Source organism: Sylvia atricapilla, chromosome Z (genome assembly GCF_009819655.1).
Source record: "Sylvia atricapilla isolate bSylAtr1 chromosome Z, bSylAtr1.pri, whole genome shotgun sequence".
Taxonomy (NCBI): domain Eukaryota; kingdom Metazoa; phylum Chordata; class Aves; order Passeriformes; family Sylviidae; genus Sylvia; species Sylvia atricapilla.
The window spans coordinates 65,063,977-66,217,409 of NC_089174.1; the positions used below are offsets into that span (position 1 = coordinate 65,063,977).

At 40.3% G+C, this 1,153,433-nt stretch overlaps 6 protein-coding genes across 6 annotated transcripts; 2 read left to right on the plus strand and 4 right to left on the minus strand.

Moving 5' to 3' along the window:
- The first annotated feature begins 181,977 nt into the window (after nucleotides 1-181,977).
- On the plus strand, nucleotides 181,978-884,217 carry CELF4 (CUGBP Elav-like family member 4). The gene is made up of 13 exons (XM_066338606.1): nucleotides 181,978-182,656; nucleotides 274,983-275,065; nucleotides 577,585-577,633; nucleotides 775,867-775,995; nucleotides 780,690-780,769; nucleotides 802,836-802,979; nucleotides 813,028-813,175; nucleotides 817,929-818,078; nucleotides 830,272-830,334; nucleotides 831,989-832,069; nucleotides 838,280-838,363; nucleotides 859,664-859,830; nucleotides 881,867-884,217. Exons 1-12 carry the CDS (start codon nucleotides 182,377-182,379, stop codon nucleotides 859,789-859,791), a joined length of 1,419 nt encoding a protein of 472 aa, XP_066194703.1. The 5' UTR covers nucleotides 181,978-182,376; the 3' UTR covers nucleotides 859,792-859,830; nucleotides 881,867-884,217.
- A 42,157-nt stretch (nucleotides 884,218-926,374) lies between these two features.
- Nucleotides 926,375-964,043, minus strand: LOC136373667 (protein hinderin-like). Its single transcript, XM_066338605.1, has 3 exons — nucleotides 963,865-964,043; nucleotides 957,220-957,328; nucleotides 926,375-931,061 (listed from the first exon to the last, which is right to left on the minus strand). The coding sequence occupies exons 1-3, from the start codon at nucleotides 963,944-963,946 to the stop codon at nucleotides 930,845-930,847; spliced, it is 408 nt and encodes a 135-aa protein (XP_066194702.1). The 5' UTR covers nucleotides 963,947-964,043; the 3' UTR covers nucleotides 926,375-930,844.
- A 17,503-nt stretch (nucleotides 964,044-981,546) lies between these two features.
- LOC136373665 (protein hinderin-like) lies at nucleotides 981,547-1,031,101 on the minus strand. Its single transcript, XM_066338603.1, has 3 exons — nucleotides 1,030,907-1,031,101; nucleotides 984,567-985,240; nucleotides 981,547-981,718 (listed from the first exon to the last, which is right to left on the minus strand). The coding sequence occupies exons 2-3, from the start codon at nucleotides 985,076-985,078 to the stop codon at nucleotides 981,631-981,633; spliced, it is 600 nt and encodes a 199-aa protein (XP_066194700.1). The 5' UTR covers nucleotides 985,079-985,240; nucleotides 1,030,907-1,031,101; the 3' UTR covers nucleotides 981,547-981,630.
- A 47,620-nt stretch (nucleotides 1,031,102-1,078,721) lies between these two features.
- Nucleotides 1,078,722-1,099,796, minus strand: LOC136373666 (protein hinderin-like). Its single transcript, XM_066338604.1, has 5 exons — nucleotides 1,099,736-1,099,796; nucleotides 1,095,242-1,095,277; nucleotides 1,093,423-1,093,562; nucleotides 1,089,594-1,089,688; nucleotides 1,078,722-1,081,498 (listed from the first exon to the last, which is right to left on the minus strand). Exons 1-5 carry the CDS (start codon nucleotides 1,099,785-1,099,787, stop codon nucleotides 1,081,372-1,081,374), a joined length of 450 nt encoding a protein of 149 aa, XP_066194701.1. The 5' UTR covers nucleotides 1,099,788-1,099,796; the 3' UTR covers nucleotides 1,078,722-1,081,371.
- A 123-nt stretch (nucleotides 1,099,797-1,099,919) lies between these two features.
- Nucleotides 1,099,920-1,122,904, plus strand: TPGS2 (tubulin polyglutamylase complex subunit 2). The gene is made up of 7 exons (XM_066340032.1): nucleotides 1,099,920-1,100,129; nucleotides 1,105,609-1,105,688; nucleotides 1,113,593-1,113,680; nucleotides 1,115,328-1,115,459; nucleotides 1,117,597-1,117,710; nucleotides 1,119,362-1,119,522; nucleotides 1,121,159-1,122,904. Exons 1-7 carry the CDS (start codon nucleotides 1,100,057-1,100,059, stop codon nucleotides 1,121,384-1,121,386), a joined length of 876 nt encoding a protein of 291 aa, XP_066196129.1. The 5' UTR covers nucleotides 1,099,920-1,100,056; the 3' UTR covers nucleotides 1,121,387-1,122,904.
- A 1,498-nt stretch (nucleotides 1,122,905-1,124,402) lies between these two features.
- On the minus strand, nucleotides 1,124,403-1,133,733 carry LOC136374630 (aquaporin-7-like). The gene is made up of 6 exons (XM_066340033.1): nucleotides 1,133,624-1,133,733; nucleotides 1,129,971-1,130,097; nucleotides 1,127,993-1,128,130; nucleotides 1,127,142-1,127,260; nucleotides 1,125,589-1,125,806; nucleotides 1,124,403-1,124,779 (listed from the first exon to the last, which is right to left on the minus strand). Exons 1-6 carry the CDS (start codon nucleotides 1,133,714-1,133,716, stop codon nucleotides 1,124,620-1,124,622), a joined length of 855 nt encoding a protein of 284 aa, XP_066196130.1. The 5' UTR covers nucleotides 1,133,717-1,133,733; the 3' UTR covers nucleotides 1,124,403-1,124,619.
- Nucleotides 1,133,734-1,153,433: the final 19,700 nt, after the last annotated feature.

Below are 1,153,433 nucleotides of genomic sequence, written 5' to 3' on the forward strand. Positions count from 1 at the left end.
ATTGCCTCTGTGTGTGGTTGTGTGTGTAAGCACATTTTTATGTATGTCCATGTTTCAGTGTTCTCTAGTACCTTCCTTCTTGGGATTTTTAAATTGGTGCCTGATTTTCAAGTGTACTGAATTCTTTGAAATTAATTGCCAAAGAAGAAATATAATAAAATATTTAATAAATAATAAAATAAAAATAAAGGAAAAATAATGCCTAGAACACTAACAGCAGAAGTTACCTCATCTTGCTTAAGGATATAATGGCCACAGGGAGAAATCCTCAATAATTATTTCAGACTTATATTAGTGTTTAAAATTTAGTATTTTAATGAAAAGGTTTGATCCTGATGAAGCACAGAAAATGGCTGTGTCTTTTAAGTTTCTTTGCTCACACACCTCACATACAGACAGTAGACAGGCAGCATAATCCTCTCTGGGCCTTCAGGTACAAAACAAATCATTATAGTTTTCCCATGTATGCCAAGGTTAAACAAACATCTGTAATGGTCAGTAACTCCAGCTCCTCCGTACACTGCATTAGTGGCAGCTTTCCTTAAGGATTTGACTAAGCATATGCCTACCCAGCAAAATGGAGACACAATTTCTGAACAGATTGCCTTTAGCCTGTTTGATACAGGTAAAGATAATAGCAATGGCATGTTGACACAGGCTAGGAAAACTCTCATGTACCCACTCTCATGAGCCCTGGGTAAACATCCAGGCTCCCAGTCCTCACAAATGAGCAGGATGCTGATCAGCAAAGACTGGCAGTTCACAATTGACACAGGTTAGGGAAGGCAGTCTAGGAAGTCCTGGCTACAGAACTACAGGAGCTTGTGATCAAGTCAGGACAATCTGATTCAGCAGCTTTGTTGCTGACTTCCCCTTGTTCCTCACTTTAGCCATTTAATCACTTTGTATCTCCTTTTTCTTTCTTCTGATCTTTTTGGTGGACTGCAGACTGTCCAGAGCAGTGGCTGCCTCTTTTGCTGCAGTCATATTCTCTTTAATAGGTCAGATTTAACTTAGAAATTAATGTTAAAGGCTGATGCATTTGTTGACAATACAGTCTGTAGGTCTTTTTTTGCCACGCATGGTCTGACACCATGTTATCTTTTTGTACGATTTTCTACTCTTTGCAATATCCAATGACCCTTAAGTCATCCAGGTATAGTATCCTACAACAGGTCTGATTAGAGGCTAAAAATTGTCAGCAAGTCCTGCCTGGAATGTCCCTTCTCACATTCAAACCAATATCAAACTTTGTTCATTTCTAGAAATCACCACTTCACTTGACTTTTTATTTGTATTTAGATGTTTCTCCTTCTACCTTTTAGCTCCTGTAGCCAATTTTAACACCTACCCCAAGCTGCCTGGAGTGTTACCTGTTGCAAGGCTGGCAGAAAATATTTGAGCATGAAAGACAATCACTGTCACTTCTGGAAGGTTTTTACATTGAATTTTGTAGATCTAAAGATTTTTCCACTTTTTTTTTTTCTTTTTCTCTCCTCACAGAAAATTATTTGAGCAAACGCACAAAAAGAAGATTACTACAGAAATAAAAACTAAACTGCAGTTCCAGTTTACCTGTTGGATTAGGGTCTTTGTGGGGTACCATTCATCAGAATACAAAGGAATTAGTATTCTATAAAGAAATAGTCACAAGACAATTGTTGTACTAGGTATTTACTTTAAAGGAATAGATTCAGCTCCAGTGACTTCATTAAAACAATTATCATTTGCATCTCCTAAAGACTTTCTCCCTGGGGAGATTTCCCTATTGTTTATCAAATGATGTCTTTTAGTCTCCCTCTCAGTCTACTGCCAGCAAAGATCATCCTGAACAGTTTATCTCCTTTTTATTTACCTTGGTTCTGGTAGCGTTGCCTAATTTAATGATGGAGTTGTTAAATTTTCCTGATTGGGCTGTATCTTCCCCTGATTTAGTGACACCCTTCTTGAGTGCAGTTGTTGCACACTTTCATGATTGAGATGCATAATTTAATTTAATAAATGGAGAGAGTTTACTATCATTTTTGCATATTTTATTATTAGGAAAGATTCATAATTTTGAGCTTTGGTTTATTCATTCCCCTTATTTATTTATTTTTGGCAAAACCAGCTGCACAGACAACACTTGTTCAGCTGCAAAACTCCGCTGACCAAGCTCTACAATTCAGGAATTGAACTTTTTAATGTTTTCCATGTTAAGGTGCATATTCTAGCAGTAGAAATTCCAGATGCTTTTTGCTTCAGCAGCGAGCTTATGTGCTAAGCTCTTGACAAATCTGTTGGGGATATCATTTGTTTTAAGATCACTAAAGTGCAGTTTCTATAGTTTCAGCTATGGTTTTAGATTCTTTGATAAAGCAAATAAAGATGCAATCAGTTTCTTTGTAAATCTTCCTGTTTTGCATATAGTAAGTGGCACAAGCTTTCCATAACCAGCAGCTTCAATCTTTAGGGAAGCATTTATCCTAGTATTTGAAAGAAAACCTAAGCATTTTGCTATCTTAGATTCTGAAGACACAGCAGGTTGGAAATACTGTAATTCCTGTTCAGTTTATTTTGCATAATATATTGAGGGAAAAACAAGCTTGAAACTGGACTGGCAAATGCTGAATGTAATAGCTATATAAACAGTGATAATAGATGGCTCAATCAGCAAAGAATGCAGCGTGATTATGTATAAAATTTCATCCACTAAAGTTCACAGCATGATCAGGAAAGGAGGCAGCCAATCAACAGAGCATAGAGCTCTACTGGGAATGAATATGTTTTGAAAACTCAGCTACCCAGAATATTCAACGGGATCAGCAAAGTTCTAAAAGGAGGCATTTGAACATAATAATGGATATGGCATTGTAAGTCAGTAGAACAGCAAGTCCTTAGCATGCCTGTTTCCAGTAGTGTGTTCAAAGAGAATTTAAGTATTATGTACTTGGGAATACAAGTTAACATTGAGCACGTCAGTCATGGTGAGAGTCCTTGGCAGGACTGGTATAAAAATCTGCTTCTATTGCACTCTAAAGACTTAACTTCATTACATCCCCACTATGTTTTAAGGGTGTTCATATTTACAAAGGCTGACATCTTGACCAGCACCCCAATAATCAAGCGAGGAACTAGAAAAGAAGTATATGAAGCCTCTTTTTTTTTTTTTTTTTTTTTTTTTTTTTTTTTTTTTTTTTTTTTTTTTTTCTCTGTGAAGGAGTGACAAGTTTATTGTCCTTGAGGAAAGGGCATTCAGAAAAATTGCTAGCAGTTATCTGTATGTTACACAAGGTGCGTTTGTCCCACTGAATGCTCACAAAGCACATCTCTCACAGCATGAAAATTTCCATCCGGCCCCTAGTGTACGTATTTTATTCAGGATATATGCCCATATGATCTGGGAATAATTGTTGGGACTGCCTACATGAATGTCAGCCCCAAAAACCAAAGAAACAGAGAGTCTGGAAATTCATTCCACATGGGCCAGTCACTGGCCACTGCAATCATGGTTTTAGCATACCATGAGATTGAAAATCTCATTCTTTTCTAGTTTTCTAAGACCCCTAATATTTCATCTTTCTCTTTTTAATGTAAAAAGTATATATTGTAAATAAGTTTCTGAGTACCCCAGGAAACTTCTAGTCAGTGCCATCAGATCTTAATCTGGCAGAACAGCTTCACACAGTCAAGCAGGGTGATGCATCTTCAGTAGATATACACAATCAACTGCTGTTGAGGACCCAGTATTCACACTATAGATATTTTTGGGCTTTTTTGGTTTATACTAGACTTACAGGGGTCTCATAAACCCAAGATGCAGGAAAATGTTAGATATTTGATTAAAGTTCATCACTGACATCTGCTTTGTCCGTACAAGGTCCTGTTAAGACATTCCAAATTCACTTTGTGCAAGATTGAGAAAGGTCCAGAAGGTCACTTCAGAAATACACCCCTGAGCCAAACTGACTCATCAAGGTAGACATGCTCTGAACCATGTCAGGTCCTCAGGCTTTTCAGTCAGCTAGAGCACAGAGCGCGCTTTCTCTCATCACAGTATTTCCAAAATACAGATGTCCTGGGCTGACGTATTCAAGGAGACCAGTATAAGCAATGTTCTCTGTGGCTGGGAAGCAATCTTGTTGAAAGACCTCTGAGAGTTCTGGTGGACAACAAGCTAAATATGCATCAGCAGAGGACTGGAGAAGCTGCCCTCTGAGAAAAGAGTACAAGAGCTAGATCTTTTCACCCTGGAAAAGAGAAGGTTCAGAGGCAACTTTACAACTTAAAGAATAGCTTGAAAGAGGACAGGGACTCACTCTTCACAAGGAGTCACATGGAGAAGACAAGAAGCAATGGGAGCAAGTTCCTGTGGTTATAGTTTCACCATCAGGTAAGTTTTTACAGTAAAAGCAGCAATTCAGAGCTACCTCCACAATGACATGGTAGAGTCCTCTTGACTGTAGGTTTCAAGCTGCAATTGCACAAGATGCTAGGTAATCTTATCTAAGGCTCCATTTCCCACAGAAGATGGAATCTGATTATCTCTGGAGGCTCCTTCCAACTTCAGCTGGCAGGTTCTGTGGTTCCATGATTATATGATTCCATGTGCATATCTGTATACATAAATGAATATTGTTTTGACATATATTACCTTCCCTTAAAAAAGAAACATTTATGTACATGTTATTTTACAGCCTTTTCCGTAGCCACCCTCACGTTACTACCAAACTAATACTGAAAAGGTTTGACTCTTGTGAAGGCAGCACCAAAGAAGCCCAACACTCACTGTAGTACTAGTCTGTTATGCATCACAATATACTGAGCCTGAGGCGAGAATTACAGGCTAAAATTCCATGACAGGCGCTATGCAAGAGGTCAGAGCACATAATCATAATGTTCCCTTCCAGCCATAAAATCTATTAATCTAAGGATTTCATTCTACTGGGTATTGTGCACAGTTTGCTACAACAAATACTGAATTCAATTCACCTAGGTCACACTGCAAAACTGTTGTTTTTAAGATTACACTTAGAAAGATTTTGCACGTGATGTCAGCTAAGTTCATGTATTGAAGAAAAGACCACAGCAATATTTTCTCACCTTTTGCTTGGATCAGCACACTTTTTAAATATCTGAGAAACTCCATAGACTTTAAAGGCTCGATGTTTTAAAAAGAAGAGCTACTTGTTAAGTAAATAAACTTAGATTGAACCTCTCAGGTTGTTTTGTTTCCTTTTGTTCATCTTTTGTTTTTTTGTTTTTTATTTCTGCATGGCTGAAAGGTCTGATAAAAGATAAGACTCCTTTCATCCCATTCTTTTTTTACAATACATTTGGTTGCATTGAATTTAGCACTGGAAAAATGTTTAATTTTAAAACTATCACCATACAATATGAATAAAACATATGCTAAGTGGATTAAGAGCTGACTAACTGTAAGGTCTCAAAATATAGTACTTATTGTTGTATGATCCCAGGATTTAGGAGTGAGCTGTTTCTAATGTGGCTTAGTAACTGGTACAACATTATTCAATGTTTTCATCAATAAGTAAATAAGAAGTCACTACAGCTAAAATCTGTAGATGACACTGAGATTGACAGGCTGGTAAGTAAGGATAGGAACAGGAAATACCACCCAGCTATCTCAGAATATGGAAGCCAAATAAATAGAAGATTCACTGTAAAATGGTTATACTTGGAAAAAGAAGGTCCAAAATGTCTTTGCCTTCTTTAGAAAGAAGACCCTGAACACTTTGCAAAACAGAAACTAAGTATTAGTGAAACTGGACTTGTTGCACAGTCAACAACTCTACATTTTCTACGCTGTTTCCTACACAAATTCAAAATGCGGTCCCATCAGCTGCTTTGAAGAAAATTAACTCTATACCAGCAAAAGCAGCACAGAAATAAATTGCTGACATGGGCAAAAGCAATGGGCAAAGAAGTCTTAAAAATAATCATAATGTTTCAAATACATTGTTAATGAAGGATTAAAATAAACAAATTCACTTAATTTTCTGAAATGATAGCTAGGAGTTGACTATATTACACAGGTAGGACAAGGTAGGATATGTAGTTTAATCTTATGCAACATGACAGAACAAGCAACCATGATTCAACACATTCAAACTGGCAGACAATCAAAATTTTTAGGAAGGCACAACTTTTTAATAGCAGAGGTCATAAACTATTGAAACAAATCACCCAATAAGTAATAGATTCTGTTTGTTTTGATGTCTCCAGAAGTAGCACAGATGCCTTTTGGGAAGGAATGTAATCAAATACTTCAAATTCAATGCTGAATAACTCTGTGACATTTAATAGATTGCGATATGGAACTATCCACAGTAAGAGTGAATGTGAGTGTCCCTTCTGGTTTTATCATCTCCGCATGTATTATTTTGTATTATAATGGATGTCCCACAGGACTGTTGGCTGGAATCCTTCTCTCCTTTTTATGATAGAAGGACATGATACAGACTAACTTAAAAATAATAATAACAATAAAAGGAATTTAAGTTCTACTATTTCTTTTATTTCCACTTCCTTCATCCCCATCCTTCACAGCCATAATGGGACACATCTAGGTGTGTGTTACCACAAGATAACTCTCATCTTGGGTCATTGAAGGCACTCCTCTTTGCCTTGTGTTTCATACTTCCCCAAAGGTATGTGTTATCTCAGTATAACACATGCCTTGTCGTGTCTTATTTTTCATCTTCAGAAGAGACCTTGAAATTAAATAAATAAGTCGCCAAACAGTATGGGAGGAATTTAAGGGTATTTTTCCCCCAGTGTTTCTTTATGTTTGTGTTTGCACAGAGAGGTGTGTGTGTATGCATTTTGGATTTCTTAAGGGGAGAGGAAAGAAAAGAGAAATATCCGGAAGAAAGAGAGAATTAAGAATTGAAAGAAGCACAGAGATTAACAAAATAAGTGTTGAGACAGTAGCACAGCTTTGTTACATAGCAACAACATAGGTTTTTGATAATAGCTTCGAATGAAAGAGTCCTAAGAAAATTATAAACTTGCTTGCACATGAACACAAACTAGCAAAAACATTCTAAGATAGTAAGACACACATAAAGAAGTAGGGGAAAAAAAGAACAAGCAAGCAAAGTGACAACAGCTGACACCTGTGTAGAAAACCAGTGCACATAAAACCTTGAAACAGGAGAAAATAAGATATTTCACAAACAGCAGAATTTGGAAATACAAGAAAAAAACACTGGTATCACATATTCACAGGATGTGTCCTTTTCTCTGCTTTAGTAGGGAGATACTTTATTAGGGAGTAGCAGCGACACATGAAACATTTTTACATGACTGAAAAATTGAAGGCCAGAAGTACACCTGCATGTCATTTCTTCACAGTCCTTATTTCTTAGTCTAATTAGGGATGACTTCAGTGATCCTGATAACCAAAGAAAATGGCAGAAATTATTGCTGTTTAGGAAGAAAATGTCTATTGAAATAAATAATTGCTTCTGAAAATACCAGCACTGTTTTCTCAGTTGTTTTTTGTGCTTTAGTTATTTTTTCATCTATGACTTAGCCAGGAACAGACTCAAGTCAGTAAATCAAGCTGTCCATACCACAAGTCTCATCAGCACTTGTCAAAAATGTATGGTGAGGCGAGCCTTGGGCTGTTGATGGTGATGTCAGCTCCAGAGCTGGGACTAAACTGGCTGTGCAAACATATGTCCATAATCAAACTGCAAAACTGAACAGTAGGACACATGAACTGGGATGCAAAACCACATTAAGAACATAGCTTGTTTCTGGATTCAGTTGTGCATCTGCACATGTTCCATGCAAAAAGGATGCAAAATGTAAAGAAATCCACCTGGGGGGAGCATACTGGTTTTGCTCTGAATGAACAGTTGCACCAACTACTAGACTCTCAGGAAAGACTGAGTTTTCACAGAGGGGTGGAAGCTGCCATTTGTGTCCTGTCAGGAAGTGCAATCAAGTTTGAAAGATGACAGTGCTGGATGTCTAAGTGCACAGTATCACTCTGCTCTTCAAACTGGCAAACACAAAACCAGTCACATGTTTATGAAGCATCTTAGTTTCTATTAAAAGAGTCCTTAAAGTTCATCTAGTACCTCAGCTGGCCTGAGTACCAGAGTACCAGCGTGGAGCAAAGCCAAACTGGCTTTGGTTTTGCTTAATATTTGTGAAATGCCTACAGCAAGGCAGCTCTGCCCCATTCCTTGACCACTGGTGATAACTTACATATATCTCTCTAAAAGCATCCTACTCAGAAACTGTCTTCTCTTTAGCAGAGCAAACAGGTGAACATGATAAAGAAAGAAGGGCTAGGCTTTTGCTTGAAAGACCAATTCCCATCAGCAGGAAAGAAGCTCCTTCTCCTCTGCTTCATCTGAGAGCAAATTACACAGAGCTGTCAGGGTCCTGATTTGTCCCTACTGTCCTTGACCAGCCTCCCTCAATCCCCTAAAGAGAGTGATCTAGGTGACTTCTAAAAGGTCAGTTCATGACAAAAGCTATGAGCAACTATTTGCCTCATGAGTTTCCAACACTGCTGCTTACATCACTCGGTGTGACCTGCTACAGCATTGATTTCATGCATGATTTAAGTCAGCAGAGGTACTGTCTTCCCTGAGAAGTTTCATCGTATCCTCATCCTACTGTTCTTTCAACCTCCCGTGGCATATTCTCCCCAGACACTGTTAAAACAATCCTTGATGTGGCTACACTAGGAATTGAGTCAAGGAAATTTTTTGCATTAAGGTAACGCCAAATCCCATATTTCATCTAATAGATAGATCATAGAGATATAAGAATTTTCTTCTTCAGAGCTAAAGAGACAATTGATGAAGAACGAAAGGCATTGAAGTGAATGCTTTTTTTCCACATCAATATTGTCCTGACAGAATGATACATGAATCTGCAGCTTGAGCCAGCCCTGATGTCCTCATACAGCTAACAGCAGCATCATGTGTGACCAAACAAAGAGCCATGTTCCTACAGGCTAGCTGCATGTCTGTCAAAGCTGTGGTCAACAAAAACTTCATGATGCCATGGGGGAAAACATAATTGTATTTATCAGCTATGTCTACCAGAAAAACAGGACAGAAAATGGCTGCTTTGGATGTAATATTTGGAAGCAAAAAGTAATAATGGATAATGAGAGACAACACAGGGCATACTAGAGGCAAGAAGGTGCCTTTCCACACATCTCTGTTGGCTTTTGACTATGAACAAGCACATCTTCATATCAAATGCTTTTTCCCAGCTAGCACATAGACGGACACATCAGCTTACAGATGTGTTAACTTTCTGGATCTTGGCTGCAAGTACAGCACTTCTGGGTACCAATCACTGTTTCTTGCAGATGAGGAGCTCACATGCCAGGGCTGTAGAGGAAAATGTTACTCTTGTCAGGCTCCTCCTAGGTTGCCATAAGAATAAGAACTAGAGGTGCAGAATCAAAAGGAAAAAAAAAAAAAAAAACAAACAAAAACATTTGCAGTCGGGGAGATTTCCTAACATTGGTGGAAATTCACTTGCTTCGGGCCATTGTAGACCAATAAACAGTTCATTTTTTCATTGTTCTAATTAATTTAATTAAGTTAACTTCCAAGGTGTGTTAAGAAGCAATGCCTTGGGTGATTAACTGTTCCCATATCAAGGTGTTTTCACAAACACATTTACCTTGATTAGTGTACACATTATTATGTAATTAAATACCTCACACAGAGGAATTTATTAGTACCTCCTTGTCTCCTAACAAATAAAGCAGCCCTTGAAATTCTCTCTGAAAACAGCTCTCCTAAGCTAGGTGAGAAGGACAAGCAGAAATGTGTGGAGAGAAAGATAATCATGGATTCATCATGCAAGCAGCTCCCTCATTGTCTCAGCAAAGCTCTGCATCTCTGTTTTTGCAAGGACTGTGAATGTGTGCCTGGGTCTCCTGGAGACTTTCTGGCTAATTAACCCACTTTTTACAGATCTGATGTGCTTTTCTTTGGCCAGCAGGATCATTGCTATCCCACTTCTCTGGAACAAATTTTCTATTCAAACCTTAATTCAGCTAAATGGAAAACCTCAGTTTAAAGCATTTACTTAAGAACATTTCGAATATTAAAAAAAAAATATTACAAAGGAAACTTAGTGTTTAAGAGCTCTTCCTATGGAGCTTAGTCGAAGGAGTGAAGTGTGAACGTTTCACTGAAAGTTTGCTGCTTCTTTCTATTGTTTGTAGCCTACAGTCACTCAAGCCATGGTTCTAGACTTAAACATGCACTTAAACATTTTGTTGAACCGAGGCCAAGGTTACTCCCATTGGCTTCAGCAGAGATTAGTGCATGAAGCTGAGATTAGTCTTTGCCCTATCTGCAGGCTGTACCTGCTATTTTATTAGGCGTGACCACAATATTTCAGCATTCTCTTCTGGGTTTGTCAGTAGATCATAAATTGCACTCACCATCTGATGAAGCAATAAGATTTGCTTTATGCCTCATTGGTCACTTTCCCAAGCATTAAAGCTTAGAATGAACAAAACTCAGATGGTTCAAAGGTTTGGTCAAGAGATTTGCCCAAACTTTACAAAAATGTATTTTGCAACTCGTGTTTGTAAAATAAATGAGATTTTCCCCTTAAATTCTGGTATTAATAATTATTTATTTCAGATAAGTAAAATAGTTGGATGAAAAATTATTTTAGGCAGGTTAAATATGACTACCAAGTTCCCTGCAGACCCGGAATTTTGTGCTGGAGCAACAAGGTGCAAATTCACTATCATTACCCCAGTTTAGCTGTGAGGAGGGAATTTCAGAAGATATATCCACAGTCCATATAATTTTCCCATGCTATGAAAGTCCCTTTTAAGCTGAAGTTTGAATGCTAAGTTGCTGCCATAATACTCTTTAGAAGAATTTAATCTAGACTATATACAATTTCTTCAGTGGGGTGTTTTTTTTTTTCCTTTTCCCCCTAAAAAAGAGAAAAAAAAGGATTCTAGCTCTTCTTCTGTATATCTTACTCTGAGAAATGACAACAGCAGTCTGGGTTCTTTCAGGACTTAAATGCTCAAATTCATCATTATTGATCTGAGTTATTACCCATAATTTTTCCAAACAATAAAATAATAAAAAAATTCAAATATTTTCTATTTTGTGGAAAATTGTGGAAGTGTAGAAAAGAATGAGCAGTATTAGATAGCTGGCCAACTATCCATTTAGGAGAGGAAAGACCATTTTGGCTGACTGCCTTTTTATAAAAAGTTTACATTGCTTAGCACTTGCAGCAACATTTGAAATTTCAAGACTTCTGGTCCCCCAAGCATCCTCTTACTCAACCCACTTATAAAGCCGTGAGTTTGCCACTCTTGATTGCACAATAACTCTAATATGGGTATGTCATTTCATGACTTAATGACGGCTGTGCCTGAGAGAAGTCATCCATCCATCCATCCATCCATCCATCCATCCATCCATCCATCCATCTTCTACATCACTTTCCTCGCCTTGTTCCATGTTTAGCACACTGGTGACCACAGAGTGAATCTTATCAGTTTACTTCTCTGACCAAAAATCAGAAAATTTGGGGTTTTTTCTTTTTTCCCCAATCATTTCCAGCCAGTACATTTCAATGTGTCATCTCACTCCACAGTTGCATGATTTCTGGGACTCACGGAAGGTAGCAGCAGGAGATCACAGATGTGAGCTGGGGATGGTTGAGATTACCTTTTTAGCCTGTAGCACAATGTTAGATCAAGTCAGGACAAATGGAAAGAGAAAAGTAACCTCCTGAATCTCTGGGCACAGGTGACTGGGACTGGTGTTTGTGTTTACTCTCTTACTGCCCTCAGTATGGCAGGAACATTGAAATAAAGTTCTGCATTTTCTGGAAAAGTTCTCTTCCCAGCAGTATCAGCTCTGCTTCCAATCAGTAAAATTTGATGCAGATTTATAAGCTCCAAATACCAGCTTTCAAGATTTCATTTCCCAAATTACAAGAACCAATGTAGAAGAGAACACTATAAATGTACTGCACTCTTTAACATATAATTAGCTAATTACATATCTGGTGTTTGGAAGCTGGCTTGTTCTATCGCTGTCTAGGATAACAATAATATAAAGGAAAAAAGAAGAAATAAAACATAAATGCATTTTTCCCCTTGTCCTATGAGTTCAGCAACTATGCTCCTGAGCAATGCTCCAAATTCTTGGAATTCAATGTGCTTACTTACCCTGATGTTTTCAAGGGCACTTGTGCCCCAGGGAAAGGAAAAAAAAATTATCCAAATCTTAATGCCTTAATGCTAGTGCATAAGCTTTAAGCATATAGGGCTTAGTTTTCATTCTATGGTAAGTAGAGGTCCTAGTTCACAACGGTGTTTTAGTGCAGACCAACGCCTCTGAGTTGCCATTGGAGTACAAACAATAAGGCTTACTGATTAACCTACCTGCTGACAGACCTGAAAAGCCTGACTGAGTTAAAAGCACTAAAAAGCTTTTAACAGCCCTCATTGTGTGTCTACCATTCCCCTTCCTCAAATCACATGCACAAAAGGCAATAGAGGAGCCAAAAGGATCTTGTTTTCCATTCAGGTCTTAGAGTATAAAGTATCACCAGGAAAAAAACAAGTATTAGGGTCCTCTAATATACAAGCATCACCACCCTTTTTAGAGAAGATGAATTAGGTGACATTTTCTGGGAATCTGGAAAATACTCCTGAATGCCAAGTGAATCAATGTTGAAATAAGAACAAATACAATCCCTACAAATGGGACAAGAGCTATCAGGTCTGTGGCAGTGAGAGAGAATTATGTTTGCCTGGGGCCAGCTCCTCAGGGAGCTAAGATTGATTCTTTATGATTGATGACTCGGCACTTGAATGCCAAGTCATCAATTCCCTGTATTCATGGCATTGACTGCATCAAAATAACTTTTCCCTCGTGCCTAAGCATGGATATGGACCTTGCCTGGAGTGCAGACTCAGAGGGCTCAGGTACAGAACCCGGGTCACTTACTTTAAATAAGAGACAGACAAAAACTGAGGTGCTTGGCTGCAAGAAACAGGCAGCACTGAAAAATTAAGTGGGAATGGTGCATGGAAGGCTTGGCCATCGCTTTACTATAGGAGGTCCAGATTATATATCCTAAAATGAATGGGTTTGCATTATGCAGTTGTGTACTCTGAAATGCAAAGAAAATATTTTTGATTTTGTTAGCTGTACATTCAAACTTTTGTCTGGGAGAACTCAACACTCATTCCATTGCAATATGTAAAATATGTAAACTGTGCACCTCACAGCATAGAGGAAAGTGGCAATTAGAAATGCATACTTTTATCTGCGTGTCTGAGGGGATGTTGGAAAATACATCTGTCCTATGGGTCTTGGCAGCTAACAAAAAAACACGAAACAACTACCTGCTGATAGAGAAGGGACTGTGATTTCATTGTTAAAAAAAAAAAAAAAAAAAAAAAAAACCAAAAAAAAACACCACCTGAAAAAGAAACACCATGGAAGAGCACACTTCGTGTTTGGAAGAAAGTCCATTTCTTGTCTCATTTATTCTGTCCCTAAAGTCCAAGTGAACAAGTTAAGTTTCCTAAGTAAAATTTAAGATAGGCATGACTAACCCTCCTTTTCCAATTGCCAGTGTTTTAAAGGACAGCTCCAGCTGCTTTAAACTAACCATTAAGAGTTTCCCCGCCAGGGAAGGATCCTCAGCTGACACAAAGGCCTCCCAGGCTGGGGGCCATGTAGTGGTGTAGAAAGGAAGTCGAGCAGAACTGTGATGTCTCTCAGCTGAATGCAGGCTGACTGAAATGTTCAGTCAGTGTATGTCTGAGAAACTGTGTCGCTGTTCTTTCACAGCCTTCAGAATGTTTAAGCCTGGACAAGCCACTATCAGAGCAGGGAAGGAGCTCTGCCATAAAGTCATCTATCAGTATCACTTCAAGAGGAACCAGCCCACTTTTTTCTTTCCTTTTTCCTTTATTTTTCTTTTGCCTGGCTACCTTAAATCCTGAAAAAATATAATGTCATTTTCACTAGATGTATGAATAAGGTTGGGTTGGGTTTTTTTTTTTTTCATTTGCTTGATTGTTTTGTCTAATTTTATTAATTCGGTTGATTATTTTATTAACTCAGTTTGCAGAACTCAGACTTTGAAAAGATTCTTTGCAAATTCAGATTGAGTTTCAGAAATAATACACGAAAAAATAAGGAAACATCCTTATTCAGAGCTTCCTTCAGTACCTTTTCATTTTTTACTTCTAGGAAGACTGATGTATGATGCCTTTCAATAAAGCGTTAAAAATTTTTGCAAGCAATGGTTAGAAACTTCAGAGCTTTTAAAAATATTACTAGTCAGGTTTTTATTTTTCTCCAAAACAAAGCAATATTTAAGTGGAAAAAACAAATTTGCACTTCTACTTTCTACAATCAAAATCCCCAGTGTCTCAAGCAGGTCAAACAGGCAGAGAAAAGATAATAATAAAAAAATAAAGTGTAGATTCCGCCTTTAGCCATGTGTAAGACTACATTGTTTGTTCACATGTTTACTAACAATCCATGATCATCATTGCCTAATGTTTATCTAGTGATTCCTCTTCCTTGATTAAGACTTAATAATGCTGATGTCAAAACCAGTTACAAGGGAGTATTTGTAATATTGGCTTATTAATGCTTTGGGACATTCAATATTACAATCATCCTTTTAATCATATCACATTGCATTTGCCCTATTCAGAAGCAAGGAGTTGTTTCACACCTCCTGCTAGAATTTTTTTGACTCGGAGGTTATGTACCATATGCTGAAGGATCTATGTATAGAAATAGATGTGAGCTATTTCCAGCCTTCCCTCAAGCCCAGGCTGTTGGATTTCTACTCCTGGCTTATAACTGTGTGATGTGTTGTACATTTAAGATGCTTTCAAACTTATTTTTAAGTGGCAAATACTTGAAGATGAAAGGCTGAGAGTTATAATGTGTTTTCCTGTACAGCTGAATAAAAGTGGTAATATCTTTTAAGGTTGTGAAAGAGCTATTAATAATTTTCCATGAAATTTTGATATAATGATAGAAGGGGAAAAAATAATATTATGCTAAAAAGATAAGCTTGCTCACACAAATTGCAGCCAGACAACCAAATCTATAGTCATCTGTAGCCTCAATACTTATACTAAACAAATCCAGTCCTATTCTTTGTGAAATATTCTAATTCCATTTTCCCTGGGTTGTGACTTTGCTGCCAATAAATCACAGTATTTTTTACTTGAACTGCACTTTTTTACAGAGGATCTAAAAGATTTTGATTTTAATGTGATTTTTATCTTATATGCACATAACATTGATGTTACACATCAGGATTTGCCTCTGTTAAAGTGAGACATGTATGTAACAATCTTTTTCCCAGTAGACTGAAATAGAGATGTATATATATACACAAACAGGAACACAGCTATTTCAACCCACAGAAAGTTCAGTTACTTTGTTGGTCTGTAAGAATCCAGAAGTTTTAGAAGTTTGAGCACATGCACAGAGTTTTGATCATCAAGTCCTAAAACTCTGCATTGCCAGGAAAGGAAAGGAAGCAAAACATCACTCGGTGCTTGGCTGATTTTTTATATACTTTCACAAAACAGATGTGGTTGGCCTGAGGTAGACTCGATGCTTTAGGCTAACAGGACTTTCTGTTTGACGCTGTATATGGAAGATTTCCTAAGGAAAAAGTCATCCTGAAAAGAAGCAATGCTTCAACTAGTGACCTCAATGTATGCACAGATGCTCCCAGCTCCACTTTCTTAGCAGTTTTAGTACAAGTCACTAAGAGTCTTGTCAATTTGTTGACAATTTTAATTATAACAAGACTTGATTATAACTACTTTGCAGACTCTATTCAGTGTTTTTCTTCATTAACATCTTATCAGCAGTATAATTGATAGCTGGAATGAACTCAGAGTGCCTTTTACCTTCTTCAAAGCTTCATTCAAGACAACTTCCAATTTAGTCCTGTGAAGCTACATGCCTTCAAACATTTCATCAATCTGATTTTGAAGCAACCAAACCTGAGCAAGTACCTTTTGATACTAGAATCAAACTCATGAAAGAACTTCACTGGCTTAAAGAATATTAATTTTCCCAGAACTTTTACATTCACAGTCAAAAAAGAGAGTGAGTTATCTGTTTCCTAGATGATGACAGAATTCAAAATTTTTCTGTTTCAGAAAATGTGTCTGTTCAACAGGGTAAGAGGACATAGCCTCCAGCTCTCAGGGGAGGTTCAGGTTGGACATCAGGAAGGATTTCTGCACTGAAATTTTAGCCAGTCTTTAGAGAAGGAAGCCAAGGGAGGTGGTGCAGCCGCCATCCCTTGGAGTGTTTAAGAAAAGACTGGATGTGGCTTTGAAATTAAAAAAAATACTTTTCTTCTCTGAAAACCTATAATAGCCATAATATATTTGTGGGCCAATCAACTGCTTTTTTCCCCTCCATTTAAGGTAATTGCTTCACTCTTAATGCCAGTATGTATTATCATTTTGTCCTTGCAGCATGTCCATCTTTTTCTTCAAAACATTAGAAGCTACCAAGCCTGGCTTGTTCTGAGTGCACAGGAGAGAAGGTGAGTGACAACACCATCTTGTAGCCCTGGTGTGTAATCACCATGGTGGATACATCTTTCCCGATATAAAGAGGTGCCTGAAGGATGCATTTCTTTAGATTCTATCAGGCACAGGGAGGGAGAGAACAAAACCAGTGGATCTCCCCTGCCACAGATTCCCTGAGAAGAGATGCAGACCCATCCAGATGTGTATCCAGATGCTGTAGTAAGAGTTTCGTTCTGCTTGACCAGCAGAGAGATACTGTGAAGACAACAATTTAACAACAAATAGAGAAGTGATGCCCTGTGATTATTCTGTTCAAATGTGAACAGCAGATAGACTCAAGCAACATTCTCCCCTTTCCCTTATTGTTTCAACCACTTTGTCTACTGAGATCTGCTAATCCTCTACCAAGAAGTCAGATTTTGAATCAGGATATTTATTTATCATGTATTAATTAAGTATGTGCCTACATAAACACACTTAAGGTCAGTTCTTAGCAATTTAATTACAAAACAAAGTTAATTACATTTAGGCAGGCTCTCTCAAGCTTTCTTTTTTTTTTTTTTTTTCTTCAATCATTTTTCCTCTGTGCTCAAAATTAATTAGTGCTTGCTAAAAAATGTTACTAGATTGACACCACAGAGTCTGTTATTCTGCCTCTATCCACTGAACAGGCAGAGTGAGAGCAAGACAGATTTTTCACCCAGGTGTTCTTTGTTATTGACGTTATTTTTAGAAGGTTATGTGTAAATACATATTTAATATGTACAAACTTTGAAGTCACCAGATATTATGATGCTTATGCCTGAAACTGCTCCCAGATTCAGGAATATGAATACCTAAATTCAGCCCTTCCCCCAAACAAATCATGAAACACATCGAAAATTGTGAGAGTGTACTGACAAACACTTTCCTGGTTTTCTCTAGTTGATTTAGTCTTATTTTTCTTAAGGAATCTTCTCATGACATGTTCATAAACTTAATTCTGTAGCCACAGACACTTCAAATTACTTAGAAAAATACAGGCATATAACCAGGCATTTTCCAAAACACAAACCTCCAGAAAGTAGGCATTTAAAGAGAAAACAATATAATGAGAAATGAAATTAAATCATGGGAATTCACAATCAATTTGCAGAGTATAGCTATGAGAACTTCACCCAGTAATTCATATACAACACCCAATAAACTTGTCTCCTAGAACAAATGTCTTATCCCGACTGAACAGCAGGTTTGCCCCCAGACAAATCCACAGGAACCTGTAGCCCTGATTCACTTCCATATGGGCCAGGGTGTCAGACCTTCTAGATTACTGCTGTTTTTCACAGCTGCTGGGGTGCTTACAGAGGGTGTGAGTCTAGAAAAGTTAGTTTTTGTTTCGTTTTGGAATGTCATCTCCTTTAGAAGGACGGACACTTGCAGTCCCTTTTCAAGTTTGTGTGCCTTTTAAAGAGGAAATTTCCCAGCAAGGTAGCTATGTTTTATGTATCTTGCATGTTAATTTGCAGATGTTTGAACCAGACTTTTTTTGCCCCCTGGATAAGAAGAAAGTAAAATATTAGTGAAAATACATTTATAAACTCTTCTTCTCCTCCTCCCTGGAGAGCTGCTCTAAGTCTTTTCCTCCACTACAGAGCAGTGTGTGTGAAGGTGACAAAACACCACTTTTAAGTCTGCCCTCCAGGGTCCTTTTGTCCTCCATGTTCAAACAATAAAAATACAGAAGGAGGAAAAAAAAAAAAAAAAAAAAAAAAAAAAAAAAGATGAATAAGGAAAAAACCAACAAAACAAACAAACCAGTGCACTTAGGAAACAGTTTCTAAAAAGCTTTTTAATAGTATAAGAAGCTTCTGTTTCAGATAAGCTGTTTTGGCACAAATGTACTGTAAAGTTGCTGATACCTTTTAAACAGAAAACTTCCCACCTTTCTTAAGTAGACAAACTGTTCTGGTAAATATTGTGTCACCTGACAATCATTTGAGTAACAAAATAACTGACCAATACCCAGATTTATATTTTCCATTAGTGCAGTTACCTGACCAGTTAGTTTCCTCTTAGATAATAACAATATTATGAATAGCCTTAATAAATAACCCACACAATGATGACAGTTCTGAATAAAATAGCAAAGGAAAAAAAAAAAAAAACACACAGCAAAAAATGAAACAATGAAAGGAAGGAAAAAATACCCCAGTTGCTACAAAATCTTGAGCTATGACTGTACGCTCTGCATTTGAAACTTCATCAAAAAGCAACAGGCACAGATCTGGGGTGGGGTGGGAAGGGCAGCAAGGAGAAAATATATATAAGCTATAAGAAATATCAAAGGACACCTTCATTGGTGGAATATTTTTCATTATATCTTGACATTGCAGAAGGCAGGATGGTGATCAGTAAAAATGAGTACAAGTATGAAACAAATAGAAAAGTCAATGAACACATAGAATGCATCAAGTATATTCAATAGATCATCAGCAAAGGAAATCAACCCAGAGTATTTTCAACTCTCTGTCAGTCCATTTATGTATATATCTATTTATCTAAACATTATTCAACCAGAACAGGAAGGTCAAGAAGTCCAAGAGATTTAAAAGGAAATCTGATGAATGTACAGGAATGTGATAGTCATGTATGTGTTTGTCAGCAGTGGTGGACAGATGGACTCACAGAATTGGTTGGTCATTTTATTTCCTTTTGTCTCTCTTTCCCATGGTTCATGCAAGATCCTGAGAAATGCCTGGAAACACAAAACTCATTTTGCTTAAGAGATCAAAGTGCCTATGTCCATATCAGGATGTAGCGACTAGCAATAATGAGTTTCTTAGACTGTAGGCCCTCAAATGATCAAATACACCATTGAAAATAGAATTTACCAAAGGGAAATCCTGACAGTGATTTCCTGAATGTTACAAAAATTGTTTTAAAGGAGGAGGAAAAAATTAAATTTGCAACTTGTGGTAAAGCAGATGGGAAAATGAGTCTGTGTGCTAAATGAAAGTATTCAGATCCCCATAATAAACGTTGATTTTTTTTCTTTTTCTTTTCCTTTTTTTAGATAAAGTATTTCAAATTGTGAAATGTTTCATTAGAAATCTTCCTGTTTACTCTGTTTTTGTATTTGCGCCACAGACAGCATAACAAATGGAGTAGGGTCTTAGCCAGCAAAAAAAAAGGTGAATAAAGTCTCTTGAGATAACCATTCATTTCTGAAAGCCATTCATAATGATGAATGTCTGTGAAATGCACTGTAAGGGGAAAATTGCTCATCTAATCTCCACCTTCTTATTGGTGGTGACAATGAAAAGTTAGTATAAAAAATTGAAATCCATAGAGAACTTGAAAGTCTTTTCAAGATTCCTCAAATGTTTGCTATGTTTCTTTGCATTAGCCTTTGCCTTCTGCTACACAACTGAAAGGAAGAAAAGAAAGGTGATTATCTTGTTTTCTAAAGACCAAGAAAGTATCCTGCCCTTATGAATTATGGGAACATTTATAAGCGTAATCTGCAGTTATTGTTATATAAATTCAGGTCAGTGATAAGGTAGGGCCTATGATTTACTGAAGTATCTTTGCTTATTTCTCTCTTGCCCTTATTAACCACTCATTACAGTGGACTTGAACTTCCTATTACAGATTTCCTGGGTCAGTTAAATCTGTATTTCCTGCACAAGAGTTGAGAAGAGTTTGAAGCATTCTCCATGTCCTCTTCTTTCCCCTATACTTGACATCTCTTGCCTGGAAAACCTTCATTTCCTTGATTCCCAGTTGGTATCTGAGATGGAGCAGAACAGCATGACCTCAGGGACCATCAGTCGGTCCTGGTTAAAGCTGCAGCTCTCACATGACAGGCCTGGAGGTTTTTCTTTTTTTCCTCTTAGTTTGCCATGCTGAGTCTGACTCAATATTTTCTGCTTATGGTTCATCCTTGTCCTCCTGGCACACAAGGGAGCTTTCACTGTCCATCTATCTCTAAAAAGGTACTTGCTAACAGAAAACATCAGGATGCAGGTGACCTAAGAAATGCCAAACTGTGGTGTGACTGTGCTCTTCAAGCGCTCCAACAAATGGGGTTGAATGTGATAATTGTTATGGATTCCAACACCAAAGACCGAGGCAGGCACCATCCAACCTGAGATGGAGGTGTCTTCAACAGCTGTAGCAAAACAAGCTGTCACTTGATATAATGAGGGCTACACAGTGCCTGCTGCACTGTGGGAAATCCTAGCAAACATTACAGTGCAAAGCCAGTCCACGAAGAAACAAACAGGTCCAACAAAACAATTTGTCTGATTTGATAAAAAATGAAAATTTGTTTTCTTTCCAAATCTTCCCAGGTATATTTAGCTAAGATAATATTAATAATTTAATCATCTCTGCCATCTCCTTCCTGAATGAGATCAGTTGGAGAGTCTGACACTTCAGGCAAAAAAAATCATCACTTTATCCTTAAACAAACAACCCTTTAACATTGATAACAATCTTTGTTCTTTTACTTTCCTATGAGTGAGTAGAAATAAATTTATATGTATTTTTTTTTTTATTTTTAGATTCCTTCAGCTTCAGTGTAGTGGCTTGTACCATTTTAATACAATATCCCAAGACCTTCTTAGCTGATTCAATGTCTGTAAAAAGGAGCTTCATTGATCATATCTGAACTGTGTGAGAATGAAACATGAAACAAACTACTTTATACCTTTTCCAACACATGAACACATGGCATAGCAGACATGTCTCTGGAGAGAGAAAAGAATTTAACAAGTAAATGCAGGCATCAGTGGTGTCTTCAGAGATAAGGGTCCACCCTGCATATGCAAAGGTCTTGCAGAGGCAGCTTGTGTGTTCCCAGGGGTTATCAGTGTGCCCTCCTGGCTATCACACAAAGTCATAACTTGGTTATTGCTCATTCAAAGTTGTGTACAGAATATGAATTACTGATCCTAGGATTTCTACATGCACTTTGATGTCCAGGTAATATTGGTGAAGAATTGGTGTGGATCATCTGCTTATATTTGGTTGTCTTATAGCTCTTTTCTAATTTATATTGATCGTTCCTTATACCTTCAGACTTCAGAAAATTGTCTTTCCAGGTAGGGCTGCATTCTGCCCTAAGTTAATCCAGGAATGAGTTTTATGGACTTTACAGTGCTAAGTTAAAGGTTTGACTCAATGAACTTTATGGTCTTTTCCAACTTAAGTGATTCTATGATTTTATGATTCTAAGAAGAGAGGACAGGTCTTGTTTCACGTAGGAGGAACACTCAGAAAAGTGTGTTGATCAGCAAATTATTTATATGTGACTGACCATCTTTTAACCTTTAACTCCTCTGTCCTCCTAAACCTTTTTTCCTTCCTGAATCACCTAATTCCTCAGTATCTCATAACAGATCTACTGCAATCCCAAATCACTTTTTCTCTACACACTTTACTGTGTCCCACACTTTTGGTCTCTTTGTCTAGAATGTGATCCCAAGAACTGCTCCTGATGCCTTGTGGTGATGGGTGTCACACCTGCATAGTGAGGCAAAGGCTTTATTTGGGTTAGAGAAGACAGAGAATTTATTCATAGGAAGTCCTTGATTTGGTTCCCTGTCTGGCATTTTACCCTTGTGGTCCTCTGGGCTAGTGGGTATGGGTATGTAATGGGTTATGGACTGTAGGATAGGCATGAAGTAACCTGGCAGTGCACTGTTTGAGCTCCTCCATCTGCTGTGTTCTCCAGCTGCTACTGTGTGATGGTCTGAAAATGAGCTTTGGTCATAAAATCTAACAATAAGAGCTAAACTCAAGCCTCTGTAACTGAATTTGTTCCTAGCCTTGAATCTAGCTCCAGGTGTGGGTAAGACCTGATTTTTTTCCTTCTGATTTTTGAACCCAGATAACAAGGCTCACTATTCCATGGATAAAACAGAAAAAAAACCCATCATGTTGGGGTTGGTTTCTTTTTTGGTTTCTTTGGGGGATTTTTTTGGTTTTGGCTGGTTTTTTTTATTGTTTTTTTGGGATTCTGGTGGGGTTTCTTGGTTTGTTTTCTGTTTTGGTTTGGTTTGGTTTGGTTTTGGTTTTGTAGTGTTGGGTTTTGTTTTGTTTTGTTCTTCCCCTGAATGAAAAGTTGTTCTGTTTTGGAAAAGATTAAATGTCTCCATGCTCTGGTAAAATCATGGCCACAATTTGAAAATCACAAAACATTCCCCTCACTGCGATGCATCTTCTAGACAGTAAAAACTCCCACAAAATGGCAAAATCAAATATGCTTGAAAATACCTGTTTGTACAGGTTTTGTGGCACTATATTTCTGCTGCTAAATATCCTATTCTGATAAGCATGATTCAGTCTGGACCTGGGATACATTCTAGCTTTTGTTATTGGAACTAAAATGAAGTTAGTTCTGGATATATTTTCCAAGGAGAAAGTGGTCTGTTGATTTTAAAGCACTATGGTAAAGTACAAAGCCTCTGGTTTAATTCAGGGTGAACTAGACCCAGAGACAGGTGATCCTTTTTGTCCAATAGAATGGGTGAAATAAAACTGAGCATCCTTTTGAATACCAAGTGCATAGTGTTGGAATCGAAAGGGTTCCATGCACAGCACCCCATGGCATGGATAGGGACCGGGAATGAGGTAGATGAAGACCACTAGTGTTTTAAGATGAATAAAGAAAATAAATGATAAGGCATCTGAGCAGTAAAACATTTACAGAGGGAGAAGAAACAGAAACAGTCTACCTCCACACCCCAAAATATATAGAGATATGTATATAAAAGCTTCAAGGACATGGAGGATATTAATATATTGCCATTTCTACTTGTGCTTGAATTTGTGCTGGATTCATTGTGGGTCCATTCCTCACATATATTTTCTCACCCTCAGCTGTCTATTTATGCTCATGCCATAGCTGACAAAGAGGACAGTTAGTAATATTCCTGTTGGTTTGGGGTTTTTGCAGCCTAAAATATCTACATGTATATCATGAGAAGGCAAAGATCAAAAATCATCATATTATTATTAAGTTCAAGGCCTTAAGAATTTCTGCTTCATTTTGTTCAAAATGGTGGCTATATCCTGGTGTTCACACAGAACTGTGAAACTCAAATAAAATCGCATTCTTAGCTGTTTTAAAAGTTACATATGGAACTAAAAGGCTGACCTGTTTTGGAGATCAGGATTGTACCTTGAGTGTGCTGCCAATGAAGAGTTGAACTCCTCAGGTGTGTAATGGTCAGTAATGGCTTCTTCCTTATTTTCTGGTGCCTGGACTCAGGCCCTAGGGTCTGACTTGTGATGTTGTGTGCTGGGTCAGAGAAGTTAATGAGAGGAGAGAGAGACTCAGCATGTAACTCAGCATGGAAAATGTTACGTGAGGAAAGAAAGTCCTGGGTGACAAAGTTATTCAGTTCAACTTTAAGCACCAAATGCATCCCTGTACCCTCTCATGAGCTGGTACAGAAGTGTTCTCCGAAGAAGACTGTTCCATTGACTATTGATAGGATGAGAGTATACTGGCTTGATAGCTCTTGCAGCAAGCTCTAGTGCAGGGAGCTGGGTGACTGGCACCTTCTTGCTTACAGTGTGGATGTGCCACTGAAATGATTCAGCTCGTGTTACAGGGACCACCAGACTACTGATAGGGCTGATAATTCTTTCTGTTTGAAGTAGTGTTTAAAGACTATGTGCTGGATAAGAGTGGGGTCACAGGCATTGGGCTGTACCCATGGCGTGGAGGGCTCTACCTGAACTAGTCAAAGTCTCTTTATAGTCAAGGGAGAGAAGTACTTCTCCTTAGGGGGTGATTAATTTTACTCTAAAAAACACATTTAAAATGGGTCACCTCTTAAAATGCCTCTTTTTTCTCCCTCTTTGGAGGGGAAGCCAGGAGCAGCTAGCTGAGGTATAAGCATATATGTTTGTGATCTCTGCAAGGAGCTGAGGTGAATCCCATGGTTCCTAATCAACAGTAGCAAAGCACATATAGGATCATTATGTACAAAATGAGGCCCATTCAACCTGAGTGTTGAATGAGGCAGGACACCCACAGAGTGAACAACATGTCTTCATGTAATTAAAAGTGCCTTCATAATTGACAGACACTACAGGAGAAAAGGCAAATATCAACAGCAAGCTTATTTTTCATGTTTACCAGTGCCTGAGTGTTTGACCTTATAAATTCCGTGAACAGCATCTAGGTATACTTATATATGTATGTAAATAATGCAAATATTTTAAATTGTTTAGATGTTTTTTCTGCATTTATAATAAACAAGATCCTTCACTAATGTAAACAAGGGTAATTCCATTTTCTTCTTCACATTTATGACAGTTTCCCTTAACTGAAGATCTGGCTTGGTTTGTGCTATATGTCTTCTTTTTTTGAGTTCCACAGACATATAAAGTGAATCAATATTTCCACAGTTATGCAGATGCATTTCCACTTATAATTGCTGAAAAGATCCAAAACTAAGTGGCAGCCTCACAGTAAGACAATTTTTCTTTCTATTTTGCCAAAGCTCGTCTTACCTTTCGCTTAAGTTTCGCTTAAGTTCATACTGAGTACAGTAAAACCAACTCTCACTTTTATTGGAAAGCTTACTAGCTATAAAGAGTGCAGCTTCTGGATGGAAAATATTGTAGTTAATACTAGCTTGAGATGAAGGAAAGAAGGAAATTTTTTGCCAAAGGACTAAGAGAGTTGGATACAGTTATGAAACAACTGTTTGGTACATCTGTCTTGATAAGTTTTAGAAATTAAAAGCTGGAAGTTCTTCAAAGCCTCCAAAACTGAAGAAATGTTATTTAATGCTTCCAAGCAGCCCTGGGCAGAAAATAGAGCTTGGCACTTAAATGTTTCCCTGGAGGACATTTTGTTATATATTTTACATGTTATTTCTCAAAGTCATGAATCTCATGGACCTAGGGACAGACTATTCAGTCCCCAGCTATCATTTGACTTCTGCACACAGAGGACTACACAGTACCAATTTACACCACATTCTGGTTGGCTTGATTTAATATATACTTGTACTCTGGAATGTGACAGGGAATAAGCCTTAGTCCAAAAGAGGGGCACTAACCTGCCCTGTAGCTACACACTGTGGTTTTACAATCTCACTCTTAATCTTGTCTCTAGTGTTTTTTATAGTAAGAGGGTTACTCAATTCAGCCTAAAGTCCAAACATTATCATTGCTAAAGGGTGTTCCACAAACAAATTAATGCTAGAGATTTCTTTGAAAGCTTCAGGCCATAGAAAAATAAAAGCTCTAGCAGAATTGGGTCATGCCACTGGTATTAGACACGTCCTGATTTTGTATGGTTGAATATCTGACAGTGGGTGAGACAGGGACAACTGTCTCTCATGACCTAGAGGTTGTTCCCCATTAAAGGGATAATAATGGGTAATATTGCTATCAACTTGATTAAGTTCTGAATTAAAGACTAATTCCCACTGAAGAGCCAGTCTTACATTTCTAACCACAATACAGTACTAATCATGGTCAGAGGAACGTTTACTCAGCTTGGAGGAATAGGGAATGGAGGCTCTAATGGTGGCAAGAGGAATATTTTAGTTTCTTCAATTTGAACAAAGAAGGGGAAGTAAAATATTTAACAATACTTGAAATACATTGTCATCCTTCATGCCATGTGTCTTGGTTTGGGAAGACAGGTATCTGCCAGGGAAAGCTGGAGCTTCCCTTGGAATGGAGAATGCAAAATACTACTACTACCCTTTTTCCAATTATAATTTTTTCAGTTAAAACCTTTTAGGCAAAAGATTTTGGAAATAGAAATAGCAGTTTTTCACTAGTACATATAACAAAAGCAAACAAACAAATAAACAAAAACCCCAACTGCAGCATTGATAACAAAAAACAATACCAAGAACTTCAAGGGCTTTACTTCACAAAAACCCAGGGCAGTTTGGTCTCGGTGCCTTTGTAGGATCCTCAGAGCACCAAGCTGGAGCAGTGGAGAAGTCCCGGGCTGGTAGCTGGAGTGGCAGGATGTCCCGGCAGGCAGGGGCAGGGTGTCCCAGCAGGGCAGGAGGATGCAGGGTCACTCTGTAGCAGATGAGCAGTGCTGATGGGACCATGACAATGGGGCAGGGCTGGCCCAGCTCTCACAGGGCAGCAGAGAAACTCAGAATTCCAGGGCAAGCAAATGACAGTAGATTTCCCAATACTGGACTGCAGTGAAATCCTCCAGCAGGAGCACCAACCTAGCTGTGCCTTCTCCTTGAACCCTGAAAACTGGCCACTCAGGCTACCTGAAGCTCTGCCTTTTACCTGCCTCAAAACCCCCACCCCCCTCTGAGCTTCGACCACCCCTTTGTTTTGTTAAATAGTCTTAAGTACGACATTTAGTCTCTTTGGTAACTTATCAGGGAAAAATTCTTCGGAGTAAAAAGGAACAAAACTTAACCTCCAACACCATGCTCATAGAAAACAGAAGCAAGATCTTGGTGAAAATGACAAGTAACCTCACCTTGTCTCCTCCTTCGTGTGAAACTGAACTTTAGAAGACAAATCATTTACCACCGTGCCTGACCATGTTTAACCACTGAGATATTTCAGAGAGTTCAGATTAGAGAGCGTCTTATTGAAGAATCATGATTTTGTCCACTGCCGTCACTTCCACTACTACAGGAAGCTACATTTCTCCAAATATGACATTTAAAGGCAATACAAAGTACGTCTGATTAGACTCTGTGCTAGTGCAAAATGTGAGGAAAAACTCTCCTAAATCCCTGGTCTAGAGTCAATTTACTTCAGCCTTCCAAGAAACTTTATTTCCTACAATCAAACTGTTCTTTCAGCATATCTTTGGGTCATACTCTAAATAATTCTACAAGTCCTCTATGATAATTCATTTTCCCTTTAAAAACCCTAAAAAGTTAAAAAAAACCAAACACAAAAACAACCAAACAAACAAATAAAACCAAAACCAAAACAAAAGAAACAAAAAAACCCCACTAACCAACCAACCAAACAAATCTTACAAAAGCCCACAAACAAACAAACAAACACAACACAAATTCCCCAACTGATTTTCTTTTCCAGGGACATTTTTTTCTCACTTCTGTATCACCCCTAACAAAAACAGGCTTTATTGACTTTGATGTGAAGCTTTGGCTCCCTTTAGATTCTTCTGCAAAACTTTCTGCTGTGCTGGGAAAGTGGTGAAAATTAATGAAGAATTCTAAATCCAGTTATGTTAAATATGATCACAGCTAAGTCTGTATTATTCTGTGAAGAAAGAACTGGAAAACAGGAAGTGTAGAAATTTTGTAAGAGATGCTCTAATATAGCTGTGTTTTTCCATTTGAACTTTTCCTTCTCTGATGAATGGTAGACTATTTAGAGAAAGTGTCAAAAAGTAGTAAGGCAAGGAATGAAAAGTTCCCTAACAGCTTTCAGCATTTAAGTTTAAAAAGGATAGTCTGACCACTTGCTCTCCTTTCCACTTTCATTCTTGCCAGAACTGCTGCCACTGTATATCTGTGATATCTCATTAATAGAAACTAAAAGTGGCTAGTTTTGATCCCAGTAAGGTCCAGTAAGGTGCAGGGGGAAACCATTCATCTGGTTCAATTAACTCAGGAATTCAAGTTACACCTCTTGACTATAAAATCTAAAACTATCCTTTGCTCTGAATATAGAGTTCTTAACAAAGCAGAGTCTGGGTGAAGACAGGAGAAAATAAGCTTCACACTGCCTGTTTTGAAAGCGACAGGTTAAATTCTCAAAGATGCTGCACACCTACAAGTCCCACAGCAAAAATGTTATCCTACTAAATGCTTAGCTCTTCTACTTTCCAGGATTTGGACCTTTCCTTCTATATTAGAAAGACCTGTGTTGCTCATGCCAGCTTGAATTCTGATGAAAGGAAGAAAGGTACTGTTTAAGCCTTGAGGCCTGAATGAGAGGTGCCTTTTTTCTGACTCTTTGCCCGCAAAGCAAGGGTGATAATACCTGTGAAGTGTGAGGATAGGTGTAAAGATATACAAATGTTATGAAAAGGGGATCAGTATACTCAGATTCCTTTAGCTTGTTTAATTTGTTTATCATATGAATCTTTGTAGGTTTTTAGCTACATCCAGTCTAATATGGACATACCAATTGTTTTCATTTTGTCTTTGTTGGGTTTTTTTCCCCCCATTGGGATACTTAGCATCAACTGTAGTGTTAGATTCATCCTAGTGTTATGGATTTCAATGAAATTCTCTTACTGTGAATTCTTATTCCCTTATCTGGGACAGGATTTGCCAAGAAGGACTTCTCTGAAGTACTTTTCAGTGATTCGCTCTCACATTCTCTATCAGCAGTTTATCCAGTTTCCAGAAATGTTGAGCAGAGAAGTGGAACCATGAAAATTACCTCATGGACAATTTGTTGCTGTTGCTGTTGTTATTTTTGCCCAAGATTCTATTAGAGTCAAATATTCTGTGACAGTTGGAGGTCTAATCTTTGGGATAGAGACTGCCAGATTTGAATATAACTATTGTAAAGAGGGAGATAAAAATACAAATCTGAGGGTTAAATCTCTGATCGTGAATCTTATCTCAGTGGCTGAATGTACCCATAGTAGATGTGTGAAAATTGTTTCTCTTTCCTTGTTAATCAAAAAACAAACAGACAAAAAGGAGTGATGATGGGGAATTGAATGCTGAAATGATTGCATTATAAAGCAATAATAAAAGAAAGAAAGGGGAAAATCTCCCAAGCTCCTATTAAAATTACAATTTTAAAACAATGCTAGGATTTTGCCAGGGCAAATAGATATGAAATTGTAGTTTTTGATTGATATGCTAATATAAGAAGCGCACAATTAAAGGAAACTTGCTTTTCTTAAATTTTACATGTTCAATTAATAAGGTCCATCATGGAACCTAAAGCCTCTTCTTAATCTATAAAACATTTTCACTGATGAAAGTCCAGTAGTTATTCAGTTCTTTCCAAGGAAAACTTAAAGCAGAGAATAGAGACTGTCAGCATCCCATACTTTTCAAGGAATTTTCATGTCCATTTTTGAAATAGCTGCCCCAGCTTAGCACTGGGAATATGATTGGAGGGAAAAAAAGGAAGAAGAAAAAAAAAAAAAAAAAAAAAAGGATCTGGATGGGTCACAGGAGTAACTTGCCCCCTCTATCTCTTCATGATAGGGCAAGGGTTCTTTAAACCTTCCTGTTTCTGGAAGAAAAGAAAATGACACAATGAGATAAATCAAGACAACCTAAGCAAAAAATATCCAAAGAGTGTCAAGATATTTGTTTTTATATTACACTTACAAAAGAGAAGATTAGAATGTATCTGAAGGATTGAAATTTCTAGTATTTTATACAATAATATATGAAAGTATTTAGGATGTTGAGATCCTTAAGTATAATTAGTTTTAGTGAAGTCAGTAGAATAAGATAATCCTTCTAGTTCAGATAGTTGAAAATATGTGCAACGGTAGTTTACTAGAATAAGTGGTGTATGTCCATTTATTCTGTCTGTCATGTAGAAATAAGAATAATAACTTTCCCATAATCTTAAAATATTATTAGGATAAAATCTCTTTATGTCTAGATGCTAGGTTGATAAGATATCGTATCTGTATTATATTTATGATTTTCTTTTCACCTGATAATGTTCTCTTTCATTTTGTTATTCCATTTAAAGTGAAATATTTCTAAAACAATAAACGTTGTATCATTTATGTTTCTTTTTGAAAATTTTAAATTAAAGTGTTCCACTTTATTTTCATTGTAAAATCCTTGTTCTTGCATCACGTTCCAAATATAATAACTGTTGAATTCTGAGATTCAAAAGTTCTGCTTTTAAATGTAATACTTTAGGTTAGTAATCAGAGACTATTTTGAAAATGTGGTGCCTACAGTACATATGCTAATCAGCTAAACTTAATAGTTCTCATTTGTATTAATGTAAATTAGGCGGCTGTATTTTCCACCAATTTTCCTCAGTATTTATTAGAGAAATCAAAATCTCTTTACCCGCATAATAAGTCCTAATATTTCATCTTTACATTTAAAAGGGCGTGTTTTATTTTAGCTTAATCTAATTTCATTGAACTAAATTGCATCTAAAGGCAATATAAAATGATCATTTTTTCCATGTCAAATAATAAAAATGGATTTTTAATTTTGCATGAATTTGGCCTTTTGGTTTGTACATTTCAATTAAATCTGTCTTGTAATCCAAATGGTAGAACATACTTGGCGTTCATTTGGTCTTCTAGACTGGTATCCAGCTGTACTCCTGGTTCCTCCCTGTAGCCTTTGTCCTTTCTCAGTTCTCAATCTCAATTTACTCCCATGAAGAAAGATTGAGATTTTTCTGCTTACTCGAACAAGTACTGCACTAGCTGGAAATAAAACCATGTGGGATCAGATGTGCCCAGCTTTCTAAAAGGGGTAAGGATTGGTAAATGTTCACAACAATCTGGGCTTGTTCTTGCCTGTGGATTCTGAATCTGGAGCTGTTACTCCTTCGAGTTTCCTTATTGAATACCAGGAGAGCCCTACAGCTGTGGTGAAGCCCAAAGTGAAAATTTTTAAGAGCTGTGTAAAGAAATCACCTCTGTTTTTCTCAGCTCAGCAGCTTGTGAGACCATGCTGAAGTCTCTTATGATCTTTGTCCATATTAATTTGTTATTAATAGCAGAAGTATTTTTGGTGTTAGCAATTTTCTCTTTGCCATGTTGAAACTATAGGACTACTCTTTACTATATCACCTTCTAGAATTATATTAACTTCATTTCAGGATCACATACCAGCCATTCTCTTCTGAAGTGGAAAAACAAAAGAAACTCCACCATTAGTATTCAGAATGTTTCCAGAGGGACAGTGACCTGCATGATGAAGAGAAAGATCCGAGTTGAAAGTAGCTGTTCCCACCCTCAACAGAGATGAGATAGAGCTTTGATGGGGCACCATGACTACACTTTTCAAACTCTTCCCATCCTCATGTGTGACTTGTCCAAGAGGGACAGGACCAGCTATTCTTTGGTTTTTACTCAATCTCTAATTGCACTGCGGAACCCCTTACCTGACTTGCTCATGTACACTGTTGTAATTAAGATGATTAATAATATATGTTCTGCAGAGAAATAGATGAGAGAGAGTAGCTTCCGAGACTTGAAGCCTTGAACTTTTGCAACTTTAAATGATGCTTTAGACTTGATGGCTTAACAATGACTGGTTTTGTGTCCAGTAGAACTAATGAAGCCTGATTTTCACTGGCATAGTGTCTTGTGGTGAGACCATACTTTGTCTGGGAAGGTACAAGCCCTGATCCTAGGGCTGAGGTGTTCAGAACCACATTCCTTCTCTATGGGCTCTTTTGTGTCTAATGGGAGTGAACTCGTGCTGCGGCCTGTCTTCAGTGGCCATGCTCATAATTTCCCTGTTTACTCAGATGCTTCTTTTCTGAAGCTCATAGTAATTTAATACCCTTGACACCTCCAACCCCCAGCTAAATTTGATTGAAATGAGCTAATCAGTCTGTAAAGTGAGACAGACAGACAAATAGGCAGAGATGTGTGTGCTCTTTGACCATGACAAGCCTCATTTCCTTCAGAAACCTGGGTGAAAGAGTAAAATCCATGATGCTTTCAGTTTAAATGTTTTTTTCTATTTTTTTTTTCCCCCCAGGGCAAACTAACCCCAGAACTATCCCCAGCACTAAAAGCGGAGCAACCCTGACTTTAGAGTTCAGGGAAAAAGAAAAAGGCAAGCTATTCTAGTGGGGGGAAAAAATAAAGGAAAGGTGTTCATTTTGTTGTTTTGTTTATTTTTTCCTTTTTAACTGCAGTAGAAATCAAACATCAGAGCTTTAATGGAAAAAATCCTACTTTTTGTTCTGCTTTGCGTTTTGTGGTGTTTTTTTGTTTTGCAGTTCTGTTTAGTTCTGGGGTTTTTTTTGTTTGTTTTTGTTTTTTGTTTTATTCTGGGAAGGAGAAGATGGGAGAGAGGAAGAGGGAAAAAAAAAGCTAAGCTACTGTCAGATCAGCTCAGGATCTCCATTAGAATGCAGAGTGCTCCAGAGTAATTACAAAACAGCTGTAATGGAAAATTGGTAGTCAAACCCATTTTCCACCAACTAGAACGGTGAATGGGCTCCATTATGCTCCTAATTCTCATTAACTTAATTTGCATAGGAAACAATGAAGGAATACTTAATGAGTTAGACTCAGCTAGCAGCAGATCGATACCCCTGTGAACAGGGGTTCGACCCATAATTACAGGACATGTGGCAAAGCCAGAATGTTTCTCCTCTTACATAGGGGAGATGGAAAGGTTGGCCTCGCTGTTGTTATTTATTTAAAGGCTGGAAATGTGGTGCCTATAGGGGCAGGAATTTGTTGCTGTTTGGAGGTGGGAGGGAAGGAGGGTTAGGTTTTTTTCTTTCTTGCTTTGTTCTGTGCCTTTTAGGAAGAAATTTATTATTTGACTTCCACTGCTGCCTTAAAAAAGGAAATTCTTAAAAAATTATCTTTTTAGTCCAAATTTAATAGCTGTAATGTGCTGATGTTGTACACTTCAGGGTGCAGCCAGCATACTCTCTGCATGTGTTCTGGGCCAACTAAAACCTGGACAAATAAACGTCATGTGTCATCATGTCCCAGACTTTGAGCCCAGACAAAAGGCAGAGCCTGCTCACCTGGGTTCAGCTCTGTGCAAACCCAATCACACGGTATTAGCAGACCAACAGATGTAAATACCGCTGGCTCAGGGTGTATGTGTGTCTCTTTGCAATGTAATCCCGGGAAGGTCTCTGTTCAATTCCCATTCTTGGCAGCGTGGCCGTATTTGCAGTCTTGGACATGTACATTCAGCTCTCTGGTCTTTAACTCCATCATGTGGGACAAGGATAGTAAATCCCTGTTCTGGTTTAGACCCCATGCTATGTGGGGAAGGTTCTGGACGATCCAAAAATTAAGGTAATCTGAATGAGGAATATTTACTCTGACAAGTAAAGACTGTGAGCAGTGTGGGATGCCATCACTTTTGTATGTTAGGAAAATTTTTTTGTTTTTCTTGATTTGTCAATTCTAGAGCAAAGTACCTAGATCATGCTAATGGATATCAATACAATTACTAGAAGTGGTTGAATCTGTCCCAAAGGTTTCATAGCCTAATTTATTACCTATTGTTCTTTCTAAGTGAAATTTCCTTTCAGAGGATTTTTGGAAAAAAATAAAAAAGAAAAAAAGAAAAGAGAAATTCCAAAAACAGCATTATGCAAGTCCTCAAAAGAGTTTTAAATTAGTTACTATATTTTTGTATGTACTGTAGCTGTGCAGTCTTCACAATGCCAGGGGGAACGTGCTGTGGCAGATTCTGTAAGAAAAGCATTAAAAGAAAAAGTGCCCACCTTAACAACCTCACAACCCACCCAGATCAGGAAAACAGAGAAAATTGTCCCAGTCCCTTTTTCACAGACAGACACCTGAGTCACTGAATGATTCAGTGACAAGTCCAATGTCAGACTCAACTTCAAGTTGATGATTTATTACTGTAACATCTTTCATGTATTATATAAGCAAAAATTATAGGATTCATAGATTTTTATGCCCCACTGTGCTAATCTTTTCCATATGACACAAGAAAAAGGAGGTGGCACTATGAAGACATTATGCTATGGAGGCATATCCTAGCTGTAGGAATCTCTAGCAAACATTTTGTTCATAGGACCTAAGGAAAACTTTGTGCTCAGTTAAGATGGTAGGTAAAGGTTGGGTGTTGGAAAAGGCCTTTAACATAAAAATCATTCCATCTTAGAGTGGATGAACGATTGCACAGTTGTGAGATCTTCAGGAAATGGAAGTAAGTGGGAAAAATCAGGAAAGTATCTCTCTTATATAGAATATTACATGACGAGGAAGGGTAACAGGTTTGCTTTCAATGGGGTGGGGAGCAGACCCAAAGGAGCAGAGAGGTGACCAGCAGATTCAGCTTAGTTTCCCCATGGCACGGGTCAGCAGGTGGCACTCACACACAGACTCAGGAGGTGCCAATGACACCAGAGTAGTGGCAAGTTTCTCTTTTTAGAAATGCTGCATCATTCTTAGATCTTTGCTGCAGTTCCTTTGTGGGAAGCTGTGGCAAACAGCTCAGGAAGGGTTTTTTCTGTCATAGCATTTCTGACTTAACAGAGAATTGCACATTGGGAAGTGGTTTGGAGTCTCTGAAAGCCAGATGGTTCAAACTCTGATTTTATAAGTTCTGTTAAATAAGTAACATATATAATATCAGTACATTATCAAGCTGAACCCTTATACAGAGTCATGAATTCCTCCTTCAGCTGCAAGACCAAGATATGCGCAAGACCAAGATATCTCCCTGCAATGAGAATTATCACTGTTCAGTGTTACCCAATCTCTTAAAAAAACTCTTATATGTTTTCTTTGCAAATGTTTATTATTGTCCAATTTCTCATTTGTCTTAAAATAGAGAATGTTTTTGGAAGTCAACAGGATTTTTTCCCCATTGATGTGCTGGTTTTATGTGATGATTGTAAATTAGTAGCTGGGTAAAATGGTACAACAGTATTCTGGGCCTCTTGAGACCAGAGGTTCATCTGCTGTGTAATTGACTCAGTGAGAGAACTTGGCCACGTGATTTTGTCATTCTTTCATCCTTTTCTCCTTTTCAATTGTTTTTCATCTTCTCTGTTCAGACATCTCTGCTTTGTGTTCTCACTCATTCTTTCTATATCTGATTTCACCACAACAAATAAAAAAAAATCATGATAATTTAAAATATATTATTCTGGATTTTGACTCAGGACAAAAGCCTTTTTAGACAGCTTTGGACTGTCAGCTTTGATTTGAAGGAACTCTAAGGAATCACAGCATTAAAAAAGATTATGGAAAACAAAAGACCAATCTTTCTGCAAGATAAAACCCTGAATTCACCCTCCATTGGTTAAACTAAACTCAGGATCAATGGCTAGTACTTGAGAATTTCATTCTGAAATATCGTTGCTTTGTATGACTAGTTACATTTGTTTAATTAAAGTAACAGGTCTGTACAGTAAATAGACTCTGGTAAGACAGTAACATAATATTGTACAAGCACAGCAGTAATGGGATAGCATAATGAAATGCATGGTAGGTTTGGTTGGGGTTTTTTTGGTTTTTTTTGGTTGGGGTTTTTTTTTAGAAAATATAATGAGATTTCATCATTTTATACAAACAGGTAATTAGTTCTTAGAAATAGGGGTAAGGTAAATTATCTGTATATTTGAACTGTCAGCAAGTATTTTATATAGCTCGGCTGAAGGGCTAAATCTCTTGAAATTCAAACCAAATGAAGCCAGTATGAAATTAGGGTGCTAGTAATAGCTGAAAAGATTCCTCTTATTTCAGGCCATGTGCCATAATGCATACCATGCTTGTGGGTGAATTTGTGTAGGTGACAGCATGTTTCCCCCTGCCTGGGCAGCACTGTGCTCAACTCCAAGCCATAGTCCAACTGGATCAATGTGCGTGAGATTCCTTTTCTTTAGAATTTTCAGATTAATTTCTTTTAAAGCCCATTCACCAAATGTGCTACAATACAGAGACAGCTCCCATAAGCAGATGCTCCAAAACCAGGTGTTTATGGTGTTAGGAATATGTGTAGAAGAAAGGTGCTAGGTTCTGGTCTGGAGCTGCAGTCAATGCAGATCTGCTTCTGGGCTAATACTGAATCTCTGTTCCTCACTTTTGGAAAATTATTACTGTTCCCTTGATGTGTCACGATCACGTCCTGATAGGGAAGGATGAGGAGGGAGATAAAACACGTTAGCATAGGTTAACATTCAGAAGGTTTAGCAGGCAGGATCAGAAGTCAGGGGATGCAACTGCCTGCATTGTGTCCTGAAAACCATCCATCTTCCTGCTCAGACAGTCCTGATGTTTAATTGATACATTTCTGCCTTCCCCCTTGTTGTTAATATTTAAGCAGGTGAGCACAGCGGGCAATGGGCTGCTTGCAGTAGCCAGGTGGCCCTGTCAGCAGCCTGCTGCACTGATTATCTCCCCGGAAATTTGCATTGCTTTTGTTCGCCTCTGAATGTGCACCAACAGCCCCAATCTGAAAATGCAAACAAACAAACATATATCTAACTTTTCTCTGAAGGAAACCTAACCCCCTTGAAGAAGGCTCCTCAGGGCCACCACTATATTCTTTTTATTCTCTCTCTATTTTCTTTTTTTTCTCTTTGCCTTTTTGTTTGACTTTCACTCTTGTTCTCAGCATTGCTTTCTTTCCTTTGTACTTTGATGTTTCTTTGGGGATGTAAGAAAGAAAAACAGTAAAAAAACAAAGTAAAACAACAAAAAATGGAAAAAAACCCTACACCCAAAAAACTCTAAGGCATTTACAGTTTGTATTCACGTTAACTACACCTGCCAACAAACATAGGGAGAAATACCAAGAAATACAGAGGAAGGAAGACTGGGAATGGCAGGGAACCATTATCCTTCCCTAGAGTCTCTGCCCTGAGAGCACAGCCTTCCAGTCAGCCAGAGCGAAAGGCGCTCTGCCTGACTTAATGGCTGGATCATTTTCTCTTCCCCCACCCCACTCTGGCTCTTTTCCAGAGCAGCAACCAGGTTGCAGGCAACTGATATATTTGCTCTTGTCTAAGGGACAGTTGGCTCAGGTTAAGAGCCTCCAGCATTCAGTGGTCAGCTGCTTGGTGCAGAGTTAGATTAATGGAAGTAGTCTGTAGTTAGTGTTTGCCCAGTTATCACTAAAGTGTCTGAGTCCACATTCTCCATTGTACAATATTTAGGTCCTTAAGAATTTGCCCTATCCCAATCTCCTAGTACTGTAGCTCAACAGCATGGGCACTCTAGATAGGCTTGATCTCAAGTCCTCTATTAAAAATGGTTTCATTTTGTACAGACTTTATTTAAATATTGAAAGGGTTAAGAAAGTACTGAAAAGCTTATTTTATCTTTATGTCAGTAAAATCTCTTCTTTGGTGGCCTGGCTAGGATGAAAAGCCTAGCCTGAAGCTTTCTCAGATCTTTGCACTTTTTCAGTTCATGAGCACCTCTGAGAAATTCTGGGCACAAATATAACACTTCCATGCATGGAACAATGTACTGACTTGAAGCTAGTACAGTCTCTACCACTGAGTAGGTCTGAACTTAAATAACTATAAACATACAGGAAAGGCAGACTGTGACCCAGCTACTGAGATTACAGTAAACTTAACAACTACCAACTCGGCTAACTTGAAATAGCATTTGTGGCTGTAGATGGAAGAAGGTGGCAATCATTCAAGCAATCCAGAATTAAGGGTCTGTTTTCCTGAGAAAGTCAAGTGACTAGTTTGAATGTGTTTTGCTCTGAGAACATGAACTCAAGTATTCATCTTTTTTTACGTATTCATTTAAATCTGTTAATCCCTGTACCCTCAATGCATGCTGCAGTTTGATGTAAAAGCTGGTCCTGTTGTGTTCCTCCCTCTAACCGCTATATCCTTTGAAGTTTTAGAGCCCAGTAGAGAATTAAAATAATTTCAAGGAGTCCCACTGCCTGAGATCTCCTACTACTGAGAACAAGTATCATCCAAAGACCTCTGAGTATCTTGATTACAGAAAACTAGCTCTATTTCTTTTTCTGCTGTGATTTACCAAGAATTCTGGTGAGTCCTTGCCCTGGCTTCTCTAATGATGTGGAAGTCATTGTCCTTATGAATTTACTGGTTGGTTTTTATTTAGTTTGGCCTGGGGCTTTTTTTTGTGATTGCATATAGCTTAATCATTAGAAAAACAAGTTCTAAATATTTCTGTCCTTGTTTCACACAAGACAAAGCTTGTTGTCCTGGCTAAATCTGTGGACCTGCAAGGATGTAAAGACAATTATAGCCATCCATCTCTTTGTGTGGAATGCCAGATCATGACAAAGATGTTCCCATTTCTGTATGAAAGTACACAAAACTGGATCAACCAAAATAGAGGAGGCCCTGGATAGAAACAATGTCACTTGGAGAAATCCCAAGTTTTAATCTTTGATGACATTTCTTTGCTTCATGAAACAGAGCTTATACTGTTAAGGAGTTAATACTAGCAGAAGTTCTCCAGCCTCTGTGATTCTCTTGATGGGGACACAAGTGGTTGAGAAGTAGTGGAAAGGGGCAGGAATTAGCAATCTATGAGTGAGAGAAAGGACTGTAGAGGGACCAAGTGTCCTCCTATAATGGTGACTTTGAGGAAACAACTCAGAAAAGATCAATCCACACATGCTCCTCTATACTTCTGAATCTTCACAAGAATTATTTTTTATGAGAAATTAGAAACTTCTCATTTTTATCCAAAGCAAACACAATTTTACTAATATCCACCAAAATGAACACTCATGACGTCCTTATATATTAGTCAGGGGTGACAAAGGTCTTTCAAACCATTAAGTAAAACAATCCCTATTATTTTATTGTGTGTGTTTATTTTTGTATGAGGGAGCTCAACATCTGAAGCACAAAACATCACTTTTACCACAGATTCATTTTATAAATCAGGCACTGGGAGATCAAAAGTTCCTTTGTATTTATTTTATTACATCTTCTTGCATCCTCTAGTTCTCTGTATGGTGGCAATTTTGCCTTCACTATGTGCTTTGTCTATAATGAAGTGTCTTCCCCCATTCTTATGCTGGGATGCAGAGGGCATTTAAATAGCCCCATTTCATCCACAAAGAAAGAAAAAATAGTAAAGAGCAAATGATTTATTTATATGGATAAAATGGTTTGACAGACTGATCTGGCCAGAATTATATTCTATTGCTAAAACTGTGAAGGAATGTCATCCATTGACCACATGAAGTTAAGAGATTGAGGAAAATTAATTTGTCCATGGAACTTTTCCTTCCTAAGCTGTCAGATGTTTCTGGAGATTTGGAAAGCCTTGTGTTCACATTTATGTTCACATCTAATTTATCTTTATTTGTTCAACCATTTTGCTCTCACTTGCACACATTCTTGTCAATAAAGGAAAATTTGAACAGTTGGTTTCAGCAGTTAGCTACCAACATCAAACACCTGACTTTTAACTTAGTGGATCTCCAGAATATTTTGAACTTTCCTTATCACTAAATAAATAAATCTCTAGAGAACACAGTAGTAGGTTTTCTTGAGATTGTGCAAGACTTCCCTTCTCATTCACCAGAACACACAATTTAAAGACTTGGGACTTATTACTTCCACAACAGATTCTCTCCATGCATGTCAAAATTGCCCATGCACTATGTGATTCTTATGGTTAGTTTGTTGTCCTCAGACTGAAAGGTAAAAGACCTCTTCGCACAGAATAAGATTAACAGATGCATTTTAATAGGGTGGGAAACTCAAACAAGTCTTAGTATCTGAAATCATCCATTACATCTCTTTGTTTCTTTTATCTTCTTTTCCCTTGGGGTCTGCCCATGATCCTTCAGTAAAACATCTAGTCTCACAAACACACACACCTGAGGACCTGTCATCTTTAAATAAGGAGTACACATGGAAAGGAAAGTGCTTTTAATTTAGATTTGTCTTAACCAGAATTAAACTGAGCTTTAGATGCCATGTGGTGGTGTAAGTTTGACATTTGCTTCTTGCTTTTATCTAAGTTAGTGAGCTATAAAGTGCTTCCTCTATAAAGTAACAGAAAAGCTAAGACTGAATGTAATTAAAATAAAATAAAACAATATTAAAATAATATTAAAAGAAGGAAATGTAGTGCATAAATACTCATTAACCCCAGCATCCTCGATGGATTTAAATTTGAGTAACTGTTGGTTGATTTGCCTACTTATAATTCCCACTCTCGTTTTAGCTGAACATCATTCTCTTTTTCATTCATTAAAGCTTTGCATTGCTTCCCACTCCAGTGAGGGGTGCACGTTCATGCCGAAGGGCATGATTCCTAGATAGAAAGAAGTTTTCAGGCCTTTGGGAATTTCTACAATGATTCCAATGAGGCCTAGGATTTTACCCATAGGCTCATATCTATGCCATAGATTAATCTGGTATATTGCCTCTAAATTCTCCTGAATCCTAATCAAGTCAGTTAAACTAAAATTTAGTGTAAATAAGTGCACAGACTACCAGAATACCCCGAAGCTGGATTTTTTTAATCTATGACCCAAATTTGGATCTTGACACTGCATTCTGCCTTTTCCTTTCTCACTGTGTGTGCATATATACATAAACGTATATATATGTACGTATATGAGTACGTACATATAGCCTAGAGAGACATACCAGGATGTCTTTAGGATGAAAGATCCTGGATAACATGTAGTCATGTTATTTATGCAGTTTCATTGGAGGAAGATTAATTGGGTTGAGGTATGTACACCAAAGCTTGAGTCAGCTGTGGTATTGTCACTGCAGACACATGGCAATTCAGATGATTTAAAACACACAGCCATACTACAAAGCAGCTCAGGACAGGAATTTAAGAATTATTTCAAAGCCAGCAGATACTGCAGGAGAAATCTGAGCTGGTAGAATATAATTACACTAGTCAGCGTGTTGTCTAGGCAAGTGAATGAATATTTGCCTTTCTGCATGAGAGCCAGAGGGTTCTTTCAAACATCCATAACTGCAAGTTTAGACATGATTATGAGGATACTTTGGATTTAATATTGCTTTAGAGAGTACAAGATACTGGATAGAGTCCTGCAAAGTAAGTCTCAGGACTGACAACTCCAGTAAAGGCTCTAGTCACCCAAATGAGTTCTGAAGTCTAGTCCTGAAGCTGCCCTCTTTGTCTAGAGGTTGGGAAACTTTAGTTATGGCACTTGACACAGTTCCAACACTTCCAGAAGTGTATCCATAAGCCACCAGAAGGTCAAGGATAAGGCCTTGTAAAAGCGGTTTGAGGTCACTCAGTCACTTATGATGAGAACTGTACACTTCAAAGGACAAGACAGACAAAGAAATTGAAACCATACTTTTGAGAATGAAGATGGTGCAAAGGGACCATGCAGAGTTCATAGCAATTTGGAAGATAAATTCTGGATTCACCAGCCACCAGTAGAGCAGAGAGAAAATCTGTGGCTCTGGTTTCCTCATAAAAGAATCCTTCTCTGGCTTAATTTAGAAATGTGTTTAATGAATTCAAGATGAAAAACTTTCCACGAATCTGTAGTTTGAACTGATAGGAGAATCCAGCATGGGAGAGTGTGGAGACACGGGTACAGAGAAGAGTCCCAAATTCACAACAGAGATCCGAGTCCAGCCTGAGGTCCCTGCCCTCTCAGCTACTTCAGTATAGAGTTGCTGCATTCCCATTATTTATTATTTTAGTTAATGAGAAGGCACCCATAGTCCTCACTCCTCCCACTACACACCTTGCTGCCAGCCCCTTGCTCCATTTCATGCCAAATCAATATTATTTGACAACATACAGGTCAGTAATGATGGCAGTTATATTAGCAGCATGGAAATCACAAAAGAAACTATTGTTTGTCTTGAAATTAAGGGCTACTGAAATCAATAGAACATTTGAAAATTGATATCGACCACTCTGTGCCGGTATCTTTGTATATGTGTGTGTATTTGCATGTTTATTTTCAAGAAGAATTTTGGGGGTTAATTCCTCTTTCAGCTACATAATTTCTGTTTCTTTTTGCCAAAGCCAGTGAAATCACCCTAAAAAATTATACACATCTGAATCTTTTTGAAGCAATTGAAAACAGAACAATATTGACAAGTCATAATTGGATTTCCCCACTTATAATGGTAACAGTCACTGATTTGTGATTATTTTCTTGTGTGTTGGTTTATTGGTTTCAAGGTTTGCTCTGGGTTCTGTTTTATATATTTAAAGGTTTCTATTGAAGTCATATCAAGGAGAGGGGAGGAATAATGTCTGCAAATGCCATTTGGATCAAACAAGCCAAGAATAGTAATAGTTATTGTTTGGCATGTTTGAGAGCTATTGTGTGACAAATAGATTTGGAGTCATCATTTGTTTAAAAAGGCAGTAAATGAAACCTTATGAGATGGGGACAGAGTAACAACACAAAATTACCCATCCAGAACTCCTGATGGTGATCAGTAAAATGAAATAGATTAACTGTTTGTTTTTCCCCCCTCCAAGACACCAAGAAAATAAGATGCAATCAAAAATATTTGTTATCCTTGACCTACAGTGAACCAAAAAATTGCATAGTAGTGGCTCATGACAGCGGAGTTTGATGGGTAATGACTACATAACCAGAAGCAGATGAGAACGTAACAAAAGGCCAACCAAGTAATGTCGCAGTCAGAACAACAAGGTTTTATGATGACAAAAATGATACCAGTATGAAATATGAGAGTTGTCTCCTGGTATACACTAAGCCCATGCTTCATGACTTCTTCTCACTACTTGAATGGACAAGGAAAGATTTTTCTCTTCACCTTTTTCCCCACCTGTATTTAATGGATAATTTAGTTTGTTCACCTTCTCTGAACTTCATCTACAAATCACATGTGAGAGCATTTATGTAAGACCTGAGAATGGTGCAGAGTAACTCTTGAATGATTTACTATTATAAACAGGTGTCAGACTCAGTGTTAGACCTGGAGACAGGAACCTTTCTGTAGGAAGGTTACCCAGCACAAAAGAGTCTGGGTAAAAGAGTCTGGATTTTGGCTAATTAGAGGAAGGAAACAGAATGAAAAGTGAGTTCTAGAAGTCCTTGAAGTAGTGGCTCATACACAATGACCTGTGGATCAGATTAATTGAGATTATAAAATTTCACACGGACAATGGGTAGAACCTCTTTACTTTTAGTGCCATGTCAAATATTGCACTGTGTTGTGTAAAGGATGTTGAGACAAACTCTTTACAGGGGAGATTGTGGAAAATCAAGGTGTTTTCCCTCATCTTTCCTTAGTCTCTGGGGTTGCTTTTAAATTTCCCTGCTTTGCTTGTATCAATTTTCACTGGATGACATTTCTAGAACTGTTACTTTTCCTGGAAATCCCACAAATGCCATTTTCTAGCTTCAGTTTCAAGTTGCCCCACCTCCTCCAACACTCTGCAGAAAGCCAAACAAAAAAACAAAAAACAAAACAAAACAACCAAACAAACCAAACCAAACAACAAAAAACCCAAGACACACAACAAAACAAAAAGTAAAAAGTGCAACCAACCAACCAACTAAACAAACAAAATCTACATTCCATCGCTATTGCTCAAGAATTTGATCTGTTAAATTGACTTATAAGAAAAGTGTCTACTTATGTTTTAATTATTAAGATAATTCTTCACATAGATGTTGTAAATATTGTTATTTATTGATTACATAGCATGTGTTACTGGACTAGAAGAACTTTCCCCTGAATTATAAACTATTTGGCCAAATTTTGATTTCTCTTGCACATTGATGTTACAGATCCCCAGATGGAAGACACTATAAAGAGAGTGCTAAATTTGAAGAATATTCATTTGAACATTGACAGACAGCAAGAAGACTCTTTCCAGGCCGTGGGCCAAACTGTGCTATGAAACTCACTTCTCCAAGTCTAGTATGACTCTACTTAGTCATCACCACTCTCAGTATTTCTAATCTCAGGTTTTTTCCTGCAGTCTATCTGCTTCTTAGCCTAATGAATGCTTTTCTAGCTTTCCTTTACCTCTCCTGATAGTCCCAAATCCTCATTCTTTCCCTTCAGGTTAAATCAAAGCACACAAAGTATTCCTTAATCTGAATTCCTTAATCCATTCCTTAATCTGAATTCCTTAATCCATTCCCTCAAACATAGATCCTCACCTAATTTTATAATTATAATAATTTCAGTTCACCAAAGTTGCTTTAATGGTCCTAATTTATACCAATAAGAAATCTTACACATAAAAAAAAATTAAAATGTTGAAAATTTATTGTGCTCAAAACCTGTGAAATGGTCTTTCAGTAATCTGCTTCAAATGCAGTGTGTTTTGACATTCTTCATTCTGCAGTTCAAAGTTTAGATCTCTTACTATTCTATGTGTTTTTTCTACAAAACAACCTCTTTCCTCTTGGAGCTACATATCTAAAATTTCCCCTGAATGCCATGTGGACAATCATATAGTCTGCTTTTTAGTTAAATCATGACTACATAGGAAGTTGCATCAATCTTGAATATCTGGAATATGAAGTAGGAGATAGATTCTAATAAAATCTGAAGTAGCCATAGGAATTAAAAGCCTTTTTTTTCCTTTTCAGAATCTCAGGAAATCAAGGAAACTTAATCTGTATCCTGGATTATGATGCCATAAACTCACCCTTTCAAAGCCCTAATCTAGCATATTTAGGAGCCCAGCCAGCTCTCCTGGTGTGATTTAGGAATAGATTGGTCTAGTACTTACAGAAAAGGTCAGCCTGTACCCTGAAATAATTGTCTTAGTCTTCCTGGTTGTCAATGTGAAACAATAAGCCCTTCTCTTTTGGTGGCCTCTGTTTGGAGCGTACAGTGGTGGCAGGGATCTGTCCAGACGGGAGATCAGTTGAGAATTGATATCCACATTATCACCCATCTGGGCCAGATGAGTTAAATAAACCCTACATCTAGGGCTTTCAGTGACTTACAGCAAGGAAATTCAGTCTTTTGAATTTGCATTTGTAACTTCTGACAGAGATATTTCCCTGCTATATCCTGAAGAAATATACTTTCCCTAATAGAAAATATAACCTACTTACATAAATTTCTTATATATTACTTACAGATTTTAATGTCAGTAAAAATTAGTGTTATATTAATATTCATTATGACACATTTCATTTAATATTGTACCCCAAACATGGAGTTGAAAAAGCTTAATCCCCATAAAAATTACACTAAAATGACATCTGGAAAAATCAAAAAGGAAGATTGAGCCAGGTAATGGAGGCAGAATATGATTTTTTTTGGTTGTTTTTTCTTTTTTCTTACTATAATTTTTATTTTATTTTAGCTCACTGAATTCAAGCTATAGAAGAATAATGAAACATAACCCAACTTCAAAATAATAACAATAATGATAAAAATAAAAACTATGTGGGAGAAGTGGAGAACAAAATTGTTCTGTAGAAATGAGTGAGCAGCAGATTGGAAGTATGAACAAGCCTGTCCGATGTCATAGCATGCCAAATTCTTGAAGATGACAGATGGTAGAATTTTCTTTTACTGCACTCTACAGAAATACACAATAAAATAAAGTGCACCTCCTTCTCCTCCCTCCTCTAACAGGTCATTTCTAGATTTCTTGAGACATTATACCTGTCCTCCCTTGGTTTTCCATTACTTATTTTTTTGCACCGTTTACCTCATTTTTTGTATTTCTTTTTTTCTCATCTTTTATTTCCAGGATATTGATGTTTTGTTTCTGTTCCATGTGATTACAGCCTTTTAGTCTATATTCAAAAGAAAAAAAAAAAAAAAACAACTTTTCTAATGAAAATTTCCTCAAAATGGTGAACGTTAACATCTCAGAGGAAGTGTTTTAGCTTTTATTGTGGTCCATACCTGTATTTTCACATTCCAGAGGCTACAGATCCTCTTTGGCAATAACTCCCTTTGTGACATCCCCACATTACCAGTCTTTTATTATCTTTCCTCTCAGAGGGCGCTACTTGTGTGCATTTAATAAAACTCACATGTTGTGGTGATGCTTTTCCTCTGGCCAACACAGAGGGGCCCGGAGGGGACAGATAGGGAATGGCTACCTTAATGAGCAATAACTTCCTGAGAACATTCACAAACACTAGAAGATGATAACTGATACTACTAAACAGAACAGCTCCAGATGTGGGTTTCCAAACCCTCTCCAAAAATATTCCTTGGCATGCAAGCAGTATGAGCTAGGGAGTGTTCTGAGTAGGCGGTGAAAGCCATGTTTTAAAAGCTAAGAAATTGTTGCAATGTGGATGAGAGCCATTTCATGACATTCAAGGAGTGAGCCCACAAATGTTTACTTTCCACCTAATGATATTGTCTAAGAACAGTTGTGGAGTATCTCCACACAGAAAACCATGGGATATACCCACAAACATACTAAGGTGAGACCAGAGAATAAGGGAAAAGTTGCACGCGTGTTTAGAACCAGTTTGTATTCTCAAATGACATGTACTGAATGGAAAACACACTTTGATTTTGCTCTCCATGCTCCTTCTCAATTTTGTCTATTTTCTGCCTTCAACAATAGGATTTTTCAGGTCAGGGACTATTTGTCACTATTTTTATGGCTAACTCTTAGCACAAAACATCATATCTCTCTCATAGCTAAAGGAGTTGTGACAATTATTGTTAACCTACAGATTTTGATCTTGAATACTCATTGCCAAAACAATGTAATTATTAATGCAAGTAAAATGATCATTCTGGAGATTTTTATGGTAAAGTCTGCATTAACACTTATCTTCTCCTTCTTTGTCTTGTTTAGTAAGAAAACATCATCCTTCCCAAAAGCATTTGCTATATTTTATTAAACGACTAATTTTAAGAGCTTTATAACTCCTTCTAATAACAAAATAGCTCCTCAAGATGGATTGCTTCCTCTCTCTTTCTGTGAAATAGCAAGAGCCTGACAAAATTTCAGAGAAGAAGGACTTTCTCTGAAGGATTTCCAAGAAAATAATCCAGCTAAACTAATTTTAGGAGAATGAATGAAGCATAGTGGTACAGCAAACACATTAAAAGTTACCACACAAAGAGAGATATTTTTTATTTGTTTGTTTCTCTCCTTCTTATGTCATCCATGGCCTGTCCGGAGGCAAAGAGACTGACACTTGTAATATCCTCCCTCTCAAGCCGTCTGTCAGCTGGGAAATAATGAAGGGAATTGAGCTTGTTTCAGCAGAGATCAAGATTTCTAATGGGAAACTGGTCATGGAGATTGTCTGAGTGCTTTGCCCTAAGCATGGATGAGTTAGTCAATGTCAGAACATAAACCATCACTCAGGGAATGTGGATAAGCTTGTTTGGCTCCATAGCTGCTTTTTATGTTGGGAAAGCTCCATTATGTGCTATGATTTTCTAATTATTATTTATTTTTAAGACAGCAATTTCTTTTGTACATGTGCAGTCCGAAAAAAAATCCTGATAGGTATAGAAGTCTTTGTTGCCATTTTGAACATGTGAGATAGATGGGTTATACAGGAGTCACATATGGAGTATTTTTCTTTTCTGCATATTGTTTGTACAATATGTAGTGGAGTTTTTTAACACAAGTTGTGGTCAGCTAGGGGTTTGCTATTTCCTATAAAAAAACAAGATGGATTAGCGTAATGCTAAAAAGTGAGAAATTACATAAAAAATAGCCATGATGACACATTATTTCTCTTTCCCGTAGCTGCTTTTTCTGCTGAGACCAAAGGCTATTTGGAATTGGAGTTTGCTTCTTCCTACAGGTTTGCACAGTGTCAGTAAGACTTTAATCTGGCCTGTAGTCTTCAAATTCTGGTGTAATATATGTAAGTACATGGTTTGCAATACATCACTGGTCATTACTGAGAACAAAAGATAGACAATCTTCTCTTGCAAATGACTTAGAGTAGTTGATCGTGCCTTTTGGAAAGAACTACATGGATTACACACACTCTTAAGACCCTTTGCCATGCTGTTTTTCTGTGATTGGATTTACTTCACTGCCATTAAGGCATTTGGAATCTCACACAGTACTCCTCTTTTAACATAAAGGGAAGTGGGAGCACATCTGAAAAGCTAAAACAAAACAAATCTTTGTTTCTGATTTGGCTTAATTTTTTGTTTTGTTATAAGTTCTTGAATCAGATGCTGTTCAGAAGCAGCCTTTTGGATGGCTGGATAGGATCTTTTTCCAACTGTACATCTATTGTTCTTTATTCTATTGAGTGTGTTTCAGATACAAAAATCACTAGCTGTGAGCTTGGGTAGAAAGGCATCTGTGGTCAGAAAGGGGAAGCATGCCCATCTTTTAAAGAGAGAAGCAATACCTAAAATCTTCTGTAACCATAGTTGCAAAGATGATTCTGTCTGTATTTTGTTACTGGTTTCTTCATGTGCTTTGCTCAGGGATAGTGCAAGCAGCATTTCTCCAGCTTTAGACCAGGCTGAGGATACAATATTTGATCTACAACTACCTTTTGCTTTCCAGTTCTGTGGGAAGAGCAATGCATTTTTTGTTAAATTATCTAATCAGAATTAGAGATTAACTGAATCTACCTAACAAATAGAAGGGAGAATTGGAAGACCAAATATAAAAATTTAAAGTTTGCCACGATCTGCTTAAGCTCTTGTTTCACCACTGAGAAGAGCTTTGTCCATCCTCAGACATCTCCCTGCAGATACTGATAGATGTTGGTAAGGTCCCCTCTCACTTCTCTCTTCTCCAGGAAGAACAGGCACAACTCCCTCATCCTTTTTTCATAAGATAGGTGCTCTAGGCCCTTAATAATCCTTGTATCCCTCCACTGGATCTGCATGTCTCCCCAGGACAGCTCCCCAAGAGCTCCAGACAAGATCTCTTATCTTGAGGAGCCCAGAACTGAACGCAGCACACTCCATGTAAGGCCTCACTACAGCCTCTGCATAACAAGTGTCTTTGTTGAAAGTTCAAGATGTGAAATTTTCTTTTTGACTATGACAGTGCTATGCTGGTCAGACTCTGTGATGACCTTGTGCCTTGCTGGGTCCTTACTCTGAGCTGTTTGGTATCTGAACTTGTCTCTTCGTCTGACTTGGGAGCTCTGATTCTGCATCTGCAGATAAAGCATCTCTGTTACCTTCGCTTTAGCTCAGAAAACTTTTATAACACTGCACACTGTGAGCTATGGTTGCACATTCAGAACACTTTCCTCTTCGTGACCAGGCATTTCTCTGTCCTCCAGAACAGATAAAGGTTATACACAGAAATTTAAAGTGTACCTCATGAAATTATCATACGTCAATCAGCTTCTTCAGTGGTCTGTATTCTGGATTATTACAAAATCTTTGATACCTTTTTTTTTATCAGCACCCTCCAGTAAGGTAAGTAAGAAGTAAGATTTATATTTATATTTTTTGAGTAAGAAGTCCAGATATTTATATTTATTTATTTTCCATGTCCATTTAGCAGACGCTTTTGCTAAGTACAATTCCTCATTCTCAGGGGCTTCTCACGGCACAGAGGTCTAAAGTTCAACCACAGCCTCCACAGGATAAGGCTTACATCCTCTTCTGTGCTTTTTGAATTGCTGAAAACTCTCTCATCCTTCATCTAATAAGAAATAATTGCAATAATTAGTATTATTAATAATGCAAGATCTCAGAGGGCATAAGCTCTGGTAAAACAGAGCATCCAAAAGATTTCTGTGAGCATAAAAATGCCCCCCCAAGGAAATAAAGTAATCAGAGGGAAATATCTGGAAAAAAATGTAACTTTGGGAGAAATGTGTTGTTTCTAATACACTTTTTTCTCTATGGAACAACAAAAAACCCCCATTAATTATTATAATTGTTGATTATTTGTTAGGCACTAAAAATACAGTCAGGGTAATGAATGATTTTTAATTTTCAAGTCTTTAGGATACTTAAGTGAAAAGACTTTGGTGGATTTCCGTCAGTCTCATGCTGACACAGAGGTCACAGATCACAAACACAGAATAGAGAACACTTATTTTCACAGTGCTATTTATAAACTGTAGGCCAAATAAAACTGAGCAATTAATTTTCTCTTTTTTGTTGCCTGCTAGGAATACTTCAGCATGGAACTCATTCCATCCAGAATATGAGTGTCCAGACTATTTTGAGTGTCTGAGTATCATTAATAAGCTTTGGGAATCTATTCCATGAATAGACTTATTTTATCCAATAAAAACAGGTACAAAATTTTACTTTCAAGTCAAATCAAGAACTTTTGGTAAACACCCCACAAGAAAATTACCTTTATAGGCTATAAGTTACCAGGAATTTCATGTTCATATGACTTCACAGGTCTTTCCAGTGGTCAGAGCCCTCCACTACTGTTTGCAAGACCGAATAAATACTACTCCGAAGGGAAAAGCTCATTTGAGGCCTGAGTCTATTTAACATAAAGACTACAAGCTCTCAAAGGATTACCACTCTAGTCTTATAAAGACATGAAGAGACAGGGAAAGGCAGTGGCCCTAAGAATGTGTTGGAACATCAGGTAGCATTGGCAGGAAGAGGAAGAGAGGAAGCAACCTACTGGATTTTGGTGAGGGGTACAGGTATGTTTCTCCTCCTGCTGAACAAGCCACCACCAAAACTTACAAATCAAGGGTTAAATTGGGAAAACTCTGCAGCAAATGAATCTCCTATCTTTTTGGGTATATAATTCAATTTCCTTATACAATTCTTGAATGCCTCCCAAACTCTTCTGAGCCACACAAGAAAAGGATTTTTGTACTCCAATGTGAATTTTCTGTCCAGTGATGAGTAGTATCCTTTATTGCCCCAGCCTCTCCATTCTTGATCTCATGCTACATCCATGAATCCCAGCTCCATGCTGTTTCTTCCTTCCTCTGATCTCATGGGAAGAGTTTACAGTAGAAAGAGTTACAGTAGAAACTCCTGTTTTCAGCTGGAAAAGCGGCAACACTGGAACAGATTATCAGCCTTTCTGGGCTGGTGAGGTTTTTATGAAATTAGACATATTTGTCTTGATGTTTAGTAGAGAGCATGAAATTCAAATCTCAGTGTTTGGCATTCTGCAGGCCAGCGCTTTAATATTCAATGACATAACTTCATTGCCGTTTTGACAACACTATATAGGAGTTGTGCTTACCATTGAAAATTAAAGCCACTGAAAGAGTTGACAACAGCAGAATTGTGAATGCTTCCAGGCTCCTGAAGTGATTGTTATTCCAGTTTGTCTAGAAGTGCTTATTGTGTTTGTAATACCGTCAGTTCCACTTAAGGGCTACTTGAAGTCAATGCAATACGGGTAAGTATTACAGAAATCTTTCTTTCCTCCTGAACATTTATGCCTCTGTGGCTCATTTGCATTTGCATTTGCCCATATGTTTATTGATTAGATTTTTGTTTTAAATCTTATCCAGGATTAGTGTTTATATCTGTCTATCCTATCTACCAAGATTCTTATCTGTTCCTCGTCTCCGTCATATTTTAGCAGCTCAGAATCACTCACAGGCTTTTATCCTCAGCTCTGAGGGGGGGAAGTGCTGTCTGTGTTTCAGAAATTGGAGATTTGTATGCAAGCCCATGAATTATGAAAACTCTATCCTAATTTCCTGTACATGTTAGTTACACAGATTGATCTTGCTATAGTTTCTGCAGTGAAAAGGGATTGTGAACTGAGTATCCAAACTCAGTTCAAAAAAAAATAGCAGTTTAAAACATTATAAAAATCAACCTCCAAATCATAATAAATTCAAAGCAATGAAGCTATAGAGCTGCAAAATTGATATGCATAAATGTCAGGGAATTAAGAATTTTGTTTTTCTCAGTGACTTTTACATGCACATCATAAAGCAAAATTGTTTGCTCAGGTCTACTGTGCCGATCTCATTTCTCTATATTGTATCTTGTAAGATCTCTACACTGATATGTAGAACCAAGCCTAAATTTATTCTTAACCAATTTGAGACATGTGAAGCTCCTCACCTTATCTTCATCGTAACTTGCAGTTCAATGCAAAAATTTGACACAACTTATTTTTCAAGAATGTCACTAAGACATAACCCATAATCCTTTGAGTCTTACAAACCCAAATTGTTCTTAGAAATTAATCTGAAATACAATTTTCTTATTTTCATTAGCTCTTCTTCCTGCATGCCTTGAGACTTTGAGGGGCAATTATCAAATGCCACAGAAAAGACAGTTATCCAGATCCTTTCACTGGGAAAGTTGGAGCTTCTGATTGGCTTGACAGCCTTGATGGCTTGTGCATAATCCAGCTCCTGATTTTGAATTTTAAAATTCTCACAAACTTAATTTAAACACTGTAAAAATTAAGTCAAAATTTTTACTTCTGTTAACATAATATAGAACTCTGCCCTAGTTTATTGCAATTATATTAACATTTAAGCAGTAGAATAAAATAAATATCCAATGAATATTCACATTATTGAAATAAAATTATTAATACCCATAAAATTTGTGAAATATGTTGAAATAAATTTATATTAAGTTAATTCTTCTCATACAATCAGTATCACAGGAATGTAGTAACTTTCTGTTCACAGAATGTGGGTATTAGAACTGAAAATTGCTTTTATTATTTATTGAATTAAAAGAGAATTAGGTTTCTTTTTCACAATTCTTATATTACAAGACTAGGAGATCTATGTTAGGCACATAAATTAAAGTTAAATTTTAAAATTAACTTTTTTTTTTGCCAGGAATATTCTTTTTATCCCACATTCATTCATTGCCAATTTATCTCCATACACTCTTGTGCCAACAATGCCTTTTAACCTAATAGTCTCTTCTTCCCCCTGATGTTTAGTTCCCTTTCCCCTCACTCACAAGCATTCCAAAATCATCCACATTTCTTATCATCCTCTAATATGATGTGCGTGGTGGTTATACACTTATGCAAGTTTTGGAATGGAATTCGTATCACTAGTGACTTAATCTGTGCAAATTGCTCAAGCAGTGATGTATTCATGGATTCTTCAATGGAAGAAACATCAAGAGCAATGGATGATTCAACAGAGATTGACATCATTGTCCAAGATTGGATCTGCGGATCACATCTCTCTCCTGAATCCTGGGAGAACCTATGTGAGCCATCCTAAATATGGTATTTAAGAGTGAAAAGCCTAGGTGAAAATCTGCCGTTTTCTCTGCAGACCACAGGTGATTGTGAATCCTTTTCCATGATTTGGCATTTTTTGGATGATCTATATGGACAAAAGTAGGTAATGCATAATAGAGGAACACAGGGCCCATTCTGTTGTTTCAGAACAAGAGCTAATGGATTCAGTGTTCTGTCTCCCACAAAAAGATACTAGCCTGACTCAAAGAAAAATCACAGGCATCAACAACAGACAGAAAATAAACGTGAATAAAAAAGGCAATAAATAAATAAATAAACATCCAAATTTAAAGAGGCTGCTATAGGTTACTGAATAACTTGCCCGTAGGAAAATTCTTTCTTAAAACTTGAAAGATGTTAGTTGTTAAATGCTATTATAATTCTTGTATTTATCTTATTTGAGTATCTGTCTCAGCATTTAAGTTATGACATTTTCTAGGACAAACATGCTATCCAGCACCATTGCCTTAATATTTCAAATTTTCTTTTTTTATCTCTGATACTCTTATTCTTTTGTTTAAGAAGCTACAGTCTTGCTGCAGATGATCTCTATGCCAAGATTTTGTTTTCCCAAACATTGAATTATTTGTGCTCAAGCAAAGCATCTGAAATGGTCTTCAGGCATGAAAAGTGCTTTCAAATCTCCAGGCAGAGATAACCCAAACCATGAGATTCGAAAACATTTTATGAACAAAAAGTAAATCCCAAAATATTCAGCTTAGAAAGTGAGACATGTTTCAGCCTAGAGAAATTTGTCCCATGACAAAAGTGGTTTTTTGTTGTTGTTGTTGTATTTTTTGGGGTTTTTTTAACTGTTAAAAGTGCTAAGGCTACGCTGTAAGGGTCTTAGTTGGAGTTTAACCAGACAATACTCACATGAGGGGCACTGGAACTCTTCCGCAAATGATCAAGTTCAGAGCAGCTGAACGTTCCTAGCCTTACTACTCATGGATATTTCTCTGCAGACTTCTAAAGCCTGGAAGTCTCAGAAACGTTATGTTTTCAATCAATTTATTTCCAAAAACATTTTAACTGAAATTGGACCCCCTTTTCCCTTGTTGGTGTAAGAGCTGCTCACATGGCTTTCATTTTCTCCTTTGCTGTCAAACTCTTCCCAGAGGTTCTATTGAATTATTTTAAATCCTGATAAAAGGCTATGAAAACTCACTCCACAGGGTGTTGTTTACTTATTTTACCCTTTTTCAGAGACATTAAGTGGTTCTAGTGTAGAAAAAGGATTCAGGCTCATGTTTGGACTGCTGGGTCAAATTTTGGGTTTCCCCAAAACGGAGACATGGATATACCAGAGCATGTCCAGCAGAGGGCCATAATGATGATGAGGTACACGGAGAATTTGGCATACAAAGAGAAGCTGAGAGGGCTGGAACTGAAGGAACTTCCTTCCTTCATCCTAAAGGAAGGAAGGCTCAGGGGGATCTTATATCAATCTGTAAAAATACTTCAGAAGAGACAATCAAGAAGTCACAGTAAACAGGACAAGAGGCAGTGGGCATAAGTGAAAACACAAGAAAATCTATCCAAACAAACAGAAGAAGAAGCTTTCTGACTGTAAGGTTGGTCAAACACTGCAACAAGTCATCAAGAGAGGTTAGAGAATCTCCATTCTTGAAAATGCTGGAATCAAAAATGGACATGGTCCTGAGTAATCTGTTTGAGGGAACTCTAATCATCTGGGATTAAGATCAGAGGAACTCCAGAGGCACCTCTCATTCTCCCCTATTCTGTGGCTTTATGTTTGCTCACTGCTACACCTAACACATGCAAAGAGAAAATAGGTTTCAGTCTGCTTTTCTTTCCTAGAACCATGCTATTATTCACTCTGAAAAGTTGCTTCAGTCCTTATATATTCACCTCCATGCCCATACTCTTCAGAAATATGGTGGTGCCCCTAACTAACTTTTAACAAACAAATCTTAACTAACTTTTTCTATGTGACTTTAGTAACAGTTTTTCATTCTCAAAATCATAGTTTCAACACGTCTTTCCTAATTTTTTTGTTGATTCTTTAAGTCAGCTTTCGATCCCACTAATGGTGTCAGCATTTCAGCCTTAGTACTTTTGTAGAACTCGATCCTACCTGTTACCTTTAATCCTGTGAGTCATTTTGTCAGCATTAATGATTTCTTCTCATTAGTTCACATAAAGCATGCAAGAGTTGGCACAATTCAAAAATCAGAAATAAATGCTGAATAGTTCAGAAAAGTCCTATGGATTAGCAGGAGGTATTTGATGAGTAAGGTCTGAGTAAATGCTTAGTGAATATGAGAAGTCATCCAGGAATATCTGGGCAGTCTTAGAGTTTCAGACTGTTCTCACAGGAGCTACTTGTCATGAATTCTAGTCAGCAAGATTGCACTTGTATTTCATGTTGGTACATGCATGGTGCTTATTGAAGAAAAAGATCGCTCTTCTGACACCAATCTCCAAGGCTTTGGTTTCCTGTCCAAACACTGACATGTTGACAGATATAAAGCTCCCCATTTTTCAGGCTATATTGTTCTGATCATGATGGTTTTGACGAAATTCCATCTTTATCCCCAATCCATTTTATTTTTTATCATGGCGATCGCTTCCTAGTTTCCCTCAGATTACTTAGTAGCTCAGCATCAATAGACAGTTGTACTAAAGGGAATACACTTTAGTGCTTGTACAAAGACCATCCATCATGGAGAGATGGATTTGGGTATTTTTATAGGATTCTCCTCCATGGTTGGCTGAGTGCTGTTCTGCTGCTGTCTAACATAGGAGGATTATAGGTGTCTGTCTGTTGTACCTGCTGCTTTCATATTGCAAAGCAGGGGGGTTATTAGTAGTGATTGTTTTCAGCTAGAGCTTTTAAAGCTTGTAATACCAAGACATAGGATTGAAAGTTATTAAATGAACTGCCAGTGCTGCAGCAGAGATGATAGTGTCTAGCTCTAGGCACTTTATTCCTCAGTTTCTTCTTTTTTCCTAGGTAAGCAGAGTTTACAATGAATGCTTTTTCACAATAGTGCTCTCCTTTAGAAGACTACATTCTATACATAGTTTCCAAACAATGCTAATCTTTCTTTAATTCCTTTTTTTAAACCTTTCCCCATCTTTAATTCTCTGACAAAATATCCTTTGGCATCAGGCTCTTCATCATCTTTCAGCTCACTCAGCCTTTCTTGTACATAACAGCTTTCTGTGAGCATTTTCACTCGGAACATCTTGCCTAGAATCATTATATAAAGGTATTACTATACCTAGAACTTCTTGTCCCTTACTTTCCTTTTCCTCACACAAAGAACTCAGTCCCAGGTTCTGCTGATGAGCCTGGGAACAGAAATCTTCACGTTATTTGTGCCATGATGGGCTCAGAGCTATTTGGAAATGAGGTCTTGAGATGATAAAAGATAGATTTAGGAATACAAGAGAGAGAAAAGCACTGCAAGTCTGCAGTGTCCCTTAAGATGATGCTGGGTGCAGTTCCACTTTTTCTCATCTCTTAGACAAAGTAAGAGAACTAGAGAAGATAGAGAAAAAAAAGGCAACAAGAGAGTCACAGTTATAAAATAGCATCCATCCGTGAAACTCTGAGGTCTAAATAAAGAGATGACTGCAAAGTTATATGATTACGGTCTGTGAAAATTTAAAATACAAGCTAAGTTAGATGGGAATTTAGAAACTAACAAAAGGAAACACTTCTTGGAACTCCTTACTGCAGGTTGTTGGTTATGCTAAAATTCTTATGGCTTTGAAAAACAGATAGAATGAGTAGAAAATTTGTTGATAGTTATTATTCTCAAAGATACTGCCCTTGGAACAGGAACAAGAAATGTTTCTGTAACAAGAAATCCCTGGAAGATATTTAGGAAAAAAAATCAGTCCCCTCTTCCCATGCGACATTTCTCACCCTATAGCTCTTCAGTAGAACTGGTCAGAAAAAGATCTTTAAAACCGAATTTCATCAGAAATTATTTTTCAATAGGATTATTCTCTGAGTGTATGTATGTGTATGCTTGTATATCTGCGAAATGAAGTACCGATTAATATTTTTGCTCCAAGTACCTTAAGAGAAACTTTGAGTAATACATTTTCTATTCAAAAATCTTAATGGAATATTTAAACTTAATATCTCAAAATATAGTTGAACAAAGAAAATTACCTTATTTCATATGGAATACATAAATTCACAGATAATCAGAATTATATATATTTTTAAATAGTTTTGACAAACTCAAAGCAAGTAGGTAAATTTTTATGGAGGAGTCTTAAAAAATTTTTTTTAGATTTGTATTGATATAATAGGGCACTGTTTCTCTGCAATGACATTCTGTAAAGTAAAGAATTTACACTTGTTTCTGCTTCAAAAAATATTGTTACCATATAATCTTAGCAGGCAGAGATCATAAGGACCTCACATTTATAAAATATTCCATTTCTCTCCCAGGGTACGATTATTATCTGCACTTACATTGTCCAGTGATTTCCTTCTATCTCTAGTTTTAAAAATCCAAGCAAATGAGTTTACTGGAAAATAAAATAACCCATAAAAACGGCTCAAACTTTTTTTTATATAACTTTTTTTCCTTTCGAAAATGCCATTTAAGCAAAACAAAAATGTTTCTGGAATGTGTTAATTTTGATAAAATTCTCCATGGAAACTTTTTTAAACAGTTCCAGGTGGTAGTGATAGCTGTGTTTCCTGGGCTTCTGACATTTCCCTCCCTAAATATTTTCTTTCATACGAAATTCCAGACTACATTTTGTTCTAGATTAAATAATTAAAAAAATACAAAAAAAAGTTTTTAAGTGTTGAAATCTTTCAGAAAAATCCATTTTCATTTTCAAAATGCTTTCATTTTGTTTTATTATGGACCATGATGAAAAAATGAGCTTCTCAACTGTTACAAGTATGGGTGGCAACTCCACTCATGAAAAATCCTTTGAGAAAGGTTTCATTCTCCTTATCACTACCAACCCTGTAAGGATGTAAAATCCTTTCTTATTTGTATTTATTAATTTTTTTCTTATTCTTTCTAAGCTAGTTGGCTCCAGCTTTGCCTCTCATAGAGTTTGCCATGGTGTGAGCAAGGTTTGCTGGAACTGATGAGCCAGACCAGAGCCCTGGGTTAGAGGATGTTGCTCAAAAAGGTTCGCAGATAGTAATGAAGCATTTCTTTTACCTCTGAGCCTTGAAAAGAAATGTTCATGTACTTAAAAGACAGATCAGGAAAAAACCCCAACCAGGTTGTCACTGAAAACTGGGAAATAAACTCTCCAAACAATTTGCTAGGTTAGAGAGCAAAAATTACTTCATTAGCAGTTTTGGATGCATGGAGAATTCTCATCAAAGCATGCATGCCCAGTAACCTAAGAGATCAGGTTATATTCCTGGAATTGACACATATTCAGCACATTTTCTGAATACATTTGTATATGCCAATAATTTCAGTGGACTTATTTGGGTATGGTTCCGGATCTTCTGATCTCTTTCTCCTTGAGAGTATTTCAAATATGAGGTCAGGTCATAACGTACTTCCCTTATTGTTCTTTGTTCTGACACACAATCCTTTTTCTCAAAACTAAGACATCTACTAGTACATATTAGTCACTGATATAGGTAAACAAGGAAGCATTAACTGGCACAAGGCTTATTAGTCATGGTGTACGGAGTTGAAAAAAGGCCACAGTAATCTCTGGCACTTGCACTAAGCACTCCATGTACAAACCTAGACCATGTACAAACCACAAATATAGGGATAATTCAGTATGTGCTAAAGTTGAAAGAATTTTCCAACATCTTCCCCCACCACTGCATAGACTCCTTCTTAAAGAAATGCAAGTTGTTCAGGGACAAGAGTATCACAGATTATATGGGCACAGACAGTAAGATGTGCTGGGAGAAGAGATGCAGTTAGAGATTGAGACCCCAGAGAGCTGGGCCTAGCACTGAGAGGGATGCCTCCACATGAGCAGAGACAGGAAAGGTAAAGCTTAAACAAAGATGTAGCTGCAGCTACAGAATCACAGGACACAGGCCTATCTGTACCAAAGGGAGGATGAGCAATGCTGTCTGGCACTGACACTGCCTAATCTCTTCTTAAAAACCTCCCAAGCGACAAAGTTTCACAACATTGGGTCTCCATCACAAGAAGTAATGACCTGACATTCACTGAACAATTGTATCCCCATTCCCTCCCCTTTCCAATCCTTCATGTGAGATGGGAAAATGCTGTTAGCCTTTCTTTGGAGAAGACTGAAAAAAAATAAATATTTTGGCCCACATCACACAGGAAGGCAGAGCAAGAAGCTGAAGCCACTGCCTGAGTGCTGCACTCTGTTCTTCCTGTTCTTCCACAGCTCTCTCTACCTCTGAAACATGACTATTTTTCTCACATTTATTTCTTCACTTCTTTTTTCAGTGCCTGCCATGGTTGGAAGCATTTCACTGTTTCCCACTTGGCCATCCTCCTCAGACTCTTGAGCAGCAGCCCAGTGCCTTAGCCTAGGGGGAACAGCAGAGCAGGAGTTCAGCCCTGGGATCAGCTGGACTACACCAGCCACAACAGCTTCAAGATCAATTCTAATTTCTCTCCAGCCTTCAGCTGAGGAATTCAGAGAATGATGAAGTATCAGGAGGGGGGTGAGAAAAGGGTGAGGCATTTTGTCATTAACAATATAGCCTCACTTATCACTTACAACTGGAAGTGCAGATAGCAGTTATTAAAAGATGTACCATTAGTACAAAAGCTCATTACTGTGCTGTAATCCTTGTAAGCATTTGTGACTGATTCCAATGGAGTTGCCACTGTGTAAAGGGGTTTTTTCCCCCTTTTTTTTTTTTTTTTTTTTTGGTTACATATATCTGGGATTGAGAAAGGAACCAGAGATTCAAAGAGTGAAATATGTTAAGAGAAAATCCTGGTTCCAGCATAATTATATGGAGTGTTTTCATGTTTATAAAGGGGATGAAGAGTCATCTGTGAATATTTTTCCATCCTTCATAAAAAGGAATGTAAATACCCTGTTTGGTAAGAGGCAGCATCACCTGGAATCAGTCTGTTCATATTTTTTTACTTATATCTGACTTACTTTATTCAACCACATTTGTCTCAGTCTTAAGTCCAGAGCCTTTTCTCTCTCTACCTGTTATTATGACACTTCCCCTTCACCCATTGTCCCATATTCTTTTTTCTCATTTGAGACACAGTTTTCTGTCTTAAAATACAAATCCCAGTATAAACCAGGCCACTTTGCCAGACAGACTTACACTGGAAACTGCTATTCTACCTTGTTGACCCTTGAACTTTGTCTGAGCTATGGTTTATTTCCAGCCACTCCACTAACCTCCATTTTAACTCTTGGCAAATTATTTCATTATTTCAGTGCCTCAGGAAAATGAGGATAAGATCATTTCCTTGTTTTATGAAGTTCTCTAAGATATATATATAATAAAAAGCTATAGAGAGCTAAGTAGTACTACTGGTAGTAATAATAAAAATCATAATGGAGTTAAAATGAGCCTGTGTTCCAAACTTTGATTTTTCTTTTCCTCGAAAATATCAGTACTGAAATGGAAGGGGAAATAATGACAGAAAGGAAGATATAGTTCATTCTACTAATAGAAAAAAAAAAAATAGATCTCCACGAGATTGGCTACCCAAAGTAATATTTTGCTCTGCATCAGAGAACATGGGTGACAGTTAATATTCAGACATATGGATTTAGGTACTACAAAATGAACCAAAACATATATACAAATTTTAACTACCTATAAATTGCTTAGAAAATAGAGATCTCTTGGTTTCAAGGATTCTTCTTCACTACAATTTAAAATCAACGGGTCAATTTAGCAAAATCACCTTTGATTCAAGGTGAAAAATAAAAGTACTGGTCTTTTTCTATTCTGAAGTCACAAATAGGACTGCGAAAGGAGAATCTATATAACTAATACCCAGCTGCTTGCTGTGTATCATTTCTCCTGTCTTGAGAAAAAAACCACATTTTTCTTGGTTATGCATAAGTAAACTCCAAGGGAATATTTAATTCATGTCACCTTAATGGGTAGAAATATTCTTGCAAGCTTGAATTTCAAACAAATAGTCAAGACCGCAAGGCTGCCAACAACTGACTGAAAGGCTGAAAGGCCACTATGGGTGAATTTTGGATGCAGACACAAATCTCATTAAATGTATTGATGTATTAAAGCTAATGTTTTGGCCAAAAAATATCCTTCAGGCTCAGCAAAAACAGGAAGCAAGCTGTTCTTTGCAGTATTACAGCTGGATTGTGTCAAAGATCTGAAACTAAAGTACTTGACAGGCTGGGGACAAGTAAAATGGAGGCTTCCCATAGGTAAAGAAAGTACCAGAATTTGCTTTCTATAATCCTCTTAAAACAGAAATATATAAGTTAAGGAGTTTTGAGAATGAGCCAAGGGGCTGGGAGAGTGAGCCAAAGAAAAGACAGAGGGACAGGGCCATTTGCACAGAGAATATCCCAGTGAGATGGACATATAAACTTTATTAAGGCAACTGACTTTATTTTCAGTCAAAAATGCTTTAGGATAGCCTGTTGGTAATTGTATTGCAAATAGTCTTCTCCAAGATTTTACCTATCTGTGATCCCTGAGGTCTCAGTTCAGCTCTGGACACCCCAAAGGAAGGGTATGAGATGTTTGGTGCATGCTCAACTTTTCTGTGGCCCTGCCTGGCAATACTGGGGGATTCAGGCTGATTCACCATGAGAGACAGACCCACCGTGGGGAAAGAACTCCAGTGCTTCAGTGACACCACCAGTGGTCACTGCTGAATGAAAAGAAATGGCTTCAAAAAAGACATCACAAGGGATTCAAATAGCCCTTGACAGAGACCAAAGCCTAGGGGAAAGCCACTATGTGCTCCTCATTTGCCAGCCTGGTAGATGCACTCACAAATCCCCAAAAGCTGTCACGTAGCATTCTACCCTCTCTACTCAGATAACTCAGCAGCCTTGGCTTTATCATCAGATCCTGCACCTCACACTTCTAATAATTCCTACAAGAGCTCTTCTCTTTCCCTCCCCTTAGTTTCTCCCTCCTCTCCTCATTCCTCTGAGTGATTCATGTTGAAGTTAGAAGGATTAAACAATATGTTATCTCAAATGCTGGTAATAGCTTCAGGTTAAAACCATGCAGTCTGCGAGAGGCACCTTGTTGCTTAAGTTACGCTGCAGAGCACCAGAGGCTGCAGAGCAATAGAATCTTTTTTCAGACCATTATCATGCCCACTCCTATAATGTATTATAAATCATTACCTTCCCACTCAGAATCCTGGAGTCACCAATATTCAACAGCATGACTTTTTTTTTTTTTTTTTTCTTAGAAATAAATTATTTTATATTTAAAAAGAAAATGATGACTGAATTTACTATGCAGAAAAGTGAGTGTCTAAGAAATGGTGTGAATGGCTGTGGTGTGAATTCACACACACAGTTCTGAAGTCTCCTCACCACCCCACTGCCTGCTACAGCCTCCTTCATACTTCTTTCTATCTTTTACCCTGCTACTGTTTCATTCTTTATTATTCTGCTCTTTTTCATCCTTTTCCTTCAGCTCTGTCAAAGCAGTTGAACTCAGAGCCTAATTCAAAGCCAGCTAGTAAAGCTATGAGCAGTTTTTCCATTGACTCAAGGGGACTTTTGATGAGGTCTTCACTGGTTAAGTGGAACAGGGACCAGCTCAAGAAGGGGGCCCATGGGAATATCACCAGGTTTGACAGGACCAAACGCAAGGAGATGAACCTGAGTTGAGGCATGCTCGGTGTCAGTCCAAGCTGGGAATGACCAGAGCCAGAGCAGCCCTGCCCACAAGGACTTGGGGGTGCTGGTGGGTGAGAGGCTGGACATGCCCCGGCCATGGCACTCACAGCCCAGAGAGCCAAACGTGTCCTGGGCTGCATCCAGAGCCCCATGGGAAGCAGGGGAGGGAGGGGATTCTGCCCCTCTGCTCTGCTCTGGTGAGACCCACCTGCAGCTCTGCATCCAGCTTTGGTGTCCCAGAATGGGAAGGACAGGGACTTGCTGGAGAAGGTCCAGAGGAAGCCACTAGATGATCAAAGGGATAGAGAACATCTCCCACAGGGAAAGTCTGACATAACTGCGATTGTTCAGCCTGGAAAAAAAGAAGGTTTTACAGTACCTGAAGGAAGCCTACAGGAAAGATGGAGATGGACTACATACAAGGGCATGTAGTGACAGGACAAGGGGGAAATGGCTTCACATCATTAAAAAAACAACCCAAAACCCAAAACAAACCAAAACCACCACACCAAACAAACAAACCCACAAAAAGAAACAGGTTTAGATCAGCTATTAGCAAGAAATTCTTTACCGTGTGGATGGTGAAGCAATCAGGGAAGCTGTGGACACTCCAACCCTGAAAGTGTTCAAGGTCAGAGGGGGAGGAGATCTGAGAAATTTGGTGTCTAGTGCAAGGTGACCCTGTCAACCGTAGGGGAGTTGGGACTAGTTAATCTTTAATGTTCCTTCCAACCCAGGCCATTCTATGGCCATTCTATGTTTCTGTGATACCACCTACTATTTTCCCAGCAAACCCTTTAACTGTTTGATAATACTTGGAGTTCCTTAACTCCTAAGAGCTACAATAACTTTTAGAATGATAATGAAGCCTGTCCCTCATTGCTGTTCCCAGTTGTCACTTTTTTCAGTACTTGAGGAACCTACAATTCATGGAATCTGGGCAAAATCTCTTATATTTTTATTATTAACTTGTGCAAAAAGTAAAAGCTCTATGGATTTCTCTTGTTAAACAAGAACAAAAAGTGTGGGTTTTTTTTAAATGTAGCTTCATAATTTGAAGATTACTGCCTGGCAAAGTTTGTGGGTTTTGGTTTGGTTTTTTTGGTTGGTTTTTTTTTTTTTTTTTTTTTTTTTTTTGTTTGTTTGTTTGTTTGTTTGTTTGTTTTTTAACCTTTCTTTTTTGTCTTTTATGAATCCAGTTAATTTGGAAATTTTTGAGTGGTTTAAAAATGTTGGGTCAAATTTTCTTCTTTTTCCCCAAAAAATTACTCTGGAAAGATGAATTATGGTAACACAGAGAGGAAATCATTTTTAATATTTACATTCCCAGAGAAATTTTAAAACCCTTGGAAATCTCATGCGGTGGTACTGTCATTAAACTATAAGTATTGAGTCTGGTAGAGAAAGTTGAGCAAGTTTGAATATAGACTGCTTAATAAACACAAACTGGGAGATATTTTAAGCACACAAACAAAAACCTTCCATATTTTGGAATATTGATCAGCACTTGGCAGCACACTGTCTTAGTCTGTGACCAGCTTTCCTGCCTGCTGTGGTCAGAGATGTATGAATTAACAGTACACACATTGAATGTGCTACACTAAGCATTAGTGAAAGAGCAAGGATCTGGAGGTTTTCTGTCTCAGAGAGACTCAGCTGTTGTGTGGGCCATCACAAAGACTTTTGGCTTCAGCAGCTGGTTAGAAGACCTTCTGAACTACTCCTGTTTATTCCAGAGAAATTCAGCATACAAGGGCTGTTTAACAAGCCCCACACAGTGGAAGAAATAGCATTTCTTAACCACTCATAAATGAAAATCTGTTGCTTCTCATATCTGAGACAGGTCTCTGTAAAAGCCATAAACCTAGTTCTGTCTTAAGCTGCTCCAGGATTCTTTCAAACAATAAAATTTCCAGTCACCTTGTTATGTTCCAAGATCCTGTTACATTACAGGTTTTATTTCTGTGTTACAGCAGAGAGGACAAGAAAGGCAGGAGGAGGCAAATGGCTCTAACTGAAAAATGAATTGCAGTCTACTCTGGAGCCTGGTAAACTGTGGCATAATTTGAGAGCTATCATAATTTTTCTTTTTAATTTTGGGTAATGGTCTTGGGCCCACATAATGCTGTTAAATTTTTTACATTTATCTTCTTTAGATTACTCACCACCCTATTTCTCCTCCCAAGAAAACCTAAAAAAGAGACAGAGGGAAGTCTATGGAACATTGTCCAGATCTGGACTGGACTCTCAAGTCCCAGATTTACCACTGAAGAAAACCAGAGAAAATCCCACTCCTTATGTGAGCAACCCCTCAACCAACCTGGATGCTCCACAGTACCTCCATCCCCCTCTCTGAAGGTAACAGCCCAGCTCCTGCCTGTGCTGCCTGGTTCTCAGGGACCGTGACAACACTGGGGGTAGCATGATTTGGTGTTTCTGCAACACCGTTCTTCAATTCCCCTGCTGTTCTTCCTTCCCCCAATGTTTTCTACAGTGTTTTGTTGGGGTTTGTTGAAAGTGTTACTGCATGCAATGCTGAGAATGGATTATTCCTTGTTATGAATTTATACAGCGCCCTAAGGGTCCCTTGATTTGTACTGTAGAGTTTCTCATTAATAGATCTCAACTGGGACCTGAGAGCTATGAAGTGAGGCTGAGGAGTTTGCTCTCTTCTAGATGAACTGTGAGCAGGGGACTCAGTGATACACAAAGAGAAAAGCTTACTGCTGAGGGGAAGACTTGAAGGAGTCTCTTCTTAAGAGACCAACCAAGAAAGTGCTCAAAAATAAAACGTCCATTTCTAGTCTTTTCTTTTGAGTAAATAACATCCCCCAAAACAACCCCCCACCATAATTCTCTCAAAATAGCTTGCAAAGTTAAGAGACCTCCTGCAGCAAACTCAAATGGCAGCCAAACATTCCTATTTCATATATACACACTCAGCATACAACCAAGGATTATGGTTGAGAGGGTGCTGTTGGAGATCAGAGGGAGTCTGTGGATGGGAAGCTGATAAACCAGTTGACAGCAGAGGCTTAGACCTGCTTCTTCCATGTGTGACAATCCAAAAAGAAATAAAGCCACTGACTGCAAGCTAGCAAGCCCTGGAAAGTAAAGCTCATCTATTTGAACACTTCCACACAAAGTTTAGGTAATGCAGTTTCTGAATGTTACTACTGGAAGTTGTTTTCCAAAGACACGTCCCAAGTGCACAAAACCAGTGTTGCACTGGGAGTCAGGGAAGTGAATTCTCCCCGGGACTACTCTGTGTGTAACATTATGTCCTTATCTATTCTTTGTCTCCACTGTTTAACAGGTCTCTAAACTCTTGAGGGTATGGGCTGTCTCTGCCTCACAGCTGAGCTCTGTTGTCTTCTCTGGATATTGATTTTTCTGTAGACATATCTTGCTAACATCTCACAGAGAAATGGAGATTCAGAAGGTTACAACTGGTATATAATTCCCAGAAAAAATGACTGCTTTGTGAGACTGAAGTCATGCTTTCTCCAGCTGCTGCTAAGTGGCATAGAAAAGGCAGTGGCACCCCCCAGCAAAGTCACCCTAGTGATAGATTTTGATAGTTTAGAAAAGCTGGGACTTACAGTAGCATTCTGTAATAGCCACCCCTGAGCGCAAAATGCTATGCTAATAAAAGTCCCATACTAAAAACAATGAAAAACCCCAGGATGGAATTTAGGTTTTGAGGGAGTTGGTTTGATTTCAAATTTCTGTTTATGTAAATTTTGATTTTGTAGATGTTTCTGGCAGCATTTGGAGTAAGATCATATGTCATCATACTGGTGGTCAGCATAGCTGGCAAAGACCAACCTCCCTGCTATTCCAGGCAGAAAGTTCAAGTCTGACAATTCAGATTCTACCAGCCTCTCCCTATACCAAGCTCACTACATGGACTCAGTAAGTTCTCTATAATTCCTCTCATTCTCCCCTCAAAATGAGAGCAGAAGGGTAACACAAGGTTTGGGGGGGGGGGGGGTCTGAAATGGCTTTTGATGGATGCTGGGGAACTACGTCAAGAAAAAAACCCCAAATCTTGGTGATACATGAGAGTGAGAGAGTCAGGCCCATGTGTTGAATATATTCTGATGCAAATGTTATCCTCACTTATGATGTTTCCATGAAAATATAAAGATCAAGGAAAGGAGAAAGAATAACAACATCTTTCATTGTGTTTCTGTGTGTCTGGTAAAGACATTAGGGAAAACAAGAAAATGGCTTTTTGATGCTGATGTTGCATAAACATGTATTCTGAAGGAAAATGTTTTCACATTATCCAAGAGGTGAAAAAGAAGAGAGATTAAACTGCCAGGCCTCTTATACTGAAGGGTGATTACCCTTAACACCATTGACAGGGGGCAGAATGGCCTGGAAAAATTACTATAGACATGGGTAAAAGGGTACCATCACCCTCTCTGTCTGGAAGATGTACAGAACAGGGGTGGAATGGTGCTTGAAGGCCAGAGGAGAGCTGAGTTTGTGAAGGGAGCTGCAGAGAAACTAGACAGCTGAGTTGGAGTGATTACCTGGATAAGAAAGACTGAAAAAGAACATCATCATGAGTCTGGCACATCAGAGAAATTGTTACACTTCCTAAGACTCACACAAGGGTACCTATAGTCCTCTGCTGGGAAAGGATGGGTTCTAACCCAGACTTTGTTTTATCCATGGACTCCAGGCAGGCACAGGTGGGGGCCCAGATCTGCAATTCCCCTCCTGGGGAACATTCATGAACGTTTTGTTCTCTCAAGCCAAGCTCTTAGAAGACACTGGCTGAACAGAAAACATACAGTAAGGACTCAATGCCCTGCAGTCCATCCTTTCTGTGCATGTTCTGAGTTTAGGCCTTTTCAGTGGGTTTACAGGCTTTGAGCTACTGAGACGAACTGGTAGTGGGAATGCTCAGTAACCCTCTTGTTAGAGGGTAAAAATAAGCCAAGACACAGACTTATTGTTCATCACAGCATGAAAAGGGTCCTGGTTTATTCCTCTTTACACTGTAGCCATCCTGACTCCAACTATTCCCTGACTCTGGCAGTAGCAAGCTCCTACTGTAGGTTTCCCTTGCAGTCTCTGACTGCTGGTTTTTTCCTGCTAAACTATGACTGCATGTATTAGTCTGCAGACTCCAAATGCAGCTTTCACCTGGCTAGACTATGACTGCAGGCCCAGCAGCAGACTCTAAGTGCAGACCCAGACTGACCTCACAGCAGTAGTACTCTCCACCCAGGAACCATCTTCTTCACAATTACTCCATCCCTGATAATTTCCCCACCTCACTAACTAACCCACTCCTTTTATCACACTTATCTTTATTGGATGTAGCTGTGACTCATCAGGGCGAGGCTGTATTGGGTAATTAACACAGCTGATACTTATCTGAAGTGAGGTTACCTGTACTCCCTTCTCCTACATGGGAAGACCAGCTGTCCCAGTGATCAGTGTGCCAAAGGACACTACTGAGACAGCAGTTCTACATGAGACCACTGTTTAAGATTATATAGACATCACCTTGCTTCATGTATCTAGTCTTTTGTTGTTCTGTAATAGGGATTAATATAGTGGCTTCTGGAATGTGGAATAATCTTGGTGAATTGTTTTGTTCTGTTTCTCTGTGCTGTGAATATTGTTTGATGAATGTACAACATGACATCTTGGAACAACTCCATGTGACAGAGTCATCCCCAAGTTGTGACTCCAAAGCTTGTACATTTAATACGTTTTTGACATAATAGCTGAGTTCTGTAATATTATATCTCCTACTGAAATAAATTAGATTGTACCACATCAGGAAACATATATGACATTTCTTCTTATGTCTACCTTGCTTAAACGTGCCCTGGAGAATCCTTGGACCTCACTAGGAATGATGAAATTATAAGTCCTCACATTGAAAAGGCTAACAGATTTTAAATATTTGCTGTTTATTAAAATTCACTGCCAAATCTAGATTTTTAACAGCAGTGAAAATTCACACAAACAAATAAAAAATGGATGAAAACTGGTCTTCATATATCAGCAAATTGGCCTATTTCCACTACACTGAGTAACACAGAGGACAAAACCCTGGATATATCAAAGTATTGGCTGGCCAATTAAACTTAACCAGACACTTTTTTTTGCCTGCAAGAATGACATGTGGATGGGGTGAGCTTGAAGGAACTCTTTTAGGGTATCCTAAAAGAGTTGATCTCATTAACTTTTCCATGGGGGACACAAGTTTTCTGTGGTATGTTATCTGATGCCCACAGTCCAGGCCAGAAGTAATCTCTTTTTTGCACCTGTGGCTAGCAGGATCTTTAGATCTTTAAAAGCACAAATTAGCTCTGTCACATTATGGGAGCTCTAGGAACAACTTTTCTTTAAAGGCATTTTATGGCATTTTACTCTTCTACTCATCACTTTTTATTTCTTTTTTTTTTTTCCTTCATCTTTAACCCCTTTTCTTTGTCTCTTTATTTTTTTTTTCTTCAACCTCATTTCGGAGGTCTGACAGCTCAGATCTGCAATGGGTCTTCCTGCTGGACAGCTTTATAATTGGGACTGCAGAGTTCTGAAACCGTGCCAGATGTGTCGTCATCAAACAGCAAAGTCCTCATTAGAGCCCGAGTTGTAAGTGCATGTGTATATTTTCAGAAGAACTTTTCCATTAATGGCTAGTAGGTGTCCATGAGCAAAGATCATTGTCACCTTTGTAGCTAGCCTTTATATAAAGGATTTTACCTAGTGAAGTGAAATATTTTCTTTTGTCCCACTGCGTTTTCCATTGTAATGGGGACTTGTCTGTATTATTTGGTTGCTGAAGTGGTGCTTGATATGACAAGAAACCACTCTCCAGATGCTAATTGCCCTTGGGTTGCATTATTTATGCAGGAGAAGAAAAAATGGGATGTTATGTTATTTTTTCCCCTCAATTTTTCAGCATGATAGCTTTTGCTTTATACTGTACATCCCTGAGCTGTAACATTTATCCAAAAAAGATGAATTTTCTTTTATTTTGAAAAAGAGAGGGGAGGGTGTACAATGGTGCCTTACTTGATGCTTCAGTCCAGATTCTGCATCAAAATAATTTCATTTTTTCAGATAATTTAGAATTTCCATATCTTAGCATATTATTGAGAAGTTAAGTGCAAATATCCTTTATCCAGGCTGCCCTTTGGAGCTGTTTTGAGAATAAAATATATATGAGGTAAATTTACTTGAATTGAAAAATAATTTTAGGTATAAAGTAATTAATTCTTTTCTGTAGAAGAACTATAGTAGATAAGTGTATAAGGAGAATTCAAACTGATTAGCTATTTTTTGGTGGGGTTCCTTTTTTTTCCTTTTAATATAATAGAGAGATTTTTAAATAAGACTGGCAGAATGTCCTCTATCAACCTTTCTTTCTTCCCTGCAGAAAATGCTTGACAAAATGGCATGCTTGTGTGAAAATCTATCAATTCTAATAAAATTCCATTATGAAGAAATCTGAGAAGACTGTTCTGATGAGCTTGTAATGGAACAGAACGTTCAGATGTTTCCATTTCAGTACAGCCTTTTCTGTATATCATTTTAAAGTTTTTCATACTGTATAAAATCAAACATAAGCATTACAATGAATCATTTTACTTTCTTTGAAAAAGCAGGTTTCAAATAAAAATCATTATTATTTTATTTCAGGCTCACATTCCCAAGTAAATTTCACATTTCTCCTATTACTATTATCCAGCTAAAAAGAGTGAAAATTATGGGAATAATGAAATTTTCTGTGAAACAGAAAATACATTTGCAGCCAGGTTCTATTTTTAAAAGTAAATTGGTCAAACCATGAGTGAGCAATTTTGTAGATACACGACGTGGGGTTTATGTAATCTACCGTTAGATGTGAATAGTTCTAAGTATCTAGACTGTCTCTGGGATCCATGGAGAAAAATAGGTGTCATCACAGGATTTATCTCATGTGTCTTAGAATGCCATGAAGTATTCTATATATAGTTATACAGGCAGATATATAGTTATGGTTATATATTCTCTTTCTTCAGAAAAGAAATGCAAAGAAAATATTATAGTGAGAATTACTTTGTTTTAATAAGAACACAGGACAGGAATGGTTCTGTAGTTCTTATTAAATGGTTTATTATTAATGGTTCTTATTTTGGTCTTTTTCTTGTTATAATATGTCTCAAAACTCAAGAATGATTATGTTATTTGTATTCCTTAGCACCTCGTTTTGCTGTTCTGGACCAGACTCCACACCCTGCTGAGTGCAGTATAACAGAAGTCTGAGTGCAGTAACTGTGTCACCAAAAGCATGCAATGCCAGGTGACAACTGTGTGAATTCTCAGGTCATTTTCAGAAACCTCAGCTAGATTTAGCTTTAGCTTTTAGTACATATTAAATAAAACTGAAAATGTGTGTGCTATCCTCAACCAACAGAGCAGAGAGAACAGGAGAGTGTCTCAGTGTACAACAGGACATGTATCATTCACTCCTCCCAAGTGATCCCGATCCCAGTTGCAATAAAACAGAATAGCTCTGTAAGGATTTTGGATTCACACAATAGTAAGTAGGCCCACAAATTATTTTGTTAATAAAAAAATATATGTGATTCACAACAGTGAAATGTATGGTCCATTGCTCTTTTTTACTTTATCCTGACTCTCTTTTTTCTACTCTATTTTGTCCTTTCTGTCTCCCCTTTCTTTTCTTCAATCCAGTTATGGTTTACTATATTATAATTGTATGTTGTCTTCTGACTACTAATAATTCTAATATCCTATCCATCCATAAAACAGTAATCATTAGTTATAAAATGTTTCCCAAAACAAGGGCAAACACACTATCTCTCTTTTTTTTCTTTCTTTTTCTTTTTTTTTAAGGTGGGTTTTGAAGGCATTCTTGGCAATGATGCCTTTGCCTCATCCCCCAAGGAAACTAAAAAAAACCACACACACACACACACACACAAAAAAAAAAAAAAAAAAAAACAAAACAAAAAAAAAAAAAAAAAAAAAAAAACAACAACAAAAAAAAAAAAACCACAAATGCCTACACAAAAGAAGAATGAGAATACAAAGAGAAAATTCAATACTGTGTATTAACTCACAAAGAGAAACAGTGAGTAAAATGCTGGGCTTATCATTGACTGAAATGAAAAAAGATTACCCAACAAATCTATTCCTTCTGTTGATGCAGAGCTTTTTGTAGACTTGCACCAGAAATTAATCTCGACCAACAAAATTACTTGTATAAAAGAAGCACTAAAAAGAAAACCAGCAAACCACTTCAGAGTGGGATTATTTCTTCATTTTATACATACATAAATGCAAAGATTAAAGAACTTGCATTATATTTGCTCTTGACATATGTTGTAAGGAATACCACTATTTATCTTTCCACTCTGTTTTGAAATTCAGATTTTAATTATGAGACAGGTGTACAAAAAGCGCCACAAATTTCATTCTTTTAGAAAGGCATGTCTTTTTAACAAATATAAAACATGCTGCAAATATGCATAGTGCCATAATGGATTGTGATCCACAGGTCTTTTGCTAATAGGATCAAAATATGAATTATTGAGAAAAAATGAGTTATTGAGAGCTGAATCTCAAGTCAGTTGAAAACAGTGTCAAATGTCCCTGTCATTTCAAATGCCCAAGCACCTTAGAAGCTTACACCACCAGGACTCTGTGACAATGGTTTGAAATATTCTAATCCATCAAACTAAGTAGCCTCTCTAATACTGACAATTGGTGGTAAGATAAACATACAGTGGCATTTTATCAGAATACTCTTTCAGCCTCCAGTGCTAACTGCAATTTGCAGTGCAGAGATTTCTAGGATAAGGAATGGCCTTCTTATTTTAGCCTTGATGGTTTTTTTCTTTCATGAAGGGGTTTTTATGAACCCATATAGATATTTAATCTTCAAATGTTCTCGCAGCAGGGAGTTCAACAACTCATCAGGCTTTTAGTCTTTACAATCAGAACACTCTTGATTTGTTTGATTTGTGTTTGCTTTTTAATGATTGAATTTGATGTCCTCTATTTTCTGTGTTGAAAAAAAAGGTCATCAAATGTAATCTATATAACATAAAGTCTGAAAATCTTCTTATTGACCTCCATGTCCTTTGTATTGGGCTTATAATAATTTCTGCTAGAGTACCTCAGAAGAGGTCCAGCACTAGTATACAACAGAAAGTTCAATACTTCTCATTCATTGCTTCTTAGTCTGACTTGAATTAGAGGCTGACTATGAGATAGTGGAATCCAGGACCATGAGAGGAAGTTAAAAACAAACAAACAAACAAAAAAAACCTAACAGCAGGATCACAAGCCTAGATTTCAAGTCAGCAAACTTTGATCTGTTTGGGGATCTGCTTAAAGGAATTCCATGAAATACAGACCTGAAGTGAAAATAGGTCCCATACGATGATTGATTTTCTAAAGGCCAAGCACTAAAATAGTTCATCTCAACTAACAGGAAACCAAGAAAAGGCATCAAAAAGCCTGCATAGGTGGACAGTAACTTGACAAAACTCAAGACATAAAAGCAAGTGTAGAAAAAGTTGATGTACAATCTGGTGACCTGGGAGGAATACAAAGACTAAGTTCATACTTAGGATGCTAGGAAAGGCCACTCAGTGGACTTGACTCTGGCAAGAGATACGAAGCATAAAAAGAACAAAAGGAGAATTTATAGAAACTTTAAGTTTGCTTCTGATTGGAGCAGGGGATTTGCAATGTAGTGAAGGCTGAGGTACTCAACATTTTATTTGGTTTGTTTCTTAGTGGTGAGACTTAACATCAGGAATTCCAAGGCTCTTGAGGAAACCCCAGGAGCAGTGGAAAAGTCTGAAAAAGGAAGATTTACTCTTGGTAGAGTAGGATCATCTTAAAGCACATTTTAACAGATTGAACATAGATATGAACTTGAGACCTGATGGAATGCACCTGAAAATGTTGAGGTCATGGTCAATGCCATTGTGAGGCCACTTTAAAATAATTTTTGAAATGTCATGGAATTTAGGGGAGGTTCATGAGGAAGCAAACACCACCCTTACAGGCAAGAAAAACAACCAGGGTGATTTGAGGAACTGTGGGCTGTTTAATGTTATGTCAATCCTTGGGGACATGATAGAAAAGAATACTCAGAGAACCAAACACACAAGAAACAAGAAGGTGATTTGGAATAGTCAGTACAGACCTACAATAGGGGAAATCATGTCTGACAAACCTGATAATCATCTAAGATTAAAGGAATAACTTGGTGAAAAAGAGAAGAGATGTGAATCTTGGTTTTTCTTGATTATGCCAAAACTTATGAAAAAACTCTTCCACTAACAAACTGATTAAATATGGGCCAGTTTATAGCGAGGTAGTCTGAAATCTGCTTAACTTCTGTTCTTAAAGAGGTGGTGATCAGCAAAATCCATGGAGGCTATTTACTAATGGTGTATCCCAAGGGTGTTTAATGAGGGACAATACCGTTTAAAATCTGTATTAATAAACTGGATGATGGGAAAATGAACTTTTGTCATGTTTGCATTACAAGCAATGGGCACAAAAGGATATATAGGAAATTCCATTAGCATAAAGAAAACTTCTTAACTGTGAATGTGATCAAACATTGCAGTAAATCGTTAAAAGAAGTTGTATAGTCTCTATCCATGGAAATACTCAAAATCCCTCTGGGCTGAATCTAACCCTGATTTGATCACAGAGCAGGACTGGGTAATCCCTAGAGATTCCTGTCAACCTCAGCTATTTTGTGATTGAGTTAAATTTCTAAGTGAGTAGGGCTTTGTATTACCATTTTTTTCCCTCCCTATCTTTGACATAGGTTAAGGGTCTGGCCAGAGCATAAACAGACCAAATAATATGCTCTGGAGTGTTATTAATCCCTAGTTCATAAATGTTAATGACTTTCCTGCTCATGGCTAATCCAGACAGAGAAAAGTGGTTTTGAGATTAGAAGATAAATCTTTACTATCATGGCAGGCCCAAAGGACTCTGAAGCATTTGGGAAAATTACAGGTTAGCATCAACACCAATTCTGCATCAGAATGCACCAGCACAGATTTATGTTCCTGAGAGGCATCCCATTTATCACATGTGTGCTGCAAGATGCCACTTTGCATAGGTTTTTCCATGAAAGTTCAAGCCATGTTAAGGCTGAGAATATAAAGAGAAAAATATCAAGAGAGACTCAGTAAGGTGAAATGACAGATACCTCCTGTACCTGTTCTCTCACTATTCATTTCATTCCCTTTCACTTGTTACTTTGTCAGTGTGGACTGTGTTCTTGCAGTCAGCTGAGATTTGGCTTTCGACATGGACAGCTTGAAAGGAGCCCAGGTTTTATAGTCTTCCCCGAGCAATCTGAGAAGCACAACTTCAGGAAAACAGATGTGTTTCTACTCTTATCTGAAGAGTTGAGAGAAAGGAAGAGATATCAGGCTGATGCATATTGGATCTGAAATTATTAGTATGCATGTACATTTTTTTTTTGCATGTATATCTAAAAATACATGGAGATACATGTAGATATGCATATGTATACACATAAGGAAAGAAAATGTATACCAGGTAGATATTTTAAAGTGGTACAGTAAATGCCTGTTAAGACTGCTATTACATTTGTGTGTTTTTGACCATTAGGGGTGAGGTTTTTCAACACTTTCATATTCCATCATCTCCTGTCTATATCAAAGAGATGAAAGTTATGTGAGGCCAAAGGAAAAAATATAAGCAATTATCACAGCAACTTACAGCCACCCTAAACTTTTAAGTGCCCAGGCCGAAGAACTGGTATCACAGGATATTGCCACACTGCAATTTAAGGGAAAGATATTGTGACAATAATAAGAAGGGCCAAATTCTTGTGAAAATGGCTATTTCTTCAACATGTTTATCAATACAAGCCTCAGGAGATATGGAGGAACTTTCTGACTTTTGCCTCCTAGCTAACGTAAATATTTCTTATTTTAAATATTTATACATTACCCTCATGGCAGTCAGGGTCAGTGATGAGTAAGAATCATGAAGAGATCACAGAATAATAGAATTAAGTTGGACTTAGACATCATCTACTTCTAATAGACAGGGACACCTTCCACTAGACCAGGCTGCTCAACGCTTTATCCAACGTGGGCTTGAACACCTCAAGTTTTGGGGTATCCCCAGCTTCTCTGGAATGTGGAAGTGTTCCATATTTAGCCAAACTGATTTGGCACATATCTGAAAGAGAAACTGAGGCTGCTTTCTGCAAAATGCCATGAGTAATTCAGTTTTAAGTTTCCAAATAAACTTCTAGGTCTGTCCAAAACTCCAAACACATGCAGACCATGAGTAGATGTAAATTCCTGAAGTCTTTTGTCTTTGTTGTTCTAAGTAGAAAAAAAAAAATAAAAGGTTGGTTAAAAAATAAATAAAAAACCCAAAACCCCCCAAGAAACCATTGTAGGGGGTGGTTTCCCCAGGGAAGAAGAGAGCTCTGGAATAATGTCTTGGGAAACCCCATTCGAAATGCCATAGGCTAGAAACTTATTCCCATGCTTTCTATGCAAATTGTTGCTAGAAAGTTCTTGGTTTTTTATGTTACCATAGGTTGATTTCTAGTGTGGGAATTTTAATATTCCTAATCATTCTCCTGCCTCGGACCCTTCCCTCAGACCCCACCTTAACTCCCCATCCACACTGGTGCATAAGCCACTGTCTTTGGCATTTTGCCTTTTGCCCCTTGTTACTGCTTTGATCTGGTCCAGTCCAATACAGTGGACACCTTATTGTGTTGCAGCAGTGCCTGTATTGCCAATCTGGGCCACCCCTGGCACCACAGCAACACAGTGGGTCTTGGCTTGGCAGGAGCAGAGCGTAGTTATGGCTGGAAGAATAAAGGAAGGGCTCTGGAGGGGTGAATCCAACAGGAGTTTATTTGGGCTCCAAGTGTAAAGTCCTCACCTCGGGGCACCAGCCTCAGAGAGACCCCAAGGGCTTCAGCACATCAACTTTTAAAGGGGGGTGGTACACAGGGGAGGGTTCAACCAGGGGCCAGTGGGGTACAGTAAGGGTGTGGCTCATCATACAAAAGACAGGTGAAATAACCATGCAGGGAACAATGGAAGGGGGAAGCCTGGATCCTGTCCAATCACTTGATGCTCTCCCTGGAACCTTCTGGATGCAGGGAAAGGCCCCAGAGTGACAGACAGGATCAGGAGGTTATATAACAGATGATGGATAGATAACCAAAACTGGGATGAAACCATATAGGGAGGAACATGGGGGGTGAAGTCCATCTGAACGGGGGGTGAAGTCCATCTGAACCTGGTACTGCCAACACTAACAGCATGTTAACAAAATATCCCAGTTATGAGCATTCTGGTTTGTCTGCAACAGAAACTAAAATACAAAGAAGATTTATAAAATCTCAAGTAAAATTATGTTTCTTGCAGGGCTCAGAACAATAAAACCAAACCAAAACAAAACAAAAGAAAACAAAGAATAATTTATCAAGTATACTAGGAGTAAAAAAGGTTTGAAGAGTGAAATATTTCCATTACTAACTAGCAATAAAAAGATAATAAGGACAACAAAAAGATATTTTTTATATGAGAATTTTGCTCTCAAATTTGAAAGAAGTGATATGAAGTACTTGTAGCAGATGAGGTCAATTAAGTACTTTTCAATTCAGCAGCAACCAATAAAGATAGAGAAATATTATTTATAGATATAGACATTTACAGACCATGGGACTGCAATTCTCATATCAAGAATGTGAGCATTTGCTCTAAGTGCTCATCTTCCTGTTAATGTAAATTTGTATTATTGTTTTAGAAAAAGAAAAAAAAACAAAATAACACAAAATCACCACAGGATTCTAAAAAAACAGCACTATAGTTCCATTATATATATATATAAAAAAACCCTCGATCTCAGTTCTGGGTAAGACAATGGAAAATTTTACCAAAGACTCAGAAAATACAAAATTGAATAGTATACAACTGATAGAAAATTGATAGAATATGGTCAATAATTAATAATAACAATAATAATAATGCTTTATCGAAAATAGGTTCCATAGAGCAAACCTGGTTTAATGTTTGGAGCTGCTTACAGGAGGCTTGATAAGAATAATTTTGCTACCATGCTATATATTAAGGTATTTCTTATTTCAGCACACCATTTTGATTAAAAGAATATGTACTTCTGATATCATCAACATGCATACACTTCTCTGTGCTAACCTGCCAAATGATTAAATAAGAGCTGTGAAAAAATAATTTTATCAATAAGGAATCACCAGTGCATATGAGAAGGTTAGAAAATGGTTTTGTGCCCATCAACATTGACAACAGGAAACTGGAAGGAAATCTAAAGTCATTACTAGTGAAATGCGCAGATGACACAATATTTGTCCTTCCTTTAGCTGACTGAGGGATAAATATTACCAATATCCAAGCAGCCATACAAAGGCATGTGGGCTGGTTGGTAAAATGGTCTCTGCCATCCATGATATTTAGTTTTGCTGTGTTTGGTTCTTTAAATGCAATCACATATTTGGGAAGAACAGGTTCACCCCAGACGCAGGACACTGGTAACTGAAGACTTGGAAAAGTGTAAACAATGATTTTAATAGAGACACTGATAGAAGAGAAGCTTGTGTGATGCTAGGCTGCATAAAAATGGAAGGAGTAGGAAAGAGTGGAGAAAATATTCCATTTCAGTGTTCAGCATTCATAGGATTGAGACTAGAATACAATTGTGGCATCTGCATGAATAAAAATAAAGAGTTTATTAAAAAAAATGAGCTGGGTGCAGGAAAGAGCCATGGAAGTGATTTCTGGTCCAGAGAAACTGCTTCACAGAGACTTAAAGAGCTCAATCTGTTCAGCCTATTAAAATGAAGACTGAGAGGTGACTGTAGTACAGCGTATCAGTACCTTCGCAGGGGAAGAACACTGGGTATTAATGGGCTCTTTAATCTAGTGGGGAAAGGCACATTGAGAACTAATGGCTGGGAGCTGAAGCCAGACAAATTCAAATTAGAAATTAGGCACAACGGAGGAGATGATTAACCAGAGTCAGAAACTACTGAGGGAAACTGTTTCCTCCATTGCTTGATATCTTCAAAATCAGAAAAGAGAATTTTGTTTTTCTATTTTTCAAACCAGTTTTGGCTGAAGTTTTATTTCTTAAATAAAAGACATAGCTCAGCCCAGGTTCATGCAGCTTGACATGATAGAGGTTGGTGGGAGAGGTTTCTTTTATGGGCACTGAGATGACAAAAAGCTAAGTGAAATATAGTTAGCACAGAGATGAGGCTAAGCTAACTAATCTGGTCCATTTATTAAAGCTTCAGTCTCAAGAGTCTTTTATGCTTTCCAGTTGGCACAAGAAAACACAGCTTGTCTTTTTTATATGAAATATCCTATAGAACTATCCATTCTTGTAAATAGGGATATATTTTATATCCCTAAAGAGATGCAATATTAACATAACTTTATCCAGGTGCAACATCAGAACTTTAGTTTAAGGGTTTACAGTTCACAAAGCTGTCTTCCAATTTTAAGGATCAATCTTCTACTTTAAATACAATATAATGTTATTCTTGTGAATAACATTAAGTGATTCAGCTCTAGATCTCTTTTCTGAGTCTGTTTTGGATGTTTTATAGGATTTGGTTTTTTTGTTTGTTTCTTTGGTTTTTAATGAAATGCAGAGGAAAAAATGGGAGACACAACACAAAAGAACTAGAAAATTAAACTCAAATAAATTAATAAAATGTGAGCTGCGCTGCTAGAGTTGTGAATTTGTTATCCAGAATGTCTCAAATAAAGGGACTGCTGCCATTTTCTCAAATAGTTATTCCAGGAAACTTATGTACCATGCACAAGTGTGGCATGAGCTTTAATATTCTCTTAGATGCTACTTTTCTCATTACAAGCAGACAAACAGGTACCAGGGATGATGATTATACAGACTGTGTATCATTCTATTATCTCCAGATGTCTCTGATTTTTTTGTGATTTTAATGGCTTTGTAAAATGTATTTATTAAGAGTCTGTGCTCTTTTTTTCCCTCTTTTTTTCTTTTTTCCTTTTTTTTTTTTTTTTTTTTTTTCCTTTTTTGGAAAATACCCCAGAGTGCTGTGCCCTGAGGGTATTCTTCTACTGAGGAAGAACAATGCCATGCACTCTGTGCCCCAGTACACTCTGGGAAGAAGCTCTGTTGCTCTGTCTAGAAGGAGCTGGGGGTCCTGGTGAACAATAACCTGCCCCTTGCTCTTGCACCAGCAGCGTTCCCTGCTGGAAGGTCAGTGATGCCCTGGGTTGCCTTAGGATAAGCATCGCCAGCAAGTCAGGGGGGTGATCCTGACCACTGCTGGGCCCTGTGCCACGAGGAGAACTGTAACCAGTTCTCAGCTCCTCAGGACAGGAGAAACATGGAGCTCTTGGACAAATTCCAGTGGAGAGCTTAAAAGGCTGATTAGAGAGTGGAGTGTCTCTTTACAAGGAAAGGCTGAGGGAGGTGGGGCTGTTCAGCCCCAAGAAGAGATGACTGAGAGGGGACCTCATCCCTGTCAGTCAGGGTCTGCAGGGTGGAGTCAGAGGATGGACCAGGATCTGCTTAGTGGTGCCCATCAATGGGACAAGAGACTACGGGCAGGAACAGATGCCCACAAAGTTCCACCTGAACATGAGGAAGAACTTCTTCACTGTGCAGTGACTGAGCACTGGGACAGACTGCTCAGAGAGGGTGAGGTGTCTCCCTCACTGGAGACACCCCAGAACAGTCTGGATGCAATCCTGTGCCATGTGCTCTGGGATGACTCACTGTGGTCCCTCCAAACTAAACCATTCTGTGATTCTGTGATTAAGCACAAGTCACTTCTTAGTATCTGGATTTGGTATTTTCAGAGTGGTCACTATACTGCATTTTCCAGTAGATCTGATTTTTTTTCCAAAACACAACATAAAGAGTAGAAATAAAAAATATGTGCTTCAATTTTACATAATTTCTTTGTTCACATTTAAAGAAGGACTACATTCCTGTTCGAAAACTGCTTAAAAATTCATTCAGTGTCTATGAGATTTAGTCTAGCTGTTTAATTATATTTTTATAAGTGTTTACTGTTTAGGGTTGCCATTTCAATGAAATTGTTGCCTCTCCTTTGCCTTCTCACTACATTAGAGAGGATTCTGATTTCAGAATGGCCTTTTAAAATAAATAACACATTTTCCACATTTTATTTCCAGAATTTATGTTAAGTTGTTTGAAACAGTTGATGTCAAGGTTATAAAGAAAAAGTAAACATCAGATCATGACAGGAATATGGTTACGGCTGGAGTGCCCAGTTAGGTCTCAGTCTCTCTGAGTTATACCCAGACCAAACACACACAAAGTGATGGTGACACCAAAGACTTTATAGCTGAGGTTGAATTGGCCAGCAACCTCTACAGGAATAAGTCTTTGTAAATTCTTTTTGAAATCCTAATCCATACATTCTTAAATCAATTACCAGCTTTACTTTTGTGAAAAAAGCCTTTGTGGCACATGGAGAATATATTTTCAAAAGAATGAAGCTTAGACTGGACAGATGAAAAATGGGATAAAAGCGATAGATAGATATTACTAACTTTTTTTCCTATTTGATTTTGTGCAAATATCTCATGTTTTTCAGTAACACTAGAAAACACTTGCATTGGTTCTCCTTGTTTCTAGCCTGCTTCACTTTATAAGTCCTCAAGGAGTCAACTTTTCATGGATATAAGAAAACTCAATATATTCCGGAAAAATGAACTGGCTTAAGCCTGAGAACTTCTCCCTGAGATTACAAGTCCTGAACTAACCTGATGTAAAACCCTCTAAAATGACACAAAGAGAAACTGATGAAACCTTACACAGTTCAGTAAAAATTTGTTGTGAAGTTTCTATTTTACATGCTTTGCAATCAAATAAGAGAAACTTTTAATACTAGTATATTATTTTTAAATTTTATTTTATTTCATTTTGACACATGATTCACTGCATAGATCACTAGAGCATCAAAGTACAAAAGGAGGATGTGGAATTTCTTTTATTAACCTTACATTTAATTTTTAAAATATTAGAAAATATTAAAGATATTATAAATAACAGATGTCTTTGAAGTGCAACTTGATCAGTCCAGGCTGGACAGTGGGAAAATATCTGACATTAGGGATTTTGTATTCCTGGAGATAATCACACAGGAAATTGAAGAAGTTTCTATCCCTGGATGCCTTTAAGACCAGGCAGGTAAAAACCTGCCTGCTCTAACACAATATTGTCTTATTTCAAATAGGCAGCTGGACTAGAGCCTTCAAAAGATGTCTCCTAACCAGTATATTATATAAGTAACTAAAAAATGCAACAGGTATTGTATCACTTCTTCTTTTAAACTAAATTTGTTACTCAAGGCCTAATAGGTGACATGTGATAAGTCATAAGGACACCATAATTTGTGTATTAAATATTCTAAGACCTCTTAATTCATTATTTTGCATTTCATGTTGCTGTATAGAAAGCAAAAATAGTATTTTTTTATGAACAGAATTACTAAATAATTTGGATTTAGAAGGAATTTCTAAGACATATAAATAAACTTTTTTACAGGATCATAGAATCATTTAACTTGGAAACAGCCTTTAAGATCATCAAATCCAACAGCACACCCAGTACTGCCAAGCTCACATGCCCCTAAGCCCCACAACTGGATGGTAACTCAACCCTGGACATACTGTTCCCATGCTTGTCAAATTCTTCTTTTGATGAAAAATTATTTCACTAATATCCAATTTAACCTCCCCTGACTCAGCTTGTGGCTATTTCCTCTTGTTCTGTTACTTGTTACTTTCAAATGTGTTTGTTTTATTTTATTTCGACTTTATGAAAAAAAAGTAATCTGAATAAAAATAAAGTTTTAGTGCCAATTTTGTTATGATACCAGATTTTGACATATTTTAGAATGAAACATTATAGCTTTCAATTTCCACAATATCATTTCTGCTATTCCCTTGAAAGATTAATCCTCTCCTTCCTGCTGCATCTTCAAATAAAAGAAAAAGTTTAACTTTTTTATTTGAATATTTTATTTGGTGATCCATTTGTGGTACTTTTCATTTTGTGTATTTATATTTGAGAGAAAATAAAATAATGAAAACAGTTTCATATTGATGCACTTTCCTTCTCTCCAACTCTTTAGTTTTCTATTTCAACCTTCAAGTAAAAAAAAAAAAATTAAAACAAAAATCAGTATTCTAGCACTTTTACCAATCAGTCACTTATTGCATTAATCAAAAATGCAAATTATTATCCAAAAAAATAAATCTTTACCTGGTCGATTTGGAATGTGACCCTAAAACTTTGGTGTCCACAGTTAAAAAAAAAAAAAAAAAAAAAAAAGATATTATCTACCACAGTCTTTCAAAATTTATACATTTAGAATACTTAATACTATACAGAGTTATTTCTAATTTACAGCAGTATGACTCTCCTAAATACAGTGCTTTTTATTGTGATTTACACTACTGTTGCTATGTTCTGAATCACAACCTTGTCCATATTTATGGCTTTCACAATCTCTTTGGTTGTATGTAATTTTTACAGTAGAATAAAGATAGCAGACCCCTACTTAAAGGACCTTATCATCGTAGATCCTTAATTACAGCTATGTTAAAGTAACCTCTACAGTGGCCCACAAGCCAAAGCAATAATAAATAAAAGGGACTGTAAAGTAAGTAGCTTCTTCCAAAGGGTAATGTCAGCCTGTGCAAGGAAATGTCACCAGTGCAATAATATTTCCCGCTGTAGCACAAGGTGGGAGCAGAGCAGAGGAAGGAGCTGGTGCTTTGTGGAGAGTGTGTGTGGTGAGAGGCTGGGGACTCTAAGGACAAAGCAAGAGGAGTTGCCAGGCGGGTGGCCTCCTCCCTTGGAGGGAGTGGACTTTCAGACTGAGCCAAACTGCAGGTTCTGTCCTGGAACCCTGGAATGAGGCTGCTGCATCAGTTTCATATCAATGCCCCATCTGAGTACTATTTATTTTAATTCAGACCCTACACAGCCTTCCCTGGAAGCAGAAGATCTTTTCTTCCATCAAATGTGTTCCTGTTTCTGCAACAGCTGACATGACAGTGCTCATCAAGAGAGAGTAGACATATCCAAAGTTCACCAGCCTCTGTCTTCTGGGTGAGATGGTCACATATGATAGGATGAGAACACTGTGGCAGAATACAGCTGTCCTACAAGAAGCCTTGTACATAAAATATGGAGGAAGTTACTTCATTTTCCTACAGGCAGCAAGTCTATCTGCAATATTTACTTTCTTTCTAAATCTCTGCTTCCATCTCCAGTAAATTACAGCTTCGATTTTGCTCTGGATCCAGTTTGATTTTGCCCAGCCTCCCACCACATGGACTGTAGACACAACCCTTTAGTCCTGGGTTTGAAGAACCACACTCTGGGACAGACAGACTCCCCTTTTTACCTCTCATGCATTCGTCTCTTGGGACGCTAGATTGCTAATCCCTTCTTATTTTTGTTGCAGGAAGAGGTCTTGCTTCATTTGCTGAATCTGAAAGACCATGCCTAACACAGTGTGGCTTTAATGAACTCAGTGATTGTCTCTGTTCTGAGAGCAGATGTAAGAGCTCTTGGTGTAGTAATGCCAGTGAACAAAACACTCAGACCAAAAAGAAAAAGGGCATCTGCTGACTCCAAGCAATCATTAAGCTTAGTATCTGTAAAAAGCAGTACCAAGGCAGGTGAAATTTAGTTAACTAACTATGACATGGACTGAAACATGCTCAGCCTCAACCCTAGGAAAGAGTTTAGCTAGTAGTAAGACTTAACACAGAGGTTTTTAGGCTAAAGATGGGAATTTGCATAGTGAAACATAAACTGTAGTGCATTATACACTACATATAAATGAAAAATAACCTCTGGTGAATGGTACAAGGCATATGATTCCCTATGCATATGGCTTTAGCAGTAAGCATGAAAGGTTTGCAAGGGCTTTCTTTCCCTCCAATAGCTGAACTTGTTCTAAGGTCCAATGACAATCAGATCCTTTTCCCAGGGGGAAATCAAAGGGGAAATCAAACCCAGCAGATGCCTCTGGCCCTACCCCTCCAGTCTGTGCCACATCATATAACTAAAAGATCCAACCTTACATCTCAGAAGAACTAACCTCAAAGATGATATCTGCTGTCAATGTCGTTTAACTAATTTTAACTGCCAGACTTCTCACCTGGAAAAAATGGCTTCATTTTCTCAGAGAGGTGAAACATTTTTTCTTCCTCCTCCTTCGTCCCCAGCTCCTTTGCATCTTTTCAATTTATGAAATGCTTTGGGATCATTCTGGGAGAAAAGCTCCATGCAGTATAACCACATTAGCTTGTAAAGCAAACAGAAAAAAATGGCTTGCTGGTCATAAACAAGCTGTCTGCAAATTTTTCTTATGCTATCTCTGCACTGGATCTTATTCAGGACTGCAAGATGTGGTGGTTTGTTTTTTACTGATGGGCACTGTTGCCAGGGAATCCATCCCAATATAGATGTTTGTAATACACATTGTGTGTCAGTCTCTTCTGTCAGTTGTTGGTAATAGAGTTTGAAAGGCATATAGTGACAGTATAAATGCATATGGTATATCTGAATATTTTGTTTGAAGGATGATGGATCCTGGCTGCTTGGGATGCTACATGGACTCCTGTGCAACCTGCATTTTTACCAGCTCTGTCTCCCAAACTGGAAACAAAGCCAAGCCATGCTAGTTTCTCTTTACTGCCAGTGGAGTTGTTCCGGGTTGAGCTGCCTCCTATCCCATATATCCATCCCATATCTTGGATATGTTGTTATGTCTCGCAGCTGAATCCCGCCCTCTTGGGCAGGAGCCTGCAGTTCCTGCCTCCTTTTTTGCTTCTTGGCTGCTTTCGGCTCTTGCTTCAGCTGGCTCGGCTGATTTTGCCTGCTTCCCTTCGCTTTGCTTCGCTCTGCTCTCTGGCTGCCCCTGCCACTGTTTTTTCTTTCCCCCGCTGCTTCTGTTTCGTTTTTTTCCCCTCCTTCCTTTCTCTCCCCCCGCCCCCCCCGCCCCAAGGTTTGAACCGGCTCCGGACCTGACCTGACCTGAGAAGTTGGAGAAGACCCGGGCCAGACAGAGACGCATCAGCACCCTCCCCATCGTCACAGTAACCTGTCTTTTCCCACTATTCGGTGTTGGGGAGTGTATTTTTGTCAATAAACCGGTTTTTCCACTTTCCTCCGAGGTATTTTCCTTCCCGAACCCAGGGCTGGGGGGCGGAAGGGGTGGTGGAGGTTTGGTTTAGGGGACTCCTTTTGGAGGTTCTTCCCTAATTTACTCCAAACCAGGACAGGAGTGAAATGTGGAGGTCAATTCATCTGACCTGCTTTGAACTTTAGCTTAGAATGAGATGAGCTTCTTTCTGTATTCCTTTCTACTATCTATGTAAACAAGACCCACATGACGAGCTGAACAACTGGAGCTCTATGCAATTCCTTTAACTTAGGCCCTGCCTAAGTTTCTGATCAACCTCTGTTTTCTGGGAGCAGAATCCTTTTGATAATATGTGATATCTGCCAGCCCTTTTATCTGTCTCAGTCTAGAACACTTTGAGTGTTACTACTTTTTACACGAGCAGCTGAAAGTCCCAGGTAAAGCTCAGTGCTGGGGGATCCTTTCAATAGACCACAAGCAGATGGTAGGCCACCACCTCTGGCTTCCACTGGAAAGTGGTTCCAGACATGTCCATAAAGTCCTGCTCCACATATGCAAGCTCTGTGTGGGTGTCTCCAAAATGCAAGGACACTTCAAGTGTTGTCAGATTTCTATTTTCAGGCAACATGACTCAAGCCACTATATATCTAAATTTAGGTATTTGCATATGAGCTAGGTGTCTAAGCTTGGAGAGCTATTGGTTGACCAGATATAGACATTTGCTTCATCTCTTTCTAAACCACTAATTGCATTGACTAGACCTCTACTCTCTTTAATGGGTACCTGGCCATTTATCTTGCGTGCAGACATCTAAAATTAGATATCTTAATCCCTGAGCCTAATCACACCACTAACTTTTAGATTCTTAATTAAGATAAATTAGTTGAAAATTACAAGATATTTGCACCATTTTTGAGCTTTCTTTGAGTTTCTACCCAGCCTTTGTTGGAAAGAGTGGATGACTACACTGCTTTCTCCTTGGACAAATTGCAAGAATTGGGGGAAACAAACAAACAAACAAGCAAGCAAACAAACAAAAACTACCAACAAACAAACAAAGCCCCACAAAACTATTTAAAAAATCAGAAACTGAGCTTCTGAAGAAAAGAAACCAGCAGCTTCATGTACAATGAGATTTGCTTCTTCATTCTGAATAGTCATGAAATACCAACCAACCATTCAAAAGATGAATTGCTCTGTCAATAAGATAACTGTGTCGCAGAAGGCTTTACCTGGATATCAGGAGAGGGTTTTTCTCACAGAGGGTGGTTGGGCTCTGATTGGGCTCCCCTGGGGCAGTGGTCAGGGTGGCATTCTGTGCACTGTCAGGAGTTAGACTCAGTGATCCTTGTGGGTCCCTTCCAACTCAGGATATTCTATTAAGAGATAGCTACAGAAGTGGCTTATTCTCCACCTGGCTAGCAGTACTGGCCAGACCTGACAGAGAATTTAGCTAACCTAACCACCAGAGCTTCATGCCAACACTTAAAAAGTTTTGTTAAGCTTGAGCACTAGGATCTGAATCAGATCTGCTCTGGCTGCTATGGCATGAGGGCTAAGTAAAGTAATGTGTAGCTCTAAGAAGCTGTATATATAGACTATATCTTGTTGAAACCACTTACTCAAGCTTTGGCATTTTTGGTTTGTTTTTTTTTTTTTTTTTTTTTTTTTTTTTTTTGTTTGGTTTTTTTTTTTTTTTTTTTTTTGGTGTTGTTTAGTTGATTGTGGGGTTTTTTGTTTGTTTGTTTTTTGGTGTTTGTTTTTTTTTTTGTTTTGGGGGGGTTGTGCTTAATTTTTGTTGTTGGAGAGTTTGTTTTGTTTGCAGCTGAGTGGTTTTGTTTGGTTTTGTTTTTATGAAATATCAGAAGACAATTTGTTTTCTTCTTAAATAAAGGAGATACAAAGTTTTGACTACCAGCTTTAGAAAAGTCTGGTGAAGTTGAAAGACTGAAACCATGACATCAATACTAAAAATTTTCAGAAAGCAGAACATGCACAGGGATAGGATACAACTGGAATGTCAAAAACTATTTAAAACTTTTACAGGAATTGAAAATGTTCATTCTTACCTAATTAGAGGTTATTTATGCCTCCCTACAAAAAAAGTCATCTGAAAACTGGTTGTTTCAAGACCAAACAGTGTTTATTTAAATTAGTTTTCTTTTTCTTTTTCTTTTTTCCTTTTTTTTTTTTTTTATCCTTCAGAAATTACATCATAGCATTCATATGATTTCACTTCTTCAAAGTGACACATATTTTCCATTTCAACAGCTATGAAAAGGAGTGAGTACAAATGTCTCAAGTTTACTTGAAAGGACAACACCGAACCAGAAAGGTTTTAACCTCCTACATCCTTTTGAAATTATCATATAGCAATGTCTTTGGAGATGTAGTTATAAACTTTAAAAGCAATATTCAGAGTACTCACTTTCACATCATAATTGCCAAAAATCAATTTCATTGATTCTGTGCTGGCTGTTGAGCAGGGAGGGGTCCTGATTCTCATGTCAGAGGCTCTGTGAGATCTGTTCAAGAGTCACCTACAACCTGTAGATATTTTAAGGATAAGCCTTCATTGTGAAAACGGCTCCCTCCCTGAATTGGTACCTGGCTCCTTATACATTAATTCACTTGTGTTGTAAAGATCACCTTGTTCCAACCCCTGCCAAGGGCAGGGACACCCTTCACTAGACCGGTAAAGGCCCTATCCAACCCGGCCTTGAACACTTGAACACTTCCATGGTCTTCTACAGCTTCTCTGGGCAACCTGTGCCAGTGCCTCATCACCTTCATAGTAAAGAATTTTTTGCTAATATCTAAACTAAACCTGCCCTCATCACACTGTCTATACAATAGTTTGGTACTACATTGGAAAGAGATGAAAGGTCTCTTTCCAATATACCCAAAAATGTTATTGAGAGGATGAGCCATTCACAGCTCCAATTCTAAAAAGCAGGATGATGATGAACCCTCTGAATTCCATTCCAAGTTACTCACTTAATGGCCACTGCCATACCTCTACAGAAAATGCAGGCTCAAATCAGTCTGCACTAATCAGCTGAGGGCCTGATATTTCTGGACTTTTTGGGGGTTGTGTTTGTTTTTCCTTGTTTTGGGCCAATAAATTCTTTTCAAGTTGTGCCTTGAATAACAGAGTCGTGGGAGGCATTTCATGTTTAGAATTTTTTTAAGGAAGTCCACATATGTCATGGGCCTGACTGCACCCTAATGCCACAAGCCAGGCAACTCTTGATTGTCCTGTTCTTTCTGAGGTCAGGCATCATGGAAATCTCCAGTGAGATTTGTGAGGCTCTAAGCTTAGACAATCCCTTGAAAACAGTTTCCTGCAATTTAAGGTTTAAGGTCATTCAAAGCCCCATTTGGACACTGAAATAAACAGTCTGGACCACATCTCAAGTGCTTTGTTCAAGGTCATCTGAGAGGAGTTCAATGGATCTTGGAAATGAGCCCAGATCTCTGCTTAACTCTCGCCACAGATCCATCCATTTTCATTCCATAGCAGCATAATAGGGATTTGGAAAACTACTCTAAAACCTTGAGAACTGAATAGATATCAAAATCCTTCTGTATGTATTTGGAATCATCCCACAGATTTCAGTGGAGGAATATATTCTTTCTTATAACAAACTGAATTGCTAAATACATATTGAAATCTCTCATTACTTGTTAAAGTAACTACAGCTTTCTCATAAATATTGTAGAGATACATGCAGAGGGTTAAAAAGTGACAGCTCAGTGGTCTGGAATTAAATCTGTTGCAGGTGTATAATTTAGTGTGACATTAATTGGGTAGTGGGGAAGCATAAATGAGGAACACAATGTGTATACACTGGAATTTTTTGTTAAAGAAAGAACACTGCAAATGCTAACCTCAGCAGCCCAAAATCAAAGACAGAGAGAGGAAGGGGTGGAAAGAAAAAAAAGAAACCCAAACGAATTTCCCCCCCATTAAAAAAAAAACAAAACAAAGAAACACCGAAAAAAATATACAGACAAACAATTGTGTCTTGTTTCTTTGAGAAGAAGTTTAAATTACCTATGAAGGATTAAGATTTCTAACTAAAAGACATCATCTTAGCTCTGAAAATGTAGGTTTACATTTCTAAGTCATCGCAGTTCAGCTCATCTTTGAACTGTATATGTCTTGGGACAAGCAGAGGGCAGCTGAGCTTCGTGTGCATCAGCTCTGACCACACACAGCTACTCACTCACTCACTCACTCTCACCCCAGCAGGACTGGGGAAAGCGCTGGAAGAGTAAAAGCTGGAAGAGTCATGGGTAGAGATAAAGACAGTTTATAAGGGAAAGCAAAAAGCCATGCACACAAGCAAAGCAAGCCAATAATTCATTCACTGCTACCCATGATAAAACAGGTGTTCAGCCATCTCCAGGACAGCAGGGCCCCACTATGCTCAACTTGAGAAGACAAACTCCAAATTATCCTCTCTTTCTCATTCTTCCCCCCACTTTACATACTAAGCAGGATGTCACATGGTCTGAACATCCCTTTGGTCAGTCAGCACAAACCCAAAGCACAGACTCCCACCAGACACTGTGAAGAAAATTCCCCTCACACCAGCTAAAACCAGCACACCCATTCTCTGTTTTGCCCTCACTATCTAACCAGTGTTGACCTGTAGAAAATACGTGATGCATAGACTAAAGCTGGCAGAATGGGAAAGATCTTAGGGAAATTGAAGCATCAAAGAGAACATTGTAACTGGGTAGCACAAGACACATGAGCATGAGGAGGAACATATACTTCAGCCTCCCCTCAGGAAAACTTGTTTTAGCTACTTACATGAAAAGAATTCAAATAAATAAATAAATAAATAAATAAATCTTCTGCACAAAGAAAAAATAGAAAAAAACTTGCCAACATTGCACATCCTTACATAGCTGAATGGATTGGCCACTACAAAAGAGCAGAAGATATGAAGAATATTACCAGTGTTTTAAGTCTCTTCTGCCCTAATTACATGTGTGTTATTCCTGGCCTAGAACAGGGCTTTCTGTACTCTTTTTACTTCTCTCTCTTTATCTCTCACTCTGGTTTTTTTGAGTCACTAGACATAGAATGTTCTGGTTCGGGTATTCAACTGGGTGTTCAGGCACAGACCTGGATAATTAAGTCATTTCACCTACCTGCTATTCCTCAGGGTTCTTCCTTGGCTTTTATGTTCAGGGTAGGGTATGTCTTGTGTATAATAGATACTGCTATGGGACCTTGGTCTCTGCTAGGGATATTAAATGTTGCTCCCACATAGGCATTAAGTGTGTCTGCAGTTAGGCACAGGTAATCTTATAGCAGAAACTGGGGAAAAAAATAAATTCAATGCCCTACCATATTAATTTGCACAGTCGCAGTTTTGGAGATTAGTCTTAAATTATTTTGAATTGCAAATCCAATTGGACTTTAATTATGATTATGACCTCTACTTTGTGGCGCACAGCTCAGTCTGTACAGCCACAGTCTATGGTAAATTACTATAATGGTGCTGTAGATGATGCACCATAGCACAGAGCCTTGCCCTATATCTGTAGACAAAGACATGCATGCACATGCACATTTTGACTTGGAACAACCTCTTAATAATACAGATTTATTCTCCTTTGGTTTTGCTTTTTTGGCTTCCCTTCACTCCACATACAGGGTAGCAAGGACTCGGTGACTCACTGGAAGAAATCTGTAGAGTATGTTAATTTCTGTGGAACTTAGGCAGCCTCATAAGTCTTAGAGATTAATAAGAATCTGGGAAGTATCTATCTTCTGGTGATGCTTTCATTTGCGCAGTAATAAAGCTCGCCTTTCTTGTTTAATAAAAACAATGGGGAAACAAATGGGTGTGCAGGCATTGGAACTTTTGAGGAATTAATTCAAAAGCACGGAGGAAAGTTTTTTATCATGCTATAAGTACCAGAAAGGTGAAAATTACTCTTCCCTCAAGCTCTTACCCTCTGTGTGCCTTATCTCCAAGTTACACCAAATTTAAGGCAAAACCTTCAGAAGGTGCAAAGCGTCTCTTGAAAATACTGATCATTTTTCTGAAAGGTGATGGGCACATTTCAGTGAGACCATCAGTAGCCTGGGAGTAATTGGCATAATTCACCTTCTTCCCTTGACCACTGGAATGATTTCCTGATAGAACATTCCCTCTCCAAACAAATGATGCTCCTGTGGAAAATTTCAAATCAGTGAAAATTTTGAGGCTTTTTTTCTTTCTTAAAATTCTCTTTTGCTTTTGGAGAGATGGTTGTGATTTTTCCTGGCCGTTCCCTTTACACTCCCCCCTAGAAAGTTTTTGTCACTTCAGCTTTCTCTGCACATACAGACAATTGATGGAAGCAGGAACTTTGCAGCAGGCAGGGGGCCAAGGGCTGATCACCCAGCTCCTGTCCGGCTCCCAGTATCCCTACAGCTCTAGCTGCCAGAGGCACAAACCCAAGTCACTTAACATCCCCACATCTCCTACAACTCTGGCTGTCAGAGAGCTGGAGCAGAGTGAGAACTTGCAAAAGTAATTATCTTACCCCTCAAAAAACCAACCAAACAAACAAAAAAACAAAAAAACTTCACTTTGCAAATTAGCCTAATTTTGTTTCATTTAGGCAAAAGGATTTAACAAAAAAGAGATGCTTCAAACCTTTGTTTTCCTTTGATGCATATCATTGAACTTATTATATTAAAAGTGGTTTTGATGTCTTAAGAATTGCACCTTTGTCAGCTGGGGTTACACACTGAGACTCGCCTCTTGCTGTGGCCAAGAGCTGATCAAGCCTCTCTGCAGCCACCAGTTCCCAAGCTCTGTTTCGGGATGAACACAGCTGCCTACAGGGGTCACATTCAGTACTAGGAATGAAAGGATAGTGCAGCAATTACTTATTCAGGGTTCTGAGTCTCCTTGTCTTGCTACTATGGCATTTGATGGTCTCAGGAAATGGTCTTACTCTTGTCTCTTTTCTCTGAAATTCTTTCAGGGGGAATTTCTCTTAAAGAACACTGGCCAATCTGGTATTTGTCCTACTTCTCAAGCAGGCTATTACTTCACCACTTATAGCCCACATGTATGGAAATGTAACATACAGAATTGTGGTTTGATAGATACTGCATGCAGACATTGCTGTCTTTCTTGCTCAAGGATGGACTGGATGTTTGGGTTCTTCTCCCCTCAGAGAACTCTGAGACCTTCTCCACCCCCAAAGTGAATTTTGTCTAAGTGTCAGTAATGCTTCCTATTTATTTCACTTTGACAACTTGAGAAATAAAATAAATTGGAATATTATTCTTCCCTGCAACAGTTTCATCCAGTCTTACAGTATAAATCTACAAAAATTACCTGATGGGCAGGCCTGTCCTGTGAGTTGCCAAGAATTGTTCTTGTCTTGCAGCTGGACCCCGTGTTAACCGCAGTCTTTACCTTCCACAAAATTCATGTGGTGGCACCTTTAAGTGTGATCCAGCTCTTCCAGGGTGGAAAATATGCAAAATTCTTTACCCTGGTAGGAACACAGTTACAGTCAGGAAGCTTTTGCCTTTGCTTCTGATCTGGAGCTGATACTGTGGCACAGTCCTGGGTCAGGATATTATGTTTGTAATCATATTACAGTGGATCTGTTTGGGCCCTGACTTTAACCTTCACTTAATAAAAATGTGTTCTAGCCACAGGCTATGAGTTCTCATGACTAGCAAAGGTAGTTACATTTGCAATGTAATAAAAACAGGGAGGAAATACTGTGAGATATAGCCCAGGTTCTGCTCTGCCCCTCCCATCTTCTTGCACGCTGATGTGAAATCTTTGAAGCTTAAATCAGTTTTTGTTTAACCAAGTCCACTTTTTAAATATTCTTAAATAAAATACTACTATAAATGGGTAATTTTACATGAAGTGGGAAAGAGAGAGTGCAAGAACCTACAGTATATCAGACTGAATTAGTTTTTCATGCTACAAGATGTAAACAAATCTATTTAATTAGAACACCTTGTTCTTATTGCATTCAGAGTCATTTTTTATACAGGCAGAAGGAAAAAAAGGGTTCTGGCAGCAAATTTCTACAATACTACAAAAGACCTATCTGAACTGAGCATGTCTCTCAGTAAAATGGGTATTTTCTACTTGTTGTTTGAATCAGGCTCTCAAAGTCTAACCCCAGCTACAAAGACGATCCCTGAGCCAAGTACATACATTCCCAGGACCAGCTTTGATTTGAAACCCTTCCTTTCTACTTCAGTGGAGACATTGGATGTGTAGTCATGCAGGGGGAAACTGGTCCTTCAAGTAACTTGTTTAGGTTATGCATACCAAGACCAGACTTCATTCACAGAACTTCCTGCCTCTGCCAAGGCCATGAGATTTCCATGCTTGCTCACCTCTGGGGAAATCTGTCCAATTTTCACCATTAGTCCATATGTGTAACCCAGAAACAATAGTGGTTTTCCTCTCTTTGCAGTTCTTTCTTTGCTTTATAAGGCAAAATAGAATCTAGAACAGCAACAGGAGGAAGGAGAGAGGCTGTGTGCTCAAGGGCTTTAAAATAAACTTCATAAAAACTCAAACACCCTTCTCTTTCCTCTCTGGTAGCCGTACAAGGAGGCTACATGGCTACAGAGACTCATTAGTCACAACAGAGAGGCAGCACAAGGTCCCACAGTGACAAGCTGCCACCTAAATCTAGGTAATGTGCCATGCTGAAATGCTGTACACTTGCTTGCAGCAAGATCTCAGTTCCTTGCTAAGGTGTGTTATGGTTTAGGTTTGCTCATCCAAGTCACAGGACTATTTGTGTGGAGATTTTATATTTGCCGAATTTGTTTGCTAACTGGGAGATAGAATTTTGGGAGAAAAAGACAAAAGCAGGCTCAACTTAGAAGTAAAAACAGACAGATTTTATTAACATATACTAAGAGAAGAAAATAAGAAAAGAAATTAAACAACACAAATTAATTTCTAAAACCAACCCTTTCTCCCACTAAAACCTGTTCATTTTCTGCCAACAATGTAAAGAGGCAAAACTCAGAACTCCACATCAGTAGCACTAACAAAACAATTTTTCATTCAGTCTTTGAGAGAGGGAAGTCTCTGCTGTTGTTTGGTAACTTTCCACAAGAGAAACAGTCTGCTTGTGGCTTCCAACTCACACAAAAGCAGCCTGCCCAGGAGATTCTGCAGCTGTGGAACTTCTCATATCACGTAGCCTTTCCCATGACTACATATAGGCTGTAGAATCACAGATTGGGGTGGTACCTTTTAAAAATGAGCTGTTTCAAGATGCAAAGGATCTTTTTCAACTTAGGGAACAGAGATGTCTTCTCACTTTTTCACTGATAGAGGGCTTCTTCTCACCTCTCTCCGTTCAACCTCTCATGGTGGTCACAAAAATCACAGCTGCTAATTCAGTATTCACTCAGTTCATCATAGGTATCTTTGCTCAAATCCACAAATCATCTCCCCAATTTATATTGTCTACGATTTAAAATATTATCCTGTTACCAAAATCCATAGGAGATATTCAGCCTAGAACCAAGGTAACTCATCATCTCCACCACTTAAAAGTCACTCTTCCTTTACTGACTTTGAGATCTCCATATTGTTTTTTTACAGGTGTCTGACTTGGCCTTTTCTCTCATCTCCGAGAGGGGTTAGAGTTTGAAGTCTCAATCCATGTCAGGCCTGCCCAGGCCTGCGGCGGTCAGTGATCTCTGCCGAGGCAGCTGCAAATGTTCCAAAGCCATGCAGGTGGAGGCTGGTGGGCACCTTCTCTTCCACCCCTCGATCTGATGGTGTGAGCTGCTCGCAGCTGTTCTGTAACATCCAGCATGGGGTAGAGGGGGATCCCATCCTCCCCCCCGAGCCAGCGTGCCGGCAGCCAGGAGATCAGAGAAAGGTCCTCCCATGACCGGCCCCGTGTCTGGCCTGCCCTGGGACAGCGGCTCTGGAGTCCCGGACACCGTGCCGGACTGCAGCCCGGCCTGCCCTGGGACAGCGGCTCTGGAGTCCCGGACACCGTGCCGGACTGCAGCCCGGCCTGCCCTGGGACAGCGGCTCTGGAGCCCTGGACACCGTGCCGGACTGCAGCCCGGCCTGCCCTGGGACAGCGGCTCTGGAGTCCCGGACACCGTGCCGGACTGCAGCCCGGCCTGCCCTGGGACAGCGGCTCTGGAGCCCCGGACACCGTGCCGGACTGCAGCCCGGCCTGCCCTGGGACAGCGGCTCTGGAGCCCCGGACACCGTGCCGGACTGCAGCCCGGCCTGCCCTGGGACAGCGGCTCTGGAGTCCCGGACACCGTGCCGGACTGCAGCCCGGCCTGCCCTGGGACAGCGGCTCTGGAGCCCCGGACACCGTGCCGGACTGCAGCCCGGCCTGCCCTGGGACAGCGGCTCTGGAGTCCCGGCCGGCCCCACCACCCTGGGGGCATCCAGGGCCTAAGCCGGACTCCCCTCAGCTGCCCGCGTGTTACCTGCTCAACAGATGGGGGAGCAAGAGAAACTTTCAGACCCAGCTTCAGCTTTTATATGGGTATTACCAAAAGCGGCCTTCCATTTTCTGAGTGGTCAGAACTGCACGTGAATCCAAACTCTCCCCCCCACACACACAGGTCCCTGTCCTTTCCAGAGAATTCTGAGGTCCCAGCAGAGTGATACTGTTTCAACCCATGACAGGTGATGTTTCCTAATCTTTCTGAATTCTGGACCTGGATTTACCATCCTTGTGGCCTGTGTTTTCTTTGATACACATTTTAAAACACGTAGCTTCCTGCCCATACACTTCCAAAGCCTCAAATAGGCTGTTGAGGCACATAAAAGTTATTTGGGAGTATTAGGCCAGATCTCTAAATCCAGTCCCACATGGAGACTCTCAGGCCCTCACAAAGGTAAGTTGAGCTATTAAACAGCAACACGTCCTCTCCTCTGTATATAAAAGCCAGGTCTGTTCGATCAGACTACTGCTACAAAAAAGATTCACTGACAGTGTAGTGGTAGAAAAACCTCATGGTGGGATCTGGGGGAAAAAACAGGGAGCACTTTCCTGAATGATCTTTCCTGAATAATGTGACCAGCTGCATGAACAGAGATACACAATGCTGTCGAGGATGTCTTCATCACATAATGCCATCTGTTTTGGTTCCTAGTACACTAGGAACTACGACAGTCATGTTGCATACTGGTCCAGAGGTATATAGACGTAGATTAAAGGGGACTTTAGTAATGAGGGGATTTTTATATTTTTTCCCTCTTCCTGTGGCTTCTTGCTGTGGAACAAATATCTTCTTTGCATTTGTGGAAAGTGTCCCAGCCCATGGCAGGGAGATAGGAACTACATAATAGTTAAGGTCCCTTTCAACCCAAACTATTCTATTATTTATTGCTTTCCTTTGACCTGCCCATTTATATAACCAGTTTTTCAGGACAGTCTGTTTTGTTCTGCATTGATGTCCACTGGACCCCCCATCTCATCTGAGCTGTCTAGAAATGGTAGTAGCCTGTAATCACAATAATCACACTGAAACCAGAAGGCCAATATTTTTGTACTGATGTGAGGGCTGTTTTGTATTCCTCTGGCTTTGTCGCCTACATTAATGATGCTTAGAGGCAAAACAAAAAGCTGATCATCTCACCACTGTTAGAAACTACCAATGACTTTTAAACGGTTGTCAGTGAACTTCAGTGCTTGTGTAAAAGAGTAATTAACAGTCCTGGCCTAATAAATATCTCAGATACTGGCACACTACTTTTGGGCAAACTGTCAGTTATGGCTGTCTTCAAAAGTCTCCATCTGGAGAGGCAGCCAAGCAGCACACAATGGCACTGGTGTCTGAGCCATCCTCCTCACTTCTGCCCAAAAGCCACAGCTCACTGTATCGCTCCTTGAGTCTAGTCTCTGTAATCCAGCCTTCTCTCCTCCATTCCTATTCCACTTGTGGTTTTCCCTTGGTTTCCTCATACTCCTCCAAAAATATTCCATGCACTTCCTTCCTAACACCTGTCCTATTTTTTCATCTGTCTTCCATCAGATGAAGAACTGCTCTATGCATCAAGAACAAAAGAGATTACAGAAATCAGTATGATACGATATTGTCAAGGAACACGCCATGCCCATCTGCAGTCCTGGAAGAAATGCTGTTTTCAGTTCTGGGTTCCTCAGAACTTCTGGAGAGGGTACAGCAGAGGCCATAATGATCTAGAGCATAAGGAATCTGGAGCCTCTCACTTATGAGAAGGGATGTGAGAGCTGGGCTGGTTTAGTCCAGAGAAGGGAATACTGGGAGGGGACTTCATTAATCCATATAAGGATCTCAGAGGAAGGTGTCAGAGGATGGTGCCAGATTCTTTTCAGTGGTGCCCAGTGATAGGATGAGGAGCAGTGGTCATAAACTAAAACACAAAAAGTTTCTCCTCAGTATAAGGAAAACTTTCTTTGCATTGAGGGTGCAAAGCACTGGATCAGTTTCCCAGGGAGGTTGTCGTCTCCCTCTCTGGAGACATTCCAACCCCACCTGCATGCGTTCCTGTATCTCCTGCTCCAGATGCCTTGGCAAGGATTTGGACTGTGTGTTTTCCAGAGGTCCCTTCCAATCTCAACATTACTAGGATTCCATGAAACAGAAACCAGAGTGGGCTTATGGCAAAATCTGTGGCCTGAAGGGTACAGTCTATGACTAAAGTGATCCAGCATAAAAAGACAATGATGTCACTAGAAAACAATGTCCTTATTATGTGATTATTCACATTTGTGTGCCCTTTCCAAGCTCTGGAAAGGTAGATAAGTATTGTTACATCTATTTCACCTGTGAAACTTTGGTGTAGAAAGGTTATTTTGTCCAGATTTATAAAAGGTGTTTTATGGCAGAAGAGAGACATTAATTCAGTTCTTTTTGCATCTTGATCACTGCTCTTTATTTTCTCTCTCACTGTGATTTCTAGTCTCTAAATTTTCATTAATTCCTAGGAGGTAAAATTTTTTTGCAAGAAAAAAAGAGATCTGTGCCTTTACTGGCTGCATGAGGAACATGGTTTAATCAGATGATTTTCAAAACAAATCCTAAATGCCTTCCAGAGACTTATTACCTTAACTATGGTCTTACTTCCAAGAATTTACCTCAGGGAAGATAAAAAAAAATTACTCATTTGGTTCTCTCACTGGACTCTTCAGTTCTTGCCCCATGATGTCCCTTCTGCTTGGACCACTTCCCTGAAACTGTTCTATTGTCCCTTAACTAACTACCCATACAAATACCTGCAGTATCCGCAAGAAACAAAATTTCCTTCCTTATAAGTGCAGCAAGAAATAAAGCCCAAATCTGAACAAAAACAAAGGCCCTTTCCTACTGTGATGTGTGAAATGATGCCAGCCTTCTGAGGCTGGCATCAACTCTCTCCATTTAAGTGGATCTCATTTGCAGTCACTTGCCTATTCATAGTGGCTGGGCAGAGAGCAGAGCCAGGGCTACCTGTCACCAAGATGAATAGGCAGATGGCATGAACAAAAGTGGTCACATTTGGTCTGAGCCAGGGGTGCCATTTTTAAGGTCAGGTCTTCATCTTGTAGTGGTCAGGAGGAGGCGTGTGATGATGATGATGACAGTACATTTGGAATGGTACTGCTATGTGTTTATCATGGTTTTTGCACAGGAGGTACCAATTTTAGCAAACACAGGAGGAAAGAAATTGAGTTAGCCCCGCAGCAGCATCTGAGGATCTTATCTGCATGGATGCTTCTCTTTTTACCCACTGCATATCACAGTTTAGGTACAGAAACAAAAGCTGTTTTCTGTCCTGGGGCAACAGTGAATACTTCCTAGTTTTTACTTCAGTATTTGCTGAATTTCTTCCCAGCTCTTGTTGGACAGAACTACCTGCAACTTCATCAGAGATTTACTTGCCAGTTTGAACCACACATTAATCAGAACAGCTGGATCCTTCACTGGTGCTTATCCCAGTGTCCTGGTTCTATGGACATGGATTTATGTGGAAGCTTTCCACTAATCTCAAATGGCTGGTCAGAGTTTTCTCTGGTTTCATTGAACACATCGCAGAAAAGGCATTGTCCCTCTTCTTCCCCACCTGCATCCCTGTGCTAACAGATTCTAGACCACAAAAGTATTTTTCAGTCAGTGAAAGTAGATGTAGGTTCTCAAAATGCAAACATGATGTGTCAGTTTACCTTCAGTCAAGGCTCTGAGTATAAACAAATTCTAAGTATCTCCTGCAAGTGCAAAGACCAGAATATAATTAGATTTTACTTTATCAACAGCCCTAGAAGAGGGTATTGATGTCTAATAAATTTTCCTCATTAATTGGAGACTAAAACTTGACTTGAACTAGAAAAAATATATTTATTTACAAGTTGGAGATATGCTTTAAATAGGAAATTAAAAGCAGATAGCCATATAATCTTATAAGAATAAATGAGGTGGAAGACTGATAAAAAAACAAACTAAAAAAAATTTCTTGCAGCTGTGTTTCACATATGACCTCTTCAGAATGTGATTAAGAAATAAAAACAAAAACTTTTTTCTGGTATATGTAATGTACTTATGAATAAAAAGTAGTTTTGATTAGTGTTATGTAACCAACTGCAAAACATGGATCTCTGTATAGTTAGTTTTTAATGGTAGAAATCAAGTCCAGCAATGTGATGGCAAGAAAAGTCTCTTTCCGGGATGGGAAGTAAATCAAGTTATGGTAGTTCTGACCTGATCCTGTTGTTATGACAGCACAGAGTTGGAGTGTGGAAATAGCCAAAATGTTGTGTGACTCCCTGTACTTTACAACACAGGGTAAGGAATGGAAAACAAAACCTCCTGCCTCTACCTCTTTGTGCAGTGCACATCCATCCCAAGGACTTGTTTTGGTGGACAGGCACCTACAGTCTCTCTGATTATCAGGACCAAAAGAGGAAAGAGGAACCCCTGCCTGCCCAGGTAACCTCTTACTCTCCAGGGCTCACTTCTGGAGCTTATTGGAAGTGGGATAAAAGCAATATATTTAGTGTGCTTATGATGATCTGGAATTAATTTTCTTGCTGTTCTGCAGACACAAAATGTAAACAGTACAGTGCACTGAGTCTATCTCAGCCTCCTTTGAGTAGAGCAGCAAAATACTTTTCCTTTTTTCTAGCACAAGTCCATTCCCTCAGGTTGTGACCTCCTTTCCATGTGCCATGTGCCTTTCTCTGTAGCCCAAGTAGGCACATGCCACTGCAAACCTAGAGTGACAGACTAGTTAATTCCCAAATCATTAGAGGTTGCATTTCCTTCTGTTCATCCTTCATTTCTAGTGAATGGCTTCTCTTAGTGATCTCCAGAACAGTTCTCTGTTCTTGGGCTGCTCTGGGCATCACAACAGCTTCTCCAAGGCAGATGGGGACCCTTTGGCTGCATGTCTCACAATGTGAGGAACAACTGGAGGAGCCCATTGTCCCCATCCCAGCTGCTGAGGGAAGGACAGTGTCACCGGCGAGGTCAGCCTCACTCGATGCCTGTGGTGCTCCGTCCCCATGTGCATCTTGGCTACCACCTCCTGGAGGGAAAATGTTTTTATATTGCCTCCTTGGAGAGAGTCCAGTACTGGAGGAGGCTGCTATTTATCAGTTCTGTTCTCACCACTCCACTCAAAGTGTCTGTGCAGTCAGGGGGATTGATGGAGTTGGGAAAGCCCCCAAAGCCATATAACTTGACATTAAAAAGAGGCTGTGAAGCTCTCACAACCAAGAGTACTTTTCAGGGAGACATGCAGAGAAAACTGCTCTGTTTCTTTGGTGGATGACTTTTATCGTGAAGCTGCACAAAGCCATTACTAAGAAAGGAACAAATTTGCTGGAGCTTGGAGGGGGGAGGAAAAAGGAAAGAACCAACAACAATAAAAATAAGACACATGCTGCTCTCTTTTCTCTTCAGAGGCTTTGGGGAAATCTCATGAAGACTAGAGGCACCTGCAGAGGTGTTGTAAGGAGGGAAGAGTGCACATAACCCATCTGTAATTTTACCCAGTGTGAGCACTGCAGTGGACAGGACTCCTGGTGTAGCACTGCACATCACACCCCAATAAATTTGCCTGGATAATACCTCCAAGAGCCCCCATATTGCAAATCACTTTATTCTTTGAGCCTTGGGGCAGACAGCAAGTGACTTTCAGCATGGACTCTGAAATTGTAAGAAAAAGCTAGTACTTGGTGAGCTTCGTGATGCTGTGTCTGACTTGCTAACCACGTAAGAGCTTCCAGGCTGCTCAGATGTACCCACACAGGAGCGCTGGCCCTTCAGCAAGTGGATCCCGTGGCTTTGTGCAGCATCCTGCACCATGGACAGCCTCACATGAGCATTCACTGTCAAAAACATCATGTTAGAGTAGGTGAAAAGGGGGACTAGAGGATTTTTTTAAACTTACTGCATAAATAGAATCAAGGAAAATATAATGTAACATAAATAAAAACAAATGGCTCAGTCAACTCATCTTTAATGCTTTGCTGTGTGACATCTATTTTGTCTAATGGAATATGACTTTCATACACCAACTGGATATTTAACCTTGGCCAAAAGTTATGATGTACATTACAATACACTTTTATTATGTTACAATCTATTGTTGTTGTTTTTTTAATCTATTGCTAGGCCCCTAACAGTATGTCTGTGTCGATGAAACCCATCTGTCAAAAGCACAGAAGGGACATTATTATGTAAATGTGGTTAGGTCTTCCTTTTGTGGAATTGGGGGCAGGAATTTAATATACTATCCTAATATTCCAGCCAGAGGGGAAAAATATTTATGAAAAAATCTTCTCTTTTTTAAGTAAGAAAAAAATCGAGCTGAATTTGGCTTTTAAAAAGTCAGATATTTCTCTTTGCCCTTCCCAGTAAGATCTTTAGAGCTAATGATACAGTTTCTAATAAAAAATAAAATAAAATACATGAGAGACTTTTTAAGTGTACCTGGAGACAGGTCATTAATATCAGCAGTGCTATCTTTTCTATATTACACTCATATTTCAACACCCTACATTTTGGGGTTATTCTTTTTTTTCTTTAACAGGTGCCATTTTGGATTATTTCTTTATTAGGGTTTGTTATAATATATGCACAAAGGTATGTAGATTTCTAGGAGAGGCGTGGAGGAGATTATTTATTACAGTTCTTAAATATCAGCCAAAATCCATCCATCTAAATTGTCTTGTTTCAGATGCATGCTGCCATTATTTGCAAAATTAAGACATTTGTCCCTACTCAGAAAAGGGGCTAAAATTGAAATAGCCACTGTAGGAAATTAAATATCTACACAGCCCTCCCCTGGGCAAGCTCCCAGCCTGAAGAACAGACTCCAGGAGGTTTGTCCCAATGTGATGCATGAAATGAAGTGCATGAAGCTCTCTAAATCCAGATTAACAGCTGATTTCCTCCCCTAAATTCAAAGGCACCATCTGTTGAAATCACGACAGCCTCCAATATGAGGATCTCTGAGGTGGGAAAGTGCTGTCATCTCCTTCTCTGCAGATGGGGTACTGAGGAGCAGAACAGCTGAGTGTGTGTTTGCACAGAATTAAGGTATATTCACAGCATGAGGAAAGGCACACTCATGATGGCTGTGTTTCCTTAGCACAGGTAATGGAAACAAGGAGGATATGACATGGGAAGGGTTATCATGGACAACAAGTATTTATGGCCCACTCACAGTCTGGATCACCCTTTGGATCTTTAGACTTGCCTCCTGTTCAGTGAGTTTTGGTTAAAGCTCCCCCTGTTTGGGAATCTTTTCTAACGTCTTTGCAAGGCAAACTGAGAACAGCCTGGTTTGGGTGAGAGACCTTACCAAAGCATACAGGCAACACTGTGGGACAGGAGGCTTCTAGGGAAGTAGCCAGCACCAATAATGAGGCTGTGCATGCCCCATAGGAGTTATCCAGGGATTTAAGCATCTAATTCAAAGACTGAAGCAAAAAAACCACATGACTTCACCATATCTTTCTTCTGCCATTTCCTACTTTGATAAGAAAGATTTTAAAATATGTTATAAAACCCCTTTTGTTTGGTGCATTAACACGGGCATGGGAAAGACCAATTTTTCATCATCCCTAGTAGACTCAAGCCCTCAGCTACCACACAAGACAAAAGCACCCTTATTCCCAGGCAAGTTCCAGGAGGAGACATTTATCCCTGGTCCCAGAACAGCCACTGCACAAAAAGGAGTGTAACAAACAGAGATGATGCTAGTACCTGCTGCTATTTTTAGCAGAAAAGGGAAAATATTTCACTTTGGAGATACACTTCTCTCTGCATAGAAGTCTTGGAAAGATCCTGTTTGCTAATATAAAGTGCCACAGGATGTCTACTTGTGGTCCTAGACTTGACCAAAAATGATGACAAGGTCCCGAACATAATAAACTGTTGAGTGTCTGTTTCACATCTAAGTCAAGTTCAATAAATATCTTGAAGACATTTGACAAATTCTTCTGCTGAAAAACCCTCTCTTTTATCCATAAGTACAGAAAAGGAAGTGTTCATACAGGAATATGGTAACTAACTTTTAAACCTCAAGTCTTTTTGAAGTGGTTTGAAGCAATATCTTTTGCTTTCCTGAAGTTTGGACTAAGGTAATTTGATATAGGTGTGATGCCTGGCACCCATGGTGGAAATATTTTGTACCTTAAAGACTGAGAAAATCACTGATAAAAATGGAAACCTTACACTACTCTGCAGACCATGTCCCTGATTATTAAGTTGTTGTGCAGACAAAGATTCCTTCTCTGTATTTAAGTAATATGGTACACAGAAACACCCAAATGATTATGCTTGGCTGGCTGGCCCCAGGTCTCAGTCTTTCTCTCATTTAAAATGCATTAGGGTGAAGCAGAGTCTCTGAGTGAATGACTGTATCAAAGCGAGCATTGAGGTTCTGGTTTAGACTGATGAGTGCACGGAATCACCAAGAGATTTGTGCTGGAATGACCCTTACAAATGCCACATAGTCCAACCCTACAGCAGCAATGTGTTGCCCATGAATCATACTTCGAAAGTATTTTCAGCCAGCCTTCTCTTCTTCCTGCTGCTGCTGCATGTCATCCTCTCTGCCAAGGGAAAAAGGTGAAGCTCAGAGCTGAATGAGCATAAACATAATGACTGGGCTTAATTGGGCAGCATACAGTGGAGACAAACACAGTGACTTTTCCTCATCCATAACTAAATCTCACTGCACTCAGCCACTAACATGCTGAACCTGATCAGCAGAGCTAATTTTCATTAGCTAATTGAGCAGACTCACAGCATTCTCCATCTCCTACTGCTCCCAGCTGCCTGCTGAAGGAGGTGCACTGAGTGCAGATCCCATCTCAGAAGGGTCAGCTCAGGAGGGAACTGTCTCAAGAGAGGAGAGATAACCAGAGCTGTTTCTTTTGCATGCCTTTCTCTCCTGCTTTCCACAGACACACACTTCTTCAGATATTTCTTAATTTAAACTTTAATCAAATTTTCTTTTAACATCTAAGCCCTTATGTGACATTAATATCTCTAAAGACTAAAATCCAGATCTATAGATATCTCCAGGTCTAAAAATACTTATCCACTGTTATTCCAAAATGTGAAATAACTATTAATTCCCCTTCAGGGCCAGGTTTTAAACCAGGCTGTAGAGATGCCTTGTGAGAAGGAGGATGTGAAACACTGTCACGTGCTGCTCATGGCACAGCACAAGGCAGAGAAGATAAAGTGTACTATTTAGTAGTGGGAAGAATCTGAACACTGGCTTGTAAATCTTTTAAATCTCCAAGCTAATTGGATAGGACCCATTTGGCAGGCTACAGTGGAAGAAAAGGCAGGGATGACAAGATCTGCTTAGTACTACTGAAGCTGGTAAAATAAATGCAATATATGCTGGGCTTTACGGTTTTGGTTTTTTGGGTTTTTCTTTGAAAATTTTCATACAAAATTTTAAAAATAAAGATCTAAAACATTTTTATTCAGAATGTCACCTGGCTGTTTCATAGGAGCCACAGTTTCCACAGATTTTATGGGAATTTTGTGTGTTCATTCCCCTTAATTGGCTGAATTGTCTGGTTAAACTACATTTCCAATTGCACTTCACAGCATCTACATGCTAAGAGAGTAGATACTCAGGCAAAAGATCACCTGAACACAACTAACCAAGCAGACACAGTCCAAGAGGCAGATCTGTGAATTAAAATATTTGTGTTTGCTCATATAATTGGAGGGGAAGAACATTGTTCCACAGAATTATTGTTGGTGAAAGAAAAACATCAATGCTCTTTTTGCAAAAAAGATTTTTTCTGTAAAATATCACATTGTGGCACTGCATTAGTAAAAGTCATTTATTATTATATATACATATACATATATATATACATACATATATAATGTATATGTATATGTATTCCATATCTGTATTTGTATAATACTTTGTTTAATCCATTGATAGTAGTTTGCTGCTGCTCCTGCATCTCAGGTGGGCAATGTTATGGAAGATATTAGCAATGTAATGGTGAAATAACTAACTTGGATGCCTATCTAAACTTCTGTGTGGGTGTTTTCTCCACTTGAGTGCCTTTTGCACACCAGAGTAAGTGCCCTCATCCACAGGCTGGATGTGGTGCTGTCCTGAGGAGCCCAGGGGTGCCTCAGCAGCAGCAGTTAGCAAGGAGGGATGGCAGGGAGCCTTCACCCTATGGCCAGAAAATTTCCAGGCTCCAGAGGGTGCCTCGAGGACTTTTGTATTTACATGTAGGAGAGAAAGGATGATGCTGCCTCAGTTGGGGAGAGGGGACAGGTGGTCTGGGCTGGCAGCAAGTAAGTTGCAGATTGGGAGGCAGTTGGGGGAAGGAGCCCATCTCCAGTGGTCCTTTGTGCCTTTGTAGGTTTTTCCATACCTGAGTGAGCTGCAGCAGGCAGCTGCTGCTGGGTGTCCCAGAAGCATCCTGTCAAAGCACATTTTGATGACAGCATTCTCACATCTTTTTAAGCACTTCCGAGGCACAGAGGCCATAAGGAGGTGGTACAGGGACAATGCTGGAAGCAGAGACCATCTTTCATAAGGTCAGTGCTGCTCCTTGATTGGCATGGCAGCAGCTTCTGATCAATAACTGCAAGGGGTTATTGATTCAGCTACCAATCTGAACTCTTAATTACTGATATTAAATATCATAAACTTCCAGAGTTTAAGTCTTATGACTGTAATCTCTTATTTCAGGAGCTCTGCAGTGGCAAGCTCTCATCAAACCTTGTGCGGCAAGGGTGTGCTCTCATCTCAGCTGCTGCACACAGGGAATGTTGTGGTTGGCTTTGGTGTGGCTTCTCTGGGCTTGCTTAATGGGAGGGAGGTTGCTGTCTGTCCCATTGCATATTTCTGCTGCATATCAGTCAAATTTATAGCAGATTAACAAAGAAGAGTCCTTCTCTCCCACTAGCAGAAACTGGAGTCCTCTATCCATTGGAATCCTTGCTTTAAGCACCTCAGAAGGTCAGGATATGAAGTTTTCCCTGTTAGGTCTGTATAAATATATGCATATCAAGAGACACACAGAAGGTGAGCATTTAAGAGATACATATTTTTCTTATGTATGTACTATGAGCCTTTGTAGAGAAAAAGAAAATAAGTTACTCTCATGTTTTATATCTACAGACACATGTCGGTTTGCATGAGTTAAATGCACACAAGTGTTCTGGGGACGCCTGTGACAATCTCTAGCAACTGCCTAATTGAGTTGTCTGTCTGATACTTAGTAAAAGTTTGAATCTCTTTCCTGATCATATAGTATCTTGCTCTCCATGTCAATTGCTGTCATTTTTTATTTTTTTTTGTCTTTGTAGAGTCCTAGAATCATTTGGGCTGGAAAAATAACTGATGAGATCAAGCCCAACTGTAAATTCAGCAATGCTAAGCACATCCTAGTACAATGTCTGTATAGTTAGGGATTTTCTCCCCCTTTTTAATTACTTTGCATAAATCAGCACCGAATTTCACCTGCCATTTTTCCCCCTATCATTCAGCATCATGAGATCTATGCTTTTAGCTCTAAGATTTATTTTAGTTACCCAGACTGTCTCAATCCCATCAACAGAGTTTTGTCTTTACTGCAACAGAAAGGGTCCCTGTGGGACTCCTTTTGTCCCTCCAATAAAATTTGAGCATCCATTACTACACTTGGCACCTACTTCTTTAGGCAGTTATGAACCCAAGAAAAGCATTTCCTACTTCTTTCTGCAATTCCCTGGTTTCTCTACAAGCCATTGGTAAGGGACTTTACAAAAATTCAAGTGTGCTTTTATCCATATGCTTGCTGACTCTTTAAAAGCACTATAATAAATTTTGTAAGGGATAACTACCTCCTATAAAAGTTGTGTTGCCTCTTTCACATTACATTAGATCCATCTACTTGCCTGCCAGTTCTGTTTTTGATTACAGTTCCTTCCAATTAGCTTGATACTGTGTCACACTTGCTGGTTTGCAGTTCCCCATTTCTCAAACTAAAAAAAAATCACTGATAAAAAGGTTTCCTCTTTAGCAAGAAGTAATAATCAAATTAAAGGCCATGGAGTACTCTTGATTGCTAATAACACTTGTGAGTTTAAAAGGAGGTGTTATTTCAAGTTACTGAGTATAACTTTTTTTTTTTTTTCTTTTCTTTTTTCCCAGACCATTTATAATCTGAAGAAATCATTAAAGGTAGAAGCTAAATCTTTATATCTGTTTCTTTGGATGGTGAATCAGGGTTGATTCCCTTCATTTAGTCTCTTGAACTGGGTTGTTTGTCATGTCATAATTAAAGAAAAAACCAGGACAAATAGATGGTTCTTTGCTGTGAACATTTCATTCTCAGAAAAAGGGAATTGCATTACAAGCAAAGCAGTACACAAACAGTGATTACCTCAGTCTCCTGCATATTTCTTTACAAAGTGTTTTTGGAAGATATTACACCTTGGAAAGTCAGCTTATTCTTGAGGGAACCGTACTCTATTATAAAAATTTGTAGCAGACAAGTAATACTGTATCACAGGTAATTAAAATACTTTGTAGATGGGAAAAATTCATTAAAGGGTTGGTGAATCCTATTTGGTGTATCATGGACAACCTAAGCAATTTATAAATGGGCCAATGCTACTAATCTTAAATAAATCTTATGAAACCAAAGAAAGCATTTAAGCCAGTTAATCAAAAGAAGCCAGTCAAGCAGTTGTCTTGAGGCAAGTAAATCAATGAATATCAAGAACCTTAAATCTGTTATAAATCCCATTACTTATCTTTGTTTACCAAATTGTAACTTCAGCGCCCTGTCCAGGAATATATATTGTAAAAAAGCTGACATTCTGGTACAACTGTTCAAAAAGAATTTAAATTAAGTGCCGTTGCAAAACTTTCCTGCTGCACATCACATTTTCAAATGTCACATCAGTGATGTCATCACATGGTAGGAATAATGCTGAGTTATTGAATACTGCTGCTTTATTTTGAGTTGTACTGTCTTTTGTTCTCAGTCCTTCTTCTTAGGCCTCTGGTTGCTGAAAACTCCCAGGAGTGAACTGGAAAAGCTGTTGGCCATACTATAAAGCTGAACTGTAGAAGAGTTGCCTCTTTATTTCATAGGATTTTATAACCTTCTCTCTTACTTTAGGCAGGGAAAAATGTGTATCTCTTTCAGGCTTCACTGAATTCAAAATCAGCTCTTTTCATCTACTCCTTAACACCTCCATGGCTTTAGAAACATAGCTCAGGTCCAAGTCAATTTAATACGTATGTATGACACTTCTAACTGGCTTTTGTATGTATGTGTATCTGGAAAGAAGGACTCAGACTTCCTATAGAGGTAAGGTTTTAAATTTTGCATTTATTTCAGCCACTTAGTTACATGAGGCTCAGTACAATCTGAAATTCTGTTTCAATATAACTTGCAGTTAACTTACATTGTTATAAAAAATAAGGGAACAGTCTAACATTTTTCATAAAAAATCTTCTAAGACTTGGTTTTCAAGAGAGCTTTACAAATTGTATGACCAATTGCATGAAAAAAGCACTTCTGTTTAACTTATTAACCTGTGTATACAAGCTTGATCTCTTTTATTTTTTCTTTGATTTCCTATTTGGTAAGGAAGGCTATAGCTATAACATCAGTTGCTAGCAAGAACAGTGGTTCAACTTTTCTGCTAACTTGATCAGAACATCTAAGAATTTTGTTAAAACACACTAAGCCTAAAAGAATAAGCAGAACTAGGAAGGAACACTACGTTTTATTCAGAAGCGTACATTTCTGCTCTGCCTGAACAATGGCCATGACAAACTCTCTTTTTTCAGCCTAATCGTCAGCATACCTTAATGAGTACATTCAGTGCTAAAAAAACAAATACATAGTCTTGCTGAAATATTCATCTGGTATTGTAGACACTACAGAAAAGCACACAGTCTTATATTTGAAAGGTTTCCTGTTAATAACCAGTCATTTAACAAGTGCAGTTCCTCTCTGTCCATGAGGCTGGATATGACTTCTGAAAGCTTTGCAAGTCAAGGTAAGGCAAGATTTTATGGTCCTAAATTGTTTGCCTCCCAAAATCACACAGTGAACAGTCACTTATTTCTCTGAGGGAAATAAATAAGCCTTTGAAAGCCACTAAGTAAAGACAAACTCTATACAAGTTTAGGTATTCAAGGTATCTGGACACAATCTTCCCTTGGAAGGTACCCCCCTGAAGAAACCAACCTTTCCTTATTGACCGGCAGGAAAGTTCATCTCTCTTGTCTTCAGCTGTGTGGATTTAGCATCTCATTGGATTTGTCAGCCAAGGTGGCCCCTGTGTCAGATAGGCAGCTGAAGGGCATTGTGCTTTGGTTAGCTTCGTGTCATGTGTCAAACAAATGACAAATGTCACAAGGGATAAAAACATCCTGCATTCACTACTGGGGGAACCTGTGAGGCTAGTTTAGAGTACGCTCCTTTCTCTTAGGTAATAAAGCATGGTAAAATTAATGCAAATTTTATTTTACAATACCCAACTCAGTTACTGTTAAAGGTTAGGCTCATACCATGTGCAAACTAAAATATTAGATTTATACATAGATGTCTCAGAAGAATTTTAGTATTACATGGTTATCAGGAGATCAAAACAAAGAAGCATCTATAAGAATAAGAGAAAACACATTTAATATGGAAGTAATTGCCTTCTCCTCTAAAGCTTTTCAAAATATGCTTCTGAAGGTTCATAAGTTTAGAGCATTTTTAGAAGAAAACATGTTCAATAAGAAATTGTCAGGAAGACTTGATTTTTATTTCAACAAGAAGTTTTTTTTTAGAGTGTGGAATGAGAGTTGTTTATGATATATTCTGTTAACATATCCCTACATTACTCTTTGCTCTTTACATTTTTGAAAGTCAGGATTCTTTCTAAAGCATATTTTATAAAAATCTGTTTTTGCAAGATTATGATAATGTCTCTACCAGCTGGATGTCTAGTACAAGGAGTCTTGTTCTTTGAGGAGACATTCATGCTAGTATCTTGATTCTTGACCAAATGGCTCCTAGTTCTATAACTGCATTGCATTTGCAACTTTATAATTATGGGCTTTTACTTAATATTCTATACAAAGCAAAAAAAATATAATGCTTATAGCAATTCTAGCCTAAACTCCAGTTTAAATCTACTAAAAAGACGTTAATGATTTTCTTTTTGAGAGTGTTTTTTTTTAATAGGTGCTATAAAATATTCAATGTTTATAAATATGTTGCCAAGAATAGCTGAAGACAGTGAAAGCTAAAACATGTTATAATTATACAAGCTGATTTTCAGACTTCATATAATACTAGCCGTTCTATAGCCTGTGGTATTATTCTCCTCTAACATGTACAGCTGATTCTTGGATGAAAGAAATAGCACTAGAATGGACTATTTTTAATTAGCTTGAATATTTGAATAGCCTGAATATTTTAGTAAAATACACACTCAGATAATTTTAAACCTATTTTAAATATGTGACATTTAAATCAATTAAACAGTTATCTTAAAATTTTCTGGCAAGCTACTAACTAGCCAGAGTAAATTCTGCTAATAATATATTCCAATGCTACCTACAGGTATTCAAGGATCAGCAGTCATTGCATGCCCCTTTTAGAATTCTGTTCTACTTCAGGATAGTGCCACAGCCATAAAGCAGTGTCTTCCAGAGTATAAGTTCTAACCATTTTAGTTATTTAAGTATCTATTCAAAAACAAGGAAAAATTACATTTTATGTTTTTTGACATTTGAAAATTTTCATGCATTCTCCCCTTGGATGGAATGAAATACATACTAAAAGGAATAGAATATCTTGGAGATATAAAGGTGATGATTTTCTTTCTGGGCATAAAGATGGAATAGAGGTAGCTAGAGGGGAGGAAGAATACTAAAACTTTTTGTTTCTTTTTTGTGTATATAAAGAAGACGCTATTTCAAAAAGTCGTTTTGGTTTTTTAATGCTTTTAGTGTCTGACTCAGAAAAAGAGCCACCAGTACATATGGGAACTTAAACAGATATGCCACCAATAATGATATACCTAGAAATACCTTTTCCTCTTGTATATATGTACCTGATATTATCTGAAGCATTCAAAAATGTGTTTGTGTACAGCAGCACTATAATAGGATTTTGTGAATTGTTCTTATCTAAGCGTTATATATGCATCCAGAGGGAAAACTTTACTTTAAGCAGGTACATTATCAGAAAATAACAATCTAGGGCATAAGCATCCCAAGTGTGCACCTTTTTTGTGGTGTCAAACAAAGCACACAATACACATATTTTTCCATTATTTTGTGTTTGATTTTTTTTTTTCATTGTTATTATTATGTTAAGCCAACTGTGTTGGATTTGTAAATGGGCTATGACTGTTACGCTATAGCATCTGCTTATCCAAACAAGTCTCTCCTGATAATGGTGCCCAGCAACTCAGGCCATGAAGTGGCAATGAGAGATGAAACAAAAGGTATATATCTGCCAGTGGCCACAGGTTTCACCTCAGGCTGATTTACATGAATGCAATAAGCAATTCAGCATAAAAGAGTTGTTTTCAAAAAGCTTTTTCCAACAGGAGAACATGAATATAATCCCCCAAGCTGTCCAAAAATTAAGATCAGGGACGCAATGGTTGTTTCTGTTAAAAGGCACATTCCTGTGAGAGCAATGCACTGGAAACCAGAAGAAGCAGGAATCAGCAATGAAAGTAGGCAAAGGTAGCAAACATTATTCCTATCTTTGCTATGTACAAGAAACTTTTTTTTTAACTTCAGCACTTCTGCACAGCAGAGTTATGTGTATATTCCCAGCAGCAGAAGACAGGCTGAGGAAATTTTCGTCAAAAGAAAGTTTGCAGGACTGAAGCACAAAGAAAATAAAAATTGATCTAATCACTAAGATGAGAGAAAACCACATTTTTTACAGAGCTTATGGGTAGGCAATTACCATTTTCTTGGTGACAATGTCTATGTTAATCAGCTTTCCACCTGAACTTGTAATAGAGGCAAAGAAAGTTTATTAGAATCAACCCTTTAAGTGAGTAATTTCTGTGAATTCCAATTACCAGATGCCAAAATCTTCTTAATCCAGATGGTGAAAGAAAAGAGATATAGAGGGATTTTGGTGACCAAAAGTGGAAAAGATTCCATCAATGCTACAACGCTCTTGCTACAAAAAATCTTCTGCTTGATTTGAACCACTATCAAAACCTCACTGTGACATTACTTTTCATTAGTTGTACGGGCAAGATTTCCTCTTTTCAGAGGGCAGATTGAACCCTTCTGCAAACCAATGGGTACATTTAGTGTTAGCAGTAAAATAGAAGGTTCCCAATGTTTGAGAAAGAATCCTTTTTTTCCCAGACATCTAAAGCAAAGAAAGCAGAGACTCCGTGTCACACTTTCAAGAGCTACCTATTTCACTGCATGATAAGAGTGTTTATACTCACTCATTCCTCAAACTCATGAAAATTAACAAGATTCACTGAAGCTGCAATGGAGAAAGCTATATATTTTCTGGACAGGATACCTTTCTACTTCAGTCTCTTATTCCACCTGGCTGTAACTAATATTTTACTTTTTTTGGATGGTCTTTCAGATTTCACTTGGCATAGTAAATTCCTGGTAAACCTGCAACATTACTACAGCAGTTCCCATGCTAGAAGTCCCCACTTAGGAGAAAATGTTTTATACTCCGCCTCTCCCTTTGCAGTGAAACGTTTGGGAAGCACCATGAAGCAGCTACACATGGGCTGGTAAGAAGTAATTTGACACCTTTACACCAAGCAGATAGAGGAGTAATTGGAGCCCTGGTTTTTCAAGCTCCCTTGATGGCTCAGTCCTGAGATTGAGAATAAAACATGCAGGTAATTTATTACTTTTAATGTATTGGGTTTTTTCTGAAGGGGAACTTATATTCCCACATGCTGGTTTTAGGTACTTAACATATCTGCCCATCCAAAAGAGGAGTTAAATTTTTGTGGTGAATTCCAGAAATTAAATTCTTTGTATGTGATGAGATGGGCTGCAGTCAAACAGCCCTCAAAACATGATGACAATAGCTGGCATGAATCACTGGCTCTGGAGAGCAGAAGCACCTTGAGTACTTCCAATGCATGTTGATAAGTCTTCTGTAGTCTATAAGGTAGTCTGGCTACTACAGGTTTTGACTCCATGACCCACATTCATTGCACAGTAGCACCAATGCCTCTGTCCATTGACTTCAGTAACTTTCCAAGTAATTGTTTTCCAAGTTGAGTAAAATCTGCAGAGTGTGATCACTTGTTTGTAAAGCTACTAAGTGCTTTTCAGTGAAGTTGTAACATAGCTAATATAAATGATGCAACAGAGATATCTATTTATATTTCAAACTGATACTGTAAATAGTTAAGATCCCATTTAATGCATTGCAAAGTTAGGTAACATGAAAAACAATCTGATAACAGACAGGCTTTCAAATCCATTATGTGCATTTGAATATTGCATCCTAAATGTCCATCATTATTACAGGATTTTATATGAGAGTACAAATATATAGGACTTAAAAAAACCCTACACTGAATAAAAAGACAGTAATAAAATAGAAGCTTGCTGAGTTTCTTCTTTGACTACTCTTTCTTCTTCCTTTTAATCTTTATTTGACACTTTATTAAAAGTCCAGAGCTCAAGATTTCAACCCCTGGTTAATCACCACTTAATCATTTGGCATAAGTTAAAGACATATCTCTGCTGCATTGGTTTTCCCCCTGTACTACTCTCCTGATTAACCATCAGACACTGTTTCCTTTTCCCAATTATATCTCTAATTTAGATGTGGTCAATCCACCTTCTAAAATACTGCCATACTATAGATACTAAAAAATTATATGGAAACATGTCTCATCCTTTGAACAGGTGCCACCCTAAATTATGTTATGAACTCCAGAGCAAGGATACAGACACGGACTGGGAAAACCTTGGTGTTTAATCCTGCTCACACACCTAAAACCCTAAACTTTAGGGAGGCTCTTTGTACCAGAATCTATGTAGTGACTAAGCTGGAGAATCTGGGAAGTCGTGTGAGACTGTGTATTGTTTTCAAAATTGGACAATTACACTTTTGAGTAATTGTTCACAAATACCTACTTAGTGCTGACCGCAACTAATTGATGGATGTCAGGAACCATGTTTCCCCACAGTACTGCAGGAGTAGGGCTGGAACCAGTTTTCTTTCCACCTAACTTTTGCTGCCATCTCTGCATGCCACTTCTCTCTCATGTGAGACGCAGAATTAATTTCAGCAAGCAATGTGTGATCAGGAATGTAGGAAATCTTTGAGCCAAGATGGATGCTTGACATAATGAGCTGTACAATGACACCATGGAATTTGTCAACTGTGATCACCACTAGGGCGCTGAGAGTTTGGGATATTTTCTGTAAACACACACATCTTAATTTTTCCCATGTGTTTTGCAACCCCGTATGGTGGAAGGCTTTTCACACTTTTAGCCTGCAGACTTTTATTGAGTGTGGAAGCAGAGTTTATAAATAGGACTTATCTTTTTTTCTTTTAATGCAATTTAGATCTCATTTTAACAGAGTTTATAAACAAGCTGCATTTGTTCTTTTTATTGGCCCAAAAGAGCTGCTGTCTATCAAGCATTCCTGTTTACATGATCTCCTTTGGTAAGCCATGCTTAGAGACCTTCTGTGGGTTATCAGTAGCTGTTATATAAATAACAGCATATTGGATAAAATCTGTGATATTATTTCATGTGTGTTTTCTTCCCTTACACTGAAGTTCTCTTGTAAGCAGTGGCCCAGAACCAGATCCATTCACCTCTAAAATGTCTCCAAAGTCCTTTTTACAGACACTGTTTTAAATCCTGGCAGACAATGCCCCAGGGTTGCACAGATCATATGCTGGCTATCTGTAGACGATTGCATTTCAGCCATAATGAATTAAGTGATTTCTTTCTTCAAAAAGCAGGAGATGTTTGACAGAAAAGCTAAAAAACATAGTGCCAAAGTGGGAGGTCTGTGCTGTCAAGAGGTGTCAAACTGACAGAACTGGAGACCTAAACCTTCTGTTCCCCTACAGCAAAAAACAGATTTCAAGCCACGTCACATACTAGAGGCACTGGCAATGGAAGAATTCATGTATGTTAGCCACAATATAAAGGCACCAGATGTAGAGACGTGAGGAGATTTTAGTTACCATCTCAATTCCAGTCTCAACTTTAGAGATCTAGAATTTAGTTCCTCAGAACTTTATCTAATACTGCACCTTTTATTTCCATAACACTCTCCAGTGCTTATCCTCAGTGCTCATTCAAACACAGGATTTTGATTCCAAAGCCACTGAAGATTCTACTTTTCATTCCCCAAACATTTCCCAATTATATAAATGAAATAAAACGTTCAGCACATGTTTAACTCCATCTTTTAGAAGTAGTAAATGTTCAGATTCCTTAAAGGGCACAGCCCAAGTTAAACATATGTTTAGACAGGATCCTGACTCATTTGTTGCCCTGCATGTTGCGGCTCAATGAAAAATAACAACAACAACAAAAAGAAATCCTAATTGTAATTCTGATTTTGGGCTACTAATTTATTGAAATATTTATAAACAAAGACATGGTGGTATTCAATTATTTAAGAAACAAACTGGTTGTAGAAATTTCACAGAGATGTGAGGTCCTCGTGTTATAAATAACCAGGTCAGGAAATTATATTAACTCCTTGAATGCCTTTATTGAAAAAGGGGAAGCTCGAGGGACAGTCTATACCACTGCTCCTCCACCAAGGAGAAGATCTGTCTTGCTCCTGCCACTGCCCTTGATCCTGCCAAGCCACCCCAGAGCCGAGAGCTCTCCCCCACGAGGGTTCTCAGGGACTCCATTAGGCCTCTCTATCCAGAGGTGTCCCTTCTTCCAGGTACTCCCCAAATTACAGTAGGATGTAGGAAACTGTTCATAGATACCCCAGGATATTGCTAATTCAGTGTTTTCTCCTGTGGGTCCGAATTCCACGGCAGCTTGTCCTGGCCAAGGACTTCTGTTGTCCGTTTGGTCCTAACTCACAGGACCAAAGCCTTATGGGAGTCTCGGTGATTTCCATGAGGGCGGTGACAGCAGTTTGACGGGCAGGGCAGGCACTGCCAGGAAGCAGGAACTGGAGCAGACAGGGGACAAGCGGAAAGAGCAGCAGAGGCTCAGTTTGAGGTAAGGGGCATACAACACAAGGGTAAGAAATTGGGGTGTGGAGTACAAATATTTGAGGGAAGGTAAGGGGCATACAACATAAGGGGTAAGAAACTGGGGTCTGGGGTACAAATAGCATACAAGTTACCATGGATACTTGGTGCACCTGACATACAGCAACCAAGCTTTTAACACTGTGAACAGCAACATGCAACCAGGAGTCCCCTAATTTTATTCACTTCACTTGGACTTGTGCAAGAGACAAACTTGGCCCACTTTCCTCTGACTAATATATACAGTACAGAAAGAGAAAGGGGAAGGAAAAGGCACTTTCTTTCCCAACAGGAACATATGATATTAAGAAAACTGAAAACTACATTTCTAAAATTGTTTCCATTTCAGCATTCTTCTGCCTATGGAGAATCAATATGCCAGAAGAGCATAGCCTATAACATTAATATTACAGAATAAAATTTGGTTTTGATGGATTGATGGCACATTTTCTTAAGGCCATGCAATAACGAATACAATCTTTTTTCCAGATAGCCTATCTTTCCCCTCTCCCTGCACAGAGGATGTAGAGAATAATATGATACCACTTGTCTGTATATAGAAACATCAGTTATTAGGCACCAAGAACTTTGACTAGGATGCATGTCCTCCCCCATATATCCAATTGAAACAGGGAAATCAGAATACAGGAAAATGCTGTTGTTTGCTCTGTTTCAGTTTCAGAAAGCCAGTCAATCAAGAAAGATTGGCTGATGTCATGGTGGCTGATAATTCCGAGGAAACTTAACTTTGTCCTAACTACACAGTCCCTAGACAGGCTGAGCTTAAAAGCAAATCCATGTACACCCTGACTTCAACACGTGGTTTTACATCATGTCACACTTGCTTTTCTTTCTGAATCAGCAACAACTAGTAAGTGCTTCTCTAGTAATTCTGATCTAACACATGGACAGAACAAAAATAATGATTTAGCTATTGTACCAACATATGGTGATTCTTTGCAGGGAGGAAGCATGAGCTGTATTTCTGAGGCATTTCTAAATTCCAATGGCACTGAAAGATGCTTCCAGGATCAGTGGGTATGCACTGAAGTTGTATTTCAAACGTGTGTTTCACTGTCAGACACATTTTTATTCATTTTATTCTTTACTTATGGAAGAAACTTGATTCCACAAGGTCCCTCTTTTATATCCTGTGTCTTTCCCACTTAACAATGATAAAGTCACATGTGATCATCCATCAGTGGGAGAAGAAATGACTGGACCCAGGTAAAAAGATCTTTGTGCAAGGTTCCTATAAATTCTATTCAAATATATGTACAGTGAGGGTTGGTAACAAGGAGAAAACAATTCTGCTCTCTTGGATAAGCCAAATAGGAGAAAAACATGATGTTAGGACATTTATATAATAAGTAGTTTTACTCTGTCATGACACAGTTTATGCAGAATTCAGGAAAAAAGTCTAATCTTTCACTGAATGCCACCTTGTAACAACTCACAGTTTAGAATAATCGTTTTCTTAAATTAAGCATTGGGAGGAGTATTAGTCTTCCTCAATTAAAAACTGTGGGGGCTCTGTCTTAACTCCCTCCAGCATCCTTACTTTCATACAGCTGCTCTGACAGAATCAAAATCAGTGGAAGAAAAAAAAAATAGAAGGGAAAAATCTTCTTGAAGCAAAGTTAAAATCAGTGTGAGTTCAGTTAGAAATCAGAATTTTGAAAGACCAGAGAAATTTTGCCATCCCCTGAGATTCTTGGCTGCTTTATCTAGCATCTCCCAGGATATCTGCTATAAACAGAGCATAATATTGTAGTCATTGATTGCAATTTATTATTATATTCTGAGTGCTGACTGAGGGACTGCATTAGTGCAGAAGACAATGAAACCTGACTCACCCAAAACTTATAATTGTCTTAGAAGAGGCTAACAATATCACCATAAACCTGTTTGTGCTATGTTATTGGTGAAAAACCCAGCTTTTGGCAAACTCTGGAGCACTGGTTTGTGCATGGAGCAGAAAAAGAACTTACCCTTAAGTCCCAAGAGCTTAGAAACTAAAGCTTCCTTAAGAGGACTAGAAGTAAAGCTTAATGCCACAGTATTATGTGTTGATTTGCAATAATATCAGCATTTGCACATTGTAATACGACTTAGGGATATGTTATTGATTTTCTTCCCTAAGCACCCAGTAATCAGCATCTCAGCTGAGGTTTCTCAACCCTTGCATACATTGTGCAGCAAGTCATTGTACCTCCATAGAACTGATACTTGCTTATTTCTTTTTAGGTTATTGCAGCCCCCAGCCTGTGCCAGGTGCTAGCCAAAGAACAAAGCTTAGGAAGTAGCTTTGTAAAAACTCATTATAATGTTTTTGGGGTTTTTTTCCTTCTTTGAATTGAACTGCACCTTTCAACTAGTGAATTCAGCAGAGTTAGCAACTTATACCAAAAATTGGTCCTTTGTTAAACTTCTTCAAGATTTCTTTTCTCCCTTGTCTTGAGTAGTGGGAGATACAGTTTCATCAGTTGGATGTTTAATGAAATTCTCGTAATTCTTTTTTCTTTTCCTTTTCTTTTTCCTCAAGAATAAACAGATGGCTTTGTAGCTAAAAATATGATATAACACACCTCCAGTCAAAGTCTTCTGAAGCATATCTGTTCTTACTTATTTTTCTCTGCAACCATAAATATCCCAAATACTTTACATAAATCATATCTCACTCTCACCGGGAAATGAGGAATAGGATTTTTAGTGGATTAGTTTGTAGGCCTTTCTACTCCTATCCATTTTGACAGAAGTTTGGAAACTCAGAATTAAAAGTCTTCCTATTCTATATAAACTCCTCATTTTGAGCACTTTGTGGACATATTTTTTGCTAAATGGCTATGTATGTTCAGCGAGTAAAATTTTTGCTTTCACTCTGTATTAGATCAATAATTTTATTGTTCTTTTTTTCATTTTCTTTGCAGCTCATAATGCATTTTCAATATCATGCTTTTGTCTAGGACAGCCTGGTTTCTGATGGGACAACCTCATAGGCCCATAACACACTGAAATTGAGATAATCATCAAAGTGAAGTTGTTTATGACCTTGAAAGTTAACTGAAAATTAGATTATTATTTATTTCTTTCTTAGCAAAAAACACACAGGTGCAGCGTACATTTTAATCAAAAATTCTTAAGAGCCAAGCACATTCCTACTTTTAGCCAGTTAATGTGGATGGAGTTAAAGCAACAGAGAAGTTTCTGCTTAGGAAACCCCAAGATCTCACATACCTATACATGTGGTTATTTATTTATTTATTTATTTACTTACTTATTATTGTATTTTTAAGAATCTTTGCATGCACATGAATTTCATGCAATGGGAAATGTTAATCTTATGTTAAAGATAAGGGCTGGAAATATTTTCATCCGGCTTCTATAATTGAGATTTTTTCTATGACCTTTAATAAATCAATTCTTGATGTGTCAGTTTCCCCACTGATCTTTTTTAGCCCATCATGCCTTATGAAAACACAGATAATTTAGCCCCTTTTTTTAATGATGAGAGAGCTGAGATGGTTTGATGCCACTTGGCTACAGTTTAGGTAGTTTTTTATTTGGAGCTGGGGTGAGGAAGAACTTGTTGTCTACGTGTAATTTTTGCCAGAATGGTTTTACACCTTCAGACAAAGCCTCAAGTTAACTGATGATACTTTCATCTAAGGTAGACAGCAAAACTCTTTCCAAAATCTAGCTGCTATACAGTTAAACACATGCCAAATGATTCATTCTTTATTGCAATGGCATCCAAGATTGTTACAAGAACTATGACAGTGTCCAAAACAAAGGATGCACTCCAAATCAATTTAGTGGTGAGGGAAAAAATGGCAGAAATTAAAAGCCTAAGAAATACTCTTACCATCTCCTGGCTATGTTCAGGGATTTCAGAAGGTCTCTGTTTTCATACCAAGAAGCCAACACTTTATCCTTTAACATCTGAACAATGATATAACTCATCAATTATGATACACTTGTCTGTTTCAAGAAAATACATGTTTCAACAGCTTTACTAAAATGCATAGCAGAGGAATTTTGATGTAGGCTCTTCCCACAGCTTCAGGATACCTTCTGTGGTTGGCTTTATAGGCATTTCAAGGAAAACTGTTCTGTTACTAGTGGGACAAATCTGCTTTTCTCTGTCTTTGGAGATACTGGAATCTATATTAAATGTGATGCAGTGATGAGTCAAGGTATGAGTCTCAAGCATTTTAATTTAATAAACCCACAGTGCTAATTGTGCTCACAAAATTATCCAAAATTCTATCATTTTTATTTTGCAGTACTTAATCCATTATGTCAGTGCAGTTTTAAGCTGGGTCTAGAAGGTGATAACTACGATGATAATTCTCTTTTTTTCTCTTTCTTTTTTTTTTTTTTTTTTTTTTTTTTCAAAAATCAATATTATAGTAATTTTCCACCCTTTCTGTTACCTCACCAGATTTTAAATTACTTTTCTGAAGTATTTTTCTTGGATAAAATTAAACCAATTAATGCTGATCTTGACAAGTAATGACACATGCCCTATGAACTAGTAGCTCTTTTTGTGCTCTGAAAGCAGTCCTTCATGAAGCAAAAGTGTTTATTCATTCTTTTAATACTTCTTTCTCCAGGAAATAGAAAACTTAACTACCATGCCTCTTGATACATCAGAAACTTCTTTGTCGAACTTTCAGAATTACTTTCTATCAGATTGTGCCCATTGCTAGTAGATTATGCCACTAGATCTTTTAATTTTTATAGAATTTTTAAATTAGGTTCCCTAAAATTTATCATCAAGCAAAGATCTTGAGTCCCTTCTCAACTCAAATCATATAAATGCATTACCACGTAGGACCCTGGGGACAGGATGGGACATCGAACCAAGCTCTGAGATGTTGCAGTACAAGAACTATTTACACACTGAGTCATAATGAAAGAGATGGAAATGCCTCCAGAAAGGGACCAAGTCACATTGCTTCCTTTCTGTATTTTCAAACCGAAATACAACCTATTTATTTTTTAAAGCTATTTTGGTCATTTCAAAGAAGTGAAGGGTTAGGAAAACAAACCAAGTTGGTCTTCTCTCCAAGGTTTCTGGGGGTTTTCTTCAGTGACAAAAAGAAAAAAAATCTTTTTTTTTTTTTTGGGGTCTACCAGCCAACTTAAAAATCAATTAGTTACACAGGTCTGGTTATTTCTTAGGATTAGCTATCAGACAATGACAATTAGCTATTAGACATGCTTTTTGTTCATTTTTTTCCCCCGTAATAGGACATATCATGGACCACAAAATCACTGAATTTTTGTTTACATTTGTACAGACAAAGCAGCATTATTGGCATCATTCTTTTAGGAGCAGACAAAAAATGTAATAAAAGAGAAGCGAGTCCATCTATATTTTAAAAATATATGTATAACTTCTTGGGAAAAAAAGGGAAGTGATTAAAGATATCCTTAGAATATTCAGCACTTAGTTCTTTTGACTAATCTCAAAGTGAAACTCTTTCAAAGTGAAACACTTTGAAATCTCAAAGTGAAACTTCATTTGACTCCCTCATTCAGTGAGATTCTGTTCAGCCACCATCAAATTCAACTTCTCACACCTTAGTTGGACTATTTTTTTTTTCCCCTGGTAAGAAACTATTTAGAGGCTAAGTTATATCCTACTATCTTCAGGCTGGTCCTGCACAAATAATCTGTATGATCTTTTTCTCTTTCCCTTTTTCCAGTAGCTACAAATTCCTTCTGAAAACCTATTTATTTTTCCTAGAATGTTTCTATGTTGCTGCCTATTAAGTAACCAAGTTTCAATATACTCAAATTACCACTAAACCACAATTAGGATCAGCTGCCAGGTGAAGAAGCAATAACATGGGGGAAAACCATCAGCTCCTACAGACTAGTCCAGCTCCACTGGGTTCAGCGTAAGGATTTTTGGTTACAACAGAGAGGACATCAGTACAAAATCTTCACTGTCGGAAGGCACTCAATAAGAGATACCAGATAATAAAATGCATATTTAAGGAGGGCAAGGAACAAGAGGCAAAGGAACAGATTTAAAAAAAAAAAAATCATCTCTCTGCTGCCACCTGAGCTGTTTGCCACGGAAAAATAACAACTGGTGTACAGAGAAGTTGACAAGGAATACAAGGAAGCACAACTTCTTGTGTGCTGCCTTGGAGTAGTTAATACTCATCAGCAAAGGTCAAGGCCTTAAACAGAAAGGTTATTTCAGGGAATTGTTTGGAATAAAAAGAATCAGTACGGCCCAGAAGCATTAAACTTGGAATTCAAGGGTCAAGGTTTCCAACACCTGAAATTTTACATGTGGTTCAGATGTTGCACTGCTTTCTAATTGCTATAAATCTTGTGGGTTTTTAAGCTGTGCACATGATCTCCTTTCTGCAAGACACAGTTATTCATTACCAGAAACCCAATGTATTGTTAATTTATCTAATGTCTATGGACTGAATTTTGTAATGGGAGTAGACAGTCAAAGATCAGTGATTGGCAGGAATAAACCAGTTTCATTGAATGGGGACAGGGAGAATTTTATTCAAGGAAATGGCAGTGAAACCCATTCTAATAAATAACCAAGCTGTGTTGGCTCAAGCACTTATAATGCCAGTGTCTGTGATAAGCAATGGAAACATTAATACAAAATGTTTCACCATAAATGAATATGGTAGAGTTCAGAATGATATATTGCAGCACAGCCATCCCTACCATGGTATGCTTTTAAAGTGATGCTTATAATCATTTTTATTTTGGTAACAATAGGGGGGGAAAAGAACAGAACAGCAAAAATTGTTATCTGCTAAAAAGCAACTGCAATAGCAAAATTTCCTGATAAGAACTTACATAAGGATTTAGCCACAGTGAGAGAACTGTGCTCAGATACAAATGCAGTTACTAGGAATATGGTTGTGGCTTGTTCATTTCTAATCCTAGCTGTACGTTACAGTCATATGGTGAAAGCAGTCATTTCATGAAATAACTGAAATTTTCAGATATTTCATGAAATGACCAGCATTATGGCTGTTCTACTACACTCTTAGACTGTTTCACTCCATCATTAAATTAGATAACTGGTGTTATTGTGAAAGTCACATTGGTGTGATTTTTATCACTTATATTTAGGCACCTGAATCTAGATGTACAGGTTAATTTAGGCTCTCACATTTATTGAAGAAAAGATGGTATGTCCAGCTGATAAATTAGCTGATGCAAACTTAGCTGGTTTTAGATTAAATAAATCATCCTTTGCAAATACTGTTATCTTTCCCTTAATTATAAAAGAAGTCAAATGTGATAGGTTTGAAGAAAGATGCTTACCCTTTGGTTGATCCTTGTGACTCCCATTCACTGTGTTGCTTAATATTATAAATATTCACAACATCTGTGAAAATTACTTCCATTATGACACACTTGGAGACACTGACTTTTTACACCCTGTGCTCTTTGCCATGGGATATCTGATTGCACTGGATCCATTTGGTCCCTCCTTTTAGCTTACATTTCCCTTTCCCTGTATACCATGTGGGCTACAGGATAGAATTAGTATTATATTCAGAGATTTTTTTTTTTCATTTTGTTTTGATCAGAACAAATAGCATGACACATCTTTCTTTACCCAGTCTGGGACATATATTAAAGCTTTCCACAGTTATGGCTTTACTACAGTCCCTAGACTTAAAAATTTGCCCCTGTTGTGACAGTCAAATTCTAGTGACAGATGAGCGTGTTAAATGCCTTTACTGCCTTGAAGAAATTCTGTCTCATATTCCTAGTAAATGCAGCATTTGTTGGTCCTTCCCCTTGCAGGCCAGAAAAGACTAAGAGCCTGTCTTTCTAACTGCTTCCCTGGGAAGTGAAAAGTTCTGTCTTCAGACAGCCATGATGAAGTGGTACCATTCACAGCGAAGACAATATTAGTTGAAGTATGGATGTGGTGAATGTCCATGAAGTTATATGACAGGTTCACTCTTTACTAACGAGAATCTGAGAGGAGCCAAGGGATTCTGCACATCAGATTAGGACTGTCCAGTATGGTTCTGATAGAACAGAGAGACTGGAAACTACAACTCAAAGCAAGTTTCATGGCTGTGACTGAATAGCAAGGGAGATTCAATTCTGGGGTTTTCTGGGCCCTAGGAGAAAGGCAAAGCAGGCACCTGCACCATAAAAGAGAGCGTGATTCTCCAAGAGACTGGATACTGATACTGTTAAAAAAGCAGTCCTTACTCCAGGGAAATGCCTCATTTAAATGGTTAGGGTTAAAGTTTTGGATGAGGCTAAAGATCACCTGCAAGTTTGAGTCTTCCAGTCTTGGCTGAGAATATGGATGGGGTAAATACTAGTTCCAAGTTTATCTGCATATGAAACTCAGAGCACAGCACAAGGCACTGACCCTCACATCTATTCACACAACTGGGTGATCTGAATTCCTTAGAAGGAGACTTTTTTAGTATGTACTGTATGTTCTTTTGGCTGTGGAACAGCCAAGAATACAAGCAGGATTCTGTTGTTGAGACCTATTGCCCTTTCTGCCTAAAACTATACTGTAGAGAGTGGCTTCCTGGAGGAAGAGGAAAATCCTGGACTAATGCCCTTGGAAAAACTCTTTTCTAAGCAAGAGGCTTACTCACATGCTTCTTCAGTTCAAGCATGCAAATTGTTGCTAGAAAGTTCCTAGTTCTTTGTGTTACCATAGGTTGATTTTTGGTTTATCATTCTCTGCTATTTGATCCTTGCCTCAGACCCCGCCTTAACTCCGCCCCACACCAGAGTGTATAAATACCCTTGTCTGATCCTGGCCCTTGTGCTGCATTTTTTCAGTTTATTCCAATATACTGTACGCCTTCTTGTTTGTTATTTTGGCATTGTTAAAATTCCATTTCTGGACAATTGGATCAAAGCTGCCTCTATCAAGTCGCCATCAGGGCAGAGTTCTGAGGAAACTCAAAGGGGTCTGATCGTCCAGGCTCAGAAGTTTCACTTTACCACAAATTCGTACTCCAGAAAAAAGCAGGGAACAGTTATAATTGCATAACGACAGACAAAGTGAGACATGTCACAAGTCTTAAATGGAAACTGGACAGTGAGATCCAGAAATACTGGTCACAGAGGGAAGATATTGCTCACTTACCATACTTCACACTGTTTTCTCAGATACAGGTTATTACCATGAATATATGCAGCTATAGCAGAACAGTTTTGAACTGGTGAAATACATATTTATGTCAGCAAATATTATGCAAGAAGTGGAGCTTGACCCACTGAACCCACTACCCACTAGAAGGTACAAAACCAGCTCAAAGTCATCTGACAGAAGTAAAGTAATTCTGAGACAAAATACTTTATGCTTTTTCCTGGTCCTGGTCCCATAAATCCTAGTGGTTTCTCCCTTCCACATCAAAAATGTAAAAAGAAATTGCTTTCTGATTTGTGTCCCTTTTTTTTTTTACAGTCTGCCTTGAGAGATAAATGATCACTTGAAACATTCTTTACAGACTTCATGGCATCAAACTGTAGAGAGACTTGTCCTTTTGTAAAGCTAGACATTTCAGAAAAGCTGAAATGTTGGACAAGAAATGGGAATGTAATCCCAGACAAGAGACACAAATTGTCTCCTTAGGGTTGCTGCTAAGGAAGTGAGAAACATTTGTGATTGGGCTTGTTTTTGCTGTTTTCATATGTCTTCTAGATATTTCAAAAGAATATTTCTATTTCAAGTTTGTTTCTTAGAATTGAATTTTCTTGATTTTTTTAAAGGCTCAAGTAGGCTATTTACAAATTAGCTCATTTAAAGATTAAACTGTTACTCACAGAATTTGTTTTTCCATTTATTTAATGCAATATTTTAAAGCTTCCTGAGAAGCAGATTTGATGTATTTGTTTGGGGTTTTTTTAATTAAAAGTTTGGGGTTTTTTTAACATTATTTATTAGGACTTTAATTTTGTTTTTATATGTACAGATTTTGAACATATAAGTTTATGTTTATTTCTACAGTTATTATGGCTTTCAGTAAAGCATATACAATTAGAGTTTGAATCAGTATCCATGAGGTCAGAAAACCTGACTTCTGAAGTCCAGCTTCACATATTTAAGATTAGAGACTCATAGAGTAATTTCAGTAGTGAAGAACTCCTGAAGAGTCAGGATGGCTCAAAGCTGGGCCAATTTAAAAGCTACACCATTTGCCAAAGACTGACATTCAGCCAAGTGTTGCATGTCTGCAGGAATGGGTATTTCATGTTGTCCTGGTTTGGAATAAATTAGCGAAGAACCTCCAAAAGGAGTCCCCTAAACCAAAACCTCCACCACCCCTTCCCGCCGCCAGCCCTGGGTTCGGGAAGGAAAAATACCTTGGAGGAAAAGTGGAAAAACCTGTTTATTGACAAAAAACCACTCCCCAACACCGAATAGTGGGAAAAGAAGGATTACTGTGATTAGGCGTCTGTTGCAAGCCCGGGACTTATCCAACTTCTCAGGTCAGGTCATGTCCGGAGCCGGTTCAGACCTTGGGGGCGGGAGAAAGAAAGAGGGGAAAAAAAACAAACAGAAGCAGCGGGGGAAAAAAACCAAAACAAAACAAAACAAAAAACAAACAGCAGCAGGGGCAGCCGGAAGCCGGAGAGCAAAGCAAAGCGAATCAAAAGCAAAGGCAAAGGCAGCCAAGCTAGCAAAAAAAAAAAAAAAAAAAAAAAAAAAAAAAAAAAAAAAAAAAAAAAAAAAATGAAACAGGAAAGAAAGAAAGAAAAAACTGCAGGCACCCGCCCAAGAGGGAGGGGGCAGCTGCCAGACATAACAATGTATCCAAGATATGGGATGGATATCTGGGATAGTAGGCAGGTCAACCCAGAACACATGTCTTATCTGGGCCTCTGCATTAATGTTTGACCAACCTGATTGTGTGATATTTTTTTCTAATTTCTAATCAGAATTTCACCCTCTGTAACCTACGTCCATTGCCTGCTGACCTTCAAAATGAGCCTGGCTCCACTATCTCTCTAACTGCCTAATTCATAATTAATCCTATTTGTTTATTCTGCTTTTCTGAATACTGAATAAACCCAGCTGCCTCGGTTTCTTTCAGTATATGTTGTAGTCTGGACACCTACTTACCTTACCACCATGCAGCATAGGGCTACCTGTTGGCCTAGCTTGAGTATCTTGCAGATGCAGTGGAGGTGTAGTACTCCAGGTCCGGTTTCACTAATGCTAAATGGAAGGTAATAATAATTTCCTTCAGGCTTCTGCCAATGGTCTTGTTAAGGTATTCCAATCTGTGGTCAGCCATCACCTCTGTAGGGATGCATTGTGACTCATGTTCAACTCAGAGTCCACCAGGGCCCCCTCTCCCCAAGTTCTTTTGTGCCATTTCCAAGGCTTGCTGGTGGGACAGTGCAGAAGCTCTTGATCTGCACAAAACCACTCTAGTCTTGACCACATTCAGTGGCTCCAGACAGCAGAGATGAAAAAACACCCTGCAAAGGAAGTGGCTGAACCTCTGTCAGCTTGATGAGCAGTGCACATCCATCAGATTGTTAGGATAGGGTTAATAATTTTGGTTACCAGAGAAGCTGGGAATAGAGTCTCCGCTTCACTGCAACCAGGTGTTGCTTTCATTGTTTTAACCAAATCAAGTATAACTCTGAATGGGTAATCAGGATGGGGGGAGAAGGAGAAGATTGGGATGGCTTGTATTTGGAAACTAGGTCGGGTGAAACTATACCTAATCATCATAAGATAGATGACTGAATTGTAATGATTTTTGGTAGCTGAACATGATTATTATTTCAAACTAGAATTGTAAAAGAAGATATTTACAAAATTCATGCTTGGATGTATACAATAGAACAATGTAGGTTTCATGATTAACATGGAGTTATGTAACGGAGGGGTATAATATTGAGGCCTTCTTGGACCCTCGTTGGAGTTGGATTTGGGTTTGTACCCCGGCTCCCAGAGCTCTTCAATAAAGCACCTCATAATCATTCTGATGGTTATGCGTTTTTCTCGCTAACAAGATCAGGGCCAAGACAAAGCAGTGGGCAGTGTATTCCTTTAAGGTACAGTTGCTTTATGGTGAAAGGAATTTGGGTTGATAATTTTCTTCATAAGAATTTAAAGCTTTAACACCAAGCTTTACTCACAATGGTAGAGACAGAGATACACTGAACTGAGAACGTGAGAATGAATTGTCTCAAAATAAACTGAAAATGTGGCAAAACAGTTGTGCATTTCCAGATGGTAATGAGATGCAATTATATATTTGAACTAAACAGATGTATCATTTAAAAATTGTTTTGGAACTATTAGAAACTGCTTAAGAGAGTAAGTGTGCCTGCTTGTTTGTCTCAAGCTCACAAAAAACTCAGTTATACCCAGATCTCCTCAACCGGTGTGAGAATACACCTTCACTAGCAGGTAGTTAAATAATGTTGACTGATAATTCCAAAGGCAGTTTTTTTCTATTAAATGAATGTGGGTATAGTCTTGCTAATTTTCCAGTAATCCAGAAGTTACATGATAGCACTTTCTGCAGCTAAATGGGTGATGTCCAATACAGATACAAAACCAAGATGAATCACTGGAAACCTTTAAAACATGAAATAAGGGTCTTACAGGCATCTTGACAAAGCTTATAGTCTAAATAAGATTTTAAACTAGGAGACAAGATTGTCTAGTCTCCACCTAGAGTCAAAACAGGAGAATGTGACCCTATCCAGAGGGGCATTGTGACATTGTGACTTGCTGAATGATGGTCACAGCATGTCTGGTAGGACGTCAAGGGTCTGTGACAGACCCTCTAATTTGAGACATGTCTTTCACATGCGGTAATAGCAGATGGAGAAAAATCTTTTCTCTTCTGTTGCAGGCAGAAACAGGACACTTTTACTATGTGTTATGACTGCATCTGGTCATGAATAAAGAACCACAGAATATTTTGGTTTGAGAGGGACATATAAAGGTCATATAATCCAAAGCCCTGCAGTGAGCAGGGACATCTTCATCTGGATCAGGTTGCTCAGAGCCCTCTCCAGCTTGACCTTGAATGTTTCCAGGAATGAGGCATCAATCATGTCTTCAGATAACAAGGAGCAGTGTTTTGCCATTTGTGGTAAAAATCTTTTTTCTTACATTTTCTTATATTTTCTTTCTTTTCTTAAGCCAAATCCAGAGTCTCAATTTGAAACCATGACCCCCATGTCCTCTTCCTGTAGGTTTTGCTAATAAGGCTGTCTCCATCTTTCTTACAAACTTCTTTTGAGTACTGTAAGGCTGTTATAGACTCTGCCCAGAGCCTTCTCTTCTCTAGACTGACAAACGCCAACTTATTCAGAGCTTACACTCTTAGGAGGAACCCTCCAATCATCTTTGTGGTCTCTTCTGGATCCACTCCAATGTGTCCATGTTCTTCGTATGTTGGGGTTATAAATGGACAAATTGTACAAAAGTAAGCTTTAAGGAGAAAGACTGATTTTAATTTACAGTTTAATTTAAAGTAATACAGGAAGAATTCTTACGGCACTGTAATGTCCCTTCTCAGTATTGGTAGAACAAAAACCTGGTACTTGTGTTACAATATGATTTTTATATTGTGATAATCTTTCATCTTAGATGCAATCTAAAAAGATTTTAATGAATTAATTAGAGGTAGAACCTCATTATTTCGTTAAAGGAAAAGCTTTGAAATATTATTTTTCCTAATGAACATTTCTGGTATATTTTATACAGGAAAAATAACTTCATCAACTCAGAAGTTGTTGATAAAATGAAATTTGCTTCTTTTTCACACCTCTAGGTTATTTATTACACTATTCTTCATTCAACATCTGGCACTTATTTTCAGTTGAAAATTTAATTGTTGCAATGGTTGATTACTCATACCAATTATTGCTGTTCTTGTGGTTGTACTCTATTTGAAAGAATATGCACAGCAAGCAAATGCATTATTATCTATTATGACATTTATTATGATTATTAGTATGTGTAGTGAATATATGCAGTGTATTATTCATATGCAGTTAGACAGTCCCACAGTCTTGATATTTGCTATCTTTGATATCAGTCTATAACAGTTTCCCTGCTTTATATATTAGAGATAGAAGGAAATAATAATTAAAAATCTTGCCCTAGGTTAAGGAGAGAAAATGAGTTGGAGCAGGCATTCACAGTGTTCTGGCTCTAATTGCTTCTGGAACAATATGTTTCACTGTATTATTGAGACCAAAAAGAACTAAGAGTGATAGATGAAAAAACTGTCAGTGGTAGATATCTGACTTACTCCTGCAGCCATATCACCAAAACGGATTGATTTTCACATCAACAGAGTCAGTTTAGAAAATATTTGTCTGAAATCCAGGAAGGATAAATACATCCATAAATACAGAATATCCAGTTTTCAGAGAAGTCAGTAAGACCTTTCTAAAAAATTATTTCGAGTTGGAAGTTTGGTGGGTTTGCTTTCTTTTTAAATTGAAGTTGTTGCCCCTGGATGTAGTGAGAGAGACTTGTCAGTACTGAAGATGAGGGAAAGATTGTGTAACCTGCAATGGTTTTCAGAAGAACTTCCCATATATTCATAATAATCTGGGTTCCACATTAACACAAAGAAAGCACAGTGGATTGATAAACTGATCTTGCTATTATATGCTAAATATTGCTCTGAAATACGGAGTACATGTAACTGGTGCCAAAAGGAGGGCATATAACTCTCAGACTGCAAGAAAGACAAGTGCTTCCAGTATGTAATTAATTCCATATATTTTAGGCCTTTTGAAAGTGCTTTATCATTCTCCTCTATCAAAGACTGGGACTAACTTAATAGCTTAAGTTAGGAGAAAAGGGTCCTGCTATGCATGCAGGATCTACTAGTTCTGGAGCAGCTATGAACAAGTCACCAGTAGTGAAAGAAATGAAGATTTAGAGCTCAGTGAAACTGGGTTTAATGGCAGTGAAGACATAAAAAACCCGATATCTAACATATGTGGAACACACACTATGTAGAAAACTGGGATGTAATACAAGGATGCAAACAAGGAAGAAAAGGCAAGGTTTTATAAAGATGTTAGAAAATATAAAAATAGCCTATTTCCCCAAATGGAGGAGTAATGAAGAAACCCCATTAACACGTCTTGTTTTGTTTTGTTTTGGTGTTTTGGTTTTTTTGTTTGTTTGTTTGTTTGGATTTTTTGTGTGGTTGTTTTGTTTGTTTGTTTGTTTGTTTGTTTCTCTCCTATTTGTGAACTTGGAACCCTGATTGCCTGATCCAAGTATTCCTTTGCTTGATGTGTGGTATGGGAACCAGAAGGATAATGGCAGAGTGATCACAATATTCGTGAAAGGGATAGGTGCTATTGTGTGTATAACAATTATAACTGCTTTTTTATAGTGCTGAGACTTTTTTCTTGGTACAAATATTCTTTATTTCTTGTCCGTAATAAATAAATCTGAACCAATAATATTTGTCTAGCTTAACTATTAAGATTTCATTTTTACACTTTAATAATAAATTCTTGACTTCATATATTCACTGCATTTCCCTTTAGCACAAAACAAGATTTTAAATATAATAAAAAGCTTAAAGTTTTAACAGACAAACAAGTTCCCATTCGACTAGTTTTCAAACAGCAGTTTCAAGAAGCAGCTGGGACAAAGGATAGTGTTTGTTTTTGTCTCATCACATTTTTATTTCTTAGTGGAATTTGCTGCTAGTGAGCAAAAAGAGTTTCTGATCAGTCAGTTACTCTGAAAAATATATTTTATTACTTTCAAAAAAACCCACTTAAATGAAGGGAATTATAAAATCATTTTTACAGGAGTCTTTGGATAATAAATTGTCAAGTCTTAAATATCATCAGATTCTTTTATCTGAGTTTATCTTGTCAAGATGGATCAGAATGCTGTAATCAATCACTCAGATTTAGCCATAAAATGGCTTCATCATGCATGTGTATTCTCTTAAAAATCTAGTTGTAACATTTGCACATAATAACTTATTGGGTTGCAAGGTTAGTCCAAGCCTGTGTTCAATATTATCTGACATTTTATTGGCTACTACACAAACTTTTGCCTAATACAGTCATTTTACTTAGAAATTTAATTGAAAGGTTGCCTGTAACAAAGTACATTTTTAATGTAGGAAGAGTAATGTAAAACTGCTTGATGCATGGGAGGAAGATAGGAGACAGTAAAATGTGGGAGAAAATGAAGAAGAAAAAGAAAACATTCATTCTAATGAGAAATGGAGTTTGAAGAGGAAGTTTCATAAGGATGAATTCATTCCCTAAGGGAGCTTACTCTGCATTTGATGCCTGGATCAGCACACCTTCCTAGATGAAAAGTATAAATCACACGGTTTTGTGATGGATGATGTTTATTTAGAACGAGGCTTGTTAAAGAGATGCTTAGCAGGGAACAGGCATCTCCTTTTCAAGGGTCTTTATGGCAGCATTTAGAGAGAACAAAAAGGAAAGCAGGAAGGCATGGGCTTGTAGGGGAAAACTGCAGCAGAGGATGAAAAAGGGCTATCGTCAGTTCATGACTGTCTGGATTCTATCAGAGGAATATGTCAGATGCAAAGGGGCCTCTACTGGAGGTTTCAGGTAGGTGATAGATCTAGTTTACATGAGAAACTTATACTGACCTATTTCATTTCACAGGAATGAGGCTTTACAAAAGGTGAAATAAAAGTGTGCTTAAAAGAATAATTGATGTCTAGGATGATGAGCATACAAGACGCAACAATCAAAACAGAAATATAATATTAACCAAACACTGTGTTTTCTCATGTAGGTGTTATTTTTTTTCTCACCTCCCATGTCTTAGAGGTCTATAAATCTCTTGAACAAAACTTTATAAAGCCTTGATTTTAGAAAGCTTTTTCATTGATTCCCAGCTACACCTCTAGGACAGAAGGGAGTCACACTCACTTCCTGGTTCTGGGAAATGAAAATACCACAAACAAACAAACAAAAACCACCCCACCACCCCCCCCATCCCAAAACCCCAACAAACACAAAAACAATAACAAATCCAAAATAACCAAGTATTTTCTGAATCTCCCTTATATTTGATATTGAATGAATTCTGCTAATAGAAGTAGGTGATAGCAAATTATTTTGAAAAGCAAACTAAAAATGCATCAGCATGAAGAATATTATTAAAGCTGGGATTGTGGCCCCTAAATTTATGTATAAACAGTTAACATAGAATAACAGTAAAACTTAAAACCAAACAAAAAACAACAAAATTTCTAGAAGTGGTTTATCCTCATTACTGTTTAGTAGAGACTTCCTGAATAATAAAATTTCTTCAGGAGTTGATAATTTGTAAAATAAAAATTCATAAAATATAGATGTTTTATGACAGCTATTGAATGTTGATAGAGCTGTATTGGAATCTAAGACTGGGTTCCATTTAAAAAATGGTCTTTTCTTTGTCCATGTATTTCTCCATATTTTCCATTAGTTGGCTACAGGGATTGCCAGGATCCCACTGTGCCTCTTTATATGGGAGAGAAGATGAAAACTTAGAAGCTATTGGATCTTAAATTCCTGAAAAACTTGGCCCCTCCTCACCTAGCTACTTACTGAAGTGGCTTCCCATTTTAAATATGTAGGATAAGAGAAAGAGAAAACTTGTGAAGCCTCTGTACAGCCACCCTCCCAGGAGCTTCCAGTGTTCATACCTTCAGGATGGCTCTTCTGGTGGGTTTCCTGAAGACCGTGACATTTTTCATTTTACACAAAGAATTTGAAATGTGAGGTTCTCCTTCAGTTCATAACAAAGTCAGCTATTCTGAAATATCAAAGCCCTTTGTGAATTGGAATGACCTTTCCCTGGTTAGCTCCTGCCCTTTAGCAATGGGTGTTGCTGGTTGCTCGAAATTCACATACATGGCTACTTTTTGCAAAAAAGGCTGAGAGGGGGCAAACTTTCTCCAAAAGGCCTTTAACTTAAAAAAGTTAACCCAAGGCATGGAAAAAAGAGAACCAGTTCTGCAGGCTATTCACCTCTTGGCCTCTTTACTGAAATTGCCAACAAGCAGAGGAGCTGCAATGAAGACTATTCATTTATCTCTGAAAATAATGTTGAATATCTGTCACTGCTTTGGGAAATGATTGACCTGATAATGATAGGTTTTATATCAGCAGGTCCTCGAGTGCCATTCTCAAAGTCACCATATGGGGTTTGAAAATTGACTTCTTAATGGTGACAATTCTGTGAAACAGAAAGGAATTGCATTGCAGATTAATTTTCTCATCCAATTGAATTGACTTTTCTCTACTCAGATTGATACCCATACACAAAGTATGTTGCCCAGAGCAAAACTTAAGGGAATTATAGTGCAATGGCATTATATAGAGCCATATACCTTTAATGTCATGCATTAATTTACTCTTAAGCTTTTACTAATGATGGTGAAATGATTCTTACTTAAAAAACCCAACCCAAACATACTTACAGGAGAGTTATATTTAAATTTGTGTGTATATAGTTTAGCCTCAAGAAAAAAAAGAAATCTTAATTTGCCCCTTGTTTTTTAAGGTTCATTACAGTTAAAGTGTCCTCCCAGAGAAGCATCTCACAAACGTCAATAGAAACTTGTGAATTAAGGCTGGAATTTTCAAAAGTGATTACTGCTAACCTAAGTCTGATCTCACTGGTTTCAGTGAACTACTTTAACTTCAGATTGAATAGAGGTAATCGAATGTCTGGAGCATTTTGGAAATCCAGTAGGAGTGATGTGTCATTCAGTTGACAGTGAGAGTACAAGATCCTCAAAGTGGGTTATCGCCTTCTTTCTTTTCTGTGAAATGTGGATATGAATTTCTTACAAACATATAAATGCTATCATACCAAACAAATATGCAAGTATCAAAAGAAGAAACAGAGTGAATGAAATTGAATGGCTGGGTAAAAAGGGGTTAACAAAGACAAATATAGATAAAAGTAAACAAATACAAATCCAATGAGATACTGCCTTGGAAAATTGCTACCTAATTTATTTCCTCATTAGCATTTTTGAAACTTAACTAGGCCCAATTTCCCAGTAAACAAGAAAAATGAATTGCAGATCCCAACTCTGTTTATGTTCAATTTCTATGCTTTGTTTTGTTCTCCCTGAATTAAAGGAAAAAATCTGTCTTGTTTGCTCTTGAATTAATATTATAATAAATGCAACTTTCCATGGTGTTCGCAGTTTGTCACTACTATTTATTAAATACAGTATGTTAACACCTAAAGAATAACCAACAGAGGTATCCCGTTGTGATAGGCAAGACTGAGACACTACCCATTTTCATCTTTGTCTATTTCAATGGTTCATTTTTAATGAGTAAAGCAGGGAATGCTTTTAGAGGTAGGAGAGAAGAATACACATAACACACAAGTTAAGAAAATAATATTCTGATTCACTGACTTCAAATTATTCCTACAATTTTGGGCAGCTTTGAGGAATAGCTGTTTTTGAGCAATTTTCTAAGGAAATGGAGATCTTACGGTAAAAAGAATCGGAGAAGTTAGATTTTCAATCCATGCACTCTGTTGGCAGTTGTGCAGCTGTCTTTGCACAGTGAGCCAGGAAAAATAGTGGCTGCATCTTTATTCAACAGGAAGAAAGAACCCACGCAGCAATCCTAACTGGAAAAGTAAGGCTGTGTTCTGTACATAGAATCCCAAAATAATAGAATAGCCAGGGTTAGAATGAACCTTAAAGATCATCTTCTTCCGACCTTACCAGCATTCATTCCAGCTAGGTTGCTCAGAGCCCCATTCAGCCTGGACTTGAACACTTCCAGGATTGGAGTAACCACAGCTTGTCTGGGCAACCCATGCCAGTGCCTCACCTCCCCTTACAGGGAAGGATTTCCTCCTAATATGTAAACTTGACTTTCTCTCTTTCAGTCTGAAGTAATTCCCCCTCAGTCTGTCAGTACATACCCCTGTAAAAAATTCCTCATTTCTTTCTTCTAGCCTCTCTTGGAAGATGGAAGGCTGCAATTAGGTCACTCCAAAGACTTTTCAGTTCTAGGCTGAACAATCTCTGCTCTCTCAGCTTTCCCTCATAATGTATCCTGGTTTTTTTTGTTGTTGTTTTGGGGGCTTCTGGGTTTTTTTGTTAGTTTTTTGTGGTTTTGTTTTGGTTTGGATTTTTTCTGTTTGTTTGTTTTAAATTCAGTCATATACATTTTTTCCTTTATCTGGATACTTCACTCACAGTCTATCAGCTACAAACTGAAGTTTGTACAGTGAAGATGATCCTTCAACAGTTAGGGCAGGATGTGGGTAGGAACCTGTACTTAGACAGAAGCTGGAATCTATCATGTTTGCTTGTGTTATAGCTTTATGTCACAATAGGTGAATGCATATGTGTACATCCAAATTACTAAATAACAGTATATTTTATAATTATATTAGCTACATCAGTTTCTGATGCACAAAGTCTGGTTGTTTTTAGTAACAAATCTTTGGGCTGAGATACAGCTATGCTGCAAAAAAATCTCAATATGTGACTGCTGTTCTCTGGTAGCTGTGGATGTTGTCTAGGATAACGGCACATGGGTGCCTCAGCACCTAGTGCATGACAGCGTGACACTATTCTAGAGAGAGGGTTGTGTGTTAAATTTGTCTGGACTTCTGTGTACGTTTGGCTTGTTTGCTTTAGTCATATATATATATATATATTCTCTCTCCTGTACCGCTAATCTGTTTCTCCTCTCATGGTATATTTTTTCTCCAAAGCAGTCCACTAGATTATTCTTACTGTAGGCACTGCAAAGATATGCTTCTTGTAGAAAAAATTAAAATTAAAGTTTCATAGTCTTTTGCTTATCTGTTGCACATTAAATGTAAAGCAATTAATTTCCATAACAATAAATTTTACTAAATGTAAATGTAAATGTAATCCTATTCAAAATGTTTCAAAGCTGTTTTTGGTTGTTGTTATTATTTTGGGCTTGAGGGTTTTTTGTTGTTGTTGTTGTTTGGGGTTTTTTTCCCCTGTTGTTTTTTGGCATTACACAAATATTTATTCTCCCAAATATAGCAGGTCTGCTTACAAGTACTCATCCCCTATATGATTCATTTACACTGGCATTAGCCTTTCTAGAGACTTTCATCCAAACATGTAAAAGCACTGAAAAATATCAGGTAATGACTTATAATTGCTACTTCTGATGGACTGTGGATTGTGTATGATTAGTTTTATTCCTCCATACCAGCCTCATATCTTTATTAGGACACTTTTGTTGACCTTTTTTTTTTTCAGGCTGAAAATTCTGTGGAATAGAAGTTGTATCATTTGATTTATTTTTTATAGCATGTAACATAATGTGATACTAAATATGTCTGTATATAATCAGTGCTGTATCAGTGCTAATAATAAAGAATAAAAACCCTGTAAGTTTATTATTCATTACTCAGGTAAAGAAAAATTGAAATAAGTAAGTAGGCAACTGCCCTAGCTCCTATACAGATCAAGGGCAGAAACAACCTTCCAAACCAAAGTAGATTAAGATTCATTTTCAAGGCATGACAAAATGATGTGTTTGTCTAAAAGCACAACTAAAAGATAGACATCAACTGTTATGAGTATCTAAGGGGGAGCTTCACTGTGCACCACTCCAGATGACTTAAAATTTAGGCACATAATTTTCTTAGTTCAGCAAAGACTGAGGAATACCCACCCAAAATAAATTCTTCCCAGCTCTCTGTCCTTGCTGACTCCAGAGGGAACCAAGACAGCTCAGAAATTCCCAGACGTTGATGGCTCAGCTCACTTGTGTACACTGATATCTGCTGATCCAAGACATCCAGGCTGGGCTGGCAGACAGCAGGCAGGACCTTCCAGGTGCCTCTTGTCCTGCAGAATGAACCTCGTGCTTAAGATCCTGTTCCAGGGAGAGCCAATGTATTCTGGTGAATAATCAAGCTCTGCCTGAAGTAGGCACGGCATTTAATCAGAGGAATCCCTCTGAGGAGTCACACAATTTTAGCAACTGGAGCTCAGAAAACCAGCTCTTATGTAGACACTTACCCTGCAGTTAACTAAAATTAGGTGAAATGAATCCCAAATTCATAATTTTAAAATAGCTATAGTTATATTAAATGCAAATGAACCACTGAGCAGGGATCTGCAGTAATTTCTGATCAAAGATTCCAGAGTTGGGCTGGAAGAGGATGGCTGCTAAAGTTCAGGAACAAGCTAGAAGAGGAAACTGGGGACCTCACACAGGACTTAAAATGGTGCTAGAGAGACACTTCCAATAGACTTGCCTCAGATCTATCTCAAGGAAGGTATTTGGGGAGTATAAAACCGTAATGCTAGCACCAGGGTTATGCAAAGAGGGTTGGTTGATATTTTGCATATTTTGTCTTTTTAGAGAACTGTGTATCAGATTTCCATCCTTGAAAATGGTTTACTAATTGTAGAAAGTAACTCTTGTACTTAAAAATCAGATATATTACTTGCACCAAAGAGCATAAGGCAGATATCTAGATCAAGAAATACTTAAAGAGATTATTTTTAAAGAAGACTGAGAAAGACTGTCAGGCTGACAGGCTCTTGCATGTGTTCCACCTGTATGGAATAGAGTGTTGAGCAGCAAAAAATATAATATGTATACACAAGGGAAAAAAACATAACTAAATGACGTAATGAGGAGCATTAAGAAGAGCCATGATACCATTCTGAATGCTAGACTGATGCAGTCAAATGAAGTGGGAGGAAGACAGCATTTACATGTGCATCAGGGAAGAAAGATTCTGCTTTAGGCCAGTTGCCTGTCAGCAAAAAATATTTTTTCAGTTAATACTGGATTAAAAAAATAAAAATAGGCACTGTTCACAAGCAATTGAAAAGGTTGGGAGTGGGTTTATTTTCTATTTTTTGCCTGGAAGCAAAATTAAGATACAAATGTTCAGTGTACATTTGAAGGTACGTGTTTCAGCAAATTGAAAGAAAAAAACAACAACAACCAAGCAAACAAATAATAAACAACAAACAATAAAATCTTAAGTATTTCTGGAAAAACAAAAATAAAATTGCAGATAATTTTCATTCCAAAATACTTGTGGGTTTTTCTTTTATGTTTTCAAATAAAACTTTTTTTGGAGTTCCTAAGCATAAGAAATGGTGACTACCTGTAAAAGACCCAGATTTGTGATTTTAGCAGAAAAAGTGAGAACCCTTAACTTCTTCCTGTGTTACTCATTCTGACTGTGAATACCTTGAAAAGCAGCAATCCCTTTCAAGGAAGCCATAAAAAACTACAGGTGTAGTCATCTTTCTCATGAAAACCACTATGACATTTTCTGACCTTAGTGCAATTAGGACAATCAACATCAGTGGAAGATTTGTCTAAGCTGAATCTGAACTATTTCTGTATGGTAGTCAAAAGTTGTGACTGTCTTTTTTTGCATGTAAGATTAAACAGCTTTGTGCTAAAAAGGATCACTAGGCTCTGACACCTAGTCCAAATCTGGAGAAGTAAATCTTTGAATGCCTAGGCTACTGGAGACATTAGTTGCTGCTGTTCAGCATCAGTAAAGTAGTTCCGGTAGCTGCAAAACCAACTAAAGGATTCCTTTCTGGTTACAGAGGAAATATACATCTATAGATGAACTTCTACAAATATTTCTAAGACGCAAAAAGCAGGAAATATGCAGTAACTACTACACTTGGCCCCATGTATTGCTGTGACTGCTGCTAAACAAATTTTAAAAATGCAAATGAGAAATGAAGTAATAAGAATAGATGCAGGAAAAAATAAAAAAAGACATTTCACAAGCCTTAATTGCAGTTAAAAATATTTCTATCATTCCTGAGTGAAAAATTTCTGCATCACTAAGATATAATTTTAGTCATCTTATACCTACACTAACAGAATAGCAGTTCCTGACTATCTAAAGGTAGCAGAAGCCAGGTTTTCCTAATCCTGGGGTTGTTTATTTCCCCCAACATATGCAGTTGAAATAATAACAAAGCAGCCTCATTCCACCTCTACAACCCAGCAGTAAATATAAATCCATCTGGGTGACAATAGGATTAAACTGTGGGCACTGCTTGCTTGTTAGTCTTCTCCCTTAAATAACTTCCATGTGAGATGGGAAATTAATGTTGCAATAAGTTGGTTCCTGTTGTGGCCTCAACAATAGAGCCAGCAATCCTCTTACCGTGGAGCATTACTTTTGCCTGTATGTCGGCTGGCTAAACTGTTCAGTCACCTTTTGTCTCCATAGGAGTACAATGTGCTTGTTGATTTGCCAAGTCCCAAATCCTATATTTAATACAATGCCTTGGTGTAATTTGAAAAATAAAAGTATGACTCTCCCTGAATATCATTAAGAAAATTGAAGCAGAGGGGAGAGAAACAGGCACAAGCTCACACATGGGTATTTTCACATTCACACCCCAGAAAAAGACTCAGGCTGTGTCTTCAGGTGGAAGGAGGCATGGACAAAAGAAAACATATTAATTGGACTACCTCAGGACTAGGTCTTAAGTTATCATGACCCATCTTCTACCATCGCTTTTTCTTGCTACAGTGCAAGGCCATTTATTTGCTGAAGAGATACCTCAGGTGTGAAGGCCAGTGGAGAAAGAGGACAGAGCCAAGTCTGTTCCTTTTCCTAACTAAACAGATATTCCTATACCTAAAGCCAGCTGTATTGGGTTTTATTTGTTCATAGCTGTTGAATCCAAGCCTGAGTAAATCCAACATATTTAAGTCTATGACTAAGGACTGTCTAGTCAAATTCTTCATCAGAATAAAAGCCATACTTACTGAGTAGTCTGGAGTTTCTTCCTGCACTCCTCCTTTGGATGCCTTAAGCTGGTCAGAAGATTTCAGAGCCAAAGTCACTGCCATTTAAAGCTGTTCAAAGCAATGTTGTCAGAATTCCAGCCTGGTGAGGAAAACTATATCTTTCAAAATGCCTAAAAAAATTATTGCTTTCCAGCAAATTTCATGCAGGAGGAAAACAAATTAAACACAGTGATAGTGACAAACTGTACTGTGGCAAAAGCTTCCACATGGGATATTTCTTTTAAAATTTCAAAATAGTTTTAAAAAATTCATTGGTTTAGTGGATTAAAAAAAATCATATATAGTTTTACTGTGAATTAAATGCTTTGAATTTAGTACAGCAAAATATTTAGACTGAGTTTCACCTCCCTCAATGTTTTTCATCCTGGGAATTTAATTTTGAAACAAAATGTTTGTTCTCTACGCATTTTTTGTATTTTATGAATTATATTATGAATGAACAAATAAAAATCATTAATTTATATTTTCCCATCATATAGGGAAATCTGTGTGTCCTCTCTCCCTAAGTCTACTACCATCTCACCACTGTTCTGTAGGTAATTCATTTGTGCCCTCAGCTTGCTTCCCATAGGGCAACAGTAAAGCTCAGAACTTTCCCAGTACACAAAAAGAAGGAAGAAGGGCATTTTCAGCTGTAAAACTGGGGACATTATTTGGGTTCCAATGCACTCCTTGAAAAGCCAGTGCCCAGGACCGTGGATCTGCTATTGTTCACACAGGTGACAAAAATTCTCCTGAATGTACAATCAGATGCAGAAAGAGACAAATGACAGAAGAGCAATTCATGTGGCAAGGCAGGAGCAAGGGTAAAAGAGAAAAGAGTCACACTTCAGCTGGAAAATTGTGAGCCACACTTTTGATTGCATGGCTAGTAGAGTTACACATACTACAGCCTCTTCTGAGGCCACCCCTTCAAGTCAGACGTCATGGGACAGGAGGGAATCTTGGACTGTTTCTGCTCCATTCTAAGGTAAATAGATGAGTACCATAATAAATTTGCTTTAATGAGAGAAAGAGATGCATGCAATTTATTGTGCTGAGGGGAGAAGGAATGCAAGCAGCACTGTCAAGGTTTAAACACAGTTCAGCCCCACACAGCCACTCATCCACTCCTGGTCATGGTGGGACTGGGAGAGAATCAGAAGTGAAGAAACACATGGGTTTTTCATGAAGACAGTTAACAGGTAAAGGAAAAACCACAAGAAAAAGCAAAACAAGGAATGCATCCAGCACTTCCCATCAGCAAGCAATTTTGAGAAATTCCCAAGAAAGCAGGGGGTCCATCACACACAGCTATGACTTAGGAAGACAAAAGCTATCACTCCAGACTCCCTGCATGCTTTCATGTTGTATACTGAAGAGTGATGCCTACAATGATATCCCTGAGATCACCTGGGGTCAGCTGTCTTGCCTCTGTCCCATCCCAAGTCCCTGTGCACCCACTCACTGCTGAGATGAGGTGAGAAGAAAAGTGCTTGACCCTGTACAAGCACTGCTCAGCAATAATGATAACTTCTCTGTATTATCAACACTGTTTCAGCAAAAATTCAAAACACATCCCCGTGATAGATATTGTAAAGGAAATTAACTCTACCCCAGACAAAACCAGCACATGCATGAATCTCCATCCAAAGTGCAGGATACAATTCCCAATGAGAATAAACAGAGGGCTTCTGGAGCAGAGGTGCATTCTCAAAGTGACTTTATAAAAGCTTTCTCCTCACTCCAGTCCTCTCCCCCACTCAGCAACCTCCTTGAGATCTCATGTATCATTGTTTTGTTCACATTGCTTTCCATGAGATGAGTTTAATAGCATTATAAAAGTCACATTGTGCACAAATTGGGAACTTCAGTGCCTCGGTAACTGCTCTGATGCATACACACTTGCAAAGTTTTCAAAGCAGAAATGTTGAAGGCACTTCAAGGCACAAAAACATCCTTGGGTAAATTACTTCCTATTAGTATGTCACATATATCTTATATATGACTCTGGTTTCATGAAGTGACAGCCGCGCTTGACAATAAAACTTTGCACTCTTTTTTATTTATATTTTTCATGATTTTTTTATTTCTTCCAAGAATATGATGTCTGATGCTAAACCACTTATCTTCCTGCTACCAGTGAGACCAGCACTGCCTACTTTGCTTACCAATAAGCTAGAGCATTTCCACACCCACACCTCTGCCTGAAGTATCAAGCAATTCTAATCACTGCTGGTTAAGTCAGACAAGAGAAGGAAGCATAGATAGTTTTAAAAGGTGGGTAGGTTGTAAGTCCTGTGACCCATTTAATTTTAAAGGGGAAAAACATGAAAGAAAAGCTGAGTATCTAAAAAAGAGATGTTTCCTTGTCTGGATAAATTCCACCTTAGGTCACAGAATATCACTGTTTTTTCAGTATCTTGAAGGTATATAGCAAGAACGAAAAGTACCAAGCCTTCCCTCTCACCTACAAAAAAGGAAGAAAGAAGCATAGCTTCTACCCATATGAATTCCCCAAATTTTCTGCAACCCTCCCCCTTTCCTGATAATGATTCCAGAGTGAGTAATTTGGTTCACAATTTTTTAATGAAGAATCTGATCTCCTTTTTTGTTGTTGTTGTTGTGTTTTATGCTTCTGCATAATGGGACACTGAAATTGAAAAATCAGTTTAAGTTCAGGTTTACAATCTATTTCACTTCCTCATTTCCAATTACAATTTTGGAATATTTTGTTGTTTGCATTTAAGGCATCATATGGAGATATTTAACACTTCATATATAGTAGGTTAAATGACAATTTTAATTGACTGTTAGGAAAGTTTAGAAATACATAAAACTAGGAAAAGATAACTCCATTTTCCCCTACTTTTCTGCCCCATACACCATTTATGCTTCACTTTGAAACACAGAAGTCACATTTCCTTAACAAGTTCTGATCATCTAAATAGCCCTTGTTTAACATCCTCTAGAGTATATTTCTGAAATTTTATGGATGGGAAAAAGATGTAGTAGATATAGCTAAATCACAGAAAATAGAAGTGTGTCAAACCTAGATATTAACCCTCAACTAAATTTATATTGTCCATTTAACTGAGTTAAGAACTCTCCGTTTACAACTATGGGAAATGTTTCCTATATAAATTTGTTTCCCAATAAATTCTTAAATGTGGTCACATCTGGCCAGAGGGAAGTATGGGAGGGAAAGTTCAGCAATTAATAATAAGTTTTTGAAAATTTAGTTGAAAAATCTTCCTTTTCAGACCTTGTGAAAAAACAATCATATTTGAATCTAGGATTGAACATTACAGTTATGTTCACTTTCAAATTTACTTTTTCTGTAAAACCCTGTAATTTAGTCTACACTAGAACACGTATAATAATTCATACTAATCCTAAACAAATATAAAAACCAAACAAAAAGCAGTCACCAGATCAATACCATTACAAAGGGTAACTGTAGCAATATTTATTTTAGACACATATTCTCCATGTTTATGTTGGCTGAAAAATATATTATTTAAATAATTGCATTTTTAATATATTAAAATATAAAAAAATGAAGATCATTAATACTCCATCAAATTAAGATTTCAATTAAGAATTAATGGGTTATAGTGGTTTTAACTATAAATTTACTTTATTCTTAATTATTTATTTCCTTTTTTTTTAGTTTTAGGAAGCAGACAGCTATTCAATCCTAGACTTTGACCTGTTGGAGTTTTATTTTTTCAACATTATATGACATCATAAATCATACATAAAGCAAATGTCTGAAGCATAAATCTCCCATTAGACACACTAGACAATGTAATTTCCTTCATTTAAGCTTCAAAGATTTAATCATGACTCTTTACCTGAATTTTAGTTCTGATTTGGGTAGTGGCTGCCTAAATAAATCTCCCATAAATTGTAAGGAAAATCTTAGTGTGAAGGAGGTAGAAAAATAGGGAAAGAAGAAGAGGAAGAGTGAAAGAAAAAAATGAGAGAGGGAAGGAAGGAAGAAGGCAGGGAGGCAAGCAGGGAGGCAGGCAGGCAGGCAGGCAGGCAGGCAGGCAGGCAGGCAGGCAGGCAGGAAGGAAGGAAGGAAGGAAGGAAGGAAGGAAGGAAGGAAGGAAGAGAATCTCAGGCAAGGCTCAATCCAGGGAGATTGCAGTGGACTATAAGGCTAAACCTCATCAGAAAAAGCTTTATTCCCAAGGGGAGTTGCATTGAAAAGGAATAACTGACTACAGAACAGAAAGAACCGATTCATATTCTTTGAAGTCAAATCAAATTCCTCATCCTGAAAGCTTCCTTTCACAGATTAAGGGCCAAGTTTTCTTCTGCATTCTGTGAAGCACAATAAATTACCCTGGTATGAGTGAGACGAAAACCTGTCTACAGGCATTTGATTCTCAGATCAAGGAAGCAGAATATTTTTATATGCATTGATTATTCTGTTCACCATTTCACTGTATAAAATCTCTATATGACAATTTCTAATCTCTATTTTTCAGCATATTTATTCTTATATTCTTAAAAAAGCTTTTTTGCTCATTCCAATGTCACCTTAACAAATGTGGCCACCAGGGCTAGTTAGGTCCAGGTCTTTCTTATTCCTTCTTCTGATAAGAATTTTTTTTAATTACTCTTTCATATCAAGGCAGTGTGAGTTGTCTCTAAGACTAGCAAAAGGAATGTAGAAGTGTACTTGACACCCAGAGTGGAAAGCATTATAATTTATACAATGGCTCTTTCTTGTTTCAGAAAAACTGAGGACAGTTCCTTCTTTCACAAGCCTTTGCACTAATAGGCTCGGGGTGTTTATCAGTCCCAGATTAACCTCTCCACTATTTATAAAGTGAGGCTCAAGACTCTGAGCTTGATGTATGAAAGCAAAGGAAGAGAGGGCATAAATATTTTCCTTCTGGGAGCAAAGAAATAAATAGGATGGTGGTGGTAACCTTTCATTGGGAGCATAAATAGGTGTATATATAGATGGGAACTATAAAAAAGCAGCTGGTTATATATTCTTGAAACAAGGCAAAGTCTTGCCCACTTTAAACCTTGCACAATTTCCTGCACTAACATCAAGTGAGCCTCCAATGCTACAGGACCTCCGAGTGGAGAGCTCTCTGTACAAGCACGTCAGATTCTGGGCCAACACGTCTTAACGAAATAAAGGGGAAACAGCTGTCTTGAGTAAAGCCAGAATAACATTACCAAGCTCTGGTCTTTGGGAAATTCAGTCCTTTACCTACTGTTTGTGTGGCCTTTGATGATATGGGTTCACCTTTGCAAAAGACATTTTGCAGCAGACAGTTCAGATCGCTGTCCTTTAAATCCAGACATTACAACCAGCTGGAAGTCTGCAGTGACCTCTTCCACGGCAGAGCAGAATAAATCAGTGACAAAGTGCTAGAATCATTGCAAGAACAAAAGAGGTCCCCCCACTCCTGGACCCTATATTTTAACCTCTTTAGATGAGATTCTTGTTACCTCACATGGTCCTCTGAAAGTTAGACATCTAAGTCTAAGCTAGCCGTTTGTGATTCCTTAAGAGTCAACAGAAAGAAACACAAACCTCCAAAAGGGCAGTTCACCTCATCCTAAAATAGTCTTTGGGAATGAGTCAGCAGTACTGCCCTCTGCACTGCCCATATCTGTGCTTTGACTATGATGGATGGTGAGGGCAGTCCATACCTGTAAACTTCAGACACTGAATTTATGTATGAGGACTACCACTTTATGGTATTCCAGATTTCATTCCTGCAGAGTCAAACACATGCATCTATGAAGTCCACATATTCAAGACTTGCATCTTATAAGTACTTGGATAGGTAACATAATCACAATATGAGTTGAGGACTGATGTGAATGGAGAAAAGACTTATGTTGGTCACCTTAGCTATTGTGGAAAAAATGTACCATAAACATAAAGCCATAATATCAATCTCACTTTTATGTCCACACACACACACACACATACAAAAAGAAAAGGAAACAAGGTAAATTTGGTCTCAATTTACGTAGATGGATAATAAGACTTTCAATTATTGTTGCATTATTTGTTAGTATGTAGATGAAAGATTAGGTGACAATATGCAAAATATATTTTCTGCATATTATAATATTTAGTAATGTCATTCGATTTTTTATATGTTTCATTAAATTGTTTTGTGGCTTTATTATCTACCCAGATGCACAGCTCAGAAATACAATTATTCAGATTTAGAAGCAATAAAATTTGGCATGCATTTACTTGTATTCAGAATTCTTGCACGCTAAAGAGAAATTACTGCATTCTCCCCACATAGCTCTGTTCTCATGCCTTCACTGAACCATTCATTAGAAGGAGCACATTATAGAAAATACACCATTTATGTTAAGAAACCCTCTGATAACAGATGTATTTGTACAAAGCGAATATTTCAATATATCGTAGCCTTTTGATCATGACTATAATAGAAGGAGACCTATACATATTTTCTGTAATGCATATCTCTGTTCTATGATTATTTGGGGAGGGTGTGAATGGGTGTTATAGATGATATGTTGTAAGAAAAGGCACCTGCAGACAGAGGTTGACAGTAGTTTGGAAACATTATTGAATACAATAAAAATTGTTCCATTTTATAATAAATGTTTTGAGGTTACATTAAAAGGCATGTCTCCTAGCTGAAGCAGAGGGAGCTTTCCTATAGACAAGTCATTCCAGCTTTGTTTTGCTTTTGCTATGTTTCATAAATCAAGCACTCAAATATACGACATAATGTCCTGAAGTCGTCCCCTGTCCCCTGTAGTTGCAACTGAGTCTGTTCCTGATGGATAGCAGGGTAGGGAGTAAGTCAGTGGTCATGTCCTAGCAGGGGAGCTCTCAGCAGTGGTGTCTGCTGTGCTCTGTGAGGCTGCACATAGCACCTTGGGGCCCTGCTGGAACCTCAAGTGATTATCCTGGGCAGAAGCATCCCAGATGCTTTAGTGTGTGTTTTTTGTAAAAATATCCCAGAGGCACACTGCCTGTAGTACAGACCTGCTGGGCTAAAATGGGCTGTAACTGCTTATCAATATACAAATAAATACAGTAAGAGGAAGGTGATAATACTTGGTGTTTCTTCCACTTTACCTTCCAACAGAAATTGTAATTCCACCACTGATTGTTTTCTTTCACCAGTGTGTTTCTTCTCATAACATCTTCACAAGAAGAGCCTTTGCTGGCAGAAGAGCATTAATGAACTTCCATTTCCTGTCCAGGAGTAAATGGGAGGATGTCCAACAACAGGACTCCTGTACATTCTGACAGTCCCTGACCAGTAGTTCCATATTGGATCAGGTCACATTGCCTGGTCTTTGCCCACTCTCAGTGTCAGTGACAATCTGAGTCAATAGTTTCTTTTTTAGAGAGTCCCCCAAGGCACTGCCATGTGCTACACTGGGGAGCCCCTGGTCTTTAGACCTTTCCTCATATTATCAAGACTGTACCATAACTGGTGTTAGGGCTGATGGATAACTTGGAGTTTCATGTCTCTCACAGACTCAAGCTGTCTTCCACTTCTGCCCACCCATCTCACAGGCAAACTTTTATCTTCTAAGGCTGTGTAAGAGAGGAGTCAACAGTAATCAGCTGAGCTGCTGTGATTTAAGATTTGGATAACTGAGGCACAACAATGCCATCTCCAAGGGGCAATCCCTAACTGATGTCGGAGATCTACAGAGTACCAGAAACTGACTGTCCCTTTCTTTCTATTAGTTCCTTCAAAAACCAGACAGGCCTCCAAGCAGCAATATTGGTCTGAATATCTCTGCTTTGCAAAAGCCACGGATCTCATCTTCTTCTTTTTCTGCTGGAATTATTAAAATGTAGAATAGCATTTTATTTTTTTAAATTAATAACTTCTGCTTCAACATTTCTGATTAGGGCATAAGAGCTTTATTACATGAATGAAATCAGTATAATCTCTTTTTTTGCCTAAATTTACACACATAATACAGATAGTTTTAGTTTCCATTTCTGCAGAGGTATAGAATTTTTATTCTTTTATCCTAATGGATAGAATTTCAGGAAATTATGTTATTTATATTTTAGAGATCAAACTATATTTTTATGTTAATTTCAAATAACTCTATTGGCTTCAACAGAGTTACAGTGGATTTACATTACTATAAATGGTAGTGCATGTTGCTCCTTAAATGACTATGGGGAGTTTGGATTACCCAATGGATTTGGCAAACCACACTCAATAATTTTGCTAAAAATGTCCTTATTCCTGGGGCCATTTAATATTTATGCACTTATTTCAAGCTTGTTTCTAAAGAGTACAATGATTTATTATGAACCAACACTTGCACAATAAGCTATAATAAAACAGCTATTTAGGTTTGCTTATGCTTACCACAAAATCAGTTCAAAGCATCTGAGAATTTTCCTTGGTTAAAATAAAGTATGTCCAATATAATGAAGAAATCTTACTTGATATAACTCATAAGCTTGTAGGACAGACAGTGAAGTGCCCTGGTTTGTCAGGGCACAGATGTCAGTGGATATCCATTGCCCACCACATTTTCCCCTCTTAGGGCTTTCCTGTTCCTCTTCTCCCTCCAAATACATTATCTTTTGAAACTGGGTATAAGTCTTACCATTAGTGAAGAAGAGCAATCTCTTTCTGTTTTTCTTGGCAAATAGCTGAGTTATTTTACTTGAGGGGTAATGTTCTGTGAGTTTCAAAATTGTTAGACAAACAGATGGCTGTCATTTATGTATGGTTTTCAATTTGTACATTATAATCTTTCCATTACTATTTTGAAAAAGTATCTGAATATCGTTCAGCTTCTTCAAAACATGAATGACCTCTTTGAACATCTCTGCAGCTTCCTTGGACAGGTACATTGTCTCAAGGGAGAAGAAGCCTTGCTCTTCATGTATGATTTGACCCTACACTGAGGTCATTGAACATTCTCCCACTTACACTGGATAACTGAGTGGGGGCTAAATGAGACACTTGACAGAGTCAGGGTCAGTGAACAGAAAGGTTTATAAATTTTATTTTATTTTACCTTATTTTAAAGACTCAGAATGTAAATTCTACAGACTCAGAAAAAGATCATATTGATGACTGCATTTAAACCAAAGGCAGAAGTCTGAAATCCCAGATTTTGAATCTCTTTCTCTTCTGTCAAACAGTGCTTTTGAGTAACCAGAGATGACTTTGATTTAATTTTTCATTATGTTCTATCCACCATAGTTTGTTGTCCATCAAGCAAGAAACATTAGTCATCACTCTGACAACAACAGACAAAAAAAAATAAAGGCTAAAATAGAGGTCTGATATATATCAACTGTTGTTATTCTTATTGCAAGTCAAGAGAATAAAATTTCCGCAAATTTGCTTAGACTCATAAAGTCTCATGCTCAGAGATGCAGCTGGGATTTTCAAAGCCACATCAAAGCACAAGCCCTGTCACTGCCACAAGAGGAGAAACATTGCCCAAATCGTCAGCACCTGCATTATGCATACCCACTTCCTTCCCTTTGATGACATCAACAAGATCAAAATGGGTTCAGCTCTCAGAAAGCAGTGTTGTGGCTCAGTCATTGGTATTTGGGCCAGAGAGAAATTGTGGGGAGAAACTCTCCACCTTCAGGCTATGCAGTAAGGTCACCAACAAGCAGTTAAAAGCAATATATTGCATCATCCTCTCTTCCAAGCTTTCTGCTTTCCACAATGTCACACAAGCAAAGATTTTTGATTTAGCAGAAATGCTTGCTATGTGACAATTGTCACATCCTTGGAAATAAAAAAATAATAATTAAAAAGAGAAAAAAGAAAAAGGAAAAAAAATTACCAACCTAGAAGACTGGAACAATTTTGGAAATCTGTGAAGAGAGAGAGAGAGAAATTCTCTGGACACAGGTGAATTTTGTGGCCATTTCAACTGTTAGGAAATAGAGCTTCTTGTTAAAAAGGAGACTAAAAGAAAATCTAATATAATCTTATTGCCATGAGACTGCTCAAGTGAGTGAAGGGCAATTGGGGACATTGGGGAGAAGGAAATATCTCCCACTTACCAGTGTTTCCAAGCTTAAGAAAACTAAAATGTGTCCTAATCATCCTTAAAGAGAAAAATAGGACAGAAAATGAGGAAAAGAAAGGTTAGGGTTACTGCAAAATACTTCCTGTTTCATAAGATAGAACTTTGGCATGTGCTTTGACAAATGTCATAGATCTCTGCAAATTCAGGGGACACCATTTCCATACTCTGATGTTTAGGTTGGTTTCAACTCCTGGCCCAGGTCCCTACAAACAAGCAACATTGTGGACCCCAGAGAGCAAAACTAATTGTGATGGCTCTGTCATGGGATGCTAGAACTCCAAAATGGATGGATTTGGGCAGCCTCAAACAATTGTGAGCATGAAAACAAATACATAATTTAATTTGATGTGTTAGACTTAATTGTTTAAGTCATCACTAGCCACTGTGGCAAAAGAAAAGGAAATTTCACAGCTGCACAGTACAGAAAACTGACCAGCAGTCTGACTATCCAAACCAGTGACTGGCAGAGAAGCCAACTGGATGTTAATGTGATCAAGTCTCTGCAGACAGAACACATTAATTTACAAAGGCCCAGCCATAAGTTGCTCTAAATGCCAAAGGCAGCATTTAATAAGAGGTAACTACTTTCCATTTTGGCCATAAACCACGTGTAACCATCTCATGACTTTCTATTGTCACGCTGGAAATACATTTTTTTGGTTTTGATATGATTTGTGAGATAAAACTAAACTTTGTAGACAGCTAAAACTTCAGTCCCTCTCTCTGGAACATCTGCAGGAAGTGTGAAGGAACACCATGCAGAGGTTTCCTCTGAGCTTATTCTTTGATTTAACACAACCAAATGCCTTAAAAAATTATACTGTACTTGCTAAACAGTACTCTGAAAGAGAAGCTGCACATCTTGAGAGGTAAAACATAATATCCCAGTTCTAGTGAGACACCACCAAATATATGCCACAAATGTAAGTCCAATCCAAGCCAAAAAAATCCAATGTCACTGACTCAGGGAGAAAAAAAGAAAAGGCTCTCTGAAGCAAAGCTGACATAGGTCTGATTATGCTGACAGAGGAAAATAAAGTACTTGTTCTAGAATAGTATTCTAATTTCCCTGAGAGCTTACTAGGAGACATTATGGCTAAACAGGTAATCTGACATGCCAAATATATTTTTGCTAAATATAGTACACCTGCAATCAAAAAGTCTGACAGTGAGGTACAGTTTAGTAATTTAGTGATGGGAATTAGATATATTAAGCAGTAAAGAGGCCCCAAGCATCCATCCTGTGGTTTAATGAAGTTGTCTTCTTAGAACCATAAAATCATATAATTGTTTATATTAAAAGAAACACTTTTAAGAACATGGAGTCCAATCATTAACCCAGCGCTGTCACATCCACCACAAAACCATGTCCCTAAGAGCCACATCTACATGTCTTTTAAATAACTACAGGTATGATGACTCAATCACATCCCTGGCCAGCCTATTCCAAATTTTGACAACCTTTTCCATAAAGAACTTTTTCCTAATATCCAGTTTGAACCTTCCCTGACACAACTTGAGGCCATTTTTTCTTGTGTTGTTGCTGTGGCTTCGTAGAAGACACTAAACCCCTCTTCTTTTTAGATATTTTCAGAGAGCAATAAGGTCTCCTTTTTCCAAACTAAACAACCCCAGTTCTTTCAGCTGCTCCACATCAGACTTATACTCTAGATCCTTCCCCAACACCACTGCCCTTTCTTGGACACTCCAGCATCTCAGTATCTTTCTTTTTGTGAGGAGCCCAGGCTACTAAGCAGGGCAGTCTACCCTCCAAAAGTCCAAGATATCAGTGTTGCTGACTGTTTATTTCTCCAAGAATCCAAACCTCTATTTTTTCCATTAGTACTATGCCTCTGACCATCACATCACTGACCAGCTGTGGCTGCCTGACCAGTGCAGTGGCCTTCTATGGCAGGTGACTATATCAGTGCACAAGGCAAGAGATACAGATGTCATTCATTTGGACTTCTGTAAGGCCTTTGACATGGTGGCCCTCAACATCCTTCTCTCCAAACTGAGATGGATTCAGCAAGGGTTTCTCCAGCTGAAATCAGCTGAAAGATTTCTCCAAGGTGGAGAAATAATTGGTTTAATGGTTATCCCATTGCCCTGAGATGAGCTCAAAGCTTTGGCCCAGTTCCAGAGATCTGACAACACAAGTGTAAATGAAACCTGGTGAGATTGGGGTGGGGTTCTTCAGGGGGGAGAAGCAGGGCAGGAGAGCTGGAGGGGTGGCACTGTCTGTAATGGAAGGGTTGGAATGTGTGTAGCTCACAGCTGGCAGTACACAGCTGACAGCTCCGGGTAAAGAGTGGGGGTTTGCTGCAGACCTCCCAGCCACAATGATATCTGTAGGATCCTTGGGACATTGAACAGGACCAGGTGCAAGGTGTCTTTCTACTCTGGCTCTGAGCAAGCTGGGTTAGTGGGAGGTGTCCCTGCCTATGGCAGGGATTTGGAACTGAGGGGTTTTTAAGGCCCCTTCCAACCCATTCTGTGATCACAGTATTACCAACCAGTCCTAGTTTTTATCTCCCCTGGCCTTCCCCTTGATCCTCACCCATAAGTTATCAGCTATAATTAACCTCTAGACAATCAAAACACTCCCTAAAACACATGGCTACCCCACTACCTCTCCTTCTTTGCCTTCTGATGAGATTAAGATCATCTGTTGCAGCACACACACCAGTGATTCAAGAAGCCAAACCATGTCCCTTCCTGTTTACTCCCTCATTATTCCCTGCAGCTGGAAGGATGGAGGAGAGGACTTCTTGTGCTCCTGAGCCCTTAGCCTTCATCCGAAGGCCCTGAAGTCTCTCCTGGTGCTGTAGGACTTCTTGTAATTTCATGAATGCCCACCTGGGAAATCAATAGTGAATAATGATCTCAGGGCCCTACTAGAGAAGGTCTTCCCCTTCATTTGATAATTGAGCCCAAAGAAGCAGCAGTGTTCCCTAAGGAATAGGGCTGGCCTGCAGTCATAGACATACCTGCTGTTCTGGGCAGTAATTTGTCCCCATGTCCCTCTGCCCCTTCAGTCAGTGTATTCAGTCAGGTGGGGAAAGGATAGGGATGTCTGTCCTGTCTGTCTGTCAGGACTGTTTCAGGAAAGCCTGGGTGTAGTGCTAGTCTGTCTCACATTCTCTAACATTCCCCAAACTATCCTCTCCTCCTGGAGTGTTGTCACTAGACAGAGGAGCTTCTCTGCCTGAGTGACCTCCCACTGGCATAAGAGCAGTGCCCACCATGCAGCTGGGTGTCGTCCCAGAGCTGTGCCTGGGTGGCTGCCTCAGTCACCGTGGGTGTGGAGCTCACAGAGGTCATGCTTTTCTGCCCTGTGGACACCACTGCTCCATAACAGAGCTGACAAGGCTTCAGTGACCTTCCTACATGCTTTTCTGCAGAAACTGCCACCCAAACTGCCAGGCTATGCCCTGAAGGGCTGTGTCGTGCCTTGTTTTCCCACCTTGCTGGTAACAGTCCTGATTGCTAGAACTTCCTATAGGTTCTTATTTCACAGGTGCAGGGGCTTGACCACCGTTGCCATTGGCCCCACTTGGCTCCTGCCATCCAAAGCCACGTGATCTGTGGGCTTCCAGCAGCTCTCCCATCTCCTCCCGAGCTTCCCTCAGGTCAGGAAACTCTGTTATGCACTGCACCAGGGTGTTCTGCTGCCAGTCCTGCCAGGACCAGAGCTGCTCACCTCAGCAGCCTCGGGAAGACAAAGTGGAAGATGTGCTGACAAAGGGGACAGAGGCAAAATAAAAGGGACATTTTTGCCAAATAAACCATCACACAAGCACCAAACTGGAAAGAGAGAAAACCCAAAAAGCTAGCTGTCCCAGTTACAGTTGCATCTGGTACTTCAGAGCAGCAATGGCACATTTTAAAGGAGTCAGTCCTGGCAAAAATATCCTGAGAGAACAAGCACATTTTCTAAGTACTGATGCAATTCCCAATACTACTGATATGTCAGGAGAAACTCAGTAATTTCAGAAACTAGAGAGGCCTAATTTAATTTAAAATTATTAATGAAGTAAATATGATGGTTGCAGATATTTGTGACAGGGTGTCATTTGCCTACATTTTATAAAGTTTGTTTGTTTGTTTGTTTTTCTTCTTGTCTAGGACAGTAAAGCAGTACGAATGTTGGGAATTATGCCTTTCAGTGGAAAACACAGGCATTGACTTATATCACATTAGACACTTAAAATCAGGATCAAAATTTAAGTGAGTAAAACAAGATCTGTTTCCGTCTAGTGGAGAAAACCAGACACCTTCATAGGATGCTTTTCCACATCTCAAGCCAGGAATTTAAATGGGGAAAAGTTTTTTGCCTCTTTTTCTCTCTCTGTCTCTATCTCCCCATGGGCTATATAGGGAACACAGATGGGAAGTCAGGCTTAAGTGTCTTACTGTGTGACATTTAGAATCAGGGGCACTGAATCCTGTGCTCAGCCTCAAGGATGATGCTTGACTAACAGTATCCCCAGGAGACAGCTGTTTTCCATGACCTTTTCAGTGACCTTAGGCCAGGCCGCCTCCAATCAGAAAGCTTTTTATCACTTCACCAAGGACTCCTACATGCTACAGGAGTCTGTTCTATCACCCTTTTGCGACATTGGATTGATTTCCCTGAGAGTCTCTACTACAGCTAGTTTCAAGGTCCCAAGTTAATTTTCTTGGTATTTTCATTTCCACACCCCTTGGAGTCCTCCTTTGCAGCAAACCAAAACCCAGGTAACAAACCCAGGGACAGGACATCTGCATTTCCCTTGGGTTTCATCTGTTCCCTCATGCATGGGGCTATTGGCTACAACTCTGTGCATATAAGATCAGGTTGCTTTGCATAGTGTCTAGCTCAGCATTACCACTCGGGTCTGCAGCTTTCCGTGTCCTCCGAAATGTTAACACCAGGGCACTCTCGAAAGACGACTAGGTGGCTGCTGGGGCTGGAGGTAATGCCTGGGCTTCTACATCCCATTTTGAATCAGGCCCATGGTAGATAGCAAACAAGCATTGCTACCATCTGATGGTTGCTTGGGGAAGTGAGTTTAGATGCAGCAAATGTTCATCTCCGAAAAAAACACAGCACTCCCTGTTACATCAAGGAGCACCGTGCTGGCAGCTTCCTGGCTTGCAACAAGAAAGATTCACAGACTTATGTTTTATTTCTAGCTCCTCTCACATGACTCTGAGGAAAACAGGCAGTGTAGATGAGTAGAACTGAAAACTAAAGTATTTTATATTATTAAATACTCGCATGAAGGACGGAAGTATATTTTTAACTCAGTCAGATATTTTACTCCCAGGGAGTTTAAAGAAATTATATTAAAAAGTTATTTTATTAACAAAGGGAAATGTTCATTATTTTGATAATGCATCTTCATTGGGAGGGGGGAGGAAAAGCACTAAAAGAGTAATTTTTTTCTTTTAAAAAACTTTTTTTGAAAAAATTGCCTTCCTCTTCAGTATACAGGTAGATCAAGGGATTCCTTCACAGTTCCTCATTGTTTCAATAGCATGTCCTATATACTGGGAAACTGAGGCACTGAGATATTAAAGTTTAAAATCACAGATTCTCTATGAAAATGGCCAGTACCTGACCTTACAGAATAGTTCACTTCACACTCTCTTTTGCATGTTCGAAATCCAGATGTAGTGAATTCATCTACCACTTAAAACTCAGCATTTTCATCAATTAGGATAATTGCCCTTCTTGCATCTATTGTGTGGCCACAATGGTTTCTGCCCACAGCACAGTATCCATCCTTGGATGCTTCTTGCCTTCTTGTCCCACATCCCATGCATTTTTAATTAAATGCATCAACTGTCCAGTCCATTTTTAATTTCCCTCCTTTCCTCCTCAACAGTACCTAATTCCAATTTATTTTTTACTCCTTCTCTGTTTTTCCTGAGATGCAAATTTCTTGTCCTGAGCTGTTTTCCAACATTCTCAAGCCAGATTTCTCTTTCTCATATGTGCAGAAAGCAATTTCTCATTTTCTCCAAGCAAGACTCACTCAAGGAGAGGAGAAAGGATATGTACCAGGGAAAGCACAGGAGAGTCATTGCATTCAGGTACCGAAATGCTGAGTTTCACAGCCCACCACCCAAACTGCAGTTGTAGCTGAAATTGAATTTAGCAGCTGAAATTTAAGATATCTTAAAGAGCTCAAGGAGCTTGTCAATTTTAGAGGCCTGTGCATCAGTCATGACCTAGTCACAGCAAGTGACCCACTGAGATTTTGAATCTTTACTACAGCTTACTAGAGCTTTAGAAGTTAATTAACAAAATATTACCGGAAATCTGTAGATAAGCAGGATAAGGATAAGCAGGATAAGCAATATATTTTTCTCTAGTCTTGTAACCTGTGGAAAAAAAAAGAAATCACTAGTGATTTCGAACTTTTTGTGGGTTGTATTGGCAAAATTTGTTTTGTTTCGTTTATGTTTGGGGTTTTTTTTGGGAGATTACGAGGTTGCTGGTTGGTCTTCTGTTGTTTGTTTTTCTTTTGCTTGGTTGCCTTTGTTTTGTTTTGGCTTGGTTTTTGGTTTTTGTTTATTTTGGTTTTGTGTTTTGGTTTTTTGTGTGTGTTCTTTGCTCTCTCTAAGAAGACATGCAAGCACCCAAGATGTTAGAGCTGTAAGGAACTGGATTTAGGGCCAAATAATGGGTAGTGTTGTGAACCTTAGGAAGAAACATGAAAACCAGAGCTGCTTATTTGAGAGAAAACGGCCTATTTTTTCGAGGTGACAAGACCCAACAGCATCTAATGAATCCATTATCTGAACTATTATCTGCTTTACAAAATTCCAAACTCTGTACTTAAGGAATAATTACAGTTGCAAATTGCCATCGTTTGCATAGTTTACAAACCAGACCATTTAAAAATCCTACCTCTGAAAGCACTGAGGCTTGCACATTGCCTACAAAATCGACAAATGCACGAGTCATGTAAGTTATCAAGAAACGGACATTTAAAGTGGTGCTACATTAAAAAACCAATTTTTATATTTATTTCTCATCTTGATTTTGGTACTTAAATAAATCCTGCAAAATAAGAAATGCCGACAGTATAAATTCTTTGTAAAATTAATATTTATGGGAAATCTCATTTGAGGTAAACTGGCATATATTTTTTATATACATTATGATTTGTTCCTGGAGCAAATGCATCTGTTTATGAGTTAAACAGTAAAAAGGCTTTTGTGTACCTAGATCTTTGAAAAAATGACACTCTTCAGATCATGCACAGAGTTTGTTACAGAGCAGTAGTTCTTTCCATAATGGCGCTTATGCATCTTAGCATTTTTCTTTTTAATAGCATTATGCAGCTTTAAATTCTTTTCTCCTATGAAGTCTGGAAGTCTCCTTCTCCATCTTAAAGTGAGAGAAACTTAGACAAGAGAAAGCTTAATGATTTACCCACAGTCATACAGATTGCAATAAGGCAGCTGAACGGGGTTTTCTGTGTAATATGCAATGAGGAAAATATTTGCTCTCACTCCTTAAGTCCTAGAAATAAATTACTTGCCCACTGGCAGGGATCAGCATTTTTCAGGGGTGTTCTCACTTACTGCATGGTATAGCTTGGAGTCTTAGATGGAAAAACTGCAGTCACTGTGCTGAAACCTACAGTTCTTACATAGACTAAAGCACAGCCCCTGAAATCCTTGCAACTGCTAGTGACAGAGGTATAGTATCATAGCACCTTCTTTAAACTACTTTCAGAGGGCAAGGGGTGAGATGCAGGATTACAGATAATCAAGACCAAGTAGAAAATAATTTCTATTTACACTGGTGTGTGAGACAATTAACACCACCAAAAAAGAAAAAAAAAAAAAAATCCTGATGCAATGGAATATTATGGACATAAATACGGTGAAACATGGTGAAGTTACACCTGTCCTCCAAAAGAAAAGTTAAAGGAACTGGAGTAGTTTGTCCAAAAACATGGGAGAGAAAGTAATGGTTCTTTGGTTCAAAAGTTGCCAAGGCAAGTGTGATGATTAATTTTTCAGAGGCACCATGAATGGGAAAAGGAGACATGGACTTAAATTACAGCAAAGACTTAAAGTAGACACCAGTAATCTGTTCCCCTGATGTGGAATAGTTAAATAGCTGAGTAAACTGTTTGGGAATCTTGCAAATCTCCATTTCTGGAGGTCCTTTAAAATGTAGTGGAGACCTGTCAGGCCTCAAACAGGCAGAAAATCAGCGTTAGAAACCTGAGTTATCTTCCATGTGTTACTAACCAAAGTCGACTTTTGTTTCTTCTTAAACAGAAACTCTCTGTAATATACAGAACCAGGAGACAAGCATATGATCTAGTAAACTGAAAACCTAATTTGGAAAATATTCATGAGATTTCAAGGCTAGGATATTTGAGGCAAAAATAGAACCATTCTCTTCAATGATTTATTAGATTGCTTTAGAGAGACGGGGTAGAACACGCACAGTGATGTAGTGAGTGAAAACAAAAGTAATTGTTAACATGTTGCATTTTGAAGAGTAGCAGCACCATTTGCCCTCCTGAATTTTGTATCAGTATTTCCATGAGCTCTCCTGATCAGTGCAGATGTGACTTTGGTAGGCCTGGGAAAGGCATGACCTCAGTTATTCCCTTGACCTAGAAATGTCAGGGTTAATCTGTTCTTACAATTTATATCTAGGTTGCCTGCCCTCCTTCCCTCGGAGTGTTTCAAGACAAACACTAAGCAACTGTTCAAAACTCTCAGCTGCTTTCTTATCCTCTATTTGACAAACTCATGAGTTTTTATAAATGTAAGTCTTACTTTGATTTTTGCCTGCTGCATCAAGCCCCTCAAATTATGGGTTACTGTTTCATGAGACTAAAATAGCTTCATGAAGCTATGTCTCCAGCAGCAGAGCACAAACAAAATTGTAACACTCTTCCACTTGCTTAATATTAGAAATAAAATTGCCTGGGCAATTTTCACTGTAAGATTATTATGAACTACAAGGTAATACAATTAGATGATTCCTCACTCTACCTAAACCAGTCAAAAAGGTTTGTTTTCTTTTTTGGCTTTTTTTACCTTAAACTACTGGTAAGAACTTTCACCTAAGTGGCTTCACTGTCATCTGGACTGTAATTTGGTATTATCCCAAGTGAGAACAGATGTCTCACAGAAGTCATAGCACAGTGTTTTGAAAACAATTAGAACCATCTGATTATTCACATAACTAGTAGTTGAGTTTCCTCAGTGTAGGTGAACAGAGGGGATCTCTGAGAAGTCTGAAACTTTGCTTTATGTGTGAACACCTCTACCGTAGCTCCCAGCAACCTTACAAATGACCATAAAATCCCTGTTTCAAGTATGGAATAGAAACGTGTCTTCTGTCAAATATTGTTTCCACTGGTTTGAAAATCAAGTCTGGAAGAACATGAATTCTGCTGGTTCTGTCTCCCAGAATTTCACATATTTTTTGTTGAGCCTATTCTCTCTACAAAAAATCTATAACTTTCTGAGAGTCAGAAAAGGCCAAAAATGCACCTATTTGATTGTTTCAAATAATCCTTTGTAAGGGCTAGAAAGGAATGGAATGCTGAGGGATGTTTAGTTGCTTTTTTGCACAGGTTAAATCTTGGTGCCATTTGTGATGCTGCAGTACTCAGCCTCACATCTTTGCCATATTTTTCTTCAGAGGTGATTTAGCTGAATCAGCCCTTTACCCTTCCTTATCTTCACCTGAATTTTCTCCCTTGCCCTACATGAGTCCTGAACCTCGGATGGATCAGTAACTTTGGAAACCCTGTCTCATCCTGCCCCACTGCTCTCTGATATCTGTCTTTGGCTGAAAGTTCTCGACCCTTGCGTTCCATCTCATCTCATTCTACAGTCTTGTAACTCATCAAACATTATTTATTCATTTCACTGTTGTGGTAGGGTTCAGCCTAGAGAAGAACTTCACTGAGCTGTATGAACAATGTAGGAGAGTTTTGTTGCTGAAAAATTTATAGTCAAAAGAAACAAATAGTGAAGGAAACACAGTATTTTTGTCATATTTTTTCTGAGGTTGAGTGGGAACATCAAACTATTGCCTTCTGTTCACACAAGAAATCTCTGATGTTTTAAAATATTCTGCTTCCCTTCCTAGACTACAAAATCATCTTCCATTTCATCAAAGTTTTGTATTATGCAAATGTGAGAAGACACTCATATTTTAGAAGTTCCGATTCATTCCCAACTTTCGTCTTTAAACAGATTTATTTGTTGGATGGCTTGGTGGGTTTGTATGATTTTTTGGGGTTTTTTTTGGTGCGTTTTCTTTTTTCCTTTCCACTTTCTAAAATTGTTTGCTTTGATTTCGTGTTGTTAAAAATAAAATCTGTGATCACCTTCACGTAAAATTTTGTCTGTGCTCCGAATTTGTGTGTTTTCTCTGTGCTTTGGCCACTAGAGGGTAGCACAAACAGCCTCCTGGAGCGAAGGCCCAGGGACCCCCAGGAGGACCACGGGGGGCAGGAAGGTGGAGCAGGGTGGTGAAGCAGGAGCGAGGGGCTGTGGACAGAGCTCCTTGCCTCTGCTCAACCCAACAGTGAAGCCACCCCTGAACCAGGTGGGTCTACACATGGACCATTCCTACTAACCAAACCTGGGCGTGGTTTTGGGGAGATAAAGGAGGATATTCGTGCATATATATTAATGATTTTCAGCAGAGGTTGGTTTTGTTTAAATGAGATTATGTGTTTAACCCTTTGGGCAGCATTCATTTGGATTTGATTGAGAGTGCATGGGACATTACTTGTAATGTTTACAGGAACAAACTGGATAAACTCAACAATGGCAGAATTAATGAGAATAATTAATATTTTTTCAATATTGAAAAAGAGAAGTTACCAAAACATAATTATGAAGTGGGAGTAGTGTCAGTATGCCTCTGTAAATTAACATGTACGGTTGCCTGGATTCTCTGAATTGTTTAAAAATCTTGCTCCCACTAATAAACCTTTGGATATAAGTCACATTGCTGCCTCCTGACTTTGCCTTGAGAAATTTGTTATATGTCAATCCAAAGGATGAAAGGTATACTATCGTACATACCCCAAGCCTGAAGTGTAGGCCAAGAGTGAGAAGAAAGACAGGAGATATAAGCTCTGGAGACAGAGTAAATTTCCTGTGTAGATACTAAGAAACAGGTCAGACCTGGTGTAAATATTTTTCCCTTCTAATGAAAATGAAAAGCAATAAGATACAATATCCATGCTAGGATTTTGTCCACCTTGGCCGTCCAAATCAGAAAAGAAGGGGAAGAAGTCAAAGAGATTGAAAACACAGCTGTTGTGTATGCTGACCCCCAGATATTCTGTAAACTTTAACTGCTGCACAGAAGTGAAAAAAAAGAAGCAAAAGATTTAGAAATGATCCAGTACAGAACAGGATGCAACAGCCGAGCAAGGCCTATTATAAAATAATTTTCATAAAGTCTCTACAGTGGGACAAGGAACTGAAAAAAAATCCAAACTAAGAACTATAGACTAAAAAATTATATAACAGGTTGTAAGGTCATCAGTGTTGTTTTTTTTTTCTTCTTCTTTCTCAGCAGCAATGAATCTGGTAGTAAAATCAGCAGAAAAGCAGTGTACAGGTCCACTGATGGCAGGAATAAAACAGACCCAGGGGAAAGCCTAAATGGACAATAATTGCAGGTTATTATATACTGTGCTACAGTACAGTGGAAAGCTGGTCAGCTATTAGCAAGTTTGGAAGGAATAATCAAGAGGACAGAGAACAGTTTATAATCTTTCACACTCAGCAAATCATAGGCAAGTCTCCAGAGCTGAGAGGTGGGAAAAGACTAGTAAAATGATGCACCAGGGTTGTGTCTCCACTCCTGAGGAAGGTATTTATCTGAGAAGGAATTTGTCTAAATATGATTTTTAAACCACTTTGGCCTTCAAAGCTTCATTGAGCTGAGGTTCCTAAGCTGGGTGCAGAGGTATTCTAGGATGATGGAGGCAGCACCTAAGGAAAGGAATTTAGTTATTTATTAAGGTTTTAGGCTTTTATTTACCTATGTAATATACTTTGAGCAAAATTCAGTTTTTTTCAACATAGACATCCATGGTCACAGACAGGCCAGTGAGATATTCCCATCCTGTCCTGGGAGTCCTGTGTCCTATCTCTCTGCCCCAAGCATGTGCCTTAGTAGGGCATTTGAGATGTCACTGAATAGCTGTATTCAGACAGATGCACCCCATCCCCAGGCGCATGGTGTTGTGAATCCAATGGAAAATGATAAACAGCTCCTAATTTGTCTGAGGATGTCCATCCTTCTGCCTCTAATTTATGTATCCTTGAATAACCAAACTTCTTGGTTTCCTCGGATGAGTGTCACAGCTAAGTGGGATGAGTCTGGACCTGAATTCCTCCCAGTCCTCAATGTATTTATCCTACCAGCATTCCTGTGAAGGAAAGAGATGCTATAATTCCTCTCTGACATATGGGCAGCAGAAACAGTCATGCAGAGAGTTTGTGCTCAAGAAGGAAATTGAGTCTCCATCTCCTAGATTGTAGCTGTTGAATTGTTCCCTCTTATGTTGTTAGAACTGATTGCCTGCACAACAAAGGTTTAAAAAACAATATTACTACTAATTAGTTTCTGCTGCATTCATTTAATTTAACACTGTAAATTATTTGTAGCTTTTTTTAATGCATCTGTGTCAAGTCTGGTTTTATTTGACATATCTGGATTCAGTTATGGCATTAGGAAAAAAGAAAAGGGAGACAAGAACCCAACTTTTCTGATGATTATTTCAACTCCCACTACATGGCAGATGACTGAGAAACCCTAAAGATGAGTCAGAGGGTGAAATAGGAAGTGTGGAGAGATTGTTTTAAATTAATGGGTGTGCTGAAAAAATATCTGACAACAACAAAACAAACAAAAAGCAAAAGCAGAAAAAAAAATAGAAAGGTATTCACATTTCTAGATAAGTTGTCTTTAAAGACTTTCTAAGTCAGTGAAAGTATCCGTGTATCTCCATGTCAAAGAGAAAAAAGTGTTGGAAAATCTATTTTCCTAGATTAATTTTAGTAAAAGATTGAAGAAATAATTAAACCACTGAAGTGCAATGCAGGAGAAATTTGCATTTTAAAGTATCACAACTCAGTTTTTACTGTGCTATTGCCACTAATGCAAGCTTGGAATAATATTTAGCTAGGGATCTTCAAGAGAAACCCAAGTGGCTCAGGAAATGGAATGAGTCAGTATAAGACTTCTTTCCTTTTCCAGTTTATGCCAGTTACCAAGTAGGGCTCTGCTGTGAAGGATATTATGATCTTGCAGATGCCTTCCTCAAATGAGATATAAAATCAAGTCCCAACTACTGATAGTTATTGAAGGCCTCAGAGCCTGTCCTACCCAAAGTCCAAAAGGAATAATCACAGTTACTCTCTATATACTGATCCTTCATTATCAGTCAAGAAGAAGTTTTTTTTTTCTTGAATTACAGATCTAAAACTTTTTCTGGTTGCTATCTGCTGTTAAACAGACACTGTTCTCAACAACCTCTGTCCTATTGGGAACACAATTTTACACCTCATCTGTGAAGGCCATTGCACTGCTCTTATGGGCTGTTGGTTCAACACAGAGAACTATGGAGGAGATTTTCCAAGGGCTATGACAAGTGAAAGGTTGTGCTTTACATAAAAACCCTCAAATATTTCAAGACTTACCTTTTAGACAATCAGAAGTTATAGTTGTAAGATTTTTAGCCCAGACTCAGATACACATAACAGAGTATGAGAATTACTGTTATTAACAGGAAATAGGGATACACTGTATAGATTGCCAAAATGTTCTATACCAGGAGGGTGCTTTCTATCAGTGAGTACCTGGAAGAGTTTGTGAGAGGTGAGAAAGTGGGCAGCTATAGAAATGTACTGCTGCCAGCAGTGGGAGAAGTGGAGGATTTTGTTGGCTATGTAGTGTGAAGCAGAATCTTGGAGATCTTGCTCCCAGATTATTGCTTGCAGCAAGGCTTGGGTGGAATCATTAAGCCTACCTGGCCTCTGAGGAGAATCACTATCCTCAGCTATTTTGCATGGATGTTGGTCTTCTTTCAGAATTGCCTTGTCACATGCTGTGAGTTTTTGAATTATCCACTCCAAACAGGACAGGACACCTTTGCCTTTGCCTTCTACTGCATTCAAAGGAGCTTTACTTGTATGTGGGCTGATAAAATAAGCTGATAAAAAGACTGGATAACTAGATTAGGGCAAATAGGATATAACTGATAATGACAGTGAGTGAGAAGGCTGGCAACTGGGCACAGATAACAGGATTTATTGGGAAAATCAAACCTGAATTGAAATGTTTTTTGGCAACCAAATGAGTAAAAACAATAAAACAAGGGACACCAAACTAGACCTTCAGAAAATCAAACTCCTGGGCCCAGTGTCACAGAAGAGAGGAGAAAGAGAACGAATTACTGTTAACAGAGAAAAAATAAAGCAATCGAACAAAAACTAACTCACACCTTAGCAGGGGAGCAGGAGGATGAGATGAAATGATGGATGCTGATCAGGAAAGGGACTGGAGCAAATTCTTTTGCTTGGGCTTGAAAGCAGGCTGTGGGAAGCAGGTAAATAACATATTGCTTAAACTTGAACTAGCCATGCTTCATTATCTGCTTTTTTTCTTGACCACAATCATGCTGAAAGTAAGAGACATGTATGAGAATATGGCTCATGTGTTTGTTTAATGGGAAACACAAAAATAAAATCTAGCTTCTTTCTTCAGCTCTTCATCTTGCAGGTGACCTGAGTCCATTTGTTATGGAGCAAGAACAGCTGGTTCCAGGTTCCTCAGCACACAGGGAAGATGACAGGCTGCAAGATGTGCTTTGTATGTTTGCCTTTTGTAGGTGGAGAACTGTCTGTTTCCTTGTAGACTGTTTTACAGAAGTGAGTATGGCTAGGTTTTTGGGTGTTTGATTTTGAGGGTTTTTTTGGTTGGTTGGTTTATTTTGTTTTGTTTCAGAGGTGCAATACATGATGTTGGCATTGCTTTTGTAGTAAGAATTAATTAAGCATAGGATTAAAGTTAATTTGATTAGAAGGAAATTAAATCTCATTATTAATCCAGCCATACTGTTAAGGAAAACAAAACAAAACAAAGAAAAAAGGAAAAAACAAAACAAACAAACAAATGCAAAACCCAAAACAAAAACAAAAAAACCAAACCACCAACAACCTCCTCCCCCACCCTTTAGTAATAAATACTTCCTCACCCATGAGATTTCTCCAAGGTCTTCTTCAAGCTCCTGTGACTGAGATATTTTGAGTTTAGGGTTTGTTGGTTGATTTGTGTGGGTTTTTCCTGCTTCTCCTGTTGGTCTAATATAACTTCCTCTACCTCCACTGCTACAGGGAAGGCCACAAAACTGTAATACAAACACCACATACATTCAGAGGGATGTTTTTCCTAGGCTGGGGGTGGTGGCCATAGGATCACTGTCAGGAGATGAACAGTGATATTCCGAGTGTGAGCATTTGACCTGAAAAAAGATAATAATTTTATATTGTTTCCTTGAAAAAGTGCATGAGGGGATTGAGATAAGAGCTCCATTTTAGAGCTCATGAAACATAAAACAAAGTGGCTCATGGCCACCTCAGAGATCAGAACCAAGGAGTCAGTCCAAGTCATCAGACTCCAGGTGTGACAAGGCAGACAATATTGCCTTGTCCTTTTATTGAGACTGTTTCCCTGGTGTCTCTAACCAGAGCTAAACACATGAGGAGAAGAATAACGAAGACTCTAAGTGCAGGGAAATAATGAAGACTTGTGAGGTTTTGTTCAGTTGCAGCAATCTCACATGTTTATTAATAGAAGGTCACCATGTGAAAATATATAATTTTGGCTGGGTATGGGCAGCATCTCTTTAATTATCTGAAGAAAGAGGGTATTCATTATGTAGATAGTAAAGGAACATCATTCAGCAGAAATGCAACAGAAAATTTCAAGCAAAGAGAGACATGAACTGCTATTTTTCCCTGTCTCTTACTTGTCATTATGAGTCATTTCTACAGAGTTTCTCTGTGTATGTGTAAGTGTGTATATATTTTTACACACAAAACTATAATATCTGTATGATTTATATAAAATCATATGTATGTCTCCTTGGTAACTCTAAAGGCAGCCAGGAGCTGGAAATCTTGGGAAAGAAAAAAAAAAAAAAAAAAAAAAAAAAAAAAAAAAAAAAAAAAAAAAGTTAAATGAATGCAGAGCTGACCTGGCTCAGTGTGCAGTGACTGAGGGTGAAATAGAATTTAGTTGCACAAATTGAACTTCCTTTCATAGCCAATGTGTCCTAAAGTGCTTTACATACAGTACAATGAGGGTGATGCCGGCAGTAGAGGCAAACACAGAAGTCATTGTAGGCACAAAAATAGCTCACATGTAGCCTTCTATATTAGAATCTGTTTCAGCAGGAAAACGGTCTTGGGAACATTATTAACTCTATAATCATCTGTTTCCTTATTTCTAGGGGATGTTGAACTTCTCCTTAGACAACCTCTGATAGGATGGCTTGAAGAGCATCACAGTTTCCATTCTCTTTAAAACCCCCTGCTATTATCACGTCCAAGTACTCACATTTCACAGCACAGTTATGACGGTATTGGTCTTTTCTTTCTTTTCTTCCGTCTTGGACCTTGTCTGATTGAGTGTGTGTGATTGAGGATATCAGACTGTTATTCAATCAGAAGATTGGATAAGGGCCAACAGCAGCATTACACTCAGCCCTTTCCATTCATTGTATGCATTGAGTCATACTGCAAAGGAGTGTTTCATCATTGCTAAGATTCCCAGGCATCTCAGTCCACCATCATGCAAATTATCTCCCAGGAAATTACTGAGTCCAGGGGAACTGCTATTTATCATATGGTAGTTATGTACCATAGTCACCTTTCTTGTATGCATTCATGGATCACTTATGAACTTGGAACTGAAATTAATGGAGTTAGTGACTAGTGTGAGTCTTTCCGTGTCAGGCTCTGTGTTTATTGAATGGATAAAAGCATCTCAAAGCCAATTTTGATTAGTCAAGGAATAAATGTCATCCAGAGGTTCAAAGGGAGGTATACCTCCTGTTTTCTGGGGTCTTGTGTGGACAAAAATCTAAATATCATCACTTTTGACAAAAAACAGAATGACTTTGTTACTGAGTATGTTACTCAGTTCTAGTGGGAAGCTGGAGGTCAGCATAGATAGATGATGGTGCTACTATGAGCAGCATTAGAGTCAGGAATGAAATTCTGTCCTTATCATTCCCATCCTTCACTTCAGCACAGTGCAAACTTGTGTCAAAACTTTGGAAAGTCTACTGAGTCCTTTATGGTTCAGTGTAAGCCAACATATTTAAAGACTATGTCCAAAATGAACAGCAAATACTTATTTTGCTCATTTTATTAAATCACCATTGTTCTAAGTCGCTGATTGCTCAAATCAGGGGGAACTGAAAAGCCATACAATAGTTCCCATCCAGACTGCATGTCTCACATTTCTTTTCATGCAAACCATGGCACAGGAGCCTTGATTCAGTATTGAAACTCATCCTGATATGAGCCCAGGGACTCAAAAACACTGTTGGACCTACAAGCTGTTCTGTACTCAGTTAAGTTTGGAGACTAATACTGCTCAGCCTGACTCAGCTCACATATAAATCAGTTTGTAACACTGTCTTCCAGTTTACATGATCTTAAGTGCAAGAAGAACTACTAATGTCCCAACAGTAATTATAACCACTGAAAACTCTATTATGGATAAATATCCTGGAATACTAAGGTAAATATTAGGGTCCACATTGAGATTGTTCAGCTGATGTATTGATTTATCAGAAGGCACATTTCTCTCCCAAGCCCACCTGACATTATTGAATTCTATTTTAGAATCTCTGACTTTCAAACCTTCAATATGCTCTATGGCAAGTATTGCAAAATCAATGAGGTATGATGACTGGGGATGATTTGGTATTTAATCTGCTGCTGACCAAGTTGACTGCTTTGAAAGAAAGGAAATATGGCAGCCAAAAGAGTTCTTTAAAATGTATGCTTATGCATTTGATGCATATACTTGAGAGGTAAAAATAGTTTTGTTTTGATTTTTTGTTTGTTTTTTGTTTTTGGTTTTGGTTTTTTTTTGCAACTTTCAGTGCTTAGAAACAGTTGAGATAATTTTTAGTGCTTTGAAATTAACAGGAATGGTGAGGGATAGAGTGTCATTGAGTGCTTAGGCAGGAGTTTTTACCCCTCGGTTCTTATTTTCATTTTCAAAAGTAGAATAGAAGACTTGAACAGTGTCAAGGTTTCTTATTTAATTGTTTGGCAAGAAAGAACAGATCCTGACCTGATGAGGACTAAGATATTTTATACCAATCATTAAAACAGAACTCAAATTTGAATGAAAGAGCTCTTACTTTTAGATGAAAAAGCTGTGTTTGGTCTGGAATGGGCTGTGGAATCTGATGTAAATTTACTGTAAAGTTTGGGATAGGCAAAGATAGTGGGAACTGATGTCCTTTCAGCAGCTACAGTAGCTCTCTTGGGAAGCAAACTTCTTGAAGAATACAATCACCAAAACTGTATCCTACATCTTCAGTTAAGCACAAAATACTATGGGTTCTGAAACCTAGACCTTTCATTACACTGTATATGTAATGACGCAGTTGTTCACAGGAAACTCACAAACCACCAGGAAGGCTCTTGTCATAATTTGACCCCTTGAGGTGACTGTGGAAAGTAACCAAGCTTTCAGGATCTAGCCAAATGTCCTACCAAATGTCAGTAGGACAGCTTCTACTGGCCTGAGGATCATGGGCTGTATGAATTACAGAAATTCAACCGATTCAGCTGTGTGATGCAAAAACTCTAGAGATAGACACTCCGTTGCTAAAATGTTCCATTTTATAGCTTAACCCCAAAGACAATGAATCTTGTTATGTAATCTTATTAGATAAGGTTTATCCGCCATATAAAAATCTTCAAAGTTTCCTCACGGCCTGATCCCAGCATGTCAAGGGAGCAGAATTCTCTCACATGCATACTAAGAAAGCTTCTCTCCCCACTGATTTTATGGACAAGAGCAATAAAGTACATGGCTGGCATTTGCTGGATATTTCTGATAAAAGTTTAGTATAACCTTACCTTTATGTCCCATTCTGTGGAATCTTGGTTCTGCTCAAGTTTCACTGCAAGCAAGCAGACACCAGGCTCTCCTTTAGCCAGTTAGCTGGACACTTCCTGCAGTTAAAAGCGAGAAGAAATTTCAAAATTCCTTTCCTCTGCACAGACTGGGAAGAAGACCAGGCCTTTTCTATTCAAAATCAATTGCCCCTGGAAAGCAAGGTCTGATTCTGTCAGCCTGGGACCTCGCAGGGCTCTCTGCTGTCTCTTAGTGCTTCTCTGGCTACTTGCCAGCAGAAGCATGAACCAACACATAGAAAAAGAACTACAGGACAGAAATTCTCCAATTTTGCCTCTGACTCTCCAACTGATCCTACTTTGGATATCTGGGATTCATTTGACTTCTCCATGTGCTTAAGATGACTTGCTGTTTACTCTGATGACAGACCTTCCAACCAGTGCAGTGAGTGGAAGTTTAAACTTATATTTAAACTTTCCCCATTATTTCACACAAAAAAGCTGGCTTCCAACTGTTTGTGAAGCTAGTGCTGGGCCTATCCTAAATTTCAATGTCAAAATATGCATGTAAATACGTGTACAAATTTCTCTGCTCATCTTATGTCCTTTTTTGGTGTAGATAAATTCACAAAGGTCATGATATCTTTCTACTCATTCCATTATTTCCTGTCACAATGTAATAGATGGTTGTGATAGAAGGTTTCCATGAGGAGTCACTGCAGATGGAGCTGGAACATTTTGTTCAGACTCTTAAATTAATTCAGAGCTGTAGAATTATGGCAAGTTTCAGGGGCCTGTACTCCATTATGGACTCTGGAAATGTCTATGTGTTTTTTGCCATTTCTCCCCATGCATGATCTCTTTGGCTTTATGTTTTTACCCCTTCAAGGTCTTGCATCTAATTTTCTTAAGTATTTGTTCAGACCTCCCTCAGAAAGGCCTCAGTAGCGTTACATACCCAGTTCTTTTTTGATAAACTCTTAGTTTTTTTATCTCAACAAATATCCTCACCAAGACTTTGCTAGTTCTCCCAGGAAATTTAGTTGTTTTAGCTTCTCCTACCTGCATTGTGACTTAGAATTTTCCCTTCACCCCTGAATTTCTTTTCAATTGTCCCTCTCCTACCTCCTTTCCCAGTCCCTCTTTTGACCTTCTCTGGGTATTTTTCTCATCTGCTGCCTCCTAGAGATCTGGCATTTCTGCTTTCTGAATTCTAATCTACCATTCCCTCTTCAGCTAAAGGTCTGGAGTGATGAACAGCCCTCAATAACACCTATCTTTTACCATCAACTGCAGACATATCTGGGACTCCTAAATTAAATGGATACATGCAGAAAACACAAAGGATAAAAAATTGTCTGTTCTAATTTAAGGCCCAGCACAACCCACCAACTGGAAATACAGGAAAAGACCTCTTCACCCTCCTGTTTCAGTCAACAGAACAAACTGAGTCTGAATCTTCGTATTTTGCTGTCACTTGTGCTTTTAACTGTTGCTTTTAGATCGTGGGGAGGTGCATGCAACACACAGTTTTCCTGAGGTGCCAGAAGGCTGGCTGAGAGAAAACCAGCTTCCAGGTTGAAAAGTCATTCTGAAGTGACCAAGACCCTACACTTTCCTAGAGAATGCACACTTGAGTGTGCACACGGCAGCCAGAAAATCTCTTCTATTTGTTCCATAAGCCTATTTATGTGGGCTTGACACCATAGGTAACTAGAACCATGAGTATAGTCTCTCACTGCTGTTGAAGCCGTGGACAATTCAAATATCCCTGCTAATTTCCTTTACTGTCTCTACCTGTGTGTCTGGCCTTCAGGAGACAGTTCACTGTACAGGTGATTTATTATTCTGAACAGAAACAGACAAAAAAGAAATAATCAATAGGAGTTTAAAGAGATATAAGAACAGATCTACATCTTATTACATTCATAAATTCTAGGACAGATTTATAAATTTGACCATTAAGGAAACTGAACATATTTGCAACACCAGTAACAAATAATGCAGGTAGAGATATCATCTATCAGACAGCAAAGAACTGATATATTTGTAGATATGTAGACAAACAGACAGGAAGGGAGTAAAATAGGCAGAGAGACTGGCAGGGAGAGGAGAAATAAAATCATTCAGGTCTCTATGAAATTCTAGCAGAAAACTGATGAGGAGTATTTTTGCATGTTCGGCTATAGAGTACCCGCCTTCTCTGTCTGTAGTATTTCCACATGTGGGCACGTGTGGATGCACTCCTACATGGGCTCACAGCCCCCCAGAAAACACACACACACAGAGGTATGCTGTCAGCACTTGGTCATCAGCCATGCATCTAAGTTAGAATGAGGTACATGAAATCAGCATTATTGCTGGATCCTGACTGTCATTCCCTCTGGACACTTAGAGAATAGAATAGAAGCAAGAATGGGTTTTATAAAAGAAATATTCGCTCATGCAAATAAATACAGCATTGAGACTGTGCCTAGAATAAAGCAAGGCTGGACATAGCTTCAGAAGTAAAACATGCCACCAAATGTCAGGGTGTTCTGAATCTGAGCTCTGACTTTGCCATTTTTTCCCTTGAGGCTGTAAAGGTCCATGTGAAAAGGGACCAGTGATTTGGGATACTAATGTCACACACCTAATCTCCATGTTTCATTCTCTCTAAAGTTCAGCAAGCAGCTGGGTGCCTAAATATGAGTTAGCAGCTTAAAGTCTTTTTTCAGAAATAGGCCTGATTTTCAAGAATACACACGGACTGTGACTCCAGGAGGACAACACTCTCCAAAAGCTAGCTTATAATCCATCTTTAACCTTGTTAAATTCAGTTAAAGTCCCCAGATCCCAAACTGGATATTAAAAAAAACCAAAAAACAAACAAACAAACAAAACCCAAAACAACAACAACAAAACCAACCAAACAAAAAAACCCACAAAAACAAACAAACAAACAAACAAAAAACCCAACAACAACAACAAAAAAAAAAAAAACAAAAAAAAAAAAAAAACCCAAAAACCAAAAAGTGGTTTTACTCTTTTTTCTTCTTTTTTTTTTTCCTTTTTTCTTTTTCTTCTTGCGCACAAGCCCTAATTAAAAGGAAATTATTCTGCTTGCAAAGACAAGCACTTAAATATTAAGAGCTCCCAGAATTGAGGTTACTTGCACAACCTGGATTTTCCCTTGTTGTACAGATGCATTCTAATTCAGACTTTAATTGCATGATCATTCACAGAGTAGATGGCATGTGTACTGCTATTTGTTGACTGCAGAGGACTGAGGGACTCTGCCTCACATTTCAAGTACACAGAGGAGTGGACTTTTAGGGGCAAGTATTCTTTCAGGCAAGACTTCCTGTTCTTTCGACTCATCCCCATATCAGACCTACCCCTTTCACTCTGCATTTCCTTTTCCTGTTCTAGTCCTATATTCAGTTTCACTTCACTCTTTCTCAGTTTGTCTGTTCTGTCTTGCCTCAGTCTTTAAGTGCCTTGCCCCTGAGTTTACCAGCCTCAGAGATCTCAGATCCTCTGTGATTTACCAGAATTTATTTTCTGATGCTTTTTTACATTGTGTTTTGTGTATTAACCCCTCACTTTCCCCTGGTTTTGTACTACAGATGTCTACCCCTTAGATTTATCTCTCCTCCCATTTCTCCCTAATTTCCCAGGTTCTTCCTACTGAAAAGCAGACTGCTATGTCTCAACACAGTCTTTTCTCCGAAGCTCTCTGTGGCTAACTGGGTCAATACAAATAAATAACCAGAACATTCTTCAACTCTGGGTCCAAATGGCATGGCACCAACTATCCATATGGCTAAATGCTCTTTTCCATAAAAAAATGCCACATTATCCTGTCTGTACTGCCTATTGAAAACACCCTGCTGGTCTGTGATGACTTCCAACCTGCACCCAGTAAGTACCTGGGAGGCTGGTAAGGACCAAACCTGTCAAAGACTGGCTGAGATTAAGGAAATTAATACTTTTCTTAAACTTATACTCTGAACTTGGTCATTGTCTTAGGTATCCAGACTCCAATTTTTCCTGCCCTGTCCTGGCCCTGAGCTGCAATGACAGGAATAACTCTCTACACTAGCAAATCTGGTGAGAGCCAAGTCACTGGGGAATCTGGCTTTGGAAATCTGCCTCTCTAGTGAGCATCTGAGAACTGCCATTTTCCCCAGGCTTTTAATTGGCCGCTTTGGGGCAGATTTTCCCAGAGATAGCAAAAAAACTTGAGAAAGAGCTTCACCTCCTGACAGTTCTTAGTATCATGCTGTAAACCATGGGGACAGGAGAGCTTTACAAAGCATCTCATTTGACTCAGTTCAATCCAGCCCAGTTCTCTTATGGGTTGTTCTCAGGGCAGACAAATAGTTACAGACAAAATTTTTGAGAAATAATTAAAGAATATGAGCTGCATGCTGGTGCCAGACTTGGAGTTTCAGCCAAAACACGTGCAGTTTATCAAAGCTGAACAGGATTTTATTAGACTGAGGCAACCTTTTTAATTTGTGGTGCTACCAGATCCTATTAAAGTGAAATCTCCCTTCCTCACAGGGGCGCTGTAAGCATTAATTTGTTAATGACTGTACAGTGATTTGATTATGAAAAGGACCATATTAACATGAAGCATTATTGTCCCTACAATACAGGGATTGCCTGCTTTCATTACTCGTTATGTACAGGGACATACCTGTTATGAAAAAGGGATGTGGAGATAATAAACTTGATATTCTTTTCAAAGGACTAATTCAGCATGTTTACAGTGTGTGCAGCTCAGGCAACAGGAATATTCTGGAGAGCTATGTTTAGAGGGCAGAATCCATTGTGTGAAATGTAATGATGTGCATGTATGTGTCTGCACAAATCCTATGTTTAAACATACCTTCAAACACATGCACGCATGCTCTCTTCTATTTTTCTATCCTCTATTAACCATGGGTTTTTTGCAGCCCTCCCTTTGTCACCTCAAACTCACCAGTGCTACTTTAATAACAAAATGTAAACAAACTCTATTTTTATTTTATAACAGCAATGCCTTTTGTTGCCTATATTGACTACAATCCTGTGCTAAGCTCCTTTGGATACAAATAATTTTTCATTTCTCTCTTCTCATTCAACCTTTTTGATTCTAACTAAGGCAGAGAAGAAAAAAACAACAACAACAAAAAGCCAACCAAAAACCCCACAAAACAAACAAAGAAAAAACCGCAAACCACCAATCCACACTGACTTATAGATACACTGACTTATGCATTAATTCAGGGACCAATCTTGCAAATGTTCACATGGGTAATCCTTCCTCAGATGAATAATCCCTCTGACCACAGCAGAGTGATTAACAACAATGCAGATTAAAGGTTTTCAGAATCGGGCCCATCCCCTGATGCTTGGATTCTCACACAAAGTTTAGTAGATGATGGTCTCTTTTCTTTTGTTACATATTATTAGAGACCCACATGCAGCTCTCAATTATTTCATTTGATTACGTAGCTAATATGCCCTGATCCTGTCAGCACTCCCTGCAAAGCCTAACAAGCTGAAGTAAACAATTCCAGCTGAGTTAGAAGACTTGGCAGGATTGGGCCCTCTAATAGCAGCTGTGAGCTGTATCTGATTTGTGATCAGAATGTCTTTTATATTAACAACCTCGTGTTTCATTTAGAAAAAATCTTAATAAAAAAATCTAGCAGAAAATATGTGAGTATATGAGCTAGTATACCTAACTAGATCTAAAAAAAGAGAAATTGCTATTTAAAAGCAAAAGTCTCATGAATTTTTATTTCTTTGGAGCAAAACTTGCCTGCTATTTAGCTTATCTATTTAAAAATAAAATTCACATATATTGCTTATTTATTTGGAACAGAACCTGCCTGCAGTTCTTTTTACATCATACAACAACTGATGGTTTTGTGTGCTATAGGTCCAGGGGTTTGAAGTTCAGCAGAAGAATCCCCCTCCAGCAACCTTTCAGCTTATTCCTGCCTTTCTTTACTTGCTCATTTCCTGGAGAATGAAGACAGTCAGGACTGTTGTATCTCTGTGTCCCCCTTGCCTGCACCACACGGTGTTCATTAAAAACTTGCTGCTAGCAAGGGCCTGATCCAGCCCTCTTGGATGTCATTGGAAAGCTGTCTATTGACGTCATGGGGACGAGGAGCATACTAATGCATGCAAGTACCTTTACTAATGCGGCCAGTCCTGTTAACAACACCGAAGTTGTTCACAGGATTAACAGCAATCAATCAACCCCTTTGAAAGGCACATTAAAAGCCAAAGCCTGGTCTGCAAGCCCTTTCTCACAGGATGTTCGTATATACCCGTGGCTGGTCCTGTTTCATCCTTCTGTTCCTGGCTTGGTAGGATGCCTTTTTCCAGCCTTGTTGATTTGGGGTAACATTTCTTCTGAGGAGGTAAAAACTGATGTCCATCTGCCCCCCAAATAAATATGGTGTTCGTGTTCAAAAAATCAAAACAAAACAAACAGAAAAACAAAAAAAAACACCAAACAGAACCAAACAGAACAACCCAAGAAAACCCAAAACCAAAAACATTTAAAAAAACCCCAAAAAAAAAAAAAAAAAAAAAAAAAAAAAAAAAAAGCCACCTACCATAGTAACCAAAGAGAAGCAGGAGAAAATGGGGCTGCAAATGGCTGTGGTAGAGGGTTACTTTTTTTTCCCTGTGGAAAAAAAAAAAAAAAAAAAAAAAAAAAAAAAAAAAAAAAGTGCCTTATTTTGGTCTCAAGTAGATGAATAATTTTTACTCTCCTGGAGAAACTGAAGCCTGATACAAAAGACCTTATCCTTACAAAATTCCTGTGGACTTCTTAGCTTCTGGATTGCTGAACTGGACCCACTGTGATTACACTGGGAACATTTCTCACTGGGGAACTGTTTAGCAAAAGCTGGTTTATAGATAACAATTTCGCTCCTCCTTTGCCTGTATCTGTTTAAAATCCATTACAGCCCCTTGTACATGTGTAAAGGTGCTTATGGGGCATTCATAGCTTATTTCCACCCACAGCAGCAGCTGTGTTCATCTTGAAGCCCTTGTAGCAATATTTGTGTCCGTATTATTTCATCCTGCCACCCCTCACAGCTGTGCCTGTGCACCAGGGGGTTGTACTTGAACAGCATCCATTTCTCAATGACTATACTTACGGCTCTGTGAAAACGGGGCGTGGACCTTCTCAAAGTTCTAAAAAATAGAGATTGTTATAAAAGGGACACCCGCACTGAGCAGCAAAATTACTCTTTTTACTGCCCTATTCTGTTTAATTTGCTTTCAATTGTGATAAGCCGTGATTGCAGCAGAGTGGCCTACTCGTGGACAAGGTGTTAACAGAGCTATCCCTGGGATGGATCAGTGCCGGATGCTGTTTCACTTTTCACTGTAGTGGATGTTTCTTCTTTAAAAAAAAAAGGTCCAGGTCTTCTTTCTAGTGAGTCCTCCTAGTTCTATCACGGGTGTGGTTTTACGGATCAGAAAGAGCGGATATTGGATTTTTAAGGGGCAGGGGGGAGGGCTGAAAGATCTTGTTTCATGTGGGTTTTGTTGTTGTCATTCTTTTATCACTGTCCAAGGCACAAGGCAGGATTTGAAAACAGGTGAGTCACGGGGCTGGGAATTTGGGAGCGGGGCTGTCTGAGGGTTTTAGCCTCCCCGCAGCTACTGGGCTGCCACATCTCCGTGTCTGTAGCCTTTAAAGGTTGCAGAAGTGTGCCCAGGAAGGAAAGACAGGCAGGCCGGCCCCCTCACCCCCCCGGCTTGGACCCCAGTACACGGCACGCCAGGTCAGACGGCAGACAATGTGCGGTGCCTGCCACCAGCCCGGCACCAGGCGGCTGACAGCCGCTGCTGCCCATCAGCGCCCAAAGATATCTAAGGAGCCGTAAAAGGCAGCGCGGGCTGCCGAGAGCTCCTCACGGATGTCGCCCCAGGTGCGGGCCCCGGGAGGGTGGGATGGAGAAGCTCCTCGGGGCCGGTCCCGTCCCGCCTTCCGCCCGCAGCGCTCCCCAGGCAGGGATCCGGGGAGGGGCGCCGTCCTGCCGCCCCCCGATCCACCCCCGCTCCTCTGCTGGCAGGACAGGGGAGCACTCTCAGGCACAGCATTAGTTGAAATAGCCGGGCCATCTGCAATGGGGTGATTTAAAATTTCTAAGGTTTTTGTTAGGTTTTTTTTTTTTTTTGGTTTTTTTTTTTGTTTGTTTGTTTTGTTTTTGTTTTTTTGTGGTTTTTTTTGTTTTTGTTTTTTTTTTTAACAGGAGGTGGAGGGGATGGGGGACGGGGGAGCTGGCAGGACACTGCCTTCCTTCTCTGATATTAAAACAAAAGGCAAATAAAGTGGAAAAGCGGTAAAGCTTGCTCCTTTCTTTTGTTTGTTAGCTTCTTTGGTTGCTTTTTACAACAGGAATAAAACAAAATTAAAAATAAATAAATTAAAAAACCCTCCAACAAATCCCAACAAACCAGTAAAACAGGCAGGAAGGTTGAAATTTTAAACTAATAACCACATTCCGCCTCGGCTGCCCCTTCCGTCGGCTGTCACACGTGTTACCTGCGCTCCCGGGGGACGGGCGGTCGGGGGGGTCCCGCTCCCAGCCCGCCCCCCTTCCCCAACTCCCCGGGGCCGCCGCCGCCTCCGCCGCGGGGCTCAGCCGGCGGCGCCGGGAACAATGGCCGGGGCCCCGCGGGACCGGCGCGGCGGGGGCGCGGCGGGGGCTGCGGACACCCCCGGGGCGAGCGGCTGCAGCCCGCCCGGGAGGGGAGATGGGGTTCAGGCCAGGTAACTCGCAGGCTGCTCCGAGCTCGCCTGCTGGTGTTCCTCCGAGCTTCATCTGCGCACGGCTCGCACGGGAAGCCGAGAGCCTGAGAAAATGGAAAGGGGAGAAAAACAACAAGGGGGAAATTACTCTGAACGCACGCAGAGCCTTGTTTTGTTACTAGCCGGATTACTATTATTTGGGGGACAAGGGGGAGTTGTGTCCTTAATCCGAGGCTCCCTGCCCTCCCCACCCCCAGATGCTATGAAAGAAGAGCTGATTTCGTCTCCACTATACAGTACACTTTGTCTAGAGAGCATTGTTCGGACAAGCAACTCCCGATCACTGATGACTACAAAATACGATTTATGTTTCCATCAGAGACAGACAAAATATCCTGATGGCTTGAAAGTCGGGCAAGAAAACCTTACCTAATCAATCTCTTTCCAATATACACACGCACCTACACACACACACAGCCCGTATAGGAGATAACGCCCGCACTGGCAGTACATAAAATAAATATCGGCAGCACGAAAATTAACAACAGTCATTTCGCTATTTCTCGTCTTTCTTCAAAATGCTACAATAACATAGTTTGTGCTTTCCTAGTTTGATGTTATCATCAGTAACATATTTTATATTAAAAAAAAAAGAGCTTAAAGAGCATGCATTTTTTTTTTTTTTTTAGATTCAGCATGAACAGATATAGTAAAGAGAGCTTGTAACATCATAATCACAACAACAACAGCAAAAGCAACCTCTGAGCCGGGGGATTCATCCGTATCTGAACTGCTTTTTATTATCATTTGCGAAATTATAATAAGAGTAAATAATAAGTAAGAGGCATCATCATAACATAAAGAAGTCAGAACACCTTGGGTTTGGGTTTTTTCCCCCTCTCAAATAAAAATGTAGATTTCCCGATGATCACTGAAATTATAAAGACAGCGATTGATCGGAGGGCTTGAAAAGGAAAAGGAAAAAAAATCATCATCATTGGTCCTAAAAACGCAACCGTTCCCCTTTGCTCACTTGGCACAATAGAAATTGACTGTCTCTCAAAGAGCCATGCGCCTAGTGCTATTTATAGCCAGAGGCTGTGTTGGAAGATACCATTAAGCCTCTGCCCGGCAGACAGACAGGGGGGTAGTTGAATGGGAGGAGGGGGTTTAGCCAGAGTAGAGGCAAAAGCAATCCCCCACCTCTAGCCTCCCTTCCCCGTACACACACACATCCACACACTCACACCCCACCCCCTAGTCTGGCTGGGAATTTGAACCGATCCAGCCTGTTTAAACGGAAAGGACACAGATCTTCAATGTAAAAAAAAAAAAAAAATCAGATCAGACCCAGAGAGAGAGAGAGAGAGAGAGAGAGAGAGACAGAGAGGGAGGAGTGTGTGTGTGTGTGAGTGTGTGTGTGTGTGTGTGTGTGTGAAAGAGGGAGAGGGAGCGAGAGAGCGAGAGAGAGGGAGAGAGAGAGGGAGAGAGAGGGAGGGAGAGAGAAAAGAAGAGGGGGAAAAAAAGGAAAGAAGATTTTCTCTATGTATATAAAGATGGCCACGTTAGCAAACGGACAACCAGACAATACCAGCCTGAGTAGCAATCACAGCAACCCCAGCACCAACGGGCATATGAACGGATTAAACCATAGTCCCGGAAACCCATCCACCATCCCAATGAAGGACCACGATGCCATTAAGCTCTTTATTGGGCAGATCCCCCGTAACCTGGACGAGAAAGACCTCAAACCGCTCTTCGAGGAGTTCGGGAAGATCTATGAACTGACGGTGCTGAAGGACAGGTTCACTGGCATGCACAAAGGTGAGTTACCTCCTGAACTTTCCCGGGAGAGATCGGGAGAGAAAGGCAGGCTTCCTCTCTTTCCCTGGCTCTCTCTTTCTCTCTCTCTCTCTCTCTTTCCTTTCGATTTCATTTCATTTTATTTCATTTTTGGTTGGCCCGGGGGCGGAGGAGGCAGGCTGGGGGGGCAGGAAAAGAAATAATAGACCCATCCTGAAAAGAGAAAAGCAAGAGTCAGGGCAGGGAGTCAGCTCCGTTTTGCTTATTTATTAGTATTTTTCATTTCTTTCCCCGCTTTTTTGGGGGGTGAGCGGCAGCTCCCGGGGAGCGCCTGGCGAGCGGCGGCGCGGGCGCGGGGCCGGCGGCAGCTGTCCGCGGTGCTGAAGCCGGAGCGGGTGTTCTGTATTTACCTTCGGGAGCTGCTCCTCGTCAGCCCAGGGGTGTGTGTGTCCGCCTGTCTGTCCCTGGGTCTGCTGGCAACCCCCGATACTACAACTGTTCTGTATCTAGCACCAGCGGCTTCTTGTTTTATTTCTTTATTTTTTCTTTATTTTTTCTTTTTATTTCCTTTTTTTTTTTTTTTTGGGGGGGGGGGAGGGGGCAATTTTTTATTTTTGCCGCTGTCACATTTATAATTTGTAGTCCTCTACAAAGCAAGAAGTGGAGGAGAGTGAGTTGCTCCGAGAGAAATATTTCATTTGATTCTATTCAACACGGGAGCAGGGATATAAACAACAATAAAGAAGCCCATCTTAAGCGGGGCAGGGGTGTGTGCACAAAATCACAGTATGTGTGAGTGTATGGGAGAAGACAAGACAGTAAGGACAGGTGGCAGCTTGGTTCCAGAGGGAAGAAGTCTCTGACCAGGCTTATTCCAAGCACTACTTTAATGTGCCCGAAGTCCACGCCAGGAACTTTTTAGGTTTTCTTTAAAGGTAGTGGAGATGTACTCCTCACACGATGCCTCACTTGCTCCATCTCTGCCGGCTCATTTCCGTGCTCAGCTTAGGCTCTCCGGATTAGATGGTGCTCTGTTTTGGGGGCGGGGGAGGGTGTGTGTAGTGGGGGAGAGATGCTCAGATCCTCGGGTAGGAAAGTAGGACTCACAGGGAGGAAGTTGAAGGAAATTTGCATGGTAGCCCTGCTTAGGAGCTGGAGAGAACCAGAAGTGATATGAGACACCTTATTAACTCAGATTCTGTATACAAGTGTGTATGTCTGTGTTTGTATTTCTTTTTTAAAAATAAAAGGGAAAAGAAAAAGACTGGGTCAGAACTGATTGGGGTGTGACTCCAGATTTAGTGCAGAAGGAGAAAGTCTTTAGCACAGGGCCACGGGGAGAGTGGAAGTTGTATCTTTTACAGGACAGCTTCAGTACCAGTGTCTAGCACAGTTTGGTGGACTCCTGGCAGTGATAGTCACCGGTAATGGCATTACTGGCTTCCCAGCTTTCTAGATGCCTTGGTGAGCTGTAAATCTTGAACTTAACGACATGTTTAGCAGTCATCTCTTCCCCCTTCTCACTCACTCCCCTCTTTGCTTCCACTCTCAGGAAACGCAAATGAAAATATACCCTGAGAGTACAAAGTACCAGTTTTACAGAGACTAGAGAAAATGTTCAGGGCTCAGGGACTAGGGACTCAGTCTAAGTTGTAGGATATTTATTCCATCCTTTCTTGCTGGTCGCTTCAAACACTCTTCTCATTTTTAAAATGATCAGTGTAGCTCTTTCAAACCTTGCTTTCCTTTCAGACTGTCTTCCTAGAAGCCACCTCAAGGTCTGACTGGCATAATTTAAATGTGACATCTGTGCTATAATAATTATAATTAATAGCAATAAAAATAATAGTAAGATGTGCAGGGAAAGAAAGGTCCTGAGAGATTTTGTCTAATAGTGAGGGTAGACACCGAGCTCATCTCTGTGTGTGCATGTGTTTGCAAAAAATCATCTAAGGTTTCTGTAAAATAAAATAATAGAAGTAAATACTATACTGAAGAGAATCTCTCAACACAGTGTAAAGAAAATCTTTGTGCTAACACTTCAATAAAGTTTGTTTGGATTTTTTGGGTTTTATTTTTTGTTTGTTTTGGTTTGGGTTTTTTTTGGCAGCGAGAGGTTACGGTGATTTGTTGATGAGATTTTTATTCTTTTGTTATGTTTTATGTTAAACCTGAGATTAATCATTCTGTGTGGTAACTTCAATTTCTATCTCAAAGATTTGAGTTCTCTCTCATTCAGTTCAGTTTTCCTTTTACTGTATGCCTGTATTCACAGAGACAAACTCAGGAAGGGAGAGAGAGAGAGAGAGGGAGAGAGAGAGAGAGAGAGAGAGAGAGAGAGAGAGAGAGAAGAGAGAGAGGGATCATTTATCTTGCTTGGATGTGTTTAACACATATCCTTGAATTAAGCAAGATACTAACTTCATTTCCCTTCATTTCATTTCTGTTGTAAAGCTGCAACCTAGGAAAAAAGCCAGGTGGGGAATCTTGTCACCTCATCAAATCAAATTGCATGAGTTCATCTCAAAATAAACATTCATTTTTAACCTGCTAGAAGTTTTGGACTTTGGAAAGAAAATTTATGATGATGGTTGTTATTTTGTGGACTAGGTTTTGAGCAAAGCTTCTACAGACACTGAGTTGCCAGCATTTCAGAGATCAGTTTTATTTAATGCATCCGAGAAGAGTTTGAACTCCTTTCTAGCGATGCCGTTGATTTATTAGCTAATCCTGATAAAAATGTGCCTCTGGCTACCTGGAAAAAAATTACTTTCTTGCCAGTAGTGATTAATTACTATTAAGTCAAAAAGCATGATGGGCTTTGAAGTAGGAGGGTTGTGTTTGGCTTTTTTTAGTATTATTTTATTCACTTTATTTCATTTTTAATCTATTTTTTTCTCTTTTCCTTTCTCTAAATGCAGTCATGTGAAGCATTGTATTCACTCAGATGTCCTTATTTTGGCTTTGCTTTACAGGCGTAGGTGAAGAATTGCATAAAGATAGTCCAACTTGGCTCACAGGGGTAGGTTGGCAATACAAAACCCCAAGATGCTTTCCATAAGAGATGCATAATGCTTATACATTAATTGATCCATCACTCTCAGTTGATTTCATTCCTAATTGAGGGGATGAAGGCTGTGGCAGTGGTACACCCTGAAGGGTTAATAGTAGGCTGTAGTTTATTTAAGTGTGCGGAGAGCAAACCTTGGGTGTAGAGGGGGAGAAGGTGGGATTGTTCTAGGAGGAGGGAAGAGAGAGGAATTAGCTTAAAGTGAAAAAACAGCAACTGGAGTAGTTTCAGGTGTAAATCCATTTAACGAGATCAAAGAGTGTGTATTCTTGAAAATATTACGAAGACATCCTATTGCGGTGCCCCTGTATAGCAGGAGGAAATCAAAAATTAAGAATACAAGTACATTATTATGCCCTCCTCCAAGAAAAACTATCGCAAAAGGAGAGTGAAGTCCCAGGTTCTCTCACCAGCAGTTCTGGCTGATACCAGTACAGACACCAGGAAAGAGGCAGGGGATTATGATTCTCTTGCAGATATGTGAAGAGAGAAAGGATACGGGGGAAGCTGCATGTGGGAGAAGGCGGGAAAGGCTTGCCAAATCCCGGAGAAAATAAGCTTTCATGGCACGAGCGTAGCTGCTCTATATTTCCCCCATCCTTGCTACTCTCCACACAGGGCAGGAACAGGCTCCTGCTCTGATACTTTGCTGTAGGTTTGGGAAGAGGCTATGTGCTGAGGCTGTGTGCTGAAATCTACTGGGGTTGAGCTGACCCACCCACACACTCACACATCTTCGCACACACATGCAGTAAGTTAACTAATCACAGTTTAACAATTTAGCAAGACATTCATTCATAACTTCCCCTTATCCTTATCTAGCTGTGGAGTATGCTTAAAGGCTGAGTTACTGGGAGATATAAAGGTTAGTGCTCTCAGGATAGCCATATTATAATGCATTATCTTTGAAGTCATTTAAGGCCAATTTAAGTGGTATTTAGTATAATATTTATGAATTAATGTAATCTAAATATAGGACTGTCCTCATAGGTTTAAACAATCTTTTCTATTGAAGCTTGCTTGTACCTGAAGCCTGGGAAATGTTTTAATTTAAAACACACAGGTCTCCATATTATTCTATTTAGGAAGTCAGAAGAAATCAGCATTCCACACTTAACAGAGATTTACTGAAACAGATGCGGGCGAATGCCCTTAAATTGGGGAGATAGTGTGCACTGGGAAAGCAGGAGTCTTGCATAGACTTGAGACCAACAACACTCTTTCAACCTTTATTTAGATGTGGAAAAAGCTCAAACACCCTGAAACCTCCTTGAAATCCACTGCTGCAGGTTGGGATGTTTTTCCTACCTGACCCAAACCTCACTCTGTAAGCATTCAATGCAGGTAGAAAAATGCAGTATGAAAAGAACATTTTAATTCTTTAACAGCTTTACCTTCTTAAAAATACAAATAATTTTGAAATTTAAGACACCTCTGGGGTAAGGAAACAAGGCTTCTATTCATTATATTCTGTTCTGTTTGATTACAAAGACAGATAATAGAAAAATTAAAACCTTGTTAAATTTAAGGATGTTTATGAAGGTTTAGGATATGTCAGAAATTCAAAGGCGCAATAAAAATGAGCATTCAGTGAAGATGATGTGTATGTTTATATGCAGAAATGTATCGTTTTGTGTGTGTATACATACAGAAAAAGAGATATGTACACATTCATGTGTACAGCCTTTGGGAAATGGAAATTTTAGTTGAAAAGAAGCACAACGCAATACAGGTGCTGAATAAACTCCTCCATAATTGAAACATAAGACTTGCCTGGCTGAAAATAACACATACAGCATTTAGTATGCTAGTAAACCAAACAAGTTTTAGAGAGGTAAACACACAAATAAACTGGAATAAAAGAGAGGAGACTTAAGCCTTACATCTAAAGAATAACCCCTTAAAACAGTCACAATTCAATTGGATAACTTGATGGAAGATAGGAAAAAAGCAACGCCCTGTTCATTAAAATCTCTTGTACATATGAGCGTCTATGTGTTTTGATAATGTCAAACAAATAGCCCAGATTGGTCCATAAATTAGAAGGGCATATGTTAACTCTTTTTTTCAGGGGTCTGGACATGGATTCTGGTTTCTAAAAGCAGCTGCAGCCAGTTATTATACTGTTGTTACGGTTGTGTCAGCATTTCCAATACAAAGTCTAATTTTCTGGGATCTCTTGCTTGCCTGTCAAGTTTTGCACTGAAAGCTGTTCCTCAGCTAGTCCCACTACCATATGAACTAATCATCCTTATAAGATGGATTTGTTTAAAAGTTACATTATTGAGGAAAAAGAAAGAAATTAAACTTTGTGTGTCCACAGCTTTTGTTTCTTCTCTTACATTTCGCCAGGTTAGACTTACATTTCTTACACTTTTAAAGACTACTATTGCTTCTGTCCCCCAACATCTATATATACTGATGCCTTTGGGCATTTTGTGGAATAAAAAGAGTACTTTTTTTTCCTTTAAAAAAACTTAATTAGGAACAACCAAATTTCATAGTATTTTTTCGTCCCTATTAAGGTTTTTAATTAGGGAGTAAATAAAAAACTTACTAATTTCTGCAAGAACAGAATAGGAACAAGGGGCAGTTCGGTTTAGTTTTATGTCAATTTTCTTTCAGGATTGAGTCAGAAAAGATTGGAAATTTCAGCACTGAAGTGGAGGGAAAAATTGTGGATCCTTGTCACCTTGCATGAGAAATGTGGTTCATCTGGTCCTGCATCCCACATCTGCTTGTGGCCAGAGCCACAGGCAGGGCTTTCTTTAGCAGAGGATTCTAATTGCACAGCATAATAAAAGCCAGGCAGCTGACAGAATAGTCTTTTGGAGGAGATTGTCAGAAAGCACTTGGAAATTTTGTCTGGGTAATGAGTGAGTGAGATTGCGGAAAATGTCTTGTGTTCGACCGAAAAGCGGATTGTACCTGTCAGGGAGGGAAGGCAGTGAACTCTCTGTTCATGCTGGTCAAGACCAAGGGATGGAAGGGTTTGAGTGATCAAGGAGTGTCTCCTACAGCCTTAAGAGCTGGAAGTATGCAGCCACATTTTTCATCAAGACATCAGGGTGTTTTTTTATCATGCGTACCCTGTGCGCATGCATACCAGCCGCATTGACCGACAGACCATAACAACACTAAAGGAGCTGTTACTGTCCCTCCTGTCAATCAAGTGTGAACCGAGGCGGGTTTATGCGACAAGCGGTAATGGTTCCAAGGGAGAAAAAGTGGGGGAGATGATCTAGGCTGTTGGACCACTTACCTGCATTTAAAATAGAGAGAAATCATCAGATGCCCAAAGACCCATGCAGGTGTTGGCTATAATCTCAAAGTAATATTCAAAAAAAAGCAGAGGCTGCAGAGCTCAACATGACCTGTACGTCAAACCACTGTGTGGTTTCTGCCCCATAGGAGCTTGCACTAAGCAAGTGAGGGAAACTAAGTTGAATCCTGACTTTAACAAGTTGCTGGAGCTTCATTAATCCCCGCACCACCTTTACTTCGGGAGCAAAGTCCTGTAACCTGTGTGCTGGGCAGAGCGCAGTGAGATTTCTGCTATCGCTTAGGTGGCTTCACATTTGGAAATCCTGCTGCAGGTTTGCACCTAGTATTTCACATTCCCTTTAAATTCTGGATTATGGGTTTACATAGCAAACCTCAACACTTGCAACTAATTCTACTAATTTTTACTCTTGCTGGCTTGCCCCTTAACTTAGCTTTATTTTTGCAAATGAAACTAAAACTAAAACAAAGCTAAAGAACTGACAAAAGTTTGATCTCTGCCACATTTCTCACTCAAATGCTGCACCGATGCTTGTATGACTTTTGCTCAGATTTGTCATGATGGACTGACCCTTACACATTAAAATATGCAGCAGGAAAAGGGAAAAATATTAACCATGATGAATAAAAGTTATGGTTTTCTTCCACCATTGCTCCATTTACTGAGCTGGGGTACATGTTACAAGGGTCTGTCTTTACCTCCCGGGAAGTCATTGTCACATTTTTGGGATCTCAGGATCTACTGAGTCACTTTGTCTGTGCTGCATCTCTTGGTGTGGTTTGGAGTCAGCATGTCATCACAGAGATTGCATTTGTTTGCTTTTGTCACTGTGAGTCACAGCCTGAATGCACATGCAGGTGAATGCAGCTTTTAATGTGCATTCATTATATCCAACTGACATCCCCTTGAAGGAAGAGAGGGCTTATTATTGTCGCTCCTTAAAATAAAGATGGATGAGAGCTCTAAACCTCTCAAATAAAGTGCCTGACCATACGTAACAGCTAAAAATAAATCATATATGGCCATCTATTCCATGTAAATGAATGGCAAGACATATAGATATAGACATTGTGTTAAGTTTGTCAAGCAGAAGCAGCCAAAAATATTGATCAAGGCAAGGGGGAAAAATTGATAATGAACTGGACTCAAAGAGGACTTTAATTGACAGTGACTTCTGTGAACTAGCTTTGGACAGTATATATAAACTGACCACGATATAACTTTATTGCAATGCACTCTCCTGTAATTAATTGTCACCTTTGTTAAGACTGGCTACAGATCAAAGGTTTAAAGATACTTAACAGGTTCTTAGTAACAAACCCTTCAGATGCATTAGAAATATCCGACAGCTCAGCCAATGAGGCATGCAGATTTCGATCTACCTCACCCTTATCTGTTTATTTCTCCCTCCTTTGTTGAACACAGCAAAGTCATTGTTTAACATTAACTATTTAATAGATGGCTTCACTGACAATTTTGATGCCTCCAGGGATATATGGTTGTGGTGATGGGGACCTTCACTGTAAGGTCTTACAAAGTATTTTGTCAATGGAAAGTTGTTTATGGTTTGGTAGATGAGGGCATAGTGCAGACTATTCTTACCCCTTTACATGGCTAAGGTGTTTAATTTCCTTATTTAAATCCAGAAAACATAAAAAGAACATAAACCCCCCCCCAAAAATACAGAAAAAGTGTAGCTGAGAATGAACTTCTATGGGAAATCTGCATATGCAGTGACATAGAAGTGTACCTGATGTTTGTATATCACACACATACAACTATTTATTTTGTGTGCATGTTAATGAAAACATGCATTTAGTACAAACAGGATAATATAGATTTCTAAATAACTTCTTTTTAAAAGACAGTACAGAAAGCATACTCTTATGTGAAAGTTGTAGGTGACTTAGGAGGGTATTCCTAGAATTATATGCAGAGTTTTAACATGATATGTAACCATTTTCTTATTATACTATTTAATGATACAGTCACACTTAATTAATTAATCTCTGGTTTATTTGTACATTTTTTCTGAGCCTCCAAAATATTTTAGAGGCTACCAGGCTGCCTTCCTAGTGCACCGGGGCAGATAACTCTGGACATGAAGCTTCTTCAATCAGAATAAAACAGCGCTTTGCAGACTGAGTTGGTCTGATGAGATCTGACTGCATATTTGGCCAGTTTCTAATTCAAATGCCTGTGTATATACTACAGAGGGACTGTATACGCATGCATGTATCGAAAGGACAAACTTATATTTGCACATAGTTCCTCTCCTTTCCAGTCCCTAAGGATAGATTCGCATCACATAATATGCATCACTCACTGCAAACGCACACAAATATCTTTGTCGGAGTCAGTAGCTTCTTGCAGGTAGATGTACAAAGCAGCAAAAGCCTAATAATATCCCTATAAAACAGCACTTCCTTCCTAGGATCGAGATGGATGAAGGTTGTCAGAAGATCAAAAGATATATCACAGTGTGCTTGTAGAAATCCCCTGATTATGTTTCCTTTCTATAATGCTCTAATTCACTATTTGATCAATTGTAAAAGGGCCAATGCTTTAGGAGGAAAAAAAAAGTATTAGGTTACGAGATGCTTCTGGTGAGTGAAAATCACACCTAAAATTATATGTAGCAATACAGTTATGAACTTGTCAATAGTTCTTTAAGGAGTCCGACGGTCTTATATGAGAGATTCAGTTCTGTGAGCAAAGGTCACAATATAGGTATTGCTTATTAAGACCATCAATAGCCTAGTTGACCAATCTAACCAGAGACTGTATAATGTACCTCCTGTTAACAGGTGGGGAGGAGAACTATGAAGAATTTACAGAATTGCCCACATGTAATATTAATAATATTGATTGATTCTAATAATATAATAAGGTAAAAATGCACTTCTTTGAAATGGTGCATGGAGGAAGCAGGGGGAGAGTGAGATACCTTTGCTGAGCAGATTGAATTGGTTTCCACTTCTCCGAAAGCTAACCTAGAGAAAATTCAGTTTTCTTGCCTAGGCTCCATTTCCTGCTCATTATTTCACCCAGTGCAGATGGAAACCAGATTTGCTTTTCTCTAGGATCGGGTCTTGGCCCGGCAGGTCCACAAAAGCCAGAGACCTGAGAAACTTGTTGCCGCGAGGAGCATTTTGATCAACAACTTCAGCCCCACTTAAGATAGGATTAATCCTAGAGAGTTCTTTTTCAACATAGAATTGCAATGAAAGTGTTTCATTTTTTTTTCCCACACCTTTATCAGCATTTAAGAGATGGGGGGAAAAGCATGGTTGAAATAACCTGTGTTATTCACTGTGTAAAATCTATAATTGATAAGAAAAGGCTTTTCAGATCAGCCACAAACCTACCCCAAAGCCTGCTGAAGTCCAGAAAAGAACTCTACCTTACCTGCAGTTGTGTTTGTATTTGGCCTGAAGTTACGGGCAGTTCTGCAAGATGCCGCTGGTTGAACCAGGAGCGGCCGCGGCCGCTCACACGCGATGTGACTGACTTAAGGTTGTTACTCACCTAAACCCAGACACACAGCCCTGGCTCCATCCGAATTTCCTAACTACTGCCTCTGCAACAGTAGGCTGCCTTATCTAGGTAAGCTAGTTAACTCTTTCTGCTATACCATTCAGCTTCAAATGTTCTCTTTCCAGTGTCCATATGGTAGTTTCAAGAAAGTTTGCATGTCATTACACCTTTTTTTTTTTTTCAGTTTACAGGGCAAGTGTTTTTCTTTTGTGAGCATTTAATTGCTTTTAAATGTGATTTATTTGATCATATTCCATCTTCAATAATACATGGATGAGGATGCAATTTTTCACCCTCTTTCATAAAGATACATTGTTATTCAATTATGCATTTCTGTGGGATTTTTCAGTTTTGTTCATTCACAGGCAGCTTGGTTGTTTTTTACTTTGCTTTTCTTCGTCCTATCTTCTTTTTATTATTATTATTTATATGGATTTTTTTTCTTTTTAGAAAAAAGAATCTTATTCAAGATACTGGCAATAAAAGAGAAAAGTGACAGTGGAAATGAGGAATGGGCAAGACAACGAACAAAAAATCCATTGGCAAAATTATTTAAAAGCATACCATTGCCTCATGTTTATTTGCAAGAGGGGATACAACTAATTTTGATACCAAAAAAAACGAGTATATTTGAAATTCTTTAACCCTAAATTTAGGAATTGACAGAGAAGGGAAAAAAAGAAGCGAGTCAACCTGCAGAAACACTGGCAGAAAAGGCACCTAAAGACCTTGCAGGACGCATGGGTGCCAGAGTGGTGCAAGTTTCCACATTCTGCCAGGGATTTGGAAAAGTTAACAACAAATTAAACAAACAAATTAAAAAAAAGAAACACACGCATTGCCATCCCTTCTGAATTATTTGTAATGGCTAATACACCTCAGAGCTGCTCCATTTAAATTACTGCCTCTGCCTGCAGCTTCATTCAAAGGAAAGGCATTATCTGGTGGGTGAGGGTGGGTGATGAGGATGCCTACGTTCTAATCACAGCGTGGATAATTACTCACCAACACTCTCTGATGGAGTCACTTAAGCTCGGTGCCTTCAGGCCTGAACTGAAACCTGTTGAATCAATGGAAAGATTTCTATTGGCTTTAGTGAGCTACTGATCTTTAATTTCCCCAACTTCAATATTAGGCCAACTGGATTTTTTTTTTTTTAATTCTTTTCTTTATGAGGGAGAAGGTAATGGCATAAATTTGACATTTACTTTTTTCTGTGTAAAGGTTTTGGTATATCTGTGACGGTAAATGTATTACATCAGAGCCCCTTTTAGCATAGATCTGGAAAACATGCTTTCAAAAAATGCTCAGTGGGGGCATGGAAAATTAGCTTTGCTCATATCACTTCTAAATGCATATTTGTCCCTGCTTTGCTAAGAAAGGGTCAATGGCAATTTTGCCAGTTTTCTCTGTGTGAGTAGGATTCAGCCTTTGTACTTTCTCTGTCTGCAGGAATGTCCTCATTCACTGATTCAGGATCTTGATTTTTTTCCCCTTTTTTTAGTGAATCACACACATACTCTTCATTGTTATGGCAACTGAGGGAGCTGCAAAGCAAGGATTTGATGAAGGGCTACATCCCACCTTCTTTAAGGGCCTGATCCAAACCTTTGCAACACAGTTTAGATCAAGCTGAGGTATTTGCCTTCACCGGGTCAGTAAAAAGAGCAAGTTCCCTCTAGACAAGTGTACTCCTGCCCTCAGTACAGGCAGAAGGAATTGGCAGTCGTCGCCCATTTGCCGAGCACCGACCCAACACTCCGTGAAGTCAATAGTTAGACTCTGACCCAGCCTCACAAACAACAGAAAGACACTGTGTGAATCCTTAAGCAGTGATGTGAATATCCCTGACTTTGGCAGAGCAAGGTAGTCCAGAAAGGGGTTTTCACGGCTACTACCCAAGGTATAGGTTGTGGGGAATAAACAATATCCCAGTCTCCTTAGGTATCCAGCCAGAAAAGATTTAATTTAGTAATATTTTCATCAAAGAGGAGGATTTCAGGTGATTGCCTACAGCAAAGATATGGCAAACAAAATGAATGAAGCTTTTTGTGTTTTTTCTTTAATTATATTAGCTGTAGATTTAGTTTGTTTATCAGTAGCAATGTATATGGGATTCTTTTTGTTTGTTTGGGATCTTTTTTCGTGTTTCTATCCCATATGTGCTCATATATTTTATGAAATAAATAAAGGAGATGGAGTGTGCATGTATTTATGTGTGTGTATAGAGTCGATTATCTAACCCCTAGTCTATTTGAAACCATCACAGTGCACTCAAGTCAATGATATTCTGTCAAAGGTGGAGAGGAAGCCTGCGTGCGGTGTGAGTGTGTGAACAGGATGCTGTTTGATTGCCTGAAATCCAACTAAGTCTCCGTTTCAAAGGCCTGGGGGCAGCCGAGAAAGTATTTGTTTGTTTAAATATTTATATATTTACTCAGCTTTACTGACAGTGTTTGCAGATGGGGGAAAAAAAAAGAAAAATAAAAGAAGAAAGAATGTTGGGTTCTTGTTTGGAGGGGAATGTGTGTTGTATTAGCCTCAATCTGTTCTCCCATACAACATATAGCTGCTTTGTCCTGTTCAATGGTCATTTGTTACTGACCGGCTCATTGAAAAAGGCCAGAGAGGTGCTGGTAAAATTAGATTTCACAAGTTTATTCATAAAAGGATTTGCACAATAGGTGTGTCATTCCCCTGTCTTTTCCTCTGCACTGATCCAGGGATAGGACTTCTGGCAGCAGCTTCTTAATTGAAAAAGAAATAGCTGAGCCACCAGCAAACCAGGTGACCCTGCTGTGACAAAAAATACAGGTCTGATTGCCAGGTGAGCAGATCACTTCCCTGGATCAGGCTTCTATCCTTGGCCTCTGCCTTTACTGTTCAAGTACAGCACCCAAGCTTTCACTCATTGTGCTTGGATCCAAGACCAGCTCTTCATCTTGGCTTCCCAGCCTTCCTTGCAGGTACAGGTGTGGGTGTGTAGACCACAGGCTTAGATCCACTCCCATATCATGCCCCTTTTCACTGGAGGTGCTGCTCCAGGCTCACTGCCTATTCCCATTTGTCATCTTACCGTGCTCATGAGTCATTTATTTTCCACAGCCAAGCTACAGATCATTTTCCCCAGCTCTTGCCATCACTGTTCACACTTCTCTTCCTTTGGTTCAGCTCTGCACTGATGTTCTGCCCTCGCACTGTCCCTTGCAGGAAACACTTCACCAGTTCATTGGCAAGTCACCACCTGGGTTCTCTCAGACCATGCTAGCTCTCTCTCCTATCTCTTCTCATCTCCTTCCCCAGCAGGTTTGGGGAAATGGAAGCCATGCTGTCCATATTTTCAGAAAGCAAAACAGCCATGGGTAGAAGCAGAAAGACCTACACTCACAAAATACTCAGAGACACAGACACACAGACACACTTCTGAACGTAAACTATTAAGAGAGTCACAGAAAAGCATTATTTATCTTTTTCCCTTTTGAGGTTTGAAGCTCAATGTTCTCTTTCAAAGATTAAAACAAAACAAAACAAACAAACAAAAAAACAAAAAAACCAGTGCAGTAAGCCTTTAATTTCACCAAGACAGTTGCACCTTTTTATTTTTTTAACTTTGCTTGTTTCATTAAATTAGCAACTGGTTTTTCACACCTGAACAAAAATCCTGCATATGTTTTCCTTCAAATTCTAAAAATTGTGATCTTATTCTTAACTATCCCTGGCAGTCCATTCTGGAACTACACTTCAGCTTCTCTCAAAATGTTTTCTTTCCTGCTGTTTTGAAACATAACTACCTGAACTTCATTTCTAGAAGCCCTCTCCAGCAATACCAAATTAATGCAAGAAGGCAAAATAAGCATTTGATGTGGTGTCGCATCAGTCTTCTTCATTCAGAGGTAGGTAGGAAAGGATTAAGAACCTATTTCTAGCCCAGTCCTCTTACTAACCTTCTGTATTCTACCTGATCCCATTCCTAGACCTTGTTCTTCCTTGGTTTTGTATGTGTAAAGAGGAATTTATGATATCCATCTTTGCAAAGAGCTTTGTGTATATTTAAGGCAGATGTCACGCTGTAGCTTTAGCAGTGATGGTCTAAGGTTATAAATGAGACCACATTTGTAAGGAGAGGTAATATCTTTTATTAGTCCAGCTGATATAGCTAAAAAAAAAAAAAAAAAAAAATAGACTTCCTTGTGTGCCTGAAAGCTTGTCTATTTTTTTCCAACTGTATCACTTGGTCTAATAAAAGATATTTCCTCTCCCAGCAAAGCTTGTCTCATTTGAGATGTAAAGCATATAGGCTAGTAATTTAGGCCTGTTTTTGTCTCTCTTGAGGGATTAGACTTTTCCTCACCTGGGTGGACTTGTGAAAAAGCACCCTTGGTTGGTGTCCCTGTCTCTCACTTTCAGTGATCAGCAGTGGTGGCCATCTCACAGACATTGAGAGGTGCAGAGAAACTCTGACAGCCCATGTTTTCTGATCCTGGAGATGTCCTTCCTTTTTTGCTGCTCTGCTCCCTTCCGAAGCACCACATGCCCTCTCCTCACGCCTGCGACTGTGATTTATTTATAAAATTGCTGCGTGTATGTGTGTGTGCGTATATGTGTGGGCAACCACACAAACATCCCCAAGCTGCCGAGCAAGCTGATGAGCATTTTCTAATGTATTTAGCAAGTAATAATGCAAAGCACAGGCAAAAAGTACAAGGAGAACAGGTAAAATGCTTAAGCCAGGGAAGCCTTTGGAAGAAAGGGATTTTTTTCTACAGCTATGAATAAATTGTAGCCCTCTCCATGGCTGGGAGTAGCATTTTGGTGGGGATTTTTTTCTGTTTGTTTGTTTGATTTTATAAAGTGTTGCTGAAAATACTGAGCAGAGAAAGAAATCCAGAAGCATATAGCAGGTTCTCAGACACAGCAAAATCTGACTCATACGCATAAGGCAGCAGTAGTCAGAGGACAGCTATTACTTATGCTTGGCTTTACTACCAGGGAAAGCATCGGATCATCTATTCAGATCAGGATAGTCAGCTATGCCAAAGGTTTAATCAAATATTAAACATGGTCGTTAGACATGCAGGAGTTCTGTTCCTTTTCAAGCAAGCACTCTAAGAGAGGCAAGTTTTCTCCTGTCTCTGATGGAGACCTTTTGCGGCTGGAGGGATTCTTTTTTTCAGACAGGGATCCACATGGGTGTATTTTTGCATAAATAGGTATGCATGTGGGTCTCCAAATCTGTGTCCCTTACCCTGTCAAATAGAGACAGAGTTGATTTTTCCCAACAAATTCATATCTTTCTCACTTAGATAATTTCCTGTATGCTGTTAAATGTTCACCCTGTCCATTTCTCTGTCAATCTGTCCCTCTCCAAACATGTTTTCTCTCTTGCACTCCCTCTCATAATCTCTTCAAAAGACTTAGAAAGGTGCATGCTTGTAGATATATGTATATGTGTATTTGCAAACCCATTCAAGTAAATTTGGGTTTCTGGCTGCTTATTGATAAATAATACACTTACAAAGCCCCATCTGCCTTCTTCTTCTGTACACTTGGGCTGTATTTACACCCTCCAGCTCTTTTTTATTCTGACTGAGGACAGTCAAAGGTAGAACATTTTGCAGGGAGTTATGGTTTACAGTGTTACCTCTCCCTTCTATTATTCATTCTCCCTGATTTTTATCTAATCTCTCTTTGATTGTCCTGGTGCAGCTTAAGAGACAAAGTGAATTTTTATTACATCATCAATATAATCTCCAGCTAATCAGCATCTGTGTGCATTACCTTGCCCCCTTTGGCTTTTCATGTGTGTCCATAAATAATAAGAATAAGGGCTGGGTTTTGTGTGTATGCATGTGTCTCTGTGTTGGTATCACGAAGAGAGTCACAGCTGCACTTTTTCATTTCAGCCAGCTTGTTTAAGCAACATTGGACCCAGCTTTCTGCAGATTGTCTTGACTATTGCCCAGATTAATTTCCTGGTGCCTAATGCTTAAATCATGGAAAAAAATTAAAGTAGATGAATCCATACACATCTTCATGCAGCAACTGAACTTTGCTGTTAATTGTACACACATTTCCAAGGCATTACAGGCAACATGCCCAGCGCCAGTGGAGTGCAAGGTAGCCAATGTATCCTCCTATACAGGCATTTAACCTCTAAATTTTTAGTGAACACTTGCCACTCTTTATTGGGTAGGAGGACAGTACATCGCATGTCTTTGAACAGAAAGCTTGGAGACAAGATTTTTGGCTTCTGATTGCTGATATTTTTCCACAGCTTGCTGTGTAGCTCTTAGCCTGCCACTCAGATCCACAAATTTTGCAGAGTTGAGCTCCCATATGTTTTTTTCTCCTCCTTTTCCAGCTCTGGAAGAACAATGAGAATAATACCTCCCCATAAAGTAAGACTTGTGCTGTACTTTGAAATTCTCATCCTCTGTACAGATGCACTGCGAATTTTAAACAGAATCACTCTCCTATCTCTTTAAAATACCCTGATTTGGCAGAGCAAGACAGTAGAAGTGCCTTTCTGTTAAGCAGGCAGATTTCAGATTGGCTTCCCAGTGGCTTAGAGGGATACTCACATCCGATACACAAACTGTAACGCTTCGGTCCTGTTCTGAAGTGCCAGGATCCAGTTCTTTCCACATTGTCCAAGACTCCTTGCAAACAGTGTGAGAGAGTTCAATCAGATATGACAAAATCTTCAATTAAAAAAGGCACATACACTTATGGAAAAATTTCAGGCTGATATACTGGAGAGCTGCGAATCCTTTGGGAAAGGGTATGGCTCTCTTCCAGATGTAATGTAGTTATGGTATAGAACTGCCCATCCAGCAAAGTGTGCGCTTAATTCACATTGTGGAAAGCCTCCCAGAATGGAATAGGTTCTTAAAGTTGAGCAGGTGCTTAAATGCTTTGCTGGATCTGTGAAAATCTGTAGTTCAAATGAAATAATTAAGCGTAGGGGTGTTACAGAAGCCAAGTGAAAAGCATAATTCTGTGACTCAGAAATAGCACTCCTTCGTAGCTGTGACAGAACAGTGAAATAGTGAAAGGAGAACTGTATACCTTGAGCACCTTGTAGGTGCTGAGATCATGCTGAGACCACCTCTGTACTTCAAAATATTTCTTTTCTGAATTCCTTCTTCATGGAGAAATTCTGATCAGATTTGGCTTGGGAATGGGATTTGCTTCGAGCAAACAGAAACACAGAACATTTTCAGCTCTCATCTTCTGTTTTCTTTTTTATAGCAAATCTTTTTACCTGGCCCCTCCAGTTCCACTCCCTGTTTTGACAAACCAGCTCATTTATCAGATAGGAAAAGAAGATGGGGGAATAGAAATATTTTTGGTTACTTCTATTTTGTATGATATAATCCCCCTCTCCACTTAGCCCCTCCATAAATAGGAGCTCCAATCTGAAACTGGTCACAGTTTATCAAACCCAGGATGAGACCAGATTGGGTCTTGAGTCTCTTTCAGCCATGCAACAAAAGAAAACAGAGTTTTATATTCAGACAGATAAATCTGACACTTCATGTAAGGTTTTCTCATTTTTCTGGATGTTTATCTTTTTTTTTTTTTTTAATTAAATTTTCAATGTTTAATTGCATGTGTACTACCAGGTCTCTCCTTATTGTTTCACTATATATTTATGCTGCCTTGCACATTTTTACACCCTTTCTTGCCCAGCATCACCAAACCCAGTGGCTAAATCCCTTGGGCAGGTATGGAACCATGATAATTGCTGGATAAAAATCTACCTTGAAAGATGAAGAACATTCCCCCCATTTGGAACTGGAAGCCATGAAAAAGAACACATCACTTATCTGAATTTGCCGTTCATTCAAGCACTGTTTATGGAGATTTACAGTTCCTTGCCTGTGCAAAGAGCTCTATTGCGTGGTGTCTGCTGGAGGATTTTAGGTGGCAGTATTAGCTGTGGTATTAAAAATGCATCAGAAGGCATGGAGTGGGAGATTAGTTGGATAGAAGGACCCATGAATGAAGGGTTAATTGCGTTCAAAGAGGCCATCGTATGGAGCAGAAGAGGCAATAGGTTTCCTTTCTTCAAAATTTACTAAATAGCTGGAAACACGTTTTAATGAATTTTAATGGGATCTTTCTGAATCCTATGCATATTGCATCTGCTGACTGTAGGAAGTCAAAGTATTGTTGAAAGGGAGGGTACTGCCCTACTTTAGGTTTCACAGTTCTGGATTAAAAAAAAAAAATATTCTGCAACAAGCAGTTTATTCAATATATATTTTTCTTCTTATTTAATTCCTTCCCCCCTGCTTCCACTGCAAGTGGAATACACTTGCAGAATCTGTGAGCCCTCAATACCATAGATTATTCTACTGTTATGTAACACGTGCTTTACATTTATTGAGCCATCTTGTGCTGTCAAGATAAACCAGGCCTTAGTATTTTCCTTGCTTATGAACCATCGATGAAGACACGGTGATGAATTCTCCTCTTGGTTATATCAATGTAAATCTAGAGGAACTGACTCTCGTGAATTTCTTCCAGGGTTACTGTGAAATAAATGAGACAACGATTTGGCCCAGTTTGGTGGGAGGAATAAAGAAAGGAAAGAGGTGGAGTTCTCTTTCTCCCTTCCAAGTTTGTATAGGCTGGGCTGGGATCTCACACTGTAAAACACATTTCCACGGAAGCTCCAGCAGAGGTAATGGAAAAGCCTATCTATCTGACTTTGATGCAACACAAACCAGATACCCACTCACACTTCAGAGAAAGCAAGTATAAAGGAAGCTTTTTCTAATGGGAAACCAAGGCAGGGCATGCAGTGAATTCTTCTCACAGCAGCTGTGCGAATCCAGCACATATTTTTTACATCTGTCTTCACTATGTTGAGGTTCCCCATTGCCTTGGTAACTTGAATTTTCTCTGTCACTCATCCTCAAAATGCCAGGCACCTTCTCAGGCAGCTGATAGGATAAGGCTGCCCTACTTTTTTATTAACCTGGGGCCCAGTTCTCCTTTGGGGTGCAGACAGAATCGCTGAGACCCTCAGAAAAGAAGCTTTGAGGCTCTTTCAAACCCAGCAGGAACTGACCGGGCTTGACATCTTACAGGATTGTGTCTCGGTCTGTGGAAGGAGAAAACTGCGCTGTTTTAACTGCAGCAGCATGATCAGGATGACAAAACTTCTCTATTAGAGATGTTATAGTACCTATATAGAAATGGTCACACTGCCATAAAAGTACACAGATTTACACACAAATATAGGAACTGTGAAAGGAAAGCAAAAGCATGCTGGCATTAGGCATTTTTAAACCAGTATAACTGTGGTCATTCCACCAGGATATTTTCTCTGACCGGTTCTTGTTACACTGGCACTGCAGATCCAGAGGGTGTCCCAACACAGGAATCAGGGCTTCCTAAGAGCAGAGACAATCTTAGATCCGGATTTGGAGTGAGAATATCCGGACTGAGAACAACAGGGAGACTTTGCACCCACGATTCTTTAAAAAAGAAAGACAGGTATTTAAACACTCTTCTGCAGGACTTCAGACAGCACTTCTTCCCAGTACGATGTTGGTATTGCTTTTCCCCGTTGTCTCCCATCCCTTCCTAATGTGTTTCAGATCTTTCTCTGCTTAGAAGCAGGCAATGTGATGCCTGCTTTAATGGCACAGATAAGTTAGCCATGCAACTCGGAGCGCCAGCCCTAAACCACCTATCCTCCTTCCTTTGATCTGGAATCAAAACAAAAGACACCGGCATCAAAACGATCCTTTGCCAGGTAACGGTTACTTTATGTGGATTGCCTTAATTCAGCTGTGAGGAGCTCTCATCTTTGTATCGTGCCCAGATCTGTGCTCGTCTTAATACATTATCAACATGCCAGCAAGCTGCTTCTATCGTGGATACAGCTGTGTCGAAGCTGTCAGCGTTTTTAAGTAAAGCACTAAACAGTACTTCAGGAGACAGCAAATTGTTATTTCCTTACCCCTCCTCCAATTCTTCCCTCTTCCCCTCCCTCGCCAAGCCCAAATGATGAAGCCCTTATTTTTATGTCAGCTTCATGCTCAAATTATACAACCCAAATTCATTTTCCTTCCCCCCTCCACCCCGATGGGACACATTTTCTCTCTAGGGGGTGGAGAAAAAAGTCCTTCTGAGGAGCTGCACACTAAATGAACCTCATGAGCAAGCTGGCTCTTTGGTGGCTCATTACCTGTCCATTCCAGATGAGCTGCTGGAGTGAACCCAGAAAAGCCACCCACATCACCCAGGTTGTTCTACAGGTACAGCCTGTGTTTCACAGCCCTTTCTAGACTTTTAACACATGGTGTTGTTGAGAGCTTGGAGTAAGGAGACATTGTTTGTTTTTTGTTTTGTTTTTTTTTTTTCCTAGCTCAGCTGTTGGTTTATTCTGTAGACGCTGAGCAAGTAATTTCTAGAGAAAAATTAAAACTGTCTGTCACTTATTTTAGTGCTTACTTGTTTTGTCTGCTTGTTATGTACATGCTTTGGGGAAGGGGGGTCCCTAGCACAACTGGTGTTTCAAGCTGGACACTGTAAATTCAAGATTGATTTAAAAATTTCAAGATACTTAACTTGTTAGCATTTCCTTTCTGATCCTTGCTTTACAAAACTGGATAAATAAAATTTCCCTATAAAAAGAACTCTGAGATTTTCCAAAGGTTAGCGATTGACAATCACTTGAAATAACAGGGATCAGACCTTGTTGGACTTGCACATACTGTGTAAACAGATATTTCCTAACAGGAATACTTTGCCAGATTCTTGCTTAAGGGAATCCAGCTTGTTTTGGTGCATAATAATCAAGCCACTCCATATTTTTTTCCAGTTTTTTCACCTCTTCTCCAGAGAGGGGCACTTCTGAGGCACCAGTACCTGAGAACAAAGTTTACTTCTCGTTTGTCCCCTTCAGCACTGACCCTCTCCTAATAAGTCAGGTCGAATTTGATACAGGCAGGACCAAGGTCAGGCTAGCTTGACTCCAGCTGTCTCTTCCACACACCAGATACAATGCTGCCACTTTGTGGTTCCTTCCTCTCTTTTCTGCTGCACACACTCACCCAGCGCTCTCATCTTGCCAGAGAGCATCCCAGCTTTCTCTCCAGTGAGGACTAGTGACACACCAATCACACTGCCTGGTCGCGGGTGCTGTTCAGCCCCACCTGCCTTCAAAACAGGCTGAGATAAAAAAAAAAAAAAAAAAAAAAAAAAAGCCCCTCTGCCAGTGGTGGTCTATTGTAAGCCCCTTCTGCACTCCCATATCTTGTCTCATGTGGCAGATAGTGCTTCCAACTAAGACCCTCTGAGCTGAAAAGGAGGGTGTAAGGATGCCAAACTTCATTTCTCTGACAGACACCACCTGTTTTTACCCTTTTCTCCAGATCTTTACAGAGGTGACGGATGAATTTTGCGCAAGAAAAATTTACTCAGGCCACTCTTTTCCTAAGCATGTTTTCTCTTTATTGTCTGTCAGGTTCTTGATCCTCTTTATTTTTTATTACCATTGCCTTTTTCTTATTTCCTTCCTTCCTTCCTTTCAGGAAAAGAAAAACACACACACACAAAAACACAGCAGGACAGGAAATTAAACCTTTGCACAAAGATGATTTGGTGAGATGCTAGCTTTTCACTGATTGTTTTGCACTGATTATTTTTTTAGAGGAGAGAAAGGAAAGAGTGAGAGCAAAAGGATGTGACAGAGAGAGTAACTAAGTACAGGAAAAAAGGAAAAGAGTCCTTTAATTTATTTGGAGAGCTCAGACATTGGTTGTTGCTTTTTCCCTATACACGTGAGAAAACCAAAAGAGCTTTAAACCTGCCTGCAAAACTCACATGAATGAAACACCAGGTGGAACTTCTCCCATTTTCCTGGATATGATAAGGATAATGACTTCCTCCTGGCAAGATTCTCCCCACATCATCCTGGTTAAGCAGGACTTAGAGGTACTGCAACACCACTAGGCATTCCAAGGTTCCTTTTAATTTAAATGAATCCATTGCTTTGTACTGAAAGGCTGTTTTAAAGTAAGACCATAGCAGTTCCTTCAAATCCCTCTTGGTCTTTTACGAGGATATGAACATAACGGCCAGGAAGCATTGGATGCCTCTGGCTCCCTGCTCATCCTCAGTGCTCCCCAGACAGCATGGTTTGCCTCCATGCAGTGAATCCTCAGAGAGGATCTGCCCCTTGGAATTACTGAAATCGAAAGAGCAGGAGGGAATTGCCACAAGCTTAGAAATTTGCACTTCAAAAATGTGGAAGTATCAAGCATAGTCACTATTTCTGAGGAAGATGTGCCCCAGACAGGAAGATTCTGGTGTTTGTCCATGGAAGTCTCTTACACTTCCTGGAACCATGTTCACATGCAATAAGAAACAGCTGTGGTGGAGTACCAGCAAACCCCAGCCTTCAACTGCAGGCTGGAAATTTCCCCACACATCCTGCACAGGGTGGAGTAGCCTAAGGGAGTGAGAACAGAGAAAACTCTCCTGCCCCATCTGTCCCTGGTGGCTATCATCAAAGGATATACCTGTAGTGCTTGTGCTGCACAAACACTGCCACATGCAGATACACCACAGTTTACCACAAGGTTTAAACAGCTTCTTATTCACACTCTACAAACCCAGAAAACGTTGTGTTCTTTGTGGTTGCTTTGTTCTGTGTTCTTTCTGGCATGAAAGACCACGCACTGCCTGCTCTTACTGAGGCAGAGGGACAGCTTCAGGGTGCTGAGTGCTGTTACTAGAAAAAATCCAAAACCTGGTGACATGCAGACAGAGGTGTCATAAAGGAGTGGTTTAGTAGCCAGAGGAGTGGAAACTGTGACTCTCACCCCAGGAGACATGGTTAAAATTGGCATACTTGTAAATCTGACCAAAGCAAGAGGAATGTGCATGTGTTCCAGGGCAGTATTTATGGGGATATTTTGCTGTTTCAGGACCTAAGTGCTTATTCATGTATCCTTTTTCTGGGGCAAAGTTCTGTCATTGAGTTTCCTGGACTGCAAAGTAAGCAAGGTAATAATCCCGTGTCTGGGAGGGCAGGATGCAAGTTCACGCTTGTAAAATAATTGAGATGTTTTGAGGAAGGGTCACTAGAAGAGCTGAATAATTGAAAAGGCCACAGGAGATCAATGCACAGCAAAATATATGGTGTTTGCTGATAATTTTTAAAGCACAAGAGAACATTAACAAATTGACTATAATAAAAAGGTCTTTAGATTTTTCTTTCATTTGGTTTCTCTCAGTATGTGTTGGGCATTTGGGCTGGGTTTTATTTTTGGCAGTTGTGATCATATTTGTATTATATTTCTTCAGCAACAGCTGAGATCAAGAATGCGCTGTGCTAGCTGCTGTACAGGCAGTTACACAGCTGCCATATTCCAAATGGACACAAATAAGCACACATCCAATAGGAGAAAAGAACTACCAGATCATGATCAAACATGCTGGGCTCCTAACCTAGAGCTGCATTGAGATTAAGACTCAGATCCTTAAAGGCACTTAGAGCCCAACTCCCACTGAAATCAATGGGTGTTAGACACCTAAATAGCTTTATGGATCCAAGCATAAATAACTTATCCAAGGGCAGAGCAGCAATCTACAGCTGGGTTGGGAATTAAACACAGATTATACAAGTCCCAGTCTGATTTCTTAATCACAAAATCATCTTTCCTCTCTGTATTTTGTGTAATAAATCCCCAGCATTCACAGCACAACATGGATTCACAATGTCTACCCCATCAAATCACTGGAAACCTGCAGTGACAAAAATGGTTTTCCTCAACACAAACCCAGCTACAGACACACACCAGTACATTTCTCCTGTGCTTGGGGGCTGGCTTCTGCTCTTCTTTACACCATAGAAGCTCCCATGATCTTCAGAGTTTCCTCCCTAGGTTTTATACCCAGGTGACAGAGAGCAGAATCCAACCCCAGCACTACAAGTTCAAACATTTTTCACTGGGCTCTAGGGAGGGGATGGATTAGACAAACTGAACTTTCTGGAAAGATCAATATGGAACATCTCTTTCAATTACTCTCCAAGGCACTAAGCCTGTGAAGTTGGTTATGATGCATTTATAAATCTTTCCAGGAGGGGCTGTCTGACATTCTCCTCTTTCACCTTTACTCCCCGCAAATAATTCCCTCTTGTCTGGGGTAGGCAGGCAGGGCAGTATTACTCAGGAAAGAATTAGGCTTGAGTTTCACAGAACCAAGATGGGGACCATTTTCATCTCCCTTTCCCAGACACTAAAATTCACATAATTTGAGAGGCAGCTACGGAACAACAGGAGGGGCCAGAACCAAACCTTCCAAAAGCCACTGCAAAGTCACTGGGACCAGAAGAGGTTGCTCGAGCTGAATGTATGTGTCACTCTCTCCAAAAAGATCACAGCCCTAATGCACTAGTAGTTAGGATGCAATTATATAGGGAAATGGGGTGGGGGAGCCCTTATGCCAATACTGCTCCTTTGATTCATGGAACAAGTTTAAAGCCTACCCAAAAAATTATGCTGAAGGTGTTGATTTAAGTTCATCTCCTACAAGTCTTCTGGCTCTGATACTGCAGGATTGAAGTGAGGATTTGGAGTATACAGGAAGAGGTTTCTAGAGGACCATGAGTCACTACACTGTGGTTATGCTTTTCTGTGCATTTACCTGCCACGACAACAGGAAACTTGCCAGTTAAAAGAGCATCAGGGTCACTTGAGATGCAATCTGTGTCCCTAATTCTCCATTTCCAAAAACCCTTGCTTAAGATCAGGCTGTCTGAAGTTTTATTTTGTGTTCTGTCTTGGTGTCTGGTTAGGACCTTCTCTAGAGGCATTAGCTGAAAGGCAGTAATAGGCTTGGGCAGCCAGGGCTGCGAGTGTTTAATTCGTATAAGCTATTTAGATGCTGCATCAACAAAGCTGCAGGATTAATGCATATTAATTCCCATCTTTCAAATCCAACTGCAGAACAAGCCTAAAGACACCACTGCTGGCTGAGCTGCCTCCACTCCTTTGTGGGTGTTTTTTCTTAGAGGGCATGGTGAGACAGCTTTTGGGGAGCACATGGGATGAGTCTGTGTCTCCTCTTATGGTGCAATAAAATCCACAGGATGGTGTATAGACAGGAAAAAAGATGCAGGGAAGTTCAGACTTCTCTCTGCATTAAATGCACCCTCCTGCTGCAGGTGGCATGGTTGCACCTTGGGGTTGCCTTGACTCTGGGCAAGAGTCTGTCACCTCTGCTGGGGCTGAGAGCTCGGTTGCTGGGTGCTGGACAGGTGGGGGACAAAGAGAACGTCCAGCCTCAAGGTGCTGGGAAACCAGGCAGGGGACAGGAGACAGATGATGGATACTGGCAGACAGGAGATGTGTGAGTTGGTGCTGAGAGGTTTTTGGCAATGTAACTGGCAGCCATCGGATCCATCCAGCCACTTTGGGTTCCCAGGCAATAGCTGGGGTGAGAAGGAACTCAGCAGCAGCTGAGGGGGTTTTGGTCTTGGATTATTAACCTAGCAAATGTCACAGCTGTCCAGGGATGTCTCCCACCAGGTCCCTTCTTGCCCTTCCAGCTCTTCTTTACCCCAGCTTGAGAAATGTTGGGGGCGGGGGGTATGTCCATGGGTCTTATTTACTTTGACAGCAGTACAGGGGTGATTCCTGGTCTGAAATGGTCTGTACTGCTGATGCATCTTCACATAGTAGACCCCTCTGCAGTCTTTCACCCCTGCCTTTAAGGAGTCAGAAGTTGCAGATGTGGGCAGGGAAAATGGGGGAGCTGGTGATGTGTGAGAAAGGCTGCAAGAACAGGTGGGGAAGCTGCTCTCCTCCATTTCTTTCCTTTGAGATGACCAAACCCCCAGCAGCTACAAGAGTCAAGCTCTTGATTTCTCACCCACTGCTGAGGGTGAAACTTGTGAGGGTAGCCAGAAGGGACATTTCAGCAACAGTGTGACATTTTTTGCCCATCCAGCTTGTGGAAGCTGTGGCAGTCCAGAAGATACCCTCACTGCTGCCGGCTTGGAATAACACTGTTTTAAATTTTAAGGGCAGCATCAGGGAAAACGCTACAGGAGCAACTGCAGATTATGGGGAATAAAACTGTCCATACCCTGATCCCAACTGCAGGATTAGGCTGCAGTGAGGTTGAAAAGGACCTGCCATCCTCAGTGATAGAATTTAGTGTAAGTGCTATCCTTATTTTAACCCAGTTGATGCTGTTAATGAGAGGATGTAAAGGCACAGAGAAAAATTTGCATGCAGGGACTGCAGAAGGATTGAATCTTTCAGAGTGAAATTTCTAGTGTGAGACAGTCTTGGTAGATGTTATGAAGAATTAATATTTATAGATCATCTTAGCTCTTAGCTGGGAATTTCTACACAGAGGTACATTTGCATTCTTGGAAAAGAACTTTTTATGAACTTTTTTTTTCTTTATCACTAAATAGAAATTACTTGTTGATATACAGCATATAATTTGAACGGGTGATTACTGTCACATTTACAGATAATTGAGCAAAGTGCATATAATAGATGTATTTTTACATTGTAGTGGTTACATTATCTAGAAAAAACAGAAATGCACATGACTACATTAAAGATTTAGGGCTCTATTCTGCACCATTTAAGTCAATGGGAGTTTGTGACTGATTTTAATGGAAGTTAGGGGGTTATAAGCCAAAGTAATGCAGTTGCTAAGGAATAAATATTGATATAAGTGGATCAATATATTGGTGTCTTTTAAGTGCTAAAACTGTACTTTGAGATACCTATTGCAATTTTTTTTTCATATTCATTGTAGCTGCACTGCAGCCATCCTGCTGCTAAAAAGCAGGACATGGTGGGTACCAGTATTCATTGTGTAGTAGTGACACCTTCAGGTTACTACCAAAACCAGTCCCCTCTGTGCAAGGCACTGCACACACATGTGTGGAGAAAAAAAACCTTTAGTGAGAGATTTGGTGACTTGACTAAGAACATAGGGTACGTTAGTGATGGAGGTTGCAGTGAAAGCCAGGCACTGCAGCTCCAGGGAGAAATCAGAACTGCACACATTTAATCAAGTCTTTCTTGGGAGGTTTGGGATGTTTTTCACCAGTGTGTGTGGATAAAAACAAAATTTAAAAAAAAAAAAAAAAAAAAAAAAAAAAAAATTTAAGTTAAGCTCAAAAGTTACTTTGTTACTTTTCTATTTAAAAAAAAAAAAAACAAAACAAACAAACAAACAAAAACCTCTTCAGGTATTTTATTTTTTAACACATCTACATTGGCTCATCTTCTATACTTTCCATAAAATACAATAACAAAACCACGTCACACCCATTTAAGAAAAAAAGTTGTTCCCACAGATAATTTTTTAAGATAATAATTTTTAAAATGTATTGAATTTATCAGTTTGTGTCTTGCTTAAAACAATATGCCAAATTTCCTCCAAATCTGCAAACATATTTATTTCTTGATAAGCTATTTTTCCCCTACAAATATCAGCTGACAAAAAAACTCTACAAGTCTAGTCATCAAGCTAACAGTCTGCTCTCAGTCAGCTCTCCAAACTAAGCAAACAGTATAGAAAATAGAAAAGAAATTAGGAAAGAGGCAAAAAGACTGGAGCAAAAGCAAAAAGGATTTATTTTCTTAAAGCATCAGCCTGGAGTACGGGGATATTACTCCAAGATGCACAAGAACCACTAGAAACAGCCACCTCCATATGAACAGAGAGAGTGCTGTACTCTGCCTCTATCAAATACGTGAGATTTATAAGTGCTTCAGCTCCCCAGAGGCACTCAGGCATATTGCTATATATAGGACTGTTCCCAGATTACACAATGCCTTCCCTTGACTGTAGCATTTTCAGTCCACAGGGATTTTTTTTGCTTCTTTTTATTTTCTTTTAAAACCAGCTCACTCTAAGCTGCTTCCCTTTGTTTGCTCCATCACCATTGTTAATCATTGCATGGAAATGGGTTCAATGTCCGGTTCAAAAGCAATCCTAGGAAAGTATAGATAAACAGCCTCTCCCAGGAAGCGACAATATTTGTGCTGCACATAATGTGGACAATAGATTTGTTTTCTGAACGAGCTAGCTGGAAAATCAGTTAGGGCTCTGCCTCACATTGACCTGCGCCTCCACTGAGGGCAGAACTGAGGGCTGTGGATGCTGGGCTCAGGGCTGTGGAGGTCCAGAGGGTAGCTGGAACCAGCCATGGGTTGGGGTATGATGCTTGCATTCAGTCCACACCAGATCAATGGAGGATGTGGTTCTGTCCCAGCTCATACTCATGCTTTTTAGCCTTTGCTTTAATCTGAAGCATTTACAGGGACAGCCCATCACCCTCACAGGAACAGAGAAGAAGGGAATTGGACAGTAACAGCCACTGTTATGAAATAGGATGTGATTTCACATGGTTTGGGGTTCGACATGGCCAGATCCTGCAAGGGTGCTGAGTTCCCTCTGTGCAGAGCTAGATTTCTTTCTCTTTAACCTATAGGGAAATTAGTCTTTTTGCTCTCCTTCACTCTGAAACTGGTGTGTGATTTCATACATCTCTGCTTCTGCAATCACTGGCCCCTCCTCCTTTTCTTAGATTTTTTTTTCTGCTTTCCTTCCTGTCATTATTTTTGTCCAACAGCTATTTGTTCAGTAATCTCCCCCAAGAGATTAGCACACTAATAGGCAGTCAACAAAACAAGAAAGAAAGAAAGACACAGTACTTAAAGGATGAATACTTGGGAGAGAGCATCAGTCTTTTGATGTCCTGATTCCAGTCGGGTTTATTTGCTATATATATGTCTATAATAACTATACATCTTCCTACAGCTGTCCTACTGCTGAAATGGAGATTTCTGACTGCCTTGCAAACCTTGTGAATCTCCTTCACTTGCAGAGCGGAGGGAAATGATGGCATTCCCACACCCAAAGGGCTACTCTGGCACAAAGCAACTCATATTTAGGGCAGCAGGACAGCTCAGCTGCAGAGTCAGTCCACCCATTGCACATGCTTTCCTGCCCTCTATAGCAGCAACCCATGTCCTGGAAACATCTACACACCTTTCACTTTAGCCCCGTGGTTGCTCCTGTTCCTATTTGAGGGGTCTGTGCCTCCTGATGGTGCAGAACCAGAGTTCCATCTCCAAACATGAATGCTGGATTTCACTCAGTCATGGCTGACTAGAAGAATATAATCTGATCTTTAGTGACCCTGCTGTGCTGTGTGGATAACAGCCAATCATTTAACATACATGCATAAAAAGGCAGGGCCACTCCAGAGAGAAAAGATGGCTGCAACTGCATCACACTTTGCAGCATGGTCTGACAAAAACTGTAAAGTACACTTTACAAAGAAAGTTCTGGGTTTTCAAGCATGCTCCATCTTTGGTTGTTCTTGCTTTGTCTTTTTTCTCAGACAAATTCTTCTTTTAAACTGGCAGTGAAGACTTACTTAGGACTGCATTAGGGGCTCTTGAAAGCACCCTGGAAATTGATACCACACACTTGGGCGATTTTATTTTTTTTAACAGATTGGTAGGCATTCATTTAATTTCCCCCTTGTGATTTTATACAGAGCACTTTTTCAGGCAGATCTTTTTGCACCCCTCCAAAGCAGTCAATGAAACCATTTGCATGCATACAATTAAGCACAAGGGAGGGGGCGAAAGCAGGAAAAAGCTACAGCTACAACAGCCAATAATTTAATCAGAAAAAAATCCTTCAATCAGATAATATTCTGAAGCAACAAGTCCTGTTAAACAGAATTTCAAAAATTCATGCATACCTCTAACAATAATTTTATACACCAACAAATTTAGGAACATATGAAAGCTAATAGTTTTAAATCTAGAATATCATACATTCTGCCCCAAATTTGCCTCTGATCCTGCACAGTTGAGGGCGGTAGGAGTTTTATTATTGATTTTGTTGAGCATATGATGAAGTAGTTGATGGGGTGCAGCCTCCCTCAAGTCAAATGGACTGCACAGGTGTAGCAGAAATTATATTTCTGATAACGTAAAACATAACCCTCTCCACACGTAACACACTCAAAAATCATAGAGGGACAATAGGAGGATGTGTATCTGGGGAATAAACGTGAAAGAAGTTGGATCAGCAGGAATAAATCTCAAATCTTCACAGTAATATAGCTATCTTAGGTATCCAACATACTAAGCCTCCGCCCAAAAGGTCAGAGCAACAGAGTTATAACCTGTGGTTTCCACTGTACACAGAAGAGGGAGTTACTCTTAGAATTAGGAATGCCATGAAGTTGTTACTTTTGATTTCAAAGAAAATAAATTGATGTTTGATGGATAATAGGGTTTCATATTCAGCTCTTATGCATTCAGAAAAACGGAAGAGATCATCCAAAATTATGATGCTAGACTGAAAATCTCTAGGAAAAATACATTAAATCATTTTAGCTCAAAACAGTGAATTCTGTTTTGCAGTATTTCAATCTATAAAATTCAGTTTTTCTCAGTTAACACACAGATTGAAAAATGTACATTAAAAAAAGAAAAAAAAAGTTGAGATATATTCTCACACATTCTGGAGCTGGTTGTGAGGAAGCAGGGAAAAGCACACCAGACTTGGAGGGACTAGATCAAATAGCAACATCAAAAAAAAGAATAAGTTTTTCTTTGAGTGTGCACATGATGTATTTAGTTATTTTCAGGATCAGATCTCAAAATTATTCTTTAAATTTTACTTTGTTGGCTATTCATTCCCATACATCTCCTGGAATCAGTGAACATAGTTATCAGCTTTGTAAACAAAGCTGACACTTTTGAGGTTTGTTTATAAAACCTTTCCAACGTTAAGGATATAACGGGAAAAAGAAATAGAAAGAAAAGAAAGAGGAAACAAAGAACAAGGCAAGTGTGTCCAACACCTCCCTCAGACATTCTCCCAGGCTATCACCATTTGTAGCCCAAGGAACTTCTAAAGTCTGATGCTACTCACATTTTTCTGTAGTGAGCCACAATGAGCTATTTCATCCCCGTGCTGCTCCAACCCGCAGGCCTTGAAGGCCTTGTACCAGAGGTGTAGGAGGTGTTCCATCTGTGTTGGTGCATCCAGTCAGAAGAGAGAAAAAAATAATTCAGATGGCACAATAAAACCTTAAGCAGAGTCTTATGAAAGCACCCAAGGGAAAATACCAGTCCAGAGACCTGACCAGAGTAGACAAGGTTTGCCTTTTAGGACTGGCATTTTAGGAATATATATCACTAATATAAGAAAAAGAGCTATCACATAATTCCTTGGAGAAGCAGTACATCTGGAACCAGATCAAATGTCTGCAATAAAAGCTGAATACAAGTAAAATTCACATGCATTTAATGTTTCATTCTAAGTTTCAGGGTCAGCTAGATCAGAATTTAAGTCTATCCAACATTTCAGTTGAGCCTGAAGTTTGAGAAGAACAGGAAGGACTTCTGTTTTGTTCAACATTATCATGTAGATGGAACAGTGGTGAGCTTTTCACTTTGAACCAGCTATCAGTGCTCAAAAAAAAAAAAAAAAACACCTTGAAAAAATGTGACTTGAGAGAGCAGAAAAGGATTTATTTTGTTCATGTTTTTATCATGCTTTTACAATATTTCCCAAATGAAAGGTTAGGGTATTAAAAGTGGTGACCAAATTTACCACCACTTCTATAACAAGATCTTTAGACCATCCAACATCCTACAATGAAAGATCAATTTCTATCATCACCTTACACAAAATGCTGGTGTAAAACTTTAATTCCCACTTTGTGCCTCTGAACAATGCAATAACATCCTTTTGCTTTTTGTGTTTTCTGGCCCAGGTCAGCTTTGGATTTCTATTCAAACCACTCTATATTCCAAACCCAGGCCTCTGCCTTCCCTCATCCCAGATAGACATTTGTATCCTTTAAATGATCTTGTTTATTCTATGTGCTGGAATACAGTTATCTGAATATTAATTATGGTTTTAGTGAAGTTCATCGGTTGAGTGCAGGAACTGAGAATTCTTCCTTCAGTTGCAGCCACCTGCTTAGATTTCTGTGTTTATCTGCTTCACTGAGTTTAAATCAGTTTCTGTAAGTGAAAGTCTGTTGCTTTGAGCAGATGTTAATGCTCAGAAATACTGTACAGTCTGCCATTAGCATATGTAGCATAACTCTAATAAATAGAGGCATGTACCACCCTTGAAGGTGATCCTGATTTCAATAGAGAAATCTTCCCCCCACCCCCCCCGCCCCCTCCACCCTGCCAGCCCCTTTCCTTAGGGAAGCCTCTGGCATATACAGCTGATAAAAGTGAGGGATCTTCCTCCCACCCCTGGGAAGACCTTAGCAAATGGTCCATTCTGTTTATGCTACATTTAGATGATTAATGATATTGTATAGTGTAACTAAATTGTACTGCTATTATCATCAGGTCACTGCTGACAATTAGATATATCATCTCTGGGGTTCATATACAGATAACAATTTTAACTATGTGGATAAGTAAAGGTTTGATGGTGTCCTAATGTTAATGTAAATATTACCACATATTGGAAATCAGTAATGCACCACATGCAGAGATCATGTTACACAGCAGTGACTGCTGGGGAGCTGGTGAGATGGTCACAACAGTGTTTTTTTTTCCTTTATCCTTCTTGTTAGTTTTTTTTTCCCCCTCCCTAAGGACTTGGAACAATTCATCTGTAAAACATGACAGCCATTTAGGCTCTAAGGGACCCAGCAGCTTTCAAGCAAAGCTGTAATCAGACTGATTTGGGATGTCTTGGGTTTTGGGAGTGGGGGAATTTCAGTTATCTCAGTGCTCTCTTGGCTCCCTGCTCAATGCAGGGCTTAGGGCTCCAGTACTAAAGCAGAGTTACTGGTAGAAAAGTTGTTGTTTGAGCATGGCCAGCTTAGCCATGAGAATGAGAAAATCTGAGAAAATCAGATCCTGAAAGTGTCTTCATGTTTTGTCTTGAGAACAGATCAGTGCTCTTAATCCTGACAGCTGCAAGTAACCATTTGAGAGAGAGGTCATATTAAGTCAAGATGAAAAATTTGAGAAAGGACTTATTGCAGAAATGCAACATTACAGCTCCTGGCTAAAGTTGAAAGTATATTGAAAAGGTTTGGAGAAGCAAGAATTCAAATTGAGCAAAGCCTCTGCCCCTTTTACTATTCATCCATCAATAACTGGCACATGTCATGTTAGGGCACAGACTAGAAATTAATTTTCTTGCTAATATTAAGAAACTTTATTGCACCAACCCTTATCTTCATAAATCCTGATATATACCAAGAGCAAAGAACACGGAAGTCACTGCAGTAATATCAGCAGAAAAGTGGAGCATGATAAAAATCAGCTTTACAGGCCTTGCATTTCCATGAGTCTAATTCCCATTTTATAGGGAGGAAAAACATAGCAATCTGCACTCAAAAAGAGAAAAGATTCACTGGATCAGAGCCCCCAACTGATTTATACTCACAATTTCCTTCTGAGATAGCAGCAGTGGATGTGAAAAGCAAAGACTACCAATAATTCTGTTCTCCTCCTGGCATGAGAAGGGAAAGATTTTCCTAAACTCAAGAAATTACTGGAGTCAGATTCATTGGACGGTGGTTATTTTTAAGTGGCTTGAGCTACCCACTTCCATCATTTCAGGTGGGTGATATATCCCATTGTCCACAGAGGAAGGCATTAAAAACGAGTATGTTTTTGCACAGAAATAAAGATACAAGCTGAGTTTGTACTATAGTGATTATTGCATAACTTTTTTGCTAATTAAATAATGGGGTTTAAATTAAAGTAAAAGTAAAATGCAAAACCAAAGAATAAAAAATTAAAAATACTAGACAATGGCTCCTCACCTTCTTAGAGATCTGAATCCATGCTGCAGGAGCAGATCTTTTGGTAAATTTTTACAGATGTCCAGAAACTGACAAAGAAAAAAACCCAGACAAAACCAAAGCAGATTCCCAGAGCACCCAGGGTTGTGCAAGAGGAAAAGAGAGAGGATGGCAAGTGCGTATTAGCTTCCAACTAATCAACACAGATCAGAGCCTCATTTCACTTGACATTCTGCACCTCTTGGGAAAGGAATTCATCTTCAAGACACTGTCTGGGTCACTGGGCAGAGGTACCCAAATTTTATGGGTCTCAGAATACAAAAGCAAATTTCTCCCTCTTCTCCAAGCACACCTCTGCTGTAAAATCAGTCCACACAACAATTTCAGAGAGAGAAAATAAAGAACGAGTAATATAAATTCATTTTTATTCCACTGATGTTCCCTTGTCCAATATTTGCACTTATTGATCTGCAACTAAGGGAGAAGGCCAGAAACAGAGAAGGATAAAGGTAAGCCCCAAAAGCACTGCTGCTCTAGGAACTGGAGGGCAGAGGAGAGACAAGGAAGAAGAACAGCAAGAGAAAGGGAGAACAGAGAAAGGAAGAGAGAATTAGAAACGGAGCAAATAAGATTGAGTTTCATCTGACTTATTGGATGTATACTTGGAAAGCAAAAGGCAGAGAGAGGAAGGGCAGGGGGAGAGAACATGAACTGCAGCAAGTTCTGTCCTGAGGCTCCATGCAATGGTTTTGTCAGAGACTCTCTGAGGGTGGTGCCACTTCACATGATGTGTAGCTTTAATGAAACAAGGAGGGAGGCTGGCAGGAGGGAAGAGAAAAAGAAAAAGTCACTGAGACTCACTGTCTCTTGCTCGGTCTCTGTTTCAGAGACCTATTGGCTATAACTCTTGCAGGGCAAATAACAAGCGTTCCCCATCCAAATGTAAGCACATTGGCACTTAATCCTATTTTATAAAGGTTATAGTTTTACATAAATCACTCGCTCTAAATGCACTTTAGTCATACTTCTCCTGTTAAGTTTCCCTTTAAGCCTAACTAGGCAAGGAGGATTTCTCCCACTGGCCCCCTGGACATGACGCCACCAAGATTGAACTATGCTCTCCATCTGTAATATCCCTGGAGGGATTCATCTGTAATGATGACAGGGACTAAGCATATTCCCTTGCCAGGGCGGGGGAATTAAATCCATCCTTCCCCTGTCTCTCCCAAGTCCAGCGCAGCTAAAAACAAGTTGTTTGGAAACCAGAGAAAATGGTGACGTTTATCTTTTGATGTCTTGCTCTCCATGCAGGCTCCCTAATGTCTGCTAAAGGGTGAGCTGAGTAGCCTTTTCTTCAGTAATTTCACTGTCAGTTATTCCACTAATGAAGTTTGTAACAGTCACTGAGACCTCTCCTCTCTATCATACCATGTTGAATTCTCCCAGTGATTTTCAGGGTTACACTGGAAGGACAGACTGACAGACAGAGCCAGCCTAGGTAGGCAGACAGTATATTGTATGAAAACCACATATTTCACTAAGAAATCAGGCTAAAAGTACCACTGACATAATTGCCGCAAGTCATCTTTTATGTGTTCTCACACAGATTCACCCCTGATGAAGCAGGCACACCCAAGCTCCTGCACATTACCCTAATGAGTTCTGTGTTTGTTTCATAGCAGGGTACACAGGCTGTTGAATCATCAAGCACTCAAGGAATTTCAAGAGCTTTGACTAAGTTAGGTACAATGATTTTGGCAACCTTAGAGCAGAAATACACTGCTTCAGCTGCTGCCTTTACTTTTTTTAGTTAAAAGCTAGTTAATCTAGAAGGATGAAGTATCCTGCCATGGACACGGATCTTCATGTGGCCAAAACAGAGCTTGAGTTCTTTCAGCTAGCACAGTGGAGGAATCTTTGGGGTCTTTCACACAAAGGTATCTTTGATCTAAACCTTTCTTCTCTACACAGATAGCCATTTTTATAGCCTTTCTTACAGTTTAGACACTCAAATTTTTGGCCAAGTAAAGTTTTCTGAGGTTGAATAGATTTTCAGAAATTATTGGAGTGGAGTAGGGGAGAGTCAGAGACAGTAGCATTATCATCAGTAGCCTTGTCTTCTGAAAACTAATCTAAAAATACATCCTCTTTACAAGGAGAGAAAGAAGGTAGGTAAGTAACATTAGCTGGCAGGAATGCCCCTCAGGCTGTCTTGACCTTCTCCACAGATCAGTTTCTGGTAATTTGCAAGGACACCCTGAATTCTTCTCAAGAATCCAGAAAACAGTTTTCCACTAGCACAGACTTTACCTAGCCTTTGTGTTTAAGAAATTATTCACGAGATCCAGTTTTAAATGAGTGTCTCTGCCTAGCATTAGAAAAGAAGCTGAACAGGAAGCAGCTCTTTTGTTCTTTCTGGCCTTACATCAGGCAAGATGTAAGTTTATGTGACTTCCAGTCAATTGATGCAAAACCACGAGTCATTGAACTAAATTCCCAGTGTCTGATTCAGATCACGACTGTAAATAGATGATGCTCCACTGAAATCATCGTTGTTTAACTCTCCCCACCAACTCTTTGACTCTTCACAGCAACTCTGATTCTAACTCCAAATTTACATTAACAGTACATAATCCATCTTAACAGAAAACTAAGGACAGATAGGAGATGAAAAGCTTGAACTCCTTTGCAGAGAGCAATCTCACATCTATGAAATCCTTGAGCCCTCTATATCAGCCTCAGCTTAAGTGACTGTAGAAGCCTAAACAGTAATGAATTTCACCCACAAACAACATGAAGAAAAATTCTACTTGCCAGTGACAATTCATGCATTAGCAAATTAACGGGAAGTTCAAAGCTGCTGAGTTCTGTCACCAGCTTTGCACAGCTGGGAGAAACTCCATTTCCTTGCAATAGTAATGACATTCTAGTACAAGAGTAAGAATAAATTTGTTTTCTATCAGATAACCAATAGAAATAATTCATAAGTTTGCCTTATGCAATATGGTTGCATTTGGAAAGCTCAGCTGCAATCAGTGCCCCACAGTGCAAGGCGCTGTTCATTTTATAACAAAAACACAAGCCAAGAGAAACAGAAGAGAGGAAGTCAGACACTCAAGGCCGTGCAGCAACTCAGCAGCCAAAGGAAAAAATGAACTTAAGTTTTTTGACCACCAGCCCAGTGTTCCTTATGCTGCACCATTCTCTGTGCCATCAGTGAGGTCACAGAGGGTTTTATATTTACGCACTTTACATTATTATCATGCAAAAGCACCTCACAGCCTAAATTCTTATAATGTCCCTAGAAAAAAAAGCTGCTTCTGTTCTCTGTAACATAAGAGAAATTGAGATATAAGAAAAAGCTGAAGCTAGAGCCATAAACAAACAAACAAACAAACAAAAATATGTCTAGACTATAATTTGTGGTGCTTATGTCCCAACCTCAAAGGCCATTCTCAGTTTCTACTCAACCCCAAAAGCACCTATTCCATCAGCATAAATACTCCTTCTCTAACGAATCCATATCTTGGAACAGGGCCCAGATCTGAAGTCTCCTCTGAGTCTCATAAATGCCCTTATCAGAGCATTGTTTTCTCAAATCTCTGGTCCAGAATTAAGACACAAGAAGCACGAAAACATTTTTATCTCGTGTTGTTGCAGCACCCAAAGCACCACCTTGATTTTTCCTGGTGCACACTGTTTGTTTTGGGAACAGTAGTAACTGTCACATCAAATGACTGCCAGGTGCTTGGTGGGGCACTCACTCACCTTGTACTGGTCCAGAGAGCCACCTCCAGCACCAGCATCCCCCAGCTGTGCTCACACAGCTAGAGCAGCTGCCTGCTCTGCTCTGTGGCTGAGATCTCCAACCAAAACCTCTGTCACTCTCCACACAAATATACAAGAAAAATGTTTATCTGAAATGTTTACAGCCCTGATTTTTCTGAGGATTTTCTGTTAAAAACTCCTTTGCGCTAAAAACCGGGCTGGGTCATGGAAACACAAAGCTTCTAGTTTCTCTAACAGTTGACAGAAAAAAACCCAAACAAATATTGTTTCTTTGCAGAGAAAAACAGGCTGGGGCCAAGGACAAAGAATCAAGTTGCTGCTTTCTAAAACATTGATTTGAACCTGCCTTACACTTAAAGTAAAACAGAAAGACAATAAATCCTAAGAAAGAATCAGCAAAAAACCCACAAGATATCGAAAACATATGGAGTATAGTAAATCTAAACTGCTCGCATTAAAGTCTTCCTGCTGAAACATCCTAGGAGGACTTTTCTCCTCAAGGGGATGCCAGAGTCACCAAGGTTAGCTTATCCCCCTCCTGCAAACGTCTTTGGAAAGTATCACAGCTGGAAGGCTGACGTAGATTTGAGACAGACACACACGCTGGACTGCTCATGCAAGAGACCCCACGCAGTCACAGTGACAGTCACACCTGCTCCATCTCTGCATATGCAAGCCCCAGACTGCATCTGATCCACGTGGAACTACTTCCATTTTCTGCCCCCCTGTTTAGATGCACAGAGCCACAAGGCAGGGCAGAATAGCATATATGCTGTTCAAAAAACAAAGCAACAGAAACACAATGTCATCAGTGAAAAGCAAGAGATTCTTCAGTACTGAAAGGTGAGTGATAAGAAAACATCAAAACAACACTCGTTCTCTCAGCTGCCACCACAGCACCCGTGAACAAGTCATATCAATTTTAGACAGCCACAGAATAAACACAAGGTTCAGAAGACACTGTCCATACACTGTCAACAGATATTTCATGTCTGTGCTCCTTAACACTAAACACCTTCATAGGTTTCTTCATTCTGTTACATAATCTCTCTACTGAAACTTTTGAGTCAAAAACTTTTTTATTTTTTTGTTTTTGTTTCTGTTTTTGTTTTTGTTTTTTAACCTTCTCTTCCTTTTGTTATTCCCCTAGCAACCCCACTTAATTTCCTTCATTTCAGGAAAAATATAAGGCAGGCAATTGATGTCTTGGCACTTTCTCCTGTTTCCCCTAAAGTCCACAAAATCAGTTCCTGAAAATATCTCTTATTCCTATTAGGACTATCTAGAGAAGGTGCAACAATAGAGGATTAGGACAAAAAGGAGTTCTTTCACATAGTTTGGACAGGAGATACACTTTTTTTTTTGCTCAGAAATGAAGGTGAACTTTGGCAGGTTTCTCTTCAAAGCTCTGCTCCTGTTCCTGACAGCTCTCCTGAAGTCATTTCACATGGAGGCAGGAGCTCCTTGTAAGATCAGACCTGGTTCCCACTCACTGCATTTGTCATGAAGGCTCCCAGCTGGTAAAAATTCACATTACTTTGGCAAAGTGAATAAAGCTACAGCTCAGGAGTTGGCTGTAAAGCCATTTTCTTTTTTTCTGAACTTTTTCTTTAATTTTTTCCTTTTGAGAGTTATTCTTTGTGAATTTATGGGCAATCTAAAATGAGGGTGATGTAGACTGCATCTAAAATGTTATTTACATAGCAGACCTGTTGTTAAAATCCCTTTGAAGGTAGACACCTGACTCTGGTTTTGAATTCTGCTATTAGTCACTAAAAAGGAAATACTTTTATTTCTTAATTTATGAGTATAAATTTATTTGCTACCCACCTAGAATGAAGTAATCTATTTTTTTTCTTTCAGGAAGAATAGGAATGGAACTTGGTGAGCTAGTGCTATAGGCTAGTAACTCCTTAACTGCTAAGGAATGTATAAGCTCTGAAATTCACTTTCAACAGAAGCAAACACACTATCAGAGAAGTCAGCAAGTAGGAAAATAATTTGCTATTCTACAGGCAGTTGTGTTTAAAAAGGCTTAGTCCTGGAGTATCCCCTTCTTGCTCACAACCTTTTGACTCTCTCTACCAAAGTAGTTATGAGAGGTTTTGGAAAACTGTACCAAAAAAATTCTTGCAGCAAGCCCTCTTTATAAACTTAGCTGATTTGCTTGCCCTTTGAATCTTTCTTAGTTTTGTCACTACTGAAGTATCTATATATTTTTCACAGGGCGAATAATCAAAGCCTAATTAGGAAAAAACTAAAACGACACAAAGCCAGAAAAAACCTCAAAACCTTTCCAATAATTTATTTTACTAGATATAATAGCAACCATAGCAAATGCTTCACATAACAATTAAAAATAGTATTTCCAATATTTATTAATTGTTTATGTTTATTTTCCCCTGAAGACACTTGGAAAACTAAGTTACTCAAAAAGCAGGAAGACACAAGTCCAGGACTGCACCAGAAGCATCATATACAAGCCAAAATGTGCTCTCCTTTTATCATTACCTTCCCACAAGCTGCATCATTTCAAGGTTACCCATCTATGAGGGCACTTTTTAGTCTACTTTTTGGAGGAATTACTTCTTAACACAAGCGGTAGAAGCACTCCAAAGGCCCTAAAGAGTATTTAGCAGCAAGGAGTAGATTGATAAATCTCTTTGTTTCAGGTTGCGAGTATCTTGTTTGTGAGCTTTGAGTTGGACTGTGTGTCTCAGGCAAAACTAGTTACGCTTCCCCACCCCTCACCCCTTAAAGCTTAGTAGTTACATTTTTCTTTCCTGATTTTTGTTCTCCTTAAAATTGTTCCAAGCTGCATCCCAAAAAATCATCTCTAACAGACTTCAGACACAGAGGGGTTTGAGGGGTTTTATTGTTATTGTTTTCTGAAAGCTATGGATAGACCCATTCTTGCACAGATCCTTGTAAGTAATTCTCATTAATACAATATGTTAAATCCCAGTGTCGAGAAGACTTTGATGTGTAGGCTTAGGAGATGTTCAGGATGGGATCTATCCATTAAGAAGGGCTTGCTTGGGACAATAAGTCTGTGTATTAGAGCCTAGAGTTGTTAGTTTAGACACAAATAATAAGATGAGGTTATTCCTGGATGTAAGGCTAAATATAGCACCACCTTTGCCAGCTTATGCTTCAGCCTGTGCAACTGTCTTACTCCTAAATCCCTATGCCACATTCCTGCACATTTCTGGGATGCTGTTTTATCCCTCTAGGATGTTAATAAGCCTCACTGGCAAGGAAGAGAGCATTAGTCTTTGATGGGTAGGTAGATTAAATATGCACACATAATAGTAAATATTTATTTAGGTACCTGAGCTATTCTGATTAATGGCTGCATTTTTTTAAGGGATTTGAGTACTTTTTAATGGCAATTAATTAGTATTTATGGCATGATTATTTAATTTATTTCACTCTTCTGCTGCTAGTACTATCAGAGAAGCTGGAAATTCCAGGGTTTTTTACAGTTTTTTCAGGTTGGTAAATATTAGAGTTTGCCTGTGTCTTTTGTGTGCCTGGGGATGCACAAACCAGCATGGCTCTGCTCTATTTCCTGGCACTTATTTACCAGCAGCAGAACTACCATCCAGGGAAATAGGACTCTGATCATGCAAGCACTTCATGAAGTTTTTTAACTTTAAGTACACAAATAAACTTGTTGTGGTCAGCAGTGACACAAGGATTACATGCATAAGTTTCCAGAATTGGGACCACTAGGTCTCTCTAGTGACCTGCTTAGCTTGCAGTAATAACAGGGCAGCTCTCAAAGGACTGTGCACAGAGATAGCCAGTGCCATAATCTGGATTTCTGGGTCTGATGTAAGTAGTGGCAATATGATTTATTTTTGGCCCTGATTATTGAAGTTTGAGAAAAATAAATGAGGGTTTCAAGAAAAAGGACACAAGAAACCCTTATGTGTCAGGGGTGTCTATTGCAGAAGCTATGGGCAAAGAGGGCATAGCAATATGTATCTCCTTTCTTTGGCCTGTCAGGTAAGCTACAAGGATTGCAAGTATTTATCACTTGCTCATGCCATCATTATACAGGGACCTTGCTGATTGGCCCTGGGAAGAATTACCCATATTGCCTCCCAAAAAACTACTGAACTCAAAAAACATAATTTCTTCTTTGGGTGAAGTCCTAGAAGTTGTATGGGCTTTGCTGTTGGTCACTTAAGCAGATTGAGTTGTCCTTTGGCTTGATGCATGCTTTTGGCAGTTGGATTTTTTTTATTTTTTTCTGAGGTATGTGGGTTTGGAGTTCCCAGTCCTATTCCAGATTTGTCTGGAATATTGAGACAATTTCAGAGATGTAGGTCTTCTGAGTTTATCTGGGTACAGAAACTGCTGACAGTCTTGGGAAAACCTTGTCTACCAACAAAGATTAAGGACAGGATCAGCACCTTGCCTGGATCAGGTAGAGTTGGAGGTTACCGACAGGGATTAAGTTGATGGGATAGGTCCTAATGAAGGAGAAGGTGAGACAATTAGTGCCAAGGGATAAATCTTACACAGACGGTTCTTACTCGTTCATCCCCTATGCTCTCCTCCCTAGACAGCCCTGAGTCTAGGCAAAGCAAACAGATGGGGGAAAATACAATTAGTTGCAGAGCCACCAGAAATCCAAACAATATTCCATCACAGGTTCTAGGCCAGCACACTAATTTATCGAGTGCACGGTGCTATTGGAAGTGGCCTGGTGTGCTAACTCGGCAATAGATCATGATAAAAAATGTAAGTGATCCGTTATCGCCAGGTTAATGCGCTTTACTATGCAATTCTGCTAGCTCGACAGAAACATCATTACATAATGATAATGATGCTCTGCAAACAGAAACTGGAGGAGGGGAAGGAGGGAAGGAGACCTCAGGCTCCAAGATTATGCAAAAAATCCTGGGCAAAAGTGCTGGATTGCAAATCTGTTTAAAAATAAGTATCGGAAACTGAAAGGAGTCAAGTCTCAAAAAGCAAAGATTTTAAGGAATGATTAGTTCAAAGTAATGAATGCTTTTTTTTTACAGTTCATCTGCCTGATTAGGAGTGTTGATAACCATGAAATTCACTAGATATTTGCTATTGTTTCATTTCTCAAGAACTGACAGGGCTGTTGAAATCTGGATGCACTTTCCTGATAATGTGGATGAATAAAAAACCTGTCTTCCCACCTGGCACATGGGCTTTTGTAAGCTTGAAAGAGAGTCTAGAGGGAGGAGACTGGAGGGAGGGAGAGAAAGTGCAAGTGACAGTGCCTTGGACACAGATGTAGAGAGAGTGGGACAAGTTGGAAAGGCTGAGCTGGGCAGGGTAATAGGAATGGGGAGAAAGGCAAAAAAAAATCCCATCAGCATTGTACAGGTGGAGCATGTGTGAAGTGAGATGAGGGAGTACACGGGCAATGCCCTGGGTGAAGAATCCCAGGGAGTGAGCCGAAATAAGTGTGTGATGGAAAGAGAGCACTCTGCCTGCTCTGAAGGCATGATGTGATGAGTGACATGAGTGATACTCATGACTTAGACATGATTCCAGTGGATGGGAGTGCTAGAAATCACTGCATGAGCAGGGGCCAAGAGTAAATTCTTCTTTTGACGCCTCATTGGGTGCTGGTTGCAGGACAGAGACTCAGTCTCCCACAAGCTGCACTGCTTTACCCCCATCTTGCACCGCATCTTCTGAGTGTGACATGTTTTTCTCTGGTGCTGCGGAAAGCTCTTGCAGTTGGTATGCTTGCCTGGGTATTTTTAGCAGGTGCTTTACATTATAAATCCTGGTGGCATTAACATTGCTGGGTAGACTTGGTATAATTTACCTTTGGTTTACCAAGAAATAGGAGCTGACTCAGGGAATAAGGTGTGTCATGTCAACACAAATAAAAAATTATGCAGGGGAGGATTACTCAAAGATGAATGCAACACAGGACCTAAGTGTTAATTGTGAGAACAGTACAGGGAAAGAAAAAATAAAACCTCCTTTATTTATCCCCTACTTCTCTGAAGACAGAGCCTGTCTTGGGGTAAGTATTGACAACACATCCTGTTGACATAACCCTCTGTAGTTTGCAGAGGTTGCATTCCTTCTTGTGGACTCATTGCTGTTATAGTCCAGGTTTGAAAGCAGTATCTCTTAGATTGGGAAGCTCCTGCTAGGCCTCCTACACAGCAGGCAGAGTGTCAGCCCTCAGCCACATCTCGTGGCTTGCAGCTGCTGTGTAATGTGGCTCTGAGCAGAGGCTGGCTGCTGACAGGATGAATTGGGAAATGCCTGATTTGACACAGATTTTGTTCTCTGGAAGAAGGATTTCCCTTACAGGCTCCAAACAACTTAGCCATACTGGGAAGTGGAAATTTCTGAAGCATTAAAACTCTTCATGCAAACTTGTTGTAGGAGGGAGGATGCTGTTGAGTAAAGCTGGTTGCTGTTAAATACAGGGTCCTTTGACTTGGATGAAAGATGGAGGGCAACATTGAAAAGACAGTGGAAAAGGGGGCTGGTGTTCCCTGGCCAATCCCTACTGGGTTTTTTTTGGTTTGTTTGGGGTTTTTTGGGGGTTTTTTTTTGATTGTTTTTTTTTCTTTTTTTTTTTTTTTTCTTTTTTTTTTTTTTTTTTGTTTTGTTTTGTTTTGTTTTGTTTTGTTTTGTTTTGTTTTGTTTTTTCAAAAATGAAAGACCCTGTAGGTTGTTCAGGTGCTGAAACAAATTATAGAATTTCTGTCTTCTCTGAGGGTCAGGGGGCCTACTCCGTTCACACTGCTGGGGTTCATGCTTTTGCCACATGGCAAAGGCTCAGAGTTGAATCCTTCAATGACTGTAGGGTAAACTACCTTCCATTTCACCTTCCACTATCATTCTCGTTCAGCACAACTGCCCATACACACATATGGATTCCGCAGTGAAGCCCCTGTCACAGACTTCTGGCTTATATGTTGCCCTGCTCATATTCCACATTTCATGGCTAGCATCAGGCTGTGACTGGAAGACAAAGGAAATTAAAATGGCTCAGTATTTTTTGATCTTTTTGTTTCTGTTCTACCTGTGCCCTGCCCTTGGCAGAAATAAATGATTATAACAGACCTTGAAACAATATATTTCATAGCCCTGGGTTGATTTCTCATTAACTATTGTCCTCAATGAGAATCTCTTTACATTTCCTTTCGATTCTTTTTCTGCAAGAATATGCAAGGACTAATTTGGAAGGAGAGGATGGGAGCTGTTGCATGTGTACATAGACATGTACACATTCTCTCTAAAGGTAGTGTAAAATTTGTGATTAGTTTAGATTAGTTATGCTTCAAATTCCCAATCATAATTAGATGGGTTTTTTTGCCAGTCACAGCAATTTCACAATACCCTCCTCTCTTCCCCAAATGTGTCTGACACAGTTGTCGGTCAGCAGCCTCTGATAAGGATTGACTAGAGGTAGGAGAAGGCTGAGGGCTCCAAAATGAATACAGGTCAGCACAGGACAGCTGGTTTGGACTTCTTCACCGGCAGTGTTGTGGCTCAGGAGTGACATGCCTTCACACTGCATGTGCAGAGTCCCACCAAGCAACAGGCTGAAAACTCATACCAAGCTGCTAGCCTCCTGAACTTCTGTGCACATACAGGCATGAGGTGAATGAGGTGATATGATGGACTGCGTATCCATGGGTTGGGATTGTATGAATATTGAGCCTAAACAAGCAGGGTCATGCTCCAAAATACTGCCTTTATCAGGCCTGAGCTTCTAAATTCTCTGTAGGACTGGGGTGGCACTGTAGAGGTCTGAGGTAGAGTCGGAGGGTAAAGGACACCTGACGCCCTGCCTATTAAGTAATTTAATTCTTCTCCTGAGCTAAATACAATTCTCCTTTGTCGAATCATCACCTCTCTGGTAGTATGTGTGAGCCTATGAGAAGAATTTGTTAAGATTCCTAAAGTAAGTATATTTTAAAATTTCATTTTCTGTAAGGAGTGCAGAGACAGAGTGGAAACACTTGATTTTTTTCCCCACCATGATGTCACAAAAAGGAGGGATAATGCTGGTGCCAATGGAATATGAAGCCTCTATCATTGTACTTGAAGACCCAACCAATGAAAATCTCAATCATACAAAATGCTTTATATCTGATCTTTCACTGTAAATGTCATATAAAGAACGGATCTCTCTGATATTTCAAGGAGCAGCAAAGTCTGTGATGACATGCTGGTATCAAGATTTGCATATTTATTATAGATAAGCTGTCAAAATGTATGTTGTCAATTTCACCTTATACTCAGAATTTAATGCACATAAAGGACAGAAAATCTTTAATATTAATATTAATATGATTTTAGATTATAAGACTTCATTGTGGATATCAATCACCTAACCCTTAAGGACATGCCACTCAACTTGATAGAGTTTATAGAAAATTAATGTGATCCATTCTGTATGATCTATTGCAGGATGGGGGGCTCAGGGGGTGGTACAGGGAGAAGGCAGGCGGCTGGCCATCCTGAGTTTGAATTCCTTTCTTGGGTATGTTCAGCCCTTTGAGTAGATTAACTCTCCCTGACCGGGGACTCAATTGCTGTTTTTCATGTAGGTGTTGAAGAGCTGTGCAACCTGTAACCTGAGGGAGAGTTTGCAGCTTTGCTGATGGCCCCATGTTGGGTCAGTGCCTGCATAAGGAGGTTGTATTTCATCAGCAAGAGGTGCTCTTGGAGAAATATTTCACTTCCACTTGCTACTTAATAGCTTCAGAGGGGATGGGTATTACAGCTTCCAAGAATCTAAAGGGGAAGGGAACACAGGAAAGTAGTGGAGAAGGCAAGCTACTCCTATGATTGATACCCCTATAAGAAGAGTTTGAGGTTGACAGTCTTCTTAAACTTGACTGTACTGATATTCTGGTAAAATCACCCTGATATTTAGAGAAAGGCTTTGAAAAGCAGTTACAAGCTTTGGTTGGGTTGTTTTTGTTATCTTCTTCCTCATGTCAGAACAGGCTCATTCACTTAAGGCATTACCAAATCAACATTCTTACACGTTCTTCGCATGGGCAGAAGCTTCCAGATAGAATTCAGAGAGGAATTTGGATGTTTTGATCTTTTGCTGCAGTATTTTTGATATTTTGCTGCAGTGCCTACAGCACTTGGCACCAGCAGTTCTAGTAGAGGTCACATGCAGGACCTTTAGGAGAACTCAAAACTTGGACCAGGCTGCAACAATTAGGTCTGTTTTCTTTTGAGTGGGGGGGGCACAACAAGATCATTGCACTCTCTCTGTAGCAACTCTCATACGACAAGAAGAAATATTTTTTGGGTAAACTGAACTAGAATCAGTTTCAAGCTCAGTCACAGGTGGGGAAAAATACTTAACCAAAGTGGTGATCCTTCTTGTATGCAGTTCTGCTGTCCTACCCTTCCTCTGCAAGCCTTATGTTCAGACTGCAGCTGTGCTGGTTCAGGGCTTTCATCACAAGTACACACAACACATGGGTATAGCCACACAATCTTATTTTAAATTGCTAGTGGTGGTGCATCATGTCTGGATACCTCCCTAACCCTCATCTCTCTTGACATTGGTTCCCATGGAGAAGAGTGTTGAGCTTGCTGATGAAACCATGCCTTCAGCTTGCTGTGGTGTTTCTGGGTCATTTTTTTCTATGGGCTGAGAAGAAGTCATCCAAGGTTAGAAATTACCTGTTTTGTTTCAGTCCCTGAAATTAAGTATCTGGCACTACTTGTATTTGGGATTTCAGGAACCAAAATACCTGATACTCACCTTTTTTGTTACCTTCTAAGCTGTGAGTTCTGAGACGCTTAAATTTGTGGGGAGCACCTGGGCTCTGACACCACAGTGGGATGGGGGAAAAGGAACTGGAAAGTACTATTCCCACCAGCAGAGAATCATAATCATCTTCAAGCATGAAATGAAGACAACATGAATCTGTTTCCTTTATCCACTTCATATTACCTGCAGAAAAGAGGTAGGAAAGCTCTTATATTTAGCATGTGAAAGTACCATGAAGGAATGAGAAGGAGGGCAGAGATGAGATGGCCGAAATATCTGTAGCAGCTTTAAAAACACCTTCCTTTCATCATGGTTTTTAATGGAGCTGAGTTCCTACAGATCTTGTGTTAGCAATTTAGTTTCGGTCCCACATTCGAGTGGGGAAGGAGAGATTTCATTGCATCTTGATTGTATAAATTAATGGATGAACACCCTGCACGTGTTTTCTTATCTTAAATAATAACAAAGATTCACTAGTACAACTTTCTCTGCATGCTGGCAAAATGCTGAATTGGGAGATCTTTCTCAACATGTTTATGCCTCTAGAGCAACTGTGAAAATGATAAATTTCAAAATCTGTCCTATTTTGACTGCTTTTTATCTCTTTTTTTTTCTTCTTCTTCTTCTTCTTCTACCCCCCTCCCCCTCTCCCCAACTCTCTTCTTCTGTTTGCATATTTAGGACACTTACTCATCTGTGTAACTGTCTCATCTTTTTCCTGTAGGCCTCCTGCCTAGTAGTATAAGCAATGAAATAACCTAACCAGTCAAACATGTGAACTCTTTCTTGCCCTGTGCGTTTTCTCCTGGTTGTATCTGTTTATCTCCGTGTTTTCAATATCTGCTTTTATCTATTAGTATGTCTTCTTTCACATGTTTTATCCATTAATACCTCTTGTTCAGCTGAGGATAAACTCAGTAATAATTGCACTATAAAATGAAGAGTACACTACATGTCTCGTATTGCTCAGGGGTCTGTTAATTGGAATTTATAAAGTTCAATAAACAGTAATCCAATAAGACCTAAACTCTTATTCATTTATCTTAGAGGTAATATCCAGGCTGCCAGCAGCAAGCTGGAAGTGGCTGAGCCACAAGCCTTGGTCACACATGCAGAATGGATTTGTATTTTTACCTCTCTGTAGTAGGTACCTGCAACTGTGAGTCTCCCAGCATCTGTGCCACTCCCAACACTGGGAGATGCAAAGCAAAAGGAATTCTTTTTTTTCCCTTATGTCATGGTCTGTCTAGCATATCAATGTGGGGAGTCTTGTTACTTTGGGCATTTTTTTTTCCTTTTTTCTTCAGTTGGACACTGCTAATTTAGAGCTAATTTAAAACACTGTTGCCCTCCCCACATCCGTTTGAATTCTGCCTTTTGAACTTTTGGCCTGTACTGGAGATGTCTGCTCTGCTCTCCTTCTTCACTCTGGCCTAAAGCAGTGCTTATGAATCACACTGGACACCACTAGCTCATTTTCAACTGAGCCTATGTTTTAACAGAGGGAGAGTATGAAGCAGCTCTGTGATATTTTTCAGTACCATGCAGAGAGCTCTGTGTGTACAAGTACTAAGTTTTCTGCAGTTCACTGCAGTAGAAGCCAGTAGAGGAGTCCTGAAGTCATAGATCAGGTCCTGTCTGTAAAACAGTCTGGAAAAGCAACACATATAGGTTGAGACGGGGTCATGTTTTGAGGTCTCTTGTTGACTAGCATGGTGGCCAATTGAATAGCACTGCATTTGGTTATGCAAACAATTAAGTGTTCTGTAATATAATCCCTGCAGATGTTGTACCAAATATATCTCGAGGATAATGCAACTTAAATAGCAACGTATTTACTGGACAGACTAAACAGATAACATGATACCTGATTACTGGATCAGTTTGGGAGCAAAAAACTGTAGGATCTTAAAGTGGTTTACATGGCCTTTTGAAGGCCATGAAAAACTGTGTTGCCTGCTACCTAAAAAAACAAACAAACAAACAATCACAAAAATGTGTAAAACCAAATTGTCAAAAAATAGACTCTCAGTCTATTTCTAGTATTTTTTTTTTAATTTTTTTTTAATCCTTTAATAAATTTGGGGCTTTAAACTGAGTTTGGTAAAGCTAAATATATTGCTTAGAAACCTTCTTTGAAAATAGTAGTTCAGTATCTCAGTGTTTGCCAGGAAGGCCCACAGAAATCTCCCCGTCATGCAGCAGTGGTTTTGCTCCTTATAAATAGTTGCTGTAGATCTGAAAAGAGATGCCTGAACAGAGCATTACACAGCTGAGCTGATGGTCTCACTCTTCCCTAACTCTTTTGTACCTTGAACCAAGACACTCAGTCAGCCCCTCACACAAAAAAAACCATGACAAATACTGTTGGCTCATCTTATCAGAAGTGCCCACAGTGCTTCTGCATTTTACCTGGATGCTCAAAGAGTAGTTTGATCCTAGCTCTGTGGCATTTTTAACTCTGCTTCCAGAGGCTGGAGTGTTGCTGGAGTTTTTTTACTGATACCTTCTCATATCCTGCCATCTGATATGAGCATCCTGCTAAGATTTTGAAGCCATGATATTATGGCAGTGGTTTCTACCTCATAGCCTATTGCACTGGTTTCTACACCATTGCCTATCTTTGCAGCATGATGTGGTTGGCAGAAGTTTCCCATCTCAAAGTGACTAGCCAAATGTTCAGATAACTCTATTCAAGTGTTTTGCCTTTTTTTTTTTTTTTTTTTTTTTTTTTAATCTAAGGTTGCTACTTTGGAGACAGCAAAACTTAAAGATGTAGATAGCAGAGGTTAAGAGAGTATACAAGGAAAACAGCATACATATTTCTCCTGTTCTTGTGCTTTTTCACTTAATAGCCATTACTGACCACTGCCAGAGATGGGACACTGGGATAAATAGACATTGGGCCTGACCCAGCAGGCTGTGGTTACAAACAGCCCTCCCAAGACACCTCTCTCTGCATTCACTGGCTGCATAAATAACTTTGAACCATCATAGTCTGTTCTGAGAGGCTCAGCCATGTATCTAAAGCAGAGTGGAAGGAATCTCTGTCTCCAGATCTACTCTTGTCGAGCAAAAAACTAAAACCATAATTGTGAATGATAAATGCTCTCCAAACCCTAGAAGCAATGCTGGGTAAGGCAGTATATTTGCTTTGCACCCTTTTGGTGACAAAAATGGTTTACTGAAGAAAACTGAACATGTATAAACCCTTAGTTCATCAGTGGGGAAGCTGCAACAGTATATTCGGTCCTTTCATGGTTCACTGCTGTAACATAGGGTTTAATATTAGGGTTTAGAACAACATATGTCCCTGCTTTGAGACTATTCACTTGTTTCAGGACTGTGGAAAAAAACACAAGCTCTGTAGTAAGGAGAGGAAAGGGACCAAAATTTTAGCAACTTAAGTACAGAAATCGACAAAAATCCTACCCTTGATTCAAAGCTTCAAAGGTGTAAAGTGAAGGCTCGTTATAACCTGTTCTGTCAAATGAAGTACAGTGGTTGTTCAGAGGTAATATCCTCATATATTATCATGCTTAAAAACAGGCAATGTCATAAACTTTTTGAAGCACCTAACATACTACAGAAGCTGTGCAGGCTGGTAAAGTCACTAGTTAACATCTCTAAATCACATAAAGCTGGAAGTGCCATATTCGTTCCTGATGTGTTCAAGGTGACCTGCCATTCTCAATATAAACTGGATTTTAAATTTATTTTTTATTTAAGAAGGGAAATGGATCCACTGGTGGTGGTGCATAACAGCTTCTTAACCATGCTGGGGCACTGTTCCTTAGGTAGTGGCTAAGCACATGTAGCTAACCACAGCTGAAGACTTTACTGGTGACCACCATCCCAACAGTGACAATTTTTTTCAGTAACAGAGGCAGGTGCCTTGGTTTCCTCATTCCTTCACAACCATGACACATTTGTTGAGCCTAAACACAGACAAGCCGCAGGTGTTGTCCTGCAGTATTTATGGGTGCAGCAACAGATTGAATGCTAGTCTTTTGGGGAAGGCAGTAGGATGTGTAAAGACAGTGAAAGTGCTGGCTCCCTTGTGGGTTCCAACTCACTACTCAGTGGCAGGAATAGATGTTCAAACCTCTGCAGCTTATTTTTAAGTATGTGCTTGAAGTTACACTTTCAGGAACCAAAGTGTGCCGCCTGGCTTTCAGAGATACCAAACACACAGAAGATCCCACCAGAATCAGTGGTGACACCTTTGTGCTCAGAAGATCTGAAATCATACCATGACAGTTTCAGAGGGAGTGATGACTTTTTCCTCCCATAATCTATATCTAACCTAAGCAAGGTATACCTGGACCAGGATTATATGGAGCTCAGTGTTTTGAACAGGAGCTTCTGTCGTGTTTGATTTACTCTCTCCACACTGTGGTTTGCACCAATCCATCCCTCAAATCCTCCTCCCTCTCTAAATCGCAGTACTGCTTCACTGACCATGTCAAAGGTTCATTTTGCTCCTGTAGAAGTCTTTTCCAGCCTGGTTAATGTCACTTAGAGTTTAGCTACAGTGTTTGTTTTGAATCAGATTAATTAGGTTTCCCATGACTAGTGTGTTAAGAGTTTCTTGATTCATGTGTTCTGAATATTGTCTCTGGACGTGCTTTGTGGACAGTCTTTGGAAATGTTTGTGCTGTGGTGATGTTTGTTGCTAATTGCTGTAAATTGTTGAGACACGGAACAGTTGACTGATATCACTGTTAGCAAGGGCAGGCAGAAAATTAGAAGTTTTCATTCTGAGGCCAGAAAAAAGTAGGAAAAAAATCCATTGCAAATTCTAATGAAATTTTCCCTGTGTTGCAAATAATTACTTTGAAAATCATCTAAACAAAAGGAATTTTTTTGAAAACCAAACAAAAATCTGTTATGTTTTAAAAATAATGAACAAACTTACCAATGAAACACAGCTGTTTCAATGAACTTACCAATGAAACACAGTTAATGGTGAAAGGTGCCTTTAAGCAGTTGCCTAAAACAGGGGTGGCCAGTACTTGACAATGTTATTGTTTTTCAAGCTCCCTTAATAAAAATGAATTGTCGACAAGTCTAAGTACAACATCCCTTCTAAAAGCTCCAGTGACTCCCAGTGACTTCTAAAACTGTAGCTAAGGGTGTAGGTTGTGGCAGCTATCTCTCGTAAACATAAATGAACCTGCAAGAGGTTTCCTTTCCTATTCTCCCTCCTTCTAGGAATGCCTCCGCTTAAGGATACTGAGTGTTTTTAGTAGCAACTTTTCTTTGTACTGATCAGATTGTCAAAACTGTGTCCAAAGCTGAGGTTTATCTCCTAACATATGCTCATCTCCATCACTGAGCGGGATCTGGTGCTCTGGCAACTTTTCTCTCCATGGATCTGTTATTTCTTTAATATCTAAAAGCCAATGGCTTCTGACTGAAAGTTTAGGATATAATGTAGATTATAGCAAGAGAATATGGTGGGAAAAAGTGCTTTTTATGGAGCATTGGGATAAAGAGTCAGGCTGTCTTCCAAATACCAAGGAAAGCAAACCTATTATATTCCAGCTGCTGACAGTCACAGACATTATGTTCATAATATAATAGATACAGACATGGAGCTGGATGTCTGAAGAGTCCAGAATTTCAGCTTGGCAGATTGCTATGTATAAGTAGCTTTTTAATTTTGGTCATATTGTTGTCTTCTTGATCTGCGTAAATTTGATAGAGTGCATCTTTCACACTCTCTGCTAGCTCACAGCTGCTGCCAGTGTGGTCAGGGTGACAGACTGCCATGATAGTCTGGCATAGATGATATTGAGGAATTGGTGCTTTTCTAGACTGCCAGCAATTCCTGGGGTTCCTAGTCTTGGCATCTTGCCTAAGTTCCCTCTTTTATACTGTAAATATATCGACTTTGCTCAGAGATGCGTGCATACATCAGCCAGTGTCTGGAGACTGTTTTACCCAAACTGTGTTTTGTAAGGGCTGCTCAATTTTGAGATAGCCTAAATTATTTTATAGGTGTCCCTTCTCACAATATGAGAAAGGTTTTCCTCCTCCCTTTGGTAGGAAACACAAAAAATATTCAATGTTTCTGGATTTTCACATACAAAATATTTTAAATTGAGGAAATTTTCATCTGTTCTAGTAGTTCTGCAATAAGCAGGGACATCTTCAGTTGGGTCAGTTTGCTCAGAGCCATGTCCAACCCCATTTTGTTTGTTTGCTGGGAGTGGGGACCCACCACCTCTTTGGACAAACCTATTCTAGTGTTTTTATAAACAATTTAAATTTTTTTTTCTTATGTTTCATCTAAATCTTTCTTCTTTTATTTTAAAACCATGATCGCTTCTCCTATCATATAGGCCCTACTAAGAAGTTTATCACCATATCTCTCATAGGCCTGCTTCAAATATTGAAAGGCCACAATAAAGTTTGGAAAGCCAGATCTCTGTCCTTTTCTTGAATATTTTTTTTTTGCATACTATAAAAGTTACAGTAGCTTTCAAATTTACCATAACTCTTCTTCTTCTTCTTTCTCCTCCTCTTCTTCACGCTCTCTACAATGTTATCAGGTACATATGGCTACTGCTTAACATAAGAGCATGTGGTGGTTTCATGTTCGCAGAATTTTGTTTGCCAGCTGGGAGACAGGATTTTGGGAGAAAGAGGAAAACAGGCTGAACTTAAAAGTAAAACAGATAGATTTTATTAACATACACGAAGAAAAGAAAGAAAGGAAAAAAATGAGGCATTCAAACATCTTCCCACTCTTACCACAAACTGTTCATTTTCCCACTCAACACAGAGAGAAAACTATGATTTTCAGTCAGTTGCAACCATCTGAACATGATCCTGCATCACCTTGGAAGAGGACCCTCTCTAGAGTTTATAGAGATACACGCCACAAGAAAAGGTCTGGTGGCTTTCAATGTCACAAATCTGCAACTGCCTGGAATTTTGCAGATTCTTTGCAGTCCCACCCATATAACAGTTTCCCCAAGCTGCTTATGGGCCTCCACACATTTGGGGTACCATTTTAAGAATGCTTCTTCTAGTATAAAGCAAGGATTCTCTTTTGCCATCTCTAAAATCGCCTCTATCTCAAAAGAAATAGAGACATCCTTTTATGCCCAGGAGCCGGAGCCTAATCACTTCCTCTCCAAAATCATCTTCATCTCAAAGGCTGAGACCTTATTTTTTCCCAGGAGCCAGGGACATACTCTATTCAAAATTCTCAGTTAAATCTCATTTATATCAGTACACACAACCTTTGGCTAGAGCTTGTATTCCCCCAAACAGCATTATGATATTACAAGAAATAGTCTGTTTCTCCATAATTCACATCCAGAGAAGTCCGGTCAGAAATATCCACTTCCTCCATCCCATCTTCCAATAGTCTTTGTCAATTCTTTCACTGACTTTATCTCAATGCTGTCTCTCTACATTTCAAATCACTCTGTCTTCCATGGGGAGGGAAAAAAGGGTTAATGTCTTTACCAAGAGTTTTTTCTCCTCTCCAGCTGACTCTCGGAATTTCAAGGCCACAGGTGATGGTGGGGGGAGGAAGAGGGAGAGAGAGCTGTTCAGGAACGCTGATGGATGACCCTCCTCCACCCCTGGTCAGATCCAAAACAACTCAAATTTGGATCAGCTCCCTGGAGCTCCGGAAAAAAGTTCTCAGAAGTTTTTCCTCCCTCGAACCAGAGGCTCTGGCAGCCAAGCCAAGAGTATGGCTGCCGTGGCCCCTGGCACAGGGCCGGCACTGCCGATCTGCAGTCCTCCTCCTCCTCTCCCCATCGGAGGAGCCGGGGGGACAGAGGGACACTGCTGGGGGACAGAGGAGATACTGCCGGGGGACAGAGGGGACATTGACAGGAGACAGAGGGGACACTGCCAGGAGACAGAGGGGACACTGTCGGAGGACAGAGGTGACATTGCTGGCCCCGGCCATTCTCCCACAGGCAGGGTCCCCCTCTGAGGCCTGGCCGGGCCTGGCCTCGGGGGGTTTAACCCAAACTCCTGACTTACGAGGTGATGTTAGCTCCTTGCCAGTGGGAAAAGGGAAAAAAAAGGGCTTACTCACTTGGGACGTCTGATTTAAGCCTGGGTCTCCAGAGGCGTGTACAACACTCCTATTCGTCAGCCAAGCTGTCAATCCATGCTATAACGTCCTTAGGGGGGAAAAAAAAAAAAAAAAAAAAAGTCACATTCAAGCTAAACCACCAAAGGGCTCCTACACTGGAACACACAGTAGATTTCATGAGTGCTTTTTGTGATTTTGTCTCTGGAAGAAATTCCAGAGGTAGAATTTGCAAATATGCTGGAAATGTAGGGCCAGCCCCCTTTCCCTTGCCTTTGCTGAACACCTGCACTAAACTTACCCTACCAGAACCCAGATAATCTGCAACTCAAATATCTTCCTTGTATCTGAAACAAATTGTGCTGGCTGTTTGCCATGCAGTGAAATCACACAGTTTTTCATTACGCTCTCAGAAGCCTTAATTAGTGAATAAGGCAGCTGTATGCTCTGAAAAATACATCTATCACTACAAACGGCTGCCTGATGGTCCAAAATAAAAACATGCCAACATTTCTTTCATGCTTTCTCTTCTCTTAGAGCTCAGGGCAGGTAATTGGGGGAAAGGGACCACTGAGGATTTTGTTATTTTGTGATTTATGTTCATCCTCAATTAAGAGGAAAAGACAAAATTCATCTTTAATTTGTCTGACTGTTCAAAACTGTTGTCTCTGTATGGAATTACATTCCTTTCTGTCTTGTCTAGGTTTACAACTGGTACCTTGTAAGTCCTGATTTTTTGGATTCTTCATGCTTAGAGAGAGGTTCTCTAATCGTCACCCATTAGTTCCACAGTGTTGTTCGTCAGCATAGAGAAAAAAGAATGCTTGTCTTGACATATCTAAAAGAGACCAAGCTCTTGCCTATCATCGAGAATTGACCAAAATGTACTGTTTTTCTAAAAAGGGACAAGAATTTTATTTAAAAATTGACATGTGTTACTTCAAAAGGCTCTTGGTAATTTTGTTGAATAAATTGACCCTGGGGACATTCACAGGTGAAGTTTCTTTGCCTAGAACTTTTCCTGAATTTTCCTCTTCCTTTTTGACAGCAAACTTAGAAATGAGCTTATGGAGGTTTTTTCCACTATCATGGCAGGTAAATAGTTCCCATTACCCAGTTCCAAAATACTTATAACAGGAGGTTTTCTCCAGCTTTGAATTGGAGCTGCTGAAGCACCACTGGGGTTTATCCTCTCTAATTCCCTCTGGGGTAGTGAAATTGAATGCTTGTTTTTACAGAAGGGATAAATATTCCACCTGCCACCTAGGAAGCTTTTGGTGAAGATGGGAATTGAACCCACACCTTTCACTTCAGCAGGCACATGCATTGATGTCACGAATGACTGGCACAACTTCAAGGAGGAAGAGGGTTAGTTTAGGGTAGCATCAAGGAGATGCAAATTCACACTGATTCCTCTCATCTCTCTGAGCCAGGGAACTGCCTAATGATGCAAACTTGCAAAGTAGTGACAGAAAGCCCAAGGGAAAGTTGCAGAAATGGTACTATTCAAAATTTTATAGAAAGAACAGGAAGGGTGGTGAGTGTCTTTTATACTGTTTTCCACAGTGGTGGTTGTAACATCCTCCTGAGAGACAGGGGGAGAAAGCTCCTTTTTCTGAGTCAGGGGTTCATGTCTGGTGGAACGATGGAGTCTGATCTCTTTGCCTGTCTGAATCTCACATGTACATGTACACTGTATTTCTTACTACCCATTGCACCCTCAGAAGATCCAAGTACCTCTGCTTCGTTTCTCATCCAGATAATTTCTGATCCTTCTTCAAGAAAATTCTAGTACAAGTCTTGGTCTACTGTGCCTGTCTCAGTATGAGATTCAAGTGTGAGTCAGCATGAGTTTTGCTAGGCTCAGCGGGTGGAAAGTCTCATAGCTAGTCTACATTTTAGATTTTCTGTTCCTTTTGGGGATTTGTAGTTGGGAAAGTGTTCACTGAAAACCTATGAATAACAAAAGAAAGTTCAGTCTTTTTTAATTTCTTTTAACCTGTATTAAGTGTGTACCCCAAGCAACTTCTGACTCACAGTTACAGATCCTGGGAAATCCAACATTCTTTTGCAACATAGCACAGATAGAAAGACATCAAGTAACTTCAGGTGAACCAAATATATCAAACAAGACTAGATTTAATGTCCCCTCCTTCACTCCCGTAATTTCTCATATTTCTGCTTTTTGAAGGTTTTAGCTGTGGTTATGATATGAACAAAGAGTTTTTATAGTCAAGAGACTCATAAATAGAGGGCAATGCTAATTGTGATTCTTTTATCATTGAATTAAATAGTGAAATAAATTCTGCACATCTGATCTTCCCAAAAAGACAGTATTTAGCCTTTCCATTAAAATACACATTTTCTCATAAAATCATGCTCCAAGTTGAATCTTATCCTTCAGCAAAGAGTTGGAAGGCAAACTAGAAAAATTTGCTCCCAAAAAATGCAAGTGAAATAAATACAAGCCTTCTGTCCCTCGGCAGACTAGTAACATCTCCCAGATATGTTCCTACTTAGAGGTCTTCAGTGGTGCTGGGAGGAGATATGCAAGTAGACTTTTCAGACTGTTTTTTCCCTGCACATTTGATCCTCCTCATGCCTGAAAAAGAGGTAATATATAAAATCAGGGTTATTCATGATGGCAGTAATACCATTAACTGCTGCCTTAATAGCCTGCAGGAAATGAGTGGGAGTATGTATCTTTCTATTTATAGTGAGCAGAGGGACACCATGAAGAAGGCTTTGACAGCTCCAGTGGTTTCTGTGGTTCATGTTGTCCATGGTGTGTTTATCTGACCTCAAAATGTACTTTGGCTGGGGCAAGGGATCAAGAAAACATGTTACCTTCTTCAAAAGAGAGGTGGGGGGGAGGGGGGGGGCAGCTGGACAGGGAGCTGACCCCAAGGAAGGTGGATTTCAACACAGCTTTGTTACTGCTCTCCTGGGCTGAGTTTGGCCAAGTCACTTTGTATTTCTCCAAGTATCTGTCCTCTCATTAGCAAATGGAATAAAGACACTAGACTTAAGTGCTTTGAGACCTACTCAGCTAAGATAATTTCTAAGACCATGGTAAGATTAACGTGGTAGGTTGAGAGCTTTACCCTTTTCTGGGTAAATAGGATGCAATTCTCTCAGGCTGTCAATCCAGTAGCTGTCACTTGTCAGAAGCACTAAATTCAGATGCAAAATGTATAATTGCAGACAAAGTTAAATGTACCAGGGTCAGAAGAAGGGGGTGGTGGGAAAATGAGATGAGTTGTTTATGTGGAGAGGGAAGGTACGTGTGTGGGGGGAAGTGTTTGGTGAACTTCATAGACCACATCTTCTGAAGGATGGAATTGCATTGCATGAGGATTCCAAATGCTAATTTCTAGCAAAAAGCATTAGCTCCTGGAGAAGCAAAACCATACATTATGGAGCAGCAGTTTCTGTAATTTTTTTTTGAGGCACACATTTGTAAACACATCTAAAATTAGAGTTCTGCATCAGAACAATGAGTACTAGCTCTTCACATTCTTTGCTCACAAATTCTGATTTTTTTCCCTCTTCAGATCATAATATAAGTAGTGCATCCATATATAATTTATTTATATTTTTAAAAGGAACTTTCTATATTTCTGTCTGTTCCAATTAGACTGAATGGAACAGCTTTTGTAAGTAAATGGAGACAGGGGGAGGAAGAGAAGAGTAAAAAGAACAAAATGGCTTAAAACACAAACCTTGAATGGAAGAAGAGAAAACATTTGTTGCTTAGCACCAAGATGAAAAATATCTTCTCTCTACAAAAATCAGGGAAACAAAATTCTTGTTCTTCCCCTCCATCGTCCTTTCTCCCTCAGAGAACTTCTAGCCACTAGCAAGGAGTATGAGTTGAGAGACTTGAGTGCACAGGGCCACACAGGACCTGGACATAGAATTGCTTCTATGGCAGATGACATTTTCCCAAAGAGAGAATGTCATTGCAGTCAGAAAAAACCCTATCTCACCTCTCCATGTTTTGAATGAGTTTATACAATCCAAGGACAGGGAAGATCTTGGTCATATTGGACAACATGATCTCCAGAATCTTCTCCAAGTATCCACAATTCTGTGACTCAAGATGATCAGCAACATGCATGCTTCCTTGGTTTTGAAAGGTTGTAGTTTTGATTTCTGTCCTGGTGACTTTGTATGCAGAAATTCTTGCCAGAAAATCTGATTTCATGGTGAAACATCTAAAAATCAGTTAGTCCACTTGGCTTGTTAAACAGTGATGAGAACAGGCCAAGAGTACCCTGAAAGTCTGACTGTTTTACTACCATTGTTTTCTGCTTGGCTTTGTGGTTTTGTTGCTTTATTGTTTGTTTGAGGGGTTTGGGTTTCTTTCTCACTTTCTTTTTTGTTTGTTTGTTTGGTTGGTTGGTTTTCTCTAAACGGAATGTTATTCAGCTTTTCTGGTTAAAAACGTGCACTTATTTTGTCCAGGATTTTTGGCTGCTTTGTTCCTCCATTTCTGAGTGAACTGAGGCTTCTAGAGCTGGTAGAAGCTTCTCTGAATTTATCCTTCTTCAACCTTTGTTTGAGGGTCTCAGAAGAAGCTCAGATATGACCAAGGGTGGAAGCTGTTTCTCTCCTGGGACCCTGCTTTGCAGTGTGGCACTTGGAAGGTGCATCCATGGTAGATCCTTTGTTCGACCAAGTAGGAAACCCAACCAGGCTGTCTAAACCCTTTCCACTCCAAAAGAGTGAACAGGCAGGAAGTTGCTTGGAAATGGGAACCCACATGTTTTTTAGGTTCATAACCCCCTCCTTCCTCTTCCCTCTCTTCCCATGTCAGTGTTCTGTTGCCATGGAGAGAGTAATTACTCCAGGAGGTTTCTAGACTCTACTGAAGCTCCCATCAGTCTCACCTCCCACCTGGGGTGCTTCTGACATTGAGTTAAAGGTCAAGTCCTCATATAAATGTTTTCCTTTCCAAAATGAAATATTTTACCTATTTTGGGTGACTGTGGCAACAGCACAGAAAACAGTTTGTCAAATCACTTACAAAGCCAGAGCTGGGATGCTTAAATTCTATTCTCATCAGGTACATGGGAGTACGGGTGGAAATCAACGGCCTCATAAGTCATATTTTACTCCAAGTTGAATGCTTGATTTTCCCGACCTGATATTACACATGTGCTTTGCCATTCCCTTCCATCTCCTTCCTTCCAGCTTTTCTGAGCTTCTTGTTCTCATTAATTTGTTGTTTGCTCTCCTGCCTACACATAAAAGCTGGGATGAAATCATTTTTATTGATGTTAGTCATAAGCTGACACCGTCCTAGAAAGGATCCCCTGGGTCACTGAATCTGCCCCCCTGCTATTGCAGCAGGCAACCACGTAATTTAATTCCTTTCATAAACTACCTGTTAAAAGACAGAATAATCCCTTTTTAAGTGACTGTGAGGGAGGTGGGGGAGGGAAAAAAACCCCTTCATCCCCTGATGTTTCTTGGATAGAGGGCAAAGAAATGGAGATGTGTTGTTAGCGCACTTAGAATAAGAAGCAGGAAGATGTGACTCTCCTGGTTTCTTTTCCCCAATTAACCCTGCTGGAAGGTGTTATCCATGTGTGTTAGACTAGACTAGATCAATGAGATGATGACGGTGATGATACACCAATCCTGTCTGAAGAGAAGGACAGTGTTGCAGTTTGAGATACAGCACTGAGATGAGACCAAGATTTGGTTTTGTCTTTGTCCTGGAGTCTTCCCATGTAACCCTAGACAAACAAGTTCTTTGACAAGGTCTCTTCTGACTGTCCATTGATGCTGCAGACAACTTGCAGCTTTCCAGAGAGGCCAAGGCAGAAAGAATTGTGGTTTTGGTGGCTCCTCCAGAAGGAATAGGTCTGCTGAGCAGTCCTCCATCCGAGCTGTGCCTGTGCTCTGTGCTGCTGGCACGAGTGACACAGAGGTCAACTGTTCTCCTGTCAGAGGCAGACTGGAAAGCAGCAAGTGTAATTTATGGAGGCTCGGCATGCAGTTAAGTGTAAAGTGATGGAAAGTGTGGTGGATCACTGCACTGGTGCACTTGACTTGTGCATCAGGCACATATCTATGCAAGTTCATGTTTAGTTCAAAGACAGTCCTGAAAGCATAAAAAATGGCAGCACTCCCAGCTACAGCACTGTCAGTGTCAGAGGATGCCATGGGGTTTTGCTCTTGATACCTTTCTGAGCTTCTCCGTAAGCACACAACTGTAATTAGTTAACAAGCTGGCTCTGAGGAAACTCTAGGCTTTTATAATATCCTCGTGTTTCACTGACACTTTTGATCCTGAAGTGCTTTACAAAATTCTGCATGTGCACAGAGTAGACCTTTAGCATTGCTGCTGATATTCAGCCACTGCTGGGGTGATCTGCAGCAGGTGGGGAAACAAACATGAGCTACAGCTGCATTGGGTGCTGGAGAAAGAAGCACTGAAGCAGCTGAAGAATTTTGAGCAGGCAACTTGGGTAAGGCCCATGTGAATAACATTAGGTCAGGGGAAAAAAAGAATAAAGAGAGCTTTCAAAATATGGTAGTGCATAGTTTCTAAACCACTGAGCTAGGTAGCTTGCAATCAGAGAAGCTAATTCTGGAGGATCAAGTGTACTTGGCAATTTTCTTTGAGAGAGGGACCCAACGAACAGAGGGTTTTTCTAACAGCTAAAACTCAGGATACAGGCTAAGCTCAGCCAGTGAAGTTGAGCTGATGGGGGAAAAAACAACCTGCAAGTAGATCAAAGCTGGACTCTATAGACAGAAACTTTAGCATTGGTTGAGTATAAAATGTACATGACTGGACCCCCAAAAGGATATCTACTTAAGCGGACTTTTTTTTTTTTTTGTGAGACAAGTGCACAGTTTGCACTCTCTTTTAAGCCTCCTCATTGTGAGACTGTTTATGCTGGAATGTAGAGGCTTTCAGAATGGTTGTGAGCAGTTCAGACACATGTCCACATCTTCAAATCCACACTTGGTAGCTATTTGTTCTGGCTAGGTAGATATGGTACTGTTATAAATGATTAGAAGCCAATTCAAAATAACAGAATTTATTTAGCAGATTTCCAAAACCAAATTAAAAAGCCACATAAAATTGGACAATATCGATCGAATGCTGGGTGGGCAGAGAGACAGTAACAACGGTACCATCCAACTTCAGCCACACACACTGGGTCTCAGTGTACGGTTTTTGTACAGTTTATTTGCCCTGAGGTTAAGTCCATTGAAAGTCCAAATATTCATGTGTCTTTATTTCCAAGAGAGGTCTTGAAAGGGGTTCCCGTAAGGATGAGAAGACGTTGATAGTCTTCCTGGATCTCGTCTTTGGGGTGCTGATTTGATCATCCTCCAGATCCTCTATCAAGATTGATATCAGATGTCGAGCAGCTGTCAAGCGGAGGCCCATCATTGATGAATGGGCCATCTCCAGTCCGGCCATGTCATTTCTGTTGCAAGTGTTGGGGTTTCACAGCTTGCACCACAGGTCTTGGAATCTCAGAGATGCCCTGGAGTAGCTTTTTAATAGACCAAATCTTTGATACATGAATTTATCCATTACATTTACCACAGGTACAAAACAACATGAAAGGGAGTGCAAATGTCTGTCTCAAAATGGTAATGTGGCCTGGCCTGCTAGTATACGGGTTTTGTTGCCTGAGTTCAGGGTTTGCTGGTCCAGTCAAGTAGATGTCATGCTTAGCAGTCAGGTTCAAACACTGACCTTGGGCTATCTTTTCTCCTTGGTTTTTGAAGACCTTTGATCTGTCAAGGTCAGACATGGGGGCAGTAACTATTGATTTGCTGTGATTTTCAATGAGTTTTCCAGTCACCACCATACCTTGGTTTCCTCTTTTAGCAAGTGAAAGTAATCTCTCTCACCAGCATGCTCAGAGGAAAGGAAGTGGACCTCAGGTATGTTTCCATTGACTTGTATTACTGATGGAAATCTTCCTTTAGCTCAGTTGAAAAAGTAGGAAGATGAATTTAATGCCTGGATGTTTAGCCACAGAATTAGTTAAAAATCCTGAACACTGCTGCTGTGGAGTAATGCTGCTTCTTGGTACGTGAATCTAACACTTTGGGGAGGTAGGCATTGAGGTAGATTGCAACTTGCCCAGATCCAGAGGATGTAATCAGCAGTATTTCTGGCTTGGATACTTCTGGGTTCCCAGAACTGCATGCTGAAACCTTGGTCTCTCCCAAAACACAGTGTAAAGTCATTGGACAGGACACAATATTAAACTTTCCTGCTTCACAAACCATGATCTCTGTGGTGTGTAGCCACAGCACAGCACAGCAGCAGGCTGCTGTGTAGTAAATTCTTTGTGTATTGTGCAAGGGACCATTAGTTATCTTATTATTAATACATGTGTGGGCTTTAATATACTGGTACTGTATCTGTCAGCATCTCTACCAGGTTTGTTTTTGTCCTTTGTGTTTTCCCAAAACAAGCTTATACAATTAGTTTCTTCTTGTTTCCTAAATTATTTTTGCTCTTCCTAATTATTTCACACTCCATATAAAAGAATTATTGGGGTGGGTAATGGGAGACAAGGGATCACCTCGCCATTGCACTGCAGGCAATGTGACGTTAAAGCAATTTGGATTTGTTTTTGTACTTGTTTATATTGGGATGCTTAAGAAATAAAAGATACTTGGGATCTGATTTTGGAGGTTAGGGTGTGACTTACCAGTAGAGAAAAACAAGTCTATCAGGTTGGTCTTTATCCCCAAGTAAGGTGTTCATTAAAATAAGTTTAAACTAAATCACTGTCAATTCATTCAGAGATTAATGTTCTAACCCAATATGTGGAGTTATTGGCTATTTCCCTGATTTCTTTTCCTTTATACACAATCCTCTTTCTTCTCATCTTCAGATATGTGTAAGTAGCATCTCCAAACATTCATAGCTATTTACCTCATGGGCAGAAGACAGGATTCTGTTGGAGATTGTCTTCTCAGTCACAAGCAGATAGTGGAGAAGAATTGTGCGAGAAAGATGTGAATAAAATGAATTTTACAGCTGGACAGTTAAAGCACATTTACATTTCTGATTTCTAATAAAGCAGCCGGCTCCTTAAATACTGGTTGACTGAGTGTGAATAGGCAAAATATCACTTATCCCTTAAATATAAATTAAACATCCATATCAGGATTAGAATGCAGACAAGCAATGGAGAGAGCGTGAAGAGATTGTCTACTGAGTGTTCTGCTGACTTGCAGACAGTGCCTCTTGCCCATCTAGCATAGTGATCCATGTCTCTCACCAAGCATACCTGTGCTTGAAAATTTTGACCAGAACTGGAGTAGCAGCTGTGCTGTCCAAAGCTCTAGGGTAAACAGGGCCTCGAGTATGCTCATTGCCAAGTCATGCTTGGATTGCGGTGGTTAAATGCTCAAACACCATCTGCTTATATACTTTTGCTGCCTTCCACAGAGCAACACCCTTGCTAACATTTACTTTCTGGTAGAGATGAAGCATGTTTGCCTGTTCTTCCCAAGTTGAACTAGAGTAAACGCATCCATTAATTTTCCAACACAAAATTTCTTGCTTAAAATTTGAGGGATTCTTTCCTCAATGGACTCTTCCCTTCCAGTGATGACATCCTGCCTTCATCTAGCCTAATGTCAGGCAGCAAGAGCTTCAAAAAAATGTAGTTTAATGGGAGGTGGGTTCTGAATGGGACTTACGAAGAGCTCAGGATGAAACTAAACAGCTGGAAAAACTGTGAGAAACATTACAGAGCTTAGGGAGAACATACTAATTAAATCTGATAAATGTTTCTTTTGGGAATAAAAAAAAAAATCATGGCAGTTTGTTGGTTGGGGTTTTGTTGTTGTTGGCTGGTTTTTCTTTGTTTGTTTGTTTGTTGTTGAGTAGGTTCTTTTGTTTGGTGGTTTGATTTTTTGATTTTTTTTTTGTGCGGTGCTTGGGGAGGTCTTGAAAAGAGGAAATGCAGTTTACCTGATTATTTATTCCACAACTGAAGGCCATGAACAACAGTTCCCCATTAGCAGGAGGTCATCTGGGCTGGGTAGCAGGGGCTTTCTACTGCAAATATCACTAAAATTCTCCTATCCTCAATGTGAATGAGTCCTTGCTACAGGGAAGGGAATGCTGCAGGAAAAACAAGGGCATAAGCAGACAAAACCTCTCTAAATGGAATATTTGTTAGTTTTCCATGAGGCACTAGTGGGTTTTTAAGCTCTTCCAAGCTTTGAACAAATTAAGACTGAGTGTAAAGTGTAGATATATTTATATTTGTTCCATCTCTTTTGGGTAAGTCAAGGATCTAGAGGAAGACTCATCAATTCAATGCATGTTCCATTAGAAACTTCTTGGGATTAGATCAGGTTAATGAAAGGAATAAATAGGGCTTTGACATGTTGTTTGGTTTTACAGGACTGTATTGTTTTATGATGCTTTATGAGAAGCACTTATACTACTCTTCAGGCAAGAGATTATTGCGCCTTTTATAAAAAGTAAAAGAAAACCCACTTCTCTTCCTTTTTCTCTCTGTTGCTAAGTAGATGCAATATTTGTTTGAAGTCATCATTTCCCATTAGAAATGCTATGTTCTGCACCACTGCCTAGAAAGAAATGGCTTCAGAGCACAGATTTCACAAGCAAAAGTGGTAGTGAGGTGGGAGGTACCCAAATCATGAACACCCAAAACAATCTTGGAGTAAATAACTTTTCTTGCAGAGAAGATGAATGAACACAGTCCTAGATGAATACACGCAAAGTCCAAAAAACTCCCTTGGGCTTCATTCTAAAATATTGCTGTTGTAACATTTTCTATTTCTTTAGAACTCTAATACAATTGAAAACATTCTGACACCAAACCTCTAGCTGTACAGAGAACATCTGAGGTGATGTCAGTGTTCAATCTGAATAGGTTAAGCTCAAGCTCTGAAAGTTTCTAATGCCTACTCTCAGAGCTGGTCTTTTTAGTCTTTCAGCATCCTGGTTAAAATGGGACAGCTGATCTTTTGATTTGCTTTAAGGGTTTGGAGATTGTCATGCCAAATCAACCAGGAGTACTTGTTAAGCTGCTTTGTCTCTGACTTCACAGTATTCTGTTAGGGTTTTAATCTCTTCTGTAGGATTTTAAACAATAACACAGTAAAAGTGCAAAACTGCATCCTAAGCTCTATCCTTTCTTGCTACTTTACTCTCCAGCTCAGTTTCTCCATGCCAGCTTTCATATAGGATGACATCATTATTCTAGATAGTGTCATTTCCACTTTTAGTATCCTCTCCCTTTCCCTATGAAGACAATCCCCAAGCAAATGGTTTAACTTTCTAAGGCTTCCAGCAGCATGGACAGGCACAGCAGTTATTATGCCCCTGCAGATGGGAAGCAGAGCTAAAGAAACAAAGCAGTGTGCTCAGATCCACATTCAGCTTGGGGGATGCACAGACTTGAACAGGGTCCTCTCATAACCTTGGCTTTACAGGAGGCTCTGGGTTGTACTTGCAGACTGTCACTGCTTTTGTGATATGGACAGATGTGTGTTAGACCAATGTGACCCACTTATGCGTGTAACCTAATGAAGCTTTGAGTACAGACCTTTCCTCAGAGGCAAAAGTCCAATGCACTCGCCTATGAAGTCTCTTCTCATTCACCTTTAATATTTTGATGTTAATGGATCATGCTAAAAAGGATTAGCCATTTCAATTTATATTCTGCTGCTTTCTGCATTTAACATTCTCACTGTACGTGATGAATTATTGACTATTTAAATGTGACTACAAACAGCCTGAAAGAGAAAGTCTGCTTCACCGTTTGCAATGCTGAACTCATACAGCACAGGTGAAGGTCTTCCTTTCTCTTTTTATCCATTAGTGGTCTGCCTTCCCAGCTTTCACCTACTGTCCCAGTACCCCAGGCTGGTGTACTGTCTGGTGTTTAACAGCCCAAGAAGAGGCCCCAGGGTTAAATATTGTTAAGCATGTGAAATTTAACCTATATTATTGATATTGGGTTCAGACCAAAGTGTCTGCAAAGTGGCTTAAAAGGAAGAGTTCATTATAGAATAAAGCACTTTGGCAGAAGACCAAATCCACGTGCCCTTAAAATTGCTCTTAATTCCCCCTTCATATTTAAATGTACGTAATTACAGAATTAGTCACTGTTCGGAAATCAAGATCTATCCTTTGAAAATAAGTCAGAAGACATCTAGGAGCAAGATGGGATGTTATTACTTAGGACTTGAAGCACAGTCTCCTGAACCTCTGTAGCAATGCAGTAAGGCTGAGAGATCGGTGTTTTTCTGGGCCTGAAATAGCTTTATAGTAGCACAAAGTATGCCTATATAAGCCATGATGAGTGCAGAGGCTTTGGGAAACAGCTTCTACAAATCGTAGTGAGGTTTCAGATTTCCCCTGGAGAAATGAAGGATTCATCCTTTCCTCGTTCCCTGAAAATCTCCAGCAAGTCCATGGTCATTGGCCACCTCAGAGCTTAGAAGTGAATCATGAAGCTCCAAGCTGGAATCAAGGTTTCTACCCTTGTGTGTTGGGATTTTTGGGATGGGAAGGAAATGAAGTGAAGTAGCATCGGTTTCCAGGTTACTCATTCTGGGGAAAAGTAGAATTTCCTGATAAACATCCAGCTTTTACTTTTAGATGGTAATAGGGGAGGAACTTGGAAGTTTTCTCTTATGCATATGTATTGTGCCTAACATGATAGACAGTTCTTGTAATTTAGACACGTGTAGTAGATCTGTGGCATCTTTCTTCTGGAGATGGGCAGAGAAGAGGGACAACTTTTCAAGCAATCAGACTGAGAAAGCTCTAAACTCTTTCTATCAAGACACTGCATTTTGGTTTTTTTCTTTTTTAAGTTCTACTTCCACAATTGCTCTGTCGGCTCTGCACCAAGAGAGACTAACCCTATCTGGAAAACAGCCAACAAGGGGAAACCAAAAAACCCCAAATCACATGAGAATACTGAAGTGCTTCTATAAAATAGGATGTAGAAACCCCGATGTAAAAGTTAGAGGCAGGCATGTGTTGGCGGTGCAGCAAGATTTTACTTTTAAAATTATCTAAATGTTTGAAAACAAAACCACTTTCCCAGAGCAGTTAGTCAGAAGACTATGAAATGGGTAGGTATTTGGTGAACTCTAAACAAATTCAGTTTTGTCCTATCTCTTCTTCACACGTGTGCGTGAGAAGCACAAACTCCTGGCTAGAGAAGGGGGCATCAACACAACCATACCCCATCAGATGGTTGAGTATGGCCTAGCAGTTGGCACTGAACGTGGAATTCCTGGGTCCTCTTTCTGTAATAATTGTGATCTGCATCTTCCATCAACCATGGGGAGTGTTTAATTATTATTATTATTATTATTATTATTATTATTATTATTATTGTTCAGCACTACTTTAGCACTAAGTATTTACTAGCTTGTTACAATATTGTGTATCCATGTTTCTTCATGAATTCATATGCCTGGAGTGTTTTGCATATAAATTCACAGGCATGCAATATGACATGCTACTGTTAATAATAATTATGCAGATTTGTTCAAGGCTTTTTGTAGAGGAGAGCAATACACTTAGAACTTCTCTCATGCATTTGAAAAGCTGACTCATGAAGTTAAAAAATTGTTGACAGAGTTCAAAATATCTCTATTCTATCTCTGGCAAGGTTCCTTCTAAGCTAAAGAAATCATTTCCAGTGAACGTGTTTAGTCTCAACTGTAATAAGCAATAGTTAAAAAGGAAGATGAAAATTAGCTTGCACAAATGAATTCTTTTTTCAAGAATAGGAATTGGATCTTCTGGAGGAGAGACATTATTAATTTCAAGAGACATGCTAACAGAAATGACTCAGTTGTGTAAATTTCCCTTTATTTCTTGTGGGGTTTTTTGGGGCTTCTTTGTTTGTTTGTTTGGGTTTGTATTTTGTTGTTTGGTTTGAGCTTTTCTGTTTGTTTTGAGGTGTTCTTTGTTTTGTTTTGTTTTGTTTTTTGGTTGGTTTGTTGTTTTGTTGGGTTTTTTTCAATGTATGTTCTTTTGGTAAGCGAGGTCTTATTTTAAGAATTTTTACAGCTGTGGGAAAGAAAAAATTACAGACTTTCAAATAATTTTGGGCCGTTCAGACTATGAAGTGTGATTTCTTAGCATATGGCTAGAGGAAGAGGGTCTGGATATGCTCTGAAAAATAATTTTCCACAAGCAATTGCCAACTCTGCAAAAGGATTTCCTGAACAGAGACTGAGAAGACGCTTCTGATTCCACTCAGGGTGTTCTCTTTAATGGAAATGTTTAACTTGCTGCAGTAAACCTTGAAGTCCCCATGAAAAATTCATGGAGGATAGAAAAAAAAGCTGAAGGACTTGCGTAGTGCTGCAGGAAGAGGCTGGCACTGAGGCTAGGTGACATGAGAAGTCCTGCAGCTCTGCCAGGTGGTGCCCTGGAAATAGCGAGAAGTCCAGCTCCCGTCACACTCTTGAGCACTGCTGAGCTGTGAGCAAAGTACTGCAGAGGAACCCAAACACACCTTATAATTTCACTGTCTTTCCTCCTTTTCAGCCTAACTTTCTCTCTTGCAGAAGTCCAGACAGAATTAGAACTCTGGCAGTTGATGTGAATAGCTTCTTTTCCTTTTGGAACAAAGATGTACAAAAGTAGTTCCTAGACTCCAACCACACACAGTCCTTGTGTCTGGGAAAGAAAACTGTCTTCCTTCTCTTCTGGACAAAATCTCTGTTCTGGATTCAGTTCTGTTCAATCAGTGTGAACTTAGTGTGAATTGAATTTCATTTATTTTCTGTGAATTGAATTCAGATGATTTCAGTCTTGGTGTAAGTGAATGGAAGAAAAACCTTTCTAGTGCAGAATATGACAGGCAGTCATTGAATTTAGCTGTTATTGTCCTTATGAAGGGTGACTATAACTTATTTTTCTTCTGAGAGATGCAGTCTTGAAATCAAACTAATGATACTTCAAGGCCCACTGGGTAATGGCAGCAAATGGCAATAAGGCAATAAAAATTGCTGGCATGGCAATTTGAGCAGCATGACCCCTATGACAAGGAATTTGCCTATAAATTACACCTAAATAAAGTAAACATAATTGTCAGAGGAGGTGTCGAATGAGATTTGAAAAGTGTAAAATAAGTAAAATATTTGCATTCCATCTTCATTTATGGGCAGTTGTGGGGGCTGTGTAGGGCTTGTTTGACAGCAGCATGGTTGGACAATTACATCCAGAAGCAGGAGAAAGATTTCTTATATGGTGTTATGGCACACTAGAAGTTAAGGATATCTCAGAGGTACAGTGATTGACATCATCAAATGCACTTTATGTTCCAAAGTTCTTGTCTGTCTCAGGCCTGTTTGGCAGCAGAGCCAAAGGTCAGAGAGAAATTAATCTGCTGTAAATGAAACTAAATGGATTTCAGGGTGTTTGTGACAAGACTAAGTGGTGGAAGACTTCAGCATGTAAAGGGCTGTAATTTAGACCTTGCTGGTGAACTGGGTCATTTATCTTTCCTATGTAAAATGAGGTGAACCTAATCTTTCCAACAAAATAAGGATAACAAGCAAGATGAGTGTCTTTAGCAATTTAACCCCAGGGCAGCTACTATCTAAATAACTAATTATTAATGTGCCTCTCCTGCCCCCTATCAAAAGGAATCAAAAGACTTATGCTCATATGAAGAAAAAAAAAATAGTTAATTGTTGTTGTCCTAGATATCTCAGTTCTAACTGAACCTCTGGTAGTATATTCTATGTTCTCTAAAATTACTGATGCTTGAGTAGCAATTATATTTGAGGAGTACTCTGGACCAGTTCTGGATGACAAAACATTCTGATCCTGCTCCCAGACAGGTGATTTTGGGTGAGAAAATGTTTCTGTCATAGAATTAGAGCATCTGGTGCAGGGATCCCTCAATTCCTTGGCCATTGACTGAGGTCATACCTTGCTTGATTCAATTCTCCTGGTGTTCTGAGTGGTTCTTATTCACTGTCTCCCTCTTCAGTATTTCATTTAGTCCTCTGAAAAGTAATTAAGACACACTGATTTAAGAATAAGCTTTGTGTACAGCCTACCTGAATGTGGTCCTGGATATACATGTTCTCTTTACATGAAGAAAACCGATTCTGGATGAGAATTCTGGGTATTAGAAGGTATAAATAATCTCCTCTTGAAATTAAGTGAAACAAATGAGTGTACTTGTAGGACAGCTAGCTTTCTATTGAGAAATGTATAATGATCCCAGCTTCTGAGGTGTCTGATCCAAAATGTGTGTACATAAATGAATGTATATCTCAGTGCTTAGATGCTTGAGTGATGGATGCTTTGGGAGAGGATAAAGTATCCAGGAACACATGAATAAATGTCTCACCAGTGCCTATCAATAGGCAGTGACTGCTGCTGAGATGCTATGTCTCAGTAGGCAAACTGTAAGGGCTTTAAGTGAAAACAATTATTGAATGTATGATGTCTAAGTCTATTCATTGTTTACTATCATTGATGGACATTAGATTAAAAAGCATGTCCTTATTACTCCCTTCTGTCATTAACTTGCCAGAAAAGGTCAGTCAAGAACTATATTATTACTAAATTGTAGACTCACACATTTGTAGATGAAACAGGAATAAAGCCATGGAGGACTAGAGCCAAACTTTGGTCAGGCCCAGAGCCTAGTTTTGTTCTCACTCCCCACACTCTATGATGAGGCCAACTGCTCCCCATCCAGATATGATTGGGCTTTGTCTATATTCTGTGCTGAAAACAAGTGGATTTATCTTACTGTAGCTTTCCCCCAAATGTCTCAGGGCACCTCTGCACTGTGTAAGGAACCTGGATCTAAGCCTGCATTTTAGTTCAAACCTGCTGTCCATCAATGCAGGGCATGTGCAAGCCCATGGTGTGCTTGATATAAGAGACAGAAGGAAAAGAGAGAGAATAAAGTCTTTGTGCTCAAAGTGTATATTCATCTGTGTCTTGGAGGGACCAGTCAGCTGTGTTCTGCCTGTCTCTTTCTGTTATTTAATGTTTCCTGCAGCTATGGTGGTTGATCCACACGAAATAGTGGAGAAGATGCTGCCAAATCCTTCCTGAAAGAGCTTGACATTTGCTGCTGGAAAGCAGATGGGATCTGTAAGCAACCTGTCCTAAATCAGCTCTCTGTCAGTAGACATCAGGAATCAATGCCTCCAGCCAGAACATGGAAGGGTGGAGAGTGGGCAGAAAAAAAACCTGTCCATCAACCTTTTTGCTGACCTAAGCATCACAAAGGCAAACCTGTAGTTTCAGTGATAGACCATCCTTGTATCTTCTCTGATTTCAGCAGGTGTTGGTCTGAAATGCCTGAACTTTAGTCCACAATCTCCTTTCTCAGAAATAGAAATGAACTAAATAGAATGCCACTTTACAGTGACTGAAGTATTTTGGAAGTCTTTAATTGGTGTTTAGTGTCATTGACATAAAATTGTTAGGTTGGGGTGGATAGGACTCCACTTATTCCTTTTCCCAGGAATTTCTTAAAATGGTCCTTCAGCTGCTCAAAACTTAACACTAAGATTTCAGAAAAAATCAAGCTCAGAGGTGAAAACGGAAATTATTCTTTGTCCACAATGTGGACTTACGGATACAGCAATAGGTTACTGGCACAGACCGAGAAACAACTTGCATAAAAATGAAGCTTTGTTTAGATATTTTTTGGTCCCTTTGCTTCCTTCTTTGGACAGAAAGATTTATCACAGTCTTTTCATTCAGAACAAAGCTCCTTACAAACATAAAATTTGTGACTTTTCTTTCAGGAATAATGTCATTGTTTTGGCCTTGCTCCTTCTTCCCTCTCTTTCCCTATTCCCAAGTAACCTCCTTGAAATCATCTGGGTTAGTGTGTTTTCATTCTTGGACTCTTGCTTCCCTAAGGGAATTGAGTCACAAATGGCTTGTGTTCACAAAATTGGTGGAATAAAGCCCAAGCTTTAAACATACAGCTTGGCAGCTTTTAAAAGGGCATAAGTAAAGGCATAAAACATTGGGTGAAGTTTCCAGAGGAATTTGAGAAAGTGATTCCTAAGTGAGTTTAGAGAATTTAAAGAAGATTCTGACACTCATTTTTTGTCTCATAAAGATACAGAATTATGAGCCATTGCATATACATTTAAGCATCTTTAAGTGTGCTTCAGAATGTATGTTATTCTGTTCCTGCAAGAATGGGGAGAGTGTGTGTGTGTGATTCCAGAGCAGGCTCCTCTTTAAAGTAAAACTCAGGAATGTCATGTGGCAGAAGTAAGAGGGAGTTAGGAAAACAGTTTGACATTGTAGTGGGAGGGAAGGAAGGAGCTGTATGCTCTTTGTGGAGGAGTTCAAAGGTTCAAGAACTGTTTAGACATTTGGAAATATCAGTCCTGTTCTACAGAGCAAAATCTGAGAGACATGGCTAATCTATTGACTGAGAGCTGGGAAGGCATCCTGAAAGTGAATTGGAGGACAGGTTTTACAGAGGAACCAATTTCTGTTTCTTAACATGTAAAACCAAAGCAAGAGGCACAAGGTGTGCAGACATTAATGTTTGCCACAGGATCATTCTGGCTCCTTTACATCCATCCTACTCTCTGTGCTTTACTCCAAGATATCCATATCTCTTCAGGTCTCAGATATTCTCTTCCTGGCAACTTCAGAAAAAAAGTTAAGTTTTTGAAACTAATCTTAAGGATTTTTATCTCTTTAAATATCGTATCTCTAGTCTGCTGTGTTTCAGAAGTGTCACACCAAATCCTGAAGCGAAGAGTGAGAACACCAAGCTCTGCATAATGCAGGTGCCCAGGAGAGCAGTAGGCAGGCCGGTTGCTATAACAGCTTGTAGCTGTAGAACATCTTCCATTTCAGAAAAGATCCCAAATCTCTTTATAGACTCAGTTGAGAGAAGGTAAAATGCTCTATGGACAAGCTGAAAGAGGTAAAGTACTGGGTTTAACTAGGTATCTAGGATAAACAGTCCTGACCTACTAAGTACACAGATGCACAGATGAGAAAGGTAGTCAGAGTTCTTCTGCTTATTTCTAGACAGTCTTTCAACATCGGTGAAATAGGGACATGAATTTCTCAGTTTTCAGTAGCACTGGTGCAGCAGAGGAATCATGCAACATGGCTAGAAAGTCCTATTGCTTAGGAAGTTTAGTACACAGTACTCATCAGCTATTGTGCCTCTGTATAGAAGACAGTTAAGTTAGGTGAAGGATGAGATGACAACAGACACCCTAGACTATGTCTGTGCACCCATTTCTCTTTCAGAAATTATAGAAATGGTTTGTCACTATGGCTTTATTAGCCATGACTGAAGTGATCTAATTTGAGAAACATGGATAGGAAACATTGTTGGAGTGGTCAGGCATAAAACCACTGTGAATTGTGTGGTGAGTTTATGACACCCTCAAGATTTCTCAAGACATCAGAGGTACTTGCTATTTTCTTATAAAAAAATAATTTCCCTTGCAGTCTGAAACTGCTTTGCATATCAAGACTCATCTTTCCTGGGAACCTTATCAGTTATCTTAAGGAATAAAAATAATGGCTGATATCAAGACTGCTGTTGGGGCAATCCTGGGACAGCATTAACTTTGCAGAAGTGTAACATAAGGCTTTTTTATTGAAAAAGGAGGAGTGGTTGTATTCTAAATCTTCTTCACCTGCCACCCTAATACTTAATAGGATTCAGACTGAGGCAGTTTATATTGCACTATGATTCCAGTATGTAGATTCTTTTTTTTATTTCTGGAGGTTTCTAGGAAAAAATTGGACAAAGATTGTTAAATGCTTTATGTATGCCATGCATTTTGGTATCTGGTGGGATGAGCTGACCTCGCAGGCTCCATTTCATAGTAATTGCTGTGAATTGACAGTTCTGTGATTCACCTGAAACTGCTAGGTAGCCAAGAGTGCTGTTCTCAGTTTTCAGAGTTGAACAGAAAATATGGTTTCCATGACTAATATTCTTATGTTACCTCCTGCAAAAAAACTTACAAATGCATGGACTGATTCTTATTAAATATGAAAATGGTTTTCTGTGTATATATTTTGTTATCAAAATAATGGAGTAGTTTTCCCAAGTTTCCAACAGAATTAATCTTTCCTTTTTTCCCACCTTTATTTCAATGTCAAATGTTTAAGTTCCTCATTTCCCACAATCTACAAAGATTTTTATGAGCTTTTTGTCTTTTCTTTTTTTCCTCACCTCTTTTTTCCTTTTATTTTCAGTAGTAGAAATTCCTTTTCAATGTAAGTTGAAGTGTATGATCTTTAGAAAAAAGGAAGCCAGTCCTGTTTTAGAATGGGGTGGTCTCTGAAATGCTTGGTAAATCGCTGCACTGCAGAGGAGTATTTAGGTTGACAGAATGCAGCCTGGAACACAGGACTGGGGGGGGAAATTCTGGCTCATCAGGATGTGTTCCCTACCATTGCAGACAACCACATCGCATAATCCCTTTCATAAGTTTATCTTTAAACTAATTAGGTCATTTACTCTTGCTATCCTTGTTGGAAAGCAGTTCCAGAGCATCGCTCCTCTGATGGTTAGAAACCTTTTTCTAATTCCCAAATCAAATTTATTCATGGTCAATTTATACTTATTTGTCCTTGTGCAACACTGTCCTTTATTTTAAATGCTTCTTTTCTCCTTGATATTTACTGTGGGGATGTAGCTAGCAATCCTATCTCTCTGTGTGAAACTTTTTTCCATTTTGCCAGCCAGACAAAGCAAGCTCTTATTTTTAGAATAATACAGGAATTTGGTAATATCTCTCTGGGTCCAGGTTTTGTATTCCACCTTTTGGAATACAGGTGTGGGAAATGGTACCCTCTCTTCATGCTGAGCCTTCCCACCAGCCTTGTTAATGGCAATGGTACCCATTTCCTTGATTTTTGAACATCCTTCTTGACACATGCTTTGTTTTGCTACTGGATACCACATTAGAGAAACACACTGAGATTAAACCACTGTCCATTCCTTTTTGCACATGAAGAAAGGGATGTAATCATACCTTAAGCAAACTGTTTGGAACAGGGACACCCCTGGGTGTGCATTTCAAAGTGTCACAACACATCCTGTCACACAAAGTCCGCTAGATGACCACGAGCTTTCCGAGCAATCTCCAAATTTGTGAAGACTTACGTGAATCTTGAGTGCTGACCAAAACCAGGACAAACATTTGCTGCAAGCTGCTCAGTCTTTGCCCTTCCATTCACAGTGTGATATACAGTAGAGAACCATGTGTAAGGGGAAAGACTAGTGTCTCTTCCTGGTGTGTGACGTGAGCTGCAAGTAAAGCTCTCACAAATGGAGTTCTTTTGGGGACACAAAGTTCCATGAGTTTGCAGGAATCATAGCCAAAGGGGCAGTGATATGGCTGCAGGGCATCCACTCAAAAACTGTGAAAGTCTTAGACATGGAAATGCAGAGTGGATGAAAGACTTTGTGGATACCTGGCCGTCCTCCATGGAGGGCAAAGACAAGAAGTAGAGTAACACAGCCATTAGCTAGTCCAGCATGTCAGCAGGTTGTCACTGAGGAGGGTTTTTCAGCAGCTGGACAGACCTGACCATGAGACATCAAATGCCGTGTTAACACACCTCGATGTTAAACTGCATGAGCTGTCAATGCTAAATTTTATCTGTTTAGCTGTTAAGCTTGGTAAGGCAACTTCAAACTTCAAAATGCATCTACAAGACATGTTATCATGATCTTTGGGCATGGAATTCTTACAGCATGCATCCTGGTGAGAAGCAATTCTGAAATCTTTTTTGTAGAGAGAGGAGAGGGGAGAAAAAGTACTGTACAATTAGAGTCTGAGTTGTGTGAGGAAGTGTCTTATGCATGTCAGAGACTGGGAGCATGATGTGGGCTTTTGAAGACATCCAGCACCTTTCCTACTTAATAATAGCTGGACAAGAAGTTTCTGGTTGTGTCTCTTTGTCCCTTTCCCAAGGTAAGAATTCCTACTTCCTTAGTTATAAAATAACATTCTGCATATACTGATAAACCTAATCTGTGGCAATTAAATCATACGGCGATCATATCACACCTTTCAATTCAGATGGAGAATTGCTTCAGTTGTACTGGAGAAAGTGACTGCCTTGGATTTATTTTGATGAGGATGCTGATCAGCTAGGATCTGTACAAGAGTGGAACAAAGACAGTCCAGTGAGAGAAGCTGAAGTATAAGGAATGGAAAAATAGGAATGGAAAAATAGTGTGCAATCATGTAACTGACATCTTCTAGAAAGCATACATATATTAACATAGTTTTGCTGTAGAGGCAATTTAAATTCTGCTGTTTCCTGGCTTCTAATTTCCATTTTTTAAAAATTGCCTCAAAATCTTGTATTTTCACTTTTGAAAGTGTAAGGATCTTGAAGAGATTTTATAATCCTTGTCCAAGGAGGGTGGGGAAGAGCTGAAAGGACTGTATGTAAGGTTTCTTGTTTTGTTTTTTTTTTTTTTTTTTTTTGGGGGGGGGGGGGTGGGGCTTAGAGAAATGTAATTTAGCATTCCTGTGGGTATTGTCTCATTATCATGCAGAATGTATTATGAGAAATTTGGTTTAGCAGCAGAGGTAGATTAGAGGAGAAATTCTGTGATAAATTAGTTCCCTATTGAGCAGTGTTGTTTTACAAGAATCAAAATATTTGAGAAATGCTTCAATTCAAAACTTCTGCCAGCTTTTGTACTTGGATCTTGAATATTTGGGTCTGTAAATGGGTTGGTGAGATACCAGGAGCCCTGTAGGAAACTTCTAAATATATAACCTGTTGATTCACCTTTTAGACTGCTCCATAAAATCAGATTATAGGCAGTTCTGAAAGTAGACTCTTATAATGAATGTTTTTAAAACTGAAGCTTACTAGCCAGTAGTCCACTACTTTTCCTGGAAAACATACTCACTATAAATGATAAGAAAACCTACAAAACAAACAGTCAAACACCCTTAAATATGTTTACAGGAAAAAACAAACAAACAAACAAACAAAACCAAAACCAAAAAAAAAACCCCAACAAAAACCAAAAAAAAAACCCCAACAAAAACAAAAGCAAATACACACACACAGACACAAAACAAACCAAACCAAACCAAACCAAAAAAAAAAAAAAAAAAAAAAAAAGAACACCCACCAGCAAATGGCTGTGGAAACTGAGAGATTTGGTTTCATCAAGTGATTACTGAGTATGCAGAGAACACATTTGGACCAGAAGTCCCTGAGCCAGAATACCCAGAGAAAGCATGATGCACATGCTCTGCTTATAATCATTTCAGAGCCTCTGCTTCTGGCCGCCATTTGAGTGAGGATATTGAAAAAGATGGACTTTGTCTGAACTAGTACCATCTTCCTTACGTAATGTTCTAGTCCACTACTTTTGAAGGCAACACTAGTTATTATTTGGGATTTTTAAACTCATTAAACTCTACTCTCCTACTTTCTGACATCAGCAGGGATTCTCCAGCGAGTTTTAGCCTCCCAGAGAAGCACCGCAGCTGGCTCACTATTTTTAGCTTTCTTGATAGAAAAAAAAAATAGTAAAATGTAACCACGTCTTTGATGTGTGTCTGCTTTCAGGCATCCACTATCCACTGATTCATTGACTGGTAACAGAGAAAATTTTGATAGGTCACTGTATTCATGAGGTAGCCTAGAAAGTTTCTTTCATCTGTCCTTTAATGTCTTGGTCAAAATGGCTTCCAACAGTCTCTTTTGAGGAGACTGCTCTACAGTCTGAATACTTCCCCACTGGGAACTATTTGCTGGGACTGTGTTGGTACAGATATGCCTTTCTGTTCATTTCTGGCCTACAACTTCTCAATCTACACTAAAATACCAAGATGTCTTATTAGACTTTTTTAAAAAAGATACATAGGAAAATTATAATAAGTTATAAATGTGTGTGTTGATTGATTCTCAGGTTTTTTCCTTTAAAATAATATTTACAAAATAAATTAAAAAAATTAAACCATTCAGGAAAATTTAATGGCTGACTGACTGCTCAGATCCATCCAACCCCTTGAAAATTAAAGGCATTTGCACAGCAGAGCATGGATGGAACGGTATTTTAACGGAAATTTTATCACAGTTAGTTGACATTCTGATGTCTTTTTACCAAGAAAGGTTATGGAAACTGTTTTCTTAAAAAATGAGCTTTTTCTTGGGTTAGACAATGTGTTAAACTTCTGGATAGAATCATTAAAGTTAGAAATAGTAACAAAGGGGAAAATGGAGCCCCTCTTGGATCAGTATTAGCTTTTGTTTATGACTTCAAGTCACTTAAGTAATAAAAGTTCCATGAAGGACTGATTTGCTCTAATGGCTGGGAGAGACGGTTAGTAATGTTTACTTTCACCTTCTGTAGAGTCATAAACTTCCATCTTATAGCTTGAATTGTCCTAAATGGCATAAGAATTTGTATTTGCAATCCTCTTCCAGGGTTACAAGAATTTCTCTCTCCTTATGCTTTTTAGCAGATTAAGGAGACAAACCTTACAGAACAGTCAGATGGAACAGTGACAAAGAAATGTGTTGGAAAATTACTGAGTTAAAAGCTTGCACTAAGAAGCACCCCTTGTCCTTCCATGTTGAATTAACTCTTCTGCCTTTTGTCTCTCTGCCTTCTCTCAATTCTGGTCTCTAGCACATGCAGACATAGACACCCCTCAATAATGCTTAAAAGATTATTCCACTATTACCCTGGAACTTGAATGACCTGGAAAGCCCCAGGTTATGTGGTTGTACACTACACTCATGCAAATAAATGCCAATAAAAATTAAATATATTCCAGGCTATCAAGTTGTTTAGACACAAAAGCCATTTTGAGGTTGTATGGGAGGAACTAAGACCAACACTTGAGCAGTTAGGACACATTCCTAAAGCTCAGTCTAGGTGTTCTAATGTTGAATTTCCTGTTGATACCTCCAGATATTGTTCCCTGGCATCACCCTGAACAACTTTTGTCCAATCTTAGTGCTTATACCTTCAAGACTTGCAGCCCATGATCACCTATCCCCCTGAGTCATCATTTACCCAAGACATACACATTTACTCAATCTTCCCTTGTAAGTCAGTCTTCCCAGTCCATTATGAATTTCTATTACTCATCTCTGAAATTCATATTTTCTTTTCCATTTTTTTTCCTTCCAAGTGTTTCTGAGCACTTTTAGGTGATTAGAGGTGACAGGATCATTTTAGATGTGAGTTTTATATTGACACCAAAGGAAGGAGGTATCTGATCTGGAGGAGACATGCACACTATTGTATGTGATATTGTCCACTGTAATCTGAAAATGTCTTTTGACATTACTGCCTTTCAGCTTCATTTGTCCTGTTGAGCACTTGCCTCTGTGGCCATTCTTTACTTGTATTTCCAGAGCTGAACCATGCAAGGTTCTAGGCACGGCTAATCCTCCTCAGCAGGGATTCAGGTGACTGACCATGCTATTAAGGGGCTTGGCACCTTCTAGGACCTGTTGCAACTTATTCTCCATTCCTCTTGATGTGTGAAATCTTTGCTGTGCTGTTTAAATTTAATATCAGAACTTTGCTTTGCTAGATAGTTCTTCTGCAACTGACATTTATCATGCACATTCCTCCTGCCAGCCCTCAGTATTTTGTGGTCTACACTGTTCATCATCTAACATGAGTTCAGTTCCCAAAGCAAAAAAATTCTACTTTAAGCTGTTTAAGCTCTTCCAAATGTTTGATTGAAATGATTTACTATATACTCAGTGTTCACTAATTTTTATGTTGATCAACAAAAAATGTGATCAAAATATGTCTCTGGTAGTTGATTACTATACACTTTCCCTTCTGTTTTCTTTGTGTCAGGAAATTGTACGTCTTTTACTTCAGCCTGACAAGACCCCTCTTTAAACCCAGTGCACTGAAGCTTGTAAATTGCACAGATCTTTTTTTTAATTAAATTCACTGTTTCTTTTTCACTTCAAAGATTACATCCTTAAACCTTTTGTAAAAATCTGAAGTCTTAGGCTTAAATTCACACAGTTTGTTTTAAACTTGTTACCCAGGAACTAGTGGATGGGAAAAAGCACCTGCATATAAGGGACAATAGTGTTTTCCCAGGTTGCCATTTTGAGATAATCTGCTGGGGATGTAATATATTTGTGAGCCTGCACAGCAATATGCCCATGTTTAAGAAAAACAGACTGATAGGTGTTCATCGCTCTACATAAGGTCTTGGGAGATTTTGGGTTCAAGTTGGACCTTTACTATAAACTCTTTATATGGCTTTGAACAGGTGGGTAAATCTTCATTCAGTGTCTGCTCGCCTTGTTTAGCTTCCTAAATTACCTCTGCATGAGCCAGGCTCTTAAAGGAAGCATGTACCATGCAAAGATGGCTCAGCTTAGAGCTTTTTGCAAGAAAGGCAGTGAAGGCCCTTGCTCTTGGGACAAACCTTTGTGTTGTAACTGATTGATAGGGTCTTTGAGAAGCCATTTCCATCCTTCTCCTGCCATACTCCTAGGGCACCTCATTTCACCTCCCTTTCTCATGCATACACAAAGACTATGCCTTGTGGTTCTCAGCCCTAAAGAGAGAGAGATTTGTTGATTAAGAAGATTACTTTATCCCTGGAATCTTACAGAACCTGATCCTACTTCATACCATTCTGCTACCTATACTTTAAAAACAAGCCAAATTGAGAAAGAAGGATAAAGAGAAAGAAATAGGTGATAAGAGACAATACTTATTTGCTCCCAACATATCTTAAGGGATAGAAGAAGCTATTCAAAGTCAAAGCATATGGAAAAGAGCATCTGGTTATGGGAGCCTGGATGTTAATTGTTCTGACAGCTGAAATTTGTCTCCAGAAATCTCATGAAGCCAGCTTGTATTGTAGAGTTTTCTGCGGCTCATATTGTGACTCTTACAAGTTTCTGGAGACTTCTAGTCTCAGGGTGATCATCTTGTAAGAGCAGCTGCTGCTTAAAGATTTTCATTTCTGTATCAGCTGGAATCAGGAAATACATTCTTTGTGGGTTTGGATTTGCTTTTGTAACATAAAAATCCTAAGGTGGCTTCAGATTCATTTTCCCAAATTCAAACTTAACAAAACCTTGTGGTGAGGTTCTGATGTTGTCCAGTTTGCAGTTCTCACATATGCAGTGTGGAGAAAAACTCAGTAACTGTGAGTAATAAGACTGATTTTGAGAGGTATTTTAAGGTTCCATTTTGAATCTGAATTTCCTTAATCAGAAAAATGTGGTCTGGCAAACTTAGTAAGAGCAGTAACTCCATAGAGATAATTACAATAGTTTGTTTATGAATGGGCTAGGAGTTGTCTAATAATAGGTCTTTTCTGCAGTTTTTTCCTGCCTTTTTCCTTCAACCTTGAGCTAGAAATGTCAGAAATCTATATTGACACTTATGCCCTGTCTGAGAGAATAAAGAATATGAGGTTGTTTAGAGAGCATACGAGTCTGTATTTAGAACAAGCTACTTACATGTTTTTGAGACAAAAGCATAAATAACTAATCATTTGATGATGCTATCAACAAGATGTTTGCTACATGGCCCTGACATTTTTTAAGGGTGAAAATACCAACTTTTCTTATGCAAATACAAACACATTTCCCACACACAGACTTGATGTTATTTTCCAAGAAATGTCTGTTCCTCACCCTTGTGAAAGATAATGAGCACTAAGAGAAAAAAAATAATAAAAGAGAAAAAAAAAAATCAAACCCACTCTATATAGATGCAGAAAAGAAAGGCTTGGACAAAGCTGTAAATAGCAGGGCAGTATAATTAGTTTAGAGATGCTATTGCTTTAGTTTTATTTTGCAAAGATTCAAGACATTCAAAGTGATTGTTGTTCAACAGTAGCATAACCCTGGAGACTTGTTGAATACTCTTGAAGAAGTCTCTCCAAAAGGATTGACTCCAAAAATCAAAACAAAATGAAGAAGAGGAAAAGTTTCTGAAAGAGCTAAATGTTTTAAAAAATCCACTGAGTTATTCATATGCTGCTAACAATAGAAAGAATTCAAAAGGCAGGACACAGAACAGCAGGTACATAGTCTAATTAATGCATGTACTCTAAGGAGGTTTAACCTATAACATTCTGAATTAAAGTGTTACTTTTTCAACAGAAAGTCTCCTGACTTTCACGAATGAATCACATTATTTTCACATTAATTCCACTAATGAATCAACACCCCCTCCCCCAAAGTCTATGTCTTTTTCTTTATCCCCTCACTGCAAACAAGAAATCTTGAAGATTTCAAGCTTTTTTTTGTTTCCTGAGACTAGAATGTAAAATGGGTAACATCATTATGTTGGATTTTTTTTTTTTTTTAAAGTAATAGGTAGGTTGAAGTTAGTCAAGGTTAGAGATGATCAGGATTTTAACTCAAACTTGATGCAACCTTATGGAGTAGAAGCTGGAATCTACTTACTGTCACACAAGTGATCTCTAGAGTTTGTTCATGACATTCTCATCAATGACAGAGCTCTGAAACACTGGGAACACTGTTGCTTGGTCCAGAAAACCACTTGACTATTATTTTCACTTTAATATCTGTCTTTCTTTATTTTAATTCAAAAGCATGCCCTAATCGTTTGATTGATAGAGCCTGAAGGCATACACCTCTCCTTACAACATGGAGTCCACAGGTATTAAGCAGCAAATGAGAAATTGAAGTGAGGCTGGTCTGTTTAAAAGTAAGTTTTCTACTGCAACTGAAAGCATTAAATATTTCCAGGCCTTATTAGGCACACCAGCACTCTCTGTGGTAGACAACTATCTTAACCAGCAATCTACATTCTGATTTCTTTAATGGGGAACCTATTCATTGGCCATTTGTTGTGTGGAAATTAGACACCTGTACTGGGAAGAAAATGTTCTGGATAGTCAGAACTGCAGAAACTTGAGCAGTGAGTCTTCTGTTGACTTGTCTAGGATGATCGAAATTATCTCAGAAGTTTCAGGGTAAAATTCAAAGCTGAAACATTGGCAGTTATGAGAGAACAGGGCTTGGTAGACGGTATGTCAAATCAATGGTTCATTCTGCACCGGGTTTTGAGTGTATCATTCAAAGTGACTTTGCAAGGAACTTTCAAGACCCCAGGAAAAAAAAATCTATGTATAAATCAGAGCCAGAAACTGTTACCCCATCTTGGGGAAGAAGGTTTGACAGATCTAAAGTCTTCAGGTTTTGCATTGGTGTGGAGGCAAGGTATTTGTGATGTTACTTAAAAAGTAAACATAGAAGCATTGGGGGTCTGCCAGTGACAATGTGCTCTCCTGTGTCAAAGCTCTGCACTTGAGACCCTGTTTGCCTGATCCAGATTAGAGCGCAGATAACTGGCTTTCCTGGAATAAATTATTCTTGCTGTAGGACCTTGTCAGAAATGGTATTATGGGGCTGAGAAACTTGGTGAATTATTTTGTTAAAAATTTCTATGAGAAATTCTGACTATTAGAAATTGATGCTTTCATTAAAAAACTACTTGTTATCAAAAATCCAGACAAAACCATTGTGTTGTTGAAACACACATACCAACAGATGCTTAAGTCTCTGCTGTCTGCCTGGACACTGCTAAATATAATTAAACACTGCTACTTACACTGAGGACTGACTCTGATTTGGACTGTGTATATCAATGTCACATTTTGAACTATTATAAATGCATTTTAAATGAGCTAGTATTCTGTAGATATGGTTAACTTCTCCATTTGTGGATTTGGCCCTTTAATTTGTTATTTTAGTATTGGTTCATGGGTGTGTCTTTTGCATACTTTTAACACAGAGAACCCTATCAAGTTATCTATAGTAGGAATATTACAGCATCATAATAGTTAATGGAAAACAGCATAAGAGGAAAAAGAAAATTAGCATTCCACACAGCAGGGCATTTCGGATGTTAATCTGCCTTGCAATATAATTGACAGGCAAGCTGATATCTGGGAAGATTTTTATTCCTATCTTTTTCTCTAAACAGTTAGTGCTCAGTTGTTGTGTAGCAGGGGAGATGGAGAAAATGAAAGTTCTAGCCAAGTGAATGTTCTTTACTAGGAAAGATGTTAACTTTTGTCAGAAGGTAGTTAATCACTGTGAGAGAAACAGATGAATAAATTGGATAAAACATTTCCAGTTCCAAAAGTCTTTATTGATTGTGTCTCCCTCAAGAAAATTCAGCTCAGTCTCTGAAACCCTCAAGTGATTAAACCTTGGGCAGTCCACTGTAGACAGAGCAAATGAGAATTGTTTCAAAACCAGACATGTAGAGCTAGGATGGTTAAAGTGAAAAAACATTTCTTTTTCACTTTGAAATCCTAGCTGGGAGACGTAACCTGAGATGTTGATTTTAAGACAAGAGGTTTCTTAAGTATCATGATCTTCCTCTGTATAACAGATATCTGAATTTTGAAGCAATGAACTTCTTTATTTTCAGAGAAGGAGCTCTCTTAAAACTCTCCTAAAGTCAAGAAAATAGGGCACAGATCTCTGGTCCACCACAGACAACTCATATATTTTGGTCTAATTTTTTTAAAGGTAATTAGGGCACAGAGAACTTGAGGTATCTCTAAATGAGATGCTCAGACCTATGACCAGGTGAGAATTCTTTTTTTTTTTTTTTCCCACCTGTGTGAACTTTTGCTCTCAAATCAGCTCCTCTTGGAGACTGTAGCTGTTCTTGAGTTAGAGCATGACTACTAGCCTGTAACCCAAGGTATGCAGAATTACTAGCCTCCTCCATTTTCAGTATGAAGCATGAGGGTTTTACAGAGTTGCGCTTGGAATGCAGCTTGCTTTCTAAAAGACTGTAGTGGTCTGCTATAGTGAAACGCTTGGTTTCTCTGCTTTGAGGTTTTAGGGTGTGAGGTACACTAAAGATGATAGGGAAAAAATGTAGACACTATGATGTCTACATAAAGAAAGACCAAGATCTGTGCTCTTTCCTCTGCTACAGAAGACACTCTTATTCACTAGTTCATGTGCTATGCAGAATTTTAATATAACACAACACAGAAAGGCTAGTTAAGGAAATCCTCCCTGTTAACTAATATAACTAAAAGCAAGAAGGTATCTGACTCAAAGAAGAAAAACCAACAAAAAACCTGACAGCCTTTTGGAAGTTTTATCCTTTTTTGGGCAATGATTCTGATTTTAGTTACAAGTATTGGAAGGGCTGTAGTTTCAGAAGTTATCACCTGTCATCAGAGCTGTGATAACTGCTTGAGTGCATACGCTATAGTCACAAAAGTTTGTGAATTAAAAATTGGCTTAGATCACTCAAGCCAGCCTTCAGAATGCCTGGGGTTATCCTAACTGTTCTGGATTATCATGGCTGAGGTGAGCATCTGAGCTAAGAACTCTTCCAAGAGAGGCAGTGGCTTAGGGTTCAAATCATCAATGTAATTTCACCACTGTTTTCCAACCCCCTACCACAGACAGGTCCACCTTCTGCTTGACCAAGGCACTAAGCCTCATCCAACTGGCCTTGAACATTTCCAGGGATGAGGCATCCACATCTTCTTTGGGCAACCTATTACAGTGTCTCATCACCTTCACAGTAAAAAATTTCTTCCTAATGTCTGATCCAAATCTACCCTCTTCAAGTTTTAAGCCATCTTTCCCCTTGTTCTATCACTTCATGGCCTTGTAAAAAGTCCCTCTCCAGCTCTCTTGCCGCTCCCTCAGTTAGATGACCCCAGAATTTTCTTTTCTCCAAGGTTAACCCTCAGCTTTCTGATCGTCTTTGTGGTCTACTCTAGACACTCTCCAACAGCTCCATGTACTTCATAAGTTTGTGACTCCATAAATGTGACTCCACTACTGCAAATGGGCTCTCACAAGAGTAGACTAGAAGGGAAAATCACCTCCCTCAATCTGATGGACACAATTATTTTGCTGTAGCCCAGGACGTGGTTGGCTTTCTGGGCTGTCAGTGTGCATCGCTGCACCATTCCCAAGTCCTTCTTGGTAGGGCCTCTCCCAATGTATTCTCTGCCCAGTCTGCATTTGTGTTTGGGTTTGTCCCAAAATGGACAAAGGACTTGGCACTTGGTCTTGTTGAACTTCACAAAGTTTGCATAGGACCACCTCTTAAGCCTGTCAAGATCCCTCTGGATGGCATCCCTTCCCTCCAGAATGTCAAATGCTCCAGAAACCAAATTTCTGTTTCAAGGTAAACCTGTTGAAGGTGCTCTGAAACCCAGTATCCATGTTGCCAGCAAAGATGTATAACAGCGCCAGTCCAAATACCAAGTCCTGAGGAACAGGAACTTGTTCTCCACTTGGACACGTAGCCATTGGCAGCAACACTTTGAGTGTGGCTATCCATCCAAATCCACTGGCCCATTCCTGAAATCAATTTTTCTCCATTTTAAAGATGAGAATGTTTTGTGAAACAGTCAAATGCTTTGCACAAATCCAGATAGATGGTGTCAGTTGCTTTCCCCTTTTCCATCAGTGCTACAATCCTTTTGTAGAAGGCCCATGAGTTTGCCAGGCACAATTTGCCATTTGTGAGGCCATGCTGACTTTCACTAAGCACATCCTTATTTTTCATGTAACATTTTGTCCAGGAGGCACTGCTCCATGATCTTATCCATCATGCCTTGTATTTCCCTGGGTCTTTGTAGTTTCTCTTTTAAAAATAGGGATTTTATCCTCTTTTCGAATCAATGGGTACTTCACTGGTCTCCCAAATATGATGGATAGTGGCTTAACCACTTCAACTGCAGGTTCCCTCTGGACACATGAATTCATCTCATCAGGTTTCATGGACCTGTGCGTTTTGAGGTTTCTTTAGATGGCCTCAAACCTGATCTCCTGCTAAAGTGTGTTGTCCATTCTCCCAGGTCCTGCCTTTGCCTTCTTCAACTCAGGCTGTGTGACTGGCTCTCAGTTTTCAGAACCATTCTGTTAAGTTCACAGTGTGTCTCCTGACAGTTTTGCCCACTAGGCTTGTTCAACATCTTCTGGAGACTTATTATGAAGTTGAAGTTGCCATAACTACAATCATTATCCATCTGTATCTTATACAATTATTATTTACTATTGAATTCTCTGGAGATAAAATTAAAATAGAGCTTTTGTAATTTCTTTTCCACCTCAACCTTTTGTTTTTGTTTCCCACTATCTCTTTAACAGTCCTGTTTCCCAGGAGAAAACTTGGTATGTCCTCATGCTTCCAAGACACTGTAGTTCAATAGATTCAGAGTTAATTGGCAGGTGGGATTTTCCAGATGTTTATGTGCTTGCCCAAAAAGCTGTCCACTGGTAGCAAATGAACAGCTGGAAATACACAATCCAAACAGAACATTTTTTAGCTGATTGACATATGGCTGGAAGGCATAGAGTATTTGAGAAAAATGCAATTGAAATTAAGAACAGTTTGGACTGAGCCCTTCATTATCAATAATTAGTCAATTAGAATTTTTGCTCAAATTCTTATATAATTCACAAGCAGTGTACTGACTGAGTCATTACCACCCATAGAAGTGGAGGATGGAAATAATGCATTGCTTTCACATTATCGTCACTTAAGAGATATGTTGAGAAATGTTCATTATACTGGTGAACATCAGCAATTCCAGGGGAATGGATAATGCAAATTTTTTGTAATGGAATATGAAGCCTTCCGCCAAGAAGCCACATTTACACTCAGACCAAACAACTGATGGCAAGTGAGCAGTTAAATTTATCTACTTAGGAATTTACTATGAAAAACTGGGGGTTTTTTGCCAGTGAAATATATAGTTCCATACACAATCATAAGGTTCAGCAGGGAAAATGATTATTCTGAAATTGTATTCTTTCTGGGAAATCAAAATGAAAAGAAGGGGAAAAAAAATCATACAAAAACATAGCACAAATTTTCCTCATTTTCTTTTTTCTGCGAAAAAAAACCCCCAACATAGCTGTTTCATATGACATTATTTCAAGACTCAGTTGTTTAGGGTGCTGTATTCCATAGTGTTAACATGAATGTCTAGTGTTTTGTTTTCCAAGCAAGATTCTCCAGGAAGGAAGAGCCCTTTGGAGGGTCCATTTGGGGACACATTGAAAGAGGTAGCCTAGGAAGAGTAACAACTTAAGGAATAACAACTGAAAGAAGTTTTACAGTTGTCATTCCATTAAACATCACACTACAAGGCAGAGATCAAATCTGATGTTTCAAGGAGGTGGGCAGGGAGGTGCAAGAAAGAATATTGCCTTTCATCCTAATACAGAAGGAGAGGAAATACAGAAATTCTTGCAGGATGGAAAAATAGACATGTATTGTTTTATAAGAGGCCTTGTGTTTTCGAAAAATACTGTTTAGCTGATGGCTAATGTTGCATATGTGCCTTAGAGAGCAATCTAGTGGTATGGAAAAGGAAGACAAATAATCCCCATGAACTGTCATTTTCAGATTCAGGTTTGAGACGTGCTATGGACATTAATCTCTACTTTATTTCATTTGGCCACTGCTGGGATGGAACTTCATACTGTCTCTAAGCAACCAGGTCTTACTTAATATAAACAAGGCATTATTTTTCATAAAGATATTACTTTTTACCCAACACGTGTGGGACAGGTTGTAAGTCATGTGCATGATGTATGAATGAAAAGGGAAAAAGAAACACTTCCACAGAGCATACATTTTACCTCTGGAAAGCAAAGGGAGCTTTTTTTTATCTGATCATATCAGAGAGTAGATTTCTTTTCAACTGCAAAGTCTTCTAGTCCATAACACTGTGTTTATTATATTAGTGATAATAGGATGCATTCTGAATACTGTTTTGGGGAGTTTGGTACTTCTACCACTTTTGACAAGTTTGTAGAGAACTTAATGAAGCTTTCTCCCTGGTGTGAACTTGCCTCCATACACAGACACAGTGTGTAACCTGTTCAGAAAATTTCCACCTTCAGAGAAGAGTTGTCCTCTGCTTATCCAGCCTGAATTACAGTCATGGTACTGTAGGAGCTGCAGGACATTGTTACCCTGAACTGTCATCATGGCAATCACAATGAAGAGAAAAATATAGCTATCATTATGAGAGCTTTACACTGCATAGTTTATCTCTATAACAGTGTGCTATGATGTGCCTAATTAGACTACATCAGCTGCTCCATGTCTGCTGCTAAAGGGAGACTTTCTTATTGTGTCTAGTAAACAGAGAGCTCTAAGCCTGTGATTTAGAGCTGAAATTAAATTCAAGCATAGTTTGCCATTTGATTATCAGGCTATGGGTGACTTTTAGGGACCCTTTTCAATCCATTACTTTTGCTAGCTGTAAACTCTGCCACAATTTCTTCCTGTTCTTTGATGGATACAGACTAACTGAAAATGCCTCTACCTAAAGATAGACGGGAACAAATCAAAAAAATTCCAAGTATGCAAACTTTTGATAATGTTCAGTCTCCTTTTTTGATTTTTACTTTCTGCATCTATGTCTCAATTATTGAGACATAATAAATGTGTTTGGCTTTAATAAACAGAAAGTAACAAGACCTCTAGAAACTAATACAAGATAATAAATAGTGAGAAAATTGTTCTTTTTCTTCTTTTTCACGCCATATCCTAGCTTCATTGTGAGAAAAGTAGGGTAACTTCCACAGGAAAATCTTTGAGAAAAAAAAATGTAAATTTATAGAAAAAATCTCATTTTCTTGTATGCACTGATCTACTAAAACCATGTAAAAGTGTATATTTCTTTAGTAATATTATCTGAGGAAACAATTTGGAAAAAACAGCGAACATTGCATGGACAAAATGCTCACAGCGGAAATCAAATCTGAAAAGGAGTTTTTCATCTACTATTTACTCACCTGTTACGTATTTTATATATTCTTAGGGAGCAAGTGAGTGGATCAAGATGAGTTTATGAAAATTGTTTATTTCTTTGGTAGCCTCTCTGTACTTGTGCTGCTTTTGAAAGACATTCACAGTTTTAGGGACATCCTGTATGAACCTTTAAAGATATGATACTTCCATTTCAGGGAGCTGGAGACATTCTGTAGTAATTTCAGAGAAAATGTCTTCTGCATAACAAGCATTTTTTTTCTTTTTTTTTTTTTTCTTTTTTCTTTTTTTTGTTTTTTTTTTGATTTTTTTTTTTTGTTTTTTTTTTTCTTGTTTTTTTTTTGTTTTTTTTTTTTGTTTTTTTTTTTTTGCTGCAGGGACTGGCAGGTTTTCAGTATACTGCAGTAAGAAGAAATAATTTGATCACATCAGACATACTACTGGAGTAAGATATTGCAACATCAACCAGTTTTACCAGAAGGGAAGCATAGAGGTGGGGAACAAAGGCACAGTAGGGTTCTGCTTTGACAGATCTTTAGGCTTTGTAGTTGATAAGTTAATCTTAGGAAGAATCAGAGATGTAACCCATGTATCTCTGAAGTTCAAGTGATCTGTGGGTCAGGGATGTTTTGGAGTGATTATTTGGGCTTTGGCATGATTGTGTTTATGACTGGAAGCCAGTAAGCCTTTGCAGCAGCCAGTGCAGGGAAGTGGTTTTCTGGTGTGATGCAAAAAGAGCAATGAGTTTTTGGTGCAGGTCAGGCTAAATAGAAATTTTCCTCTGCAGTAGGAAGTTCCAAGTCCTTGCATGCCCTTTTCTTAAACTACTTGCTACAAAATAAAGGCATGGGACCTTTAAGAATATGGCAGCAAGGAGATTGCTCCCAGTGCTGCTGCTGAAGCAGGAGTGGGATCTCATGCCCCATTTTGCCATCATGTGGAATTTTTGAGATCCCTAATCCTGTGCAGCCTTCTGTAACTGATGCTTAAGCATGTGTTAAAGGAAAAATAAGCACTCACAGGTACACTGTTTCTCTCTTTCCACCAGGGTTCAGAAGAAGCTATGATAGCTTTATTTCTTGACTCTTTCTACTGACGCACTAAGCAGAGAATTTTATGATTGATTTACTGGGAATGGGAAGATGACAGGAAAGTGGTTTGTTCTATGTCTCGATTTCAGAAGGATCTTCTCTGAAATAGTGCTGTCACTAAGGTTCTTTTTCTTTGCAGGCTGTGCCTTCCTAACATACTGCGAAAGGGAGTCTGCTCTAAAGGCCCAGAGTGCACTGCATGAACAGAAGACACTGCCAGGGGTGAGTCCAGACTGATAACTTTTTCTTTTTCTTTTTTTTTTTTTTAACCTAAAATGGGTTACATATGGTGTTCTCATCTCAAATTCGGAAGCATTAAGTCTCCGTTTGTTTGGATGATTCATTACTTGCATTGTGCTAATAAAATCAAGATACCACCAACCCACACAAATGGTTTCCATGCACAAAACTAAAAGCTTTTTGCTCTTATTGGGAGTCAGGATAACAGTAATCAGCTTGTTATGGACTGGATTCTACCAGTCTTACTCAGCTGAGAAACTGCTTTAGGATTTTGACCACTACAATGAAATGTTAGAAGTCATCACCAGGTGCTTCCTCTCACTACTTTTCTTCTCTGAAGCAAGGTTTGGCAGCAAGAAATCAAGAAACAGATCACATTATTGAGTTATCACAGAATGAAAACATATTCCTGATGACAAAGTGGTTTGACTCAGTTACTTTAGTATTCAAGCAGCTGTAGCAGATTGGAAAGGCGGTGAGACAAGGAGAAAAGAGAGAGAGAAAGACACACGCGAGATAATGAGGAAAATTATTCACATGAGCAAGATCTAAGGTTCAGACAACACAAGCAGAACTAAAAATAGAATCAGCATTATGTGGGGAAGACCTGCCCTGCTGGGATGGGTTTCTAGTTAAGTGGTCACCCATGGGAGGGAGAGAGACTATTTAGATTCAGCCAGAGTACATGGATTGGGAGCAGCCAAGTGCTCCTGTAGCCGGAATGGGGCTGGTTTCACAATAACCAGGAGCCAGTGATCACATAAGTAAGAGCAGGCTTCTGAGGATTCCAGGTTGCATCTAAACTGAGAGGAAATCTATCCAAAGTCTGTCTTTATTAGCTGGTGCTGAATGATTGATTCCTGTGGAGTTATAACTTACCTTTCCACTAGAACATCCCTTGCTCTGTGTTCTGAGAAAAGTGTTGGTTCTGCTCTGCTTGTTTCCATCATCTTGGGTCTATTTACCTATCTCTAAGCCACCTTGCCAGTATGGAGATGCCCACGTACTTGCTCATCTACATCTATCTTCGCCTAAAAGGTCATACCTTATGCAAATATATATATACTTCATTGCCTAAAAATATTTCTGTCAGCTGACAACTCCCTCTGAATTATTTTTTTTTCCTAGAAACTCCTTAGCAGCAGATTAAAAGTAACTTCAGTCTTGTAGGGAGGTTTAAGTTTTTCTTCCTCCTCTCCCAATGTTTTCTTTTTGCTTCTCTTTTTCCTGAATGATAAAACTGGATGCAGAGAAAAAAATAGAGAGAGAGAATATGTTGAATAAGGATGTTTCAGGTAACATTTTAACTGAAATTTTCTGAATTATTCTTGAAAATATTTTAATATGTATTTCTCAAAGCAGAGATGTGAGGAATAAGGTGTAGTGTATTTAAAAAAAGACTATTTAAATTACAGATTTTCCACTGAGACACTTTGCTCTTCTCATTGGGAGCTAGATCATCCACATGCACATGGAATTCTATCATTTCTATGAATTTAAAATCTCATCCTGAAATTGTATGATGATAATATCTTTGAGAACACCATGGGTCAGTGAGATTGAGGATTCAGGTGTTGGAGAGGGAAGGCAAGGGATGATTTAGGATTTTATCGTTTTTTATGTTCTTTATACGTTCACAGTTCTGAATCCCAACCTGTGAGTTAGAGACTTCAAGTCAAAAACTGTTTTCTTGCACAATGGTAAAATTCAACCAGCTTTTGCTTTAGGATAAAGATTTTCTTCAAAGGCTGCACCGACTGATTCTAGTTTACAGGGAAACAATTTCTTCCTTGGTTTGTGTAATTTCTGTTACCTATACTCCTTACTGGACACACTGCCTCCAGAAGGCTTTTTTATTTTTTATTTTTTTCCCCTTATATACTTTCAGGAAACCCATCAGGATCTCATTGAACTGTGAACAGTGAATCCTCTATCTAAAAGAGCAACCAGGTTTCTTAGAGTTCTGAGCCCTGATTTTCCCTGATTTTCTTTTTCATTTTCAGATCTATTTGTCTCAGAATAAAGGTTTACTTTCCACCAGCAAAACCTCTTCATGCAGCTTTCTGCCAAGTTTCTGAACTCATCCTCTGAATGATGTCACTGTAGTTTATTTAAGGAAACTAGTCTTGTCTCTTGATAAAGTATCATGCTTGGATACTGTTTCATGGTTCCTATCTGAGTAGCAGAGAATTATTTATGACTTACCTGACTGTTCTTGATAACATGCACCAAAAATATCAACAATAGCTCATCACTATAAAATAAGAGGCACTTTTAAGGTCAGGGGTCTAAGTCCTTATTCACATAAGTTCAAAAAGGAGACATATATAACACCTTCTCTTGACACTCCACTGTCTGTGACACAAACAGCACAACTGAGGAGGCATCAAAAACAATTAACAGGCATGGTATAGGAAAAAATAAGTAGTACTAGACTAAGCCATTCTTTCCCATTCCCCAGTAAACTGTATACTTTCTTGCTCTTGCAATATTGCTGTTTGCATTCTTTGTATTATAAAATGCAGAACCGAGTAATTTTTAATAATATGCACATGAATGGCAATGTATGGAAATGGTGAGGCATGAGGAGGTTTTGTCCAGATTCAGATCCCTTGCCTCTCAGCTATGTATCACTTTGTTTTTAATGGAGTGGCTACATGCACATATTTTACAGTAATTACTTTCTGGATGTGCTTTGTAAGATGACAGAAATATGTTTCACATATTTCTATGTTATATGTAGGACATAAACTCATCTTGTGGAATAATCAAAAGACTTCCAAGCAGGTATGTGTTGATTAATAAAGTCTTTATGGCACTTTGTTTTTGGGTGGGAAGGAATCATGATAGATATTTTGAAGCAACTAGAGTGGAATAAAAAACATAAAACTATCAGTTCCATCGTCCTCATCTGAATGAGTAAATTAGGTCCTTTTGGAGAGTTTGAAATGGTTTGCCTACAATGTTATGTTAATGTGGCACAGTGTGTATGTATGTGGAAAGAACACTTTGTGATTGTTGGAAAATTCAAATTCTAGTGTTTACTGTGATTGTTTATTTTACATATAATAGAGTGGCTGGATGATGAAGTATATTAGTTCTTTAATAATTTATAGAAATGCTTTGATGTTGCAGTAATTACATTAAAGGTCACATATCAAAGGTAATTTGGTTGAGCAGCTGTGATGGTTTCTCAGAAGCAATCAATATTGCTGTCCATGGCGCTGATTTCACCAAGGGGACTGCCAGATAAAAGGAGGCTTATTACCAGACAGACAGACACAGGGGAAATCAAGAACAGATTGGAGTGATGCACTATTTTTTTTCCTCACCTATAATTAACACTGTTCACCATAATCTGTGCTAATCCTTCATAGTGAGAAACCACCTTTTTAAAAAATACTCGCATTATAAAAAGTGAATTAAAGGCAAGGGTGAGTAATTTGAGGAGCAGGAGAGATAAATTAGAGAAAGTAAAAGTTGATTCACCCCTGGGATTTCTAATGCTGATGTAACCCACAATGATAAAATGCAATATCAAAATCACAGGCCATGGTCCCAAGGAAAGCAAAGCGAGGTGGGGGGAAGAGATCTAGACAATGACAATGCAATGTATGGGAATTATCTGCCTGCAGATTTTGTATAATATTATCTATTTGCCCCACAAAGCTCCACAGGAAATGAAATCAGGGAAATAAAATTATATTTTAAGTGTAGTCATTTTGATTACAAATTATAGTGAAGTGAACTTTTTCTCCCCTTTCTTTTTTCTTTCTCAAGTGAATGGCAGAGGAAAATGCTGAGAAATGTAATTACACTATCAAGATCTACTTTTATTTATAGCACAAATAAACTGAGCTCTTGTATGATAAGCACAGCAGCATTTTTCTTCCCCTAGTTCTTTGTAGGTCTCTTAGGCAATGGGAGAGAGCAGTCCATGTATACTTGGTTGGAGGCACTGTCTCTTTGCATAATGTTAAAATCTTCCTGTAAGACTTGCAAAGAATAACTATGAAATTAAGTATGTACGAAACTGTTAACCTCAGCAATCTGTGGGGCTTGTTCAGTCTGGGAAATAGGCTGGGCTTTCTTACTGTATCTATTCCTCTTGAAAGAGGCAGTGGTACTACTGGTATGCTAAATTTCTCAGTGTGTAACATAATTACTTTTCTCCCTAACTGTTCTTATATTCTTTGTCTCTTCTTGCCATCTAGAAAAAATGCATTCTGTTTTATTCATCATATGCAAAAATATGCAGCTTTAACATTAGAAGACAGGTGAGCTCACAAAACTCATATTAAACCAATTTTTTAAAGAAACAGAAAAAACACATTTAATTACAGTTGCCACAGTTTGGGTTTTTTTCCTCGTTTTATGTTTGGTTTTGTTTTGTTGGGTTTTGTTTGTTTGTTTTAATAAATAAAGGTTTTTCCATATATTACTGGTCCTACATGACTTGAATTTTTATGTATACATAAGGAAATACACCTGAGCATAGGGCAGAGGATGGACAGTACCTTGCAACGTCTGGCCTCTCTTAAACCGTGTAATAGGGCTTAAATGAGACCTAAGGGTAGTGTGGACTTCAGAAGTCCTGCACATATAGCATAGATTTCACTGTTTAAGTAGACCTCGAAATTTTACTGTCTTATTGTCTTCTTTTTTTTTTTTTTTAATATTTCAAAGCTTTTTCCAAAAGCTTGTTAGAAAACCATTAAACCACGTATCACCCTGCATTCTGTGTCGTGCCAAAAATGATATTATATTCCCACAACTTCCCATTTCAAAAGTTTTTCTCTACTGATGTAAATTGCAATTTGGTCAGCAGTGGTACGCTGGATGGGTTCCATTGATTAAAGTAGCCTGCTGAACACGCAGCCTGTTCACCATGCCCTTTAGATTTTGAAAGAAAACACATTTAATTGTTCCCTTGGGAGAAACGTGTCTATTTTCTGAAGTTAAAAATTATGATGAAAAGAGATAAAACCAGATTTGAGGTAAGAGACTTAAAAAAAAAAAAAAAAGGAAGAAAAACAGAAAAAAAATACCAAAATCAGTCCTTTGGAAATTCTCCAGAAACTCTCCCTTTACGATTTTTGGATGTCAATGTCATGCTTAAAGTGATATTTATTTTTTTTTACACCTTGTTTCCTCCTTCTGAGTAACCAGCCAGTAAAAGTACTTTTGGATCTTGCTTTGGATAAAGCAGGGCAGAGGAAAGGAAGCTATATGCACTTTCTATTTGCTAAAAACCTCTGTAGTTTGACAGTGCTGTTCTGTTCACCAGATGAGATGAAACACCTGGGTCCTATCTGCTTGGTAAACATTAAAGTTCCATTTCACTAGTTAAAGATTGGCTTCTGTATCCCTATACAGCAGCCTCTAGAATACAAAGTAAAATCTCTCTCAGCTATTCAGTCCAAAGAGCTTTGCAGAGAAAGAACACAGTGCCAGCAACCTGACAGAACCAGTGTGTTGGATGCACACTGTTATCTCAGCTGAGATTGGTGAACTCATCACCTTAGTGGTGGCTAACCACACTCAGCCTGAGATGCAAAATGGGAAAAAGGCTTCCCAGTCATGCGTGAGATTTGGTGGCAATTGAAAAATGATGTGCAAAAAAGTAAATTATAAAGGTAGCATCATCTTGTCTTTTTAATTTGATGCCTTTTGGATCTCAGAGGATGATTTCCAACAAAAGCTTTTGCTGGACCTTCATTTGCTTTATGTGTTATTCAATGACAACTTTTCTCTCTGATATGTCTGCCATAGGAGGATCAATCTAATTTTATGTACAACTGTAAAGATGAATGATAAGTAGAAAGGATTCAGGCAAGTACAAGCTGAATAAATTATAAAGGGCAAATGATGACAGGACTGAGGGTCCCAAGAGACAATGATATGATAACAGAAACTAAAGACGAATTTATGATGGATGTAGTTAGCATGTACTGAGGCTGTTAATTCTTCAGGGTAGTTTTACAACTTCTTGTGATTGGAGCAATCAAAGTATTTCATTTTAAAGAGATGCTGTATATTTTCACTTGTCTGTTCTGCATATTTGTATGTATGCCCTCATTTACATGCATAGCAGTAAACTCCCATAGGCTAGTCAAGCTTACCTCCCATCAAAGGACCCCTATTCTCCTAACCATAATGCCACTGTTTACGCATAAATAAATAGATAATGTGTAACAATTTGAGGGCAAAGCTGGATATCAGGGAAAAAAAAATTTTCCATTTTCATAGAACAGAGCAATCAAATTTTTTTAGACCCTTCAAGTAGCTGAGCACCTCCAGCTGCCTTCAAAGCCAAGCCTAGGGACTGAGTTAGCTCACAGATCCCTGATGAAAAATTATATATAACAAGTTTCAGGTAGGTCAAATTTTGGGCTTAAGCTGCTTTAAGAGCAGCTGATGCAGCATCATAAAGTTAGAAGCAAATCTGATCTCAGAGCAGTTCTTGATTGCATTTCATTCGTACTCTTATTTCCAACTCTTGTTCCTTATTATTAAGGATATTTGCATGAAAATTATCTTTTTTCCTTCCTCTGAAGGGTTGTCTCTTGTCTGTGAGTAATGCTTACTCTGGCCTACATTTGTGAATAACATGGGCCGGATTCTGACTTCATTTACACAAGTGTAAATCAGCAATGATCTGATTGAGGTCAAGGGATTTATATGGCGTAGGAAAGAGCAGACTCAGCTATATTTGTCACTGCTGAAATGATGTCATCATGAAAAGTACAGTAGCTCTAAATGGGGAAACATATTTTTACCAAGAATCTTTGCATACAAATACATGATCTCACAAAACACTGAGCATCCCTGACACCTGCTGGGCCCTTCAATAGCTCCCACAGCCCTTTTGGTAGAGAGAAGTCCCAGCCCCAAACTATAAGAATTAAAGATGATTGGTGTCTTGGTGTTTCAGCTGTGTTAACTATTAGACACTAATGAACCCTAAGCACTTGGATTTCCAGTTGCATCACCCTACTGATTCAGCAGTGATGGCATACACCCAAGAATAACTTGAAAGCAGTAAATGTTCATTCCTCATCCCGTATTCCCAGCCACAGAAAGCCAGAGGAAGAGAACAGGCAGCCTTTACCTTGTCATTTTTTCAGTCATATGGGTGATAGTGTGTGCCATTATCCAGGAGTCATTGTTCATAGGCTAACCTTTCCATAAACACCCACTTCCCATATTTAAACTCCAACATCTGTGCTGGTTGCAATCTCCAAGGCTACTGTAAGTTTCTAGTAAAGCACTTAGGAGAAAATCCTGTACAATTATGTGATTTAGATTTCTCCCTGGGGTGACATGCCCACCCATACTATAGCTTTACCAGCTGTACTACTCATAGCCTACCCTGGTGTGAGCTGTTTGCCTGATGTTTTTCATGCAGTGTACAGATCCCTTAAAATCCTTGAGATACTCAGTGACAATAAAATAATTTCTTTTTTTTTTTTTTTTTTTTTTTTAATACAAAGGTTGAAGACCATGCACAAGAGTGATGGATCAGATGTGTATGTCTGCCACCAAAATTATCATCTTTGAAACACACAGACCTGTGTCTTGATCTAATTTAATTTAAATAATCTATATAATAGCAATGAAAACATGGAATTCAATGCTTGGAGTAACTGTACTCCATGACTGTAATTCCTGGTGGACAGCTCTAGAGTAAGGACTTAAATCTTGCCTGAAATATTATTTCTGGTAGCACTACTTACGCTATGTAGGTTAAGAATATCTATGCTTCTTGAAAACATTTGAGTTGCAGAGTAGACAGCCTGCCAGCCTTACCACATGAAATCCATCTACTGGCTGCAGATCCTTAAAAAAAAAAAAATGCTGTGTTTCCTGCAATAATAATCTAAGAGCATGATTTGTGTGCTTTAAACTTTAAGCTGTTCTTAAAGTTAAGGATGCCTTTTAAAGGACAATCTGAGCTCTTGGGATTGGCAGAAACTGTCCCATCTCTCCACTTACGGATAACTTCTGATAGGACTTGATGTGATGTAACCTATTTAGCTCCCGTGTTTCCCTTCTGCTGCACCCTGTCTCTTGCAGGGAGAAAGTGGTCGGGAGTGACTGACCATGAGATTGCACTATCTGCTGTTGAGACGAGCAGCTATCTGAAGTGATTTTGCTCTGTTGAGTAGCTGTAGTGAGACTTACAGCGGTACCGCATGTATGAGCTGCTGCACTTGGCAGGTTCCCAGCAATGTCAAACCTCTCTGATTAGTTTCTGTAAGTACAAGGACAAAATTAAGCCTAACCTATTTTTCAAAGAAGAAATGCACATTTCTCATTTTTCTCTTTAATAGGAACTTTTTATGTCCCATGCTTTTTTCGCCTCCCCTTTCCACCACATCACTCCTTAAAAAAAGAAAAAAAAGAAAAAAAAAAAAAAAAAAAAACAAAAAAAAAACAAACAAAAAAAAAAAAAACCACAACCTATTTCTTGTAAAAATGTGTGCCTCCAAATTTCTTTGATTTCTGTAACATACTTTGACCTTGCTATGCATTCATTTTCAGCACTGATTGAATACTATGGTGCTAGGATGAAGTTATTATCTTACTTTCCCCTTAGGGAGGATAAACTACTACCCTAAAATCATCTGCAACTTTCTACTGCTTATTATCTTTGACATGTTGCAAAAAATGGAGTGTTTTGATCACTGGCTTTGTAGGCAGGTTTTGGCAGAGCAAGTTTTGTCCAGCTATAACTAATCTATTCCAAGCTCAGGTTGTTCCTTCAAACAGATGGATAAAATTTATTTTTCTCTTGTTCTTAGAATGGCTCAGTAATTTCTATGTCACTATATTGACTTTGCACAGTAAATATGTAACTGATAAGACATGTTGGTGTGAGCTTCTGATTTCATTTACAGCTTTGATCAGTGGAAGAGCACTTTTGTTTTCGAGGTGGTAAAACTGGAATCAGTTTTTCTTGGTATTTTTATTTATGGCTGGCTTTCTGTCAAGATCTTCCTTGGTAAACATCTGAGGTGTTTCTTCTGTCTTTTAGGTTATTTTGTGGTGTACTTTCTTAACGAAGTCACACTAATGTCTGCTGTCTGGCCAAGCATTATTTTCTCCTATTCTCCTACATCCCATCTCATCCCACATGTCTGTGATTACCATCTCTTATCTCCTTTGCAAATTTTCTGGAAACATTACCCCGTGTTTCCGTAATGCCTGCTTGGTGAAATGAGTTGAGATTACAGCTGCTAGGAGGAACACCGTGCTTCCCAGCCACTTCTGCCTGGGAGAGCATGCATTTTCTCCAGACAGAGTGGGAGACTCAGCTTACTGAACATTTCCACATTTTGTGATGATATATAGACTGCAGAGTTGGCTCATCCTAAACTTGATGTCTCTTGAAATTATGAGGCTTATCGTGTATGAGATTTTCAGTGTATATTCACGTTACCCAAGAGAAACAAGGCAGCCAGGAGAGGGTTGTACATGCTGTGTGCTCTTGTCTTTTCTTCCTCAGAGCAACTGGTGAGTGACTGGGGATTGATTTCTATGTCTGTGTTTGTCCTGCACAGGGGGAGGGAGTGTCATGTACCAGGGGTGAACCTTTCAAACATTTCAGGGTAGCTGTTTTGTTGGCAGCAGCCTGCTGCTCCCGCCTTGCTGTTTTTTCTACCACTGCGTCTTCACATTACTTGACATGACTCATGCCTTTCACCTGGAAGAGGAGAGGCTGAGATATCCTGGGGAAGTTGGGCATGTTTTGCTAGCATTCAACAAGCACAGAGCTTCTGAGAGGAGCCTGAGAATATGCTGATATTTGAGACCTTGGTATGGGGTTTTTTTTGGAAGCTACAGTACAGGTTCTACAAATGTGGATACACTACAAAGGGAACAGAAGTCACACCTTTCAAAGACAGTGTCTCGTGTCCCAGTGGAGATCCCAAATTTATGAATATTGCTATGTGTTCCTTTCTCATTTTTTAGTCAGTTAAGCCTTAAAACTTTTCCACCAGCACTCTGAACCCAACCTGTCACGGCACAATGGTAATGCTTCTAAAGTGAGCCTGTCCAAACTAATTTCATTGTCCTTGTTGAGTGGAGTGAAACAATTAAGCAGACAGCACAAATGGGTCCAGATAAATCGAGTATTTACAATTATTTCACTTTGGATAATCTAATATGATATTCATTGTACAGCTAAGATTCATGTTTCTCAGCGAGGAGGGGCTGTCATTCAGTACTCTTGTTGGCTGGATGTAAATTCTGAGTAACTCCATGTGTTCTTGCACTGTTTAAGCTTCTTTACATCAGTGCAGCTCAAATGAGAATCTTGTCCTTTTTCTTTAGATGCCCTATAAAGTTGAATCCCTTCAGCTGTGCTTGCACTTTAGAGATACAGCCAAGAGAGCTGGAAGGTCATTTTTTTTTCCTATTTTGGTTGTGGGTGTTTTTTAGGGTCTTGTTTTGTTTTGGTTTGTTTGTTTGTTTGCTTGTTTGTTTGTATTTTCCTTGGGCCAGGGTTGTGTGTTGAACTCGCTTACTTTAGGGAATCCAGCTTTGTCTCAGTGACTTTTCGCTCCCCAGCGCTGAAACACTGACTGACAACTTGAGTTACCCTCCAAATCTGGCATTGCTGCTGACTTTCTGAGCAGCACTGCAATGAGATCTCCTCATTACAGGTGCCTCTCTTTCCTGGTATTAACACCTCGTGGCTGTGCCCTGCCTTTCCACCAATTCCAGTTGAAAATTTATAGCAATCCTGTTTGAAAGGCAAGGGATTTAAACCAGCATATCAACGTTAAAGGCAGATTGTTGCTACTTTCTGCTTAATTTCTTTGCAGGATACATTGCTTCTCCTTCCCTCCTCCCGGTCCCCACCTCTGCTCAAGCAAAGCACACTGTGTTGCTGGGCAATTTTCACCAACTTAATCACATTTGGGCCCAGTGTTTTTTTCCTGCAGACCCTGGAGTGTGCAATGCTTAGGCCTTGGTTATTAGTTTACACAATATATGAAGCCCATTAGAAGAGGATAATCAGGGCTTGTAGAAGGCCACCTCATTCGTTATCTGAGGAGGTTATGTTAAGCTTCTGTAGTTATTAATCATACTTTCCCATGCAGATAGCTGAAGATTAAGAGTCATATTTATCCTCTTTGCTCCTCATTCTTACGCACTGATGTGCAAATGCTCTTTATAATAGTTGTTATTATGGTTATTCATAGCCTATCCAGTCAGCCAGGACTGCTCCTGAGACGTTGCTTGAAGTCTTGCACCTATCCATGGTGGCCTGATGATACAGATCAGAGCCACTGGAGGTCTCTCCAGTTGAAACTTGGAAAAAATCCTTGAGAGTCCTAGAAAGTCTCTGCTAGCTGTTATTGAATTGCAGTATCTTGTCCAGAGGCCAAGAGAATTCTGAACAGAAGCTGACACCATTATCAGAGCCAAGTTTAACAGCAAAGCTCTTGGTTTCACTTGCCTTGCTTTTTAATACCAGCTCTAACCTTGAACTTTGACTAAGATGATATGCTACCTTGTGGCTTTTTGAAACCTAGCCTAGTACCCTTTTAATTGAAGTGAATGATCCTTTTTCCTTACTTCATCTTTAAAGCACTTAAGTCAACTTGAATAAAATCAGAACTGTACCAAGTGGACTTGACATTGTTTAAAAAAAAAAGGGGGGGGGGGGGTGTTTAAAAATGAAAGCATTTACTCCATCACAGATATTTTTTTTTCCCCTAGAAATATGTTTAGGCTTTCATCACTGTCTTTCTGATATCTGTGTATCCATGTGTCTTGGTTTGGGAAGACAGGAATCTGCCAGGAAAAGCTGGAGCTTTCCTTGGAATGGAGAATGTAAACTACTACTATCACCACCCTTTTTTTCCAATTATAATTTTTCAGTTAAAAGCTTTTAGGCAAAAGATTTTGGAAATAGAAATACCAGTTCTTTACTAGTATGTATAACAAAGCAAACAAACAAACAACAAAAAACAACTACAGCATTGATAACAAAAACAGTACCAAAAACTTCGAGGACTTTGCTTCACAAAAACCCAGGGCAGTTTGGTCTCGGTGCCTTTGTAGGATCCTCAGAGCACCAAGCTGGAGCAGTGGAGAAGTCCCGGGCTGGTAGCTGGAGTGGCAGGATGTCCCGGCAGGCAGGGGGGCAGGGTGTCCCAGCAGGGCAGGGGGATGCAGGGTCACTCTGTAGCAGATGAGCAGTGCTGATGGGACCATGACAGTGGGGCAGGGTTGGCCCAGCTCTCGCAGGGCGGCAGAGAAGCTCAGAATTCCAGGGCAAGCAGATGATGGTAGATTTCCAGGACTGGACTCCTCCAGAGACAGTGAACTCTTCTAGCAGGAGCACCAACCCAGCCGTGCTTTCTCCCCAAAAAAGTGCCAAGCTGCCCCAAGCTCTGCCCTTTACCTGCCCCAAAACTCATGTTATTCCCCCCCCCCCCCTCCGAGCTTTGACCATCCCTTTGTTTTGTTAAATAGTCTTAACTATGACACTTAGTCTCCTTGGTAACTTATGGGGAAAAAAATTGTTAGAGTAAAAAGGAACAAAACTTAACCCCCAACAACATGCATTCACACTCATATAACACACACAAAACTCCCCAGAAAAACTTTTTTAAAACCCAAGTATTTGAAGCATTTTCTCCAATGTCTCTAGTGATGGAGTCTTTGGTTCAATAAATTAAACTTAAAACAACAGTTAACAACTAACACCATTCAGCATTTAGAGCCTGCACAACCATCCAGTCACAGATCACATCAGTGTACAACTACTCCCAACTGCTCGCATACCTATTCTTTTCCTTTGTGTCCACTACCAGCTTTACAGAAGCTGTCCTCCAATTTTTTTTTTATTGTTCTATTTGAAGAAAATCATTTTTCTGTGAGTGGGCTTAGTTTCTGAAACAGTAGCTATGTGAGTGACATACAAAAATCCAAAACCGTGGAGACCATAGTATCTATCATAAGAATTTAAAATCACCCATTCATACAGTTGTTAAAACCTGGATTTACTCTTTGAACCTGAAGTGTGAGTTACCATATATGTAAGTTTTTCCATCCTAAAGTGTTTCTCAACCTCTGAGGAAAGGCAAATTTCCACACTGAACACTTAATAACAGTCCTCCTTTTACTGAAACAAATAAAACATCAAACTCTGATTTCTCTTTAAGAAATGTATCTCGTCCCTAAATCCTGTGCTTATATACCAATGCTGCATATCTAGAGAAAATCAGAACTGCAGTTTTGACTGAGAGGTATGCCAGCTGGTGGATGGGGTCCGCCGCTTGGGACTCAGAGAGCCACAGCCACCCCAAAGGATGTCTCGCTAGAAACAGTTCCTTGGGGGGTCAGGGCGCTCCTCAGCTGGCCAGAGGGGCTTCTCAGCATCAGGCAGAGCAGTGATTTTTCAGCTCAGTGATTTCAGCTTTCAGTGATTTCAGCTCAGTGCTCTTAGCTCATGCCCTTGTGAGTTAGCCCCTCTTTTAGCCGGTCGTAGTGAGAGAGAGAGAGGTTTCGTATGGAATTTCCGCAAGTGGTACTTTATTGAGAGGGTACCAGCGAAAGGGATCCAGGGACGACGAACCTCTGCCGACCAGAAGAAACTTAGGGGTTTTTATGGGACACCAGGGTGGGAGGAAAAGGGTACAGAACCAATCAATTGTAACAGATCTACATAAAATCCCGAGGGGGCTTGTGGGTCTCCAGCCAGGTCGCCGTGGCTAGGAGGTTTGCCTTTGTCTTAGGTGCTCTGGCTGAAGTTGCGAAATTCTTCCTTTACTCCTCAGCTTGGCTCCCTTCAGGGCAGAGCAGCCGGGGCTCCGCCCCCCTCCACAGAGAGGTCCACTAGACTGTGTAATCTCATGATCTGGCTTCTCTTTTTTTCTTCCTTTTTTTTTTCTTCTTTTGTATTTTTGTCTTCACTTAGGCAGAGTGCTTGATAGTGAAAAAGACCTTTGCTATGTTGTTATGGAGGTTTGTTTGGTTGATTGGTTTAGGGTTGGTGGAGCGGCTTGTTTGTTTGTGGCGTTGGTTTTTAAAATTTTATTATTATTGTTATTATTATTATTATTATTATTATTGTTGTATTTTTAATGAAGGTATTTTCTCTAAAAAATGTCTATTCCCTTTTCATTTGAGAGATCATAGTGGATTTGATCTGCATTTTGGATCTGATAGAAAAATATTGCTCAAATGGATGCCAGTGTCCCAGGGAGACACTTTTTGATACTTTTCCCCTAAACCAGGACAGCCAGAAAAGCAGAAATCAGCCCAAATGGGCAGACATGACGTTTGCTTGACATATGTAGCTTCCCTGATACAAATCCCTGCATTACCTAATTTAAACTAAAAAGTGAACAGGCACTGGTTTGTCTCTGCCCTCCCCAACTAAATTTCCTATTAACCTGATCCTTGGCTATTCGAAGATATTTGCACACATGCTTCCTTTGTTTTCTCTTCCTCTCCCTCCATTTTTATAGAAATTGCTATGTTATTTTCTGTAAATGCTGAGGATTTTTTGAGTGGATGAATATTTTGGTGTGGTTTATTGAGACAGAATACCAGACGTGGATGATTTTAAGATTACTATATAGGTTTTTGACAAGCAATGATGAGAGAAGACCAGGCATTCAGATGGAATTTTCTGCACATGACCTCAGGTTTAATTAAGATATTGGCAACTTCTCAATCATCTCCGTACAAACTGGTCTCAATTGTCCTCCCTGTGGTGGAAAAGTAAGGCTGTGACAAAATGAAGAGAGAAAATACCTAAGATAAAGAACAATTTTAAGGGCTGAACTAGAACTAGGATTTCCAAACTCTTGGTTCAATACTTGACTATGTAACAGAAGTCAAGGAGCACACCTTTGCCATCATGTCCTAACTATGAAATGGAGTTAATTAACCTTCCCCACTGTTATCTCTTTGATTGGCAGACATTTAGAGTCCTCCAAAAAAGCATTTTTCCTTTCATATGCCTCTGTGTTTGTGTACAGTGCTTAGCAGTGACAACTCCTGCTTTTGACTACAGTGCATTATTGCCCTAGACATTACTGTGATGCTGACAAAGGATGATAACTGGTGGGAGGGAAAAGCTTTCTTCCAATATAAGTCGATGGCTCAGGATGATTCTTGCCTTTCAGAAATGGGTTGTCTCTCTTCTCTTTCTCATGATTTACCTGAAAATAAATAAGGAAAGAGTGACATTCTTACTAGTGCTTTATTATTTTTTTTTTAAAGAAAGGAGAATTTCTCTTAGACTCTTGCTGTACTTGTCCATACTGTATTTGACATCTGTAATAAAATTTGGGTCAGATACACTTGTCGATAAAAAGAGACATCCTACAAACAGCCCTGTGCTTGCATTAGGGTCATGTCAAGAATAATAGAGACTATTGTCACTGCAGTGAACCTCTGCATTGTATTAAGTATTCCTCATTTCTCTCCTCTCTGCTTCTCTCCAAGACATAATGCAAGATGCCTATCATGTTCCACCACATCTCACCAAAGGGCACAGAAAGGGGAGATGCCTAGCAGAGAGTAGAACTTCTCCAAGTTGCTCCAGCATCAATGAGCACAGGGAAAAATGGAACATCCGTTGTCTTCTTTAATCATATGTCTCCTCTCCATTTTTATGGGTGAGAATTACAGGAAAAAAGTACTAGCGGAATTTCAGATTCTTCTTGTTATTTTTAAGGACAAGGTGTATGTTTGGGTTGTTTTTGTGAATAAACAGTGTCCTGGGGATGAGGGAATCACACATTGGCATAGTAAAGAGATGGTCCTCGGTAACTTCTTTTCAGTATTTTTTGCTTTAAGTCTCCCATGATGCTCACAGGTGCACAAACATCAGACACCTATATGTAAAAAATGTTCTACCTGCTTTGTCTTAGCAATGATATTTCCTGCTACATCTCTACACTGTCCATCAACACCAGAAAAATTCATGTGCTGTCAGAGACCTGCACTCACCTCTGACCTGTTCACATCCAGAGAATTTGAAGCCCTTGGCCTTAATTGCTTCATACATGTTGCCCTTACAGTTCTGCATCATCACCCACAGCAATGGGGTGGCTCAGGACACTTTTGTATAATCATCTTTCTGCTTATCAGTACATTTGTAGTGGTTAAGAATACTTTCAACACTGAACCTCAGTCAAAACACTTCCAATTCTGGTGAGACAATGGGAAACAAGGAGGAGGGGAGACTGATTTCAGTTCACTCATACCTCACAAAAGGCTTAGAAAAGAGGTCTCTAGGTAAAGGAATTATTTGCTTGGAATTTAATGCCCAAAGTCACTCTCATGTTGTTCACTGGACCTTTTCTGCCCCTGAATAGTATTTTCTGGGGTAGATTGTAAAGTCTAGACCCCCTCAGAAGTGCAACACCTGTCTTTTGTACAAAACCACTTTCACTTGACCAATACTTCAATAATTCAGTGTCACCTGTTTGGGCACGGCACACCTGCACTTTCCCTCCGTTCCTGTCTCTCCTTCCCCTTCTTTTTTGAAAGCCTAGTGACATCCTTTGCTATATTTTAGGTGCTAGCACAGATCAAAGTCCTCTCAGGATCAAACAACGTGCTGCATACAATCCTTATGGTAACAAACAAGGTCTTTCACTGACAGAAACACGTTTCTGTGCTGAATTTTCAGCAGCCTATCAGTTTGATTTGAGGGTAGCTTTTACTTTCACAAGGAAATCTCTCCTGCCCTTCCCTGAGTTCTTCAGACTGAGGGGGAGGGGGAAGATAAACCATTCAGTTTGCCTGCAAGAAAAGGGAGAAGGGCTTTCTTGAAGCTTTGGGAAGAGACTTAATATTCCCATGATGTATGCTTTATTTGTTGTATCAAGTAGCAGACAGAGTCCTTTAACAAAGGATGAATGTATCTAATCCAAAAAGCAAGAGAGAGGACTGAGACACTTGCCTGAGTGTTTCTTACATCATTCTGATGGTATTTTTTTGATATCTTTGGTCCTCACTTCCCAATAAGATTTTTCCTGTTCAAATGTCCCTTCAATAGAACCTTTGATGTTTGAAGTGCCAGGTGAGTCCAGAGTATGTTCTGAAAGTTGGATAAATGGGTTTCAATACAGGATACCAGTTACTATGGGCAACTATTTCCTATGAGTCCTGTCTTCATACAACTTCAAGAAAACCTTCAAAGTATATGAAGTGAAAATATGAGTATTAATGTACAGTTTTCTGACTAGCTTGTATCTATTGTGTTCTATCTCTTGGGGCTTCTGAAAAGTTCTCTGAAAATTTAAGTGATGTAGATGCTGAAAATTGAATGCAAATACTAATTTTGCAAATCCCCTTTTCAGAAGTTCACTTTAGTTTCCAGTTCTCTGAGAACACTCTGCTAGACAACTTAGGGTTTGTTGTGTTTTATTTTTCAGACCATTTGATAAAAATTCCTTTTAAATTATTTTCAAAAGACAATTCTGCTTGAACCTTGGAAAAAAATCCCAACAACATATTTTCTTTGCCGTTTTCTATACAGTCAGAAAAATGGAAAAGGAAGGATTGTAAACAGTAAGTAATACCCCTCTCCACATTAATGGAAGAAAAATCTATATTTTTGCTAGGGAAAATAATCATTGATTAATATTTCTGAACAAACAATCCTCAAACTCCATAATTCGCATTCTATTATTAAAAAATCAATCAGTAGAAAGCTCTTCTTAATAATTAAGTTCAGGAATGTTACTGTTTACTCATAATGTTACTGGTTTGGAACAGTTCTGGTTCATCCTGAATCACAGAGATGGAAAAAAGCACTTACTTATAAGTGTCATACAGATGAAACATATTGCTTTCAAGAAGAAAATTAGAAATCCTCCCTTGATGCCTACTTCATCAGGGTCTGTTTATTTGCTGGGAGAGTCTTAGTTTCCTTCCTAGTTGATATTTCTCCTCTAATTTTGAACATCCACTCTTCTTTGGGTACAAGTAGCTGGCTCTCTGGGTCCTCAGAAGACGTGAAAATGTAGAAGATATGCTCTGAAAAACTGTTTGTCAGGAAGCAAAAACACGAGCCCACATCAGTCTGTGATTACCCATTATGGGATCACACACTTGCTGGCTTGCCTCAATGGCCTGTCTTCTGGAGTGCATTCAGGGTAAATAGCTGTTAATTTCCTTGCTGCATAGAGTACATTTTCTGTCTTGTCTTAGGAGAGGAGGTGCTCCGTTCCCCCTGAAGAGTTCCTTTATGTATTGGTTTGGATGAGAAAATCAGGAGAGAAAGTCCTCTAACCACCACATACTCAAGTGAGATGCAACGTGCCTTTTTCTCTCACAGTCAATTCCTTCAAATTTTTTCTTCACAAATTAAACTAATGTCTCAGTTCGCTTCCCAAAGAAATATCTCTGCTGGTCATTACAGATAGCTGATGTGGTAACTCAGATGCATGAGACGCATCAAAGAAAAAAAAAAGGCAAAATTATTATGAATTCACAAACTGGAGTGAAATTTCAAACCTCCACAAGGCAGGAAATGGTTACACAAAACAAATCATAGTGTGTGCATATACACTCTAATATGAGGAAATATGAGTAATACATGGGAAGCATGGAGAGATTTGATATGGATTCCAACAAATTCATTGAAAATCTAACCAATTTTCAAATCTATTCCAAGTGTGACTTTTCACTTCTTGATCATAATTTCATCTCCTTGCCTACCTTCAAAGAAATAAATTCAAAAGAAAACCTAGGAAAACTGTTTTATGAGAAGTATGGAATGGTTAAATGGAGTTAAAATTTTACTTTTTTTGAAAGGAATGCATTCACAGTTTTTCAGATTCTCTGTGAAAATGAGCATTATACAAGCCTCCTTCAAAAGTACCCTGAAGCAATTTCATATAATGAAAACAGCTTCATTTAAATGAAAATACTGGTGTAATTCTCATTAAGATTTAAATTTATGAAAAATAATCCAAAGAACAATCTTAAAGTGATTTAAAGGAAAGGAGGACCCTTGCTAAACTGGAAAAAAACAAGAGGGGCTGAAACAACTGTCAGTGAGGAAAGGGAAGATACTAAGAGGAAGAGACTGATAAAACCCTGTTACATTCAGCTCTTTATATTATGACCCAGAATGTGTGGACCAGCTCAGCACAAAGGGCAGGAGGCACTGACAACTTCTCTCTACACCTTATTCATTACCACAAGCTAATCTTTTCCCGGTTTAAACCTGCTGTGCACAACTGAGGCTGCCGAGGCACTTTTCTTACCAGTTGCCGATTTCCTTTGTGAAGCTCAGGGTGCTGGGCTGCGTGAACTGTGCAGTGATATTTGGCTCTTCGGGCATGTAGCCAGGCCTTCAGGGGACCCAGAGCTACAATCTCTATGCCCACCCTGGACATGAACACAGTGACCTGGGGGACCACTTCTCTCTTGGGTAGGCAGGGAGCAGCAGGAACAGGGTGGAGGCTGTGGGATCTACCACAGGGGATGAGACATCCAGTAGCATATGGCCTGTGTGTGGACATCACATTCCTGCTCACTGCTGACTCACCAGTGCCTCCGCAGCCAGCGCTTGAGGTTGCCTCTCCCTGTGGCGAAGCCCCACTGGTGTTTATTTGATGCCATCGTGGGAGTCCACAGTTTTAAGCAATTTTGTGGAAAAACTAGGGGCTTTCTGAAGTTGGAATTAAAACACAGTTTTACTGTTCCAAAGGCAAGACAATGAAGAGGCTCTTCAGGCTTTGTCTGTTGCTGGTTTTGATATCTCTCTCTGCAAATTAGTCAATTACAAATGACTCATTTTGGTGCAGAGAACCCAAGTTAGTACTGGGGGAAGGGATGAAGTTGATTGGATTTTCTGTCAGTATGTGGGTAGATTTTTCTTATATATGTGTTCAGTATCTGTTTTGTTTTGCTCTCAGTTGGAACCAGTAAAAAATCTTCATCTGGATTCCCAGAAAGTATGGCTAAGTCAAGGACACGATAAACCTCTCTTTTCATGTGAGCTATCCATTATGTCCATTCCCAGTATGTGTGGGAGGAGGTGGAACAGGGCTTAGTAACCTGATGGTAGAGCTCTTTTATTTCCAAGGATGTTGTTTTTCTTATACTGGGAAGCTGGTGGGAGTTGTGCAGTGAGTAGGTGAATACAATTCTCAGAGGCTGTCTTGGTAGTGGCAGACGTGCAAGTTAAACTGGAAAATGTAGTCATGTGATTTGACTTTTAGATGAAGCTAAAGTGGGAGCAATATTCTGGTATTGCAGTGTTTTTGTGAGCTCGCTGATCTCAGCCCCTTTATACAGATTATTAACCCTTCCCTATCTCAAAAACTCTCTCCCTGGGACTTGGTATTTTAGGTTAGCTTGTAGGCATCCTCATAGAAATCCAAGGCCATCCTATCATTTCCTGAGTGCATTCTCACTGTCTTTTTTCCTATGGTTAATTGATGTTTTATAGTGTAGAGAGACATGATGCATGATCTTATATGGTGTGGCCAGTTGTCCTCTAGAAAGCAGAGTGGACAGGGAGAAGGAGATTATTGCCCATTTTCACTCTCACCTGAATGTTCCCAAATTATCTTTGTGAACAATCAGCTGAGTGGGTTGACGTTATCTGAATTGATGATTTGTACAAACCTGATTAATCAAAGCCTGAAAGCAAGATTACTGCCTCCCTGTAGTGCAGAGAGATGCCCAGGTGACTGTGGCACTGCTGTCATGAGCAGGATAGGGCTTTATAGCTCAGATGCTCATCTGTACCTAGTCTGACTGGAAGTTGCTTACTTTTGGTACCACACATTCTTGGATTACTATTCTTTGCATCTACAGAACAGTTATTAATGCTTTGAATTCCAGTCCCCACACCTAATAGCTCACCTTGACAGAAGATATTATTTATTTTGTCAATGCTTGGCTCTATTTTCCAAGTGGCCTCCTGTGGGAAGGAAAAGGCAGGGAGAAATGTGGACAAACTATTTATTTCAAGCACCTATACATAGGACATCATGTGTCTAGAAAGGAAATATTTAAGCCAGACTTTCAGGAAAGCACTCCATGGGAGATGGGAATAAAGCACTGGGACTTTGACTTTTCTTCAAGTGGTTAGCAAAAAAAGTGCTTGACCATTCTTTGTTCTGAAGTAAATAGAAACATAAAACCTATCCACTAATTTGGTTCCCATTTGGGTCCCAGTGAACCTGAGAGGAAATATCAACCATAGCCTGGGACTTGAGGTTTCAAATTTATCACCAGGTTAGCTATTAGAAATATGAATTATATTGAGCAAATAATTTTGCCTCTGAGTCTTGGGCTTTCACCTATAATAGGAAGACAAAGCTACTGAACTCTTTTGCCAAGTGGCATAGAAAGATCATGTATTTATTGTCCAGTCACCTGCTTCCTCTGCACAGGAGAGATTTCCTTTTTTTCCTTAACGACTTCACTATTGTCAGATGCTGGCAAGAACTGCTAAAACACCAGCTGTTTTCCCACCTCTTGGCTTTTAAAAACTGTAAGCCCTTAAAATAAATTTGAAAAACACTAACCAAGCAAAAACCTGAATTTATCATCACCTGGTATGTCTGGATAGGGCTATTCATGAAAACAATCCAAAGGCCTTCACCTTGACTTCCCAACATAGTTTGATGTGATTTTAATCTGATTATTAGACTCTTGATACATCTTGCAAGCTTGTAAAAGATTCATTGCTGGCGGAAACATTTTCGTTACTGGGGAAACTTTTTGTTGTTCTTGATCTATGTGTTGCCTGCCATAAATACTCATCCAAGAGCCAAAGGTCATTTGGTAGCTGCTTAGCAGCTTCACTTTCTGAAATGAAACTTGAGTGTGTTGGATCTGCAGCAGAAAGCTGGGGGTGTAAAATAGATGAGGGAAGAGCTGTTGTGTAGCATTGAAGCAGCCAGATTATTTTCCCTCTTTATTGGTTTGCTTTGATTTGGTTTTTTGACTTGTTTGTTTGGTTGGTTGGTTTGTGGGTATTTTATTGGTGTTTTTCTTTTTTGTTTGTTTTGTTTTGTATATTTTGTTGCTGAGTTTTCTTATTTTTTGCTTTGTTCTCTGTTCTTCTCAATGCTCAAGTTAAGAAGTCCAAAGTGCAAAATGGATAGCCTTGCTACCCAAACCTTGTGTTTACTTACAGGGTTTATTTGCAGGACTGCATAGTACAGCCTGTGGCATTAAGGGATGCACTCCCAATGCCATGACCTTCTCCTGTGCTAACCCAGGGGATTTGTCTGCAGAGGAGCAGATGTAAATTTGGGCTTGTTTTCTGGGCTAACCAGAATGATTTGGTAACCAAGGGCAGTGGGTAATCAAGCCTTGAATTAGAAATTTCATTATGTGTACAGAAACAAGGCTGAAAATAAAACCTTGAGACTCTGGCTTATGCTCGGTGTACAACCTAAATGCACCCTGGGGAAAAAAAAAAAAAAAAAAAAAAAAAAAAAAAAAAAAAAAAAAAAAAAAAAAAGCAAAACAAAAAAACCCAAAAACAAACAAACAAACAAACAAACAAAAAGCAAAAAAAACCACCCCTATGTCCATTCTATTTTCTTATAGTTTACTTCTATAAAATCTATTTCTGTAGGTACCAATTTCTGCTAGGGCTTGCAATATCTTTAAAAACCTCTGTGACTCACATGACACAGCACATCAGATTAGGCAATATAGCAGCAAGTGCTTACTCAAAAATTCTTAATTTATTTTGTTTAGGGCACCACCTTACATCTCTCTAGATCTCTGAACTACCCTCGCATAGGGTCTTCTTTCTGAATTTTCAACAATAGTGATTTGGTGTCAAAACTGAGGCAGAAAAAAAAAATAAATTGTCGCTGTTGTTGCCAACAGACCTGTTTTTCCCTGGTGTTGAATGGCATTCACTGCAACTCTTGATATATATCTCTCTATATATATGTATGTATATATATATAAACCAAAACCAGAAAAGCCTTAAATCTCTTATTAAGTGCATTTTCACCAAGCATTTTTGAGAAGTTAGCAGTTTTGGTTATGGAAACAGGTGTCATCCACAGAAGTGACAGCACTGCCCGAATAGCAAAAGCTCCTGACTGCAAGAACAATGCTTATCATCTTCCAGCAGTGAGGAGCAACTGGCCTGTGCTGAGCATCTACCTGTGTGCAGGATGTGCAGGGCAGTCAAGTTCACTGTAAAAATTGTGACTGCATCCTTCAGTGTTTAAAACACAAGACACTGCCAAATATAATGAGCAGAGATGATAGAAAAATTAGCAGAAAAAAATTATTCTCCTGGAAAGCACTGAAATATTTTCTGGAGCAATGTTGCTTTTGGTATAATTCTTACTGGGATGATGTCTCAGATTCAGAACTGTAATTTGACCAACAAGTTCCCTTTATCCTCTTTTGATGACATCTGAGGTTACAAATCAGTAAATACACCTGCTCTGAAACTGGTAGAGAAATCTCCTCTAAAATTGCATCTAAGCATGGGATAATATGCAGTGATATTTCTCCTCTTAAAATATCAGTTGTCTCTTCACAGGAGAGAAAAAAGCTTCATAGCCTTGAAATGTACATTAAATGGAGTAGTTTTTCTGGCCAACCCTGTTGGTACTTTGTGAACATGTCTATATTTCATCTTCTTTAACTTCAGCTTAATGAAGGTAAAATATTTGGTTTTCTTCTTGGAGCCATTGCAGAATGGTAGTTGAGTGTAGCCAGCCTTTCTTTTCCATTAATGGAAAGTGACCCAAAGGCTAAGGCTGCCCGTGTGATGTTAGTGAAACTGCTCTGACAGCATGGTTGGTGAATTTATCCCCTGGTCCCAGGCAAATCAGTAGCCAGGTCTACCAAATTAAGCTAGTCAGAAAGTAGGTTTTCATCCTATTAACCCACATGCTTAGAAGATCTAGCATTATGCAGCTTGTTATAAGCTCCTCACTGTCTTTATTAAACTATTTATCTGAGGTAACTTCATATTTTCTTTTAGGATAAACTTGAGATAATGTAATGTGCTTGTTTTAATTTGCAAGGTTAACTGATCTAATTATCTGTGTGTGTTTATTTAAATCCTTATGAGCACTAGGCCCTTGCAGGTGGCTGCTTTGTTTTCCACCAACAGGAAATCTTTTAAAATGAGATGATAGAGCTCAGTGGGTCTTCTTGTATAAAGGATTTTCTAATAATGTATGAATTTATTAAAGACAAATAGGGGGCTTATTTACATTAAACAAATTCACAATGAACTAGTTTTTCCTTAACTGGGAAGAACAAATGACACTTAACTTCTTTTTCCAATAAAAGATTATACATTTTCTACAAAAATATTAGACATCAACATTTTGGGTGAGGCCTTTTGATAGACATTTCCATTCTCATATCAGGCAAGTTTTTCAGTGTTTGTGAGTTAATATTTTCACGAAGTCTTTGAATCCTGAAGATCTGGAGATTCAGTAGCACAGGAAGCAGCACCACAGTTCTAAACTTCTGCTTCAGGTTGACTGAGTGCAACTTTTCTGCTGTTCTGTGTCTATCTGCTAAGTAATTTAAAGAGAAGAAACACGATGTCTAGATATTATTTCAGCAAAACTGAAAGGAGGGGAATATTTTTTCCTCTTTCATTCTTTATGCTCACAGTCATATCCTCTTCTGCCTTTTACATGGCCGCATGAAAGCTAGATGTTCTACTTGCAAATGCTGATTTACTATTTGCTGTACCCAGCTGATGTGATTAAGCTACAAACAATTCCATCTGAGGAAGCTTGTCAGCAAAGGTGCTGCATGAATGTGACCAGACAGCCTCCAGACCAGAGAGGCTTCTGCCCTGGCATCCTCTAATCTTTCAGCCCAGGGATTACCTTGAATAGAGCCAACTTGTGCCAGGCTGCCCCTTATGTTGTACCGTCACCAAGGTCCCCAGGTTTTGCAGGACCAGTAGATTTCTTTGTTTGTGCTACAGAAGGCTTTCTCCTAGTAACTGTTCATCGACTCTGAATACTCCCCATATTAATGAATTACCATGTTCCTCCTATCAGCTCACAAAGCCACCTTTGATAAACAGACTCATTTGCTCTGTTTCCTGACCGGGCATTAGCTTAGCGGCCCAGCACATCCATTTTATCTTTTGGGAGCTTTGTTCACTATAACAGAGCCAATATCTTGCTTCAGCTAAGCACCTGCCAGTGATAAACAGAAGAGAGACAGGTGCTAATCTCCCTGGGCCTGCCACTCCCCTGGGAAAGAGCCCTTTTGGTCATAGATATGAACTGCTGATGGATCACTCTGTTGATGCCACATCTCACAATAAAGGGAATTGGCTGAAGCCTTTTCTCGATTTTGGATGTTTTTTTGGATGTTTTCTTGGCTGGCTGGGGCATTGCAGAATGTGCTGCAATGAACAGTCATGTTTTGGCTAGCATGTAAAACAGTACTGGTTACAGACAGCTGTATATGAGGGAGGTCTTACTTTTGCTGATCTTGCTTATGCTCCAGTCGGTCTTTTATAGGCTGTCAAAACACAGAACCAAACTGAAGTCTTTCCTTGGATTATATGTGGTCTTTACTTGAGCAGAGCCTGCACTAAGTGAGCAAAATCTAAATAAGGCTGTCAAGGCTTTGACCTAGAGTATTTACTCACATGAGTCCCAGTGAGAATTGCAGCCTTTATACATCAGTGCAAATGTAAGTGTTTCAGTGCATTCTCCTGTGCTCTGACAAAGTTAATTGTCTAATCTTGACACCAAGTGCCCTGTACTTTTTAAAGCGGTTTATGCATGAGACTAATTATGTACTGTTAATTTGGCTGCTAGCAGCTTTCTGCTTTTAACATCCATTTGATTTGGGAACCTTAGAGGGTGGCATTTGCCTGTAACTAGTGCAAGGGCTGTAAACTGGATGCTGAAAGACAAAGGCAGCATATACCAGTGGAGCACTCAAAAACAGGAAGAAAGTGCTGATTCCTTTGTCTTGGTGTCCAGAAATGCTAGGATGCATGATCCACAAGTACAGAGAAATTTTTCCTGTACAGAGGAATTTTTCCAGGGTATATGTACTCTTTTCATGTATATAGAGTATATAAGGAAGATTAGCACTTTTTGTAACTACATTCAAGTGCAAGGAGAAATAATTTAGGTTACAAGGGCAGGGAAGATAGCCCTAGGTTGGGGGAGGTTATTTCCTCAATATACTTGAACTTCCAGTTGTCTCGACAGCTTTAGAGGCACCTTTAAGCTTATTAATATCTTGGCATGCAAGCCTTGAAATGAGACAAACTTGTGAGTTATCTAAATTCTTGAGGACATGCTAGTCTGTCACAGACTTTTATGGTACTGTGTTCCCAAAGTAGTTTCTCAATGGTGTAATAAGCATTTGCAAAATTTCATAAATTTATTAAAAAAAAAAAAAAGATGGGGGAGGCAAGCCATTGTGGTAGTTGTGATAATCAGATTAACATGACAGCAATTTGTAGGTGTTTGGGGAGGGGGATGGTCTGAGCTCCTACTGTGTTACAATCATGTTTTTCATGCCATTTCTATCTGAAATGAAACATTATGCCAACAATCTTAAGACAACATTGAACTAATACAATGCTTCAGGAGTGGAGAAAGTTGGCTATTCAGATGCTTCTATTTCAAAAGTTTGAGTAGATCAGAACATTTGTAACTGGGTTTGATTATGAGCCACAGAAATATACATCAAGTTTCTGCCAGAGCAGTCTCTGATTTGTCGTTTGAGAACTGGCAGACTGCAGGCTGTCCCTTCACATCACACAGATGTTTAATTTTGAGTTTGAGAATTATGAACCTGGATCTTGGATTTCCAGCTGAAGTTCCCTGGGACTCTAAGCTCAGCTCCAAAGCCAGTGCTGATCTCAGCATGATGTAGTTCTGAGGCAGCTGGTCTTTGTTATCAACCTCAGACCTTCAGCCTGCAGGTCAAGACCTTTCTGAAACCGAAAGCAACCAAAAGAAAGCAGACTCCCCTGCAAAGAAAATGGTATAACAAATTTCTGAGGAGCTCCTCTGACACTGTAGGCATGATTGTTAAGAGTATCTGTAACTGTGGAGTCTCTGAAATAACTGCTCTTTACTTGGCAATTTCCAATCTGGTATAGATATCAGGCTGCCAAAAGACCTACTTTGATGAGAAGGAAAAAAAAAAAAAAAAAAAAGAAAAAGAAATCCCAGTGTTATTAGTAAGGTATTGGGATACCAATTTTTTATGTAAATCTAGGGGCTGAGAGATGAAGAATTTTTTTTTTTTTTTTCCTCTGAGACAATGTAGTGTCCTAAGGCTAAAGAGTTATTACCACATACCAGTAAACCCTTTTGAGTCTGTAGGTGCATCTTTACCTGGGCAGGGGTCTAAAATAAATGCCTAAGTTGATGGATGCTTAGCCAGTGAGGTATTTTAAAGGAGCAGGTGTTGCATGAAGTTGGAATGCAACAAAATAAGGGGACTTGTTTATAAGGGAACTTCATTTCTGAAGGCAGCTGGGCTGGGCAGGAGAAAAGCATAGGGCAGCTGGTAACCTGTGCTGAGAGGAAGAATAAAGAGGAGCCTCTGTTGAGGACAGGGGAGAGTGAGCCTGCTCAAGCTGAGTGGGAGGCAGCAGGAGGAGAAAAGTTCACTGCCTGCTTAATTGCAGGGGGTGCCACAGTCCCACTGTGTACACAAAACCCTGTCAATAGCACTGAGGTGCCAGCCTGTTAATTAATGATTTACTTACACTGACCCTTAACCCTGAGGCAAATAAGGGGGATTTGTTTTGCTTCTATTAACTCCTCAGCTTGCTGAGCAGAGGCCCTGTAGTCCCCAGAATCACATGGCCACACAGGAGTCAGTGTCCTTTATTATGTGACGATGCAGCTTGTGACAGAAGGGAGGGACTTCTCATGAGGCTCAGTAAAAGAATGGGGGACTATGGGCCTCCCTTTTCCCCCTGCCTAGCTTAAAATTGTGTGCTGATGCATCATTGTGGGTGGTGGGAAGGGAAATATGTACAACAGTTTCTTAGGAGCTGGATGTGGTTTCCTAGTGGTATAAATGAAGCTAGAAGTCCCAGACCCATCCTTAAGGACACCTGCTGTAATTATCACAGTCAGTTTGGCCAAATGGCTCCCAGCAGAGCCTGAGGTCTGACCTGTGACTTATGTCAAAGCCAGATTTCTGACACAGCACTGTCTTCCTGTGTGATCATGACCAGTACTGAACCCCACACCAAGATTCAGGTCTCCAACTCCCATGTCATAGGAAATGAAGATCTGAGAAAACATTGGTAAAGCAAAAATAGCAGCAATGATCTCTCCTTCCCCTGCGCAATGGGAGGATAAATACATTTCAGAATGTAAAGAGATTGATACTATGGAAATAGGAACTCTATAAGTTACTTAGTTCACACACTTGCAAATCCCCAAGGGTGTAACTAGGGTTGTTCTGGTTTTTTAGTATTATTGCTTCAGGCATTACACCTGAAAATGCCAGATATATTTAAATCAAGTGTGATGGTGTCACTGTATAGCAATAGTGTTTTATCAGGGGATGAACTGGTCTGCTTTGTCTCTCAAGAGCATTTGGGAGAGTATGATGCAGAGTGGTTTGGAAGGCAGATGGGTTCTTCTCTACTGGAGAATTACATTTTTATTAAAGTAGCTGGTTGTTGCTTCAGTGGAGGGCCAGTGGCAGCTGCTGTGATCAATAGAACTGTGCTTTTTATGTAAGATTTACTCTTGCTTGTCCCAGTTTTGCCGAGAATGTTCAGCTTACAATCGATAACAAGCCATGATGACAAAGTAGCTTGTTTCAATTGAATTTGATGTCATTAAAAATGTTTAAAAAACTATTGTCTCTTGCACTTTTTTTTAGAGAGAAGCTTTTCAATGAGAAACTTTGGTGCTGCCCTAGCAATCCAGCATAGTGAGAATAACCAACTGTCTGCCTCAGCCTTGCCAATGCTGGTCTAGGATTATCATACCTGAATCCAGCATCTTGTAGCCCTATGCTTAGACTGGGCTGTGCTGCAATTTCCCAGGAAAAGAGGTGCCCATTGGTGAGGGGAGAAGATTCCTGATGGTGGGCTGTGATGTGATACCAGGCAGTTTCCAAAGTAATTTTAGATGCTCTTACCTCTGGAATCAGCCTTCTTTTGGCCTTGTGTATTAAGAGTCTTATTCGTAATTAGAAGAATGACATTGGGATAACTTTAAGCTCTGGAAGGTAACTGTTGCCATGTATCTCATAATTTTCCATTTCCAAAGTCAGAACACATTAAGTAAATATCCCTCTCGTGCCCAGAATGAGTGATTATATTCTGTTCTGACTAGAAGAAACCCTGATGCAGGAACTAACTTGCTCCAACTTTTGGAGAGCAGCCACTTTTTCTGACTCTGACTGGAGCACAATTGCATTTACCAGGCTTGTCTTGCACATTTCAGCTCGTTTAATTTCCTAATAAGCTCCTCTTCTTGGACAAGGGATTAAAATGACGTCTCACTCTTCCAGGAAGTCAAATCATTCCTGGCTCAGGTGGTTCAGGTCACAGTGACATAGCATGGGGGGATTCCAGCACTAACTTTCTGCAGAAAATAAATGGTTGCAGAATTTAATTCATCTGGGAATTGTTCTGAGTTGAAGATTTGACTTCTCCTCTCCAGTCTGCAGAATTGTGTCCGCATTTAGAGAACCTGATATTTGCTAGCCCTTAGAAATCAGCTTCCAGCTGTTGTGGGGTTTGGGTTTTCTGGTTTTTGGTGCAGATTTTTTGCTTTGTCCCACATCCTGCTTTAAAAGCATTCTTGCACACAGAATGTTCCCGTCAGCAGGTATTTTAACATCACAGCCAGGCAGCGAGAGATATGTGTGGCTACAGAACTGCCTAATCCCTCCTCCTATGTGGGTCTGCTGAGTTAACTATCTCCTCAGAGCAGGTAGTCCCTCCTCTGAGAGCTTCCCTATGCGGGGCTACAACAGCAGAATAAGATGAAGGAGGAACAGGGTGAAATACATGGAAATGAAATACATACAAACCATCTTGCTACCTGCAGCTGGTACAGGAGAGCACTTTCTTTAGATAGCCTTAGAGGTGGATGGAGCCGAAGTCTGACAAATGAGCTTGGAGACCCTGCTGTGTGCTTGGAGCAGGGGGAAGGCAGGATGAAGTGACTGTAGACCAGGCTGACAGACGGACTTTGTGCTGGTTGCTAGGCAAAGGTAACTCATGCCTGAGCCAGCAATCCCCAAACACTCCTGAGGAGCACCAGAGCTGGAGATGAGGGTTGCTGCTATTCCAGTGCCAAGGAAAAACACTTCCTTTTTTTAAGAGCATGGTCCTTTTTATTTGTTTCCCCTCCAGCTGCTGGACATCAGTAGCAAGTTTCACTCTGCCATGCGTGGGGAGAATTTCTCACTGTGGCCTCCTTCACATCTTTTGTTTTGTTCTGTTCTGTTATAATTTCATAACCTCAGCAACAAACTTCTCCCCCTCCTCCCTCCTTATTCCCCCTCTCCCCTCCTCCCCTTACTCCAATGGTTTATGAGTTTTGTGCTCTGTGGCCTATTAAGGTTTAGTTCCCAGCCAGTAAAAATGACGAATTGGTTCCTGCCATTCCACGCAAGGAGTTTTAATGCACTCGGTCTCCTGGAAGCCTAAATGTTTTGTATCAGTGATAGTTGTGTAACATAAAGCCTTAATAAAGGTTTATAAGGGAAGGGATATGAAATGGAGCATATGGAGTTCAGCTCTGTCTGTGGCTCTGTTGGAGAGTTAAACCAGGGAGAATGTTTCTAGGAGAGCCAGGGGTATATGACGTGTACAAACACTCACTGCTGTGACACCCCCATCCCAGCCATGTTACCTCCTCCCTGAGATAACAAACTCCCCATCCTCTGAGCTCTGCATGGGCATGGTGAAGCACTGGCCTGGAGAGACATGGTTCAGTTAGAGGTGTGGATTTCCAGGGTAGACTCTTGTGTGTCTCATCCTGAGGTGTGCTCTGCTGCCCACCTCTTCAGAATCCTTGGAGAAGCACAAGTTCTCTCCAAACTTCTGTGTGCAGGGAAGGTGTCTGTATGTAGAGGTAGCAGCTAGAGGGACACCATCTCTCTATACACCTTATTCAACTTTGGGCTGAAAAGTTGGAGTTTGCTTCTGCTTCATCTTTTGCTGGATTGTTTTGCAGTGATCCTTGAAAAGCAGCTTGCTGTCACCTCCTTTTGCTGTCACCTCCATTTGCTGTCACCTTTTGGGGTTGTAATCTCTTCAAGATGCAGTCTGCTCCTGTGCAGTGCCTAGCACAATCTTTCTTCAGTGGTCAGTGAGGCATCTAACACACGTATTTAATATTTAATACTCTTGTGGGACTCAGATGAGAAATACAGAGACAGACTCATAGTTACCCCTTGTCTTTTCCCCTGTTTCAAGGGTGGTGCCACACAGAGTTACATCTAGCCAGCTTTATCAATTGTTAAAACACAAGCTTTTTATGAGCTTTCCAATCAAAATTCTTGAAAGTAAGTGCATGGGAATGCATTTAGTAGGGTTTGAGGGGTGCCCTTTAGCTGTCTTATGGTATGTAAACATAGGCATTTTTTGTGGCTTTGTTCTTTAGCAAAGCAGCAAATAATTTCCTCTTCATTTTATAGAAATGCTTCATAAACATGAGCTTTTAAAGGGAAAGGGATGGCAGGTTTTTGACATAAAGGGAGTTTGGGTTTTCCACAGATTTTTGAACAAATGGAAACAAAAACATGAGAATGTCTTTCCTTCTCAGTCAGTCTTGTGTTCTCAATATTTTACATTTGAACTTTCCAGATGACTTAATGGGGATGGGGAAAGCACTGACTTTTACTTTGTTGTTGTTGATTACTGTGTCCAGAACCCCTGTGTCTCTAGACCCAGTCCCATTCCCAAACATAAAAAAGTTTGTCTTCTGATTATAAGGTCTGTTTCTTATTTTTTCAGTATTGTTCTTGCAGTCTTTTCACAGTTTCAGAAATTTAAATTCAGATCTAATTACAACTGATTTAATTGTCAATTTTTATTATACACATTTTGAGGCTTAGATTTCAAAACCAATAATGTTCAAATATATGTATGGTGTTTTGGGTTTATTTGTCTGGTGGTTTTTTTAACAGGTTAAATGAAATAAATATGTGAAAATGGTACACCAGGGATCACTGGTGTAGTCCTTAATATTGCGAGAAAAATGCAGGAAGAATTTAACTCTAAGAAAGAGAGTGATCTGTCCTTAGTGATTAGAAATGGTGTTTCTGTAAGGCTTAAATTCCCCATAAATGTATTGAAGGATATTAACAATAAAGCCTTAAAATGATGGATTAATATTGCAATGAACTTTTTCACTGCTGATCAGGTTAATAGATGGGGTGAAGAAGAAGGCTAGTATGAGGCCTTCTAAAGGTCCTCAAGAGTTATTGCACAGGACAAAAAGCAGAGATGAAACAGAGAAAATAGATATGGATGATAACTGTGCTTCTGTACAGGTGCAGTTTTCTCCTGTGTAACGGAGGTGACAGAGTAATGGGAAGTGATGACTAAATTGGTGTTTCAGTAATTGCAAAGTCTTAGTCCATGCCTTAGCATCCTGCTGCTGTTCTTGGATTACTCTGATGAGAGGACAAAGTAGTCTTAAATGAATATACTTGCCTAATGATCCAACTCACAAAAAATCATGGGTTTTTTTGGATACTGATAGGCTGCCTCACATGTTCACCAGCAAGTAGCACAGGACAGTTGTAGCTCACCTAGTTTTGTCCCTGGAGCTGTCTCAAATGACACAATTTGCCATCCTGTGTTTCTCAGTATGAAGGCTGATGCCCAAAAACTTTTCAACCATTGACTCTCTCTAATGGATATGTTTCATATGTGGATATTCATGCTTGACATAAACAGTATTTCCAGAGACATTATACCATGGATTGGTGTAGGGTACCCATGACCTTAATATCATACCCAAGTTCACTTCCACAGATTCAGAAAATTTCCTGTTCAGCCTAGACTAAATTACTTTGCATTACACTCGGAAGAGTATTTGAGACAGGTGACTCATATTGAAATCAATATGGATCCATTGCAGATACAAGCTCTGGTTCCCTCTTTGTTTCATTTCCATGTGTGTAAAATAGTGAGTGGCAACCTCTGCCTCACAGAGCAGGAGGACAAAATACATTAAATACTGAGAGCAGCTCAAATTCTGTGGTGATTGGGAAGGCACACAAGTACCAAGTTGCAAATGCCAGCAGGAAGAACAACTTCAGCATTGGAATTAAGTCATCAGGGTATCTGCAAAGGGAAAAAAAAAATTGCTTGAAAGAATCCCCTGAACAAATTAAATCTTGAGGCCTAAAGACAAAGGGAGAGAGAATTAATTTTTCTACAGATATGAAATGTTCTGAATCAGATAAGTCTTGTCATTAGAAAAGGCACTAAGCAGCAAATGTCTGGATAATACCGCCAGCACCAAGCTTCTCTTGGAACCTCTAAATACATTAAATCCATAAAACTAAATGAAAGCAGCTGCAGTTTTATAGAAATAAAAGGCTCTCATATTAAAAAGCTAAGAGCTTATGAAATGAAAGAAAAAAATAATAATAAAATTAAAGTGGGGGAGGAGGAAAGAGAGAGAGAAGTGAAAGTTAGGAACATAGGTTCCTAGGAAAGGATGATGCAAAAACCTCTAAGTTAATATGGGAGAATCCTGCAGAGACAAAATAACACACATTCAGTGCTCAGTAAAAAAGAATAATAAGTTTTTTATTAATTTTTTTTTTTGCTTTAAAGGATTAAACATAAAAAAATGTAAGTTTTAATGTAAAAATGCCATTTTGCAATAAAACCTTTTAGATAATTGTGTCCTATTAAATTTTGGGGGAGACACAAAGGATTTGTCCCTTTTTTCATTTCTGCTTCAGTTTTCTGAACGGAAGCATTTTGACTTTCTGCTTTGAAACCTTATTCTTCCACCTTTTTAAGTTACAAAAAAAGATAAGTCTTTTTGTCCCTGTCTTCTTTTTCCTTAAACACATCAGTGCATAGAAATAGCCAAGCACATTTTGTGAGAAATTCTGCTGTTTCTTCTCTTTGTGGGAAATGGAAACAAGGTTTCTGTCCAGCAGTAATTCCTCATGTCTTATGCATCCTTGAGGTTCTGAGAAAAGAATGAAACTGGAGGTGGGGGAATAGTGCACGCAAAAATAACTTTCATTTGTATGCAAATTTGCTTTCATTAGGATTTTCAGTTCTTCTTTCGTAGATGTATTACAGCAGTGTTTGGAGGCCTGCTGTACAAACACATGAATTCTGCATTGCTAAAATCCTTTTGTGCAAGAGCTGTTGAGCCACATCTGCTTGATTTAAGCAGAGCTGCCACTTGTTGTGTCTCGGCTTTGGCAGAACTGGTAGAAGAGATTTGTCTTGCCCCATCTATGAGCTTGAAAGTCAACTGTCCATGCATGATTGGGCTGTCTTATACCCATTTTATAGCCAGGAAAGGGACAGGAACCTTCAGAGACACATTGACCTTTGCCCATTGGTCTGCATTGTCTATAAAAAGAGTCTAGGTTGAATAACTCGAACTTGGAGTTCAGATCACTGACTCCCACTCTGTGATTCCTTAACTTGCAGGAACCACTCTCACCAGATGGATGCTTTCTGTTGAAGTTGTGCATCACAGGACTGCTATTTTGCCAGCTATTCAAGAAAACGTGCATGTGGGCCAGATAGCTAAAAGTAGCCTTGATGTGTGGTGATGTGATTAGGCCTTCTCCTGTCTGCTTTGTTTTGGTGGGGTTTATTTTGTTTGTTTGGTTTGGTTTTTTGGGTTTTTTGTTTTGGGTTTTTTGTTTGTTTGGGTTTTTGTGGTTGGTTGTTTGTTTTGGTTTTTTTTGTTTGGGTTTGTTTTGGTTTTTTTGTTTTGTTGTCGTTGTTATTGTTTATTATGACATAGAAAGGAGGAAGAGGGAGAAGCTAGTTGAACATCCTAGTCATAGGAATAATTACTATTGAAAAGCATTTGGAGGGGAAACAAGGAATTATTTGATTCCCACAAAGAAAGGCAAGAACTGAGACAATGAGACATCAATGAATACTAAACCACCACCACTAAGTAGAGTATGGACTCGCAGTTAGAGCTGACCTAAGCTCTCTTCCTGGCTGTGTCACTGGTTTGATACAAGATGATGGGTGAAATGGGTAACATCCTTCTCCATCAGTCATCTTACTTGAATAAAGGAAATAAAAACTGAGAGGTTACCACCCATGATTTCATGCACCAGACTTACTGACATTAATGAGGCCTTACAAATGTTAAAAAATAATGATGATAATGCTTTGAAATCTTAAACTGGATGCTAGTTCTCAGCAAAACAAAGTATTTTGAGTGTCATTATCCTTTAAATTCCTGTACCGTTTTGCTTTTTGCCTTGTTCTGATATGTCAAGCCTGTGGAGCAATATTCTTTCCTACTCCTCTTGTCTTGGCAGGAAGACACAAAGGCCAGGGAAATTTGTGTGATTTATTCTAATTTTCCTTAGAACTTCTCTCTTGATACGCTGAAACTCCAAGTGGGCAAACACTCCCAATCCAGGAAGGGAAAGCTTGTCAAATGTTACCATGACAACCTGAGCGTAATTAAGGCCCGTTTCAGCTGCTAACAGCTGTGTGCATTTTATCTGTCATGAAGATTATATATACACACACACATAAATAAATATATAGCTACATGGAAGTGTACAGAGAGGATATCTGCATCTATCTAGCTGTATGTAAACCCACACCTAAATTGCTGCCCCCATGCACTTCTATATTAACTGAGCTAAACAAAAAACATTTGCAATAACTGTGCTGTTCTTAAGGATGCTGAAGCACCAGAGCTTCCCCATTGCTTTTCTTTTTACAACCAACCATTTTTAATGAAGTGTGGGAAAATAAATATTCAAAGCTAAAAATAAAGGACCCCTTGCTTCAGGGTTAGTGTTTCTAGCATCTTTTTGGGTTGGTCATAGAGACTATTATTTTTGTTCCTATTAAGGAGGAAACAGGAGCTGCTTCCTAGTATTAAATGTCTCTTGCAAATGCATCAAGTTCTGAAACAAGCCACTTAACCTTCAGGTAACTCTTCCTGTCTTCCTGCAAGAAGCCATTCTCATATGCATTGCTTCTGCACTACAGAATGGTGTGTGCTGTGGTGTGTCTTGGCACCGTGCTCCTTGGAGTGCTATGTCTCCTGGCTGGATTGGATCCCAGCGCACAGTAAGTGCTCTGCCTGGGTCCTGTGCATTGGGCAGCAGAGGTCAGGAGCTGCTGCAGGTAGTCCTCTCACAGGAGAGGGAATGGGACCTGCAGGAATGGATACTCTGACCATTCAAAAATAGGTTGCAGATGATGTCCCTCAGTAGCCAACCAGGACAAGAACCTTTCAAGAGCCACCTAAAGCAGGTATGCTTCCTGTCAGCTGTGAGACCACCCTCCTGAGCTCACTGGCTCCCTGCCTGTGCCAGAGGCTGCACTGGGCCTGCTTGGAGGATGTGATGACTTGTCATTGTGTCGCCGTGGATTACAGAATTGTCACCTAATAGATAGTTGTTCAGTTGGTTGTGCTGAAGGTAAACAAGTTTGCTGTGAGTGTGGCGGGATTTTGTGAGATATCATGCATTACTTGTCTGAGGCTGTGAATATATTAGACTCCCACTCAAGTTTAGATACACATCCTTCAACCAGAGGAGTTTAACTCTTCATGGAGCCCATAGGGATACAGTAAAGCATGGGGAACTTCATAATTAATAAATTTCTTTTCTAATATTTGTATAAATAGTCAGAAATTACACCAGTTTCTGCATGAACTGATGGTCAAGGGCTTAAGTCAACCATTTATAGGAAAATAAAGGAAGATGAGGAGGTAAAAAAATGAAGAACTGCTTTTAAGAAAGTTCATTCACAAAGTAAATGCAGTGTAATGAAGGCAATGATGATATTCAAAAGACAATAAACTCTGGACATATCTTCTAAGACCTAGATTTGTTGTTGTTGTTATTTTTTAAATGTCCTCTAGGTTTGCACCTGCTATAAACCATACAAATGTAGATGTCCAGAAAGTGTAGATGTCCAGAGTGTGTTTGGCTGGCCTTAGGGTTTTGTTTTGATTTGGCTTTTTTTTTTTTTTTTTTTTTTTTTAATTATTATAATCTGAGCTGGTAAATACAGCTGCATTCTCCTGCTCTTTTCCTTTGTGTGTGTGAAATTATAGGTGCCAAGGGATCCTGTGAACTTTCTGTTTTGGGAAGGAGTCTCATTGAGATCTGCATTTTGGGAATGCAGAATTTCCCCTGAGTAAATGAACAGGGTTATGTCCCGGAGTGCTTTTTTTTTGCCTGGGGGACAAAGTAAAGGGAGGCTGCAGGCAGAGAAGCCAACAGTCTGTGATTATGTCAATAAGGTCCCGTGTCTAAGGCACGGTTCTCAGAGGTCAGCTCTTTGCAGCTGTGCTTTTTAGTGCCTGGCTGCAGAAAGGTAAGTCATCTGGCATCACTTTGCTTGAAATTCTTTGTCTCAATCCCACACACTCTTCCTTCCCAGAAGCTCTCCTTGGTCATAGTGTTCCTCTTTCCACTGCAACTGATTGTGTCAGCACACTTCAATAACTTTTTTTTCTTTTTCCTTCCCTAGGAGATGATTGCAAAGAGTAAGTTAAATATTTTGATTAAAATATTCTTAAAAATCCATTGAGAAAGTGGTTCATTTGTGTGCATATGCCCACAGGCATGTGCAATTTGGAATATGCTCAGGCTTGGATACAATAATAGCCACATCCTAGGTACAGGTATCCTGCACTGGGCACTGGTAAGAGTTTAGCTACAGCTGCAAGGTAAAGTGGGAGTGGTGTGCTACAAGTCAGCCTGAACCCAGAGCAGTAAGAACAACTTGAATGCCATGCTGTAAATTTAGCATGGTATAAATAATTCCTCAGAGAAAAAAAATACATTCAACGTTTTGTGGTATTTATATGAGGGAAGTGCTGTTCAGGGAAAAGGGTGAGATTAAGGTTTCAAACAAAATAAATGGAATTTCATGAAGACATTTAAAAGGGGAAAAAAATTGGAATGGTGGGAAGATTGGGGTGACAGGGAGTAAGAGACCTTTCCAGAGTATGGAGCTTTTTGTTAGAGGAATTTGTATGGGTTTTGATTTGAAGAATTCTGTGAATGATCAAAATATATTATCCCTCCACCCACACCCAGTTGCTTTTCCCCAAAAAATCCCCTGCCAAACCAAAGAAAAACTGATTATGAAAACTGTTCCTTTTTGCTGAAATAATTCCAAACTTGAGATGTCAAAGAATGATTTTCAGGTCCAACTCTTACATGTGAAAAGCTCCAGTTCTTAATTTCAAGTTGGCATATGCTTTATCAGACTGGAATATCCATCTCTGAATGAAAGCAGAAGAAATAATAAACTGGTAATTAGGATAATATGATACCAAGATCAGCTTCCTACATAGCTGCAATGCCTCAAGCAATTTTCTTGGGACTGTGATATACCCAGTTATATCCAAGATTATTTTATCTTTATATATATATATATATATATATATATATATATGATATCCTTAAATCCCCCACTGATGTTTTATAGCTGGGTAGCCATTTTGTGAAGTGCAAAGTGAATACTCTCAGAAGAAAACATCAGCACCACTGCTTTTTGTGTGCCATTTTTAGGTTTCTGCTGCCCTTTTCCTACCATGAGAGGTGACATCATGAGGAAAGTGTTTCACTGGCAGTTTGTATGGAGAAGTTGAGGAAGGTGAGGATGGGATGTGCAAGGGGTAGAGAGGTCAAATTTTTACAGAACTAGGTCACATTTTCCAAGCTCAACTTCTGGATAGCAATCACAAAGAAAAAACTCATCCCTTCAGAAACCAGGATGTGCCCTGAATAAGGAGGAGTCTGTAAGAAAATGAAAAACATGCTTATCACACACTCAAAGGATCTACTTGGAACTGGGAGATTTAGCAGTTTAAATGTGCCTTTGGACTGTAAATAGACCCAAACCCCTATCTCCCAGTCAAACAGACTCCAGCCCTTTTTAACATAAGATTTGCTTTAATTACAAAAGCATATTACCATTTATCACCACACTCTAATCCCTAACCATACACCTCCTTAGCCTCTCTTATCCAGTAACTTTAGTCAGCCTACTCTAACTGATATAAATCTACATCTGCATATCAAACATATTCATAAACCTCTGTCAAAAAAAAAAAAAAAAAATACACACTTTTCCCCATCAAGGACAGGATTAAGCCAGCAGAGGTGTGCCTGTGCAAAGTCTTGCTTTGCTGCTGCTGAAGCTGTAGCTCACATGAGGTGTCTGCATCCCACAGTAAGGGATAGGGACAGTCTCCCTGCCAGCCTTGCATGCATAGCCCATAAATCCCTTTCCTTACAGAGTGTAGGTGTTTGGTGTCACCGTGCTTTACACATCTCCTTAGTTGCTGCCAAAGCTGCCTGAGGTCTGCAGCGATGGATCAGGGTTTTGATGTTGGTTTGCCTGTCTGTACACTTTGCTAATTAGAATAACAAAACTGGTAGCAAATCTTCAGGCATCAGCCATGCATTGCATCAATTAAAAACATCAAAAACAAAGTCTCTCCTGGTTCCTCTCCTTTCCACTTGATCTCTTACTCCATAGGATGATATAACTGTTTCCCTAACTCCTTTTCCTAATTACTGTGTTCCTTCCTTTCTCTCTGAGCTTTCTTGCAACCCCAATTCTTTCCTCACATTTTATTTGCTTGCCCTTTCTTTTGCTGCTAGGGGACATTACTACTCTAATAGGGGAAAACAAGCACTTGATAAGCTTATCTACTCCAACAGAAATGTAAGCATAAGATTTTTTTAACTAAATTTTTCTTCTCATTTAATTTGAAACTGACTTTTAAAATTTTGTTTGAAGTACCAATTTTTGCAGCATTTCTTCCAAAGGGTAGATAAGTATTGTTATCTCAGTTGTGTATGGGGTATTCAAGATACATAAGTTTGAGTTAGATGAGCTCATAGGTTCTACTGGATAAATTCTAAGCCACTGGCAAGTAGGTTGATATCTTAGAACATTGACAAAACACAATTGTATGGAATTTAGATAAAACACCCTGAACATTAATTTTGACAGAGTTTGGATTCAGTTTTGAACTGCTAGCATTTCAACTCACTTCTCATGTGTAACTGATGCAGAAGTATAAAATACTTGGAGGAAGACATAGACACTGCCCTAAATTTTTTGTTAGGCAGTTTAGTATGTGCAAAACAAAGCAGAGGGAGATGCCTCACTGTAAAGCTCATTCTTTGTAGAGACTCTGAAAAATGAGATCATGATATAAGGAGGATATTTCCCCACTGATGTAATTTCCTTATGGGCTTCTAATATAATTGTTTATTTTTCTTAGATTAATGTAAAAATAGAAAGAGTGCACTGAATATTTCAGGTGATCCATAAATCATACTGTGGCTATTTTGATCTTGTCATCTCACTTTGTCCAGCTTGAATTATATCGTGGCACATGGTGGAAAAGAAAACCACTGCTCAGTGGAATTCAACATCAAGTGCACAGACATGAATATACTCTCCCCCACCCCATGCCACCCCCCCCATACACAGATATCACATGTCCCAAAATTCAGACCATCAATATTTTGTCTTTTTTTTTCCTTCTATTTAATCTCTCTTACGTTTTTATTTTGTGTAGAAGTTTTTGCTGTTGCAAATGAAAACTAGGATGGAAAAATTTCATGACAGAGGCCAGTGCTTCCCCATCATCTTCTCCCTTTCACTAACTCAGCAGTACAGGGAAGCATCTCAAACACAAGAATGTTTCTGAGCCTGAATTCTCAGCCTTTGATGCCTCACTTTTCAGACTCCCTGCTCTGCTTTTACAATATTTGTTTGCTTTTGCTGGGACTTCTTTTGAAATCTCCTCTATCCAACCAGAGCAATGTCCCTATTTCCCTTTCCTCTTTTCTCTCACTCTCTTCATCTGTGAATAATCAGAGCTGCTGTTGGGGGAGTGACTTGTACCAGGGCAAACTGCATTTAATTCAAGTCATTCCTTGCACCTACAGAGCTGCCTTCCTGCTGTTCAGCATATGTTATGAATCCCCTCTCCGTGCCTGGTCCATCCGCCTTGGCAATTTAATTCAAGTTGCACAGCATCACGCTTAGAGTCTCCAGTTTGCTCTCAAGTGTCAGCCAAGATGGCTGCTGTCATATTCATTTAAACATCCCATGTAGATGAGCCCTTTGTATGACAGGAGAAAGGATTTGGTGGGTCAAAACCAGCACGAACGAGGACACACAGCAGTTCCTATTTCTAGCTGAGCTATCTTGACATTTCTGACCAGACTTCACGTGCCACAAAGGACTGACTGCAACAGACACTTTCCTGATTAATTTCTTCTTAATTAATTATTTCTCTTCAAAGAAGTTGTGAGGGGGTTGATATATTGACACACAGTACTTGCAGTCAGTCTAAAGTAGAGATCTGTCCTGAAAATTTTGGAGAATGCCTTATTAAAACAACAACAACAACAACAAAACCAAAAAAACCCCAAAAAAACCCAAAAAAACCCAAAACCAAACCAAACCAAACCAAACAAAAAAAAAAAAAAAAAAAAAAAAAAAAAAAAAAAAAAAAAAAAAAAAAACACCTGGAAGCAAAGCAAAAGCCCCAAATGACTGCAGGACTTACAAAGAAAGCACTAGGGACCAGAAAAAGCTAAAAGTGAGCAGTGTTAGTGCATCTGACAATATGTAACAGGATGCCTGCTCTTGCATCCTTTGGTTGAATCAACTCAAAGTTACTGTCTAGGAGGAAGAAAAAAGAAGTGGGGAGTGAAGGAGATAGAGGATAAAGGTGGATGGAGAACAGGGGGAAAGAAAGAGAAAGAAAAATCAATCGGAGCTAAGTGAGATTTTGTTTGCCAAGTTTCCAGCTGCTGCTCAGAGTGAATTTTTATGGCCAAGTTATAAACCTTTGAAAATAGGAGTTTCTAATGGAAATGCTGACAGACCCTTTATATGGTGACATTAACACTGGCCGCTCTGCAATTGTCCTTGCCTTCTTTTATTTATTTTCTTCTCTTTGTCCTTAAGGTCCTATCACACTTACTGTGATCCTGGTGAAGAAACAAAGAGAGAGAGGTCAAAATCCCTTAGAAATAAGGAACTCTTTGCAAGCTGATGAAGCAAGTTAGGGAAGGGCAATTTCACTCTGTGGGGACAGAAATGCTTTAAGTTATTGTACCCTCCCACCACAAAACCTCTTGTGATGTAAATTAGTGTTCAATCTCTCAATATATATCTTTCGTCTTTTTTTTCTTACTCCCAGTAGCTAAATATCTTGTGAATGGTGTTTCTTCTCACAGTCAATAAAGTAAATTTTTAAGCTAATAACAGAAGTGAGCTTGAGAGTAAAGGAAAAAAAAAAACAACAAAACAGAATTGTACCTTGTGTTTTCCTTTTGGCATTTTGTGTATGTTTCAAATATTAAGGTCTCTTTCTCAGCTGAAATTAAAGTAATCTTTTAGGGGAAAAACAGACTTTCCTAGCTGTTTATCAATAAACTTGATTATCTTCTTACAGGCTTTTGATTTACTTGAGAAAGTTTAACTTTCCTTGTGTCTGAATGGCCTTAAAATTAATCTCAAGTTGTATTTCTGAAGGAGGCAGTCACCTCTGGGTACCTCAAAAAAAAATTATCAGGAATATGACCTGGCCCATATTTGCTGCCACAAGCTTTTCCTTCACGTGTGCAGGTTGGGATGGGGAGCATCCAATGACCTGCAGAAAACAGGCTCTGTGTGGAGCAGCAAAGGGCTTAACAATTCTGAGAGAAACTGGGGACTCTGCAAAAGATGTACAGCTTTCCTGAAGGAAAGGGAGGAGAGGATGTACAAGGAAGGAAATGAGGGCATCAGTCTTGGCCCCCTCATTTCCTTCTGCAACCCCTTGACTTGCCAGACAAAAGAGAAAATCTTCTGCATCACCTGAGGTTTAGTTTGATCTTATCATTCTTTGAGACATTAAGCATAAAGAAGGTTTTTAATTAGAAAGAAGAAGAAAAGCATCTCTGATCTTTTAAATCCTGATACTTACCTTTTCTGGGCCTTGCTGACTTTCCATCAGCAAGCTGTTGTGTGCATCAGTGTCCCGGCAGCTGTGAGGGGTGGGATGTCACATTTGTGAGGAGAGGTTTCTTATGGACTGCCCTGCATGCAAAGACTCCTCCCTGCCATGGTGGGTGGGTCCCAGGCTGGCCTCAGAGTCAGAGAGGCAAGTGCTGGGTCACAAGACTAGCATTTGTAGCATCACTAAGCATCCTCAGTGAGAAAAGGTGATGACACCTTCTCCCAAGAGATGATGGATACTCGTCTCCAGCAAGGCAGCCTGTTTGCCTGGTAGCACCACTCTAAAATTTGTGTAACCCTGTTCTTCAGGGTTTGTGCCCTGACTGGAGCCAAATGCACCTGCAGAGAATTTGGGCATCATTGGATTTAATAAATCTCAGTCATGCCTCCCTGCACTCCTCAGAAGGTTCAAGTCAAATACATACTGCATGTTTCAGTGCTCTTCAAACACATGTTTAGCATCTTAACTTTATTTCATGGTTTCCATTTTCATGGTACACAAAGGGTTTAATGTTTTCATTGTTATACACAGTAGCTTAATTTTTTTTTTCCTTGTAGCCTCTGAGCTGTTGCACCACTGTTATGAGATCCCTCCGAGGAACAGCAGGGCAGAAAACTTCTTTATTATGTGCTTAAATTTAACTTTTTTTCCCTCTCCTCCCATTACTCCCCCCACAGTTTCATTTGCCTCTCTGGTTTTAATTAGCCTTGCTTTTCCAATTAACATCCTGGTTGGCTGCAGTGAGGCCAAAGGAGGGAACCAGAAAGGCATGGCAAGAGCCCCCTTGTCTGAGAAAGACTCGTGGCTAAGGCTTGGAGACTGAATTTTCCCAAGGTGGAGCTGCATTGACTGATTCTTAATAAAAGGAGAATTTGGGGCCCAGCGGCACTGTGGGTTTGTAACAGGCATTGTTCCTTGAAAATATTAAGCTCAGTAGGAAGCACGTTCCCCCTTGGCCTCTCCTAGTCTCAGGTAGTGATATGGAAACTATCATCACATTTGAACCCCTTGCAACCTGTCCCTAGGTGGTAATGCTTTATGAATACCACTGAGCAAGCAAAAAGAAGAAAGGAAACAGGAAAATAAAAGATTAAAGCAAAACCTTTTGGCTTGTCCCCCAGCACAATCAGCTTGGTATTTTCAATAAACTAAAAAAAGAAAAAAAAAATTGAGGCTGAGCAAATCCCTTAATTGGGACTCAAAGATTAAAGATTTTCCCAGACATTTACCAAAAGTGTCAAACTGTTATTAGCGCATCACCTAATGTGATACATTTATCCTCTCTAGTCTGGCACTTGCTTTCAATGAAGTAAGTCTGGATTCTCCTCCCTGATTTTCCTTCTCCTGTACATGTCCAGCAAATGGTGGGGCACAGGCATTGTTGAAGTGTGGTCCCCTTGTCCAGCAGGGACAAACTGGCTCTGCTGGTCCCAGACCTTCCATAATGGTACATCCTTCCATAAGGGGTCACAGTAGATCAAACCAAGGAAAAAGGGACCTGGATCAGCCTTGCTGCCTGGGGAGCAGTGTAGGGAAAGGTGGTGATGGTTACCTCCTGCCAGTCCAGCTCTCCTTTCTCAGTCCAAACTATGTTCTCTGGCTGGGGGCTGGTCTGACTCACAGAGTCCTTGATCCTCGTGTGGCCTAGCAGGAATCAAAGCCTTCAAGGAAAGAATTGTAGGCATAAATGATATACATGCATATTTGTATTCAGATTGGATGTGTTTACATGATATTTCTATATAAATAACAACTTGTAAGAATATCACTTTCTGGAGTATATTTTTGGTCTGATACAGTCAATATCTATTTATTGGCACAATCAAAGTTTGAAAAATGGCTTTGATCAAGACAGAGAATCTACCTAAATAAGGACAAAATAACATTTTAGAGAACACTTTTCCACCAGTGTTCTTAAACAGACTAAATTATCAGAACATGAATTTTTTTCTCTCTGTCCCTATTCCTATCTCTGCTCATTTTTCTAGCTGTGATCATGCATTCTTAATTCCATTCAGATTTCTTTCCTATGAGAAGATGGTATTAAATTAATAGCTTTGCTGGAAATACCAACAAAAAACAACAACAACAACAACAACAACAAAATCGCCAATATGTAAACAATATGTAAAGTACCTGGAGATTTAGCACTTTGCTGAAGAAATTAATAATTACAACAATATAAATCTCATTGCTTTGCTCAACCCACCAAAAAATTAACAAGTCTCTTCCCCTTTAGAGATAAAAATCTTATTTAGATCTGTCAGTTATATACTTTTGTTGCCTTTGCAATATCATTGTCAGGGCAGGGACAGGGGGAGGGGAAGAAGATTCTAAGTAATATAACAGATTTTGAATCTAAATATTTGATCACATCATTCTCTGCTGATTTTTTTTTTTCCCTTAACTTACCTCCAACAGTTTATTTTACGCTCTTCCCACTAGGATGATGTAGCTTTAGTCACACTTCCAGAAGAGCTCTCTGTTAGACCCTGGATTCAGCCCGGGAAGGGTTATTATTAATAGTGATGTTTCCCAGTAAACCTGCCTCCCAAGCTTGCTCTAGCCAAGATTGTTTAGAAAACTCCACTGGGATACTTGTAAGGGACATCTTGGGTCGAATGTACCAGCATTTAATGGACAAATCTATTTAGGTCCCTGTGTTAATATAAAACGGTTTTGTTAGTTGTGAAGCAAGCACAAAGCACTACTAATAACAGCTGTGAAACAGAGCTAATTTGAGCATCAGTGGCCACCTGAATACTGGAAATTCAAGGCACTCTTATAGCCTCTCTGTTCTTGTTAATAAATTGGATTGATGTAAATTTAATTATTAAAACAGAATTTCTTACTTCCCATGGAATTTTTTTCATTTATTTGAAAACAAAAATTACTTTTTTTTTTGAGAGAAGAGCACAATTTGATATCTAGGGGAAGTATATGCCCTGATTTTCCATGGCTTGTTTAGGAAGGCTGATCCCAGGCTGGTCTCGTAATTCAAAACGATTTGGAGCCTGTGCCAAGGTGATAATGGCAACATTGATGCTATTAATTTTATGTTTCACTCTGCCTTGTCATGTCATGTGGCAGTTTTAGAACTGAACAGACTTGTCTCCTGCTCTGTGGGGAGATGTCAGCCAGATGATCTCCCCAGCTCAGGGTGCTGCTTATTTTCCCTGGTAAAGTGTTGCAGTAACCAGAGCTGCCACAGAAGTAGGGAGTCAGTAGGGATTTCTGAGTAAAGAGAGATGGTTTGTAGCTTCAGTATTGCAGCTCCCAGTGTGGGATGAAATTGTGTCAGAATCCAGACAGGTGCCCAGTTTGTGTGACAGAGAGTAAAGAAGGTACAGAGAGTAGGGAGGAAGACACAAAGAGAGACACCAAACCATGATGCAGCCACTTTCTTCCTACCCTGAATTACCCCTTGTTTCTCTTCATCTGCCCCTCTTTAAAATCACATTTTTCACAGCTCACAAAAGTGAGGTTTGTGTCTATCCTCTTCTTTCCACATTGAATAATACAGCCCTTTATGCTTCCTCTTTGGAAGACTAAATCGTCACATGCTTGGGTCTTGTTCAAAATCTGGCCTAACTGTCAATTTATGTTCACTATGGAAGGGGGAGTAACGACCCTATTTGGAGAAAGCATGGGGGAAAAATAGAGGGCATTTTTTCTGGAATATTTCTGAAAGAAACCTTGTAGAAGGCTAGAAAGTTACAGATGATTAAGCATTTTTTCACTGGGACGTCTGGGTGGAGGAAAGTTTTTGGACAGCAGGGAACTAGAGACTAGTGGTATGTGAAGCTTGTCTAGGTGTTGGATAACAACACACCAAGAACCAACACAGGAAGCAAAAGGCTATTTGACCAGCCCAGCTCCTGTGTCTGCACTGCTGTGCTTTTAAATGATGCATTGCTTTGGCTTTGCTTCCTGGAGCCTGTGGTGGATAATACCAACAGTTTTTGTGCTGCCCTGGTATCCTGTGTGGATGAGTGTAGCTCAGTCCTGCCCTGACCCTGTGAACATCACTTTCAGCGGCATGGATCTGTCCTGCTGCTCTTGACTCTGCAGTGCCGTGCAGGCCCTCCTGCAACTGACAGGTGCATTTCTCAGGGGACTTATTTGTCAACCTGGAATTCCCCTTCCCCTGCTCTAGCAAAAACCTGTCAACATGATTAACATGGGGACTGCTGATTCACCACGTAGGAAACAAGAGGAGATTGTTTATTTGCTAATGTCAGACCTCAGTTCAAGGTAATCTCTGACCCTTGGTCAGGTCTCAGGAAATGAAGCTAAGTGATACCTTGGCCAATTCACTTTGACAGAAGAAGCAAAATATTATTATAAATTATATAGAGATTAAAAAGAAAATTAAATATGGAAAAGCCTTCCATGGAGAAAAAACTGGTAGCAAGGAATCCCTAGTGTGTTACCTCTTTGAAGGTATCTTCATCCACCTTTATGACTTTTTACTTTAAAAAAATCACTTAATTTTAACCTAATCCTGTTCAAGTTTCCAAGGAGAATTGGAAGAGGATTAAAAAAATAATTTAAAATAAATGCAAGAAAACCCCCATCAAAACAATGGAAAGCCTTAGTGCTAGCAGATGGGTAAAGAGTCTATATAAACTACATTACTGAAAGACCTTACTGATGGCAAGTTGGTATCTCCCTAATAAAATAATGGGAAAGGCATTTAATTTGTGGGATAAATTAATGGTTGGCAGCATGAAAAATCCGTAAGGTACACAATATCCACCAGTCCTCTCCTTTGTTGAATTCCATATCCAATAATGATAGTGAACAAAATATTCTGGGCTTTTAGCAGTGGCTAATACTAAGATTTTACAGAGCTGATTACATTTTTCATGATGCCTTCTCTTTACATAAACTGTATGAGACTGGATATATTTTTAAGTCTGAGCCAGAAGCTGACTGAATTCTCTCCCTAAAACCCTCCTGATTTTAAATTGTTGCCTAAAGTAGGGTCTTAATCAGTCACTGGTGGAAATGGCTGATGAGCAGCTGCCAGCCTAATCTGAACCTCACTGATGTTAGTAGGAATCCTTAACTCCATTGTGAATGGTCCATGAAAGCAAGGAGCCTGAGATTTTCCTTCCCACTTAAAATCCACACAAAGAGACTAGGAAAAAGCATCTCAGGGTCAATTTCCAATGGAGAAAAGTGTTAATATCTTAAAAATTGTTACTCATAACTAGTTTTTCATGTCTCTGGCCATTCACATACACTCCTGACTCCTTGCCTTCCTATGCTACCTATGAACGTGCAGCCCCTAAGCTGGAGTTTGGTCTTGGTAACCCTCAGAACAGAATCTCCTGCCATAGCAGGCAGGAATAGAAGAACTCTTGGGCAGATACTCAGTGGCAGAATTTGAGATAAATGAATCCTTGTCTGCTACAGTTCCCTCCTAAATACCCTCACTAGCGTCCTGGTGAGATGAGTCTCCATTTCTGGTCTGATGATAGAAACAGATGATCTTTTAATAGTTCCAGTGGTGGAAATGCTGTTCCCTCATCTTCCGATGAGGAGTTAGAAACCGACAGGTAATTAGCAGGAGCAGCTGTTCATATGAATAGGCCTATGTCCAGCTTTCCCCTCTTCAACTGTTATGCTCTGTGGAAACAGGGAAAAATGATGAATCAGAGCAAGAACAACTTCATTTCATGTTCTTTTTCCTCTTCTTCATAATTTACAGTAGTTTCAACAGTACTGATGTGGTGTCATGTACCACTTAAAGCTGAGACCTGCTAAAGAATGAGACCTTTGACATTTATGTCAATGGATTCAGAAGTTAACCTTTTTGTTATACTATATGACACCTAGGTTGTTGGGTTTTTTTAATCTATTTATTGAAATTCAGAATTCTAAAATTTCTCTTTTCAATTGTGGTTTTGTTCAGAAAATACAACTAAGTGGGTTAAAACAATCTGCTGCATAGACAGCTTCAAATAGAAGATAAAAGTAAATTTTTTAGAGTTCTTTGGGAAGCTTTTCTGCTTTGGTGTATTCTATGTCAACATTTTGTGAGACGGGTGGTAAAGGAAAGAAATACACTAGAGGCTTCAGTATAAATTAAGACGTGCTTTCCAAATCATTAAAGGGAATTGTTAATATTCACAGACACTTCCAGGGGTCAGTTCAGCCTACCTAGGATCTGAATTGCCATCTGGCTATGCCAATCTCTGCTCATTCAATACGTAGCAAACTTAGGGACTAGACTCCTAATACTACAATACTGTTTCCAATTTTGTATTAATATTCTTCTCAGATGTGCAAGATTGTACTTCCATTAGAATAATTTAATTCAGAGGGTGTGGACTTTTTTGGGGCTTTTTTAAATTTTGTTTTGGTTTGAGTTTTTTTGGTTTCGGGTTTTGTTTTTTTTTTTTTCTTTTTTTTGGGTGTGTGTGTGTTTTGTTTTTTGTGATTCTTTTTGCTAATGTGAGCTGTGGCCTTGTCAAAAGTAGTTCTGCTGGTGATGTAGTAATTCAGATTGTAAAGTTATGCATCAATAATTGCATGTTGGGCTCAGTGAGAAGCAGGACCCTGCAGGGTTAAGCACCTCATGAACATGCAGAGATGTCCCTTGCTTTTGGGAGTTTTCCAGTGTGGGGAAGAAGTAGAGAGGGATGGCAGAAAATTGGGGTAAAGAAAGGCATGTTCACCAGCTTGTACAGCTGTGAAGAGAACTAGTGATTCAGCCTTGTGTCTTTGACTGCCTGCCCCTGATTCACTCCAGCTGGGGTGTCAAGTTAGGAGCTAATCTCCTTCCGTTCACTCTGCAGTCAATGAAATCTTTTGAAGCGTTTCTGAAGGACAGGTTACTTAAGAGCTTGAAGTTAATGAGATAAATCAAACAGTTGGTGCCCCTTTAAGTTGCTGTCACTTCTGCTCATTGAAATCTCCAACGTACATTTGGTATGGCAGCATGACAAATTCTAACAACACTAATGACGACTTCAGTCTCTCTAACACCAGTTAGCCAATATATAATATAAAAGTCTTAGTAGTAGATGTTGTATTTTTGGTTAGATATGCTATTTCTCTAGCTGGGAAAGGTGCTCCATGCAGAACCCCATCAATAGCTCTGGAAACCATTCTCAGTGCTGGTAATGGAATCCTCTGCATTTTCTAAATTGAGGGAGAAATGCTGGAACTGAGAAAGAGGCTGGAGCACCTCTTTTCCCTATTCACTCTGCAGCACTCCTGCAGCTGCAACCATTGTTTTTCCAAGTAATTTCCAGGAACCTAGACAAAGGAGATTACATGATCACTACAGTGGCTTCTCTGAAGAGAGGAAGAGAGAGAGTGATTACATGTGTTGATTAGAAATTTGCTGCTCAACTCTGATAGCATGGATCAAACAGTCAGCCACAGGTAAAAAAAAACAAAACCAACTTGCCTTTTGAGAAGAACTGAGTACATTTCCATCAAATACTTACAATATATAGTGCAACTAACAAGTGAGCAATGAGTTGAAAAGTTTTCTAGCTAAGTAATTTACCATCTAAAAAACAGATGTATGAATTTAAATGTTCTGTGTCTACCCCATGCATGGAGATTTTAGTAACCTCTGCCTACTCTGCTGCTACAGGTACTCAAGTACACCAGTTGCTCTAGCCTTGAGCAAGTTTCCATCCTTCATCTCTTCTGCCCCACCTAGCAATATGGTCACTATGGCAAATTGTAAAGTACTTTAGTTTTCCCTTGTGGAGGAAAGTCTTTTTCACAGTTAAGTGTAAATCTAGGGTTTCCTGTTTTCTGCTGCAGGAACATGGCTTATGTGGGACAGAGAACTGAGATGAAGAACTCAGGGTCCTGTAGAATCTGCGGAACACAAGAATTAGATGTCCAGCACAGGAAGGCTTCTCCCTTTTTCAGCGTATAATGGGTGGTGGAGTAGAGAAGACTGGCTGGTGCAGTCCAAAGCACAAGGCTTTGTGTGTTTTCTCAAATTTGCAAAACCTAGAAACAGGGACACATTTTCAAGGACTTATTGTCAAGAGTTGAAACTTTTTGTGTTGCTTATGTGTTGTGATCTGTTGTGCTTGTGGTTCTGTAAACATTTAGTAATAGACAATGTCTATTCTGATGTTTTGGGTGGGGTTTTTTTAAAATATGGAGACAAAATCTACAGCAGCAAGGGAGAGGGAGAGTTTCATACATAATATACTCTTCTTCTCATTTTTCCTTCTTGTCTTCTCCTGATTTTGCTCTTTGGACTCAAATTGCAAGGGTGAGACCTTGCAAGTGTGTTTTCATGGTGGTGTTCCAGAATGCTCCAGAGAGATGTGCAAGCTAGCATATGATGCATGCTAAATTTCCTCATATAATTTACAGGTTTTACAGAAAACCAGTGATGAAACCAAGATTTCAAACCTGATTTTCCTGTGTCCCAGTGATTTAAGAGCAGAGTTAGACATTTTAATTAGTTTTTAACTTATCAAGAGCATGTGGGCTAAACTAATTTGGGTTAGATTTTATGGACATTCTGGATAATAATAAGATGTGAAAAGTCATACTGGGATGTTTATCTCTCCAGAATGTTGCACTTTTCCTAGCCCTAGGAGGCCTCTGTCTCAAAGAAACTTTGCCATTCAGCTACCTGTGAATAAAAGATTCTTCTCTAGGTCAGCAGAGCAGACCACGAGCTTTTGAACAAGACCAAACTAGGCTGGTCCCCTTGGCCACTGAATAATTGAGCAGAGAGAAGATGTCACAAAAAGCGACAAAACAAAACTTTTGAGACTGCTGTCATTTTTGTTACACTGCACATGGAAACAGTGTTTTACTTGGAGAGTTTCACAGAGAAAAGAGAGGTACAGAATTTTTTATTTCTCCAAAGGATCCTTAGCAACAGTAGTTTTGCTTCCAGTTCGGTGCCACACCTATCGGCTCAATCCCTCACCAATGTGACCCTGCTGAAACTGGTGATGAAGCTGCCCTTCACAAGATAAACTCCATTTGTCATGGCAGGTCTGAATGTGGCATTTTGAACTCACTGTGTATGGCCTTAGGCTCTTCTGTCTTGAAAGGAGCTGTATTTCCATCTCAGGCATAGAGAGACTTTTTCATCCTAGACAGAACTCAGCCCTCCTTGCTTTAGTGATGTCTTGACTTCTCCTGTTGCTCAGTGTCTGCACTCCTGACACTGCTTCGTAGTGCTTCGCAGACAAGGGCAGCAAAAGCCATGGTTATACTTAATGTTGCCACTGATTGTAAATGAGGCTCAAAAGCTTCAAAAGTGTTTACAAAGTGTGTCAGACCTAGAAGATCAGTGTGTGCAATAACAAGTCAATAAATACACAGGAGTGTGTATAGGAATCAGAAGACTACAGTGTCAAGACTTGGGAGCTGCCAATGTGTGCAGCTTAATCAGCTCAACCGCATAACCAGTTATTTTGTCTTAAATTTTCATCCATTTTTCCTACTCATATTCTTAATCTATTTGCTTTTTATATTTTTCATTTTTTGAAACACGTGACTAAAATGAGAGTAAATATTATTATAGTGTAGAGGTCAAGAAGCTACATCTTTGAAACCACCACAATACTTTTTGAATTCTCTCTTAAGCTTGGGTTTCTGAGAACATGAGTTTTAAATATTTTACTGTAACTCTATTTTTGATTCTTGCCTTTTTTTCAGTCCATTGAAGTGACTGGCCAAGTCCTTCTCTCTCTCTCCCTCCTCTTCTGGAATAAGCTCTCTCAAATGTATTAATTTCTTACAAATCTAATGAAAATAAGGCTGCAGATGGAGGGAAAGCCTGATACTCTCTGAGGGAAAAGCCTTAGTTGAGATTAAGCACATTACTTTGACAGCAGAGAATCCAAACCGGGAGGAAGACTGGATAAAACTGATGCTTAGTAGTTCCATCATTTGTGCACCAATATGCAGATTTCCTGGCTATCTGCTCCTTCAGGAAGATAATATTTTTTTAAGTAAACTCTTTAAAAAAAAATAAAAAGTGTATGTGTAAGAACTGTATGCTAATTTTGGACAAAAAAATCACACTTTTTACCTGGATGACCAGATTTGCCTAGATATTATCACAAACCAGTTTTAAACCAGGAGTTTTTGTAAGCATTTATACTAGGGAAAATCACTGCACTTTCTTCAAAATTCCCTGGGGCCCATGGAATGGAGAGAGGGACAAACAATTTACTGGCACAAAAAAACACTATTGGAGCTGCATATTAAATTCTTTACTTCTTTTCGAATAAATGGGGATTTGTGTCACTGACCTGAAACCACTTCAGCAGTGTCTCCCACAGGAGCTTATCCTGCAGTGGAGTGTGGCAGCTGTGAGACCAGCACCCGGAAGTTCTGTACAGATCTGTAGGACAGAAGCCCACCCAAAACTGTGAGTGAGGGATTTTGGAGACCCTTAAAATGGACAAACCTATGCATATAACTTGAGCTCAGCCCAGTGTGGTCCTATCTACCTAGTATGTCCTTCTCAACATATCTCCATCCAAACAAATTATCTTTTCTCTAATAGCTGCTGGGTCTTTTTGCATCCCAAACCTTCACAGAGAGCAGATCTGCTGATAGGACCTGAGTACAAGATACCCTTCACTGCTGCTGCATCAGGGCTGCCAGGATACTCCCGCCATCAACAGGGCTATCCATCCAATCCTTACTGGCAAATTGGAGCACAGATCACATGCTTTTTCAGGCTAATGATGATATAACGGAGTACAATCTATGGGTTGCCACTGCAGCAGCTGCAGGCAAGCACAGCCTCTATTTAAACAAAAGGGAGGAAGAAAGCTTCCAAAATTCACCTGGTCTTTGCCCATCACGAATGATCTTTCTCCTCTTGGCTTCAGGCTTCATTGTTATTATCAGAGCCAGGTACTGCTTCCACTGAGACTTGGTAGAGACTTGAAACTTTGTGTAGCACAGCTCAGTTTTCACTTTCTTACCTTTGACTCTCACAGGTATAGTCAAAGATGGGAAAAAATCTCATGTTATTCTGAAAGCCTCTGTCCCTCTGCTGTCTGCCCAAACAATGCAGTACCAGCCTGCCTGCAGGGAAGATGGTGCACGATTTTGCGACTGGTTGAGAGAGACAATACAGCATGAATTAGAGTCTGCCTTGTGCTTCTGTTGGAGCAAATGGGAGTTTTGTCTCTAATTGTGTGGAGAGCAGAATCAGAGATCTGGTAGACAGAAAAGCAATCTTTAAAACAAAAAGGGGTAAAATGTGAAGATGGATTTCTCTCCATTAAGGTAAAAAACTACTTACTACTTGGAGGAAAAGTATTTTCCTAGTCATTTGTCTGAATTATGATACTGAAAGTCACATTTTCAAAGAACTCTCTAAATAGATATGTGTTTTCCTTTCAAAAGTTCACTGCAGAAAGTTAAGAAACCCCCAATAAACATCAAAATTTATTTGCAAAGTTTTAGGTATGAATATGAAGAAAAAAATATTTAAATATAAAATAGCTCTTGCTTAATATATGTACAATTGATTCATTTTTTTGTATTATCCCTGTCATGATCATTGTTTATTTCACACTGTAATCTGTTTCTGATGTTTAGTTCTAAGCAGACACTTTTTCTGTGATTAACATCATCGGACATCTCATTATAGGCAATCAAATTTTTTGATCTTAAATACCTTTTGATAATTAATTTGATGTTTTATTGAGTGGTTTTGGGAATGTGATAGATGCAGGAGACAAATTCTGCATTGTATTACACCATGAAAAACTTCGGCTAAATAACTTATCACAAGGAATATTTACCATTTGGAGAAACCAGCTATATTTAGAATAAAGTCTCTCTAACTATTTCTTCTGTAATGTGCAATTTAAGATTGACATGCCATCTAATCTATAACAGTGGATTACACCACTTTCCTTACTGCTGCATTCAGATATTGAGCCTAGTTTGAAGTATTGATTCAGCTGTCTTCAGCCACTAGAAATATGACAATTTATGCCAGCTATCTGGTTAGTAATGTCTCTATAAAGTGATACATTTAAAAAATACACACTTTAAAATAATACTTTAATTTTTGCTTGCTTCTTAAAAAGACTATAATGGTTGTCATTAAATGAAAATAAAATGCTCTAGTTCTGAAGGACAAGCTCTATAATTTTTTTTCTTGCAGTCAATCAGCTCAGATGTACAGCCCTTGTGCAGCTGATACTCCTTTTACAACTAATGTTGTAGACATCCTCATCTTATTTTGATTTTTAAACAATTTTGCTCAAGAAAGTTTTGTGTAATTGGACCTTTATTCCATCACTGTTCTGGTTCAGATCTGAGCTCTCACATCCGAAGGGCTGGTCTGTTTGAAAGTTCCTGTGTGTCAAAGCAGGAGAGAAATAGAACCATTAGGAATTACTCATACAGCAACAATGAGACTTCAAGGAAAAAAAAAAAAATCCTGCTTTAATTTCTGCACAGTGAAGTGGAGGTCAAGCTGACCTTCTGACCCAAAGGCACTGCCTGCCCATGGATCATTTCTTCTGTGGTTCTTCTGGCATCATGTCTTGCTTCAAGCTTCCCTCAGAAGGTCTTGTCCTACCCCACAGAAGATAACATAGACACTGAGGGACAGAGACACCACTGAAGGTAAAATCTCCTGGGGGTGACACTATGCTAATATCAAATAAATAACAAAATTAAACCCAAACTTGTTAGTGGGTAGGTCACACAGCCAGCCCTTTTAAGATGACTTCTTGATGCTGAAGGGAAAAGAATATGAATCAACAGGCAGGATACTTCTGCTGAATGACTCATTCTGCGAGTGAATTGTCTTCATTAGCATAGTGTCACCCATTTATTTTCCTCCGTGGAAGGAAAGGGCTTCAGTTTCCTCTCTTCCTCACATGACCTTCATCAAAGTTATTGTAGAAAACGACTTAGAGATCCAGCACCATCTCTATTGCTTTCCCACTTTTCTCTTTTTAATTTTTCAGTGTGACAATAAATGGTATTTGAAACCAAAATCTTTGTAGGCTACTTATTCTCTCCTCTATTTATTTTTCTGTATCAAGACTACATTATGACATTCTAATCAGGTTCCCACATCAGACCCATCATTGCTGAAGTGACTTTTATTTTTTGTTTCTTCCCTTTTCTCTTGTGCCCTCCTTCATAAGAAGGACATTGGGTCTATCTGGAAAATGAAACGACTCACACAGTGAGAAATCCATTTGTATCATACAGGAAGGGCAAAACAGATTTGCTCAGTTGCTTGCAGAATGTGAGGGCAAACCTTCTTGGTGGCTTTCCAGTGTCTTTCCCTGTGTTTTGAGCCCGGGAAGCAAATAATTTTGAAATTGCTTTTTCTAACTTGGGTCGGGTGTTTTCTCTCACATTTGTCCTGAGGTTACTGACTAGAGAAGGAACACACAGAGAGAGAGAGAGGAAGGCAAATGGTTAGTGATAGAAGCCTTGGGCAGAATCTGGTGAGGTTATCTAGCACATCTTCCTAATTCCAAAGAGGGATCAACTGCTCTTTTCTGTGGAATTTGAACAGGAGTTTTTTTTAATTCTGTGGAGCTGAATTTCTGGCCTGACTATTATCTAATCCCAACATGCAGGATTAAAATTGATAGTTCTAAAGCTGAGAAATACATATGTGAGGAATGAAGCTTTTAGCTGTATTGATCAAACTACTGGTTTTATATGAGAATTAGTTGGTATTTAATCTATCTAGCAGCATATATGAAAAATAACAACCTAAGGTTTTTAATACTTACAAAAATTGGGAGGGGAGGCTTGGGGAAGTATAAATCAATGGGATAAATTGTAATTAGCTTTTTTCTGATAGATTATAGTTTCTTCCCCGAACAAGAACTCACTGCAGTCACTATATATATTTAAATTGCATTAACTATCCTAAGAGCTGTAAAATACCTGGAGCATGGGAGATGTCTAATATAATAAAGAAAATAGTAAGTAACCATATATAACAAGGAGCTAGTGTTGAATTTTTATGGGTCATGTTGTTTATAGGCTTATAACTGTGCTCTTGGTTGGAGCATGCACTAAGGAATACCTAACTAAGAATCAAGGAGAATACTCTGCCAGAAGATTTGCATGAGTCCTTTTCTTTTATAAACTCAATGTATTAACCATGTTCAAATATGGTACCCTGCTCATGGAATGTTAGATTAAAAAAAAAATAGAACAGAAAACTTTTGTTAAAATATACTTTGTCTAAATATCTTTCAGTACAAAGCATAAAAGATTACAGAGAATTGCTAAAATAAAATAAGATAAATGCATAAATTAATTAATTAATTAAATTTAAAAATTAATAAATTTTTAAAAGATAATCCCCAAACATTTCAGAAATACTGAATTTCAAAATTTCTAAAAAACTTGCAAGGTCTCAGAGCTGAGATTTTATTGCAATAAAACCTGCACTTTACCAGCAGTTGAAGTTGTGGCCAAAGAGAATACAAACATAGACCTGGAGAATCAAGTTTTGAAGAAATGTTTTGGCATTAATCACCCTGACATCTTTAGGATGTTTTTTTCATATGCTTTCTCCACCACTAACATTTTCAAGGCTGCGTTTAATCACCTGCAGCACACGTGCTCAGTAGTTTTATAACTGGATGTTGACTTATTGAGTTGTCCCTCCTCTTCACTGCCATTTTTAGTTGGCTTCAGATTCTGAAATCCTTGTTCTCCCATACAAAGTGACTTTGTCAAAGCTCCTGTATGTGACTTGGTCTTACACCTGGGCCTGTTTGAGGTGGATTTAGCAGCAACTCTTTAAACATTGGTACAGTTGTAAAACTTTCCAAGATTGCACTTGGCTCATCACCTTCTAATGGATGCCTTGTACAGGCCATGAAGCAAAGAAAACTCAGGTGCTATTCTGAAATACACTTTGGGTTTGCCGTGCTTTTGGTCATCAAACATTAACACCAAATGTTTGCAATTAGATCATCTATTGCAGAGACTCAGGAGTTTTTTGAATATAGAGCAGCAAATGCTTCTGAGATAATGATAAGCATTATCCCCCATAGGAGAAATTCTATTTTCAGTGACATGCTATCTTAATTCTGCTTTACAGCTGCTATGCAGAAAAAAAAAAAAAAAAAAAAAAAAAAAAAACAAAACTGTTTAAGCCAGTCCAAGTCTGAGCATTTGATTCTTGGTCTGCATCATGCTAAAGTTTTCTTTGGCCTCACTGCTGCTTTCTTTTCTTATGACAATGCATCTATGAGGATTTTTAGGCTAATTTAAGGATCTGCCTGCTTACATGTTTATTATGAGTCTCAATCAAGCCAACAAGTCTTCTTCAAAAGTACAGAAAGCCTGAAAGTGCTTAGGATGTAATGAAAATAAGCAGCTTTATGACCATAAAGGAGAAGGGAAAGTGTGGGTGGCAGATGAGAATAAGCAAGGGGAAGTTTACGTCTCTGTTTCTTCTGTATGGTCTAATAGACAGAATTTCAATTTCACAAAGATCTGAGTCAACTCTGTTGAATTCCCTGGCTGCAGTAGACATCTTACATGACTTTAGAAGTTACTTAGCTTGTCTATGGCTCAGTTCCCCTTCCTGCTTACTTGCTTTTAGGCAGAAGATTGCTGATAGCAAGATACTCATAATTAGTGTCAGGGTAATAGATAGGAGTTGCACAGATGATCTGAAAGTGGTGACTTACCTTAGGGCCATATGCCTAGTCCTGGCTAGTGCAGGAATAAAGCCACATCCTTTGCAAGGTGGTGGCTTCCTAGTGAGACTTTCTGTTTGCTGTGTTGATTGACAGGAGAAAGGGGCTGCACTGATTGGTGTGCTTCAGGATTGGATACATTATGGACACCTGCCACCACAAACAATCAGTTTAAAATATTTCTTGTGGTTGCTATCACTTGGATCTTGATGCAGCAGTGGGTGAAGGCACTGAGTACAAACATTGGATGAAGAATGATGGGCAAGAATATCTTATCTTAAAACTGACCTTGGTCTTGGAGGCTAATCCAGTTTGGTGCTCAGTATGTTCATCTCCCCACCAGCTTCACCAGAATGTGAGCAGGCTGTGCACCTCGAAGGATCAGCCTCCTTTCGTATGTATTTTAGCCTTTGGCAATGCATTAATTAAATGAGGATAATGCTTACTTTCCCCTTGAGGATATTGTAGGACTTGGTGTAGAGAGATATTTTGAGGCCTTCTCATGAAAGACGCTGTACAGAGTAAATGCCAAGTGTTATGCACCTCTTGAGAATCAAAAGGTCACCCGCTGAAGACCAGGCTAAATTCCCATTGATTTTTATGAGAACTCTGGGTGGAGCCCAAAAAAACAATTCCCAGAGCATGGACTGATCCTTTTGACCTACTCAGTGCTGGGATTCTGTAAACTTTGATACTTTGTAGAATTAAATAATTCACTTCTTTTTTAATTTTATCATCATTAATTGAGCCTATCTTGAAGAGAAGCAATAGGTCAGTTGGATGGGGGTAAGGAAGCCACATGGAACAAGTGAGGAGGAATTAATTAGTTATGCTGCTGGCAATGTGCTGCTACCTTCTGTGGAAGCCACAATGCTTAGAGCTATGGAACTATGAGGAAAGGAAAAATGAAATGAAAGGGTTTATATTTACTATTCCTGCTCTTATGTGTTCTTGCCATCGTTCATATGGATTAGGACTTAAGTTCAAAGATTCCCTGTAGAAACAAGGGTTTGCTGACTTAGAACAAACAGCATTAGGAATACAGGTTAGGCAAACCCAGAGATATTCAGGTTCTCCTTAAGTTTCAGTTGGAGTTGGTCTGAAGTGCTATGTTCAATTTTTTTTTTACTCAGGTGCAGCAACATTCATAGGATAAACAGAAACTGTGTGATCTATATTGGTCAGGGGTTTTCATTGCTTTTTTGGGGGAGAAATGTAAACTAGACCTAACACTCAAATATTTTTATAATTCTTCTTCCTTGTCTGTTTCTCCTTCTAGCTTCTTCCAATATTTATCCTTCCTACTGTTTCCAGGTTATTTCAGAGTCACCCTGGACGGTGTTAATGTTGAGAAGTCCAGGTGTACCAGAGCGACAAACTCCTTCTATCTGAATAAGAGGAGGAAACTGTTATCTTGGTATCCAGAGCTGTGGCAGAGCACTGAGTTCAAGAACCAAGACATCTCCATACAAAATTAGACTTGATATAAACATAGGTTGTGGCATAGAAGTTATAAAAGTTACATTAATCAGATGAAGTAAAATAAAATAATTAAATATAAGGTTAGAGGTAGGAGCAGGAAAAAAAAAAAAGAAAAATAACAGACAAACACAAATTTGTCCTCTGTTTCCTGGAAGCCACGTGAAGATGTGCTTCCATGGAGGTTGATAACTCCTCTGTTCAGAGAGTTTACAACTACCACAGGGAAGAGTAAGTTTCAATATATAGAAAAAGAGGACTGTTTTAGGACTGTTATGTTGTCTCAGTCTATAGAAGCTGTGAAGATGATATTAGACAAGCATCCACAAACTACTGGATATTAATATTTCCTTCTGGATCAGCTGATCTTTTGGGATTCCTCACAGCTCTGATCACTAGCTTAAGAAACAACACCGATTTGAGACGTGAAATTTGAAGAAGATGGAAAAGGAAATATGTACCTTCTAATAGTTTTTTTGGCTGGTCTGTAACACAAGTCCAGACTTAAAATCATGTAACAGCTGAAAATGTGACTCTTAGCCTACTTGCACAGTTCAATTTTCTTTCTCACCTGGGGCCAATGCTGTCCCCAGGGCTGTTTGATTTTGTTCTGCTTGATCCTGAGCACCAATTCCCTATTTTTCATAAATCCAAAAGACAGAGGAACAGATCATAATGAAGGCAAATCCCATGATCCAGGAAGCTAAAGGGCTAAAAGGAATCATGAATTGTAAAAAAAACCACTCTATAGCCTATCCCACTAGTTAAGTGACTTCTTTTCACTTTTCACCCTCCCTTGCACCCATTCTGACCACAAATTTGGGGTCTGCACCACTCTATGTTGATACCAAGTCAGAAGGCAAATTTCTTTGTCTCCAGATTAGGCAAAACATTCACTGGTGTCATTAAACAAGGAGCCTCTTTCTACAGCATCTGGAAAGAGCCTTCTGATTTCTGCTTTGGGGAATGCATTAATGATGCTGACAGGGAACTCTCTTGCAGGTTGTTTCTTGCAGTGTATGAGGATTTTACTCTATCAAAAGGTTTCTGGCTGTCTCTTAGGGCCCAGGAAGCATTGCTGCTCTAATTCCTGGGCCTGGTTTTCATTTAGTTTTTTACTACCTCTACCCTCGTGTGACTCCACTGACCTGCAGAGGCTTTTCTCTGATCCATGCTAAACTAGCAGACTGTAGTTCACTCAGAGATCTAGAGTTCACTTTTTCCAATCCCTCCTCTCCATTTCAGTCACAATGACCAGAGGTTGATCTTAGTTTCATCAACACGTTCCTGAGAAATAACTCCGTTTATGTGCACCTGTTGAATGTGTTTAGGGATAAGCTGCCTTGGAGCCTGTCTGTATGAAGGGGGCCAGATCAAGCAGCTCTGTTTGTGAAGGGTCATGCATAAACTTCCATGTGTGTTCTGTTTTCAATTTCACTCCCTCAGATGCAAAATTTTTCCTCGGGGATCTGTGTTTAAAAACTTGTTCAACAAAAGAAAGGTGAAAGTGTTATATTTGCATATCTGCGAAAGCACCAGGTTTTGGATGAAAATCTTGATAGAGCAAGGATGTCACTTTAAATAAATTTCTCTTTTGTACAAGACTGCTGAAACTCCTCTTATCTGACACAACAAACCCAAAATGTTCTAGCAATGTTGTTTGAGGTGAGGAGATCCATTCCAAGCACTTATTTGCTCAGAAGCTGATTTAGAAGTTGAAGACCTGACGCCTAATCTCAAATTGAAAGTGCTGTCACATGTCTCAGGTTTTTGGAACTCTGTGCCTCAGTTTCCCCAGATATGAAAGGGAGAACAGCCACCATCTTCCTATGCAAATACATTGACGGTTAGGCAATTGTTACATAAAATAAAGCATCAAAATCCAAATGCTGTTGATAAGAGCTAATTTTCCATGTTGCTTCAAACTCTCAGAAGTAATTCAAAATAGTAGTGATATGTGTTTGTGTGTTAAGAACGGAAGTAGTAAGAGCATTTATGAAAAGATGACCAGGCTTAAGGTAACTTTACCTGCAAAGTTGTCGTCAGCATAAGGGGTGACTTGAATTGAATGACAGAACTATGTGTGTGTTTATCTGTAGAAGTAAACGTAAGACATCTGTTGGGCCCGTGTATTTAAACCTCCTGGGAGCAGCTTTGAAGCTATATACCTCTGAATATACGCATTTTCTTTCTCCAGGTTGATGACTAAAGATAAAAAGAAATCAAAATATGCCTAAAACAATCTTGTGTGCTGATCTGGTTGTGGTGTTTCAGGCTTGTCCAGACTGTAAGACTTATTTATGGTTTATTTTGTCACCAGCCACCTCCAGCAACACCCTTGGCCTTTAATTGTGCCTTTGGTTCTTGTTATATCCTAGGTAATTAGACAGCAGATCCAGGTATTGGACACACATTCCTTCAGTAGCTATCTAAAATTAAAGGTAATCATAAAGACATTATGGAACACATCAAGATTTCCTTTATTACAACATTAATAAGACACTATGCATCGCACCCCATTTGATTAGCATATGGTGCCTCAGAGCAAATCAGTTAACACTGATGCATCTATTAAAGTGTCCAAGCAATATTCCGCATCTCCTAAGTGATGCAAGATAAATATATTGCTGTGTGGCCCCCCTCACCCAGTCTCCGCCAGCCTGACACAGCCCTAAATCTCCCATGGTGAGCTGGGTGTGCTGCAGATGCAGCTCCGGGTTGCCATTACAGGACTTGGACGACCCTCACCAGAGAGAGAGAGAAGGAATTTGAGGGAACATTTTAAGCCTTTGTAACTCAGCTAAGCTTGTTTTAAAAACAGGCTTATTTTAAAGTGTGAGTTTGGTGAGGCAGGAGTGAGTATGGCCTTTGTCCCTCTGAGACACTCCTGTTAAATTACCTGGTTCCACTGCATCTCAAAAGCCCTGTGAACACAGCTCCCCCATGAAGTCAGCATTGTAGCTCAGAGCCTTCCTCTGCAACTGTACAAGTGAACCAGTTTCAAAACATTCCTCCCATCCTTTGTTCTGGAATTGTGGCAGAATCAGTAGTGCATATATTGTCCCAATCCCTGCTGCAGCGAGTAAAGCCTGGAATAAATACATTAATTTTAGGGTTTGATAAATTTGAGTTTTGCCTTGTGACTTCAGTGGTCAGGTTTCCATCTCAGATTTGGACTAATTTCTCCTGCTCTCACAGTATAATTCTTATTGGCTAATCCTATCCTTTTACATTTTAAATTATACCTTTATCTAGAATTTATTTATCTCATCTGCAATTCAGAATTTCTATAATTAATCCTGTGCAATATTAGAGACATGCAGGAAGTACTATGAAAATTTCTATTTACTTTTAAAAATTTATATTATTGTAGTAAAAAAAGAAATAAGAATGCTACTCAGAATTCAACGTATTTAATTATATTTAACACATGTAATGATATTTAGGAAACAGACTAAGGACATGTTTGGGTGTGGGTATTTTTTGGGGGAGAATGGTTCAGAAATTCAACCTCAATTCACAGCAAATTCTGTTGGATTGTGGCACATAACTTAAAGCAAACAGTAAATATATTATCCCTTTTTTCCTGGATGAGAAAAATGCATCACGGGATAAGTTACATGACACAACAGAGTAACAGTAATAGCCTGGATATTAAATGCATAGTCTTGTTTGCCCTAGATAAAGTTTCTGTACATTTCTTTCTAGAGATTGTCTCTTACTGAGCAACCTCTATTGTTCAGATATCCTGCCTGAAAGCCTTTATCACTAACTCAGTATACTAAAGTAGGAGCTAAACACTTGAAACATTTCTCTCTTACTATAACTTTCAGGCACTTCAGGAACATAAAGGATCATTTTTAAGTGTGGCACATCCTATTTCTTTAAAAGAACAAGTCAAAATCTCTGATGTGCTTTTGATCTTTCACAAAATTCACACTGCACTTTCTTCACTTGGTGACTTTCACTATGACAAGTTGGGGGAAGGTTGCCTAAGGTCAGCTGAGTCAGACAGGAGTAAGCAAAACAATTCTTTGGCTAGTCTGTAGAGAGAGGATCACCTCGAAAAGAGAATTAGCCATGTGTGACCACTGGGCTCTTCTGCTATGAGCTGACAACTGCCTGTCTTCCTCAAAAGCAAACTCTATTTTTTTTTACTTTTTTAGAGCAATAATAGCCTTTCTAGCACTGCTAACATGAATGATTTTTTTTTCTTTCTATTTTTAGCTTTTAAAATAAAATCTCTGTTGGCAAACAAGAAATACTATCCAGAAAAGTTCAGTAAACAGTGAATGCTGCAAAGGCTGCAGATACCCAAGAGCTTAGAGGCCACAGTCAAAAGGGGAAGAAAGAGAAATAAGAGAATGGAGACCACAGGAAGGAAGAGTAGGTACTTCAGTTTGATGAGAATCATCTGAGTTTCTCTTGATGTCCCTGCAGTTCAGCCTTCCACTGGTGTCTTTCATCTGTGAAGTTCCAAGCCATGCCACACACGCAGTCCTGGAATTGTGGGCATGTAGCAAAATTTTTAGAGCAGGGGCAGCCTCTGTGTGTGGCACATGCTGTACATGCTTTTTTCTAGAACCCACTCCAAAAATGTCCCTATTCAGACACATACAGGAAGCCCATTCTGAGGTTTAACAAACATCTTGGTTTTTTATAACATACGAAAGAATATATGTCCCCTTCCTTTTACTTTTAAATATAATGTAACTGGATCTGTGACAGTTTGAACTCACTGCTTACATTTTTGCTGATTGAAAAGGCTGCAGGAAGATAGGATAAATTTAGAGGCATGGGTCATAGTTTTGATAAAACACATTTCAAGAATTGCTGCTACAGGAATGCTGCAGCTGAGATTTTCACAACTAGTAAAATGTAATCTCAAATGTTTTTGCTTACTTTGCCCAATAAGAAATTCCTCAAAATGGGATTAGATCCTACTTTAAAAAGCTAAAAAAGATGATTGTCAGAACTGAGTACAAGACAGTGTGAGTTACTTCCCCACACCACTCATATTCCCATAACATCTTTAACATAAGATCAAGTGAGGCATCTCAGTAACCCAGTCCTCTCCACTGCTGCCACAGCACTGCTCTTGGAAAACCCATGTATTAATTCACATAGGCTCTTCAAGAATGTTATTCCTCTGCATGTCACAAACCTTCAGGTCTAAAGATGTTTGCAATGTTTGCAATGTTTGCACCTATTATTAGGTTTTCCCTGATGGTGCTATGCACAACCAGCCCTGTGAGCAGCAGCTCCCATGTTCTATAGTGTGTCCATGTAGACATCCAGAGGCTCTTCTAATGAGGCTGTTTATATTTGTGTAACTTCTCCAGCTACAGAGGTTTCACTACTGCCAGGACTGCCTAAAAAAGCACGCTGATGGTGGGCAACAGTAGCTAAGGCTTTAAATGTAGGACAGTTTAATGTACAGGATGTGAGCTTGAACCTCTAATTCTTTGCTCTGGCACTGATTTCCCTGAAACTGTGAGCAATTTGTTTTACCTTTGAATCCTCCTTTCTCTGAATCATAGTGCTTACCTGCTTTGAGGTTTAATCAAGGAAACTGTGCAAGTGCCAGATATTGTATAAAAGCAAGAGGCAATTATTAAAAGTGGGCTTTGACTTTTTAAAGGTAGGATAACAGATGCTGGGTAATAAATCTCATTAATGATGATAGGGAAATTGTCTTGCTTGTGAACTCTCACGGTGTTTGTTTCCTAACTTTTGTTACTGCTTAATACTTATTCTGGTTTCACTGTTTGTTTTCCAAAAGTGCTGAAAACAATTAGATGACACAATGAGCTATTATTTCCCTAGGGTGTCCTAGCACTTTCAGATCTGCGTTTATGTTTAGGAATTATTGAAGTATATTGTTTTGATATGGCTTTAAGCAAAATAATTGGCTTTCAGATCTAACCAACACTGAGACTTGAAATCTGTTGAGCAAAGTTGCAGTGTTTTTAAACAGAGTTGCAATTAGAAATTTATATAAGATATTTCATTGACCTAATATTTGTGTGTGTATGTGTGTGTGTGTGAATGCTTGTCTACTGACAAAAATTATTGACTTAATAGGCTCTGATTTTTCTCTCTTGATTTAGAATGGGAAAACCATGTCTTGTTTGCTCATGATGCGAAATCTGCTTCCTGTCCACTTATATCAATAGCTTTGAACATGGGGCTGCAAATCCAGACTGGACTTGATTGCTCTCGGAAGTGTTTCTGCAGTTAAGAAGCTGCAGTGTAGCACTTGGTTCCACATGAGGAGAATCAGATGGGCTTTAGGATTTACTTTGCTCTGCTAGTGAATGTGCCTCAATTCTTCAAGTTCAAAATGGTGATGCATTTAAAGTTAGCTACTGCACTTGACTCAACCACTGTTCTTCTTGGATGATTTCTGTCTTGCAACAAGCAAAGGCACAGGAAATAAAGATCTAAGTTTAGGTGAATATTTGTCTTGGGATGATGGGTAAGGCATTCACATTAGATTTAAAAAAAACCCAGAGTATAAAACACTTACTTGAATAGGAGACAAAAGTGTCAGTGGTAAATTAAGCCTCGACCTCAGTTTCCCTTTCCCACACAATTAGGAATTTCATAGAAATGCCTCATGGCATGCTTGAAAGAGAGAAGATAGCTTTGTACTGGAGGGAAATATCCTTACTCAGGGTCATGAAAAATACTAATCATCAGAAATACTAAAACTCCAGTAAAACAAGAGGTTTGAGAGAACTAGTTGTGGGTTTTTTTGTTTTAAAAGCAGAGATGTTGCTCTTGCAGATGGAAAACTGTGATAAATAGACATGCAGGTGGTGTACTTGTGTAGTCCTGGGCTTGTTGGAGATGCTGACCCACCCAGACATGGGCACTTCTATCTATCAGGCGTTCCTCTCCGAGAAGTGTCCTGTGCTGATTCCCTGACTCATATTGCAAAGAGAGAGGGAGACCAGCCTCGTGCTTAGGATTTTATGATGGAGCGTAAATCAGGTCTGCCTGTACTTGACCAAGGTTGAAACCCACAGTGCTGCATGGTAATTAGATTTTTAAAAGATTTTTTTCCCTCTGGTTTATTTATATAGCAGTAATTACCTCCAGCACACAGTCAGAGTGACTGCTTGTCTTTCATGGCCATACTTTTACCCTTTCATTTGACTGTCCTGTGCTTTTGTGGCTAATATAGAGCTTCATTCATTATCCCCCAACCCCTTCCCCTGCCAGCCCTTGCACAGTGGCACAGCGGGGAGCACAAGGTTATTCTGTGGTAGCGTAAGTGGGAGTGGACGTGAAGAGATGTGTCCCTCAGCGCTGGGCAGGCCAGACTTCTCCCACTCCTTCCTCAGAGGCACAGCATGCCTGGGGGAAACAGGGCTTGCCTGGGGGCTGGGAGCCCATGCACCCTCTTTTTGCTGTTTCTGGTGGTTCTCCCAGTTGTGCAGAAGTGCTGCTCCTTAATAAACATCTCATTTTTCAGCTCTCCTTATCACAGAATCATTGAGATTGGAAAAGAGCTTTAGGATCATCTGGTCCAACCAGCACTGCCAAGCCCATCACTAATCCGTGTCCCCAAGTACCACACCTGCATGTCTTTTAAAACCCTGTGGGGGTTTAAAGGTGACCTCGCCACTGCACTGGGCAGAGTGCTCTAGTGCTTGACATTTTCAATGAAGAATCTTTCCTAACATCCAATCAAAACCTGCCCTGGTGCACATATGTCTCTCTTTGCCTCTTTTCCTTCCATCTCTCTCCACTTTCCTTTCCCATTAAGTATCTTTTGAACTTGTTCCTGGGTTTGAGATGGATTTGACAGCACTTGTTTTATTGCAATTAACAATTACTTGGTTCTTACACTTCTCATCTTAATATGAGAGAAGGACCATCAGTTAGCTTCCTGCAGAAAAAACAAACCCTCATTGTTTCAAGTCTGGCTCCTTTCAGGACTTGTGGCCCCTGGAGAGAGGACCCCAGGCTGGAGCAGGTTTGACTGCAGGTAGGACTCATGATCCCATGGGGGATCAAGCTGGAGCAGCCTACTCCTGCAGGCATAACCATGCTGGGAATGCTCGTGAAGAACTGCAGCCCATGGGAAGGACGCAGGGTGACGCAGTTGATGCAGGACTGCTTCCTGGAGGAGGTAGCCCACAATGGAGCATGGGAAGGGTGTGAGGAGTCCAATTCCTGTGGAGGAAGAAGCAGCAAAGATAGTATGTGATGAGATGACCACAGCCCCCATCTTCTCTCCCTCTTTACCACCGAGATTGAGTAAATCAGGACTGAATTTGAGCCTGGGAAGGAGAGAGGGGTGGGTGAAAAATTTGGTTTAATTTCTCCTTATTACACTGATTTGATTGGTAATAAATTAAACTAATTTCGCTAAGCCAAATCTATTTTGCCTGAGATACTAACTGGTGAATGATTTCTCCCTGTCCTTATCTGGAGTCATGATCCTTTTATTATATTTTCTCTCCATTTTCCAGCTGAGGAGGGGAGTAAAAGAGCTTTGGTGAGTGCCTGATGTCCAGCCAGGGTCAACCCACTATGGCCCAACTTTTATATGGCTGCAGTTAGGGAAGGTGACTCTCATGTGAGTCAATTTTCCTGAAGTCATACAAGGATCTTAAAACCATATTCATTCTGCTAGACCAGTGTTTGAGGTAGGAAGGACTGAGGTGGATTCTTGCTGCAGCTGTGTGTGGCCATACTCAGCAGCACAGGCTATAGAGGGACACTGTCTTTCCTCTGGAGGTTCCTAAGAGCTCTGGGTATTCCAGTTATTATTGCTTAATGTGCAACATCTTGCTCCTGGACCAGTAGAAATGTGGGGTTTCCAGGGGATATCTTTAAAGCAGTTGTCAGAAGGCTTGAAGCAGAACAGCTATGACATAAAGCATTTTCAGTATTCAAGTGGGAGAAGGAGCTTGCTTAGCCACATGAGGTGGTGATGCTGCCATCAGGCCAGTGCAGTCAGTCAAACTCCCTTTACAGTGTGAAGAAAAATAGAAGATTTAAAAGCATCACCAGCCTTCCCAAAAGCAAACAATGTTGGTGAGTCAATAAATGATGGAGTTCATAAACTGCCATTTACTTCCCCCTCCGTCTGCAGCAGTAAATTCAGATCAGACTTTCAGTAGCTGTCTGGCCTCACAGGGGTCTTGATTTCTTTTTGAAAACTGTGGATGACAGTTACTTCTCTTCCCCAAGCTGTCAACTAGGAGCTGATAGGAGTATCAGAGGTACAGTGGACATGGTATAAACAACATTTCTGTTTCCACCTCACATTTGTAAATGCGGCTGCTAACATCTGAATTCAACTCATTTCTAATTATTAATTCAGTAACACTGAACTTTCTTTCTCTTTCTGTGGAAATTTTCACTATTTACCAAGTTTCCTGACAAGATCTTGAGCAAACAGTATCTGTATATATTACACAGGTCCTAGCTTCTGGCAGATGAGAACAGTGAGAAGGAGGAAAGAGGCTGGTGGTTCACATCTATGGGGCAGGAGGCAGAAAGAGCTCTGCAACAAGGTGCTTGTGTCAGTATCCAGACCTTGGAGATCTTCAAACATACTGACTAGCTGCACCAAATCTTGGTTCCATGGGGTCAGTGCTTCAAACTCATCACACCACCTGCATATCCCTAGCCTTGCTAATCATGTGTCTCTGCAGCATTGAGAGCTTTGGAGGAATCAGGTCTAGAACCACAGGGTCAGAGAAGTGTTTTGGTTTGAAGAGACCTTAAAGATCATCTCACTAAAGCACCCTGCCATAGGCAGGGACACCTTCCACTGGATGAGGTTGTTAAGAGACCCATCCAACCTGGCCTTGAATTTTTCAGGGATGGGGCATCTATTCTCTGGCAACCTGTGCTAGTGCCTCACCACCCTCACAAGAAAGATTTTTGCTGTCTTTCAGATTAAAGCCATTCGCCCTTGTCCTGCCACTAAATGCCCATGCAAAAAGTCCATCTCCAGCTTTCTTGTAAACCCCCTTTAGGTTTTGAAAGGCCACAATAAAGTCGTCTGAGATAACCAGCGCTGACTGTCTCGAACTCTCTCCATAGGAGAGGAGCTCCACCTGTCTGATGATCTTCGTGGCTTTCTCTGAGCTCACTCTGACATGTCCATGCCCTTCCTAAGATGGGGACCCCAGAACTGGACACAGGGCTCCAGGTGGAGTCTTGACAGAGCAGAGCAGAGGGTTCCTTCTCTGTCTTACTTGGATTTCACTCTTTCACACCCTTTCACGCCTGCATGTGCATGCTGCAGTAGAGATCAACCCAACTTGAGCAGCAATCCACAAGTTCTCACCATGATACCACAGTAAGATTATCTGAAGAGCAGATGAATGGCTCTCAGCACACCACCAGACCTGCCCCAATACTACTTTCTGATAATGATTAAATGCAGTGCTGGAGGTTTTTGTTTTATTTTGGTTTTCAAGGTACCAAAAGCATGAACAATTTGAATTCCTGGCGTTATTTTTTACCCTCTGTAAGATAGCACCTCACATTACCATTCTTCTGCAAAAAGCCATTTTTAACAACTGCAGGTCAGGAGTCTGTTTTTCCTTCCCAGCTTCAGCCCACAGGGATTTTCATGATAACATTTAGTTTCAGAGCTGCATGCTCTATAGAGAAATGTGATTCAACAGCTGCCCTTCCTGAACTGTGTCCTTAAAGTAGAAGCAAACCTTTCATAAGCCAGGAATGTTGGGAAACAGGTTTGTATGTGTGTGGATGGGTTTATGTGTATATATAGGGATCACCCATATGAAAAAAATTTTGCTCTGTTTCCTCAGATAACTTCTGATTTCCAAGTACTGTAGAAATCTTCGTCTCTGGTGGTTTTCGTGCAGAGTCAATCTGTAAGCAACTAGGACATGCACTGATGATTTGGTAGCTAGAAACATTAGGTCAGGGTGTAGGTGAGGAGGGAGCAAAGCACATCCTATTCTGCATGAGAGTGGAGGTCATTCCCACACCCTGGGAATCTTCCCCCAGTTTCAGGGTCGGGGTGTTATTTGGTCCCTGCCCTGGCAGGGCTACATAAGTGTGAAGGGACTGGAGATGGAAACCAGTTGACTCCTACATATGCTGAGGCAGTGCCCAAGTCAAGCAACCAGGGCTGTTAGCTAATTTTCTTTGTCTCCATGCTCTCACAGTCCAAATGATATTCCAATTTTTTTTTAATTATTATTTAGTTTCGTTAGTTTCGCTGTTGGTGGGGGGTTTTTTTGTTTTGTTTTGGTTTGGTTTGGGTTTTTTCCCTGTTTCTGTCCTCCCCTCCCCCCCCCCCCGCCCCCCGCCCCCCGTCTCCTTCCCGTAGATTCTTCTTGTATGTGCTGTTTTCTTAAAGTTAATTTGTTTCCTGTGCATCTTCCATCTGCCCCCTTAGGGAGGAGCTGGCCCTCTTCTCTTTTCACCCACAGACTCTACTTCCTGCCGTCATTTGGTGTGTGTGTGTTTTAGGGTTCGTTTTAATTATCATCAGTGTCCTGAAATGACCTACATGCGTAAGCCGCTTTGCATCCCTGAAAGCTGGAGTGGAGTGCTGCCTGAGCGGCTGCTCTCAGGCTGGGTGGGAGCTCTGTGGCGGATCGCGGCTCAGCTCCTCGCCTCACTCTCTGCCCTTCACCCACCCGCTGCACCCTGGGGAGCCCACATACAGCCGCCTTCCCCTGTCACCCCACAGCTGATTGAAAACCTTGCTCCGTGGATTAAGACACAAACGTCCTAAGTGAATTAAATTGCTCAGTCTCAGCTCTTTCCTTCGATGAGAGATTTCAGAGAACAAAAGCCTCTGTGGGTTGTTTTTTTTCACATGGTTCAGCACAATTGGGGCATCTTGCTCTGAACAAAAGAGATGTGAAGCTGAAGGGAAATTGCAGGGCTGGTTGTTGGACTGTCCTCTACCCTCCCCTCTGTTCTCTGCACCAAGTGCGAAGAGCTGAGAAGATGCTCCAGTTGTACACATGGTGGGAGTTTTTCCCCCTGCACCTTGTCCTGAATGTACCGAGGGTCCAGAACTGCCCTGGCCCCAAGTGTGTATTCCCTGATACTGTCACTTGAATTAAAGACAGATGATTTTCACATCATTCCTGCCCTGACAACATTAATCTGATGTGGCTTCCACAGCTTTAGTTGCAAATCCAATCACTTGATGGATGGGAATGTTTACCCACCCCAAATCTCAACTTTCCTGCCTTCCCCGCCTCTCAGCTAGTGTCAGCCAAGTCAGCAAGATCTCTGTCCATAAAATATACCAAGCAAGCTGCAACTTTGCAGTCTTACTGGGATTTATGGACAGGCTTAAATGATAGAGGATATTTTTGTTTTGGTTTGGTTTTGTCCTTTTAGGCTTTTATAAACAAATGTTTTCCATGAGTAGCTTTGTTTTCCTTAGTTCCATGTCAACCCAACTCAGCTGATTCAGAGACCTTGTCTGTCTTTCACAGCCACCTTAACTGCAATGAGTGTTTTGGCAAACTGAGAGATGATTTTCAGTTTCTGGAGCATGGAATAAAATTATTGCAAATTACTTTTAAGACTTAAATCTCCTTTTCTTTGGCAAACCAATAGAAAATTGGAATATTGAAGAACATTGAGACAGGTATGGGGGAAAAATTAGAACAAAGCAACAAAAAACTGACAAAAAAAAAGCAACCAAATCTCTCTCTCTTTTTTTCTAATACAACTGTAGATGGTTGAGTATTATTTCTTTTACTATTGGCCTCCCCATGTGATTATCTCAAATACACCCCTTCTCTGACCATATCAAGCAATGAAGTGTGCATTTGTGTTAGTATTTGGATGTCAGTCCATGCCGTACCTTGTGTGACTTCACCATGTGTGCGGCAGAAATACTTATTGTCACTACTACACAGCGTAGGAATCAAGGCCAATTAATAATCAAGGCCTTTTAAACCTCTTTTAGTAGATTGAATGGGTAATTTTGTAAAGACTGGTCCCATTCTCTAACAACTAGAAGGACTGGGTGTCATCCTCCCTCTGCTAGCTCACTGTTATCCATAAAGCATTGGCTTTACAATGCATTAGTATCCTCTTTATAATCTCTCTCTGTTCCCCTCTCTGACTTTCCTTGAAAGGACAATGTCAAGATAAAAATCAAATATTTGCTCTTGTGGGTGTAGACAAATCCTTTCTGTGTTACTTATAACCCCTCAGATTATGAAATCTGACCTGATTTCAATCCTCTAATTGACCTGTCATCATTTAGGCTATTTACTTTAGTTCTTGTAGTACTCACAGCTTGGACAGTGAGTTCAAAGGAGAATGGGAGAAGAGAGATTTTATTTGTAAGTTGGATGCCTTTAGTCCTTTTATGGCAGTAGAAACCTTTACATCAGGTGATAACACTGAGAGGAACAGCCTGACGTTAGCCATGAGTGAGCACAGTGTACAATCACCTCCCTAAAAATGTTATTTTGCTTCTCTGGTCTCTCATTAAAGAACAAAAGCATAATTTAAGGAAAGCATAATTTGAGGAAATTTTTTCATGTAAGTGTTATCCTGGAAAACCTGGCTATTAAGGTTTTGTATGGACCCTCAATGTACACTGTAGTGAGAGAAATGCAGTTTGGCAGTAAGGCTGTGAGTCATATGCCCTGAAAGCTTCATTTGAAGGAGTAGTAAAGTCAGTTGGAAGATCTTTGTTGATTTCAGCCTTATCTTCCTGGGTTGTATGTACTGACCTATTCTAAAGGCACCAAAGGATGCCTTGGTGTCATTGTTAGAGGCTCAGTCCCTCTGTAATAGATATTGGAAGGCCCTTCATTTCCAGCCATCACTGCTTGAAGGATGGCCTGACGTCAATGTGCTTTAAAGGTGTGATACAGAAACTAACATTTTTCTACCTTCTGCAAAACAATTTCCCAGTAAACATACACAAGTCCCTTTGAGAGGTCTTGGCTTAGGTTTAGCACCAGATCATTATATGTTGTCTTGAAATTTAATCACTTCTGCTGAAACTTTTCTGGTAAGGGACTGAGAAGAGCAGGGTGAAGAAGGAAAAGAAAAGTCTTCAACATTTCCAAAGGGCTGGGGTGTGAGAGGTATTCTTCTATGTAAGAAAGCCATCAATTTTCAGCCGGCATGTTGGTGCTTGGTGCCTACTCATATCCTTTTATAGCATTCTCTGAAGACAGTGTCGTTGAATGATGAACATGAATAGGTTCAAGCTTTCTGAGAGGTCCAAAAACACTTGTGGGATGCTGCAAGCTTTTCCTTTTATTAAGGCAAGACATTGCTGCTTGTTAGAGTGGATAGGTGACTACATGTTCACCCTTCACTTGTACAACAGTGATTGTGTAGGTCAACGCAAAGGACAGATTGATTGTCACCCTGAGATGACACAGTATGCTTGGGAAGACTAGGAATGCAGCTAAGGGTGCATCTTGCCTGTGTCAGGCAGAGATGAGCTGCTGTATTATAGGATTATAGGAGAATTTTAGATAAAAAAATACTCCTGGCCTGGAGCTTGCCTTCTTCTGTCAACATGCATATGGAGTTTAAGCACAATTTAGTGTCTAATCACAATATATTTCATTGACAGTAACTGTTAAAATGGTTGTTTTTATCTTCTGTATAATGGCCATTGAGAGGTAGGCTGTGCTCTGCACATGACAAGGAGTAACTTAATGACTCATTTCAATTGTAAGAAATACTGGGAAGATTTTAGCACGTTCCCTTTTCTACCTAGCATCTTCTCTCAAAGGCAGGAAAGTGACAAAATTCAGATGTGACCGTCACTGCTCATGGCAGTAAATCCATGACAGAGCCTTGATTACAGTCAATCTCTTCAAATTTGTTGCCTGGTTCTCTAGCTAGCTGACAGAGTGGTATTGGCTGGATGTGTGAGATCAGATGGTGTGGATATTACTTGTATCTTTGCTGCTGCTCTGATTGGTAGCCTTGATTGAGTCCATGATCTTGTCTGTTCCTGTATCTCGCCATTGGAGGATAAAGACTGCCATCTGCATTTTTTTTCTAGCAAGCTTTATATCCTGGTGACCAAATCAAACCATTAAAAATCTTGTTCCTGAGACCACAGTGGTGGGAACCAAACAAGCTTTTGAGAGAAGTATCTTTCTATATTTGTCTGTCTTTTTAACCAGTCTCTTTCACAAATCAAGTTGTTACCCAAGCAGTTGACTCCTTGGCAATTGGAGTGCAGAGCTGGAGTATCAAAATGGGAGCTTTCCAGGGGACAGTCTCACAAGTAAAAGGAAAACAAGTGGCTTTTGTCAAACAAATTTCCCAAATGGAAGGCATCAATCTGTTTTAATACAGATGTTCAGGGAGGGTAAAGATAAGAGGAGAGAAAACAGAGTTAAAATTGCAATCAGTGTAGTGGGCATGGTCAGCTGAAGAGTTAAGTGACAGAGCCTTATTCACTCATATGAATTAATAATTGATTCAGTAACAAATCACTAAGGTTGCAGTAGTCATGGTGAATAAGATAATAAATGTGTCCTGTCCAGGGAATGCAATGTTGTTAGAATTCAGCTGAAATTATTCATAAATGTGCTACTTTTCCTCATCTCCAACTACTCCTAGTTTAGCTTTTCTTTTTAATCTTCCTAAGCTGTCACATTAGATGGTGGAGCTAGTCACATTCTATATACAGTGGGATATTAAGGAGAACTGTGGAGACATTATGTCAAATTTCAATAGATAATAGACACAAATTGAGAAACAAAGTGCCTCCATACCTTTTTGTGCTGCTCATCTAGCTTAATAAATAAATAAAATAGAAGCCCAAAGGCTATTTAATAGCTTTTGCATGTGGCCCCTGCAGATTTTCTGTCCCCTCCTTCTTTTTCTGCTTGTGGAAGGAACTCCAAGGACTTCTGTAGCCCTTTGGTGAGATGCACAGTCTCCTGACTGAAGAGGCTCCAGGGTACCTGGTATTTGATCTGCAGAGAGGATTCACAGCCCCTAACACACCAGTCTGGAATGCCACCACAGCTGCTTATGTAAGTGAACCACTCTTCACCAAGGCAGTGGGGTGTCCAGGGTGACAGGAAATGAGTGAGGGCCTGTAGTGGTATTTGGAACATGATGAAAAAAATATTAGGGATGGAGAACCACTCAGCCAACAATTAAAGAGGAGGTGAGGTAGATGGAGCAAGCTTGAAAAAGATGACAAGTGCTTAAGAATGCCATAGCTTAGATTATGTGAACAACAAAATATCTCTAGTTTACTAGAGAAAACTACACCAAGGACTAACACTCATGAAAGAAAGCCAGACAAACATGATAAGTAAGGCATACTTTTGTTTTTTTGTAATCAATGACTGTAATTGAACTTTGTCATAACTTCAAATGGGTGAATTTTTCATTGCTTGAAGTTTTCAAATCAACATTTGGATTCCTTCCTAGAAAAAATGCTTTTGCCAAGAGCAAGGTGTTCAGTAAGTGAGTGGAAATTGTGGTGCATCATGTTAACAAGGTGAGATTAGAGAAATCTGGCCTTAAACTCTTTGAACACAATCTTTAAGTACATCTGGAAAATGACAACATTATGAAACAAAAAGCATTAGTGAAAAAATGAAGAATGGTGGAGAAATTACCAGTGTATTCAAAGAGGGTAAAGATAGGAGACAGTTCAGAACTGAGGGCTAATGGCAAGCACTCTAGAAGTAAGGACAAGGTAATTTTCAGGACAACAGAGGGGTAAGTGGTAGAACATAGGAAATCTCATTTTAAAAGTGAGGAAAACATGAGGAATTCACATGCTTGCAATATTTAGGGCTAGTATGAATTGCAGTGGGCAGCTTTGTAGGAATGTAGGTCAGGAAGTCTTTAGTCCTGCTCTGCTCATATTCAGAGAAGCACATCCCTCTGAGCCAGACAGAAGACTAGGGCTGAGTCAAAGACCAGAGACATCACCAGAGGATTGCTTAGTACCTTGGAACACTGAGTTGGGAAAAGGAAGGGAGCACAGGATAAATCAGTGAACTCTTTGGAGAGTAATCTCAGCCCTCCCTAGTTTGATAGGCATTCTTTGCTCATCTATAGCAATTCCATACAACTTTCTAAAACTTGTTCTCAATTCACTTTTTTGAGCTCTCCTCAGATATTAGCAATTGTGACTTTACCCTCCTGTTAAGATGTAGCTTCCACCAGGAGACTCTTGCTATAGTGCAGCAACACAGCGACCCATTTCTGCCTGGAGATATAGCAGACAGAGAAGGTTTATCCATACAGCCTGTGATTCTCTTGATTCTCTAAGCTGGGTGACAGCCAAGATGACTTTGTCAGATAGCTTGTTTAAAAACAAAACAATACAAAACAAACAAAACAAAACAAAACAAAACAAAACAAAAAAAAAAAAAAACACAACAAAAAAAAAAAAAAAAAAAAAAAAAAAACAAACAAACAAACAAACAAAAAAAAAAACAAAAAAACAAAAAACCAAAAAACAACCAAAAAAAACAACACCACCCCAACCACACCCCACCCAAAACAACAACAAAAACAAAAACACCACTGCCACTGCCATGGAGGCCACAGTGATCACACAAGAAGACCTCTGACCTCCCACCTCTTCCTCCCTGCGCTGTGCTCCCTGGGTGCTACCAGGGAAAAATAAAGCCCAGCACAAATGAGCATCACTCCTGCTGTTATCACACAGGATAAGACACGCTGTCTCTGCCTCCTCCCCGCCCCCCCCCCCGATTACTTAACCCATCGTGGTGGCAGGAGATGTACGTGCCTCTCTGAGAATGATGTCAGAGCGAGGCGTAGGGGGGCTGGGGTTGTGCCACATGGCAAGTCACATGCAGTGTAGCTGTCTTCACGTCCTCCTCCGAAAGGCTGGGTGTTTACTCGCGCTCTGCAGCACTCTACTCCCCTGTACCAGTGCCGTGCATCTCGCTGCCATGCTCGGGGACCGGGGTTCACACGTGTGTGTGCACGTGTCTGTGGAGGGGAATGCATGTCTGCCTGTCTTCAGAGACAGGGCTCTCCTCCTCCCTCGCTGTTTTAGCATCGGATTAGGGACATGCTCTCCCCTTGAGGCTATGAGGTCCCTTTAACTGAAGCCTGAACTCTCCATGCAGCAGGAGAGAGAAAAAAAAAAAAGTGAGAATGAGGCTGGAGGGAAGTGGAGAGGACCAGAGTCCTTGGCTGGCTACTCACCCTGTCCCCTTGTCCTCCCTCCACTTCTACATTCCCTCTTCCTCCTGCCACTCAGCCCTCCCCCTCCCTCCATACACATACACTCCTTTTATTCTCAGTAAGTTATTAAAAATGTAGACATCACTGGCTCCCAGGGTCAATATGTTGTTTTTAAATTTAAACATGAATTTCCATTTCATTGAGCCTTCAGGCCTAATGAGATGTGCTTTGACAGGAGCAGCTAGCTGGAAAAGGCATGATTGAGGGGCGAGCCAATAATATTAACTCACAGCAGAGTGTGCACACACAACACTGGAGCCACGAGCCTTGATTCGCTCCTATCCAGGGCTCCGGATACAGCAGGCAAGGATTTCTGCTGCAGGCCCTGCAGTGAAATGTCAAATGCATTTAACCATCTGTGAGCTCTGCATGCTCGTGTTGGCCCAAGTTGGACAGCCTGAATGGAGCTTCTTTCAGCTGGGATGACAGACGGGGCCAGGAGGGCTCTGGAAGTTGGGCTTGTCAGTTTAGAGGGCATCAGCTAAAACAAAGGGAAGAGCAAAAAACTGTAGGGAAGGCAGTGGGATGGGACTCAGAAGATGTAGACTTCCACTGGCTGAGTGTGTGACCTGGGTGGATCACTCCCTTTTCAGGAGGGTGAGGAGGGGGTTTGCATCTCCTGGTGTTGGAGGTCTCTTCTTTCCCTGGATGGGCAATGGTAAGTGCCTCATTCTCTTTGGGGAAAGCTTTCAGCACACAAACTTGGCAATATTTCCTGTGGAGAACATGAATTTCCAACCCAGTCTGTATAAAGCACATGTGGGAGTCTCTGTCAGGATTGCACTCTGGGAAGAGACAGCAACCCTAACTCCATTTCCACAGGGAAAACCTACTCTCAGTTGTGAGGCAGCCCACCCTACCAGCGTGTTCAGAGTGCAAAGGGGCTGTAGAGTCCTCAGCCTAGCTCTGTCACCAAATAAATTTGTCACTGGAAATGACATTTTCCTACATTTCTGAAAGATAGCTTATTTGAGAATCTTTTCATCTGTTACAGACAGAACCTCTTGCCCAGCTCCTAGACCTGTGTTTTGTCATTCTTAAGGTGTGTAAGACTACAGATGTGTCAGAACAGCAGGACAGTAAGAATTCACATAACAAAAGATAGGTTAGTCTGATTTTCTCATCTTTCTATTTAGGAAAGATATCAGCTGGAAAGAGGGAGCAAAGGACCTCAAAAATTAAGAAGAGAATAATTTCTTAGTTGTCTCCAAATTAGGATTAACACAAATATTTTATCAGAGCTGTGTTTGGGAGAAATTAAATATTTGACCTTTAGATTTTATGAAGAGACTTTTTTTTTTTTTTTTTTTTTTTTCCCCTCTGAAAATAGTGATTTAGCATTGATTAAGGCAGAAGTAGAGAAGAAAATCAAGTTTTGGAAAAAATAAATAATTTTGATTATCAATGCAAATTTGATGCTTCCCATAGACTCAATCCAATTAGAATGCTACTTTTTAATCCATTTCCCAGCCAGACCTAATCCAGACCCCTGGTGACTCAAATCACTTAGAAGGTTTCTGTCAAGTGTGATTTGTAGGGCTTCCTTGGTTTTGTTGATCCAGACTTAAAATCAGGAAGAATCTTTTTCATGGTACTTTACTGGGTATGCTCCTGCTGAAATCCACAGCAGCAGATGCTGATCTCTCTGTGTGTTTCTAAAATATGAAGGAAAAAATGCGGCATGATATTAGATGATAAGTAAATCAAAGTAATAATTAATAATAAAGGCTGCTGAATATTCTGAATCTTTGAAAAGGGTTGGTTTCTTCCCCCCTGAATCCAGTGAGCACTCACTCGTATGAATAACATTACATGCATGAGTAATCCTTTTGAACTCAATGAAACCCAAGTTAAGTATGTGCAGGAGACCCACGCAGGATGGAGACCAGGAGCTTTAGTACTGAGCTGAGGGAAGCTGTAGCATTATGTTTGTACTGTTGCTTAATTGCAAAGCAGATGTAAATAGTAGGTCTCCTCAGCTCTATTGTTTGGGTTTGGCTGAAAGAGATTTCCTCTTGGTGCCTAATCCTTTCTGGACTCATGCATTTGTGGCCTTTAAAATGTGATATTTAGCTTTCAGAAAGCAAATAACAACCATTGTGCACTTTTTTGCACCTTTCTCCTGAGGGTCTTCCAAAGCACTTTTGACAACATTAACTGTTGAGACCTGACAACTCCTCTGTTGAGGGACAGCATTTCAGATTTGCCATTTCTCCTTCTCCCCCTCTCTGAGTCTGAATATATTTTTCACTTGCATAATGATAGTTGGACCTTCCATAAAGTTTTTTCTTCTAAAAACATATTTGTATAAGAAGCTTTTTCCATTTCACATCTTTTCTAGGAATAAATTTCTAATCTCTACACACCAAAAATTAAGGAAAAATATAACTTATGAAAATCTTACATTTTGAGGGAAGCAGTCTTAATGTTTGGTTTTGAGAGTCCTGGGTGCTCAATTCTGATTTTATAGAGAACTAGATAGATAAAGGTGAAGTCTAATTTAGGGTGTTGTGCCCAGTATCATATAAATCATCAGTATTAGGAGCAAGAATAAGAAACCCAGAGTACCAAATTCTTTGCTTTATGTCCTGGCTGACACTTGTAGTAGGAGAGACATGAACTGCAGCAGCTGAGATGGTGTGAGAATTTGCTGCCTTAACATAGAGAATGTTTTCCATTGGCTCAGTTTCATGAGTCAGCATTTCAGGGAGCAATAACTTACAGTAATAAACACAAAAAGAACACCAAGTTTGTGTGGGTAAATTTGGTTCTAAAATGAGTGATGTACTTCGTGGTAATCAGGTACAGTTGTGATTTGAACCCCTTAAAGCCTGTGAAATATGTTCTCTGTTGGATGATTCCAGGTTTTTTTTTCCTTTGTTTTTTTTTTCCTTTTTCTTTTTTCTTTTTTTCTTTTTTCTTTTTTCTTTTTTTTTCCCCATCTTTTGTTTTCAGTGTTTTGCTTTCTTTCTTTCTTTCTTTCTTTCTTTCTTTCTTTCTTTCTTTCTTTCTTTCTTTCTTTCTTTCTTTCTTTCTTTCTTTCTTTCTTTCTTTCTTTCTTTCTTTCTTTCTTTCTTTCTTTCTTTCTTTCTTTCTTTCTTTCTTTCTTTCTTTCTTTCTTTCTTTCTTTCCATCTCTTTAGTTTTAGCTGTCTTTAAGGACAGGTACCTCAGTGGAGTATTGTGCATTGCCACTACAGAAAAAGAGAACAGAGAGTGAAGCATGGAGAGGAAAAATACAAATTTCCCCAGTCACTATTGATTTTTGAGATCTGCAGAGGGAAGCTGCTGTGGCTTCTGTATGGAGGCTGTAGGTGGGGAAGATGGGGAATATGATAAAGCAGCTTCAGGAACAGTGGTTCCATGTAAATTTTTACCCATCCCCGTCTTTCTGCTTGGTGGAATGTTGGAGCGGATTCAGGCTTTTCATGTTCACAGAGAATTGGAAGCTTAGATCTCTGACCTTTTTAAAATCCATTTTGAGTCTCATCTTTCAGAGATTTAAACAAAAGATTTTGACCTAAAGGGCCATTGTTTTACACTTTCTGATAGAGGGGATAAGAAAGGCTAAGAGGAAGGAGGGTAGAAGCAGAGATTGTGTGAAGCAGAACCTGCTGATTCAGGTGGTAATTTTGCAAGTGGGAGAAGGAGAGAGAAACCTGTGAAGGGTGCAAGTTGCTGCTTTAAGCCTGTAGCAGGAAATGTGGCAAAAACCTTTGGGGCACAGATGGAGTCACTGTTGAAATAATACAGTTTTCCCTACTATAGTCAGGCTCAGTGTTAGAGGAAAAGGACACCCCTAATTCTTTACTGCTATCATAATCAACTGCTTTTATTACTTTTATACTTAGACCCTGAATAAATATCTCAAATAGCAGAATTTCAGAGACAGAAAAGGTGTGGGATCCAACCATTGGCCGTGGTGGGAGCTGAGACCTCTCATTGTCTTAGCTTGAAACCATTCTTCATACCTCTTCTTTTTCCCACTGACCCACCCAAATATTTACACACTCAAAGAATTAAAAATGGAAATGTGCTAATGAGGAAATTCTCCACAGTTAGGAATGTTGGAAGGGGGACTTTTGTGATACAGAAACATGTTACCACTGGAGCTTCATCTCTGTTCTTCATCTTCAGAAGGAAACATCAGTGGGTGTGGAGAGAGGAGGTGTCTGACACACCAGACACATAAGAGGGAGGAAGAATTTGCTCCCTGTTGAGAGAAGGGCTCACCCCAGACTTCAGAAAAGACTAGAGCAAGGCTCTGCCCCCTCTCACTCCTGCCTGCCCAGCTGCAGTAGGCTGTACAAATTCAAGGACATTCAGTACACAAACTGTCTCCAGCTATGGAGTATTCTGTTGGGAAGAATGGATTGAAGCAAACCTTCCTTTTGCCCGGATTTGAGCTATGTTTAAGTCATTTTTTTTCTGAAGAAAGCAGCCTATTCTTTCACATAACCCACCTGCTCATTCTACCCCTTTTTCCATCTACACTCCCCCAAGACACTTTTTAATCTATCAGTGGATTTCAACCACATCTAAAATATCCTGACACTCTTGATGATCGTTGGAGTTCCAGTGGTTGTGTAAAAATTGGCAGAGGAAAGGGATACCAATGCATTTCCCTTCCGGGGAGGAGGTGGCCAGATCTATCCAGGGCAGCAGCTCCTGTCTGCACTCAGGCAGCAGCCAGTGCAGCTGGAATGTGTGACACCCAGCACGAGCCACAGAGCTCACAGGCTTTTGGACAAAGTGGAACTTATGGAGGAGGCTGGCTTATTGAGATGGGAGAGCACGGGAGGCCTGAGATACAAATGTAGCAAGCCAAGCTTCATTAGCTTGGTTTCATACTTCGAGAAAGCAATTATTATTTCCAAGCTTTCACAGTGTATGGAGGATGTGCCGCTTAGCTTAGAAAAATGCCACATCCTTGAAAAATATCTGTATTCTTGAAAGATCCAGGGTATATACAATCAGTCCTGGAGTGCACTGAGACAAAGAGAGAAGTTAACTAGGCAGCTTTGGGATAGCTTGGAGTGGGGGCATTAAGATCTAAGCATGATGTAGACTACTGAAATGAAGAAATCTTCCCCATGCAATAGGCAAAATGTTGAATCAATTGTTTCAGGATATTGTGAAGATCGAGAGGTATTCCTGGAGTGGAAGGCTTACATAATTAAATAAATAAAAGCACTAGGCAAATTTAGTTTAGGAAAATTTCCAGAGAAGGCACCTGTGGTGACTCTCAAATATGGTTACCCATGTAACCCATTTCTGAGAAATTTCCATAATTGCTGATTTCCTGAGGATAAGAGGCTCTGGCTGGGGGGGGATTGACTTGTATTCATTCTATTTCTTCATCCATAAATGTCTCCTGTTTACTGTCTGAAATTTACTGACTGACTTGAATAGTCATTATCTGGGTCTAGCACCACTGTATTCATTATTTCATCCTCATTTTTGGGGTATTCTGAGTCCTACTAACTGAAGGATTGGACTTTGAAACACAATTCACTGGGAAGAAGCCATGGACAGATTGACAAAGCTGCTGTGGGATTAGAAACTGATAATTGTGGCAGATTTATGGTGACCTTTATAAACAGGCATTAGAACCTTCAGTTGAAGGAGGAAGCCATTAACCCTTTTGCAGATATTAAAAATAATGTCATGGGGTATTTTAAGTATGCAAAAATTTTCCTCCTGATGACACACTTTCCTTTGGGTCTGATCTGAAAGGCTGTGCATTCTCCCAGAGGCTAAGCTTCAAATAATAAAGAAGCGTGCAGGAAAGGAAGCTACTTTCACACTTCATAAAAGCAGGACAACTTTCCACTAGGGAGCCAGCAGGCAGTGTCCCTGTAGGACCTGTAAAGGTGTGTTTAAAACAAAAGTGAGACAGGTTAAGAGAAGATTACCAGGGGCCAAATGTTCCCTGTGTATAATAATCTGATTACTGCAACAGTGACATCAACAGTTTCACTAATTTAGTGAATCAGTGGGTTCCATCCAGTTATTTCTTTGTGAAAACAAGAAAAATCTGATAATACAATTTTCTCACATTACAAAATATTTCAGTACTCCAGAGTTATCTGAAATTTTAATGTTTTTGGGAAAAACGTGAAGCATTTTGCTTAAGAAAGGCAACTTGATGAGAACAGTAGCAGATTTCCTTAGGATTTGGCAATTGTAGTCTTCAATGTGCTGAGGCTGCTAAGATTTTGGAGAAAGAGTGAAAATTGTTAGTTCCCCAGTATGTGAGTGAGGACACTGAGGAAATTGAAAGGACCTCTTGAAAGAAATATATTGTGACCTTCTGAGGGAATAAAACCACTTTTGCTAGGTTTAGGTTTACTCCTATATCAGTGTTGTGGCTGAATAAAATTTTCTTTTCAAATTCAGTAGAAAATTATTTTTGTGAAAACTCAGTGGGAGGGGCTTATATCTTGCTGCACAGTGATAAGGAATTACCAAGTAATTGATCAGCTTTGATCATATGTTGAAGGGCTTTGCACCACTAACAGAGAAGGCGCCAACAATTTTGTCATCTCTGTGTGGAATGGTGGTCACAACTCCCTATAAGCTTTGAACTGATGACTCCCTTCAAGACCAGTAGTCCCAGCCCGAATCTTTTCCAAGCACCATTTGAAGTCAGGATGACTTTTGTTCCTGTGGAACTGCATAGTTTATCCTACCCTTCAGAACACAGTACTGGTATGAAAAGTGCAGATATTTCCCGGAAAAGATAAAGGAAGGATAATAAAACCTGTTCCAGACAACACTGATTGTATGACCTTATATATGAACAGATTTTTCCTTATTTCCAGGAAAAATATACCTGCTATGAGGTCTGTTAGTCAGACGTCTGATAGGAAGAATAGACTCTGTCTCACCTCCATTACTCCTCTGAGCAAAAACATCACTTTAATGAACTTTTCAGCATCCAGGGGACAAAAAGTGCACTCTGCTCTGGCAGGCATGAGCAATGATTTTCCTCTATTAGTGTTTTGTAATAGGGATAACTTCTTTGCCTCAGGATGGCTGATCAGTCAGTAGGATATCTTCTTTTTTCCCACAGCCTCCTGGAGAGATGGTGGGGGAAAAGAAGAGAACAGTAGAGAATAGGCCTCTTCCAGCTTCTTTTCCATTCCTTGCTCTCCCTTGTTCCATGCTAGGGCATGTGCACAGCGACAGTGAAAGGCCTGGGCACAGAGGGGACTACCCAGAGCTGCCCCAGAGAATGTCAGAGGAGCCATGCAAAAACAGCAGGAAGCTCCAGCAACACTGTGCTGCTGGGGCAGAGCAGGTCTTTCCAACAACTCTTCCTCTGGTGTGTAAATGAAAACAGAGCTGGTAGTGTGGGACACTGAAGCCTGAAACAGGAACATATCATGAGCACAAAATGAAAGCGAATGACAGTTACTTTTATCTATTTGTCTTTATTTCAGTGGATTCTCCCTTCACCCATTCCCACCCGCCTTCCATCCTTTTTTATTGGGTGAATAGAAGTTCTTGAACAATCTGGTAGTAGTTGCTAGCTCAGCTCCTTTGCTTTTGAGCTGTATTTATTACTCATTTCCTGATTTCTTATAAAAGAGTTCTCCTGCCTTTGAGATTTACAGAGTGGTCTCTTCTTTTCTGCAAGGAATGGAAGAAGAAACACAGGCAAGACTTTGCTCAAATCTGGCAGTGGAAAGAAGTTCGCCTCACCTTATTGCTCTCACTGACCTTTTTTCCAACACTCATGCAAATTAAAATCATTTTTTCTATCTATCCATTCCCTTTTCACTCTGTATATCAGCTTCACATTGTGGGTAATCCATTATCAAGAAAATCCTCCTACAGAGCACTTGTTGGTAGGGATCTGGAAACTGCATCTCTGTTCAGCTGAAGGAAGGGCCAGACGTATCTAATTGATGCATAATTATAACCTGTTTGGTCTTCCAAACTGCTGCTGCTGCTGAAGCTTATCTAACCCTTAAGGACTGGCTTTAGCTACTGCAGCTGCCACCTCAGGAATGCCTCACCCAGACCCACAGTTTCTCTGGCTCAGGCTAATAGGCATTAACCCTATTGCTCTGTGCTTTGTTTCCAATTTGTGACACGTCTGTTTTTGACAGCTAGCCTGCTCTAAGAGGAGCTGGATGTGCCCATTAGTGGAGTGAGCCCTAGGTGCACAGTGGGTTCTCCTCTGGCTGTTGTAGTGTGAAGGCTTTTCACCACCACCACCACCCAAATGCAGCTCCCAAATGGGAGTTTTGGGGACTGCAGCTGAGGAGGACAGCAGTGGAAATGCATGGGAACTTCAGCTCTAAAAAGTAGTGTGAACTATGGGTGCAAGGCCATGGTGATACCTGGGCAGAAACACACAGGCCCAACGAGGCACCTTCCAGGCCTTCCTGATCAGTGGTAAATTCAACCTAACTCCAGAAATAAACCTTCTTATTGTCCTGTGGCACTTGTTTATGAATGTATTTGAACCCCTACATGCTCCACATGTGAGCCAAGGAGAAAGAGAGAAAGGTCTCTGATTTATCTTTCCCCTTGCCCTGTCTAATGTGTTTGATTTACCTCTAAAATTTTTCTGCAGAGGGAAGATCTGCCTGTTTATGTGCAAAATTGCTGAATTCCAAGGATGGTAAATGGCTTAATGTTATCACACAGTGATTGAGATATGAAGGAACCCAGGTGACTTGACTTCTCCAACTCTTTACGATTTTCACCCTGTTCTCTCCCTTTCTGCAAGGTGGTTGTGCACTAAAGTGCATGGAAACTGCTGCACTTTATATTCACTGAATACAGCTTTTAAATTTGGGCTGGTAGACCTTTCTCTTGAGTACCTGCAATTTACAGTCCCTCCTCTCCATATTTAATTGTGTTTGTAAATAATCAGTATATCTTTGGGTGGAAAAATAAAAGTGCAAAGGATCTGTTACAGGCTAGATTTGTAAACTAAATCTTCCTTCTGCAAAAAAAAGATACAGGGGAGGAGCCCTTTGGTAGTTTATTTCCTGCACAATTAAAATGCTCTCATACTGCTGTAAATAAAACTCCAGTAACCATAGTCGGCCGGCACCTTGTGGAAATCACAGATTTTCAGGCTGAACAAAACTATCGCTTTGTATACCTTTGCCATTTGTTGGCACTGAGCCGAAACAGTTTGAGTGTGTGTGCTGCTGTGGAGAGGCAGCTGGCTGTTTGCTCTGTGCCTTGCCTGTGTAGTGCCCAACACAGATATTTTCTGAGTCAGAAAGAATATTTTGAGGACATTGCATTGGTGAAAATACATAATTATGTGTTGGGTGGTAGGTCATTACTGTGCTGACTGCATTTGTTCCTTAAGCAGCCTGAGAGAAGCCAGTATATCCAAATAGCTAAGAAAGGATTTGCACGCCTGGCTGAGGATCTCAGTGCTTTATCTGCTCTAGTGAACCAAGCCTGCAGCTCCCTCAAATGAAGAGAAATGCAGTCACTCAGGACCTTTTCCTTTGTCACTGATTTGCATGGTCCTGGACCAGAAGGGCATTTATGTGGAGAGGAAGGGACAGAGCCTAGGTATGGCTGTTCCCTAAGATGGCTTGCTCATTAATTCCTAACATTAGGTCACATTTTCTTTTTTGGGGTTTTTGTTTGTTTTTGAAGAGGATGGGTTTTGGGTTTGGTTTTTTTTGTTGTTCTTTTTTGGGTTTATGGGGGTTTTTTTTTGTGACTGGGAGGAAAAAATATGCATGAGAGGTATAAAATCAGCATAAGTTTATTTTCATGTGAAGTTTCAGAGTGCCGTTTCCTGTCAGCTGAATATCTTGATGTACCAGCCTCCAGGCCACCTGCCCCTGTCCCATGGGCTATGGAGAGATCCTACCACAGTGTCAGTAGCAAGTCTCTAATACATGTAGCATAAAGTGTCTTTATTCCATTTTATCCCTTCTGGCATCTTCTCACCAGTAAGATGTGCACAGCTTGAAGGAAGTTCAGACAAGAGCCACAAAAATGATGAAGGGCCTGTGAGATGTTGACTTATGAGGAGAGATTAAAAAGAACCAAATATCTGCATCTTGGCTAAGGGATGACTGGGGCAGGGGGGAGGAAAAGAATGTGATATTTATCTCCAAGTACATACAAGGATGTAAATTCCATGGCAGGTGATGAACTGCTTATGAAAATACAAAGGAAGATTTATTAAAAGTTGTAGTAGGAAATTAAGCAAAGGGAATTTTCAGCTGAATATCAGGAGAATTTTGTTAAGGGTACGATAACGATGATAAATATTTATATAACATTTTAATAGTGAGAAGGGGAGAATGGTGGCAGAATGATTCCTGCATCCAGTGTTTCAAGTCAATGGGGAAGGATCGCTTTCCACCCCATACTGCTATTTGATAAAAAGCTTAGTGCAGAAAAGGGGCAGCTTTCTCTCTGATATGTGAAGCTGATATGGCTAAAATCCTTGCCTAACCATAAATGGCTTTGGTTCTCCGGCAGTAGCAACTTGGAGAGACCTTGACCATTTTCCCGGTCAAGTGTAGTGTAACCCAGTTGTTGGTCAGCCAATGCTGATATTTCTAAAGAAAAATAGGATGGTTGAACATTTTCGTGGGCAGCTCAAGCAGAAAATGTGACTGTCTTCTCATGGCAGGGGCTTATATTCAGAAAAAACATTGGAAAACTTGCCCTTTACTTGGTAAATAGTCTTTACCTTCCAGCCTGTAATCAATTCACTTCACAGCTCTGTATTAGTGCTTTCTGAACTTAACAGGAATTTTTCAGCACCAGCCCAAGGAAAGATATCTTCTTAGTAGGGTGGAGGAAGGCATATAGTCAAGGACCTGGAAGCAGGAACACCAGAATGGGCTTTGCAAGGGACAATGCCATACGAGGCTGGAAAGAGTGTGCAGGATGGAAAGCAGTTATATCTTCTGTGTCTCTTATCAATTACAGTGACCTCCTTCTGATGCCCCTCAAACACATACTGGAGTCATTCACTTGATTTTGTCAAGCAAAAGGAAATCCCAAAGACCTTCCGAGCCTTACACACTCTTTCAGAAAAAGATTTCACACAATTCAAGACAAAAGCAGACTGAGTTTCTTTTTTCTTTCTTTTTTTTTTTTTTTTCTTCTTTCCTTGTGCAGTGTTCAGTGTCTAGGACACTAAAAAAAAGCTATTGTCAGATGTGTAAATGCAAATTTAATGAGTGCGTAAAAAAATCCCTTCAAATCAATGCAAAAATATTCCACAGTGGAGTCATTTTGATTAAAAAAAAGGGGGGGAGGAGGAGGTTGCCTGAAATAAGCAAAATTTCAAGCTAATGGGAATCTCATTCATTATTTAATCCACTTCTTATCTGAAATGTACAAAAAATGGAATCTAATATGGCGTATGTATGTTGTTGTCTTAGCGAAAAGACAGGGGCAAAGGCCTGCAATTTCACTTAATATATTAAATCCTACTGCAGGCTTTGAGCCAGATTAATAACTCTAGCGAGCTAGAAAATCCTAATATATATTTTTTCTAGCTCCATGCATGATGCGGCTTGATTCATAAGCAGCTCTACTGCTGGGCTTTATTAAATACAAATAAAATATCTCTTCTATTGCAAAAGCCCACAAGGTGACAGAAAGAGGAGAAGAAACTGTCCTTGCTAGTTAAAATGTATTTTCTTTGGCTTCCTTCTCCTTAACTCAGCCCCCAAGTCCCAAGTCCGTAGAATATTTATACAGTCATAACCCTGTGCATAGAATCCAGAGGGATAGACTGAAAGGAAAGAATTTGTTCCTGATCACTGGGGCATGCTTGTGCAAAAGACCCTGCAGCATTCCTACCCTCAAGTGGACACGACTCAATTTTATGTCTGCTAAGGAAAAGAGTTTCAGCAGCCCAGCACGCTTTCTTACAGTCTGGGACAGCTGGTTTGTGGCTGATTTAAGAGTGTTACCCAACAACTTGCTGGCAGCTCTGCCACAAAACCTGGGTTGGTGCTGTGTTTGCCAGGTGGCATATTTGAATCCCCAGCTTGGAAAGCAAGAACAGTGTCAGGGAGCTGGTTTAAAAACCATCAGATTGAAACTGTAAAATGTATAGGAGAGACTCTATATAATTTTAAGATTGCTTTGCAAGCCTTTCCATGTACATGCAGTGATAGTAAAACAAAGGATTTAAGAGAAAAAAAATCAAAGTTACATGAGCAGCATAGTCCTGTCTATAAATTTGTTTGCCTGTAAGTTTGGGCAATCAATCATGTTTTGGACAACACTGAAGCACATGCTGTATGTATAGTGAGGGATACACTTGAATGTCTTGAAAAGGCTTTAGTCATGCACAAGTTTGATCTAAACCTGGGCTTCTGTATGCATAGTATTCAAGACCAAGTTCTCAGGGTCTGTACTGAGGCAAGTGGACAGGACTTCCCAAAGAGTAGAATTGGATTCCATTGCAACCCTTTGCTTTGGTAATTTAGAAAATCATTAAAACCCCATATGAATATGCCTTGAGTCTAATCATAGTGATCCCTGCAGGGGACACCAGCAAAAATCTGGAAACAGCAAATTTTCCATGGAAGTAGACCTGCTGAAGTAGATACAGTAAAAATATGTAGGAGTCAGATCCTTCTCTGGAAAGGTTAATATAGAAGTAGGCAAGTGAATTAGTGGAGAAAGGTATTACCTGTTCTGAAGTGGGCAGAGCTGGCCTGATATAGACCAGGAGACAGGATACCTGCAAAAGCACTTTGGGGGAACACAATACCCTTTTCTTAACGGCTTATTTAAACCATGACTTATTCTTTCTAAAATAAACAGAAGAATAAGATCTTATTTAATTTATTTCTCTGGAGAGAATGGATCTTTCAGTGTGCTGCAACAGGATAAAATATCTTCTCCACTGTAATTTCACAATCGGTTTTTTGGGGGGGTTTTTTTTGGGTTTTTTGGTTGTTTTTTTTTTTTTTTAATCATAGATGACCAAAGAGGTATGGCTGGCAGTGAAATAAGAAAGTAGTGGGTTTTATTGCTGCAGTTGTTTTTAAGGTGGGAAATTAGTGTAAAGTTATTTTTAAATCCACATTAGTAACTTGATGGATTTTTCCCCTCACTACTGGCACAGATCCAAGGATTCCAGTCCTAACTGCACTGAAGTGATGGATGTGGTGTCCAAAGGGACCAAGGACAAGGGCATGGTGCAGGAGGAGGGACAGTTTTCTGTCTGTGTCTGTGAGAGGTGTGTGTCATACTTCTGGTTGGGAGCTGAAACTGCTCTGGTGTCACTGCAGCATCTCTGCTATGCTGTGAGCAATAGCAAGTGAATAACCTGAAGAAATTTGAGGCTGGTTTGAGATACTCTGGCCATACTTCACAGCTGAGCCAGTCCTCAGGACTGCTGCTGCTGTTAGTTTATTATAGTGTGCATTGCCATGGGTGCAGGAGGTCCTGTTTGAAGGTAAAAGTCCTGGACTACTAAGTGCTTACCACATGCAAAATGAAAAGATGGTCCTTGACCTGAACTGCTCAGAGATGTGAACGCCTGAGAGAGGCCACAGCAAACAGATGGAGGGAGAGCAAGGTAATATAGAGCGGATTTGGTGGGGAAGTTGCAGTGATAACACACTGGCTGCCTCATGGGTGTTGAGTGGTTTGGAAGTGTCACTGCAAAGGTGAGTTTCAAGGAGGGATGACAAGGCGGACTCTGTAGTAGATGCCTCTGATGTTGGCAGGACTTTCACATCCCTGGTACACAAAGGTCTCTGGACAGTAGAAACAGCTGACATAGCTTTGGGGTTAAGCCAACACTATCATGCTGTTAGGATGTTTATCTGAACCAACCATCGCAAAAGGCTCTCCCATGCCTACCTCAATATTAAGGACTCAGAGGATTTTGAGGACAAAGCACATCATTTATCCTGACCTTCTGGATGTAGTAGAGGCCACAGGATTACAGTGATTCCTGCACCAGGCCCCAGTCACTTGGGCTGAATCACAGCAGCTCTCTTAGAAAGCTGTACAAGCTTAATAGAGTGCCTAGAAGGGAGATGGTGTCTTACTTTTATAGGACCTGTGTACGTGTTTGTACAGCATGTGAAATATAGTAAACATATATTTGTGAGTTTTGCTTTGTTTTTAATGTTAGATGGGCTTAAGGGCCTTTCTGAAAAGCTCAGGGGTTTTGAGCACAATTGTGTACTGCAGAGGCAGCAACTGTAGGCTAATTTGAAAAATTCACACTGGACACTGGGCTGAGATGTGCCCTTTAAATGATGGTCAGTGACCCAGGAAGAATTTCCTGAGTGCAGGAGGACCTCAGCGGAATTGTTTCATGTCTGCAAGTGTGTGGCTAAGCAGTTTAAATGGAAATAGTACTAAGGGCATATTGTTTTCCTTTGGCTTGAATTTCAAGTGCTTGTCCTGTGCTTCAAACACTCATGATTTTACACAAACTTAAGTTCAGCATAAACATTTACAAACTTGAGGAAGTCAGTAATATTACAAATCTGTATTTTAGTTTATGGGGGGTGTTCTGTCTTTTTGTCCCAAATGCCATGTTTCCTCTTCTTTTTTTTTTTCATTTCCCTTATACAGTCAGCACCATTCAAAGAGTCCACAGATGGTAAAGTTGGCTGCAGCAATTAGAAATGAGATTTTAGCTAGGGGAATAGAATTCTGGGGGTGGGTTGTGTCTTTATCACAGAGTTGCTTTAGAAGCCTTGAGTGGGACATGAAAACATTATGAAAAGGAGGAGTTAAGGAAAAGTGTAGTATTTGGTTTCCCTAATTCATTAGGTATCTTATCTACATTTATGATAGTGAATGAAAGGGAATATGTTTTGTTCTGGGAACAGTGTGGAGCACTGATAATTGCTGATCATTTTTGACACTCTAAATTGAAGTGGAAAATAAAAAATTACTGTAAATTACAGGAAAGCTTAAAATGTCACCATAAATAGTTGCATTAACTGAGCCCGATGTTGCTGTCAACATTTTTCTAAACTTTCCTCATCCATTGCAACCCCTTTTTTCTCTGCTGAGATCATGTCTGTCTACTTTGTAAGCTCTGTGTATACAGTCCAAAACCACAGTTTCAGCCCTGTTAAGAAATTGTGTTAGCGCTAGGACAGAAAATTGATTAGTCCGTTTTCTCTGTTCCAGCTTAAGAGAAGAGTGAAGCAGTAAATAGTGTTAATGCTGAAAAGTGAATTAGATTTCTAACACTCTTTCTGCTTTAATAGTTTTTTCCATTTGCTAATAGCTCAGATAATAGCAACTGCCTTTCAATAACATGTGTTGTTTTGTTTGTATCTTTCTTCTGACAGCATCTTTTTAAAGCAACATGTTACAGCTCATTCATGAAATAGTTATCAATTCTGTCCTTGTTTGTTTCTCCAGGCAAGCTAAGTATGTCCTTGTTAACACTGGCTGTCGGGCATTGTGTACCTGCGGGCTGCGCTTAGCTCCCTCCCTTTAAGGGTCTCTCAGTCAATTAGAATTGCAGATGCAAATTCGAGGTGCTTTGGAATCGGACTTTCAAACCCAAAACCGGTTTCACACTCTTTTGGAAAGCAGAGCAGCACGGATAGGTGGTGAAGGCGGCTCCAGGCAGGAGCAGGGCGTCCCCTGAACGCCAAGGATGGATTATTTTGGTATCACCTTTTCCAAACCTCCTATCTTATTCATCTCAAAATCCTCCTTAAACATACTTTTCCCAGTCATGCTGTTCTTGTCAATTCTAGCTTTCTTATCTACTCATTGCTGTATGTAAACACTTTACAAGAGTGTTAAAATCAGCAGGGCTATTACGTCATCTGTAGTGAATATTCTTTATCACCGTCTCCTCAGCAGAGTGGATGGGGTAGTGTTCTGCTAGTGTTTCTCTTTTCTCTTGTCTCCAACCCATGTGCTGCTCCATGTGAACATTTGAAAGAGGAGGTTAAATTTGCTATAAGAAATTGCTGTGTCCAGTATGCTCCTTCATTCCTGTGTTTGTTCTGATATATTATATTTGTCTTGAAAATCATGGTTCCCAGTTAAGTAACACATATGGAGAAAAGGTCTGTCGAGCTTTCAGAGCCTGTCAAATAGAGGCCATCATGCACAGCACTAGGACACTTCCACATGCATAGTCTGTGCCTTTGAGGGGTTCCCCATGTTTCCTTTGATGATTAATTGACGATTTATGATTTGGTATTGCCTGGCAAATTCCTTTTCTTTCCCTGTACCAGACTTCTCAACCCACCCCATTCTGTTCTGTCCCAGCATTTCAATGCCTAAATTATTAGGAAACTAGGGCAGAGACCAATTATTTTGGGATGTCCATTCAGTATTTTTTCCAAGTATTTAATCTCAAATTGGTGACTGTAAAGCTACAGTAATTTGTAATTGCAATTACTGAGTGATGACAGTTAAATGGTATGTAATAAGAGCCTTTTAGCTACATACTGGGTTTTATCCTAGTTTATCACTGACATTTTATTCAGAGAAAAAAACTCACAACGTTTTAGTTTTGTGGATACAGTCAGCTAGAGCAGAAATGTTTGTAGAGGAGCGCTATTCAGTTGATTGTCATGCTATCCTTGGCAAAATGCATGTTAAATTATAAAATACTCTTTTAAATTATTTGATAGTTCAAAGATCTATAATTTTTTTAAAACTTGACTGGAATTACTATTCACTTGGATCTCAAAAAATATGTCCAGCTTTTTTTTTTTTTGCTAAATTAAATATCCTGGTTTGAATTTGTATCTTTAAAAAAAGAAACTGGTGAAATTGGCATGGGAAAAATATTTGATTAGTGCATTCTCAAATCTATTTGAATAGCCAAATTCCTTCATCTGCAACACTGTGCAAAGCCTGTACCTAATCCCTGGGTGACAGAACTCACAATTATCCAGGTGGAAAGGATCTCTTGCCACATATCCCTTTGAACCATTTCTCTCCCCTTCTCCAGAGGAACTGGCAGAGCTTGGCAAGAAGATGAGTTTGGGAAAAAGTTTCTGAAGTTCAAGTGGAATGTTTGATAAATTACTGGCCAGCATATTATTTGTTGTACTGTGATTGTGATTAGTCCAGACATAACCCTGTTTTTTCTGGGGTTATTTCTTTGAGATTAAGCAAAGCATAATAGTGTGATAGAGTTGAAGTTTGTAAGGAAAGAGGTTAGAATATTCATTAAACTTTTCTGTATTTATCTCAGTCTTCTTGCAAGACAATTTCTTTTAAAACTGAAGCCAGATACTTGAATGAAAAATGACCCATCTCCTTAGCTCTCCTATCCACCACTTTTCATGAAAATTGACCTCTCCATTAAATCAACTAATCAGTGAAGCATAACCGAGGTTTAATGGCCATCAAAGAGGAAACCAATTTAGTTTCAGCTACTTTGACAGGAGTGCATCTGCAGGACTTTGGGCAGACTGATCATTGGGGTTTTTTCCCTGATCAGTGTGTCAAGCCTTTGCTAAATTTCAAGTAATGATCTCTCACAACTGTATCTTTATTTTGTGTTTGTGCTAAAAAATAAGTTACAGGGTATTTCTCAGGAAGCACTGTCAAAGCCTGGATTTATATGTTTGTACGAGAGCTATCATGTCACTCTCCTGTGACATGGATAAGGGATCTAATCTCTCTTCCAACTGCAGAAAGTCCTTAATTTCTTTTTGAGTGCCAGAGAAGCATCACCAAACAGTAATTGCAGAATTTTCACCAAGTATTTTCTTCTGGGTAGATAATCTATTTTCATCAAAGAGTAAATTTTAGAAATTCTAGAGTTAAATAAGGTGTAAAGTGTTTCATGTGCAGATTTTATTTTTTTTTAAGCTAGTTCCATGATACAGTTTTTCCCTGTGAAGCTGATCTTTGCTGGAAACTGGATCCAGTCTTGACTGCATGTGAGAGGTTCAGTAATACATTAGGGGGTGCTGGTTGGTTGGTTTCTTTTTTGGTGGAGTTAAAACTTAGATGTGGACCCAAGAAGAAGGTTTAGGAACCTCAAGATTGCTGTGATAGTTGTAGATCCAGGTGATTAGGATTGCATTTTCCCATGGAGTTTTGTCCAGAATTCCTCATGAGTAACTGGAATATAACCTAACCTGCATCTCCATGCCTGTGTGAGGTTTCAGTGCCAATTACTTCTTAATTCACGTTAGCCTCAGTTCATAAGTGTTTGTCGTTGGTTTTTCTCTTCTAGTTGTTTTTTTTTCTTCTTTTTTTCCTTATACTGCAGCATCTCATTCAACTTCTTGAAGTGTTCTGCCACTTCCTCTGCTTTGGGAGAGGATACAGATTAAAAAATAAAATAAAAATCTTTTACAACTCGTTTTGCACCTAGAGTAAACATGTTTCTCATTCTTGTTCCAGGGATATTTCTGTATCTCCAGACTCTGATCTGGAGCTCATTGCTATACAAGGACAGTCAATGAGAATAATTTTTGTAGGCTTTAATCACAGAAAAGTAGAGAAAAATGCATATAGAAACTAGTAAATAAAAAAAAAAATTAAGACAAAATAATGCAAAGCTTTCAAAAGCATGAATTAAACCAACCTTTCACTGATTAGGCATTAGGATGAAAGTTTCCATGGGAACATATTATCTCATCAGTCTCTACTTCAGTGTTCCTTGTGTCCTCGAGTGAAACAGCTGGAACTAGCTAAATTATACCATTTTGTTCTCTCTCAATTGTATGAAACCTTTTTCCTTCTGTGTTTCAACTGCAACACCAAAAAGTCAGTGTCTCTTTTTTTCCTCCTTCTTCTTTCTTGGCCACTGAATCTTTAATTATTTATGCAAGTGGAATATCTCCAAGAAAAGTGAGAGAGAAAAAAAGAGAGAGAGTAAAATGAAGAGAAATTGTTTTAGCTTTGCTGGTGTGGAGTTGATCTCAGTCTTGAAATAAATATCAACCCTTTTGGACTTGATTAATTACCAATTAGAAAAAAAAATACAGAGAAAAATCATGAACCTCTGATCAATAATTCAGGCTTCTCCATCTGTGAAAATGTAGGATTTGGCCTAATTTTTCTTATAAACAAAGACCATCATCTGTTTCAGAAAATAAAATCTGCAAAATTCAGGTTTTGAAGGGGCACTTTTTCCCTGCCAAGATCTGATTCATATTTTTTTCCCACACACATGCAATTAAAAAGCCAAACCAGGAAATTATAACAGAAAATCAGGCAGCTATCTTTCATCCCTGTTCTGGTAAAATGTTAGTTGCTTAGGGCTATGTTGTTGAAACACAGGTCAACAAGAAAGGAGTTGTTAGCTTAGCCAGGTTCTGCTATTCAGTGCCTAAATCCCTTTGGCAGCATCTGTTAGATAGTTGATGCTGCTCTGAGAAGGAGACTCTGTATCAAGGGCTGAGATGGACCTTGAAGGACAAGAAGTGACTTTAGCCTGTATTTTCTGTTCCAGAGAATGGACATCTCTTTCAAATTTAAAACAGTTCTGGTAAAACACCTTCAGTAATTCTGCCCTGCCCAGGATTTTTTTCTTTAGAATTGCAGAGACATGTGTGGGTGCAAATATATGTTATTGTTTGCAGGTCACCTGCAACTAATGAATTCACAGAGACCAGCTGCAACACTTAGTAATTTCTATGACCTCAGCATTCAGGCGTTTCAGGTGGTAAGAGCTGAGGATTAGGACAACCTGAGGTTCAGGGATCTCATCATGTGTCAGTTTGTAACCAAGGAATTGGTGATTTTCTGTCTTCTACATCAAAAGTAAGAGTTGGAGTGCAATGGTATGCAGCTGATTTCTCCAGGTTTTGGGAGACCTAGGTGCACAAGTGTGGGTAAATGTCACAGGAAAGACCTGTGACAAGATGAGCTGGGGATGGAAGGAAGGTTTGCCACCTGCAGACTTTGATATATGGTCTAGAAAATTGTGTTCAGAGCTAAGCCTGTAGACTTCAGAAGGAGAAGAAATTTGCAAGGAAGGGAGCCTGGATCCACATATTAGAAAAATTCATCAAGAAAAATTGGTTGAGGGAACTCTGAGAGGCCTTGAGTAGAAAATGCAATATGATGCTGGTAAACATATCAGCCCCATGACAAACCCTTCTTTGTATTTGGCTTCTTCCTTTGATTTCTCATAGGTCCAGGGGAAAAAAAAAAAAAAAAAAAAAAACACAAAACTGCACCAATTTGATCTCAGCTTGTTTGGCAATTATTGTATTCATATATGCATAAAATTTCTGCTGGGAACTTCTCAGGGTGAGTTTGTGGCTAAATTATCATCATTTCTCTCCTAAAACTCTAAAAATGTTAATGAGGGTTGGTGCAAAAACTTGTAACTTTAAAATTAGATTCATCCAGTAGAAATCACCTGAAAGTGAGTTCCCTGTGGCAAGCAAACTAGAAGTCTCCTGAGAGCAGTATGGCAGTTTTCCCTCAAGAGTGAGGGTGGTGAATTTTGCAACATCAGAATCAAACCCAGCTATCAGACAGGTGGGTTATTTATCCACCTGCCACAGATACATGTTTCTACTCAAGACTAAACATAAGTGACATAGAAAACGAATCTATCATAAAGTGTTTAGGGAAAAGGAAAAACAAGAAATAAATACAAAGCAACAAGCTTTAGTGTTTCTCTTCAAGATTCAAGTAAAAACAAAAACAAACAAACAAACCCATAAAATATAAAAGCCACATTGTGAAATAAAATCTAAATAAATGTGGACACTTGGACTACATGCAGCTTGCTGGAAAGAGCTCACAAGGCTTTGCTGAGCTGTGACATTATTTTAGAAAGGAGAAAAGAATACATGTGTCCATTTCTGAAATACTTTTCATGCCTTTATGGAGTGGCATTTGCAGTACAGGGTGGACAGAAACAGTTGTATCCAAAGGCCAGGCAGTGTTTCCATGGTTGCTGATGTTACATGGAGTAAAGTCTCTCTGTTTGAGCACTAGGGTGCCCGAAGACCTGTGCCAGTCCTGAGACACCGCAAGGGGTAGTGGCTGGGCTGGGGTGAACAACGAGAAGCCAAGTGGATATAGGAAAGGATAAACAGGATTATTTCCTGCAGCTTTCCACAGCTCTCCCTAGACATCAGGTTAACCTCTGCACTCCCCTCCTGATCCATGAAGGTGCAGTGACCACCGTCTGGAGTTGCTGTACCATGAGAGGAAAAGTGTATCATGTGGGTTAGAGCAACAAACCTGATCAAATTCCTCAAAGGGAGATGTTCTTTCCAAGGCTTTCAACAATCTGTTGGGAAGATAATTTTTTTCTTTGTCTTTCCTTTCTATGTTCCTCACAGTCTGAACAGCATTTTAAAGAGCATTGTGCAGACTGCAGAGAAAAGATGAGAGGTTTTTCTCAGGGTGCTCCTTCTACCAGAGCAGGGCAGATACTGCCCTTGTTTCTTTAGTGGGGTGAGAGGAATGGATGGAGACCTGCCTTTCTCCTTCCCTTGCCGAGCCAGACTTGGTCATGAAGGGAAGAAAGAAAAAGAAACTCACTTTTGGGATTGGGGAGGAAGATGGGAATAACTCCTCTTCACTGTTATTTCCAGCCTGAGATTAGCTAATTTCTGAGTGATGACGCTCCATTAGACTTTGGGGAATCAGCTGTCCAGCCCTACACTGTCAGAAAATCAGTCCTTTCACAACGATCAACCTATTTTTAATTCATCAGCAGCCAAGTCCTGGGGAACAGCTCTGTGTACACGTCTATATGTGTGTGAGATAGTTATGAAAGACCTGTCTTTGACCTCCTCACTTTCAGCAGAAGGTTATTGTCTTAAATAGCACATCCAGCTTGCAATTCCCTTTGATCCTCTGAAACTTCAGCTCAGCCACCTGATATAATTTTCATCCCCCTCTCCAACTCCTAGCAATCCCTCCTCCCCATCCACCTCCCCCCAAACATTCAAAGACATTATAGCAGGAACTAATTTTGTCTGGACTATTATTAGATCATGAGATCAGGGCAACATAGAGGTCGTAAAATGTTTCATTCTCTCAGAATGGCCATCGTGCCCCTATCAGGTACCATAACGTTAGGTTTGCTTATTGTGCAGATTGCTTGAGTTGCAAATTGCACATTATCCAGCTTAAACACCTGGCATTTACATTCATTATAACCCTGACACCCCCCCTTTATGGCCTCCCATGAGGGTCTTCCAATTGGTCAGAAGCGCAAATGAATGTTTTATGATTATGATGAATAATATGAGGGGTTGTGTAGGGGAAGAAAAAAAGGAAAAATAAGAGAAAGGAAAAACAAGAATGAGATGTAGGCAGAGGAAGGGCCTTATAAAACATTTTGGCAATGCAGAGTTTCTTGTCAGACATGGGTAGTTATCTCTGTAGCTGGAAAAGGACTCGATGTAGCTGAATAAATCTAAGGCAGAAATAACGTAGTTTTCAAGAAGGGATAAAGATGTGTCTTTATTGAAAGAAGGTTGGAGGTTTTGGCATCTTGGCACTAAACAAAGAGTTAGAGGGAGGAGGTTATATTCCTGGTGGTGTTTTATGTTTCTGAGTTATTTCAGGCCAGTACCTGCATATATTTCCATGCCTCAGTTTCCCTTTAGGCACTCATCAGGAGTGGATTTAGCAGCCACTTCTCCTCATCTTCTGCTCCCCACCTGTCTCAAGACCTTTGCACTGGAGTAATCCTTTTCCCAGCCCTTCCAGACTTCATGTTTTCCCCATGAAGGGGCACTTGGAACCTTGCTGCTAACTGGAGTCACAACTAAATGCAGTTTTAGATGTGTGACTGTAACATCCAAATAAAGAGCTATTCTTTCTGTGTTTTCCTGACTCATTTGCTGGCATGAGGAAGAGGCATAGCTTTGAATTAGGAAGCTGCAAACTAAATGTATGAAGCCATTTACTGCACTAGTTCTTGGGTATTTCGATTTTTATTGGCTCCTTCGTTTCTGCTGTCAGTGGCTGCTGGGCCAGCTCTATCTCAAGAAGTCACACTGCATTCTGAACCTGAGTGTTATATTTTCTATTTTATTTCTCAGACAAGACTTAGTTCAACTACCCTAATGCTGTTATGCTTCAAGATTGTTTTTCAAGGGGCAGCAGAAAGTGGACAGAGTTCCTCTTACCTCTGATGCCATCTTCAAAGTTGAGGGGGTTTGACTATAGTTCAGTTTTGGGGATTTTTTTCCAGGAAATCTGTAGATATTTTGCGATTGACTTCAGTGGAGCCAGAACTTCAGGGCTTATTTCCTAGACTGTGGTCAGACAGAAGAGTTGAAAAAAACCAGTCTCTCTCTTGTGGGACTTTCATAGCCTAACAAGAACCTGGAAATTACCTTTGGGTTTGCTAGTGCCATGTCTTCCCTCAGGAGGCACACAGAGATCATTCCAGGATGCTCCAAGCAAGGAGGAAGGAAAAAACAAGCAAACAAACAAATAAACAAACAAAAAAGAAAAGTCTAAATGAGACTCCATGTCTCCAGAGAATTAATAATTAAATAAATGGGATTGAAAGTTGCCTGGGAGAGAGACTGAGGTTCTGAGATATTTTTAACCCCTCAGCCTTCCCCCCCAATGTTTGCTTCATCTTTGAGTGGGATCTGCTGGTTGCTGGGTGCTGTTGTGTGCATCTCAGTCTAGACTAATGAGACTTTTGCATGATGGAAAGCTCAGAGCAAGGGCAAAGATAGATTTGACTATTGTATTCAGGGCATGTGTGCATTGTAGGGTACCAGCTGGGCAAGGGAGGCTGATTTTAAGGACTGGTTTTGTTACAGCCTCACAATTTAGAAACAATCAAGCAGCATACTGATAATGAGAGTTTTAAAATGCAGTCTTGGGGTCTGCACAAAACTGAACTGGTCAAATAGCAAATTACTCTGTGTTGCTTTCTCTCACAATGTCTGTGATAGTTCACTTATTCATGATGGCCACTGAGCTCAGGGGAGCCACATGCTCAGCCTTAACCCATACAGAAAAAGCAAGTCAGTCATAAAAGGAATATTTGCCAAAAACTAGCATGACAATTTGGATGGATAGAAAATGCACTGCTGGAAAACCTTCTGCCTGATCTCTTTGTGGAATATTGAGACAGCAAGGCTTAGAACAGTGGGATAGATGTGGGCTGTTGTCCCTTACAAAGGACATGTACCTGTCAGTAGTTTTGTAGTCCAAGGGGTTCATAATATATGATCTCTCTGACTAAAACAAAAATCTTGCTTAGTAGCAGTGGAGGATTTATGTCCTGAATAGAAGTGAGCTCAAGCCCAAAAGGTAATTGAATCAGTGAAGGAGCCCAGTGCCCAGTCCTATATGGTTGACATCATATTGCGGCCTTCAAATCCACAAATTCTTTAATCTTTTAAAATATCCCTTTAATTGAATTATCAGCCATTGATGAAAACATACCCTTTGCCCACTACAGGCATAATGAGACCAATTCTACAATACTCTTGACATATCAGTTTTCTTTGGCAAAATCGTATAACACTCAATAGGAATGAAATCATCAGGATTTTACAGAAACAACTCAGAGGGCATATAATCCATTCGATAATGTTTTGATCTCATGGATACATAGCTCTGGTTATTTCAATACATCCTAGAGATTTTTCTAGGATCATATTCAGTTCAATCCTATAGACATGTGGACACCCAGATTTCCTCTCTCCTATATCTGTAGACAGCATGGATATCCGTTATACACAAAATAGCTATGTAAGTGAAAAAAATTAACCCAAGGGAGGAGTGTGCCTTATGTGTCATCAGTTACTTGAAAATTACACTTGTGTAATTGAATCTTGCTAGAACTTCTTGATTGAACACAACGTCCATTTCTACCTTCATTTTTGGTGTTACAGAACAAGTGCCAGAATCCACTTAAGGAGTAGGTACAGAATAAACTGAATTTCTTCCCAACTTTGTTCCCATGTGGTTGACTTATGCCTGGAAGCATGAGGGTTATTTCCTTAGCATTTCTTATCCGAGACAGTGCAACTGTGGATGTTCTCATTATGCATATAAATGTCTAATCCTATTTGGAATTACGGTGAGGTCTTGGCTTTTGTGGAACCTTGTGGCAATTTGTCGCACAGGGTAATTATGCAGTGTAGTTAAAAAATAAATAAAAATCTTTTGTCGGCTTCAGATTAATTTCCCCTTCCAGCTTACTGAGACTCTCCCTCAAACTGGTAATATATGCATATATATTTTATGCAGAGTTTTTCACAGAAATAACTGCTGATCATGATAACGGTTTCTTGGAAAAATGAGGGTTTTCTTTCTGATCGCACTAATTTCTTTCTAGACACCTATTTCTTCATAATTTGGGAATATGTGTTTGCCTCAATATCACTGCCACATTAAAAAAAATAGATTTAAGTACACATTCAGTTTAGGTAACATGATCCTGGTGTTGCAAGTGATTAAACTAAAAGAAAAATTTTGAAAGAATATGCAAAAAGGTCCATGCTGCTGGGCAGTGTATCTGGAAACATGATGGATCTTCCATCAGTAGGAGATGTTCACGTGAAAATTGGATTGTGTTTTAAGATGAGCCATATACCAGATAAGATAGAGGGACATTATGAAGACACTACAGTGTAAGATTCTGTGAGAGTGCTTTATATATGATGTTAGACTAAAAACTACAGCATCTCCTTGTATTCCTACTGTCTTAATCTAAAAGAAATATTTATGCTTATTATTTGCAATTAATTTAACTGTAATTCCAAGTTGTTGAGCCTTTTTTTTTTTCCCAGTTGTTACTGGCTTGCAAATTTTTTCGCAGGTTATAGTTTTTTGGTCATATAATAATTTTTTAAAGTCTTGCAGAAGATGTTGTTCAGAATATATTCACCTTGCACTGAGTAGGATGTTATCAGATTTTAAGTTTTCTGTAGGAAATGAGTCAATAAACCTGATGCTACAAAATAGAAAGTAATATCTTTTCAGGGGAAATTTTCACTATTCTTGTAGGACTTGAGAAACTGGGCATGAGTTTCTCTTGAATGTTATGATGTGGCTCAAAATATTTAGGGATGGCTGATAGTTTCCTGTTAAATTCTTACAGGTTGAAAAATGCGACAAAGATGGAGCCTGTGGAATGAAGTGGAATTCTCTTTGCCCTTAGTGATTTATGCTAGCTGACATCTTCAATTATAATTCAAATTTCCCATTTCCTCTTATTTGTTTTATAGAATCATTATCATCAGGCTACCTTTTTCATGGCTACATATAGGGCAGTTCTCTGACTCCAATCCTCTCTTTAAAGTTTGCCCTTTCTCAGCTGTACTCTTCCCTCACTTTATCTGATTCCTGCTTTGGTATCTGCAAGAGGCTATTGTTGTGTGAAGCTATAGGAACAGTACAAAGTTGCCACTCATAAAAAAATTTTCAAACATGAGAAACATAGTGTTCAATTTTCCTGTCCAGAGCTGCATCCTTAAGTTGGCATTGATAAATCAGCTCTTTATTTGGTGTCACAGAAGCCAAGTCCAGGAAGATTTCCTGATGCTTCTGGAATTCTCCCTCTCCATCTGTGTGGTGGACAGACCTCTTCATGCCGTGAACCATGAAAGGGCTGCACCACAGATGCTGGCGACAAGCACAGAGGTAGTGATGGAAACCAGCTCAAGCTGGTGGGGCTGGGACACTTTACACCAGTTGAGGGTCAGCAGGGACAGCAGGGAATGGAACACTTTGTTGGGGTTTTCATTTTGGACACATTCATATCTTTTCTTCTAGAATTTCTTGGCACCCCCATATTTTCTCCTCCCTTCCAGAAAAACAAACAAACAAACAAACAACAACAACAACAACAACAACAAAAGAACCCTCCAAACTACCAGAGTAGTCCACCTCAGCCTGTTCTCTTCCTTGCCCAACTAGATCATGCTGTGAGTCTGCAGAAGTTTAGCAATAATTAGTGCCAACTTCTAGCTGCTCAGTGCTTGCTGGGAATCTGGGTTGTCAGCTCCACCTGTCACAGGGCTGTGAGGAAATGAAGCACTGGGAGGCACAGAGATGTGGGAAGGAGGAGGAGAGATGTCCCTGCGCTACAAAGCACATTGCTATTAAAGTGTCAGTTTTTTGGTTTACTGTTGCAGTTTGTGTGAAGAGTTTATGGATCAGCAGATAACAGTAATTATCACGGAGACTTTTCTGCTAAAGTCTAATCTAACCTTTTATAGTTCTGTACCACAGGGCATCCTTCTCCTTACTCCTCTCCCCACACCCCTTATTTTTTAAGAGCTTATTGGGTGATTTTATTATTTTATTTTTATTTTTTATGGCTTTTAAATCATCAAAGTTGTCATCAGACACCTTCACACACAAAAAAAAAGATGCATAGATTAATTGAATGAGGGGGAGAATGGTAGGGTTTTATTAATAATACCAATCTAAAGACTTTATTGTAGCAAAACCCAGGAACAGCTTAACTGCATTAAAAGAAAAGGGAGGGGGGAGTAGAGAAGAGTGAAAAAACTCAGAAATGTTAGTCAAGGTGAGATGCTGTCCTCAAATTTAAAGAGCTTGAAAATGTATTGAATAACATTTAGGTCTTGCAAGTACTGGTCCCAATCTGGAATCTGTCAAAGGCAATCCCAATCCCTTCTGTCAAAGGCAGTGCCTTTAATCTCAGTTGGGGAACAGAATAAGAAGACTAATCCCAAAAGTGGCAGAGTGAAGAAAAATTGAAAAAAAAAAAAGTAAAAATCATCACCATTTGCTTAAAAGCGTAGAAAAATTACCACAAGGCGACTTTTAAAGAGTTCTTTTAAAAGAAAAAAAATAAATGAAGTATTTGGGATAGTGTTGTAAATCTTGTTGGGATGTTTTGCGCTTTTCTTTTGCTGAAACACAATTTTTTCAATTAAACTATCTAAAATACGTCTAAAACATGGTGTCTGATTTTAACAAAGGGGCAAAGATTTTCATTATTTTTATTTCGATCTCCACAAACTTTGCTGTGCAAGCATTACAAGGAGGTCCTGATGGAGTTAAACTCTCACTTTATATTACTTTTCCCCCTCTCTATCTCTCACCACTCCCACTTCCCCAGAAGAACACAAAAGGAAAGAAGTAGATCTAGAAATTAATAATTCAAGGAAGTAGGGGTGCATTTTCCTTTCTATGCCCTTTGTGTTTTCCTTTGAAACACTTCAGAACTATCAACACAGGTGTTTATTTCATTTGTACACTATTTCATAATACGGTAAAAATCATCCCAAGAAAGGAGTATTTATTTTTGTTTGCCTGAGTATATATTTTTGACAAGCTAATGATTCATTATAGTAATGTGGTGGCTTGGAGACAACATACCAATTATCAGAGCCCCAGTACAGTAAGGATGTTCAGACACTTAGGAGGAGCTGAGAAGGGACCTAAATAGCTTTCATGTTCAACAGGGACAGCTGGAAATACTTCATTTTGACATGAAAAGTTTATGCACAATGGGCAAGACACAGGTCAAGTTGACTCTTGCACCATGAATGAGACTGATCATCTTAAAAACAGTCATGCCAGAGATGGTCAGTGAACAGCGAGATCAACAATTACGTGAAACTCTTCAGATGTCAGAGAAAATCACAGCCTAGCTCAGTGATTTCTTAGGAACCCTTGAGTCTCTGATGTCTTGGCAAACCACCACACTTGGTTTAATTTTTCATCACATTTCTAAAGAAGCAAACAATGGTGGTAAGGGTGAATGGTGTTGGATTGGAGCAGCATCCTTCATATCTTCTGCATGCAAGATGTTAAGGTCTTCCTTTCCTGTCTGTTTTCTTTCTGTGATGCTGCCAGCACAGATTTGGGGCTTGGAGTAACTATCTACTCTTTTAGTGGGGGAAAATGAGAAGTTACTCAAAATGGCATATGCAGTCATTGGTGCCTTGTAAGAAGAAGCAATAATGAGTTACACAGAGGGAACTGAGTAGGAATTTGCTGAAACACCTCTGAGGACTAAATTGTTTCATGTTTAGGGTAACAGCATGAGATTTGGGAGATCTAGTCTTCTTTATCACAGTCCTTTTTTTACCTTTGTTCTTCATTTCTATTTATAAAATAAGGGGATGTTTCAGAAAAGACATATCTGGATTTTAATACTATAAAGACCAAGGTTTCCCTGGACAAAGGAGGTCCATACAGCAACTCAGGGACCTTCTCTATTTTGTATTTTCTCTTGTCTCCATGCTGGACAAGTAGGATTATAGGTTTCCAAAACTGTTCAGTTGAGGTACAAAGTACCAACTCAAGTGTAATTTCCTGCAGGAACATCAAGGAAGAGTTATGAAAAGGGAATACTGAGGCAAGGTATAGTCTCTGGAAGACCATGTGGGGTCATAATTTACTTATTCTTGAAGAAATATAATGACACTGGCCAGCAGTCAGTTTTCAGGGTATAAAACATGTCAAGGGGGATGTGGAGGATTTTTTTTTGTTCCTGTCTGAGGAGTAGTGTGGGTAGGCACAGCCTTGGTGCAGAAAGCCATCACTGGTGCAAACCACTTGCCATGTCCTGCCCTATATCTAAATGATGGGAAATGTCCTCAGTGTACAGATTTTCTCCTGGTGCTCAGCACAATCATGAACTCACTTGGGAGGAACATTAGGTGCCTAAGTGTAGTATATTCCTGGATCTCGGGCATTTCTCTTCTTAACCTATTTTTCTCCTATTGTTCACAAAACTCTGGTTAAGGAGAATCAAATTAAAAAAAAAAAAAAAAAATCCAAGATTTTCACCTTCCTCTTTGAAGTACATCGAGTACAGCCTTTGTCATCCTAAAAAGACAGACGAATGGGAGGAACACTAAATATGAAATGTAACAGTTCACTTAGCAGGAGACCAGGATCCTGGTGTTTGAGGTCTCTGAGAAGCCTCTGTCAAATGTCAGATGTGGCATTAGTGACCAGGCTTTGCTCTTGCTGGATTTAGCAGTCAGACAATTTGGACTGTTCTAGCCAACTGTGAAAACAAAGTTTCGTTTTTGTGTTTTGTTCTAAATCTGAGGAGAGAGGAAAATAAAATGCCAGTCTTCTAAATACACAGAAGGGCAGTTTTATTTATGTCGTAATGGGAAATATTTTCATCCTGCAGATCCTTCTCTGAATGCCTCAAATTTTGACACTGTTTTTATAATCTCTGTCCCCTTTCTCTGCCCTTTGGCAATATTGACTATTGTTTATCTAAGCCCTTCCTCAGTCACCTGAATATATGTTTCAAAGATTGAATTTCTTCCCCAGAAGTAGCTCTATTCTATTTTCTCTAAAAACTGGAAGGAAATTGCTTCCAAAAGGGTATATGGCAGCTTGGATTGCAAAGGCTACCGGCATCTTCTTTCTCCAGCTCCACAATATGTAGCCAGAGATGCCATTATTGCTATTGGACTTTTCATTTCTGAAATTAACCATGTAACCAGAGGCAGTAGCTTATTTCATGACTTTGCTGGGAAGCAAAGGAGCCAGGGACAGATATCCAGGCATTTTTATTTTGGCTGCAAATTGATTTTAGCTCTTGCTCTGGAGGTTGCAGCTGGCCTTTGGCATCTGGAAAAGCATTTCCTGAGGAGTATCCAGCACAAATTAGGGACTCTCAATCTTTTTCTTTGGGCATTCTCTTTGCAAAATTTTTAACTCTCAGAGAGTGCAAAGGAAGTGGGGGAGGGTGACTTCTCAGGCCTCTTGTTCCCTTCCTCCAAAGCCACTTGCAAACCTTTCAGCTCCCTGCAGTAGCCTTTCAGGGGTACAGACTTTTGACCTCCTTTTAGAACTGGAGACAACAGAGCTGCCTAGAAGTGATATCAGAGATGTGGTATAAATGCTCTTGTTTGTGGTTTGACACTCAGAGGGGGCCCGAAGGCCTCAGGTTTGATGATTGCAGATCTCAGAGGACCTTTGGAGATGTTTGAGTTTGAGCACTCCTATTCTGGAAGTTTTGTCCTATGAGACTGATGGAAGAAGACACAAAACCTAGGAGTCTGGCTCTCCAGATGCCTCTCCTCAAACATCAGTTATGTTCTCTCTCTTCTGCTATAGTACAATCATGATTGTGGCAGCCTACAGGGTTATGGAAAAGTGCAGGGATTTTCTGCTGATTTTGGATAAGAGAAATTACATCTTGGGAAATCCAGTAGATTAAGCATGTCTTTTTACCCCCATTTTAGGGACCTGTTATCAGGTATGATATCTGCCAACAACAAAGAAATCAAAATTACGTTTTGGGTTTTTTTTTCCCTCCAGAAAAAGTGTTTTCTTTGAAAGTTGATATTGGACAATAGAAAAATGAGTGGAAAAGAAAAAATGGGGAAAAAAGAAACCTGAGAATCTGAAGGCTTTGCCCAAGAAATATTTTTAAGTTAAAAAAATCCATTACCAGAAGTTACACAGCAGTTCTGGTTTTTTTTCATTGTCAACTCTCTTCTCTAGCCAGTGCAGGAAGCCATGCAGGCATCTTTGTGGGCAGGAGGGAGTATAATATTCATTATATAATCAAAGGGGTTCAGCAACATCCCTCTGCAATGGTATTTAGGAGCTGGAAGCCCCTTTCAATACCAGTGAGGTATTGAATGCCTCTGAGGACCATTCAGTCTGCAAACAGCAGACAAACTAGTTAACTCCTGGTTTTTTGTTCTCAGGCATCCATTTAACACCCCTCTTTACACCTGCAGCAACTAGAGCTTTGAGAAATGGTCGCTTCCATCCTGCTGCTTCTGCCACTGCTCACACCCCATCATCCCTCCAAAGTTTGGCATGCCCTTAACCACAGTGTCCAAAAGCTCATAGGCTTCTCCAAGACTGTTCACTTTAGTAACCCCAGAGCAAATTCATTCTGCAGTTGTTGCCTCATTCAGGGGCAGATTTTAAACTTCCCAACTGATACACCCCACAGGTTTTGTCTAACTCTGAGCTCAACCTTCTGCCACCACCTCCACGAGCCCCTCTGGAAATTTCCACTGAGCAACAGAGAATTCTTGCTGTTAATATTATTAGTGCCAAGAGTCTGGTTAATTCCTTTTGGCTGCAGGTCACTACTTCAGTTTGAAGAACACTGGAAAATATTATGGAATCTGTGTGTGTCCTGGAAAAGAATAGGCCTGTTAGTTTGGTTAGATAAACAAAGTTATTTGAATCATTTTCCACCAGCCTAAAACTTGCTGGAGACAGTCTTTATTAAAAAGCGGGGGGGGGGGGGGGGGGGGGGGGGGGGGGAGGAATCTTGTTTGTGTCATTCAAGTGCCTTTTTGTAACAATACTCTGCTGAGGGAAAAGGCTTTTCCATCACTCCACACCTTTCGATTAGTTTGGATTATCAATACATCCTGATTATCTACATGGAATTGCTTCAAGAATTATCAGAGGTGACATTAAATTGATTAATCTAGTAAAGCTTTTCTTGCAATTAGATTAATCCTATTTCCAATTACCTAAGCACTTCCACGGTATTTTATGTAGTAGAAGAGAAATCGCTGAGAATTTCTTGTGTTCTGGGTGCACTTTTCCCCTCTTTGTAGAGGAGTTTATGTCAGAAATAGAAAATCACAATTCAGTGCTGTGTTTCCAACAGTGAGAGGTCACTGCTTCCAGACCTTTCAATGAGAGGGGCAGAGTTGAAAAAAATACTAGTTCCAAGTCAAAGTTGTAGAACATAGCCAAAGTTATCTTTTGACAAATCTGATTTCCCCATGGTCTTTTTGGTAATTTCTACTTGGAAAATGCACCAGTCTCCAAGCTTTCTGGTACAATGTTTTGAAGATGGTCACTGCTGCTTCACACAAGAGAAGTTCTGTGTTTGACTTGCTGGTTTATGATGCAGGAGGTTTCTGGCTGCTCCCAGGACAGTGATTCCATGTCAAGCACCCTTTTCTGACTCTGCTGTGCGATCCATAAAACATGGGCAACAACATTCCCAATGCTTTCATGCTTTAATCTGGTCTCTCTTGACAGTAAAGTTTTTGACTTCAGAGGATCTGTACTGATTTACACCAGCAGAAATTCTGCCTTGGAAAGTTTTTGATGTGTTTTCCAGCTCTGTGGGTGAAGAACATGCTAAGTTTGCTTGAAATTAAAGGTGAGGGTGACTAGTTGGCTGTGTAAGAGCAGAGTTCTTGTGAGATGCCCTTCTCAAAGGGGGAAGAGCAAGCTGTTTTGCCACAACCCCATGCTGTGTGTCTCATGTACAAAACAGGACCTGATAGAGTGAGATGCTTCTCAGCTGCAGTGAGAGAAGAGGAAGAGCAGTCTAAGCAGTAGGAGGGAATCTTCACAACAGCTTTAAAGGAAACACATTTGAAATATAATGAAAGGTCTTATTGGGCTGTAAAAAAAAAAAATAGAGAAAGGGAGAGGAAAAAGCAACCAAGCCTGCTGTTGTATTGTCTTGTTAACAGTGTGTCACCAAATTTAGCAGAAGGAAGCTTCTCCCACACGTCTCCCCTCGCACAACTGCAACTGTCACAACCTCCCGAGATCTGAAGCACAGCTTTGATCCTGTGCAGCTCTGCCCCAGTTCTGCAGCACACAGAAAAGAGAAGAAAGGGGAATCACCTAGCAGATTTTCTGGGGGAATGAAGAACACTGTTGCCAAGACAGGGTTAATTGCCATGACAACAGCACTTCCCCAGCATCTTTCCAGTTTCTGTCAGAAGGGCCCCCCTCCTCCTGTCCTCCTCCCCTCTCTGCATGTGTTGTGTTAATCTAATTTGTTCAGCTCAGTGGCTAAACAAATAACTGCAAACCTGGTGCTCATTCAGATGCATGGCAAGAGGGGACAGCTCTCCGAAATGATATTTACTTGGTTATCTGATGATACACAAGTTGTATAAGAAAGGACAAGGCCTGTGAAGGGAGCAGACGGAGAGCAAGGTGAGATAAAAGTGAAGGGGCTCCTTAAGTGCGGACTGATTTGTGACTGTGTCCTGCTGCGGTTGGGCAGATTGTACAGAGCAAAGTTGGTCACTGGAGCATGATGTGGAAAGGCTGTGGAGGAAATATGCTTCCAAGGATTTCCACTGAAGTCCCAGCAGCAACTGACAAAACTGATAGAGAAAAAAAGAAGGGTTTTTGAAATCACTGGGCCTCCCAGAACAGTTCTTAGAACAAAATCTGTTCTCATCAAGATCTGAGTGTCTTTGTAAGATGCACAATTCAAAGAAGGGTTTGGTCTTTCCAATTTATTTCCTCATTTAATGATTATGCTTGTGACTATGAGACCTGATTCCCTCCTCTCCTTGGATTTTTGTGTTCTCAGGTGTTCTCCAGAATGCTTAGCTTTTCACAACCGTGTCATTTTATTTCTCTAAAATTTGAGAATTCTCTATGAAAGAAAAAGTTTCTTCCCCAAAAAGTGCTCCTTACCTTGATTTGCAGAGAACATACAATTATTAGATTTAGCTCAGAAAATCAGAAGTGAGCTAATGGGTCTCATAACCTAAACATGGCTCAACCAGTCAGTGACCATACATCTTACACTCTGTGCATCTTTTCTAAGGTATAATGTTGCCTTTTGGATAGGGCAGATCCCTCCTAGGAAGCAAGGCAGAGAAATACGTGGAAGTGCAGGGCATAGAACAGGGCACCTGCATACAAAAGCTGTCTTGCAAATTGCTGAGTGCCTTGAGCATCTGTTTCCAGTATGGAGGGTGTAGGCATCTCCTCACTTCTCCAAAGTCTCTTCTATGTATCTGTTTGAAGCAAGGCTTTTGCCAATGGACATGAATTTCTACATAGATTCCAGTGAGCCATAATATTTCCAACCAGACTGGGGAGCCATACTTGTAACACAACCATGGTCAGATCTCAAATGATTTTCCCATTATGTCTGTGCTCCTTGGGTTCAGGGCAAACCCAGGGACAGGGAATAAAACCCTGAGAGTGCCCTACTCTGCAACCTCTGCATCAGCTACCTGCACATTCTGTGCATCTCTTTCTCCTGCTAGCACTGCCTGCTAGGTCAGGATGTGCATTTGCTAGGATCTCAACAGGTGTTGCAGCACAGTCGTATGTATTATTAGCAGCAGAAATCAGAACACTGCTGCAAAATGCTAAATATGTTTTGTTTTCCTTAGCTTCTCTAAGCGGAAGGAACACCTATTAGCTCAGGTTTGTTCAGACCTGTAGGTAAGGACTTTCCTAATTTAATGTGAAATCTTCTCCAGTTAAAAATGATAGCCTGTTAGAAACACTCCACATGCATGTAAGATTCAATGCTTCTCTTAGGGCTAACATATCCACACTGTTACAGAAGTCTTACATTTTAACAAAAGGATCATCCATTCTGTCATTTTGAAGGAAATTAAAATGGTGAAAAATTTTTGGCCTTGGAATGGTTATTTTTTAGTGCTTGTGGTTTGACTTTTAGCTTTCAGAATTACAGCAGTGCTCTCTGAGACCTTTATTTTGTTTAGAGGTAGGTCTGTTTTCAGGGGAGTGAACACTGGTATGATACTTCAGCAGTCCTTCTTTCCTCCTCTCAGAATTTTCAGGTTGTTTTTTCAATGTCTCATCTTTCACTATTTCACAAATTATGAGAGATTTGAGGAAGATACAAAAACTTTTTTGCAGACCTCGTGCTCCCATTCCTTCTTTGCAGCATGGGATTTTCCATCTTTGGGTTCATATGAGAGTGGTGACCAAAACATCAACATGCTAATCTCAGAGCCCCGGGGCATTTTCCTGACTGTGGCTAAAAAACACAGCCCTACTGGCTGTGCCCTGAAGCTCTTATAGCAAGGAGCTGAATTTTGATACTCTCTTTCCTTCTCTTGCTCTTTCCCGCCACCCCCCCCACCCCCCTGCCTTATTTTATAATTATATTTATTTGAAATTGAATTTTAAAAGTTCAGTCCCCAAAGCAGTGAGATGTAATTTCTGGTGGATATTAAAACTGTATAAAACTGCTCATATATCCCCTCATGAAGAACAGCTGGTACCCAGAGTGGAGGAGAGAGAAAGAGACTGACTCTACTCTTTTTGCCATGCAAAAAAACCAATAATGATAAATAAAATCTTATTATTTTCCCTTTGGAAAATAAAAAATAATAATAATTTAAAAAAACACAAATTAAAAAAAAAAAAAAAAAACTAAAATAAGACTGAAGTTACATGAAGCATATGAGTTTTCTGTGTAGATTTGAGACAGATATTCAACCATATAATTTGAAGTATTGCCATTGAATTCAGTACTATGATGCTGTCTTGTGCTTCTGGAAGGTCTAACATGGAACAGCTTAAGCTGTTCATGTCTGATAGTGCAAGCTAAGAGACAGCCATGGGGCCTCACTGTACTTTTTACAGTGGAATTCAGGACTACATTTTGATCCAGGGTCCAGATTGTGATGCCTGTATTTTTAGTTCATTGCTTCCTCAAAGAAACATTGAAACAAAAAGATGCAAATAAAACTCTATTTTGTTAACTTGCATGGAGATGAAGATAAGGTCTAGGGTTTACACAGAGACAAAATAGACAAGAACATGAAATACTAGAACAGAGATATATCAGTAGTGGTGTTAATTTGATCTACCTTTGGGTGCATTCAGTGTAGGCTTCTATTTCTCAGTTCCCTTCATAGGTAATGGAGAAGTAGGAAAGACAGATGGTGAGTTTTAGGGCATGACTTCTGTTGGCCTTGAACAGATACCTGTGTTTAGCTGGATAAATTGCACTCCAAACTAGGGGGGCTCTTGGTTCCATCCCCAGTGGCTGAGAACCATGGATGAGACCTGCACAGGCTGCGTACTCTTGTTGCTGACAGGTAATTACATTGGCTGATACAGCCAGTGACCTGCTCCATGTTCCAGTGGCAGATACAAGAAAGGAGCTCAGGTCTCTTGAATTTGAATCTTGTGTTCATCCTTTGCCTTCTTCAGCAATTATTTTTCTAGTTTGGAGTAGTGGTTATCCTCTACGTTTGTCTATACAGATGCATATTTTTGGCATTTTTCCCCATTTCTATTGCTTTCCAGCTAAATTAATGAGATTCAATTTTCACTGAGAAAGCAACAGAAGAACAAAAGTGGCCTCAGTGGCTGAATATCCCATTAGTGTAAGGGCTGAAACATCTCCACTGGCCTTAGTGGGCCAGAGGGCCATGAACATGACTTGGAAAGGACAGGTACCTAGAGGGCTGTGCACAGGGCTGTTCACCTGATCAGTAATTCATTAGGTACAATTTGTAAATAACTGAGTGGAAAATATCCTTTCTTTTCTTCTAATCATCCCAATTAATCTGCTGATCCAGAGAACAGACAGGTTGACAGGGAATGTTATCTCACACTCCAAATGTAGGAGGAAGAGGTCAGGCTTCTTTTTCAAGTCCCACCTCATGGAATTTGGATGCATTTTGGTCCAGGTGGTGTTATTTGAGCCACTCATATGGCTCTAACCACAACCTGATCTCCTTGACAAAGTGTTCCCAAATCATTGAAAATATCTTTTTAATTTTTTAAAATTTTTTTTTGTATCTCAGCTCTTTACTCTTGTACAGAGGTCTGTGAAAATATAATATTCTACCCAATGCAATCATGGGTGAGGTATAAACAAGTGGAAAATGCAAAGGTAGTGACAGAAGAGTCTCTTTAGTGTAGAGGATATGAGTGTACCCTGTCACCAATCTACTCTGTACCCAAAGTCACATCTCTCAGTTCCTGTTTCACCTTTCCTTTGCTTCATCTCTTTTGACTATATGTTCTTGGATGGAATAGCTCAGTTACCACTGCCATCATGATACTGAAAACACAGTCTGCCCCATATTACCTAGGAGTAGTAGGAGTCTCTTCCTCCTCCACATATGCATGCATTTCCTGCTGAAAATGTCAATATTCTGCAGAAACTCATCTGTTTTCAGAGCAGTCTTGTAAAATTTCATTACTGTAGGACAAAAGACTGAGGAGAAAAGAAACTTTTTAGCTTTCCAGCCAGCAAGCTGTAGAGGGAACATGAGGGTGACAATTTGTAGCTCAATGTTGAAAACAAATGTCCAGCTTATTAACATCAAGCTAATGGTCCCAGCTTAGACAAGACGAGAATAGTAGAATTTGAATAAGATGCTCTTCCTTGTATTTATGTGGTTCCATAAAGGCATCATGACAGAGAACAGCCCTGATGTTTGGCATGTCAATTCTCATGGTCCAGCAGCGTTACTCTTTGCCCTGTCTTACAAGGAGCATGATGATTTGATTTGTGTGGTAGTGTCTCTCTAACCTTTAAGATCAAGTTCAACCATTAGCACAGCACTTCTAGGTCCACCACAAAACCATGTCCCTAAGCCTCATATTTACCCATCATGGCCATAAAGAGCAGCCTGTGACATGTTTTGCCCCTTCCTGGGCTGCTGGAAGAGCTGTTTTCTTCCTCCATCATTGAAGTCAGAATAGAAGATGCAAGGCAGTGTGAAATCTCATCTCTCACCCTCTGCTATCAAACAAGACTGAACAGAGTGCAGTGTACTTATATTTATATATCTATGTATTTCTGTACACATGAGAAGTGTACACTGACACAGATAAGGCATCATTTGCCCTTTGGATTCTGGTCACTTGACCTTCTTTTCCATCTGACTGATCGAAAAAAACATAATAATATTTAATTATAAACACACGAGAAATTTTTATCATCAACAATAATACTAAAAGTATCAACTTGCTTCTTTATTCCCTTTGTTTTCTTGGAGAAGTTAAACTGTAAATTAATCCCAGTTTAGATTTCCTGAGAAATCTTGCTGTGATGCAGATCTTGAAGTGACCTAAAGAAGCTCACACTGGTTTGAACTCTGCAGCCCCTGATAGAAAATGTTTAATTACCTTTATTTTGCCAAAAACAGAGCTGTTTATCCAGCAGTTCTTGGAGATCTCTTGGACCCCCTCTGGTGGCTCATCTAATATGATGTGAAAGTAAGGGAAAAGTTATTTACTCCGTACATTACATCTGGGCACTGTTTGTGCTGCCACTGTGGTTTGCATTAATCTCCTTTAGTATTTTCTAGGACTGTGTCATCCTCTCCCTGCCTAGTGCTTTTCAGTCAAAACTTAGCTCGAGGTATTTTATGTCTGGAAATAGCAAACCTAATCCTCAATTCCACATGGCAATAAATATAAAGAATTATATGCCACCATGCACATGAATGCCCAGGCGTTTACATCAGTGCCTGGGGAAATCTGCTGGATATCTGCCTGTAAGGTGGGACTCGGGTTTCTCCTGCACTGTACAATTTCTTAGTCATTGCCTTTTTTCACAGTGGGATATTCCTGTGTTTTGAACCCCAAATGAAGAGCACTGCTCATGTACTCACAGAATCTGGGAATTCATCCTGTCATCCTGATTAAAAATACAGACAAATACTATTTTATTTTGGTTTTTCTGAAGGAAACTTTCTGCATGGAAACAAAAAACACCAGTGTTATTTGCAGCACAGCTGTTTTGCTCTGCTTCAAGCTTTTCCTTCTTAGTTTTAAGTCAGCTCTTAGTTGTTGCTTTTGCTTTTGTTGGTTTTGCTGTTGTTGTTCTGGTTCATTGGTGGGGTTTTTTGTTTGTTTGTTTTCTGGTTTTTGGGGTTTTGGATTTTTTGGGGTTTTTTGTGTTGTTTTGTTTTGTTGGGGTTTTTTTTTCCTTCTGGCTGGTTTCATGTGAAACTAGATGCAGTTTTCTGTCAAACCCATCCTGTGTTGTTCATCTGAGCTCAGATGTTGGTGAGTCTGGCTTGAACCTGGACGCAAAGTCAGTGCATCCAGAGGGATATTAAAATATTCCGATGATAACTTCTCTTCAATTCTATGAATGCCAGTTCAATTTTACCCATGATAGAAGCCTTTACACATCTCAAAAACTAGGATAAGTTTTCCTGGTGCAGATACAGATGCAACAGTAAATCTGTTCACAGTACAGAGACAGCCAAAAATTCCCTATATGGGCTCAGTGAGATATCAAGCTGGCTGGAGTAGGTTCATCTGCATCATGGTGAGGATCAGGGACCTTCTGCTCATAGTGTTGCCCACAGAATTCTCCAGCAAAACCAAGCTTTCTTCATGTGCCCACTCAAGCTGAGTTTAAGGGATGGGATTTGTTTAAATATCTCAAAGAGAAATATTTACATCTGAGATTATTATCTCCAACCCTTCTGTGGTCAGTGAAGGGAATGAACCGCTTCTCTGTCCTTAAAATAATCAAACTAAGCACTTAGGTCCAATGACAATCCATTCAAAATGATTTATCTGTAATGGGATAAGTATCTCGAATTCAAATGCAAAAGGTTTAGATGTCAAGAACAAAGTACCTCTGAAGGGCACAATGTTTGTATTTAGGACAAAAAGTGACTTTTCCTTTTTGGTTCAGGATGAAGTATAGAGTGTAAAGTACATTTTCAATTAAATCTGCTCTATGTTGCCAGAATTCAGTGTTATATGATGTATCCTTGAAAAATAGTATGAGCTGGTAAAACAACAAATGTTCAGGGAACATGCTGAGAAGAAAGAGATCTGCTCAGAATGTGGCTTCCTTGAAGGTCCACTTAACAATGTCTATGACAACACCTTAAGTGCCAAGAAAGGATGGTAACTTGTTATAAAGGACTGTCATGCCCTATGGGACTTGGGTCTAGACCCAAGAGTAACTCACCCAATAACTGACACTTGCAGTACTTTGAATAAAAGGGCAGTTAATTACATATATATTTTTCCTTAAATTAAATTTTACAAGTGTGGATTGTGCACTGCCACATGTATACAAGTGCATCTGACCCAAGCAATCTGTAATATATTTTGTTGCAGTAATACAGAAATTGTTTTTATTTGTTTGTTTGTTTGTTTGCTTGCTTGTTCTTTTCCAAAAGCAGAGAAATAGGCACTCTGCAAGTGAGGTTCATGTATATGTTCAGTGATCCCTTTTGTTACCAAAACTGGGCAAAGAGCTTTATGGAAGGTATTGGGAGACACAACAATGCCTTAACTGGCTGCTGTCTAGGTGCTTCAGCTTTATTGTGTTTTCACCAACAGTACTGTGTTCTTTCAGTAATGGAGCTCCTGAAACTGTTATCCATTTTTGTACTTTGGCCTGACTTCACATGATCAGGAGCATTATTGGGAAGAGGGCTGAGATTCATGCCTTTGATTACTGTCACTGATCATCTGGTGCCCCTTCTGCCATTACAGCAAACTCTACATTTTGGTGTCTCCTCTCAGGGGGAGTAATCTCACTCTGGGTCAGGGAAAGAATGCTGGAGGGAGGATGGAGAGGCAACCCCATGTTTGTAATCTCTAGACAGAGAGATGCATATCCAAGTGTTGGAGTCAGCTGGAAATGCTGCTTGCAGCAGCTCCTGGTCCCTGCCCAGTTGATAGGTTACAAATAGCCTGTGCAGCACACTGTTTGCCACCCACAAGGCTCTCTCCCTAACAGCGGGTGGACCAGGGAACAAAACCAGCTCTCTGTACCAAACATCTTCATAACAGTCAAATAGATACCTGGAAACGCCAAAATCACACATGCAGATGCAATCCCTGGGAGCAGGCCTGGCGAGGAGAGGAGCAGCCACCCTCTCCTCCTCACTGTCTGTTACAAGGCAGACCTTGTCTGGTGAATTTTAAAGCATCTGCTGTCTTCAGAGAGGGAGACATGAGGGGATCATATTTTTCCCTGTTTTCATTTGCTTTTTGGTTTCTCATGAAGGTATAGAAAAAGGTTTGCCTTGATACTCACTGCCAAGAACATTCCCAGTGATTTCCCCCATGGCACATGCCAGTTGTCTTTACCTACCTGTCTGTTAGCACAATGAAGGGAATCTCTTTGATGTTTGGGGCTAAATCAAGAATAAAGAGACCAGTCTTTTCCTGTATGGTTATCAGAAAATAGATGGTGGGCAAAATACCTCTATTTCCACAAGGTTCTCTTTGTTCTGCTGAGTGGAAGATACAGAGGACACAGTTGCTCTGGGAATTTCTAATTTGAATCCCTGCTACTAGGGATTCAAAATGATAATCCAAATGGTCTATTCTGGCTTGAAACACAACACCCAGGACGCATAGATTTAGGACATTAGAGAAGTTAGGTCACAGCATACTCTCTTGAAGACTTAAGATCATTCGTTATCAGACTTCATACAGTTTTCCATTCTTTTTCCAAATGAGCTTAAAATTATTCCTCTCCCTCTTTTTTTTTCTTTTATTTTTCAGTCACAAAAAGGCTTACATCTTCCCTATTCTGGTCAGATCTCCCTGGAAATACTTGTCTGTCTTTTAACATATCTGACTCAATTACAAATCTTTAAGAAACACCCCCAAATTAAGATGGTCATGGCCTCAAGCTATCTTGCATGCATTTCATTACACCTCCTATCATGGAGAGAATTTCAAAAGTCTCTTGAGAGAACCACAAGTCAGAGATCTCTTGGGTAGCACAGGTAAATGGTAGCTATGGGTGCAATCCAATCCCTGGAAATGAAATTCAGTTCTCTCAGATTTGGAGAAAAGGAGAGAATTCAACTATAAATGAGCAAGGCTTTCATGCTCAGAAGAGCCAGTCCATGGCCTGGTTTAGTTTCTTAGCAGATATGTAAGAGATCAGAAAAGTAGTTTTGGAAGATTTCCACTGGTTCATTTCTTCCTAAGGTCAGAAATTCAGATTACAATGAGGTGTGGGTAGGGGCACAGCCTCATGGTCAGGAGCATGGAGTCATAGAATGTGAACCTTGACTTGCACATGGGCTGTGTCACTTCAAGGGATGAAGAGAAAGTTCAGCTCAAGACAGGTGGCTTTTCAGTGTTTTCAAAGCCCATTTCAGAGGATCTTGTGAGAATCAAATTGTCCTCTGACATACCTTGCAAGAGTACCAGGAGCCAGAAGCCTCCTGTGTGCCTCTGCAAAGGAAAAGTTTACAGGGTGTTTGAATTTCTGCTCCTGAAAGACATTGCCATAACTCAACTCCTCTCTCTTGTACAGCTCTGTCACTCTGTACATGCAGATGGAAGCCTCTTAATTCACTGTATGCCCTTCTCTCCCTTTTTCTGGTGCAAACATATGTGCATTTACATGCTCTGTTTTCCTGCATCCTCCTCACAACCACTGCCCTCTCTCCCACCCACACACTATAAAAATCTGCCAGGGATCCAGTTAGTAAAAGGTGAATTTTTCCTGCCATCTGGGTGTTCAGTGGCACAGATTCTCCTGGCCTGCCCACACATGCTCGCGGGCGCGATACGCCCTCCTCTTTCCCCTTCCTCTTTCTCTCCCCCTCCCACGAGCTGGCAGTAAAAACAAAAGGGAAATCTTCAAAACCACAATGTCAGCTGCCTGTGTCAGTGTGGGTTGAGAGGACGGATCACAGCGTACTCATCTCCCAGTAGGCAAAGGGGACTATATTTCAATAAATTTACATACTACAGAAGACTCTGTAAGAGATTGCTTTGGGGATCTTTCTGTCGAGTTGCTCTGGGGACACCAAGCCCTTGACTTGCTCAGGAAGGGTTTGATGCCACCTGCTCTAAAACTCTCATTTTCTCCATATCATTTTCATTTCAATACCAGTGTCCGTTGTTTGCTTCATAGCACTGCTTTGTTTTCTCCCAGTTTGACAAAAGACTGTTTATTTATAGATCTGGAAATGTTGACTTTGGGCTTGATCCCAGGGAAGAGCAATGATAGCTTTCCTCTGCTTAGCTCCTATGCACACCTTGCTCCTGACCTTCTTGGGTCTCACTTAGAATTGTGACCTGACTTGAGTAGTTCACTCAACCTCTCTGCCTTTTTTTAATCTTTGGCTTCTCTTCTGATTAAATCCAGTGAAATTATTCTAACTTAAGAGAGCAATCTGTGAAAAATATAAAGTGTGACTGAAAACAGCATTTATGTGTTCATCTCATTTTTCTTCAGCATTATGTATCATTTTTCCCTGTGAAAAGATAATATTGAAACACTGTTTGCAACTGGCTGTTCAGTACAGATTACATCTTTTTGTTCAGAAGAGAAGAAGAAATTTTCCTTAGAAATCCCTGCATTTAAACATTTTTGAATTGCATATTTCCACCAACCATATGTAGTTGTTGCCTTTTTTTTTTTTTTTTTTTTTTTTTTTTTTTTTTTTTTTAATGGCTCCAAGAGAAGTGGCAGCTGTAGAAATAGCAACATTTTCTGTGTTTTTTGTATCCTTGTACACTTCATGAAAGGTTGGCTTCTCTAGGACCTTCACTGGACTGATCATGGACCCAAAACCCATCGCAGAACAGCACAAAACATAGAGACTTGCCTTCCAGATGGTTGTTGCTGTTGCATATTAAAGGTATTTGGTGTCATTCCCAGACTTTTAGGTGGTCATCTCCAGGTGGCACTAGGAAGACCATGACTACAAAGTCTGATGTAGTATAAGTCACCTCTACACTTAAGATAATCCTTCTCATTCTTATGAGCTCAGACTGTAATGTAATGGAGAAGCTGTCCTACCATCCTCTTCAAGGAGATGAGGATGTCATCACCTGGAGGATGGAATTTAGAGCTGGTACTAGAATATTGGCTTGAGGAACACAAGGAGAGAGGAGCAAGTCAACATTTCATATATGCACTGCTGACATCAAAGAAATGGCTTAAAACTCCCTCTTAGGCACAAGCTTTCTGTGTAACAAGGGAATTAGCTCCCCTCTGGCTCCATTCCCAGTCTATGCAGTGAGCACACAGCACACAGCAGAGCAGCAAAGCACAAGTGCTGGTGAGATGTGCCATGGGAAAGGGGATGGAGGCATTGCTGAGAAGGGGTAAAACAGGAGTGAGTGGCAAAGAACCATGTGAAAAGTGCATCTCCACACAGAAGTAGCAACCTGCTGCTTAGATGTTTGCATGGCTCTGGAAGTGCACCAGGTACCCATGGAAGGGCAAGAGGCTCTGAACCAAGTCATTTTAACAGTCTGTCAGAAGAGCATTCATTTAATGCAGAGAGAGAACAGCTTAGCAGCTGCGTTTAGAAAGAAACACCGTAATCTATTACAGGGCTTGGGCCACCATTGATCAATATGGCAAAGTCAATAATAGTTTTTGATTCCAGCGTATTAGGCTCACTGTCAGATTCATGTTTATTAGAAGTTTTTACAAATAAGTCAGGCTTAAAGGAAAGAGTATATGTGCCAAAACTCCAGGTGGAAAGTTGTTTTTCTTTTTTTCCTCAGGGTTATCATTAAATGATAGAATAATTTGGGTTGGAAGGGGCCTTACAGATCATGTAGTTCCAACACCCTGCAATGTTTCATAGCTTTTTAAGGAGGGGAAAAAGCCCCACCTTTATATGTACAGAACAAGATTCAAACAAAATCCATTAAATTTGAGTTTTCAGTTAAGGAGTATGAGGATTATCTAAGGTTTTAATTGGTAATGACCAAAGCCTCATATCTGTTTTTTTCTCCTGAAAATTCCATGTCTGTAAATAAGTCAATCCATTAGTATCTAAACCTCTGCTAGAAAAGGAGAAAATAAAAACCCAAAGTACTGTAGGCATTCCACATGACATCAAAAAAATTTATTTTAAATGTCTAGAAAACAGGAGGACAGTTATATAAATAATAATACAATTAAAACCCTACAGCTAGTTTTAAAAGGATAAATTTAGTATAATTTCTATATCCATCATATATATTTCTACCTCAACAATGAATTTAGAACATTTTGACTGAAACAAAAAATTTTTAAATTACCAAATATATAAACCCTTGCGTTTTTACAGATGTTTTACTGACAGGGTAAAGTGGAAGTGCAAAAGTAAAAATACAGCTCTGCTTAAATTTAATCTCCTCTACCTTTTTAATCAACCATGTCCCAAAACACTTCCTGGCAGTTAAGCAGCACCAGTACAGAGACAGTATATTAAAATGAAGGGGGAATTAAAAGGTATAAGGAAAGAAAAGGGAAAATTATAATAGAAACTAATTAGAATTGACAAGAAAAAAGGGAGGGTTTTCCTGATGTCTGGAAATATACAATACAGAAACGAGGTCTGAACATAGCAGTGACAAGATTGTTTTAAAGACACTCACAAGAGGTCTCTGGATGAAACTAGAGTGATAGCAGCTTACAGATGCAAGTGAGATTTGTTTGACTAGTGGAGAAATAGACACAGCAGCATTTTGATTTTTAGTTCTTGTTTATTAATAATCAGTGGAGGCCAGCAAAATGAAATCTCTCCATTAGAAAAGAAAGGATGAATGAACAAATAGGAGAACAAGCCTGTTGGCAAATAAGTAAGACTGTGTATCAGAGCTCAGCCTTGAAGGAATATGTAAGAAGAGCTACTTGTGTCCTTATCTGAGTCTCCTCTGAGATGTTAGTGCATCCGATGCATTTTAAAATTTGATGGATTTCTGTGGTCCTTATCTTCTTTGTTCTGCTGGTGCTTTGCCCTTCTGCTTTCCTTTGATTGCTGTTTAGGATCAGTTTTTTGTAGTGCTACTGGGGCAGAGTGTGTTGGCCGCCTTGCCAGTCGATGACCCAGCAAGAGTGGTACAAGGACATTACATGGAGAGTTTTTCAAGAGATGCTGGATGAACAGGTTTATCATAATTAATGAACTTGCAGAGAAGAGAGCCTTGAAATCTTCCTGCTCCAGACCTTTATCCAGCCCTTCAGCATGTAATTTGCTAGGTTCATACATTTTGATAAGTTTATCTATTTTGGCAATGGCTGTTGGGGGTGGGGCTGAAATAGATTCCCAGAGAAAACCAGGCTCTCACTTACATGCTAGTGGTGTTTTTAGTCAAGGGATTAAAACTGTTTGGAGTAACATTATAAAGCTGACCATTCTTAAGAGAGAGAAAGGCTTTCACAAGTACACATCTGCAGTGCCTGACTTACTGGTGGATTTCTGCAACTTTTTAATGTAAACCTGAAAGTTTGAGAAACAAAAACCTGGGAAGTTTCTAAACTGCTGATTTCAGACTCAAGAGTATAGCCAGGGGAAAGATCACTCTGTAATTGCCATGGGTTTTATACACCTTCCCCAAACATCTGTTACAGGTCACTGTCAGGAACAGGTTATTTTGTTACAGACTCTTAGTCTGACCCAGGATGACAGTTTTTACGTTCTGATTAATAGCTTTAATCCAACATCACCCACAACTCCTATAAATCCTCTTACCTTTTCTTTGGCTCTTACCTATCAAAACCCCAGGAGTGGCAACACTACAAAGAAAATATTTCTTTCTCTTGCAGCAGAATCCAACTTTAAATCCAGCACAGTCTATTGAGTTTATCATTCATTTTTCTTTAAGCCTTGCCTTCCTTATCTGTTGTTATTGCCCCTCTTAGATCCAAAGCATTATGTGAAAGGAAAAATGGCTGAGACCTAGAGTTAAGGGCCAAGATGGTGGTCGTTCCGTCAGCAGAGGAGCATAGAGAGGTTTGCATAACACCACAGTAGTGATTTTGTTCCCATGTTATCATCATAGCACCAACAAAGGATAATTTCCTCTTTGTTTTTTAGGAAGCAAAGAAGCACCTCACTTTTCAGCCTGTCAAACACATGTACCAAAACCAGGAAAGAGAACATGGTCATAATCTTACAATGCTTACAAGAGTACAACATATATTTTCATACTGGAATAAACGTTACATTTGCAACCAAGGCTTATTGCAGTACCTCTCCCAGGATGTTTTGAAGTGTGCATCTTGTGGGCATAAAATTGTTTTCTGTAACACTGATGAGGCAAAATGTCTTAGTGCATTTTACTTTCTTGTGACAGAAAGAATTGTTCTCTGCATTTGCTGTACATACAGGAACTTGAAGCCAAATTCTTTATGAGTTAGTCTTTCTGAATGATTAACAGGACTAGCATTGGTTGCGCACCTTGATGTTAAACATGTTCTGTCACTTCTCTATTTCTCGTTTCAGTTGCAATTCTTTTCTATCCAATATTTTAGTGGAAAAGAAGAAATGTGAACTTTTTAATGTTTTCTCCATGATGTTGATGTGTCCGGTTGGTATATGTTCATATGACCTTTCTTCTTTTCTCCAAGTTCTGATGCCATCTACACACAGAATGGCCTTTTTCGTGTATTTAGTGTGACAGAGTCTCTGTTTAAGGTCCCCAGCTACTAGCCTACAGGCAAGAATGAGAGAGAGAGTTCTTCTTTGTGGTAACTAACTCTTTATATAATGACCCCTTTGCAAATTCTCCTTGCATACTTACTGACACCCCCGCAGTTACTTAAATGGGCATTATTGGTCACTAGGTCCCAAGGTCATTCAACAGAATGGGGTTGTTAAAAATAGGAATGAGGGTTCAAGGCACAGGGTCAAGAGAAATTAATTGAAAAATCTTCCGCAGGCCTGACATCATCTGTGGAATGGCAGTGCCCAGACACCTCCAGCTGCTGTTGCGTTTCTTGCGAATGTAAATGAATGGCTTCCTTTGTGGCACTGGGTGGTTTCCAGGCTGGCTTGTTCACTTTATTATGTTCTTTTGCCTTTAATTTTTTTTTCCCCCTACAGTTCATCTTCTTAAGCAATCTTTATCTCAATGCCTTTTAGTCTTCCTTCCTGCTTTAAAGCTGTCCCCAGCTTTAACCTTTGAACTCTTTGGACAGATCCAATTAAATGGAAGTTCTGACAAGCTTAGTGGAACCAGGCTCCTAAATGAAGGAAATACCCTTTCTTTTACTATCCAACTTCATGAAATGGGATGCTTTAGTACACTGTGGAGAATGCCCACCATTACTCAAACATGAAAAATGTTTCACAAGCTAAAGTGCATTACTTCCCTTACAGACAGAATTGTTTACATTTGGAGATGGGTGGGTGTTGCTTTTCCTTATACCAGGTAAGAAATCAAAAGTTGTTGCCTAAAAGGATCTGTAAATCTGCTTTTTCATCAGCACATATTCCTATTCTAAGCCACTGAGCTATTGCAGATCATGTCAAAAGGTGAGCCCTGAAGGGAGTTTCCTTAGGTCACTAGGATCCCACATTTGAGAACTAACCACAAACTCAGTTGTGGAAAGTGTAGATGCTTTGAGGAAGGTGTCTTCTGCAGGGTTTTACAGATTGGGATTCATTGATAAATGTGTATAATCAACACATATGTGACTTAACTAAAGTCTGTACACAGTCAGTGGAGAAAAACAGGCAATTCCAGAGAGTGATTCTCCTGACATCTACATTTGAATTAAATGGATCATCCTCTAGAATTGACTATTTCTCATGGCTTGTGAAGGTGACCTAGATGACTATCTCAGATGTAAATGCCAGAACTGTAGATGACTAAATCTGTACCAATAAATCTACTCCCACTATTCTGATAAAGATATGCTAGTCCTGAATTGCTTCTGGCTGTTTATGCTTTAGAGAACCTGAGATCAGACTTGCATACCAAGAGGAGAACACCCCTTCCCAGTGCTAGGTTGTTTTTTGGGGGGTTGTTTGTTTGTTTGTTTGTTTTAAAAGAAACAAAACAAGCAAAACAACATCCCATTTCAACAAATGTGACTGAAGTGATGTACCTTTTCTACTATGACTTTGAAATTTTGGTACAGAATTGGTAATAAGACTGAAGCATCTTCAGTCTTGTTCCAGTACCTTAATCTTAAAATTAACTATTTTCTGAACATATTATTTTCAAAGTTTGAAGTCAAAATCCTTTACATTGGGATTCCCAATAGACCTAAACAGATTGTAGACTGTGAAGACTCTAAGAGATGTTGGATTTATTCCCTTGTCTGGTCAGAGAAGAACTTTACCAGATGAGAAGTCACACTTCAAATACAAAGTTCCCATCCAGTTAGGGTATGGTGCTCAATCTGCCAGTCACAACTTCTATAAGTCACCTCCTCCTGTTCCTATCTGCTGTGGAGGTTCACTTCTTTCCCTTTCTCTTTCTTCTTTAAAGGAAAAAGATATTATTAGGCTTTGAGGGCTTAAAACTGTTGCTGCCTGCACATTTCTAAAAATAATATAAATCAGTGCTGAGGGACCACTTGCATTTTGGCTGCATGAGGAACTTTAACAGCAAAAGAAAAGGGGGAAAACTCATCAGTGCATAGATCTCAAAAACTAGAATGCTGTGTCTGCAGCCTTTCAGAAAGTTCAGAAACCCATTAAAAGCTTTATTTTTTATTTTCTTTCCTTTGGTTTTTCCTCACTGGTAAGTTATTCAGCCTTAACATGGCTTTCATTTACACTTTTAACCAGGTTTGTAATACAGCAAACAGGCTTATCTCAATCTGACTGTTCATCTAGAAACAGGTATGAGGCAATTGCAGGAAGAGAGATTCAGTGTTTTAATTCCTCTTTGGCCTCTGATTTTGCACTTGTAGGTTGCAATGTCAGCAATGATAACACCAGCCAACAATAAAGTTCAAGAGATAATCCGTGATATCAGCATGTAACGAGGAATACCAGAAAGGCAGGCAGAGTGGTAGAGAGGAAAAGGAAGTCAGCCAGCATCAGCAGGACATGAAGAGTTAAACAGAAGTCCATTTGTTTCATATTTGACCTCTTCATTTTCTTGCATTTTATCCGTAGCAAATGTGGCCTTTGAAATTCTCCTGGAAGAACTGAAAAGCTTTTCCAAGCATCTTCTTTATAGACTCATTTGTAAACACACATTTAAAAATTTCACGCTGTTAATGATCCCCTTATATGCTGCTTGCTGAGGCAGCAGAGGATATTTAATGAATTTGAACTACTACTCTGTCCAACTCCATCCTCTTCCTCAGAGGATATATCGGAATTCAGGATCAGATCTGACCCTGGGTCTATTAGAGACAACTGTTGAGCCAAGTTCCCCCCTGTTGCCATACCAACTGAAGCAGGGGCATGAATAGTCTTAACATGAACCCATCTATCTAGCTGTTAAAGCATGGAAGACATTCTTTCACACATAAACTTGAGATGGAGAAACACTGATAAAAGCTAAACAATCCTTGAAGGCCAGATAGCAAAAAACCAGAAGTATCAAGAACAATACTAAGGTTGTTCCAACTTCCTGCCCTGTCTCTTACCTACAAGACAGACTTACTGACTGTCTTGATTTAGAGATCAAAGCTACTCACAGAGCTTCTTAGGTCTGTCTTAACTACACTTCTCTAATATCTTTCCTCCTGGCTCCTTGAACATCTCCCCTTCATCCTTTTTTTTATTCAAATGCACTGACTGTAAATCTGTTTAAGTAAGAGCATAATGACCAAAGGAATGGTTATGATGTCACTAAAATGAGCTATATATAATCAACCTAGCGTATTATCGGGAGCAGACAAGACAAGGAGATGGGAGAAAAGAGAGGGAGGAAAAGTGCTTGGAGTTAAATATCAATGTTTATTATCTACCTGCTCAGAGGTGCTACTTTAAAGGTAACTGTTCGGTTCCCTTGCAGTTCTTTTGCCCCTTCACCTGCTGTTGCTGATGTATTAGAAGTTAAAATTTCCTAGCAGAAGTATTCCCCCACACTCCCTTTGGTTTCCACTAGACTGTTTGATCTGTTTCACTGACATAGCACAATGGAGATGCTGCTAAGAGATATTAAAGTCAGGAATTATCAGCTCAATAGCGTAATATTATTTCAATCTCATCCTCAATAGATTGTCTGCATAGTGACACGCTGCCAAGGTGAAACGAATGAATGAACCTGAGGAGGTTCATTGCATGATGAGCACAGGAAATGAAATAAACAAAGGGCAGAGAAATCCAGTGTTAAGGAGGAACAGGGACATGGAATTTCGAAGGGTTGCCTTTACCATCCTGCTAGAAATTGACTTACTGGTGGTATAGGGTTAGATTTGTGTTTGGAGGGCACATGGCAAGAGTTTAAATTCTTATCGAAGAGTGGAAACAGTCTGCTCCGGTTATGTGGATGCATTAATGAGAGAAAAGTAATAGCTTGGTTCCTGCTGTAAACTATTACTTGAAAGATCTGAATTTGGTTCAAGGGAAACAAAACCCAGTGAAACACTAGACACAACTCTCCAAGTACTTCAGGATTGTACCAAATAGTAAGTCACCAATGTTTAAAGGTGGGATATTACTGAATGTCCTAAGTAGGTATGTGGGAGAAAAAAGTCAGTTTGTGCCACAATCATTCTTCATTCCTTAAACAATTAATGTAACCTATTTATCCCTTTTTCCTTGTTTCACTATCTGTCCTTTGGGATTAGACCCCAGTTCCTTCCCGAGTGACACTGTGATATTTCTCAACATGTGCCAGACATTTCTGAACATTATAAGGGAGTAGGTCCTTATGCACATTGGCAAGATCTGACTGAACCATGAGATCAGATCCCCGGAGAAGGATAGTTGTTGGTGAGGACAGGCTAATCAGCTCAGCAGAAGAGTGGTCATGATAATTTTGTTATGTCAACCTGTTCACTGAAGAAATTATATAGTACTGCCATGGAGATCCCTAAGCAGCTCTGGCTTAATCTAAAATTATAAATCTTGCTTCAAGGGGAAGGAACACAGTCTGTGTCTCTCCTTCAACTTTTGAACTCAGCTGATTTTGGATAAATTAAGCAGTGGAAGTAAAAAGACTCAAATACATTCTGCTTTAATATGAATTTTGGAAACAAGTAAAGTGGTGAGGAAAGGGCACTACCACTGCTTCCACTGAAGAAAGAGCTGATTGATGTTGTCCTTTATTAGACATCAGAGAATGCAGTCACAAGCAAGCCATTAGCAAACAGTCCTCATGAATTTCACAATGTCTGAAATAACTTGTTCCTATTTAGGAACAAGGTTAAAATATTTAGGAAACACCTTCCGGCTCTGTCTATCAGTTAACTGAAGTACACTACTGAAAATTAACAGCTTTAAAAATCAACCTTTTGCTAATGACCAGAATAGAGAACTGATTTTATGATTTTATATTTATGCTGCTCTAGGCAGCACCTCAAGACCGGCTTTGCATATGTACTTGATTGTGCATTGTGATGGATTTAGGCTGATTCTCGCTTCAAAGTATTTTCAACTTTCCTTTTTCCTGTCCCACACTTTGTGTATCTCAGCCCAATTCTCACAGCCCATTAGAGAGAGTTGTCCATGGTTCAGATTGCTGCACTCAACCAAGATCCATGCAAGTCCCATCCCTCTTGTTTTCACAGTCCACTCTGTGCACCTGCTGTCCTCAGTTGAAAACACTCATATGTCTGCACACCCTAGACTTACTGCTTCAACTGAAATCTGGCAGGAGTAACACGCTAAAGATGCATCTAGTGGAACCTGCACCCAGAGAAATGCCAGTTGGTGCTTCATCCACTGCAGACAAGAAATCATCTAGGAAAGGACTCATCTAATTAGGTTTTGATGAGCTGCTCTCAAGCTTCAGACAAGAATGGCTCAGTCTTGTAACTCATCCAGAACAAAGTAAACCAACACAGAAAGTGTTCAACTCCACACGCATCTTTGGATCAACATGGGTCCTGTTCAGAAAATTTAGATTAATTTTCATTTTTTCATAGCTATACAACCAGTGAATATCTCAGACTGCTCCCCAAGCCTCATGAGAAAGTAGTAGCTATTCCATTTCCATTTGATGGTTGGAGGTGATGCAGAGATAAAAGCAAAGCTACCTGTGCTCTGTCGCATGAGGATGATAGTCCTGAGTCACAAATATCTCAGGCTGCGAAAGGAACAGGTTGATGTCAAACTTTCTGTTGTACTACAGCAACTTCCTTCAGCTGCTTTCAAATTTAATATGTTAAGACAAAAATACGAGCAGAAGATAGCTCGAGGAGCTATCAGAATTATCTATGGGACACCACAGTCCCATATGGGTGTTTATCCCCTTCCCGGTCATCTCTTCATCTCTTTCTACAGAAGTTCAGTTTTGCTTCTAAGAGCCAAGCAATGAAAGAGTTCTACTCAATGACAGATTTTTTAGGATTTAACAATCTTTAATTAAAGTAAGGTTAAGATCGCTCATATTAACTATCCACAAGAAGAAGGGTGGAGTAGGTAAATCCACCCACATAAGAGAGATTGAGTGCTGCCCAGTGCTCATTGCATTTATCTAGATGATCGGAAAGCCTTTTACCTGCTTCGTTTGCTGAAGAAGGATTTGAATCTTTGCCTTCAGTCTTCTGAAATTAGTCCCCCAATGACAGAATTCTCATGCCTGTACCCCCTTTCCCTACAAATGTTTTATTATTTATAAAAGATAAAACTGTTCCAGTTGTAAGGACTTACAGGTTAAGGTACGCAGGATGTTAAAGCCTCAGGCAAAAGTTTCTGTCTTGTCTGCTATCCAGGATTGAACCCAAGGATCTCATGTGAGTACCTTGAATAGACTGTCTGTCTATTCAAGGTCTCCCTGACTGACTTCTATGTATTTTGGAATTAATAAAAACAAATAGACATCAGGTACCAAATATGAAAATCCCAGGGGATTTCGGAAGTAAAACAATATCTGACTGATTTTAGACATTTCTTCTCTGTGCTGTTGGGGCACGTGAGGAGGGGGAGGAGGAGTAAAAGGAGGAGCTGGTTTTTTTAAACAATCCTATTGACAGAAAATTAAACCTGTTGCTGAATTCTGTAGTAAAGACTTCAAAATGCATGCATATATTTTGCCTTACAGAATACACACTGACTTTAATAATTTATCTCTCTAGAATTTTTTTATTCATGTTAAACTCTTCAAAATTTGAAAAGACTTCTTTTTAAATCAAACGGTGCAAACTCTTTTAAGTTTTATAGATATTTTCCATACAATTAAAAAACAGATTTCAGGGGTTTAAACCTCTCGGGTCTGTGGAGACATGCAAATGGGAGATATTTTTGTGTTACTGGAGCCACTCCAATATAAGAAGGACTAGAATAAGACTATGTTTCTGTGTTAATTTTTTGTTGCCTGCATTATTGATGCAGGAATGGAAAAGAGTAAGAAGCGGTGAGTTAAACAGGGACCTATCAGTTGGTCCTGGTCTTTTGCAGCCTTTGAAAGTCCTTCTCAAGGACTTTCAGCATCAGTCACATACTTTCAATGAGTTTTAGAGATCTATTCAAGGACACCCTACCACTGGATAATAAAAAAAAAAAAAAAAAAAAAAAAAAAAAAAAATTAAAAAAAGCCACAACTATTCAGCACTTTTAGTAGACTTCTGGAGTCATAGTACTTCTACAAAGTCATTGGATAAATCAGATTACGTTTCATCTTGCAGATGAAGCAAATACATATTTTCATGCTGACAAAACTAGTTACAATTGGTGATCTGCTGGTGTCTGAAGTACCACCTCTTTCTCCAGAGTGAGAAATCTTCTCGGGCTTGGGAACCTCAGAGGAGAAAAAGATTGCAAATACCTTGACCTTGAACTCAGTAAGGTGAGATAAGGTCCAAATAACTGGCCTGGGAAAACTGAGGAACATTGCTTAGGACTGTAAAGAAACATGGGAGATTTCACAGGCCTCAAAGAACTGAAATTCAGTTCATATTTGAAGGAAAATATTAGAGAAAAAACAAGCAAACACATAAAATCCAGAAACCCCGTAAAAGCTATGTCTTAAAAAAATCTTTGTTGGCAAGGTGAGTAGGACATGGGTAAGCTAGATGGGGGTGATTTGAGGAAGAGTCTGCTGCCAGTTGTTGATTGTCTGATGGAGCTGATGGGAACATTGGCTCAGCCTCTGCCCTCGTTACGTTTATTAGCATTCACACTATTCACTGGCCACCCCCTTGCACCAAAGACATTTTCTGAGGTTGCTAATTTTCATGAAAGCAAGTGGGGTCACTTTCCACCTTTTTTCTTCATCTCGACAAGGCTCATCCCCTAGAGAGCTGAGAAGAAAGGCGCTTTCTTGTTGTCATCTGTGCAATTATCAGCTTTGAACACGATGGCAATTTGTTGTTGTTGTTGATTTCCTTTGTTATGCAAATGTACCAGCTCATTCTCTGAGTGCTTTTTTTCCCCCACACAGCATAAAAAGGACTATTACACATTTAATTTCATGTTATCATTTGTTTCCCTCTGAGATTTCCTCCAGCCATTTTTTGGTCTTCTTCAGGCTAGTGGGAGCTAAGCAGAGACATTTTGAATTCTGACTTTGTCACTTCTATTTACTTTTTATCATAAAGGGCTATTGTCAATAGGTCTTATGTGGCATCTATAAAACCCATTTAGGAATTTAAATCTCCACTAAAACACAGAATTTATGCTTCCTTTTATGATTTATTAGTAGAAGCCTAAATTCTGCTTTTAATAGTCTACCCATTTATATTCAAAGCAATCAGCTTACATGCTGCATGAGCCTTAAAGTTGTTAGTGCACAACTAAAGAGAATAAAAGCAGAAGGATGTAGACAGAGGCCTAAGCCAGGAAGTTCAGAATAGAATTCAAATTAGGACTTCTCTAGGGCTTTAAGATGCTGTATCTCTCTGACACTTATTATGATTCAGCTCCTCTATGCATCCTGTATTTCACCCTTTGGGAAGAAAAACAATATTTGAAATCAAGAAGCAGGAATATTTTTTTCTCTTTTTCTTTTTTTCTTTTTTTTTTTTTTTTTTAATCACATAATCAAACCTCAACTGGTTCACTCACAAGTATAAATCACTCAAGAAGTTGATACTTCTCTGACTAAATTGTTCAAAACTTACCAGTCCTGTATAGCTAAGATGGTAAGTACTCAAAGCCAGATTTTTTAACTGCTAACTGTTCTTATTCATTTTCAGACAAATCTGATGGTTGTAATATGTATTTTTTTTAATCAAAGTGAATAATAACACTTGTCTGTAATAATGCTTGGAATAAATGAAAGAGACTGATGAGTACTTAGGTGTTTTCAAGTTTTTTGATTAATTGAATTTCTTTCCTCTGAATTTTGAGGAAGAGTAAGTGGAACAGGACAAAGCTCTTACCTCGTCTGGCCAATTACTGGTAATTTGTACCTATCAATAACTGCAGATTCATATCTCTTGATTTACATATTTGGAAGGCTATTTGTTGGATGTAAGTTTAATTTGTATTCCTTTTGATCTCACTGGAATAAATCTAAAGGTCTTCAGATAAATGAATGACTCTGGGGTATCACTATCATAACAAAAAAAATTAATGTGTCTAAGACATGCATGAAATAACCCATGCCTCTTAAGGTTTAAAGTATTAACCCAAATTTTTCCTACAACCTGACATCTTCTTGCTCTCGTGTTTTCATCATTGCATGCAGAGTCAATCTCAGAAATGGTACATCAAAAATGAGACTCAGAAGTTACCTATTTATGATAGAATATCTTGTACTGATGAACTCTGTTGCAAATGATTTTATGCCTGGTGGGTTTTAAGGGAGTTCTCACAGATCATTATTGAGGTTCTGAGGAATGACTATGAGAGAGGATGCTTCAAAAATGTGGCCTGTTTAAAAATATCTTCTACCATAAGTATTTGTGCTGTCTAGTGATGAGCATTGTAGTGTGCTTAGCAAGTTTTATCTTCGCTGGAGAGTTAGCAACATAATATGCTGGAGCTGAAATAGGTTTCTTGATGTATCTGTGGTTCATCCAGTAACATACATAACAGTCTGGTCTTCCTCCTAGTCTGAAGTATGAAAAGCAGAAGCACATAGCAAGATAGTCCCCTAAGTTCCTTTTAAACTGTCTGCATTTCAGGCTCTTCAAAAAAATATTCATAAACTGCATGTGAAATATCATGCATAATGCCTTTTGCTATTTACCTGCACAATATTGCTTGTGTTTTATTTTTAAGAGTGAGCATCAAGGTCTACGGTGAAATTAACATTTTGTTTTTTTAAGGTCTTTTATGCCTTTGTTTAAGGTGAATTTGGTTTTCTTTTGGGTTTTTTCTACCTTCTCAGGAAGAAATGTAGAATTTAGCATTTTATATATGCATTTTCAGGCAGAACATCCATGTTCTGGATGAATGTGGACCACAGGAGGCTTTCAGGTATTCTCCTTCCTTAGCTGTGGTGATGGTGCATGTACCAGGTGAATGAGGCTTACATTTCTGGAGAGACAGACGCAAGGCACACAGGGAGCATGGTGACCAGTCTAAATCCTTAAGGGTAGCCCAAAATTAAGTTTCCTCTTAAAGAAAATGGTAATGAATTTACCTGCAGTTTGGCTAGCACAAGCTCAAGAGCATTTCTTTCATGGATCCTAACCTGCTGTGTCAATTGCTCTGCAGATTCCAATCAGGCTCTTTTCCACACCTGCTACGGAATGAGTATGTGGGTCACTCCTTCCAGGACTCACAATGCCTTAGATGAGGTTGGAATTTTACCCATTTCTCACTCCCAGTTATGTGCTGGGTACCAAAAATAGGTCACAATTTCTACCCTCCTTTTAGAAAGAAGACATTTCTCACAGCATAAAAGGAGTTCCCTGGTCCTCTGCTTTGGAATCTCTCCTTTGGATCTATATGCTCACTCTTCCAATTATGAGTCCTATGATAAAATGTCTTCACAAAGGACAAACTATTTCCATGGCATCAATCAGTATCATTTAGACTTCAGTGTCCTTGCTGACTAGGTTTATAAAAATGACATCTAAATCCCAAACTCTTGGAGTAGAAGAAGCAGCTGCCTCTGCAAATAGCTTTTTTTTTCTTTTTTCTCTCTCTCTCTTTTTTTTTTTTTTTTTTTTTTTAATTTTTTTTATTTTATTATGCTCATAGTGATAAACAAAGCCTCTTTTGAAATATTCATGCTACTGGCCCACTTGGAGTATAAAATATCCAGAAGATAAATAATGAGCTAAGGTTTCACAATATATATCCCCAGACAGAATGGATCACATTCAAAGTCCCAGAAAAATAAGTCCCTTAAACTTACTCCTGTCTTGGGTAACAGTATATTTGTGGGAACAGGTGACTTCACTCAGTGTTGCAGGAGACTGCAGATCTTTGGAGTTATAATATTTTAGGGGCATATAACCATGAAAAAATTTTTATATAGACCACAGTCAGTCCTCACTAAGCATATGTTTTAGCACAGTAGTAAGCTTGGCCTTGTATTCCTTAATTTTCACTATTGCTACTGAACTTGGTAAAATCTTGATCAGCCATTCCTTACATGCCTTTTTTTCAGAACTGGCACAGGTAGGGCCTGCCATAGAACAGGCCATGGACATCATGTCAGCTATCAAACTAGTACATAGACATAAGAAAAATAAAAAATAACCAGTTTTTCATCAGTTCTATCAGCAAATTATTCCTTTTGTAGTCCCACAGCTGATCCTGTTGGTCTCCATTTTACAAACATACTGTCTGTGAACAACTAGATCCTTTGTAAATCATCTAATAATGTTCTTCCACACAATCTCCTGTGGTAGAAAATTCCAGAGGTTCACGACTTACCGCGTAAAGAAGCTTTTCCTTTTGTCAGTTTAAAACAAACCAAACACTATTATCCCTATTTGCTTACTTCTTTTATTGCATGATATGTTGAACCACATTTCCACATTCACCCAGTGCTTTTACCTTTTGTAATTCTTTATGGTATCACACCTCAGATTCCTGAACTGTCTCAGCCTTTCAATTTCCCTTCAAGAGGCAGCCAACCCATGACCCTGATCATAACACCTGCCCATCATTTCACCTTCTTCAATTTCAGTATGTCTGTCTTGGGGTGTGTAAGTCAGAAAGGTGCACATATATGCTCAAGATGTGGGTACACAAAAACTTTTAGATAAAAAGTGTGCAGCCTAACTTCCTATCCACACCTTCATGATGGTGCCCAGAATCCCACTGGCTTTTTCAGTGGCCACTGCACATTGAGTCAAAGATTTCAGACACCTGACAACATAAAATCAAATTTCATGTTCAGCTTTATAAACCTTCAGTGATTATTTAGATTTTTTTTTCTTACTTATGTTTGTTTAGGTTTATCTGCATTGGAGTTTACTTGTCACTCATTTGTACAATTTTAGGAGATCTGTCTGGAGCTCCTTGTCAACAGAGAAGTGGTTATCATATCTACAGAGCTGGATATTCCTCTGATTATTTTTTTTTCCAGGTCATGGGCAAAGATGTTGAATAAAACTGCTTCCAGGACCAATCCCTATTGCCTTGTCTCTTAAAAGTCTCTTTAATATTCCTTGCATTTAATCCATGCATTTACAGTCCCCCTGCTAGAACTTCAGCAGATTATTGAGGTGAGTTTTCCCTTTGCAGTAGCCATGCTGCCCAACGGAAAATATAGTTCATGTACTGTATGATTTTATTGTTTATTATAGACTCTGTCATCTTTCAAGCCATGGAAGTCAGACTCACCAGTCTGTAGTTCCCAAGATTTTCCCTAGAGTCCTATACACTCTGAGTGAGGTCAGTCTTTGATTAGAAGTTATAGCCTGTCAGTATTGGTTTTGATAGCTAGGTTAGGAATCTCCTCCCATGGACTTTCTTGCACAGTTAGCCCCTGAAACAAAGCAAGAAAAATGTGCTTCTATTTGAAAAAAAACCTGACATTTTATTCTTCTCCCTTTTTCTTTTTTTTTTAATGAGTGAAATTAAAAGCTAACATTGATTTTATCATTAAAATAAAGCAAAACCAGTGTAGCTTCATGCTATGCAAAAGGCAGGGGGAGGGACACTACAGAAAATATACCAAAAGTCCCTTTTCTCACTATAGTAGAACATCATATATGAATTTACTCACAGGCTTTTTTTTTTTATTTGTACTATAAGGATGTCATTCCTTATTCTGTTTCTGCCTTAGAAATATCATATCTAGGACTTTCAGATTCTTCACACAAATACGATCTCTTTAATAAGAAGATGTGAAATATGAAGGAGCCTTTTGAACTGATTACTACCACAGGGATGAAGAGCTAGGACAGTCCAGCAAGACAGATACACCAGTTCTTTGCTAAGGGTCTCATTTTGCTGACTCAAATGTCTCTGTAGTCAGGGTTGTTTAAGCAGAATCAAATTTACTTGTAATGAGCCATATAGTGATTCTCCTGTCTTTTTTTCTTCTTCTTCTTTTTTTTTTCTCTTGTCTTCACATTAATTTCTGCAACATAGCACATTTGATTATGTAATGTGCTAAGCAACTGTTTATCAGTTACACCAAATTTTACTGCTCCTCAGTTGACTTTTAAAGACATGGCAACTCCAATATTATCAAAGGTTCTCCTCACAATAAAGTCTACATTAATTCTTCACCAGTTTAATAAAAGTTTCAGTACCAGATTACTCCATGAATACTTGGATAAGTAATACCTTTTACCAAATTCTTGGAGTTGTTTCTAGAACATCACAGATCCATGGCAATGAAATCTAAATTTCCCAGAATGTAAACTGATAACTGCTGTACACATCTACATTCTTTTTTATAAGTTTTATCATCCTAACTCATCTTCTTTAATGTATGGTTTTGAAAGTGTACTACAACTAGCAAAAAATGGTGCATATATCTTTGGACTTGAATAGAACAGTAGGGGGATATAGGAGGTTTAAAGAGAGTAATGATGAAATATGAATTACTTTATTTATCAATTATTTTTTTAAAAAAAGAAATTATATTTGTTATTTCTTTTGGTTTTCCAGAAAACTTTGTCCTTCCTAAAGCAGCTGTTCAGGGTCTCTTTTTGTAGACCTTCTCTGTCCGTCTATCTCTTGGTGTGTGTCTTTTCCAAACAGCTCATCCAGTTTCTAAATCTCTCTCTGTCCTACTCTCAACCCACTGCAATAACATTTCCATACGTATGAGGAACACAACTTTATTCCTATAGTTTCTCTCCTTCTTGTGCATTTTGAGAATTTGGACTGGGAATTTTACTCCTTGCTGAGGAACTCTTTATATATGAGCCAAGACTCTTACACTCAAATACTTGAGAAATGTGTATGTGAAGAAAGATGGGTGAAAATCCAGTATGGTCACAGATCACAAAGAAAATGTCATCATATGTGAAAATATCTCCACATGTCCTTTATTCATGTTGAGGTCAGTAGAGATAATGGATATTATATATTTAAGTTTCTGTGAGATTCCTGTTCAAGTTCCTGCAGCAGGTGGACCATCCACATGGAACAGGTTGTACATATAAAAACTGTTTCATCACCAAACAGTGACCATCAATGGCAACAGTCACAAATTACTTTCTTCTCTCTCCATCAGGTATCTCTATCCTGGGTAAAACGAGTCCTCTCTTCAAAGGCAAAGTGTGATATATGTTACTTATAGACAGAACTGTCTTGCACCTTTGAATTTCCTGTTTAAGATGGAAGAAAACATTGCCAGCAACCCCAGCAACTTATGCTAGTAATTTTTCAGAGCCACCCACTTTCAAACATTACACTTTCTTTCTGCTTTTCGTAATATTAAAATTCTTCCGTATGACAAAGTAAAGGGGTAAAAGAACCAGGCATTCTGATTATCTCCAGCAGTATGATGACCTATTTGTAGACATTGAGGATCAAGGCAATATGCTCTGGACTGCAGAATCTTTTCAAACACCAACAGCCATTCATCATCTGTCCTGTAGCAGAAGCGCTGGCATGAATCTCCACAGCTGGCTGAATGTGGTGGTGTACTCAGTTCTGCTGGGTCTTAAATTGGTTTTCAACACATCTTTGTGAATCATGGGAAACTGGAGAATCAAATGTTTCTGTTGAAAGCATCAAGGTGAAGGAACCACATAATTTTTGTTCTTTTACTGGAGGACTAAATTCAGCAGGGACCCAAGTACTATAAATTACAGCCTGAGACATGTTGGAAAGAGTTTGCCTTACCTTGCTCATGGCCACTTCCTTTTCTGGGACTAAAAGGGAGTTGGTAACCAACATCAGTACCTGTGCTGTTGTAGGCGGAAATTAAAATCCTATGAAGCTGCCACAGTGAAAGATATTTGTCAGTGAAAATACAGTATAAGAATACAGGTTTTTGCTGTTCCTGGACATATAACCCACTCAGCTGTCACAGGAGTAACCAATGCAACAAAGAGAAATTCGTCTCCCTCAGCATAAGCTGAATAATGAGAGACCAGATTCCTGTGAATTCTTTATATTAAGAGTTAGATATGACCTGTCAGAGCTCAGATGGTGCTTTCAGTACAGCTGAGTTCACATGACTTTTCAGTGCTAAGACACTTCCTAGAATATGACAGGAACTTCCACCATCACAGCCCAGCTTCAGACATTCCCTGTGGATGTCTGTAAACTCCCTCTATGGCCATGCAGGCTCTACTTAAGACCTTTGCAGTGATGACAGTGCTGATGACCATTTTGACCTTTCTTAAGTTATTCATGTCTCCTTTCAGAATTCCTTTTCCTTCCTTTTCTGTAGTGGTTGCTCTTTTGGTTTAATTATATTAATACTGTGCAGTGCATTGATTTCCTAGAGATGGTTCTTTAGAGAACAGTACAAGAACAAGAGTTTGCAGCAAATCCTTTGTTGTAGAAATAGATAAAAAACTCCAAACTTTGCCCTGAGGAACTGTCAGTGTGACAATTTTCACTTCCCCTATACCTCAGGAAGAAGGTGTCTTTTGGATGCAGCTGGTGGCTAGAGGAACTGTGATCTTTGTGCACATTTTCTCTACCAAATGCATGATTGAGGCAATCCTTACAGCAGAAAAAACAGTGTGGTTTAAAAGCACTGTAGTGAAAGAGGTGATCAGGAAGTGACAATAATGGACCTTTCTCAAGCTCCTGTCTGACTTGTGAAAATACAAGAGAAGGAATGAGAGCAATTATGTCTGAGCCTTGATTAATATAAAATAAGAAGATAGTAAAACCTCCAAGCAATTGTAATCGCTTAGGTTTTTACCACTGGGATGGAGACCCATTTAGGGTGAAGTTTCTGCAGAGATTTTCAGCATTTTAAACTCCTCATCAAGCTGAAAGTAATGTGAAAGCAGTGAATTCTTTTAGTGCTTAGATTCAAAGTATTGACAAGAGGCAAAAAATCCTAAATTTCTACCTGTAGTTTAAGGCAAGAGGACAAGTTGTGAAGTCATCACGAGTAAAGGGGTCACTAGTAGAGAGCTGAATATGAAAGTGCTTGTTGTGAGTGTGAAGCAAAGACCTCAATGAATGGTCTTTAATCCAAGACTTTTTTCTTCTTTTTTTTATCCAACTCTAGATCTCCTCTACTCCCCTCCTTACTGCTTGAAATTTCTCATGGGAAACCACTTCCCTGATTGCATTAATGTCAGACCAGCATAGCAGAGAAAAAAAAGATGAGAGGATAGGAAGACTAAAAGCAGATAGCTTCTACCCCCTTTCTTCCCTCACCTCAATATTCCTAGAAGTATTTGTTCAGGTCCAGCAATAATTACTCTAAGGCTTATGTAAGACAGCCTCTGAGAAGTCAAAAGGATTTCACCCTTTTGCAGACTAAAACCACAGTGGTACTGCACAATAGATGTAGGGTTTTTTAGGAGTTCAAATCTTCTCTTCAGCTGTTAACTTTTCATGGGAAATGCAGAAGTACAGAAGGCATCTCTGGGTGAGGTTTGTCACAGAAAACAGGGAATCTCAGACTTCTCTGACTCATATCCTACTCCTGTGTAAAGATAGTATATGATAAAAGTATAATAATGAACAACTTGGATGGGGATGGGGATGGTGCGTGGAATGAAACCTTCTGGTAATCTGAGGAAATATTGCAAGTCCTTACATAGTAATGTTCTCATTTACTTCACTGACTACACCAGGTGTCTCTCAACATTAGAATTTTAGATATTCAGAGCAGACCAGACACTTTCAAGGCTTCAAAGAATCTTCTTCATGTAGCAAAAAACTGACAACTTAAAGCATTCTCATGCACCCTGAGAGTACCACAATGTTTCCTGACAGCTGACAAACTAAAAAGGACAATGCTGTCAAATGCAAAGAATGGGTTCCCTCCTTTTGGCTCTGTCCCTCTGGTCTATTCAATTAGGATTGATCAAGCTGTGTCAAAGGTTCCTCCTCTGTTTCAGTGGCCACCAAGAGCTTTCATGATGACTAATGATAGGCTATCCTTAAAAAGAAAAGGAGAAGAAATAGAAAGGATAATACAAGCATTTCTTTTTTCTCCTTTCTTTCGTCTATCCTTATGTTCCAATTAGGCACATTACCTTTACGGTGCACTAAATGAATTTATAATAATTGTCATTGTTCAGTGATGCACCAGGCCCTTCTGCCTTCCAACATTCGCTCGCAAGCAGAAACCACCACTTACTCAAGAAAACAAGACTTAATCGTACATGGTGAAAGACAAGGTGGAAGATCAATATTTTTCTTCTGCTGAAAGATATCTAAAATATTTAAATTCAGATATCATAGCAAAGGGAAGCTTATATATTTTTGGGATATCTTGCATAAGTTAAGAAATTGTGCTGAATTGTTCCATCTCTGGTACTAGAATTGAGGAAATGACCCAATCATCCTCTGACAGTTCCCATACCTGTCCATATTTCTCCTAAACATTTTTTCTGGACTCTTTGCTTGTTTAATACTAATATTCAAGTACCATTGACACTTGAAGGTATATGTCATGCTTTTCTTTGGGAGCATATGTTAAGTTGTTGGGCCATAGCAGCCATTTCAAGATTCTTTTTGTCTGTCGGTCCTAAAATTGGGTGTGATTAGTAACAGATATTTCCCAAGTCTTAAATTAGACCAGCACAAGAAAGACATAATGATCTATGCCAAACAGTTTAGATGAAGGTAATGTAGTGACACAAGGAACAGAATATAAATCAATGATGTTAATTCTTATTATTGCAATAGCAATATAAACCTGCATCTATCTCGTTATCCTAGAAACTAGACAAGGACTGCCAAAGGCCCCCATCAAACATCAGTTATATACAGAATATAGTCCTCTATGTAGTTAAAAATACTTTATTAATCTCTAAGGGTTAATTTTCTCTTAAAGCTAAAATATATAAAAGAAAGGAATGGAGAGATCCTAAGAGATTTGAAAAGCAAATAACGCCTGGGAACCTAAATGTGTTAGAGTAACATGGGTCTAGGGATTTTCCTTTCAAGTTCACACAGAACTTCCTGATCTTCACAATCCTATTCATGTCTAGTATAAAATCTTTGGAAATTTCTACTTTGTCTTAAGAACAAATTATTTGCCTTGGCATCTGAGTGAGCTCCAATCACAACATGCCAGAAGTTGATCATGGCTGAATATCACTGTTCTAAAGATGCCTGATCCAGATTTTCCCACACATAAAACTGCTTCTTAAGACTGAACATACCAGTGAATTTCCTAGTGTGGTCATGTTAAAACACTAGTGACAAAATTGTTGTGAAATTCAATTTTTTTCTTTACACAGAGGGTTATGACATTTACTGTTGCCTGAGATTTTCCTACTCTGACCTGAAAGAAGAATCACTCATTTATTGCCAGAAAGTTTAATCAGATTTACCAATCTTTTTGTAATACTTAAAAGCTTTCCAAAAGGACTGAAATTGAGAGACTTCTCATCTTCCAGTAAACCTCAGTGGCCACCCACTTTCTGTCTTTCCTTGAAGACACTGAGAATATGCACTTGATGAAAAAAAAATACAGTTTCAGAAACACAAATGAAATTTAAATATTGAGGTTGTGTGGTATTTTGATTTTGTAACAACACAACACTACACGTATCCTAAGCCTTTGTACTGACGGATCCTAAACCATGATGCAAATACTGTAACATTAGCACTTACAACCTTGAAGCATCAACTATTATAATTGTTCAGCCCATGAGGAAGTAAGGCAGACACAGACTGAATTAATCCAGGCTCACAGACAGTCAGGAGGGGTCCTCACAATTTTGATGATCAAAGGCTACTGGGATCACATGCAGAGATGCACTGGAAAGGTTAAGGGAAGTAACAACGACTTAATTACTTTGGCAGATCATCACTTTATTCACTTATTGTATGTTTTACTGAACTCCAGAAGTCATAAGAACTATCATTGATAAGGAGATGACATAACTGTACATACCAAAGACCAAAGTCTCACAGAGCTTGCTGTCTAAATCACTTGCTACTGGATCTGAAATTAAGCTCACTGGCACTAAAATGAAATCACAAATTCCAAGCTAATAAGATTTTCTGCCATTATTAACATTAACTCCTCATGGAAACATAACTGCCAGCCTCCCCAGCAGGAGCTGAGGAGGTGGTGTTGCAAGACAAGCAGGTTTTGGGAGCAGTGAAAAGTCATGGAGCAAGGGAAGAGAGGAGGAGGAGAAGATGGTGTCAGGGAGGTCCATCTTAAAAAGAAAAAAGTGGGGAACAACATGTCCAATGCACAGATGAAGAGTGGGAGCGGAAGCAATGATGGGGAGAAGGAGTTGAGCCCAACTACATGATCACAAACAATATTTTTGCCACTGAAGAACTCACCATTATCCTGGTGAGATACAGCCGACAGCCAGCCATACTATTATCACACAGCAGTAAAAGGTCTGAGCTGAATGCACACAAACAACCCTGTGATCGTGACTCGATACATTATGCACTGACTTCTTGGCTCATGACCTTGTGGCCAGCCCTCAGAAGAAAGAAAATATGCAGTAATAAAAGATCCTTCAATCTAAGGGAACAAGCATTTAAAGAAAAAAAAGATTCCAGAAGCTGAAATTAGGTAAATGGAATTTTTTTCTTTTATAAGTAGTGAGTATAATTATCTATTGAAAAACAAGTTATGTATTTTATAATGCTTTCTTCAAAAAAGAGTACAGAGATCTTTCAGGAGACAGATTTCAACTTAAAAAGTAATTGCCCTTAATAAAGAGCTAATAAGGAAAATCAGTGGCCAGTTATATGTAGAGGTCAGACAAAAAGAATGATGGAAGAATGTTGGCATTGGTGTTATGCCTGGCACTGATGGAGGCCTGGAATAACACCAGCTGGTCTGTGCTGCCATTTTTAAGCAAATCTGGCAAGAGACACCTGAAAAATTTTCAGTTGCAGTTGAGGGACTAGAGGTATTCAGAAGCAAATGCATTTCTGAATTAACAATTTACTCTCTGGAAACATAACTACACTGTTCTGGTCAGGGTCCTTTTGGACGGGTGTGAGAACAGCATCAGGCTTTATCAACATACCAACATTTATAAAACATATGTCCACACAAATTGGCAATTTTAGCAGAGACATCTTACCTGAAGGTTTAAGTTACACTTATGTCTCTGTTACATGGTTGTCTAGAAAGATTGATATCTAGCTACAGCCAGTATTGTGGACTAACTCTAGGGTTCACTTTGCCTAAATAAATAAGTAAGTAGATAAATAAATAAATAAATAAATATTGCTTGCTACCTCTTGTGGCAGTCAAAACTTGCTGGCTAGACTTAGCATTCCATTTCTGTATGTCATAGACGTACATTCTGAATAATGTCAAAGGCCCCTAAAATATACATCACAAAACTGTAGATCTGTTAAGATTTCTAATCTTTACTGGTGAGAATCAACTTTTCATTGCACACAGAGAAACCAATTCCCATCTCCTCTCCTTCCAGAAATTAGACTGTACAGTGGAAAAGCTCCAAGTCACTGCTGTTTAATGGCAAATTGGCTTGGGGCATCAGCAGTACTCGTTCTAAAATCATTAAGTGAGCTGCCACCAATACATCTTTCACAGTCAAGCTGCAGATAAATGGATGGTGAGATTGTCAAAAATGGAATTCAAAGTTACTGATGAGTTCTATCCTCATCTTTTGATTTTTTGAAAAATAATATTATTTAATGTCATTTTTTCAAGTGCAATGTATTTTTTCCAGATGGAAAACAAAGGATTGTGATAGGAGAAATAATTTTCCTCTCTATAACAATCAACTTCTCTCCCTACTCCTCTTTTTCTGAGACCAAACTCCATTAGTAGTTTGCTTTGATAGGAAGGGGTAAGATTTGTAAAAGCTTCTGAGATGAGGAGAAAGGAGATCTGAAAGCAAGAAAAATGATGCGTGTTCTTGTTGAGAGGAGAGCAGCATGGCAGAGATATTTGTGGCTCACACAGTATTGATCCTGAGACAAAGGTACCCCTCAGAATTCCCAGGTTACAAATGAACATGTCTTCCCCCATCCTCATATCCTATTAATCAAAATAAGTTCTCTCCTTGAATCACAGCTTTGCTTCTGTTGCAGGTCAGTAAAAAACATTGACTGAGGGCTGGGAAAAAATCCTTTCCAGGGGAAGTGTAGCATGCACTCACCTCTCCTCAGCTGCTGTGGATCACAGTTCAAGAGAGAACGATGAGCAGATTTTTGAATGGGTAGCACATGAACTGACGAGTCCCCATATCTCTGATGGCATGGTTTGATGACAATGGCTGTTAGTGGCTTTTCATGCAAATTGTGAAATCACATAAAAGGTGCATCCTGCCTGGAAGAGGTTGTTCCCTACAATACATACAGCAGAATGAAAGGGTGAGATTCAGGGAAAGCATTGGTGTAAGTGCCTTTCCTATCTTCCTATAGAACTAAGCTAGGTTTTCTGCTTACTAAAGAGGCCAGGAAAGATATATAAAAACAATTACCTCTATTTCTAGGATATAATCAACTTTAGGGTGGAATAAATGTTCTTCAATGGAAGTACAGATCATTATTTATTGATTAGAATGTTGCCTTATATAACTAGCTTAAAGGTTAGGCTTAAAGTCTGAATACTTTAAATGAGAATCCCTTCCCTGTCTTCTTTGAATCTTTTAAGTCAGGAAACCAACCTCTTCAGCTTGTTTAATCCCCAGGAAGTTCATAGGAAGAGAGTAATTGGCGATTTTATGGAAAAAATAGCAGTACATTCAGCATTTTGTTACTCAGTAAGAGTATTTCATGACCAAACATATGGGTGAAACTATGCTATGCATGAGTCATAGGCATGGAAGATAAATATCTGAGACTGTCAACAGAGTGGTCATTTCATGTCCTTACAGATATTAGCTCCCACCATTGTTAGAGTCATTGCCTGTATAGAAACACTGCTTATTGGCAGGAAGCACGTGGAAAATCTGAGTCATTTTACAGACTCCTGACATATGTAGGAGCCATCAGGGATAGCAGAATTATAATAGGTTATGCTCCTCCAGCACAACACATTTTTTTATATCATGCACTGCATATCACAGGTTCTCAGCATCACCCAGAAATCTTTGATGGTGATTTGTGACTTGTTTGAAAGCCTTTCGTATTTACTGCAGCAAAAAAATTTTTCAGTCTTCTCTAAACTCCCATATATTTCTGACCGAAGCTGTTCCAAAGAGGTATCCAGATTCTCAGGAATATTTTATTAAGCTGTTAGAAGGCTTTTTGCATAATCTTTTGTTATAAGCCTCTGGGTATTTAATATTTACTCCACATGGATTTATTCTGTTTTATTTTATTGCTAATGGTTAGAAACAATGATATTAAGGTCTTTTCCAGCCTAAATTATTGTATGAGCATATTTTAATACTGCCCTTATGATTAATTGCAAAAGGACATTATTAAAGTGCAGATTCACCTCTTTCTTCCTAAGTCAATTCTACCAATTCCAAGGAAACAAGTGATACTTCTTTTACAAGAAGATAAAATTATGATGAATGCAATATAAGGAATAATTGAATTAGTATCATAACAGCAGCATAGACTTCAATTAGAAAAAAAATATTTCCATTGTGATAAATTTCTGGCCATAAATTTTAGAAATCATACAATTTTATAGCTTTATATTTCTTTGTTCAGGAAATATCTGTCACTGAGAACCTGAGGATGACTGTTTCTCTTCACAGAAGAGCAAAAGAAAAAAAAAAAAAAAGTCTGTCCTGTAAATGAGATACCATTTTCAGGAATCAAGTCAAAAGGTAAAAGACACTTTGCTCCCAAGCATGTGACTTGGACACTAAGTCAAGGTGTTTTATTTAACGTGACAAAGAGCAAAATGTGATTCTATAGGTCTTACCTGTAAAATCTTTCCTCCCATTATTCAAAAGGAGGAAGAGGAAAGAGATTAACAAAATTTGAAAGGACCAGATAGTAACATCTGAACTTGTTTAGACCATTGCTTAAAATGGAATAAAGTGATGGGTATGAAGGTTGTCAGTATCAGGCAGTACACTTTTGAACAATTCCTCATTATTATATAGTTTTATCTGAGAAGTAAAAAGGGGAATGAACTCTTCTCAAGGCAACATGGTGTTCTACATATAAAACAAAATCCCAAAGAGTTTGGTAAAGAGTGAACTAAGCTGCAGGGAACGAGTATGATGTCCAATGAAGTCTTAAAAAAATTTTTGCAGGTCTGTCTGTACACATACATGTGCATTTGGGGACCAGATGGTCCTAGTGGTTAATTACTGTGTTAGCTGTTTGTGGAAAAATAATTTTAGTGAAAGATGGCGGACTTGAGTGAGAAAAAAAACAGGAAAAAAACCCAAGACATTTTCATACTGTTTATATTTCATTTTCTTGCCCATATTAAACTACATTTACAAACAGGGGAACAGTTAAAATGTCTTCAGGCAGCAGCCAAGTCCACAGTTATTAGGATGGTCTCAAGTATTTCTCAAAATTACTTAAATAAAATGTTCCTTTTGTCTTCCATATTCCTTTTTCAATTTTTCACCAAAAAAAAAAAATTGTGATGTTTCAATCCTGTTTCATGAGGATAATAATTATTTATATAAATTATTTATATAGCACTGTCACTGTCAGCTGCTGTATCAAACAGATAGTCTAGGTAGTTACTGATAGAAGACCAGGCAGAACCGTACCCCCTTTTTATCCTGGCATTGTCACCATACAAACACAACATACAGCCCTGGCATTCCTAGGAATAAGTGTTGCTAGTTCCTCTTATTAGTGTTTATTATCATAACTGCTCATTGTATTGCCCATTATGTTAATGAATTAGAACAACAGACCTAAATGTTTGTTGTTGTATAAAGCTCATTAGTCTCTGAGAGGAACTCAATGCAACATGAAGGTTGAGGAGCTGGGTTGCAGGAATATTACCAATTAAGTCCTATATGAACACACAATTAGGTAGGATGACATGCTTGATTTATGTTGCTTTATGGCTAAGCTGGATAAACAGCATATCGCTAAAGACGAGAAACCTGCTCCCCTTTTGCTCCTCCCCACCCTGCTGGAACTTATTCTAATGTTTCCAGTGGGAGCTCAGCACACAGGAACGGCTGGGCAAGGTTATTGGTGCCATCCTGAAGGGAATTTAACTCTCTCTGATGAGCTAAAAGGATGGGGGCAGAGTGTGTTTGTGTTGTGGCTCTTGTTAGTTTAGCTACTCACCCCTTTCTCACTGATGTTTGGTCTTCATGGGGTGTTTCTCCTCAGTACATCAAGCCTGCAGTGACTGTCAGTTTATAAATGGCTTTATCCCACATCATACTTCTTCAAATAGAGCACTGGACTTAGTTTAGATTTCTTCATCAGCCCTTGCCTTCCCTGAGAACACACACAAGTATTTATTATGCAGTGCATAATGCAGTATACACCATTGCCTATCACACACATATACATTGTACATCAACATGCACCATCAGGTGCAATTCATGTGAAGCATCACTCTTCCTTAACTTTTTCTTCCCTAAGTATGTGTTTGCATCATTATACACATTTATCACAACTGAGGAGAGATGCAGTTGAAAGGCACTTTCAGAAGTTGTCACCTCCAGCCTCTCAGCCATAAATTGTTACCTCCCAACTGAGACTTGGTAACTGATCATATGAGCACTCCTAATTGTCTCAAAGCAAGGTGAAATTTCAATAATGAATTAAACTAAGGAATCAGCAACCGTTAAATAGCAACATGTTGATTTTTTTTCAGTGTGACGCATTTTATTTCCAAAATTAAATGTTACATATACAGGTAGAAACCAAACAAGAGCCAGGAGACTGCTAGTGAAAGACACAGGCAGCTGATCAGCAGTATCTTGTTCTGTATGAGGCACCTGTCTCTCACAAATGTGTCTTTCAAAAAGCCACATCTCCCCTGTCTTCTGGCTTATTCTGTGCTGTCTTTGGCACCTGCACAATCAGTTGTTGACCTCTGTTTTCAATGACGCTGGCTTGGCACTGAAATCAAGCCATAGAGACAGTGAGGTACAACTGAGAGACATTTTATGATGCTGTCTCTTACTGCCTGAAATGCTGCACACAGACAGCCTAAATCGTGGAGCTCTACAGAGGGCTTTTGTTTGCCTCACTTCTTCTAACTGTTCTAAGTAAATATGGTGTGACTACATACTAGGACATTTGTTGTGTGGGTATCTAGTGACTCGGAAATCAAGCTTACTCTTGGTGTTATTTTAACCAGAACAATATAAAATGCACTGTATGTCAGCTTTGGTAAGAGAGTAGGGAACTACACATCTTTTGCCTTTTACTGTTCCTGTGCAATAATAGTGCACCATTTGCTGTTCCAGCTGTGTGGTAGGCTTTTGCATTCTATCTTTTTTGTTAATACTGGAAGAAAAGAGTCAAAGTCCTCTCCTGTTCTAAATTGTTGATAAATATTGCACCCTTCTTATAGTCTTTTCCGCTATTCATCATGAAAAAATGTGAAACTTGCACCATTGTATTGCTTTAGAATTTAAAGTTCTGAAATTTCTGATGAAAAAGTATTTAATAACAGAAAACTTGGACTCATCAATGGGGAAATGAGCCTGTTTTAGAAACTAATGTAGCGATCAGCTTGGAATGGAAGTGAATGCTTAGAAAGGAACCTGAGAGGCACGAAATGTCACTTTTGAATGGAAAAAAGTGACTGTTAAGGGGAAACTGGGGAAGATCAGAAACATGATTCATTGGCCACACACACCCAAATGAACAAACAAATCCCCACAAAACTCAAGAACAGCCTCTAAAGGGAGAAGAGAGGAGGGGGCTCTTCAACAGGAAGAGCTGAAAGGAAACAGTGACTGTTGTCTCAAGTTTGCCTGCTTTTCACTGTTTGCATTTTGTTCTCACGCAGCTTCAAGTAAACTATGTATATTATTGGAATTGTTTACATTTTTCCTCTCTAGGAGGAGAAAGATGATTGATGGTGATGTTCATCAATGAGGTCAAAGAGGTGGCTACCTGTGTAGCCAATCTTGGCCTATCTGTAAAATTGTATATAATATGGAGTCAGAAAAATAAAGTAAAAGCTTTCCTTCTTGACCTCCTGCTGGCCTGCTTCGTCCTTTCGTTCTCCTAACAGCAGCTGCACGTGTGACCCTCCGTCACAAGTGACAGATACCTCTGATGTGTTCAGAAAGTGTCTTTCAGAACCTTTCATCGTTCTAGCCTGGAGGCAAAGGGGAGGACCTGACAGGAGGCAGCTGTACATCTGTAGAGCCCTCATTTGACACCAGGAGTATTTCTAAAGAATATTTTGCTGCTGTCCAGCTTTTTCTTTCCTAAATATCCTGCCCGAGCATGTACTTTTTGATGAGTGGTTTGAGATCATTAGTTTTGGAGACTAGTGTTTGAAACAGGCTGCATTTCTCCAGACAGACATATCCAGGTTATCTCAGCCCCATCCTGAAGGACTTATCTTTAATACTGTGATTATCTAGTTGCCTTCTCTCTCACAGTCCTGGAGATTTGGCAAGAGGACAAAGTGATGTGCACTGTTAGGAGGAGTAGAGGCAACTCCGGAATTCCCCATTAGAACCTTCCTGCCCACTTGACTCCAGTCAGGCTGCCTCAATATTCTCATAGACTCTTCTAGTCACTTTAATCTGGATTCAAACAAATAATTCTTGATTGCAAGTTTCCTAACAAGAGTGAAATATGCCAAGGTCCCTTGCACTTTCCTCCATCTTACAAAGGAACTTTCTCATGCAAGACAGAAATAGAGACATCGTTCTCTAGTACTTCATGAAAAAGCAGTGATGAAAGGTGAGAGGGATGGTTATTAGTAGGAATAAAAAAGGATTTTTTTTTTAATTTTATTTTCCATCTCTACCGAGTGTTTCCTGGAAGGATTGTTCCAATCTGCTCCTATAGCTGCTAGATCAAGTGTCCTATTCCATCTGCCTGCATTGGTTTTTCTTGATTGAATGGACTGAAGGTGAGAAGCCTCTAATGTGGGCTGATGAAAGTGGACCTGGCACTCCACAGCAATGGGGTAAAGGTGGCAGGTTGGATTTTTCAAACTTGTCTGAGAACATCATTCCACTTTGCCTCATCATTGCCCCCTCAAAGATGGGGAAAAGGTAAAAAGGAAGGGGTAAGATTCTAAAGAGCTAATTCTGAACAGTGATCTTCACAAGCATAAACTCTATGGAGGTCATTTCACTGTCAGGCATTTTAAAAATCAGAATTTGTCTTCTACACTGTCACATACAAATAGAGGAAGACTTTAAAAAATAATTAAAAATTCACTATCCCCTATCCCCCTGGGCTTTTGGAAGATGCCACTTTGTGTCTCTGTAAGGGGCAAGAATTTACCATCATCTCGGTGTCTGGGCATCATTCATGGGAGCTTGCTGAAAAACTTTTTGAACCAGCCTTTTGTGGCAAGTAAATTTTTGTCATCTTTCCTTAGAGTTTGTTAGTTACTTGATGCTTCTGCAAAATTTAGGTCTTTTTTGTCATACTTTTTTTGTCAATAACTGTTCCATGTCCCTGTTGTGGGAGCTGTCCCCAGTTTTAGAGGACAACAGCTCTAAGGAAGACATGACTAAAACCCATCTGGAATGGAGTCAAGCTGTTTGCAAAGTCTGGTTAATTATCATAGTGGGAACAAGATATTCACTGCCACGTGCTTCCTAAAAATTTTATGTGAAAAAATAGTGAATGAAAAAGAGCACAAAAAGAGTACCAAATATTAAAACTGATGCTGCAGACTTTGAAATCTAGGCTTTCCTGTTTTCTGGAGATCAGAATCATTTGAGCTAGATGTGAATCCTAGAGGGATTTGTGGCTTAATCTCAATTTTTCTAACTTTAGACAATTACTTGAAAAACTTCTACTGGTCTCATAATTACCAGTCAGTCAAAGGTAGGGAGGGGTTATTTTCCAGAGAGAATACAACCACATAATATTTGAATTGTTAATTTTTTCTACATTGACTAGAGTGATAGCTCAGGACAGTCGGACTCTAAGCTTTAGTATCTCATTTAAATACATGGAAAGATCTGGGCCACTGTGTCCCATCAAAACACTCTTGAACCAAATGGATTTTACCCTGATTGTTATTCAGAATCATTTCCAAATCACAAACCTGTACAAACTTCATGACAAAGCACAAGGTGTAATTTCCTAGCTGAGCTGAGCAGTAGGATCTTCTGTGGTATCCACCAGTGAGGAGAGAATACCTTTTAGTCATGGCACAAATACAGTGGTGGTGAAGTAGAATAGCTTAGAAAGGAAAGGTCGTCTTCTTCAAAACCAAACTAACGGCGAACAAACTCACAGCCTTAATGCATACCGATTAAAAGGAAATCAGGATGGGTAATTAACTCCTCTCTCAAGTGTTTGTACAATTCACTTTCCCTCTGCTGCATTTCCGAGCACTCCTGGTGCTAAGCTCTGAAGATGTTGAATAATGACTTAGACCACTGAGTTAAAAGTTTATTTTCTTAAAAGATCTGTTCTCCCATTCAATCCATTTCACACATTGCCCTCCACCAAGCAGAACAATAAAATGAACTATAATCATAAATCCATGGGTGTTTTGAGGTAGCCCATTCATAGTTTCTCAGACTAACAATATGAGGCAGCCTACAGCACCAGGGGAGACATTAAATTTACATTGTTAAATTTTCACTCTTACCTCTATAGTTTCTCTGAATCCTCCATTCTCTATTTAATACAGACTGCTAATCTGTTTTCTGTTTATTTTTCAAACACAGGCCTTCTGCCTCCTACACCATTCAGCAACCCACCCACCTCCCCTCCCCCTCTGACTTTCCCAGAGCAAACAGCGCATTCAGATCGAACCAGATTGACAGGTGTGTGACAGATGGATGGACAGAAAACTGGATCAGTCCAAACTCCTTGGCACTTGAAAAATTGACAACACAACCAAAGCAGCGTAACGGGGAGAGATAGATTGGCAAATGGAATAAATGGTCCCCAGAAAGTTTGTGATTAATCTTTGCCCTGTCAAGTAATGGCCTGATAATGCAGGAATTTAATGGGAATGACTTCTACTAGTTCAGAGGCATCCATTAGCATGGAGGAAAGCAGGAGACAGTAGTAGGCAATGTTCTTTTTTGCATCCTTTGTAAATGAGAGATTATTAAAATTGTACCATCTTCACCCCAGCTCCACTCTCCTAAATGAAGAGTCCACACCTTTCCACTCTTCTGTCCTTAAGGGGTGACACTTGTGGGTTTGCAGCTCCCTTCCTGTAAATATCCCATCTTATTTGATCTGTTACATGCTTCTTCTCTCCAGAATGAACACCATCTACCTGATGAAGTTGGCACTGGAAGAGAAATATTGTGTTAACTAGAAGTTGTATACTCTTCAGAAAGTGATGCTTCTCAGTCCTGTCTCAAAAAAATTAGGTTTTCCTAACTTCACACATAATTTGGCTCTGCCTCAGTTTCTCTATACTCTCTATACATAATAAGGCTGTTCCCCACCAACAGGGCACTGTGGAGCTTAAGGGTAGGTCTGATTAAGGTGAGAACACATCTATTCTAGTATTCTCTTTATAAAAACAGTTGTAGTGACTGGGGACATCACACAGGAGTAAGCAATAACATTTCCACTGAAATTTATGTTGTAAAGACATAATTTTCTGAAGTCATTTGGTTCAGTAGATATTAACTGGTATCTGTTTGGTTTGTCTTTTTGAACTTTTCTGAACTTCGTTTGTTGCCTCAGCATCTCCAGCAACAAGTGCATTAATTCTGTACCATTTCAGGGGGAAAAAATAGCTTTTACTTTCAACATGGTTGTCTTCTCACTTCATTAGCTTCAAGTATTCAGAGCAGGTGGTAGCACTTTTGTCTTTAGCCCTTCAATTCCAGCCAGGGGCTTATTGCACAAGATGTCAAGAGGGTAGGGAAGGAGCTTCTGGGCAAAGGATTCCAAGAAAAGAGCAGGCAGATGTGACGCATCAGTGGTGTGATGTTTACTCTCCAAGAAGTGTGGTACAGACTGAGATACCAGAGGCCTAACTGATATGAATAACGGAGTCACCTTCACATTGGCAAGGAAGGGACTGGCTGGAGAGTGAGAGGGGAGCCCAAGTGTTCAGTCATATCAGTGCAGCTTTAGCACTGGGGGAGGCAGGATGCAGGGGGCTGGAAGAAGCTCATTATGACTGATAAATACAGGGCTCCTGTTGTCAGCAATGTCATTGTGTTCGCCTTTTTTTTTTTTTTAATACTGTCCCCTCTTTCCAGCTGTGTAATTAATTAATGGATTGGAAGTGCTTAGTTTCCAGTGTTCTACAGGTTGACCTTGCACCTTCCCCTGTCTGTCTGTGACTGTTGTCAGTATGTCCAGCTTTCACCAAAAACAACACCTCCATAAGTATCAGCCCCCATGCTAGCAATAGTACATTCCTCCCCATGTTATTTTCATAGTTCTAAGGAAAAGAAAGCAACAACCTTCTTTTTTGCTGGCATTTTTACACTGACTTCGCACTAGGATAAACATTGGCACAAGGTGCTGGTCCTCATGAGCCAAAGGATAGGATTAAGATCACAGACATTTTAGTTCCTGGAAAGAGGGATGATCATATAATTGGATGACTGCCCAAAATAATGCATGCAATCCAAACTAGATTTTCTGGTTATTCTGCAGCCAGTGATGAGAAAGATGCCTCTACTCTCACACCCATTACAGGTAACTGTCTCAGAATAGGATAAATCTCTTCCAAGAGAGATGTTTTCCTTATTTAGGCTAGGTGGACTATAGAGGTTAAAGTACATATTTGTGTTCCAGGTAGCTAAAATTAGGCAAAATATGTTTCATCCTCATTATATGTGCCTTGTACTTATAAACGAGATGAATGGATCCATTTCTTCACCTCTTGTTTATATCTTTAAGGATTTGTGTAATGGTATACAAGGTTACAACAGTTTACAAAAAAATTACGGTTAATAGGGACTGAAGAACTTGTACCAACAGGGACCTTATAGTTTCAGTCCATAACAAAACTCTTACTTTCTGCAGTGTGTGAATCATGAGCTTTACAATCAACACCATGGATGAAGGTCTGGGTAAATACATTTGGTGACCTCACTGGCAAATCTGCCCGACAATTTCGCAAAACAGACTCAGGCTATTGATCAAGTTGGCTAGAAGGGATCTTTTCACCTCAGGGTCTTTGGACTACATTTGACTTAGGGCAGTCAAGAGCAAAAGTGGCTGTTATCAAATGATAGGAGCAAGCTGAAGGTCTCAACCTAGCCTCTGGAGAAATAAGTCCAGGGTATGAAGATCTCAATCAATTTAAGTTATACTAGGGGTGACTGACTAGGTTCACATCACAAGACAAGTCTTCTCTTGGTTTTAGGCCTGAATGCATAAGAACACAGTTATTTAATCTTTTAGTTTGACATAAGATTGGAAGAAGGTTTGCAAGACCATTAGAGAATCTGCTAGTCTGTTGCTTCACTGTTTCAGTTCCTCTGTAAAAGCCAATTTTAAAAAACTAACATATCCCAACACTGGCAGTCTAAAACTTTCAGCTACCTTAATAAAGTATAATAACTAATTCAAGACTCTATTCCCCAGCCTCACCTTTTCTAAGAAGAAATACACCCTACATAGGAGCAGGATTACCTAAGCAAGTTGCAGGAATGTGCCCATAAGTGCTGGGTCGACCACTTTATTACTCTAGTGTACAGCTCTTATGATTACTCATAGGCTTTGTCATATATTTATTCACCTAAGCAAAACCCCACCTTTCCTGAGAGTTTTACTGACTCAGACCAAAACTCCATCTTGTTCAGCCGCTTCTCTTGCAACAGTAACTATAAGTAAATGTTTAAATAAAGGTGTAAGAGGATGGCAAAAATATTTTTGGTAATTAGTTTCAACACCCTTGCAGCAAGTTCAGGCTCATGCATTTTCTGAGGTGAGCCATTTGCAGTTAGCGGTGTAGGAGATTTTATTTTCTTGAATTCTCCATAGCTTTCAGATTTATGAAGGTGTTTGATACCTGTATCTAGGAGCAAGTTGATTCATAAGTCTAACTGCTATATAATCAACTCGCTTTCTATATTTTGAGTATACATGTTAATTCTGCTACAATGAAATTCCAGATACTATTTTTTTTTATGGAAGGTCTTCTCTCCCTCTCCTTTCTTCTCCTCCTTAGAGAGAAGGACTTCCCTTCCCTTCCCTTCCCTTCCCTTCCCTTCCCTTCCCTTCCCTTCCCTTCCCTTCCCTTCCCTTCCCTTCCCTTCCCTTCCCTTCCCTTCCCTTCCCTTCCCTTCCCTTCCCTTCCCTTCCCTTCCCTTCCCTTCCCTTCCCTTCCCTTCCCTTCCCTTCCCTTCCCTTCCCTTCCCTTCCCTTCCCTTCCCTTCCCTTCCCTTCCCTTCCCTTCCCTTCCCTTCCCTTCCCTTCCCTTCCCTTCCCTTCCCTTCCCTTCCCTTCCCTTCCCTTCCCTTCCCTTCCCATCAACTACCAGAAAAGCAGGCTCAGAAGAAAACCAGCCCACAGAAAACACAGATCTCTCCACAGGAGAGAACAATCAGAACTCCAAAGTCAGTTTCTGAGACAAATTTTATTATGGTGCTGCCTTCTTTGCAGCAGTGGGATTTAGGGGGAAAGCAGCTGGCAGTGGGCTCTCTTGTGCTCTCTCCATTCTTTCTGACTGTTCTCTGCATCTGAGTTAGATGGTGTTTGTGTTTCTCCTCTTCAAATGCACATCAGCATTTCAAATGAAACTTTGGACCACCGCCGTGGCAGCCTTTTAAAGGGATACAGTTCGAGATTCCTCTGTCTCCTCTCCTCCACTGGAAAGCAAAGGCAAACCAGAAGAGGGATATTAATGTGCAAATTAGCGCAACCTGACTGGCTCCAGATTGCTGCTTAGAATTTGCATATTAATAAATGTTTTTGTGACAGCATTTAGCAGATCAAGAAGGGCAGAAATTAAAAAAAGTCAACACGATTTTAAAGCTTTTCCTTTATATTCCCTTCTTCTCACACTCACAACCTCCTGCATATATCTATTTCTCCTTATGCCATATCCACATGTGCTTAGGTTGCATATCTATAGGTCAATTCATGTAAATCTGCCCAGCTCTTGACAGATGTGAGATTTGCAGAACGGCCCTGCGTGAAGTTGGAGAAATAGTTCAGTGCTGGAAGGAGAGCAGGCAGCTTTGCCTGCGTGCGTATTTGAATAAGTGTGTTTTATACACACACTCACAGAGTTAGAAAGATAGATGTAGGAACTGGACAGTCTCCCTCCCCCACCTCCCTTTCAAATCTTTTTCCAACAGGCACTTTTATCCCATTCAGCTGAATAAATTGGGACTCTTGAAACTGTGATCTTGACAGATGTGAGCTTTTTTTCTGAGCTGCATTGGAAAAAGATAGATAGTGAAAACCTCCAGGGCATTTGGGCTTAGTGGAGCCAGTGAAAAGGGTTATTTCCAAGCATGCTGAATTATGCATCCCTCTGAATTCCTTAGTTCTCTCTTTCTGTCCTCCTTTCTGTCTACTGCTCTCTCTTCCTTTAAGTGCCTTGTGGATGAAATGTTGAATGCCCTCCCAGAGTTCTTCCACCACCACAGGAAAGTTTTGATCAAAATCTTACCAAGCAACGGACCTTTAAAGTGTCTCATGTGAGCAGTCGTGGGGGTCAGAAAAAGAGGGGTAGAAAATGTACAGATAGATAAACAGAACAAGTTACATGTACATAACTGGTGCATTTAAGATATATTTCCCCATTTCAGCTAATTAGTTGTCACATCAGTCTTAAGAAGAGAAACTGGCTGATAGCCAGACTACATTTTTTTTTTCAGAAATCTCTGTGTCAAGAACATATGTTCAAAGAGACTTTCACCTCTATTAGATTTGTCCCCCTGGCTTATTTTTGTTTATCTATGATATGTTTATCAAAACAAGAAATAACTTGAAATTATCTCATTGTCAACTCTCTTTTCTTTTTTCTCCTCAACTTTCTTTATCCTTTTCTACTTGGAGCTTGAAATTTGTGCTAGTTGGTCAAGGACGGATTACGATTTGGAGTGAGGGGAAACCAAGTTTCAGATTTAACTGAATCAAAATGTACAATTTCTTTATGAAACAAAGGAAAAAATGTAATCTCTTTCAGGATAAATGTGAAATGCTTTGTTCTTGCCTTGCTTCATACAAGACAGATGTTGGAAAGTTATGTAATTATTGTTTGGGGTTTTTTTCTTAATTGCCTCAATTTTAGGGCCATTTTCTTCCCTTTTTTAAAACAAAGGCATTTTGAAAAGATAAGCCAAATTTCCAAATACAAAGGTTTTGTTTTTTCCTTTGGCATTTCCACCATAAAGCACTTTGTCTCTGACTGCATTGAAATGCAGTGTTTTGACATTTTGCTATGTGGATGTCGGGCTAAGTGTCTTGCCTGAAACCACAGAGGGAATTAAGACTGCATCTCTTGAGCCTTCAGTTAGCCCTTAACCACTGAATCATCCTTCCTCCTAGCAACTTTTAGGAATTTTTGAGCAAAAGTGAGCCCATGGACAACAACATGTAGAGGGACACGTCCCTTTATCAGAGGCTCATGAGCAGAGACAACCCCAAGTGGCTTGTGAAGAGGGGTAGGCACATACCCCCCATGCTGAAGTTGGCATGATCTGTCTTTTTGCTATGCCTCTACTACAAAAACAAAGATTTAAGAGAAGCACAACAGTGGCACACACACCCTTGGGCCACACATCAGTGAGTTTGCTGGCAAGAGAAAAGCTGCCGTGTGTCTGCAATGTTTTTGTCAGGATTATCTGACTCCTAGTCAAGGTGCAAACAAACCTGAGGTCTTCTGTCAATAGCAGTGTGTGAGCTGAGAATTTCAATGTCTTCTGAAAGAAAGTTTGGGAGTTCTTTGAGGGGAAAAAAAGAAAGAAAACATGTGGGGAAAGGTTTCTATACCAACATTCTGAAAGTCACTAGGAGAATCCTAGTGAAGTGAAAACAATGTGAGATTATATCTTGATGTGTCTTTTCAAGTATTTTATTTGGCTTGGTTTTTAACATCTCAAGTAGTCTTTACTGCTTCTCTTGGGCCCCTAGTGAATCATATAATTTCCATGAGTCTTCCTCCATTTTATCTTCATGGTGTCACAGAATCACTCCCTGCAATAAACCATAATTAGTGTAAATTACTTCAGAACATCCTGGTTCTGGTTCTGGTTCTGTTTCTGGCTCTGGATGACATTTGCACAGTTGGGCTCAATCATCCCGGTGCTGCCCTCCCCCAGCACAAAATTCCTCTACACCTATCTGAAAACCAGCTATATGTATCCAGCTCCGACAGGTGAGAAAACTGGACTCCACACATCCATAGGAAGCCTGTGACACAACTGTAGGTTCAGATGGCAGCCAACGACAGCCCTGATTTCATTGATCCTAAGTCCATTTAATTAACCTAAACAGAATTCACACATTACCATCACTACCTTATCCCTTCCTTATTCCCTATTTCTTGCTCCATCCCAGTTTCTATCTCCCTTTCTAGTTTTCCCTCTTTTCACATTATCCTGAAGCATTTTGTTCCAGCTGCCCTTCATCATCCCATCATCTACAGAAGCTCATAAGAAACACAACAAAATCTTCAGAGCAAAGTCTTTGCTCTTCATACAGGCTTCTCCCTTGGGTGGGGGAGGTAGAAAAGAGAGGGCACAAAACATTTCTGACAGACATCAGTTACATTGCTTTATTTATGGCTGGAAGGCATTTAGGAGCTGAAGATGTAAATAACATCTTTGTGCAGCAGAAGGAATGGGGCCCAGTTTCCCATGTTATCCAATCTCCCTCCTTTCTCTCATCACATCCTTTTTGTAGATTCCCCTATGTCTAATATAAAAAGGTGAACATACTTCAGTTTTCTCTCAAAAGAGGTTTACAAAGCTTTCCTTCACTCAGCTGTCTAGTCTCATAAACATCTACGGAAAGTAATGTCTTTTTTTTTTCTTGAAGAATTTTCTTTCTCTCACTCTGTCAAATTTGGTTAAAATTGCTCATCTTCTTTAAGAAATATTGGCAGAGACAGAATGGGACAAAGATATAGGTAATAAGCATTGCATGGTTCTGTAAATCTTGTTTCCTTAGGAAAACTGGGTAAAACAGGATGCTGAGGATTTAACCTGGTCCTGTAATGGACTTGATCACTGCCTCTTACTGATTCTTCGTGTGGAGGGCAGGTGTCAGAGCTTTTACTTGGGAGTCATCATTGTAACTGGGTGTGCTGGATGGGCTCATCCTGCCTGGATGTGCTGAGAGCAACAACACAAAAGTCCTTTCATAAAGCCATAACATTTCAGATGCCCTGAAATATATGACTCTCTGTCCTGAAACATAGAGTATTTCAGTATGCTCTGAAAAGCTGCATAAGCTTTCTCTTCCCACTTTTCCGACTTCACTTCCTCCTCTTTCTTCTTGTCTTCCTCCATCCTCAGTCAGCCTCTTTCTCGCCTCTCTCTGGTGTTCATCAATAAATATTCAATTAGTGCTTTCCTATGATATAGATCTGTGGGTGCCAGATAAGAACATCTTCACAGGATGAATGCTGCTGCAAAGTCTGGCGGCTAATTCTATGCAGATGCAGAAAGTCTGCTGGAAGTGACTTTACAAAATGGAGTGCTCCAGCATCCCTGTTTTATTTTTTAATGCAGATGAGAATTTAAAAGCCTGTGTTTTCTACAATTAATTTTATGTACTATTCTTCTCAATTATTTATGTTCCCTGAATGATAAACAGGCTGGTGGAGAGGAAAAGAAGACTCAAGGTAGTAGGAATCTGAAGCAAGAATCCTTTTTGCTCATTAGTTATTTATTTATTTTTAGACTGGAATAGCAGCCCAGATGATAATTAAAAGAATGTGGGCCCTAGATCAACATGTTATAGGAGATCAGTTTATCACCTAGCAAGGCTCAGAGAAAAAAGACCAGAATAGATAGGCTGGAGGTTTAGTCATAATTTTGCCACAGATTTATTTAATGTGTTTTGTCAAATCCCTTAACTTCCCCACTTGCAAATAGGAGGAGATAGCTGGTTTTTTGTAAAATAAAGATGGATAGAACAAGTAAGCACAGATTCTGTAGCTGATGAAAAAGCAAAACTTTCATGGATTCAGATAGACTTTTCTTGCATACGTCAGTGTTGATCCTGAGCCCAGGTGAAAGCTGAATTCATTAGAGTTATGTTCATCCAAAGTCAGAAAAGTAACCCAGGAGTAAATTTTGATGTTGCAAGCAGGAGCGAAGTGTTACAGGATGCCATCCATAGCTTCTTTGGGCAACATGTGCCAGTGCCTCACCACATTACAACAGAGAATTTCTTCCTAATATCTAATTTAAATCTACTCTCCTTCAGATTAAAGCCATTGTCTTTCATGCTATCTCTACAAATCCTTGCGAAGAGTCTCTCTCCAGCTTTCTGATAGTCCCTTTAGGTATTGGAAGGTGCTATAAGGTCTTTCTGGAGTCTTCTCTTCTCCAGGTTGAGCAACCTGAACTCTCTCAGTCTGTGTTCACAGGAGAAGTGCTCCAGCCCTCTGGTCAATTTAGTGACTCTCCTCTGGACTCGCTCCAACAGATCAATGTCTTTCTCATGTTGGGGGCCCGGGATTGGACCAAATACTCCATTTATATTTTTTTTATATTTTATGCCTTCTTGAAAGTTCTTTGCATAGCGCTTTCACATACAAGCATGCTGAGGAGAATAGCCTTCCTCAATAAAGCAAATGCCTGCTCAAATCAGTGGGCGTTTGAAACCTCTGGAGAGAGAGCCTGACCCTCTCTGATTTCCAGTCCATTTCCGAGGGTTTTGGAGAAGCAACAAGATGGCATCTGGGGCCTTTGAGAAATTGATTCTAAAGATGTACGGGGATTATTTTAGAGCAAAAGGGAGGAGACCCCATTAAAATAGCACTGAAATGGAAAGGAAGTTGAGCAAATGGAGATGTGTTAGGCTGAGAGTTGTTTGAAGTGAGACATTTTCCTTGAGATATTGATTGGGCTTTTATGCCGTTCTTAACCTAAATCAGGTCCTTAAAAACAAACAAAAGCAACTGTGAGTAAAAAGAGTACAAAAAACCAAAACCAACAAACAATAAAAAACAAATAAAAAATATATAAAGTATTATTTTAGGACTGAGAAGAACAGCCAGGATTTTCCTTCCTCAAATTCTGCTTTCCCTAAAATAGTAGTGCTTGCTTGTAAGAGAGACATCTTGGCAATAACAAGTATTATTTTCTTTCAAGTTCATTTATAAGGTTAAAATCAGAAGGTTTGTGAGTTCTGGATGGTTTTTTTTTTTTTCTCCTTTCTAAATTTATTTCAGCATAAAAGAGTTGAGTTGGAAGGAAAACAATGGAGGTAAAAATTGCCCACTGGAAAGAACTAGGGATGAAGCCACTTGAAAAATTGCCAACTTTCAGAGACAAATTCATACTAATTTTAGACATTTCAAACACTTTCACAAATGTATTTTTATTCACAGTCATCCCATTGTGTTTTCATGGTTCTTTAAGAAAGCAGGGCAAGGTGGCGGTAGGAGGGTGGTAGATCAGAGTAGAGACCTTTTCCCAGTTTAGGAAAACTAAAGTAAGCAATTTGGTCAATTTTATACAGATTAGAGTTCATTAAAGACAAAATTAGAAACATCAGCTATAAATTGTGAATTATACTGTAGGTATAAACTGCCTGGTCCTTTACAGGGTGTCCACAGGGACATCTGGAGTAATCTCTTCCACCACGACCTTCAGAGATGACTGGAATTAAAGCCTTTGGTACCAAAACCGTCTCTTCTGGAAAAAACCCAAAACAAAACAAAAAAAGCAAGAAGGAGAAGCTTAAAAAAAAAAAAAAAAAAAAAAAAAAAAAAGAGAGAGAGAGAAGAAATCCATCAGACTTATAGCATAAATGTTTGTCTTTGTCATAGAGGCTGTTAGATTAGTTCAGCTTCCATAATCTATTTAATTATTGTCTTTAATGGGACAGTCATTAAGGGAACTAGTTACTTTCTGTAAACACAATGAGAAGTATCTGCATTCTTTGCACCAGCCTGCCACCTTCTGAACCAAAATTGTGTACTCATCTCAGTGACATTTTACTCATTCCAGAAGAGATGCTGTTATGAGGTGGAGAATGGGAATGATTTCACCACTCTATGTATTCCACTTCTGAGCTCTATTAGTTGTGGAAGGTAACAGCTGATGAGAAACTTGAGTCTTTGTACCACTTTTCCCTTTTTTTGAATCTATTGCACAACTGTCAGTGAAATTTGTGAGTTCTGTGTTGAGAAACACTCAAAAGGTAGGGATCAAGCTGAAGCTTCAGGTTCATTTTTCTAGTGACAATCAAGATGCGCTAATGAAGCACTACTTCCCTGCTTGTCTCTGTGGCTGGAGAGGGACCTATTCCACTGATACACTCAAAGATACCATGTGGTTTGGAGACTGTTATGTTCTAGTGAAATAATAATTAGGCTGAGGGAACAATTACCAAGAGTAAGCTGGGAAAAGTAACCAGTTTCTGAATTAAGAGCCAAATCCATAAAGCACCTTTGAAACACTTTTGTTTGTTTGTTTGTTTTTCTCAGAATTACTTTTAAATAAATATTTTAAACTTTAAGGAAGGGGAGACTCTGGATCTCAGCAGAACCTGGACCCGACCTACACCACTGAATTTGCTTATGACTTGTGGCACTTATTTTTTTTACTCCTTTTGGAGAATTCTTTCTCATTGTCTCTCTTCTTTTCTCCTGCAGATTTTTTTCTGTTTATTGTGCTCCTAGAATAAGAAGGGATCTGAAAATGTTCAGCCCTTAGGAGGGTGTTTGACCCAGTGGTTGCTAGGTGATTAGATGTTTTGATGATGGGAAGTCATATAAACAGATAGAAAAAGTAGTATCCAAAATACAGCACCAAGCAAGTGTGAAAATATGTGGGTGATGAGCCTCTAATTTTACACTCTTCATCTTTCCACATGAGGCTGTGAGTTTACAGCTTGTGTGGATACTATCAAGACGCCCGTTGTATGAGGATGAGAGGTGCTGGAACAAGGTAAGGCTATCTTCAAAAACAAATCCATAAACTCCCCTTAGCTACCAGTTACAGCAAGTAACCAACTGTTAGAGTTCCCAGTGATGGTGGAGAAAACTGGAAAAAGCAAACTGCTCAGAATGGTGTCCCATGCCCCAAAGTGGCTTCAAACACACTGGTAGAAAACAATATTCCAGAAATAAACATTTTTTTCTTCCTCCTACCCCCCGCATGTAATTAGTTAATCCGAACTCTCCCTTTAGGAAGCAGGAAGCCATGAGGCAGAAGAAACACTACAATGCAAGCCTGCTATTTCTTGCTGAGTAGCAACAGGCTGCAGAGTGGACATACAGTTTTTCTGGATGTGGCAAAAGGTTTCTTTCAGCCCCTAATTTGCAGTGTCAGAGTAACCCATTATCAAGACGATTAAATTTAAAGAGACTGCAGTAAATGCTAGCATACAGAAGACATCAAGCATCATTAAAATGTAATTGGAAGCAAAGCTTAATGAGGTAAAAGGAAAAAAAATACCCAGAATCCTTTAGGGTTTTCCGCTCCCCCTCCTCCTTTACTTGCTTTGCCTGAGCCAGCAACTACTGTATTGAAAATTATAACATGCAAGCTGCATTATTATTTGCTGTTCTTGCAGCAGCTATAAAGGCACGATATTTAGTGTAGCTTTGCAATGAGTGTAAAAGTTATATTCCCTGTAATTTTAGACTAAAGGCAGGGATGCTTTTGCTTTCTCAAAGTCTAAAGTTTCTGGTAGGAGCAAAGTTAATCTGGTTTCTCTCATCTAGAGCAGACAATACTGTCCAAATGGAAACATGTGCCTACTGTTTTGCACTGATCTGCAGACAGCAGTGAGTCTTGAAGCAGCATGATTCCATCTTTCCTGAGGACAAGAGGAGTGGTGAGACAGAGGAGCAAAAAAATCGAAAAGGATCTAGAGGGGAGCAGCACTCATTGTACCTGGTAGGCCAGAATGAAATTGCAGTGCCTCTAGTAGGGAGGTGGATAATAAACTTAATGTTTGTATAGCAGGTAATAGCTCAATAAGGCAGTGGGCTGGTTTCCCAGGTCCTTAAAGGCTACCTGCTACAAAGCATCTGCAGGTCAGCTGGTACCATTGTGATATGTGCTGGTAGGGCTCTCTGGAGAGGGAGTCGTTCCATTCATCTCTATGTTGCAGCAAGATTGAGGCCAAGCCTGGACTTTGTAATGGCTGAGTTAGTGTGAGTCCAGACTTTTTTTTTTTTTTTTTTTTTTTTTAATTTCTTTTTTTCTTTTCTCCCCAAGACATCAAAAATTTTGTACTTTTTTTTCTGGAGGAGGAAACAGACTGGCTCAGTTGGCTGCATATCACTATCTGGGCTTGAGTTAGTGCTTGGTCTTCTTGTACCCAGCTGCATATTTCCTGGAACCACCACAATTTCAACTCAAGGCCCACACAGAAGTAAGTTAACAATACAAATATTTTTCACAAACCATCTGGGGTACCAAGACCTGGCCCTTAAACTAGCCAGATATATTAGTCTCAGTTGGATCTATGATGATTTTATCTTTTTTTCTTTGATGTTGTCCTTTTTAATGAAAATTCTTTGGTCTCCAGTGATGACCCTGGAAGAGAATTTGTATCTTCTTTAGAGAACAGAGAACCTGACCTCTGGAGAAAGCTGCCTGGCTACAAACAGAGCCTCAAGCCTGCAGTGTGTGTTGCAGCTCAGTTCTACCAAACACCATTTAGCATCCTTGGTTTCATTTACAGAAATTCATAGCCAGTTATGTGTACTAGTTTTTTAAAAAGGATTCCAAAAGCAACAAAGTGATCTCAGATCTTGGGGGTGATTTCCAAGCAATGTTTGCACCAGAGGGGGTCTCTGAAGTACAAATGCTCATTTAGAGCCAGGAGATATGTCCACATAGCAGCAAATCCAGCTGTCCTGTCCCTTTATCCAGAACTGATATTTGCATCCACTGTCCCCTTCCACACAACCTAAAACATCCACTGTCCTCTTCCAGACAATCAAAAGAACAGGCCTCTGAAACTTTCTAGTATCCAAGCATTCTCTGAAAATGATGCCCTTCAACTTTTGTCTTTGCTTTTATTGCTGTTCCTATTCTCTGTCATGTCTCTTTTAATTTAAGTCCTTCAGGGAAAAGACACTGTTCCTTATTAGGAGCTCATACAATGTATAAAACAGCAGGGCTCTATCTTCTGCTCTCTAGGATCAAGCAAACAACCTGAAGAAATAAATTTTGTCAAAACATGTCAACAGAAGCTTGACTGAGTAGCACATCTCACTACAGTAAAGGTGGTGTGCCTGATACAAAAGATTACAGAAGAATCACTGCTTATTTTTGTTGAATAAGATCTTCTTGCATCCTTGCACTGCCACTTTTATTTTTAATTGCAGATACAGTGTCAACTTAATTCAATATGGGGAATGATTAGTAGAGTATAACCTGCAACAACAGGACAGGCAGAGCACTCTTAAGGATCTTAGCTAGGCTGCAATTAAATAGAGGTTGAGTATTTGAATAAGCTTCAAATTAAATTTTCCCTTAATTTTCTGAGTTTCTCTTACTGACCAACTATTTTACACTGCCTAAAAACATAAATCTTCAAGTCCCCAGCTGCTCAAACAAGACCTTTCACTGACACAGTGTTGTCTTTAAATTGAAAAAAATGCATAGTTGCAGGAACCTGGTCATTGAATCTTTCATTTTCCTGCCTTTACTAAAAGAATATTTGCCTTATCAAATAAAAGCAGAATGGAAACAATATATATATATACATACATACATATATATATAAGTAAGATCTCCAAATATTCTTTTCTTTTCTGAACATATGTGAAGTGCCATTGCCCTTTCTAGACTATATGTCTATGAGAGGCTGAGTCAAAATCTTTGTTATGTTACCTTTCTTTGACAGTTTCTTCTAAATAATTGCAAGGGGGTAGGGGAAAGTTAGAACAATCATCCAATGGTGTGTTTTATAGTATTCCAAAGAACAAAAAAGGAAAGAGCTTGATTTTTTGTTGTATTTTGGCCACACCCTTCACCAAGGACGAGATTGTGATGCCAACACTTATAAAGTTTTGAGGACTGGATTATTTGTATTTGGACAATAATAAGGAGTAAAAAGACGATGAGTTGACCTCTTCCCTGCCTGCAAAGGGCTCTCTGTTTCCAAGAGAGTTTTAAGAAGATATTGTGTGTCTTCAAGTTGAATGTGCTTTTCCTGGAAATAATTGACGAGAACCTCTTCTTCTTTTAGAAGAGATTAGATCTCTTCTAAAGAGATCTAAAGACAAATTAGATCCAAAGGATTTCTACAAATAACACAGCAAAGTTATGTGTCTCAATGTGCTGTTTTTACACGTCATGCTCTAGTTTTCCTGGGCAATCTTCACCATACTATGCTTATTGCTAAAAATAGGTATATCATGCACTAGAAGACTATAGCTAATTTTTTTCCCCACCAAAAATATGTTTGACTTTTTACAGGGGGAAGTTGAGGGATAGAGCTGAAGGTTTGTTGCCTTTTCAGGAGCAGCTGAAGAGGAGATTTTAGGAGATCTCAGCTTCTTATTTCATGTCAATTTTCAAAGTTTTCATTAGAAAGAGGAATGGAGGGAAAAAGAGAATATATTTTTGGATCAACCTGTGTGGTAGAGAAATAAGCACTAAATTTAATCACATAGGCATAAATTATAATAGGTTTCCATGTGGTACTACAACACAGATACCTCAAATATGAATGCTGTCAGATTTGGACAGAGTCTGAAAAATTATTTGATTTCATATTATAACATTTTACAGTTTTATAGGGTGAAACTCCAGATTTTGATTTCTGTCCCTGTGTACTATGGGAACTCTTGGAGGCTGAAATAATTTTACTCCTAGAATTCAGAACTAGATGTTTTGTTGCAGTTCAAAAGCACTTGGGATATCTTGGGATTTTCATTTTGCCAGCCTAGTCCTTTATAGAGATTAACCATTGTACAGTTATGACTTTGCAATAGCAACACTGAGCCTTATACCACTCAGTTATAACGGCTCAGCCCTTAACAGCGGCCTACCAAAACTGAACCTGTATAGTAACACCTGCGGGTCTGGATAGGCCGTCTAGAAATATTTAGAAGAAAGAGCAGAGGTGAAGGATATAAAAGGATTTCAGTTAGGAATCACTCTTGTTTTCCTATCTCCATGACAAAAACAAAAACAAAACAAAAGCAAAAACAAAAACAAACAAACAAAACACCAAAACACCTCTGTATACGCATTATCATAGAAATAGATTGGCCTGCAGCTACTCTACTCCAGATATATTTACAGCTCTGGGATTCAAGACATCATTGTACAAGCATAAGCTTAAAGACATCAGAGTGACTGCAATGGACTTTTTTATTAACAACAGGATCATAGAGGAAGAATTTACTCAGGCAAAACAATTAAAAAGCATAGGGTTGCAATAAAAGGGAATGAGACTTCAACTCTTTGCCTCTGTCTTTAGGACTCTTTCTCCCTTCCTGTCTCTTTCTTTTTTCCTCCTTCTCCCTTTCACATTGTTGTTCTAATCCAGGGCTCCCAATGGTCTGGCATTGCATCTTCCCTTGAATTAGCAATCCCATTCCCCCGGGAGGGCTGCTCTGCTGATGACTAAGGGAAGGTGTGATAAATGTTAACAGAAACTCTTTTGCAGAGTGCTGATTTTTCTGTTTGTAAAGCATGCACCTGCACAAAAGATGCCGAGTGAGAGAAAATAACTCCATCTCTGATGGGAGACAAGTGCACCCCTAGACACACATTTCCTTAACATACATTACAGGGATGCCCTGCAGTAGTATCACACTGGGACTTGTATGGCAGAGCAGGAAGGGGGAGAGGGGAGGAAAGGTGCAGAGTAGAGAAGATGTTTGCTCTGGGCTAAGGCTATAGCTCACATATTGTTCCACTGGTACACAGCCCCATCACCCCTTCCTTTCATGGTCTTGTGCATCTCTCTTGCTTGGTGTCTTAGTTTGTCAGCATCAGTGTGGTTCATGAAGTAGGGGTGACACCTGGGGCTAAGGGAATTTGAGTCCCTGAATATCAGTCACACTCTAAGGATACACCTTTTCAGGGCAGTTCAGTTCATTTCACATTTTTACATGTGGAATTTGAGAGGAAAGAGGGAGCCCATAGGTGACAAATTAGAAACTGGGGTGGCTCTAGTGCCTGTGAGGTCTATATATGGAGATTAGGATGAGCAAATTAGAGCCTTGTCTCATCTGAAACTCCACTCCTGTCCCACACCACAAGCCATAACACAGAGATATATCAGTACCTTTCCCATCACATCATTACCTGAGTGATGAAACAAAGAGTGGCCTCATACTCCTGGGGTGTGCTCATCTTCAAGAAGCTAGAATTGCAGAAGCTGTAACTTCTTAAATAAATGTAGTAGATTCTGCTTTGGTATTGGAATAAAGATAATAAATATGAGCAACACATCCATGTTTGATGAATTACAGGGCTAAATGTTCTCATGCATATGTCTGAACCACTTCCTGAGTCACCCATTCTTGGCAACATCTTCTTTTGGGCTCTCTATTATTCATGGCCATACTGTATCTGCAGCATTTTTAGCTGAATGGACAAAGTAAGGCCATGGACATTTTCTAGGAGAAAAGATGCATTTCCCATATTGCATATTCAGAAAAAAGTAAAAAACTTGTTCAGACCAGTGGTGGATGCACAGAAACTTAGGAGAGGTGAAGTTTGTTTGTGATCATATGTGATCATATGACAAGGATTTGGTCTAAGAGCATTACAAGGACTTACTAAGCTACCATAAACTTTGGATAAATTTGGAAATCTGTGTCAAACTTTTTTATGATAGTAATGAATTTTGATCTTTTTTCTGGTATTATTATTGTAAACAATTATATTATAGAATAGGGAGAAATACTGATTACTTTTTTTCTTCTCTGTATGAGTCACCTACATTAATAAGCTATGGAGGTAGTTCTACAAATTAACATGTTGTAAAAGTAAATTAGGCTAAATCTTTCCTTCTTCAGTGGAAGTTATTCTTGCTTTACTTCTTTTCTTCTCTTAGACAAGGTTGGAGATGATGTGTACAACCTGATTCTGGTGGGTTTTTTTATGAGGCAGAGAGTCAGCTTCTCACTATTGTTGTACATGTCTATGAAGGAATATTTTTAATCTCTTTCCATCTCTCCATCATGCTGGTTCTTCACTGGTGATGGACATGAAGAAATAAGGAGACAGGAGACAGGACCACAAAGACTCAATCTCCTGTTACCTAACAAGGCAGACTCGTCACTTAGTTGCATTGAACAGTCCAAAGTGGTGGTGGGTGTTCTGACTCTTCTTTATGTGAAAAGTTGAGATGCAAGAACAAAACCAGAGGAAGCACTAGTTCATTAACAGTTCCAGCCAGCAAATTTACTTTAGGATCTTTGATGGCTATGCTTATCACTTTCCTTCAAATGTTCTTGGAGAAAGTTGCATGGGCAGGTCTGTGAAAGAACTAGGGTATATCTGAGAAGTTCTGGGGCTTTCTAGGACTCTTAAGAAGAGAAGCTAGGGTGCCAGTCTCCAGGCTTCAAACTCCGCAAGAAGCAGTTGTGAGATGTTGGTAAAGACGTCTAAACACCCTGCTCAGAAGGAGCTTCATTCTTTGACAAATAGCAAGTACTTTGAGCCAGAAAAAACACTGAGTTCATCCAGAGAAGGGAGGAAGAGAGGCAAAAGCAATGTTTAATTAGGAAGCTAATTTCATGACATCATGCCTCCTGGCCTTTATTCCATTAATGAAGCTGAAAGTAGGCCACAAACTACAGGGATTTAGTCTTCCCTATTGGGACCATGTTATATCTGTCTGTCTGCTTGCATGGAAAATGCAACATCATTCCCAGTTGTTAGCTTATTCCATAAACATTCACCATTCACTCTTCTCTTCCTGTACTCTCATTTGTACTGCATGCCTAATGCCCTGTATAAATTTGCTCTCTGTATACTAATGTGGGCATATTTTTATTTTTTCTTGTTATATTTTCTTCGAGCAATGGGCATAGGAAGAGTGGAAACAGCCACCTCTGAGGATTTACCTGTGGGCTAGGCTCAGAGTATAAGGGCTGTCTCCTAAGATACTGAGAGGTGCTGAAATAGAAATTGTGAGATGGGAGAGCAAAGAATTAACGTTGATTTTACCTGTAGTGTGGGATGAGTACTGAGGATCTGATAACTCAGCCCTTATGTGCAGAGGGAAGAGGGAGAGGAGGACAGTGAAAATTAGCTGGAAGTATGTTTGGGATAGTGCAGATTAAAACGTCTCAAGACCTGGCCCATGTCCTGACTCCAGGCTCCTGGTGTTTTATGATAACAAATCTGTAGCGGTGCCTGTCTCCCCCTCTCCCCAGCGTCTGCTGCTCCCCACAGACAAGGCAGTGGAGCAGAAGGCTCGTCTGCTCCCTGCTGCTACAGCTCACAGCCCGGGGTCCTAACGCAACATGCAACAGATGCCAGGTCTGGTTCCTGCTGGAGCCATCCTCTGTCAAGACATTGGGAAAGAAAGCATCCTCAGCCCTTCTGCCATCACTGTTGAGGCACTTACTGGGTTAGAGCAGAGCAGTGTCTGAAGTAAGCCCCATATCAATCACCACAGCTCCTAAGATAGGACAGAGAAGGACATGTTTGGATAATCTAAGTAAATAGCTCCAATGGCCAGCTGCCACGAGCAGGGGCAATGTCATCCACTGCCTTTATCTGCATGTTTGTGCTCTCCCTGCTGCACCAGTGTAGCACTCATCAGGCTTGAAGGTTTTATCACAATCATAGAAGCAGGAATATCCAGGCTTGGAAGGGACTCACAAGGATCATTGAATCCAGAGTTCCTGAGGTGAACCAGCTCATGCAGCTCACCAGGGCTGGTATGGGACTCATGTAGTGCCAGACAAGTACCAGTGACACCCTGAGAAAAGGGGAGGAAAAATATTTGGCTGCTGCTGCTGCCAAGAAGTGCTGTCCCATGGATCCGCAGTGACACTGAAGTCTTTGGACCCCTTTCCCAGACCGCACAGAAACCAAAGTGAAGGCTGGTAAAGCAAGTAAATGCTGTCATGAGAATACAGCATCTCAGCACTGAAAATTGTGAGTTATACCCAAAAAATTGTAGTCTCTTAGCTTATCCATCCTCTGTGTCTGAACAGTATCAGCACACATTACACAAAACCACTCCAAAGGCCTGCTCAGCAATCAGCTGGGTATATTCAAAGATGTTAAAGCCCTGAGGAATACTGAAATAATCTGCTTTGACCTACATAACATGGGCTGGAGAAATACACCCAGTATTTCCTGGAGTGAAAGGAATTGTTCTTCCCAGAGTGATTTCATTCAAAGTAGAACTGAGTTGATTGTCTGTGCGTTCATGTGTGCTTGTGTTTAACTATGCATTATGTTGTGTCTCCTTTTAATTCTTTCTCCATCTCCCATTAGTGGCCTTTTCCCTTCTTCTGAATGCTTAAGCCCTTGAGGATTTAACAGCATTTAGAGGATTCAAAATTCAGAGTTGCGAGCATGACAACCGGAAACATCACCACAAAAATGTGTTTAGTTCACTCTGGAAGATAGGGCCAATAACAGCATGTGTCATTCTCTGACCAACCATAGTGAAAAGCTCTGATTCAAATTTCAGATCTGGACCCGCGATAATGGTTGAATAAACATCACTTTTGTTTGGTGCTTGACTGCTTAGGGGCACCAGCAAACACTGATGAAGTCAGCACTGATGCTCTGTGTCACAGATTCCCCGTATGGAGTGAAGAGGGACTGTCTCAGACAGCATAGTCAGAGCAGTCACATCTTGTCACAAGTTTCCTTTATGGTTGGCATCTGTGTATCCAAAGCAGGGCACTTTTGTCTATCTGTCCTGCTCTGATTTTGGGATCAGCTGTCCCACACCTGTATGCAGGATGCAATCCAGTGGCCCTAGATTTGGGAAAGCTCTGTGTTTTCTAAGCTGGCAGGTGCCAAGGAATGTATTTAAGCTGACAAAAAAATATTTCAGTTTATTCAGGTTCTGGCCTCAGAGATTGTGGGAGTGATGTTTGCTGATTTTACTTGATGCTTATGTGGAAAAGACTCCTTTCTTTGCAAGGATAACATTGCCTTGAGAGATTACAAGCTCGGTGCAGCCATCACTTACTGAGAGGTAGAAGGATTGGTTTCTCCATGACAGAGTATGTCTTTGCACTGTCTGTTTTTCTAGGAAAGTCCTCTTTAAGCTGTAGCATAGAGCTTTCTTCTTCTCCCTTTCACAAAATCTAAGCTACTTTTTGGCTTATGCTTACAAACTATCCTTCATGCAGATACTGCCCTGTCGCTTCTTAGACCAAGTAAATTTACTGTACAGTGCTTTTGCTTGTCCCTTTTCCTTGGGCTTTTTTCTATCAGATGGAGGTGTCTGATCAACATGTAGTCCACTGATCAGCAATGAAAGTCCCAGAGCAGGAAAGATGACTCTCTGTCATGTAGGGCTTCTAGTGACGGTTCTTGAGTTAATTGATCCTTTTTTGGTCCCTACCTCATATTAACCCTGACATGTAGGTCCTTCCTCTCCACATGGCCCCAGAGCCCTCTGTACACAAGCAGGTGCAAAATTCACCTGGTACTTTACATGCATCTCTCTCCAGTCTCCCTACAGACCTTCATCCCACAGCACACCCCCAACACTGGCAGTTTTTGTCTTCCCACCCCCAGCTTCAAGCTCTGAGCAGCCATCTCCTGCTCCCTCTTGCTCCTGGGTGCAAGCAGTGAGCCCTGGGAATCAGCCTGGTCCCTCCTGCTCAGCAGTGCAGAGTCTTATGACGAGGTCAAGCAGCCTGACCATTGCATGTTTTTTATAAATACATCCTCCAGTCACCAGGTCAGCTGCATAAAGTCTTCTTTCTGAAATACAGGAACCTGACAAGTGCTTAGCAGACGGCCCAACATCCTGAATCCGGTCTTTGTGAGATTCTCCTCTCAGCAGCGCCGGCACACGCTGTTCTGATGGTGCGGTGCCAAGTGACTTCTGGGTCAGTGCTGATCTTTGGAAATAAGTCTCAGTGGGGGATTGATGACAGAGTTCTTCTGACCTGAGGGAAATCGGTAGGAGGAAGGCACAGACGTGGAGTTGGTCTGCAGGAGGGGGTGAGGAGGGGAAGGGGCGGGCAGAGGGGAAGGGGGGATGGAAAGCTGGTGACTTGAATATTAAATCCTCTTGAGCCAGGGAGCATGGTGAGGCAGTCGTGCCTTTAGCTCCCTTCCTCATGGGCTGTTTTCCAGGGAAGGAAAACAGCTTTAAACTGTTAGAAGAATCCCAATTTGTGTTTGAAAGCATATGTTTACACTGGGAATCCAGCAAACAGCACTGCAGTGCATAACTAGTAGGTCAATGCTGTGGACTGGGAATTCAGTTATGCCTTCAGTCTGGAGAGTTTGCCTACACAGATCTAAGCTGCTGTGGAGGAGCAGCATTTTTCTCAAGGAAGGCCCAGAGGATGATGGCTCTCCAAAAGGCTCAGCTGGACTTGCCTGTGTTTTAAAAGCTGACAGGGTTTATGGGGACTGTCCTGTTCCTCTGCTTTCAGTGAGGAATTACCCCTCTTCTGCCTGGCTTGAGGACACTGGCTGGACTCAGCCCTAGCATTGAAGGGTTGTTGTCAAACAGATGAAAGGGAGGCAACCTTTTGACAGCTGTGACCTCAGGCAGGAGCCCACACCCCCTCCTTCCAAAACTGAAAAGAGCATGTAGAAGTCTGAGGGGTCATTTTGTTACAACAGGTCTGGATCTTGCACATCTTTTGTTCTGAAAACCAGTAGTGTCCTCAGGAGAAAGTATCACACAGCAGCTCCTGTCCCCCCTGCGCAAATACTGCAGTCACAGCGTGCAGAGCAAATTCATCCTTCAACCCACTCCTGCTCCCCTGCCCCCAGCATGGTTTCTGAAGAATTTCCTACAAGCTGCAGCAAGACTTCACCCTGGTTTCTCATTTGAATCAGTAGGGCTCTACAAATGGTTTCTCCAAATGGAGGAACAAGAAACAGACAGGTTTAACCTAAGATGTGAATTATGTTAGGCCAACCTCCAGCACAACCTCCCTGTTGACCTTACTGTTTGTTTTCAACTAGCCTCATTTTAGTTTAGTCACTTAGGTACAGCCTCGTTTGTGACAATGAGCAAATGTTTACATTGGGTATTTTTATTAAGCAGGTAAAAACTAGTTTAAAAAACCAAAAACAATCAGCATAATAGGAATTATCTCATTGCATCTTTGCTCCTGAAAGATAATGCTGAAATTATGATTTCCCCCCACACATATGTGAGAACACAGTGCAGCACTGTACATGGAAGCACAATAGAATATTAACTCTTTATTATTCCTCTCTTCTTAAAATTATCCCTGACTTTGTCCTGTAATACCATTTTTTATCTTTAAAAGTGTGAGTACAGGAATAGATTCTCAGAATTTCCATAAAAATTATATAGACAGGTACAATCTGCTGTAGGCAAAACAAGGAGTACTTGATTCTCTCATTCTTTATTTGATTTGTCCAGCTATTGCTTGGCATGAGACAAGACAAGGCAGGAGTTTCCTTCACCTCTCATAGTAAGGAGCAAGCATGCATCGAATGAGAAAGAGTTTGTGGCCGTCACCCGTGTGAGCACTCCCTAAGAATGTGATGGGGGAAATATCACCCACTGGGAGAGAGAGACTTGCACTGTAGTTTGATTGCTTCTGCAGAGGCAGAAAGCAGAAAATCAGAGATGGAATAAGATACTATGGCTGAAATCTAAAGTGGTGCTGCTGCATCTTCATTGGCAAAGACCTCTCTGTAGAGATCAGGGAAATTTTGCTACTTTGGCACTCTTGAAAGCCAAAATTGTAGCTTAGGCTTCAGGTAATTGATGAGTTCACATCCAGGATACTAAATCTCCTTAATTGCATGGTGAGTTTTAAGGAGTTTGAGCCAAGTCCCATGATATCATGGGAATACTTTCGTTGACAGCTAGGGACAGAGGATTAATCCCAAGTCTTGAAGGCGTGGTGGTGTCTACTCTCAAACTTATTAGTCAGACCTGGAGTTACTTGTGCTTGGCATTTGGAAAGGTGCAGTGAAACATAATTGTCTTCTTCTAACTCCATTCCATAATGTGAGAACAGGGGGTGACTTGGTGAAATTAATGGCTAGCAAATTTAGAATAAATAAAAAGAACCACGATGCCATGTGCCAGTCCCCTGTGGGATTTACAGCCAAGGGAGGTCATCAAGACAAATACTTTGGCTGTATTATTAAAACAGGCTAGATAATTTTATTACTATTAATAACGTTTACAGTTATGTAAGCTGAGATAATGAGGCTAATCAAATCTCATGCTTCAGGGCATAAACTGATTGCCTGCAGGGGTCAGGAAGAAGTTTCTTTTTCCCCACATGCAGCACGGCACAATTGGCTAAGTGCTCTGTCTTGGGGGGACATCAGCACACTGGCTGTCACTGGAGTGGGTGACTAAAGCCAGCATCACGGCAGCGTCCCCATCCATGCTTTGCTGTCATCACTTCTTCCTCCATGTGCTCCTGCTGTTTTGGTTCATACCTATCTCCTGGTATGCCTCTCCTCCTCATTTCCTGAGCATTCTCTGCATTCTCACTCTACACCCCAGGTTCCTCTCACTGCCTCCAACTGCCTCTTTCCATGCTGTCTGCACTTTCCCACCTCCTGCACCACCCACACCTCGCCTTTGCACCCTGCCACGAGTTCCAGCATGTTGGCCAGGAGCCCGGGCTAATAAGCCTGGCTCAATTTGTTTGACCCTGTCCAAAACTGACCCTCTGTGAACAAGAAAATGTGTTTTTGTGGGGTCTAGGGTTGATGGTACAGGTTATGAACCTGTGATATTTCCTGCAGTTTCTTTGCAGATTTATTTTAATGACTTAGTGCATTCCCGGGTAAGACTCAACATCCTCTGCTGAAAAGTTTTTTGTAAGCAACCTGACAAAAGTGAGGGTAGATTTGCTGAATGTCCAGAAAAAAACCCAACATCTCTTTCTTGGTTTGCAGAAAGATTCTGAAGAGAAAGGAGAGGTGATAAGTAGACAGGGAAGTGCTTTTGGATATCTCTTCTGAGGAGCAGGTGAAAATAGCAGTCGTGTCATTGTTATTTTGGGTGAGACGGGGAAAGGAGAAGCGACGGAGAAAGTGTCATTTAAGTCTCATGCAGTGTTTTGGATCTGCAGTGATTACTCATGCAGATATCTGTGCTAGCTTCTGACAGGCAGATGAACAGACTTTGTTCTTGCAGAGCTGTGAGCAGGGGAGGTCACATTCCAGGTGAAGAGGTTTGAGATGTTCACTGCACTGTTATTAATTTGGCCAAAGCAGTCTTGTACCTGATAGCCCATGGGGCAATTCTCCCCTCCCCTGTTACAGCCAGAGAGGGGCAGGGTAGAATCAAAGGCTGGTTCTGACTAGGTCCAAGACTGCCTCCTCAGCACAATGGTCCAAATTCTTCAGCTGCCCAACATCACAAGTAGCTATCAGGTCCATCTTCTCGCAAATTCTGTGACAGTCACTTGATCCTCTGATTTCTAATTCAAGTGTATAAACAGGCCAGATGAGAACTTGAAAGCCTGCTAGCAAAGGACTTTAATAAAGTAAGTTCGCTCCTGTTGCAAGAGTTCAGATGGCACCAGGGCATACACAGAGCTGTGAGCAGAGCTGATGTACACTTGTTCTTCTCAGTCAAAATGGTGATACCATTTCTTCTTTAAACATCCTTCCCAATTAACTCAACTTAGTGGGAAAGATACCTCATGTTAAATACCCTGCTCAGATTTGGTCCCTGAAAATACGTGTGGGAAGCACGTTTTCCTCCTCACTCATGGCAGACTCCCTCACCTCCAGGATCTGCACTCACCTTTAGGAAGTTGGGAAGCTACAGGCTTTGTGAAACCCTGTCGTTGATGTAGCAGAGCAACTTGATGTGCACTTTGAAGGGGTCTCTAATATAGGCCAATATGGGAGCAACCTCATCACTAAGAAAATCTCTTACTGAACCAATATTTATTAACATAGATGGGTGCAGAATGCACCTTTCAATACCCCTTTCTAGCTGAATGCACTGAAAATTACTAGTGCTTTATGTAACTCCATTGGGGGCCAGTGACACTTCAGTTTTGCAATTAGATGCTATAACAGATATATAAAAAAAATATATTATGGAGTTGGATTTTTTTCCCCTTCCTTCTCTTTGATTAATCCTTCTTCCCTTAGATTTCTCTTGCTCTCCTGCCTCCACGTCCTCCATAGCACATCACCCTCCTATCTGGTTTCACTTGATCATCTCCCAGGAGTAGTTCTGCCAGTCACAAAAATGTGAATTACAAGAATCATTTGGACTGGGACTGTAGATAAGAGACACTTTCTTCTGCAAGTGAATGATTGTCTCATACATTGTTGCCACTCACCTGGTAGCATGTTTTTCGTCTTCTTGTCCACATATGTCCTTGCGATAGAGATTGTTCTGATAGCTTGTACACCTTGGAGTCTTTTGTAGAGCATTACCCTGTGAGGAAAAACTATTTGATTTTGGAGCTAAGGTTTACTGATTAACAGAAATATGAGGTTCAGTCTTGGTGCACTGAGGCCAATTCTTAAATATTTTAAAACCAAGTTTGCTTGTAAGAGGCCTTGATTTGAATTTGTGGTCAGCTTTCACACACAAAATGGTGGATATGGGATTTTAACACCAAAAATTGAGCTTAATAGCAGGAGGGCTTGATTTAGAATTAGAAATTTAGAGGAAAATGGAGAGGAAAGTTATCCTCTCTTAAAATAAATAAATAAATAAAATTTAAAAGTGTTGTTTCACAGAGCCAGGGCTAGAGAATTACTATGAGCAGCAGTAGCAGCAGTTGCCCCACTACAACCCCTAGGTAAACAGCCTAAATTGCTCTTCTCAACTATGGTGTTTACTCCAATTTTCAGCTCCACTGGCGCAAATACACCAGAGGTTGCACTGTTACAGCTATCCTGGTGGCTGCTGAACACACATCCACTTATCCTCCCCAGGATGGAAAATATTCTTTGCATCCAATCCCACCAAAAAGCCCTTTTTCTTGCTAAACTATCTTCTGAGAAGTACACTGGAAGATTAAATACCTCCTTCTGCTATCCCCCTCCCCTCTTTATATTTTTATCACTCTGAATGGCCCAACCTTTCCCTCTTAAAGCTGCACTCAGTGGTAATATAAAACCCAGATGAAAGCACAGAAGCACCAAAGACAGCAGCCAAGTAAGAATTTAGGTTGTGTCCTCTGAGCTCCTTTTAGGAATACTGCAGGCTTAATTTGTTGTTTGAGCACCTCTCATATTTATAATAATACCTTCTATTAAACAACACGCTGTTAGCCATAATTTCCCATGTGATTTACCTTTTTTTTATTATTATTTTTATATATACAGGGGGTAATTTTGACTCTCAGAATCTACTGCTCTCAGATGGCTCTGACTGTTGCATTATTTTTTTTCCATCCTTTTCCAAGTGATCAGAGACAGATTGCTGAGGTTTTCTGACTACTTTTTTAATATGGTGGCCTGGCTAAAGAAGGGTAGAGTGAAAATGGGTGCAATGTAGTAAACCTGAAATTGACACAAGGAACCGAGAAGGTCTGCTGGGTTCTTGCCTCATTAAGAACTCCATATCTGCTCACTGACTAACCTTGCAAATGAGTTCATGCTCAGTAAAGGAAATTGATTACTTTCCATTGCAATTAACATCTGGTCCTGGGTCAGATCATTAGGATAATTTGTTATAGAAAAAACCAAAGGAGCTAGCTACAGGGTAATAAAGTTTCTTCTGGACCCAATTAAAGATGCATTCTCTGGTTATTTTGCGGGACATCAACCATCTCTTGGGGGTATTACCAGGGAGAAGGAGGCATACAGAGTGGACAATAGGTGGTGGAATACCATATATGAGAAAGAGATATCAGGGGAATCATTTACTCCTGCCTCTAGGAAATGCTCCCATTTGCAGCCTGAGTTTCAGAAATGATGTATGACATCTATTTGGTGAGGAATGCACAGGGCTCAAGGGTTAGTAGGGACTGTGAATCTCTGGGGATTCCACTCCGAGAAGGCTATGTTCCAGTTTTGGACAGGTTCATAGATAAAAATTAAAAAAAAGCCTCTTTTTTAATTTCACATCCCTGTTTGCTCTGAAAGTCATAAAGATGTTGGCTTCCACCAGCAGAATTTTCCCAACCTGAAACAAAACTGTGAATCTTGCCCAAGAACTAATAAAGGGGTTTTTCGGATCTGAGACCTACTTTTTTTTTTTTTTTTTCCTTACGTGTGTATATACCAAAAATCCAAGAAATCTCTTAACATATAGCAGCCATATTTCAACCCCATGTGTTGATTGAGGTAAAAAAGAAGCAAACACCACTACATAAGAAATTCAGTTTCCATTAATTTTTCTTGCAACAACAGGTTTGCATGGCTCCGGGGAGAACAATTTGGGAGCCATGCTGCAGTTAGAAATGGAAACAGTGCTGTCCATATTCATAGCAACAAATGCTCTTGTAACAAACCTCTTGGTGTCTGTGACTTCCTGGTGTTTCTTACACTTCTTTCTGTGGCCACTTAGAAATTTATGGTGGCAGAGAGGCTCAAAAACTAGGTTTTTCTGCAGCACAAATACCATCCCCTACCACTGATTTAAAGGAGAATCTTCATTAGTAGCAGAATGCAAAATGTTGTGCTAATTCTGTATCTGAAACTGGGAAGTGGCATGTCAGAGTGGGGTAGGAATTGATTTCTCCACATCTCCCCTCCTCCCACTGGAAAAGAGTTTTTGAGATCAATTTTGATTTAATATTTTTGTTCTGGTTGTGATGAAAAGTGAAATTGGGAAAGTGTGGCGAATAAGCGTTTTCAAAAATCAGATTGGATCACATGAATATATTTTAAAATCAAGAGTTTGAACTGCTTAGTTTTCTTTTCATCATACTATCTTTATTCACACTTTAGTTACGAACAACAATTTCAAAGCAAAAAGTAATTTTCTAGTGGCATTAATCCAATATGTCCTCTTTTAAAATTATTGAATCATTATTAATTTCACATTATAGAAGGGAGGGGTGTAATTTTGCTGTTGAAATTTTTACTTTCCTTTCCATTTTCTCTGTGAAAGTTGAGGGATTTTCTTTTTTTAGCAGATCTTTCTTGGAAGTATTTTCAGTTCTTTCTGACCAACAAAACACCAAAATGTGATGGAAAGAAAAAAATCAGAACATAATTGCCCTATGAGAGAATATAATGCTGAGGTAAATGACTTTACTATGTACTGCTCTTTTTGTCTGTTTAGTTGTCCTAAGAGATAAGCAAACTCTCAACTTCAAGGAAAAAATCAGGGTTTTTTTTTTTTTTTCCCCCTGAAAATTTGAGCAAGATACTGCAGATGGCTACAACAGTTTGGGTTGATCTCACTGCAGTACAGGATATGAGGGAGCAGAGCCTGGCTGAGTGCTTAGGTAAGACTCAAGTGATGCATAGACTTCATGATGGCTCTGTGCAAGAGATGTAAATATTGGACTCCAGTGGCTTTGAAGCATCTTACTGATAATTCATATGGCTACAGATCTATAAACCTGCTGATTCTCAGGCACCTTTTCCACAGCTATCCATGTTAATGGGAATGGGAAATGAAGCATATATTTTTCTAGTAATGGATAAACATCAGGAGGTCCAGGGAGTTTGAATTCTTATTAGAGAAGACTACTCTACTTGTGAAAAGCCTTTCCAACTCTGGAACAGTTTAGACCTGGATCACTGAAATCTGTATGGATAGCACCTAGTGTTTTTTGATGGGCTGGGTCTCCAGTTTCAAAACCTCTGAAATCTAGAAGAGGCTGACATTTTTAAGATCTGGCTCTGGAGCTCAGTCCTATAGTCTGACATCAGCTACTCTCCTGATGACTTTGTATTTATGTTTTGTGCTAAGATCAGTCTAAGTTTGTGGTCAGTTATGATGAGACCTCAATTTCAACACTGTGAAATAAACCAATAGAAGTATTTTCCAATCACATTAAAAGCCCAAGGTATTTATTTTTAAAGAACCTTTGGCATTGGGTCACATGGTAGCCAGACTATTTAGGCTGAGATTCATCTTAGCAAGTGTAGACACAACATTGCCTATATCTCTAAACAACTTCTGTGTTCTATAGAGAAAATTAGTGCTTGCAAGAGGATTTCCATACTAAAGTAGACATCCTGGAAGGTACCTGATTTCCATTGTTGTCTCTAATGTCACCAGCATAATAGAGAAAGTTTATGCATGGGGAAAAGGTCAAGTTGAATGCTATCCAAAAAGAATGGTTTGACTCCAATCTTCATACATTTTCATGTGATCCAAGGTTGATTTAGATTCTGTGAGTAGGCAAACAGGCCAGTTACCGAATTTTACACCACAGTTCATCTCACCCCACAGTGGACAGTCACATTTCATCATGCAAACAGGCAGAAGAGATTTCTGCTGATTAAAGGAAAAGCCTAGACATCTGCCTTCCCGATACCTACACGTGAGTGACAGGAATCCTTCCCAAGATTATAGATTCATAGAATGATTTAGGTTGGAAGGAACTTTAAAGATCATCTCAATCCCACCCCCTTGCCATGGATGAGGACACCTTCTACTAGACCAAGCTGTTCATTCAGCCTGGCCTTGAAGACTTCCAGGGATGGAGCATCCACAACTTCTCTGGGAAACTTGTTCCAATGTCTCTTTAGTTTCATAGTAAAAGTTTCTTCCTAATATCTAATCTAAGCCTGCCCTCTATCAGTTTAAAGCCATTCCACCTAATCCTGTCATTCCAGGTCTTGTCAAAAGTATACCTCTTCAGCTTTTTTGTAAACTCTTTATGTACTGGAAATTTCTATATATTCTCCCTCTAAGCCTTCTAGTCTCCAGGACAACTAACCCCAGGTCTCAGTCTGTCCACACAGGAGAGATTCTCCATCCTTCTGGTCATCTTTGTGGACTCCTCTGGACTCACTCCATTAGTTCCACATCCTTCTGGTAATTAAAAATCTCAGCTAGTTTCAGTGGAAAGTGAGCTAGGTTGCATTTAAATCCCCTACCAGAAGGAGGGGTGGGTGAACTGTCTGTTTCAGGGGATTTGAACTTGGGTGGGCTATGAAGGCTTGTAAATGAGCTTAGAACAGTTTTATCACTATCTTGGTAATTCCTCAATAAATAAAATTAATGAGTTCTGTTGTTATCCACATCCCTACTGAAGAGGATTCAGATCTTCCTATCTCTGAAACCACTCAAGGAGTCTTACTCCTCATCTGCTTCCTGATGATATTTTCTTTTAAAGAAAGGTCCATTTAATATGTTCCTCCCCAAAAAGTATTTGCAATTAATTCTTATCAAGGGCAACAGCTGATTTGTAAGATTACTTATAAATTGGTAATTAATTAACCTATTACCAAAGGAGGGAGGGGTGCTCTGATTGTCAAGAGGTTAGAGCTGATAAGTGATGAATGGTTGGGTTATATCAGGACCTTGGCTCCCCTCTCTGATCACTTTGGATGTTACCTAACCATGCATTATATTTGAACATGAATCACAGCTCCTCAGTCTTTATATTTCCTAAGCCAAAGCCTGACACACAGAACTATGGGTAGATCTCATTTATTATTGCTTAATTAAAGGCTCAATGCACAAAGAGATGCCTCTTGCTTCACTGTAGTTAGCCAGCAAGATCATAATTGTGCTGATGTCGAGGCCAGCTTTCTAAGTAGCTATTGGAAGTCACAGTGAGGGAGTTCTGAGCTATTCTGTAGGGAATTCTAGACAACAAAAGTTACAGTCATAATTTTTAATTAAGAAATTATTTTTTTTTCCCTTACCAGGCTGCAACGTTGATTCCTTCTCATTCCTCTCACAGCTCCACACTGGAGCATTTCAAGTAGCAGGGAATTTTTCCTTAGTTTTAATTTTTGTGACTAGGGGAATATATTAAAATCTTGCATTGACCAAAATGGTATCTTATAGCCCTGCTAGTATAAGAGATTTATTTTGTTTCAGCACAATAAAATATTTTTTTCAGTTTGCCTTTGATATAGTCTTATAGTTTTCAGGTTTAATTATTTTTACTCCATAGAGAGCTGTTTATAATATTAAAAAATTAAAATCAAAGGTTTATGCAATTCAACTGTAAAACATCTGCCAAAAAAATCCAATGCATCTGTATTTTGAATGTCTTTTAGTAAAAATAATTTCCTCTGAGTGAAGTAGGTTCAAAGCAGTATTTTATGTATTTTCACATTGCTGTCTGAAAGAAATTCCATAGGTTTGCAAGGTGAAGGTGACAGACAATGTGTAAGAATAAAAATGATCAAACTGGTTTGGTGCTTTTTTTTTTTTTTTTTTTCTCCAGGATCTTTCTTTTCTAAGGTCTTGTCAGAGTTAGATTAAAAAAAAAAAAATGCCTTAACAAACTCAACCTGGCAATGAGCAATTTTACGAGAGAATAAAATATGGAAAGTCCAGATGGCATTACAGAGTCACTTTTCCTGTCTGTGAGTGTGTTTTTAGGAATTGTCCTGCACTCTGGGATGCCATAAATCAAACTTGATATAATGCTGCAATGCTCAGCTGCTGTCTGAAAACTCGAATCCTTGGCTTTTTCAGTGGTAGGGTTTGGGTTTGGTTTTTTTTCCGTCACAGAGAACTAGGAGCATATATCTGTGAGATGGACAGAAGGCAGGCAGGAAGTATCTTCGCTTCCCCACTCTGCTGTGCTCCCCATTTAGTAAGACAATCTCTGTTGCATACAAATAATGGTAGGCTTGCATTCCTGAGGAAGGCAAGGATGGGGTAGAGGTCTGACAAATAGTAAGAAAGCCAAACTTCATGGAAATCAGATGAAAGATGCTTTCAGATTTAGAAGTTCTTCTCTCCTGCTAATGAGCCATTCCCTTGTGAGGCCCTGTAAAGCAGTGCCATGCAGGCAGGCTCTGCTCAGACAGACAGACTACGCCAGCAGGAAAGGTATTTGTTCCCTGCAAGCCCAGGTGGAGAACAGTGTCACAATCCCAGAGACTTCTGGCATTCCCCTTCTATCTGCCCCTCATGGCTGTGTTTTGGTTTAGCAGTCACCAGAGCCAAACTTACTGCCTGAAATGTGGACCTGTCTACAGCTCAGGAAACTGCTGAGAGAAAAAAATGGAGATTTCCTGCATCCTTCAGTTTCTTATCCTGCTCCCAACCACAGGAAAGGCTCTCACCAGCTACAAACAACTCTCCAGCCCATCAAAGCTTTTTCTGTAGGCTCAAGCTTATAGAAATATGCTTTTTTCTGTGTGTGGGTGTGTAATACGTTAGTGGATGAATATGGGTGTACATACAGTCACAACTCCATACATCTTTACATGCAAATACTGTCAGGATCCGTCCAATCAGTGACAGATGCCCCTGCTCAAATTAATATGAAAATGAGACCATATGCCAAAGTAAATCATAAAGATTTTATTTAACAATAAATATGGGGCAGAGAGATAAAAGGAAATAGAAAAGAGGAGGAGGCGAGAGGGAGAGACAGAGAGACAAGGCAGAAAATAGTCACAACTCATAGACCCATCAGCATCCCCCTGGTCCTTCTTCACCATGGACTTCTTGGTGATGGGGATTGTGGAGCAGTTCGTCTGTGGGTACCTTCTTTATACAGTCCAAATTCCAAGTATCCACAGGGTGGTCACAGATGCTGTTCCCATTACTGGGGGTGATATTGGTATGAACCATTGTTTCATTTCCTATGGTTTGCCACAGAGAGAATCATTGTCAAGTATGGTAATCATGATGTAGTAATGGTTATGTGTGTTAACCAAGCAGATCTTGCTTCCACCTGGCCTAGAAAATTTACACCTTTCTCTCACAAATTACTTTCTCCTGTGCTTATCTCAAATTCCCCCTCTGGTGACCTGCCTTATGGCAATGTCATGCCATGGCCTTGTCAGTATTTGAGACAGGCAACTGTGCCTTTTAAGTCCTTAAAAATGCATGTGTGTATATATATATACACACACATACACATGCATACACATATATTCACATAGTCATATATATACACACATATATATATATACATACATACATACATACATATAGGGACATGACAATGTCATTTCTTGATTTCTCTTCTGCTACTCAAAATCAAGACATCAAGAGGAATATGTACTTAAAATGAACAGATTGAGGTGGTTCTTGAAACAAATCCTAGTGAACATCTTATAAAACTATTATATAATTATAATATTATAGAAGTGAAATTAACTGACTACATGTAGCTATATTTGCACCACTGCAGAGGTCTCCCCAAGACTTAGAAGTGTTTTTGCAGAGGTGAGTCCCTGCAGTCTCTCAGGGTGTGAATAGTCAGTCTTGTATATTGCTGCTAATTTCCAAATTGTAGAAATTTGCTACAAATTTTTGTAAACCTGTGTCCTATGCAAACAAGACCCATGGTTCTGTGTGCTTGCTGTTATATTCAGTGCTGTAAAACAACCCAACACCACCAGTGTTGGCAGATTTGAAAAGTGTGCTTTTTTGAATAGTGCACTGGAAGCATAAGCACATATTTTATTTTTTTATTTTTTTAACTTAAAATGTCTCTTATTTCCCCCCACAGATGGTAGAAAGATTTTTGTTATTATTATTATTTATCAAATCACTTTTCAGGAACACTAAGCCTTATGAAATGCTTCTTATGTGACCCAGCAAAGGCCCGTGGGCCACGGGTCAAAAAACACTGGCAAGCTCTTACGGATAACACCTGTCAGCAATAAGCTCTATATAGCCACTTACACACTCCCAAAACACAGCAGTATGGGGGAGAGGATCAAAAGAGTAAAAGTGAGAAAACTTGTGGTTTGAGATAAAAAAGTTTAATCAAACAAGAAAAGGAAAGCAAAGCAAAACAAATAAACTAATAATAATAATAATATCTAATATTTCTCACCACTCACCAACAGATGTCAGCCCATCCAGCTTTCCCCACAGTTTATATACTGGGCATGACAATTTGTGGTACAGATAAACTCTGTGGTCAGCTGGGGTCAATGCTCCTGGCCATGCTCCCTCCCACCTTCTTGTGCACCTACTCACTGGCAGACCTCAGGACTCTGAAAGATCTTTGATCAGAGTGAGCATCAATAAGCAACAACTGAAACACTGGTGTGTTGTCAACATTATTTTCATACTAAATCCAAGAGGAAGAGCTGTGGTTCTTCCAACCACTAGGAAGAAAATAAATTCTACCCCAGCTGGCAGCAGGACACCAGCTTTCTCTGGACTTACTTTCCTGTGTAGACAGGTCCTCATGAAAAGATAACGTTAACGAAAACATAGCAAAGCCAGCTAATCATCATCAAATGCCTCTAAAAAGCTGTACAATCACAAGAAATTACTTATCTACATGCAAATGAGGTTTCAATTAAGAGCTATTTTCTGTTTGAAGGATTTTTTTAAGTTGCCACACATTCAAAAATCAACTGAAAATTCTGCTAGCTCTTCCAAAAGCATTCCTAGTGTAGTGCAGGAGGACAATTGCTTTTGGTTTCCATGTTTGCCTGCCCAGGGTTCCCCAGCAGTACACAACATAACGACCTAGTCCAAATACTAAGCTTTTTTGCAAATCTAGTGTACTTTAACTGTGTCCGTGGTTACCAACATACTTTCTGTTTCATTTTCTGCAACTTCGGATAGCTAACTTTATGACAGTGATGTTGAGTAGCCATTAATTCTCATTTCTTTCAGCTATTCCTCAACTCCAGCTTATGAGTTCTTCAATAAAAATCTCCCAAAGTTACCTTGGCGACTCATACGTTTGCCAAGCTGACAGATTTATGACAGTTACATATATAAATATTTATATTCTGCGGCAATGCAATTTTTAAAGGCAGATATGTACACTCACACCAGGACTTTCAAACAAGGCAAAACTCACTCAAACAATTGACATAACTATATGCAAGTCAGTATGTAGCCATGTGTGCCTGAACACACAGACACACACCCTAATGATCATACAGACCTTCTCTTTGTACTCAAAGACATTTTCATGAGCTAGAGTGTGCTGATTGATGTGTGGCTGTAATGCACACCTCAGACACCAGAATTAAACCTCCTACCCTACTGCACTTTGCTGGACAAGGCAGCACAGGAACACACCTCCCACAGGAATTCCATGCAGTTTGTAGACTTAAACTTGGCTTCTACATAGTAGAACATTCACTACTTCCCAATAAAATTGGATATAGGACACCAAAAGCACTGCTCTGCAAAGCCAGCTTCAACTGTTTATACAAGGCCATGCACCTAGGCATATATCTAGTAGTAATTATAGAAGAATTATCCCTGGAAATAATTCTCTTTAATTTTGCCCTGTCACACACTCGGGTACCTTCTTTTTAGACCTGAATGGATCTCTTTGTGTTGCATTGCCCTAGGCTGGTGACCAGAGCAAATCCTTAGCCTATAAATTCTGGTGATGAGTTCAGCTGTTTTATTGTCTAGCAGAATAGACAGAGATTATACAAAGTCCAAAGTTAAAGAAAAAAAAAAAAAAAAGAAAAAATTAGTAGATGGCTAGAGAGGAGTCATTTATATGTAAACAACTCAGCAATTTATAGAATAAGCCAGGGATCTTTTATTTTTGTAAGACTAAAGGGAAGCACGATGTTAACCTGAGACGTACTCTGATTGCACCATTTTACTCTCTCCATCTTCCGTCTCTTTGTCTGAAAGTCTAAATATAAAATCATGTCCCCCCTCCTTCTCTTGCTTTAAAAATAGAACTGAGATGAAGTCTTCCTCCTCCCCTGCTTTTGATGGGGAAATCTCAGTGGCTGTTTAGATTTTGCTTGTACATTAATAAAACATTACAGGGAAGTAGTAGGAGAGAGAGCAAAAATCTTTCCTGTGACATCAAAATGCCTTTCTATTCTGCTGTTGCCACTCAAATTCACTGCTCATTCCTCTAATCTCCAAAACTTTTTCTTAATGTGAAATGTGCACACAGGGAGAGGTTATATATGTGCATATATTTTTGGATGTGTTGTGTCTCCCAATCCCTTGGATGCACACAGAGTAGTGTCACAAAGGATCCAAGAAAGCCTTCCCTCAAATAAGGTCTCCCCTTGCCACATCCATGGATATTAGAGCAAAAAAGGCTGGCAGGTCCTTAATTAAAGTCCCAGCCCTGGAGATTTTCCCTGTACATATGGCAGACTCAAAATTTGAGCAATATCTTTCAGGGTGGTGGTTTCTAATTCTGCATGCTTTAAAGAGGGACACTTGTGGTGAAAGGACCAAACATGAACAACTGTAGAGAAAACAGAATGTGAGATTCTGAGAAGCAATGGGAATATGAGTCAAGAGAGAAGTCAGGACAATCAGTGACTTTAAAACACTCAAACTGGGTGTCTGAAGTTGCAATCAAAACTTGAAAAATGAACTCTCTTGGCCTCATCTTCCCATCTCTAATCCCAGTTATCTACCATGCCTTTCATTCTGTGAGGATGAGCAGTGCTGGTAAAGTATGCTGCTCACCATCCTGACTACTGACAGCTAGCAAAGAGCCATGGCATTCTGACTGCAAATTCAGCTACCTGGATAATCCTCAACCTAAGCCAAATCACATGGGATTAGAATTAGACAGTGATGACATTAAATATTTGTGCCATTTTGTTCTCACAAGGCAGGGTATGTATCTTTGCAGAATTTACAGCACTTCCAAATACCATGGGCAAAACTGCATTTGCTATATAATAAAAAACTTTTGTGATGTTTGTAGCTTGCTTTTTTGTTGTTTTGTTGGGAGGTTCTTTAGCATTCAAGCCATTAGGTATGCAAAGTCATCTCCTCATTCTCAGACTTTTGAAAGTCTGAGGTTCATCCATCAGCCTTCCAGCTTGTTTCCCAGTTCTGCAGCCACAGCTTTCCTTAGGATCTGATCAAAATCCCTTTAATCCCAAGGAAAAGCCTCAGTAGGCATGGTTTGTAACTCTGTGCAGACCTCTAAGAAAGTTCTCAAATTTTTTTTCATTACCTGTATAACACTGGGAAATATAGCACTGCCTTCTTTCACTTTTTCATTTTATTTTTTTCTTTAAGGGAAGCCTTATTCATTGCTTCCCTTTGCGATTACTGCTGTATTATACAATGTGTGTATATATATATTTATATATGGATGCATATTTTATATATTTTAAATATTTTTATGTATTTATTAATATGTATGTATTGTCACAGATATAAAATTCAGCTATTAACATCGCCTGGCTTCATGGCAAAGAATAGCTTTTAAAGTTTAATTCTATTTCATATTAAGTATGGAGCCTCAACAAAGCTACAAGTTTTACCAGAGTGTTCAAATCCAGGAACAGGGCCATATTTGAATGGTTAGGTGGAAGTCATGATTAAATGATTAAATCACTTTCTAGGAATTAAAAACGGTCCTGCACTGTAAGTGCCCACTGTGCTTTTGAGGTTTGGAAATTAAGTAAGTATAATAAATTTACTGAATGGGATCTACTGTTTCTTGTCTTATTTTCTTCAGGGTAGTTAATCTTAAAATATACTGCCACGTTTGCTGAATCTGTTTGTGCGTGTGCATGTGTGTAGTCATTTTGAAGTAGGAAGAGAAGTACAGAGAATCCTTTAGGAATTTACTGTAAGTCAGTAATGGATTTTGCTTGTTTTCAGGCCTGGTTTTAAAACGTCTTGTAAAAAAATAATATCCCCAATGCATATTGTGCAGGAATTAATGTGGATCTAGAGCAAAATTACTCTGCCTCTTAGGCATTAAAAAAATCCCAGTGATGCTAAGTTCAAAACATTGCAAAAATGTGTTTCTTCCTCCTTCTTTCCCTCTAATATTTTAGTAACTCAGTATAATTCTTCATTGTTGTGCTCTTTGATATATAGGAAAGGGAACCTTGTACATAGAATAATTGCTTCTAGTACAGCTGTAAGATATGTGATCTGCAAAGCATAATATTACATAAGCCTGATAAAGCAGACTGTTTTTAAGCCATTAGCTAAAGCAGGTTTTGTAGGAACAAGGGATTAACTCAGTCGTGTACCACTGAGTTTATACTGGTTTAACACCATCACCCATATAAAGAAAATCCATAGATAAACCTCATCTTTGCAGATGGACAAATTTTTTATCTTGGAAGACTCTATTTTTTTTCCCCCTTTTATCATGGCATGGTTGCATTAACAAAATAAGCATCCCATACCTACAGAAAACATATTTATCAAAGGACTGAAGCTAAAAGAAATCACCTCTATATGTATATATATATGTTAAGAAAGGAACACTGATCCCATCTGATGCTGCTCAAGTGCAGCATGGATCAAATGATCCCTTTCCAAACAAAGCAATTCTGGGGTTTTGCAGCACTGAGGGCTGAATTGTACCAATTTAAGGATTCCCATGGTGAATTCAGGGATCAGTCCGCTGTTCATTCACACAGCCTAAGCTTGCAATGACCTCCCAGTATAAGTACAATTGAAGAACATGGGCTTTGGATATAATTTCTTGGAAAATCCTTTCAGTCACTGGATTTGGTTGTTGCCTTTGATCTCAGGAGACCTAGACTTTATTCTTTCTTGGCTACTGATTTACAATGAAACTCCATGGAAGCTACTTCCTCTTCTTTTTCCATCCACAGGAAATAACCTATTTGACCCTGGCTTTGAGATTAGCTGAGGAAAATTTTACGGTATAATTAGTTCAGTGGTGAAACTCAAGGTTAACTTTGCTTGAACTGTCAAAACTTGTCAAATAGGATTCTTGTAAACAACTAGATCCATGGAAGAAGACCCTCTTCTACACTTCCTGCTTTCTTCACACGGGAATAATTAATTTCCTAGAAATATTGTAATTGAATTAAGCAAACGCAGCAACCACTTTGTAGTTCTGTGGAATATGGTGTTTAGAGTGGGAGGATGACTAGAGGATATAAGATTAAGTTAAGTGAGGAAAAATTAACACTGAACATCAGGAGAAATATTTTTCCAGTATTAAAAGCTGAGAGGCTGTGACTGCAATTTCATAATCCAAGGGAAGGGGTGTAGGGAGGGGTGGGTATGTTCATGGTATCTTTGAATGACAAAGCAAAGCAGAAAATATGTTTCTGTTTCTATTTACTGGACTCAGAAGTACACTCTGATCTGGTCTGGCTTGAATTACACAGTCTAATTAAAACAGAACCTTATTTAATGGGCTGGAGACACAGAACGTTTAGGTACACAAATGCTGGTGTAAGCTTTGCATGCAGTTGCATTAATTTGCCTGCCCAGTTACAAGAGTTCTGTGTAGAAATTGGTTAATTGCACCAATTGAATCGCTGATTGGGCATAATACTCTTCACAATAACCTTATTTGCATAGGCATTGATGCAGGCTTGCATGTATAGTTATGTGTGCAACGGTGCTCATATTTTGTATATATAAGAATGCACGTAAATTGCTTGAAAATCTGTCCCTGTAGATCTCTTCCATTTCTACTTTAGATCATTTTTGTTTGCTAAGCAATAGATCATCCCAGTCTGATACAAAATGAGTCAGCTTAGAGAGTAAATATCAATTAAATGGGTAAATAAAATGCTGCCAAAGGTGTATTTTTGTCTTTTATCTGCAAAATCATTTTTTTGCTGCTCTTACAATTAAATTCTAGATTGTTTGGGGGCCCTTTTCTGGCTGTGAAAGCCAGATTTTTCATTTAGTAATTTATTTATCAGCCCCTTTTCACATAGATTTATTAACTATAAACCTGATTGAATTCCATATTGGGCACTCTAATGCTATTCCCACTAAATTCCATAGGATATGGGTTTAATTGGAATCAAAGCCTCATAATACTAGAGCTATCAAGCTGCTGATATGCTCCTTAAGGGTAGGATCTGGTTTGAGGCAGTTATATTGCCCAGTAAATACCTTTGCTTTGATTTTTTTTTTTTTTTTTTTCTCTTTGGTAGGGCAACCAAGTCACAGAATGCAAAGGTCACCTAAAATGCTATTAAGGAAACCACACATCCTGGTGAACTAGATCTTTGTTCACTGGTGAGTCTTTTAGCACTCCTTGCCCTCTCCTGTCTCAAAACATCAGCCAGCTGGCCTGCTCAGTCTCTTTTCTTCAGCTCATCGCTGGCTTTAGAAAGTAATGAGCCCTCCTGTGGCTCTCTTTTGTTGTGTCTCATTCTTCTTTGACAAATACATGTTGTCCAAAAGGAAAGAAATGGGAAGAGCTTTCTCAAACCTTTAACTCAACACAGGAAAGGCAACAGGATGAACTAGAAGAGCATATTGGAATGTTCACCCATTCTTTCTCCTTTCTGATTTGGAGCACACATAGGGATTTGGGAGAGTTCTGAAGAAAACAAGAGATTTCTGAGGAAAGCAGAGCTTCGGACAAGTGATTCCAAAAGGTTTGGTATTACGTAGAGGTGTAATCTCACCACAAAAGATTGAAGAACCTGGTCCTTGTTTTTTTCCATATTCCCATATTTAGGAAAGAGACCCTAAAGAAACAGGAGTATGGTGCTGGGATTAGGCTGGAGGGTGCCTGGGCAAGCCTAGAGAAACCTTTCATTGCTTGTTACTTGGGTTCTGCTTTCCATAACTCCATCAGGAGCTGAATGAGGAGCTGCATGACTGTACTACATTCTTCCTTCTATCAGAGGTGTAATGTATTTCTTAGTCAGGAATTCCCACCCTTTGTAAAATTATTTCAGACTTACAGAGCAGGTTGATAGGATTGTCAGCAGTTGACATGATGGACTAATTGCAGTAAAACAAGACTGCATTCCTTACAAGTAAAATTATATGATGTAAAGGGCCTGATGCCCCTTATAGGAATACATAAAGCTGAACTTTAAAATACAAAACAGTTTGCAGCGCAGTTTCCAAGCAATGAGTGTCCCAGAATAGCTAAAAATTGTCATACCTCAGGTGAATGAAATATCAGCTCCCTAAAGATGGGGGCAGTGAGAAAGTGGAGCATCCTTAACAGATTAAACATAAATTGAGTCTCAGAACCTCCAGGTGTAGTCCCGTTTTTGCAGGGAAGAATTAAAATTCAAGTGTGATTTGAAGGGAATCTGTGATGCAGAAAGCAAGAGAAACTCTTCTGTTTAGAGGATGAGTCAAATTTAGAAGGCACTCTTACCAGTAGAGAAAACCATTTTGTGTTTTATAAATAGATAAGAGAAAACGAAAACAGAGTAAAATGGTGCCCAGCCTTTAGCACATGCTCAAAGCAAGCAAAGCTCCTTACATTAAAACTGAGATCCAGGGACTGTGAGGAAAGAGCACCTGTGTAAGCACTGGTATCACCAAAAAAGAAAAGGAAGTCTGACCATTTTCTTTCCATTGGAGTTGATGTGTCTAAGGCAGGTAACGCCATTTTCCACTAGAGTTTGTTATGCTTCCTGTCATGAAAAACAAGTCTACTCCAGCCCTGTCCCTCTGTCCTATAAAAAGTCAACTCCTGTCATCCAAGAGCATGTGTTTGAACAACGAATCTGTCTAGTATTCCCAGATGCCAGACTTCCAGGTTCAGATTTAGTCAAGACTTTTGAGAAGCTCAGGCAAAGAAATAGGTAGTGGAAAGCTTCATTATTATTGCTTGTTGTGGCTAGAAGTACAGAGAGCTAGTCAGCTAGCAGAAGAAAATTGACAGCTTTTGAAATCCCCTCTAAAATATTTGAAGGCATTTTGCAGTATGTTTGTTGTTGCTGTTGGTTTTTATCCCAGTGTTATCTTCTCTTTTATTCCGTGTGTTTTGCTATTTCCACTTTGGCTGGTGCTATAGTAATAGAAACGATTATTCTTGAAGGCCAAACCTTCAGATAATGGCAAAGTAGGAGAAATATTTCCATCAAGAAAACAGGAAAAAAAGAAAATACTTTCATCTCCCAAGATAATGCCATATATGATGAATGCATCTCTTGATCAGATTAAAGTGTTTAATTCATGTAAAATTACAAAGGCATAAAAATGAGCAGGATTCCTTTTGAAGTCAGGACAGTTTACGTCATCTTGGTGGTCATTTCTCAGGGAGGCAAGTCTGAGTTTATTAATAATGAGGCTGAGAACCTAGAGGGAAGGCTTTTTTTGTGGTTTTAGGTTTTTTTTTTTCTTTTTTCTTTTTTTTTTTTTTTCCCATTTCTTAGAAGAAATAAATTAAATCACTTGGAGTATAGAGTATTCTGGGATCTAGAAACACTGGCATCCCTTAAAATGGCCATAAGTTTCCTATCTGCTCAAATAAATTCGTGTCCCAGTCATTTCCTTTAATCAACACAATAATTTCCTTTTAGCCTACATCACTCTTGTCTCTCAGGTCATCAGTCAGGAGGTTGAAACCCCGCCCCTACTGTGGTCCACAAGTTTTCTCGTAGCCTTTACCCATTGATAGTAGCAGTAGCCAAATACCATACACTTTCTGAAATCTTGGTTTGTGACTTGTGTGTCTGCAGAAGAAAGTTTTGAGTCCAGTGTAGGACAACCCAGCTTGGCACAAGTGGTGTCAAGGTAAGATTTGCATTAAAAGAGACAGCATTCACTATGGGAGATAACAGTATGTTGTCTAAAGACATAAAAAGTAAGTGGGAAGAAGTATTCATCACTGAAAGGAGGACTCAAACACAGTTTTGTGACATGAGCAGCAGTGGTCCAGTGTTAAATGAATGAATGAATGAATGAACGAATGAATGAAGCTTTTCCTCTGGAAGTCTTCAGTGGCACTCAGCAGATCCCATTTGTCAAGTAGAAAATTGATGGATATATTTAGAAAAAAATTCAGTGATTTCTAAGAGTGCCTAAGTTTGCAAAAGATCACTTCAGAGCTTCATTACAGAGCTAGGAAGAAATTTGAGTTCTTGGTCCCATACTCTCCTTTTTCCCCGTACTAAAGATCTATAAAATTTCCACACTAAGGAAGAAATACCTGAGATGAGACCAATCTGTCCTAAACTTGAAGGCCAAAAGAGAGACATTAAAGTCTGCACTAGTTATGCTAGACTCCCTTTATGTACAGTGGAAAGAAATAGTCCTCTCCCGAAAGTGATTTATGTGAGATACATATCTCAGTTAACCCAACTGTGTGTTTCCAGAGCTTGCTGTTTCTTTCCATTGAAAACAAACATAAAGTTCTGACTGTCTGAATGCAGATGTCTTAGTGAAAGTGAAATTCTTGTTATCTTGCACCCACTTGAGAAGTCCCCACAACCTGACCCCTTTAGATACTGTTTTTAGTGTTTCAGTCATCTTTACCAACCACTCATCCCAAATAGTACCAGTATTTATGCTTTGAAATGGCACTTAAGTGAGATAACAGATATGTATAAGACATATCATATTCAAAAAGTGTCTCACCTACCAACACAGTATTTCTGAGGAGTCTGAGCAGCAGATGTCCTTAGATGGACGTTTACACTGGACGTTTAGGTGAAGCTATTTCTAATTTCTGTGTGTGTGTGTACGTGAGTACATCTATAATGGCACATATGACAATGTGGTGTGTATGGGAAGAATGGGTGAACTTTACCATTTCAACCAAGCATTGTGTGCTACAGTAAATATCAGAGATAATGATATTGACTTTAAGGTATTGCAGCTTCAAATGTCAGTTCTACTCTATCTAACACTCCTTTGGACTTGATTTACATCTCTTCCTCCCACCTCAAAAGCTGCAAAAGGAGTATGTTGAAAAGAAGGACTCGACACCAATACACTTTGTCTGTTTTCTGGCTCTTCTTTTGAAAAATTTTAATTGCAGATTTTTGACCAGGGCTGAAGAACTAACTCCACAGCCCTTTTTTCCAATGTTTTAATTCTGATTGTAAATAACTCTGCTTCAGGCTCGGGGTAGATGAAATGGATGAAATATCATCAGCTTTGAAAGTGAGTTCTCTTGCCAGAGGTACTGCAGCTGAATCAAAAGGTCAAGGAAGTATTAGTGACAGTTTGAACAGAAATTAAACTAGTCCAAAACCCCAAAGAGCTCATAAGAATAACATTTAAACAGCAGTTTTTCGTCCTTTACAGGCATTAACTAAGAAATCCTCACAGCACCCTGGTGACATAACAAGAAATACGATGGTGGTATTGATACTGAAGATTCAGTTGCAAAGTGCAAACAAATCTGCACCCTATAATTGAGTTGAAATCCTATATTTTTGATCCTTAGAAATTGCAAAATATTGACTTAAAGCTCAAAGTGGGCAGGAAACAGATTTTTCATCTGGCAAGAACTTGCCTCTTTCTGAGCTTTGATAAGAGAAGCTTCGAAACAGCTAATTTGCAAGAAGGGGACAGCACAGAAAGAATCCAAATGCTTGATTGAGTGAGGGTATTTTGCTTTAATAGTCCTGAAGTGCTTAATTTTCTTTCCAGATTACCTTGGTTTTATTCTCTCTTTTAAAGGAGTGTTGCAGCATATCATCCACTGCGCAGGATCAAGCGAAGGTTACGAAGGAGGCAAATTCAAGTCCCTTCTCCAAAGATCCTGCAAGGAAGCAATACCAAAGTACTCCTCCAGTTATGGCTTTAAGCTTACTAAATGCATTAGGTCACTTTACTGTAAAGCCTTTTCTTTCAGCTTTTTCTTCTAAAACTCTCACCCTTACACTGTATGGTGAAGTTTTTCCATTTTAAGTATTTTGTATTTATAGGAAAAGGAAATTACCTTAATAAGCTCTGTGGTTTTAGGGAAGCATTACCCTAACTAGTAGAGACAGAGACATGTCTTCTATATCTCAAGGATGTAGGAACTGAAAGATTCTACCTTCCTTAAAGGATGATAAAAAAAAAAAAAAAAAAACCAAAAAAAAAAAGGCAGAAAATGAAAAGGAAAAGTTGCCTACGCATGAAGGAGTTATTTAAGATGGTCTATGGGTTCATAACTAAGAATGATAGGATAAAATTAGGCAAAGAAAAACTCACAACATATATCAAGAACAAAACACTGTCACAGAAGCATATCAAGACATGGTCTCCCAAAGGAAAGAGTGGAAAATCCAGAGTTGAGAAGACCTCAAAGCACATTGAGAAAAATGGTGAAACATATACAGGAAGGAACATTCAGACATTGACAATAGACATGGCTGGATGACCTAGAAAAATATAGGTCTTTTTATTATTCCTGATCCTGGCAATTACTGTCCTATAAATCTACTTCTCTCCCCATTAAAATAATGGAATACAAAGACTGAGAAAATATCATGAAACTTCTAGAGGACAATGGGATTGTAAGCCATAAGGAAGATGGGATTGAGAATTAATAACATCAGTGTAAAGACAAATCAGAGAGAAGGTTATGTGATAAGATTTTAGTAGTAAGTTTGATAGAAACTGAATATCTTGAACCAAAAAGGTCATTCAGATGCCTAAGATACCGCCACTTCTTTGTTAGGACTGTCTGTGAGAGAAGCTGATGGTAAACAGCAGAGTTTCTAATGATGGAGACTGGTCTGAAAGTGCATTTCAATGCCTTTTCCCTTGTGGTGTCTTCATCCCTGATGCAGAAAAGAGCCAGCATGATAATGATGTTTCGTACTAACAGGAAGTTAATCTTAGTTCTAAATGCCTGTCATGGCAGAGAAATATTTCCAAGCAATGTATACAGATTTGCAGTACTACTTGCTTGAGGGAATGGTATTTCAAAATTGTCCATTTTTAGGTTTTCACTCTTTGAATTATTCTAGACAATGCTAGTCAGACCTGTCGGTAATATCCTTCTGTAATTTAGAGAAGTATAGTTTTTCATATTTTGTTATGTGGTCTTCTTTTCATTTTCTGTTAGAAAAAATGAAGCACAAAGAGGTCATTTCCCTCAAATATACTGAGTTGTTATAGCTGGGAACAGACAGCCTGACTTTCAGGACCCTTAAGGGTTTTCAAGACCACTGCATATCATCACAATGGTGCTCACTGGTATGTGGGTAAATAAAAAAGCTGGGATAGGATTTCTCTGACAGTTCATTATAAATCTGAATGGTTTAAACCTCTGTCTAGCACAGCTGTCCAGACTGGTAAGATGTGTGGAATTTTCAGTTTCTTTTCTTTGATTATAAACTAGAGGATTTATTCAAATACAGACATATGGGAATGAAAATAGGTGAGTTGACTCTCAGTCTTGTAACCAAGTCCTGTGAATTATTTGCTTGCTCTTGTAGTTCTTCAGAACAATATCTACAACCAACACAAAATGCCTTTAGATGCCTAGTATTACCAATTTTCTGTTTTTATTTTTTTAAGCTGTATTTCTAAACATAGCATATTGAACCATATCCTTACATTTTTTCACAGCTTCCTACAGACAGAGTTCTGATTTTAGGTGTTGTTCTACGGGAGACAGAAGGTTCTTGTAGCTGGATTCTCATTCTGGCCATGCCCCATCTCCTCCCACCTCCATGACCAGGAGGTTTTATACTGATAAATAACTAGATCAGTACAGACCACCAACCACACATGTAACCTTGAGAGCTCCCTGCTGTAAAGAGCCTTCAGTACTTCCAAATGTGGTTTTTGAGATCACAAACTCCTTAGAGGAGAACCTGGATTTCCTTACTTACTCTTTGCCAGTTGGATTTTTATCATACCTGGGACCTGGATGTACCTTGTGCCTTGTGTAGCTGAACCACCACTGAGAAGAAAAGCTGCAATCCTACTCTTCAGCCATGACTCCTGTTCCAAATTCCACATGGATCAGCAGGGAGCATGTTTTCATCTGAGCAGACATTCCTTACTTTGCTGTGCCGCTCTCCAACACCAGCCACTTCCCGGCCTTGGTGGTCTGTGCTGGATTCAATCTGAAAGGTCAGTGGAGAGGGGAGGCCAGATGGCCATGGAGACCCAGCATGTCAGAACACTATGTTTAATTACACACAAATTTACTGCAGCATGTCAGGAGGGACACAGGGAGCTTGTCCCATGGAAAGGTCAGGCGTTGTGTGGTGGCTTTACCTAAATTACACTGGGAGGAATGGAAGTGAGACTCTGACCTTGTATAATGAATGTACAGCCAGACCCCAGTGGGCACAGTGCATTCATGTGTTCAGTTCTTGCTTCCCCAGACAGAGCAAAAAAATATTTTTTTTAACATACTGGCTAAAATGTCCCAGATTTCCGTTTTTTTTAAAGAAGTGATAGTATTTCAGACTACAGGAGTCTACATAAATTATGATGTTAAAAGCAAACTAACAAATAAATAAACCACACAGGGCACATTTTGGCCATGGAAAGTCATCTAAATATGATATGGACATCTGAAATAAGCTGGGAAATCGAAGTCCAGAGAAGAGTTTAAATAATCAGATGCAGAAATTTCTTCTCTTAAGGTAATTTGATGGGGTAATTTCTCTTCGAATTTTAAATTCTCAAACCTTAATATCTGAAATCTCCTATGATTTTTTAAAAATCCCTTTCATGGTATAAAAATCAGAAGAAACAGCTTATGTTTTCAAATTGTGCACTAATTGTGCCTCTTTTAGTATACGTTGATTTGCTTGTTGGTTTCTGACAGAGGAGAAGATGGAATGAGGAAGGCAGGAGAGTTTCTTTGGCTGTTACTATTGATCTGAATCTCAGTGGCATCCAGTAGTCACCATCACGATGGAGACTCCACTGTGCCCAGTGCTGCTTGCACATTTGTTCAAGTACCATCCCCACTGAAAAACAGTGCAATTCCAAGTAAATGTAACCAGGATTAAGACAGGAAATAAATGAAGAAGGTACAAGAAATTTGTTTCCCAAGATTACAGTGGATGAGTGACAAGCTGGAAGGGAAGTTTGTCTTCCTGATTTCCAGTCTAGTTCTAGTCTTAACATAGGCTTATTCAAAGACATGAATATGATGTAAGCACTTACCTGGAGAAGGTGCTGATTAGCAATTCTTGTAGGTAACTCACAGTGGTTAGGTTTCAAATTACATTAAGAGCTTGACATGATTTAACTGCTTCTGCAACTAACCAAATCTGATGGAGCCTATATATTTCCTTTTCCTTGGAATGAAAAATCATAGACTGATCTCATTTTATTCAAAGCAGTTGTTCTACTACTGCCTTAAACAAAGAGTTTTATATCATTATTTGTCAGTTTGGCCTCCTGGGATATTGCTTTAGATTCCTTAAATGAGAAATGAAGAACAGAGAGCAATGGTGACACTTACTAGTGCCATATTTCTGTATCCTACCATCTTACTGGTATTTACTCTGCAGAAGAAGTAAGTGACCTGTCATATATAAATGAAAGTGTTCAGGACCAGGAATTTACTTCTGTGTTTTGAACTTAGACATTCTGTGAACAAACATTAAGAACTTAGGTAACTCCATAAAGAAAGTACTAGTATAAGAAGGTAAAATTACACAGAGTAGGAGTGTGTTGCACAGTAAGGGAAAATAAAACAAATAGCAATAAATACATAAATAGATAAAAGCCAATAAATGGGGACTATAAATCCATAGAAAGTTTTCACTGAGCACCATCATGCAAATCAGGGACTATCAAATCTGGAACTTCAAGAATTTTGGTTGCTTTGAAATAAGAGCATTATATATTTTTGGGGTACAGTTTTGCATTAGGCTGAAGGTTAAACTATATGACTTCATAAAATAGATGTTTCTTTTCACTGGGATTGCTTCTGAGACTGTGTGCTTGATTTTGATTAGTTTTATGGGGGTTTATCACTTTCCTGACCTTCATATTTTAAAAAGCCTGTGAGATTTTCAGCAACTCAATTCAACAGAGTTGCATGCCAGCTCTGTGAGAGAAAGCAAGTTTTCTCATGTAACCATAGAAAGGACATGTGTCTATGATGCTGGCATATGAACAAGATGTGTGTTATGGGGTTGTGAAGTGTTATCTAAACAAGTAGAGGTCAAGATGACAGTTCAAAGGCCTCTTTATCGAGGATTATGTGTTTGCAGCTCCAGCACTGTACAATTTTAATATCCAGATTCATTCCGCTTGTCTGATATCCTTGGAAGTTGCTTCATATCCTGGACTGAATCACTCCATGGAGAGGCCTAAATCTCACCATCTCTCCCCATTTTTTATGAAGTCAAATGGTGCAAAAACAGTCAAATGTATTCATTCTTTGAATACCCTCTACCTAAAACAACAGTGTCGTTCCTGGGCATCTGAACAGCTCCACACCATCACACAATTAAGTGTTCTGGTTAGCCATGGAAATGCTATTCCTCTAATTTATAAGACGACTGGATGGGGGGAGGGAGGGGGGTAGGCCAATAAAATAGGGAGGGATTGGTCCAGTAAGGTTCAGACAAGCATCGAGTACTATGAGTTTTGTCTATATCTGTATATCAGCAACACACTTCCTAGTGGGGCAGACTTGGGTCTCCAGTTTAAACACAGGAAAGGACAAGAATACAGCTTCATTGGTGTAGGAAGACATCAAAGTAAATTCTTTCACAATATTACTATCAACAGTTGATTTGAAGTTAATTTTGGCTGACTTGACAGTTTGTGTGTTACATGTAAGGAACAAGTCATCAAGAGAAAGAAATGGTTATGTGACATTCATACAACCTCTTTCACTTATGAGATTCTCATGCCCTCCTGCATCTACCACAGCAGGCACTGTATCCTAGAAAGGCTACTTTTCTGCTGAACACAAAATTTAATTTCACACCCTTTCTATAAGCACACAATCATATGATAGTTTGGGTTGGAAAGGACCTTAAATATCATGTTGTTCCATGGGCAGGAATGTTACTACTACTGCACCAGGTTGCTAAATTTCTCAACTGTTGTTATGTCCGTGATGGCACTGATCACTGACAGCCTTTCTCAATCTGTTCCAATCTCTAATCAGAAGTGGCCCTTATACCTTCCTGCATGACTGAGGGCAAAAGCTTGAGTTAGTGGTGATCTGAATTCATCACCTCCTGCAAGGCTGCCTGGGAGGTGTGTCAGTCTGCTATGCACCTGTGCAGTGGTGGTGAGAACTGCCTTAGAGAGACATCGGCCCTAAATCCAGCTTGCAGCAGCCAGGGGTAAAATACGGCTGAGTTCTCTGGCTCTTTCCTCGTACTGGCACATTGGGGGGAAAAGAAAGAAAGGAAGAGATCACAGGTTCCTTATACTACTTGACCATTACATTCTGAAAGTCAAGAAAACAAAGCACAAACAAAAAATCCAAAGCTATTAAAGAAAAAAAGCACAGAAACAACAAAACCAAACATGTTCACAGACATGCGCATAAAATGCTTCTCCAGCACACAGTCAAAGCTGAATTTAATACTGAGAACTTTTTTTCTTTGTTTTAAACTGAAACCTCCAATAATTGCTTAGTGTTCTAAGGAATGTAAATTACTCTTTTTTGTCTCTATGTGGGAAGTAAGGAGATGAATGGGAGTCGAAATTGGTTTTTCTTCCTGTTCCCTGTAGTGGCTGCAGGATTAGTCCACTGTGCCTCTTTGCCCTTCCATTTCCTTGAAGACATGGGAGAACCTTCATTTTGCTAGGAGTTACTTACTCATTAAAATGAATCAAACAAGCCAGATTGTAGCAGACATTTGAAAACCTGCTATCTGTCAAGAATTTTAAATTTAAAATTAACATTGAGTCCTCCTTTAAGACAAAAACCTTGACCTTAAGTTGCGTAGTGATTGGCAAGCACTCCCCATCCCCTGACTCGATTAACATTTAAATGCCATTTTGTGTGAATATGAGTAGCGCCTTTGGAACAAACAAATTACTAATGTCTTCCTGCAGGAAAGGAGCATCAGAAGTGTCTTATTAATTTGATGTCTGATTGAAAATATCTTCCTTGTTCTGGAGAGGTCTATGTAGCCTAGGAGAAAAAGACATGGGGTACTTTTGACCCCTACAGATGATTAGCTACCCCCTTGATTAGCTAATTCTTCCTTTGTTTTTTCTTCTGGGTATGCAGTGGAACAAAAGAAATACAGGAGAAAACTTGCCTTGTATGAGGAAATGTATGCTTTTTGCTTGAGTCTTCTGGGAATGAGCAATAAGGAACAACTTATGACCTTAAGCTTTGCAACCTGTAGTACAGCACCCAACTGCTATACCAGTGAATGATGAAAGCTATTGAGAAATACAAGTTTTTCAACCAAATTAACAAAACAAAACAAACAAAAACAAAAACAAAACAAAACAAACAAACAAACGGGGGAAAAAAAAAGTCTGGAAGCCAAACTCAGAAATTCTGGGTTTGGACTATTGAGCAGTTGGAGTGTTGGTGTTTTAGGATATAAACACTTTGTAGCCCTAACCATTGCCCACACCACCAGGCATTCAGCTCATATGTGTTTGTTGGATCTCACATATCTCTTGTAGCCAGTGCGGGTTAGAGTCTAAATGGAATCACAGAACTATCAGGGTTTAAAAACACCCCTGAGGACTGTAAAGTCCAACCTTCGACCAAGTACCACTATTCTCTCTGAACCTTATTATGAAGTTCCATGTCTGCTCATTTTTTGAGCACTTCTAGGGATGATCACTCTATCACTTTCCTGGTGCAGGTATTCCAAGTTTTCCAATAATAAGTAAACCTTGCTGGTGAGTACACTTTAGAAGTGTCCCCATCCTCCATCAGCACAGAGAAGTTTCACAACAAATTTGCAGGTTAATCTATCAGTGATGTGCTCCTGTTTTGCATTTCAACAAAACATCTGAGGACTGTGCTGTTGGCAGGGGAAAGTATAGAAAGGAATGCTTCACCAGCCAGCATATTTATCTGCCAGCACTAATTGTGCAAATGGGGAAAATGTGTAAGATGCAAAGGTGCCACTCAGAGAACAGCCGAATTTGCTGCTATATCAGATAAATAAATATGCATATGCAAATTAGAAATAGGCTGCTTTTTTTTTTTTTTTTTTTTTTCCCCCTAGGATAATGCCCGCCATCTCCTTCAAATTATGTCAATTTGACATTGTAAATTTGCAAGGTACACACAGGAATCCTGATATACCAAGCCTAGCGCTCGTTCTGTTTCAAGTGTTTTTCCCCCCATCTCATTAACTCTGTCAGTTAATTCTTGTTCAGCCACTTTGCCATATTCTATATTTAAATTTTGAATAAGAAAAGATGAGATTTTATTTAATTACTCCCTTGTCCCACCATTTTTTACTAGAACTCCCATTACAGTCTGTCTGTACACACATGCTATGCATCATCTCTAGCTACAGAGATTTGGGGTTTTTTCCCTACGCTTGAGCTAATCAGCATGGTCTTCTGTTGTGGTCAGTAGAGAGAAATATACTATTTTATGATACCATCCCTCTCATCCTAATGTCGAAATATAAAATCAGTCAAACTGATTGTGTCCCAAAAGCACACATTTCTCTTTGTTGATTATAGAGAATATCAAATGTGACTCACTCAGATGAGGTAATCTGTGTTTAGTGACCACATCTGACTGGATAAACTTAAACTCACTCCATTCTCCTGGAGGAGAAATGTTCCTGAGGTACCAAACCCAAAATATTATCTCCTACTCCTGAGCAGCTTTCCTTATAGAGCTGTGATATCTGTGATGTCAAAGATTCCTGCATGCCTGGAAATTAGTGAAGGTGCAGTTGCATGTATGTGAAAAAAAACCCTAACATACAGACATTTCCTAGATATTACTCTGGCTTCTGCTTTACCAAAATGGGATGGAGATGTTTTGTTTGAGCTTGCCCTCATTTTGTAAGAATATCAATCAGATTGTGTGGTGACAGCATGATCATCAGTTTAGCATTCAAGTCCCCACCCCCTGCCAGTTCAAGGATGCTTTCTCCAAAGCATGTTTAATCTGCAGCTATCTTATTCATGGCTTTAAGTAGTAGCATGATGAAAAGCTCCTCCTGACCTAAGTGTTATGCAAAAGGCTTAGGAGAAATATGCTCTTACAAGACTTTTAGCTCAGTCAGATTGAAACACTTATTTTTGTACAAAGAATGCACCACAACTTTACAAGTGCTCAGTCTTTAAACTTTAGATTTTTTTCCCCATGTTAAAAAATAGTAATAAAAAAAGAAAATATGAAATGTATATTGATCTGTGTCCAGCTGGACCATGTGATGTTAAAGAACATAAGAGTTTGTCTGCCTGTTTTCAGTATATGAATGACTCTTAGTTGCAAGTGCTGAAGAAAATGTTGGTATTTGAGCACAAATCTGCTGACAGATTTGATCTGTCAGCATTTCTACCATTTTCTTGAAATGTTAGGCTTGTTTGTCTGACACAAGAGTGATAAAGCAGTGCACAGAGTGCAGGTGACCTGGTCAAAAGTGTTTGGTTAATACAGTTAATCACCTGTTCTGCTCTTTCTCATGAGGTTGTGTAATTTATAAGCTCACTGCTGTAAAATTATTGAAAACAAGTATGCCATTCCATTGGATCTACAGACCCACAAAATGTGGGTAGCAGAACTTGCAAAAGGTGTTCTTATAAAGTTAGCTTTTTATAAGTTGGATATACATATTATAGATTACTATAGTAAGGGATGTTGATGTAGTCTCTTAAGTAAAATATTTAAAAAAAGGGCTCTCTAAGATTATTTGGAATAAAGGCAAATTTGTATGGTTAGGCTAATAGTAAGCAAATATCCAATAACATGGCTGTGGACAGCTATATTCAGAAGATACCTACAATCTCAACATTCCTGTAAAAAAAAAAAGAGCTCGGTGGATGGACCAGGTGATGTCGGATGCAATTCTGCCAATTGTTTTCTGTTATGTATTTCCTCTGAGTGAGTATTTCCTGTCTGAGTGAGTATTCAAGATCCTAAATAAAAGTGCTTTCTTTATTTCCCAGGGTGGTTAGAACCTAATATACTTTTCATTTACGAAAATTCTCTTTGGCATCTGCATCTTTCATTTTTCTTCCTGTATTTGTGAGTAACTCTATCAGCAGATGATCTGTTCAAAACTGATGGCATTTTGGAACCCAGGATAGCATTTTACTCCTGTAGCTTGGTCAGCCAGTAGTAAAAAGCTCTGGAACATATCACTGGCTTCCTTTAAGATTTTACCTTTCATCAGTTTCCAAAGGAAAGTGAGAGTAGGCCAGAAGTCTGAGTGGGAAGTATCTTTATGGACTTGGACACTGTAACTTCATCTGTCTGTGGAACAGCCCATTTTGAAGAATTGCCAGTATATGTGGAATAGCAGAAGAAAATACAAAGCAATCAGAAAACAGAACATGCTGCTCTTCCACCCTTTTCAGGAAAAATGTATTTTTCCCCCACATAATTTTAGTAATTTTATTAAGGATTCCTTTTCAAAAAAGGGAGAAAGTATGATCTCAATATTATCTTCTCTGTAATTGCAAAGTTTCTAAATTTTTTTAAAGTTATGTTTACTTTATTGTTATGAAATTTCCTTTACAGAAAAAAAACCTGATGGGAAAACCAATCCCAAACTTTCAGGAAAACAAGGTGGCTCCTATGTTTCTTCAGGTTAAAAAAAAAAAAAAAAAAAAAAAAAAAAAAAAAAAAAAGCAACTTGCTACACTTCCTATAACATCTATGAGCATTGTGATGCCTGGTTGTTCTTAGAAATAACAGAAATTTCTAGGTTTTCATAGAAGATGAAAATAATGTAGTGGTGTATGCTATGAAATAAAGGGCAGAAATCTAGGTGTGCACATATCTGCAGTGGGAAGAGGATGAAAAATCAGGGAGGGGTTTTGAAACGAGTTTGCTTTCATTTAATCATTTGCCCAGGATCTTTCTTAGTGCTTCAGAAAACCTTCAATAAAAAACAAATAAAATGCATAATAAAATACGGACTCACAACAAAAATTCAAATGACCATCCTAGTACAAGGCCATAAATAAAAGATTCAGCTAGTGAGACACCCACAAAATACATTTTCAAAAGGCTTTTAAACTGATTAAGGAAGTTGACTTCATGTATATTGATACTGGAGGGTACAATTTCCTACAAAGTGCAGGCAGGCAAGGCCTGGTGTATGGAGGGTAACCCAGGATGCATTTTTGCGAGGCTATAAAACCAGCCCTCCCAACAGGTTGTTCTTAGAAGAAGACCGTCATTAAATCTTAAAGAAAGATTTAGGTATGTGTTCTTCTTCTTTCTTCCTCCTCCATCTATTTTAATTTCAAAAAAGTTTTACAATCCTCAGTGTAATAGCTCATCTATCTGCAAAATAGAATTTATTCTGTTCAGCTGAATCATGCAATAATGTAATCAGGAAAGAGTCATAGGTTAACACACACACAACTGGATCATATTAACTTAATTTTTTTTAGGAAACCTAGCTCTACTTACAAAAATAAAAAAGGACTCTAGCAATCATTTGAATCTATAGTTGTGTCCAAGAACCAAAGATTTTAGTCTGTCTTGGCTTTAAATCTATCGCATGTTTTAAAGAAGATTGATTAGACATTTTAAAATGCCTTAAAATAAAAATGTTGCATTTTTAATGAAGAATAAGGATGGCAATAGAGTATTTTTAGCTATTGTTATCCAAAAGTGTCACAATACTACCAAATTTAATATATTCTTAATACCAGTATAAAAATATTACTTTCGTAAACACAGGTGGGGAGGGTTTAGGTAAGATATTTGTCTCTATCTTCTTGGTTACATTTTGCTCTCATTCCATCTGATCTTGCTCTGGTGACAAGTTTGGGCTCCATATTATTAAAAGTCTCATTTTTGGCAGTTACACAGCTGTGTGATAAGGTGATGTTGCCTTGCTTTCCCTGTTTATCATGGGTCCAGCATGCAGGATGAATGTCGGAATGCAGTGAAAGCTGTTGACTGTACACGGGCTGCATCTCAAGAATCAGCTGAGCTGAACATTATTGGAGTTTAGGAGATTATTTAGGATAAATAAAATCTTTCTTACCTACTTTTGCCCTATGCTCCATCTCTGATGAGAGGAACTTTAGCTGGATGGACCTATTGCATGATCCTGTAGAACTGGTCTTATTCCTTGAAAATATTTACTATCCCCTGAAAATATTTACTATCATTACTGATAGAGCATGGCATCCATCACCATAGGAAATGAGCTGAAAGGAAACCTCAGGATACTTCATCCCAGATACACAGCCACAAAGCAGAGCAGAGCTGCACACTCCAGGTATGTCCAGGATTGCTGAATGCCCAGAATAAATTGCCCAAGTCCTCTAACTCAATATATCTGCAATGATGTAGAAACAGATGTATGCTGGACACGTGATAGCTCTTCAAAAACTCTCATCTACATCATCATTGACTAACTGGCTTTTGGCTATTCAGTCAGAATTTTTGCTATGTGACATAGCACACAAGGCACTTGCAACCTAAAGAACTCAAAGTATGAAATAAGACAGGCACAGAGTGGAGAATTTCAGCACGAGAAGATTAAATGACTTGCCCACAAGCATCTCAGGAGTCTGCAGCAGAGCCATGGAATAACCCCTGTTTTCCAGCTCTACCTTTTGCTTCAGTCTATCACTTGCTTTGTTTTCTTGTTTTTATCTGCCCCTCCTTTCCCTGAGGGCAGAGAAATTTCCCAACTCACTGGATCATTTTGTCAAGGGAGATAGATAACTTTCCAGTTCCTCCCTCTCCCCACCCTCTTCCCCCCATTAGCCAATCCAATTATAGAAAATCAAATATCTTGCTAGAGCTGGCCAAATTCAATTACACAGGTACTTCTGGGTAAACTTTGGCAGTGAATAGTTTGCTCGCTTTACTCAGACTTTTCTCTTTAATAAAATGCTCCCAGTTACCCAATATATCTTGTTATAAAATAAAACAAAACCTCACATATACATGCCACCATAGATAAGCAGAGACATTTTCTGCAGATGCTTTCTGGGTATAGATTTTCAGGTACCTCCCAGGACCTCTATACCTCTCTGGATCTGAACTGTGAAATCCTGTCTACCTTCTCATGATTAAATGGCAGGATGGGAAAACCTGCCTTTCAAAGCTGGAGCTCAAATACCAAAGCTGCAGTCAAATACCAAAACTGCTTCTGCCCAAAAATGTTCCCTTTCACTAGGGAAAAAAAAAAAAAAAACAACATGTATAAGTACATTTTTAAAATAAGGTATTTAATTTGAAAGATGCAATTTTTTATTAAAGAATGTCAGAGCAACACCAGGTGGAAGTTCAAATGACCCATATTCTTATTTATCTCTGTAGGCTTAACTCTAAGTTGCATTATCTCCGCTGCTTTAAAAGGGGCAATTCATTGCCAGGCATGAAATCCACCTGGAGATCACTACTCAAAGAGGAGAAAGTAGACATCTGGCAATTACCCTTTAGGTCATTGGAACAAACCTTTACCAAAATATTTGGGCTCTTCTGTAAAAACTTTGCAAGGCAAAAAATCCCAGGACTATTTTCCTTAGGAGGCAAATTATTGTTTATAAGGTTTTAAAGACGACCAAATTAACAGTTGCATAAGATAAAGAACATACCACTATAACAAAGGTAACCAACCAAAAAAGTATTGCCTCAAAGAACAGTACTCCACATTATTTCTTTAGGGATGCCCAGACCAATACTAAAACCTCCACAAACACTTCAAAGTTCTGTGAAATGCAAACAGGAAACATTGGCCAAAATAACCAGACTTCAACCGTCCGGGAAATATACAGTATTGTCTAAAAAATATTTTGCTCTGTTTTTAATCTTTTTTGAAGCTTCATGTGGAGAAATTCTACAAATATTCTCTCCCTCTGTGTCCTGTGGTTGTATTCTTGACCTTACACAACTCATCCAGTAAAATGAGACAGTGGACTGGCATTTGAAATGAGTCAGAGCTGATATATCTCCTTTTCTCTTGGATAACACATCTTCTTCCTCTCAATAAAACCTTGTATTATTAAAATGGGGTGTAAAGATAGTGGACCAGCCAAGAAACATGCACTTAAAATGTCTGAAATACAGAATACTAAACACATCCCCTGGATCGCTTCCAAGATGGTTTAGTTACTAGAATTGTTTCATAAAGGAAATGGGTGCTAAGTGTGGGAAGTGAAAATACATGGAAGGGCATTTTTCATGCCGCTTTAATGAACACAGAAAAATAATAAAAAAATTGGTCATCTCTGTTTTCAGTAATTCTTCTGAAGTAGTTCGTCCTTCTTTGTTCTATGATGGGAGGAGCTGCTGTGAGGTATTACACAAGTTTCTCTGTCCTGTCCAAGCAAAATCTTCAATTCAGTTTAAAAAAATTCACAAACAAATGACTGTTTGAGACCAAAATTTTGACAGTTTAGGAAGAGGAGGGGAAGGGGGAGAATGGGATTAGATGTATATTAGGTAGCAAGAACATCCAGATTTAGTATTGTGAGGATTAAAAAAAAAAAATCCCAGAGCTTCAGAGTGGATAAATGCTTTCTTGCTTCAATGCCTAAACCAACTTCTAATTAATGGGATTTAGGAAGACATTGTCCCTATAAGTATGTTATCCCCATTTCTGTCCACTGAAGGGTGCCCTGCCTGTTGCAGGAAAGCAGATGGTATTGACCACTGTCTGAGACAGGCTATTGAACTGACTGTTGATCTGGTCTTCTATGTCGGTGCTTTTTTAATCTAATCTCATCTAATCTAATCCTAACGCATTTTTCTTGTGTGTCTCAAAAACTCCCAGGTATATACATAAAATCTTTTTTCATAAACTCTTCAATTCCAATTGAAAGTGGTCATCTGGTCTGAGATACCCTCTGATTTTATCAATCCAGCTATGAAATCTTCACTCCAAACTGTGAAGTCATCCACTGCAGGTATGACATTTTCCCCCAGAACAAACAGCTGTCTGGTGTAAGGACCAATTACAAACACTTTGATTTTGGATGAAACACCCCCTACATGTTGGGGGCCGTAAGGGGTTCGTTTGCCCAGGAAACCTGCAGGGTGATGCACAAACAAGTCTTTGGAGTCAAGATTAGCCATCTGTGAGGAGCTTTGTGAGGACACTGCTGACTATAAATGAGCGATCATTCCATGGACACAAGATGTAGAGGATTGTCTGTGACTTGTATACGTGGATATAAATCATGCCATGATTTTTTTTTTTCCCCCCCCCACCAAACAGTCAGTGTCTTGAAGAAGACTTTGTCATATTTAACAGTGCTGTTAACCTTGCAGTTTTGCTGGCCTGTTAATAAGAAATTTTAATATGACACTATTAACTGTTATTTTCCCAGAGCTGATCAAAGCCAGCCACCACAAAATCTCACTTGATGTGGAGTGAAAGCCTTCATGGTGCAAAAATCATCAGTTCAATTCATCCCCAGGGTAACTCCAAAATTTTTGGGAAGCCAGTCTGCCACCTGACTTGACAGCAACAGCTACAGGGAAAGGAATTTGAACCCTTCTGGGTTGATATGGATGTTGAGGCAAACATAGGTTGAAGTTCTTCTCAAAGTAAACCATTTATATTCTATATAATGCTGGTGCTTTTTTTTTTCCCTTTTTTTCTCTGAGTGCCATCTCAATGTGAAGATAAACAGAGCTGGCAGGAAATATCCTCTCAAAACAGAAAGAGAAAAGCCTTAAGGAACTTGATAGATAAAATTGTACTTATATTTCCCCATTCTGCTGAGAGGGTTATCCTGAAATAAAAGTTATGCCAGAAGCTCAGAAAGACAGGTCCAAACTAATGCCAAACTCCTGCCAGAATCGCTAAATGATCTGCATGGTCAGAATCTACTTTCCAACATGTGAGAAATGACTGCCCTAACAGATAATTTAGTTCTAAAATTTGCTTTTAACAGGCTGTAGCAATGAGTTAGTGGGTGTTTGCCCTATGCACACAGTCAGTTTCTGTTGTGTTTTGTGTGTACTTTCACCAATTTTAAACAGGCAGTCCTCCAATAGAAAAAAAAAAAAAAAAAAAAAAAAAAAAAAAAAAAAAGAAAATTAAAAATGCCGATCTGTCCGGATGGTCCAAAAAAAGTAATGAACAGGTGGTTGGAGTAAAAAAAAGTTGGAGCTGTTGATTTTGTTAATCCATTCACTCACAGAGATTCTTCTGCCTCAAACTCGTCTATTTCAGTCTTTTGATGCAGGTAATTTGACCTTACATGGGGAACAAAAAGTGTCTGCTGAAAGATAAGGATCTTTTCAGAGTCATAGCACCTGAACAACTGATTTCAGCTTCTGTGGGGTCTTCCCTGATGCCAGCTTTAATTTTTATTCATCACGGTGTTGACTTGGTTAATTGTGCATTGAAAACAGCACCATTTGCACCATTAACATTGGGCTGATCTGTTCTGTCAACAGAGGAACACAGCCCAAATTGATGCAAAACCTCTTGCAGCTGAAACTTGTCATGTGAGATGTGGTTCCAAAGGACATCACCCACAGTTTCTAAGAAAAAGAGTGCAAAAAATATAAGAATGTTTTTCCCCTCTGCAAAAAAACAAAGCGACCCAATAAGCAGAAAAAAGTAAAGAGTGAAATTTTGCTACTGTTCAGATTATTCAACAAATATTTGATCCAGCATTCACTGAAGTCAGCAGTCTTTCCATTCTCTCCCTTGTCCAATTGCAGCATCATTAGCTACATTACTTCTAACTGTTGGGCATCTACATCTAATGTTGCCCTCTCAATTGCAGCAAATAAAAATAGAAAATTAGAGAACTCAGCTTTCCTTATCAGCACCTGAGGAAGGGGACTGAGCAAAATTTCCACCCAATTACCTTCATGGCCAGATGCAGAAGGTTCTGATCACCTTTCCTCCAGTTTTGGAAACATTATTTGCTGTGTAGCATTTTCCAGGTGATGTAAATGATAGACCCTCATAGGCAAGGTACACTATGTATGGATGTTGCTCCTGAAGCTTCAATCTTTTCACTTCCCATCTTTTTGCCCCTTCACATTTGCATTAACATAGGGATCAGGTGTTTAATATGGGTAAGCTGTTGTTTGAAAATCAGTTTGCAAAGCACTTTGAGACCTTCTGGATTAAAGGTACTATATAAGTGTCAGCCATTATTGCTATCATTATTATCATTAAAAGTTCACAAGGAGACAAACAACCACTTTGGAATAACACTGGAAGTAGATTTTTCAAAGCCACACTGGAGATTTGGGCTGCATGTGAGTGCCATGAATGCACAATTAATGGGAGTTCTAACAGATTACCCAGCAAGGGGAGTTTTGGCCTTGTGAAAGGAAGGGTGCTTTCAGAGCTACAACTCTAGTTCTTGAAGAAGTACATTTAGGAAATACCAGGGAATTTCAGCTTCTTTTCCTGCTGTGAAAGATGATTCATGTCAGGACATGTAGTGGGGAATGCTGGGGGAATTGATGGAAGCAACATTTGTGGGAGCCCTGTAAGGTAGCGGCTGTATTGGGATTTACAGCAGCTGCTGACCCTGTTGCATGATGTGCATATTCCAGGATAGTGCTAGAGAAGCTCACCTTCTCCATAATTCTGTGCAAATTCATCTTGGAGTAAAATCTTTTATCTGGATAGGTAAGAAAAAAGAAATCAAGAAGTAGTGTCTCTGGAATTTTGAGAGCTGGAATGTATGTCAGAAGAAACAACTGTTTTCTGTACTCTCAGAAAGATGTTATATTCATAAACACCAAATATAACTAATCTGTGTTAGCATCTCCTGTCCTCAGCACTGTTCTGCAAGGGGTTACTGTCCTTGTGATCTCTACAAACAAAAAATCTTGTTTGAGTGAACTTTAAATTAGCTCCATTTCAGGGGACATTCCTACTTAGGAGTGAGAAGTTTAGCGGTGTGGATTTTCAAGGGTTTAATTGGGTTTTTTTCTTGTTTTGGTACTTATTATTTTGCCAGTGGATAGTTTCTCAAGCATTTAAATTGAGACATTTCTGAGGATTGTAGAGTAGAGGGATATCTGTTGTGGAACCATGCCCCAAGTTATGTACAGAAATATAGCCCTGGATTGTGAATACATCTATAGATGGCACAGGTTCTGCTTTTAATATTGCAATTTCATATCACTGTCTTCATTTATTTCTTGGGGAGGCTAAAAGCCAAATGTTTGGCTCAAATCAGACATGACATTTTAAAATATAATTATAAAGTAATTGACTGAAACCAGAAGTAACAGTTAGCAGGTTGCATGGCTGAAGTGGAGAGGGCCATAAAACATATCTCACATAACCATTCCTAATGGTATAGCAGAACTGGATCTGGTATATCAGAACATGGCTTTGACAACACCAACAGATACAACCACTGTCCTAACCATATGTGTTAGTATTCAGGGATCTACTTCCAAACAAAATTAACCCTTGATCTGGATTTTAAAACACCTATTTTTTAGTATAGTGTCTTAAGAAACAGAATTTATGAAATCAGCCTCTTTGTGCTCCTGTCCATCTGTTCCTCCTCACGAACTGTGCAACCACTGAAATCTGACTGATCTGTGGTGTATTTGGGGTCCCCAGGTCTTGGATTTTGAAGTGGAGCTAAAGCAGCATGAAGTGTGCTGAAGTGGAGGTGGAGTGAAGCAGCACAAAATTTGGCTCTTCTGAGTGGCTTGTCTTGCTTCGGAGTTTAAAGGACAGACAGATCATGCCATATTCCATGTGATAATGAAAAGGCAGATGCTACAAATATCCTGCTGGTTTGCTGGGCAGGAGCATACCAGACTGTATTCCTCATAGCCCACACTACAGAATGACAATTTAGTGTAAATGAGACCTGTGGCATGAGCTGCATAGAAGTAAATCAAGGCTAAATCAAGGGCACACACCCATTTCCTCAGTTTACCAGAAAATTCTTGTCACTTAAGTGACAAGAAATGACACTTCCCCCAACATTCCCCACTACATGTCCTGACATGAATCATCCTTCACAGCAGGAAAAGAAGCTGAAATTCTCTGGTATTTCCTAAATGTACTGCTTCAAGAACTAGAGTTGTAGCTCTGAAAGCACCCTTCCTTTCACAAGGCCAAAACTCCCCTTGCTGGGTAATCTGTTAGAACTCCCATTAACTGTGCATTCACTAAGTCAGAAGACATTAAGACCCATATAGATACCATACAGTCAAAAGAAGGGGAAAGGACAAAGCAACCTTTATTCATGGTATTTTTTTTATATTCCACCTGTCCACATTATTATTGTCTTGTAATTAGGCTGAAAGACACAGCAATTCTCGTTTCTTTATTTTTTTATGGTCATGATTATAAGTCAATTTTGATTCATGTCTGCATCTTTATGTGTTCTTTTGATTAAAAATTTTAGATTTTTTTCTTGAAACTAGGCTCAATTAACCCTCTGTCTCCTAGTTTTCCAATTTGTAAAGATAGACCTAATAAATGTCCCATTTATAGAAATTAAATTCAAAATTAACATTTTTACAACTGATTTGCAGAGAAATCAGTTGTAAAAGTGATGCAGAGAAAAACCCTTTGCAAGTACAAATGACTGAGGATGAATTTACAGATGTATGATGACAGACAACTGCTCTTGAAAACCCAGCTTCAAATCTTAAAAACAACATTTAGCACTAGCATACTTCTCTAGTAAGCTTTATGGATTAAGGGACCAAAAGAGATTTAGATTTGGAATGGATCAAGTCCCTCCAAGGTTTCCATTGGCCATGTATTTCCAAAATAATCCCACTATCATCACAGTGTTTTCATGTTCAGCTTGGAAAACAGCATTTGATTTCTCATGTCTTCAAAGGTTCCTTGACTCCTAATTGTTGATTACAATTCAGATGTTAATTGAGGAACTAGAGGATGAGTGTGGGTTTTAGGGGTTTTGTTGTTGTTGTTGTTTTGGGTTTGGGTGGTTTTTTGTTTTTTGGGGTTTTTTTGCAGTAGAATATTTTAGCTGGAGAAATGAGATAGCAAAGGATGTTTTTGACAAATAGATGCCAATTTAATGCTGCTATATACACTATTCCTACTTTCCCCTGCAGGGGCTTCCTTTTACAGTCCCACAATGTGCTAGTTTCCAGAGGCTATGCCTCTGATTATCTCAAAGTTGACAGCATTTCAAACAGTCAACAACCCTGTTTCAAATGAAACCATAGTGACTGGTTGAAAAACACAGCCTGAAGGCCTCCTGATCCAGGAAGCCACTTACACATATGACATCTTCCCCATACCCTTACTTCTTCAGATTCACTCAGTACCAGTTTCTACCCTGATAGTGCCCTCGGGAAATCAAACAATTAATAATGGCTGAGAAAAATGCAAAGTTAATTAATGCTTGTTCTATTCCTCAATGAAAGTTGTGGTTGCCCATGATAGATCTGCAATAGTATTTCTCTTCCTCTGTCTTCCGTTTTAGCACTGCTAAATCTTTTGGTTGAGAAAATGTATTTCTTAAGTTCCTGGTCTAAATTAACACTTCTGTTGGGAAAAAAATTTTCTCCCTAACGTATAATTATTTTTTTTTCTTCATATCTTGAACACACTTTGTAGAAAATTAAAGTTGATTTAAAGATTTTAAGACTCAGAGAGTTGACTCAATCAAAATAAACCATGCTGTAATTTTTAGAATTGATTTGTCTAATGTGATATTATGTGATGTCTTCATATCCTAAACTAAAATACCCTCTTCCATCAGACAATTTCTCTTCTGATAGGTAATAATAAAGGGGTACAAATTTTCGTAACTTTCCTTTGTAGAAGCTGCATATAGAGCATCCTTAAATCCCTTTCTGGGAAAAAGTTTCAAGGCTTCTTTTTCTTTATTTAACTCTTCCATTGCCTTCACCTTTTATCAGTACTTAGTTTGTAAAATGGGCAGTTGAAAAATGCACTGTTTTGATTTAACACCCTCACTAAAGTACTATGGATAAGTCATATTTGTTGCCTTTTCCTCATTAAGCCTTTACTCCTGGGACTCACAATCCTCTTGGTTGAGGAAATCACAGAGGGAATTTGCCATGCTAGCAGTACAAGCTGAATTCTTCACATGTGTTGCTGCTGTTGTGTTCTGGACATATATGCACTCTTGCTTTCTTCCTGTTATAGTTATGAGGCTGCACTTGGGGAAAGGAGGGAAAGTTAATGCAGGACCTTCAGGAAGAAAGGGGCATTTAAAGGAGTGGAATGTGGAGACGAGATGTTCCAAGCATAACAGGGACATAAAAAGGAATGAAACATCATTTTGGACAAGCAGAAAAGGGGAGAGGAGACTTGAGTTGTTGGCAAGCACTAAATCAAAGAGGGGGGCCTTGAAGTCAAGGGCAATGCCTTCCATTATATCAATACAATTAATGGCATCCTTGTGTTCAGTTATTTGCATTAACAGCAAAGTTAATGCCGGCAAAGATCAATGCTGAGATTAGTGATGTCCAAATCAACATGCTTTTAAGCAAATTATTTCCACTGTCTGAGTCCCTCTCCTCGTTAGTAGCATGAATCTTTGGTGGTGTCTGCAGGTCCATCAGCAGATGCCTCTTAAGGGCTGCTGTCTCTTAAATATAGTCCTGCTAACATTAGTACCATTTGCATGGTAAGCAGGAATATCGGGTCAATAGATACACTCAGTGTGGATGTCCTGTACATCATCAACAACGGCCAGAAGCAAAATGTTCCTTTTGCATTAGTTATTAATATTACAATTATTATTGAGAATGTTTTAATTTCTTTTTCTCTTTGATCCTCCCTCACCCAATCTGACTATTGTATCTATTCCTTCTGAAAAAATGAGCCTGTTGTCTTGGAACATTAAACCCAAACAAATAAATCACACCAAATTCCATGAACCACCTCTTAAGGAAAATATCCTTGACAGCAATGACCTAAAATATTCTGCATTATTACTCACTCTTGCACACTTGGCTGGGTGTTGATCCCTATTCAACTATTCTTGTGTAGTCCTCTCTGCCTCTGGGCCTTCTTACAGAACTTAGGAGTTCTCTAGCTTTGGTTCTGCCCCTACATTCAGGCTTGACAGACGCTGCGTGCCTTTTGGCGCTCTGAACACACGCGATCGCCAGCAACGGCGCTCTCCACAGCCCCGCCGAGACACACCCACATCGCTCCGTGTAGCTGCTGGCAACACTGGGCTGGAAACATGTTGGAAAGGACTGATCAAAGTAATTTAGACAACGTTTCTCTACTGAAAAATCACATTAAAAAAAGAAAAGCTTTTTTTTTTTTTTTTTCCCGGGGAGAAATCATCAGGGAAGTCTCTTAGATTCAGGCTTGAATTTCTTTTGAAAATTAGTGACAGTAGGAGAGAGAGAACTCTGGATTAGCAGGCTTTCAGGAAGTTATCTGAAAAAATTCCTTTTTTGCTGATCAGTCAGTTATTCTCTAGCATTTCTTTCCATTACAATAAATCTGTGTACTTTGTAAGTCAAATTTTCAGTTTGATAACAAGTTAGAAAATTGAAGATGATTCTATAAGAAACATCTTTTTAAATACCATTCTATTGAAAGATATAAATTCAAATTAATCTTAAGTGCACACCATTGACAAGATAATTTTGCTGGTAATAATAGAACAAAGTTTTGATGATATAGCAAAGATATTAAAAATACACCCCGAGCCTTGAGACTGTATATGAATGGAGCAGTAGAGGTATCAACAGCAGTGGTATCAGGATACTTTCTGATGCCTGGATTGGCAGGTGGACCATGATGTGCAATATTTTTGGTTTTCACTTACTATTGGGTAAGCATTTCACAAAGAAATATCCATTATAATTAAAAACTGTGGTTCTGGCACCTTGAAGAACTGTATAATCTACTTGGATTCTAATTTGTTTTAATTTCTAGAGATCTTGTCACCTCCCTCACAGAACAGCAATGTTTTCCACCCTATACGTGGTATTTTGTGACACTATGACATAGGGTCAGATAAGCAAAGTGCTTTCTTGCAACCCTTTTCCTTCCTGATAGCCCCCAATCCTTGCTAGGCTATTAAGGAAAGCCAGAGGAAGGTGAAGGGAACATCTTTGGGGCTTGGTTTAATTCAGAGCACCTGCTGTCTTCCTGGGTGCCAGAATTGTATAGCCTTGTTGGAAGCCAGGATGTAATAGCTATGCCTGATAAATAGCAGCACTAAACGTGCTACAGCAAAGGTTTTCTGTACTATAATAATTGTAGGCGCTGACTTGGTGCAATATATCTTTGCCAGCATGTAGTGACAGAATAAATAGCTGTTTTTAACTATATGATCAAGAAAAGCTAATGCAGTGATTGAGGGAAAGTATCCAGCTAAATGTAGTCTGTCTTTGTTATGCCGTCCTTCCAGCCCAGTCCTACCTGTGCTGAGAGGGTGACGGATGGATTCCAGCCTCCCTGGCACCCTCTGCTCCTCCTGGTTCACAGGCAGGCTTCACTGTCAGGGCTGTATCTGCCCCCATGATGGCTCCTGGGCAAAGAGAAGGAGGCAGACAGCAGGCTGAGAAACCTAACGTTCCAGGAAGCTGTCGGAGGGGAAACAAACCAAGGTCACGAGTTCACAGTCTTTGCAATCTGGTCAGTCTTTGTTGGCCAGGAGAAAATTAATGTGAGTCCAGCCCAACTCCTGGCAGGATTTCCCTCACACAGAAAGCTGCCAGAATGGTTGGTCACCATGTCGACAGTTCTGCAGGGACCAGGATTGAGAGGGGTATAGTATCTAAGCTAATGTCAACTATTTTTTCCTGCCCATACCTGGGATATTTTATCTTGCTCAGGTGGTTGTAGGATATTTCACACAGTCACTTGCTGGCTGTGGGTTTATTGTTGCTGTTGTTGTTGTTGTTTTGGTGGTGTTTTTTTGGGGGAGTTGGGTTTTTTGGAAATAAAATAAGCACAATACCAGATAAGAGCTTTCATTGATGCCATGATTCAAGGCAACAGCCATCAGGAAAAAAATAATCAGGCTTTGCAAAGTGTTGTCAGGAAGAGATTCTCTTGTGGAGGGTCTGCTTGGGGTATAAGAGATAAATATTTTCTTTCTTCAGCTCTGGAGTTTCATGTAAATTGATCTCATATAAAAGATCAAGGTAAAACAGGAGTAACTAGTGAGGAATCTTTGGAGCATGGGCCAGCACAGAAGGGGAGAGCCCTTGCTCCAGCTTGACTATCACTGCAGCTGGCAGGAAGTTAAAGAAGGTGAAGCCTTTTGCTTCCCTCCAGAGGCTGACCCAGGATGAGGGTTCCCTCCCAGCTTTTCCAGGGCAGTGTTGAATTTGCTCTGCCCTGCTTTGCAGACCATTTTTCCTTCAATCTCTCTTTTCTGTGGCTTTGTTGGCTCTTGCTGCCTGCACTGAGAGTGCACTTTGCATAATTTATCTCTTTCCTAATGAGGAGATGGAGTCCTGGCTGCAGCTAATGGCGCTGAATTAGCTCACCTGCAGTCTGAGCACTGGATCTCATTTACCAAATCTGCTCTAGTGTCTGGGAGCTCCTGCCAGCCTTTGAGGTACGCATCTTGGAGCTGTGCCTGGATGGTCAAGAGAGTGCTCAGGGAGGAAGAGTCTTTAGTCAGTTGAGACTAAGGTGTTTGAATTTTAAGTTGATTCTGCTACAGTGAATGCCATACTCTGCTGAGTCTTCCTCAAGTGGAGTTACAAACAAACTGCCCTCACCCAGGACCAGTAAACTCAGAAAGAAAAACCCTTTAACAGTAGATCTGGTAATCACTGTACAGGTGTCCTTTTCATGCACACAAGCAGTGTGTTTCAGTCAGGTGAGGAAGGCACATTGCTAGAGCTTTAATCAGTATTACTGACTTGCAAACAGGGTTCTCTCCTACAAAGAAAAGGAAGTAACAAATAAATCATTGAGGAAAGGTTGAGATTGAGAACTTGAATAGAAAAAAAAAAAAAAAAAAACCCAAAATAAAACAAACCCAAACAAACCAATCTAAAAACCAACCAAATTCTTTCATCAACATCTCCTCTGTAGGGCATCAAAAGCTGTGGATGATTGTAGAAACCTTTTAAAAGGTAAGAAATGAATCCATGTCAAACTTGGTGACCATCATTTTATTTAAGTAGTCAAACATTTCATGAATTTTGTAAAAGAATGCAGGAATCCTTGTAGTTTTCAGGGTATTTAAAATGTAGTTCTTCATTCTTGGATATGAGTTCCATCCTTCTACCAGTCTGTGGGGCAAAGGATCACAAATAGAATACAGATCTATGTCCATGCTGCATACATCAGTCCAGAATAAATTCAGTGGTATTCTGGTAGGGCTTTTTATGTAAGAACAAGTGTACAGTCCTGTTGAGTCAAATTAGAGATTCACAGATTACCAGAATTTCTCACTGAGGCAAGTGGCACACACTCAGGGAAAAGGTAACAAAAAGAAAGTACCCTGACAGTTATGGCACTGATTTATTAATCACCTGTATTTCAGGCAGTGCTCCCAAGCCTGGAAAGTGTTCTCATCATCAAACACAAAAATTAAGGGTGTTGACTAAATTTGTTCCACAAACAGCAGAGTGAAAGTGATATCTCAGGAAGACAGGAGTTATCTTACCCTAAGACGTGTCATCTTTCCTGGCCAAAATCATCAGATGCCTTAACTGAAACTTCCTCATAACTAAGCTAAGGTTTTTCTCAGTGATGTGCTTTAATAGTATTTTCATATCTTTACTCATTCTTTAATTCTGCACTCTAAGCAGGAACAATTCTTTCAACTGTTTCTTGTGGGCAGTGTTTTCTCAGCCTCTAACTCACCCTTCTCTGAATTCACTCATCAATCCACACATTTCTTCAAGGAGAGTGCCAAACCTAGGTTCAGCTGGGGCTTTTTCAGTACAAAAGGACTATAAAAACTGTTCACTTCTTTTCTCCCATGGTCTAGTTATAGCCATTTGAGTTAGGAGGCATAGTGAACAGTGTTAATGCACTGTGCTTAAAGATTGCATCAGTGCCACTAGAGGATATTAAATATTTCATGGTTTGTTCTTGTTTCTTTTCTCATCATACTGCATGATTTCAGCATCTTGTGCAGCCTAGCAGAGGTTGCTTTAGATAATTATGACTGGCTAATGCAAGGCAGAAAAACGATCTTGGGGATAATTTTTTTGGTTTTTTCTGGTCTTACTTTTTCTAATCTTCTGTTGTATTTGCTTGCCTTTCTAGTACATTCATATGCATCCATATGTGTGATGTGTGTTAATGTAGATAATCACCTGTACAATTATCCTTGTAGCAACCATTCCACATGTTTTTGTGATTTACTTACATGTGAATCCATGTGCGTCTGGGTATGTGAAAAACGTCTTTAGAAACAACACTTGGAAGCACCCAGGTGTTTTCCAGTCCAAGCATTAGAGGCTCGGATTGGCAAGGCTGTTTCTGTTACAGGAGGGTAGGAATGGAACTAGGGGCAGATCTTTTGAAAAAACTGATTTTCCTCTTTATCTTTTCAGTCCTGAATAGTGATGGATGCAGAATTAGTGAAACATTTTTCCAGTCCACCCAAATTGTCCCTAGATGAGAGCAGGCAGGCTGAGGGGCAGAGCCATTTTGCTGCCCCTTAGCAATGTTCTTCTCTGGGCAAGCAAGCAGGTTTCTGGGCAGATCCATCCCTATATACACCTGCAAGTGTTTAGATAGGCATTTCATCACACCATATCAGTGAAAACCATCCTCCAGGACAAACGTGCTGGAGAACAGCAGTCCCAAAAGCAGCCTAAGTACCAGGAAAAATTGCCAGACCCTGCTCCACGCTAGACATATGCTGAAAGCATTTCTAGACCATGACGAGATCCATGAATCCCTGGGCTTCATTTTCTTCCAGCCCCCTGTTCATATTCATGAGTTCAGTGGCTTTCAGCATAGGTTTTGTTCCATCTTCTGTTCTCCTTTCCAAGGCAAGAGAACCACAGGCTCTCATAATTCACAAATTTCTATGTATTCTTGAATTAGAAAGAAAATGTTGGAAAATGGAAACCATTTGTGGTTCTGGACAGCCTCTCTGTCTGATTTGGTTTTCTGAGTTCTTATCACCACTTCTACCCTGCTACTCTCCCCCTCCTCTCTGCCTTTTGGGAGCAAAATTTCTAAGCATGGAATAAAAAATGTACTGGAAATCAGCAACTGGGCACTTCCTCTGTAAATTTCACATGCTGATGCATTTCTGTGTTAGCCAAAAATAGCAACAAAACCAACAACAAGGACAACAAAAGAAAAAAAAACATTGTTTAATGCAAATAACTTGCCACTGACTCTTTTCCAAAACAGTAACATTTAGTTTGTAGTGCAGTGCAGCTGGCTGCTGGCCCCCTGTGGAGATTTCTGACCAAGGTACCATTTAGAAGCAATTTGGCTGATCCATCTTATGTATTTTTGGCAGATCTTGTCCCTCATTTCTTCTTTACTAAGAAATTATGATAGATGAGCCTCAGATACAGATGTCATCTGCTAAATTCTCCTAGAGGATTTTTTTAAACCAAGACCACCTGTAGATGTCCTATTCATCCTTTGGATGCCTGTCCCAAGATCAGACAACCTGTGGCAATCCTATCTGTAAACTCCAAAGCACCACTTTCTGGGATTCTCCAATATTAGTAAAATCCAGATTCTGCTGAAATCAGTGGCAAAGCTCTGATTGTTCCCAAAGCCTGTTCATCCACAGGATGATTCTCAAATTATGGAGATTCCCATTGCATCATTAGTTTATGGATTTATCTAATCTTCACAGAGACTTTCGTCTGATCAAACTTGACTCTATTTCTAACTGGCATCAGTTTTAGGTTTTACTCAGGTTGCAATTCAGTCCATTGCCAATTTGACTTGTTCTCTAGAAGTGCCCTTATTTTTTGAGCTAACTGCAGAAGGAGCCTGATAGAACTAATTCAGGTGTCTTGTCTAATGAAAACTGGTTAAATTCAGATCCTTAGGGAAACATAAGGGTGTGTGCAACACTCTCTTTTTCCTCTTCAGCTGCCCATTTTTGCATTGTCTCTATCTGTACCTTCATAATACACAGGTGAAAAAAGTGTTCATCTATTGTGACCTTCATGAAGTCACTTAATCTCAGTACTAGAGTTCCTGTAACTTTCCATCCTTTTCTATCCATCATCTCTGCTTACACTGTGGAGTTTTTAGGCAGCTTAAGCTTCCTGGTGGCACTAAAATATAAATCATAAATTATATTAAGGTCATCTCTCTTCTCCAATATTGCATTATAAACAAAACATATATGGTTTTTCATCTGCTATTCAACCATTGTTTTCTTACCCTTTTCAAGCTAAAATGAGAGCTCTTACTGGATTACATTCAACACACACAAACTTTAGATGTCTGAAAGTAAGGTGCAAAGGTTAATCTGGTCATCTAAACCTTTCTATAGACAATGGAGAAAAAGAACCATCACAGAATAAAGTTTGCCTTATATATTTTGAAGCTATGCCTAAGAAAAAGAATTCTCTTCAGAGATATGTGCATCTTTTTATTTGATCATGGAAGGAGTTGGAATGATTAGGTTAAACTAAATACTACACAGTTAAAGTTCCAACTGACAGAGATTAAATTAATCATATGCTAAATACAGTCTCTTCTTACTGTGTCTGTGTTTTATCCAGTGTCCTGGATAAGCACGACATTTCTGCTTTTATATTTTCTGATTCAGATGCATTTTTCTTATTGATCATCTTCTCTTTCCCATACTAGCAAAGGACAGCATTGTTGGAAAAATCATTTTTTAAACAGGTGCTGTCATAACAGACCCTAAGATACAAAATGCAGCTCTAAAGATGTCATGTAAGGCTAGAAATGCCTGTGATTGTACTATCATGAAATATTTCTTCTCATCCCAAGCTTACCATACCTTTCAGTTTTGGTGACAGCCCAAAATTCCTCTCTGCTAACTTTCCTATTAAATGAAAACAGCCCACTTACACATCTTTGTTTCCCCCTCAAAGATATTTTTGTTGATGTGTTTGAAACTTTGAGATTACATTGATCTTTCTGAAGGTTGAAAAATTAGCACTGTTTTACCAAAGTCACTCTAAGGATATCTGCTATTTTTGCTTCATTTTCGCACCATCACGCATCATGTGGTGATTCTTGAAGGTGTAGTCTATGACATATAGTGACATGATTATGCAAAGATTGCCAAATATGTTTTAGACAAAGATTCATTACCAAGAAGCTTGAATAACCTTCCATGATAGGCAGCAAGATAAAATATTTCAAAGATTCTGATTTAAAATAATTAGATTTTAGAGGTGGCTGCATATGTTTTATACACGTAGCATTTTGCACACGATTTTTTCTTTCAATGAAGTCAAAAAGGAGAAATGCATTCTCCAAAACCTACTGACATTGAAGGTAGACTTGAAACCTACCTGCCTCAACAAGAATGAACTTAGACATGCTAATTTAACATTTTACTGTTCTGTTTTCTTTCTTTTCTTATCACATACACTGTTTCTCATAGTCTAGCTTTAAAAGTACAGTCTTATAAGATTTACAGTGATGGGTCTTTTGTTTTTCTTTTCCTGTTAACTTATTGTCTGGCTATAAATGCATGATAAATTTCAGACATAAAATGTGCCAAAGTCTACAAACCCAGTGGATCACCACATGGGATGAATAAAAAGCAGAGCTGCTATTTATCTGCCCTTGGAACTAATTAGTAACTGCAATTCCTGGATCCCTTATATTCTTGATACTCAAGCACTATCAGAACCCAGTTGCACTTCAGGGTGTCTACTTAGGTGTCACTTTTTATTAATTTATCTCTAAAATTCTTCTCTTTGCTCCAAACTGTAGATGAAAGTGATTTAGATGTTACCTGGATCCACCTAAGTTCCAGGTAGCAATATGGGAAGGGTTAACCGCATACCTATATACGATAGCAGCTGACCTCCTGCCCCTCAGCAGAAAAAAAAACATCTTTACCAGCTTAGCTTGAGTTGATCCTGCTTTGTACTGAGGGAAGCCTACTTTTGGAGCTCCCTTCCAGTCCTATTCTCTCTGATTTCCTTCAGGGAAAAGAAAGCTATCCAAAGCAATTTAGGGTGGGGTCTCTGGAGAATGCAGTATACTTTCTGCAAAGGGCAAAGCAAGGAAGAACTCATTCTTGCTAAAGTTATTCAATGCTATCCCCTGCCAACATTTACTTAATTATCTTTCTGTTCTATAATGGCAATTGAGTTACGGCTCTTTCCTGGAACTTCTATATCCTTCCCTAGTGAATGTGTTTGTGTGTGTATTTTAAAGAAGAATAAATTGAGTCCAGTCACTTCTGCTTTGCTCAAGGCAGAATTTATGATGGCCTTGTTGGAGAAAGAAGCCATGAGGCAGGAGAGGACAGTGCTGCTGCTACATTTTCGCTGCTAAATATGCATCACAAACTGAATGCTCTTCTCTCCATACTCTTCAAAAATCTGTCTCAGGGATACTGTTGCCACTTGTCAAGATCGTGCACTGCCTAAAAGTTTCCTCCCTCTGTACTTGCTCAGCTTCTCCAGATTACCTTAGTCCTTATGAATTGCATCCACCCAGACCTCAGACACAAAGACCAGGTGTTTCAACTCCATTCTCTCACTGCAAAGTCAATTTGATGCCCATATAAAAAAGAAGGGTGATCCTCTGACAGCACATCTGACTGGTGAACTGAAGGCATCATTTTCTCTACTATGCACTTTCTCCTGCGTTACTTTGGAGAAAACAGCTGGATGGGAATCTTCTCAGCTAATTGCACTGCTAGTAAAAGGGAAGGTTACTGTTAGGTAACCTTCTAGTAACTGTCTAGGTTACTGTTCATAGCTCTCTCTGTCATCAACAGGGAGACACAGGCACCTTTGTATGCCACTTAAGGTCTCCTCTTTCAGCACAGAATGATTCATGGCATGGGGCACCTGACTCCCCTTGATGATATAGCAAGTGGAGATGCCTGGAACAAACCTGATGTCTGAATTTTGCTGGTTCAGTTTAAGTAAGCTGAATTTATCCCTCAGTTATGTACCTGACAAATGAGAATGGGCTGACTTCTCCAGAGATATTTGAAGGATAGGTACACTCTGAGTTGTTGCTTAGTTGGTATTTCAGTGAGATCACAGTAGATGCTGAGGATTTGTACCTTTTTCTCCTCCAAGAGCTTTTCCCAAGATCTCCTAGTTAATATTGCTATCAAAGTCAGTTTACTCCTCACTTTCATAGCCTACACTTACATAATTACAAAAACACTGCTCCTGCAACAACTCTTAAGATTGCCATCAGCCATCAGCTGAGTGTATAATTAACATAAAAAACCAAAATCTATAATGTCTTTCCTCAGGAGATTTTTGAAAATTAGGACACATGGGAACACTAAATTTCAAGTTTTAGAGGGTTCTTCCTGTGTTAATTTTTCAAGATGACTTTCATAAATAATTGTTAAGGCTTGTCTGCAGCATGAGGAGAACCCAGGTTGGGATAAAGGTCTGTTCTACTGCCCTTTACTAGGAGAAAATGCAGTCATGGCAACATAATGCAAGTAAAAAAAGAAAAGATTAAATATTTTGCCAGTTACTGATTGTGTGATCAGGGAAGAAAAAAAAAAAAAAAAGCTATATAAAGAAACTCTTGACAACATTCCCTCCAACTCTCTAGTAATGAATAGTTTCCAGCTCAGAAACAAGAAGAGACAGAGTGTAACTGAAAATAGGCCCAAGGTGCCTTTGTACTAATCCTCATGTCCTAGGGTTATTTGGCTATAGTTTTATTTAGTGTCAAGTTTTACTTCTATGAAGAGAAAAGAGGGAAAAAAAGAAAATAAAAGAAGAAGTTGATGAATTTTCCTCTTCCTATGGAATGAAATGCCAGTACCTGTTGAGCTGCATCTTCATGGCTGCCTTGGGGGTATTTGATTTCATGAATCTGATTAAATTATTCTGCTTTCAGTATTTCTTTAATATTGCTTTACAAAATATACTCCTAGTGGCTTCAGTAGTGAGAGCACTTGCTGTACTTTCTTTAAAGCTTGCACTGTCCCTCTTGAGACTAGGGGAAAGAGCCCTTATTAAAGAGTTCAGTCATAAAAGCTTCCTTCTCTAGAAGTACTTTGAAACAACTGAAACAGACATATACTTTTTTGCAATGATTACAGAGGCAACCATACTAATGCCTTACAGTGTACTATATGGCCATCTCTGATTTCATTAGTAGAAAACATCTTTCTGCAAAAATTTCAGAATATTGTCATCTGATCAGAGTCTCTAACTGAAGGGAGACTATTTTCCCTCCCAGTTGTAAATACCTGCAATTTGCTCTGTGGTGAAATGTTGCATTTTTATATCATGGGGGTTTCTGAGGCTCTGACCTTTTGTAGGATAAGGCACTGCATGAACATTCAGTGAGAGACTGTCCTGGTGGCAAGGACTGCATAGTCCTCATGAGCAGCATGGATAAAATCAAAGTAAATGGAAAAAATGGAGAGAGAGGATTAAGGCCAAAGGTGAGTGGCAGAGCTGAGGGGAAAAACCCTCACTCTCCCCCACCTGCCCAGTATTGCTGTACTGTTCCTAGTTAAGGGTCCTGTTAAAGTAGAAAATTTAGCCCTGTTGCTGCACTGTGCACCTTGATCTGCTGTCAGTTCTGGCCATGGGGGCTAAGGACATTGGGCCTTCAAAATCACATAAGAGTTTTAGGAGCAAAAATTCCAAGGCAAGCCTTTGAAGCTGAAATGGAAGAACTCAGCCCTTTTCTTTTCTGTGCATTACCCAAACATGAAACATGAATATGTTTGTGAAACATGAACAAAATATTATATAATGCACTGTTAATAGAACATATACCAATGTATTGAAAAGCTTGTGCAAACAGTAGGAAAAAAGTTAAAAATGCAGGCTCTGTGACTCCTGATCAGTCTCTGTCTTCCTCAGTCTGACCACAGGCTCATAGAAATTTCTGTTCTTTCTATCACCTGGATGCATGCAGTGTGATGTGCAGAGAAACACAGCCCTGTGTCCTACCTGGTTCTTAACTGAGAAATCATCCATCGTATTGCTGCTAATGAAAGCCCTTTATTGCTAATAAATGTCTACAAATAACATCTAAATTGCATTGCTTCTCTGAGAGGCACTTATTATATACATGTATAAATGTATATAATAATTGTTAGGAGCAACTCACGCATCTACTGCTGGTTTGCAAGATAAATTACATTAATCAATAGGATGCCTACAGAACTTTTGGTGAGTCATTTGTTACGCTAATTGAACCACTTAAAGTAAACTGTCAATGAATAAAGATTTTTGACAGCTGAGATGAGACGTGGGGCTAATTAGTCAGTTGCTATTAAAAAAAAACCCTGCCCAATTTTCATAATGTAGTGTTTAAGAGAGAAGATAATGTTAATCATCTGACCAGACCCCTCTCCCAGAGGATGCAGTAGCAAAATGCATAGCCCATCACAAAAATCAAGTTTCTCTCAGAAGCAAACAAAACAAATGGCTGGCTGCACAGAGATGACAACATTTGCAAGAGGGTTGATGTGTCCCATAGGTTACAACAAACTTTTTAATTAATACACAAAAGCCCAACTTCTGCTCTAAATTACCTGTGTCCTTTTAGATCAATCCCCTTGTTTTCACTCAAAGTATTTTGCATTCATGCTGGCAGCAATGAGATCATTTGGTCTGACTGTGAGGCTTAGTCCTAACCTACAAATCAAATGGATTGATCAGATACACACACTGTCTAGAAGGCATGAGCAGCATTTTGGCAGCCCTTTGGAGCTGGGTTGTAGAGGATGTAGCCACATGAAGTTGCGATTGAGATCATAGGATAAACTTTAGAATATTGCACCTCTCTTTCTGTGAGTTTCCAGAGCTTGTAGTCCATTGTTTTTCAGTGCTGCCGCTTTCAATCTTGAAATTGCAGAAGCCATGGCAGCAGAAGGGTTCAGGAAAGAAGATTTTCGGTCTTAGAGCACAACAGAAACTCTTTAATTCTAACAGGCATAAAAATTCCTTGAAAGAAATAACTGTTCCTGACATACCCAGCTGCTGTATAGTATAAATTGCTAATCTTGATTCCACTGAGGGCATGCCAGAACCCTTGATGGCTTTAAACAACAGGACTGGGACTTGCTGCTGTTAGTACATTCCACTCTCAGGTGACCACAACTCTGTGGATGACCAGTGACTCTTACACTGCGACTCTAACACTGTTGCAAGTGTCAGTAGCAATCACCAGTTACCAACTTCCCACTAAAATTCTCTTTTTTATGCTTGCCAGAAAGGTCCTTAAGACAATTTAACTTTAATTGTAAATTTCCATTCTTAATGGCAACCAGCAAGGTTGTGTGGAATCAGAGCTATGTCCTGTGCTCAGGACAGCTATTTGAAGTAAAATAAAATAAGCTAACCAGCCAATCATCTAAAGTGTTGCCATTCAGAATTAAAATAATAGGATAAAATAAAGGCAAATTCTTGATTGCGTTTAGGGAAAAAAGTAAGTGTGAAACAAAAACTTCCATCTAGATTTCTTTCTCTTTTTAAAACTGTTCCTGGAAATGATTTGATTTCACAATGCACATTTGGAAGAAAACTGACTTTTATAGTTTTAACTTTTCAGGCTTTTAAAGTTAACAGCATGGTACAGGTGCCTGAAGTTAGGGTTTATCAGTAACCAAGGGGAAAGTATTCAAAGCAGCTTTTCAAAGGGCTAAGTAACAAGAAACTAGTTAATATATCACATAAAATATCAACAGTACTGCAGAATGGCCACATCTTTTTGCCTTTTTTTAGTCTCTTTGTGTATATGCACTTATGTCTCTACCGTGATAGTACCTATATTTCTATGTTTCACAGCAATACTAAAAAGTTAAAGATTTTTTTTTCTATGGGCTGGTTGTTGCCACTTTTCTGTCACTCTGGCACTGACCTTGAACATATTGGCACACAGAGTCATGTGTACATATATTATTCAATAGGTTTTGACTATTATACATTAAAGTGCATTTCCAGGAGCATTAGAAACAACACCCATCTTTAGCATCTACCCAGGTCAACCTGTAATTCTGCAAAATAAGTATCACAACTGTCACAGATTAGGAACTGGTATTTTCACAAGCCTAGTGTACTGAGATGTTTTCTGCTGCTGCTTGTACATGGAAGGTAGGGTGACACAGATTTCACCATGAGGGAATGTTCAGCTTTCTCCAAGACAATTCAGTTTAAGCAAGCAAGAAGCATAAGCCTTATCACCCAAACCTCCAGACCTACTTAATCTGACAGGTCTGATATAGATCAAAGCCTACGAGCTCTTACCTTTTTCTCTGCTTTCTGCTGTCCTGGTACTTGGTGTCTTGCCCTGACAGGAGCACCATCTCAGTTGGAGTGGGTGATGTCCTGTGAATTGAAGGGTTAGTGAGGGCTGGGAAGTGTGAAGTGGACGTGGCAAGTCTTTGGATTGAGTTGACAAGCGGAACCATCCAGGAGGCAATGGAAACAAAACCAAAACAAAACAAAAAAATGGTGGTTTCAGAAGCACTGAAGCCTTTGCCTCAAGTTGAGAGCAGCTTGCCCACTTCCCATGGTGTCAAAGACATAAGAAACCACTGTAGGATGAATCTCAGGCAGTCACACAGACAAAGGCTGAAATCTTCCTGGGTCTAGCTGATTTGTTGAGTGTATCCTATGCTTTGGCTCGCTCAGGACTCCAGGCATGGCCCTCAATTGCTTAGGACAGGTTTCTTGCCCAGAACCTAGCTGATTTCTTGATGACTTTTCAAATCAAATTTTACATTTAGATGTAAATGTAAATTTAGATATGCAGCAAGATTTATCTCAGTCAAGGGCTCTTCTATGTTCCCCTTTTAACCAACAGAAGATACAAATATTTCAGTCCCTCCTCTGGCCATTTGTCTCTTGTTTTACAAACATGCATTTTTCAGCTTTTGACATCTGCATTGTGCTTTCCCAAATGACAGCTTTTCGAAGAAGGAAGGAAAAGACTTGTTTGTTTAAAACTCTCCTTATGTCCTTGCTCTATACTACAGCAGCTTCATGCTTTATTGGCTATCGAGAAATTTGTTGGTTTAAAGAACACTGAAATTTCAGACTTTTCCATCTGAAGAAAAAAACACACACATTTTGATGTGTGGCTTTGATTCAGACAACTACTAATTTTTGTTTGCAAAGAGGCTGATTTGGCTAATCCTTGTTCACAATGGCAAACCCTGGCCCTCATCTACAGTTTGTTTCCTTGCTTTTCAACTAAGGCTGAGCAAGTTTGAAAGAGATTCATGAATACCGTCATCTGGGGAATAAGAAACCCAGGGCAGAAGGCAGAGGTGTTCATGTGTGGAGTAGGAAATGAGATTTCCTTCACCTTTACTGAGTACAAGGATTTTAAATCCAAACATTGGCATCTACATGTGTTGAGAGGATCCTGCCTAAAAATATTCTTCTAGAAAACTCCAAATACTTCTCCAAGTACTCCAGACTTATAATGTATGCATCAGAAGTGAGGCTATGGTTTGAAATCTGGGTGAGCTTGAAATCTGAAGTAGCCTTAATCTCTTTAATGAGCTCAACCCTCCCAAATTTTGCTGAGGGGAAAAAAAAAAAAAAAAAAAAAAAAAAAAAAAAAAAAAAAAAAAAAAGATGTGAAAAAAGATCCAACTTTACAGCCTTGACCTATTTCTAATCCTGTTCTGATTGCTATTTACTGGGCTCCTTTCCAAACATACTGTTTACTTTAGGGCTGATTTTTCTCCATCCAGATTAAAATTCCAGTGAGTTTCCCTCATTCCTTTAGACTGTAACCCCAAATGGGCCATGGTATTTTATTCAGAATATAGTAGCTGGATAATGATGCTCTCAGCAGCTTGCAGAAACCAGGCAGTTTGTATATGAGGAGCTTGTATGCACACAGGAGCGCATGCATACAGCCCTACAAATTGCCTCATGCACACACAAACACACACACACACAGAGAAAAATGTGCTTCATGAACATGCCCACGGTTCCTTCTATGCCACGCACATATGGACTAAACAATTACACTCTCCTATGAGCCTGTCATAAGGCAACAGAAATGCCAGCTGCCTTTGAAGTTTCCCGAAGAGCAGGAAAACGAGTCAACAGTGCTGGCCAACATCACATCATTAATCATCTATTAGCCGAGGTTGTGTGCTCCTGTCACCTGTCACTTTGTAATGCATGCAAATCACTCCAAGAGTAACATTTTCAGCCTGACATTTCCAGGGCCAGAGCTGGGATCAACCTGCTCTTTGTATTCAAGATTAAAAGGAAGTAGAGAAACAAGTGGTGAGATTGTTGGAAGGAGACAGGGAAAACGAGAGAAATAAGAAAGGTAATGAAAAATTGGTCAGGAGAGATGAGTTTAAAAATAGAAAGCTAAAATCATGAGATTTTGCATAAGACCAGGAAATACTCAGTTTAAAAACATACTTCTTCTCTATAGCTCTGAAAGAAAGTGAACCATAAAAATGACACAGTTTTCCTGATAAACTATGTAAAAAGGGAGAATAATTTCTATATTTTTTTCTTTATTTGTAGCTTACAAATTTGAAACCTGATCTAGCTTTAGAAATCTCTATCTGAACTGTTTGCTTCAAGTTCTCATTACGGTCAGTGAATGAAATAAGATTTCTTTTTTTTAATAGAATTCCTGTATCTCTGGTTTAGATACATATGGTAGGAAGAAACAGATTGCTGAAGTGCATGGAAATGTCTAATTCTCTTGTTTGTCCCTAGCAAGGGAGTTGAAGGTGGCTAGGTGAGATATACAGGTACAGGTTTAGTTTATGTTTAGTCTATGTTTAGTGAGTTAAATCTCATCTCTACTGATTTTTAACTCAGTTTGATTTCTGATGATTCAGAAGGGACAGAAAGTATGATACCAAACCAACTTTCTCTAATGTTCTTGTCATGCCTTGAAAAGGTAGGATAATATAAACTCCTCATATCCTAGATCTGACCTACCTAAAAATGCGACATTACGTCTTGAATATCTTTATTATGCACTGTGTTGATTAACCAGGAACCTTTTCAGTAAATTAGTGTTATGAGACCAGCTTTTCCAGAAAGAGCCACTCTTCTACTTACAAACTTCCTGTGCCAGAGTGAAGGCATCCTAAATTCTCTTAGGACAGGTTATACCTGAACACATGTCAGTGTTACAACAGTCTCTATTGTGCTGATCCACAACAAACTGTTAAGAGAAAAAGACAAGTTTGGGGTTAAATAAATCTAAACATTAAATAAATACCTGAGAAAAATCAGACAGAGATATCTTTAGTTCATGTAGAGGTGTTCAGGTTTGTATCTCCAGATAGGCACAAGTTCCCACCCTCATATTTGTCTTTCCTAAGACACTCATGTTAGCTTTCTCTCCAACCCCTTCCTTCCTTGTTATCATTCCTTTCCTTTTTATTATTTTCATTTCTTCTTCACTTGGCCCACTTTGGCAAAATATGTCTGCCGTTTCCCATGTCCATCCTTATTGGATGAACATGATAGAGAAAATTACCCTCACATTGATGAGCATCATTTCAGTGTCAGCAAAGGATATCTTCTGACTGAAAAATAATAAGGGGCCACAGTCATTTCAGCTGTGGCTCCCCTCCTGCAGTTATGGTGGTACTCTCTGCCATGCCATATCTCACTGTGCCAGGAAGTGACACATTAATTCTGCATGTACTGGTGGGGAAGTAACACTGGGAGGCTAGAATAAGGTATCAGCAATCCTCACCAAGATTCAGTTAGTTACTGAATGTCTCCTGTCATTGCCTTCTGAGGAAGCAGAGCGCAGAAATTTTCTTCCTCATTTAAAGCCTACATTTGCTTTCCTTTCTTTACTGAGGTAAATCAGATTTATTCTTTAATTCCTTTGCTGTGTGGGAAAGGATATACCTTTCTGCAGAGACCAGCAGGGACATTTCTTGTCTGTGGAGTCTAAATTAGGGTGCAACACTCCAAGGATGGAGGGGCAATATCTTCAGCTAGCCCACAGGATATGTATTTGCAGGAGACTTTGAGGCTTATTTTTTTGGATAGATAAACTGCAGATCATGAAGGCAATTAATCATGCACTCATGGACAAGTACATCAGGAAGGGACCTCAAGAGGTCATCTCATCCATTCCCCAGCACGGAGGCAGGATAAATGTGCACAGACCATCCCTGACAGATGTGTATCTGCTTCTCTCTGCTTCCACTCTGGATGCTTGCACACCATTATCCATCTAGAGAAGAAGCAGATTTGAAGTTATGAGTAGAGGCAGAAAATATCACTTTTTAAGCCTGAAGATTTTCCCCTTGGTGTCTCTTGAGGCCTGAGTCCAGTTTTTGGCAAGAGGAAGATCCAATGCTCACTGTAAAATCTTATGAAGGGAAGGAGGTATGAGCAATTTGCTCATTTTGTATCCCAGGTTCTGTTCCAAGATGTAAGACGTTTTTGATTGCTAGTTCAGTAGAAAAGCTCAAAATTAAATCTTATCTGGATGTATGCATGTGTAAAATAAAAAAGAGAGAGCAAAGGAGAAGGAGGAGGAAAAATTAAGTAAAAGAGACTGAAGAGAAAGAAAGATACAGAGGGACAGAAAAATGTAATATGGGTAAGACAATGGGAAAAACGCAGAGGGGAAGTGACTAACTTGAAAGGAGGAATGAAGAAACAGGAGGAACAGAGAACATACAGGCTGAAGTGAGAATGTAGAGAGATGCAGGATTTTAAGCTGGCCATTTCTAACAGAGAGATCAGAAAGACTTTTTGTTGTTGTTGTCCTTAAGTGACTTCTCCCACTGGCTAACATCTCATTTTATGGCAGGTAAATAAACCTGCCTAATTGGTCCCTTGTTCAAGAATGGGAATATTGAGCTGAGCCTGCTCCTTCTGAAGTGGGATCTTGTCCAATTTATGGTCTTAGCAGATGTGATCTCTTCAGGGTTCCACTGTAATGATAAATTGAAACATTTGAATGCTGCGTTCCCAGGTCTGGACATCCAGCTTTGTGAGTGGGCATATATATATCTGATCAACTTTCCTTCTGAAATGACAAATTGTGGTTTCCAGAAACATGAATTAGTCCCATTTGCAAGCCTAAAGTTGTGGAGGCCAAGAGTGGGCTGGCTGAAGAAGGATGCACCAAGGACATTTGAGTCTGAAGGACTCTGGTCTGGGAGAAAAGGTCCCCTTTGAAAAGGAATGTTGGGAAGTGCACCTTGACTCAAAAGCACTTTAAATTAAGGTGACACTTACAAACACTTTATTAATAATTAATAAGTGATTAATGAAAATTACTTTTTAGCTGATAAATTGCTTGAAGACACATTAGAGCATGTTTGAGAAAGACACGGATAAATATTTTTATGCATTCCCATTTATAAATGTTTAGTAATGGGCTCTCAGCTTTCAGGTGTCTCAGCATCATTTATCCCCATCATCCTGGTGGCATGCTATAGAGACATCTTATAATCATTTATTTTCAAAATCTGTTCCTATTAATCATGTATTAATTATTATTAAGAAAACATTTGTGAACACTTCTCTTAATCTGAATTCCTGCTTGACTGCTTTTCCTAGAAATGTGGAGGAACACCCAGCTTGCACAGTTCATCATGTACTCCAGAGCCAGGCAGGTGCAAAATGGTAGGCAGTGAGATTACCTCAACTCACTCCAGCTATGAATTGAGTCCAGCCTGCTTTGCCCTGGCTTTATTCTTACCTATGGATCAAGGGGAGGATCTACAAGGATGCATCTGCATGGCTATAGTGCTAAGCAGCACTGCTGTTTCTGTAGTGTCTGGCCATTTCAGGATGGGAACTCATTGCGGAAAGCCATCCTCCTATGAACGGACCAGTGTGTCTTCCTCCTGTCTGGTGGGTGGCACTCCAAAGCATTGATGCATGGAAGTCCGGATCTTCAAAATTTTTTAGGCACCTATGGAAATTAATGAGCTTGCAGCTGAAAATGGCTAATGACTTATCCACAGCTGAGTCCCATGCTGGTTCTTCACCTACTGGGTTGTTCTGCTGCAAGGTCAGGATTGGTCTGTCAGCAAAGTATATGCAGAGAGAGAGGGAGGAGACGGGCTGTGTATATTCCTTACACTGGGCTTTGACTGAAGCTGTTCCTGCACAAAAGTTAAAACAGTGTGAAGGCTACTGTCATTTACACCAGCCTCAAGGACTGAAACAGCATAGGGATACCTAAGTCTGTCATGAGGATGACTGTAAAATTGTCCTCAAATTACTCAATGAGTTTGCAGAGCCAGGCTGATTATTTCACTAACTAGCAATAGAGCAGTAGACAGAACTACTTAACTGATGGTTTTCTGATAGTTTAAGCCCGTCGTTCCTAAGCCTGAGCTCAGAATCTGTTGCCTTTGAGACCCCTCAATATCAGTCTGAGAGATGAGAGCCACAAAGGAGTAACTTGTTAAGACCAGGTACTGGAGACAGCACTTGTTCCATACCTTAATCTTTCAACTCCCAAAGGCTGGAGGATCTCTGCTCTGTCCTACATGGACCAGGTAAATAAAAAATAGGAGCTGTCTTAGCTTGGAACTTACTTCAAATAAGAATCTCAATTTATTCACTATGCATTTAATGGTGAGATGGGTAAATATTCAAAAACACCTCCACTTTTCCAGGAAAGTTTTTTCAAAAACACATATTCCTTGGAAAATAAAAAACCAGCAGAAACTATTTCCTTGCAGCTTCTTGTGATTACTTTCTCTCATCTGTCAAGCTGCAAATGAAACCTCCTGTGTCAATTGGTTCAAAGTTATTGAGGGAAGAGGAAAAAAGAGAGAGAGATAAATAGACATTAAGATACAGAATAATCACAAAATCCTTCATTTCTTTGGGAAACCAAACTAAAAATAATTTGAAAATTAAGTCAAAGATTTCTACATCTGTCCCTTATGCCTATGCAGAGCTCTGTGACAACAGACCATTGTGGAGGACACAATAGCCCTATGACTACTGAATTGAATTTGTTCTGCCTGTTCATGGCCAGTTTGCACTCAATTTTTATGCCTGTTGCATAGAAGAACCATTTTTCACAGACAATGATTTCTCCATGAGCCGCTCTGGAATATGCACAGTGCAGTGACTGGCTGAATTCATAATTACCAATGCTACTACTGGAAACACACAACTGCAAAAGTTATGCTCTTCCAGGCAGAGAACACAAACAATTTATCTGCCTGCCTAGGTGCTCGTATTCCCTGTGCAAGGCTGTGGAGTGGTGCTTGATCATTACTTGACCTACTGCCTCAAAAACTGTGGAAAATCAGAAAAAATACTAACTCAATGGTCAGCTTGTGCGATAGGGACAGGAAAAAGGACAGCAGACTTGGCAGAGATAGGAATTGAACTAAGGTCTAAAACCTAGTACTCATCTTAGCAGCTAAACTCCTTTTCTGATCAAAATCTTCCACTACAACACAGTATTGAATGTTTTGCCTTGATGACAAATGGCTGCCACTTGGCTGCAGTCCAAGAAATGTCCAAATGTCCCTCCCATACACCTTTGTAATTAGCTCTTCAAAAAATAACCAGTACCTACTCAAAAAATAATTCTGAGAGCATATGTATGAAAAAAAAATCCTCAGAAAGTCTCTCAGTCTTTTTCTCAACTTCTCTCCTGTGACTGATTTTTAAAATATCAGAAATATCAGTAATATCTATATTACCAGTATTACAGGACACTCTGCTGTCTAGAAAGTAGAAGAAAAATATAAGAAGAGGCAAATCTGCATTATGTTCCCATTTTTTTTTTCCACTGGGGATGCTGCATAGCTTATGTTATTCACTTTCCCTCTGCCTACCTGTAAAATTAAAGTAATTTGGGGAAATTTGCTGAAAACTGCTTCCCACAGAAGGTGTGTAAGGCCTGTGTGTTTTTGATCACACCCATCTGGAGCTGTTATGAAAGGATGAGGGAAGGGCAGGCATGCACAGATAAAGGAATGCATGTGGCAGGTACACGTGGAGAGCTTGGGAGGCACAGGCGTCTGGGGTTCGTCTCAGTGGAGGAGCTGCAAGGAGCAAGCGTGGATCTTCAGGCAAGCGGGAGAGATTTAAAGGTCTGTAACAGTCACACAGGTCAGTCAGACCATAGCTGCTGACACTGTGATCCCTCTCATAGAGTAGCCATCACACATTCCTGCTCCAGGCAAACACTGGAAGTGCCTGGTCTGAGCTCCCTCCCCTTTATCAGGGCTGACATGTGCTCCAGTCCAACACCATCTGAGTGTCAGAGGCTGGAAAAACCCTTGCATTCTTTATAAGATGCTCTGGGGGTAGCTAGCAGTGTGTCATGTCTCTGCAGGTATTATGAGAAAAGAAGCAGAGACATAGGTGATTACAAATAGATTCAGAGATATAACTTTCCATCCAATTCCATCAGCCCTATCTCTAATATTTAGCTATTTCTCAATAAACTAAATTGACATCAGATTTTCTCCTGCTGGGTATTTAAAATATATATGTATACATTATATACATATTGCTCCTTATTTCTTCCCCTCCTTATATCATTAAACTGGTGTTGTGTCTGCAGCTCAGTAAAAGTGTAAATGGCCGCTTCTCTTGCTGATAGTGGAAGAGTTTGAATAGTGTGGTTTTTCCATAGATGAAGGAAGGGAGAGGGAAGAGGAGGACTGCCTGCATGTCTACTGGGTGATGAGTGCGTGTTTGTGGGTGTTAAAGCAGAAACTTTTTCCTCTGAGTCTTGGTGGTATGTTCTTTGACAGCCTCCTACACCCATGAAAATGTTTATATGTTTAAATTCTTCTTTAGGACCCTAATCTTCTTTCCTTATAATGGGCATAAAATATCTAAATGGAAGGCAGGGACCTTTATGTCTTTTCAGATCACTTAGGTTTCTCCCTTCCCAGTGTGTTAATTTTTATGCATGGAGTCTTATCATGGATCAGGGGTACATAAGTGCCTAAGGAGCATACAAATGTACAGAGGGAAGTGTGATTTTTCTGCTGAGGCACACCACAAGAGCAACAGCCTGTGCACAGCATAATTTTCTTGCCAGAACAGGAGCTTCTTCAAGCAAGGAGTCAGGCTGGGAGATACATCACCTTGCAGGGGTTCTGTATCCTCTCACACAGACACAGACACAGGCCCCAGAGTCCACAGCAGTTCAGTCTGTGGCAGAGCACACAGATAAACTGAGCAGGAATGGGTTTGGGTCACCTCAGTGGACAGGCAAAATGTAGCATACAACAGGAGAGGACCCACTGCAAATGAGATGGATGAGTCACCTGGTCAGGGACTTAGAGTGGATTTTTCCAGCCTTTGGAAATCCAGCCTTGTCTCTACTTCATAAAAATTGCAGGACCCTCTTGAACCAAGAAGATGTTGCCTATACTTCCAAGATGTTTTAATTCCACATGTGTAGACATCCACATGTGTATCTAATAGAGAGGAAACAACATACAGCAAGATCTTCCCAAACAATTAAGTCCACAATAAGCCATCAATCAATACAGAAAATCATACCTGTTCAGCCTCCTTGGGAGAGACATACTCAAGATCCATCTGTTCAATGATCTAAAAGTGAATACTTGGAAGAGGCATTTAAAAAACAAATGTAGCATGGAGAGATGTCTCCCTACATTAACCCACTCCAAAATTCTGGCAAACACAAAACCAGAGGGTGTCCAAAACCTCTTCTGTTTAAGATATACGAGAAAGTGAAATGCTTTCTTGTGAGGTCATCAAGAAATACTTCTAAGCTTCAAAGCATTTTTTTAATTTAACCCTTGAGCATGGACTATAATTTGCTTTTAAAGTAGGCTTGATTTTCCTGTGCAAGTTAAATATGCTTAGACTTATGATAGAGCTTCCAAGCTTCTGCTTAAAGCTTGTGATTGCCAAAGAAAGTGGCATGAATTCAGGTGATAGGAAGAGGTTTTGTAGAGACAGCTTCTCTAAAGAGAAGCTGAAGAAGCTGCTCCTGGGGCCAGATTCTGAGACTGGAGTGACTTGCATTTCATCTGCACTCTCATGTTCCATTTCCAATTCCAGGAAGCTCTCCTAATATTCCACCTTTGCCTGTTCATTATAGTAGCTCTGGTTATAATTAAACCTCTATTTTAAACAAGATACCAAATCCAGCCTCCAAAAAATATTCGTCAACAATTTCCATCTGTGTTAGCAAAGATTTCCATTCACTTTGTTTCCTGCCTCACCCCACCCTTTCTGAACACCTCTTTGGGAAGCTTTCAGTATGCCCACAAGCAGACTTCATCTTCCTCTGAGTAGATACACTTTTAGCCTCATGGCAACTGAGAACTATGAATATTGATGGGGCTGTGGTTGTTTCTGGAACTGCTGTGGAGGCAGAAGCCTGATGTTGGTCAGACAAGGACTGTGTGCCAGGTGGCCTCATGGTTTAACCCTTTGACACACTCAGTCACAAGGTGCACAAAGCCTTTCTGACCAAGCAGCCTCTGGCACTGTTCTACTGAAGTCTGTTTATTTGCTAAAGGCAAAGCTGAGGGGCAGCCTCAGTGGCAGTAGTTTTCCAGGCATAGACTGCCTGGTTGCACTTAGGAAGGTATCCAGGGATGCTGGCTGCCCTTTTCCCTCAAAGCCAAATATGTTCGTCCTTGTGCTAGCATTGTCCATTATGCAGTCAGCAGTAGTGCTCCCAAAGGCTTGCAGTGAAACACCTGATCCTCAGGTGAGGATAAAAAGCCTCAACAGAATCATTCCACTGACTTCAACAGGGCTGTGTCATCCCATGCCAGATGAGCAACTACATCAGGAGACCTTAGGGTCACTTGAGAGGCTGGGAAATCACGAACTCTTAATTTTGTCTGAATAGTTCACCAACCTAAGAGGGAGACTAGATGTCATTGTCCCCAGAGCCAGTATACTCACCAGTTTCCAGGGATAAGCATTGCTGTCTGCATCAGGATGAGTGCATCACAGTCTAGTGTTGTGACACACTGTGAGAGATGTGGACTCCCTGCTTTCACCAAGGCACTCAGAGATGTGTTATCAGTGGGTGGGAGTCACATTCAATGCCCACCCAGCCTGTACGTGTACACCCTTGTTTCTGTGTTCTGCTCTGGAAAGGAAGGGTCCCACACACTCAGTGGAAAGAAAGAATAATATGAAGAGAGAGAAATATAAGTCAGTGTAAATAAATTGTGCTTCCAGCTCCATTGCCAAATAGAACAAGGCTAATTTGCCTTTCTTCTAATAGTCTTCTAACAATTTGCAGCCTTTAGAAGCAATTTTTGCACTGTTTTCACAAATTTCTTAAGATTTTCGTGAATCTAGTTATGATTTTAGTCCCCAGAAGATTCTATGGCAAAGAGTTCCTCCACTAAAATATATATGGTATAAATAAGCAATAATTCTTTGATTCCAAATATAGTTAAACATTTTAATATTAGAATAAGTGAATCCTGACTATCTGTTTAAAAATCCTTTTGACATTTCATTTTTTTTTTTTATATAAATCAATCTGATTTCCACTCTGTTTTTTCATTTCTGCAGGGGTATCTAGACCATTTAATCTTCCCCATCCTATAGATACTATGCTTTCCCTCTGATCCTTAAATCCATCTTTTCCTCTGCCTTTTCTAGTTTTACTTTACTCTTTTTCTATCTTTCTGGTGAATTCTGTGCACCATCATAGGAGACAGAGTCAAAGCCATTTAAAGATCATGACTTTGGAATATAATTTTGTTGCCTTTCTAATTCTATTAAAGACTCCGTGCTCATAGTTCACCTTCTAAAAGGATGGGGGGGAAGTAGCAAAAAAAAAAAAAAAAAATTAATTTTATTTTTGTTTTCAGTCAGTTATTTAAAAACAAACAATGAAAAAAACAAACACCGAAAGCGAAACCCACCCCAAAAATCTATCCCCCAACTTTTTTCTTGGGTGGATGAGTGTTTTTGCTGCCTGGCTAAAGCCAAATGCACAGCTCCAGGGCATTGTTGCAATCTTTTAGTTCTTCAGCTAGGTGATACTTCTCGAGTGTTTGAACAAGAGATGCATCACGGAGTGGGGGAAGGAGGGGTGGAGAGGGAAGAGACTGTCAGCAAGAGGCCCCATGCTAATCTTCTCCTTCAAGACGGGGGCCTTTTGGAAACCTGTTTTAATATTCATGGTCTTTAGGTAAATAGTCTCTGAGTCAGGCTGTCAGTTTCTGCAAATGTGGCTGTCTTGCTGAAGCTACTGCACATTTATCAGTGAGTAAACAGTGACAGGAGTAGGGGGATTAGAGAATTAAATTAGTGTGTAACCACTCTCCTTCTCAAGTTTTTGGCATTACCTCGTGTGTGTTTTGTTCCAAGAAGTTTTTTCTAGGTTGTTTTTTTTTCTTTAATCTCTGTCTCTCTTTCTCCCTTCCTTCCTTCACACATATCCATGTCACCTACCTAATTGAAATCTCTGAGATTTAGCTTGTTCTCCTTTTTTTTTAATTTTTTTTTTTTATTTGTGGAGGTTTTAATTTAATTTTCTACCAAAATGAGGTTTTTAAAATAGGAATGAGGTGGATTGTAGGAAAGGACTGGGAGGCACCTGCTGATGCTGACCAGCCCTGTTTTCTCCCATTCTGGTCCTTTTAAGTTTCTCTGGAAGAGTTTCCCAATCAAACAGCTCTGTTCCAGCAAGAAGAGCTGGCACTTCCCATCTGCACCAGTCTTATTTTTTCCTCCTTTCTTTCCCTTCCTTCTCCACCCCCTACAGGGCATGACATAGACTCTGCCACCTGCCTTGTACTCATCAGGTTATAAGCCAAATATGCAAGCCCCTTGGCAGCACCACGTTCCTGACAATCCTTTGTTGCCATCCCCTGACACCGACACACAGACACGCGGTGGTCACCCCTTCCCCCATCCCATCTGTGAAAGGAGGAGACGCTTTACTCTTTCCTGGCAGCCGGAGCCAGACCGATCGCAGAGGATGCCAATTAGGCCTCCGAGACACTAACCAGGTCATGTCCAGCAAATTTCTTGCCGGCCCTTGCAGGGGCATTGGCTCTCGTATAGGTCCTAGTGGCTCCCTGGAGAAACATGCTTCTGGTGTTTAAACAGTGGGAGCACAGCTTGCCGGCATCCTGAGGCACCGTGGGCAATTTGGGGTACTGGCATCACAGGTAGTGCTTACATCAGTCCCACAACGTCTGCCCCTGTGTCACAGCACAAACAGAGTGTATGTTGAGCATTCTCTTATGTTTGCTATATCAAAGCCAGTCTATTGGGAGCACCATGGATACGGCAATGGCTTCCAGACTCCCTTTCCAGCTCAGAGTAGGAAAAAAGGTGGGAAGGAAGGAAGAAAGCAACTGTTTCCCCATCTATGTCCTCACCTTGTGTTAGGCTGATATCCACTGGCATGTACACTGCTACAGATGGGACAACAGTACCTTGTTGTGTATCCAGCCTACAGAGTTTGTCTTGTATGTGCGTCTGCTTGGTTCAGCCGGGTTCGCCAAGGTGGGTGGCGGGGAGCCAGTGCTGTAGCTCTCCGGATTTATTATTAACACTCAGCTTCAATCCATGCAGACTCCTTTTACAAACCTCATAGTAAGCTTTCTCAGGCAAAGGTTTCTTTGCTAAGTGGAAGCTCTTCCCCACTCTGTGCAAGCTCTTAATTCAAATTTAGGGGCTGATGATGCTGAAGCTGCTCTTGCATGCCAGTCATTTGGACTAAACCCTGCAATAGCCAGTGCATATGATAGTTTGTGTATGATCTGTCCTTCAGCTGTAAGGGCTGGCCCACTTTCTCTTCTGTTGGAGGACTAGGGTGGCAGATGGGGCAGTTAAATTTGCTGCTGATGGGCAGAGGAGACTGCTGCAGGTCTCCATGGGGCTTCCGAATCCTTCACAAGGGGTAGCATAGGGTGAACTACTTCATCTGTCTCCACTCACCCTATAAATGTGAGCTTTTTACAAATTGTTAGCAGACGTTTCTGCAGGAAAAATGCATAAATGGAATAAGGAGAACACAGTGAAAATAAATAGGGTTTTGGCATTTCTATCCCTGTGAACACCTACCAAAGTGTTAAGAGCTGCGTAACAAGCCTATAAAATAGACAGAAATCCCATTTTGGCAAATTTGCTACTGACCATGTGGACACCCCTTTGATTTTTCCTATACTCCCTCTCCATCACCATCAGCCTCCTGCAGAGCAGGTCATCACTGAGGGGGAGGAAAAGATGGTCCCACAGATGGCCTGAGTTCAGAGGGTCTGTGGGAGTGAGATAGCTCTCATTTCCAGATGTCAGTGGGAAAAAAAAAAAAAAACGAATAAAGAAAAATAAAATACGATAAAGTGTATGCCACCCATGAAGCCTTCTCCCTCCACACCCTGGCTTGCACACACATTACCCTGTTAATGACAACCACCCTTGGGGGCTTTACCATTTGGAAATTCCAGAGTAGATGGAGAATGCAGCTGCCACCCCCAAGCAAGTGCCCGGGCCAAACAAATGGACCGGCTGCCATGGTATAAAGGCCTTCAAGATGTGCATGTGCTCCCTGCCCAGGATACACCCCTCTTCGTGACACATGGCATAACTCGCTAACAGCAAACACTCATAGATGCCATCCAGCTGGGATGGGAACAGGAGCAGATGCTCCTATTAAAAAGGCTGTAAGACTCAGTGCCCCTGTGCCCTGTTCAAAGGGAAAGTCCAAAGTGGCTTGTACAAACAGAGGCTCTTCTCCTTCTGTCACCTTCTCCTCCCTGGGGTTGACTGCGAAAACCAGCCTCCCCAAAGATATTTCTGCTTAGTTCCATGCTTTGTGGGACATCGTTTATTGTCACAGATGTTGTCTCTGTGTTTGTAGTGGTTGAAGCTGCTGCCAGGACTTCCCACGCTGGAGATGTTTTGGTTGGTTTTTGTTTATGTTTTTTAATTTTTTTGTTGGAGCTCTGAAACTGATCTAGCTAGGAAAGGACAGGATTTTTTTGGGAGGTGTGTACACATCTTTCTTTTAATGGAGACCAGTCACAGGTGCTTGAACCTCAACTACTGTGGTGTAAACAAAAAACAAGAACTTTCCTGTGTACCAAAAGCAGACCCTTTCTTCCTCATCATAGAGAAGTGTCTTTTCCACAGGTGTTTTGGAAGAGGGGACTGAGATCAGGTGCACTATGTGTCATCCCAGAACTCGTGTATTTCTCATGTGCTCCCCTGGGCTTCCTAGGGAGGGACTATGACAACAAGAGTCTCCTTCTTTCCCTGTACACTCCCATAATAGCCCTAGGGGAGAATTATGAATTCCCTAAGTTCCAGATCTCCCAAGTGAATATAGTCTTGGAGAGTTTGTTTTCCTCTCATTAATGACCAGCTTTTACACTGGGAAAGAAGGAGGTTGTGGGGATGTCCTGTAAGCTAGGATTGTACTGTGCCCTTGAAAAGAGCCTGAAGGTGCAGGCAACAATTCTCCCTGCTAAATTCTTTCTTCATGTGCACATGAAAAAGCAGACTAGAAGAGGAGAGAGACAGAGCACTACATCCCATCCCATGTGTGGTGTTACCTCTTCCACACCTGTGCTTTTGGAGCAAGCAGCAAAGGAAAACTAGGAGCAAGGCTCTTTTCCACAGATTTTTTGTATTTCTCTTGGAGATGGGGAGTGATAAAATAACCATTTTTGTCTTCTCTCCTAAATTTCCTCACTGCTTGTGGTTATCTCAAGGTCAACCACAATGCAGCAGGTCACCCCCTAAAACAAAGCCAGAGTGAAAAAGCCTGTATGTAGTACTACAACCTGAAAAATAGCCTGGAACGGTGCTGTAGCTCAGAGATGGCTAATGTGATGCATTTGAGAGAAAACAGACCTCTGGCATAACCAGCAATATGATTAAGGGGTTTCTTTGCTTCCAGTAATGCAATATTCCAGCCCAACACATGCAGGATTAATCAGCCTCTTCCTGTAGACTGGGAGCAGGACATGTGTAAGAAGTTACAGCCATCGTTTAAACCCAACTGCAGAGGATTTTGCGGGGCTTTTGCTAGTTCTTCTCATCTGCAAAATGCCACTTTGGTGGTTTATGTCAGTCGTAACAGCACCACATAATGTTTTCTGAGCCCAGCTGGCCCTTATTTAGAGATCAGGAGGTAATGAAGGCACAGTGGAATGATATCGATGCGGCTGCTGAAAATTTTCAGGGCTGGATTGCAATTTGCAGGAGTGGGGGCCCTGGGGAGGGGATAAGTGTGTTAACCCTTTCCATCTCATTGTCCTTCCACTCCCAGTCAGGCTCCCAATTCCTAACAGTCAGAGTGAGCTAGTGAGAAGCTTGTTTTTGGTATTTCACAGAGACTGTATGGGGCACCTTGACTTTTGGCTTGTTGCTATTTTGCCACATGGATTTAAGGCCAGTTTGCAGGAGATGCTCCCCGGTGACGAGACTGAGTTTGCTGGATGTATACTCAGCCAGCTCAGTGTGCCTTAAATAATCCCTTTAAAATCCTGGGAAATTTTGAGAGGGCAAGATGACCACTCTTGGAAAACAATAACTGTAGCTCCTCCAGTCGATTGGATTAGCAGGAGCGATTGGATTAGCTGCTAATGAGTAGTTGTCACTTGAGCTGATGCTACCTCACCACATTCCTAAACCAGCATCAGCTGCCCTCTGCACACCTTCCCTGGCTTAAGCCCCATTTACATCCTACAGCACAGTTTAAACAAAACGAGTAATTATTGGGGTGCAGAGGGGGTAAATGTGGGTGCAAAACTCGGCGCAGCTCCAGAGGGGTGCAGAAGACTGTACAGAACAGCAGACTGAGTGAAATCCTTAGGTAGAAAAGGTAAAGCACCACATGCCATTGCATATTTCTGAGTATTGGACATTAATACGTAGGGAAGGAAACCATGTAATACACAGGAACTAGCACATTTCCTGCAGTTCTGGGATTTGGGGATTCCTTTGGATTTTTTTTATTGGATTTCTCAAAAGCTGCCTAATCTTGTCTTTCCTGTAATTCAACTCATTCTGATGGTGATTCAATTGGAGAAAAAAAAAAAAAATCTTTCCTCTAGCTAAAGGGGGGAATCAGCAGGTTGTGTGTGTGAGTTGTCAGAAGCCCTGCACTGGAGTTCACAATTCACACACATCCTCCTCTTCGGTACAAGCACCTAAATCTGGTAATTAGCATGACAGATAAGATTAGGGGGAACTGTTGGGTAGCTTTTTTCTGTGCTGTAACTTTTTGCTCTTTCCACACTTCTGGGGCTTTTTTTTCACAGTTTCGATATATTTTTCACTCTCTGATTTTTCATTGTGCTAGTTTTTATTCTTTTACCTCCTTCCCCCACACACTCTCTGCTCTTTTGTTCACTGCTTCTCTTAATCAGAATATGAACTCAATAGCTTTAGAGACCGAGTTGAAATGTTAAAACCATGATATTTGGTGGCTTCAAAATTATGAAAAAATTGTCCCCACCTCCCCAGCACATTAGCAGGTCTAGTAGATATTTTTATCATAACAAGCCAAAAAGTTCTTTTCTCAGCATCATTTTGAGTGACTATTTATTAGGGGAAAACTGCTGATTTTCTTTTATTATTTCTGTATTCTCCCCACCCATAGAACTGAATTTCCCATATTTTCTTCCTCATGGTAAAAGCCATATCGAGAAACTTGGATTTGTAGGTCTCCATATGCCAAAGGAGAGATAACAAGGCAGGCAAATCGAGAGATATTCCATCAGCTTCCAGAAAAAAAAAACCTCTAAAAATTGTCCTCTCATTTCCCTTCTGAAATGAAAGCCTACAGCTATAGCAAAGCATCTTGTAAGGCAAACAGGTGGCCAATGTGTTGGCTGGACCAAAAAAGAGCGTAGGAAGTGTTGCAAGTCTGGTTATAATTATTTCCTTGCTCTTTCCTGCTTACAGTGTTTCACTTACGTATGGTCTAGTTTTCCAAGCCTTCCTCTACCTGCTCAGCCTTGCACATTTATTTGGACCTAGGATGCAGAGTGTGATAAAACAATCCCACTTACCAACACACGGCCTCTACAAACTGCAGGAACTGCCCCATATGGATCTGGGTGCCCCGTTTTTGCCATCTTGTTAAATTAAAGAAAAAAAAAAAAAGGTCACAATTCAGTCATTGCTTTTTCTTATCAGATTTGTGCACAAATTCCAGGTTTGCATGACTGCCCTGTCGAGGAGGCGGCCTTTGGTAAAAGTGATAAGGGTTTGGCCCATATTAAGGGAGAGCAAGGGAGGCAAGATAAGGTCAGGAAGGGGAACTAAACATAAACACCATGGTTACTGTTTCTGAAGCACTATTTGCCCAGTTTAATACAGTTTGTGAAATGACAATCCCTGTGGTGGCTTTGTCCCAGCAAACATTTGCTTTTCGGATTAAACCTCATTTGATTTTATTTTCTATTTCCTCCTCCAAGAGCTCTGTGCCCACCTCTGAATCCTGCTGACAGACACAGGGACTCTTTGTGCTGCTTCTTCCTCACTGAAGTGGAACAGGGAGAATTGCATTTCTTTGCTTTTCCTCCTGCTGCCCTGGAAGAGAAGAGCAGATGGAGGGGGCTGGGGCCAGCCTTTTCTCACACAGATATCAGTGGCATTTATGGTCCTTTCTAGTTTGTGGAAATTTGAAGAAGAGACCTTCACACCTCTTTTTTCATATACCTGTACATACATATATACACTATATATATATATGTATTTTAATGAAACACCTCTTTGGAAGATAAATATGTAAATATAAATTCATTTGAACCTCAGTACAACAAAGTGAGACAAGGGAATTTCTTCTTATAAAGCAGCAGCACAAATAAGTTCTTTGAAACTGTAAAACACTCCCTCTCTCACCAGTCACTTTTAAGATCCGTCTTTCTTTCTCCCTTCCCTATACAAACTTATAGCCTGGATGTACACATTCTTGTGAAATTAATTCATCCCTCCCATCCATCCTTAGACCTTTTCTTCTGCTTCACCTTTTGGGTGTCACGAGTGTGACACACCATTTAAGATCAGTCTTTATCCCCTTATTCCTATCTCTTTCCCCTGACTAGTTAAATTCATCTTAGCTCCATCAGGCTACCTTACTTTTAGGCTAGAAGCCACACAGCAGTTGTTAGTCAGAGAAACACAGAAGATGATGGGGGAAAGAAAAAAGGGAGGGAGCAGGCCTAGTGAGGCTGTGCTGCTTGGTACAAACCAGAGAGGAGGAGGCATTTTATAAGACTTCTAATCTTTTCCTAAGATCTTTTTCCTCCAGGAGGGACTTCAGGGACACTAGTCCCCCTCACAGTGGCTTTACCCATGCATGGAGGCTTGTGCCTCTTCCCTGCTGCCAGCCCCATTTTGCAGAGCTGTCTCAGGGAGGGCATTATGCTGCTGTGTCAGCGAGGCCCCGAACCTCTGCCCCAGCAAGGCTGCTGGAAGCTGGCATCCAGGGAACAGGGCTTGGAGGCAGGGAGAGAGGAGAGAGCTAGGAGGTGATTTCTGCCCCATTAACTCCCCTCTCCCTGCAGTCAGGGTTTATGTAAGAAGGGATGGCGTGTGCCTGCATAGGATGGGCAGGACATCTGGACTCCTCTGCCTGTAGAATGTTATTGTTTTGAACAATGTAACCAGGTAAATGCCTTGATAGACTAGACTGCATCTCCAAGATAGCATTAATAATTTGATTATGTCACTGTGACATTATTAACCCACTCAACCATCCTTTAGATGCATCGCTGCATCCTGAACTTGCACTGCTTTTCCTTCCCAGTGACAGGCTAAGGGTTCTTTCTCCCTAATCTATTGTTCTACACGACTAGCACTTTACAAAATAATTTCTCATAATACTTAGCTTTCATAAGAGCTACCATGCTCCCTGGCTCTTTTTTTTTATATTTCTGCCTGTCTGCCTCTCTCTGTCTTTCTCTGCCTGTCCAATCATACAAAACATTTCTTCCTTACTTTGTAACTATATACATAGGGTATGTTCTTGATGAATAGACCAACCTCTCTTTCACTCTTCTTTAAAAAAATAAATCTCTGAATTTGTTTTGCATGAAATCATCATTGGATAAAAGGCAGATGCATTAACTTTCCCACTCAAAGGTGTGCTCTCTAATCTCTGAGCTGTGGAGATACACTCCTGTCATTCCCCTTTCTTCTGCTCTATATATTCTTGCTGTCTTTTCTCACCAATTTCACAGTATTAGGAGGCAGAGGGTTCAACTCACTCTCCTCTTTCACAGTGTAGCTGATAGCCTGGTGGAAAGGAATTTTCCCTAGAGTAGAGCCAAGGAAGAGACCCAGCAGAAATCTGTACTAGGGTGATCATCTCATCCTTGTAGACGTCTAGGCTCTTTCAGCCTGAAGCAGATGATACCCTACCAGAGAGGTCTCTCCACGCTGTGCGTAGCAAAGGGATAGCCACTAAAGAGAAGGCTCTCAGGCAGTCTGCATCTGCAGTCTCAATAATTGTGCTCTGCCTACGTCTGCTCTCTCATCGGGTGTACGCTGTGCTCTGATGCAGCCTCTGAAAGCCATGGCGTACGCACACAAGTGAGCGTCACTCGAGATAGTGAGACTCAAATGCATTTTTAAGTTTGTGCTAAATCAGGACCTCAGAGTGTTCCTGGGAGGGGATTTCTTCTGCAGAGCTGTCTCTTCATATCACACGAATAACCGGGATATTGGGCTCTTAGAGCTAGAGATGCCCTCCTCTTTTAATTGTGCTGAGGAATCATTTCACTGGAACCTCAGCTCCCCAGACATCTCCCTTTTGCTCTGTTTCTTTACATCTGTGTTTTCCAGCAGCAGTAGCAATACTCTAGACATAGCAGTAGCAATACTATAGGCATGGCAGTAGCAACACAGGATTCCACATAGGAACCTGGATCCTCCCACATTTGGGTTGAAGGTGTCACAAAGTAAACAACTGACTCCATTTGCAGTCGTTCCCTATGGCTCTTTGCACTGTAGTTTTGTTCTTTTCCTGTCCTGCAGTATGTTTTCTCCACGTTTGAGTATCAGTTTTCCTTTGTCCATCCTGTGTTAAATCTCTGGTGCTCTTGTGTCCTTGTGCCTATGTCAGGAGATCTCTGTGTCTTTCCCTTAACGGGACATGGACACGTTCCAAGGGCTCAACCTCGGACACCAATTCTCATGAACCTTTCTAGAAACAAATCTCTTGGAAGCTAGTTCCACTCCAATTCTCTCATCTGGACAAAATCCACTCACTGAACTGACAGACATTACCAGGACCACTGGGGAAAAAATTAAAAACAGGTGTTAGCTTTTTATAGGACTAACAGGTTGAATCATCTTTGTGTCCCACAAGCACCAAAACTGGTATAGATGAGGGTAGCCGGATCTCAGGGGGGCAGCTGGTGAGCAACAGGGACTGGTAGCGATTTGAAACCCAGGAGCAGCGCCCCCCGTGCAGGTGCACTCCAAAAAGAGGGGTTCAGGCAAGAAAGGAGAGGAACAATGTTGTGGCACGGACTGCAATGAAAAATAACACCTCAGTACACCAAAAGCGTCACCCCTGAGCACTTTTCCGCCTTTAAGCTTTTGGGAGCATTATGTCTAAGGAAATGCAGAGCTGAAAGGAAACACTGGAGTAGTCTGTCAGTCCCAGCTTTTCTTCTGAATAGGTGATTTCTCAAGCATGTGCAGCCTGAGCTCTGCCTCATTTGCAGGATACTCTGAGGAATCAGCCCTAATGCATTCAGTGACCTGGCCCACAACAATGCACGATGTGAAATAAAGGGGACTTTATACTATTTACAAAAACAAACTAGTCTATGTCGGGTATTGGTGAGCAGCTGTTTCTGCAGGTGCTGCACTCTCAGCTGAGCTGCAAGGAAAGTCAGCAAAGGGGTTTGATTTCTTTTCATTCGTTTTTGCCCCGCAACGCTGACAAGGTGCTGCAGGATTAGGCTGTTGCTGGTTCTCCCTCCCCACGCCCCGTGCTGCAGTGGGCTGCGACTGCCCAAAACCAGCTGTATGTGCCCTCCACCATGTTCATGCACGCGTAAATCACACGGTCCAGATAAGCACGGAACGCGGGAGCGCTGCTGCACACACACTGCCTGCCGCACCGCAGAGAGCGCCCGGCCAGCACGGCTGAGTCCGGGCGGCCACACAGGCACTGCCTGAATGATTAACACCGCGCACACCACGGGCACACCCTGCTCCGTGCCACCTGGCCCGCCAAGGCCCCAGAGAGGATTGCAGGGCGCCCTGTTAGCTACGGACCTTGGCACAACAAAAATAGTACACCCTGCACCTACAACCATTCCCCAGCACCACGTCCCGCTGGAATTTTTCGCTGTTTCACAGCGAGGTGGACAGAGAACTGCCCCGGCACCGCACCCTGCACGCGTGGTAGCCTCTGGGCGTTGTTGGTGTGACTTGTCTGTGCGCACGCTGCTCCCACAGCACACATGCCCCACACACAGCCTTGCTTCCCTGTTCCTTCAGGTCCATCTGGCCCACAACCTCCATTCACATACTTATGCTTTATAACACACTGTGGCAGCTTGTGTCACCCCCACAGAGTCAAGGGACAGCAGGCTGGTCTGCCACACACACCCCAAAAAGAACAGCACAAGCATGAGCACATACACTTCTGAATAAGGTGGGGGGAAAGGGCTAAACAAAAGCAGCGTACTAATAGGAGAATGACACTAGCAAAGCCTAGCTGAAGAGGCCTGTGCTCTCCTCTGCTTCCTGAAGGGCTTTCATTTGATATCTTGGAAATGTTAATAAGAGTTAACCAGGTGAGACCGTCAACAGAAGGGATAGTTGGCTGTGTTGGAGGCTGCCCGAAACACCTGTCCCCTCTTACAAGGAGCAGTTCCCGGCTCCTTAGCCTTCCTGAGCCGGCGAGGGGGAAAGCAGATTCCAGTACAGATTTCTCGTTTAATTGCTCTATAATGCCATCTTGTGGCGTCTTCAGTCATGAAGCCCTTTTTTGTTACGTTTTCCCCAAATTAGGTGATTACCTTGTTAAGACAGGGATGAGCAGGGAAAAAAAAGAAAGGACCGACTAAAAGGAACAATTTGTGAGCATCTATCCATATGTCAGCGATATGAATGGCCACGGGTGATACTATAATTCAAATTTTGAACGGACCCGATTGATACTCTGAAGCTACCTGCATCCAGTGAACCTTGACAGTATTCTGCTAAATAGTTTTCACATCTCTTGGAGTACCAGGTGATACGTTATTATTATTATTATTATTTATTATTAATTATTATTATTATTATTATTATTATTATTATTGTTATTATTATTATTTAGTAGAAGGCCAAGCTCAGATAATTCAGGTACTTAGTTTGATGGATGTGTAGAGAAGTTCCCATTTCCTATGAAAACCTGGTGTTTGAATTATCTCATTTGTGGCAGGACTGATGCTAGCATGGGGCTTTCAGAGCAGGTGGAGTAAGAAAGAAACTGTGCTCAGAGCATGCTGGTCGCTATTGTGAAAGATGAAAGAGGTGTGGGGGAATCTGCAGGAAATCTGAAATGCTGGACAAGCCAGGCAGCACACATAAATTCCTTTGTCAACACTAGATACACGGCAGAGTGAAGAAAAAAAACATGTAAGGAAATGAACACGGCAAGAAATTACGTCATTCGGTTGTTGGGTTCAGGATCTGCTAGCCCTAGTGATGATGCCAAACTCTGAACAAAAACACTCCACTTTAGGTGAAAGCTTAGACTGCTTGGGATGTTTGTCCCAGGGGTCCTCCATGTGTGATTGCGGTGTTTTTTGGATTGAGGTAATGATATCCAAAAAATACAATTCTCAAGCTGCTTGAAAAATTCACCCTTCAGAACCAGAGTCAGGTTCAACACAGAGGCATCAAGAGCAGAATACACTGTCCAGATCTGAGATGCTGTGTCACCCTAAAAATAAAACAAAAACCAGACACTTCTTTCATAAGTGAGATTCAATTCTAACTCCTAGCAAAAGCAGGCAAGCAGGACTTCATCCTAGGTGGGAGAATGTTTCAATACCTTTGGGACCCTATGAATTTGCTCCCTTTATGGCTCAGTTAACTGGTACCTGCCCTGGGATCCACTGCTGTCTGCACTCTGGATCCAAACTGTACCTGAGGTCCTGGTGCTTTTTTGTAAAGTCACTGTGGTTTTGCTAAAAAGAGCCACTCATAACACAAAATCTTCATCTTTCCTCTGCATCACCTACCACTGTTTCAAATTTGTTTTGGCAAGTGAAGCCTCTGGTAATCAATAGTGGGTTTTTTATTTGAGATTTGAGGCAGCAATGTTAGCAGGAGTCACCGCGTGGAAACTTGGTTTTATTCAAGGGGAAAGGAGTTTTGGAAGGGGATACTTGAGACAAATTAGAGGAAAAGGGTATAAAGAGAACCATCAGTCTTGAACAAGTGTCTACTTCTTCCTTATTTAAACAAAAGCCTTGACTCACCTCTGTTCAATACAGGAATAATATTAAGACAGAAGACAAATGCTGTCATCTTTAGGCTTTAAATTCAAATTAACAGGAAAGCTGCAGTTCTTCCCTACCCCAATATAAGCTGAAAACTGTTGTTTTGGTTTCAAAGGAAGGTATCTGTATTTTTATAGCAGTAGTTGTAAGCAGTTTCTGTCAAGGAAGGGGTTTTTTTAAGAGATTGTTGCTTGTCCCATTTGACCTGCAGTAGACTCCTTGCATCATCTCATTCAATAATACCTTTTGTGTCAGATAATCTTAATGCAAGTGTTCTGTTACACTTGAAAACTCTTAGGGATTTGTTGTTGATTATTTTTTCTTTACTTTTTTTTTTTAATTCATCTTACCTAACTTTGACCACCTACAGTGTAAATGTCTCTGTACCAGTTACCTTGAGCTCTCACAGCTTGGGGAGAAAAATAGGTGTTTCTGGACTATGATTCATCTGGTCTATTTTGGATGCCTCATTAGGGTGAGATGATTCATAAGTGATGCTTCATTCTCTCCATTGAATAGAAAGGGCCTGGCTCTGTTCTAGGCATCTGCATTTGTTCAGATCACTCCCATTCTTTGTTTTGGTTTGGAAGGCTTTTTTCACATCTCTGTCTCCTCTTCATTTCTAGACTAAATTTATTCACAGCCAGTCTAAGCTCATCAGTTTAAACACAGGCTCTCTCCCTCACTTTGGACAGCCAAGGAGCTCCAGTTTGCTGTCAGGCTTTGTCAGCTTTGGGGCAGGTCAAGGGAGAAATGTCATCAAGAGCTTGGAATAGGCAATGGCCAGGACAGGTGTGATTCCCTGTATGCTACATGTCCATATAACCTCATATAACCTCATGGAATCTTAATTTCTCAGATTAGTTGTTTTACTTAAAAAAAAAACAAGCCCCAAATAAAAAAAAAAACCACCAACCACGAGGATGGGAACATCATCTGCTGTGTCTAAATAGGGATAAAATATGATGACCTGAAATGTTAACATCAGGGCACAAAGTTTTTTAGAGTTTTGTTTTCTCATGGTGTGAAAACCTGGCTTTCTCTAGCAAACTACCAGTGAATTACCCACAAACTAGCCAAAAAGCCTATTCACCACCTGTACCTGACCACATGAGCAGGGAGTTTGGCACATCTCCAGTCAGAACAAACATTGAGGACAGAATCATTTATAGAGTAGCACTAGTCAGAGCTGTCTTGGTCTCTTGTTTGCAACTGAGAGATTATACTTTGTTGAAACCAAACACAGGCTGGGAAGTAATAGTCCTTGTTATCAGCAGCAGCAGAAGAAAGGGTTTTGTTGTTGTTGGGTTGTTGTTTTTTGGGGGTTGTTTGTTTGTTTTTTTTACATGTTTTTCTCATGTAGATCTTACTATGGTATATATTGGGAACCTGGTCAATCCTTCAAATTAAACATGAGATAAAACAAAGCAATGTTCAGATGGAATAAAATAAAATACCACCCATTAAATAGTCTGACCATATTTTAGTATTTCTTTTCATTCCAAACTGGGCCCAGTATGACAGCCAGCAGACTGAAGCTGGCTGGTGCAGCCACAGTAGCTAAAAATGCTTCATTTCACTGTTTTTTTAAATGCTCTTTTACAAGGTGGAAGATGGGACATTTCTCTGTGTTTTAGCTAATCCTTCTCCCTGTGGTGTGTCTGCCAGCAGCAATACCCGTTTTTACTAAATGTGAGAGTGATTTTGTCCTCTTATGTACCTTGTCCAGGAGATCCTAGTAATGGTAATCGAACTCCTGCCTTTGCTACTGTAAACTTACTAGGCAAAAATGGTACCTTCATTTCTGGCCACTTTTTGTAGTCAGAGGAGGGACAACTGTGTAGAAGCCCTTCTTGGGACACAAAGTTTCTGGAAATTTTGCTTCACACTCTTCTTGTCTTAAGGTGTTTGGTCCTGGTACCTGCAGGCGCACAGTTTTAATCTTTTAGCCTGCTTGCTTTTATGTCTGCTTCAGTTTGCACAGCTACAGCATCAGCTGTCATTGTCCACCTTGCTTACCTTCCCTGTGGTCAATCCATTCACTGAAACAAGTCCTGCATTACTGCGCAGGAATTTCACATTTCTGTGTGATCACTCCTTTTCTGCAGTGAGCACAGTGAAAAGGGAGGCAGTCCATGGGTGAAGTGACACATGTAAAGCCTTTTGCTGAATTCTTCCACTGTGGGATAAAAACTGCAGAGTGGAAAATGCATTGCTGAGCCCTGCCCTATGTGTTGGCATCCCATTGCATTCTCAGATAGTTTTGGACTTGAGAGTAGGAGTAGGCTCAGCATAATGGTCCAATTTGGTTAGTCTGCAATCAGGCTTGAAGAATTACAGAGGGCAGAACATATTTTGGGTGGGTCTGGCTGCAGCAGCAGGGTAGAAGGTACATTTTCATGGTACACTTGTGGCAGGATCACCAGCTGGTCTGGCGAAGTAGAACTGATCACTGTTTGGTTGAGCCAAACAAGGTGAGCAAGTAGAATGTTTTAGCCCTATTTTAAGGACATATCTTTTGGCATTCTTAGTTCTGGACACACTGTCTTTGCAAACCCACACTTGCAGCAGGGATGTAGCAGGATTGCTGGATTTCCCAGATGACTCATGTCCTAAGAGAAAGCACCTCTTTAGGGACTGATATGAATGATAAAGACATGGACCCTGCAAAGGCAGCATCCTGAGGGTGTTTTTATTTTTGAGACTCCTCTGGAAGTGCAGGATGTTCCCTTCCTACCCTGAAGAGCACTGACTGCTTCACAGCCTCCTTCTTCCCTCTTAAATTTGTTCTCCTCCCCACTTACTGCATTTAGCATCACATGAAGTAGGCACTCCAGCACTGCCAGTGAAATAAACTGCCTGCCACCTGCCTACCTATCTGCAGGTCCATTTTTTCCCTTTTCTGGCTGTAAATATGTTGGTCAGAATGAGAGCTGGCCCCTACCATCTGCATCAGGTTGTATTTCAGCACTGCCCTGGCTTGTTGCATTGAGGGCTTCTGACTTAGGGCTGAGAACAATAAGAGCTGAGCTCTAGAGGAAAGAACATGAACCAAGTCATTAGTTATCCCTCTGCTTTTCTGCAACCTGGGGCATGAAGATATTTGCTTTCATTGAGATGAATCCCACCATCACAGCGTAAGCTAATGAGGGGCAATTTTACAATTCGAGGTGAACAAAGCATCTGAAACTGTTGTTTGCCTGCATGTACAATTGGTGGCAGGTGCTAGGCAGCTCCTTCAGAAGGTCTCTCACGTCAGGGCAAACCATGAGAAAAACAGAGTAGGGAATCAAGACATGCTTTCTTCCACTGGAGTGTCTCTGTGTGTAGGTGATTTCCCAAACCAGAATTCTTCAGAACTTCTGCACTACTTTGAGCCAGAATGATTTCCAGGGGCCTCCTGCTGCTGAAGCAGACATCTATCTCTGCCTGGGCTTCTCTGTGGGGCACTTCACTCACTCAGTAGACTAACAAACAAAAAATTCTCCAGCAGGTTAATGGGAGGACCAGAGCAGAGAGGCACTTACATGCTTACAAGCCACAGAGGAAGCGCAAGATTTATTGATCCATGCTCCAAATCAGGGACAGAGCACTCGTGAGGGACACAGGATACAGGGTCATACAGGGCTTGTAAAATACCATAGTGAAATGGCAAACTGCCTCCCTTTACAGTGGCTGAAGAACAAACAAGTAATGGGTTGGACCTCCCTCAGCTTCTGTCCTGAAGGTCAATGTGCCCAGAATCTATACTCTCCAGAGCATGGGACACTATCCTTCAGGCCTGATTGCACAGACTGAATTCCCCTCGGACAAAAGTGAGAAGGTGACCTGCTTTGTAGTAGCTTCAAAAAATGAGAATCATTTATACCAGTAAGACACCACCTGAGACCAAAGCCTTAGTAGAGATACTAATATTGGGTTGGGCTTAGTTCAGCTGGTCCATTGTGGGGACAACTGAAATTCTGCAGGAATATTATAATAGTTTTTCTGAGACCTTTCTGAGATGAGATGAGATGAGGTGAGATGAGATGAGATGAGATGAGATGAGATGAGATGAGATGAGATGAGATGAGATGACAGGAAATGGTCTTGTAAGAAGGCAGGGGCGAAATATGAAACATACAGCTCTGGGTCTGCATGCTTGCAGTATCTGGTGCTGGTACAAGGCACTTGTGTCTATGTCTGGGACCAGCTCTGCTCCTAAACACAGCACAATTGGCAGGCTGGCTAGAATTTTGCTATGTGCATTATTTAATTCCCCTTATTTCCTTCTCCCCTCATGGCTTAGTTCCTTCTTTTCTTTATTCTTGTCGTCTTCCTTTCTCCTCTTTTTCCCCTCATACCTTCTCCTCACTTTCTCCTCCTTCTGGCTGATTCTCCTCCACTCCTCCATTTGTTTTTTCTTCTCTTCTCTCATTTATTTGTTTAGAGCAAATTTTCAAATCTATAAACCCATTACAGCAAAGAGACTGTGTTGAGGCAGCTTCTGAGCCTGCAGATGTGGTGGGTCCTGGATTCCAATAACAGAACTTATTTGGAAAAAAACATTATCTGTAATGTGGAAATGGTTTGGCTTGAGGCTAAAATTTATCATCATTACCCTAATATCATCTCAAGCTTCAGCTCTGGCAGCAGCTAAAGAAAACACCAAGGCTTAATTCAGTCAGTGCAAGGAAAGAGAGACAGAGGATGGAAAATATGATTTATGATGGAAATCAATGCAATCATAATACTTTATGCTTGTAAAATTGGGCTGTTCCAACAGTGCTCATAGATTGTATAGGCAGCTCTCCACAAAAAATCATGGCAAGATAGAATGCAGTAGCATGATGGTGCAGCTGGCACATGGGGATAATATTCAAGGTTTGGGGTGTGAATGGGAGCAGGTTTTGTTTTGGTGGGGGCTTGTTTTCCTTCCTTCCTTTTCCAGGGATTAGGCAGCTTCACTCAGCTGAGGTCTATCTCTGCAGGACAATAGGAAAACGTTGTCCTGCAGCTCCCAGAGGGTGGAGGAAGGGGAAAAGGAAAGGGAAGGATGACAATCTGGAATGTGAAAGGAACGCTGACTAGTTTTGCAAGAAAATGGCAAGATCTGGCAGGAGCATTTTCCCCAGTGTAAAAGTGAAAGCAACAACGTGACTCATTCCTCTGCAGTGCGGAGTACCTCTCAGAGACCAGCTGAAGTATATTTACAAAAATTTGAATCAGGCTGTTCACCTCAGCTAAAGACAGACAAAAGTGATGAGGCCTGGGAGGTTGGTTTCTAATGCAGAAAACTAAAAAGCATCTGAACTTTTAAATTTGACCTAATCATACTCCTTTCATCCCATAAATTAAAAAAACAGTTGCAGAGATCATGGACAAAGTGCTAATGTACAGTTGGGTTAGCTCATATATAGTGTAAAGAACACGACAAAATTATGTGCAATTTCCCTGAACAATTCTAGAAGGATGTTCTGTACTTTGGTTGTATGGGTGGGAATGTACCCTCACAGCACCACCTGTCCCAAGAGAAGCAGGACAGCTTAGCATCCCCAGCAGCCAGAATGAGGGAATACAGTTATTCTTAGAGAATGTAAAGAAAAATACTCATTTATTTATATAATTTATTCAACGGTGAAATACATGATATCTAGGACTTGCAATTCAATGCAAACTCTGTCCAAAAGACAGTCAAAGGAGAGCATTTGCATTATTATTTTTCAAAAGAATATATCTTTCCAGACAAACCTGTCTTTAGTAAGATGCTTTTGAAATTATTTTGATTTTTTTTTTTTGATATCTTAAAAATATGTGTCTCTAAAAGTTGGGTGAAAAAAATTTGGAGATTCTTTTTTAAAAATAATCAAAATTTATGATTTTGATTATATCAATTTATGATTTCTCCCTCTCCCTCTGCCTCTCCTCAGGCAGAGTAAATGCATGTAGTGATTTAGATCTATAACCTCGACAGAGGAATACATTGCAACATGAAGCTGTGATCACCACACTTTCACAGAAGGAGGTTACCTGCTGGAGCACACCACTCCAGCACACCAGAAAATCCAAACAAGGTCACGATAACAGTGCAAGCTGTTAGGAAGGCAGCCTTCCTTGTCTTCAGGGCTCACAGGAAGTGTTTTTGTAAATGTTTTAGCCTGCAGAGTCTCTCTGTCCCTTACCGACTCGCAGTAACTCTGTGGGAGTGACACGGTGGCCAACATTGAACACATTTGTATAACAAGAGAAGATTGAGAGGAAATACTGCTTGGGGTGACTTCATACCTGAAGTTTCATTTGCCATGCTGAGGAGTACCTGGTGTCACAGGGGCCTCCAGAAACATGCAGAGCAGGCAAGTTTGCATTCCCAGAAGGACAATGAAAAGATCAACACTGCACAAAAGTAATGCAGTTCACCTTCCACTGTCAGGGCCAGAGCTAGGGTTACCAAGGACTTTGCCTTATGCTGACAGGGACATCTCCATCAGTAATTTTAAATGCTCAAAGCTTTCAAGCACTGTGCTCTTTGCAGGAGTGGATAAAGAAAGAAAAGTACAAAAGAACCTTTAGTCTATTCTTTTCTATCTCATCCACTTCCACAAGGACATTGACAGATGAGGCTCCATGGTGCCAGAGAACTTATGTCCCTCTCTGATCTGAGCTTTTCAAATGAAACCAAAAGGAGGCTGGTTTTCAGCAGACGTTGTGTCTTACTCTTATAGATACCCTGTTACATCCCATCAGTATCCAGCTATCATTTCTGTCACCTCCCAGCCCAGATCACTCTAGTTAGTCCACTTCCTTTTCCTTTCTCATGCTTCCACAGCTTTCCACCACTACCCCACACACCTACACACAGAGAGTGCACACACCTGTTTCACAGAGGTCTGTTTGTGAAGCAGGTTGTTGTTTGTTGGCCTAATTTCCCTGATGGATTAACAAATGACTCTACCACCTTCTGTAATTCTATCACATTGTCCCCACACTCTTTCTTGCTTCTGGAAAAGTTTGACAGTGGTAGCAAGGGATTGGAGAGCAAAAAGTCTGCTGAATGAAACCGAATTAAAAGTCTTGAACACCTGCGGTGTCAGTGTTGGACAGCCATCTGTCCCTCATTTGAGAGCACCGTTACTGTCTGCCATACCTAATGTTGCTTGTCCCAGACAAATGTTAAGATGCTGCATGGACTAAGTTGATGTACAGGGGCTTGCTTTGCAAATTTATCCTTTATTTTAAAGACAGAAAGGAGGGTATTCCACTGGTTTGTCTTCTAGCCCATTAATGAGGTCAGAAGATTTACACTATACATTAACTCCTTTTGCTGTTTAGGAATGTTACCTCAAAATAAACCTTCTTCTTTGACTCACATCACTTTCTACCTGCGCACTGCGTAAAGTACAGAACACTCCGCCCAGGTATAAGAGTACTTCCTCTTCACAAACACATATATATACATATATATACACACATATATAAAATGATTTAAAATATGCTAGACTTATGCATAAGCATACTTTCACACACGCATACACATGGTTCACATGCATAAGTGATGAAATTTTTCATCAGACATTCTGGGAGCAAAAAAGAGCAATAAAAGCTTGTTTGATGCTAAATTTTTGAGCATACTACCCATCCAAGAATAGATGAAATAAGGACCTGATAGGTCCGAACATTTTGTACTCTAAAAAAATCAGTTTAGCAGGGGAAAATCTTCAAGGGGCTTTAGAGAAAGCACAGAGGGAAATAATTTTTGTTTTCTAGTATATTTCTAATTTAAAGAAAATCTGATTATCTTCTCACAGATTTATTTTTTTGGTATGTCAGTTAAATTGGCAGAAGAATCACAGTTTTTGTGTAGGAGACCGAAAAACAGATTCTATTTGCTGCTGTGCTTGAGAACCATCTTCTGCTACTTAAGCTGATAATATTTCCTTGTCTGTGATGATATTGAAACCAAGAGATCTCAAAAGCTAGGAGAAACGGCTGTCACCAATTCAGCTACAACTACTGTAGGGCTTTTGCTGTAACTGGGAAAGGCATGTCGAAAAGCAAAATTTACTAGTAGTCATTTTTTTTTTTTTCTTCTGAGAATCTTGTCCAGCCACCATTCAGAATCAGAGTAGGAGTAAATGGGGAAGTTTTACCATCTTTGCCATGTAAAAAGTCAAACTATGTAGATCCAGTCAGTTTGACAAATCAGTCGCAGTGAATACATTCTTAGTAAATAAAAGCCCATATCACATAACCATCATCCTGTTCAGCATTTAGTAGTGAAATTTGTTTGCTTCTAAGCACAGTGGTTAAAATTGAAGGTTCAGAGAAGCTGTTACATCTCTACATTCTTGGAGACTGATGTTCAGTTGTGGCAGAAAGGAGAAGAACATGAAGGCCTCATTGGTTGATTGAGAGCCAGAGACTTTTTCAGTTTAACATTTTTCATTACTGAAGTCATGGAAATAGAGATGATTTGAGCGGTTAATATTTCACTTTCCATCACTTAAGTTACATATTAAAATCATTTCAGAGCAGCTCAGGAGTAGTGATCAGGAAAGCCAGAGATAAGGTGCCTCTTGCTGCCACCATAGCCCTCACAGGGATCTCTTGGGGTTGAAGCAATAGCATCAACATGGCTGAGCAAAGAGGGACATAAAAGTGTTCAGAGAGGATTTTCTCGGGAGGGGGTGTTTGGTTTTTTGTTGGTATAGGCAGGAAGCTTAAGATGTTATCTTCAGGCTACAATGTGTGCCATTTTAAACACACTGCTCTTAATAAATACCGACAGCAAATCAGGACAAGAACAGACGCAAGTTGTTTCAGGCGACTTCTGTCAAGTGAACAGTAATGCGCCAGGATTAGTGGCAATCCTCTCCATATTGAAGAGAGCAAGTCGCCTGCAGATGAAGTGCTCCAGGCATTGCAGTGGGTTTATCAAGGGGTCCTTGATATTCTGGAGCAGACGTGCAAGTTGCAACATTATCAGTAGTTTTTCAATTCAGCCATCTCCTGCTGAAAACTGGGTGGCAGTAGTGGTGGGAGTGGAAGGCCCATCCTAGTGGTTCCCAGACTGCTGCTTCCCCCCCCACCCCACCCCCTTGATATTCCTAATGCCACTAGACTTGGTCGTAATAACTAAAATGTTGAAAGCATGGTATTGGCAGGGCAACAGTTTGAGCCAGTGAACCATTAACTTCCACCCCATCATTTGCAATCAAAGTCAAAGTTCACCGGGGCTCAAAAAGGCAGTCAGTGGTAACTATCCCTGGTGTCACCATCTTCCCTTATACCAAGTGTCTCTTTAAAACTGAGCTCAGAGGACAACCTTTTCTGGTATAATTTTATTAAATATGTGCTAATATCTAAGGCACACTATTTTTCTCTCCACTCTGAGAAAGGGGGTAGGTGTGTGGGTTAGCTCTTTACGTATGAAGAAGACACCTCTTGCATATTCCTGAATAAGGATCTCTTTGGACTGACACTGTTGAAGTACTACGGGACCTATTCTTCCTTTACCTTTCAGCAGTGTTATGCCATCTTGCTAGCTTAAGACCACCTAAAAACTAGAATTTTATTGAGTTACCATTAGGAAACCCTCCTAATGGAGCCATCTGTGTTTTACTAATAACACCATCAAGGCTGGTTTCCAGAAGAATCTATCTGATCACTGGCATCTGGTTTGAATTACTTTGTGCATTAGCACTGAGAGCTGACTCAGTCTGTGGGTACCTTGAAGGTCTCTTTCAGGCACAGATCAGTTTCCTTGCTAGATCCTTGCCCACAGATGAACATCTGAACTTATATTTCCAATCCAGTTTAAAGGAAACATTCCAAGAAAAATCTGTCCCTGTAAGACCTGTAGGCTGGAAAAACACTGAAAAGCCAGGAAATTAAGATAAAAGCAGCATCTCACATTCCATGGAAACCATTTCTAAAAAACCTGTCACCACTTCTGGGATTTAGCTGTGCAGAACTTCTGGCTGAGAGTTTTAAGAGAGGTAATTAACAAAATACATATTATGGTCTCTTTGAAGCTGCATGGTGGGGGTCTTGCTATAATAACTTTCACTGCAGAGCTCCTGTCTTGACCCACCTCCATCTAGAGCTCAGGAAACAAAAGTAAAGGGAATTCAGTTTGGAAATCCTCTCTAAATTATATTCTAGCACAGAAAAATGGTTTATATTAACTTTGAAGTCTTTCCCCTGCTCATTCTGAGTTTACAGCTAACAGGAACTTTTCTTGCCCTTTTTTTTAACCCTCTATTTTTTTGCCTCATTAGCCTTCCAGCAAAAAGTGCTGTGTTACACCTGATTCTGAAAGGGTCTGTATTCTCCATGCAATTTTTATGCAGTATATAAAATAAATAGCTTAATCAGACACACACCAGAAGAAGAATACAGACACACATAGAGTGAGAGACAGCAGGCACACCTGAAGTGCATCCTGTTCATAAAGGGAGATATAGTGCTGATGGCATTTCACACTGAGGTATCCAGGGACCATCACATGGCTTGATGAGACCAAGGAAGCTCAATAGACTTTCCAAACCTAATTAGTACTTAATGATCTGGAGAGACACGGATGTCCATCACCTCTGCTTCAGCCCCTCTGTTCTTCCTCAAATTCTTAATTAACCTTTAAGGAGATGATGTGCTGATGAGTTTCCTAGGATATTGCATTGATTTTTTTTTTTCACACACGCACACATACACACTTGTGCACATGCTCAGCCACATGACACACACCAGCTCACATATTAAAGAAGCTCTGGTACAATTTCTGAGCTCCAGTGCACTCCAAACAAGGGCTCTCCTGATCAGTGTTTATTAATGAAGTGCTGCCTCGAAAATTGTTAATTGATGGCAATGTACAGAACATTGTCTGGAATTTAACCTTATTCATCATTTATGTACAGGGGAAACTAGACCATGGTGTTAATTAAGAGTGTAAGAACAAAGCTGGATCATTCTGCTGTGGATTTGAAAAACAAAATCATAAGTGCAAAGAGAGGGAGAAAAAAGCTGTGATTAAATATAAAACCAGAGCAAAAAACTGAGAGAAAATGGAGCCAAAGCCAGTGTCATATTCAAGATGACTCACTTTGTGGTAATAATGAAATAAAAATTTTCTTGTGAGCTTATGTAATAATTTACTCTTGTGTCATATTTAATCAACTCTAAGTTTTAACAAGCTAAGTAGTGGATGGGGAGAAGCTGCTACCAATGAAGAAAACAGATTAATAAGTTTTAAAAAGTTAATAGAAAAATTTTCAGATTAAAAAAAAATAAGAAAATAATCAATGTTGGTAGCTGAATTCACCAGGGGGAAAATGACAAAGGCAGAGTGTCTTTCTTCAAGTTCATTTAGTAACAATCTAAATATATGGTGATAACGCAGTGTGCAATACTAACAGCTGCACTCTTCCAAGCTTGTCTTGATGTTTTCCATGGCTGTTTGTTCTCCAAGTCATATGCTTGATTAGTGGAAACCTATCTACTCATATATTCATTTAAATGCCTTATTACTACAGGGTGAACACACTGTGGCTTGAGTGTGACACTATCATAGAACTGTCTCCCTTGCTGAACTAGGGCAGTTGAACCACTTGAATTTGGGCTCAAAATCTCAGTGTACAGGTTTCAGCCTGTTGTATTTGGGTAAGTGGACCACAGTTATGGACCAGTCTTCTGGTCCATGCAGGAATTTCTCTGCCACAAAGACCTTTGACCTGCCCCAGATCATATCCAACATAAAGGATAACAGGGGGATAGCAGGGATATTGCTGTCTGTGCTGAAAAGTCATGGCACTATGCTCTTATAGACTAAAGCCCAGTTTCTGCCTGTGATCAGACAAAAATGTCTGTGTAGAGCAGGGGCTGAAGCATAGCAGTTCCTTGGACCTTTCTTCTCCTGCAGTTTCTGTGTTTACATCAACTTGGGGTCTTAACCCTTTAAAGAGATATTTAGCGACTCCTAGGTTTGAAAATGTGGAGGATGGTGTGAGCATGTGGTGTGCTCCCCACTCCAGAAATCCTGTCATGTAATCATGTAAAGAGAGAGGATGGTCTGAGGAAAGAGAGGAAAGAAAAAAAAAAAAAATTATACCAAGGGAAAAGTAAAAGTACTGCCAGATTTTCCTGAATTTCAGACAAATGTTCTTCAGGGGTTAGTCCAGTCCTTCCCTTTCAGTTTAAAAGAAAAAACATATCAATTTGAAACAAGGAGAAATCTCATCCGTTTTCATTATTTCCAAAGCTCTTTTGTCCTTTTTTTTTCCCAGAAAATATTCTGGATGCTGACCAAATTTCTGACTTATCCAAGTCCCCCTAAAACTTAATTTTCAATTTACTTTTATTTTTCTTTGGAACTTGCTTCTTAATTTCTGTTTAGGAAGATAAGGCATGAAATGATGAATTGTGGAGCTACACAATAGTTGTTTAACCTACATTCACGTCCCAAATCAGGATTAGTTCTGCCTTTGTCATTCCTTGAGTCTGTAACCTTTGAGTCATTTGGCTATGGGTGATGGGAAATGGACGATGAGGAATGCAGAGCACAGGAGATGAGAGTGCAGAGCATCAAGGACCATGCAGGATGTCAGTGGCTAGCAGATGCTACAGATGATGAGAAGGCAGAGATATAGTTTTGCCCAGATCTCTCAAGATGAGAAGAAAGGTCCTGGCAGTGCGTGTGCTATTTGAACTAAGCTCACATTTCCTCTAATGTGATTAGTGACTGCTCATGTGCAGCACGCTCTGATGGTTGGTAGTGGGAAGGTATCCAAAGGACATGGAAAGCTTCAGAGGTATCTGGACTTGTCAGAAGCAGGATGGTGTTTTGCAGAAAATACAAGAGAACATTTCCTGTTCTGCACTTTATGGCCCTTAGATGAGGTCTGATTGTCCTGATATCACTCTACTTTGTGCTTTCCCTGAGAGCTGATTCAGTCTTTATTGCCTCTTCTCTCATCACATGCCTGGGGGCATAAAGGACACCCAGCCCTCCAACTGGTCATGTAAACTGGCACATAAGTCACGTAAATCAAGTCATATAAGAACAAATACCACATCTCTCAGCCAAGAAATGCCTGGTGTGGATGGTAAGAGTGCTTTCTTATTAGTGGCTGTTAAGTGAACTGTTATTAGTGGCTGTTAGGTGAACTGTATATTATTTAAGTCAGCTTAATTGTTCTTGTGAGAGCAAATAGCAAACAAATGTGCTGTAGGCCAAGCTCATATTACTTCCTGTCTTACGGAAAACCTTTATTACAGAACTTGGCAACAATGGACAAGAAGACAGCAGCTATTTTCTGCATCTTTCACTATTTCCTTTCATCTACTCCTTACTGAGAAGAAAGCTTCTTTCTAGCCTGTAAAATTTTGTTTAGATGAGCAATGAGAGGGAGAATATGCTGCCTAAATATGCTGCCAACAGTAGCTGACTAGTTAAAAAGAACAATGGTCTTATATTTAGGAAGACTGCTCAATGAGAGTAGGAGTATATTTTAGTTCCAGAAAATCAAAGAAATAAATGAATAAGTACGTAGAGTAAGAGGAAAAAAACCCACCTCCTCACTTTCTAGAATCTCAGTGGTTTTAGAGAGTCAGGTGAGGCCATCTAGATGACCAAAGGCAACCCAAAGCTGGCAGCTTACTGACTGTGTTCTTAGCAATGCTTACACTCAGCCCTGGACATTAGAATCTGTTTAACTGAGCAAAATAAACATGTTAATCATGATCCCGGGGATTAGCTTGTAGTCTGCTTGAAAATTGCTGCATCATTTTTTGGCCACCAGAGTTACTCTTTATCAGAGCCGGTTTCATGCAGAGATTAGGCATCAGTAGGGCTCTCCAAAGTGTACCCATCACACTCCCAGGAGCTTTTGGGGTCAGTGCTGAAGTACCTTGTAAATAAGTTCCTGGAATGTGTTTTTCAAAGAAGCCCCTCCTGATCTAGAAGGGAGACTGTTAAAAGTGGATTGCTGCACTTGATCCTGTTCCTTTCTCACCCCTATGAAGGATACAAATGTGCATGGCTCTCATGTGTTCCCCATGTTTCTCTCTCTTCTCTATACTATCACCTACATATGGTATATGATTTTTTTACATCAATATTCGTTTCTTGTATTTAACACTCTTCTCTTGACAAGGAGAAGGTGTGACCTTGGTGGGATTTGTTTCTGGGGCACAAGAGCAAGTCAGAACTAGTTCACTCTTACCTCCAGCATGAGCCAGCCCCTTCAAAAAACCCTACAGAAGAGAGTGCTCAGCATGTGTCCAGAGCTAGAGGAACTGGAGGGTGGTGAAACACTGGCATAGGTTGCCCAGACAGACTGTGGATGGCCCATCCCTGGAAGTGTTCAAGGCCTGGTAGGATGAAGCTCTGAGCAGCACAGTCTAATGGTAGGTGTCTTTGCCCACAGCAAAGATGTTGTAATGAAATGATCTTTAGTGCCCCCTGAACCACAAATCATTCTGTGATTCTAAGATGCACAGTGGGATATTCATTGCCTTCTTAAGCTCAGGAGAGATGTCATCCCTACTTGTCCCTGTTAAATCCTGCACTACCAATCTTCTCTTCACCCTGAGTAAGCAAGAAGTAACTTTTGATTCCATAACTAGGTGAACTCCCAATGATGGTATCAACATTCAGCTTTCACTGGCTTGACTTAACTTCCTAACATGGATTAAGGTCAGAATCCATTCTCAGGTAACTTGAAGAGAGCACTTAGTCTTGGAAAGACAGAACATTGAAGGTTTTGTTTGTCTCCTAAACCTAGGGAAGCTGTGCACAGTAGGTATCAGAGTGGAATCATGAGGCAGATGATGGCAGCTCCTGTCCTGTTTTGCTAACAAATATGCTTTAATCAAATAGCACCAGTGTTAGTGAGTGTGGCACTACCTGTTTTGTGCACAGTAGGATGCACTCAGCTTTCTGGGAGACATTAACATACTTGCTTGAGTATCTCACTTATCTCTAGCAGGTGATTGTTATGAAATAAGGCTTTTTTCACATATTAGAGTTAGTTTTGGTGGAACACTGTCATCTCAAAACACATCCTTTCCAACCTTTCTATTCCTTAGTGTCTTCTTCCAATGACTAAACCTCTGCACACCTATTAGCAAACAGCCTCAGCATCCAATTGCATTACTTGAATGAAACTATCATGAAAAAAAAAATTATCCAAATCTGACTGGGAAATCTTTAGAGAACTTTTCTCATTTCTTCTGCCTTTACATGTAATGTGTTGATTTCATTCCTTTCCTCCTCCTGTCATTTCTGTGCCTGCTTCCCCCTATCTCCCTCATTCCCTCTCCGCTCATCCCTACAGGTATAAATAACCCAAAAAAATGTAACTATGTCTGTGACACAGCCATGCTGTGTCAGTGTCTGCTGTGCCAGATTCCCCATCTGCTGCCTCCCTGCCCCACGCTGCACATCCAACACACACTCTCGTTGTGCTAAGTTGAATAAGGTGGGAGCCCATATTCGAAATGAGGCAAAAGCTGAAGCCCTCTGCTGATTCTGAGACCTAAGTCATAACACTGGTGGTGAACAAGCAATTGTGCCTTTACAAGGGGGATCAGAATCCATTTCACAATGCAAATGCTGGCTATTAATGAGTCTAATAGGCACAGGTCTGAAGGTGTCATTGAAACAGCGATGTCCAGTGCTGCCTGCCAGTGCAGAAAGATATCTGCTTGATCTTCCTGTGACCAGGCTAATGGCTACTGCCTTGCATAAGCCGAAAATGCACACTCATTCAATTTCCCATCTCTATCCTGGAGTTCCTTAGGAAATGGAACATTTGCTGAAAAGAAATAAAGGAATCATTAGAAATGCTAGTCATTAACAGTGTGAACCTTCATATTCACCTGCCAAGACATTGGTAGCGACTCAGCAATGTTGTTCCCTGAGCACTGACTGTTGGGTTTTAATTACATTGCTCTATTAGAGCTGTTCAAATCAACCATTTGAGAACTGTCTGGCTGCTGTAGTAAAAAAAAATAATAATAATTTGACCTTGACATCCTCTTCCTTCTCTTTGTCCTAGTACTTTTTGGAGGCAATCATTCATACAGAATATATCTTGTATATAGTCTGTCACTCTTCCTCCTGCAGTCCTCGTGGTATCAAAATAGCTTTTCTGGGTGTTTAAGCTCATTTATGCTGCACCTAAATACTGATATTCCTTTATGTGTTCTGTAAACGTTCTCATGCTGGCTTTTCCTACCATGACTCTACACCTGTGAGAGTTTGGCCATCACCTGTGTTACCTTCTTCATGCTTTACTGCTTTGACTATGTATGTCTTGGTTATCACCTAGAGTCTGTCTGCTCTCCCATCTACCTTCGTGCAATAAAGTCCTCTAGTAGCCAAATGCAATAATGTTCCAAAATGTCAAGACTAGACCTCCTGTGTAGCTCTCTCATTATCAGAATAAGTCTGCTTTTCCCTGTACCATCCCTAAGCCAGGGCTAATAAAAGGACAGGATTTTAGAAGTCAAAAGACAAATTCAACCCAGTCTCTTGTGGCAGACCTCCCTGAGAAGTTACAGTCTTCATCTCAGTTGACATCATCTTGACAGTTAATGAGACTGTCCAAGTTTTGAAAATGAAATGAAGATACGAGTGCACTGATTCCCAAGCCCCAAAAGATGGTTTTATAAGTAGTGGCCAATTCTGTTACCAGTCTTCCAGAATACTGCAACTGGTAATTGAATTTAAGCATAGAAATAGCTTATTCCAATATTATCTCTTAACAAGGGTTTAAATACCATGTCAGAAACAACACAAATAGAGAGAAGCTAGATCTGTAGCAAAAATATACACAATTTCATTTATGCTCCCTTTCTACATAAAAAAAAAAAAAAAAAAAAAAAAATTATAAAAACAATTATATGAGGTCCTTAAAATTTAACCATGGAATATTTTGATTCCATGGACAAATAACTGAATGCATAAATATTTATTTATACTTTAAAAGGCCACCATGCTGTGAATAGCAATTTGGGTAACTGATGCTTATATCTCTTTCCATGCCCCATAATCCTAAATTAGACTCCATGGGTATGGTATATATACTAGTCTCTAGCCTTAGTGGAAAAACTGAGTTCATCATGGGAACTTTTGCCTACAAAGTATCCTGAGAGGCTTAGCATGTCTGGGGAAGCCATCTCACAGCAGAGTACAATGGCAGCATAGGAAATAAAAATACACTTCCTCTGGCAGCATCTCCAGACTGAAATCTTTGGAGTGTTTGGGATTTGAAGGGAAAAAATATATATATATTCTCCGTAGACACCACATTTATTCCATGAAAAAAACATGGAGCTCAAAACTAAATTTCTCTGAAGAAACAGCTTCATTTCACACTAAATGGTGATTAAGACCCAAGAGGAGAGGCTTTCTCCAGAATGCAGCCACCCACCCGTCCCTCAGATTTCTTTAGCCAAAGAAGTGCTATGAGGAATAAGATTGTCACGACCTTGTGGAGGAGTCTCAATGAGATCCTTGTGATCATCCTGCTTGGCTCCAAGTCATATGCAGGAGCAATAGCTTCCAGTTTCCTCCACAGCCACATTCCCAAGGACAGTCAGGGAGACCACAAGGAAAATGAGCATTTTGTATAGCTACTGCCCATGTTCAATATTCCCATATATGGCACCCTCTGTTACCAGAATGGTGATATATTTTTGTTTTAATTGTTACTAACATGAATTCAATTTCCCTCTGAGGGGAGGAAAAAAACCAAAACCCACCACAAAAAATAACCTGTGCTTCTCCCATTACTATCCCCTTAGTTATCCTGTCACCTACTGCCACAAGAGACCTGCCATTAGCAAATTCCCAAACCACTCATTTATTTCTAGGGCTGTGCTGTGAAGCCTCATTCTTCAAACATAACAAATCCAACAGCTTCATGAGTTGAGCAATTGTGGGTTTTTCCCTGTGACTGCAAATGGGAATGGTCTGTACAAATAAAAGCCCAGATCTCTGTGCTATTACAAATAAAAGAGTCTGGGTGAAGTATCTGCCAAGGAATATATTTTATGTGTTTTCTTTAACTGTCCATCCAAAAAGTGCTGAGTGATGGTCGGGTGCTGTTAGGAGGAACTGATAATGGCCCTACATTTATAAAGTACCCTCCATCCAGATGGACTCCCAAAGTACTTTATAAACTTTACTAACTGGTTGTTCCAGCTCCACACGTCACCTTATATCTGTCCATCTGTTCACAGCTATAGCCTTACATAGAGCACTTCTTTCACCACTAAAGGGTGGCTATTCCAGATTTGGGATGTAGCTGATGTTTAAGAGCTCACATTCATGTGGAGTAAAAATTCCATGGCTTACCCCTTCTTCTCTTCCATAGCTCTGTTGACTTCAGCATGAATCAAAACTGGAGAGCAGAAAATTAAGCTGCTGAGGAATCAGGTCAAAAAGAAATGAGGCGATTTTTGCTTAGTAAAGCAGAGTAAGGCACCTCATTGCCAGCAGCTACTTTGATGTTCAAAGTTTACATAGATGTATGGGGAAGCTTACAAGTTCATTGAAAACCTTGATTCCATAACCACCTCTGATTCATACAGAAATATGTAATGTCTCTGGGGAGATTACTGTTGGCAGAACTATACCCCCTAAGGTCACAGCTGGATTGGGGGTTTCTGTGTAAGTTTCCATTAACAATGCCCAGAGGAAGACCCAGCAGCAGGGCTTCTTGTCTGGGCAGTGCCATGCCCAGCTGAACATCATTAGGGAATGTTGGTTCTGTAATCTCTCACTGGCTTATTGCAAGAAATTTGCCCACATTTTAATTGCTCTTTACTACCTGGATTGCTGTAAAGTCCTGAGTTGAAACTACAATTGCAGCACCAACACAGAACTTTAAGTCAGTATTTGGGGATACCAGCTTGCAGTTAAAATACCTAACCAGAGAATGGTGAAGGTAAAGCCTCTATGAAGTGAGAAGGAGGCAGTGAGGGGTCTGCTGCGAGTCCATGTGAGCCCCAGGGGACTGCTTCTCTCCCCAGGTGAAATGGGAAAGTTTATGCAGTGCTTCCTCATCCTGGAAATTGTTTAAACAAGGAGCACGTGTCGCTTTACGCAGCCCTCTGACAGTTCTGTTCACATTTGGTTGAGGTTTAGATCAAAATTAGATTCTGTTAAATTCTGGTTTGTATTTGGCTATAGGAGGCATTTAGATCAGACAGCCTCTGCTCTCCTGAAATATACTCAAAAAGCAACATGATCGTGACTGGTTAGGTTATGATTTTTTTTTTCTTTTTAGTCCAGAGAATATGTTCAGACAACAATCTACATTTGTGTGAAATTAAGATCCATCCAGACCCTGTAAAAAATCTAAACTAAAAGATTAATTGTTAGCCATGATTACCGTTTTATTTATTGTTATTGTGTGATGTTAAGACTATGTTTGGAACAGATGGGAATCCAATTAGCTTAGTTCTGCCTTTGTCTGTTGGATGAGACATTAATTTCAGGGCCACTCTCCACCTTGTCTGAATAGCTACGAGAAAAGAAATATGTTCATGGAACTTCGCAGCTTTGAGACTGTCATATATTTTGTTTTCTCATGAAAAGACACTACTGGCTGCTAAGCAACAGAATAGCTGTGTTTATATGTACGTTTATCTATATATATGCACATACATACGCAGACACAGGGAGTTGTTTACTCAAGGACAAGAGTTCTCAGCAGACTGGCTTTCAACTGAGAGTAATTCTATTAATTAGGGCTGCAGATACCATCCCCCTTCTGCTTCCCCCACCTTACCCCTCCTTTTCTTTCCTCTGTTGCAACTATTACTATTTTTAATTAACGTGCCAAAATGTTCACTTCTAACTATAACAAGAAAAGAGAAAGACAAAAGGGCAGAAGCAGGGAGAAGAGCTCTGGAGAGAAAGACAATTTGTTTGACTAACCCTTTCAGAAAAAGACAGGCTTGTCAATGATTTCTCTTCAGGATGGTATCCCATAGCCAGGGGAGGGAGCAGAAAAGCTTTTTAATGGGGCTTTTCTCCCAGCCAGGAATAATCATGCCTAAAGAGAAATCTTAAGGCAGCCTTCTGCTTGGAGACAGTTCTGCTACACATCTCAGTGGTATTTTTTTTCCTCCTTTTTAATATCTCCTTCTTTTTCTTTTTCCCCTATTTTTTAAGGTGTTATGAATCCTTAGTCTAGAAATTATCTCTCAATCCATCTGTATTTTTGTACTGTATTGATTATTAGGTTATTTCTCCACCACAAATCCCTATCCCTGGATTTTAAATGTTACAACATATGATGTAGTCCCCACACTTCAAAACTGATGTCCAAACACCACAGTAAATATTTAGGTTTCAAGGTTGCCTCTCTGTTCTTCATCTTTGAAAGAGTTTGTGATTAATTGAGTACTTGTGAAAGGAGAAGGTGATTAAGATGTTCGTTGTAGAGAAACAGATGTATAAAAGACAATACTGAGATTGAGATAGAAACACAGTATCAGCACTGGAAGAAGTGTTGATTAAAATTGGACATGTATGGGTATGAAATATGGCTTTTCATACACAATTAATTCTGTGAAATGCATGCCTTTATTGTTGCTATTTTATTTAAGTTGAAGTTGCCTGGGTGTTGATGAAATACCAGGGGAGCTGAGTTCAGAAAGAAAATCAGCTCTTAAGTAAAAGAATAATGGCTTTGGATTTGCTAATGTTATCATTCTTCATGGATAATATTAAGAATCTAAATATTTGCCAGAAACTGGAAAAAAAATTGCTCATTTTAGGGGTTTTTTTGTTGAATCTTTTTCTTCCTAAGCCTCTTCTCTGTCCCTTCCCAAAATATGGGAAAAATTAAAAGCATCAGAAACTAGTGTGGTATGAGCCCCATCCTTTCCAGTTCTGAGGAGATGTGAGTGTTTAAAGCTTCCAGCTGGCATCTACTAGCATTTCAAGACAAGCTGCAGATCTGGAGCCCACTGCTCCAGAGGTCCCTGATTCAGACTCAGTGGTTTTGTCAAGAGGGTGGTGACTACTTTTGCACACACACAAATTGGCAGTTTTCTGAACCACTGTGCGCAGAAATCCTTGACTCCTATTCATATGCATCAGGCAGTGTCTCTCATTTCAAATGACATTGGCTTATTTGACTTTCAAATGAGAAAACTAAGTATCATGAACAGATGAAGAGATAATCAAAACATCTTTGTTCAGGTTTTTGGAAACTGGTTTTGAAAACTGAAACTCCTGAACCATTCTGCCAGTTCTCACAATATTTTTATCATTAAAAAACAACAACAACATTTGCTGATCGGTTTCCTCAGTCTCCTGCCTTTGGAGGAATGTGAATTGGTGCTGATTCACCTTAATAATAATTAAATGTAACTTATGTTTCTATCAACCCATATTTGTACAAAAGCTTGAACAACATTCGCATTCAAATGGAGAAGAATTCAGAATCTGAGCTATTTCTAAGCCAATTCTCAGCACAGACAGCAAGACACTTACAACAAGGGTTGCAAGAACCATCTTTGCTTTGAAAGCATGGATGTAAAATCAAAAGTAATATAAAAATGGCAGAAACACATAATAGTGAAAAACCTTCCTGGATCAGCCACTTTGATCCCTTATCACTGCATGAACTTGTCAAGGTTCGTCTTGAGCATGATCTTGGATCCTGCTCCTCACTTTTCCATCTAGACTAGAACTGCTAATTGTTGATGAAAGGCAGTCCTAATTTCTAGCCTATATATATTCATAGATGGTCAGTCTGTTTCTCATCCCAAAGAATTTATATTAATGACTGGCTAATTGTTAATTCAATTATTCTTTCTATTTATTCTTAACTATAAGTTGCATTTTGTCTCCCTTTTCCCATATTTGAGTTGTTATCTATGCATATTCACTCTCCAGGCTGTTTTGGTGAGTTTTTATTGATCAGCAAAATCATATGGTGAATGTGTTTCATTTTCCCAATTCAATAAGCAGACACATCTCTGTGAGAAAATGGACTACTCATCTTCTTTTCACAGTTGAATATGCCTTGGAATTTTGGGGTTTTCTTGAATATTCTTTGCTATAGAGAACCATTTCACAGTTCACAGAAAGTGCATAAAATAGGTAAAGAAAGTGTTATAAACAACTCAGTCCTGGCCTCTGAAAAGGGAACTTACCTCCTCACATTACCCTTGTTGTGTTATCTTCTATAAGTGTCTGCATTCCAGCAATGCCATGCACAAATTTCTTATGAATTTAGTGTACTGTAAAGTACCACAGGACATTTTGGGATGTTATTGTGGGTATAGTTTGGTTGCATCTAGACCAGTATTTTTTAAACAGACACCAGAGAATGGAATATCTGCAGGATAATAGCATTTCATAAGGATGGGTAGATGCTGTCGGGAAGGTCTAGCAGCATTTCCTAAGGGATTTCAGGGTCTTTGCCAGACAATTCCAGAACTTCAGGCCTTGTTTGCTTATGTTTTAGTTTAATTATCTGGAGTGAAAGGACATCTTTGCTTTGTATTTGAACAGTGACACATCACCTGCCCTCTCTAACCCCAGCTAACAGCATTATCTCCTCAGGTCAAGTGAGAAAGGTCAGTGCTCTTGTTGCTGTGGGTGACAGATTCAAACCCTTATAATCATCCATGACAGCACTTGTTATACTTCTTTTTTTATTATGAGAGTTTTTCAACTTCTCTCTTTCAGGTCCTTTATATTGCAAGTCTTTGGTTCTTAGCTTTCATTTTACATCATTTCCCTTATCCTTCATCAGCAGTCTTGCATTTCAATATTTGTATGGCTTGAACAGTTTTCCTTCAGGATTTAACTCACATGCTCATGGTGAAATTTTTTAATCCATGGGGTTAATCTGGGTTTAATGTAAAACGAGGAGCATGTTACAGTCCAGTGCAAGCACACACACAGACCTCTGCTGCTTGGCCTCTTTTTCTCTGGCCAGCAAGCTGGAGAAAGATACACAAACACAAATCCACACACCCCCAGGGCACAGACATATCCTGTTTCTTCAGCTCTATTTTCAGCATTATCAAAATTAACAAGTAGTCACCTTAATCCTGCTCACTCATCAAAACCCTTCTTGTTCCTGTGGACCTGGATCCACAGCTACTGGCTTCTTATCTTGGAGGCAAAGTAAATAAAAGAAAAGCAAAGGAAAAAAAAAAAAAAAAAAAAAGGCACCTTTCTACTCTTGCATAAGCTTCACACCAACCTTCTTGTAATCGATAAGTGGCTTAAAGTGCTGTTTGGAAATGAAAAAGTCACCCCCATAAAATAAACTCTGGCCTTGGCAATTTGAGTCAAATTACTGTGTATCTCTGACTAGACACAGTTTCTCTTACTTTTGGCTTAGACTGGGCCAAGCAGACACCCTGGATCACAAAGTGAGCTACCCCAGGATAATCCCTTTCACAGTAGTAGTGTTTTATTAATTGGAATTGGGCCTTCTCCCCAAGTTTCTCTCCTGCCATCACTTCTGGGTTTTGTTTTGACTGGTGTTTCCTCTGCCAAGAGCAGAGGCATAAAATGTGAGATTTGACATTTTCTAACCCAAGAAGAAAGGACATTTCAGGAACTGCACTGGCAGAGCTCCACTTGCTGGTACCTGGTCTGAGCTGCTGCGTGGACAAACACCAGGGAGGATGTCAGTACAGAAGAGAGAGGAGATGTTGTAGGGTATGAGGGCAGTGGAGAAATGGAATCTTTGGTGAAGGCTCCTCCCAGGATAGAGTTAATGTATGGTTGTCTCGGGAATTATTGTGATGTAATTTTCCTGTGGAAAGTAACGTTTAACCACATAAATTAAGCCTGCTACTTTGCAGTGGGTGAAGAGACTTTGTTTCCTGTACCATTGCTCCACAGTTTTTCTCAGGAGGTAGTGTGTTGCATTATTGTTGTTCCTGCTGCTGTTGTTTTAATCTTTCACAGGAGATTATATAAAACAGCCTCTTCAAGAACCAGAACACATCTCTGGGGAATATGATGACAGCGTCCATATCTTAAAAAGCCATAAAGTAGAGATGCACTGTAGAAAGCAGTCATTCCCAGTAATAAGTGCCGTATGACATCCAGGAAAGATACCCTATTGTGACAAGTTTGAACACTAGTGCAAATCTGGAGAAAAGTACCTTTAAAACCACAGATGTTACCATGCTTGTTATTTTAAAGGGTTTTTCTTCCCTAAATTACTCTTGCAGCCAGAACAAAGCCCATTAACCCTTGGAAGGCCACAGCCATCTCCTGATGCTCCCCAGCCTTGAATCTTAAAACTGATTCCTCTTGAAGCCTGCATCACAGATGCCCTCCCTTAAAATAGCAGCTCCCCTGCTCCTACTCATACTTTGGTGTACTCCAGCCCATGTGGACCCTGACCTTGATGGGTGAACAAGCTGAAAAAGGGTTTTCTTCTTCCCTGATCCCATGCAGAGATTAATTCCTTGACTACATATAGTAGATGTGAGGCCTGATAACAGGCTTGTTTCAGGTCTTGCAGGTGCTGAGGCAGGAAGAGGGAATAACCAGAGTTCCCAGTCACAGAGGGACATAAGCAGCCTTCAACTTTCTATTTGCAAAGTGTGCTGCAACTCAAAACAAGACACTCATTAGGTATTGCTGTATTCATATCTGGAGGTACAATCCTGCTGTATAACCCAAGTTGCAGCCCATAAGATGGAGTGGAAAAGAGTTTCTCCTTGCTGTGCGACTCCACTAATCTGTTAGGAAAATTCAGGCCACTGAGCTTTCAGGCCATCGGGCCACACTTTCAGAGCTGAAATGCCACCTATATCCCTGCAGCTTAGTCAGTGAAAGAACAAGAGACTCTAAAGCGTGATTGAGACTGCCTGAGCAAGGTGACGTGCAGGATCCTGTTTAGAGCAAGTGAACGGAAAGCCCTCGGCACAATGCAAGTCAGCCTCTCCAAACATGATGCTGTCTGCCTCAGTTTCCCCTCTCTGATCAGTGTGCAAATTATGCCAGCAGCCACTGTCCTCAGTTAGGTTTTATTAATGAACTCCAGCACCAATAAGTCAATAGATCCTGGAGAAGTGTCACTATTACAACCATCTACGACAAGGGAAAGCACATTCCCAAGCAGGGACAGTGTGGAAGGCCTAATGAACATTAAGCAGAGCACTTGTTCAGTACTGGCTTTGTTGCTGCTGGGCAGCCTTGTCCTGACAGAACTCCTGTCCAACCAGGGGCATACATCCATTCATCATTAGTCCTAATGCAAGCTTGGGAGTTTTAAAGCCAGGGCTAAATCAGACCATCTTAATTTGCAGGCTTAATGCATTGCATATTATCCATATCCTTCCTATGGGATTTATCTTGATTAAGTGCTAATTTGTAACTGGTGGTATACCCAATGAAGTGACTGATGAGAAGGGTGCCTGAGTTGAGAGTCTGTGTTTGGCAGCAGTGCAGGCTGGAGATGGAAACTGCTGTTCCCACTGCAGACACTCAGGCAGGCAGCACATTTTATTCCGATCCCCATCAGCCTCATAGGCAAAGTGTCCAGAAGGGTTTAGCTTGCATTATTCTTCAGCTGTGATGGAAGTCAGAAGTCTGCAGTGGGAGAGAGCACCAGTCCTGTCAAGGTTTTTGGCCATACTTAAAAAAGTCAATCCCTGTGCTGCTGTATAGCCCTGTGCGGGCAGAACAGTGCAGGTCAGAGCAGACACAGATGCTTCATATGACCAAGTGCAGGCAGCTTTTTACACACCCTGACCAACACATTGCCTATTGGGCTCCTCCTGTCTGTGCCGACAGCTGACCTGCCTGCCCCATCCCCTGCAGTGACACCCTGCCCAGCCCCTGTCTCACTGCTTCCACTCAGTGTCCACCAAGAACCAGCTGGAGTAAAATGTTGAGCCGGTGAGACCATTTTAGACTTACCACAGTCCTAATTTGACCACAAAAACTGGCATAGCCTAACTACAACATAAAAAACACTCTTCAAGATGGGCAGAGCTTTTCCAAGGAGATAGGAACTCCTATTTCAGGATAGTTTTATTTGTTGACCTTAATTTTGGAATCAGAAACAAATTTTCCACCTTCACCAGACACACCAAAACTCAGATCAATCCGTATCAACATGTAAATTTTACAGGGTTTGAGGAGAAGTGACCTTTAAGCAGAAATGGGTTCTCAACTTCTGCTATCACAGCATTGGCATTTCACTGAAATAAAAGCCTTTATTTCCTCTGGCACTTTGGTATCTGAAACTGTTTCTGATTCTGTAACCATTCACTCACCCCCCCAAATCATAAATATACACTGAATATATGCCTTAAACAAATCTTATACACAGAAACATACATACAGAATTCAGGTCAAAGCTGTTTCATAGTCCTATTTTACAGAAGACTGAAATGAAACTTCACTCAAATTTCTCTGATGTGGTAATAGCAAACACAGGGAAAGCATCCAAAAGTTTTAATTTATGTTTTATGCTGTATGGAGGTGTTCCCAAATAGCATTTCTCCTTTTGATTGTTTTTCCTAATGCTGAAAATAGTGGACAGTTTCTCAGCTAATGGATACTGCTTTCTTTTACTTGAGTAACTAATGACAGCATTTGAGGAAGAAGGGGGGCTTTGTGTAAAAAAGAAGTTAATTAATTTCAGGAGTTTTAATCTCTTTTCTTTTGTACCAAACTATAAAACAAAAATTCTTCAGGAGCCAGAACATGTACCTCCAGTAATCGAAAGAGAGGCAAGGATCTGACTAATAGATATTACGTTCCATTATATGGTCTTGAAGTCAATAAACATTAGGTTACCTTCATGCTGTGAAAAAAGACCAGATTTATTAAAAAATCTTATCTAGAGGGTTTGCATTTCAATAGGATGTGAATTTGCATATTTTAACAATAACCTCCCATCATTCTGTCTGATCTGTGCTCAGTTGGCCATACAGATCACTTTATCTTGAATAGATTATCACCGGTTTAATAAACCCTTCATAATATGCAGGTATAACAATGGTACTTCATTGGATAAAGAAGGTATTAAAGTTCTTTTTCTGGAAATAGGGGTGGCCCAGCTAGTGATTAACTTTATACCTCTGTACATCCCTGTGCTGAATACCGATTGAAGGAGAGTATTCCCATTATTCACATTCAAAATGGACCAGCTCTTTAGAGCTCCTGTTAACTCCTCCTTGCCCATGGCAGCTGTGCAGAGATGGGAGTTAAAAAAGCCATGACTACCAGGGATGTTATCTCCAGCAGTGTCCACTACCTGGAACATCAGGAAAAGCTGACATTCTTCCCCCAGGCTGAGTTTCTCACATATGCAGCATGATCAGTGCCAAGATGTCACATGAAGGAGGCACCATCTCAGTGATAGCTGGAATCAGGGTCAATGCATTGCTCAGCAAAGGACCAAAAAGGCTTTTAGGCAAAAAATCTTAGATAACTTGTTTCCAGTTAAAAATCAGCATTATTCTTCCTTGTCTCCTCTGATAGGCTTTTACTAACTCACAATTTCAATTTTCCACACAGAAGTTAATTTTCCACTGTTTGCCCTTCAAAAGAGATGAGTCTATCCACAGCTCCCATGTCCCAGATTGTCATCTCAAAATGTTTGGTGGGGAGAAGAACATTCAGACCCTCTGCAAGAGCACCAAGGAGTCTCTGCCAAACCACAGGGCTGCCTTTTGCCTCCTGTAGTTTCCACGGAGACAGACTATTATTTACATATGCCTGCAGTTCCAGGCTCCTGACCATCCTTCATATGAGACACAGGGCAGAGCATTAGTACCAGTGCGGCAGTGACTGGAGCAACTATAATTTTCGTCCTGCAATTTTTGATTTCTTCATTTTTGTTTTTTTGTTGACATTTGCACTGAAAATCTGTGCAAATCTGACTTGAAAAAAACCTGATACACTTCCTCTCCTGGGTGCCCAGTACAAAGCAGGCAGCTGTGGGCGTTAACTGTGCACACACACAGCTTAGACAACCCACAAGTTACTGTGGCATTAAGACCGAGCTTGTAGACCTTAATGAGAGATAATGTTTGTTCAGGACCAGCTCTCTGGTCATGCAGCCGTGGGATCTGGGCTGCCTCACATCTGACCAGCTGGGAGCATAAGAATAATGAATTTAGGGGCTGAGTGTGCGTGCATGTATGAGAGAGTATGTCAGACATGCATTCCCCAAGACACTCTTGAGAGCAACTAGAACTTTTTCACACTCTCTCCCTCCCTTGTTTTCTTTTTCTCTGCTCAAGCTGTGTTCGTGCTTGCTTTTCCAAAGCTCCCAACAGGAGATTTTTGCTTCACAAGAGCCAACATGCCATTGTGCTGCCTGACAGTGGGAGCACAGCAAGGCTAGTGAATAATGGAAAGTTATTGACCTATAATAACCTGGCATTATTGACCATAAATGATTTAGTTAAAGCACGTACACACACACACACACACACACATCATCTCACGTGAAGGAGCTGAATTTTGAATTTCCTTTGTTCAGCACTGGCTCAATGGAGCTTGTCACAGGGGCATTTTGGACTGGCATGAAATTAATGTTAACCAAAACATCTCTGAGGATCCTCTAAATAAGATTATTGTGGGGAACAAGCACTATACTTGGAGTATAAAGCTCAAAAGCAGATTGTCCTGAGTCTTTACTTGAGGCTCCATGAGAGCACAAACCTTTCATGAACTTCAGCAGAGTTCACAGATATTAAGGTCAAAGAGGACAATTTTCATTAAGCAGTTTGACCCCTGCCATAAGACAGTCTAGAGACTAACTAGCAGGACCAACAACCTGCCACCAAACGAGAGCACAACATTTTAGGAGAAGGAAAAACATCCACTTTTGATGTCAGACTTCCCAATTTCCTATTATTTTTTCTTTCTGCTGAGCCAGCTGTTCCCCTCCAGAGTGCTGACATCAGGTCCTTTGGAGTCACAAAATGTCAGTAACCCTTCTGGAAAACATACCCAGGACTCATGGCTGGCCTCAGGTGCCCCTCTGGATCCACAAGGTCAGGCACCACCCCCCACCTGCCTTGATGAGACCCCAACAGCTCTGTATCTGAATGGAGACCTGTGCAAGTGCAGGTATCTGAGTGGTGAGCTGGTGAGCTTGGCTGGGTCAGGTCAAGATGTGAGTGAGTACCTGTTTAGCTGAGCCAGATTTCTGAACCAGGTATAACCCCAGGCACTTGCACAGTTGCCATATGCCCTCCTAAGATGTCTGTGTTTCTGTCACCATCTGAGTTTTGTGCCTGGCCCTTATTATGGTAAGTTCCTGCCCAGGTTTTGACAGGTGAAACTTTGCAGCTTGGACCTGTTCCTGATTATCTATCAGTGTGTCTTGAAACAGCCAAAAAAGCTTCTCATGAGCTTTGTGGGTGCTGTTCTTTATACACAAAATAGCCATGTCCGCTGTGCCTGGCTTGCTTTGTTTTCTCAGGGTCAGGTGGATGAAAGGAGGGATTGCTTTGGTTTCAGAACTGCCTTACTGGGAGCTCTTGAGAGAGGATGCAAGAATAAAATTTTAACTCTCAGTGGCACTGACCTGTGGTAAGGAAGCAGATATGAATTGGCATTTAGAGCACAGAAAAGTATCACGATGCAGGGGTTCTTTTTCTTGCTTTTCCAAGATCAGGGCAATATTCTCCTACTGACTCCAGCAGGCAGTGGAAACACCTGTAGCCGCTCCTGCAGTCAAAAATCACTGCAGACGAGCAGCCACTGAAGTCAGAGGTGCGATCCAGTCTGTGTACTGAAGTAACTAACTTTTGAGTACATTTTAAGTACCTAATGAAGCAGGCTTCCCGGAGAAAATCCTTAATTTCTCCATCTAGGAAATTGGGTTTGCTTAATTTAGTTGTTTAAATTTAGGCAGCCAAGAGCTCCCTCTGGAGGTCTCCAAGCAGCCCGTTCCTCTGCATGGGCGCGACCAGGCACTTGTTTCGGAAAGGCAATTTCAAGCTACACTTGTGATTTCAGCACAAGCTAAGTCTTTCCGTTCAGGAAATAGGCTCTCCCCCAAATTTTCCATTTTTTCCTCTAGTACTAGACATAAGTTAGGGGGCAAGGCCAGCTGGAAAGGAAAAACTGAATTTCTCCTTGAAGCCAGTCAAGGCACATAATGTCCTACGGTAGATCTGCTTGTTACAGTGATCAGTGGCAGCAGCACAGTGCTTTATCTATATGTGCGCACCATCACCCTCTGCATACCCCCGAGACCAGCCCAGAATACCTGACTGTAGCGGGATGTGAACCAGCCCACAAGATTTTCAAGAGGGGCAGAGATAGGGGTGCTGAACTCCTAATTCCCTCATGGAATAAAACTGTATCTGGGGATCTTCAGTGTAAACACCAGGAAAATGTTCTTCACTGTGTGGGTGTCTGGTCACTGGGATAGGCCCAAAAGGGCACCAAGACTGTCATAGTTAAAGAAGCATCTAGGCAATGCTCCAAGTCATATAGATGAGTGTTAGGTACACTACAGTGACCATTATAGGTCACTTACAACTCGAGATTTCCCATGATTCCATGGCTTTCAGCTCTGTCCTTCCTCTCTGTGTAAGGGACTGTTATACCAGCATTATCCATGCCTTAGTACCATGGATTCAGAGAGCTTCTAACAAATATAAATTCCCCTTTGCACACACCCCATTTAATCAAAACCTTGCTGGTTTAAGCAGTCTGTTTTATTAAATTACCAACCTATGAAGCCATTAACTCAATTAGAAGCAGCAGTTCTGTAGTCTTCAACAACCAAGGGGTAATATTGCAGTGGTAGATGTTATGCAGGTATGGCATGTTACAATAACAGTGAGAACCCGTATAGCATCTTAGAACTTTACAATTTTGTAGGAATAGTATCTAATTAATCCTCACAATGGGCCCTGAAGGTAAAGATTACTGTCTAACCCCCTTTTTCCATGGAGGAAACTTAGTAGGGAAGGAGATGATAGGTAATAGACTTCCAAAAAGTGTACAAGGCCATATATATTTCCACAGTCTGCATTCACAGTAAGAAGGTTCCCCAAATTGTCGTTTTCCTTCAGAGCAAATCAACACCAAGTGACCATTTTCTCCCTTTCTTGTCTCCATATTGTAATGAGTTGAGTTAATCGTAAAAAAAAATTTTTTTGGAAGGTGTAGGAGTAGGAGTGCAAAAGTAAATAACACCAAAGTATTACTAAAAGTTAATACTAAAGGAAATCATACAGAAATAGAGATAATAAATAGGAAAAGGAGATGGACTTGATTTGCATTTGAAAAAGAAGTGACAGATTTAGGATCAGTATATATTTTTAGTAAATACTGAGAGAGACAAAAAAGCTGAAAACAATGAAAATCAAATAAGGTTTCTCATATTTAACACTGCCAACCGTAAAGATTCATCAGCCATAAATTATCTCAATCTTGCATGATAAAATAATATAAATAAGAGAAAATTTATTTTCACATTTTTGTTTTCTTTGAGTGATATTTTAAGCATTAAGTATTTTCTTTTATTCTGGAATTAAAATTCTAGTTAAAAAGTTGCTCATGTCCAGAAGTTGAAGATTTAAGGAAAGTACCATATGTCAGGAGACTGATGGTAAAGCCCCAAAAGCTAGAAGCTCTGGCAGTGCTTGTAAGCAGGGATAGATCAGGGCTACCTCTAAAAGCAGAGAGGTTTGCATGTTACCCTTATTCAAAGAATTAATTAGTAGTTTATTTAAAGTAGATTATTTAAAAAAAAAAAAAAAAAAAAAAAAAAAAAAAAAAAAAAACACCTATGATTGTTTTCAGTGGTGGTGGCTCCATTTTATCTCCTTTCATAGTTTATACTATGTAGCACCCAATTCACACTGCAGAGAGAGAAAGTACAATCTGGCCCAAATTTTCAAATATGCTCAGCACCCAGTGGACCAAAATCTTTTAATTATCTGTCTGTGCATTTGAGAACATCCTGCATTTGAAACAGAAGGCTCCTTAAGTAGTGTGATTTCTTGCTCAGTTTCCCCTCTGTATTTTTTGGTTTTGCTCTCAGCATCACATCTCGAGACTATTTCTGCACTGTGATTTTGGACAGATCCTGCTAGGAAGCACAAGCCTTGTTCTCCTCCAAGCTGGTTCAGACATGTCAGTGTTGCTTAGGCTCGCTACCCATCTGCCCAGGAGCATCAGAGCCCAGGAGCTCAGACACACACACTGCAAAAGGTTAATGGCCACGGCCGCCAGAAAGTTTATAGCTGAACTTCTCCTGTCTGTGTAAAACGCTCTCTCCTCAGTCACAGCACAAGAAGGATAAGGAGGGAGGAGAGTGCTGCTGGATGCAGCACCTAGTGAGGCTCCTCTGCTTTGCTCCTTCCAACTTAATCCAAGCTGAACGTTCTGTGTGAGTGAGTGAGGGGGTCAAGCTTGCATGCAAGTGGGAATGGGGGTGATGAGGAAGGCAGAAAATAACTTTAAATAACTTGGAGCTATTGGCTGTGATGCCAGAGGTGGCACGCTGCTTCTGGCCACTAACACATGTGGACAGGTGAACCTTTACACCAAATCAATCATCATATTTATTCTAATTGTATCATAATAGTCCCCCAGGAGCTCAGTTCAAATGAGCTTGACATTATTAAAATTTTAATGCCCAGTTTTCATAGCTGAATGAATATTTAAAGGGTATGTCCCAGGCTTAAGTTATGATGATGAAGAAATTAATGGAATGTCTTGTTTAATGCTTTGGTACATGTTGATAAAAAAAAAAAAAAAAAAAAAAAGAAGTGGTTGTTCGAGACAGAAAGAAAGGCAATATTTAGGCATAATTAGAGAAGGAGAATATCAGTGATACATCAGTATCAGACATCATTTTGTTGGATAGCTCTCAGCAGAGGGGAAATATTTATCATTCAGGAGAGGGGGAAGTCAGGGTGCGGTCAGGGATCAGAAGAGAAGCAGCCCCACATGAATGACAGATCAAAAACCAATCTCTGGGGGTCTCTGACCACATCCCTACATAGTGGAATGAGCTTGCTAGCCTTTGTTGCCTGGAACAGAGAGAGAAAATCACCTTTGTTACCCAACCAGCATGTTTGTTTATTTTAAGTACCCAGATCAACTTTGAAGGATGGCATAATTAATCAGCAAGACTCATCAGTCTGGTAATTATGTTACAGATAATTGTCAAAACATAGGACCAGATGATACCAGTTATACATACATGGGAGTGAGTGGTAGCTCCTTTTGCACTGGGGGGCCTGATCTGAAACAGCCTGAAACTGGTACAGAGAATTGCACTGGGGGTCTGGAGTCTGGAATGATTGTTGAGTTTTGTTTCCATGCTTCTGTTTCGGGTTTTTTCAAGCTTTCCATCCTTTCCCAATTAAAGAAATACATTTGGAATCTATGGATTTTAGGTTTTCTCCTTTTTGAAGGCTCTACCAAAATTTGCAAGGTTTCAGCTTACGCTTATTCATTTACTGATAGAAACTGAGGACTAACCGGAGCATCTGGATGGGCTTAAAATCATACCCCATATGCATTTCCTAGCTGTGAAGGATGGCAGAAGAAAAAGGTAATACACTAAGTCCCTTCACAGAAGATTTTCTCTAAAGGAACACTATCAAGATTAAGAAAATCTTATTCTTTCTCTGAGTTTTTCCTTGCTTATTTTCTTTTTGTAAAATTATTTTTTATTTTCCTTTTGCCAGCTCAGGAGCCACAGCCCTGATCCAGTGCACAGCAAAAGGGGCTTATCATCAGAACAAAGTGTTCACACATCTAATTTGAGGTGTGATTTCAAATCAGCTTAGACAAGTCAGTGGCATGGCTGCTGGGGGTTCTGCTCAAATGGAACTTGTTTCATTCTGTCTAGAAAAAAATTGAACTTTATTTGTTTGTTAATAGAATTGAAAGGAGGGCACAACCATAACACCTACATAGGATAGGGATACACCTTGAGGAGGAAGCTCTTGTGCTTCAGAAATACCAGAGCATTCTACATGAAATAGACTTAGATCTGGGCCTCCTGTGGTTCAGAACTGAGGGAATGGACTGCTGTCTGTTATACTGCAGCAAGCGACTTCAGCCTTTGGAAAAAGGGAAATTGGGATAGGAGGAAGAGAGTGAACAGAGTAACCTTGAAAGCAGGACCAGTGGTGGGGAAAAAACACTTTCTAATTCAGGGTGGATCTTGGTAGCCCAGTACCAAGAAAAACCCTGCTTGCAGTCTTAACCTGTTGAGAGCCTCTTTTAGTTCTTGGGGAGGCTCTGAAGCTACCTGCATATTTAGATCAGTGAGAGAGCCTGTATTTCATGGTCCTGGCAGTGGGTGAAAGCAGCTAGTTAATTTACATAGCTTACTCAGTTGTTTGTTAAATGGCAGTGCTCTGTAAGGCATTTCTCCACAGGCAAAAGGGCTGTCTGTGGTTCTTATCTTTGTGGCCAGGCATGCAAAGCTACAAGCACAGGAGGTCTAATCTTCTTGGATGGATGGTGGCCAAGGTCTTTTTGCACTCAAAGCACTGAAGTCAGGGGAGCTTGGCCTTGCCTGAAGTCTGCAGAGTCAAGCCAACCAACCATTAGTGGCAAAGGTAACGTTTGGGTCTTGCTTCAGGAAAAGAAATAAAGCCTAGAGAGGGAAGAGCACAGCAGGAAAAGTTCCAATAGCCAGAGATCATGGGCTCAGGATAAGGGAGAGACAAGAGCAGATGTTCATCTCTTAGTGAGGGAACAAGGGTTATGTCTATAATGCCTTCAGGGATACAACTGTCTCTCTGTCCTGATTGCTGCCCTGCCCATATCCATGCTGAGGAGTCTCTGGCCTCTGTGTGACTGTGGTGTGCCCCACATGCAGGAAACACCCCACCTGCCCAACAGACAGCAGCAGAACAGCACCAAGAGCACCTATGGCACCACTGGGATATGAGGTCTGAGAAGAGGCTTTCAACTGGGAGGTGCAGGGAGAGAGAGAGATCCACAATCCAAAAATACCTTTGCTAGTACACACTGCAAAACCCATCCAAAACCCTCAGCATGTGTTCTCAGCACTCATTTAAATGCTGTGATGCTTCGTACATGCATTTAGCCATCAGCAGAGTAAGAATCCATGCTTGTTAGTGTAAGACTGTCTTTGCTGTATCCATATGGACTACCTTCATATTCTGGGGAGAATATGAGAGGCTCAGGGGAGACCTTGTCACTCTAAAACTAGGTGGAAGGGTATCATCGCCAGGTGGAAGTTGATCTCTTCTTCCAGATAACAATTGACAGGACAAGAGGAAATTGTCTAAGTTGTGCTAGGGGAGGTTGAAGTTGGATATTAGGAAACATTTATTCACCAAAAGGATGGTCAATTATTGGAACAGACTGCCAGGGAAGTGATGGAGCTATCATGACTGGAAGCATTCAAAAACTTGTAGATGGAACATTTTGGGGGCATGGTTTAATGGTGGACTTTTCAGTGTTGTATTAACAGTTTGATTTGGTGATCCTAGAGATCTTCTCCAACATCAGTGATTTCATCATTCTATGACTATGCTGTTGCTCTGCTTTGAAGGAGTTTGGGATCACAGTGTCTAGTCTGAAAGAGAACGAGGTCTCTTTATACTTAATACATGCTATGTTAGCTAACAGGAAAAGTTAGGGATAGAGAAGAATGATTTTTGATAGAAGGTGTATGGGCGTATTTTAAAATTGTGTGCAAATTATCTTGAATAAACTCAAGAGGGAAATTAGAAAAAAATATGGGGCTGTGGAAGAACGTTTCCCTACTAATACTAGGGAGAAAGAGAGGAAAGGACAGCAAAAGACTGACTTAGTTTTATATTAGAATTTGATGCATTTATGAACAGAATTTCACATTGTGATTGTTTATTGTATCAGCAGGGAATGAGACTTAATGAGCAGAATGTTCATTCAAGAATTATACCTCTGCTGTCAGGATACACATAAAAATAAACCCTTTATGTAGCTTAGCATGACCAGAGGGCCAGTCCTGGAACTCTCTACATTCTTGAGTATACTCACTAAATGTTCAGGGACTTCTCGCTCGTGTGAGGGCTCTGGGGCTACAGACACATTTTCAAAAGTTGTCATCCACAAGATACCCTTCTTTTCCAGGAAAGAAAGGTCAAGTGCAGGAGCCAAGCAACATCCATGAGTGCAATAAACACCCACATAGGTGGTCAGGGCATCATCTGCTCTTTTTAGTCACTAAGGTACTGTGTGGCAGCACAGTCTAGTGAGTGAAAATGACCCATCGAGCACCATTTTTACAGTGTGACTGCCCAAAATTTTAGGGAAATCTCCTGCTGTCTCTGTCACATGCAGATTTGCATACAAAACAATATTTATAACTAAAAAAAAAAAAAAAAAAAAAAAAAAAAAAAAAAAAGAGAGAGACAACAATGAGACTTATGAGACTTCACTCCAAGCATGCTGGTTTTGTCCTTTTGTCCTCAAACATGCTAAAGGTTGAATTCTCCCTTTACCATACCCCACTTCATTTAAAACTGTAAGACTGAGCACTACATGCTCAGCTACCCCAGAAACAAACCAAATGGTTTAGTTGCCTATTAACAAGATTAGCAGTTTCTTCAAACTCGAGTCCAAACTGCTCTGTGAGGAAGAAGTTTTGTATTGAAGCCACAGGCTTGTGCACATGAGCATGAGCTGAACTGGAGCCCTTCTACATTCATCTATACACAGGAGAAAAGGAGAAAGATAAATCAATAGTTAGACAGATGGGTTATAATGTGTTTCATATGATATATAGAAAATCCTCTCAGAGTGCAGGGATGGCCAGTAGCAATCATTCTCAGGGGTAGGCACCAGAGCATTGACTGATTTGGAAAGGTCAGACCTTTCAATGGGTTTTTTTCATATTTTGCACATTACCATTTCAGGTGTTCTCCTCTGTTTGTGTACATATCTATTGGACATATCTCAACAGGTAGGGAAGAGGATGGCAGGGAGGAATTAAGAGTCCTTGACCAATATGAGGTTTGGGATAGTAATTTCAGAGGCAACGCATTACTAACAAGGTAAACCTATGTGAATAATTCGGGGGTTTTAAACAAACTTTTTAAAATACTTCCTCTCCTTCTCTTTTGTTAATCCAACATTATAGCAATTCAGAGTGCCCACAGTAAATGTGGTTAATGTGTAATTACACACCAATCCATGCAAACACAGCACTTACCTCTATTCCCATGGGGACATGTTTTTGCTCTGTGCCTTACAGCTGCAATAGACAAATACAAGAGTCTACTTGTGTAGCTAACCTGTGGTGAAGAAACCTTTCTGATCCTGTAGCATTTGGAGAAATTTCCCTGAGCTGAGCACCTGAGCCCTTTGAGGTTTTTTTCTTCAGAGAAAGGAGATTGCTTTGGATTCATGCTTATGGCTATCTAGCTTAGATCACTGTAATTCAATTATGTCACTCAGAATTAGGTACAGAGTGATTTACTCGAACTTTGCAATTACACATACACAATTCAATTGTAGGTGATTTTCTTGGATTTTCCAACTTTGACACTGATATACTTTGCATTTCCTTAGGGCCCTCTATCAGGGCAGATTTTGTTCAATGCTTTAAAAATTATGACCCACTCCTACAAACACATTCCTGCCAATACCTTTGCTCACAAAAATAGCTGTATTGAATTCAGAGGAATTACTATTGTGCACATGACAGACTCAAAAAAGACTCATGGCAGGCTCAGTTAGCAGAAATGGTAAAATTAAATTTCTCTTAGTATTCTGGGGAGAGATTTGAAACAGAAAAACCTGTCCCACCGATGAAATTAATCATGAACATATTTTCTGAAAATTTCAGAGCAGGTATTAAACTATTCCTAGCTCCAATTAACATCTGAACTATGTCATGAGACTATCAAGAACTACATATTATGTTTAGGGAAGAAGTTGCTCAGGATGGGATTTTTATTTTCCCATGAAGATAACCAGCAATTAGAGAGATGCAGGAGTGCCCAGTAAACATTTGCTAAGACCTGCAAGCCGGCATCCTTTGTGATTAGGTCACAGCTGAGTATCATCTTTGATTTAGGGGACTGATGCCTGAACAATACCAAACACAACATCAGTGAGCATGAAGAGTTTGTTATTTGCCTTTATATCTCTCCACATAATTCAAGCATATGAATGATTAGATATTTGGTTGGATGGTTGGTTGATTGGTTGTTTGGTTGGCTGCTTAAAACCAGAATTTAGGTACTTTTTTCCCCATCAACCACCTGATACATGATGGTATCTTTATCTTCATTATGCAGAATAAAAAGTTGAGAAAGAGAAATATGTAATGATGTGTCCAAAATCACCCAGAAACCCAGCAAAGAGTTGGAAACAGGCCTTGCCAGAGGTTAACACCTCTACCTTTTTTTGCACTCTTTGGAAAATTCCAGAAACATGGGCAGCAGAAATCTTTTTGTCATGGTTTTGGATAGAAACCAATGCCATCAATATGTCCTCAAGGAGTATTCCATTTTTTAAGACCTCTAAGGATGGTAGAAAGATGATGATGATGATGATGATGATGATGATGATCACCAGGATAGTTTTCCACAGTCCTATAAAAAATACAATATATGTCAAGAATAACCTTTTATTTCCTGAAGTGACATAATCCTTAAGCACAATTAGCAGATTATCTCCAACATAGCTCCCTTCTGCTTGGTCATGATCTTCCTAACTGTTAATGGCATTTAATTCATCTTTGGTAGTCTCCTCATTTTCTATTTTTCTGCCTGTCTCAGAGCACATTTTAAGGTATTCAGGATATATTCATATTTTTGAGGGTTTTTTTTTCCATTTCTTCTTTTTTTAATCTCTGTATTTGTCCATTCCCAAGCAGAGTTTTAGATCTACTTAAAAACACAAGATACACTGATGAGCAATGAAAAAGTGGGTGAGACAAGAAGAAAAAGCGTAGTAGGAACAGTGAGAAGAAGAAAGATGGAGACAGTGAGAAATCCGCTGTCTCTGCTTCCTACCCTTCTTTCCCAAGTGATCCTTCTACCTGCTCTAAATTAATATCAAAGCCAGAGGGAGCAGAAAAAGGTTGGTGGGGAAAAAAAAAAAAACCTACAACCTTAGGAAAAGAAAAATCATGATGCAGAAAAGCATCTGTCCCCTGTCTAATTCCTGCAGAGGCCTGTAGCTGATGGTGCTGAGAAAAATACAGCAGCAAGCTCTGACATTTCATTTCTGTGGAGAATTGAAAAAGGGCTTGCTATAATTCATCGCTTCGTGTAACTCAAACCCTTTTTGACAGGGGTACCTGCGCTGTCTTTTAACAGTGGCACGACAGTGGCTGTAATTGGACATGAAAAATGATGTTGTGTTTCTGCTTGCTGGGAGAATTGGAATGGGGGTAGGTGGGGCAGTGGCAATTTGGTGTGAGATGTTGACATCTGGTATAATTTGGATGGGTTGTTTTTTGACCAAAAAAAGAAGGACAACCCAAAATGGACGGTATGAGGCATAGCAAGTATGATCACCTTGCCTAAGGTTTGCAAGTGTGGTAATCAAAGTGGAGTTCAGCAGAGAAGAACATGCAAGGAATCACAGGAAAATGAGAAGTGTGATGCACATGAGGTTCTAACTCCACCATCAACACAAATATTTATGGCATTTGTGGGAAAAGGACACACAGCCTCTCTTCTTATCCACATATGGGCCTATTCACAGCTGTAGTGGTGCTTCTTCCCAGTACAGATGGAGAAGCAGAGCCATAGGCTTTTCCGAACTCCACACTGGAAACACTCGTGAATAAAAAGCTCTGGTGTGCCACTGTCTCACCACCTCTTTTAAAACTGTGGCTATATATGTAACCAGAGAAATAAATTAAATTATTTGGCTCTTGCCTAAATCTTTGTGCCTCAGTGGTCCTCAGCACATCTTTGTTACAAAATTGTTGTTGAGCAAGGCACTTCAGAGCAAAATTTTGGCCAATTGGGACTCTGAATCATGAATGAGTATAAACATTATACTGATTTATACTGGTTTTATAACTGTAGAGCATTCTGGTACCATAAAGTCGGACATCTCCATATTATGGAGAGAATAAAAATTTTAGTCAGGTCTTAAAGGATGGTAGAGAATTTAAAGGGGATATAAATGCTTTTGAGACTAACAAATGGTAAAATAGTTTACTCCTTTCACAGTGGTACCCCAACAGGGATGATACAGAACAAGGAAGCATGACCATATCTCAAATGAGAGCACAAAGAGCATCCATGAGCAGAGGAAAGAAGGACCACTGAAAGGACAGGAGTGTAGCATATCATAAAGGAAAGCCTAGCAGAGTCCACTTACTCCATCTACCAGTTCAAATGTTGGGCCAACCTTCCCTAGGTCTTTTCCTATGTAGCCAAATATCTTTTGAAGGCTTCTAGCAACAAGGGTTCAGTAATACCTTACAGCCACCTCTCTGTAATTCCACAGATCCCAGGTGGATTTCCTGCTGTCTGGCAAATATTCTTTCCCCTTTCATACTCTTCAGGTCCACCAAGACAGGACAGATATTAAAGAAGACTGTATCAGTATTTCCCCAAACACTCTTCAGGAGGCTGCCTTTTGGAATATAAATTTTGGGTTCATTCCACTTAACTTATGGCTATTTCAAGATAAAGAATAAGCAGTGAATTTGAATATCTGAACTCTCTTTTCCCCAAGAAGGTATTTCACTGGACTGAGGAAGCTTCATTGTTCTGCCATTTTATTTCCCCACTTAGCCCTTTTCTGGTCCCCATGACAAGTTCTTGCTCCCAGAGTGTCTGTGTAAAAAAAAAATCCATAGATGGAGAAAGGAAACTTAATTATTTTCCTCTCAGTGTTTCTTCTTATAATTGGTGTCTTTCATGTCAAGATTATCTCAATTTGTATTATGGGCTCTGTTCAGGCAGCACTTTCTCTTTGGTCTATAAAGAACTTGTCAAGTGTATAAATCATAGTGTACATTAAATTACACTAGCCTTTTACTTATTAATTTCCCCAGTTGTTTTTTTTTTTTTTTTCCTCTTCTGGATGCTCATTCACTCACTCTTTTTTTAACTTTCTTCAGGATTGACTTACTTTTCTCACTACTCAATCTCAGAAAAAAATACAGAAAACCAAACCAAAACAAAGAGAAACAAAACAAAAACACAACCAAAGTCCAAACAAATATTTGTCTCCTTTAATTTTTGCCAAAGGGTCTGATAATGCCCTCTGCCTTGTGCAAACTGACTTCATTCTGCTCAAAAAGAAGGATGAAGTCTGTCTAGTTTTTCTCAAGGCAGTATCCAAATGTTACTGGAGTTCAGTACAAATTTTCATGGACTTTAGCACGCTTCAGATCAGAACCTATGTGGGTAGATTTATGGGATGTTCTGTATCTCAAGGCTGTGCCCATTTGGTCTCCAGACTTTGCCTCTCAAGGCTGCATGCTGCACAGCTCCCATAAATTCCTGGCTACTGTGACTATTTCTCTTGCTGACTGCTTGGGATGCAGGCTCTGGCTGTCTTGGAATGAGCACCAGGGACCTCTGACCCCCCTCCTCTGACCATAGGAGTTGGATTAGTCATAGGGTCCACATCAGGAACCCACAATACGTAATAAGGGTACAAGTGTTAAAAGTAATCAAGTCTTGAGTCAGATGTTGGTACATGGATGGACAACACCAAGCTGCTGCAAACACAAACAGTCAGAGGTTGAGCAGCTGAGGGAACAGCTGAGTAATGTGGGTTCATTATGCTGCACATGAGAAGCAAGATGGGCTTCATCTCAGCTAAGTCTAAATGCAAAGACAAACTCCATGATTAGTAGAGAGAAGCAGACACTGCGAAAGTCCATACACTGTTTATGTCGCAAACACCAAGCTTAAGAGTGGCTTAGAGTTACACTTTAAGTGTGACACATTTGGAGTTACATGACATAGAGTACTCTCCTCACCTGTGTGATGCTAGATCTTGGAATGTGTGTAACACTAGCTGCTCACATGTGGGTAAAAAGGAGTCCTGTGGCAGGATATCTGTCCTGATGATGCTGCTTCATATATCACCTCTGTCCTGCTAATATCTTGTGGTACCTATGCGAACAACAGGTCTATGCAGTGGCAGAAGGAAGGGCTGATACAAGGTTTAACTATTACCAGATTCTTTGTTGGTTTTGGCACTTCAGCTGTCTGGATTTTGTTGGATGATACAGCCATAGAGGAGAGCAGAAACTCCTCAGTAGCATCTGTAGCCATTGATCCTTCTCTTCCAGAGTGTGAGTCTAACTGTAGTCAGTTTATGGATAAGTACGTTTTCCTCTGAAGACAACAATACAGCAGGATCTGCTAGGCTCTTCATCATCTTAACCTACTTGTCAGCCAGCTTGATAACTTGTTATTACTAAAAAATGTGCAGAGCAATTAGAATAAATCTAAGTTATTATGAATCACTTTCCAAAAGAAAAAGAAAAGGTGAAAATTAGAAAAAAAAAAAAAAAAGGAAAAATAAAACTAATGGCCTTGGTGCCCAACTGTGATTAGTCGCAAAAAAGGGATGGATATTATTCCCTGAAGGCATCCTGTGACATTCATCAGCCAATTTGTGGTCTGATTTTATTGGGAAGACATATGTTAGGAGATTCCCTTTGCCTTCTGACCTCATGCTCCTTGTGATGCTTGTTTGAACTTCTACTTTCTTTGTTGGCTTAAAAATCAAAAAGATATTTTCCTTCTGCTCAGAGGTGGTCACACATAGAAAGATATTTTGAATAGCTCGTCTGCACATGGTATTGATTACTTTATGTGACAAGAAGTAAGAGACAGGGAAGGGCTTTCAGATTAAATTCAGCTCATTCTGATCCAGTCTACATCTCTGGCTGTTGACAGGTGTGGTATATCTTCATCCCTGTTCTTCCAGCACCCACATCATGTTAGGCACTGCCAGTGAAGAACATTATGAGCATCTGTTGCCCTCTCTGCTGGGAGTGAGAAGCTCTGGGGATAGTGATAATCCCCAGTGATTTCATCAAGTGAAAGAGGGATAATTTGAGTAACAGAAAACTTATTCAAAGCACAGTGGCAAGGTTTTTAAACTTACTTATATTGTGATATGAGGAAGGAAAAGGTAGCTAAAAAAGCAATAGAGGGAACATCTGGTTCTCTACTCACAGAAACTTCTCAGTATCCAAGACTCCTGAAGCATGTGGATAAATTGGATCCAAATCCCTCTCCCCAAGTTTGAAATGGAGGCTGCTATGTTACACATGACTATCCTACTGAGCTAACAGTAGAAGTGGAATTAGCTTTTCAATTTCCTTTTCATCATGCCAATCTTAAGAAATGTTTGCAATTAAGGTTTCACTGATCCTGATATTCTGACAAAGCATTTTTGCTCTCACACACCAGTGTTTCCAGAGGAAACTATTAGAAATTTTAGAAGTTACATTTAAAATTTCATGACCTGTGTGAAATGAGTCAGATCGCTCTCCCAATGTGAATCAACAAAGCCACTGTCAGTTAAGAGGAGTGACACTGATTTATTTGCCTCAGACCAAGCCACAGCCTGCACTCCATGGTTAGTTCTTTGTTTACTAATTGCTTTTTTCCCCCTTGTGGAGTAAATTCTGGTGCTAATTATGATGCGCAGGAAAGAAGCAAAGCAAGCCTCTGTATATGAATGTTTGACTCCTCCATTAATTACATGTCTGTCTTTGTTCTTCCTTGCAGATGAACAGACCGATCCAGGTGAAGCCAGCGGACAGCGAAAGCCGAGGAGGTAGTTGACTGCGTTGCTTTCAGCCACAGTGCTAAATATAATTGTTGTCTCTGGCTTCACTCAGGCAATGTGCTGATCAATTAGTAATGTAGTCACTGCCAAAGAAATTCCCTCTGCAGCAAAGATTCTCTTTATTAAATCTCCTTTACTTTGTCACACTTTCCTCATATTCAATTATTATTTGATTTTAAAAGGCAGGCAGGTGCCAGCGATTGCCTGAGAAACAAATAACTGGCTCGTTAAGAAGTGAAGCATCAGACACTGACTTAACAAAGTTTAGCAGCAGTGGACAGCAATGGGGTTTTTTTCAGACCTATGTCAGGCTGAGCTGCTGAGATGTTTAATTTGGTTAGGATAAAGCAGGTATTTCATGGTTTCTCTAACCATGTTATTTCTGCTTTTAATAAAGAAACTCTTCGTCTGGAAAAAGCAAATTCTGAACTGGCAGAGTTTTCTGCACCTGTATCAGCTTACCTGGATAAACCTGTTTTGGAAACTGAAGACTTTTCTCAGACCTAGGGAGTTATTCAGGATTTACACAGGTGTAGCTGAAATCAGGAGCTGGTATTTTGCTTTTCCATTCTACACAGTGGATTTGGAAGGCTTTGTTACCTGATCAATAGATCACTGGTGATAAGGTGTTTCCTGTAAAAGGTTTTTTACCTGAACTGATCTGGTGATACTTCACCGTACTCTTCTAATAGGAGACTGTTTGTCAGATCAAACACACAGATCACTGAGAGTGTGTGAGATGGTCTGTTTTGCTGGATAAATTACCATCCTGCTATTTTTTGCTTGTATCTGTACATTTATATACATACAGACGCATATATATATAATGACATGTTCTCTTCCTAGCTATCCCTATCTCTTTGGGAAAAGGATAGAGAGCCTTTTCCTCATCTTTTCAGTAAAAAACCTCTAGTGCTTATGTATCAAATAGATGTGGGAGTAGATTTTGTCATTTAGTAATGATGTGGCTCTTAGATGTCTGAAAACTCTTCAATTTTCACCATAAATATAAACCCTTCCTCATTTGTGGGATGACTATCTTTGTGGTGGCATTAGTGGAAATCTTCGGCAACTACTTAAAAGGAGAAAAATGTCTCACAGACAAAAGGCATCTTGTTATCTCTCTTTTCACTTGAAAGCTGTGGATTTCAGGGACTTTGGCTGTGTCAGTGTGAGGTTGAAACTCTCCAGTAACTCAAGTCATTGGAAAACTTTTTACATAGCTTGTAGGTGTTATAGGCTGGTGAAACCACAGGTGGAGCAAGGTTCTGTAAGGAAGGGCTGTGGTGCCGTGTAATTGCAGAACAGGAGAGCTAAGCATTGGAAAAACACCAGAAATCTCAGATATAAATATTGCACTTCCAGAGCCTTTCTAAAGAAAATTTGGGAGAATTTGGTTAATACTGGGCAGAAAGTATCTGATGGGATCTGGCAAGTTCTGCATTCAAGGGCCAGGGCACATTCCTGACTTGCAACAAAGACATGTCACATCCTACAGCATTTTCTAGTGGTTTTTAATAAAACCAGGTCAATTTCCTCCCCTTTCTCTCCCTGTCTGATGATCTGGCTCTGTGTCTGTGTAGGATTGGGTAAGCCATGGGCAGTTGTCAATGCCAATCTCCTAGGGGAAAACAGAAAGGCTCAGCTGCCTGGGCAAGTGAGGGTATATTATGCACATTCCAGTGGAGTTCGTGCCGTCAGCAAGAGTGAAGGGAGGGCCTTTTGTTTATTTATTAAGACGTACCAAAAAATAATAATTAGGCTGGCCAATTTTGCTTAGTGTGCCTACAGGGTATATAGCTCCCAATCTTTTTTTTTTTTTTTTTTTTTTTTTTTTTTTTTTTTTTAATGCAAATTATTAATAGAGAGCACATGCCTGGCTTTCTGGGAAAGGTTTTCAAACTCCTTTGCTAAGAACAGCTGCTTTCAGGAGTGGTGGTTTGAACTGCAAAGGGCTTGATTCCACATTATCCCACCCATGGTCTCCTCCCCACTGTATTTTAGCTAATTATCTCCCCATCCCCCAGAAACCTCATCTCTGCCCACCCAGTCTGCTCCCATATTTCTTCTGTCAGTGATGATCATAATGCAGAGGCCAAGTGGGTGCCCTCATCATTGGTGTGAAAGACACGTTGTCCTAATTCCCCACTGACAAGCTGCTTCTGGGCTGGTGATGTTTCAGGACAGCATGACTCAAGGGCAGCTATGAGAGAAAAGAACAATTGGCACCCAAGGGAGGCATTGTATGAAAACTTACGTTCTTCAAGAACCCACCGATTAAAGCAGGCACAGCAAACAGAATGCTAAAAAGGAGGCCATGAATTTTAGGAGCACATCAAAAGGCTTCATTAGGGCTGTAAGATAAAGGTTAACTTAAACAATAAAGAAACTTAAGTTGTAGCTTATTACAGTCTGTCCGTGTATCAGGATGGGACATGGGGGAGGAGGGGAGCTTGGAAGATGAAGCAGCTCTTCCACACAGCACAAGTCTTTGTTCTGCCCAAAGTCCACATTCTGGATTATGGGGAATCCTGGATTAATCCACATCCTAGATTAAGAGGAATTTTGGTGCCAGACCACAGTGTTAAGGAAAAAATGCAGTTCTCTGAAACTGCAGTTTGCAAGGAGATTTTTACTGAAAAAGGTGAGCAGCATTCTTGAAGAAATGAGATTGTGTTTTCTTTGGGGATAAATACTTACATTTTGCTGAAACAGGAATCTTTGAATCTTTCAGCAAGTTATTCCACAAGTAGAAGGTGATGAGAGTCAAATTTATTCTCTTTCTCAACCAGACTCAAATCAGATTTCCTGTTTTTCCAGAGTCTGGATTTTTCAGTCTTTATCCCACCCTGTGTCCTAACTCTCAATTGAACTGAGAGTGTCAGCATTTAGTCTATGTGAGCTAGAATTTAGACCATCTGAGTTTACAGAGTGTTCAATACATTGTCTGGCAAAAATTACAGTCAATCCACCAAAATGGATATGCTGGGTGCCCTTTAATAGTTTCTTTGGGTTCATTATTTTGCTTTTTAATCTCCATATTGTACTACAAGCAAGACAAAGCATGAAAACCTTTTAAGCAAAAACTGGCATTATTTACATTTGCCTAATCCTATGGGAAATAGAAATCAATGTGTCCTCAATATATTTCTCTAGGGAAATAGTCTAAATTACTGGGAAAATTTTGCATTTTACATTCCTGCCTGTTTGTGCATGTATATGCATAGTCAACATACAAAATATTCTATAGGGATACCCCTTCTACAAAATGCTTCCTGAAGTTACAAATACCTGATCAGAGGGTCAGAGTCCTTTGAGATTCTATAGAGACTTTAACACTAATGGAATTGACAGAATATGACAGAAAGCTAACAAGTCCATATTTTGTTCTGAAAAATCAGATTGTGAGTCCAGCTCTATTAAGGATACCTTACTGGCAAACTCTAATTGGCCTTTTTTTTTTTTTTTTGGCCAAATTTTATCTTGACTATATGGAAAATACTTTGCCAGAGATTAGTTAGTCCAATACAGTTCTAGGGATGTAAATTAGAACTCCACATCGAAACACTAAACATAAAAAATCCCAACTAAACTGTTAGAATTTGCTATTATTTTCATCGTGGTGGAGGTGGTTTTCTTTGGTTCCTTGTCTGATACTAAGCTCTAAAAATAGCCTGAAGATATCTATCACTTAAAGTTTCTTAAACTTGGAGAATGATCTCAGGTCTGTTTTGTGGTTTGGGGCAAAAGTTTGGAGCCAGTTCTTATTTCATCCACAATATCTCCAGCTCTCACTAGGCAACTCTCACTGCAGCTGGCAGGGTTAACCTATGATAAACGCAGCCCTGAGGTCCCACTATGTTGTACAGGCAGCAACATTTTTTAAAAGGAAAGGACTCTCTTGCTGCTCCAGTTGCAGTCCATTAGTGATGCTTAGATGCTCCACTGCTCTCACATTCCTCTCAAAGGACAGAGGAAGGTCCGTGAAGGAAAGCATGCAAAGATGTACATGGTGTGCTACTCTGGCTCAGTGTAAATGTCACTACCAAAATGTGTTTCACAGTGATTTTGGGGTCCTCCAGTGTTTTGTGGAAGAGAAACAGAAGGTTTCTAGACTAAACAAAGGAAAAAGAAAGTGATTTAGAGTTGAGCATGGTTTAGAGTTAAAAGGATGTAGTGTCCTGCAGAGAGGATGTTAAGAGGTCTACAGGAGAGGCTGTGTGGCATCGTATTGCAGTGTTGTCAGCATGCAAGAAGCTGCTAAAGTTTCTGTCAGTGCTTTCAAGAAAATTATTTTTCTGCCTGTTTGAGGGAGGGATGTGCTGTGTCATTTTTTGCTATTTGGCAGCTGGAAGGCTTGAACTTTGTATTTCAACCAGCTTGCAGCATTTCTCTACCTGCTACTTGATGTGCAAGGTCTGAAACTATCTGTTTGGTCCTGATGCATTCCAAAATCAGAGCAAAATGTTCAAGAACTGAATTAGACTTAGTAGCAAAACAGTGTATCTTGCTCATGCACAGTGTTCTGCCTTTTTTCATGCCCTTTCATCAGCTTATTAATGATGATGAGGTCAGAATGGGCTCTCCACATTTTTTAAACCAAATTTTCATTTACGACAAAAGCCTGGATCTAATTCTTGCCATGCAGGTAGTTTCTAACTTGCTAGCTCTGTGCTGCAGGTGGCAGGGTAATCTGTCTTAGGTCCAGTAACTATTTGCTAGTTAGTTGTTTTCCATTTAACCTGTCAGAATTACACAGTTTGTGCAGATGTCCAAAACCTCTCAGGAAGTTTCCCACCCAGGTACTGGCCAGATCTAGACTTATTTAGATGCTGCAGTCAAGTAAGACTGGTTGTCTTCAGCTTAGTTTGGCTTTGCACTGGTATAACAGCCCCACATGGAATGAGTTCCTTCCTCCTTGGAAGCCCTTTGTAAAGAGTAAATTGGTCACTCAGATCTTTAGACCAGAGAAGTCTGAAGGAGACATATAAGGATAAGCAAGGAGAGGGCAGTCTTGACAGAGCTCAGCATCTTCTCTTCTGCCCTGCTGAAGGTTGAGCTGTGCCTGTGTGCAAGAAGTCCTGAAGTCTGGGACTATGAACATGTCAGGGTTGTACCTTTGCAGCTCTTATCTCTTCCTTAGTTCTGATCCACATGTGCTGCCTTTGCATCAAGTTCTTTGGAAGACACTTTGCTAGCTGTTTCCAATCTTTTGCTTAAAAAGACTTCCCATCCAAAAGGCTGAATGGCAGGTGGAAGAATATCCTCTTCCAAGGTGTTAATCCATACAACTTACCTTTATGTAGCCTCCACAGCTTTTTCCTTAACTGCTCGTCATTTTTTTTCTCTTACGGTCTACACTCTCATTCAGCAGGAGTAAGCAGGTGGCACTGGTAAACTATTTAGGGAAGAAGATAACTTTCTCCCATCTAAGAGTTGAGGAAAAAATCTCAATTAATACATCTCCATTAACTCTTTCAACATCACAATGAGTACAGTACGGATCACACTGATCTTTTATAGCTCAGGTAGAGAATGGTACAGACAGGGACTTGCAATGCTCATACCCCACATGAACCCCAGCCTTTGCTGAAAATGTACTGGAGATGCTGACTGCTACTTGTAGAGCAACATTTTCAAATTGTATGAAGTCTGGACTCAAGACCTCTGAAAAAAATCATTTTCTACACTCCAGGTCTCCTTGTTCTTTCCCTCAGTGTTTACAACAGTTTAAAGAGCATCTCTTTCCTTTCTTGTCAGCTCTTGTAGTTTGAAAGGGTATTTTCAGCTCCATGTCAAATCCTCCTCCTAAGTCTCATACATTTCCTCTTCCAAAGATTTGTCCTAAACCTGGTCAGCTGGTTTTGACTTTTCTTTCACGAAGCATTTGAAAAAAATACTCCCACATCCAAATATAAATATTTTTTCTCCATTAATTGTATATCAAATATTAACCATTAGTGCTGAATTGCAGTATATCAGTGTGGACAGTAAAGAGAAGGAATGACTGTTTAAAAACAAACCTAACATTCTCTTAAAAGTCTATCAGAAGTGAAGATGAGCTCATGAATGAAAGGGGAAAGAAATGAAATGAAAAAATCAAGAATCTAGGCAAAGATCTTGCTATTAAATTGGGAGGCATCTTTCTTGCCTCAGGGGCTGGGGAAGTGCAAGAACCAGCAGCAAACCTCGGTGTCACTGTCAGAGGCTCCTGAGGAATGGCTCTAGGAGATACTGCAGTACTGGGAGAGATGTCAGTGCTTTGAAGACTGTATGTCTGTCTTGTCAAGGGCTGAGGAAAGAGCTGAGCCCAGGACCGCAACAGCTGCTTAAGGTATCCCCCAGACTTGAGCATTAGTCTGAGAACATGTCCATTGAATTTTATTTCAGGTCTGAACACCTCTTTTGACCTGCAGTGTTTTTCCTTCAGCCCTAAAATAAACCTGATCTAGAAAGAGTATTTTAGTATTCATGGAAATCTTGTCTTTCTAGCTGTAACTGGTTGTGGGGCTGATTGCAGCCAATGGGAAATCAAAAGCTCTTGGTTTATTGTGGAATTTCAGCACTATGTGACCCTACTGACAGCTGACATTCTGTTGTCCTCAGAAAGCTCTATTTTCAAGCATAGAGAATATACCAGCATGCAAATGGATTAGTTAATTCAGAGTGGCCCTGGATGACCCCATTCATGCACTCCACTGTCTGTTAAAACTTAATTTTGGTTGAGAAAAAGGGCTTCAGCAAATTCTCATGTGTAGTGTTTTATATTTGATGACTCTGCTGAAGGATGATGTGCTCCATTCCACAGTCAAATGTTGAAAGAATATAAGGGACATCAAACTTTTGTTCATGTCTGCCCTTCCCATGGTGATTGAAATCGATGGAAGTGTGCCCATCAATAGGAACTGGAAAAGATCCACAGGACATTGTGTTCTAGCTCATGTCCTAAGGACAACCTTTTAAAATCAAATACTAGGGGAATAAAAGGGAAAAAACCCAAACCCAAAAGCCACCTTGCACATTTTTCATAAAGTGTCTGTAACCTAACAATTTACTGAGAAGAAGGAGGAGAGAGAGATTGGGGAGCTCATCTCCTCGAGGTTTTGACATTTTTGATTTTTGGTTCTGTTTCTTGCTACAACAGAACTTTTAATCAGTTATGTAACTTTGATTCCATTCTCCTTCACACCCTCCCTTTATTGTCTACTTGGGCTGCAATATGCTTTTTCTTTGCTCATTTATTGCAGATAGTGCCTTTGGCATTCATGCAAAGACTGTCAGTGTCAAAGGTTTAAGGCACCAATGAAAGCCTATCGCTGTACACAGAAGAATGTGTACAGGGCCAAAAATCAGCTGCAGTGGGTGATCGAGAGCCCTCATACTGCAGAGTGATACTTGGAGTTTTCTTCAGTAACAGTACAAAATGAAGGAGCAGTGGGAGGAGAAGAGTGGAGGAAATAAAAAATATAATCCTATAAAAAAATTCTACCTTTGTCAATACAGTTCAGCCTCCTAGGTGAACTCAGGGACACATAACAATCCCAGTATCTTTTTCTTAATGTAAAGGTTGCTTGTCAATGGGGTTTTATGTGGCATTAATAATACATTTATATATACACTCCACAATTAATTGCATAGCATTTATGGCACTGAACAGTTAGAATGCATTATGATAATCACTTCTTGTGCATTGACTTTATTGTAAAGGTTTTGCTGATCACTGTAATTGGCTTGTTATTACACAGGAATATAATAACACCTCTCTGTATAGTAGTTTATAGCACATCAATAGCAAATGCATTCCCTTTATTGGAAGCAATGTGCATTTTATTAGAATACAGCTGAATAAGTGCAATCTGTGTAGACAAATGAAGTTTCTAATGACCTGTCTCACAAAAGAGTAGAAATAACAAGCCATTTATTATGTATTTTTTTCCACTGATGAACTTCTAGGTACAGTTACACAGTCATTCCTTTAAAAAAGTAAGGCATGTTTTGCTGTTTTGTCAAAGAAACATTTGGGGGGGAAAAAATATATGGGCCCTTTTTCTGCCAATGTTGAATAAAGCAAGGGTGACTGATGCTCGTACCTTAGAGATTTTGTTTGCTTGTTGAAATTTTCCAAGCTTCTTCCTTGAGCATTTGGTCTGACATTCACAAAGAATTAAAATGTTTTTACACTGAGTCCAAATCCAGCTCCTGGCGCAGTGCTGTTCTAGCAACCCCTATACAGTCAGCAGGCTGTTAAGTATGAGGGGCTTGTTGTTGTCCTCACTCCTGTAGTATGGGTTCTTTTCCTTTATTGTACACAGAGGTGTGTTTTACAGTTAGCAACAAAGAATCTAAGACGGTACCCAGAGTTTTTTCCTGCTTGCCACCATTAATCTAGGTCTGAATTTCAGATTTTTCTGGGAACTTGGAGTGGCATGAATCTGGCATATACAGGTAATTAGTGTGCATTTGTTTATCCAACAATCTCCAAGTGTGATCAATGTCAAATCTAACCACTTCTGAAACCCTGAATCTGGGAAAACAATATTGTTGTTTTCAGACGTGGTTTGGTTATACTGCTGTCCATGGTATAAACGAAGTCCAGTGTTCAGCACATGAAGATGGTGAGTGCTAGTTTTTTGTCATAAACTTGGTTGTTAGAGAGTGAGGTTAATAATGCCAAAGTCATGGATTTGATCCCCATATCAACCATTCACTTAAGAGTTCGACTTTTGCTTGCCTTCCAACTCAGAATATTCTATAATCCTGTGATATGTGTCTGCTTCTTCTCAACTGTCATTTGTTTGTCGCAGACTTGCAAATACCCTTGACTCTAGAGTAATTTGGAGTATTTCTGGAAAGCAGGAGCTAGGAAATGTCTGCACATGGGCAGTACCTTCAGCTGCTGGCAGGTGGACTGGCTCAACCCAGTTTTAACACAGACAAACTCTCTTCTCTGAGTGGGAGTTTAAGCAGGGAGGGTTTTGCCTCTTGCCTGCTGAGATCTCAGATTAGAATATCACAGGCTTGTGAGAAGTTTCAAGACTCCGGAAATACTGGAGGTCAAGAAGACTTTTCTTCGTGACATACACAGCATTTTCCAATTGCTATATTTATTTTGCTGTATGTACATGAAGTCAGCTTGGGAGGCAGAAAATCTCTCTATGTAAATAATTTAGCTCTCTGAGTAAACTGTATCTAGTGCTTTTACCCAGTATCTGGGCCTCTTAAGAGCCTTAGACTTACGGATAGAAGAAATTTTAAATAGGGCTACTGTGATACTGGTTTTAGAATGTTATTTCAGGGAGAATTCACTTTTTCTAGCTTTATCACAAAAATATTAAGCAAATAGTTTAAGTTAGTCATCTAGTTTCCTCCTATGGACAGCAAAAAGAAAGAGGATCTTCCAAACTATGATTCATCCTGTCATAAGACAGATCAGATAAATTGCACTTCAAAGTTTCTCTTCTTTCTCTCCTCACTGAATCAGGAATGAACCTATGGCAATTAACTTAGATTTAGATATCTCACTTCTAGACACCTAAAGAGAGGTAAGATGAATCGCAACTTTCACCTTTTCAGCCACAGTTTTCTATCTGTATCATATGAAGGATGATACTTGACTTTTCTGAAACCCTAGGCAAGATCTATGAATAAAAATTGCTATATAAAAACTATGGATTTTACAAGTTGGGGGTTTGTCCTAAAAAGAAAAGGTATATTTCTTCATTAATGTGCTTGCTTCATAATATCAGGGGAAGAAGAGGAGGGATTGCATCCTTATCAGCCTGAGCAGTAGAGATAATCTGATCAATTTTAATTCTTCTTTAAAGTCAATTTTCATTTTCATTTTTTGTATTTTATTTGCTACCACTAACATGGTAAGGACAGAAAGTAAACCAAAAAAAAAAAAACACCCAAAAATTAAAATTAAAAGTAGTGATGTGTACCACCAGAGTCTTTAAAATGTATTTTCATAATTAAGAAAAGTATTTTTATCTTTAAAACCAGCCTTGCTTTGGAATCTGTGATAGAAAATGAATATGGCCCCTTGTAATATCATTTGTAGAGAGGTAATTTTCAAGGCAGCACTGCACTGAAACATTTTCCCCCAGGGAGGATAAACAGTTGGCTTCAATTAGTGAGGGACTGTTTCATTTCTTTTCAATTTTAAGGACAGTCTTGCAGCCTGATCCTGCACAGAAGAAGAGAAAGCTCTACACAGGGCAATAGACTGCAGCTTGGAAGACTGAGGCTTAAATTGCCACAGATATTCTCCTCGACCTTGAGGAGGTTACTTAGGATCAGGCTATTATTTTCACTCCATTTCTATCTGGTGACTGTTATTACCTTTGACTGCCTGAATATACATGTAAAGTTGGTCAAACATCTTGCTCTGACTCCAATTTCCTTCCATAAAATAATATTGGTGCTGCAAGGATACATGCATTAAAGATTATTAGGTGCTCAGGTTCTCTAATCATTAGTTCCACAGAAATAACTTGGTTAGATAAATAGAGGTGTTCAAAAGTGTCAAATGTGTTTCACTGCTCAAATCTCACATAAAGTCAATGGGCCTTGGGTGTCTAAATATTCCCTTTGAAAATCTCCCCAAATAATGATGTTCTTCCAAATAGTTTGAGCCAGCTTTGTGGGGCTGATTCCTTACACTTTTATGATGGAATCAGCTCTGTATTTTTCCAATAGGAGAAGCTTCCTATGGATGCTTGTGGAAAGTGAGTAGGACATGTTCCATCCCAGAGCAGGTTTGTTTCATAAAACAACCTGAGACCTGAACAATGAACAGAACTGGAAGACAGTTAAAATAAGGGGAAAATAACTTAAGTACCTTAGGACTGAGGGAATGCTTTCTTTTACCATCAAATCTTGAATGTAGGTAAGGAAAGTTAATAAAATACTTCCTGCCCATGAACTGCCGTATGAATGGCAATTAATTCCCAAAAATCTTTATTTTATCTGTCTCTGGAGTCACTCATGAATGGCCAGATGCATTGATTACAAACCACAAAATGCTAACACTTCCAAACAGACAGCCAATTAACATGACATTATATTGCCACAATATAATGTACATTGGATGTGTTGCTTTCTTGGGGTGTTTTGTTTGTTTGTTTGTTTTGCAGGTTTTTTTAATTTTTTTTTCCAAAATGAATGTGACTATTATTATTGTTATTAATAATGATAGCTAATAGAAAAAGAGGTGTGGAAGAGTGGGCCAGAACCACAGGCAAGGGGGAATGAAGGCTGTGTGAGTTTAATGACTTTGGAGATTGGACTAAACCAACAAAGTCTCTCCACGCCCTAGATCAGAAATCTATTTTGTTATCTTTCTTGTGGCAGTGCCTAAAAGACCAGGCAGGAATGACAACACCAGGTTCACTGTACAACACAGAACAGACAGAGGTCATCTTTTCCTTAAAAAATTAGTCTCTAAAGGCAATCAGAGGCAGTATCTGGAAACAGAGTTGTCATATAATGTCTTCTTGGATGTGACAAAAAACATTGTGCTGGGTTGCACAGTTAGGAGAGAAATTAGCAGATCAGGTCAGGGGCTGTAGAGTTAAGCCATGCCCAGAGCAAGAAAACAGTAGGATGGCCTTCAAGCAAAGCTCCTTTTGGTGACACATTTTCTGACACAAAGCAAGTTACATCCTGAATAACACACACAAGAGCTTAAGCCAACAGCATGGCCTCCTTCTTTACGAGGACCATTCTCCCACACTCTCACACCACATGGCTGGTGAATGTGACCACGCCAAAGGCCAAACAGCTGTCTTTGGTGTACAAGCCAAAGCATAAAAACTTGAGGTTTTGCAGGTATCTGAGAGACCTAAAAATAAGCCTGTTATGCCACCATACCACTTGCTACGGAGGAGGCATGTCTGTGGGCACTGAGGTAGAAACAAGGGTGCAAGGATATAGATGTCCCTAAATACCAACTTTATCTCTACAGAGAGTTCTTCAAAGGGACCAAAGCCACCTAAATCAAAACAGAGGTCAAAAATCATGTTCACAACAGAAATTCAAATCCAATGTCTGCAGTGAACTGAATTTATCCTTGCCTCTCCTTGATCTCATTGTGTGATCCCACATCCTTATTTGGAATTACAGGCAATGGGGTTTTATTAGAGCCTCTAATGTTTCCTTTTTGAAGTTTGGACTTCGAGAGGAAAGGCCAAAACACTGGAGCACTAGCCAATCCTCCTGGTGTTTCTGTCTAGATAAAAAGGAAATGAATAGGGTTTAGATCTAGATGAAATCATTTGTGTCATTTAACCTTCTGCATAAACTGACCATAAAATTTCACCCAGGTGACTTGTGCTGAGACTTCTGGCTTGTATTTGACTGAAGAATAAAGAAATTTAGCCAGACAATGACTCTTTTGAGGTTTCGATACAACTTTGATATCAAACAGGTTGGAATTACAGAGATGAACCCTCTAAAAAGCTTTTAATAATTCAATTCAATTAGTAAGGATACATTTTGGTGATGAATTACATGTAAGAAGTAGGATGTATTTTTCCATCAAATACCTAAATACATATGCCTTCCCCAGTTTCCCCCACAAAATATCATGGGGCAATCTTTTCCTGGGGCAAAATTCTCCAGATTTTTCTAAAGACACCTTTGAAAAAACACAACTGGGCAATTCCCCTAAACTGTGGAAAATGGAGTTAATCCAGAAAAATAAAAGGGAAGTGTCCTGGAAAGCAAATATTCCCATGCAGAGGATGCAATCTGCATGGCTCCTCCTATGTAGTCCCACTACTGTCATTTCCTTTTTGCCACATGACCATACCAAAAAAAATGTTTCTTCTTCAGTTTCTATCTTCCTATTCTGATCATATGCCAAAGAAGTGAGATATGTCCAGTGCTTTTCAGAAGGTTATGCTGTCCGCAACTCAAAGAAGTGTCTCATCTGCCTTAGCCAGTGACCATGGAAATGGTTGTTACTGCATGTCTGCAGACACTGTGCAGCGTCAGAATTTCCATGGGCAACTTATCAGGAGAGAGAAATCCTCCATTTTGCAGACATTAGTAACATGGTGACCTTTAACAACATCACAAGCTTTCACTCTCTCTTTAGAGTATTGTATCTGTCCTTAGGGAGAAAAACTTGTAGCTAAGGATTGAAAGCAGAAGTGGATCATAATGCTGGCTGTGCTATTCAATTGCACTGCTGTATTTAGGACCCATTTATTTCTAGCTGTTTGTTTTGGTTTTTTTTGTTGTTTTTTTTTTTTTTATTCTGTCTTGAATCTAAAAAAAGACGTGACCAGGCTGGCAGTGACAGGTGATTAATAGATTACACCTTTAGAAAAAGTTAGCAGAAGGAGATTAGCATTGTAGCCTATTATTTATTAATTAAATGCAGACACCCTATTTATACCAATGTGATGACATTAGTTCACGTCCATTCTTTGGGACTGCATTATCCATCCAGTCTCCCAGCATAGTAATGTTTGTTACTAAGCTGGTGGATGTTGCTGGGCTCCTTCTGTCACTTGCTTCTGTTATCAGCAGGAAAGGACAGCCAAGAAGTTAAAGATCCAACCTGAACATTTTGTTCAAGTGTCTGCTCTGTCTCTAACAGCCTAAGTTACCTTGGCCATATATCTGGGCTCCTTTGGGACATCACTCCTTGCTTTTTACATCTGTACCTCCCTGTAGCTCAGTGTGCAGTGAAGATTAAGCATGCAAGGCAGTATGCTGTGTGAGACCTTTTCCATTGCCTACAGGAGAAAGAATTACATTAGTGGTCATATAGATATCTGCTGCAGCTATTTCAGTCCACAGAATGGGAAAGTTATCACCAGTGTTGTTATTTAGTGGTGCAAGGGTAAAATATTCTATTTCATATTACTCCTTTCATGAACTTGTCCTCCTGCCTGTGAAGTATTCAAAGAAAAGTTCTGAAGGCATTCCAACCCAGAGGTTTCCAGTCTTCCTAGTTACTGTTTTTAAGATCCTGCCTTCAAATGCAGGAAAAACAACAAATGGATTGTAGGACTCTTCTTGATTCCACCTCAGGGCAATGCCATGGTCTGCTCTGTCACTCGTTAAGCTTGAGACAAGTAGGTTGCTATTAAACTGCCCTCTCTCGCACCTTGAAAAAGAGAAAGCCCTAGTGGTACATGACATACTTCTGCTAATTTAAATAAGGAAACAGCTCTTTACTGCCTCACAAACAAATACATGGTCTTTGGTTGAACCCACTGTGGTTGCATGAGCCAGCATAGCCAACAGATCATATATGCTTTGCCTTCAGAGTAAAGACGGGAATCCAGGGAAGCCCCACATTCACCAGTTGGTAGCCTTGAAAAATTGCATTTCGGGTGTTCTGTAATCCAAATGATCATCTACTCCTGCAGAAGCACATCATAAATGCTTAGATTTGGTAGGGGGTTTTGGCAAGCTGTGATGCACACTCTCTCTTGTGACTGTGTCTGGCACTTTTTTCCCACATTAAAGGACAAGTTAGATGCATGAACTAGCCTCCCAACAGTGTCTTTACAGGTAAGCAACAGCTTTGCCTGTCAGCAGGACGTTCTGCAACCTGAGCAGGCAGTCGTGTCATGAATGGGTTTAAGGTTTTCTTTCTAGTCCGGGAAAATTCCTAAGCCTACAGAGGTACAGAAATAAGTTTTGAAACCAGGGTGAACTCATGAAACTATTTGGAATGTGGTTCAAAACCCTCTCAGAATCAGACTTATGGAGTCTGAGTAGGCTTTGGATCAACACCACCATGGAAGTATTCTTCCAGAACAATCTGAGGACTTGAGCCTTAGACATCCTCTTACCAATATTTTGGTGTTTTCATATTTGAATTTCATCAGCTATCATGTTCTCTGGCTGAAAGTTGAGCACTGTAACAGCCAATAATTAAAAGCAAATATTGAAGAGTCTTTCAGCATTATCTATGCCATGATACAATCTGAACAGATGCAAAAGACATTAAAAGATGAATGAAGAGAGTGAATGGGCTGATTTATCCTGGACTGTTTCTCACGGTGTGAAGTCTGCCTTTCACAGCCTGATGAAGTGCAGAGACAGTTAGTGGATTTGCTACCAGGAAGGGCACACATTCATTTCCCTTCCTGAAATGTATTTAGAGCTGAAATTGAGCATAGGAAAAGTTAGAGCCAAAAATGCAACCACTGAAAATGCAAACTATCATTTATTTTGGCAAGTTGGTGTTAAAAAGATTAAGTTGAGGGTAGTAGAAACTGGCATAGAAATTTTACAGAAGGATTTCTCCCTGTGTGTGTATGCTTCCAACTGGTTGTTTAATTCTTCCTTTTTTTGTCCTGCATTTCTTGTAGCTTTCCACAGTTAGACATTTCTTTCTATGGAAATTTCTAAAATACTGTACCAGTTGTGAACATACCCACTCCTCACCTTAGACAAAAAGAGAGTTGGATGCAAAGTGAAACTGCAGTTCCTTCCCATCCCCACTGCTGCAGCAGTAGCATAAAGCACCTCATCTTTATCTAGATAGTGAAGAAGGGCAGAAAGATGGATTTAAAATGGATGCTGCTCTGCTGGATTATGTAGATAATATTAGCACTTCTGCATCTCTGTCAGTGACTCTCAAAGCCTCCTTCAGATGTAATCAGCCTCTTTACCTTGCTCAGTGTATGAATAAGGAAACTGAGGAACTGTGACTAATGTGGTTGGGAATAGCACATCACTACCCAGCTTGGAGATGAAGTCACATCTTCTAAATCCTGTTCAGTGCCCTATTAACTCTGATCTTCTTCTTTCATTTTGTCCTCCTTCCTCCCCCTAGATTTTCATGAGTCTTCCAGATTTTGTAAATGTGCTAGAAAGTGAATCAGAGGGCATAGGAGTGCATAGGGGTGGGGAGTTTTCTGGGGAGTTCCCTGTGGGTCCAGCCTGACAGCACCATAGCACCCACCCTCATGCATCTTGCCTGTGGATGGAAAACACCTTGCTGGCATTGCAGGAAACAAAGGAAAAGTTGGTGCTATCATGCTGGAGAGGACGTAGCTCCATTCCTGACTTCCCTGCATCTTCTGTGCTGTCCATCATCACTCTCCTGTCAGTTATATTATCTCCTGCGTGCAGCCGTGCAAACATGCAGCATAACATGTACAAATATCTGGTCACAAAAGGCTCAGCAAGAGCTCTGACCAAATAAAATCCCCTAAACAGACAGTGAGTTCAGATATTGTCCTTTTAAATCTCCTTTGAAAGTTTGAATTTTCCCCCCCTCTTTTATGTAAATCTGTTCTACCTACACCACCCAAATGCCACGAAGTCTTAGGACAGTAAATACCCCTGCAGCACAATCAAATTGTAGTTCAGAAAGGATTGTTCAGCTTCTCCAAGCCACAGTCTCGCCCTTTAAAATGAAGGACATGCTTCTGTAAAGCTCTCCTTCTTTTCGAGACCTTTGTTTTCAGCACGTTTTCAGCTGTATCACCTTTGCCAGTGATGGTATCATAGCTTCTTAAGTTCAGCAAGGACACTTAGCCCAGGGAGACATTAAAGTGATGTCTTAAAACTTCAAAAAGTGTTTTGCCATTGAGTTGATATTAAAGAAACATCTTCAGAAGGTGATATGAAGCAATTTGCTGTAAGTTATCCAATGTATTGGCTAGGACACAAATAAAATACCTGCTCCTTCTTGCCAAAGGAAGACAGTCAAGCTGTTTTTGTGTGCATGTCTCGGCCCAGTCAGTCAATCTGTCAATCTGTCAAGGGTTTCTCCTCTGAGCTTTGAACCCACTGGGTAATTTAACCTGTCGTTGATGAGGTGGAAGAAGTCCCAAAGCTACTGTGTTCCTATAAATTTCATGAAAACAGGCAGCCAAGCAGAGCAGAGGGTTCTCATTAGTGTTCATAAGCCCATCTTTTATTAGACATCAATGAACTCATGGGGGTAGGGACACTGGAAGAGGGTTTACACATTCGGCTGCCCATGAAGCAACTTGTTTCTGTGTGTGAGCTCTGATACCCTGTCAAGAGGCCTCCTATAGTAACAGCTTCTTGGTTTTAACAGGATGTCAGACAGATTTCTTAGCTCCTTTCTGCTAATTTCAACAATGCTTCACATGGCAGAAACGTCAGCCTGCTAGTTGCATTTCCCTTCCCTCCTCAGCCAAAGCCACCAGGGAGAGTTTCTGCACGATGTTTAACAAGTAGCTCAACATCAGAGGTGGCTGCTTTTCAGTGAGGAGTACCTGAAGGAAACAAGAAAAACAGTACAGTCTTTTGAAATTTTTCTGTCTATTATCACAAAAAGTAATACTCAAAAATAAACAGGTATCTGTTACTCAATCATATAATCAGGTTGTCCAAACAGACCTCAGAATTAAGAAAGGTGTGTGAACATATCTTAATTTCATTTAACGTTGTTCAGACTGACTCAATTCCTCTTCTAAATCCTTTTGCATTAGTAGTGGGGTTTTCTTTTCCTTTGTTCTGCAGAATAAAGAAATCTGGGCTGTTGCTTAAAGCATATAGCAAAACAGGAAAACTCTCTGAAGCAGACCTCAAAAGCTCTAGATGTGTGGCAGTGCATGTAGCAACAGGAGAGATAATACTTCAGCTTTAGTTAGAAAACCCCTGTGCTTTCCTGGGCTGATGTCAAATTTCTGGCCATTACCCAAGCATACCTGTGGACAGAGGTATGTGAATGGAAGTGTTCACAGTATAGAGTTTATGTGCTACAGACAAACTAAGGGATTTTGTCTCTAACAAAGATTTTTGAAGTAGATTTCATATAACTTGGCGAAAAAAAGTGCAAGGAATAAATGGCATTAAAATATATATTATATATATATAAAAAAAATTAAAAAAACACCTTTTTTTTTGCAAGAATAGCATTGAACAACAACTGGAATATACCCCCAGCTGGTATCAGTCATATGGAAACCTATGTTTCAAAGAAAAACAACTTAAAATTAGCATCATGTCAGAGTTACCGCTTTTCATGAGCACCAGAAAATTTTCTATCCTATTATATCTGTAGATCAAATTATTTTGCATGTGTACTTATATTGTTTGTTCTCATTGTAGCATTCTGTATAAAAGAAAAGTCAGTTTAATTCCCCCTTTCAAAGAAAATCACACTAATTTGAATATGAGGATTGCATATAATTAGGTATTCTGTGGGCTGTGTGTGCTCATGCATTGTTCAGGTCCTATGCCCTTTCAAGAGTTTTTAAAAGTCACTGGTAATTTTACAGAAAAATTATTTGGTTTATTTTCAATTTGTCAGACTATTGGAATTTTTTTCTTAGACTTCATTTCTATATTCTTTTTGCTGGAAGTACAATACCTTATTTTCTTTCTTTCTTATGTTTTTTATTTATTTTGGTTTTGGCTTTCTTCCTTTCTTTCCTTCTTTCACCTGCCTGCATGCCTGCCTCTCTCTTAGGTAATATCACCATCATTTCTAGAAGCTATAACAAGCAGGCAAAAGAACAGGACCAGCCTTTCTTCTTTTTAAATGGTGGTGACTAAGCAGTAACTCCACATAAGTTCTTAAAAGTCAGTTTGATTTACTGCGGGGTACATTAGAGCAACCTCTGGTATACATTATCCTGCCAGAGAAGTTGTTTATATGTATGGAAGACCAATAGGATGAAGCTGAAAAAAAAGCTGTTTTCTGTCCCTCCTGAATGAATGGAAGCAGAAAACAAGAGAGGAGAAGAGACAGGGAGGAGGACACAATTCCACCAGGAGGGCATTTCTGCTTGCAAGAATTCTGCACAGTGTTCTCATCTGATGTGGACCACCCTCTGTAAATGTGGATGTGTGCCAAGTGAGGAACCAGATTAGAGAGAGCAGCTTGACAGCAGGAGTTGTTGCCAACATGGTCTTATGTAGAAGCTGAAATTTATTTTCTGAAGGTAGGTCCTTCTCTGTGACCATTATTCACCCCAGCCCTTACAATGTAATTTTTTTGGCCCTAATAATATTATATTCCTCACATGAAATATCAACTAGGAATCACATGAGCAATGTCTCTCTCAAGTATCTCTAGTACTTCCTGACTTCCCAAAGCAACAAGTCAAAAGGAGGACAGAGGTTTGCAGAGTTAGCTAAGCCTTTTGATTCCTTTAAGCTCAGCCTCTGTGTGGGCAGAATTACCTGGGAGCAATCTCCCAGCCAAGCAGGATCAGATCATACCCTTTGCCAGGTAGCAGCACAGCCAGCACAAAGGGAAATCACCTTTGCGCTCAGCTGATGTTAAGACAATAATATTACTTGTCTTGTTCTATGATATGCCATGAGGGTAATGTCCACCACTATCTCTTTCCACCACCATTAATGTCCTCCCCTGTGAGATGTTCTGTGGTAAAGGGACAGAATTGTAAATGTGTCTGGGCCCATACAGCACATGAAGCCCCTGTGCCATCCAGTACCTGGTAGAACTCTTTGATATAATGGGGTCAGGGAGCAGAAAGAGCTTGGGCCTTAGTAGTTTTGTAGACCTCCTTTAGACATTTCATGCAAGTTCTTCTTCCCAGTTCCCAATCTAACAGTGAGTCTTCGAACACACCACTGAGCCAGGAAACCAGGGGTAACACCACAGCAACTACATTCCCTCAGGCCATGCTTGGCTGTACTTGTTCTGACATTGGATTGAGCACATCATATTTTAGTGGGAATACTTATTTCCCAAGCCTAAATTATCCTTAGTGTTTTTGAGACTAGATTTTTTACAGGTCAGGCTTTAGTATGGTCTTAAGCCTCCAATAAATTTTATTCAGATTGCCTGAAAAACTTTCAATAGTTCTTATTTTTCACTCCTGGGAGTATTCCTGCAGAAGTAGTTTGTTCTCCAACCCAAGTGCTGAAGTCCTGGCTTGCAACCCCAGACCCTACATACTCCTCCATGTTGATCTATGTCCTGGTTTGGAGTAAATTAGGGAAGAACCTCCAAAAGGAGTCCCCTAAACCAAACCTCCACCACCCCTTCCCCCCCCAGCCCTGGGTTCGGGAAGGAAAATACCTCGGAGGAAAGTGGAAAAACCGGTTTATTGACAAAAATACACTCCCCAACACCGAATAGTGGGAAAATGGGTTACTGTGATGAGGAGGGTGCTGACGCGTCTCTGTCTGGCCCGGGTCTTCTCCAACTTCTCAGGTCAGGTCAGGTCCGGAGCCGGTTCAAACCTTGGGGGGGGGGGGGGGGGGGGGGGGGGGAGAAAGGAAGGAGGGAAAAAAAACAAACAGAAGCAGCGGGGGAAAGAAAAAACGGCGGCAGGGGCAGCCAGAGAGCAGAGCGAAGCAAAGCGAAGCGAAGCAGGCAAAATCAGCCGAGCCAGCTGAAGCAAGAGCCGAAAGCAGCCAAGAAGCAAAAAGGAGGCAGGAACTGCAGGCTCCCGCCCAAGAGGGCGGGATTCAGCTGCGAGACATAACAACATATCCAAGATATGGGATGGATATATGGGATAGGAGGCAGCTCAACCCAGAACAATCTATAATAGTTATCTTTGCAATTGAAGGCTGTATTCATTACCAGATCTCCTGCTTTGTTAAGGATGAAATTCCGCTGGGACTTGGAAAAAATTCTTTTACTCACTTGGCTTTTGTTGTGTTTGCTTAGACTTACTCGTAAGGTTTGGAATCAGTGAGCACTTTGAATATGGGATGGGCAACATTCCTTGATTTGGATAGCATTTTGTCTTCTGGTGATGTAAGAAATGAATTAGATAAAAAAATTCTGGAGTTATCTAACCTAGTGAGAATTGTTATTTCCTTATTTTTGTATGTAAAATGCATAGTTGTCTCCCTCCTCTAAATTGCTCAATTTCTGTATTTCACATTGAAAAATGTTTCATCTGTGTGGGCAGAGGATTTGTCTCTTTTGCGCAGATCAGGCTTTCATTTTAATATTCTTTTTAATTCTTCTCATGGGCAAGGATGGAAAACAAACTTGAAGGTCACACCTGACACCCAGTACAGATCATGTTAACACTACTGTGGCTATCAGTAAAACTGCAAAGTTTTACAGAATGTCTGGGTGCACACATGCCTGTTGGATTTGAAAGGACAATCCTGGATAATTTTGATTTTGTTATTGATAAAATGCAATAAACTATTCTTACTGAAGTGGAACCCTCTCAACTGTCAGAGAAGTTGCTAGTACAGACCTTGCTTAGGATTAATATGTGTGTGTGTGAGTGTGTGTATCAAGGTGAATAATAATAACCACTTTAGTCAGGTGTTCTTTTCAATCCTTTCCTTTATGTCAGCTGTAGGTTTTAATATTTTTCTCCCTTCAGGGGATATTTAAGACTGTTAGCTAAAAAGAAGTAAAGCAAATGCAAAACCAAATATTACTTGAAAACAGCATTCATTCCCAGTGGGTTGCTGTGCATGGAATTTACCTAGCTTTTCTGTGTGTCTTCAATTATTATTATTTTGTAGAATTTAAACAGGGACATTTGCTTCGAGAAAAATAATATCAAAGATGATCCTCTGGCTCTGCTGTTCATAAGAAATGTCTTTATCCTCATTTCCTCTGAGGGGGAAATAAGGGTATGAGAGCCACTGAGTTTGGTTTAATCTGGATCCACAGACTGAATACTTTCTCCTTCTCTTCTCCAGTACTCATTTGCCTTCTTCCCTTCTCACACACTCGTCTACTGCAATACATAACAAAAGCTCATTAAAAGTGTGACTCTGGGCTTCAAGCCACACTCATCCTTGAACCCAGCTTAATCATGCTGAGGAAACATCATCAAGATTGTGTATTTCGATTTCTGGAGGTTTTCTTCCCTTTACATGCCCAAGACCAATTTCTTTTTGTTTTAAACAAAACAGCTACTATATAGCTGTTTTTCAACAAAGTAAATTCCAGTTTTTTCCTCTGTGGTTCATCAGAAGTTGCATGCCAGATCTGAAACTGTCAACCGGACACAAAGCCAATTAGCAAAACAGAGAGTGCTGGTCCACATATGATTGCTGACTAGAGGGTTAACATTTGGTGAATGCTCTACAAGAAGAATGTTTGTTTCACCCCCTCCCCAAATAAATTTTACTCTTTCAAGTATTGGAATTAACCAGTCTAAGAGAGAGGCATTAGACAATGAAACAGCTTTCTGAAGAAATCCTCATTGTTCAAGACTTTTAAAAATTGGCTGGACAATGAATTGTTTGAATATAGGGATTCATTTTGCTCCATCCAGGGAGCAGAGTGAGCATGTGGGATAGAAGAATTAATAAGTCTTTTCTGTTGCTAATTGCTGTAATTCTGAGAAAGAAAATGGAATGAGAGCATCGCAGCAAGAGAGCCAATAGGCCCCAGGATGGGAGGGGTTAACACTTGTCATTCTTAATCGTACACTTACAGTCTTGTGACAGAGGACTGCGCAGGGTACAAACACAGCTCACCCAAATCCATTTTCCCCACCGGCACCATCTCTTCGTGACTTACTGTGTTAATTAGCTCGCCTGCGCCGTTCCACAGCGGAGCTGAACGTGTAGTGATGGCCACCTGGGGGAGAGGGGCTGCTGTGCCCAGCGCCAGCGACTTTGCTGCTCCGCACAAGAGTGGCTTTCAACGAGGCAGTTTTCCAGTCACACCCAAGGGAGTAGAGTCTGTGCAGTGGCAAACAGGAGGGTCCTCCCATCCCCTTTGGTCTTCTGAGACTGTTCTTGGGTCGTGCTGGTCTCCACTGGAGCCTGGGGAGCTGCAGTCCAGTCCTGGAATTTGCCCCGCACCCACCTGCGCTCTGGTTCCCCAGAGACCAGCTTCAGACTGATAAGCTACAGGCCTTGAGGAGGGGAGATTGTTTCTTTGGTTTTAAAGTAAGACTAATGTCATGAAAATCAGTGTTTCCTCATTAAAACAGAAATAAAATGTCCTTCCCTCTCCCCATCACAGTTATCCAAAAAAAAAAAAAAAAAAAAAAAAAAAAAAAAAAAAAGAATTTCAGGCTCAACCAAACTGAGTCCTATCCTTAGGAGGGAGGATGTGTCAGCTTAGTACAGGAATAAGTGTGGCTCAAGGGAAGGAGTGTCCCAGCCAGAGGATTGAAAGTTGTTATACAAATTAATGTGGTAATTACAGTATCATCTGGAGAAAGCAACTGTGACTGTGTCCCTGTTCTGCTAAGTACTGTAACTACTGTAATCGAAGAGAAGTCCTGGCATGGTTATAATCTCAGCAGACACTCAAAAGAATAAAAAAAGGGGGTCCTTTATTACTGTGTCATAGATAAGAAGCCAAGACCCAAAGAAATTTTAAAAGCATTATAATCACCAAGTCACCATCACCTCTGGTGTCATTTTGGCTATACTATGTACAAGACTAAATTGAAATACTTGACAGGGGAAAGAGAGAGCCACAAAGGCTAAGAGTCAAAGCCACTTTTATTTAAAAATGAAAATTTCTTCCAAATTACTTTTTCTTTAACGTTTGCTAATAATGACTGAAAAGGATAAGAAAAGCTCTTCCTTCTTCACTTATCCTTTGTTTTGGAGAAAAGGGATCTTATCTTGAATTCCAGAAGAATGAATTGATAGAAAGGATCCTTTCTAAATACAAACTCAAATCCTAATGGAAAAAAAAATGGGACTAAGAACAGATATACAAAATCAAATATTTTGGTTAATGAAATAGGCCTTTCTTAGGCCCAGATGTGCCCCTCCAAAACCTCTGCCTAACAGTAATTTGAAGAAGGTCACATAAAGAGGCTTAGCAGAGTAGCCTTGTTAAAACTCTGTTTTAACTAAGGAAATAATGTCAATAAGGTATCAAATGAGCAGTCATAAACACGTGTCAGCAGCAAGACAAAAAATGTAAGTATGTGAAAAAGGGGAGGATCAAAAGCAACTTCTGCTCATGCCAAAACAACCCTATTACAAACAAAAAGAACATTAGCCAGAGATTATTAAAAACTAGTCTATTGTTCAGTAATAGCAAACATTTCACACCTCACAAAGCAGAGGCAATAAATCCCATTGATTCCTCTGAGACAGTTCACAATTAAATACTGATTTGCAAATAAATAAATAAATAAAGGCAGAATTCATTGTGGCACCTTGCACCGCCAAATCAAAGCAATTGGAATGGAATTGAGAATAATTACCAGATGTGTTTCTTTGGTCTCAAAACTGCATCCATTATTTACAACTACCAGTGATGTTCCTTATTTATTCCTCCTGCTGGTCTAATGACTATTGCCATTCAGCGTTCTTTTATTTAATCATCAACATCCAAAAAAAGAAGTATCTTTTTTTCTCTCTGGTTTGTTTTTATATTTTTGTTTTGTTTTTTGGCAGCAGCAGGAAGGGAGAATTTTTGTAAACCCCAACAACAGCAAATTGCTCTGGAGCAATGCTTTTTTTTTTTTGTTTTGTTTTGTTTTTTTTCAGATTGGCCTGTAATATAATTATGTGCATTGCTTTCAATTTATTGGACTTTTACAGATGTGCATACCAAATGGATATTTCTTTAACTCCTGGAGTAAAGAATATTTGTTTTCTACTTGCCTATTTCTCATCTTTTCTATGGAGGTTATTTCTGGATGGAAATTGACTGGTGGTCATAAGCATTAAGAGAGTCTGAAGCTCCCCCAGGGAGCCCAGTGCAGTCATAAAGCTGAAGTACATATAGCCATGCACACACAGAAAGAAAAGTGTTTGCAGGTAAAGAGACTCCAGGGACATTAATTTTCTTTTTTCTTTATTCTTTTGTTTGTTCCAAACCTATTTGCAGGCAAGGTGCTTTCCAGGCTCATTCTAGGTAAGGACAAGGGGAAAATATTCCTTGATGAATGAAGAATTTATAGATAGACATTAGGAGACAATTAAATAATCCGGCCCTTCATATGCTATGTCCATAACAGGCAATTTCATGAGTATCCACACACTTTTTCTAGGATGAATTTGCATGGATATATCTATTGAGATAGAGAAGGATTTTTGAAAAAATAAGTGAAGTTTTACTGAATTGTGTCAGCTGTAAGCTGTACTAGAAAACACCCATCTTCCATTGTCATCTTATAATTTGCAGAGGTAAAACTTTTGGGACACCTCTTTTCCCTCCCCAGTTTACAGACTGAATATTATTTCTTTAATTTTTTCTCTCATTTTGACTGTTCAGAATGGGTCTTATTGATTATATCGGGGTTGCTATACTTTCAGGCCCTTATACACACTTCAAGAAATTAATATTTTAAATGAAGAGCTTTTATCACTGTTACTCATCTTCAGGGAACTCCAGAGGAGAAGGAGTTCCTGGTAGGTCTGGCTTCACAGAGACAGTCAACAAACACACACAAGTAAAACCTTTTTTTCCCTCCTTTTCAAATGGAATCTGGCATGTTCTCTCCACTCCAGTCACTGCACTTCCACTATAAGGCAAGTATGACCACAACATCCCTGTTAAAGTGTTCACCCTGTATCACGGTAAAAGGATTAGAGTAAACTGAAAACCAGAAGATACTGGGGAAAGCCACTAGGTAGCAGAAAATAATGGTACTTCTGCCACTTGCAGTTTTCTTCCAGGAACATTCAACATGAAAAGAGTATGAAATTTTGTAGGGATTACTGAAGGCATTACAGAAAAGCTGATATTTGAGCAGTATTTCTACATCCCTACTAGTTTTCAAATTCTTTGCAACAGGATGTCTGAAGAGCCAAAGGTGCAGACCACAGGATCCATGCCCTTTGGTGGTCTGTTACACATCTAAAATGTTATGGAAGCTGGGCAGTCCCTCTCTAAGAAATGCACAGCAAATTGCAGCATACACACACCCCCACACACAGAGATTCCTGAATGGCTGAAAATCTCCTGTCAGTTGGGAAATCTTAGTGAAGACAGAACTCACTGCTCCTTATTCTGTGCCTTTAATCTTCCGTTTTGCTCATTCTGCTCTTTAATCATCAGACAACTCCTGACAGTAATTGTGGATGTCCCTGAATAGCTCAGTAATAAATGTATCCTGAACAAACATGCCTTTCAGACTCTATTTAGCCTAGAGTATCAAGTTTATGACCTCATGAAAGAGAATCTTTCTTAAGTTTTCTAAACAACTCTCAAAGTTAATCTCTATCTGTTCTAATCATTAACTATTTTTTGCCATTTCCCTCAAGAATTAGGAATAGCATCCTGCAAATTACATTGGTCCCAAACTTTGGACCACAGACATAATCTCTGTGTCCAAGTCTTAATAACTGCATTGGATTCTGCCACTTCAAGTCTGTCTTTTGGGAAGGCCAGTAGCAACAAAACAATATTGCAGGATATTGTTAATAGAAGTACACTTCTCCCCTTAAAGATTGCTTTTGTAGGAGCATGGCGGACAAGCTTTTTTTCTGTATTCACCTTTGAACACACTACATCTGCTGTGAGAGTTTCACAGAGTAAAGAAGTGGAGTTGGAGAGGGGTTTCTTTCATTGTTAATTATTTGTGCTTCTGGTCTAGTGACCCAAACTATATTTAGCTCCCCATCAAAACCAAAACCTGAAAATTAAATGGACTGGAATGGAAAGGTGGTCTCTGTGTCAGTCTCTGGACTCTGTTTCACAAGATGCAATCCTCCTCGATTTCCAAAACCAATTTTCTCCCATCATCTTATGAAGGTAGAGGTCATCCTGTGAAATGTGATAGCTCACCAGTTTTTATAAAAGAATATGCCCTTCCTCATGAAAGCAGGGTTCATTAAATCATGCAACTGATCAGATTGCTGAAGCCTTGATTGGCTGGCAGCCAGCTTGAAAAAATCCATGGGGAAGAGGCACATGGCACCATCCAAATAGGCTGGACCTGAACTAGGATATTTTAATCACACTGCTTTAGAGAGGAAAGAGGGCAGTATGGGAGCTTTATCAACTTTTAGGGTCAACAGGAGATGGGAAATAATCACCCAGCCACATCTGAGTTCCACATTTAGCATTTATTCCCAGGCACCACTTTGCCACTAATCAGAGTTCAAAAATAATTCACAACCTACCTCTGCCCTTGTTGCACGCTTCTTTCCACATTATCCTTACAGAAGCTGGCAAAAAGCTGTTTGGAGCTGGTTCCAGAATGCAGCTGCTTCTGGAGCAGGGCATAGCAACAATGAGCAACACTTCCTACAGGACAGAAAACCCAGTAAGTTTTCAGAGCAGGTCTAAGACAAACTTCAGGCAAATGATGCCCTGGACTAGCAGACTAGCAGATAGGACAAAAAATCCTTGTGTGTGATGGGTAGAACAGGGAAAAGTGTGCAGGAACAAGTGAGATTAGGAAGATATAGCTTATGTTCAAGCTAGACATCAGGGTTAGATGTCCCAAATGTCAGATGACTTAGAGTGAGTGTTATCTTGACTTATAGGGCTAATTTTTTTCCACAGATTTCATGTGGAGTGAAAATGGACTGGAATTAAGCAACACTCTAATTTCTTTTTCAAGGTGTTCAAATAAAATTCAGGGCCATAACTAATGACTCAAAGACTAGTCAGGTCTGAATAAAGAACCAAGAGGCTATCTGTCTGGGATTTGCAAGGTATGCATAGCCTGCACCTTAGGGTGAAGATAGTATAAGAAGTGCACCAGTTTTCATCTCAGCTGTCTGGGGCTCTGAGACAAAATATGCTGGGGATTTTCTTCATATCAGCCAAGAAGGTGGGAGTTGGCAGAGCATCCTCAATTGAATCACCCATTCCTCAGGCTTGAGAGTTTTGCATAGTTCAGATGAACAGCCAGTCTTCTGGCTTTAGCCCAAACACTATGTTTTGTCGGGAAACTGCTACATAAACTATTAATGCTTTGGGGGGTTGCCTCTGCTAGGAGACATTTTCCATTGATTTTGTGAAAAATGGATACATGCAGATCCTCTGTTCACTTTCAGACTTATAACTTGAAAATACAGATGGTATTATCAGCTGGTATCTATAAGCAACCAATTATTTTACATTCATCCATTTTTACAAGAGGGAAACTGAGGCACAGAAAGATTTAGACAAAGGTATAGGACTGAAAGACAAGAATCTCTGATGGCTGATAAGAGCTGCCAAAGGGTTCTCTTGAACTAAGATGAAAACTGCAAATTCAGGGTAGCTGACTTTTCATTCATGGGACCTGGCACATCCCTACCCTAGGTTGTGGCATTCAAAGGCCAAATGCCTTGCTCACCAACTGCTGCCTGAGGTTTCCAGCTCTTTGGAAAATATTGATATTGATTGTAGAAAACAAGTGTTAATCTAGAGAGATAGACAAACACACATAAATAAAGTGCATTTGAGTTTAAAGAAAAAAGTTAGCGTCGTGCCATTGAACTATTGACAGGGCTGTCACAAATATCATCTTGTCTCAGTGTAAATAAACAATCTTAGTGCTGTTATTTTAGAATAAAAGGCCAGAATAAGTTCTCTATTGACTTTCTAATATTCACTCAAGAGTTGGAAGAAGAAAATTAAAGATAATAAAGTAAAAGTGCAAACCATAAAAGTGGAGACAGCTGGTGCATAGTAAACTGCAAATCTGAGTCCTCTTCAGTTCAGGAAACCAATTGTGCTACTCAGTAAAGGTGAGAGGCAGAGATAAGTTGAGCTTGCCAGTGAATTGTCTTCTATATTTGGAAGGATGATGACTGCAGGGTGATACAATCTTAGTCTGCACTGATTCAAAGACTGGTGCTCATGTCCTACACTTTGTGCATGCACGTGAGGGCTGGGTGCTGTTCCTGAGCCCTGCCATGTTCGTTTGAAGTTGACCTGCTCTTGGGTAGCTTATCCAATCCACTGGGCAACAGTGATAGTGTAAACTGGTAATGGCATCTTAACTCTGTTCAGTGACAGGAATATTTATAACTCCCTACAACAGAATCAGGTATGATCCCAATCCCTCTGCATCTGCCTTTCTTACAAAATCATCCACTGATGCCACTTGGAATCTTTTTTGGAACTCATCACTCTGTGTCTTGGTTAAATTCAGGCCTTTTTCTGGGTAAGGGTTGTTCTTAGAGTAACCTCATCATTTTTTATCAGGTTGTTCTTAGAGCTTCTTTTACTTTCCATGCTTCTGTGATACATTTGTGGACTTTCCCACTTCCTTTTTTCATCCTAAATGAAAGAGGATAGAAGGATTTAGAAAAGATAGTAGAGGACTGAAAAGAGAAATCAAATCCCCTAGGCCAATAGCCCTCTCAGGAAGGACAGCTGTTTTGTCCTCTGGCTCATCTCAGCATGCTTTGGGCAAACTCAATGAGATGTTGAACCTAAAGGCCCAAGATGCTCCCTTTAAGGATGGTAAATTATGTGTAGGAGGCCACACTTTCCACTTGGCAAGAAAAGCTTTGCTAAGGGATTGAAGTTAAAGATGAATAAGTGGTGATAGTTGGAGGGGTAAAAAGAGATTGTATAAGGGGCTGGCAACATGATGAAGATTTTGAATGATGGTGAATATTTTGAAGATGACAATGTGAGGAAGAACTTCATTTACAAAGGGCAGGTGAGGAAGATATTGATAACACTGATGACTGCAGGCTACCTGCTCTGCCATCTCTGCCTAAACATCCAATTTTCATCCAATCAACCGAGAGATCAACAAGGCTTTCCATGACCATGACTTCTACGCATGATTTTGAATCAAACCAAAACATCCTCTAGATGTGAAGTATTTCAGACTTCAGGTTCTGCCTCATGCAGCTCCTTGAGTTTTCAATGATGTTGCCTCATAACATCCAACATATCAAACTCATAAAATTAGAGGGTGCAATGGCCCATGAGTCATTGAATTCATGCAAAGAATTCATGCAATCATTTAGTTTGAATCAGGTTGCTTACTGTGTCCACTTGAATAGGCTTCTTTGACATTTCTTCCCAAGTTCTTTAGAGTTGGAGAGTCAAATATGAGTCAGGGAGGATTTATTTGTTTTGTTTTCTATTTCAAGGGAGAAAATTTGGATGGAAAACTCAGAAAATCCAGCTCTATATAGAAACTGAAACTCCTTAGTCAGAAAAGAGAGGAAGCTGCAATTGTATGGAAGCTCTCATCTCCTGTACTGGGAGTATAAAGCAAAGGGATGATACAAGTAGTAATACAATTTTTGCACTTCTTCCTTGGAGGTTTGAAGGCAGGAGTAGCCTTTGACACTTCTTCCTGGCCTCACACACAGTGCTGAATTTCAGATAGTGACTCTTGCATCTGTCCCACAGCATATGGCTCAGGCAGAGGTATCTAATTGCCTTGAAAAGTCTCGTAGCAAGGGAGAGGTTTCCCCATCTCTAGCCTCAATAGTTAATTACCCTTGCTGGTTAATTATGTTCACTAATTCTCTTCAGTGACAACAAGGTGGCTATAGGGGTTTTTTCCTACTGAGTTTCTCTGAGCGTCAGATTCACTTTTGTTAAAGTGGAAGTAATAAACAAAGAGCCTGATCGTCCCCTGATATAGATTAACCACACTGAGCACAAAAACACCTTTTCTACTTATTTAGTTGGCGGTTAGAATCCTTTGAAAATCCTGTCTGTGCCACTCTGTACTTTTGGTGGGCAAAACCACCAAAAGTCCTGAACATGACATTGCCTATGAAGTGACGAAGTCCACTATCTCTGCAGCATTGTTCTTACAAGTGTGTATCATATCAATAAAAGATTATCTGAGCTCAGAAATGAAAAAATAAAAATGAAGGAGAAAAGGATTGGGAATCATTCACAGCAGGTCATTTTAGTTGGACTGCAATCACTTTGCCAGGCTTGATAAGACAGGTATTTGAAAGAGTATTGATCTCAGTTCTTTTCTATTTTTAATTTCATTTTCTGTATTTGTTTATACTTAACATTTAATAAGTTCCTTTTATCTAGCCTGCTGGTTACATGCAGCCTCTGGCTTGTGTATTTGTTGCTCCTTGAAAGTTCTGTAAAATTTCTGCAGTTTTGGGCCAGCATCCATTTCTGTTTGGTAGGTAAAGACATCCCTCCCCTTTTCCTCCCTCCGTGAGGTTTGTGTTGGGATGATTAATTGAACCCCAGTTTAATTCATAAGACCAATGCAATTTCCTCACTACATTTTCACTCTGAAAGGTTTTTGCAATGGGAATCCTGCCTTGGTACTGTGGTTTCTCTTTTTGTGCATGTGTGGGCTCAGCACCACCATTTGCCTTCTGATGCTCTTTGCAAGTGGTTTGTGTGCCCCAAGCAACATATTCACACCTGATAAAGTGCAGTAATTCTTGATCCGCAGATTCTGCCAGGCTGTACAGAGAGGATGAGAGGGGAAACAAAGGCACAGAGGTAGAAATTACTTTTCCAAGGTCATATTGCTGACCATGTCAGAGCCTGCCTGGACCCCAGTGGTTTCAGTCACTCTCTGGAGAATTATGTCCAGCACCAGAAAACTTCTCTAGGGTGATTTAAAATGGCATGATTTTAACCAAGCTCAAGGCCCTGCAGTCTAATGAATCTTCTTCCAATGACTGGCATGCACATAATTCATCTCATTTTTCAGGATGTTGTGACTAATACAAGAGCTGTTCGCCCTAATCTGCCTGTGTGATTCATCTGTGTTTTGTGTGGCTTTTGGTACTCAAATTGTAACTCTCAAGTGCAAGGGGTAAAAACAAAACTGAAGAGTGATATCTGACAGCAGATGGAGATTTGATAATATGAAGAGTAGTTTTTACTGGATTGTGTTCCAAGTTGTATCAGTGTTGGAGATGGTTAGACTTGGGCCAAAAATAACAAAGATATTGAAATAAGAATTCAGATCTGAATATGGCTTTTTGATTTGGGTTTGTTGGTGGGTTGGTGGGGTTTTTTGGTTGTTTTTTTTTGTTTTTGTTTTTGGTTTTTGTGGGGTTTTTGGGGTTTGTTGTTGTTGTTGTTGTTGTTGTTTTGTTTTGGGTTTTTTCGGCTGGGTTTATATCCAGTATTTCAGATATTGTGCTAGAATAGATTCAGAGATCATAGAACTGGTTTAGGTTAAAAAAAAAATTTGAAATCACTGAGTCCAACTCTTAACCCAGCACTGCCAATTCCATCATTAAAGCATTTCCATGAGCACCACATCTACACATCTTTTAAATACCTCCAGGAGTGGTGACTCCAGAACTTTCCTGAGCTTTCCTAGGAAAGCATGCTTCACAATCTTTTACATGAAAAAATTTCTTCTTGATGTCCAGTTCAACCTTCCTTTCCCCAGCTCTGTTGCCCTCCTGTGCACACTCTCCAGTACCCCAAATAATAAGAGGCAGACAGTTCAATTCCAGTGTGAATTAAACCTTGTTTCATTTCCAGATTTTGGGTCTGTCCATGATGAGGGACTACAGGTCAGAGAGAAACAAGGTAGTCCAAAGGAAAGACTGACTTAGAGCTCTACCTCCTTCTTTACCTGATTTTTGTTTTTTCATCACATCCAATCATTGACTGTGTTTAAAGTTTCCTTGTCGCCTTCCTTCCTTAGCCAATGAAATCACCACTTCCTTGTTTATTTAATCATTTTGATAGGATTGTTAAAATATATAAGGAGTCTATTTTACTTAAAAGTTGTGGGTTTTTGTTTAGACCTCACTATCATAAGGTGTTGGCTTATAGGAATGTAATGATACCTGCATGATTTTAAATGCTTCCTTTTGTTTAAGAGATGTTCATGAACACTGCTTTTTTTTTTTCCAGTGTTATTTATATTTATAATTATTATTACTAATATTATTAAGCAAAGAAGGTCAGTGTGGTTTTGAATCAATTGTTTCACTCTACAGGAAAGTCAAACTCTAATCAGGCTGAAAGCTGAGATATAGGAAAACACAATTTAAACACTCTGTGACTTTTTTTCTTACTGAGTAAAAAGCTGTCCACTCCAAATAGGAACATTTGGGAGCAAAGCTCAGCTTTTCTATCCTCCACCAGCTGCCCTTTCCAATAATGACTCCATGACTGGTAGTTAGCAGAAGGAATTTTATTTAGGAATTTTGTTTTGATAAGATTTAAGACTATTTTAAAAAACACCCCAAATTTCCTAAATGACAGGCTAAGTAGTTGGTTAACCAGCTCCAAAGCACAGATCCAAAGCAAAATACATTTTCAGAGAAACATCACAACATAAGCCCTTGGGAGACATGCTCAAGTAAAATGAAATGGGGTTTGCAAATTCATTGAAATTAGGTGAAGCATTCGAGAACCATCACCATTTAAAGATATTGATGAGCCCTTGTCTGTACATGCTAGTCCATAGCATTAATCATTCACACAGACAGGAATGGACTGTAGTTTTCAAACAAGATTGGTCGAGGGTTGTTGGGCAGTTTGGAAGATGCATTTTTGTAGCTGTAGCTGGTTCTGAATATATTTGGGCAAATACACCTTATTCGTGCAGTGCATCTCTCCCATCCCTCAGGCAGCCCTGTTTGCAGCTGACACTGCCCAGTTCCTGGGACTTCAGTTTATCCTGGCACCTTCCTGTGCCAGGGCTGAGGTTAAAATGCCAGTCTGAACCCAACCTCTCCAGAGCAAGTAATGCTCCTCTTCTTCCTGCTCATGCCTCAGTTTCCTAAACTTAGCAAAGTATAAGAGATATACATTGATTTTTCATGTGTTGTCAAAGAGACGAAAAAGGAAATTTTTTGCAGTATAAAGTAATAAAAAGTTCAATTTGATTTCATTTACTATTGGATTTGTGGGAAGTCTAGACCAGTTGTTATGTTTGGAGCTTTCAACCCCAGCAGGAAATTTTTGGTTCCTTCCCCTCCCATCATTAAGGTCCAATCTTGACACATTTTACTAGCAAGAGTAAACAGTGCCCTTTGAAATTGTCATGATGATTGACATGTAAAAATTCCACACTACATAGGGTATTGGGAGTGAATAAAGATTTCAGGCTCAGTTTACAAAAGGCTGCAGTAAAGATGGCTCAGTGAGACGTGCCTGCTCTCATTCCTCAACCCCTGTCTGCCCCAGAGTGCAGGTCTGCACCCTCAGCACTGGTGTCCTTCAGATAAACTGTTGACCAGAGCTCACTTGTCCTACCTTTCTCTGGTGGCTGCTGCTCAAAAAGAGCTTAAAAATATCCCGGTTTAACACTCCCAGAAGATATGTGACCTCAACATCTTTGCCAAAGCTCCTTTCTTGTTGTAACGCGAGGGTCAGATGGGAGATGAGAATATGATGATTCCCAGAGTTTAATGATGCAGGGCAAATCATGTCCTTGGTTGACTGGATCTGCAGAAACAACCCTCCTACCCACCACCACTGTCACCAAGCACCACTCCATGCAGTGTCTGAGTGATGATCCATGGGGTGAAGCTCACTATCAAAGCCAGGGGCTCTCTGACATGTGTTTGAGGATTCTCTGCATTGCATCTTCATTGAGATGTTGCCTGACTGCAAGGTCTGTACTCCCCTCTGTGCACAATTATAAAAAGGGTGTGCTGAGCATGTATACCAGGTAACTCAGCATTGGCCTAAATCCTAATCCTTACCTCTGTGACTTCTGCATGCTGTCTTTTTTCCATCCTGTTCTTCTAACTGTTTCACTCACTTCCTCAGCATGGCTGATCTCTGGAGCAGAAAACAAAGGTAAGAGAGATCCCATGCTCAGTTCTCCCTTCACCAGGCAGCGCTGGAGCCTATCACTACTGGAAATAGACTACTGAATTTACACCTTTAAAGTCCTGCTTTGGTGTAGCAGCTCTCTAGTACTGGTAAAACGCAGGAAGGCCATATTAAAGGTAGTCACTGAACCCACTATTTTTTCCCAAATTCTAAAATCTCCTCCCTTCTCCCTCAGTCAAGGGGAAGGGTATCTGTCTCCAGAACTGCAGCAGTTGGCTGTTCGTTCACAGATTAACTGCTCCAGCTCTCTGCCCTATTACTATTCATATTTGTTTCCCCATTCCATCAGGCAGTAATCCAGTAATAGATGTCAGCTGGTTAGCAGAATCATTTGGGAAAAGTTGGGAGACACTTGAAAGACTTCCCGTTCCCATTTCCAGCCCCCTGCTACTAATTCAAATAGTCCCCAAAGCACTAGGTGGTTTATTTTAGTTTCTTTTCTCTTTGTCTCTTTTCTTGGTTTTGTTGTGGGTTTGCATTTTTTGGTTCTATTTTTCTTTTTTTTTTTTTTTGCCTTCTGGACCCAGCTGCATCTCTGCAAATTCGATCTCCAAAATGGAAGCTTGGCTGAGCTGGAAGCTGTCAGCACCAATGGTTAGTAGCTGGCTGCAGCCACTTGCCAGAGAAGGGGGAAGATGAGTCCCTAGACATCAAGACAGCATGAAAAGTGACTATATCTAAATACTTCAGCATGTGATTTCTTTCCCATTACTTTGATTCAAATCTCCTTTAATCCTCAGCTGAGTTAATGCAGTTAGTAGGTTATGAGTGTGGCATGTGGATGCCATTGGATTTGAGTCCTTCACACAATTGGTTGGTAAATAATTTAATACCAGTTTTGCCTGGAACAGAACCTCAAAATAGCCAGGCTGCTTATAGCTCCTGCTTTCTCTCTTCCCACTTTTTCCCCTTCACAACCGCTGGGGGGGTTGTTTGTGAAAGCACAGCCTGACAGAGGCTGCCATTTTACATGTCACAGCTTCTTCCTGTCCCTGCTCATCAGGAGATCTCTTGACTTATTTTCTAGAAGAGAAGGCAAGGGAAGAGTGGGGTCAGGCCAGAGAGCTGGAGCTACACACACAAAAAAGCAACTGAACACTCCTGCCTTGGGATCTGCAAAGAGTGAGAATTTGTCCAAATTTTTGCCACCAAACTCAGTTTTTACTTTACATCTGGTGCTTTCAATAGAGTGGTGTATTAATTTATTTGAGATTCCTGAACCCATTGAATTCTGCTTAAGGTTGACATGGCAAAAGTAGACAGAAAATGGTAATAACAATGAAAGAATATATGAGTTTAGGAAAAAGTCCTGGATGAGCAAGGCAACAAGAATCCCCCTGAAATCTCCAGGCAATCTGTGATGGAGCAAATTCAAGTGTTTCAATTCTTCTTTGGGCCTTAATAATATCCCTAATTGTGTCTCTCTTCCTGTTTTATTTCTTGACACAATTCTTTGTCTTCTTCCCTGTTATTGACCATGGTGCATCACACTATGCTCTGTATCCCATGCTCCTCATACCAGACACCACACTTCTCACCCACACGGGGCTGAGCTTCACCCAGCAGATATGCAGCAGACTCCAAATCTGTGTTGCTCATCGTTGCTCCCAGTGCAACTGAGGTTCTTCTTGATGTGAACCATGGAGCATTTTCATTCTCCTAACCCTATGAAAAGGATAAAGACTAGAGTTTTACATCTCACAGCTGTTTTTGTGAGATCCTCTTGATTGTTTTCTATGGAAGCTGGGGGGGGGGGGGGGAACAGCAGAAACCATGGACAAAAATTGCCATTGAATGTTCTCCTAAATAGAGGCAAACCAGTAGCACATAGAAGCTGATGGGTGAAATATTTAGTTTTGCTGTGTTCAGGAGATTGTACTAGATGAAAAATGCCCAGATTCTTGATTTTCTCTGAGCTGTTAAAATAAATGTTGCTGGGATTTCTCTCAATCACTGAGGCCAGCCAACATGGAACACTTTGTGTCACTGAAATCTACACCACAACCACTTTGATCCTCAGACAGGTATTTACTGTGAGAGATCAGTGCACTCTTGTTTACACACATTCATACACCCCTAAAAGCAGTCTGGGGTCCACACTCCCTCAGACCCCAACTGTCTTAACACACTGTATTTCGGTCAGTCTGCCTGCCCAGCTGCAAATAAACCTCTTAACCAGACCCCAGAGTGGTCATCCTCATATCAGATGTCCTTTGAATTTCATAGCTGCTTGTGAGCCACCTCCCCACCCCAGCCCCCACATATGGCTTTCTAAACACCTATTATAAGAGTCTGCATCAGCATATCAATTTAGCTCTGTTTTGTCTGTGAGGTGTCAGTTATTAATATGAGGATTTAATTATATATCACAGCCACAGAAAAAAAGAGAGCTGCTTGTGCCCTGCACTGCCCCAGTGTGGCATTGTTGTGTGTCAGGGCTTTCACTTGCTCTTGCCTGATTTGCCTTCCTGTTTTGCCTGTTTCCTGCCGTAGTTTCTTTCACCCAAGCAGTCTGGGGCGTTTTGCAGACTCCCTGCAGTTAGGCTGCCCATGCTCGGTGAGGTGCAACACTGTTTCACAGACGGGAGGGCTGAGACACAAAGAATTTAAGGTCAGAAAGTTCATCCTCAGGTGCTTAAAGGCAGTAAATTTCTTCAGTATTTAGGGACCAGAGGGATGTTTGCCAGAGGTGGTATCACTGCGTGTTTGCATGTCCTGTCGGCTCTGATATGAGCAGTGGTTGCTTAGCAACTTTGAGATGATGGCCAACTATTCTGATATCTGAGTAAAGATTCAGACTTTTCATTTCACAGACCCACATTTGAAAACACTGCTTTAGGTGAGATGATTAAGGTCACATGCAGAGATGGTGGCTGAGCAGTAGGTGAAGAGCCAAACTTGCTCTTCAATGACTGTTTCAATCAGGAGCAACTACCTGCTTCCTCTACAGAGACATTTTGGACCTTTGGTGTTAGGAATCACCTTTTCAGTTTTGGCATGGCTAAAGCTGGCTCCTGGTAATGGAGTATTCATGGAAATCGGTGAGGTGAGGGTTCCAAATGGCTGTCCACCCTAAGTGCCTGCAGCCGAAGCTGGGGTCCTCACTGATGGCTGTGGTGACAAGGGGATTGTAGGGGTTCTGTGGCACTGAGCTGCGCATGGGGGGTCTCCAGCTTGACTCACAGACCCTTTTTGAGGGTCACACTTTTGCCCAGTCTGCAAAATGGGGATAGTGATGTTTCAACCACCTTTGCCAAGAACTTTGAGAGGCTTGTTTCCCTCCTACAAATGCTACGCAAGATCTAAATAGCAGTGTTATTTCTAGTGTTTTATCCTGATAGCATGAGAGCCACAGACAAGATCTGCATCTGCTGATGGTGACTCACTGTGAGCCTTTGAGGGTTGTGTGGAAGGGCTTGCTCTGATGTTTTTGCTGCTCTGAGATAGATTATTGATTCTCTTTATCTGGTGTTCGTCTTACAAACCCAAGGTGATGAGCATCCTGTTAGTTTCAAGAGCACTGGTGCTATTTTTCTACTGCTTCAAGGGACACAGAATATGATCCAAGTACCCTCAGCTGTGCAAAAAAAGCAGGTCAACCTCGTTCACATCAATTAAACTGCCAGCTCCAAGGAAAGGCTGAAAAGTAAGATTGGATAACAAAAGCAGACCTTGTCCAGTGTGAGGGTTGGGAATTTTCCATTAAATTGTATTTTGCTTGGCTTGGGTTGGCTTCTGTTGTTACTAAGTTTGCTAGGAAATTCCAGATCATTGAAAACAGTGTCTTTCATCTGGGTAAAAAAATACCAGGAGAAAAATCTCAGAAAAATGTCAAAATGTTGTATTTCGACATTGCTGCCACAGGAAAAAATGTATTCTTTCCCATTACAATGGAATTTGTTATTTTAGAAATATAATCTTATTCCCAGGTAATTAATGCAAGAAAATCTGTGGAATCTAACAGATTTGTATATACAGCTGTCAAGATACAAAAAATAAGGATTTGGCTGTAACACAATAGGGATTTCACTGTTCTCCTCAATTCATAGCAGAAAAAGGTCTCTCCAGCAGCAGCTGCAACATCAACATTCCTTTCTTTGCAGCAAACCCTCCAGCCAAGAAATGCTAGATGCAAAATTTACCACATTCTTCACAAAAAGCCTTTCTTGGCTCATTCCCTCACCCCACCTTCTGCCTTTCTTGAAAGCCATAAATATTAAGAGGCCAGCTGAAGTTAACTGCAAAATACCCACTTGCAAACAGGTGTAACAAAAGAGTGAGTCTGAAATGAGTGTTCTGCAGAAAAGAGAGGGAGAAAGGAGGTGGAGTGGGAGGCGGGAAGTGAGGAAAGGGGAAAAAAATAAAACCACTACATGATTGAAGGCCTTATAAATGTAAATGGTTTGACAGAAAGGGTTTAGCAGCCCTGGGTAGAAGATTGCACTTGCTGTTTCAAGGCCCTTATTTTCAAAATCGCAGTACTGGATCCCTTTCAAAGCTGTTCCCTGTGTTTGCTTTTTCAATCAGTGAATATCAGGTTGTCTTTTTTATTTTTTTTTATTTTTTTATTTTTTATTCTCTGCACTCAGATGTGCCAGGCTTCAATGAAACCTCAGAGAGAAAGAATACAAGCCGTGTTCTGGACCTTTGAAAGAGCTCGTCCCTGCTGCCTTTATTGCTACTTATTTATGTATCTCCCGTCTCCCCCTCCCAATTCCCCCTTCCTCACCAGCCACCACCTCTTGTTTTCCTGCAGCAAATCCAACCTTCCCCTTTGGATGTTTTCTACTTTCCTTTTTCCTCTATATTTATCTATATATTTTATACCCAGTAAGTCAATCAGTTTCAAATTATTGGTCCCTGAGACAGATGTTTGGTGAGTCATTTAGCTGCACGAAGTTCTTTAGACGGCTTGCTCTTCCACCTCCTGTTCATTTAAAGCATCTTTTGAGGATGATTTTTCCTTTTCAAAATGTCTTTAACTGCCGAACGTTTGCTCCCACCGGGCAGTCTAATGATGTTGGACACAATATGTGTGAACATCTCTTTAGAGGCCATCTCCCCTAGGCTACATTCTTGCCTATAAAATCATTGTTTATTTAGTCCTTAGGCCTAGGAACCATCTGCAGTCCCCATGGCTCCTGTTGTTTTTAAAGTCCTATTAAGTTTCTGCACTTCTCCTCAGAGCATTATTTTATTTTTAAATAACCACAGACAATTTCTTGTCAATGTGGCTTCTGCCAGGCAAATTAGAGATGACAGTTTCATTCTTCTGACTGTGGCAAGCTCTCATCTGATGTTATCTAATGTGAAAAGCAACTGTTATATAGAGAGTGATTTAAAAACAATGAGGAAAAAATAATAATAGTAATAATAATAATTTTAAAGGAGAAGATGGAGAGGGTGGCCCAGAGACTCTGGGTTAAGATGCTCATATAGCTTTTGCCAGCCAAGGGATTGGAAGTCTCCATATAATGGTTATAACAAAAGAGAATCAATGAGAGCTGACTTGATGTCATTTTCAATCTTTCTTTTCCTGACTGGAACTGAAAACATTTTTGTTTGGTTTGGTAGAGTTGATTTTTGCTTTCCCTCCTTGCTGTGTTTTCCCACCTCACATTCCCCTCCTCTGCTGAGTAATCACTCAAAGCCAAGGACAGCAGCTGAGCCATGTCCTCCAAGAGGGAGCCTATCCTGCTCCACAACTCCTGGCCTCATTACCCAGGGGCTGTGAGCTGGCAATGGAGACACCAAAATCCACTCTCTTGGTTGAGCAGCACCTCAGAAGAAGGATGCTCTCAGCATCAAGAGGCATATCCCCCTTGCAAATTACTCTATGTAGGGCATTTATCCCTATGTCTTAGTAGAGGTCTTCACTTAAACACTTAAACTTAAGCATTTCTGGCTAAAAAAAGGTGAAGTCCCTACAATGATATTAGTGATGTCTGAGAGGAATATCTGGGCAGCTGCCTCTGCTCTAGCCACAGACTTGCTCTGCAGACAAGTGAACCAGCATGACTCATGCCCACATTTCTAGAAATATTCTTTTCCCTAATGCCAGATGGCATCATCCATTTTTTCTTCTGGGAAAGGTTCCTGGCTCATGGTACACCCCAAGCCATGCCCAGGTACTGACTGTCAGTGCTAGCTGGTCAGGGCTGGCAGTGTGCCAGACTACATCAGTAATGAAACAATACGGAGGACAAAAGAAAAAACACCTGAGCCCAAACTGCCTCCTTGGACAATGAGATGGCCATGGTGTTTTGACCTCCCTGGGCTTACAAATAACAAGCTGCTGGCTCTGACTTCATGCTGACTGCTGCTGATAAAAGTGTGATCAGGGAGAAAGTGAAAAATCAGTAAGAAAAAGAGATAAACCTGTGTGATGTCTGTGAACCCGCCAACATCTTACTGCATCAGTTTTGCCACCTGCTGATCAGCTGTGATAGCTGGGCAGGAAAGCTGCATTCAGTTGCATTCATAAGGCTCTTCAAGACGCGCAGGGAGAGGACTGTAAATGGAAATGTTTGGGAGGGGCTGATGTGTTTTGGAAGAACATCTCACCTATTCAAGTGCTGTGGCTCTTCAGTCAAACACTCAGAAATCAGGAAGGAAGGTTAAGGTGACTTCTGTCACCTTAACACTGCCTCCTCCTGCATGTGCAGCATAAGGCTGTCAACCTAACCCTCACTTTGTGGAAATCGTGTAACTCCACTGAAGTTTTTAAAAGTCTGAAATTATATTGTGTTATATTAGCAAGGAAACTGCACATTACACTACTGAGAAAAGAGGCTGACATCAATGGATCTATGCTGATTGACACCAGATGAAAAGCTGCCTTCTACAGCAATCACAGATTAGTTTTCCAGATAGTATGATATCACTTCAGATGACTGTTTCAACCTTACCCGTTGCCGTGCTTCTACAACCCATTCATCTCCTTGAATGCTCATACTAGTTTTGCTCTGTCAGAGCAGTCTACACTATCCTTATCAACTTAGATGGTTTATCTTTTCACTATGGCTTGTATTCTAATCACCTGGGCACCTACCATCCAGTCTGAATTTCCTTCTGAAACAGCAGGGTAGCCTTATGTAGGTACAATTCAGGGGGATAAGGCAATTCCATTACTGTGAAGTTCATTTGCTGCATGCTTGGGTAGTCTATATACTTTAGTAAATTTTCACTGTTTATGCTGCAGCTGTGAATAATCTCCTGAGTACTGTCCTGTTTCAAATAGGTTTTCATCCTCAGCACCAGCATGCTAGAGAGCCCTTGAGTCATGCATTAAGAAGTATGACCGGTTTCTCTCCAGTGAACCTTTTCTGATATTTTCTTCTGAAGGGGATAAATTTAGGTGCACAACCATTTTTTTTTCATTGGTTTTGTTTTTGAAGTCTGTCTCTATGTCTGCTCTTGGGGTGGACAGTAGAAAAGGCAAGACAAGGAAGTGTCCCTAGTTCTACAACTAAAAGATGTCTGCAGTCTATGATGAATATAATTTTTTGTGAGTGCTGCTTCTACAAAGCCCTTGAGAAACTTTTGGTCTGTTTCAGACCTGACACTGTCATTCAGTGTCTGTTACTGCAGTGGGAAATTGTTGTTCATGTGGCTCTAGGTAAATATGCAGGATATTTGGAGACATGAAAAGAAGACAGGCTAAAGGAGTGCAATAATGGGGCTCTCCTTCAGTACTTTGCAGAAAATTGGGAACCTTTGGCCCAAGGGCTTAAACTCACAAAAAGCTGGTTATTTCACAGGAAAAGATAATGGAGTAGAGACAATCTGCATAACAAATTCTCTGTCTCCACTCCTTGTTCCTCTACTCTAAAAGTGTAGGAATCTTTTGCAGGAACAGAGAGAGCTCAGTAAAATTGAGGAGTGCTCACATTGAGTCCTTCCCTCAGCAACAGCCTTGTCAAATGGCCCTGACAAGCCTCTTAAGTTCTGCTTTAATTTCTGTATTGTGAAAGTTTATTCAGGACTGGGCTAGTTACCCACAACTCTGTTAAAAGCCAGCAGAGAGGAAAAGTTATTCCTGGGGGCAATTCATCTACTTGAAAAAAGACAGACCAATTGACTTCTGAAGGAACATGTTTCATTGCAGAGCAGTGGTACACAAGTTGTGGCTCGGAGATGAAAAGGCTGAATCTCAGCTGTGGCCCCTTTTGTGGGACCTACAACCTGGAGAGTGGATCCCAAGTTCTACCTCAGGCAAGATTTAAGAAGAGAAATTCTTTAAAGAGGAAAGGGGTGCATTCTTATCCTGAAAATGAGTCGTGGAGAAATTAGTGTATCCCCATCCAAAAGAGGTGAGGTATGTTTGAAGATGGAGAGAGAACGTTGTGGTGAATGAATAGCTGAGTCCACCTACCCCACTGCACAGTCAAATGGTGGATGTGTGCTTCTCTAGACATCAGTGATGTCTCCCCACAGGATATCCAGCTGTTCCTTTCATATGGGGAGAGCGGAGGAGAGAAGAGGGGAAAAGAAGGGAGGAAATGGGAAGTGAAGAAAATTACTTTGAGCCATTACAATTGAGCCCAGACAGTACTTGGATGTGACTGCAATTAAACTGGAAGGTCTTTTAGATGTAGGAAAGAAATCCTGGCTCTTAGAGTCCGTGGAGAATGCAGTATTCAGAAACCACAGAGGCAGGCATACATTATAAATACATCTGTAACTACTGAGATAGGTGTGAAAATGTAATTAACTGGAAACCTACTGAGTTTAAATGGACTTTTAGTTGTTTCAGGTTTTTCTGGGGTTTTTTTTTCCTTTTTCTTTAGCCCTCCCTCCTCCCATTCTAAAGTTAAGTTTAGACTTGTAGGTCCCCTAACTCCCACTGGCACAGTGTAATTTAGCAAAGGTTGTTCCAGCCGAATTTGAAATTAATAATTTCAAATAGGCAAATCAATGATATTTAAAAGCTCCCTCCTGTGTGTTTGTACAATCTGCACAGGTATAAAAGCTAATCAAATCTTGCTGGGGAAGAACATTTTTTATTGGTTTTAAGTAGAGCTTGGCAGTTTGGAGGGATCAAACACAATGTTTCTTCCTAAAGTGTGTGCGCGCCTCTGTAATTTAGTATTTCTCATTAACTTAGTGCAGGGAAAAGGTGTCCATGACAACAGGGAGAGGCCAGACAGCCCCCTGAGAGACCATCTATTTCATGGCACAATGAGATCTGTGAATAGAGGGAAGGGGACATGGAAGGGATCATGCATGATCAGAAATAGGAAGTTAAAAAATAAAGTTTCTGAGGGTGTTGCATTTTTGGATAATGAAGGGCTAGGTTTGGCTAACCTAAAAGACATACAGGAGGATGCCAAAACACAAACTTCCTTCAAATTTCCCTGCAAATGACATATTAGTTCAGCTCCAGTACTATTTGTTGTCTTTTGTCATGATCATAGCATTTTCAAATATCATTTACCTCATGAAAAAATATCAGAAAATTTTGAGGACTCTACATTTTTCATAGCAGCATTTCTTTCTAACCCTAGTAATTTACTGCCCACATGGAAATAAGATATTGTAAAACCACTCCTCACATTTTCTCTGTTTAGTATAATTTTGAATGCTATTACTCTGCAAATGAGAGAATCAGAGAATCAGATAATCATAAAATGGCTTGGGTTGGAAGGGACCTTAAAGATAATGTAGTTATGAATACTACTCCCTTTCTAAGTCCTCAAAGACCTTCAGCTGCAATAATTTCTTGCAGCAAGGAGTTCCATAGGTCAGCTCTAGAGAAGGCAAAATATATGCTATTTCTATGCCAACTCCAATGTATAATTTATTTTCTGGATTAGTATTTTGCCTGTGCTTCTACATGAAAAGATCCTATTCAGCCCAGTGCTGTCTCATATGGAGAAGAAAAGCCAGCTGGCTGTGCTGAAATACTCTTTCAAAAAGTTCCAAGAAGGAGGAAGAGTCTCACATTTGTATTCTCCTTGCAACATCTCTTAATAATTTAATTCCCATTAGAAGTGCCTGTGTTGTAGGGGGGAAAGATTTATAGAGAGATTTCACTCCAGGTTGGGTTTTTGTCTTTCTGTGTTTTCTTGGCATTTATCATGCATGTTTTAATTTGGATCTGAGTCTTGCTACCATCTGGTCATTATTGCAAAGAAATATTCATTTTCTCTGAGTGACATGGGCTTCATTCATCATGGAACTAGCTGATTGCCCCTGTGTTGTTTTTTTTTTTGGTCGTGTTTTTGGTTTTTGTTGTTGTTGTTGTTGTTTTCCTATTACTTGGAATGAAGTCTGAAGATATTTAGCACCAGACACAGCAGTAGTCAATAAAGTTTGCAAAGTTAGTGGCAGCTGGTAACTGGGCATAGGAAAAATTAGAAGACACTTTTTAGGCTCTGATTCTTCCACTCATTTCCATGCATCATGTATGGGAAGTGTTCCACTAGAGGCCAAGGCAACATTGCAAAGGATGGGAAGTGAACTGATGACTCCATTCCTCTTCTACTATTGAACTGTGAAGTGCTGTCACCATTAGAGTGAAACTTGGAGGTTTTTGCTGTCACCTAAACATAGGGAAGACAAAAAGGCGACAATTTACCCCAGAGGGATGTTGCAACAGCTACGCTCTGTTTCTCTCACAAAAGGAAAATACTTCCGAGACTGACAGCCTCAGAAGCAGTGCAGGTTCTTCATTAAAAGGTCTCAAAAGCCATAACTCCAGCTTTGAAGGGAAATTAGATATGATCACTTGTAGTCTCCCACCATGCAAGTGTCTTCCCTGGATGCGTGTCACAGCAGACAATGGGCAAAGGAAGCAGAGAGCAAACAGAGGGACTAGTTTTAGGGTTATTTGCCATGTGTAGTGACCCACAGTCTCATCTGCACAGCGTTTGCAAATAAATTGCTTGTGACTATTCTTTTCCTTCCCTAGTACTTCTCACACCCTGTTGTGTAGATCCCTGGACTAATCTTTCTTTGGTTTCTTTTGTTGGCAAACACTCCTTTGCAGCAGTTACTGCAAAGAGGGAGGCTGCATGTGTGATCAGGAGGGGTGTGCCTCGTCTCTGCAGGTTGTGAGAGCCCGGTGTCCATCAGAGGGCTGGACTAGACAGTCTGAAGGACTGACATCCTTCAGCATCATCATTTATGTACGTCTCCAAATGGAGTATAGCTAAAAAAAGGCCAGCCAGGGGCAGATGGCAACTTGGGATCAGTCAGGAGCAGAGACAGATGGCAACGTGCAACCAGTTGGAAGACAAGTTATTGCATGAGATTAGCTGGAAATGGATGGGAATTGTAAAATGGGACTGGTTGGGAATGTAATTCTGTACCGTCATTTGCAAAGAGCTGAAAATCAGACCACCATCCTAGCTCCCCTGGCAGTCTTGGACCTACTTACATTTCCAAACAGTGCAGAACCACACATATCTGTAGAAAGGAAAGTGATCTCCCAGGGATAAGATCTGGCCAACATGATCTCACTACGACCTCTGGATTTGGTCCTAGAGATTAGCTTCTTTTTTGGAGAGAATAGGACCACTGGTAGCAAGCATTGCAGTTTAGTGTTCATCAACTGTTGTCACTGTGCCCAAGGAAATATGTTAAACAGTTTTTGGACACGCAGCACATTCTGTTGCACCATGTCAAGGGTGGTTTCAAATGGAGCAGCCAACAACTGGAGAAGGTGATAGAACAGCTTGCTTCAATTTGGACCATCTGTGACAGTGAGATTTTGGGGTTATGAATACTAAGCCTTTCTCCAACCTAGCAAGGCAGAGAGAGAGAGAGAAAGAAAGTAGGAACAGCTGTGAATTTGCTGGAGAGTAGAACCAAGCTTCATATTGGGTAGAGCATCATCAAAACACTGAAATGACCAGGAAAAAATTGTTCTCAATCAAAATTAATTTTTACTCCTCCTAATAGGTGGCTTATTTGGAGGCTTTGCTCCTGCTCAAAGTGATTTGAGGTTGGTCAGGTCCCATTAGTCCTAGTGAAATCTGTCATGATCTATTCTAACACAGGCAAGAGGCTAAACAGAGTATTTATTTATTTATTTGACATCAAAGAAGAAGAGCAACAGAATCATCCAGAAGTAAGAGTATATGGGTAGGAGAGAACAGAGGCAAGAGAGGCAATAAAAATAGAAGGCAGTCCAGATGTTTACTGCACACTAAAATACTGCCTTTCTTCTCTACTGATAGCACTGAATGCTATTTTGTTTCTTTGGAATTCATTTTCTGAAAGTGTCTGCATGAGGAACATCTGCTCTCTCAAATCCAGACCTACAATTTGAATAAATTATCAATATCTGGCAGAGCTCGTTATTAATGGCTAGAGTTTTATAAGATTCTCCAGTATAATAATAGCAAAACTAGAGGCTGGCATTCCTCCCAGAGCAACTCTTATTTGTCCCATTTTATTCTGTTCTGTTTTCTTTTCTCTTTTACTCTCTGCATCTGAGCATCATCAGTTGATTTTTACCATAGCTTTTGGCTCCAAAAAAAAGAAAAAAAAAAAAAGAAAAAAAAAAAGAAAAAAAAAAAGAAAAAAAAAAAAAAGAAGAAAAGGAGAAAAGCCATTAGTAAGCTATTAGTATCCTATAAATCAAAAAGAAAAATTACATCCTACATCCTCAGATATAAAAGACTCTCTTGAATGTCTTGAATGTTTTGTTATTATTACCTGTACAAGGTTGCACATGTGGTTTCAGAAACATCTTTTTCCATCAGGAATTATCAAGTGGTAAGATTTCTCACTTCCATGCAAGATATGAGTTTTATTAACTTCCTCTTCAGCATATACTCTGGCAATTAATGATGCAGAGCACCTTTGAGGTACCTTAATGTAGGCCGTTTATCAAAAAGTGCAACTACATAGAAAAAGGACTATGTTCTTTCAATATGATAAATCCAAGTGTGTGCTTGAGTGTTCTACATCTCTCTTTTAAGTATAGCCACTCCTTATAATTGCAGAGTTTGACTTTCCTTGCAAGATCTGAAAAAATCGCCTTCTTGGCAGAGAGGTCCTCCCATGCACGTGAATGGTCATGGACCAGGAAAAAACACATCACTTCTCACAGTCAGCAGAGCACTAAACCCATGGGGAGATCGTGCAGCCTGATTTTTGGTATAACTCCGTAGAGCCTGTGGCAAAAGTCATTTGTCTGTGAGTCTTTGTCTGTGGGGACAAAGGTGAATCGAGCAGGGTACCTGTATGGAATTTCTGCCCTCTGCTCTCACCTAAAACTAGTTTCTAGCTTTGTTTTTTTGTTCCCCAGAGTTTAACACCGGGAGATGCCAGTCATGAACCTTAGTGCAGGGTCAAGACCCATGCCACTGAAGTCATCGCTGCATGTCTGAGCTCTTGGAAGGATTAAACCAGTTCTCCCAAACTCTTTGCAGAGAAGATGGGAGATAATATGGCCTATGTCTATTGCAAAAAGGGGCAAAAAAAAAAGATTTCAAAGTGCTTTGGATCAAACCCTAGTGCGAAGCCCTAGTCATCAAATAAGGAGAGCAGAATATAATCATGCCAGCAAATACATGGAGCCTCCAGAGTCCACAGGTTGCCTTTTGTCACTGATTTGCCTAAAAAGGCTGGTGTCAACCCAAACACAAGGAAAGGCAGATTTCATAAGAGTCTTCCTCATATGCAGATTCTGAAAACAGAACTGTATCAAGCCGCACACTGTTTCCAGCAGCTCCCACTGATGATAGAGGATGGCTCTGGATCGATATGTAGGCCCTGTAGGTATATGGATAAACTGATGAGACTGGCAGCCCATCCCCAGGCACTCGAGGGCCAAGGAATCATGAGAACACAGGGACAGTCCTGGAGAGGGGAGTCACTAGAAAAACTCTGCACAATATCCCTCTCCACATGGGTAGGCAGAGCTTTGGGGTGTCTCTTGGGATGCCACATGACAGTATTTTCATGTAAAATGTTCCTTTACTCAACCAGTAATGGTCACAATACTCACCCCGGAGGAATGCCACCCATGACTGCTCTTCAACTGGACACTGAAAAGACTCAAGGCTTTTAGTGCAACCATTCAGCCAATTCCTAATTCACTGAGTGGCCTATCTGTCAACCCATGGCTCTGCAGTCTAGACAAAGAGGTTCTGTGAGTCACTGTCAAATGCTCTGTGCAAGTCCAGGTAGATGATATCAGTCACTCTTGCTTTATCCATCAGGGCTCTCATCCAGCTGTAGAAGCCCATGAGGTATGTCAGGCACAATTTACCCTTAGTTGAAGCCATGGTGGCTGTTAGCTCTCACCTCATTATTTTCCATGGGCCTTAGCATAGTTTCTAGGAGTTATCTGCTCCATGGTCTTTTTGGACACAGAAATGAGCCTTCCTTTTTTCCACTTTTTTAAATGGAGGATATATTTACCTTTTTCCAGTCACTGGGAATTTCACCAGGCTGCCTCAACTTCTCGAAAATTATGCACAAAGCCTTAGCTATTTTACTTACCAGTTCTCTCAGGACCCTCAGGATTTACTTTGTCAGGTTCCATGGACTTGTACACTTTCAGGTTTTTTAGATGGTCTCAAACCTGAACTTATCCATGCACAGGCTCCTAAGACACTCCTGTCCTTAGGACAAGTCAGCTGTTTTCACTCAAAATTGGTCCCTGTGAGCAGAGTGAATTCTGAACACATGAGCTGCTCTGCTGCCTCGGTTGAAAAGCTCCATCTCATGCAGGGATCGTGAAGATGAATTAGTTAATTATGTAAAGTGCTTTGGTGGTGAAAAGTGACATCTAAGTGCCAAGTATTACTATTAATAGGAAAACATATACCACCTACCAGATATTATATTTTCTTTTCCCCCTAAAAAAATATAGTTCTGAAGTTCAGGTTACATCAGCATAAGTCAGAAGGAAAGCATAAGATTTTTAGCAAAGTATTTCAATCTAAGCAATCCAGATTTCACAGAAGCCCATTTTCTTTGGTTCTGCCTGTATTACTACCTCTGTACCATGATGTCCCAGTGCAAATATGAAATCCTAACAGATCACAAGTCTTGCACAAAAATCTACCTGTCCTTATTCTGGTGTTTTGTGTAGACACTTGAAGCACTTTGTTCAAATTCAAGGAAAACATCTCTGTAGGTAAAGAGTATACTCAATTCCTACTCAGCAAATCACTTACATACCTACTTAAATTAAAACACATATTTTAGGCTTGAGAAAGCTGGGTGCCAGATTCTTGGTAGAGCTTTAGTTTTACTGAAAGCCAGAGGGAATGGGAAGGAGAGGGAGGGGAGAAATTTTCTCTGAAAATTCGGCCTCACATGAAATTCCATATTGTGTCATATGAAATGGAGAAAAAAGACTGCAAAAAAGGAAAATTTGTACTGTACCTTGCAGGGTATAAACTACATTTCAGATTTGTGTGGTACTTAAACCTGTTAGGTGTGTTTTTACTGGGTCACTTGAAAACTGGATGTTGGTGACTAAAAGCAGCTGGTCATTATTGATTTTTGTCTATTACAATATTTCAAGATAAAGACTCCAAAAGTGTTTTGTGAGACAGCAGTTACATTACAAACTCTGCTGAAGCAATGTGTCTTATTAAAAAAGGATTCATATATGGAAACAAAGGCAAATATTAATTAAACAAGTCCAAACACTCCAGTGTGTTTTTGCAGGGGGGGAAGGAGTTTTCTTTTCATGTACCATACAGCCAGCCAAATGTAAGATATTTTGAGAATGAAGCAATTTTTTGAATACACACCTTTGTCCTCGTCTCTCCCCCTCCTTTTCCTCTCTCTCCTTGCACAAAATTTGAAGGCATTCATGTAAAATGGCTCTTAGGAATTTCACACACAGTTTTATTTATGGTAAATTTATTATAAGGATGTTCTCTGTCATTGTCTGAGAGATTAATTTATTGTATCACACTTTTGAAACTGCTGATATTGATTGTTTCAAGAGTTTGCCTTAAAGGAAGAGGGGGAGAAAAACAACATCAAAAAAGCCTCACGAATGAAAAGAAATAGCCATGTTGCTATCAATTATTTCATAATGAGATATGAGGAGAGAATTTTAAACATTATCTCTAGCAATACAGTTGAACAAACAATATATTTACTGGAAATTATACTCCAATGATGAATGGCTTGTTTTAAAATAGAGGCTTTTCTAATGGGGACCTTTCAGAGAAACAGTGACACACAGTCCAACTCCCAATTATTATTGCATTTTAATCAAAACTGAATTTCATATTTCTGCCAGAGAGTGAGAAGAGTGAATTCCATTTGCAAATATCTCCCTCATGATGATCCCCAAACAATAACAAATTCTAAGCTGTCCAAAAATATTCTAGTGATAGCTCCATTTGCCAGTAATTCATCCTCTTTCTCCTGCTACAACCGCCCTTTTTACTTTCTTTCTCAGTGTCCAGGTACATTTTCAACTAGAAAGATTATAAAAAAAAAAAGGCTTTTCCCACCATCACCAAATGAATGCACCCTTCCCCCACCACCCACTCATCTTATGTAGAATAGGGAATTGAGTATTACTCGCTGAAGTTTCTAGCTATGACAGTAATTTACCATTTTATTGTGATTCAGTGCTTTGGACAGAGGCACACATTGCCTGTCATGCTGCGTTCATCACTGACTGTAGAGACAAGCGTTGCTTGTCAAATAGTAGAGCCCTTATAATGAGGACACCTAGGTGTAACATAAAAGATTCACAGGCAAAAAGACTTCTTATAGAGGGCTTAAAGGCTCTAAAGCAGTATGAGCTAGTTAGATAATACACAAACTTTAGAAGTGCTACAGACTGATATTTCCCCCTTACATCTATTAGGCATACCAAAAATGTTATCAACAGAACAATATGTAAACCTTTGTGCAAAGTAGGCAGAGCAATTTATTTGCATTATCTCACCACCCTTCAGAAGGGTGAAGGAGAAGGCGCGGGGGGGGCGGGGAGGTGGTGGTGAGTGTGGGATATGCAAACAAAACTATACAACCTAACCAGGTGTGTGCAAGCAAAAGCAAAAACCTTCTATCTTTCACTGAAGCTGTTGGATGGTCACTAATGAGATTTCCAATGATTTTCATCTGTCTTCATTTCTACCAAGGTTGGCTCTGCACGGCAGTTTTTCATAAAGCAAGAGGTAAGGTGGGCCAGTAGGTTACAGCACACGCAGCACTCCATAAGCAGCTGTCAGGGGGCAGAACACTGACACTCAAGATTGGATTAATCCTCCATCAAGCCTAATTGGAAATAATGCACTGGATCTTCAGCTGGGGTAAATGGACAGACACCCAGTGTTCCTCAATAAGGCTGTCCTCTTGGATGTCTGTCAGAGAGATGCACAACCCATGTGTGATCCTCTGTCATTGTCTGCATGGCTCCCAAGGTTGGAGCTGGTCTACTGAAGCTGCATCCCTTTGGCATGTCAGCACCTTCTTTGTCAGATAGAAAAAGGTCTGCATAAAACTGCTGAGGCACTGGAACCTGTCCAAGGAAGCTGTGGCTACCCCATTACTGGAAGTGTTCAAGGAAGGACCAGATGAGGCTTGGAGCTACCTGGAAGAGTGGAAGATGCACCTGACCATGGCAGGGGTGTTGAAACTAGATTATTTTTCAGATCCATTCAGACCCAAAGCTTTCTCTGATTATATGATGGTCTGCAGAGCATGTAGGCTTGTCACCTTGTCTCCTCTGCCAGGTGTGGTTCAGGCCCAGGGTTTGCTCAGGGTTGCAGGAAGTTCTGTTAGTAGGACAGAGCAGAGACCATGCTAGGGGCCTGAGAGCTAAGTGTAAAGCCAGTGCCTGCTTGTCTTCAGACACTTGGCCCCACTGTGTGCTTCAAACAACGTCTGAAGAGCAGCAAGCTCTTCACAGACTGAGGCCCTCTGTGGGTACAGTTGCCTCTTGCTTTCTATCCCTTCCTCCCACCCTGATCTAAGTGGGCATTGTTAGCTTGAGATTGCAGTCTCCTTTGAGTATACACTTCCAAGGGTGAGCAGAGGCATATCTACATAAGTGGTCCTGTTTGAAGAACATGCACTTGTCTGAGTGGGAGAAGACTGGGTGAGAGATTCATAAGCAATGTTTTCCAGACAAGCTTGCCCCTGGTTTCCCCAAAACTGAAAACTGTGTTAATAAGCCCGTGTCAGATTTCCTCTGGCCAAAGGGACAATGCCTTTCCTCAGCAGTCCTTCCTCTGGATACCCCACGGGAGGTGGGAGTTTCCTCCCCTCTCCTCTGTCCTCTGTCCTCCGTTTCTCAGGGCAGGGAAATTAAAGGAACAAAGCTGGATGCAAAGGTTGCTGGGTGGAAATTGTACTATGCACTTTAATGTTTTCATATTTGCACAGTAATGTGGGCACACAAGTTCATCAGTGCATTATAATGTGCACATTTTCAGTCTCAGATGCTGTGTTACAGAAATCTGCCCCCACACACAGTTCAGCTTATTTGCAGGCAAGGTTATGTTTTCCTTTAAGGGTAGTTAGAAACACAACCAATTTTAGGTACTAATACTAATTTAGGAAAGTGCATGTTCTAATAAAGGTAGCTTAAATGTATTTAGAGGCTGAAGAGTACTTGAACTTTAATATTGCCAGTTTCAGATAACATTTGAATATTAGTGAAGCTAAACTGATTGATTGAATTACTTTAGGGAAGGGTGAGACACAAACGCAACATTTTAGTTAGTCTTATTACATTTTCATTTAGCTTAAGGGAAATTGTAACTGCTTGAAGATTGGATATTGGAATGCCCAGGTAAATTTTTGCAAGATTTTGCTTTATCACTATGTGCATATGTCACATGCTGACATTCATTTTCTAATGCTCTTTCCCATCTTTTGTCCCACTTCTCCCAAAAAAGAAAACAATATGTGAAATTGAAAAATGGTGCTCACTGAGGGGTTTAAAGACATTTGAAATTTGGAATATATTTTAAAGGTCAATTTCAGCAGTAATTATGTTATAATGGTGAAGCTTTTAGAGAATGCGAAACGCAAGATTAATATGTTGCTGGATAAAAAGTGGCAGAAGGCTCTATCTTGTGAGTGTGTGAGTACATGTGTGCATGTCGCAAGTGTTGAAGCTTACAGGTCCACCAATGCGCCAGAGCAGCTTTCCCAAGCACAAGAGACATTACTACACTTTGCACAGAGTGGAATTAGTTATTTCATTAGCTAAAATGAAACATTCTAGTTTACAGTGTGTATGTGTGTAAATCTGAGGGTGCTTTGACTACATGATCATCTATGTAGCTTTATATTTTGTTAGGTGCCCTATTGGCTCATTATGTGCTCCTTGTTGTCTCATAGCCTAATGTGCCTTAGTGTACTCGATCAAAAAAAAAGAAACCTCTGAGTCATGACCATGCCAAACATGACATGCGTTTTCAGCTCTCCTAGTGTGAGTTGTGTAAGAAGTTTCAGATCTTCTGATGGAAGCTTCTGCATAAAACATGGTGAGGACTTAGTCAGTGTAGCCAACAAAGTTATTTGTTACAAACCCCGCCTCTGCTGGATGAAATCCTACCACCCCAGAATGTCATTATCCAGAAAACTCAGTCCTGGCTTTTCACTGGTACAGATGGCACTTTCATCTAAGCAAAGTTTTTCAGTCCTCTGGCTTCTTTTTGGAAATCCAAGCCTGACAGCACATTCCTAAGATGAGCCACAGAGGGGGATCAAAGCCTGATCTTCTGAACACAGAAGGGAGTGTTCATACCCTCTTGCTGGCTCTATATGGAGAAAATCCTGTGAAATTTGGAGGCCGCTGTGTACCTATTCACTATATAAGAGTAGGATTCCTATTTCTTTTATTTTTAGCATTTATAAGTCAGGGGATGCAGTCTGAGCTGGTTTTCTTTTAAGACCAGTAAAGAAAAATTGGCAGGCAATGAATCTGTATCCAACCAGTTCTAGGTGGATATCCAGGTTTTCGCTGCTCTCCTCTCACTGCATAGGGAGACTAAGTGACAAGCTCAGGGTAGGAATCTAACACTTAGCCACTTAATCCTTAGATGAACCTCAATTGCATGATATTCACTCCATTTGCATTTAAATTAGGTGCCTAAAGACCACAGGAAGATGGTAAGTTCCCATCTCTCCAGTGACAGAGTGAATATGAAGGCAGAGCCCCCACAGCAAAGGCTGTGATTGCTGTGGAGACTGCAAGTCACTTGGCCACTGCAGCAAGGCAAAGTAAAACAATAAACCAGAACATGATGTGTAATGAAAGAACTAGTCATTTCCCAAAGCACATCATAAATAGTATATTTACAACATTAATTAAATGTCTGCAACTAAAATTATTTATAACAGAGATGTGAAAACTCAATAGACTATTAGTGAAGTCAACTTGTTTCATTCCAGAAGGGCTGGACAAAGACTTATTACACTGTATATGAAAGTCTTAAAGAGTTGCTGGCTTAGAAAAGTTTCTTTCCAAGATGTCTTCATAAAAATAATGAATGTATTATAGAGCATAGCTTATGAGAGAAAGCCTAGATTGTCTTGACTCCTCTGTGACATATTTCCCATATAAACAAGGGGGAAAAAAATATGTGCTTGTATCCTAATGAAATAATAGGGTACAGTGTTAAAGGGACCTCCAGGAAACCTACACATTGGTACCTTTTGTCTTTGAGTTTCTCCACAGTGTGTGAAGCAAAGAGCAGCTGAAAGCTCTTTGCTACAGGTTGCTGTCTTCGTGGTCAGCAGTGCCTACAACTCTGCCTGCCCTATAGTTTCCACACTCCTGAGTGATTAGCACATCCCTTTGACAGCTTTGGCCTGTGTCCAAGCTGACCATGAGTCCCTGCATGAAGGCACCCTTCATTGTAAGAACCATTCCTAAAAGCCATGTGAATCTGCTAGGTTTGTCTCCTTTCACACTGTTCTGTGTTTCCACAGGTTCTGTATGCTCATGAGTGCTGATACACCCTCATGCCACACCTCAGGGCATTAACACATGCCCTCATTTCCAGGCTTTACAAACTGCTTTGTTATGAGGAGTTTCTTTCCTGCAACTCTGAACAGAACCCACAGAAATGAACAGATACTGTGAGTGTGGTCAGCATATATCAGCTGCCCATGGTGCTAGAGAAGGGTCCTGAGACCAGTTTTATTTAGACATGAAGAAATGCTTCTGCTGCTTTTGGGAGGCAAGGGATAGTTTGCAGTGGTAGAAAACCCATATCTTTGAGCATTGATGAGGTTTTCTGTTCCTTCTGCAACTGTCATCTTGAGCTTGGAGGCTCAAGAGCTGGTTACTGTGAGCTGTCCACTCAGACGAAAAAATTTCCACGGAAAGAAAGAGGAGGTGTAAGGCGTGTTATTATCACCTCTTATTTTCATTATTTGGATCCCATTTTATGAACCTGTGAACACCTACCAGCCTGACAAAAACAAAACTTCTTATTTTACATTTAATTTTGACTTTCTTTTCCTCTTCTCCTCCTTCCTCCCTCCTTTCTGTGTTTTTGTTGAGGTGACTGTACCCATTTCTTGTTTATTCCTTGTCTTCAAGGTCATGCACTATGAAGGTTTCTTTTCACTCGGTACGCTGAAGGGTAAACAAATCAAGAGAAATCTACTCCCTGCATCCTCCCTAAGGAAAGAGTTTGCTTCCTGCAACTTGTTCGGGTCCTCTTCTTTTCTGTTGCCCACTTAATAAACATAGTAGCAAGGCATTGTCTCTTTGTCCCCTCCCTTCAGATTCCAAGACTGTCATACATTAAAGGTCTGGAGCCAAAGGGTGTGCCAAAAGCTGGGTCATATGTTTTGCTATGATGTTTCCACTATTTCAGCTCTGTCTAGAAAGGGCAAATGGTCAGTCATCTTCCTGAGAGTTAATGGAGCATTTCTGCAGCAAGAGGAAAAAGTGAAAAAGTTTTAAAAGTGTGGCTTATATTCTCAATCAGCCAAAATTCACCTAGCCTGTCACCTGCCTAGAAGTCTTAATTTTCTTTTCTTTATTCTTCCAGATTTTTTCCTTTGCATTCTTTCACTTTTTAAGCTTTCCTTTAATTCAGTTGCTTCAGTTTCAGATGTGCACCGCTGTTCAGTTCTCCAATTATAATATTTTGAACTTTAACATTAAAAACAGGATACCTGTCTAACATTTTTCCTGTATGTTTCTAAGCTCTTTGCAGACAGTAATTAACTGAATCTGACAACAATTCTGAAAGTTTAGGTGATTGGAGGCACAGAGTGCCAGAGTGTTCAGGTGCTTAATTAGTGGCAGAGCGAAGGGAGGGAGCCCAAGAGTCCTGACTCCTCATTCCTTGATTTGACCATCTGATGTTGTCTTACATAAAGCATAAGAAAATATGGATCAGACTACCTCTCTCCCCATCCCTCTTCATACTATTCTAATTACCTGTCCATATTTATCTACTTTATCAATGCCAAATACCCTACCAATCTGCTCTGGGTAATGCCCTGTGATACTCTGACTATTCTGTAATACTCTTGTTTTCTGGTCCTAACTTTTCCCTTGAGATACAGCTCCTCAGCTGCTCTAGCACCACAGTGGCTATTAATTATATGAAAGGATCACCTCCAGCTACCTAAACCAGTGAAACCAGAGGAAATACTTTTACATTCTTCATCAGAAAGGACATAGAGTCACATAACCATGGAATCACAGAATAGTTTGGGTGGAAAAGGACCTTTAAAAGTCATCTCATCCAACACCTCGATGACCAGGGACATCTTCAGCTAGATCTGGTTGCTCAGAACCTAGTCCAACCTGATCCTGAATGTTTCCCAAGAGGTGGCTTGGTGAGGACTGCAGGACTTTTTCCCTTATTGTGAGGTTTACAAGCACATCTAAGCTGAGTTTTTCCCCAGCATGTCCCCAAAGTTTACAGCTTTCCTTAACCACTGCTAAGTATATTCCTTTCTCATTCATCCTGACAAGTTTAAATTTGTCTCTGACTTCAGGTAGGGACAATACATTAGGACAGGTAATATATACATCCCTTTCCCATATATCCTATTCCTGACATGTTGCATTCCAGATTAAGCTCTTGTACTCCCTTTTGTTTGCTTAGGAAGAACCGAAGGCCAAATGGAGGGTTGGGGATGTGGTGCTGCCATGGTGGAAAGATCACAGGTCAGTGGGCTCAAGACATTCTTCTCATCTCCACAAAGACACATTTCAAGCTACCACAGTTGCAAAGGGAGCTGTGGCAGAGTTTGTGACTGTTTTTCCTGCTAGTGTTTCTTGAAGTGTCTCATTACTGGTGGGGCCAAACTTCACCTGTTTCATTCAAGTATTTCAGTACAGCTGGGGGCAACCAATCCTTGCAAGTACCGAATCCACCTGTCTCAGTCTCTGCACTGTTTCTAGTGTTCATCATTCTGCCCCATGCTGCCATCTCCCTGACTAATTAATAAGTGAGTCATCTTCTCCTGTGGCCTCAAAATGCATTCAAGCTGTCAGTGGGACATTTATTTATTTATTTTGTTGTGGTTAAAGGACTACTCTCCTAAACAAGGAAAGGATAAATCAAGTCAACTCAGACAAGGTTATTTCACATTCCTAGTTTCCAACGGGGGTTTTTTTGTTGTGTTTTTTTTTTTTTTCCTTAAGTCCCACGATGCTTGTTCGTGTTTTCCCTCTTTCCCTCTCCTACCTGCTAACGAAACAACAAAATACATTTTCGAATCAAGATAAAGCCATCAAAGAACTAACTAAACATGATTAGAAAGGACCTCTCCTTAATAGGAAAAAAATCATGATTTAGACCTGGCTGCTTTCCAAATATCCCTGTGCAATCAACCAAAGAAACACATTTCAGAAAACAGAATTGTAAAAGTAACTTTGAAGAATCGGTTGCCGGGGAAACAGATCTGTAAATACTTAACTGCAAACATTAAGTGACACAGTGATATTCCAGAGCTCAGGATGCTTTAAAAGCATGGCAAATTTCGCCCAGCTCTTTAAATAATCAACTCGGCTGTGCTTTGATTTTTCTTCTTTTTTTCCCTTCTCCCCTCTTTTTTTCACACTATTCAGTGCAATTGCATCCCTGTTCTCAGGCATGTGTGATAATGGAAATGCCAGAACTATTTTATAAAAGAGAGTCCTGATCTTTTATAACATGGAAGCAGAGAGGGAGGATGCAGCACCAAATACAGAGTCAGAGCAACCTGTGGAGTCTGAAAATATAGCTCAAATTCATTCTGTTTCCCTATAACTGCAGGGTCAGAAGAAAGCGTGATTGATTGTGGCTTTTCACTGCAAGAAAAATCACAAACGACCAGCAATTTCTTGTCATCTGCCAGGGAAGAATCAGATGCAAGGAAATAAAAGGGTTATGGGCAATTTTAATTTAAACAAGTGGGCACATTTATGTTGTGCTCTAGCCTTAAATCTTGGCTCAGAGTTAACTCATTCCAAGGTTCCCCAGTACATTTCAAGACCCAACTCTTGTTGAATTCAGTGGAGTAAGAATCTCCTCATCCCTTGGGGAGTCAGGGCCACACTTCTTTCTTGTCATGGAGCATCCATGCCTCAGGTACTTATCTGGTCCAGTCAAGCATCAGACTTCATTTGAAACCTCAGGTGTTTGAGGGGCAAAACCTCTCTCCACCACATGCTTAATATGAAAGAATTTTGCAAGCCTGCTTTCCCAAGATTTGGAATGATTGAATTTTAAGACATACTTCAAAATATCTACATGTACTCCCCAGCCTAAGAGGAGGTGAGTTGGATCATCAGTACCACAGCATGAAGAAAATCTTTAGGGGTGGTCACAACCTAGTATGGGATAATAGAGTGAACTGTGGTTATACACCTGGTCTCATCAGATGTCTCTTAATGGCTTTGTTCATCTGCTTGAAGTTTTGCTATATAAGTTTTGCTGCAGTTTTACAACCTAACATGGGACAGGTTAATTTAACTTGTAGAAATCTTTTGAGCAAGGTGATTCCTCTTTGGCTTCTGACAGATTCTGCTTAGAGGCTCCCAATACTGCTAGAATAGCATATGGCTTTTCCAGAGTAAGGGACTAGGAGAGAGGAGAGGATATTTTCCCATTACAACTCTACTGTTGGCAAGCATTTGGATTTGAACCAGGGATCCTCACTGCTGAGCAACAGCCTGTGAGTATCTGCAAACACGGATTTAGCTGTTGCTTTAGGAGGACCTTTAATAACCTGCTTGTTTTCATCATTCTGGTTGGGTCTGAGGTTTTCTCTTCCCCGTGGGCTGGCTGTGTTATCCCACTGAAAGCTGAGCAGTATTATCCTTTAAGCTGATTTTTCTGCCCAGCTTAGGAAAAGAAGGGAGAGGCAGAGGAAAGAAAAAACATGGAGGCCAAGGATGCAAGAAAAAAACAGAAGGGGACAGAGAAAAGCAGTTTGAAAGGAGCCCTGATCTCCAGAATGATCACCTTTTACTTACGTATTTATTTGCTAGAAGTCTGGACAATTGTAGAAAATTCATCTATTCTCTATCTGGTCTAGGGGTTACTAAAATGGACAAAACACAGATAGAGCGATAAACCTAGACACAGATAAGTTAGCAATCAATTTATATAGAGAGATTTTTTTTTTTTTTTTTAAGAGGTGTCTTTATCTCATATAGCTGAAAAGTTCCCACCTGGATCTCTCCTCTGCACAGCTTGCCTATCTCTGTATCTCACATATATGCCATCTGTCTGGGAACCTCTGAGAGAAACCTGTGTGATCTTTGTGGAAGTAAAGTGAGGAAAAGCACATTTTCCGTTGCCTTTCTCCACTCCCTCCTGCTCCCTCCTCTGGATGCATGCTTCAAGGAGATGTGTGCAAGTCAGGCAGAACTCAGCCCAGGCAGGGAGAGGAGAGGTGGCTCTCATTTGCAAAATCTGCAGTGTTTTCATCCTTGGCATGGTGGTGATGGGGTGGGGGAGAGGAAGGGGGTATGGCATGTCACTTCACTTTATCACTGCCTGGGCTCTCGCCTTGTCATTCGACACTTGCCATGAATCTAAAGAGAGTTTGGCCTTAATAACTTCACACAAGTACTGCACTGCCAGTGACTTTAGAGATGGGTGACAGCAAGCAAGGAATTATAATGAATTGCTGCAAATGCCTTCTTCACACAAATTACAGTTATTTTCCTCTGAGCCCGCAAGCCTTCCAGGATTTTGGTTCAGAAGATAGCGTAGGGTGTTTTTGTGACTAGGGTGGCAGACATACATTTTACCACTGTACTTGGACCCCTCCACCTCTTCCTTTCCCTACTGCCTCCCTGGGGCTTTTTACTGTTGGTTTGTTTCATTTTTTTTTTCTCTCATGCAGTCAGAAAACTGATTTTCCCACTGAAAATAGTACAGTGCTCACATGCCACCCTGTACTTCAACAGAGAGTGAAAGAAAGTTTGACCTTTGTGGTGACTGTAACAATTTTAATTTGGGGATTACATCTTTCATTGCCACCACAGTTATCTAGATTGTACTGTGGAGGCCCCCTCTCCACTGAGGGCCATGTCAGCCTGATAGGTGTGCCTCACTGCAGAAGCTCTCAGACAATGCTCCTGCCTTCGTTAAGGCATCTGTTTTGGTCTGAGTAGGGTGGGCTACTTCTCCTGCAAGCTTTGCTTGGCTGTTCAGTACCCAAAGTGCCTATGACTGGTTCAGGTTGACTGTCACAGTTGCCCATAAGTAGGTTAAGCTTTGGCAGTCTGTGGTTTGGTTCTGACCATTGAAGTGGGTAAATATCACCCAAATACAACATGACTTCTTTTAGACTGGTGTTAATGGTCAGTATATGGCCATAAACTGGCTTATAACCATTTTTCATTTCTCTATCACTCTCCATCTTTTTCTTTAACAGATATTTTTAGAAGTAGCGAAGTGATGCAGCCCTTGGCATTTCTAATAAGAAATTGTCTGCACAGACAGGTAAATTGCCCTAAAATCTCCTTGATGCTAACATAGAGCCAATTCTTCCATCTTAATGTTCATCCTGGAAATGTCTTCACTAGGGTTCAGATCATAGCTATCCTTCTGCTGAGAATAGAAGATTGTCTTCTTTTGTCACCCTCTGAGCTGATCACAAGGCTGGAGATGACACTGTCTTCTCTGTGCATGAGTTCAGGTGACTTCAGTGGTGGTCTGCAGAGAGCGGAGGATGTGTGCCACACAGAATCAAGAACAGCCTCCCCTAAGGTGCAAAAAGAGAACCATCAGGCAGTCACTTCATGCAGCTCTGCAAAGGTCACTTCTGTTTTGGCAGAGCATCTTCTAAAATCACTAGAGTAAATGGGAAGATTTCTTTTCCCCACCCTGCTTTTTGTTACAGACTGGGAACACAAGATAGCTTCTCCACACGAGTCAGAAGTGTAACTCTAAGTGCATTTTAACCTCATCAACTTTAGATATTTAAAAGACTCTCTAAAGAGTTTTGATTGAGACCACAGGTCAGCTGAACTCTGTACAGTCCAGGCAGCTTTTCATTCTTTCTCAGCATAATCATCCATACAATGAGGCCTTGCTTCAGCTGTTCAGTTCCCAGATTGGTTTTAAAACACATTATTTGTGCTATTGCCCGTGTTACTTGTTTAGTTAGCAGCTGTCATATGTCAGGATCAACTGAGCGATGATAATGCATGGCAGAAATATTTCAATTATACATGGAGCTATTCCTAGCATTTTAAAAAAGAGGGATGTCTGTCATCCAAGCCCATGTTATCTTGGAGGTGCACACCTGCTGCTGCTGCTGCAGGGTCTCAGGTGCATATTCAGGACAGGTATTTGATCTTCTGTTTTCATTGGAAATGGGTAGGATTTTGCGAGGGTTTTGTGGGAAGAGAGGAAGTCCAGTTACAAAGTGTTCTGAGAAACAAGGGGCTGAAAAGCAATATTATTAAAGAGTGAGCTGTTTCAGTGAAGGCTCTGAGAGCAAAGTGCTTGCCTTTTCTCTAACCCATTGTATCTTTGAGTCACCACTGACTTGGTTACTAGCAGAGTCTGTTGCTGCTGGATCTGTGGTGTCAAAGCAGTTAAAGGGACACAGCCAACATGTTCTACCTCCTCAGGAACAAAATGTGAATTACAAGTAGTTTCAGGTGCTATGTTTGCCCTTGAGTATCCTTTGCTGATTTCTGTTGTCTCACAAACATGTTTTGAAATGCCTTGCCTTCCCTTGCTGCAATGTGAAAGCCCAATGACAGACTGTCGCCAAGAGATCACTCTTGCCAAGAGAGTGTTGCAAAGTCCATCCCTGGGTAGAAGGGTGATAGTTTCACTTTGTCAGTCTCCCTGAAAAGAAAAGTGTGTGATGATGATACCCTGCATCATGCACCTTGTCAATAAATTTATCAATTAAGTTTCAAGGCTAGGAAGACACCCCCAGGCAACATCAGCACCTGCTCTTAGAGAGTTATTCCACACATCCACTGCTGGCCTTTGTCAGAGATAAGACATGCTGCCTGGATCCACAGGCTGTCCCTCTGCAGCCATTTGTGAGTTATAAAGTATGGCATGATTATTTCTTTACAGTTATGTCAAAAACTGAGCCAGCTTCTTTAGTGCTTAGATCACAATTGAATTGGGCAGGGTTAGCTGTTAAGAAAATCGATATTTAACTTGGAGGTGACTAAATATTATTGGTGCCACATTGCAGGTATCTGGCATTGCTGCTACTTTCATCTACGGCTCTAAATTCAGGAATGAATCCTCAACAACCCTGTACTAGTGTAATCATACTGGAAGGAAGTGTGGCCACTTCCAACTAAAATTATCCAGCTACCAAAGCTTATGAGTTGCCATCCACTTTTTGGGCTCCTTGTGCCTTCTGCTGCCTGCATGGTTGGCAGGTCTAAGGACATTTATTTAATGATTAAATCACGTCAACAGAAAGAGGACAATTAATTATGTATAGCACAAAAATCTCTAATATAGGAGCTCTGTGTTAAACACTATGGTGTTAATATATCCAGATCAGGTGTGAGGACACAGTCAAACTACATCAGTGAAGCAGCTAGCTCTGCTACAGTCTTCAAGTTTTAACATTAGTTTTATGTAAAAGAATAGAAAATAGATTTTCTGCAACTGGGCATTAATCCCAGATTCTATCTGAACCCAAGGTTGAATCTGAAACTTTTTGAAACACAGTTAAAGCATCAAAAACATCAAAGACATTTGAAGTAGCTGTATCTAAGATCAGCACTTTATTTCATGTGCCCGAAGGTTTGTGATCCTTTAGCTAGTTCCATGTTCCTGGATAACATTTTACCGTGGCCTTACTTAAAATAGTTAAACCAAATGCTAATATCCCTTTAAGAGGGCAACAAATTCCACCTTATTTTAAAATTTCCTGAGTGAACCAAGTGAAAGTGGAAATGTCCTCACAGTCTTCTGTCCTTTTCTGATGAAATGAACCCAAACAGAAAAGCTGACTTAAGCAATTACTGTTTTGTCAACATTTGGTTTTGTTCTGGATTGGAATGAAAAGGCAGAATATCAAAACCCGTCTTGGGATAAGGAGTTCTGGAAACACTGAAACTTTTTTAGTCTGACATCTTTGATTGAAGAAAAACATTTAGACTTTTCGCAAATTGAAATTCAATTTCCAAGTGGCTAGACCTGAACTGTCGCACTGCCTCAGGCAAGTGCTGTGGATGGGGGGCACCGTGGGATTTGTAGCCTGGCAGGGGAACCCAGCCCTGTGAAGGCTGGGGATGTAAGACAGCTAAACTACTGCTCTCACAAGAAATGGCTTTCAGCACTATTATTTGAATTGTGGGAAGATTCCACTTTCATCAGAAGTCCTTCAATTACCTTTTTTCAAACAACAGATAATTATCCCCATTTAAAGGAGAAAATGATCTGTGGATTTAGCAGAGAAAAGGGGACATTTGACCTAAAACACATTCTTGAAAGGTGGAATTAAGTGTTCTGTGCATAATTTTAAAGGGGAAGGGAAAAAACCCACAAAAGGACTCAAAATAAAAACCCTCCTCTCTCCGCCAACACACACAAATGGTTTATTTGATGTTTGTCATTTCAGTGAATTTGACCAGTGTTCATCATTAAGAATCTACTAGTCTACTGGATTTTGAGACATTTATGGCGGGGATCATGGCTGATTTTCTGTTGCATAATTTAATGTTATTACTCCTTAAATGCAGTAATGAATGCTGTCCTCAGACTTTCAGGAAAATCAGTGACTTGGGTAATTCAGGTCGCTTTTTTCAGTAAGACTTTCTCAAAAACAAAAAGAGTAACAACAACAACAACAAAAAGGAAATTATTAATATTTTTTACAAAGTGAGAGGCTTCAGAGCTGTAGATGTACATCTTCAGAGCTGTAGATGTACATCATGCACAATTACATATCTTGAATGCATTTGGAGAGTGGACAGAGTTGTATGTCATGTCTGTGAGGTTCCTGATTCTAGCAAAAGAGCAGTAGTTGAAAGCGGAATGAAGCAGCTCTCTAGTTAAACACCTGTTTTCTTTGTAGAGAAACTTTCTCCATGCCTCTTTTAATTCTTTCCCTGTTTCTTTTTGCTTGCTATCTCCAGTAAGTGGAAGTGATGAAAAAACCTGTCATGGTGACTTTGAGCTGTGTGTTGTCCTCTTCTATCTGCTCCCTCTTGGGTCTCCCAGAGTTACAACACCACACAGCCAGGTTGGTGGTGAGGGTGGTGCTAGTGGTGACAGGAGATTTTGTGAGAAGAAAGAAAGATGATTAAATATTTAGTCTGGTGAACTCTACCTCAATCCTCTAGTACCTCAGAAAAGGAAAAGAAAGGGAAAAAAAAAAAAAAAAAGAAAAAAGTATTTTATTAAGGGGTTTTGAGGGAATGGGAAGAGTAGTGGCAAAGAACTGGCTGGAATGGAAAACATTTTTAGGAACACAGATGTGTGGAAACTCAGATTTGTGGAAGAAACTGAGAGGTGTATTGGGTGTTTCAAGTGAGACAGATGTGTGAGATCAGCTTGCTCTTCATCCTCTTTGCCACTGTTCTGCTGAGGTCCCATCATTGGTGAGGAATGGAGAAAGATGAGCCTGCTGTGCGGAGAGTAGTGCAGGGATGCTTAGTCCTGGATCAGAATCAGGCAGAATAAATTCTTGGTCAGCTTAGCTTTGAATGAGGAAGAGAGAAGCCAAGAGGCAGAGAGAGGAGGAGAGGAAATTTTGCATGTCTTGTTCATTTAGAAGTGCAGTAGCACAGCAGACCTTGTACTTGATGTCACCAATATGAATTTCAGCCCTTTTCTTCTCAGAGAGCATCAGGAAGGAAGCAAGAAATGCAGAGGTGACCTTCAACTTTTCCCTCCCTAAAGAGCAGAGGGATAGGGCTGTCAGATGCAAAGAGGTCAGAGGAGCTCTGGATGTTACCACCCACCACCAGGGGAAAGGCTCATCCCTGCTTGTGTTTTGAACAACAAAAAGAGACCTTGAGGGAAAGAAAACTTGCTACATATCTTGCTGTAATAGATTTTCAATGCCTTTATTTACCAGCATTTACAATAATTTTCTGTTGGGATCAAGACATCACCAGCTAAAGATAAAGGAATCTTTGCAGTGATGGTGCATGGGGTCAGGAAATAATTCTTCTGCTCTCTCTGTTTAGCTTTGCATAATTGACCCTGTGAATTATGGGGGTGAAATGGGGAGAACATCATTTTCCAAGGCAGCGAGCACAACCCGGCGGAAGACAAGGACCAACACTATAAAGTTCAATGCAGCAAATTCTGTGGTCTTTTTCAATATTCTCAGTATTTCACCTGGAGAGATATCCACCAAAACCCAAAATGTGTAATGCTAAAGTAGGTAAGTCTACTGCTGTTAGCCATGGTTTATCTCATCCTTAGCTATAATAAGATCTTATCAGTGATATAAATACAAGTTCCTTTTCTTCAGAACATTTGCTGACAATTTGGACAAAAATTAACTCAAGGGATAAGTTTCATTTCTAGCCACCTTTATATGCTGAAGTGCTGTGAACCATACCCAGTTCTCTAGTTCTTTGTCCTTCCACTCCCCACCTATGTTTTCTAAAGAGAGTTCAGCTAGGTTCAGTTTATTACAGAATAGTTGGAGTTGGAAATTATCTCTGGAGTTCATCTAGGTCAGCACTAAGAGGGGTTGGAAATATTTTTCATTTATGAGATAAACTGCCAGAACAAAGTGGAGCCAGCTAGACTCTTCTGCTTTTATTTGTGATTAGTAAAGAGCAGGCTTCCTTGTCATACATCCCACACTTCATTTAGAAAGAAAATAGCTAGCTTTACCAAAAAGTTTTTGCCTCCTTTTAAATGTGGAATACTAAAATCAGTGGCAGACAGCAGTGGAATGATTGCTTCAGATGCTGAAGTATATGATTTTTCAAACAAAGGGTAGAGGGCTCAGACAGAAAGTATAGGTGTGGTGTGCAGGAGATCTTATCTGAATACAAAATCTTCATTTTGGCTTTGGCTGAGATACAAGAGATGCACATCTTAACAGTTAGTAAAATCTGCTCCCGGAAGTGATGACCTCAGCTTTCCAAAGCCTTTTCTACTTTTAGGAATGTAGCTAGGTCCTTCACTGGAGGCAGCTCTCACCACAATTGTGTCTTCTGTACTTGTATAATCTTTCCCAAACCTACCTGTGTGGCTCAAAGAAACCCTGGATTTCCTTTGTTTTCATTGTCAGTCTGCTGGTGTCCTCTAGACTTCTTCACATTAAGCTTTTTTTCTTTGACACCCTTGGGATCCTGAAAAGACCCTGAAACTAGTACTATGCTTCACCATCAGTGTTGTTTTCACTGGGCATAAGAATTCCCTAACTATGGTACAATCAACAAGAAAAAACTACACAAATCTTGGCATTTTACAAGAAAAAGCTCCAAGGCATTTCAGAGTTTCACAATTGTGCCAATGTACAAAGGTTCAAAAGTGATGAATAAGACCCCCAAAATATCCTAGCACTGATCAGCTTAAAAAGACTTTTTTTCCCCTTAGTGGTTATATTTGGCTTCTTATAATTTCTCTTGTGGTTTTCAAGTCTTCAGGGCTAGGGGCTTGGTTCATATTTTCAAGCTTTTGTTGTTCACAGCAATTCACGTCTGGAAAAGTATTTATTTTTTAACTGAAAACCTGTGATTTGTACACATAACTCTGAGAGGAATCATGGATCAACATAAAATATTCTGACACTCCAAGCAATTGCTGGAGTTGGTAATATGGGCTCATTAACCCTGTTCTAGTGGTTTCTTTGAAACTACTAAGTATGGTTTTAAGGATGTTAGAAATTCAAGCAGAAAAAAAAATCTTGATAAAAGAAGCCAGTAGCAAATAGCTGGTCTGCTATGACAAAGATGGTTCTTTAACTGTGTGAGGATTTGTGGGAAATTATTTTTCATGAGGTGTGTGCTAGTGATCTCTTTGATGCTTGAATCCCTGAGGAAGATATGTACATCTTTTAAAGTGTTCCTGGAGATATTTCCTGTGAATTCATGCAAGAATTCACAAAGTTTAGCATCAATTTTCTTTAGCTCTAAGCAACCTCTCAGATGGATTTATCTTGCATTCTAAGTATAAAAGGCAGTGGCCACTCACTGAACCTGGAAGGTGGGGATCTTGGATGTGTATTTTTTCCCCCCTTTACTGCAAAAGAGAAGGGTTTCCTCATGTAAACGGGACCAAAAAAACTGAGGAAGATAAGACAAAACCTGTGCAACGTGTAGCAAAGATTCCTCTGAGAGGACCCAGTGGCTTAAGAAAGACCTTTTGAATGATCAATTCCCTTATGTTGTTCATCGATTTTCTCCTGGTTTTCCCTTATCTTTCTTTTCCTGTTGATATCTCTTTAATTGATTCCTGATTACAGATTACACTAGTTACAGACTGTTATTTGTCAAACAATGGAACCAGACTTCTCTCTGTGGCTGGGAAAAACGCACAAAGCTTTTGATAATTTTCGGAAGTTCAAACTGAACAAACTGTAAAGAACATAAGATGATCTGGTGGTAATTGGCAAAGAAGGAATCTGTAGAGTCTTCTTCAAGCAACTACCTTATTTACACTCCCAGGCCTTTATACTGCTAGGAAATCCTGTATCCTGCAGGAATTACAATGCAGTAGAATTTGCAACTGAGTTCAAAATGTGCTTCTCGGACTCATTATCAACTTCAGCTCTGTTTGCAATGCTTAGCATATAAATTATTTAAATTAAACTAACTACATAAATTATTCAAGTTTCTTTCCTCCCCTTATCTTTAACAGACGCTGCAGAAGTTCAGTGCTAGTGGTGTCACACTTCACTGCCAATCAGATAGGAGTGTTAAAGGCATCTCACAACACTGGCAGTACCTAAATGACCATGAGGCTCTTAGGAGGCAGCTACCAAAAGCTGAATGACAGTGACCCTGGAACAGCCCACCACCAGTGATGGGCAGCATTCTGCTCAGCAGTGTAAATAAGGAGGCAGTTGAAAAAGGGAATCTCAGGAGGGATGGTTGTTCTGGAATAGGTGGAATCTAATCCTGTCAAATTCTTTCTGCTTTGCCTTTGCATGTCTCCAGGACTTGTTCTTGCAGTGGGGAACCTGAGGCTGTCAACAACCATGCTGTGAGCAAATTTAGTGCAGTGTTAAGGGCCTTTCCCCTTAGGAGATGTTACCTTGTCCTGGCTTCCTCATCCCCTGTTGAAGTACTTACAAGTATCAAAAGAATGTGGTTTTGATCTCTTCAGCTGCCTTCTTTCCTGTCATCTGCTGTATCACCTTCACGGCCGAAGTCTGCAGTGGGTAGAATGAAGCTCTGACTTGAAGGCATGTGCAAGCTGATGTTTCTTTAGAGCCTCAGCCAGGCATCTGTTTAGGTGTTTCACATGGGCAGATATGACTCCCAGCTCCAGGAGGACAATAAATATAGAGACTGCTTTAGAGGGAGGGCTGTGAAGGGCTGGTTTGTGGACAGTCATGAGAGAGAGGCAGCAATAAAGTGTAACTACGCTAGGAAACATGAACAGAGCCCTTAGTTTCAGTGGACTGACTGAATTGGTCGTTATACACAGGTCTTTTCTTTCCTGCTTTGTTCTTGATATTTTCTTAATTTCACATTTCAAATATGATTTAAGAAAGCAGCCTCCACCATGTCCCCTGATTTTGCTCTGATTGATTTGTAATTCTGTGAGGATATGGTTGAGTTAGGCTTCTGAGTATGTCCAGACATTGTCATACATCACAGCTGTGGGGTTTGTGGGGCCATATTTCAGCTGTATGGAAACAAATTCTTTTGTTCATCACAGTCCCCATGGACCATCCATGTGATGGTTCAATATAGGTCTAAATAATAAAAGACAAAATCCAAGATATTGATTACAACCTGTTTAGTCTTGAGTTAGTGTAGCTATCAAGGACTAACATCAATCCAGGCTGGAGGGGAGTAAGAGCGATGAACTTATAATAAATATATAAATCATTTGAAGGACATAAGGATGGGCATGGCACAATCCTTGTTGAATGAAGAGGGCAGTATGGATTATCCAGCAGGAGAACATGATGCAAAGAGCTATCTGCTGAGATGTGGTGAAGTATTAGACCATCATCCCCTCTTTGCATGGCTTGAGCATCCCTACAGACCAGGCTGCAGAGCCATAGAGGAAGGGTATGGCCTTTTTCTCACTTCAAAAAATTTGAACCTGATAGAAAGACAGGCTTAAGGCTCAAATGACATGAGTGTGATGGAGAGCACATTTCCACCCTCATGACTCAACAATACGTCTCATGATACTCAGGGTTTTCCAATTACCCACCCCTCTTACAAGCATTTGTGCATATAAAATCCTGGTTTTCTTTGATTTAAAAAGGTAAGAGATTACGTCCTGATCACAAGTCCTGGAGAACCTGAACTCTTAGAGCACAAAAGAGGAGAAAAACCCCAAAATTATTGAAAAACAATGCAGAACAAGAACAATTTTAATTTCTCCTCATGATTCAGGGCAAGCAAGGAGAACATACTCTTCTACCCCATTTTTCAGCAATTTGGGGTTGCTGAAATGCAAGCAGCTGAGAGACATGTTGTATTCCTTAATGATGGATGTGGCATGCTTCCTTCTTTTTAGGCCAACATTAAATGACATTCTGTGTGTGGTGATAACTAAGAGGGATAAGATGGTATTTCTATCAGTTTCATGCTTGCCTGTATTGGAGGAGATAGATGTAATCACCCTGGAGATACTGTATTTACTTCTCTTTACTTATTTACTGTGTTTCTTTTATTTCACTTTAGGGGACTAGGCTGGAATTGACATTTCTTTCTCTTCAGAAGCAGACTCCTCTCTCAATGCAGAGTCTCTGGGAACTGCGTTAAGCCAGACAGTGGAATGGACCTGCTGTAAATAGTGTTGATAAATTGGGTAGATAACACAGCATGGCCTGGTTTACCCCAGTGCACAGAGTAATAAAAAGGAGCTTCCACCTCAGAAAGGTCACAGAATTGACAAGGGGAATGATTGTGGGAATGGAAGTTGTGAGACGCCTGTCACTAAAGTCACTTTTCCACAGGAGATGCTTAAGGCCTTTTCCTTACTGCCCTCACCCTTGAGGGCATTTGATTTAGTGGTGCTGGGAAGTCTGTGAAGATGAGGATCCCTGGTGCCAAAGAGAACTGAGTTGCAAGGCTCCCCAAACCTCTCAGGATCCACACAATCCCAAAATGGCCAATTATGCAGGAACTTTTCCAATTTGTCCAAAATGGGGTAGACCCCCTAGGGTTGGCTTAAGTGTCTTTAGATGCTTTTCCATGACATCCTGTGAAGCTACAACATCTTAGTGAAAGGCATGATATGGTGCCATAAATCAGTCACAATTCTACCAAGCAGTTCAGTGGTTTCATGTGGTAATTTTAAAAGATATCTTTTTTTAATCCTTATATGTTTCATTTCATACACAGGAGACAAACATAATAGCCAACAGAGAACCCACCTAATAGACATCATTGAAACATAATTTTGGAAACAGTAGATCCCTTGTGGGTCACAGACACTTGGGTCAGGCATGATGGAGACCTACCAAAGAAATAGCTCCAGTAGACAATTAGGACCTCAGACCACTCTGGGTAAACCTGCACCCAAAAATCTGGTCCTCAACAACCCTGCCTTCCTCTTTGAGCAGTCAGAGCAAATGTGTTCAAAGACACCACAGCAGAGATGATAGAACAAGGAGTGCAGTGCGGCTGACATGCATCCACAAATAACAGCAAATTGAATAATCTCTAAGGTCTTGCCTAGACTTGTGGTGCTTTTCACGTCACAGTATTTTTAAACAGATTTCCAGTTAACATACCCAATATCAGGACTGGAAAATTCAGGTCTAACAAGGTCTCGTTAAAAAGCAGGGCATACAACCCACCAGCTGATTTCCATGGACCATGCCAATTGGCACTGGGATGTGACATGATTATATTATAGCAGCCATTCTGTGTCACATCAAAGGACCTTGTAGTCCAACAACCTTCCATGGATTGGCCAGCAAAGTCTGTTTAAGAAAGAAAACTGAGAGCAAAGTGCTTGTTACAACAATTTTTGCCCCAGTTACTCTTCCAGCACTCCAGACTTTATGGGATTCCTAAATCAAACTTGTGTATAAAGCACTTTGTACATCAGTGAGAAAGTATACACTAAGTGAAGGCATTGCTGCATGATGGGGGAAAACATTTGTTCTCCCCAAAGAAGCTAAACAAGTATGAAAAGGTACTGATTCCATAATTTTGTTTCAAGAATGATGCCCATGATCTTACTAGGAAAGGGAGTGTGTCCACAGTAGAACGAGTTTCTTAGCTCTTTAATGTGTTGTGCTGCCCTAATAGTATTATAACAGATGTGATTTTCTGAATGGGAGGAATAATGGTTTTGGCCACTTTCTCTCTTTTGACAATTTACTTACTACAAAATTGGCTTAATAGTAGTTTCCAACAGCACTCATAGCCTACTCCCAGCTAGAAAACTCCTGTGAGTTTTTTATAAATGAGACTGAGGTTTTGGGGACATTCCTATTTTGCATTAAGAATTGGCCCACACCAAGGACTAGAGTTTGATGTATCATCAATTTGTGTCACTTACTACAATTTCAAATTCAAAGTGACACGGATTTGAAAACCTTGCTAGATGCTTATCTGGAACTGTGGCGAAAGGACTGAGTTTTGCCAGGGTGGGAAATTGTAATGCCTTGAGAAGGTGACAGTAAACTGGCTCAGGGGAAGCTTAAGCAAGGCCCAAATGATGACCTATGCAGAGGCGATCTAATGATTTAATACCCCTGTTCCTGGAGAATGGTGTCATGAAGCCCAGAAGAACAATCCTTGCTTTGGCCACACAGCACAGTCTTCCAGGACGCCAAGATCAGCTCATTAGACTGCAAGATCTGCACTCCTTGCAAGAAGCTGGTCCCCATCCAGTTTTGACAGTTTCAGCCAACCTGTGCCATCTGTCTGAGATAGCTCCCCAAACACACAGCAAAGCTTTTCTCAGAGCTCCAGCCACATGGAGGGAATATTTCAGAGAGCTGGAAACTGTCAAGTGAGTGGTCACTGAGTGGTCGCTGTCAAGTGCAGTAGCTTTTGGCCCCCATGGCCTCTTTGTCACAGATGTTGCTGAGGTCCTTTGTAATTTCCAGGGACTTCTGGAAGGCAAAAAATAATTTACTAGTCACAAAATTAAAAATAAGTGGAAAATTAAATTTGGTAAGCACCCACCGAATGATTAATATTCTCGCTCTCTCCTACCTCTGACTGCAAACTTCCCCCCTTTATTGGCAGAATGACCTGAATGTGGCTTTCTGTGAAGTGAAGTTAGTTTGGGTTAGTGTTGCAGGAGCTCTGGGCTGAGTGATGGTGGGAAGTGAGATAATAGGGCCCTCAGCAACTCACCCTCACCTTAGTCTCATCCACTGGGTACATATGGGCTAATGCATTCAGCTCCTCTTGCTAAGCAAGTCGGGGTTATAAACATGATTTTCATAATTGGGTTTTAACATACAGAGAAACCATCCAGCAGCGATGATAGCTTTGCACCAGAAGAGCCTTAAGACAGAGAACAGCTTCTCTGAAATGTTAAGAATCCAGCATATTTATCTTAATAAGTTTTATTACAGCCTGCCAGTTTAAACCTAATGACTAATTTATCGTATAAAATACCAGCAATATATTTTTTGGTTTTGCTAATTAATTATCTCAAACAAAGGTGATATTTATAAAACTGTCCAGAAATGATATGTGCATTAAAATTGCCTTGCAGCAGAAGATGAAATTATTACTAATATGGGATCAAATTATTACTGTATTGACTTAGTTATTTTATTACCTCATAATGGATTTCTTCATTATTTTCCCCGGGATGGTAGCATTCATGATTGCATTAAAGTCTGTTAATCTATGCAAATATCATTAGGAGCTACTAATAACCATGGCAACTTTCTTCAATTTCAAGGAATGCAGTAAGTACTCCCAACACATTGTTACGTTCTGTTAGTGTGATGGGATTAACTCAGCCCCCAAGTCCTCAGGACAGTGGGTGGGCAGCAGATCCCTGTGAGCCTTTTTCGTTTTACAGATAGATAAAGTGGAAGGTGGGAATTTGTTCTTTTGCTTAAGAAGTGGCACAATTTTCAGCTCCACCCCTTAACCCTGCCTGATGTCAGCCAAGTCACCTGTTAATTTGGAAAAGGAATACATCATATAAATTTCTTCTATATTTCCAGCCCATGCTGTCTGACACCCCATGTCCCCATGTTTTAAAACTGCAGTGGGAATCAGGTGTCTTCTAAAGGTCAGGTCACGGAGTTGCAGCTTTTCTGCACGTAGGATGGGGCAGAAGCAAATGAGGAAGGTGAATTTTCAACACTGGGCACAGCTTTCAAGTCTCTCATGTGTGATCTAATGCCTTCACACTGATGTTTCAGAGGTGCTCAACAAACCATTTTTGAGAGAGATTGTTGCAGAGCTGTGAGTATGTCTGTCAGTGTTTGTATCGACCACTTAAAAAGGATGTGGACAAATATTAAGCCTTAAATGCTTCCCTTTTCAACACCTCTAAAAACTCAAAGAAGCATGCATGAGTAGAATGATAGGTAAGGGAAAACATGCAGCTGCTGAATGGTATAACTATTTATCTCTATTACCTATTACTGTAATTTCAAATCTCCCATACTTAGATAATGAGGTTACAGACACCTTTGTACAGACACCTAGTAACACACACAAAATTAAATAGAAGAAAATCAGGTTAAATTGGATCACAGAGTGACAAGAGTGGAATTTCATCTCCTTACCCATATCTGTCTGTCTGACTATCTGTCTCTCTAAATAATCTAGATCCATAGCTTATATGCAGGCAAGACAATCCCAACAGCAACTTTCCAGCACTGATTTCCAACTGATCAGTGCTACATTATTTCTGAAATATTAGGGCTTACATTGGGCTTTCCTGTAATTTCTGAATGGCACCTGAAGCCTCTGTTTTGAATTGACCTTAGACTGAAATCAGTTTAGGTCCAATTATAAAAGCTACTGAACTCTGGGTGCCCTTGTTTTGCTCCATCAGCATGTGCACCACAACTGAGAGGAAGACAGGCTTTGAAAATGTTAAAGGCTTCAGTTTTTGACACAAAAGCTGCATTCTGAACTATAAACAAGCAAAAAGGACTTGAGATGTTGGTGAGCAATCCCACAGCCCCAGGGATTCACAGGAACCCTGTCTTCTCCCTTAAACAGTAACAAGAGCCTCCGTCCCAGAAATCTCATTAAAAAAAAAAAAATAAAAGCCCAAAACCACTGCTGTGGTGTCAGAGCAAAGTAGTGTTAGATTAGGCATTTGCACCTCTGTAAATGAATTAATTAAATGTGATTGTTTTATGTTTGGCTGTCAATCTGCATTTGGCTAAGAGGGGATTTTTTTTACTCAGAATGTGTTGAAAAGTAATTCTGTAGATGGTAGCAGTCTTGGACCCTGTGAAACCCTCCCTTTTTGCTGATAAGCTGACCTTGGTTTTTTTAAATTAAAAGAGGCCCAAAACAGCATTCAGGAAGGGAAAAAAGTGAGGTGAATCTATGGAAAAGAAACAAAAAAAGAAACCAAAAACACCCCACACAAAACAAAATATAAAAACCTCACAGTGTTATTTCTTCTGTATTCTTTCTTTCTTCCTTCCTCTTTTTTTTTTTTTTTTTTTTTTTTTTTTTTTTTTTTTTTTTTAAGAAGGGCTATTCTTCATGAGAGATGCAAAATAAAGGGAAGCGCAAGCCCAGAAGAAATGCAGGCATTAAATTAGATGGATTGGTTGAAGTTGTTATGCATTAATTGCATTTCAGAATCAGCTGGGCCCCCTCTCCTCTAGGCAGCAGAGCCCCAGTCTGCTGGGTGGCTGAACAAAGGACAGCAACAAAGCAGCATTAAGGCTCCTAACAAGGGTCTCTCTGACTGGTTTCCTTTCACAGCCAGTTGCAGAACAGAAACTCATTAATTCTTTGAGTTTGGACAGATTCTGCCAGAAAGGACTCTTTTGCAAAACCACTGAATGAACCACCCACCTTGAACTGCTTGGGAATTTTGAGACTGGAAACACAGGGAGTTGGTCTGCTTGTGTTGTTCAACAAACAAGGGTCCTAATTTGGCAAAATTCTCAGGTCAGCCCTGCTAAGGGGTTACAATATATTTAGGTGTGAGGAGATAGATGCAGAGGGAGCATAAACATCTGCCTAAGACTACTCAAAACATGAATTTAGAAGGAGATGGGTCACACCAGACCCGCCTGTGGTTTGGTCCACCTGTGTGCAGCATTCCTTTTAGACCAGGAAGAGAGTGCAGTAGTTCAACTTAAAATGGAGGCTGTAAAATTGTGTGCTTTGGACAGATATGAAAGTGGGAGGCAAGGTTTTCTTCCTACAACTTAAATCAGGGGGGTTTTGGAGTGTCTGGCATTGGTTCTAAATGGCTGATAGCTGCTAATAAAAGGTTTGCTCTCTGTCTGACTGGGTGGCTTTAATGTAATTTGGAACTTAGAAAAAGTCTGTATTCCAGCTGTGATCCCAATGCTGTCATCTTGAGCCCATCTCAAATAGAAGTGGGGAAACATAATTATGTGGTGTAAATCAGGATGACTTCACTGATGGTGCTGATTTACACCATCTGAGGACCTGGCTTAGCTCTGTTATGGCAGTGAGCTGCACTGCCTAACCTCCCTGAATTGCCTGCATGGATTCTACACATCACTTAACTTCAGGCAAGACTTCTCACATTGTCTGAATGCTAATTGCACTTCTGTGCTGCAGCTTCTATTAAAATTAATATATAATTCAAAAAAAATAGAGATAATTAAACTGACCCAAAATGTAACCCCTTTCCTTATTTCTTAAGCACTTGAGTTTTAGCACAAATCTCTTTTACTGCAGGGGCTTATGTTATGCCGTCAGCAAATGCAAAGAGCAATTAAACATTTAACATGATCACAAGGAGAAGAGGAAAGCTGCTGTTTAAATGCATCAAGAAAAAAAAAAGAAAAAAAAAAAAAAGCCTAGGAAAACAGCCTCTTGGGTCTAATGTAAGACAGAAAAAAAATGCACTCCGGTCAATTCAATTCAAGAGCTTTGTTTATTGAGGATCTAGTATATTATTTTTAAAAGTAAAATTCCTACTTTGCTGAGCTCCTTAGAAGAGGTTTTAAAAAATCCTGTGCCACAGAGATGCCACGTTGAACCAAATGCTTTCTAGAGGGTAAGCATATGACTTTCACCTTATCTTTGTTTTCCTTAGTAGGGAGGGTTACCTGAATCTTGGAGAATCTCTGCTTCTGGAAAGAACTGCACTGCTTTTCTTCAAAAGAAGAAGAGAAATAACAGACTTCAAAACTCTGCATCCTTACTTACATTCCTCATTTTTCTGTTTCATACATTTTCCTGTTCTGTTAAAAGCACATAATCTAAACTATGAGTCATCTTGGTCAGTCCTGCTGCCTATATCCAAAGTATTAATAAGAGGAATTAGTCCTGTTTGTCAGTCTGTCTGTGAATGAAAGATGTGGGATTAAGTGGCTAGATGATATTTGTTTTCTGTTGCTTATGGAGAATGTTTGAGTTGCCATAAGGACATCGGGGTCATGCAGCCTGATATGCAGCTTGAGCAGGCAACTGCAGTGTGCAGCCCCATTCATAGGGGAGTTGAGTCCCTATCAGAGAAAGCAGCCCTGATTCTGGTAGTCTGAGGGGCCTGCCTTGAAATGCCCTTGGAGTCTGTTTCCCCAGTACAAACGGATGCACAGCAACATGCACTCAAAAAGGCCTCACTCCTGTTAAAGGGTGGATGGAGAGAACAGATAAGTAATGGGACTCCAGGGCTGCTGTCAACCTGACAGCATCTTAACAAAGATACAGAGGAAATTGGGGGGGGCTAATTTAATAGGATTTGTCAGGTCTTTTTATGGGATGCTACCCTTTTCAATTAAGTGTTTTTCAGCAGAGTCTTTTTGATTCTGGTAGATGGTTTAGGAAAGGGGGCCAATGCAAGAAAGCCAGACAAGCAGGTCGTGAGCTTGCTTATCAGTTCAGTGGAGTATTAGGGTATGTATGAGCTACTGAGATGGACTTTTTGGAACAGTCTGTTACAGAGACATTCTGAAATCGGGTGCTGGTCACCAGGAAGGCCACCAGCTGCCCAGAGCAGAATTTCCCCAGAATTTAAAACAATGGGAGAGCAATGATTTGCACCCATTTCCCTATGTTTTAGGAGAGCCTCTGAATGCCAGAAAATGGAATCTGCATCTTCCCACTCTCAGATTTTTAAGAGTTTAGGATTTAGAGTATTTTTATTTTTCATGGAAACAGCTTTAAATGTTTTTATGTTGAATTCAGAAAAAGTGGGAAAATGACTCAAATATCAACTGCTTTCTGCCTGCAAAAGCATTTTCTTCTCAGCTCTTGGATTAACACCTAGACTCAGTCATGCCTGTGACAGAGAGGCTCTTTATTTGCCAATCTCAATTTTTTTCTGGGATTGCAATATCAGACACAAAGCAACATTTTCTCTAGTAGTTGTGCCACTAATACAATAAGAGCCTAATATATTAATGAATAAGGATCTATAATATGCTAATATTTCTGCATCACATTAATATTCTATTAGACTAATGTATTATTATGCTAATAAGCCTATTAAAAATGCAAAACATAATTATACGTTCTGTATGGCTCCACTGTTGAAATCTGATTCCTGCCCTAGACACACTTGTGTGTGTATTTCTAGAAATTGTGTTACCTGCTGTGCAAAGTTAGCTTGATCTGCACCTGATATCTTTCATCACACACTCCAAGCAGCCAAGAGTGGATTTCATACCCCCAAACCCATTAACAGGTGAAACAGATTAAGTGCTTCAGCAGGTCTGCATTTCAGCTATGGGAGAGACAGGCTGACAGCCATGCTTTACAGGCGCCTCACTCTCTCTTGGAATTTACCTTTCTTGTCACTGAGCAGCTGATTGAGAGGGGACCTTCCTCTGGGTAGTTGTGTTGTGCCAGAAGAGTGTAACACACCTAAATCCCAGCAAGCCAATCCCCTAGGAAAGGGTGCTATGTGAGACCCATTGAAAGAGATCCCTTTCTCTGTGGTGTTTTCTTTTGCCAAGTTTAGGCAGCTCTATATTCAGTGTGCTGTTTATACAATTTATTCTTTGATGCCTAATTTCCCCTGACACCATCAAAGGAGGCTAATCCACAGGCAGAGAAGGCTGTGACTTCCTCTGGACAGCTAATCCAGAACAACAGGGCACTGTGTGTCTGTTTTCTCCCCTGGTCCCAGCCCTGGCTATGCCTCTGCTCCTCTGTCACTGTTGAAAGAGAATTTTCAGTGTGCCTCCCACTCTCTATAAATATATCCACACTCCTGCTCACTCCTGAATAATGGCATTTGGAGGAGAGGTCTCCTGCAGATCTTTCTACCACAGCTAAATGTTCACTTGATTGCTTTTAGATGGGCCAATTAAGAATGAAAAGGGAAAGTGAACAGCATGGTTTTGTTTTGTTTTAAAAATGTCATGTTTGCCAAGTTTATTAAGCAGGAGCTAGAACGAATATTGAATTTTCAAAGACTGGCTCTGATAAAATTTGGAAAAGAAAGTGGAAGGACATGTCCTTTCCCTCGTCCCTGTCAGAATAACTCTCTGCCCTGTATCAGTATCTGCATCTCGTGGCACCAGCCATTTAATGGATGTTACAACAGATACCTTTAATGAAAAAAAAAAAGGGTTTGTTACCTGTCTGAAGATCTATTCACTTCCTTACTGCCACTGGAAAGAGGCAGAGAATTAAATGGGGAAGGTTTCTGACTAAGAGAAATATTTTCAAATGAGGAGGAAAGAAATTATATGGGTAGAACTCATGGTGTGGGGAGGCTGAGGCTCTCTGTCACTGAATGCTGGTTACAAGTGGGAGAAATGTATCTGTCAGTAATAACACACTTGAATGTTGTTCCTTACTGTGCTAATTGAGCTAGGGAGCTTCTCCAGGTTCCTTCCGAACCTTTCCTCTGGTTCTGGACCTTCTTTCATAGGCAGCAGGCCCAAGGCTTAGTGAAGATCCTCACAGCTCTCAGGGTTTGTTTGATACCCAAAAAGCAAAGATGTTGGGATGGTACAGAACTGTCCTGTGTGGAATAAGAGGAACAGTTTATAAGTGCATTGTAAAACGGAGAAGTGTGCTCAATTTCACAAGATTTAAGGCTTCCATAGGCATCTACATGCTTCACACAGCCCACCTGTGTAGCACTGCCTTATGCATGAATAACTTTGTTGTGTGATGGTTGATTCTGTGTCATGGTAAGGATCTTGCTACCATTAGTAGTGACTAGATTTCTCTTTTAGAGCAAGAGAAAGAAATCCAGGTTTGTAGAAGTAAAAAATCTAAACATTTCATGATTATTTTTATGGGTATTCAGTATGATTTATAGATATAGATAGATATAGATATAGATATAGATATAGATGATATAGATAAGAGCAATAAGGAACATACATGACTCCCTGACTTGAATTTGTCCTAGCACACATGGTGAATGAGAAAGGACACAATTACACAATAATTGAAATATTTTTTTTTGTAACTGTATCATATCCCTCATCTGACTCCCAAAATTCATGTATTTCAGGGTAGCAGCAGGATGATTGCATACCAAGTGAAGATACACATAGCATAGAATTGCCAACTTTGGTCTACAAAATAGAAAACTCATACTCAAATCACTGTCCATGTTTTCAGCTTGCTGGTAGTGTCCCACAGCAAATTCCATTTATGTTACTTTCATTATTACTATTGTTATTTTAATACATCACTCATCACCAGCATTTGCTGTGCATTCTCCAAGATGGTGGTCAAGTGGTTTCAAACTGCTTTATCACCTTGAAGTTCAGTGGAGTTAGACTGATTTACATGAGCTGAGACTTTAGTCCAAAGTTCCTATTGAAAGTGACGGAAAGCCTTTTGCTGGTCTGTCTCTCCCTGGGAAAGAAACCACTTTTCACAGGAAATCTGCTACTTGGTGTGTTCCCTTATATAACAGCAGTGTTGGCAAAGTAGAGACCAAAATGTATGAGGACTCTAGCACACATGAAAAGGCTCAGGGTGCTGAAATGAGCAACCTCTCCTCAGCACAATGCTGTGCTTGTCAAACAAGTCCACAGAGGGAGGATTTTATCAAAATCTATTCTTCAGGTATCTCCAATCTACATTTATGTGGAACAAAGGTTTAAGTGTAGATTATTACTTGAGTCTTTTGTTTTGCTTGAGCTAATCTACTTAGCAAAAATCTTCTTGTCTTGCCTCCCACCTATATTTCTGTGTTGATACATATCTAAAATATTGCTGCTTCTCCAAACACAACCACAGCAGAAGTTAGCCATGTTAATTGCCTTCTTATTAAAAGGGCATGATGCATATTTTATAAGTTTCTTTGACCTCTAATCAGTCCATCCACAAAGATAGAGGTACCCCTATGTGCTTCAGCTATAACCTTAGATCTGCTGGATAAGTTCAGGTATTCCTGGTATTTGTTGAACCACCACCGTCTTTAAAAGTGTGTGGGCTGAAGAGCAAGAAAAGCCTTGCAGAGGGATGGTTACGTTGCACATCTCTGTGTCAAAGACCTACCCAGATGTTCCTGTGCAAGCCCCTGGAATAAGAGTTTGCTGTAGGAGTCGTGAGCTCCGGAAGCCTGGTAGCTCACTGTCTATCTGTGAGTGTGTTTTCTCCCCTTGGGTTTGCTTCATACCAGGATAAATAAAGAAAGATTGGCCTGTAAAGCTTACACAGAATGCAATTCCCTCTCTATATAATGCTCCTCCTTTTGATGGAGAGGCTTCTTTCCCCCTCTAACTTTTTCTGGTTTTCTTTCTCTTCATCTCACTTTTCTGCAGTCTGAATGCAAGCATGTGTAAAAATCGGGATGAGAGGATTTGATCTCTAGGCAAAGAAAACACCAGAGGTTAATTAAAAACAAAAGGAAGCATAACAAGTAATTCTGTCTCTCTCTTACTCTCTCCCCACATGGGCCCTTCAAGCCCAGGGTTTCATGCAGGAGTGGAGTTAGCCAGGAGCAGGATGGAGGCAAGAGCCCTGGAGGAGAAAATGGGTTGCAATCTTTGTACAGAAGCAAAGGTGGGGTAAGACCACCCCATCAGTGTAATCCCAGTGCAATTTCATCTAGGCTTGTTGTTTCTTAATGAGTTTTTATTCATCTTTAATTTGACGGGTCTTCTTTCCCGAAGGAGGGCTGAGAGAGCAAGAGAAAGGGGAAACACAACAGTAGGGTAGAGAGCAAAGTCTTTGACAATATTTCTTTTTATATTTGTTTCTTTCTCTCTTAACTGATAGCTAAAATGTCTTTCTAATACATTTCTCTATCTTTTTACTAATGTATTTAGAAGAAAATTGGTTTTGGAAATATCAAATTAAATAAAGAAATTAAGAAAGCAGATTGCAAAGATTTGATACAGTGTCTAAAATTTAGGAGAAAAATAAATCCTTCCTTTCTTCCTTCCTTCCCTCCCTCCCTCCCTCCCTCCCTCCTTCTATCCTGCCCTCCTTCCCCCTTTTCCTCCTTCCTTCCTTCCTTCCCAGACCTAGGAAGTTCAGCAGGATCAGAAAATTATTTTGCTTTTCTGGGTTATATATCTTGGATCACATCTAACTGGTTAGGTCAAGCCATAATAATATTTAAAGGGAAAAGTTGTGGAGTTTTTACAATAAGGAACAGGAATGTCAAGGGCAGGATGAGTTTGGGGGATGAGTCTTGCTGGCATGGTTTAAATGGGATCTGGTCCTTTTGATAAAGAGTGGAGAGACTTTCCACCAAAGCATTCCTCACAGATTGGAGACTGAGACAAAGTGAGAAGCAAGCTTGTTCATTTTGGTTACTGGGGTTTCACATCTCACTTCCTCTCCATCTTTCACTCTCTTTCACCCGTACATACACAGGTAGACTTGGAGTGTAATGTTTTGCACATCTCCTACTGCTGCATTACATCCCGCTGGCCATATCTTGACAGGCTGCATCAGTCAATAATGATGTAATATTAAAGGGTAATGACACAGCCATGCAGAGTAATGAGAGAAAGCAATTTCTCTCACTATTTACCCATTTACCAATCGATTGAATTCATCATGTCAAAAATACAGGGATAAGTCCATGAGAGGCTGACATATGTTCCTATTGTGTAGTGGTTCTGCTCAGCTGGCTGACAAAAAAAGTCTAAGTAAACACATTAAGTTAAATTCTGCTCAGGGTGTGAAGACAAAGGAGAAAAAGGAAACAAGTCTGTACATGAACTTGAACTTGGAGAGGGAGTAGAATATTACTAAGAAATAAGGAGATGAAAAAAAAAGGTAAAAGAATACAGTCTAGGTCCATGCAGTGAGCATCAGTCGAGGCATGTGTGTTGTTTCAGCAGAGCAATTAGTTAATACAGGTGTGTCTATTACTATAGAGTTTCTCAAGATTGCAACTCCACTTTGCAGTCCTTCCTTTGAAAATCTACGGGCTCAGAAAACATATGTGTTTCTCATGATCTGCCCCCAGAGAAGATTAGGATGGACAAACTTCATTTACAATATGGCAGAAATTGAAACCCAGATAAATCCTTAGATTAAACATAATAGGACCTGCATTCCCTCCTGGTGGTGAAACAGAGGAAGGGCTTGGATCTGCCACAAGCAAAGCTTGATGACCAGATGTGTCCAGGAAAATTACATTTGAAAAAGGAGAAGGCAGATTTTATGCATAAACTGGTAAGGAATTCGTCAGACTTTCAGGAAGCAGAGTCTTCCAGCAGTACTGTCACTATTTTGGGTTCTTCCACCAAGCAATTGTGAGGTTTATGTCACAGGACCCTTCTGCACCTTCACTGCTTCTGATTTCCATTTGGAAGTATTGATATTCCCTCCTCTGAACAGCAAACTGGATATACATTTCTAACACAGCTGCTCATATTTGCAAGGATATTTATAAAACAAATCCTGCAAAAGTTGTATGGCTCTTAGAGCAGCCCATTAGAAAGAAAAGTGTCAAACTCTGAATCTGGCTAACTATCACCTGATGAAGTGATACTAAACCACAGGCATCCTGCACAAGCTGTGGGAAAAAAGGCAAATACACACAATATACTAAGAGCAGTCATATGTGAGGTGCTGCCCTAAAATACTGTTCTCAGGTATCACTGTTCTAAGCAAGGCTGTAGGATAAGAATAGTGTGGAGAGAGGAGTCAAAATCACTGAGATTCCATCAAAGATGGGTATTTAGAGGTCCTGGGCCAGGGAGGTTTGGAACTGAGGACATGGAGAAAGGAGAGGGACAAGGATGTTGCAAAGTATTTTTTCTTTTTATATTCTTTCTCTGAGCTGTTTATAGATGTAACCCTACAACAGCAGAGTGTAAATCCTACACAAGCCTGAGTGATTATTGCAGCTGGGGCTCTGAGTGGTTTTGTAACCTCTCTGCTCTGCTTCAGCTGTTGAAAGCCAGAAGGGAAGAGGAGCAAAGAGAGGGAAGTGAAAGGAAGGAGGAGAGCTGAGCTCTAGCAAAAATCTTGATCCAAAAACCCAGCTATTTTCTCAGCACTTAATGCCTCATTAATGCTGTCCAAAAGAGAGGAGGAGGCACTGACTTCTGGGCTGTGTCAAAAGCAGTGTGATAGCAGGTAGAGAGAGGTGATTCTCCCTCTCTGCTCTTCTGAGGCTCCACCTGAGGTGCCGAATCCAGCTCTAGGACCCTCAACATAGGTAAGACCTGTTAGAATAGGTCCAGAGAAGGACCACAAAGATGATCTGAGTGCTGGGGCATCTCTGCTATGGGGACAGGTTGGGACAGTTGGGGTTGTTCAGCCAGAAGAGCAGAAGGATCCAGTGTAACCTTCTAGCACCTTCTGGGAACTAAAGGGTCTAAAAGAGAGTGGTAGAGGGACATTTTAAAAGGATATGTACTGAGAGGACAAGATGTGATGTCTTTAAAAGACAACAGGTGTAGATTAGACATTAGGGAGAAATTCTTGACTGTGAGGGTGGTGAGACACTGGCACCAGTCTCCCAGAGAAGATGTGGATGCCCCATCCCTGGAACTGTTAAAGGCTCCTGGTTTAGTGGAAGGAGTCTCTGCCCTGGCAGGGGGTGTAAGGAGATGATCTTTAAGGTCTATTCCAACCCAAACCATTCTGTGGTTCTATGCTTCCTCCAAAATTCCTTTTTTCTCATGATGTCCTCTTGTACTGGCTATGTAGGAAAATGAAATCTGATGTGATCCAGCACCAGATGCTGGTACAGTGGCCCAGGTTGCTGTCAGCAGGAGCTGGCTGCAGCGTTTATCTCCAGCTGTCCCAGCTCACAAGCATGCCCACCTGGCACATAGCAGCACATTTGCCTGCAGTACAGCAGAGACAGAACAGGCTGAGACCAGTTTGTGCCTTGCCATGCAGGGACACAACCCTCCTGTCAGACATAGGAAACCACAGTCAGGTGTCAAATGGTTCTTTATGGCCTAATAGTTTCAAGCCTCAATCATATGTATGTTTAAAAACATTTTGTTTCCATTTTCCTTTCCTTTTGTCCTTCATTGAGAGCCATTAATTACGGAAGAATGTGGCAATCTTTGGGACTTGGTCACACTGTCCCCAAGGGCTTGACCAAAAAAGGGTACCTCTTCTGCTCTGTCTGCTTTGGAGAAGCTTCCAAAGGAAGGCAGAGGATATGTGAGCAGAGGGAGGGCATTTTTTAGTCAGTGGAGTGTGATGATTTCTTCAAGTGATGCAAATGAAGAACACAGAAGCAGTCTTCTGGCAGCACTGCCACATGCAGAGCATGGCTGTGCCCATGGAGCTGTTCCAGCTAGGAGAGGAGGGGACACAAGCACAATCCCTTCAGTCTCCTTAGCTAAATGGGTGCTCCTGCCTTGGGACATATCTGTGCAGCACCTAACCAAGTGGGGCTCCTAATGATGTTCATAATGGAAATAACTTACAATAATAAAGTAAATAGACAGTAAAGCTATCTTCTGTAATGTGAAATGAGATGCCAGAAATGAACAAACAGACACCTAATGATATTAAAATATCCTTCACTTTTAATAATTTGAGGGACATAATAGGGAGAAATATAAGGAATCTTAAAAATACATTATTTTTCAAGCTGATGATCTTTTCCTCAGACTCTCTCCACTTAAGACTGATCCACTGAGGACTCATTGACATATCCTAAGCTGAAGCAGAGCATTACAATAAATTGTTGGGACAAAAAGTTTTCCTCTTTAGTTTTATCTACTAAGTTTGCCTTCAGAAAAACTGGTTTAGCTTTGGGACTTTTGCTTCTAAAAAATAAATTTCCTTCCTCTCTCCCACTTTCCATTCTTCATCCCTCCCTACTATCCCTTTCTTTGCTTATCTCCCCCCTTCCCTCTGACCCCTTCTATCCTTTCATTTTTCTTTCTCTTTCTCTCTCTTTCTCTCATTCTTTTTCCTGGTTCAAAAAGCCCTAGACAGTCTCCTTGAGTGCTAAGGACAAACTGGCAATAATTTATGTTATAGCGTGATATGAAAAAAATTACATTACACTATAAATTACAATATGAAGGGTGAAATGCCAGGAAGGATGCCAAATGATGGTGGAAGTCCCGTTAGACAACAGAGCTCTATTGCCTACCACTCCCCACAGAAATCTTAGAAGGTTTGCATGAAACTGTTTGCCATGAGGGGGGAGAGACTGGAGGGGGTAGGAAGAAGATATACAACACAAAAGATAAAATATATTTTCGGTCAGCTGGAAGTAGGACTTTTTTACTAATGCTCAAAAAGAAAGGTGACTTGTTAAAAGAGCTATAGAAATTTCAAATCTGGTCACCTGGGATTTTGTGGTGCTGCCTCAAGCTGGAGCAGAGGCTGTAGCAAGGAGCTGTAATGTGTGTTTGTGCAGGGCTGTTATCAGAGGGGCTCTTGGATTTCATTCCCCTGGACAACCTCTGTGGAAGTCGCAGAGGTTCTTTGGGTTTTCAGGTGTCCCTGCTTATTACTGCAGGTCCAGAAGCCACTTGAGGATGTGCCAGGTGCTGCCTGAAACCATCCCATGCTCTTATGGTGGTTCTTATGTGAGGACTAATTAGGAGTGAAATTAAGAAGGGCTCTTGGAGAAAAAAGGCCCATCTCTTACTTTGTGCTGGACGATTGTTCCTGGAGTCAGCTGGCTGCAGGGGATAGAGGATAGGTGATTCTGTACTTGTGGGTACATATTTGTCTTAACACTCATCACTACCTAGCACCTGAGAAGATCCCAGGGACCTGTAGAGTCATCCTCATCTCCCTGTGTATTGCTTGTCCCACAATTATTATTTATTTCCTTAAAATCTTCTGACATTGTCCATTCCCCTGAATTTCAACCTGTGTCCATTTCCTTCTTATATATGATGGCACCAAAAATAGATGTCAGAACAAATTAACTGTTTTGTGCAAAAGGCTGTAAGTTGTAAAAAGAGAGGGCACAATTTATCCAGGTGTAGAATGGCTGGTGAAGCTGTTGTTTTGCTCCTATCTCATGTCTGGTTAAAATAACTGTTTGAATCTGAAACTATCAGTCAAATTTTATAACATTGCAGTGTTAGTGAATTAGAGTCCTCTCTAGATACCAGGTAAAGAAAGAGGATAAGTTCATTGTAAGAAAGGGAATATTTTTATGATGGACCAAGAATGAAAAAATGTCTATTTTTCTTGAAAGATAAAATAAATACAAGACAAAAATGAAAAATGGGAGGGAAAAATAAAAAAGAATGCAAACCCACAGATTGTTATTTTGCTTTCATAAAAAAAAAAAAAAAAAAGGAAACTAAAACCATACCAAGCACCCCAATCAATGGAGAGAAAAGCAGCTTTGAGTGCCTTATTGAACTGACCTACAGAAAAATCTTCAGAGCTTCAAGCCCAAACAAGTCCCTGATAAGATGTGAAATGCAATGGAAAAATCATTTAGGGGAAACAACAGAGAAGCTGATTTTGCTCTAGTTTTACAGGTCGGTTCAATAAAGGTTCCTGAACTCCCTTTTCTATGTAATTCCAAGGAAGGGTCATTTAATTAATATATTTATCTGAAGGAAGAAAATGAAGAAGAGTAAGGGAGAGAGAAAAACAAACTGAAAACAAAGACTGTATTTTATATTGAGCATTGCAGGTTTTGGTTGAGTCTGTCTAGCACATGAGCTCTCTGGGTACCCACAACCCTTTCTTCCACATGGTTGCTCTCTTAGCTTTATCCTTTAATTTGGTGTATAAATTATCACAAAAATGATGGAATCCAGAGAGGAAAAACACATCCAAGTGCATTTCTTACTCATGTTTTCCTTCTTTAGCTCTTTGTGATTCATTTACTGCACTTTCAATCAGCCCTCCTGGCTTTGTGAGATGTTGAAAGACAGCTCAAGCATTTTATTATCTCCCTGCCAGCCTCTAGAGGAGTATCTAACAGTGTTCAAGATACCCCCTGCTGTGGGACTGGTGAACGTAAAACTGTGGAGCTCAGTCCTCAGCTGTGCACCATCATTCATTCCCTGCTCCTCCCGGGCATGGCACAGCTGTGCAAACCTCAGCACACCGCAGAGCTGGAAGCTGGGAGCACCTCCACAGCCTCTGGTAGACACACCTCAGGCTGAAGCTGTCTCGACAGCACTTGACAGCTCTATTTCTCACGCAGGCAGGGCTGCTGAGGGGGCAATGCAACAAAAGAGTTCATCCATCCCTAGGTTTGAGAAGATGAGTCTGTGCCGAGCTCTCAGTGCTCAGCCTAAGGCACAGAATGGGTGTTTGGTGGCAAAGTCCTGGTGTCTGCAGAAGACCCTGCTTAACATGGGCACTGAAGCCTTTTCACAACTCTCTGGGTCCAGCCCTGCTTCCAAAAGAGAAAAACTTTAGACAGCCTCAAGCAACCTGAGGGGATACCCCATGAACTGTGCTCTGTGATCTGCCTAGACCACTGGCTAGGAGCTGCAGTAATACCATATCAGAAATTTTTTTTGTCAAATAATAGGGCAAAAACACTTCCGATGGTGTGTGGTCCCTCTAGTGGTGCTCCCCGTCTGAGAGCCATGCTGGGGAAGGCAGAAGGCATCTGGATCTTGGACTGGTGTGTCTGCTTGCATGTCATGTATGGAGTTATTGTTGCCTTGTGTGTTCCTATAGCTTCTCCATGTTACTTTCCTATCAATGAAAGATGGAGAGAATATCCCCCTGCCCCTTTCCTAATGACACTTTTATTAAAAGGGTGTTCTGCACAGAGAGATGAGATGGCTTAATAGAAAAACTGTTCAAGGTGAGACAGAGAGCTAAACCTTCATGCTCTAGAGAAATTGAACTGTGGAAAAATGTGGGAAAAGGCTTTCTTCCCCCGCCCCACACCACAATGCGTCTTCCTCAAATTAAAAAAAAAAAAAAAAAACTGTAAGATTATTTTTTCATGTTCTTCCAAATATCACTTCTGCTTGTCACAATATTTATGAAAACCCTCTTGCTATCTCAAGCTGCACAGCCTTTGGCTCAGGTTCCTGCTTATGCAAAACAGGGTCATAAACATGTCACTGTGTATTTGATAAATCCATCTTCCTCTTGTCATTGTCACCAAGAAGCTGAGATGACGGGAGATTACTCCGTCAAATCGCCGTAGAAACGCCTGCAGAGTTTATGAATTTTCATAGGATGTAAGTCCTCTTTAATGGGAAGTGGGGCCCAGAGAAAGCTTGTTATTTTTAAGGAAAAGTAAGTGCATCTGTGTGTCTCCATCGGTGTGTGGGAATACACTGCATGGCCAAAACTTTATCCACCACACATTAGGAGCTGTGCCAATTCATCCTGCTTGAGAACATCATCTAGAGTTTGTACCTATTTCCTTGTATCTCCTTCTCTTGCTGTGACCTCAATTCACATTTATATTAAGGCTTCCCTAAGCCATACTGGAGGTGTCAAAGAGATGTTAAATAAGTGCAAATGCCATTAGAGGGTATTTACTGATCTAACATATTTCCTGTGAGCATTTTCATTACCACATCTTGACATGCTTGTCTCTGCCCTTGCCTCCTCCTTTTTCTGCAATCTAGTGAAGAAATCAACCCATCTTCAGTGAGAATTGCCTCTATGTCAGGGTTCAAAGGCTAGCTGGGTTTCTCTTTCTGTAACAAAACTTAAAAGCAAATACATTTCACAGTTTTCCAGACAGGAAAAAATGTTCTTTTGTCACTCCTTACAAGAATAATAAAAAAAAAATGGCTGAAAGTATTACGGTGAACTTTAGCAAAATAGGAGAAGACAAGTAAATATGAATGTTAACCTTCAGGTATGAGGCTCAGTTGAACCAGGTGCTGAGCTCTGCTGAGGACATCCCAAGACCTGGTAACATCTTCAGCAGTTCAGTGGGATTTTTTTGCAGCTTCCCAGTAGCATTCATGCTGCTGCAATTAAACAGCTAATGCCCAACTTGGGAAGCTTAAAGCTAGGTCTTCCATGTAGACTCTGTGAGTTAAATTTTTATTTATTATCTGCGGTAATGTCTTCTATGATCCTGAGGCATCCTCTTTACATTTAAGTTGTTTTGTCTTCATTTTCCAGCATATCCAAGTAGTTCAACCTCATGCTAGGATGTTGTGGCTTAAGCTCAGCCAGTAATTCACCCCCATACAGCTGCTTACTTACTCCCTGCCAGTGGGATGGAGGAGAGAATCGCAAGAGTAAAAGTGAGAAAACTCAAGGGTTAGGATAGTTTAATAAGTAAAGCAAATGCTGCACACAGAAATAAAGCAAAACAAGGAATTCATGCAGCAGTCCTATGGACAGACAGGTGTTTCATCATCTCCCCAAGAGCAAGGCTCCCTCATGCATAATACTGTCTTGGGGAGACAAACACCATCACTGCAAACGTGCCACCTTCCTTCTTTCCCCAGCTTTATAAAGATTATCCCTGTGGTCAGTTGGGGCCTAGCTTTGTCCTCTCCCAACTTCTTGGGCATCCTTAACCTCCTCACTGGTGGGGTGGGGTGAGAAGCAGAAATGGGGCTCGATGCTCTGCAGTGCTCACATAGCAATGACTCAAACGTCCCTGTATTACCATTGTCATCTCCAGCACAAAAAAAAAAAAAAAAAAAACAAACCAAACAAACAAACATAAAACACAGTTACAAGAAGGAAAACTGACTCCATCCAAGCCAAAACTAGCACGCGGTGCAAGAGTACAAAAGGCTTTTAAGCCTGTACCATGGGTATTAGCCCCCATGGCTTAATAAAGAACTGTGTTGTATATCACAATTGTTGAAGTGCAAACAAAAGCAGAATCCTCCACAAATAGCTGCCCACATATGAAACTGCAAAAAGGGGAGAACGTTATTGTTTCTCAGCATCCCAAGATTTAAAGAGAGATAATAATTCACTTTTGATCCTCATGGCAGCAGTTACTTCAGCATGTGCAGCCTCAATATGCTGGCACATTTACCCAGACAGGGGATGAACTAGCAACTCTGGCTCAGACTAAACCAAAATGACCATTATTTATATAACCAGTCTGCCCCATGTGCAGCTCTGTGTGTGTAATTCTGTGCAGTGCCCAGGAGAGCTGGTCCTCAGTGGGATTTTCATCCAAGGGATCATGCAAAGGCAGGGTCACTAATGTGCTCTCTGTCAGGACCTTTAGTGAGCAGTTTCCCCATGTAGTGACACCAGAAGAGGTGTTACCTGTGTCAGGTCTTGGATTATACCCCCCAAGCTTTTGTGACTGGTGCATTTTGCTCGACATCACAGACTTCCTGCAAAAACCAGGAATCTCGATCACTAGAATAAACTCCACTAGACACAATGGATGAAATTTCTTCCCTGGTATATCAGGACAGTGCTGTGCATTTCAGCAGTCATCAAAGTGTTTTAGAGATCATGCATGCTGAACTGTATTAACAAGTCATTAGTAAGCAGACCAAAACTTAGATGAATAGACTAAAAATCTAGCAAAACATTACCAGATACCACAATCCCAAATTTCCTAGAAGCAGCTGACCACTTTATATTTTTCATTTGTTGAGAGGGCATACAGCATAAGGAGGTCTAATAAAAGCAGGAATAAAGCCTTGGTCTGGTGATTTAAAAATTAATTTTCTCCTTTACAATGAAGGGATTCTCTCTTACTGTTTTGCAAGCAAACAGTAGCTTATTCTTCTGAAATTTAGCATTCTTACTTTTGGAGGATGAAATAAATTTTCAGAGAATTTACAAGAGAAACCTGTTCATTAGATTATAAGTTAAAATTCATTAAAAATTGGACTCTCTAAGAAATTTATCATCTGTGCTCACATTCTTCATTCAAATGATGAAGATGTCAATAAGAGAATAGTTCAGACTTCAAACTTTTTGTATAGTTGCAGTTAATTGAATTTATATGCTTGGGGTATTCTTGAAGAAATTAGGAAGTAATTAGGCTATGCTATTAACCATTGTATATAATTGATCTGATGATATCAGGCCAAGGTCAACAGCTTATTCAGCTCTTAAGCTTGATGTGTTCTCAGAGATGATGCTCCATTCCTTCCTCTGTCATGAATTTGCTTGCTGGGTTTCTACTGGCTGTACTGGGAGTCATGACTTTTTGTGGGGATTAAATCTACCTTCTGCTATACAAAATATGCCAGGTTGAGCAACTTGAGATATTTTATATGACTTTGCACTTCACCAGGCAGCACTGATTCATCTCCTCAACTGTGCCCACAGTAGGGTGTCCCACAGCTGGATGTCCCAAAGCCCCTTTGGGCAGCTCTGAACCAGGTTCCCACTTGTAGGTCAAAACCAAGCAGGTGATTCCCAATGCATAAACAGACTGTGTAAGTGGAAAGAGATGTCCCAGGCCATCACCTGCCTCTAACACATGTTACCCAGCCATTAAAAGGGCATCCAAAATGTAAACGCTAAATTCAGCAGTACAGTTTGTCTCCTTGCATGGCTGTAGCTCTGAGCAGCAGTTACAAATCCAGTTTAACAGGCCAGTGCTCTGACTCTTTGCATTGATTCAGCACACCGGTGGATTTGTTCTTAAAGAATGAAGTCAAAACTCCCTTTGGCTTTGCCAAGGTCTGGCTTTCACCCTGCAGAGCTACAAATCAATAGAAGCAATGGAAGGCAGAACTCACTGTAAATGCCTCTGAAGGGGGAGGTATGGAAAATGCAATTACCCAGAGAAGGAAATAACAAGACAAGCTTTTCTATTTGCCCTTTTTTTCCCCTCACTTTTTCCTCTCTTGGTGAAGAGTACTATTGCAGGAATAGTTAAGAAAATGCATTATGAACATTATATAATTCTTCTAAGTCAAATGCAGGAAATTTATTTACAGACAGAAATACAAAGATGCAGGCGTGTGAAAACATAGTATTTTTCAGTCCATTCAGAAAAAAACATTATTAGAAAAACACTATAAAAACTGTCACAATGTGGAATTTGAAGAACATGACTCAGTTACTTCATGTTGCCACTGATAACCAAGCACTGGTGTTTGCAGCATTAGCAGCATATATAACACAATATTTGTCTTCAGGGGCCTTAAAAATTAACTGCTATTAGGATTGTGATGGCACCCCTTTAAGAATATTAATGTAAGGTTCCATACAAGAATGTATATGTTCTTATACCTATATTCTGGTGTGTATGTTCTTAATTTTCAAGATAATTTTAATAGGAATCTTGGCTCCCTGGGTGTTGTTCTGCTTTGCCTTCTTTCACACATTGCAGTAAGCTACTTTGGTCTTGCTGTGCCTCATTCTGGGGTAGCTCTTTTATGGTTCCTCTAGAGAAGGAAGAAGCACAGGAGATGGTTTTCTGTAGATGCATAGCTCCATTCCTGTGTTTAACGTGCAGATACCTCTGAGGTTAAAACGAACAGCATTTTAACAACTTTCAGTCGTGAAGGATGTCTTCTGCAAGTCAAACTGATTGAGTTTTTATCTGACAAGGGGAAGGAGAAAGCAAACACCATGAATTATATATGGCAATCTGTCCATTTTACTATTACATACCCACACTAGGAGTAGATTCATTCCTCTTGCACCTCCCATTGTGCAGTCATCCCCATTGTACATTCATTTCCATTGTTTCTCCTTCCATTTATTGTACATTCAGACCCTGTCTCAACTGTACACTCCAGTTCCTGGCAGGAGATCCATCCATGGGCTCAGCTGTTTCACAAACAGATCTAATAGCTGTAGTGTGCTCAGATGAGCATGATGGGTAATAGCAGAGCAGATTGAACTATATTGTCCCAGGAGTTCATATATTTTTATACACTCATAGGGTACACATCATCTTGCTATGACAATGAGGCTAAGTCAAGCATCTCGGGATGCAATAAAGCAGATCACAATACCATTCCTTCACTCATTTTCACTACACTTCCCCTCCCACTTTCTTTTAACAATGCCAGGCCACTTTACACACAATTCCCAAATCATGGCTTGCTCTATATTCTCCTTCTTCCTCCCCCAAAAATATTCATCTCTTATTCCTCCTGAAACAATCTTCCATGAAAATAAAACTAAGAATTTCCTAAAAATCAAAGAAAGTTAAGGACATGAATTTCAGCAGAAAAGCTTCCAACAATTCAGGCTTAAAAATGCCAAGGTTAATAATTCTTTCCCTCTCCAAGCCATGTCACATTATTAAGTGAAATAAAGCTGACAAAGGAAGTGATATTCAAATAGCCAGTGTTCTAATTTACTGCATTATTATTACCATACACCTTTGTCGTGCAGACATGCTAGGCAATTAAGAGCTCAATTAGCCCCTCAGACACAGGCAAAAGGCTCCCCAGCATCTCAGTGTGAACTATGGGTGTTCTTTCAGAGGGTCAAGGTCTGACCCTGAATGGGTTTGAATCACAAATATAGCCAAAAGCTGGAGAACACTTGTGTCCTCTTCCCAGTCTATGCTCATGTACTCAAACGACAGCTGCATCCATCATTTGTCATCTGAGGCTTTGTTCAGCTTTTCCACTTCCAGTTTGGTAGCACTCAGTGCTCATGTGCATGCAGCAGGTAAATTGGCTCACGCTTTTCCTTTCTGGCTCCCACTGTAGGATTCCTGATCTCAAACATTCCAAATCAGGGGTCAAGTTTTAGAGAAGCACAAAAGTTGCTTAAATTCTTGAGGTGCTTTTTAACAGTTACATAAGGCATTCTTTGACTTTGCATTAAGTGTGTCTGGCCTTATACATTCATTTTTTTTCTTTTTTTTTCTTTCCCCCAAGAGCTGAGAGATGGGATGAGAGGCAGGTCCAGTTATCAGGGTGCTTCAAAACCTAATGCAAAAATAAGTATATAATGCTCTCTTTATTACAGGATTACAGGTGTTAGCATAAAGAAAAAAAAAAAAAAAAAAAAAAAAAAAAAAGGCAAGAAGAAGTAACGTTTATGATAGGGTAAAATTTTCTCACATCAACAGCACACTGTAAAATGGCAAAGCCCAAGAAAAGAGAAATCCTGTGTTCACATGGCCACTCCAGGATTACAGACCCAAAAAAGCAGGATAAACAAACCTTTGTCCATAACCACGTAGAAATGGCTGATCTTGTCTTCTGAGAGGAAAAATGAGCTCTTTCTGGGTGACTTCCAGCCCAACAGTTGTGACAGTCTGTGAACTCAATTCCACTTTGTATTCAGGTAGTTTTTCCCACCTTGAAATATCCCACTGAGTGCAGCAAACCATATATAAGGAAACACATCTTCCCAACACTGACATCCATCTGTCCCGAGGTAGCCACAAGCATCTATCTTAATGACCCGCAACACCACCAGACAACAAATATCAGAGAGAAGGTCTGAGATGATGGGCTGGTGTAAAATGAGCCAGAGCAGGCTCTGTATAGATTTACACCACTGGAACGTCAGAGCCAGGGACAGAAAATCATTACTACATGCTTTGGAAAGTAAATGTGTACCTTGGAAGGCCAAATACTGGATTGGAACTAGAGATTAATTGTGGCATAGATGGGGCATCAAGAAATGTATCTTAAGGTAGAATTGTCCTTAATGGTATTGACACCTCTCACAATGGTGTTGTGAAACTTTGTGAGATTGTATCAGCAAGAGGTTCAGAGATGCTCCACAAGCAGGAGCCATGAGAATGCAACCCAGAAAGGACACTGCCTTCATCTTCAGGGCCAAAGTAACAAAGGAGGAAAAGATAAATCTCAGAGGGGTGGAGAAATAGGCTAGTTTGACAAGATGGCTGTGATTTCCTTCCTTTTGTTTACATTCTCTTTACTCCACCACTCACTTTCTGCTTCTGCACCCAATGGGGCAAACACAGAACTATGAATTTACCTGTTATATCTTTCTTTTTCTCCTTTTATTAAAAGGAGGTCTTTGTGTTCATAGTAAAACATATATAAAATCAATAGCTAGAAATTAAACCATAGCTAGATTCAGGAGAACCCAAATGAATGTACATACTTATCAATATAATTTTCCTCTCCTTTCCCTCCTTTTAGTGACCCCTATCCACCTGTTATTATGGTTTATTTCATTAGCAATAAGAGAGACACTGGAGTTCTTGGGGGAGAAAAAACAAACAAGCCAAAACCAAAAACAAACAAAAAAGCAACAAAACAACAACAACAACAATCTTGACTTATGTAGTGGCAAATTTAGTATGTTCAAGACCTGAATTCCATAGTCCCTTGCACCTGACACAGTTATGCCAGTCCTGGGTCCCAGCCCCTACTCAGATCTGCCTTCATAACACTCTGTACACCCGTTTTATGACCCCATTTCTGCACCTCATCAGCCTCCCTTTAACCAGACTGAGTCTGTCTTACTGACATGGAGGTATTTAGACTCCTTGTATATATTGGACATGGATTTCCATTTGGTCTGATGTGCCTGAGATGGATGTGCTGGCTGTGCTGCTTCGCTATCTCCTGTGTGATTGTTAATGTTTCAGTTCCAACACAGAAGTCCTGGTTATGTTATTTTATTTTCCTTTTTCTTTTTTTTTTTTTTTTTTTTTTTAAGGCCATGTGACTTTGTTTCCTATATCAGACATGACAGACAGGGATTGGATCATGGTTTTACAACCACTTGCTCTCTCACTCATTGTGCTGTGGGATGTTTAGTTGGGCAGGAGCAGAGGCAGCACAAAATACACACAAGCCCCACTGTTCTTCAAAAGAAAGAACCCAGCTTTTTTCAAATCTATTTCCAGGCATCCAGTAAGAAGCTACATAGTGCATGTTAACCAGGTTTTGGGAAAGAGAGGAGATATGGTATAGAAATAGGAAAGTGAACTGCAAGATAGGAGAGTCACAGTGGACTGTTACCAGGGAAGATATTATTATCTTTAAACTTCTTGTCTCACTGTCCTGTTATCATTACCACATGATGCAATCTTAAAACATATATCTACTCTATCAAATTAAAGCAGCCAAGGCCCATTTCTGGCCTACAGAACAAGAGACACAGTACAGCTTTTATCCAGTTGTCTAAACTCTCTTCCACCCAGAACAGAGAAAGTGAGCAGGCATCTCTAGAGAAGATGGCTGGCTCATAACAATCTGTATGGTCTCAACACAGTGTCTGGGTCTGTGCCTTCTTTTGATTTAGCTGATAGATAGAGACAAAGTCCAGTACTAAACCTTTGTGCCAATTTCAAAATTTGGGAAAGGAGAAAAAACACATTCAACTACTTTTCACATCTGCAAACTCCATTCCAACTCCTAGCTGGGTATTTAGCTGTGAACTCAAGAAACCCCCAAACTTCATATAAGAACAGTTCCAAGAGGATGAAATTGTCATGGAAGAAAAGATTCATGTTGTGCTTCAATTTTAATTATTAAAGAAGAGAAAAGCCTATTTCATACCCAGATAGAGTGTTGAAGTCCCTATCTGTGGGTACCCTGGGTTTATGTTTGTTCCTGTTCTAAAAAAATGAAAGCAGAATAGGATTGCAGCCCAGAAATATGCATATCTTGTGAAGACCAGAGATGTTTGATCCTGAAAAATGTCTCTTTTATCAAAATCACCCTGTAAAAAAAAAAAAAAAAAAAAAAAAAAAAAGCCACTGTATGTGAACATCATGCTGTGTCTTGCTCCTATGCAGGAGAGCGTTTCAAAAAGGGCAGATGCCTGCAAATCTGTCAATGGGCAAAAAAGAATGAATGGTAGTGAGGGGCTGAGGTAAGAGTAAATTCAGAACAAGCGAAAATATTATTATCTAAAAGCAGTTCAGGAAGTGGACTAATGTGTGAGGCAATGGAAGAATTTCTTAGCTGGACCAGACAGTAGATTTTCAGCTCAGGCTGGTCATCATGTCAACACAAATTCTGTCACTGCGGGGAAGTGAGGTGCTCAGGTGAGTAATACCTGACCCTGCAAGCCTTGAACTCTACCTGAGCCACTTCCAGGTGCTGGATCTTTGCATCTTTGTGAAGCTGTCCATTTCCAAAAGAAGTGCAGAATTTACTACAAGGAGAAAAAAATGGAGCCCTAGTGCCATTCATAGGATGTATAGCAGCATTCTGTAATACATCAGTCCCACACATAATAGCTGTATAACTCATACAAGGCTCTGGCTCATGTGAGGCATCGATGTCTACATTCCACAGGGGAGGAATAAGCAATGCAGTTACATACCCAGTAGCTGGGTAAGATTACAACACAAAGAGCAAGCTTTCCAGGCCTTAAATGCTGGAGGGAAGGACAAGACATAGTAACAGCTTGATCCCTGATTTTTATGAAAGTTAGAGCATTTTCACTGCAGAAGTGCAGCAGTTCTCTGCAAATCTCTCTGTGTATGTGTGTGTGGTTAGCAGTAAATCTTAGTTGTCTTAGCAGTGAAAGTAAGGAATGAATTGGTGATGGGAATTAAATTTTCATTCTTATTCTCTCAAGAGGTGAAGCTGTCAGTGTCAGTGAATGGAGAGGTGAAATGAGACACCTTCTCAGATGTAGTAAAGGGAACTGTGCTTCTTTATACTGGCTCAGTATATATTAGAGAACAAAAATATCAGGAAAACTTTATTGTTACAGACCAGGTTGCTTTAAGGAATTAAGTGCTCTGGACTTGCAGTACGACACCTCTTTTGCAGTTGTCAATTCCCATGGTTAGGCAGAGCAGGATGACAAACGTCAGATCAGCCACCAAATATGTACAGTAAGAATCCAGTCCCAAATTTTTAAATTTTTTTCTGTAAGACTTGAATTCAAAGCTTTGGTCTTCCACTATGGTAGGTGATGAACATCACAAGAAGTTACAAGTGAAACTTTAAAATGTTTCAGCCTTCCAGCAAAAGCAACCTTTGCCTTGGAGACTCAGTATCAGACTTCAATAATTCGTGCATTTTAAGCCCAGTAGAGACTCGTGTGACAATCTAAGCTAGACTGCTGCATATAACAGACCTTCAGACTTCTCTGAATTATTTCCCATTCCAAGTCCAAGAGCTATTGTCAAAGTAAAATACATATTTCAGAAAAATGCTCAATCCTATTTTAAAGCAGCTAGTAACAGGTTATCTTCTACAGTCCTTGGTAAAGGCTTCTAATAGTTAATTACTCTAAAAAGGGGTAGCTTCTTTCTTCTTTACATATCAAATTTTGTCTTCTAGGATTTGGCTCTTTCTACCTCCCCATTTGCTAAAATAAAGAGCCCTGTATTCCCATATTTCTGCTCCACAGAAAGTGATTAAATAAATGCTTCATTTTTATTTTGTGGAATTAACTGGCACCTTTAGTCTCTCTAGATAAAACTGGATTATGACAGATGTATGTAAAACTGAGTGTCTCAGGGAAGATGAACAGAGAATAGTCATTCACTGCTTCTCCCGGTGAAACAGCTGGGGGACATCAAAAATATTATCAGCCAGCACACATAAAATGGATCCAGGGAAATTCATTTTTAATGGGATCCAATCAGGTGGTGTAACTCTTTTTTGCAGAACCTAGAAATAGTCCCAAAAAGTCATTAGATGTGTTCTCCTTTACCCTATTCCTGCCAGTCCCACACCAGTGTGGTACATGCCTCCATTTATCCATAGGTATAATTGTGTTGTGGGTCAGGTCCAAGCCTCAAACTGGAAAATGCTTAAATAATAGAAAATGAAAAAAAGGGTAAGTATCTTTAACAGGATTAGTTCTAGCATTTTCCAAATGTTCAAAATAGTACAAATAGCAGTGGAAAGAGGCTCCTTTTCATGCTCAGAATTTCATGGCTGAGCTCCAAACCCAAAGATCTGAGTAGAGGTTCCAGCATCAGTGGGAAATTTGAGGTACTGAGTAGGAAGTGGGAATTCTATGCCTTCATGGACATGAGCTGCAGAGCCTGTCCACAAAGATAATGCTTGCAAATTTTCTTCTGCAGCATGAAGCTGCCCCTGAGGATCCCCACAGGCAGCCAGGGAAGCAGATATGAATACACCTGCATTGCAGCTGGCCAGAGTGAACATGTACAAGAGGAGAAGAATTACTCTTATCACTCTCTATTCCCAGACTGGATCATCGGGAGGGTGGAGCAGAGCAACAGAGGTTAAAAACTAGAATGCCTACACTGGAATTAAGTCATAAGGTCTGACTGGACAGGGAGAGAAAGAGGGGGGTACGGATAATTGCACCCATAGGGCAATTAGAGTTACAAGGAGAAGTGGAGCTACACTTCAGTCCCAAGAGTGTGATTAATTGGCACTAACAACCCCTCTGGACTTGGCGTTATTGCTATTATGAAGACAAGTCTTTATTTTTTATTTTATTACTTTTTATTTATAAATGAAATATTTAAGTGCATGACTTTGATCGCCAGGATCTGCTAGTTAGTGCCGGCATCAGCCACAAGGTGCCAAGATTAAAGATTCATCAAAGGCAAAGGATTAACCCACCCTGCTGGAATGCCAAGTAGCTAGTCAGGAAGAGCATGCTGCATTAAAGCCCCAGGAAGTCCTTCTTTGCTTAGTTTGTTCTCTAGGGCTGTGCATTTGGAGTCTACCCCTTCCCTCAGTCCCTGCTTAGTTCATATTCCCTTCTATATGTGCAAATTGCCTAGAAGGAGGACAATGCCAACATTAAAAAATACAAATATTCTGTTAACATGGAGTGTTCTCCTTTTAAAAACAGGTAATTTCAAAGGTGACAGCTCTAGTGTCTAGGGTTGGGTCACAACCTCCCCTGTCTTAGTGTTCTTGTGGAGAAAAGGTTCAGATGAATCTATGACTTCTAGTCTTTTCAAAAGCAGCTGGAAATGAGACAACAGAAACACCATCATCCCTCTTTAGGCAGAATCACCACACATCCACATTTTCCCAAGAGGCTTTCTTTGTTTCTGTGGAGAGATAGAAGCTGATGCTGCTGTACATTCGTCTGAGAATTCTGGGTGCTTGTTATTTGGACATGTTCTGTGATATGGTCACACAAATTGTGGATCAATGCTGAGATGAACAGCAAAGCTCCACAGCTGTACAGCAGTCCACGACAGAGGAATGGCCATCTGTTTAGTAGTCTAAATGTATTTTACATCCTTCTTCGTATCTTAGGACTGATAGTCTTGAACACATTCATTTACATGACAAGACTAATAAAATAAACTAATATTTTAGTAATATTTTAGTTTTTCTGTTTACTCTCAGGCATATTAAACACTATTAGAAGAGTGTGTTTTGTGACTTGTTGGAAGTCCAAACCATTGCCAGAGTCTGAAGCTTTAAATTTGTAATTATTTTCTCTCCTTTAAATACCCAACTGCTAAGTCTGTGCAAACACTGAATTGTTCCAACACCCACCCAGGGACCACCTTTGCAGCGACCATTGCAAAGCAGGACTGGGTAAGCATCCACTTCCTTGCAACAGGGCTCTGCAAACTGCTTAGTTCATTGTTCATTTAATGGAATCTGTCAACAGATGAAACAAATGGGGGGAAGATAGAATCTGCCTTGGATATACACAAATTCATCCCAAAAATCTTGGTCTGTCTGACTTGTGCCTGTCCTCCTGTGATGCCGTGATGCTATCTTTTCAGGAGAGGATAAATACATCTACTTCTCTCTCACATGACAGCATTTATTTTCTCTTTTCTTTTCTTTTCTTTTCTTTTCTTTTCTTTTCTTTTCTTTTCTTTTCTTTTCTTTCTTTTCCTTTCTTTTCTTTTCTTTTCTTTTCTTTTCTTTTCTTTTTCCTTTCTTTTCTTTTCTTTTCTTTTCTTTTCTTTTCCCTTACTTTTCCCTTTCCCTTTCTTTCTTTTCTCCTTTCTCTTTCTTTTCCCTTTCTTTTCCCTTTCCTTTCCTTTCCTTTCCCTTTCCTTTCCTCTCCTCTCCTCTCCTCTCCTCTCCTCTCCTCTCCTCTCCTCTCCTCTCCTCTCCTCTCCTCTCCTCTCCTCTCCTCTCCTCTCCTCTCCTCTCCTCTCCTCTCCTCTCCTCTCCTCTCCTCTCCTCTCCTCTCCCCTTCTCTCCCCTCCCCTTCCTTTCTTCCTTTTTACTGCCAAAATAAAGTAATTGGTAAGCTTTGGGAAGACTTGAAATTTCTCTGGCATCTGGTTAGATAGGGTTTCCTTCTCTGTTGTGCTTCCCATCTCTCTTCTGTAATGTAGCTAAGGAGCCCAGAAATCTGCCTTCCCTGCCAGATATCATCATTCAATTGGAAATACTATTGTTTTCTTTAGGCAGATGGTTAGATCCTTTGATCCCTTCACTAAACTCATTAGAAAACCTGGCCTCAGATCAAACCTTGAAAAGAAGAAAAATTCAGAGGGAAAAATAAATACCATGGTGATGAAGGTGGTGCGTAAGATGCTGGATAGAACAGAACAGAACTTATTTTCTCTTTGCTTTTGAATCAGGGTTTTTCTACTCTCTGAAGTCTGCCACTGTTTCTAATACTAATCACATCACACTGGTCTTTGTACATATGCACACACACATATACACATGATCATGTGAACGTCTGTGTGTGCCTGGGCATGTAGAAGTAACCAAAGGCATCTCCACTTGGTTCAGTCCATGTGTGGGCTATATGAGCCATGCGGGACTGGCTGCACTGGACCCTGTATTCCGCTGGTATACCTTGCTGTATGTTGGTAAGGGGTCTGCTGTATTTCTCATTTTGAAAATAAAGGGTGTTTTCAGGGATTTGGGCCGTAAGATGTAGGATGAATAGCAGCCAGGTGACAGCTCTGTGCTTATCAACCTGAGTCCAATCCCTCTATACCTGGCAGTGCAGAGTGGGCACAAAGAGAGTGCTCAGCCATGAGTTATCAGAATAGCTCAGTGTCCCTCCCTTTTGTGGAAACAAATTTATTTCCTTGTGCAAAGAAAAGGTGCCACGTGTGTATTTAAGAGAGGAGGATGGAAACAGGAGGAAGCCCAGCACCATAGTTCTGCTTTTCCTTTCGTCTGTTGGAACAGACATCCAAGAATCCCCTATAAAACAAGACCACTGTGAGTGACAGCAATGTCCAACAGCATAAAGGGACACAGAGAGGTCAAAGCAGCAAGTGTGGCAATGCAGCCTACTTTGAACATAGCCCATTGGCATAAAGTGAAAAGGATCTGTACAACTTTTGGATTTGAGCTGTGTGAGAGGAGTGATCTCCACACCTTCTCATTTCTATTGAGACAGGGAGAGAAATATGAAGGAATTTCCTCAGATCTGCTAACAGCAGACAATGCCACCCATCCCAGAGGCAGTCAGTGGTTGTCTGTATGGGACTCCATCTCACAGCCTGAATTAAGGGGTCCTGGACACACAGATCCCATAAGTGGGGGCACAGGCACATCATTCATCCAAAATATCAGCACAGTAGATTTTCCTCTGTAACACAGGACTAGAGTCGAATACTGTGACTGGACGTATTTTGTTTGGGTTTTTTTTGTTTGTTTGTTTTTGTTTGTTTGTTGTTTTTTTTAATGGATTGTATAATTTTATGACTGTCAAGATGAACAAATAATTTGCAATGAATAATTTATCTAACAGATTTTGACTCTTTTGCAGCTTACTGAATATCCATGAGCAGATCTCGATTTCAGCTGGCTTATTTATTGTTTGAATTTATTTGACATGTTCCCCTTTTTTTCATTTTTTTTTAAACACTATCAAATAATCAGAGACAGCTCCTGAAAAAGTTTGATAGTCTGCAGCTGAAAGTAGATGTAGCAGCCATGAATCAGGGAGTGGATAGTACAATGTGTAGAAATTTCACTTGAGAAATTTGGAATTAGTTTTCAGACCTTTCAAAGACTTCCAATGTGACCTTGAAAAAGAACGTTTGGAACCATGTTGCTACTAAAAAGCCGTCCCTGTGTGACTAATCTAAAGGAGAGGGAATTATACAAGATTGGGGTGAAAGCACATACTGGTGAAAGCACAGCAGTCTTGCCTGATATTCTGTCTTTGACTATGGGCAAGACTATGTGTCTATGACAATATATAAAATCAGGGCAAGTAGGCAGTGGGTTTTCCCTAAAGCATTCATCCCACCTCCCTCAATTAGTAGCTCTAAAAATTGGTAAGACAAAGGTGATGTTTTCCTGTTTGGTAGCCCTTGATACATTTTAGTTTCACATTAGGGTCATGAACCCAAGGCTGGGGAGGACACAGACTGCTAGTGTAAACTGTGTCTTACTCTGTCACAGACTGCCTGGGTTACCTTGATCCAGTCAGTTGAGATTTATTTACCTTACCTAACAGTATCTATTTAAAAGAAAGGTCTCACTGTAAGCTACCCAGCTAGATAAGAGGAGGATGTGTTCCTGTGCCATGGTTAGGGGACCACCACAAACTTATGAGAGTGGTTGATGACTGTCTGGGAGTACCAGGGTGCAGGCAGAGGTCCACTCATTACAATAGGGAAAATGTTCCCCTCCTCCAGAGATTTTGATTATCTTTGTGTCAGGGATACACTACAAGTGGAACAAAGATAAGATAACAAACCGAACAATACTGGGAGATCACTGAATCCAGGATTATGTCTGGCTTTGCCCATGAGGGGCAGCAGTGTTTTGAAGGCACTAGAGCAAGAGGTAGATTTTAATACAAGTTCTTTCAATACACAGACTCTCTGTCAAGATGAAGAAGGTATTTTAATCCCCTGGGAGCAGAGCTATCAAATTGGCTGGACGGCTCCCTCATCACAAACAGCCTATTTTATGCAATGTACCCACACTCGGCTTGGTTATGGATGTTGTGTGCATTTTACATAGCTGGGTAGAGGGAAGGTGGGAGGAATGACCCAAGTGGACAGAGATGCTAAATGTTTTCTTGTCCAAGCGACAGAAAGAACTGCTTGTGAACAGGTGGGATTGAATCATACTTGATGTCAAATATCTACACTGATTGTTCAGGGTAGTCCTGAGATCTCGAGACCAGGAAATCACCCTCTGTGCAGGTAATGAGCCTGTAACAATGGCCCAAGGTGTGTCAAGTGTACTCAGCTCCCACTGCACATGACCTCACATGCCCAGGGACTCCTGGAGGGCCGGCAGGTCACCAGGCAGGCCCAAACAAACTCTCCACAGGCAAGCAATCTGCAGGAGCTGGAGTGTGCCATGTTTCCTGCTGCTCCAGATGGTGCCCTTTCACAGTAATGTAGATGTAGCCACTGAGGTCCTGCAGTGAGACAGCCCTCTCCTGCTGGGCAGCTGCACATGAGATCAGCAGTGCTTTCCAAAGAGCTTCTGCACTGTCCACTGTCCAAAAGTCTGTCCTTGCTCCATTTTGGTGGACTTGCTATGAACCCTCTGCCTGAGAGCCAGATCAGGGCAGCACAGGGTGCTCTTGAGAGAGAAAATGGCCTTGTAGCCCTCAAAACACGGGATCCTCTCATTAAGAGGTCTGTTTTCACAAGGTTGCTCCTCCTTTCTGTGGAAGGAGGAGGGAAATAGCAGATATTGTTCCTGTCTTGGGACAGAAGACTTGAGGGGTTCTTGAGGAGTAAGTGTCAGGGTGGAAGTACTGGCCGTTCCTTTTTCTGTCCCTTCTCCACTGACAAGGAAGAATCTCTGCACCAGAGCCACAGATGAAGCTCTCCAGTCTGTGTCTTGTTTCCAGACTCACAGCAGGCTCAGATGACATCACAGATGCCAAACTCATTGTGCTTTCTTCTGTCTTCTCTGATTTTTCTGTACTCCCATTTAGCTTTATTTTAGGATCTCAACACCTTAGGGTATCTCAGGTGTTCTCAGCACCTCCCTCTATACACTTCTTCTCCCTGGACCATATCAGGTCTCCCTGCTTATCCTCCTTCTTAGGTTTTTCTGTCTCTAAGGAGTACAGCTATGTTCAGTGACCCAATCATCCCTCCAGAACAAGAAGGTACTTTTTTTCCAGGCTGGTATATTTGTTTTGGAGGTTGTCTTGATTCAGGTGAAAGTGTTTGCAGCCTGAATCTATCAGCTACTCAGAGTTGCTCAAATTACTTTCAAAAAGTAATTTGTCACTCATTCCCACATCCAAAAACTTATTGTCAATCTCATGTTCTTAGTGACCATCTCAGTAAAAGATAGTCGTGTATCCAAAATTAGAACCCAGCTGTTGTGAGCTCTGGGGAAATAAACCCGAGGTGCAAATAAAAGAGAGGTGTTTAGTGACAAATACAGTTTGGTTTCCAGCGCTCTCTTTGATGACTTGCTAGAAACCAGTCTCCAAACTTTCTGTCCCTTCAGCAGCACCTCTAAGCAAGTTATATATTGCAAGTGACATCCTGTGGTTTTCTCCCCACAGATCTCAGATTAAAGACATGGTCCCATTTGCCCATGAGCAATGTTCAGGAGCCAGCAGATACCAGGGCACCAGACAGAGGGATGATCATTTGTCTATAACAGGGCTCGAGGGCATTTTCTGCCCTTCCAGTTAGGGCAAGGTTCATCTTCCTTGCCTTAGGTGTCCTAAAAGCCAGATGTCTAATTGGGGTTAGTCATACTAGGCTTTTTCATAATGAATACACAAGAACAGCTGCCTCCAGAGATTAGTTTCATTGCAGCCAAAGACAAATGTGTAAGAAATTCCAGATGAATTGCCCTCATATGTGTTTATATATTAAAAAAAAAAAAAAAACACCTTAGGATGACTAGCTTAGACATCCAACTTTTAGACATCCTCAGCTAGAGAAGATGCATCCCACACTCTACTAGGAAACTTTGTTGTCCAAACAAAAGTAGCTCAAGGCAAAATGTTGCTTGCAACATCTTTCCCAATGCAAAGGATACCAAGGGAAATTATGCCATATTATTTTTACAGAATTGAAAAATAGATATATATATATATATGTTTCAATTGGCTTATGTTGTTGAAGGGAGCACAGACTATTGCATCAGAAAAGTGCTAGAAATGTGTGAAATCCAGCAAAGCTGTAGGGGAGCAGAGAAGAAAGGGTTATCATAAAAAGGGCAAAATATGTTAAGTGTTAATATCATAGCACAGCATTGTTACGTTCACACGGTTAGGGAAAGAAAAATTTTCATGAGCCTGAGCTAAGAAACAGTTCTTTCTTGTTCCTCAGATTTGTTCTTAAAAGAGAAGTTTAGCAAAAAAACTGCACCTTGACTCCAATTCAGTAAAGGAAAAAAAAATTTAGGAATTTCTGAAGTTTACTTCATTCCTAATTTTCTTGATTTTATTTGAAAATTACCTGTGTTCACACATGGAAGCAGAAAAACTGCCTTATAGGACATTTCTGGATAAAGAGCTGAGGTGAGCACAGATAGATGATGTGTATTACACTTTCTACAAGTGATACAAATTTTCAATTAAAGTAGGGTCTTTTTGACAGCACAAGATTAAGATGTTTTTCTCAAAATCACATTTATTTTCTGGAGGAAGGGACATGTCTCTCCAACAACATTTAGGCACTTTGCTGGGATAAAATTTCTCCATTTAAAAGGCTGAATTTTGACTGAAAAAACATGAGTGAAAATGGCAAAAACATGTACATGGAGTCTGAGCTGAGGGAATGGCAGCAGTGAACTGCAGAGCTGAAGCAATGTAAACCCAAGGTCCCTCACTTACACTTAGCTTGTCACAATGACCTGCTGGAGGTATTTAAGTATATCACAGGGGCCAATATAGAGGGGGAAATGCCTTTCCCTCTTCTTTCATCTTAAAACTCAATAGGTCATTACTGGTCATTCACAATTCAGTGTTGGGATGAGGCAGAGCAAAAACCCTGTACAAGGGTAGTGCCCAGATCTCCCTGCCACAGCCAAAATCCAGCTCTGTCTGTCCTCCCAGGAAGGATCTTCCTTGTCATGTAAAAATCATAGCTTTTTAATCCATCCATGGCATTCACACTGCCATATCCAACAATGGGAGGGATCAGTCACTGATAGTACTGATCTGCTTAATCTCTCTGATAATGCAGAGCAGAGATAGGAGTCAGTCCCAAAAATGAAGATGGTTCTCACAGTGAAGACAGTGAAGCAGTTAAATTTACAGGGTGAAAAGAATATGGGGTGAAAAGCAGAACAGACTTGGCCATTGAAGTGTAATTCAGGTTGCCATAGGCTTTCCATTCTTTTGCATGTGACAAAGGTTTTATGGCATCATCCAATGTACTGACCAAAACTTACTGTTTACTTTGGTCCAGAGAAAGCCTCACTTCCTGCAGACCTAATTCCAGGACTGCCCATTTCTGCAGCTAGCTCATGTTCAATAGGCAAACAAGGAGCCATAACATAAGAGGGAACCAAAGTAGCTTTGAGGCTAAGCAGGATATATATGTGAGTCAACTTAAAGAGCAGTAGGAAAATCTACCACATACTGACCTCTTAAAAATGCTCCCATAGCCAAAGCTGTCCTTGGTTTTCTTCTTTTTGATCAGAAAAAGCACTTTTCTCGAGCATGGCTGTTTTGCTAGCTTCACAAAAGGAAGTCACCCTTCCTCTGGGTTTTTCCTTACTTGCACGCTGAAAGAAACACTCTATTTATGTTTCCAAAAATGTGGAAGTATGTACATATATGTACCTTGCACAGTATCACCTCCCCTGAATAGGAAGAAGCCCAAGATTGGCCTTGTTCCAAATCATGTTGAACATGCCACCTGGAAGGAACAGAGACATCTGGAAAATCATTCCACAGTCTCTGAGGAAATTACAGGAGAAATACCGGATGATTGGAAGAACAGCCCTTTGTGGGATTCTTACTTTATCAGCCAATTTCACTTAAATTTTTTTTCATAAGTAGCATATGTTCAGAACTTTAATAAGAAATCTTTGAGTTCTGGGGTTTATTTATTTGTTTATTTAATTTTCTTCGTAAATGAAAAAAAAGTTTTAGGAATTTTAGAGGTGGCAAGGCAGAGGGTGAGGAAAACAAAACAAAACAAAGAAAGAAAAAAAAAGGAAAGAAACATCTGATAATTCACACTTTAGGGTGCAATACTATGGAGGTTCATCCCTTTTCCTGGAATGTGATGCAGATTAAATGAGCCCACAAGAAGTCTTAGCATGCCTGGACCACAGAAGGGAGAATCATTGGTTAGTTGTCCCCAAAGTCCTCCAGCAGACAAGCAGAGTTGTTTTAAAAAACAACAGAGTTGTGTCTGGTAAGAATAATGGTCTAGGTAAAGCTGAGATTCTGCGTGCCTATGCAAAACATTGACTGCATTGTTGTCTGGGTATGGGGGAATGAGGGAAAGAGAACACCTCCACATGAGCTGCTCTTCTGCCCCACGTGCATTGCCTCTGATGCAGAAGTGCTCTGTCCTCACATTCGCAATCCCCCTTTAGATATGTGAATTTTATACAATAAAGAAAGCAAACAAGAAAGAGAGATAGATCACACATCCCACCAAAGTTCACACAATACTCACCTACTTAAATCATTTAAGTGCTTCATCCAAAATATCTCTAATGGAATTGGGTACCATCTCTGTTAAAAATATTGCTAAAGATAGATGTGCTATCCCTTCTGAGTTACTTAGTTAAATGTGGGGAATTGTTTGGAATTTACTTTAAATGCTTCCTGGAGATAATAGGTACTCTCTCTACTGCTGTTGTGAGGTGAATGGCAGAGAAAGCATTAACTGAGGTCACGTAGATATTTGGGGAAACCAATCCATATAAAGTATAAGAAAATCACAGGCATCTCCACTTGAGCATCTCCACATCCATTCTATACTTAATGGAAATACAATTTGTGCATTGTGTCTATACAGCTCACCTCAAAATTTAACTAAAATTCCGTGTCTGCTGTTTCTGATTGACTCACAGTGCTGTTCTTGTTTGCGTATACTTGCTCCAGTAGCCTGAATAAATTTCTCATATGAAGTTCATGTTATACCTCTACATCTGCAGTTGAAATCCCACTCAGGGGTAAGGAGTCTGGATCTTTCCACTGGTAATAGAGTTTTCACGGATCAATTTAGCTTTACTCCAAGTTTTCAGGTATTTGCTGCCAGGTGAAATGAATTTCAGAGATTCTCACCCAACTAGTTTGGACTTCTCTTTAAAACCAATGAGAATGAGGGAAAGGCTTCCTCTACATCTAACCCCTCAGCAAAATCAAGTTTACATTTCTATCTTCAAGTTGTCCATCACTTACACAAACACCTCCTCAAACCTTAACCATGTTCATGGCACAGCCAAGGAACCAGAAGCCATTCTACCCCCAGAAGATGTGTTTGTACCAGCAGCAAGCATGGGCAATCCTCTCTGCTCCAAGAGAAGAGAGGATCCCTTGGTTCTACATCTCTGCTCACTGCCTGTCATATTCCTTGCAAAGTCTGAAACCTGGAAGAGCAAGTAAAACACACTAAGCTCCTAACTCTGTAATAAAATCCAAGAGAAGCATAGGAAAGGATGTTTGCTGAAGTACTCGCCCAAAGGGAGGCTTTCTTGGTGTACAGGAACCCCTCTAGTGCCATGGTTGTGAGCTCATATAAGATAACATCAGCCACTGAGGTGCATACTCATTTGACAAAGCTCTTTTCTCCCTTCCCTCTTCCTAGATTTTATCATTCAATTCCTTGTGAAATATTGCAAAAACATCTGTTATCTCTTTCATTTAATTTGCAAATACACTCCCAAAGGGCTGGCAGAGCACATGTGTCAAAGGCAAAGAATGCAGCCTCCTATCCTCACAGAGCAAGTCCTCCATCCTTGCAGGACCCTGCTCACTGTGCATCAGCTGGAAAGAAGTTTAAAAAGGAGTTTGGGTGATTTTTGCGCGTATCTGGTATGTGGAGGTGGTCGAGGGACACTGAGGAGCTGTAGACTTGCTTCAGATGCCCCCTGCATAGCTGAACAGAGAGGATAACAGACACCTTCATGGGGCTAAAATGTGTGATGTCAGATGTGTTCGGCCCAACAAGCTGTTATGTTTTCTATGAAGTACAGTCATATCTGTCTTGTTGACAAAATTAATAAGAAAAAATCCCACCCTACTGTTCTCATTAGCTTTCATGCTAAAGATCACTAAGTATTGAGTGAAGGGAAAAGACAAAATTCTGGAGTACTTCATCACTTACTCAGATATATTAGCTAAAGCAAGGAGGGTCATTGCATTCCCTTTGCTGTATTATTACTTCAGATAGTCCTTGGTCTGCAGCTCAGTCTTTTACAGAGTCCTTGAGACCACAAACTGTTCACCAGCTTATGTGGCTATTCTGCCCCACAGCAGACTGTTTAAAGGAGTCAAGGCTTCACCTGTGATTGTTATGATTACTATATATTTTCTTCTTATTGCACACTGAAACCGTCCGGCACTGAGCACCTACAAAATCATGTTTCTTTCAACAGCAGGTGCAGGCTTTCTGTTACTGAACACCCATGTACGGCTGAGAAGACAGCTGAGACAGCCATCTGGAGATTCAGGAAGCAGCATACCTGGTTCTCCAGCTCCTCGGCTCTATCACTGTTTCCATGCCTGACAGAAACAAGTCTTTCCTCTGCCTGGCAGAACACAATCTTTGTAGATGACATGGCTTGCTCTGCTCAGTGCATTCCCTGCCAGAAATCCAGAGGCAGCCTCTTACACACGCACACTGCACTGACCAAAAATGGAGCCAGAAGTCAGGTTTCCCATACTTAACAAGTAAACACTTGGTAAATGTACTTCTTCTTCCTTTGGAAATCAGTATAGACTGATAGCTAAATAGTCATTTATCACTTGATCGCTTTTCCTGGATATAATTGTATTTAATTGAGGGTAAGAAGTGCCCATGGGGCATTTTAAAAGAACCATGTTAAACCTCTATTGACAACATCATAATGTGTCTCCTATCATTTGCTGGTTTTGGTGTGCTTTTGGATTAATCTTCCTTCCTCAATCCTAGCACAAAGCAGGTGATTGAGGCACAGAGGAATGGGCAATGTGCCCAAGCTAGGCCAGCAAGAAGGTGGCAGAGCCAATTTTAAAAGTCAGGGGTTCAGACTTGGTCTGGCACTTTGGTTCCCTAAGACTGCTTCTGTTTCTTTCAGTCTGTAACCTGCCTGCCAGTCCCACCAAAGCCAGAAGCCCAGCTAGGGTAGGAAGAAGCTCTCCAGGCAGCAGTATATTTGCTCCCCTTTTCCTCCTAGCACCTGGGAAACTTATTGCAATAAATAGACAGAGACAATCAGTACTTTTATAGACAGGCCTCCATACCAAGAGGGGTTTCATTCTCACCTGCTCTTCTAGATTGGGCTGATTGGCAAAGGCGGGTAAATCCCTACCCTTTGCTTAACAAGATGGGAAAATGATGGAAAGCAAGAAACGCCCACAGCCCTCCCAGGTATGAATGCTCAGGCTGATTCAAGCCCTTTCAAGTGTTTTGTCTCCAGCAATTTGCACTTTCCTGCCTCCCAGCCCTTCCCCACATTCCCATTCCCGCTCCCAACTCTGTCTTGCCAAGTTCTTCCACCGCTGTTATTATTTGTGAAGCGTGAGGAGAGTTATGACAAGGGAGGGATGTCATTAAACCACGCCGGGAGGAGATGTCAGCCGCCATGCAAACATCTTCCTGACACTCCACTTTCAAACGATTTCAGAAACTGCACTCAGATGATTTCAGGTTGGGTAGGCCTGTCAACTTGGATGGACGACAGGCATTGCTTTGGTGCCGGAGACAGCTCCGGAGCCTCTCAGCCGGCTGTTGCGCACACGCGTACACAGCCCCGTCCCCACACACACAGCTGCACATCATTATTTTTTTGCCACTCCAAGACAGATACTCTTGAATACGGCTGGAAGCTTCATACTTTCACTGCAAGAGAAAGCTTTAACATTTAGAGGGTTGTTGTGTAATGCAAATGAACCAGAAAGGTAGGAAGGCATCCCAAATGCCACTCAACGCATTTATAAAAAGATAAGGTGACTTCATCCTACAGTACCATATCACTTCATTACCAAGTGTCAGCAAAGAGCCTAGTAGCTCGATTGGTTGATGAAATCACATGACCCAAGTGTTATCTTGCAAAAACACATGAAATTACTAAGCTTGAACAGCAAAGAAGTATAAATACCCCTACAGTTTATTCCTATCAACCCAAAAAAGACTATGTATCTCTTTTTTTCCTCCCATTAGGGGGAAGAAAAAGAAATTCCCTATCTAATTTATAATTCAAGATATTTTCCTATCTAATATATTTATATTACTTTCTTCAATATCTAATTTAAGTGCTTTGTTTATGCATTATTCATTTGATCTTTGTTTTCCATCCTTATTGTTAACTTCCAATGCAATTTTAATGGGCTCATGGTCAGAGATCAGGGTGGCAGACTCTTTGATGCTGTGTTAGCTCACTTACAAAAGGGCAGTGAGAAAATGTGAGTTAGGAAGATTTTTAAACCATCATTTCTGGTGCAGATCTGAGCTGTATCTTGCTAGTATGTGCCTACACAGGGGCAGATTTCCTGGCTATGCTGTGGTAGTCAGTCAGGTGTTTGGGTATCACACCACCAGCAAGCAAGAAGAAAAATGCAATTGCTTGGGCTTCTGGAGAAGTGGGACATTAGCCACTGCCGGCAGAGGTCTGTGAAAATAAGACTTTCTGCTGCTCTTCAACCTTTCATCGTCTCTGCTGAATCACTCATATAAGTAAACAGAGGTGAAGGTGATGGATGTGGCATGTTAGACAAGAAAATGAGTTGGTGTTCAAGGTTTTCTAGTACCTAGAGTGATGTCACACAACCAGGAGGGCACACTAGACTCAAGTAACATGCTGCTCTGGAGTCTGTTGCTCAACCATAGGATGGCAAAATCTGCCTTGTGCCTGAGCAGGTACCAGGTATGGTACCTGCTTTTTAATTCAAGACATTGCAGTTTCATATGGAACTCCACCTCTTGAATGTCTCTTGGGCATAAATTCTGTTGTGCAGTTACTCACTGAACTCACAGTTAAGCTGTCTTCCACAAGGAAAAATTCAGCATTTCTCTTTCAGCTGAAATATTGAAGACCAGCCAGACTGAGATATGAAACATTCAGGTTACTGCTCACTCAAGCCAAAAGCTTACTTTCATTTTTACTCATTTCTTCTCAGCTTTGATCTCAACAAAGACATTTTGCAGCAGACAAAGAGTTAATAACAGTGTAGGAACTGTAATTCAGCCTAGAAAAATAACGTATGCATATTCTTGGCATTTCTGGATATCAGCACAGCTGTAGCACTGTCCCACCCATGAGCAAATGTTCTTGGCCAAGACATTGGCTCTCACAGACCTTTAAAGGGCTTCTGTAGGAAGGAGCACACACAGCAAACAATGCTAGCCTGAGTTTACAACTGCTGCCCACTGAAAGTTGGCATGGACAGGTAGTGGAAGTATTAAGTGATAGAAGAGACAGAGCATTGAAAGTGACAGGCAGCAGATGTAAACAGAGGTAATTTTGTGCAATAACCCACCAAATTCCATTTTAATGAACTTAGCTCTCCAGTCTCCACAAGAAGAGACATTACTAGACAAGAGAGAGTGAGAGGGAGGTCCAAAAATAGTGTCATAAAGACAAAGGCTGATAAAAAGTTGCAGCAGCAATCCCACAGTGAGCAGACTCCTGGGAGCAAACCCACCGGCCAGCTTCAGTTTGCACCCATGACAGGAACAGTGGTAGCATCAAGGATGCCTAAGGATGAATCTGTACTCACAGGATGATGGAAGGAAAGACATGAGGAGTAAATTATGCTTTGCACATTCCAACAAGAAACCTGGCAGTGGATGGTGGAAATAAGGGAGATTTGTGGGATCGATGTTTATCTGGGACCAGTGTGCCATTGACTTCCTTCTTTCCTTTGTTTTACACATTTATTCCCCTTGAATTAATTCATGGAAGAGGAACAGATGCCATCAGGACTGAAAACAGCACTTTCAGTAGCTTGAAACTAGTGCTTGAATAGAGGATGTCAGCATTTCCTCTGAATTGTACAAATCAGTGGCATTGTAACAGGACTATTGTTTATAGATTTTTTTTTTTTTATTAGAGATTCTTAAGGTCAGTTGCTGACAAATGTTTATCAGAAAAGTTTGAGACCATTTTTGGAATTATCTCTCATCTAATGGTACATCATTTTCAAAAACTGGAAATAATATCTGCCAGGTGTTCTGGATTATCATGCTAAAATAAATCTCCATGTTTTCTGGAGCAGAAATTCCTGACTTTGATTTCCTCTCCCTCAAGTTTGACTGACAGCCATTGAAACACTTTGTGAATGAAGAGTTGCTGTCTATCTGAACTCAATGGCCTCAGACTTTCCCCTAGATGATTCATGTTATTCAAATTATCAGAAATCTATAAATCTCAGATTGGGAAAGTGCAAAAATGGCATCTTCATTATTCTTCTGGGTTTTTTTTCTCATCAAGGATGTAAGAGTCAGTTTTTCATATGTAGTTGCTGTTTCAGATTCAACTTTCTTATCCTCAAAGTTTGAAATTCCTTCATGTTAGTCTTTGCATGTGGTTAGAAGAAGATGACCATCTCAGTTAGAATATATTTTTGCACAAATTCATCAAATGCAAATAAAACATCCTCATGTAAACTCTTGCTAGCTACTCCAGAACCATGTTGGCAAGTTTATTTCTGAACACAGGAAAGAAGCACAGTATAGCTGATGAGCTTGTGGTGGGGGAAAAAGCAAACAAAATGAAAACATCAGTGAAAATATTACCCTTGTCTGTAGAAACTGTAATTCTAACAAATTTTCTATCTGTTGTAAAATCAGCTCCTGCAATAAGGCTGCATTCTTCCAAAACCTAGACAACACTGGAAATTAAATTTCCTATTGCAAAATAGTTTTGATGGGGCATCTTTAACCTGCCCTGAAACAGCAAATGTGGTGAGATGGCTGTCCCAGTCAAACCCCTAGTGGTATTTGGTCATTCTTGAAAGCTGGTAATGGCAATGCCAAACAGTCCTATGCTTGACTGTGTAAAAATGTAATAATCACGAGAGGTTCCATGTGTGAACAGAAAAGGGATTTCCTCCCTTTCCCCATGGTTCTGGTCCTTTCTCATGGTTCAAAAGAATTTGAATATATGGTGAGGAAATATCTTTCTAGCATGAGAGAAGGAGTAAAGGGGGAACAAAAAGAGACAGAAGAGGAAAAGAAAATTCTACTTGATTAGCTTCTTAGTATCAGTTGGATGTGACAACTCTTTGAATATGGATGAAGTCTACAAGAGAGATCATCTGCCAGCAGTAGTTGTTACCAAGAAAGTAAGTGATGCTGGAGGTCGGAGGGCATCTGTCTCACCAGCTAATGAAAGAATTGTGGGAGACAGAGCTTTTCTATCTGATTAGTGTAAGAGCTGTAATTCCTGTCCTTCCCACCCCCACACCTTCTCTGCTCTCTCTTTTAACATGATTCTGAGTCTATTGTTATTGCAAGTGGGATGTGAAAGAGACTGTCCTAGGAAGAGTTTTGCCTCTCTTAAGTGGTATTTTGGCCAACAGCTTTTGCCAATCTCATCATCCCACACAGATTCTGGAAGGGAAAAGCAACTCTTTTCTTTAAATTCTGCCACTTATTTTTTTTTCCCCAATCATGCTGAGAGCTGAAAGTGACCCTTGATTTTCAAGGGTTAGAAATGCAGTTGTTGGAAGGGACTGATTAAGCAGGAATGTATATATGGGCATGGGAGTGTTAAAAGAAATAACTCAGGAATGCTTTATCTGTAAGGGCAACAAAGAAAAAGAGAGATTTTTGATGATCACAGGCTATTGCTTCAACCCACTTTTCTCACCCAAATTACTGCAGAGATAACCTAAATAATCATATAGTTAGTCCTCCTTTCAAGTGTCCTGAGAACTCCATCCTCATCCTCCCAAAAATCCCACAGAAACAGACCTTTAGGCAGGACCTAAAGGACACAACCAAAAACTGGCAATTTGAGGATAAAGTCTCTGAAAATCTGATCTGAAAGCCGATTTAGACATGCAACACTGTACACTAACCAAGGCATTGCAAACACAGGGAGGCAGAACATATAAAGAAAAAAGTGCAAAAAAAATAAAATAGATCTAGGAGTTTTAGGGATCACTCTGTGTTTTCCAAGGCAAGACATAAACCAGAGCTTTCTCATTCCCAGGCAGAAAGTCCCTCTGGCTATCTCAATCTCTGTCACCCTCTGGCTCAGACTTTCCCTTACCTGCAAATCTGTTACAGAAGTTCATCATGGCTTAAATCAGTAAGTTTTGGGACAGTTTTGGTGATTTTCAAGAGCAAATGATTTGGCCCATGCGTTACATAGACAGACCAAAGATTTTGCTTGACCTCTCTAAAGCAGTACTGGTCTGATCCTCTTATTTATTTACCAAGTAGATGCCACTCAGTAAATTTAAGATGTTGTCAGAGGATATGAATCTACACACAGGAGTTCCATAGCCAGAATCAGGTTTCACAGAGTTTAATTAATACTGAGGATAAGACATTTTCCCATCCACTAGCAGAGAAAAGAGAGATGGAGTCTGGAACTTCTTCATTGTTGAGCTATCACTCAAAAACTTTGCTACACCATCAATCAATACCAAGCAATTGGGAAAAGATGGATATAGTGAGGCAGCTACTCCCGTGATAACACCCAAACATGGATAGTTATACGAGGCTGCAGTGAAGGACACATCTATACCAAGGCATGGTGATTGAAGTGTCCTACTTCAGATCACTGTGAAAAGCACAGAGAAGTGCCTAAAAACCCCTTGCCCCAAAGAAGGTCCTCCAAAAATTTTTTCGCTGCTGTTCTGTTGAGGGCAGATATAAGTTAATTTTCAGGTGTAATATCTGATTGACTCACACTTTTGAAGACATTTACTAGTAGAATTTACTAAAAGAATTTATACCCCATTGGTGTGAAAGCCTTAACTTGCCACCTGACAGAAACAAAAACTGGGTCATGACTACAGATGGCATTTTTAACTGGAATTTGTCTTTTGTACATGTCCATATATATATGTATTTTACCTCTTTTAAATGTGTTTTCTTATGTACCTGTGGATGGTATGAAGAAGGAAAGTTCTCATTTTTCTATGTATTTTAAAGTCTTGATAATATTAAAAGAATGAAGATGGGTTCAGCAGAGATGGGACACAGCTAATAGTGCTTCTTCTACAGAGTGAGTATCTGCAATTTCAAATAAATTGTGCACTATTGTGCATATTTGGTGCCTCTGCCCTTAGGCATTCAATCTGAAATCAGGAGTATTTACTTTCATGTGCTGTTGCATACCAGCTTTAGGGAAACCATGGCCCTGTTAGGTTCTGCATAATCCTGTTAGCATCCTGAACAGCTTTAAGGAACAAACTCACTTTTAAACTAGTTGGTCAGGTTTAATGTCCCCTACATTTGCTCACATCTAAGACATCTAATTAAAATGCAGATCCTTCCAAGGATTTTTCCAAGTCAGTCAAAACTTGCAATATGGAACACGGAGAGAAAAGTGCCTTTTTAGGGGAAGTGTGATTTGGCTGAAAGCAGATTACTATGAGGACAGTTGTGCCCTCGACTTTGCAGAGCAGATCTCTGTTAACTACAGAAGAAAGACAAGGGTGATTATCTCAGATAGAGGCATGTCTTGTAGTAAACATTTCTCCAAATGGATCCCACCCTTTCAAACACAAAACTCTAAATCTGCATATTATTGAAATCAATATTTAGTTTTCTTTTCAAAGAGTCAGAATCCTCACTTGTTCAGATTACAAGTGAGGAAAGATTTTGCACAAATACTTTATTCACTGGGGAATGGAAATATATGCATGCTCCTATCAAATAATAAGATACCACAATCAGTTTACTTGATTGAAAATGTGAAAAGTTTTGCTGATGAGGTATTTTTTAAGCAAAGCTATTTCTTTTCCTTTTCTCAATTTCCTTTATTAATCTACTTGCTTTTAATGAAAAGGGAACAAAACAACAAAATGAAAAGTTGTCACATTTTGGGTCAGAAGAGACACTCTTGTAAACTGCAATTTTTTATTATTATTTTGTTGATGTGCACTTTGGACAGTAAAGTAAACAGTATTCAGACAGATCTCATTCCATGTGTATGACTGCCAGCACCTACCCACTGACCTGGGGAAGAGGTGCCCAGGGCAGCCTTTGAGGATAGTGAAGGTCAGGGAGGTACAATTCAGGATTAAACAGATATATCAGATATTATATTTAGATTGGATATTAGGAAAAATATCTTCATTGAAAGCATGGCTAGGAATTGGAACAACCGACCCAAGATGGTGCTACAATACTATCCTTGGAAGTGTTGAAAAGATGTGTGGATGTAGCCCTTGGGGGACATGGCTTGGTGGTTATGAGTTATGGACTGGATGATCTGAGAGGTCTTTTCCAACCTAAATGATTCTGTGGTGTATGGATCCCATGTTCATTTATGTAGGTATAAATGAAAGGAAAAGCCACTCCCTGGGCAGCTTTCAGTTTCCTTCCCCATACAAAGATGCAGTTTGCCACAGCAGATGGGACAAGTGATCCATCCTGTCAGGTACAGTGCCTCCAGCAGTGGCCTGTGCCTGGTTGTGTGTGCTCAGCATGGTGCTGGACAGAAAGGACAAATTCCTCCTCAGGCTCTGCAGCACTGACCTGGTGTACTATTGACACACACAAAGACAAATGCTCTGTCCAAATCTTGGGCTGTTGCAGGTCATTTTCGCACTTGCAGAGTCAAGACAGCCCCTTAGGTGATGTCTGGGCACAACACACACATGAAGTTGGAGAGTTCCAGAGACAAAAGGCACCTGTGGGGCTGAAACATGGCCTGCAGCAGAGGACGGCCCAGGCCCAGGACACCTCCCTCCACCACAGCCTGATCACCATTCGTAGCAGGAGAGCTTGACATGAGCCTAATTCTGATTTAGACTCTCTAAGGCACCATCTCTTTATATTTTAGAATGATTGAAATATCTGGTACTGCCAGCTGTTTCTAGCAAATGAACTCCACCTGTATGTGCTTACCTGATTTTGAGGAGAAAAGGTCCAGGGACCTGCATAGGCATCAGGCAGAGCCCCAGAGAGGGAAAGGAGATGGACCATGTGCTCAGTCCTGCCCACAACCTCAGAACCAAGTACCAGTCGCAGCTGTGGCAGGCTGGGAGCACATGTTTATCTTCAATATTCATTATGAAAGCCTTGTTAGAAACCCCTTGATTTCATGAGGAATGGGAGCAGCCAGGGGAAGGTTTGAAGAAGAGAGAATCACGGAATTTCCTGAGTTGGAAGGGGTCCATGAGGACCATGGAGTCCATTTCCAGTCCCTGCACAGGACAGAGGAAAGAGATTGGAGATTCAGATCTGCTAGGTGAGGAAGTAGGGCAAATGTATTAAAAAATGCTTCCTTGGTCATTTTATCAGAGACCTAAATTAGTGGAATTTTCAGAAAATATTTTTAAAAGGTGTTTAAAAAAAAGAAAGGAAAGCTTACCATTCAGCAGTTCACTCCAGATCTCCATAACACTTTCAAATGAAGGCATTACCACAGAGCATTTTATTCCCAAAGACACTCTTGAGCTTGAGCAGAGGGGATTTGCATCTGTAAAAAGGACGGAGAGAAGGAGACAGCAAGGCTTAGCCTTTGTATCCATCGCCAGAGCTGGAGGAGGGGAAAGCTCAAGGAAGGGGGTATTTGACCCTCACCTGAGTACCAAAGAGATTGGAGACAAAAACATATTACTCCAACAGGCCCACCTCCTTTTTGTTCCCCCAACTCTAGCAGAGAAATCAGAGCTGCAATCTCCTGTTGTCAGGGACTAATACATAAATAAATAAAGGCCCAGATAAGATAACAACAGCCACAACAACAACAAAACATGTAGCAGCATCAGGGGCAGGAAGGATCAGCATCTACTTTAATTAAAAATCTGCCTTCATTGATTTTTTTTTAAAGGAACACATTTGTAGGGATATGAAGAAAATGCTTCCACTCCATCTTAGTTCAACGAGTGGTGTATATCCACTGTTACCTACAAATAAGCCTTTGATCATTTTACTGCTGTCTGTAAAAAATAACTTTCCTGTGTATTTTTTTTTTCCTTTAAATTGGGAGCTTAAAAGAGGGGAGTGGCAATAGACAGATCTACTTGGGAAACCACCGAATGAGGGTGGGGGAGAGAGCAAGGAGAGGAGAAATGAGAGTAAATATACAAAGCGGCATCCAGCAAGGAGGGATCAGCATGCCAGACCCCAGGGGCTGAAACAACCAACTGTACCAGCCTCAGCTCAGAAAACCCAAAATACTGTGCCTGCTGTTCCAAGCTGCCTACACTTGTCTCCAAACATAACAATTAGAAGCATGTTGGTGTATTAAAATCGCAGGAAAGCATGAATTTGGGTCCAAATTTAACTAGAGTGCCTCATTGCACTCACCCTCAGAGGAAAACTGAGGGATGAGGAAGGAGGAAGTGTGGGAAATGCTGGTCCACGTGGGAGTGAGACATAGAGGACAGTTTTCCTTGCCAGAGATAGCATTTAGCAGTGCAAAGCCAAACACGTGAAGATGGAGATGGGCAGTAGAGAGCTCCCCTCCTTCCCAGGGAAAGAGCCTTAGTGGATGCAGTGTGGGTCCCACCTCTGCTGCCAACTCGAACAGTATTTGTATGGAAATCACTCATGTTTCCCTCTGTAAAATGAGCTTAAGACAACTTTGCCTGTCTCCCTGGGCTTCCTGAGGATAAGCAGATTAAAGGTTTGGAACCATGTGGGCACCACAGCAGTGGGGAGCAGAGGCCAATGTGGCACAGCCAGGGCCTAGGGGGATGCAGAGCCGATTGCAGCCACCAGGGTTGGGTCCTGCTGCCTTCACATGTCACACAGGTGTGAGAAACCATTGCAGGTGGTGGCACTAAGGCAAAGTAGGTTCATTGCCTGGTCAACAAGGGATTTTAATGCAGCTTCTATCTGCCTCCCTCCTCTTGCCCCAGCAACAGCAGATGGCTTAGTACAATGGGGCTCTCTGCTGCTTCGTGGAAAATCCCTTCCCATCTTCCTGATAGCATCAGTGACCCATCTTAGGGCTAGCCATGCTCCTTTATGGGAAGGGGAGGGCAGAAAAAAAACAGGTTTTCCTAAAGGGCTGAGTAGTCTGGAGCTGGCCTTGGTGGGAATGCAAGGGGAGCAGTCAGAAGGCAGGAAGGGATAATGTGGGGATCTCTGCTGGGGACTGTGTGGTGGCACAAACTCCACTGTGTGGTGGCTCCAAGATCTCAGTGAGTAGATATGTCCATTTTGGCTGTGGGTGTCTTTTTGTATGATCTCTCAGAGGTATTTCTTTGTGGTTGTACATCATCCTGACTTTCAGCCCATTACTTCCCAAGGGTTTGGGAGGTGCAGGGAGTAGGATGTGGTGTGTCACCAAAAAGTTGCAGCTTCCTACTTTTAAATTGTGTGCCTCAGAGCTCAGTTTCTTCCAGTGGCTGCTGCCGAGGAGAGAAGCAGGAGGGTTTTTCTGTCTCCAGGGGCATCATGGCATAAGACACACATCACAGGGTCAGATCATTGGATCTTGCATCTATGTGGCCTCACCTCCACTGGCTCTGCACATCCCTTTCACAGGCAGCAGTGACAGCGTGAGAGGGTTCCTGCATGTGCATGTGTACCCACTGTACTAATACATATGTATGTGTATTTTTACATATCAGTTCTATAGGGCTCAGGAACATCAAAAGGAACCTGGATAATCAGAGCAGAAGATATAAAAGATCAAACAGAATATCTTTTAAACAGATCTGAGAAGCTTAATTTTCATCCAATGTTACTGCAGGAGCTTTTCCCTCATTTTTTTTTTCTCCCTCTCTTCATTTTTTTCCCACTTCCATGAGTTTCTTTGATCTGTTTTGATGTCTTTTTCAGCTGCTCTTTCAAAAAAAAAACTCTTTTAAAACCTTCTTTTTTTTTTTCTTTTTTTTTTTCTCTTTCCCCGAAAGTCTTGGAGGTTTCTAAGAGTAAGAAAATAGCTACATGCAGCATTTCCCCACACACTTTCCTCACCACAATGCACATGCACTCCACAGTCCCTGTTCTGCTCAGAAACCTCTGACTCCAGGGCAGGGGGATGAAATTAAAACTGCACTGAGTGAAATGTTATTTCCTTCATGTCAAGGTTTTTCAACTCGGTCACTTTTGAGTCTTGTTCAGGGTTTGAATTGGACTATGCTTGTGGCAAAAGCTGTTCCCTCAGTTGTATGTCTAGCAAAAGGCCAACTTCACAGAGAGAAACCTGGCAGTCTTCTTTTCAAACCTGTGCTATCAGTTCACATTGACAAGAGTGTGAGTGTAGGGTCAGGTCACCTGAGTTTTACCTTTGATTTCATTAAGGCCTGGGCAAAGTTACTTAACTTTTCAGCCTAACTAATGAAGAAATTACTAACTTCTGCAAACTGTTATGCCTATAGGGAACAAGTAAAAATTAAACTTCACCCATGGATGAAAGTCATCAAAGAAGAAATACTCTCTTCACAGCTCTATGGCAAATCTTTCACTCTGGTTAGGGGCCCACAAGAGCACCTCCTCATAGCTCTCCTAGGTGGTTTGAGCTCTGGTGTCCCTTCAACACCCTGCAGTACCAAGCTCCCACGCACAGCTTTGCCCCATTCCACGCTCAGATGTACCACCTCAACCTTGACACGCTGGCATTGCATCCCATCAGTCCTCCAGAGGTCACCTGGCGACATGTGGGGCAGCTGACTCTCCCCATGTGCTCCCAAAAACCTCAACTCTCCCAGCTGCCTATCCTATTCCTGGTTTTGTTCCTCTTTCTGTAGCAGACACACTTTAAAAAAGCCCTTCTCCAGTGAAAGGAGCACTCACCAGCACTTCAGAGCTGGCTCTCCACAGCAGGCACCACACACAGGCAAGAGCTAAACAATATCAGGTGAGTGAAGTCAGGTGAATATATGTGGCAGGGCACTGCAGGGGATGGCTTTCTGCTAGGCAGAGGGCAGATGAAGCCAAAACTCTTTTCATGCTAGCCTTATGCAGGCTGCAAGCAACTTCTCAGGATGCCAAGGCTCACATTCCTGCATTAAGGCTCTCCCTCCCTCAACAACTACTACCAGAGCAGTAGGAATGCTAGTCCTGTTCTTCTAATTAATATGATTTCAATCTCTCAGAGTGTCCTCAGAGCCCAGATAAAATGTAGAAAGTGTAAATACTGTACAGAGACACACAGACTACCTCATCTTTCAAGCCGAGTTAGCCTTTCTTCCAGCAAGCAGATGAGCTCAGAGGAACAGGAAAAAAAAAATCCTGAGCTATTACAGCAGAAGTTTTGTGTGAAACCAAAACTGCCCTGCAGATTGGAAATCTATTTTCAGTCATTCCAGTTCCTTCCAAATATTACTACTAATAATAATAATTGAAGTTCTGAGGCTTTTCAAGTAATTTTTATCCACCAGCCTCCTCTAAAGTACAAAGCCAGCTCATGCCTGTCAGGCCAGCTGGGCTGAGCTCAATCCGAGACACAGGGTGCCAGAAATTTAATCCTGAATTTCCCAAATCTAATCGAAATGGCACAAGCCATGATTAATAATTCACTACTTTATTACTGATACGATGCCTCGGACTATCACAGCATCTGAATAATTGATTTGCCAAGAGGGGCGACATGTCCTTTCCTAAAGCAGAGAAAGTTTGACCAGAGAGTTGCTGTGTAAAGCTGGCTAAATGTTTTTAAATAGTTTGAGACTAGATCTCTGACATTCACTTGGTGTCTAAGGACAAGCTGGGAAGAGGCAGACAGGAAGTTTTATACCATCCTCTACAGTACAGATCAGTCTGTACACACTCTAGAAGTAAAGGGAAAGAAAAGTTAGAAAGGACTGGAAGAGAAGGAAATTAGGTTACCAGAAGAAAGAATCCTTATCCTACAAAGTATGCATAGTATGAATATTAGTTGCCTTTAGATTTGATTCATTAGGTCTGTGTCCCCTTTCTTCCACACTGGCACGTGCTTTGACTAATAATGGTTCAGATCCATGGAGTCTAAGGGATGGTGATTGTCCATAGAAGAGCTGAGCAAAATTTGGTGTAACACAGCCTCACTTTGTATTTTCTTATCCTGGAATGATGACTAAATTCTGTGTGACAGTCCTACTGTGCCTTAGGATTAGAGGCAAATTTGGGCTAGAAATGGTGTTTCAAAGTTCTCCAGAATTGACAGCCCCATATCTGGGCCTTGAAAATGCCTAGAGCCAGTATTTCAGTTTAAACAGTAAACAAAATTTCCTTGTCCCATCAAAACTGGGCCTCAATTTTCCTATTTGTAAAATAGAGATATTCCTGCGGATGCACAAGAACTCAGAGCACTTTAAACAGCTGCTATCATCTCAACTGGTCTGGGATGGTGACAGTACCATGCAAGTAGAGCTCTAAAGAATCAGAGGGACTTTGGTGAAGGCAAACTGTGGCCCTGAATTTAGAAAAAAATATTATCTGAACTCTTTCTCTCCTGCCATATAAGCAAGGCGACAGGTCTGCCAGAAAGCAATTCCATCTACATGCAGTTTTGTTAAAATTTTCAGAGCAAATGGCAGCCTCTGGCACGTTCAGAGAGCAAAACACAACAAAAACAAAACATTTTAACTGCTAGCTGAAAAAACAGTCCTCTGCCTTTTTTTCTTCTCCACTTTATTTTAATATAGAATTTTGTACTTATAAAACAAGTCACCTACTGAGCTAGTAGCAAAGGGGTTAACCTAATTGGGGATGTTTTCTCCCCCTCTTCACTTTGCCTTTGGTAGTTAAATTGAAAGCAAGTGGTACTGCCTTATTACTATCATTATGCTGAAATATTGCATTAAAGGAGTTTAGGGTTTCAAATTGAATGTCAAATATAATATCACAGTGGAAACTTGAAGTGCGCAGCTGAACTGCTCAGCTCCAGAGGGTTAACGCTGCCCACCCGCCTGCCCAACAGCACTGTGAGCCACTGATGTCCATTTCAGCCCACTGAGCTACCTTCAGATGCTCACCACGGCTTGCAGGAAGGAGAAGGGGGCCCTGATGGATGTCAGGCAGCTGCAGATGGAGAGAAAGAGAGTTCAGTGTAACGAATTGATTGCTGGGGAATTGATTGGAGTTCTGCATTGCCTCAGCTGTAGCAGCCGATCATAACTAATCAACCCTTTGTCACTTCAGACTGGAGCAGCGTCATGCTTGGACCAGGGATAGGGAGAATGTCTTTCATTTTCCTTGGTCGAAAAGTTCCTTGTTGGAAAAGAATCATGGCCATTGCCATATTATTTTTCCACCTCAGTGCTTAGAAGGTGAATACTTCAGGTTTGGAATCATTTTCGAGGTACATAGACAAAATACTCCCAATGCTTTCCTCTAGTTTTTTTTGTGGGTTTTTTGTGGGGGTTTTTTGTTTGTTTTGGTTTTTGTTTTGTTTTGTTTTGTTGGGGTTTTTTTCCCACTTTCTTGGTCTGATTTATCCTTTTTCTGCTGGGAATATTAGTGAAGGAGACCATATGATGGAAAAAATACATAGTACCATATACAGGCTTAATACTGGAAACATGTTTTTATCCTCTTGTTAATGTGAACTGAAGTGTAATAAATCAAATCACTAAGAAAAGCAGATTAGACCTATCCACAGCTTAGATGAACCCATGTGTAGCTTGGAGAACAAATTCCCATTGAAGCAAATTTTCATTCAGTGCTATGAGTTGTCACAGTAATGAGTTCTTGGGGAAAATATTTTACTCTGGTACCTTTTCTTAAGCGGTTGGAGGACTGCCAGTGTTGTTCATCTTTCCATCCTCACTGACATCACTGCAGTTATATGCCCTCCTTATACCAAAACTACGGCTGTTTAGAAACAGCTGACCTGACACTGCAAAATTGTTGTTCACATGCTGGGAAAATCTTGGATTTAAGATTTAGATAATCTTAGATTTAACCTATGATTTTAATCTTCTGAAAAATTTGAAAGTCACCTGAAAATCTTGTTCATAGTCTTCGTGTGTGATTGGTTTGAGGCTCAAGAAAACTCTCTTCTCATCTTCCTTCTCTCCCTGCTTTCTTTATAAATCCTCCCTGAGCATAGCCCATGTATGACTAAAAAATACCTAATTCTGTGATTCCCTAAAGGACTGTGTCTTGGGATGTCAGCCCAGTCTCAAACTGACATCTGAGACTGCCCAGAGGGACTGGTTCACCATTTAATGTAGGCAGGAGCTCATTAGCTTCTCCTCCTGATAGCTAAGATGGGGTAATGCAGGGCAGACCCCATCCACCACATCACTCCAGTGAACAAAAACACAGCAAAAATATCTGCTGTGCCTGTGCATAACTTGCAGAGAGGAAAAGGGAAGCTCCATCTTTCCAAATTCACTGTTCAGCAAAGTTACATATGTCCATGTGTCCATGTAACACGTCTCTGCTCTGCAGGGAACTGTGACACACGCTGGATTTATATGTATGTAACTTCATGCACAACTTTAGGGCAGGCTTAAAGTCGCCTGCATGCCTCAGTGCTTTGCCGGACAAGAATGGATCAAGTCAGACTTATTTTTGGAAGAAGAATTGCTAATTACCAAAGAGTTCTTTTGCACTTGGCATTATCTTTTGATTATAAAAATATCTAGAAGCAATTATGAAAATAAAGTCCAGTCGTCACATGAATTGTGGTATATGCATTGTTGACTCACTGAAAATTAAAGGAGAATTTTGTCAATGTAAATGTCTGAAAGAGATAAACTGCCCCCAAAGCAGGTGGAAATATAGAGCTATAGAGCAAGTCTGCTGAGAGTGAGAACACCTCATGTAGGAAAATCTTGGATCTACTCCACAAGTGTGATACAGCTTTTTCCCTTTCATTACTCAATATCCTAGGAGTACAGTGAAGAAAGATGGTAACTCTGGTTGACGCCATGTCTTTGTGTTTGTTTACTGTGTTGCACATTGCCTTGTAAAAGATTAAAAAGAAAAGAAACTTAAAAACCTGCAGGGTTAAGTTAGAATTTTATATCCCTGATGAGAAATAACATGGCAGGAGCAGCAGGTTCATCCTACAGATGCATTATATTTTGTGACAAAATCTGGTGTACACAGAACATCCATCAATCATAGAGATAATTTTCCATCTCATCAATTATGCAAATTAAACCAGAAAAACTATGTTCAAATAACACTAGCCTGACATAAACCCAAGAAAGCGAAGCAGCTTGGAGCAAAGGTTGAAATTCTACCTTCCTTCTGCCCTGCCATGCACTGGCTTTTCAGGAGACAGGCTGCGCATGACCGCCATGGCAAAGCAGTCTTTTTGTTCCTGCCAGGAACTCCAGGATCAGCAAACCATGCCATGGCTGTTAACAGGAGCCTGAGGAACAGACCTTTGTATTCCTTCAGCTGATATGCAGAATCCATTCTTTCTAGACTAACTATGGCCAGGACCCACCTGAGGTGGTTGTGAGGGTGTTCTGTGGCCTGTAGCACCACGGCTCCAAATATTTTGATGGACAGGTTGAGCTATGAGCCACTCACTGCCTGTGTTGGAGGATCGAGGGAGAAGTCTCAGCTTGCAGTGGCTGAGTTCATCTCCCGTCTCCCACCTGCCAAGAAAGTCCCAGCATGAAGAAACTCCTCCTATGGCAGTCCTGCACTTCTTACATGACTTAGTCTTACTTTTCTAGTTTTTCTCTATTATGACAAGACTTAACGAACAGAGCCACACCTGGAGAGAGAAATCCATCCCTTTTGAAAGAGTAGAATGGGGCTCACACAGGTGGCAGATGCTGCCCACATGAAGGTATTGTCATTCTCCCTGCAGATCTTCCTCAAAGGCAGAGCAGGATAGTGTGAGTTAAATACCTCTGAGCTCAAAGCTCAAAGTGACAAGAATGACAGTGGATAAGACATTTGCTAGCTTTTCAGGGCTTTGAAGCAATCTTGCAATCAAAACAGCTGTCTTCTCATTGATGCCATGTTGTCACCACGAAGCCTTGAGGAACTACAAACATCAATGCGGATAATGTAACAATGTAACACAACTGCTAAGTCATGGTAAGGAAGACTCTCCAACGTGCTGGTTATTTATTAATATTATTATTGTTTTATAATAATAACAACAACAATCACCACCTGCACAGTCCTGGCTTTCATCTTCTTCTATTTTGTTTACTTGAAAATCAAGGCAGTCATTCCTTTGACTGAGTATGTGTATCTGCAGGGTATACATCTGTACCAGAGCAAATCTCTCTTGGCTACCTCAATAGTCAGCAGGGAGTTTAGCAGTATGGTCAGTGGAGTTTGATCAAGGTTTATTTCTGCTTAAAGTAAGTCCCCATCATTCAGTCATGAAAATTTTATCCTACATAATACTGACTGCATTGATGAGATCTCAGTTCCTGTTAGGGCGTCTGGGCACCATTTGGACAATGCCTTAGACATTCATACCTTCACTATAAAACCTGCATTCAGCTGGGATCCATTTCATTATTGCTCTAGATCTGAAGCATCTAGTTTTAAACAGTTCCAGAGTTACATAACACTACAGAGAGGGCAAGTCAGTGATGGTGGGCTCCCTTTGTTTCTGCAGCACTCTGCTCTTGGAACTTTCTCAATTACGCTATTATTTCTCAGTAATAGAGTGATGCCTTCTCAGATAGTATATAGAGCAGTTTTGCTGCACGAGGAGTCAAATGAAAATGTACAGAGAAGAAAATGCTTTCCAGACAAAGAGAAAAGATTTGTAGACAGAAGGAAAAAAAACAATGAAGTTTCCTTGCCAAAGGACAAAATGCTTTTTAATTCCAAGTGTCAGCATCAAAAGCCAAAAACTCATTAAAAAAAAAAAGTCCACTCTATCTATTTAACTATCTAGCTATCTACCAGAAAATTTGGGGAAAAATACAGACAATCACAATGATTACTTTTATCAATGCAGCGACACCATAAAAATTTTTGCCCTCCAAATTATTACTAGCAAAGCTGTTTGGTAGATTTTTTTCCTCCTGCACCTCCATTTCTGATCACAAATGCATTGCTTGTACTCCCTGTTACACTCCACATTTGGTATGCGACCACCAGCTCTTAAATATAAGTGAAGAACTGTACTCCACTGATTTGTGTCAGTGAAGCTGTGTTTGGGAGATAATTGTTCACTGGGTTTATTTATTACAGTCACTCTCACAGGATCTGCATCACAGTTTGGTCACAGCATGTCTCTGGAAATAAAGCAAAATGAATTGTATAAATAAATCGGGTACATTAACTCAACATGAGCTTTGCAGGAGCAATATAGTCAATAGAAAATACTAGTAAAAGTGACAGGACATTATATATTCAATGACACATGCTAACAAAGGTAACAAGAAGCACTTATTCCATAAAGCATACAAATATCAAGTAGAAAGAGAAGAAGTTTGAGTCACATCCAATTAAAATGGCTCATTTCTGGCAGGTCAGCTGCACTTGACAGATGTCCTCATATACAGCAGCACCTTGCAATGATCTTTGTACCCAGCCCAACTCATCTCTCATTAGCAAGACATTTCATTACCAGTCTGTGGGACCATCCTCACAGCATTGCTGATTCCTGTCTGCCCAGTAGAAATGCTGTCGAAGCCAAGAGCTTCCTGTAGGTAACTGTCTAGCCAGAGAGGGAACTTGGCACTCAGTAAAACCCACCTATTCGAGAGGTATCTGAGGCACTTGCAGCCACATTTCCTCAATGCTATTCATTCACTCTTTTATGACTCTTTTTTCTACGTCTTGTCAGATAAATATTTTTTAACCTATTTTTCAGCTTTTGTCCCTCCTTCCCCTATTCTTTATCTCATGAAAACCTTCTATCAGGATTCTGATCTCTCTTTTCCTTTGTGGAGAATATCAGCTGACAGTAGGACTTCTGTGCTGACAGGAGAGCATGGGAATAGGGATAAGAAGATATTAAAAATGTTCCACTTCTCTTGATGGGAAACAATCCCTCTCCTTTACATAACTCTATATAGTTATGTAAACAGTTTCCACAGGAAATAAAAAGGGAAACTTCTCAAGCATTTATCTGTCAGGTAGAAGTACACATTAACTTTGTGTTGAAAAATACAAACACACTTAGGTAGTTCTTTGCCTCTACAGGACTTATTCAGAGAATTCAATTCTGGGAGAGCTGCCAGTGACCACAGTAGCACCCCCACATTCACTGCAAATTAAATAAGAAAAGAGACGATTTGTGCATTGGTTTTGCCAGAATGCTGGAGGGTCCTTGTAGTTTAGCTAGTAGACCATGAAAAGTACTTAGTGATTCTTTCATTCTCTTTCTTCATACTCAGCTTGATTCTCTCAGCCACAGGTTTTAATTAGACAAAAACTTTGCTTTGACTGTTTTCAGGCCATGAAAATTTTGTAGAAGTAGAACAGAAGTGATTATTGACTCAGTGAAGGAATGGATGTCTGTAGAGTAAAGGATCTGTGTGTGTGTGCATATACAGACTAATGTAGTAGGCATAACTTGGATGGAAATAAAAGCATCAGAAGCATCCTGCTGCAGCTCCAGCCTACCAGGAAAAAGCATAATTTTGTGTTATTTTAAAATATATACTAATTATATTGTATATATAATATGTATATATATAAATATATTATATATGTACAGTATAATATACTGTCGGTATTTCTCACTCCTTCTCTATTCTTGTACCTATCATTCCTTTTTAGAAGTGGTTAACATTTGATCCTCAAACTGATGAGCAAAGACATGATTTCAAAGATTACATTTCCATTGTTACCTAATGTACACTATAGTATTAAGCCACGGGGAATCTTTATCCCTTCAATTAATTAATGTTTTAGTGACACACTTTTTAGGTAACTAGCCATGACAGAAAGTCCTCATTTGCCATCTTGTTACCTCCAAAACTCTTCCCTCACACATCCATTTTGGCCAAGGCCAAAGACACCGGCCTTTCAGCACACAAGTAAAGGAGAAAGTCGATTCTCATTTCTCTGTCCTCTGAACCAAAAGATAACCACACCACCACACACGCCTTTAGCTAATGAAGGCCTTCCAGAGCCACTGCTGCTGCTGAAATTGACCTGTGATTTATGTTCATTAACATCGTGAACATCACTGTGAAATTTTTCACACTGGCACTGTCTTTTTCAAGAAATGAAAAATGAATGACTTCTACCAGAAACTTTTCTGTCACAGCAACAGAAAAGCCACTTTCTGAAAATGTGGTTACTCTGCCTCCACTTGGAGCAGAAGTCAATGGGTGCAGCTCTCTAGATTTATAAACATTTCTTAGAATTAATTTATCTGTGAAGTCTAACATCTTCAGTGTAGTTGTACCTGTCAGATACAAATGATTCAGCTATGCAAGATGAAATCCCAATAAGTCGATATGATCTACTGTAGAAACAGGTTATTTTTCTTTCCCCTTTTTCCAATATTAGATAACTAAGTCTCCATCCAGATACAAAGAAACAAAAGAAACCACATAATATAACCAATATAATTCAAATGCAATATTTAATAGTAGTCTGACCAATGGGGTGAGAAAGTCTTATTAAAGCAGTGCTGATTTTCAGTGTGTCAGCTCAGCATGCTTTTCCAGACACCCATACAGATCCTCATTGTTGTATTCATGTTTGTATCTCTCTGGCCTAAGCTGAGACAGGTTCACCCAGGGATTTTGCCCCTTTGTGACACTTTTCAGTTGGTTGGGTTTTTTGGGGGTTTTTTTTTTGGGGGGGGTGGGGGGTGGGGGGGGGTTTGTTTGTTTGTTTGTTTTTCTTTTTTCTTTTTTTTCTTTTTTCTTTTTTTTTCACAGTACAACTGTGGTAAACTGGAGGACTATGGCAGGTATTATTTGCTCTTACAGAGCTTTTTTATTAATTCACAGCAGCAAAGTTAAGATCTCATATTCCGATTTGTAGGAGGTAATCTTCATAAATGAAACTTGCTGAACTTTCATTTTGTATCCCTCTTATGTCAGATGCAAGAAGGAGATGGAGCACCGTGTATCCACTCCTGTAAGAGCCTAAGATTAGAAGGAAAAAATACTGCTCATATTTCCATTTCATTTTCATTTGGTACAGGCTTCAATTTGTCTTCTATTATTCCATAAACCCATAAGCAGGGAACAACACAGCAGCGAAAAACTTTTAAAAAGCTGCCTGCAGATTTTAGCGGTAAATATGTGGCATATGAAGAACAAAGGTGCAGCTGTGATATTACTCACTGTGTACATTGTCCTCTTCTGAGGGCCAAAATAAAAGGAGTGTAACTGAACATACAAGATAGAGGAAGGGATAGCAAAAGTTTTCAAGGAAAATACTTATCAATTCAAGCAGAGAAGTCATGACAACTTTATACCAGTGGGAGGGGGAAAATGAAAGATATAGCACTCTTTTGAGCACCAAATAAATTGCAATTAGAAAAAGGCTGAAAATTAAGAAAACTTCAGAGTGTGACAACTGTAAGATCCTCTTTTGATGGTGGAAGTATGGTCCTTCCAGTGAAGTGTCAGAGACTCTTCTGATTATGTTGCCCAATTTGAAATTGGATTGGACAAAGTAGCTAATTTCCAGTAGCAACAAGCTATGCTGAAACTTAGGTAGAGCGAAGTTATTCTAATGGGTTTGGGGAACAGAAGGAGGGAACACTCTACTATGATGATCAAAGAGTTCTAGTTTATCCATCACTGTGAAACAAATTGTTCATTAAAACAGTAAATACTTCTGCCTAATTATTATACTTCAACATTTCTGAGCACCATCAGGAAAACTTCACGTTAGCAGCATTAGCCTACCCCAGTTCTTCACATTTTTCACCCCAACTACCTACAATGGAAAGTGAACTTTGATCTCAGCACCTACATGATCCATCTATAAGTTGACCTTCTTGCTCAATCTTAGCCCTAACATAATCATATCCTGTCTGAGAAAAGTCAGGTACCACTACCAGCCCAGCATTTAATGTGCAAATAATGAGAAAAGTGAGGGAAAAGCACATGGTTACTAGAGTAGAAAGAGTAAAATTATTATTATTATATTATTATTATTACTATTACTGTAATTATTAATAATAATAAATCATTTCACCCACAGATTATGATTTTAGGATCAAAAAGTACCTTATAAACATTCAACCACTGAAGTTGAATGCACAGGCTTTGATAATCTATGTTCTCAGGATATGCATTCTGGACTGCTTATTACTAACACTATTAATGATACTGTTTTGCATTAGTGCAACAAATAGCTATCTTAATCAGGGCCATGAGGCCTCTTTCACTACATCTCACAATCATAGATGCCTAAAACAAGCACTAGTTTCAGACCTACAGCTTTACAGGGTTTGAGTGAGATTTACTTCACCTTTCACTATCCAAAAGCAGAGTTTTCAAGGTTGCAAAATGAGCACAAGTGTTGTAGTTAGCAGTAGACAAGGTGGTTTTTCTGTCAGCCACAACTTCCTGGGCTTCTACAAGGAAATAAGAGCATGGGTTAAGGATATCCAAGGACTGAGATAATATGCTGTTACGGGTCTTTAAGTGTTGTAAATCCCAGAAATGCAGCAGTCTGATTTGTGTGTGTGTGTATTAGAAATAGTTTGTGTGTCCATCTGCACACAGAGAGAAAAGTATATACAGACAGATATTTTATATGACTCATTCCTATATTGCCATTCCTTAATGGATGCTATTTGCTGCATTTGAAACTATCCCTGACTAGCATATCAATCCATATTATGTAGACATCATTGAAACAGGCATAACAAGGAGCAATGACTTGAATCCTAAAAAGGAAACATTTAGTTTAGACATTAGTTAAAAAAAATCTTAATGATAAGGCCAATTAGGCACCAGAATGAGGCACTAGAGGTGTTTTCAGAGGAGGTTTAAAAAAGGACTTGCATCAGGGGTGAGAAAGAAAATTATGCTTGTAATAGAAGTGTTTAAGATAGATCGGATAAATAGACAGACATGTTTGTGTGTGTGCCCATGTACATATATATGTAACATGCACAAACATCATTGTGCATTTTGTATGTTCATGTGTTTACACATATATGCACAGATGTGTATGAATGACAGTCCCTACATGAATTGGCCCACTGAATTTGTAAAAGGGGACTTACAAAATCAAGTAAAGCAGAAGGGGTTTTTGTCTGCTTATATGACTGTTCTGGAGCTTTTATAAACTTGATAAAAAGCAAAGTTTATGGAGTCAGAATGAAGAATGGTGAAGCAGCTCTTGGTTCCCAAGAAATGACACCTGTAGTGGTTAATGATGTCTGTAAGGGCACGACCTTCAGTAGCTGTCCATGTTAAGGCTGAAAGTCCTGCTTGGTTGTCATCGCTGAGACAGTCCTCTGTTATTTGATTGACCAGCTCATTTCCCCTTTGTGTTTTCCTCTTCAAAAATGGGGAACCCTTCTGTTGTCTTCATTGTTTCCTCTTTCTAAAGTAGAGGAAAATATAGACAGAGATATATTTTCTCTCCAATTTAGTTCTTGTATGAGTAACTAAGGAAGAGTAATGAAGCACACCACTTTTTTATAGTAAAAAAACAACTTTCATACAGATTTTATGTATCTGTAAAGATCACCACCCATTGGGATCAAGCTTCATTTTAGGAAACAATTTTGCAGTCTTGGCCTGTTCTGTGATACCAATATGGGTAAAAAAAATTGTGAGGTGTCACACACCTGCTTTGGCACGACTTCCATCTGAAGATACCCAAATGGAACCTACTAAATTCCATCTGCTGCCAGCTCAGCTTCAAGGCCCCAGTTGTTGAGCAAATCTTCCCTGGCCTAGCCAAGCCTACATGCACATGCTTCACTTCAGGGCTATAGTAAATCATGTCAATTTCCAAGGAATAATAAGTAAAGCTGGTCACAGAAAGCAAAAAGTCAAAAAAGTGGAAAAAGTTGAAGAAGTTGAAAAAGTTGAAAAAGTTGTCTACCCCTTGGCCATAGAAGTTTGTCAAAACCAGAGCTAATTCCAAACATCCCAAATCCAAAATATTGCCATAACTGCTGGAAAGCACATGTAATCATACAGGAAAGGGTCATGCTGTTTGACTGTGACCAATAATGAGTATGTACAAAAATCCCAGTCTGTTGTAGCACAGGGGGAAGGAGGACAAAGCTGTGCTAACTCTCAATCAATCCCCTTCCCTGAAAATGACATGGACTATGTAGTGTTCATGGCTTTCCTAGACAGGTCTCCCAAACAACCATCCTTTTCATGCCAGTGAAATCTAATGCCCAGCACTACTTTACTCTGATTTTCTTAGAAGAAGAGAGTAAAAAACAAAATCTGGATGGAAGCCCCTGGCAGTCAGGTCTTCATATTTCTTTCACTTACTCTTCCCATCTCTCTTCTTTTTATTTCTTTTGGACTGTAAGTTTCATTCCAGCCGGAAAGGACCAAAATTTATCTGTTGGATATGCACAGAAAAACCACCATTGTGAAAGAAAAAGACATGCAGAAGTAAAGACACACCTTTGTGCTCTGCCAAGCTAAAAATTGGGAGTGTTTGTGTGTGTGTGCAGAGAAGAGGCATAAACATGTGCATTTGCCCACAGGTGCCATTTAATTCTCCAAAGCAGAAAAATACAGGCTCCAAATTTCACTTCCCTGTTGTGAGGAATAACCAGACTGAGAACACCCAGCCTCAGCACACTGGTGTTCTCTGCCAACACACTTGATAAGCAGTAAGAAAGTGTCTCCTCTACATTTTCCACCAGTTTACGTGCACCCTGAACTCCTCTGCACTCAGGCAGCCTGAGAAAGTGGGAGATCCTAGTATCTTTAAGTGTTACATTTGTCTAATTACTGGACAATGGAAAATGGAAAATATCCTTTTAGAGGCTATAAAAGTGCCTATGAAAGATGCATTCTTCCTTGCAGGATTTGTTTGGGCAGATGTAAATCCAGCCCAGCTATCCTGAAATCAGCAGTGGTGTTCCAGATTTACACCTTAGCAGCACATGGTGCTGTCATGGGAAATGAAATTCAAATACTGTATGGGTAGTGCAGGGAGCCTTAGAAAGAATGGATTTGGTCAGATTGACAGGTTTGTCTATGACTGTTTACCTGTAATACCAGGACAGCAAATTTATTTCAGAGGGAATCTATAGGATTCATTTCATCACCACATTTTCTATAATTTCCTGACAGGAGTTAGATAGTTCTAAGTATTTATGAGTAAAGGTGATGGAGACAAGTGACTTTGGGGCAGTGTAAAAGCTGGAAGCAGAGGTCTGATACAGCTTCCTGTGGTGAGACCAGTGTATGGCTTCTTCCTACAAACAACCCTTTTGCCCAGCTTGCAAGACATGATATCTGCTTCAACCACTCACTATCCCATCTTTGGCAAGATACCTTTGTTTTTCCTTCTCCGAAAATCATATAATGAAAAACCCACTAGAAACCACGGTGAAAATTGCAAAATTGCCCAGTGCTTCACCATGTAGGCAGCAGTTCTCACAGTCTTTCTCTTCAGCACAGAGTGAAATTTCTTGGTCACCTAAATCCAAAATGGTCTACAAGATTTTTTTTCTTTGCTTCCCCATTTCTGTGGACCCAAAAGAGAAGCACTTCTCTCTAACAGAGCTCTGCACTAATTAGTTGCACCCCACTGCCCAGCACTGCAGTCCTTCAGGTGCAGACCTGCTTTCCATAAGGGAGATTAACAGGCAAACCATGCCTCAACTGGGATCTTTACTTTGCCTTCCTTTCTGTCTGTCATTAATGCTATTTTCTGTAATAGATGTTTTGAATTATTTGAGAACTTAAAAAAATAGATTCATTTATAGGGTCATATAAAATAACTAAATAAATGGGCTGAGCACTGCTTAAGAAAGACCATGTCTTCCCAATCCCAAACAAGGATAAGACTTGTGAAACTCAGCTGAGCTTATGTCTTAGTTAATGGCAGATCTGGGGTTTCTAGATACAGATTTTTTCAAATAGCGATGATGATATCCTATATTTGCCTAGTCCTTTCTACTCCAGCATTCCCCATAGCACATCTCAAATGTCTCATGAACCCCCAAAGCACAGATTCTATGTTCCTATTCAGCTAAATCTTTTTTCTCTGCCATGGGCTTTTGCTTGAGTTAAGACTTCAAGCCATGCTCCTATGTACACTCTAGTTTTGCTTTATATGGTACTCAGAGGCAATTTTCTGTGGGATGTAATACATCAGCTGTTCCAGCAAGGGAAAACTACATATCTTCCCAGGGGTCTGCTCTCCAGCTGCTATAAGTCAATGGAGATGCTCCACTGGGTAGAAGAGGAATCCCTTAAACACGATGTTAAAAAACAAGGCAGGAAAGCCTTTATAGCCTGCATAGTAAGGGAGTTTTGTGTTACTTTTTTTTCCTGTCCAACAAGCCACCTGCCTAGCAGACCGGCCAAAAGTCCTGAGGGGGTTTATGTAATTCAGTTTGGACAATATCTTCCACCTTGGCTTGAGTTGGTAGGAAAATTTTCACAGTTTTGATTAATTTTTTCCTCTCTCAAAAGCTTGCCTTCCAAGTAGATATTACAGAAATATTCTTTCAGAAGTTCTTGAAATGGTAAGCTTGTCTTTCTATTTTTCGATCAGTCTGCTCACAGCCTGAGAAGGAGCATCAGTATTTCCCTCTTCCTCAGCCAGTTTAAGACCCTTTGTTTATTGGCAGTTGTCCTCCAAGGAGAGAATGCAAAGCCCAGGAAGACTGATGAGAGGAACTTGGCTGTTTGCAGAGCAGTGTCAGGCATCAATAGGCTCTACAAGGGAGAACAGGCAAGACTAGTGCCAAAAGACACCTGTTCCCTATCTGTCTCCAATGTCTCACACCTCTCCCTCCTGCTTTCACTCATCTCCCACTAAAATCTCCTTCTTTTTAACACAAATTAATTGCTACTGCAGAAACCACTGATAAAGACAGTTAGTTGACCCCAGTGTGCAAATCAGCTTCACTGAGAAGGAGAGAGAAAAAAAAAATAAAACCCTCAATAGGGTGATCTTTCACAGTGCATTTTAGCAAGTCCCCAGGACAGCTGCTTTTTTTGGCACATCCTGTCACACACAGGTGCTGCACCAAACTGGAAAGAAGGGCAGGCTGTACTTTATCCACATCTGCACAGTGAACTGGCAGGGATGTGACACTATGGGTGGAAGAACAAAATTAAATTCAGTTTCTTTTCTTCCTTTGGCCATCCTCACTCTTACAGAAAAAGAAACCTTGTGACAGGTCCAATAGAAAAGCTTCTCCACCGCCCTTTTCAGGTGTTAGGATGGACATCCTCCTCTGGAATGATCTCCCCAAAAGGCCCTGTCTGTCAGCCAAATAAGAAATGTAATTTTGTCTGTCCTGCCCCTGGTTCTTAAGGGCCAATAGAGCTACAAACACTTCTGCTGTCACGTCACCTCAAATTGTCACCCTTCTCATCTCAGAAATGCAAATCATGCAAGCCCAAGTGCTGACCTGTCATTCCCCTGATATACCGGGGAGAAAATGATATGGCATCTGCATTCTTGCATGCTGCCACCCCTGCCAGTTTCCTGCAGAGGAAAAAAACCCATGGGTATCGTGTTTATAGTCCTCCTTGTAGACCTCCTTTCATCCTGAAGCTTGGGTGAATCTGGAGCCTCTCAGAAGCTCCGTGGTTACTAACCGAACCGAGCAAACTTCAGAGGGAATAGAAAGAGTCGTGCAGGTTTTCAGGAGTTTCTCCACACTTTAACTGAAGCAAAGCTCACCCCTCCCACTGTACTTTGCACAGATGTAGCTTTGCACAGACAACCAAGTAGTTTAGGCTCAGATACAAAATTTAGAGCATTTCTGGGGGTATAAGAAACCAGTAGAAGAACTTCAATACATAGAAAGGTATACCTTTGTGTAAATAAATCTAGCTTATAGATAATGAAATAACACTTCTTAAGGCCCAGGCTTCACTTAGATTTCCTTCATGCTGCTGTGAATATGCAACATATTAGTTATGTTCTCATTAGTGTAGCTCTGAGACGTATTTGTGTTCTCCATTTAGCTCTGTCTTTTTTGTCAGGTTCTCCTTATCTCTACACTCACGCTAATCAGGCTCAAATCTCTCATTGCTGGGCAGGAATTAGGGAGAAGAATTACAACTGCTTTTTGTAGGAACACAGCTGTCCTCATCACGAAGCCCCATGCTGGGGTAGTAAATGAAAGAACTGAGTGTATGCTCCACTTGAATACTTTGCCCTCTTGTGCCTTTTCTCATGTGCTGATGGGGTACTATCTTCACAGCTTTGGAAGCTGGAGTTACAGAACCAGTGTTGTAAGCAGATGTATGCTGAAAGCTAAGGAATCCTTTTTTCTTTTTTTAGTTTTGGGGAGGCGAGTCGGTGTTTTGGACGGTTATTTTCCAGTTTGGGGGTGGTTTTGGTTTGTGGGTGGGTTTTGTTGTTGTTGTTTGTTTTTTGGTGCTGTTTTGGTTTTTTGTGGGGTTTTGTTTGTTTGTTGGTTTGGTTTGGGTTTTGGGGTGGGGTTAGTTGTTTGGTTGTTTGTTTGTTTTGTTGTGGTGGTGGTTTTTTTTAATGAAGGTTGGGTTGGATATAGGAAATACAGCAATGTGTGTTGCTAATTTAGGGCCCAGTAGAATTTCCAGAGTCTAGTTTCTCCAAGACATAGCCTGACACTTTTCATCTGTTTACATCTCATCAGCAGAGCAGTGTTAAATCTGGCCAAAACAGAATTAGGAGTGCTCTGGGGCAGAAATATTGCTGCTGTAGAAATCAGAGCTGGTCAATGACTGTACAGCAGTTCCCTAACACCTTTCTCCAGAACATTTCTAGGTTATAAAACAGAAGTCCTGGGTAGTGCTTTAAAGACTCCTCATATTCTTTATGTGCTTATACTCCAGCTTGGGCTATTGTGTTTTGACAATTGTATGTACAATGCTATTGAATATTTTTCTTTATTTTCCTGCAAAAACATCAAGAACTATAATGCCTCTTTGTGTATCCCCTGATGCTTTGCCATGGAAGCATCTCATTTTGCAAGAGGTAGTAAAACAGTTCCTCTGAGTAAGGAGCCACAGTCCAAAGGAAAGAAAAGTAAGTGACTGCCTGAACGCTTGTAGGTTGTGAATACAGCCATGAGGAATTCTTGCACCTCAGAAACCCTGATCCATATAAAGAATAAGTGCATCTGTCTCCACTAAAAATACACCTTGAGGTTTGGGAGTTTATTCCTGCTCCAAAAGTACTTGGTAACATCTTCATGCAGGCAGCCTGCATGCCACCCAGGACACAGCGTAATGCTAAAAATATGGGGAAAGAGAGAAGCCAGCACTGGAGGTGCTGGGCAGAGTGGCCCATTTCCTTCCTCTTCCAAGCTCTTGGCATTCTCATCTATGCCATCCTCAGTTTGCCTGTTGTAGTCCCCAGACCAGTCTCTGTGAGTGTTCATTTTCCTGGCATAGTTAAAAAAAACAAGCAGTGGGAAATAATGCCCAAGAGTTAAGTTGCTTTTCTTAATGCAGGAGTGGCAGGAGGACTGTCCCAGCCTTCTGAGTACTGTGTAAAAAACCACCACTATGAAGCTTAAACTTCTTTCTTTCCACCATCAAGGTGGCAAATACAAGGTCTAAGCATTTATTTATCAAAATCACTGTAGATATTTTCTTCTCTGGGAGGCTCAGTACTTTGCACTGAAACCATCCATCACAACTACGGAAAGGGAAATAAAAGGCTTTTCACTTTCATGGATTTTCCCCCTCCCTTCATCTCACCTTATTCATGCTTAAATGGGTAGAAATTCATCTTTTTCTCCAAAGATCCAGCTGGCTGCAACACGCTCTGTGCTTAAACAAGCTGCCTGCATTGGAAGCATTTTTCAGGCTCTCTGTCTCGCTCTTTCTCCCCATCCCCAGCCCCCTGGGGCCCTGATTGACATCTCATCTCATTTTTATATTTGACACCTCAGAAAAAAGAAATTTTTTTAAAAAAATTTAAAAAACAGCTTAAAAGAATAGTCCCTATTTGTAAAAGCAAAGCAACTTTTCTCAAAGACAACACAGTGTTCACATTCTCCAGTAAATGCTCTTTGCTACCAGCCTTGGCAAGGTGGATTGTGTGTGTGTGTGTGTGTGTGTGTGTGTGTGTGTGTGTGTGTGCGTGTGAGTGTGGTTACCCTTGCATACAACGTGTCTTTGCATCTTCTCTAATGTTTAATTCTGCCTTTCCTGAAAGCTGATATGGAAAAGCAAACATTCAGCAAGTTGCATGACTCGCTCCTCTGGGGCTCTAATAGTGGAACATCTGTCTTGTGGCAACAGCTTTGATAAAGCTGCCAGCAGCTCCTCCTGTAGTGTCCATTAAGGTACCTGCGTCCTTAAAGCAAGAGATTTCGAGACAGTTCACCCCAAATATACTCAGACTGTGTGTCAAAACCACTCTGAACTGGAAAACATGACTTTTTCTCAGTTCACTTCAGACAGAGTGAGCAGAAACCTCAGAGGGAGGTACGTTTATGCTGACAAGTCTGATGGTGGATGGTACCACTGAGGCTTCAGCTGTCTCTGCGGGGAGGGTGAGGCAAAGTAATGCCACTGCTTTTACATCAGCAGCCCTGAAAAAGAGCCTGTAGCCTTGATTGGTTATGAAAGGTGATTGCATCCACATTTATTGCACTAGGAGGGAAATTATTGCTCAGCAAGGGAAAAAGTGGGAAAAAAAAAAAAAAAAAAAAAAAAAAAAAGAAGATTGACATCCTTCTCCCAGGGAGCATGGGATGCGCACTCAGAAATGAGGTCACAGCAAAGTGTCTTTATTCCCATCTTTTCCCCTGTCTGCTTCTGTTTTGGAAGGTTAGTCAGCGTGGGCTGATATTGCCTTCCTCAGGCTTGTATAGGTCCTGGAGAAAGGAGTCATGAAAGCCTCACAGCCTCACAACAAATAAATTCTTCTTTATGGATCTTGGACCAGTTTGGTTTTTAAAACTCTGAATGGAGCAGAGAGATTTTGGTCCCACAGATCCACATAAACAGGTATATATTTCTTCTGCTATTCCCACTCCACTACTCATAAAAGAGGTGCTGTGGTTGGAATAGTGATATTGAGACATGCTGGCCTTTCTCATGCTGACAGGAGTTCCCTTTATCATTCCTTGGTTTCTTTGCAGTGTGGCACCGGGTCTGATGAGCTGTTAACATGTCAGCAGAGACAGACAAATCAGACTGTCTGAATCAAATGGTATTACTCTCCAAGACATGACAAAGCAACAACAAATATATCGTCTCTGTATTTGATCTCAGTTGATTACAAGCAATGAAGCTTCCAACTTTGTAGAAAGCAGTTTTCATTGCTCCAGTGAAACAGCTCGGTGGCTGATTCCTTGGCACAGCCCACAGCCTATAACGGTAAGCGTGTGACTGTTACAGATAACATGGCACGTCTGGGAAAGCTGCAATTGTTTACACATTTTCCACAGCCAAATTCCAATTTGAAAGGTCCATTATGCCTATACACACACCCATTCAGCCTCACACAACCACAGCAACGGCTACGAAATCCTGGCTTGCATCCTTCCCTAAACACTTGGTTATGGTGTGGCAGAATATTGCCACAACTCCAGTAGGAGGAGTTTTGAGGCCACAGTGATTAATCCTGAAAGAACAGGGCACCCACTGTACAGAAAGCAAAGCAACCTACAACTTTTGGGGATAAGATACCTTCTCTGCTTCTTGTCTTTCCTTCAATGCACAATTTCATGAGATCCCAGGTGCCCAGATGGGGTACATCACAGGAGACAGAGCTACCTTTCCTAAAAAGGATAGGCTGACTTCTCTAACAATGAGAAGAGGTGGAACCTCAGGCAGCCATATACTAATTATTGTCAAATGTATCTTTTTTAATGGGGCATTTCAGGAGATTTTCCACTTTTCTTTGAGGCATTGATCTCTGCTGGATATGTAATAATACTGGATCAGAAAGACTGAAAGTGTTCGTGGTTTATGCCTCTCTTCTTATTTCAGCTAAAATGATATGAATCTCCTGAACATTAGAGTGTTCTCTAGAGTGAGTCTTTCTCTTTTTTAAATTTTTTAAAAACATATTTATTTTCATTTCAGGTCAACCTCAAACATACTTTTTGCATAAAATACATATTTGTGGTCAGTGTGGTGGTTATTTAACCAAATTGTGCTCTTATAGAATTCAGGTAAATTTTATTGAAAATTACTTTGAAACAAGAAGTCATCAATTGTTGGGCTTTGACAGAGTATCAAATATTTGTTCCAAGAAGGGCAGTATTTTCAGTTAAGATTTTTAAGTGTTCCTTATCCAAAATCACACTATTTAAATTTTGACACAAAATTCTTCTCTCCATTGAATGTAGTAATGGACCAAAAAAAACCCACAAATTCTCAGCCAACCATGTGCCATATGTCCTCATGTTTTCTTATCTTACTAAGTTGCATATCTTGCATATCTTATTCTTACTTCAGGATGATTACTGAGAGGCAATGGCAGTCCAACTTCAAGATGTTCTCAGACTCAGATTTTCTCCCACATTTGAGGATTCTGATAAACCATGTCCACTGAGGTGTGTTGGCTGTTTTGCATAAAGGTCTGAGGATATATATGCAGCAATCATGGTGAATGCTTCACAATAACTCAGTTTAATAACCCAACATTAGGGTGTAATTTTCGGCTGGTGTAATTCTTCGCACAGCTTTTAAGTGTGAAAATTTTCCACCTATTCAAATCAGCTGACGATCTTAAGCCTGAATCTGGTTTAACTGCTTGGTCATTAAATTAGGAGCTTTCCAACCGCGATGCGATTGTATATGCAGTACTAATGCCTATTCAGTCATATAGGCCACCCGAGATCGTTGATTTCAAAAGGCTCCTCATGCAAACAGCAGTGTGAAATGCCCAAACTGCTTTCTGTAAATTCTGCAAACTGAGAGCAAGTGTCTTTGTTAAGTCCACGAGGAAGTGCACGAAAATCCTATTTGCTGACGTGCAAAGGCTTTGTAAAGCAGAGCCCCCAGCCTGAAATCGCTTGATTTGTGGATCCTTGCGATTAAGTTGAACTGAATGGCATGCAAAGCTGGCAATTGAGATAAAGAATCACTCTAGGCTAAGGAAGGGAGGCAGCTAAAATCTGAAAACAGAGGATGTTAATCTCACCCTCGTCATCTTTAAACAGGGCACGTTAAAGGAGCAGGTAAGGCTCAGCCGATGCCTTCAGATTACTGGACGGGGATGTTGTCTTTTGTCTTCACAAACCTCATTTTGATCTATCTGCTGACAATTCTCGCCCCTTTCCTTTCCTCCCCCACTTCCATCCCCTCAGGCGGAACATCTCATCCCAGTGGAGCCTCTGTCTCAGCTCCGCTCCTTGACTCACAGGCAGGAGAGAAACCCTATCACATCAGGGAAAGTTTTGTCACAGTTCCCAGCCTCCCCCAGGAGCGCGATTTCTTTGTCGCTCTGCCCCTTTGCCTGCCTGGACTCGCGGGGGCCCTGCCCAGACAGCATTTTGCAGACAAACATGACACCGTGCTGTAGGACATCTGGCTAATCTGTCTGTCAAAACGCAGAGGCAGCCGTATAAAAACAAAGACGTTTGTCCAAAGTATATGTGTGAAGCCTGGAGCTGAATCCCACTCCCAGAGTTAGGTGAGACACTTATTTCTGACAGCCAAAGACCTGAAACTGTGCTGTAGGCTTGTACTTCAGCATCCCTATCCCAGGATCCGAGATCTCAGGGTCTAGCACTTAACGTAGCTTGTCACAGGTGGTCCCAGAGGTCTGTGGACAGCAAGTATTGTCCTTGTGCAAATTAACGCCATGGTAGGGTCTGGCAGCAACCAGCCACAGCAGGATAACCGGCAAAGGGAGATGCATTTAAACAGTATTGGAAACGTTAGAAACATTCCAGCACTGCAGGTTAAAAACTGCTCCAAGATTGCAAGTTCGGCATTTTAGGGATCAGTGGGAGATTTCTCTGGAGATTAGGAGCAATTGAAAAGATCGACTTCCTCTCTATAGAGAAGTTCTAATAAGGCTGAAAATAAAACGCTGTCTCCCTCAGCCTTGCTGGCAGAGGAGCTCCAACGCGCCCCCCTGTTGTTTCAATAATTCAAACTTCAGCTTTAGCCAGCCAAATAGGCCTGAAATTCACCTGTGAAAGTTCATGAGGCTAAGTGGGATTGGGAACAAACTCCTCTTGTTTCCAAGCTCATGTATAATGCAGTGAGGGACTTGGCTCAAAGCTAAGCTTTGGCTCGCTGTTATATTTACGATGCTCCACAAAAAAGAGCAGGAGGCAAAAGGATAACACCATGTCAGAGGCAGTGAAGTGCAAGAGGAAGGAAAGAGCACAGCCACCAACTTATGATAAGCTGACATTCATCTGTAGCTAGGCAGCATCTGAATCTGTCTCTTCTCCCTTCTCAACTCGAGGTTGTGGCATTGCCCAGACACAGAGGAGAGATCTGAGTCCTCCAGCAGAGAACAAAACAGACGAGGCAACACGAAAGAACAGAAGAAGCAACACAATGAGTAGGGTTGTTCCATTAGCCAGATATAAGAGAAAACCAAAGCTGAACACAATCAATGCAAGCCTTTCAGTTTTGCTCACACAGACACAAAGATGTGTCCAAGTCAAGCTGTCCATCTGTCAGTGCTGTCTGTCTGCAGGAGCATCCTGGGCCAACTCTGGGCTCTCAGTTACCCCTGGCAGAAGACATTTGCCAGTGTGCCCACAGAGCACCATGGCCAGATGGTGTTGGGCTGGCAGTGCTGCTGCATCCTTGACAAGGTGGAAATTTAAGCTTCAGCAGGGTTTGTTTCACCAAGAGTTATTCAGATAGTACAACATATACCACACTGTTCTGCTGCCATAAACCCATGCAGTAGACTGGAGCAGGTCCCATCTAAATTCACTTCCCTGCTGGCTCACCCTGTTTGTATTAAAACTCTTTCCACAGACTGTAAATCTGGAAAACTATAGTAGTTACCCATAGACAGAATAAACATGTAAGTTTTATGTAGCTGGTATTTAGTAAGCTAAATCCATAACAGAGTATTAGAAATCAGCTTTTTACATCTACTTAAATTATCATTGTTTCACTGAAGAAATACATACAGTGGTTATACCTAATCATAAATTCCAGTGCTGATCTGAGATCTTTTCTCTTTCCTTCCTTCCCTTCTCTCTTTAATTACCTCACTAATGTGGTAAGATGTTAATTGTTGTTGTTTTTTCATTTCAAGTATTTGAATTTTCTGCAGTTTTCTGGGACTGGAGTAACTGAAGTGCAATGTGATTCATTTGAAAAAGTAAATATTTAACTACTAAATGACACCTTGTTTTTCCTAGATCCTCATGTTCTTTCTAGCTCTATTCATACAATATATAGGAGCTGGAGTGTATCCAAAAGAGGGCAGTGAAGCTGGTGAAGGGTCTGAAGCACAAGTCTCATAAGAGCAGCTCAGGGAGCTGAGGGTGTTTACCTTGGAGAATAAAAGGCTCAAGGAAGACCTTGACAACTCCCTGAAAGGAGAATGTAGCCAGGTGGGCATCAGTATCTTCTTCCAGGCAACAAGTGACAGGTTGAGAGGAAATGGGCTGAAGTTGCTACAAGGGAGGTTTAGATTGGATATTACAGAAAAAAAAGGTTGCCCAGGCATTGGAACAGGCTGCCAAAAGCATGGTGGAATCACCATCCCTGGAAATGTTTAAGAAAAGGTGGTTATGGTGCTTAGAAGCATGGTTTAGTGGTGACTTCACACTGCTGGTTTAATGGTTGGACTCCACAGTCTTAGAGATCTTTTCCAGCCATAATAATTCTATGATATTAATCTTAGAAGTATGACATTATATTAAAACAAGATAAATATTATTAAATTGTCTCTGAAAATGTTAGACAATACCAATATGAGGCTAACTCAGGCAAATTTAATTCTTCTCAATTGTATTTCTGTTTCATTATTTCACTACTTACTTCTTGATTCAATAATTACATTGTGGTTTTTTGAGAGCTACTAAAACTGAGAGTGAGTGCAAAAGCCAAAGCTGGGATGAATCAGCTTGCTGTGTTCATTTGAAAGCACAAGCATCTTAGATCGTTGATGGACAGCCTTTCCCAAATAAAACAGAAATTACTCTTTAAAGTTATGATCTTATTGGTACCTTGTAGGCTGCGATACATCAATGTAGCAACCTCTGCTGTTCTAGGGACCATGATCAGCTGGGTGGGCTTTGGGTTATGTTTGCCTCCTTTGCACCTGGCTGTCTGCTGCTGCTTTGGCTGGGTGTTTTGAATGCTGACCACACTTGCAGCTTTGCTGAGTGTATCAAGGAATGAGAATGAAAAATTTTGCTTCAAAATATACAGGTGCTACAAGCTAAGGACATTCTGCAGAATTAATTTTGGTGTAAACTTGTGAGAAATTGCATTTATGTTTCTTGATGAAACTCTTTTTTTTTCCTGCAACATTCGCTACATTACAGTTAATGGAATTTATGAGAACAGCCTGTGATTCGCCAAAACTACCTGGTGTGGTCATTTCAGCCAGCACAATGTGAATTATGCAATAAACCATCACTTTAATTAAAAAAAATTGCATTTACTGAATCAGTCCACATTATAAATCATTCCCTAGGGCCCCTCTTCAAGGTTTGTGCTTGGCCTGTTCTTGAGAAATGTTGACAGCAGCCTCCATTACCAAAAAAATTTTTGAGCATTTTGTTCTAATGTTCTAATTTTTGTTCTATCCCTCTCCAGAATCCAGCTTTTGAGCTCACTGCTCTAATACACAAAATAAATTTTAACTAAAAGCATGGTAGAAATCACGTGAAAAAGCAGAATATCTCATTTTCCCTTTCTCTTCTGCTCTGCAGCATGCACTTTAGTAGCCTGTGGCAGTGGAATATGAAGTTTATTAATTGAAATAATCGTAATAATAAAAGCCAAAAAAGGAAAGATGCAGATTAACTGTTTTCATCCAAAGTTAGGAGTCACATGGGATTCCTCACACTCAGTACTATAATTAGACTGAATAGCAAGACAACCAGATTATTAGTCCTTTGTGTATCTCCAGTTTAATAATGAGAATGACCATTGTGTATTTATATTCATTTGAGCCCAGTGCAGCTTAAAATGCAGCACTAAATACAGCATATCATACTGCAGGATGAAGTAACTCACATTATAAGGAGAAAACATGATCTTTTTTGTGACCTCTGATGAGGGGGCAAGAGGTTTTGCTTCATTCAGCTTGGATCAGGCATGCTGAGACCATTCAGCACTATCTAATGTTTAAGTCAGTGTTTCCTTCAGAGTTTGTTCAGGTTTCCTTGCTTTGCAAATCAAAATAAAGTAGTTAAGTTCTTTTCTCAAAAGGCATACAGTTAAGAGTTCCCTGAATTAGAGCTTTAGTCTCAGTGGTAATTTCTGCATTTAGCTATATGAGAGAGATATTATTGCAATTCTGAAGGAGATGCTGTTTAAAACAGTCCTGCGCAGGTTAAAATGCACAGGGGGTCCTAACAGAAGGCTAATGCAAATTTTAAAATTTCAAGCAAGATTTTGCAGCCCCTTTTGTAGGAGTTGCTTAGCTCTCATTAATTTAGTGGATCTTGTAGGTGGAGCTGCTTTGGTAAAATTTATGAGGAAAGTGAACCATTTATATATAACACCAGTTACTTTGCAATTCCTGAAATCTCATGATGAACAACTGGGTCATTGAACATATAAAATAAGACTCTAGAGCCTGATTGGAAAGCCATTAAAGCCAACGGAAAGGGACCCTCTGGCTGGTGCCAACACTGGAGCAGATCCACAGAGAATAATCTAAACCAAATCTGTCTTCATATTTATTTCCTTCTTGTTATATACCTTAAAGAAGCCCAGGTAGATTTGTAGCAGCCTTAATATCTGCCTGTTTGTTGTGGAGATTATCTCACTTCACATCAAAGCAGGTGTCCGTCTCCTCCAGCAGTCTCATGCTGTTGTTGTTCGGGTCTTCAGATGAAAGCCTCTGTCACACAAACAAGAAAATATATCCCAAGAACAGATTTAAACATTGAGAAGGAAAGATGATAAATACCCATTTTCTTTCCCTGAAAAGAAAAGTAGACAGAATTGGAAGCAGCATATGCCCAGACTGTGACTCCTGTTCCTCAGCCAAAATAAAGTCTGAAAATAATTGGCATCAATAAGCATTATGAAGGACCATCTGGAACACATGTGTAGTGAAAAGTGAGAAAATACCTTCAGAACAGTGGATAAATACCTTAGTTGCATTTCTTATATATTTGTTGTATGGAAAAGACTGTTTAGCTTATGAATTCAAGAGGCATCTATTGATGCTGTAGTAAAGGCTCACTGCACAAAGCACAGGAAGCTCAAAATGCTGAAGCCAGCAGAAAAGGTCCTTCAACCTCTAATAAACATAAGTACATTTTCCATCTCTTACTATTAGGCTTGCACTGTATCTGAGTGGTTTACAATTTCTCATTGTCTTTAATTTTTTTTCTTTGCCTAAATTTAATGATAATAAAGCGGTGTCTCATGGACCCTATGGTCACCACATTTTTTTGTGTTACAGGATGTTCAAAGTGCATGCCTACATTTTCTTTATAATGATCAAAAATAGTTTTGGTTTGGTTGGTTTGGGTTTTCTTCCCTGAGTTTTGACAGCTCCAAAATAGCTGTGGAGATTATCTTCCAACTTTCTAAATAAATTCACTGCTAGCCTGTTAATAAGAAAGTGTAAGAAAATTTCAAAGGTAATTTTGCAGGAAAGTTATAAACCACTGAAAACAGCAGCTTATAATGAAAGTGTCATCTCAACCATAAAAGTACTTCAATGCTCAGTACAGGCACCGTAAAACATGATTGAAAGGGAGTTCAGAGATATTGCTAATGGCCCAACATAAGGAGTGTGGCTATAAAAGATGAAAAGATGCATGGCTAAAACTGCCCATCACAAGTTTTTGAAAAGCATCTGACTACCCAGGCATGCCATAGACAGCAATTGCTGATGGACCTGGTCATGCAAATCTGCTAAGACAGAGACACCTTCAAACAACTCATGCTTTTGATTCCTCTGGAAGTGATGCAATTGTTCAGCAAAGACACAGCTCCCATCCCCAGGCTCATCCTGGGGGCACTGGGTGGCATTGGAGGGTAGGGATGGCCAACAGTGAAGCAGGACTGTGGCACTCAGCCTCTAGGTCTGGAGGAGTAACATGGTCTGTGGTTGTGAAATTCCAGTGTCTCATCAATTGACTTTCTAGGTTTCAACATCTTTGTACAGATTTCATGAAGCTGTGCCCTTTTGGTTAGAATGGAAGTCTGGGGAACATGCTGGAGTCTAGCCTCCTGCTCACAGTAGGAAAACTTCAAAGTTAGTTTTGAAGTAGTTCTGCTGTTCCTATTTAAGCCAGATGATTTAAAGTGTAATTAATATATGCAAAATACTTCTGCAGGCTGAAAGTCTTTTCATGGCCATGCTTATTCTGCAACATGGTCCTTATGATATCTTTAGTGAAAAGGGTGCTGGTCTGTGCTGAGTTTCAGTCAGGAGGACTGTTTGCTTAATTTTATCCTACCCTTCAGGGAGCAAATTCTGAGTAGGAGCTATATTTTGAATATGTGTAGGTCAAGGTTATGCATGACCATGACTATGCATTTTATGTAGGCCATTTCAAAAAATGGATTATAAGGCAAAACTGTGTTGAAGGCTATGTGGTGGAATTATTTTCTTTTTTAATCACTGGTCAGTAGATTAAATGATAACAATAAGGAGAATTGTGCCTTAGGGGAAACTTATTTCAATGGTAGCTTTCTGCCTGAAACCCATCTCTTTCTCATTCCTACCAGCTCCATGTCAGAAATATAAACAATGTGTGTATCTAAAAGTTTGTGTCATGGATTGACCTGGGCTGGAAACCAGTTCTTAACCAAGCTAATCTATCATTCCAGCTCTCATCTAGCCAGAGGAGAGAAAAAATACTACAATAAGCTCCTGGGTTGAAAAAAGATGGGTAAAGATCCCTCACTGACTACCAACACAGGCAAAACAGATTAAACTCAGGGAAAATTATTTAATTTATTACCAATCAAATCAGAAGAGGGTGCAAAATAAAAGCCAAATCTTAAAACAACTTTACCCCACCACTCCTTTATTCCTGGGCTTAACTTCACTCCCTGTTTCTGACTGTGGTCAGCTCATGCAAGTTGTCTCTGCTGAAACCCCTCCTCTCAGGGGCTGCACTCTACTTGCTCTTACTCTGGTCCAGTGTGGGGTCACTCCCAGAGGAGGCAGTCCTTCATGAACTGATCCAGTGTGGGATTCCTTCCACAGGGTCGGTCCTTCAGGAACAGCCTGTCCTAGCATGGATATCTCCCATGGAGTCATTCCTTCAGGAACAGGCTGCTCTACTCTGGGTCCTTCAAGGGATCACAGATCCCGCCAGGATCCTGGTCCAGCCTGGGCTCCTCCATCTACAGGTCCTGTCAGGGCCCTGCTCCAGCGCAGGTTTCCCACGGGGCACAGCCTCCTTTGGGCATCCCCCTGCTCCAGCCTGGGCTCCTCCAGGGGCTGCAGGGGAATCTGAGCTCCAGAGCCTGGTGCAGCTCCTGCCCCTCCTTCTGCACTGCCCTGGCTGTCTGCAGGGCTGATCCTCCCACATATTCTCAGTCCTCTCCTCCATCTACTGTGCTGTTGTGTAGCAGTTTTCACCCTTTCCTCTTAAACACTTCATGCCGGAGGTGCTACCACAGGGGCCCAGTGTGGACCAGTGGCAGGTCCAGCTGGCTGGCACTGGCACTGTGAGATATAGGGGAGCTTCTGGCACCTTATCACAGAAAATAGCCCTGCAGCCCCCCACTACCTTGCTACTCAAACCAAACACAGCCTGACTTTGCAAAACCCTTCCTGTATACAAGCTGCCCAAACTTGAAAATGCGGAGAATTTTCTAAAGTCTTCAAATGTTGACGAGTGTATTTCTCAATTTTTTTCCCAAATATTATCAGAGGATCAAAGCTCCAGACATTTTCTTGGTGTTTATTAGCAATTTCAAGGACTCAGAAAATGTAAGTCAGACCTAAAGATGTTGTGAGGTTTTGCTCATTTAATAATAGAGTTTAGGTTCCTTTATTTGTCTCCTGCTGAGCCTTTAGCTTGAACTTGGGTCACTTTCAAACTTTGGTATGCTCCTGAGGTCTAGAAAACCAGGGATTTATTGAACAAGAAAGAAAAAAAATCTCAAGTGTGCACATGACAGCAGAGGGCAAGGCCTCAAACAGCTTGAGATTGCTGTAAAAATCCTGATGGGTTTCTAAGCCCTATCATTGTCGCAAGCCTCTAGCAGGCACTACTCCTTGTATCCAGTTAGGTTCCTCACGGGAGGCTGCAGAGCATGCAGCCTTTCCCCAGGGCCAAGAGGTGAGTGTCTCAGGCAAGATGTTAGCTTGAATTTTTTTAGAACTATTTCATATGAATTTTTCAAAGACAAAAAGGAATAAAAAATAGCTTAATGTAAAACTAATTCTCTTTATTTTTCAAATTATTTTTGAGCTTACTCTTGCTTCTCAACATTTTGGTTAGCATCTCTTTCTCTTCCTCTCTCCTCTGGGCTAGGATGGTGCTTAATGTTGGAGATTATCTATCCTATTTCTCTCCAGTCTAGTGAGGGAAATGGAGGAGTTGGGCCAGGGAGAAGACTCTTGTTCAATAACAAGAGCACCTCTGAAAAGCTGTGGAAGTAGTTTCATTCCTTAGGTCACAGTGTGCTTCTCACCCTGCTAGGTGCTTCTGTGAGACTGTCCAGGACACAGGTACCCTAAAACTGAGTATTCCAGGTGTGAGCATGACCATCAAGGGGTGCTCAGGCATCACCTTTTCTCTCCCACCTATTTCCAGCCTCCTGCAGTAGCAGGAGGTGCTTGAGGGCCAAAAGAGCTTCTGCCCAGTTCCACACCAGGAGTTCTCATGTACCTGTGCTGGGAAATGATAATTGGGAAGTACTCCTTTCCTGCAGCCTTGGGAGGCTCCCTTCCACTACTGAGGGGTCACCTCCTCCCCAGCCCCAGGACTAAGCTGTTCACAGATCTGACTTCATCACCACAGCAGTCAAGCTCCTGCCTGTACCAAGTTACCCACAGCTACCAGGGGAGGGTGACATGGAGGTGAGAAGCATGCTGCCTCTTCAAGCTGTTTTTCCTTCATCAGTGCCTTTCACCCCTTGGTGTTGTCGTCCTGTCCTTCTGCTGGGAGAAAAAAATTTGCAAGTACATAATTCTTTACAGAATCCCAGAATCATTAAGGTTGAAAAAAAATTCTGAGGTCATCAAGTCAAACAACTAACCCAGCATCACTGTGTTCACCATTAAACCATGTCACCAGATGCCACATCCACATGCCTTTTGAACACTTCTAAGTATGGCGATTCCATCATTGCCCTGGGCAGTCTGTTTGAGTGCCTGACTGCCATTTCAGTGAAGAATTTTTCCAATATCCATTTTAAACTTCCCTGATGCAGCTTGAGCCTGATTTTCTCTTGCCTTGTCACTTGTAATCTGGGAGAAGAGACTGATGCCCACTTGGCTGCACCCTCCTGTCAGGCAGTTGTAGAGAGTGAGAACATCCCCTTCTGAGCTTCCTTATTCCAGGTTGGCCCCCTGCCCCCAGCTCCCTTTAGATGCTCCTCATAAGACTGGTGCTCTAGACCCCTCACTAGCTCTATTCCTTTCTCTGAAGGAACCTCAATGTCTTACTTGTCGTGAGGGGCCCAAATCTGAGGCAGGTGTGACTTGTGTCAGTATGACCTGTGTGATGGGGTGGTGATACACATTGGACACACTCTGTGCTCCTCCCTATCAGATGAGGAGGGTGGCAAGAAACTGACTGCTGGCACCTGGGGATACTCAGGAGAAACTGGCAGCTCAGTGCAAGTCTTTTTTTCTCTGTGTTAAGACTCAAAAGAAAGACCACATGTCCTTTTTGAAAACCTCCTCTGCAAACCCACGTGTCTCTCTAATTGAAACAGGGCAGGGTCTGAAACCATAGGAGTCCACAGCTGCTATTTCTATTGTGCATGTCTGAGTCAAGGTGAAGAGAAAAGTCAGCAAAATATCCCACAGGGTGAATCCTCCATGTGCCAAGAAAGCTGACTCCACATTAAAGGTGAGAGCCAGAGCTTGCAAAGCAGTAATGGCTTGGGAAGACAGAGGCCTTGGGAAGACAGGCTCCTTCCAGCAGCCTCCAAGTGTTATTCCCATTAACATTGGCACTAGCCATCACCCTGAATACCCCATGCACCAAAAGACGAGTGAAAGTGAGCATGTGGGAGGGAGGTGATAAAGTTGTCAGGCTGCAGGCAAGGCTCTGGCCTCCGAGGACTGGCAGAGACTGTGTCATTTAGAGATATATCCTGGGATGCGTTTTAAGAGTAGACTGGAGATGCTCAGGATGAGGATGCATTTGCTGATCTTGCACAGGCTTCACCTTTGGTCAGCCTACAGTTAACAGTGCTGGAAAATCAGTGCTCTGCCTTTTTATTTTCTTTTATCTTCATTACCAGATAAAGAAAAGTTCTGTGTGGCACAAAAAACCCCTAAAATGGCAGAGCCACTTGCATTATCTTCCCACATGTGACAAATTTTAGCACTCGGTGAGGGTTGCTAACTCTGTGGTTCAGAAGGCGCCTGCCCTGACTGCCACCCGGGTCAAAAGCAATTTCAGGCCCCCATCAGCAAACAAAATCTGTCTTAAAGAGCACAGCAACCAGTCACACCATGCCATGGGGAGACAGGAGAGAGTATCCTCACTGGATCCCTGCTTTGGTGTTGAAAGATCAGCACTTAGAAAAAACACAGAGCTGTAGACAGGATGGTTTCTTTTTGCCATGAACAAGTCTGAATGCCACAGAGAAATCAAAAGTGTCTTTGTTACTGGAGGTCCAACCTCCTTTCAGAGCAGTGCAGACTGTCTGCAGAAACTGTAGTAATTGATGCAGAATCAACTCAAGTAAGTCATTTCTCCTTCCCTCTTTTACTCCTCTTCCTCCCACCTTGGCACCAAAGTGCACTAAGAAAACAAGACATCAGGAAGATGTCTTCTGAATCATTGCTGCACCATCTTGTCTGCCTTCAGGCTCTGGTGTCAAGTAGTGATCAGCCTCTTTCCTCCAGCCCTGAAGTAGCAGTTTTCAGACATGACCTTCCACCCCTTCATAGCTCCCTGCATCTCTGAAATGTCCAAAGGTCAACCCCTCACTGCCTCTGCAAGACCTGTTTTGGAAATTCCTGCCTGGCGTCAGCCCGACCTCATGTCCCTGTCATCTCCCATCATGTTACCAAACTGAAGGAGTTTAGATGGTGTCCTCTGCCATGACATGGACTCATCATTTCAGTATTTGTTGGGGAATGGCAGATGTGCTCTGCTCATGGAAAGGTAGCCTTGACTGACTAGCTAAAAATTAGAGGTGACCTAGCTGTACAACTTACAGCTCAGGAACAATGTGACGAACTTCATCTTTCTTCGCTGCCAGCCTCTAAGGTTAGAGAGGGCCACTACCTGTCATAGTGGGGAGGAGAGAGACAGCTCTATGGATGTGTCTGTCGGTGCGTGTTGAGGGGGGAGAGGAGGGGTAGGCTCTTATTCTTTCTTTCCTGCTTCGTTATATTGATTTTCAGTGACTTGAATGCTTGGAATGCAATAAGGGAGCAATTCCCTTCTATGCTGGCTAGTAAACATTGCCTGTAACTTTATTCTGGGTCAGGAAAGTCAGCACTTAAAATTAAAAGTGGTTCCAGAGGAGGAAAGTCATATTTTAGGAAATTCCAGCTGGGGGTTCCTTGTTACTGTACTTAATTTTAAAATCCAGTGTCATGTCATGTTGTGTCATATATGCCTTTAAAAAAGCATTTAACTGATATATATTCTCATCTGCTCTTTACTTGCAATATTTCAAGCAGAAAATTTATTTTAAAAATTAGTTCCCTGGCTCTCTGAATTTACAGCAGAGGCCACAGACTATAAAGTGGAAGGAGCTGAAATTAGGCCCAGGGGAGAGAGAAGTGCACTAGAGAGAAAGTCTCATATGCCAGGTGCTTAAACACATGCATAGTTTAAATCCTGTGCCATCTCACCAAAGCCAGTGGAGCTGCTCTTGTATTTAAGACCAACCTGCCTTAAGTTCTGAGACGTAATCTCTAAAAGAATATGTGTAATGCTGGGGTGCAGACTATGATGCCCATAAGCTGCTCCAGGTCGAAGATACAATCAGCTATGGGAGTTCCTTTTCTTCTGTGCAAAGCTTCTGTGCTCAAGTCTTGGAAAGCCAGAAGGTTTCCCCAAGGCAGGTAAACAAATGTCCTGGATGGTCAGATTGAAGAATGAGTGCCCTTGCTGACATGTGGTTCCCAGATGCGAATCCAAGCTGGGATCTGTGTGCTTAGAAGGAGGATCATTTTTGCTAAAGAAGTTCCTCTCAGCGGAGGATTATTTCTTGAGTACTGGGTATTCTAGCTTGAAAGCTTCCTTCTCATGGATCAGGCACTCACAGCAAATGTTTCACATGTAGTTAGGCAGCAGCACTGAAAACATGGTGCACTACTTTTTAGTTGGATAGACAGGCACTTTACAGAGCTCTCCTCCTGGCACTGTAAAAGCAGGGAGTTGTTGGAAAACACACAGTGTAAGAAGTAGGACCACTGCTGTGGGGTACTACCCTTTGGAATGCCACATGCTTTGCCAAAGCAAGCATCCTCAGTGCCCTATTTACATTCTATCCTCCTGCAAGAGTCCCTGCAAATCCCCTGCTCACTCTGCTATGTATCCACAGGCCCAGCAGCAGGGCTGTCACCACTTTGTCAGGTCTTGGGGACGTCTGTGGCTGGAAACCCCACTGGGCACATGAAGGAAGCCTGGACAGTTTACAAGATGGCAGGAGGCAAAGCGCATCTACCTGGTTCAGTTCAGAGCCTGAACTCTAATGCATGGTCTCCTTTGCTCCCCACTTGACATGTACAAACAGTGACAAGCCCTGTCACCTGCTACCTGATGCGACCATTCCGAAAGCTGGGAAAGCCAGACATGCTGTTAACAACTCCAGCTTCCCCAAAGAAAGCCCCAGAGATTTATGACAAGGAACTGCCTTGACTAGGCCAAAAGCACTCCTGTTAAGAAACCTCCACAGCTGGCTCCCTGGGTGAAACAGCCCGAGTGAAAGGACACAGCCAGGCAAGCAGACAAAGGGAAAGACATGGCACTGGTGTTTCACCCCAGCTCTCCTCCTTGTCCCTTCTCTTCCTATGAGAAGAGAAACCCCTGGCTGAAAGATCTCACCCTTGGAAGTGACATAAGCTGCATCAATTCTTTGCATCACCCTCATCTAATGACTCCCTGCTCACTGATTTTCATGCTTTCCCCTGGTCAGTCTCCTAACTACAACAAGGACTGATGGAAGCACAGATATCAGCACAAGAGATTCATCTGATCACCTTCTTGGGGTCTCAGTTTCCTGCAGCTTCACTGGTTTTGGTACCCAAATTTGTATTTCCTGATGGTAAATCACAATCTGGATTTTAGGGGCTAGAAAGAGATGGGTGCTGGATTTCAGAGGAGACAAAATCTGTAGATTTAGAAATCTTTGCCATCAGCAAACAACCTCCTAAATTTTCTAGATACCCAAACGATTCTCACAGAACATCTACTTTCAAGATACCTTTTTCAGGATGCTCCTGTTATTCAAGTCTCCATCTAAGCAGTCATGCAACAAGCATCACTTTCAAACAATGGTCTATTGATTACTTGCTTCATTAACAATGATGCTGCTGTTCCCTTGAGAGGTTTATTACTCTTGGTTTTTTAATTATTTTGTGCCTTATGATTTGGTCATTAATGGGTACACTTGCATTTAATTTCATTGTATCCAACTTTCCTGTGAGGAATTCTCAGTGCTGTCCAAGAACTTCCACGAATAAATGTTTACTGTCAGGATATATGAGTGTGTTGTAGGGCTCAATGGATGTTTTCATCCTGATGATGCAGCAGTAAATCAATTAAAAACATGATTGATTGTAAAATTGTGGTTAACTTGCTTTTGCTTTGGGATTTCACGTGACCTAAGTTAGTCAGTATAAATCTAACAATGTATTTTTCATGGAGTGATCATCTTGCTGGTATCTACAGTGAGGACTGCTATGCACACAGCTAAGGCAAAAGCAAGGGATAAAACTGGCCCTAAAACTGGCATATCTTGCAGCTCTACTCCTGCACAGAGCACAGAGCCTTGTCCCACTGGTGGTTAACTCCTTTTGGCAACATTTGACTAGAATTCCCTTTACCAGAGGATAAAATAAATTGAAAGGGCTCTTGAAAGGGCTTTCTACTCATTCAGGTTAGGATATACTGTACATTTAGCAAAGAATAGCTATTCTTAATTAATTCCCTGTCTAGTTGCTTTTTTTCAGTCAGACTACTATAGCCCAAATTAGATTAATCGACTTCGGTTATTTTTGCTAACAATCACTTTCTCTTATTAAACATTATTAATATTAGTTCTTAGAAACTGATGATTCTGGAATAAGTCACCACATTTAGTTATATCCCAAAATCTCCAGTGGCATACAATGGCCAGTGTGCTCTGACTTGAGCAGAAGTCCCCCACTCCACATTTAAAGCTTTTGCCAAGAGAACTGGTTGTATGTGCTGAGCAGAGGTAGTAGTTTCTGTTCTAAAGTCAGTTTAGAAATCTTCTATCTTAATCTTCTGCAGTAAAGTAAAGCTCTTGGTAACAAGACCAAATCCAGAAGCCACCATTCAGCACACAGTGTTGCAAGGGAAATGTGAATCGGGGAGACAGAAAAGACACAAGTTCAGGACAAAAATTGCATCCCTGTCTCCCACACATCTATCCAGGTCTTCATCCAAACCCCAAGAATGTCAATATAAGTCCTTCTGTGGGATCTGAGCGCAGACCAGGGGATCTTCTGCCTCTCCATGTGTGCAAGTCTGCAGAGAGGAGCAGAGCAGCAATCTGCATGACTGTCTGCTCAAAGAGAGATTTACAGAGACAGTGTGCATAAATCTAGATGATTTATACGGTGCGACAAATACAAATAGCAAGGAGCACCCTTCACAAATTCACATACACAAATGTACCTCCAGTGTGAATAATGCAGTAACAGTGAGCTGCCTTTGTGTGGACATCATTGGTATCAGCAGTTAGAAATAATAGTTGTCTAATTGTAGTCTTTCATTGTGTGCTCTGTCAAAGCGTGAGCGAGAAATTGCAATCATCAAAACCCTTTCAGAGTGTGAGCAAAGCCCCGACCCCCATCACCTGCTATCAAGGCTATCTGATCCACCACACACATGTACTTACTGAGCAGATGAATTAGCTAGATGGGCTGTTCTATTGTTGTTGTTATTATTATTATTATTATTATTATTATTATTATTATTATTATACTTTATTTTGTTTTTTTGTTTTTCTTCCCTCAGGGTTGTGTCTGATTCGTGAAGGGGGTGCAGAATTTGTTTTTTTTTTTTTTTTTTTTTTTTTTTTTTTTTTTTTTTTTTTTTTTTTTTTTTTTTTTTTTTTTTTTTTTTTTTTTTTATTGTTGTTATTCTTTTGGGTAGGGGGGTCGGGGGTAGCGAGCAAGAGAGAGAGAAAGAGCAATTGCTTTTTGGGTGAGATAATATAGATGACAGACATCAAAAATTATACAAAATAATATGGTAACCAGCAACTGAAAAAAAAAATAATTGATTCTCATGGGCTGCTGAGTGTTACAATTTGAATGTCTTTCTATTAAAATCCTTGTAATAGACACAGGGAGAAAGCAGGGAGGATGGAGAGAGAAAGCAGTTCTTTTTCAAATATTACTCATATGATGGGGCACAAGATATTTTCAGAATGCAAGAGGGACTGATTTCCATTAACATAATCCCATTTCCAGTATTTTTTATTAATATAAACATCTTGGCTCTGGGAATGCCTCCTGGATCATTTATACCTGCTGTATTTTGCATTGGGTTTAGGGGGAAATCAAGGAGAGCACTAAAAAAAAATATATAAAAATTGTACCTATTTGTTATATACATTCTGAATTGCCAGCTGTACAATACCTGAGTGGAGAAGCAGATTTGATTATCTGCTAAACACAATTAGGGCCTGGTTTTGCCGATGTGGAGCACCATGTAAGTGCATATTGTAAATATCTGTATAGAAGACAGGAACAGAACAATCAGGTGGACTGCACACTCTGTCTTGCTGCTGGAGAGGACTTGCAGTGATTTTCACTAGTTCAGCCTGCTGCAGCAAGGAATCCATCTCACTGCTGTAACTGCTACTACAGAGACCACATCTTGTTCAGAAAGCATAGAGTTTCATGGATGGATACTCACTTTAAAACTTTAGAGGGTCACAGCTCTGAGTTTTCTTGTATCTGCCTTTGAGTGATAGATCATATCTCTTTATTAATAGCATCTGATACCTTCAGAGACTTAGCAGGACATGGCCTTTTTGCTGAAAGTATCTTCTATTGCATAAGGACAATGTCTAGTTTCCATGGCTGTCAAACACTTGTGTTGTGCACGCTTGGAGTTCTGCAATAAGACAATTTTGAGGTCTGTAATTAAACTCTGCAAGGAAGCAGGAGAAGCCCTATTTTTGTGCAAAATTCAAGTAAGAGGGTCATTTGAAGAATCACAGAATCATTTAGGTTGGAACAAAACTTTAACATCATTAGGTCCCACAATATTTTAAAAATGTGTACAAAGTTCAATTAAGAAAAGTCCTCATTGTGAATATTCTCAGACTGTGGGTCAGGTCCCCAAGGAGAAGAGATATAACTTGCTATTTCAACCACTTAAAATGAGGATAGGTAATATATTTTTGAATATTCAGTGGGGAGGTATGTTATGTTGTCATAACAACCCAACAAACCCAAAGAAGATTTTTTTTATTTTTGACTGCTGTAAGTCATCTCCATTGTGTTGTCTGAGACTACTGCCTCATTCTGCACACTTTTAATTTGCTTCTGCCTTTGAAAGAAACAAATTCAGATGTACCAAAATACATACATTTTATAAGGCCTCAAAGCAATCAAAATGGTGATGATGTTGAAGATGAGATACTGAAAAATACTTGATTGGAAACGTTATAGACTGTAGATTTTTCTCATTATTGGGCTCATAATTTTTTAGACAACAGAACACAGGAATGGAAATAAGAAGAGTTTATTCCTACTAGTCTCATTCTTACTGTAATGTTTGGGCCAAGTTATTTGGGGTGGAGTATATTCATCTACAATACCTTCCATGCTAGGAAGATTAGGTGTTTATTCTCAGCTGTTTATTTGAGATACATTTCAGCAATCAATAAGAAAGAAAAAACGTTTTCAATACAGTTATTCTTTCACTTCTAAAACTGATGAAGATGGATCACTTTATGGAAGTTCATTTCTATCTGCCCACATTTTCTGTAGACCTGTGGCCAGCTTAAGTAAAATCTTGGATAGCGGAAGTCAAATACCTCCCTTAAATACCTATTCCTCTCCAAGTTGGAGAAATTCCATTCAACAGAAATGCTGGATTCAAAGACCTATAACCACTTTTTTCCCATCTGTAAATGTTTAGAATTTTGCTCCCTAACACAAGGAGTGGGTTCATCTCTTCTGATGGAGCCTCATAATGATCTTGTAGTGAGGACTTGTTTCCTCATTATAGTGGTTTCCCAAGGGTTAACTGGACTAAAGCTTCATCTTAAAAAAGATTGAAAATGCTTCTTTTCTTAATCAAAGAGAACTGTTACCAGTTTCCAGTTCCATTACCCACTGTGCTTTGCCAGCAACATTTGGCTTGGATGTAGTGAAGCATTGTGCTAAAAAGCAACTTTCCTAAATACCTATTATCCACATGATAATTAGCCCTGACTGAGGTAATATTTCAGGCAAAAATGCTAATTTTTCATGATTCCTACTCTAGAGACCAAAGTAGAGGATTCAATAAAATTTTTATTGGACAAGTTTCTGAGTTCCAGGACAGACTAAGTGCAACAGCAAGTGCTCCAGTGTGTACTGCATACTCTGATGACACAGATTACCAGTGCTGCTGAGTTATCCTGGTGTCTGTGCTCACGGATGTTCAAGAGGGAAGAGTGATGATGTCAGTCCAACCATATTTTAAAGGTCATTGGTGCGGAACAAAAATTATGTATGAAAACTTGACATTTTCTGCTAAATGGAATTCTTGTTTCTCACCTCACCCTAATTAAGATAGTGCTGAGAAGAGCTTGTCATGGGGAAGGACTATGCACTTTTATAAAGACCAGCTAGAGGCACGCTCAAATCCGAGCTTTTTACAATGCAAGATGAGTAAAGGAGAAGAGGAAACAAAACCAGAAAACAGAGTTGAGAAAACTACAAGTTTCATAGCAAGAGGAGAAGTAGTTTCAATGCACACATGGTCACAGTGTTGTCAAAGTCAAACGAGAGCACAGGGGGATCAGTTTTGGAGAAATTTCGAGGAACTGAGATGGGATTGCAGTTCTCTTTAAGGAGTTCCTACCATGCATAAAGGGCCAGCATGAGAGACACCAGTGAGACACTTGTCTGCAAAATTCAATTACTGGCTGATAGAGGATGTTATCATAGGATAACCAAAGATGGGAGCTGGCATTCCAAAAGCAAATTAGAGATGTGAGGTAGGGGGGCGATAGGCAGTGAGGAGCCTTTCAGAGGTCCCTGTATGGACATTGAACCATAACAGCCGCTCATCAGCAGTGTAAAACTACCAGCAGCACTACCCCCCGGCTGAGAAAGACTCTTCTTGGCAAGCTTGTGTACCACACCATGCCATCCAATAGAGCCCATCTTATTGAAAACTGAATTCCTTTGAGTTCCCGGGAACAGCAGCAGCTGGAGGGGAAATAACAGTAAAATTCTATGGCCATAATAAAACGCATTAGCCATCTGAACACTCATTTCAATCAAATAATGCAGCCTATTCATATTTAAACAGGAAATATTGTTTAATGTTTATGATAATGATCAAATCAAATTTTAAAAATTAAACACGAAATTAAACATTAAAGTGAGGTTCCAATATTGGGCACTTGGGATACTGCTTCCAACCCACAGCTGATGTTTGCAATCAGCAGGGTCTATCCCCCTTACCTTTGCTTAGTGCATCTCCTTGAGGAGGATGTTGGAAGAAGGCTTTGGTGTCACTCAAATGACCACAGCTGGAGCAGGGTGGCTGATTCTGAGTTGACTGTCCCAGTCTCCCCTTGCATCCATTCTGCTTTCCATGACAAAGACGCATAATGGTTGTTGAGGGGGAAGTGGAAATTCCAAAGGAAAAGTCCTTTCATCCGGAAGAAGGTAAATGGAACTTGTTTTTCATCCAGTTGGAAAGCAGTTGTGTTCCTATTGAAATATTTTGGACTTTTAACTTTTTCCTGAAGAGAATGGGAAAAGTTACAGTGATTTTTTTCAAGGCACTCAGGAAACAGAAGTAGAAAATGATGCTGTGAAAAAGCAAGTTCTCAGATGTACATAATGATCACAAGAGGCAAAAGTGGAAAATAACACCTTGTTGCCCTTTAAATACTGTTCCTTTGGGATAGAATACAGCAGCTTTTATAAACCAGTAACACACAGCCTTTTCTGTAGTGGCAGTAACTGGTGCAGATTTCAAAAAATAATATGTTTCTTTACACCAGTGGAGTCATGATCCCAGCTGATTAATTTAAGATTTTGACAGCACTGTCAAAGTTTGTATCTAATGAAGACCTTGGAGTGATGGCTAGCAGTTAGGGTATTGCTTTTAGGCCGTATCTTTTGCTACAGTAAACTCAGAGCCAGGAAACAACTTTCTCCCACATGAAATCTATAGTGATTTTATTGATACTAAGCCTAGAAGGTTTTTTCCCCAGCTCTCTCCACTTGAAGTCAGCAGAAAAGCAAAGTTTGAAACTAAAAAGGATTGAAACAAACTCATTGTGTCTAATATTCCTGTGCATTTCAGCCATGGACCTTATCTGTGCTGTGAGCCTGTACAGTGATATTAACCTTTTGCTCTAATAATAGTTGCATCTTTCAAGGGAGTATACCCTCAGTGTAAATGAATATCAAATTAGTATGAATTAGCAAAGATTTGGACTACTACTAACTGCATGTGGTTTCTTAGAGTAAAAAAAAAAAAAAAAAAAAAGCACAAAAAACAGATTCACCCTGTCAATCCCCATTCTTACAGAAATGTTCACCCAATTTCATTATGGAAGGAGCATGCACAAAGATTTCCATTCTAGGAAAAAAAAATAAAATGACTGAATAAATTATCTGGGAAAGTACAGCAAAACAGAAAGATTTATCTTGAACTGTGTCTATTGCTCTCATCCCTATATCATGCACTTTAAAATTGGATTGGTATCCTATAAGAGATTGTCAAGGATTTCATTTGTTCTACTTGACATACAGATGTACAATTGGTAAAACTGCATCTTATCTTAGTAATTGTCTACACTGCTAAGGCTGTACCTAGTTATTGACTTCAAAAGTAAGGTTTCATCTGTGCAGATCCCTGATCCAACATCAGTCCTACAACCTCCAGCTCTATCTGCTCATCTTTCAGTTCACCTTCCTGAGTTAAACCACCTTTCTTTTTGCAATAGCTGCTTTTCTGATTTCTGTAATCAATCAAGACTGGAGTGTGGGGGTTGAGAAGTGAATAGCTTAGTTCCCTTGTTTTGGTAGCATTGTGCATCTAAAAGAAAGTCATTGTGAGCTGGTGCTTAAGAACTTATTGAATATTTTGAGGGCTTTTAAAGAAAAAAGGTTTTTTCTAGAGTTTGGAGGGAGTTGTTGTCGAGCTCTAGTGAAATTTCTGTTTAGTAAACAATTCATAGAGTTTAATGATCACAGAGAGAAATTTCTGTCTGTCTGATGGTCTTTTAAGCACATTTTGTTCCAAATCCACATTAGCATGTTGACACTCTAACGGTTCAGCAGTGTTTTTTCAAACCTGCAGTAACATTCCCTTTTCACAGGCACATGCTGTAAATAGAACCACCTGTAAAACAGGGCATTTTGTTACCAAAAGAAAGCCTTTTAAAGTTATATGTCTTCCACTTCCAGCTGGAAAGAGCTTTGGCATTTGTGTTTACAATTTAAAATAATAATAATAATAATAATAATAATAATAATAATAATAATAATAATAATGACCAGATTTTTTTTTCTGGGAAGATCATATTTCTATGGCTTTTGTGCATTCTAAATGCTGGGCATTATTATATCTGCAAGTATCCTTCATGGAAAAACTTTAAGCAACTGTTGGGAGAAAAAGGTTAAAAAGGAAACCTTCTTTTCTCCCAATTCTCCCCCCATCTCAATAAACAGTAGTGCCATCCTGGGAACCAATCTTGCTTGAATCCCGACAGCATGGATTCACTTTTTCCAAGGAAAACAGGAAAAAATATAGAACTATAGTCAGTCAGACCAACACTTATTCTGACACATATCGCATCTCCTAGCCTAGTCAGTCATAAAGCAGAGGGAAAATCGCAAAAGCAATATTCTTTCCTGGCTTCCTGCAATTGTCAGCTAAGGGATTTCCAGAGTCAGGGGTACATTCTTTGTATCAATAACTTTCAATGGATTTTTCTTCCTTGAGTTTTTCTGCTGGTTTTGAGTTCACATGGATGTTTAGACTCTGGTTTTGCATCACTGGCATTTCTCATTGCTTGAGCAGAACCATTTGTCCCTAGAGGAGGCAGAAGTTAGTCAAAGAACCTCAAGACTGACAACGTGTACAATCCTAAAACAAAGCATCGAAGTCTCTCTTCACTTCCTCAAATGCTGTCAGCCAAAGTGTGGATGTAGCTGGCATGGCAGTTTCAGAGAGAAAAGCCTGGCTGCACAAGGTGATGAAGCTTACCAGATGTCATCACTCAAGGTAGAATCCCAAACCCATGGCACTTTATGCTTTGTTGGAAAGCTGTGAACTGCAGGAGTTCAGCAGCTGTTGTACAGCCCTGCAGAAGAAAAGTACCTCCAAGACCAGTCTGGGTGGAAGCATAGGTGAACTGGTTCCACATTCCAGAATTAAAGTCATCTCCAGTCGTAAGTGAGAGCCACAAGACAAAGAGCACCAGGTTTTCAGAAGGTCCTGTGGCACATTTGCCATATACCAAGCAGTCCAGAAACAATTTGTTTTTAACAGCTGGAAAACTGTGCCAGTTCTAGGGATGGAAGGTTGTGCCTGTGTCAGCCAAACAGCATTCCAGCTTACAGTGAGTAAATTCCTCTGTTCTTAATAAAAGTTGTCACGGCTTTTTGGGGAGATGAGGTGGGCTTTAAGCCCTGTTTGTCTTCCTGTGTTCTATTTTCAAGCTTCTCTACGCAATCAGTGTTTGCAATAAAGTGGAATGACGTTAAGGTAGCTGGAAGGACTGACATGTAAACTCTTAAACAAAGATGGTAACTAGATTAGTGTATAGAACTGGGGTTGTCTGTTACAACCAGCAGCGTGTTCATGTGTTAGTTCTGTCCTGGGCCTCCTTTGTGAGAAATCCTTATTTCAGGACTTCACAGGAAATGCATTATGGCTTTTCTTGTTTGTAAATTTTTTACATTATAACTTTTTTTAATTCTTTGATTCCTGTAAGGACTCCCCAAGTGCCTGTAACAATGTGGCAATCAATATGGATATGTGCAATAGAAGAACTTCCCCTTTATAAATAAATCTATGCAGATATGGCAGTCTACCTCAGGGTATGTTTCAAACTTGGGAAAAAAATATCAGGGAACAAATCACGTGATGCTTCAGACAGTTTGTGGACATTACTGCCTGACTTTGGAGGCTCCTTTCACTTTTCTCTCTGTATTCTCTCTTGCTCTCTCACCTCAATGTACTTTCATAAAGACAAGTGAGTAAAACTGGCATGAGATGTCTTCAGGGATCCTTTGTGATGCCCAGTAGTCAAGGTCCATCCCCAGAGCAGTGGTGTGTGAGGGGAGCTCAGGGACATGTCCTGCTTTTAAATGTCTCCAAACACCTGCTACTGGCCTCAGCTGGGAACTCCCTGCAGGCACAGCTGAGCAGTAGATTTGAAACTAAGCCTCTATTAAAATAAAATAGAAAGCATGACATTTTTGGAAAACAGGGAGCCCGGGACTGCAAACAGTAAGAGTGCAGCATGATGCAGACCCAAGGCAGGATTTGGCTTTGAATGACTCTCACAATTCTGTGTCCTCTGGGCTTGCCACCCACACAGCTGATTTCCTCAGCCAAGATTTTGCAAGAAAGGAGGACATATCCTAACCTTCACAGCAAAACTAAGTGTCTTCTCGATCAGGCTTAAATGCCCAAGAGGAAATGTAGACAGACAAGTTGTTCCCCACAAACTCCCTCAAAAAGGGCCAAGTATTTTTATAAAGACAAGGGTGACCAAAGACCCCTGGAAAAGTGACTTTGGGGAGCATCTGACATCCAGCTGTCTCTGAGCTGCAGGGGAGATGCCTTCCTGGAGTGAAGTTGGAACTGTCTGTGGCCTTTGACATCAGCCTAAAATGCTCCCATGTGATGACCCTCGCCAGATCAAAATACTGTCTCTGTAGTTTGGGGGCATGCTTTTCTATCTTGTACTGTGTCACATCAGAAAAGAGAATATTAAAACATTCTAATGGAGGTTTAGCTACCATTACTAGGGGGAGCTGGTTAGGTCTAATACCATTTGACATGAATATACTGGGAAGAGCCTGAAAGAGTATAAACCAACAAGATTCCCAGACAGACACCAAGACCCAGCACAGTTTTGTAGGGACAAAACTTGGATCTTACTGGGAAAAAATACCTTTCCAAATCCCAGGGCAGTAGGACAAATGTTATAATACATAAATTTAGATAATTTTCACCAAAAATAAGAATCAAGACCCACTGTTAAAGAACAGATTGCCATAAACAAATGTACTGCAAGGAGATGGGCTCTATGTAAAGAAATCCAAATAGAGCAAAATTGAGTGGAATGACACTAAGGAATCTAGTTTAGATGATAAATTTCCACTTTAAATGCTTTCAAAATGCATCACCCATCCTATGAAAGATCCTCATGACTTTCAGGAGAAAGAGGACCACCAGGTGCCTTTGCAGGTGCCCCTCAGCTCTGACCACCCAAGTGCCTCGTGCATACACAGATGTTACCCCTGACTACTGCCTGCGTTTGCCATATGTCGTCCCTTTTTTGTTCACTGCCATTTACATGCTGGCAGATTGACTCTTTAATAAGGTAAGAGTAGGCTGAACGTGGGCACTTGAGAGACCCTTCCCCTCACAGCAAGCTCAGCTTCCTCAGTTTTAGCTCAGGCTGACATTATATCAAACTGTGCCTCTCCGCAGTGGAGATAACCACAGTTTATTTACAAGATACAACGGGACTGTCACACTAAATGAAGACAAAAGATGTGCAGGAAGTGTGATTGTTGCCTGTGCCTTCTTAAGAACTGTTTATTAAAGAAATCATCCTTTCAAGCAGCGAAGAGCCACTAGAACTGGCCCTGTTCAATATTGGGGCAGGATCTGACCTGCTCACCAATACCATCTATTGATAGCATTCCTCTTGTGGTAATGATGCAGATGCTAATGAGCATATTAATAATAAATAACACTGTGTGCATTTATCATGTCCCTGATTCAAAGGGTGGGAAATGCTTTACCAACTAGAAAGTGTGAAGTCCCAGAGCAGTTCTTTGTCTGTGTGGAGCCCATTGCTACCCTAAGCAAAAGGTCTTCTGTCATTTGGGTTAGCAAAGAGAAGTGGCAGTGGAAACACTGGATTCCAGTGTGGATTTCACTACAGTGCTACTGATTCATAGTGTGAACTTGGGGGAGTTATTTCAGTGCTCTGAGTCTCAAGTTAACCATCTGTAAAATCAAGATAATTATATTTACAGTACTTATTTCATAGAACTGATATGATGATTAATTAATGCATATATATTTACAAAGTGCTTTGAGATCTTCAGGTGAAACCTGCTGCATATGTGTAAGATATTAATCTAAAAGACTTTGAAATCTCAGAAGCTGCAGTGTCTTGCCAGATATCACTACATTTTATAGTGCTTTTGTTCTTTGTCTAAGAAGTTGTTTTGCAGGTAGCAGTAATATATTGTTTTAATGGTGTGATACTTTGAAATATTAATTTTTACTCATTTCTTTTGACTTGTTCTTCTATCATGCACATGTGCAAGCAGATTATGGTTTCATCAAACAGTAATTTTAGACCAGTATTAGGAAATTTTTTTTATTCTTTTTTAACCTCTGTAGATCTCATTACAAAAAAAAAACCTCTGTTAACTTGATATTGGCTATTCCAGCCATGTTGGTTATTTGTGACCAGTCAAATAAGCCACAATGCACATGACCCAGTAAGAAGATACATGAAGACACAGTGAGGGGTGGAGGATTATGTGTGTTTGTTTTATGTGCTATGGGCAGCATTGGTCTCCCCTAAATTTAGCCATCTGAATATTAACAGTTAAGTCTGAAGTAGTTGTTTGAAGTTACTTCATACTCATTGGAAAGAGGTGGGTGCTGGCTCAGACCAGCTTGCCTGACATTTTTTAGGTAAGAAGGATCAGTGCAGCTGACCAAATGTAGGTGTCCACTGCTGGGTAAATGAAGTGGTGTACTGCATGTCCCTGACTGTACAACACTCCCTCCACTGGCTTTGGCAACCTAAAAGGCCACACTATCTGTAGGTAAAATATGTGGATATTTTAACCAGCAACTGAAATGTCACCTCAAGCTTCATTAAGAGGATGAATACTGAATTATTTGATGTAGGCAGATATGCTGAAAGCGCCATATTTCTTAAAGTGAAACAATGATAGCTTCTGCAGTGCTGGAGATTCTGTAAGCATCTCAGTGTTTGTAAATCAACTTAAAAGAATAGCAGGTTTTCATAATATAAAACTCACATACACTCACCAGTTCTTATCTCAGCCTATTTCAGCTGTTCCGGGATTGCGCACGTTAGTCATATTGTGTCTAAGGTTCTCAAACTGTGGTATTTCTACCTCCTTTATTTTAAAGCAGTTCTTCAGTTTTAGGAATTCAAAGCCGAGAAGTTATTCAGTGGAAGGCTTCTTCCTTAATTTCTCTCTCTGACATGTAGTCAAAGCCCCATGAATCACATAATTCAATACTTCCATCTCTCTATGCTTATAAATACATCTCCAGATATCCACCAGATCCAAAACACACACAGGTTTTCTTCCAAATTTTTCCCCATTTCAGTCACCTTTAAAAAAAAATCTGTATCTGAGATCAATAAGATAATGAACAAAATATTTGCACATGCTCAACTGTGTACAGAAAAGTCAAAGCATTCAGCCAAGGAAACAAAAAGGTAATGACTGTTTAAGCATCTTCACATACTTTCCCTAACTCAGTGGACTTTTACTATTTAGCACCAGCCAGCCACATGCTTCAATATGGACATTTACACACAGACCTACCTACGTATGTTTAGATAGACAGAGATATATAGATTCACACTGGAGTCTTGAGAGAAGGATTCTTTTGATTTTCTCTGGACATCTGATCTTCCTTAAGGCAGTTGTCATTCCACATTAATTTGTCTTGTTCTGCCTCACCTCACTTTTTTTTGTCTTAAATACCATATTAGAAAATTTTTACCAGCCCCCTGCCTCTTTTGTGATACCCACAATCCACCCGGGCACCTAGGGAAGCATGCCATGATCCTTCCTGACACATGTCAGCCAACATCTCATCAGGGGCTCAGCTGTGTCACCCCCGATGATATTGCGTGGCAAGATCAGTTGTGGGCTACATTACACCCGATCCTGCCCCCAGGGGAGGTGGGAAGGACTATGCTAATTGTTTCTGACCTTCCAAGATCACAGAGGGAAATCGCCTTCATCCGGTGCAACAACAGATCTGTTCAATGGAAAACATGTTGCTGCACAGTGCACAAACCCCTCCAGTGCCCTTACAAGATGGCAGAAGCCTTTGCCCTTGTGCTTGTGGTGAGATCATGTTGCACTAGAGTTACATGGTCAACTCACCTGAAACTATTCCAAATAAATACAGGAGCATGTTCCCATTCACAACCTTTGCATATTTCCCAGCCTAGCTGTGGATCTATAAAAACATGTTCTTGGACCCCACTGCATAGATGTTCCTTCAGTGCCCTTCAGGAACCCCCCTAAAAGCCCTGGATTCTCTCGTCAGGGATCCCAGGAAACAGTGGAGCTGTCTGTGAAATTGAGGAAAAAACACAGAAAATCAGTACATTTCAAGATACCCTGCTTATTATTTACTTTCTTGAAAGATGAGAAGTTTTTTAGTTTACTAGAATCATAGAATGTTTCAGGTTTGAATGGCCCTTAAAGATCCTCTAGTCCAACCCCTCTGCCCTGGGCAGGGACAGCTTCCACTACATCAGGTTGCTTCAAGCCCCGAACAACCTGGCCTTGGGTGGGACATCCACAATGTCTCCAGGCAACCAGTGCCAGTGTCTCAACAGCCTCACAGTAAAGAATTTCTTTCTAATACTTGCTTAATAGAAGGTATCACTTATTTTTCACAGCCAATGGAGTGGTAGCTTTAGGGAGACACAGGAGTTCCTTCTGTTGTGCAAGACTTGCCCTCAGCCATTCAGAGCCCTGCCCTGAAGCAGTGGACCAGTACACAGAAAAGAAGGATGAAAGAACCAGCTATTCTCTGACAGGGCTCTGTATGTCCACATCATAAGACACATACTTCATCATGCCTCTCATCACTGAACTGAAAGAGAAATGTAGGACTGAGAGGTGCAATCATTCCCTCATCATATACATTCTTTTCGCCTTTTTGTTGCCTTTCCTACCAGTACTCCTTTTCCTGCTTTACTACACTCTGTCTTTTATGCATCCGCCAAATGACGTGCACAGCTTACTGGCTTTACATTTCCCTGGCATGCAGATATTGCTGTCTTGTCCTTTGCTGGGCATGAACCCCAGAGTCATGACCTTCAACAGAATCAGACCCCTTTTCAGATCATGTGTGCTTGGTTAAGTGGTAGAAACAACTCAGAGGGGAAATACATGCATGCTATTACGTGAAATAGTTAGAGCAACACTGTATAAAGAAAACAGAAATTGAATTGGGTAGCCTGTTTTCAATCAAGATTTCAGAAGTAGCAGGTGCTCTAGCAGAAGCAGAGGGCAGTTTTAAGATAGCCTTACACCAAACCAGTTCCTTGCCAGTTTTCCTGAATTAGACATTGACTTTCATCCTGCGTAATAGATATTTTGTCTCATCCCAAGTCCCAGAAACAGCTAGTCCTTGTAGAACAAAATCTAGCACTGAAAAACCCTTTGCACAGCAGGCCAAGGCAAACAACTTGTTCTACAATACAGGGCAGGGAAAGTAGGGAGTCAGAACTGGATTAGGCATTAAGGTTGGGACCTCAATACAGGTTGAGGAGGGAGACATTGTTGGGTCAATGTTTGTTTGGGGTTTTTTTACTTAATTGTCCAAGGGATGCTGAGTAGGTGGTGTAATATTTTACTTGAACTGCTTTGTTTAAATTCATACTGCACGCACACAAGTACACACTCATAAGCACATGGAAAAGGATATTTCAGTGTGGGGGCAGGGGACTGGGTAGGAGAGTAGAGCTGTCAAGACGATGTCATGACAAAGGCATCCCGTCAGCTAGAGGGGGAGATTTTCTGGGCCTTGGTTTGAGAAGGAGACAGATGAGTGACAGGGGTTAAAAGCTTCCCGCTTTCTTTCCCACGTTGCCTCCTTGATGGTAAAGAGTTCCCTGTCCCTCACACAGAAGGTGCTCTGAGATTTCAAAGCATTTTGCTGGAAATACTGTACAGACTATAATAAGCTATTGTAGCCCATGGCATAGAAGCCCAACTGAGCCTAATTCCCCATATCCTTAACTCATCAGCCTCTGATCATAATGCAGGTTCAGTGTCCTAAAGTACCATTAAATAAAAAAACACACAGAAAAAACCAATTAGTACATTTCATTGTGGTAAGAGATGTCAGACTGTGCATCCTGGGCACAGCAGTCCTCTGCTTAGTCACAAGACAGGCAGTGTAATCTACCCCACAGTCTCCTGTGGGCCTGACCCAGAGGACCTGAAACCAAAGGACAGACAGGAACATGAGCTCCTCCCCTCTTTCATTTTCCAGTTTCCTGGCTGAGGCTGTCACAGGCAGACGCAGTCAGTTTTGACATTGAAGGCATTGTCATCCACTCTAGTAAGGAACAGAGCACAGCCAACATCACCTCCAACACTGGCAGCAAGGAGGGGAAATACATTAATGGTGCTGGTTAGCAAGGGAATTTAGGAGGAGGATATACAAATGAAAAGAAAGAGAAACATGATTCTAGGTAGCTGTGACGTTTCTGAAGATCATTGTTGGAGACAGTGAAAAAAGTGGTGACATTTGGCTCTGAGTGATCAAAATTACGGAAAAACAATAATAAAAAGCACCTGAGATTTGCTGAATAGCCCAAGAAAGTTTGTTACTCAACTATTCCTGAAACAGACTACATTCCTCATAGGCTCCTTTGCAAATTCTGTGGGGGGAAATTAATTGTCTGCCTTGCATTTAACAAGTTCCCTCTGCCAAAGAAGTCTGGGTTCAATCTATCTATTCCTCATTTTATCTTGGAGCCCTAATACATCTTGAACAGGAGATAGGACCCATGGCCTTGTTCTCCAGCCCCATTTCCCTCACAAGAGACTGCATCAAACTTTCTAGACTAAGACACGGCAAACCTCACAGATTTCACAGACATGGTGAAGAGACCCTCAAAGGTCTCTTTGGTTCATTGAGCCTGATGATGAGACATCATTGTGACACTTGCACTGTAAACACCTAAATAGATGAGATCTCAGTTCAAAAATCATGCTTCTGAGCTTCATTATTTAAATATTTCTATGCCTAAAATAATTATGTGAGACAACTATCATGAAAACAACTTCTTCCTAGCCAAGAGACAGTCAAATGGGCAGCAGTAAATCAGTGACCATGACTTTTTAGCTCCCAAGCCTAGTTGTGAGGCTCCTGCCTGCTGGTTGCAGTACCTGTTCCTATCTTCAGGTGAGGGAGGAGTGGTTCATTTGTGCCTAATGATGGTTTTTCCAGGGGAATGCAGCTCATGGCTTAGTGTAGACTGACCCACTGAATGTGTTTAAGTGGGTCTTTCTTTGCTACAGCAAATAGTGGATCCATTTTTGGCACTTTGCAAAGCCAAACATCCAGTTAATACAGGAAAAGCAGGAAATTAATAAATATTATATTTCTGTGGTTTTCTTCTATCAGTACATTCAATTACTTCTTCCTAATAAACAAGCTCCATTCAGGATCAACAGATATCAGGACTGATTTTATTTTATTATCAACAAGGAGAACTGGTTTTGCTGTTAACCTTTCCATTTATTAAAAAATTCCCTGGATTTCGTATTTAATTTTTATGCTCCCTGTTTATGATTGTTTCCTTGAAATGGGAAATTCAAGGACTTTGATAAATGGATTGAAAGGTTGCCTTATTTCTCTGTCACTTCTGCCTTTGCATCCTCTGCAAAATGCTGTTTTGCAAATCATAAGATTGGGTATTGCAACAAGTATTCATCAGAGTATGGTAGGGAGGGCTGTAGAGGCAGAACAGACTAGACTGTCCTAATGAGGGGAAGAAGCAAGAAGCTAGCGGGAAACATTTTGGAGCTGAAATTAGAACAAACTGGCATAGGTTGGCTGTCCCTGTAGTCTCTTTGATGGTGGTGTCCGTGGGCTGAAACCAGTTTTACATTGCTGTGGTCTGTGGCAGTCTGGGAGGCATGGTAAAGGGCCTTCAGTGAGTTTATGAAAATATATCGAAGAATTAAGTTTCTTATTGGAGGCTAATTTACACTCTTTTTATAGTAACTCCAGTTGAAATAGTGCTGATACAGGTATGTGTCAGACTGAGAGAGAGACTGACAGCTCTCCATCGCTGCACCAATTGCCACCTAAACTGCAAATGGCAGCATTTGTCCCACCCACCCCATACCTCCTGAAACAGGATCACAAATTCTTGGGTATTCCATACCCCTTTGAATGAGGCATCAAAAATAAGTGACTTCCTCAGAACAGGTTTTCTTGAATTGAGTCACAGATAATAAGCACCTAGTGCCAGAAGTTTGTCCATTCAAGACATCAGCATACCCAAACAGCAGCCTCCTCTAGGGACTCAAACTCAGGCCTTAAGTAACTGCAGAATGAGAAACCTCAGGCAATAAATAAGTTATTTCTCTCCTGCATGAGCTGAAATAAGGTTTCTATCCTTCCTGCTTCATTATAATCATTGCACATGACTTATAATGACATTGCACATTGCACAGGAGCAGCTGGAGATCTCTCCTAATAGCACCCAAAGTCACTTCCTAGAGGAGTGGGTCAATGAAAAACATCCATGTGCCACTGCACAAGGAGAGCTCCCTGCAGGGCAAACACCTGGGACTGCCAGCTCTCCTACTCTTCCATTCCTGTGCTTAGCTCGTGCCACCAGAGCCCCTCAGATGCCTTTTCAGCTTCTGAGCCCTCCAAGCCCCACTGCAAAGGACATCCCACAGGGAATGCTGAGCCAAGAGGTGATTGAATGCCCTGTGCTTTACAAGGAGTTGCCTCCTCAGAGGACGTGATCACCCCTCACTGCCCGCATGAACACAGCCAGTGGCGAAAGCGCCACAACCTTTCAGATGATTCAAATGTGTGATTGTCACACTCATCCCTTCACACACCTCCATCAGAGCAGCCAGGACCTATGTTCCTTCTGGCTCTGCACTTTTCACTCCCTTTCTTTGTTTTACTATGGCAAGTAAGAAAAATGTTCAGCTCTCAGCTCTGAGTCATTGCCACCCTCCCAAAAACAGTCATGTCCAGAACTGCTCTTCCCAAGCAGCTGTCAAGCACATCCTAGTATTCACCCTAGCTTCTTAGGCAGCTACAGACTACAACTTGTAGTAGGAGCCATTAATACTCTTAATAGCCTCTTTTTAACATGAGACCTTTTAAAACTGCAGGACCCAATACACTTGATGCATTTCACTGCCTATGTGTTGCAAACCCACAACCTCCAAGGAATTTCATAGCCATCACTGATGCAGGCTGAGCTCCTTGCACCTGCAGAGCAACATCACAGACAGACCTCAGGTTGTCCTGCCCAAATCTCATAAATGCGTCACCATAAAGAGGAACAAGGGGTCCTCTGCAGCATAACAGCTCGCCACTGTGCTTTGATGCACCACCAAACAACTTCACTTCTGATCATTCTTGTTCACCAGGGCATCATGAGTGGTGTGCAAGCTTCCATCTTCCTGGATCATTTCTCTCAGCAGCGAAATACTGGAGCTGCTCAGCTCAGACCAGCAGGCTTACTATACAGGCTAACACTGCATCCAAAGATTCAAGGAAGGTTGAGTGCAATCCCTTTACAGCATGAGTACTTTCTGGAGCAATGATCTCCTCTCCAGTCTGCTTGCTATTACATCCATCCATCCATCCATCCATCCATCCATCCATCTATCCATCCTCATGGTCACCATTATTCTCACTACAGGTGAGCATCTACATTTTCATGGAAAGGGCACTGCAGATTTTTTTCATCTGGATGGCCATCTCATCTCATTTTGATTTAGTTAGAAGGAAGGCCATCTTTTTTCGTTTGCTTTCACTTTAGATGCCATAGCCATGACTGACTTACTTGAATGTCTCTGACCTTTACTGCCTGTGATCATTTCCCACCAAATACCTCCTCTGAAAGGGTTTGATTTTAAAAAGAGACCATTTGTTGTAGGAACAGAGGAATTCTTTGCCTTTGCAGTCCCACTTGTGTGCTGGGGAGAGGCAGTGCTGAGAGGACTGCTGTGCCATACCCTGAGGTTGGAGAGAAGGGTCTCGCTCCATCAGAGGAAGGAAGGAGGGAAGGGAGAGAAAGGAGAGATAGAGACATGAGAAACAGCATCACTTCCACAACTGCTACGGCTCAGGAGAAAGAAGCAAAAGAAATATATATCTGCTTGCCTATTAATTTAAATCTAGACACAGGAAGAAGTCAACGAACTGTAATTTATGAGCTGTCAAACCCTGAAAAATTCCTTTTGACACTGTATTTTCAGTTATTACATGCTTTCCTGCAAGACGACAGTGTAATTCTGTAGGGAGTCTTCTAGTGAACAGCACAATGGCAGAGGGCAGTGGGGGCTTTCTTATTATCTTTTTTTCCCCTTTTGTCTTCTCTCCCTATCCCTTTCAATCATCCCCCCTTTCCTACCTCGCTGCTTGCCCAAACAGCAGAGAGGAGGTAAATCAGCAGCAGTTCCCATCCTGCCAGCCCTTCAACAACTCCAAGGCAGTGCTCGGTGCTGGGCTGGATATGGCACCATGCAGAGATTTCTGAGGACTCACTGGATGATGGGAATGGATATTAGGCAGTGACTGCAACTATCACACAATCTCTGGCAATTCAGTTTCACTGTTTTGCTACTGCCCATGCTAGCTAGGTACCCACAACTCCTGCTGGCACACCTTTTTGTTGGGTCCCTCTCACTTTATCAGCGTTGATTGACAAGTGCCAGCTCCCTCAGATGTCCAGAAGTTGGCAGCACTGATTGCCTGTCTCCCTGCTTCTCCATAAAATGAGTCAGAACAGTGGAGATTTCTGCCAGGATCCTGGGTTAAGAGCAATTTCTCCTCTTTTCTTATTCTTGAATAAAAGGGCCCTTCTGAAGGCTTGCTTCCTGGAAGACAGCGCTAGGGTCTTGGGATGGATACCCCTGGACTGCACAAAAACCAGAGGGTGGGGTGGCACTTTGGTGGTAGTGTTTGCTAGAGGGGAAGACATGAAAGGGCCACCTGCCCATGGGCATCTATCCACATCTCCATCAAGCTATGGGTACACACAGGTTTGGGAAATGATGACAGTGGCGCCTTTGCCCAATGTCTCCCAATGATGGAGGAACTCATGCTAACATCAAATGAAGTATGACCTGAAAATGTTTCTTTCTCCTGAATCCAACCTGAAGTTCCCTTGGCATCCAGCTCATTTCCTTATCACTTGGGGACAGGAGTGGAGGAGGCTTTCACAACAAATGTCATTTATCCCTGTATTTCCAAATCTTCCTTTTCCTTACACACAAAAATGCTTTTTAATTTGAGTTGCTGCTGGTAGTGGTAAGGTTGTCTTTTTTGCTTTATTTTTTCTTCCCAGCTTTAGTTTCTCACTCACAGCTCAAAAACCCCTTTTAGGTCTATTCTCTGTGATAGGCACTTTGCCTCCTATTTAGAGAATCACTCCCACACACTGCACGCATCCATATCCAAACACACAGACATATGATTTTTCTGGGTGAGCTGAACTACAAATCTTGTGCTTTAGTATAATTTAGGCAGCCTGTGCAAAGCTCTCTGATGTCAGGATTATGGACCAGTCTTCTGAAAAATGTTGTAAAAAAGTCCAGAGGAAAGGATCATGCTTTCTGCAGGGTTGTGCTGCAAGACAAATGCTCACAATTCCCAGAGTCTGTTCCAGGTTGTGTTCTCCTTAAGTTCTGTGGGTCTCAGTCACCCCAAACCTGAATCAGGGCCAACACTACCACCTACTACTGCTTAGGTAGTGTTTGAATGATTACGTTAGACCTTCGTTGAGTCTGGTATCATTGCTGTGGTAGCATGTTCTTTCAGAATCGAGCATAAAAACAACCAAAACCAAAACTGCCCTGGATTGCAGGTGAGGAGATGAAAAATAATGAAAACAAAGAGGTTTGCCAAGAACTACTCTCACACCTAACAGCAAAAAACAGAAAATAAAAAGCTTTCTCTTGAATGTGAGGTGAGTCCTGAAGGAGCTGGGGACAAACTGTTGTATCTTACTCATGAGTGAGTTATTGATGGGCAAACTTCCAGTGTTTTTGTTAAAATTCAGGAAAGCCTGCACCAAATCCTTCCAGATAACTGCTCTCTGCGTCCTAGCTTCCACTTAGATAAGATGTGAGCTACTACATGAAAAAAAGATAGGACAACTAGCTGTATGTAAGACCAAGGAATACCAAACCACCAAGGGCTAGTTCTTCCTGAGTCTGGGACAATGTGGCTGGAACAGGCCAAAAAAAAGAGACAGGGAAAGCCAATAGCTAAAACACTGAAAGGGACAAAGCAGGGTTTAATGCATGCTCTCTGACATCTTTTGGTTAACATTACATATGCTAAATAAATGTCATCCCAGCTGGGACCTGGGCTTTGTTTCCAGCCCAGAGAAGTGTTCAGAGAAGCTGAATGATAAGAGCCCTATTGGCTTTATAATGCTTCACTGTGCAGGGAAGTCTCTGAATGCATAGAATAGAATTACTTTTGTTCCCAGGAAAAAAGATACTGAGGTGGAGAAAGGAAAAAACTGTCCTGTGTTTCTCATCACATGAAACACACTTAGGAATTATGACTCTGGTTTCCTTCATTTGCTGGTCTCTCCAGTTTTCCCAGTCTTGGTGGGAGTAACTTGTAAGCAGCTATTTAATCCCAGGGTCCAGCAGATGTAACAGCGGCAAGAATATAATAAAGAACAGGGTCCTTCTTAGGATAGTTGAGTCACTGTATTTGCAAAGATAACATCTACACCCGCATAGCAAACAAAACCTGCCAGTGACCAGCCAAGCTGCAATAATCAAGATCAAAGAACAGAAATAATTGAGGTCTACGCCCAAAATTTATAGCAATATCTGGAGAAAGGAAAATGTAGTATTCCTTAAATACTGTTGTTAGAAGATGGGCTGCAGCAGAGGTGAAGTCCTGCTGTTCAAGCTGGGAGAAGGAACAATGCCAGAGACAAGGGAAGGAAGGAGAGAAGCTATGTATCTTTGAGATCCTATCTTCCCCGTGGCAAAACTGACTGACTGAGTTTTCCTTATCAGTGTAAGTTATCTTAAGCTTCAAAGGTTCTCTAGAATTGGAACTTCCTTGTAGGTCTTGCTGAGTCCAGTGTTTGACAGGGTGGACATTAAATGGATTAAGGAGTGGGTAATGGACAAATCTCAAAATGCAGTTGTCAAAGAGAAACCATGATAAAGTGAGGGTATTTGCAGAAGGGCTCTACACAGATCAGTAGACAGCTCTGACACTAGTCAGCGTTGTCATGAATGATGTGGAATTAAATATACCAGCTGATAAAATCTGTGGATAACACAAAATGGAAAATTGTAAGGACAAAACTCTGATACAGAGTCGTCTAAGTCACCTAGGTCACTCTGAACGAGCTTCAGCTGGCTAAGACATTATGTGTGTTTCTGCAGAACCAAATCTAAGTTGACTTAAGGAGGAATAGGGCTGCAAAACAGGCCTAAAGAATGAGGGGTTGTATTTCATAGGACAGCAACTTAGAAAAGTACCTTGGCAATGACCTAAAAAAGTGGTTAGCATGGCTGAGGAAGACAACATCATCTCACAGCATGGTGGTGGGGAAAACCATCTAGTGGGCCTCTTGCTATATAAACAAAGAACCTGAAGGACAAAGATGATTTTTTAGTAGGTGACACTGGTGGAGAGAGTACTCCAGAAAACTGATCCAATCCTGGCATTAATCTTTTAAAAACTGTAATAGTGCTTTGGAAAACCTGTATAAATGAAACACATGCCTCTAAGTGCCAGGTTTGAAAAGTTGTGCTCATCCTTGCCTAAGAGAGCTACAAGAGACTTTGGTCTGTAAGTATCTTTTCTGGGAAAATAGCCTATATATGAAAGAACACTTTAATCACCTGGAGAGAGACTGCACTTTTCTCTGAAACTTTTGTAATTTGAACATGATGCCAAACACATTAAAGGGAGAAGTCAGAGACAGGCTCTTGTCACAGGAGGATGCACATCAAAGCAAGCTATGATGCTGTTGGTTGCTCTGCCCGTTGTCCTCATAGTAAGAGTTGGCCCCTCACCAGGACACACATTTTAGCCAAAACACAGCCTATGAGGATGGCTGCAGGGCAGCAGCAGGATGGCTTCAGCACAGTGGTTCAGCCCCCTGGGGCAGCTCTGTGGGCATCTCTGGTACGAGAGATGGAGAGACTGGTAAAAGATGGAGAGACTACCCCTACAAATCCCTTTTGAACAATCAGACGTGTGAGCCTCTGACTAGCCTGGGGTTAAGGGGGTTTAGGGACAAAGGAGGAGTTTGACACTACTATATTTTTCCCTGTGCAATGCCCATCTTTGCTTCCTGACTGATGCTGCAGATCACTGAAGAGGGTCTTTAGCGCAGGGAGCATGCCGAGCCCAGGTGCTGGCTCTCTGTGTCGGTGTTATCGCTCGCTGTCACATTTCGAAAGAGGAAGCGAGTCTGTGCCACGCACACAGAGAACAAAGCCCTCACCAAGCCGAATGAGAGTTACAACTTGTCAGCATGTCTCTCAGCCTGCCGAGGGCCAAACATGAAACACAAAAAACGCCTGAAATGAAGGGAAAAGGAAAAATAATAGCACAGTGAGCTCTCAAGCTCGGAAAAGGCCTGCTATAAAACAGCACCTTCGCTCTCTACCTCTCTCTGTTTCTCTGAGTTCTGGCTACAGATGAAGGGAAGCGATGACTCCCTTTAGCACAGTTATGGTACTGTTGCAGTAATAGGGACCAGAGCCAGGTTTAGACCTGGCTTTCCCAGCCCTGCTTTCTCCACATGCCCCGAAAACCATTGTTAGCCAAAAAGCACTATTAATAATGATGAAATCTGAGTTGGAAAGAGCCTGCAGAGGGTCATTTTTTACTAGATGGGCAGTAAAGCTCTAGAGGTCAGAAACACCTTTCTGAGACTTGGACTTTACCCTGAATCAGTCCATTAATTTCTCCCATTATCAACATTGAATAGGAACGGGATAACTGGTTTTGATATTTGCTCATCTTGCCTTAGCTGTGTTGGTGGGACAAATAATTCTATCTATTGCATGGTGTATGTCTGTAATGTTGATTTATACCTAGTAAGATCTTGTTTCAGGAAGCTTTCTAGATTTATGCTTAATAATCATTTGGTCCAGGTGTATAATTTTCTGTTTCAAACATTTTGACATGGATAATATGCCATGGCAAGAGAAAGACAATAGTATGGGCTGCACTGCACAGGCTGAGATGAAAGACCAACTTCTGTGAAAAAGCACTTCTGTGAAAAAACAGAGATGCATCTATACCATCTGACTGAAAGCAGGGGACAAGCTTCATATGGACTCCATCCTATACTGCCAGTTGTTGAAACAATTGGTAGTATATGCATCCTTCAGGCTCTCTAGTCTAATTAAAATTAGACCTTCTGCTGTCCATACTGGTGAGGAATTGGATCCCCCCCTATTAAGACTCACCTGCTGTCAAGAGAAGCATCATCTAGTTCAACACCCTTGCTACCCTTGCCACCCTTGCCTCTTCTGCCAGACAAGGTTGTTCAAATCCAGCCTGGCCTTAAACACATGAGTCTTCTGAGAAAATAGAGATTCCCCTTCTCTTGCAGGTATTTAGAAGTCTTTTGTCCCCAGCTCTCCCGTTTTTCTCTCCTCCATGAATTCTATAGCAGAGGGTCTCAAGCATGAGCTCAAGAGTGGCACATGTAAGATCAAGGTGTGGTTTAGAGCCAAGATTTTATCTAACTCTTGGTGAGCAAGACAACAAATGCATTAATCCTGGAGGAAAACATAAGGAAAATAATGGTTCTTCAGATAGTTCAAGACCACCCAGCTATGCTACTTTTACAGAAGCAGAGTCCTCATTCAGTTAGCAAGAGTTACTAGGTAGTATTGGGGTGAGATAAGAAGGATTTAAAAAGATGGATGGAAAGGAGAAACTCAGCAAGGAGACAGACAAGGCAGAATTTGGCTCTGAGCCAGCATGCAAGAGAAGATGATGGAGAAAAGATTTGCAGGTGCCAGTCACTAATATGACATAGGCATCCACTACAACCAACACGTGTTTGCTGTGATTTCAGACCACAGCAGACAAAATCAGAATTTTGGGACTGTCCCTGCAGGCTCGCCAGGGAAGGGCTGACTAAACTGTGTGAATGGGGAGGTGCCAAGCCTTTTCCTGCCCAAGCTCACCCCTGAGACCCACCTGTCCACAGCACTACAAGCAGCGCCAGTGGCTGCATTAAACTGCCTCTGCAGCAGGAGGCTGTTTATGAACTAATTTTTTACTGCTGGCATAGCACCCAGCTCGTTTTCACCTTTCTTAAAGGTTAACCTCATTTCCTTCTATTAGTTGGTTTTAGCGAATGTCATTCAGCGCAGCAGTTAAAGAGCTCTGTCAGCGGATGGAAATGACACTGGCATTTAAAGCCAGTCAGAGTTGAGAGCTGGGGGCTTGGGAAGGTGGGTGGAAGAAATAATCTTCAATAAAATGTTTATAGGGAGATGCTAAGTGACATCAAAGAAAGCAGCTTTGCTTTCCCCAAGAAGAGAAATCTTTGGCTCAATGTGCCCAGTGGGATGGATCTCCCCTGAGTTTGAAAACAGCCCAAATGCAGGGGAAAAACATGACTAGAAGACTCCAGAAAGGACTCTGGACATCCTACCTCTATGGATAACTTCTTTTTGGGTCTAGCTGGCCTTCCTCAGTGACAAGTGTGTGCTCAGTATTACTATCACTGAAGGAAAGTTCCTCTGAGTGTGTTGATTATAAATTCTATTGCAAACCCTGCCTAGCATTTCAGGCCATCCTGTTTGATCCCAATTTTACTGCATTCCTTCACTGCTCTGCAGTGCTGTTTTAAAACCTGGAGTGAGACCTGCAGGAAAGTCTTCTACTTGGAGGAAGGATGAGTTTTGCCTGTGCAAGAGATTCAACAGGGGGTTTGTTTTCTTTTCCTTACTGCAGCAGAATGGTGAAAGGAGTGTAAGCAAACAGGCTGAAGCAGGGAAATACATGAGGGCTACCAAACCATGGCACAGAAAAGGTTTGATGGGCATCATCCAGGCTCTGCTGTCTTTCTGCTCTGTCCTCACCAGATCTCTCCTGGCATGGGTGTAAGACAGAGTTCTGCATCAGGGAGAATCTGGAGTACCCAGCAGTGGCAGGGACATCTGAGCAGTGTTTCAGCAAATTAAGAGTCTGATCCAAAGCCTCCAAGGCTTCATGGCACTCTTTTTCATTAACTTCAATAAGCTTCAGCTCTAACCCTGAATCCCCGATGTTTATTTCAAGCACTCGTGTAACATCACTGGAATATAATGTTCCTCCTCAGATGCACCTTAAGGTAACAGTACAAATGATATCTGGATAAGTCAAACCAGATCTTGCTGGGTGGCATCCTGAAGCAGACTCATTCATTTCTTGGGTCATTTGTCAAGCTGGCCAAAATATTTTAAAGGAACAGGTGTCTAAGCCCAACATGTAGTTTTGTAACAGGCAAAGCATTCCCCTGGAACAGATTCATTTCAATGAGATTTTTGCCAGGGGACATATTTTTTTTTAAATTGATACACAGAGTTCTCTTTTCAGAAGGTAAAAAATCTATCATTTTAACGGGATCTTTTTGATTTAATTTTGTTTCAAGTCTCTATTGTATTAAACCACTAACTTCCATTCTGAGTTAGACCAAAGGTTTGTCTAGTCCAGCATCCTGTCTTCCAACAGTGCCCATTAGAAATAGTAGGCACAAGGCTTTTACGAAGAGTCATCCTCCCCCTAATACCCTGTGACTTTCAGCAGACAGAGGTTTAGTGACTAAGATAGATTTTGCATCTGGATATTCATGTTTTATAGCACTGAGTGGACATAACCACCACTAATCTGTCTCGCTCGCCTTGGAGCTAATTTATGACTTTTGTGTTCAGCAACATCCCATGAAAGAAATGTCTTTTTTTTCATTCACATAGTGTGTGAAAATATACTTTCTTTTGTCTGGCTGAAAACCACAGCCATTCTGCTTTATATATTTCATGCTTTGAGGTTATTAAGACAAAGGCTTTTTATTCCTCCGAGACTGTAACATTTCACAACTGAAGAATTCCCGTTTCACAAGAACTTTGGCCTCTCCAATTCAAAGTAGAAGTAGATTTTTTGAGACATCAGTATTTCTTATAGAAAGAAATCCCATATTTCATCCAGTTTTGGTCATTTCATTAAATCAGGGTAATTGAGGGTGACAACAGCAAAAATAGTAATAGCAAAAAAAACCCTCAATAAACAACCAAACAAAAAACTACCAATAATAACCAAAAAAACCTATTTAGGCACCCTGGGAAGAACTGGCAAGAATGAATAAAAGTTTCATAATAACAGCTTCTTCCTGCCAACTGGGCTCAGAGAGTCACAAGAACAGGTTGGGATGATCAGACACCCCATCCTAATCACACTGGCACCACTTCACATGCCTCCCCCTTATTGTTCAGCTGCCCACATGCAGGTGTGTTGTATATTGAAGCAGAGTCAAATCTTCACCTTCATTTTTATCAATAAAATCTTCCAAATGGGACTTCCATCTACATAGAGTGGAACTGGTTTAACAGAAGTTTGCTGACTTTAGGTGAGCTGCCTTGTGAGGAAAAAAGTCCCTGTTAGGATATCCTAGCAGTCAGTGGGATGTCTGAAGGATGTCTGGGTGGATTCTGTTGGCATTCAGATCTTGTATTATTCACCTGCAACTGGCCACATGCACTGCATGCCGAGCTCCACTGCTCACATCCATAAGCAAATCCTTAAAAGATTTCAGCTCTTGCTCCATAAAGCAGGGTGATTTTTTTTTTTTTTCCACCAATCTTATTTTTCTGCTTACAGTTACAGGCAAGTCTATCTCTTTACAAGCTCATAAACATAGCCTGGCAAACTCCATTTTTGATTTTAACTAAGGATTCCAGGTACAACATCAAACAAATAATGCACAAAACTTCTGTGTGAAATACAGCTTCATAACTGAAGTAAACATTAGGCTAAGAGCTGTATGAAGTAGGAGAGGTGTTATTGAGACCTCTGAGATGTGCTGCTTGGATTCCTTTATTATTATTGTTTTCTTATGTCTTTTCTTCATTTTCTTTGTTTCTAGATGAGGGTATGGAGAAGAAAAAAAGCCAGCAAGTTTATAAAAGCAATAGAGAAGGGAGTTGAGGCATTTTGTGGAGATCCTTAATGACATTCTATATAATTTGAAAGTGGGGAGAAAAGGGGGGAGAGAAAAAGGGAATTAGCAAAAAAACTGGCAAAAGAAAAGTGGAATGTGGAGAGAAGTGTGTGGATGAATTTTAATGCAATCAGAAAGCTGTAATAATGGTAATAAAGGAATATATTCAGACGTCAAGAGAGGGAGAAGGGAACAGGACCCGCGACACCAGAATTTAAATTAGATATAGGCGTATAATTCTCTTTTCTTCCCCCCTCCTTTCTTCAAATGAAGAAAATGGAATTTTTAAGCACAGCAAAGGAGGGATTAACAATTGGCAGGTTTTCAGCCCTTTGTCTTTTGGCGAATCCCATTTAATCACCGTCTTTAATATTAAGAAGGCTGTGGCCGTGCAGGGCTGTCTCAGACTTGGGGGAAAAGGGATGATATACAGAGGAAAAAAGAGATAACACTTAGGTTCAGGCAATTGTGAGAAAGTGTTTCAATTACCTCCACTGAAGTCTTTAAAAACTGAAGTTTAATTTGATCTGAAATGTCGTCCCAGCTCCTGCAAGAGAAAATATGTCCTTCCCACCCCCCTTCCTGCCCATGCCTATGCTGTTTCAATACCGGTGCGCAAGGCTGGAGTGCTACCACAGATTAATGTCTTGGCCTTCTAGGCTTCTGGAAAAGGTTTCAAATCCTCGACAGGTCACCAGTGAGATGAGTTTAGGAACTGAAACTTATTTTCCTGACATACCAGTCTTGACACCACTGACCCTGCAGAGTTTGTCAAGAAGCTTCTAAGCTTTGCTCTGAATGAGTGTGAAAACCAAACGGCCCTTCGGGCTCAGCCTCAACCTTGTATGGCCACAGAGTGAAAAGGGAATGTTACACATAGGAATTAAGATCTGTTAAATTCGCCAGAACCAAAGGCAGTAGAAGTTGTTATTCAAATCCAAGCTGCCTCTGAAAGATGAGTGCAAAAGGATAATTCAATGTTCATTTGAGGTGTCATTTGATAGTATGAGACAGTCTTCTCCTTCATCTCCTTATTCTTCTGAAAATCCATCAAACTGGGCTGAGATAATATTTGTGGATTCACAGGAGGAAGGAGCCTAAACAGTCATGCAAATTCCTGTGAAGTTTAGTCATAGCACAGCTGAACACATCTGCTCTACCATGCTGGGTCTCCTTAGGTATGTCTTCCCAAGGGTTGTTCCCAGGAAATGGGAACTGTAAGAAAAGGATGCTAACGGCTAGGGAAATAGGTCTGATTTTTACCTTTTTTCCATGGTTGAATGGTTGATTTGGGTTCGGATATTCTTCCGTGATTGTGAAGATTGTAAAAAGAAAGTGTGTGTTTAGGTTATAGGTTGAGTTTAGAAAGACCAGATTTTGACTCTCAAGTCTTTTCCTGAAACACACTGCCTCAGGAACAATTCTCAAAAATATTCCAGTTGTGTGTTTCAGATAGCGACTAAGAAGAATTATGAGCTGTGAGGCACAGTTCAGAGGCAGAGGCCTTATGTTTTGCCTGGCATGGGGTTTTAGACTTTTCTCACCAGCAGCTTTCCTAAGCAAGGGCTACAAATAAAATGGATCTTTTCAAGTTGTTTTTCCAGCTCAATATCAAACACCATAAAACCTGTCATTTAAGGTCTGCACAGGGAATAGCATCTCTTGGCAATGGACAGTTGTGACGGTGCTGTTCAGTAAGTCAGAACTACAGGTATTTTTCTTGGGGTTATAATATTTGCAGCTGTACAAGAAGAATCTGCTGTTAGAAATATTTTGGCTATTGTCTTCATGGCAGGGTTTGCTTGGCCCATGGCCAAAGTTTTGTCCATACCCTATGTGCACAGAGGAAGCCTGAGTGTGTTTTCATCTGAACTGCCCAGATAAGGCTCAATTTGTGGTTGGATTTCACTTCAGTGCTGGCACATAGAGGGTGCTGCTACAGCAGCACAGACCAGCCAAACCCAAACCACACCCACCCTCCTGCTCTGAACAGTCTTTGCCATCTCCTTCTATTTTTCATCATGGCTCTGCACTTTTTCCATCCTGCTCATATGCTTGCTCTCCCAGAAAATACCTGAATGTTGTTTATTATGCTGCTGCACATCAAGGACCTCTTCCAGTTCCCTGTATAGCAGGTCTTTTCTCAGGAAGGTAGGACTGTAATATAGACTAGGATGCTGCAAGAAGACAGTAGGCCCAGTCATGTTTAATTAAAAAACACGATCTTAGACATTGGGTGCAACATCTGGAAACAAATTAATTTTCTTTCCAGTTTCTCACAGGGCCAACAGCAACAGCCAACCTCTGTGTTCTCTTGGAGAGAAGCACCTTGATCTCTCTGCCACTGTCTTTAGGAGTCACATTACTGCAGGACATGAAAATCCTCTCCTTGCAAGATTACAAAAGTAGGCTTTTATTAAGGACTAAAACTGCCTTGACTTACTCCTACGCTCTTGCATGAAAAGGAGCTGAGAAAGCTCTAGCCACTTAAATCTGATAGAAGCCATTCTAGGATTCAGCCATAGATCTGACTCCCAGCCTGCCAGTTATATTTCATTATTTCTGCCAGGACTAACTATGCTCCTGGAGTATGGCAAACCTCACCAAGGCCCGTTTTGCCAGCTGCAAACACCAATTAGTCCTTTAGCAGTTGGGGAAATTGAGGCTGCCTTTCTCGCTGGGTTATGCAGCCCGTATTTCCACTGAGACTGCTGTCCTTGGCAGAGATACAAGTATTTAATAACAGTGACTGCACAGTCATCTATCTCTTTGGTACCAGGCATAACAAATCACTCTAAGAGAAATGTGGTTTTGCTTTCTATAGTTCCCAAAGCACTGCTTAAGATAGGACTCAGGAGTCCCAAAAACCAGTCTGAAATGTACAGACAAGAGCTTCAGCCAAGGTCTTGAATATCCTCATTGGGTCCACTCTTCCATAACTGGATCAGGAATTTTTTCCACTCTTTCCCAAAGCAAGATCTAGGTTCTGTCTATCAAAAATAGTTTGTGGCATGGTCAAGATAAGCAGAAAGAAGAAGTTCCTTACTCAGTGAATGCTTAAGCTGCAGAATGTCTCGCTGTAGGATGTGCTGGATGCTTGCAAGCACACATGGGTTCAAAAGTCCACTATACAATTACATCAAAGAAAGACACTTCAGAAACTACTACATATAAAAATAAACAAACAAACAAAACCACAAACAAACAAACAAAACCAACAAAAAACAAAACAAAACAAAAAACCACCCCAATACTGCAGACTCCAGAATTCCCTCAATTGCAGAGCACTGAATTCTAGGAGAATACTGGGGAATATCAAAAAATTCCCCATTCTTTTACTCCTTTCTAGACATCCACAACTGGCTGTTGCCAAAGACAGCAGAGTCAGACAGACTCTCCGTCTCTTGTTCAGCTGTTCTTTCACACTGCTTACAGGATCCATGTCCAAGTCAAGGCTTAGAGTGCAGCCAAGCAATTAAGTAAGAGAAATCCTTCAAACTAAGTTTTTGACATGCAACAGTGAAGAGCAATGCACCTGTGGGATGAAGCTTCCTTCTTTGCATGGGAGAATTATGCTCCCACACCTGGCCTTATATTCATTTGCGCTTGTCCCCATCACACAGCTGTTCAGATTAGCTGTTATTCTCTCTAGCCCGGGTGTCTCAAAGCTTCTGTCTCCAGCAGTTAGAGACTAGCAGCTGTGCAATCATATCTGCTAATGTATGGGATATAAAGGATCTGTTAAGTAAAACCAAACCAGAGAGGAAGGAGGGGGAGAGATCAGTGCAAAGAAATCAGTCCTGCTAAGATGTGATTAGGGATGCCCCACAACACCTAACTGCAAGGAAGAGGTGAACTCAGCAAACATTTTAAAGCCTGTAGCAGAATTAGCCCCTTGAGGTTCTTGTTTGATATGGGGAGGAGGAGGGAAAAGGGGCCAAGTAGGAACTGCTGGTGGAAAGAGGGTTTGTTTGCTATTATTTGGAGCTAGGTAGTGCTATATTTCTGTTATTTGGGCTTTTGAATCTTGTTGGATTTTTCCCCCATCCCAATTTTTGAAACACCAAAAAACTTTTCCAGCAAGGTACCACAGAGAAGATAATTAGCTAATTTACAATTAGCTACAACAGAATTCATAATCACTTCCCCTGTGGAAAGGGTGGTAATCATCATCACGTAGCTGTAGGACTGCTGTGAAAATGGCAATAGGAGTGTGAAACCCAAGCCCTGGGAAATGCCCTGCATTTAGCCTATTGATCACCTGATTAGCACAGGTTAAGGGGAGTAATGGGGCACTCTGGCTCTAAAGAATGACAGGTTTGAGATTGCAGATTTGAGTTCAGAGCTCAAACCAAACCTCCATAACATTCAGGACATCTGCAGCTCACCCTTCTTCTCTCAAGCCTTCTTTCTTCTTTGACCTGTGGAGGATTCCGTCGTCATGACTGTCTGAGAGAAACACAGACTTTGGTGTATGCCTGAGCCCACTGCTTGGAGTTGGGAACTCTGCTGGATGAAAGCCTGGGCATGAGTCAGCAATGGGCTCTTGCAGCCAAGAAACCGGCCTGTCCTGGTCTACAGCAAAAGAAAGTTAAGGCAACTGGTTCTGCCCCCCTCTTCTGTTTTTGTGAGGCTGTTTTTGTGGTTTTGAGACTGCTACATCCAGCTGGGGGGCCCCTGCCATAAGAAGGGTGTGGACCTGTTATTGGGCATCCAGAGGAGGCGACATAGATTATCCAGAGATAATCAGGGGACTGGAGCACCTCTGCTATGAAGACAGGCTGCAAGAATTGGGATTGTTCATCCGGGAGAGGATGAGGCTTTAGGCAGACTTTATTGAGGTCTTTAAATACTTTAGGATGCTTATGAGAGGTGAGGACAGACTTCTCAATATAGCCAGTAACAATAGGATGAGGACTCTTACTTTTCAAACAAAAGAGGTCAGATTCACTCTAGATACAAGGAATGCCTTTTTTACCAAGAAGTTGATGAAACACTGACATAGGCTGCCCAGAAGAGTTGTAGGTTTTTCATTCCTGGAAGCTTTCAGTATCCTGTTGGCTAAGACTCTGAGCAACCTGCTCTAGTTGAGGACATCCTTGCTCACTGTCCGTGGATTGGATCAAATGACATTTTTAGGTCTCTCCCAGCTTAAACCATTCTGATTCTGTGCATGTGGGGAACACCCTCAGTGCTATCCCCTCTTCCTTCTTCCAAGGATGAATCAGGAGAGCGGGCAAGGAAGATCAACTCTTCTTCTTTCATTCTCTCCAGTCAATGTGCCACTTGGTACTATGCACTGGCTTTTTTTCTTACCCATACCTGCATAGAAAACTTCTCTAGGCTGCTTTGTTGTGGCAAAGGGCCAAGGAGATAAGCTGAAAGGCCTTCCCAGTGCCAGGACCAAGGCACTGCAGCTGCTCTCCCTCTGTGTGTGCAAGCACATATGGGAAGGTGGGGAATAGCAGCAGGGACAAATAATTATTAGATATATAAATTAGCTTGGGACAAAGAGATTGTGAATCTCTTCCTCTTTATTTCTAAGGCCTCAGAAGCCACGTTCTAGATGGTAAAGTCAGTTTGCGTTTTCCTCATACAAGGATTCAACCTCTTTGTTTTGTTTGAGGAATATGAGATCACAAGTGTATTTATATACTCTTATCTAAATGTACCCCCACGCACACACATACATTAGCAAGAGCTATCTGGATAAACACAATCCTCTGTCATGTCTCCCTGCGAGTGACCCTAATTTTCCCCCAGTCCCTTCGCAATTGCTGTGATTCTTGTTCTTGTCCTCTTGCTCCACAGAGGGTCAAACATCCTGCATCTCATTGTCCCTTCTGTCTCTTTAATTAGTGCCCGTCCTCCCCCTTCTCCCCCTCTCTCCAGTGTTCCCCCTTCCCATCTCCTCTCAGCACTTGGTTTGCAGTGCTGTATTATTTCACCTTTCACGTGTGCCGCCTCCTTCGCCCGGGCCCACCTGACACCTCTGCCTTACACTCATCATGGAAATATAACATTCAAATACAAATAGAACAGAGAATAATTTAACCCCTATTTGCACTGGGGAAGGTGCCAAGACTGCATATAAACACTGCAGGGATGTCTGTAGATGCTGAATATTTATCTGACAAGTTGTGTTTCTTCACCATGGTGCCTTGCAGCCAGCTTTTCCTGACAGGCACAAGCTTCCATTCCTGGAAGAGTAGTCAAGAAGAGGGAAGCCTATTGTGATTCATTTATGGCAAAACGTAGCAGACCTGAGACGAACCTAATTTTCAGTATTATTTGTATTCACCACCAAAAACCTCTTGACTCTCCTGGGTGCCACCACTCACAAAAATATCCACCCATGATTGGATATTTCCATGGCTAAGTGGGCATGATGGACTCAGCTTGTAGAAAAAAGACTGATAATGGGGTGTACAATAATGAAGGAAAACAAAAACATGAGGAGAAGAGGTTCACATGGACACCATATTCAGTTGCAATGTTGCAGGGCAGTGTCACTGCTCACAATGGTGCTGGTTTTGGGGCAGTCACTGCAGCAAGGTTAATTGTGAGTCCTTAGATGAGATTGAAACTGAAATTGTGACTTGAGAGAATATAACAGACAGAAATTTGGACAGGTTTTTCCTCACAAAAGCAAAGGGATGATGCTCAGAAATTAATCAATACTTGATGCACTGCCATGGATGGCCTTGAGGAGGCTGTATGGAATAGGCTTCTATCATCACACCTGTTCTTAGATATGCTGAGTAAGCTCCCTCCTCATAGGGAGGAGGTGGAGAATGCTCCTCCTGGGTTCCAATCTCCATTGAGTAAAACTATGTGGTACTACAAGTTACAACCATCTCTCCATCGGCAGTTTAGGTTGGAGCACAAAGTCATGTCCACAGCTTATTCTGGGGACATCCCAGATCATTGGCTCATCCCTGGTCTCTCTTCATCCTTCTCTCCTGCCCTGGAGAATAATATTTCTATTTTCCTTGACCGTGTGTTCACTTTTGTCTGGGACCCAGGTCTTAGGACCCCTGGTCTGAAGGGGTTTTGCCCTCCAGTCCCACAGTGTGAAATGGAATTGAGCATTGATCTTGGCAATGGAAGAAATAGGGGTCTGAGTCTGCCCAGTGCTCTTAAATTCAGGTATGGATCCTGAGACACATGTAGTTGAAACAATGTCTCACTGAAAAAGAGGGCAGCATGAGACTCAAGACAGCGATATGAGTGGATTATTGTTGGCAGAGACAGACCCTACAGGCAGGCAGAGCTTAGGATCAGCATCATCTAGGACAATTCCAGGCTTGTGTGCAGCCTCAAACTCAGATTTTTGTAGGATGTAGTGCTCTCAAATGTCACTAGAGGACTCTGGAAACATCTAGTGAGGAGCACCATGGGTGTGCATATGTGCTTAAGACACACCTTGAGGACATCAGCACATCCCCTTTTCATTTTATTCTTGCAGACTCATGGCCTTTTTTAGACATTTTTACAAATCAGAAGTAGTTGTCTTGGTGCATTGCATATCAGTTTTTTTTCTGGGATGTGGAAGAGTAGTACAATGATGCCCTGGGTGCAAGAGGCTCATAAAGAACCACTAGAGCAAAAACTCATTACCCCAGACCTGGAACACATTGAATGAACCCTTCTGCTGGATTCTTCCCTTTTTTTTTTTTTTTTTTTTTTTTTTTTTTTTTTTTTTTTTTTTTTTTTTTTTTTTTTTTTTGTACTCAGGATATGTGAAAAGTGCTCTTAATACACAGTGTTGAGTTCCCTGAAAGAGCTGAGATGTGAGAGGCAAATGCAGCACTTTGTTATAGAAAATACTGAAAGTAAAAACTTGTTAAATTAACTCATTTTTTACTAGTCTAGTGTGTGATTATGTAGAGTTCTGGGATGGCAAATATAACAAATTATTCCCCTGACTACATAGGGTGCTGTTTTTCAGGAGGGAGACCGGATGCTGATTTGGAGATGGGGTTGGAGATGTTGTCCAAGCAGTGGTTCTCCATGGGGATCCCCTTCCGCCATCTCCCCTGGACCAGCAGCTCCTGGGGAAGGTGATCCTCCCCTTTGACAGAGACTGTTTCTGATGGTCTGATGACCATCTCATGGGCAGCTCACCAAAGCACCACATCATCTGCCAGCCAGTACAGTCCCTGTGTACAGCAAAGATTCAGGGTGGGGGATGTAAATATAATAATTTGAGCGGTTTCTAAAACACCTGGTTTTAGATTTGCATAAACTAGACCAGATAAGGCAGTTTCAGGCTAGTTCCATACTAGACAGTTTTGCTGACAGAGGAGGGATGTGATTTTTTTTTTTTAATGATGCATTTATATTACCAAAAAGTCTGGTGAAAACAGTTACACAGCCATATGAGTGCTTTTGCTGATGCAGCTTATTTGAAACATGGGAAGCTGTATAAAATACAATACAATGCTCTTCTGTTCTGCTGGAAGTATATAAGAAACACAAACTTCTAGGCAAAACCTTTTGCCAATCATGTTCCTAGTTTTTTACAGCTGATCTGCCCCCTTTCTAAAATATCTTGCAGGAACTGGTCCCGTTTGCTAGTGAGTTTTCTTAGAATATCTGAAAAACCCTTGGACTGGATTTGTTTGCTAAGGTTCTGTCATGTCCTAGACTGAAAAATACCCCCCTAGAGCACACAATGGACTTTAGCAGCTGGTTTTCTAAGGCTTGTACCTCACATGTTGAAGTCTATTTTCCAGGACACTTTGGTCATTGGCAAAAGAAAAAACATGCCCAAACCACCTTTTTGTGAGGTGGGGACAACCTACATGCTGCATGGTGTTAGGTGGGGCTTTGTGCACCACTACAATCTGAACTTTTTGTTGCCAGCAAAGACCTCAAAACACCTCTCTGCAGAATCAATTCCAATATAAAGTAGGAATATTTCTTGCTTTAACAGGCTATTTCTGTTTTGCTCACCTATCAGAAGTGTACCTGTATTTCCCTAAACCTATTTTTCCTACCAGTTCAGCAGCCTAGCTGAAGGCAACATAACTCCTGCCTTTCTGTGGGCAGTACACTTTTCGTGGTCGTGGATAACTCAGCTGCAGGGTTGAAAGCTCCTAATATCCTCATTCAATAGCCACTGCATGAAAAATTATTCACATCCAAGGCAGTAAAGTAATTTGCCAATGTGCAGGTGCATCTTGGAGAAGGGAATTTTGATCAAACACTGGTTGAAGCAGAACAGATTGCCTACACCAGTGATTTCTCAGTGAACAAAAGTGACATGAATTGCCCGATTAGTCAGCCAGAAAAGGGTTATTGCAAATCAGTGTTTTGTTCAGATTTAGGTTAACCTGTGCACTAAAAAAAATAAATTAAATTTTTAAAAATATTTAGATATTTACATATATTTATTCAAATTAGTTACATCTGCTCTGTAATGTGCTCTGAAAAAAAAAAAACCCTCTTGGTTCACACATTTACATAGTGTTTAATGAATCATAAATAAGACATTTATGAATCATGTGCAAATGGCCTGTTTACATACACAATGTAAATTACGTAAATTTTCTTTTTTTCTGGTGTAAAGGCAGTAGTCTTTGAACAGAACCCTGATCAAGAGGCATCACTCAGCCCCAGCTGAGATCCTTCTGACAATCATTTGTTTTCACCGATATTTTTCTGGAAGAGTCTCATGAAGGTCCCCAAACTTGGTTTAAGTTCAAGTATAAATCATAGAATTGTTTGGGTTGGAACGAGACCCTGAAGATTATCTAGTTCCAATTCCGCCTCTGGGCTCACTCCAGCAATTCCTGTCCCTCCTGTGCTGGGACCCCAGCTCTGGATGCAGAGCTCCAGGTGGGTGTCACCAGAGCAGAGCAGAGGGGCAGAATCCCCTCCCTCCCCTGCTGCCCACGGGGCTCTGGATGCAGCCCGGGACAAGTTTGGCTCTCTGGGCTGTGAGTGCATAGTGCTGGGTCACATTGAGCATTGAGCATCTTTATTTAAAATACAATTATCCACTAGCAGAAAACGTCCTGCTTTGGCATGAAATACCACCTGCTCAAGTTATCTCAGATATTAGTAATCATGTAAGTTAACTTTATCTTTCAAAAAACAATTGAAGTTTCAAAAACTTTGGGCTTATTTCAAATGAACTTTATAAATATATTAAAAATCTCATCAAAACTTCTAGATACATGTCTCTGAGTGGGCATGAATGACAAATCTCCAGTTAACAGGCTGTGACTTCTGTTATATCCTGATTTTAAATTTTTATGTTAAACATTTCTTTTCCTGAATTTTATTTAGTATCACTAGGGCTACTAACCTATGTTATTTTTCATTTGGACTTGGTTCCAATACACTATATTTATCACATTCCGCTTCGATTGCAGTCTGAGCAGTGTTGTCATTTCAGTTACTGCAAACTGACAGCAAAAACTGATCAGGAGAAGCTGATTTGGAAGACTTTGGTGCCTAGATTTTAAGAGGCAGATAAAGATTTTATATATAATCAAACCACTTTTGTTTGGTTTTTCCAAAATTTGCTGGATTATTTTCAAGTACTCATGTGAACTCAGAGGCTGTTAAGGTTTTTCAAGCCAGACACCTGAAAATACTAGCAGCGTCTGAAATGTGTCACCTCAGTGAAGTCACCATTTGTGTTGCATGTGATACTAAGCTGTCTTGGCTTTCACATCCCTCCTAAAATATGGTAAGCATCTCTTTATTTTGTTCCAGAAGACAGAAAACTCTTTGTGGGCATGCTCAATAAGCAGCAGTCGGAAGACGATGTGCGCAGGCTATTCGAGGCGTTTGGCAACATTGAGGAGTGCACAATCCTTCGGGGACCTGATGGCAACAGCAAAGGTAAGGGATTTGTGTTGGCCTAGATCCTGGTCTTCCTCTGTATATCATTTTCTGGTGTAACGAAACTATCATGCAACCCAAAGAACAGCACCTCTTACTTTAGGAGGGGTCACAACATTACTCTGCTGGTAACTCTGTTTGTGCATGAGATGAAAAAGCTGATCATGCTGTAAAACAGGTCTCCAACAGGCTGCGTGTCACTACATGCAAGATGATGCCTTCCCTCTGAACAGGGCCTTTACATACACTAGAGATGTGCTCCCCCCACTCCATTGAACAGTGTGAGGGGTTTTTTTTGTAAAAACAGCCAGTAATGGTACTTTACATCTTGACTCACCGGCTCCATCATTGACTCTGTTTATCTCTCATACACCAGCCTCAGATCTTTCCCTTCTTCACCTGGTCTTTGCATGGACTCATACCAGCAAGGGTACAGGTGCCAGTTTAAGTATTGCACTCATTATACATTTACTGTCTGAAAGACACAAATACCTCATTGCAAAACTAGGTGCCTATCCTCCTTCTGCCACTCTTTTTCACTTGGATAGAACAAAATACCTACTGCTACAGCTCGGACATGAGAATGAGGCTTCTCTCTTGTGAAGGAAGGTCGTATTTTTCCCCCATAAGTCTCTAGACAAAGTAACTTCAATCTGACTAGGAAACCTTCTCCTCCTGGCAGTATAATGTATCCATTAAATATTAATCTGCCTATAATATAGCATAAACTGTGTTGGAATGTGCAACACCGGAGAAGAGGCCAGTCCTGCAGACACAGTTCTTATCTTATTGGATATTTTGACAAGTGACAACATCGAGCAGCACATTTTTGCAACACGGTAGCAAAATCATCCAAATCGCAATGATGCACTAGAGAAAGATACTGTTATTCCATAAAATCAGTGGTGGACAAAAAAAGTACTTTACACCAGCCTGTAAATACTTTCAATACACATCAATGCAGCTCGGCCTTCCTGATATAAATGGCTGAAAATAAGCTGTGGACACCTTTTTTACAGTTCTGTGGTTATTTTATTTCCACAACACACAAAGACAGGGGATGGCCCATTGGGAAGTAGTAGGATAGGATGTCCTAGAGAAGATCTAGCCATCATAACAGCAGACCGTTAAGCACATCATTCACTGAACAAATCAGTAAATTGGGGAAAAGTAAAAAAAAAAAAAAAACAAAACAAAACATGTCTGTCTTCTTCCGCCTGGAATGAAATCTAATGACAAAGGAGTAAAACAGAGCAATAATAAAGGCAATAAAGTCTGAGTTCTGTAAGAAACAAATTCCGGAGGAGATCCAACCCACAGACTTGTCTTCATACTTGCTCTATCTTTTTTTTTTTTTTTTCCTTCTAAAACAATTTCATTATAAGACAGAATCTGAGTGGCAGCTCCATATTGCTAACCAGTTTAATTATTAGTGCTAGCAGGCTGCAGTCTCAGGCTGACGTTTCACTGAGCTGTTCAGGATCAATACTGAGCCTTGACAGAGTTAATATTACCAGCTTCCATTTGCTGGTGCTATTTACTGAGAATTTGAAGCTCCTAATTTACACACACATGGTTTTGTGCATGCACACATGCACACAGAGCAGTCAATCCAATGGAAAACTTAAGGCTAGTGCCCTTATCTTAGGAGACAGTCAGGCAAGCCACAACTCCCACAAAGTTATTCCCAGTCTGTAATGTTTTCCATCTGCTAGAAACCAATATGTGACACACATTGCTTGTGAGCTACTTATTTTGGGTAAAACCCATAAGGCTTAAATTCTACGTAAGTTGCGATTTAAGCAGATTGTCTAAATTCCAGATAGCAGTCAGATCCCATGCACTTAAATCCTACCCAGCCTACCAGATATCCCTGTGGTGAACCTCTGCACTCTTCAGGTTGCTCAGTGCAAGCAACTGCTCTCAGAAGCTGGGTTGCAGCTCCCCAGTTTAATCGCATCACAGTCCAGGCATAGCCAAAAAGCTGCCTAAGCCTTTCCCGAAGCCATGGATGCTCTCCTGTGCCATGGGGCATCACTTTCGGGGTCTGCAGAAATACCTCCTGCATGAGCCATAGTGCTAGGCACAGTGGCTGGAGTAGGGAACCGAGTGGCAGAAGAGCTGGGCTGAGGAATTTCTCACTCTAAAGGGGAATGCAGCACCTGTCTTTCCTAGGAGAGGATGGAGTGATCCTGCACCACTCCAGGTAAAGCTCACCAGGGTTCAGGCAGGAGTGCAGGAAGGACCAGGAGTGGATTCAGAAGGACCCAGAGCCTTCATTGCTGCTGCTCTCTGTGCAGCTATTCTTTCTCTCTTTTTAATTTTTTCCCACTGAGCAGTCTGCCTTAATAACCCATAAAGTAAAAATTTCCACCCTCCTAAAGAAGAGCCTTACCACCCTCTGCAATTACAATCCTATTGCCTGATTCTGCAGTCTCATCCAAGCTGACAAAACAGTCAGGGCAGCCCTTCTAGCTCTAGTCTGGAAGCAAAGGAACAAGAAAAACTTAAGCACATGTATCTCTCTATGTGTGCCTAATGCCCTCACACTCCAGAGTTGCTCCTGTCAGAAGGACACCATTGTTCTGAGAAGAGTGACATGACTTACATCCTCAGCTCACCAGCTCCTGGAGGCAGTTCTGGTGACAATGGGAAGGAAGATTATGTGCACTTGAGGTGTTGTGTACAGAAGCCGTCCAATTGAATGCACAAACAAAAAGGACAAAATGTTGGGATCTCTGCAATTGCCTTGCCATTTACATCAGTAAAAGCTGAGTTTTTACTCATTCTGCTACTTCAAAACCTACTGGAAGCATAATAGAAAGCAGTAGGAAGGATCCCATTAACATCCTGGGCATTAAACAAGATAAATACCTGCTACTTCCTTTATTCCCACCTTTATCCAGCTCCACTGATCCATCAGGACCCTCAGCACAGGGGTGAATTTCACTGAACAAGAGTGAAGCCTTTGACATGACAGCAGCACCACAGCTAAAAATCGTGCTCTAAATTAAATTGGTGACTGGAACTGGAAAGCTTTTGTATATTTGCTAATCAGCATCTTCTTTTTAGAGGCAGAAAGTACAAAAGAACCTCTGCAAATAATTAAACACCCTAATTCTGGATTATCTCTGATTAATGAAGACGCAGTATCTCAGGAGTCTGGGAATGCTGGGCTGGGATTATGTCATAATTGATCCCTATTGTTTCCAGCTGAAGTTTATCTATCTCATTTTCTTATGATTGTCTCCTCTCAGCTCCTTATAAATTTGATCCTAGAACTATTAGCAATAATCATTGGGCCTTTCCTGAAATGCAGCCTGAGCACAATGCTGAGAGGGTGACACAAAGTGAACTGTAAGATATTTTATATATGTATATTATTTTTAGAAGGGGCTATCATTACTTTCTTCAGTCTCACTTCTACCAGCCTGCAGTGATGATTTTAGGGACCTTTGGGGTTCATTCTTTTACTTTGCAGCATCTTTAGAAGGTCTTCACACCATTTTTGATCCCTACAATGCAGGGTGAAAAATGAAGCAATACAACTTGCAAAGGGGCTGAAGGAGAGCATCCCACTGTCAGGAGTGGTATCCCATGCCCTGCAAACTGCACCCCTTCAGGGAAACCGAGAGGGCTTTGCAAATTGATTAAAAGCTCAAAAGTCATTGATAGTAATAGAAGGGAATGTAAGCCAAAACTTCTCAGATCTCTCCCAATCTGTTCCAAAAACTGCCTTAGCATATGGAAATTACCCTTCCTGTCTCTGAGTCAGTTTGCTTGTAGCTGGGAGTGTTGATAATACTTTCCCCCACACCAGAAGTGCATGCAACCTTTTGAAGTGTTGATCATTTGTGAACTCCAGTAGCATCCATAAATGCATCTTTCTGCCCTAAAACCTTATGTAAGTGTTTGGTGTGAGATTCCCCGCACAGCAACACAGGCCAGAGAAACACTGCCCACACTTCTCTAATGTCCAGAAAAGAACACCTACACAGGCACTGCCTTTGCAGCTATGAAAAACTAAGATTCAACTTTTAGAGGTGGCAGCATGGTAATCAACACATGGGTACCTTTCCCACCCATGCTACTTCACCAGAAGGTGTCTCATGCTTTGCCAGACCTAAGTGGCTTGGAGCCAAGACAAGCTCTGGGCAGTCTGTCACAGAGCTCTACCAAGCAGTGATATGATAAGGTACCTTGGGGGTTTGGAGTAACTGGAATGCCTTCTGTATGTTTGTCCTGTGGTTGCTTGTATCAAGTATGTGCAACTTTCCAATGACTTGCACATGCTCCCATATTGTATCTCACAGCCACAGCGGGAGGAACACTCAGCATTAAGTCTAAAACAAATAAAGAAACCAGCTTTTTCAACCAATAAATTGTAAAATTGTGCAAGATTCTGCCATGGAAGGCTGTAGAGGTTAAAACATGACTAGATTCTAGATGTACCTACTAAGTTTGTGCCTGTCAGTACTTATTACAAGCAATGTGGGAATTCTGAAAGAAACTTAGCCTTAAGCAGTCCTCATGCTGCTGATGCCTGGACTCTGGAAAAAGACCAGGACACATATCTTTGTTATACTTTCTTCACAAGCATATTATTGGCCAGTTCTGAGGACAGGATAGTTTGCTAGATAGAATTTCATGGTATCCATGCAAACTTTCTTATGCTCTTCTTTTTCCTCTTCCAGGGTGTGCGTTTGTGAAGTACTCTTCACATGCAGAGGCCCAAGCTGCCATCAATGCCTTGCATGGCAGCCAGACAATGCCGGTGAGTAGCTCTGCAACACAGGCAAGTGAGAATCAGGCCAGCCCTGTGGCCTGATTAAGGAGCAGAAATTATCTGTGCTCTGAAAGTCATCATCCAGGAAGCCCCAGGGCCTTGGGTGTGCTTAACTAATCAGAGGAAAGGCTGGGATGGTACTGTCATTCCTCACAGGCACGGAACCCCAGTGGATGCTGTGTCCTATTACCAACAGTTTTAATGACCTCAAAAAAAAAAAAACATATGGTTCACACATGCCAAAAACTTTGGGTCAGACTTGCCATGAGCACAGCCTTTCAGAGGGATGGATCAAGTAGAAACTGGTGTCGAAGGTTTTTTTCATTTTCTCTCTTCAGAGAGTCACTGTCTCTAGGCAGAGAGAAGCATGTTCACATCATGACAGTAGGAGCTAGAGACAAATCACAACAGTGATGGGTGCCTTTCACTGTTACCGCAAAAGTACCAACCTAGGCATAAGTCTGGTCTCCTACATCTGCTCTTTAAAAGTGTGTCAGACCAATTACTGTATCTTCCTGGAAAAAATCTGAGGCATATTTCCACTTGCACACATTTCTAGTCAAACGGGGTTTCAAGACTGATTATTCAAGAAAATAGAAATGAGGTTGTATTTTCCATGCAAATAGATATTTGTACACCATCATAAGACAGACACAAACGTAAGGCATTCCACTGTCAGTAGGAGAAGAAAATCTGGTTTATTATAATAGAGTATTATTTTTAATACTAATTATTCACAGTGTAAATCATGGAAAGCTAAGAAGCATGCTGACAACTTGGAAAGGATACAAGAAAGCTCAATTAAAAATATTTGAGAGTGTACTATCTCCATTTCAATAAGAGACTCTAATGTAAATTCATTAATTTATCCAAATAAGTTTTAAGTGGGCCCAACAGATTTTGTCTAGATCTTTGCCAGGATGAAAATGGACAATTCTTTACAAGCAAGAAAGTTTCTAAGACTAGCAAACCATCAAGATCCCATTTTTTGGAAACCCATCTTAGACAAATCAGTTTAAAAATGGTACATGTTTAGCAGTGTTGGTACCAAAAAGTCTCCTCGAAGATGGGGTGTCTGTTTTTTGAAGTACTTAAATACTTCTAAGAATCTCCTCCTTAAAGGCTTCTTCTAACAAAAGCAGATGTTGGCTTTGCTGCTAACATCTCATACTGATATATTATGAACATCTTTCCTGAGACAAGTTAAAGAGGTGATTTCTTTTCAATCTTTGACCCAAAGTCATAGTGTCTATAAGCTGACATCAGGAATTTGAATTCAGTAGGAAGTGGTACCACAAAAAGCTTAGTAAAAAGTCAGTCCCAATTCCAAAACTCCTGAAAATTCCTGTGACAAAGGTGAGAGGAAGACATGAGAAAACAGACAAAACCCAAGGAGAGTTAAAAATTTTATCTAGATCTAGTTTACTCAAAATCATTATTGCCCAGCCCTTTCCCTTCCTTCTTTCAGAACACTTTGGATTTCGAAAACATACTCATCTCACAACCACCTGGAAACAATTTATGACTCCATCCTTGTGGTATCACCTCCGCTTAGGATATACAAAACACCTGAGAATTTGGCCACTTCGTGGGCCAATTTTATGAGACATTTGTCCTCATGACTTATCTGACTCAAACACCTGTTATAGAAATATTATTTAATAACCAGACCAGGGCATCTGAAAAAGCACTACCAATTTAACCTTTACTAGATGCCTATCCCAGACTCAGAATCAACTTTCCACAGCTTCACAAATTTCCATGGATAGGATGAACCTCACAGTATATACCCTCAGTTCACAGGAAAAGCAAAGAGGAAATTAATTTCCTCATCATCATTATAAGCTGTTAATTTTCATGTCTCTCCCATGAGCTACAAGCAGGCACAACACTGCTACCATGTCTTTGCAGACCTGTGAGGATCTGCAGAGTGGCCAACACCCAATGAAGATGTGGAGCACAACAAGTTTTTCCCACAGTGGCTCATAGTACTTCAGGGTGTGCAGCCTTGTTCAGAACTTACTTGGACGTTCACAGGGAAATGCAGCCACCTCGTGGTGAGACGACAATGCAGCCCATGTGCTTGGGAAGGAGGGGGCATTTCTGCCATATTCTTTCAGCCCCCTTCCATTCCTCTCGCCATTAGGTCTGGCCTTGATTGTCCAGTTGCAATGCCAACTCAGCGTTGTTCCTGTGGTTCAGTCAATTTCAGCATCTCTTGGTTTGTCCTCGTGTACCACCAGCAGGGCACCCATCATCATTCTTGTCAGGTCTCAAGCCATTCGTTCCTGCAGCAGACTCCTGTTTCTCCACAGCTGTCAGCATTATTGCTCTACTGTCACTTCCTGTTCACACAACATATGTTGCCTAATAGTTTCAAAAGGCAACTTTCTTTTATGAAAGTTCCTTTTTTTTTTTTTTTTTAATTAACCTTACTTTTGGACAAATGACTGACCATCAGCCGCTGCAAACCTATTTCTTTATGCAGGGCACCTCTTTCTCCTAAGGGTCCACTAAGCCTAAATCTTTCCAATTTCTACACAATCAATTTCCCTTAGAAATAAGTTACCCAAAATTCCCTACTTTTGAGCAGGTGCAAAGTTCCTTTTACACCTACCAGTCAAGAGAACTTCCTTTTTGTCTATTTAGATCATATTTTCTATTAGCTCATCAACTTTATGAGAGCGCTTTACTGGATCTCTTCATCATCCTTTAAAAGAGATCATAATCTTCATGTATTTTTGCTTGTATTTATAATATATTTACAGCAAATATATGTCCTGTACTATTAGCTTTGATTACTCCACCCTCTCCTGTCTCTGTTTCCTACCCATATGGGGAGATAAACAGTTCTCTTCCTATCATTCTCTTCTCTTCCTCATCCAAGCCTTGTCCCTAACAGCCTTTTCCACCAACACAAATTCAGCTTCTCTTGCTGTAGTGACAGCTTGCAGATCTAATTTCTCTGCCTCAGGACTGACTCCTGTCCAACCCAAAATCTTGGTCTGTCTTTCCAGCATTTCCTGCTGGATGTTTAGCTATCAGAACAAGCTCAATATGTATAAAACTGGGCTCTTGAACTTTTCCACCCAAAACCTGTCTTTTCTGTCCTCCACCTCCATTCTCAACCACTGTGGACAATAAAACACTGTGGACAAATCATTCTACCTGTCAGTTATGCTTCTTCCTAGGCATCATCTTCAGTCTGGTTTTCTTCCTTCTCCCCATGTCTTCATATCTGGGCAACAGCCAAATGTTGAAGAGTCATTCTGCAGAACACATCCTACAAATCTAAGATGTGGCCTTGTCCATACACCTACATAGAAAAAACTCTTCCCAAAACTTTATTGAACTATCATAGAATGGTTTGGATAGAAATGGGCCTTAAAGATTATCTACACATCCATTAGCCAGAGCAGGGATGCTTTCAAATGGACCAGGTTGAGCAAGACCTTATCCAAGCAGGCCTTGGTCACTGCCAGGGATGGAGCACCCACAGCCTCTCTAGGCAACAAGTTCCACTGCCTCATGACCCTCACAGTAATAAATTTCTTCAAATTTCTTTCAGTCCAAAGCCACCGCCCTCTGTACTTTTCACTCCAGACCCTTGTCAAAAGCCCCTCTACAGCTCTCTTGTAGCCCTTTAGGCATGGGAAGGTGCTATAAAGTCTCCCTGGAGCCTTCTCTTCTCCACCCAGAACAACAGAAACTCTCTCAAGCCTGTCTTCTGAGGAGAGGTGCCCCAGGCCTCTGAGCATGTTTGTAGTCTCCTCTTGACTTGATCCAACAGGCTCATGTCCTTCTTATGTTTGGGCCTCCAGAGCTGGATGCAGCACTGCAGGATAGGTCTCAAGAGAGTGGAGTAGAGGAGCAGAATCACACACATTTAAGTCACAGCAACTATTGACCTACCCAGAAGCTATAGAGAGTTAAAAAATAGAGTCTTTTTGCACCCTTTTCACCATCTTGCCCACTGTGGCAAATCAAAATTTCTTTGGTAATGAATTCATTCCTGGAAGGGGTAGAACAGTACTGTTACTATGTACATTTCCTGCGCAGGGGTGAGAAGAAGTGAAGAGTGTGATGTATTTGACTTATCTTTAACAGTCTGAAAGTGGCCTATTCTAAGTATCTTCTAGGATTCCTGCAGAAAGCAGAGAGAGACATTTCCAAAGATTTGTGCATTCTTCATTTTTGTGTGCTAGAATGGGCAATATCAGCTTCTGGGCATGCCTATCCCATTACAATGGATAACTCAATAACAGACTTAGACTGAATACCTGAGCTGAGATTCATCTAACATAATTTGAGACACCCAGAAGTTAAAAAACTCATGTCTGAGGTTGTCATCTAAGTTTATCATCCAAGTTTGTCTTATAATCAATAGAGGGAAATATATACCTCTGGAGAAATTTTATTTTATAGAAATAGTTTTTGAAACCTGTATAACTAATAGGCAAACCCAAATAGAAGTGTGCTTTGTAGCTAATTTTAGGCATCAGTTTGCTATGGTTCTTCAGTTCCAAAATAGTGGTTCTTCATCCAAAGTGCAACTTAGAACGAAAAGAGGCCCAATACTGTTTAAAAACTAAAGATAAAGCCAGTGCAGCTTAAAGTGAACACTTCACATCCTGTGTGGGGAGACTTGAAATCCTGGATGTTTGTTGCCCAGATAAGGCAATTTGGGATTCAGAAACCAGGCATCCTGCAGCAGAGTCCTGACTCCTGTTCTATTAGATGTGCTATAAACTAGCTTAACACACTAATTGTCAGCACTATGTTCATTCCATATCTTTCTTTAATTAATGATGTTTAAGGCCATCAAGGCCTCCAGACTTCTGTAAGGTGGCTTCTCCTACCACACAGGCCAAATCTTCTCTCTGTTTTACTACAGTAGTCTACAGCACCTTGGTCAAAGCACTGAATTTCCACTGTATCCAGGAGATAGCATCCCAAGTCTATCTACAGCTGGCGGAACATTTTCCATGAAAATTACTTTTCAGATGGAATCCTTGTTTTGTGAAAAGAGAAAATGTGAGACTTGGATACAAGCACTGAACAGACATCTGCCTTTCAGAGAAAGATTTAGTTTAGCTGAACTCTGAAAAAACAGCAGTGTTGCAATGCACAACTTTGCAAACTTGAGGGGTTTAATATAAATATTTTTCCATGCAGCTCTTATCAATACAAATGACAAAACCAAACTCAAATCTCTGTCCAGGAACCATCAACTATATGAAATTATGCAATTATTGCTCAGTGTTGTTAGATGACGTATGGATTAGATCTCTAGTTGTTGCACTTTACACTTTTTATTAAGCAAGAAAATATGAATGGCCTAACACCTTGAATGAGGTTGATTTTGAGCCTCTGTCTATCATGTTCTTTGGAAGTTCACACATAGTAAAAAATTCCCAGCCAAATATGGGCAATAGTCAGATGAAAGAATTGCCTTCTTTCCTTAGACAATTTACAGTCTATCCCGTCATACTATAAGAGATTTCTTCCATAATTTAAGTTAAAGGAATTTGTCTCCTGTTTGGCTTATCAGGTAAGAATGGCTTAAATACGAAATTATCAAAAACTGCGTCAAGAATCATAGAATCACAGAATGATTTGGGTAGGAAAGGACCCTAAAGATCAACTAGTTCCACCACCCTGCCAGGATGCCAGGCACTAAACAAAGACTTAAAAGTGTCTTTGCCCTGTGCAGTGGCCTCTTTCAAACTTGAGGCAAATGGGGCACTGGTTCTCATCTTCCTGGCTTTGGATGCTCAGGCACTCCACCAAGGAAACCACCCCCAGCTCACACTAATGACTGCTGCTGTTATTGCTGTGCATTCCCATGGTGCAGCAACGACTTCCCAGAGCTCTGTGAAGCTGCCTTCAGACAGTCCCACTGTGGAAACCAGCTGAGCAGCTGTGTTCACCCTCCACTAACATAGTAGAGGAATATTAGGTTGAATTAGGGGTGGAGGGGAAAGCAGTGCAGCATCTGCAAAAGGAGCTCTGAGCAGGTGGAGAAAATGAGGGAAATGGGCCTTTGCGGGCACGATGAAGCTGCAGCCTGGATACTATGCTCACAGAGTGGTGGGGAAGGAGACTTTGCAGGAGCAGGCTGCGCTAAAGCACTGAGTTGGCAGGAACTCCCCGGGTGGAGCAGCCTGGCGGCTCCAGTGAGTGAGGGGCCACAATGCCGTAGATCAGCTGAGGTATTTTTAACAATTATTTTGATATAAACAGCTCTGAACTTGAGGAGCTCCATGTAAATGGGAAGCAGTGGGGCTTGTAATTAGATTTGTGTACACTTTCATAAATTGCTGGAAAACATCAAAGCCGTGATAGAAGGCTGTGGTGCACTTTATTTCCTTCTTCTGTTCTTCTGTTAATTGAATGGTTGATGTGTGGATAGGAAGCGTTGGCTTCGCAGTGTACTATTTACAGACCCGCTGACAGCTGCACTGTGAAAATTAACAGGAACAGAGCAGCCTCTGTCACAGCTCTTCCCATGAGGGACTTGCTTCAAATTAGATCATTTCTTTCATAGGAGAAACTTTTCTCTTTGCTCCTCCCTTCCTTGCAAATACAGACACATATCCAGCTGCACATTCCCCTCCTCCCCTCAGGCTCATGGCAGCCTTTAGTGCTCAGAAGGATTTGTCATTCCCACAAAGTTGGGGTAGTTAGTGTTAGAAATGACCAGGGCAGGAAATGATATTAACTCCTTAAATGCCTTTATTTAAAAAGGGGAAGCTCGAGGGATAGCCTACGCCACTGCTGCTCCACCGAGGAGGAGGTCCCAGTCGGTCCTGCCACTGCCCTTTGCTGCAGAGCCACTGCAGGGCCAGGAGTTCACCCTCACGGGTGTTCTCTAGAACTCAATTTGGTACGTCTGGTCTAGGGTTGTCACCTTTGCTCAGTTCTCCTTTGGTCATGGCGAGAAGGCAGAATCAGTCCTTTGGTAGCTGAGGGTCCTCTCAGTATTGTAGTGTCTTTCCTTTATTCGGATTTTGTGTTGGGTTGCAGCTTTTGGACCATTTTGCCAGCAACTCCACTTCCTCTTGGAGTGGAGCTTCATGGGAGTCCTTGGGTTTTCCATAAGGGTGGCAACAGCAGTTTGATGGGCAGGCCGGGCACTGGCAGGGAACGGGAAGTGGAGCACGCAGGAAGTGGAGCAGGCAGAGGGCAGGTGGGAGGAGCAGCAGAGGCCAAGGGGTGTACAATACAAGGGGTAAGGAACTGGGGTTTGGGATACAAACTTTCGAGGGAAGGTAAGGGGCATGAAAGCTGCTATGGATACCAGTGCACTCAACAGTAACAAGTAACAGTAACCAAACTTCCAACACTTGAACAACTAGGAGTCCCTTAATTTTATTCACTTCAGTTAGGCTGCTGTTTAAAACCTGTAATGCATTCCATTTCCAGCAAGATACATTCTTCAGGAAGTCATCCAAATCTGTGAGCCAGATTTTCGTGGAGCCACAGCTTCATGTTTGCAGGTCTCACATTAACTAGAGCATTATTTTCATCCTCCCAGAAACTCTAGCAGACAGTAGACATCCTCTCAGACTGTGACTGTTGGAGATGTGGTTACTGTTGTTTCTAGAAAAAATTGCTATGGGCTAAACACCATAAAAACCTCTGACAGGACAGTTCCTACACTCAGCAGTCTGCTAACTAAAGGCCAGGGTTAACCTGGCTGGATGAATTACTTCAAAGTGTCAGTCAAAGTATAAAACTTCAAAGTAATCCATACTTTTGTTACAGTTGATAAAGAGGGTTAGGACTTGCCTGTCTTGAGTAGCTGAGGGTTTAGAATTGATGCCCAAAATGCCTGCAGTTAGATCATCTGAATGTCTCTTTAATAGACAAGACACAAGAGAAAAGCAAAAGAAATAATAACACTATGTATGGGAATGAACCAGTCTTTTACATAATTATCTATATGTTTAGCCTGTTTTTAGCTAAGTGACAGTAGTTCTTGTTCTTGGTTCCAGTAGAGAAGTAATAATCAGTGAACACCTGAGAATCTAAACTTAATATTTATTGATATCTGAGAAATACGGAATTAAGATCATCAAACTTGAAACCTTCAATTTACCCCCTCACTTCCCAAAAATATCTTCAAAACATCCCAGTAATATAAATAGAACCATAGACAAACCCATAATATAAACAGACCACCATTCAGAGTATTAATTAACCAACAAAATTTACTCTCATTCAGATTCTAGCATGAGCTCAAGTTCTCAATTAATAAAAGAGAGAGTCAGTAGTGACACAGCCACTGAGCCCCTCAGGCTGTCAAGGTAAATAGAATCACACTATCACAAAATCATCAAAGTTGGAAGAGATCTTTAAGTCCAACTATCAACCCAGTACCACCTTTGTGACTCCTAAACCACATCACCCAGGTCCAGATGCCTCTTAAACAAACACCTCCAGGGATGGTGACTCCACCAGGACAACCTGTTCCAATGCCTGACAACTCCAATAGTTTTTTTCTGATATCTAGTCTGGATTTCTCATGTCTCAGCTCAAGGCTATTTCCTCTGATTTTCCACTGTAGGCATAGTACAAAAGACCAGTCCCCACCACTCTATAACCTCCTTTCAGGTAATCATAGAGAGCCATAAGTTCTCCTTTTGAGCCTCCTCTTCTTGAAACTAAAATAGGAAAAGGAAAATCCATTAGACTTTTCTTTTACATCACCACAGAAACATAAAGGGGAGATTTTCAGAGGTAATCAAGGCTGAAAGTTGATGAAACTCCAGCATCTAAGTGACCTTCATGACTCATACCAGAATCTGGCTGAAAGTTAGTTGCCCAAAATCAAAAAGTCTAGGGCAGAGTGAGGTACCATCACTGCTAGTCCATCTGTTCAAATTAATGCAAAAGGCTGGGGCCTTGTTTTACGTGACTGTTGTTAGAGAAGCTGATGGGTGAAAATGGAGATGTTAACTCTTACCTTTTTTTTTTTTTCTCTTTTCTGTTGATCTTGAACTCTCTAAAGAACACACATTCCTTGCAATGTTGTTGTGCAATACAGAGGCTGTCTTGTTTAACTCAGGGCAAAGCACAGCACATCCATTTCTTCTATTAAAAAACAGTAATACCTTAAGAACCCATTAATAAGTCACCAGTAGCAGGCCTGGCCCTTCTTCCCGTAGTGAATGATTTTATGAATATGCTACTTAAACACCATTTATAAAGGTGTGTATTGTCCTTTAGGGTGAAAAAAGCAGTGGACGTGTAATACTTACATGTTTGCAGCCATTTCTACCACCGAAGTCCAGTGACTCTTGCTAGCTCTTCTTTCCTTTTCATTGAGCAGTGGGCTCTAGAAGAGGGGGAATAAAGCTTATAGATACCATCCCACCACCTCCATCAAGACTGCTGATTCTACAAGCTTTGGGACAACAGTTTCCTACTGTTGCCGTAATTTCCCTTAATTCTTCCTATAAAAAGTAAAATTGTAAGACTGCGTTCCCTGCATCTTAGTTTCATAAATTAACTAATTAATTATGTTTCTGGGTCCCAGGGCAGAAATCCAGGCAGCATGGCTCCCTGACACGGGGTGTGAATCATGCCGGCACCAATGCTGGCACCAATGACGGCCTGCACGTCTCTGGTTACATCTCCAAAACCACACATCCAGCAGGACACTGAAGTGACATGTGGGACATCTTCCCTGGGCTTCTCTGCTCCCTCTGACCCACAACATTCCTCATCTCCAAACGGGATACAAGCGACAACTACTTGTGAACCACTTTACCTCATTCTGGGAAAAAAAATATTAATTGGCACCCACCCATCCCTTCACAGGTCCAAGGAGAGCTGGGCATTAAATCAGCAGCTGTGGAAGTGGCCATGGGAAAGCAGGAACAGGATCATGCCATTGCTGAGAGTTGCCCAGGCCCTGGTGATAACAGCAGCCCCTGCAATTCTTACTCCACTCAACTCTTGTCTAATCTGTGTGAGATTAGGACTTGAGGAGCCAAAATTATTCATGAGCAATGACCTTCCTGGGATATCAGAGTCATTGATAAGCCTTCAGCCTGGGAGACATGAAACAGTCCCTGACTGCCAAGGGAGTTCCTGGCCTATTGGAGATAGTTCCACTGAGCATCACTACCTTCCTCTGATAAGGATTAGAGATACCAGCATTGTCTTTACCTCCTCTGTTCACTTTGGGGGCATCTCTTTCTTCCTCCTTTTCTCTTCCTGTACCTTTTGATCTAAGCCTCATTTGTATCAGTGGGAACTTCCTACATAGCTAAGTAGGCTCTGGATCAGCATTAAATCACTCTGAACACATCCCATTTTTGCCTTTAATTCACTCCTTCCGAGTCTTGCTCAGGTGTGTGGTCAGGATTGATAACACACATTCTTGTGAGGAAAACAGAAAGATCTTAGTAAGCAGTAGAATGCTATCCCTGTCCAAAATACAGCATGTTGATGCAGTAGCTATTATCCAAATGGGGTTTGCTAAGTTTGAAATTAGTTTTAGAGGACAAAGATGTCCTCAAAGAATCAAAACAATGACTTTCAAATAAGACTCTCAATTGAAGCTCGCACAAATTCATGAATGTGAAGCATCCTATCAGACACCAATATCTTTGCCTCAGATGTCCACTGGCAACTGAAATCATATAGAAAAGCACATTTGATTTCCCATTCCAAAAGTCTGTATGGTTGGTGCTCACAGGAACAGTGGTTCTAAAAATGGTATGTTTTAGTCTTAGTGGAGTGGAATGCAGCAAGGACAGACTCTTCAACACAAACCTTTTTATTCCATGAAAACACAGGAGAGCTTCACTGAATTTACACCATTTCATAGCTTCAGTTGACCATCTGCTTCTCTGTATAAAAGCAAGGATGGCACCTCCCTGAAAGCAGAATATTTTCTCAGTTAACTGTGGAATCATAGGAAAGTTTGGGTTAGAAGCAACCTTTAAAGCTCATCTGGTTCAGCCCAAGGCTGGCCAGTACTTAGAGATCTTCAGTTTAAATATGCTGCAAAAATCCAAATCTTTTACTATCTCAGTTGAGCAACATGGTTTACACAATAGCCTGGAGTCTTGCAGCATGGCAGGGATCTGGGAGGCACAGCCATATCTAGGTTGTTGGCAATGGAATGCCATGGAAATATTCTTTTTATGTCATACGAACAGCTGAAATATATCTGCTCAGCTTGCCAACCCTTCTATCTCTTTTATTTTTTTTTTTTTTGTTGTTGTTGTTGTTCCCAAGTCATCATAGGCTGTTCATGTCCTCATCCTGAGCTGTGGAGGTCTTGTGAGCAGAGTCCTGAAGCATCAGGATCTCATAGCTGGTTGAGATGCTACTTTGCTTCAACGACAGTCAATTCACTATATGACTCTATAATAATTCCACTCCTTTTATTTTCGTCCTTACTTGTTTAACTGAAAGATCATTCAAAGGGCTCTATAATGCAGCTACCAAATATGTTCTTAATATTAATTTTTTTCTTTTCCTTGGCCGGGGGGGGGGGGGGGGGGGGTGGGGGGGAGGGGGCAGGATGTGTATAAAAGTATTTTATGAGGAAGTACATTTTCAGTTACTATGGAACAAAACATATCTAATCTTTCAAACCATGTTGCTCTTATTGTAAGGGGAAAATATACATAATTTTCTTTTGGATTCTGGATTTTATGTTTTTCTTCAAATAGGAAAAATAAAAAGAATTATTTACTACTTTCACTGTCCTAAATATCAGGAAAGAATTTCTAGTCTGTTAGTGTTACAATACCTCCCACTTCATAATGCATTGAGGAAGGTGAATGATTTTGTGAGGACTTTTATCATTCATAGACTCAGCTGAAAAATACAAAAGTGCTTGAAGAACTCTTCTTTTAAATTTAAGTTTTTCAGGTATCTGGCTTTGATACAAGAGGCATACTAAGACCTGGGCTATATACTGAGCTCTTTCTAATTAGAATTGGGTACAGTGACACCAGGACTCAATGATTCTGTTGCCCTGTGGAAAGCAATAACTTTAACTCTGAGAGACACCTGGTAAGTAGTGTATGGGCAAATAAAACTTAAATCAAGCTACCATTCCAAATAAATTAACACCTCTGGAGACTTGTGAAGGGAAGTACCTGCAGCAACTCTCTCTGCTTAGACATTGCATGAAGAATCTTCTCTACTGAGGGAGCAGCATTATCAAAGGGTCCATCACTACAGTCCTGGATGAATGCCTCCTTTCTCCTCTCCATCTCTGTCACTCTCAAGAGTGCCCAAGCCAGCTCTCAGAACTGTACAGTGGAAATAGCTCCTAGTGACTGCTGTCCTACTCATCTTTCAGATGAGACATGAAATTGAAGCCCTGAGTGCAGAAAAATAACATATTTCACAAGATGGGAGGGATGTTAGTCCTGGTCTTTTTGGTCACCTTCCAGCCTGGGTAATTACATTTCTGCCTAGCTGAAATTCCCACTGCTCTACAGTTTAATTGGGCAGTAGTTTCTTTTTTGCTTGCGTTAAATCCTAGGTTGGGATCAAACACCACTGTCTAATTCAGCAGCCCTCTTTTCAATAGAGCTGCCTAGGCATTTCCAAAAAAATTCCAAATTCGTTTTCAAACTTAGGGGACATCATGCCAAATTGCTTGAGATGAGAGACCATAAAGCAAAGCAATCCTCCTTTGGCCTTTGGAATTTAACATCAAGGAGTCTTGCATGGAAATACTACCCTAATTGTTTTGCTGAAGGTCAGCAGCCTCCTGGCCCTGCTGGGAGTCAATAAGGCTAAATTTCCACCACAAGCAAATCCATTTCTGTGGTGACAACTAGGAATACAGTCATTGCCTAAAAGAGGAGCATCCAGCAACACCTACTCATTTAAGTATCTTTGTATTCATGGCTGACATTTTGAAAGGTATTTTATAGGATCTGCACATTCAGATCTCTTATACTCAAGAGCTTTAGCCACTGGAACTTCAATATAACAATTTTTTAAAAATATTTTTGGCCTAGAACATTTACCTGCCTCCATTTGAGCAAACAAGATGTAAAGGTCCACCTCCACAAGACATCCTTGTGTTAAAGTACTTAAATGTATGTTTGCCTCAAGCAAGAGATTCACAAAGCTTAAAGTGAAACACAATTTAATGACTTTGGCAAATTAGGCCCAGATTCATCAGTTTTGAAGGAAAAAAGTGTCAAACCATCTATTGAATCAGAGCAGATTTATAGAGCTGGCAGGAAAAGAAAATTCAGGCATAGATTCTGCAAGGCCAGACCATCACAGAACATTTCCTAAGAATATTGTTCTAGGGAGAAGCAATTGGACACCAGGGATGGGAAGCAGAACAGCCCACCCTGTACTCCAAGCAGAAGCAGTAAGAGACTTGTTGAGCCACCTAGGTGTTCATGAGTCTATGTGACCAGATGGGATCCATCCTAAAGTGATGAGGGAGCTGGCAGAAGAGCTTGCCAAGCCACTCTCCATGACTGTAGTGGTTTTGGTTCACTTATTCAAGTTATAGCACCATTTATGTGATGGTTTCATGCTCACCAAATTTTGTTTGCCAACTGGGAAATAAGATTTTTGGGAGAAAAAAGGCAAAACAGGCCTCAATTTAAGATAAAAAGACAGAGTTTATTAACACACACTAAGAGAAGCAAAGGAAAAGAAAAAAAAAAAAAACACAAATGAATTTTTGAACTAATGTTTTCTCCCACCACAAACTTCATTTTCTACAAATAATGTAAAGAGGCAAAATTCAGAACTCTGGGACAGTAACACTTATAAAACAGGTTTTTTATTCAGTCTTTGAGAGAGAGACATCTCTCCTATTTTTCACAAGAGAAAGATCTGTGGCTTCTAACTCACACAAAAGCAGCCCACTCAGGAAACTTCTGCAGTTGTGGAACCTCCTTTATCACGTAGCCTTTCCCATGACTACACACATGGGTCATAGATTCACACATATATATTGGGGTGGCAGTTTTTAAAGATAGGCAACTTCAAAGGCAAAGGATTTTCCATCTCAGTGAAGAGAGATGTCTTCTCACTTCTTTTGTTGGCACATGAGGCTTCTTCTCTTCTCTCTCCATTCAAATCTCTCATAGGACCACTCAAATCACAACTTCTAAATCAATATTGTCTTGGTTTGGGAAGACAGATATCTCCCAGGGAAAAGCTGGAGTTCCCTTGGAATGGAGAATGTAAACCACCACCCCCCCTCCCCTTTTTCCAATTATAATTTTTCAGTTAAAAGCTTTTAGGCAAAAGATTTTGGAAATAGAAATAGCAGTTCTTTACTGGTATGTATAAAAACAAACAAATAAACAAATAAACAAACAACAACAATACAACTACAGCATTAATAACAAAAACAGTCCCAAGAACCTCAGGGCTTTGCTTCACAAAAACCCAGGGCAGTTTGGTCTCGGTGCCTTTGTAGGATCCTCAGAGCACCAAGCTGGAGCAGTGGAGAAGTCCCGGGCTGGTAGCTGGAGTGGCAGGATGTCCCGGCAGGCAGGGGCAGGGTGTCCCAGCAGGGCAGGAGGATGCAGGGTCACTCTGTAGCAGATGAGCAGTGCTGATGGGACCATGACAGTGGGGCAGGGCTGGCCCAGCTCTCACAGGGCGGCAGAGAAGCTCAGAATTCCAGGGCAAGTAGATGATGGTAGATTTCCAGGACTGGACTCCTCCAGAGACAGTGAACTCTTCTAGCAGGAGCACCAACCCAGCCGTGCTTTCTCCCCAAACACCAAAAACCAGAGTGTCAAACTGCCCCAAACTCTGCCCTTTACCTGCCCCAAAACTCACTTTATTCCCCCCACCCCCGAGCTTTGACCACCCCTTAATTTTGTTAAATAGTCTTAACTACGACATTTCATTTCCTTGGTAACTTATGGAAAAAAGTTTTTAGAGTAAAAAGGAACAAACCTAACCCCCAACAAAATCCACACTCAATAAATCACCGATACTTTTGCTCAAAGAGCCCACAAGTCATCTCTCCAATTTATATTGTCCATGATTTAAAGGATTATTCTAGTATATTCATATTATAATCTGTTACCATAACTCACAGGAGATTTTCAGCCTAGAACCAAGCCAACTTGTCATTTTTTCTAACTAAAAAGTCACTCTTCCTTTATTAACATTGAGATCTCCATATCGTCCTTTTATGTGTCTTTAATTTAGCCATCTCTCTCTTTTTAAGGAAAAAGGTAGGGCTTTGGAAATTTCATCAAGGCCAAGAAAGGGTTAAATTTGCCCAAGGCAAATTTCTTTTCTCCAGGCAGCACTGACTTCAAGACCACGCCAGCTGGGCTGATGGGGGAAGGGATAGGGGGAAGAAAATCCCACCAATCGGAGCAACTTGGGCAGTCAGAGATCTCAGCTGCAGCCTCCACACCTGGCAGCTGATGGGGGCCCAGAGAGACAGCCAGACCAGGTCTGGTCCCCTCCACAGCAGGAGGAGCAGCAAGGCCTGGCCAGCCTAGGCCTCTCTTCAGAGCTGTGTTACCTTCTCTGGGCAGAAGTATGAAAAAGGGCCAAGTCACTTGAGATTTCTAATTTAAGCCTGGGCTCTCCAGAGGCTCAGAGAACACTCCTATTGGTCAGCCAGAGTCCATCCCTAGCCTCACATCTGTGCTAAACCATCACAATCATTTATCATCAGTCCAGGCTCACTGGGAAGATCCCAGATGACTGAAGGTGCCAATGCGACGTGCATCTATCAGAAGGGCTGGAAGAAGGGTCTAAAAAAAAATACAGACCTGTCAGCTTAACTTTTGTTATAAATAAGTCTGATTTCATAAAAGAATGCCAATTTATTTATAAAATTTTGCAAAATAGAATCTTATGGAAAAAGTCAAAAATCAATCGGACAGCATGGATCCTGGGATCAATGCTGGCTGAACCTGAGATTCAACAGCATGCCATATCCTCCCTGGTTCACAAATTCTGCCCATGCACAGTCTGGTTCTATACAGTTTTTCTAGCTTGAGGCAAAAAGTTGCCTCGCCCCATTGTCCACTCTGTTGGTGTTTCAAATTCATATTTCTTTTCTTTCCCTCTGCTGGTCTGGTGAATGATTTCCCAGGCAATGTTGGGGCTCCTGATTAGATTTATGGGAACTGGGCATTCACATGCCCACCAGTCTGATATAGATCAGACCCCAATCAGGTCATGATCACCGGGTCGTTGGCAATTCCATCTCTGGAGAAGGCCCATCTCCTTGTGGGGGCTCCCTTCTTTGTTTTGCAGATGAATGGGTCTCCTATTCCTGGAAGTGGCTTGTAGTTACACCACACTTTTATTTCAAAGAGGCGGAGGCATTTGATACAGCATATATTTTTATACTGGATATCTAGCTTAAAAGAAGGAATTTTCCAATATTTATAACACTTTGGTCCCCAGCAAGATTATGGAGCAGATCCTCTTGAGTGCAATCACATGGCACCAACAAGCTGGCTGAGGGATGAGACCCAGCCAGCATGAGTTTAGGAGGGGCAGGTCCTGCCTGGCCAAGCTTATCTCCTTTGATGACCAGATGACCCATACAGTGGATGTGACGAAGACTGTGGAGGTGTCTAGCCAAACTTCAGCAAGGCCCTTGACACCGTCTCCCACAGCACACTCCTGGAAAACCTGGCAACCCATGGCCTGGAGAAGAGCACTCTGCTGGGTTAGGAACTGGCTGGATGGCAGGGCCCAGAGAGTGGTGGTGAAAGGTGCTGCATCCAGCTGGCAGCCAGTCACCAGTGGTGTCACCTCCGGGGTTTATGCTGAGGCCAGTCCTGTTTTACTGATGATCTGGATGAGGGAGTTGTGTCCACCATCAGCAAACTTGCAGATGACGCCAAGTTGAGGAGGAGCGTTGAAGGGTAGGAGTGCTCTGCAGAGGGACAGACTTAATAGGTGGGCTGAATCCAACAACGGATGAGGCCCTGGGTCCTGCACTTTGGCCACAACACCTTCCTGCAGTGCTATAGGCTAGAAACCATTGCTAGACAGAAAAAGAAATGTGGCTGCTGGTTGACAGCTGACTGAACCTGAGCCAGCTCTGTGCCCAAGAAGGCCAAAGGCACCTGGCCCGTATCAGGAATAGCATGGCCAGCGGGATCAGTGAAGTCATTCTTCATCCATACTTGGCATTGGTGAGGCTCTGCCTTAAATACTGTGTCCACTTCTGGGCCCTGCAGTTTAGGAAGGATGTTGAGATGCTGAAGTGTATCCAGAAAGGGGGAACAAAACTGGTGAAGGGTTGCAGCAGCCCTCTTGTTAGATAATAAAATTGAGCCAAAACACAGACTTCTTGTTCATCACAGCATGAAAAGGGTCCTGGTTTATTACTCTTTACACTGTAGCCATCCTGACTCAAACCATTCCCTGACTCTGGCAGTAGCAAGCTCCTACTGTAGGTTTCCCTTGCAGTCTCTGACTGCTGGTTATTTCCTGCTAAACTACGACTGCATGTATTAGTCTGCAGACTCCAAATGCAGCTTTCACCTGGCTAGACTATGACTGCAGACCCAGCAGCAGACTCTAACAGCAGACCCAGACTGACCTCACAGCAGTGGTTCTCTCTGCCCAGGAGCCTTCTTCTTCATGACCCACTCATTCCCTCTTCCTCAAGGTTCCTCCTCCTTCATGATTCCCCCTCATCAACTAACCCACTCCCTTTTATCACACTTACCTATATTGGATGTAGCTGTGACTCATCAGGGGCAAGGCTGTATTGACTAATCAACACAGCTGTTACTTATCATGGGCAAGGTTACCTATATTCCCTTCTCCTACAACATAAGTTCTGTGAGGAATGTCTGAGGAACCTGGGTTCTGTTGGAAGCCTGGAAAAGAAGAGGCTCAGGGGGAACCTCTATATTGCTCTCTACAACTCCCTGACAGGAGTCTATAGCCAAGGGAGGGTCAGTTTCTTCCGTCAGGTAGTAGGATAAGGGAACACAGTCTTAAGCTGCTCCACACAAGGTTTAGGTTGGACATTAGGAGAAATTTCTTCACAGAAAGGATGATTGGGCATTGGAATGGGCTGAACAGAGAGGTTGTAGAGCCACAGTTCCTGGAGGTGTTTAAAAGACTGGGTGTGGCACTCAGTGCCGTGGTCACTCAGTGCCACGGTCTGGTGGACACAGTGGTGTTAGGTCATAGGTTGGACTCAATTATCTCAAAGGTCTTTTCCATCCTAGTTGATTCTGTGATCTTTCTGTGCTGCCAGACAGTAATGTTTGGCCTCCTAAAATGCTTTTACTTAATTTTTGTGTACACTCCATTTAGAAGACCGTATCTAATGGGAAAAAGTTCCAACAACCAGGCAATAGATTTGTTTTCCTTCGCCTTTAAATGAAATATCAATGGATGGATATTTTATTTTTAGCTGAATATGAAATTTCACAAGCGACCTGTCAAGCTCCTGTTTTCAAGAATGACTTTATTTCATGCGTCAAGACAGGCTGGGAAATTAGTTTTACTCACTGAGGACTCTGATTAGGGATTACAAAGTGAATGTGGTGCAGAGTGATTTTTCCTCCATCTTTTCCCTCACCTCACCAACTTAGAGAGTACCTTGACTCTGCTGACTAAGGAAAGCAATTCATTACCATGCGTGGAAGGGGGATGGGAAGAAAGATAGTTGTATTAAGTAGACTTGCCGGCCCAGGAGAGAATAGGAGAAGCATAGTAATACTTAGCCCTTATCATTCTTTTCATCAGTAGGTATCAAAGCACTTGAAAAAGGATGTTGGTTTGATGGGAAAAGAGATAAATTCCAATTGCAAGCAGCCTATTGCAGAGGCACCAGCCGGAATGATCACTTTCATGATAGTATCTTCTAACTGTGAGTCTGCAGGGTAGAGAAATTAACAGGTCCTTTCCTCCAAAAAATGCAGAAGTACACTTGAAACATTATTGACTTACCCAGTGTAACTCTCATGGGGTTTAGCAAAATATGAGGTCCAGTCCAAGAACTAGAGAAAGCAAGGAGATTATGTATTACTAGTAAATGACAGAGCAGACAGGACCTATTGCCTTTGTCAGCAGACAACAGCTGATTTACACTATGGCTTAACTCCCTCGCGGAAGTAATAAATAGTCCAGATGAAAGGCTGTGGCATTCCTATCCTATCGAAATTTGTCCCATTCTGGGACATTTCTATGTTATTCAGCGGATTAGTAGAAGTCACTGGAAAAGTAGCCTTGTTCTGCTGTATATGAACAGCAATATTTGGCTCCACTGTTAAAAGTCCTGCACTGGCTGATCTGATACAGTTTACTGCCTGATTTCCTTTGGGCCACATACTGAAAGATTCAATCCCAAGGTCAGTCTTTATATTCAAGGGCAATGCAGCATCTCTATTGGCTATACATCTTTAACCACTTACATGCACATCTTGTTGCAGAGAACTAGAAAAACCTCTTCTTTGTCTCTTCTTTCTTCGTAGTGTGTGGTCTAGCTTGCATCTATTTGCAAATGGCCTTTCTGCCCTGTGTATATGATAGCAATGTTCAAAGAAGCCTGAAGTCCTGCTGCGACAGGCAACCCAGAAAAATATCTCTCAGGAGGCAAGATGAGATCCCATTGGGTCAAACAGCTGCTGTGCAGTCACTGTGACTCACATCAGAAGGGAAGAACACTCCAGAGGCATGCAGTTCATGTGGAAGTTAGTCATGTTTTCATGATGTAGATATTATCTACAATAATAGCTTGGTTTTCAACAGTGTGAGGCATCAGCCAATGCCTGAGGCAGTTCTCTGGCCCTAACACTTCCAGGGCAAATAGAGATTGAAAGAAGAGAAGGAAGACACCAACTTATTTACACTTCTCTGTCATGCTAACATGAACAGGTTACATCCTCAAAACCCCTTCTGCAGAGATAAATACACTCTCACCTTACTCAGTTTCAAAATCCTCCATCCTGTATTGTGCCCATCATGATGCAGGCTCTGCTCTGCAAATCACAATAGCAGCACTGAACAGGCCAATCTACTGTGGACCAGTGCCTCCCTCCAATACAACTGCAAACAAATAGGTTTAAATCATTAGATGCAAGTTACCAAACAGTCTCTTGGATCAGGGTTAATTAAATGAGTGTTGAAATCTAATTAAGAACTGATTCAGGTGATAATTAGCAGGAAATGTATGCATTAAAATATTCATTTGTCGATGAGCTGCAATTAAGAGTGTGATTTGGGGAAGGATCAATACCTGCATCATGTGATCTAAAGAAAAATTAAAAGTCACTCAGCCTTCAACAGAAATGCAGGGGAATTTTGGCTACAGGGGTTTTTTTCTCTCCTCTCCTTCACTCCTCCTTCTGTTTTAGTTTTATAATAACTGCTGAAGATTGCTCTCTATCTTTGAATGGAGCATTCATCCCTACATCCTGTTGTTTTCCTGAAGCAATTCTTTCAAAACCTTGGTCTTCACCACATTCTGTGAGTAGGTTATAGATTTATTAGAGAGAGACTAACAGGTCAAAAAGAAAGAACCTTTGCCAATGAAAATCACTTTCTCCCAGAACAGATTGCTAATCTAACGGAACATCATTCATTGTGTGGCGTTAGATTGTTGGGGTCTTTTTTAGCAGGTTAATTCCTCAAGTCTTTATTCATAACTGAGGATCTGAAGAGGCTACTGAATATGTATAGCTTAGACATATATATACATACGTCTATAGCTGTGGTTTACTACACTCTTCCCAGTTTGTAGCAGAGTAATTCTGCTTTCACTGAGACTATTTTTTCTAGTTACAGGTACATAGGGGCGTGTGTAAGACAATTAATAATATTTTTCTTGTGCAATCCCAGAAAATTCATCTTCTGCTAGGAAAACAAGGGTCCTGCAACAGTTCAGCTCCTCTGGCATGGAGCTGGTCTTCCTCTACTACCACAGCCAGAAACTGAGCTGGTCATTTCCCCAGCGACTGTACTTCTGCCACTGAATACCAGTTTGTCAAAACAGAAGCTGTGGGAGCATAATTATTTCAGCTGCTCTTTCTCAGTGTCCTGACAGCTCACTTGGCTGGGTGGCAGTCCAGCTCCCAGGGCAATGGTCCCGTGCTGTCAGGGCTGCAGCCAGATTGTCCCTCTCCTACACCTCCTCTGTCCCTGGGGAGGCCGCCCTGTGGGGAAACAAACAACCTGTGAAGTTAAGACTTCTTTGGAAACAGACCAAAAAATATCTTGCTAAGTAGATCTATTTCTTCTCATCTCTACCTCCTATCAGAAATTTAAGGTTGCAGTTACTGACCTTTCATCTGGTTTTGGAGAGGGATTTCTTTCATTCCCAGAAGCACTACATTTTTCACAGATTTCTGCAGACAGCCCTGGTGATCATCCATAGTTCTGTGCTGGTTTTGACTGCAGACATAATCCTAATATTATAAATCTTTCCTGGAAATGCATGGGGTCTTTTGTGGTAGCCTCTATTTCCTACTGTTAGTGGAGAGAAAGTTCAGGTCCATCCAGTACTATTTTTGCTCCCTGAATTTCGCAGTGCTAAAGATGTAGTGTTTCATGATGACACAAATACCCAGCCCAGCATACTGACTCCCATCTCCAAGGCTGGGCAGGGATTTCTCACTGGACTTGGGTGTTACAAGACACAGCATTGTGAAAAGGTGATCAACTTCAGGGGTCTGGAATGCAGAGACCTCACACAATCCACCAAAACAAATCAGTCCACAAATCCTATCACATTCATGCAACAAAGCCTCCTACGTTTTGCTGCATTGTGTCCAGATCTTTGTCCTCTGATGAGGACAATATTTTGTGGCTGAAGGTTGAAAGAATAAGGCAACAACTTTTGCAGACAAAATGTAAATGACATACTAGAAGCTTGAATTTTAGAGGCAGCTAGGAGCCCTCCGTGGTCCTTTACTTCCTGATGCCCTCACCCTCTCACAAGGGTCAAACTTCATAGCCTGATAGATTGCATGAAAAACATCAGCACCTGGATCCCATTCTACTAAATCAGTGTCAGATGTATGGATTGATGAGCTGGTGTACATCAGGCTCACTCCCTGTGTGTCTTCTTTTGTTTCCTGTGCTGCAGGGAGCCTCTTCAAGCCTGGTGGTGAAGTTTGCGGACACAGACAAGGAGCGTACAATGAGGCGCATGCAGCAAATGGCAGGACAAATGGGCATGTTCAACCCCATGGCCATCCAGTTTGGAGCCTATGGCGCCTATGCACAGGCAGTAAGTATAGACACCAGCTCTGTGTGTTCATGGGAGAAGAGTATCACCTGGAAATGCACAAAAAATTCGTGGGAATGGACAAAAAACCCGGGCAGAAGAGGAAGCAGTGGCTTATCTGTTAAACTGGTGACATGATGGGAATAAAAATTAGCCAGAGTAGACTCTGGGAATCTCCCAGGTGCCTCCCAGATGCCATAGACAGTTCTAATAACTTGTGGTCATGTGTGAACCTTTGCAATAAATTCCTATGGAGGCTAAGCCATTGTTTTCAAATAAAATCACAACTACACTTTGAGGATTGGGATAAAATAAGCCTGCTGAGTTTATCCCAGTTTTCTGCCCCAAGTCACCATGACATTGCTGCACCTTACATCACTGTGAGTACGTTTGGAGTGACCATGGGATAAAACAGCATCTATTGAGAGAAATACTTTTAGATTTACAAAGCATGATAGAGAGTAATAAAATGTACACACAGATATATGCCTATAAACAGCCTGCTTCCTCCCAGGATGATTGAAGCACACTGGGGAAAAAAAAAATCATGTTGTGCTGACTTCACGTTTTCTGTGGTCATACTAAACCTAAGCAGATGTGACTGTACAAGTGGCTGGGCTCTTGATGATGTTCTGAAATGGATGCCTCTGGAATTACTTGTTTTCCTTAGGCTAAAACTAACAAGGATCTGCAAGACAAGACCGGGCTCAGGTAACTTGGACTCTGCCTGATATTTTGGAGGAAGGTGGAGGTGATACCTGCAGCAGGCAGACACAATAGTGCCCACTGACTTTGGCTGCTTTCTCTGAAGCAGATTTTCAGGCAGTTACAGTGTGTATTGGTGCTTCATCTATTTGATGGCAAAATGTGGTCCTCTGCACAATTTGTGCACAGGAGGGAAGTACTGTTGAACACATTGTCCAGAGTAGCGTCTTTCTGGATGGAAGAAGCAAATCTTGCAGGTAATGCAGGGAATAACACGCTGGTGGGCCAGTATCCCTTCCAGTGCAATGACCACAAGGTTTTCCTTTCTTCCCTCGCTGTTTCCTTATTATGTGTTGGCACCAAGTATTTCCCATCACATCACCATGTTCTCTTTTTAATTTTAAGGTCTTGACATTTCTGTTCTTCTCTGATACTTCTGTGCCTTGCTCAATACTTGGTGCAAACGCAGCCTACCTCTTGTGTGAGCCATGCAGAGTTCTGAGGTTATGCTGTAGAGTGCCACTGAAGTTCCTCCTCTCATTCCAGCTGCACCTCTCAGTGCACTTCTGGAGTTTTTGTTCTCTCTTCTCTAGAAAAATTCTATTTTCACTTCCATTTTGCTATCTTCATTTTTGTTCGTAGTCAAAGTCAGTCTCTGCTTCTTTCTTTGTCCTCTGCTCCCTTCCTCACAAGATAGAGGAGCTACTTCCTCCTCAGCCTGGATGTGTTCAACACTCCTCCTAGCCAGAGAATGCTGCAGGAAGAGGAAAAGAGACAGTAAATCCTAAACGAGCCTAGGTCAGTAGCCAGCAGACTGTCAGAAGGATGTAGCACCTTTTCCCCCATGTACCAGAAGAATTAACAGGAGGCAATCCACAGATAGCTTGGGACAAACATTTGCTGAGGTTGTCAGGCAGGAGAAGTGGCTTCCGTGTTACTCTACAGACATTGGTCAGGCAGCTGGAGAGATGATAAAGACACCGCTGTCCTAAGGTTCTGGCCCAAAAACTCTTCTTGCATTATTTTTAGTCTAGAGTAAGTCTTCTAACTTCCAGACAAGATTTATACTGATATGAGAGGATGCAGTTTGCACCTTTACACCACAAAAATTTCCTCTGTTTCTCACCAGATAATACAGGTGTATTACAAGGTGTCAGGGTCCGCAAACATATGCGGGGAACCTGATGGTTCGTTTTAGGATCTCAGAGCACAAAAGACACAGCGGGGGACAACTCAATACAACAAAAATGCACCTTTATTTAGTGCCACCAAAATGCAATAGTGGGAGAGAAAATAGAGAATAGTAAGAAAGATAGAAAAGAGGGTAGGGGGATTATAGCTACCAATGTGGAGGGCTGAGTCCTCGAGGCCGAGATGCCTATAGACGCCGTTCTTCTCCAGTGGGGTGATCACGAAAGTGAGCGGGGGTCTCCAGGGTTTTATAGGCTGGTCAAGGCGGGGACCAAAGCGAGTGGCACAAAGCCAAAGCAGGAGCTACCTGTGTTGAGGCAATGCAAGGGGCCCAGAGCCAAAGCAGGAGCTGCCTGCATCAGGGTTGGGACAAAGGAGAGTCACAGGGCCAAAACCAGAGGCACCTGCGTCGAGGTTGGGTGCTCAGGGACAAGCTGCACACCGTACGTGCTGTACTCCAGTACGGGCAGACCAGTTTGGGCAAGCAGCCTTGGCTCAGTCCACTGTGACCAGTTCCATTGTTCTTGCACTCCGTTCTCAGGGAGATGTATACCAGTCCTCCGAGACTTGGCAAACGTTCTGCCTCAGCCAGGCCAGGGGCTCCTTTCAGAGTCTGGGGTCTCAGTCCTCAGTCATTGGAGACAGTCATGAGGCATACCACATCCTTGGACAGACTCTGACACAAGGGAAGGTGAGGAATCAATGTGGAAGGAAGAAGGAAAACAATTCCTGGTTTTCTTCCATCCACTTGAAACAAATCGATATTTTTATGTTGATTTCTGTGAAAGCAGAATTGGACCCATACTCATATTTTCCTGATAAATATGCTAATAAGGGGGAAAGAATAAGTTTTAGATCTTGACCCATTGGATATGACAAGCTGGTGACACCAATTACCCTAGGGACTTCAAAGCTGTCTAAATGATGGGATCACATTTCTGTGTGGCGCCTGTACACCCAGGGCGTGCTTAGATGCTGTCTCTCAATCAGCCTCCCTATCTGCTCCATCTCACATGAAAGGGAAGGAAGGGAGTGTTGAAGGTCTGTGACGTTGCCTCGGTCCCGATTAATCCAGCTCGGACTGCTGGCTCTCAGATATCAGGGTGATTGGCACCTTGCAAATGCCAGCAGGAGATGGAGGAATCAACAGGGGAGAGGGAAAAGGAGACAGCAATTTTATTCAGCCTGAAGCTGAAGAGCTAAGGCAAGTCAAGAGGATAGAAGGTGAAACATCAGGAGCCGGACAGTCATGATGGGTGATGCCACTGCCACCAGCAACTCTTGTGACATTGGTTGAATTGTTTGACTCCTTGATCTTGTTCCCTCATGTACAAATAAACTTAATGATCAAATTTATTTATTTTCTCTTCTCCCTCAGGGACACGGCTCTCTCTTGTACTGTGTCTTCTTGAGCTTTCTCAGCATGGTATGGCAGTAACATAAGTTTAAGAAATTGCTTCAGTGCCTATATAGTAAGGCCAGTACAAGCATGAGACATCAGGCTCTCTGATTTGTACTCATAGCCTGTCCTCTCAGCTATCCCCCAGCAGTCCAAACCTGACTAATGTCTCTATATAAGAATTCCCAAGCAACCCCACAGCAGTGTTTTTTCAGTAGCTTCTAATGGTCTGTCCCCATGGAGGAGGTTACTCAAGACCCCATTGCTGTAGTTTCTGGCTGAACTTCCCCCAGAGACACATCTTGCACATCACTGTGACTGGATTAGCTACCAAAAAGTTCTCAATGCACCAAGGTGGTCAGTGCAGCAGATAGACTGATGGGGGGCCATGGGTTTGCCAACGCAGTAGCACCACTGAGGAGAGGCAGCAAGGGTCTCAGTCCATCAAAGTCTGACAGATAAACTTTAGTGTTGCCATCAGGACAGATTTGGGCCCCAGCTCTTCTCCAAGTTACCTCCCTTACAGCCCAGCAAATGGCCATATCACAGCTCTCCCTGCTGCTGCACATTGCCAACCCCCTCAGCCTCAACTTAAACAACTTTAACCCTGATAGCAGCCACGATCTCATATCAGCCAAGCAACCAGTCATGGGGTTCATCAGCCATCTGGCCTCAGACACAGAGGCAAAAAAATGAGGAAGCAAAGGGAGTTCTCCACTGTGTGGTTTTCTATCCCTTCCTCATGTGCCACCTTCAAGCAGACCAGACAAAGCTTGGCACTGACTCTGTGTGTTGTTTCAGTGGCACAGAGTCACATCAGACCTATCTCATCTCTTTTGTATGCAGCTCAAGGCAAGTCAGATTTCATAGCTTCCTAAAGCTCCCAGAGCCCCTACTCTAATTTATTTCAGGGTGGGTTTTTTGATTGTTTTAGGGTTTTTTTCTGTTCAGCAATATCTTCCCATACTCATTTAACTTTCCCTTTTATGGAGCAATTATATATTTTTTTTCACAAGTGTACAGGGCACCAGCCCTTTTCATTGTCAGGTTACTGTGGATCTACATCAGCTGGGTACTGACAGCTGTTTCTGCAGTCTAAAGTCAAGTTGAGGTATAGATCTGGATTCAGCCTGGAGAGAAGGAGAGTGATGCTACCTGGCATCACCTTTGATTTCCTGCCATTCTAGGAAGAACCTGCAGGCACACTCTCCCTCTCCACCTCACAGTGCACATCACACCCACCCAGGGTGGCCAAGCCCAAAATCAAAAGCAGTGACAGTCAAAACAGTCTGTGAATGGTGGTAGTATAGTTCTGGCACAAACAAGCTACAGTTCCTAAAGGTCTTTCAGTGAAGAAAAGGGGCAAGGAGTGTTTAGTGCCTGTCTCATGTCAGTGATGCCTCACCATGCAGAAAGGAAATGTGCACAGATCAAAAAAGGATGAGGGAGATAGGAAAATGCAGGAGAGCAAAGTAAGAACAAAAGAAGGATCCTTGGAAAGTGACAGATACAGTATAAATTATTTAATTTTTAAATTATTTAAGATAAGATCAAAGTCATAAATCAAGTTTGCATAAAAAATGGAGTGAGACTGTTAGCCTCAGTCTTCTGGCCAAACTCCAGCCATGGAACTGATTGCATCCTACAGCAGGGGATAGGCACAGAGCTGGTGTGTAAAAAACAGATAGGCTGGGTCAGAGACAACACAGGCAATGCTAACATTTGTTCTCTGGCCTGGAAAAAGTCCTTTCTCAGTAAATCCCAACTCCCCTCACTCTGAAAAAGTACAAATGGCTTCTGAACTGTTGAATGGCTTCTGAACAGGAATGCTCCTGAATTGCAGACAATAACTGCAACAAAAATTTGCAATGTCCAGCACAACAGAGCTCCCAGACACCACATTAAGTGGTGTCCTTGGGAAGTTAGGGCAGCAGTGACTTCTACCATGCTAACCACAAAACCCTGGGTGTCCTGTTCTGCCTCCGTGTTCAGCTTCCATGGAGATGAAAAGATATTTCTGCTAAATGATCTGAGGTAGTGCTGACAGGAAAAATTGCCTTTTCAAATATTTCTTCAGTTTGTACTGTAAAATTATTTTGGAGAGATACTTTAAAAAAAAAATCAGCTAGCCTTGTGAAATCAGGGAAAAATTACTGACTACAGGCTACCTTCCAGATATAATAGTTATTGCATTTAAATTACCAAAATGGGACAGTATATTTGGTAAATACTACCTGTTATGCAGATTATTTGCACTGAGCTGTTCCAGAAGAGGAAGTTATTTTGAGGCCATAATACTTTGTAGCAGGGATACTACCATATTTCTGACCACCAGCTCCCTGGTAATTCAGAAATAATGAACTCTAAGATTTGGGCTCTACATACATACACATACAAACATTTAAGGTCTTTAGGGGGATTTTCCACAGTTCTCAGGAAGTTAGGAACAAAAGCTATTGTGTGTCAGATTTTGGAATGACACTAACACACATGAATCCAAGTGTTGCACATTTGTTTAGGTTTTTTAATTATAATTATATTTAATCCTAATATATTTAATACACATCATCCTAAGATATATTACTGTATTTTAATCCTAATTATACTTAAATTTTATTTTCAAAGCAGAAATTTCTATTTGCAAAGAACATAAAAAGTATTTTTTCTAGCAATTATCTTTTGTTTGTTTCAAAGCTTGGAAAGTATTTTTAGTTTTAACTCCCAATTGCCAGTTAGATATAGCAGACGTGAATTTGTCAGTTACATGGTTTTACCAAACACGAGTTGTATTACTGCTTGAATGATTACTTTACTTGCCTCTTTCTATCACAGGGATACCATGAGGATTCATTAGCTAAGTCTTTGTATAAATCATTAGAGGTGGGAAGTGTGGTGGGATGCTGTTATTACTTTTATTGTTATTATTGCTGAAGAATATGAAAAGTCTTATTCAAACAAAACATTGTGTGGCTCAGAGACAAAGAAAATAGCACTGAAAAAAAAGGAGAAGGTCATCACAATGTTCAGAAAAAGACTGAAGGGCAATGATTATGCTCTTTCAGACAGAGCTCATCAGAAATAATCCCCTTTTCTCCTCTTCCCCTTCTTCAGTTTCACACACATTTCTTTTGGGGGATGGGGAAGGCAGACTGTGCATACTTTTCCTATTTCTAGCAGGATTTTTTTGCTCTGAGAAAATTCCTTCATCTCTCCATGCAATTGTTCCTCCTGTAAGAAAAGGACAATATTTCCTGTCCTTGAATACCATTGCAACTTGAAGTGGGAAAAAGATATGTGAGGCAAACCCTTACATGGGTTTCTATTGATCAGCCAACACTGACAGCCCTTCCCATGCTTTGGATGGCTTTTCCAGTGCCTCTCCATCTGTTTCAAGCATTGGGATGGTGACAGCAGGCTCTTATCTCTTAGGATGCTGTCCAAGGGCAAGAACCAGTCTGGTAGCATCTCCTGGTCTCCTCAGAAGATAAATATTTGAGCAAGCAATAGAAAAAATAGTAGGAAAGAAGGAACGAATCTTTAAAATGGATGGGAAAAAGCTCTAAATGCTGAGGCAAAGGTCATGTGAAGGAAGTAGGAGAAGCAAAAGGAAGTATGTCCTTTCAGTTAAGGGAGGGAAAAGCTCCTCTCTGTCCCCTTGGATCAGTCTGAGATAATAAGGCTGCTGCCTTCCTGATTAGTGCTCTGTAGCCCCAGCCCCGGCAGGAAAAATCTGCATTTCAAATGGCATATTTTAAAGTACACAATACCCAGGGGCTCTGCTGCTATTGATTTGCCTCTGGTGGGGTCACTGCCTCACTTTCTACAGCTTTATTAACTGGGACCATACACTGGGTCTCTTTCAAAGTGAAAGGAGAGTGAATGGGACATTTGTCTTCAGGGGGAGCTGGGGAAGGAGTGGGGTGACTTTCACTGGGAATGCCTTGGAGGTTTTAGATGGAAGACTGGTGACCCTTACAGGACTTGTTCCTTCTGTAAATTTCCCTAGAGCCACCCTGGGGGAGAAGGAGGTAGGTCTTATGCTGTCAGCTTCTTTGAAGGTGACTGGGTGTCCTCCTACCCTCGTGGCGCTGTTGCACTCAGCCACACTCTGACCATCAGCCACTGGGCTGGGTAGAAGGTCTCTCTTCTTTCCCGCTTAGTCTTTGCCCTGAAGCACCTCCAAACAGAGTGAGATGGGCATGAATAGGATCTGTGACCTCAGAAGTATGGCAGAAAATTTGTCAGGGGTTGAAACGTCCAGACATTTCTTGGGCCTTGATTGAGGCCACCTCTCCAGCCAAGGAAGCAAAGCCATCAGCTGGGGTACACAGCTGTGTTCAGGTGTGGAATCTCCACTTCCACCAGGCAATCCCACGTTTACCCTATGGACTAGGTCTGAAGGCTGCAGAGAGGTCTGTGTCATCTGGGTCATGGGTTCTCTGGTCTCTAAGACATCTCAGAGAGTATATCCACAGAACACTAAGTATAATAGATATTGACTGTTGCCTGCAGGAGCACCTCTGTTTTGTAGCAGAAGCACCTGATCTAGTTTCCCATATCACAGGTTAGGACCTTATTTTTACATCATCAAAGTGTGAAAAAGGGTAAGAAGGTGCTAGAGGCTATAAAACTATGTATCGAAATCTACAAAGCTACAAATACATGAAAAATATATATTAAAAACAAACAAACAAACAAATCTTTAGGCATCACCCAGGTAAAAATACCCAAAACAGAAAATGAGATGTGAGTCAGCACACCTAGTGTTGGAGTCAATCCAGCTTTAAAGATGGATGGATTCCCCTTCCTCCTTCACTTCTTTAGCTTACCTTCTGATATTGCCTGCTCAGTACCTCCTCTGGAGAATAAACTCAAATGATGCTCAGGAACAAATGTACTGCTTAAAGAAGATCAACATAGTGTATAATACGAAAGGTTGTCTAATCATTCCATCAGTAATTGCAATGAGCAAAATATCACTAATTAAAATGCAGAAGTGCCTTATGCAGGGTAAAATAAAAAAGGGTAATTAACCATCAAAAGGAACCTTGTCACCAATCTGCATTAGGCTTAAAAAAATAATAATACTCAAATCCTGTACAACACATTTCACCTGTAGATCTGACAATCTGTGGAGTCAGCTATCCTGTGTTACATTTTATTGCTGGAGAAATCAAGGCAAATTTACATTACTTGTGCTTGGTTATTCAGCAGGTTATTGTAGAGCACCCCTTACTTTGGACTGTTTATGGATGGTGACAGGGAAAGTTTTAGCATTTGAATAAGTGCAGGGATTTCAAGCGTTTTTTTAGTATATATGTGTAAGAACTGAGAATTAAGCTTATACTTCAATATTAAAGCGAACAGAAGGGAACAGTCTGTTCCTTGCCATGACTTCTGAGGTCTGTTTAATTCTGAGAAGCATGTCTCCTGTGTGCTTAAAGAACAGCAACAGAGGTGATTTCCTGATGGGAGAGAGAGTGAAATCAGAGAGAGCAGTGAAACAGAGTTACTCCAATTTTGGAGACAGCAAAAACATGACTCACTTCTAAAATCACCACCGAAAAACATTTCTCTTTTCCACTATTATCATCAAGTCACAGATTACCAGAGGCTGGGGAATGTACAGAGTGAGATTTCTCAAACTTTCTGCACATTTTCTTTCCCCACGCCTTCTCTAAGCACCCAGCACTTGTCACTGCTGAGGGCTGGACATACCCACCCTTTCTGGCTCTTTGTACAGCACCAGGGGAGGAAACAAGAAGCAGTTCAACCAAACTGTCTTATCCTTCACACCAGGACAATTATAAAATCTCTCTGCAGCCATAACGTACATATGAACTGCACCAGCTGTGTGCTAGGTTCTGAGTGTAACGTGATGATAACAACATCTTGTTTTATCAAAAAAGCATTTCCAGGATTCATAAACATTCACCAGCCTTCTGCTCCAAAATTTTTAGCCCCAAATGCCTGAAAATGCAGCCTGGGTTTCTTATTTATGACTTTTGCAGGTGCCTGAAAGAAGCAACAATTTGACAACTTTCTAGAAAAAAAGTAATTGAGAAAGTCAACCCAGATCAAAACCACAGGGAAGAGATTTTCTCGTTAGATAATATCAATCTTGTTAAAACTGGGGAGCTCCTTCTGTTACACAGCACTTCTGGGGGTCTCTGGTAGTGTTGGAAATAGGTGCTATGATCTAATTAGAAGTTTTGGTTGTGGTTTTGCTCAGTACCCACCTGAAACCTCCTAGCAGCACCAGAAAAAAATATTTTTGTCATTGACAGATGGCAACAAATCAGGTTATTGCTAGAGAACTAGTCAAAATTTCTGCTTTGTAGAAAGAATCCCCTTTTCCTACATACACAGGTCTCCCATCAATAACCTCCAGGCTTTCCCAGAATTTTGATATAAGCTATGTAAGCCACAAAACCACACTGCTGAAATATGTTGTGTTTTGTCTGTGTAAAGCCGTTTCTCTGCCTTTCTGACCAGAGAAGCACCAAGGAGATGGTGGGCCGAGTTCAGGTTACAGGAGACCTCCACACTGGGGAACACATGACGGGGTGGGGACCGTAAAGACCCCAAGCTGCAAAGATGCCCTTTGCTTCCAGCCCCCGTAGGGGCAGAGGGGGGTACCACAGGGGTGATGTGCTGACACCCCAAAACCTTGGGATGCATCCCCATCTCACCAGGTGCTACAGGCTGCCCTGCCAGTGACCGCATGATATTTTTTCCCTGCTCTCTTTGTTCCAGCTGATGCAGCAGCAAGCAGCGATCATGGCGTCGGTGGCGCAGGGCGGATACCTGAACCCCATGGCAGCCTTCGCCGCGGCCCAGATGCAGCAGATGGCGGCTTTGAACATGAATGGCCTGGCAGCCGCCCCCATGACTCCAACCTCAGGTAAGGGAGCAGCAGGCTGGAGAGGGCAAAGGGCAGGGAAATCATACCACATCCCACAGGACACCTGGCAGGATTTGTCAGCTCTGTAGCCAGGTGAGGATCAGTCTCTCCTCCCAGGTGGCAAGTGAAAGGACCAGAGGTAAGGGTCTCAAGTGGCACCAGGGGAAGTTTGTATTGGATATTAGAAAAAGTTCCTTTCCCAAAAGGGTTGGCAAACATTGTAACAGACTTGCCAAGCCAGTGAATGAATGTCCGTCCCTGGGGTTATTCAAAAGGAGAGTAGATGTGGAACTTAGGGGCATGGCTTATTGGCAGGCTTGGCACTGCTGAGTTAATGGTTGGACTCGATGATCTTAGAGTTCTTTTAGAACCTTAACTATTCTGTGCTTTTATGACATTGCTCAGTCTAACGCCATACACTACTTCTCTTAAGCTCTGAGAACCCTCCAAACATCACAAAACATCCCAAAGTGACCTGCATGGTTTATCAGTGCATATGTGTGTCCAAGTGATCAGCGCTGGTGCTATTACAGCCAGGCTGTCTCAAAGACTAGCAAAAGAGGGTTGTGGTGAGATAATATACGATTTAACAAGATTAATTTTCCCATTGTGACACATAAGCCTTTCCTCCTGTTGTGAAATAGGACAGAAGATAGTCAAGGAAGACAAGTGGTGCTACCTGGAATGAGGGTGTTTAGTGAGGAGGTTTCTGGCTGCAGGAACACAGGCAGATAGACAGTGAAGGGCTCCCAGGATCTGCTCAGGCTGTAAAAAGCCCATTCTAGGAACTGCAGTATATGGTTCAGCATGCAGAGAAATGAGCTGAGACAGGAATAAGACTGCCTTTCTTGGAGCTTGAAGAACAAGATTACCATTTGGTCAGGAACAGACCAAAGAATCATCAGCCCTGGTGGTCCTGGACCGACATGTGGCCTAACAGCAGGGATATAGGGAAGCAGGAAAAGTAGGGCCAAACCTTGAAAGAAGTGAGGATTTGGGAAGTTTTGCAATATGGTCTGGTAGGGAGGCAGAGGTCTCAAAGGTACATCTTGAAAGGACCATTTGTAACAGAACATCATATAGGACTGGGAGAGAAGGGAGAGTAAGAAGGATAGATCTCGTTCCACAAGACTTTATGGAGACCCAATGAGAAGCACTTGACCCAAAAATCTTATACTGCACATTTCAAAATACATGTTTACACAATGATAAATATATTAACAAAAAGTCGATGGAGCTACTACAAATCCAAATAAAAAAGTGGCTTAATTATATGTGCACCCTTTAAACCCTTGCAAAAGTGCTTGCAAAAAACCTTGCTTGCAAAATTATCATATTTGCATTAGCTAGATTTATTTTGTGTTTGTGGGAGCAGAGAGAACATCAAACAAAGACTGCCTGGAATTCAAATATTGTCAGGGCCTGGAAAGCTGAATGCAGGCAGTGGTTTGTTACGACCCACCACAAAAGAGCACAAGCTCTTTTGAATATACATAAGTATATTCTTGAAAATGGGTGCATTCTGTGTCATCATGTGAAAACGCTGGTACAACAGCCAAATTCTGTGCCTAACAGGATCTCCAGCACATGAAAAATATCCCAGCTCTTTTTTTTTTGTATAATCGTTGCCACTTCTGTTATGACCAGTGCCTTTCAGAGTCATATAATCATGAAATTTAGGTTGTAAACTACCTTTAAGATCACCAACGCTGACCATTAACCCAGCATTGCCAAGCCCACCACTAAACCATATTCTCCAATACCACATCAATGTGTCTTTAAAATATATCCAGAGATGGCAATTCCACCATTTCCCTGAGTAGCCTATTCCAGTGTTTGACAGGATGAGAGGACAGTTAAATTCTCTCTGTCAGAATAAAGGAGAGGAAACTCATGTTTTTTACATGCTTTCTGGATCACTCATGACTGGTCATTATTGAAAATAAGATGCTGGTTTAGATGATCACTTGATGTCTTTCACGGCAGCCGATTTTGCACTCTCCTAATGGCATTTTTTCAATCACAGAGACTATTCACTTTAGCATTATTGCAGATTTACCTTGAATGAGTAGCTTCCTTCATGAAAAACCTCTGTGATGTCTTGTGGAAATGTCCATTGACAATTATTCCTTAGGAGAAATGTTTAGACTTTGAAATTACTCCTTGTATTACTACAACACTCACAAAGCATGTGAGAAGATGCATAGAAAATGTTTCACATAATGTCTGAGCAAGCAAGCCTACAACACTAGCAGTGGTTTTTGAGTAGCCAGGAGATATCTGAAGCCTAACATTAATTCTCCTGCTGGCTTTTGTTAGCATTCAGAAAGCCAAATGGAAACTGATCATTCTGCTTCATAGCAGGATTTCCAGTCATTGAAGTATATCTTTGTTCTGCTTTGGAAGGAAAATGAAATATTTCAAAGTTCTCAGGGAAAAAAAACCACACACTCTAGGCACTAGAAAAGGTGTTTGGAACATTGAAGAGGAGGAAAAAAAAAATAGTTTTGATCTTCCTGAAGCAAAAGAAAATTGTGCTAGAAAAAAGATTGTGGTAACCCAAAAGTCCTAGAGGCTTTGGAGGTATTGGCTCAGCACATTGGCTCTGTGCTGGTATCTTCAGGCTTCCTAACAGAGCTGGTTTCCTCTGCACCCCTCCTCTAGGAGAGATGATTCCTGGTAATATGACCATAAGTTTATTCATTCCTATGAATAAACCTCGAGGCTCAGAGTTTTGCATCCAGGCAAATGTAACAGATGAGAGACAGTATCCATCTCACCTGGCTTTAACCACAGAAAAGTTAGACATCTCATTTGAACTGCAGTTAATGGAGTGCAATAAGCATTCCCTGTGGGTAATTCAGACCAAGAAAACTTTAATGCTGTTTGCTGTAATTTTAACAGTCTTCCATCAAGTCAGGTTTATCTCACACAACAACCCATAACCGTGAGAGAATTAATTTGACATTTCTGAGAGTTTGGTTCAGGTTTTACATTTCTCCTGTCACTGCTACAATCTGGGTGAAAAGTGGGTCTGGCAGTGGGTCTGCTACTCTGTTACCTTCAGCGAGGAGGTAGAAATGAAATTTTATTTGGCCTTCCTTCCTTCTTGCTGCTCTCTCTCTCTCCCTCCCTCCCTCCCTCCCTCTCTCTCCGTGTTGCAAATCTGCACCTGGTTTAGCTACAGCAAAAGATCTCAAACAAGGGATGAAATCCACGACTGACATGCACCGCCACCATTTGTTTTCCATGGTGGCATTACGCCAGTTTTACTCCAGCTACAGATCTGACCTCTCCAGGGGGTTCTTTATAAGAAGAAAATTAAAGAATTCCAATAAATATGCCTAAACTTCCTTAGACACGCACAAAATATCAAGCACAAATCCCTTGCTGCAATTTTAGAAAAAAAAATTATTTACATTTTCTATGCAAATAAAGGAGAGATTCAGAAAAGCAACTGAAATTTTAAGTAGCCTCTGTGATTTGGAAGCTGATGGCATATGCTGAGAGCATTGCCTTTGGACTTCAGTTGCCACTGCTGGCTCCCTGTACCTCCACAGAGGACATTTTTAAAGGCCAACTCCATTTAAATAAGAAAAAGGGAAGCAGCAGCTTGTCTGCTCAGGGTATAAGAAATGAGCTGAAGTATTGCCTGGTTTGGGTTTTGTTTTTTTTTGGGGGGAGGGGGGGCGTGCTACTCAAATCTGAACATATTAAAACATCTCATGCACCTGTAGTGGGTTTCTTGAAACACCAACACGGATTTAAGCAGTTGTTGAAGTGTGTTATTGGACTAACCCACAATGGAATGCTGCAGTGGTGAAGAAAATACCTGCAACTGGTTTAAAAGAGAGGTCACTGCTAAAATTGTGCTTTCAATCAGTAGTATACCCTGACACAAATATATTGTTGAAGATAAGATAGCTTACCTTCCCATGCACACCTAGCAAGAGAAATATATGGTTTGAGGCTCATTGAAAACACATTTTTGGTCCCTGAAATCATCCTGAACACGTTGCAAGAAAAACAAATTGTCCAGTCATTTTACACATACATAGCAGGAAGATAGTGAGGTAGCAGACAGATTTAATTCTCTCCCCAGAAATTTAAGAATTCTCTGCTAGTACGTGACAAGTTCCCACTCAGAAAGTAAAGACGAATTTTTTCTTCTGAAATAGCAGCATTACAGTCCCCCACAGGATACATCTGGGAAGAAGGAAAGACTAAGATTCCATAAAAGGAACAAAAATTTAGTCCAAATTTTGCCCCTGTTCACTGGGAGATATTTGTTAAAACAGTATGAAGTCAAGTTTGGGCCAAACAGTGACATTAAAAAATGTATCACTGGCTACCTTTAGGCTACGAATAAACTTGACAAGTCTTTTAAGGATCCCTAGTGCTGAGAAAGTTCAGAGTGAGTTTGCACATGAAAGGTGTATTCATGAGAGAGTGCAGACAGAGGAGTCCTGGAAATCAGTACACCCACTGAGATCCAAAGGGAATCTGATAGGAACTGCTGTAGAAACCTGGGGCTGAGAGGTTTTGGAGGTTTTTCAAGCTTTTCTTGGGTGCTTTCTGAACAGGGGGGCAATTGCAAGCAGTCCCCTTATTTACTGAACAGCTTGTGAGTTTTTTCATTTCTCGTTTTTTTTTTTGCGGGTGGGAGTCACAGCTGTTTTGTCAGCAGTTTTCTCCACGAAGTTGTTGTTTCCAGTATTCACCAGCCCTGCCCTTGTGTCCTCCCCATTTGCAGGTGGAAGCACGCCTCCTGGCATAACTGCACCAGCTGTGCCTAGCATCCCATCTCCAATTGGGGTGAATGGTTTCACCGGCCTCCCACCGCAGGCTAATGGACAGCCAGCCGCTGAAGCCGTGTTTGCTAATGGCATTCACCCTTATCCAGGTAAGCCAGACCAATCCTATGCCCACAGCCTGTTGCCTCAGTCCTAGGGATACTGTCCATACCCACAGGCTTTGCCCAATAAAGCCCTGTGGCAGAGGCTCAGAAGGGTTATTCCCCACACCACCAGGGCTCATTATAGCATTGGTGTATTGTGTCTTACGCAGCTACAGTGTTAAACAGTTCAATCTGGATGATAAACATCAAGGGCATGTTGGAGGTGGAAAAACTGTGTACTGAATATTTGAGTGCTCATCTGCTGGATAGCATGTCTGGTGAATACAGTCAGGAAAACCAGCATCTTTTGCTTCAGCTGAAAATTGACCTGACTCCTGAGCAGTTCATGCTGGCAGATCCCCTCACAGTACCGCCAAGGGTCTTGCTTCTGGTTAGCCTTGAAGGAATTGTGCTAAGCCTGTTTGCACCCATCACTGGTATCTCCTGCTGAAATTCCCCTGCAGCCAAAGGGCTCTGGGAGAATGATCCAAACGGTCCACATGTCCACTAACCCAAGTGGATTCCTGTGTGCAGGGAACAGGCGTTCATCCCCAAAATGCTCGCTGCACACAAATCCTGCTGCCTTACCAGGCCTGGAGAATGAATCTGCATTAATATAACCTCTGAATGGGCTCAGGGTCACCTTTGGTGGCACACTGCAGGAGAACTGCTGCTGGGATTCACACTGTGCCTAGCTGGAAGATACCAGCACTAAAGAAGTGATTTTGCAAGCACTGGCAGTCAGAGATGAATAAGGGAGGTTAAAGGATACATACTTGCCCCTATACCTGTATTTACAAATACACATACAGTCTAAATCTGTAATTAACAAGAACTCAGGAATTTACCATTCCTTAATGTGCACCTACATTTTTTTCAGATCCTTGAGATTAGAGATAACTCTCTCCTCCAGTGCACTTCCTCTAGGAAGACTTTTTTACCACTCTTGTACACATATTAATGGTAACAATCATAGCAATAAAAATCTAAGTAAATGTCACTAATTGAACCTAATCACCAGCTGGCAAAGGAGTATTTTACCCTGGGGAACTGATAGATTGATCTAGTCTGTTAGGAAATCAAATTCTGAGTTGAATGTTGAAATAATTCTTACTATCTTAGCCAGTCCTGAAAACAGAAGATTCATCATCATAGGGGACTTTATGAGCTACAAGAAAATATGCCATATAATATAGAAATACCAAAATCTTATCTAGATACCGACAAATAACTATCTTCCTCTCAATAAACACTTTGCAAACATGGAGAGGTTGAGTTCTACTCTAAGCAAAATTAAAATCAAGGGACTTACTGTACTCAAAATATATGCATGTATAAATACATGTGTTGTAGCAGCTTAAGGACTGGGGAGATTTTGGAGTCATCAGAAGACTGCAGAGAGCCCTTAGTATGCTCAGTGAGTTCAACCACAACACTGAGAAAGCATTCTGTCTTTAAGGTTATATAAACATGGCCATCTGTTCTTCTGTCCATTTATTTCAGTTTGCCTGTTTGCCAGTCAATCATTTCTCTGTTTATTCATCCATTTCTATGTATGTCTGTCCTTTTTTTCTGTTTTATTTAGATCCTTTTAGGCAATTTCAATGATCCATTACTGTGGGTATCAGAGAAAAGATGTTCTTTCTAGGTGAATCTTAATGGTTTGAGCTTTTGTTACTAACCCCATAATTAGAGAATACCTCAGTCAGGTGTTTATATAAAGGGGTTATATAAAAATCAATGATCTTAATCTGATTCTTATTCTTAATCTCTCTGAATTTCAGAGAGAGTTACTCAGGCAGCAATTCGCAGTAAGTCCCTGCACAAACACCAACAGGCCGACACACTGAAAGGTGACAGTCATCCTGCCCCTCCTCACTGCAGGCAGAGAGACACCCTTCTGCCAGTAAAGCTGACATCCAAACAGTCTGAGCTGTGTAAAGTTTGGATTTATCTCAGGGTAACTTCAGCAATATATTTGTCTTTCTCATTGCTCAGCTTCCCCACAATGTGGTGACACCTTCAGTTATACCAGAGGTGTAAAGGAAACACTGGCAGGTCAAACACCTGCCTCTCATTATGCTTTTGTCTGTCCCTGAAATGCTGAAAGCAAGTCCACATAGCTTACATCATGCATTTGCTCCATTTAATTGTGTTCCTTCTCATGAGCATTTATGCACTCTCCAAACCTCTCCTCCTTGCCACAGGCTTTATTCAGTCCTGGAGCTTAGCAGCATAAAAAATAAAAGGATTAGACATTTATATGGGTAATGAGAACATCCACAACCATATTAGACTGGATAAAAATGTAGATAGGACACAAAACTTCATGTTTTATGATATAAGCCAGCCACTAATTGCTTGGGGTTAGAAAGAAATTTTCATCACTGGGCAGCTTGTTCCATTATTATGGGATTTTTCTCACTCTCCTCTATTGTATCTCTTACTGCCCTGTGGTTCTGGATGGCTCTGTCTCTAAATGCAAGGGTAGAAATAAAATATTACAGCTGAGCAGGCAATTGCACTAACACCATAGAGAAGGGAAGATCATGACAGTCCCCATCCAAATTCAGCATCTTCCAAACAACTTTCTTTTATGGTATATCTCTCATTTTGAAAGTGATTAAGGCTGCTGCTGTATTATGTACATAGTCATAGTCTTGCTATGATTATGACTTGCCATATATTGTTTAAATCCTGAATATTGCTTTCAGATACTCTTTCATATGTCACAAAAAAACCCTCAAATTTGGGTTCACACCATTACAGTCTGTAGCAGAATGTTCTTTGTTGCCTGAAAATAGCAAAACAAGACAATGAACATCTCTAGAGGTATGACATCTATATCATTCAGACCCTAATAAATTCCTTTAATTGTGCAGTTTTTCTTCATGTTCACCTTTCTGACCAGCCATATTATTTTTGATGATGCATAAAAAAGGCTCCAGAATACCACAGTCTTTACAAAAATAAGTCCATATTACATAATTGTATTTAGTCTGTGATTTCACTCTTTTTTCTTCTGTCTTCCCCTGTCCTTTTTTTTTCAAGGTTCCCTTTGACTGGAGAACATATGTACATGGTATCATTTCAGTCAGATTACCAAACTATCCATGGCTTTGTGTCAAAGACCAGAATAATTTGAACATTCCTACTTGCCACGGATTTGATGGCAGCACCTCTCCCTGCAGGAATTAGCTTTCTCTGTTAATCTGGTCAGGCTATGGATCCTTGCAGGGGCACTAGAAAACTATTCCTTGCAGTCATAACCTTTGCAAGCCAGGGTCTCACCTTCTCCAAGATCAGACAGTACATAACTCCTCAGTGCACTTTTTGCCACAGAGTGAATAACAAGGCAAAAAGTATTTCCCCTTCCACTAGTCTGAGACCCTTTGGAGATTTGACCTTTTGTGTATTAATTCCTGCCCTTTAATCTTTCAGTTTGCAGAGCTATTGAACATGGCAATGTGTCACAACATATAGTGGGGACAAAGAGCATAATCTGTTGTGCCATGATCTTGTGAGTCACTTTGCAGCAGCACAAGAGCATTTGCCATTTCCACATTAGTCACAGTAGCAGGGATTGCACTCTCCTGCCAAAGCTTCTTAGCCGCACAGAGCCCAGAGCCTCTCTTGTAACCATGTGTGATGTACAGTAACAGTAGACACCATCTGCACTGGCTTCTGCTGTGTCTCACATCATCAAAATTCCCCTCTCTGCTAACAGGTCCTGCCCTGCTGAATTGCATTGTGAGGGCCTAGACAAAATTCTTACTCCAAAGATAAAGCCTTTTTGGTAAGAGAATGGGATGGAGAAATGAGAAAATCATGAGACCAAAGGGTAGCAAACAACAGAGAGAAGGGATTGGTTGTCAAATAATTGGTGAAATGAGAGAACTGAAAGCAGAACTCCTAGAAAAGTGAGGACTGCTCAGTAATCTTCTGCCTGGTGATGTGCCCAGAAAGAACAGAAAAAAGTGGAAATACACCACATACACCTTACATCCCCCTCACTCCTGCTGGGCCAAAGGATGCGCAGCTTGACCAGAGCCAGGGATGGCCCAGCAGTTTGGCAGCTTTGTGGACCCTTAGATGGGGAATGCTTTCATGGACGCTGAGTTCTTCAATAACTTCCTCACAAGGGCACACAGAGGGGCAGACATTCATCTCTTCTCTGGTGACCAGTAACAGAACCTGAAGGAATGGCCTGAAGTTGTGTCAGAGGGGATTCAATTTGGATATCAGCAAAAGGTTCTTCACCCAGAGGGTGGTTGGGGACTAGAACAGACTCCCTAGGAAAATAGTCATAGCACTAAGCCTGACAGGGTCAAGAAGCATTTGAACAACTCTCTCAGGCACCTGGTGTGACTCTTGGGGCTCCCCTGTGCAGGATTTTGATGGTCCTTATGGATCCCTTCCTAATCAGGATATTCTATGATTCTGATTAAGTGCATTTTGTCTGGATTTAGGTTGCTGAGGAAAAAAAAGCTAAGTCTCCTCAGTTCTTTGTAATCCATTAAAAGTGTGTCACCTCATTTATTATTTTCAGGCACACAGTGGTTCTGTTTCTGACTGGTCACCACTTGCAGGACTGCCTCTATCATTCCTCTGGATACCCAGCATTAGTTTCTCCACCACCACTCTCCTTTAGCACACAGTGGGTACATCTGGGCCAGCAAGACAGCAATCTCCTCTTCATACCCTGTTCAGGGTCAAGCCCTCTGTCATGAGGACTAGCTGTCAGTACAAATGGGCAGACAAACTTTTATACCCACATTTTTCCAAGTCACCACTGAGACAGGAAGTGAAGGTGTGCCTCACAGGGGAATTGCTGCTCTGTAGCAACTCATGTCTGTAACTGAACCAAGACCATCAATTCATTTTCCTTGGCCCACAAAAGAGGTATCAGACAGTCACCAACTTCACCCATTGCCAGCAGAGACAGCACTCAGACTCCATCTGTAATTATTATAATTACACAAGTTAATTTTGCAGAGGAGTAGTTGCTAGCATGCTGCTATGACAGCCTTATCCATCAGTTTGCCAATGAGCAGTGCTGCTGATGGACAGGCTGGTGCTCCAGACCAGTGAGTCCAGTGTCAGTCCCAAACATGGCATCATCCAGTGGCACTGGGCAAGAGCAGGACTGCACTAGTGCAGGTAGAGGAGAGGACTGGCTTCCCACATCCCAATGTCCACCCTGATATTTCAGGCCTAAAAGGTGTTAGACAAGAAGAGTTTAGAAAGGAGGTGACTTGGGAGAACAGAAAAAGAGTGACCTGCCTGCACTTGTAGAAGGTCCAGGATGAAAACCAAACCCCACATCATTTGGTTCAGGCATACACTATGGACTAGAAACATGCCTAGTTCAGCATAGGCTGAACTATGCTGAAGTTATAGTTCAGCATAGTACAGCTGAAGGCTGAGTTCCTCACTACAGAAAATCTCCTGCTCTGTATTGTTTGTCCACCCTAAATTCCAGGTGGGCGCTTTCCTGTTCATATTTTTTATCAGCAATTCCAGAACTGCAACAGTGAGCACCTGCGACATCATTATGACTAGGAAGCATTTATTTGACCCATTTGTAACAATCTGCCATGTAGCATAAACCACGTTTTATGGGTAAAATAAATAAGTGAAGGAATGCACTCATTGAAAATATAAAAACGAGACGCCATCTTCAATCGTATTAAAGTGTTCCACTTTAATGATGCCATGTACTTCCAATGACCATGTTGCAGCTGTAATGAATGAGGTTGTTTAAGGCAGTGGTGTGAGCTTTTCCAGACCAAAAGTGTTTTCTCCTCTGATCTGGAAGAAGGTGTAAAGACAAATCAGACTCTATGCTGATGTCTTCAGCAGCATCTAAGTGAGTTAAGACCTTGAGCTTTATTTTCAAAGATGACTTAAAATATGCTCCCCCAAAATATGGATTTAGAGTGCTTTAAGAGCTTTTAAAACCTGACCCTAACTTATGTGATTACGGCTTTCGGCAAAGAGAAGGAAGTCTGGTCCTGACTTTGCTGTTGAATGTTTGTCACCTTGACTAGACATGTCCACCTGTCTGCCTTTCTAAGTCATCTGTGTCTTTCTTGCTTTGTAACCTGGAAGTTCTTCATTGCCAGACATGTCTCCTGTCATGTTTTCACTCAGCATCCATTTCAGAAGGAATGTGATAAGTGATGGGGCTTGGAGGTGGGATTGGTAAGAAAATAATAAAGATAATCCTGGTTTCTACGTCTGAACTATATGAATTTTATAGTAGGTCTGTATGTTGTCCCAAATAAGCATATACAATAGCTGGAGATGCTATCAAAAGGGCTATTTCCTATTAACAGAATGAAGCAGAGTACAAAACCTCTGGATTTCTTTGCTCTTTTGAGGTGTACGGGAAGAGACAGAGGGACAGCATGTCCTTAGCTGAGTGGTGTCCACCCCTAAATGGCAAAATGAGACTATAAAACACAGGATCAGCCTCTGTTTTCTGCCAGATCAGCACATTCTTTCTATTATTGCAGTTATTGTTGTGTCTGAATACTTAATTAATTACAACAGTAAGCGCTGGCTTCTTTAATCACAGCATCAGCTGTCCTAATCAATCTTAATAATATGGAATCTGTACTATGGCACCCATGAATTTTAATCTACATAAATTTCTTAAGACCTCTTGCAAGCTTGTTGTATGAAATGATATAATTATGGATATAGATTAGGGTTGTAGAGAGTGATTCAAATTTGATTTAAGGAGAAGGTGAATAGAGCCCTCCCTCCCATTTATTTATTTATTTTAATCCTGGCCTTCACATAGATTTTTTTTTTCCTATCATTTTGTTATTACCCCCCCAGCACAGCCTCGCTTTGATTGCCCTCCTCCCCCATCCACCTTCCCAAAGGGTATAGTAGCCAAGCTGCAGCTCCCAGAAGAAGTGTAGAATACCCCCAAGACAGTAAGAGGAATGAATAGGTGGTGTAGAGCACAAAGCTGAGGATCCAGCTCATAACATGCTGTCTCAGACCTATATAGTAAGCATCTGTGCAAAATAGAATGAAATAGATGGAACTGAGCATGTCAGTCACAAAATGCACAGATAGTCAGAAGCAAGGAGTGGAGAGAATATCACATAGGAGTAAGATCACTCATTCCACCAAAGTGAAATCACAAGCCATCTTAGGGGCCAGAAATGTGCCAGGCTCTGCTTTTGTCTTCAGAGGCAATGCACTCCTCTGGCTTCAGAGCCCAGACCACATTGGCTTTCTCTTACCTGAGCTGGGGCAAGAAGGCTGTCCCAAAGTCCAGTGAGGGCATCTGAAGGCCTCTTTTGCTGGCTTAGGCTGTAACTATCCTCCTTTTTCCTCATCAGCCCACTCACTTCTATGCAGATCCTCCTGATTTACACCCCTGAATACCACAGCACACTCCAGCCTTCTGTTCCTTGCAACCATTTTCACTTGGGGAACCCATATAACAGCTAGTCTTTGACAGACACTGGAGTCAGGCTACTGACACCTCAGGAAGGATTCTTTATAGAATATAATTTAAACAAATTTTATTTATTTTAAACGTGCTTCATTCTGCCACCTCTATCCATTCATTCTCTGACAAAAGCTAAATGTCAGGCCCAATACTAACTGAAAACCCCTTTAAAAAGTTGGATTTCAATCTAGAGATGTATCAGGAGTAAAAAAGTTTCCTGGTGTTAATTTTAAAGTACTTCTATTTCATGCTGACTTGGGAAACCATCCTCAGTTTTTGGCATCAGGCAGAGGATATGGAAAGTGACATTAACGGATCTACTTTCTTGAAGGACTTGGGAGTTATTTCTTGACTTCTGCCTAATGAATAAGTGCTGCCTTCGTTAAATTTATATTTATGGCCATATAGTATGTCATTGGCTTGTTTTATGTCTCCAGGTTTATGGAAGGTTATCTGCCATGGTCACCTTGTGGCATCTTGGCCAGGATTGTCTTGCAAAGAGACAATTGTGTCTGAGCAGGATTTTTCCCATGGAGATATGGAAATTATCAAATTAATATAGAGGAGATGTCCAGGGATAACGCTCTTGCCCTGAGCTGCCAAATGAAGCTACTATTAGCATCTGTTTGCACAGTGCACCTTTAGTTTGCCCTGGCAAGGCCAGATTCTCAGCTCCTGAAAAGCAGCAAGGCCACAGGGACTTCAGTGGGGCTAACGTGATTGATAGTTATCCTCTGGCTCCTCAGGAGCCTCTCTGCTTTTTTTCCCTTCACCAGCTGATCCTCAGCATTTACATTATGACACCTTTAATCTCAGAAATGTCTGTATGTTGGACATGACACCTCCATGGGTCTGGCTACAAGGAAACCTGTTTCAGGTGTTCTCCCTAGGCACATTTGCAAACAGTCAACACATCCAAGGTCTTTGGATGATGATACAACTTAGAGACATACTGGTGCTAGTCCAAAAGCTGCTGCAAGGGGCTCTATGATATCCATGTCTCTCATCTGTAACTCTTACCAGCCTTTACACACCAGCTTACCTTGTGTGCCACTGTGGGCTTGCACCCTGGCACAGACAGCACACAGAGGAGCTGAGGTGTTTTCCCAGCCCTGTATGTTTGTGTTCCACTAACACTTTCAGTATCAAAGAAGACTGGTAAGCTGGATGGGCAGAAAGGGTGATTGAGGAAGGTTAACTCTCCCACTAATGATCTATGTGAAGGCCACCCTGTGAAGTTATGTGTATCTTTTGGAGGAATAAAGCAACCCTACCTGATGGTCTCCTTGTGCTGAGATACAGAAAATACTCATGACTCCAAATCACTTTGAATTTTAGCAATGGTGGGCTACAGCCACACCTAACCCCTATAGTAGGTTCACTCTGAATTGTGAGCTCCTTGTATATGTGAGCCCTTGATGAACTCCTAATAGGTCATTCATATGTAAGAGAGCTGTCACTTTACAGAACACAGCATGGCCACAACTTCCTCAAATGTCTAATCTGTGTCTTGAGCTTTCGGGATCAATAACAGGTGTTGGTTCATCCATGCCACATCTGAGTTATGCCATCTAGGTCTGATTCACCTGGCAGGGAGAGCAGCAGCATGAAGATATGCTCATGGGTGCCCAAGATGCCTTGGCTTCCTGCCAGGGTGTCCAGCCAGCCCTGGAGTCTGTGTCCCTGCATCTTCCTAGGACATGTTAGCCAGCATGGACACGCCCACTGTGCTGAAGACACATCTTTGTTTGCTGAGTAAACACAGTCTTCAAGCTAAGGAAGGCAAGTTCTTCAGTGAGCAAAGGTCATAATTTCTAAGAAGTGCCAAGTTAAATTCCTGCTGGTTGTGACTCACCACAACTTTGGCTTTTCCCAAATGGCCAAGACAGGGTATGAGACTACAAATAAAACACAGCCACAAACCAGGAGCTGCTGCCTCCCCACGGGTGCTTTCAACTCTCCTTTCAAGAGCATTCAGGGATGGTAGGGTCAGTGAGGGCCCTGTGTGTTAGAACAGATACTTAGCATATTCTATTCCCACGAGGAAGTGATTCCCAGGTTTGAGCAAAGCTAAATGAAACCAAGGCAGAGCTTTCCCACTGGCTTGCATGTGCTGTGAGCCAAGAGGAAACCCCATGCATGACCTGGGTTACAAGGCAGCTGTGTGAGAAACACTCAGTTGGATATTACCCTAGTTGGCAAGTCATTAAAACTTAGGAAAATAATGAACTCTGAAAGCTTTAGTGTGTGTGAAAGGCAGAAAGTCTGCATTTCATGACCTGTTATCCCAAAGACTTTCAACAAGGTATTTACCCAGTTCTAATACTTAATCTTAGAGGTGGGGGACACTCAGCATACATTTCCTAAGTAGAATATCTTAGTTCTGATTGTCAAAGTATGGTTCCAAAGGCAGGGGAGATATCCACAGGTGCGATAAGCAGAGTAGCTCTGCAGTGAGCCAGATGGTCCTGTCCAGGAGGTAGACTCAGCTATAGCTGGGAGGTTGGGCAGGTCCCACATGTGCCCAGATAAGGCAAAGAATAAAGAGAAGGACCACAGTCAGACAGGTCCTGCTTAGTGAGTTCTTCTGTGTCAGTGATGTGCCAGCCATTGCTAATCATCAGCAGGTCAGGGGGAGAATAATCGTGTCCAAATCAGCTTCATCTGGGGAGGAATGAAATACTGTAACTGCATTTCCTGACCAGCAGAGACAATTTCTTCTTCTGCGCAATGAAAGAAGGACAGTTGCCTTTGGGGCAGAGATGGCAGATCCCTTCCTTCACTGCACTCTGCAATACCATAGTTATAAAGACTTGCTTCTCTTACCAGAGGTTCCCTCACCTTTCTCAGGAGATATCTTCTACATAACAGGACTTGAAGGGTCTAAGTTATTATGATCCATTCTCCTAAAGGTGGGGAAACTGATGTACTACTCAACTTTTCATAGCTATCCAGTTTCCTGTAGAGCAATATGATTAATATTCTGGTTTTTTGAGGAAAACAGTTTTAAGCAGAAATTTAAAAGAATAGGCTTTAGTTGGTTTCTTATTCAAGAAGAAAGTAGTAAGTAAAATAAATTGTATTTTCCAAACATTACTTCCATTATTTTCCTGGAACAACTATTCTTCAAAAATGTAGTGTAGAATCTCTACCTTCCACTGACCTCCCACAGATTTTAATGTATTGTCCTTGCACCGTTTTGTAAGAAATAAAAATCCTTACAGTAAGACAGTGCTTTCCCATTTCACATACACACATATAGAGGGACTTGCCAAATGTCTGCTAGGAAACCATTCCAAGCTAAGACTGGCATCCCACTTATTTCTTCCCATGACTATCCAAACTCCACATGATCCAGTAATATCCATAATGAACAGGAGCTTCCAAGCCTTAGCCAGCTAATTGGGTTTGCCACCTCAAATTTGGTCGTTTCACAATTCCTCCTTGTATCTTGGGAGAAAAGTGCAAGACCTTGCAAGTTTCCTTCATGACCAATGGTGATCTTTAAAGTTAAGTTTCAAGCTGGTATTTCTATTTGTAAGAAAACACTTTATCCGTGTTCCTTGGGTATGTAATACTCACGTATGACAACCTCCCCCACACTTTGCCATACAGTCAGTGTCTTTCCTTGGATAGGTGTATGGCACCAGATTTCCTTCCAAGAGGCCCCCACCTTTGCATCCTCCAAGCCTTGCCTCCAGCCACACCTCTGTGCGGGTAAGAAGGAAAAAAGGTGGGATGGATGTGGGAAAGTGGCAGTTCCCTAAGGGATCATCCTACAAGGAATAGGTTGGAGGGACTGCATAAATGTACAACTGTGCAGTCCCTATAAGTACAAATTAAACTCATAACAAGAAGAGAAATATTAGGGCCAAGGTGACATTTGGACTGGAGGCTTAGCCAAGCTTTGCTTTAAATTTTTTATTGATGCAGACAAAGAAAGAGTTTATCCAACACGTTTCTCTCTCTTTTTCCTCCCTATCAACCAAAGGAGAAAAAAAAAATTCTTAGCTAGCTTTGGTTGTATTTGAGCAAGACTTCAAAGTTTCAGAAAAATAAACAGTTTTAGTGGGGAGGAATGCACACTTGTAAAGAGAGAAAATACACTTTGAAGCCAGCAAGAGAACTGCATGCCTTATGCAGAGATTCACAGCATCCTCCCTGGAGCAGACAAGTGGTGTCCCCCTCCCCTCCATGCAGCTTCTTCTCTCTCACTGGGGGCTGCCTGGCAGCAATACAGTCCTTCAAAGGGATGTGGGGATGACAGGAGCCATTGTTTTGTTCTCTTCTCCTTCCTCCTGCTATGCCCCTGTTGTTTTGTGCTCTGATTGAAAGTTTCATGTGACTGTAGCTGTCACTGAGATCTGAGTTTGCACAGCACCTAGCACAGTGTTAGTCCTGGCTTAAGATGAGGGTTCTTTGGGGTTCGTTAGTGCCAAAAATCTGCATGATCAGTGCAGAGCCATAATTTAAGCTTGGGAAATGAGGAGGGAGGTTTATTTGTCCTCTGCTCCAAGGTCTCACAGGGTGATGGCTGGGGGACAGAACCCTCTTAGCTATCCTGGGGGGTTCTCTGCATTCCTGTCCATAGGCAAGTGAGCTCCTCCTCTTGTTGAACAGCCCTGGGTCTGTCTATTTCATAACACATATTGATGATAAAAGATAAGGTGAGAATGCCTATTATGTTTAACCCCTTAATTCCTTGTCTCTCTTGTGTCTCCACAGCCCAGAGCCCCACTGCAGCAGACCCCTTGCAGCAAGCCTACGCTGGAGTGCAGCAGTACGCAGGTCGTTAGTATTAACACTTTCTCCCAATAAACCTTTTTCTTCTCTAAAGCCATTACCGTCTCAACACACCTCAGGGAGCTGAGGGAAGGGAGGTTTTTACAGATACAGGGACAAGTTGTGGGCCACAGACTCCTTGATTCAATTTGCACAAACATCAAGACATCCAGGGTCTTCTCTTACAAAATAGGCAACCTCCTCCCTTTCCCACAGAAAGGCTCCCACTGACCTGCACCTCAGTGAAGCTTCATCAATAGAACTGTGTCTGGTCCACCTTAGTACAATGCACAAGAGCAAAATCAGGCCATTGCTTTGGAGGCTACTTTCTAAAAGAGATCTCCTGAGTGCTGCAGCAAAGAGGGAAAATAGGGAGCCAGACCCTGTAGAGCCGCTGCTGCTGTGCCTGGCAGGATATGGAATGCCTGCACACACACATTTTTTAGGGTGTGTCTACTGGCCATGTCCCACTTAGTCAGTCTGAGCCTCACTTAAGAACTATTCAGACATCCCCCTACTCCCCAGCAGATTTCACCACAGCTCTCTGTGGGTCAGCCTCCACTCGTGCTGCCCTCTGTGCAGAGCAGCTCCTTTGCAGTTGATGGACTGACACCAGCCAAAGTGACCTGGTGCAGACCACGACCCTGCTGTGTTCAGCCTCCCCTCACAAGGTGTCCATGGCCAATGTTGCAAGGAAGCTGCCACCCCAAAGTCATTATTTCCTGTGGTAACTGGAGCAATCATAGGTTCCCGCTGAGGAATAGCTATTATCTCGTGTCAGTGCTCTATCTGGAAACTTAATTTAATTCTCCATGTAGGTCTTCATTTGCCGGTGTTTTACTTATTGTCATTTATTGCTTGTGAGGTTTGATAGATGGGAAGCAACTCAACCCTTTGAGCTGTTAATTAACCCCTCTGCACACACACGGCCTCTATCCTCTTCTCTCTGGTCTTGCAGGCGACCCATACTCTTTATTTTTAGCAGCAAGGCACATCATCTACCATCTGTGGTAGTGAATGGCTCCCCTTGTCTGCTTGGTGGGGGAGCTGAGATGGGGGAAATTGTTTAATTGCTGCTCACTGTTTCCACTGTGTTTGTGTGTGAGAGAGGAAGTCTCTACAGGCATGAAAGAAAATGTATATCTGAGAGTATACCTGCAACTGTGTCTATACAGCCTGTGGGCACATGAAGGGGGAAACACACATGTGAACTGTTTTAATGAGCATGGGAGTTAATCAGGGTGTCAGACATGAGGTGGAGGAAAGGAGTGCACGTACTCTGCATGCGGCTGTCAGCGTGAGCATCTCTGCACAGAGCTCCTCAGTGAATGTGTTTCTGTCACCACTTGGAATGGTTGCACATCTCTGTTGGGAGTGGTCTCAGCAGATCCCCCCGTTTACACTGCATGGCTGCCCCGGGTGTCACTGCTGATAAGGCTGGAGGGAGGAAGGGAGGATGCTGCAGGCCCTGCGGCATCTCCTGGTGCACAACCATGGTTCTTATGCTTCACCTTAGGTTGCATGAAGTGGCCCATCACAGAGCCAAAACACAGGGCCAAAGCCCGCTTCTAGCTTGGTGTGGTGGTTTGAAGTGAAAGTTCCTTGCTTCCCAGCACTGAAATCTGTCCTTCTTTCTTTTTTCCCTTTCTCTCTCCTTTAGCTGCTTATCCTGCTGCTTATGGCCAGATTAGCCAAGCGTTCCCACAGCCACCTCCCATGATCCCACAGCAACAGAGAGAAGGTGAGTAAAAGTGATGTCCTCCTTTGTGACCCCAGCGAGCCATCCCCACCTCATTGGTTCCCCTCTTCACGTACCTAGAGCCTCCATTAAACACCCAATTGCTTCAAATGCCTGATCCACTGAGTTTTTCTCCATTTCCATATGTGGCACAGTGTCACTGTCACCAACAGTACTGTGGTGGACCATTTATATGGGGAATGGCTGATGGGGTGTCTTCAGTCCCCAGGGAGGAAAGAATACTGGTATGCATGGGAGATGGAAAGACCAGCTACCAACACAGCCATTAATGTCCAATGGGGGCCTCTGTTCAAGACAAGCAACAAGAATGCAGATAAAAATGCAATTGTATTAGAATAAAGAGCTTAACAGGAAACAAAGCACTAGTGGCCCTTCATTAAAAGCCAGTAACATCATTTCAGACACCTGCTGTTTGGAGAACAAGGACTTGCTATTTAGAGTAGCTGATCTAGGCCTTTCAGCCTTTCAGCCTCACCGATAATGAAGAAACATCAATCAGACGTTGTAGAGCACAATCCCTATATCAGGATGAGAAAAAATATGCAGTAAAAGTTCTTATTTCTTTGCAATGACTATGAGAGTTGCCTGGGTAATCTACTTCACAGGATTGGATGGCATCACAGAAGATATGAAGAGTAAGGAGAGGTGAATCTACCATTTTTGCATGTAAATTCCTTGGGAGAAAACTGTGCCATATAATATTTCCTTTACGGTCAGTGGGGAGCAGTGGAATCCTCAGAGGTAACCCACTTGGGTGGTTCCATTACAGTTGTCCTCCAAGGAGTCCACTGCTCCCTTTTGACAAGAAGGAGGGGACTGCTTGCCTGAGTGAGACATTAAAGTCAGGTGCTCCAGCTTAGCAACTCTCATTTTAAATAGCTACATTTTAAATTTTATCCTCTATTAGATCACTAATTCAGACATATTCTCCATTATATGTGTTATTATATGTATGTAATTACATTTAATATTTTAATACAGTGTAAGAATCAGAATGAAATTAATCTAGATTACACCATCAAACTAAAGCATTCTGATGATCTAAAACTACTTTGGGGAAGAAATCTCATTTTGTAAGAAAATTAGAAATGTCGTCATTTCCATCTAATTTGGAATTAATTTTTTCCTATGTCAGAATTTCCTGGGGAAGACAACTTCCAGCTCCTGATTAGCTCTAGTACATGTCCCTGCTGTGAGAACAGATGCACAGACCTATCATATCATTACAGAGATGTTTCCCCCATGCTGAAGGACTTTGCTTTTTATTACTTACTGGGGCTAGATTAAGCACAGGACAAAATGGCGAGCAGATCATTGCTCAGCAAAGCACTGTGTCAGGAACCACCAGAAGCAGGAGGAAGCTGTGGTGCACTCTTTGAAGATCCTCTGCCTGTAGACCACTGTGTTCACAAGGCATGGTGTGTCTCTGTGGGTTAGGAGTGAGTGTCACCCAGTGGACATCTCATAACTCTGCTCCTTCCTATAAGCAGCTGGCATTGAGAATGGTTGGGGGGCAGCAATATGAGATGAACCACCACTCCAATGCAGGTGGCCATTCCCAGTGTTCCTCATTTTCCTGCAGTGCTGAGAGGCTGTGTCTCTCTCTGCTTCTTGCTAGAGGAATATTCTCTAAAGCACAACACTCCCCTTTAGAGGGTCATGACCTTTAAGCATCTCTAACCTTTAAGAGGAAAACACAGTGAGAGGTAACTCAATAATAACAATAATGCTCAGTGCTGAGAAGAATATTTTAGGTTTGCAAGGATGTGCGCAAACATTGATTTGTTAGTGAACCAGCCCTACCACCACAATAACACCAGTGATCACATTGTTAATGACAATCTTAGCTCTCCACTCCAGGATCCCAGTTGGATAACAAGCCCAGGGACATTTTGCTGCTGTAACATTCCTGTAGAGATTAGTCATTACTTCCACATGAGCACTAAGGCTGCCAGCAACTAACAGGGTGCAAAGGGTGGAACTGATCCAAAACTATCAAAGCTTAAGATAAAATCTTGATTCAGGCCATGTCAACCTCACAAAACTTGGAGATAATTTTTAGTTTGTATGGTATTCCTCATATTGATGTAGTTTCTGAAACTAGGAAGTACAGCTTCTTGGTACAAGTTGGAAACTCTTATCCATGCTGTGCTCAAACATTCTGGGCAAGCAGAAGAGCAACAAAACTCCATCCTTTGAGTGCTTGCTGTAGAGGTGAGGTGTGCAGCTAACCAAAGTGCTGCAGCTTGACTTCATACAACCTCATGGGTTAGCCCAGTTTAAATTAATGTTGGAAAACAAGCCTCATCATAGCCTTTCCTCACAGCATTGTCTCCCAGTGCTGGGATGCAATGATGGATAGCTGATATCAGAACAGGTATATAGAGTTCACTTATGTTGAAAGTGGGCACACAGGGAGAGGCTGGGTCTGCAGCTGCCCCTGTGCTAAGAAACTGACAAATGAGCTCAAGTGTGAGGAGCATGGGCAGAGCAATGGCTTATCAATGGCGCAGTTCAGATCCAGCCAAGCTGAAGGAACCAAGTGGTTCTGTGCCCTCAATCACTGTTTTTTCCATTATCCAGCATAGTTTGGTTGTAATCTACAGAACATCCATAAACTTTGCATACATAACGTCCTTAAAGCTTTTCTTACTTTTTTGTCCAAATCAAGGCTAGCTGTTCTTCTTGTGTATAAATGAAGAGAAATGTATATATGTCATAAAACGTATACATGTCATAAAACCAAGAGCCATGGCAGACATCAATGTTGAAACTAAACTTCATTTTTTCTCATGATGTGTCATGTGGGTTAGATTTCAAGTTACAGTACAGCCCTTTTGAAAACAAAATAAAGGCTGTCATAAATAATTTCTTTATTGTATTCAGCCCTGAGTTGCCAAATATAGTGTTCTCCAATAATCCATTAACTCTGTGCAAAAAAAACTTAATTCTCCAAAAAGAGAGCTGGACTCTTCATTAAGTTTTTTCCATATCAGCTGTGTTTTTTCTATTGTTCCAGTATCCTGAGCAAGCCTCTTAGAACTCATTGCATTTGTGCTCTGAGAATTATGAGCTTTAAAGCATTCTGAGATGAACAAAAAACTGGATCATAAAATTGTTTGGGCTGGAAGGGATATTTAAAATCCTCTAGTTTCAACCTCTTGCTATGGACAGGGACACTTTCCACTAGATCCGGTTGCTCAGAGCTCCATCATTGCTAGCCTTGAACACTAGCAGGAATGGGGCATCCATAGCTTCTCTGGGTAACCTGTTCCAGAGCCTCATCACCTTCATAGTAAAGAATTTCTTCCTTATGAACTTGGCTTTGGTTTCCAAAAAATACACCTAAGTATACAGCAAGACAGCCATACACATAACCACACAGCCTTCTATAGAAATTAACTTGAATCAGGTGAAAACATATCCAAAAAAAGCTAGAAGGGACGAGGCAGACAGATCTTGCTTTTTGAGTTCTTTACCAAGGGCTCTGATTCTGACACATTATTTACAGACAGATTTTACAAAAAATCATTTGTTCAATTCTAAAGGCAGAAATTTCATATTTGAGGGTGACAAAACAAATAAAACTACTCATTTTGGGATTTTTTTTCTCAGAAGAAAGTGAATTTTTCAGCATTTAAAGTTAGGGAAAACCCCTCTGTAGTTGAAAGCAAAGTGAGTTTGACCTTGAATGTCTGGGTCAGTAGGGGAAGCCACAGCACAGGTTTCCCAGGTAAATTTTAGAGCTAAGCTGGTCTTTGAGAATGGTTCCTGCTTTTTCACACCCTCCCTGGTCTCTTCCTCTTGGTTTCTGAGTCATGTGAGGAAAAGTTGATTTCAAGGTGAGCTAAGGGTTGCCCTCTCCTTGAGTCCAGACTAAAGGTGGTGTAGTTAAAGTTGTGTGCCTCCTGGTCTGCCTTATGCCTTGGTAGGTGTTTCTCAGCATAAACAGGCAGAATCCCTACTCATGCACAACACATCCAAGACCCCAGGAAATGCAGCTGGTATTTTTGAAAGAATTGGCTAGTTATACAGTGCAAACTGCTGGCTCTGGTGATGTCAGTGGGAATTTTGCCACCAACTGCAGCAAAGCCAAAATTTTACCCATTTTATTATAACGTGGATCTCAAATCCCACAGCAGAAGCGCTCTGGGGCACGTTCAGATGAAGGAATGAATTTTTTCCCTGTTATTCTGGACCATGGTCTGCTCCTGAGCAGAATTTTCTCAATTTTAACAGACACCTAAGGGGGTTAGTGTTTGTTTAACACTTTCAGACTGTTTCATATCTAGCTTATTATGCCAATAACTCTGTATTGTGGGGAAATGGATGGCAGCAAGGACTGGAAAAATGATAGTTGCTCAGTGAGAAGACTAAAGAAGAGGCAGACAGAAGGTGGGGGGAAGCTGAAAAAAGCTTGGCATGAAATAGGGGAGCCTGATTATGGGCCACTGAGGTTCAAAAGTAATTTGGCTAACCAGATGACCGGGTGCCTAATTAGTTAATTATCTCACCATACCACTATCCCCCCCATTTGGAAGAAACCCTGTTACCATCTTCATGACCTTTAGGAAATGCACAAGATGCAAAGGATCAGCTGTTCCTTCATGACAGTCCTTTTAGCAAATTAGTGGGGAAAATTGTGCTTAGCAAATATTCATTAGGGCTTCATTTTCCATTAATCCAAAAGGAAATGTGGAGAGCCTGTGACTTCAATCATGCTGAGGCCCAGGAATTTTAATGAGCTTTAAATGGGCATCTGCCAGAATCCTGACTTCACTGTACTTCTCTTGCCAGCCGGGGGGATGAGTAATGGGTAATAAAAGGTGGGAGCATCTAGGCAAACTCCTCTCCCTAACAGGAAAGGCAAAGTTGTAATTTGCTGTGTTATGACACTGTAATTATGCCTTGATGAAGAAAACGAGATTATTAAAAAACCCTTTCCTTCCCCACACTGTACCCTAGACGTAAAAAGGGGAAAAGTTGACTGAATCAGGTCACAGGGTTGTAGGCATATGGGCTAGGGGAAAGGAGGAAACCCTCCTTCTCTCTGATCTCTAACCCTTTGGGCAAAGGGCACACCATGTATCCCTTTCATCTGGACCCCTCTGAGTCAAGCAGAGCTGGAGTTACCTGTTGAGGTCAGTGCAGAGCTGGGCAGCAGCTGGAAGTACCTTTAGAAATAAAACAATAAAAAAAATAATCCCTTTATCATCAAACTACAATTTTCTGCTACTGAAGACTGCAAAGATTTTAAATGTTTAATTTTTTTAACAAAACCACTTGGACACACCTTGTTGACTGTTGCTCAATGACAGTATGCATAAAAATAAAAGTCAGGTTGAAAAGTTATATTCTAGGCTATTCAACATAAGGCAGATTTGCCCTCTTCTGTCCCAAAATACAATTTCAACAGAGTATTTTTGAGAGTCTCTACTTTTATTTCATATTCCAGCTAAAGACACCTCTCTGAATGTTTTCCAAAATACCCTCTGAAATCGGTAAGAGTATATGTTACAGCATCGAGGCAAAAACCCAATCCCTCTTGTCTAGTAATTTGGATTTAAATCCACCTAAAATCTCTCCTGCAGAATGCTTTTGAATGGAGGACATGGCCTAACTGTCCAGACCCCGGGGAGTCTTCAGGCTGAGTCAAGCTGGGGATATGAATGTAAAATTCTACAGAACAAGATGAACCTGTGGGTTTGTGCATATCTTTCTGCATATTATCATCATTCGTGTGATGTTATTGTCATCACACAGATTCAAGAAGGATAATGAAACTTCGGTATGCAGACACTGGGAAGAGACAAGGGATACTGTGGGTCATCGAAAATTCTACAGATTATATAAGATTATGAGGAACAAATAAGATCTATGTAACATATTCTTTCATTCTTTGTTTTCTTATTCCTTCATTCTGTCCTTTTCACGGCCACATGTCCTGGTGCATTCCTCTCTCTCTAGATTTTATCCTGGTGTCCTGGGAAAGCTCTTGAAGTTACCATAGCTTCTAGGTGACTTTTTGAGTTCCTGGTCTTCTACTTTGTCCATTCCTCTGAGGATCTACAGGCTACTTCCTAACATGACCACCCAACAGTCAGAGAGAGAAGATGCCAAAGTAAATCTCCATCACGTGGTTTCTTGTATCCTATTTCACTTCATTCATGGGTCTTCTTTTTCTCTTGATAGGACCAGAGGGCTGTAACCTGTTTATCTACCATCTGCCCCAGGAGTTTGGGGATGCTGAGCTGATGCAGATGTTCCTGCCTTTCGGTAATGTCATCTCCTCGAAAGTGTTTGTGGATCGGGCGACAAACCAAAGTAAATGCTTTGGTGGGTAAAGATAACAAAACAATTAGATTCATCCAGGAAAGGGCTTTCTCTGAATACTTTACCTTTCAAACTGCTATCTTTCTGCTTAAGCTTTATGATTTCTCTCAACTTACTCCTGTCAATACTTTCCCCCTTCCTTCTTTCTCTCCTGATTGTCTCATGCTCAAAGTTGTGTGTGCTGCTTAGAGGTCAGGGTTTGGCATCTCACCAGCAGCAAGATGCTGCAGACACTGGTGGGGTCAAAAAATACTCTCCTTGTAAAGGGAGGTGGGGCAGGTGCAGAAAAGACTAAAGCTCCTGAAGCAAAATGGAGGGGTCTGGGCATAGGTGAAATTATGAAATCAGCAGAGGGATCATGTTGCGAGAGTATTTCTGTACCTAAGGAAAAGGAGAAATAGGTGTCCTGGGGTTGAAGGGAAGACAGAGCTGTGGGGGCAGCTTTCCTGCAGCTATGATGCATTAGACTGCAAGGGGGTAAAGGCTGTGCATCTGCTGAGAGCCTGGTCTTCTGGGGGGCGATGGCTGCTTGGTAGATCACATTCAGACATGTTCTGACCAACTAGACCTGAGGCAGCACCCCAGCAGATACAGATGGGCCAAGGTAACCCTGTGCCTCAGCAGGCAGGCTGTGCTAAGAGACTGGGTTTGAAAGCTGTACCCGGCTCACAAAGCTCTGGCCTCACTGCTGGATCCATCTCATCAGCTAGAGCAGGGAAAGAGCCCCAGGCGGTGACACCCTGAGCCACACCCACAATGGGAGGGCTCAGCCAGCTGACAGCCATGGAGTGATACATGCATGGGCTCTCACTGGGATGTCACCTTTTGCAAACCTGGGCTATTAAGGGTCCCCTTTGGCAGTGTGGCAGTATGGGGACCCTGCCACATCTGATCCCATCACACCTGATGGACAGAGGATCTCCCACAGCTATGTATCCGCCACTGGGATCTGTAATTTTTGATTCTCTGACATCCTGCACATCTTACAGACATCTTATACCCTGGGGAGTGCAACAGAACAAGCTATTGCTTTTCTTTTCATGTTACTTGCAGTTAATCTGGATTCTGTCTCTCAGGCAAACTTCCAGAGTTAAGACTTATTGGAGTTTTCATTTGATTTTAAAACCACTCTCAATCTCCACACTATGCTTTCTTTCCATGCTGCCTTCTCCTTTCCCCTCCCAAAAAGCCCACCTTCCAAATCTCCTAACTCATCCCCTGCTACCCTTGTCAGAGAGCAATTCAAGAGTTTTCTGCCCTTTCTCTATGCACAGTTTCTCCTGCCCATCCACAGAGGGTCTGAACAGGTTATTTTCCCTTTTGTTTGAAGGAGCTCTGAGTTCTGATGAGGACACAGCCCTCCCAATCACCAGGAGTCACTGGGTTGCTGCACTCTCCAGCACCAGAGGAATGAAGAACAAAGAGTCTGGTGTGCAGAGGCAATTGGCAAATTCAAATTAGAACTCAAAACTATGAATTAGCCCCAATGAATCCAGAGCCCACCCGTTTTTTATATACAAATTACATACATACATCTATACATACACATGCACACAAACACACACATATATATATTATATATATATATATATATATATATATATATATATATATATATATAAATCTCATACCCAGTTGAGCAGACCAGCACAGCTCTAGGTGACACCGAAACTGATGTTCCAAGGAGATCCACAGATTAAAAACGGACCTTCGGCAGTCAAATTGTCTTCAATGTTTAGAGGAATTCTGGGCCTGGTTCTTCACATATTGGGAAGTAAATAGAGATGCCTTCTAGATGGCTATGAGCTTTATCCCCACTCAGTTCAAGGGCTTATGGCTACAAGGCCCCATGAGGACACGACACACATCCCGTTTGTGGGCAGGAATTTGGGGCATCTTCCAAGATACTGTGATATCAAGGCTGAGAGTTAAGCAGGAACTGAGGGGTCTTAGCAGAATTTTTGCTTGAGTTTTACTGGGAGGAACTAAATATCAGCTTTTTGGATGAAGCAAACTCCAAAGCTGACTTTGGGATATTGAAGGCTGAAATAGGGAGGTGTCCTTTGGAAGCATTGACTCAAGCACACAGTGAAGCAAAAGAAGGAATTAGAGATTGCTGGTGGATTTTAGTCACCTTATATCAGCTTCTGAGACACAAATACCCACGTCCAGTCAGTTTGGGGTGCCAGGTGTCAAGTCCCAGTTGTCTCTGGATTTCACTTAGTTTTTCATAGAGCTGAGTGGCTGCTGGTCTCAAACAAATATGTTGACTATGCTTCAGAAGGATTGAAATAACAGAAGAACAGGTAGATAACTATCACAGGTAGGTTACATTGCTTTTCAAAACCTCCCACTCTCCTGACCTTCAGATTTAAAGCAATGTAAAAAAGTAAAAGGTGTTAGAGGAAATGAGGCTTTTCATTTGTTTTGCTAAGTCTACTGTAGCTGGCATTTTTGTTGAGGAAATAAATTTAAATAAAAAAATAAATTACTTTTCCTAAAGGAAAAGAAGGGATTTTATTAACTTTAAAAGTAAGAAAATTCCTTCTTTGCTGCTTCAACATTTCCCAAAACTCAACATGTAAGAACACAGCATTTGCATTCTATTTCACTTTTTTTTAGTGCAGCTAGAGCTCTCCAACTGCTAGCCTGGGGGGACAATTCTGTCTGGCCCCAGAAAGATATTCCACTATTATATGACCTTTTAAAATATATCTGCTAAGCAGATCCCAAATAAATTGCTGTAACAGAGTTTAGCCCCAGGTTGTCGAGAAATTGTCAAGAAGTCCTGCTTTAGACAAACTTTAAAAATTCTATGGAGAAAAATGTCACCATGTTTTTTTTCCACAGGAACAAAAACTTTATTTGACACCTTTGTCTCTCACTATTGAACAATCTGTAAACAGCTGGCACAAACTGAACAAGTCAGTAGAGCATGTCAAAATAGAATTGTGGAGGCCCACAAGGATGATCAGAGGTCTGGGCCACCATTCCTATGAAAATGAGCTGAGAATTGGGGTTGTTCAGCCTGGGGAAGCACCAGGGAAACTTGATAGCACCTTCCGTATTTAAAGTGGCTGCAAGAGAGCTGAGATGAACTTATTACAAAACCTTGTAAGGATCGGACAAGGGAGAATGGCTTTAAAAGTGAAAAAGGGGAGATAGAACAAATTCTTGCCTGTGAGGATGGTGAGGTCCTGGGACAGAATGGCCAGAGAAGCGGTGGATGTCCCAGCTCTGGAAGTGTCAAAGGCCAGCTTGGACGAAGCTGGGAGCAACCTGGCTAAGTGGAAGGTGTGTCTGCACAGGCAAGGGTGATTGGAATTGATGAATTCAAAGGTGCCTTCCAACCCAAACTACTCTGTGATTTTTTTTCCATATTATTTGGCTCTGAATTCTTGCCTGTATTTTGAACACAAATTTATCTCTTTTTGCCATTACTGGCAGGATGGTATTGGGGCAGCTACAGAAGTGTTAGGAAGATAATGAGATCAGAAACAAACCCTTCTTCTGGAAGGTTTCTGGTTTCTGGAGTGCATGAGCCTGCAGAGAGAACCAGTAGCACCTGTACATGCTAAAGAAACCATAGTGTGGTCAGCAAGCCTTTGACATTCCCAATTTAGAGAACACTGCCTCCTGTCTGGCGAGGAGCAGTGAGGAATGCCAGCTACAGTAAGCACCAATATCAGATATAAAATGTGTCTGTTGTTTTCCCTAGCAAGGCTGCCTGCTCTACCATGTAAGATTGCGTAAGAAACAACCCTTACTTCTCATTGAAAAAAGTAATTTAGTCTGGGAGGATTCTTTGCCTATGACTTTTCTTCTGCTGCACACATCTAGGCTAGACCCAAATCCTTCATTTTCTCTTGCAATTTTTCAAACCTCTGGCTTTTTTTTTCTCCCTTCCCCGTCCTTATGCAGCTGTAACATGGCCATCCTTGGCCCTAGCCATCCAAAATGCAGACCATCCTTGTCCTTCCCATTCACCAACATCCTGTGTATCCCCATAACCTGAGCCACCATCACCAACCATATCTGCATCCCCTTGGGTTTCTCCTCAGGCACTGTTCTGTCCCCATTCTTGTATTCAGGCTTAGTGATTTCACCTTCACAGCTCTTCACTGTTCTGCCCTTCTCTCTCCTCTCTCACTGGGCATTCATTCAATGCCCAGCTGACCTCCATAGCCTCTGCCCACACACTCCTTTTGCAGCCAGCATGTTTCTCCTGCTGGGCCATGCTGCCAATTCCCAGTGAAATGACATGTCCACAGCAGGACTCATCTCACTCAGAGAAAAATTACTCTCAGTTGGACACTCCTTGTAGACAATGACTCCCATTCTCAGAGTGGGCTCGTCTAGGAGGACTTGCATGGAGGTAAAATGTGCCACAGTCTGAATGTCAACACCTGCAGGAACCCAGAGTTTGCGTCTGCACCAGGCAGAATTTGCACTGGGTCTCTCACATTCTCACTACATATGTGTGAGTTATTCTGTGTGTAGGTATGCTAAATGTCAGAGGATGTGGATTACATCTTTGTGCTGGTCTCAGTGATTATCTGGTGATAATTCTTCTCTCACTTATATAGATAGTTTAAATACGAAAAATTGATGTACAAAGCTAAAAGAGAATTCCAGGAGAACAATGTTATTAAGGCTGCTAAGGCAAGTAGGCAATGTGAGAAGGGCAACTTTTCACCCTGCCTACACATGGCTAACTCTACCTCTGTCATTGGGTGACACTGCAACACATCCCAGGAACACTCACTGTTGTCTCATAAGACACATTTAAAGAAAGCACTTGAAGACATTACATTAGTTAAATACAGAGACAGACATAGTCTAGAAAAATGTTTTAACAGAGAAGAGAACAAGCAAGACAGGTTTGGGCAGTATTAATTAGGAAGACATGTCAGAAATTAGAAAAACGAGAACACGGATGGAGAAGCAGAGGTCCAGTGGTTGTCCCAAAATGTCAAATAAGATGTAGATAAATTAAAGCTAGAGGAATTGCTTTATTGGAACACTTGGTTTGCTCCAGTCACCTTTTTCTGAGAGCAATAAGCACCTGGATCTGCCAACTTTTTGCACACCATTGAACAGCAGACACTATCAGGCCAATTCTGCTTCATGTCCCTGCTTTGTCCCCTACATGTCTCCTTGGAATGTGCCTGTTCTTCATACCCATTGGTGTCACAGCTTCAGTTTCGCCCCATGGGACAGTGACTCCAGAAGACTGTGAACAACCTGCAGGAATTTTTCTTATTCCCAGAGAGATGCTGTAATTTCCCTCCACTCAGGTTGACATGCTCTGACACCCCAGGTGTAAATAACCATAAGTGCCATATGTTTTTCTCCTTTTCTGAACATTCCAGATGAACTTTCACATCAGCAAAATATCCCAACCTATTTTTGAAATGTCCCACATTAAAAAAACAAGGAACATTCTAGCTTACAAACTGCAAGGACTTCTTAGGATCATAGGTTTATATGTCCTAAAGGAAGTATCTTGCTTGACTCCTAATACACCATGAACATTGTTTCATTCCAGATTCCTGCAGGGAGCGCATTTGAAAGTTGCTAATGGGCCACCTCGTTTGGAAAAACATCCAGTCTTCTCTGAAGATGCCAAAATAGAGAAAATAACATCACTTGATGAGGGTCATAATAGTTAATTAAGTTTGCTGTTAAATAATTCTATTCCCTACTAAACTCCTCCTAGCTTATGAAAAGAAACTGGGGAGATGAAGGAGAGAGATTAAAAGTGAGAAAAGCAGTGAGGAATGAGAACTGAACACAGGAGGGGGTGAAGCTCAGGAGAAGGGCTGAGGGATGGGTAGAGCTTGTATCCTCTTATTAAGAACATGCTGTGGCAGTTAAATGCTGCAGTGTGGTGGCAAAAAAGGTGGAGTGGGAGATGCAAGGCAGCAGGCAGGTCATGATGATCTACAGAGTTTTAATCTGGAAGCTGAAATAGAAAGAAGAAAGATATGTCAAGAGAATAGGACACTGGCAAAGCTGTACAGGGCCCTGGGACAAGGGGCATTACATATTAGGTCTAAAGTGCATTGGCAGCACTCCACAAGACATAGGAGTGGAACAAGGGACCCTGAGGCACATTAGGAAAATATTGTTCAGCACCTGCTGACAATGTGCCTCCAATATGCCCTGCCAAATATGGCAATTTCTCATTTAGTTAAAAAAAAAAATAAAAAAGGCAACAACCCTCCTTGGGTTCATCCAGGGAAATGGGCAGGTGCAGAAGTAAGGTGTTGTAAAGGAAAGAAATTCCAGTTGCATGTTCATCGCCCGTATGGGTGATTGCAGGTCAACCTAGCTGTTACGCTTGGGTTCCCCTTCTTGGAGCAGTACACTGACTCCTTTGCAGAGGTCTTTAGGATTCATGGATAAGGAGTTATTTGTCAGATCAAAGGTTTTGGGGGGTTCTTTTCTGATTCTTCCTTTGGTAAATAGGAAATTCTCACCAAAGAGATGCATTATTGGAAAGGACTTGAGGCATGTACCTCTGCTTGTTGCTGTTATCAGTACTATGATTAGGTCTTTTTTGTTTCTTTTTTCTATTAACCTGATTTCAGGTTTCCTAAGGAAAGCTTCTACCTGTTTCTTTCTTCCTGTAGCCCTCAGAACTGTGCTCTGTCCTTTATTATATAAGATCTAGTGACAATATATTTTGTTTCAGGGGCCTGGAAAATCTGTTTGTCATTCCCATTTGGCTACAGCCTATAGATCAAAGCTTAAAGAGCAGTGGAAGAAGCCACTTGTTTGAGTGCCAGAGTTGAGAGGAAGCAGAACTGATTTTCCAAGCACATTAAGCATGTCTGACCCCTGGTGTGTTTCAGTTCAGATCAGAAATGGTTTGTTGTGGTCCCCTCTCCTCTCAAGGACCTGGTACAGCCAGAGACCAAGGAAGGATTCATAAAATGTGTCCAGCCCAGCTGGAAACTAATCCAAGAGGAGGAGGACAACCCCAGAGGGGTGCTTTGAACTCTCAGAGAGAAGGGGAAGACATAAAAGTTCAATATTTGCTACCATATTCCAAAGCAGCCAGGATCTGAGATTTCAGGTCTGCAGAGTGAGGATAGAACTCTTCCAGCTGATAAGGAAAGAGTTGTGTGAGTAAGAAAGAGAAGGAGCTGTTCATCAAGCTCTTTGCACAGCACCTCCAGCCACTGCAGTTGGTTGGGGGAGGCTTTAGGGGGAGGAGGAGGATAAGGAGAAGTATTAGGGCTGTGAGCCACTATTCATTTACAAACTATAATTAATTTGATGTTTAGATTAATTTCTGATGCACTCTCAAAGGTGCACTGAAAGCATTTTTCCTTTATTATAATGTTGATTGCTTATTGGGGAGATAAATCTAACTGTCAGTTATGCACTGACTTACCAAAACTTTCAGACCAAGCAAGCATGTATGCATAAGGAACAGCTGTTTGCATCTCTCCAGTTAAAGGGACAGCTCTGTCTTTTCCCAATAACTCACTTTAGAGAAAATCTATACATTGTACACAGGGACTTCTGCTTTCTTTTGTGTCTTAACAATTTATTAGACAAGAATATGTTAGCAGAATCTATCTTCTATTTATCTGGGTGTCCATGTGTCTATCACTATTATAACCATCTTTCCCCACAAGCGATGAAGTCTACCCAGAATGTTTTTTTAAAATTATGAGTATGTGTGTACATACCTACTCACATGCACACTTACACCATCACTTTAAAAGTTCTTTCTCCTGGGGTAATTAGACAGAGGAACCCATTACTGCACGGTCATTGTGGCTACTCCTTTAGTGATGCCCCAAAAGAGAAATGGTCATTGTCTGACTAACAGAAATAACCAGAGCTATGAGTTAATACCAGAGAAGGGGTTTTAGTGCTACTTTTATTCCAGTCAGAAGTTTCTGTTCAGAAGTCAGAATAATGACCCCTCCAATGGGCAGGCCCATTTCTGAACTCAAAGTGATGGATTTGCAGAGTGCAGGCTTAACACATCCTACTCTTGTGAGACTGCAGACCTGCTAGAGCATTTTGTCTACCCATGGGATCAGGGTTCATTTTTTGTTCTCCCAAGATCTCTGATGCAAGAAAAATTCAAGCTCTAGAATTGATGAGTCTCTATCAGTCCATGCAGCCATCCATCCCCCCATATAACTATCTTCAACTTCTTTATATCTGCCCATTCTCTCTCATCCACTGCACAGGTCTGCTCTTCACCATCTTGAAGTCTGTTGCCTAGTTAGTTACTGAGCAGCTGTTCAAGAGATCTTCACATCTTCATACTCAGCCCCAAGCCTTCCTTTTACATGATATTCAAACTCTGCCATGAATATATTTGTATTTTCTCATCTGTTTTCCTAAGTCTCTTCCCAGCAGAGCATTTGAGAGGTTCACAGAGCTAAGTAACAGCATTTTGCTGGTGCTCATGGTGTCCTCATTTCACCAAGAGGATGATAAGGTAGAGAAATTAAAACAATTTATTGATCTTGGATTCCTAGTCTGAGTTGCCACAAGCCTGATCAGTCTGTTTACCTGTTTTGTCTAAGAATTTAGCATAATGCAGAGCATGCTATGCTTTTGTCTGCTTCAGATGCAGATATAGACAGCAGCCTTTCTGCCAGTGAAATCTCAGGTTATGCAATAAGAGTAGAGGAAAACCCAGTTTTTCACTGAAAGCTAAAGAGGCTTCACACATCTGCAGAAAACACTCTGCTGCAATTTTACATATATATATATTTAACATTTGTGTGCCATTATCTCAATTTGAGTGGGCCATGAAAAGCCACATCTAGAACTTGTTTGGGCATGACTCAGCAATGACAAGGGACAGGAACACTCACTTTTGGGAGATAATGACATAGATTCATAGTTCAATGACGTTGATTCAAGTCATGGTTTACCACTGGCATTCAGAACCTGTTCTATTTTATTTAATACTAAAAAAAAAAAAAAAAAAACCAGCCTAAAGGTCTTACTATAGGAATTCTGTGATATACGATATACTTAGCATAACTGGAATGTCATGGCAGAAATAGGGAAAAACTCCAATTTTCCAAGGCAACATCTGGTTGTACAACTACAAAACCATCCTTTCTCTGCCTTATTTACTGTCTAAATTCTAACACTTACAATAACAAGTCTGATACATTGCGATTTTACTTGCCCTGTTATGATACTCATTTCCAACAGTAATTAAAACAAGGATACCATGAAAGAGAAAAATACAGAAATGTGGGGTTAGAAGCAATGCCTTTATGCATATACAAAGCAATACAGAATTAAAATTTTATAGGTAACATAATTTCTTACATTTCTAAATTGAGTACTTCATTTTGCAGCCTTATCATTGTTTCAATTTATGGTTGCATGTGATGTCTTCCCTTTTCAAATAAGTCAATCTAAATCAAAAATCCTCAGATAAGATTAGCATCTTCAAATAATATATATCGACATATTCAAAAGCTGTCATCAAGGTAACAACTTGCAGATCCTATAAAAACAGGTGTATCATATTCTTAACCATTTCTGGTTTCATCTGTATCAAATCCCCAAAAACAATTTGGCATCAGCTCTGCTCTCCCCAGTGTTGATCTCTCATATAACACATGTATAAATATTTACATTTTCTATATATATTATATAAGATAAACATAGGTATATATATTATGCATGTTTATGCAATTTATATTATGTATTACACATACATTTATTCAATAAAAATATAAAAAGTTGTAGACACAAGTTATTGAAAACAACAAAAATTGCTGAACAATTGTTTGAATTTTAGCAACCTGCTCCAATGCTTGCTGGCCTTCAAAATTAAGAGCTTTTTCTTGTGTTCAGTCTGAACCTCTGCTGTTTCAATTTATGTCCCCTGTCTCTCGCACCATGCACCTCTCCGAATCATATCTCAGATTGGAAGGGACCCATAAAGATCACGGAGTCCAACCCCCTGCGCCTCCCAGAAGCACCAAAGACTAATTCATACAGTTAAGATGCTTCATGAACTCTTACAGGAAACAGATTTTCTTCCTTTTGGACAACATGACCTAAAAATCTGATTGTGTTCTTATTTAAAGGTGAAATTAAATTATTCTTCTCAAGATAGGTTCCTACAGACCCTTTAAATCCTTCTCTAGAAGGGCCTTCAGAAATTGTAAAGCCTTTACTCAAGTCTTTTTGCATCTTCTGACATAGCTGAGCAGGTTTCAGAAGGATTATTGTTTTGCTAGGACTTTTCTTCAATTCTAATGAGAGAATTTTTGATTTTGATGCAAAAGACACTTTTTTAGGGGTAGTTCATGTTTTTACCCCATCTCTTCAAATTAAGATCCCCCTATAAACTATCAATACATATCATGCCTTTCTCGGGTCTTTAGCTTTTCTGTTCAAAGACATTTTCAAAACCATGTTTTCAAGATATATTTCTACTCCTCTTATGTCAGTAATTAAAACACAATCTTCTTTTCTTCAGTCTTTTACCCAAGGGTGGATCAAGAGCTCAGATGGGTCAATGCAAAGAGGCCCCAGAGCCAGTACTCGATCAGGATTTAGTAAATCCATGTTATGATTCAAGTCCCACAGACTGAATGTAACTCTTCTGAGGAACCTACATACTGTTCTTCACTGAGATCTCCAAGATTCAAGCCTTTGAAGGGCAGAAATGGTGAACATTCTGCTGGCAGATCCACAGGAATCTATCAGTATCTCTGCTATACTATGATGGGGGTTTTTTTTCCCCCGTTGTTGTTTCTGAAAAAATAAGTCAGACAACCATTTTCTTGTCCTTTAGGGGTGGTTAAAAACATGGAGGTCTTACAATGACAGTGAAAGTACCACAAATGTAATAGCTGGTAGAATGCAGAAATGTTATCTTCCAATTAAATCATGTACAACTCTTTACTTTCTCCTCTTGCTACCCAGCCTAGGTCAGTGCAAGTTCACAACTTCCTGGTCTACATATCGAGAGATTTTCTCTTCTCTTTTCTTTTCTCAATGACTCACTGCATGTGAGGAGATGTGTTTTCCTGTTGAGTTCACTTTTAGTTTTTCACACAGACAGCTCCAGATATAGAAAGTAAAATATTCCTTCAAAAGTCATGGTCAAAAACTGTTCATTACCACTTCTGGCTTCTGAACAGAAACTTCCAGACTGCCACACTGAAGAGAAGCTTCAGGCCTTTCTGACTCTGATGGGTTGTCCCAAACTAGCCATAAAGAGGTATCAGGTGTTCAACCAGCAGGGAAGGAGTGGGTAGTTTTCCATCTAAGTGATGGTCAGCAGGGGCAAGATGGGAAGTTTCTGTGCATTGCTGCAGCAAAAATTGATGTATTTCAGAGGCTCCCTAGGACATGAGAGAACTGCTAAAAATTAGTGACTAGCGCAGTTCACAGCACACTTTCCTGACAGGATTTCCTGGTTTGTCTGGGGATTTGGTTTTTGGTTATTTGGATCCTTTTTCCTGATTAGTCCAGGAAGGAATTTCCTTACCTTACCTACTATGAAAGATTTTCAAGAAAGCCACTTTCTACAATACTTATCTCTTATAGACCAAGAATAATGACTGGTGATTTCAGCAGTTGTCTTGTTCATACATGGCTTCTTTATGAAAAAGTCACAAATTAAACAGGATCCAAGAAAGAATCAGAGAGCAAAGAAATTAGATTTAGATAAATGGATTGTGACATGGCTGGTGAGAGCTTCAATAATTATTTTCATCTGGTTTATACTGGAAACTTCAACAAAACAAATGTAAAAATAGTCTTCTTTTTGATTCAGTAACAATCTCAGTACATCCTTAACTGAGCATCAGCATCTGCTTAGAACTTGTCTAAAATCTGCATTATACTCATCCTTTATTTCCAGTTTCACACTGGAGAAGACCATGTATCCTCAAAAGTTCACCTGCCTTTTTTAACCATGTGCTTTCCCCCATAAACCTTATAATGTCACATGATGACATGTCCACAGAGACATGTATGTATACTGGTCCAGTATCTGATTCATGGGGTCTCCAAAAAGTCACTGGGGTCTCAATCCTTCATTTCTTCCATCAGTTCATTGGATGGCTTCAACTCCTACTTATAAGAAATGGGTAGAACCACAGTCACTTGCATCAGAAAAGCAATTGCTCATCCTTAGAAAACCTCTATTTAGAGGAAAAAAGCAAAGTTTTAATCTTTACTCCATTCTTATGATGAAATATCTGTTGTGGTTTTCTATATGAAATCTTACTCTTTTTTATCTTTTTAGAAAAAGTTTGTCCTGATAATGTGCCAATTGTCCTGATATATGAGCCAAAACCTTGGATCACAGAATCTTAGAATCATTTGGGATGGAACGGATCTTAAAGATCATTTCCATCCATTCCCCTGCCATGGGCAGTGACACCTTCCACTGGACCAGGTTGGTCCCAGACTTATCCAAACCAGACTTGAACACTTCCAGGGATGTAACATCCACAACTTCTCTGGGCAACATGTGCCAGAGTCTCATCGTTCTCACAGTAAAGAATTTCTTCCAGATATATATATATAGTCTAAAGTTCTCCTCTGTGAGTTTGAACCCTCGGATTGGATCTGACCATGAAGTAGTTTAAATTGCCAAAATTCTAGTCTATTCTAGAGTCTTACCCTTGTGCTTTCAACATAATTCATGACAACAATTTTCCTATTAAAAAATCAAACACAATACAGATTATGAAAGAGAAGATTCTTAGGTGGAGTAGTCCTTCTTGGTCTTAATGACCATATTCAGGGTCAGCATCTATAGACCTCTGCTTTCAGAGAAGAAACTGCTTCTTCTACCTGAATATTTCTCCATCTGGAGATCATCCAACAGGCAGTGCACAAAAACAAGGACTCTGCACACTCCAGCTCACACTGTTGCATTGTGGAGAGGTAGTTTTGTGCACATGAAGACAGGAAGGCGACATAAGGAAGAGACTTGTGTATTTCAAGCTACCTTCTGCACTGGGTGTTCTGACCTTTAGAGAAAGTTAATCATTCTATCTACTTTCACTCTTCATTTAATCTCCCCTTCCCATCTGTTCAGTTTCTCTCAGCTGGAAGCAAGATGAAGAACGAGTACCAGTCAGTCCTCTCAGTGGTCTGCAGCCCACACTTTGGGGCCATTTATTATAAGGCATTAACATCAATTGTCACCTATATCATGACTGTTACATTAATCCATCCCAGATTAGTAGGAAATAACTGATTATCTAAATATCTAAATATCTAAATATCTGAAATACAAAATGAACAATACACAGACAGATATGCAGTATCAAAAAAGACTGTTCTGATCCTTTGGACAGAAGTCTGAAATAACATATGCCAGGTGCCTCAGCTCACATGACAGGTTAAAACTTTCTGCTTGAGTCATAGCATCCCTTTTAGAAGATCTCTTAATCAAGGTTTCATGTGATAGGTGTTCCACCCCTATTGCTAAACAAAATGTTTTCCAAAATAGTTAACAACCTTCACTATCTCAAATATTCAGACTTGGTGTTTTATTTCCATTTTAAATGTGACAAATGCCTGTTTCCAGCTAAAAGAAATCAGCAAGCTCTTCTTTTTCCTTCTATTCTAAAAGAACCCCATGTTTTAGCACGTATTATTTATAGGCTATGGACAGAAGTATGTTCAACCTTCTCTTAAGAAACTGTGGCCACTCTCATTGCTCTTTCAGACCTAGAACTACTCTTCTACTTCTGAATAAGTATTAAATTTTATTTGTTTTGTAGAACAATCACTAGCACTAAATGCAGATTTCCAGTAAGACTCTTTCCTGAGCATTGGCAGAGGTAACACTACCTTGCTGTTTCTAGAGGGTATTCAGCAGAGGTTAACTTTATCCCAAAACTAAATCTAGGGCTTTGAGAATTTCAACACAGTTCTAAGAGCTCATGTATTTGGCTGTTACTATGACACCCTTTCATGTTACTATGACACATTGCTTCTGAAGAAACACTGTTTTCTAATGAGGATTTCCTCTTTTTATGAGTGACCCACTTGCTTTTTCCTGCAGATACTTAATTTTGCATTTGATTGGATTAAAATGAACACCCTTTAACTGCATCCAGCCTACGTAGTGACCCAGGTCATTTACTTCTGTCATTATTTCACCATTTTTGTATGACTGGCCAATTTTGCCAGTAATTACTTCAAATGTCTTGCAAGTAGTGCTAGAGAAATTGAATAGCACAGAGATTTCAGCACACCACTGAAGGAGCCTAGTAGAATCTCTGCAATTTTGTTTGTCACAACCAACAGATTTTTTGGTGGTCTAATTTCTGGGCTAATTTCATTTTCTGTAAAGAAGTGCTGTCTGAAATATTCCAGCAAAGTTCAAATAGACTTTATGATAACTTATTTTATTCACTGAACTTGCAATTTCATGCAATCAGTTTCATTTGATAGATGCTATGTTCCATGAAACCATGATGATTGGTACTAATTGTGTATCTTTAAATTCTTTGCCATATTATCTCATATCAAAATTTTCATAATTTTTCTGAATGAAAAATTCTCATGAAACTTTCATTTATGAAAGTTTAACCAAGTTTATCTGGTCACCTAGTTTACAACCTTAAAATTTAATATTAGACTTTTTTCTTTTCCTGGAACATTTTGAAGGTTTTCTAATATTCCATAAATTTCTAAAATGAACATTAATGGTTCAGCAGATTTCTGAGCCAATTCTTTGAATATTCTGAGATTCCAATTATCTCATCCCACAGATGAGAAATATTTAATACTAGTTGTTTAGCATAGTCGTGAGTTACTGACTGTTCATACATTAAAAAAATAAATGGATGGATGATGGGATGGATAGCTGGGTAGACAGATCTCTCTTGGACATGATTAAACAGCAGTGGAAGGTTAAATAATCCAAAAAGTCAACCAACCCTCTTAGACACTGGAACACAGCTGAAGTGCTGTGCCCTTGCTCTGCAGATGCACTCCTTTATTGAGTATTCCAGTACTCATAAATCACCTTACAATACAATACCTTCCAATGCACACATACATTATAGAGCTACTTACATACAGATTGTATCCTGAAATTCTTTACAGCACTAAAAAATTGCGAGGCAGCAGCTAGTACATTGTGTAAAGAACACAGCAAGGTAAAGACCTTGCAAAGCAATTAAAGGAAAACCTCCATTCTCTGATAAGACTAATAAACACAGAGAAAAAGAAACTGAGTAGTAGTAGGAATTAAATAGATTGAAGTAGCAAAGAAGGTCTGAGGAGTAGGTGGGCAGGTCCTGATGGGGGGAGAAGGACAGGAGCTACTGAACACCACCCTTCCCACAGGAAGGCTACTTTGATGTGAACACCTTATTTCTGCCTTCACAGCAAAAAATGCCTCCCTAGATCTCACCTTTCACTGGTCAGTAAAAAAAGCAAGGAACTCAAGAGCTGAGAGGATGTTAGATTAGAACCAATTGTATCAATAACTAAATCCTTAATTACTGACTCAGATTCTTGGAGGAAGGACAGGAGAGCAAATTCTCTGGTCTAACCAATTACCATCACTTTCTGCAGGTCCCTCCATTTTAGTATTCTCAGACACATGTTGTGACTCTTGGTGCTGTCATATGTAGGGCCAGGAGCTGGACTCAACAATCCTTGTGCATCCCTTCCAGCTCAGGATATTCTCTGATTCTGTGGTTATAATCTGGCCAAGCTCCCTTCTCACAGCCTGGGTAGAAGCACTTCAGACACAAGGAAAATAACAGGCATGGACCTCTCTTTTGCTAGTGCCTAGGCCATATGCATGGCATTTCTTCTCTTTCTCTCCCAGAGGCTGAGCAACAGATCCTTGCTCTTCTATTACTCTCATTTCCCTCTAGTAAAATCTCAAAAGGAAAAAGTTTAGAGAGGCTCTCCTTAGCTAGTGGCTTTCATTACTGGAGGAACAAGCAGTACCAGGAAAGATCCTTCATGGCAGTGAGACAAATATTATGATGGCCAGAATTAGTAAAAAAAAAAACCACAAAAGGTCTGGCCTAAAAAGAACTAATAAGCAGCAATTTCTATTTGCTTCTGTTGCAATCTCTTGCAAAGCATATATCTGAGATGGCAACGAGTACCTGGAACATAGATAAAAATATTCTTCTTAGTTTTAAGATAAGTTTAATACTAATTTGTTTGAGGTCCCTCTTTTCCTTTCCATTGCGTAAAGGCAACCTAGTTACATGAGAAGACCTGTTATAGGATCATCTGCCCCCATTTCAGGAGTCTGGATGAAAAGCTTGCATCTGGACCTCATCTGTGGTCTTGACTTCTGATTTAAGGGAAGTTCAGTGTAGTTACCATGCACTGGGCTCCATCCAGAGGAAAGCTTCTGCCCAAGAGAAAAAACATGTTTTTCCAACCTGGTAGCAGATCATAAAGAGGTTGTTTTGTACATTAACCACTAATTCTCCTTGCTGGATGCAAAGCAAAACAGAAAACTCAGAAGGACCAATTAAGGATCCATGGAAACATAACCATGTGATCATTCAGGACTGCTCTTAGTGCACAAACTAATTCATGGATATACAAAGAAAACATGGACCATAAACAAAAAAGTTTACAGTTACAAAACAGTTTTCAAATGTACTCTAACATAGATTGTGAATTCCTTTCTTTATCATCCTGGCTGATTAAAACAGAAAAAGGAGCCCTTAGGCAATATCTGTTACATAAAGGCATTGGTGTTCATGTAATAAGAAAGGCACAAAGCTCCCTCCCCACGTCACAACATGAGAACTTTCTCTGGAAGATAGGGGGAGAAAATAAAGCAATTCCAAAATTATACCCCAGTTTCTGCCTACTAATAGTTAATACAGTCCTGTAGGAAAAGGGCAGGCCAGAAGAAGTAGTGAGCTTCAACAACAGTATCTTTCCTGGAAGATGCTGTGCAGAATCAGAAAGATTAGATGCCCTCTGCTGCTGTCCTAGAAGCTTTCACCATTCCCTGCCGCTTTTGATAAATCATTTATTAGAACAGTGTTTTTACATAATCTCGGGGGGGGGGGGGGTGGGGAGGGTGGGGAAGGAAAAAATAAAAAAAACACCAATAACCCTCCCCCATAAAGTAGATTTATCACAAAATGCTGTCCTCCTACCAACTGTCCTCAGACCAGAACATATATTTCTCTGATTATTAATTAACTGATGCACAGAAAGAGCTTCAAGCTTTTTAACCTCTCTCTTTCTCTTTTGTCCTTCAAGCATGTAGATATCAATGCAGAGTTGGTGTTCAAAACACAGATAGCAACTACAATACTGCCATCATCTTTTGAGCCCATGGGCTCAAATTCTAATTTAGAAACTGAGTATTTTAGTTGTTGTCCCAGTGCATACATTCTGGTTCAAGTCATACATGTTCAAATCTGTCATAGTACCATGAATCTTGCTGACACAGATAAGGAGAAACAAAGATGGTTAACTGCCAATACTGCATGTAGCAACAACAAAAAAAAAGTCGAATCTGCCAGTACGTATTTGATCTGGGAAGAGAAATGAATATGCTGTTGTTAGCCCAACATGTTGGTCTATCTGCCTCTCCCTTATCCACTGTAAAGTCTCAAATCTCAGGATAGGCCATAGCTTTTCTTCTCTTTTGGAGTTCATCCAAATACCTTCAACAATATGAAACACAAGCTACACACAAATAACAGGAAAGGGGGAGACTTGAATGCACCAGAAATTTCTGAGCATAGCAAGGCCCTTGAAAACTAAAGCAGTGAAATGAAGCTAGACTGCTAAACTGCTCTGTCCCTAGAATATGATCACAAAGAAAATGCACAATTATTGGCATTTGCCCGTCTCTTTCCCCAGGTTTCGAATCCCAGTTCCTCTACCCTCAGCATCCAAACTGAGGAGATTTTTATATTGCTTCAGTGAATGCCAGAACAACTAAGGAGAAAAAAAACTGGTCCAAATCTGTAGGCAACTAATACCAGAATCAGAGTACAACTCCCAGCTTCATTATCTGGTCTAAATGAAATATAGTGAGCAAGTGCACTTCTGATCTCTCTTATTAGTCCCATTTGTTAAAATGCTGTATTATTTACAGCTTTGCACAGAATGAGGAAATGGGCTTAGAATTCCATCTCAAAAGCAAAGTGGTGATAAAAACTGGTATAGCTTTGTGAGCTTATCTCACAGCAAGGTTCTTGCAGAGGTACAGCTATATTAGCACCCCAGCACAAGGGCTTATCAACCCTTGAAGATCTAGTCTTGGCAAAAGAAGGAAAATAATAATCTTCTGTCATAGTAGGCAGCATTTCTGGAGGGGTTTGATTTGGCAATTAACATCACTTTGGAGAGTGACCCACCCAGGCACTAGACAGTTAACATTTTACCTTGAGATGTTACTCCTAGGTATGAAACCAGGTAGATTCCACAATGGAGGTTCCTTGATTTAAGCTGGGTGCCTGCCTTCAGCAGCCAACATTGCTCCCTGACCAGTCATTCATTTAAACACAGCTAAGGGTGTCCTGATAAAAGAGAGAAACCCTGCCCTAGACTCCACGGACTGCATTGGCTATACCTGCATTGATTACTATAGAGTCCTAAGGTGACTTGTTCACCAATGGATGACCATGCAGGCACAGTCTAGATGTGCACATGTACTCATGTACAAGAGGGACTCCCAAGAAGACATGTTGCAAGAATAGAAATCAGAGTTCCCAGGCAAAGTATGTTCTCTAAAGACATGAGTTAAGCAACCATCCAGCTGCAGCCAACTCAGCTTTGATACTGGATTGCTGTGTGTATATCAGGAAAGTAAACATACCTGGCACTTCTCCCTAGCATTGGGGACAGCTGGCACAAAATGGCCTATATCCAAATTATTAAATTCTCTCACTTTACAGAACATCATGGACACATCCAAGTTAACCACTGAACACAGCCTGTCTTCTGTGCTAAAACTCAGACTTGATTCAGAAATTATTTGATGTTAAACACAAGTAAAAAAAAAAAACCAAACAACTCAGCACTACAGATTATTAGGTTCCAATTTTTCTGAACTTCCCTGGAACATCTACTGTTTTAGATGTAACTGATGTGTGTTGGCCAGGAATATCAGCAAAACAGATGTAATTTTAAAAAAGAAATGGGTCTCACTACGTCCTATATTCAAGGATATGAGTTATATAGACAACATATTTAAGGTTGACACTCAAGTAAGGCAGCCCCAAAGGATTTTCCAGAAGTATTTTAAGTCTGAACGTACTTGGGTGAAACCAGGAAGTGTTTAGTTTATTCCTGCACTGAGAGTGGATCAGGACTTTGTTGATAGATTATTCAGGTAGTCAAATGTAAATTGGTAAAACATCACTGGCCACTTACTGCCTAAGAAGTGATGGCAGGAGTAGATCCATTGCTATTGAATAAAACCACAGCTCATTACTCGCTATAGCTCTCCAGTTTTCTCCCTAGAAATTGATGATTACTGTGAGGCTTGAGAGTACTTTTTGTCTGTTCGTCTTCAAAGCTGCAGTGTTGGTATGTCCTCATCCAGGGGGTTGGCAGGCAAGCTGTGTTGAAAGCCAGTTTACTTGGAGCCTTGGCTTCAAGAGGGGAGAACAAAGAAGGTACCCTATTTATTCCATGAGCCTCCCCTTGAAAACTCTTTATGCCATACTCAGTAAACCTGTTGTCTCACTTTGAGAGACTAAAACCAGAGGTTTCATGTCCTGTCATGAAGTTACATTATTAGCCAAGGTCAGGGAGCACAGTTTAATGCAGGAGTGAGAAGGTGCCTTTGCTTGCACAGCTCTGTGTCTTTTTCAGATGCAAGGCACCCTATGTCACCTGTGAGACTCTCTTCCGAGGAGGAACTAGACCAGAGAGGAAGGGCTGCTGAATGAATACACAGCACAACCCAAGGCTATAAGCCAGGTCTGGTGCTGCTGTCAGGAGCAGGTGTATACCTGGTAGCAAACACTCAGCTTTAGCTTTTTGAGGGGCTTGCAAAAACCCATCTCTTCATTTCAGCCTGTCTATTGAGCAACATCAGGCTCCTAGGATTGATCTGTGCTGCCAGAGCCTTGTAGGGGTGAGTAAACAGATGGCTTTGTCTGGAGAGCAGGCTGGTCTAGGCTAGTCTCACCCAAGATTTGTTGCTCTGAAATGTTGCTCACACACAGGGACATTTCTGGGAAAAGTAGCAGAGGCAATGTTTGTAGAATGTGATGGCCCCTGCCTCACTAATATCTCAGACCCATGGTCTCTCAAGCTACAGCCATAGGCAGTCTGGGAAAATGAGGTCTTTTTTTGGCTCTAACATAAGAAAAATATATATATATATTAAAAACAAACAAACAAAAACACAAAACAAAAAAAACCCACCAAAAGCTCTCCCCAAAACTGAATGCATTTTGATACATTGTATCCTGTGTGGTTGACCTATATTATTTCATCAGACTGCTAGAGAGCAAATCAAGACAAAGAATATCTTAAGTGACCTGTAGATACGATATTCAGTCACTATTGTTGTTTCTAGTGCTGGATGTGCTCTGTGGTTGATTGGGAGATTTGCTGGCAAAGTATTAAATTCCACAGGGAAACCCTGTTAGGAAAGCACTTGGGCTCATCTCTCAATTGCAGAGTAACATGGAGTTTGCAGGAATTGCCAGTGATTAAAGCTCTTTATATTGCTTGGCTGGCTAACATTCATGCTGATTAATACAATAATAAGGAATTTATTTAATTCACATGTTACTTATATTGCCATAATAGGAAGTAGCAGTAGGTGTGTCAGGTTCCTCTCATCATTAGTATTGGAAGGCAAGGAAAAGGTAATGCTGGCAAGTTAAGGAAGGTCTAGAGGTTTACCCCAGTCACAATGGAGGGAGATAGTGGAAGACAGAGTGCCTTGAGACCATGCATTTCATCTTCTAACTCTCAGCTCAAAGGTGACCCAAATCTTGTGGCATCAACATTTGGATCCCTGTGCTCCAAATAGTCTAGTGTTCAGACTGGCAATCACACCAGGCACTCTGTCCTGGAACACTGATCTGTAGCAAACCCTCCTATCCTTTGTCCCACATTGCAACCATTCTCTCCTCACTCTTCTGCCCACCTGCCCACCCTCCTACCTGCTCACTTCCCCCCTCTCAGTGCCCTCACTCCCTTCCCCATGTTCATTCTCAGTGGTCGTTGCATGTACGTGCCTTGGCACCCTTCAGCTCATTAAGTCCACTGCCTTTCCTCATGTTTTTACAGGTTTTGTGAGTTTTGACAATCCTGCCAGTGCCCAAGCTGCTATCCAGGCCATGAATGGATTCCAGATTGGCATGAAGAGGCTGAAGGTGCAGCTGAAGAGGCCAAAGGATGCTAATCGTCCCTACTGAAGTGTTGTGGGAACCACTGGATACAAAGCACTAGCACAGGTAACTGCATGGGGAAGGGGGTGTCAGCTACTCCTGTAGCATCTCTATGTGTTGTAGACCCTCAAGGAGATTGAGCTCTGTGACTCTCTATCTTCTGCCTTTTTGACTCTGTCTAGAGCCACTCTGCTCAGACATACACCCACACATCAACTAGGACAACTGTTTGTGTGTGTGTCTCTTTAGAAAAAGAGGTGGAAGGATGCTTACCAAGGGATAAGACAACTTCCTCATCCCAGGGGCATCCTGCATCTCTAGAACATGTTTCTGGTCACTAGAGGAGAGTCAGAAGCTGTCCTGATTCCCTTTGCTTAGTGAAAGAGAACATTTTCTGACGCTTGAAGAAAATCTGCAGTTAAGAGGTGGGACTGGGCTGCAGTTTAATCCCAGGTGACCGAACTGGGACAGTGTCTGTCTCAATAGCTCTGTGTTGCAAACGTTTCAAAGCATTCTTCATTCTTCATGTGGTACAGTCTGTATCCAATTCCATCTCAGCATAATAACTTAATGTAAATGTCTCCCTGACAACCAAATAACCCCTGATTTATTTCTCCACCAACCCAAAAAAATAACAGAAGGATCCATGTTCACTTCTTGGTCAGTTGTTTCAAACTCCTGTGTGTAGATAAAACCCAAGGAAGGTTAGTTGGAGTAAAAACCTGGGGTCTCACTTTCGGGCTCCTGTGCCTTGTATTGCTAGAAACAAGCCAGCTGGATGTTTCAAAGGAACTCCTAATACATGTAACAACACCAAAAATATCAGAAGACGCAGCTTGTTTCACTGGAATCCCAACATATCACCAATAACAAAAATGAAGATGCTTCCAAAACCAGAAATATTTCCCACCACTGGCTGGCTCTTTCATTAGGTAATTCTTGGAGAAACAGAAATATAAACCCCCATGTGTTTGTTTACTGAGACAAGCCTCCCGATTGTTAAAACTGTTCCACAACAGAGATTCCCCAATAAACTCAGCACCTAGGGAGGCCCTAAGCAATTTGTACTCCTGAATTAGTGATAAAGAGATTGGCTAGGTGACCTTTCATTCTAGCTGTAATATCTAAGATTCTGTGATTTTTATTCAGGCCTCTTTTGATTCATCTAAGACAGGCAAGAAATCTCTATCTTCAACTTCCCCAAAGAAAAACAGAGTGTTTTAATTTTTCACTGGGATCCCAAATATCTTTGAAAAATATTTTTTTCCAGTCTTCAAAACAGTATCATTTCCACTGAGAATTCAGTAAGGGGATGAAAATGTCTTTGAAAGAGGTGCTGTACTGAAGACAGCATAGAGGAGATTAAGAAACTTTTCAATAAACATATTAGGTGCATGTGCAGGAAACAGCCTCCATAGTTTAGCATCCTTTATATGTGACTATATGAAGATAACTGTCAATGCATTTTCCCCCTTCAAAAACCTCTTTTCTTTTCCTTGCTTATGAAAAGGCCTCTTGGAAGCTTGAAACCAAAACATGTTGCCATATCCAAATGCTTTTTGCTTCATCACACTGGCTTTTTTTCTGCAGGCTTGCTGAGGGAGAGCAGGGGGTGCATGCATGCAATTGTGTTAAAGCAGAGGCTGCCTTTGTCAGGTTTTCTGTGACACCTGCAAAGGGGTCGAGGGACACAAAGGTCTCCCTAGTCAAGCACCAGGCTTTATGTCTCAGCATAGCTGTGCTCACTGAGGATATGCTTGTTTCTCATGGTGGTGTAAGATGCAGGGCTGTGGATATCCATGTTGTTCAAGATACACCAGTATGAGTCTACAGTGGTTTTTATAATCATGGTTCATCATGAAGTGCTCTGAGGTCTATGCTTGATTCCTACAAAAAGATTACTCACTAGTAGGACTTGTTGCTTGGATATTTTTTCCCCTCAGTAAATAATATAAAAAGGAATCAGCAGGTAAAATGGTAATATAGTTCCATATGTTCTCTCAGAGCATTTTTTTCCTTTTCCTTTCCTCTGCTTCTACTGAGCAGAAGAGTCTTGAAGCATTCCCTCTAGACAGTAAGTCCTTTAGCCTTCCTGGCTTATACTTCAGCTTCAGTATACTCTGCTGTCCAGAAAAATCATTCAGTTTTTATCACCAGATCACTTCCACCCTTGGCTTAAAGAACTTTGTTTAGAGACCCTATCTAAATGTATCTCAGAGGTCCTTGTTCTCTTGCATACTCACACCTTGTTGAGCCTCATGCAGGAGCCATACACGACTTTTAGCAGAAAGGAGTTCTCCAGGAAAAAAAAGTTTTGTACATGTGTTTTTCCACCTGACAAAAGGAATTGCCTGAGTGTAGGTGGTCCCAGGAGAACACTGCAGAAACATTCCCCAGCTGAGGATTTGGGTTGGCACAGCGTACAGAGCTATGCTGCAATAGACTGGAGAGGACGTTTGTTGACAGCAAAGATACCCAGAAGGCCAGATGGGCTTAAACCCGTGTCTCTCTTCAGCTCATATGCCTCCCTGTGCTTGGGAACATTGATACCAGCACTCTAGAAGCAGGTGGGGTTCTCAGTCACAAAGACCACAGGTCAGCTTCCCAGCAGGCTGGGCAATAGTGATTAGCACAGGGCTAAGCCCTCAGGAATAAGCCTGACTCAGAGATAGGTCAGCTGTTCTTGGCTCAGCACAGTATTATTGCACCTTCACTGCTGACTTGATTTGCAACTTCCTTTAACTGATAGAAAGATAAAAACTCTATTGTGTTTTTTAGATATCTTTACTTTGGATGCAGCTCTTCAGGTCTTTAATTCCAATTTGATGCATGTGTGTAACCATATTGACACCAGAGTAATTACTCATGTGCTTCAAGAGGATGTTCAAGAAATATTTTAATTGGGATTTTTCCAAGGAAAGGCTTTTTTCTATTGAATTGCTTTCATAAAATAAGAAAGTGCCAATGACAACAACAACAAAAAAGCTGCACCCAGTTTGATATAATCCACCAGAGTGATTTTTTCCTAACTGAGAAAGAAGAGCTTCACTGAATTTTAATTCTGGATGAATTTTTTAAAAAAAAAAAACTTATAAATGTCCCTTTTGGGACACAGGCAGTCTAGGCCACAGTGATTTGAAGTCCCTGTTTTCTTTGCAAGTGCTCTAAGCTTGCTGTCAACTGAAAGGGTCTCTGTGATACGGCAGATAAGGCCAAAGCTGCAGCAAGCAAAGCCCTGAAGAATTTAGATGACAAAATGGCTGCCTCTGTTCTCTTTCTTCTATATAATTATAGAGGTGCTTGTAGACAAAAAAATAAAGAGTGGGAGGAATGATGGGCTGGGAGAATGCAAAATAGAGGAGGATCATTTGAGGCAACTCAGCCAAAATCAGTGTATTCTATTACTAATTCCCCCTCAGGACTAGAAAGCAAGGACTTGGAGACATTCCATGTGCGTTTCAGATAGTAAACGCACAAAATAATTAAGAAAAAACAACCTGAAATCCAGAGCTCCCTTAGGCGGCCATGGCTAGGAGCCCTTCCATGCCCTGTGCTAAGACAGGGTCACAGCCCGCAGTGCTGTGTGTGAGCCCTGAGCCCTCAGAGGGCTGCTGGGACAGGCAGGCACGGTGGGACAACATCGCCTAGAAAGCTGCACAGCTCAGGGCACAAAGCAGAGCAGCCCAGGAGCATCCAGCTGCTAGATCAATAAAAGACACAGCACGTGGAGCCCTGAAAATCCTGTCCATTTCCTTTCTGTGGCTTCATTGCTGTGACTGTTCACAAGCAGAGTGATGTTTTCCACCTCAGACACTCTGCTGCTGAAGTTTTATTTAAAGCTAAAGATGCAGAGACATTTGGGTGAGACTAACTCAGAGCACTGGCATGAAACTGAGTGAGACAAAGCAAGTGTGAGCGAGACAGACTGAGCAAGGCAAAAGGGAAACAGAAAAGTGAAAAAAACCCAGAAAAAAATATCAATAGCAAGATTTTTTTAGCTGTGCTTCAGAGTAGTGACAAAACATTAAATGAATGCACTGCCAAGCAACCTGCTTCTAGAAAACACCAGGGGAAATAACATAGGTCAAAGCTCAAATATATTAAAAAAAAAAAAAAAAAAAAAAAAAAAGGATTTTCAGGTCCTCCTTTACTTCTTCCTGAACATGAGCTGATTTCTGGTTTATTGTAAAATGTGGGAAATATATGTTTTTGCAGCTGTCTGTCTGTCTGGAAAGGTGGCGTTTTTATCTGTGGAAATGTTGTCTTCTTTTTCTTTTTTTTTTCCTTTTTTTTTTTTTTTTTCTTAATTGGAGGGAGTATTTTACCAAACTGGAAAACTTTACATTTCTCTCTTTTTCTTCCTAATAAGAGAAAAAAATAAAAGCAACTCAAACTCCAATTTAAAGTAAGATTATACTATCAGCCAAAAATAAAACAAAAAAAGCAAAATTCCTAATAGCCATGACCAAAATATCTGAGTGGAAAATTTCTATCTTGTCTTGTCGTTTCAGATGACTTCAATGCAAAGTCTAGTGAAAGTGTATTTTTTACTGAAATTTTTGTTGCTTATGCCTCCCAGATAGCTTTCTATTACCTCTAGTGAGAGGCTGTTCTGCAGTTGCATTAATCTCACTGTTTTCTATTAGGCTGTTCATCTTGAGATTCATCCCAAATATCCTTTTTCAAGATAAAATCACATCTCTTGTAGTTATGCTTCCTACAATCATGCTAACCAGCTCCTCTTACACCTGCACAGATTATTGTTGTTTCCCGCTTTTAGTCATCACTTAGATCATTTAGGACTTGCTTACATTATGGAAATTTGCACTAGTATAATTGCATCAAAACAGTTCTCTAGCACAAGCTTTAATATGAGTGAATAAAGAGAGAAAAAAATCTGCACAGCTTAATTTTGGAAAGTCTGTTCAGGTACTCGAAAAACATCACCTCAGCCAATGTGGTTTTTTATTTTTTGGATTACTTTTGTTTTTCGTTTCCACTGACACCTGTGATTAAATTAAGTGTCCTCACTGTATTTGCAACCCAAACTTTGTGCTTTTGTGCTTGTACTGAGAGAATGGAAGTGAATTTTAGTGGGGGAAGCTAAAACAGGACTCCTGGAGATGTTTGCAAAACTGACAAGGAAATCCTTTACTTTTCTGTCTGATCATTTTTAACCTGCCTGTCCGTTTAAATTACTGATAACTTTACTATGGCAAAATTATCAAGTCTGTTCTACACACCACAGTTTCAATACCAGAGCCTGAAAAATCCCATTTGCTAATTATTTTATTCTAAGATTGGCACACAATATAATGCACTGATGGAAAACGACAATAATTAATTACTGCATTTACTCCAAAATTACAATCAGTAATTACTGCTCTGAGACTGAATTCCATTCAGCAATATTTGGAACTTGTTCTTCCTCAAAGCAGGGCAGCTTTTCAGGAGTATTGCTGTGTTTGCATCTAAATGAGTCCATGTAGGTCACTAACAGATCTGCACTATTTGTCATGGGAGTGATAAAGCAGCACAAGGCAATACCACAACACTTGCACTCGGTTTGGAGCAGGAATTCTTTATTAAAACCCAAATCCCCCTTTTTTTCTTTTTTTCTTCTTTTTTTTTTAATGCTAGATAATGTAGATACTACAGAATTAAATAATAGATATTAAAGTAGCCTTCCACTTCTCCTCTCACTGTGGTACTTTTGGCCTTGTGCTCTGAAGTAAACTTCTGGAGAATTGTGAGAACTTTTGTCAAACACTCAGCAAGCTAAGAGCCTTCTGAGTTTTTCCTCATATATACAATACTGAAAAGACCAGGAGCTTGTTATGGTGGTGCCCTCTTCAAAGGCTTCCAACAGCAAAACCCCCAAAGCTTCAGGGTTGACTGGAGGGTGGTAATTTCATATTCAGCCACTTTACCAAGATTAGTGTGGGAGATCATATGGACAATGTCACACAAATTACTTGGGTAAGTAAGATTTTAGAGCCTTTGTGAGCTCAGTGTAAGCTCCAATTGCATCAGTTAATGGGCAGCTCCAGTAACCTGAAAACAGCAGCCTTTGAAGGAACATTTTTACTGGGTTTGTTCAGCACGGAGATTTGCTGGGCATGAGGGACTGCAACTTGAAGGAAAAACAGAAAATATAAGAAAAGGAAAGAGTAGGCGTTTGAAAGAGCAGTGATTTGAAATGAGAGCCAAAAAGATGGAAAAACACAGGAGGCATCTATAGCCAAATTTTTTGTTCAAGCAGCAGCAGCAGCAAACACTGACAGAATGAATCCCCTGCTAAATAAAATATGCACAAAACAAATGAGAGAAGGCAAAGACCCACAATGAAAGAGGATTTTGAAAATACAGGATGAGTCCTAGAAAACGAGCACAGTCATTTTTCTACAGGACCTTCAAGTAAGTTACAAGTCAGCAAAATCCATTGATACTTACCAGTACTCACTAGTGAGCAAGTGGGAAACAGGCATGTTACCAATTTGCAAATGCTGTTCAGGGAGAGAGCAAAGAGAGGTCTAGAACTTCAGAGATATTCTTCTCAGATGGCCCCATGTTTAAAGGCAGATACAGCTGCCTTTGGTGTTCAGTTGATACAAACATCAGCACCATGGATATGGGGTTTTGTCCAGGTAAAGACAATATGGACAGTATAGGCCAAAGGCAGGGCACAGCCCTCTAGGTCTAAGAAGTTTAAAGCCTTCTTCCAGGAAAACTGGAAATTCACAATGAAATCAGTTATGAGTCAACCCCAACATGTGATTCACAGGACTCAGGTCACTTGTGCAATACTGATGAAAATGGCTGAAAATTGTCTGATCTTTTTGTCACTGACCTCTGAAAGCTACTGCAGAACCATGAATTGAAGCTCTATGGGGTAGTGTTTGGCACTTCACTGTAAAGATAAAGAAAAGGGAGGCTAAAAAACTCTGTGAAATTTACTCTGCAGGGAAAAACTGCTACAGGAGTTGGCAAGAATCTTAATAAGAGGTTGCAGAGTACTCCATCAATGTGAGCACCTTAAATTGATGTTCTTATGGTTTAGAAGGCATATACAATCAGCTGCACTAGAACACTGTTTCTCGATCTCATGGTTATACCCAGTGATATATCAAATGCAATAACTGCATATTTGAATAATTCATAGGTACAGTAACTTTGGCCAGATACAAGTGAGTATCAAAACTCTGGTCTCTGAAGTGTTTGATTCAGCTGAAGCAAAGAATTGAAGGTTTACAGTATAAACCTTGCTTCTCAAGTGTCTTTCATCCTGCCCTGTGACTGCTGTTAGGAAGAAAAGAAGGGAGTTTTTATTTCAAATGGTTCATTTTTCCACTTAGCTGAGCTTCATCCAACCTTTTGGAAATATTGGGTAGAAGGCTGAGCTGGAGGTAAAAGGAGAACAGCGGTCAAGTCATTTCCCAAGCAAGAAGCATAGTAAATGAAAACTCAGTGCTCTGCATGGAAAAGTACTAACCACAACCATGATCAGGCTAAGTTCTCAGGCAGCGTCAATCACCAGCTCCTCTGTAGCCACTGAAGTGACTCTGATTTATGGCAGCCAAGGATTCAGGCCCACTATTACTTATTTAACTCTAAATGTTCTCCTAGCAGAGATGTTTCAATTATTTGCAATTCTAGAGTGTGATGCAATGTCACCATTCTGGCTGCTCTGTTGTTAGAGCAGAGACACTAGAGAATGATCATGCCTACTTCCAAATAACACCATGGCTCATTTTAAAAATGCCTTTTTAGGACAATGACTTGCAAACAGAATAAAATCTCTTGTACCCATGGAAAGCTGCAGCTCCACACTCAAGTAATCCTCTTTGAAAAGCAGATTTCTGCCGTTTATTGGAAGATACATTCTCCCTCCCCAGCTCTTCAGATATCCCTTTTTCCTGTGCAAAGCAGATCCAGCAGCTGGGCTGCCTGAAGCATCTGTTCTATGCAGAGCAATAACACTCTAAAATCCTCACAGTGACAAGATGCCTACCTTTGAAATTTCTGCCTCTATGATGCCCATTCCTTCATGCCAAAGATATTTTTTGGTTGATTTGGATGTGCTGTAGATAGTTGTCATGGTAGAGCCTTAAAAGCAGGTTGTTCCAAAAGAAAATAGGTTTTCACTACCTTGATTTCTAAGAATTTGGAAACAATTGGGCCATTAAATCCATGGACTGTGCAGTCAGCTAAAAATTTGTCTTTGCTGGATAAGATTCTCTATTTTTTGCTACTCTCTTGACTCATCTCCACTCATGAGCAGAGGTTGCATCGCATTTGCTGTGACATATGACAAATGAATGCTTTCCAAGCTCTTTATTTTCCTCTGTGCATTCCTCTTGCATGGTACGCATTTCTCCATCATGGGACATTGGACACTGAGAAAGGAAACCAGGCAGGCAGCCCAATGCCAGCTGTAGGAAACATGTCTGTTTTAAGAGATTTGGTGCTTTCAGAAGCGAGTTTATCTTGGGGGGTTTCTGTCTTCTGCTCAGGTTACAAGGGCATTGGTTAGTACAGACCATACAGACCTTGTTACAAAAAAATCCCAGCAGGAATTCCTACAAGCCTTGTTTGCTTTACCCATGAAGGCCAGGATAAGCAATTTAGACAAAGGTGTACAGATCCTCATCAGGAGTAAAGGAATAGCTTAAACACAGAGAAGTATTCCTACACTTAAACCTGAATGGAGGAATTAATGTCGTTTGATGGGTTTGTTAAGGAGCGTGCTAACGTGCTGTTAGTAATTAGGAAAGGCACACAGACTGGCACTGTGGTTATCTCTGGGGTCTTTTCTCTTTCAGCACAGACCCACTTCCTGACAGTCTGACTTCTGATACTCACCAGGGATTCCTGGAAGCAACCTCAGGATGCTGCTTAGGATAAAATGCAAATAATTTCTTTCTTCAGAAATACTCTAGAATAAATGAGTTGTCCTGAGGTTCACAGGTATCTGAAGAAGTGCTGGGCCTGCCCTTAGCCTGGGAAAGAAAGTAGGCATTGAGGGAGTGATGATGATTTGTGCTAGCTAAAGGCTTGCTGTGGGATTTGGCCACTTAGACTCAGGGAGCAGAAATCTCCTGCTTTTTCTCTTCTAATCTTTCAAATTGTTTCTGTAATTTTTTCCCCCAGTTGTGTGTGCTCAGTGCGTTCTGTCGATGTGAGATGTGGTAGTGTCACTCTGCTAGGAGCTTTATGGTTCACAGAAGGCAGGATTTGTATTGAGATAGACAGATAGATGCATGCCTGGTGCCTGCACACAATGTATTACAGAGATTGATCCAAAATTTTCAACACTAAAATCCCAAATGATAGACTGAGGGTATCTCTGTCTGAGAGATTTCAGCTGGATTTAATATCTTTTTTTTTCTGATTAATACAAGCCTTTAAAAGCATATCATCCCTGTCCCTTTGCCCAAATAATTGGAGAAGATCACAGTAAAGAAGGATCAATAGCAAATAAGTAGTCTACATTTTCTCAGGTGTCAATGTAGAGGAGGTCAGACACGCCATTCTGGGAAGGCAAGGATACACAGTTAGGGAAGTCTGGTGTGGATTCAGATAAGGGACGTTCATTGTGACAAAGGAGGAGGTGAATCCTGTTGCCCATGCAGCTGGTGAACTCAGGGAAGGTGGCAGCGATGCTCATGTCCTCCTGACCATCCTCAGGCTCAGGGCCACACTGAGATCTGGGCTCTTCCTCCACATGAGAGGGAAATGGAAAAGAGCAGAAGCACTGACTGATGGGAGCAGTAGGGACACCATCCTGTGAAGCTGCCTGCGGAGCCTGGAGCTCCCTCCTAATGAAGGCAAGCGGCTGGTCACAACTGGAGGCGAGCTGTTCCCCATTTGTTTGTGCTCCTCAGAGTGGCAGGGATCCGTTCTCCATCAGAATAATCCAATTGAACAAAATGATTCATGTTAGCAGGCACATCTGTCTGAGGCCAAAGCAGAACCCTGGTGTTAGTTTAATAAATGGCGTTCATTAAACTCAGCTGAAAATATAATCTGGAGAGACTGATGGGGTGAACAGAGCAAAGAATAAGCAAAAGGAGTTAGCAATTATCAGATGTAATTTGTTCTACTGGTACCATGGAATTGGAGCTTGTTTGCTGAAATCTTAATTTCGTTTTGCTGAGGCAGAATCCATCAGAGGAGCTTATACTGCAGCTATGATTCCTGTTTGTCAGTCCTTGGTAGGGAATGTGGCAGTTTTCTTCCTTCCTTTTCTAACAGACAGAGCTCTGAAGGAGCACAAATCCCATCAGAGTCCAAAGACAGGAAAGACAGAGGAAACAGCCTTTCCTTTGCCAGGAAAAGACTGCTGAGTGAAGTTCTCTGTGTTGCAATGGGAACAACATGGGCAGTGCTTAGGGACAAGAACTTTGGGTATTTCCAGTGCAGCAGAAGCCATAAATATTCCCAGTTCCTCTGCCATTTCTCTCCATACCAAGACAGTATAGAAACATTTATCTCTTGACTTCAAGAGCATTATACACTCTATAGGGTAGGGGCCGGTGTTTCCACTGGCAAATGTTTCCCTCTTTTCAGACTATACAAAAGTTGGGTTCTTCTTGGTGGTCAGGTCAGAGAAACTCCTAGAGGTGTGCACTGGTGGCCATTGAGGGCAGCCCAGGGGAGGAAGCACAGACAAGGCATTGAGGTGCTGGAGGCAGCCACATATCCAGAGCTTAACCTGGATGGTCTGGGGCTGCCTCCTTCAGGCCCAGCTCAGTTATCTGGCATTAACATTCCTGGCCATAAGTCTCCCATGAAACACTGAATCCAGAGAGAGTGCTCTTAAGAGGGAGGATTGCCTTTCCTAATTCCTGGCTGGCAGAGACAAGCTTCTTGGGACTGACTTACAGAATGGTCAGCATTTGAAGATTGACTGGACAACCTGTCTCTTGCCTATTGCTTTGGTTTTGTCTAGTTTTAACTTGTCCCTATGGGTATTCAAATGGTCCTTGGTGTGCTCCAGGGGAAGGCAAGAAAGGATTTTATATTTATAGACTTGCCAGAGCTATCGAGTCCTAGCCAGTTAGAAAAAATCAAAAATGTAACGGAGGAGAAGGGAAAGCTTGACATCATGAGCTTTCAATGTTGATTAGTTTGTTGGTGTCAGGAACCTTTTCTTGTTCAGGGCACACTAACTGTGAAATAACTTTTTTCCCCCTACTCTTTAATCTGTCTCCTGTATTCCCAAGGGGAAGAAGGAGCCAATACCTGCTTTCCTGGAGTTCTGACTCAGAGGAAGCTAGTGCATGGATTTGCACGCCAGCAGCAAGGGGCTGGTGGGTTCAGGTTTTTTCCGGGATTTGTCTTCTCGGTGTGCCCTTTGGCAAGAGGCTGAACACTTCCAATTTCCTTCAAAATTGTGTAAGAATCAGTTGCCGACATGAGCTGCTCTGGAGATGGTCAGAGGTTTTTCTCACCCTGGTGAGCACAGAAGAGAGAAAGAAGTTGCTGAGATGGGCAGCATCTTTCTGATATTTGCCCTGGATTGCAACACCACAGTCAGGCCTACTTCACAACCATGGAAGTGGGTGAGAGGTGCACTGAATCCCACCTCTTGCCCACCACCATTCATGTTAATCCTGAGCTTCTTGGTGCAGGGAGGAGCATAAAGGCTTGGGTTAACATGATCCCATCATTTGTATGAGACTGGTGAGAAACTTGCTGAATTTGCTTAGTTCAGCTCTGTGGATCAGGCAATGATAGCACTCCCAAGCCAGCACAGCTGCAAGCACAAGTGGACATGCTTCATAAGCACAGGCTATCTATGGTGACAGTGAACCAGAAACCCAAAAAACTGAGACTGATCAGACTCAACTGGATGCAAAGAGAATTTGGGATTTGCTCTCAATACTCTTTTCAAAGTACATTGAAGTAATCTTTTGAACCAGACATCATGGGAATCACCACAATGGTTTCCAGTGCTTTCAGAAAAAAATTGTTTTGTTTTGGATTTCTTTTTAAATTCTCAGACAAAAAGTTTTGACTGTTTTTAAGCAGTGATAGTGTTTGACTGATGGCTTGCATTTTCCACCCAGAAAGGTTTTGAACAAGAATGTGATCCAGTTCTAAACTAGAATCATATAAATACCTCAGCTATAGCAGTGAAATGAGTCACAGGAATAAATCACATGCATAAGTGTTTTCAGAATCAAATTCTGAGCTATTAAAATTCACCAAAAGTGAATTTTCATATGTGAATTCTTCATATGGAAACCACTCCAACTATATGTTGGAATTCTTGTCTTATCTTTCTCCAACTCAGAAAGAGTTACCACCTCCTTAGTAAAAGTGTCTTCTGTTAGAAGCTTCATACAGAATTTGGCTTCAAGAATTTGTTTGTGGTGTTTTAAACAAAAAAAAAGAATGTTTAATAATTAATAAAACTATATAAGCTTATTGAGTCATCCTGGACTTTAATCAATTTGAAATATTTGGGGCACCAACTTCCACCTTACTGCTCCTCACTGGAGGTACATCAGAGCTTTAGTGCAATTAAAACGAAGCAGGAAATATTTTTAGCTAATTGCACTGTGCACCTTGAAGGTAATTTGAAGCTGCAGGCAAAAAAATAAAATATCAGAAGGAGTAATTGAGTGCTGCAAGCTGGGAGTATGTGTTTCTGGCTGCATTCTGATTTAAAGGGGTATAGAGACTGGGCGTGGAGCTGAACAACCTTGGCAGAAGGAGAGTGAAATCTTACCTCTGGAGAATAGTCCCAGGATGCATCACAGGGCAGCAGACCCAGCAGCCCTGCCACTGGTACAGGACCAGCTTTGAGAGGGTCACTGGAGAATGTGCCCCTGAAAGGGATGTCAGGCTGGGAGATGAGCTCAGGTCTCTTCCTTTTGCAACCCCACACAAGCACAACTCCAGCATATCCTTTCTGTACCTGGTGAGCAACTACAGACCAATTCTTATTTTTTTAGCCTAGCAGGCAGCTGTGAGCTCTTATTTCTCATGGCAGATGCTGGAGCCACTGGGGAGGTGTATCAGGCAACCCCCTGGGACGGCACAGGCAGCTTAATTCTACCTGCTGAGATCTAAGAGCTGGACTTGATTAGGGTCTTGATGTCATCCGAGGGGTCTGCTGAGGAAAGGAAGAGGGGAGCAGAATCACCACCTAACTGTCAGCAACAAAAACGGGGGAGTGTAGCAGTGGTTTCATCAGCATTTTCATAAGGTCTAGTCAATCTATAAAAAGGAAAAAGCCGAAACAGCAGAGACCAGGCGTAGAGGCTTTCTTACAGCTTCGCAATTAGACTTAGTTCTCAGCCATGTACATTTTTTTAATTAAACTGTTGGTACAATGCTCAGGAGATAGAAAACTCCTTGAGGCCCTCTTGTAATAAAGAACCTTTCATTGTATGCAGAAAGGCAAGCCTAATTTCCTCTCCCACCTAATATCCACCTGCAGCAAATGCACGAGTGAGCACTGTGTATGAGGCAGGATAAATGTTCCTCAGGACACAGGACACACTGATTTGGCCATTGGGATGGGAAAAGGCTGCGAAAGTAGCCATTTAACACTCATTTGACCCTTATGATCACTACTTCACAAAATGGCCTGAGTTCATTGCACTGATCTTTGCCTGCAAAGTTCTTGATTGGCAAAACAGAGCTGGGAGAGGAAAAAAAACATGGCTATGTTTGAATGAGCAAGTAAATTTGGGGTATTGCTGAGGAGGGTGGACAGGGCTGTTACGACTCACACCTTACCAAGCCCGTAGTTGCTCCCAACTGCAACCCTGGGTGTGGGCAGAGCTCCCTCCTGCAACCAGCCCACCCTAAATCCCCACTCTGCCCAGCCCAGCCCTTCCTCCTAACACACACCTCCACATCTTTTTCAGAGCACCTCCACCCCACCCCTGTGCCCCCTCACCACCACCCTGCACCACCTCTTCTGCCACTGCTTGGGGGCAGAATGAGAAAAGGCAACACTGCTCAGGGAGCCAGTGACATTTTCTGACTGCCCAGGCTGGCTTCTCCAGGAGCAGCTGCTCCGTTGTGGTGCTTTTTCATCCGCTGCTTGAGACTAATGGCTCTAGAAAAATAGATAAATCAGAGGTGACACAGCTATTGCTGCTTGACAATTTTTCATCAAACAAGCTGGGGGAGGAGGGGATGACCAAAAAGTGACATTTTGACCAAACTGGATGTTTCCGCAGCAAATTTTCATTCCAGTAGATTAAAAAAAGAAATGCAAACAGCACAAAAAACATAACTGTCTTGATTAAAAATGTTGGCCTTCAAAACACTAAATTCCTGTTAAAAATGGGCTGGTTTTCAGATTGATTTTTAAAAAAGGCAAAAAATTAATCTATTTCTCTGGCCACCTCTCCCACTCCAGACTTGTTTTGTTTATTATCTAAAATATTCACAGGAAAGAAAGCCAAAATAATGACAATTTTTCCTCCAGAAAATAATTGTCATTTTTCAACTAGCTCTTAATGTAACACAGTTAAATGAGAGCAGTCCTAGTAACAACACTGCACAGCAAGTAAGTAATACAATTATTTGAAAGAAGGGCATTGCAATTTAAGAGCTAATTTTTATCATCACCTTAAATTTATAAATGGGAAAAATGGAGCAGGGTCATCAAGCATACTAAAATAAAAAATAGAGAAAACTTTAGCATTTGAAATGCTGGACTCCCATCTCCCTGTTAGATCACATTGGCTTCTCTGTCTCTGTGTGTGTGCAATTGTCCCTGTTGATACGTATGTACATGTAATAACTCTACATATACATATGGATATGTTGGTGTACATTTTCATATATATAAAGATTCATTTTTACAATCTGTCTGCTTTTTAACCTTCAGATTTTAAAACTGATGCATCTGACAAAAACATTTTCTTCCCACCCTCCCCCCTCCACCTCTAAAAATTACATCTCAAGAATCCAGGTAAATGTGTTGACGTCTGGTATAAATTGCCAGGCTTCTTTTAATTCCGGCATGCAAAGTCCCCTTCACTGCACTGCCTTTCTCACTCTAACACATTTGGGCTCCTAATCTTGGGCTCACCACACAGCCCTGGCAGTGGTTGTCATAGGGACGGAGTCTGTTTTGGAGAGCCTTGCCTCCATTTTCCACCTCTGCCAGATAGTTCAGGCAAGAGCTGGGGAAGTGGGGGGGAATCTCTGTGGGTTGATATCAGGGTACAGTGAAGAGAAGGACTGAGGCATAAGAAAAGCATATCCATCCAGCAGTACTGGAGGCAAAAGCAGAAGGAAATTGCTATAGAAACAGTACAGAAGGCAGGGGAGAAAAACACGGACTGGAATTTTAATAATATTGATCAGCTTCAGAGGCAATAGCTCTGAAGATCCATCACTGGTGGCAAAAACATCTCCTGTACCCTCCAGTAGGTGTGCATGACCACAGGCTCCAGCAGACAGAAGGACAGGATTCTGACTGCAGCTTTGGTTGCAAAGGCATGTGTAAATGGAGATTAATATATGTTGCATAAAGGTGAAGAAGCTGGCATACACAATGATCAGAGACTTAGGTGTGAGCATGGAAGGCTGCCACTTTCCTGCTGGAAGAAGTGATGGCCTTTGAATTTTGTCAGGGAGAAGACAAGACAAGAAAAAAGGTATAGAGATGATCAGTGGAGACTTGACTAATAAGAACTCAGGGAAGAAACACAGTAGAAACAATGTGGAACTGGAGGCAGTAGATTTCTGCAGTGGAAGAAGAGTCCAGCCTCGTAGCCCACCACAATGGTGGCAGTGTTGGTGTGTCCTGTGAAGGAAACAGAGCAAGCCTGTACCTGCAGCTGGCTGCATTTGCAGCTTAGCAGATATACAGTGAGAACTCTCATGACACTCACCAGATAGTCAGGGACTGTTGGACTTGTGCAACTTGCACATTCCTCTCAGATCACCTACCTGCCGTAAGGGTATCATGGAATCATACAGATTAGGTTGCGAAAAAAACCTCTAAAAGTATTGAATTCAATCATTAACCCAGCACTGACAAGTCCACCACTAAACTCTGGCTCTAAGCACGACATCTATACCTCTTCTAAAAACCTCCAGAAATGGTGACACCACAACTTAGCAAGGCAGCCAGTTCCAGTACCCAACAAGCCTTTCAATGAAGAAGTCATTCCTAATATCCAGTTGCAGCCCAACGCTGTTTTCTCTTGCTCTGTCACTGGTTACCGGGGAAAGAGACTGACCCTCACCTGTCTGTGACCTCCTTTCAGAGGGAGTGATGAGGTCTCTTTTCAGCCTCCTGCTGCACTGAGCAGCCCTGAGGAACATCACTCCCAGCTAGCCTCAGCTGAATGTCATTCCATTCACCAACACCCTTAGGGCCCAAAGTATCATCCATCTTTTTACCCAGGCAACAGTGCACCCATCCAAGCCATGAGCAGTCAATTTCTTCTGGAAAATTCTATGGGAAATGCTATCAAAAGCTTTACTGAAGTCCACATAGACACACTGCCAGCATTTCCCTTATCAACTAAGCGGATCACCTTGTCGCAGAAGGAGATCAGGTTCATCAAGCAGGACCTGTTTTTCATGAACTCATGCTGGCTGGGTCTGCTCTCCTGGTTGTCCTGCATGTGCTGCATATGGCACTGAGGATGATCTGCTTCACGAGCTCCCCCAGAACTGAGTTCAGGCTGACAGACCTGTATTTCCCTAGATCCTCCTTCCAGCCCTTCTTTTGGATGGGCATCACACTGGGTAACCTTCATCAACTGCAACTTCTCTGATTACCAAGACTGCTGACAAATGATGGAGTTGCTTAGTGAGCACTTCTGCCAGCTCCCTCAGTACCCACTGTCATACTACATGGGCAATAAATGTCTCCCACGATGCAGAGCTTATCTTCACAGTCTAGCCAGAAACTGCTGTTGAAAGCTTTACTGTGACAGAGGTGTTTGTAGCAATAGGACTACTGTGCTGCAACCTACAGCACAGTTTGCAACACTGCAACACATGACTAGATTTATGTTTGCCTAACCAAGGCTTTAACTGAGATTCATTTCTCCTGATGATAAAGACCTACACTGCAACTATTCCCTTCATAGCAAGTCAGTCAAGGTCCTCGTTATAACCACAAAAGAGACACTGGTTCTTTTTGCTCATGACTCACAGTCTTATCTGAAACAGTTCCTAAGCATGAGTGAATTGAGACCTAAAATCCCTGTGTGTCTCCACTAATGATGTCCTAGAGTTATCTGTTCAGATGAAGATGTCTGCATCTTGAATTCCGTCATTAGGACTTCAAGTCCTTATCTCTCTCCAGTGTTCAAGGAAAACAGTCCCAGGATGTTAGGCATAGAGGTGCTACCAAAAAGAAGTTGGACACTTACCAGATTTATTTGGCTATGGTCAGCAGAGCAAGACCTTAGACACATCCCTAGAGACTATCAAAGTATCTTTTCCTGTCCACTGACTAGATAGCTGCTTCCGACCCCTGCTTTAGAAGAGCAACTTCATTTGGTTCTTGAAGTACAGACCCAAGTTAGTACGACAGGATTACCTTATGTACCTTTGGTGTGAAAGAATATTTTCAAGTCACTTTTTTTTTCTGTTTTTTTAGCCTCAGCAAGTCCTAATTCTTCATCTGTACATATATGTGTGTGTGTGTGTGTGTGTGTTTCATGAGCAGTGTCTGAGGGTGTCTGTGGAGGACAGGCAGAGGCATGGCAGTACCAGCTCCAAAGCAGTGGACACTGATTGACCAGTGCCATCCTTCCCACTCTGCACATTAAATATTTTCCTCAGTAAAATTATAGCAGAGAACGTCTCCCTAGCTTGGCAGTTGCCGGGATCTAGCATCCATGTGTAAAGCCACTACCCACTAAGCTCCAGTCCTGATCCTGCATCTGGAACTATCCCATACTTCAACCCCAGACAGGAGAAGTGTCTTGTTGCTACTCCCTGGGAATAGAGCAGGATATTGTTTGCTCCACCAGATCTCTCCCATTCCTGTTGCCTCCTTCATCCATTCATTGAATCAAAGCCTGTTAACCCTTCCTTTTCCTGCTGGTGCCGCTAAGGTAAGGAAAGAGATAGGTTGTGCAGTGATGCTGCTGACAACTCTCCTTCCTTTCCCAGCTGCTTGATTCCTGTATTATGACATGGCAGAAAGCCCAGAGGGGTAAGAGTGATGCTAGACATCTTTTCCTCTTCCAGGAACTGTACAGCTGACACTATTTGCTCTTGGATACCTAGAGACACAAATGGCAACAGTTCTTCCCTGGGCCATCTTCAAAAGGACAGTTTTCCCTGTCTTAGATTGTGAAATAACTGTAGACACAGATCTTGCATCTGCCTTGAGGGTACGAGTCTATTGTCTTTTTCAAACCCCAGGAAGCTCGGGCTGACATTTCCAGATCATCAAAGGGCAAGACTTTGGGGCCAGGCCATCAAGAAGGACTCAGCTTCAACCAAGACAGCAGTCAACTGCAGCAAAGTGTGGAGTTGAAGCCAGAGCTCAGATCAGGGGCTTAGTTCAGCATCCTCTCCTGTCAGCTAAGCATAACTGCTGCAGCCAAGGAAGCATGTTTCAGTTCACAGTAACAACAAAGAAAGCCAAGGCAAACAAACAAAAAGCCAGGGAAGGAATTTTCACTAGCCAGAATGCATGACTTCAGGATAAGAACTGCCAACAGTTTTCTTATGACACCCCAACATGAGGTGAAATTTTATTTGTGTGCAGTGACTTTTCAGAAATAGGCTGCAAGGAGAGATATGAGCCCTACCAAGGAGAGAGAAAGGCAATACCTGAGGAACAGGGTGCAGAGCTGCTGACTGAGACAAGTGTATTGTTGTGTGCAGTGATTTTTGGTGTTTACTGGGCCAAAACTCTGTGGGTCAGTAAAGGGACATTTTCCTCCAAATCTAGGAAAGGAATAGGGTGTTTCTATCTATTGTAGCAACCAACCCCTGGCAGGTTTTATTCCTTTTCCTTTTTCTTTGTCCTTTGCTTTTTCTTTTCCTTTCTCTTTTTGCCTTTTTTGTTTTGTTTTGTTTTTTTGTTTTGTTTTCTTTCTTTTCTGCTTTATCTCCTCTTCCTTCCCTTCCCTTCCCTTCCCTTCCCTTCCCTTCCCTTCCCTTCCCTTCCCTTCCCTTCCCTTCCCTTCCCTTCCCTTCCCTTCCCTTCCCTTCCCTTCCCTTCCCTTCCCTTCCCTTCCCTTCCCTTCCCTTTTCCATTATCTTTTCAATTCAGGCTACAGCTAAATGCCAAAGGAGTAAATGTCCTTCTTTTAATGATGCTGATTTAGGGATCATTGTATCATCCAAGTCCTCTTACAAGTCTGCTTCCCACACCATATCAGCATTGCTGTTTCAGAGCCCACCGTCCTGTGAACTGCTAAATGGACATGCAGCAACCAGCAGTAGCTGCTTTCCTTTCTGGTTTTCTTTTTTCGTTGTTTTGTTTGGGTTTGGTTTTTTGTTGTTGTTGTTGTTGTTTTGTTTTGTTTTGTTTTATTTATTTATTTATTCTCAGTAGCCAATGCAGGTCTCGGCCTATTACTCCCCCAAGATTTTAAACTTGGGATGTAAACCAAATCAGAATGGTACCGGCTCCAGAGTCGATCCGAGGCAGTGGAGAGGCTTGGGGAGGACTCTGGCCAACCATCCAGCAAAGCCCAGGAAGCTGGGGGTGGCATGGGGAAGGCCGGTGCTAACAATAGCATTCTGGTTGGCAGTGAATGTATTTATTTTCCAGACTCCGCAAACCGATCTGTGTCTGCGCTCATCCATTCAGTGCATGCTCTCCCCAGCAGCTGCTGCATCACACTCTGTTCCTGTTTGCTGTTGACAGTGTGTCCACATTTAAGTCTGTGTTTTAAGTGTGTGTCTCTGGCTAGGTCTCCTCCATTCTTTATTCTTTTTATTCTTCCTTACTTTCTTTTCTTTACCTTTCTTTTCTTTCTGTTCAGTTGGTTTGTTTTGCTCTCATTCTTGTTTCATTTTCTATAGTTTAATGGCAAGTATTTCCATTAGAATTTTTTGATTGATGCTGTGTTTGTAACATTTTTTTTAATTATAATTTTTATATATATCTTCTTTCCCCACCTTTCCCTTTTCCCACACTATATATAAATATATATATATAAAAAATCTTTTCTTCTTTTGTCATTCAATCAAATTTCAACCAAGAGCCAGTCAAATCCACCACAGTCTCGCGCTGAGCTAGGAAAAAAGTTCTCGTAATGACATGAAAGTGGAGAATACAGTTCCCCAGGCCGTAAGTTCAAATCAACTCGAAGTTGAAAGTGTGACATGATGGCGTCATGTAACAAGCTAAGAATTGGTTGCATGACATGCCGTCAAGTTTCGTGCAGGTGCCGTGATTGAAGCATTTTTCTTGGATGTTGTATCAGTTGATGATTGGCCAGTCATGATCACATGTGCCTTTTTTGACTTTGTGCTGCCACAATTTTTTGCTGTGCTCATTTTCGTTTTGTTTTTGGTGCTTGCAGTGGTTTCTTTATTTGTCGTTTGATTTCTCGTCAGCGTTTTATGCTTCTTTAGATGTCACATAGAAGGAAAAAAAAAGATGGATTCCTAATTCTTTAGAAAAAATATGGGATTGTTGTAACTACAGATAATTTGGAAAAAAAATAGAGAGAAAAATGTGTGGTTAATTTTTTGCACTGAAAATCTTGTGATTTTTATTTTTTTTTCCAGAGAATTGGGGCCTTTTTCAATTGACACCTTTTTTTCCCCCTTAGGATATTTCAAATCACTTTCTAAAAATTAAAAAAAAGAAAAAACAAAACCGGAAAAACCAAATCAAAACTAAAAAGACTAATGATAGTAATGGTAGTTTGCAAACTATAGCAATCAAAAAAAGCAACCCTAAGAAAAGCCTCATTTTATGTCTTTTCAAGAATTCCTAATTCTAAGGTGCCATATTACAGCAACTCCAGCAAAAATTAATTGCTTAGAGGGAGGGAGGGATTGAGTGGGAAAAAAACCCATCCGGATCAAAAAGCAAAATGCATCTTTTTGTTTACAACTGAAAAAGGGTCCTTGACAAGTGTATTTTATTTTTTTATTATATTATTATTTTTGGTGTTGTAATTGTTTAGACTGCTGTGTACGGTTTGCTGTTTGTTGAATCAACAGTGTGAAAACCTGCCAGCATGGATTGATATTCCGCATGACACTTTTCCACCAGAGTGGACCTTTTGCAGTTTCTAAGTTTCTTGATGTAATAAATCACCGAGTGTATAAGAAGAACCTGCTTGCTAGAAGGAGATAAGAGCTAATCCGTAATGATTAAGCATCCTACTTAAATGTCAAGCCTAGTCGGATCATGATTATATTTTTTTAAATAATTTTTTATTTAAGAAATGTTAGCTTTATTTTTTTCCCCCCAAAAAAAGTTTATTCCTAGAGTCTTTTTTATTTAACCTCCTGTAAATTGCTTGTTCAAAGTCCTACTTTCTGACATTCACAAAGGAGTAGATGTTATTGGCAGTTATGTCTCCACAGAATGCTCATTCACTGTCAAAGATGGCACCCCATTAAAATATAGAACTACCCATTCCTGATGCCTTTAGCCTACAAAAGCCTGCCAAGCAAGATTGTGATCTGGCATTGCAAAGTGGCACTTAATAATTAAAATGCCGCTGTCTTCACATGTGTAGTGATACAGATTTACATAGAAATGCCCTGATATTATTTTAATTTAATATTATTTTTATTGTTATTATTACTAATAGGAACAATTGTGGTTTTCTTTATCATGATCGTGACTACCTTGCTTACTTTGGGTTTGATCCAGTTCCCACTGAAGTCAAGGGGCATCCTTCTGTTGATATTAAGTGGGAGCAGAATCAGAGCCAAGGCCTTCAAAAGCAAAACACTAAAGCAGAAGCCCCATCCTGTCCCAATTGAAGGGAGAAGAAAACATCCATTACTTTCAACGGGAGCAGGATTGGGCCCAAACAAACAGGCTTGATTTTAATTTCATTTTCATTTTTAGGTCTTTTTTTTCCCCCTCCTGTCTCAAATATTTCCCCCACACCTTCCCTACTTCCTTCTCCCCTTTTTGATTTAATTTGCAATGATCTTCTTCATTTTTTAGGGCAGCAGCTGAATGGGCCACATTTAGAAAAAAAAGTAAATATATATTAAAAAAAAAGTGAACTGTTGGATTACACCTTTGACATATCAGCAAATATCAGTCAAGCTGAAGACTTCAGACCTATTCTCTCTTTGATTGTTTAGACTGTAACATTTCTTCAAGAAAAGTATCACATCTGCTGACTTCGAAGGACATGCGCTTGAAAACAAACACATAAAGTAAAATCAGAGCAGGAGGAAGATGAACCGGGATTTCTGAAGAGACACTGATATCACCACAGCGGCTTTTCTTCAAACAGGAGATGCAAACCTGGATTCTGGCAAAGGAGTGCCTGTTTGCCACCAAGGATGCAGTTACCATGCAAGACCCATGGTAGCAGTCACTGAGCATCTTTATCTGTCATTCCTTAGCTATATAGGGACCAAAGGACAAAACTTTTTACCGCAGACTTGTAGCTGTATGTAAAATATGGAAGTTCTTTCCTTTTCTCTGAGCTGTTCCTAAAACAGTTTTTGAGAGTGATTATATGAAATACATAAAACCTTAAAAAAAAAAAAAAAAAAAAAAAAAAAAAAAAAAAAAAAAAAACCACAAAAAAAACCCCACAAAAATTTACAAATGCTTAAATGCTTTTAAAACAGCAAGATACTAGCTCTTTGATACTTTGGGAGGTTCTTTGGCTATACATTAATTAGAGTCTATGAAGCTTTCATATGGTTTTCTGTATAATACGCAAGGATTGCGTTGTCAAAGGCAGGTAAGATGGATATCTATGAAAAGCAAAAAAAGGTAAATAAATAAATACATAGTTAAGTACATAAAAAGGCATAGAAAAGAGAAAGGAAAGATGGTTGATATTAAATGGAAAACAAAAAGGTTTGTAAATGCTTCTAACTCTCCCCATTTAAAATCCTAATAGTTGTACAGAATTTAAAAAAAAGAAAGTTTAAAATACCTATATAATAGAAAAAATTAGACAACATAAAAATAAAAAAAAAAAAAACAAAAAAGCAAAAAAAAATACTACATAGAAGTTAGCGTTAATGCTAAAAACAAAGATGTTGTAGAACTGTAATTTTTGTAGAGTTTAGATTGAGCATAAATTCCTACTCTCTGCCAATTGCTGTTGGATGCTGTTATTTATCAAGGAGAAAAAGGAGAAAAATGGCTATTTTGGCAGCTTTTTTAACTGCAAGCATTCCAGCGATTAAAAAATAAACAAGACAAGACTCAAATCTGTAGACAATGCAAATGAGGAAAAAAAAAAAAAAACACACACAAAAAAAAAAAAAAAAAAAAAGCTGTCTTTTTATCAGACGTTAGTTCTAACTTGAACAACAAAACACAGCTAAACGCTTCATGTCTTCATGATCTGCTGTCCGCAAAATTCCCATCATCCTATGCTTCAGTAGCTTCCATATTTGCTCTAGAAACCTTCAGGGCAAGGGATTAGCCTAGTACCTTAATATTAAAAAAAAAAAAAAAGAAAAAAAAAAACTAAAAAGAAAAAAAAAAAAAAAAAAAAAACTAAAAAAAACATAAAAGTAAACTAAAGAAACAATCTCTTTGAAGAATTTCTGAAACTGTTTACAAGGAATTTTGAAAAACAGGGGGATGTTTAAAAAATAAAAAAGATGCTGGCTCTGTTTTCTGTAAATAAATTTGCATATTTTGTAGGACTTTTAATTGTAATGATAGAGAAAAAACAAGGAAAACTATTTAATGAAAGCACGATATTTATCTTTGGTAAATGACTTTAGAGCAGTTAAAAATAAGACATTGCTTTAAAAAATCTGACTCAGAAAAAACAATGAATTATTTAAGAACACATATATTTTAAAGTATATCATATTTATTATAATTTATTTTCACAGTCTTAAAACTTGATTTACATAATTCTCACACTTGTTTGCATTGATTGAGCAGTGTGATAATTGTTTTCAATTATTTATTTGGTTATAGAACTGGTTTTGGTTTATGCTCTTCTTTGTTTTTGTCAATCTTTTTTATCTTGATCTCTAACTTTTTTTTCTTTGTTTTTTTTCCTTGTTGCTTTTTTTTTTTCTTTTTTTTTTTTTTAATGCTAATTTTGATTACATATTGGGCCTGACCGTGCAGTCCTTACTCTTCCAAAACTCTCATGGGGATATAACGAGCATTTTGCCAGAGTAAGGACTGAAGCAAACTGAGCCCACAGCTAGGAAGTACAGATGTGTAACGCAGCTGCAGTTCCATACAACTGCTCTTTCACTCTCAATTCCCTAAAACTCCTTGTAATCTTCTGTAATTATTGAATGACGCTTTCCAGCTTAGCCCTAAATAAAGCACAGTTTAAAAAAAAAAAAAAAAAAGCAAGCCGTGTTCTTTGCTTCTTGATGGCTTTTCTTAATGTGTTTGCTTTGAGAACAAAATTAATCTATTTCGATTCTTTCATTAATATACATTGTTTGAGTATCAGAACAAATCCCTTTGTTATATAAAATGTATCTTATTGGATTGAATTAATGACACTGCTTCATTTAATGTCTGCTTGATATTCCAATGTGGTTTACCTTAAACCTAGTAGGTTAGAAGATCAAATAATGGTACATACAAATTAGTGTCATTGTAACTCCCATTTGAAGCCTGTTGTTTGATTTCACGCTCATGGTTTTTTCATGCTGATAAGTATAGAGGCCAATGCTCAGGACTTGCTGCTTTGGGAAAACTCTGTGAAATTCAGCAGTCTGCAGAGAAGAGGTTCAATTTCTTCTGCAGCATCCCTCACATCTTGTCTTTTGAATGGTTATCTTCCTTTCCCCTGAAATGGCTGTACCAAATCAGCTGAGCTGAGGTTGGGGCTGAGATCAGGAGCTTTTGCAATTTGTCCCTGATTCTTGCAGCCACATCTGCATTTGGACAAGCTGTACAGGTTAAATCCACTTCTAGATGAGACTAATGTGCTTGTCCATAATTTGAACTCCATTGGAAGGAGTTCTGCTCATAGAAACTCCTATTATTAATACTATCAGTTACTTAAGTCTGTTCAGGGTAGTAGAAATAAATATAAATAAGATGATTAATTCAATGAGGGGGCACAGTCACTATTTGCTTTTCTTCTGAAGGTAAAGGCAAACGCAGAAGAGCACACAACACCAAACCCATCCCTGCTCTTCAGCAAAGAATACACCCTTCAGAGGACATAGCAGGCTAGGAATGTGGGAACTGGTCTCAAACACCACTGAGAGAGAAAATGATCACCAGATTTCCAGGAAGAAGAGATTCCTATTCCAAAAGTTATTCAGCATCCTGCCCTGAGCTGCAGGGATGAGCAGACAAAAACACAGCCTCTTACCTGTGCCAGATTGAGAATAAACTGTAGGGAAGGGCTGATGAAAATCACTACTTGAAGGAAGAAAACCTCACAACAAACAGGGAAGACTCAATTTCCCAAACTGGCATAGCAAAGGGAGAGCTAAAAGGTGCTGCGTGATTGTCTCCCCACTTCTCAGGTCACTTTCCATACCCTCCTCTGTCACCTTCAGTGTCCCCAGAGCTCTTCCCTTCCCTGCTCGAGGTAGATGCTGTGTCTCTGCAGTGTGAGTCATATCCTGATGAATCTGCAAGAACACATCCATGTCATCCAAGCAGGATGGGCTGCACCCCAGGGGCATCCAGCTGGGAACACTTCTGGCCAATGAGATACAGCTGGGGGCTGTTGACTGATGATTGTGAGACAAGATTTTGTCTTGTTTCAGGTACCCTGCAATACACAGCAGATAAAATATCCAGTGTTGGAGGGCAATCAGCTCACGAGGGGAGACCAGAAAACACTATTAAAGATGACTCTATGACTTAGAGTCATCTATGACCCCAAAAATGTTTCACTTTGCAGAGACGCCGCTGGGGTTACTGGAATGGGGAAACTGGAAATGAGGACCAGCAGGGACAACCAGTGGCACAAGAGAGACCATGCCTGGTCCTGACCTTTCTCCCATGACATCCCCATGCATTACACTGCAAGATCAAAAAGTGGTCAAATCTCCAAGTTGAGCCACCAGTGAACTGGGAAGCACCACAAGGCTGTCAGCCCACTGAAGGTTCATTTACACTGGAGGTTCATACACACTGGTGTGCTGGGAAATAAAGTACTATGGTCAGCACAGTGCTGCATAAACCAAGTGATTCTTGGTTTGGGTACTTGCCATACTCAGCTCCCTGGCTGTGGTAGAGGCACAGACTAGAACAGAATAGGCTAAAGCACAAATGTAAACATGGTCTTACAGCAGGTTAAAACACCCTTCTCCTGGCTGTACAGACAGACCATCCCTGATTTAAGTGCTTGTCTCAGAGACATTCCATGCTTCTCTCCAGAAGTTCATCCACTTACACTGCAGATGCTGTTAAGCAAAAACAAATGGCAGCAGAAGCCTGTTTCGGCATGGGGCTTTGTTGTTGGGGCAGGCAACTATCCAGAGAAACATCCCAATCTGAAGCAATGAAAATGAAGAGAGAGACCAGGTCCACCTGAAAGCATGTAGCTGCATGTCTATGTGCACCAGCACACAGAAAAAGCCACTACATGTTTGATGCTGGTTCCTCTCTCTAGTTTGTAGCTGCTAAGTCACATTACAGGAAACTAAAGGATTGTTTAAAGGTCAAAAATCTTTCATCTTTCACCAATGTGCTCCTTGGTACCACTGGGATTATAGTAAACTTCAATCCCATACCCAATGCAATCTTTGGTGCAAGAACAGGGCATGGGTTGCTGTCATTCTTTGAGGAGTCCAATGAAGACATCTCAATCAATAATCACATTTTCACGTCCCTAAAAAGCAGTTCATACACTCCCGGAGTCACTTTTCCATATCAGCATTTCTCCACACAAGCACTGACCACTCTTTATCTTGCACATACAAGGTAAAACAATTCCTCTTCCCAGCCTGATCCCATTCCCACTCCAGCCAGATGTCCATTAGAAAACTTGATTTTATTAAAAGATAATATGGGCTCTGAACAAGGCTGCAAAGTTCTTCTTGTTTTCTCTTTGTATAACAAATATTAAAATAATGTTTGGAAATGTCCTTCTAAGGCAAGGTCAGGACTTTTCCACCTCCAATATTTCACTTTCCAACAGCACATTTCTCCCAGCCCCAAATATGACCTGGGGGCAGAGACTGTCCCATAGCCCTAGAACCATGCAAGGAGTTTGCGATTCCAGAAATAATTCACACGTCACAGGAGGACTGGCAGATAGGGAAACTCATCACCAGGTGCTTCAGTGCAACACTGTACAAGATTGTGCTCTGCACCCCTTGGAGAAGGAGGCTGCTGATGCTCTTCCTTAGTAATGCCCCTTAGCAAAGCTTCTTTGAAATGGTCTGACCTGTTCTGCCACTCCAGATCAAGTGAAATGGGAATAGGCTGCAAACTCAAGGCAGCAAACTGCTGAGACTGAAAATGTCTTTTGGAATAGACATTGCTGTCTTCTTGTTGAGGAAATCAGCTCTAAAAACGGGTTTCAATACCACAGCTTCTCTCTCACTATAGTAAACACTTGCATTAGAGCAAACACATCCCCAAAAAGCACTCAGAAGGTGCCAAATCAGAGCCCTTGTGTTTCATTTATTAAGGATATGAGGTCACTCTGGTATCTCAATGGAACTGTTTGAGTTGAGAAGAACCTTTAAAAGTCATCTAGTCCAACCCCCCTGCAGTGAGCAGGGCCTGAATCAAGTCGCTCAGAATCTCATCCCTCTGCATACTCACCCTCACCATTGTGCAAGCTTCTGTTAATGCCACACAACCTCAAACCTTCCCCATATTGTCTCTGAGGAAGCTTTGTAATGCCAGCAGTGGTAAACATACAACAAATGCTGGTGGGAAGAAACACCCTCAAAGCTAACATCCTCTCACCATGGCATTCATGAGCTATCCTGAATTCTGGGTCTCAGTCTGGTAAGTTCTGACCTTGGCATGGACCACCTCCAGCAAGCAAGACGAGGAAAGGTGTTTCCTTGCACAGGTAGAGGTAAGCAAATGTCCTCTTCCTGTAAGCAGCAGCCTTGCAGGGTGCAGTGCATACACATGAGACATAAGAAGAGCAGGTTCAGATTCTTCCCCAGATGATATTTGCTCCCCGAGACTCCTGTGACACAGAAGATGGCCCTGATTATAAAATGATAGGTCAGTCCAGGGAGGTGTTCACAACTCCTCTCATTGATCTGCCTTGTCTTGTTTAAAAAAGGTGGAAATAGAAATGATATCAGAAGGCAAGTGACTCTATAACTTCTCCTAGGAGACCCAGGCTCCTAACAGCACTCCTGACTATAACATACATTGTACAGGACACTGGCTCTCACCGTGGTAATCCTTAGTCTGCTTTTTGTGGCATTTTCTTGGGGTGTAATCATTGCTGGGTTGCAGCTATTGCTTTCAGCACTCGAAAAGAAGAGATACAAACATGCAGGTTTGCAGTCAGCTGGTTTGTGGGTAGGTAAAGTCTCCCCACTGGGGAACCACAGCCTGACCTCCCAAAAATGGATGCCTCTCACCCCCTCAGAGAGAGAGAGAGGCCCTAAATTTCTCCTTACCCTTTGGGACAGATCAGATCACATGTTTTGTTCTCATCCATACACAAGACAGAGAATGCAATTGCCTAATACCAGATAGCAAAACACCCACAAATTAGGCATCATGACTGTGATGCCTCCTTTGTGAGTCCCTCCTACAGAGGGTGAGAGATGATTCTGCTTCAGTGAGCTACAGAACAGGCTCCAGACCTGGAATGGTTGTCAGGAGGCATATTATACACAGATCCTCCTACCACCTCCTACAAGAAAATATTACCTTCTTTCAGCTAGAACAAAGAACTATTAAGTGAGACAATGGGCCTAGCAGCATTGGTGAACCATCTGTCATCAAGTGTTAGGCATTAGCAATGTCTTTTTTAAGCCAAGCCCCCAGCCACTGTTACAATGGCACATAAGCGCAGATGAAAAGTGTCAGCCCTGCTTATCCTTGTTTTAACTCCTTCTGTTGTGTTCCTGCTGCTTCCTGTAGCAACCGCAGCACATGCAGGACCACACAGATTTCTCACAATAACCATCAAACTACACTTAGCAGCACATTTCACACACATGTAGCAGATTTGGGCTGCTCTGGAGTGCAGGCTGATTTGTTTTGAGGGCTGGCAACCAGGAGACTGATATGAGACAATTTCCCTTCTAGACCCAACTCTCCTAAAGGACAGCTATGCCAAACACCTCTCATCGTGGTCCAGAGCCCAAATGCCAAAGAGGCTCAAGTCCCTGTGCACAACTCTGATAGCTGATTAGCAGCAAGCAGCCAAGTGTAGGATAGGAGATGAAACATGAGATTTAGACTGAGACATGTAGAAGACTGAGGAGAGCAGGCTGATCCTATATTTGGGAACAGACATCAGGCTCCTCTGCCCAGCCTAAGCATCCCACTCAGTCAAAAATCCCATTCTTGGTTGTACAGAACAACCTGAGCCAAATCTGGATAAAGAGCTAGAGAGCTACCTGATTCTGCAGATTAAACTTTGTAGCTTAAGTTGGAATTGTTCTGTATCTGGCTTATTTACACCTTTCAGTTTCCAGCCTAAAAGCCTGACCTTAAAGCTTTAATAACTATATTTTTGTTTTTTTCTCTTTGATTACCAAGCTTTTGCAATGGTGGGAGGGGGCTGAGTTTGAGTGAAATACTGGACATTTAAGGTGTTTTATTTTTTCTAGAAGAAAAGAATCCACATAAAGCAACACATTTGCCTGAAAGACTTACAGTTCAAATCCAGTTTAATGGGATACTGGGGACTTTTTCCTTCCATGGAGGGGTGGATACAACCAAATGTCCAATTTTAGGAAAGGTTTTAACACTCAGATTTAAAGAAGCATTTCCTCCTCACAAACAGTGAAGAACAGTAGGAGAAGGTCTGCAGCTGGGGTAAGAGGACAAACTTGGCCTGACTGGACCATGCTTTGCCTCTACCCAAATCATGTAAAGTCTTTGCTGGTCCTGGATAAGAGGGCTGCCCATCACTGCCCATGAGCCCAGCTGGTGATTTCTTTTTTGCATTTTCAGCTGGGGACCCAGGAAAAGTGTGAGATGTCACTTCTCAGTGGTTGGTCCTGCAGGACCTGAGCACACAGAGATGCTTCTGTGTCCCACAGGTGACAGGCGGATGGTCACGGCCAAGCATTACACCTGGCTAAACCAGGAAACAGCTTCTGTGCAGATGGAAACCAGGAAATCTCTTCAGGGAGGTAGAGACAGAGAAGCCAAGTGAAGCGGGAAGTGAAACAAATTAGCCATGGTTTGTACTCACTATTTGAAATAGCCTCAGAGGGGGCACACATGGTCAGGTACTGCATGAAGGAGAAAGGTGCTGGTGTTTCTGCGCACCATGACCTGAGCAGCAGCAATCTCCAGCCAACAGGCTTGAGGTGTGTTAAGGCCAACAGCCCACAGGTTCATAGGAAAGTAGGATTCAAGGGGTGTCAATCCAACTTCTCCCACTTTCTGGAAATTTAAATTCAAAGACAAATATAGAAGAGGGATAAAAATGGAATTCAAGCCAAAGGGACAGTTATTGGTCAGCATCACATGGCAAGAACAGAAATGGTATGGAACAGAGACTTTGAGATCTTCAGTCATTTCATTTCATGACTAAACTGTAACTGGTTTGTCTGTGACTAAACTGTGACTGTGTCTGAGTGGATCGGAGGGTGGCATGCAGCACTGCACATGCTGAACAGATCGCAAGGTTCTTGTATGACCTGCCCTGCTGTCAAGTGGCACAATCTTCATGGTGACTGGAAACACCAATGAAGTAGGCATACTGCTCCACAATCTTTTCCAGTGACTGGTCTTTTATAAAGCTCCTCCCATGTCTTTCTAACTGAGGTTGTGAAAAGCATTCAACAATGTCCTCTTTCTGCAGCAAAATAAGTTAATAGGATTATTTACAACTGTTTTCAGTGAACACCTTACAAAAGTCAACACGAAGCTGCAATTTTAGTGTGTCAAAGGAGCCAGAATATCCTGTCTCAACATGCCCATCTTTTACCCAGTAAAATCCACAATTGGTGTGACAAGCTGTAATAGACAAACAGCTATGCTCCGTCATTCTTCTGTGTGAAAACACCCTTAGCCCTTTACTTCATCAGGGCTAAAGTCATTTCTTTGGCAATAAGATCAACAGAAACCTCTCCATTTTTCTTCCAACAGTTAAATTATTTATGAGCTTTGAAAATAATCTTACTTTGTCTTCTAACCCTAGTTTTGCATATATACATGTCGACCCTTGTGAATTCTTCAGCTAAAATATGCATTCACTACAAAAGCATTTCAGGGTATTTTTTTCTTTCCTCTTTATCTACTTGTTTGAATATGTTGTAAACTTGATTAATGTTGCCTTCTAATCTCTTTCTTTCTAGAGAGAACACCTGGAGCTCTTTTAACCTGCCTCAAATAAAAAATAAAACCCGAGAGACAAACAACCCACTTGGCAATGTCATATTTCCGCAACACTTTCCTTTCCCTGGCCATGCATTTCTCCTCTTCTAAGGGGGATGGACACATGGGCAAAACTTGTGTCAATGAATCTGCAGGGCTGTGGGTTCTAGAGCCCCCTTCCTTATGCTCCTAGCAGCCTGCTTAGTTTCAAGCCTCTCTCCGACTGCAATAGTTTGGGGAGATTTATGACAGCAATTCTTCTGGTTCCTTTCACAATGTGTTTTCCGCTATTCCCATCTATCGCTCTGCCAACATGCATCATTTATTTAATACCAGTCACTAGCCATATTAAGCCTTTTTTTTTTTTTCCCTCTTTTGTTGAGGACATTTTCCCCCACACCTAGACTAGAGAAATCATGCAGGCAAATAACATCTGAGCCAACAGTCTTGGACCTGCCTTTTCTGCCTCCATCCAAAGCTTTCCAGGGGTATCAATCATCCCCGAACTAGAATTTTTCTCATTTTAATTATGCTAATATCACCATAATTTCATTCTCGTTAACAGCAATTGAGTTTCAGTCTCTGCAGATGGTGATGCTGGACAGTTACCAAGCCACATGCCATCTTGAGAGGAGGTTATGGACCAGTGCTTAGCCTGTGGCAGTGCTGCTCAGCACCATTTCTGAGTTGCATCACTTCACTTTACCCATTTGTGAAATGGCATATGCCTTTGCCTCATACTGGTTTTGAGATTTACAAAGGACCCTTCTAAAAATAGAGAGTCCACTGCCCAGCTAGCTCATTCTTGTTACGATACAACCCTGGCTGCTTTGACAATTTCAGGTGAAGGCCTGAATTATGCTATTAATTTAAAGTGGCTACAAAGAGGACAGACATTCTTCACAAGGAGCCTCAGGAGAAGACACAGGAGAGCAAGTAGAAGTTGCACCAGGAGAAGTTTGTTCTCAACATAAGAAAGGCATTTTTTACAATGAAAACTATCAGTCATGGGAACAGCCTTCCCAGGGATGTGGTAGAGTCTCCATCACTAGAGGTTTTCAGCATGCCATTGTATTGCACTGGGTGCTAGATAATCTCATCTAAGATCCCTTTCCCATAAAAATTTGGACTTTCTAGTTCTCTTCCAACATGGGATGTTTCATGATTCTGCATTTCTGTGGTTGTTGTAGGTGTGCACAGATGTGTGAGTATTTTATCATGATAAACACCAACCCTCTGAACCTCCCCATGAGAGCAGGTGTAGTCCCCAAATCATGGCAGTGCTGATGGGAAAGACCTCTGTGGTTTTCTCATGCAGCCTCCTACTGAAATCAGGTTGGGCCTTCTTGCCCATGTCCCTTGTTATTCTCACAAAATAAAGTTTTAAAAGCTACACAGGTAAATTTGTATGACCACAATCTATGCTGTGGGACTGGAACCCAATGCAGCCCCTCTCCTCACCACTGTCCAGCCTGGTAGATGGAACAAGGTTTGCTGCCATCTCCTTTCTGGACTGGGTTTCTCTTCAAGGAAAACCAGCACGGGTAGAATGAGTGGTGAGTAGAAAAGCCGCACCCAGAGAAATACTGGGGTATGCAGAGGGACCAGGACCTCAGTGCACATTATGAGGAACTATTCTGCCCCACACAGCAGCTCTAAGTCCACCCAGTGGAGAATTGGTGGTTCCAATTTTCCAGATGGACTCTGGATAATCCACCACTGGCTGTCCTCACCAGGCCTGGTCCACCTGTACCACCTGTGAGCTACTCACACATTCCAGGCACAATCCTCAGCTCTAAGCTAAGGGAACTCCCACTGCTTCCTGGCTGACAGGCAGAGGAAACTTCAGCTTAAACCTGGCTACGAGTCAGAAATCAATACAGTATAAACCAAACTGCACCGGTTCTGCAGGAAAGGCCTGACATTGTGACTGAAAGTGTGCTGAATGATTTCTACATAATTTGATGTTTGGGTTGTTGGGTTTTTTTAATCCAAGTACAGAATCTGGTAAGGCAAATAGAAGTTATGATAAACTATTGCGGCTTTTTGGTCTGAAAAACATTAAAATCTCTTCAGGACATGACATCTGACCAGCTTCTTATGCAACTGTTGCTTCCTCCTACTCCATTTGACAGCTGACCTCCCTGATAATCAAAGTAAGACGCAGATGCCAGCTTCACAGCCGAGGTAAACATGTAATGGTCTCTATGACAGCCCAGAAGAGCCATTGTTTTCCCATCCCTAAATCAGATGGCAATCTAGGATCCCAGCCAGACCTATCTTCCCCCAAGCATTAAAAGCACACAAGGAATGAAGAGATACCGTAGTCAAAAGGGTGAGAAACAGTTTCAGTAAGATTTTGTATTTCAGTAGGTCTTCAGACACTTTAAGGATATACTCTTAATCCATGGCAAGGACTTTGATTTTCTTTTATTATTTCATATGTTGGTGGAGGATTAATTAAAACAGGAGAGAGTGAGTCACCTTTTAAGGGCAAAAGGGCTTGCTGATCAGGATGACAACAGTATTTATGCTGATGGCCAAAAAGGGCATTTCTGACTCTGATTCCATTTCCAGAAAGCATTAACTTTACCTCACGGTGCATTATTTGAATCGGCACACATTGCCAGGGGTTGAATAAGACACTTTCTCCACACTCCAGGACAGAGTACCGACACTTACTAAATTATGCTGTTAAATACTGTAGTATGGCCATAAAATACAATGAAGGCCTGTGGAAAGATGCCAGCCCCTTTCTGAGAAAGAGAAAGAGAGCACTTTTTGGAACCCTGCCTGTGGCCCGTAATTTTCACTTCCTTCTACTACAGTCTGAAGTGACATAAAAGGACTTGTAAAGTCAAGTCCAGGAGCTGGTGGGGATTTGAAGGAGTAAAGATAAAGTTAGAACATCGATGGTAGCGTTTGACCTACTTGAACTTTGCCGGGAAAGAAGGAAGGAGCCAAATCTCATACACATCTCTATAGCAGACCACACTGAGGGAAAAAAAAAAATAGAAAATTCCAGCCTGCAAAATCTACATTTTTCAGCCCAAATGAGGCCAAAATATTGAAATCATATAAACTTTTAATGGAGGAAACTGTTCAATCAAAAGCAGCCCAACTTTACAGAAAAGTTTCTAGCTAGCAAGACATTTCAGTATTTCATGGGAAATGGCACTTGATGAAGGAAAATAACCCATGGCACTGGATGGAAGGATGGAAGAATTCCTTACGCAAACTGAGTCTTGTCAGCTACTGCAACAATTCACACGGATCTTGACATTCTTACTAGTGATTACAAAGGAGTTGAAGGATAGAGAAGGACTCAGAATAGACCTTTGTGAAAAATATTTCAGCAGGAAAGGTTTGTCCTTCTCCAGTGGTCATAATCTGACTTGTCACACTCTGTGTGGGTCTAAAACCATTCACTGCAGGAACACAGACAAAACAGTGTTGCTCACAAGCTTAAAATCAAGCTGAGGAGCAACAACAAAACCAAAACCAATACACAACAACTGTTCAGGTCAGCTCAGTGACAGTGCCTGACAGACAACACAGTGCCCTCCTGTTTGCTACCACAGTTCTACAGAGGTTTGTTAGTTCATCAGAGGAAGGCTGAACATAATAATGAGGTAGAGACAGATGAGCAGAATTCCACTGAAATTTTTGTCTTTTATGTTGACACATATCTTCATCCATTTTTTATATCTCCACACCTACAAACTTATACACAAATCCAGCCAACCTTTTTGCCTAAAATGTGTTCCCTTAGTTGTCTTTCACGTAGGCTTTAATCAGATGGAGAGCAAAACCAGAGAGCAGCAGAATTTTCTTAACAACAGTGTTTGAATAGAGACAAACTTGGATTTACCCAAAACAGCCTATATTCATGTTCTGGGCTGGGTGTTCACTGGATGTGATTCTTTGTTACACACTGTCTCTGGAACGTACCAAGCTTGAGGCATGATTTTCAAATTCATTAAAAATTCAGACCAGCTCTGGTGGCTGCAGAAAAACTTCATATGGTTCCTAGGGATAACTCTCTCAGCAAAGCTCAGAGCTACCTCATTCCACACAACCTGCTTATTAAACCCTGTCCAGCCCAGGCACGTGTGGATAGTGATAGCCAGAATTACTTCTTAAGGAAAGGATTTGAAAGGAGCTGTTAAGCCCAGTGATATGGGGCAGCCCGGAGAGCTCCTGCCCAGTCCCACCTGCCACTAGGAAGGAGAGAAACAGCACTAGAAAGTGCTTTGCTTAAATGTCAGGATGCCTGACACCATCACAAAACCTGTATGTACCACACAGGGGAACACCACCAGCTTCCAGAGAGTGCAGCCTCCAATGAATGGACCTGAAATGCAGGAAGCAGCATAAAGGAAGATGTTAAGCCTTGTCACCCAAAATAAAGTTTATGTCAAAGAAAATTCCCCATGCCACCAGCACAGGAGTCACTTTCCTCCCCCTGCCAGCCCTTAGCTTTTTTCTCATCTCCACTGCACTTTTGGAGAAAAACATTCAGTGCAGTTGGTCACAGCAGTTCAGCTAGGGACAGGGATGAGTATCAGGAGTGGAAGCAAAGTACATAAAAGGGGCCTTTTTACATTTTCAGAGACACAGACTGTATTTTCCCCTTTTCCTCAGGCTCTGTTGCTTCACTTTCAAATCCCACAAGTAGCACTTGGAGAGCAAAGAAGTGGGGGAGAGGTGTGAGAAAGCTGAGCCATCCGCCTGGAGGAGAACAGGGATTCAGGCACTGGCAGATGAGCTCTGCAAATACTACCATGGTGTCCTCAGGTCCTGCCACGTGCTCCTGCATCTTCAGGCCCTGTCATGGGCTCCCTCACACATCGAGGGGGTTGGAGGGGAGTCTGGAGCGCAGACCAAGGAAAATTGAATTGATGGGATGCTAGACTTCCAGAGACAGGCAGAAGTTCCCTCCTCTGCTGCAGGAATGAAGAGTTGGTAATAAATTTATGGGCATAAATGGCAGCAGCTTCCCTCACTGCTTCTGTCTACTCTCTGAGCAAGTGTTGTACCAGAGCAGCAAGGTCAGAGGGGAGATTTAGTGAACAGCCACAGACTCCATGACAAAATGGCATCAAAACCAGACCCCTACGCGAACTGTCTTCCGAGAGGACTGGTCTTGGTCCATAGTTCCCCTGGATGTAAGGTGTCAGTTTGTTTCTCTGCCTCATACTTCTCAAAGTGACAAATTCTTTTTCAAGTGGAAGTCTTTCATCCACCTCCTTCCCCACATTATAAATATATGAGAAAAAATAAACAAACCAGCAACAACCAAACAACCAACTCTTGACATAAATCCTTTTGGCTCAGGTTTTTTGTTAAGTACTAGTGTTTCTTTAGCCTTCACATTTCACTCTTCTCTACAAACTCTGAGCAAGAGTTTCTGGCAAAGCTCAGCTCTTGAGTCTTTTCCATGAAGCCCCTTGGGAGAAGTTATTGTGTTGAAGCAGGCAGGGAACTCTGTCTGTGGAGACCGGACAAGACATGGAGTGGGCATGTGCCCAGGACACCGCAGCATGGCCTGTCTGTAGATATTCTGTTTTATTTCATTGCAGGCATCACTTCAATTGTTGTTATAGTGGATATGGTCCCATCTAGCTGCGAATACCAACATCTGAGACTGAGATCATCACTGTTTGGGTCAGCAGAGCTCTAGTCGTCACACCTGTTTATATCATCAGATTGCATGCATGAAACCTATGACAAAGACCAGCACTGAGGTCCAAACCCTAAACCTTCGCTTCCCCCTTGAGTGCTGCAGCCATGAGTCTGCTCCTTTCTGCTTTTCTTGGCTGCAGACGGAGATGTAACATTGAACTATCCACCTGAACTGACTCTTTCTCAGAGGATTTGATACCAAGGTGTGTGAAAGTGCATCAAAGTGCTTCCCTCCACACGCCAACACTGGCAGAACAGCAGAGAGGAGTCAGAACACGTAAGCATACCAAGAGGAAAGAAGCTCCTTGCTCCTGGCATTGGGGGCTCAACAGAGCTGCTCAGAGTCCAAGTGGATCCAGTCAACAGTTTTGGATCCCCTACTGAGGTTCAGACCAGGATTGCAGACCTCACCCTCACAGAAGAAGGATGCAGGAGGATAGTTTTGCTGGATCTCACCTGTATCTAAGTTCTAGACAGTGAATGAAGTCAACACCTAAATTCCATTGTCCAGCCAGTGGGAAGAAAGAGCTTTTTTTCAAGGCTCCAGAGAGACAACTTTTACTGAAATTATCAGATAGGGTCTTGAAAGAAAATCATCCTCTTAGATACCAACCTAAAATACAGTTGCAAGTCTGATGCCCACGCCAGCCACACCTGCTAATGTTCAACTTTTGCATTTTAACCTCAAGACAAGCTCTTGTTATGGTGAAATATATGGGGCAGCAGACCATGGCAGAAGAGCTAAAGCCCATAGATCATGGAGTTAAATATTCTACTGTGGGCTGAAAGTGAGAGCACACAGTTTCAGCCCGTGTGTTGGTTGAAGTTATGAGCACACGAGAAAAGGGGATTTATAATGAGAATGGCAATTCAGCCTCAATTATAGTGCACGACTGTCTGCACACTACAAACTGAAGGTTTAATAATGAGGCAAGAAGGCTGAAGGAGAGAATTTCATTGTGTCTGTTTCACAGCCTGGAATTCTTACTAAATTCATCAGATTACTTGAGTTCTCCTGACAACTGTAGCAGTATAACTAATTTTAAAGGGGTTTATTGTATATTCAGACTGCAACAGAAGATACAGGCAGAGAAAACTCCATAGCAAAAGAGAACTTCAGATTGAGGACTACAATGTATATGAGATTTGAAAGAAGTAAGTGCTAAAAGATGTAGACAGCAGTTTTTCAGGGTCCTTAACCTTGATGAATAAATGAATAAAATCCCTTAAAAATTGCAGTGTTTCTTTCAAGTGGTTTCCAGCATGTTAATGATCAAGAGAAGCTGAGAAAATTGCAGGGAAAGGAGATGACTTTCCTCAATATGCTTTTACCACAGAGACTATGAGACAGACATGAATTGTAAGCAAATAATATGCAAAATATGACAGAGGGAGAAGAACAGAGGCTCTTTATCTGTCCATAATGCATTTACATACAGATATGTTGACTGCAAGACTTTGTGATGCTGCCAAATCAAAGCTTAATGGAGACTTGGAGCCTTCCAATTCTTCCACATGCAGGTACTTAGGACTCCCCTGTATTGTGTTTACCTTACTACACCAAAAAGAAAGAGAAAAGTACGTAATTTGAAAAGGGGCACAGAGAATACACAAAAGACTTTATGCACAACCATAAGCATCCCACTCACCATGCACAACACCCCTCCAGCTAATAATGAATGACAAAGGGGCCTGAGAAGTCCACCCCTCTAATTTCTATCAACAAACTCTCCTAAGTATTGCAGAAAAATTTAAAGACACACCAGTAGAATGCGCTACAGGAAAGGGGCATCTCCCCACCTTCTGCCACACAAGAAAGGAATGTATTATTGGTGCCTTGGCATGGCCTTGCACAGGAGAATTGGAGGAAGGTGTAATTGAGGCAGGGAGCATCAAGCACTGATTGGCAACTTGCCTGCTGAAAAATATCCCAGATTTTAAAAGCTGAAAAATGGCAAAGGAAAAAGGGGTGCTGAAGGCTAAAATTTTGAAGCTATCATCTCTAGCAAGGTTGTCACCCCTCAATTTTACTGTCTGACAGTGCTTGAAGAAAATCCTCTTGTCTCTCCCTGTCTTTGAACTCTCCCCAGCACCAAAATCACCCACACACCCCTCTTCTCTCCTGGCCCCACCAACCTCCAGGTAATAATGTAGCTGATTAGATCTTTCATCATTTTTATTGTTATCCACCCGCAGATTAATAAAACAGCTCTTCGGCTGTTTCTGGCTGACCACATTCCCTAATTTATCATAAAGGCTTAGCCTGAAACACTTCTGTCTGACATGTGGGGGGAGCTGCAGCCCCTTCCAGCTCAGCACAGCTGCGGAAGTGCCGTGGGCCACAGCAATACCCAAATTCTCACCTCACAGAGCAGAAGTTAACACGCCATGGCAGAGCTGCTAAAGCAAAATTACCAGAGATCGGTACCAGAGTCACAGAGGTGGAAAAATGGGGAGTTAACTCCAGCTCACTGGAGCAGACTGCTTCATATCTGTACTGTCTCTTAATATGAGGGAATATGCTCTTAAAGCACTCCAAATTTTCTGTTTAAAGATAGTAATTGCAAGGGTGACTTAACATGGCCTCAGGGACTATCCTGTAAGGATTGGAAGACTTGATCCCTTAAAAGTCAAGCTGGAGGAGTCATGAAACTGGCATTGGCGTTCCCACACATGCTCATCTTCTTCTTCTTGTCTCCCTCCCCTTCCCCCTTTGCCTTCCTCCTTTACAGGGTACTGATTTAAACTGAGAAGAAATGCAAAATTCAAATGTCTCACAGTCCAAAGGAGGATTTGAACACTCAAAATCAAAAGCAATCCCTCCCAAAATCACACAGAGTTTCATTAAACTAATGGCCTCATTCATTCATTTATTTGGAGCACAACTGGCCAAGTGAAGGTGAATTCTTTTAGTAGCCAATGTTATACTGGGAGCAGCTGTGACCTATTCATTGTTGTACAACGCAAAGTAACAAAAAAGTGAAGAACTTCTGTCAGGTAGACCTTTCTGTATGATTTTCCTGTTTTAAACTCAACAACAAAAAGAATTTTCAAATTAGGAAAAGGAGAAAGAAATCAAAAAAGGTGTAAACCTTTGTGTTAAAGAAAAAGTTGGAAAAACTCTACAGAACTGATACAGTTTTATGGAAAGATTCCATTTAATGAAAAGAAGTCAATTTTCCAATGAGAAATATTTCCAGGGGTTATATTTCAGTCAGCTGTTACTTGCCTTTGAACCACTGACAAAAGCAAAGCAATCTTTTTCTTACAGAGCTGGGGTGCCGTTTTGGGAAGAGCTGAGTGTAACAAGTAGTGGCGTGCAGGGGCCATAACAAGATCACACAGATATAAGTCACCATGAGAGAACAGCCCAAAGGTAGAGTATGTTTGAAAACAGCTGCCTCCCAGCCAGGTAAGCCTTGCCTGGCCCCATGCAGGAACTCAAAGATGCCCAACAGAGTCTTCTACCAGACTTTAACAAAACCTTTATCTGAGAAAAAGCCTCAGACCTCTTAGGGTAGTGCAGTGACAGTGAGGTAGATAAGGATGGAGCAGGAAAGAGGCGGGTAGAGTATGAACTGCTCCTCCTTAAAGACACATGGCCAGCTGGCTTACAGGGTTCTGTGGAAAAGACAAGCACCCTTATCCCCTGAAATGCAAGGCCATGGAAAACTGGAACAACTGTTGGCATCACCAGGAAAATGTGTGAGCTAAGAACATGCAGGAAAGCCCAGAGCTACCAGTCCCTTCCAATGAAAAAAATTTTACCTATTCTGATAACCAAAATATTCTCCTCACTTTCTGCTATTATTTGTTTGCTTCTCCTCACTTTCATTTTTTGCTATTCCTTTTCCTCCTCCTCATTTTCAGCTGAGCCACCCAAAATTTTTGTGAGCTGCAGAACCAAGACTAATTTCCCATGAGTCAAGGCCAAGTCCTTTTGTATGTGTGTGTGTGGTTTTGTCTCTCTTTGTTTTATGGGAATCCTGTGCTTACCAGGGCCAATGAAGGGCTACTGTGAACAGTAGGGACACATCCATGGACACTCTTTCCTTTCTTCACAAAACACACAGGAGATAAGAACTCTGAGATTTCTTTGTCCTCTCCCTAAACCTTGTTCAGAGGAGTTAAAAGTTAACATTAGAGGGGCACAAACCAGCTGAATGGCATATGTCAGGGTCCGCAAACATATGCGGGGAACCTGATGGTTTGTTTTAGGATCTCAGAGCACAAAAGACACAGCGGGGGACAACTCAATACAACAAAAATGCACCTTTATTTAGTGCCACCAAAATGCGATAGTGGGAGAGAAAATAGAGAATAGTAAGAAAGATAGAAAAGAGGGTAGGGGGATTATAGCTACCAATGTGGAGGGCTGAGTCCTCGAGGCCGAGATGCCTATAGACGCGGTTCTTCTCCAGTGGGGTGATCACGAAAGTGAGCGGGGGTCTCCAGGGTTTTATAGGTTGGTCAAGGTGGGGACCAAAGCGAGTGGCACAAAGCCAAAGCAGGAGCTACCTGTGTTGAGGCAATGCAAGGGGCCCAGAGCCAAAGCAGGAGCTGCCTGCATCAGGGTTGGGACAAAGGAGAGTCACAGGGCCAAAACCAGAGGCACCTACGTCGAGGTTGGGTGCTCAGGGACAAGCTGCACACCGTACGTGCTGTACTCCAGTACGGGCAGACCAGTTTGGGCAAGCAGCCTTGGCTCAGTCCACTGTGACCAGTTCCATTGTTCTTGCACTCCGTTCTCAGGGAGATGCATACCAGTCCTCTGAGACTTGGCAAACGTTCTGCCTCAGCCAGGCCAGGGGCTCCTTTCAGAGTCTGGGGTCTCAGTCCTCAGTCATTGGAGACAGTCGTGAGGCATACCACATCCTTGGACAGACTCTGACAGCATATGAAGTACAATTCCATTTATCTTTCAGAAGCCAGACCTTGGTGACACATATCCCCCCTCCTGCTTGTGCCTGACAGTTCATGCATGCTCAACCTGATGAGGCCTGACCAATCCCAGACCTGGGTTATCTTATACCCTTTTATCAGCCTCAGCTCTTTCCTCCCACCCAAACCTAAGACAGAGAACAGCAGTAAAAAGATTATCAGGAGCTTTTTTTAGAACAGAGACCTTAGCAACAAGTCCCTCATGAAAAAGGTGATGCTTTGCTCAACCAAGCCCAAAGGAAACTCTGGCAAATTCAGGCTAAAATGGGTCAAATGCAGCTTTGTTTAGCTTTCCCAGCCCAGGGAAGACACGGGTCTAACTCACAGCTCCCAGCCCAGCTCTGCAGTGACAGATGCTGCCTGGAACTGAAGGAGAAATGATGATGCAGGGCCATTCCCTTTGAGATGCTGTTCTGTCACCATGGAGGCAGGCAGCGTGCTCTCAACAAGTTTATCTGCAAAGTAACATGAAAATTCCTCACAGCAGGAGAGATTTGACAGGACGTGCCTAGCACAGCTTTATAAAAAGGTTTCTTCAAATGCTTCCAAATCCCATGGATCTTTTTCTTGCTTTATCATCCTTTTAAACATCCTTCTTTCTCTCACTTTTTCTCTTCACAAGGCACGTTTATCAACATCAAAGCACATTCTCTTACAGCTCAGTTTTTTCCTTTTGAATCCACTCTTGCAAAATCCAAACTACTATTTCTCTCCACACCAGGAGCAAAACTTGCCTCTGTGCACAACATCTTCTTCAAATGTGGGTAATATTGACATACTAACACAGGGACTGAGATCCTTCTCACAAAGATGAATTCCTCTGAGACAGAGCATTTGTATTTGATACTCCTGCCTACTCCACTGTGCCTAAGCTAAATTTTGATGGCTACCTCATCTCTGAATTTCTCCTACCTCCCAAACGAAACCAGAATATATATTCACTCTGCAATATATTCATAGGCTGCATTCAGGATGTTCAGCCAAGACAAACAACTGCTTTGCTTTGTGCTGTTGTCACTAGAGAGATGTTGAAGGCATGGTCCTGTTACTACCACAAGTCACTGCAGGCAGCCAGACCCCAGGCAATTGTCAAGTCCTTTCAGACCAGTTTCCTGGGCACAGCTCAGCCTGCCTACCCACATGACAGGGCAGCAGTGAAGGTGCTGCTAGTCCCTCCCCATGTAGCCCCCAGACCCCCTCAGCTGACAGATACTCTAGCAATAGGTATCTACACAGCTGATGTGAAGGAAAACTTGGATCCAAGAACAGGTCTAAGTCTCTTGTCCCTCAAAGCTGTTAAAATTTCTCCTCCTTTCCCTGATTTCTTCCATTTTGAGGAAGAGTTCAGCCATGCTTCATCAAGCTCTAGAAACATAAATGTGTCTGCACAGCATAAGTGGGAAAGTTTTCAATGCCAGACTGGTCTGAAACTGTTTTCCAGACAAGACTACTTCATACAGGTCTACTTTCATTATAGACACCAAGGCAAATCCCACAAGATCTTCAAAATTCAAACCCAGATCACCTGGTAATCCCCACCTAGCAGAGCCTTACATCTTCTCTTCTCAGCACTGGCGCTACCATGGACATAGGCTGGGCACAGAGGCAGCTTCAGAGTGGCTTTCACAATCTTTTGGCAATTTTCATTTGCAACTGGCCATGGGAAGATGAAAATTGAGTTAAAGGATGTGTAGTCCCTCTTAGTGCATAAAGGGTTGTGTGTGTTGGGGTGGGGATGGGAGAAGGTGAAAGGGTAGCTGGAACTGTGAAGTTTGAAGGTGAAAAAAGTCTTTGTATCTGGATTAGTGGAGTCCTGGGGCCTTCAAAAAATAGTTAAAATTCCCTTTTTTGAGTAATGGAGAAGTAGTTTGCATTGATCTTAAGAATTTGCTTATAGTTTTCCCTGGAGTTCAATGTACTGGGGAGTGCAAAGCTGACACAGCTCAAAAGTTTTATGAACCTCAGGTAACAGCGTGAAAGGAAATTTTAATAAATATTACATTTATTTAAATTTAATTTCTTTCCTTGTTAATAATAAAAGCCAACCTTGGTCTTCTGGGCTTTTCTCATATGCCTGCTTAATACAGCAGCGAAATCGTAGAATTATTTATATTTTAACTTCATTTTCAGTAAATCGTCAATCATTCACCTTTCAAAAGCATTAAATTCAGAGACGAACAGCAGGGGAGAGGGAGACTGAAAAATAAATATTGACTTTCAGGAGTTTGTTTTGGGTTTTTTAAGCACAGGGTTAGAAAGAGAAGCTGTTGTTGGTGATGAGTAAAAGCACTGAAAAAGCAAAAGGCACTTGTGCCTGTAGATTTCTCCCCATCATAGTCCTGCAATTCTATTTCTGCTTTGTTTGCAGGAAGCTACAGCAGTACTTATGGGCAGTGGCCCTTGCTGGCTTAAAGAAGCACTTGACTGAAAATTTTGGGTCTACTTATCATTGGGTAAATGGGTCCTACTTACACAAGACTCCCACTATGAGCCATAGATCCTGGTGTATCTATGTACAGCAGCAGAGATCCCAAGGAAAACTCAAGAAAAGAGGCATAACAGAATTGAGAAATCCATCAGGATTGCAATACGGTGACACTTAGGCCAGGTGAAAATGCCACAGATCCTTCCTTTCAAGTTCAATGCCTAAAGATAATGACAGCCTCTTGCTACTAGGTCTCTCCTGTCCTCTGAGACAGGCTTACTGCCAGCTCTCCCCTTAGGTGCTCTAGAAACCTTCTGTAGGGTTCTTGCTGTTCTGTGAGTGACAGAATCTCTTCAATTTCCAAGTAACATCCACCCTGTGCACCAAACTCACCTGCTATTCCTCCCCCTAAACCACCTGAAATCCCAGCCTGTGCAGGCTAAGACACATCAAGAGGGGCTAAACACAGCCTGGCAGATATGTGGAGAGGAGGCAAAGGCCATATATCATGTGTTGTGTTCATTAGTCTCTCAGGAAACACTCAAGCCAGAGGCAAAAACCACAGCAAGGGGAATCCAGCTTTCCACTTGGGCTTCACAGCACCCTAGTGAGCCACCTGGTAAACTGGGTCCAACTGCAGCCACACAGCCTTGCTTCAAAGACCTTCGCAGGTGAAATCTCCTCCAAGACCTTTGGGAATTAGTTCCCAGAGACAATGACCAACACAACCAGTGCCTGGATCCCTGCTCATGTGTATTTGTGTTAAGCTTGTGGGCACCAGTCTGTCTTGTGCCTTTCTTTCTCTGTGAGGTTTAAAAGTCCTCTACAGCAGGTGCACACACACAACAAGCTGCCACTTGGGCTTGCTGATGAGCTGAAAAAATTGCTCTCTTGGAAGCATTTTCTCCAGCCCAGATTTGTGGGCTCCAATTTCTTGTTTTTCTTAACAGAATACGTGTCCCCAGACTGGAGATGGGTTTCTGTTGTCCAACCCCTTCCAAATGTAAAATGAGATCTGTCCTTTCACCAGTCTCCTTCAAGCTGACATCAGCTGGTGCTACCACCATACTGAGAATATAGGTCCAGATGAAGGACCTTCCCTTAGGACCTGTTAATCACCTTCAGAGATGTTGCCTTCCAGAGGTACTATGCACCCTGGGACCAGCCAGCCAGAAGGCAGCTTGGCAGAGAAGGGCCTAGGGGTCCTGGTGAACACCAAGTTGACCACAGGCCTGTTACAAACAAGGCAAACATGCCCCTGGGCTGCATTTAGGCTGATCACTGCCAGCAGATGGAGAGAGGAGATCCTTCTCTACTCAGCACAGCTGAGAGAGGCCTGGAGTGCTGCATCCGGCTCTGTCCCCAGTACCCACCAACCACATATTGGAACAAGTCCCACAAAGGGCCACAAAAACTACAAATGAATTGGGGCATCTGATGTGTGAGGAAAGACTGAGAGCTGCACTAGTCAGTGTGTTGAAGAGAAGCAGACCTTAAGAGGATCTTATTGATAAGTATAAATACCTGGTGGGTGCAAGTAAAGACAGATCCAGAATCTTCTCAGTAGTGCCAGGGAAAGACCAAGAAGCACAAACTGAAATAATGAAATTCCATCTAAATGCAAGAAAAAGCTCTTTTTAACTCTGATCATGCTGAAACACTGCAACAAATTTCTAGAGAGGTTGTAAAGTCTCCATCTTCGGAAATATTCAAAACGCAACTGGATGTGGTTCTGAGCAACCTGTTCTGGCTGCCCTTATTCTGAGCAAAAGGGGTTGGAGCAGGTGATCCCCAGAGATGCCTTCCAACCTTTCCAGCCTCAGCTGTTCTGTGATGCTCACCAGCCTATACTTCCACCTATCCTCCTGGTTCCAATTCTGTGAAAATATATGTTCTACATGCCTGGACTGCTGATGTCCTTTGCACACATCCTCAAGCCATATTAATCACTCCTCCAAATTTTAGGTTATCTGTACAATTTAGCCAGCAATGTTGTTTTTATGTATTTCCAGACCATTGATGGAAACACTAATTTGCATCTAAGTTATGACTGCCTTCTCAGGAATGCCATAGGAACGTGCTCATTAAGCAGATTTCCTGCTCATAATTTCTGCCCAAGATCTGTCAACTACCCATTGCTCAACCTATCAAACATCAGCACATAAAAAAACCCATAGATTTCCAGCCCATATAGTCTTTATGTCCTATTTCTCTCCATTTAACAGCAACAGAGACCTAGGAAATGACTGCAAGAACTGCAACACATCCACACCCCCACATATTCTCCACACTTTTGACAGCTGGATGTTTAGGACCAGCAATGGCAACCAAACTGTTAGGTCCCACAGTGAGCAGTAGACCTGAATTACCCTACTTCTTTTTAAGTTTTTTGCATGTTAGTTGATCACTGCCACAATTAATTCCCTAACAGGATTTTATGCCCCAAGAAGAAATGACTTCCATTTTTTTGTTTTAAACTTTTGTGTGTTATTTTCACTGGATGTTCTCTCTGCCACAAGGGAAGCAGTGAATCTTTTTACCTTCTTCATGTAATCTCTAGCACTCAAGATTTCATAGCCTTCCATTCAGGCCACCTTGCTAAGACCTGTCAGCCTCATTGTGTCAGACTTATTTCCAGGGAAGACATTCTATCATTCCAACTCTTTCCTTGGTGCTAGATGTCAGCAGACAGCCAAGTAGGGCTTTGTCCTTTTCTGCCATCACACCACACTGCCTCTCTAGCTCCTGATGGCCTGAAACCACCCCTGTCCAGGTTGCATCCAGCTGTGACAACACATTTTCTTAGGAAGCACGACATGAACCTCTCTGATTCACAAGGAAACAGAGGCTGGAGCCCTTACAGTCTTCTGCCCTTTGCACAAAAAGCATCCTCCTTCCCTGCTGCCCTCCCCAGGCAGGCAGGCAGCAGCTCACCATGAGAGCAAGCACGCAAAAGGGGAAACAAAAATTAAGCAGTGGTTAAGGGAATAGGAGAAGAAAAACAGATTACTCCCCAGAGTCTGGGGCTGAGCAGCACGAACATTCAGAGCCCCTGGAAGCCCGCTCATCCATGCACACTGCCCTTGCTGCCTCCCTGTTCCCGGGGGTGGGGGGGGAGGGGGGGGGTGCTAATAAATTTTACAAAAGAGCAAACAGCTGAAAAATGCTCGTATTTAAAAATATATTGAGAGAATTTGCATGTTGTTCCCTTTTGTGTGGGGATGGCATTTATACACCCAGCATTTCAGCAGCACCACATCTCAGAGCACTTTACATAGCAATTAATTACACACTGGTAGTGGAGTGACTGTCTACAGGCAAACTCATCTGCCATTATCCACTCAGCAACATCCAGCATACAGCTGTGAATATTTGCATTAGCAGAAAGTCATCCTGGCTGCCATTAGCAGGGTGCAGGATGTCGGCAAGGGTGAGAGGGGTCGGCTCACCCCCTGCTCCTTCCCAAAAAGCCTTTGACAGCCACCGTCACAGCTTTCACAGCAAAACTTCTGACCTTTTCCTCCTTCAACCCCAGGTTTGGACCAGGGAGATGCCATCAGCTTACAGCACACTGCAGTCCACATCCAGCACCATAATGCCAGCTTCTCCTACAAAATGGGAAACACTCTTGAAAGGGAGAATTCTGAGACAGCACAAAAAGGTACAGTCACCAAATCTGTGGAGAGGATGGCTTTATGGTGTGAACTTTGTTCACGGCAATGAGTTTCTATCTCATTTCCTCCATGACACCTCTGTACCCAGAATTCCTTCAGCACTCCCCAGGTCTCTCCATAAAGCAGTCTGGAAAGACACTGAGGATCTGAAAGACAAATGACTAATAATTGCTGTGGCCTCAATGCTATTCAGAGGTACTTTACAATGTCAGATTCTCTCCTGAGTCCCCTTTGCCTCTGTTTTACCCACAGCATTGCAAAAGCATATGTGGCACCACAACCAGGAGATCAGAGGAAACCTGTGAGCAAAGAAGATCCCAGTAGTGCACTGACCTTCAGAGGAGACCTGAGGACAAAAGACCCACCAACAGTACTCACAGAACCCAGAGATAGTCAAGCTAAAGCATTAAAATAAACTCCTATACTATACCTTTACCACCTGAACAGACAGTTGTGAAAATGTCCCTGAACACTAGAACTTGATCTTCTGTATTGTATGTTGTTAAAACACTACCTGGGATGTTTTTGGCACAATCTAGCTAGAATGCTCCCAAGTGATGTCTAGACACAGCCTGGGAATTAGCACAGACTAGTGCCCATTCTCAGTAGGTAATTTGGATGTAATCCCCCTTTTTTGGAAGGTGAGAGAATTCAATAGTACAGATGCAGGATATCCTGTGCCAGCTGGCCTCTGCACAAGAGAGCAGACCTAGCTACAGTTAATTTACAGGTATAGATGCAGCCTCAGAGTCCTGGACAACATCCAGCCGATGATTGCACCCTCCTCCTTTCAATTTCACCAGCCTGAATTGCAAAAGAAAGCCACAATTATTCCAATCTTTAATTCCATCTGTGGACCTCTGAAATGGTTCTGTCTTTTGATCCTGGATAAGGTGATTTTAAATTTCTGGAAGTTAGAGTGTATTAAGTCTTTGGAGTTCCTTTGAAGAGCTACATGAGTTATGACTGTAGCATAAACCACTAGGGTCTCTTCTTTCTATCTCGCTTTTGTTTCATGTGTGCAAAAATATTCAAAACAATTATTCATTTTGTGAGGCTGACACGTCTTTCTTGGTGAGCCCACAAAGCCAGCTCTAGTCACCATGAGACTAGAGAGGGCAAACAACCTGAATCATTATTGCCATGTGGCAGGCAACAAATCTCAGCCAAGAAGGAGACATGAGAACCCCTACAAACCTGTGTAGCACAGACCTTTTCCAGCTTGTACTTTTTAAGAACACAGGTTGGGTGGATGAGGAAGACCTAATGGACTTGGGAGGATATACACGGTCTTACAAAAGGCAACTTTGGTGCACAAAGCCAGATCTCCAGTTTGGAGTTTTCCTCTCATTAAAGCTGAATAAACCAGGATTCTGGCAGGATGGGATCATCTGAAGGCAGAACAAGTCTCTCTGCTCAACCTGTCTACCCACTCCACAGCCTGAACTTGCTATCCAGGGTTGCAGGACCTGTGACACTACAGCTGAGCAGACATGGTCTCCTCCCAGAGCTCTCTGCAAAGAAGAGAAGGGAATCAATGTTTCAATGTCTGGAGAGGGGGAAATCCTTCCAAGTACCTGGATTACAGCAAAACCACAAAATTTTTGGAAACAGATTAAGATAATCCCTGTAAGGTTTCCTTTATCTTGTTTTGCTGCCAGATTTCTAACATTCCCTTGGGGTATGGACAGACACATTTTAATGAACTTCTAGGATATAGGGTACTTATCCCACTACTTAATGTAGGCTGGATCCCATTATGAGGTTGCCTCCTATAAAACTTATCTGCCTTTAGTCACATTTTTCCTATGAGACTCCCCACTTTGTTCTCCAAACACCCCCCAAACTCTTTTCAAACCCACAGAAACTCCCACCCGGCTTTTGAGGTTTCAATGGTATGTCACTGTTCACTGCATGGACACCAACACAGTCAATGAAACAATTCAGAAAGTTGAGAAGGATATTCCTGAGGAGACAAGAGATGGGAACAGTAAAGGCCATAGCTCTCTATGCTCAGATGTCCATGAAGAGTTCCCCTGAGCCAGCTGCCACCACACTTGGCTTGGGGAGTTCACTTCTATTCACTTCCAGAGGCTCCTGGAAACATCTGTAGCCAAAGCAACTTTTTTCACGTTAGCACTATAGGGACTTTGATTAATTTTGCGCACTTTTTCTCCACCCCCGGCTGTAGGGAAGAATGCCTGATCCCCTGGCCCTTACCTGCTGCTGGTATCCCTCTTCACAGCTACCTCCCAGACAGGGGAGCAGAGCAGAAACTGCTTTTTTGGTGAGGCACAGCCAAGTCCTGAGAAGCAGAGCTGCAAACCACCAGGCAATTGCACAGATTCCACTAGAGAGCATTTCAGAAAAGTCACTGAGCTTGATCATGCTGATTTACATAGTGGTGCAGCTTCCACTCACCGTGTGAATTGCCGGGTGGCGTTCCCTGGCCTGCACAATGCCAAAGGTCAGGTTGCTGATCAGATCAGTCCCATCTGGCCTGAAAATCTATAAATTCAGATCTGGATAAAATTGGGCAATTTTGGATTTGGATAAGCATTCATGAATTTAAATTAATAAATAATAATATAATAATATAATTATAAATCATTCATCTCGCTGTCTAGCATGCGAGTCCCCTTGAAGACCTGCAATTCAGAGCAGCCAAAGTTTGACTACCTCTGCAATTAGAGCAAATGAATTTCAAATGAGGGAGAGGGAGTAGTAAAAAGCAGCAGAAAAGAAATGTTGGGGGGGACCATTTATTCAAAGTGACTTCTCCCTCCCTGCAGGCCATACAAGGACTGGATGCTAACAAATTCATCCCACTGCTGGCTCAAAGTAGTGGCACTGGTGAGAGCTTCCATCTCCCAATACCTGTACTCAAAGTAAGCAAGATCCATCAATCTAGTGAGTTCCAGATCTGTTGTGTTAATATAAAGCTCACACTCCTCACAGCCAGCTAACTGAGCTAGGCTCAAGACTCCCTAACTCAATTCCAAGTAACCCTGTTGGGCAAGTACATTTCCTTTTGGCTGTCGGGCTAGAGCAAGGTTATGCTCTGCTCAGAGTCAGACTCTCTCCCATGAGAGGTAAATCTGTGGGCAGTCACTATGGAGAGGAGACAACAGGCTGGGCTGCACTTCTGATGGGCAATCTCCCCTCCTGATCTCTCACCCAGAGCCGTCTCTTCATTCCTACCGAGCGGCCTTCACCAGCCACTTGCTTTGGGCAAAACTCCTAGCACTGTTTCATCCTTCTTTTCCTCACCCTTCCAACTGTTATATTCCCTTAAACCACCCCCAAACCAATTCTGTCCTGTTTCTCCCTGCTGAGTTTCTGCCCTCCCCAAACCTTTGTGTTTAATTTTCTCTCTAAACTAGCTCTTGCAGCATCCCTCAGTTCAGCCTCCTTCACTCATTTCATTAACATGTTGTTTACTTCTGCTTGTAGATCATTAGCAGCAATATTAAACAACTGGCAGCCTGCCCAGGAAGCTGCGATCTCCGGGGTTAATGACTTGTTTTATTTTCCCTCCTTGAGAGAGCAACAGAAGCATCAGGTTTGGGTGGACATAGAAAGACCCAAGCCAAGAGCAGAGATGAGAGAGGCAGCTCCCTTGCCTTTCCTAGTAAATCTCCCACTCTGCTTTGCCTTTAAATTTCTCACACCTGTGGGTCCTCCTCTAATGGGTATGCTTCTGATACCTTTATTTGGACCATTTTCTTGAAATAAGACTTTGCCACACCTTACTCCTCTTAAAATCGCTTGGTTTTGAATCAGTGAGTCCACATCTGGGACTGAATTTTAGGTCAATCTCCTTTCAAGCCCCTTGCATCATAAATTCCTTCTGTTTTCCTACTGAAAGAAGAGCCAACAAACCTATTGACTAATCTGAGTCTGTCATCTTACCTGTTCCAGGACAGGGATTTAACTCCTTACAGGAGAACTCATCTCCACAACTCAGACGCTTGAAGTCCTCCTGCACTTCCCTCAGAAAATTCCTCTAAGCAACTTTGCAGAGGTGTAGGAAAAGTTTACGTTAAACTCAGGAACTCAAAAATTCTTTTTAGTAACTCAGACCAAGTATGAAATGAACCCAAGGCAATCTATGAAGCCAGGAGGAACCTCAGATCAGGGCAAAGGCACTTTGGTGCCTTGCAACAGCTATTCTGTAGTGAACAAAGCAGAGAACTGGCTGCACATTTTCATTAAATATTCATCCATTTTCTTTTTAATATGATTACTTCCTTTTTTTCTTCTTCTGCCAGGGAAAGCTGAAGGGAAGGAAGGGTGAAAAGGAATTCACACATTCAAAATCTTCCAATATCTGGCAAAAATGTCAACAGAAATGTCACTTGAAAATTCTAATTCAGACAATTTTGACTGATCTCTGTTCATGTTTCCAGTGCCTCCACACTGGAAGCTGGCCATGTCCTCCTTGGACAGATAGAGATTTTCCTGTCCACACAGGACTTGCAGGGACCTGCTGTTAGCACCAGAAAAATTTTTGCTAGAAGGAATATCTTCACAACCTGCTCCTTCTTTGCTCCTTTTTTTTCCCAGATCAGACTGTTCCCAGCCATCAGCATAAAAGCCTGGAAAACTACCTCTAGATTGCTCACACAAGGCACACTTACATGAGTTTGTTCCTGTTCTAGCACTGCCACAAAGCATTTTCCTCCACTCTGCCCACAGGAAAATCTTTGGGGAATCACTGGGTTCCCTCTTGGCCCACAGTTAGCTGGGTTAAGGAAACCAAACCCTTTAGAATCTCTCTATATGAAGTAAAGTAACTCTTCGTCTAACCAATGGTCAGCAGATCCTGCCATTAGGAACTGACATAATGAATTTGAGTAAAAAGCCTCCTTTCTGTTCAAGTAACTCCCTCCCCTTGATGAGCTGCTATTTCAGACAGACTTGAGAGTTTTTTCCACTCAAAGGCCTTCCATCAAAGGCCACTCATGTGGGGCACCTTTTTGTAGTGTTTGAGATATTCTTTATGATTTCATTCTTTCTCCACCTTGCTGCCTGTCTTCCCCACACCTTCCTGGCCAAAGGCATCACACACTGCTCCAGAGGTATCCTGCTGTGCCCATCACTCCCTGGACACAGATTGCTGCATCCCCACTTTCAGGAGTGTACAGCAGAGCTGTGTGACAGAGAGAAGTTGCATTTGCTCTTCACTCCCAGGCATCTAATGACCTCACGTGGCCTTTTATCTTTGTTTCCCTGCCCACTTGTATTCACATTATTCCCTAACCAAACATCAAGTTATAATTCCCTGCTTGTCTTTCCAGTCTCCCCAAATCTTCTTGTTTTACTTCCACTGTCCAAACCAGCCCATCTATCTCCTCCCACTTTAGCTTCACCCACACATTTCATTATCATGTTGTTTATTCCCACTTCTAGATGATTAGCAAAGACATTAAATGACTGGCAGCCTGCCCAGAGAGGCCATTACCTTTGGGGTTGATAACTTGTTTTATGCACTTAGAGTGGAGAGAGCAGCAGAACTGGGCAGTTCTGGAAGGTCCTGAGCAGCACCGGGAAGATCCAGAGGAAGCTCCACATCTCCACATTTTCATCACACTGGTAATCTCTGCTCGCCCTCCACCACCATGTAGAGTCACCATGTGCCCTGGGACAGCCCCAGGCAGGGGCCTTTTAAAAGGGAGCAAGAGGGAATGAAGAGGAGAGCTGGTAGGGACCATGATTATTTATCAGGGATTTTTCTGCTCCACAAAACTGTGAGAAAAGAAGGGTAGCAACTAAACAAAAGCACCACATCATCTGCTACACAGTGGCTTTACCACCTGTAAGGGGTAGGGAGCGATGCAACAGCATGGTGTTGATAAACTCATTAAAATATTACATTTCAGAGTGTGTTTTAACTCTGACTGAGGTGAAAATGTTTCATTTGAGAAAATGCTCACTGAGCACCAGCGTCTCCATGGTCTCAGTGGGGAGTTGAGTAAAATTCCTTTGCAGAACCTCCCTCAGCCTTCATGAGCCCAAGTTCCAGCAGGGACAAAAGATGTCACGTACACACTGTGGAGGGAATGGTTTTACCAGGCTCCTGAGGGGTCCCAGGACAGCTGTGAAAGCAGACACCTTGATACCTGACAAGCTGCAGCCTCAGACCTCTGCTTTCACTTCCCCAGTGGGAAAAACACTTTTTCTTGAAAAAGATCTCCTTGTCAGTGTAGTGCCCACCACCAAAAACCCTGCAAAAGGCAACTTACACAAGGGCAGCATGTTTCCTGATGGTCCCTTCACCAGTTTTGGTGGTCTTTGTAGACTCTCAGCCTGCCAGAACAGTCTGGACAGTCACTAGAATGCCTCAGAGCAATGATTTTGCTAAGCAGCTCTGCGTAAAACAGTGGTTCCAGATCAGAGCTCTTCCCCACATGAGTAGTCACATTTTCACCAGCTAGGCTGCTTTCAGTGCAAGGAAGAAGCTGGTCACCCTTACAGAAAAGGGGGCTTTTAGAAATACAGATCTTACCTGCCTTTTACACTTCTTTAAAGAACAAGATGCAAAGCAATCTCTTCCCCAATGAATAAAATCACTGAATTGAGAAAGAAAATGTACCAGGTGGCTTCTACTCTTTCCCGCCTTTAAAAAAAAAAAAAAAAAAAAAAAAAAAAAGGAAGAAGAAGAAGAAAAGAAAGTAAGAGAAAAGGCTTTGAGCCGTTCTTCAAAGGCTGTCTGATTTGCTTTGAATAATATAAAATGATGATGGAGGGAAAAAAGAGAATATTAAACTCAAGGCTGTAAAAGCTGTGCACTCAGGCTGAGCCACTGAAAAAGATCCACATACACTTTTCATGAAATAACCACAATGAACCCTCCTTGTCTTTGTAACAGCTGGGGCATCAGCAGCGATGCAAACCTGGGCCCAAACATGGCCTGGGTAACAAAAGCTGGGGTGCTTCTTCCCTGGAGATGTGTCCCCCCTTGATACATCCAAATGCCCCATACTTCACTGTGGGTTTCTCCACAGACTCCTCTGTGTGCCCCATCCTGGGCCAGAGCTCCCAGAAAAGGGAGGCAGGAAAGCAGGACAGTAGGGACACACAGAAATAGAAGGAAAAATGAACAAAAAAGTATTTTCTTCTGAGCTCCCCCGAGAAAATTAGTGTGAAGCTGGAAGGAGCTGATTGCTGTCAAGGCCTGCCAGAGCCCAGATAGCCAGCTGCAGTCCCCAGGCACAAATGTGATAATAGCCAACAAGCTAAAATCATTAAGAGTAACGATTGCCTCTGGAAAGACCCCAACACCTAGGAGGAAAAACCAGTGACAGGAGAGGGAGAAAAAAAATTTAAAAAGAAATTGTAATTTCCTCTTAGCATTTCTGCACTCTGTTTTCCATAACCCCCTGATCCCAATCAAGACTCCATCACCTAGTTATGGCTCAGTATGGCTTTCCCCAGCTGGACCCAAATAATCAGTTCTTCTTCCTCTGTTTGCTGGTGGGAGACCAGAGGGAATGAGGGTGAAGGAGAAAAGGCAAACACTTGGTGAAAATAGTCCTCACCTTTAGCTGGATGGATGGCTCTTATGGATGTTAACTACTACAAAAAAGGGATCATTGTAGCTTTGTCTGGATGAATCAATCCCATGTGATGAACATTGGGGGTGTCTCTACAGCCCATGGCACGTGACACAGAAGGAGCGAAAAAATCCATTTCTTAAGCAGATCTCTGAAATGCCAGAGACAAAAAGAGTAATGAAGTGGTCTGTTCTGGGACCAAACTTGAAAAATTTTCTTCTTGCTTCCCAACTCCTTGTCCAGGCTTTCTGTTTTTCTAACCTCATCTCAAAGCAAACTCCATGAGAGCAGCCTTTGATTAGTGAACTGCTTCTGAAAGGAAGGAAAATAACAGTTTTAACAGCAAAAACAACAGAATTTGGCTCCAGTTGTATTTGTGAGAACATTGGATTCATGAGTAGGATTTCATGCTTTATCTTAGTGCAGCTCCATGTACCAAGCAGGTGTATCCCATTCAGGGGTATGTGACAGAAGTCGGAAAATTATGAATTTGCCCCTGAAGTATATGGCCCAGGAGCATACCCTGCCCAGGACAGTGCTAATAATAGAGGAAGAGGAGTACATTCACCCCAAAAAGCTCCAGTACAATGCAAGTCTACATTAACCATGTTCTCTTTGGACTCATTTGCCTTTTTGTAAACAATTCTCTGCAGAGCCATGGCTGACATTCAGGAAAGGGCAGTGAAGTGAAGCACCGGGAGCTTTTTGCACCAGCCAGTGAGCCCATTGCTAAGCTGCTTTGTGCAGAAGTTGTAGAAATCACATCCCATGCTGATGCTCACCTTCTTGGGGAGCTGGCGGGGAGGACCACATTCCTTTCCAAAGATTGTCAGGGCTCAGAGAAGCATTTAGCAAAGCCACACTGAACCTGCTCAGATGCAGCTGGAGTTTGTAAAATAGGGAACTCTTCTTCCAAAATTAATTCCTGGCTTTGGATTTCTCTGATGTAAAGAGTTTAATTTTCCAGCTCAGAAAACTCTGTGCTGTTCCTTTAGTGAAGGGATAGGAAGGTCCCCAGCCTCCCTGTCTTGACCAAAAAACCCACAAATTCTCAGGCTGTTCCTGGGAAGTTTCCTCCTGCACCTCTTCTTACCCACATGATATCCTCACATATCCTTCAGTCCCAGGTTCAGTGTTGTCATGGAAGAACATTGCACCAGCTCAACAGCACTGGCCTGGGAGAGGCAATGACCCTCAGGCCTGTGTGAGAGCAGGCAGTGACCTACAGGGTTTGTTCAAGCTCTCCAGGACCTGCTAAAGGACCTTTAGCAAATCACTCTGGATAACCAGCACATCACGCTGTCCTTAGCATCACCAGCCCCTCAAAGAACTTGTCAGTGCAGCACATCCCACTGCCAGACTGCACTGTCCACATGGCTCTCCAGTGATATTGGTGTGTCCCACCTTGGCTGCCCTAACTCTCCAAAGGACCACAAAGGCTGGCCCAGACCTCCTGCTGGCATTTTTTAGGGGGTACTTAGGCAGCTCTTCTGCATGTCTTGTCTTACACTGTCTGACGGGTTATTGATCAGGAGACATGCAAGTGGGTTTTGGCACGGCATGGTGGGAATCTGTCCCTTCCCAGCTGGACTTTACACTGAGGCCTACTGGAACATTTCTGCCATTGGTGGATATTGAGCTCCAAGCCACAGGATGCTCCTCAGACATGCCACTCAAGAATTAAACAGCTTATTTGGATACTGAGAAAATCCCACATGAATACATACTGGCACAAAGCTCGAAGGAACAATTTCATGGCCCTCCCCTATTCTCACTACATTTTGAACCCTCTGCTGCAGGAAAGTGAGTTGGCCAGTTCTCCTCTTAAAAAGAAGTGCCCGTGGATACTTACACAGTGTCTCCAAGACACAGAGACTAAATCAGATCCACAGCTGGAAGAAAACAGAAAGGAGGGAAAGAAAAAGATGAAAGTAAACAGAAAACTTCTTACACCCTGAAGTGGGAACTAAAAGGTGGAGAAATCCCATGTGAAGGACTCCATTCAGAAATCTTGGCAGAGTTTCAGACATCAGACTTCACAGCCAAGTAACTGATGGCTGAGATAAGAAAAAGAATCTGTTAGAAGTGTGTATAGTGCACACATCACCTTGGTATCTAATTAGCTAAAGGAGTCTGAGTCTTTACTCAAAAGTAAAATTTTTCCCAATGTACACAAAAGCTGATTAAACTTTAACCCCTCCCCGACCCATAAATTAACAAAGAGACTCCAGTCAAAATTATATGGTACAAAACTTGGTCAAACAAAAGTTTTCGAGCTCTTATCTCCAGTTTACATTCTCTACTGAGTTTTCCCATCCTTGATTAATGACTTGCAATTTTTATTTTGTTTTATTTTTAGGACTGTGTCTTTTGCCAGACTCCACAGTATCACTGGACTCTGAACAGACCAAGACTAATTGTCTTTTTTATAGATCAACCTGCATCTTACAGACTTTCTGTCCCCTCTCAAATCACCTAGGACGGTGGATGATCCAAGTGTGATCACAGCCAGTCTTAACATCCCAGGGTTTGTCTAAACTAGGTCATTAAGTCTGAATTAAATATATGAAATAAGGACTGGTCACACCACACCAGCAGCTCCTCAGGCATTTTCATTTGATGTCAAAGAGGTCTCTCATCTCTTTTGGTTAATTGAAGGGGTTTTACTTCAACTCCTCTTAATTCTGAGTATTGAAACAGAGTCCTGATTCAGTTTAATTAATCCTCTCTAAGAATGAATTTGAGTTAATTCTCCCATGGGTCTCAAAGCAGAGAGGTGCCCAGAAATCACTACATGGCCTAATGTTTAGAATGAGATGGAACTCTTTTGGGGTGAACTGCTAAACTCCACCTGAAGATTTCATTTTCCTTATTACTGAAGATTGGAGGAAACGTTTTAACTCAGAAAGCAATTATGGGCAGTGCTGCCATGCCCATGTTTTGATCATAAGTTTGATGAAGTGGAAAGGTCACAGCTCTTGAAGTCAAGTGCTAGAATGATATTCCCACATGCCACATAAGTTTATAACTGAAAAAACATTGGAAAAAAGCTTTGAAGCATAATAATAAAAGCAAAAACAAGACCTCAAATGCATTAGTATTTTTCCAAATCACGCATTTTTTTCATACTTGTGGTTGGCAGTGTAACATCCAACAGCATCTGCAAAACACTAAGTACTATTTGTACAGACCAAATGCTCAGGAAGAGAGCCAGAAAAATGTTCATAGCAAAATTTACCAGCTCTTAAATTTAATTACAAATCCAGAACTAAAACTGTGTTCAATGAAAATTTCACTGTGGTGAGTGCGGTAGAGATGGGCCTGAGCCTAGAGGGAGCAAAGAAGCAAATCCAGACCTCAAGAAGACTGGTCATTGTTCTGAACTTCACAACTGTGGAATAGGGACGAAAGACCTGGACCCGAGTGCCATTCAGCTTGGAGAACTCAAAATCTCTGTCAATCACCATGAGTAGCCAAAGAGCATTTTCAGAGCCAGGGGATGCAGGCACCCTGCCTGCACCACCACCTCCCTCCTAGAGGTGTCACCTCCAGCTCCAATGGGGATTGCTAGGGACTGCAAATTTGAAATCCGGCAGTGCCACATGCACAGAGTGGGCAGACAAGTGAGATCTGGCACATTCACACCGAAAAACTTTTTGACACAGCCCTGCCAACAAAAATCTGACTTTTCCTGGCTCACTCTTTTTCCATGTCTCCAGTACCTGCCCACCTTCCACTGGTAGTCAAATACACAAAGTTTTCAGTGACTTTGAGGAGATTGCTTTTTTTCTTATTTCACCCTCTACCAAATCTCATTGAGGTTTGGCTGCCCAGTGTCTCTATCCAGGGAAATTGAAAAAAGAAAATAAAAAAGCAGAGGCTGGCCCATGGCAGCCATGGCAGCCGATGGGCCTCAGCTCTGCATAGTACCGGGCAGTGGCCACATGCAGCCCTGTGGTGCAGAAACTCTGTCTCACACGATGGATGCTCTTGTAGCTCTGCAACACTGTCTACATTTATTAAGTGAAATCACTGCCTGTTTTCTGCAGCATTAAAAGTGATCTGGAGTACAATATATTTATTGATTGCTGCTAAACACACCCTGGGCCTCCCTCCAGCTTCCTCTCCCCTGTTTATTCAAGCAGAGCTCAAAGCACAGACACACACCTGCATCCCCAGGACAGGTGTGCCCTGTCCATGGAAAAGGTGATCCAAAACTCCTGCCCCTGTGTTTTACCTCTCAACAGTGATGCGCTCCCATGTACAGGGGAGTGGAAATCACCAGGAAGGAGAGGGAGTGACGAGGTGATGGGACCACTGGGCAGGCAGAACACAGCTACTGGAACTGGCAGGAGGAGGCAATGGGTGTTGGACTCCTGGGATTAAAAGGAGACACACAGATGAGGAGGCTGATGGAGGCATCTCCAGAGTTTTCCCTGGGTTGGTATTAGGGGGAGCAAGAGTGCTGCAGCAGTAACAGATGCTAGAAAGGACACCCCAGCACTTCATACGGTGGTGGGGAGACAGAAAAGAAGCACAGGCCAGGGCACAGCATATAAGGCAGTGAGTCCCACTTTGTTACTACTCCTTGACACCCTGGAAACCCACAGCAGAAAAATAAGCCCCTGGATTTATCCCCCTTTTCCAATTAGCCTCATTTCCCCTCCTCCTCTCCTCTACCTTGCTGGAATCAATCCTTGTCCTGGCATTTTAAAGGGCAATGTGCACGTTTTATGGCTGTCCCCTATAAAACCATTCTACATGATAACACATCCAGCCCTTTATTAGGGACGTTTGGCAAGTTTATTAGCCAGACATTTTTCTGCATTGACAGATGAGGTCCTGCCATCACTTCTCTGAGAGTGAGAGGCCCTCTCCCGTCCCCTCCTCCCCTCTCCTGAGCTATCCAACCCCTGATGCCAGCAGCCCAGACATCCACAGTGCGCCATCAGCCCCCTCCCTAGGCAGCTGAAGTCCTCAGTGTCCTACACCTCACCTGCAGCCAGGTGAGGAGCAGCAGCAGGACCATCTCCTTCATCCCCAGGAACTAGCAGCATTTAATTACCCTCTACAGCCACATCCACCAAAGACCCATTAACCCTTCACAGCCAGGGAAATGCTCATGGCTTCGTGCATGAAGAGGGGCAGACTTTCATATCATGGCAGGGCAACTCCCCAAGTCTCAACAGCAAGGCTGTACCTTGAGGAGTTGGAAGGGGTTTAGGTATCTCAGGGGGTAACTGCTCCCATTAGACACTAGGAAACCAATTGGCCTTTGTAGTTTGGGCACTGTGATGCTTTGCCCCAGCCAACCCCAATCCCAAGGCCACCCCAAACATAAGACCTCATTTCTGCAGCACCCCATGATGAGATGAAGCTGGGCCAGAAGTTCAGCAGATGTTACATGGAGCACAGGGGCTCTGCTTCCCAAAAAACCAGAACTATGCTGCCAAAGTGGGTTTGTCTCAGCCCTCGGATGCTGACGCCACTGAGGCTGTGTCTGTGCCAGCTCCTCCTCCCTGTGAATGGGAGGACTTGATGTAAAGCCAGCTTCAAGTTTTACTGTCCTGTGCTCACAGATGTCCATGTGTGTAACAGTGAGCAAAAGAGTCAGCAGGGGTTTAATGGGGGGGGTCAGAGATTAAGAAAAGAGAATGGAATTTATCTGAGTGCTTACCTGGTGCCTCCTCACCACACTCCAGGGCGGCCACTGGCAACCACTGAGGGATCTGATCCCCCTGACACCAGCACAGCCAGAGGGGATGAGGCCCTGGTAAAAGAGAACAAGCAAACTTCTGGCTCAGATTGCATCCCAGTCAGGAGGCTGTTGGGCAGTCCTTCTCCCAGGTCAAGGCAGATGGTCCTTGTCACCTTTCAGGCACTTTGATGGCACACTGCACATTAAAATGGGAAGAAAATACAAGGCCGTGTTGTGATTCCCACCCTGCAGGGAGCCTCCCACCCAGCTGTAGTTTCATTCACTGATCTCTACCCGTTGCTGCTGTTTAACCCTCGGCAGGACCACGGGGAGCAGTGGTGGGCTCACTGCACCTTCCAGCTCCCCTGCCCCATGTTGGTTCACATGTCACATTCCCAGGCTGTGTTATTCTTAAGTGCTGTAAATCTCTCACTATTATTCTCCCACTTGATATAGTGAACTGTGTCATTTTGAAAGGAAATACATAACAGTATATTAAAGAAATCATGGATCTCCTCATTCATGTTTAAAACAAATTTATTACAATGTAAGAAACCCCGAATAGCATGAATTTATTATAATGATTTAAGGCTCATGGCACTTGAGTTAAAAATGTCTCTCAATAAATAACTTTCCCTTGAAAACACAGCAAATTAATATAGTTTACCATTTCCAAAGTTATATAAATCCAAGAGGCTTAAATCAACAGTACGCTGGATAAGATTACTGTTGCTCAGCCACAGACTGGTATTACAGCTCAGAGGGATGGAAAAAATGGTGGAAAATGAATGGTGCTTTTTTTCTTTTTTTTTTTGGTCACCTTTCTCTCCATTCCACCACCCTAGGCTATGTCTGCTCTGTGAAAGTCAGACTAATGTGAAACGGATGACAGCAGCTGTGGCCTCTGCACACAGGTATCATTAAAACAGAGTGGCTACTTCGCCACCAGACTCAACAAGCACTGCTCTGATATTTCCCCAAAGTGCCTCCAAAACACACAGCCTCAGTGCTTTCCATAGCAGTGTTTTAATTTGACTGCAACCCAGGAGCTGAGATGTCTCCAGCTTGGCTGCCTCCAACCTTGCTGCAGCCTCCCAAGTCTAGAGCAAGCATGGGGCTCTAAAAACTGCCTGGACACTGACCTTAGCCCAGTGCAGGAACATACATGGATGAAATAGGAAGGGAAGCAAAACCCCACACATGGCCATAGCCATCAGTGGAACTGGCAGTTTTTTGCCTGGCCCAGAACTTACTCCAAGAGCAGTCTGTGGAGCTCAGCAGCTGTTGGGGACAGTAGCCTGGGCACATCTCTGTGTCCTGGGGAGCAGTGGTTTTGCTCAGTTGCATGCACAGCTGGGTACCAGCTCATGGAGAAAATTTCTCACATCTTCTCCCTCCCCATGGACCTTCCTTCTCCACAGGCCACCCTCCAGGCAGCAGGAAGAGCTCAGCATCATCAGCTGAACAACCAGGCAGCCCTTCCCAGGCAGCCCTTCCCTCAGCAAGGTTTTCTATCCCCTTTTCCTTTACGAAGGCATAATTTTTTTTCTCTTTACTGTCAGCATGTCAATTTTTTCCACAACATGGGTGATGACTACTTTTTTAAACAAAGTACAGCACTAGTGACATCCTGACACTGCCAATACAGCCAGAGTACACCCACCTGAGCTTTTCAACACAGGAAGTTAGGGCTGTTAAGAGTCAGATTGACAGCCTTGGTCATCAAGCTGTTCAGCAGATGACAAGGAGTTATTAGAAGTAGACAAGGCTTTCAGGTCATCCAGTCCATCTCCCACCCCACCTTTTAATTGTCTCTCTCACCCATGCTATAAATATCTGACTCTTCTCATCTTGTTTCCTCATTATGTCAATTATAGCAGTCCCTGATCATTTTTATTACTCCTCACTGAGATCTCTCCAATCTGCCAGTAAGCTCTCTGGTAATGAGATCGCTGTGCTAAAGGCACAAGTGCAAATAGAGGGGCACCAGCTCCTCTGACAAGGAGCCATTTCCTCTGCAATTCAGAGATGTCATTGCCTCCCCACCTGCAGCTCAAAAGTCTCCTCATCTGTTTTTGTTGCTATCACCAGCCTTATGCTTTGTTCACTCTTCTCCTTCTGAGAGTTTGTGTTGTCTAGGTCTCCCCCATCCCATCAAGAATGTGTCTGACAGATTGTTATCAAGGTGCCTGAGTTCACAGTACTGTGCCCACAAGTTTATGCTCCATCCCAAACTGAGACCTGCAATCTTTTTCTTTCCTGCTTGGTATTTCTACTTCACATTATTCTTTCCTCCTCAACTCTTCTAAATTTAGCAGGCCCCCCTGGTTTCACTTCTTAGAGAATTTCCTCTTCAAGAAACAGAACCATAATCCTTAAAAAAAAAAAAAAAAAAGAAAAAAAAAGGCTTCTGAAAGTGGCAAAAAAGTGCAGAAATGGGTGTGTGTGGAAGCTGCAGAAATGAGGCCACACTGTCACCATTTCACATCAGCAGCACTGGAACAGGGTATCCTGCTCTAGTGTAAACCCTTCAAGATGCATAAATGCTAGAGAAAGTTCAGAAACAGGCCCTTCAAATCATCCAGGGGCAAGAAAAGACATTAGGACACAAGGTATAAAGGATGCTATCTCAACAAAGAGAAGGCTCAACCACGAGTTTATCATTGCCTTTGGGGTACTCCAGTCTGGCAACATGGCAACTTTGTAATACTTCTTCTAGAGGCACAACACAGTCCAGCAGCTGGATATTCAGGTAGATCCCCTCATCCTCAAAATTCTGTAGAAGGAGAAGCAGTTTTGTAGAAGCAAGAATGATTACATGCTGGAAAATTTTGACAAGGCACTTTTAAAATTTCAATGCAACTTCCTTGCAGTCATCTCTAATTTAAGAACGAACTAGATTTTGTGTCTATGAATTCATCTTGTCCTTTCCCTCATTATCAGGTGTAGCAGAGGAGAGGAATTCCCATTCTGTTCTTAATGCTCAAAGCACTCAACACTTTGTGTTTGGGGAAGTGCTTTAATCAAATCCATGCTTCAAGGTTCTAATGTAGTTGCCAGTAAACAACCAGGAAATATACCTTTCTTTCAGCTTTTCACTTTCCTCTTGTCTGTAGACAGGAGACCAGAAAGAATGAACTCACACAGGTTATTGAATGCTCTGTATGGAAATTACTTTGTTTTATAATCTCAGGATAAATCCTGAATCAAGGAAACTAGGCTCTCACTGCAGCTCATGGATTAGTTCATCTGCTGGGACCACCTGGGCATGTCTCGCCTCCTGTATGTCAGGACCGCACCTCTTAGTGACATCTGAGTTTCTCCAGTTTAGCTCCCCAGTGCCTGAAATTACCTCTTCAAGCCTCAAAATACATGAAGCCTGGGCACTTCAGCTTCTGTTGAATAGGAATGTCTAGTCCACATGTTTCTGCTCTTACAGGTTACAGTTCACAGACATATTTTGGTGGATACCTCCAGTGCCTTCTGCTGTGGGCACTGATACAGATCACAGCCTTTCTCAGATGTGGTGCTACACACAGTTCAGCACAGAACCCACAGTGAAGGGAGGCATATTGTCTTCCCCAGAGCTGGAAAACAAGTACAGCTCCCCACCAGACCATCCTTTTCCTGGGATGTTCTTCCACCTTCCATTAACAAATGCAGGAGTCCTCAAGAACCAGCACTGATCAGGCTAAGTTGGGTTTCTTGCTGAATTCTGATTCCAAACACCCCAGTCAGGGATGAGCACGAAAGCTCTGCTACACAGCTATGCCAGAGATGCTCAAGGTAGATGTCTCTCAGCTATGTGGAGTCACAATACTGTAAAACATTTATTGTGCCTGTGAGCAGACAAGCCTTCCAATGATGAAGGGAGCAGGTCTAGGTGAAGAGAGACATTTTCCAGAGGAAAGCCACCCAGTTAGAGCAGACTACATTGCTTCTGCTGGTTTAAATAACTTCGTTCAACATTCTGTGTTATCTTATGTAGCATGCAGTTATGTAAATTTATATATCATACACTAATTAGCACACAATTTCATAAATTTAGTAACAATGAAAAAGGAGGTTTCTAACTAATCAGACTGTGCTCTCTCCCTCATAGATGGTACAAATTCAAATACAGCCTGGAGGTCGTATTTGAGAAAATTTTTGCTGTAACTTCTAGAGTTTAAGCCCAGCCTCACAAGCACTTTCAAGGACTGTATTCTGGATATCTTAGGCTCAATCTCTCTGAAGTGCAGCTAAGCCCTTTTCTCTCCTTCCTTAACACCAAACTTCCACAGCTCATCAGATCACTCCAAATTTTATTAGTTTATCCTGATTCTCACTCTCCAGTCTCCTATTCTTTGGCCATCTAAGTCACCATTCCTTGCAAGCAATTGAGTTCAGTCCATGCCCTGGGTTGTACCCAGGTTCTGCACAGTTGCTCTCCATGTGCTCTGGCCTCCCTCTGTCCAGCTGCTCTAAAGGGGAGACACTAAAGTTATGGCAAGGTAATTTCCTCCTTTCCCTCATTTGCCAAGCATGCCTTGGACAGTAGCCTGTCAAATGCAGGAACATGATTTGGAAAATGATGTGGAGTCATAACGCTCTTATGGGAACTAGTGTCTGAAAACATTTCTCACTTTGGGATACAAGCACACAGTTTTTCTTCATCAGCTTATTCCAGTTTAACAACTCATCCTTGCCCTTTGGTTCACTCCTACTTCATCTCCACCTTTGATACAGTTATCTGCCTTGCATCTTTGTCCTTTCTTGCCTTCAGCTCCATCCTTTCTTCCTGACTCTTTAATTCACTTTTTTGTCCCAAAGCACGGTGCTGGCTCTCCAATTCTCTTCTCCTTTGTACTTTTCACCTCTCCATTACTTTGCACTCCAAAGGAGGCCTTGCTCCTTCTCACAGTAAGACCCATGCCCTGGAGAGGAAGAGAAGGCTTAAAACAAGTTCTTCATGTATCTTAGCAAACTGGAGACTCACAACATAATATGATGTGATGCTGTGGGAAGCAGAACACATTGTCAATGGCAGTACTGATATCTGAGCTGGACAAAAATCAGAAGATAAGCCAAATATAAGTCTGGAAGAATAAATTAAACCCCCAGATAATTTATTAGATTAAGAGCTGACATACATATAAATACATGCTTGAGATGGGATTCAATAGCAAGACTGGAAAGGCAAGAAATGAAAGGAGTGTGATTATTATGGGGCCGTGATGTGCAAGGTGCACAAAAGCAGTAACGACACAAACAGCCAGCAAGTGTGTGTACACAAACCACATGAGAAGAACACAAACTGAAGGCATGGGTAAGAGCCTTAGCAGCTGTCATGTTACTCCACAAAGCCTTACGGAAAACACAGCCTGATGTGTAGCTGAAGCATATTTACTGGGAACACTCTGGACAAACAGTCTGTGCTGGACCAACTCCCCAGGAGCAGCTCCCAAAACAGAAGCTCAAACTTAAAAGGACACTGTCACATCATTACTTTTGCTAATTTAATTTATGCATTTCCTCTACTGTTTTAGCAGACGGAAAACAATTTCCCTCCCAGTACCAACTACTGATTTTGTCCTTTCCTATTTGACAATCATTGATTTTTTTTTTCTAAGGCTATAAATGTTTTAATAACTTCAACTTTGTAGTGCCTTATGGCAAAATATCTTTGCTTGCACTGACTGCTAAACACTATTCCTAATGTACTGCTGATAACTAGAGCAAGAGCTAGCATTATAAAAAATGATTTTCCACAGGGTCTAAGAAATTAATAGCTTTTGTTTCTTTTGTCCACATCTCACAGAGAGTTAAAGCACACAGCTCTTCACCTATCAGGCATTTCAACCATCTTTTACTAGAAAACATTTCTTCACAAAGGTGTGTCCCTGTGTAGGTATGACTGACGGACAGCACCTTGAGCATAGAGCCCACAATCCTGACAATGTCCTTTTTAGAAAGAGCTACAACAAAAAAATACAGATTCAAACCAAAAGTCACCTTCAGAATTAGAATTTTTCACAGACTAAGTGATCATAAGAAATTCCAAAGCAGTTAAATATTAGCACCCACAAAAGAACAGAATGTTCCCACGGAATGTTCTCAACACAAAGGCACCTTTCAAGAAACATATACATATTTTTTGCTGTTTTGAAAGGTCAGTTAGGATTTAAAAGAAAGGGCAATTAAAGTTTCAGACAAACTGGAAAAGAGATGAGAAGCAACTGGACTGAAATCAGAGAACTGTTTCTCTATAAATGCCAACACTTAAAAAAAACCCACCACAAAGCTGAAAAAAACACATGCAACAGCCCCAAACTCTAAGATCTATGCGATGGTTATCCCCAAATTTCCTGCTGGTCCTTGTACATTCTTCTCTTCTTTCTTCTCCTTTTTCCCACCTTCTTTAAGCAGCAGACTGCTCAGCCAACAGAATAAGAAAACTTATGCTCCCACCTGCTGTACTTAGGCCAGGGCACTGAATACATCTTTTGGGCTCTTAGCAGAAACCTGGGCCTTCACAGGCCTAGGGAGTAGAACAAGTGGGACATTCAACAGCAGATGGATATATTCCAGAAAACTGTAATACTTCATAAAAGAAGGACAGACCACACAGGGACTTTCCATAGCAGTAGTTTTCTGGTCCAACAATGGTGCTTTCCTACTTTAAACTTCTCCAAGCAGCTTTTAAAATTCAGCTGGGATGCACATAAAGGATATCATTCAATTTGTGATTAAGACTGGGCCTGAATGAAGCAGCCCAAAGGAACCTGAGGTTCTTCTTCCCCTTCATTCTCTTCTCGTTTCACTGACAGAGCATGGTGCTGCCAGGGGCTGCAGGGCTCTCATCTGAGATCCAGCTCTCAGATCATCATAGGTTGCACAGGAGCAGCATGTGGAGGCAGGCAGTAGCCATACCCCAAGCATCAGTACAGCAACTCAACCTAGCCATTAAGATAAGCAGGGTTGCCTAAAGAGACTGTCTGAAAAGCAGTACTGGCCCATGAAGTGGTGTTTGGGAGCAAATGGCCTAGAACTTGCCCGTACTGGATCAATTCTACCTTCCCCTCGCTGCAATTTTACTGTGCAAAATGATTATTTTAGTCTCACATTTCTAGGAACACATGCCGGTGGCTACTGTTACAATAAAATATGAACACTGCATTGTGGAGAAAATGACCATTAATCCTGTAATGTGCAGTCATTTTTACCAATTCGGCACATTTCTTTAAATAACCAACTACATGCAGTAGATGGAAATGCATTTAAATAAACTGAAATAGATACAGCATGAATAATTAAAGTTGGCAGGAAAGTGTGCACTGTGAGTTGCTAATGGAAATAATTACTGATTTGACTTATTTACAATGGAGCCTGGAAACAGGATCAAAATAGTGCAAGTTAGTGAAAATGTCTTAAGACTGCTCTTGTACTAGCACTAATCTGTATTTCATCTTGAAAAGTACATCAAATAGGTTTTGGATCTCTACAATGTCCGACTCTGTTCTGCTATTTCAAGGTGTAGTGGTTTAGCATGAATATGAAAAGTTTTGGGTTTTTTTTTTAAGGAAGTTTTAGTATGGATTGTGATTGACAGCTTGGCTGCTGATTAAGAGTGTTTTTATGTTTCTGGAAAACACAGTTTTGAATTACAGGTTTCAGGTGACTTGTTTTTTTTTCTTTTTGGCTGGCAAGGAGCTAACATCACCTCGTGAGTCAGGGTTTGGGCTGGGCCCCCCAGGGCTAGGCCTGCCAGGTCTCAGGGGGCCCTGCCTGTGGGACAGTGGGTGAGGTTGGCTGTGGTTTTTTGGGGGTTTTTGTTTTTCTGATGGGGAGAGGAGGACTGCAGATTTCAGATCGGTGGTGTTGGCCCTGTGCCAGAAGCCTCCAGTCCGAAGGAGGAGAGACTTTTTGGGAACTTTTCTCTGGAGCTCCAGGGAGCTGATCCAAGTTTGAGTTGCTTTAGATCTGACCAGGGGTGGAGGAGGTTTCGTCCAGCAGCGTTCCTGAGCAGCTCCTTTTCCCACTTTCTCTCCCACACCCTGTCACCTGTGGCCTTGAAGTTCTGGGAGTCAGCTGGAGAGGAGAAAAAGCTCTAGGCAAAGACTTTAACCTTTTTCCCTCCTCCATGAAAGACAGAATGATTTGAAATGTAAAAAAACAGCATTGAAATAAAGTCAGTGAAAGAACTGAGAAAGACTATTGGAAGATGGGATGGAGGAAGTTGACATTTTGGACTGGACTTCTCTAGATGTGAATTATGGGGAAATAGACTATTTTTGTAATATCCTAATGTTGCTTGGGGGAATGCAAGTTCTAACCAAAGGGTTGTGTGTATTGATATACATGGGGTTTAATTGATAATTTTGATTAGAATATGGCCCTGGCTCCTGGGAAAGAATAAGGAGGTCTCTATTTCTTTTGAGATAGAGGCAATTTTAAAGATAGAAGAGAATCCCTGTTTTGTACAAGAAAAGCATTCTTAAAAAAATACCCCAAACATGCAGAAGCCCATAAACAGCTTAAAAAACTATTATATGAGTGAAACTACACAGATTCTGCAGAAATTCTGGGCAGTTGTAGCTCTGTGGCCTTAAAAGCCACCAAACCTTTCCTTGTGGCGTGTTCTCCATAACCCTAGAGAGGCTCCTCTCCCAAGGTGATGTAGGATGGTGTTTAAATGGTGGCAACTGACTAAAAATCATGGTTCTCTCTCTGTAATGAATAAAAAAGTAAACAGTTTGGGGGGGAAGGTGTTTGAATGTCTCTTTTTTTCTTCTTTTTCTCTTTTTCTTTAGTGTATATTAAAAAAATCTATCTGTTTTTACTTTTAAATTGTGCCTATTTTGCCTTTTTCTCCCAAAGTCCTATCTCCCAGTTGACAAACAAAATTTGACAAATGTAAAACCATAACACAGGGTTACGTTACTCAGCACATAAACTCTGTCAAATATCACTGATTTAAAGAAGACTATAATTCAAACCTGTGCCTAGTACATCAACCTGCAACATCATCTATTAACATTATCAGACACTGTAGAGTTGAGCTTACAATATATCCCCTAGAAACTCAGCATCTTAAATATCAGAATGTTGAAGGAAAAAGTAGATCATAAAATCAGTGAAGAAGTAGTAAAGTGCGTATACTTTTATAATATGCCAGGTTTTAAACAGACTGGTTTAACTAGAAAATAATCTGCTTTGAACATGCTAGTTCTTGAATGTTAGGCAGTTCTTGCAAACTGCTTTAGAGCCAAAAAAAATCGATAATGAAATATACTTCTGATATAAGGCTGGCAAAACTGTGACTTCAATCTATTAGAAAATGTTGTACATTAAAAAAAAGCTATTTTTAATTGATTTCTTGGCACATGAAAGGTTTAGGAAAAAAGTTAACACTTTCTGATTGGTGTACCCCAATAATATACTTGCATCATGATTACTAAACCCAAAATGAAAATGGATGCTAATTAGCTATGTTTTAAAAGAGGGAAAACAAGTAGTGATCATTCAAATAATTTAAGAGTAGCTGTAGACCAAGGAGTTGTGTCAAATGAAGAAGATCTCCTCGAGGAGGCGACTCTCCTCCAGCTCATCTGCTCTGCTCCTGGGGCTGCAGGGGGTCTGGCACCAAGAGGAGGACAGCCCACGGCTTGCACAGCAGGGCATGTGCGTTTTGTTCTTGTCACAAGGCTCTCGGCAGAGGTGTCCTACACCTGGTACTGGGTTCATAGCTTCCACGGGGTCAAGAAGAGAGGCTTCATACCTACAGAAACACACCAAGAAAAGAGCTCTATGAAGATCACACTGTGCAAGAACTCAATCCAGTTTTCCTGCCTCCATAAATCAGACTAGACCAACATTTGCCTGAGAGAGGCCACAGCACAGAACGAATTTTGCTGTATGGACTCCTGTCAGTAATTTTTCAGTACACAGAGGTACTGAAACAGAGGCAAGCAAAGCATGGGTGCTCAGGTTATTTTAGGCTGTTTCATCAGCTTTTCCATTTGAGGCGTGTATTGTCTTAGTTGCACTCTGAAGACTGAATGCAGACCTCAGAGAGATGATAGTCAAATACACCAAACAAGGCAGACCCACGCCGGTAGTGGTAAAGTGACTTACACACATGTTGCACTCTTCCTTTCCCCCCCCCCCCCCCCCTTTTTTTGAATAGACCTCTACACTTGATTTAGTTTCTCAGGGAATTGAAAACAGAAGGAGACTTTATTATTATTGCCACAAACTACATGTGCTTCCTGTAAATCTCTGTGTGCTACATGGAGTCTGTCTGGTGGAAGCACTGAAGCAACAGAATCTAAGCAAGGCAAAACAAAATCAACACTTGAGGCACTAAGAGAAAAGACAAAGGTGCTGAGCATCACTCAGGCAGTCCTTTAAGTGCAAGTACAGACGTGGGGGAAAGTTGGTGATCTGGTAATGCTCACCGAATAATGGCAGGTTCTTGAGACAGGGACTTCCTATTAATATTCACAGGAGACAAGATTTCATCTAAATACCAGCACAGGATTGATCATGACAATGTAATTCCTCCTGTCCAGTTTTAAATGTCTTAAACAATACCATTTCCACTGCTTCCCTAGGGAGCCTGTTCTTCAGTGATCTCTCAGTGATATGTAAGAGCTATCATTCCAGAGTTTTACCCTAAAGTCTCTTTCTTCCATGCTGTTGTTAGCACCAAGCTGCTTGATGTTCCCAACCCTGATGTGATTCACATATTCAAAGGCTTTCATGCACCAAATGCTATTCACATTATTCACCCAAATGAAACTATCAGCACAGATGATTGGATACATTGGCTAGCTCTCTTGTAAGCAAACAGAATTCAGCTATAGCACAAGGAAACACCTCAAGCTGTTCTCGGCTTTGAGAAAATCCTCTTTTTCTACTTTTATGACTGTAAGAATCTAGAAAGACTAAGCAACTAAGACAGCTGGGGAAGTTTCTCAACTCAGATGGGATGAAAAATTCTTAAGAACAAACGTTTACAGGAGTTTATGGAGATGAGAGATTAGCAGTGGCCAGGGTACCTTCCTAAAGGCAGACCCCCACTTGTGCTGTCCAACAGCCTCATGCAGCAGCAGCAGGTAAAAGGTTTTCCTACGCTGAGCTAGCCATGCCATGAAAAACACCCTTCTTTATCTCCACAAGTAAGTACTACATCCCATCCATCATCAGAACACTGCCACATAATCATTTAGACTGGAAAAGACCTCCAGGACCATCAAGTCCAACCTTTGACTGGTCTCTGTCCTGCCAACCAAGACCAGAGCAGCGAGTGCTACATGTGGTCATTTCCTGAAAGCCACCAGGGACAGTGACTCCTCCACTTTCCTGGGAAGCCCATTCCAGTGCTTGACATGACAAGTTACTTTGTCCATAACAAAATAGCTCATTTTTATACCTGAGACACAGAGCTAACTCCCTCAGCTCAAAGGAGTTAGCAGTGGTACTGATGTGTTAATACCAATGTTAATGGTGACTACTGAAGTTATGCTATAAAAGCTATTTCTTTCAATTTTTGTTGTTTCTTCCAACCTGATGGTCAGGGTCATTTTCCAATACAGTCTGACTTGACATTACTGCCTCACAGAGCTCTCTCCTGTTTGACTACAGATTGCTTTATTTTCCTGAAGATGTGCTAGCTTTAATCTCACAATTGAAAAGCCAATTTGCAAATTTCTTTACCATATTTTAAGCATTTCTACATGTCTCTCTTGTCTTAGATGTCTTATGTCTAAGTAACAAAAAATGAGTGGCTCAAAAAAAAATAAAAAATACATCTTTTGTTCCAATTGCTTGTTTGTGGCTAACCCTAAGCAAACATAATGTCTTTTAGTTACCCTAACCAAAAAGTTCAGACAGACATGGAGTTTTGGGTAGCCAAACCAGTTTCCTTTAGAGAAATCTGTTGTTTGTACTAGCATTCAGAAAGTACTTTTAAAAACTGAAACTCCTCAAAGAGTTATCTCTAACATAAAATAGAGTAAGCTGCACTGATAACAAGAACTAGTGCACAGATATATGAGACTTTTCACATGGAGAAAGTTTAAGACTAGACTCTATATAGATACACACATATGGTTTGAACCCCAAAGAAACCCAGCTAACACATACACTGCTTTCATTAGCCACACCTAAAACTTCTTTTTAGATTAATCTAGTCTAGCATACGAATGCTTATCTCCTCTGACAGTAGTGCTATCATAAAATTTCAATTTCTCCAGCAGCCACATGCAATAACAGATTAGGCAGGGGAAACCAAACCAGCCAGTGCATTAGCAGCAAATGTGCAGGCCCTAGATTTCAGCAGCACCTTCAAGTTCATTTCTTCTGCAAGTTTATCTAAGTTTTACAGCATTTCTGCTATCAGGAAGGCGAAATGATTTGGCAGATTACAAGCACAGCAAATAGCAAAGATTATGTAAAAGACCAGGTGTTGTAAATCAGTCTATTTGACACCACAGTTATATATGCAATAAAGTGAATGAACTCTGCTAACAGAGCACTATCTGATAAAGAGAATGCTCCTTGCAGGTATTTAGTATTTAATCCCAGGATAATGGTTTGCCCTGGTTTGTCTAAGTAACATCAGACAGCATCTGGCTGGAGGCAACAGAGTAGACCTAGAATGGTTTGAAACTTGCAAAGACAATTTTCTCACCATTTATTTGTATCCTAATATTTAAAGAAACACAGTCAGAATGCTTGAATCCTGAATTGCAACTTTCTATACAACCAGGATATGTATTATTTGCATGACCTTAATAAAAATGTAAGTAAAAACAAGCATTATTATCATTACTATTATTATTATTATTATTATTATTATTATTATTATTATTATTATTATTATTGTAACACTTAATGGCTTCAGTGAAGTCAAAGCTACAGGATCAGCCACTCAGAAGTCAGAACATTTCAAACAGGAAAACTGATTTGGCAAACTTGCCTTGTGAATAGTGAATGCTCTTTTAAGCAAACTAAGGGCCAAGGGTCCCCTTATAGTGTTCCTGCTTCCAGAGGAGAAAAAAATCCCAAACATTCCGCAGAAGTACCAGCACTGTACATTAAGCCACATACAGAAAATCCTCCTGTATAGATGTTCAACCAAGCATCTAAATGTCTCATCAGTGCTGGTGCTTACAGACATTTTCTTTGATAGGTTTTGCCCTCCCAACAGAAGGAAAATGGCATGGGCAACTGTTCCTTTAAGGATGCTGAAAATTCAGTGTGTCCTCACTTTTTTGGTACATTAGCCAGTGTGCTGGAAGGTCAGTGAGCAAGGGGAGTGCAACCCAGGTTCTTGTAAATGGATCCATGGATCCCTTGGAGTGAATTAGAATGAAATGTCACACAGTCCAATGGGTTAAAATATACTCAGTCTCGGTGGGAATGTCCAAGCACCATCCCTGAGGTGGGGCAGGGGCGGAGGTATGTGGAACTTTTATTGCTCTGGTGGAAGGCCCCAGAAATTATTCAGTGGGCACTTAGGGAGTCTTTGATAGTTAATGATGCCTTCACAGGGACTGCCTCTCAGTTTAGCCAATAAAGCCCAATCAGATCTTCCCCCAGGGGAAGGTGGCAGTTAAACAATTGAGGGAGTTACTGTAAAGAGGAGCAAATAGCATAGCAAGAAGCACCATCACACCTTGCAGGATCCAGGCCCTGATAGTTCACCTCTTCTGTCTCATGCAGACTAGCATATGTACACCCAAAAACTCACCTCCTTCCTCAAGAGATGCAAACCTGGCCTCCACAAAGCACCCTGGCACCTCCACAAATGGGCAAATGTTATGAGTCATTAATCACTAATAGTCCAGCCTCTCATAGCATCTCTGCAACAGACTGGAAAACAATCTTTTTTGAAACTTTCCCCATGTATACTTTTTCATCTAACTTTAATGAGCTTCAAAGTCTGCATGTTTCATCATGGGAGAAGAAAATTTTTAAGGTCTACAAGTTGGAAGTAAAAGTCTAACTATTTAGACAGATAAAGTTTGGTGAAAGTAATCTTCTGAAGTCTCCAAAACACTCATCAGGAGACAGAACACCAAGAACTAGTGAGTGTAGAAAACAGAAGGAAGGCAGGGCCATGGGCAAGAGGATAGAGATGAGAGTAAGGAGACTAGACCATAGTAAGCTTTGAAACTCTTCTTTCAATGAAGAACTTTCACCTTTGCTTTTATTGCAGAACATAAAACTCCAAATACAGCTCACAGAACAGTAGAGAGATGCCCAGTCTGGGAGGCTGGTACCACTGGGATCAAGCTAGTACAGCTGGGTCAGAGCAGAATTGCAACCTGGGGAGCAAAATCCACCCTGGTCAGGAATTGCACAGTGCTGTGAAAGCATTTCCTTTATCACCTCTGCATTACTAAAACAGACTGCTAGAAATTCGTCTTTTCAGCCACTAAAACCCTTTTGGAAATTTTATTAGAAACTCTCAGCATTGGCTCTTAATTAAATAAGTATCTAGTAGAGTTTATATAAACTCTAAATGTAGAAAGAGTTTTGTAGTCTATCACTAAGATAACAGGAAACATCATAAACCATTATGATTCATAAACCATTATGATTTAAAAAGGAAAACAAAAATAAAGATGGCACAGACCCAATTCCCTCTTTTCACAGTGTGTCTTTTCCACTGCTCATGCAGGAGGAATACAGCTCTCTGAACACCTAGAGGTGAATCTTACTTTATCTCATGTTTCCAAACTGAATGGAAATGAAGTTTTTCACATTTTTATGATGAACACACAAATATGGCTGATGCTCTGGGAACCATAAGACCATTTTTGATCAGGATGGTTGGAGAGAAAACACTTGAAACCACTTGGTATTTCTTCTGATAAAGCCTACAGGGCAATCAGAGCTCAGACAGTCCCACAATGTACAGCACCTAAAAAATGGTCAGATTATGCAAGAGTGATGCACAGAACTCATATCTGTACAGGATATCAGAAAGCACAGTGCTCTTGAAGGTAACCACAAAGCCTACTTGCTTCAATTGGCTGAACAGTGATGTTTATTTATTTAGACATTTGGGATATGCCAGTGGATTTTTAATGTTTATTTCCCACTGCTGGTAAAATATATTATATTTCTTACACACTGTCCAATTTTTAAATTATGCTGTTGTATTTTCATATCATGCAGTCTCATTTAGCTAATAATATCATTTGTTCCTTCCTAAAAAAAAACCAAAAACCAGCACAACTTCAACAAGTTTGACATTTGGAGGAGTAGGAAACTCCTTATGATGCAAAATAACTAAATTTATTGTAGTCATAAATATTCTGGCAGCAAAATATATGTATATTTCTTTAAACAAGCAGTGTCAGATAATATTTGATCACTATATTTAGAGACATCTTTTCATTTACAGTCTCTGAAAATTTATTCTTCAACCATAAACATGCATATAACACATGGAATATCTCTTTGCAAAGTGATGGCATTTCAACAAAGCATACTGACAATATGGTTTTGTAGCTGTCTATATAGGCTTACCTTATTTAACTGTATATACCAGAGGAAATAAAAAGGTTTATTTTTATACTACTGCTTATATTTTCAACATAAAGTTCAAAGTGATTTACTAATGTTACATGAATTGCCTTTGAATTACGATACAGTATTGTGCCTAAGTAGAAAGCTTTACACTATTTTGTATTCATAAACCACCACCTGCCCCCAAGCAATTTACAGATGCTAAATACAGCTAAAAACACATTCAAGGGGTAGGGAACAGACCCATTTTACGGAAAATTAAACAGTTTATTGTTATGATAGAGCAAATACAGCATCACTGTTTGACTGGAACAAACAGGGCAAAAAAAGCAGAGAAAAAACAGATGCACATAAGAAATGGCCTGAGCAACTTCTAACTACCTGAAACACGAAGACAACACACTAGTGATACAACCTGGGGTTATATGGAAGAAACACTAATCACCCACACCCAAGCTCTACAGGTGAAAGGAAGAACTCAACCCAAATCAAAGGGTCCTAAACACTTTCTGCCATCTTTAGTCTGGCATCCACAATTACATCATAAGGGATGAGAGATTACCTCCATGGCTTGTCCTTTCAACATCCATGTACCAATCCATTGTCCATAAAATTGCCTGTTTTTCCAGCCTGCAGTTTCCACAATTTCCTGTGACAGCAAGCTCAAGAAGTTCACTGCTGTTTACATACATGCTTTTGTTTTCTATTTTAGTACCTTACTAGTGTTGCCTTAAGGACTGACTGCGCTTAGTCTCTTTCACAAGGTGGAATCTGAAAAAAAAAAAAGCTGCATATTCAATTTATCTACCACATTTACAATTTTGCACCCCTGATCATTTTCTCAGTCTTTGCCTATCCAAAATCATTGCATCTTGGTCTCTCCTTAAACTGCTTCATCCTGACGATCAAATTAATTGTTCTGTGCCCCTTTCCTAGCTTCCACTACAGCTTTCTTGAGAGGGAAAGACCAAGCAGAATCAAAATGTGGGTACAGCAATACCTATGTATCCACAAGCACTTGAGAAATTCCAGAAAAATTTGAACTCCACAAATCCAACCACCCACTCTGATTTCAATATCATGTAGGCACGGTGTTGATGGCTCTGCCCCAGGTAAATTAGAGTTTCATTCACTCAGTTTTGATTCACCTTTTTGGAGTTGTTTGCTACTGATATATCATTTGACTACCTGAAAGGACTTTGTATCAACTGACTTTGTATCATGTGTGAACTGCACCTTCAGTGACCAAAACACACCCTGGGGGGATATTTCCATGTACTGAATGTCAAGACACCAAATCAGGAAAAAAAAAAAAAAAAAAAAAAAAAAAAAAAAAAAAAAAAAAAAAAAAAAAGCCACAACACAGTGAAGGATAATTCATGAGGATGAAACGCCAAGAGAAGGAACAAGATTAAATTGACAATTAGAGATAAAGGGACAGTGACAGTCTGAGATTTCCATTTTACTTTCAAGCAGGCTGGAAGTCATAGCAGATACTTCATTATGGGATCCAGGAGGAGGGAAATTTAACAATGCTATATATATGTATTTAAACGAAGTCCAAGTGGAGACATACTTCTCACCTGCAACAGGTCTGTACCTTCCGAAAGCACTTCAGAGCTTCTTAATTCTTAAAGAAAAAGATTAGACTGCAGACTACTTCAAAGCAATTAAAAAAAAGATCTGAGTCTTTTATTTAAAATATATCACACAATGTGAAACAGAATGTATTTATACAGTGTCCTCAGCAAGATCCTCCTGGAATGTTGTAAAATGCACACCCACATAATAGAGAGCTTACACTATCAGAGACTTTTAGAGCGCTCTCCAAGGCAGTATTCACAGGATCATAACCTAGAGAGGGAAAAGACTTATTAGCTCATCCAGCCCTCTCCCTGCTGACAGAACTGCTCCCTACAGTGTGCTTCCTCACATTTGTTGCTAACAATCAGCCTCTTGCTACTCTCCTTGGAAAGACATTCCACAGCCAAATATAACTCATGCTATCATTACCATTATTACTTATTTATGGGCCACAGTACAACCTGAAGGGCCTTGATCAGGATCTGGGGGACCAAATCTAGTACCAGTTGTAAGAGCACTCCTCTCTCCAAAAGACCACACAGTCAAAAGAGGTAAACCAAAGCCCGGTGAGAAACATATAACATACCATTAAGATCAGAATAGTATAGGAAGTGCCATATACGTTCCATGAATTTTTGCTTCAGAGTTTGGTGGGAGGGAAAGGTATGTGTCACAAATAAAAATATCTCTCTGATAGTCATCTAGAGATAAACAAAGAGGATTTTCTTCCTCCAAACTTCATCCTATTAGTTATGGCTAAAGATATGGCCTGCTACTGAGAAATCCATCTTCTTTTTTGATGCAAATACACTTTAAGTATTTAAACAATGTTACATTTTTTCATTCTCCTCCAGTCAACATTTATCTGAGCCACACCTATTTTAATATTCTCTCATAAATCAATACCTCCAGCACTGCAACAGATTTTGCCACTCTCCTTCCATCTTTGACAATTTTTTTCCAGTAAGCAATCACCCAGAAATAAGCACCATATCCCCTAGAGCGGCTGCACAGAAATAGAGAGGAGATCAGCTTCCTCCAGCACTCACACCATGCTTGTCTGTGCAAATTCAGCCCTTCTGCTGCTGCTTCATTGCTGCATAGGTCCCTTCCTTCTTATATGTAGGTCTTGCAGAGTGAATTCAATGCCTCGTTTTGTGGTGTTACTAATGATTATCACCAAATCGTGTGGAAAGCAGCATCAGATATTACAGCCCTTGCACAGGGGAATTTGGAGAGAAGCAGCAGAATTGAGTAACAGTATCACACATCTGCTAACTGAAACGTGCTGTGCTTGGCAGTGTTCTGGGACGAGCCTCCCTCCTCAGCACGGCAAACAACAGTTAAAGAGCTAAACAGGACTTGGACTTGAAAGAGGCTGAGGACTCTGGCTGGCCCCTGGCCGTTTGTAGACCAAGCAGTGCCAGAGCTCTAAAGGACACCAGATCTAGAACAGTGTCTCAAAAACCTTGTGCCCTAAGGCAGAACTGATAAAGAGATTTTCCCCCCCTAGTTTTCACCCTGGCTTCACCTGTGACAGCATCCAAGCAGCTATAATTACTGAAACAAGAGTTACTGCTGCTCTCATTCCTTCTTGCTACACAAGCAGGACATTTTCATTTACCTGCTCATCAGAGACCAACACCTGCTTTCCTCACTTTTCCACAGTCCCATCTCAATGCTCTCAATCCACTTATCCTATCTCTTTGCTGCTGGTAACTCAGCCTTTGTTATTTCCCCACTGCACTCAGACCCTGGCGCCCTGTTACCAGACAGCTAGATACAATTCAAAGTGCTGCTTCATTGTTTTTGTCCCTATGAGTTTTTAGTAGCTAAACAATAACTAACTAACTAACTAAAGACAAAGAATAAGAAACACCACAGATCATTTCTTTTAAGGTATGGCTATAGGCTGCAGCTGAATTGGCGTTAACTGAGGTTGTAATAATTCTGGAAGGGGGAGGGTGAACGACGACATGAGTGCTGGGAAGTAAAAAAACCTTTTAAATCAGATCTGCCAGTGACAGAAGAATAATTTAGAATTAAGTTTTTGTACAAAAGAGAGAAATTACAGAACCAGGTAACTACCACAGAGTTTAACAACCGCCTTCTGCAATCACTCTGTTTGTATTGTCCTTCTCTCCCCTCCCACACAGCCGCTCCTGTGTCATCAAGTCTGAAAGCTATTCAGATCAGAAAATGAACTTTGGTGTATGTACAACACCTGGGGCCCTGATTCTGCTGTGATATTACATAACAACTTTGCACTTCAGAGCACACTTAGCTTTTATTCCTTTTAAACACTCTGTCATCACAGCACATCTTCAGCAAGATCTTCATTCTTTATTGTTCTGGGCCAAAACTAAGCTGTCATCATCTTTTCTGCCATACTTCATCCCCCTACATCTCCTGCTTTAACAGCTTTTCTTTTCAATTTTTTACTTACAAGTTTGTCCCCAAGCATCCTTCCCCTCAAAGCAAACTCTAATTCAATGAATCATCTTCAAAACCGTGCCTTTTTCTTTTATAATGTACTAAAGCCTCTGACAAAGGGTTGCATATGTAAGTCACTGTACAATCCTGCACCTCCTCTCTGCCACCCTCAGTCCTGCTCCTCAGTTTTGATTTCTTTTCCACTTTTCATCTCCTTCCTAGTACACTTTCAGCAAAGCTGGGACTGCTGCATCCTAAAACTTTGTGAGTATTAAATAACTACACAACAATTTTAAGGGGTACGGCTTAGGGGAAAAAGAACCCCACCACATACAGCTTGCAAAGTCTGTCTCCATTTACATAGATCAACAACCTGTCTTTTTCACAAGCCCAGTCTAAATTCCCAGCCACCAGATAATAAATCAACTTTTTGCTTCATTTGTACAGTCATTGGGAGACTTGCCTAGTTTTAGGTCAAGCATTTATACCCTTTTTATGATTCCAAAGTTTTTTACCTTGCCATTTAGTTACTGAACTGTGAGTTTTCACTGACTTTCTAACCATTGTGGCAAGAACTGCGAGTAGCTGTGCAAGATTTAAAACCTCACTGAGCAGATGAGCAAAATCAGACTGCAGTAATTTTAAGTATATACTGGAGTGCAGTTGTGACCTGATGGAAGCCAATGGATGTTCTGCCACCATTTTGCTGGGGATAGCTTTCTTCCCTGCCATTTCTTGTTCTGGGGTGACTAAGTATTGCAAGCTCTCTGTTTTACACCCTGGAAATAAGATGGCACAGAATGCTCGGAAATAGTTTATTCCACTGTTCTATTTTCCTTTTTTTTTTTTTCCTATCCTGGTAAAATATTTTTACATACAGTCAATTTCTGTACCTAAACAGCAATTCTTCTTGTGGTTCTGCATGATCCTTCCTCTTCTGCTTGTCAGCTTAATTTCTTCTGCTGTGGCATGGAGTGTGTAATAGCAAATCTAGCACTCAAATTCTTCTGTTTCTTAATTATCTCTGCCCTGTCAGCTATATCAGTGAAAACAAGTTGGCATTAGACAATTCAGATACAAGTAAACATCAAGTTGTGATAATATAGAGTCCTGCATTACTGTCATTATGGAAAAAGCTGTTTCAGGGAGGCTTAAAAAATTAAATAAGCCCACCACTTCTAAATGGCCAAAACCCTAAGGATATCTAAATTATTCTTCAATATCTTAATCATCCGGGAGAATCATGATCTTATGTAATGGCCATTTTAAATGAAAGGTTTGCTGCTCTGCACAGTTACCACTTCTTTTCTAATTGTGAATTAAAGTATAATTTAGGGTGGCTGTATGCCAACTTGACTAGAAAAATTTAGACAGTAACTCTGCTTGAAAGAAGGGGGGGAAGCAGTTAGATTTCTTTAAGTAATAGAAAATCACTCACCGAGTTGTACTTTAAAACAAAATGCTAGAGCTTTAACTTGACAAACTGTCTTGAATTAAACCACCGAAAAAAGTGCTTGCACTGTAAATCTACAGGGCAGAAGTGATGGTAGGTTATCATTCTGTTTATTAGCATGCACTTTGGAGAGTTCAGGGCAAGTATGGATACACATTCATTCCATTTTATACTGCACATTACTGAAAACACATTCCTCATAAATAATTCATAAATGCATTGTCTGAAATTTCAGATTCCAAAAATACAACACCGTTTTCAACTTTATGCTTGCTTGGTCTTCAAAACAGAAGCAGACAATTGGATGGATGGACTTCACAAACCTGATAAGAACCCATCAGTCAGAATTACACTCCAGAGGTAAATGCAAACAACATCTCCCAGCCTCTCATCCCTGTAAGCAAGGCCATGATGATAGACCCTGTGCTTGTGCTAGCAGTCCCTTGGTAGGGAACAGATAGAAAAGAGAAACGGCAGAAGTAACTACATAGTGAGGTGTGGTGGAGAGCTAGTAAGTTGAAATTGGGTAGAAATCCAGAGTAATTTAAATTTAAGGTATATTAACAGTAGAAATACAAAGATCAAATATAGCTTGTCTTGCAAGAAGCCCATTTTTCAGACCAGACTGCCCTAGAAACTTGACCTCTGCTTGTTCTCAGCTTTTTACTGGTATCACTTTGTTTATGACATAATAACTGGCATCATCTTTATGCCGGCTATGCTAGCATGAGAGAGGTGAGTAAGTTCTTGCACTTCATCTGAAGTCTGATTCCTGCAGGGAGCAGTGACCACAACACACGAAAGAATATGAAGTATGCTTCACAGGCTAGAGTGCTTAGGGTTTATATACAATCTGATTTCTGTATCTTGCTGACATTATATATGTAGCTTATACTCAGTTGTTTTTTTTATCTTTGTACCATGTTCAGAAGCCTGACATCAGATAGCAACTGCCTTTCAGCCAGATTTGCATTCACTTGCCCTGTACTACTCACCTCCCAGTGACAGGCACACACTGGGTACCTTATCTGAGAATTTCGGGTACCTTACTGAGAAATCTTTGGTGCCCAGCTCCTAACAGAACAAAAGCCCACAATTCCCCTATGCACCAGCTCTTTATATGAACTCATTCCCTCGAATTTGCTTGAGAACAAACATTGCAACTGAGCTCAAATACTTTGCATCCCAAGACACTGAATGCTTGGGTGCAGACCATATGTGAAAAACAATGCTCTCATAAAAATTGTAATCCAGTACCCAACTGCTGTAAAACTTCCCACTCGGTGCTCCAGTGTGGAAAGACTGGGACTATCTGTCACTCCGCTCATTTCCAGGTGTGCTGAACTCTCTGGGGTAATATTTAAATCAGCTGAGATTTCATACATCAAAGATGAGGATACATAATTCAAGAGGAGCCACCGAGATAAAACAGTAGCTGTAAAAAATACGTGTTGGTGGTGCCTGGTTTAGCATGTCAAAGAGGGGCCACTGCTGGCGAGAAGCCACACGCTGCTGGCACCAGAGTGGGCCGTGTGGCAGAGCAGTCACAGCCACTGTACGCTTCACAGGGACACAGTCACCGAGCAGGTCTGGCACTGATGCAAGTACGGGGTTGCAAGGCACCCTACAGAAAAAAACAGCAGTGAGGCATGGAGTACAAGGTGCTCAGGCCCAGTGTCCCTTGGCTATAGTCATCACATGCTAACAACCTCTTTCAAAAACTTTACACAGGTGGTAGGTGTCCCACTGAGATAAATTACCTACTTTCAGCTGCTGAACAGATGGCCAGGGAAGTGAAATTTTAGTTTGTTCATTCCCAGCAGTAACTAGCAAAGATGATCTCCGCTGCTGCAGGATTACTTTTCGATAACCACACACCTGCAAACAGTTCATGATTCTGTTAGAAACTATGTAAGGTCATTAACACACTACAAAGTAAGGTAGGGCACTTAACAGGTCAAGAAACTGATGCTAGGTCTCTCATTCCCACATTCTTCAGAATATACTCTAGGCTGGGAGGCACCAGAAAGTGTAAAGAGAGGGACCTCAACAGGCAGGAGAAATGGGCTAACAAGCATCCCACAGCATGCAAGAACAGGAAATGCCTGGTCCTGTAATTAGGGAGGAATAACCCCAGGCACCAGCACATGGCAGGCTGGACTGGCTGGAAGGCAGCTTTACAGAGAAGGACCTGAATACCTGTCATCCTGATACACAAAAACTCCTGAATAGAAGACAGCAAATGCCAGAACTGCCGGAAGGTCGAGGGAGTTGATCCTTCTTCTCAACTCAGCATCAGTGGGACAGCACAGCTGGAGTGCTGTGCCCTGTACTGGACTCTCCAATATAAGAGCCATGGACTCAATGAGGATGATTAAGACTTTGATGTATCTGACACAAAAGTAAAATGTGAGAAAGCTGGGACTGTTCAACCTGGAGCAAATGCAGCTCAGGGTGATCTCACCAATAGTATAAATACTTGATATGGCAAAGAAAGGAGCTAGAGCCAGGCTTTTCTTGAAGTGCCCCATGAAAGGACAAGAGGTAATGTGCACAAATTGAAATACAGGAAATTCCATTCAAATGGAGTTAAAAAGTTTTCTTACTATGTAAGTGGTTGAATATCGGCACAGACTGCCCAGAGAGGTTGTTCATCAACACAGACCAAAAGGGCAAAGACTGGATACTGACCTACCATGCATGCAGTGCAGGCATGATACAAACAGGGAAGTTTAAAATACCAACCAATGCCTAAAAACCAGGAATCTCCATAAAACAAACCCAAACATTAACCAAGGACTTCTGCCCAGAAAAGTTCGCAGCTCATGAAAACCAGGATTATGAGAAATCTGATTATATATTTTCACAAGGCTTTTCCCTCCTTTTCCCACATACTTCTCCAAGTCACTTGCAACTCTTCACAGGCAAATTTATCACAGTGTAGCCCAAACTCCATACATATTCTTTTTCTTTTTTACTAAGATGGTCATAGCCACACTGTAAAAGAACTTAACAAAGAATAGTTTTAGTACCTTCTCTTTAAGCTTGCAAATATTTTCCTAGCAGAACTCCTGAGTTAACTTTACAGCAAAACCTCTCAAAGGAAACAGAACTAAAAAAAAAATCAAAAAAATCACACTACAAGATGAATGTGACCCAGAGACTTACCCTTCTATGCAACAACACAATCAGAGTGCACAGAGACAGTGAAGTCCGCAGGGCGTGAAATTAAAATTTTCACACAGATACAATGAAGTAATGATACAATGTTACAACCTTGGCACAAAAATCTTCTGGTTTGAGTAAAGTCAATGTCATGTGATGTTACGCTTCCTGCACTGGTAGAAAGGGTCTGCTGCTAAAAAGTTTGTAATAAAACAGAAGAGGCAAAAGCAAGAAAATGGTACAGCTAATTACAATAAACCTGTACACTCTAGTGATCCAGACATCCCTTAAGATGCTCATCACAGTCGAATCTGGCTGTCAGTGCAGGCTAAGTTAAGAAAACACACTTGTCTTTCATGTCTAGAAATCTAGATGCTGAGAGGCCATTAGGAGATAAGAAAAAGATTGGCAAGGAAGGGGGAGGGAGAGAACAATTCTCTTATGAGGTCAGTTTGTTGCCTACAAACGAGGCAGATATACAAGTTCAAAATTCCAAGCATATGGATAAGAACAGGGATGCACAGAGCAATTAACAGAGTCAAGCAGAAGCTGAGATGAGCAGCAGCTGGAGCACTGTTAAAGTCCTTCTAGGAATTGCTTCACCTGCTACAGTAAAAAGAAAAGGCAGTACTGCAAGAACACTGGCTCCTCAGCAAGGACAAGGTTATCGGAACAAGAGATGAGCTTGAAAAACTCCGGGCAGAACCAGGCAGAGGGGCACAGACACTTTAGAAGACCGTGCCACATCAGAGTGGCACCTGCAAAGCAAGCAACCTTCGTACTGCAGATACACCAACACAGTCTCACAGGGATTCATTTGATACTCTGCAGGGAGCAGGAATCATTTTATTTCCCAGAGTATGGAAAAGTTTCTCATAAATCATAAAGTTGCTTGTACATTAGGATGTTTCACAGAGACCCAACAAACTGACAGACATGCATGTATTCTATAAAATACATTTACACGCCTGAACTCTGTGGGGGAAGAATGGGAATTCAGTAATACTGCTCATCTCAAACCACAATTTAGTGATCAAAGCCACAGAAGTTAATGCATGCAAGAACTACTGGCAATGTATTTCCAGTAACCCTGGAAATGTAACAAGAGAAAGTCACTCTAATAGTGCAAAGGTCATTCCATACAAGACAAGTTTCTCACCCTACTGATTCAAGACAGTGTACACAGAGAAACATACAGCCAAATGTGACTTAATAAAAACATCAAGTCTTCAGCTTATTAATTTTTTTTTTAATTTTTCTCATTTCATTCCAGTGATTTCATTAGGTTAGACTTCATCTTTATTATAAAATAATCAGAACTGAAATGTTTCAATAAACCCAATTTCTGTTTTAAGTAGTAAAAGCTGATTCAATGCAGATGAAGCAAAAATGAAAGTGAAAAGTACAGTGGCATTAGAGGCTTTCAGAATATACTTTAAAAGCTGTTAAATACATTAATTATATATTAGAACTCTAGATTGTCTTTGATAGTTTTTACATTAAAAAAAAAAAAAAGAACTGTATCAACAGGGCTTTTTCAGAGAATAATAGAATAGTTTGGGTCAGAAGGGACTTTGAAAGGTCATCCAGCCCAATCCCCTGCAATAAGCAGGGACATCTCAAACTAGGTAATTTTCATTATGTTCTCCAGCACTGTTGTTCTCCAGGAACAAAGCAAAACGCTTCAAAACTTACAGGTGGGAAGAAACAAAGGTGAAAAACAATACTTAAGTCACTATTTCACATTAAAACAGAGAAAGCTAACTTAGTACAGGGCAGATACAATATGACTCTCAGTAAAAGGTTAAGAATTCCATCATATTTCCAAATTATTTCCCTACCAACACACTCCAACTAAAAGAAATAATTAGATTTTTTTCCCCCTCAGAGGCCTATAAACTAAGTACCATCCCAAAAACAACACAAAACAGATAAAAATTAATGTACATGGCCCCAAACTACTGGGGAGCTTGAAACATGCTGCATGGAGAAATTTAAATGTTAAATATAACCAGTATGTACAACTAAATAAATGGTGAAAAAAACCAGCAAGATACTGTATTCCTTCATGATTATCTAAATGTTGATGAGATAGCTTCAGTGCTCTAGTCACAGCCCATCACAAAGCCAAACTTAACAATGATCAATGGCATGCATTTTTGAAAAGGAAATGTGGCCTAGGAAGAGAAAAAAATCTCACCTACAGTAGAAACTGATGCACTCAGCTTAAATGAAGATTTGTAAACAGAGACTACAACATCACACTCTGATTCCTTCAATTCTGTATCAGAAAGCTAAAGGCATGTTACCTGATTCAGGGTTCCTCAAAGTAAAGCCAACAAAATAAAAACATATTCAGTTCAGTAGTTCAAAGTTCTTTACACTTTACATATTCTTTACACTGAAACACTACCATTAGTTTCCCTAAACAAATGTGAGAAATTTACACCAGCTCTTTCATTACCCTACCTAGGAAAAATCAGGGCCCAAATTTTCCCTTATGATGTCCTATTGAACTCAGGACACATAAGCAACATTCTAAGATTGACACACAAGCCCAGATACTGGGTTTTTCATAATGAGGAATGTCTTAACAAGGATGATAAGAGACAATAGTTACTTGAAAATAGATAGCTATTTAAAAATCATTATTATAATCCATATATTAAGAATGGCTTTAAAAAGCTGTATAAATTAGAGAAAATTACAATAACAATTCTGAAAAATGTGGAGTTTAGAAACAAATAATGATAAAAGGCCAGGACACGAGCCTACTGCTCATTTCTGTCTTCATTTACATCATCTGAATAAGCCATCTCACAACTCTGTCTGATGCCCACCAGTTTTTCCAGTAGACAAGACAGTAAAGAATTGTTCCCTATCCATTTTCTGCAGGTCACTTTTAATTTTATAAAATTCTAACAGTATCCTAAACATAGCCACCTCTTTTCCAAGCTGAAGAGTCCTAGTTAAAATCTCTCTCACATCTGGGAGCAATCCATTGCACTCCCCAGATGTGACAACCAACACACAGTAACCACTATTGAGCAAAAATTTACTACAGCAGTCTTTCACTTCAGAATTGAAAACAATATAAAAATGAGAAAGCTTGTTAAAAATAATAGTCATGCTAGGGCTCCAAAAATAGAGACTCAACCTATGGAAAAAGACTTCAGAAGGATGAAAAGAAACCTTACCAGTTTAAGTGAAACAGTAAACTGTCATGCAGTCAGGTCTAAATAAAGAAAATGGAACAAACTGCTAGCTCAAGGAAAGGAAAAAAAATACCACAAACACGGAACCAAAAACTCCACAAAATCAAACCCCAGAAAGAATTCCAGCCAAAGACTAAGGGTTATTCTGCTGAAAGCATTAGGTCCAATAACAAATCCCATTTTAAGAATATAAAATATAGGAAGTTTAAGCTAAAACTAGAAGAAATGAAGTTATAAAAGGAACAGGATGATAAAGCCACAGGAGAAAAACTCAGTGAGATGAACATACATTTATCATGTGGTAATTTACAAAGTTCCTGTAGCTTTGTAGGACATAGTGGAAGACCTGTTTGCATCTGAGATGTCCTGCAAATAAATTACAGAACAAATCAACACGAATGAACAATAATGAATTACTGGGATTCACTCAAACTTCTGAAGGAGCTCAGGTATGAAACAGCTGAACTATTAACTGTAGCATGTAACTAAACGCCTAAAACCGCTTCAGTTCTAGGCAAATGCAGGATTTTTTTTCTTTAAGTGATCTGGAAAGATGTAGAAATCTAAAAATGAAGAGGTCTAATTTTGAACAAGCAGATTGATAGAAATTATAATAAGGAATTAATAAACTCGATATATTGAAAGAGACTAAACACAAAGTCTTCATTCACTGGGGACCCCTACAAGATTCATAAGATTATTACACATCTAAAAAAGGAAAGTATAGTTTATATAGTCTATCTGGAGTTCCAAAAGGTCTTTAGCAAAATCTATTATCAAAGACTTAAAATCTGACATCAACTAAGAGAAAAAATCCATTAATGGATAAATAACTGGCTAAACCTCAGGAAATTAAGAGAAAACATTAAAATTGGTTGGCTATAAAGAGGACAGAGAGGTCATCAGTGGAGCTCACAGAAATCTGTGAGGGCCTGAACTCTTTAATGCATTCACAAGTGGCCTAGAGAAAGGACAAATAAGGAAGAGACATTTGCTGACAATACTACCCTATTCATGGTAGCTCAAAGAAAAGCTGAATGTCTTTATTGAGGCAGAAACTAGAATATCACACAGGCTTAAAAAAGTAGATTAAAAACTGGAAATGGGGCAAATCAGACATTATAAAGCAAGCACTGGTTACTGTCCTTAAGTGACAGTGAGGTAAGAATTTATTTTTGAAGCGGGAAACGCATCAGCTGGAAATAACTGATGAAATACCTTAGAAGACAGTGTGTGTCTGCCTGCTGAGACCATCTCTGGGTGCACAGCACATCTGACAGGCAGGGGTGGGACAGGACTGCTGCAAGGCCCTGCTCAGACCAAAAATTACTGCAGTACCACAGCCACTGGTGTTCAAGTTACAGGGCGCCACCAGGTCACAAGAGTTCAAAACAGGACTCTCCAAAGCAGCCACGATTCTTATTGAAAATGTTACCATATCACAAGCTCATGCCCTGCTGAAAGAGATGCTGCATGCTCACAATCAGGCATATACACACCCTGTCCCAGAGGGGAAGGCTTTACATCTTTGATGCCTAAGTCCTCCAATTCATAATGCAAGCATTAAAAGTACATTCATAATCAGGGCACTGACCATGCAGCACATAGGTTAACCCTGCATTTGCCTCCAACCCATAATGAAAATATGAATAACAAACAATTTAATTTTAGTTCCATATATACAGCTACAAGAGGGATAAGGTGCCAGTACGTGTTACTCCAGGCTTCTTTTAGAGCTCACAGGACAACAGGTATCACCCAAAGAATATTTAGCTGGTTCTAAAATAAAACAGTGAGGGTAACTAGCTCAGTTGTCTCAAGATAAGCAAGAGAAATTGCACCCTAACTATACCACCATCACAGTTAAACATCATTACTGCATGGACCAGCCAAGCACAAAAATATGCTGTGGCAAGATCCTACCCTAAGAACTTTACAGCCTTAAAAGAACCCAGGAAAGTGAAGGAGAGCAGAAAAAGGGAATTTATTAAGCATAAACAATATGGTGGTAGGATGGCAGAGACATCTTTTGGGAGAAAGGCTTCTTAAAGTAAGATGCAATTATCCTGCATATATTATTCATTAATTCCTCCGATCTCAAAACAAGCCTTCAAAAAACAAAAGGAAATGCCTCAGAAAGACGAGATAGGAAATTACTGCAGTACTAGGAACAGAACAGTTGCTTACAGAATCATGAACACAGGAATCAAGACCGGTCTTACCTTGCCAAGCTCTCTAGAAATTGCCATCAGTAATTCTAGAAAAGTTTTTAAAAGTACAGGGCAGAACACTCAAGGTATTAGTGCAGGAAAAAGAGGTGGGGTTTTTTGTTTTGGTTTGGTTTGGTTTTTTGTGGCAGTTTTTTGTTTGTTTTTTTGGTTTTTTGACAAAGGAGTAGACAAAAATCTGAAAATACTTTGAAGCTGTTTTCATTACTGTGATTACAAATGCAAACAGGAATTGCATCATCAATGAACCAACATTCTCTTAAGATTTGGCATGGTTTTTGAGAGCCTGTAAATGGAAAAAATGTAAAAAATAGTAATTAAAATAACAATTAAAATGATGCAAAGAGTTAAGGCAGTTTCTTTACATGATCTGTACTCTATTTTCCTTTGCTTATTATTACTTTTACACTACAATCAAGTTATTGTCACACCACTGAATGATGGAAACTTTGCCAACTACTTCAAAACTGACACATTTTCTGTTGGACTGAGCATTCCCAGAAGACATTTCCCCTCATTTTAATACAAAATCCTGTCAGATTCATGGAGCTGAAAAAAAAAATGTGTAAAGTATATGCAGCTGTAATAGACCTCCCCCAACTAGTCGAGTTTGGAATAAAAGATGATCAAAAATGACTCAAAGATCCAGTGCTAGATTAATGCAAATATCTGCTTGTTTGCAAGTGTACTTTTTGATTAAACTAGCATACATCAAGTACAATTAGAAGGGTTATTTATAACTAAGAAATACATAATTCTGCATTTTAATGAGGGTGACAATTACAGCCAACAGTTGGTAATTAACATTAATCCTTTTGCACTGCAAATCAGAATTTCCCAATATGATTTCCATTGTCAGCAATGGACACATCAAAACTGTTATTGCAAAGTAGCTATTAGGTAGACAAATAGGTGTTCTGTTACACACAGTAAAGAAAGAAGCCAATGATGTGTTAAATTTGATAACCTCAGATATAAATACAGAATGTCACTTCAAAATTTACTTGATGTCTACAACACAAAATATAATCAAGGCTTATCATTTTCATGGCCGAACCAAATTCCAAGTTTTCCAAGAGCCAGGCTTCACAGGTGAAATGTGATTTCAACACAAGCTTAAAATCTCCCATTGTTAAATTTGGTTTAGATACCAGCCCTGGGTTCATATCTGCGTTTCCCCCCTAGACTTCAAAGCTTTTAGTGGTTGTAACTGAACAAAGCAGATAAGGAAGAGTGTTTGCCCAGTTGGTAGCAGTTTCCACAGCAGAACTCTGGAGCAACTACTAAAGACAGGAATCACTACTAAAGGACCTGCAACTGGAGCAAAATTTTATTGCAAATTTTTTCTTTAAGCAGGTTATCAACAAAATTTTGGTTTTCAAACTCACTGAATTTTACATCTCAGTCTTCTCAAATTACTTTAATATATTTCTATTCCTTGAGAAAAATTTCTCTGAAAATAAGTTCCATGTCTATAATGAATGTTGAACTTACTAAACACTTCCTTTCTGATACCTGTCATCTTCAAAGAGATTGTTTAGATTTGCTCTGTGTGTCTTTCCAAAAGAGAAGGTATTTCTATTTTAGTCTCTCACCTGTTGTCTTTTCAGAGAGAAGCAATACAAAACTCTTTTCATACTAGTTTTAACAGAAAAAAAGAGACCTAGCCCAAATCCTACCTAAAGCAAAAGACCACAATGCCGCCAGTAAATGAAGCCTCCAGAAGAGTGCTCGGATGTTAATCTGCTGGGTCAGGCTACTGGAGGGGGATCAGTGTCAGATACAAGTAAATGAGAAGGTAGAAAAGGAGAGCTGCTAGCAGTAAGCCAAGAAACCTACAATGCACTTCTTATGAACAGCTGTAAAGTTCACATTTATTTTGTAAGTATGATATAGATGGGTTATTTCTACATACAGAGGCGCCCAACTAAAATCAAGATAAGTGATATTAATATCCTATGGTCAGTATTATTGAACCTCAAAAGCAATAAAGTATGAGTCGATAAATATTACATTTGCAACATAGTTAACATTCTTCTACTGTCTCTGGCACTTATTACACATTGTAACCGCAAGTCTACAATACATTATTCATATTTGGGGTGTCACTGAGTGATGGATTGCTGTAAGAGAGGCTGTCCTTTAAATAAATCAACAAATAAAAATGCAAATGTTAACATTTTCAGCCACAACTTTTTCCATCTTGAATGGGGAATTAAAATTTCACATTATATCGACAGCCAGCAGAGAGAACAATTAACAACCTACACTGTGAATAAGAGAGATTAATTTGCCAATGTCTGGTTTTATCACTTGCATATGGAACTACATTGGACTTTTTGCACTGCTGGCTTTCTCAGAGAGTAGGCAAAACTTGCATCTCCTACCACATTCGGAAACTAACTCACCACCCTACTCCAAACATATTTTTAATCTCTTTAAATGTTCCTAAGTTAAATCTGGAATGAAAGTTTTCTGCTCCTTTTGAATCTTGAGTGGTGTATGATCCTGAGGGCAAAAAGAAAAAATTCTATTTCTTTGGCAGTGCTTCCTTAGACTCTACTGTATAAGGAACTTCAAAAATCATGTTAAGTTGATATTCATATTTAAGCATTCAAAATGCAAAAATGTAAAAATCAACTACCACATAAGTAAGACAAAAGCTTGAATCTCATCACTGTCATATTTCTTAACACTCAGCACAACAGATCTACTTTAGACTATTCCAGTGTGCATTATTAAGTATACAATTCTGCACATTACATCTTACATCAGATATTAATTTGCTTAAAAGTCCCTGAGTACTCGTTCACCTGAGATGTGCTGGGCATTTGGGTAAATAGTTTTGTTTTTAAAATGTCCCTAAACACAAATTTACACAATACAATCTGTTTATAAGATTGTAACAGGCCACTGCAGTCTAACAGATAATAATATACAGCTCAAATACAGCATTCATATTCCAAGAACTTCTAAATCACTTCTTTTATTAGCTACAAAAAACTTCAAGACAATGCATTCAGCAAGTATGAAAGCTCTGATCTGAAACTGCAACCATAGACTTAATGCTGAAATCCCAAACTATCACACAGTCCCTTAATTTACCTAACTGTTCTTGAATTAGCTTTTCCAAAGTGAAAAACACTACAGAATTATCTGTTTCCATGGTGAGCAGAACAAACTCTGCCTGTGTCTTTTTAAGTGCTTAAATCTGCAGTGTTACAGGATTTACTGTGCCAAACTCAACACTACATGGAGAGAACCTCACAATTGCAACAGGGCTGTAATCAAATTAAATGGTATTTCAGAATGTACAATTTATAACTTACTTTTTTTTAATTCCCCCAGAAATAGCTGAATATTTTAATTTAGAGCAGTTTCACTTCTGTATGCCATTGAACATTTGCTTTGCTGAAATTAGTACCTGAGTATAGCTAAGGTAAGATCTAGTTTATGTAAAAACTTCATTACAAAATGAAAGCATCAATATACCAGTACTTCCACTGTCCAGCTCCCCTCCAGTTCAGCAGAAACACAGACCCTCTCTTCCAGGCAAACACCAGTTATGAAAAAACGTACCTAGTCACCAAAAAGTTAACATTTAACCCAAGTTTAGGAATAAACCTACTCTTTCAAATTTGCCCAGCCCCAATCTTGGCTGTGAAATTTTTTCTTAAATATATTTGCTTTGGTCTAGATAAATAAGCACATAGAGTAGAAGAGCTTTCCAGACCTGCTGTGAACATAATTTCAAGGGCCTCATGCAGATGGTGGACACTTGGCTTAAGAACACTGGATAAGCAAACTTGCAGTGTTTGGCCATGTTTTATGGAAGGAAGCAACAGGCATGCATAGAAGCCTGACAGGCAAACAAATTCACTATTAGCCCAGCTCCAGATGCCAGATAAGGAAATGCTGGGGTTTTCTTTTTCTTTTAGAGATATCACTGAAATCACCTTGTGCACAGTTATTTTGCAAGTCCGGTCCTTCTGCAGGTCCAGCACTAAGGCTCTCAAGGTTTACATCGACCTTCTAGGAATAGTTATTTCTTGTTCATTACATGATTCATTCTGAGACAGAGAATAAAGTAGGACTGCAGCAATTCTTTCCCAAGCAGAAGGTAGCTGTAACACACTGAAGTCTCCAGTTGAGCCCTGCCAAGGCAGCCTATCATGCCAACACATCTTCTACCTGCCATGCCTGCCTACCCAGCCAGCCCTTCCCAGAAGTTGTGCTAGCACCCTGATGCCTCTCGCTGCCAGGGAGCTTCTGTCGCTTTCCAACACCTTCTCCCTGGCAGGCTTTGCATGGCTGCTGCTGCTGGGTGCCAGGGCTTGTGCTAGTTAAAGCTGGCACAAACACGAGTTGAACCTAGTCCTATAAATTTAAATAGTCAGAAGTAATTAGGTTTACATATACTGCTGAATAAATAAATTTGCTCTTAGGCTAGGGCTTTGTGTTGCAAGTTTCAGATCTGTGCCAACTGTTGTGGTTAAGCTGTTAACCCCCCCCAAATCACAGCTCATAATGAACATGCTGACAAACCCTAACTTTAGTGGCACAAAAGCAGCAATAATTCTCAATATTGATTAATTTAGTTAGTTAAACCTGCAGTCTAAGCTTATAATCTATCAGTGATAAATTGAGACTGACCTGCTGCTCAAGCAGGTTTTTTGATGAAGGATAGAATCCGCTTTAGGTCTCCCCAGAAATACTTGTCCATTTACCATTTTCAATTAGAGAAGGCCAAGAGTAAGGGAAAGCACAACATGGCTGTTTAACCTAGTCAATGATACCTACAGCACCAACGGTGAGAAAGAGAGGGAGGAAGCATGGGAGAAAGTGCCCAGAAATACAGGATTTTTCATCAACTGGTAAAATAATACTTTAAAGATGACAGCTAATCAGACTCCTTTTACTGATCGCTTTACCTGGTATGATTTCTAGCAGCATATTTCAACAAATATTTTACTCCCCTCTGTGCAAAAGAATAGACCATCAGTCCTCTTGAATAAATTTTCTTTTTCTGAGCAGTTTTCATATGATGTGCATAATAATATCTATTCCTCAGTGCTTGAATGGAATCTCAGCATAGCACTATTAGACAGTATCAAGCAGTATCTTTACACACACTTTACCTGCTGTGCCTGCACTGGAAAGGTAACTGCTGCTTCTAAGATGCTTAGGCAATCTTTTGGCTTCTGTTAGTTTAAGCATATAGCTACTTGTGGAAAACAGCCCAATCTAACTCAGTTCTTAAATTCTCCAAGAATTATCACCCTTCCATCAGAAGAAAAAAAAAAAAAAAGGTTGCCATAACAAGTTAGTACAAATTTGTCAATTTTGATAGCAGTTTTTCACCTATTATATATCACAAGTTCTCTCAGAAGATAGAAATAAACTGCCAGCTGCTGCCATGAATACAGGGATGATATGAAGCATACATTTTCCAAGTCCACTGAGCCAAGAGAAGATTAAATCTGACTCCAGCCCTCTCATCCTCCAAGAAACATTTAACTCCCCATCAACAGGTGCACATTCCTGTTATGCAACTGCACTGTTATCTAACTAGTGATATAAAATACTGCGACTTCATATTTCAATCTGCTTGTATTTATTGGCTTAATGAAAGATTTTATTATGAGAAAATGTGGAATATGATAAAGAAAAGCAGGGATTGTATGCTGTTCTTCTAGGCATTTACCCCTAGAAATGTAATCCTGCCCAAAGAAGGCAAGTTGTTTTCAGACTTGTAACAACAATGCTGCTTTCAGTTTTTCACTGGAACAGAAGTAATAATGCTGGCTTTTCCAGTGCATTTAGTGCAGACATATAGTATAATCAGGAATCGCTGACTTAATATGATTTTGTTGCTTGTCATTAAACATAAAATAACTTTCATACAAAACATTTTTAAAGAAGGGCCATTTGATAAAAATGGGGGTGTGGGAGGAGGCAGGCAAACAGTGAGTGATTAGAATCTTCAAGCGAATGTAAAACCTAACGAGGTTAACACTGTCCATTAAAATTATTTACAAAGGTATTTAATGTGTCAGGACTTGGAACATAAAATATTTCTGTTCAAAATCTAAGTAAAATTAAAATGTTAGAACTTGGCATATTCTTGTTTTTTTTATTCTAACGAGCAACTTAAGGCTTACTATAAATGTCAAAAAGATATGGCAAGTTTTGAATTCTATTATTCAGCTTGTGCTAATATGAAATATCACAGAAATTCAGTCACTTCCAAGCATCTAGGAGAATTTGATGGTTGTGTTCACAGAATCTTAAACCAGAGATTAGCCAGCAGCTTACCACGAAGGGTCATGCTGAAACGGTGATATGGCTGTGGTTGTAAGCACTTTGCTGCTGCCCATCAACCCAGGAGATACGGCTGCATCCTTCCTAGGTCCTGAAGCTGTCCCTGTAGAATGAAGGGAAGACAAACCAGTAATAAGAAGCTAGACATTTTGGAAAGAATGTTTCTCAATTCTGCCTTATTACAGAACATCCGGATGAAAAACTGAAACTGTTTTTGAGTGAGAAATATACAGAGAAATGACAGAGAGCTCATCAATCAACAATACTGTGCACAGCATCCTTTTCAGGACCAGGCAGAATTATACCTGTAGAATAAGACACACTCTGCAGCCTGTGTCTTACTGCACATAGTTTGACACACTTGCATGGCTATTATTCCTTAAGTGGTCCACAGGATTCACCTTGTTTCACAGCTGCATTTTTCATGACATGCTTTAAGATGTTAATTCACCAAGTTTAAATATCATTATAACAGTATTTTCTGTACAACAGTTTAAATAAAACAGAACTAAGAGTCCATTCCTTCCCACCTCCATATGACTCTTGAATTACAAAATAATCTAGGTTTCAAAGGTGAAATTTGGAGGTCAATCCTCCATTCAAACAGCATCAATGGGTTTCAGACACTTGTCATAATAGGTGCTGAATGTCTCCACTGATAGTACCTCTTTGTGAAACTCCACTGGTTCCACTGTTTGACCAGCCTCATAGTAAATCAGAATTTTCTGAATTGTGACTTTTGTCTCTTGAGTGGCTGATGATGACCTCCAAGAAGTCCCATTCCCTCTTCTCTACACCCTCTTCTAAGGTAGCTGAAGCAAGAAGGAAGATTCATGCTGTGTCATCTTTTCTTAAGGCTGAATGCACCTAGCTTTCTCAGCCTCTTGTTTCAGCCCCATGGCTGTCTTGACTGCCTCTGCCAGACTTCCTACAGTTTGTCAGTGTTGTCCGCGCTCTGTGGAGTCCCAGACTGGACACAGCATTTATGGACAGAGTCTCACTAGGCTAACTGAGGGGATAAGTGTCATTTCAGCATCTGATGACCACAGCTGTATGATTACGGCCCTGGTAAGAGGTCCAGGTAGTCTATCACACAGGCACATCACTGACTCATTGCTGTTCAGCAGGACATCCCATTCTTTTCTGGCAAAACTGCATTCAGGGTTGTCCTGCTACATGACATCAGTTCAACCCAGTTGAAGGACCCTGGCATTTCCCTTTGCTGAACCTAAAAAGGGTTCCATCAAATAATTTTCCCAACCTGCTAATGTCCCTTGAATAATGTGCCCTGTTCTCCAGCACACTGACTGCTTCCCCAAGCCTGCAAACTTACTGAAGGTGCATCCTGTCCCACTGCCCAGGCTGTTGATGTTAAGCAGCTAACCACTATGAACTGGCTGCCAGCTGGACTGCAGACAACTCTTGAAGGCTGGTGGTCCAGCCAGGTTTTCACTTGCTCACCTGAGAACTTAGTTTCATTGATCAGATTTAGTAAGACAAATAGCATACAGGTAAATAAGAGATAAAGGGCAAAAGGAAAATTAGGACCTATTTGATCTACCATACAAAAACCTGAATTTGGACTTTTTAGATCTAGCCTAATAAGTTGTGTGCAACTAACATCACTTAACTAGACTCAGTATAGGGAAAACTAAACATATCAGCAAAAATTGAAGTCAAACCAGTGTTTAGCTCCTTATGTAACCTTGTGATCACCAAATATGTCTCAGTTCTGTGAACAGAAGCATCATCTATCTGAATTATAATGCTGAAACATGATGCAACACAAAGTTACAATTCCAGCTTCACTGTGAAATGTACAGATGTCCAAGGAATTATTTAAACAATGAATTGATTTTAGATTTATACAAATATATACAATTCAGTAAACCCACATGTTTTAAGATGCATTTTAGGAAGAAAAAAAAATATGCTATCGCCCTGATATAATGAACAGTGTTTCAGCATCAGGCAGTGAAAAAAATCTTTCCTAAGAAAGAGTTAATGATCACTGAAGGAAGTCTTGGAAATATCATGGGGATATAAGCTGATTGTGTGTCCCCGGTAACTTGATAGTGTGCCAATCCATGATAAGAGTGGGTGCGCATATAAAGACTGGAAGCCTCTTGCTTAAGAGTTTCAACTTTATGATCAAATAAGAGGTATCTAGAAATCATTTCACATGACAGTGGAATGAGGCAGCTGGATTCTAAGAAGCTAATACCAAAGTAATAAAAACCTTGTTAATATGGGAGAAAATATTCAGTTGCTAATATGAAACAAGGCTGGCACATTGTCAACATACTACATCCATAGAAAATGAGAGGTACCTCTGCAAAGAAAGACAATGTATGGACTCAGAAGTGGCCAACACAGCCTCAAGGAGACAGTTTAAATGCCCAAGTTTGAAAATATTACCAGAGTTAGAAACAGAAAACAAAAAAAGGAGCTCAGCAGGAATTTACTGAGGCTGTAAGGCTGCACAGACATAAAGCAGGGGAATCAACAAATCCCAAATAAATGTATATTAAAAAAAAAAAAAAAAAAAAAGGGGTTTAAAAACACCTCTTGGAAAAGGCACGCAAGTCTTTTGAGGGAAAAGAAACACCCAGGAACAAGCAAATACATAAAGATTATTTAATCAATAACATTCCCAAAAATGCCCAAGCTACAACTAATTTGGAAATATATTATGAGAAAAAAATAGAGGAAGGGAAAATTGGCAAGTAGTGGATAATGAAGACCCTGTTGATGAATAATACCTGCCTATATAAAGCTGATGAAAAGAAACTACCAGGGGGAAAAAAAGATACTAAGTCTTTAGTCTGAAGGATATATATTTCAGGGCTAAAGGGAATTAGTTAATGAATTTATGAAGTGACTGGTAATTATTTATGAAAAGTCATAGAGAACTGGGGTGATACAAATGACAGCAAATTAATTAGATTGCAGGTGTTAGAAGACAGTATGAGACTGGAGACACTGCAGATGATCTAGAGAAGCAAGAAACGTGGAAAAAGAATAGACCCATTTACCCCTGGAAAAAAGAAGAAGCTCTTACATAATGTGGTAATTTCAATCCTGACACCAATGGAAAGAACCTGGAGCAGCAAAGGATCACCAAAAAAAAAAAAAAAAAGAAAAATACCGGATGTAAGCTTGCAAGGCAAGCTACCCCCAAAGCAATTATAAATGTCTCCTAAACAGTGATGTTAAGAATACTATTTTCAATTTGGCAAACTTGGTACAAGAATGATTTAAAGTAGATTAAAGAATCATTTGAGAAAACTCAAATACCCATATATTTGTGCTTGAAAAACAGACAACTAAAACATTATGAAAGTGGGGAAATACAGCAGTCTACATTTTAGAAGTGTAAACATTAAGAATGAAGAAATATGGCTGAGGTTGGTTCAAGCAGCAATGGAATGAAAGTAACCAGTGGGAAATCTTGGTTTATAATCATAAAAGAAATCTTTATGACTTGAATAATAGCAATATTCATAAGACTTAACATTTATATAGTACTTCACATCTTCAAAGCATTTCACTAATATTAACTAATTGCTCTATTCAATTGTAGGGAAGAGTCTCCCCCAAGGGAAGAAGTTCCAGATACTGAATCCCTAAGAAGCTACATCAGAAAAACTACTGAAAAACAAACACTATCTAGAGAAATCAGCCCCTGGAAAAATACAGGGCTAAAATGAGTTAAAATAATTTTCCTTCTCTGGCTTTTTCTTTTGCATATGAAAAAGGAAACTGTGCAGGCTATACAACATCATGAAGATGCTATGTCCAACAAGAAGAAACAAAGTTCTTTCTTTTGTTTCAATGCAGAAGTATTTCAGGAAGCATTCATAAAGAGGAATACTTTAAACAGAAATGTACAGAATTGCCCAATCAATATTGGGCACAGTGCAATGGATGTAAGTTTCCCAGCCCCGCACCAAAGTTTTCAAGAGCAGAAAGGAAGAGAAACACACATTTCTGTACTCCGGCACTTTTTAACTAGACAAGTTGTTAGATTTTAGTACACGTTGACATAGCTGATGGTGACACCAATAAAAATAATTTACTGCTGAAAGGATCTAAGACTTCAGGATTATTCCAACTGTTTAAAGTTTTGCTGGTAAGACTAAAAAAATTTGTCTACAAGACACAAAGAGATGCTAAAGCACTGGAATAAAAACTAAGGAGCAAGCAGGAACAGAAGACAAAAGCAACAGTGAGGGAATAAAAATTGATTTTCTAAGTTGATCCAGTAAGTTTCTGCCCTGAAAAGAGAGCAGAAGTGACCCTTTTCACTCCAGGAGGTAAAAGCAGCGCGTTAACAGTGCTCTTGTCCCCATTACTAACCATCATCAGGGAGAAAGAAAAAGTGTATTTGTTAGGAAATCAGCCTTTTCAAACCCACTATTGTCACAGCAAGTAAGCAGTTCTGTAGGCAGGAAGCCTTCCACCATTCCAGAACAGGGACCGCTTCCTAATTAATAGGTATAAACCTGATACAAGTATCCGTGTGACTCTGGAGGAACACTACCACTGATACAGCCACCATTCCCGGTGGTACACCAAGATGAAGGGCTCACATTAGCACTTGCTCTGCACTAAGGTGTGCTTGGATAGAGTCACCACCCTGAAGAACATATAATTTAAACATACCGGACTGATACAGGCATGAGAAAAAAACCTCTGTAGCAACAGGTCAGCACCTAATGGTTGCAAAGTTTTCAGTCGAACGTGTTTTGCACACAGCATTGCTGTGCTCCGACCAAAAGGCCACCTCCAGGTATGTGGCTAAATGACATTAAGTTTCATGCCTCAAGATATTACCTTGTGGATTTCATTCCCATTTCTCATACTGCATTGAACTAGAAATCCCAGGTCGGCAGCAGATGGGAATATCCAGCAAAAGCAAGGACAGAGGCAAATAAGTCCTGGCAGTGTATCCTGGTGGTCCCCTCAGATGGAAAAAAATGCTTCACAAGTATGTGTATATCCTTGCTGAAGGAGTCCAAATATATAACAGAAGGAAGCCAATTAAAAAGGTACTAAATACAGAAGACTTCAACTTCAGTGATTAGAGCTAGGTAATTTGCCTTGTGATAAACAACCATGCAAATCAGTAATAGACCTGAGGTTGTTCCACAGCTTGAAAGCATTCCTCTGAATTTTACCAGCTATCACAGCAAGTGCCAATGTTTGTAAGTCAAACTTTGCCATGCAGCTCTACACTATAAAAGCCAGCAATCCCAGTAAGTGCTTGCAAAAGATTCCCACCATCTTCAGAGATCATGCTGACCACTACAATCACTAAATCAGCACAGGTGAAGCTCAGTTGCTATGTGCAATAGTCAGATTCAGTTTCTAACTTCTCCTCAGTCCTACAGAATGAAATGAATGAACGAAGAAGAGGCCAGGTTGGATATTTTCCCCTGAATCTGTGGAAAATGAATTACTTTTGGGGACTACCTCCATCCAAGGAACAAAACCCATCATCCAGCTGTGAAAAATCCCAGTTTCATCACTGCAGCATAGAGAAGGAGCAGAGAACAAGGAAGAGGAAAAGAGTAGAAAAAAATGATAGCTGAAAAAAAAAAACATAAAAGAAAACCATCAGTGAAAATTGCCCCCGAAACTTTGCAGAATTGTAACGGCTTTCTCTTGCTTAAATTGATTGGTGTAGCAATGTTATAAAATGACTATTAGGATTCATTGTGCACAACAGAAAGTGTGAAATGTCAGCAGATTATACAGCAAAAGTAATGGGTCCTGAACCCCTGTTAGTCAAAAATGATTTTGTTTCAAATTAGAAATTGATTTTTTTGGACACAAGCCCTTTACAGGCTTCCAACTTTTGTAGCTGTGCCTTGGAAGAGATTAACCTCAGCCACTGTTTGGGTCCAGGCTGATAATACCCTTTTGAAAGTTTCTTCACAGGGACTGCTTTTTAATGTTGGTACAGTCTTAACCAGTAACACAAGTTATTTGTTCCTTTGAGAACTGCACCACATTTCTTCTCATTTTGTCATTTTCTTTATTTTTATGCTGACATTTACAGCAAACTGGCAGACAAGTTAAAATTTAAAAAAACCTCAAAACTAGTTCATAATTGAACCAAGGATTATGTTCAAGGCTAAGCAATGAAACATCCAAGCTGCTTTTATTCCCAACCTTTTCTCTTCATAAGAGAGAAAAGATTGCTTCTCTGCTCCTTAAGTGGAGGCACTAAGCTAAGGACAGGATAGGTTCTAACAGTACAGGCATCCTTGAGTGACAAAACAGCAGGTTGTGATGGTGAAGTCGTCATTCGAGGAGGCAAAGAATGCAAAGATTACATTTAAAGAGAAAACCTCACTGCACTTATTCTCACTGCCTTCTGGGAAAGTTAAAAAACAAATCATTGAAGGAGTTTTCTGAGATTAAGGGGCTACGTTTTTCTCTTTCACTAGGAAAAGCAGGTAGGATGACCACCTGTTATTTAAAGTACTTTTATCTTTTTAAATGCAGCTACCACCTTCTCATAGGTTGTTTCAAACACCTTGAAACCTCTTCCTTTAATTATGCATTCTACTGATAGCCCATTGAACATACCAGCACACTCATGGCCTTGCAATACAGTATGCTTCCCCTTACCTTTCCTGGACTTAGTGGCTTCACTCTTGGTCTGCATTAGAGGGCTTTCCTCATCATCCACGTTTGCACCAAAGCCAGCCATTTTCTTCCCTAAACTGCTCACACGACTGCTCCCTGGTTTTGTGGAGTTTTTGTTCACTGCAGGTGTCCTCAGTAAACAATCTTCATGTTTCAACACCGGGACAACACTGGGAGGAAAGAAAGAATGTGCATGATGCATTCAGCCCATCAACACTGCTCTTTACCCAACTTTTACTCTCCAGAAGCATAAACATCATGCTGCTTGTTGAGCTCTAGTTGAATCAATTTATAATTTCTGAAAGCAGGATGCCTAAGGCTTGAAGAGTTACCAACCCACTTTATCAGGAGTCTTCGGTTATCAGCAGCCAGCAGCACCTGACAACTGTATTTGGAGTTTTGCAGCAGTGGGCACATTTCCTAATGCACTAGGTCCTGGATTTCTCAAGTGGTTAGAACAGCACTGGAGGGATGAAGACATGCAGATGAAGATGAAGACGAATGTGAACATGAACATGAAGATGAAGACAGACTTTTTACCCCACAATGGGCAAAAATTGGAAGAAAGGGTAATTTTAAAAATGTTCACTTTGCTAGAACAAAGGGGAAACAGAGAAGATTATGTGAAAAGAAATGTGAAAATTTTAGTTTGCAAAAGGGAAGCAGATCACAGAATCACAGAATTATTTTTATTGGAAAGGATCTTTGAGATCATCTGAGTACAACTGCCAAGCCCATCACTAAACCACATCCCCAAGTGCCACACTCACATGTTTTTTAAAAGCCTCCAGGGATGGTGAGAGGCTGATTCAAGAAGAAAACATGAGAAGAGAGGAGATAAAGAGGTGAGACTGATGAACAGAGGTACTTTTAAACAGGAGAGAGAATGTATGAGCAAATTGGTGGTAGAGGATCTGGTGCAGAGGCGTACTTCTTTGAGTAAAATAAGAAAAGAGAAAGTTGACCAGAACCATTATGGTTCAGGATGAACTTCAACACAAGATCATAAACACTGCATGGATAGAGGCAGGAGGAGGCAAATCTGGTGATGGGGTGCAATCATAACCTCAAGCTCTTCAGACACAGATATCTCAAAACGTTCTGAGCAGACAGGAGGCTATGAAGACTCACATTTCTCTCAGGAAAGAAAAATACTGCTTTCAAATGCTGTTCTCTGGAAAATAACTACTGCTTTAAATGACAATTCCCAACATATGCAAGTCATTAGTCCCTGTCATAAAAGGCCCCTTTATAAAAGAAATTAAAAAATAAACAAGTATTTTTGTATTATCCACAAGAAATAATACAATTTATCCCAAGATTATACTAATCTACTTACAATCATGGAAGCAACAAATATCTTTCTGAAGTTATCAGAAGATTAAATACATCTTAACAGCTAGACTCTTGTGATCCTAGAGGTCTTTTCCAATCTAAACCATTCTATGACAAATCTTTTTCCTGTTTAAGCACCAATTTTACGTTAGTAACCCACAGACTGTCAATGAGTTTTTATTAGTTAGGATACAGCTTCATGGAGATTGAATCACAAAAATCTTTTACCTAAAAAGCTTGCACTGACTGAAGTTACTGTAGATCTGAGGAAAAAGTACGAAATGATAGCTAAATTAAACGTTTCCCATCAATGCTCTGTATAAGACATTGTTTAATAGGGCCCACTGAGCCTGTTGGACAATTAGTATTACTCCTGTATTATTAATGCAGAACAGTATATAATGGCTTATGACCTATAATAACTGACTGAAGTGTTGGATATAACTTCTCCAAATAACCTGCGTTTACTTTAGGGCTTCTGTGTGACCACTAATAATACTGCAAAGTGTTTTTAAAATTTATGGTGGACTAAATTAGCATCTTATTTGAGTTACATGAAATTATTAACCTACTAATTCCTGCAACTACAAGAGCACCAAGAGGTGGTTTTGGATCCTAGCAACTGCTTGAAGAGGCTTAAAGGTGTAGTACTTGACCAGATTTCTCTGATAAAACAGGACCTGGTACTCCATTTGCCTGTACTTGGGATGATTAACAGCATTAAAAAAAATAGTGAACTTGTCATTATTTGGATGCTTTTTGAGTTGTTTAAAGTATATTTGATAACAATCTACAGTCCTTCTGTGAAGACAGTGACCTTTGGCTTGCAGGTAAGGAGGTGATTGCTCAACTGCTTCTCCTTCTGAATGCAGTATCTTCTATATGGTGCAGTTACCTCTAGAATACTGAGTTCTGGTTTAAATACTGCAGTGGAAGAGGCAAGTCAAACAGAAACTTCTATTAAGAAGTTACATAAGTTAAGGTATAATAAATAATAAAAGCAAGTGTATTTGCATTTATAACCTCAATAAACAACTGGAGCCTCATTGTTTAGCATATAATTGAAGACAGCTCATGCTAAAGTTTTGCTCAAGTAAGGATAGAGTCCCAAATCTTAAAATGACACTTAATTTAAAAGGTGTGCAGACCAAGGAGGGAAAGGGATAATGCAGCGAGGTAAAAAAATCAGTAATTAACTACCTACCACAATAAAACAAAGAAATATAAGGGGGACAAAAAAATGCTTCAGAACATAATTACTCATTCAGCTCTGGAATAATTAAAAAATTGAATTATATGATTATCGCAACATGGACATTTAAACTCAACATATGGTCAAAAGGAATCAACAATTTATATCTGGAGAGATTTAGCAGCAAAAGAGGTTCATGTCTTTTTCAAATATTTTCAAATCCAACTACCCATCACACCACTCAAAGGCATCATGGTTAGTAGGACTTTCTGCCGGTCACCACCAAATATCCAATGAATTTTCATGGCACTCCTTGAAACTACCCATAAGAGAAGACTGTCTAAATAAAGACCTTATTAATCTATCTACCCTACATAATAGGGCAGGAGATGCAGTGCAACCAGAAAAGAAGTGAGTCTCAGCACTGCAGCCTCATTATGAATATCCAAGTATACCATCACCAAAGGAAAACACACCTTGAACATTCCTTCCATCCTTTCTGAGCCTCATATCGCGATATCCCTGCTGAGCATGAGTGGTAAATTTTAAATGTCATTCAGGACCCATTGAATACTGCTAGTATTTGCATTCCTTAAAAAGCAGAAAAACATTAACCTTTTGTTTTATTGAATTAAAATGCCATGGAAATGCTGATGTAGTCTTCAGAGACTGAAATACTTTTACAAAGAAGAATAGCTGTCATTTATTAGACACAAAGAACAATTACTTGATAGGACGCTTTCTGACAAAAAGCAGATTGGTATTCTCATCATAGAAAAGGCATTGTAAAAAAACCCAGCATAGACCTCTGAGACTTGAATAATTTAAAGCTGCATTTGGTGCAATTTGAATTTTTCTTTAGGGAGGCAAAGTTAAATACCTTTAATTTGTTCTAATTATTTCAAATTTGCAAGTTAATTATGGCTGATCATTAAATAACAAAAAGGACTATCGTCTCCATAGAGTTTTACCTCCTACCCTCTGCATTACTTAAGCTAGATTTTAGTATGCATGAATTAACTTTCTAAATAATCACATGGTTTGACTAAATGGCTCAGTAAAATGAGCTCTGATCCTCACAATAAGCATTAATGGACATTAGAAAGGCTATTGGGACCCATGTTACTTACATTATAAGTATTTTTAATGGGGTCTTATTTACTAATCTTTATGTACTGTTCAAGTTAAGGCATCATATAGATACATTATTCTGCTTTAATAGAGGAAAGTCAGTTCTTCAAGATACTAAAATAAATGTCCACTTAGAGCCAACTAAATTCATTTTTAAACTAATGCAGGGAAACTCTGATAGAATGTAACTTGTTTTAGCTGTTGATCCTGATGAATCAATCCAACATAATGGCAGCCTTGTTCTGCAAATGGAATTTTGCAGATCTGTTGAATCGCTAAGCAACCCAAGCAGCTCAGTCTCTTGCCAGAGTCGTGTGCTTACTATCAGCATATGATTTACCTCGCCTACAAGGCTTCCTCTCTTCCCTGCTCCATACCTAGCATTCAGCTGACTGTGTTTCCAGTCTTCGATCCCAGATTTAGATGCTCACCTTTCACTGAACTCTGATCTTTCCATGCATTTTTCAACACGGATCAGTGGCATTCAGAGAACAAGACTATATTGTAACTACTCAGAAACCTAAAATGCGAGGCAATTCATGCCTCTACTGTGTATGTTCAACAGATGGCTGCCTTAATGGTACCCTACTGCACTCTGCTGAAGCAAGGGCTTGCGAGTTTAACCATTATCAAACTAACAGATTGCCGGGGTAGGTTAGCTCCAAAAGCAAACATGTTGGAATGTTATTTTCCTGCTCTGTAATTTCTGTTTTAAAAATAAAATAATTAACAGTTCATGTGTGCAATCTGTTGCAATTATATCAGGCCAAGAATGCATAACACTTAATGATGCAAAACTGGTGATAAGTAGACAACCCAAGCAATACGTTTTTGTAGCTGGAACCTGAATTGCCATTTCAGATGCAGTGTGACAAACAGGCTGAAAATTGCTTCCTCCCCTGCCACTTTGGCTCTGAGTGTTTTCCAGCCAGATCAGTTTCCAGAGTCAGCTCAGTATAAAGCAGCAGTATCACAAGGACTGTCACAAAAGAGAAGATGCTAGGATCTTCTTTTCAGCACGGGTCCAAATTTAGATTAGTTCACATCAAGTCTATTATCAAACAGCACTTTGGAAAACCACCCATTCCAAAGTGGGGCTGTTTGGGAGGTTGTTTGTCTACATAGCAGAGTAGTACAGGGGAAAGAGAAGGGAGATGGATCTACTTGTTACTGCTTTGTGCAGGGTGTACAAATCCAGAGGACAACTGAGCAGAGCTGGAATGGAGGTAAGAAAGTTGCATGTGAGGAGGAGAAGCACAGTGTGAACTTTGGGGCAATCTCTCATCCCTGAATGCCATCACCCTTCCCTTCCTAAAAACTGCTTTTTCCAGCTTAGCATTTTTGCCTCCCTTTAGGAAGCAGGAAAAAGTTCTATTCTAATACAGACGTTGCAGACCATATTCAAGCCCAGAGTGAGATTTCATGTGGCAATTATGAAACTTGGCATTTTGAGGCTTATGTTAGATGCATCAGCATGTTAATGGCACTGCTGGGATCCAGTGAACATCAATAAGAAACAGTTGCTTTCCTCTCTAGAGAGCACGTGCATTTAAAGCTTTGAGATCACAGAATCAGAGAATAGTCTTGGTTAGAAGGAGCCTTCTAAACATTCCCTGGTCCAATCCCCCTGCAATGAGCAGGGACATCTTTATCTAGAACAGATTGCTCAGAGCCTGTCCAAGTTGACCTTGAATGTTTCCAGGGCTGGCGCATCCACCAACTTTCTGGACAACCTGTACCACTGCTTCACCACTCTCACAGTGAAACTTTTCTTCATCGGATCTAACTTGAATCTGCCCATTAAATTGAAAAGCATGACCACTTGTCCTATAGTTACAGCACCTGTTCAAAAGTTTGTCTTTCTCAAAAGAACACTTTAACCATTGAAAAGGTGCAGTCAGATTTCCCCAACACCTTCTCTCCTCCAGTTGTCTTCAGGACCATGTCCATTTCATTTCTCATATATTTTTAGGCAAAAGGCAGGAGGACAGGGACAGGTAGGGAAACACGTCAATAGTCAGTGAGAGTTCTGGAACTGAAACATAAATATTACCAAATCTGCTTGTAATAAAAGGATTTTTCATCACAGAAAATAGACAGTGATTGCCTACAATCTACATGTTATTATGCAGACAATAAATTGCTGAGCTGTCATGCAGAGATTTCATCTCTTACAGTACTATTCAGGCTCAATGCCCTTGAATCCAGCAATGCCCATGGCTGTGTCAGGTTTCTCTGTTGTTTTTCGGGTTTTTCCCCCATTGAGCTCTCTCTCTCGAATCTATTGCATTTGGTTTACTTTTCTCTCATCTTGGAGGAGATATGCTGGTATCTATGCTAATATATTTTCCATATCTGAAGCTGTACCAGGGTACGACAATCCAAAGCATAGCTTCCCCAGACCACGTTTTCAGAGTTCAGTTCCTCCCCCATTCCTTCAGTGTGCTGGTGCTTAGATATTTAATTTCCCCAGAAAGAATTGAGGCCACATATGTTCTTAATTAGCAATGACCTATTAGATCGTACCAGCCATAGGTGAAACCCTAGCCCAACTGAATCAATCAGAATACTGTCTTTATTTTCAGTGAAGTCAGGACTTCACTTAATATACATGGTTAGAGGTCCATTTGTAGTAAGCATTAAGCTAAATTTAACCTAGAATTATATTCATGGCTTCCCTTCGAAGCCCCCTCCTTCCTCTGGTTTAAATTCACTATATTTAAACTCCCTGCCAGCATCTTTCCAGCATATCTGACTTTTCCTAATAAACAGCAAAATTACAGCTGTGATCGCTTTTCTGTCTTTTCTGAATTCAAAGAAAATTCTAGCTTAAAGGTTTTCAGACAGTCACAGAGAAATGGCCACAGTAAACTGACTAGCCAAGCTTTAGCTGGGCAAAATTCTGTGACTGTGTTTGGCCATTCTTAAAAAGCAGAGCAGAGCAGCTGTCGTTCCAGCAAACTCTGCTGTCAGCCTTCACAAAAGGAAGTCATGTAAATGTCAAGTCAGGGGTATAAAAACAGTCCTTCCAAACACTGTCTGTATATCTCAAAAGCCTGCCTGGCTGTCACCAGCCAAAGCACCACAAGGAATGATGCAAAACCCTTTTATGACCAAGTTTTTTTAACTAAATCTAAACTTCTTCAGTACATCAGGCAGCACCACACTCTCCTTCAGAAAGAGAATCATATGCTCTTCAGCAAAGTGAATACCAGTCTTAGTGCCTTATTCAGCATCACTAGCGTCTGGCTGAGAGCCAGCCCCAATCACAAGATACCCATCGAAATGCCATATGCAAGCTATCTCCTGAACAAACATGCCCCAAATTGGATTGCAATTTGGTTGTGATAAAGGCATAGAACAACACATCATCTCTTCTCAGCTTGGCTCACCCAGAACAAAAGGCTTCACAGTGGATGGGCTGCATTTCAAAACAGGCTGTAACAGAGATAGGTCTGGGTGTACAGGTAACCACCTTATGTCTTCCATTGCTAAGATTATTAGCACATAAGCACTCTCTCCTCTACAAAAGTTTCCAGACAGGATGATAGGTGTTGATAACAGCAGCTTTCAGTAAATGAGCAGCAATTGTAAAAGCCCTTTTTCTGATCACGGATCACATCATGGAGCAATCATTTGCTAAGGGTAACTGACAATACAGCAGAGGAGAGAGACACTAAGAGTTGAACACTAGATACAGGGTTTTCAGTATGCCCTACTAGTAAAATATTCTGAAGAAATTCCTAATTAGAGAAACAGATATTTAAGACTGCATTTTTTGTGCTAGTATTAAGAATTATACATGCATAGAAAACCTGGAGTTTTAGAGGATTAGAACAGTTGAAAAAGACACAGCAGCTATAGTTCCTTCTGTTCATTGACAAAGTAACGCTTGATGCTAACTTTCAGTGTTCAAGATACCAGTAGGATAAATTTTCATACCTTGTTTTTAAGTGAGAAAATGAAGGAACAAAGTTTCAGATTTCTCACGCCAACAGAAATAAAATTAATAACCACTAAACTGGGCAAATAGACATATCCCTAAGGATCCTGAGGTGACTTTCTGGGTCACTGACAGCTCCCCTGATATCAGGAAACATGTTGCACAGATTCTTTCATAAATGCATCAAATTACACAATAAACACAATTAGAGGTTTTATACTGCCTATTCTTCTGAGACTGCAGAAACTGATTTCTCTTGCCAGAAACCTTACCACTGAAAACAACACAGAAGTACCCTTAAAGACCCACATTTTTCCAAGAAATTTCTGTCCTCATATTTTAATCACCTTTATCTGTTCCACAGGATGACTGAATTAGGCATGTTAAACACAGGTTACTACTTGTTTTTAGGGTTATAGTCTGTTAGTGTCAAAATCTTAGAAATCTTTGGACTAGTGAATGGGGAAGCTGCACTGCTTTATTTATTCTAAAATACCATTTGGCTCCACTGCCAAATATAAACCTGATGTGGGTTTTGATTTTTGTTTTGTACTGATAAAAATAATCATGTTAGAATTTTGCCAGATCTGTAATTACAAATGTACAAGGCATTCTAAATATTTTCATACTACAGCATCTTTTAAATTGGTGTCATACACTATCCCAGATCAGTTAGAAACACCCTTCATGATGCATCTTCACACTTCATTGGCCTTTTTTCCAGGATTAAATCGCATCTGTGGGACATGGTCACTCTATGATTAAAGAGTATATTAATGATTTACCACTACACTAGTACTCATCCATATTATATTGCTTAGTAAAATGAAAACATTGAGATTGTTTATTGATCTGCTTTAAAAAAATCCTATAGCCTGAAAAGAAGAAAATAGAGAAGTTGAGACTTCGGATTTTACTCTGATTAGTAGATTACCATGCCCAACAGATGCAGATTTGACAAGATAGCTACTGTAAAGATTTAAAATAACAATTTTAGCCACTTCAGTTGCCTTGAATTCACTGAAGATACATATTTCACAGAGCATGTTTGATGGCTAGTGAGTGTAAAATCAAGTATTTATTGCAAGAGTAATACAGATTTAGATGCCTAAATAATGGCATACAACTATAAAAACCATGGCCCAGGCCCCACAGAAAAAAAAATTTCACAAACTAAAGATCTCCTTCAGTGCACATATTTTATGTGAATATGACAGCACCACCAAATATTGATTCAACCAAGATATTTACAGAACAGATTTAACACATTTTTGCACTTGTATTTAGAAAATATTCAGATAGAATAGAATTGAAACCAGATGGAAACCATTTGCATCACTAAAAGGCACATACCACTGAGACTTGTACTGGCATTATTCTGATGTCCAGTATCAAGGGGAAGAACAACGGGAAGAGATCCTGGCCCAAAGCTGTTTGCTGTGAAGCTTTGGGCTGTAGGCTGCCAGTTCCCAGCCTCTGGAAACCCTTTTGGCACAGACACAAGTGATTTTTGCCATCTTAGAGCTACTACCATAGATTTTTGGGTGTGAAAGCCTATCTTTACATACATTTGTTACAACCTGGTGGAAATATCTGTCCAGAGCAGATACCTTGAGTGCCACTCTGACACTGTGATGTGGGTTCAGGGGTTTGCATTCTTTGTGGTGCGAAACCATCTCAGCCCTACCAAGTCCACAGCTACGTATATAAACTTAGTCCATCTCTCAGAGACACGGTTTGTTCAAAAAGGATGCAAAGATGTAAATGGCGATTAAGGGAACACAGAGCTAAAAAGGAAAGAAGGATTAACTATGCATTGATCAAACAGAAGGGCATGTACTTATACAAAGAGGTGAAGTCTGGAACTATTGACAGAAGACTGAAGACACTTGCAAATTGCAAATTGTTTTAATTTAAACTCTTGTGCATGGTAGAAACCACAGGAAAGAAGAGCTCTTCTTTCCACAAAGAATAGCTGATGATTTGTCACTGCAATGGAGTTCTAATGCTTTTCTCCCCAGATGACCAATGAAATCTTTTGAATATGGTTTAGATTTTAGGTGGATTTACCAGGCAGAGACCATATTTGTGATCAATGAGAAGAAACACATTAATTTGACACTAACCACATTAGGATTGAGGGTGGAGAAGGTAAAAGCTTAGGACAAAAAAAAGAAAAAAAGAAAGAAAAAATGAGCGCAAAGCGATAAAACGTAAAACAAGAAACATGTGTCAGAACACACAGATGAAGGCAGAAGACACCATGACATGATCCAGTGGTCTTAAAAGACAGAAAGAATTAGGGAATGTAGTAGCAGGACATGGCTGAAAGTTAATCCAACACACAAAGAACTCTGAGTGCCACATAACTGATGAAGTAAAGAAGAGGTGGGGCCAGAGAAAATAAAATAAGAAACAGCTTTATGACTTTTAACAGACAACTGGCCCCTGAAGGTGAGCTTAAAAGAAGCAAAGCAGACAAGACCTGAAGAAGTAGCCAAGACACCGATTTGGAAAATTTATTTTGAAGTAGGTGAATGAATACTGAGTAGTTAAAGAAGACTTTAGAGTAGACAAGGTGCAAGAAGGACTAAAGCAAGGGGTGTTGTTTTAACTGTCAACACAGCAAAAGGATATTTTGGCTGCAAAGGAGAAGGAAGCTGCAGTAGCTGTCAGCAGCCCAGATGCATGCAGAGAAGGAGAGGGATCCCGAGGTTATGAGTCTGAATGGCAGGGGCAATGTGGCATTATCAAAATCAGAAGTGAAGAGAGATTCAGAAGAAAAAAGTACGAAGTTCTGTTTTGGCCAGATTAGGAATGATCAGAAGGCAGAACAACTGGGACTATGTGTCAGGGAGGCAGTCAGATATGCAAGACTAGATGGAACAGAGCAGAAGGTTTAAGAGTTATTGGCAGGGAGATGATAGCCAAATCCGTGTAACAGGATGTTGTCATCCAGTGGGTACAGAAATCTCCAGTCAAATCAAGGAGTGACTAAATCCCTTTCCTGCTACTTCACAGATGTTCCTACCTAGTTTCAAATGAAATTATCTAAAATAGTGCTGCAAAAACATGCATAAAAAAACTTGACTTTCCATAAAATCTAAAGATCATACTGTTTCTAAAACTAGGGCAACCACTAAATGAAAGTTAACCTGAACAATAACTTTAGCTAAACTTCAGGTCACATGCATTTAATGTAATGAGATGAGGAATATGAAAAGGCCATTCATAATGGAATTCATCGAGTTAGGAATGCCATGCTTAGCTGCCTTATAACATATAATTAATGATCCTATAAAAATCCAGCAGTACAAACTCTCCTGCTGCCTGCAGAACTGTTCTTTATGCTGGGTAGGGCAAGCAAGCATCTGCTTCCACAAATACTGCCCTTTGAGAAGCTCAAAAGCTTTTTCCCCTTTTCCATCAGGGACCACAGTGCCATTTCCATGACACACTGAGCTTTGAACCGTTACCCAAACCAGACTATAGCATTTGGCAATCCAGTACACATCTGTCATGATAGAATGGTTATTGGTCAAATGTTAAAGAAAAAGTCATTAACTCTCTTCCACTGCTTCTAATACCCCACCTTTCTCCAGATTATTTATAATCCCCACTAAACCCACCCTCTGTTTATAGTCTTCTAACACAGCAGTGAAATATATACTGCCTGTGTTGTCTTATACCACTCCCAACCATTTGGTACAAGAAAAGATGTTCTCTCTCCATCAAAAGGCCTGATCCCTTCTGAAGCATTAACGCTCACATTCAAGGTTAAAGGATTAAGGCCTGAAGCACTGGGTACTAGAGGAAATGAAGCCAAATATCGAAAGAAACACAAAAATCAATCCTCTTCACTGCAGGAGCAGTGTGAAGAACAAATCAACTGGGCTGAATCTAAAATTTTCTCTGCATGGCTCTCAAAAATTAGCACTTTTATAAATATAATGGGTAGTTCTGCAAAGCTTCAGCATCCATGCAAAGCCACAGTGTTCGGCTCAATACATCAGTATGGTCTGAGAAGTTTTATGTCAGAATAATTCAGTGGCAAATACACAAAGTTCACTTCAGAGAGAGCAAGAGCTGGGAAGTGAGTGAGGGCATGCGTGCTGTTATCTTTATATGTAGTCCGCAAATCTGCAAGTTGCAGAACCTAATATTTACTAGAGTTTGCCCTTTGCTTCAATTCTCTGAGTGCTGAAGTGCAGCCAAGGTCACAAGAGGGGTGGGGAAGTGGGTTTTAGCTCAGTGCAGCTGTGATCATGGGCAGAACAGCAGGGTACAGAGGATTTCTTGCTTAACTTTGTAATACCAATAGCTTTTGTTCTTAGTCCAGCCCCATCAGTTCTGATATAAGCTTCAAATGGCATGAAAGTTGTGCGAGTGGGTTTAAAATTTCCTGATTTAAAACTACCTTCCAGAACATTTTGTTTTATGAGGTTTTTCTTAACTTTTCCAACTGATAAATTTCTGGGACATATGAATGTCTAGATTAAACAAAATATTCTCTTCATCCAAGATCACACATAAAAAGTAACAAAATGGTATGTCTGAAAAAGTAATCCAGTCCAATTTATAAAAATAGAATTCAGGTTTTCAAAATTCAATTCAGGCAGTAAACTAATAGTGTTTACATTTTTCCGTAAAGGAGGCATCTGCAAATGACTTGCAAAAATGTCTCTCACTGTCTGCAAGCGCTGGCAAGGAACAAACTCCTTCAGGAGATGCATGCATTTCACATATTTCAACTCAAAGAAAAAAATCTCCAAGCATTTTTAGTTTTGATGTGGGATATTACCAAATCAAACCCATGCAGAATACTGGCAGGAAATGCAAGCTTTGTGAAAATACCAAAGCACTTGTGTTTTAACAAGCCTGTTTTCACCACCTGCCATCCTAAGCTTAGCAGTCTTTCTAACCCGACTCTGTGCTTTTTGAAGACCTCACCTACAGGCTGAGTGAATCTGCCTACGGAAACCACTTATGGCATGTCCTGCTTACATCTTATACCTCCAGTCACTCAGTAGGCTTCCTGCTCAAGGTTACTTTGGACTGCAATGGGAATGATGTAATACTGCTGTTTGCAGCAGACGTGATCATGAGAACAGAATCAGCATAATTCAGGTAAATGTTAAGATAGGCAGCATGAAATCACTGTTGCAGTTGAGAGTAAACCTGAAAATTAGAATAGTGAAGGAACTAGGTCAGCAGAAATGAACTCCACTCTCTCCAGCCCAATAACGATCACTGCCTACTCTAACCAAAAAAACCCAACATTAAATTCATGCATAGGTATACATAAAAAATTGCCACACACTCCCCTGTATGCATTTAGTAACCAATCAGAATAAAAACCTTCACCCGGTACAAGAAAACCTACTACCTTCAGAGTTTGCACGTGGCACTAATGAAGCAAAAATGTGTGTCTAACTGACTGGACTCTCCTGTACATCACAGCAGACTCCAGCAGCCATCTGTTGGAAGGACGCTGTGCCTACATATAGCCAGAAACCACCACGAGAGAAAGAAAAACTCATATCTGCACCTAATTCGGCATGTGCACTACTGGCAGATCTGCAAGCCCTTTTTTTTTTTTACCTGCCAAACAAGCGTTTTCTCCACAAATATCCTATCTAAAAATGATACAAACTTCAATGCAAAACTATCTGGAACAGAAAAGTAACTTGGTTGTTTAAAAGGAGCCCTAACAGGTGGGTAAGCAGCTTCCACATGCACAGATTTTATGGGCCATTTTCAAGCACAGTTGATTTCATCCCAATTTAATGTGCCAGTCTGCCAAAACAGCAAATAGAAAAAAAAACCCAACAAACTGTATTCAGTACATTCCTAAAAGTTGGCCAAGTCCTACACAGATACACCTCAAGAAACCAAGGACAACTCAGAGATGACCTGAAACCTGTGAGTCTTAAACAACGAGCTGGTTGCAGCCCTGGTGAGAATTTCTCCTTCAGAGGCTCAGGACCTGGACACACGTCAGGACATGGGAAGTGACATGCTGGAATGAAGAACTGAAAAGAAAACCTCTCATAGGAAACCAAATGGCTGTTACCACTGTTTTCCAACTCTCCTCAAAAACAGGAGTAACAGGGTCAGCAAAAGTCAGGACAGAGGTAGCAGAGCCGTGCAATTGCATGTGACTTTTATTTTATATTTAAATTATTTGGAGGGGGGGAATTGAGTGAACAAACCTGGATATGCCTGGGACAGCAGGGGGAGCTGCGAGTCTGCGTTCCTCTGCAGGTCTATTTAATTGCATTGAATATTTGGACAAAAGCACGCAAGTGTGCTTGCACATCACCACAGAAAGATGCCTGCATGTCTAATAAGCCTCAGAGAAGAGAGTTCATAACAAAGCATTAAACAAGGAGCAGCAGATAATTGTCACCTCCTCTTCACTACATAATAAAAATAGTTACACCATAAACACAAAAATCTTTTAAAAGACCCTGACAGCACTCCCTCCTGGAACTATCACCATAGCAATGAGCATCCAAGTACAGAGGAAGTACTGCTGAAGCCTGTGTTTGATATTTTCAAGTAACTAAAAATACAAACTGGCAAAAATACACATGGGTAATGTAGAATGAGGCACACAAACCTAAGAAGCCTTCAATGAAATTAAAGGTGGCAAATTCCACCCGTGAATCTGTAATACACCAGAGAAGAATCCTTCCACTAGGTAGCATTGAACGAGTGCCTGCAGATAACTGTAAATACAATCTGGTAGCTGCTGTATCAAACAATTCCTATTTAGAATGCTTGGCATGGGTTTGTGTAGGCTCAGTGGCAAAATTGTGTGAAATCCAGGGCAAAGACGCCCATTAAAAAGAAAGCAGTAAAAAGCCACACTGGCAGAGCCTTACAGGAAACCTAAGACTCGGAAAAGCAGGGAATCTTGAATGTTAAGATTAAGGCACACAGCAGCGCTCTGAGGAGGGGTGCTTGCAAAGTGAAAAACTGTATCTCCTCAAGCTGGTGCCATTAAATACATCTTATTTCCATGCCAATCAGATCAAAGTTAAGACTAAACGAAGGAGGGAAGAGCTTTAAAATTACTTTCCCAGATGCAGATGTCAGGAGCACACACAAAAGCAGGTGCTGGGTGTATTGATCCTACTGAATACGCATGGAGTGGGTACTTGAGCATGTACCAAGCATCTGCGTCTGGGAGATAGAAAGCACTTTGTAAAAGGCTGTTTTATGCTAAACAAATGCATCAGGTTATGTTTTTATTTTGAATATTTTAAAGCATCTTGCACACTGGGGCAGACTTGAAAAGAAATTATACGGACAACTTGCCATTAATTGCACAAGCTATCATTTCCATAGCTGCAAATTGTCTGTAGGCTCACTTAGGAGCACTCCAAGCTATAGAAAACGATCCTCAATCAAACCTGCTCTAACTGCTGAACCTTAGAGAAATGGAGATCCTGCATCTGAAGGTGGTTCAGGTCCCTAATACTGGCCCAGCTGCAAGTAGGCAAAGGGACAGGCACATTTCTTCTCAACATCAGGGAAGAGACAAATCCAACACTTCAAATTCACACCAGAATAGGTATCAAATAGGCTGAGACAGACAATGCTTGCTGACAATGACAAGAAAAAGACCTTAATAGCGTATGTACAAGAGAAAACAAAACAGGCGCCCTTTGAAAATCTGGCTATAGTTTGAAATAGCCACTGAGATCAAAGTTTTCATTTTCAGTAACAGACTATAAGGAACATCTGTATCAGAAATCAAACTATGCACTGTGTTTGCCTGAGAAATCTTTTTTGCTTTCTTCAATGACAGAAAAAATTAATTCCTACAGGAGATGACAAGATGCCTTTTAAACTACATACCTCATTTCTGACTACAATTACCTTTCAATAGTCTGGCACAGCTGCATGCTCCTATTTGTTTTTATTTTCATTAAGGGTTCCTCTATTTTTTGTACCCATCCTATAGCATTTACACCTGGCAGTGATGCACATTCCCTTGTCTACAATTCTTCCTACAGAGTAGAGGATAAATTGCTATCAGATTTTTGTAATTGTAAATGATTAATTCAAAATGAGCTGTTAATTGTATTTTTTAAAAAATGTTTTTTTAGTTCGTGATTATATTATTCATTTTACTTCTCATTTCAGCAAATTCTGTATTTTAAAGGTATTTCATTTTCTTTACAATATCAGGATATTTTTAAAGTAAGTTTCGCTTATCTGAAGACAAAAATCAAGTTCAATGCTCTGAGATTTGCTGGAAGAGCTCTCATGTATGAACTGGAAGTCAGAAAGGGCTGATTTTCCATTAGTGTTCTGTTGGCATTTGCCATAACAAGAACTGTTTGATAGGTCAATTAAAAAGCAAACACCACACCACCACAAAAAAAAAAAAAAAAAAAAAAGTCCCACATCATGGAAAAAAAAACACAAAAACAACTAAAAAATTAAAAGGCAATGAAAAAAACCTAAAATAAACAATTAAAAAAAGGATGTATGGATACCAGCTCTTCTTTTCTAAGACACAGCCACACACACACTCTCCCTCTCTGTACTGAAGAAAACATCACTGACATATTCAAATGAATAAAAGAGACAAATGGACTTGTCTTCCGCAGCCTCTTTAAGCCTTACATTAGAGTAAATTATTTAGGGACCATTCATCTGGTAACCTTTGCAAAACTGAAGATGGCATATAGGAAGAAAAACTTCCAAATGTTTTGCAGCCAAACTTTGTAAGCAGCTGGCATGGCACCTTGAGACTGCTCAAACACACAATAACTTTGAAAAATTACAGTAAATTAAACCAGGGGAATGAAGAGAAGGTGGGAAACCTTTTGAAATCTGGGACTCTCATTTTGTTAACAGCACAGGTTTTCATCATTTTCCCTGTTAGGACATGTAGATACTTGCAGGTTTTTGGTAAACTGTTGCCAAGAAGCCCTACAGATGTTCTAGGTTACATTTTTCCTCCAAGGGGCTTAATGCTGCTGCATCTTAAACATGTCATGACTCTCCATCTTTTTTGTTACAGTGATAATACTTTGATCACTTCAGTTTGTGTGAAAATGAAAGAAAACAGCATCCGAATACAACAAAGATATGCCAGTAACTCACAGCAGCCAAACACCTGGTTAAGCAGTGAAGTATTCCAAGGAAACTAATAACTCCTGCTGTTCTGGAGAAAAAAGGGCTTATCCCTTTTCAGTGAAAAGGGATCTCAAAAAGAAAAATAAAATTAGTATAATAAAGTTAAAAAAAAAAAAGAAAAAAGAAGGTATTGGACTCTTAGTTTACAAATGAATGATCAGTTTTTCCAGTATTCTCAGAACAGAGAAGTTTATTATTTTAAGGTATTCTCTTGTCTCAAACAAAGGAGTCACTCAAAGCACAGCTGCTCATCTTGTCCACCATTCTTTGGTCAAAAGAATACCTATAGTTACAGCACAGAACAAGAAGCTGTTACTTTCTGAGAAAAGGAGAAAACCTTGCCAGGTTTTATTTGTTGTTTTCCTAATAAGCCTGAATCTTCTTCCCATGTAAACTTCAATGCGACAGGGTAGGACAGAAGGAAAGTACAATAGTACTTTGATTGAAGTTTTAAATAGAAAGTAGGACGGAGATAAAGAGCTAAATATTGGCTTAACGCTGCTTCCAGTTATTTCAGTGGTGGCTTGCTCTGATCACACTGAAGTAGAGGCACAAAGCAGAGGTATTTTGAGAGAAAAAGTAAATGTTACCAACCATAGAAGATCTATCTGAGAGAAAGGATCATGTATTATTTACATCAGGTCCAAATAAAGACCAAAGAGATGTTGTGATCTTAATTTAAAAAGTAGCAAGCAGCACCTAGAACAAAGAACTAAAACTAAGATTTTGTGAAAACTCCTTTTTGTACCAGGTTAAGAGGTGGCACAAAAAACCTGAAGCCTCCTCAGGAAGTCAGCCCCTAAACTTTGAGTAAAAACAGATCAGCATAACTACTGAGTTGACTCATAAAAACTGCAGTCAATGAATTTTACCATTCCTGTAGAAAAAAGCTCTTAGTCTGAAACAAACACATGAACAAACTTGGCAGGCAACAGCACACTGTGAAGAAGATATACTGACCCTGTGAAGCACTTAGAAGTGAAGAGAGAAATTACCTTAGCCCCATGCTGCTGTCGTTCATCATGAGAGCAAGTTCTCTGGGTGCTTCAGCAATGGGCACATCTTCTGAGCCTCTAATCCTGGAAGAGATGAGTTAGTTGGTTCTGCAGCTGGGCAAATCACACCAGGAACTTGCCACTAAAAGGTGACCTAAGTGTCTACAAATGAGGCACTTACACACATTATATGCAGAAGCTTTCACAATTATCTTCACACTTTCAAATATACTTTAGTATTAGAAGGCTGCTTCAGGCCCAGTGCCTTTGCTTCTAAGGGTTACCACTGGGACAACCTTAGCCAACTGAGTGTAACTCAGTTGAGTACTAGCATTTCAGCATTAGAAAGGGAAAGCAATAAGGAAAAATCTGCAGTCCTTTTGTTAGAGAAATAGAAAAGTTTCATTTACTGATTACAGCAACAGGATTCAAAGCTCATCATGTGTAAGCCACATGGAACAGAATTTGTATAAGATGGTTGTGTACCCTCAAACTATGCTCCATTTTTAACAGATCATTTAACAAATGATGCTCCATTTTTAAGAGATCACTCCACCTTCTCCTTTCTGTCCAACAGAAAAGTCAGGATAGAGGCATTTCTTTTTTTTATTTGACTAAAATTCCAGTTTCCTTCACTGGTCTGCTCCAGTGAGGCTTGAACCAGCAGGAGTCACTGAACTGCACATACACACATCATTTTTGTTAGCTAAGCAACTATTTTTACATAACTGCAAACTAAAAATACTATGGTCATGTGAGGCTAAATAGAGAAATCTGGAAAATTAAAAGCACTTATGATGCAGTGTGGCAAAAAAAGGATCAATTCACACTTTAGTTAAATGATTAGGAAAGTTATTTGCCAATAACTGCTAGTAGTCAAACCTCTTATTTATCATTCAATGACAATGGACCTTAACCAGCACTCCACCTAGGCAAAAGGACAGAAATAAACACTATCTGGAAAAGGACTTTTCTTGGTTGTTTTTTTATACTCTTATGATGTTCTAACTCGGTTAAAACCTCCTAACAATGAAGCAAAGGGTATTTGAGCTTAGCTAAACAAATTTTTATTGTTAGCAGTATACAAAATGTCCCTGTTACCAAGTGCAAAAGTGAATTATATATCTGGAACTGAAACAGAACTGTGATGCCTAAGAGATTTACCTCTAAATATCAAACATTTAATTCTAAAGATACTGAAATATTTTTAAGAGAAAGTACATTATATTCTAGTTGTTTCCTTAGAGAGAATATGGCAAATCTGACTTCACATGCACCTCTGAAGAGATCACATAAATACAAAGTTCTCAGATTGATCATATACAATTTTTTTCATAGAATTCTTTTTTGGTAACTAAAGCTCTGTAAGCCATAAAGGTGTTTTTTCAGGAAAAAAAAAAGTAGCTATGAAAGATATAATGGTACCGAAAACCACATCTTTACGGATATTAAAGGTGCATTTGTCTCTGAACTTATGCCTCCAAAAATCAAAAATTTCCATTACGAAAAAAGAATCCACCAAAAAACTCAGTTTGCATGTCCTTCATATCTACTTGTTTTTCATTAGAGAGATGCATGCATAGAATTAACGTATTTGATGATTAAGAATCCATCTGTTCCTACTTAATTCTCACCTGAAGTCATAATCCTTTGTTAGCAACCTCAGTCATTTCCAACACAATTTGTGATTTCCTCTAAGACAGCTACTTTTAAAGCCACATAAACACATTATCTTCAAAGTAAACAACAATTCAAGAAGACAAAAAAATTCACACCTATATTACAGTACTCTCTTTTACAGCTTGAAAAGTAAGGGGGGCTGAGATGAAGAAGGGAAGGTGATGTATTCCTTCATGGTGGTTACAGTACACAGATGTAGGAAGTGGGGCATCTAATGCTGATTCTCATGGGGTACTGCCAGCAGCTGCCATATTAAAACAGTATAGAAATACCCATTCCTGGGAAACACTCATACCACCTCTTCCAAAAGACTGCAGTTTTTTCCCCACTGTTTTTCATTTCTAATGTTGAAATACTAGTACTCAGCTAAATTACAATGGCTAATTTAACCAGTTACCATTCACTGTTCCACTCACTTTAATAACATCATAAAAAAAAGGGTTGCTCTCTCTTTCTCAAAGACTCTACATTGTCAGACAAGTGTTAGCTTCTGCAACAAACTCACAGGCCTTTCAAGCCACATCTCACATTTCTACAGCTGCTCCATCTTCTGTTCAAGTTTTAAGCACGTATTGTGCCTCAGTCTTGGTATTCTCCCTTTTCACGAATATAACTAGAAAGAAAACATCTTTGCTACACTGAGCTCCCCTCTTCTTCCATAAATATATGGGAGAAAAACATATTCCATACATAAATACAAATATATACACATATATATGTGTGTGTGCGTATATATATATATATATACACACGTAATGATCTCCATCTTTTCTGTAAAACACGCTCCTCCCAGTCCTGACCTAGGAGGGTGCAACACTTCAAAACTGACCTTTCCAAGGAAAGGGAGAATGTCACAATGTCACATCTGTCATACATGCTCACACTGCCCTCTTGCCAAATGTCTCTATTCTTTTCAAGTGCCTGCACTAAGACCAACCTATCATTTTCTTCTACTGCTTCTCTTTTCCTGTGTAGTCTTTTAGCAGTGCTTTTCTTCTGCCTTCCTTTCTACCACATACTGTCTTCCTCTGCTGCTTTACACAGCTGTCATGCTGCTTCCCAACAGTAGACACTAACATATTAAAGTCTCCTGTTCTCTGAATCACTCTTAGAAATCGTGCCACAAGCCTTGCCTGTCTTGTTCTAGTCTATCTACTGTTGCCTTGTTCTATTCTCTCACTTAAATCAATTATTGCCTACACGCTCATTAGAAATTTTAGAATTTTCTTTAAATTGTAGGTTTCAAAATCACCTGTTATAATTCACATGGGATTGGTGTAGCTGCTGTTGTTTTAGGAGCAGTTTTGCTTCTTGATTAGTCAATAAATGTTGGAGTCGTTCCTTTTCAATTTCCAGCTCCATTTTTTGAAGAAGCAGCTTCTGCCTTCTTTCTTCATACAATATTTTGGCCAGCTCTGTTTCCTTAGGCCCTGAGTCCATGCTGTGATTCAGCCCAGAACATCGACAGGGCCTGGAACGATCACAAGTTTTGTGAACTGTCCCAGAGTGTTTTCTAAGTACCTGGCTGATATAGCAGCTCTCTTCCATGCTCCCTGAGCTCCCCACATGCTTCCAGGCACAGCCATGACTCACTTGCTGAGGGCATGCGCTCTGAAATTCACTTGCCCTCTGGTCCATCTCCTGACCTTGCTTTACATGCTGAGGGTTCCTCTGCTTTATTGGGGAAATCACATTGTTGCACTTCCTGTGCAAGTCGTTTTCCATTTGGTACTCCTTCAGACACTCTTGATGGCTGTAATGCATTTCATGGTTATTCCTGGAAGGCTGAGACAACACAACACGGGCTGGGCTTCCACCCTTTGGTCTTCTACTGTTCTTATGAAGAGTCCAAGGTCCCCCAATACCCAAGTAGGAGCTGTCCACACCCAAAGAGGGCTGTTGGCACAAGCTCTTCTTACTGGATACCTGCAATAGGAGAAACAATTTCCTGCAAATCACTAAAATTCATCTTTGTTCACCAATTTCCCTGTGTAAATGTGTTCTCTTCGAAACAGAGCTGCTGGGCCATGTTGATGGACATACAGCAAAACCCGACAAAACGTTTACCAGAATATAGACACAAATTTGCTATCAAATCTACATTTCATTCCATCTATACAAGCGTAATAAATGTAAAACTACCGTCTGCAGGGTCCTCAGCATAAAATGAGTCACTTCAGAGTATCAAGTAGTTGTGAGCATCTAGGGTTACATAAAATCAACTTGAAGAGTGGCAAAAAACATTAAATGTTAAGGTTTGAAAATGTTTAATTTTGAATACTGAGCCAAAAAATCCATTCAGCCACTATAAATACTCTTTGATTGGCTATTACACAGCAGGAGATTTGATGTAAAACATTTCACCTTGCACTGAATAGTATATTACTTACCACTGGAAATTTGATGAGAGTTTTTGAAATATCTTTATGGAAACACAGATAAAGACCAACTACTTTCTGTAAAAAATGGTTGTACATCAAAAGCTGTCATTTAAATACAAAACATGTTTAAATACAGCTATAAATGTAAGTGATTTTTCAATTAAGCTGGGCAAGTGATTATAGTCTGATAAAACTCTGAAGAAAACAAGCAACTGTAATTCACATTTGTCAATCCAGTACAAGTAAATTCTAGTGCTTTTGTTATAGTCATGGTTATTATGTAATAGACATCACAATCCTAGTTAGATCCTGGAGTATCTTTGCACTAAGGTTCACCTAGGCAGTTAAGCATTTGAGCTTTTATGCACATCACAAAAACAGTGTATCAGGCACACACATTTCTTCTGCTATAATTGCACATTAATTTTAAGAACAAACTGAATTTAACCTCCTCCAGCCTTTGGGACCTTCCACAAAGATATGGGGCTTTTTAATTACAGAAGCCAGATTTGTTAGATAGCAAAACCACTGCAGTGTAAATGGTTTGGCAGGGAAATCTGGAATCCACTGAAGGGAAAAAAAGGTATTATTTGCCCTCTGGGAATGCTTACAATAGTTAGGTATTGTGCACACAGAGTGCAAGACTCTATGTCAGTCAAACCCAAAACACGCAAATTTAGGAATGCAAGCAAGCATCCAGCAATGATTAGAAGAGAGATATAGTACAAATCTATGCCACATTTATAATTTAGATTCTTTTTTTTAATAAATAAACAAAATACTGTATACACTCAGCTGCCCTTCAAGACAACCAATTACAAGTTTCTTGTAGACTTCACAGAATGTAAATTAATGTGGATTAGCACCTGAATACTGATATTTTATTATTTCCAGTTCTGGGCATACAAATATATCCTCTCTGCCATGTGATTGAAAGCCAAGGATGTCATGTTTTGCCCCAAAGGGCCCAGTGAGTTGGAGACATTTGCATTACTGTCAGTGGTAAATGTCTGAGGAAAGTCTGGTGCTTGGACTGGGTGAAAAGTGCAGGACACTAAAACATTTTAAAGTCAGAGGGGCTGGCAGGGCAACTGAGCAGAAATGCAACATGCTGCCAAAAAGACGGAGTTTTGTTATTTATTATTTGTAGCATGCCATCCTTGACAGCAATATTTTCTAGACAAATAAAGGCTACAGAGCCCTTTTAATCTGTATTAAGCAATACAGAAAAGTCTCCCATTTCCTACATCACCTGCTTTTGGTTATAGAACATTTAGGGCACCTACAGGAAGAGGTTTCAAGGTGGAGGGCTTCCAAGTCCCCGTGGACAGCAGAAGGTCTCAAACCTAAAGATATTCTTAGAGTATCCTATCAGGGCTGGCAGTGTAGGGTGGTCACAGAAAGCAAACTCCTGTCTTTCTGAGGCCCCTAAATAGTTAAAAAGAACATACATAAAACAAGAAAACTCAAAAGATGAAACATCTGAGAACATCCTTATTTTAGCAGTTTGCTGACTGAAGAGACAAGAGAATGTTAAGAAGTCTAAGCACACAAATGAAGATGTTGCAAAATAATCATCAGGTTTAAGAATAAAGGTCCACATTGCAAATTAACTTCATGGTTGAGACTCTATTAAGAGTCCCTGAAGGCCCTAAAAGAGAGGTACCAGTTAGCATTTGTTGACCTTAGCCGCCATTAAATCTGCCCTGATGGTCTCAGAAATGGCATTGACATTTAAAGACTTCATAACAAGGCAGAGAAATTTTAATGTTACTTCATAGTTACAATATGTTTGCAGGGGGGAAAATTCTCATTAATGTCATTGAATGTGAGTGGGATTTTCTTACTCCTTTAGAAGGAGGAGGTCATGTTAGGCAGAAGACTAAGTTCCAAAATGCCTTTGATGGCTACTCAGTACTTTGCAGGGTATAACTCCAAAGAAAAATTAACTATTGGAAGCCAGAAACTACTCAACAACCTTTTTAGTAATTTGTGGGGTTTCTGCTAAAGCCTTGATTGAAAATACAGCTGGATGGTACATATTGCAGGGAAAATGGACTGACATTTACATATAGAAGCAGTCAGAAGAGACCAGTGCGAGATATGACAGATCTGTAAGATGCAGGCCAGGTAAAGGGGAAAAGTAGAGGAAAGAAATATTCCAAAGATCCACCAACTACTGTGAGTCTGAAGACACACAAGCACAAGGAAATAAGACAATTTTACAAGATGACTTTAAGAAAGATAGTGCCTATGGGACACATGGAAACCACGATGGACTGTGATGGAACAGCTGTGCTTTCTCCTCCATGGAGCTCTTCCAGGCTTGTTGTGCTGTATTTAAAGATACAAGTTCCTTTAAGTGAGGCTTAAACAAACTCAGACTGCTCCTTGTAAGGTAAGGAGTCAATAAGTCTTGATTAGATGTGAAACTCTTGTGAAACAAGGAGACAATAGAAATGGTTTTAATAATCTTTAGAAGGATTTAAAGATGAAGACATGTGGGGAGGTCTACAAAGTCTTTACTGCAACCCCAGGAATTTTTGTTCAGGGATTCGGTGCAGAGCTTAAACAAACATCCAGTCCTTAAAACTTCCTATGAACAGGCAAACAGTGCATCAGTTTCATGCATGCAGCATTACAATCAATGCAAATTGTTCTTAAATGCAACTTGTGTTCTTTGCAGTTCTAATTCACAGCACTGGCAGAGGAATCACAGTTACAGACTGACTCCAGCACAAAGGGCTTTGTACTGCAAGGGATGAACTAGCAACTGAACATATCTTTACAATATCATCACAGGCAAGGTCCTGACAGATTTTATTACATGTACAAACATGTTTAAGAATCAGCCCAAAATCATTACCTTGAGAAGTCCTGCACTCTGAGGGACAAAAGCTGGTGTTCCAGGAAAATACAGTGCTGTTAGGGTGCAGAGCAAAATTGATAGAGATGTTTACAGTCTTAGGAGTTTAGTTCATAGCACCTGGGTTTGTAGTTTTTAGCTGAAATATGTCTGAATACAGGGAAAAGAGACAACGAAGTAAAGCAATTATCAGTTGTATCTTCAGGACATTTGTCTAATCAGGATTTTCAGCTCAGGAGTTTATTTTGATGGGGTAGAAAAAGTGGAAGGAACCTGTAGATTCAGAATTAGTCCACTGTGCTGATCTAAGTAGGGACCCTGAAGTAAACCAAGAAGAATGAACAGAAACGGCAACCAGAGGAGAAATACAGAGATTTAAAGATTTTTTTTAAAGATGATGCAGAGACTACCATACACAGAAACACCTTCAAGAGCACCCAGGGCACATACTTTAGATTTTTTTCACCAGTGTAGTTGTTCCTTGGACAGGGTCCAAAAATTTATTAGGAAAAAATTATTCACTGGAAGCACTGTCAAGCCCTGGCACAGGCTGTCCAGGGCAGCGGTGGAGTCACTAACCCCGGATGTATTTAGGAGGCATGCAGAAGTGGTGTTTAGTGATGAGTTTTAGTGGTGGGCTTGCTGGTGCTGGGTCGATCATTGAACTCAGAGGTGGTTTCCAATCTAAACGATTCTGTGATTCCCCCAGTGGCCCAGCTGACACCCTCACTATGGTATACAACCTAAACCTGGAAGTCAGTCACAACTCTGAACGGTTGATATATACGGGTCTCATCTTAATAAAGCTTGGCTTTGAGTTTCAGGTCTATCAACAGTATAGCCATTTGCTTTTGTCAGCAAAATGAGGAGGATATATTACAAAAGCTCAGATAGGCTATTGGGGCAACAGAAATGCTGATTTTAGGAACTATTACATCAAATTATAGGACTATTTGAAGTATGTTACTAGTGATTAAGGAGCTATTCTTTCCAAGATTCTGTAAGAATTTATCAGGGAGAATAAAAAAACATAAAGATTTTAAAGTGTACTAGTAGGATCTAGTGAAGGCTATTAATTTTTTACTTTAAATCATATAATTTTTGTTAAAATCTGTACCATAAAAACCCCAATATCAGTTATTACGAAGTGCCATATAAAAGTACAGCAACTGTCTCTGTCACTATCTAAGACAAATACAGTAGATAACTCCTAAAGTAAGCCAATCATTTTTCAAGCAAGAAACAAGGCACTATTTTCTGTAGAAATTATGTATAGCTATGATTGCCATATTCCACTGAATAAAACAACTGGTCTCAAATGAAAGATACCGTGAATGACAGTCACCAACCTGTATTTTTCCTGTAAAAATCTAGTGAACTCAACATACTGAACAAGTGTAGCTAAAAAAGAGTAATATCACGTCACAAAAGAGTGAATCTACAGATGCTAGCTGACAGCAGAGGAACACCTCCTATGTTTGTGCTGTCTTCAGTGTTTTTTCTCTTCTCTGTTAAGAGGGTTTGAACTGGCATGCCAGGTGCACAAAAAAACCTGAATTCAAAGTAGTATGTGAGCATTTGTTGGTGCTCAGATTTAAGTGTATATTTTGCATTCATCAACATGCCACCCTTCTTCTCCAGCTACCCAAACATTGTAGATATTGCTAATAAAGGCTCCCATTTCAGATCAGCAGACTGGTTTTACACTGCCTGATAAGGCAGTTAATAATACAGTGCTCCAAGAAAACTTAAGAGAGGTATCTGCATGCCAAGTCTTGGAAGTCACTGTGAGCAAAATGTCCATTAATCCCACATGGTACCCACACGTGGCAGTGCAGTACCTAGCCAATAAATTTAAGAAAATATGTTTGCTTTTCAAAACAAAACCGTATCATCCCTGTTTGCACTACAAAAAAATGCTACTACACTAATCTTGACAGCACCAGGTCCTAACTATTAAGATGTAATGTGCTGCCAACATTACAAAAATAATTAAAAAAAAAATCCCAATCTTCTGACTTCAATTTTTTACTTCTGCCCTTTATTTTACTGAAGAATCAGTAGTTCAAGACCTAGATAAATATTTCAAAAACTATACTATTTGTGAGCAGAGCAGGTCACTACCATTTCCCAGTGCATTTGGAGTTCATGTGAAATAAGGGCAAAAGAGTGATGTGCTGCATTTTTAACATGGGCATATACAGAATAGTTGTCTAGCTGATAGAGAATGTGTAATGCAACATCTGCACCGTATGCCTTGCCAAAGCCCATCCCAAATAAATGTAGTGCATTCTCCCCAGTGCAATTAACTCTTGTACTCTGGCAGGTTGTGCTAGAAGATCATCAAGGTAGATTACCTTCCAGCATATGAACTAAATACTTACAGGTGTTATATCATCAGTTATTACTTACAAACTTCTGCATTTAACAAGACATCCAGGCAAATGAATGATCTAATTTATGAATTATTTATAAGAATTTCACAGCATGCTCCTGGCGTCATCCATGGCCTTTTCCAGGTCATATGACACCAATTAGAGCTGAATTTTAAATTATTCAATAACCTGAACTCTCTTGTCATTTAACATATAGATATCAATGCAGTAAACAAGTTAAGTCTAATGGGCCCTGGAGGTTTGCGTTCCTCCACCCATCAGCAGCAGAGGCTGTATGCTACCACTGGAATAGAAAATAATAGAATGCAGCAGTCAAAAACATTTGCAAGGTTTTAATAAGTTATTTTGCCTCCCTTAGGGATTTTAGTATAACTTACAAGCCCTGAATCTAAAACATATTGAAATCCTTAGCTATGTGCTTTTAAAACAAAATTAGGACATAGCAAAAGAGCAAGTCTGACACTAACCCTAATTTAAGCCCTTAATTTGAAATGTAGTGGAAATTATTGAGTAAGCAAGATTTACTATGCATAGCTCATTACCTTCAGGCTCTCCTACAGTACAGCCAAAAATAGCCCCTCTCCCAACACAGATACACCTGCCTACAAAGATAAGGCTACACAGAGGGAAATGGAAATGTTAATTTAACAGCTATCAGTTGACAGGCGCATCTCACATTCCTCACCATTTGGGTGGCAAAAAGCCACCCACCATTCTTCTGTCCCAACAGCACTGGAGACACCAGTGACATAGAAACCCATCAGGATTTGGGTACTGGTTTCAAGTCATAACAGTTCAGAGAGGTTTAAGGTTGCACCACATCACTAAAAAGCACAGACGCAAAAAAACATATTAAAACCATCATTTTCCATGATGACTACAAGAAGAACAAGAGAATATCAACAATGAAGCTGATGAGACGAATAGCACCATTAGATATTTTATTTTGCCTCATTGTGGAGTCTGCAGGAAATGCATGTCACTGCTGATCCACCCTGAGTCCAAGTCATATGGTAGAAAACTTCTGAACCTAAACTCTGCCTAGCACCAATAGACTTATTTTTATAGTACCTGTGCCTCAACTTTCTGAAGGCTGCTAAACTAAATCCCCAACCCACACCTGCAGATGATCACTTGCAGACCCCTGTCTTGGAGGACCCAGCAACCCCACTCATCTGCACACACATTTCCTTTGCCCACTTCTTTGCAAGGATTAAAAAGTTTCCTGAGATCTATCCAACACCAAAAGCAAAAGACAGAAAGGGAGATGTTCAGCTTATCCATTTACACATTAGCAAGAAGTTCTCTAGCTTCTGCTGTCAAGATAAATGCCAAAAAAATGATGTTGAGAGAGAAAACATCATGCCAAGTAAGTAAAAACACACGTATCCAAAATGTCTAGCCAGATTAGCAAGAATAAGGATTTAGATAAAGAACACAACATTGGATTTTCTGCTCCCTGACCTTATCATAGGAGGGTGCTGCAACAGAGTTCTCCCTGCTTTTTTAAACTTTTAAAACTTTTAAAGAAAAATAGCAGAGAGGGGGGAAAAAAGACAACTACCTAATCTCCCAGCACACATTTTAAGAACATACGAAAATAGCTATAAGGGATTTTATTTTGGTTGGCAGCCAGATTTAAGCTTCATTGCTACACTGGGCAGCATTTGATTATTTCACATTAAGGGTAGTAACATGTTGGACGATAAGAGGGAAGTTCATATTGGTTTTCATTAAAGAGTAATATCCACCATGTATTTGGTTTTTCAAGGTAACTTTTTCAAAGTTATTTTAAAAAGCAAACAGTTTTCCACTTGGAATTGCAAGTTTAGCATATCACAGGCTACACGTTTCCAGCTATTGCCAGTCTCTTTAGAATTCAATCAACATTTGTTCCGAAGTCATGCTTTCATAGCTTCAGACACAAGACAAAAGGGCAAATACACTGTGACCCTTCTAAATGGCCCTGATTACTGGGATCAAACAGAAGCCAGATACTGATGTGGACAAGAAGGTGCAGAGTTTGATGTGTAAAGATTACTGCAGAAGTAGACATTGAATCAGCATTTGCCAAAATGCACCTCACCACGACAGCCAGCAAGTATCACCTTTCCCGTATATTTGCAGTAGAGATAATTCTGGTACCCACTGGCCAGGGAAGAATTGTAAGTAACAGCAAGTGTTCACTCTGAAAATTACAGAAAGTCTTACTTTCTTCAGGTATCTCCTGCCCCATCCCTGGGGTATGGATGAAGGCTTTGAAATACTTTTGCTACACAAAGAAAGGAATAGATGACATTTAGGAACTAAAAGCATTTTCAGAAGTAGGGATGGTGTTTTGGGAAAAGAAGAAGAGAAGAGAAAAAAAAATCACAACAACTACAAAGTTATTTAAATAATAAAGAAATTCCAGACATGCAAAAGCAGAAAAGTTTTTCATTTTAAGAGTGGAAAGGTATACCTAAGTAAGCGCATTCTGTCAGGAGTGTCCTTGCACTAAGAGCTAGATAGCATTTAGATTCTGCTAATGATCCCATCTCTGGGAAATAATTCATAAAAAGTAAACAGTAATTTTCATATGCCTGCCCTTTTGATCTTACATTTGTAGGGAGTATCCTGAGGCTAGCTGTGGGCGCCCTCATGGCTCTGGCTGATTGACCTCTAATCTGCCCCTCAAGTAACGATCACGCCAAGGAATGACAACAAGACTTGCAGACATATCAGTGCAATCCCATTAAAGACAGACTGACTCACTTTATCTTGTCAAAGAAGAAGTTTCACATAAGAAATAAAAGCTTTTTAGAAGGACACTTTTATTTTGTAATGACACTGGTCTTCAGAACAAAGACTGGAATAAGATTAATGCACCAGGACCTGACTGGTAGTTTTACATTAACTGGCCAAAAGCTGGTGCAAGACACAGTTAGGTGGTAAATAGCCTTGGTAGTAGAAAATTAAGAGCATCTTCTAAAAGAATCAAGTCAGAACCATAGTACTTGACCTCTCTACATTTCAAAAAAGTACAGACATCATTTACAAGATAGCAGTTGTCTGTCTGACTGCTCACAGGCTCATTACCCACACAAGGCTGTGAGCTTTGAGATACCAGCCTGTGTAGTTTTTTTTACCCCATGCTAACCCTTAATAAATACAAGAGGGGGTCCTTATGTCTTTCCCACTGCATATGAAGCTTAGAGAGGAAACAGCCAGTCCGGAGCAGCTGACATCCAGAAATTCACTGTCATGCCAAAACTTGCAATCATGCCAAGATGACCAATTTATTGAAATAATGGAGTGCAGAAACCACAAATTAACCTGCTGGAATCCAAAGAAATGGAACCACAGACTATTTCCTATAGTAGATATTGAAAAAGCAAGCGTGCTCCCAACACATTGCAACAGAGAGATAAATGAGCAAGTAGAAACAGAGCACTAGAGTTGCCACTGAAGTCCTTAGGACACTAAGTTGTACCTGAATGGTGGCACAACTCTATCATGGGCATATATATTATATATTGTATATTGTATATTATGCTTCCAGTTCCTGCTTAAGTCTTTCTATAGTTCATATCCCTGCTCTTGTCAGATTCTCTTTCCTGAGTAGAAAGTCAACATCTTAATTTACAGTTACATAAGAACAGCATTCTGCAAATTGACAGGATTTGAACTTTTTTGACTAAGAGCACATGTAGCAGGAGGTTTTGTGCAAAATACAATGAGTTCTGAAGAAGTTACACCTAAGCACGATACCTCATAATCTGTTACCTAATCTGATAGTCTCTGCATTGCACATGACTCCCTGAGACCTCTGAGTAACACAGGCAAATGATCTCATGAGAATCTGGAAGGCTCAGATTGCTGAACATAAAAATTCAAGATTCTCTTAGCATATAGACTGTGATTTCAGTGAGAGATTAAATGTTTTCTCTTTGGCAGGCTTGCAGTATGTCAAACAGGTACATAAATTAACCAATGAAAGATTGCATGCAAAGTTGAATTAAGGAATGGGAGCATGGAGCAAATAGCAATCTCTCATTTCCAGTGTAAACCAGCTGTTGCCTTTTGAAGCTCAACACAAAGATGCTGACTCCACAACATTCCCATCACACTTGAAACGTGACAATGGATGTCCCAGTAGACATTCCATGTATGGCTGAGGCTCCTTAAGAGCTGAGGGCTTTCTGAAATGGGTTTGGTACTGTTGGAGGGGGCAACCACTGACAGAGGGAAATGACCTCTGATATATCAAGCTACAAAGATCAAGTTCCTCTTGACGTAAGGAAATGGATCTTTTACAGTCCCGCTTAACATCATAAAGTATAGCAATATTGTCACAGCTATTATTTGCATAAAATGGTGCTAGATGTGTTGTGCTAGACAGTCCAACCTGAAGGATCTCAGCTGCAGAATATTGATATAAGGGCTCTTCCATAGTAACCATAGGCCATTAGGTTGTCTGAATGGACATCCATCACTACCAGCTGGTGTGAAGAAGAACATTAAGTTAAAAAGGCATGACCAAGAATAAATTGAAAGGCTCTTCACTACTCCAGGGCAGCAGTGACTTTGTGAGGCAAAGGCTTTCACTCTGTGGCACTGCAGTCTGGACAGACAGACCAATGAAAACCACCCACAGGTTTATTAAAGGGAGTTCAGTTTCATAAAGCCCTCAAAGTCTCAGCAGTTGCAAGAGCCAGAGGTAAGGACATCCTTGCACAAAGCTGAGCCTTGGTCACAGACACACAAAAATATGCAAAGTAATTAACTATGTGATCATAGCTTCACATTAACAGTTAGCAAAACATTGTCCCTGCTTACAAGCTGCAGGACAGGGACAGAAAAGGACAGTTTCCAGCTGTGAGTGCCTACATTATAGTCTTTTCAAGCTGCAGTTGTGGAGCTTCCTTTCAATGGAGAACCACTATTTTGTTGTGTTGCGCTAATTTAAGAGCTCTATTGTGATGAGCAGGCACTCCATACCTCTTTTATGCAATTTTCAACCAGTATCCTAAAAGACATGCATACAAAAAAAAGAAATCTCTTCTCCATATGATAGCAATTAATGCAGCATATATAAGATGACTGAAATTTGACCTTAATTATTCTCAAGTAGGGAACCGATTTTTGATGGGAATTTTTTTCCCAGGGTAAACCATAAAAGTTTGTGGGTTTATATTTTACCTTTCCTCTGGTTTATTGTTCCCCACTTTGTGAACTCCATCTGCACAGATGCTGAAGACAGAAACAGCCCATGATGCAGAAAGCAGAGACAGCCCATGATGCCAAAAGGTACAAATTTTTGAAGTTCTGACAAAATTCTAATGCAAAGTTGAACCCTCTATCTGAGTTCCCAGGCCACTTCTTTGGATAGAGCTAGTTAATAAATGTATTCTGATTACCAGGCTTAAGCCTTTCTTATTCCATCTGAAAGAGCTGCACTTCAGCTCTCCTCCTTAAACTCTGGATTCAACAAAGAATAGTAACGCTTTGAGGCTGAAAATCTCTAAAACCACTCAGTGCCAACTTTAACAGGAGCAGAATTAGGTCAACAGTAAAATTCACTCCCTTCAGGAACAGAGTTTGAACCATTTACTTGAGCAGAGAAGAAATTCTCACTGCATGCTCTCATATCTGTAAAGTCCCTTGGGATTTGTAAGGAGAAAAAAAAAAAAAAAAAAAAAAGAGAGAGAGAGAAAAGAATTCCAAATATTTTTGTACAGCAGAAAGCGCTATCCCATTGGAGAAGTAAAAAAAGAGATTGAGCACCCCTCATAGTTACATATTAAATAAATACCTCTTTTGAAGTGTCACAAACTTGATGGGGGAAAATACATTAAGTCTCAAGTATTCAGATGAACAGAGTGGGAGGGGAAAAAAAAAAGGAAGAAGGGAAAGGAGGTAAAGAAGAAACCCAAATGACATTGGTTCAGTCAGGTACTTAAAATTAGTTTTCTTTAATTAGCTGAACTGTAATACAAATTAAAACTGAGTCTCTTGTTCATAGTATATTCATTGGAGGGGAGGGGATGCAGCTGGCTATTTCCAGGGCAGTTCAATCTAGTCCAGTTCTGCAGGACTGAACAGGAGCCAGTTTCTGTCCTTCTCCAAAAGTCCAAAAAGCAACTTGGCAGCAGAGAATCTGACTGCAAGCATCATCTTAGATATACTTATGAAGCACAACAAACCTGTGGCAATTGTGACTAAACTCATTAAAATCACTACAGATTATTTAAAGTCTTCATGCCTGACATTCAAGTCCTTTATTGTGCTTTAAACGCCGTGGAAAAGAAGCTGTAGACAGAGGGCAGAAATGAGGGCTTTAATACCGTAGCAGATTGTTATGTGATGAGTAAAAGGACTTTGGTCCCACAGTGTATTTTTGTCACAAAATGTTAAACTGGATTGATTATAGAATTTCCCCTTGTTTTTGAAATCTTTTGCTTTCTGGTGACAGAACTGTTGATGTTACAAATACCCAAGCCCAGCTTTCAGTCTGGATAATGACCAGAAGCAAAGTAATCAGATATCTTAGATCAGTGTCTGTCTCATGGTATGAGATAAGATTAATAGTTTCATGCTGATTTGCCATTTCCTAGAGTAGTGTTAAATTACACATTTACAGGGGGGTGGGAGGGGATGTGTACCATATGAAACTCTCAGAAAAGGGCAAAACCAAAGCACAGTTATCATAAGATAAAACCATAAAAACAATCACAGCCCTTGGGGGACCAGAAGCTCAGTGCAGCCTCTCATGTGTCAGATCATCACAAGGTGCCTGGTTATTTCATGATAAGATTATCTAATGTTAATCTCACCACTAGAATTGCCTGCAATAAAAATGTTACAAACTTTCTTTTAATTAGAGGGCTCCTGAAGATAACTACTTCAATTCTGTTTGAAAAAAATAAAGAAAAAAAAGAAAAGAAAGAAAGAAAGAAAGAAAAAAAACCACCACCCACAAACCACTCCCCATGCTTTCTCTGAAGCTGGGAGTACTTCAAATACCAAAACTGTGAATTTGATGATTTTCCATGTCTTTATTTCTGTGACTATTGACTTATCTCTTCCCTTTCTATTTTCACCCTGACGCAGGACAGTAAGTGCCTATAGGATAACACAGTTTGTTCCATTTCATTTCAGAAACTACATCAAAAAAGTGCCAAATACCTCAAAAGAAAAAATAGAATGCACCTATAAGAACGCATGCTTGAATTTATGCAGAAGGGAAACTTTTCCTAACTAAAAATTGTCAATGTGATGACCTTAGCATTAACTACCAGTGGTAACCCTGACTATTACAACTCCAATAGCAGAATACAAACTAATTCCCTGGAGATTTCTGTAGAGCAGTATCTTCAGAACCCACCACTAATTTACTGAAGGGATAATCTCAGGTGTTAGTTACATAAACTGGTACTGCAACACATGCACACACATACATCTCCTCCTTGCATTGGAATTCTTACACCTGCAAAGCTTTTATAGTAAATATCTCCCTCCTGCTACCCCAATGCACAATGGCAAATAACTGCAGTGAGTCTGCAGTTCAAACTGTAGACAAGAACTTTCAAAAGGAGATACTGTACAAAAATCCTCTAGGAAATTAGTTTTTGGGGGCAGTGGGGTAGGTTCCTCAGGAACACAATATTAAATAGGAGGAAAAAAGCCAAGCATAAGAACTCAGACAAATTAAAAAACCTCTCACTGTATAAACTTGGTCTGATCAAAACCACATTGTCACTGGGAATCCTTGTTAACTCATTAATTATCAACAGTTTGGGTCTGATCCTACATTTTTCATCAAACCTTACTATAACTGAATTAAGGACTTCATTAAGGCTACGACAGAATTAAGGCTACAACAGAAAACGTTTCGCACAAGAATTGCAACCTGGTAAAGCCAAATAAGTATGTCCTAATCACACTGCTTTTGGATACTATTCTATTGGATACTACATAGTTTTCTGTAGATGAAACAAGAGATTGAGAACAGCTGAAGTAATTAAAAAAATAGATTTGTCATTTTACTCACTGGTATGATACAATTTGCTTATACATCAGTTATTTTATGTATGCATACATAATCTATTGTCTGCACTCTCCTTGTGCTTTTAGCATAAAAATGGTTAGAGAAAAATCTAGATGTGTATTTCTCTTGAGTTCACCAGTTCCTGCTGTTTGTTTCTCACCTGAAGTCATAATCCTGTCTTTGACATCATAATCATTTGCACAGCCACCAATTGAGATGTCACAAATGGAGGATTATGGCCAGGTGGGGAATAAGCAGCAGGAGCAGTTGAACTCTTAAGAAACAAAAAATCTTATTTTCATGCAAATGTCCTTCATAATAGAGAACAAAAGAACAAAAGGAGAAAGCTACAATGGAGATAAAAATACTAGAAGCCAGATGATCTCCCTGAAGTTCCCTCTGAGGAGTAAGCTACTGATTAACAACTGCACAAATCATTACAAAAAAAAAAACAAGACTTGACATCTGATGACTGAACTCCCCCCACTGCCCCCAATACAGATATACACAGTTTTCTATTTAACATGAAATCAGCAGAAATTCAAGGCACTTTGAGAGAACTTGTAACCTTTAGAAGTATTTACATATTCCTGGCAGTAACTAAGCACTCTTCTCCTTGTTCTATAGATGAAGACATTGAGGTTAAAGAATACACAGGACCTCTCTGAATCTCAGTCACAAACAGATTGCTGAAGACATTAGGTATTACAAAATTCAGAGCTGAAGTGGCACTAATTCTGGAGTAACAGAAAACCCACAGCCCGACTTGCAGTCCAGTGGGAGGCTGCTGCAGAAGAGCTATTCTGGTTTACCAGTTCCAAAGAGTTAAAAGAATTATGAACAATTTTTTTTATTTTAAAAAAATCATTCATAAATTAATAGTCTGAAATTGATAGCCAGAATCAATCTGAATGCCAATGTAAAGTCACTGGAAAAAAAAATAAAACTGCAATCCAGATCCAAAACAACAGTAATTTTATATGAAAAGAGAAATCCAATCAGCTACACTGCTAGTGCTCATTTTGTAATGTTGCTGCAAAAACATCTACCAGAAATAATCCTGCTTTCATTTTGAGTTACTTCTTTTATTCAGGTTTGGGTAAGCAGTGCTAAACTGAAAAATGCTTGAAATTGCCATGTTCATAGCACTGCTGCTATTTTCCTTATCAAGAAAATCAGTATTTCTGTAGCAATCTAATTTAAAAATACAAGAAATTCATTTATGAAAAGGGGAAAAAAAAGTACCTTTTCACATACTTGTGTTCTGCCTCACTATTGCTTGTGACGATGCTGAATATATGCCATTATATGTGACACCATAGGTAGTCTACAGCTCAAACAATTCCATCATCTACCTGTATTCTATTCCCACACAGTCTTCTGGATATATCCTGTCCAGATCTTGTTACAGCACAGCAGATGTGGCTGCTCATTCCCTCAGCAGCAGGGTAGGAACCTTAGCGTGAAAACTGTGCCTTCTCTACTCTTATTTTCCAGTCTCTGATTTGTGATGCTGAAGCATCAGGACTATTTCAACTCCATTTGAAATGTCCAAATAGCCTGTCTGTAAATAAAAGCGCCATTTGACAAAGGAGTAATTCAGCAGAAAAAAACTTTTTGACTTTGCTGCTAATCACTTTTTATTTTAGAGATAACTTCCTCTTTCCTCCAAATCTGAAATGTGTACAAGCAGGACTATAAACAGCATTCCAGCTTTAGGCATTATCAAGCGTAAGAGCACACAGCTAAAAACACAGACCAGTTTGAGTATCTGTACAAGACAATTGCACTTGAAAAAAAACTAAGCAGTGTATGTGAAATCTAACCATGACTTCTAGTAACGGAGTTGCTAACTTAGAGTTGAATAACTCTAAGATCACTTAGGATTTTACACTTGATGGACAAACCTCTAGTTATCCTAACTAGATTTTAAACAAACTGTTAACTGCTGTCAAGTTGTATTCACCTTTCAAATCTGCTGTTCCTTGTTCAGATCTCGGAAGAAGTTTGACTGCCCAGAAGCTTATTCATTTTCCTAGTCTTATCAGTCTAGTTTAACAAAAATAATAAACCTACCCAGAAATCTTATCTCACATTTGCTTTTATACCTATCCTACATTTTTTTAAATAGAAGCTATATTCATCCACAGTATTCTAATCATCTTTAAACCTGTCACTTTAAGCGCCCAGATGGTAAAGGAGTCTTTTGCTCCTGTACAAATTTATGTATTATGTATTAATAAGGCTCAAATTCTATATTCAGAAAGCAGATACAGATATTTATGAGTAGCTCAAAGGAAATTGCTTTACAGAAAATACATTTAAATTCCTCCCTTCATTTTTCACAAAGGACGATGGGTAGTTTGTTACACTAATAATCACTTGGAACATGCAAAGGGATGTTTCACTATGTTCCTGTATCTAACTGGTGGCAGTTACCATGCTATTCCTACTCATACCAAAAGAAGCAGACATACAGGAACATGGTCAAGTCAAGAGCATGTGAAAGTCATAGCTTTACCTTAGATGTACTGAAGCTTCTCATCTAGTCGGAAAATGGGTACTTTTCTAAAAATTTACACACCTGTACTGAAAGCAAAAGTTCAATCATCTTGGAAAGCGTAACACTGTACTCATATTGAACCTTTACTTTTCGGTGAAGAGAACAAAGGGTGGAATCAATTCTACACTGAATACACATTCAAACCCTGTATTTCCATAAGACCTTTGTAAGATGAGCAGCACCCATGCTGAGAACTGCCTACTGAGAATTCCAAGACTCAGCCTTTAGATAACATATGGCAGCAATGGATAATGGACACTCTAGGAAGCAGGAGATAGAAAAATGTCAGTTAAAATATTTTAACACCAAGGAGACAACAAGCCTTTCAGAATGAAAAAAAAAATCCTCTTAGAAATAAATGAAACAAGTACAGCATACTTCGTTCAAGGCAAAAAGAACAGAGGATGCAAAATCATGCATTTGAAACCAAAGACTGAAGGCCAGACCAGCCACACCTCTACCTGGTCTAAGTGGCAGCATTTCATTCCTAGAGGTCATTTGTATCTGCTGTTAAAGTGCAAAAGTCTGGTAGGTAACGGAATAACCGATGTGCCTTCCAGCCAAAAATCCTTACTGTCATAAAAGTGAGTGCTAAAGCAGAGCTTTAAATAAAGTTTGGAAGTGAAATGTTCTCAAACATTACCCTGTGATTTCTGAAATTAGAGGTCAACTCTATTACCCCTTGATGCTTGACATCCGAAATTCCTTAAAATATGACACTTGCTTCCCATTTTCAGGAATACACCTCATGCACTCAAGCATATGGAGTCAATAAAGGTGTCTGTTCATCTGCCATCTGAAGCTTTATTTTTCTCATTTATAAACTGCAACTGGTTTCAGTAATAGCAATCCCTGCACATATTTGAAATGCACTTCCATTTTCCACATTGCAGAGCTATATGCCTTAGTAAACACATGTAATTTAGGTTCAAAACCATAGCTCCAGGCACTACATATTGAGAATTTTATATTACTGAAAATTAATGCCTTTTTTGCATATGCTTGAACAATAAATTAAAAAGCTATGTCTTATATGTATCGATTGGGGTTTTCTTAGCCTTCATTTTTAAAAGAATCATGCATACAGAGTTGCATTTTGGTTTCTTCTCTGGGCTTTTAATAAGAGAATATGAATTTATCTCGACTCATCAAAACAACTAACTATAACTCTAGGAGTCTCACATTTTGTACTGAAATTTGTAGGTGTTCAACTGTATCAATATCAACCTCTGAATTCAATTCTCCAACTGAAAAAAAAAATTGTCACCTGCCCGTATAGAAATCATGCCATTACCCAAGTAAAATAATCAAAGTAATAGTCATAATTTCTTTCAGCACAGAAAACTGCAGTCCGCATATCAGAGCTGAGTAGAAAATAAATGAAGTTATGATAATTGCTGGAAGGGTGACACTAGGCCTAAATAATGCTTTGATGCTGTTCTCTCCTGGAGAGCCCTATTTCATTCTGAAATCTCCATTCTCCCATGCCCATGGAGCAGACACAAAGAGTATTACTGAATGCATAATGAAGGTATAGGGCAAGAGTCTTGCTCTCTGCTTGCTAACACAATCTCACTTCTTCTACGGCTTTCTTTTTCCCAGGCCAGGCTGACCAGTGACCAAGATCTGAAAGCCAGAGTATGCCATAGCTTAGGGACTCTTCAAAATAAGGTTACAGTAGAAGTGGCCCAAGAGATGGCCAAGAAAGGACCAATAACTGTTGGTCCTCATGCCTCCTCATCTCAGTATAGAAGGGAGAGCCTAGAGACAGTTTAACAGAGCTGGTTGGAATGCCACGCCATGGACTTGTGGGATAAAAAGCTTAATCATGGAATCAGCAAGCTGTGTCAAAAAACACTTGAAACAAACATCTCATGCAGAACTCATTTGGGAGAAGCCTTTCATTTCTGTCATACATAAACTGTAAAGAAGACAGAATTGGAAATAAACCTTTTCCTTCCTGTGTGCCTTACTTGCTTCACTCAGAATATGCCTCTGCTCTAAATTCAGATTTAAACTTCGGGATGTCACGCTTCAGAAAGTAAAACTAATGTGGAAAAGACGAAAAAGAACTTTCAACATGCAATCTAATACTCCTTTTACCTCCAAAGTAAAGATGGAACGCATCAATTCAATCAAACAATAGTAAGAGGAATTTATTAGTTTATTTCCCTGTGAATCTTAGTAGTTCACATGCATTGTTAGCAATTATACCATCTGGTTTTATAAATTCCACTAATTTTAAAACACATTATTTCATAAAACCCATGAAAATAATTACATAAATTGGAAGAATTTTGAAAAGAAGTATCACCTTCCACTTCACAAGGGTGATAAGCAAGACAGGCTGCTCACTTATAAAAAAGAGATCTAGAAAATTATAAACACTTTCATTATGACAATTTTAACTCATCAATATTTGAAAGGAACATACACCACTTGTACATAAGTCAAGTTTAAACTAAAGTTCTGGATTTGTTTGGTGGGTTTTTTTAAACCTTCAGTCTACGAAATCCATAGTAATTTATTTTGTTTGTGTTTTTCCAGCAGTGGGATCTCTCTGGAAGTGGAGCAATGCCAGAACCATCCATTACCACAAGGTTTGGTATAAGCAGTAGAAGCCTTTCTACAGACGCTTTTTGAAGGTAACTTTCAAAGTCATTTCTACATTACAAATATACTAAATGCACCACAGTATAATTTTCTCTAAACAAAATCGTATCCATCGAATCTTCAGCCTATTATCCCACATTTTCTTTTGGAACAGACATGTCGATAGAACAGCATCGTCAATCAATCCGATAGATTCTGAGTGTATCTGCAATGAATCTACTCCACAATAAATTGGCTTGAGTCATTTAAAAACTCCTATCTTAATGTTATGAGAAGAAAAATTATTATTTTGATCTACTCCTCCTCCCCTTAAAGCACCTTGGCCAAGGGTTGAGCATTAAAAAGAAAAATAACCAATAGCTGAATTACAGCAATAAAGCCAATCCAAATGAGAAAAATATAAAAGACATCATTCTGTATAAAATACACACAAAGATTTTAACTCAAAATTTTCAACTGTGTCAAATGTGTTATAATAATTAAACAAGTAGACAGGGTACTTGTTACTACAGGTTACTACAGTTACAGGTACTACAACAAGAAAGTTGTAGGTAGTTACAACACCCACATTTTCCCCCTTTTAAATCTTTCTGTAGTTTACTACAGCATTTAAACTTGTATCCTTTCACAAACACTGTTCTATTAAAGTACTTAGCAAGAGCTCCACAGGCAATGATGACCCATAAACCTGCATGTGGATTTCTTGACTAGTGTCTACAGCAACACTAAAGGAGAGCCAGGATTCTCTCCTCCTTCCTTGCATTAGGCAGGAATTTGCAATTCCTTTTCAGAAATAATTCCCATTACACTTCCTGTTCAATGTGTGTTGCATTTATTTGTCTTGGATGAATCTCAGCTATGCTGCACTGCACCTCACACTCCTATCAGCTCACCTTAAAAGACTGCTTTCCTTCATGAAATGGTTGGGCCTAAAAATACATAATCCACTAGAATTTCATCAAATGGCACTGAGTAATTGCTTAGCTCAAATTGTAAAGAAGAAGGTTCACCAGAAGGCAGTTTCTGATGCCCATATAAAATATATTTCTGACATTCAAGCAACATAGTAGTTTGGAAAGGTGCTGAGGAGCTGAGTGCTCCCACTTTTCAACAGTTTAAAAGACTCAAGAACGCTCAGCATCAGCAGCATTAGCTCAAGCCCATGACAAATCACTTTATCTGAATATATATATTTAAATATGTAAAGTAAGCAACAAATATAACTGAAAACTGCACAGAACAGAACCAAGAGGGCCAGTTTCCCAAGTGAGAGGATCAACTGGAAGCGAGTAGCAGATCAGCCTTCCCAAACCTAAAGAGGAAGTCATTCAGAAGAATCCCAAGGCAGTATTCCCTTATAACTGAAGGCACAGAAACCTATTTCAAATACTTCTGATACTATAAGACCACCCTAAAAAGTTACTCCAAAGTAACTTTTAGACTGAGCTATTATTCTGTTCAAATCAATTCTCTCCAATGCATTGCACAAAGGAAGACTAGCTGAGATACAGCTGGCATCAATGACAGCACCACGAAAACTGAAAAATTACCTATAAAAGGGTTTGAGAAGAAAATCCTCAACACTGTATTTCATATCACAGAGTCTGAAACAGAGCATGTTGTTTATAATGCTTTCTCAAAGTACTACCATTAAAAAAAAATTCAGATGTATTAAGATACAGAGAGCAATTTATAGCACCAGTGATCTGGTTAAATGACAAACATTTAAAAAGAAAAACATAATGCACTCACAGGTTAATACCAAATAATAGACAATAGCTATACAGGCTACTAAAAATGGGTATGAAATGATGAAATGGGAAAAAAGGGTTATGAAAATGCCTAGTAATAGCAAACCACAAAAGAAGCCTCCCATAGGAAGCAATGGAAACCAACTTTCATGCTATTTAGGCTGGACAAAAATGTTTAAAAGAAGATCTGGAAGGAGAAAAATCCTGCAGTGGGAGCAAGCAATCAAAGATGAAAATTTTGGTTACACACATAGATGAGGAATGCAAGGGTAAGATGAATTACCAAAGTAACACTGGAAATCCGAGAGAAGCCCAGAACACTCTAGGTGTTCTAGGGAGGGGAGCAGAGCAGGAATGACTAGAGACGTTCTTTGTCCCTAATATTTCTGATATTTACATCATTTTTCCAATGCAATAAAAGCAAGCAACAATCTCCAAGTAGGATTAATAAGCACACAGAAAGGCAATAAATATGCATTGAAAATGGAACACCTAATAAGAAAAGAAAGTCTTTCTCTTTTCTGCAAATGGAGGATAATGACAATTTAAATAAAAAACCCCATGGGAAACCATATTCATAATATACAGTTTCTGCAGGCTACAAAAATCATTGCGAGGTGCTGTATACTGCAGAGTTTTATGACATTTTTTGGCTGAGTTGATGATTAGGAGATTACATAAGCTGTTTATTACTTGCTGCAGCCTATGGAGCGCAAAAAAATGAACTGGTCATTTAATTTAGACTAAATTTGTCCCAGATAGCAGAAAAAAAGCAAAGCAACTCACTGAAGACAGAGCAAGCATTAAAATGCTGCAACTGAGACAACAGCACGATTTTCCAATATTGCGTAGTACAGAGAAGAGAAGTAGTTTGGTAAAAGACAATTAGTATAAAAAAGCTCTTGAACTCTGGCTGGACCCATGGATTAATGCCTAGCAACAGAAATGTGTGCATGCGTATTCCCTTGCACGCGTGCATGAGCATAATGGCTGTGGATGGACAAGGAAAGAGCTCAGGAATGACACAGGGCTAGGGAGGAAAAGAACAGCAATTCAGTCTTCATGTTTCTCAAAAGTCTCAACTAGAACTAATCAAAATGAATTCATCTGAATGTCTGCGATGGCCAAGAATTTAGTCACAAAGAGTCTGGCTGTCCAAATGAATGGTGAGGAAAGGGCTCACATCAATCAACTTTATCTGAGAAGATTGGCACAATTTCAATAGGGATTGACAGCTCAGTGTCTGCCAGACTGATGAGCCAAGCACTAAGCTGAAAATGTTCTGACTACTCATAATGACATTGCAGTCTAGGGCCTTTGATTAATTAATTCAGGAACTAAAGCATTCAGTTGCTGTAAGAAGAATATTCAAGGTAGCTGCTTCTCACCCTTTACTGTACATGAAATCCCACTGTTCTGCACTCAGGCCTGCACTGGTACCACTACTGGAACACCTTTGACTGCTGCTATGCTGGATCTAATGTACACTCTAGCTCCTCCCCTCCCTCAAACTATTTACTTTCTTACAAAATAAATAAAGCCTTGCAAATGCTCAATGCCTCGCCTTTGAGAGATTTTGCTAAATGAGCCTTCTTCAAGCCACAGAAGAAACATTTGTCTTAATTGTTACTAATAATGTTATCTTTCAGCCCTCTCTGAAAATCTGTGACCAACAGCAGGGCCCTCACCAGGCACAGCTGAAAATGTCGCTAGGCAGTGTTATACATGCAGGCAATTAACAGCTTCAAAAAGAAGGTTGATCATTTTATTGCATTATTGTTCAGACCGAAGAAAATTCATTTTCATTAAGATAAGGCCTTTCTACTCATTCTCAGCCCTAAATCTGGTTAGACAAAGGCAAGGTGTCTGCTATATTAATGTATTCCAATTAAACACAATTGGGTAACACAAACAGGAAACTTGAACAAGTTGTATTGAAGTTAGGGAGTGCTGCTACACTGTGTTGGGCAGGCAGTCAGTCACACTGACTGTGTTTAATGGAAACCTTGAAGGACGAAAGACATTATACTGAAGTCAGATTGAAAAAAATCCCTGTACTCACCTCTCCCCAACCTAAATTGGTAAACCTTACCAATATTGTCCATGTATTTGAGCAGAGTAACCCATATAGACTCAGTCTGTAGTTACCCTTTCCTTTTAGTATGCATCACTTTTCTGCTTGGCAATGGTGCTCTATGTAGCATATTTCCCTAAAGTATCCATCTGCACTGAAAAATATTTGAAAAGGAAGCAACAAGCTTGACATAAAGAGTAGGAGTGAGATGCCAGAAAAACAGCAGCAAGGAAGAAAACCAGGGATTAAAGTTGGGAGAGTTTATTAATTGATCTTATTTCTCCAGTATTCACTTTGCACCCAGTGTGAATTTATTTTTTGAAACTCCACTTTTTCAAAACTAATACTTGCATGCCTTTTGCTGAAACAAAGTCAATCATCAAAAAGACTGTGACCCATGTAAATGAAGAAATTTAGCTAGAGTAATATATGTGCTGCTTTAATAGCAAAGTGAAGAGGCATTTCTTTAGTTTTCATGCCTATTTAACAATCTTTTTGTTCTAGACTAAGTCTCACTGGGCAAGAAGACTGTTAAGCTACAAAGCACAGAGGATTCACAATGCAGTGGCATGTCGGGCCCTCACAGGCCACATACAATGAATCACTAATGGAAATACACCTGGCAAAAAGGATGTGGTAAACTCACCAGATTCACAAACTACACCCTTCTCCAAATTACAAATTGTAAGGGACACACAAAGACTACAAGACCTATTATAATTCAAAAGCTGTATTTATAAGCTTGTGGCTGCTCACAGCTTCCAATTTAGATTCAGCTTTCAATTTAGATTCAAAACTCCAGTTTTTCTCCTGTAGTGAATAATATATTCCATATAAAGACTACTTTCTCATTCTTAGCACTGGGAAATATGACCTGTAGGATATTTTGGCTTAGTTCAAGTGATTTGGCTGTGCTTTTCCCTTCCCTCGTTCTGTTTCAATAGAAGATTATATAATTCAACTTCATCTGTAAAGCTCAGGGAAGCCTATAGGTAGAGAACAATGTACCAGTCTGTTACAAAGAGCAGCCACTAAAGAATTTTTTACTTCCTCTTAACTTTTAATCAAGCACTCTGCAGTAGTTTCTTGTATGAAATGAGAAGATTTGTCATGCCAGTACCTAATTCTGAAAATCAGCTTAAAAATCAACTATAAGAGGAGCAACAGTTATTTCAAAGCTGAAGGACAAGACACTCATGGAAACAAGGTGTCTGTTAAATCGAGTTACTGAAATTCAGAGAGTCTCGATGAAAATTAGACCTTCTATAACTAATGGAAAGCCATCCCACCAAAAATGTCTATACACAAAACTGCACTCGTTTCATTTCAGCCATACACAGGTGACATCTTCCACTACCCTGCTAAGAGCTGACTGGGGAAAGGACTTTTAAAATCTTTATTCCCTCCTCTATCCTGTTGTCACTGTTGTAAACTTCAACCTCCCTGGCCGTTGGTACAGTCACCTCTATGAAAGCCACAGAAGTATTGCAAATTGACTAACAAGATTAGCAAATCTTCGCTTGACTTGTTCAGTAAGGTGTTGATGCATACAGATATATTTGCCAAAATTACTTCATCCAGGACCGATCAAATCTCACTGAAGCCCCTTCTATTTTTGGTCCCTAATCCCCAAACCTTTCTAACCTGCATGTAAGACAAAGAAAAAAAAAAAAAAAAGGAGCTGAAAAGGAAGGCGAGGAGATAATGATGCCCTCTGCGAAGGCAGCCGATCAGGAGTGCCTCCCCCAGCCCATGCTCATGCAGTCAGTGCCAGCTGTAGGCCAATTAAACCCAGCCACTTGCAGGTGTTCACAGAAATGACTAACACAAAAGAAATTCACACTTCAGAACTGCAATATTTAAAAGCTTTGAGGTGGAACCAAGAAAGATAAAAGCCTGAATTAAGTTTATTGCCACCTTGTGCTTCACTCTAATGCAGGTTTTGAACAGGGCCTCCCATTGGTATTAAAACTTGGATGAACATCTGCATTTAAAATACAGGAAACTGAGCATGTGAAGTGCTTTTAAAATGCCAGTTGCCACAGTAGATGGAGGCTTTAGTATATGTTCATTTATTATTGTAGTTGTACAGCAATATGGTAAAATATATTTGCCAAGTGGGCAATACAAGCGCAACTCTAAGTCAACATAATATGCTAGATTGCTTAGATTTTCCATAAATATTTTTGGTGCTTATTTTCCCTAAACATAACTCTCACTTCCCAAAATAACAATTTCTTTAATTTTTAATGAGAACAAAACCATGGCAAGATCTTATCATGCTCTCTTACGTTTAGATTAAAAACCACAAGAGGGGCGAAAAAGGGAAAGAGAAGCAGCCCCCTGACAACTCTCTGTGTTCTCTTAAGTGGTCGAGTGACAGGAACTATCTGATAGTGAATTCTTTCCCTCTCTCTACAGAGTAGCAGGCAAAGGATCTGTAAAATGAATTTCTCTATGTGGTCCTATACCAAAAATAAGTATACAAATTAACATCCAAATGTCTTTAATTCCCATGATATGTCTATTAAGCAGCAATTCTCCATAAGGCTGTTTAGCTATCCAAACAGCAGCCTAAAATTATTATCTCTATAAGCTTTCCGTAACTTATCACTGAGTTCCTATGAAAAGCCATTAATTTTGGCGTCTCTCTATCTTGGTCTCGCAGGAAATATTCTGCAAAGGGATGTAATAAAAATGTGATTTCTGCCATCATTTCATTAAAATTCCCTGTTAAATTTCTATCTGAACAGTGTACATAATATAAAAAAAACTCAAGGCTCTTATTAATGGTGCTGTTCCTTATGATACGGACTTTAAAAAATAATGAAGACCATTTCTTACTTGTAAGAATATTGTTCATTTTTCATTCCTATTAAAATTTAATCTGGAAGTTGTTTAAAAATGTTTAAGTTTCACTACATTTCAACATCTTAAGAAGGGGAAAGAGCTAGCAAATTCATGAGTAAGAATGCTGTCACTCTCTGTCTCTTCCACTGATATCTCAACAGTAAATCACTCAACCCATCTTCATGACTCAAGATAGCCGTCTGCAACACTTTACTACTTACCCATCTCATGAAAGCACTGTGAGGCAACGTTTGCTGAGGATATTCAGCTCCACAGGTGGAGGATGATAGAGAAGAAGAGCAAACTGCTTCCTCCACAGTATCTCTGAAGTTTTGGGAGAGTTTGGGAGAGAGTTTTTGGAGGTTTTTATTGGGGTTTTTGGTGTGGGTTATTTCGTTTTGATTTGACTTTTGGAGGGTAGTGGGTATTTCTGGAGGATTTAAGCAATGAAAAATCAATGAAAAAATTGTAGGCAATACACAACAAAAAACACATTAAAAGCCACCAAGTCTTCAATGTGGAAGTATTCTCAGTAAACACTACTGAGATGCAACCCCAAATTGCATTTTAGAAACTGGAGAATCAACTTGTGCAGAGTATTAGTCTGGTTCTCAAAAGTGGAAACCATGCAACTTGACCCCACAGCAAGAGCAAGTTATGTCACATTTTAAGAGTTTCCTAGAAGAAAACTCTGCTCTGACTTTCAATGATCTTTTCTCTGCTTCCTCACCTGTAAATACTCAGTGGTAAGAAACCGAGTTCCACCTACCTGAGTCGATGTGATGCAAGGGCACATCCCTGCACTCACTGCCATTCAACACAACCAGCTTAAGTGAAGAGAACAAGATATTGTTCTGCACCAACACTGAGTTAAATGAAGTAACAGTAATGCACCAAGAAAACTAAAATTAAACTATCCGAACTAGGGCATGCATCTCTTTACAAACACTGTGCTTAAGCACTTTCTACAATCAGGTCTTTTATTCAGGGGTTTAATTTTAGACATCTAAGTATAAAAATTCTGGCCCATACATCTAATGGAAGCATGCAATTGCCAGGCTGAGAATGTTAAATCTAATTTTAGTTTGTCTTTGCGCACTTGTTTTTCACACAATTTCTGCAACTGAATAGGAAAATATCTGTGATATTTTCTGGACTGTATTCACAATACTCAGTTTAAGTCATTGCATGTGGTGTAGTTACAAAGGCTACTCCAGTGAATTGGAGTTTTTTCTATTGACAGTGAGACCAAAATTTAATTCTAAGCATTTGAAGTATTTTCTGGGAATTTTTTTTTTTATTCTGAAAAGATTTCTATTAAAACTAACATTAATGTATTGTGATCTACACACATTCTAAATTAGAAATTGAAGTTCGCTATAAGTCTTCCTTTCAGATCTCTTTGTGCAACCACCACGTAGTTGCTGTGCTACAGGCAAATTTTTGAATTTCTTCCTCACAGAGATGGGGTCATAACAGAGATATATTGATTTAAACAAGTTTCATTACTACTAATGCTCTGCTAAATTTTAAAGACAATGCAATATTGAACAGAATAATGTGTTCTATTAATAAGCAGGCTATTGAAATACTTAGCAGATTTATTGCATTTGGATGTTCAAATAAACACTAAGATCATCATATATATATATCATCTCCTGCCTAAAAAGATGACTGAAATGGGATTTGATTCAAAAAACAATAATAAAAGCAACAAAAAATTGTTTGAATAATTAACCAATGGATTTTAATCAAAAATAATATTCTCTAATCAGACATGGGTTGGCCTTGTTTAAAGCAGTAGTTATTCCTTATTGACATAGATAAAAAGGACCTCTAAAGGCACTGCCTGTAGCAAAAGTTTGAGGAAAGAAGTTTAAAAGGAGATTTAAGGTCTGTTTTGTAAACGAAATAAAGCAAAGATGGCAAAACTTTAAGTTCAACTGCACAGCGCTTGGCTCTTGCACACATACTTAAGCTGGCTCAGGAACCAGAAGTTAAGTATCCATGTCAGTGCAGTATCTGCATGAGCCTGCTAATTAAGCTTGCTGAGAAGAACTAATTACTGACGCAGCTCTACTGCTTCTGGGAGCTGAGCTAATACCACTATGTGGTAAAACATATCAGCCTGTTCAGGAGGTACCTGACCAAAGCAGGGCACAACCATGCCCTCAAGTAATTCATTTCTGATAACAAACAACAAATAAAGATCCTGTTTCTTCACCGGTGACCCAGCATGTGATCTCCCACAGGCTCTCTCCTCTATGCCTCATCTGCAACATGCAGAAAATGCTCCTACAAGACTGCCTGAGCAGGGAAGGACTTACTGAAAGACAGGAAAATAAGCACCTTCTAAGCACTAGCGTAACTGCAGCCAAGGGTTTGTGCACACTGAAATCTTCTTCATTAACTCTACTATAAAGCATCCTCATTTCCTGCATTCTTGATTGCCACAAATATTGTACTAAGTGCTCAGGTTAAAAGAGAACACTTTAAGCCATTTTCCAGCCCAAATTTGAGCTGCCATAAAACATTTGCTTCCTATCTTGCTCTAACAGTTCTCCATAAGAATATTGCTAAAATTACATGGGAATCCAAGCTGAGGGGCAAAACGTAAGATTGTAATCAGAATAGCAAGTACCACTAGGGCTAACAACAACTGCCAGTTACTACTGCTTGAAGATAACAGCAAGGCAGGCACAAAGCACCACTGTGCTCCCAGCAAGCACAGGGCAATATGCTTGGTGGTCATCCTTGTCTTTCCATCTCTGCTATCACCACTACATATTTTTCTTTCATTTCTCTCTTGCTTGCACCCCGAACCATAAACTGGGCAGACAAGGAACTCTGTATTATTTACATGTGCAGGGCCTTCCTAAATTACTCCAGGATTGATGACTGTGGCCCCTCCATTTTCCCACACCTCTGCAGTGACACAAATAAAGTAGAAAATCTGAATTTTGTTTCTAGCTTACTCTAGCAGTTCACAAAACCTCACAGCTTCCCTGGCTGTCAATATATATTTCCAGGCTCAGGACCCTGTTGCCCAGAACACCACCAGACTGCCCAGTAAAGAGATACACAGATGTGAGCATCAAACTGTGCTTCTGCAAAATCGCAGCATGGGCCAGAAATCTGTATCTTCCTTTAGTATTCATGCTATACCTAAAAGAATGGAGCTTGAGCTTCTAAACACTAACACAATACAAAGAACCACACTAATTTTTTTACAACCTGCCATTTCTGCTCGCACATGCTGCCTGGCCCACAAAAGGTTATGCATATAAAATTGTTAGGTTACAGTTATTATCTTGATAGAAAGAACATTTTAACAGCATTTGAGGAATGAAAGGGCTTTTCTGTATTAATATTTCAGTAAAACTTCAAGTGTGTAGTGCTTGCTTCTCATGTATGAAAAACTAATTTCAATTCAGTAATGCAGCATGACTGCACCACCAAATCCCAACATGCCTCCAAAATCTTAAAGATATGAAATTAGGCCATAGTCAGACCCTAACCCGATCTTCACCAGTTCAGCAGAGATCTTCCACTGCTTAAACAAGCTCTCTAATGATGGCTATGTAGAAATCTCTGCCAGTCAGATATTAAATCTTTATAATCCCAACACTGATTAAGTGCATTTTAAAATGTTCCCAACAATTATTGTCATTACAGAGGACCTCTCATTGACCTGTGCTGCACACTTTCTACTGTTCCTCCAATTATTTTATTCCCTACCCACATTGTCTTTATAGCTCACCACAAAAGTAAAAAAGCCTTTTCTTAATTAAATTATGTCATCTTTGACAGACAGCTGAACTTGGCAAACTGAATACACCCGCTGTGTAGCAAACACACATACTTACCTTTACTTAAGAGTAAATGACAGAGTTTCTTCCAAGCTTGAGAGAAGTATCAACTCTGGATATTCACAAAGCCCTTTTACCATGCACGTACAGATACTCTACACAGTGCCTATCTCAGAAGATTACCCTCTCAAGAAACAATAATGTGGATGAATTCTTCTTTCAGGAGTATCAACTGAGACAGCCTTATCAACAGAGCACGGCTACATCATCTCCCTATTTCTACCCTTTGTCATTTTCTCATTCTGCTCTAATTTTTTTATTTCATCCATTTACTGTTAATCTCCAGGTAACAACTTCTGTAACAAACAAGTTACAATGCATGCTTTAGGTAAGCATTACGTAAACATTGAAGTCTTCTGATTATCTTCAATCATTCTTAATCTATATTGGCTTACTAAGTAAAGTATTTGTTGACTACTATGAGCCCTCTTCTCAATTATGTCCTAAAACAAGCTTTAAAAACCAAGTTCATAAAAGAAATAAGGAATAAGCAGCTTGGGTCTCACTAACATAGCGTCTTTAACTAACACTCCTTCCATACATTCTTCTTCAAAGAATACACCTCTTTCAGTTGACATGCTTCAAGATGACTTCCCATGCCCCTAACCTTTTTAAACAACTGACTGGAACAATGATGGAATGAACCTTACAAAGTGATCACTGGTCATTAGCTTACTGCCTAGCCAGCACCAGTACCTCCAGCCAATCCTTTGGCTTCCATGAACAGGCATTGTTCAGACACATTACTGCACTCTCAGTTTAATTAAATGTGAAAACTTATATGTCACCTGGTGTTCTGGGCCTTATTTAGGACCAAAATGAGAAGGGCTTCAGAAGCAGCAACCTGAGGAATCTAACACAACCCTGCTGGAATTTAAATGGTTTGCCATTTTGCATGAACACTTCTTATGGCTATTTTTTATCTCAAAAATAGAAAAAGGACAATAGACTTGATTCACCACTCTTACCCCAGCCCAACTGTTCTTATTTCAATAGAGGACTTTGGTACAAAGGGAGTAATGCCATTATGAATCATGACAATGCTTTGTTCTTATGGTTTTCAAGCACTGAACTTGAAAAAGCTTTACAAGTGCTGGTGAGAAGCACTGTTGACCTCACTGTACAAATAGTGAGCTTAGGCACAGAAAGCTGAAGTAATTATCCAAAGGTCACAGAGTGAATCAGTAGCAGATGCAGGACAAGGAACCACTTACATTCACTCCCAAATTCCACCTCCACTGCAAGGAAGCTGTAAGTGTAAATCAGTAACTGAGGTCACCAAAAACTTTCTGCATGCAGATTGCAGTGAAGTCACCCTCAAAGAAAGCAATGACAAAAGGGAAGGTGCTTAATGAATTTTTCAATGCTCCTTACATAAGGATACAGCAATCCAGGAGGAGGTGAGAAGATGCTCACTCTGGAAGCCCTGGAAGTATCAAGGCTGCAGTGACAAATCATTATTCCCAGAACACTGCTCAAGGAAATGTAATGCTGCCATCTTCCAAATGCTCAGTTATAAAACCTTTCACGCATACAATATTTAAAACTGTGAATTACACCTGAGAATGTATCCAAACTTCTAACAGTATCAAGTCATGCTAATGGTTATCTGTTTATAGGTCAGAAGGGCAGTAAATTATTGCAATGGAAAGCAGTAAAGCCACATTGTATCCAGTTGTGCTGTTTAACAGGTGATAGTGAAAAGCAGGTGATGCATGGAAACTTCAAGTTTTTATAGCTCCTGCCTCAATCTATATTCACTTATATAAAGATGTCACATTTTTAAACATTTAAAAGTCAAATTGTCTGGAGAATAGATTCATATAAAATTTATTTTCAGAAACTGATATTTAGCCTACTGGTATCAGAGTTGATTGCTCTTATGTATAAATTTTATTCAAGTTTTTACAGGTTTGAAAATACAAAGACTGACATTTCTGATGCCATACTCAAGTGTGTCATTAACCAGAAATTGAAATGGGAACATTTCCACTTTCTCAGAAATACCCAGTTTGTTAGGATGATAAGTGCATTAAATGTTTTTGAGGTTTTGTGAAGCTACTAAATATGATTCTACTTCAACACAGACAGGAAGGGGGAGTCACAATGGCAAAAGAAAAATCCTGAATTGGTTCCTTACCCAGCACAATATGCCCTGAGAATGAAATAGTTTCAAAGCTCTGCCAAAATAGATATTTGTAAGTGGCTAATAGCAGAAATGTTTTATTCTGTTTATGTCAAAGACGTGTTTGTCAGGCGCTGGACAGCCAGACAAATCAGGGTCTAATTAGTTCAGTCAATTCCCTCAGTTTTATCCTTTCAGTCTACACTGAGTTATTAAAGCATCAGAAATAAAATGCTACTGAGACAGCAATAAGGGAAATAAGATGTCAGAACTCTATTAACAATGGCATTTTCAGGAAGCAATGTAAATAGAAATTTAAATTTATGCAAGAAATATATATCAGTAAGTAATACTTAATTTAATCATGCTGCATTTATCTTCAAAGCAGCTTTCATATCCAACTGATTTTTAAAAAATCTTCAACACATCAACATAGTGACTTCTTTGGAACAGTGACCATCATTCAGATTCAAATTCAGATGCCTACCTCATACAAGAGGATATCGGTCCCCAATCCAAATAGTACAGTTATACAAATAACAGTATGTGAGTAATAATTTATTCCACCCTCGACATTTAGCCAGCTCAGAAAGAATGTGTGACAGTTAAGCAGTTGCAAGATAAAAAGAACCGGAAAATGCCACATTCAACTGAAATGACAGGAAATATTTAGGTAGACAGAATGTAATAAATTTGGCAGACTTATGGGAGTTTAATTGCCCCTTTGTGAAACGAGATAAATACATGTAAAAACTGTAACTGTGAGGACTAGTTTCTGGGAGGAACAGCTTTCTGTTAGAGGTGTCTAAATCTTCATTACTTGAATATTGCTATCAGAGAAAGGAAATTTTCCCAACCCACAACGGTGATGGTTGTGCTGGCAGCAGCGGCTCCCAGCTCTGCAGGTACCAAGGAAACAGTGGCCTCCCGCCCCAGAGGGTTGTCACATGCACCCACAACTTACTGGCCTTACAACAGTTCACACCTGCTAGCACACACATTGAGATCTTTCCTACTTCAGACAGCACCTGCCACCCAAATAATTGGGACTTATTTGCTCCCAGATGTCCCCAGAATGAACTTTTTTCCTGCCCCCTACCACTGTGAAATAGTGCATCTTACTGTGATGGCTGGCAAGTTCCACTTTCATTCTCACTCAAGTCATCCTATCCATCAAACCATGATATGGAAAGATTCCTCAGTAACACAGAGAAAAAAAATTAGTGATTACAGCCAAAGTAAGAAGATATTTCTTCTAGGCTTCTGATAATTAAAAAAAAGACCAGCCCTCCATGTTACAAAGGTTTCAAAAGTTTTTTGTAATATCCTTAAACTTTTAAATTCATATTTATTTTAACAGAAGCCTTAATCTCTTAATTCAACCTTTTAACTTGCTTCTGTTAAGGAAAAAAAAAAGGTTAAAAGGGAAAAATGAACCTCTCCAGTTTTGCCCAAGTCTGACAGCCTGCTATCTGACATTTGTTCCCACACAGAAGTGCAGACTTATGGGTCCAAAAATGTGAAGATAAATCAAAAGGAATACTTAAAATACTTACAAATTTTAAGAGATTAGTTCAACATGTAAAGAGCCTTAATAATACTTCTGAAAATCAACAAGCCAGACCAGAAAAAAACCACGCTCCTGCGTATTACTTAGGGTTGTGCATTTCACATGCAGTGTTGATTATCTTAGAGATGATGCCATCTAATCATTCAGGGAAAAGTAAACAAATATCTTGGTATTTGACAAAAAATAACAAGGACTTCAGAAAGAAGATGCCCAGATTCATCTAAACTGAATCATCTGCTGTATTTGAGTAACTTTCTGCAGGTGCCTCACACTTTCACTCTTGCCAGGTACACAGGCACCCAAGAGCAACTGACATTGCTGTCACTCACCATTAGAAAGAAGGAATCTTTCCAATATGTACATGAGTAACTTTCCAATATGTACATGTCCATTGAGTTACATGGTCTGGCTGACAAAGCACTGAAAGGGAAAAGCAGCAAGTTTTTATACTTTTTATAAAGCAAATCTGTAGTCCTCTGCATTTACTGCTTTTAAAATAAGCACACTATTACAATCAAAGTGTTTTCAATAAATTCTTATATAATAAGGAGTTAATCCTTAAATAAACTGATAATAAGAATGCAGAGGGGTATGCCTACATAATAGAGGACTCCACTGTCATCACTTTGTATTTTACTCACATATGCATATGCTCTCCATTTCAGTTTATGTGATTATTTTTACTTCTGACGAATTAACACATCCACAAAATAGATCATATAAGATGTGTATCTACCTTGTATCATACAGCATTGGAGGGAGGAGTTTTACCTATGCTGAGTACTTGTTTTTCTAACCCAGCACAAGCAAAAAGACTACCTTTTTGTAAGAATTAACTTATGTTTGGAGAAGTCCCAGGCTAACTGAGCTCTCCTTACATTATCTTACAACTAGACCCACAATTCAACTTAGCATTTACACAGCATTTTAAATTCACTGAGCTTACATTCTCTAACAAACACTGGGCATCATCTCCTATTTAAAGAGCAACAAACTAATCTAGAAAGCAATTAAATAATTTGATGGATATACAATAACAGAACAGAATTAGATCCCAATTCATCTACTTGCCAGCCCTCACCCACCTGGGTAGACCACAGTAGCAGTCCCAGCTGTACACTTGCATGTAGAATTCTCATAGTTAGCACAAGTAATGAAAAATATTAATCTAAAATTTCTCATGTTCCTTTAATGATATTCCCATGGGAAAAACTGAAAAACAAAGGCCTAAATACTTAAAGACCTTTATAAATATGTGTCTGAACTCTCCAGACCTACTCCTAGCTCTGAAACACTTGAAGCTTGGAATCTACAGTAAGGGTGTAAGATAATGTTTCAAAAACCTGACAACAGCTGATTAAACAGAATGTTCAAGTTATGAATAAATAAATTTGGGACTTATGTCTGTGTTAAGATTTAGAAAAACCTGGAAATACTATAGTCACACAACCACACAGATTATTATATTCAAAGCTTGCTTAAATATTATCAGTTCAAGTGAGAATGCTAAACTTTTGCTGATGTTTCAGCCATAGGTTTGTGTCTTCAACAGGTGCTACACATGGGTTTGCTAAAAAAGAGATTACTTACAAGTCAGTCTATGTATTCATTCACATAATGTTTGCACATGCACCCAGGAACAGAACAGGTGGCTTTCTGCACCAGCACTGCTGGTCAGAAGCAAGTCCTTCCCACATGTATGTTGATACCAGAACACCACCATACATCCCAGGTCTTCTATCTCTCTCAACTGCAAAATCTCCAGCGACTCCAAGAAGTGTGCAATACAAAAGTTACAGCTAAAAATAACCATTCTGTCTCCTTCAACCCCATGCCTAAATGTGCAAACTCATTCCAAGGGATACTTTTCAATATACCTAAACCACAAATGACAAGCAGTCCCAGAGCTGAACAAGATCTGAAGGATAAGTATTCAAAAAGAAGCCACAAATGTTGCACTTCATATGAGGGGCATAATAGATCTCTGGAAAAGAAATGGTCTCCATAGCTGTCACTTAGCATCCGGATTAGCAACGTCAGTTGCTAACAGGCTCTTGCAGTCCTGCGCTCTCATTGAAACAAGTTCTCCAATAAAATTTTCAGTCTCATTTTCTGTAACCATGAACATAAATGGTTCCTGACTAAAGTGATGTTCTCAATACTACTGTGTATAAAAGTTTTTCTGCTCAAGTGTAAAGGTGAGAGTCTGCAAAAATAGGTCCTTGACCTAGTCACAGAAAGGACCAAGGTTTTTAGAATCACACAACCATTTAGGTTGGAAAAGACTTCTAAGATCACCAAGTCCAACCATTAATCCAGCACTGCCATGCTCACTGCTAAACCATGTCCCCAGCTGCCACATCTACACATTTAAATGCTTGCAGGGATGGTGACTCCACCACTTCCCTGACCAGCCCTGTTCTAATGATTGATTCCTTTTTCAGTGAATAAATTTTTTCTCATCTCCAATTTAAACCTGTCCTGGCATAACTTGAGGTCATTTCCTCTTGTCCTATCACTTGTTACCTGGGAGAAAAGCCTGAGCCACACCTGGCTACACCCTTCTTTCATTTCAGGTCATTGTAGTGTGAGAAGGTCCCCGCTGAGTCTCTCTTTCTCCAGGCTGAGTCACTGCAGCTCCCTCAGCCACTCCTCCCAAACTTGAGCTTCAGCCCATTCCCAGCTCCATTTCCTTCTCTGGACATGCTCCAGAACATCCATAGAACATCTTGCTGTGAGGACAGAACATCTTGCTGTGAGGAAACAAAGCTGAACACAAGATTCCAGGTGTGACCTCAGCAGTGCCCCCAGCACATGGGGATGAGCACTGTCCTGATCCTGCTGGCCACACTATTGCTGGCACAAGCCTGGTGCCTTCTTGGCCACCTGGGCACACTCCAGCCCATGTTCAGCCACTGGAAACCAGCACCTCCACATCTTCTCCCACTCTGCAGCTTTCCAGCCACTCTGTCCCAGCCTGGAGCTGCAGGGGTTGTTGTGGTACAGGGACAGGACCCAGCACTTGGCCTTGTTGAACCTCACACAGCTGGCCTCAGCCCATGGATCCAGCCTGTCCTGATCCCTCTGCAGAGCCTCCATGCCCTCCAGCAGATCAACACTCCCACCCAACTTGGCACTGTTCTCAAACTGACTGAGGGTGCACTTGATTCCCTCTTTCAGATCATCAATAAAGATAAAAAACAGGGCTGACCCCAGGACACAGTCCTGGGGGACACCACTGTGACTGGCCTCAGCTGGAAGTAACTCTATTCATCAGCACTCTTTGGATAGGGACATCCAGCCTTTTTTTTTTTTTTTTTTTTTTTTCCCCTCAGTGCACCCATCCAAGCTAGGAATAGCCAGTTTATCCAAGAGTATGTTGTAGAAGACAGAGTCAAAAGCTTTACTAATTTACACAAAGACAGCAGCTCCAGCCTAATCCACCAAGCAAGTCTTCTTTATGAAAATTATTCTGAAGTTTTAGAGTAGAGACATTCATCAGATGGATCATACAACTAAGGTACTGATGTTTATGACTCAGCTCCAGAGAGTAAAAGGAGTTTTTGAAATTACACATCAAAAAACGGAAGACATTCTGAGTGTTTTTCTGGTCTGCTCCAGTCAATAGAATTACTACCACTTATGGAGAACAGATGAGGGAAGATTTAAAATGGAATTAAATGCGTCTATTAAAGATTAATGAGAAATTACTTTATTTCAAGGCAGAGACCAACTTCAAGGCAAACCAGATTTTCAAGAGAGGTCAGAGGACATAATTTGCTTTCCTGTACTCTAAATCTTAGTAAGTAACTCAGTCAGCCTGAGAGCCCAGGTAAATGTGCGGGTAGCTATGAAAACTTACACTTCAGATTGACCATTGACCATACATGATACAGAAACTCATGTATCTCTTTTTCCATTGATGGTACCGTGAAACTTCTTAGGCACATGATGGCACTTTCAGGCATTTGTCATTGAAGACAACCAAAAGTTGTTATGCAATGATATTTAATGCATTCACCGGATCAGAGACAAGTAATCACACTGCTATAAACCAAAAATCACATGCAACATGTATGCAGACTTGCATACAACAGAAGCTGTAAATGCAAAATACAGTAAATGCTGTAGCTGCCTGGTCTGTACTGATGACACCTCACCAGTTACATTCTGCTTATATAAGGAGATGAGTCCAGCTGTCTCAAGAACTTAAGAAATTTGTTCTGTGGTGGATAAGATCCCAGAAGGAGACTTCTTACAAACTTGAAATGGCAAACTGTGCATCAGGAAAACTTTAGGTTCAAACTTTTTTGCAGCTCAAAATGAAAGACTCAAGCTAAATCTTAGGGCATTCAGAACTAACTCGAAGAGATATTTCTGGAGGCAATCATCCTGGTACAGACAGATAACGAATTCCCACCTTCTTAGCTGAAAGAAAATTACACCCTTGGCTCTCATGAAAAATCTTTCTGCCATACAAAAACCAACCTTTAGTGCCCTGAACTGATAATACCCTGGCTTTCATTAAATAAAGACACTTCTAATTAAACAACCTGATCAACATACAAGAATGTGTGCTTTGCAAGCAAGAGATGGCAAGCAATTTATCTTTCAATATAGTAATCACTTATATCACGCTATCTGTAATCTACAGTGATGAATAAGGGTATTTATATTATGAAATCCTAGAGGACTTACAGACTATTTTAATTTCAACAGCAAGAAATGGCAACTGTTTGCATTTTCAGAAACAGGATTCCAGTTGTTGGATTGGCCTAGAAACATTCTCACTTTTTACCAAAATATGTTCTCACAGGATGATCTCCCTCTTGAAAGGTTGGTGCAGAGAGAATACACAGCAGTCAAAGAAGAATTCAAGTCAGATTGCAACTGTGCTAGTTATCTGGTCTACACTGCACCCAAACAAGGCAAGCTCCAAACTACATTAGGTTCCTAGTTCAGCTGGGCTTTGAAAGCTGCCAGCATAGGTTTTCCTGAAGTTCAGGAATGTAACGTTAATCATAACATGAAGAACATGTCACAGTTGGAGGAATCAGAGAAGTCTAGGAACTCGGAACTGCTGAATCAAGGACATTAGTACATGAGAAACTGATTTTCAAGAGTCTCAAGTTTTGGAAAAGGCTAAATACTGCTGAATAAAGGCTAAATAAATACTGCTAAATCAAAGGGCATGTGCATAGGTCAAATGGACTATACATCAGTACTGACAGCATATGGCTAGGCAGCTGGCATGCTTAGACTCCTAATGATTGCCAGGTAAACAGGTAACTCGAGAGTGATGGATAGAACAGAAGTTTCCTCTCTCAAAGCCTGTAGCGTAACACAAAATCTTTAATGGCAAGTGCATTCACATGCAGCCTTGAATCCATTGAAAAAAAATCTTACTCCTACTTCAAAGTGGAAGGATGCTGGTGAGTATGGCCACAATTCTCTCTCCCAAGAGCCACTACAACCTTAGACTGGAGAAATTGTAATATCAGATCTAAGAGTTTGCAAAGTGCTTCTCAAGGACAGGCAGTTCTGCTGCAAATTTAAATTCTCCTGTAAATCCAGAGGTGACGTTTCACAAATGTAACAGTATCATCACAATCTGACAAAGCAAATTATCTTGGAGAATGGAAATGAAGGCACTGTCTTCTTTCCAGATTTATCCCCTAAGAGAAAAATACGAGATGAGTATTCACCCAAAGAAAAGATTTCCATAAGAGGGTCAGTTCTTAAAGCTAAACGGATGAAACTGAAAGAGATATATTCAAAGAAGACAAAAGGAAAATTAAAATATCTTAGACTAGAAACAAGGCTGATTAAAGACTGTAGAAGAAAGAGATGGTGAAATGGCACAGATCTCAGTGAAGTGGTGAACTGAGTGAGTTGAGAGGGAAGTGCTTATCACCAGGAACACAGTGTCATCCACATTAAGAAAACAAACTGGGCAAGCCAAACAGTTCTATGGCACACTTTCCAGGGGATTGAGTGTGGGTGGAATTCTGTTGTGAATGCTAGCAATGCACAGGTACTTCCTTTTTGCTTAAATATTTATATCCATCTGCATTCCTGTTCAGTGTTAACATTTTCTAGAAAAGACAGGTAAATTAACTATGACCTAGTATCTTAAAGGTAAAAAGAAAAAAAAACCATTATTTTTCTTCATGCTATTACAGGGTAGTCAATTCCAGACCATCCTATGTTTGAAATATCACTGCTAATCACTTTGAACACCGATGAAAAAGCACCTGAAACCTGACATTCTCAGTTAAAAAAAAAAAAAAAAAAAAAAAAGCCAGAAAGAATGAGGATGAGGAAAACATTATCTCATTTTTACAGATAAGAGAGGCACAGAGAGAGATCAGAGGATTTGTAGAAAGTAACACAGGTAAGGCAAGGCTATTCCTGACAGTTACTCATGCTAAAACTGTCTCTGTCTTGCCTTGCAAAATTATTCCAATACCCTTGAGTCCCTAGTCAAATTATTCTTTATTTATTATCCCAGTTTCCAAGTATCTTTCAGATGGGCTCATCCATTGTTCCCATACAGCTGGGTAAATACACAAAGTCAATTCTGTCATTAAGGTATACCTCATAGCATTCAAAACCCTTCACATAAGTGCGATTTTTTTTTTCCTTTAAGCAAGCTAAGAATGTGTTTAAAGGTGACTTGTGCTGAAAAAAATGGATCTGGGAAAGTTTGAGGACAATCACAAAGGAAAGGCTTCTGAAGGTTAGCATGTTTCAATATCTTTCTCAAAGGAAAAATTAATAAATCAAACAAATAATGTTTGAAGCTTTAGTATGCAATCATCCTTATTAAGGCAAAAAAAAATACAAGAATCTTTGTTACTAATATCAAAAGAAAACAAGTCTTACTAATTTTTGCAGATAAAGGCTTTTTTTGGACTTATTGTGAAGTGCATTCAACAATTTTCAAGAAGTAATTCAAGAGAAATAGCAACAATACTTAAAAAGTTTTTTAAAAAAAGCCTTCCCAAAAGTCAATTTTTTTAGGATTTTACCATATCTGCCCAAAGCAGACCATGTCTTTCAGGATGCTTGCATGGTGCTTAGGATTGAACAGTGTCTCGTTCCTCATGAGGGCCACTGGCAAACCCCAAAAGAGAGGACAGACATCAGAATACAGAAGGAGAGGGGAAATGATACACCATTGGAAACAAATTCTTGATATTCCTTTCTCTCTATAATGCCACTCCTCATCATGCTTCTTCTACACAAGGAAGAACTGAAGCCTCATACACACACACACAAGAGTCTTTGGGAATCAAGGGAATTAGCAGATGTGTTGGTAATCTTCCACAAATAAGAAACAAACACTGGCAGCTGTACTTGTAAATTCAAAGATTAACAATAAGCAGTGCTAAGACTACAGGTATTATCTTTCCTTAAGGTGATAGAGCTCAAGAACACCCATTCTGCAGAAACTCAGCTGCCTGTCCAACTTTTGTGCCTCAAGTCCTACCCTACACCACAGAATATCTACAGATTCATCAGCCGGAATGAGCCAAATCAAACTGGATTTTTGCCACTGTTTGAGATGGCAGTGAAGTGGCGAGTATATAAACTAGGTCAGACATGATTACCCAGAACAAGGGCAATTTTCTTTACATGTCTGTGTAAAACTCTGAAAATGACAAAGACTGAATGTTTGGGTGCTGCAGAGAGTATATCCAAAATAATTTTTTATAGAAGACTAACTATATTTTAATATGAATGATATTTTCTATTAACAGCGAGGTAGAAGCCTATTTTTTAGTAGAGCTCTTCCTTTACCAAAGTGCTATCTCTCTGGATCTGAGTCAACTTTAGTGACCACTTTAATATTCACTTTACAATTAATGCTTCTTTTTATAGGTTGGTAGAAGGTAAACCAATTTCAGTTCGGCTTCTAGGTATTGAATTTATTATAAAAAGTTATGTACTTAAAACTCCTATAATGAAACCAGAGATATTAACCTAGAGTTAATGCTGGGAAGGCCAGTTTGAATAATTCAATTCATGTCACCTTAAGTATCTTTTCAAATGGAATTAACTTTATCTCACAAAAAAAAAGGAAGTTCCATGTTCCAGTTACTGATTATTGACTCCATGAGAGTTCTGACTTAAATCATCTTACCACCATCTTCCCAGTAATTTTATTTCACTACTAGCAAGATGCTTCTTTACATTTTGAGCTGACTTTCATTATAAAGAAGTAATATTAACTAATAGAAAAACATGGTTTCAGAGTTAATGCTATCGTTAGGTGATACTAAAACAGACAAAAATAGAAGTTAACACCAAAGCATCCACATTAGTTCAGTACAGCTACAAACCAAGGCTGCATTTCAGCCACATGTAAACAGGCACTGCAGTCAGTTACATCCTATAGAATTCCACCTCTTTTTACAACAATGCCATCAATGTTTGGAAACGACTGTTCTCTTGACCTGTTTTGTCATGTCAATATTTGTCTTATTCTGACAGAAAACTGGCATTTAAACACTGAAAGGAGATGTTTCCAAATACCTATCTAGGCCCAGGGGAAAGTGACAGTTCATGAACTGAACTGTGGTATGGTAAGGACAAGAAAGACAGGCAGGTGAAAAGCAGAAGCAGGAGGCTTTAAGCTACAGTAGAAATTACTCAAAACTAACAAGTAAGAAAAAGGGGGGGAAACAACAGAAACAAGAAATGACAACTCAAAACAGGCAGAACAAAAAAGTGATTCATTATGGAGTACAGCTGTGCAGTCTGTTACAGATGGGTAATGCAATGGTTGGCTCTCGCAAGTAAAGGAGAATATTAAGAGAAGTTTTTTAGATGTGTAGTTATATTACTGTGATTTGTTCTCCATGTAGCCCCCTTTCCCCTCCCCCTTGTATTGTTGACACTGGACAGCCTTGATAGCCCGGGCAGCTGGGAGAAGGGCAGGCTTGTTACTAAGGAGGCGTGGCATGGCAACACCTGAACTCCAATCAAGTTGCAAGAAAGCAGTCTCCACCAATGGATAGAAGAGTTGATTGGCAGACTTTTGGAGGGGACAGGGTCACCTGATGGAACACCAGGGGTATAAAAGGCAAAGCAGTCTTTTGGTGGGTGAGCACATGGCAGTTTAATTTCCACACTCCCAATGGTGCTCCTTCTGATTATTCAGTCATTTGTGGTGTTTGTTAAGGTTTAATAAACCTTTGAAATTTTAAAGTGAGAGGTTAGTTTCTCACAAGTCCACTGTTTCTGCAAGAGACAGGAAAATCAGAACAACCTCATACATCGAAAGACAGAGACCCTGCTAAGATCAGCAGTGTCCAGAAATAGGAAACACTGATTATGTCTCCTGACCAGTTCTACAAAGAGAACTATGTAGCAAGCTAGTTATATTGCTTTAAACCCAGGCATATCCATGATTTTCTTAACCCAGATAAAATCAAGTGAAAAGGAAAAGATTTCAAATGGATCTGGATTCAAACAAAACTCACAAAGACCTTCATTATCCTAACATTTAAACAAGTTGCTCTTGTCAAAGTCCACCTCAAAACAGGGAAAGTGATTTATTAAAAAAATATGGACATTGGTCTAATACCAATACCTAACTATGACAGACAAAGACTCTCTAAGTTTGAAGTTAGAAAGTGTATGTTTATTACGACGCCGGGCAGCGTAAGGGATAGCTCCCAAATACACACGTGCAATTTGTAGATGCTCACAGGGTCTTTTTATGTACAGGAGTATTGAATACCCAAAACACAAATGCATATTCATGACTCTGGTCCATCCCATTCCCCGCTTCGTATGGTAACTAGCCAAAAAGCAATTAAGCATGCGTAGTTTGTTCTTTGAAATGGGTCGGTGGTCCTTTTTATGGGGTGGGGTCTCAAAATGATGAAGCAAGATGGGTCTTCTTCGCTTTGACTTTTTAACCTCTTAGTGTTGGTGGCACCTGGATCCTGTTTTCTCAAGACTATCTGATCACATTGTATTCTTGGAGTCTATTGATTAAGTTGACAGGCCCCCTGATTTATCAGTTCCTTAAATCTGGCTTCTATGAACAAAGGGAAGTTTACCTCAACAATATCTAGTTAGCAAAGGGAAATCTACCTCAGCAATAACTGGTTTAACTAAAGTCCTTAATTCTTCAAATTTAATGTCTCAAAAGCACAAAAGCTTCAGTGGGGCTGAAAGAACTGGCATGGGCACTACTTGGAGCAGGAGGAAAGTGTTCGGGATCTGTCCTCCTTCCATACTTTCCTCTCAAAAAACCCTCACTGCTGTGCTCCCCTTTGGCAGATCCCATCAGGCAGACAGAACAATTCCGGCCTGAACTACTGCGCTAAGACAACACTCAAATAGAACAAAGAGAGAGCCATCAGGACACTAAGAGGTCACAGTTCAGGTATTAAAAGATTTGTGAAAATAACACCAAGTTCCATCAAGAAGCAGCCCAGTGACCCTTCTTGGATTTCCAAAGCTATCCCATGAAGCACTGCCTGAGGGAAAGAACCGACAGAGTGGGGCAGTCCTGCTCACCTCTTCACAGTTTCTAAACTGTGAGGAGAAACACAGCACAAAGTGCTTGTTTGGGTGAAAAATAGTAACAATTTATGAAGCCAAATGCAAAGGAAGAGAAAATTGAAGAGGAAGGCTTAGAAACATGAGAAACATTTTGCACACTATAAGAAAAACCAGTTGAAGCATGTTTTGACAGGTTTTTATCTATGCCTACAATGCTTTGCACACAACAAGAGGACTAGGGTAATTTCAGACTTCCTATGCTGGAGCTATAGAGTATGTAACCATAAATGAAATGTCAAGGCAAACCTAGATATAATATCCAAATTTGCATTTGTGGACAAAAGTACTTGAAAGTACAGAGAAAAGAAATAATGGAATCAAAGATGAGCTTGATAGAACTCTGCATATGAAACCAGGAAACAATTTTAAAGAAGTCTCTGTGTATACACTGCTAGAGTGATTAGGAAGATGGAAGAACAAGAGACGATGAATGGGGATTGTTGAACTAATTTGATAGATAGTGGGCTGAAGGTTTCCTATTATGTGCTTCCATGCCTTTGTCCTGTAGATGTGACGACACTGGATCCCTCAATACTAAGGGCTTACCCTTGTATAGGATAAGTGTATTTGAAGTTGAAAGGCTAGAAATAGAAGATTCAGGGCAAAACCTGAAAGAAGGATTGGCATCACCCAGAACACAGTGCTTTTGAACTACATGGACCTCTCTGGACTATTTTCCATGGAGATCCCCAGCAAGCTGCATGCCACACAAGCAGCAGCACACACAGACATCATCCATTCTGGAGAGATATTCTTGTTTTGAATTCAATGCCATCACAAAAATGGATGGCAGATATAAAAACAAAAGAATAGAAATGAAATGTTTATAAAAGGTGAAAAGCCTGACAAGCAGCTCAATGTACAATATTGGACCAAAAAAAGAAAAAGCTAAAAAAACACATCACCAGGACAAAAACACCCAAAACATTTTTGATGCCAATGAAGTCACATAATATTGCTATGTGCTTCCTAAGAGAATTAATAGACTCCTTCCTGCACAGTCTCCAGTCTCCTGAGAAGCAGTATCTGCCTGTAAAATTCTCACAGCAGGGAACCACTGAGATGCCAGAATCAAGCCTCATTTTGGACACTTTGTGCTGATGACTTTACTTCTAGCCTTGTTATAAATAAGCCTTTAAGAGTGTTTCAGCAGAAGAGGGCACCAAGAGCATAACCTCTACAAAAAGGTCTTAGGTAGGATGTATTCTGGAGATCTGCCAATGGAAGCTGCTACCAGATCAAGCAAGAACACGAGGTAGAGCACTTGCACAGGCAGTCTTCTCTTCCAGGGTATAACCTGCTATCAGCAGGGATGCAAACTAAGCACCTAGCTACCAGAAAAAAATCTCAAGCAATCATGTTCTCAAGGTTTTGGGTGCCTACATCTGAGAAACATTTTATCACTTAACATGTATCTCTAGTCAATGTTTTCTGGTTTTAACTGCATACAGAATTATAAATCTTCTATAAATAGCTCAAATCAGATGATCTGCTTTACAGACTTGAGAAAGCTCTTACTGACCAAACACATCATCTGTAACACCCTTTTCAATCATCAAAAGCCACGCTTTGAATGTGAAAATGTGAAATGCTACATCTACAGTGACTGCTATTATTTTCCTGTTTAAATAACAGAACAGAGAACAGCATCTTAACTTTTTCCTTGGCAAAGGGGTGGCTTCCCATGATTCCTACTCCATTCCAACATGGTCAATTAAGTTTACCCATTCTATTAAACCCAAAACTTGTCAGGCTTTTTCTCTCTGTTTTCCTGCAATTCATGTATTAAGGCAAAGACTATGCAAAACCAATCACAAAATAGTATTCAACACTTTATGATATAAGATAATACACTTACGGTCTCAAAAAGATGTTTTGATTAAGTCATTTAAAAAAAAAAAAAAGATGGCAAAAAAGACCTTACCTTCTGCTCCTTTTCCTTGGCAGCACTGAGCTCAGAAAGGGAGTGTGATAGTTTTTCTTGCTGCTCAGCCAGGTACTTCTGATAAAGGCTCAAAAGTTCTTGGCATTCTCTGTACTGCTGCTGCAGAGGTGAGATATCAGAAGTTAAGGGAAAAACACTCTTTAGCGAACAGTTATAGCCAAATATATACCAACTTACTCTGTGTAAATCTGATTTATATCCATAACAGTTCAATTTAAAAACAGGTACCATGTGTTTGAGTAGCACCTAATGATGATAAATCTGCCTAAAGATGAATGTTCAAGTACAGTTCTTCTTCTTACTTGGAGTGGAAAAAGAAGAATTGCACCAAATTCTTTTATCATCGGAAAAGGGACAGCAGCAGGAGGCAGGTAATAACATTGTTTCAGCTGGAACAACTACAACCCTCTTATTCGTATTCAGGAAAGCCAGCCTTTACCAGTGTTTATTTATAAATAAATAAATAGGCAGCCAAGTAAGTAAATAGTCCATTTTTAAGCACAGACATCGATTCACAAGCCCACATACCCAAATCCAATCTCTTTGCTTGAGTGCCAATGGCTCAAAACCCCACAGCCACAGATGCAGTGCTACAGGCCTTTTACAGACCAGCAATAATTTTTGGACAGTAATCTGGAGAAGCAGCAACTGTGGTGTTTGCAAGTATATTAGCAACAGTGTCCTGCCTTGCTTGCAGCATTGAAATTCCAACAGGAGATAAATCTGCTCTTCACCTGTCATTGTATAATTCCCTCCCTTGCTCATGTAGCATGGTAAACCATTTATGCTCCCCTCTCTCCCCCCTCACTTTTAATTATGCATGCAGATAGGATAAAGGCTCGCTGTCCAAAGAGATTACTCTGAATAAATACTTTAATAACAAGTCACTGCAATTAAGGTAGGGAACAAAAACTTCTTCAATCTTTAAAATGGTGTTGAGTTACAGATTTCCTTAACATTTTTATGATCTAATCATTGCTTCTGGGCAAATTCATGTTGCAATCACTTTTGCCAATCATGGCTGCATAAATAACTCACTGCTTTGTTATTCCCTGTTATGACCCTAAGGGGTTTTTTTTTTAGTTCGATTTTGTTGCTTTCCCTCCTCCCCCCACCACTTTCTTTTTATTCTTTTGCAGGAGGAGTGGCCTTGCCAGGGCTTCATTTTGTTGTTGTTTGGTTGGTTTTCTTTCCTTTAAATAAAAGGCTACCGAGAGAATAAGCAAAACATTTTAGGAAGGAATGGAAGGTTAATAAACCCCAATGCTTAAATCAATCAGGAGAGCTCTCATAACACCTTTGCTCAGCACCTGGAAATATGGGAGGGTACAAACAATGGTGTTAACAAGCTAATTGCTTTCCAGAGCCAGCCTGCCTGAAGCTGTTTTACATTTCAGTTCATTTCGTCAGAGAGCACCAAAAGGCTGAAGTGATTTGTGGTGGTCTCAGGAGTCTCTGCCAGCTATGATGTATATAAAAGGAATTTTTTATTCCAGTTATAACCATAGGCAGTAATGTTTATAGTAGGTGAACATATTAGCCTGGACGCAGGGCATGAATTTTACTCTAGCAAAAGCCAGTTCATTTATACAGCCTAAGAGTTAAATGTCAGTATTTGAAGACAAATTATAGGGAAATTCATTTAAACCCATGTTTTGTGGCAGAATATAAAAACAGACAATCCTATCTATCTTTATCAATTTTTTACAGCCCTCTTAATTCACTTTGCTTCCAGCAACCCCTTCTCCAGAAAACAGGTTTTGCCCTCTCCTCCCTCTCTCTACCACATTGCTGGCACCAGAAACAAGCACCCTAAACAGCCTTGGGGCACACAAGTGATGGCCAGGCAACCATCCTCCTCCATTAAAATATGCCCCATTTGTGTTTTACAGACTGCAGAGCCCTTGCAGTACATATCATGTCACCACCTCCCGCATGTGGCTGCCAAATTTATTTAAAATACAGTTTAAAACAGGACAAGTAAAATTAACATCAACAAAGTATGCAAGCTAATCCTGATTGTCCAAAGGCCATTTATGTGATCATGAGTGGGCACTAGCAGTAGGGCAATAGCTCACATGAGCTTGAGTGGTGGCCAAGATGTCCCTGAAATTCTTGTGAGATTTGGTCAGCCACAGTAAAACTCACTGTATTAGAAGATTAAAACCTTGCTCATTCACACAATCACTCTACATTAAACAACGTATTGTTACAGCTACCACAGTCTACAAGTTTAAAGCCCTGCTTTGCTTACTAAGTAAACATGAAGCTCCAAATATAAAAAAAGAATTGATTTGTTTAAGACACAGGCAGAATAGCTGAAAGTATGGAAATTCTCAAAAATGTGCTGGTACATTTAGTGCAGAATATCTTCTTAAGAAAAAAAAAAAAAGCCTTAATATTAGATACTCTCTTGTTCTATTGAATTTTTTGCTAAAAGCACAAGATTATCTTCTTTTTTTTCCCCACAAATTAGCCAGGCAATACACAACACTGTCACAAAAGTATTTAAGTCATTCAGATACAACAAGATCATGCATCTACTAAGGCAATACAGTCTTTGGACAGAGATGCACATAACAAATATTTTCATAATCTGTTTTAAAAAAAAAATGTAGTTGTAAGGTTGAAAAAACAGTACAGGAGAAGTCCTACAGATTTGCATTCCAAAAAAAAGTAATGTACCTAAATGGACACATTTGGTAATTCTTCATGTATTCAGGAGCACAAATATTGGATTTGCAAGATGTTAGTTACCTGGGAGAAGTGGCACTTGGCATTTTACTGAATAGTAGTTTTATGTCCAAGAAATATGCATTTGAATGCGTTAGGGTAATACTTTTTTTGCAGTTATTAGTGAAGTATCAAGGTTGTATGTGGAGGGAGGAAATAAAAAAAAATAAAATTAGAAATGCAAAGGTTAGGATTTCAGCAGTCACATTTACGTGTCATAATGCAAGTACTACATATTTTATAGATTAAATCAGGTAATTTTTTTCACTGAATGTAAGTTAAAGAATTAAGAGCTCATTTATGGCTCCTAAGAGATAATAACCTCAGTGGAGATAGTTGGCTTTGAGAGGAGGGGCTGCCAGCACACAGTAGTGACGCACTTGCAGAAGCCAGGAATGGGATGTCCAGGGAGCCAGGCAGGGAACAAAGAGCTTTTCCTTGGGCTGAAGCTTCACAAGAAGGCACAGCCAACCTAATGTTCAACTGCTTCTAAAGATACTCTCCCACTCACTCCTTCCACCCACACCACCTCTGCAGCCCCCCAGGTCCCTCACTCTGGGCCTGAGCAAATTGTCCCAGCGAGGCAAAAGGACAGCCAGGCACAAGCAGAGGGAGTGGAGCTGGGAGCAGAGGACACCTCTTCCAGCAACTGTCACCTGTCTGGAAGTGTTATCCACCTTGCAAAGTCTCAACGCCTTCCTTCACTTCCACTCTTAATCCTGAGGCTTTTAAGTCTGCCCCATGGCTCAACTACTCACAGATTACTCCTTGGTGAAATGCTTCTGTCAGTCTCCCACAGGCTGAAGTAGAAAAAAACCTACAGTTCCTGCTTTCCCAGAAGCCGAGAGGAGAAGGGCCATTCTCTAGCACACCCACTGACTCCTTCACTCTTCCCAGTTCACTGTTTCCACTGCCACTTTGAGTAGAAGTGAAGCTCTGCTTCAAATCTGAAATGTTTTTGTTCAGAGCATCCAGCATCTACCTAAGAAGCTCTTGAATTCTACACACCAGCCTCCACATGCTTGTGCAAGCTATGTTCATGCTACAGCTATGCAAACAACTACTGGTCTCTTCAGGTCCAGGTTTCCATATGAAGCATCGGGTTGCACCATGAGGACTGTTTACTGAAATTCTGCTTTTCTTGTATCACTTTTTGTAAGAGGGAAGAAGACAACCAAACCACAAGACAGACAATCTTCTCCTTAGAAAGAAGATTTCTTAGGGGGCCTTTATGATTTAAGAAGAAAAGTTTCATTTTATCTCACTTTATTAAAAGAAAAAAATAAATTTAAAGCAGCTTCCAATCACAGCAAACTGAGGCTGTGATTCTAGGCTTCTAGAATCTACTAGCAAGGGAAGAGAACACAGGCAACAAGATTCTTTGCAATCAATCTAATAACAAAGGCCCTTCAGTATTTTCAGAGTGTTTATGAGAACTCACCACCTAGTGACATTTTCCTCACCAGCTTGCCAAGAGCATTTTTGGGACAGGCAGCAGCTCTATCATTATCTTTTAAGACACGGGAAAATGTGTATCACGAGGAGTGTTCAGGCATGTCTGAGCAGACAGGTGCAGCCCAGCAGCCCCACATTCCTCAAGCCAGCTCCAGAGCATGCGTCTTGCAGCTGCAGGGTAAACTAGCACAGCTCAGGCACAGCACTAACGGACCAGATTCATCTTGCATCTGATTAGCTCAGAGTCTGATTTTGTCTGCATTCACCCATGCAAAAAAGCCCTAATAGACCTCCCAAGCATCAAACAATATGCCCAGTGATGACTCATTCCTGTAGTCCCTGACTGTAGCTTCTGCTTGGACTGTCCTTTCAGGACTGCATTCTCTGGTCCATGACCAGAACAGAACACAGGAGCTGAATCTCCATCTTCAGTCACCAGATACTGCAGTCCCATCAGCCCCTATATCCAATGGAAGACTCTCTACAGACTCAGAGCTATTATAGAGATAAGCAAAGATGAATAAAGAAATCAAAGGAAAGAAAAAGTCCAACACACACAAATTAGATTGGAATTTAAATCAGCATTAACTTGAACTCTGTGGTAAAGATACAAGAAACTTTCTGTGATGTGAAGAAGAAAGTTTTTTGACATGTGCAATCACAACCCAGAAGCTACAATGCACTGGTCTTTTCAAATTCCTCCTTAAGAGCATGCATCTAGAAACCTGACTAGTTACCATTATATTGGCAGTTTCAGCAGACTCAACTCTTTTCACTGCCTCGGGTAGTCCCTTGAAGATAAATGCTGTGAGAAAAACTAGACAAGGAAGGTGATGCTGAGAAAATGCCATTGACAGTGGGTGGATGAAGCTACACTAAGCTCTGAGAGGTCCCTGATCTCCCAAGAAAAACCTAATCAGATAAACTGCAGGCAGATCTGAGCTTGTCTGCAGGCTCTCCAAGCCAGTGTGTGGCCAGAGCCATTCAAGGAGCCTTGCACAGTCCCAGCAGCACAGAATCAAGCACCATAATGCCTGATCTAATTTACCTTGCTTCAATGGTTTTGTGGGGTTTGTTTGGGGGTTGGGTTTTTTTCTGGCAACAACAGCAACATTACACACTTCCAAAATGCTACTGGCCTGTGCCTGGCACTTGAAGAATGTCACAGCAAGCTCACAGCTATTTAACAGAGACACCACTGCATCCATAACTATGGAACCATGTCCTACTACAACATTTCACTGTACAGTCAGAAGCCTAAAAATTACTTTTAAGAACGCTTGCAAGAGTAAGAAAACATTTCACCAAACTCAGGCAAAGACTAAGACCCATGCAGCTGGATCTCCAAACAGTGCTATCTATCCCTACTGCTACAACTAAGGATCAAGCTACATCTTAATACTCACAGTACAAGAGAATCAAATGTGTAGAGTCTGCAGAGCCCCAAAGACCCACGACAGACTGATAGCAAATTCCAGTACAAGTGTGTTCAGTTTCAAGTGGACTCACACTTTTTTCATATATCACCCAAGCATATATTTTTCACAGTATTTTGACATGCAAAGCAATGGGGGTTATTTTCTGCTTTAATATTTTGCATATCAATAGGAGAGAGATACCATGCCTTTTGGGAAAGAAGCAATACGTATGTCACTCTGACTTCCACCTGCAGGCTTTTTTTCTTCCTAACCAAAGAAAGGATTAAAATAATGCAGCTTCAACTACTTACATATGAAAAGTCAAATGAATAAAAATAAACTGCTGGTATTAATGAATTAACATCAAAAAGGAATGCTTTAAAATATAAACTAAGATATTCTAAGCTCTTTCCTTTAACATTTAACCATTACATACTTCATTGGAAGCTGACCCACATGTAAGTTTAAAATATTACTTGTGTTTAATACATACAGTCCTGTACTTTGACGATCTCATCTCAGAAGAGCAACAGGACTGCATTTTAGAAATCAGAGTATCCAGGCACATATCAAAGTCAAACCTAACATGTTTCTTCTGCCTTCAAAATTAAGAGAAATAAAGTGGTTTGACTCCATGTGAATCATTGTTCTGAGAAAGGGTAGAGACTAGTAACTTCTATGAAGGTTTATTATCTAAACTCTGAAGTTGCTGCAAAGACTGAAGGTAATAAAATGTTTTATGAACAACTTCACTTTGCTTGTTCTTATATAACTGAGTTTATGTGGACTCCCTGGCACAGTGATGCTAAGAACCTGTAGGGAACTTTCTGCACATCCACTTTTCGATGTATTAAAAAAAATCATCTGGTGAGAGTCTGAACCTTATGAGCCTTCAATTCAAAACACAATTTCCTTCTGATCCAAATGCCTTAGGAAGCACAATTCTGAAAACACTATAAAGAAGCAAGTCACATACAATGAGACAGAGTGATCTCCAATCTGAAGCCCAACAGTTACATTTTAATTTACACTTGAATATTTTAATGTTGTTATCCAGTCAGTAAATTAACTCAAGATGCAAGAATAAAAAGGGAAGATGCATAGGGAAAAAGGTCACAAGGTCTACAAAAGTTAAGAACTTCACTTCTGTTTGAAGCATCAGCATTATGTTGTTGAATGCCACAGCTCTCATATAAAGGAATTGCTTAATGCATTCCCATTCTGTTTGAAGGGAAATTAAATTTACATTCTTTGGGAATATGGTATTGTAATTAGTTCATGACTTGATTACACTTTGAAGTGAGCCGAGACTACATATGGTGCATAAAAATTAGTTAAGTTATGGTTACCTACCTACAGGAAAGCTACTGAGTTAAAGTTAGGGACAAAGAGAGGGCAGTCCTTTGGAGCTTTCAGGAAGCACACTAAAAACATCCAATTCAAATCTAGTTTCTGGACTTACAGATGTCAGGTATGAACAGAAATAAAAAACACAGTTTCCTAAACAGCTGAACAGCTGTTTTCAAAAAACAATCTTTCCATTTCCACCTACAGCACCTGTAGAACCACGGTTAAAACTGATCCCAGAGAAAAAGTAATAAAAGATATAAGATTTCCTACCCTGGTTAAATTCACCAGTATGATTTATCCTAGTACTTGTAATTTTATAATTTCTTTTATAGACAAACTAAGTTTTATATCATCTACCAAGATGCTCTGTTCCACAGAGATGATTAAATTCCCAAGTTTGCTTTAACACTCTGGAAAATACTGAGATGCACAATGCAAATATAGTACATCTAGAATCGGCCAAAGAAAAAGATAGCCTGTATTTGATGAGAGTAAGGAAAGCATTTAAACCTAAAACTAATTCCCAGTATAGCAGACAAACTCAGAGAAGTCTCTAACATACTTTCAAAATGCAAAAGCAGTTTCGGGTATAGGATTTGAGCCTATGTATTGAAAATCCTTTCCACGGGGTATGCCAATCAAATTGGACAGCTCATCTGCCATGTTCTCTGGTTCAAAGGTGGGTAAGGACAAAAATATCACACGCCATGATATGCCAGCAGATGTGCCTGGATCGATAAATACAAATACCATCTCAGAGCTCACATTTTCTATTCCAAGTGGAAAGCACATCTCCAGCCTTATCTTCATTAATACAAACAAAAGAATACTTACAAGCAAAGAAAAAATCTAAAACAAAGATTTATTTTACAGCCTGGCTCTGCTAACAACTTTCTTTTACCAAAAAGAAAGAACATAACACACAAAAGACAAATTATGCTGCTACACATACTGGCAAAAGTATGCATTTTCAAAATAATGAACATAGGGAATCTGATGGGGAAAAAAACTAAGAACCTGAATACACAAAGACCCCACAGATCATTGTAAAAAGATACTGGTCTTGGCACGGGCCACGAAAATTTTTACTTTTAGCTTAAGAACTGCAATGGCAGGAGATTTTCCTCACTGGCAAGAAGGAATTTGTTCAGAATGTACTTGCTCCTTTCAGGGGAGCTCTGCCAACGACTATAGTGACTTTCAGAATTTAAAGACTTCCTCTGGCATTTGCTTAACCGGCACAGCTACCCAGCCTCTTCCACTGGAAACTGCAAAGGAACTCGTTACTTATGTATTTGTCTACCCGCCAGTAAATGTACCATGCATTTTTTATAAAAGAAAGGAGCTTGGAGATTCAGACATACACAATATCTGTGCAAAATAGTCCCAGCACCTGAGAACACCTCCACACATTTCATCATGTATGAGAGAAAATAATCACAACCTGCACTGTGTGAGAATACGAAGCCAAAAGGAGGCTTTGTACCTATCACAATCCACACAAAATCGGCGCTATTTTTCCTTCTACATATTTAGAGCGCAAAATTAAACAAATAAAAGGAACACTGCATAATTTAGCTTTCATTTTGTATCAAATTGCTCATAATTGTAACCATAAAATGATAATATTGTGCCATATGTGCATCTGCAGAGCCGGCAGCGGCACTGACCGGCCCCTGCCGCGCCAAAAGTGGGGCTGTGGCGCCACCGTGCGCCCGCTCCAGGTGTTGCCGCTGCCCAGGCCGCGCGGCGCACCCGGGCAAAAGCTCGGGGTTCATTTTCTCACCGCAAAGCATGGCTTTGAAATGTGAAAATCCACCGTGCAATCCTCCTGCTACTCTTCCTCCTCAAATTACACTCTGCCTCATTCGCAGAGATGTCATGGCTTTACGTGAAACACCCATCGCTGGGAACGTCTGCTGTTACAGTTGCAGGCCTTTGTGAGAATTAAAAAAAAATTTACAGTAGCCACCGTTACTGTTTACACAAAGCCATTTATCATCTCAGTACTACTCTGTTCCTTACTCTAATTTGACAGTGGAGCTCCTGGTAGAAGCCCAAGGAAAGATAAGATGGGAACTGAGGTATTTGAGAAAGGATGCTCAACCTCTGTTTAGACACAGTAAGAGGAGTTATTTAAGAGGATAAATGTGAGCTCAGAGTCAGAAGCATGGAGAAAAGGGGACGAAGAGGCAAAAGAGAAATGGAATGTAAAAGTTGAACTTACTGAGAGCAGAGCTACAGCACCTCCATCTCAATTAAAGAACATGCGCAGTAAATCAAAAAGGTGTCTGCTTTGCAGGGACTGAGAATGTAAGATACAAAACACCAACTCGTTTAATAAGTAAGCTAATCAGGTTTGGTCTCAGTTACTATCAGAATGGGAATCCCCTGAGAATACACAATGGTGTCTCTTGTTGCTTCCTTGCAGGAAACAACCAATCATCACTCTTAATTTTATATATTTGATGTCTCCCAATGAACTTTTTCCTTATCTTCCAACAGGAATAAAGCTGATGGAGAAAAGCAGTCTCTCCTTCAGCACAGCTGCCACCACTTTCAGAATGAGGAAGTCCTCAGTTGAGTCCTTACTGGAAAAAAACCTAGATGCTAGGGTAAATTTTTGATTGCTGCTTCCTAACATGGTTGCCATTCATTCCCTATCTTCCACAGTGGGCATCAGGTTTGTATATTTAAACTTTCTTATTTCCTCTTTTTAAACTAGAACATAATCAGACAGGAGCATTCAGATTTTAATCTGGCTATTGGCAAATGGTGCAAGAGGCAAGATGAAAACCTGTAAAAGTTGCTGGACAAAAAAAAAGAAAAAAAAAAAAAAAACAGCGAACCAAGGAATCTTGCCCTTCTTATGGAACTGACTTCAGCACTATAGCTAGAAGAGCACCAAATCACAGATCATTCTAGATAATTTATTTTTTCCTTTAAAACTATTGCTATTTTGACAGTCTTTCTAACCTTGTTAGAACACAATCTGTTTGCATGATGTAGATGAGAGGAACGCAGTGCTCCTTTTCCTAAGATACAGCTGAGGTCAAAACAAGAGTCCATACCAGCACACTAATATTAAGGGAGGGGTCCTCAAACCCAAAAAAAGGGAAAATAGTACAGGATGGAGTGCTGGAAAGATCTTTCCTACCATGTACTGCATGCATCACTAAGGTGGTAATCTATCAAATAGACAGAGATAGAAACTTGGTCCTTTCTTGTGAAATCTGGCTTTAAACATGCAAAACTCAGAAGCGCTGCTTTCACTGAACTGAGGCCAGTGAAGGAAAGATTTAATAACAGCCTCATTATAAGGTTCATTGTTGTACGACTATTTAATATACAAGATTAACACATCTTATCTCCCACTTTTACTCAAACCTATTATACCCCTCATTAATACATGCACGTTTCTACATCATTTACAGCACTCAGGAATCAAGTATTATGGCCTGAAACAGGGTGTGTTCTGCAGCACTTCTTGGTGATAGGCTCTTTTTGCAATAACAGTACTCAAAAATAAGCCTGACAACTCAAAATTAGAGGTTTTGGGTAGGTAAACAGGGCTGTCTGAACCTGGGAGAAATTCAAAATAAAAATCATTTGTTTTGCCAACAATCAGGATTTCATTTCTTGGTTTCGGTTCCCTCACACCCAGACCATTCAAATATTGTAAGATAGGAAAATTCTGCTTTCCGAACCTAATGAATAATGGCATCCTTTCCTCCTGGCAATTTGAGATGTAGAAGTAGGTAAAGTGACCCATAGCTTTTCAAATTAAGAGGCATTTTAAAATTCTTCAGATCTGGACGATCAAAGAAGAAAAGGAAGCTGTAAGGTAGAAACAGTGCAACACTTCTCCAGATAACATTCCTTTGTGTCCACAGACATACCAGGGCAGGCCAGAACAATGTGCCTTAAAATTATATGCAAGGCAGGAGAAAATATCCACTTTCATGTTCTCGGGAGACAAAAGGCTGCAGGTTGGCCCCTATTCTTGAACCAACTGTTATAAGTTTGCAAGCATCCCATGACAGAGAAAATGCACCTCTCCAGCAACTAAGGTGTCTACAAGCCCTCCTGAGTTCCCCTAAGCTATGGAACTGCCCTCCACAGGAGGCTGCAAATGTTTTTAGGGACTCATCTAAACAAAACAACACCACCACCACCAAGCATCAGAGAAACATTCTGACTGCAGTTTTTATTTACAAGTTTCTGAACATTGTGAGACTTTGGGGGGCAAGTATTATCTTGCTCTTATACTTTGCTACATGCTTGTGGCCACTGACAATATGTAATACTGGACTTTAATACAGTACAGATGTTTTATGTTTTCATCATACTACAATTAGTAAGTTAAACATATTAAAACATTCTAAGAATAGTGAAGATACCTCTTCTCCAACCATCTGAGGAGAGCTGCTACCCCTTGTACATTGTTAGAAAGCATGTTTACAAAATTCCCTTTCCCTCACACCTTACTTTCTGAAGCCACCCTATGATAACAAGGTTTTCAAATCAAATGGCTAATACTTATTGAAGAGAAAGAAAATTAATGACCTGGAATGATTCTCCTGGGAAGTACTGATAGCAAAGACTTAACTTCCACAGGCCATGTGGAATGTACAGCTCCTAGGATTTTTTCTACTGTTCTTGGAGACATAGATGTTTACGCTGGCTGATTAATTTTGCACCAGAAAATGCAATTTACAGGAGAGGCCAGAGTGACCTATTCACATTAAACATCAAGCTTTTTGGAATTGTCCATGCTTTCAGGTAAAAACAATGATGAGGTTTTGGAAGTAGCTACGACCTGCAAGAAAAAAAAGTCATCCTTAAAGCCTAAAATTTATTACTACTAAAGAATAGCTAACATCCTGGAGTTATTATTGGCTTCTTACAAAGAGTATACTAAGGTACACAGCTGGTGTGTATGGACCACAGAAGTCTAGGTACTGATGGGGAAGAGAGAAAAACCCAATAACTATGACTTTTTTTGCCTCCCACTATAGTTCGCCATTCATTTTAGAAAAAAATAGCTATGAGTTAGCCTTGAGGGTATCAGTGCTGGAGGGCTGTTACTCCTGAAGACAGGAATTCCTGAATCTTAACTCAAAAGTGCTCATCAGAAGAAAAAACAGCTGAAAAGAGTTTGTATAAAGACAGTTACTGGCAGCAAGAAAATGATACTTTCAGATATACTCCTCTCACAGGATTAATATTTGAGTAAGCAAATAGTTCTTTGGCAAATTCTTTACTTATGCAATGCAGTCAGAATCACATTGAGATGACTCCATGCATACAGCAACTGCTGATAATTCAGGGATCACCACGGATGCTTAGAAGAGCTTAATAAACTCAGGAATGGAATAGGCCTTCTTGTCAAACACATTCCTGTGATTATAATAAATTTCTAAACCATCAAACCAAATACAACAAAAGGAAATGGGACAAAAAATATCGAACACTAAAAGGTTTTATATAACAGGGGCCTAGAAAAATCAGAGAAACTAGGTGTATTTTCCAGACCAACAGGGGATCAAAGTAACCTGCACACCATGCTATATGAGAATGCCTAGTTCCTGCCAAGAAAAAGGGAAGGAAAATTACTGTATGTTAATACCTTGCAAGGACCCTGGACTAGAAGTAACTGGCTTTCAGGAAAAGGACCACTATAAAATTAAAGAAACAAATAAATATAGACTGCCATCTTCCCGGAAGTTCAAAATAGAAGACTAATAAAGGGCACAAAAGCACTGAACATTTAGTCAGATTTTCTCATTAATAGACATAATGTGAACTGTGGTGGAGTAATAGCCCCCAATGATTTAACTTCTTTACTGCAGGATTAATTTAGAAGTCAAAACTGCAGCAGTGGTTCTCAGTACCTCTGCTAAATTTCAACAGATCAAGGAAACACCCATACCTTTTCCATCTCAAATGGAAACCTATTCCTGTACTAACAGCCAGAAGCCTTCATCATTGCAGTATCTCAACAGCTTACAGGTATCAACAGACTTACTGTCATCACCCCTGTATGTTCAATCTGCAGGGAAGGTCACATTTGATACAGGAGAAGCTGAGACACAAAGTATGTGACTTACAGGACTTCACAGAAGTAATAAAACCCACGTGTATCAGACCTGAGAGTGCTTCCACAGGAGCCTGCAGTGCCATTCTGTCAGCACCATTCTCTGAATTGTTGCACTCCATGCTGCTGATGTGGCCTTCTGGGCAGCCTCCCTAACAGTCCAATACCTAGTTAAACCAGGAAAAAAGGAATGTGCGCTTTCCTCTTTTTTTAAAATTTTCATGAATAAGACATTTCATATATTCTTGCCTTCCCCTTCCAATGATTAACGTGAGAAAGAACTGAAGCCAAATACAGGCAAAAATTAAAGCAGTAACTGTACCACAACACGTCTGCCTCTGAAGCAAGAAGGAACAGACAGCACCAAACATCTTCAAATCTGACAGTGTGTTCTGCTACCAATCTGTACTACCAGGTAAGACATGTCACTCCATGACAAGTATCAGAAATAAAGGAGCTTAATGCAACTTCTAGTGTTTTATAAAATATCTCTCTATTGTGCAAAATGAGACGACAAGCAGTTCTAAGAAAACATGGGAAGATTTTTCTCCCGAGCTGCAAAGCTTTAAAATTAGCACTTTGTGTATGCTTGTTCTTTTAATGTCTGCATTTATTAAGGAGCAAAACAACCATGCATCTGAAATGCCAAAGAAATATGGATCCATAAATAATGCCACATTCCTATTCACACCTAATCTAAATATTTATGTAGTAATTTAACAGCAAAAGATGCAAACTATTCTTTAAATGCTACATTGTATTAAAGGTTAGCCATGTGACATGTTTTATTATAAGGCTCTGAATTATGTTTAACACAAATTTTTATTTTCAGTGAAAGTTCTGGTGCTGAAATGGATGGACAGGGATGGATGGAGTTTTAGTCACCTCTCAAAGATGAATGCTGAAGTTCAGACTTCTTCAGTATTTCTTCAGTCCACACAGCTATAGGCCATACAACTCAGCAGCATACTGACTGGGAGAGAAGAGCCACCTTCTTCTCAACTGGAAGAGCTAGAACAGTGAGTCTTGAGGCTCAGAGCAGGTCTGTTGGTGCAGAGTTTCACTTAGATATGCAGCTTCTACTGGAATCGGGGCCACATCAAGAGGGCTGTGCACGCACCCCCCAAGAGAAATGTTAAATGGAATAGCAGAACTGCCTCACTACAAGCACATGCCCTCAAATTTCACATATGCTAGATGCAGTCTCACCTCGACAGTGAGGTAAACGTGCTCATGATCCACTCCTCACTCAGTCCCACAAAATCCAGCTCCTCTTTCACTTCATGTCCTTGCTCCAGTCATCATGACATATTTATGGCCATAACTGCTCCTTTTGGTTCCTCCTTCAGCTCTCACCTTCATGCCTTCTGTTCCTAAAACCTTTCATATTGGACATAGTTTCCAACTTATCTTCTATTTTCTCTCTTACACAAGGCTTTCTTTAGAAATATTACTTTGCTGACTTAGTTTCCAGTTCTCTTGATCTCTACATGATCTTCCACACAGAACACTTCCGTCATGTCATCACTTTCCTCAGATGCAAGACCTTTGAAGCTCACTGGAGACTCAGCCATGCAGGAACTGATACAAAGATTTTCCTGTGTTTTCCCTTTTCATGAACAGAGCCCCCTCCATTTACACTACACTGAGAGAGATCCACTCTTGTCTATAATGAGCCTTGTCTTTTGAGCCTATAATGTGCCAGAGTTTTCAAGGTTGTAAAACAGAGGGGTAAAAAAAATCCCACACAAACTTCAGTAGTGTTCTGGGAGATAAATATCTTCCAGCTTGTAGTATAAGAAGAAAATGAACACTACTGCCAATATGCCAACCCCCTAGACTGAAACTCTCATGAGAAAAGAAATTCCACAGGTCTAGGCACAAGGTATTCACAAACAGTATGACCCATTTTAAATGTCCAGACTTCTTCACATTTCCTCTGTGACTGTTAAAGCAGATACCACCAACTCAGCAGCAGGAAAGGATAACTTTTTCCAGTAAGAGCTAATCAGGCAGAGCAACATGAGATCCAGTAATGTTCCCTGCTTCAGCAAGAGATGAAGTGCAGACTTATTGACAGAATCTTTTGGTTTTCATTTGTTCTGCCTGAATAAACTCACCAATCTGAAGCATCACTTTCAGACACTCGTATTTTGAACACCACTGGTCTCTGGGACTATCCTTTGTCTGCATCTCACTACATTTAGATTGAAGAAACCTTGGCAAAAAAATGGAGGAAGCTGGAAGCATAAATGTTCCTTCTTAAGTTGCAGTAAAATCTTTCATTTCAATGATATACAGAAGTACTTGGAATGTATTACAGCTGATAAATGCAGAAATGAGGTATAGAATACTACTGAAAATAGACCTTATTTGTATGCACGCCATACAAATATGTTAAAATATGTAGTTAAATATGCTGTTGGAGTTAAGTAGCTTTCATAGAAGAGAATCATTGCAATTATCAGTGGTAATGGCAAATCCTCTCTGATACAGATGTTTACTTCCTGTTCTAAGAATTAGAGCAGGAAACAGCCATGTTAAAAATATTTGTCTAGCACCAGCCATAGTGCTCCTATTTGTTACAGCTAAGTGTACAACCTGTAACAAAAATAGTTTTTTCTTCCTCCCCCTCCAGCATAACTTAATATATTTAAAACCTTTAGTCAACAACCAAATGCCTGCTACCATATTTTGGTAAAAGTTGTCTCTAACTACAGTCCTATCTCTTCAATTAGCAACTGGAAGAGAGAATTAGTCATCTCTAGGAAACAGATAGCATTAGCTATTCATCACAAAAAGCTCAATTAAAGCCCATTTGAAAGAAGCTGAGCCACTTCTTTATTGTATTTTTTTCTTTTACCTGCCTCTTGATAGCTAGGCTGAACCTAAATATCATTAACTGCCGTGAAGGCTAATATGCAAAGCCTAAGTACAGACCTGACTATGGAGAGTGCCTCTCTCAGTTCTGATGCACAGGGCGGGGGAAGAAAAGAAGTCATCCACATAAAGACACAGTTTCTTCCCCATGCCCACATGTTTACTTCTTGCCAATTTCTATTGTAAAATGGCAGAGGTGTAACTGTCTATTCAATTTTTAAAGTTTCACTGTGTGCCTACTGTTTCTTAGAACATGGCCAATACTGTCTCTACACTATATCCCTAGTACTTAGAATGCAAAACACTTTATGACACTTCTAACTCTGGGAGAAGAGAAAATGAAGCATGAAATAAGAAATATACTAGCAGAACAATACTCATTGACACTGGTGAATCTGTATACTGCTGCTTTGGGAAAGTACTAGTATTTAGGGTTTTAGGCTTTTTTTTTTTAATATGTTTGCCCAGCTTGTCTGATGTCAATGTTATGTCTGCCCTAGCAGGTTTTCCATAACATGCAACCCAAATGCCAAATTCATCAAATTATGCTCAAATCCAACAGATTTATACAGTCTCAATTAAATGAAAAACTTTTTAAGTTAAACTCTGTAATTATCCTCACAGTTGTTCATAAGTCACCCACCCTGAAAAAATGCAATCACATTTGCTGAAGAGTCTGAGGCCAAACACAGAACTAGAAATCTTTTCTCTTCTAGCAAGAGTCTAGAACTAGTAATAATATTTTCTTTCCTAGCAAGAGTCAAGACAACAGATTCACAAACAAGAAAATCATAAACACAGAACAAAACACCAAAAAATCTTGACTGACCAAAAATTAATTGACTTTGATTGAAAAAAATTTTTACAAATTATTCTTAGTTTCTTGTAGCTTGTACTGAAATTGAAAGAAAATGGCACCAAAAAGATGGGAAAAACCTCCACATTCTTCAAGTCCATTATGTACCGGCAGAATTCAATTTAACGTGCACTTATTTGGTAAGCCTGACACTTATATTAGATATTCTGCCCTTGCACTTTTTTTTAATATACAAAAGCTAAAATTCGTGCAGAAGTATACACAGGCAGGACTCTAAAATTTGTCAGAATCAACAAGTAAAAGTTGGGCAAACAATAATTGGAAGAAAATGCATTGCAAAAGCAGAATAATGAATCAAAACAGAACAAAAGCTGCTTTTCAAAGCAGACTTCTGAACCTCAGTCCCAAAAGAGGAATGATGAGAGTCAGCTGTACACAATATATCCTGGTTTGGTGTGTGGCAGCAAATGTATGGGGGAGCCTCCACGCCACCACACCAGAAAAAATGGACAGAGACTGTCACTTCTGCAGTAGGTATCAAAGCAGAAGCACATTTATGTATATAGGGCCAATCAATACTAAAATGGATCATATCTGAGCCACCTAGTACCTCATGCCAGGAATTCAAACAGTCTAAGAAGCCTTTGTTTTGGAAAATAACTTGCACAACCCCCTTCAAGATGCCACTAGTACTGCTGCCACTTTCCTCAGGATCAGAGAAAATACCCCTCTTATTCTGCTTTTAATGGAAAAATCTTCCATATACTGTAGGAAGCTACAAGACAGATCAGAAGTTCTTTGGGTGAGCTAGTTAGAAATTTGGCTGAAGTCATTATAGCCAACTGACAAAGGCTTAAATCTTTTACTACTGATGTGCTTGAATTATACAGCAGATTCACACTAATATAATAGGCAACTTGGAATATGCAGCTCTGATTTAACAGAGAATCTCTCATGAGGAGTTATTTAAAGTAAAGGTACGAACTTAGTGACAAAAGCAAAGATAAATGTCACAGCACTCATTACCAGCAGGCCCAATGCAATTCTGATTTGTGTCAAATCTACAGCACTGGGTATTTACAAACACATAACAAATATGTAAAAATCACTTTGTGCACTCTTTTTTATTTTATTCCACTATCTTGAGGAAGGAACTATTCCCACCTGTTTCAACTCACTTCCAATCTACCTGGACTCTTTTTGAAAGGAGAAGCTGGTATTTCATGGTTTTTAAACCATTTTCAATGCCGACCAGTTTGGTCTCAATATATTTTCAAAGAACAAAAGCAACTACCCCAACTACCTTATAATTATGGATGGGTTTTTTGCATGTATAATTGTACAACATAGAACACCACAAGAATTTTCTCATATTTTGCATCCAATTTAGTTATAGGCCACCACAAATGGAGGTTTTTTGTTTTTTTTTATTCCACTTCCTTTAGGCAGGAGGGATGCAAAACTGTCAGGGGAGGCAGCAAAAACAAAAGATGATGCTAACAATGTAGCTAATGTTTTTTCTTATTTTCATCCCAAAAAACTGATGGGGTCTTATTTACAAGAGACATGGTTGGGGACGGAGAGAAGTGCTTAATGTGCTCTTTGTGTTAAGGATAATATGAATCTGGTACAAATGTTTTGTGTTTCCTGCTACATAAATGAAGTAATTGACTAAGAACCCCAAAATAATCTCACGCCACAAACACTACACACCACTCATCACACCTGAGATGCTGACATTTGCTGCAGGGCTGGTACTGCTGCACTGAACTTAGGCATATAATCGACCTCTTTTCTAATTTAACTAGAATCTATTCTAGTCTGTAGAAGAACTACAATCTTAACTGCAGAATATGTATATTTTTCCCTTGATTGCATCTACATGTTCTTTCAAGGGCATTCCCATTAGGAACAAACACTTCTCTATCCTCTCTCCCCCTTAAAGCACAGTGAAAATAATCCTATCAAGGGAAACTTATTACTGTTTCCAAATTGCGCCTGGCTCTCAGCAGGCACACTCTCCAGGCAACAGTTTTGCCGCTACATTATAACTAATTTTTTTTTTTCCATATGACATTTTGTAGTGGAAGTAGATAGAGGAAGGACAGATATATGTGGTTTGGGATAAGAAAGCACCTTCTTGAGCCAAGCAAAGAAACAGTGTCTCCCCTCACTCTGCACCCTCCTGCAAAGAAATTTTGTTCTCACTGCTCGTAAGGATTTCTTAGCACGCTGCACCATGGCCAAAAACAGACCCTTTCACAAATTAACGCTGCAAGAGATAGATGAAACCTGTAGTTTGTTCAAATTTGGAGCTCCTAGCTGCAGAGGATAATGAAGAAATAAAAGGAAAGAGGCGAAGAAGGAGAACAAAAGAAAGCCCAAAGCTATCATTCGATTCGCGGTACCTGGACACGGCACTCGCTGTCCAACGCTGCCACCTGGTGGCCACATAGAGCGGCGACACAGCTCCGGCTCCGAAAAGCAGGACTCGGGAGTGTCACCCACACTGTCCCCTTCACAGCTGCTAACTCCTTGAGCATCACTCTGGAAACAGAAAAACCCCTCCTTCCTGTTCCCTATGTGTTCATGTGTTATGGTTTTCTGCAATCCTTCCAAACCAGATTCACCAGAATGCTTTAAATAAACTGTTCCCACTACAAGGCATGGGCGGGGCGGGGGGGGGGGGGGGGGGGGGGCGGGGGGGGGGGGGAAGGCAACCCAGTCTCAAACCAAGACATATTCAATGGAATTAAATATAGTGCATTTGATTTTCAGTGAGTAGATAAAGAGCAATTTTAAAATTAATTCAAGCTAAGTCCACTAAAGGCTGCTTCAAGATCAATTAACAAAAACGCCTCAAAGTCACAGGCCATTCTTCCAAAGGGAAACTTAATCAAATACATACCAAAGAATTTATATACAATACATACCAAAGAATTTATGTATGATTTCTATCAATAAAACAGAAAATAGGCAAACACACAAGTATTACTGACAGAGCCGCATGAAATTTAGCAGGATAAGACAACTACTTGTTGTTGTAGAAAAAAAAATCGTATCTTAATCAATTCTTCTGAGTAAAATAATCAAGGGAAATAGATATTTCTTTGGCAACAGGACAAAGAACACAAGAATTGTATAGTAACAACAGAGAGCTGTGCACATCAGAACACCACTTTAAAATCAGATTGAAGAGAGGTCAGGAGCTAGATCCCAGCATTTAATCTGCAAATGTAAGAACAGCAATTCTAAACATACCTAAAAGAAAGGTTATACACTGCCATTCTCTCTCCCAGTAACCCCTATGGCCCAGCTCCTCCTTGGGAGACTCTCTACTTAACTGCAGGTTCAGCTGAGAGGTATTATTTAACCACATCACACTCACCTGGACATTACCCTGCTCTGCATTTCACAGCCTCCCAAAGGCGTTTAACCAGCCACATCAATGTCCTTTCCCACTACATGCTCTCGTGCTCCTGACCTGAATAATGTTCTTGCTCCTTACCACATCTCCCCATGCACCAGGAAGGACCTCCCACCCACCCCATGAAAAGGCATTTCTGAAAAGCTGGACCATTCCTCTTGATTCCAGAACCCAAATGGGCAACACTCACAGATTCACAGCATCTATATCCCTCCTGCTCATGGAAGTGAGAAACAAAAGTCTACAAAACCCACAGCAGGTTAATGTTTCACAAAAATGTACTACAGGCTTGACATGCAACAAGGACTTTGTTAAAAGACAGCAAAGCAGCATCCCAGGCTTATTCTTCAGAAGAACATAGCTCAAACTTCCCAATTTTTGCACAACAGAGTTACACAATACTTGCTTAAAAATCCTTATGGCAAGCAGGAAGTAACACTTTGGAACAGGAGGCCAGCAGGGAGCAAGAACTATGCCACAGCTGAAGTATCAAATTAGAAAAAAATACTGATGCAGACAGTTCTATAGGCACAAACATCAGGAAAGACAAAGCTTTAAAGCCATGAAATCCCCTTCAAATTTTGGGTCCAAGCAACTATCAGTTTTTAAATTTCAACTATTCTAGATTACAATTTTAAGTGTAAGGGCCTGGCAAGCACTTGGAAATAAATAAATAAATAAATAAAATTTTATAAAGTACTAAAAATGGAGATGTATTGATTTAGTGCCAGCTTCAAAAAATATAAGTAAGATGACTTATGTCAGGCTTCTTTCTTTAACTGTATGGAGATAGACTTCACAAAGTACATGTAGATTTTTATAAATAATTTAAATACTGCAGCTATGGATAGCCATACTGGTGCAACTCAGGCCTTTCTAATTCTTATTTCTATTTCTTCTGACTCAAAAGTATCATTAAGCTGATTTTAATATTTCTTCTCATAATTCTCCAACAGTAGGCTGACCTTGGTCACTGAAAGTCTTCCTTTGGTTAAGTGAAACACTTCTTCCTTATGAACTCGCTGCATCCTTAAATATAGCACGCAGTCCCTGCATTCTCATTCTTCTTGCCTCTTTGTTTCTAAAAATGTCACAAGTCAGGAGGACAATCAAAATCAAATCACTTTTCCCTCAGCAGGTCTCCATAACACATTCAGCTTGCTGTGTTTTCTGTTGTTTTAAATCTGTAATGTCCTCTTCAATCTGTAAATTTTTAATTGGAACCACAAGACATGCAATTGTTCTCCCATTTCTGTAACTCTTGGGAACCTCATGCCACTATCATCTTGTTATTGAGCATTTTACTCAATAGGCTCTGCTAGTTTGATTGCAACTGTTTTTACCAATTTGTTTTTGGTTTTGTTTTGTTTTGTCAATACATTCAGATTTCTACCTTCCTATCTACATCTATACTAGAAAATCAGATTCACATAAAATTTTATCACTGTTCACTGCCTGTATCACTCTGGCTAACTATCTACTGCCTTAGAAATTCAGATGCAGAACAGAAAGATTGCACTCGCCCCAAATAATTCACACTTGAATACAATCCTTGCAGTAAACTTTGCACCTTATTTCTTTCCTTGTCATGATCATAAAACAACTGCTGGAGTTTATATTTTCTCTGAATGAGATTCCCCAAACGTATCTTGAATTCAGTCAGCTACAGTAATTCATTATTTTGGTTCGATCTAATGCTCAATCCTGATTGTGTCTGTGTCTCAACTGTCATTGCTTGGCTTCTCCACCTCTTCCAATCACTTCAGTGCTTTACTTTTCCACCTTGCACAGGGTTTTCAGCCTTTACTCCCACTGTTCTCTGGACTTCAAAGAGGACCTGTATCTGCTTTTGAAGATGTTCTGCATAGGCATTTACATCAGATTGCCCTCATCACTAATGCTTACCCCACAATCTCTTGTATTTCCACTTTAAATTATCTTGATTTGCAAAACATTTGGATGGCATATAACCTAGTACAAACACTGCAAACGCACATGCCTAATACAAAAGCAAAAATATAGCTCTGAGAAAGTCACATTTGAACCAGACAAACGGAGGTTGCAAAAGCAAAATACCTGCGCTTTGAGATAAGTTTTGGATGAAACAACGGAATAGACCAGAGATCTCCAGTGTGCCATGTTCAGCATGGCTCACACAGCTGCAATAAGCAGCAAGCAGTGCTCCAGCAGACTATTCCAATTGGCTTTCAAAATAAATCTCAAGTAGGGGGTGTAATAATCAAGTTGGTAAACTCAATTTGAACATGAAACGTATTGATTTCTTCTGTGGCTAATCACCATCGTGATTCTAAATTATAAAGATCAGAAATTCTCTTCTCCCTGAATGCATACAGTAAATTGCAAACCAGCAACAGCCCACAGAGCTGTAATTGCTATCCTGACAGGATAAAAACACCTACTCATCATATTGTTTTTGTGAGCCCATCTCCATTCTCCCCTTTTCCTCTGCCTTTCATTTTGTCTTTTTTCACCACAAATGTGAACTTTGGGGATATAGAAATGAAGAGCTTTTTCCAGATGTTTCCCGCAGAACACGGTGCTTCATTTAATGCCCCAAAACCCTGCCCTTTCCTGCAGTAACAGATAGCACATTCTCAGGTCAGTCATAGACTCACAGAATGGTCTGGATTAGAAGGGAATCCCAAAGATCACTTAATTCCAACCCTCTACCATATGCAGAGATCCCTTCCACTTGATCCCTTCCACTTGATCAGGTTGCTCAGAGCCAACCCAGCTCTGAACATTTCCAAGGATGGGGCACCCACAGGTGCTCAGCTTCCCTGAGCAGCCTGTGACAATGCCTCGCCAACCTCACAGTAAAGAATTCAACATCTAATCTGAACCTATACTTTCAATTTGAAGACATCCCCCCTTGTCCTGTCACTACAGGCCCTTGTAAATAGTCTTGTCTCACCTTTCATCTAAGTTCACAGTCAACAACCATAACTAATGAATCTTACATATTCCAGTGTTACTTCTCTATAACCTGTGCTCCATTCCACTGACTGTTTTCATGCATTCTGTTAATTGCACCCCTCTGCTGGTTTTTGGGTTGTTTCTTTTAAAGTACAGTCATCCCACTTCAAGTTACTCCTAAAATACAAATTTCACCCAAGTTCTGCAACACTTAACTAATCCACAAAGATAGTGGCAACTCTCTAGTACCCCAGAAGTTAAGTGAGGTAATGTGTATGTCTCAAATACAACCAGATGGCTGTGGACCCAACCAAGGATTGTGGGTAATAACAGACAAGAATTTCTGGTAATAACCAAGGATAGATAGTATTAACACATCATGAGAAAAAAACAGGATGTGGCCAGAGAAGAAGGCATACAGGGATAGGGCAGCACTTTCTCAGACAAACATCCTTGCCCTGGCTCCTGGAGACAAGCACAAGCCAACACAGCATAAGTGTAGGGATGAGGTCAAGAAGCACGCATGGGCTGTAGAGACCATACAGAGACCACCAAATACCCCGACGCCTCCAACCCATTTCCAGAAAGGTCTGGAAGAACTGACTGCACACAACTGTTAAATTACTTTAGAAATATATCTCCAGTGCACAGAAACTCATCTATAAAAAGGCACCCCCACAAAGATTGGGTGTGTGTGCACCCTAGGACCCTGCACACTCCATCAGGAATTGGAGCCAGGACTGTCTCTCTTGCTCTCTTTTCTCCTCCCGCTCTTTAATTCATATCTCTCTCCCTCTCTCTTCCATTTCACCTTACCCCTTTATCCTCAACCCACTGCCATGCGCTTTTAGCAGGCCAAGGACTGACATGCCACTTTTCATGCCAAGTGTATAATTTATTAATATAACTGTGTGATTGTTTGCAGACCTTCTGACTCCTGTTGTTCCTTCCAACCATGAGCAGCTACAAATATTGGGTGTTCCCTTCCCCTTAAGAGTGGGACACCACGAACATCAGAGACATGAAAGGAAATTTAAACTCCAACTTGTAAGATCTATCATAGATAGCATTAACCAGTCTAGGGTATTTTATCATATTTCTGTCCATAGATTTCACTTTCAGTACATTCAATAACCCTGAAGGACTTAGAATTCAAGAGCCTAAAATGTTTAACAGTTTTGACACCAATAATACATACCTACCTACTATACAACCTGGATTATTTTTCACAACTGTATTACTCCGTGTTTTTGCCAAATGTAATGCTACTGTTTTTGCCAAATTTAATGCTTATCTGCTTCTACTGTCTTGGTTCCTAAAAGAGCAAATCTGTTTCATAAGGGTAATGCCTCATGGGCTTAATGTTATGTTATCTGATGTACAAAAACATGGAAAATCTTAACTGTGTCTGACAAGATGCCCATGAAAAAAAGCCTTACACATCTTTGTTGGGATTACTGCAATACAAAGCTGAACCCTGTTTGAAGACAGTATCTCTGAGTAAAGTACAGAAAGGTCCCAACCTCAGGGTGGAAAGAACAGCAGAATTTTCTCTTCTGATTTTCTAAGAGATACTATTATACAAAGCAATAATGTTGATGCTGTTCATTCTGAAAGGAATCTGCCACCTTCAGAGATCAGGACACACAATATGGGCAATTAAACTTTAACTGAGATTTGGCTCAAAGTAAGCATAGATGCAAATTAAAGTACAGCAGTCTGGAGCTTACTAGAAGGTCCTGAACTATGATCTTCATCTTTATTAATTAGACAAAGAATCATAGAGATCACTCTCTGGTAAAGAGCTACCTGAAAATTACAGGAGGAACAAGTTTTAAGTATTATACCTTCACTTATTTTCTTCATTATCATCTGCAAAGAGAAAGTAATGATGGAAAGTACAGAATGTCTTTTTGAAGAGGGGTAAGATAACAGTCGGTGTTTATTATCAACAGAGAGCTTACATCACCCTATATCAACCTCAAAACTAATATTAAAGCATAACTGACTACTTTAAACAAAATCAAGAGAGGAGAAAAGCAGCTTATTTAAAAAGAACATCCTGCCTCTAGCATACAACACAGCATTCTTGTGTGATCAGAGTGGATGATAAATTTGGCAAAAGAACTGTACTTTTAACCAGGGCGACAGGAGCATTTTTCCCTCCAGGTAATCTCTTGCCACTGGTGCTTTACCAATTCTGTAGGAATAACCTACAGAGAAAGGCTGAGAGCACAGTAGCTGTCCACTCTCCAGCATCTCTCACTACTCAGAGAAAAATCTTTCATCCTCATCCTTTCCACTCTTTGAGTATTCAGCTGCATATTCCCTTCCAAAACAAGACTGGTTGCAATTTTAGCAACTTCGAAGTCTTAAGTAGGAAGATATAGCTTAGGTATTAAAAACCAGAGGGTTGCCATTACTTGAAAGGAGTCTGTTGGATGTCATTGTCCCCTACATTTGCACAGATGAGCTCCTAATGAGAGAATTCAGGCATGTTTTCATTTAAACTCTGAAATGTCCTCAAAAAGTTCCAATTCTGTGCCAGAAATTTCATCCTTATGGGTTTAAGCAAAAACAAAGAGGATTTCATTTGCATTCTCTACACAAACAATTTTTAGCCACCAGAAGGCCACCATTCCCTGATGCCAAGAAAAGAGGACTGTTGGTCATATCACTCTTTATCCACAACTGTCTGCCTGCTCATGTGAGGGTCCCACCAACTTAATCATTCTAAAGTTCTGATATTACAAAGATATCCTCCTGATAATTTGCATTCAATTTTAAAAGAGAATTCACACTTCCCATACCTTTCACTGTACCCAAAATCACTACATCTCTCCATCTGCAAAACTGAGGATTATGCATTTTAGAAGTGTTCCACTAATCCCTAAAATTTAGGTGTTCTGTTAGGCCTGGATCTCATAAGGCTGGATGTCTGTCTGCCAATGGCAGCTACTCTCTGAGAGGTAAGTAAGGAAAAGTGCCCTAGCATTATGCACTTGATCAATTCTCCCACTGCATAATTCCAGCTAGAACAGAAATCTGTGCACCTCCCACCAACCACACAGGCTGGGTCACAAACCTCTCCACAGGTATGCGAGTCTTTTCTTTCCTTCCTTAAGCAGGAGGGAAGGAAGCAATATTTCCTAGTCATCACAAGGATACAAAAATTCTACATACAAGGAAAAGTTACAAAAGCATATTCCAGATATTCTGAAGATGGGTGTATTGTTCCAGAAAAGTCTTTGGACATGGTCTGAATACAACTTCCTCAGACTCCACCAATCAACAAAAAAACCCTATTAACAGAGGGAACAGAAATGCAATTATTAAAACAAAAGGAAGCATTGCTTTTGGACACTCAGCAGTAATTTAATTCAAGGTAAGCTATCAAGGATCTCTAGACAGAAACCAGAAAAGCTGTCAGTCAGGTTTCTCTGTGTTTTAAAATTACTCCTCTCGGAAAAGGAAAGTTTCAACATACAAGTATTAAGATATTTCCTCTGAAGTAAATCCCTCCACCTACTCAAGGACCATGTTGCCAAAGGTGACAGATACCATATTGCACTCACCATATCTCCACTAGACAATAAATTAAGTTTGCAATATAAAGTTGTTCAAGAACAAGATAAAATATCAGCAGCCACACATCCAAACAGATACTTAACATGGAAATGGCAAAAGGCACTGTTTCAATTTACACCACTTGATTTTGTAGAAACCCTAAAGCTGTCTAAGGAATTAATGTCTATGTGCAGACAAATGGAAAATGCCTAAATGTTCCAGGAGGAGATTAAGGCTGAGTCTAAAATGAAAATATAGGAAGACAAAAGCAGCAGTAACTTGCAAGAACCATTGTCAGATAGGTCCTTGCAAATAGCAAAATGATACAGTTTGACATAAGTAGGTTTAATACCACATCTTTAGGAAAGGGACTTCAAAAACAATATTGGTTGGGGAATCTGAAGTTCCCTTTCTTTGTGAGCAAAAGGATGTTTTTATAGACTACTGCAGGCTGTCCTAACTGGCAATAGAACTCATCTTCATGTGTTTTTGAATGAAGTCTTAGTCCTTCTGCCTTCAGTGAAGGCAAAAGTTTTCTCCCAGAGTTTTATTGTGCAAGCTCAGAAATTAAGACAAAAAAAAATTCAAAGGAAAATACAAGCAGCAGAATAAAGACATCTGAATTTTAAACATAGTCCTACTCCAACCTTCCTTTAATATGTTGAACAAATTCATAAATTTCTACTTCATTTTCTTCATTTTTATGAAGATGAGATGGCAGCAATACATCTTAACTCACAGAATGAGGACAGAATTATGAGCATTTGCAAACCACTGATCTCCCAGAACAAAAGGACCTAGATTAGCACAACACATTCTATCAGTTCTTAGAATGAGATGATTTTAAGTGAGCAGCAACATTATGTAAATTAGTTACAAGAAAGAAATTAGAAGATGATTCAATTACAGTCAAAAGGTTTGAGTAAATATAAAGTTTAGTACAGATATATACCCATTGGCTCCATATATGCATTTTCTGTTTGCATGCACAAAATGGAAGCTGCCGCATTTCCTAATTATATTGCAAAGAAGATGACCACTCCATGAAGTTCCAAATACATTCTTTCAATTCAGTAACCCCGTATGTTCTCATAAAGCCTGAAACATCTATACCGAGACACTTCTAGACATCACCTAATTTTATAAACACTGAAAGCCATAATTCACACAAATCCAAGTTTCAGCCTATTTTTAGAGTTGACTGCAATTTACAAAAAACACCTGACATTTCCTATGTCCTCAACAACACTATCCTCTTCCTCAAAAACATAAGTGTAATTTTGCAATTCATAAGACACGCTGTAGGTTCCCACATCATGCAGAGTTCTACACAATGCTGTTACAAGCTGAACAATTCTTATAATTGCCAAAGTTTTTGTACTCTCAAGGTAGATTGTATAGTGCTATGCCCAGAAAGTAAAGTATTCATCAAGGGTTTTTTATGGTTTGTCCTCTGAAAAAGGAAAAAGTTGCATGAGGAAGAACATACAATGCCAGGTGCAGCTTATTATCCATAATTTCATGTTTATGCATGCTTGTCCAGATCACAGAAATAAAGAGATAGCAAAAAATAAATCAGTTTGACCTGCATAACCAGGGCATAACTGAGAAAAGGTCTATTTTCAGGATGGTCCCATGGAAATTATTAGAACTAGTTACAGGAATTAAAGATGCGTGAAGGTGCCTTTCTGTGATGACAAGCCTAGAATTATTGCCTAGACAAGCAATAATGACAAGCCTAGAATTATAGTTTTAGAACAGAAATTCTTCTATATTCTCAAGTATTTCAGTGAAATACACTAAAGTGGTTTCTTTCAGGACACTGAATACCTTCTCTTCTATGACAATAATGCAAGAGTTGTCAACCTCACTGAAGTATATCAAAATCTAAGGCAAAATAAATGCAAAAATTTTAATACACCATTGCAGTTCATAAGAAGAAAGTAACAAACAGCAAGGCATGCAAAAATTCAGAGTTCAGTACAAACATTACTCCAGCCATACCACATATTCTCTATGACTTACAACACAATTTACTAAAACCATGTATAACTGTAAAATAAAACCACATATAACTGAAAGAGCAAACATGTCAAAAATCTACAATGAACTTATTAATGCCACATATGCAAAAAGCTCACTAAAAGCTACTGTCAAATTCCTAGACTGGTTTCAGTAACAACCCCTCCCCCACTTGGGGTATTCTGGCTCATGATACTGCATATTAAGGTGAACAAGCAACTACCCATGCTCCTTCTCACATCTCTCATTAGCTGTAATTAACATATCTGTACTTCACGTATCCTGTCTCAAATTGTCATATGCTATCTTAAAAAAAAATTTAATTCCTAAGTCAACTAATAGAAGTGATGGCAACCTGGGAAACACAAGCCATAATTCTTCTCTCCTGCCCTTTCTACCTTTTTATTCAGGAGACTGGCTGGCTCCTTAAACTGGGAACCTTGACTTAAACAAGGAGATGAATGCAATGAAGCAGTATAAATCAAACCCATCTGCATGTCTGTGCATGTGCCATAGCCATAACTGGATGCAGCACTCTTTCAGAGGCCACAGAAATCTTTCAAATACCAGCAAAAACCATACAAGTCTAACTTTTGCACTTTTTAACAGGAACAGCTGAAAACATGCTTCAGACTGGCATCTAAAGGAATCCTAAAATGCTAACTTGATACGTGGCTCTTTTTTTTTCCCCAACCAAAAACTTGAACAAGTTTACTTTTTAAAAGAGAACATGAGTCTGCCCTCATACATTCACTCCCAGTTATCAACCTCTACCCTTCCCATCACAAAAACCAAAATTCCGTTTGTGATCCACAGAAATTCAAGACTGGGAATTCATAAGGCTGACTACCAGAGTAGTCAGGTGCCTTTGAAGGAAGAAAGCAAAGAAGAAAAATATTCAGTGTAACAGCTCCTCAGCCCATGAGTGTTGGTTTCACCTTCCTATCATGAATTGCTAATACAATGAAATAAAAATACACACAGCCTTGCAATATGACAATATTTTGTTCACACATGCACACAATTAAACAGAAACAACATAGTTACTGGAACATTAAATTCTGTCATAGATTGTCTTCTAAATTAATCTTCAATGTTTACTATGGCAGTCCTGTAGTATGACTTGAAACAGATCCCTACACATATATTCACAAATTAATAGAAGATTTTTCTACGCCTATAATGTTTATTATAGGATCTCAGTTCTGGTCAAAAAAACCTTTTCGACTGAATTTTCTGCCTTACTAGGAAAAGATAAACTTATTTAGCTTATGAAGAACAGATCTCCTATTTGAATGTATTTCTGTAATACAAGCATGGAAGGTAGAGAAATATAAAATAGTATGAGAACTGCTTTACATTCACATAAAGGGTAGTTTAATAATTCAAGGTTTATTTGGATGTTTGTTTGCAACTGTAAGAAAGGTCAGACCTTATATGAATAAGGTATTAAGGTTTGCACATAAAGTCTAAGGTAAGGATAAGTAAAAAGGTTTGTTTACCAGGCCATTGCTCAGTGCTTTAGAGAGCTAACATTTTTAAAACCAACGCAGTGATAACAGCATGGATTACTGAAAAGATTCTGCATAGATGTCAGCACACATGCATCAGGAGTTCAACTGAAAATCACGAAGTTAACACACAGATTGTGGGAAGAAGCTTTACTGTTTCAAGAGATCTGTGACTTTGAGTTATACTTAACATCTTTATTTTAAATTTCTCATTACTCTTCCTTGCACTTCTTGGATATAATACTTTACAGGACAGACTCCCATACTTTTACATTAAATTCTTCCCACAGTGTTTAATGGCAGTCAGATACAACAAATTGTTAAGTTTGGACTTGGCCTGTGCTGTTCAAAAAACTCATTACACCAATAAGCATCTACTTTGGGCATCCATAACTGGATACCGAGATAGATATATATCCGAGAGGATGCAGAAATGCATATATCCTGCTGCTCTGGGACTGCTAGCTAAGTATTTGAACACATACCTGTGCATATTCAAATAAGCACATGTTTTCACATTAAATTAGCTCAAATGAACTCTCAAAAACACTTCCTCAAAGAAGACAGCATATTCAGTCTAGTAGGAGCATAAATAACGGAATAAAGGAATAAAGACATACTAGTAGCCAACAGGACGCAAAAATATTCTACAGCTGCAGAAAACAAAGAAAACATGTTTTAAGAAAAGCAAACTTCAGGCTCATACAGAAATGCTTCTACATCACCTACCCTACCTTTGAAGAAAGCAAACACAGAAATTTTAAAGCTCAAGAAATAATTATTTCTGTTCTTCTAACCCAAGCTTCACTGATCAAATTCACAGAAGTCTTAGTAGCATAAAAGTAATTCAATTTTATTCAACTCTTTTTAGCTCTTGATCTAAAAAACAGAAGAGACTGCTACTCCTGCAAACCCCTACATCCTCTCAGTATCATGCTCAAGTAGGTATGAATAGCAGCTCCATAAACTAGCTGAAGGGACCACAACACAGAATGCATCAAGTGGGTCAATTGCACCTTGACCATCTGCAGTACCTCCACCCCTCTTTCAGATGTAAGGGAGGAGCAGAGGACCCCCCACGCTGGCTCAGCCAACAGCCAGACTGCAGAACAGGTGCTTTCAGAACAATCACATCAACACAGTGCAAATGCAGCACAGGGCAGACATCATCTGCAAGCTGCACATCCATCAGGAAGGATTTAACCAGTCTGCACCTACTTTAAGCAAGAAGCTACAATTATTTCATCCTATGGTTTCCTTTACTTACTTGCACTTTCACATCATCATGATTTTGTTCCGCAGTTTAAACATGATTTATACCCTCAATTTAACTTTGATTCATAGTTTCTAATAACATCAGTCCATTGTCCAAACACTGCAAGGGGATATTAAACAAGCTTAGATGGTCTGGGGAATTTGCCCACCAACATTAAACATAGAATAATTGGTTGCCATAATATTGTTTTAGATAACAGTTTCAGATAAACAAAATATAACTGTAATGTCCCTGCTCTGAACCAAGAAAATAAAAAATAAATTCAACAACTGTTGGACAACACCGCAAAACCTTGTATTATTAAAACGCCTAAGTGGTTATAGCTTATTCCAAATAATTGCTACCCAATTTCCAATTATATAAGAGCAGAAAAACAATCACAAATAAAAATATTGAGGTTTATGAGTGGGTACTGCCCTAGGCTCAATATGAAGCTCTATTGTCTTTGTCCAGACTCTGTAAGCTTGCTTACTAGCTGCAATATGTCACTCTCAGGAGTTTAGGTTAAATTGTCACTGGTTTGGAAATGTAGGCATCTGGTAATACACACACAAACACACACATACACACACACACGTGTATATCAATAAAATTAAACTATGCCTAATAGGTAGCTAAGTTAGTTTTGAACTCTTATTAATGATACACTTCTCTGTAGAGCAGAGAACGCCCTAAAAATGAAGTGCTGAGCAGATGGCTTTTTTAAAATATGTGGCACATGCATGACATGTGCCTTTCCTTGATTTTCCATACACTAATTGTTAAATAAGACTTCTCTAGTACGCATAAATGCATGGAATTCAATAATCAGTCAAGTATTTAGATACTTGAGAGAAGTCAGCAGAATTTTAAGGATAGACAAAAATCAACTTAGCAAAACTAGAGTATATTCTGTGCTAAAAACATAATCAGCACTATGAAAAAAATGTTAGAATAATGCAAGTGCTTGTGCACATACAGAGACACAAAGGAAACTGTTTCCATTTTCAAACCTAAAAGCCGATACATCCCTTAGAAGTCTACCCTTTCCCTTATGATATCTAAATATTAATAGGCAGGGTTTTTTTAATGAGAACTGTTTTCTCCCATTTAATAGGGGATCTACCTCTTTGCCCCCACAACTAGATACCTCTTTTTTAGTGTCTGTATTGAATATTCAGTTCCTTTTCATCCATCTCTGTATCTTGGGTTTGCCAGTCCTTTTTCTTTGCCAGTGCTCCTTATCCTTAGCAGTCTCCCCAGCACAGTGTCATCAGTATTTTTGGAATATACATTCCTGCACACAGTGCTTCCAAATACAGCAAGCATACATACTCCATACTTGCATATATATCATTAGGAGACTTCTAGGACCTTATCCTGTCAAACCTTATTAAAGTGACATTTTTAAGGCTGACATTCCATTTTCTCTAAGCTTGTTTTGAGCAGACACTTAGCAGAAACCTCCCCCCATTCAGGATTTTAATCAAGAGAGAAAATTAGGAAAAAGTTAAGTCTGCTATCTAGGAAAAAGATCTATTAGGTCCTGTCTGGACTAGAGAAATGTATTCTTCTAAGAATCAATTTAGTCTTTGCAATGCACTTGTAAAATGTCACACGTTCACACACAGAAAGCAGTGCAGATCCTGTTAAAACTAGTTTCATTAACTCTAAATGCTATTTCAGTCGGGCTGAATTAATGGCAGCTAAGTTAAAGGTTTACTGGCGTTGTAGTTAATGCTGATCCAAGAACTTACCCATCACTTTGCCCACAATATACTTATGGCCCTTTGAAATCTGCGCAACTTCACCATATCTGAGACCCCCTAACACAAATTTGTGGGATGGGTACACAAACTGCAGCGCAGTTCACAAAGCGCAACTGAGGAGAGAGGAAACTTGTGACAGCTTGAAAAGCTTATCAGCAGTGGACACTGCAGAGCTTAATTTGCTGAGTGAAAAACAATTCAAATTTCTAGACAAAAGCTTACAGCTATGGCAAGTCTCCAAATCAGAATGAAAATCTAAACTTAAATTTGGACTATCTGTACAAAGAACTAGCAGCCAGAGAGAAAGAGAGAGTGATCCATCCTCTGCTAGAAAAGAAAAGGGTGCCTAGAGAGCTCTCTCAGGTTTTTGGTTTTTTTCTAATATATGCTGCTAACACAAACCTGCCATCAAAATCCCTTTTCAAACAGAAAAAGAAAACCAACCTGTGGAAATTTTAGAAAATCCTCCCTGTTTTCAAAGAAGACAGTATTTTTATTTTGCATCAGACATTTGGTTGCTTGTTGAAGTTTTCTTTTATCACAAATTGTCACGTTTTGCTCATAAAAAAAACCATGATTTTTTTTCAGCAGTAGCTAAAAGTCTAATTGGATGAGTGATTCAGTATTGATACACCATGCATGTTGTAATGACAGACTGACACAGTTTCAAAAAACAAATAAATCACTTTCATTATGTCAGAGCACAATCATCAGAACAGCAGGATCACAACATGAGTCTCTCACTATGTCATGAAAGAACATAAAATCAAAACATGGCATCTTTGAATTTGTTTGAAATACATTTTAGTGAAATAAAATTGCATTTCAAAGTATTAACAATGCCTGCAAAATAGAAATTTAAAATGCTGATCAGCTCTACATAAAAAAAATGTTGCTTGTCTTTAATTCACTTAATTTCCAAAGCCTGTTTAAGAGCAACTACTATATATGCCAAAAGGCTGATGGAAGAGATTTTTATTCCTAATCTAAGAAAAAACTGAAAAAGAAAGAATAAAGTATATAAGATGCTAGAAGTTGTTTTCTTTTCTAGACAAGATCCATCATAATAAAATGGTAGGATCAATTAACAACAATTTCCTAGTACTGCACCAAGGTTGTCTAACCACTATAAATTATATTGTAATTTTTACATGTAACAGTTTATTTCAACAAACCATTGTCTGTTCAAGACTATAAAAACTGTGGGAGACTTCTCCTGTAAATGAATCTTAATCAAAATTTGTTTTAAGCATTACTGTGTTTTCCAAGACTCCTAATGCATCCTTTTTACAGAGCAAAGTATATAGAATTCAACATTCTGCAGGATAAACTGCAGCAAAATTGACATTGTGGAAATAGAGGCTAAATCGCTATTAAACTTACAGAACAAGGGGCCAACTGAGTTTTAAATAAGAAAAAGCACCATGTGGCTATACTACGAGTCTCATTTCTGTCAGCAAGTCTGTTACCATTTGACCAGGGTTCTGACAGATGATCTGGTATGCAAGTTCATTTCTGAATCTGTCCACATTTCCCACTTTTCATACTGGAGTTCTGTCAGGCCAATGGAAACAACCTGACAAACATCCTGCAATGCAACACCATCTCTCGATGTATCTGTTTTATTAATGTGGATTTGGTACAGCTTAATGTATGAAAATGTTACAGTGAATTATTCTCCTGTTATCACAGACTTATCTTGGCACTAGGCTTAATACTACATTTGATTCTCAAATTGGCTTTGCAAACATGAAATCATTATGTCCATAGTCCATAACAAAAAAATGTGTTTTGATAATGACTGTTCTGGTATAAAAGTTTACAGGCATGGAAAAACTATTGTCCATTACCCAGATGACTTTAAAAGACTGACTCTGCCTGAGATAAAATGGATATCAAAGAACCCTAATCCCAAAGATGAACAAAAAATTTTTAATAAATTCAGAGGAAATTTATCGAATACAATAAACTAGTACTACTCAGTTTCTCCATTCTTGGTATATTTGTTACTACATAATTGACCAAAAATGGGAGATGAGCAGAAAAAAAAAAATAAATACTCTGTACATTCTGTATTCTCTGTACATAAATTTATAACTGAGTTTCCTTAGGAGAGGATTCCATGAATTTGCTGCACTCACAACTTGTGTTGTGACTGGCTACTGCACTCCTTTCTTGTGTCCCATGCTGTAGGGACACAAAGCACTCTCTGAAAACATCAGCTGCAGGCCCACTCAAAGAATGATTAAATACTGGAATAGTCTGCCTGGGGAGGTGGTGGAATCACCATCCCTGGACATGTTAAAAAATTGACTGGATGTGGCACTCGATGCCAGTATTTAATTGAGGTGTTAGGGCTGGGTTGGACTCGATGATCTTGAAGGTCTTTCCCAACCAATACATTCTGTGATTCTGTGATAGCACTGGATCACAGATGCCACTAGGATCAAGGTGGGCAAGGCAAACACTGACAAGGGTTAGAGGCAGGATTGAGCAAACACACCTCCAGCACATCTCTCCAAGGAATTCACTACAGCTTAGACTGCACAGGCAGCATGTGGGTCATCACGTTTATTATTTAGGAAGGATATCAGAAAGTCCCAGAGATAACATATAGATATAATCCCTAGCCCTCTTCATGTGATGCAACAGTGTAATTGCAGTCCACAAGGGAGAGAAATGTCCTCCATGCAGCTACCCAAAGAAACTACAAAGCCTTGTGCTTGACACCATTATGTGCCATCTCTTGAAACTTCCTGACTCCTCCTACATCCATACTGCTCCTGACTAAAAATTATCTTCTTCAATGACAAGCAGACATGAAAAAATAAATTCCAAAACACACAAAATATGATTCAAAGTAACACAAACTGAATCAACCCACAGCAAAACACAACACAACCCTTTCAAAATATACAGCATTGAAAAACAAGTTCGCATTAAGGAACAGACTTCAAAGACTGTTAGACTAATTATCTTCCAGGAAAATTTGGAGAATATACTGAGCAAAAAGCATCTTTCCTAAGGAATGAAGATTCACATTATCTAGCAAGCAGATCCAAGGAGTGAAAAGGAGTTTATGTATAATCTCATATACTTTTCATGAGCTTTATAAACTTTTGGCAGATTTAGTAATCTTCCATAAGTCTCCAGATTTCACAAGTCCTATTAAAATAAAATTCCTGACATTGAAAGAAAAAGGAAGTAGAAGAACACCTTAAGCAATGCAATATGGACAGAGAGCAGAGCGAGGGGAAAGAACCAGTCTTTATTATATCTCACAAACACATTTTGGCCAAAAGATATAAAAGAGACAAAATACCACTGATTCAGTATGCCTACAGTAATTTTATGTCAAAAACCACAAAACACAGCACAAAGCTCCAGCAATTCAAGTTACCCACACTTTACTTCATTTCAAGGACCAGCAGAAAATAATGACTCAATCAGTAAGATATTAATTGCAGAGCTTTCCTTTAATACGTTTTCTATGAAATATGAGGTAAGAATCTATTTTAGTGTCTACAAAGACCAACAGACATGGAAGTAGTAACAAGCGGCATATCATCCAAAAGAGGGACAGACGAAGACAAAGATGGAGCCCAAATAAACAGCAAAGGACAGCATTTAGCAACTCTGAATTAATAATCAGCAGTCTGGTAATTTCTGTCAGAATTATTTCAGCCGTTTATTTCCTCATGCACAGTAAAAACTCACAACATGAAAAGCAAATAAAATATAAATCTGTTGCAGATGAAGTCTCAAACCTCTGATTACTTTATTATTGGCATTTCAAAGGTAGAAGTCATAATGCTGGGAAGTAAACCCTGACTTTACTGTGAGCAGCACCATTCACAGTTCTGAGACACCACCAGCTAAACATTTAAAGCAAATCCAGCTACATGATGCCTTTTTTCCAAAAATTTAAACCATTCACAGCAACTCAATATATTGAGCAACAAGCAAAAGAATACCCACAGTGGTGTGTCCCTGGCTCATGATAAAGCAAGACTTAACAGAATTCCTAACAAGAAGAACTGAGAAGACATCTTTGCCAGGGAGGAAGTCAAGACACTTACATAAAGGCACATTGTAATTTGTCTGCTCAATCATCTCAGTTAATTTAGGCTTTAATTGTAACACACACATGCATTAAATCTGACTTTTGGAAACTTTCTGTAACACCTATCAAGTCTTTCTATCTAGCTTTGCAAAGATGAACTTCATCAAGACCATTTCTATAGGCAAGAAAAAGCAAACAAATCCCAATTAGTCTACATTGCTGCTCCAGCTTTGCTAAGCTTTTTCACTCTTCTGTCATACAATCCTTCTCAGCCTTTGTTCCATTTCACTCAGATTTTTAGCCTGTTCTAATTCAGAAGACAAGACTTCCCATCATTCGTACAACAAGTGAAGCTTCTCTCACTCTGTCCTATTTTCCCTTTGAGAGAGGGAATGTCTATTGCTCTAATCCCTTCTACATAAACATGAAAGAGAGGAAGATCTATTTAAGCAAAACACTGGCACAAGGACAAGCATGTTTAAGCTAGCTGTGACTGTGTCTAGCCTGGAAATAAGGATGTGTCATAAAAAAAATTAGAATCTCTTCTAAAACACTGATCCTTAAAAAATGGCACAGAGGAGACAACTAACAAGTGAACTAAGGCAAATATTTACAGCTTTAGGAAAAGAAATATGTTAAGAGGATAGTTTGAAAGAGCCAGAAGGTTCCTGATAGTCATCTGTTCCCTGCAGATGAGCCAGGAAAATCTCCCATGTATTCAATGTCCAGTCAAAACAATGCAATTATATTGTTGTTAAAATCTTTGCCCTGTCCTGTGGTTGCTTCCAGAAAGACAAGTGTGATATAGTAACACAAACCATGCCAACACAAGAGAAGTTCAATGTAAACAGTTCATTAAAATCAACTGGGATTCACAGGTTGTGTGTGCATCAGAGCAGACGGACCCAGGAAATACCCAGATGGCTTTCTGGGGAAACCACGAGCTTTTCTAGGTTACCAAATCTAGCCTCACACTACCAGAGACAATACCAGGCAATCCTTCCCATAATGAAATTCGGTTCTGTAGGTAAGTTCATTTTACTCGCTCCCATAACTTCTCTCTGCAGATAATTAGAAACATATTTCTCATTTTTAATTTCCTTCTTCTCATAGGAAAAATTTGTGCAGTAAATTTATTAGCAGGTTAAAGCAAAGAGCAATGGCAAGTTAAATATGGTTATTTTTACTGAAATAGAGCAAAAAGGCCTCGTAGGGCTTGTCCAGTTACCTAAAGTGACAGCTGGACATTAAAAGCTATGCTCATTTGAGTCTTACCCTGTACCGTTAAGAGATGTTGACTAACGTCTTTAAAATCATCTAAGGATCTTTCATCAATGCGTCCAGCAATACTTATAGAAACCAAAAACTTCTCCCTGAAGATAATGAAATATGAAGAAATCCACACTGGAAGACCTAATGTATTATAAAGGCTGTTAAATGCTTTGCTTGCATTTTTATATAATTACTAAAATTCTACTCTCTGAAGAAACTACTTGAAAGCAACACAGTTAGTTCAGTATTCTGTCCTTTGGATGTAAACAAAATCAGACCTGCCAGTCTTTGTGACCATAATAATTTTCTTTACCCTTTCATTTAGTTTTGCATTTTGGAATAAGCCATATTCCAATCCTCTTCTTGATTCTTCCTACACAATTTCAAAGTGTCACAGCTTAACGTGCACAAACATGCCAAAAACAACCTTTACAAGAAGATAAGTAAATGCCCAAACTGCACTCTAAATAATTCATTTACAGGACTTCAGAAGACAGCAAGATGCCACTTCATTGTCAAATTCCAAGCTGAGTTTACAGAACTACTAGGTGGAGGAAAAAAGCATCACTTTTACTAACAAGGGACTTAAAATATGCAGAAGTCAAATGACAAACCTTCACAATGGCATTTCACATTCCCAAACAGTAACACCAAGTAATTCAGATTGCAAACATGTAGCTTCATGTAACAAAACATGTGCCAATCCACCAGAAATGAAATTGTACAGGGATTCGAAAAAGCCTGGCTGGTTGCAAACTGCTGAAAGAAAAGCAGCATTGCTAAATCAGTCGTATTTGAATCTTCCTGGAGGTAGATGAACCCAGCAGCCAAGAAGAGTCTTGGCCTGAGTACTAAATTTAAGCAAAATCATGACTTGGTGGCTTAAAATTATAGATTAGGATGCCATTACAGCATGCACTACTCCCTTGCTGGATCTGCACTGGCACCTGGGCAAGACGCAGTTACTGTAAACAACACCACACTTTGGTCTCCTGGTTCACTCAGCCAGGACGTTTTGAGAAAGTTTTGATAGCCACAATTGTTTTTATTCCATTTTATTCTCACTACTTGGGATATACATCCTTCAGTTGACTCATTTTGTAAATCACTTCAGTACTTAAACTGTCACACTCGACACATAATCCAACACCACAGAGTCATAGTTTGAGTATTTCAGTTCTATTACTTTTAATTCTGTACCAGTTAATCATTTTTTATTTAAAGGTAAAATGTTAATCTTCTGATCTTAAAAATCATCATACGTTATATTTTTATGGCCGCATATTAAAATAAGGATACTTGCCAATTACCTAGAGTCTTCTTCTCAGGATTTAAGTGAGACATTGACAAGAGGTCAGCTCAGACTCTCTGCAGTTCAACAGTCTGCTCTGCATGCCAGAGGTGCTCTCTTTAAATTTCCCAATGTTTGCAGCTGAAATTAGTACATCTCACCAATTTGCTAGTCTACATTGGTGTGTCCATATTTAATTCTGATTAAAAGGTGTACCAAAAAGCACCTGGCTCCAAACTGTTTGCTATAAAATGGTTGTCCTATTGCAAGCTCAAAACTCTGATAGAAATCCTTGAAAAATCCTGTGGCTCCCTCTGACATATTAAAAGCAAATCTTTTGTTGTTGTTTTAATATTGCTACTTCTCATGACTTAAAACACACCTCTCCACAGAACATCAGAATGAGGTCTTAGACTGCAAGCATTTCCCAGCAGGGTTTTTTGTCTCCATACTTGTCTTCAAAGCAAGTAGCAATTTGGTAATCATCTATAATTAAAGGCACCATAAGCCCAGAACCCATCAGAGTATATCACCAGTTTGCTCACATGGCCCTTTATGAAAATGACAAACCTGTGCAATATACTTCTCTCAGTCTTTTCGTTGACCCTGAAATTTTTGGTTTTATTTAAAATTTTCAGAGTGTGTCCATGAAATGCCGTAACTTGTGCAACATGCTTACAGTTAACCTTCATGTCACACAAAGGCCAGCAAGCAGTACCACAGACTTTTAAACAGGTGAGAGTAGGAGAGAAAACAGCAGAATTGCCTGATGCCACATCTGGTAAGTCAGGAAAAGTAGAGAAATGAGCTGCAGATCCACTGGATTTCCAAGCTCATTTATATGGGTCTTGTTCATAAGCAACATACTCTGTGCCTCAATAGTTACTTTTTCCTGTGACCACAACTGCATGCTGCAGGTTGCATACACCTGCTCTACCTTTAGTACTCTACTTGCAATGGTAAGCAAGTCATCCCAAGGTAAGTTCACACAGAACCAGATGCAACATACTAATTTCATTTCTAAATAGACAGAAAGCAGTGTGGGTTTGGTGATGGCACTGATTATATTTAGTTATTTTTATTCCATTGTTTCCACATTCAGACCTACAATTATTAGCAATGTTGCTCAGGTTTTTGATGCTCTGCTTTCAGTATTGACTTCAGTACAAGCATCAAAGCTTTTACATGCATTAAAAAAAAGTAAACACTGTTCATACAAATACCATCCAGTCGGCTGACAAGAGTGCATATACCTCTGCCTGTATGCAAAATGAAAAAAAAAAAAATTAAAGCGTAAGACTAAAAACCTGACAATGTAAAACTCAAAATGCACTTCGGCCGACAGAGCAGAGGGTGAAACTACTCCCTCTCAACCTTCTTTACAGCCATGCTCTGCTGCCAGGTAAGCAAATCCATGAACCACTGCCTGACCAGGTAGCTTGCTCTATGAGACTCCATATCTTATATAGGTGGCAAGCTCAAGGCTACTATTTTTATTTTAACATAATTGCCTTGAATTTTAAAAGAGCAGACTAGGACATTTTCCAACTCTTCACAGTGAAGGTATCTGTTATTACAACATTTGGAAGTGACTAACGGGGGTGAAAGCTAAGTTTCATTTCTTACAGATTCTTTAGAATGAAACAAACTATATCTAAAAAGTGCAGATATGCTTTTTTATTTCTTTAGCAGTTCAGGGGAGGGGGGAGGGAAAAGCATCATTGATTTGTATATTAAAGTGCAAGCATCTGTCCTACTGATGACATTCTAGGGAAGCGCATTAGCATAAAATTTAACGATGTCAAATAAGTGGATGTGAAATAGGGACTGCGCAAAGACACTATTTCCAAGCCTGACAGAAACATCACTGTTTAGAAATGCAAATGATACCATTATGTTCAATAATTATATGAAAATATGAACAGTTCAGCATGTTTTCCAGCCCTGATGGCAGTTAATGGGATGTACGCTTATGTAAATAACTACTATTAAAGCTAATGCTGAAAAAAACTAATAAATTCATACTAAAGCAACTGATTTAGTACGCTTTTAAACCCCAGCAGTGCTCACTTATTAGAAAGGAGTGCATTCTTATGTTTAGAACTCATTACTGTTACAAGTCACTGCAACTCCATCAATTACCATGCATTAATGAAAATGGGGCACATACAAAAAAAATTATTGCCTCTCAGCAGTTTTCTTTAAAGACAAAATATAGGGGTATTACCATCACTGGGCCTTGAGGGGAACTTATCAGCAACATAATCCTTATTACTACAACTGTACTCCACGTCCTATAAACCATATGGGGTATTTTTTGTCCCAAGAAGGGGATGACCTTTTATGTAAATCTCTTGCCATATGTGCAATGAAAGTGATCAAATTGCCATCAGTAAAACCTCACCGTTTAGCTTACCACAGCTAAAAATGTATTTAAGTAAACGCATACATACTAGAATCTGAACTGAAAATTATAAATGTGAAATGAAAAATTACACCTCCTTAAACTAGGCCAAAAAACGTGCAATGCCAGTAGAACTAAGGAAAAAAGGTATATGTGGAAGTCTTCAATTAAGTTCTTGTATCCAGATAAATTTCATCCAGTTTTACACTTACACTTTTAATAACCTCCTAGAGAGCTATGGAATCAAGATTTTAAGGATGCTATTCATTCCTCTTTGGATGTTTTCTCCGACTCCTCAGTATTACTCAAAATTCTTAGCCCTGGTTAAACATCACAACTGATAGAGGAAACAAAACCAAGAGTGAAGTTATAGTAATGAATTCCTAAGGAAATTAGAAGCTGAGATTTACTGAATGTCTACAACTCTACAGCTAACCCACTTTCATTTTTTAAGTAGTCTATGGAAATGAGGTATTAGTGTAACATCCACTGGATCCTAGAAAGTTTAGCAAGGCTAAAAATGTATTTATTTAGTTTGCATTGACTGACTGTTTAAAATTAAGGATGGATTTGAACAACCTTGCAAGAGACTGTGGACAAAGAACTGATGCCAAATGGAGAAGATTAATGTAGGACAGTTACCTGTCCAGTCTCAGCTGCTGTAAAACAAAATGGCATTTTGCTGTGGGAAGGCACAGACTTGCAACTCCTGACTACAAAAGCACTGTCACTAAGGACCATGAAATCCTACACCAGCAGAAAGGGGTTAAGAAACAGATGCTGTTTTCATCATGCTTGAAAAGTGACAAAGTTCTTACAGGCCAGCATCCACTGTAAAAGCCAATGTTAAATTAAAGGTATGCTTAAGTGCAATGTGCTCCCCACAACACAAGGCAAAAAATAAAGCTTAGCCCAGCCTGAAAAAATTCCAATTTAAAAGCAGGCAGCAAAACAAGGCTTTCAGAGAGCCAGCAGCCCACATAATACAACAGCATACACATGATGACAGTCACTGTGACAAATGTTTAATGGGAGAGAGATGGAAGAAAAAAAACTCACAAAACTATCTGATTGCTTTCACTAAATCTCTGTTGAAAGAGAGGTATTAAGTGTTTTGCTATCTAAGACCATTAAAACTATTTCATGAGTGAAGGCCACTCTAAAAACAGTAAGACAAATTTGCTACTGATTAATAATAAAGCCATTCATTTTATTCTTCAAATCTAAAGTAATTACAAGCCAGAGCATGGCAAATGGATTTAGAAGAAGCCATTACGTCAGAAGAATCCTTTAAAGAAGAACAGTAATTTAAAAGACTGAACTGAATAATGAACTCTCCTGAACAACAATTATTATAAGATTGATTTATTGAAAGTGTATTTAATTATGCAAGAAATGTTTAAACTTTCCAAAATAGTGAAGGAAGACATGGAAACCAATAGCAGAGTCAGCCCTTCGTCCTCATTATAGTTGAGAAGCTGAAGCAGATGGAGAATTCATTTAGTTTAGAGGGATAAAGTACATCAATTTCTCTGAATCCACATTTCTAGTCAATTTGTTACAGTACCAGCTTCAACAATTAATGATCTCATTTTCCCATTTGTGCCTCTTAAAAGATCTCAGTCTTTGTTTCCAAATGAGCAAAATGTCATAAAGAAAAAATTTAACTCAAACATCACTTTGAAAGCTCACATGCCTAAAGCCAAATGTTTCAACAACAACCACAGAACCACAGGTCAGATTCAGTCAGGTAAGTAGCCTGGTCAGTTTAAGTATCTGGAGAAAGCAGAAAGATCTCTCTTTCACCTGAGACATGTAAACTGGCCAGCCTGATTCCTACAGAGAATTTTTTTTTACCTGAACTACTTCACTTTTTTTCCCTTAAAATACCTGATATTGATACATGAGATTGCCATGGCTGAAGGTACATTTCCTCCTCTTTAGACAGGGGCAGCCCATCATCATATCCAGTTCTGACATACTCACCACACAGTTAATATAAATAGTGTCATAGATCTGTGCATCAAATACCCAGAGCTGGGAGACAGGCTGTCTGGGAAGCATATAGCTACTCATGGGTATCAACAATCCAGCAGGGCAGAACTCCAGCTCTTACTCAGTTTTAAAATCATCAAGTCTCTAGACCAGGTACAGATCACCACAATCTAAAAACGCCATGAAACATGGGAGATGAGAGGATGCAACTAGCCCTCAACATTCACCTCAGGGGAACTCCAAAATTCTATACAAAAACCCTTGAGTGGGAACATCTCCACTTCAGTCAGACACACGGAGAACACCATTTCACTCTTGGTATAAAACACAGAGCAAATACTCTTCTCCCATTCCACAGGTGTATTTCTATGCTGACAGTACCATCTCACAGATGATCACTCACCACTGAGTGCAGAGTTTTAGGACAAAAAGCCTGTCCAGCTCATATTCTACAGAGACTGCTGTCGACTGCTTAGATGCTGCCTGCTGAATCTGCGTATTTTCATAACATGGACAGTGTTGCTAGATTGTGCTACAAGGCACTAACTAGGATTAAGCACAGAAAGCTTCAAATGAATCTCCAGCCATTGATCCATTTGAATTTTTTACATTACAATATGTTTCACCTTATTTTAGTTAAAAAGTTCATGAAAAATTCAAAATATCTTATTTACCCAATAGTCCTTGACTGATTCTTCTACATTTAAGTTCATAAATACATACATTATTTAGCTAATACTGCGGTAACAGAATAGTATATAAATATTCAGGGACTTTTTAATAAGTGCAGCTTTTTTTGGTTGCTTACACCACAATGGTTGCTTAGAAACATTTACTAGTAGGATACCTGAAATAACAGTAAGAGAAACACCTTCAAAGAGTAAAGTAGTTGGATAAAATGGAAGAAGGGAGCAAAATACTAATTTTCCATTCTCCTCACATACCTTCAAACAAATTATGGTGCACAAGAAGACATACAGTATGCATTCACATATGAAAAATAAAAAGGGAAAAAACTTCAAATGATAAGCTGAGGGAGCAAAGCTAAGAAATAAAAGGAAAATAATGACGGTCATTTCAAACCCTCAGTTTATAACTTGTCAGAAACCATACCAATCAGGAACAGACATAGCCAAAGTTAATCTCTAACGTTGTTACTGAGTTTTAAATAAATAGCCTAATTTTCAAAAGCACAAGTTTCCTGCAAATGGCAGATTTGCCTTTATACAGAAATTTTCTTCTGGCCGTTTTTTTCTTCAGGGAGGAAGGGGTGGGGGCACAGCAAAGCAGGGCCCCATTTTCATATACAGATGCTTAACTCCAGTGTTAATATCTGTGGCCCACCTTTCCCTGACACAGTGCTGTCCTTTTAAGTGCAGACTGTCCCCTTGCCAATAGCAGCCCCAGGAAGGCACACACACATGAATCTGCTATGCAAGACACTGGAACCACACATCCAACAAAACACATGGCCAAAGCCCTTCTGTGCAAGACCACCTTTGTTCCCTCGCCTGTAATGACAACTTGATGGATCTGATTAAAAAAGCAAAGGAAGCAGAGGTGTTGTATTTTCAGTAGATCAGATTTAACATTACAGGGAAAATAAGGCAGAACCAGCAAGTTAATTCTGTACTCTGATATTTCCTTTTCCTACTATTTTGTTCTTTGAATTAAGCAAGCCAGTAGCTCTTTTTCTTCTGAAAAATATTACTAATTTTATATTAACACAGTAAGATAGGAAAATAACAAAATATGTATGTGGTTCTAATTTATGTATGCACAACTTATGTAATGAACAGTACTATGGCAAAACTAAAAGCATTTTATTAAAGTCTCTAGGTAATGCTTATAAAGCTCATTATTCTTCCAGCAAATTAATATTCTATGTCTCGCTAATACTATAAGCAAACGAACTGTTTTAGTCAAATTAATATTAATGTTAACTGCATGTAAAACCAACTAATTAAGAAATTCTATAATATTAAGGACATATGTAAACAGAGTCTGTGATCAATTTTAAGACTAATCAAGTAAATCACACAGGATTTGTTGTGTGAATTCGGTTGGGTCTTCAGCAACCTGATTTACTGGGAGGTGTCCCTGTCCCAGGGTTGGACCTAGATGATATTTCAGGGTCAAACCATTTTGTAAGTGTATGTTCAGTCAGTAAACAATTCCAACAAAAAGCTTAAGTTATGTTCTAGGTACATTCTAAATATAAACCAAAACAGCAGCATAGTACAGATGATTAGTTTAAATCTACAAAAAATAAAAAAAAAGTTTGTAATAAACAGAATCTCTCCTTTCCTTTATTTTCCCATTATTTGTCTATATAATAATAATTTAAGCAGAGTTTAGAATTCAACAACCATTTAAAAAAAAAAACCTTAAAGACATCTACTCTTCACCTATTAATAAGTCTTTACAGAAATGTTACAGCTGTTTTTTCTTCTTCATTTATGCAACAACATCAAATTTACATGAAAAAAATCCCTCATGGTGATAACAAGAAAAGCTAAAGACCACAACATATGAAGTATCAGTAGTATTTATTTCTTAATAATCTTATTATAGTTTTCTTTCTAAGACATGTATCATGACAGCACTGGGACATCTTACAGAGGCTATTTTCCTAATTGTTAAATTAAATTGTATTTCAGACCTAAATCAATAAGAGGTGCCTGAAACTACATCAGGAAAAAAACGGAAAGCCAAAAGCTTTTCTATTAGCAACTCCTAGCAAAAGAGGAAAAAGACACAGCACAAGTAGTCTAAGTGCATTAATATGGTGCATACTGCCCATCTCTTACCGTGAAAATGCAAACGAAATAACGTAAATAAGAACAAAGAAGTTGCAAGCCACACACTCCAAAGCCAATGCCAAAATCTAGACTGCCACTAGAAGCAGTTTAGTCACCATACAGCAGCAAAGAGAACACATGTAGCAAAAGCAAATGCTGTAGAAGACAACACAGGAGGTTACACATGGCAATTCCTCTCACATGAGCTTAGTCCCAAACTCTATTTCAAAAGTTCAGAGGGTGCATGAATACCCTAAACAGCCCCTGCATCAGCTGTCTTACAATTGTCTGACTGGTCCTAGGTCACCATCTCAGATCTTATTAACCCTGACTGCTTATCCTAAACATTTCCGAACCCAGTCACAGGCTTTGTTGCTTTCACATTGGTCATGTCCAGCCCAACCTCCTTTTCCAAGTCTTTCTTTCCAGACACATTCTAGATCTCACTCTCCCAATAAACACACCATTTACATTTTTCCTCTTTATCTTTTACGTAAACTTCGCTTTCGGGAAGAGGTATTTTTCCCCACCACTTTATCATCATCACAGTTGTAAGACGCTTTCATTGGGGAGGGCATCAAAAGAGCATGAACAGCTGTTACTGGATTACCCAGTTCAGCGCAACTGGGAAAATTTTAGTAAGAACAGCAAGAAATGTCACCCCAGCAAGCGTAGCTGAACACCACTAACTGCCGCATCTTCCAAGAACAGCAGCACCAGAACTTTCCAGTTTATTATAAGCAAAAGAGTTTATTATAAACAACACAAAGTTTTGACTCTCTTTTGGCTTTGGAACACTTTGAATAAAGTTTCTTTTGAAAGAAGTCAGTCTGAAGTGTAAATGTTATGAAACAAACCAAGCCAAAACAGCTACTTTTGACCAAATTATAAGATGATAGCCCTAAATACTGCTTTAGGAAGAAGGTGTAGACCAAGGTGTACCTGAAATCCCTGATTTTTCTTAATTCTGTGATACTAAGTATTTGGCAACCCCAACAATAGGCTGGACTAATTATGGTTCACAGCATGCTCATCACTGTAGTTCTCCACTGCTCTAGTACTAAGTACTCAATTTTTAAAGTTTCATCAGCTAAGGAAGGGTAGAAGTGATTTCTAAATCTGCATGAAATTTTTAGTTGTTGTTCCCTACCCAGACAGCACTGAGCAGATCGAAAGTAAATGTGAGCTTGGGCTGCAGACAGATGCTGGTTTTTAAATGCTGACAAGTTACTTGAAGTTTTGTAGTGAGAACATTACATACCACCCATCTCCTTTCCCCCAAAGCTTCTCTAATACTTCCATCAGCAGCAAATTTGAACAGAGGGGTCTTTACAGCTTCTCAGGAGTAAAAAAATCAGCCTCAATAAAATAAAATAAGAATGGATTTTCCTCAAAGCAGGAATTTCAAGCACCAAACAACACTTTTCCTGCAAAAATCTCAAGGAAAAAATCAAAACAACAAAAATACATGTTGCTGAAAAAAACCCACACAGTCCCCCATGCTAAGTGAACCAAATCCTTACCAAGCTGAAATTGCACTTTGCTGGATAGCTGCAATTATATCAGAAGCACCAATTTATTATTGCAAGGTACTTTTAAATACTGCAGTAAAGAAAGTTATCTTATATTATAAGGATAAATTAGCTATGTGAAGTAAGAAAAAAAGGTAAATTTGATTTTAACAGACTTGAATTTTTTTTTCTTATGGTATTATATCCCTGATATAATATTATTTGCAAGTGGACACTAGAATCCACAAGAACTTAAAGAATTTCAATTTGCTGTACTTGAAACAGCTGTAATCTGTATTCAGCCTCAGCAAGTCATTTCTACTATTCCTTGTCTCTCCAACAAGCTTTAAAAAATTAAGCAGAGTTACACCGAAGATCTTGAATCATTCATGTATGATAGGCAAGTATTGCAGCAGTTAAAATTACATTGTTTTAAATTATAACCTTGTTTTATATATCTAGGTTTTACAGAGTTTTATGAAGTGTAAAATTGCATGCATTAACCTTCTGCCATGTCTACCAGACTTCTGGAAAAGTATTCATGCTTGTGCAATCTATTTCTGGTAAAGAAAAAAAAAGAAAGGGAACAAACTCCAAACAGCAAAACCAAAAAAGAAAGCATATCAACTTTCCACTAGCCAAATAAACTTCATGTGAATTAATGAAAGCTTTTTGTGGATAAATAACAAAAAAAACAGGAATAAGCATCCCACCCACATTCATGAGCTGAGTACACAAGATATGCAACAAAATACTGACTTTAGTGAAATCAGTGTCAAAGAGTTGTTGTCATATCTAAAGGCTCTTGAAATACCTCATATCTAATATCTTCCAGTGACAATTCACAGCCAGCTAAGTCTGTTGATGCGTTTATTATTTAGGACAAACAGACAAAATACCTTCCAGAAAAGTAAGTACCACTATGCTACAAAGCCAGAGTTTTCAAGAACCCTCCTCTAAATTCATGTTTAAGTTTCTGAGTTATGTCTACTTCCGTTTCAACACTGGCCCATAGCTTGAATAGCTTCTTTTTGTGACTAACTTTATTTTTAACTTGAATAAGGGATGACTCAGGACTGAAAACAGTACTGCACACTGGGCTCCATCGTGCTTTTTAAAACATTACTACCCTCCCTACTGGCAATGCAGCTCCCAATGAATCATACACTATTTGCTTTTCCTGTAGCTGCAGCTCTGTTTCTTCCCTATCCCACTGCAGCCAGTTCTTAGCCCTCTGAGAAATTTAACACTACAGCATCAATATCAGAGATCTGGGAGAGAAATGAACAAGAGAATTTTGTAAAAGTCTGTCACACCCCAGAAATGAAAACTGCAATTCCTGCAACAGTGACTTTGCATGTGATATTACAGGATTGGTACTATGCGTATACAGCTTAAAGAAATGCAAGTCACAGTCAGCAAGAAAAGAGAACCTGCTGTTTTTATATACAAAAAAACCAACCCTACACCAAACAAAGTCTAAGCTAGCTAAATCTCCTAATACATATATTTAATTTATATCCATTTAGCATAGATTCCCTTTCTCTGGACATGGAGTGAAATGGAATACCATGCAAGTTTTAGACCTAAATTACAACCATCTAACAGAATTTAAAAAAAAATCATATTTTAATGTGTAAATTCCTTATTGTCATTTTTAGTTGACAAATATCTATTTCGTAACAAAACAACATCATAGGAACAGCTGGATGGCAGTTTAAGCTCAAATGAACCAGTGTCACATGCTGAGAAGTCATCTCTCTGATTGCTTTTGAATGGCAGCACATGCAGATTTATTCTATGCCATAAATTAGAACAATTATTTCTCTGTACTTCACTTTTTATTTCACTGAGCCATTGCACATATTTTTAAAGGATATCTTCCCTTTCCTTGATGATAAGTTCATTCTGCTCCTCTAGCTGTCTGATCTTCTTCTCAAATGACTCCTGTTCAGCTTTCAGCCGTTCTTCCGTCACCTCCTTTTCTTCGCTTACCCTGGAAAGAATTTGAGAAAAATAAAATATATGCCCATAACCACAGTGCTTGACTTCTGACTCCACCACCACTTTGCAGGTAAATGGATAACATCCTCTCCACGCTTAAGCAGGTTAGTTCCTCACAATGTTTACTTTAACATATTGCACAGGAAGATGTGTATGACTTTATGCAATACCTTTTTTTCTTTTTTCAAAAACAGTGATCTCAGTAGAGTACATGCACATTAATGGGCAGCATGGAAGAACAAAGTTAGGACTTGAACCCACAATCAGGTTTGTCCAATCTGATTCCCTGCAGCCATAATGAAGATTCTCTGGGACACTTACAAACCCAGGATATGAAGACAGAAAACTCAGATGGGAGAGTTTAGCTGACATGACAGGAAGAAAATTCTGGGAATTTTTTCTGTTTCTTAATCTATAAACTAATCCTTCTTTCACCTTTACTGGTCAAATACAAGTCCAGGAAAGAATCATTTTTCTTGTTAACTTTCTCCAAACAAAACAGTTTGCTCTTTTCTGACGATTTTCAAATATCAAGCTGCAGGAGTAAATTTTCCTTTCTGTCTGGGGCATGGCATCCTGTATCTTGCTGCTCAATGCAAATAATTGGATCAAGATTAAAAGATGACAGTGGGAGAAAGGCTTACAATGATCATTTATTCTGCACCTCAAGAGCAGGCTGTAAAAACAGTTATTCTGATATCACGTAGGCAAGAAGATCATTATGCACAGATGATCCTATAACTATGCTAAAAATGTTGCTTGGAAATCATGGTTCTATAAAAGCTCCACAAAAATATTAAGTAATGAGCTTAGACTAATAAATATTATTGCTCTGCACTTAGGCAATTTCTGTTGCTGAAGGCTCTTAAAGTTCAGTCTTTTATGATGATGAAACAGCTGCCACAACATAGGTGACAGAAGACCAAAGCAATATAACTTTTAGAAAGCTCCAACTTTAACTTCCTTAAAGTGGAACAATCTTATAGGAAGAGGAGAGAGGAGGAAAAAATGAAATATAAATAAATAAATATATGTACTAAACTAAGCCTTCCACTTGTCCCATTAGACTAATATTCTTAATAGAATATTTCATTCAAGGACTGTGCCATACATTTGATATCATTGTTTCCCTTAAGAGGGCACAGACTTGTTTTGATCTTCCAGCAGAAAATACTGTAACATAAATACCACAGCTGGGTCACTCCCCTTGTGTGAACTTCAGATAAGGAGTATTCCTCAACTCCAAAATCAAGCCACAGCCCTTCCCATATCAGCTCAAGAGGACTGCATGAAGTTGGAAATAATAATACTGAAACTCACACTTTTTCTCTACAAACCTAGAGGGAGAAAAACAATAGATCTGTATAATCAAATTATTTAAATTACGGAGGTTTGAAAGCTTGGATCAAACTATTAACTGTAAAGTTGCTAAAGTACAGGGAATAAAAAGACAATGGATTTAGTGTAAAAGCATTCCATTAGTCAGATGCACAAGATCTCACAACCTTGGGTCCAGCCTGAGAAGGTGCGATGAGTTCAACTGTTCCTAGGCCCCTTCCCCTCCAGTCACAGGCTGTCAAAAGGATTGTCTACATATCATTAAAGAAACGCGGTAAAGGAAACCACCTGTATAAACTCTGGACCCACACCAACACCTCTGCACTCCTTAGCTAGGCAGGCAACAAACTTTAACAAATATCCACCACACATCCTTGCAGTAACAGACACAGCACATTTGCCATAGGCTGCAGATAGTGGCTTTCATATCTAACCGTGGCCCATTTGTGTCCTCTAAGTCCAGTGCAACCACCTACATGACTACAGCACATATGACCTTCCTTCACATAATGAGTGAAAGACGCAAAAACAAAAAAAATTAATTTGAAAACCACAATGAGGAATGCAATGGCCACATGGATGAAAGACAGGAATGAAACAAGAATACGGCAAGGAACTGGAAAGAGAGAACAAGTATCATCTCCAGGATTCTATGAGAGGAAAGAAGCTTGCTCAGTAACTTTGCAGGAGTGATCCTGCATGACAAAAGAGTTTGGGGCAACAAATGCTGGGCCATGAGGGCACCAAATAACACTGAAATTGACTAACAGTATAAGAAAAAAGGTATGAAAGAACAGAGCACTAGAAAAATTTGGCAAAACCTAGCAGGCTTTACTCATCTCTAGATCCTCTGAATTGTTATTTATATCAGTGTACATCACATTAATGTGCTGTGTTTGTATTTAACACGTATCACAGCAAGCTGTCACACTCCCAGACATACGAATATATTGTGCTACATATCTTACGCAGTAAACAACTGAGAACAGCAAATGATCACAGAAGAAATGTGGCAGTATGTGTTTATGTATCACAAAGCAAGAGACAGCCCATAAAGGGCAGGCAAGATCCAAAAGACTGTTACTCACATGAAGTGGCAAAAGAAGTTAGAGAAAAGGAATATAAGAATGTCATCAGATTACGCTGGATTTATGTCACTTCCCATAAATAGCTCAATGAGGTGTTTTGGAGGTTTTTTTAATTAACTTATTTCTTTACCTTCTGGCAGTAAAGAACAGATGATTTTTAGCAGAACTATGGAGGACTTCACTGATGCTGTACAAAAACTTTAAAAGGTTCATATAACATGCCTCAAAAGTATTTTCACCCTCTTGGGTTAGAAAAGAGCAGTGAAAAAACAAAGGAATAACTACAAAGAGCTCAGCTGCTCCACTGAGCAACATGCTGGTATCCAGATCCATTGTTCTTGCTTCCAGGATCAAACAGACCACTGACAGCTGAGAGCAAAGATGATGAATCATAGGAACTATTCCTTCAATTTAGTGTTTGCAACATTTTCTTGCATGCCATTCACATTCACCTACCTGGTGCCATAGGACATGCACCATCTTTGTTCAAGACTTGTTTTAAATTCAACAGTTCAAAGCCTACATAATTCTAGATGCACTTAAATAAATAATTTTATTTTACAGAAGCCTCTTTAGAAAAACTCTTAATGCAAATATATTGACAAAAAGCCCTCCTAGGACATCTGCCTTAGGGTTAAAATTAATTCCTAGTTCACTAGTTCCAATTATTATTGTGTGCTCCCAAGCTCACCACTGATACTTCTATTTCTGTCTGATCTAGAGAAGGAATTGATCAAGGAGTTTGCTGATGACACTGATTTCATTCCACTGAGTAAGCAGGACTGATGCTCTCCAGGTGGAATTTTTGAAGCACTGCACAAGTCAACAGCATTTCAAGTTTTATTTGTTTAATGAAAAACTGCCAAGCACAAGAAAAGAGCCATGGTCATACTCACAGCAGTACTACACTAGGGACAGAACTCAGCTCTTTCTGACTGAAGGCAGAGTTGAAAAAGCAAATTAAAAACAGCGTCTTCTATTTTCTAAGATTTTTTAAAAAATTAGCTTTTACCAAGAGAACTCTGAAATGCAACAAGAACACTGCAGCTCAGTTAGGTAAGACAGACGATAAGCTAAACAAAAGAGATCTAGACACTGGGAACATCACTGAACATTCCTACACTCCTTGGGAAGACTTATCTTTTAGTAAACACCAATCTGGTATCAGTCTGCCAGCTGATTAGAAAAGATGAAAATAGTTTGGTGACCACTCTTGCAAACTACAAGTTTTAAATTCCAAGCAAAGAATGGCATCTGGAACAAGGAAGACCACTATGGAGGAGGGTGGGAGAGAGGGAGGGAAGAAAGAAACAATTTTTGTCCAAGGATCAGGGTTCACAAACCTGTTACATTTTTCTCAAGAATCATATGCAGTTTGTATGCATTAGAAAAAAATAATCAAAAAAACTATATGGGCCCAAAACTGAATTGAAATTGCTACACAGTGGATAAATTTTATGATATGCAACCTGCAAAATACAAAACTAGATTTCACAGCATGAATTTACAGCTACAAATGGCTATTTAAGCACAGAAACTAAGTGTGATAGGTGATACAATAATCCTGCACATGCTTTACCTATCAACACAAACTAATTTCCAGACATGCTTACAGATCTCTCATTCGTAGTCTCACTGCCTGAGCAATTAAGAAAACTGCAGCACAAAATTGCTCCTAAAGTAACACATAAAACAAGAGAAAAGATTTTGATCTTAAAGCCAGGTAACAATTTGGTTAAATATGAAATAGTGTAACCCAGGAGAGAAGGCAACACAAGAAGCCAAACATATCAGATTTGTAATACAAAGTACAGGCAAGTTTTCCTTCAAAGATCTTAAGGACTGGAAGAAAAAAAACAGCAGATATACACTATAATAGCTTTACTGAAACCTGTGCAATGGTTTCCAGTTCTGCAACCAAGTTAATGTTCTGTTTTGAAGCCCATTTTCACCTTTTGTTAGAAAATTTCAATTTCAGCTTCCTATCAAAAACAGCAGAAAAGACTAGTATCCAAAACTGCTAGTAGTACCCTACAAAGAGTTTACGAATCCAAGGTCTTGGGAAGACTCTCAGTGAGGGATAAAGGGCTGTCTGAAGGCTGTTTTAGTAGCTGCCAGTTACAAGTCCCTCTGGGCATGCCAGTAATCTTAGCCAGAACACTAATATGATAGCAAAAACCATCTTGTATCTCATTTGGAAATGGGTGCCTAAGGGCATTATGATACCTTTCTACCTAAATTGCTTTTGAAAATTTGTTTGCAAAGACAACAGGAAGCCAGCTTTCTCCAAGTGTATCTTACTCGAAGAAAGAGAATAGAATGCAAAATAGTTAAGATACCAATTTTCGCCACTAAAATCAAAAATTAAACTTTCATGAAGCATTCTACATTGCTTAGTCAATGCCTCTGCTCACTCCAAAGGACAAGCTTTTTATGTGAGCTGTACAGGCCTCTGTGATCAGGGGAGAAGTACTTATGACGTACCTGCCATACTAGGAGCCCAAAAGCCACAGAACTATGGCTATATATCAGTTAGGAGTGAATACTTGCAAGCACACACATATTTGCCCTCTCTGCTAAGGAGTTATGATCCTCTCTATTCAGCCAAATGCCAAGACAGAGAGAACTCTCAAAATCTGCAATATCACTCGGAGTATTTCACTCTAGAATACTTCATAATCATTCTCAGTGTGGTGTCTAGCAAGTCCTTAATGTTCAACAGTCAACTGGCTACGTCCCAGCAGACCCTGCACTGCTCCTGCTCAGCAGAGGCTAATGTGTCCTGACACTGGCAGCAAGTACGAGCATAAGACCCTTTCTGTGTCTTCACCATGTCACTGCTGATTTCATTACATAAGATGATGACTGCTTCAGGAACACCCTGCAGGAATAAAAGCTCAGAGAGTCTTTGCCTCCTTTGAAAGGACTTTGCTTATAGGGAGAGATAAAATTTGCTCTTACTGTGCCACTCTCATCACCATGCCAGGAGGACCTTACTGAAAACATGAAGGTGCCACGCTGGTTGTCTTAGAAAACAATGACTGATCACACTCAAGAATACCCCACTTACTCACAAAGCACTTTGGCATTCATGGACATGACTCATTTTTCTCAGAAATTCCTCTACAAAAGCAATTTTAAAAGAATTTGCTGACACAATGAATTAAAAAGCTCAAATTTGCAATATTGGAGTATTTTAAACTTTGGCTCCAGTCTGCCACTCTCATTTCACCTTAAAAGGATACATTCAAAGAAGGGCACAATAATGGTTAGATTTACAGGTGGCAGCACAGATGAAAAGCTATGAAAATTTAGTCTAGAAAGGAGGATTAGAAAGGATACAACTGAGTCCTTTCTTTAGACCCTGTCTCAAAATCCAATTCCATAAAATTCTGAGAAGCTAAGGAGATGTCAGCCACTGGAATCTCCAGCAGCAGTTCTTTACAGCCCAGAAGATCTTTTTATTTTCAGAAAAAAATTATATTAATGTAGCCAGCATTAGAATTTACTCATACCAAGACAAAGTCTGACACTTCACCAAATTAACAAATGCATACACTCTCAATGTTTAAAAGTGCAGTGGGAGTAAGAGTTGGAGGAAGAGAAAAGGAAGAGGATGAAAAGTACAGGAGAGCTCTGTCCTTCAGCAATCACAGAAGCTGGGGAAAGACCACTACCCTGAACTGCTCAGGCAAGACCTGGCTGAAGTTCAAGCCCCAGCAGTCATTCATATTTTGCAACTGGTTTCCACACAAGCAGGATTTTACCACTTTAGAAGAGCCTTCACACAGCTACTTACTGACCAAACTATATCTGTTCACCATCCTGCAACAAATTAGCCTCAACTACCATTCATAAATTGTAGCAAAATAAGGAACAACAGAGGTACAGCCCACGTGATTCCTTTATTATCCTAAGTGATACTGCAGGACAGTGTTCCTGCAAAACTTTCAACATTCTGCTGTTACTTTTTCTTCTCCAAAGTAGCAAAGAATGTTCTACTGCTTGTAAAAACTCTCTATCATTGGACAACTAAGGATGAAAATTATGGAGAATTTTAAAAAAGTGACGAGGTGAGCGGAATTAAAGTTCAACTTCCCTATTACTCTGCAAAGGACTTTTAATTACATCCAATAAAAATATGATTAGGTTTAAAAATAAAAGAGAACTAAGTATAAAATAATAGTGTTCCACTAATTTTACTTTTCAAAATTAATGTTGCTGCACCTTCTATTTTTCTTCAAAGAAATGTCAGGCAGAAATATCAAACTGTCCTCAGGGAAAAATCACAGCATCTGAGATTTAAGAAGAATCCCATGCTCAAATGAATTACTGTACTACTATTCACTAGGGAGCAGTGTATTATGAGGAACAATGTAATAAAAGGCTTTTTTTAATATTAGAATATACCTCTATATATCAACAGTGGCAACAGTGTCTGAATAGCTCTAACATCTGACAATTTGTAACCAGGCTTCCCACCAATCTACTTTTTATGACAGCCTTTTTCTAACACAAGACATGATAAAATAGAGTTGCAAGCATGAAGAACTTCAGAAATTACTAAAATATTGTATGGTAAGAAATCCTGTATTAGTACAAATTATTAAGCAGGTAAAATGGTCCACTGGATAAGGATAATCAGAGAGAAAATATTCCTAGCTGCACCAGAGAGTTATTGCATGACCTTGAGCAAGTAACTTAATTTCTCTAATTTTCAAAATTTTCTTATATAAAATGAAAAAGTACAGCCATGTTTGCCAATTAATGCACAGACATAATGGATCTATGTCAAAAAGCATTTAATTGTTACCAGATAACTTACAGTTCTAGAAAAGCTTTGCCTTTAAAAGTTCTAAGTATGTACAATAACAAAGGACCTGGGACCATCTCACAAGAGCCTCCTCACTAATATGGCAAAGCCTGCCAAAGGCTCATGTGCTACTTCTCATTTTTACAGCCACTCCATAAGAAACAAATTTCAAGAGATCCTGAGGTATTAGGGACAAAGAGTAAGACAAGAATCTCCTCACTTTAACTCAACCTCTTTTTTACCTCCTTTACCTTTGAGAATGTAACTAGTACTGATATGAAACTTAGAAAAATACTTTTGATAAAGCTGAGAAACTTTCACTATTTCTACCTCTCTTTTCAAGAATTAGGTGAAATCTGAAGAAATTAACAGAAGCAAGAAGAAGTTTGGCTAGGTGAGTAAAAATTACACCGGCAAACCATTATCAACATGTTTCGGCCACAAGATCAGCAACGGACCTTTAATGTGGCCTTCTATATAAAAGCTTACCTCTGTGCCAAATAACAAGCACTACAAATTTTCATAGCAACAAAGTCTGTCATTTCCAAAAGCAGAATGTGTTTACCTATACACTGGATACACACAACAAAAAAAATCCTAGCCCTGTCATTAGGTTATTACAGATGAAGTACTGCCGGTCAAGACATTTTGGCCTCTGCTTTAAATATATATTTAGAGGCTCAGGAAGCTAGAAGAAAAACAACCAGGCTGCTTCATACCTTTTCCAGAAAGAAAAACTACCTTGTGCAAATATTCAGGTTTTTTATGCAGCTCTACATTGCTTGATGTTAATTAGAGAAACAACTCTCTTTAAACTTAATGCATTTTCAGGTGATGCTTCTTCTTACCTGGCAAGTTCTTTAATTAAGTTTGCAATGCGTCTCTTGTCCTCAGGACACAAATCCTTTAAAGAAGCCCTCTTCATTCCTCCTTCATTAGTGCCCTGAAAATTTAAAGTTACATTTTAGAATCTACTGTTCAAAAGAAAACAAATATTTCATAAGCTATTAAAAGCATTTCAAGACCTAATAATTAGAAGCTGAAAGTAGATCAATTCCAACTAGAAGTAAAATTTGTATTTTTTAAAACGTAAGTACATTTCAATGAAACAAATTACCAAATTGTGAAGAATTAAGAGATTTGTAATTCAAATGCAAGCTGCTAGCTTTGATACTAAAATAGGTAAAGTTTTAAGACATGCACTATTCCTTGATTCATACTAGATAAAGAGGTATAGGTTCCCATGACTTGGGAAATTTAGTGCAGCAATACCCAAATCCAACTTCGAACTTTATCATATTAGATCATAACATAGGAAGTAAGAAAAAAAAAATAAAAAAAGCACAAACATGCTGCCTTTATGACCAAAGCATACAAAACAGCAAAATATTGTTAGCAGAGAGAAAGCCCTTATTTCATTTTTTCTAATACAAAGCACACACACTTTGACATGTGGCTACTGTTTGGTTTTAATGGCTTATTTGCTACTTTTGTCAATAATACTTGTCAAAAGAAGGCTGTAGCAGGGCCGAGTACTTCAAATCTTTCACGCATTCCCGGGAATGCAGCGAAAACCGCTGAACTTGCCATATATGCCCACCAGAGGACAGTCTGCTGCCCGGCATTCCCGACTTCGGCTGTTTCCACGCAGGAAAAGGTTCCAAACTAGTTTTATTCACCAAAAATTTCTGTGAGCGGATATTCAGTTCTGCAGTGTCAGTGGTAAGCATGAAATATGAACCCGAAGATAAATGGGGCAATAAGAGCCATGCTTTTCTGTCCAGAATTTTGGCAAGTTTCACATTTCATTTTGGTAATGCCCACTCAATCTGAAGGAGTTTCAGTTTATAATTTTAGAGAACCCCCCTAAGCACATGCAGTGCTTTACATCAGATAAAAGAATGCCACCAGATGCCCTGAAGTTTGGCCAAGCCAACACAATAGCGCACAAAAGAATACAAAACCAACACAAGGCTTCTATCACTATCAGTAACAGCAGCTAATCTACGAGCACCAGAAGAGAGGAAGAGACCCCTTTCCTTCTTAGCTAATTGCCTCTTAAACAGCATCTTTAAAACAATTAAAGAATAATGTCCACTACAAAGAGAGGTGACATTTTCACACAGACTCATACCTGCCTGACCCTTCTGTTTAACTTCAGTGTACTCTTCTCAGGGGCAAGGGAGAAAAGGAATTTCACAAGGCAAGTCTCAGCACTTGTCAAGGGGTATTTGATTTCACAGTTTTCCTCCCAAACATATGTCACTTACAAATGAAGAGAAACTATCTAACTTGACTGAATTCAACTAAACCGATGATTGAAGGAATTCCCTTCCCATGCTAAAAATATGTGACTTTTTTTTTTTTTTTTAGCAGACAGATGACGGAATTTCTTTAAGAAAAACTGAAAAGTTACAGCTCTCAATAAAGATAATGAAGCTTGATCACATTAGTGAAGGAGATTTTAACAGAAGATCTCTCAAACTACTACTCAAACTGATGTACATACTGTCAGACCAACCTTTGTGAGATGAAGAGGAAAATCAGTTTTTTCTATCACCCACAGGTATGCATAGATGGCACACAAGAAATTCTCAGAGGCAGACTTATACCGTAACACACACCAAAATGAAGCTGCATAGCAACAGCTCAGACATCAAAACAAGACCATAAAGGAAGTAGAGGCCATGACTGTTTTGTCTCCTTTTCCCAGATTTCTGTCCCTCCTACACAGTTCAGAATAGAAGACAGTTTTGGAAGTCAGTACTTGGAAGATACTCTCCTCACCTTGGAAAGTGACAACTGCATGACAAAATCATATAGAATCACAGAATGGACCACAGCAGCTCACCTACTCCAGCCTAGAGCATTTTACTCAGAATTATGTCCAGGCCAGGCTGGATGAGACTCTGAGCAGCCTGCACTAGTGGAAGGTATCCCTGCCCATGGCAAGAGAGTTGGACTGGATAATCTTTACAGTCCTTTTCAACCCAAACCATTCTATGAGTCTATACCGTAATAAAGCCATCAGCTCTCCCTAGACACACACACAACACTTTGCAGAAAATGTGTTGTGTTGCTGATGAAAATTCCATGCAAAAGAAGATCTTCTTCAGTAACAAGTAAAAACATTCGCTCTGTTTGTTTCAAGTATTCAGAGCTTATCTTCAGAGTACAAAGTTTCCATGAGAATTTGGCAAGGTAAGCAAAAAAGCAGTGAAGGTTTAAAAAGACAAAAATGAAACACAGCTTTGAACACATCTTGTTGTCAATAATACAAAAGCACAAGTCATCAATTAAGATTTCACGTATCAGGCATTATATTTTAAAAAAGAGTACACCAAAATTCATTTATACAATGTCTTTCACAAAAAAAGAGTAAAAACTCTCTAGGCAACAAGTAATGCAATCAATGCACTATTCAACCAAACAGATTTTAATGTGACATATGAAGGCATCTGTGAGGCAGCAGGCTTGTATATACTTCTGAAGAGATGCTTCTACATAAAGACTCTGCATAATGGGGCCTATTTGTGGAATTTATCTGCATGCCACTTAACATCATCATTTGCAAAGTAGAGGTACATATCAACCTCTAAAAGCAAGTACTGATAAACAAAGAAAGGGAAATACACACGTCTAGGAAAAGCCCTAAAAATTAATATTAGTTTAATAACTAGTCATGTGTCACGCTGAAGGGCAATGACACTGTCAAAGCAGCAAGAATTGAGTCACGTGTCTTCACATCAGAGTTTTGAACCTACATGCGTGCATATGGCAGCTCCCTAGCCCACAGAAGACAGAGAAGGACATCTTATAGGAAGAACAAGATTTAACTCTATGATAATAAAACAGCAATGCAGAAGCAGTCAAAGGTTTTAGACTCTGCCTGTAAGTGGGAGGATGCCAAACCCCAGTGATTTACAGGCTGGCCCAAGATGACTGCTAGGCAAGAGACTCAACAGCACGCAAATGACTTACACAGACATTATACTACACAAACCACACTAGAAAAATGGCATCTTTCAACAGATTTTTAAACATCACAGTATCTATCACAATACAGAATAACCTTCCAAAGGAAACCCCACTGCTTTGGAATTTCTAATGCAAGGAACTGTAGGAAAAACATCACCTAGTCTCACAGGAGGAGACCACAAAATTCAAAGCAGCTGATATCAACTGACAACGCTACTTCTACTACTCAAACGCATTTTGAACTTTTACTATCAAAAACAAAAAGTGATTTTACCCTTCTAACATGAGCAGGCACAGCAGAAAGGTCTCTAAAATGAGTTTTTACTTGTATTATTTCTAAATGAGATGACTAGAGCAATGAAAATTAATAAATTGAACAAAACTTCCTGCATGTTTAGCTAGTAAAGTATAGTTAGGCACTACCCAGGGCTACGTGCACTGTCTCTGTACAAATACACACATAGAAATATAAATATTCTCTTTTACATAACCCCACTTACATAAATTAGCACATTCAGTCTTTGTTCTCTTTAGGTGATATTTTCTGCTAGAAAGTCACCATGTAAAGTGGGCAAAAAGTGGGAGACTGTAAAAATAACTACTCTTAAAACTGTTTAAACGTTTTCAATCTAAGAATTTTCAGCCATTTTTTCTACTTTATGCACTGTTTAAGAGCAAGAAAAAATTGCCTTTACTTACCTGCTGCCCTGTCAGACCTCCAGTGCCTCTATCAGTTTCCATGGAAACAGAAGCAACAGCTACAGGCACCTTCAGTTCAGTTTGACCAGGTTGATATTTTGGCAAATACCTCGTTCTTAAATTTCCTTTTGTAGACACTCCTGTAAATGAAAGACAAGTAGAACATGCAGATTATAAAGTGAAAATTAGTCCTATTCTTGCCTTGTATAATCAGACTTCTACAAAGGCAACCTTGCAACTCTTTTTTTTTAAAAAGAATGAGCACTTCAGGAATTTGTCCGCAGTTCCTCCCAGCCTCTCGCTCTATACAAAATTTCATTAAGATGAATACATCAGCAGAAAAAGAGGTGTATGGCACTGAAGCACACCCAACTGCAATGAACATTTCATAAATTCTGAAATGTACGTTATGTCTTCAGACATTCAGAAGTTCAGTGCAAACAAACATCGTTTGACTGAAATGCAAAAGCATAAAATTGAGCTTCTGCTTTGATACCCAAAGACAGTAAGGAACCAACCAGCAGTAAAGCCATTAAAAGTACCACTCATACAATAAAATACCACTTTTTCTGTTACACAGCCAACCTACTGATGCTCAGGCTGTTTGTTCCTTTCAGGACCAGGCATATGAGTAAGGTGATACTGCAGTGCACGCTCCACAGATCATCTGTCAAACACTTCCTGCCATTATTAGAATTATATCACTACTACAAATGGTAAGAGCATGAAAGTACTGAAAATCCTGATGCTGCAATTCCAAAGTGCCAACACTGACACTAACACAAAAATCTCCTAGGGCCAGATTAAAGCCCATAGCTACTTGACACTGCTTCAAGGTTTGATTTTTGACTGGTCAGCATTGCAAAAAATTTTGAAGAAAAAATACTAACTTCATCCTAGCAGATCGATTACATTTATTTGGGTAATTAATTTCAGAAGCGTACCAGCAATTCAAGCGAAAGAAGTAAATTAAAAACTCTAATATTCCATGCTCATACACAAGGGAAAACAATGGTCCCAAAATTCTCTTCCACAGAAATAGCAGAAAACTTCCCAGAGTGAATCAATTTCCATCATTTAGGATCCCTGCTTTCTTTCCAGGGCACAGAGAAAAACAATCCAACATCACCTGGCTTAAAAATCTCTACACGTGCTTTGTAGTTCAACAGAGATGTTTGGCCACTGGTTTTGAAGGATCAGCTATGCTACCTCAAACCTAAAGAGTACAATTCCTCAAAACTTGTAACTGATGGACAACACACACACAATTTCGGTCTAGAGTTAGCCATCCCCAGCTACGTTTCCAGGACCTCATGTCACTTTAAGAGCTGTATTTCAAAACAATTAAGAGAATACTGAAGGGGAACTAAGGACATTCACCTTTTCACGAGCGATGTACACAACTATGCACTCAGTAAATCAAGGTGAAAAGAACTAATTAAAAAAAAATTGCTTTATCTGTACAAAATTAATCCTCATTTCAATCAATATCTTTAAAATTTACAAAAGACCTAACACCTCTAATGCTTCAACATTCCTTTGAGATCACATTAAAAGTGCAGCTTGCCTTATAAATTGGATAAAGCCATGCTGTACCTGCAACAGAAACAATTCCCCTGGAACTATTTATCTTATACAGTATGCTTATCTACCTAGCAGAGCATAAATCCTCTGCTATAATCATGCATGTCCTATTCCAACTTATGATGACTCTCTACCTTACACACACTTATGTACACAAACCACATACCTGAAAACACATTGCAAATTTTATCATTCACAGGAAAAAACTTTGTTTATGTCTATTAGGAGGTCATACCTGAAACAGATACCAGTGGATCTTCTTCATCAGAAGCTACATGTGGCTTTGTTAAAGGAAATAAAAACAGAGCAAGCTTGGCTCTTTAAACAGGACTGTAAAAAGAAGTATTTTGTATCTTACTCTTACATAGCTGTTGATAAGAACGCAGTCAACATTTTGGGAGAAAGAAAAACAAGGAAAATCTGGTTAGAAAAAAAAATCACCACAGAGATCGCTAAAGAAAAAGGCCTTACTCCTTCTTCACTGTGCATTAACTTTCAGCCTGTAAAGATTATCTTAGAGGTCACCTTTGCAGAAGATCCCAGGGACCAGCCCCAGTTACAAGAGCAATTACTAAGATAATGAACTAATAATATTTATTTAAACTTAAATAGTTTATTGTTATATAGGGAATATCTTGATGTATAGGGAAAGCAAATTCTGAAACAGTGTATATTGATACTGAAATGAAAAATGTATTTTGGGCAATACATTCTAAGAAACATAAATGCAAAATGTTTCAAACTGGTCATTCTCATCTGATCATCACATGATGAGCAATGCATAAAAGCCTAAAGACTGATTTTCTTTAAGAAGTTTCAAGAACTTTCAAATATCCCAGAGGTTTAACCATTGAATTACTTGACCACAGAACACAGTTTAAAATTCGAAATAACAGGGCACCATATAATTTGTGCTATTAGCAGTCACTTGTGACTGTTAGCAGTCACTGAGCTTGAATCCCTGCCTCCTAAAAGCCACTAAAAATAGGACTCAGTATAACCCAGGGAAGGGTGTAAATCATACTGTCTTCCTTAAAGGAGCAGTTTCATTTAGCTGAATGTAAAGATTGTTATTCCCACATAAATAACTAACATACTTGCGGCTTAATCCCAGCCAGCAACTCAGTACCACACAGCCACTCCCTGTCTACCTCCCTGACTCAAGTGGGGAGGAAAATCAGAGAAAAACAGTAAACCTCATGGGTAGACATAAGAAAAGCTTAATAACTGAAACAAAATAATATAAAATAGGATAATAATACTAATTGCAACATAAAGGGAAGAGAGAGAGAGAGAATTAAAACCCAAAAGAAACAAGTGATGCACAGTATAGCTGCTCACAGAGCAATGCCCAACCCTTTCCCCAGCAGGAACTGGCAGTTCCCAGTCAACGCTCCCCAGTTTATGTACTGGACATGATGTTCTGTTATGGAATCTCCCTTTGGCCAGTTTGGGCCAGCTCTCCTGGACATGATCCCTCCCAGCTTCTTCTGCATCTACTCACGGGCAGAGCATGGGTCACTCAAGTCCATGTTTTTGATTAAGCACTGCTGATCAACATCCAAAACATCAGCATGTTATCAGCATTATCCTCATGCCTAATACAAAACACAGTATACCAAGTACAAGTCAAAAAAAAAATCTATTCCAGCTGAAACCAGGGCAATACTAAAGTGGAAAACAAAAGCATAAAATTTTCCTCCACTATCTTTTGTTTATATCCCTTTACTTTTCTCAGCCTTCTGTGGCTGGACAATTAACTCAATTATCTATTTTCTGTACTGTTAACAGATTTGTTTAAGATTTTGCAGCTGCATTCATATAATAAAGTAAAATTGTGAAAGTATTTCAGTGATCCTATCCAGACTTTTGCCTTAACTAAAATATGATTCTGACACCACCATCTCAAAAACTTAATTTAGTAAATTACCACATAGTAGAGAAAATTAGGAAAAGTCTAAGAATTTCCCGCTGTGGATAGCAACTTCAATCAACACCCACTGTCTATCACACAACTGGTACTTGTCACACTGGAAGGGCCTGATCACAGGCTCACTTATGATCTTGTTGATGCACTTTATCACTTTTAAACAATTATCACCTCATCAGCCTCACACCAGTTTAAAATAACAGTGAGTACTGCTGTCAAAGCCAGCTTCCTCTACAAACACTGAGAGTATTTCTTTTCTCACTTGTGAGCTGCATCTCCAGCTGCCAGAACACACTGTGGGGGCACAGTACGAACGGGGTGAGGAAGCTGAACAAACTCCACGAGGAAGGCACTGTGTGTACCCGCTTTTCAAAAAACACCAAGGTGGATCAAATGTCCGAGTCTGGATCACAGCCCAGCTGTGTCAGCAGAACCACAACAGCAAGATGCAGGGTTCTGAGAAGTGTATGTTCAGCACACACTACTTCAGGAAACAATAAACTTCAACACAGGCCATTCCTACTCAACTGACATATGGTTAATCTGTGTGTCAACACATGGCCTTGGAAATAAAATTATCTGCCTAAACAACATCCTGCTTTTAGAGTGTGCCTCTGGTATTGCCAGCTATTGTAGATAAATTCCTAGTAGCCGAACATAACGACTAGTCCAAGTTGTCGCTATTACTCCCCCCAGCTATCAGGACATCTCTTCTGATGAAGCTTTGCAGCCCAGCATATTAGAACTCAAAGTCAGAGCAGGCTGAGTCAATCAGCTGGACTGAAAATCACAGTGACTTAGAGGCTGATTCACAGGCAATGTCCTTGCCTCAGAGTAACAGACTGGGGACAGCACCAGGATCAACCTTTTAACATGAATCCACTGCCACATGCCTCCCAAGACTGCCAGCAGGGCAGGTGTAGTATTATAAACCTTGTACCACCACAGCTACTGTTCAGTGCAACAGCAGAGAGAGGCACTGGCAAACTCAACTCGTGGGTACAGCTCACCTATACAACCTGCCTTGCTGGGCTGAGTCGATTCAACAACAATGGAGACAACTTCAGTTTTCCAAATATATTAAACCAATCTACCAAATTCTCCACGCAGTCCTCTTTTTTTTAAAGAATATACTACCATCATATTAAAATTGTGCCATGTGCTTTTCTAAGAATTTAAACTTTTCCAAGAGGCAACACTGCCTATTCACCAAAACATGTAGAATGAAATCGCTGTCAGCAAGAACTTCATTCCTTGGAATATCATGACAGATGAGGCCACTGCTGGCCTCAAGAAACCATGTTTCATAGGAAACAACCTGTTCACTGATAGACTGTCAATGTAATTGCATCAACACCACAACTGAGGAGAACAGTGACAGTGTGACAATAAATCTGGTATGTGCCACACACCTTCATCCCACTCACAGCACAGAAAAAGTTATAGACAATCTTTTTTACTTTACACAGATGGGAAATCATAACGATGGGCTCCCTAAAAAGGCCATGGAATGGTTGGCCCATTTCATTTGCATATTGTTCCAGTGGGTGTGCACTCAAACTTAAAAAAAAGAGCACACACATACTCTTCTTTCCAATCACTTCCAGTTGATGCTGAAATCCCACTCTAAATCTAACAGCAATGCCTCAAACCCCTCATAACTGGAACTAAATTGTCAGCTTCTAAATTTCCATCAGGCCACATTGTCAGTCCTACCCCAATGACTTCAAGTCATTGAGCATTCAACTCAGCCACATAAGCCCAAACCCCAACAGCAGCTCTTGGTTCTCTGAGCTACACAAGCACATCTCTCCCTAACCAGGCTTGTACAGGCTGAGCTCCCAGCACCACAGCAACCATCCACTCCATCTATGTGTCCAGCCCCATGCAGTCTCCCACAACAGGGGCCTGCAGGTCTCCGGCAGATCAAACGAGCCCAACCTCACACTCATCCCTCATCGGCAGAGCCCTCCATGTCCCACACAGGGTCACACAAAATGCTGTGCTTGTAGTCAAGCTTAGGTGCTAGTCACAACAGACACATCTCCTCCCTGTTCAGCTTCTAGCCTCAGTTTCAAAGAATCACAGAATCAATGAGGTTGGAAAGGACCTCTGAGAGAACCACGCCCAACCTATGACCGGACACCACACCATCGTACCAACCACTGAGTGCCAGGTCCAGTCTTTCCTTAAATACCTCCAGGGACGGCGACTCCACCACCTCCCTGGACAGTCCACTCCAATCCTTTGTGTGAACAAATGCTTTCTAATGTCCAACCTAAACATTTCCTGGAGCAGCTTAAGACTGTGTCCTCTTGTCACCCGGGAGAAGAGCCTGATCGCCACCCGGCTACAATCAATCTCCCGTCAGCAGTTGTAGAGTGCGATAAGGTCACTCCTGAGTCTCCTTTTCTCCAGCCTGTACAACTTCATTCTATTGATTCCCTTTCACGTTCCCATAAGCTAAAAGCAATTTCCTCACTTCCTATATATTTACTTGGCCCGAGATTTCACAGCTGGGTCACACTGAGGAGGACTTACGACCCTCTCTCCTCTCCCAGGTCACTTTTGCCTTGAAATATCGCGTATACCCTACAAACAAGCACATACCCAATCTGTCTCCCCAGCAAATCCCACCCCCGCCCCCAGCGGAGTCCTCACATAGCCTCTGCCACAGAACCCCACCCGACCCACAGTGCTGCATCGGCTCCAAGCCAAGGCAACCGGAAGGCCGCCCCGCACGCCCCTGGCGGCCCATTCCGCCGTTGCCCCCTTACACCGAGCCCCAGACAAGGATACAACCCCAGCCCCAGCGAACGCCTCCACCCACACCGGCGGCCGCCGCCGCCATCTTGAAACAGCCGCCACTCCCCGCATACCCCCACCTCCCCCCCCGTTCTCACCGCCCATTGGCTGCCTGCGCCGGCAACACGCTATGGTGTGCAGGGCATGTCGGGAATCGTGGTTCTCTATTGCACTGGCCGCGGCCATGGGCCGACCGGGCACTACCCGGAAAAACTATTATTCCCAGCGTGCCCTGCGGCTACGGGTCAGTAAGAAGAACAGAAGGAATTGTTCTCTGTCGGGCTGGAGAGAGGCAAGAGGAGGGTCACGCAGAGAATGGAGGAAAAACTCCCCGCCGGCATCAAGCCCTACTTGGACAAGCTTACCCTGGGTGTCACAAGGATATTGGGTGAGTGGCGTTGAGCTACAGCCTCAGTGTAGGGTGGGGTGGGGGCAGGCCGTGGGCGGGGGGAGCCACCCGGTTGTCCCGGCCCCTCCTGTGCACAAACAAGACACATCCTTATTTTTGGAAGCAACGGCAGGAATCCCGAATCTCTCGACTCTAAGAGTTTCCTAAACATCAGAGAAGGAGAAGGTGGTGTTTTATGAAAAACCGTGGAATCAGTGAATGTTAAAAGGTGGGAAGAGACCGCAAAGATCATCCAGTCCCAACCCTGATGCCCCGGGCAGCTTCCAGTAGATCACGTTGCTCAAGGCCTTATTCAGCCTGGCCTTGAATATTGCCAGGGATGGACATCCCCAACTTTTCTGGGCATGCCTGCCAGTGTCTCACCACCCTCGAAGTAAGGATTTTCATCCTAATACCCGACACAAATTTCCACGTTTTCAGTTTGTATCCATTACTCCTTGTCCTGTCACTACAGTTCATAGCTTCACTGTAGGCCCCCTCCAGATACTGCAATATCCCTATGAGCTGTCCGCACAACCTTCCTGTGTAAATCCTGCTGCCTAAATTTGATCCTCTGTGGTAGTGTGGGTTCAGCAGGGAGTGTGCCCCATGAAGAAGAGTTCAGCATGATGCAGTGTTCTGGTGATGCCTTGGAAGGCTGACCTGAAACAGACACTGGACAAAGCTAGAGAATATAGTAGGTATTTATTGAAAGGCTTTCAGGATCCACCCTGGGCAGGACAGGAGCTCGACCAAGGCTGCACCCCCCCGCCCCTCACAAGGGTGGACCAAGAACAGTCGCAAAAACATGGCTACCCAGTCACGAGCTCTTACACTTTTATAAGTTTTGGTCCATTTGCATATTGGGTTTAATTGTCCGATTACAGCCTCAAGTTGTGAGGTCTCATCCTTCTTGTTCCTCCCTTCAGTCCGCCATTGTTTGTGCTTTTTGTTTCTCTGCAGAAAAAGAATTTGTTTTGTCTAAATACTCTGTGAAGACAGCTTACTGGCACTTAATTCGAGGCTCAGAACTACATCCCTAGGCAGCACAGAATCTGCAAACATGAAAACTAAAGCTTAAGGTATCACTGGTAGAAGGCCGGTTTGTGAATCTGCTCAGGATCAAATCCCCATAAATAGTTGCCCTGCAGCTCATTCCCACAGTGTGAGATGTATTCCACAAAATGCCCTGCTTGCCATTTCCAGGTTTTGCTGAGATCTTGAGCCTTCTTGCATCCCCTCAGCTCCCTTTGAAATTCAGCAGTACTGCAAGGCATCCAAAGGAAGGATTCTCAAACAAAACTTTACTCATATCAATGGAATCACAAGGATTCATGCAAGTATTTTTGTGTGCAAAGGATTTCAGAATTAGACCTTTCATACCTCAGCAGCACAGACCACAGAACTGTCTTACTTGCAAGGCTGGAAAGCCATGCATCTATCCCAAACCATGTGTACAACAAGATTACAAGTTGCAGTCTTGGAATTTCTTCTTGGGAATTTTAAAGCCAAAAGTGAGCTCTGTAATTATCTCACCCTAGCGCTGTATTGCAGGACAATGAGTTTCACCTGGTAACTTCAGTTGTACATGGGTTTGGATAGTTGCTCAGACAGATGAGATTAAAAGATCAGGATTAAATTCTTTCTCTGATCTTCAGTGAGGACTGGATTTCACCCTCAATCTCTGATCAGTGTTGTCATACTGACTTCTTACTGCGCTTCTTGGGGTGGGGTGGATTTTTTTTTTTTTCTGTTTGTTTGTTTTGTTAGTTGTGGGGTCTGGATAACCTTATTATCTACTGTGTGAATAAAACTGATGACCACCCTCACAGCAAAAGCTTCTTTGTGATGCCTTAAGTTTTAGCTTTCATATTTTCCAGATTCTGTACTGCATTAGTATATTACTCTGAACTGCATATAAAGTGTTAGGAAGTTCTCTTCACAGTTTAGTTAGACAACACAATCCTTTTCCAGCCAGAGAACCAAGGACACTGTTGCAGTATCAGGCCCAAATATAAACAACAGTGAATTGAGGAGAGCAAACTGGGAGGATGGGGCTTCATAACCTGAAACTGCAATTGGACAATTAACCCCAATATGTAAATGGACCAAAACTTACAAAAGTGTGAAAACTTGTGACTTGACATCCATCTTGGTTGGATCTGTTATAAATGAATGTGCTGCTCAATTTTCAGTCAAAGGAAAAAACAACCCTCCAAACAAAATTAAATATAGCAGCAATTTTAATTTGAGCAGCTTAAAAGTTGGAATAATTTGCTAATAGTATTGGTTCTAAATAATAATACAAAAGCAAATTCATACCACGGGATACATTCCTGCAGGGTACAGAGCAGGACTTGGTCTCCTGTCCCCCTACAAATAAGATGTTCTAAAATTAACCTTATTATACCGTGGGTCACCTCCCATTCCCTCTTATTTTCGATTCATAAGATTTATGTTGCTGGTCTCATGACCACCTATTTCCGCCTCTACTGCGCATACTCCACCATCCCCTTTTTAGAGGTCTCCTCATCTTCGGGGGTCATGGGGATGAAGGCTAATGGTCTTCCTCTATGTCCTGTAAATGACCTTTCCTAATTACACATGTGCATTAAATTTATTATATATATAAATATATATTTACTTTTTCTGGCACAGCAAGGCAATAAATTCAATATAATTGCCACTTTTCTGGATTTTTCCCAGGTTTTGCCTGTCTGCTAGATAATTTTAGTTCTTCTTATCTTGGTTCTTTCCCATTCTCCTACTTTTCACTGAACATCTGGAGACATCTGCAGGGGAAGGGGGGACACGCCTCTCTCTCTCTCTTCCTTGGCATTACATTTTTAACTACTTATTTTAGTATTTTTAAAATATTGATAACTGTTTCAATTTTGTCAGCTCAAATCGTATCTGTTAATCACAGAGCCATATGTAAAAGTGTCATGTCTAAAAGTATTATTTCTACTTTGATCCAATCCACAGAGCCATGGCTAGACTCTTGTGCTGCCCAAGGTGTATCCTTCAACAGCCTTTTTAATAAATATCTACTTTATTTCTTCAGCGCTGTCTAGCCTCTGTTCCAGGTAGCCTCAGAAGGCATCATTTGAAGTAGGTCTTTTAAAAAATTACTAGCCCTGCGCACATTTTCACCACCCTTAGATGTGTGAGAGCTGTGAGATGTGAACTGTGTCCATATGTTTGTATGTTGCCGTATAGCTGTTTTGGGTAGATGTGTTGTCTACATCAGCACAACATGGCAATGCAGGTATGGCTTTGAAAGTCTTTTCACATGGAAGGTGTTTACTGGTTTGTGTTTCTCAGTGTCTCTGACAACTTGTTTTGTGCAATACAGCAATGTTCATCACACTGATGTTTTACTCCACTTCTTTTCTCTGTCTCTCCACTCCTGGGAATTCGGCACATTTTTTCCAGTGAAGTTGTCCAAGGCATTTCAATTGCGCCACCAAATTAATTAGAATTGCTTAGCTAATTGGGAAACATTACCACTCTGTTCAGTGCTTGTTTCTTTCAAATAAAAAAAAAAAAAAAAAAAAAAAAAAAGGTATTATTTCAAATAACAAATGGTATTCAGAATGACACCATGCTCAGTAGTTAGTATTACTAGAAACCTTTTTAAATCTTTTGTAAAGTCTCATGAAGTCACTTGATATTTTCTTCCTAATGTAAAGAACAATCAGGCATTGTTTTGTTGATTTGGGCTTTTTTTTTTTTTTTTTAACTTTAGTCTCCCTGGAAATCCCTACAAGAAGAGATTTTTCTCACAAGCATTGCACAGCCTATACCTTGAGGGAAAAAAGGGAGAGATCTTTCCCATTGCCAGTATGATTCATTTTGCTGAAGTTCTGTGAGTAACAGAAAATTCCAGAAAGTTCTGTTACTCATAATTAAGTCAGAATGGAAGTTGTTAGCTGTTCTGGACTACCCAGGATTGAACCATACTTCACTGTTAGCACTCTCTATTACCTAAGAACATAACTATTCAAACATTTTTAAATTACGCTAAGAGTTTAGCCAACTTACAGGCAGTATTAGCAGTACTGTAAAGACTGAAAATCCTGTGTTTTGCTGCTTCAGCTTTGTGTTACGCCATTACATTGACTGTTTCTGATTCATACTGCAAAGTGTTTTTGGAAGCTTCTCTCGGAGAGGAGCGATACCTCACCCGAGATTTAGGTGGTTTAAAGTCCTTGGCCCTCTAAAAGCCCCGAGTCCCCTTGGTATAAAAAAGCGGAGTCTTCAAGGTCTGTTTTCAGGTTTCTCTTGTTGTTTATTATTTGGTATCTCAAAATTTTCTCTGCTCCCAGCCGAGGTCCGGACAGCAGCTGGGACACGAGGCGACTGCCTCCCGATGGGATGTTCCCTTACATTTGTGCAGATAACTAACTACGTGTCGGTTATTTACTATTTTGTACCAATGCCCAGTGCCCACACTAAAAGTGTCATTTCTACTTTGATCCAATCCACTCTAACTACTTTGTGCCATCACCACCCCAAAAGATGGAGGACGAGGAAGAAGGAGAAGTACATGAGGTACCACCCAAATTCCACCATCTTGTCCCCATTTACCTCTATTCTATAAACCCTAAAACTACTGAATTCTGTATCGCTTACTGTACTAAAGTACTGTTTTCACATCTCGGTGGTTTGCAATTCCTCTCTCTGTGTCGGAAGCCTCTCCCATGGACTAAAATCAAACCCGGTGTTTTCCTGGGCTCTGTGCCCTGGACCGGCTCCACATCTCCCTGTCCAGGGCTCAAATTCCCTTCCTTGGGTCCCAGGCCATCCAGGGGGATGTCCTGGACTCCAACAAGCTTCTAGATGAAATGTCCTGAAAAATAAGGCAGAGTTTACTATGATCTTGATTCAGATTAATTGATAGAGTCACCTGAAAAAGTTAAAATTCATCATGTATCTGGGTGCCACTAAAGTGGCTTCTTTATTTCTTCCATTTGGAAGGAGAAGCAACTCATGGCAAAGTTAAGCCTAAATATTCAATGGAGCTTCTGCCTATGCCTGTGCACATCTGTTAAACATGGTCTTCAGTTTACCCACAGTATATTTTTAATATAATATTTGGGCTTTTAAGATGGAATTTCTCTTTCTTTTGATCTTGGATTTGGTTCAGACCTCTTTAGAAATTGCATTCTCTCGTTCCTAGATATCTTGTTTGACTGATACGATATTTAATCTTCTGTCATCCCTGCCAAAATCTTGTGCATGATGAATTAAACATCCCTGCCGTTTTCTTTGATCATAGAAATAACAATTACTCTGTTATTATAATCTCCTCAACTTGTCATAAAGTTTGCATAGCTTAGATGGAAAAGACCAGTTAGGTAATTGATTCCACTCTCTTGTTCAGACAGCTTGTATTTGAGCAAGAGAGAGATCGCCCCACCTTGGACCTCCTATCAGAAGTGAAACTTGGTGAAACATGCTCCTCTTTTCCTTTCAGAGACTTCCCCAGGAGTTGCTGAAGTGACTTTTGTGGAAAAGGAGCCAGCTGAACGCCACACAATCATCTCTTGGGAGCAAGTGAGTATTTTCCTGATAAAACTGCAGTCAGTTTTAAAGTGCAGCAGCAGATGGTGAATGTCAAATGCAACGGCAACCTTGTGTTTATGAGACAGCCTGTTACCAAGTTTGATGTACAGTGCAACCTAAACAGGTGGTGTTGGGTTTTTCTTAATCAGGTATCACTCTTTTAGGCTGTCCCATGCACCTGATCTGTTAGAGAAACACCATCAGTGTGGGCAGATTGAGCATGACAACTCTAAAAAGAAACCACATAACTGCAGTAGGCAGCTACAGCAGTGACTCAGTGGAGAGCAAACATTTTTCTGACTCAGGTCTGAAAACATTTTCCAACTCCCTTTCAAACAAAATGCAGCAGTGCTTTATTATCCATGGCCATTAAAGGCAAAGGCCTCAAGCTGGCAAATAACACTGAGCTGCCCAGTTTGTCTCAGTGATCTGTTTCTCTTTTTAGTCTCAGCCATTTCAATTTCTGCAATTTCTCATATCCTTTTCTTTCGCCTCCTCTTTGGCTACCCAATCCAATCTTTTGGGCAGGGCATGTTCCATTGCCTGTTCTAGAACACTATGAAGGACACATGCTACTCTCACTCTGTATTATCTGACCCTACGGCATCAGTCTCTGTGATCAGAGGGCTCCTGAAAACTGTTGTGTGACTCTCGTGGGCAGAGGTGGCATTTTCACTCCCTTTTTGGAATACACGTATCTTCATTTATCCCATGGCCATGTTTGGTAGGTATTCCTTGTGTAGGGACAGGACAGTAGAAGCTCTCTGGCATTTGGAAAGGGACATGGCAGAGGATGGAGTTGAGGGGATCATCCTCCCTCTTCTCTAACACTGGCTGTGGCCTAAAGCATCTGTTCCCAGAGACTATTCTTGTAACTACTGCATAAAATACTTTCCCCTTTGACGCCTGCCGTTTACTGTTTTTCCTAAACTGTGAGGAAACTCTTAACTAGTCTTGGTAATGCTGTATTCCAATTAGTGACATTTATCAAGAACATACATAATACACATTTATATATGTATATTCCAGCTCGAAATGTATGTGATGTAAACCTGTGTGTTACTTACTGAAACTTGTCCAAAAGTCAGCAGTTGTGGTCAGGGAGAAATATCCTGTTTTTCAGGTTTGTGTAAACTGATCCCTGTTTTCCTGTACCTGTTGTTGAGGTGTTGGGTGAACTGAGCTGGAAAGTTTGAGGCACCATGACTGTACGCCAGCTCAGGTCTGGGAACACAGAGTGGTATTTGCTCATTCTTTTGTTCAGTGGAGAGGACTGCTTCTCCTGGGCACAGTGCTCATTCCTTTCATTTTCAGGTGCTGTTCTCCTTTAAAGTAAAATGGGTTTATTAATAACTATTTTTGTAAAGCCAAACAAATGCTATAGCCAAGGCACTTCAATCAAGAGAAGCCAAAACAAAATTTCAGTTCCCAGCCACCACTCCCCACCCAACAATGGACTAACTCAATTGTGGAAGTAAATGTTGATAGTTAAATGAGTAGTTGAATTGGACTTGTAATAGTGAAGGACTTAGCTGTCTATTTCTTTGATTTTTGTTCCAATTGCATTGACAAATTAGACAAATTAAAACTCCCTTCTCAAACTGAAAGGTAACTGGATTTTTTTCCTTTTTTGTTTTCCTTAAGCTCTGACTAACCCAGTCTACACAGTTGCAGGACAAAATGTCCTGCCGTGATGATTAGATGCAATGCACTCAACAGTTCACCAAGCCGTTCCAGAATGAACTTGTGCCTCATTTTTCCTGAAACTTACCTTTCTTGAATTTGAAAACATCTATTTTAATAGGATTTCTGGCCACTAGGTGGCAATACTTACGCACGTAATCGTTTTTCCGTGGCTCAGATTTATAACAAGATTTTGTCAGAGTATATTTTTCACTTCCCTCTACATTTTTGGTTATAAAACTATTTGCATGACTTTTTCTATGATGTAGGAAAAACTCATGAAACTGTTCCCAAAACCACCTTTTTTTCCCCTGAACAACTTCTCTCTCTATTGAGACTCACCAAATAAAAACTTTTTTCTTTCAATTATTGTTTAATGGAATAAATTTTTCCAGTCCTATTTCAGTTTTGCAAGGAAAGATTTTTTTACTGAGAAAAAAATGCATGTTCAGAAAAGTTGTTCAGAAGCTCTTAAAAGAAAATCAACCTTTTAATAATTACTAATTAACTTATTATTTTTTCATTTATTTTTGTTTCCATCAGCCATGTTTTCTAATTTTGCTGTGCCATGTTTGTGCTACCACCTAACTGGATACTGATAAGTTTTAAAATCTTACCTTGTTGAGATTAAAAAAATCTAAAATCTGAATCTTATTGAATGTCTCTTATCTGCCAGGAAGCTTTGCAGGGGAAGCTGATCTTCATGACAGGAGTTAGGGCAGTAAGGCTGTAGGGAGAGAAGAAGAGATTTTTACCAAATCAGAAAGAGATGCTAAGTGTTACATGTCAGGAAATCAAGCTTGAAATCACTCCTGAAGAAATTATTGGATATCAGGACACTCACAAAAATGTTTAACGTGTACGATTGCCAAGTGTATTTACATGGATAAAGCATTGCTTCCCCTAAAATCGTAAGTAGTTAAATATATTTTAATAAAACCAGGTGTTGTTTCAATGTTTCCTCATATTTAAACCTACTAAGATGTTACTTTTTCCAGAGAAAGAGAGACAAGAAGTACAAGAGGAATTAGAGACAAGAGTTACCTGGTCACCAGAAAACCAGTGCTAACTGTGTATCATCCTAAGAACCCTTTCCCACTCCTAAAATTATACTGACAATGGCCCTTCTCCCCTCCACATGCAATTTTTAGTAATAGATGTTACACTAAAATACTGCTAGGAGGCACTCTGGTGCAGTGTCTGAATCACATTTTCTTTTTTGCCTCAACTACAAGAAATATGAGTCACTCACACCATTGTTTTGGTTTTCAAAAATTAGAAAATTGAATTTTGTTAAAGGAACAGAGAGGTACCTGAGACCATTTTCTCTTGTTCTTCTCATTTGTTACTTGGGAGAAAAGCCTGAGCCACACCTGACTTTCAGGGACTTTCAGTACTTTTCAGGTGATAGAGAGTGAGGAGGTCTCCCTCAACCTCCTCTTCTCCAGTCTGAACATGCCCAGCTGCCTCAGCCACTCCTCCCAGACTTGTGCTTCAGACCCTTTCCCAGCTCTCTTGCCCTTCCCTGGACACACTCTAGCCCCATCAGTGTCTTTCTTGCTGTGAGGAAACAAAGCTGAACACAAGATTCCAAGTGTGACCTCAGCAGTGCCCCCAGCACACGGGGATGAGCACTGTCCTGATCCTGCTGGCCACACTATTGCTGGCACAAGCCTCGTGCCGCCTTGGCCACCTGGGCACACTCCAGTCCATGTTCAGCCACTGGAAACCAGCACCTCCACATCTTCTCCCACTCTGCAGCTTTCCAGCCACTCTGTCCCAGCCTGGAGCTGCAGGGGTTGTTGTGGTACAGGGACAGGACCCAGCACTTGGCCTTGTTGAACCTCACACAGCTGGCCTCAGCCCATGGATCCAGCCTGTCCTGATCCCTCTGCAGAGCCTCCATGCCCTCCAGCAGATCAACGCTCCCACCCAACTTGGCACTGTTCTCAAACTGACTGAGGGTGCACTTGATTCCCTCTTTCAGATCATCAATAAAAGTAACAGAGCCGGTCCCAGTACTGATCCACTACTGGCCTCGTCCAAACAGTTGGATGTAATTCCTTTCACCAGCAGCCTTTGGGTAGGGACATCAGTTTCAGCAAACAGTTTCATCAAATCCAAGAGCAGCCAATTTCTCCAGGAAAATGTTGTGGGAATAGTGTGAAAGGCTTTACTGAGGTCTGGGCAGACACATCCCCAGACTTCCCTTCATCCACAAAGAGGCTCACCATGTTATAGAAGGAGATTGGGTTGGGCAGTTACGCCTTTTACAAACCCATGCTGGCTGGGCCTGATCCCCGGATCTCCTGTATGTGCCACATGATGGGCACTCAAGATCTCCATGAGCCTCCCCAGCATGAAGGTCAGGCTGACAAGCCTGTAGCTCCCTGGTTCTTCATTTGAACCCTTACACACAATCCAGGAGCCTCCTGAGTTGTTCCCTCTCTACTGCATAATGTTTCCAGCACACAACTGGAATGTCGTCTTCCTTGCTTCTACTGTGTATCTTTCAGACTCCAAACATGCGCACAGGGCGTGCATCTTCAGCAGTCCTTCTTGGCATCCTTCTTGTCCTCTCTTAATGTTAGCCAAGCCTGCCATCCCTGATTCTGGTGAGAACAGGATCTATACCCACTTGACTTGGGCTTGACTACCTATTCGAGCTTACTTTGTGGCTGTGACTGTGGGAGAAGTGGATCCAGCAGGGCCAGCACATGAGGAAAGCTGTTTCTTCAAGCTGTATAATGAGGAACAGGGTGGAGGACTTCTGGGAGGAGTAGATAGTGTTTCTTATACAGTGTTTCCCCTCTTGTTAAGCTTTATAACATACTGAAAAACTGGCTGCATAACAATATCTTCGAGAGAACTTTGAAATCTCATTCTCTGAAGCAGGGGATCAAGTCTACTTCAGCCCCAGAAAATCAAGGTGATCTGGGAGACTCCCAGGTCAGATTTATTAAAGGTGCAAAAATAACATCTCAATACATTACATAAATTAACAACAGCATTCCCTGGCAGCTAGGACAAACCAGCCATGAAACTGCAGGCATTAGTGGGAAAAGTGGCTGCTGATGTGATCTGACACTTGGAAGCCCTGAGAATTGACATGAATGCCTTCCTTCTCTCCCCAGAAGTTGGATAATAATATTCATTCATGTTTTTAGAGAAGTCTCTCTAGAGCTGTATGTTTTGATTGCTTTCTGTTTCTTTAGTATATTTGCTAGAGAGGCATTGTTTTTATAGTGTTTCAAGTGAATTGCCAAATGTCAGGGTTCTTAGCTTTGGATCTAATCAGGTCCTGGCATCAAAAATCAGATTCTAATATTTTTCTCTGTACTTAATGGACTATGTGTGCTCTCTCTGGAGACTATTTGGAGATAATCCCAAGAACAAACAGAAGGAATAGACCTCATGCACCATATTAAGCACTCGGGATATTTTGTTTTATGAGCTGAGGAATGTAACCAGATAACTGGAATGAAAACAGCTGCTTGCCAAGGCTGTGGTTAAGCCCATTCTGACGTTATTTAGGAACAGTGTATTTTACTACCAGTTGAGCAAGAGGAATACAGAGTTTGATAAACCATTTTTGATATATAGTGCCTTGTTTCTCTGACTGCTGTCAGATTGCTGTTCTCATATCATATGGTCATGTGACTAAGCACAATATGACAGATCAATCGATCCTTTCCATTAATGAGAGAAATGGGTGCTAATGAAGCTTTCTATTTACAGGCCTTTTCCTGTAGACCCCAGACCTGCTCTGGTACTGCATTTTCTACCCATATATTTTGCACCATCATTTGGAAACTCCTGCAGAGGGACATGGTTTAGAGAATCCTGAAATAAATTTAGAGAGCAACCATCTAGAGAAACATGCACATATTGATATTGTTCAATAGGAGGATTCAGAGCAGAAGACCTATTTAGATGTGATTTTTCTGTTGTCCTAGTCAGCTATATTTGCTAAACTGGTCTGTGCTTGAGTTGGATTTATCTGAATAGTACAGTGGAAGTTCAAAATCTCATATTTTGTCATCCCAGTGGATCTGGTTCTCCTTCTTGGAGACTGACACACACTGAAGCAAGGAGACCCATTCACATACGTGTTTTTACTGCTGCAATGAATTAGTTCAAACTGGGGAATTTAAAATGTAGAAGTGTTACATAAACTTTTGTACTCTCCTGAGGCTTTGCAGCAGGTGTGCCATACTTTCTTTCTTCATAGTTTTCGCCATAGTCACTGTGCTTACAGGTACAGCTTGAAACTGGATGTGACGAAAGCACAACAAGAAATTATAAATATTTAGGACTGAGGAGAACCACAGAAGAAGGTGTGTTTGTTAAAGGCATTTGAAGAACTTCAGATATGTCCCTGTGGTTTACTAATCACCTTAAACTTACCACCAGGTCCTCAGCCATGCGCAGACTCTTGTTGTAGGATGGTAAATTCTTCTCAAAACAGCCTCTTTAGTGTCAGGTTATCTGCTTTAAGATCTGTATACCCTGAAGATTTTCTCTATCTGGATTAGGAAAGCTCTGAGCTAGTGACCAGGCTGCTTGATGAGGCAAGTAAAGTGACCTGCACTATTGCAAGCTGCAAAGCCATTTAGTGTCTGGGACTCATCAGTAGAAGTCAATCAATATTAATGGAAGTGCTTTAAAAGTAAGGTAACGAGCACAAGGTTGTGGGCAGATTAGGGGATCCTAGGTAGTGTGTACATCCCAGTTTAGGGGACAGAGACTGTAAACACTCAAAGAAAGTGCCTGTGAATAAGGCTTTAACAGGCAGAAAGGCTGTTCTGGTCCTAGGGGAGGGAGGACATGGGGGCAGGATGAGACCAGCACCTTCCCTTGCTCAGTCAGCAGTTGATGACTAGAGGCCTGCATTGCAGCAGGTGGATGCAGAGCTGGCAGGTTGCTCTTGCTGAATAGATACATCCCTCTTCTCTTGAGATGTTAAAAACTCATGACCCAAGCAAAGCAGAGATACTTGAACTGCATATGCACCTTCCTTTCCTGTAGCTACTGGTTACTTGAATATGCTGTCTTTATTTAATGAAACATTTCCACAAGAAGAGTGGTGCAGTCCCTGGACAAGTCAACATGCATAGAGTGTGGAACCTCCATCATGGGACACTCTCCTGAGTTTTGAGGTCTGATTCTTTTGGAGTCCTGAGGGTGACTATTTTAAATTTGAACTCACTAGAGTCAACCTGTTTTTTTTCTTAAAAGCAGACCAGCAGGTAACTCCTTTAGTCATGCTTGTTGCTTGTGTTATTAAAACTGGCAGGCTTTCATCCTGTTCAGTTTTATGTACGTGAAAATTCAGCAAGAACAGAGGATCGCTGGTCTACAGCCAGTAATGTTCCCAGGAGCAGGGTCTACAAATGCCTATAGCTCTTTTGGCTTCATTTTGTTCTGAGGGTTAAGCCTTTATCCTTCCTTCCTTCCTTGTATTTGTTGCTTAACTGAACAGTCTAAGTTAAGAAAGACTCCTTCCACAACCAAGACAGGTATAGTAGAAGTGTTCTGATTCCTAGAATCTCGAGCTCACTGGGGTTGCTGTTTTCACTGGTGGCTTAGAAGGAAGCAGGCTTAGGGGTCCCAGCCATGCACTGAAGTTTGGAGGGATGAAGCCAGACCAGCAGGTTTGTGAATCTGGCTTTGTATGTGTTTGCGCACATACTTTTTCTTAAGTGAAACGTCAAATCTACTTGAGTATGTACAGCTTTTGAGTCTGTGCTTCTTTCACCTACTTGGAGCTGAAATCCCTCGGAAGAAGAGAGTCATTGTGCTAATACTGTACATACTTTAGTGGAACCAGTAAGTTTAGTCTGATTTCACTTAAAGCAAAACCCTACTCTTTTAAGACATATTTTTCATATATACAAAAAAGCTGATTGTTCTGATCTATGTGAATTTGGATTGACTGCCCAATCTCAAGAGGTAATATGACGTAATATTAATTCTGTAATAATTTTGTGATGACTAATAGCTCATTGTGAAATTTTCCCAAGCTACCTTTGTTAAGACTAGCAGAGTCCCAAAGAAATAAGTTGTTTTCTCTCAAAGCTTTAGAATGAGATATTTGAACAGATTTGAGTCACCTTGGAGTTAAGCAAAAAACTTGGCAGCAATTTTCAGTTGTTCTTAGGGTTTGAGGGATGTTCTGCATTTTCCCATTACACTTTGATTGTAATTTACAGAAAAACTCCTGTGTATTACCTGAGGATTTAAAGAACTTCTACCTGATGACCGATGGCTTCCAGATGACCTGGAGTGTGAAAACAGATGGTGAGTCCCTGTGTTCACCTCCACTGACAAGTTCAATTCATTGCACCCAGTCCTTCCTTTGCAGAACCTCTTTAATTTCAAACATCCTTTCTGCACAATCAGTACACATCTCTCAGGGCAAAATGTATTGATTCCATGTTCTGGCCTCCCACAGAAGAGGTGCATACACAGAACACAAGAAACTAGTTATTCATTACATAAATACTCTTCTGTAATACACTGGCCATCTGTTGACACTCAGATTTAGGTGTGTCGTTTAAACCTTAGACCTTAAATCCCTCTATAGTTCATGAAGAGAGAAATAGCTGTACTTCATTATCCATCATAAATCTATGGGAAGAGTCACCCTCTGATAAAGCTTCTCTCTTGTTAAAATATGTATGTACATGTTGGAGCCTGATTCTGCTTTTCACCACCTAAAGTCCAAGCTTAATTTTCTATCCTTGTTTGGTAAAAATCAAATAGATTGTTCACACTGCAGCTGTTATTCTGGCTCTCATTGCCTTCAGGCAGGGTTCTCAAATTGAGTTGTGGACACTGTTCACTTCTGGAGATGGGTGTCTGTGACTGCTGTTAGGTGCATGAAAGGATGAAGCAGACAGCAGGAGGTCAAGCAGGAGAGCTCTCCACTTTATTTTTCTGACTCCATATAATATACAGTTTTACAAACAGGCCAAGATTGGCTACACCAGGTAGCCACCTCTTCGACCTTATTGGTGAACATAACCATCAATCATCTTTCTCCTCCCAGTGGAGAAGAATGTAAACAAATTGATAATTCCTAAAAATATGCATAGTTTACTTGAAGCTGTGTGAGAGCAAAATGCAAACGGTGAAAAACAGGCAAGCTTGAGGCAACAGGTGTCTTCCTCAGGAATTGAAATGACATTTCAGAGGCAGTTGACATCAGTGCTTTAGCACCTTCAGTGACTCCCATCACATTGCAAGGGGGACTTGCTGTGTTATGACCTCTGAGGAGTCTTTGTTTTCAAGGCTCAGAAAGTGTGCTGAGACCAAGGCTGCTGGTACAGCTGTCTTGTTTGAGCAAACATCCAGCAGTGCCTTTTGAGATCCATCACACTGGCATGTAGCTGAACGGTGTGCTTGATGACTGAGTGTGAGTCCTCAGGAACACAAACAAGTGACAAGTCTTGTAGGATTCTTTCAGGAGCACCCACATGTTGATGAACTGATAAAATCCTCTGTGAAAGTGGGAACCAAGAAGATGTACCCCAAATAGGTGCATGGAGTGGAAGAGGACAAGCTGCCCAGTAAGCTGTGAATCTGTGGGGTGGTTTCTGATAGGAAGAGCAGCAGCAGAGAAAAGAGCTTTGAGGAAGAGGCTGTAGCTGAAATCCTGTAGACAGGATTTTTAATTTTTCACAGAACTGAGCTAACAGCTGCAGCATAGTCCTTGCCAAGCAGTGTAATTCTCATACCTTTATAGCTCTGAGATGGTGCTGCATCACATGTAAATGTGAGTCTGTGTTTGAAAAACCCTCATCTTTGCTCCTGTAGACTCTTACTGACCCAGGTCTGCTGGGTATAACCATCTCTTCACCCCATAGAGGTTGATGTCTGGAGGAGAAGAAATACCTCCCATGCTTTCTTGACAGTGGATGTGGTTAATGATTGGTCTTGTTGCAGATACCCCAATGCCCCTGGGCTCCATGGTGATTAACAGTGTCTCGAAGCTGTGTCGGCTTGGAGGTTCCTCTATGTACACTCTGCCTAGTGCTCCAACTCTTGCTGACCTGGAAGATGACACAGATGAGGAAGGTAAGGCACTGTTAACAGGCTAGAAAACTTGCTATATCTCATCCCTTCTGTTCTGCTAATGTTGTTAGGATATAGCACAAGATATGTGGACCAAAACACTTTTCCACCCAGACCAGGTTGCTCAGAGCTCCATCCAGCATAGCCTTAAACATTTCCAGGGTTGGGGCATCCACAAATTCTCTAGGCAGCTGGTGCCAGTGCCTCATCACCCTCACAGTAAAGAATTTTTTCCTAATATCAGATGTAAATCTGCCTTCTGTTAGTGTGAAGCCACTCCCCGTTGTCCTGTCACTACATATCCTTGTTAAAAGTCCTCTCCATCTTTCTTGTAGGCTCCCTTCCTGGTACTGGAAGGTCACAATTAGGTCACCCTGAAGCCTTCTCTTTTCCAGGCTGAGCAAACCAAATTCTTTTAGCACCTGAGCTCTCCCCAATGGCAGGGGAATTGGAACAAGATGATCTTTAATGTCCCTTCCCTTCTACAATACAGCAACAGAAGAGATCACTACAGATAGATGGGTCTAGCAACCTGGTCTGAACCATGTTCCTGACCATGTTGGGGCAGTTGGAACAATATGATCTTCAAGGTCCATTTCCAACCAAACCGTTCTGTGATTTCTGTGACTCTCTGTCTTCTGGGCTGGATCTATTACTTATGTTATTAGTTCCCAATAGCCTTGGGAGGTAGATCTTTGTGCTGTGAATGTCATGGGGATTAGTGTTATTTGCATCCTCTTTTAACAGCCTGTTCTGCCTTTTCCCTGTTTAAACTTTCACCTCAGCCTTGCTCCAGTGATTCAGCTTCCAAAGTCTTTGTGTGCTTATGGTGTTACATGAACAAAAGGTAACAGGTTTTGTTTTGGTAGTGAAAAGACAGCTGGAATTGGAAAAGTAACTGGTACATATGTAACTATGAGGTTACCCTGGAACACGTGTGTCCCAGGATGCTTAAAAATGCTGGGAATTCTGCTATTTGGAGAGAATAAAAAAGAAAAAAAGCCCACTCATTTTGGCAGAGCTCTCACAGTCCAGCTGGAAAAGTCAAAAGTGTAAGAACACAGCCAAGTGTCACATGAATTTCTTAAAAGAATGCTATTTGATTTCAGTCGTCTCTGCATCTCAGAGATCATCTCACAGATCACCTCATATAAACTCTTATAGCTTCTAAATGTGGCTGAAAGTATTTTTGGAAGTTCCAGTTTGGCTGCAGTTCTGATCTTCCAGCCATTGTAATGAAATGCACCAAATTCTGCTTCTATTTAGTGACTTAAACTTTCATTGATGCATTTATAAGGTACACTGAGAAAAAATTACATCCTGGCAGAAGTTCTCATCCTGACTTTCATGGAAAATTCTTCTGAAGAGCACAGCTTTTATATCCCACTTCTTCCCCGTCAGGTTTACGTTTCAAAATTGCATTCTCTAGGAACTTGCAGCTACACAGTCCCAAAATCATGGTGTAGAAATGTTCAGTGATGGTTGAGGGTCACCAGTTGAATAATAGCCAGATGTGGTTGTTGGGAAGGATGCTGATGTCACACTGGAATATATGGAGAAGTACATGTCTCTGCAATTTCCATAAAGTCTTGTCCCAAGAGAAAAAGAATAAACTATTCCCCTGTCCTCCTTAGAAAAAAAATAAATGAGGAAAAAAAAAGGAATCATATATACAACAGAAATAACAGGCTTCAATTGTGGCTGGGAAGATTGAGGATCCATGAGGAAAACTTCTAAGTAATAAGTGATGGATTTGGGTTGAGTGCCTAGAGACTGTGCCTTCTGTAACAGCGGAGAACCTTAAGAAAAGATTAGACAAACCTCAGGAGTGACATCCGTAAACCTTGTTTTGCTTAATGCCAGGGAGGAGCTAGACATCAACTCATCTATTTTCAGCCATCTGTTTTTGACTCTCTGGTTTGTTTTCCTAACAGAGATGAAAATTTTTCTCACTTTTTTTTTTTTTTTTTTTTTTTTTCAAACATAGGGAACTTGGTCATTTCCAAGAAGTATAAATGTAATCATTTGATTCAGTTCTTTATCAACTGATTAATTAATGTATAGAACAGATTGACTCTTTGCAACTAAGTCACAGTCAGTTTTCCAAATGTGATTCTTAATTTTTTTTCCTTGGTTTCAGGTAATGGAGACAAACCAGAGAAGCCACACTTTGATTCTCGTAGTCTTATCTTTGAATTAGACCCATGCAATGGGAATGGGAAAGTCTGTCTTGTTTATAAGCATGCTGAACCAGGTAAGACTGAAAAAAGAAAAGTTAGCTATCTCTTGTAGATTGCATCTGGAGGTCACATGTGGAGAGTTACCTTGGTTTCCTGATCTTCTTTGCAATTTGTAGGTGAAACTTTTAGTGAGCTGTCCTGTCTCCTCTGAAGTCAGGAACTAAATCTTAACTACATCTAACATTTTCACTCCTTTTACTGTTGGAGTCTGAGTTATAACTTATGATTCCTGCGTCCACAGAAACAGGAAAGTATTCACATGTGACCTACAGACAATTGTGTTGAAATAATACAGAGCTCCACTCATCCGGTTACTTGCATGTCTTGGAACAAAGCCATTGCATTTTTCTGAGAAAGGGTATAACTCTGCTTAGAAACAAAGTATAGATGGTAAGAAAAGCTGAGACAGAATTAGACTGGCTCTTGCACCTTGTGAGTGGATGCTGGGCCTCCAGGTGCTAACTAGGCCAAAATGTGGCAGGAAGGGTTAATGGGGAGGGTGAGATATGGGAGTTGAGCTGCTTGTTGTGACAGATACAGAGATAAGTGTTACCATATAGACAGTAGTGAAACACCCAAGGCACTTGTAAAATAGTTGTCATCTGACACAGTGCACTGGTCACTAGATGTATCTATGTTTACTGTTTAGGGTTGTGCAATTGCAATATACAGGTTCTTAAGAAAAATCTTGTGCCTTTCACTGGGTGTGACTACAATTGCCATGGCAGAAAGTTCTTGTCCTCTTGGCTCCCAGTGTTAGCGATTTCAGCACAATGCAGTGGATAACCTGGGCAAGGGAAGGAAGCTTTGGTTACAGGTGTCGATGCCAACACAGAGGCATTCTTTTTTAAATGACAATGTTCAGCATCTCAGTCTCCCAAGAAAGTTACTTCTTTTTCTGCTACAAAAAAAGTCACCACCAGAGAAATATTTGATCACTGTGGAAAGATTTTGCAAAATGTGTTTTTGTTGGCAGCACATACTCCCATGACTTCGAGACTCTGGACTCTATTCAGTAATCCAGATGACTGACAATTGAGTTAGTTGCTTTTTGCTTTGTGAGGCAGATAAATGTTTGCCATAATTGTACTTTGAACATATACTACAAAGTTGCTGATGTCCAACAAGAATGTTCCATGTAGCGTGTCACTCCCAGGTTGTGAAGGAGTAGCATTGCATTCATTGTCCAGCACAGCTAGTCAAATATCCCATGCAGTGAGTGGACACTGGCTGATGAGTTGGACACAAAAATAATAATAGTAAATAGAGCTAAATAGTATAGAGTCATCACATCAGGCTGACAGCTGGTCACTGGTGGGCTGCAGGGCTCCATCTTGGGCCCAGTGCTCTTCAGTGTCTTCATGAACAGCTTGGATACAGGACTGAAAGGGGTACTAAGTTTGTCCATTATACTAAATTGTGAGAAGCTGATGTCTCCCTTGAAGGCCCTGCAAAGACACCTCAACAAATTGGAGAGATGTGCAACCACCAACTGTATGAAGTTTAACAAAGACAAAATCTGGATTCTGCACCTAGGCTGGAACAAGCCTGGATGTACATAAACAGCCCTTCTGATGAGTGTGTTATGTCTCCCACCTGGTGATGTTCACGGGTTAACCTTGGTACTGCAAAGCAATAGTGTAATTTGTGCTTCTTTTATTCTAGTGATCTCTCCAGACACAGAGATCTGGTTCCTGGACAGAGCTCTGTATTGGCATTTCCTCACCAAAACCTTCACAGCCTACTACCGCCTGCTCATCACCCACCTGGGTCTCCCAGAGTGGCAGTATGCCTTCACCAGCTATGGGGTCAGCCCCCAGGCCAAGGTAGGATAGCACCATCCAGCCTGTCAGTATTTTGCGTAAGTATAGACTGGAAAAACACCTTCCCACATTTTGGCAAGCTGTCTGTCCGCTCAAGGGGGCCTCCCTGGTGAGCCACAGAAGAGACCAGAAGTTTTTTCCCTGTAACATGTTAATAGTCATTTGTTTTGTAATTTGAATTCACTGATATTGTGTTAACCCTGCTTTTCTCTCAGCAATTGGGTCTCAATAAAAATTCTGCCCAGAAAAGGGCAGTTTAAAATCCTGCAGAGGACTTAAAAGAGGTAGTTAGAGAAGACCTCTTCATAAAGCCTTGTGATCATTCCAGTCACTTATTATTATTAAAATTACTATTCTGCCATGCCAAAATCATGCTGTTAGAGGCTTTTGCTGTTCTGTGTTTGACTAGGCTCTGTCCCTGCCCCCATCCTGTGACAGGCCAGGGAATGGAGCTGCTAGTCTGCTGAACACCACTCCTAAGCCAGTATAGTGTCAGTGTGCCTTGGCAAGTACTGTTATTCACCCAGGACATGACAGCTGTCTTACCAGCATGAGATTCCCTGGTCCTGTGTGCCCATCAGAATTACTAAAATCACTGCTGACTTTCCCATCAAACAGTGGCTGTAGAGTTTGGTTCTTTTCATTCCCTGTTACACTGCACTGGGCTTTATCAGTCAAGGTTGTGCTCTGCCTTTCTGTAACTTCCCTGTTATAAATATTTTATTATATTAAGTTTATTTACAAACCTTAAGAGGAATTACTCATTTATTCCCTAATCGTTTGCAGCCTCTGTTGGTTAAAATCCTCCTAGTTGGTTAGCCATTATAATTTTTAAAGGTTTTCAAGGGGGTATATTAAAGCTGCTTTCCACTAAGCAGTATATTAATAGATGATTATCTATATTTTGGTATTGATCTTCTGTTTATCTTGTTTAACACTTCACTGGTGGTTTCATTGTGATTTGTAATACAATAACTACTATAGTTTTATTTCCTGACTTTGTTAATGAAAAAATTATAAAAAAAAAAAAAAAAAAAAGGGTTGAGAACTGTAAGGCATAACACTGTGGTGTCTGCTGCAGCCAAGAAACCAAATAATTGTAGTTACTTCTAGATAGAAAATCACAAACAGAAACAATAAAACAAACAAACAAAATTCTTTGTGTAAGGATTTAAAAAAAATCACTATTTTATGTTTGAAGAGTGGGAGGAAAGTTACATTTTGAGAAATTCACCTGGTTGGTTTGCAGTTTATAAGTACATTTAAATTCCAAAGGTCTTTTAATCCTTTCTGCTTATCTAAATTAAAAAAAAAAAAAACGTTTAGTTTCATCCCCTCCTTTTGCTTTTCCTACTGTGGTGTAAGTCAGGATTCATTCTTGATAGGAGTTACACTGCAGGAAAGATGGTGTTAGGGTTGTGTCTGGTTCTCTTCCCTGTCCAAAATGCAGTTCCAGGACTGGGGCTGTAGCCATGCGTTGTATATCCTTATCACAAGCATTTTTCCAAGTCCTGTAAACTCCAGACTGATAAATGGCATAGGATTAAGATCCTGTCCTGGAGAAGATGGGGAGCAAGGTGGAATTGTCAAACTGCAATTTCAATTTAACCTGTTTCTTCCCCACCATCCTGCCTTTCAGCAATGGTTTAACATGTATAAACCCATAACCATCAACACAGCACTTCTGTCTGAAGAAGCTGATTCCTTTGTGAACAAGCTGGACCCCAATAAGATATTTAAAAGCAAGAACAAAACTCCAGTGCTCAAGAAAAAAACACCTTCACAGACACTAGGCTTCCAAAAGAGTCAGACAAGTGTGACCTCTGCCAAGTCATCCTCACTAGCTGGGAATTCTTCAAGGAAGTGAGCCCACCAGATCTGACCCTGGACAATTTTTGCAATAAGCTTTGGTATTTTCTGCTGCAGAGGCTCAGTGTTTCAGACCGAGCTCCTTGTGCATGAATAAATGTGCCCATGGAAAACACATTGCAGCACTTGCATGAAATATAGCCACGATGTGGATGTAGTTCCTAGAGACTCTTAAAAGAAAAAAACTTGATACATCAATTTTATTCCCTTCTAATGCTTGCAGCATGTACTTTTCAGAGGACATGAAGAAACCTTTGATATCACTGCTCCATAGGGAAGGTTTTGTTCCTATACAACTTCAACAGTGAAATGAAAGAACAGGTAATTCACTGTAAGTTTAACAGATGCATGCTGAAGTAGAGAGTATGAAGATATTTCTGCCATGTCCTTTGAAATAAAATTGTCCTGACCTTGCATGCTGTGGGAGCAGGCTGGAACCCACTGAATACAGAAGTATCTTTCACTCCAAATAGAATCAAACTCTGCACTTCTCTGTGCTTCATCCAACTTCTGCTCAGAGATTCATGTACAACGGGGCTTGGGACTGCCATGTCTCTACATTAGCGTAATCACTCGCTCTGCAGCCCAGACCAGTTTTTGGCATTTGTGCTGTATCTTTTCAGATGGTGACATGATTTGCAATAATCCTGAAGCCAGGAGCTGCAAGATCCTTTGTTGCCTCCCTTTTGTGGGAGCTGCTGAGGGGAGAGTCAGTGATGTCGAGTCCCATCAGCCAGGAGGAGCCCTTGGTTTGTCACACATTCATTTGCAAAGCTGACCATTGAAACAGACACTTTTCAGTTGGGCAGGATCTCACCAGGAGCCACTGAGATCCTACAGTCTTAGAAGCCCCTGACTGTTTTCTATATTGTAAGTTTTCAGGTTAGAACTGCACTTTAACCCATTTACTGCTGGTTTTCAGTTACTCCTGTTTGTTCCCATTACTTTCTTATGCTCTTCTGTCTTCCAAATGTGCTGGAATCACAGTAGCACCCAACATATTTTGTGCCTGAATATGGAAATCAGAATCACTGTTGTCACCCTGATCTTTTCAGCCTTCTGATGTTTACAATTTTATACTGGAGTTCTCACGCATTTTAACATAAACAAAGTGATGTTTTCGCATTCCTCTTTGGAGGAGGGACAACTGATGGACTTCTAGTTTGACCAGTGGGGTCGAAGAGGTGTCAACCTCATCCTCCAATCTCTGGTCAATGTCCAAGGTCTGTATAAACCCACAGAAAAAAACAAACCGCCTCTCTTTCTGATCTGGCAATCTGATGGTGTGAGTGTGGTTCTTTTATCCATCCAGTCGCAACTGTCTATAAATAAGGATTGATTATTTAAAAAGCATCATCTCTAATTTTTGAAACCACCACATAATTTCACAAGACAAACCTACCTCACAGGGATGTTGTGAGGCATTCATGAGTATTTGTATGGACTTGAGAAAGATTAAGCCATTCTGTAAGTGTTTAGTAGTGTTTTAATAAATATTTTAATATTTTCCTCCAAAGTGATTAGGTATTTGAAGATGCTTTGGGGAGCACATGGACATAGGATGCAAAAGATGTGTGTGGCAAGAGGAGTGTTCAGGATGGATTATTTGGGGTGTTTTTTTAATGCAGTAGAGAATGTCACTGGGAAGGGATGGGTTAAAGTGCCTTCAGCTAATCCTTCTTGAGCTACTCAGAAATTCCCAGTTTATTTCACACAGGCCATAAGACTGAACTGTGTGGCAGCTCTTCTACTTCTGTCCCACAGTCACTTGTACAAAATCCCTGCAGCCATAAGCTCTTGCTCAGGCATATTTTGCCACTTCCAGCAGTGCGAAGGGCTCACCTTCAAATGCCATTGTTGCACTGCCTGGCAGCCTCTCTCTGCTACCCCTGGATGACAAAAAAATCCTCTAATGCATGCTCTAAAGCCCATTTGCATCTTGAGACAGGTGAAGATCTATGGTAGCTACTCTATTGATATAAAGTGAACTCTTTAGAGAAAGCACATATGTCACTTCCCATCCAACCTCACTTCCCATGCCATAGTAATACCTCTGTTATCCTTTTAATATTGGGATGGGAATGGTCATTAAAGCCAGTAAGTGCCCTTTTCTGGAATTCTATGCAGTAGTGATGTTCTGTCACTTCCTACTCTTGGAGAACTCTGTTGTTTATTCATGGCACTCAGCCCTGGGACTGCAGTAATGTGCTTGACATACATACCATACTTGTTTAAGCACTTCCTAGAAAATTTAGACTGTTGTGACCCTCCTGGGAACAGACAACTTCTGATAGTGTTCTGTTTTTAATTCAGTGACACCTCAAACTTAGAAGGCTGTTGCAGGCCCACTTCCTCATTCAGATGGAGGTAGCAGAGTTCCTGCAGCAGCAAGGCAACCTCTTGCATTTCTGATGCATTCAGAGTAAGAAAAAAGGATTGTGGGTGGAGGGGTTGAAGTTTGTTCAAGTTTTTGGAGATGCTGTCACAGAAGTTCTCTGACTTCTTTCCTGTGGTAGTAGTTGGTGTAGCTCATGTCTTGAGTGTCAGTGGTGCCAGCATGTTCCAGCAGAACTGTGGCAGGATTCGGGAGACCCTGTTGTTTAGTAATTTTTTAATGCTTCCTGAATGTTCAGATCACGGGAAAAAAAAAAAGCATTAAAAAAGCCAACTCAACAGGTTCATGCTTCTATTTTAGACTGTCCTTGTTCTCTCTTCCGTGCTGTTCCAAGCTAGGTGTTTGTTAGGGTGACAGTTATGCAAATGAAGCAAGCCTAAGCCCCTAGTACATCACCATAGTGCCTGCCTCTTACCAAAGAATATTCCAGATCAGAATTTCTGTGGTAATTAACTAAATCATGTTGCATTTGCCGCTGTTGATGCCTGGATTTTGATTTATGTGAATATATACATATCTGGAGACTTGTAGCTCTGCTTTGCTTTTCTTCAGAGTATGATGATTGTTTGGGGGTTGAGTTTTGTTTGGGGTTTTGTTTGTTTGTTTTTTTGGGTTTTGGGGTTGTTGGTTTTTTGGTAGATTTTTACACAGGGAGATTGGATCATTTCATCAGGTCACAGTAAGGTCTAGCCCTACACAGATCTGCTTAATATCTCAGATACCAAATTCGTCTGTTTAAGCAGAGTAGATTTACTGAAATCTAGTCCCTCATCTGTCCACCTGCATGGTGGACAAACAGATGTGCCCTGCACATGTGTCATCACAGCACGTAGCCATCACAGTCTGGAAGTTTCCATGCCTGCCTGTTCTTTCTCATGTTCAGTGTCATGGACAGGGTGGTTGTGAAAATCAATGCAGAGTTTGTAGATGAAAACACCAAAAAGACATCCCAGAGTTGGAGCTGCAACTGGGACCCACCACCAGGAATGCTCAGCCCTAAAATGAAAGACAGAAGAGGCATCTGGTGAGCCAGACTGGAACCACTGCCCTGCCACCACATCCTGCTGGGATGGAAGTGAGCTGTGTGAGCAGAGGAGTCTGTCCCACTCCAGGCACCAAGCCTATAATTGGCTTAGACGAATTCGCTGTCCCCCCACTTAATTGCTGGAGGGAAGGTCTTTTTCCCCATCAGCATGGAAAGGTGGCTCTACACTGCAGGTTTTGTGTTCTCCGAAAGAAATGGTCTGTGTGGTCTTGATGAATGGGACTCTCAGATGACATTTTTTCTCCCTGTTTCCAGTAAAATCTGTGACTCCTCTACTGAGCTCTCAGATATATTTTCTGGGAATTAAGGAAAATGGGCATCTCGGACAGGAGACTCTGGTAATGATCTCACCGTAGGAAAAGCCATAACATGGCGCCATCTTACTAGATAGAGGTGGGCAAGGTTTCATGCACAAATTCAGATTCTAAATTTAGAAGACCTGTTCAGCAATCCACCTGCGTTCAGGTGAACTTCATTCTGGCTCTCTGCTCACTACAAAATCCAGCTGCATGTCCAGTGAACAGGCAGGCAATTTGGTGCCCAAACTGAGGTATCTGAGCATCAAGGTGAATCCCATGCTAGAGAATAAGTGTACTCCAAATTTTATGTACAAGGCTGCTGTAGACACAACCCTCACACACTCTGAAGTGACACCATCACTTGATCCAAAGAAAAAAAAGGCTCCATTACACGTTTTACCTTGTACTTATCTTCTCCCCTGGCAAGCTGAGCAGTGTAAGAGCAAAAACAGGTCACTCACGTGAAGACGGCCATTCCCCAGCCAGCAATTGCCGTGAAGATCCGGGGGGGCAGGTCCCTGGAGGGGTTTATGGCATAGCCTGTATTCAGCCCCATTCCCAGACCAATGCCCAGGACCAGCATACCCGTGAGCATGGGCTGAGCGCCTTTGATGGCTGCATTGTTTTTCTCATCATGGATGACCATAACACCCAGGATCAACATAACTGTTGCTGTAAACTGTGGGAACAGAATAGGGAGAAGAACAGGTCAGGAGAGAGAATGGGGAATGTTGAAAGATCCTGCTCATCAGAGCAGGAGAGACTTCCTGGAATGAAAGAGCAGATGAGATTCATAGTCTTATCAAGGCAGGAGGGACCCAAATACTGCCTACTCCTCACAGGTGGACTGAAGAAAATTCTTTTCTCAGCAAAAATACCATCACCAAGACTGATACCAACTTCTCAGCAATGTCATCTCTATCTTTTAGGGAAATGGATTATTTTAAGTACATTTTGTCTAAAAGAAGCAGAGCCATAACAAACTGCTCACTAGACAAACCTCATCATCCCCGGAGGAAGTGAAGTTTTGCACAGCCTGCAGATATCAGATTCTCACCTGGGAAACTGAATTTCCCATCAGTGACTACATAGCTGGCATTTGTAATTTGCAGTGTCCAAGACATCAAGAAGCATAGTTTTGGTAGAGGTGATGAGACCTGTCTCTTTATGCCTCAGAAAATGCAGCTGGAGAGACTTGAACTGCTTGCACAGAAACCAGCAAAACTGAAACTGCGGCTTTTGGCAAGGCACTGTCACTCTTATTTGCTTTCTTGTCCATTAAGGACACTGCTTAGTCCACAGGAGACAGAGGGGATCCACTCCCCACTTCTAGGCTTTTCCACCATCCTCTTTATCCTGCCCAGGCAGGAGTTTTGTCAGCTCAGAGTCCAAATCACAGGCTTCTAAAGATTTACGTTGGAAGTGAATCTTCCTTCTCTGTTGTCTTAATGCCCGACATCCCCTGAAGAATCCCTTTCCTATTTCTGGGCATCTGGACACTGTGCTGTAAGCTGTGAATCCACTGCACACAGTCTCAATGGATCGGTTCAAACACAGAGATTCTGTCCAGGCTGTGCGCATGTGGAGACAGTCCCAGGCTCTCTGTGCTGGGGAGGGGCAGCCAGCACAGCTGCCAAGGAGGATGGAGTGGGTATAGAATCCAAATAGGGAAGGAACAGTTCAGCCTAGAACCCAAAGGAGATGGCTGTGATATAGCTCAGCTTCTCACTTCTCACTGCTTGTGCGACATGCAGGGAAGGTGTCTGGAGAGCCTCTGGACAAGCTGTGGAGCAGGCTACATGTATTAGGCTTTAGGCTGAACTCTTTAGGCTCACCCAGCCATCAAGGTGCCTTAGATCTTACCTTTCAGGTGCCTGCCTGGAGGCTGGCCTCCTTGGGAAAAGAGATTGTGGTGGTGTCTGTGCATGTCATGCTGTGGGGACCTGTAGCAGCTCTACAGCAGCACCTGTAACCACCCACCTTCTCCTAGCACACCGTGGCCACCCCCACTGACCTCTGTGAAGAAGGCTCCCTGCAAGGATACATTGGGAGCAGGGTAAGTAGAGAAGATCATCGCTGTGGCAGTTGGTCCCGACACTGTAAGGTTCCCCTTGGTGTAGTCATAAATAGCATCTAGGAGAAGTGGGAATTATGGAATTAGCACAGGATTCATCCCACAGGATACGCAAACAAATCCACCTGTTGCAGCCAGCACAGACATCAGGGAGAAGGGAGGCAGTGGAAGATGTGATGGAGGTGACACGCTCCTCACAGAGCTTGATCTTACCAGTATCTGTTACCCACAGACTTTGGTCTGCAGTCACTTCCTTACACCTGCCAGCTCCCTATTGCTGCTCCAGGAGCCCAGGGTAACCTGGATGGTCTGGATGTACTGGAGGCATCCAACCCTCTGCCCCTCAGAGACTGAGGAATGCTAGAGACAATGGGTGGTGGGTCCTCTGCTCACAGCTCAAAACCCCCAAAATTGCAAACCTGTGTTCCACGGAGCAGCAGAGGCCCCCTCAGAGCTCCAGCAGCACTTAAGACATCGTAGTTCATAAAAATAAAGCCCCTGCAGACCTGGAAACAAAATGCTGACAAAAGGCAGCTACTGCCCTTCTGCTCAAGACAGGTCTTCAAAGTGGGAATGCGCTGAGTAAAAGGATCTGTGTTCTCCTGGAACTATGTATCCTTCCCAAAGGTATATCTGGGATCTGCTCTGAACTTGAGCTATGGTCTGTCCCACAAGCCAGGAACTTGCCCTCTTCACCCAGAAATCATGCTGGGTACTGTAAAAGGACATATTCTTGACAACACTGTGAGTTGACTGAAATTACACCTCTGTGATAAAAGACACAATCCTACCATAGTAGAGGGCAAAGACAGTGGCTGCTGCCGTAAAGGAGCCCAGGAACTGGCCAGTTATATAAGCTGCAAGTGTCATCCAGGAGATGTTTCCTAAAACGCATTGTGTAATGGTGATGGCAGCGTTCAGATGAGCTCCTGCAAAATACAGAAAAAGAGAAGCCTCAGCACTGATGCAGCTGTTTAGGAACATGTGCCATGTGGAAGCCTCATCCCTAGAAACATTCCATGCCAGGTTGAACTGGCTCTGAGCTACCTGCTCTAGTTGATGTTTCTGCTCATTGCAGGGCAGTTGGACTGGATGAGCTTGAAAGATCTCTTCCAGCCCAAGCTATTCTTTGGTTCTATATCCCATGCCCTGCAGCAATTACCCAGACAGACCCAGAACAGCAAGAATCTCTCAGGTCTTACTCCTGCACAGACACAAAACGAGCCTTTCTCTCTCAACTGCTGAATAGTGCAGGTCAAAGAGCACCTAACCAGTCAACTAAAAATTCTGTAGACCACAGGCTGCCTCCAGAGACTGGACTGTTTCACCTGTCAGATATACCTCTCATGGGATGGCATGAGTTTCCCTATGACTTTCTCAATGGGCTTAAAAACAGTCTGTACTTCAACACATTTTAAGTAGCTGCAGGAAGATGAGGACCTGTGTTTTGATGGAACACTTTCTGTGGAGAAGGTTGGTATCACAATGGTGCTTTTGATGACTAAATGGGTCTGCATCTCATGGCCTTGGTGCAAACCATGTGTTCTTCAGGCCTCCTTTCTCCAGGAATCCAAACAAAATACTTTTCTTGCCTGATAAGTACTTTAGGGTCAATAAATGTTCCAGCCTTCATGACCATCTTCTATTCCAGACTCCAAAAGGGGTAAGATGTAGACACCCATCATTTCATTGAAGTGCAGGACAGAGTGAAGTGGAAGTGCATGTACCACCTGCTACAGTCCAACAACCACAACTGGAATGGGGGCAGGTCCCTTCTTAGACCCTCTGCTCTTTTGTGGGTATGGCCAGCCATTTCAAAGATCACAAAAAGGATCTTGTGACACAGATGAAGCCAAATTACTGTGTCAGGAAGGTCTGCAGTTTATTTTGTAACCATACTATTGCTGGCTGAGCTGAGCTACTTTCTGCACTGCCCTCTGCCCTCAACAGACCAGCTCCTTCTAAAAAGTCATTAGGACTGCAAGACCTGCTTTCCCCAGGATGTTTCCACCAGCTCCAAAATGACAAGAAAATCAAGCTTCTGACTGCTCACGTGGAATTTTTTTTTATTATTTCCAAGTCAGCCCCAGGTCTGGACCTCTGTCTACTCCAACCGTTCCAAGAGCAAGGAATTGCTTTAATTTTCTGCCCATTAGGGCCCTTAATGTTTTCTCTTGGTGCAAATGAATGCAGAAATTGCAGAAGGTAAAGATAATACTCTTGTCATGTGAGGGATGCCACCCCATGACCTCGAAACACAACTTCCCAAGTTCATGGGGGCATCTGTGCATGGATGTGTGTGATAAGGAGAAAAATTGCATACCATTCCTTTTGCAACATCAGCAGTAAGCTCTCCTTCACAATAAATTATTTACTTCCCCATGGGTCATATCAGCAGCAGGTTATGGGATTTCCCTGTCCCCCCAGGCCATGCTGGCATGTCCCAGATGAGGGAGGTGCTGAAATCTGGCTCTGCTGGCCACAGCAGAAGGGGCTGGACACACCTCTTCCTCTCTCCCTGTCCTGCTTGCCCTGTCACAGGTCAGAACACAAGTTTGGGGTCAGTATTCTGTACATATGTTGTGCATGCCTTGTCCCTGGCCTTTCCTGTTTTTCTTGCCTGGGGATTCTAGGACTGCTTTTTTTAGGTGGAGACTGCCCGTGCCACCCCTCCATGCATACCTCCACACCCCACTCCTCCTGTCCTCAATGCACATGGCCTTTATGTCCCATGCACAGATATGTCCCATGCCTGACAGTGCTGCTCACCAGATACTCCTCCAGCTGCATAGACACCCAAGGTAGCACCAATGCCAAATGCCATATTGATGCTCAGATAGTGACCACTATTTCCTTTTCCCAATACCACTTGTGCCACAGAAGACAAGCCAAAAACCTGTGTAAAAAGAAAGAGAAAGGAGTATTAAGAGTATTCTTGTTGCTGTGATACACTGAGCTTCTTTGCTATTTTTTCTGCAAAAGTAATCACCTCCCAAAGGCAGGAATTCTCTAAGGTGACCGTGGTCAGAAGACAAAGAACAACCTTGCCCTACAAAAATTGAAGTGATACCTGAGATTGATGCCCATCAAACAAAACTAGGCACTCTCATTATGGTTGGGTATGGGGAGACAAACCCCAAACACTCACAACAAGAACTGGGGCTCAGTGGGGGTCACACACAGCCACACTGCAGACATCTCTGCCTGAATCCAGGGACATGAACTGGGGGAACCACTGGAGATAACATCCAAGGTAGATGGAAGGAGAGTGTGCAAATTCTTACTGTCATTCTTTTCCTGGTGTGCAATTTATTGACTAAGAATGTAGTTTGGCTAGCACACAGCTGTTTGCCGAACTCGACTTTAATTTTGGTAATGTTCCAGAAAAAGACAAGAAAGGAAATTCTGGTTTAACTTTTCTGTTCATCACATATTTTCAGTTTGAAACAGCCAAAGTTTCAGTGTTTTTTTTCAGTGACTAAAGGAAAACCGGGGGGGAAAACTAAAGGTAAACACTCTCCAGCAGGAAAACACATATTCAAGACATTGCTCTGTCCTGAAAAAGAAAATTCTATTTCATGCTTTTGATGTGGTAAGAATGGAAAAATCAGTTCTTTGCATGCTCTTATGCTGAAATCTAGAGAAAGACAAGGCATCTCTTGAGGTTTCTGGTCCACAAACCACTGAGGGTTTGGAAAGTGTATCCTGTTCCTTGGACTGCATTGATGTTTATCCCAGGTGACATATCTTTCAAAGACAAGAAAGTCAATATGTTCTCCAGCGCATAAACTTCAGCTTTGGCTTGCACTGTTTAACTGTCACTTTTTTTCTGGCTACTCTGCCTGCATCCAAATTTTATCTCATGTCTGCTTCCTCTCATTGCTTTTAGGCATCACCCAAATTCCCTTTCCCCAGAGATACTGCTCTTCTTACCTCACTTGTAGACACAGACCACACTTTGTGCTCTGTGCAGAGCTACAGCCCCCACAGTATGTGCCCTTCTCAGTCTGCCTCAGCAAAACAGTTTATGTCCCCTTAGTATCTGGAAATTACACAAATTCTGCATATTCATCTCTGATTTTCCCAAAGCCCAAGAGACAACAAATATGTAAGGCACAGGTTTTCCGGGAGAGCACACAGGTTTAGAAATAGGGTTGCAGGGGAGGAGACATGACTGTGCACAAACAGCACTATCCTGAAAAAAACCACAAGATAGGATACAGAATCTGTTTTTCAGCACGGATCCAAACTTCTGTTTTCTTCCTGTATCCTCACAGTCCCAAAACACCTTTTATTTTCATTTCTTCTTCCCTAGTCCTTGTGCTGCTTAGTCCTGCTGCCTGGTTCCTCTTACCAACACTGCCTGTCCATTAAACTGAGGGGCTCTGGGGTGAGATTTATTGTCCAAATAACAGCCATTCAGGCATCCTGGAGGTGTACTATTGCACTGAGGGCCAAGGTGCTGCTGAAGAATTGGGTGCCATATGCTTTGTTCTGATGTTGGTTGCTGCTTGTCTTCAGCCCTTGATGGGGCCCATATGCAGTGCCCTCCTTTTCTGTTTTCCCACACATGGATCGGTGAAAGAAGAGCCAGTATGAGCTGCAGGCTGCAAAATCTGCCTTGAACTGTCAAGAGTGCAGAGTAGTCTCTACCTCATACTGTTTCCCTGCCAGGATGACCCTGAAGTTGTTCTTTATCACCTGGGAACTTCTACCACCAAATAACAGAGAATGGAAAAAAGCAAAATGGTTCACTAATCTGCTGCAGAGGAGTCACAGATGTCTGTAGTCTGACTTACTATGAGTGCAGAACTACCTGGGAATGAAATTCAAAGAGCTGGATGTGCAAAATTGCATGATAAAATGCAACTGTGCTCTGCACAGGCAGCTGTTGCCCTTGGAAATGAGTCCCTTTCTTGGTACAGAAAGCTGTGTCAGAAGGTCCCTATGCTTGCACAAATCCTAATCCTTCCTCTTTAAATATCCAAGTACATGTTATTTAGGTTATGCCTAGCCTTTGCCTGCCAGCTTCTGTCCAGTCTAAAGTGTGTCAGCCCAGGCTAAGTCCAGGTGTAGCAAATTGGCAGAGATAGATACTGGGCGTTTTCAGAGGGAGGATCTCATTCTGCTCTGTTGGTCAAACACTCAAAGTCTCTGATCCCTGGATGAAGTGAGTACTTCATCTCCAGCCCCCACAGTGAGTGCAAAACTTTCCTAATCCTCTAACCAAACATTTCTGAAGCAGCGCAGGAGCTCAAACCCGCGTACTTATTTCTTGGTGAAACAGATCCCTCAGGCAAGAGGGCAGTTTATGTATAATTTACATAAGCACAGATACAGTTTATGTATGATTTACATAAGCAGTGTTCGATTGGCAACAAGAAAATCAAAAGTGAAATCCTGGCATGCTTCACACCCTGTAATTATATTTCCTGATGGTGGGTTGTGATTCTAGAGAATTTCTCTGGAAAGTTCATTACCCTGGCAACTCTGAGGGGAGGACCGATGAACACTGTTTTCATTTTGCAACAGTTGTCAGTGGTAGAAGAGTCCGTGTCTGTTCCCCAGACCTGTTCAGACCACCCCCAACTATACCACACCTATGGCACAGCAGGAGGAAAAGCCTTCATTCGCTGTGTGGGTTATTCCAGGGGGTGTGGCATAAGCATTGTAGACACTACTCTTTGATTTCATTCCCAAACTCTTCCTCAGTTTTCTCCAGAAGAGAACTGAAAGAGCAGTATGTCCAGAGAAGGGTAGTGGAGCTGAGGAAGGATCTACAGGAGAACAAGTGTGATGAGGAACAGCTGCAGGAGCTGGGGATGTTCAGCCTGGAGAAAAGGAGACTCAGGGAAGACCAGATTACTCTTTTCAGCTCCCTGACAGGAGGGTGTAGCCAGGGGAGGCTAGTCTTTCCTCCCATGCAACAAGTGACTGGGCAAAGGCAAATGGCCTCAAATTGTGGCAGGGGAGGATTAGATTGGATATTAGGAAAAATCTGTTCACCAGCATGGTTGTCAAGCACTGAACAGGCTGCCCAGGAAAATGGTGGATTTAAAAATGGTGGAGGTATTTAAAAGACATGTTGATGTGGCACTTAAGGATATGGTTTAGTGGTGGCCTCTGCAGTGCCGAGTTAATGCCTAAAGGTCTTTCCCAACCTAAATGATTCTGTAATATTTTAATTCTTTCCCATCTACTTCACTCTCTCCCAGCACCCACCTCCCTTTCCCTGCATGACTTTTTTTCCTCCCGATGATTTTTGGCAGACAGTCTGCCAGCTGGGAAGCTGCCACCCCACCAAAGCAGAGGGGTGAGCAGTACCAACCCTGAGGATGTGGTAGGAAACCACTGACCGTACAAACCGCTGCCTTAAATGGCTGCATGCACCCACACATACATGTACACAGACTCCTCCTTACCATGAGGATGAATGTTCCCAGTGCTTCTGCCAGCATCTCCCTTATGGTACTGTTACGAATTCTGAGCAGCTTCTTAGTCTTCTCCAACATCATCTTCCCCACCTCCTTATGTCTGCCTTTGCGTTCCTGTTGTGATGGCACACTTCATTGCGCTGAGCCAGGTTACCCTTTGAAACTTGGCACCCTCTTCACCCCCAGACACCTTCTCTCCTTTGGTTAACGATGAACAAGCCAATAAAGCAGCAGCTAGCTTCCAAGTCTTCTCCCCCTTCCCTCCCTCCCCAGTATTCCATCCTATAAAACCTGTATGGTGGGATGCAATACTTCTGTTATGAGGCCATTGGTGACACAGTGCCACTGGCCAGGAGAGCCTAACTCCAGAACAGTGGAGCTGTCAATAGCCTTGATGTGCTCCTGAAGCCTGTCTCTCTCCTTAACCTTTTCTACAGGATTTGAACAGGAATTTTGGCTCTACTCTCCATTGTAACCCATTGACTGACTGTTCAGTACTGTTTTTTTAAAACAGATTGGATTGAGACTGGTTGCCTATGCAGGACTATTTGGATGCCTCTTCTGCAGTAAAGATGCCTGGAGCTGGTATGCTCTGCTGTCTGCAGCTGGGAAGAACAAAAAGCATTCTTTCAGGTGGAATAATTGCTTTTGTTGAATGCACCTGTGTCTGCAGGTGCCATCACATTCATGGGAAACCTTGCTATCAGCCACCCTGTCTGTCCTGTCATATAGGGCAAGGAGAAACCAACCTCAGCAATGGTCTCAAGAGATCTTCAATCTTACCTGGCAGCCAGAGCAGAACCATTACTGTCCTGATTCCTCCTCCATCTCCTCATTCCCTCTGCCTATCTCCCTGCTCACCAGGTCCTCTTACCTTTCAATGGTGGAAAGGTTTTAATACCTTCAATTAATCATGGAAAACTTACATCCACTGAACACTCAAGACCTTTTCCCTTGAGCCTTTTCTGGTTCTTCGCTGGTTTTCTTCACCTTCCTCACAAACTGCTGTAGCTTCTCAGTGTGGAGGGGACAGCTCTGCAGAGGTGTCAGCAGCTGCCCAGATGGGGACATAGTGCTCTGCTCATGCTGCCCCTCACCTTGCCTCCCTCTCCTTTACTGCGTGGCAAAAGTTTATGAGCTTTTCTTTCACCCCCAGGGTGCTCAGCAGCTGTATGGAAGAACCTGGGAAGCTGATTCTCCTCTCTGCTCCATAGATGATTGTATGTCTTGTGGCAGGGAGAGTTTTATAGACTGGGGCAATCCCTCCTCCAATGACAGATTAGCTGTTGACCTCAGTGAACACCTGGCTAAATATGCAGTAAATTACTAGTCTGTCTCTGATACTGAGGGTCATTTAATTATGATGCATGATAATCATGTTGCTTGCAAGGGTGTTTCTACATAATTTTTCTAGGTGGGAAGGTTTTTGTCCTGTGGGCCTGTGATCTGTGCTGTAGCACAGAATAAACCTTTCTAGGTCACTTCATTCTCTGCCAGGCAAATGTTTATTGGTGGGGCACAAACCATGGGTCCTGGAGCACCAAGTTGGTGCTAAAGAGCCTCCAGTTTCTTCTGCACATGGTGATTTCCAGTACGTATCACCTGAGATCCTTTTGTCTCCATGTGCTGGAGATCTCACAGCCTTTCTCAGATGGACAAGATATCAGTGGGTCAGTAACACCCACAACTGGACCTACAATTTTTTTTTCTCCTGGATCTCAGAGAGCCTTCCAAGTGGATTCCTACCCTGTGGGCAAACAGTGAAGCTGCTGTGTATCTGATAGGCTTTGTTTCCTACATTCAGGCATCAATTGTAAGCATCTCAATATTCTGATTCGGGCTGAAAAATGGACAGGTACTTTCTGGGAGCACTGGGTTCCCATAGACTTGCAATCTTCTGAGGAGAAAATGTATTCCCTATTTGCAGTAGAAATCTTTGGTTTGGCAATAATATTTGCAGCATTATTCCCAGTATTATCACCAAACTCCGTAAAACTCTAGCATGCTTCTAGGAGCTTGTCCTTTTATACCAGTGAATCCACAAGATGGCACTGAGACATTACTTTCTCCCTTTAAGATGTTGAGAAGAACTCCTCTGTTGACTGCTGAAAATGTGAGAATCCTCTAACTTTGAAGTTCTGCTGGCCATTTTTAGACATTAATGTGACCTGCTAGTATTCAAGGACTGTAAAAATAATGAAACCCTAACCTTTCCAAAGGTCATGTAGGTCAGAGCACCTCTGCTCTGTGACTAGAGAAACCCAAAGTGTGTGAGCCTGTACCTGAGTTTATACCAAGCAGAGAAAAACAGGCAGCTCCAAAGGGCAATTCTTCCTCGCCTAAAATAAGCATTTAAGGCTCGACCTGTGAGTCATGCTAGATAATGGCACTTTCCCTCCAGTGTCTGCACACAGACATGGACTGATGGGCTCCAACGTGCACCCCCGCCACCGCCAGGTGGGCTGGACTGCCCCTTCTTCCAGCATCCAGACGTGGTGATCTTGAGCAAGTGCAAGCCAAGTGAGTCAGCCAAGGGCTGGATTGCAAATATCTGCTGGTTTCCCAACAGCAACCTGCTCATACTTGCTCGGTTTCACCTACCCGCAGGGCTGACGAGGATCTCTGGGGTCACTAAATACAGTCCCCTACTGACACAGGCAGCCACACCATATCTGCCCTTTGGTGACCTAGCCACTCTGGATTTTATTGGTAGATGATCATTGCCCAACTCCTGTTGTACCCTGTTACCTGAACTTGCTGTTCAGAAGATTACACGCTTTCCTCTAGTTTTCAGCCAAATTCTCAAAGTCATTTGTCCATGTGCAGCATTAGCCCGTCACAGTCAAATTAGCTTACTTCTTGTGGGTGCTATCACTTAAAGTGTTCCTATAAGGTGTGTCAGAAGAGCACTGGCTGCTCAGGCTTAGCTCCATACCACCTCCTGATGTTTGCCTTGATACCCTCACAGGTTGAAACAACACTCAGCATTGGCCCTACAATGATTTTGCCACATTTTTCCACTGCAGATTAAGCAGCCACCTGCTAAACTGAACCCACTTTTCTCCCCAAGACAGGAGTGCTTTCAGCACTACTAATAATAGTCTCAGTTTGGAAAGGAAAGCTTTGGCACAGTCAAGGTCCACTAACAGTTCTGGTGTTGATGCCCATGGTAATGGAGAACCAGAACAATGCCTCTGTGTCTTGCAAGAAGAGCCCTGGGAAGAATGAGTATCTAGGCAGTCCAGGACATTCTGCAAGGAGTAATTTCTCTGACTCAGTTTCTCAGAACAGTGCACATGCTTCCTCTGCAGCCAGGAGCCCTTTTATCTCTTAATTGGGCTAACCAGCAGGTGCAACATTGCCACTCCATTCACTTGAACCCTGCTGGTGAAGCATTTTCTCCCCAGAGGCCAAGAGAAGCATAAGCAGACAGCTCACTGAGGGCAAAAGCAGCTTGTTCCTCAATCAGACCAAATGATCAGGGCACCAGACTATCTTCAGTGCCCTTCAGGAAGCAAGACCAAATCAGAGAGAGATCATAACAGCACTGGTATGACCTCTGCTGTCCAGGACAGATCCTGTTTGACATAATCTGTGGCACCTGCTTCCTATGGTCTTATGTTCCCCATTCATGGTCTGTCCCCTCTTCTTTAAGGATGGCAGGCACCAAGCAAGTCCCACACACCCCACTCATCTCTCAGCAGATGTCTTTGCTCTCTGTAGTGTCACCCCCGTCTCCATTCCCATGATACTGGCCTCCACAAGCCTCTCAGCTAATCCATTGTCCCTTGCCCTGAAGCCAGCCCAAAGTTCATCACCTGCACATGCTGCTCTTCTATGAGACTAGGCCTGTTCCAGTCATACTGGACAGAAGTGGGAGGTGGAGGGACATATGGAGAAATGTGTCGGTTCATCACAGGGTGGGGTCCTGCCTTGGGCACAATGCTGCCCTGCCCCAGGCTGCTACAGCTACAGGGCTGCTACAGCTACAGGGCTACTTAGACAGAGGTAATCCATGAGGTTATGCTGCCAACAGGAGCAGAATTACTTGGCTTTGTTTGTCTTTAGGGGCAGAGCAGGGCTCTGTGTGACAGGGTTGCCAGGGGTGGCCCTGGCCTCATTGTTGGCCAACAGAGTGGAACCCTCCTGGTCACCTGGAACCCATCCACCCCATGCTGAGCCACACTCCTCCTGCCCTTTGTCTGATTTATCAGACAGGATTAAGACATTCTTCAATGGAGCAAGGTGTGATGTTTTTTGAGGCACCCACCAGCTTTGAAAAGCCCTGGAAAGTTGCCCCCACCCACAAATATTTAACAGAGTGTGAAATGGAGGGACAGGAGTAGATCAGGTCATAGAATCATAGAATGTCAAAGATTAGAAGGGACCTTGAAGAACATCCAGTGCCAATCTGTTCTTGCCATGGGCAGGGTCGTCTCCCACTAGACCAGATTGCTCAAGGCCCTGTAGAACCTGGCTTTGAATGTTGACAGTGATAGGGCATCCACAGCTTCCCTGGGCAACTTCTTCCAGCATCTCACCACTTTCACAGTAAAGTGTTTTTCCTAATATTTAGCTTACATTTCCCCTCTTTCAATTTGTACCTATCACTACAGCTCCTGACAAAAGGTCCCTCTCTGGCTTCCCTATGGGCCCCTTGAGGTTACTAGAAGGTTCCTGTGAGGCCTTCACACAGCCTTCTCTTCTCCAGGATGAGCAGCCACAAACTTCTCAGCCTGCATTTGTAGGGAAAGTGTTCCAGTCTTCTCATCAGTTTAGTGGGCCCCTCTGGACTTTATCTAGCAGTTCCAGGTCCTTCTTATGTTTGGGGCACCAGAACTGTAAGCAGCAGAGGTCCCACAGAGTACCATGGGATTTCTAACAAGGTCATGCTGGCTCCTCACTTGTCATCATCCCTCATTTGCATGACCATCTTGTTCTCCTGACCTGCTCAGGGCCGTGCTCCCAGCATACTCCTCTGTGTGAGAGCCTGCCTGTGCTAGGACCCTGCAGTAGGGCTGCCCAGGCCCAGGCAGACTGCAGCAGAATCTGTAGTTTCAAGTGCTCTCTCTCTGAGCCTTGAGCCACTTGCTCTGGTCTGCTTTCAATCCACAGATAAAGTGAAAGCTAGAGAAACTACAGTGCTCACAGGATATCATCATCCTGGAGATAAGAGCAGCCAGTCTTTCTCCTAGAAGACCACAAACACCCATATTCTGAAACAAGAGATTAAAGTGGAAAGGCTCTAGGCTGGGGGAGGAGATTTTGAAATTGCAATGTGGTGAAGCCGGCACACTGCTCTGAACATTTCCTTGCCTCTGACTGTTCCCAGAGGCAGCACAGTGTGGCTGTGTCCCCACCACCAGTTTGCAATGAATTTGCTCTTACAAATATTGCCTCTGATGAAACCTCTTGTGCTTCTTCCCATACTTCTGCCTTGTCCTTTCCCCAGGCAGTCCAGTCTGGAGTGCAGGATGTTCTGCAAAACACACCAGCCCAGCATCTACCTGAGCAACACCAAAAAGCACAAGCTTGTGTTGACACTCACAAAGAGCAAAATCAGAGCAGGAGCTGTGCCAGCCACACAGCCATGCCTGCTCACTCTGCTGCCGAGCAAGCAGAGCAAGGCTGAGCCAGTAGTACTTCACACAGTTCTTCACAACCACCAGATGCTTAAGGGTGTACTGCACCCATATATTCCACTCACAGAAGTTATGCCTGTAAGCCTTTAAAGAGATGATGCTAAACCCATAGGCAGACAATAGAATCACAGAATCATGGAATATTTCAGCTTGAAGGGCCCTAAAACATAAACTCATTCCAACCATCTGCCATAGGCAGGGACACCTTCCACTAGACCAAGTTGGTTAGGTCTCCATCCAACCTGGCCTTGAACAATACCAGAATTGGGGCAGCCAGAGCTTTTTCTGGGCAACCTATGCCAGGGCCTCATGACCCTCACAGAACTGATTCTTAATATCTAATCTGAATCTGCCCTCCTCCAGTTTAAGGCCATTCCCTCTTGTCCTATCACTTCAGGCCCTTGTAAAACATCCATCTTTTCTGCTGTCTTTTATCCAGAGGTTTTGCAGGGTGAGGAATGGACTGGTGACACTAATCATTGCCATATGTGTAATCAGTGGATTACCCAGCTATCTCCCCCAGAACATAACTGTGATCTCCCATATCACACCTGCCAGGGGGTGTCTGAAGACTATACAGCATCTGTCATGACTCACACCAGTGCTGAGCAATGCCTGCTCCATAGGATTTGTCTCTCCATAGGGGAGGGAAAGGCCAGGACTGTACACCTGGGTCAACTTTCCCAGCGCCAGCCCAGAGGGCTGCTGCTGGCACCGACGTGAAGGCGTCCAAAGGAAACCCTGATAAGCTCCCAGTATCTCAGCCATGGGGAGATGCCACAGATTCCTTGCAGGCATGCACACAAATCCCCTCAGACACTGCCCAGCTTCTCCTGGTGCTCCAAGGATCCCCACCCACATTTCAGTGTAAGTAGAAGTTTTCTCCAGCATCACCTAGGCCCCACCACCCTCATGATCCCCCAGCCCCTTTTGCCACTTATGCTGTTTTGAGACACAGCCTCCTTACACAGAGGGGCCAGGTGTGGATCTGGATGGCTCCCTGGCCACTCCCATTCGTTCAGTTCCTGCTTGTAAAGATACTGACCCAGAGGAACACAGAGAAGCTGAAAATCCATCTGTTGATGGACCGTGAAAAAGAGCCAATTTTCCTAGCTCATGTAGTTTTGTGGCACAAGTCCTGGATGACACAAGTGGCAGCTTCATGAATTTTCCCATATTAAGCATAACACTGACATGCCCTGAGCACAGGACACCGCATATCAGTCACCACTGACAGTGCAGATATCCCTAACCCGTGGCAATTACTAAATTTTATTACCATCTGTATTGTCCCTATGTTTGTTCCTACACAGACACTCAAATGTACATGTCCCTATCAGCCATTTCCTAGTGAAGAAGTAACTGTAACACACCATCTTCTGAATTTTGACTTCATAGGAACCTCATTATCACATCAAATTATCAATATGTAATCTTATGAGAATGGCAGAGGATCTGTCCCTCACTTCTCACATGAACTAGTTATAGCTCTCAGGAACTACCTCAGGGTGTATTTGCACAGGAGCTGATGTGATGGGCCTCTGACCACAACCATGGTCAGAGTTGTCAGGGCCTCAGCCCCAGCATTCTGCCATGAAATACAGACCATAACAGGTTTGTGAAGATATGGGTAGTGATTTGGTACCTCAATTGCTCATGCATGTTCCAAACTGCAGCATTAGGCACAGCAGGTGCCTGTCTAGATCTCACACCTACAGGAACAGTCAGCCACAGAATGCTGAAGGTCCTAAAAAGACATCTAAAGGTAAGCAAATTCATGAAGGTAAAAATCACCCACGGCTATTAAACATGAATACCCCTCTATCACAAGTGGTCCCTGAACTGTGAATCATTGAAGATTGTGAAATAGTTCTGGGGAAGTCCATTTGTTTTGTTCACTTTCTTCTCATATCACACTCTCATGGATCTTCTTCACGGATTCAACCCATATCAGTGACCTCTGCCTCGCTACCTGTACTGTCCAGTGGAATGGGATGTCCACCCCTTCAGTACTTAAGTCACAGGAACAGAAGACTAGCAGAATTTGCTAGCTGCTGTTCTTGAATTTCTCAGATCTGAGATGACAGGAAAATGGTAAAAAACTATTCCAAGCTCCACTGTTCACCAGTTTGAGATCTGATCAACCACTGTCCTCCCTGCCCATTTCGCCATCTTCAGGGGGTGGCCAAAACACCTTGTTCAGATGCAGCCTGTGGTGGGCAGGGAAGGTATTTGCACCTGCACACAGCAGGTGCTGTGTGATCTTTGCTGAAACAATGATGCCTTAAGTTTTAGCTTACACCTGCCCCAGCTGAGTGCTGGAAGTGCCATCAGCTGCTGGGTCATCCTTCTCATTACTCTCTTCTCCACTGTGCAGAGCAGGTAGTGACCTCTTCTTGTCCCAGGACACCCAAGGACATCCACTTCAGCACTGGGGAGGTCAGGGGTGAGAGGGGTAAGTGGGATTGTCCTTCATACCCGCAAGAGGACAAGCCAGTAGAGCAACTCCTCAGCTCATTAGAGCACTGACTGTAATGCCTACAGCAATGCAGCAATTCAATGATATTTTAAATACAGTAAAAGCTTTAGATGAGGGATATCTATTGCATTGTGGTAGAGCTTCCTTTCTTTTTGCCTTCAGGAGCTAGAGGAGGCCACATCACATGCGTCATTTAAAAGCAGACTTGAAGCAAAAGGCACTTGAAAACTCACCATGGGGAACAATCATGCTCAGGGGAGTAAATAACTGACTTTGTCTTGTTCATCTCATATTTTATGGCCTTTGCTGTTTGTACAGTGCTTCACAGGAGAAGGCAATCTAGCAGAGCAGAGTCTGCTCACCACTCACCTGCCTCCTCCCCTGTGCAAGCACCATCTCCCCTCTTGTGCTTTCTCTTCTGCTCAGCTCTCTGGCATGGTAGCTTTGAGTGCCACACCACCACTCTGCAGTCACACAATACAGTCAGCAAGGACCTGGAGGAGAAAAATGCTGCCAGCACCCTGGGAGCATTGCAGGATCCCTGGCCACACTCCCTCCTCTGTGCTTGGGGTGAGAGCTTGCAGCCTCCTCCCTCCTGGTCAGTCCAATCCCCAATCCACGTGGGAGTGGTAATGTAGCGGGAAGAGGAGTGTCAGAGCAGAGTCTCACTCCCTGACAAGTGCCATGGGGTTTGCCATGAGTCATCCTGGAAATTTAGGACATGAACAAGATCCTCTGAACTCACAGGACCTCTTTTAAAGCCCACATGGCAATCAACTAGAAGCAGCAAAGGGTAAATTTTACCACCAGCAATTGTGTGGGACTCAAACACTTGTTGGAAACACAGGTTGGTATGGAGTAACAAAGATGTCTGGCTTCACCATGGTCTACTTGGCATGCAGCTAGACTCTTAAAAGCATGTGTTTGTTCAGGAGCTTTGGATAAGTTCTCTCTAGCTGTTATTTCTGTCATAGTATTGCCCCACAATTTTTGGACTCTGACTTATTTGGAAGCACTGCCAAAATAATCCATCACAGTGCCTCATACCCATAGGCAATAGCCTGATGGAAGACATCATGCCCTGATCGGCATCTGCATGGAGCAAGATATGATCCAGGAGTGACAAAAACGTGTTATGTTCTAGGTTGTCATAACTGAGGAAAAAAACATGTTCATAATTTGCATTTGTCAATTCATACTTGCTAACAGGCTAGCAAGATAGATCAACACAGAGCAACTGAGATTAATGAATCCTGATCATCTTTAAGTTCTCAACAGACTGACCCTAATCCATAATCCATGGTCAAGTCTACATTTTTCTGAGTTTTGTATCAGCTAACTGAAACCCCATCAACTTATTGAAATGAAGATAGGTCCTGAAGAAAGCAGCTCTGACACCTTAAATTTATTCCTGCCTGCAGACAAACCGTAACTGTGAAGAAAACTGCAAATCCCATGGAAAAGTCCCATAATATCACCCAGTGATTGACTTGGATGACCACAAGTATGTAAGTGCTCCCATGGGCAGTGTCCCACCCAGCCTATATGGAAGGAGTTCATCCCTCAGAGATGCTGTCACCAGTTGCTGCAGCACTCACAGCTTTAATCAGAGGTTTCCCTCTCAAGCACTGACTCGTCCTGCCGGATCAGTCCTCCTTAGCTTTCAGCACATGATAGGATTGTAAGCCAAGGCAAACGTAAGCAACGGACAGAAACAGAGGATAGAGATCTCCAACGCACAATTACACACATAACGATGTTATGTTATGCACAAAGGTGCGTGAAATATGTTTAAGAAAAAAAAACTCTGCATAGATAGGAGAGTTGTTCATAGTCCGGGATGTTATCAGATCTGGGAAAATGCCATGTGAGTGAGTCACCAGATCATCAGTCAGTTGCTGTTTACAGAAAATGCCACAAAGTTGGCTGTTGTAGTGCCTTTCCTGCATTTGTATTTCCTTTTCATGGTTTCTATAAATGATTGACTAAAATGTGCTGTGGGCCACTCTCTTGCACTATAGCTATCTGCCCTACTACCTTGCTCCAGTTCCTCCTCCCTTTAAGTAAAATATATTTTAATGGAGTAACTTTTTCAGATGATGATTGGAGAGCAAACAAAGGCTCTTTGAAAAACTGTTTTGCATATTCCTGCCACGGTTGCTCTCCAACCAATACGCCAGCATGCTTGTGCTGTAGCCTTATGCCAAGGAGGGACACAAAATGCAACTGATCCAATGAGTTTATATATGGCCCATCCCTTCAGGAACTGCTGTTCACTACCTCAGTTCACCGGCATTTAACACCTGAAAAATTCAGAAGATGGCGATCTGCAGATCAAGACTCTGGCACAGAAAGCTTGTAAGTGAGAGACATTTACAAGTGAGTGCCTTCAGCCAGACTGGAGTGATCCCATAGCACTGGTGGCACCCTCAACAGAGAGGTCAGTCTGGCTCCCCACTGCAGAATGGGTCTGTGCCCTGAGCCCTGTGCTGGGCTGGCCTCAGACAAGTGAGGACCTTCATAGCAGAAGAGCTTCTGGCTTAGCTCCCATTCCAACCACTCCAAATGGGCAGGGGTAAAAACAGAGGAATCAGGGAAAAAAGGGGGAAACAAGAGGGACTGTCTGAGGAAAAACTGGGAAGCAGGAGGACCCTGTGCCCAGACTCACTGTGGCATGGTTTGTGCAGCACAACACGTCAATGCCTGGATAAGCTTGGGCTATGGTGGGTTCCCTCTAAATCCTGGGCTGCTATGAGCTGCTACCACATTCCCAGAGAGCAGCAAATCACCTCTACTCCCTGTTTGTAAAGGTCTTGGCAGTTGGAGACCAAACTGTCTAAAAGAGCCTGTGGCTTCAGGATTGAGACTGCCCTTGGTGTTTCTTCTTTGAGCAGTATTGAACTCTATCCTCCTCTGTAGGAGGAAGAGTCTGTGTGCGGGCAGCCACATTGTGAAGTAAAACTTTCCCATAGCTAAAAGCCCTCACAAGCCTCTCTGCCTCCTGGTGTACCTCCACAAGCTTAAAACAAGTGCCCTACATGTGTATCTGCACATGTTCCTCTGTGAAAAAGTAAGGGAGAGACTGACTTGCTGCAATGAGCATTTCAAACAAAACAATATAATTACACATATTTTCCTCCCATGAGCAGGATGGGAACTCAACATGTAACATCTGTTGCTTAATGCATTCCTAGATAGCACACAGATATTATGCTGATAAGCACCACTTAAGAACCAAGATAGCAAAGAACAGAAAGTAATTATTGTAGTTACATAGAGAACAGGTCAGATCTTCATGTGACTTTAAAGCAACCTGGTTTCCACTCTTCCATTTATCATAATGAAAATAATGCATATAGCAGTGAAGAATTTTAATAGCATTTACAGGCAATAATAGCTTCAGAAAGATGACTTTCATTACCCGGCTGTACAGTTGTCCCTGGAAACTGCAGAGGGCTACATCACACACCATTTATATTCTGAATTGAAAAAGATATCCTTTGGAAATTAAATGCCTGTATGGAAGATCTCATGCTGTTTAAGAATCTAGAGAAAACCAAAATTCATACCTGTTTCAGGTCTTTGGCCTTCTCCTGAGTGCAGCTTACCATGTGAAAGGCCAAATGACCAAGATTAAGAGGTGCCCACTTGGTGCTTCCCACATGCTGGCCTCTTCCAATGCACCATGACAGTGCTTTCCAGGCTGGGCCAGTCCCTTATTCCCAGCTCCAAGAAGTGGCAGCAGCACCCCTGCCTTTGGGAAGCCACACCTGTGAGGGACTGACATCCTCCCCTGCCTTGGAACAGGAGAAGGATTGACACCCAAGGGAAAAGCAAGTGCACACCCACCTACTCAGACAACCTCAGTACCTCTAAGTTGACCTTCATCTGCAGCAGGCCTAGCACTGTAGACAGCCATAAGGCACAGGACAGTGTATTAAAAAAAAAATAAAATACAATTAAAACAGAATTTAAAAATATTTGCATCTTGCTAGTTTTTTCATATTAATGAAGAGGGGGAAAGTGGGATTGAAAAGAGCCCTGAGACTCTTCTCATTATTTCCAAGGGAAACTTGACAGCGTTGCTGATTACAAAAACCTTTGCAGAAATATCCCCTGCTTTGACAGTCCCCAAGCATCTCAGAGACTAAAGGTTGAAAATAAATTCACGATTGTCAGTAAAAAAAGAAAAAAACAGAGAACCAGACATAGTCCTTCCCTCAGATATGGTATAACTTCAACAGAACAAACATACCACGGCAAAAAGGATGAAGAGAGCCAGAATAGACAAAAACTCTTTGCATTTTGGGATACATCCCACCAGTTTTCATCCCACCTGCAATCCTGAGATTTTCACCTAAGCGTATTAACAATGGTGTGTCACTAAGCAGGGTCCTGTCACCTCTTCTTAGGTGGCCTCTTGTGTTTAGGGGTCTCTTCCTGTTGCCATAGGATAGCAAAATATTTGGAGGTCTGCATCTGTCAAAGCACGGATACAGCCCAATAAATATAATTCTTGAAATTGCTGGTGAAAGACACAGGCTTTGGCATCCAGGCTTATCTTGACCTCTGCTGCTGTTAGTTTAACAATTGCCAGTGGTCAAATAACTTCTGTGTAACCTGTTCTGCTTTTATCTCTGTGTTACCATATAGGGTAAAATGGCAAACATAAGTAGTCACTGCATACCAAGGAACAGCCCTTTAGGTTAGTTGAGGCTGGGGAAAGCTGTTGTAAGACTTTTAAACTTTACCTAGAAACTACTAAGAAGGAGAAAGAGTGTAATGAGAAAAAAACCCCATAAAATAGCCTCAAGCAGATTGCAGGCCTGAGGAGCAAAGAGCATCACCATGAACTTTCTACTTGTCCTGGTGACAGCTGTGGACACTGATGACTCACAGAGACAAGCTACTACCACCTCTCTGCTTGAGGAGGCTGGTGCCATCAGCCACAAGACTCAGGGACATCAGAAGGTGAGGATAGCACTGGAGAGGAGGATTAGATATTGCAACTTTTCTCTGTAGCAGTTTTAAGATCATTACAACTAAAAAGGATTTTTCTGTATTAATCTGGATTATAAGTGTAACTGGACAATTAATAAATGTATTGTGTCTTGATTAAGGTAAGATTTTAATAAAACTTTTGGCTCTGTATGAATATAATGTATTCATCTTGGCATATAACAATATTTTAAGCGTAGAATGACAGAAACCCAAGCTCACTGCCAGGCACTAGCAGAGCAGAGTGCCCCTCCAAGACAGTGGCTTCTAAGACATGAGTGAACCCTGCACAATCCTTTCCCCTCAAACTCTTTCCTGTTTAACTATTTGAGGGTACACAGGACAATTGTTACTCTCATAAGAGTTGCAGCTATTCCAAGTGCTCCAGCTGGGAATTTTCAAACTAATTCTTTAAACAAGTATGAAGTATAACCTACCCCCAGCTTGTACCTACATGGTAGTCAAACCCCCACCTCTTCTTGGACTGTCAGTTCAGCCCTTCATTTATCCAAACTGATCTTTCCCACAAACTCTTGCATCTCTCAAAGAGCTGTGAACTGAAATTACAAATGGGAGTGGGATCACTTATACCCAGGCTCACTGTCTTTGACCCACCTACAATTGGTTTGGGTTTACAGACACCTGTGAGAACATAATTCTGACCAAAAAAACTCCATCTGAGGCTAGAAACACATTTCCAACAAGAGCCACAGCTTGGAAAGAAAGAGAGAAACATGCTTCTCACTCCCATCCTTGTTGGGTTATCCTCAAATATTTCCTGACCAATCTCTGCTCCAACTTTGCAACCGCCCTGTCGATGCAAAGGGCAGACTGAGCATTACTGAAAGCAGCTGAAAAGCCCCAAAACTTTCACTGAAATCCTCATCTCCCAAAACTCACTGTACCATACAGACACAAAGACCACAGTGACATTATCACCGGTGTTAGAAGCCCACCTGATAAGTAATAATAGAAACAAAGAAAGCCTGAAGTAATGTTTGTTAGAAGATGTGGAGGCTTGAATGGATATGAATTTTACTGTTGAGCTGACTCAGCAAAGATACTTTAAACGTTGAATTTTTTAAAGTTACTTTAAAGTTTAAGTTTGCCTGTGCCAAACTTCAGCTGAAATAATTTTTTACCCAAAAAAGTGTTCAGTCTGAAAGCATTTCACTTAGAGATAGGAAAGTGTAATGTGGGAATAAGAAGCTTTTCAACTGCTCAGGTTTTAAATATATAACAACGTCAGCCTTCCCTCAACTTGTCATGAGCTGGCTCCTCACTGTTTGGAGAGTACAGTGTTCTTCACTGAGATGAGCTCACAGCAGCTAACCAACTCATAAGACATTTTTCTAGAATGAAAAGTGTCACCTGGGTTGCAGTGTATTGTTTCAGATTTTTTGGGGGGGTTCTTCCCATGAGTTATATTCATCTTTACCATATGTAATGGTTTCCAAAGTCTGTCCTGATTTCCCAGGGACAAAGAGAACACAATTGCAGCCTCCCCTTTTTAAAATGGGCAGAGGTGAATGGGAATATGGGGAAGGAAGTGTAGGAGAAGTATCTTTGTTAGAGGCTAGCCACAGTGAGACTGCAAAGAAATGGAGGCATCCTGCTGGTTTCAGACTAGTTTTCTGTGTAGCAACCATATTAGTCAAGAAAGATGTGAACACTCAGAGGTTTCTACCTCTTTCCACATGTCAAATTTAAAACCTAAACCTTTTAAAGAACCAGCTTGTAGTAAAACTGTGAGATATGACCAAAACTACCCTGCCCCCAATAGATGAATCAGGCTTTGGCGGTTTCCAAGGTCTTGCCCAGTCATAGTAGTACATAGTAACATGAGAAAATAATTTTCAGGTTTTCTGGAAATATCTCCTCACCCTTACCACATATTCTTGCAAGAAGTCCCAGAAGAAGTGACCCTTTTGGTCAGCAGCTTCTTCCAAACCTGTGTTATTTGATCAAGCTGAGGGCTCTGCAAAACAGCCAGCAACACAAGACAACTATTTGTAGGAAGAGATGACTCACATGCTTTACTGGCTACAACAGAGAAAACTGTATGTCCCCTTCCCACTAAATGTACTGTCCTCTTGGCTTTACATCCTGCTCATGACTCCCACCAGTCTGATCCACAGCAACCAAGAGACCTGAGGTTTGTAAGGAAAATTCAGTTGCTGTGCAGGGAATACAGCCACATGCCTTCTGCTGGCACACTGCACCTCAGGAGGAAATAAGTAGAACCTCCCAAGGGTGTGCAGCAGCATCTGGGCAAACACAAAAGAAGCAAATAAAGGAAAATAATTTTGCATCTGCTCAGTATCCAGAGCTGGAGCAGATTTCTCAAACTCATCAACTGCCATTCAGGCACAGAAGAAGCAGCCAGATATTCAAAGTAGATCTGCATCCAATGCCAAGAAGGGTCACAGTTGGCAGTGTGTGTGGGTAAGCAGTGATTCCAATGGGAGTCAGAGACAACAACAACAACCAAAAAAAAAAAAAAAAAAATTGCAGGAACACCTCCAGTAGTGGAGGGGGGGGTTTACAGTCCTTCTGTGGAAGCCAGCTTCCTCCCCTGTCTCCACTCTTCCTGTAAATCAGTTGCAGGTCCTGTCAAGCAGGACACAACACCTCATGCAGAGCCCATCAAAAGACCATCCTCTGCCCCAGGAAATCTGGTTTTCCTGGCTGACAATTTTTTAGAGAAGCTCCAGAGAAAAATAATTGCAACTTAAACACTGCAGAAGAGTGCAATATGTGGCCATTTCTGAGATTCTTCTATCTCTATTTCTCTGTGATACTATAATTTTATTCTGAAAGGTTTTTCCTGGACCTTTGTTTTTGAAAAACAACTCTCAAGTGCTGAAAGAGGAGATAACCAAAATTACGTTAGAAAACTCCACCCTCTGCATCTGCTGCAGTTACCATTTTTTGCCATGTCTTTTGCTGTGCTGATCATCACCCTGCTGATCCAGGGTGCAATCAAGAAAAGCAGAATAAAAATAGGGAAGGGACCTTTAGCACTCCTAGCATCAGGAGCTGCAAACTTCCAAGTCCATATCATAAAATATTCTCCCTGATAGGCTGACTTTTTGTTTCAAATTTTGATTTTGTTTTCAGATTTTACCATGTACTTGCCCCTGCTAGTGAATTTTTTTCCAGTTATTTCACTCATTTTCATTTCTGTCACTGTAGCCTATCTAAATAACAGCTAAGAGATGAATAGCCCACTTTAAAGCTCAGCTTAATAAACCAAAACTCGATTTATATTTTCTAATTTTCTCATGTCTTGATGAAGAAATCCGTTATTGAAACCCAAAAGCTAATAATGCAGAGGGAAAAGGTGACTCTGGTGCCACCTTATGTCTTCCTAGAGAATCCATGATGAGAAAGGTGTATTCATTGCTACAGATTGGGAAACTGAGACATGAACCTTCGTGAAACCATCCCACAGAAATGCCAGCAATAACAAAGGAAAACATCTTTTCAGAAAGAAAATCTGTTTTTCTCTTCATTGTCTCTCTCAGAGGTTTTCTGTCCATTAGTTCCCCATAATGAGCTGTCAGCCAGCTCTCATTTTCATCAGAAAGCCTTAACCAGCGTAAGTGCTGGGATTTAAAACCAGCCTTCCTTTCTCTGACATTTTTCTGTGGGTTGTGTTAGGCATCAGAGAGCTGAAAAGCTGAGCTGGTGTGGGTTTAGAGATTTTACAGCAGTGCAGCTCAGCCGGGCAGGGTTTGGTCCGGAGCCGTGACTTGGGCAGCAGTATATCTAGATGCAGGGGAAGGAAGAGCCTGTGCCAGAAATAGCTGCAGGGCTCCAACATGTCCCACAGAGCATCAGGCAGACACTATCTTCCTCTAAATATCCAAAAAGGGTGGGTGAGCAGTTCCTCATGTGCTGCAGATGGGCTGTGGAGAAAGGAACTGCCACAACCAGGACATATGGAGGCATGGGAGAGCATGGGACTGTACCAGGAATGTGCGTCACAGAGTCCAGTAACTTCTGATCCCCCCACCAGTCCTTCCCCTTCTCCTGCTCAAGACTGTCCTAAAAGGTCTCCCTCTGCAGCATCTGAGTCACCATTCTTGTTGTTTAGCTAGCCATGAAACACCAAAATTTCTTCATGAAAAAGGATTGAGAAAGACATATGCCAGATGCACAGCTTGGATTTGGTCCAGACTGTCTGGATTTTCTGCAGAGGCTGAGCGTCAGCCATGAAGATGTAAACAGGGAGTTTGCACAGCTGCCTCTGACGGCTTATCCCTCAACCTGTCCCACCAGGCAAAGGGAACAGAGCCCACAGGCAGGAGTTTCTACACAAAACTGGAAGGAAGAAAAGCTGGAAATGGAGAATGGTAGTGCTTAATACTTGATAACACTTGCACTTGCATGATGTTGGTCACTGACCAGGTCTACTTGCCAAGTACAGTATGGCACTCCATTATATGGTTTAGTGGGTGTGGTGGTATTCTGTGCAAAAGTTGGACTTGATGGTCTTTGAAGGGCCTTTATGAATCTGTGATTTACAATTCCATGGCCTTTTTATTTCCCACAAGTCTCTAGTGTCCTAAGCACCATGTGCATTCCATCTGGGGCCATTCATGGCTCATGGTGCTTGTCAGCAGTTTTGGCAGCTTATAGCAACTCTAGCACATAGTTGGCATAATGATCATCGCTTCCTGTAATCTGAAGGATCTCCTAACACTGTAATTAATTTCTTACAGTGCCCCTTTTGCCATCGTGCAAACAATGACAATTTCATCTCCCATTTTAGGAGAAAAACAGTTTCCCACGCTCATGTCTGCAAATTTCCTGAGTGAACAGTAGAGTTTTGAGAGCACAAGACAGATAAATAAAGCCACAGCTACATTCCTAGACCAAAGAGACTGAATCACACTTCTCAAAAACTTACATCCAGCAAAGCTGTGTGTCAGACCCCTGTCATTGTATAAGTACGCAGTCATGGCCTCTGCAACATAATAAAGAAAAAGGAGGAGGAAATTGAGCTAATTAAAACATCTTAAAACCATCCTTTTACAGACACGTTGTGTGGGAACTTATCCACTTATGAAAAGCCTGACTTCTTAAGCATACCCTGAGCCTCTCTCTAGTTCTATAGTTCAGAATCTTGCAACACTATCTGCTACAACTCCCACCTCTCCGGAGCCCCTGTATTGAGTCCAGCTTTCTAATCAAACTTTTTGCACAGGCTGTGACAAGCTGCTTTCCAAATTCCATCAGCTTCTTTGAATACAACCAGCCCTATGAGATGGGTTCTCATCTGGGCACCACAAAACGTTTTGTAGTTTCCTAGAGTTGTAACCTCACAGCTCCCTTTAGCCTGCACAGAGCTCAATACCCACAACCAACTCCTCCTTTGGAAATCATCTGCCAATAGTTTTCAGGTTTTTCTCTAGCAGGCCACATGAGTTCCAACAGAATCCTGCTTGGAAAGAGTGTGCTATGATCTGATATTCCCTACCAGATTCTTCTGAGGATAAATTCTGAATCCATCACTGCACTACAGAAGTCTCTGGGCAAGATACTCAAGAGTTTATTCCCTGGACATGAAACCTGGCATGAGGTGTGACCATGGGATGCAGTGAACTGTGAAAAGAAACTTTCCATTCCTGATATCTGTGACATCTGAAAACCAAACAGCTGTGTCTACAGTGGCAGCATCCAAATATCCAGCCACCTGGGCACATCAGCTCTTGCCCTAGTAACTGGCAAGGCTTACAAGTATGCTTGAAGTGATTTATTAGGTGATTCCAAGTCAGGTGCAGGGGTAAATTTTGTTTTCATTCACTCATACACATGAGAGAACTCAGTGATCTTGGAGGTCTTTTCCAACCAAAACAATTATCCGATACTAAGACAGTTTGCCACAGTTCAGATATGTATAGGGAGGGAGAGGTGCTTCTTCCATGTGTCAGCACCAGAAGTGGGTACTAATGCTGTTCTTCACAATTGCAATCCAGAGAAAGGAAAATATTGTGAAAATTTGGGAACAGCAGGCTTTCACCCAGTATACGTGAGATCCAAGGAGTTAGGAGGTGAGATCATGGAGGCATTGACAGAAGGTTATCCTGCTCCTGACCTGTGGAGCATTTGCTGTCTGTGCTACGCAGACAAGGTAAAATACATTCTCTAAGGAAAATACATCACCCTGGAGCTGGGATCATCCCCACACAACACTTTGTATCTAGGGTGGAGGTGCTTCTGCCAGTGATAAATATCACAGTGCAAATGGAAATGTGTAGTTTAATTAGAAGATGATCTCCAAGAGCATTATTGACTCAGCCATCCTGGGAACCCAATACATGTTCAGATGCAGACAATTACCTTTTGCTGAAGCCCAGATCTGGTCAGATGGCTCAAGACCCACCTATCTTTTCCCAAGAGAGGTGGAAAAATTATTTCTCTGGTATGCAGCAGGACACATGTCATTGTCTGCTATAAAGCCTTCTTGTTCCCTCCCTGTTTGTCTTCACTTTGCCCTTGAAGAAGTGTGAGCCTCAAAAAACCCACTGAACCTGCTAGCCCAGGGTACTGCAAAAACTTCTTTATGGGAAGTATAGTAATTATATTAAACAAAAATTTAAAAATTGAAAGAATTTTGCATTCCTGTGCAAATACAACCCCAGACCAAGCTCTGGTCTGATAAACTGGGTCC

Coding starts and splice junctions, on each gene's coding strand:
- LOC136373666 (XM_066338604.1), bottom strand. CDS start 1,099,787: ATGGCGGCGGCGGCCGCCGGTGTGGGTGGAGGCGTTCGCTGGGGCTGG. Junction 1,093,563..1,095,241: donor TCCACTGGTATCTGTTTCAG/GTATGACCTCCT, acceptor TTTCATTTACAG/GAGTGTCTACAAAAGGAAAT. Junction 1,081,499..1,089,593: donor TTAATTAAAGAACTTGCCAG/GTAAGAAGAAGC, acceptor AATTCTTTCCAG/GGTAAGCGAAGAAAAGGAGG.
- CELF4 (XM_066338606.1), top strand. CDS start 182,377: ATGTATATAAAGATGGCCACGTTAGCAAACGGACAACCAGACAATACC. Junction 813,176..817,928: donor CCCCATGACTCCAACCTCAG/GTAAGGGAGCAG, acceptor CCCCATTTGCAG/GTGGAAGCACGCCTCCTGGC. Junction 830,335..831,988: donor TGGAGTGCAGCAGTACGCAG/GTCGTTAGTATT, acceptor TCTCTCCTTTAG/CTGCTTATCCTGCTGCTTAT.
- TPGS2 (XM_066340032.1), top strand. CDS start 1,100,057: ATGGAGGAAAAACTCCCCGCCGGCATCAAGCCCTACTTGGACAAGCTT. Junction 1,100,130..1,105,608: donor GGGTGTCACAAGGATATTGG/GTGAGTGGCGTT, acceptor TTTTCCTTTCAG/AGACTTCCCCAGGAGTTGCT. Junction 1,105,689..1,113,592: donor CAATCATCTCTTGGGAGCAA/GTGAGTATTTTC, acceptor TGTAATTTACAG/AAAAACTCCTGTGTATTACC.
- LOC136373667 (XM_066338605.1), bottom strand. CDS start 963,946: ATGGCTGGCTTTGGTGCAAACGTGGATGATGAGGAAAGCCCTCTAATG. Junction 957,329..963,864: donor AGCCACTAAGTCCAGGAAAG/GTAAGGGGAAGC, acceptor TTCATTCTACAG/GGACAGCTTCAGGACCTAGG. Junction 931,062..957,219: donor TTTCAGCATGACCCTTCGTG/GTAAGCTGCTGG, acceptor GTGTTTCTGTAG/GTATGAAGCCTCTCTTCTTG.
- LOC136373665 (XM_066338603.1), bottom strand. CDS start 985,078: ATGCATTACAGCCATCAAGAGTGTCTGAAGGAGTACCAAATGGAAAAC. Junction 981,719..984,566: donor TCCCATGTGAATTATAACAG/GTGATTTTGAAA, acceptor CATCTCTTCCAG/GATTAGAGGCTCAGAAGATG.
- LOC136374630 (XM_066340033.1), bottom strand. CDS start 1,133,716: ATGATGTTGGAGAAGACTAAGAAGCTGCTCAGAATTCGTAACAGTACC. Junction 1,127,261..1,127,992: donor TGTCTTTGCCCTCTACTATG/GTAGGATTGTGT, acceptor CACTTCTCCTAG/ATGCTATTTATGACTACACC. Junction 1,124,780..1,125,588: donor TGGGGAATGGCCGTCTTCAC/GTGAGTGACCTG, acceptor CTTTCATTTTAG/GGCTGAGCATTCCTGGTGGT.